Consider the following 1,013,398-nt stretch of genomic DNA (forward strand, 5'->3'; position numbering starts at 1 on the left):
AACGTACTCGCAGAAAAAAAAAAAATCCGGGGACAAAAGAAATCTGCTGGTTTGGGTGTAGACTAGGGAGAACTTCAGGGGTCGATTTTTCACTCCGTCAAAAATTACAAAGACTAGGGATGAAGTTACAGGGAAATACTTTTAAAACCAACAGGATGAATTTTTTTTCACTCAGAGAATAGTTAAGTTCTGGAACTGTTGCCAGAGGATGTGGTAAGAGCGGATAGGGTAGCTGGTTTTAAGAAAGGTTTGGACAAGTTCCAGGAGGAAAAGTCCATGGTCTGTTATTGAGAAAGACATGGGGGAAGCCACTGCGTGCTCTGGATCGGTGGCATGGAATGTTGCTACTCTTTGTGGGATTCTAGAATCTTGTTTGTGGGATTCTAGAATCTTGGGATTCTAGAATCTTGTTACTCTCTGGGATTCCGGAATCTTGCTACTCTTTGTGGATTCTGCATAGAATGTTGCTGTTATTTGAGGTTCCGGAATCTGGATATGTTGCTACTCCTTGGGTTTTGGCCTGGTACTAGGGACCTGGATTGGTCCCTGAGAGAATGGGCTACGGGGCTTGATGGGCCATTGGTCTGACCCAGTAAGGCTATTCTTATGTTCTTATAGTCATTTAAAAAGAGACTCCTTCCTGCACTTTAATATTTACCCTACCTATTACAGATAGGTAGGAAAGGTACAGTTAGAAAGAGAGCAGTACAGATCTCATCTTGTCCAACTAATAAATCATTCTAATGAAAAAGTTGATACCACAAATCGGATTTGAGAAAGCTATCATTTAAGATCAACTAGGCTCTATTAATATAAAGCCTGAGAGCCCGTCTCGACGGGTGCATTTAACGCAGAGCTGGGGGCCTGGACCCTGGGTGCGTTAGCATTTAGAGTGCGCTAAATCAGTTAGCATGCCTTAGTAAAAAGACCCCTTAATTTGCTATACCTTTTTTGAGATATTTCAACCAAGATTGCACACAGTACTCAAGGTGAGGCCGCACCATGTAGCAGTATAGGGGCATTATAGTATTCTTTGTCTTATTTTATTTTTTTTTTATTCCTTTTCTAGTAAAATATTTCAGCATAAAGTCCATGAAGACACAGATCTTTTCCTTGGGTGCTGACACCTAAGGTGAAACCTTACATCAGTTTGCATTTGTCTACATTAAATTTCATCTGCCAGGAATAAGCAGCAAAGTCCCCAAGTCCACCTTTATAATGATTTATGGACCAGCCACACTGAATCGTCAAGTGGGGCACTGTGAGAAAAAGATCGGTCATGGCCTTCCTAAAGATGGCCTTCCTAAAGATCCTCAAAATCTCAACCCCCCTATGAGGCGATTGAGGCCCCCAACTGTGAAACAGAAGGACAAAGGCGATTGAGGACAAGTAGCTACCATGTGAGGAATGTAGTTTGCGGGTTGGGGTGGCATTGCCACCCCAAATGAGGTGGTTGAGGCCTCATCCACAAAATGGGAGCTCCATGTGTGGGGTGTAGTTTGGGGGAATGGGGGGCATCGCCACCCACATGAGACAATTGAGGCCCCACAGCTTTCCGTACCTGGTGCCCCATCCTCTGATTCTATGACAATTAATCGCAGCCAATTCAGCTGTGATGAATCGTTCTAGGCCCACCTTTCATATGATGCTAACAAAGTAAACAGCTACACTGCTTCTGGTTACAGGTAGTGGATATTCCTAGCAGTCTTCAAGTTCAAGTTTATTAAGATTTGTTATCTACGCAATATCAAATATTTCAATGCGTATAACAGTTTTTTAAAAAGGGGAGGACAAAACACAACATTATATACAAATTATATACGTTCTAATACAAACTGGTACAAAAGGCAAGAGGGATGAGCTACAATCTTTAAAGGAAAAAAAGAAACATTTAGGGAAGAACACATATGGTGGGAACACATAAGAAAAAAAAAAGGAAAAGTAGAAGAAAAAAATAAAAAGATAATTTAGCAACCTACTCGTAGGATTGACTAAGGTCCAAGGATTTAGTAATTAGTAAGTTATGCTGTCTATGTTTCAAATGCATCCTTATACCGAAAGCTTTTTAAGGAGCTTGAATTTATCTAAGGAAGGTTCATTACGTAGGTATAGTGGTAAATTGTTCCAAAGCTGAGGTGCTATGACCGAGAAAATGGTAGATCTCCTGGTCCCTATTATTTTTAGAGAAGGAATAGTTAATAAATGTTGTTGTGTTGATCTGAGTGCCCTAAATTAAAAGACAATCCAGAAATATCGGAGCATGCGAATGTTGAATTTTAAAGGATAACAGTATGATTTTGAAAGTTATTCTATGTGTGATTGGTAGCCAATGTGCAGCTTGTAAAAGTGGTGTAACGTGATAGTATTTTTTGGAGTTTGTAATCATTTTTATTGCTGTATTTTGTATTATCTGTAGCCTTCTTATTTCTTTAGACTCCTGTGCATGGGGAGGGGACATGAAGGGTCTGGACTTGTTTATTCACATTTCTGATTACGTACCGCGAGAGGTCCTGGAATGTTCTAAGAGATCATACCCGTTTGGGTTGAGGTCTGTAAAGCAATTTTCCACTGAAGGGACAGGCTGTCTCTATTGGTTTTGAGAACTGAGGACTCTCACTCACAAATATTTTTATTTATTTGTCATTTTTGTGACACATGTTATTCTCTCATTGAAACTGGTGAATACTGTAGAATGCAATTGATTTTTTAGGGATGTCAAAATCAGAAAACCTATGAAAGAATTCATAGGACCATTGGATCATCAAGGAGCATAAGGGGCACTTAGGGAGCCATAGCGAAGGGACTGAATGAATTCTTTGCTTCAGTCTTTACTGAAGAAGATATATGAGATCTACCTAAACCAGAAATGGTTTTCAAGATGACAATGCAAAGAAATCTCAGTGAACTCGGAAGACATACTGAGTCAAATTGACAAGTTAAAGAATGATAAATCACCTGAACCAGACTGTATACATCTTAGGGCAGTGGTTCCCAACCCTGTCCTGGAGGACCACCAGGCCAATCGGGTTTTCAGGCTAGCCCTAATGAATATGCATGAGAGAGATTTGCATATAGTGGAAGCACCAGGCATGCAAATCTGCGCCATGCATATTCATTACGGCTAACCTGAAAACCCAATTGGCCTGGTGGTCCTCCAGGACAGGGTTGGGAACCACTGTCTTAGGGTACTGAAAGAACTCAAACATGAAATTACTGATCTGCTGTTAGTGATCTGTACCCTATCACTAAAATCATCTGTAGTGCATGAAGATTGGAGGGTGGTTAATGTTATGCTGACTTTTTAAAAGGGTTCCAGGGGTGAGCTGGGAAATTATAGACTTGTGAGCCTGAATACATTAACAAACATGGTTTAATGGAACAGAATCAGCATGGGTTCAGCCAAGGGAAGTCTTGCCTCACCAATTTGCTGCATTTCTTTGAAGGTATGAATAAAAATGTGGATAAAGGTGAGCCGGTTGATGCAGTACTGTATATCTAGATTTTCAGGAAGCTTTTAACAAAGTTCTTCATGAGAGGCTCCTGAGAAAATTAGAGTCATGGAATAGGAAGCAATGTTTTTTTGTGGATTAGGAATTGGTTATTGGACAGAAAACAGAGGGTGGGGTTAAATGGCCATTTTTCTCAATGGAGAAGGGCAAATAGTGGAGACTATGATAACATGAGGAGAATGGTAAAAAAGAAGAGGATCGGCTGCAAAGTTCAAATATTTACATCAGATGTGGATGTTATTCAAAATTACCATCCTGGAAGCCCAGACCAGACATATCCCATGTATTAAAAAAGGAGGAAGGAAGACCAAACAGCAGCCAACATGGTTAATGAGTTTGGTGAAAGAAGTTATTAGATCTAAAAGAGAATCCTTTAGAAAGTGGAAGAAAGATACGACTGAAAATAATTGTGCACAGCACAAGGAATGCCAAGGCGCTGATTAGGAAGGCAAAGAGAAATCTTGAAAAGAAGATTGGACTGGAAGCAAAAACACACAGTAAAAACTTTTGGAAAACAGTCAGTTGGACTGCCAGATCTAAGGGCCTTTATGCTACCCTTCTTAAACTGTCTGCTGCTTTTGATACTGTTAATCATTGCTTACTCCTTGATACGCTGTCCTCACTTGGATTTCATGAATCTGTCCTCTCCTTCATACCTCTCCAATCTCACTTGTAGTGTATGCTCTAGTGAGTCGTCCTCTGCTGCTATCCTTCTAGCAGTTGGCATACCTCTTCTCTTCTCTCTCTACACCTCTTCCTTCGGTGCCCTGAACTCCTTCCATGGCTTCCAGTATCACCTTTATGCTGATGATTCCCAGATCTACTTCTCTACACCCAAAATTTCACCTAAAATACAAGAAAAAGTCTCAGCCTATCTGGCGGATATTGCTGCCTGGATATCTCTCCACCACCTGAAACTAAACATGGCCAAGACTAAACTGCAAAAAACAAAAGGAATTGACTCCAAAATATCGACAAAGAAGAAAATCCAGAGAAGACCAAAAAAACTCTGTGGAGTGACGATGTTCCTAAATGGACTTTATTTGAAAGTGTCAAAAAACAAAAGGAATTGACCCCAAAATATCCACAAAGAAGAAAATCCAAAGAAAACAAAAAAAAAACTCTGTGGAGTGACGATGTTCCTAAATGGACTTTCAAATAAAGTCCATTTAGGAACATCATCACTTCACAGAGTTTTTTTGGTTTTCTCAAGACTAAACTGCTCCTCTTTCCTCCTAAACCCTCTGCTCCTCTCCATCTCTGAAAATAATACTGCTATCATTCCTGTCTCCACTGCTCATAACCTTGAAGTTGTCTTCGACTCCGATCTCTCATTTTCTACCCTCATCCAACAAGCTGCTAAAGCTTGTCTCCTTCTATCTCTACAACCACTAAAATTCACCCCTTCCTCTCTGAGCAAACTACTCGAACCCTTGTCTACATTCTCATAATCTCATGTTTAGATTACTGCAATCTACTTCTAACAGTCTTCCACTGAACTCCCCCTGCAATCTGTACAAAATTCTGCTGCACAAATTATCTTCTGCCAACCTTGCTACACTCATCTCACCCCTCTCCTCAAATCATTTCTCTGGCTCCCTATCCAACTTTGCATACAGTTCAAACTCCTATTACTAACCTACAACCTCATTCTGCAGTCCCTCAGTATCTCTCCTCTCTTGTCTCTGCTTATACTCCATTCCATTGTCTGTACCCTTCTCCTCCACTTCCATTTCCAGACTTCATTCTTTTCATTTTGCCACCCCATATGCCTAGAATAAACTACTTCGTTATAGCAAATAACAGGGACTGTCTATGACACCCGCATAGCACTATTTAAGTTCATTAGGAAATGTAAACTTAAAAATTATTTTCATAAGGAACAGTCGAGTAGTCAGGGTAACATTACAGCTGACCCTGAGGCCTTTGACCAGCTGAAGTTACAGGTAAAATCTACATGGTGTCCCCCAGGCACCGTTGACCCTCACATACTGGCATTTGAAAATCTCATTTTGAAGGAAGTGGGGATTTTAGAACATCAACAATCCCCCTTGCGCCTTAACCTCTCCCACACACAGCATGAGGCTTTACAATCTTTAGCCTCGGATAGTAGCATTGTTATCCGCCCAGCGGACAAGGGGGGAGGAATAGTTATTTTAGATTCAGACCAGTATGTTGCGGAAGCCTCTCGCCAACTTACAGACACCACATATTATGAGGTGTTGCATCAAGATCCCACTGAGGATATTCAGGATGTCATCTCCCACTGTTTGGTTCAAGGGTTGGAGAAGGGGACTATCAGTGAGAAAGAATATAGGTTCCTGTCATGCAAGTATCCTAAGATTCCAGTCATCTATTTTGTTCCGAAAATTCATAAATCTCTCACTAATCCACCAGGTAGACCGATTGTTTCAGGCATAGGGTCTGTTTTGGAACCTCTCTCGTCCATATTGGACTCATACCTTAAAGATCGAGTTCCTCTAGCTCCTTCATATGTTTTGGACTCTGCTAGTATGATAAAATTCTTGGCCACATTTGATAACATACCTAATAGTGCTACGATTTTTACCTTGGACATTACAGCCTTGTATACAAACATACCTCAACGTGAAGCAATAGAAATTGTTAGATCTGAATTACAAGCGTTGGCTATCTCTGATAATAGGATTAAATTCCTTGTGAAACTAGCCTCTATTGCATTAGGTATGAACTATTTTCAATTTGGTGACACCTTCTACAAGCAAGTTAAGGGTACAGCCATGGGAGCCAAAATGGCCCCATCCATAGCCTGCCTATATGTTTCTAAGTTCGAACAGATGTTTTTATATTCATCAATTTATTGGCAAAACCTTTTGTTCTGGAAGCGATATATTGATGACATCTTGGGCGTATGGATGGGTACTGCAGGAGAATTAGACCAGTTCCTAATATGGCTCAATAACTGTGATGTCAACTTGAAATTTACCATGACTACGGATCACTATCAAGTGCCATTTTTGGATATCAACATTTTCTTGGAGGATGGAAAGTTCCAAACTAGCATATACCGTAAGCCAACCGATCGGAACAATCTCTTACAGTATGATAGCTTTCATCCCAGGCATTTGCGGGACAACATCCCAGCAGGGCAGTTTCTGAGACTCCGTAGACTCTGCACCTCTGTGAAGGATTACATTGTTAAATCAGAAGCTATGAAAGAGAGGTTCCGGGAGAAGGGGTATCCCACCACAGTCATTCGAAAAGCCTATAAGAGGGGGTTATATGCCAACCGTGAGTTGTTGTTAGAATCCCATCCTAAACCTAATGAACAATCTTTAGTTTGTGTGTTACCATACTCGCACTTAGCGTTTCAAATTAAACGGATCATCAAACAACATTGGCACATTTTACAGATTCATCAGGAATTTCAAGAACTTCCCCGTTTTGCATTTTCTAGGAATCAGAATTTGAAACGAAGATTGGTTCATTCTCAGTTCATCAGTCCCTCTAATGAAGTCCCTGCCACCGCGGGTGGCCATCACCCGTGTGGTCATTGTAAAATATGTCAACATAGTGTTTCCTTACAAGAGATGAATGTCAATATAAAGGGAACACATATGCTGAGGGCTTCGGACTGCAACTCCAAACAAGTGGTTTACATAATTCAGTGTCCGTGCAGCTTACTTTATGTGGGCTGCACCACCCGCAGTGTCAAAACCCGGATTGTTGAGCACCTCAGCAGAATCAAGTCAGGTATACAAGAAGCCCCGTTGGTTCTTCACTGGCTGCAATGCCGGCATGCTTTAGCGGATTTGAAGTTTTCAGTATTAGACACCATTGTCACCACGAGAGGTGGTGACACAGCTAAGCTACTCTGGCGAAAGGAACAAAAATGGATACACGAACTAAATACTTTGCACCCTCAAGGACTCAATAATGAAATAGAATGGGTGGCTTTTCTCTGATGTGCTTGGGAGTTTTTCAAAATTTTTTACAGTTTTTTCATCTTTTCAATTATCTTTATTTACAGTGACAGTTGTTCCCCTGCAGCAGCAACTTTTTTCACGTTATGATGTCATCACGTTTTCATACGGAGTTCCCTTCCCCCCCTCTCCCCTTTGCTTTAAATCGGGTGAGGCAGGTAGGGTTCTCTGTTGCTTGGAATCTTTGAAGTTTGCAATTGGTATGTACTTTTTTGAATTTTCTTGTGTTCCCCGCCTTATTTTTGCCAACAAGACATTAACTCTTCCCACAGCGTAGATTATTTAAGTATTTCTCTACAGTTTGTGTGGTTCTGATATAAGTTTTTGCATTTTAGATTTTCTCATGGAAAGCTGTTACTGTTGTACAGAGCCTCAATGAGTACATCGTTCAATTAAGTGTTTCTGGGTCTCCTGAAGCAGAACACGAAACGGGGCCGCATTGAGACCCCTGAGAGCTATACTTACAAGATAAGTGTTCCAAACTAGCAATCCAGTGAGATTTTTTGGCATAAGAAATTTGAATATTAACACCAGCCTTACAAACAAGTTCAATTATTAATACATGTTTTACCAGTGTTCAGAGAGTGATTTTTTCATGAAACATATGCAATGATTGGATGGTAAATTCTTACCCCAAGAGGAGGTTTTCACCCCCTCTTCAGAGTTTCATTTCTCTGAGCATACAGCTAATGAGTCATTCATTCTCTCCACACTGGTAATTTCTTTATTATATAGTCAGTCTCTCATCATATAGAATAAACTACTGCCACATCCCTTCCCTTCCCTTGTTCAAAAGTAGGCTGAAAACCCACCTTTAGACAGCCTTCAACTCATAACCCTACTCCCCTCTGCTCACCACCCTAGTCGGCAGTTTAACCATCCCCTCTAACTGTCACCCCTATCCTGGCATCCTGTTTGTCTGTCTTGATTGTTTAGATTTGTGAGAATGGAGTGATCAATTTGTCTTCCAGGCGACTCTCTGAGAAAGAACTTTCATTATTAAATAAGGGCCTGTCATTTTTTGAGTTGAGAACATATTTGGAAAATTTTTGTAGAGTTCTCCAGTTGAAATTTTTCTTTTCTGACAATGAATTGAGATGTGATAGGTCTGTAATACGGGATAAACGCACATGGACCCCTCCGGGTAACATTGATCCTGTTTTAGCTGGATTTAATGCTTTGGTATATAAAGAACTTTTCACGTTAGAATGCTCCTGTAGTTCCCAGAGGAATAATTTGACAGTTGCTAAACAAAAAATATTGAAAACGTTGCAAACGTGATCCCTCAATTGTCATACAAAAAGCAGACAAAGGGGGAGGTGTTGTTGTGTGGGATAAAATTAAATATTTTCAGGAAGCGTATTCTCAATTGAACGGTGCCAATGTTTATTCTAGGCTGGAGGGTGATCCTTCTGATGACATTTTTACAGAGCTGTGTATTATTAATAAAGGAAAAACAATGGGATGTGTGACAAATGCGGAATATAAATATCTGACCTTTCAGCGGTTTAAGGTTCCAGTTATCTATTTCCTTCCTAAAGTCCATAAAGATACATAGAATCCTCCCGGGTGTCCTATAGTATCTGCCCGAGGTTCCTTACTGGAGAGAATATGTAAATATGTAGACACATTTTTGCAACCTTTGACATCTGCTATTCCCTCCTTTATGTTTGATACCACTCATTTTTTTGAATTATTTGGAATTGGAGTGCTATATAGGTGATGCATTATTAATGGTGACATTGGATGTAAAATCCTTATATACTTAAATCCCTCAAAAAAAAGCCCTTCAAGTTATCAAAGAAGTTCTGGATGATCGTCCGCATCAGGTGCCTACAGAGATATTGGTGGCTTTGGTGACAGTAGCAATGTCTAAGAATTATTTTATTTTTGATAATACTTTTTTCCAACAAAATTCAGGCGTTGCTATGGGAGCATCATTCGCACCTTCAATTGCGAATCTGTTTATGTCCAAATTTGAGAATGATTGGGTGTACATATTAAATTGTGGAAAAGATTCATCGATGACATCTTTCTTTTATGGGATTCCACACAACAACATCTTGAGAGCTTTTTAGTATATTAGAATGGGTGTCACTCTACGATTAAGTTTGAAATGCAGAGTAATGCATCTGAAATAACATTTTTGGATGTTAACATTTCTCAGGCCAATGGAAGATTTTTGACCACGGTATATACAAAACCTTCAGATCATAACAGACTGCTGCATTACACAAGTATGCACCCATGTGTATTAACTGATAACAAGGGGAAAGCCGATAGTCGATCTGACCTCGACACATCGGACCACAGTATCGAGCAAAGATACTGAGACAGGAACTGGCAACAATGGACTAGAGACAAAATGGACACCACATGGACACAAACCCAAAGATGCAGCACAGGGAACCGAGGGGCATTTAGAGCTAAAGAGCAAAACAAGGAGGAAACAGCCGGAACCAGAGGGCTATCAAAGAACAAAGAAGCGGGCAGAGGACGAAATAGACACACCGCAGGAGACAACACGCGAGGAGACCAGCAGGAGCAACAAATCAAGAGTAGATCCAAAAGAAAAGGTAACAAACTGGGACTTAAATTGCCTATATACAAATGCTAGAAGCCTAAGAACTAAAATGGGGGAGCTAGAAGTTATAGCCAGAAATAAGGACATAGACATAATAGGAATCACAGAAACATGGTGGACAGAGGACAACAAATGGGATGTGGCCCTGCCAGGGTACAAACTCTACAGGAAGGACAGGGCACACAAGAAGGGGGGAGGAATAGCACTGTATATAAAGGACTCCATTGCTTCATCCAGAATTGAAACAACAATAAGGGCAGACAGTCTGGAGTCACTATGGGTTAAGCTGACAGGAGGGGAAGGAGCTGACATCAAATTGGGACTGTACTATCGCCCACCAGGACAACCAGAAACAAACGACCTGGACCTGGAGGCCGAACTGAGACAGGTGTGCAAAAGTGAAAAAGTGGTGGTTATGGGGGACTTCAACTATCCGGGAATAGACTGGGACATTGGGCACTCAAACTGCACGAGAGAAACTAAATTCCTAGAGGCAATAAGGGACTGTTTCATGGAGCAGCTGGTCACGGAACCAACGAGAGGGGATGCCACTCTAGACCTAATCCTCAACGGGCTAGAGGGACCCGCAAAGGAAGTGGTGGTACTAGCACCGTTAGGGAATAGCGATCACAACATGATCCAGTACAAATTAAACATGGGAACAACCAAGGTGAAAAGAACCACAACGACAGCACTCAACTTCAGAAAAGGAAACTACAAGGACATGAGGAAAATGGTAGGAAAAAAGCTCAGCAACAGCTCAGGGAAGGTGAACACCGTAAAGGAAGCCTGGACACTGCTTAAATGCACAGTACTCGAGGCACAAGACCTGTACGTCCCAAAGTTTAGGAAAGGGTGCAAAAAAAATCAAACTAAAAACCCAGCATGGATAACAACTGCAGTTAAAAAGGCTATAAGCGACAAGAAATCATCCTTCAAGAAATGGAAAAAGGAACCAACAAGGGAAAACCAGGAAGAGCACAAAAGACACCAGAAAGAATGTCATCGAGAGGTCAGGAAAGCAAAGAGAGAATATGAGGAAAGACTGGCAGGAGAAGCAAGAAACTTCAAACCCTTCTTCAGGTATGTGAAAGGGAGACAACCAGCCAGAGAGGAAGTGGGACCACTGGATGACGGAGACAGGAAAGGAGCGATACAGGAGGAAAAAGAGATAGCTGACAGGTTAAACAAATTCTTCTCGTCAGTCTTCACCAGAGAGGACACAACCAATATTCCGGAACCCGAGGAGATTATAAACGGAGAACAAGATGAAAGGTTGGTAAAACTAGAGGTGAGCAAAGAGGATGTCCTCAGACAGATAGACAGACTAAAGAGCGACAAATCACCAGGCCCGGACGGCATCCACCCAAGGGTACTAAAAGAACTGAGAAACGAAATAGCAGAGACACTTCGCCAAATATGTAACCTCTCCCTAAAAACAGGGGAGATCCCAGAGGACTGGAAAATAGCAAATGTCACGCCCATCTTTAAGAAGGGATCAAGGGGTAACCCGGGAAACTACAGGCCTGTGAGCTTGACCTCGGTTCCAGGGAAGATGATGGAAGCAATGGTAAAGGACACAATATGCGAATACATAGAAAACCATGGACAACTGAAGGCGAGCCAACATGGCTTCTGCAAGGGAAGGTCATGCCTCACGAACTTGCTGTACTTCTTTGAGGGAATAAACAGCCAGATGGATAAGGGGGAATCCATAGACATCATTTACCTTGACTTCCAAAAAGCCTTCGACAAGGTACCTCATGAACGGCTACTTAAAAAGCTGTGGTACCACGGGGTGCAAGGGGATATCTACCGATGGATCAAACACTGGTTGGCTGGCAGGAAGCAGAGGGTTGGAGTAAAAGGCCAATACTCTGACTGGCAATGGGTCACGAGCGGAGTTCCACAGGGGTCAGTGCTGGGACCTCTACTGTTCAACATATTTATTAATGATCTGGAGGCAGGGACAAAATGTGAGGTTATCAAATTTGCTGATGACACCAAACTCTGCAGCAGGGTTAGAAACACAGAAGACTGTGAAGACCTGCAAAGGGACCTAACGAAACTGGAAGACTGGGCAAAAAAGTGGCAAATGAGTTTTAACGTAGAAAAATGCAAGGTCATGCATGTAGGGAAAAAGAACCCGATGTTCAGCTACAAAATGGGGGGAACACTGCTAGGGGTGAGTAACCTTGAAAGGGACCTGGGGGTGATGGTCGACACATCACTGAAACCATCGGCGCAATGTGCGACAGCCTCAAAGAAAGCAAACAGAATGCTGGGCATCATCAAAAAAGGTATTACAACCAGGACGAAGGAAGTCATCATGCCGCTGTATCGCGCAATGGTGCGCCCGCACCTGGAGTACTGTGTTCAATACTGGTCACCGTACCTCAAGAAGGACATGGCGATACTCGAGGGAGTGCAGAGGAGGGCGACTAAACTAATAAATGGTATGGAAAATTTTTCATACGCTGACAGGTTAAAAATGCTGGGGCTGTTCTCCCTGGAGAAGAGGAGACTTAGAGGGGACATGATAGAAACCTTCAAAATCCTTAAGGGCATAGAGAAAGTGAATAAGGACAGATTTTTCAAACTGTGGGGAGCCACAAGCACTAGGGGTCACTCAGAGAAACTGAAAGGGGACAGGTTTAAAACAAATGCTAGGAAGTTCTTTTTTACCCAGAGGGTGGTGGACACATGGAACGCGCTTCCAGAGAATGTGATAGGCCAGAACTCTGTACAGGGGTTCAAGGAGGGTTTGGATAGGTTCCTGGAGGATAAGGAGATAGAGGGGTACAGATATAACTAGAGGTAGTTTATAGAAATAGGCAGAAACCACTTCACAGGTCACGGACCTGATGGGCCGCCGCGGGAGCGGACCGCTGGGCGAGATGGACCTCGGTCTGACCCAGTGGAGGCAACTTCTTATGTTCTTATGTTCTTATGTTCTTAAAGAACAATTTGCCAGTATCCCAGTTTTTTTTCCGATATAGGAGGATAAGTCATTCTACGGAGGAATATTCGGATCAAGCAAAATATCTGACACAAAAGTATATAGAAAGGGATTATCCTAGGACTGTGATTTCCAAAACTTTTAAGAGGGCAAAGTATAGTTCACGTGATCAGTTGTTGCAATATAGAGCCAGAGAAGATGATAAGAAATCTATTGCATGTGTGTTGCACTTTTCTAGCATTTCACAAAAATTAGGTAGAAAGATTAAAAGTTTATGGCCAATGCTTCAAACCAAAACTGATTGCCAGACATTGGATTATAAAATTGCTTTTTTACAGAACAAAAATCTTAAAGATTTGTTATGTACATCTGATGTGTGGTCTAATGGAGAAGAAAGGAGGGTAGGACATTTTGGCTGTGGTCGATGTACAGCATGTGCTCTGATGTGTGAGGGCGACTGTATCCAGATTCCGGGAAGACAATCATGGACAGGAAAATTTTATACCACCTGGGAGTGATCTATGCAATAATATGCCCCTGTGACTTATGCTATATTGGTCATACTGCAAGAAGTTTGAAGACCAATTTATTTGAGCATCGTTCAAGTATTGCTCATAAAAGACAGGTGGATGTATTGACCCATCACTGTTTTGAATAACAGCACTCTCTTGAAGAGTTTCGGTGTTTTGTATTGGATCACATTCCAATTACACAGCGGAGAGGTAATATTAAATCAAGATTTTATCAGAGTGAGCAGTGATTCATCTCTTTCCTTGATATGATTTGGCTGAAGGGTCTGAATCAAAAAATAGAATGGTGTGCGTTTTATTAGTGCTATCTATTTGAATTGCCTATGGGCACTTCCTGGAAGTGATGTCATGATAATCTGGGAGCTTAAATCTGGGTGTCATTTTGGAGCCAGCAGTGCACGGAGTTGGAATGTAGCAAGATTATTGAAAACTTTCCCTGACGTAGCCATCTGTTGGCGAAACAAGAGCCTTATTGGAATGTATTTCTTCATCGCTGGTGTTGTGGACTGAACAGAGGTACAAGATTGATTCGAATAACAGTGAGTACATGAGTAACACGAGTAACAATGTTTGGGGGATCACAGCATTCTTGGAAAAAGCATTGTGAAGATGTTTTTTGTAATTTTTCTTGACTATTTTTTCTTGGTTATTTTCCTGTGCACAGTGCTGGGTGAATAGTCCATTTTGAAAGTTACATATCTGTATTGTGTAGTTTTTTGCCTGTGCTATATAATTAGAATGGCTAGAAATCGAATTGGATTACTTTGAATGCAGTTGAGGCTTTTTCTCCACTTATTATTAAATGTGCATTTCATAAGACAGCTCCACAACTTGGCTAATAGCATTTTTTTTTCCCCGATTTTGCTTTATTTATTACTGTTATTATCTATTTTTCTAATGCTTATGACTTGCCTAAGATTACAAGAAACAACAGTGGAATTTGCACCTGCTGGGAAAGGGAAACAGTTTTCATAACCCTATAATCCTGGATGTTCTGCTGGAGACCCCAAATTGAATTGCTAGAATTCGAGGCTCTGGGTCAAACCAGAAGAGTTCCCAGGTTTGCAGATGAATGTGTTTATTCCAGTGAGATTGGACTGAGCAATTCATACAGCTGCTGTTGCCAACAGAAGTAGAAAGGTTTGGGGAGTGATGGAAAATTCAGGGCAGACCCTGAGGGACTTAAAGCCACTGGTAAAATATGCTGATGGAGTATAACACTGAAAAGGTTTCTGTTTCCTGTGCTTTGACATAAAAGTAACAAAATGGATTGAAATTGTGGAAATAAAAACATTTCCAAGAGACAGGCGTTAGGATGTGCTAGAGCCATCACAGAGCCGTCTCTTTAAAAACAGAAAGGAACTTTATAGCAACTTTTTCCACTTGCATTCCAATGGAATCAGATAAGATAAAAAAATAGGATGGCACGGACCATCTCCCATGATTTTTCCACAGGAGCTATGCATGCAAGCAGGAGCCAGCCAGCCTTACTGCTTACAGTATATTTAAGGTAGAGGTTTCAGGGAGGTGAATATATCCTACATAGACAGTAAAAAGAAGCGAGAGAGAGAACTAGCAGAGCAAAGCCACACAGCACATAAGGAACAGAGTTCAGTAAGTGGTGGCATGCTAAGACAGAATTAAGTAAAGGGTGCTCTGTGCAGGGCACCATCTGCAGCGTACCATCTTAGTGTGGATTTCATGCCCAATTGGTGTAAATGCTGGCACACAACCAATGGCAGTTGGGCATGTAAATGACCCAATTCTATAACATGGTGCCTCGACCCCTGCCTTGGCCACACCCCTTTTCGAGTTGCACACCAGAGAATGACACGGGGACAAATTTGTCCCCCGTCCCCACGAGTTTTGTCGCCGTCCCTGCCCCATTCCTGTAAGCTCCGCCTTAACCGCAGAAGCCTCGGACGCTTATGATTTTAAAGTGTTTGAGGCTTGTGCAGATGAGGACGGAGCTTGCAGGAACGGGGCAGGGACAGGAAAAGAAATCGCCAGGATGGAAAACTGAGTTCCCATGGGGACGGGGAAAAATTTGTCCCCATGTCATTCTCTATTGTATACTATAAAACTTAGGCTTGGATTTTAAAGAATAGAGTGAAGGGCAGATTTGAGCATAAATCCAAATGAGTGCCAATTAACACAAATTATTGATTATTAACAGCTCATTGACTAATCCGTTTAATATGGGATCCTCACCCAAATAGGCGTGCCCATCTTTGAAGACCTATATAGAATCCACGGAATGGGCTCCAACTCCTCTGCTCCGCAAGTATAATTTTAGGGGCTCTTTCAGAGAACTTTCAGAAGATTTGGGGCTCCTTTGACTAAGGTGCGCTATTGTTTTTAGCGCACGCAGGAAATTACAATGAGCCAGGGTTCCTGTGTGAAGAATTCTGTCTGTCTTTGCTTAACTTTCATGTGACTTCCACCCCCCACCCCCTTTTTTTTTTTTTTTTTTTTTTACAAAGGTGTAGTGCAGTTTTTAGCACCGGCTGCAGTGCTAAAAACTCTGACGCTCTTAGAATTCCTATGAGCGTCGGAGCTGTTACCACTGCGGCCGGCGCTACAGTGTGTGCTACACTTTTCTAAAAGGGGGAGGGGGAAATTAATTTCTATTCTAAGTCAGTTCCTTGTGGAATTATTACATCTGATTGTACGGACTCTGTAATATTTCAAATGACTGGAAATGCATTTCCTACAATCACTTATAGAGATTCATGGATCCTGTTGAAAGATCACATCGTGAGCTAAACTAATATTTCAGCACCATCTACTGGTGTTAGCCAGGGATTGTCCTAAGTCTATTTACAGCACAAAGGAAACAAATTAACAGCTTCACTTACTTTAATTCTATTTTTTATTTTATTTTAAAACATTTATATCCCGCATATCACAATAATCTATGCGGGTTACAAAATATATACAAATGCATTCAAACAAACAGTAAAATAAACAGGGAGGAATGGAGGGAAGTATAATACAAAAATATCACTCCAAAACAAAAGCACCACACAAGCCAAGAAAGCTAGCTTATTACTTAAGCAAAAGAAAAGCCTCAAACATACGGAGAGGTGTACCCACACTCTTCCACCCAAGCATGGTGACAAGTTATATGCGCGCAAGACAAAAGCGCGCGGACAATTGTGCGAAAGACAACTTAGCTCAGGACAATTGCATGCAGCAAACATGCGCGCATGCACAGGAAATTTAACAACACAATCACGCATTAGACGTTGACATAAGGATGTAAGGAACGTCATTGTCATACGTGACTGTGTTTTGCAAATGCATTTTTATCACTATGGTTACCTAGCCTCTTTGCGCTGAGAATATGAGTCATGTGAATGCATTTTCGTTGCTATGGTTACGTAGGCTCCTTTTATATGTGCTGAGAACAGCCCGCCCTTCTTTCGCTGCCTGACTGTGTCTGTTATAGGTAAAGGTCTGGTCTCGCTAGAACTTTCTCTGTAACAGGTATTTTGTCTTGCGTGTTCACACAGGTGGGAGCATAAAAATAGACGAGAATGATTAATGGTAAAACCCACTGAACACAAACAGGCCAGGCCAACAATCGTTTTGTGGCCGGTAACTACTGCTTCAGGGCCTTAGCACCATATCTGGGTTATCAGTATAAGAACATAAAGAACATAAGAACAAAAGAGTTGCCTCCGCTGAGGCAGACCATAGGTCCATCTTGCCCAGCGGTCCACACCCGCGGCGGCCCATCAGGCCTATTGCCTGAAACAGTGGTCCCTGACTAATTTTATAACTTACCTCTACCTCTATTCTTATCTGTACCCTTCTATCCCTTTGTCCTCCAAGTACCTATCCAAAGCTTCTTTGAAGCCCTGTAGCGTGCTCCTGCTTTTCACATTCTCCAGCAGCGCATTCCATGTATCCACCACCCTCTGTGTGAAGAAGAACTTCCTGGCGTTTGATCTAAACCTCTCCCCTTTCAATTTCTCTGAGTGCCCCCTTGTACTTGTGGTTCCCCTTAATTTGAAAAGTCTGTCTCTGTCTATTTTTTCTATACCCTTCATGATCTTGAAGGTTTCTATCATGTCTCCTCTAAGTCTCCGCTTTTCCAGGGAGAAAAGCCCCAACTTTTTCAGTCTGTCAGTATATGAGAGGTCCTCCATGCCCTTTATTAGCTTAGTTGCTCTTCTCTGGACTTTCTCAAGTACTGCCATGTCCTTCTTGAGGTGCGGCGACCAGTACTGAACACAGTACTCCAGGTGCGGTCGCACCATTGCACGATACAGTGGCAGGATGACTTCCTTCGCCCTGGTCGTGATACCCTTTTTAATGATACCCAACATTTTGTTTGCTTTCCTTGAGGCTGAGGCGCACTGCGCCAACACCTTTAATGTTGTGTCCACCATCACTCCCAGGTCTCTTTCAAGGTTGCTCACCCCTATGCAGCAGTTAGGATAGCAGTGGTTACCGGCCACAAAACGATCGTCGGCCTAGGCTGTTTGTGTTCAGTGGTTTTTACCATTAATCATTCTCGGCAATTTTTTTTGCTCCCACCTGCTAACTTTAAACTTATGCGAAAGTTTTTTTGCCTATGATGCTTGGGTGGAAGAGTGTGGGTACACCTCTCCGTATGTCTGAGGCTTTTCTTTCGCTTAAGTAATAAGCTAGCTTTCTTGGCTTGTGTGGTGCTTTTGTTTTCAAGTGATATTTTTCAATTTTTGTATTAAAACAAACAGTCACACATTAAAATTACCATATGCATACAGACAACAATAAAATACTACAAATACATTTTTATCCTTTCATAAATATATGGATCCTGAAACATGTTGAAATAATTTGCCATTACTTAGTAGAACAAGTTTCAAGTTTCAAGTTTAATATGTATTTGATTAATCGCTTTGTCGTTATTCAAAGCGATGTACAAGTAATTAAAAATTACAATATAAAAGAAATATTAAAATAAATAGAGACTAACGGGACAAAAACAATTTTGACAAGAACTGGAAACATAGGGATAGGTAGGGGAAGAAATTACAATTTATAATATAAGAGTGAGAGACAAAAAAGGAAAACACTTAGGGAAGGGATAAAAATAAAGATGGAACTTCATTCAATACAGTTTAACGTTATTTTTAGGTCCTCAGCGGGCCACCACGCACTCAAATCATCTCATTGTGCGGGACCCCGCACAATAATAACGTTAAACTGTATTGAATGAAGTTTGGCAAAACAGTGAGGTAACGTCTTGCTGAAACTGACTGGTATATGAGAATATTCTTCATTCAAATTAGGTTGAGTTAGTGCCTTGGTTTTCATTACTTAGTAGAAGGCATCAGGCAGGAGACCTTCAAAATACTTAGGGGCATAGAGAGGGTGGACAGGGACAGGTTCTTCAGACTAAAAGGGACGACAGGTACAAGGGGGCACTCAGAGAAACTGAAGGGAGATAGGTTCAAATCAAATGCAAGGAAGTTTTTCTTCACCCAAAGGGTCGTGGACAAATGGAATGCGCTCCCGGAGGAAGTGATCCGGCAGAGTACAGTACAGGGATTCAAACAGGGATTGGACAGATTCCTGAGGGAAAAGGGGATCGTGGGGTACTGAGGGAGGTGCTGGGGTGTTGCATAAGTATAGACAGCTCACCAGGTCGTGCAGGTGCAAGGCCGGAGGGTTAGGACATTGATGGGAAGATAGGACTTCGATGAGAAACCTAGGGGGCAAGGGGGCCCCTTCTGGTGATTAAGGCAGGTCATGACCTGTTGGGCCGCCGCGGGGGCGGACTGCTGGGCGAGATGGACCTCTGGTCTGACCCGGCAGAGGCACTGCTTATGTTCTTATGTTCTTATGTTCACTGGATGAGCCATTTGGCCTTTATCTGCCATCCTGTTTCTATGTTTAGGTACTCGAGACACACCTGCTCAACAAGTCAGGTTTTCAGGATATCCACAATGAATATAAATTTATTTGATTTATTCCATTTTCTATACCGTTCTCCCAAGGGAGCTCAGAATGGCTTACGTGGATTTATTCAGGTACTCCAGCATTTTTCCCTGTCTTACCCAGCGGGCCCAAATCTATCTTGAATTAAATTTGCATGTACTACTTATTTATTTAACACCCATGGCGCCTTACAATAAAACAAACACAGACTATTTCACATAATCTTCACAACAAAACAAACTGCAGTAAGTAACCCCACCACAATCATTCCCGCTCCTAAAATTTCAAATAGTATAAAAATCTCACAAAGACATTTCAAATCAAAAAGGAATATTTCACAGCATTTCGCTCTCGATAAAAAGCTTGTACAAATAAGCAAGTTTTCAATTTCTTTTTAAAAGATTTTAACTGCCTTCCTAATCCCAACCGACGTGGCAACCGGTTCCCTGCAACTAATGTTGCTGTTGCCTCTGTTCTTATAATGAGTCTCACCAACTGACAGAATCGGCAATCGCATTGCTGTTTCAGATCTTACGGAACATGTCGGCAGGTATTTCCTCAGTGCATGTATTAAATGCCAAGGTGCTGAGCCCTAGATTGTCAAAACTTTATATTCAGTGCTACACTCCATCAGTAAACAGTGTAGTTGTTATAATTCTGGCTTAATACTTTTATATCTAGGTACCCCAGAAATCAATCGCGATGCAGTATTTTGAACAACCTGCAGAGCTTTATTTCATATTATATCTCATCCTCCCCAAAGAGCTCAGAACAGGTTAAAGTTTTACAGTCATGGAGTTACAGCTACAGTTACAAAACAATATATAGTTTTGAGAATGACACGGTTGCAGTTACCCGCGGTTAACCCGCCGAAATGGGGGGGGGGGGGAAGTGCTCACTGCGGGCACGGGAACAAGGCCATCCACCGCCCCGTGGAGCTGTGAATGGCCTTGTTCCCGCAGTTAAGGGAGGGAAGGCACATGGTCACCGATCGCGCGCAGCTCCCTCCCTTCATAGCTACGGCGAAATCTATCTCCCTCCCTCCCCTTGTAAGAAGTGTTTGAGGCTTTTGCGGTTAAGGCAGAGCTTACAGGAATGGGGCAAGGACAGCGACAAAACTCACGGGGACAGGGCGGGGAAATTGAGTTCCTGTGGGACAAATTTGTCCCCGTGTCATTCTCTATTCTCGAGCACAAATGGTGCACAGAGTGCACAGCTAGAAACAACTTGTTTTAAATAAAAAAATTATGGAGAACCATAATAAAGAATAAAAGTTATAAATGGATGTGAAATGAATGCGAATGGATGTGAAATGAACCCCGAACACACAAGAAAAGCACCTCGACAAAATAAGGATCCGCACAAACACAGTGGAGGTGGCCAAAAGCTGTTGCGATACTGTATTGTTCAAACTTAAATCTCTCGACTCGACATGAACACGTTTCGGCCCTATGGCCCAACAATGCAACTCATCGTATGAATGCTTGTGGAATGTCATCAAGGCAAACTCAGCCGAAGTTTGCCAGAAATACAGAATCTCTATGGATTCAAAACAGCCAAAGCAGCGCTAGAACCAAACAAAACACCACGAGTATCGCGTTCAATTCTAAACACAGGTCCACTCTTGGAATCCACAAAGTATTCATTGATGGAATAGGCAAAAGATACTAAGACTCCTGATGCAGGCCATAGGGCCAAAACACGTTCGTATTGAGTCAATTGAGTGATTTGAGTTTGAACAATAAAGTATCGCCACTGCTTTTGATCCTCTCCACTGTGTTTGTGTGGAAATGTGAAATGAAGTCACAGCTCTATTTCTCCAGAATTTTGGTCATGTGGGTGGCAACAAGAGTGAGCAAGGGGCAAAGGGGATAAGAAAGGGGATAAAGGGACAAAGACTGCTTATGTGAAATACATTTGCAGACAAACATATTAGAATGGAATGTCTATTTTTCTCTACGTCCGATATACTCATATTCACATTGAAATGCTTTAGTTTTGCCCAGAAACGGCATCAGAAAGGAAGTGGCCTCCCTTTCTTTGCTAGCTTTAAGAAACCCTGCTGAAGAGAATTTGGATTGCATTTGGCCCATATAATAAAAGCAGCACATTTTTGTTCCCATATCCTTTGGATCCATGTATGTTAAATCAGCTGAAAGATGAATGTTTTCAGAGTTAAAAAAAAAACTGCAGAAAATTTGCCCTCACCTAACCCATCTTCCAATTTAGTATGTTCCAAATCAGCCAAGCGTGCCTCCTGCATTCCTATTTTATCAGCCTCAGCTTTCTTGAGAACCGTCACAAAACAATCCATGTCAGATGTGCTCTTAATATCTTTTATCTTCCCAGACATTTCACAAATGTCAGTGTATACTGTTTACCTGAAAAAAATGCCTATTCCCAGTGCCAAGGTTTCAGTGTTTCTTCCAAACTTTTTCTCCACAATGGAACATGGCTCAAGGATCACACATGCACACTCTGAAGTATGCATGGTTGCATGACTTCTGGCCGGGGCCATAGCAAGGTAAAAATGCACCATGGGACTCATCCATCAATCTACCTCCAAATCCCTCCCCCACAGCATCCACTACCCCTCATTCAAGCCCCCCCCCAAAAAAAAATATCCTCCAAGTACACACATCCACCCCTTATTGAGGACCCCCACCTCCCCACAGGCCCTTTTCCAGACCTACCTGAGGATTTGGTGGTCTAGAACAGTGTTTCTCAACACATAGTACACTTACCCTTAGGGCTGAAATAGGAGGAAAGCCTTCAGGTCAGCAGGGGATCACAGTTACCTCCTTCCAGGTGGGCTGTTCCTTCCTGCCTTCAGCGGCACTTGTTGCAAGGATGCATTAGCGGCTCTTTCATGCTACATGTGGCTAACCCGGAAATCTCTCCGATGTCAGAGCTGACATCAGAGGGAAGGCTGATGGGTCAGCCCTGTGCAGCATGTGAACCGCTGCCCAGTGCCCGAACATCCCTGCAACAAGTGTTGCTGAAGGCAGAAGAAGCAGCCCAGCTGGATGGCCCTGAAGGAAGCGAGTGCGGCCCTGGAGCAAGCAAGTAAGGGAGAGAGGGAACATGATCTATGGAAAAGGGAGAAAGGAGGGGGGAAGGAGCATGTTGGAACATGGGAGGGACACAATTTTGGGACAAAGACTAGAAGGCAGGGATGGGGGGGCACAAACTCGTGCCACAGAAGGAAGGGAGGGGGCACTAACTTGGGACATAGGAGGGAGGGAATAGAAATGGAGAATTGTTGGGCATGAGTGTGTGAGTGAGAGGGAGATGGTGCACATGGGGAAAGGAAGAAAGAGGAAAATTGGGCACAAAGAGAGAGGGGAGTTAGGTAGAGATGCATAGGGAAGAGAAGGAGAAGAAGGAGAAATGTTGGATATGGTGGTGGAGAGGGAACAGAGGGATAGATTGAAGGGGATGCAAGGAGGAGGGATGTTGAACATAGTGATGGAGGAAGAGATTTGGCATGTGCTGGAGGGGGTGAGAGAAGGAGAATTGGGCATGGGGCTGGTGGGCAGTTGTGGAAAATGCTGCACATGATCTGGGGATGAGAGAGGGAGAAATGTTGCATGTGGCAGTAGAGGGAGTGGATATCTCTCCCTCCCTCTCTCTCTTTCCACTCCCTTTGCAGCAAGGGAGGAAATGAGAGAGAGAGGGAGACATGTTGCCAATGGGGGTGGAAGAGAGAAGAAGAAAAGTTGGACTCATGGAGGGACAGAGAGATGTTAGTTAGGTAAAGAGAATGAGGTCCGGAGGTGAGAAGGGTACAGCATGCAGGAGGCAGAAAGAAAGACATATTGGATGCACAGTCAGAAGGAAGTGCAACCAGAGACTCATGAAATCACAAGACAAAAAAGGTAGGAAAAATGATTTTATTTTCAATTTAGTGATCAAAATGTGTCAGTTTTGAGAATTTATATCTGCTGTCTACTGTATATTTTGCACTATATTTGTCTATTTTTCTATAGTTGTTACTGAGATGACATTGCATATTTTAAAGTCATCTGCCTTGACCTCTTTGTAAAAAAATAAAAATAAAATATATATATATATATATATAAATGATAATTAATTAACATTTTCTCTGCGTACAGTGTGCTTTGTGGGAGGGTTATTTTCTGGTTACCATTATCTAATATAATAAAATGGTAGGCTGCGCATGCGCACTAAAAAAAACGTGTTCCCTGATCCGTCGTGAAAACACGATTGCGCATGCGCGGGTTTTACGTCACCACTTGCTCGCGGCGGCTTTCAAATAAAAATAAAAAATTACATAGCTGCAGCGGCCTTCCTCACCCGAGCAGGGATTGTTTAATGTACAGCACTGCATACATCTAGCAACATTATAGAAATAAGTAGTACTAGAAGTAGGTATTATTAATAACTTTATTTTTCCCCAAACCCCCAAAACTTATTGCATTTTGACCTCAGACATTAACTCAGGATCTGGTTGCAATGGTTTTTATGTGCTATGAGAGTAGGTACCATCCAGTTGCCTAGTAAGGGGGTGGGCAGGGGAAGACCACCCCGGGTGCCATGTCAGTGGGGTCACCGTTCCCGTCCCCGCAGATAACCGCAGGAAACAATCCCCTGTCTCTCTTTAGTGTCTATCTCAACCTCGGTCCTTCTACACCAGCATTTTTCAATGCAAGGCTTGAGGGTCAGTGGCTGAGCCCATTCATACTTTGATTCTTATGTGAGCCAAGTATAAGATAATGAAGCCATTGTGACATCACTGATAAGTTTGGCTCTTATTGGTGTAATGAGACATTATGACATCACTATATCTGCAGACCAGAGACTGTCATTCTCTAGTGTCTATCTCAACCTCAGTCCTTCTACACCAGCATTCTTCAATGCAAGGCTTGAGGGTCAGTGGTTGTGCCCATTCATACTCTGATTCTACCCTCTCTCCTTAAAGAATGACATGGAGATGGTTTCTGCGGATATCCGCGGGGACAGAAATGGTGATTAATTTTGTTGCCATGTCATTCTCTAGTGCATAGTGCTGGGATCCATGCCTAACTTTTAGGCACAGGGATTTACACCAACTGACACCTGGTGTAAATTCATGTGCATTAATTAGGCATGGATCCCCCCCAAATTATATTATACTGCGTGCACCTTGAGTGAATGCCCCTGATCTGCCCATGCCCCTCCCATGGCCATGCCCCATCTCCTGGTCGCCGTACCTCATAAAATATATAGCGGCATTAGAAAAGGTACAGACAAGGGCAACAAAAAATGATAAAAGGGATGGGTCAACTTCCATATGAGGAAAGACTAATGCAGCTAAGACTCTTCAGCCTGGAGAAGAGATGGCTCAGGGGTGATATGACAGAGATTGGAGTGGAAAGCTTATATGTGAATTGCTTGTTTACACTTTCCAAAAATACTAGGACTAGGGGGCATGCGATGAAGCTACTAAGTAGCAGATTTAAAACAAACCGGAGAAAATATTTATCCACACTGTGTATAATTAAACCCTGGAATTTGTTGCCGGAGAATGGGGTGAAATCAGTTAGCCTAGCAGGGTTTAAAAAAGGTTTGCATCATTTCCTAAAAGAGAAGCCCATAGGTTGTTAATTAGATGGCTTGGGAGAATCCATGCTTTTTCCTAGGATAAGCAGCATAAAATCAGTTTTACTATTTGGGTTCTTGCTGGGTTGGCCACTGTTGGAAACAGGATACTGGGATTGATGGACCTTCGTTCTGTCCCAGTATGGCAATTCATATGTTTTTATGTTATTCTATAAAGGAAAGTAGGCACCTCCAAAAGGTGCTTAGCTGAGGAATGTCATTCACTGAAGGGACCAAAAAAAAAAAAAAAAAAAATAATAATAATAAATCTGTGACTGCTGCATAAGGTGTCCTGCAAAATAAATTCTCTGAGCTCAGTCCCAGGGATATTTTAACTCAAAAAGGTTAGTTCTACTTTTTATTCATATGCAAAACATGTCGTTCTCATTTTAATCTAGTTCTGTCAACAATGTTAATGTTAGTCTGTCATCAGTCCTCTCCCAAAAATGTTAGTTCCTATTCGGTTCACCAACTCATGACAAATAAATTTTAGTTCTCCCTTTAATTTGCATTGTGAGCAAAACAGACACAATTACAAACATATCCAGAACATCCCTCAGAATATCACATGCACATAACATAGGGCTCCTTTTATCAAGCCGCGCTAGTGGGGTTAGCGCGTCGGACATTTCATCACGTGCTAACCCCCGCGGCCGGCTAAAAAACTAACGCCTGCTCAATGCAGGTGTTAGTGGCTAGCGCGGCAGGCGGTTTAACGCACGGTATTACGCGCGTTAAACCCCTACCGCAGCTTGAGAAAAGGACCCCATAGTGCTTTTTTATCTGTGTGAACCCAAACTAATAGCACAAACGGGCAAAAGAATATCAATGTCCACCATAACTGTTCAAATTTAGTCTGCAAGTCCATACTGGATGGCACTGAAAATGATGAAAAGAGCAAAAACCTCCCAAACCCCAAGAAATAAAGCTAGATAAGGGGGAGAGACAGGAGCAAGACTGGTAAATCTACTCAAAACAATCTACAAAGAGTTTTGTGTGCACGGGAAAGCCCTCAGTCACACAGTCACCCACTGGAAACTCCCAGAGGTAAAGGCTGTCACTGGCTTACACCCAGAAGAGTGTTAACTGTGAAACACCCCCGGACTCTACTCCGTGCTAATTTAAGTGATTAAAGTGCACCCAACAGTGAAAAAATATATAAATAAATCAAAAAACCACACTCTACCATTCACTGCAATTGTCTCTACCCCTCTATATTGTCTCTATATTTTTTCACACTCAGCACTGTTGGGTGCACTTTAATCACTTAAATTAGCACGGAGTAGAGCCCGGGGATGTTTCACAGTTAACACTCTTCTGGGTGTAAGCCAGTGACAGCCTTTACCTCTGGGAGTTTCCAGTGGGTGGCTGTGTGACTGAGGGCTCTCCCGTGCACACAAAACTCTTTGTAGATTGTTTTGAGTAGGTTTACCAGTCTTGCTCCTGTCTCTCCCCCTTATCTAGCTTTATTTCTTGGGGTTTGGGAGGTTTTTGCTCTTTTTGTGATTTGTTTACCTCCCATTTATTTTCGGGTTTTGCGACTTTTCTATAGACTGAAAATGATGAAGCATGGCGTAACCATGGGTGGCCCGGAACAGGCCATGATTCATTCAGGGCTGAGGTACACACTCAACAGCAGCAGTACACTCTTAACTCAGATCTACTATCTAACAGGGATCCCAGGCCAGCTGAGGATGACACTGAAAACACAGCTCTTTGAATTGGGATCGCCTCAATTTTACTTTTTGGTGGGTGAACCTATGCTCCAGTTCTAGGTATGAAAAAATGAACGCTGAGGCATAGTAATGTATTTAAAGTGGTTTGGGGCCCTTTGACATCTTTTATTACTTCTCTGTAGTTGTTTTTGTCTTTAATTTCTGTGCCATTTCCTTACACATCCAGGATGGGAGGGAGGGAGTGGGGGAGGGATTGTACAATTGTATTATTTTAAATAAGTGTAGGTTATTGAAAGAGTATATGCATTTGTGTTATTGATAAATCGATGAATGGGTGGGATAAAATGATTGATTTTCAATATCTGTAAGTTGAATGTGCTTTTCTTGACTTGTTATATGTTCTTATACCTGTGTGTTGCACTGTTAATATTTAAAAATTAATAAAGATTAAAAAAAAAAAAGAATCTAGCAACCAGGGGAACAAAACCTGTAGTTATATTTTGTGCTCCGTGGTGTAACATGCAGTGATGCCATCTGCATAGTACATGTTTCTGTCTAGTGATTCTGCATCTGTTGCGACTAGGAGAATGCTTTGGCACTTTGGCAGTAGCTGCTTGATATTCGTTAACTTGTATACCTCTAATAAGGGTTTAAGAATCTTTTTTTGCAAATCCAGATATTTTCTCTGTGAGTCTGCTAGCAGTCCTACGGACTTCCTGTTTTCCAATATTTCTGTGATCAGGAAAGAATCTCACATATATTTTATTTCCCCACAGTTTGGTGAAGAATCTAATTCCTGCTAAATGAATCGCTTCTCTAAATGGATTAAAATTCAGTGACTGATTTATGTGAAATGATGTGATGACTCATTTCAGATGCCCAAAGAATTCTAAGTATTTCTCCTCTTAAACTTACTTGCTCCATTTCATCAATGACGCTGAAACCGTGGATTGAAGACAAAGTTTTATTTTTATTTTTCTTTCCAGCTTATGATTTATCTTTAATCTTATCTATTGTTTTGCCTTTTGTCTTTGTTTTGTTCTATTTATATCATTTAAATTTTTCCAGAATTCTACTGTTCAACGGTTCCACCTTCTGCATCTATTCCTTTCTCTCCTCTCTTCTACCTTCCAAAGTATTTAGATCAATGCTGTCTTATTAAAATGTTTATTTTTATTTTTTAATTTTTCCTCTATCTCTACTTTTCACTTCTCTATTACCCTCCAGGTACTTTAGTTAGATTGTGAGCCTTTGGGACAGTAAGGGAATTTTTCAAGTACCTTTCTTATTTCTAATCTTAATGTATATTTTCTGTATACCGCTTAGAACCTAACGGATGTAGCGGTATATAAGAAATAAATTACATTATTCGAACATGTGTTGTTAAGTCAGTGATGTTCTGAGCAGGGTTGCTACTCCTGAGACTTTTCAAAGCCATGGAAAATCCAGTTCTAAAGGCTCAACTCCTGCAGAAGGTGCTTGATCTTCATTTTTCTACAACTTTTTCCAAATTGTGAAGATTAGACACTGGACTGTAATTACCTATGTTACATGAAAGGATCTTATTTTGGCATCCGAGCCGTGAGACTGTTGCTGTGTAGCCAATAGAAACCAAAATCAAACATGTACTACAATCAAGAGCGGTGTGAATGAGCGATTATGGATATTACTCACTAAAGGCTCCTTTTACGAAGGTACGCTAGCGTTTTTAGTGCATGCATAAGATTAGCGCGTGCTAGCTGAAAAATTACCACCTGCTTAAAAGGAGGCGGTAGCGGCTAGCATGCACAAAATTTTAGGGTGCACTAAGTGCACGCTAAAACTGCTAGCACACCGTTGTAAAAGGAGCCCTAAGCATTGTAAAATAGTATTGAGAAATGTGACAACAGAAGTACAATATGCAAAAAGCATATGCACAAAAATGAGAGTATACACAGTAAAACTGTTAATGAACTGCAGGACTGTTGTAAATAGCCAATTATACAATTTTCAAATCAAAAAAGACTTGTATGTATGAACAAATTTTAAGGTTTGCAAAGCAATATGTGCCCACATAGAATCCACACCAGGGGATTTGGCCTGAGTGGTTATCCAGGATATCAAGAAAGAAACTTTAAGAGGTGAATGTTCCTTGTGTGTATATATATAGTTTTGCAAGCCTGTTTTGATGAAGAGATACAAAAGCTCAAGCTAGATACTAGAAAAGCAAAATAGTCAATGTCAATGTTAAGTCCAGCTGGAGTGACAGTGTTCAATTCAAATATAGCTCTTTGTTCTGCTCACTATGGATTAGAGAATGACACGGTGACAAAATTCATCACCGTCCCCGTCCCCGCGGATAACCGCAGGAAATAAACCCATGTCATTTTCTAGTGTCTATTTCATCCTCTGTCCTTCTACACCAGCATTATTCAAAGCCAAAGCTTGCGGGTCAGTGGTTTGTGGCCATTCATACTCTGATTCTTCCCTCTTTCCTTAAAGAATGACATGAAGATGGCTTCCTGCGGTTATCCGCGGGGACGGGAACGGTGATGAATTTTGTCACCGTGTCATTCTCTACTATGGATGTTATACAAAAGTGGTTTCCATCTTTTCTAGTTTTATTTATATGGTTTTTCTTGTGTCCATCTTTTTCAAGGTTATTTCCTTTAAATTTTTAAATATCATGCCCACAAATGTGACATGTGTTTCATTTGCTTGGTTTTTTTTTTTTTAATATCATGCTGGCTAATGTGATATATGTTTCATTTATTTTTTTTATTTTAGTCCATTTCATTAGTTCATAGGTGTCATTAAATTATGCTTTTAGGTTTTTAACTTATATTTGCATCCACCTTCTCATACCATCAAGTGTTCACTGAGCTGGTATGTATTTTGGGCCTTTATATTTATGTATATTTATATGTATATGTATATGTATATTTATATATATACAAATGTGTGTATATATATATATATATATACACACACATTTGTATACATTCTAGACCAGGGGTAGGAAATTCCGGTCGAGAGCCGTAGCCAAGTCAGGTTTTCAGGATATCCACAATTAATATGTATGAGATGGATTTGCATGCACTGCCTCCCTGAGATCAAATCTATCTCATGCATATTTATTGTGGATATTCTGAAAACCTGACCTGGCTCCAGCTCTTGAGGACCGTAATTGCCTACCCCTGTTCTATACCATCTGTCGTATTACACCTTGGTTGCACTCTCCTATACCAGGTGTCATCACATCTATCTACCCGCTGCTAACCCAGATTTGATGAAAACATAATGTGTCAAAGAACAAACACTTTCAACAGTGATGATGATAATGTCCAATAATATTAAGCGAGAACAGCATAGGCTATAAATTCAATCAAAAAAATGAAGGAAAAAGCCTCAGCAAGGGCCCTCCCACCTCAACCAAATGTTTTTTTAAAGAAGTGGTCGAGCGGTCACGTCACTGGCAAAAAACCTTCAATATGTATTAAAGCCTTCTGCTATGTTCTACTTCGCTAATGAAAACTAAGTGATAGAAGAAAAATTCTCTACTTATCTTCGCTGATAGGTCCGATAAATGATTTTAAAATCTATTTTAATTGATTGTAATCTACTTTGGGCACATTGTGTGAAATGGAATATCCCAAGCAAGTATCTGTGTTCAAGATGCCCACTCTCCTGATCTTCCAGGTTCTAAGGGACAGGGGAAAGACTTGTTTTAATGCCCTTTGTTCTGCGGACACTAGGGGGAGCAATTTTGAAATATAGGTGTTAACATTTATGCACATTACCTAAATAAAGATCTAGGCCTTTTCCTCAAATTCCTTTGGTTTTGTCCCAAGCTTGAATTCAGTCATGGATTTGGTAACAACCGTCTCTGTCAATAGAATATTTAAGGAATCTTACACTCTTTCAGGAAAAAAGAATTTTGGAGCTTCCCTCCAACTTCATTTCATGACCCCTTATCTCTGGCTATATTTTTCTATAGAAAATGCCACCTTTTGAATTGTATTAAAACTTGTTACTCTAAATATTTTCATGTTATTAACATAAGAACATAAGAAGTTGCCTCCGCTGAGGCAGACCAGAGGTCCATCTTGCCCAGCGGTCCGCACCTGAGGCGGCCCATCAGGCCTAATTGCCTGAACAGTGCCCCTGACTAATTTTCTAACTGCCTCTAATCCTATCCCTATAACCTTACTCCTATCTGTACCCCTCAATCCCTTTGTCCTCCAGGTACCTATCCAAACCTTCTTTGAAGCCCTGTAGCGTGCTTCTGCTTATCACATCCTCCGGTAGCGCGTTCCATGTATCCACCACCCTCTGGGTGAAAAAGAACTTCCTGGCGTTTGTTCTAAACCTTCCCCCTTTCAATTTCTCTGAGTGCCCCCTTGTACTTGTGGTTCCCCATAATTTAAAAAATCTGTCCCTGTCTACTCTTTCTATGCCCTTCATGATCTTGAAGGTTTCTATCATGTCCCCTCTAAATCTCCGCTTTTCCAGGGAGAAAAGCCCCAGCTTCTTCAGTCTGTCAGTATATGAGAGGTCCTCCATACCCTTTATTAGCTTAGTTGCTCTTCTCTGGACTCTCTCAAGTACCGCCATGTCCTTCTTGAGGTACGGCGACCATTACTGGATGCAGTACTCCAGGTGCGGGCGCACCATTGCAAGGTACAGTGGCCTTTTCCTCAAATACCTTTGGTTTTGTCCCAAGCTTCCAAAAGTCTTCTCATCTGTCTTGCTCCTCCTACTTTCCTTGCTAACACTATTGCTATCCATCAGCTTGAATTTGTTTATTTAAATAACAGCTAGCATTAATATTTTTCACAGAAAGCACAACTATGGGTACAAATAATTGTTCCGGCATTGCAAGTAGGGAACAAAAAATGTAGTTATGGAGCAATCGAGGTCATGGCATTTCCCTCTCCTTTGTCATGGAAAATATTTTGTTTGTATGAAATAGTATTTGTACATAGTTTGTGAGACTTTGCTTTTTAATTCTTGGCAAGGATTCATTCTTGCAGCCTGGAGCAAGACACATCATGAGTAATTCAACTTAAATTTGGAATGATTACCCAGTATCTAAGGATTCTTCATATATTTTCCCAGGATAATATCAGACCTTCAGTCTGTCCCAGCATGGCAACTCTTATATTCTTATGTTCTAAGTTTAATCATCAAAGAAGGGAAGAAGATGTGGATGATAAAGTAGCATCAGTTAGAAGTTTTTTTTATTATAACTAATGAAAGTAGGTACAGAAGAGGGTGATGAAAATTATAAAGGGGATGGGACAACATCCCTATGAGGAAAGGCTAAAGCTCCTAGGTCTCTTCCGCTTAGAGAAGAGATGGTTAAAGGTCTATAAAATACTGAGTGGAGAAGAGTGAGTAGATAGATGTGAATCACATGTTTACTTAGAGGGCATACAATGAAACTACTAAGTACTTAATTTAAAACAAACTGGAGAAAATATTTCTTCACTCGGAATGTAATTAACCTCTGGAATTCATTGCCAGAGAATGTAGTAAGCGCAGTTAGCTTAGCAGGATTTTAAAAAAAGGATAATTTCCTAAAAGAAAAGTCCATAAGCAATTATTAAGATGGATTGAGGGAAACTCCAATGTCTGTTTCTAGGATAAGCAGCATAAAATCTGCTTTACTCTTTTGTAGGGCTGCAAGTTTATCACTGTTAACTCTGCGATTAATGCATTAATCACTACCACTCTCCTTCCCTGTAGTCTTCCCCCTCCACTGCCACCACAATCCCCTTCGAACTGGCAGTTTTGCCGCTACGGTCAGCACATGCCTGTACCCCACCCCCACCAGACCGGCAGCTAGTGTTTCCTCCCTCCCAAGCGAGAGTAACCCCCACAGGCCTACTGTGATTTCCCAGTGGTCTAGTGGCGCATTGGAGCAGGAGCAATTCCCACTCACTTCTGTCCATTCTTTTTCCACCATAAAAATGGCAGCTGAAACTTCCAGCAGCTGTCTTGTGAGGCTGCAGAGTCTCGAAAGCCATTTTTACTGCAGAGAAAGAACAGGCAGGAGTGAGTGGGAATCGCCCCTGCCCCAATGCATCACTAGACCACCAGGAAATTATGGTAGGCCTGGGAGGTGTAGGTGCAGGCACATGCTGACCACAGTAGCAAAAGTCTGCCAGCTCGGGGGAGGGGGGGAAGGGGGGCTTGTGGCGGCAATGAAGGGGGAAGACTCAAATATAAAATGAGATCCCCAATTTATATTCAAGTATATTCAATAAGTTCTTTTTTTATGGGAAAAGTAAGAACTTTATACTCGGCAATTTTGCAAGCTCTATTTTACATAAATTGTAGAGACTCTAACAAGGATGCCCAGTTCAGATAATGCTCAGTTCTGCTGCTATTTTAGAAAATGTCCTGTACACATGGAGCCTTTTCTAAAATATGAGTGTGCAGGCATGCACCTGCATTTGTCAGCATGAGCAGTGGAAACAGCCATTTCACAAATATGCATGTTGAAAAAAATGAATAACAGTGGAGGATCCAGGATGACCACTGGAGACAAGCCATTGAGAGGACAACCTCCAGAAAATACAGTGCCCTTGCTTTGTTTAACCTCTTTATTCTGATAATTGCCATGGGGGGGGGAAGACTAAGCAATGCTTACCTAGAACAACCACTTTACCACAGATATCTTTACTTTAGAAATTTCAGCAGCATAACCATTAAGAAATTTTATTCACCAGTAGAGATATTACATTACATTACATTGCATTACATTAGTGATTTCTATTCCGCCTGTGCCTTGCAGTTCTAAGCGGATTACAAATTAGAAGAGATCTGGGCATTTCCGAGAGAATTACATAACAAAGATTCAAGTAAATTGCAGAATACAGTGGAGAATAACAATATATTCGGGTAACACAAGAAAGTTATCTAACATTGAAGGAAGAAGTTTATTGGATACTGATGGTGGTTGCTTATTTAGGCATCTGAATATATATTGGTAGGTATGGTTCGAGGAGTTAACTAATGTGTTATATAAATAATAATAACAGTTTATATACCGCAGTACCGTGAAGTTCTGTGTGGTTTACAGTGATTAGAAAGATGCTACAAATAGAGTAGAACTTACACTGTTGATGAATAGTGGTTAGCAGTTTAAGGGAACAGTTGTGATGGGGGGGATTGAGGTGGAAGATTGTGATGGGAGAGATTGTGCAGATCCACTACCTACGTATTTCAAGAACAGGTATGTCCTTAGGTGTTTCCTAAATTCACCATAATTATTTGCGTTTATAATTAGTTTTTCCAAGTCTTTGCCCCATAATGCCGCCTGGTAAGAGAGAAGATGTTGGTGGTGTCTTTTAAATTTACATCCTCTAACCGGTGGGGAGATGAACTTCGGGTGTGTACCTCTCTTGTGTCTATTAGTTGAGAAGTGGAAGAGGTCAATTATATATTTAGGGGCTAAACCGGATAGTACCTTAAAGCAAAAGCATCCCAGCTTGAACTTCGCACGTGTCTCCATCTGCAGCCAGTGAAGGAGTCGGTAGGAAGGGGTTATGTGATCTGATTTCTTCAACCCAAGGATCAACCTGACTGCCGCATTCTGCACCAGTTGCAGTCTCTGCATATTCTTCTGGGAGATTGCCAGATGGGCGATGTTACAATAATTGAGATGGCTTAGTATTAGGGATTGCACCAGGATTCTGAATGATGAAGCGTCAAAGTAACATCATTGTAAATAGATGTTATCACAGCAGTAGAACATAGTGCTTGTAACTTCCTCAAACACTTCCCACTATAGAGAATTATTAACATAAGGTTTTACTTTCCATATGATCTAATGATGAGACAATAGTTTCGACTTTCTGCATGAAACTATCAGCAAAATCTTAAAGTGAAGGAAGAGATTTTTTTTTAAAAAAACAGGATACAAAGGCCTCTTGGTACCATTGATTTTTTTTTTTTAAATAAAGTACTACTATGCAATTCTCTCCCATTTATCAATTTTCCATAAAGCATTGAAGACTTACTTATTTCAGAAATCTATTAATGACCCCTTCTTCAAGTTAATGACAATAGAAGATAAGATTTTGTCCAGTTCTTTGTATATTTTTTTGTTAATATTTTGTCAACTGAGTCGAGCCCTCTTCTAGGGATGAATCAGTATATAAAACTAAAGAATGGATTGGATTGGAATTTTAAAGGCTCCAAAACTTCCTCCTTTCTGGTTCTGACCCCACCCCTATCCCCATAAGAATCAGTGTCATTCTAGCCTCCTCTCCCCAAAAGCATCAGCACTACAGCATTGTTGCTTCCCCCACCCCCAAATAGAAGCTTACCGTACACATCACACATTCTTTAGGTTTGTTTGGGGGGGAAGGGGTATTTACATGTCAAGGCAATATCATCAATAGTGCATCCTATTGTATAATAGTGAACATTATTGCAATTTTCACTCCAATTCATGTGCTAGTTGCCACTTGACTACTGTAATTCACTTTACAAAAGAATACAACAGGTTGTCATTAAAAGACTGCAGCTGTTCCAGGACACTGCTATCTGTTTACTTCTGTTACCTTTCAATCATGTTACTTCATTGTTTATAGAGTATTATTAGTTACCTATCAGCTATAAGATTAAATTCAAGATGCTGGTTCTAGTTCTCAACGCCATTCATGTGGGTTAGCCTACTTCCCTTTTTGATGTGCTTATTCCTCAATCCACTTCATGCCAGCTTCATTCACATCATGATAAGCTTCTTACTATACTTTCATCTACTACAGCTCAACTGTGGTCAACTTATGAAGTCAGCTTTTTTACATTTGTACTTGCTTCCTCTATTGTGAAATTCACTTCTAAAAACATCATTGTCTCGAAAATCATTATCTAAATTTAAATCAGGCCTTCAAACTTTCTTCTTCAGAGGGTTTTTGAAGATTGACTTGACACCACCTTCCATAAAACTCACTCTGCGAATGACATTTTACATTTTTCTTTTCTCTTTCTGTTCTCTTTCCTACTTATTCATTTTTTCTGTCAATAGACTGTAAAATTGTAAACTGCTTTGATATGCTCTGACTGGCACTAGGTCAAGCCTTGTAATTAACAAACTTAAACATCATGGTGAAATAATACTGTATGCATTATTCTTCAATAGTGTGTCTGTTGATATATAGTATAGTGTAAACCAAAAAAACTCTGTGGAGTGACGATGTTCCCAAATGGACTTTATTTGAAAGTATCAAAGTTCCAAAGGTACACTAAAATCATCCACATAAAATGATTTTAGTGTACCTTTGGAACTTTGATACTTTCAAATAAAGTCCATTTGGGAACATCGTCACTCCAAAGAGTTTTTTTGGTTTCTCTGGATTTTCTTCTTTGTGGATATTTTGGGGTCAATTCCTTTTGTTTTTTGTTTATATAGTATAGTGTGCCTTGTTGAGCAATAGGGTACATTATTTGTGCGTTCCCCTGTCATTTCAAATGAATACACATCCCTACAAAATATCTGGAAACTCACAGACAAAAGCTACATTTTCAGCGGTTTTTACACAATTTTTCCCATGCAATGCTCTTTTGAAAAGGCATTTTGCAGTAGTGAACACTTTTGTGGGTTAGTACATGAGGACCATGTTAACAATCCCCCATGTTGACTGGGATTGAAAAAGACCTTTGAGTACTTACAATCTTTCTAAAAAGCAGTTCTTTAAATCACATGCAGTCAAAATAGACTGTAATTGAGGATCTTTGGGCTTATCTGCATGTGAAAATTCTTAACTACTTCAAATAACTTCTGTGGCCTACTCTCAGTTAACACATCATTTGTCATAACAAATCCAGATTAACCCTGGTTCCAAAAACTGCCTGAAGAAGGCCCATGATAAGATCATCAAACCCATCTGTGTCTTTTCACAGTAGCTGAGCTAATTGGAATACTTCTGAATAAACAAATAAGCTGTTTCAGTCTTATGAAGTGAACTTGAAGCAAGAACATAGAGCTGCCCAAAAAATTCCAGAATAATGGGGTCCTTTTATTAAGGTGTGCTAACCGATTTGGCACACACTAAATGCTAAGGCGTCCATTATATTCTATATGGGTGCCTTAGCATTTAGCGCGTGCTAATCTTTAGTACACACTAAATCGATTTACATGCGCTAAATTGGTTAGTGCGCCTTCGTAAAGGAACCTAATGTTTCTTAAAGGTATAAATTCAAGGAAGGCTAAATATTTTTTAAAATGTTTAATATCCCTTGGATGAATGCAAATGAGTGACCCAAGAGTCTACGATAGTAGCAAAGATTTTATTATAGTATCCTGTGGTATCAAGGTTGGTTGCAGTGACCTGACATGTTCGAGTTTCAGCATATTCCACCTGCATGAGGGGCCAGGACTGGGTAGGTGCCAAAATTCTATTTAATGTTCCTTTAATGATCCGTGATATTCCAATAGCTTGACTGTGGTTTAGCAGGAAGCATTAATTACCTGTGACATTATTGGATACTATAATAAAATCTTTGCTATTATGGTGGACTTTTGTGGACTTTATTCACCTCTTGCATCATCACTGGTCTTCTGCATTCATTGTCTCACCTTGGGGACCGATACTCTTTTTTGCTTCATGAATAACCTTTGAGCAATGTCATTTCCATCATTTCAAACTGGCAGTAGTTTGGTACCACCAAGACAATGTCTTGATAAGGCTATACCTCTATAGTCAGCAATTTCCATAGCCCATGGCTATTGAGGAAGATCAATGTGAGGCTTCAGATTACTTTGAAAGACCACTACAATCTCTGTCTGAGACTGAGGAAAATGTTGACTTTTCAGCAATTTCAAGATTTCTCCATAAACATGGCCTGTATGGTAAAGTGGTGAGAATGAAGCCATTGCAGAAGAAAAGCCACTCTCAGTCCTTGTACTTTCTGTCATATAAAATCTTTTAGACTCCCAATAAAATGTTCTGCGTCAGACTGAAGGATTCTAACCTTTGTTGGCATTGCCTGTCGGACATCTGAGACCTTCATCACATGATCTTTGCCTGCCCTATCCTTACCACTTTTTGGTCACAAGTCTGGCATACCATCAAACTAATCCTCCCGATCCATTCAAACTTCTCTCTTGCTATTCTCATTTTCAGAGCTTTAGCTCTTGATGACACCCTTACTTCTAGCCAGAACTCTCTACTTAATATTCTGATTGCCATAATGATATACTAATAGCATTTCAAAAAAACTACTTAGGGTATGCTGCATGTGAGAGGTGAGACCAAAGTTGAACGTTTTGGTCTTAATGCTAAGTGATATACATGTGTATGTGTATGTGATATACATATACATGTGTATGTGGTATAAAACAAGGGCAGCCTATCACACTGCTAATGCCAACCCTACAGAAAAGCATGATAGTGACATGCTATCTCTAAAATGGTATAGAGGCACTAGAGAAGGTTCAAAGAAGAGCGACCATGATAAAGAAGATGGAACGCCTCTCGTATGAGGAAAGACTAAAGAGGTTAGGGTTCTTCAGCTTGGAAAAGAGACAGTTGAGGGGAGATATGATTGAAGTCTACAAAATTCTGAGTGGAGTAGAACTGGGTAGAAGTGGATCGATTTTTTACTGCATCAAAAATTACAGAGTAGGGTATCCTTCATGAACTTATAGAGTAATGCTTTTAAAACCAATAGGAGGAAATATTTTTTCACTCAGAGAATAGTTAAGCTCTGGAACACATTGCCAGAGGACGTGTTAAGAGCAGTTAATATAACTGGCTTTAAAAAAGGTTTGAACAAGTTCCTAGAGGAAAAGTCCATAGCCTGCTGTTGAGACAGACATGGGGGAAGCCACTGCTTTCCCTGGATCGGTGGCATGGAATACTGCTACTCTTTGGGTTTTGGCCAGATACTTGTGACTTGGATTGGCCTCCATGAAAACTGGATACTGGGCTAGATGGACCATTAGACTGACCCAGTAAGGCTATTCTTATGTTACAGGATTGCTTTGCAATGGTGGAGACAGGGAGGCTTGTGAAGATCAAGAAAAAGATTGATGATGCAAAGTACAAGCGAGTCCTGGGGAAAACAAAACAAACAGCAAAGAAGAAATGAATTGTTCTTGAATGGACTGATCAAGGCCTAAAACTGAATCCAATATAAAATCTCTGACAGACTCAAATAACAGTCTACAGATGATGCCCCAGCCAACTTGAAGGAGCTTGAACTATTCTGTTATAAAGAATAGGTAAAAACGGTACCATCTCGCTGGGCAAACTTAGTAGATACTCATCATTAATGGCTGTTATTCTTGAAAATAGAGCTTCCACAAAGTATTGCATCAAGGGGATCAGAACATTCAGAGTCTATTTTACTGAAGGTTAGCACGTGCTAATGGACACCCACAGACCACCATTGAACTAATTGGACAGTGCAGGAGCAGTTAGTGCTGACTTTCAACAGTTCTGTCCAGTTAAATACTGCTGGGGAATATGCTCTCCTATCCAGTTAAATTGCCTTGAATATTGAACCCTACATTTTAAGGGACAACTGGGGGTTATGAAAGAGTCATCTCAAAGATTTGCCGACATAATTTGAACAGGATAATTTTCATTTTGCAGGCCTAAAACAAACAATTTTTAGACCAAAACATCAGACTGTCCTTCCAAATATTAGCCAATTCTTGATATGCTCATACAATTTATTTATTGGAACCTAACATAAACACATTTCTTTTACTTCCTCTTACAAGTACTGCATTATTTCACAATAAGAAAAATCATCATGTGGATCATGTTTCATGAAAAACAAACTTTTGTACAAAACGAGAGACTGAAAATAATTCACTTCTCCTTTCACTTACCATGGAGTTTGTTTCCAAAGTCCTTCAACAGGCTACACATAGATTTTAGAAAACCTTTACAAGAAATAAAACTTTATTTCCCTTGTTTGAATGAGAGGAATCACTAGATTTGTCTTTCCAGGAGGAATTCTTTACCACTTATAGAAAACTCTTTTGGCTGGATGGCTGTCATCTTCAGACCACTCTATGTTGTCTTTTGAGCAGGGAAAAGACTCTCCAGTGTCTGAATATTCTGGCATGATATTTGATAACTTAGGAATTTCTTTATCTGAAATTTCAGGTATATCTTTGGACAGAACAATTTGGGTATCATTATCAGAAGGTTCTGATATACTTTTTTTGGGGGGGTCTATAAATGGTAACAAGCACAATGGAAAATCAGCTGTAAGCATAGGTTCCTGTATGGATTCAAAAAGCCACTGGAGCAGGCAGAGACTTATGGATAGCTTCAGGTGAGCACCACCCATAGACACTAGTGCAGATGAGTTCTCCTGTCCACTCCCCATAGCAGGGACAGATTCCTTAACTGCAGGAACATGAAGGGAAGATTGCACTATTGGTGCAAATATAAACACATAATGTAAATACTCAAATATAAGTCAATCCGAATATAAGTCGAGAACCCCATTTCCCCTCCCCCACAAAAAATGGTTGACTTGAATATAAGACAAGGGCTCAATATTCAAGTGCCATGCCCTGCCAGGATCTGCACCCAAAGACCCCTCCCTGCCATTTATGTACCCAGCCTTCTTCCCTCCCTGCCCTGCAAGGCTCTGAACCCAGTCCCCTTCCCTAACAGGCTCTGCACTCAGCCCCCATCCCTCCCAGCCAGCCTCCCTCACTCCCAGCCAGGCTCTGAACCCAGCCTCCTTCACTACTTGCCAGACTCTACACCCTGTCCCCCCCTCCTTGCCAGACTCTGCACCATGTCCCACCTTCCTACCCTGTACCCTGTCTCCCCTCTGGTGGTCTAGTGGTAGGCCGGGACAGGAGAGTTACCTCCCGTCTCCCGTCCCAGCCAATTCTAACAATTTTTTTTACCCCTGCATACCTTTTTTTGCCTTTATGAATCCCTAGTGGTCCAGCGGCATATCAGGCAGGAGCAAGCTTTCCGCGCTCCTGCCCTGCGCTGCGCCCCTCCCTCCCTGGAAGGCTGCCTCAGATCTCGCAGCCAGAGACACACCCATCCCAGCAGGAGCAAGTTTTTCAAGCTCCCACCCAGCCCTACAATGGTCCCTGAATGGCTGCCACCAGTTCTCGCAAGTCTCCCTCCCCTTCCTGCCACCCACTGAACTTCAAGACTCCCCCGAAGAAGTACTGCAAGGCTGCCTCCAGAGGTTGTGGCAGCCATTTTGAGTAAGCAGCCTTATGGAAAGGGCAGGAGAGAAGATTCGAGGTCTTGGGGGAGGTCTTTGTAAATCGCTTTGATATTAAGTCCCATGCCCTTTTACATGTATTTTAGAATAGGAATGTCCGTCATCAGATCTTGTTTTAAAATACAGTACTAGCAGTGCTTCAGATGAACCAACATGGATGTCCAAATTCTGTTTCAGATGTTCTTTCTATAATGTTGTTCTTTGTGTCTTCTGCAAATTTGATCAGCTCATTTGTTCATTTCTAAGTCTATTAAATAGCACATGCTCTTGGGACACTCCACTATTAATTCTTTTGCATTTAGAAATGTGACCATCAAGACCTACACTGTATTTTCCTCAGTTTCCACCTATCCCATGACTTTCTAATTTTCTGGGGAATCTCTCTTTACAGTTGTTCTCAAACCCCTTCTGAAGCTCCAAAATACAGTAACAAAGGTCCCATGCAAACATTTTCAGCATTGGTACTTGAGTTCATACTCTGAGAAATCAGTATGGGGCTTCACGAGATTCAGGCCCCTCAGTTTCCTCTCAACATTCTGGTCTATGCACAGATGAATAATATGGGTATTTACTGCAGAATTCCAGCATATACAGTACTGTATAACCTCAACAGATATGGTAGACAAAAAGGTATTATAGAAGCCTTATTTACAACTTTCATATGGAAAGTCCAGCTTTTATACATAGAAACAACATCCACGTTTAAATGGTGATTTTAAAAAGGTGGAAGTTCATAACCAATAGAAACCGCAAGGGAGTATTGTTGGGGGGGGTTTGGTTTTGTATTCCCCATTTCATAAAGGAGGAATGCATCATGTGAAAATTTACAGCTTCTCCCTGGTTTATATAGATTTTTCAAAAATGCTCATTTGGGCCAGTCCTGGTTACTTCCCCCTCCAAGTGGTGGCCTCTGTATTTAATTAGCAGCATTCTCATATGTACATTTACAAAAAGAGCTGACACACATATGTAAATTGTGCCCTGAATTGGGCATAATATATTTTACAAGTAATGTATTATTTTTAAGAGTAACCTACCTAGACTAGTAACTGTAACATTCACTTCCTAATGAAACTTGTGGTACTTTTGGAAAGTACCTTACTCAAAGAGTGCTTACTCATACTTTTAAAAGTATTACTAGTGATACGTTGCCAGTAATATATTACTACTGCTATTACTTTTCTTACCCTTTCCTTCAATTTATTTCCTTTCATTTGAGAATTGGCATTCTTTTCTATCAGATTCAGATTTATTGTCTATTGTTCACTGCTTTCTTCTCTCTCAGGAAATTATAATAAACAACAAACCATAAGATGTAACTCAGTAATATATTACTTGTCCAACTCTGATTGTGGCACTCACACTTGTATGTTACTGAGTTTCCTGTGCATTTATTTTTTCCCCCATGTACTTTTCCTCAACAGCTGCTCCTGCTGCACATGTTGGCAAATACACGTGCACTCCTCTGGGTATTTTAGGAAAGGCTCTGTGTCAGCAATGCCACCAAAATTGATCACGTCTTGAGCTGGGCATCTCAGCTTCGATGTAAAATGGGATTCCAGATTAACAAATTCAGCATGTTTACAAGTACAAAAAAAGTCACTGACTTGGTGTCGCTTGGTGCGGTTGTCAATTAACTGTTAGGCACCACTTATAAAATCCCACCTAGTAGCATCTAGGCATAATTAGGCGTTGCTAGGCATCCTAGAAATAGGTGCCTGTATATGAGGCCAGGCTTTACCAGGCCTAATTTACCAGTGCCTAACTCAGACACCTAGCGATGCCTAAGTCAACCACACGTTTCTCTGCCCCCTAACCATGCTTACTTTTCAGGTAGGCGTCGTTAGGCATTGGAGGGCTCCTCCACTTAGGTGTCTCTAAGTGTCCTAAAAGTTAGGCACCAAACTCTTAATTGGCTGGGCTTTTTTATTGGATGAAAACTAGTGGAGGTGTGTGTGGCGCGGTGGTTGAAGCTACAGCCTCAGCACCCTGGGGTTGTGGGTTTAAACCCCGCGCTGCTCCTTGTGACCCTGGGCAAGTCACTTAATCCTCCATAGCCCCAGGTACGTTAGATAGATTGTGAGCCCACCGGGACAGATGGGGAAAATGCTTGAGTACCTGATTGTAAAACTGCTTAGAAAGCCTTGATAGGCGGTATATAAAATCCTAATAAACTTAAACTTAGTGCAGTCAATTACCATGCCAATTTTTTAGCACACAGAGCCCAAAGTTTGGCATCACTAAGCAGTCACGGTTAGGGTGCCTAGCGATGCCTAACATAGGTGTCCTTTATAGAATCTGACCCAGAATGTTTCAGTTGTTACTGGGCAAAGTGTACTATACTCAGTGTGTGGCCACCAGTATTACCCAGAGCAGGGCTCTGTAGAAAATTTGATGGCTACAAACAATAATGCAATCGCGTGTGACCCGGCCTGGAGTCACCCTGCAGGACTGGAGTTTATAGCAGCAATGAAAAATTCAATCAAACACAAATAAAGTTCCAACCATTGTGGCTTGTCAGGTCAAAGTTCTTTTTACTTAATTCTGTAAGGCAGGTAAGTACTTTCTCAGACTTTACAACCTCAGTCAGGATTCCACACAGCCTTAATAACCAAAAACACAAAACAAAAACAAACTGCCAAAAGAGAAAAAGGCAGGAAAATAAAGCCACTCACAATACAGTGCAACTTTCTTTCTGTGTTTCATAAGGCCCACTTATCCCTGGGACCTCAGCTCAACACAGAGCTTACTCTGCCTGCTGAAAGGCAGGTATTTCACTTCATCAAAAATACAGTTCAGCATTCAAGTTTTCCTTAATTTATAGTCCTTGCAGCAAATGAAGGAAAGCCTCTGGCAATCAGAATATGGTTGCCAGGAAAAGGAAAGAGTCATAGGTTTTGCCAAAATTAAAGGCCTTCAGAAAAGGCTTTCAAATTCCCTCCCAGAATGGAAGCAAAACCTCTCCCCACTCTCTCTAAGCTTTCTCACAAAATCAGCATTCAAAAACAAAATACACAGCACACAAACAGGTCCAAAACACACTCACTGTTTGTGGCTCAAAGTCAGGTTCAGCTGCATAGGTTCAGGCAAATTACACTCACAGCCAGCACAAGACTCTTGGAAGTCCATAGGTTCTTCAAACAGGTGAGACAAATCCTCTGGCTGTTCAACCTCCATCGGTTCCAAAGGTTGGGGCCTGTTGTCCCTGTTTGGCTCGGCAGGGTTCCTAGGGAGGCAAGGCCCAAACTTCCTCCCTAACCGGCTTGCTGGTCTGAATGCCACTGCTGGCTTTTCTACCTTAGGGGCGTGCCCTGCTCTAGGTGAGTCAGCAGTAGCCCAGGGTCCCCTAGAGCTCCCCTGGTGGTGAGTTGTACATAATTCACCTATCTCATCCCCAGATAAGTCAGGCTCCACCTGGTGGTCACTGACCCTGTTTCTCACAATACATTCCTGAGAGATCCTGGAATCTTTCTTCCTGGGTTTTATTGTTACTTTATCTTTTACCTTAGCCGGGACCTTGACAGGCCTTGTGTCTGTTTGGTCACAAGTGGCATAGTGAGGGTGAGAGGCGCCCCTCCCCGCCTTCTTCTTCACCCCCCACCTCCACATGCTCCTTTCCCGCCCCCTCCTGCCAATGCTGGCATGACAGCAGCTTGGGGGTTGCTGCTTGCACCAGAAGCATTACAGAGGTAAAGGGAAAGGGAAGAAGCACACACACACAACAGTAGAGAGCAGGGGGACGGAGAGGAGGACAGGCGCCTGCACCCTCACCAAGATGGCGCCCAGGGCAGACCACCCCCTGTACCCCCTTACTACGCCACTGTCTATACTTGAACGTTACTGAAAACTTTTTCACAGCTGACCTCAAATTCTGAATCATTTCTAAAAGAAGGGGAGGAAGCAAGAGACCCTCCTGAAATACGCATAGTAACATCTTGACCTGGGTGCAGCGAGATGAAGCATGGAATGTGCAGATGTTTGAAGTGCACCACAACAAAGAAGAAAAGAACTGAACATGAAAACGTACCAACAAAGTAATTAAAGGAAGCAAACATATACCATAGCAGGGAATTTCATTTTAAGCCAGCAGTTGTTTACTGGTTATAAATAGAAATTACTCAGCAAAAGATGTGGTGATTTAGAAAATAAATAACATGGAAAATGTGCAATCACAGAAAAATGAAAAGGGGGCTTACAAAAAAAGATGACATTAGGCAAATGTGAAAAAAGAACAATTAAAAATATTTTATAAATGTTAAGAGAGGTTCTGAAACCAGGTGTTATCTGAAATCAGGTAGCAACACATGGAAACATGGAGGCTGATAATCAAAAAGATATTGTGTGGGCGTAGCTGGGGCCAGGCCCAAGGAGAGGGAGGTGCAGCCCATCACTCCAGGGCCTATGAAGTTCAAGGGGGCCCAATGAAGCCCAAGAAACACCATGAAAACCGAAACATGTCATTGTCTCAAGAAGGAGACGTCCTTACAAAGTAAGACAAAGAATAGTGTGAGAACTTTTGCGTATAAGATCGCAAAGCATTGAGTGAGCACGAAGCAATAGAAGGCTGTGACAATGATAAAATACTTTTGAGTGACATACGAGGGTCATTTCATAAATAATGCACACTACTTTTTTTTTTAATTTACATGTTTGTTTGTTTTTTCAAATATTTCTTTACAGTCCTTCAATATAGTCTCCCTGCTTTGCAATGACCGAGTCCCAACATCCTGGAAGCTTCATTATTCCATCCAAGACACCGTTTTAGTTCAGTTGCCAAATGGCTCAGGTACCGGTGGAAGAAAGCTCTTCCAGAGATGCAAAACGATGTCCACGCATAGGTTGTTTCAACTTTGGAAAAAGGTCAAAGTCTGGTGGTCTCATGTCTGGACTGTAGGGAGCATGAGGTAACACCTCCCAACTGTATTTGCATAATTTTTCAATGACGACATTCCCTATGTACAGACGAGTGTTGTCATGAAGAATGAGTAGCTCAGCCAAGAGCAACTGAAGTCGGGTTTTGTGCATTTTTCTGCGCATTTATTTGCAAAAAATCATGATAATACACTGCTGTGACACTTCTTCCACATGGAACTTTATCTGTGATGATGATTCCTTCATGATCATCAACAAAAATCATCATTTGTTTGACTTTTGATTGAGCTCATCGAAATTTTTTTGGTCATGGGGTAGATGGAGCTCTCCACTCTTCATTGGAAGTGTTACCTCATGCTCCCTACAGTTCAGACATGAGTTCACCAGACTTTGACCTTTTTCCAAAGTTGAAACAACCTATGCGTTGACATCGTTTTGCATCTCTGGAACAGCTTTCTTCCGCCGGTACCTAAGCCATTCGGAAACTGAACAAAACGGTGTCTGGGATGGAATAATGAAACTTCCCGGACATTGGGACTCGGTCAGTGCAAAGCAGGGAGACTATGGGCTCCTTTTATCACGCCGCGCTAGCGGGGTTAGTACGTTGGACATTTCATCACACGCTAACCTCCACGGCCGGCTAAATGCAGGCATTAGCGGCTAGCGCGGCAGGCAGTTTAACGCCCGGCATTCCGGGCATTAAACCCCTACCGCAGCTTGATAAAAGGATCCCTATATTGAAGGACTGTAAAGAAATACTTGGGAAAAAAAAACAAAAAAACATGTACATAAAAAAAAAATAGTGTGGACTATTTATGAAATGACCCTCGTAATACGATGCATTCAAGAATCAACGAACAAAAGCGTGTGAAAGTGACTATTAACGAGTGTTCTCACGTGTTCATTCCCAGCTTCAAAGTTATTGCTTGGATTACTCCTCCTTGCTTTCCCACCGAATCCTGGGAGGAAGAAGAAAATGGGACACGAGCCACACTGATTCACTGTGGATTGCAAAGAAGATTCTAAAGTTCCCTGTAAATGCTGCAATTGTAGTATAAAGGAGCCACTGACATCGTGTGCCTTTTTGTCTACGTTATCGAGAGATTCGAGGCTATAAATGGCTTGATGGTTAGTGGAAAGACAATAGCAATATTGTCCAATAGAACCACTAACAAAATTCTCGATAGCAATATATTACTTCATTATTACATTTATGCCTATACATACTTATCTAAATGTATTAATGTAATCTAAGATTATTAGAATTGAATAATAATATACATACATACATGTGTGTAGAATTTTGCATAAGGTCCCACACATCTCTTTTGTACCAGGGCCCAGATTTTCTCTCGGCAGCCCTGGCTTGGGCAGTCCAGAGGTGGAGTTGGGATGGTCCCAGATGTTAAGAAGGCACCAATAATATTCATTTTCAGTGCTCACATAGGATAGCTGGGCAAGATGGATTGTGTAAATACATGGTGTCTGGAAAAACTGGAACCCCAACATTTTTTCCAAATAACCCAAAACCATTTCAGTCACCGTCTCTGCTGGCGACCAGTGGCATATTTTGAGGACCTTGGGGGTGTTAGAGACATGCCAGATCCATGGGGTGGGGGGTTAGAGAGACATCGGAGCCACATTGGAGAGGGGGGCAGTGATCTAGCTATGACTGAATGGGCTCCAGGTGGAAAAATTAAGATGAACCTCCTTATAACACCATCTCTCCCATGGTGCTGGGAACCAGTGGTGGGGGAGGGGAAAAGGGAACCTCTTAAGAGCTTCATTAAACAAACCTTGCAAAAGCAAACACACATCCCTGACCCCCCTCTATCCCTCTGCAGGAGAAAGATAAGAGAGAGGGCAGAAGCTGGACATAGGGGAGGGAGAAAGACACAGAGAAATGCTGGACATGGAGGTTGCACTAGGATAGGGACACAGAGAGGCAATGTTGGGGATGAGGACGGGGCGGTGAAGGGGACGGCAGGGACGGGGTGATGAAGGGGACGGCGGGGATGGGGACGGGGCGGTGAAGGGGACGGTGGTCTGGTGACGGGGACAGATTTTTTTCCCCATATCATTCTCTAGTGCTGGCAACTTGTTCACTGGAGCCAGTTAATATAGGAGGGAATTCTATAAATAGGGCTCAAATTTCAGCGCTGAATACTCAAAATGCCACAAAGCAAAAAATGTCTTTTTAAAAAACATTTAAATTAGATTGCTGGTTAACTTTAGTTGGTAATATTGTCTACAGTTTTACTGCTTGATAGGCCCATTTGAAGTCAAAAGTTTTATTGTATCTAATGTTCCTTGTGTTAGAGTGCTGAGCAGCCAGATGCACAAGAAAATTTTAATGAGTTGTTAGCACCAAATTAATTAAAGGCTTATTATTCAATTAATTTGCATGTGCATCTTGGACATGCTCTTCTAGGTACTATTTATAGAATACAGAGGATAATGTATTTGGATTTTCAGAAAGTGTTTACAGTTCTGCAGAAGAGACCCCTTAGGAAATTAAAATCCTGAGACAGGTGACCATGCCCCTTTGTGGACTGCAAACTAGCTAGAAAAAACTCCCAAGAACACAGAGAGTAGATCTAAATTTTATGTTTGTAGTCAATTGTCCACATGGTGAGCAGTGAAGTGCTCCAAGGGTCTGTACTGGGAGCTTTACTCTCCAGCATATTTATATAGGCTTTGAAGACATGCCTCATGAATGTGTGTATTAGGTACCATCAATTCATGCTCGAGTCCTGGTGATTTGATGAATTACAGATCTAAAAAGAGATCAGTTTTGTGCTAGTCCAGTAAGGTCCTCCAGCATCATTCCCATGTTTTTTTTTTAACATGTCCAGCCACCTGATTACAGGTCTCTTTGCCTGGTTCCTTCGAGCTTCCCAGACATAATGTCCTTCTCCAATGATCTTTCTCTTCTGACAGTGTGACCAAAATAACAGCCATAACTAGAGGTCTGCATGGGAACGGGGATTGCGGGAATCCCGCGGGTCCTGCGGGACTCCCGCAGGGATCCCCCCCCAGGTCTACGGGACTCCCGTGGGGATCCCCCCCCCAGGTCTACGGGACTCCCGCGGGGATGGAACCAGGATTCCTGAGGCCTGGAAAGAGAATTAGTAGAAGATAGACAAAAGTAGAAACTGGGATCAAGATGATGGAAAAACAAAATATCCCACTGGCTACAGCAAGGGAGATGTTCATTTTGAGGGGGGCTAAGCTCAAAGTGGGATGCCCAGCCCCCTCTCATGGCCACCAATTGTGTTTAGTACAAAATGAAGCACTTGTTGAGTTTGTTTTGGGGTTTCCCGTTCAGGTTTGGCACATTTTTCTTAAGCATCCCTTGTCCTGAAAAGTGCCTCTCTCAATTCTGCTTTAAATGATTTCGATGCTGTATTGTTTGATTCTTTACTTGTTGCTGCATTAAAAATCATTTGTGGATCTTAGAAGAACCTCTCACAAGTTACCTATGCCAGATGGTGGAACCAGATTTGTTTGCTCTACAGATATAATAATAATAATAATAACTTTATTCTTCTATACCGCCACAATCTTGCAACTTCTAGGCGGTTTACAATCAGGAGAGCTGGACATACAGCGAAATACAATATGCAGATATTCAGAGGAAATATGGAGAGCAGAGACCTTAAGAGGCAATAGTATAGAAATACAATTTGCTGAGCAAAATATAAGATGTACATTTTAGTAGGTAAGCTTTATATTGCCAAAATATCCAACTCTTTTAACAAGAAATGGTCGACAGTCACATCTAATGTCTATTCTAATTCTTTCCGGTAATGTTAAGCATCTCTTATTTCTGTTCTCTGTTATTTGTTTATATTGCATTTTATTGTTGGTTTAAATAAACTAAGATTTTTTTTTTTTTAATCAAAACTGTCAGAAGTAAATTGCTGCTTTTTATTGGGGGGGGGAGGCGGGCGGGGACAGAAGAGATTCCTCACGGGGTCGGACGGGGATGGAGGGGATTCCTTATGGGGCCGGACGGAGATGGGCAGGATACTGGTGGGGATGGGTGGGGACGGCGGGATTTCTGTCCCCACGCAACTCTCTAATCATAACTTCATCATTTGGGCTTTGAGTGACATAGCCAGTTTGATCTCTTCCAGAATTGATTTGTTAGTTCTGGTCCACGGCAAGCATAAAATCCTTCTCCAGCACCATAGCTCAAATGAAACAATCTTCTTTCTGTCTTGTTTCCGCAGGGTCCAGCTTTCACATCCATAATTGACTACTAAGAAAATGAGTGCATGGACAAGTCTGATCTTCGTCTAGAGTGTTATTTCTTTGCATTTAATACTTTGTCAGGAGCCTTCATTGAAGAGCAACCAAGAGCAATTCTGCAGAGTATTTCTTCCTTGCTAGTTGCATCTTTGTTTACAGAAGAGCCCAGGAGGGGAAGGGGTAAAACGCGGACCTGACGGACCTCGCGGATCTAAACCCGTTCGGCCTTAAAAATCTGAGGTCCGTGTCGGTCCGTGTCCGTGGCGCTTGTAGTTTCTGTCGCTGACAGACCTTGATGAGATTTTAGCGCTGACGGATCCGTCTCAGCAAAGGGAGGGAAAAGTGGTAGGATCCGTCAGCGCTAAAATCTCTTCCAGGTCTGTCAGAGCCAGATACTAGTGCTGGAGCGGCAGAGCAGAAGACAAGAGAGCGGGAAAAAGAAATCTCCAAACTCCAGCACTAGTCTCTGGTTCTGACAGACCTGGAAGAGATTTTAGCGCTGACAGATCCTACCACTTTTCCCTCCCTTTGCTGAGACGGATCCGTCAGCGCTAAAATCTCATCAAGGTCTGTCAGCGACAGAAACTACAAGCGCCACGGACACGGACCGACACGGACCTCAGATTTTTAAGGCCGTACGGGCTTAGATCCGCGAGGTCCGTCAGGTCCGCGTTTTACCCCTTCCCGCCCAGGAGATAGAATAGAAGTTGAAAAGGATTTCAATCTACTTCAAGTTCAAAATCTTCATCAAGTTCCATACTCATGATCTTTGTCGTGTTTATTTTCAATTCTAATCCCAAGTCATGACTTTTGGCTTTGACTTTTCTCAGTAGATACATTATGTCTTCTTTGCTGTTGGTGATGAGTGTCATATCATCTGCATAGTGCAGGTTGTTTGTATTTTGGCCACCAACTTTGAAACCAACGCCCTCTTCTTCCAAATTTGCTTTTCTGAAGATGGCTTTTTGCCATAAAGGTTGAACAGGGAAGGTGACAAGATGCATCCTTGCCTGATGCCATGTTTTATTGGAAACCTATCAGTGTTGCCATATTCTGTTCTCGCTGCAGCTTCTTGATTTTCGTAGAGGCTCTTTATCAGCTGAGTTATGTGTTTGGGTATTCCCATTCGTGCTAGAGTTCTCCATAGTTTATTGTGATTCACTCATGAATGAAATGATAAAATTTGCAGATGACACAAACATTCAAATTTGATGAGGATTGTGAGGATTTGCAGAATGATCTTGTGAAACTAGAAGACTGGGCATCTAAAGGCAAAGGAAATTTAGGAGTCCTTTTACTAGGGTGTGCTATGGATTTAGCACACCTTAGTAAATGATTAGTTTGTGGTAAATGTCATACAGCCTATTATATTTCTTAATGTGGACACGTGCAAAGTAATGCATATAGGGAAAATTAATCCCAACTATGGGTACAAAATTTGAGGTTCTGAGAAAAGAGTTACCACCCAAGAAAATATCTTGGAGTCATTGTGGACAATACATTGCAATTTGTAGTCCAGTGTGTTTCAGCTGCTAAAAAAAGCAAATAGGACATTAAGACTTATTCAAAAGGGAATGAAAAATAAAACTGAGAATATCATTATGCCTCCGTATAGGTTCCTCACCATTTTAGGAAAGATGTTTTCCAACTATCCATGAACCCTTCCATTTGAGTGACTCAATCGGCCCTCAGAAATGCCACCAGTAGTTCAATACACTTTCATAACCACTGGCTTTATGCATCCAATCCTCACTGGGTCGTATTTATAATAAATATTACTCAAGAATGAGATGTTTTAAAGTGTCTCATGTCTATATTAATTAATACTTAGCTTGGGTGGTAGAGAGCAAGGGATCAGCACGCCAACATGTTTCACTCGTTGAGGGGTTTCCTCAGGGCTACAATCCCTTCATTTAAACATTGTTTCACGACGCAGCCACCCAGTAATCTCTATCAAGATCCGTATAGGTTCCTGGCACATTCTTACCTTGAATACTGTGTGCAGTTCTAGTCACCCCATCTCAAAAAAGGAGAGATCAATAATAAAGAGGATGGAAAATCTCCACTTATGAAAAAAGGGGATAGAAACAGGTAGGAAATACCCAGCACACCATCAGCATATGGATTTTTGTGACCCAAGAAGACTGAATTCTGAAAGTCCGATCGCTTGTATTTATGTTTTACACTCAGAAAGGGCTGTTTTCCAAGCAATTTCAGCATCTGAGAAACAACACACACACTTTTACCGTGTATTTGGGAGGACATTACCAGGTTTGGGATTGCAAAAGCACACGCACTTTCATATTTTCCAAAGCACACAGGCTTTTTTTCAATAAAGCTATCTGCATAAAAAGTAAATGAATGTATGGGCAGATCCTTTTTTCTTAGGCATTTTTAGGCATTTTCAAAGTGAAATGCTGTATGTACTTTTGATTTGAAATTAGTGCAGAGTTCCCTGGCAATCAAATATATCCACATGACTTTTGCAATGCCCATTTTCCCCTCATGTTAAATCTCCATGAAATGAACTTTTCTAAAGGAACAGCAAAACCTTCAAACAAAATGAAATACAAATCCTCTCTGAAGCAGGTTGCGATTCAGTGACTTCCACGGTAGGGGTAGTTTTATGTTACACTTTTACCAGTTTCAGGAAAGGGTGGGTTAGAGGCAGGGGTTTCCTGAGCTTTTTCGGTGTCACAGAATGTTCAGAAGGGCCCCTAGAGAGGCTTGTTTTGGAACACCCTGACGCCTACACATTATCCTTTGCTCTGTTCTGAAGTAGATGGTGTGAATCTTTTTTTCTGAACTAAAAATAGGCCCATGTCTGTTTTGAAACATGAAAGAAACCATTTAGTGATCGTTAAAATGAAGAACACTGCAAATAAACAAGGATATAAGTAAAGGATACCAGATTGTTGATGAGGGAATTTGGAATGCTCATTCCCCCTTGTACCAGTCCAGTTGTGACTGAGTAATCATAGGCAGATTTGGGATGTGGGGCTGTCCCAGGACAATTGTAGTAATAATTTACTATACTCTCAAAATATGTAATTTCCAAGCACCTAAAAGGCAGATTAAGTTTTATCACAATACTGTAATATTTAGGACCTAATAGAAAACAGATGACGGTCGCTTGTTACTAAACTATACTAAAAGTTTGTTTTTACTGTATATTACTTGCAAAGCCTCTGCAGTTACTGTGGAGGCATGCACAGCATCTTCCCATAGTTAGGTGGGTTACAACAGGGTGCCTGGTTCAAGAGGGCAACTAGGTGCCTACTTAGCCACTGTAACATAAAAACATAATGGTGCCGTGAAGGGCAGTTCTATAACCCAGGCACCCACTTTTATGTGTCCATCGCATAGATAAATGTTTAGCTCACTCTCAGGCGTTGTACATTAAAATAGCACATGAATCAAAAAAAGGGGACACAAGGGGTGAATGGGGAGAGGAGGGGAAATTTTATGCCCACCCATTCTGCCCATTGCCCTATCCAAAATTTGCCATATGGCAACTGGATACTACAGAACTGCATGAGAACAGGATTCCTGTGGGGATAGAAGAAATTGCCATGCGATTTCCGTGGAAGTATAGTCAAATTTTTGGTGAATAAGGCTTGGAATAACAGAGGCAAATAGGTAACAGAATGAATATGGAATGCCCAGAGAGGTAGCTGGAATACCATAATGAGGCTTAGAACACTCGATGGTTAAATAGCGAATATTACCCCCAAAAAACACCATGAGAGGTTGTTAAGTTCAAGATAAAACAAAGGGCTGCAAGAGGGTAAGTAATAGTGTTGATTCTTACGGGTATGGATAGGGATGGAAAAGATTAATTGTGGGGATCGGTGAGGATAGAATGAATCTTGGTGGGTATGGACTAAATCCCAGTGGGGATGGGTGAAATTTCCGTCCCCATGCAACTCTCTACTGGCTACAATACTGCTTTGGATATTGTGCTAATTTGGAAATAAAATGGCTAAATTATCCACACTAGTGCTGCAATATTTATTTTAACAGTGGTTGATAATACTGCTCTATTATGATCATGTTTTCCTTTGCAATAACAAAGATAAATACCAAAGTATTTTCATAACATGGTCTAAGTTGTTTATACAAAATGTTTTTGCGGGAGGATAAAATGTAGAATAAAGTACTTTATAATTGGCATACAGTAATTTTAAAACATGCTCTTCTTTGAATTGTAAATAAAGCACCTTGCTACCCTCTAGTGGAAACAATAAAATATTACAACATATTGCTCTCAACAAATACTCCTATTTTACTGAGGATCAATTAAAAATATCTAGTATGGCAACCAGAGGTTGTGGTAAGAGCGGATAGCGTAGCTGGTTTTAAGAAAGGTTTGGACAAGCTCCTGGAGGAAAAGTCTATAGTCTGTTATTGAGAAAGACATGGGGGAAGCCACTGCACAGAATGTTGCAACTCCTTGGGTTTTGGCCAGGTACTAGTGACCTGGATTGGCCACAGTGAGAACAGACAACTGTGCTTGATGGACAATTGGTCTGACCCAGTAAGGCTATTCTTATGTTAACAAGTCATTAGACCAGGGGTGTCCAACCTTTTGACTTCCCTGGGCCGCACTGGACAAAAAAAATGTTTCTGGGGCCGTGCAAACGCTGTAGCAAGACGAAGGAGGGAGCCGGCAAGACGGTAAACACCCAGGGGCAGCAGAGGAAAAGACTGCATCGCCCTTGGGCCGCAAGTTGGATACCCCTGCATTAGACCTTTAACAAGAGAACAAGTTATTAGACTTTTAGGTATTCCATGACTCTCATTTAAGTTAATTCACTATGGGGCCCTTTTACTAAAGTGAACTAATGGATTTAGTTAAATACTCGTGAAACACACATTTTTGAAAAAAATGCAGCATACAGATAAAAGGTTTATGGCATCTACTCTTTTAGAATGTTGGAACCAGTTTCTGACACAGCGTGAACAATACATGGCCCATGTCAGGCTATCTGGACAAGTCTCTAATAAGAGAGGCACTTTTTCAAGCTAAGTACTTGTGTTTATCCAATTTGTTTTAATTCTACTACTTAGTAACTTCATTGCATGCACCCCTAGTCATAGTATTTTTGGAAAGAGTAAACAAGCGATTCATATCTACTCTTTCCACTGCACTCAGTATTTTATAGACCTCTATCTTATTATCCCTGAGCCGTCTCTTCTTCAAGCTGAAGAGCCCTAGCTGCTTTAGCCTTTTCTCATAGGGACGTCATCCCATCCCTTTTATCATTTTCATCATACTTCTCTGTACCTTTTCTAATTCCGCTATATCTTTTTAGAGATATGGTGTCCAGAACTGCTCACAGTATTCAATCTGTGGCCGTACTATAGAGTGATACAAGGACATTATAACATTTTCATCTTTATTTTCCATTCCTTTCCTGATAATTCCTAACATTCTATTTGCTTTCTTAGCTGCTGCCACACATTGAGCTGAGGGTTTTAACATATCCTCAACAAGAACACCTAGATCCTCCTAACATAGAACCCAGTATCACATAGCTATATTTCGGGTTCCTCTTTCCCACATGCATAACTTTGCTCTTGCTCACATTAAACATCATCTGCCATTTTTGATGCCCAGTCTCACAAGGTCCTCTTGCAATTTTTCACAATCCTCTTTCAATTTAACAACTTTGGTCAACAGCAAATGTAATTATCTCACTAATTTAATTATCTCATCTCTAGATCATTGATCAATATGTTAAAAAGCAGCAGTTCCAACACAGAGCCCTGGGAAACCCCACTAGTTACCCTTCTCCATCAATAATATTGACCATTTAAACCTACTCTCTGTTTTCTGTCTTTTAGCCAGTTCTTAATCCATAATAGGACATTGCCTCCTATCCCATGACTTTCTAATTTCCTCAGAAGTCTTTCATGAGGTACTTTGTCAAAGGCCTTTTGAAAATCCAAACACACAATATCAACCGGCTCAACTTTAACCATGTGTTCATTCACCTCTTCAAAGAAATGCTATAGATTGGTGAGGCCAGATTTCCTTTGACTAAATCCATGCTGGCTTTCTCTCATTAATCTGTGCTTATGTCATTTTGTTCTTTATAATAAGTCTCTAACATTTTGCCCAGCACTAATGTCAAACTCACTGGTCTATAATTTCCCAGATCACCTCTGGAAACCTTAAAAAAAAAAAAAAATCAGTTGTCAATTGGCCACCCTCCAATCTTCCGGTACTATGATGGATTAAAAAAAAAAAGGACACCTAGGCCCGCCCCATTCTCCCCCCAGCCCCACCCCCTCCTGTCTCCATATACGATCTCAGGGCCCCATCTGCACATGCGCAGACGTCGATGTGTTAACATTATGCACATGCATGTGACGTCCTCATGTCGACATCTGCACGCTCTCCAGATGTGGCCCCCAAGCTTGGGGACTTCCAAAACCCAAACTGCTGGGTTTTGTAAATCCTTTCAGGCACCCAGACAGTCCTCTGAAAAGAGGACATGTCCAGGTTTTCCCTGATGTCTGGTAACCATATATACACTTAAAGGTTCATAGGATTCTCTCAAGCCTAAGAGTGAGCCTGTTTCTTAGGCTTAGTGGCACTCCTTACAAATTCACAAGCATTCTCTCTTCCTGCTTCTGCAGTTTTGTTCTGCAATCTCATCACATGATGAGGATATAGAAAGGGTAACAAGACACCTGCACTATAAAGAGATATGAGTAGTCATGGAGATGTCCTGTTTACCTCTTTGTCCATGAATCACTATCTTCCAAAGAAGAGAACTAATTCACCAGAGCTAATAAATTCATGAAAACTGAATTCCTAGGTTTTGGCAATTGGGGTCTTGCACTCACCGACACAGAGATTCTGTGTAGGTGGGGCAACATCTCCCAGGAGAAACTCTATTCTGCCAGGATTACAAGTTTTATCTCGTCTCTGTCTTTATTTGTCATTTCAACAACTTTTCTGAAAGATTTGTATTTGTGGAGCTATATTAATGAATGCTACAGTTCAGTTCTATTTTGCATAACTTCTCTGTAGAGCAAGATGTGTGTTCTGTGTTTAATCCCACTCTCCTAGATAAATATGTGTGAGACAGTTCTGTACCATGTGGCATGAGGGCAGCAGAGATTTGTCTGTTTATCTATAAATAAAAAGAAATATCTAAAAAACCATTTACAAATTAAGATCATGGGACATTATAGCTAAGAAGCATTTTCTCATTACTACCTTTTTATGCAAATCAGTGACGTACCTAAGGTATATGACACCTGGGGCTGATCATTTTTTAACATCCACCCCAATATAAAAAGAAATATTTTTAGTAATTTTATTTATTTATTTTTATAGTCTGTCCTCCCCAGAGAGCTCAGAATGGGTTACAGTTTAACATTCACAGATACAATATAATATTACATAGGGTTACAACCTCTCCAACCCCACGCAGGTGCTTGGGTGTAAACAAAAATAAAAAAGACTTTTCCTCTCTCTTTTAGGTCCTAGATTACACTTGCTGTCTAAAACCAGCTCTGGCAGGATACACATTTCAAATCTGACATATTGTACTCAGAAAATCGAAAATAAAATTATTTTTCTACTTTTTGTTGTCTGGTCACTTTATTATTCAAATCATGTTGTTGTCCTCATTGTATTTGTTAGCACAATAATATTATTATACCTAGCAAACCTTTCTTTTTTAAAGGTAAGCACAGCACTGGCTACTGGCAGAAGTAATCACAAACATGGCAGTTCTCTATTTCCGAGAAAACAAAAAAGAGAACCAATATTCATAGTCAATAACAACAAGCACAGCGAAGCCGACAACAGGGTGAAATTCCCAACAGCTTGATTAAGGGCAATTTGACTCTTGCTATAGGGTTCACAAAAGCTTTTATTGAGTTCAAGAAGACCGGACACAGGCCTGTGTTTCAGCTGAATGACCTTTATCAGAAATCTATAAAATATTAACGTCAAACTTAGCACAACTATATATATATACTAGCTGATGCCCAGGCGTTGCACGGGTATTTAATTATAGCAATAACACTGTAAATGGATTCAAATAAAGATACTTTATAGTGGTGAATGAAATTATTGTTTTACAGCTTAATAAAAAGTACAATATTCAAATTATAATGTGAAATATTTGACAAAATGAATACAATACAACTAACGCAAAACGTGATTATAAACAACATTTTTAGTTTCACCTCCAGGAGCAAGACCTTATAAATTGTTGGGTGAACCCACCCTTGAGCAAGCAACATAGAGTTGTGGGCCGAGAGACCCCCAGAACATATCACCCCAGGTAGTGAGGGATCTGCATACCAAGTTTCGTTCAAATCGGTCAAGCTGTTTTTGAATTACTGTGAGATTGGCAGCTTTTTACTTTTTTCCATTGACATGAATGGGTGAAATCTGATTTTCTGTTTGTAGCTCCGCCCATGTGTGCAGGTGGGCCGCGAGACCCCCAGAACATATCACCCCAGGTAGTGAGGGATCTGCATACCAAGTTTCGTTCAACTCGGTCAAGCCGTTTTTGAATTACTGTGAGATTGGCAGCTTTTTACTTTTTTTCCATTGACATGAATGGGTGAAATCTGATGTTCTGTTTTTAGCTCCGCCCACGTGTGCAGGTGGGCCACGAGACCCCCAGAACATATCACCCCAGGTAGTTGGAATTACTGTGAGAATGGCAGCTTTTTACATTTTTTCCATTGACATGAATGGGTGAAATCTGATGTTCTGTTTGTAGCTCCGCCCACGTGTGCAGGTGGGCCGCGAGACCCCCAGAACATATCACCCCAGGTAGTTGGAATTACTGTGAGAATAGCAGCTTTTTACATTTTTTCCATTGACATGAATGGGTGAAATCTGATTTTCTGTTTGTAGCTCCGCCCACGTGTGCAGGTGGGCCGCGAGACCCCCAGAACATATCACCCCAGGTAGTGAGGATCAGCATACCAAGTTTCGTTCAAATCGGTCAAGCCGTTTGTGAATTACTGTGAGAATGGCAGCTTTTTACATTTTTTCCATTGACATGAATGGGTGAAATCTGATTTTCTGTTTGTAGCTCCGCCCACGTGTGCAGGTGGGCCGCGAGACCCCCAGAACATATCACCCCAGGTAGTGAGGATCAGCATACCAAGTTTCGTTCAAATCGGTCAAGCCGTTTGTGAATTACTGTGAGAATGGCAGCTTTTTACATTTTTTCCATTGACATGAATGGGTGAAATCTGATTTTCTGTTTGTAGCTCCGCCCACGTGTGCAGGTGGGCCGCGAGACCCCCAGAACATATCACCCCAGGTAGTGAGGATCAGCATACCAAGTTTCGTTCAAATCGGTCAAGCCGTTTTTGAATTACTGTGAGAATGGCAGCTTTTTACATTTTTTCCATTGACATGAATGGGTGAAATCTGATTTTCTGTTTGTAGCTCCGCCCACGTGTGCAGGTGGGCCGCGAGACCCCCAGAACATATTACCCCAGGTAGTGAGGGATCTGTATACCAAGTTTCGTTCAAATCGGTCAAGCCGTTTTTGAATTACTGTGAGAATGGCAGCTTTTTACATTTTTTCCATTGACATGAATGGGTGAAATCTGATTTTATGTTTGTAGCTCCGCCCACGTGTGCAGGTGGGCCGCGAAACCCCCAGAACATATCACCCCAGGTAGTGAGGGATCTGCATACCAAGTTTCGTTCAAATCGGTCAAGCCGTTTTTGCGTGATCGCGGCACATACACACACACACACATACATACACACATACATACCTCCGATTTTATATATATAGATAGAAGATAGATATATATATATATATATATATATAAGAATAATCTTGTTTAAAAGAAGATGTCATACTGTGTATTTATATATAACTATAATAATAAAACGCTAAGCGCGCATGCGCACTGGCACCGCGTGTTCCCTGATCCGTCGGGATGTGGCGGCACGAGTGCGCATGCGCGCCACACAAGCCTCCCTCCTCTCCACCTCACAATATGGCCCTACCGGCCAAAGTTTCTTTAGATGCTGCTGCCGCGGCTTGAAGCGAAAGGCAGTGCAGAGCGGCAGCTACTGGGAGGAGGCCGCGGCAGCTTGAGGCGAAAGGCGGTGCGGAGCACCAGCACCCCCTGCCCTCTCCATCGCAGCCCAGGAGAGACGTGGCAGTGCGAGGCCTGGACGTCACCGCCGCATGACGCGAAGCCTGTGTGCTGCACACAGAAGAAACTGCTGCGGCTTTACTACATTGTATGCTTAAATGCGATGAGGTTAAAACTTGGCATGGCTCCTTATAGCACAAACGAAGGTGAATGGATCACTAGCTTTTTAATCAACACATATCGGGTATTAGTTTTATGTCTACCGGTATTTAAAAACGTTTGGAGGAGCTGCAGTGTAATTTGAACTGAGCTCCCTGGGTACTCATGATCCGAGTTTTTGTTTGTTTTGCTCTTTCCAGGTTGTGCTAACCATTAGACTGAGTATTCATTAACTCAAATGTACTTTATATCTTTAGTCTTTAGTGGATTCTTCATTAAGTATTTTACTTTTTAAAGCTGCATGGGAAGTTTCGCCTTCTGCAAGTAAGAAACATCAGATGAAGTTCTGTTATTTATTCAAGCAAACAAAAGTCTGGTAAAAGGTGAAGACACCCATGAGTGCTTTTTGCCTTTGTTTTTCAAAGTGTTATCCTATTCTTTTTGTGATATATATTACATATATACTGTATATATGTGTGTGATTATTCTTGGGCTCCATATTCAAAACAAGTTCTTAAATTTATATGCCCTGTTTTCAGCCAAACTTAAGGGGTCCTTTTAACTAAGAAAGTGACCGTGGTGCATCCTTATGCAGGTTTTTCTTGCAGTTAAGGCCATCTTTTATCACATTCAGAAAATGGATGCCTTTTCCCCTTTTAATGACCATCTATAGCTGCGGCTCGCCTGGGCGGACATGGTGGTGGTGACGGCTGTGGAAGAGGGAATGGGAGGATGCTCAAAGCTGTCTTTTCTGTCCAAGGGTTGAAGGCAATTGGACAAAAGAGATGACAGGAAGCGTAGAGGAGTGAGACAGAAGATCAGTAGGGACTCTAGAGAGATTGGAGGAAGTGGCTAGAAGTGCAGACACCAGCTCCCCGCGGCCCGGCAGAGTGAACTCACGCTGCCACCCAGAACTCCCCCAACTCTGCTGACCCTTGCCCCTGCCTGTCCCAAAGGGCACCCCTAGCAATCTTGGCCCACAATAGTCGGCCCAGACCCAAGGCAGAGGAGACACTGGAACACCAACAATGCAACAGGTACTCTAATGATGCTGGATGGGGTGGAAAAGGTGGTAAAAGGGGAAATGGGAATATTGGTAGATAAAAAGAATGGAGAAGGGCTACTGATGGACAGGGGGAGCAGGGAAGGGGTACTGATGGACAGGGGGAGGTAAAAGGAAGAGAAAAGGGCTACTGCTGGACAGGGGGAACAGGAAAGGGGTGCTGCTGGACAGAGGGGAGGTAAAAGGAAGGGAGAAGGGCTACTGCTGGACAGGGGGGGAGAGACAGAAAGAAAAGACAGAAATAAAGGGGGGCAGGGAGAAAGAAAGAAAGACACACATACAGAAAGAGAGAAAGAAATACCTAAGTCTACACATCTATTCTAGTACCCGGGCTAAAAAACTAGTATATATATATATATATATATATATATATATATATATATATATATATATATATATATAAAAGAATAAAATATATATATATATATATAAGAATAAAAAACTAGTATATATATATATATATATATATATATATATATAAGAATAATCTTGTTTAAAAGAAGATGTCATACGGTGTATTTATTTTAGATTTCTCCATGAATATATCAGATAGTACATCTAAAAACAAGTGTAAAAGAACTTTATCAAAAAATGGGTTCTTTAATATATATCAAGTGCTCTTTGACCATTATTTACAAAATATATATGGGGAAATATTCTATAAGAACCTAATAGGCTTCGGACACATTCAAATTTAAAGACCCTTTAAAAAAAAAAAAAGTCTCTAAAAAGGAAAAATACCTGAACAATCTTTCCGTATGTCAAATATGTTGAGTCCCCTATTCCGACGTGCTTCTTCCGGGAGGGGAGAGCAGGGGGAGGGTCTAAGGTGTTCTGGGCACCTATCAGAGACCTGCTCCAGCAAAGGAGGGCCGGAATAAGTACTCTCATAGGCCGGCGCCCTTGATGGCTGTTGGTGCCGGAGTCACGGGATGCGGCAGAGTAGAGCCAACCCGATAAGAGTGATCGGGAAGATCCCCCTGATGCGCGTTGTGGCCAGGATCACCGCATCGCCCTTCCGTCGGGACCGTGACTTGGACCGCCGCCTTCTCCTGCCGGGGTTCGCGGCGGACTGGCTGCTGCTTATGGCTCGGGTAAGACTAGGGCGGGCAAGCGTAACCCTTGGGCTGGTGATGTCACCGGCCCCGGACATTTGGAGCCAGAGCCTCACCTGATTCCATAAACTGAGCCGGTCTCTGTGGTCTTTTTCATAATTAAAGGGAAGGCGTTCTTTAAATGGCGGTTGGTGGATCCCAGGATTCTGTCTTAGGACCTCTTCTCTCTCTACACCTCTTCCCTGGGTGCCTTGATCTCCTCCCATGGCTTCCAGTATCATCTCTATGATGATGACTTCCAGCTCTACCTCTCTACACCTGAAATTTCACCTAAAGTCCAAGAAAAAATCTCTGCTTGTTTGGCTGACATTGCTGCCTGAATGTCCTGCCCTCATCTGAAACTAGACATGTCCAAGACTGAGCTACTTCTATTTCCTCCTAAACCCTCTGCTCCTCCTCCTCCTTTCTCCAACTCAGTAAATAATACTGTCATTGTTCCAGTCTCCTCGGAGTCATCTTGGATTCTGACCTCTCATTTTCTATACATATCCAACAAGCTACTAAGACCTGTCTCTTCTATCTCACCAAAATTTGCCCCTTCCTCTCTGAACACACTTCCCGGACCCTTGTCCAGCTCCCGTAACCTCACGCTTAGATTACTGCAATCTACTCCTAACTGGTATCCCACAGTGTCGCCTCTCCCCCTTGCAATCTGTGCAAAACTCTGCTGCACAACTCATCTTCTACCAACCTCGCTATGCTCATGTCACCCCTCTCCTTAAGTCACTTCACTGGCTTCCTAACTGCCATCGCATACAGTTCAATATCTTATTGCTGACCTACAAGTGTGTTCATTCTGCTGCCCCTCAATGTGTCTCCTCGCTTCTCTCTCCTTTTACACCTCCAAGAGAACTCCGTTCCTCAGATAAGTCACTCTTAGCGTTACCCTTCTCCTCCACTGCCAATTCCAGACTTCATTCCTTTCATCTAACTGCCCCCTATGTCTGGAATAAATTACTCAAGTTTGTCTATCGAGCCCTTTACCTTGTTTAAAAGCAGACTGAAAAACCACCTTTTTGATATAGCTCTCAATCTTTAACCCTACTCCTCTGCCCTCCAACCCAGCCCACTGATTGACCATTCCCCTTAACTGTAACCATGATATCCTGTATGTCTTAGGGAAGCAGAGCCGAGCTTGTGATGTCATAATGCCTCATTCCACCAATAAGAGCCAACCTCATCAGTGATGTCACAATGACTTGATTGTCCTCTACTCCCTCTGTCCTACAACCCAGCCAGCGGATTAACCATTCCCCTTAACTGTATTCATGACATCCTGTTTGTCTTTGGGAAGCAGAGCCGAGCTTGTGATGTCACAATGCCTCATTCCACCAATAAGAGCCAACCTCATCAGTGATGTCACAATGGCTTGATTGTCCTCTACTCCCTCTGCCCTCCAACCCAACCAGCTGATTAACCCGTTACCTTAACTGTATCCATAACATCCTGTTTGTCTGTCTGCCTGTTTAGATTGTAAGCTCTTTCGAGCAGGGACTGTTTCTTCTTCTTTGTGACTCTGTGCAGCACTGCATGCGTCTGGTAGCGCTAAAGAAATAATTAACAGTAGTAGTTTCCATCTCTCACTTTGAAAAGTAATTGTTCTTTTTTTTTTTTTCAGACTATAGTGAGATGAACACCGGTATATTTGTATAATTATTTTTAAAACAATTGCACATTACTGAAGTCTGGAAATGAAGAAATTGTTACTAGTGGAGCCAGTAGTTGCCATTTACTCTTTTGCAAGCTTCTTGACCTATCCGTTGATTCAACAATACATATATCGCAGTTTGTGGGAAGAAGTCAACAACTCTAGTTTTATAAATAACCTCAACATCTCTCGCTGTGAAATCAATGAAAGCAATACAGTATATATCAAGCAAAAGGTGAGTAAAATAGGAGTCATTTGAAATATTGAGTTTGTAAAACTGTTCCACATCTACCAGTTTTTATGTTTCTTTAAAGACATACTATAGATACAAGTTGTTTGTGCCATTGTAGTTAAAGTGAAAGTGGTTGGATGATTTTCTAGAGGTGAATGGTAGATATGGGAAAGATGGTTTTGGAACGCATAAGTTACTGCGATTACCTTTGCTCAGCTAGTTGTTTTGATTAGGTTGAGCCGGGCACAGTCATTTTGAAAGTGATAGAAAAGATGCTTGTATGAAAATGAAAGGCTATCATAACTTAAACTAGAAAGTAAATTTATTGCCTAAAGCAGTGTCCCGCAAACTTTTAGGCTGAAGGCACACTAAACCCAGTGCCCCGGCCGGAAGACACTCGGAAGTGTGCGTACGTCCACTCGATGATGTCACGTGCATATGTGATATCTTCATGTCAACATCCGCACATGAACGGAGGCCCGTTGGGCCATGACCTTGACCTTGACCCTGTCACGCCGGCGAGGAGAAGAGTCAGCATCGGCTGACTGCGTTCAGGACGTGCCTCTCGCCGCAAGAGGCACGTCCTATAAGCAGTCAGCCCGCGCCGGTGCCTCTCCTCCTTACTGGCATCTTGTCGGGGCACACCTAGAATCTGCCATGGCACACAGTTTGCAATACACTGGCCTAAAGCATTCCAAATAGTTATACTCGCTTGGATAAATCGGTTGAAGGAGGAAGGAGAAATCAGAAGAAAAGCGGAAGATGGATGGTGGAGAAGGGACAGTAGGAAGAGAGAAATGGAAGGATGGGACATTATAGGGATAATTGGAAGCTGGAGGAATAGGATTTGGGGGGGGGGTTCAAGACAAAGGAGTGCAAGGATGGCTGAGAGGAAAATGTAATGAAGGGTTAGGAGAGAGGTCAAAGATGTAAGAGAACCCTCAGTGGAGTGAGATGGGATGGTGATGAAGGGTAAAAATGGAAGTTGAAAAGAAAAAGATGGTGAGAGTGGTAGGTGATGGTGCTATGGTAGCAAGAGCACATACCTTGTAGAAGTTACACAGCAATAGTGCACATCTGCACAGTATCTGGAAAAAATTACAGGGTGCAATACTTGTCAGATTTCCAGGCCCACTGAAGATTTTTTTTTTTTATTAAAGTGTTAATAAAGCAGTACAATGTAAAACAGCAAATGATACGACACAGTCCCATAATCCCCAACTGGTGCACTGCCCCAATCTTTCATGCATTGTACCTTTTCCAACTTAACTCTCTTTCTTTTATCCCCCCCCCCACCCTCCATAGCACAGTAGCAATCTCAGTACCCAGTTGTTTCTTCAGGACACTCTACCACTCACCATACGTTCTCCTGCCCTCCTATTCCCCCCTTCAGCTCTTAATCTTATCCATAATATGGAACAAGTTAGCTAAGTCTTATAACCGGGTTTTCCAAGTAGGTGCCACTCTGGTTTTCCAATGTAGAGCAATCGAATACTGCTGCTGTTAGGCCAATCCGTATCAGCTGGCTCTGCCAATTAAAAGGTTTCTCATTATATAGTCCCAAAAGACAACTCTGTGGGGTGACTGAGAAATAAGTGGTCACCCCCCACCAGAAGGGTTGAATCTCTTGACAGTCCTACCAAAGATGCATAAATATGCCCTCTTCAATCCCACATTTCCAACACTGATTTGAAATATTAGAGTGCATATGCATTTGGGATGCTCAGCACCTATAGGCACCTAAAGAGCTGGCCTCTGTGGATGTAAGTTGTGTTGGCACTGAAAGTCCCAAGTTTTAACGGTAATTGTCGCTGGTATGTCGCAACTTATTCGTTGAAGCTGTCATTAGTTCCACTGGCAGTGCAATTAATCCCTCTGTTTTGTTAATATTCAGCTTTAACCAGTTCCCTCATAACCAATAATTTATTGACTCCACATACATTCCTCCAATTTCTTCTTAAGATCTTCCTCCTGGATTATTTTAATGGTATAAAGAACTGTATATCATCTGCATATAAAAATGGAATCTGGGCTATTGCCTTACTTCCTTGTCTGTACTCGATTTAAATCTGTCCAATGCAATATTGTGATTTTGAAGATAATGTTGCTAGAATGTACAAGAATCCTAAACCCCTTTGGTATAATCATCTGTGCATCTCATTTAACAAGACCATCAGGACTGTCTGTGCTAAATCAGGATGGAAGCAATTTTATGCAGAATCTAAACTTGATCTGTAAGAGTATGGGCTCAACCAAATTTGGTGTTGTATCAAGCAGTTCAATATCTGATTAGGAATAGCTTGGAGAGTAAACTGACAATTTAGGCTCTGGACTTTGAGGTTCTTGCCAGCTATTTCTGTGCATTGTCTACCTGTTATGTTAATTTATGTATTTATCTGGTTATTTGCAGGAAGTCCAGGAAAGAGCTTCATACTTCTTAGTATTATTGGATCTGAGCGGGTTAATCCCCAGTCTCGTGGTGGCTTTGATCCTTGTAGCCTACGGGGATCACCATGGACGTAAAGCAGCCATGCTTCTCCCTTCTATTGGGGCTCTCTTGTCATCCTCCTTTTGCTTTGCCGTGTCATATTTCTCCCTGACTCTCTACGTTTTCTTTGCATCGTCGCTAATCAGTGGTTTTCTTGGCAGTTTTGCTACCTTTCTTGGTGGATGCTTTTCCTATATCAGCGATTTGTGCCATAATGAAAAACAAAAAACTGTGCGCATAGCTCTGATTGACATGATACTTGGATTAGGAGGTGGATTGGCAGGACTCTCTTCTGGTTATTTCCTAAGAGATTTAGGCTTTAGCTGGTCTTTCATGATTGCTTTTCTGCTTCACTTTGTTAATACCGCCTATATCATCTTTTGTCTAGAAGACACAATAAAAGTATCAGAATCTCGGCAAAATGCTTTGATTAAAGAAACCTTTAAAAAAGTGTTCTTGGGAGTATTCCTGCTTTTCCAATCTTCTTCTCGCAGAAAACGAACTCTGATCATTCTGATGCTTTTTGCTTTCAATATGTATCTGTTTTCACACTTGGCTGGATATGCTCTTTTCACTCTCTATGAGCTGGATGCGCCCCTCTGCTGGGATGAAGTTCTCATTGGCTGGGGATCTGCTTTGTCTACTCTTGGCTTTCTGAGCAGTTTTCTAGGAGTGTATCTATTTACTTGCTGCCTCGGGGATGCTTATATTGTCCTCATTGGGATTATTTCTTGGATCAGTGGAGCAATCGTAACTGCATTTGCCAGAACTACACAGATCATGTTATTGGGTACGTAATATTAATCAGTGCAGAGTACACAGCACCTTTCCTATATGTGATGCTATCCGGCTAAAAAATAATTCTATGAGAGTTATGTAGGTTCATGATTTCTATAATCTGACTACTCTTATACATACATACACACATTAGATCATAGGACAGGCAGGTTAAATTCATTTGATCATTTTAGGCTTAAAAATATTTACCATGTGCCAGTACTTAAATTTATTTTTCACTATTATGTGTTGAACTGATGCTTTCTCTGCACTGCACTGAAGAAAGGCTATTGATGAAATGTATTACTAGCAAAATTAGAGATATTCGGAGGGTTGTATATAATAGCTAGCTAAACAGCAGGAGGTTTGAGGAAAGAGAACTTGGAGAGATTAACCTCGGAACCATGCGAGATGGATTACATACAATACTAAGGAATGTTATATTTCAGTGCAAAGGGTACAGTAGTGGATTATAGGTTTTATCCCCCTAATTGCGAGAAACTTGCAGAAGGCATCAAACAGATTCTTCAGCTTCACCTCCTTGTGTCACTTGACGGTGCCCTTCTACCTCGGTTCTTCCTTTTGCAAGTGGATTGCGAAGTTATCTTTTCATTTGGATTTTTAAAATCTGATTCTGGGAGGTTTTCTGGTGCCCCAACCCCCCCCCCCCCTCCCCTCACTAGTATTTCTGGGGGGCATCTCTGCCTGGGAAAATACAGATTCTGTAATCAGAGATCTGTAGCTGGAGGTGGGGGAGGAGGAAGGGAGGGCACCTCCTCTTTTAGAGCACCTGCCTATTCTAATCTAGACAGCTCAGAGTTCAGTCCACTGGGAGCGCAGCTAGCCCCTGCTTAGTCAGGCACTTGAGCGCAGGCTGACTGGCACCTGTATTACACCTGAGGGATAGACTCATATGGTGCTAGTGGGGTTAAGGGCCTCGGGCTCTTGGAGCCTTACAAATAGACATCCCGAAGAGACAAGCTTCTGGAAGATCTGCATGCTTGTCTGATGCAGAAAATCTTCTTGAGTCCAGCTGCTGTGTGAAGCTGATGCAGCTAAGCACCTGACAATTATAAGTACAGTCTGTTACTTACTATGGGAGACATCAAGGGGATTCTGAAATATGACTTTTTGGTGGTTTCTGGGGCCAGAAGTTAGGTCCCCCACCTCCAAAAAAAACAAACAAGCCTATGAGCGTCTGGAGCAGCGCGGAGCATTCCGCGTGGCTTCCTGCTCTAATAACTGCTATCGTGGTTCAGTAAAAGGAGAGATTAATTACTTCCCTTTTACAAATCTGAACTCGGGCAAAATGTGTTCAATATGCAATTTATTTCCCTACCCATTTATGTTTTTCCATTTTATGTGTAAACAGTTTTATTGATGGTAAAACAAGCCAATAAAGAACAGTAACTTCCAAGTACAGCAAAAGGCACAGTAGAAAGTAAGCAATGATTTTAACAGAATACAAGAACCATCAGAACTTTGTAATACACTAGGAGCCCTGCCATCCCCCCCACCCTCCCAACCCCCACCCATCCCAACTATGCCAATCCAATTTTGGGCATTTTGCAGAATACGTCCAAAAATCCAGTAACAAATGTGACCACTTTCAAAACAGGAAAACATCTTAACATTTTGTTCCAAAAATGGGCCAGTTCTTAGATGGTTTTGTGTATCGATCTTTTTGAACCCTTTTTTTTTTGGGGGGGGGGAAGTCCAAAAAAAAAGCGCACACAAGCCTTTGAGATTTAGGATGGGCCAGTATTCTTAGTAAATTGGCCACACAGACATCCCAGCAGAGCAGGGGTCACTGCAGTGAACTTCACATAAAAAGTTCCAGATACACATCTTCTTATAACCCCATTATAATCTATTGAGAGCCCTCCAACACCACCCCAAACCTACTATACCTACATATGGGCAACACCTGCAGGCATAATGGCTATTGTGGTTTAAAGTTGGGTACAGTAATTTTGGGGTGGGTGTTGGAGGGCTTGCACGTTTCATCACAAGTGTACTAGTTGGGAGTACAATATGGGCCTAGATCTCCTCTGCAATCCACTGGACTGCTGCTGCAGTACAACTGGCCTTAACACTGAAGCTGTCATACAAGATGTTATGTACTGTTTTTTTCACATCTTTGGGGGGGGGGTGCCTTAATCCCTCCAGTAGTCATGGTCAGTTTGGACATCTTTTTTACACTTATTCATTATTGAGCTAGATCTAGCCTAATATGGCTTAATTTTTGCTCTGAATGTTTTCTACAGTGTTCCATTATTATTGCAGAAAATCATCCATATCATAAGCCTGGCCAAACCACACCTCCAACACACCCCCTTGAGATTTAGACTCGGTACAGATGATCAGCGTACACAACGGTCTACAAAATGGGATTTAAAAATAGCATTTGGACGTTCTGGTAAAAAAAAAGTTCATATGCTACTTTTTGGGCATTTTTCTGCTTTGAAAATGAGCCTGTAAGTCTAGTTTGTATCTGAATCAGTGAAGGGTGAAGTGGCTTGCAAAGTAGTGCTGCCTGATTTGGGGATAAAATTTTTTGAATTGATTCCTCCTCCTATCTCCCTGTGCTGCAGCTTTCCATCCCTCTCATCCCCCTGTTCAGTACTAACCAACCAACTCCCCCCCCCCCCCGCCCCCGTGAGCATGGGCGATAGACCTCTAGCAGATGCAGCTTGTTCATGGGCTACCCCGCCAGGGCTTCTCTCTGCCATGTCACTGATGACACTGTAGAGGGAAGCCCTGGCGGGGTAGGCTTCAAACAAGCCTGTTCAGAGCCTGCGTATGCTAGCCATCCACCGCCATTGCTGCTTTAGGAGGCCCTGGATGTATGTTAGGCCTCACCGGGAGGTGGGGGCAAGAGAGAGCTGTTAAATGACTCAGTGAGTCCAATTTTGGGGAGAAATGAATTGATTTGAATCAATTCACCGAAGTACAAGTAACATCCCGATGGACTGGAAGACGGCTAACGTCATTCCACTCCACAAGAAAGGCTCCAGGACGGAGATGGCAAATTACAGACCAGTGAGCCTCACATCAATAGTGAGCAAACTAATGGAAACCCTAATCAAACGCCAATTGGATAGGATCATGGACGAGAAGAATCTACAGGATCCCCACCAACATGGATTTACTAAAGGGAGATCCTGCCAATCCAACCTGATCAGCTTCTTTGACAGGGTGGCGAGGAAGCTGGATGCTGGTGAGTCCCTGGACATCGTCTACCTGGATTTCAGCAAAGCATTTGACAGCGTACCACACCGTAGGTTGCTGAGCAAGATGAGTTCTTTAGGATTGGGCAACACATTGACCAAATGGGTTGGGAACTGGCTTGGAGGTAGGCTTCAGAGGGTAGTGGTGAATGGCACCCCCTCCGAAATGTCAGAGGTGATAAGTGGAGTGCCACAGGGCTCCGTCCTGGGCCCGATCTTGTTCAACATCTATATAAGAGACTTGACAGAAGGGCTCCGAGGTAGAATAACATTATTCGCCGATGATGCCAAACTAAGCAATGTAGTGAGCAAAAGCACAACAGACAAAAATTCAATGGCAGACAATATGATGCATGACCTACTTCTACTGGAGCGCTGGTCTAGGTCCTGGCAACTCAGTTTTAATGCCAAAAAATGCAAAGTCATGCACCTGGGGAGCCGAAATCCATGCAAGGTTTACACCCTAAATGGCAAGATCCTGACAAGAACTGAAGCAGAAAGAGACTTAGGGGTGATTGTCAGGGAAGACATGAAATCTGCAAACCAAGTGGAGCAAGCTTCATCCAAAGCAAGGCAAATCATAGGTTGCATACGCAGGAGTTTCGTCAGCCGTAAACCGGAAGTCATTATGCCACTGTATAGATCCATGGTGAGACCGCACCTGGAGTACTGTGTGCAATTCTGGAGGCCGCATTACCGCAAGGATGTGCTGAGACTGGAATCGGTCCAGAGAATGACCATCAGAATGGTCTCGGGACTCAAGGAGCTCCCATACGAGGAGCGGTTAGGGAAGTTGCAGCTCTACTCACTCGAGGAACATAGAGAGAGGGGAGATATGATCGAGACATTCAAGTATCTCACGGGCCGCATCGAGGTGGAGGAAGATATCTTCTTTTTCAAGGGTCCCGCAGCAACAAGGGGGCATCCGTGGAAAATCAGGGGCGGGAAACTGCACGGTGACACTAGGAAGTTCTTCTTCACTGAAAGGGTGATTGATCGCTGGAATAATCTTCCACTCCAGGTTATTGAGGCCAGCAGCGTGCCAGATTTTAAGGCCAGATGGGATAGACATGTGGGATCTATCCGCAAAGATAAATAGGGAGGGTCATTAGAGTGGGCAGACTTGATGGGCTGTGGCCCTTATCTGCCGTCTATTTCTATTTCTAAAGGGAGCATCATTGGAGAAAGCAGGTTCTCAGTCTGCTGCTCTTTTTAGGCTGTTACTACAACTTTTTAAAGTGTTTTGCTCTAGTGCCATATTTCTCAACTCGATCCTGGAGTACTCTCTTGCCGGTCAGATTTTCAAGATATCCACAATGAATATACATGAAAAAAATTTGCATATAATGGAGGCAGTGTATGCAAATCAAGTTTATGCAAATTCAATGTGGATATCCTGAAAACCTGACTGGCAAGGGGGTACTCCTGGACTGAGTTGAGAAACACTGCTCTAATGGAAGGTGAGTGTTAGTAATCAAAGGAGAGCAACACCTAGAAGAATTTCTGAATACTGGCTGGAGTCAGTGCACTGAGAAGAGAGAATTAGCTGATTTCTGATGATGACATTTTATATTTATTAGACTCTTAAGGAAGGGCAACAGTAGCCATTTAGATGTTTAGAAGTTTTATATATACATGCTTGACTGATTGGTTTTTTTTCATATTACAGTGCGGCTACTGCTTCTTTTTTCTGATATGCCTTTTCCAATTTTGCGGTCCATGATGTCTAAAGTTGTTCTTGATAGTGAGCAAGGTGAGTGGTGATTTTTTTTTTTTTCAAAAATCATGCTTTTTTGCCTTCTAAAATTAATTATTATTATTATTTTTTTTTTTAATCTTTTTTTTTTTTTAATATTCTTTATTCATTTTCAAGATTACATTAAGTGTTAAAATATATTCAATCACATAAACAATAAATACATCACTTAGAAATAATAATTGACACATCTCACAAATTCTTATCCCCATTCCTATCCCAACTCTATCCCAATCCTCCCTCCCTCTTTATTGATTTTTAAAACTTTGATAGTGCAATAGAAATGATAAATCATACAAACTGCATGAAAACACATTAATAATTATACAATTATTACATTAAAGAATCATTTTCTCCACTTCTTATCTTACTTATTAAAACAGTAATACATATGATATGATTTCAGTATTATAATGAAATAATTGAATTCCTCCAAATACATTCCCCCCCCTCCCTGGATCTGCAAGGATTCTAATGGAAACAGAAAGAAAGAAACATAACCCTAATTATAATGTAATAAAATTCTTGGCTATCCTAAATTGCCCTTTACCTAGATTGTTCTCCAAAAATAGTATTCTTATAGCCTATTTTTGAACAGTTCTTTTAAGAAGTTAAAGAAGCCTCTCTACTAAAGAGTAGTAGAATTTTGCACTTACCACATGTTGACTGCAAAGCTTATGCAGTAACTGTCGGGGGTGTTCCAAAAGATTCCATACATTTAACACACAAAAAAGTACTGTACCATACAGTAAGAGGGTAGTTATATAAAGGGAAAAAAACACTTTTAGGTGCCAAAAAAGATGCCTATTCTATAAATAAAAGTAGGCACCTACCTTTTTTATTATTATAGAGTACTAGTCTAATAGGAAAAATAAGCATATATTTTAGGCACAACCACTCACACCTGCCATAGAGCTGATGTAAATAGCCATGCATAGATTATGCAAGAAGATGTAATATTCTGTAATTTTATATTCGTAATTGTGTGTCCCGCCCTTGCTACCACACCTGTAAAGTACTGTGCATGCCACCAAATATTGGCAAGTATTTACAAAACAGTGCTTAGCTACAAACAACTCATTTATATTCATAACTGACTAGATTACTGGTATTTAGATAGAAATATAGAAACATGACGGCAGATAAAGGCCAAATGGCCCATCTAGTCTGCCCATCCAGAGTAACCATTATCTTTTTCTCTCTCTGAGAGATCCCACATGCCTATCCCAGGCCCTCTTGAATTCAGACAGTCTCCATTTCCACTATCTCTTCCAGGAGACTGTTCCAAGCATCTACCACCCTTTCTGTAAAAAAAAGTATTTCCTCAGATTACTCTGTAGTCTATCACCTCTTAACTTCATCCCAGAAAGATTAATCAATATAGGTTAATGTGTGATAAATTAGAATATGCAGGACACAGAAAACTATTTGCTGGATATCACATCTAGATAAAATCTAAACTTATTCTAGCAGCAGAATAAAGGAATATTTTTCTAGCATATCTGGTTTAGAGGTATAAATTTTAAGAAACTTGCATTCATACCTTGTATTCATGCGTCTTTATTTGGGACCAGTTTTAGTGCCAAAGACACCTTGTATTGTTTGGTCTAAATAACTGCGTGAACAGGCTACATACCCCCTCAGTTCTTTCATCTATCTCTAGAGGAGGCCAAGGAAAAAAATAGCAGACACAAAAGTGTAGTTTAAACATTCAAGCCCTTGGGAGTTCTCGGCACCCTACTAACGGATAGGGAAACAACCAAGAATCTCACCGAATTACAAGTGATTGGCCATTGTATTGGGATTATGACATCATCAATTAATTCATTATTAAACATACGTAGTTAGTACATCTTCCAATTAAATTACAATTGTTTCATTAAGATCCAGTGATAACTGGCATACTGCAGCAATGTTATATTGGTTAGTTTCAAGTCATATGGGTTCCTCTGCCAATGCTCGGATCGCAAACTCTAAATCTAGTCCTGATTTTACAAGTCTTGAGGTATTGATTCTAAGTGGCTCTGAAGATAGGAAGAAACTACAAATAGTCCACCTCCCTCTGGCAAACTGTGATAGTGATTGTTCTGCAGAGTTAAAATATTTCTGATTCACACAGATAGTTGCAGATTTTAAATTACTAGTCTTTAAGCCCGTTACATTAACGGGTGCTAGAATAGATGTGTCTGTCTGTCTTTCTTTGTCTCTCTCTCTCATTGGCCGCTGTTTTTCTTTCTTTCTGTCTCTCTCTCTCTCTGGCCGCTGTCTTTCTTTCTTTCTGTGTCTCTCCTTGACCACTGTCTGTGTCTTTCTGTCTCTCCCTCTCTCCTTGGCCGCTGTCTTTTTGTGTGTCTCCCTCTGTCGCTCACTGTGTGTGTCTGTCTTTGTCTCTTTCTGTCTCTCCCTCTCTCCTTGGCCGCTGTCTTTTTGTGTGTCTCCGTCTGTCGCTCACTGTGTGTGTCTGTCTTTGTCTCTTTCTCTCTCTCTCCTTGGCTTCTGTCTGCCTGTCTTTCTGTCTCTCCCTCTCTCCTTGGCTGCTGTCTGTCTTTCTGTGTGTCTGTCTGTCTCTCTCTCTCTCCTTGGTCGCTATCTGTCTGCCTCCTTGGCCTCTGTCTGTGTGTCTGTCTGTCTTTCTGTCTCTTTCTTTCTCTCTCTCTCTCTCTCTCCTTGGCTGCTCTCTGTGTATCTTTCTGTCTCTTTCTCTCTCTTTCTCCTTGGCCGCTGTTTATGTGCCTTTCTTTCTCTTTCTCTCTCTCATTGGCTGCTGTGTGTCTGTCTTTCTGTCTCTTTCTCTCTATCTCTCCTTGGCCGCTGTCTGTATATGTTTCTGTCTCTTTCTGTCTCTTTCTCTCTCTCATTGGCCGCTGTGTGTCTGTCTTTCTGTCTCTTTCTCTCTATCTCTCCTTGGCCGCTGTCTGTGTATGTTTCTGTCTCTTTCTCCTTGGCTGCTGTTTATGTGCCTTTCTGTCTCTTTCTCTCTCTCATTGGCTGCTGTGTGTCTGTCTTTCTGTCTCTTTCTCTCTATCTCTCCTTGGCCGCTGTCTGTATATGTTTCTGTCTCTTTCTCTCTCTTTCTCCTTGGCTGCTGTTTATGTGCCTTTCTGTCTCTTTCTCTCTCTCATTGGCCGGTGTGTTTCTGTCTTTCTGTCTCTTTCTCTCTATCTCTCCTTGGCCGTTGTCTGTGTATGTTTCTGTCTCTTTCTCTCTCTCATTGGCCGCTGTGTGTCTGTCTTTCTGTCTCTTTCTCTCTATCTCTCCTCGGCCGCTGTCTGTGTATGTTTCTGTCTCTCTCTCTCTCTCTCTCTCTCTCTCTCTCCTTGGCCACTGTTTATGTGCCTTTCTGTCTCTTTCTCTCTCTCATTGGCCGGTGTGTGTCTGTCTTTCTGTCTCTTTCTCTCTATCTCTCCTTGGCCGTTGTCTGTGTATGTTTCTGTGTATGTTTCTGTCTCTTTCTCTCTCTCATTGGTCGCTGTGTGTCTGTCTGTCTTTCTGTCTCTTTCTCTCTTGTTGGCCACTGTCTGTCTTTCTATTTCCTTGGCCGCTGTCTGTCTGTCTTTCTATCTCTTTCTCTCCTTGGCTGCTGTCTGTGTATGTTTATGTCTTTTTCTCTCTCTCTTTCCTTGGCCGCTGTTTATGTGCCTTTCTGTCCCTTTTTCTCTTTCTCTTTCCTTGGCCGCTGCCTGTGTATCTTTCTGTCTCTCTCTCTCTTTGGCCGCTGTCTTGTCTTTCTATCTCTTTCTCTCGCTCTCTCCTTGGCCGCTGTCTTGTCTGTCTCTTTCCTTCCCTCTCTCCCGTTCCCTGCCTGCGCCCCGCTCCCCTTCCTTTGACCGCCCACCCCCAGCCCATCCCACCCCCTTTGCGGCAGCGCCACCAGCCTCCAACAAATCCTCATCCTCGATCCGGAAATTCACCCAGAGGGGAGAGTGGAGGCAGAGGAGAAGGCTGTAGTTGTGGCCTTCTCTCCCCTAGCTCCGTAGCTCGGTCGCCACCGCCGCCTCCTTCTCTCCCCAAAGTCGGCTCCCAATGTGTGCACGCGCCGCACATGCGCCACACTTTGCAACATTTCTCTGCTGACCACAGAGCGACGGACGTACGGAGCCACAAAAATTGAAGTGCGCATGTGCGCTAAGGGTATTATTATCTTAGATTAGATATGTCTCAGGGAGGGAGGGGAATAACTTTACTGCATCGCCTGTCACTACAAAATGTTTTAAAATGTGGCTAGTTTCCAGATTCAGAAAATGAGTTTGTTTTTTAAATCAACACTGAAAAGTTGATGCGAGTTGAGTGCAGCTTTCCAAATTCATCTGACATAATGAAAGCCAATAAAATCTGTTGATTGCAAAGCTATGCATCACTGCCTCTTGGATTGCAAAATAGAAGGAAAACATACCAGAATGATTCCTGCTCGAGAATGCTTGTTATTGCATATCTTAATGTGAGTCCATAGAGTTGATCTTTCATTTAAAGAGGCGAGCGTTTGGTTTTTCTAATAAGTGAATGTATGGTATCCTAAAAAGAAGGTTCTTTTCAGGTGTAATATAGATCTTGAAAGTGGTGAAAAGTGTTGCTCCTCCAGCTTTTTTAGATGAGAACAATGAGCATACCATGTGAAAACCTGAGATATAAAAGGCATCAAAAGTGGTAATCATGATTGCTTTGGGGGAAAAAGGGAAAAGCACTATGCTGGGGAACCAGAAAATTTTCAAATCCTTATCTAGTTTACATTGTAAGGCATAGAGGCTCTCTGTCTGTTAAGTCAGTTAAGTTGGGTGGGGTTTTTTTTATTCTGGTAACACCTGGTACGTGACAGAATTACAATGTAGTAACAGCACAGTTTCTGTATTAACTGTTGGCAGTGTTGCTAGCATCTTCTAATATAGTTAACATGGAGACACAGTATAGCCTATTGAGGTTGTGTTAAATCATCCACATCTTCTGCAACGAGTATTTAAGTTAAAATAAAACCCTGGATGGGTCGGGTCAGACCCTCTGACACCCTCTGTACCTTTTTTTTGTAGAAGATGGGCAGGAGGGATGCCCTTCTGCCTCTCATCAAAATGGTGCCCCTTCCCCCTCCCAGCACATCCTGGGATGCACTGGAAAGGGCCTAAGGCACTTATCAGCTCAGGCACCTAAGGCCTCTCCCAACTTTGAAGAGGCAGCCCTGAGGAAGGAGGGAGTGGGCATCCCTCCTACCCATCTTCTACAAAATAAGGTACGAGGGCGGGTTCTTGGGCTGGGGGTGGTGGTCTGACCCAACCCATCCAGCCCACTAGACCACCAGGGTTTTGTTTTGGGGATTTGGGGGGGGGGACTTTTGCTACTCTCGCTGCTGCTCACTCAGCTGAGTATATAAAGGAAGCCCCAAACAGCTGAGCAGCAAGGGAAGCCCTAAAGTGCCAATCAGCGGCTTTGGGGAGTCCTGCCAGCTCAGCTGATCGGCCAGCAGGGAAAGCAGCAAAAATTTTGACAGGAGGTATGGGGGAGGAGCTGTGCTTAGCAATTGCTCTTTTGAGCACGCACCAGACACAATTTCTCTCCCTTTTACCACTGGTAATGCTCCACAGGAATAACTTGCATATAATTTGCATGCTATTGTGCTGAGCATTGCCAGTAAAAAAAATATTGCTCTCGCCATGGTATTTTTCTATCATGGTGTTGGAGCTTTGTGCATCCTGCCCCCAGTGTCTTAGCAAGTAAAGATAGATAAGGATCTTAACTGTCAAACAGTTGGACTATTTATTCAGGGTCAGTTATTTACCCAGTTTTTTAATATATTGGGGAAAATATTTTGTCTGAGTAACTTTTATGGAAAGTTTCTTAAATCTGCAGAAATAATCCAGTAGGAATCCATTATTTGAAATCAGAGAGCTAAAAATCTCTCATTAGCTCAAGATAAATCAGCTACTGAATGCAGTAAGTACTCTTTCAACTGATACTTGAAGGCAAATGAGTTTCCAGAATGACAGACACTCTGTCACTGGACACTCCATTCCTGAACTTTCAGGTTATCAATCCCTTCTTGCAAGAACTCTTATAGGAAACTTCATTTGCTCCTGCTCTCTTACTTCTGGGCCGTCCTTCAGTTCCTCAGTTGTCTTCCTACAAGCAAGACACTAGGCTCAAATTCTGAGCTTGTCTTTTTTTACCTGTTTATTTTTTCTGAATTCTAGTCTTTTCACTCTTTTCATTTGCGAGGTTTTCGGTGTTGCAGAGGATCCCCTTAATGGGTCAGCTCTGGCTGTGGGAGAGCACAGTCTCTAAGGTCTAGAGTCTGCTTCTAAGGGGCAGGCTGCTCTACAGTGCACCCACTTGGACAGCCTGCACTAGCAGTTCAAGGGCTAAGGGGACCGTTCCCTTGGAAACACTGCTTGTCCCAGGTTCAGCCGCAGTAGGCTTGAACGCAGGCTGTGAGACTCTGTGGCGGTTTTCTAGGATCAGGGCCAACTGCTTCCCCCCCCCCCTTGTTTGGCATGCACAAGGTCCTTGGAGTGGGTGAGCTCTCTGGACAGTGGATCGGGTCTAAGAAGCAGAAGACACAAGCAGTCCGGATTTTTAAGAAACTTGAGACAGAGAATCTTCCTGTAAGCTGTTTACAGCATAGCACAGTGAGTAACAGGCTGACAGCTTGGTAAACCAAATTGGTAGGGGTCTTTAAAACCAGTTTTTCTTTGTTTCTGGGGTTAGAACCAGGTTCTCCCACCTCTAAAATCACAGTTTTTTAAAAAAAATTTTGGTTTAGCTCTCCTTGCCCATTTTTGACAGTAAAATCACTACCATATCAGCCATCCTGGATTTCCCAATTTGAATTAAAACACCTAGAGGGGCATAATAAAAAAAAGCATCTAAGTCCCCTTTTGGCCTAAGTCCTTAAACGTTCAACGCAGAAGCAGGGAAAGTGTCCATAACCAAACCAAAAGTCCTTGTTTTGATTATGGCCTTCTTCTGCCTAAATGTCCAATCACCACTACGTCTAAAAGTACACCCACACCACGTCTACATTTTTCAGCCATAATGAAACAAAAAAAACCCTAAGCCCCAAATGTCCAACAGAAGGGCTTTTAGGCAAAGGAGGAGCCAGTCCTTCGCCTAAAAGATGGATTCTGTAACCGGTGTGTGTCAAAAACAACACCGGTTACAGAATCCACCCCCCCCCCACAACCATCCAGGCAGGAGGGTGCCCAAGCTCTCCTGCCATGTCAAACCGCGACCCCCCCTCCCGACAACATCGGGGCAAGAGGGAGCTCAAGCCCTCTTGCCCCGGCCAACCGCGTTACCCCCGACGATATCGGGGCAAGAGGGAGCCCAAGCTCTCCTGCCCTAGCGACCACCCCTACCCCCCCCCCCCCGCGACTGGCTTGGGCCAGGAGGGAGCCCAAGCCCTCCTGGCCCCGGCGACCACCCCCTCCCCCGCAACCCCCCCTGCCGCTACATGAATGGGCCAGGAGGGAGCCCAAGCCCTCCTGGCCCCGGCGACCCCCCCCTGCCGCTACATGAATGGGCTAGGAGGGAGCCCAAACCCTCCAGGCCCCGGCGACCCCCTACCCCCACCCCCTACTACAATACGGGCAGGAGGGATCCCAGGCCCTCCTGCCCTCGACGGAACCCCCTCCCCCCAATGATTGCCCCTCCCAGAACCCCCGATCGTCCCCCCAGCCAACCCGTGACCCCCCGGCCGACCCCACGACCCCCCCCACCCCAACCCCCCTTCCAAGGAGGGGCCTAAGGCTCCCGGGCCTATTCTGATTGGCACAGGCGCCTTAGGCCCCACCTGTGGGCGGGCCTTTGGGAATGCTGGGCCAATCCGGCCCCATTCTGCTGGTGGCTGCCTGCCGGACAGGCGGGTTTGTCTCCCGTCTGTCCAGCCAACTTAAAAAAAGGTATGGGGAAGGGGGGTGGGGGGGGTCGTGGGGTCGGCCGGGGGTCGCGGGTCAGCTGAGGGGGCGGTCGGGGGTTCTGGGGGGGCGATCATTGGGGGAGGGGGGTTCCGTCGAGGGTAGGAAGGCCTGGGATCCCTCCTGCCCGTATTGTAGTGGGGGATGGGGGTAGGGGGTCGCCGGGGCCAGGAGGGTTTGGGCTCCCTCCTGGCCCATTCATGTAGCGGCGGGGGGGTTGCCGGGGCCAGGAGGGCTTGGGCTCCCTCCTGGCACAAGCCAGTCGCGGGGGGAGGGGGGTCGCTGGGTCAAGGAGAGCTTGGGCTCTCTCCTGGCCCGATGTTAATCGTGAGGGGGGGTGATGGATCGCGGCAGGAGAGATGCCTCATCTCCCCTACCGTGATGTCATCACTCCTCTACCGGAACTGCCGCGACCCGCAGCAGGAGAGATAGGGCATCTCTCCTGCCGCGGGTCGCGGCAGTTCGGGTAGAGGAGTGATGGCATCGCGGTAGGGGAGATGAGGCATCTCTCCTGCCGCAATGCTTGCGGTGGGTAGGTTGCCGGGCCGCTGAACTGATGGTGCCAGCTGCCATCAGCTCAGCGGCCCCTTTTTCGGCACTTAGACATGGTTTGACTTCGTCTAAGTCAAAAAGGTCTAAGTGCCGACTAGGCAACCTGTTAATGTTTTGGTTATACCTGTTGTACGCCTAGGTGTAGGTCGGCCCACCTCCCTCCCACTGCCCGCCCTTTCCCCTCCTCTAATCACACCTCTTTTCTCTCTGTGCGTTTAGTGGCAGGGGAAAGGCCTAAGGTGTTTTTAGATACGTCTAAAAACCAGCTTTGGTTATGGGTACTTGGACGATCAGGCTTTTTGATCGTTCAAGTAGCCATTTAGGACACTTTTTAGACGTTTTTTTAATTATTATTATTACCCCCCCTAGTTTTCACTTAAACCAGGTGGGTGGACTCCTCAGCTCAGGATACTTCGGATTCATTCTCTATTTGTAGTGGATGGCAGTCCAAAGAGTATCTGTGTTCCACATGCACTGCAGCACTTGAAGAGGGGGCGGGAGTCACTGGCATAGCCCCTCTGGTTTTGAAAAAGGTTTGGATAATTTCCTAAAAGAGAAGTCCATAGGCAATTATTGAGATGGCTTGGAGAAATCCACTGCTTATTCGTAGGATAAATATCATAAAATCTGTTTTACTACTTGGGATCTAGCTAGGTACTTGGGCCCTGGTTTGGCTACTGTTGGAAACAGGATACTGGGCTTGATGGACCTTTGGTCTGTCCCAGTGTGCCAATTCTTATATTCTTATGGTCCCTTGGGAGGGGTGGGGGATATTAGTGCCCAGTCATTCCGAGGAGCAGTGAAAAGTCCAAATTTTAACCCGGGGAACGTCCCTGATGTATCCCCGGTGAAGGACAGCTTTAAGGCGGGTAAAGCCCAGGGAAGTGCTAAGCAGCCTCCGCAAGGTTCGCTAGACAGCAGGGGCAGGGATTTCCCCTTGAATTTATTAACAAGATGTTTAAGGCCTATATGAGGGCTACATGGATCCCTCTGGAATTGCGGCACTGCTCATGCCAGGGGTTCTCCCTACTAAGAGCACAACTGCCTAACAACAGTGCCATGCGCAGGTCAAGGATGCTGAGTCAGATGATGATGGCTCCATTTTCATGCCTTTACTCTCTTAGGCCAGGTCCTCTTTGGCAGGTGATACTCCTGCATCCCTGGAAAGTCAAGATCTGGGGGATGTTCCAGATCTTGGTGAGGACCCCATGATGTGACAACTGTTCAAACCTTCATTGCTTAATGGGGATGAACACTGAATCCCTACAGGAATTGAAATGAGAGTCTTCTCAGTTCTCTGTTCTACAGTGCTCGTTTATGAGCAGCACCAAGGCACAGTCCTATTGCTTTCCCTCACATCAGGACATTACAAAAATGCTTATAGATCATGGGAAGGATCTAGAGGGGCCCCTTCCGGTGGCCAAAGCTATATCAAAGCTTAATCGGATGGCTGCTGCATTTAACCAGCTTTTTGTTCCCCCAAAGGTAGATTCACTTGTGCAGATTACCAAATGTACCTCCATTCCCAGTGAAGGTGGCATGATAGTAAAGGATACCCAGGACTGCAGATTGGATTTTGTGCACAAAAGCCTCTTTGAGATCGTGGTCTCAGGATTGAAAGTGGTTGCGGCGGTGTCTTTTGTTGCCCAAGCTTGTAACTCTTTGTGCCACGATCTGAACACAATAGCGGACAATGATCTCCAGTTTTTAATGACCCTTGAGCGGATTATGTGGCTGATTCTCTGTGTAACCTTCTCAGAGTAGTGAGAAAGATGTCCACCTACTCTATTTCCGCCCGCAATATGCTGTGGATCAAGCAGTGAGTGGGGGGGATTCCTCCTCCAAGGTGACCCTGAGTAAATTGCATCTGGGGGCATGGGTGGAGCTTACCACAGATCGCTGGGTGCTGAATATAATACAGGAATGATACGAGCTCGAGTTCTTTCATCCCCTCCCGGATCTTTTTATAGATTCCCCTGTGGGAGGGCCAGAGGTAGCCAAAGTCAGAGCAACCGTGTACAGGCTGCTGGCTATAGAAGCCATAGAGCCTGTATCAGAGGAAGACTGGTGCTCAGACAGATACTCGCTATACTTCATTGTGCCCAATAGAGGCCAATCCTAGACCTCAAGGCGGTGAATGCGGCCCTCAAGATATTTCCACATAGATACAGTGAGATCAGTGATAGCATCAGTGGCACCAGGGGAGTTCATTATCTCCCTGGATTTGACGGAGGGCTATCTGCACAGTCCCATCTTTCCGGAACATAGGAAGTATTTACAGTTCCATGTGTTGAAACAACACTTCCATTTCACAGCTTTGCCCTTCAGGCTGACGACAGCACCTTGGACCTTCACCTAGGTGATGCTGGTGGTCACAGCAGGATGGGCATATAGGTACAGCCGTATCAGGATGATTGACTGTTTAGAGCCCAGTCTGAAACTGAGGGTAGACTAGCAGTTTGCTAAGTGATCCAGTTGCTACAGAATCTCAGCTGGGTGATCAACTTCTGGAAGAGTCACCTAGAACTAGTGCAGAACTTGGAATACCTAGGAGTCCGGTTCGAAATGGGAGCACATAAAGTGTTCCTCTCAGAGGCCGGCAAGGAAAAGCTTCTGCATCAAATACGAGAGTTTCAGAGCATTTCCATTCTGATAGCCTGGCAGTATTTACAGGTTCTAAGGTCAGTGGTTATATTCATTAGTCTCCTGGGCAAGAGTTCACTTACGCCTGCTCCAACTTTCCCGATAGTGCCCACAGAGAGATCCATTGCACCAGCAGCTTCCTTAGACAATGGAGGTCCACCACAACTTGGTGTGGTGGTTCAATTCTCTCTCTGTCTCTGTCTGTCTCTCTCTCTCTCACCTGGCTCCGGCTCTCGAGGACTGGAATTACCTACCCCTGGCCTAGAGCAACTTGTGAGTCAGAATGCAGATGTGTTTAGCATGTCAAGGTGAACTCTTCTCACTTGTCACAATATTTTCTCACCCATAAAATATCCAAAAGGACAAAATTAATTATACAGATTCAATGCCGTTTGAGAAAACTACCTTTATTTTCATTAGGTCAATTTAAATTCATTTTTTTTAAATATGCCAAATGATTCAAATGTATGCAAATCCTGCAGAATTTCAGAACTGTGCTGTGGAGTATATTAACTTTTGCTGTAAGCAACGGGTTTAAAATAAATAGGAGAGACTGGAGCAGTGCATTTTAAAAAATGTAGAGCTCTGTTTTTAAATTTGTCTTTGTTTCTTCTTAACAGGGGCACTCTTTGCTTGCATTGCCTGCTTGGAGAGTTTAATTGGAACAATTGCAGTGATCTCTTTCAATAGCATTTATGCTGCCACTGTGACATGGTATCCAGGCTTCTGCTTTCTACTAGCTGCTGGCCTCTCTGTCATTCCATTCATCATTGTTTGGTAAGTAAACAAGTATTTTAATTGCACATTCTAGACATATGCTTTCATTATTAGAAAATAAAGTTATGTGGCTTGAAGGATAAAAAATAGTTTTAATGAATGTTTCCCATTGTTAGGCTTATAGATTTCTCAGACTGATTATTGACCAACTTGTCATAATCTGTACTTTTTCTATGAAGATTCAAATTAAAATACATTTGTAAAAAGAAAAAAAGGTATCCTAGAAAAACTAAGGAGCTAGTAACTTTCATAGAGTGGTACTTAAACAACCTTAGCTACCTGACTACACAAACTACCCTGTTTCCCTGAAAATAAGACCTATCCCGAAAATAATCTCTAGCATGATTTTTAAAGATGCTTCTAATATAAGCCCTACCCCAAAAATAAGCCCTAGTAATAATAATAACTTTATTTTTTTGTATACCGCAGTACCAGAATAGTTCAGAGCGGTTTACATGACAAGAGACTGTACATCTACAGCGAAATTTACAAATAAGTCAATCAATCAATATAACTTAGCGAGTCGGGAGCAGGCAAGAAGGAGATAGAGAGGTTATAAACAAGTCAATCGGCGTGGCTTAGGAAGTCGGGTGCAGGTAGGGAGAAGGCAGGTAGGTGGGAGGTGCAGGAAGGTGGGAGGTACAAGGCATAGTTAAAAGTAGAGTTACAAGGAGGGCGGGAGTAAAGATTGACCCCCGAAGTCCCCCCCCAACTGTTCCCGACACTCCCTGATTCCATATTTGACACTAGTGCTGCTTGATTTGCTGAAAAAAATCGGACACGTCAATTCAGCAACCCCCACCCCTGCTGCTTTAGCAGGCCTCGGAGTGGAGGTATGTCAGTCTTATGGCGGGAGGGTCATTGGGATTTTGCTGCACAGGGGGATGGGAGGGAGGGAGGGATAGAAAGATGCTGCAAAAGGGTGTGGGAGAAAGGAAAGAGGAAGAATACGGGTGGAGAAGAGGAAGGGAAAGATGATTGTTGTACATGAAAAAAATAAGACATCTCCGAAAGTAAGTCCTAGTGCATTTTTTAGACCCAAAATTAATATAAGACATTGTCTTATTTTTGGGGAAACACAGTAGATGGGCCATTCAGGTCTTTATCTACCATTATTTACTGTATTATATTATCACTATGATATATATTGAGATGTTTAATTAGCAAAGTTAATTTCTGCACTTTCTAAACCTATCCTGGAGTCTCTGTAACCAGAGTCAGATTGCAATAAGGTAAATTAATCACAAATCTGGGGTTCTATCAGATGTTCTCACGTGGTTGGAGAGGCCATTCTGGATATTCTCAGAACGGTAAAGATTTTTGCATTAACATATAAAAGGATGGCTAGACATTTGTGGACATTTTTCAGAGTTTAGGCTGCTCTCTATATCTTTCTAAGTCTCCCTTCCATCCAACCCCTCATCTTCAATGCACACCCCCCCCCCAAGTGAGTAGAGAATGACACAGGGACAAATTTTCTCTGTCCCTCTGGGAGGGGTCTTAAGTGTCTGAGCTAATTAGGGCCTTAGGCCCCCCTGCCTGGTACATCCTGGGAGGAGCCTAAGGCTATGAGTGGCTGACTGCTGTTCAAGTAACTCAACTTTGCTTTTCTTGCAATAGTATGTGCTTTTTTTTTTTTTGCTCGGTGAAGCATGTGTGTACCTCTTTTTATACTGAGTCATAAAAGACTACTCTGTGATAAGGTAATTTTTAGAAGAAACCTTTGAAAGCTCTTCATAAAATGTATTGAGTTAGTCCAATAAAAGTATACACTTTCCCCTCCGTATTCGCAGGGGTTAGAGGCAGAGCCAGCCCGCAAATAATATTCGGGCTGATTCTGCCCCTAACCCCCACTTCCCCCAGCTATTTTAAGCCCATGAAAGCCCCCCATTAAGCCTTATCTTGTGGTCTAGCGGGTTTTCAGGCAGGAGATCTTCCCACACTCCTGCCCTGTGCAGATCGCTCACAAGAAATGGCTGCCTTGAGCTCATGTAGTCTCTCTCACCATTTCCTGTGAGCGATGTGCATGGGGCAGGATCACTCCTGCCCTGAAAACCCGCTAGACCACCAGGTAAGGCTTAAGGGGGGCTTACAGGACTTAAAATAGCCTGAAAAATGAAAATGCATTTTTTGGGTTAAAACCCCAAATAAGCAAATCCATAGATACAGAATTTGTGAATACGGAGGGGGAAGTGTACCTTGTTTCTTTTGTTTTATTTCTTGATATTAAGTTGGAAAGTGGAATAACACAGCTATCACACCATTTCACTAGTAGAAACTAAAATGAGGTCTTTTAAAATCTATATGACATTTCTTTAGATTGCAGAACTGATAGTTTTCCCTTCATAGTTCACACTGAACTCTGTGTTTCCTTTTTCTCTTTTTGAGTGAGTTTTATGTTGCTGATTTTCAGCTAAAAAATTTTCTCTCTCTCTCTCTCTCTTTCAGCTTGCTAATGTGCATTGGTTATAGAGACAGGGACTACATTCCTATTGCCTCTGAAGAGGAATCAACTGAAGATGACATTTCTGTCAGCTGAACAAAGTGGAGCCAATTAGCACAATTCCTGTTGAAGTGAAAAGGGAATAGCTGAAAATTAAGATTTTAAATTATTTTGGAAATAGTAAATCGCACTTTAGTATCCTAGTACCAGCTTACTAGGGAGTTCCATGTAGCAGTACTAGGAAGGGAATGAAATAAGAGCATGCTTTTAATTAAAAATTAAAATGCCTTAAAAAAAACAAAACAAAAAAAAAACCCTTGCATCCAGTACTGTAGTTAGAAAAAAAAAAAAGTAGAGTGTCAGCATTTTGCTCTAAAATCACATCTGTTACTCAGAGTCTGAGTCTTATGTGCACTACAGAGTTGTCCAGAAAAAACTTAAAAGTTGGAAAAACTATGAAGTTTTTTCCTATGAATTTGATTATGCTTGATCAAAAAATAATTTTTAAAATTTTTTGTAAAGCGCCTCAAGGGGTCACTCAAAGCCACTGATTACATAAAGCTCGATTTTTCTTAAAATTTGCTATTATATTTGTTTAATGGAGGAAATTTAGAAATATAGAAATTTGGCAGATAAAGGCCAAATGGCCCATCCATACCATCCACTAATTTATTGGTATTATAGCTATAACTTTTGTTTTCACACTCAGCAATAATACATTGTTAAAGACAGGTTATGCAAAAAAAATCTAGTAGTATTTTATTATGAGGGAAGAAGAATGCAAAGAAGATAACATTTTTCTGGTTGGAGTGCATATTTTTGGAAGGAAACCGCTTGACTAATTTATAAACCTTGGGCAGGATGCACTAAGCACTGACACCATGGTAAAAAAATACAATGGTGAGAGCAATTTTTGTTTTACTGGTAATACGCAGCACAATAACATGCACTAGGAAGGGGATGGCAGGCCATTTTGAAGAGGGAGTGGGCATCCCTCCTGCTAAAGATTTCTACAAAAAAGGTATGGCAGATGGTTCTGGCCCATATGACTGTGGTGGGGGGGAAGGGGTCTGGACTAAGTCTTTTCTGCCACTAGACCACCAGAGACATTTTTGGGTGGGCCTTGTGGGGGACATCTTATTGGTTGGTGGGGAGGGGCATTTAATGGCAGTGTCTGCTATCATAGCCTTACTTTCCTGTCAATACCTGAGCCAAACAGCACTCAAGCACTGACAGGAAAGTAAGGCTACAACAGCTCAGATCCTGCCTTTAAAATTTCCATGGGAAATGTGTTTCCTTGTTGTGCATCACAAGACCTGAATACTAATGAGCTCCTTGTAATCGTTAGCATAGGATTATCTGTGGCTGCTACAATGATCAGTAGCAGCCATGGAGAACCCTTTTGTGCATTAGCAGGGCAGCTTTCCTTGTCACTAAGGGTGCTATAAAGACTTACTACCAAGGAAAGTTTTTGAGCATTGGGGGAGTTTGTCTTTATGTACCAAGACCTGCAACAGGGAGAATTCTGCAGCAGAATATTCTGGCTGTTATCAGACTGAGTGACGTACTGTAGTACCAGAGCAAGGATTTGGGCATTACGTTCTGGAACTAGGTGGACTTGCTATAAACTGGTAGCCTGACGAGGAAATGTTTCATCCTACTGGATGCTGAGCCCAGCCTTTTACAGTTCAAGGGAGTCACATTGTTTACTAGTGAAGGGTTGGTTATTTATGGGACAAGTGATAATTAACCTAAGATGTAGTGCTTCTTAGTTTTATCTTCTCAGGAAATTTCTGTAGTACATGAATATGTATGTATTCTAGTGTTACATATTATTTTAGCATCACCTGTTAAATATCCACATATATTTTTGTAGAATCATTAGTAAAAATTTCTGTAACCTGTTGCTATATTTCTAAGAATTTGTATTATGTATTAATAATGCCAAAGTGGAATTATATATTATTTCTTAACATAAAAATCTATTTCTAGACCACAAATACCAATGAGTTCGATGCGGTTTACAAAAGATTAACTACAAAAACAATCATGAAGAGAAAAAAAAGAAGCTATGGGCTAAGAAACGTCAGAAATTTTTTTTAAAAAAAGTTTTCAGTTGTTTCCTAAACTGTAAGTAAGAAGTAGATATAGGGCTCCTTTTTACTAAGCCACATTAGGGCTTTAACGTGTGGAATAGCGCACGCTACATTGCCCTGAGTGCTAGACCTTAATGCTAGCATTGAGCTGGTGTTAGTTCTAGAAGCGCAGCGTGCAGTAATTTCCTGCGTGTGCTAAAAACACTAGCGTACCTTGGTAAAAGGAGCCCATAGATAACAACAGTTTGAAATCTTTGTCCCAAAATGCTGCCTGGAAAGACAGTTCTATAGTAATATCTTTTAAGTTTACAACCCTTAACCGGCAGAAAAATGAAAGCTTTGGAACTGCATGAGCAGTGTTGAGTGGAATAACAAAACAATTCTATCCAATACGATAGAACTGTGCCTGCTGCCACTAATAGATGCAGCCCAGTTTAAAGATGACCCGTGCTTCTACCAGCAGCCAGTGCAATTCGCTATAGTAATGAGTTACATGATCATACTTTTTCAGACCATAAATGAGTCTCACTGGAGTATTCTGTATTATTTGTAACTTTGCATAGTTTTTCTTAAGACCTGCTACATAGATGATATTGCAATAGTCAAGATGGTTTAGTACAAGAGACTAGACCAGAGTCTTAAAAGCCAAAAACTCAAAATAGGCTCTTAAGAGTTCGAAGTTTCCACAGAATATGGAAGCCTTTACGGACTACCAGCATTTTAACAGTAGATTGAATAGGATATATATTGTGTAGATTTTAAAATAATATAGTAATATAACAACAGATAAAGACCTCAATCTGCCCAATAGTCAAACTCATTATATAGTGTATTGATGGTTAAATTTAGGGGTCCTTTTATCAAGCTGTGGTAGGGGCTTAACACGCATTAAACCGCCTGCCACGCTAGCCACTAGTGCCTGCATTGAGCAGGCATTAGTTTTTTAGCCAGCCGCAGGGGTTAGCGTGTGATGAAGTGTCCGACATGCTAACCCCACTAGCGCGGCTTGATAAAAGGACCCCTTAGTTTTGATTTTTTTGTGTGTGTTGAGAGCTTGTACTAACACTTTATCATAGGGATCTCAAAGTCCCTCCTTGAGGGCCGCAATCCAGTCGGGTTTTCAGGATTTCCCCAATGAATATGCATGAGATCTATGTGCATGCACTGCTTTCAATGCATATTCATTGCGGAAATCCTGAAACCCCGACTGGATTGTGGCCCTCAAGGAGGGACTTTGAGATACCTGCTTTATCAGGAGGTGGTTTTTTTCCCCTTATTGCGTGGTCCATGTGAAATATTACAAAACGAGTGCCTTTCTGATCTGTAAGCAAACCCTGATGCATAGTCCACTGCTTGGATAGCTAAGTATTTTATTTACCGGCCTGCTAGGATCTATAATATTGTACTGTACACAAAAAATGGTACTACTACTCATTTCTGTAACACTACTAGACAAGTGCAGCACTGTACATTAAAATACAGAAGAGAGTGTCCCTGCTCAAGAGCTTAAAATCTAAACAAGACAAATGATAGTTTAGCATTATTTCCCCACCAAGTTTCAATCAGCTACTATCCATTCTCAAACTTTCAAAAACATCCATAATTTAAGGTAATTTGGACACCGTAGAACAAAAATTTTTTTTAAAAACCTCTATGATCACTTACCTTCTAGTTACATTAGAAACCTAGGCTAATGAAAAAGCAGGAAATGATAATCTAAATATATAGGAAATAGGGTAAAGGGGCAGTTCTGCCCTTGGAGTTGAATACTGTGCAAATAAGCAGCAGCTAAAGTTAACACAATGGGAACACAACTTTTTTTTTCTGCATGTGTTGTATTTTCTGTGTAACTATAGCAAGGTGTATCCCTGTAGGAATAATTTTTTTTACACATTATAAATCTTGTTTTTAGAATGTGTCAACCTTGTATTCATTTTTTAGCTAGGGATCTCAAGTATTCAGGAATTGGAGAGAGAGAAGGGATCTTAAGAGGAAGCATAAGTCAGCGCAGAAAAGTTGAAGGAAATTCCATGGTTTGGGCAGGTGGCAGAAGGAGAACTTTAACTGAAGGAGGAAGGGGATACCCCTACTTTAATGCCAGTTCTTCCCAACCACCTCCTCTAGGTTCTTTCCTCCTTGCTCACATACATATCCAAATGTTTCAGAACCACCAAATGAACTAAAATATTGCTAAATGAACACTTTAGAAATTGCTAAAAACCAGATACCTTTGTATTCTTTATATCTCTTGATTTTTTTTCATTAGTATAATCTTTAGTTAACTATATCAAACTCACGGTTAAGCCGTGAGGCTTACAGATCTAAATATGTATATCTTAAGAAGAGAGGTGGCATATGATAAAAATGTTTAAATTACATATTAATAACCTCTAGGAAACAAGCCTATTTCAATAGAAAAGAAGTTCTAGACCACGGGATCATGATATGAGGTTCTGAGGCATAAACCTCAAGAGCACCAGAACTTTTTTCTACATGGACTTTCTTCTTAGAATTGATTTTGAAAATTAAGACTGTGATAAAGGCACAGGATAAATACAGAGGACCTTTAGTTACCAAAAAAAAAAAATGTGCAGCATAGAAAAATTAACAACCCCCCCCCCCTTTTTTTTTTTTTTTTTACAAAGGTGCAGAAGAGGTTATTAGTGCTGGCCAGCATACTGAATGCTGTGCTGCTCTGACAGTCAGAGTTCCTATGAGCATTGGAGCACCACAGAGCATTCAGTACACCAGCTGGCGCTAAAAACCTGTTCTGAACTTTTGTAGTGGGGGTGGAGGTAAGTTAGCAGTTGTATGTACTAATGATTCTGTTGGACAATTTCCTGCTGGAAAAGGGGTATAGATAGAGGATTACTGCACAGGTCCTGGACCTGTTGGGCCGCTGCATGTGCAGACTGCTTGGCACGATGAACCTCAGGTCTGACCCAGCGGAGGCATTGCTTATGTTCTTGTTTTCAGTTACAATGCTGCCAGCATTTTCCTACAGCATTTGGATTGAGTCATTAGCACTGTATTACAAGCCTGGAGCCATTCTTTTAGATATACACATCCCCCTCCGTATTTGTGAATTCTGTATCTACGGGTTCAGTTATTTGCGATTTTTGACCAGAAAAATTTTCATTTTTCAGACTATTTTTAGCCCTGGAAGGCCCCCCTCGCTTAAACCTTACCTAGTGATCTAATGGGTTTTCAGGTAGGAGCAATCTTCCCATGCTCCTGCCCTGTGCAGATCACTCACAGGAAATGGAGCTCAAGGCAGCCATTTCCTGTGAGCGATCTGCACAGGGCAGGAGAGTGGGAAGATCACTCCAGGTAAGGCTTAAGGGAGGGGGATAAGGGCAGAAGCGGCCCGAATATTATTTGCAGTTTTTCCATATTTGCGGACCAGCTCTGCCCCTAACCTCTTTGAATACGGAGGGGAAATGTACATTATATCAGTGCCATCTATTGGATCACAAGTCTACTTGTGAAAAAGGCATTCTAGTGGAAGCCGAAAGACCGTTTTGGGTCCAAAGATATAAGCAAAAGGACTCTATATAAGGCTTTGTGTTTTACATATGTAAAATGATTATTTTCAATAAATTGTAATTGTTCTAGAGGTTGATGTGCACAGTCCCTTCCCCACTTGTTCTGCTCTGCGTGGGGTTGAGTTTTCCTTTCTTTTGTGGAGTGTAGCTGCATATAGACTCCTGGTGCTTTGAGCTGTGCATGCAACTTAATTAAATGAACCAATTAAATGGCTTAAGCAAATCATCAGCATTAATTGGATTTAATTTATATTTATGCACCAAAAAGAGGACAAGGAAATGGGATGTTAAAACAGTTTGGGGGTGTTCAACAAATTTATGCACATAACTATAGAATAAGGAGCATCCATGCCTAACTTTTAGGAGTGAGGATTTGCACACTTCTGTTAATGCAAATGGACATGCCTCAAGTTATACAGCTCCCGGGCTTAAGCACTATTCTATAAAATGCGCTGTTTACAGAATAGCACTTTAGATAATGCTAGAAAAACCCACTTATAGAATTTGGTCCACAATGTTAACTAGAACTGGTAGAACTAGTGTTCACATATCCTGGACTATATGATAAGACTACATACTCATTTGATTAGGTCAGCAGTGATGGAGTGACAAAGAGAAAGACCACAGGAATATGGGAGGCAGGGGTTAGAGCCAAGACTGGACTAGAGCACAGGCTTAGGCACCTCCAGGAGTACCACAGCTGGCATGGATACCAGGCCTACTCCCTCTCCCCCCCCCCCAAAAAAAAAAAAAAAAAGGTTTTGATTTTTTAGGGCTCCTTTTACTAAGCTGCAGTAGTATTTTTAGCGCACACAGAATATTAGTGCACGCTAACCCCACGCTATGCGGCTAGAACTAATGCCAGCTCAATAGTGGTGTTAAGTGTCTAGCGTGTGCTAAAACCACTAGCGCAGCTTAGTAAAAGGAGCCCTTAGTGATTGGACTATGTCAGCATTAGGAAGGAAGGTGCACTTTGCTCAGAACAGGAGAAAACAGACTTGTTTCTCTTTCTTCATTGTGCCACTGCTCTGCTTAAGCTGTTTTCTGTATGTTTAACTCAGCTGCACAGAAGAGTAGAATACAATAAAGCAGATAAACTCTATAAATAGTCACATTATATGGCTGGCTGCTGGGATATCCTCGGCCGAATTAATATGAACATGGCAGACTGGATGGGTTGCTGTGATCTACCATGTTACTATCTAGAACGTGTCCTTTCTTACTCAAAATATTTTACAAATACAAAATGTAAAATTTAAATGCATCAAACAAAAAAATGTGGCCACAAAGAGACTTCAATCATTAACATAATCCACAGCAACCATTTTATTACTTAAAAAAAGTTTTAATAAAATGTTTTAAAATTTTTATGGAACACTAAATTGTGATGTAGTCAGGAAATGTCTGGTTTGTAGAAATGTGGAGCATTAAATTAAATATTTGGATTTTCCCGCATACTTTTGATTCAACATACTTCCACTAATTTAAATAGTTTTGTCTTCAAATTACACTTTTTGCTGTTACAGCCAGCTCCTGGGTCAAAATTTAACAATATTTAATCACACAGGGACAACAAATGAAATTACAGGGACAACAAATGAAAACAGTTAATATATTACCAGATAGTTTTTAGTAACTATTTTAATGAAGAAAAATGATACCCGAGAATGTAAGCCAAAATTTAAACTGCAATTTGCCACTTGTATCATCTTATATTGCAGTGCAAGGAAAGAGTGCAATTTCTGGAAATGTGTATATCATCACAATGCCCTCCCTCACTTTCTCTTCAATTATAAAGATCAAGTAGGCAGCCTTTCTACCATAAGCCAAGACTATGTTCCAACATGACATGTGGTTCTCCCATGACTTCACTTTGTGACGAGTCTAAAGAATGAGATAAAAAAATGAAATGTCAGACTAACCATACAAACACTCATTTGGCTCTTCCACCCAGTCTGTTATACCAGTGTTCTTCAACCTTTTTACACCTATGGACCGGCAGAAATAAAATAATTATTTTGTGGACCGGCATCGGTCCGCAGACCAGCGGTTGAAGAACACTGGGCTAAGTCGTGGGCCAGACCCTGCCCATCTCTACCCAATCTCCACCCCAGACCCTGCCCCATAGTCCTAATTGTAGCACTATTTTTTTCCATTCATTTTTCATATACACACACACAATATAATCTTATTAAGAACACATCGATCGCACCGCGGACCGGCAGTTGAAGAACACAGTTTTGGGCCTGATGCACATGCCGGCCCTGTGGACCGGAAGGAAATTTCTATGGATCGGTGGTTGAAGAACACTGTGTTATATAATTGTACATTTTCTCAATAGCAATGTGCACAGGAAAATAAAATGTCTAGTAGGTTTGACTTTTTTGCCTAATTTCCAAACTTTTTTTTGATTCATATGTATAAACAAAAATTCTTTAACAAATTAGAACTTTTTTTAATTATTCAAAATTTTTATTAATGATTGCACAAATTGACAAATATAATAAACAGCAGCATCTGTATTATATTTTCCAGGGCTGTGGAGTCAGTACACAAAACTTGACTCCTTTACTTGTGGTAACTCCACTTGACTCTGACTCTTATCTATATAGGAGTTTGGGGAGATGAGGACAGAGCTCACAGGGACTGGGGGGGGGCATGTAGGAATAAACTTTGTCCCCGTTATTCTCTAGGTGCTACTTTCACCAATATAAATATCATAAAATATATTACATTTTGTAATCAAAGAATTTAATATCAAAATATATTCTACAAGTAAAACATCCTGAAACAAATGGGTTAATCAAATTATCTGTGAAATAAGAAATTTAAGCATAATATTTGCATGACATACAATTTAACTCTATTAGGAGTCTGAGTTGGAGTCAGCACATTTTCACCAACTGCACAACCCAAAAAATAGCTTGTCTCAAGACTCCAGAACCCTATTATTTTTATCCTGTTACAAGTTGTATATTATACCAGCCATCATCAATTTTGTACACACAAAAGTTAAGGTTAACAAACATCCCTATTGCTCAGTCAATGCTTTTCGATTACTACAGTTCCAAAACCAGGTCTAGTTCAGGGTAGTGCTGCCCGATTCAGACCTTTCCCCCCTAGCCCCCTAAAGCATGAGCGGCAGCACTGCTCTTGCTGCCCAGCCGCTGCCGCATCTGATTTAGAGGGCGAGGAGGGAGGGTCAGTCAGGAAGTGCTGCTGTCTACTTCCCCCCTGGCCTCCCCGAAGGACTGCGCATCCCCCGGCCTCCCCGCACCATTTACCTTATAGCTTCAGCCTGCAGCGAAGATCGCGGTTACAGCGTCTTTGCAAAGTGCTTTAAGCCGTTTCCTCCGCCGCGATCCTGCCTCTGACGTCAGAGGAGGGATAGGACCGCAGCAGAGGAAACAGCTCAAAGCACTTTGCAAAGACGCTGTAACCGCGATCTTCGTTGCAGGCTGAAGCTATAAGGTAAACAGTGCGGGGGGAGGCCAGGGGGAACAGAGGCCTTCCCGGGGGGGGGGGTGCGCAGTCCTTCAAGAGGGGGCAGGCTTTCAAGGGGAGAGTGCAGACCTTTAAGGGGGGCCACAGGGATGGTGGCACAGGCAGGCCTTCAGGGGGGACAAGCCTTCAAGGGAGGGGAACAGACCAGGGATGGTGGCATAGGCCTTCAGGGGAGGGGGGGCCCTGGTGTAGAAGTACACGGAGGGAAGGGGGGTTCAAAGAGATGTGCATATGCCGGACTTTGGGGGGGAAGAAATAATGGGTCTAAAAATAGATGGGATTTAGGGAGGGAAGGAACAGAAAGGGAGAGAAGTAGGACACAAGGGATGGTGTGGAGGGGGGATAGAGATACTGGATAGGAGGGTGGTTGGGAAAAGAAAGCGAGAGATGGTGGACCCTGGGGTGGTGGGGAAGGAGGGAGAGATGCTGGATGAAAGGGTAGTTAAGAAAAGGTGGATATGTGGATGGAGGCGAAAAAAAAAAGAAAGATGCCAGACCTCCAGGGGAGGGAAGGGAAATGGAAGGGGAGGACAGAGATGGCAGATGGATGGTTAGCACAAAGAAAGAAGACAACCCTGGCAAGCAAGTTATCAGAAGACAACCAGAGCCTGGGACCAATAAGATTTGAATAATGACCAGAGAACAAGAGGTAGAAAAACTAATTTTATTTTCCATTTTGTGATTACAATATGTCAAATTTGAAACGTGTATCCTGCCAGAGCTGGTGTTAGACCACAAAAGTGAGCTAGGATTTAACAGAGAGGAAAAGTCTTTTTTGTTTGTTTATACCACAGCACCAGTTGTGGTTAGGAAAAGGCAAAGGGGGTGAAGAGGCTATAAAATAAACCCACCAGGATGTTTGAGAAAAAAACAACCAAACAAACACCCAATTGGGCAGGAAAATCGAATCAAATCGAAAAACCAATTCAATAGGCTGAACTCGAATTGAAAGTTTTTTTCCTGAATTAGGCAGCACTAGTTCAGGGTATTCTCAATGAATATGCATACAGTGGCTCTCCTGTCTATGCAAATTTATTTCATATTTATTCATTATTGGTATCTTGGCATCTCACTTTAGAAGAACATACAGATTTGCTAGTCAGAAAATGTTTCTCGGTCTTATGGAAACTCCAAACCATTAAAAAATATTTTGAAGTAGCATCTGCTAGTTCAGTCTTCCATCTTAAGTATGCTCGTCTATTGCGATATTATTTATTTGGATACATATAAGAAAATACTGAAAAGACTTAAGAGTTCTTCAAAATTCAGCAGTTTGCCTAATTTTTGGTTTGAAAAAAATGGGAACATATTACTCCCTATTATCAAAAACTACATTGGTTACCGTGTGCCGTGATTGATTCTGGGTGTGCGAGGAGACGCCGGCTGACTAACCACAGAACATGCCTCTCACCATGAGAGCCACATCCTAGAGGCAGTCAACTAGCAACAGCACCTCTCCTCCTCTCTGCACTCCCCCAATTTCAGGTTTATCAAGCCCGGAGGCCCTCCAGCCATGGCAAAGAGAAAGACATGGGCATTCCTATAAGTTATGTGCACCGTTACAGATAAGACCCAATCCACACCTAAGTTAGGGCCAGGCATTTACACCAGGTTTTGGCATAAATGGCAATGCCTAAATTTTAGATGCAGAAATAGGCAGTTTTCTATAAACGGCAGTTTTCTCAAGACATTGTTTAGAGCAGTGGTAGTCAGCCCAATACTCAAGGACCACGTGGCCAGTCAGGTTTTCAAAATCTGTCATTCATATTCTTTGTGGATATCCTGAAAACCCGACTGGCCAGGTGGTCCCCGAGGACTCGGTTAAATAGCACTATTCTCTAAACCAGGGCTAAGTATGGGGTTTTTTTTGCATCATATATAGAATTACCGTATTTTCTGCTCCATTAGATGCACTTTTTCCCCCCAAAAAAGTGGGTGAAAATAAGGGTGCGTCTTATGGAATGAATATCCAAAGCACCCTCCCCCCCACCTGTTACATTATTTTAATGCTACCACCCTCCCTTGCTTGCCGGCCCTCTTTCTCCCCCCGCCGGAGGAGGGGGGGAGGAAGAGTGCTGGGGCCTGCCTGGGAGGGAGAGGCCGGGGCTTTCTTGCTGCTTGCCTGGGGGGGGGGAGAGAAGAGGCCTGCTTGCTTACTTATCAACCCTGCCTGCCTGCCCTGTCCCAGCCTACCACTAGACCACCAGAGGGGGGGCAGGATGCAGAGCTTGGCAAGGAGTTTGGGGATGGGTGCAGAGCCTGGCAGGGCAAATTTGGTTCAGAATGGTTTTTTTCTCATTTTCCTCTTCTAAATCTAGGGTGCATCTTATGGTCAGGTGCGTCTAATGGAGTGAAAAATACGGTCCTCAGTGTATATGTGCACTATGCAAAATGTTCTCTCAATGAAGTGATATCTATGAAAGTTTATAAAAAATGTTTCCTTTAATAGTATTTTATAAAAAAAAAACCAACACACAGCATTCCATTTCTACCTTGTCTATCCCTATAGTCCATAACAATCATTTTTAGAATTGCTTCTACCATGTTGCCTGGGACCAACGTCTTACCCGCTGGTTTATAGTTTCCTCATGCCACTTAGAGCTCTTTTTAAGAATCTGCATTACACTGACCACCCTCCAGTCCTCTCAAGTGGCACAATCAGATTATAAATCAGTAGTTAATAGATTAGCAATTTCATGTTTAGCTTCTTTCAGAACTCAGGAGCAAATGCCATCTGATTCTGCAGACTTTGTTACTCTTTAGTCAATTTGCTCTATTGCATCATCTACTGTAGATTTGCAATGATTTGCTTTAATTACTCTGAATCAATCATCATCACCGTCAAATAAAGCACAGTTACTTACCGTAACAGGTGTTATCCAGGGACAGCAGGCATATATTCTCACATGTGGGTGACGTCATCTACGGAGCCCCGATGCGGAAGCATTTTCAAGCAAACTTGATTGAAGATTTAAGTTTGCTCTGCTGCTCCACGCATGCGTGCCTTCCTGCTCCACTAGGGGGTGCATCCCCTCGTGGTCTCCAGTTCACTTAACTAGCCAAGGGGCCAACCTCGGGGAGGTGGGCGGGTTGTGAGAATATATGCCTGCTGTCCCTGGATAACACCTGTTACGGTAAGTAACTGTGCTTTATCCCAGGACAAGCAGGCATGATATTCTCACATGTGGGTGACCTCCAAGCTTACTGAAGAGGGATGGAGGGAAGTTGGCAATTTAAGCAAATAGATTTCGCAATACCGATTGGCCGAACCGGCCATCGCTTCTGGACAGGGAGTCCAGACAGTAGTGGGAGGTGAAGGTATGAACCGAAGACCACGTGGCAGCCTTGCAGATTTCCTCAATAGGTGTGGACCTGAGGAACGCTACGGAGGCTGCCATCGCTCGGACTTTGTGTCCCGTTACTCGACCATGCAGCGCGAGACCAGCCTGAGCGTAGCAAAAGGAGATGCAATCGGCCAACCAGTTGGACAAGGTGCGTTTGGAAACTGGGTGGCCTAACCGGTTTGGGTCGAAGGACAGAAACAGTTGTGGGACTTTTCGGTGTGGCTGAGTGCGTTGGAGGTAGAAGGCCAACGCTCTTTTGCAGTCAAGGGTGTGGAGCGCCACTTCTCCGGGGTGAGAGTGGGGCTTTGGAAAAAACACGGGTAAGACGATGGACTGATTGAGATGGAAATCAGACACTACTTTAGGTAGGAACTTTGGATGGGTGCGGAGTACCACCTTGTCGTGATGGAATACTGTGAAGGGTGGGTCCGCTACCAGAGCTTGTAGCTCACTAACCCGCCGTGCGGACCGTGAGCGCGAGTAGGAAAATTACCTTCCAAGTGAGGAATTTTGGATGGCATTTGTCTAGTGGCTCAAATGGAGGTTTCATCAGTTGAGCCAGAACCACGTTAAGGTCCCAAACCACCGGGGGAGGTTTGAGAGGGGGGTGGACGTTCAGCAGACCCTTCATGAAGCGAGTGACTAAGGGATGGAGCGAGAGGGCTTTCCCTTCCAGGGGCTGATGAAAGGCCGCAATTGCACTGAGGTGTACTCGAATGGAGTTGGTCTTTAGGCCGGAATGAGATAGTTGGAGTAGATAGTCAAGGACCAGGGGGACGGGGACCGACACCGGGTCCTGGCTGTGGGAGGAGCACCAGGTTGAGAATCTGGTCCACTTTTGGGAGTAGCAGGTTCTCGTCAAGGTTTTTCTAGAGGCCTCCAATATCTCCTTGACTGGTTGAGACACGGGGAGAGCAGTCAGGGGGAGAGAAACCAAGCATTCAGATGAAGAGATTGAAGATTGGGATGTAACAGTGAACCCTGACCCTGTGACAGTAGAGAGGGAAACAGAGGCAGAGGCAGTGGATCTCTGACACTGAGTTGAAGTAGAAGGGAAAACCACGGCTGGCGTGGCCAGCGAGGGGCAATCAGGATCAGGGTGGCTTGTACTGTTTTCAGGTGGACAAGCGTCCGCAGTATCAGAGGAAACGGCGGGAACGCGTACAGGAACCTTCCCTCCCAGTCGAGGAGGAAGGCGTCGGCCTCGAGTCTGTCCGGGGAGTATATCCGGGAGCAGAAGAGAGGCAGCTTGTGGTTGTGAGGGGACGCGAACAGGTCTATTTGAGGTGTCCCCCACTGTTCGAACACCCCTCGTAGGGTCTGGGAGTGTAGTGACCACTCGTGTGGCTGGAGGAGGCGGCTGAGTCTGTCCGCCAGGCAGTTTTGTTCTCCTTGTATGTACACCGCTCGAAGGAAGGTGTTGTTGGAGATTGCCCATTTCCAGAGGCGCAGGGCTTCCCGACAAAGGGACCAAGACCCTGTCCCCCCTTGTTTGTTTACGTAGTACATCGCTACCTGGTTGTCGGTTCGGATGAGAACCACTCGGTCGTGGAGCAGATGTTGGAAGGCTACAGCTGCGAGATAGATGGCCCGAAGTTCTAGCACATTGATGTGGCAGCGACGGTCTTGTGCTGACCACATTCCTTGGGTGCGTAGGCCGTCCAGATGGGCTCCCCAAGCGTACTCCGACGAGTCCGTGGTGAGTACCTTGCTGTGGGGTGGGGTGAGGAAGAGCAAACCTTTGGAAAGATTTGAAGAGTCGGCCCACCAGCGGAGCGATCGTTGCAATGAACGAGTCACTGTCACGGGGCGGTCGATCGGGTCCCGGTCTTGACGCCATTGAGACGCCAGGGTCCACTGAGGGATTCTCAGATGGAGGCGGGCGAAGGGTGTGACATGGACGGTGGAGGCCATGTGGCCCAGGAGGGTCATCATCTGTCGAGCTGGTACCGAGGTCAGCAGGGAGATCCTTCGGCTCAGACTTACTAACACCTCCAGGCGTGGAGGGGGGAGGAAGGAACGGAGGAGAACCGTGTCCAGCATGGCCCCGATGAACTGCAAGGACTGCGAGGGGCGTAGTTGAGATTTTGGGAAGTTTATTTCGAACCCCAGACTTTGTAGGTAGGTAATAGTCTGTTGGGTCGCTGAGATAACCCCTTCCCTGGACGGGGCTTTGATTAGCCAGTCGTCCAGGTAGGGGAATACCTGGAGGCCCTGGGAACGTAAGGTTGCTGCTACCACCACGAGGCACTTGGTGAAGACCCGAGGTGATGATGCTAGTCCGAAGGGGAGGACTCGGTATTGTAGGTGCCAGTCCCCTACCTGGAAGCGCAAGAACTTGCGGTGAGCGGGGTGCACTGGGACATGTGTGTACGCCTCCTTGAGATCGAGGGAGCAGAGCCAGTCGCCCTCGTCGATCAGGGGGTAAAGTGTCGGTAGTGAGAGCATCCAAAATTTTTCCCGTACCAGGAATTTGTTGAGGCGTCTCAGGTCTAGTATTGGGCGTAGATCTCCCGTTTTCTTCGGTACCAGGAAGTAACGGGAGTAGAAGCCCTTCCCCCGTTGGTCGGGGGGAACCTTCTCCACTGCTCTCAGGCGAAGCAGGTCTCGAGCTTCGGAGAGGAGTAGGGATAGCTGAGTCCGGTTGGGAGGGCAATTCCTTGGGGGGTTGTCCGGGGGAATGGCCCGAAAGTTGAGAGAGTACCCTGATGAGATCACGCCAAGGACCCATGCGTCCGACGTGATTTGTTCCCAGCGAGGGTAAAAGGCTTTGAGTCTACCCCCGATGGGAAGGAGGCCTGGGACTATGGCGGAGGGGGCCCACCCCCTTCCGCGTGTCCCGTCAAAAAGACGGGGATGGTTTGGTGGTCGCAGGCGGTTGGGACTTGGGCATGGCCCTGTGGTGGGCTTGCGGACGCCTGGGTGGGGGCCGCGAGAAGGCAGGGGTGGACTTTTGTGGGTAGCGGCACGGAGGGGCCCTATACGGCCTGGACGCTGGCGGTTTGGGCTTTTGCCGGACAAGGGAGGCAAACGAGCGTTCATGTTCGGAGAGGCGTTTTGTCGCCGCCTCGATAGTGTCATCGAACAATTCCTTTCCCACGCAGGGGAGGTTAGCCAAACGGTCCTGTAAGTTGGGGTCCATGTCGACCAGGCGCAGCCAAGCTAGTCGGCGCATGGCGATAGCGAAGGCTGCTTCTCTGGAGGAGAGTTCGAAGCCATCATAGGCCGCGTGGAATAGATGAAGGCGCAGGTTGGAGAGGGACTCTAAAAGCAGGCCGAACATTCCTTGCCGGGAGGCCGGTAGGTCAGTCTCAAAGGCTCTCAATAGTCCAATGAGGTGTTTGAGGTAGGATGTGAAGGTGAAAGTGTAGCTTTGCACCCTAGAGGCCATCATTGCGTTTTGGTATAGTCTCCTGCCGAACTTGTCCAGGGTTCGGCCTTCTCGGCCTGGGGGGACCGCTGCTGAGACCCGGGACGGGTGAGCCTTTTTCAAGGAGGATTCTACTAGCAGCGATTGGTGGGAGAGCTGTGGTTGCTCGAATCCCGGGTAAGGTACTGTGCGGTACTTGGCCTCCATTTTGGAGGGTACGGCCGTGACCATGTAGGGGGTCTCCAGGTTCCTGAAGAAGGCCTGTTGGAGTACCAGGTTAGGTGGTAAGCGAAGGGACTCTCTGGGCATTGATGGCATATCCAGCTCCGCCAGGTACTCCTTAGAGTATCTGGAGTCGGACTGGAGGTCTAAGTCCAATGCGTGGCCCATGTCTTGGACGAAGCGAGTGAAGGATGGGCGAGATGTCCCCGGGGCCCCGTGCGGGGTCGGGGAACGAGACCTTCGTCGGGTGGAGAAGGATGGGGAGGCTTCCCTCGAGTATCGAGGTTCATGCTCTGATCCATGCTCCGAGGCTGGGGAAGCACTGTGAGAGTGTTCCGGGGTTGTCGATCTTCGGCGTCTCGAGGAGCCCCTCGGAGACGATGCCGGGGTTAGGGGTACCGATCGATGTCGGATTGGTGACCTCGATCCGGACTCCCTCGGAGAATACGTCCGAGGGGGAGTTCGGAGGATGCGCGGGTTGGAGAGTGATAACTCAGCCACCCTTAGTGGTCCCGTACGAGGTGTGGGAGAACGGCCTCGTAGGGTTGGTGAACCTCGGGCCTTCTTGGAGGCACGGCGGTTCGAGGTTTCTGTTGTTTTAGCCTGACGTTTTGCCCCTCGGCGGTCTGCGGAGGGGGAACGTCTCGGGCGCCTCAGCGAGGAGTCCGAGGAGGATGGGATGCGGCGAGGGTTGCGCACCTTTCCTCGAGGTTGTTCGGTGCGAGGCTCAGGCTGGTCTGGCACATTCGAGGTCGATTGAAACTGGGCCATTGCGGTGGACAGCTCCGACGTGATCATCGCTCGGAGTAGGTCCTGGAAGACGGGCACGGACAGCATCGAAGGCATGTCCACTGCCTCGGTGCACTCCACAAGGGGCGACCTCGTATCAGAGTATTCCCGTGTGGTGGAGGCACGGCCCGAAGGGCTTAGTCGGGGCTGTAAGCATGGGGCTTCCGCCATGCGTTGACGTTGTCCCCGAGGCTGGCTTCTTCGCTGTTACAGAACCTGAAGAGGGAAGAGGGGACTTACCCGGGGCCGAGGCTTTCTGTTGTCCCGAGGACTTCGGGGTCGAGTCTCGAGGCGATGCCGAAGTATCCGGGGCCGAGGTCAAGGCCGGGGCCGACCTCGAGGCCGAGGTGGGGGGTTGGTCAGGGGTGAAGAGGTCCGCCATGCGGGCTTTTCTTCGGCGGAGGGCCCGGTTTTGGAAATTAGCGCACTGGGGGCAGGAGTCGGTTGGATGAGCCGCCCCCAGACAGAGGATGCACCGGCGATGCGGATCTGTGAGAGAAAGAAGCCGCTCGCACCGGGTGCACTTTTTAAAGCCGGTCAAAGGCCGGGACATTAAATCGAAAGTAGCCGCGGCTCGATTAGCCACGCGGCCACGGGGACCCGGAAGCCTCCGGGTCGTTGAAAACGAAGCAGGAATCAAATAAAAAGGTAAAGAATTCGCGCACAGCGACTTAATCGTGAAAAAACAAGAAAAAATCGCGGTGCTAGAAGGCAGTTGGGGCAGAGCCTGAAAAACACGGCTTCTAGGCTCGCGGAAAATTTTGAACTGGAGACCACGAGGGGATGCACCCCCTAGTGGAGCAGGAAGGCACGCATGCGTGGAGCAGCAGAGCAAACTTAAATCTTCAATCAAGTTTGCTTGAAAATGCTTCCGCATCGGGGCTCCGTAGATGACGTCACCCACATGTGAGAATATCATGCCTGCTTGAACTGGGATAATGTCCTTGTGTAATCCTGATTTCTGACATCTTCCTCATTAAAAGATCTAGCTTTAGCTTCTCTATTATTACCGGGATCCATCTCAGAATACTGAAGGAGCTCAGAGAGGTTCTGGCGAGTCCTATTAAAGACTTGTTCAACAAATCTCTGGAGACAGGAGTGGTTCCTGGGGATTGGAGAAGAGAGGATGTGGTCCCTATTCACAAAAGTGGTCACAGGGATGAAGCAGGAAACTACAGGCCGGTAAGCCTCACTTCGGTTGTTGGAAAAATAATGGAATTGTTGCTGAACGGATAGTGTACTTCCTTGAATCTAATGGGTTACAGGATCAGAGACAACATGGCTTTACAAAAGGTAAATCGTGCCAAACGAACCTGATTTAATTTTTTGATTGGGTGACCAGAGAGCTGGATCGAGGACATATGCTAGATGTAATTTACTTAGATTTCAGCAAAGCCTTTGATACGGTTCCTCATAGGAGGCTGTTGAACAAACTTGAAGGGCTAAAGTTAGGACCCAAAGTGGTGAATTGGGTTAGAAACTGGCTGTCGGATAGACATCAGAGGGTGGTGGTTAATGGAAGTCGCTCGGAGGAAGGAAAGGTGAGTAGTGGAATCCCTCAGGGTTCGGTGCTGGGGCTGATCCTGTCCAATATGTTTGTGAGTGACATTGCTGAAGGGTTAGAAGGAAAAGTGTGCCTTTTTGCAGATGATACCAAGATTTATAATAGAGTAGACACCGAAGAGGGAGTGGAAAATATGAAAAAGGATCTGCAAAAGTTAGAGGAATGGTCTAATGCCTGGCAACTAAAATTCAATGCAAAGAAATGCAGAGTAATGCATTTAGGGATTAATAAATTGGAAGGAACCGTATATGCTGGGAGGTGAGAAGCTGATATGCACGGATGGGGAGAGGGACCTTGGGGTGATAGTGTCCGAAGATATAAAGGCGAAAAAAAGTGTGACAAGGCGGTGGCTGCTGCCAGAAGGATATTGGGCTGAATAAAGAGAGGCGTAGCCAGTAGAAGGAAGAAGGTGTTGATGCCCCTGTACAGGTCATTGGTGAGGCCCCACTTGGAGTATTGTGTTCAGTTTTGGAGAATGTATCTGGCGAAGGACGTAAGAAGACTTGAAGAGGTCCAGAGGAGGGCGACAAAAATGATAGGAGGCTTGCACCAGAAGATGTATGAGGAGAGACTGGAAGCCCTGAATATGTATACCCTAGATAGAGGAAAGGAGGGACAGGGGAGATATGATTCAGACGTTCAAATACTTGAAGGGTATTAACAAAGAACAAAATATTTTCCAGAGAAAGGAAAATGGTAAAACCAGAAGACATAGTTTGAGGTTGAGGGGTGGTAGATTCAAGAACAATGTTAGGAAATTCTACTTTACGGAGAGGGTAGTGGATGCCTGGAATGTGCTCCCTAGAGAGGTGGTGGAGAGGAAAACGGTGACAGAGTTCAAAGAAGCATGGGATGAACACAGAGGATCTAGAATCAGAAAATATTAAATATTGAACTAAGGCCAGTACTTGCATGGTCTGTGTCTGTATATGGCCATTTGGGGAGGATGGGCTGGAGAGGGCTTCAATGGCTGGGAGGGTGTAGATGGACTGGAGTAGGTTTTGACAGAGATTTCAGCAGTTGGAACCCAAGCACAGTACCGGATAAAGCTTTGGAATCTTGCCCAGAAATAGCTAAGAAGAAAACATTTTTTTAAATTTAAATTGAATCAGGTTGGGCAGACTGGATGGACCATTCGGGTCTTTATCTGCTGTCATCTACTATGTTTCCTCCCCGAGTACTTCTTTTAGCCCTTGTTCATCTAGCAGTCTAACAGATTCCTCCAAATGTTTTTTCCAACTGTACTGTTGTGTTTGTCATCAGTTTTTGCCCCTATGGCAAGTTACTTTTCAAATTCTTTTTTAGCTTGCCCTATCACTGTTTCACATCTAGTTTACCAGTGCTTATGCTCATTCGGGTCTGCTTTCCAGTTTTTGAAAGGTGTGCTTTTGCCTTTTCCACCTCACTATTAAAAATGATAATTGTTTGGCTTTCTTTTGACACTTTTAATGAAAATATATTTTAGCTGGGCTTCCAAAATGCAACCACTCTTAATTTATCTAAATTTCTCATAGTTCCTTTTTTTATATATAAACAAATGCATAGAATCTGTCCTCAAATGACTGCATTAAATTCAATTGCACCAAGATCATTGTCACAAAGCAGATCCACCAAGTGATGCCCTTGCTTTGCACACACTGATTCTCTTCCTGTACATGCTTCAGGCTCCAAGTGTCTGCTAATCCAAAACAACTGAACTAGACTCATCTCACTGTATCCTATCGCCTTAGTGTTCCGTATCTTGTTATTAACCGTTATGTATGTTACCATGTAACCCATTCTGGGCTCCTCGGGGAGGACAGGACATAAATCTAAATAAATAAATATACTGTAGAAATATAAATAAAGGAGTTTAAGTGGAGATACCATAAATAAAGGTGTTGGAGACAAAAGGTTTTATATGCCGACTCCACAGCTCTGGTAGAAAGCTGTTATTTATTGCTACTAGGAAATTTTTCACTCCTAGCCATGTCCCAGTATGACATCTACCCAGTCAATATTGGGGTAATTGATGTGTACAATTGGTAGATCCAAAGTACTACCAATTTTATCTTAATTCAATGTGAGAGTTTGTATCACTCATTATCTTAAAAATAAGGAAATTAATATTTACCATTTAGAATATCTTCAAAACCAATACATTCATCATTCCCTTTCAGTGTGTCCAGTGCTATGTTTGAGCTCCGAAGAAATGGGAGACGTTGAACCTAAAAAAACAATAAATAAAATTACACCAAGATTCAAAACTTTTCAAAAAATACTTTAAATCGTGGCTTGACAAATCCTGGGCACTAGGTCCCCATAGCACCTATAATTTCATACTATTGCCTCTATCATAACAGCTGCAATATGGCTCTCTAAATCTGAGCCATATGATCCTCAAACCTCCAAGCTAGTCAGAGTCTCATTAAAGTGGAGAATGCAGTAGAATTCAAGCCGAAAAACTAAATACTTTCTTATGAGTTGACTCTTGAATTTGTGCCATGATGTAGGCAAGCCAAAACTAGTATTTGGCATTATCAAAAAGTACACAAAGTACAAAAAGCCCCTGACATATCACACACTAGCGCTGAGATTTCAATGTTGATAGTCACACTTAAAAGGATCCTCAGAACGCCACCCAAGCAATATAGCTTAGTGTGACAGGACTCCTCATCAATCCTTATGAATAGAGTACGAGGTCTTTAAATTTTGTTAGTGCTTTTTCTTTTTATCATTTTTTTTTTGTGATTTTACAATAACTTTTTATAACTACGTTTAAATTTAGCTTCAATTGCTGCTGCTGCATCAGCCCTGCCGAAGCGTTTCATTACTTCATCAGGGTCGGGGATAATTCCAGAGCCAGCCTGAAAAGCTGTATGGCTTAGCCTTTCAAATAAACCGCCATAGCTCTTAAAAATCAAGCATCACATGTCTCAGGCAGTCACAAAACTGCCATACCTAAACAACTGTTTCAATGGCAGAACAGCTAGCAAAGTAAAGAGTAGTTGGTTAGAACATGGATTAAAATGGGAGCGATTGATCCTTACTAACACTGTAAGACTGAGTTTAAGGGGTGACTGACTGGCTAATTAGCAGGGAGTGGGTTAAGAGAGGGAGATTTGTAGGGATGGGGTGGGTCACTGAAGGGAAATCTGCTGGAGACACAGAGAAAAAGGGGAGCCTGGTAGGGATCTGGACCATGACAAGAAGGTGAAGTAAAGAAGCAACTAGTCACTATTTTATTCCTATATCCTAGAACTGAAATAAGTATTCGGTGAATTCCACAGCTTTATTTCTTAAGTTCTAAGAATAAGCTCCTTAGAATAGAAAACACTTTCTGAACTACCAATTACATTTTAATATTTATAGTCTGCTCTGTTATTCTAGGCAGATAAAATTCTGGCAGAGAATGTGGTGAAATCAGTTAGCTTAGCAGGGTTTTAAAAAAAGGTGTGGCTAGTTTCCTAAAAGGAGTCCATAGGCCATTGTTGAGATGGCTTGGGAAAATCCACTGCTTATTTCTAGGATAAGCAGCATAAAATTTGTTTTATTATTTGGGATCCAGCTAGGTACTTGGGAACTGGCTTGGCCACTGTTAGAATAGAAACAGGATGCTGGGCCTGATGGACCTTTGATGTGTCCCAGAACGGCAATTCTTATGTTCTTATTCTTTAACTTGGTCCAGTTTTTATAGCATTGCTATGCTTTCTGCTGGTGATATTTTCATCCTATTGATGTTCAGTCTCACACTCTGTAGACCTTTCAAGATGCATATTATCTGGTATTCCTGCCAGTAGTATATATCACATTATGCAATACATTTCACTGGAGACTTTTTTTTCTTACAAAAAACAGGGCAAGATATGGAGCTAGCTAGTGACCACATGCAGTAACCAAGATAGATTTCAAAATGCTCAATAACAGTACAATATGTTCCAAGTTCCCTATGATTTCAAATAAACTAAACAGGTCCATTTCTCTGTGAGAAATAAAAAGGAGAAATTCTTAATGTCAGGGGCATTGAGGACATATGAAAACCATGAGCCTGGGGGGTCACTGGACACTATCTGTGGAAGAATGAAAGGTCCACAAGATACTGGTCAGCTGGGAGCCTGAGCCCACTTGCGTGACTCCTGACTCGCTAAAAGACCTCTTATGAGGATCCCGGTTATCCAAATTAGCTCTCCACATCAAATTAAAAAAATTCAGGAGAAAAAGCCTTACTGATAAAAGTAAATAAAAGTTCACCAAATCTCATTAACACCACCTTATGTTTCTTGGACTCTGCTGCTTCCATGCTCTTACACTTAGGTATGGCGATGTTCAAGGGTCCCGGGAGGGATTTTCTCATGGTAGACAGCCCCCCCCCCCCCCCCGAGGTTCTGCAGCCCTAGAGACCAAAGGGTAGGCTAAGCCTGACTCTCCTGCCCCCCCCCCCCTTTCACATGCTGCATAGCATATGATGCAAAGGCATTCTTCTGGCATCCATCCAGAGCAAAACTGGCATGGATTAGGGGTAATAAAAGTCTTGAGGACTCCATCCCTGCCAGTTCCGAGGCAAAATGAGGTGGTGATATGTGTGTCAGTGTATTATAGAAGATAATGAAAAAACATGCGATATAAAATTAATGGCTTCAGCGGTTCTTGCAAAAATGCACCTACAAGAGCATCAAGTTTAAAAAGACCCTTGCAGCATTTTCATCCTAAAGTGTTAGAAGTTGTGAATCTGAAAGATAGCAGTACTAACATTTCATCTACCTCAGGGCAAAAAAAGAGAAAATATCTACTGGAGGCCAAACGCAAATATCAAGATTCTTTGCCTCAGACAAAGTTACTGTAGCAATGACACCAGAAAGTTCAAAACTCATTGAAATGGCAGTGAAGAATAGTGTACTCCTTTCCTTTTTTTTCACAACCACCCTTTTTAGGCTTAGTTGGAGAAATGGCTAGAAAACTTGGATTTTCTCTAGAAAGAGGAAGTATAAGGAAAATGATAATGGAAGAAGCCAAATGTAAGAATAAACGAACTCAAAAACGTTTGAAGGGACAGACTGTATTTATTAAAATGGATGCATGCACACGTCAGAGTCAATTATTTTGCTACTGATGTTAAGATTTGTTGATGTAAGTAATAGTGTGATAGCTCAGACATTATGAGTAAAGGACACCCAAGCACATCACACCAGTGAATATCTTCAGAAGTTAGTGGAAGGTGTTTCAAAAAAATTTTGAAATTACAAAGGAACAGATCCTATGTATTGTAACAAATAATGCTCAATTAAGAAAATGAATAAAAGTTTATGAAGATAAAGATACCATTCCTGCAAATGACCTACAAATGGAACAGCAATAGATGAAAGCAGAGAATCTCAAACTTTAGATAGCTATTGTTGAAGAAGCATCTATGTTATAGTTCAACATATGCATTGTGCTGTACATACACCAAGTAGCAATAAGAGATGGACTGAAAAATCATCATGCAGCTTATTGGCAATTTGAGGCAAGTGGCTGTTGCAGCCAGGATACCTAAAACAGATGCTATTCTGCTGAGACGTGCTGGAAAGAGAGCCATTTTGGACCAAGCAACACGGTGGGGAAGCACTTACACCTTGGATTACGAGCATAATCCGTTCCAGGAGCATGCTCGTAATCCAAAATGCTCGTTTATCAAAGCGAGTTTCCCCATAGGAAATAATGGAAATTCGCTTTGATAGGTTCCCCCACTCCCACCTCCCCCCCCCCCACGAGAACCGGCATTGCTCCCCCCGAAGGCCCCCTGCGAACCGGCACCCTCCCCCCCACGATCCGGCACACACACCCCCTGCCGCAATCTGAGGTCCCCCCAACCCACCCGAACCCTCTTCTTACTTTGCTGTAGCCTCCGCAGCAGCACCGGCACCAGCATGTCCTGTGCATTGGTGCCGGTGCCGGTGCCGCTGTGGAGGCTACAGCAAAGTAAGAAGAGGGTTTGGGTGGGTTGGGGGGACCTCAGGTCATGGCGGTGGGGTGCCCGATGGCGGCGGGGAGGGTGCCGGTTCGCAGGGGGGCACTCGCAAATCGAAGCACGCTCGGTTTCCGAGGTGCCGATTTTGCGAATGTTTTGCTCGTCTTGCAAAACACTCGCAAACCGAGGTACCACTGTATTAGATAAGTGTTTGAACTAAAAAGACTTTCTTGAGGATTTGGACAACATAAATGTTTCACTATCTGAAAACCTGTGGGCGAAGTGGTGGATTTAGAAAGTCTACTTTCTCACCCTTTTATTATCACCAAGAGGCTGCAATCTAAGGATTTAAACACCGGGTAAATTCTTATTGGAGTAGAAAAGTTTGCTGTATTTCTTTTTTTTTTTTTTAGTTCAAAATTTTTATTGAAGTTTTTTAAGAGTGAAACAAAACAACATCCAAAAAAAACTTAGAAAAGTACAGGCATTATCATCATGAATTAAGAAAATAAGTCTTAACATACTGTGCTGTATTTCTTGAACAAAAGAGGAGGATTAATTGCTTATGGCATTGTATCTTCAATGAAGAAAAGAGTCTCTTGCTGGATAATCAAATCCTGTTAGCTGCTGTTTACATTGAGCCAATGAGCTCAGTTTTGTTAAGCAATGGCCAAGTTGCTAAAAAGAAAACAGGCACTCTATAAAGTATCAGTTCGCATGAAAGGGTTACAAGTACAATCTGAAACACCTCAACCACTGGATGAACAAATTAGCACTGGTTCTCATCCTTTTCAAATGAAGAATTAGACTTTGAAGCCTACTTGGATAGATATATAAATAATGGAGTTGGAAAGCAAATTTTGGGTTTCAGGAGTCAGAGGTTTTATGTACCAATTCCACAGTCCTGGATTTAGCAACTGGCAACAGTTAAGAGTAACAGAGCCTATCAGTGAAATACATAGGTCTAGCAGCTATTATTGTGTGAACTTGAGGGAAAGTGTTTACAAAAGCCCACCTGTTTCACTGCCTTGTACTCCATTTGCAGTTTCAGAGGTGCATGTATCCCCTGAATATTTCTCAATGTAGAAAAATTCATTTTTTCTTCATTTGCCTGAAACTAAAGAAGAACAATTTTGAAATGCTGCATTTCAAGTGGAAATACTAAAAAGATTTTAAAAACATGCTCAAAGTGCTGAGGAAAGAGATACAAACAGAAAAAAACTGGAGTTAAAAACAAATTTTCCTTATGAGTACATTTCTGGGAGTTTTGCTTGTGGATGACCCCTAACCTTTCTAATCTAATAAGGTAGCACTGGGCAATGTGTAGAACATGAAGGTAAGAGCCTCCTGCTTGCTAGTCCCAAACTGTGAAGAAACAAACTTCAAATTACTTTAAGACACCTACACATCAGCATGACATTCAAGCTATTTCAGAGTAGTAATTTTTTGCTATTCCAACACAGAATACCACAATATTTTGGTCAGAATTTAGTATTTTGTTGGTAATTTAGCTCTTTTTCTTTTTAGAATCTATTTTAATTTAAAACAAATACATTTGATCTCTCTACAATTCCTCCTCATAGGCCATTCCCACAAATGAAGAGACACTAATTCTGTCACTAGTATGCATGCTGATAGGAGTGCCGCATAAACTTCTGAAAGGTAACAGCTGGACGTGAAAATCCATGCAGAATATGCCAAGAAAGAAAAATGAATATGGACAATTCCTCATAATCAGAAAGGTAATATAGTCAAGAAGGTGTGTTGGTATCTTGAAAATCTTATATATAACACAATCTCTACCCAGTAACATGGCTAGTACTGTACATGAATGCAGATTTCAGGCCGTAATGTCTTCATTCTTTTTATGCTGTATTTTATACAGCTTTGCCGACATTTAAGTGGGTAGAACCCTGCATTTTTGTACTTATATTCTCTATTCTAAGATCAATTGCTGTAATATTCTATTTAGGACAAGATTGTCTTTATTAACCTTTTCCTATCGTAATAAATTTTACGTTACGCTAGTTCCAATCGTAATTTTAGCAAAGTTTTGTATTATTCACCGTTATCATTTACGGCTATTGTAAACATAATGTAAATAAGTCACAAGTCTGTAAATTCAAATATTTTGTGTTCCTATCGTGTACTGTATGTCCCATGCCATGGGACATACGATGGCAACGACATTTTTGGAATGTCCCATCAGCCAAGACACACGATAGGAAAAGGTTAAGTCTTCATTCTGTTCATTCCAAGCAAGTATAGTACTCCAGGATTAAAATGTGGATTTATTTCTTATTGTGTTCACCGTAGTCAACCAAATTATCATACTTACATTTTTCTCCGATAGCTCCAAAGGGTGACATGGCAAAAGTTCATTTTTCACACTGGTAAAACTGTAAATACAAATTCAAGCTTACTTGAATCTTAAGGCTCAGGGGAAAAGATAGTAGTTAAGAGAATAAATATTAAAAAAAAAAGGAAACAAAATCTAATAAAAATCAATGTAATGTGCTGCAGGTCAAGATACTATCATGATTTAAAAGCTCACAACTGGTAAGATGAAGAGTATAAAAGATAAAAATATGAAAGAACTATGGAGAGCTTTTCCTGAATTCACTCAACTCAGCACCGATATCCTGATGGACAGACCGAGAAGAACACCACTACCTGCAACCTACCTGAAAAGGTCAGCCACTTAACAAGGATGGCCAATTACCAATAAGATCGTATTTTTCTGACATAAAAAGGAATCTACTTTTATGGTAGTGAGAGTATGTGTTTGTTCATCTGACCTTTATATTTTTTTTCCATTAATAACATTTACCTTAGGAATTTTTATTCTAATTTTACATCGTTTCATATTTCATATTTTGCCTTTGTAAATAAAACCTATATTTCTCTATTATTGCTAAGTAAATTCTTGTCACTTATCAGGAAATATTTGTATGAGGGAGACTGATCTTGGATCAGCTAAATATAAAGGTTTGGTCTCCCCACCACCCAAGAGTGCTAACCCAAGTTATTTATGACATATCTTTATCCTATTTCTGACCAGTGTCAGTGGTGTTTACTCATTATTTCCCACACAGCTTAGGGCTAACAAGAATTTCTATAACAAAGCATCCTACTAACTTATCCTCCAGGTAAAATCAAAAAGAGGCATGTCAACCAAATCAGAGCCTGACTGAACAAGCAATCATTCAATTTACACAGGTCAAAAATAAAAAACAGAAAGAAATGGAATAACATAATCCACATAACTCTTCCCACTGTCACCTAACAGCCTATGCATAACGAACAGGACGTGAAAGGGGCTAGGTTCTGGACTGGACTACAGGACTCCAGGAAACAAGATAGAAAATAAACCCTAAATTCTCCTTCCTCAGATTCCTCAAGTGCAAAGTACCAACAAGAACATCCATGTTACAAACTGAAGTGTCAAAAACTATGAATGGACAAAATAAAGGACATGGATGTCTTTGTGGTCATTTTATAACACAAACATTCCTATGCATTTAGAATGACTCCATATGGGGTGGAGGAATAACCTAATGGTTAATGCAATGGGCTGAGAACCTGGGGACTCCAGATCAAATCCCACTGTAACTCGTTGTGACTTTTTTCTTTTTTTTAAACTTATGAGCCCTTCAAGGAAAGAAAATTACCTACTTTACCTGAATTTGCACTGCTTCAATAGCCTTTGGGATTGCAGGAGGCATATAAGAATAATAATTAAAAAAAAAAAAATTATTACCTGGATGTGCTAGGTACCAGGTCTAAATAAATACCAATGAGAAAAGTAAAGTCATGGGATAGGAGGCAATGTTGAGTTGTGGATTAGGAATTGGTTATTGGACAGAAAACAGAAGATTAGTGTTAAATGCTCATTTTTCTCAATGGAGGAAGGTAAATATTGGAGTTCCGCAGGGATCTGTTCTGGGACCAGCGTTATTTAACTTATTTATAAATGATCTGGAAATTGGAGATCAGAACAAGCAAGGTTATTAAATTTGCAGATGACACTAAACTGTTCAAAGTTAACGCCTGTAGACTGAAAAATTGCAGGCAGACCTTGGGAAATTGGAAGATTCGGTATCCAAATGTGGACAAATGCAAGTGATGCACATTTGGAATAACAACTCAAATCATAGTTACCAGATGCTAGGGTCCATCTTGGGGGTCAGTGCCCAAGAAAAAGATATGGGTATCATTGTAGACAATATGCTGAAACCTTCCACCCAATGTGTGGTGGTAACCAAAAAAAGCAAACACGATGCTAGGAATTATTAGAACAAGGACGGTAAACAAGACTAAGGATGTAACACAAGACTAAGAACATTATAATGCCTCTGAACTGCTCCAAGGTGAAACCTCATCTTGAGTACTGCGTTCAATTCTAGGCACCTTATCTCAAAAAATATATAGCGGAACTAGAAAGCTTCAAAGAAGAGCGACCAAGATGATAAATGAGATGGAACTCCTCTTGTACAAGGAAAGACTAAAGAGATTAGGGCTCTTCAGCTTGGAAAAGAGATGGCTGAGGGGAGATATGACTGAAGTCTACAAAATCCAGAGTGGTGTAGAATGGGTACAAGTGGATTGATTTTTTTTACTCCATCAAAAATAACAAAGACTAGAGGAAACTCAATGAAGTTACAGGGAAATATTTTTAAAACCAACAGGAGGAAATACTTTTTCACTCAGAGTTCACTCACATTTCCAGAGGATGTAGTAGGAGTGGTTAACGTAGGTGGTTTTAAAAATGGTTTAGACAAGTTCCTGGAGGAAAAGTTCATCTTCTGGTATTGAGACAGACATAGGGAAGCCACTGCTTGCCCTGGATCGGTAGCATGGAATGTTGCTACTAATTGGATTTTTGCCAGGTACTTGTGAGTTGGATTGGCCACAATGAAGGCAGGATACTGGGCTAGATAGACCATTGATCTGACCCAATAAAGCTTTTCTTAGGTCCATCTCTGAAATCAGAATTGGATGTCCATATTTTGCCCCCTTTCAGATCCCACCCCCCAAAATAACCCCAGACCTTGACCCCCTTACTGTAAAGATGTACTGAAGTTTTGGACTCTGTATCACAGGTTATATGTTGTTAGGCTTCCACAGCTGGCATCATGATAGCTGCAGTTGTCCAGGTTAAGACATGATGAAATCCGGACAATTGCAACAATCTGTATTCCAGCTTTATAAAATTGGGATTTGGACATTCATGCAATATGCATGCTGGTTTTCAGACATCTAAGACACAAATAGAACTGATAAAAAGGGCTATAGTCACAGAAATTGCACACACTGAATATTATTCCTAAATTGCTATCTTGTGAAATTTAACAAGGCTGATATTTTTGTTTAATGCATCTTTGATCCAGTAAAACTTGAATCTGTTTCTAAGCATATGATTAAAACCTTGTCAATGAATACCAAATGCGTTGCATGCTTAAAATAAATTCCAGTATGAGAGACATAACAACAGTTAATGTTTTCTTGGGGGCAATGGCTCCAAATTAGTTAGTTCTCAGTAGAAAATGATACTGGGACAATTTTTCCCCCTCCCCACAGGAACTCAATTTCCCTTCCTCGAGAGTTCTGTCCTTGTTTCTGCCCCACTCCTGCAAGCTCTGTCCTCATCTGAACAAACCTTAAACACTTTAAAATCATAAATGTTCAAGGTTTATAGGTTTAAAGGTAGAGCTTGCAGGAATTAGATGAGGACAGAACTGGAAATTGAGTTCCCACGGGGATAGGGAAAATTTTGCCTCCATGTCATTCTCTATAATCTGCACATACCATGACAGGAATACCACCTTTTTGTAATTAAACAACCACACCCAAAGCAATTTACATATATGCAGGTACTTATTTTGAACCTCACCTAAACCAAGGTACATGGAGTATGATCTCAGTCTCTCAAGTTTACCAACAAACACTCATTGCAATACATCATGTTATCTTGCAAAATTTGCAGCCAGGTCAAGAATCCAAGTATAGATTGGTTTTGTGCCTCCAGCCAGCTGGGATAAAATGATGGGTTAGGCAAGTTAAACAAACACTTAGTTTTCACTTGGTCACTGCATACTGTTGAAACTTCAGCTTTGTTAGAAAAGCCTTATCAAAACAAAAGCCAACCTACCCTGCGCGCAGAGTATCCTGTATTCCATATGCTCCAGTATGAGAGGAAAGTTCACCGATTGGAATACTGTCCTTCAGCTGTGACCCTAGTCCCCTGGTATTCTGGAACACATAAAAGTTATGCATTATCGACTTAAAATTATCCAAGTACTGTTTGATCAACTATGGGGGGGAAAAAAAGAGCTTGATTCTAGTGAAATACAAATTTTTAGCTGTGAAGACAACCTTCAAAGTACAAGAAATATTGGTCTACACTAGCTTCTGACTTACTAATGTAAAATTCATAGTAGAGTACCTCCATAGTTAAATGTTCCTGCCTGGATTGAGCTCATACATAAAATCAAGGAATCATTTGAAAAATCTGTGGTGCCACTTGTGCCCTAGGAGCCTTTTTACTAAAACATGGTAATTTATACACTGACCACACATTTTAATGCAAAATTAATGCGTACTAACTGCAAATCCTGTGTGGTAAATGTAGGGGACATGTCCTGCATTTAACACACAAGGCAAAGAGTTACTACAAAGCAATGAAGTAAAACTCTGATGTCTCAATCTGTCCTCCTTTTTCTGGAGTCATATCGTAACCCTACTAGAAAGACACCACATTATATGCAGTACCAGATAGCACAGAGAACCCGCACTATCTGCCATGGCATGTAACATAGCACACAAGTCCAGGAAAGAAACACAAAATTATGCCATTGCTGCAGTAGCATTCCTCTTCCCACTCTCCTTCTCGACACCTGAATATAGCAAGGCCCTCCGTTTATATACTCTCCCTCCCCCCTCCAATAGTTACAGCAACTGCCATTCCCCTCCTTTCTCAACAACTTGACACTCCCATCACCCTCACTTCTTTCCCTGGCACTTATCGGGGGGCCTCCTTTGGAGGTCCAGTGGTATATGAGCCTCCTTACCGCCATCCAGATCTGAACTGGGCTCTAAAATGCTCACTATGACCCCTAGTGGTCATTTTGTGTACTAATGCATCAGAGCAAAATGACCAATAGGTATCATGGCAGCCATTTTGGATCCTGGCAAAATCTGGATGAAGGTGCAGAAGAGGAGGGAGGGCCTTACCTTCATAGTTGTATATCAGGGATCTCAAAGTCCCTCCTTGAGGGCTGCAATCCAGTCGGGTTTTCAGGATTTCCCCAATGAATGTGCATTGAAAGCAGTGCATACACATAGATTTCATGCATATTCATTGGGGAAATCCTGAAAACCCGACTGGATTGCGACCCTCAAGGAGGGACTTTGAGACCCCTGTTGTATATAATCCTAAATCACTCATGCTTTCATGTTTGGTTGCTACACTTGCCTGCAAAGAAATATAGTCTTTATATTACTATAAAAGAGCTTGTCTGTTCATCATTAGTTCAGGGGATAAGATTTGAGTCCAATTAGAGGGAAACATAACTAAGATAAATACCGAGTGCTAAACAAATTCCATACACTTTGTTCCTCTTGCAATAGATCATTGTGGGACCTCTGAACATTCATAAGTAACCATATATGCCACAAAAACATGGGAGTTTTACCACAGCAGCTGTCTTTTAAATCTTTATTTTTCTTTAATGTAGTCTGTCTATCTGTTTGAGTACGTCTTCGAGACTTACCTCCATTGACGATAATTTCTCCTCTTGATCATTTTAAAATCCATAGTGTACTTGAGGCATTGTTTTGACAAAGCAGCACTCACTCTTTCAGTACAATTACATACTAAACATATATGATGAAATCTAGTTTCCCTTGTATGACTGAAATTTATTTTCTGTCAATTTACAGTGTTCCTTAATCTGTTAACTGCTTAGTTCTGTTTGTTATTTTAGGGGTATAGTAAGTGGTGAAATAAATAAAAATATTTCATTTCCCAAGCTCCAATTAATTCAGAATGCTGTAGCATGACTAATAGAGAGTTTAAAGTGGCACACCACATCACACCTACCCTATAGTGCCAAGTTTAAAATGCTGTTTGATTTTCAAGTCCTAATACAAAATGTGATGAGTTATTTATAGATTGTTAGCTTTCTACACCAGTGTTTCTCAACTTAGTTCTCGAGTACATCCTTGCCAGTCAGGTTTTCAGGATATCCACAATGAATATGCATAAACTTCATTATATGCAAGTTTGTTTCATGCATATTCATTATGGATATCCTGAAAATCTAACTGGCAAGGGGGTACTCCAGAACTGAGTTTTTGAGAAACACTGTTCTACACACATTTGAGGCCTCCAAGACCTTCTCATGGAACATACCTAGCTGACCCTCATCAAAGCAAATCATGTTGTGACACTTACCAGCAAAACTTCAGAGAAGTAGCCCACACACTCTGGAACCCACTCCCATAGGAACAATAGTTAACTGAAGGCAACCTCTACTTCAGGAAGTCTAGAGAAACCTGATTCTTGTCCTAAGCCTTTAACAGCAGTGGCAACTGACTATCCATTAACTTCACATCTGGACTACCTTGACACAAATGTTTTAAATTAAACTGTTCCACAAACCTTAATCAACCACACAATTTGCCTTCAGTATATCCCAATCCCTTTATCTTACCCATCTTGTTTGGCTATTAAGATGGTACATTGTATTGTGCTGACTTTGTATAATATACATGTTTCAATACACTGATGGATATATTATATATTTTTCTGTTATATGAATGATTTACTATGCTGTTATTGCAATTACTAAAACTTTAAGTCACACTTAATCTCCATATTTACCTCATTGTTTTAACTGTGGTTTTACACTGCCATTTAATTATTTTGCTGTTGTTATAAACAACCTTCATTTTGTTGACAGCATATCAAGCTATAGCTGTTGTACATCACTTTGGGCGATTCTCTTCTTAGAAGTAGTTAATAGAGCAGATTCTAATACATAAATACTTAAAGACCTCAATTCTATATGCATTTTAATTTATCATGGGAGTGTCTCTTTCATCAGCATCATCCAAATATCTTATTTTCCAATGTTTTGCGCTCAGGTAGATGTGAAGCAGCTTAAGTGTTTGATAACTACAAAGTATACATATGTAGATACAGAGCAAAACCAAAAAGAGAAGGGAAATGGAATAATATAGCACAATTCACTTAACTGTTCCCGTTACCACCCGATAGCCTATACATGACAGGTGCTGTTCCATAACTTGGGTATGTTTAAATGAGTTAATTGCCAATAACGGCCCTTAATCAGCATTAATTACACATATAACACCATTTAGGCATAGTCTGTAAACTTATCACTTAAATTCTATAGCTGGATCTTTAAAGGAGGCATAGGAAGGGCAGCAGGTCTCCTTTTTCTTTATCACCTTTTAATATAGAAGGTCCCTGAAAACTTGGAGGGCAATGAAAAGATTACGGACTATGAGATATTTAACATTACACGTAAAGCATTAAAACTACTAGAGAGCCCGTACATTCAGTTTAAAAAGTCAGCTCCCTACATATCATGGAAAATCAGAAATGAAAACTACTCGGGTGAGAATCTCAGCGCCCCCACCCCTACCCGAACTCGAGGGCCGGAGGAGTTTGTAGCCGAAGCAGCTACAAACTGAAAGAGATGTCTTTTACTTTCAATTTGCTGCGACTTTACACCCCAGGGCACCAATAAGCGCAAGAGGTGGGAGAAGAGAGAGAGAGAGGGAAGCACCGAAGAATCCCTGCGGGAAAGGTGGAAGAGGAGGAGCAGCAGACAGAAGACACACAAGAGCAGCGAGCAAATAATAAATCATAGATTAGACACCGACAAAGAAGCAGAAGCTCAACCACATTACAGCTTAATTTCTGTCACCCCAACCATCCATCCACCAGACGCTATAAAACACAATTTACCATCTTCCGCTTGCAAGCGCCTGTCTCTTCAAGAATCTGGCGAGCGTACTTCCGCCGCTTTCTGCTGCCTCACTTCCGCGCGCAGCCGAGTTTACGTCACCGTCCTTGACGGAAGTGAGCGCGAGGCTTGGGCGGAAGTTGGGTCATGGCACGGAAAAGAGGTGTGTGTCCCGGATTGAGAGACTGCTCTGTTGTTCTGGGCATAGGAGGCAGCTAGGTGGATGCTTCTGAGTGAGCTCCTTCGTCGTGTATAGGGGTGGGGAACACCCCCAATCGTTTTGACGATTATGACTTTTGGAACCTGTTTCGTTCGTGTGGGGGACTTTGCTGACTAGCAGATTTTGCTGTCATCCGTACAGCGGGCAGCTTCAGGCCGACTTTTCGAGCAAACTGGTGACAATTAGCCCTTGTACTTTCCTCTTGGAAAGACGCCACCCTTAGGTCTGACCTATTTGAGGTGAATAAGTAGAAACAAAAGAAGAAGAAAACCACAGTGATACCTGTTTTTATTGGCCAACAACCCATTTTTTGACTAGAAGCTAGATGATCTGTTTGAGCCTAGCTTTATCGGGAATGATAGCACTAAGGTAGATGAAAATGATGTCTTTTCAAACATTTTTCACAAATCAATCTTTATCACAAAGGGTATCGTCCACAGTAGGCAAGTGGCATGATTCCTGTAAATGGGGGAAAAAGGTATACACCTTCAAACTGATCTGTGTGGACACAAAGACTTTATTAGATAACATTTCACTGTACTGTACCAAGAACACATTTGTTGAGTGTGAGCGTAGCATTTTAGAAAGGATTGCTTCCCAATTTAGGGAAAACATTTTTGATTCGACTTTGCCTATTGAATCAATTTTTTGATTTGATTCAGTTTGCTTTTCCCACCCAATAGGGCGTTTTGGGTTTATTTGGTTTTCAAACGCCCTAGTAGGTTAATTTTGCCTCTTCACCCCCCCCCCCTTTCCCCTCTCCAATCTCACACCTGCACAGTGGTGTAAACAAAAAAGACTTGTCCAATCTCTGTTAGGTCCTAGCTTTCTGGTTGCTGTCTAACACCAGCTCTGGTAGGATACACATTTCAAATCTGATATTGTAATCACAAAATAGAAATAAAATTATATTTTCTACCTTGTGTTGTCTGGTCATTTTATTATTCAAATGTGTCCCAGGTTCTGGTTTCTGTTTGTCTTCTGTTAACTCGCTCCCTAGGGTCTCCTGCCTATTTGGTTTTCTTCTTTCTCCATGCTCCCATCTTCCATCTCTGTACCTTCTCTTCCACTGTCTACCATCTCTCTCTCTCTTTCCCTTCCTTGTGCCCTAGGTCAATTGTCTATTCCCCTCCATACAGCATCTTTCCCTTCCTCCCCTCCATTATCATGTGTAATATTTCCTTTTCTGTCCCCATGCACCATCTCTCTTTGCCCTCCACCCTATGTCCAACTTTTCTCTCTCTTCTCCATGTATGTCTCCCACCATATGCAGGATTTCTCCCTCTAGCCTCTTTGTTGCATCTCTTCCTTCATCTCCTCCACCCCATGTCCAACAATTCTTCCTCTCCCTCTGTGCAGCAGCTTTCCATCCCTCTCTTCCATCTCCATGAGCAACAGCTTTCTATCCCTCCCATCCCCCTATGCAGCAGTTTTACATTCCTTCCATCCCCTTGTGCAGCAGCCTTCCATCCCTCCTATCCCCCTGTGCAGCACTTCTCGACCAAACCCCTTGCGGCCAGATTTAAATATTGACCTATATGTGTTATGCAAATATTCTTTTGTTCACTACTTAGTTCCAATACAGCAAGATTATTCTTCCCCTGACTCATCTTGGCAAAACATTGCCCATATGACTCACCTCTGTCCTTTGTATAAAGCAATGTACATTTACGGCTGAATACATGCTGTTAATCCAAGATGACAGTGAAACATTTAGTGATGAATAGTTGTTCTGGAATTGATGACTACAGAAGAATTGGTGCAAACATCAAAAGAGATGTCAGCAATGCAAATGGTAAGGGAAAAAGGAAGGAGGCCTATAGCTGCACAGTGAATTACAGCCCTCTAACCTCCAAAAACATTCCAGATCCTGATAATATAAGAGAGAAATATGGCAGAGTCCAACAAAAACAATATACTGTATATCATCACAAAATAGGCAAAAGCATTCTTGATGAACACAGACCAATGTATAAAAGTAAAAAAGATTTAGTATTGGAAATTTTTGTCTGTTTGCCTCATCAGTATTTTGTATGCTTATTATTATTTTATTGTAACTTGTTTAGTAAATTTGAATAAGCGATTTATCAAATCAAAAAATAAACTTGAAACAAAAGTGTAAGTACTGACAATGGAATGAGGACCATCCTACCAGCAAGTAACTTTATGAAAAAGAGTTGAAAGTATATATCATCAAATGCAGGTATTCTATAATATCGCACCAAATTTCTGGGACTGCCCCTGACTCACCCATGCCCCTCCCTTGGCCACACCCCCTTTTGAGTTGCACATTAAAATCGATTTGGTTTGGGGTTCTGGAGTTAGAGATAAGCTCCCCTAACTCTAAAATCCCCAAATCACTATTTTTTATTTTTCAGTGTAGCTCCCCCCGAGCCATTTTTGGTGCTAAAATTGCTGCCATGGCAGCCATCTTGGATTTTCCAATTTGAATTTAAAAGCCTCTATCTGCTTCAGAGCACCTCATTTTTGCTTAAAAACAGGTGGGATGGACTCCTCAGGTCAGGATACTTCAGATTCATGCCCTATTTGTGGTGGATGGCAGTCTGAGGAGCTTCCATATTCCATATGCTATGCGGCACATGAGGGGGTGTGGGAGTCACTGGCTTTGCTCCCTCTAGTACCCAGTTGGTCCAAAGAATGAGAAAGAAATCCAAATTTGACTCAAGGAGCAGCTCAAGTGCGTCCCTGGCGAAACGCAGCCAAGATACACCTGGAAAACCCCAAAAAGGAGCTAAACAACATCCACAGGGGCCATCTACATGTCTGCGCCTTCCCCCTGAATTTATTAATATGATATTTGAAGCTTATATGATTAACAGGGCTGCATGGAACCCTCTGGAATCACAGCCCTAACGCCAGAGTCCCCGCCCCAGGAACACAGTTCCCCAGCAATAGTGTTATGCACAGGTCGAATATTTAGTCAGAAGACGAATCAGATGATAATGGTTCTATTTTAATGCCTTTGCTCTTCCAGTCAGGCTCCTCTATACCAGGAGATGCTGCTGCATCCCTGGGAGGGCAGGATCTTGATTTGGGGGAGGTTCCGGACGTTGGCAAGGACCCAATTATGCACAAGCTGTTTAAACCTTCAGCACTTGTGGAGATGATCACAGAATCCCTCCAAGAATTGAAGCAAGAGTCTTCTCAGTCCTCTGCCATGCAATGCTCGCTTATGAGAAGAACCAAGGCACAGACTTCTTGATTTTCCTTACATCAAGATATTACAAATATGCTTCAGATCATTAGGAGGAACTGGAGAGGCCCCTTTGGGTGGCCAAAGCTCTGAACGGGGAGATGCAGGGAAGAAAACTAATGCTGCAGGGATGGTGAGGTGAGGGGATGGGGATGAAAAATGCGGGAACAGTGAGGGGATGGGGATGAAAAATGTTTATCTTTTCGGTAACCGCCCCACAGACTTGGAACGCCCTCCCAATTTATTTACGAAAGGAGCAGGATTTAGGAAAATTCAAAAGTAATCTAAAAACATTTCTTTTTAAAGATGCCTTTGTTACTTAATTTAACAATCCTTAGGCCAGTGATTTTATTGTATTATATTATGCTTTCATTTGTTTCCCTATTGTACTTTTCCTTTGTACTGCTTTTCTTTATTGAATTGTATTTCACATTCCCTTTTTACCTTGTGTTATGAGAATGATGTGTTAGTCTTTAACCCAATGTTATTATTTAAAGTTCGTACTGTATTGTTTTCCATTGAATGTATTTTAAATTGTTCATCGCTTAGAAGTATGTTTAAGCGATTAATCAAGAGAACCATTAAACTTGAAACTTGATGGATGCTGCATTTAACCAGCTTTTTGTTCCCCCAAAGGTGGATTTAGTGGTGGCACAGGTTACCAAACGTGAAGGCGATGTGGAATTGAATAATGTCCATGACCTCAGATTAGGTTTTGTGCACAAAAAGCTCTGAGGCCGCACCCTCATGTTTGAAAGCAGCTGCGGATCCATCTTTTGTCGCCTGAGCTTGCCATTCTTATGTTGCACCACAATCCGGACACTAACATGGATAAAGATCTCCAGTTTTTAATGACTGGGGTGGATTTCATGGCCAATGCTCTGTATGACCTTTTCAGAGTCATTAGCAAAATGTCAGCTTATTCTATTTCCGCCCACAACATGCTATGGATCAGTGGACAGGGGATTCTTCCTTGAAGGTTACCCTGAGTAAACTGCCATTCAAGGAGCAGTTACTTTTTGGGAAAGGCCTGGGTGATCTTATGGCCACTATACAGGACTGTAAGCCAAAATCCTTGCTGGGAGCAGACTTCGAGCCCCTAGGGGATCTGGTTGGGATAAGTTTCAGACCTCCAGGTGCTACTGCCAGTCCTCAGGGGGACTTTCAGGCCAGAGATTGTTTCAGAACTCTAGACAAAGATTTGGAGGATCCAGGCACCCCCGATCTTCAGGATCCCGCTCAGCCACAGCTCCCAAGCAGTTATGATGCTATGATTTCAGCCGAGCCTCCACATATTGGAGAGAGGTTGTTGGCCTGTTTGGGGATCTGGGTGAAGATCACCATAGATCACTAGGTGCTGGAAATTATATGGGAGGGGTACAAGCTCGAGATCTTTCATCCCCTCCAGGACCTTTTTGTAGACTTCCTGGCAGGGAAGCCAGAAAAAGTAGCCAAAGTCAGGAAGGTGAAATTTAGTCATACCTGTTTATTTCCTTTCCTGTGGTCTAGTTGCACCATTCCAAGAAAAACTTTCCCTTGCTTCCCCTCTCCTCCCCCCCTACCAAGAAGGCCTCGGTTGATATGACTCATGGGGTCGATGTCTTTCTCTGTAGCGGTTTTATTTATTTCTGTTTATAAAATGAATTATAGCTGCAATTGTTGATGGGGCATGGGCACAGTTTAAGGGACCTTCTGCTGTTTTATAGAAGCATACTGGAAGATTCCATAGAGCATCAGCTATTATACCAATGATGTCACTGGGAAAAGTCAGCTTCCCTATCTCCATCTGCTGGTAGGTGGGGAATGCAACCCAATAGTCAAGATGTTGCAGCCAGACTAAAAAGGAAATTACAGGTATGACTAAATTTCACCATCTTAGCAAGGTGTAAAAGCTAAAGTACACAAGCAGAAGAAAAAAAGAATACAATTTCAAACCCCAATAAACAGTTTCCAACTAAAGAAGAAAGTGGGTTTGCTTGGCCAGTCCATCAACAGTGAGGCAGTACTAACACTGTAAAACTAACTTATTATTCATTGTACCCTGAGAAGCGCTTAAAGGTGTTTTATAGTTTTCTCCCCATTCCCCCTTTCCACCCTCACCCTCCAATTTTCCCCTACATTTATTGGCGTACTCCCCCCCTCCCCCATCCATCCTGCCTTATGCAAGCTGCACTTCTCCACTTACCTGCCAAAAAGCAAGATAAGCACTGAACGAGGAAAAGGGAGCAAGAGAAGGTCCATCACTTTTGCTTGTCCTGCCATGTCATCACTGCAGTGCAAATACATGTGCAGGTATTTTATAAAAGGCTCTGCATTTGGCAGAGCTTTTTGTAAAATACCTCCAGAATTGAGCACATCCTGACTTAGATGTCTAAATGCTGATCTCAACATTCTATGTTAAAAAAAAAAGGCTTTTATATCCATGTGACAGAATGCCTGAAGTGAAGCATGGTGGATTTTGTATTTTAAAATGTTTACTTTTCTTTACTTTAAGCTATGGGTAGCATGTTATAATTAAGTGCAAAGCCCTGACAGATGAAAGAAAACTGGTTCTTAAGAATAAATCTGGAACACAGCACATGAAACAGCAGCAATTAATATGTGATTAGAATAGAATGTGGACCCAAAAGGTGTTGCACTTTTATTTCTAACAAGATCAAATATTATATATAAAATCCACAGTATTACAAATCAAAACATCAGAAGAACATAAGCAATGCCTCTGCTGGGTCAGACCTGAGGTCCATCGTGCCCAGCAGTCCACTCACGCGGCAGCCCAACAGGTCCAGGACCTGTGCAGTAATCCTCTATCAGTTTTACTTCATTATGGGGTCCTTTTACTAAGCTATATTATAAATTGGCTATAGTATAAAGTGGCCTTAATGAAGGCTGATTTTCCATTTTCTGAATTAATGGCAGTAGTGCAAGGTGTCATAATCTGGCTCATGCACTTTTCCTAAAGCCAGTCCCAGAGCTTACTACTCCTATGGATGCGTAGGACTCAGAGGAGGAGTTTGTTCTCATGGAGGTAGAGGGACCCAGAGGACGTGGATTAGGCCAATATTGTGGATCTGAGAGGCTAAGGCTATGCAATGGATGTGAGAGAAAGAGAGATTTCCATCTGCCCCATTTCCTCCCTCTTTTAAAGAAAAGGAATGGACTGATATTGAATTTTGTGTTGACTTTTGCCTTTTCACCCTGAGAGTGAAGGCAGTCTCCCATAAGGACCTGAAGGAGAGCAAAAACTTTGGGCTTTTGGGGGGTTCTGCTCAGAAGAACTTCTTGATTGAAGGAAAGCTCTATTGAAGAGACTAATCTGGTGGCTTTTTATACAGACATGCACCAGCTGCATTTGTTTACTGGGACATTGCACAGCGGCTCTTGCACGCTGCAGACCAGTCATGTGCAGTGTGCAAGAGCCGCTGTGCGCTGTCCCGGCAAACAAGTGCAGCTGGCGCTGAAGATAAGAAGCAGCCAAGTCAGAAGGAAGATGGGGGGGAGTGTGCTAGTGAACCATAGAGAGGACTAGCAAGTCTAATAAGCCACTCTAACCACTATATTAAATGGTGGAACATATGAGACCACCAACACCCCCCCCCCCAAAAAAAAAAAACACAAAAAAAAACAACCCCACCTACTTTACTGCCATATAGGTGTCACCTGCAGCCATAAGAGCTATTGGGGTTGTAGACAGGTGGGTTTAGTGGGGGCTCACCATAACATACAAGGGAGTTCTCGTGGCACCCTTTAAGTGAAGTTCACAGCAGTGCCCTCTAAGGTGCCCCACTGCTCTATGGCCAGTCCATTACAAGATTGGCCTCTCCCATGTCCAAATGGTCTTGTTCTGGGCGTTTGGGACTTGGACAAAATTTTGGTTGAAAATGTGGTATACAGATAGACGTCCTAGAGGTCTGGGCAAAAAATATTCTAGACTTATGGTGATTTGCTTTTTGAAAATGGGCATTTTCCCACGGCCGACTTTTGGCATCTAGCGCCATACGTCCAAATCGGACTTAGACGTATGTTTTAATTATGCCCCTCCACATATCCAGCAGGAGGAGATGTTTGGCAACAGCCACCATTACCATATCTGTGCACCCAGCGAATACAAAGTATGATTTTAAAGAACACATTCATAGCTAACCATGAACATATTTTAATAGCAAGCATATAAAAAGTGAGTTTTACCTCTGTAGACGCTAGAGATTTTTTTTTTTTAAAAGAGACAGTTATTCTTTCAATTCTGTTTAATAAAACATCAATTAGATTCTTGTTCTGTTTCCCCCATATGTTTTATCCCAAACATGAATTGGGATACTAAAGCGAAATTTACAATGTCAATGCTGAGACCAGCATTTAAAGTCTTTGTTTACGGCCACTCCTATTTTCACTTCCGCCATGCATTTTGCCAGTTAACCACACTGCTCAGCTGACAGAATCTTCCATGGATTCCTCTGGATTGACAAGAATAGTGTGCTCCTTTTCTTGGTAACCCATGCATAGTAGCAAACTGGAATTAGAGGGGAAAAACATTCTCAAATGAGAGCAGCAGCATAAAACTTAGGTAACACAAAAAAGAGAAATGAAAACAAATGCTGCCATGTGGCTCGTAAATGACCTCATTTTAATTTCTACTAAAAACTTCCTTATCATGTAGTCTTTCACAATTCAGCATAAACAAACTTACTCCAAGAAAAGCAAACATAGGTTATTTTAACTGAAAGCATCTCTTGTGACAAAATATCAGTATCTCTCAAGCATTTGCTTCTGACTACAAAGAGCAACACAAAAAGACTCCAAAAAGAGACTGCCAGAGGAACTTGCAAAAGACACAAACGTAAAGGTAGTGAAAGTCAATAGGTTCTGAGAGTGGTATTCTGAAGATTAGAAAATTGTGTGAACACAAGACAATAAATAGAATATTTTATATATATAAATTTTTTTAATGAAACGGGATATCCTCAGTGTGAGAGGTCAGCGAAGGCTTGGATTGTTCTCCTGTGTGGCCATTGATTTTTTCAGCGATTCAGCACCGATGGGTTCCTGAGGAAGGGACGCTGAGTTACCGAAACCAGGCTTGGTTGAACCCTGCCATAAGGGGATCTCTGAATGCGGTGATTCCCTGGACTTTCCTGCCAAACGAAGGAAATTGTTTTCATCTAATCCAAGCTAAGTCTGAGTTCATTTTGGGAGTTGGCTGGGGGTTCTCAGAGTGGTTTTCTGGTTTGATTTCACTTGTGTGAATATTATAATTATTTATTACACTGTTTTTCACAATTTCTGTTGAGGCACACATGAGATATCCGATGATGATGTGCTGGCAGGGGTTTGTTTAGCCTTTGCCTTGCTGTTCAAAACGCTGGAGGTTCTCCTCCCTTCGCTGACCTCTCACACTGAGGATATCCCATTTCACAAAAAATTTTATATATAAAATATTCTATTTATTGTCTTGTGTTCACACAATTTTCTAATCTTCAGAATACCACTCTCAGAACCTATTGACTTTCACTGCCTTTACGTTTTTGTCTGACTACACAGGGACAGAATAGTTAGCTATATTCTAGAAAGCAGCAAAAATAAATCTAGACTAAGACAATTTTAAAAAGAGCAATTGGTAGAGATCAGACTTAGACCCCAATAAACCAAAGACAGATAAGGCAATTTTTTTAGCAACTGTTTTTATTTAAATACTAGCAAATGGGTTCGATTAATTTAGAAAGTCACTTTTAATTTCTATTTTTGTGTAAATACTAGCAGACATCTGACAAAATTCCTTAATGAAGCCTGTTTATTAACCTTAAAATACCTTTCTCCAGAATTACTCCATCATGTGTCCCAAACATCTAGCCCACTCCCCCATATGCCTTAGCACCAAACCTCAAGATAAACATGAACTCAGCACTTTCACTCTCTCTCTCTCTCTCTCTCTCTCTCTCTTTCTCTCTCTCTGTCATCTCCCTTTTCTTACCACTCACTTTCAATCCCCTCCTCTCATTTCTTACCCTTTTTATCAATCCCTTCTCCCTGTCTCCACCAGTGTATGTCATTCTCTCTGTCACTGTCAACCTCCTACAGTTTACCGAAGTCTTTTTGCGTTATTTTGGATTGTCTGCATTGATCTTCACCATACATTTAAAGACAATTAGACTGGTATCAGTCCATCTCTTTATTTGTATAACTGAGATCGTTTGGACCCCTGAGGAAGGCATGCTCGCCGAAACACAGACCATGTTGGGTCCGTTGGACTACTATATTTGTTCTTTCATGGTTTTAAAATATAAGAGAGTATAATAAAATTGTCTCAGAACATCAGTATCCACAGTCTCTTTGCTTTCATCATTGGATTCATTTCACTTTGGTATACTGGGTCTTCATCCCTCCTTTTGTGTGCAACTCAGAATGCAGACAAATGGACATCCATCTTACATGTATTTCAGAACAGAATACAGCCTGTTCTGAAATACATGCGAGATTGAGGTCCGTGTGTTGGCAACATCTGGCATAAACATCCATTTTACAAACTGGGATGTTCAAATTATGGAAACATAGAAACATGATGGCAGATAAAGCCCCATCCAGTCTGCCCATCTGTAGTAGCCACTATGTCCTCTTCTCCCTAAGAGATCCTATGTGTCTGTCCCATTTGGTGTAAATCCTCACACCTAAATTAGGCACAGATCTGCCTAAAACACTGTGTGCAACTTCTAGGAATGCCTCTGACCTACCCATACCCCTCCCTTAGCTATGTCCCTTTTTCAGATCCGTGCATAAGAATTTACATACGCATTTTCTTAGAATTTCAATTCGGAAGATGTATGTGTAAATTTAAATTGTTGACAATTGGCACCAATAATTGATTGTTAGCGCCCAATTATTAAGCAATTAGCTGCTCATTTGTCAATTAAGTTGTACACATAATTATGAAATATGGCCGATGCACATCAGATTTTGGATGCTATATATATATATATATATATATATATATATATATATATATATATATATATATAGAATGCAGGGGACAATATATGTGTCAGTAATTAGAGCTGTACCAAATAGTATATTTTACTATTTAGCTGACTCATACAAATAATGAAAAATATTATGCAGCTAAATACAAATACTAAATACAGACAATGGGCATTGAGCTTTAACATAAAAAATTTTAAAAAAAAGAAGCAATATGAAATCAGAGATCAAGGACTCCTTTTACTAAGGTGCACTAGGGCTTTAATGCGTGGACTAGCGCGTGCTAGACCTTAACATCAGCATTGAGCTGGCATTAGTTCTAGAAGCGTAGCGCGCGGTGTAGCGTGCGATAATTTCCTGCGTGTGCTAAAACGCTAGCCACCTTAGTAAAAGGAGCCCCAAGTGTTTATTTCAGTAGGATTTATCACAGTAGAGCCCTGGATTATTCAAATTAAAATCACCATTCAGCCGAATATGAATAATGTTTTGGGGGCACTATTCGAGGCTGAATTAAATCAAATTCAAATACAGTGGTACCTTGGATTACGAACATAATCCGTTCCAGGAGCATGCTCGTAATCCAAAATGCTCGTTTATCAAAGCGAGTTTCCCCATAGGAAATAATGGAAACTTGCTTTGATACGTTCCCACTCCTCGAGGCCAGCGGCGCTGCTCTATCCCCCCCCACGAGAACTGGCATTGCTCCCCCCGAAGGCCCCCCCTGCAATCCGGCACCCTCCCCCCGCGATCCGTCCCCCCCACGATTCGGCACCCCCCCTCCCCCGCCGCAATTGGGCATCCCCCCCGTCGCGATTGGGCCCCCCCCCCCCCCCCGCCGCTTCTTACTGTCATCTGGGCCTGGGCACCGGCATGTCCTGTGCGTTGGTGCTGGTGCCCGAAGATCGGCCTCCTCTTCTTGCAGGGCCTTGAGCTTCTGCGCATGCTCAAGGCCTGCCTCTATCATACCATGGGGCCAAGCTCTCGCACATAATGTTTCATCTTGCCTTACAAAATGTGTTATATAACTGGAAAAATTTATCTAACACAGATCATAACGCCTGGTGGAATACATTATGCCTAATGGCTAAATCTGAAAAGGCAAATGCAGAGAAGTCAGGTATTTTCCCATCACATCACCTCACTTGGTCACCGCTATACTCTTATTGTAATGTTTAATATAGTATCTGTCCTTTGGTATATATAAGTTCTTGATCTATACATGACAATGTATGTAATTATCCTTTATATATATTGTGTTGCATCCATATACTTCCTTCTTACTTGTACTGGTTACATATATTACTATGGTTGTATCAGTATCAGCCTTATTGTGTGCAGCTGTTTATATTAATATAAGAACATAAGCAGTGGCCTCTGCTGGGTCAGACCAGAGGTCCATCATGCCCAGCAGTCCGCTCACGCGGCGGCCCATCAGGTCCAGGACCTGTATAGTAATCCTCTATCTATACCCTTCTATCCCCCTTTCCTCTATCTATACCCTTCTATCCCATTTTCCTTCAGGAAACTGTCTAATCCCTTCTTGAACCCCAATACCGTACTCTGTCCTATAACACCTTCTGGAAGCGCATTCCAGGTGTCCACCACCCTTTGAGTGAAGAAGAACCGTTCTCTTATTTGAAAATAAATGAAACTTTTTGAACTAAAAAAAGGCATCCTATTATAAAATCAAACCCTACTTATTTTGCGATAATACAAGTACATTTCTGGGAAGACTATAAAGAGAAAAAATAATAATATGCAGAAGGTACAAGGAGGTTTTTTTGCCGATGAGTTATTTTCCCTTTCCAGTGTCGCCCGCAAGACAAACTCTGGCAGCGTATGGGGATCTGAGGCTTTTTTTCCTCTTTAAGTTACCTAATGGGTAGAAACTATTTAAGAAATTATTACTCGTATTTTGGAGTGGGATCACACCATGAGGGATTTATTGCACAAGAATTTAAAGAGCCTCACCCCATGAAATATTCTTAACTAATGAATGGATATAATTACTTTTAATCTTTTTAGAAGAGATCAAATTAGAGGATTTTACATAAGAACATAAGAATAACCTTACTGGGTCAGACCAATGGTCCTTCAAGCCCAGTAGCCCGTTCTCACAGTGGCCAATCCAGGTCCCTAGTACCTGACCAAAACCCAAAGAGTAGCAACATTCCATGCTACCGATCCAGGGCAAGCAGTGGCTTCCCCTATGTCTTTCTCAATAACAGACTATGGATTTTTCCTCCAGGAAATTGTCCAAACCCTTCTTAAAACGAACTATGCTATCCGCTCTTACCACAACCTCTGGCAATGCGTTCCAGACCTTAACAATTCTCTGAGTAAAAAAATATTCCTCCTATTGGTTTTAAAAGTATTTCCCTGTAACTTTGATTAATGATTAGCTTAAGATGTCTATAATAGCATTATACAAATTTAACTGCATTAACACAGTGATCTTGTTAATGCTAATATTATATTAGTACATTAATATTCCTAGGCATATAACTCTGTTTTTTTATTTTTAATAATGAAAGTGTATGTCAAGACTGTGCAATTAAAAGGCTCATTTACTTACCAGACAATGCTGAATGGAATGACAGAGAGGCCAGCAGCTAGTAAAAAGCAGAAGCCTGGATACCACGTAACAGTGGCAGCATAAATGCTATTGAAAACAATCAGTGCAACTGTCCCAATCAAACTCTCCAAGCAGGCAATGCAAGCAAAGAGTGCCCCTGTTCAGAAGAAGAAAAAAAAATAGAGTGGTGAGAAAATATCAGGAGCTATCAATTAACTTCACTGAGGGCAATGAGTTACTCTTATCCATTTTAAAATCCCCCCAGTCATATCTTTACAGGGCGACTGCAGTGTGTGCAGAATAAAGTGCCTAAGGGATCTTTTCATTAACTCCCCACAGATGGGTATCTTCTGGAGTAGGCTAATCACTTCAAGTGAATATTGTTTAATATTTTTGTAGCAGTGGCAATGTAAATTGTAGCAGTCTTGCAGTAACTCACCTAAATTCAGGGGTTAGAGAAAAAGCTATTTGATGACTTTTGTGACTGACCACTGCTAAATGGGCTGGCTGCATACCTCGGTAGAAGTGTACTTTACATTTTAGAAGATCAATAGTAAAAGCCATGGAACCTGTACAATGCCTCATCCAATGGCGTAGAATGGGTGAGCGGCGCCCGGGGCGGTGGCGCCCCTCCCCGGTCGCATGCGCCCCCCCTTCCCTTTACCAGTACCTTTCTAACGTCTCCAGCGTATGCCCACGTCGGTGCCAGCTTTCCCTTTGACGTCACTTCCTAGGCACGGGTCCCGGAAGTGACATCAGAGAAAGTGCCGATGCCGACAAGGGCAGCAACCTCGTGCCGAGGAAAGTAAAACAGGTACAGGGGGACAGCACAGGGCAAATAGAGGAGTGAGGGGGGGCGCAGAGAGGAGGAGGAGTGTCGCGTCCTTAGGAAGACAGCACCTGGGGCGGACTGCCCCCCTCGCTCCCCCTTACTATGCCACTAGCCGCTTGTATATCATTACTTATCATGTTTTTTGTTTTATCTTATTGTAGATTTTGTGATCTGCAAAGGACCGAATACTGGATTTGTGGGATATAAATTAAGTAAAAAAAAAAAATTGTAATTTCTGCCTCTAGAAGGGGCTGTTGAGTTATCTGACAGCATCCTAGTAAGACAGGCAGGAGGCAGTATTTCTATGAGGTTAAATTTCTGCTGGCTTCTGGAGTAGAATAAACATGCACATGTGTGCACATCTGCATATGAATGCCAAAATTATATCTACATGCTATTCAAAAAGGCGCATAGCTATCATGGCCTATAGGCGGAGTCTGAGATGAATTCACACTTAACATGCATTACTTATAGAATACGATAAGTTGCACATATATTTCTAGCATTTGCACCAGTTCTATGGCTGGAATTTAGTGCTAGTGCCTAACCTATAGACCAGTGTCCCACAAACATTTCAGCGCTGTGGCTGGAAGGCATCTGGAAGTGAACGGATATCAATGCGATGATGTCACGCACATGTGTGACATCGTCACGGCGACATCTGCACTAGCGCGGAGGCCCTCCGGCCGCAACCCTGAAGCTGTCACTTCGCTGGTGGGAGATCCTGGAAGGGAGGTGCGGGGAGAGAAGGAGAGACGCTGGCAAGGTGGGGAGTCATCAGCGCCGGCTGAATGCCTACAGGACATGCCTCTCACTACGCCTCCAACATGCCCGCTTAAACTTTGGATGCACTGCAGACAAAAGATCTAGTAAGATGTCTAGAAACTCAGGTTCGAAAATTAATACTTGGATGTCTTGTCCAATAAGACATCCAAGTATCACTTTATGCCATTTCTTGGATGTCTTTTTTGGAAAATGAGCCCTATGGTCTTTATCTGCCTTCATTTGTCTATATTTCTCTGTTTCTATATTGTACTGCTTCCTTGGGTTTTTACTGTGATCAAAATCAGGCTGTAAGAACACAAATGTTTGGCAAATAAAGTAGATTTAGAGCTTGATGTGTGACAAAGCTTAGCCAAAAAAAACCTCCTGTTAAATAAATTTTTCTTTTTAAGGAGGCAGCTTACCTTGTTCACTATCATGAACAACTTTTGACATCATAGATCGCAGAACTGGAAGAGGCATAGCGGCAAACAGAAGTGGCAGACGCACTGTAATATAAACCATCAAATTTTGACTGTGTCAGTGCTTATGAGATGCAGCCGTGTTACTTTCAATCAGCGTAAGACACAGAGGAGGAGAACCTCCTCTAAAACAAATATAGAAAACAAAGAAATTCAGAACACGAATGTTAGAGCAGATATTTTACAGATGAAACCAGATAACAAATTACAACCTCTTAACTATGTCCAGTCCAGATGGTATATTTTTAGCCATTCTAAGTTTTGTGGCTTTATAAATGTAGTGAGTAGCATGGGATATGGGCCAGGATCCCCCCTCCCTCTCTTTGGTTCACTACACTGTCCACCAGGCTACTCTAGACATCTGCTTGCTGCTCTGCTAGGACGTCCCATAATATCTGCAGTTATCATAAAGGATGTAATGCATTCTAATATGGGACATTCCCGCATGCTAAGCCCAGATTTAAGGCAACATTTTTTACAGGGTTTTCCTTTTTTTAATTGCAATTCATGTACAGTAGACTCTGTTAACTGGAACTCAAGCCAACAGAACTCTCAAGCAACCAGCAAAATAAAAATGAAAATAAAATCCATTTCTGGCAGAAATTTAAGTGTAAACTTGTCACACGACACCCGAGTACGCCCTTGCTTTGCCTACCACAAGCCCAATAGTTTGTAATGGAACAGTTTATGGCACTGTTCTTCAACCGCTGGTCTGCGGACCGGTGCCGGTCGCAGGAAATTTCTACCGGTCCGCGCAGCGTCGGCAAGATTAAGGTGACAATAGGTCCCGTTTTCAGACTTCCTGTCCCGTTGTTCCCACACTGTGCTGGGGGACAACGGGAAAGGCGATCATTTCCTGTCCCTACTTGTCGCGCAAAAAAAAAAGCCTCCCTCCTTCCTTTCCCCGGGTCGGCTGCTATCTTACAGCCCTGCTGCTGCTACTGCTAAAGCCGACAGGAAGTCTTCTTTCCGACGTCAATTCCGACATCGGAGAGGACGTTCTGGGCCAGCCAATCGCTGCCTACCTGGCCCAGAACGTCCTCTCCGACGTCAGAATTGACATCGGAAAGAAGACTTCATGTCGGCTTTAGCAGTAGCAGCAGCAGGGTGGTAAGATAGCAGCCGTGAAGAAGGAAGAAGGGAGGATTTTTTTTTTTTGCGCGGCAGGGAGGGAAGGAGGTAGGCAGGCAAGCAGGCTGGCTTTGGCCAGGGAGGGAGGGAGAGAGGTAGACAGGCAGGCAGGCTGGATTCGGGGGTGGGACAAAGTGTGGAAGGCAGTGAGAGGGACATAGGAAGGAGGCACTGGGGTCAATAAAGACAGGAAGGGGCACTAAGGACATGGGAAGGAGGCACTGGGGGCACTAAAGACAGGAAGGGGCACTAAAGACATGGGAAGGAAGCAATGGGGGCACTAAAGACATTGGAAGGAGGCACTGGGAGCACTAAAGACATAAGAAGGGGCATTAAGGACATAGGAAGGAGGCACTGGGGGCACTAAAGACATGGGAAGGAGGCACTGGGGGCACTAAAGACATGGGAAGGAGGCACCGGGGGCACTAAAGACATGGGAAGGAGGCACCGGGGGCACTAAGAACATAGGAAGGAAAGAGGGAGGGAATAGAAAGGGACAATTCTTGAGCCTGAGTGCAGAAAGAAAGGATACCACAGACAGAAGGAAATGCAACCAGAGACTCATTAAATCACCGGACAGCAAAGGTAGGAAAAATGATTTTATTTTCAATTTAGTGATCAAAACGTGTCAGTTTTGAGAATTTATATCTGCTGTCTATATTTTGCACTATATTTGTCTATTTTTCTATAGTTACTGAGGTGACCGAGCTCACGGAGATGGGGCGGAAACGGGGTTTTTAAATTTTAGTCTTAGTAGTTTGCCGGTCCACAAAATAATTCTTTTATTTCTGCCGGTCCACGGGTGTAAAAAGGTTGAAAAACACTGGTTTATGCTATGGCAACCAGAAACTACATTTATCCAGCAGCTATCAATCCCCATGGCTGCCTGTTAACTGAGAACCTACTGTACTAATGTTCCCATTAGCACATGGTACCTGCATGAAATTAATGTGGGAGCACTTACCCCTCCTATTTAGAAGATGCTAAGGGAACAATTCATCAATGCATACTACACTTTTCCCTCTGTATTCGCGGGGGTTGGGGCAGAGCCGGCCCGCGAATATGGAAAAACCGCAAATAATATTTGGGCTGATTCTGCCCTTATCCCCCGCTTCCGCCGGCTATTTTTAGCCCTGTAAGCCCCCCCTTAAGCCTTACCTGTTGGTCTAATGGGTTTTCAGGCAGGAGCAAGCTTCCCACGCTCCTGCCCTGTGCAGATCGCTCACAGGAAATGGCTCGAGACTACAGGAGCTCAAGGCAGCCATTTCCTGTGAGCGATCTGCATGGGGCAGGAGCGTTGGAAAATCGCTCCTGCCTGAAAAGCCGCTAGACCACCAGGTAAGGCTTAAGGGGGGGGTGGCTTACAGGGCTAAAAATAGCCTGAAAAATGAAAAAAAATTTCTGGTCAAAAATTGCGAATAACCGAATCCGTAGATATGGAATTCGCGAATATGGAGGGGGGAAGTGTACTGCTAAGATGGGTTATTTTGCCACAAGTTGTGCTATTTTAGAACAGGTCTAATTGGATAAAATGGAGCCCTGTGCTAAAATAGCACAACTTGTAGTAAAATAACCCTTTTTAACAGTAGCACACAAAAAATTGCAGTCACTCCAGAATCCTGAGGTTAGATTAATTTTTGGTCTAAAAAGATATGAAAGTGTTGCATTAGCGTATAAAAAAAATCTTCAGTTTAGAGGTGAATTAAGTTTAAATCAGCTTGCATAGTTCATCGTATAAACAGACTGACTTCTTCAGAAAATGTGATTTTGGTTTATTTCTCATTTGCATTATTCTTCCACCAGATTATGTGGCACTATATCACTACATTTTCCACACATTAGAGGAGTGTGGTATAAACGGCAGCTCAACTCCTCTTTTGCTTACGCTGCAATTACAATTTGGAATAATCTACCTGTTTACATCAGGACTGATATCAATCAATTAAGGTTTTGTAAAAATTTGAAAAGTTTTTTTATATGACTGTGCATCCCTCCTGCCCCGTCATATTCATGTTGGGGTCCTTTTACTAAGGCGCGCTAGCGGTTTTAGCGTGCGCTAAATGCTAATACGCCTATTATAGTCTCTGGAAGCCTCTGGAAGCGCAGTTCATGTCAAAGATAGGCGCCAGAAATGTAGGCCTGGAAAACCCTGACCTACATTTCTGGCGCCCGTCTTTGCAAGAGGTACAATTCTCTAACCAGTGACATCGCGTGATTGACAGGCATTCGGCGGTTGCCTACAACAGCGCTGGTTACAGAATTTGAGCTTTATTTATTTATTTACTCAATTTTCTATACTGTTCTCCCAAGAGAGCCCAGAACGGTTCACATGAATTTATTCAGGCACTCTAGCGTTTTTCTCTTTCTGTTCCAACGGGCTTACAATCTATCTAATGTACCTGATGCTTAGTGCATACTAATCCTAACGCGCTAGCTGGATAACATGGGTACACCCATTCTCTGGGCATGACATCCCCCCTCCTAAAATATTTTTTTAAAACAGGCAAAGGTTACCATGCACAAGCAGGCAAAATACCACAATGTTTTAACGTGTTCTGCCTGTTAAGTGTATGCTAACTACACATTTGCCCCCTAATTCCATACAAAGTGTTGAAAATTCTGCATGCAAATTTGGGGGCATACCCAAATAACAACCTTGTTCGCACCAATAATTGGCGTTTCAGCAAGATATCGGCATGGATTAGAATGAATTACAAGTTACGCATGCAAATTTTGGCACAGTAGGTTTTACACGTGACAAAAAAAGGGGGCATAGAAATGGGTCATGGGTGAATCAGGGACATTCCTTTAAGTTACACACGTAGTTGCAGAATAAGGACATCTGCGCCTAGCTTTAGGCACGGGCATGTGCAGCACATTTTCATTGGTGCAAATGGCTGCACCTTAAGTTAGGCGCAGTTCCCGGGCATATGTGCTAGTCTATAAACCATGCCTAACTTTAAGCATGGCTTGTAGAATAGCACTTTTTCAGCATTGATTTTTTGGGCACCACATATAGAATTTACTCCTAAGAGCTTAACACCCTTTGATAAAAGGGCTCCTTTATATGTAAAACTATTTTATGCAATGATTATAAAACAGTTTACCAATCTTTATGTGTCTGAATGTTTAGCTGCTTTTTTGCTTGTTTTCTTTCATTTCTTTTTCTATTTCCTATTTTGCTTTTCATTAGTATTTTTGCAATGGAGGAGTAGTTAAATGGTTTGTGCAGTGGGCTGAGACCAAGAGAATCTGACTTTGATTCCCCTGTAGCACTGCCTCATGTACAAAGATTTTATCTGTAATGTAATATGTAAACCATTTTGTAGCTACAGAAAGCTGGTTTACCAAATCTGATCCTCTTTTCCTTTTACCATCTTTCATCTCCTCTTCTCTCATTAGGGATATGCATGGGATAAACATTTTTGGTTCTTTTTTTGTTTAAAATTATTAAGACAAATGTGTGAAGCTGGGGAAAAAACCTCCAAAATCTGTGAAAAAAGCTGACTGAAATGAAAACAAATTTTGGTTTCTGCAGAAAAATTATGCACAAGCAAAGCAGTTTGAATCTGCAAGTCATTTTTCCAGGAGCATAAATCAAAGCAAAACCTTTCCAGACTTTTTAACTTTAATTATTGGTGCAAACCCCACATGTATAAAGTATCCGGGGAATATACAGCAACATTGGAAGAACTATGGCTCTCTACATTTATTTCAAGCTTACCCAAAAACATGGTCTGTGTAGTTGTGGCAAATGCAGCCATGATTATTCCACCAATCCAAGAAATGATTCCAATGAGCACAATATAAGCGTCCTTGAGGCAACAAGAAAATAGGTATATTCCTAGGAAACTGCTCAGAAAAACAAGAGTAGACAAAGAGGATCCCCAGCCAATGAGAACTTCATTCCAGCAGAGGGGCGCGTCTAGTTCATAGAGAGTGAAAAGAGCAACTCCACCCATATTTGAAAACAGGTAAGTCATGAAGGTACCGAGCATCAGAATAATCACAATTCGCTTCCTACAAGAGGATGTTTTGAAAAGCAGAAACACCCCACAAAATATTTCTTTAAAGACCTTGATACTGAAGGCTTTTTGCTCAGAGTCCAATACTTTTACTGTATCTTCTAGACAAAAAATAATATAGCCAATATTAAGAAAGTGAAGCAGAGATATAATTACAAAAGACCAGGTAAAGCCTAACTCTCTCAGGAAGTAACCAGAAGAGAGTCCTGCCAATCCACCTCCTAATCCAAGAATCATGTCAATCAGAGCTATGCGTATAGTTTTTTGTTTTTCATTGTGGCACAAGTCAGCGACATAGGAAAAGCATCCCCCAAGAAAGGTAGCAAAACTGCCAAGAAAACCACCAATTAGTGATGATGCAAAGAAAAGGTACAGAGTCAGGGAGAAATACGACATGGCAAAGCAAAAGGAGGATGACACAAGGGACCCAATAGAAGGAAGAAGCATGGCTGCTTTACGTCCATGGTGATCCCCGTAGGCTACAAGGATCAAAGCCACCACGAGACTGGGGATTAACCCACTCAGATCCAATGACATTGAGAAGAGAGAAGCTCTTTGCTGGACTTCCTGCAAACCATCAAAGAAAGAAAAAAAAAATACAATGATATTACATATCAAGTATATACAGCTTAAAAATAGCTGGCAATAACTACACAGCTTGCATTGTCCTGTTTCATAGCCATCTTGGTGTCCAGATTGTTACTGATGCATTTTTATAATTGGTCTTGCTTCTGTCACTTCATATGACATTATAATTTGTGGCACCTAGCTTCTATAAATCACATTTTTGTTTGTTGTATGTAGACTCTCCAAATTGCACTACACTTCGTAACTAATCTAATCAGTGGAGCTCGACTCGGTTCACATGTAATTAAGACTAGAGTACATAGCAGAAAACATAGGAGAAGGAAGAACTAATTAAAAACTAAAGTACATAATAAAAGAATACGAAAAATAACTATAATATTATCATTTTGCTGAGACTGTAGTTAAACCATAAAAGCCTAATGGAGTCAGGAAGTTCATTCCAGATATCTACAAACTTGAAAACAAAAGAACTACTGAGCTTCCCAGTAGATTTAATTCCCTTAAAGGAAGCGAAAGCAAAAATATTTGTGTGTTTCTCAAATGGCAAAGTCTAAGAATATTCCAACATAAGGGGACAAAAGGATCAAATATTCCATAGAGAAGCTTGAAGATTATGCATGTGCATTTAAACTGGATCCTTAAGCGAACTGGGAGCCAGTGAAGCTTTATTAGCAAAAGGAAACATGATCATACTTTTGTTTCCCAAAAAGAGCTTGGCTGCAGTATTCTGTAGTAACTTCAGGAGAAGGGAGGACTGTTTGAATTTTATGTTCTAAGTCTTTAGAATACACTAATTTCTGTATTTATTTTGTGGTAAGTGTATTGCCTCAATGGAAGAAAGTCATGCCATATAAATTGGAGAGACCACTTGTCCCTCTGTTGTTTAGGGTGAAAGCTGCATTTTGTGGATAGGTATTACTTAGTGGTCCCTTTATTTAAGATGATCTGACTCCAGTAAATTGAGAACATTTTCTGTACTAGGGCAGGCTTTGTGGAATAAAGTACAGTACTTTACAGGATTCATTTAGAGAAGCGCCAGCTGATGGCTTACAAGACGTGCCTCTCACCTCTGCTCCTCTATGCACCTCTCCTGTGCAGAACCCCCCCACTGGCAGCTCTGGGCCCTGTCTGGAGGGCCTCCGCGCATGCGTGTAACGTCATATCAACATCTGCACATTTCTGGATGCCCTCCAGCCGTGGCACAGGCTTTAGGGTGCCACAGTGTCCAGAAGTTTGCAAGACACTGCTCTATACAATTCTGTGGTCACCCAGTCAAAGAAATTGATCAGATTTATCTGACAAGACCTGCCTCTAGTGAATCCATATTGCTACAGGTCCTATTTGCAAACAGACGCACTCTTTATCAAAAATGTGTAGTCTTTAAACTCTTGACAACAGAGCTTCTGGAATGAAAAATGCCAGAAGACCCCAGAACAAAATGAGCATTCCTTTAAAAGACAAAGGAAACAACAAAATGAAAATTTTTTGATTGCACTTCCCTTATACTGTATTTATATAGGTATGAAATAGTCTTACAAACTCACCTTTTGCTTGATATAGATCGGATTGCTTTCATTGATTTCACAATGAGAGATGTTGAGGCTATTTTTAAAACTGGAGTTGTTGACTTCTTCCCACAGACTGCGATATACATATTGTTGAATCAATGGATAGGTCATGAAGCTTGCAAAAGAGTAAATGGCAACTACTGGCTCCACTAGTAACAATTTCTTCATTTTCAGACTTCAGTAATGAGCAATTTCTTTCAATAAGACTTTTATACTGGTCTTCACCTCACCATCATCTGAGGAAAAACCCAAGGATAAAATAAGTGTAACAATGATGTATACATAGATATATAAATATCTATATTTATACATATTCACTAATATGGTTTGCCCCATATTTCCCCTAGGAATCATATCCATAGGTGGGCCCGGGCCCCTACACTTTGCAGTTGTTGGTACACCATTTGTATAGTTTGTGGGAATCCCCAAGTCCCACCCACTGAAAAAAATCTAGAGCCCACCCCAAGTCAGCTAAAGCACAGCCGAGAGAGGCAGCAGTTTGATCTGGTGAAAGTCAGCACATTGAGCATGTTCAAGTCTCATTTCAAGTGCGCCATGAGAACTGAGCATGCTCACAGTGCTGATATCGGCAGCTCAAAGGGATACCACTAATTGCCATGCTTTAGCTGACCTGGGCGGGCTCCGATTTCTTCAGTCAGCAGGGCTTAAAGACACCTGCCAGCTAAACAAAATTTAATTTTACACTTCCCCTCCCCATTCGCGGTTTCCCTATTCACGATTTCACATAATCACAATTTTTTTTGGGGGGGAGGAGGAAAAAAAAACCTAGATTTTTGTCTTCCCCCCGGCATCCTGGCCTTACCTGGTGGTCTAGCTGGTTATCAGGGCAGGAGCGATCTTCCTACGCTCCTGCCCCGTGCAGATAGCCATTAGGAAATGGCTGTGGGGAGTTCCCGTAGTCTCTCGAGAGACTACGGGAACTCCCCACAGCCATTTCTTAATGGCTATCTGCACGGGGCAGAAGCGTAGGAAGATCGCTCCTGCCCTGATAACCAGCTAGACCACCAGGTAAGGCCAGGATGCCGGGGGAAGGCGGAAGAGAGGCGGGGGTGGGTCAGAGCCGGATATTCACAGTTTTTCGCCATTCGCGGTTTGGCTCTGCCCCTATTCCCCGCGAATAATGAGGGAGAAGTGTAATTCTGGTGAGAGTGGTGGTGAGGTAGAGCAGGGGAGGGAGGGAAGAGGAAGCAGAGAAAATGGAGCACTTAGTGCCTGCCCATGTGAACCATCCCTCCTACCCCAAAAGAAATAATATCGGGCTATGCCATATTTTGTGATCCATTCATTAAGAACAGTGGCATAGTAAGGGGGGCTGCGAGGGGGGGGGGTCGGTCTACTCCAGACACCATGTTTGTGTGGGGGCCGGCACCCCTCCTCCTCTCCGTGCCCCCGTCCCCTACCTCTTCCCAACCCCCTCACCACGCACGCGCCTCACCCTTCCCTTCTCCAGCACCTCTAGCTGAAGTTGTAGTTCGCAGCGGTCAACAACATGCTCCTCGCGACCCCGTCGGCTCTCCTGCTGATGTCACTTCTGGGTGCCGCACACAGGAAGTAATGTCAGGAGAGCCGACGGGGTCGCAAGGAGCACGTTGTTGACCGCCGCTAGCAACAACTTGAACTAGAGATACGGTGGACAGGAAGGGGGGGCACCTGCGGGGGGAGGGATGCCACTGCCCTGGGCACCTCTCACCCTCGCAACGCCACTGATTAAGAATATAAATGGCCAGATGCCCAGCGGACACAAGGGTGTCAAAAGTGCTCATGTGGTAATTATCTAATGGCTGTACGCCAATGGCAACATTAGCACATGGCCATTAACAGAAAATCAGCCATTTTCCAGTTGTAGTAAAAAATGACCTTAGCACATGGGAAAAATCCATGTGTGGATGCTCTAAGGCAGGGGTATCCAAAGTCCCTCCTTGAGGGCCAAATCCAGTCGGGTTTTCAGGATTCCCCCAACGAATATGCATGAGATCTATGTGCGTGCACTGCTTTCGATGCATATTCATTGAGGAAATCCTGAAAACCCGACTGGATTAGGCCCTCAAGGAAGGACTTTGGAGACCCCTGCTCTAAGGCTACTCTTTACCACCGCTTTGTAAAAGGACCCCTAAGTCCTTTTTAAGTGTGTGTGGGGGGGTGGGAAGGGGTCCTCCCATCCTAACCTTCACATACCTACTTGTCTCATTTTTGTTCTTCTTATATATATGATTAGTGGGGCAAAGGCTGTTTTAACCAATCAGACTGTTTAGTTATTTATCCCTTACCCTAGTAGATGTGAAGCCATGTCATCTGTCAATCCCTCCTCCTTCATGGGCACATCTAGAATCAATACATAACTTGGCTTTTTTCTATATTTCCCTGCTACTCTGGAATGCTTTACTAGTGTCTCTCTGTAAGGAAATGCCCTTAAAAGAAGTTTAAAACCTAGTTAAAGACCCATTTTTTCTCCCTGATGTTCAAAGAATATGCTCCTGAATTGCTGGATCTCTCTGGGGCTATGAAGCCTGTCTGTAAATTTTCGTTTTGATGCTTTTTAAGTGATTGCCTTTCCTATTTGAATGGAGTTCATTTTCCTGACTTTTATTCTAGTTGATATGTAAGAGGGGGTGCTGAAATGTCTTCAGCCCAACCAACCAACTTCCTAAATTCTGAAAGTTATTTTGCCACTGTGGGTGAAGAGTATTATCTTTTAAGTGCCAATTTGCGTGAAAAAAATTCTGTGTTTTGGCATTGTGTCAGATCATTGACTGAATTCCCTACAATAATTAGTCATAGACTAGTACACCTTCTACATTTATGGATATGTGTGGAGTCGTATTGTGCACTCAAACTATTTTTTGTTAAGGGAAAAAGACTTCAAGCGTCTATAGCTGTCTGATGTTAGAACTTGTCTTAACAAGCTAGTCTTTTGAGAGCTATCATCAGTCAAAAACCCTTCTTTTTTTTCTTTAAATTATTAAAGTTTTTTAATTCATTTTCTTATTGTGGGCTTATGTTAAATTCTTCATTTCATTCAATAATTAATTTAGGGAACCTTAACCCTGGAGCTCGCATAAGGCTAGTTTGTTAAGACAAGTTCTAATAGCTAATCCAGAATACTGCAGCCAAGTTGATCTTTGCAAAACGCAAGTCTGACCATGTCTCCCCACTTCTAGCCAAACTTCACTGGCTCCCAGTGATTTCCAGAATCCATTTCTTGAGACCTGAGGCGGTCCAGAGGAGGGTGACGAAAATGATAGGAGGCTTGCGCCAGAAGACGTATGAGGAGAGACTGGAAGCCCTGAATATGTATACCCTAGAGGAAAGGAGAGACAGGGGAGATATGATTCAGACGTTCAAATACTTGAAGGGTATTAACGTAGAACAAAATCTTTTCCAGAGAAAGGAAAATGGTAAAACCAGAGGACATAATATGAGGTTGAGGGGTGGTAGATTCAGGGGCAATGTTAGGAAATTCTACTTTACGGAGAGGGTAGTGGATGCCTGCAATGCGCTCCTGAGAGAGGTGGTGGAGAGTAAAACTGTGACTGAGTTCAAAGAAGCGTGGGATGAACACAGAAGATTTAGATTCAGAAAATAATATTAAATATTGAACTAGGCCAGTTACTGGGCAGACTTGCACGGTCTGTGTCTGTGTATGGCCGTTTGGTGGAGGATGAGCAGGGGAGGGCTTCAATGGCTGGGAGGGTGTAGATGGGCTGGAGTAAGTCTTAACAGAGATTTCGGCAGTTGGAACCCAAGCACAAGACCGGGTAAAGCTTTGGATTCTTGCCCAGAAATAGCTAAGAAGAAAAAAAAAAAAAAAAAAATTAAATTGAATCAGGTTGGGCAGACTGGATGGACCATTCGGGTCTTTATCTGCCATCATCTACTATGTTACTATATTTCAAATGCTCCTGCCTGGCTTTTAAGATCATTCATGGCATCCTTCCTCCCTTAATCCCACTATCTTATAACTCCTCGAGTCCTGACTCTACCAGTCCTGCCCAAAGGTATAAACTATCCTTCCCCTCTCTACACGGTATTCGCTATGCAGGCAAACTGGGAAAATCCCTTCTCTTCAGAATCACAGGTCTTTGGAACGACCTTACTACCCCGCTGCGGAACCTGGGCTCCCTCCAATTATTTCGCAAACAACTGAAAACCTGGCTTTTCACTAAAATGTAATTCTATCCCCCCCCCCCCTTACTCTTCTCTTCTATATATAAGTTCATGTAAACCTTTTTTTCCTTCTCTTCCTATAATTTAAGTTCTTGTAAACCGTGCCGAGCTCCACATCCGTGGAGATGATGCGGTTTATAAACTTAAGGTTTAGTTTAGTTTAGCATCTTCATATAACATTTAAAGGCTTTTAGATATTTAAATGTGCTCATAAGCTCTTCAGCAAGGCGCCACAGCAGCGGTACAATGTCGCTGGAAAGGTGCTTGAATTTTAATCATAACACATTGGATGGAGCAAGGATACTTGCTTCTACTGGAGTGGCAAATGTTATGGCTCTACAAAAGTTATTTAACAGTAGACCACTTATCTGAAAAGGTCAGTTCACGGCTCCAACACAGTCTGTGTTTCGCTAGGCTAAAACAGGAAGCCGGAAGGATGAGCTTTTTAAATTGATTTTATTTACAGTGTGCAGTGCACGAGACCTCCAATTTGCATCCAGGAAGCCTGATTCACTATAGTGTACCCTTATTGTAAACTATAATAAGATCCAGCAGACTTAAACCTTATACATAAGAAGGCTTCTGCTCTGCTGCTCCAGCACTAGTCTCTGGCTCTGACAGACCTCTATGAGATTTTAGCACTGACGGATCCTAATACTTTTCCCTCCCTATGCTGAGATGGATCCGTCAGAGCTAAAATGTCATAGAGGTCTGTAAGAGACAGAAACTACAAGCGGCACGGACACGGACCTCAGATTTTTAAGGTTTTAGGTCCGTGAGGTCCACGTTTTACCCCTTCCCTGCAACTGCACACATATCCATTAGTTTAGAAGGTGTACTAGAATCACTGATTGAACCATATCTACATCATTGTCTTCTTGGTTGGGCTGAGAACTTTTCAGCACCTATTGGTACACTGCTCTGACCTGTTTTCTCAGAAAGGGCGGTACAGCAAGTGCAATAACATAAAACACCCCATTCCATCGCCTATGGTTCCAGATCAGATAATGATACACCTACAGCAAAAATGATCTGCATAAATCTTTCTACTGTGTTTCTAAATCCCACTTCACAAAAATTTAACAAATTAGGCTGAAAACCTCGAAAACAAAGCACTGGATGCTGTGCAATACCATCCGAACCTGTCGTTTATTACATGGATTAAGAAATGATGAATTGCCAGAGAGTATACAGTACAGTACTTACAAATTCCAGAGGTACAAGAATCCAGCTACAAAACTGCATTGTCACACTATCGAACACTGTGCTCGAGCCAAGCACCCGAACGGAGCGTGCTGAGACTCCGCCCAATGATCGCTGATTGGTCCCTTGGCTTTTAGATAGGCAGAACGAAAATTACTTTCTTATCTCACACCCTGCAGAACAGTACAGTTCATCTATATGTAGAGGCAATACTGTATATGCTCCTCCCCCTAGCCACAGTGTTTCAGTGTCTTTTTCTGTCTAAAACACGTGACCCGGATGCCCGGTGAGTTTTAAGGTTGAAGAAACCAGGCAAAGCAGACGAAGAGAGACCCAGTGAAGCAGAAAATCAAGGTGCAATGAAGCAAAAAGTAGAACAGAGGCATAGCGTTCATAGTCACAAGGATGTTACTCCTGGAAATTCTCAAGCAAACCATACTCTCCTGATCTTCTTATATAAACATGAGTATTACAAAAAAACATACTTTTAAACTAGGAGTCATGTAGGCTTTCATTTGAGAGCATAAAGGAATCAAGAATGAACTTGCTTTCACTTCCATGCCTTTCACAGTGTGCAGAAGCAGAACAATCATACCCACTTCTTCTAATTGAAAGCTGGGGGCTGGGCACTCTTCCAGCGTCCAGCAGAGAGGTAGTGACTCTCTAGTTTGAAGCGTCTTCTCTCAAATTAGTTTCACAGTCTGAGGTAACGATTACAAGAAAAGCAGAGGCTGAGTTCCAGCAAAGAGTATACTGATCGTTTTATTTACTCGTTTGTTTGGAAATCCCTAACACTAAGGGCTCCTTTTATCAAGCCGCGGTAGCGGTTTATCGCACGCAATAGCGCGCATTACACCGCCGGCGCGCTAGCCGCTAACACCTGCCTTGAGCAGGTGGTAGTTTTTTTGGCCAGCGCGGGGGCTAGCGTGTGATTATCAAGCCGCGCTAGCGGGGTTAGCGCGCGTGACTTTTAATCATGCACGTTACGCTATTACGCACGTTAAACCGCTACCGCGGCTTGATAAAAGGAGCCCTATATTTTCTAATTTTACCTAACTTATCCTATCCTTTATTAACGTGTAGCGCGGATTTTAGTGCCAGCAGTGTAGGTAACTGCTCCGACGCTCATAGAATTCCTAAAACCCGTGCTTCGCATTAGTAAAGGAGGGGGTTAGTCCCACCCAAAACATTCCCAGACCCTGCCTCTTTTCCAAATGCACATACAGTAAAACCTAGATTTGTGAGCATAATTCATTCCAGAAGCATGCTTGTAATCCAAAGCACTCGTATATCAAAGCGAATTTCCCCATAGACAATAATGGAAACTCAGACGATTCGTTCCACCACCCAAAGTCTTTAATACAAAATACTATATGTACTTGTATTGCAAGACCTCGCTCATTTAGAACAGTCACTACACTCCCACAGCGTCAGAGAGAGAAGAACCATCGGTTTAGTTGTGATGTGTGTATACTATATGTCAGGGGTGTCCAACCTGCGGCCCTGGTCGAGGGCGATGCAGTGTTTTCCTCTGCTGCCCCCGGGTGTTTACCGTCTTGCCAGCTCCCTCCTCTGGCTGCATTTGCGCGGTTGTGCAGCCCCAGAAAATTTTTTTTCGGCCAATGCGGCCCAGGGAAGCCAAAAGATTGGACACCCCTGCTGTATGTACTCGTATTGTTTAGAACAGTCACTACACTCCCACAGCGTCAGAGAGAGAAGAACCATCGGCTCAGTTGTGATGTGTGTATACTGTAAGTACGTGTATTACAAGACATTGCTTGTATATCAAGTTAAAATTTAATAAAATGTTTTGCTTGTCTTGCAAAACACTTGCAAGCCAAGTTACTTGCAATCCAACTGTGTTTGTGTTTTGGATGTATATATTATGACTTGCTAAAATCAGGATTTAATCATATATTTGATATATTCATCTAAATAGGGATAGGGATTAGGACTTGTATACCGCCTTTATGTAGTTTTACAACCACACTCAAAGTGGTTCTACATACAGGTACTTCAAGCATTTTTCCTTATCTGTCTTGGTGGGCTCACAGTCTATCTAATGTACCTGGGGCAGAAGTGACTTGCCCAAGGTCACAAGGAGCAGCATGGGGTTTGAACCCACAATCTCACAGTGCTGAGGTTGTAGCTCTAACGCTGCGCCATACTCTCCTCTGTTTTATGCACATCAAAATTGCAAATAGAGCTTCTTAAAAACCACCATATTCAGCAGCACTATCTCTTGAAGTTGAGCTACTGAATATTTGTGTCAGCAATCCGCTTACTTTAAACCTGCTGTTTGACCGACCTAACATAAATGGATAACATATCTTTGTAGAGGGTCATTTTATAAAGGCATTTTGGTACATATATGCCAGCTTACATGCATAAAATGCCTCAGAAAATTATCCCACACATACAAGAATGCGTATAGCTGTGTTCTGGGGGTAGAGCTGGGTATAGTATGGGTGGTTGCAATGTATTCGTATGCTTTATTAAATATATGCAAATGCATATATGTAGGCCTGACTTTGAGTTGATGCAAATGTACGCAGATTCATTACGGCCACCGTTTTAGCTGGATATGGGAATGGGACTTGATATACTGCCTTTCTGTGGGAAATGGAGGGTTAAGTTACTTGCCCAGAGTCACAAGGAGCTGCAGTGGGAATCGAACCCGGGATTGTGCTCTGTTTGTATATCTTTATAAAATAGGTGCTTGCTTGCCCTTCACTCATATAAAATTACCCTCTTGGAAGTAAATTGTATAAAGTAGGCATTCACATTGATGCAGCGCATATGCATACATGTAAATGATTAGAATGCTATCATATATGCATGTACTGTATGTGTACACATGCACTTAAGTGCCAAAGTTCCACCTAAGTGTTTTTCTGTAATTTGCATATGTCTGCAATAGCATGTCATTTATACTGTAGATGGGAATACAAATGGGCGGGTTCAGGGTGGAACATAGATAGAATACACACTTGTGCACATACAAGTTGATAATCAAAGCAATTTAACTGGCCAGTTAAATCACCTGTTTGGGGCTAACTGCTTATTTTCAGCGGCACTTAACTGGTTAGTGCAACTGGAAATGACCAGTTAGAGCTTAAAGTGAAACCAGCTATTTTCAGGGCGTTCGGGGGTGGAGTCAGCGCTTGTCTGGTTAAGTGCCACTCTTCAGCACTTAGCCAGCCAAAGTCACTGAAAAAACCAGAATCACATAAAAGTCAGTCCTACCTTTACGTGGCACCCCTTAGCCAGTTAAGTGCTAAGTAGGAGTGTGTGGCGCAGTGGTTGGAGCTACAGCTTCAGCACCCTGGGGCTGTGGGTTCAAACTCAACGCTGCTCCATATGACTCTGGGCAAGTCACTCAGTCCTCCCTAGCCCCAGGTACTTTAGATAGATTGTGAGCCCGGGACAGAAAGGGAAAATGCTTGAGTACCTGATTGTAAAACCGCTTAGATAACCTTGATAGGCAGTATATAAAAGCCTAATAAACTTGAAACTTAACCGACTATGCTGTAGCCGGCTCCACAAATGCAGAAGTCCAATGCTGAAGCCCAAACAAGGACTAGTGTTGAATTTCTGAGTATAACACTGGCAGCAAAACATTGAGTGCTGCCAGCTGAATATCAACCCCATAACATATAAAATACTATAAGTTATGCGGCTTATGAATATTTAATTACCTGACGCTTTATCGGTTCCTGGAAAGATGCTGGAAGCAATGGTAAAGGACACAATCTGCGAACACATAGAAAACAATGGACAACTGAAGGCGAGCCAGCATGGCTTCTGCAAGGGAAGGTCGTGCCTCACGAACTTGCTGTACTTCTTTGAGGGAATAAACAGTCAGATGGATAAGGGTGAATCCATAGACATCATTTACCTTGACTTCCAAAAAGCCTTCGACAAGGTACCACACGAACGGCTACTTAAAAAACTGTGGAACCACGGGGTGCAAGGGGATATCTACCGATGGATCAAACACTGGCTAGCGGGCAGGAAACAGAGGGTTGGAGTCAAGGGCCAATACTCAGATTGGCAATGGGTCACGAGCGGAGTTCCGCAGGGGTCGGTGCTGGGACCTCTACTATTCAATATATTTATTAACGATCTGGAAACGGGGACAAAATGTGAGGTTATCAAATTTGCTGATGACACCAAACTCTGCAGCAGGGTTAGAAACACGGAAGACTGTGAAGACCTACAAAAGGACCTAACGAGACTGGAAGACTGGGCAAAAAAGTGGCAAATGAGTTTTAACGTGGAGAAATGCAAGGTCATGCATGTAGGGAAAAAGAACCCGATGTTCAACTACAAAATGGGGGGAACACTGCTAGGGGTGAGTAACCTGGAAAGGGACTTGGGGGTGATGGTCGACTCATCACTGAAACCATCGGCGCAATGTGCGACAGCCTCAAAGAAAGCAAACAGAATGCTGGGCATCATCAAAAAGGGTATCACAACCCGGACGAAGGAAGTCATCATGCCGCTGTATCGCGCAATGGTGCGCCCGCACCTGGAGTACTGTGTTCAATACTGGTCGCCGTACCTCAAGAAGGACATGGCGGTACTCGAGGGAGTGCAGAGGAGGGCGACTAAGCTGATAAAAGGTATGGAAAATTTTCCATACGCTGACAGGTTAAAAATGCTGGGGCTGTTCTCCCTGGAGAAGAGGAGACTTAGAGGGGACATGATAGAAACCTTCAAAATCCTTAAGGGCATAGAGAGAGTAAATAAGGACAGATTCTTCAAACTGAGGGGAGCCACAAGCACTAGGGGTCACTCGGAGAAATTGAAAGGGGACAGGTTTAGAACAAATGCTAGAAAATTCTTTTTTACGCAGAGGGTGGTGGACACATGGAACGCGCTTCCGGAGGAAGTGATAGGCCAGAACTCTGTACAGGGGTTCAAGAAGGGTTTGGATAGGTTCCTGGAGGATAAAGGGATAGAGGGGTACAGATAGAACTTGAGGTAGGTTATAAAAGTGGTCAGAAACCACTTCACAGGTCGCAGACCTGATGGGCCGCCGCGGGAGCGGACCGCTGGGCGAGATGGACCTCGGTCTGACCCAGTGGAGGCAACTTCTTATGTTCTTATGTCTCAGTGACAAACTGTCAAGTGATGATGTGTCAGGTGATGAAATGTCCCTGAACCAAAATTCTGTGTGTACGTCTGACACCTACCCAGCTCTTAAGCTGTTAAGCTGGTATCTTGTGAAGGGAAATTAGGTGTCTACTTTCTATTGTGGAACAGGCTTCTATCAGGTGCTCTGTTATAGAACTGCTATCCACATGTTTGAGTACTCCCCAAAACTGACTCATTATATTCAGGTTTCAGGTTCATTAAAAATTTGATATACTGTCTTATTAAAAATTCAAAGCAGTTTTACATAATATAAAAACAGAGTATAATAAAAACGTAGATTAAAAACAAATTACAAACAATGCTACAGACAATCAAACGCACTGACGAACATAAATTTACCGATACAAGATGGAGAAGGGCAGAAATACAATTTGTATGAAGAGTAAGAGAGGGAAAGAGGGATCAAGACAAAAGGAAGGGGAACTAAATATAAAAAGTCTAGAATTATGTAAAATAAGCTTAAATGATTAAAAGATGGCAAGGAACAGATTACCATTACTGTCTTTAAAAGGACTAATATATACCATATGCGTCTTTAAAAAGAAAAGCCTTTGAGTTACTTTTAAATTTATCAAGGGATGTAATTTTTCTTATATAATTTGGTGCTGAATTCCAGATGGTAGGGGGCCTTGATAGAAAAATTGCTAGTGCGCATAGTGTTAATGTATCTTAAAGAGGGGATGGATAGCAAGTTTTGATTAGATGAATGCAATGTACGATGGGGAGTATGGGAGATTAATAGCCTGTTAATGAAATCAGGTTGGCCAGAAGTTTTGTTCTTGTAAGTTAGCAACATTATTTTATAGGAAATTCGATGATCTATAGGAAGCCAGTGAGCGTTGATTAAGAGAGGTGTGACATGATTGTATTTACGTGCTTTTGAAATAATTTTAATGGCAGTATTTTGAATAATTTGGAGATGTTTTATTTCTTTCATATTGATAAAACCTGGACCTTAATGGGGGACATTATCAACATGGACTACCGTTAAGATGAGTTCTGTTACCACTATCTCATGCTCTTTCAGCGGAGCACCATTCATCGGGTAAGTCCCTCTTATCACTACCCTTCTCCTCCACTGCCAACTCCAGACTCCGTCCCTTCTTTCTTGCCGCACCGTATGCCTGGAACAGGCTGCCAGAGTCAATGCATCATGCTTCTCTAGCAGTATTAAAATCCAAGCTAAAAGCCCCCTTTTTTGAAACTGCTTTCCACTCTTAACTCACACTTACTGTCAGCTGCCTATACCCATCTGCTAGAAACTACTAACCCAGAGATTTCCTGTCTGTCTGTCCAAATTCTCTCTTCTCTTTAATAATTTATATTCCTCATATCCTACAATTCTATGCAGTTTACAAATTAGATTGTAAGCTCTTCTGTGAAGGAACCATCTATTGAATGTTAAATGTACAGTGCTGCTTACGCCTTATAGCGCTATAGAAATGATAAATAGTAGTAGTAGTACTATAGATCTCAATTTATACAATGAGACCTAGTTACTAATAACTATTAAACAAGTGAAATGGGGAAATTATCAATGTGGGCTACAGTTAAGATGGCGGCCAAATTATCAGGAGTGTGCAGAAGACATAAGTGATTCTTTGAAGTGTAGCTTACCTCAAGGTGAAAGGATCTGTAACATTGTCCCCAGCTCCCTATGTGGAACAGTTTCTTCATGGCCTTCAGTGGAACAACAATACAACAGCGGGGATGGCCAGTGGCCAGTGGGCAACCAGTTATTCTTCAAGTGCCTTTATTAATACACTTTTGGGCAAATTCTATATGTGGTGCCTAAAAAAATTGGTGCTGACTACAATGGCGCTTCTACCTTTTATAGAATTATGCTTGGTGCCTGTGTGCGATGCATAACATAGGCACAGCATTTAGGCCAGCTAAAACCAGGCCTAAATGCAGTGGCATACTAAGGAAGGGGCGGGGGGATGGTCCGCCCTGGGTGCACGCCCCAAGGGGGTGTACAGCCTGCCACCTTCCCTATTCTGCCGCTGCTCCGTCTCACCACCGCATCCCAGCACCGGCTCCCCCGCAGAGTCATTCCTTAACCCGGCCAGCCGGCTGGCAACTGGTAGATGGAGACAAAAGGTGAGGCGGGCTGGAGGGCGGGGAAAAAGCGTCGGGCCCACAAAGCTTCACCTCTGGCATCAATTCTAACGTCAGAGGGTAAGTTCTGGGCCAGCCAATCGCTGTCTGGCTGGCCGGCAACTTCCTCCCCATTAGAACTGATGCCGGAAGTGAAATCTTGTGGGCCCGATGCTTGTACGCGTCGGGCCTGGCTCAGGGAAGGAGCAGGGAGAAATCGGCTGCTGGCTTGGGGTTGGGGGTAAGGAAAGAATCGTGGAAGTGGAGAAATTGGCACGATGGCTTTGTGGGGGCTAGGGGGAGAGAGAAAGAAAGGCAGAAATAAAGAGGGGGCCAAGGGGAGAGAGAAAGAAAGGCAGAAATAAAGAGGGGGCCGGGGGAGAGAGAAAGAAAGGCAGAAATAAAGAGGGGGGCCAGGGGGAGAGAGAAAGAAAGGCAGAAATAAAGAGGGGGGCCAGGGGGAGAGAGAGAAAGAAAGGCAGAAATAAAGAGGGGGGCCAGAGGGAGAGAGAAAGAAAGGTGGAAATAAAGAGGGGGCCAGGGGGAGAGAGAAAGAAAGAGGGGGGGGGGCCAGTGGATGAAAGAAGAAGGACCAGAGACTTATGAAATCACCAGAAAAAAAGGTAAGAAAAATGATTTTATTTTCAATTTAGTAATCAAAATGTGTCCGTTTTGAGAATTTATATCTGCTATCTATATTTTGCACTATGGCCCCCTTTTACTAAACCGCAATAGCGATTTTTAGCGCAGGGAGCCTATGAGCGTCGAGAGCAGCACGGGGCATTCAGCACAGCTCCCTGCACTAAAAACCACTATCACGGTTTAGTAAAAAGGGTGGGGGTATTTGTCTATTTTTGTATAGTTGTTACTGAAGTGACATTGCATAGAGTCATCTGCCTTGACCTCTTTGAAAAAACCCCCGAATATAAATGATAATTAACATTTTCTCTGCATACAGTGTGCTTTGTGTTTTTTTTTTATTTTATTATTGGTAGATCATTTTGACTTGGTCATTTTAAAAGTAACTCGCAAGCCCAAAAAGTGTGGGCATCCCTTCTGTAAACAGTGGTGTCCGTCCCAGCTTGTGCTCCCTCCGGTGGTTGTTTCACTTCTGGCCGGCTCCCATGCTCAAAGCCGCAGGTATCGGCTCCTCATGCAATCCGCGGCTGCGTCAGAAGTGTTCCCTCTGACATCACAATGTCAGAGAGAAGTCTTCCAATGCAGCCGCGGATCGTGTGAGGTGTAGACGCCTACTGCTTTGAGCAGGGGAACTGGCAAGACATGCTGGGCAGGGAAGATATGTTCCTGCTGCACAGGGAAGGGGGGGAAAGAAATGTTGCACAGGGAAGGGGGGGAGAAATGCTACTGCTGCACAGGGAAGGGGGTGAGAAAAATGCTGCTGCTGCTGCACCCAATTGGGGAGAGAGAGGAAAGAAGGGAGAAGGAAGACAAGGGAGAGGAACCAGAGATGCCAAGTCCATGGGAGGGATGGAAAGGAAAGGAGATACCAGACCATGGAGGGGGAGGAAGAGATGCCATGGCATAGGGGGAGGGAAGGGAAGGAGATAGAGACAGAGATAGAGATAGAGAAGGAAGGAAGGAAAGGAGAAGAGAAAGAGAGAGATGCCAAAGCATAGGGGAGGGGGTGGAGACAGAAAAATGGAGAGGGGGTGAAGCTGAAATGAATCATGTGCAAAGGAGAGAAGGGACCCCGGATATACAGTTTATTGAAGGGACATAGAAAGAGGGAAGATGCCATATGGAAGAGAGAGAGGGTGGACAGTAGATGGAAGGGGCAGAGGGAGTGTGGGCAGTAGATGAAAGGGGTAGAGAGAGAGGGCAGAAGCTGGGTGGAAGGGGCAAAGAGAGGGCAGATGTTGCATGGAAGGGAGAGAGGACAAGCGCTGTATAGAAAGAAGAGAGAGAAGATTAAAGCAGAAACGACAAAAGGTAGAAAGATTTTTTTTGTTGCTTTACTTAGAATCAAGTAGTATTGTAACTGAATTGATAAAAGTTTATAAATAGGAAATGGAAATAAGGCAATTTATTGGACTACACCCCTTTCCTAAGGAGAGAATAGCATAACAGTAGTATACTGTACTGTCCTGAAGAAAGATTTGGCCTCTGAAAGCTAATTGAAAAATGGATTAGTCCAATAAAATGGTATTTTCTTATTTCTCATTATTTGTTTTATTTTTATTTGTTAATTTGTAAAGTGGTGATTGTTATGTATCAGTTTTTTCAAATTTACATCTACTGTCTTTATATTTTGCACAGTATTAGGGGACATGTGTCACTGTTTTTGTGGTGTTGTGGTGTTGCATTGTATGCAGAGTCTGGTTTCTTGGCAGTTCAGTTTAACTTTTGTCTACATATTTCTATTTTTAGTTTGTGATTATTCCATATTGGGCGAGGGTGTATCTCTGTTCTGTGTGTATGAAAAGGACATAGTTTTCCGTTGGCATTGACTGCAGGATCAATTGACTGGGCGGGATCTGGCTTGTTTAGTTTTATAATGTATGTGTTGGTGTTCTAGTGCTCACTGGCACTGCAGTGTTTAAGATGCTGCCTTTTCCTAGGTACACTCTTGTGGTGCGATATGTGGATTGTTACTAAAAATATATATTTTTCATATAGATGGGGGGGTGTCAAAAAATGATGGGCCCCGGGTGTCACATATGCTAAGTACGCCACTGCCTAAATGCCTGCACCTATGTTGTGCATGTCGGGCATATTATAAAACAGTGTGCATGACTTTTAGGAATGCTCCCAATCTAACCCTGGCCATGCCCCCTTTTCAAATTCACATACTGCAATTGGCGCATACTTTTTACAGAATTGATCTTTCTGAGTTGGATGCATAACTTTTAATTAGTCCCAATTAATGTCAATTACGAGGTGTCAGTTGTCAATTATTGGCACCGATTAGGCTAAATAATTAAGTTTTACGCGTACATCAGCTATGCCCACTGATGTATGTTGTAACCACACTGCTGCCCTCAACCGGGGCTCAACAGCGCCCTCTGAGGTTACCAACGAAAATACAATAGCGTGTGACCCAGGCTAGAGTCACCCTGCAGGTTATCCACAAAACTTAATCAATGATTCAGACACGGTGGGTAGTATGGTGAAAGTGAAAACTTTTACTTGTTCAAAAACAAAAAGTCAAGAATGGCATACAGTTCAAAATAAACAATCAATGTCCCAACTGGAAACAAAATAAAGTCAGAGGAAAACTGGCAACCTTCAGGATTTGTCTTTCTCAAACAAACAATTCACTCTGTGTACTGCCTTCTCACAGAGCAGCTTTATTTTACAACTTTCTTTTCCAAAAACTGCTCCTCAGCAGCACTCAGGTAAGTTCATAGTGTTCAATGATTCCCAGACATAATCTTATTCACTCCCACTCTCTGGTCAAACATACACAAAAATAAAGCCTCCAGCCTGAAATCTGTAACAGGGCTTGGGCAAAGAGGAGACTATTAAGCTTGCCATCGAAAGCATACAAAATCGCTTTCAAACTTCCTTCCCAGGTCTTGGCAAGCTTCTCCCCACTCATTCTTAGCTTCAAACAATAATTGTACAGTCCTGAAAAAGTCTTTGCCAGTGACTAGGAGCAGAAAAGAACCTAGCCACAAAAATGAGGAAAAACAAAACTCACAGTGACTCAGCACAGACTCAGAAGCAGGAGCTGCCAATACCCATGGCGTCCCTTGCAGCAGAAAGTGGTGTGGTCCTCAGCTTCTTCCACACCGGGGTCTAAGGCATTGCCCCATCTTGCCAGAAATACCTAACTTGGGAAACCTCTTATCTCCCTCTCACCTCCTTTCCCAAGAGCAAACTACTGGCTTTTCAGGAGAAGGAGCCACACCCTGCTCTACCTGAGTCTGTTCACAACTGTGCTACTCTCTCTGGCTCCCCCCGGTGGACACCAGGGAAATAACAAGGACCAGGACAGGCACAGAGCCTGGCTGGTCACAATGTGCACAACTTTAAAGATCTCAATATGCATACAAAATTTGGGGATTAAATTGTGTGTCAATCACACATCAGTGTACTAAAGAGAATCACATCTACATTGTTGAATAGAAGCCTTAAACGTAGGCCAGCATTTTACAGGCCTACATTTAAGGCATCTGTCATGCGCCTGTGGAGACGCGTGGGGAGCTAAGCAACTCTTGGAGCTTTATAACTGGTAATATGCCCTGTGTGATATTATGAAAGTATTATGCTCATGCATCCAGCTATAATGAAATTTTAAATTTCAAACACTCTTGAAGGGACACGTCTTGTAGTTTTCCATATGCTGTTTAAAGCTGTAAATCCAGACTCTGTTTGCCTTCTCTTGCTGAAATACTGCAAGGACATTTATGTTTGAAAAGATGTGTGTTATCTTGTTGTGAAGTGACTTCAATTGTTTTCATAAGCCATATTTGCAATCAGCTTTAGATAAGAAGCTCTGCTGACCACAGCACCCTCTGTGGACTTCAATCTTTAGACAGAAAGATGCTTGTTATTTTCTTTAAAGTTTCATGTGACCTGTGTCCATATATGGTTTGTATTTACGTCACATGCTGACACATGCTGACAACACTGATTCATGTAAAATGATATAAAAGAGATGTAAAGCTGACAATAAAGCGAACATGTTTGGAAGATGATTTCTGGTCTTTAAGATATGTCCCCAGGTGCACCTGGCTTCCAATGACAGAGAGAGAGAGTATGGGGCAGGAATTGGGACCTAAACCTTTTCAACTCTGTTTAATGGCCTCTCTGTATTATAGAATTTCATGTAGTAGCGACAGACTCAACTTCAAAAGAAGCTTTTGAGACATTTTAAAATCTTTCCTAGCAGTGCTACTTTCCACAGTTTTTATAGTTTCTGTGGCTTGCTTTCTGATATATCACATTTTGCAAATTTATGTTGTTATTGAGCTTAGAACACACCAAAACAGCATGGAGAAATCAAATTAACCAATACAAGACCAAACTCAAGAAAAAACGAAAAGCCTACTACTCCAAATTGATAGGCATAAAAACCCCAGACACAAAAAAGCTATTCAATCTAGTAAAGAACCTCACTGACACCAAACCTTACCTAGCTACTCAAGGAATCCACCCACCGACAGCCATCCAACTAGCAGACCATTTCAAAAACAAGATCACCAATATCAGAACTGCATTCATCAACACACACACCCATCTCGAAAATATAACAACAAACCCCTCAACAGGTGAAGCCATCGTAGCAGACAGAAGCTGGTCCAACTTCCCAATCCTACTTTGGTCGGATATGAACCGACTCTACAATAAATACAGCCATGCTTCCAGCAACCTAAATAATTGCCCCACCTACCTGTTATCAAATGCCTCCACCACTTTCAAAGCCAACTTTATGCTATGGATTCAAACCACATTGACAGAAGGCCAATTCCCTCAGGACCTAGGAGAGATCTTAATCACCCCAATCATGAAAGATCACAAAGGCCCAATAGATAGCCCCTCCAACTACAGACCTATCGCTTCAATACCGATATACGTTAAAATAATAGAAGGCCTAGTTGCACAATACCTCACCAACTACCTGGAAAACCATAACCTTCTTCACCCCTCACAATCAGGATTTCGAACCAACCACAGCACAGAAACATTACTTGTCTCACTACTAGATACAGCCCGGCAACACATCAGTAAAGGAAAAAAGATGATGTTATTTCAACTTGACCTCTCCGCAGCATTTGACCTAGTTGACCACTCCTTATTACTACAGATACTTGACGCCATAGGGATCTCAGGCAAGGTCTACAATTGGTTTCAAGGATTCCTCAAATCAAGAACCTATAGGGTAAAGTCCAATGATATCAAATCAGAACCATGGTCCAATCCCTGCGGAGTTCCACAAGGATCACCTCTCTCACCTACGCTCTTCAACCTCTTTATTTCCTCCCTAGGAGCCACTTTAGACAACCTAAATGTCACATCCTTCAGCTAAGCAGACAATATCACCATACTCCTCCCCTTCGACACATCAGAGACCACCACCACAGCAAAGCTAGAAACAACCCTAGATACAGTGGAAAAATGGATGATGGACCACAAACTGAAACTAAACTCAGAAAAAAAAAAATTCCTTTTGCTCAAAAAGGCCCAAACTCCTACCATCACAGAACTGAAAATCAAAAATACCAAATACCCAATACAACCCGAACTCAAACTCCTAGGAGTAACGATAGACAGATGCTGCACAATGCAGTCCCAAATCAACAAGACAACCCAGAAGGCTTTTCTAACTATGAGAAATCTACGTAAAATCAGAAAATTTTTCAATCCAGCACAATTCAGACTAATTGCCCAATCCCTAGTCTTAGGTTTGCTAGACTATTGCAACTCCCTCTATCTACCTTGTCCTGCCATGATGATAAAACAACTTCAGACCATACAAAACACCGCCCTCAGACTGATCTACTCCCTGAGAAAATATGATCACATTACAACTTAGATTCTCACTGGCTACCCATACAAGCACGAATTCAATTCAAATTCTACTGCCTATTATTCAAAGCGTTAAATGGCTCTTCTCCCTCCTACCTAAACAACCGCTTAAACCAGATCTTCACCTCAAGACACAGAAGAACCCCAAACCCTTTTGCCTTCCCCCCACTCAAAGGTACACAGCGCAAGAAAATGTTTGACAACCTTCTGGCAACACAAGCAGCAAAACTCAACCATTCCATCTCCAACCTGCTGACGACAACGGGCGACCTCAAAACATTCCGAAAAGAAATCAAAACCCTGCTTTTCAAAAAATTCATCCAAATATCTTAACCCCTCTTCACCTACCTCCAGATAATTCTCCCCTATAGAATCCTCCCCAAATCACCTACCAAGTAAACAGATCCCTGAAATGTATTGTAATCTTACCTACTCTAAATGTAATCTATTTGTTTATATCACACAGTTCTGCACTGTCAATTTGCTATCCAACTTGTAAATCCCCTTGGAATCTTTCCAGCTATATCTCCTCTGTTGTAAAAAAAAAAAAAAAAAAAATTGTATCTTCACTGGAAAATCTTCACCAGTCAAATCTTTTGTAATCCGCCTTGAACTGCAAGGTATAGGCGGAATAGAAATCCGTAATGTAATGTAATGTTATTGTAGATATTTTGGGAAAAAAATCAATTCATTTGTCTAAGAAAAAACATTAATCTATACAAGAGATGACATGTTAAGACAGGAATTAAAGGTATTTTTTATCTGCTGCATTCATCAATATGAAGGGTAATTAGTCTTCAAAATTCCCACTGTGTACTTTGGTGTTATAATTCCTCATCATGCAGATGACATTTCATGAACTTCTTTCACAAGAAACAAATTGTTCGGATGATATAATGCTATCTTCCTCTTTTCTCTTTTCCAAGAATCACTTACTTACAGCCTGGTTTCCCCATGATTTTACTCTTCTGTCACTCTTATGACTGTCCTTTGCTCACAAGTAGTTCCATATGGAAATTTCAATTAGAATTGGTTACTGAAGTCACACATCAGGATGCAATAGGTCAAGCATTGCTTAGAAGGAAAGTCAGAGTGATTTGATTTGATTTTTATTTTTTCTTTAGTTTTCCAGTAGTTTACATCATATGAATTTTGTACGGTCCTCAGGGAAAAAAATTGTCTTATCAGGCAATTCAACAAAACACTCCACAATAAGAACACAGTCAAGAGAGAATATGAACCGTTCAGACATCTGTAAATGGGTACTGCTGCTCACCTCACTCCCATCCTTCCACATACAGATGTACCTATAGCAGTTACCTCGGAACTTTTTTTCCTTTGCCTTTTGTTTTCTGATTCGCCTTTGTACTTTGTGAGAGTCCTGCTTTCAACTCACATATTAAACTGCAATGAAATGCTGCGTATGTCTTGCAGGCACTGTTTCCTTGAAGCTGATTGGAAGTCCTCCAACAGCGTTGCTGCCAGCGGTGAGCGGTGCTTCAATACTGTGTTTTCAATAGCTAGGGACAGGCAGGTTCCCTGCAGTCCTGCAGAGCTTGCTTTTCTTTCGCTATAGAAAAGGTGATAGCGAAACAGCACTCCCCTATTGGCAGGACTGTCAGTGGAGGACTCCCACTCAGCTTAGAGCAGTGGTCTCAAACTCGCGGACTGGGGGGGCCACATGCAGCCCACCAGGTACTATTTTGAGGCCCTCAGTATGTTTATCATAATCACAAAAGTAAAATAAAACAGTTTCTTGATCATATGTCTCTTTAGCTATACATGACAATATTATTATTAAGACTTAGCCAAAAGGAAAGATTTATAAACTATAAAGTTTTACCTCATGCAAAATTGTCATTTCTTTAATAAGACATTAACTATTTTTTCTGAGGCCCTCCAAGTACCTACAAATCCAAAATGTGGCCCTGCAAAGGGTTTGAGTTTGAGACCACTGGCTTAGAGGGAGCAGTTACTTGCAGGTTCCAAGTGCAGACACTCGAGGGCAAATTCAATAAATGACACTGAAATTTAGGCATCAGGATGATGCACACGGAACATGAATTCCATAATGGCAGTTCTGTGTGGAACTGCTGTTACAGAATACAGTTAGCCCGCATATATATATATACAATAAACCCTGCAAATTCATGGTTCACAAATCGCGGACTCAGTAATTTGCGGTATTTTCCGACCGCCTCTTCCTGGTACGAAAGTCATGGCTACACCAATCAGGAGCTGCTTTGACACGCTATCTGGCGTATCAAAGCAGCTCCTGATTGGTGTAGCCATGACTTTAGTACCAGGAAGAGGCGGTCGGAAAATGTGCCCGGCTTTGTAAGTACAATTTAAGCACCCGCCAGCGCCCCAGCTGCCCTCTCCTGCCTTTGATCAGTTGAAAAACTGTATGTGCACATTATAGAAAACTTTTGAAGATTTATTTTTCCAAATTCTTGGTTAACTAAATTTCTTTATATCACATCATTCTTATATTTTCACATAGCATAATCTTTTGTTAACTGCATTGGTTATGCGGTCTAGAAATTTGTTATTATGTTATGTTACATTATTAACACTGAAAATTATATTATTGCCTTCAGTTGGAGTCTACATGCCACTTGTTGTCTGGTATGTTGCCATGATGGTCTCATTATGGTTTGGGTAATTAATGAATATTTAGCATCTACTCTTTGTTAGTTAGCATGGTTATTGTACTTCATGGAAATAAAAAATTTTAAAAAAACAGCTTGTCATCTATGGTTTTTAGATTCTGTGTTAGGCAGGCCATGCTACTGGGAGTGATTTGCAAGGGTCAAAACAGAAGACAATTTGTCCACTCACATAATTTTGCCATGTAAATCACAAGATGAAATGTCATATTGCCCTGGATGTGATAAAATTACTGCTATCACACAGGATGAACTTAAACTAGAGTGGCAGGTAATTAGCATATAGCCAAGTGATGAATATTTATAGACTGCAGATATATAAGTGTAGCAGGATTAGATCGAACATGCTTTTATCAATAGTTCAAAAGGAGTTATATTCAGGTACACTAGCTGTGTCCCTGTCATAGTAAATGATGGCAGATTAAGATCTGAACGGTCCATACAGTCTTCCCATTAATTAATCTCATTAAAAATGCATGATTAAATTAACTTGTCTTTTCTATGATATTTCTGGGCCGTAGTCTAAAGTCCACCTGGTATTGTCCTAGGTTCCAACTGCTGAAGTTGCCATCTAAGCTCACTCCTGCCTATCCAACCATCCCGTTGTTTACAGGATATCTACTGTAAAGTCTGGCCAGTAACGTCCTCATGTTCCGAGTTAGTGAAGTTCCCATTGATGCCCTCCCCAGCCCATCCTACACTGAATCACCATATATGGGAGCACTTATAATCTTAGAGTAGGGTTGCCAGATTTTACGATTGTAATATCTGGACACCCTAGACCTGTCCCCCAGTCCCGCCCATCTCTGCCCCGTCCCCTAGCTCCGTCCCCACAATGCGATTGAGAGGAGGCTTTTCAAAATCTGGACGTCTGGTAACCCTATCTTAGAGTCCAATATTCAGGCACAGCGATCTGTGTTTTGCTGACTGCATTAAACCTGAAAATTCAATGCTGGGCCATATTCAGGCTCTGGTATTGAATTTCCAAGTTTCCGGAACTAGCTGACCCATTGGAGTCCTTTTACTAAACTGCAGTAAGCACTAATGTGTACTTATTGCAGTATAAAAAGGGATAGTGTGGGATGCCTTGAGCTTTCCTAGGGTAAATTTGCCAATTTACATGCATACACCATACACTAAAAAATGTTTTTTTTATTTTCTAGGAAGGAGGCGTGTTTGAGGGGGGGTGGAGAGTGGCTGTGACAGCACTAATCAGCACATAGGGCATTGCAGTGTGCTAACTGATTAGCACAATTAACGCAAAGCCATTAATTCCAGAAATAGGAAAATCTGTCTATTTCAGGTGTGGCAAAAGTGGCCTTGGTGCACAGAAAAGTCCCGCAATTAGGGAGCACCAAGGCCACTTTTGCTGCAGCTTTAGTAAAAGGGCACCATTGCCTGTTAAATGTGATATTCAGTACTTAACCGGCTTTGGGTTACTGCATAAAGGAAAGGGGTTGGGACTTATATACTGCCTTTTTATAGTTATACAACCACACTCAAAGCAGTTTACATATATACGGGCACTTATTTTGTACCTGGGGCATGGATTTTACCTTCCGATTATTAAAATGGCTCACCGTGGTCTTTTCTATGCTTTTTAACAGCCTCCAATTGTACTATGCAAATGTAGTACAATCAGGTCATTAATATTACAACTTTAATATAATGTGGTAATTAATATTAAAATGACCTCTCCGGGCAATTCTTGAAAAGGAACTCCCATTTACGAGGAATTGGGGCTTACGAGCAATGGAGGGTCTGAGCTGTTGTAGTCTTACTGGCCTGTCACTGCCTGAGCACTGATTGGCTCAGGCTCTGACAGGATAATAAAGCAGCTCAGACCCGCCACATAACCCAATTTCTCATTAAAGTAGCCCAAATAAAGCCTGGTGGTCTAGTGCCCCCCCCCCCTGCCAATACCTCCCAACTCCATGCGTAAGATTAGCAGGAGGGATGCCTACTCCCTCCTTCCACAGGCTTGTTTTTAATGGACACAGCTGTTGTGTGTACACAGCACACACACAAGAACTGTGCCTATAAAAAAAAAATTCCACCCATCAGCAAGTTTCCCCCCCCCTCCGACAGCTCACCAGCCATTCTCCCCTCAACCTCCCCCTCCCCCCGGAGCCCACCAGCAGCAAGTTTCCCCCTTTGCACAGCCCCCCTCCACATAAGCCTGGTGGTCTAGTGGGCCGACCCCACCTCCAATCACCTCTCCGGCCCCCCTCGTACCTTTTAAAGAAGACTGGCCTCCCCTTCCCGCCTGCTTAAAAGGAGGCGGTAGCAGCTAGCGCGTGGGCAATTTAGCACGCACTATTCCATGCGTTTAGGCCCTAACGCACCTTCGTAAAAGGAGCCCCTAGTGTGCCGTGAAAAACATTTGCTCCATTTAGTGTGCCAGAGCTAGAAAAGTTTGAGAGACACTGCTTTATATAGTACAAATATAATTAATGATAATTGCATTTATTCTGAGAAACATTCTCATATGAGTTATTAATTCAGAAATATAAATGCCCATTCTCTTTATGCTATTTATTCCTCTTGGAAGGTTTCTTGATCCTTTCCCATGCACAGCCAAAGACAATTAACTCAAAAATAATCAAATTCATTTTGCAAAAAAACCAGTAACTTAGTCTTGCATCAAAGATTTATTTGAATTATTTGCTGCTAATTAATGTCACAAAAAATGAACGATGGCACTGAGGTTTCGAGACTTCAGCATAAAATATTCTGTGTGCTTTTAAGTGAAAGTGCTCAGACATGATAAGCCCTCTTGTTAAAGGCTGCCCTACTAATTAGAATAACCATCCTATCTGGAAAAGAAAGTGCTAATATTCACCTCCTAGCAATAGTCTGGGATGTTCTTAGCTAATGAAAGTTGTGATTAGGGTATAGCTTCAATCTGAGTGAATAATTAGCATGAAATCTCATTTCTCTCTGTAAGGATTTCGATAAAAACCAGGAGGTCGAATTTCAGTGGTCCACAAGTGCGTATCATTAAACAGATAAGAAACTAGCCAGGCACCTCATACTTACGCTGTTAATTTGCCTAGGTGCACATGAAGGAAGAACACTTTATTGTTGATTAATATTTGTATTGAAAATGGATTTTTTTATGGTGGTGGTTGTGAATTTTTAAGATTAGGTCAGCTTGTGCTCTGGCCTAATGAAGAACTAAGAGATGCAGGTCTGCTGTAAGGCAGCAGCTGTTTAATGGAAGCTATGGCCTCTTGGAGTCCCCAGTACAGCTCTAAAGCTTCATCAACAATTATACTGGAATAATAATAATAACAGTTTATATACCGCAGGACCGTGAAGTTCTATGCGGTTTACAAAGATTAAAAGATGGTACAAATTGATTGAACTTAACAGAGGTGGAAGAAAGTGGTTAATAGGTCAAGAGAACCGTTATTGAAGAGAAAGAGTTGTACAGGTCAGTTGTCTAGATACTTCAGGAACAGATGTGTTTTTAGGCGCTTCCTGAATTCCTCATAAGAAGTGGGCGAAAGCAATTGTTCTAGATCTTTACCCCATAATACTGCCTGATGTGAGAGGTGTTGATGGTGCTTTTTGAGTTTACATCCTCTAACTGGGGGGGAAACGAAGTTCGAATGTGAGCTTCTCTTATACCTGTTGGCAGAGAAGAAGAAAAGGTCAGTTATGTATTTAGGGGTTAATCCATATAGTACTTTAAAGCAGAAGCAGGCGAACTTAAACTTTACGCGTGCCTCCATCAGTAACCAGTGTAGCTGTCGGTAGTAAGGTGTCACGTGATCAAACTTCCTCAGCCTGAAAATTAGTCTGACCGCTGTATTTTGCATTAATTGTAATCATCGCATATTCTTTTGGGAAATTGCTAAATAGGCGATGTTACAGTAATCAAGTTGACTCAGTACGAGGGATTCTGAATGCTGACATATTGAAATATGTTCTAATGGATCGAAGTTTCGAGAGAGTAAAAAAACCCTTTCTGATTAAGGAGTCTACTTGGACCCCAGTGAGAGCAGTCACACATCACAGTGAACTCCTTGGCACAGCAAAAAATAAAGCAAAAAATTATTCAAACAAAACTTGGACTTCTGAGGCAGGATCTGGTTGGGTTTCTCCCAGTACAGGCAGTCCCAGGGTTAAGAACAAGTTAAATTTTTAAAGCTGTTCTTAAATCGGATATGTATGCAACTCAGAACTTGTAGATTTTGAGATTATTGCTGCTTACCTCTGCTTCCAGCAGACATAAGGGCTAATTGTCCCTGCCAGTGTCCCTCAAAGATACAACATGCCCAACCACACACTGTTCTTAATGTGGTCATGCATTATTCCTGAACCTGCTGCAGGAGAAGTGTAGGAGTTTATGCCACCGGAAATACTGCTCAATGAGATCAAATGAAGCCACGACTGTGTTTTTAAATATGAGTCGTACTTAAGTCAGGTGTCTGTAACTCGGGAACTGCCTGTACACTTCTCCCTCCGGATTCGCGGGGGATAGGGACAGAGACGGTCCGCGAGTGGTGAAATACCGTGAATATCTTCTGGTCTGGCTCTGACCAACCCCCGCCTCCCGCCTGCCTTCCACCCGGCATCCCGGCCTTACCTGGTGGTCTAGCGGGCTTTCGGGGCAGGAGCGATCTTCCTATGCTCCTGCCCCATGCAGATCGCCAATAGGAAATAGCTGCTGTGAGTTCCCGTAGTCTCTCGAGACTACGACGGGAACTCCCCACAGCCATTTCCTATTGGCGATCTACACGGGGCAGGAGTGTAGGAAGATCACTCCTGCCCCGAAAGCCCGCTAGACCACCAGGTAAGGCCGGGATGCCGGGGGAAGGCTAAACTGTGGGGGGTTTTTCTTTTTTCCCCCTCCCCAAAAAATCACGAATATGTGAAATCGCGATTGCTGAAACCGCGAATGGGGAGGAGGAAGTTACATCTATCAGGAAGATCTGTCAAACTAGAATCGGCAAGCAAACGCTTGTATAGTTTCTTTATCTCTCACCTGTGGAACCAACTGCCTACTCAGACCAGGTCACTGGACTCGCTAATGGCCTTTCAGAGAGCAACAAAGACCTTCCTTTTTTGCCAAAGACAACTGAATGAAATGACTCCTTGTAAACTGACCCCTTCGAAAGCTTCATTCTTTAATCTTTCGTCCCTATATAGTTAGGAAACTGTCCCCTTGTATGCGTCTATTGGTATCCTTTCTTCCTTTTTTAATTCTTTTGTCCTCTGAAGTCCCTGTCTTTAGCTTCATGTCCTCTCCCTACGCTGTGAATGTCCTTTTGTAACCCGTTCTGAGCTGTTGGGAGGACGAGATAGAAATCTAAATAAATAAATATCTTCTGCTGGTACCTGTTTCTGAAGTCCCAAGGAACAGCGAGTCTTGATGCAAAAGAAGACAAACATAATTAATCCAAATAAATTAATAAACATAGAAAAATAACCTCTTCCTGATCGATGACTCCTGACTTTTAAATCTCCTGAAATGGAAACAGACAGCCAAAAGGGAGTTGGCGAGACTCAACAGCAAAGAAAAGAGGAACAGAAAACATTCAGACAGCAAAACATAGGGTGATGTATTGAGGCAATAGCTCATCGCCTCTGATCAGGTGGCAAAGACGGAAATGAAAGTGAGTTTTATAACAGAGAAGAAACACGTATGCACAGCACCAGCCCACAAACAACACTCTGCTCCTCCCATCTTGTGAAATATGGAAACTGCACACCCAATAATCTAAACCTGCTGAAAGATAATCCAATGATGCAGATAATTTTTTCATGCCCCCCTGCAGAGGCCAACCTTAAAATCGGTACATGGAGGTCTTGCTGAGACACAATGCTACTCTTGCATGTACATTAGAGAATGACACGGTGACAAAATTAATCACCGTTCCTGTCCCCGCGGATAACTGCGGGAAATAATCCCATGTCATTTTCTAGTGTCTATTTCAACCTCGGTCCTTCTACACCGGCATTCTTCAAAGCAAAGCTTGTGGGTCAATGGTTATGGCCATTCATACTCTGATTCTTATGGGAGCCAAGGATAATGAAGCCATTGTGATATCACTGATGTGATTGGTTCTTAGGCACTGGTGGAATGAGGCATTATGACATCACAATATCTGCTCTGGATACCAGAGACTGTCATTCTGTAGTGTCTATCTCAACTTCAATCCTTCTACACCAGCATTCTTCAAAGCAAAGCTTGCAGGTCAGTGGTTGTGCCCAATTATACTCTGATTCTTCCCTCTCTCCTTAAAGAATGACATGAAGATGGTTTCCCGCGGTTATCCGCAGGGACAGGAACAGTGATGAATTTTGTCACCGTGTCATTCTCTAATGTACATCACCTGGAGCATAATTCTTATAAATTTAAAAGAATACATACATTTTAATACAGGATATAAATATTCTCTTTTGCCTAATAAGACAAATAGCTTTCTGACAGTCATATTTTAGGTCCTGGTTTTGAATGTTTTACACAGTAAAATACACTGAGAACGTGTTGTTGTTGTTTTTTTTTATTAAACGTAATAATTATAAAATAATAGATCATGTTTAGATGCAATAAGCGCCAAGATGATGAGTGAAGAGAACGATGCTGGCTCCATTCTGAAATGGGCCATATGCTGGCTATTCGGGATGCCAAATAAAGCGTGACCGAGTCTAGGGTCAATAATTCAGGTCATATTTCCAGGGGAAGTGGATCCAGTCCTGTTTTCACCCCCAAATGGACGTGCTCTTGCTTTTCTTAGGAAAATCAAGAGACACAACAGAGAGCTAACTTAACCTAAGTGGCCAACTGAGACGGCAAAGAGAAGTGGCGGTCAAAACAAAACAACAACCTCCTGACAGCCACTTACAGTCCAGCTATTAAAGAAGGCTTCAAAGGCAAGCTGTCATTTTTCTGTTCTAAATGCATCTGTTTAGATCCCATATCTAGAAGCTGCGTTCCCCCAAAGTCTAGGGTTACCAGATTTCCTCTTTTAGAAAAGAGGATACCCGGCCCTGCCCTGTTCCACCCCCAGCTCCGCCCCAATCTGCCCCCCGACAAACCTCACGTTTCCTTCCCTGAGCTCTGGGCTGTGTCTAGAAGGCCTCCGCCCATGCGATGACATCATGCTCATGCGTGCATACATGCGATATCATCACGTTGACATCCACACATGTGGAGAGGCCCCCCCCCAGATGCGGCCCCGAACTCGGGGCCTACCGAAACCTGGACAAACTGCTGACAAATATCTTCCTCCTTGGGGCCACTCATAATGTTTCAAGACGTTCATTTCTAACAGAACCTGGCTTTGGTCACACGTGCAGAACATAGATAAACCCTCACGCAAATACAGGAGCACAATCTAAAAGCCCCTCTGATCCACAACCATGCTGGAGGGAGATTATACCATGAGCAACACAATTCACCCCTCAGACCCTGATTTGGGGGACAGGCAGGCCCTATTCCAGATGCATCCACCTCCTCATCAAAAGGTGACGTGCCTCCTTGACACTGGATCTTCCAGTTGTAGCATGATATGATTAATTTTATTTTTATTTTTTTACTTTTACAAATTAACAAATCAATTAATACTTGAAAGGAAATATAACAATTAAAATACAGAAAACAAATACCAATTATAAAATAAGCACATAGTAACTATGACTAAAGTCCACAATTTGAAGAGAGAAGGAATCAATCACTTCCAAGAGTAGTTGGATTCCAGGAAATAAAACTAAACTAAATCAAATAACAGAGTGCATTTGGAGTCAATTAACTAATGGCCTGTTGGGCTGATTCCATGGAGGTCTCTGGAATTCTTGTGGTTACTTTACCTTCGAGGAAAAACTGCAATTGATCGGGTTCATAAAAAATATATCTATTACCCTGATGTGTAATGCAACATTTGCAGGGAAAATGTAATTGAAAGGTTGCCCCCAAACTCAAAACAGACTGACGACAAGCCAAAAATTTCTTGCGTCTGGCTTGTGTCCACTTCGATACATCAGGAAATATAGAAATTTTGAATCCATGAAATTCCACCTTATTAGTCTTATAAAATAGACGAAGAATTGCTTCTTTATCTTGAAGAAAAACAAAAGTTACCAATAAAGTAGTTCTAGTCACTATTTCTTCTTGAGACGTCTCCAGCATACCAGTGAGATCCAATTCTCCTGGTAATGCATTCCCCTTGTCTTTATCCTCCTTTGGTAAATTTAGGTAATATATCTTTTGCAATGGTGGCATATTATTTCAAAACAATATTTAAAGAGGAATGAAATAAATCTCTAGGAGACTGAAACTTGGAAACAGGAAAGTTTAAAAGTCTCAAATTCAAATTCGATATGATTAATTTTGCTGGATTAAATAATTATAAAAAAGTATTGCTTAAACTCCACTGTGAAATAATCTGGCCCCCTCTGCCTTCAGACCATTGAAAGTCTGAAACAAAAGAAGTGTCCAATCTGAAAAGGTGAATATATTTCCAGATGTATCTAAATGAACTCAATCTCGCAGGAAAGAATTTCTTACATACCGTACAAGAGTGATTTCTTTAGGGGCTAGTTTTCAATTAAGGTTTCCTTGTAAGTGCTTTATTTCCTATTAAGGGAATAAGTATATTTTTTTTGAACCGCCCCAATTGGGTTTCTTTTTGGAAGGTAAAGGGCTTTCTACCATGGCCCAGATTGAAACCGTATAATGTGGTCATAAAATGTTAGGAATGATGTATGTTCGAGCCTATTTTTCCTTTTATTATACATCTGGTTTAAATCCTTGATTCCCACAAGGAGGTTTCTTAAAGCTTTTTCTCCCCTCAACAGGTGGACTATATTTAAGAGATTTTCTTCCTTTTTTTGTTGCATATTCATTTGTTTAATGATGAATTGAAAAAGATGTATTCAGTATTTCTTGTACAATTTTGTATGTAATTATTTGAAAACTATAAATAAATTAAAAAAAAAAAAAAAAAGAAGTGCCCAATCAGTGGCTAACAAGTTTCAAGCTTCAAGTTTATTAAAAATATTTGATTTGATCGCAAAATCCAAACCCAATGCGATTTACACTTAGTTATAAAATTGGGTTGAAAAAAAACAAAAAACTCGTAATAATTAAACTAACTAGGGAGGGAGGAAGTGACGTCATCGCCGCGGATGGAAGCTTGAATTGAGAGCTCCGTTCGGGCCAGCGTTTAAACTATCATTTTGTTGAGTAAACGGCGCAATTCTTGTACCCCCGGGTGCTGGTGAGGAGTGTGGGAAGACAGCGGACCCATGGCAACGCGGAAAAAGTTGCCCAGCGAAAAATTGGGCCAGCGCACGCTGGAGCAAGCGATGGACAGAGCTGCACGTGGCAGCGTGGGCCTGGAGACGAGCAGCGGAGAGGCGGCGAAACTGAGCGGAGCCATCGCGGCTGTGGCTGATATGGTCACGGACCCGCTGCCGGAGAGTGCCTCACTAGAACCGCTAACTAAAGCGGACATGCAGCGATGGATAGTGGAGGTGAAATCCGAAATATCGGCAGTGGCGGTGCAGGTTCGGGAGGCAGTACAGGAGCTGCGCACTGACCTGGTGGAGGTGGGCACGAGGGTCGAGGTGGTGGAGATGCGCCTAGATAGCTGCGAGGAAAATGTGACTGGAGTGCAGAGATCTCTGGAAACTGCTTCTACGGACTATCAACTTCTATTGGACAAGGTCGAAGACCTGGAGAACCGCACCCGGCGGAATAACTTGAGGGTGCGGGGCCTGCCGGATCTGCCTGAATTTAAAGATGTTCGCGCTACTACCATTAAGCTGCTCAGATGGCTGCTACAGGATGACGCACTGGAGCCAGGAATTGAGCGAGCGCATCGAGCTCTGGGACCCCGGACAACAGATCAACCTAAGGATATTGTGCTATGTTTGCAGAGCTTTGCCCTTAAAGAGCAGATTTTCCGCAGAGCACGGGAGTTGGGCAATGTTACTTGGGAAGGTCATCGGCTGGAGTTTTACCAAGACCTGGCTGCGGGCACGCTCCAGAAACGTCGGGCTTTCAGAGAGGTGACCAAGGCCTTGCAGCGTAGCAATCTGCGCTACCGCTGGACTTACCCTTTTGGAGTGGTAATCACCATCAATGGAGTTCATACCAAAGTTACCACAGTTCGGGAAGCTCGCGGGGTGTTGCAACAAGCGGGTATCGAGGTTCCGGAAGAGGCAGCTCCTGCAGGGGGTGCGGTGCTCAACCGACCGGGGCATCCCGCGCCCTCCCGATGGCAACGCGTGGAGAGTGGATCCAGGAGCGGGAGGGGTGGTCGAGGGGGAGGACACCCTCTCCGAGCTATCGCTTCTTCCTCAAGCGCCCCCCCTGAGGGCTGATTGACAGAGTTTACTTTGTTCCCATTTCATATGTACTTTTCCTGCCTGAGTGGGTTGTTTCTTTACCCCTTCCTCGGAGATGGGTACCTGGGTTTTGAGTGTTGACTGGGAATTTGGGGGGAGCAGATCCTGGACTGGTTTTGGACTAAGGTGGGAAGGGGATTGTGGCAGGGCTGTATGTGTGCTATGTTGGGGAGCATTGCTCTGTGGGGGAGGGGCGGGAGAGGGGGGAGTGCGAATGGTGGTGAGGGGGGTATGTGGGTCTGGGGGGGTGGTTCATAGGGATTGTTGTGGGTACTATACTTGATAGTTGACATTTGGCTGTGGGGTTTGTGTAAGGGGCCATGGGGTTGGTTCACTTTCTTGTATGCTGGTGGGAGATCTGTGGACTCTCACTTTGGGGGAGGGGGGGTGGGGGGGAGGGCTGGGGGGGGGGAAGGGAGGGATATGGGGACGAGTATGATGGGGTTGGGTTTGCATTGTCTTTGGTTTACTTGGAATATGGAAGGGTTTCGGTTGGTATCTTATAATATCAGGGGTCTGAATTCCCCTAATAAGAGAAGAGCTTTTTATAGAGAGCTATTGCGCCTGAGGGCTGATATTTGTTTTGTCCAGGAAACCCATCTACTTCAGTCTCATGAATCTATGGTTAGTGACTATAGGTTTCCACATGCTTTTTGGGCTTCCCGGGTGGGCACTTCCAAGAGGGGAGGGGTGGGAATACTTATTCGTAAGGGGATTAGGTGTGAAGTCCATAGGGTGGTGCGGGATCCTCAGGGTAGATATATCATGATGGAGGCCCTGATTGAGGGGGTCTTGTACTCTATGGTTAATATTTATGCTCCTAATGAGGGTCAAGGGGCCTTCTTTCGTGAGCTGGTACCTCGGATTCTCCGGTTTAAGGGAGGGGCCCTGGTGTTTGGAGGGGATTTTAACCTTACTGTGACACCACATTTGGATAATTCGGGGAGGGCGGATTACTATGGGAGAAGGGATCGTAAACTGTTGCGAGAGGCATTGGCTACTCTGAATGTGGTGGATTGTTGGAGGTGGTTACATCCATCAGTCAAGGACTATACATATTTTTCGGGCCTACATTCCTCCTACTCCAGAATTGATTATGTTTTTGTGGAGCGGGGACTACTCCGTCGGGTGGAGTCAGCGGGGATTGAATCCCTTACGTGGTCGGATCATGCCCCGATCTGGTTGCGGTTGCAGGGGACGGGGGGTGGTTCGGGACAGAAATTCTGGCGTTTTAATGACAGTCTCCTAGACGACCTGAAGGTGGGGGAACAGATTGAGGGATGGATACAGGACTATTTGGATGTGAATGTGGAGTGTGGAGCTTCGTTGGAAGCGGTATGGGAGGGGTTGAAGGCTACCCTTAGGGGTAGATTGATTGCCCTGGCCTCGGCCCGACAGCGTAAGAGACGGGAAGATGCGGCGGTGCTGCTGACTTTGATTGGTCGGTTGGAGAGCATGCATAAGTGTAGCCCTTGGGATGTAGCATTGCGTGGGCGATTGTTTCAAGCGCGTCGGGATCTTCAAGCTTTGGATTTAGAGCGATTACACCATAATTTACAACTTCTTCAACAGAGATATTTTGAGTTTTCTAACAAGGCTAGTCGACTGGTTGCCCATCGTTTGAAAGTGAGGCAGACGCGCAATCAGATCCTCTCGCTTCGGGCGGCCTCAGGTGAGCTGTTGCAGAAAGAGGATGCTATTCGTGCCCGTTTTGTGGAATACTACTCCCATCTATACACTCCGGAAGCTCCTGGGCCCTTGACGGACCTGGATGCTTATTTAACTTCGGCGGAGTTGCCCCGGATTGCACGTGAGGATGTAGAGCGGTTGGACCGTCCTCTCACGCTGGTTGAGGCTCGTGGAGCGTTGCGCTCTATGAAACTGGGTAAGTCGCCCGGGTTGGATGGCTTTACCGTTCGGTACTATAAACGTTTTCAGGATCTCCTGCTACCTCCTTTGTTACGCTTTCTTAACTCCTTGCAGGAGAATAGTGCCCTGCCCTTCTTCATGCGACTGGCGGGTGTAACGGTGTTGGCCAAGGAGGGGAAGGACCCCCTTCAATGTGCTTCTTATAGACCGATCTCGCTTTTGGGGGTTGACACTAAGATTTTCACGCGGATCTTGGCGGACAGAATGATGAGCTGGATTCCCCGGCTGATTCATCCGGACCAGTCGGGCTTCGTGGCGGGACATCAAGTAGGTGATAATACTCGCCGGATTTATAACCTGTTTGAGCGGGCCAGGGAGGGTGTGAGGGAAACAGTGTTCTTGTCTATCGATGCTGAGAAAGCGTTTGATAGGGTCTCCTGGCCGTTCCTGTTTCGGGTTTTGGAGGCGGTGGGTTTGGGTCCACGCATGCGAGATTGGATACCGGTCCTTTATAATTGCCCTCTTAGCTGTATTAAGGTGAATGGGGGTTACTCGGAGACTTTTTCTCTAGCACGGGGAACGCGTCAGGGGTGTCCTCTGTCTCCGCTCCTTTTTGCGTTGTCGGTGGAGCCCCTGGCGCAGTGGGTGCGGAGGAATCAGGATATTAAGGGGGTTGCGGTGCCGGGAGGGGACTATAAGTTGGCTCTGTTCGCGGATGATATTCTGTTCACGGTGGAGGATCCTGAGGGCTCCTTACCTGCTATATTAGGAGAGTTGGAGGACTTTGGTGCGGTATCGGGCTTTCGAGTCAATGTTGGAAAATCTGAGCTCCTTAATATTAACCTGTCTGATGACCGAGTGTCTTACCTTCGGGACCGGTTTCCGTTTCGGTGGGTCCAGCATTCATTGCGGTATCTTGGGGTATGTTTCGGACCGCCGGGAGTGGATCTCTATGATCTGAACTTTCCTCCTCTCTTCCGCCGCATCCGACAGGACTTGCTTAGTTGGAAGGATCAGTACTTCTCTTGGTTGGGCAGGGTGGCAATTGTGAAGATGATGATTATGCCGCGTATTTTGTTCTTATTCCAGGTGTTGCCGCTCTGGGTGGGCAGGAGAGCGTTGGAGGGGGTCCAAAGACATATCTTTGATTTTATTTGGGCTGGTCGGAGGCCTAGAGTGAGTAGGAAGGTCTTATGTATGGGGAGGAGTGATGGGGGACTGGGGGTTCCCAATGTGGTAAAATATTATCAGGCTGCCCAGCTGCGCGCCCTTTTAGAGTGGCAGACGCAGACACCGAAGCCGTGGGTGAGGATAGAACACAGTTTAAGTGATGGGGTGCCTTTATTACATCGGCCATGGTTACCTGGCAGGGTGCGGTGGGTGGGCGGTTTGTCCTCGGTTAGAACTGCTTTGAGGGTATGGAACCAGACCCGAAGGGGGTTATTGTTGGGTAGGCGCCACTCCTGGTATACCCCGTTGAGACATAATGCTGACTTCCCACCGGGAAGGGGAGGGGGAGTGTTTGCTACTTGGGAATCTAGGGGCTTAGTATGTGTGGGACAATTGTGGGATCCGGTTTTGGGCCGTATTAGACCCTTCACAGAGCTCCGAGGCCAGTTTGACTTTGGGGTCCGGGATCTGTTTCCCTATATACAAGTTGTTCACTATATCCGGACCTCGGGTCTACTGGGGGAGTTGAGGGGTGGCAAGACTCCCTTTGAGCTGGTGCTGGGTCCGGTGCTCCGGAAGGGAGCTCTATCTGCAGTGTATCAGTGCCTTAATAGTCGGGGAGCCCAACATCCCTACATGAGGGCTTGGGAGGGTGATTGGGGTTCTGCTATTTCCTGGGACACCTGGGGGGACATCTGGTCAGAGATCTCCTCAGCGGGTATAGCTGCCTTGCTGATAGAGAATGGATATAAGGTCCTCTTTCGTTGGTACTATACCCCACAGGCTGTGGCACGTTGGCAGGAGGGTGCGAGTGTTCTTTGTTGGAGGGGCTGTGGGGAGGTGGGTACATACTTCCATATGTGGTGGCAATGTGGGAGGGTGTGTGGGTTCTGGACTGGGGTTTTCTCTCGAGTGTCCCGGATCCTGGGTATCCAGATTCCAGTTGATTGGCGACATGCCCTGTTGTTCTGGCATCAATTGGATCTGGCTTGGGGGGATTCTCTGTTTTGCAAGTTGGCATTTACTGCTGCTAGATTGGCAATAGCCTCCTTGTGGAATCAACCGCACCCTCCCACATGGGACATGGTGGAGCAATGCTTGCTCAATTGGCAGCTCCTTTACCATTTAACGGCCCTACGGCATGGTAAATTGCATGGATATGCTCACATTTGGCGTAGATTTCGGGCTTCAGTGGGGGGTTGTGGCAGGGGTGGCTGGGGGCCTTGAGTTGAGCTTGGGGCTGGACTGGAAAGATTGGGACTTGGGGGAATTCATAATCATTTTTCTCTTTCATTTTTGGTTTGCATATAACCTTGGATGTATCTCAACCTATTGGGTGCTGTGGGTTTGGCGTTTTGTCCCTGGGGGGAGGGGGAGGGGGGTATGGGCTGTGATCTGGTGGATATATTAGTCTGTTTTTGTTGAACTGTAGGGATTACATATGTTTCTGCTCTGGGCTTCACTTCGGACGTTTTCTGGAGTGTGGTGTATTGCTTGTTGTTCCATTGCTGTTGTATCTCCTATGTATATGTAATACTTGCTGTGTTTATTGTTAATAAAAGCTTTCATTTAAAAAAAAAAAAAATAATTAAACTAGACAGTTAGTACTATTTTAACAAAACAATACATTTGAAAAAAGGAGGAAAAATAATGAAAGGATTAAATACAATTTGTAAACAAATAAAAAGGAATGGGGAATGAAACAAGAGGTTGGGGGAGGTTACCCACTTAATTTTTGCTTGCCAGCACTACTAGTCCGCTGTAAAGTATCTTTTGAAATGATTCAGTTAAAAGCCATTTAACTTCTCTTATGTTGATCGGGAGCGAGTTCCAAATTTAAGGGGATAAAACAATAAAGCAGAGGTCAAAGCCAGAAAGATGCAGAGAGGGGTTTAACAAGCAGAAAGGAGGTGGTCAAAATCCCCTATACAGGATGCCAGTGAGGCCTCACTTGGAAGAACTGTGTTCGTATTTGGAGGCTGTTTCTAACTAAGGACATAAAAAAGGCTGGAGTCAGTGTGGAGAAAGTGGTCTCCATCAGGAAGTATATGAGAAGGGACTGGAGGAGAGGGATGCGCAAAAGCTTGACATACAAGTAAGACTGGTTGTAGCCAGCCGTGCTTGCAAGGCAGCTCGGTCTCCAATGCACAAAAATGTGGTGAAAGCTTAGCAGGGTTTAAAAAAAGGTTTGGCTAATTGCCTAAAAGAGAAATCCATAGGCCATTATTAAGATGCCTTGGCGAAATCCACTGCTTATTCCTGGATAAGCAGCATCAAATCTGTTTTTCTCCTTGGGATCTTGCCATGTACTTGTGATTGGTCCTTCAGTCTGTCCCAGTATGGAAACTCTTATGTTATGTTCTCAGGGGCTTTTACCAATCGCATTAGCGGCCACCGCAAGCCCTATGCAAATGCATTACAAGGAGCTCATTGGTATTAAAATGAGCACACCTTGTACCCAAGGGAACACCCACCTTTTACCGTGCAAAATTTTCCAGCAGGTCTGGAGCTGCTGGAAGCTGTTTGTGCTTGTTTTATGTGCATATTGTAAGGTTTGTTAGTGGCCCCCACAATATATGGTTGGTGGGGTCACTTGAGAGGCGCCCTTACAAACGCCAGGTCCCGGGTTCAGTTTCCTCACTGAACATTCACCAGGAAGTAGAATCAAAAAGGCACAGCCAGAGGTGATTGCATATAGAATATATTATAGAAATAGGCTTACAGAAAAGCAATATTTATAAGCATTACAATTAAGCATTACAATTAATGAGAGAGCAACGCAGTTTCCCTGCCTTACAGAGTTCAGAGGAAAAGAGAGACATAGAAGCCTGAAATTCCAGGGAAAGGCAGAGAGAGAGAGAAAAGGGGGATGGGTGATGGTCCAAGCTTTGTGTTCCATAGATAAAGAGAAGGATAGACAGAGAAAGAGAGAGCTCAAGAGAAACAAGAGAGGACCAGTGTGCCAAGAGCCAAGAGCCTAGAAAGGGGGGTGATGCTGCGAGGGGGCTTTTATAGTTTGGAATCCTATTCTGAATATAGAAAACTATTGAGCTTCAATAGAAGTTAAATCTCCCCCTCCTTAGTAAACTTGTGCTAGACAGCCGAAGAATAGGCTATGGTCAAATGTAATTTCCAGTATGCCTCTGACAATAGTTTCTGATTAACTTTAGTTATCTGTGCACCTGGACCCATTGTCCTAAGCACCCTCTTAATCAGACATTAACACATTAACACCTTTTAGCTAATCATGATTCAATCAGGGCTACTTAAAACAGTCTCCCTGCCCTCAGGGTCTATCTGCATTCACATGCCAGAGTCAGATTGATATAATTTCCCATAGGCCTTCGCTGACATTAGTAATACCAACTGAAAATGCTGAATGCTAGCGATAGCTATGCTGACACATATGTGTCCTGCACCTAACAGCTGCATTCTGCGATGCACATGGACTTAAATCAAGCACAACATCTGCGTTCAAATTGTGTGTGAAACTAAAAAAAAAAAAAAAACAACCCCAAAATAAACTTGCTCAAGAGCTCCAGGAAACACAGGAACTGTACTGGGCCTGTGCAAAAGATCTGGGTTGGTACAGCAGAGTTAACTACCTCTGTTCTCCAAGAACAGTATCTGTATATTGACAGCAATCAAAGAGGCTGGGGTATAACAAAAGAATACCAGCCACCTGAGACTCCCAGACAACAACCCTCTTGGGGCCCCTTTTACTAGGGTTACCAGACGTTCAGATTTCCACGGATGGATTTTCAAAACCCAGCAACTTTGTCTGGGTTTTGAAAAGCCTCCTCAAATCGCATCGAGCAGGGAGGAAGTCCACGCATGCGCAGACTTCCTCCCTGCCCGACAAGAGCAGGCAGCGGGAGGCGGGGCTAGGGCGGGATTAGGGCGGGTTGGGCAGAATTGGTAAGGCCTGGGGGCAGGTCTAGGGGGGTCCGGATTTTCCGATTGAAAAATCTGGCAACCCTACCTTTTACAAGGTAGTGATGCTGCCACGGTAAATGCCACGGTACATAGTGGTAGTGATGCTGCCACCGTAAATGCACCTGCTTCTTGTGCATGCTCCCTTGGTTTGTGCCCATTGTTTGCCTTGCAGTGAGTATTTGATTTCATGTGCACCAACCTGAACTGCTCATTGGTATGGTATCAGAGTGGGCATTGCCTTGCCACTGAGGCCCGGTTGCTCCAAAATCGCTGTTAAAATGATGTGAGTCACCGTGAGGCCAGTAAATAGTCCGATTTGAAAACAGCGATTGATGTTCAAACAATTTTGTATGCAAATGAGTTTCCCGGAGATCCACCTCAATCCCAACTGATCAGTTGTTGGAGAAAGTGACCGACACATGTGCAGAGCCATCGGGGGAAGCCCCGAACAGGGGCTGAGTAGCAGGGGAAGCTCTGAAGCAACCTTCAGCTGTTTGGGGCAGGAAGAGTAGTGTGGGTTTTTTTATGGACACAGATATGCATGTGTTATACATGTACATCTGTGTTCATTTAAAAAAAAAAGTGTCGTATGCCCCCCGATGACTGCCCACACCCCCAAACTTTAAAAAAAAATTGGCAGGAAGGAAGCATTGCCCGGTAAAGTGCCACTGAATATTGGCAGTTGGTCATCTCACTGTGATTTAAGCGAACTTGAGTCTCTCCAGTCTGCTGACATCACTATTTATAATTGCCAGATAGTCTATATCAGTGTTCTTCAACCACCGGTCTATGGACCAGTGCCGGTCCACAGAAATTTCCTGCCGGTCCACAGGGCCAGCACGTGCATCAGGCCTAAAACAGTGTTCTTCAACCGCCGGTCCACGGTGCGATTGATGCGGCATTATCTTCGAGCCAGCTCCCTCTTCCTAACTGATTCAGTGCACAAAGCCACGGGCAGTGGCTCCTACGGGCATCCTGCGCCTGAACCGGAAGTCTTCTCTCTGACATTGCAACATCAGAGGGAAGGCTTCCAGATGAGACATGGGACGTGCAAGGTGCAATTAGTACTATTATGGGGCGAGGTCTGGGGTGGAGATTGGGTAGAGATGGGCGGGGTCTGGCCCACGACTTAGCCCAGTGTTCTTCAACCTCCGGTCCACGGACCGATGCCGGTCCACAGAATAATTCTTTTATTTCTGCCGGTCCATAGGTGTAAAAAGGTTGAAAAACACTGGTCTATATAATCATGTAAAGGCAATTCACTTCTACATAATATCATACATAAAATGTAAGCTGCTTTACTCTGAAAATAAATTATACTTTTTTTTTTTTTTAAATAGTAGAATGATGCATTCAAATTTTTCTTCAGAGAAATGGTGTGGCAGTCGTGTTAGCCTACTCTTAAAGATAATATGTAGAAATAAAATAAAACAAAAAGAATCCAAGTGATACCTTTTTTACTGGACTAACTAGAGCGTGGTTAGGCTAGCTTTCGAAGGTAATCCTTCTCCTTCAGATCCTTCTTCCTAATTCCTGTCCATCTACTGCTATTTAATGTCATCCATTTATCACGATTAATTGGTCAGGTACAGAGGAAACTTAATCTGCATAGCTCTCCATGAACTGTGCCTCAAGCTCTGTAATTCATCTCGTTTGACACACTCAGCCTTCATTTATCATTCTTATTGCCCTAGATGAGTGGACAAGTTCTGTTGTAGTGTGAGCAGATGATACGATCCTGACAAGTGGTTTAAAAAAGACTGAAAACAGAAATCCCTGCTTTGAGTGTTTTAACATTTGGAATGCTGTCATAATAATATTCTGATCCATGACGTGAACTGAGATGTATAAGAGTGGGTATTTATTTATTTCTATAGTTTGTATACCACACCATCTTGCATTCTAGGGCCAGTGGTTCCCAACCCTGTCCTGGAGGGCCCCTAGCCAGTCGGGTTTTCAAGATTTCCCTAATGAATATGCAAGAGAGAGATTTGCATACATGTCACTTTCATTATATGCAAATCTCTCTCATGCATATTCATTATTTTATAAACCATAAAGAGCACCTTAGCAATTGCAACACATATATTCATTTAAAATTTATTTCTCAAGTGTAATTTCACCCACACTTATTACAAATTTATATAAACCACACTAGCACCATTGATTAATCATATAAATATTTCTAATAAATATATCTAATAAATAAATGTGAACCCTTCCCCTCCAATAAAAGTCCATGTCAATCTTGCATCATTGTCCATATACTGAATTTCAATGTCTTCAAATACTTTACAGACTTTTCTTTATCCTCGGTTTATTGGTCCATTAGACTGTTACTCCATACTCCATGCAACATTGCTCTTCACAAGTGAACCACTCACAAGACTGTGTTTTGCCCGTCGGCGGGGTCAGGGGCTAAATAGTTCCAAACTTCAATTAGATTCTGTATTCTATAATATACAATATATATTTCACTATCCTACTACAAACAAACCTATTCTCATTCCCATTTATCAAACATAATAGATATATTTATTAGAAATATTTATGTGATTAATCAATGGTGCTAGTGTGGTTTATATAAAATTGTGATAGGTGTGGGTAAAATTACACTTGAGAAATAAATTTTAAATGATATGTGCTCTCTATGGTTTATAAAATGATGTTTTAATGTATGAGAGCAATTGAATAGGAATTATAAATCCCGTTGTCATTTAATAAATGCATATTCATTAGGGATATCTTGAAAACCCGACTGGCTGGGGGGTCCCCCAGGACAGGGTTGGGAACCACTGTTCTAGGCAGTGAACAGTTAAAACATTCACAATAAAGTTACAGTAATACAAATCACAGCACAACTCATATCATCGGTACATCTATGAATACGTCCTTACCCAATATATTAATCCTGCAAGAGTTACATCACAATTATTTCTCCAAACTAAAAGCTTCCTGGTGCGAAAAAGCCTTTAAAAGTTTTCGATATTGAAGATAATTTTCACTGCATCACAACATGCAACGATTGCATATGGTGCAAAATTCAGCGGTCAGGTTAATTTTGGGGTTAAAGAAATATGACCATGTGACACCCCTTTACCGGGTGTTGCATTGGTTGCCAGTGGAGGCCCGGGTGAAATTTAAATTCGGTTGCTTTTGTTTTAAGGTTCTATTTGGTTTTACTCCTAAATATATAAATGAACTTTTTTCTTTTACAACCAATAGACATAAGAGACGCTCACATTTGAATTTTGTTTTTCCGCCTGTCAAAGAATGCAAACTTAAAAAACATCACCAACATCTTCTTTCATATCAGGCAGCAGCATGGGGCAAAGATTTAGATCAACTGCTTCTTCTTACCGAAATTTATGGGGAATTTAGAAAAAAACCTAAAAACACATCTGTTTCTGAAGTATTTAGGTAGTTAATTTGTAAAAAATTTTCTATTATGCAATAATCAGATCTTTTAGGGTTTTTCGCCATTGCTTTCAATTTTCTGATTTTCTTCAACTTTTATTGTATTTTAAATGATGTATTTTAAACTATGTGAACCGCATAGAACGTCACGGCTTTGCGGTATATAAATTAAAAAAAAAAAAAAACTTTTTAGGAAGTCTATTCCATAAAAGAGCTTCTTCCACATAAACATCCTAGACCTGTAGTCTTCCAATTAAATATACTTAAAAGAGGGAACATCCAGCAAAAAATGCTTCCCAGATTTTAAATAGAGGACAATGCAGCTGAGGTTTCATTTTTAAATGTCTTATAAATAAGGGTCAAAATGTTAAAATGGATTCTCCGTTTGACAGGCAGCCTGTGTAGTCTGATCAGGGTAATATGGTCAAACCTTGTTGAATTAGTAATAATGACATATTGCTAGATCTGAGCAGAGCTACAACTTTGATTCTGTATATTTGGAGTTCAGTAGCAGCCCAAATACCTTCTGATAAACAACCTCCCCAATGGTATCACCCTGCATGCAAACCTAAAACAACCAAACAAGGATTGCACTAGGGCAAGAGTGGTTTTCTTGGTTGCTCTCCAAAAATCATACAAACCAGTGGTTCCCAACCCTGTCCTGGAGGACCATCAGCCACTCAGGTTTTCGGGATAGCCCTAAAGAATATGCATGAAATAGATTTGCATATAACGGAGGTGACAGGCATGCAAATATGCTCCATGCAGGTTCATTAGGGTTATCCTGAAAACCTGACTGGCTGGTGGTCCTCCAGAACAGGGTTGGGAACCACTGATATAAACAATCTTAGTTTGGCTTCTTTATCTTACAGTGTGGGGCAAAAAGGGAGTGTGTGGTGCAGTGGTTAAAGCTACAGCTTCAGCACCCTGAGGTTGTGGGTTCAAACCCATGCTGCTCCTTGTGACCCTGGGCAAATCACTTCATCCCCTAATTGCTTCAGGTACATTAGATAGATTGTGAGCCCACAGAGAAAAATGCTTGAGTACCTGAATAAATTCATGTAAACTATTCTGAACTCCCTAGGGAGAACGCTATAGAAAATTGAACAATAAATAAAATAATTTACAAAGTATACTGCCCCCTCTTGCCTCAGTAGCTAGAAACATGCACACATACTTTTGTGTAAGGCAGGGGTGGGGAACTCCGGTCCTCGAGAGCCGTATTCCAGTCGGGTTTTCAGGATTTCCTCAATGACTATGCATGAGATCTATTTGCATGCACTGCTTTCAATGCATAGTCATTGTGGAAATCCTGAAAACCCGACTGGAATATGGCTCTCGAGGACCGGAGTTCCCTACCCCTGGTGTAAGGTATACAGGAAAGATGGGAAGGACTACATATGCAAGATAATTTGCATATGCATACATTTGCATATGCATTACATATGCAAGATACATATGCATTACTTTGAAATCCCTGCTTGTACTTTACTGCCGTCCAAACCATTTCTGCCATATTTTTAATTCCACGGACCTGCAAACTACCTGTGCCCCAAAGATACACAGGATTATATCCAAATGATTTTGAATCATTATCCAGCTTTTCTTTTAGAACTTTAGCACTGGCATAATAGCTTCCATAATAGAAATTATGTCTATGATGGATGAAGCTACTTGAGCTGTACAGTAAGATACTTATCATGCAGATGCAACTCATAAATGGTGAGAGTTTCAAGTTTATTCAAGTTTATTAACAAAATTTGATTAATCGCCTATTGTAATCACTAAGCGATGTACATTACAATATATAATAAGGTAAAAAGAAGTTCACAATTTAACAACAAACATTTGACTAAAACAAACATATAATTGGGAAGGAAAAAATAAGTTACAATTTTCGTTTAAAATAAAAAAGTAGAAAAAAAAAACAATAGGTAAGGGTACATAAAAATCTCAGCTATTAAAAACATAATCTGCTTTAGACGTTGAAGGCATCTCTAAATAAATAAGATTTTAAAGATTTTTTAAATATTAAAATATCTTTTTCATTACGAATATATTGGGGAAGGGCATTCCACCATAGGGGACCTGCCACGGAAAAAATATCTGCCCTCCTAGTACCAATAATTTTCAAGGAAGGAACTGAGAGAAGATTTTGGTTAGAGGAACGAAGTGAGCGTTGTGTATTATAAGGTATCAAGAGTCTAGATATAAATTGGGGTTCTTCACAAGCTAAGGTTTTGAAGATAAGTAGCATTATTTTAAATGTGATTCTATGGCTGATAGGCAGCCAGTGAGAATCCTTTAACAGCGAAGAAACATGATCGTATTTCTTTGCATTATATATTAACTTTATTGCGGTGTTTTGAATCAGTTGTAATCTCCTTTTTTCTTTCGATGATATGTTAAGGAATAGAGCATTACAATAATCGAGTTTAGATATTACTAACGAATGGATTAGTATTGTAACAGATTTAGGAGTTAGAAATTTGGATATTGATCTAATACGACGTAATTTGAAAAAGCAGTTTCTGACTGTAAGAGAAATATGATCGTGGTAAGTGAATTTTTCGTCTATTAAAACGCCAAGAATTTTAACTGAGGGAACTAAATTGAGTGTGGTGTTATTAAGAATAAATGTATTTGACAGAGTTATATCATTTCTCCAAGTAAATAATACAGCTTTAGTTCTATTTGCTGTACTGACATTTAAAAAAATCACAAAAGGTGCAGTGAAGATTTTGCTGCAACCATCCCATCCTACTCCATTTTTCTCTCCTCAACTACCACCCTAAGGTCTCCTTTTACTAAGCCGCGTTAGGGCTTTAACGCACGGAATAGCGCATGCTACATTGCCGCACATGCTAGACCTTAATGCCAGCATTGAGCTGGCGTTAGTTCTAGAAGCGTAGCACGTGATCATTTCCCGTGTGCGCTAAAAATGCTAACCACCTTAGTAAAAGGAGCCCTAAATCTATTCTACTAAATAAGTTATAATGGACAGAATTTTTTTTTTTTTGAGCGGGGGTGGTAAAGTTTATTGAGGGAAAGAAAGACCAATGAAAAATGGGCAAGCTGGCAGCCAATCTAAGTGGGCTGAAAATGATAAAGGACAGATAATTGAGGATGGAGAGTTTATTTTATTTATTTAATTCAATATTTATTTTCTGCTCTATCTATAGAATTCTAGGCAGATTACATGATTACATTCACAATTTATAAAAGCATACCATAGGACATTAAACAAGAAAAAAGAGCCCAAGAGCTAGTCTTGCCGGGCAACTATAACAATGGGCTGGATGGCCCAAGTTGGTTGCCCAGGCTGAGACAGCTTGCAGGTGCACGGGGAAGGTAGCTGGGTTAAAAGAGGGGGGGAGTCAGAGGAAGATAAGGAGGAACTCTGATCCTGCCAAGTGGCTGCGAACGGATTGGCTGCGAGTTGGGAAGCAGGGCATGATGGGTGGGAGTTTTATACGTTTCATGCCTCCGAGGAATAGTGCGCTTCCCTGTTCCTCGGAGGCAACTTTCCCTCTTACTCTCCCCTTGGATATAGGATTCGCTCGGGTGATATGGGGGTTTAGGGTTGTCGCAGCGGCAGTAACCCGAGCTACAAGGTTTTGGCTCATTGGAAGATGAGAGGATATTTGGGCAGTCGGCTCAGTTGAGTGGTGATGCTGCAGGTCAGGTGACCCTAAAAGGGGGGCATGGAGGTCCATGTCTACCCCCCCCCCAGGGGATGAGCAGTTAAGGGGAAGCAAGCTCAAGTGAGCGAATATGCCTTGAGGCACGTGGCTCGGAATAGGGGCATGGAGGTCCATCCCACCCCCTAGGCTCTTGCTGATATGGCGGGGTCAGGGGAATACAATTTTGAGTTTTTATCAAATTGCAATGTTTTGTAGCTCGGGTGGTGAAGTAAGTGTTCATTGCTTATTGGTTGTCCCAATAAACAAAGCTGTGGCCAGATTATTACCATCAATAAAGTGTCTGTGGTTTATTTATCGTTGCCATTATTGCTGAGGATATATGAGCTTGATATGCAAGTTGCAGTGAGGGGCTTTATAATTATGGGGGTTGGGGAAGGGTTAGACGGGGTGAGATGGGACGACAACTTGACCATTCCAGATCCATATGTTATAACAATTAAGTGAAGGGACAAATGAAAACCTCAAGCCCCAGATCATCAAATCCTTTCTTTGGGCCAGCCCCATATATCAGTTCTATTGATGTACACTGTCGTATAGGAAACTCAGTTTTAGATCCTGCCCACAACATCTCACAGACTTTGCATTTCAGGCCAGAGATAAGGAAGGACAAAGGAAATCTCTGTTCACCCGCAAAAGGCACTGAACAGGTCACCTTCAAAGTACTGTATACTTCCCTTTCATCCTCTGATCAACATGGGGAATCGACTAATATGAGTGGTGAGAGGAGAAAATAGAAACATCAAAGAAAAAGAAGGATCTCATTATCTACTTTATATCCAAAAAGATCAGTGTACCTTCATAGTAATAATAAACACTGGGCATCATGGAAGGAATGGACCTGTCCAGGGTTCATCTATCACAATAATTTCTTTCTTTTCTGCTGTACAGTATTTTACCACTGAAATAATTCAAAACAGTGGCGTAGTGAGGGTAGGGGGAACCCAAGGCAGAGATGCACTTCCATGCCCTCCCCACCCCCCCAGGCCGCTCATGTGCCCCTCCTCCACCACCAAAAATGGGATCCCCTGACCTCCCCCCCGCGTCGACACCAAGCACTCCCGCCTTCTGATCACCCCTTCCCCTCCCACTAAATACTAGTGGTCTAGTGTGCTGGGGGGTTTGGATCAGACCCTCCCCCCCCACCGAGCTCGAGAACCTCCAGCACCGCCCCCTACCCCATGAATCTTTCTTCAAAAATCAGGCAGGAGAGATTTCCACTTTATCCTGCCTTGAAGGGCTGCCTCTTCAAAATGGCTGCCCTTCCCCCTCCTGGTGCATTCTGGATGCACTGGAAGGGGCCTAAGGTCCTGATTGGCACGGGTTCCTAAGGCCTCTCCCCTAGGGGCCTTAGGCTCCTCCTAGTGCATCACCGGCATGTCATCTCTTGTTTCTTCTCAGCTAGCCCGCATCTTGAAAGCTGTTATAAAGAGGCAACTTAACTGCTTTTAGAGAAGAGATGTCTAAAAGCAGTTAAGTTACATCTTTATAACAACCTTAAATATCTTCCATGAATGGCTCTTTGAAACCAACTATTCCACTAGAACTGCAACACTCCATCGCTCTGTCTGAAACATAAAATATAGTATTGCCCTTATTGTTCAATCCATAGGTTGGATTGGACTTGTTTAATTCAAGTCAGCAAACCAAATCAACAGAACCACACTACTTTTGGAAATGTGCAAGGAGTAATAAAAATGAAAAACAGAACTAAAATTGACATAAACAATCTCCATATGGCATGGAAATAATTCCATGGGCAGTGCAAATGTTTTCTAGAATCTGATATGCATAATTCAGCATTTCAGACGTTAACAGATGACATCCCCAAGACACAATTGCCAGATATGCCCAATATGGGAAGAATTTGGATTGAAAATTCAGGTGGCGTTTCAAGCAAAGGAAAGACAAATGAAAAAAGTATAATACAAACATAGCCTCCTGATCTCTGAAGGGGGAGATTTTGGATTTGGTTTACACCTTTTCCAGTAGTAGATCTAGTTCCATTACATTCAGGTATAGTAGGTATTTCCCTACCAGATCAATATTCAAAAGCAGTTATACAGATACCAGCATCTCCTATTGGATACATACTGCTGACTGGGATATTCAGAGGCAATTCTATAACTTGACACTAAGGCTGGGATTCACTAACCTGCCCGATCCGGGTCCGATCCGGGCAGGTCCAATGAATTCAGGAACGAAAAATATGCAGATGGGGCGATCGGAGGAATGCCTCCATCTGCCTGCACAGATCGCTCTATAGCGATCCCCGCGCTTGCGCAGACCATCTGTAGATAGTCTGCGCATGACCGTCTGAAACGCGACCTTTTTTTTTTAAACTTGAAAACTTTTTTTTTGTTAGTTTTTAGCCCTGCGAGCCCGTGGTTTTAACCCGCTTTAAACCTGCAGGTTAAAACCACGGGCTCGCTGGGCAGGGAAGGGCAGGAGAACCGATGCGGCAGGAGAGCTTCAGGGAAGGGCAGGAGAACAGCAATGTGTCAGGAGAGATTCGGGGAAGATCGAGGCAAAGCAGGGCAGCATTCGGGGCGAGCAGGCAGGAGAGATTGCAGGGCAGAGAACAGGGCTTCCAGTCGGAAAGACATTTTCGACTGGTCCCCAGCAGTCGCTTCTTCAGGTGGTTGGCCAGCCCAGTCGGATCGGAAATTTGGTGTTGTGAATCGTGTCCCAGCCTACTTTGCATGTGTTTCACCTCATTTGCATGCACAGATTCGAAGCGGATCGCAGGAGAGGTAAGTGAATCAGGCCGGATGGAAATTTGATAGTAAAGGGGTTGCCCTAAGATATAAGCACCACAACAGGGAGCATTTCACTCTAATTCTGCAACACCTTCAGGGTGCAAACTTTTTAAGGTGCAACACATTAATCTCGCAGCTGGAGGGCACCCGGAAATGTGCAAACGTCGATGTGATGACGTCACGCACATGTATGATGTTATTACGTCGACATCCTCACATACGGCCTTGAACCTCCTATAACCACCAGTGGGGGTGCTGCAGAAAGAGAGGTGAGGAGAAGGAGAAGAGGGACCGGCAAGGAGGGGAAGCGCAGGTACCAGATGATTATTGTTCGCCCTATGACTATTGTTGGCTTATGGGAGGGGCCTTAAGCATCTCAGCCAATCAGAGCATTAGGCTCCTCCCTGGTGTATCCCAGAATGAACTGGGAAGGGAAAAGCCTGCCACATCCCTCTGGCCAGACATTCAACTGAAATGTACAGGGGGGGGGGTAGAGTTAGGTGTATGAGCCTTGGGGGGGTGTCAGGGGGTTGGGTTTGGGGAGTTGGCAACAGGAGGGAGTGGACATCCCTCCTACCTGGCTTGCCTGGGAGGTGCGGTGGCTCCGGGGCAGGAGGAAGTGGGCATCCCTCCTGCATGGCTTGCTTTGGGGTGGGGGTGGGGTTTCTAGGGCAGTAGGGAATGGGCATCCCTACTGCCGGCCAACTTCAGGGGGAGGGGGGTCCTTCCGTGACCACTCAGCTGATCGTGGCAGGGAGATTTCTTTGCCATGATCAGTTCAGCGGCCACATCTATTTGAAAAGTAGGCCATCATTTTGCTGGCCTACATTTGAGATGTCTGTCACGGCTCTAGAGAGACAGCCAGGGCCACTTAAGCTCGCCCAAGGCCACTTCCAGGCGAAACCATGTCCGCGCTCAGCCTTGGGCAGAGCTTAAGTATCCTGACATGTCTCCCTCAACCGTGATAGACGCCTACAGAGTAGGCAGCCTGCCTTAGGGTTTGTTTTTTAAAAAACATGCATCCCGATTGGTTGCTAGACAGCAGTAGGATGCCAACTGCTGCCTACAATCGGGATGCCCCTTTATAGAATCAGCCCCTTGGTGGTAGTTTTTTTCTGTAGACATAAGAGGTATTAAGCAACTTAGAGTCACTAATATTTACGGATGATAAATTTTCAAGTATTTTTCAATTTGGTTTCTGTAAGGGATTTAGAACTGAGACACTAATGACATCTACCTTTGCTATGAGTTTGAGACACCAGGTGCACTCTGAACACTTCTGATGCTTTTTATTTAGTTGTTGATCCTATTATGCTGACTAAGCTGTGAGAACGGGGTATGGGAGTAAGGCATTTCAGTGGTTTCAATTATATCTGGGCAAATGTTAATTAATCAAGCTGCCTCAAACTAGTATCCCCTTCTTAGAGTTCCACAGGGCTCTGCATTTTCAGAAGCATTTTTTAATTTACCTAAATATATATTCTAAGGTGATGTTTCACAAGAGCAGCAAGTGCCTTTTGGGTTTTATGCAGGTGATATAATATTATTCTTGTCTATTAATCATGACCTTGATGCTACATTGGGTTAAATAATTACTTGTTTCAAGTAGCTGGATCATTAGATGAAAGATACCTGAAGCTAAATTTTAGTAAGACTGTATTGATGGTGTTTGACATGTTGGAAAGATTTAGGGGCCCTTTTACTAAAATTTAGCGTGTGCTAATGGAATTAGTATGTTCTAAATCAATATCTCTCAAACTGTGTGCCATGGCACAGTGGTGTGCCCAGAAGAAATTCTGGGTGTGCCACGAGAGATTCCCTCCATAAGTATATCCTAGAATAGATGACACGTATGTCGCGTATGCAAGAGTCTGTCAATGTTATGAGTGTCTGTGTGTGTAAGGATACAACCACCCAGACAAACATCATTCTTTGATGTTGATCCTTGAAAACTAATGGCAAGTAATTTTATTTTTATTTCTTATGCAGTAATTATCTTAGCTTGAGCAACAAAGCAATCAAGGCTTTGTTACCGTTTGGATCTTCTTATCTTTTCCACTGTGTCAGAAATTAAATCGAAAAGAACTGCAGATGGTGGATGACGAAATGCGTGTTTGCTTGTCAACTATCGAGCCATGTTTTGAGTTAATTTGCACTCAAAAACAAGCACATCCATTGCATTTGTTAACAATTCTATTCTAATTTAGTTTCACCATTGTTATAATTACCCATACATAGCTTAAAGAACTTTAAATAAATAACTCTCAAATTCAATTTTTTGTTGGTTTTGCAATTATATAATTTCAGAAACTTTGTACACCCTTCTTCACTGATGAGCAATTGTCACTCAATGTTTGCTTCATACATTCATGCAATGGCATACCAAGGGCGTGGCGGGGAGGTGTGGACCGCCCTGGGTGCCAGTCCTAGGGGGGTGCACAGCCGGCTGGCTGGGTCCGGAATCTCCCGTGCTGCTCTAAATGGCACCTGCACCTCAGCGTGGTTGCCATACTTATTCCGAAGCAGAGTCGTCAGCCGCACTTAAGTGCTGGAAGGTCCTGCAATGACTGCCGTCTGCTGCCTCTACTCCGGAAGAGGTAAGTGACGTCGGAGGGGGTGGACTAGCAGCCTCAGTCATCATGGGACCTTGCTGCAATTCTCCCTGTGTCTGCCGGCTCACCCCCTCGGTCACATACTCTTCTGGAGTAGAGGTAGCAGACGCAGTCATTGCGGGACCTTGCTGGTTTGGAGGATGAGAGGAGCATAGAAGGTGGTGGAGGGAGAGAAAGGGGGTCAGGGTGGTATGGAAGGGTGGTGGAAGGAGAAAAGGGGGGCAGATGCTGATGGAATTGGTGTGCAGAGAAAGGGGAGAGAGACATAAGGGGGAAGGATACTGGATGGAACTAGGTTGGAAGAAAAGAAGGGCAGATGCTGATGGAATTGATGTGCAGGGAAAGGATACTGGAGGGAATTGGGTTGGAGGGAAAGAAAGGGGGCAGATGCTCATGGAATTGGTGTGCAGGGAGAGGGGAGAGAGACATAAGGGGGAAGATTAATGGATGGAATTGGGTTGGAGGGAAAGAAAGGGGACAGATGCTGATGGAAGTGGGAGGAAGGTTGAGAAGAGAGTGAAATGCCAGACCATGGGGGTGTGGGAGAGGGACTGGAAGAAGAGGAGAGGAGAGAGATGCCAGACCATTGGAGGAGGGAAGGGAAGAAGATGGATGCCAGACCAATGGGGCTGAAGGGAGAGATGGAAGGGGGAGACATAAAGTTTCTGGAAGGGGAATAGAAGGAGAAAAGATGCCATATAGAAGAGTCAGAGAGAGGGTAGACAGTGGATGAAAGGAAGAGAGTGACAAGATGAGGAAAGCAAAAACCAGAGAAGACAATGTAGAAAAAAAATTCTATTTCTTTTTTTTTGCTTTAGGGGAGATGCATCGCTGTTTCCGTGGTGTTGCATTGTATGCAGAGTCCAGCTTCTTGGTGGTTCAATTTAACCTTTGTCCACGTATTTCTATTTTATCCCCCCCTTTACAAAACTGTAGAGCGTTTTTTAGCGCCGGCTGTGGTGGTAACAGCTCTGATGCTCAGAATTCTATGAGAGTCTGAGCTGTTACCACCATGGCTAAAAACCATACTACAGTTTTGTAAAAGGGGGAGGAGTTAGTTTGTGATTACATATTCCATTCTAGGTGAAGGTGTTATCTGTGTTCAAAAGACAAGGTTTTATGTTAGGATTGACTGTGCAGAATTGATCTGTATAGGTATGTGCCTTGAGCCTGTATAAGTATGTGTGACTCACAAATGGAAGATTAGATTAGGTTAGTCTGGCTTGTTTAGTTTTACAATGGGTATATTGATGTTGTACTGCTCACTGCAGTATGTAAGATGCTGCCTTTTCCTAGGTACACTCTTGTGTGACCTGTGGATTGTTACTAAAAATCATATTTTTCATACAGATGAGGGGGGGGGGGTTGTCAAAAATGATGGGCCCCGGGTGTCACATAGGCTAGGTACGCCACTGCATTCATGGATTTTCTTTGTCGTTTTTCTTCTGCAGGAATAGGAACTTCATGATGGCTGGAGTTCCACACTTGAAAATTCCACACTTTTCGCTGACATGGTTCAATCAAAACGATCTGAAACAAAGTAAAAAAACACAGCATTAGGATTCTGCAAACTGGCAATTTGCAAAATAAAATAACACTCTTTACAGCCACAGTGGCAAAATAACGCTCAGAATTTAGGGAGTTGGTTGGGCCGAGAATTCTTCACTATCCCCTCATAATAAGACGATTTCCAAATTCGGACTGCTGAAGTTTATTTTCGACTTCCACAGTATCAAGCAAACCGAGGTTGCGCTTTACTGGGCAGCCACTAGGTGTCATTGGAGCACCCTCACAGGCGGTTGCTATGTGATTTGGAGATCCATAATACCAAGATGAGCTGCTTGCATCCGTGCAAGCGACTCCCCCTGTATTGTTGTGTGCGTGTTTTGCTCCTGCGCTCCCTCTTTCTTGCTGGCTGTCAGTAAAACCTGCCTCCAGCACTTCAACCTGCGTACCGAGATCTTACCTGCCAAGCTGCTGCTCTTTGTCTCTGCGTGGGAGGTGACGCTGCAGAACCAGGTACTGCTCTGGACAATATCTTTTGAGGTTGCAGAGAAATTGCTTTTCGCCAGTGTTGGACTTTAGTGCGCTGGGCTTCCCCCCCCCCCCCCCTCGGTGCCAAAAAACGAGAGCCTTTAGCTGTCTGTGAATTAAGAGCCTGACATTGCACAACACAGTGGCTGGCAGAAACAAGCTGTGCTAATTTTACCCTGAAGATAGTGGGGGAAGGGGAAGGGGGGGGGGTGGAATAATTAAAGATAACGTTATGCACTGGGCGGTAAAGTTGGGAAGTTCCTGTGATGCGTTTCCCCGTTGAATGCACACAAGGAAGGGGGGGGGGGGCTGGATCCCACCTTCGTGCATATCCAGGTTAATGCATGTGCAGTGCTGCTGGACCCCCCTGGTACCGGTTTGGGGAAGCAGCCTTTTAAGCTGTCCACAGATCCTTTTTATTGGGAACAGATGTTGCACGTTATAACGCTGCAGCCAAGAATTATTGCCTCATTACTCATTTCCATCCTGCTGATATTGTAATGAGAGGTAAAACACCCGGAGGAATGGCTGTAAACATCCTCCTACTCCATTGGATTTTACTGTGCCTGTAACAGTTATTACTGCCGCTGCAAGATGGGGTATTTCTAAACTCTGCAGCCCTATTTATAGATCTGCGGGAAGAGTTACCTGTTGTTTCCGAAAGCTTTTTAACTTAAAGGTGGTTTAATAAGTCTCGTGCTCTGGGTTGCATTGGAGAGACGGGGGCCTGGTTGAAGAATTTTGCTTGCACGTGCTGTGTTGCAATTATGCATAGATTTGTAAATCATAGTCTGAGCAATGGGGTGGTTCAGTTTTGGGTTTGTTTGTTTTTTTGCATTTGCATAAACGGAATCGTGCACCTTCTGGGAAGCTCTCACAGGGAGTCTGCAAAATGCATCTTTTTTTTTTTTTTTTTGCAGGGCTTTTCTGTTGAGTCCTTGCAAGATTTTCAAGGGAGGTCTGGAAGGGTTGTTTCTGTTTTCGGTGTCTTGGAGTTTCATATTGACCCAGAGCGAATCCAGCTGCTGCCAGGCACATAATTACAAGAAAAATGGGCAGGGAGGCGACCCTGTCTGCCATTGGGGGTTTTGTTTGTTGTAGTTGCCACTCAAAAGGTGTTTGCATACGTGTGAGCCTAATGAATTTACTGGGGGAAATATCCGGCTTCCAGGGTGTTATCAGAGTGAAAACATATTTCAGAGATGACCAAATCCGTCATCGTTTTACTTGGCTTGTTAACTGAACATTTGAAAGGAAGGGCATAAAAGGTGGAAAGACTAGTGAGTTCTGTTGTGTGCACCGGATTAAAGGTCATGGAAATGTTTGCTCCAGGAAAATTGTAAGAGATATATTTTCCCCTTTAAAACTGATACACTTACCTGACCTCATATTTTTTTTTCCCTCATGCAAACAGATTTAACTTTCGCTCTGGGCTGCAAGGAACTGAAGTGATTCAGGGTTCTCTCTCCCTATTATTTTATCACTGAATTCTGTATAGATCACTCCACATGTAAACTAGTTAATTAAGCAATAATCAATAATTGGCATTAACTTAAGTGGCAGTAATTTGGACAAGTGTGGATCCACCCTGCACCCTATTATATAACATGTGTGTCTAAATTTCATAAGCAAACAAAAACTGTTCCCGATGAACACTTTTCTTCAAAAGGCAGCACAAGAGGTTACTACCAGGTGATCGAGGCAGACAGCATGCCAGACTTTAAGAATAAATGGGATACCCATGTGGGATCCCTACGAGGGTCAAGATAAGAAAATTGGGTCATTAGGGCATAGACAGGGGGTGGGTAAGCAGAGTGGGCAGACTTGATGGGCTGTAGCCCTTTTCTGCCGTCATCTTCTATGTTTCTATGTTCTATGTTTCTATGTGTTGGATCCAGGAGTCTCAAAGTCCCTCCTTGAGGGCCGCAATCCAGTCGGGTTTTCAGGATTTCCCCAATGAATATGCATGAGATCTATGTGCATGCACTGCTTTCAATGCATATTCATTGGGGAAATCCTGAAAACCAGACTGGATTGCAGCCCACAAGGAGCGACTTTGAGATCCTGTGGATATACTGTATATATTTTTGTGACTTCTCTACTTGAATAAAAAAAAGTCTTCACCAGGAACATCTGTCTCCACAGGTTTTGTTTGCTTTGGGCTTCTATTTTAACTCTGAAACATACAGGTCAACTTTTGTGGTTATCTAAATTTCATAGCATGCAACTCCAAATGGGGCATGTCCATGGAGGATGTGGATGGGAGCGTGCCCAGAAATGAACTGATGACTTGGCATATATAAAAATAAATTATTATTATTACTAATAAATAGGCGCATTGTTATTGAATGCCTGCATTTGTGCATCTAGCAGCTGTCAGTTGGACACAAACATTTGGCAGTCAAAAACGCTCATACCCAAACTTAGACGCTAAGGTAGTTTTCTGTAAAAGTTGTTTTTCACAGGGCACCCTTTGCAGAATAATAATAATAATAATAACTTTATTTTTGTATACCGCAATACCATAAAACAGTTCAGAGCGGTTTACAGGAGAAGAGACTGTACATTTATAGCGAAGATGCAGAGTCGGATTAACCAGGGTAAAATAACCAGTAACAGTAACAATTAAAATTAAAAGTAAGATAGGTACTTAGAAATTCCCTTACTGTCCCAAAGGCCCACAATCTAACTAAAGTACCTGGAGAATAACAAAGAAGTGAAAAATAGAGATAGAGGAAAAATAAGAAATAAACATTCTAACAAGACTACATTGATCTAAAATACTTTGGAAGGATGAAGAGAGGAGAGAAAGGAATATATACAGTTACAAGGGAGTGCAGGATGAGGATAGTAAGATCCGGGGAAGAAGAGGTATATAGGTGAGGAAGGAGAGGAAAGGAAGGAAGGATGGGGTTAAGAGAAATTTATCAAAGAGGTAAGCTTTGAGAGATTTTCTGAAGGATAGGTAGGATGGGGCAAGAGAGATGAGGGTGGTAAGGCAATCATTCCATTTGCCAGCGTGAAAAGAGAGGGTTCTGTCCAGGAATCTTTTGTAAATACATCCCTTTGGCAAGGGGAAGGCAAACAGGCATTGCGTGTTCGGTTAGAGCCTGGGAACACAAAGTGACGTGACAGGTATATCGGGGATGATCCAGTCAAGGTTTTAAAGCAGAAGCAGGCGAATTTGTAGATGACCCTTGCTTCAATTGGAAGCCAATGAAGTTTTCTGTAGAAGGGGCTAACATGGTCAGACTTTTTTATACTAGCTTAGCGTGGATCATCCCAGTGCCTAGCTTTAGCCGTCATTTATCAAATACCCCACTATCTACCATTTTGCTGAAGAGCTAAAAAAATTGTAATTTTCTAAGATTATACCCATTTAAGATATTTTATGTGAAGTATCGAACTCTGAAGAACAGGGATTTTTGTCTATCTGTGATATACGAGGATGGTTCGAAAAGTATGGTAAAAAAAAAAAGCAAGTTAAACAATTTAGGGCTAGATTCACTAAGCCCACCGATCAGCTTCCGACCACTTAGCGACCCGTTTACGACCCGATTTCACTCCAACCCGATTCACTAACCTCTGTCCCGATCATCCTCTAATCCGTGCATGCAAATGAGGGGCAAAGGCATTCAAATGTATACAGGAAGTGATTCACTAAAATAAAAAAGCAACACCGACTGGGCTGGCCGATCCAAAAATAAGCCACTGCTGAGGACCAGTCGCTGAGGTCCTTTCCGACTGCCCTATCTTCTGCCGCCCTGCTCTCTGCCATGCTTCTCTGTTTTCAGCCCCGATCTCCTGCTTGCCCCGAATCTCTCCTGCCACCTCGACTTGCCGCCCTGCTCTTGCCCCGACTCTCCTGCCCTTCCCCCGCACTACGAGCCCGTGGTTTTAACCCGCGGATTTAAAGCGGGTTAAAACCACGGGCTCGTGAAGAAAAAGTTAAAAAAAATAAAGTAAAAAAAATAGGTCGCTGCTCATAAGCATGTGCAGACCATCTACAGATGGTGTGCGCATGCGTCAGGATCACTAGAGAGCGATCCCAACAGTCGGATGGGGGCATAATTCCGATCCCCCTCATTTGCATGAGGGCAATTCGTGAATCAGCTCCCTGGACACAGATCGGATTGGATCCCTCATGGATTGGATCCGATCCGTGCCCTTTGTGAATCTAGCCCATAGTCTCCGTCAAAGGCTATACACTTACCCCCTCTTCTAAGAAACCGCGCTAGTGGTTTTTAGCTCAGAGAGCTGCGCTGAATGGTCCGCGCTGCTCCCGACGCTCATAGGAACTCTATGAGCATCGGGAGCAGCGCGGCTCTCTGTGCTAAAAAACGTGCAGTTTCGTAGAAGAGGGGGTTTGTCCAGCAAGGAAAAATAACTTATGAAAAAACCTGGAAACTCGCTGAACTAAGTGTATAGCCCTCGATGGAGACTATATTATTTAACTAGCTTTTTTTTTTTACCAGACTTTTCAAACCCTTGTATATACTGTCACCTAAATCTAGGTGTAGTCCCCAATATGGATATGTTCTTTTAAATATCTGGCCCTATGAAAATAAAATGCTATAAATATAAAATGAGAATTGATTCCACTGATCTTCCTCATCCCACCCTGAAGTGTCTGGCTCTTTGCTCAGTAGTAGCATTAGTAGCGATAATTTTAGATTTGCACGTCATCTTTCATTCAAATCAGATCATCATGCATGTTAAAGTTAAGCATTTAAAACCATGCATATAGCCTTTTCTGTTGGTGGGTGCCTGGTGACCCATTTGGACAGCTAGTGGGAGGAGGTGTGGCTCACTGGTGGAGTTGCTGCCTCTGCACCCAGAGACTGTGAGTAGAGAATGACACGGGGACAAATTTTCCCTGTCCCCGCGGGAACTCATTTTCCCATCCTGTCCCCTTGAGTTCTTTTCCTGTCCCTGCCCCATTCCTGCAAGCTCCGTCCTCATCTACACAAGCCGCAAACACTTTAAAATCATAAGCAGCAATATTCTAGAGCTCAGATTGTGATGTCATAATGCCTCATTCCACCAATGCCTAAGCTCCATCCTCATCTGCACAAGCCTCAAACACTTTAAAATCATAAGTAGCAATATTCTAGAGCACAGTTCTTCAACCGCCGGTCCGCAAAAAAATCTTGCCGGTCCACAAAGGATTCATGACCCCGCCGCAGCAAAAGGTGCTGGCGTCAGCTGACGTGCAACTTCCTGTTGCCGTCGCTATGCCGGCACTCCTGCCTTCCACCACCGACTCCTGCCGCGTATGTCTCCGCACCCCCAGAAAAGCAGCGACAGGTATGTGTGCTTTTAACTTCGGCACACAGCTGCCCCTAGGCAGTATTTTAGCGCAGTTTCATGAGGCAGCCTCGGGGCCTTTGGTAGGCCGGTCCACATCGCATCATCGAAGTGGGCCGGCCTACCAAAGGCCCCGAGGCTGCCTCATGAAACCGCGCTAAAATACTGCCTAGGGGCAGCTGTGTGCCGAAGTTAAAAACACACAGAGCTGCCGCTAGCCTACATCGAGGAAACATTTGCTGGAGAGGGAAGGGAGTAGAGGTGCTCCTAGACAAGGGAGGGGAAGGGGCTACTGCTGGCAGAGGAGAAGGGAGAGGGAAGGGATGAGAATTACTGTTGGATAAGGGGAGGAGGAAAGGGAGAAGGGGTACTCCTGGACAAGGGAGGGGAAGGGGCTATTGCTGACAGGGGAGAAGGGGAAGGGAAAGGGAAGAAAGTTACTGTTGGATAAGGGGAGGAAGAAAGGGAGAAGGTACTGCTGGAACATTGGAAGGAAACAGCTGGCAGGGAGATTAGAGGAAGGGAAGGAGTCAGGATGGAATGGAGAGATCAGATGAGGGAAAGGGGAGAGACAGAGGAATGACAAGGTAGAGAGAGATTGATGCTGGGAAGGGGGGGTCAGATGAAAAATAAGGAAAGAGGGACAAAGATGCTAGATCTGGTGTAGAAGAGAGGGGCATAGAAAGAACGCAGATACCATATGGGAGGGGTAGGGGTAGAGGGCAGACAGTGGATGGAAGAGGCAGATGCTGGATTGAAGAGACAGAGGGCAGATGTTGGATGGAAGAGAGTGAAAAGACGATGAAAGCAGAAACCAGAGATGACAAAAGGTAGAAAAAAATAATTTTATTTCTATCTTGTGATTAGAATATATCAGATTTAAAATATGTATCCTGCTAGAGCTGATGTTAGACATAACTGGGGAGTGCAAAGCCCAGGCAGTGCGTCTTTAGCTTCCAGCTGGCTTAGGGCTTTCTCTGACCAGGAGGCAGTTGCCCTAGTTGCACTCCCCCTAACACCATTCCTGCCATGTGTGACTGCGGTATTCTGTTAGCATGATATTTGTGTAGCATTCTGTAATAATTTGGCTTATTCAGTTTTCTTGATAGTAGAGGGGATATATGTGAAGGGGAGGGGAGATGGGGGTTTTGTTGATCCTTGCCCTGTATTATTTATATTTATAAAATGACAACTGTACAGAATATTGTTTCTTTTTATACTCGAGCTCTACGATTGTGGAGATGATGCGGTATATAAACCTAAGGTTTAGTTTAGTTTAGTTTAGTTTAATAAAATATGTTCAGTATAAAATCATAACTATTTGAGGCTTGTGCGGATGGGATCAGATGGTTAACGGGACCGAGCTTGCGAGGACAGGGCGACAATGGGGTTTTTAAAAATTTCAGTCTTATTAGTTTGCCGGTCCACGAAATAATTATTTTATTTCCGCCGGTCCATAGGTGTAAAAAGGTTGAAGAACACTGTTCTAGAGCTCAGATTGTGATGTCATAATGCCTCATTCCACCAATGCCTAAGCTCCGTCCTCATCTGCACAAGCCTTAAACACTTTAAAATCATAAGTGTTTGAGGTTTGTGAAGTTAAGGCAGAGCTTACGGGAATGGGACAGGGACAGTGACAGCAACAAAATTTGCAGGGTCGAGGACATTGAGTTCCTGTGGGAACGGGGACAAATTTGTCCCCACGCCATTCTCTAATTGTGAGATCAAATCCCAGTGCTGCTCCTTGTGACCCTGGGCAAGTCACTTAATCCTCCAGTGTCCACTGCTTTGGATATCAGCTTTGAAATGCCAAAGCCATAAAAAAGGTGGTATACAAGTCCCCATTCCCTTTCTCTAACAGCTTCCGGAGGGAGGGGGGGGGGACTGTTTACTTATTGACAGTCATATAGCTGGGAAGGAGGAAGAGGAAATGGCCCAGACAGGAGCGTGTAGAGTTGCTCCAAGATTGCTCCTGCTTCACAGTTCGCTGCTATATGCACTAGACCCCAGCTGCTCATGTAGCTTTTCCTCATCTCTCTTGGCTCCTGGTTCTGCCAGCATTATCGGCACATGCAAAATTCTCCCCCTCGGGGCACAACATCAATGTTTTGTAATAGGACAGTGAATCTAATGATTCAGATGTGCTACATAATTTTGCTTTGTAAAAAGAGAGAGAACAGAAGCAGGAATTATTTGCACATCCCAAGAGTTTGTGAATCATCTTTACTTTCTCTGTTTAACTTCAGTTTTCTTTAATAGAGAGTTGCCTTTGTATGAGCTCATGCTTTCTAAATTATATGGTCATATTTACAGAGTAAAGTACATCAGAAATCTGCTGCATACATGGGGGGGATGATGTATACCATTCAATTTTTTCCATGACATGTCTGTATTGATTTATGTGAATGTACAGATGTACTGTATATGGCTGTGTCTTTCTCAGCTTTCTTTCTCTTTGTTTCGTATTCCCTCCCTTTCTTATCTCTTATATCCTTTCAGTGGTTTTTCTTTGTCTCCTTCTTCTTCGATTTTCTTGATGTTTCTTGTTCTTTCTCTCCCTGTTTCCAAATTCATTCACCTTTGGTCTCTGTGCCAGACTGTTTCTTTCTGCTCATTTGGGCTTCCAACATTTTTTGGAACTGGGGCTGAGATCTGGCATCTTAAGTCTTTCTTTACAACTATGCAGGGATTTATTCTCTTGTATTATATCCCCTCTCACTTTATGTTTGGTCCATCCTTGACTGGGACCATGCACTAGGGCAGGGTGGGCAACCATGATTCTCAAATGTCACAACCCAAATTTCTAATGCTATTAGAGTCTGCTTCTACAAACTCAAACAAATCTACTCTGTTCAAATCCTCTTTGATACATTTGCCCTATGCATTCTCACCCATGCTTTTGTCATAGCATGGCTAGACTACTGCAACATCCTACTTCATGACGTTAGCATCTAATGTATCCCCCATCTCCAAATTGTGTAAAATTCAGCAATCAAATTACGGGATCTAAAAAAATTTGTTCATGTCACCCCTCTCATTTAAGAGGAACATTGGCTCCCAGTCTCCCACAGAATCTCCATTATATTACTGTCACTAGTACACAATTAGGGGCATTTTCAAAACACTAAGAAGTCCAAAAAATGGCATAAATCGGCACTTGGATGCCTTTCTTGCCAAAAATGTCCAAGTTCTGACTTTCTAAGCCAACTTTCTATACGTCTTACTAGATTTCTTAGCTGATGTGCATCCAAAGTTCGAAGGGGGTGTTGGAACCATATTCTGGATGGGCTTTGGGTAGGCTTAGACTTGCCTGTATTTTTACATCATCTGAGAAAGTAATTGGATTGGAGAAAGACAATCCATATACATCTGTACATTGAATTGGATTGGAGAACCAACACTGTGGTGGATGAACAGAAAAATTAATATTGGAAATGCTCCTTGATGCTAGCAACAATGGATGAATCTGTTGCTGTGACAATAAGATGCTTGGGCAATGGGGCATGTGATGGAAGGATGTTACACTCTAAATCAGGGGTCCCCAAAGTCCCTCCTTGAGGGCCGAATCCAGTCGGGTTTCCAGGATTTCCCCAATGAATATGCATGAGATCTATGTGCATGCACTGCTTTCAATGCATATTCATTGGGGAAATCCTGAAAACCCGACTGGATTCGGCCCTCAAGCATACATTTAAAGCATACATATCAATAATAAAAAAAAGACTAAAAGCAAACAACATACTGTATTCTATAATGGAATTTGGGTGCCCAGGTGCCATTATAGAATAAGCTAGAAGTGGGTGTACAAGGAGGCACCCACTTCTAGAATTACTCCTTAGGGGTTACCATTTTATGATGACTGGGACTCTTTCTTTCCCTCCTCCTCCTCCACCCCTCAGAATTGTAAAGACTGACTTCATAGCATCCCTAGCCCTGGCCAACCCAGGGATTGGAAGACCTGATCCAGGAATTGAATCCAAGTCCTCCAGGTTGGCACCACTGTTTGTCTTTCCAAATAGCCCTTTCAGCCGCCCCCATCTTTTTTTTTTTTTTTACCTCTTCCAGAGCTGTCTTTTCATAGTCTTTAATCTCCGCTGCTACCTTTCCAGAAGAAATAACATTGTTCACTTGTAGCTAGTAGGAGGGGCTGTTTGCTCAAAGTGCCTGTGGGTTATAGTTTTGGAGTGGAAGAGGGAAGGGTATGAAGAAGAACCAATGCACATTTTTAAATGGGTTTTTTTTTTTCCAGTTTTCAAACGAGGAGACGGCAGAATTGTTTTAAGCTATTGGAAAGTGAGTGGAATGTAGTGTCATATTTGTATATCTTATGAATGAGGACTCAATGTGGGTTAGAAAGAAAAGGAGAGGGGAACTGCCCCTGCAGGATCTCTGTTTCTCACAGCTCTATGGCACAATATTTATACAGTAGACTCTCTGTTAACTGGAACTCAATTGATCAGAACTCTCAAGCAACCAGAAAAAAAAATCTTTAAGAAATACTGTAATACTTTAAATAAAAATGAAAATAAAATCAATTTCCAGCGGAAATTTGAGTGTAAACTTGTCACGCCACACCTGAGTATGCCCACGCTTTGCCTTCCACATGTCCGGTAGTTTATGGTATGGTATAGTATGGGGTATAGTACCCTGCTTCCCCCAAAATAAGACCTATCCCGTAAATAAGCCCTAGCATGATTTTTTTTAAAGATGCTCCTAATATAAGCCCTAGTTAAGATCGACTCCCGAAGCCTCGACACTCCCTGACTCCATCCCTGACACTTGTGCTGCCCGATTCACCGATAAAATCGGACTCGTCAATTCTGCAACCCCCCACCCTGGTGAGACCTGACATACCTCCACTCTGAGGCTTCCTAAAGAGGCAGTGGGAAGGCCTCAAAGCAGCCTATTCAGAGTGCTGCCGCCGCTGCTGTTTTTGGAGGCCTCAGAATGGAGATATGTCAGTCTCATGGTAGGAGGGTGGGTGGGATTCTACTGCACAGGGAAATGGGAGGGAGGGATAGAAAGATGCTGTACAAGGGGATGGGTGAAAGGGGAGGAAATATGCTGCATATAGGGGAAGGAGAAAGGAAAGAGGAAGAATTGGGATGGAGGAGAGGAAAGGAGAGATGATTGTTGTACATTAAAAAAAAAAATAAGACATCCACCCCCAAATAAGCCCTAATGTGTTTTTTGGACCCAAAATTAATATAAGACACTGTCTTATTTTCGGGGAAACACGATATTAGTTAGGCCTATTTTTAATACTAACTCTCAAGCAACCAGAAACTACATTTATCTGGCATCTATCAATCCCCATGGGTGCCAGTTAACTGAGAGTCTACTGTACAAAAAGGGTGGGAAGATGAACCTTCATTTTAAGAGTGCATAAAGCAGTTTATCGCAAACTGTGTGCTGGGGCACACTAGTGCGCCGTAGCGGAATCCAGGTGTGCCCCAACGAGATGCCGGTAAGGAGCGATGCCGGCGCTGGCTGACTGCTTACAGGGCATGTCTCTCGCGGCGAGAGACACATCCTGTAGGCAGTCAGCTGGTGCCAATGACTCTCCTCCTTGCTGGCGTCTCTCCTCCTCTTCCGCACCTCCCCTCTTCCAGGATCCCTCATCGGCGAAGTGACAGGTTCAGGGTCACGGCTAGAGGGCCTCCTTGCATGCGCGGCACTTCCAGATGCCTTCCGGCTGGGGTGCCGGGTTTAATAAGAATAAGAATAATTTATTTTTTGTATACCGCTATACCAAAAGTTCAAAGCGGTTCACAACAAAGGAAAGAGACATACAGTCGATGAATATAAAATATATAATAGAACAATCAGTAAAAGGAATACATCAGATAAAAGCATGGAAAAATTAAACAATGACCACAACTAAGATGTAAACATGTCAAATAGACGTGTCTTTAGTGATTTTCTAAAATCAGAGTAAGAAGTAGCCTCTAATATAGGTTTTCCAAGCCATGTATGTATATAGGTTCTGCTGCTAGAGTCAAGACTTCTCAGAGTAAATATCAAAAATAGAAGTTAGATGAAATTCAAATAGAATAAAGTAAATGCACTTTTACATACACTCAGATAAGTGTAATCCGACCAAGAGCCATAGCTCCTATAGCCGAACCCACCGTCCCATCACTGTGTATGGCTATAATGCAAAATGATAGTATTGGAGTGCTTCTTAAGTATTAAATATATTTTTCAGTGGCAATAAAAGGAAAAACAATTCCTACTTAACTTAAAGGAGTGTTGGTAGGTGTTTCTTTGGCATTTGAAACTATTAACACCTCCTTTGGGTTCCTTAAAAAAGACCCTCGAAACATGGTCCATGTCGGGACCTACCAACACTCCTTTAAGTTAAGTAGGAATTGTTTTTCCTTTTATTGCCACTGAAAAATATATTTAATACTGTTTAATAGTGTTCTGCTGCACCAAAAAGTTTGTAGGACACTGGCATGAAGGTTAATCCCCTTGGTGCTAGCTCCTTTTTCAGTCTCACACAGCATTGCAATATGCTTTAGAATGTTAACAGTGCATTCACAGGGCACTGAACTGGAACTGTCGGGAGTTTTCATGTGGCCTACTTAATTCCCGCCAAATGGGCTTGACTTTAAATGACTACCAGTAAATCCGCTGGGCTGTCGAGCTTTTATAAACAAACTATATTGGACATGACAATGTGTTTCAGCGCTGAAAGCTTAGAATTGTACATTCGTTTTTTGCCCCGGCGGGGCCTGTTGCCATTATACAGGCCTCGGACTTCGATTTTGCGGAGGCTATCTTCCCCTTCATGCCCCCGCAGGTCGGTTTTAAGAAGTGCCAGCGGTGTGCACGCCCGATCTCCGTTTCTGACCCACACAATTGGTGTTTGCAGTGCCTGGGTCCGGAGCATCGGGCAGATTCTTGCACCCGCTGTGCCACTTTACAAAAACGTACTCTTAAAAACCGAAGAATCCAGCAAACCCTGCTCTTCGGCTCCGAGTCGGCGATGGATTCATCACCCTCAGCGGCGGTACCGCAGAAATCGGCACCGTCCAGCTCGACACCCGACCGATCCCGCATCGGCGCCACTGGCGCCAGGTAAGCCGGCTAAGAAGCCTTCCTCTTCCCTCGAGCGCCCTCCAGCTACGGTGACGACACCGTCCATACCGGCATCGCACCGGTCCCGTAAACGCTCCGCCCCGATAACGGTGAGTGCCTCGTCATCGGCCTCCTCATCGCCGGGGCGTGGAGCGGCATCCAAGGAACCGAAGAAAAAGAAAGCGGTTCCGATGCCACCCCTGGATGACCGTATCTCGGCCATCCTACAAACTCAGCTTCAGGAGCAGTTGAAGAAACAGCTTGAACAACTGCTACCCTCTATCCTGGCACCGCTCCTTCCGGTACCAGACCGGCCCGAGCCCCGCACCGAGCCCCGGTGTCCACTCCTTCGGTACCGGTAACACCTCGATGCCGATCCTTTCGGCACAACAACTTCCTGATGATCCTGTGGTTCATTCTCGAACCACAGTGGATCCTGCTCGGCACCAGGCGGTACGGCACTCTTCTCGGGACCGAGAACGACGCCGATCGTCCTCCCTGGTGCCGTTTTCGGTGCGCTCTGGTAAATCTTTGTCCAAAACTCACCACACCGCACCCTCCACCCGGTGTCCCGACACGCACCAGAGGTCAGGGATCCGGATTTATGGGAGGAGACTCCTCTCGTACCGAGGAGGATCCCTCCTCATCTGATGAGGAACCATCGGCGCCTGATGCCTCCTCTAAACCTGAGCAGTCTTCTTTTTCTAAATTTCTGAGGGAAATGTCTGCTGCTCTGTCACTTCCCCTTGAATCTGACTCCAAAAAGTCTCAAGCCTTTTTAGAAGCCTTAGACTTTGAGCAACCTCCTAAAGAGTTCCTCAAACTTCCCGTACATGACATCTTACGGGAGACATTCTACAAAAATTTGGAAAATCCCCTCACGGTACCGGGAGCTCCCGTAAACTGGACAACCTTTACCGTGTCATCCCTATTCCAGATTCGACAAATCTCAATTACCCCATGAGTCCCTTCTGGTGGAATCCACCTTAAAAAAGACTCAGGGCTCCAGTGTCTATGCCTCTACCCCTCCTGGCAGAGAAGGTAAGACCATGGACAAGTTTGGCAAGAGGCTTTACCAAAATGCCATGCTTGCCAACAGGGCAAACAACTATTCCTTCCATTTTTCCTTTTATCTCAAACACTTGGTCCAACAGCTGTCTGCCCTCCAGAAGTACCTTCCTGACGCAAGGTCCCGCTATTCCAGCAGCACATATCTGGCCTTCTCCAAATGCGCAAGTATATGGTCCGCTCGATCTACGACTCCTTCGAGCTCACTCTCGGGCCTCTGCTATGGCTGTAGCCATGCGTCGCTTGGCCTGGCTCAGAGTCTCCGACCTGGACATCAACCACCAGGACCGCCTGGCCAACGCCCCTGTCTCGGGGATGAGCTTTTTGGAGAGTCACTGGATTCCACCACCCAGAAACTCTCCGCCCATGAGACTAGGTGGGACACCCTAATCAAGCCGAAAAAGAAGGCTCCGCCTGCTCGACCCTATCGGCCTCAATCATCCTACCAGCGGAGGTTCTCAGCCAGGCCACTCAATCCGCCTCCCCAACAATCTCGGCGACCCCGTCAACAGCAGCACACATGCCCAGGCTCGGTCTCAGGCCACCCAACCCTCCAAGCCTCCTCAGCCTGCTAAACAATCTCAGCCCTTTTGACTCTTCTCTCCAGGGCATAGCCAGTCATCCACCCTCGCTGCCTCTTCCACAGCCTATCGGGGGTCGTCTCACCATTTTCTCAAGCCGTTGGGAAGTCATCACGTCGGACCAGTGGGTCCTCAACATCATCCGCCACGGCTACTCTCTCAACTTCCAGACTCTGCCCCGGACAACCTTCCCGTAGAGTCTGCTTCAAACTCTTCTCAAACCCCCCTCCTCCTGAGGGAGGTTCAATCCCTCCTCCTTCTCAATGCCATCGAAGAAGTACCTCCAGATCAAAGGGGGCAGGGATTCTACTCCCGCTACTTCCTGGTACCCAAAAAGACGGGAGACCTCCGTCCCATTCTCGATCTCAGGACCTCAACAAGTGTCTGGTCAAGGAGAAGTTCAGAATGCTCTCCCTTGCCACGCTCTATCCTCTTCTTTTCAACACGACTGGCTATGTTCCCTGGACCTCAAAGAGGCCTAACACTCACATCTCCATCAATCAACATTCTCGCCGCTACCTGCGATTCCAGGTACTGCACCACCACTATCAGTACAAGGTGCTACCGTTCGGCCTCGCCTCCTCCACCCAGGGTCTTCACCAAGTGCCTTATAGTGGTAGCGGCCTTCCTCAGGTCTCACAACCTCCAGGTGTTCCCCTATTTGGACGATTGGTTGGTGAAAGCACCTACGTCTCCACTTGTGCTACAGGCTACTCATCACACCATCTCTCTCCTCCACCTCCTGGGGTTCGAGATCAACTACCCCAAGTCGCATCTGCTTCCCACCCAGCGACTTCAATTCATTGGAGCAGTTCTGGACACCACGCTAATGAGGGCTTTTCTCCCCTCCGATCGCAAGCAGACCCTGCTCCATCTCTGCCGTCAGGTACTCATGCATCCCTCCATTCCTGCTCGACAGATGATGGTCCTCCTGGGTCACATGGCCTCGACAGTGCATGTCCTTCCTCTGGCTCGTCTCCACCTTCGTACACCTCAGTGGACGCTCGCCAACCAGTGGTCACAGACTACGGATCTTCTTTCTCATCCCATCTCTGTGACATCATCTCTTCAGCAATCTCTCCAATGGTGGTTGAACTCCTCAAATCTTTCCAGGGGTCTACTTTTCCATCTGCCCCCCCACTCTCTATGATCATCACCACAGATGCGTCCCCCTACGCGTGGGGAGCTCACCTGGGAGATCTACGCACCAGGGACTTTGGACCCCACAGGAGCGTCGTCATCACATCAATTTCCTGGAACTCAGAGCCATATTCTACGCCCTCAAGGCTTTCCAGCATCTTCTCTGTCCTCAAGTCCTCCTCCTGTGCACAGACAATCAAGTCGCCATGTACTACATAAACAAGCAGGGCGGCACCGGATCTCGCCCCCTTTGTCTGGAGGCTCTGCGCATCTGGACCTGGGCCACGGACCGCAATCTCTTTCTCAGGGCGGTCTATATCCAGGGCGAACAGAACTCTCTGGCCGACATCTCATCCGCATCCTTCAACCTCACGAGTGGACGTTGGACCCTCCGACTCTACTCTCCATCTTTGCTCGATGGGGCACTCCCGCAGGTGGACCTCTTTGCAGCACCTCACAACCATCAGCTGCCCAATTCTGTTCCAGACTCTTCTCTCCTCACCGTCTGGCCCCGGATGCATTCCTGCTCGACTGGAGGGATCGGTTCCTCTATGCCTTCCCTCCACTTCCTTTGATGTTGCGGACCTTGTCCAAACTCCGCAAGGACAATGCCACCATGATCCTCATCGCCCCTCGGTGGCCTCGTCACACTGGTTCTCCTTCTGCTTCAACTCAGCTCAGGGAGCCCATTCCTCTTCCTGTGTTTCCTACTCTACTTACACAGCAGAATCAGTCTCTACTACATCCCAACCTGTCTTCCCTCCACCTGACAGCTTGGTTTCTCTCGGGCTGACCTCTCCGGAGAATCTATCTCAACCGGTCCGCCTCATTTTGGACGCCTCCAGGAAACCGGCCACTCTTCAATGTTACCATCAGAAGTGGACCAGATTCTCCTCGTGGTGTCTCCGGCATCACAAGAACCCACCTCTTTGGCGGTGGAAACTGTCTTGGACTATTTGCTCTCGCTGTCCAACGCTGGCCTCAAAACCACTTCCATCAGAGTCCACCTCAGTGCCATCACTGCGTTTCACGAGCCTATTCTCGGGAAAACCCCTCACGGCTCATCCTCTGGTTTCAAGATTATGAGAGGGCTCTTCACATCAAACCGCCTCTCAAAGCCTCCTCCCGTCGTCTGGGACCTGAATGTGGTTCTCTCTCTGCCCTTATGAAACCTCCGTTTGAGCCTCTTGCCACAACTTCATTCAGGCTTCTTACCTGGAAGGTGCTTTTCCTAATTGCCATCACCTCTGCCAGGAGGGTTAGCGAACTGCATGCACTGGTTGCCGACCCACCGTTCACTGTTTTTCACCATGACAAGGTTGTTCTGCGTACCCACCCTAAATTCCTTCCCAAGGTGGTCTCAGCTTTTCACCTCAACCAGTCCATTGTGCTTCCCGTCTTCTTCCCTAAGCCTCACTCGCATCCTGGAGAACAGGCGTTGCACACGCTGGATTGTAAGCGTGCCCTTGCTTACTACCTTGATCGTACCAGAGCTCACCGAACATCCCCTCAGCTCTTTTTGTCTTTCGATCCCAACCGTTTGGGCCGTCCTGTCTCCAAACGGACACTTTCAAATTGGCTTGCTGCCTGTATTGCCTTCTGTTATGCTCGGGCCGGTCTCTCACTGGAAGGATCTGTCACGGCCCACAGAGTCCGAGCTATGGCTGCTTCTGTGGCTTTCCTCCGTTCCACGCCCATCGAGGAAATCTGCAAGGCGGCCACTTGGTCCTCAGTTCACACGTTCACTACTCACTACTGTCTGGATGCATTCTCCAGACGGGATGGACACTTCGGCCAATCTGTGTTACAAAATTTATTTTCCTAATGGCCAACCATCCCTCTTTTGTAGTTGTAAAATCATAAATGTGCATTTTGTGTTTTTTTTTCCCACAGAAACAGTTCACGGAGGGGGTAATTTTTATTGAGGCTAAATAGGTTGAGAGGGCAAGAAGGTGCCTATTTCTAGCCAGGCGTAGCTGTTAATGTGTAAAGAACAGGCATACTTTATAACGTACACATACAACTCATGACTTTGCTTGCAGTCCATCCAAGCTCCATCCCAGAACACAGCTACAGGTGGCTTGTGTGCAATGGTGCACCTTTTTAACCCGTGAAACTCATGGGGTAATTTAATAAAAGCCCTTGTAAGCACTTAAGCCAGAGTGCTTTTCGTGCAAAAAGTTCATAAAATTATCCACTGACTGCCGGATTTTGTATAGGTTACCTAAAACAGTGTGTGCAATTTTGGTCAATCTAATTAGCTAATTAGGTGATAATCAATTACTGGTGCTAACAAACTGGCACTCGAATTGGTCCTTCACCCTATCCTATAACATGCATGCCTAAATTTCTTAGCATGCAACTCCCAAAGGGGGAAGGCCATGGGAGGGGCATGGGTGGGTATTGGACGTTCCCAGAAATTAGGCATGTGTGCATCTAAGTACCGTCAGTTAGGTACCAGCATTTACACCAGCCTTTGGCAGGCATTAAGGGCCTGATTCTCCAAAGTGCGTCCCGATTTTAGGCAGCTGTAGGCGTCCTACAGCTGTCTAATCAGCCAATCGGGATGCACATTTTTAAAAAAAATGCTCCCCAGGCAGGCTGCCTATATTGAAGGCACCTCTGGGAGCCTAGGGAGACCCGCAAGACGCCTAAGCTCGCCTAAGGGCCTTAGGCGGGACTTAGGTGAACCTAGGCGGCCCTATGCGTCTCCCTAGTAGAGGAAGAAACGCTTAAAATGTAGGCCAGCAAAATGCTGGTCTACATTGTAAGTAGACGTGGCCGTTATACTTATTGCGGCAAGGGATCTCTCTGCCGCTATAAGTATAGCGGGCCGCGGCCGCCTGTCTGATCGCTGGCAGGAGGGTGCCCAAACCATCATGCCAGAAGATGCCCCCCCCGACACTACCGACCGCCCCCCCCCGACACTACCAGCCGCCCCCCCCCCAGACATTACCGATCTCCCTCCCACCCCGACACTACCGATCGCTGGCAGGAGTGTGCCCAAACCCTCCTGCCAGAAGATGCCTCCCCCCGACAATATCGATCGCTGGCAGGAGGGTGCCCAATCCCTCCTGCCCGAAGACGCACCCTCCCCCCCCGACAATATCGATCGCTGGCAGGAGTGTGCCCAATCCCTCCTGCCCGAAGACGCACCCTCCCCCCCGGCGCTAACAGCCCCCAAACCTCCAACCCACCAAACTAACCTTTTCTTAAGGCCAGACAGGTCTTGCCCGTCCAGCCGGCAGGCCCGCCTCGTCGAAATGAGGTGGGCCCGCCCCTTCCCGGCCCATCCCGCCGAAGCCTAAGGCCTGATTGGCCCAGGCTCTAGAAGCCTGGACCAATCAGGCCTTAGGCATAGCGGGTCCGCCCATCCCCACTTAATCTAAGGCCTGATTGGTCCAGGCTTCTAGAGCCTGGGCCAATCAGGCCTTTAGTCTTCGGCGGGAAGGGGCGGGCCCACCTCATTTCGACGAGGCGGGCCTGCCGGCTGGACGGGCAAGACCCGTCTGGCCATAAGAAAAGGTTAGTTTGGTGGGGTGGAGGTTTGCGGGCTGTTAGCGCCGGGGGGTTAGGGTGCGTCTTCGGGCAGGAGGGATTGGGCACCCTCCTGCCAGCGATCGATATTGTCGGGGGGGGAGGGTGCGTCTTCGGGCAGGAGGGATTGGGCACCCTCCTGCCAGCGATCAATATTGTCGGGGGGGGGCATCTTCTGGCAGGAGGGTTTGGGCACCCTCCTGCCAGCGATCGGTAGTGTCGGGGTGGGAGGGAGATCGGTAATGTCGGGGGGGGGGCGGTTGGTAGTGTCGGGGGGGGGGGCGGTCGGTAGTGTCGGGGGGGGGCATCTTCTGGCAGGAGGTTTTGGGCACCCTCCTGCCTGCATTCGGACAGTGGGCCGCAGCCCGCTATACTTATAGCGGCAGAGAGATCCTTTGCCGCGATAAGTGTAGCGGGCCGTGTCTAATCTAACCCGATTCTCTAACCAGCGTCTGTAACATGGACGCCGGTTACAGAATCGGGGTTTAGTTTAGGCCGATTCTGAATAGGACACCTCTCCCGGGCGTCCTATACAGAATCAGGGCCTAAGTGCTCAGCTTAAAGTTAGGCGCAAACCCCAAATTCTATATACGAGGATTCTTCAAAAAGTTTCTGCACATTTATATTTTTCACGGCCTCAAAACATTCTTTTCTGATGGCATTGTTAGTAGGACGCTGTGGAAAAATGTAGCGCAAAACAGGGTGATTATGTGTAAAAGTGATGTAATTTGCTTTTGAGATATTTAATAAATAGTGTTTAAAAAATAAAAATGTGGAAGCTTTTTGAAGATCCCTCGTATGTCGATTAAAGATGTGTGTGCAAATTTGGCCAATTGGTGCTGATAATTTGACTATTAGCAAGCAATTATTGGCACTAATTAGAATTTACGCGCACAAACGTTCTATAAAGTGGTACGCATAAGTTCTAATGTGTTAGTCTGAGATGTGGTGTGACTACAGGAGGATGGGTACTGGCCTAGATGGACCATTGGCCTGACCCAGTATGGCTATTCTTATGTTTAGCAGCATGCGGTGAGGGCTGTCAGGAGATTCAGTGAATCTCCAGCTCTACAGCCCTGCTTTATTTTTTGTCTACTTTTTGTTTGATGCAGTTTGATTTGTTGAGCAGGCAGCCTGCTCAACCAGTCAAAATGCATCAAACAAAAAGTAATCCCCCTCCCCCCCCCCCAAAAAAAAAAAGCAGGGCTGTAGAACTGGGGATTCTCCAAACCCCCTGAAGGCCCTGACAGTACTGAGCTGAATTTGATTGGCTGAGCAGCTTCTGCCTGTTGCCTGCTCAACCAGTCAAATTCAGAGCAGTGCCCTTAGGGCCTTTAGGAGGTGGGGTGAATCCCCTGCTTATGTTATTAATTACATGCACTGATATAGAATGTGCATTTTTTCCCATGCCGTTTTTTCCAGAGCCATATATAAAATCTGGCCCAAAATGCGTATGATGCTAGTCCTCTATAATAAAACCCTAAGCGTGCATGTGCACTTAGGGTTTTGTGATCCCTGCCACTGTGCTGTATCCTTCTGTGCCGAATTCCATTTCCGGCGTGTGGGGCGGCTTGCGACTGCGATTTCAGTGGCGGTTTGACTCTTGCGCTGCCGGGATGCCTCTTCTCACCATCCGACCAGCAAACGCAGCAGCCGCGGGGCATTTGCTAGGCCAGGCCACTTCGATAATGCGGGGTGGGCCAGCCTAGCAAAAGCCCCGAGGCTGCCCGGGCTAGCGGAGGTTGGACAGGGGGAGCAGGGAAAGGAGAAAGGGTACTACTGGACAGGCGGAACAGGTAAGGGGTGCTGCTGGACAGGGAGGAGGTAAAAGGAAGGGAGAAAGCCTACTGCTGGACAGGGGAAGCAGGCAAGGGGTGGTGGCGGCCAGCTGAGGAAAGAGAAAGACAGACAGAAAGCGGCCAAGGAGAGAGAGAAAGAAAGAAAGACAGACACACACATCTATTCTAGCACCCGTTAATGTAACAGGCTTAAAGACTAGTGTTCTACAAAGGTCATTCTGCACAGGATGCCCTTTACAGAATACTAGCCTCGTGTGGATATCCCAACTCCTAACTTTGGGTGCTATTTACTGAAGTTCTCCCTGAGTGTGCGTTATTATTACAGTAAAATATAATCTGACAGGGCTGGCTCAACCACTAGCCAAACTAAGGGAGAATAGTTATTAAGGTGAATTATGGCCCCAACATATTATTTGCCTCTTAACATATGTTAAAGAGCAGTAACACACATATCATCATAATGCATATTAATACTAGGTACCCTGGGATACTAAGTAATGAGATGCAAAGCATGCAGTGCATGCAAAACAGCTCATTACTGTGTGAATTGAATAACGCAGTTTGTAGTGAAGTGACGCTATTCCTAGAAATATACTCCCAGCAAAATGCTGTCGTATTTTTCCAGCCTAGGAGCTTAGATTTTTTTTTTGTTTAAAAATAATATTTACACTTAAAGATGTATGCCCTTTTATGCGCATAAATCAGTATTTTAAGCATTAAAATAGTTTGTAAAAGGGACTTTGTTGTCTCAGTTCTTCTGGGATCTTTTCCTACATTTTCTGTGTTGGCAGCAACTAGTAAACAGTACAATTGATAGTGGTAATTAGGTTCATGCCACAGATGTATCATAACTTCCTAGTGTTTGTGAAAACAAAAAGGTCCCACATTGCCACTGTATGGGACCAAAAGAAACTTTCTGTGAGGTAACAGCAACATGTTCAATTACCGATGGACTGACACTAAGTCTTGAAAATATTTGCGTCACTGAGGTCATTATTGTTTCTTTGAGATTCAGCAGAACGATTGATTATTTCTGAAAACATCACATACACGCCAGAGGCAGGATCTTCGTGCCCACTTGAAGGTTGTAGCTAAGTGCTTTTTCCTTGAATGAGGAAGTAAGGCAGGTTTGATCCAGGACATTATATTTCAGAAACTATGCATCCAAAATAATGAAAAATTCAGACGGCATAAAATTATCCGTTGGGCAGAACATTTTTTATTTTATTTCTGGTGAGTATAGATAACAATAGTTTGCTTTCCAGTGTATCGCCTCTCCCTTTGAGACCACCAAGAAGTTTCACAGAAATGATTGGTGTTCTGGCATTATCTCACATTAATTTTCTTATGGCTCTATTGAGATTTAGCACTTTTTTTTTTTTTGGTAACTCAGAGACACTAGAGAAACATAGAAAACATAGAAGATGACGGCAGAAAAGGGCTACAGCCCATCAAGTCTGCCCACTCTGCTTACCCACCCCCTGTCTATGCCCTAATGACCCAATTTCCTTATCTTGACCCTCGTAGGGATCCCACATGGGTATCCCATTTATTCTTAAAGTCTGGCACGCTGTCTGCCTCGATCACCTGCACTGGAAGCTTGTTCCAAACACTCTCTCACATATCTTCCACTAGGAAGATATGAACTCACACAGAGATCAATGAGAAGGATGCCTGTCTACTCTTTCACCACTGATCTTGTCATGTCTTTCTGGAGAGCTTCATCTTAAGGATTCAATAATCAGATCTTGTAGGCTGTTAACATGTACTTTCCTATGCAGTTGTAGGAAGAACATTCTGGACCCCTGCTCCAGAATAGGAGTTGGTCTGTTCAAGAACGGCAGACCAATAAAAGTCTTAGCTTTTGGAAGAAAGAATAAGAGGAGGAGCTTTGTCCTTCCTCCCGTAGGGGTCCAGAACTAAGAGCATGTAGGTCAGTGCTTTTTCATGCCACAGCCTTATCGAAGTGTTTTGCAATGTACTTTAGGATGGGTAGTGATCCCAAATGGCATCATGTGTGATCTTGTTTGGGGTTGCGATCCACAGTTCGGGAAGCCGTGATGAAGGGTACAGTAGCTTGGCTGTCCCACTCTGTGCCCCACAGGAGTTTTGGCACCCTGCTCAAGGGGCTCAAGGAGAAGGAGAAAAGCATAAGGGTTCCAGTCTGGTCCACAGCTGTCACCTGAGGCAGAGTATCCTAATAGAGAATGGATAGATCATTAGGGAGGTCTGATCCCGATCTTCCGGTGGGAAGGACTGAATGAAGCTGCTGTTAAAATGCAGTCTTTATGGAGAAAGGATTTGAAAACTGAGAGCAGGGGTGCTGATGAGTGCTGACCATCTTAAAGAGACAGAAGGAAGGCTCTCACAGTGATCAGTCGGACGGGAGAGTCTGGGATTATGATGAACCTCCGCGTGAATCATTTGCATGCAAACTTTTTAGTGCATCAATAGCTCTTTTTCGAATCGGCCAAAAATCAGATCGGAGCAGACCCACACGGTCTTACCAATACTCTTTAGTGCATCTAGCCCAGAGGGAAGCTATTGACTGACTTAAGGGAACAAAAAGGCACTAAATAGAGGAGTAAGAGTTAGTAGAGAAAGATAGATTGTTCACCTTCTCCGAGGTGAAGAGAACCAGAGGGCACTCGCTAAAGTTAAAAGGAAATAGATTCCGTACAAACGTAAGGAAGTTCTTCTTCACCCAGAGAGTGGTAGAAATCTGGAACGCTCTTCCAGAGGCTGTTAAAGGGGAAAGCACCCTTCAGGGATTCAAGAAAAGGTTGGATAAGTTCCTGCTGGAACAGAACATAAGCAGGTAATGCTAGTCTCAAATAGGGTACTGGTCTTTGACTGGGACCCAGCAGCGGCAAATCTTATGTTCTAACTGTCCAGTCGTTGCAGAGGTATGAAAGATGTGTGAACTGGAAGTAGAAAGCAATGCTCAGAGGACACCAAGAGTTACTGATCTGTGAAAATATTTTGATTCCTTGTGCAACTATTTTACTTTGTTTTTATGAACTATGGGGGCAGTTCTAGAACCGAGCACCTTTGCTTAGGCTGCGCAATAAGAGCTTATTCTGTAAAGCACAGTACCTGGCAAAGCTGTGGATTCTTGCCAGGAAATAGCTAAGAAGAAAAAAACCCAATTTAAATTGAATCAGGTTGGGCAGACTGGATGGACCATTCGGGTCTTTATCTGCCGTCATCTACTATGTTACTATGTAACTGCATCTGGGCACCCTGATTCCATTGTAGAATACTAGTGTAACCTGGCATCAGTGTGCCTTACACTGATAGTTTTTTAAAATGACGTCACCTTTGTGCAATACGTTCTCTGTTCTCAGAAGAGAATTTCTTATTGTTGAATTCAGGCTTTCGCGTTATCTCATTTGGATTATTGCAGCAATTTGTATTCAATTATTTCTGTAAAATTGTATTCTAAATGTCACATTCTTCAAAATAGTGCAGCCCAAAATGATTGAAAAGAAACTTGATACGGACATTCCCTTTTTGATTCCGTTACATTGGTCGCTCGTGCAGGCTCGTGTGTTTCTTAGATTGGTGTTTATAACATTTTCAAAGGCATTAGTCCTGACTATTTAATTGGATTATTCTTGTTTCCCAATAATGTTCAGTCATCCAGAGCCAGTGATACTAATTTAATCTATTTTCCTTCATTCTTAGGTGTTTGACTTAACTGAACTATCCAGAACCTTCTTATCAGGCTGTCCATGCTCGGTGTTCTTTACCAAAGGAGATGAGGACCATAAGTTCTTACCATCCTTTCTGAAAGACTCTGAAAACATATTTGTTTAAAATATATTTATTATTGCTCATTTAAGTGTTAAGCTCTAGTGAAATTTCCTAAGTGTAATCTACTTTGGGTCATAATGGGATCTGACAGACTATAAATGAAACATTTAGGGGCATTTTCAAAATATTAAGACGTCCAGAAAATGCGTAAATCGGCACTTGGATGTCCTGATCACCAGGATGTCCAAGTGCTGATTTTCGAAACCTTCTTTCTGGACATCTTGTGAGTCATTCTACCCGCTGTGCGTGTTGGAGGCGTGTGCTGTGGGCGGGCTTAGACTTGGACGTCTTGCAGAAATAATCAAATCTTTTCTAAGACATCCTGGATGAACTTAGATGTTGTGAGCTAGACCTGTTTTAAGAGTGTCTAAAGGCTTCTTTTACTAAGGTGCGCTAGCGTTTTTAGCGCGTGCTGCGTGCCAAGAACTAACACCAGCTCAATGCTGGCATTAGTGTCTAGCGCGTGCGGCAATGCAGCACGTGCTAAGCGTGCGCTAAAACCACTAGTGCAGCTTAGTAAAAGGAGCCCTAAGTGCCAAAAAATTACCCAAACTGACCCGATGACCATTGGAGAGATTGATCATTGACCCCCCCCCTTCAACCCTCCAAAAATCTGAATGAAAAAGTACATACCCTGTTTCCCCGATGATAAGACACTGTCTTATTTTTTTTGGAAGGCCAAAATATGCTCTAGGGCTTATTTTCGGGGGGATGCCTTATTTACATTTTTTTCTAAAAAGGGGGGGCTGTCTTATTTGACGGCTGAAGAATCGGTCGGCCGAAAAATCATACCGTGTATGGCCAGCTTTATCCATCATACCATATATTGTACCATTTAATGTCCCCAATGTTCTCCATCAGGGAAACACAGTAAAGAGATTATTCTGTAGTGCAGCATCAGAGGGGACTTGACAATGTGAAACCATTGTTTATATACCATATGCATTTGAAACAGGCTTTATATACAGTAAGTGGTATTGCTCACAGCAAAAGAAACCTGTCTGCGTGTCTCACTTTTGGATGTTCTGGCCGTGAACAAACTCCTGCAGTCTCTGTTAGGGAGGGATGAGGGAAGCTGCTTGTGTTTCCTTGCGCGGAGTCACGTGCGCGCGCTGCAGTCCTGTCACTTCCTCCTCTTCACTTCATGACGAGGCGCGGCACGCAGCCATGGAGGCAAATATGGTAGACGGAGGGACCACACGGAGTCACCCACCGTACCACCCGATTCGGGTAAGCGCAGGTATCGGTGGGTGGCTTATTTGCGGGGGGGGTGTGCCTTATTTTACATTTTTTTCTAAAAAGGGGGGGCTGTCTTATTTGATGGCCCTGCCTTATCATCGGGGAAACAGGGTACCTGTGTCTAGAACAGCAGCACCTTTTATGGGAAAGCCTAGTAGAGCAGCACACCGGTCTCATAAGTAACCTGATGAGTGGACTAGTGAGGTATAGAAAGGAGGACCCAGGCCCATAAGCCACTCTAACCATTAAATTTATGGTGGAAAGTGTGAGCCCACCAAAACCCTACTATATTGCCTATACAAGACTTTCCTGGATAAGACCTTTGCATTCCAAGCAGGTAAACAGCAGTCTTGGTTGGGTAAGTGCATTTGTCAAGCCATGTCATCCTACTGTATTTTTCGGAAATTGATCAAGACAACATTGTTTGAAAAATTCATTTCTTAGAGCAATTTGCGTTATTAAGAACTTTTATTCTAACTAAAAGCTTATATAGTATTTTTAAAAGAATATTTGTACTTATAAGAAATATTTTGTATCTTCCTATCATCTTGTATTGTACTGATTGCCCAGTCTTCTTTGGTGTAAACTACCTAGAAATCAGTCGGTTATGGCGGTATAGAGGAATAAAGTTATGTTATATGTTATATTATGTTATAAATACCACCTGCACCCATAAGGGCTATTGGGGTAGTAGAGAGGTGGGTATAGTAAGTTTTGAGAGAGTTTTGGAGAGCTCACTATACATTATAAAGGGGTTATGGTGAGATGTATGGAGATTAAAACTGTGACTGAGTTCAAAGAAGCGTGGGATGAACACAGAGGATTTAGAATCAGAAAATAATATTAAATATTGAACTAAGGCCAGTACTGGGCAGACTTGCACGGTCTGTGTCTGTATATGGCCGTTTGGTGGAGGACGGGCTGGGGAGGGCTTCAATAGCTGGGAGGGTGTAGATGGGCTGGAGTAAGTCTTAACAGAGATTTCGGCAGTTGGAACCCAAGCACAGTATAGGGTAAAGCTTTGGATTCTTGCCCAGAAATAGCTAAGAAGAAAAAATTAAAAAATTTAAATTGAATCAGGTTGGGCAGACTGCATGGACCATTCGGGTCTTTATCTTCCGTCATCTATTATGTTACTATGTATGTATTTCTGGCAACCTTTATGTGACATTCACAGCATACCCTCTAAGGTGCCTCACTTCTCCTTTGGTGCATCTCCCACATCTAAATGGTCTGTATTAGGACGTTTTGAACTTGGATGATTTTATTGTTGAAAATGGTAAATAAAATTGAATGTCCTAGGGGATGGACATCCTGGTGACCAAGATGTCTAAGTAGATGATTCCCCTCCCCCCCCCAAAAAAAAAAAAATTATGGACGTCTTGCAATGTTGTCGGTTTCGAAAATGGCCATTTCTCTGCTTCCGACTTTGGCTGTCTCGCAGTAAATGTCCAAAGTTGGACTTATATTTCCTATCAAAAATGACCCTCATTGTATTCTATTCCATTTACATTTCCATAGTGATACCAGCCATAAACCTGACATCACTGCAGTCATGTAAATGCGGCAGGGATGCACATAACTTACAGCAGGGGTGCCCACACTTTTTGGGCTTGCAAGCTACTTTTAAAATGACCAAGTCAAAATGATCTACCAACAATAAAAATTTTTAAAAACACAAAGCACACTGTACGCTGAGAAAATGTTAATTATCATTCCTATTCCGGGGTTTTATCAAAGAGGTCAAAGCAGATGACTCTATGCACTGTCACCTCAGTAACAACCATACTAAAACAGACAAATATACCCCCCTCCCTTTTTACTAAACCGCGATAGCAGTTTTTAGCGCAGGGAGTTGCGCTGAATGCCCTGCGCTGCTCTCGATACTCATAGGCTCCCGTAGGCTCGAGAGACTACGGGAACTCATGGCAGCCATTTTGGATGAGTGATCTGCACGGAGCAGGAGCGTAGGAAGATCGCTCCTGCCCCGAAAGACCGCTAGACCACCAGGTAAGGTCCGGGATGCTGGGGGAAAGGCGGAGGTGGGTTACAGTCGGCCCAAAAGTTATTCTTGAATTTTTCAATATTTGCGGGCCGGCTCTGCCCCTAACCCCAGCGAATATTGAGGGTAATACCTTATGAGGTTTTTGAGGCCATTGCTGGATTTTACTAAACAGTGCTAGAGGTTTTTAGCGTGGACTGGCGAGGTAAATGCTCCGACTCTCATATGCATTCTAAGAGCATCGGAGCATTTACCTTACTAGCCCGCGCTAAAAACCTCTAGCACTGTATAGTAAAAGGAGCCCTAGGTTATTTAAGAATTGCATTATTTTGTGAGCTCCTTGTAATGATTTCTAATTCTCTTACCCCCCTCGTTTACGAAGCTGCATTCGGCTTTTTTACCACCAGCCGCAGCGGTATTAGCTTCGATGCTCATAGAATTCTTGTGAGCGTCGGCGCTAATACCACCATGGCCGACGACTAAAAAAGCCTATCGCAGCTTTCTAAAAAGGAGGGGGGAAGGGTCTAATCAGCAAACAAGTATTTTTTTTATTTTGTTCAATTGAATTGTTCGCTCTCCTTTTTAGTTTATATTACAAGGCAGTGTACAAGAAACATACATATTAAAACAAAAATAAACAAGACTACAAAACATGAAACAGCATGCATTATCCAGTATATTTCCGTTTATTTATAACCCTAGACCTGTTTGCAAAAGTAAACTCTTCTTGTAAATGCTAATGAACTGTTGTTCAATAGTAATACATAAGTATGACGACTAAAAGCCCCCTTTTATCAAACTGTGGTAGAGGGTTTTTTTTACTGCAGGCCAGCGAGGTAAATGCTCCAACGCTCATAGGAATTGAATGAGCATCGGTGCATTTACCTCACTGGCCCACGGTAAAAAGCTCTACCACGGTTTGATAAAAGGAACTCTAAATAATTTATGTACATAAAATTTATTGTTGAAATTCAAAGTGGTTGCAGCAAAATGGCAAAAAAAACCCCACTCCTTTTTTTATTTTTGCCTCACCCTAGAGAGCACAATAAATGGGAATTTTATTAGAATTAAGAACGGTCTCCTAAACACACTTTTACCTTTGAATTTATTGTGCCTTACTCAATATCAATCATTAACATTTAAGCCTGCAATTAGGAAACTCTTTAATAGTCCATGTGCATTGAGAGAGATGGTTTTTGAGTGATCTTAGCTGCAAACTTTAACTTAATTGTTTGTGTATCAGCCTCAGGGGCTATCCCTCAGCCCCACCGTCTGAGAGGTCTGCTACGGATGCATCGTTTAAAAAATCACAACTTGTATAGAGCTGGAAATCAGTAAAACCAGATGCCCGAATTCTTTTTAAAGGAGTATTTCACATGCACTGTGCAAAATTGACAGGGCTCAGTTTTCACTGACTGAGTGCTCTCCATCTTCTGTGCCTGCAAGTCTCTTATGGTGTCCATTCTGAATTGCAACACATCTGGTTTAACAAGGAGGGTAGAAGCAAGGGGCCTCTGGAGATCAGAAGCACTTATCTGAGCACAGGAAATGGGTATGTGTTCTGTAAGCTTCTAGAAGGATTTTTGTTGTCTTTGCAAGTAAGCATTTCATCATACCTACAGTAGATTTAATCTGTCAAGCAGGCTTGTCCAGTCTTTCTATTGTGGGCCACAATTTATATTATCCCAGGACAAGCAGGCATGATATTCTCACATGTGGGTGACGTCATCTACGGAGCCCCGATGCGGACAGCATTTCAAGCAAACTTGATTGAAGATTCAAGCTTGCTGTGCTGCACCACGCATGTGTGCCTCCTGCTCCACTAGAGGGCGCATCCCCTCCTCGTGGTCTCCAGTTCGTTTTTTTCCACTGTGCTAAGAAGACATGTTTTTTCTTAGCTCTGCCCCAGTGCCTTCTTGCACCGCGATTTATTGTTTTTTCTTCGCTAAAATTTCCTTTTTCTTCCTTCTTCCTGCTCATCGTGCTTTTCGCACTGTTTTCTCGCGATCCGGGGGCTCCCAGATCGTCGCGGTCGCCGGGATTTCCTATGTCCCGGCCCGTTACGGGCTTTAAAAAGTGCACCGGGTGCGAGCGTCTTCTATCACTCACAGACCCGCATCGCTGGTGCATCCTCTGCCTGGGGGCCAACCATCCAACGGAAACTTGCCCCCGGTGCGCAACCTTCCAACACCGGGCGCTCCGCCGAAGACGGGCCCGCATGGCGGACCTATTTGCTGCCGATCAACCCTCGACCTCGGCCTCGAGATCGGCCCCGGCTTCGGCCCCAGCCTCGATCTCGGCCTCGGATACCTCGGCCCCGCCTAGGGACTCGACTTCGAAGACCCCGAGCTCTCAGAAGTCTTCGGCCTCGGGTAAGTCCCCTTTTCCTTCCTCAGGTTCCATACCTCCAAAGAAGCCAACCTCGGGGACACTGACCGGACAAGATGGGAGTTCCTTACCCACGGCCCCGGCGAAACCCCCGAAGACCTCGGGACGTGCCTCCACCACTCGGGAATGCTCTGAATCGAGATCGCCCCCAGTGGAGTGCACCGCGGCCTCGGACATGCCGTCGATGCTGTCCGTGCCGGTATTCTAGGAGCTGCTCTGAGCAATGATCACAACGGAGCTCTCCGCTGCCATGGCTCACCTTCAACCGGCCTCGACCTCGCGTGTGCCGGACCAGCCTGAGCAGCGCGTCGAGACCCCTCGGGGCAAAGCGTGCCGTTTTTGCCGCCTCTCTTCTTACTCGGATTCCTCCCCGAGGCACTCGAGGCGCACGTCCCCGGCGGAGCACCGTGGGGCGAAACGAAGATCGAAGCCCCTCTCTAAAAAGGCCCGGAGTTCACCTCCGGCTCGAGGCCGCTCCCCCTCGACTCGATCGGGGGGACCGCTACGGGTTACCTAGCTGTCTCTCACTAACCCAAAGCTCCTACTGACTCCCCCTCGGTCCGGGGCTCCGGTCCGAGGCCCTAGGCTCTCGCCGAGGGAGTCGGGGGAGGGGTCCCCGACCCGACATCGGTCGGTACCCCGTACCCTGGCGGCGTCTCCGAGGGGCTTCTCGAGGCGACACAGGTCCTCGACCCTGGAGCGTTTCCATAGCGTGTCCCCGGTGTCGGATCGAGGGTCCGAGCGAGAACCTTGCTACTCGAGGGAGGCTTCCCCTTCCTTCTCGGCAAAAGGAAGGTCTCGGTCACCGTCCCCACAAGGGGCCACGGGATCCCACCGACCTTCCTTCACGAGGTTCGTCCAGGACATGGGATGTGCCCTTGACTTGGACTTACAATCCGACTCGAGGTACTCCATGGAGTACCTGGCGGAGCTGGATATGCCTTCCCCGCCCCGAGAGTCCCTCCGGCTACCGCTGAACCTGGTACTCCGGCAGACCCTCATCAGGAACCTCGAGACTCCCTACATGGTGACGGCGGTCCCATCTAAAATGGAGTCTAAGTACCGAACGGTGCCTTGCCCGGGGTTTGAGCAACCACAGTTGTCCCACCAATCCTTAATGGTGGAGTCTTCTCTGAAGAAAGCTCACCCCTCTAGGGTGTCCGCGGCGGTTCCTCCTGGTTGCGAAGGCCGGACACTAGACAAATTCGGACGTCGTTTGTATCAGAACTCTATGATGGCCTCTAGGGTCCTGAACTACACTTTCACCTTTTCCTCCTACCTGAAACACCTCATTGGGCTGCTGGCCTCCTTCTCGGGGGACCTACCTGCCCCTCGTCAGGCAGCGTTTGGCCTCCTCCTCGAGGATTTTTCCAACCTCCGACTGCACTTGTTCCATGCCGCTTACGATGGCTTTGAACTGTCTTCCAGGGTCGCAGCCTTCACGGTGGCCATGCGCCGGCTGGCGTGGCTACGGATCGTCGATATGGACCCTAACCTGCAAGATCGGTTAGCTAACCTCCCATGCGTCGGGAAGGAACTGTTTGATGATACCATCGAGGCAGCTACGAAACGGTTGTCGGAACACGAACGTTCCTTCGCGTCTCTTGTCCGGCAAAAACCTAAACCGCTAGCCTCTCGCCCCTTCCGGGGATTGCCTCGCCGCTAACCCCAGAAGTCTACTCTGGCCTTTTCCAGACCGCCGCCGCGACGCCCCCAGGCACACTCTAGGGCTCCACCAAAATCACAGCCCACTGCGCCTGCGAAGCCGTCTCCGTCCTTTTGACGGGATGAGCGGACGGGGGCAGGCCCTCTCCGCACCTCCACCTGGTCTCCTTCCCATCGGGGGCCGCCTACGAGCCTTTTACCCTCGCTGGGAAGCCATAACGTCGGACTCATGGGTCCTTGGTGTAATTTCATCAGGGTACTCGCTCAACTTTCGGGAGGTTCCTCCCAACAGCCCACCGAGTGCATGTCCTCCCAATCGAGCGCAGCTGTCCCTCCTCCTCTCCGAGGCACAGGACCTCCTTCGCCTGCGGGCGGTGGAACCGGTTCCCCAAAATCAAAGGGGCCAAGGGTTTTACTCCCGATACTTCCTGGTACCGAAGAAGACGGGAGATCTGCACCCGATCCTGGACTTGAGGCGCCTGAACAAATTTCTGACGAGGGAAAAGTTTCGGATGCTTTCCCTTCCGATTCTTTACCCCCTGATCGACGAGGGCGATTGGCTCTGCTCCCTCGATCTGAAGGAGGCCTACACACATGTTCCGGTGCACCCTGCTTGTCGCATTTTCCTCCGCTTTCAGGTTGGGGACCTCCACCTACAATACCGGGTCCTCCCCTTCGGCTTGTCCTCGTTCCCCCGAGTCTTCACGAAGTGCCTCGTAGTGGTCGCGGCTGCCTTGCGCTCCCAGGGTCTGCAAGTATTCCCATACCTGGACGATTGGCTGATCAAAGCCCCGACCAGGGAGGGGGTTATCTCAGCGACCCGACAGACTATTACTGCGCTTCAGTGTCTGGGGTTCGAGGTAAACTTTCCAAAATCCCAGCTGTGCCCCTCTCAGTCCTTACAATTCATCGGGGCCGTGATGGACACGGTCCGTCTTCGCTCCTTTCTCCCCCCGCAGCGGCGGGAGGCGTTGGTAAATCTGAGCCGACAAGTATCGAGATCGACCTCGGTCTCGGCACGACAGATGATGATGCTCCTCGGCCATATGGCCTCCACAGTCCACGTTACCCCGCTTGATCGCCTTCATCTGCGGTTACCACAGTGGACTTTGGCATCACAATTGCGTCAGGAGCGGGACCCGATCAACCGCCATGTGACAGTGACTCCTTCCTTGCAAAGATCGCTCCGTTGGTGGACCGACTCTTCGAATCTTTCCAAGGGTTTGCTCTTTCTCGCCCCTCCACACCACAAGGTCCTAACCACGGACTCGTCGGAGTACGCTTGGGGGGCTCATGTAGACGGTCTACACACTCAAGGTCTGTGGATCACAGAGGACCGTCGCTGCCACATCAACGTGCTGGAGCTTCGGACCATTTACCTCGCCGCGGTGGCCTTTCAACATCTGCTTCACGACCGGGTGGTTCTCATCCGCACAGACAACCAGGTGGCGATGTACTACGTAAACAAGCAAGGAGGGACGGGGTCTTGGCCCCTCTGCCAGGAGGCCTTACGGCTCTGGGAGTGGGCGGTCTCCCAAAACATCTCCCTTCGAGCGGTTTACATCCAAAGGGAACAAAACTGCCTGGCGGACAGGCTCAACCGCCTCCTCCAGGCACACGAGTGGTCCCTGCATTCTCAGGTGCTGCGACAGGTGTTTGACACGTGGGGGACTCCCCAAATAGATCTGTTCGCCTCCCCCGACAATCAAAAACTGCCTCTCTTTTGTTCAAGGATATACTCCCTGGACCGTCTTGAGGCCAATGCCTTCCTCCTAGATTGGGAGGGACAGTTCCTCTATGCGTTCCCGCCGTTCCCTCTGATTCTGAGGACGCTGGTTCATCTAAAATCTCTGAGGGCCACTCTGATCTTGATCGCTCCTCGATGGCCCCGCCAGCCTTGGTTTTCCCTACTACTTCAACTCAGTGTCAGGGAACCTCTGCTTCTGCCTGTTTTTCTCTCTCTGCTATCTCAGAGTCGGGGTTCACTGTTACATCCCAATCTTCAGTCTCTTCATCTGACTGCTTGGTTTCTTTCCCCTTGACTTCCTTACCCCTATCTCAGTCGGTCAGGGAAGTGTTGGAGGCCTCTCGGAAAGTCTCGACTAGACTCTGCTATTCTCAGAAGTGGACTAGATTCTCATCCTGGTGCTCATCCCACCGCCAGGACCCGGTGTCGGTCCCTGTGTCTTTGGTGCTGGAATATTTGCTCCATTTATCTCACTCTGGCCTGAAGACCAATTCCATTCGAGTCCATCTCAGCGCCATTGCTGCTTTCATCAGCCCCTGGAAGGGAGGGCTCTTTCACTCCATCCCTTGGTTTTCCATTTCATGAAAGGGCTTTTGAATGTTCATCCTCCCCTCAAACCGCCTCTGGTGGTTTGGGATCTTAATGTGGTTCTAGCTCAACTGATGAAACCTCCATTTGAGCCTATGGATAAGTGTCATCTTAAGTTTCTCACTTGGAAAGTGATCTTCCTACTCGCTCTCACTTCTGCTCGGAGGGTTAGCGAGCTGCAGGCCTTGGTGGCGGACCCACCTTTCACGGTATTCCATCATGACAAGGTGGTCCTCCGCACTCACCCCAAGATTTTGCCTAAGGTGGTATCTGATTTTCATCTCAACCAGTCCATTGTCCTGCCTGTGTTCTTTCCCAAGCCCCACTCTCACCCTGGAGAAGTGGCGCTCCACACTCTTGACTGCAAGAGGGCGTTGGCCTTTTACCTTCAATGCACTCAGTCTCATCGGACAGTCCCACAATTGTTTTTGTCCTTTGACCCTAATAGGTTGGGACGCCCAGTTTCCAAGCGCACCTTGTCCAACTGATTGGCTGCTTGCATTTCTTTCTGCTACGCTCAGGCTGGTCTCGCGCTGTATGTCGAATTACGGGGCATAAAGTCCGAGCGATGGCAGCTTCAGTAGCTTTCCTCAGGTCCACGCCTATTGAGGATATCTGCAAGGCTGCCACGTGGTCTTCGGTTCATACCTTCACCTCTCACTACTGCCTGGATACACTGTCCAGAAGCGATGGCCGGTTCGGCCAATTGGTATTACGTAATCTGTTTTCTTAAATTGCCAACTTCCCTCCATCCCTTCGTTATTAGCTTGGAGGTCACCCACATGTGAGAATATCATGCCTGCTTGTCCTGGGATAAAGCACAGTTACTTACCGTAACAGGTGTTATCCAGGGACAGCAGGCATATATTCTCACAACCCGCCAACCTCCCCGGGTTTTAATGACTTTGAACAGTTTAGTGTCATTTGCAAATTTAATCACCTCACTTGTAGTTCCAATTTCCAGATTATTTATAAGTAAGTTAAATAGCACCGGTCCCAGTACAGACCCCTGCGGCACACCACTATTTACCCTCCTCCTTCAGCAGAATTCCTGCTTCCCCACCGTGACTTGGCTCTCTGCAAGCATGAGCCTCACAGTGCCAGAAGATTGGCAAGGGATCAACCCGAACATAAGAAACGCCCTCACCGGATCAGACCGAGGTCCATCTAGTCCGGCGATCCGCACACGCGGCGGCCTAATTTAGTACTCCTTTATGGAGTCCTGGATTTACCGTATCCCTCAATATGATATGCTAGAAGGTGTGCATCCAACTTGCGCTTGAATCCCAGCATAGTAATCTCCTCCACAACCTCCTCCGGGAGCGCATTCCAAGCACCCACCACGCGCTGTGCGAAACAGAACTTCCCGACATTTGTCCTGAACCTGCTGCCACTCAGTTTCAGTCTGTGACCTCTAGTCCGTGTCACATTTGAGAATGTTAGTAATGTTGCTTCTTGGCCTATTTTATCAAATCCTTTTATTATTTTAAAAGTCTCTATCAAATCCCCTCTCAGTCTTCTCTTCTTGAGGGAAAACAGTCCTAGTTTATTGAGTCGATCTTTGTAGCTCAAATGCTCCATCCCTTTGACAAGTTTCGTGGCTCGCCTCTGAACTCTCTCCAGCAGAGTTATATCCTTCTTAAGGTATGGAGACCAGTGTTGGACGCAGTATTCTAAGTGCGGTCTGACCATTGTTTTGTATAGTGGCTAATATAATAGCTAATATTTATAGAGAGCTGAGTTATAGTTTAGTTTGTTTACTTATAATCTGCTTTTTCCAAAACATACATAATAAAATCAACATACAGTTACCCAAACCATAAAACCAACATAAAATAAATTATAATACAATCAATATTCTTTCCACCCAATCAACTTCAATACAGCAGTTACACATTTTTTCCTTTAAGCTACACTATTCTGGATACTTCATATGATAAAATAAGTACCGCGTCAACAATTTTTTTAAACTTAACAATATTCTCTTGCTTATGGATATAAGATGGAAGCCTGTTTCATTCCTTAGGCCCCGAGCAAGAAATAACCCCTGATCTCACTGACTGTAATCTCAGCTCTTTCCTTGTTTGAATTGACAAATCATTATGAGTGGCCGAGCGTCATTTTGGGAGCGAAGCATAAGGAGGAACACAGTTCACAAGATGTTCAGGCACCAACCCTTTCACAAATAAATCAATAACAGTAGTTTATATTTTACCCTAAATTCCACCTTAAGCCAATAAAGCTTAAGGTAGTATCCAGCGACATGCTCACCATTATGGCAGGGAAGCAAGAATCCTACTGTTACCAGTTAGCACCACAAGAACTGGCAAGCCTCTGAGGGCTGGTCTCAGTTAGGACACTGGTCTTTGACCTAGGGGCCACGGCTGGAGCGGACTGCTGGGCACGATGGATCACTGGTCTGACCCAGCAGCGGCAATTTTTATGTTCTTATTGCACTTGGAGGGCTGAGTTCTGGCCCGCGCGCCATGGGTTGGCCAAGCCTGCTGTAAAGGATCATAGGTAAATGATGTATAAAATTAGGCACCAAAATAGCGTAAGCATGGATTCTGTATTGCAATTATGCATGTAATTGCTTTTATAGACCATTAGTGTAAATCTGCATATAAGTGCCTAACTTGAGGTGTGAACGCTTATACCATGTCAAAGGCTGGTATAAGTGTTCACATCTAACTGTAGTTGGTGTTTATTCTATAACATGTATACATAGCTCCTAGGGACAATCATGCTCCTCCCATGGCCAACCTCTCTGGTAAGTGCACATGATAGAATTTGCATGCACACGCAACTGCTAATGGGTGCCACTTAAAGTCAGTTATAGCCTATTATTGCTAGTTAACACCAATTATTAATTCGCTTTTAAATTAATTTATGTGTACAACTAATCCTATTCTGTAATTTGTGCGTGCAACTTTCTACGCTAAGTATAAAGGTGGCCATGCAAGTTTATAGAATCTGAAGGCATGTGCCCATTCTCACAGAAACTGAAGAGATTGCTTTAGTCCAGTGTATCTCAAACCGTATGCCGCGTCGCACCAGTGCGCCGTGGCAGATTTCATGTGTGCCGCAAGGAGAGGCACTGGCTGACTGCTTCCTGGACGTGCCTCTCGCGGTGAGAAGCACGTCCTGTGGGCAGTCAGCCGGTGCCGACGACTCTCCTCCTTGCCAGCGTCTTTCCTCCTCCCCCCCCCTGCACATCCCCTCCTCTAGGATTCCCTTACCAGCGAAGTGACAGGTTCAGGATCATAGCAGGAGGGCCTTCGCACATGCAGATGCCACCGGGTTTTGTGTGCTGTGGTGCCCGAAAAGTCTGCGGGACACTGCTGTAGTCTGATTCTAAAACTTTGCATAATTGGGCCCTCATTCAGAAATGCTAGTAGGAGAAATCGGTTCACGGAAGTTTCGCCCCCCACATTTCGCCCCCAGCAATTCGCCCCTCACATTTCGCCCCCCACATTTCGCCCCCAGACACATTTCGCCCCCACACATTTCGCCCCCACACATTTCGCCCCCCGGATGTTTTGCCCCCACACATTTCGCCCCCGCACATTTCGCCCCCACACATTTCGCCCCTGCATTCAACTAATATTTATACTTTGTTTAAAAACCAAAGTCCAACACCGAAGCCCTGCTGCCGGCCCTCAAAACATGCTGCTCTTGACGAGTGCCGTCTTGGGGATGCCGGGTCTCTGCAGCGAGGACAGCACGCTGGCAAAGGGGCCTCCCAGCGAGTCCGGGATGGATGTGATGCTGGCCCCGGGGCCCCCGGCCCAACCCTGGCTGCCACCGCCGCCAGCTCCTACTGCTGCCACAGCCGCTGCCGTCAAGCCGCCTGGTCCCGGAGCTACCTTGACCTGCTCGAGGGGTGAGCGGAAGGGAGGTCGCCCTTTCGTTATGGCGATCCCAAGAGAGAGGCAGCTTCCCTTCCTCCCCCCTCGACTGTTACTTCACCTTTGCGGCCGCCGGCTCCCGCGGCGATCAGGTCCTGTGTCCTCTCCTACGGCTGCTCGCTGGAGTGTGGGACCGCCGCCCGCGGGATGCCTGCATGGGGGAGTTGGGCCACTGCCGGGTAGGAAGTCGCCGGCCGGTGCAGGCTGTGCCGTGGGCCGCTGGCCCCGACGTGGTCGGGGGGTGGGTTGCGCCTGTCTTCTGCGGCCCATCTCCATGGGCTTCGCGGTGCCGCTGCCGTCTCCGGCTGCGCGGCGCGCTGGGAGGTGGGGTAGCTGGGTTTGGGCCGCTCAGCACGCGGCCACTGAGAGGGGACATATCCAGGGACCGCGGTCGATGGGACAGATCCGGGGACCGCGGTCGGCGGCCGGCTGCGGCAGGCCGCGAGCTCCCCCGATTTCTGTGCTGTGAGGCCATGCTGCTGCCGGCCGCTCGACTCTAACCGTGGCCTGCTGTGGTTCCTTGGGCGTATTCAGAGGAACATGATTGTGGTATAAATATGCTGTATGTATGGCTGGGTCGGTGGTCTCCAACTCGGAGCCTTTGCAGGGCCACAATTTTCCGATTTTCACAGAGGGAGGGGGGGCGGCCCGCACCAACCCGGTTTATGTCCGCCGCCCTGGTTGCGGCGTGCCTTCGCCTCCGTGCCGCCTGCCTCTACAAAAAAAAAAAAAAAAACCTACACTTTTGAATCGATGATTGGGCTCTGGCAGCTGGACCTTGCCCCTCTCGTTCCGCGCGACCGCCGTGGGGAGGGGAGCCGATCCGGTAGAGGGGGGGGCGCTGCTCGCTCGCTCGAAGAGTTTGGCGCCCTTCCCCCACATGGCCAGGCGGGACCGTGGCAACTTGGGGGCTGTGGGTGGGTCCTGGTCCTCCCTGTGGATCCTGCTGGATCTGGAGCGCTCCGTTGGTAGAATGGGTGGTCCCTGGTCCTCCCGTTAGATCCAAAGGGGCGAAATGTGCGGGGGCGAAATGTGCGGGGGCGAAATGTGTGGGGGCGAAACATCCGGGGGGCGAAATGTGCGGGGGCGAAATGTGTGGGGGCGAAACATCCGGGGGGCGAAATGTGCGGGGCGAAATGTGAGGGGCGAATTGCTGGGGGCGAAATGTGGGGGGCGAACCTTCCGGATCCCGGAGAAATCTTGGGTATTCTTCTAGTCTTAAATCATTAAGCATTATGGAGAGTTTATTTGTAAAGGCTGACTTGAACAATCCTTGTGAATGATGTACTTTTGGTGGAATGAGATTTCCATCCATTAGTGGGTGCTATCAATCATTACCTGCTTGTCATATAGGATATATTGCTTTCTAAGCTACCTTTGTCAATATGGAAAGTAGCTTGCAAAGCACAATTTCTCACTAAAAGCCGTATATTTTCCTCTGCCCAATACATTTAGGTATGACCAATAATATTTACTCATATGCATAGTTACATGAAGAATTCTTATCATAAATGACAGGATTGAAGAGTTGAAAATTTCATAGTAAAGCATACAAGAAACAAAAAGGAAACCGCAGACTGATATGTACAAGATGCAGGCTATATTTATTTTACCCAATGTGTTAAATGCAGTAACTAATACCACCTTTTTACAAACCAAAAGACCCAACACGGTCCGTGTTTCAGAAAACACGCCTTTGTCAGTTTGAAAGTGGCCCCCACAATATTAGGTGGTAGGGGTTAAGTGAAATGCGCACTGACAGACGCCAGGTCCCAGGTTCAGTTCCTTCACAGAAGTTTCATTAGGGATAGAATCAAATAAGAAGCACAGCCAGGGGTGATTATATAAAGAATATATTATAGAAATAGTCTTACAGAAAAGTAATATTTATAAGCATTACAATTAGGCAGAGAGCATTACACTTAAGCAGAGAGCAAGCAGTCTCACTGCCTTACAGAGGTCAGAGGCAAAGAGGGACATAGAAGCTTGCAGTTCTAGGAAGCTTCGTGTTCCATAGATAAAGGGAAGGATAGACAGAGCGAGGGGGAGCCAAAATGTCAAGCCAAGAGATAGCTAGATAGAAAGAGAGAGAGAGGGCCAAGACCCCTCTCCTGATAGCTCCATAGAAAAAGAGAGAGATCACTTGATAGAGCAGAGAGCAGGCTTTTACTTCAGGGGTCCATGGTAAGCAAGGTAAACAACAAACCGCAATTAAAATGGATAAAAAACAACCGCCTGTGTGTGCAATGGGTCGACGGTACAGCGTTGGATCCGGCCAGTCATTGGAAACTTTAGCAAGGGCAGTTTCAGTGGAATGCAGTGGGCGAAAGCCACCCGAGAACCAGTTCAGAGCCCCAGTAGAGATGTGGTTTTGTTTGATCATATCTGGGTGTTTCAGGTCTCTTTCCTCATTTGTATTTAATTGATAAATTAGGTACCAAGTGACACAAACGACCCAAAATTGGCTATAATTTGAGTTAATTGGTGCTCTTTGGCACTAATTTGTGGTTACATGCCTAACTCTTACTTTTTTTACCTAATGCAACAAAAAGGCCTAACGTGGCCTAATACGCTAATATATTCTGAGTTACTTTTTAGATGTACACATGCAAATGAAGTGCTAATTTTTTGTGTGTATTTTGTGAGTTTTTTTTTAAGGGGTGGAGAATGAGCATTCTTGTACTACCCAGTTAGCACATCTACATTAGTACATGCTCACTGGTTAGCAAACCAATAACACGGGAACCCTTACCACCTACAAAACAGGTGACAGTAAGTGCTTTTGTGGTAAATTTAAAAAAATGGCCGCTCTCAATAATAGAAAATGGGTTTTTTTACGACCTTGGTGAAAACAGCCTTAGTTCATGGCAAAGACCCAGCATACTCTGCATATACTGCAGACACCAATTAATTTCCAGCCTTATTCCTGCCCCCAAAATTAATAATTGTGAGCAACGGACTTTCTCACTAAAATTCAGATCCATGACCAATGGACTTTCCTGCCTCATCCCCTGCTGAAATCACTTCAAGCCCCAGCCAATCAGGTTTGAGGACCCACTATATATAAAGACAAATACAGACTTCACAGCAAACCCTTAAGAAGGCCACATCATGATGGCTAAAATGTCAGTTCTACCTACTCAGACGTAGTGAGACGTAGTGAGACTTGGACAACTGCAACAATTAGACTAGTATTCTTCAACTGAATCATGCGCACATACTTTAGGTGCCTAACTTTAAATGACCTGTACAGGATTACCCTCTATGTATGGTGCATATGTCCTCTTTATTTATAAGTTCCAAAGGTTTTACCTCATGTGTGCAGAACAAAGGTATTGGAGTTATGTACCATAAATCAGCCTTCTTTTATTTCTCAAGCTCCCGTTGTCATATTTTACAGCTTTAACAGTTGGATTGTCTAGTCGGTCAGGTTATCATCAGCAAATAGATTGCCTGGTGCCTCAGGCGAGCTTTTCATCTTCTGTGTTATTGATCTAAAGTTATGATAGCAGCTTACGGAAAAGAATTACAAGTCTCATAGTTTCACTTTTGTAATGAAAGATGCACGGCACAGCCAGAGAAAAATAAGTCAAATAAAATGAAAAGGTAAAATATAATCTGTCCCTAAGGTTTACTGCTCCAGATGTAAAATATTTCAAAGGGTTTCTTGGGACTACTTTCTCGATGAAATTGAAGTTCTTACGTTGACGACAGTATAGATGGTGTCAACAGCACTGCTAATGAACAGAGTCTAGGGATGTGCATTCAGTTCATTAACGTGGAGAAAACATGCATAAAATTAATTCAAAACAAATAACTGTAATCTGTTCCATGTTAGTTTTGGAATGAGTCATGACCAAGGAAGGTGATGGTCAATGGTCAATCTTTGCAGCAGGTTTGGGACTTAGTCATTACCACAAGGCTATCTTTCTTGGCAGGCTAAGACACGATCTTGGCAGTGGAAGCACATAGTTTTATAATCTGTTGCTGATGGTTTTTGATCAAAACTTCACAGCTGTAATTCCTGTACCTCACAGTCCAAATAGAATGAAGCAGGTTTGGGCTTTGCCCCATTCCGCCTCCAGCCCCAACCCATTCCGCTTTCAGCTTGGCCCCCCCAAAAGTCTCTTGTTGAAGGCCCTCCAGTCACGGCCAGAGATCGGAACAAACTGCTGGGTTTTGGAAAGTCCGTCCGGGAACTCGGAGAGTCCTCTAAAAAGAGGACATGTCCGGGTTTTCCCAGATGTCTGGTAACCCTACACCAAAACAGATATTCAGTGGCTCGATCAACTTAGTTTAGTTGAATATTTTTATAGCCTCTCCAGACAGTGCCGGGGTGAAGAAGCTGGTTTGGAGTCAAAAGTTTTCCAGGTAGCAGCAATTTTCAATATCACTATCTGGATAACTGGATATTCAGTGGCAGCTGTCTGCCTGAATATCATGTTTTTTTGTGCCTGTAGAACTGCCGTTCAAAAAAAAAAAAAAAATGCTGACCACTGCGAGCTTGATATTTGGGGAGTGGGAGGGGATTTTATGTGCTATGACTACACTGTGCTATTTTGGATCCTCTGTGAAATATATTTGCACATTTTCAGTATCGAGTTTTATCTTTAATTGCCTCTTTGAGGGTGTTTTCCAAGCAATTTACAATTTTGCGTCAACTGCTATCTGTTTTTCACAGGCCCGCCTTCACAGCCTGCTGAAACAGTCAGTCCTCTAGAACAGTGTTTTTCAACCTTTTTTGGGCAAAGGCACACTTGTTTCATGAAAAAAATCACGAGGCACATCACCATTAGAAAATGTTAAAAAATTTAACTCTGTGCCTATATTGACTATATATAAAGTAATTCTCTTGAATAGGAATCAAATAAACACAAAGAAAGTATTTTATAATTACTTTATTATGAAATATTAAGTAAACAGAATAGTGAAAAATTATAAAATACTTTATTCAGTGCGAAACCTGGGCCTGTTTGGCTGAACACAAAGCTGATATTCTGGCTGGAATCGAAGAAAGACACACACGTAGCTCTTCGTCAACAGCTCTCAGTCTCTCTCTGTATTTGGTTTTTATAGCATACAAAAATAGACAAATATACCCTCCATCCTTTTTATTAAACCACAATAGCAGTTTTTAGCGCAGGGAGCTGCGCTGAATGCCCAGCGCTGCTCTTGACGCTCATAGGCTCCCTGCGCTAAAAACCACTATTGTGGTTTAGTAAAAGGTGACCATATTGTAAAATATAGACAGCAGATATAAATTCAGAACTGTGCATAGTAAGTGAAGGGAAGTTTTCATCTCTGGGAATTTACCCAGTTAACTATTAAGTTATTTGGGCAAATTCCTTTGAAAACTGTGGTAATACTGCCTCCACTTTGCTAAATTTAAAATAAAATCATTTTTCCTACCTTGTCTGGTGATTTCTGGTTGCACTTTCTTCTTCTGACTGTGCATCCAATCTTTCTTCCCTTCTATCAGCCTGTATGCTTTCTCTCCTCCACACCTCATTCCCTCCCCCAACTTTTTCTTCCTCTCTCCCTGACCTTTCTTTCTTTTTTTCTGTTTCTCTTCTTTCCTTCTGTTTCCCTGCCTGCCCCCTTTCTTTCTTTCTCCCTGCCGTTCCCCAAGCCACTGCCACTGCCGCTGCCATCGGGGAACAGGACCCACCAATGGATAACAGGCCCCAAAGCCGACGCCGACGCATGCTCTCCCTGACGTCAATTCTGCAATCGGAGAGGAAGTTCCGCCCAGCCAGGCAGCGATTGGCTGGCCCGAACTTCCTCTCCGACTGCAGAATTGACGTCGGGGAGAAGAAGACTTATCGGCTCCATAGATTAGATCGCCAAGACAAAGTGAGTCCTGGGTGATCAACTCACTTTGCCTTGGCGAGCTACTGGCGCCCCTGCCTCGGGCCCCCTGTCAGCTCCGGGCCCCTGAATACAGGACTGGTAGTACTGCCCTGGTGGCGGCCTTGCGGCACACCAGGCAACATCTCGTGGCACACTAGTGTGCCGCGGAACAGCGGTTGAAAAACACTGCTCTAGAAACCTTTAAGCTTTGGGAGCTGGTTTTCTCTCTCTTTCGGCTGTGCCTGCAGAAATATGACTTGGGAGGCCTGTGTTTTTAGAGCTCATTTCTGGCGAAAGTTTTCTGTTTTGTGAAAGAGGTCTATAGCGAACTTGTCAGAAATTTACCTACGGGGCCTGGCTGTAAAAGATAACTGTTTTCCAGGTTTACTTATCTTTCTTGCAAGAATCAGCTCGTGATTTTGCCTGATTCTGATTTAACCCCCTCCCTTTTTTTTACTAAGCTGTGCTGAATGCTCTGACATTGTTTCGAAGCTCATAAAATGCCTACCACAGCTTAGTAAAAGGGAGCCTTAATTAGCTGCTCTGCACGAGAAGTAAAACTTTATATATAGCAGGTTATGTGCAAAATTGTACTACTTTTTTTTTTTTTAAATCCTTATTAATTTTCAAAACTTCAATAGTGCAATATAACAAATGCAATGTATAATTATACAATAAAAGCACATTCAACTTATATATGTTCATAAACAACCATTTTCCACACACGCAATGATTATTCAATAAAACACAAAAACATATATTACTGCAAAAACCTTACCCTATTCTAAATACTGATATCTTCCCACCCATCCCAAGTGTAAATATTTAAAAACCAATTTATGACAGAACCCCCCCCCCCCCGCACCTTTCCCTGGATATGTATCAAAATAAAAAAACTGACTCACAGTCAACAATCAATTATAATGAGGTAACATAAGATGTCAATGGGCTCCATATCAATTTACCATGCCCCAAATTCTCAGCGTTCATCCTTTCAAATCTATAACTAGAGCAAAGACTTGCCGACCAGAACGAAAAATTTAAAAGATCATAGCTCTTCCAGTTTCGGGTGATTGTCTGAATGGCTATCCCAGTCGTTATAAGGAAAAAAACGGCCTCTATATTGATCTATAGGGGGCTTAACATATAATATTGTACCAAAAATGACTGCCTTATACGTTAGAGGAATTGATGATTCCAAAATGTTATTTATTCTACCCCATATTGACCTCCAGAAGCTAAGTATCAAAGGCCAATAGAACAGATGATCCAGTGTCCCAATGCTATTAGATTTAGAATTATCTAATTGTACTACTTTTAAAGGAGAAATATTATTTATTTTTACAAAGAAGGTCAGTCAGTGAAAGTGCATGAAACCAGTGCCGTAGTAAGGGGGAGTGGGGGGAGGGGCGGTCCTTCCTGGGTGCCGGCACCTCTCCTCCTCTCCGCCTCCCTTCTCACTCCTCCCTCTGCCGCATGCGTGCCCCTTCCTTTCCCCGGTACCTTATTAATTTTGGCGTGAACAGCCACCAACTTGCTTCCCGCTCGGCTTCAGCGTTCTCTCTGACGTCACTTCCAGCTAGTCATTATTTATAAAATCCCACCAAGCAACCAGGCCCTGGTACATTAGGCCACGTTTTAGTTGGCCTAATTTACCGGTGTCTAACTCAGATGACTAAGTCAGCCACATCTATTCTCTGCCCCTACTCATGCCTACTTTTCAGGCAAGCATTATTAGGCATCAGAGGGTATCTTAACTTAGGTATTACTAAGTGTCTTAAGAGTTTCGTGTAGAACTCTTAACTGGTAATTTAATTTTTTATTTGATTGGCTGAAAACTGGTGCAGTCAATTACCACACCAATTAAGCCAATTTTTAAAAAAAGTCTAGCGAAGTTTGAAGAATTGTTTGAAATTTGGCAGCTAAAATTTAATGCTAAGAAATGCAAGGCCATGCATTTGGGCAAAAGCCCGAAGGAATGGTACAGTTTAGGGGGAGAAGAAATTTTGTAAATGACAGAAAAGCAGAATTTGGGTGTACAATTCTGGATGCTGCACCTTCAAAAAGATAAAAAGGATGGAGTCAGTCCAGAGGAAGGCTACTAAAATGATGCGTGTGTGGGTTTTTTTCCCCCATAAAGCATATAGGAACAGACAAAGATCTCAATATGTATACTTTGCATGAAAGGCAGAAGAGGAGAGATACGATAGAGATGTTTAAATACCTACGTGGTGTAAATGCGCGTGAGTTGAGTCTCTTTCATTTGAAAGGAAGCTCTGGAATGAGGGGGCATAGGATGAAGTTAAGAGGTGATATGCTCAAGAGTAATCTAAGGTTATACTTTTTTACAGAAAGGGTGGTAGAAGTGTGCGAAAAGTCTCCCAGAAGAGGTGGTGGATAATAATAATAACTTTATTTTTGTATACCGCCATACCCAGAAGAGTTCTAGGCGGTTCACATCAATTAAACAGAGTTACAAGCGGTTCAATACCAAATTGATCAAAGTTGCCGGGGGGGGGGGGGGAGGAGGTAGTAATAGGGAAAGGTTTAGTTAGTTAGGAAGGGGCATTAAGGGTCCTGGTCTTGGAAGAGGCGGGTTTTGAGTAATTTTCTAAAGCCGAGGTAGTTGGGGGCCTTGAGGACCATTTGGGTTAGCCATGGGTTTAGCTTGGCGGCCTGGAAGGCGAAGGTTTTGTCAAGAAATTTTTTAGAGTGGCATAGTTTTAGGGAGGGGTAGGCGAAAAGTTGAATTCTGCGGGAGTTTTTGATGCTGTGATTCAGGAGGAAGTGAGGGATGATGTAGCTTGGGGATAAACCAAACACTGTTTTATAGCAAAAGCAGGCGAATTTGAATAGGACTCTGGATTCTAGTGGTAGCCAGTGGAGTTTGTGGTAGAAAGGGGTGACATGTTCCCATTTTATCAGGCCGAATATGAGGCGGACAGCGGTGTTGTGCATCATTTTGAGTCTCCTGATGGTTTTCTTTGTGGAGCTCAAGTAAATGATTTCGCAGTAGTCCAGTATGAGGATGGAGGATTGTACTAGAAGGCGGAATGAAGTGTCGTCAAAGTATTTTTTTATGGTGCGGAGTTTCCAGAGCACCGAGATACTTTTTCTGGAGACAGAGACTGTGTCTGAATTCAAGAAAGCCAGGGATAGGCACGTGGGATCTCTCAGAGAGAGGAAGAGATAATGGTTACTGTGGATGGGCAGACTAGATGGGCCATTTGGCCTTTATCTACCATCATGTTTCTATGGATTCTAAAGATAGGTGTTGCTAGACATCCATGATTCGGGTGCCCAGTGGCTCCTGATGTAAGCGTCCTGTACAGAATCCGGCTCTGACTGGCTAAATTTTGCTGTATATTAGCACAGGTGATTTAAACACGCAGGAGGCTCTCCTGTTCACTGAAATCGCTTCGAATATTGACCTTGCTGTTCTGTTATGGAAGTTATAACATCATTACTAAATGTATATCACTTTCAAAAACAACTGCAAACCACACAGTGACGGTGGATGGATTAGTTTGCTCATTCGATGAAGCTTTTGACTTTGTTTTCACACCTGGGCTAATATTATCAGAAATGCAAAGGACAGCTCAGAAAGGCTAGCCGAGCCTCCAAGAAAACCAGTGCTCTCCATCCCGAGGAACACAGATTTCAGATCAGTTCGTGTTTTGACACCTTCATTTTGATGATTGCAAAGTATCACCAAGAAAAAATAAAGCAGAGAAAAAGCTCTAACATGGGGCTGCCTGGATCCCACTATAAGTTATTTTAGGAGGCACCCGACAGCCCAGTAATAACTTGTAAAGAATAGTTTGTAGTTTATTATTTATATTCCACCTTTAAACAATTAAAAAATAAAACAAAACAAACACGTAAAAAAACCCATCAAAATTGCCAATTCATATAAAAGGCATCAACGCACAGTGCTTGCACTTGGGCTCAAATCCCTCCTATAAGACATTCATCTTATTACAAGATATGAGAGTGGCTTTTTATAAGTTGTGCCAGTGGGGAAAGAGATACCTAACTTCTCCCATTTAAAACTACGCAAATATGTTATAGAAAGACGGTGAGTGTTTGTGGGCTTTTATGTGCAGAGAAACAGAATATGGTATTTTGTTGTGCAGGCAGTCCCCGAGTTACAGATGCGTAACTTAAGTATGACTCATACTTAAGAACACAGTTTCAGCTTCATTTGATTTCACTGAGCAATATTTCCAGTGGCATAAACTCCTACACTTCTCCTGCAGCAGATTCAGGAATGATGCTTGGACACATTAAGAACAGTGTGTGGTTGTGCATGCTGTACCTTAGAGGGAACACTGACAGTTGGCCCTTTTGTCAGCTGGGAGCAGGGGTAAGCAGCAAGAATCTTAAAATCTACAAGTTCTGAGTTACCATTAAATCCGACTTAAGAACAGCTTTAAAAATGTAACTCGTTCTTAACCTGGGGACTGCCTGTAATTAGTTTCTCACTAATCAAAACCATGCCTTATATGTTTAAAAAGCCCTTTCCCCCTGACTGGCCTTCCCTGTATCTATTTGACCCACTTTCCCCCTTAATTTATCCCATCTTTGGATTTGAAACGGGGTCAGAAGGATCCCCAGTATCTCCTTCCTTGACTGTTCGGTATTTCAGATTGGCACCAGCCGAACGGGAACTGCTGGGGATTACTTTAGACACATTTGAATGCCTGTATTGCAGATGCAAAAGTACTTGAATCTTCCCACTTTTATCCATACGGGTTGGGGAGGGATATGGGTAAAATATTAATCATCCCTGTCTGGCCTTCAGCATTGAATATCTGGTTTTGTGGAGCTGGCTTATGCATAGCCCGCTAAGTCCAATTTTTAGCACTTAACCAGGTATAGGTTACTGCATAAAGATAGGACAGCTTTTTATGCAGTCCCATTTAGAGAATCTGGGCCTAAATGCCATAGTTTTCCCAACCGTCATCTTCAGCAAAACAAGGACTATTACTCTTTTTTTTATAAAAGATTTCAGCCACGTGTCCAGGGCAGTTGGAGATGTTCAGAGTTTGTGTCCACACAGGAACAGCAAGTTCCTTATTAATGCACAATAGAAAAGTGAGATTCTTTTCACTGTTTTATAACTGCAGCAATGTTGCAGTAACATCAACATTACCAAAATTAGCTAGATTTACGAGGGGCCGCTGAAAAGTTCTCAGCCCAACCAAGAAGAGAATGATGTGGAGCCACGAAACTTACAAGTCAATAAAACGAAAAGTGTCTTGCATTTCTTAGCATTAAATCTTAGCTGCCAAATTTCAGACTGTTCTTCCCCTTTCTTCAGGTTCTTTAGGATATGGCCATTAATATAAAAAATACAAGATAGGTCATTTTTACGGCTGTGTTACAAATGGCCTTCACGTGAACAAAAGACCCATGTAGGGGCACATTAAGCCTACTTTTTACCACAGCTTAATAATGGGATATCCTAGTTAACTTTGATGATCGTTAGAGATAGTTTAACATAGAAACATGAAGGCAGATAAAGGCCAAATCCAATATCTCCTCTTCCTAAGAGATCCCATGTGCCTGACCAATGCTTTCTTGAATTCAGACAGTCTTTGTCTCTACTACCTCTGCCGGGAGGCTATTCCATGTATCTACCACCCTTTCTGTAAAAAAAAAAAAAAATAATAATATTTCCTTAGGCTCAGGAGTAATCTATCATCTCTTAACTTCATCCCATGCCCTCTCATTCCGGAGCCTTCTTTCAATTGAAAGAGAGACTTAACTCATGCACATTTATGCCATGTAGGTATTTAAATGTTTCTATCATATCTCTCCGCTCCTGCCTTTCCTCCAAAGTACACATATTGAGATCTTTAGATCTGTCCCATTATGTCTTATGATGAAGACCACTGACCATTTTAGTAGCCTTCCTCTTAACTGACTTCTTCCTGTTTATATCTTTTTGAAGGTGCGGTCTCCAGAATTACTTATACAGGACATCAATATCTCCTTTTTCTACTGCTCATACCTCTCCCTGTACATCCTAGCATTCTTCTAGCTTTCACCATCGCCTTTTCAACCTGTTTGCCCATCTTAATATTATCACATACTATCACACCCAAGTCCCACTCCTCTTTCATGCACAAATGTTTTTCACCCCTTAAACTGTACCATGCCCTTGGGATTTTGCAGCCCAAATGCATGAGTTTGCATTTCTTAGTATTAAATCTTAGCGGCCAAATTTCAGACCATTCTCCAATCTTCTCTAGGTCCTTCCTCATGTTATTCACACTGTCAGGGGTGTCTACTCTGTTGCAGATTATGGTATCATCCACAAAGAGGCAAATCTTACCTGACAGCCCTTCAGCAATATCATTTACAAAAATGTTAAAAAGAACAGGCCTAAGTTTGAAAAGTGCTAGGCCATTGACTGCAAATCTCCCTTCCTCATGTACACTTTTCCTGCTTTGATTTATGTCTTTGGAACCCCTCATATTGTGGATTACAAGTTATAGTCAATTATTTGTATATCTTTATTTTCTTGTTTGTTATTTTAGCTTTTTTTCTTTTTCTGTAACAAATGTTGTTACTTGTGATTTAATTGTGAAATTGAGAAATATAAAATAATGACAATAAAAACATTGATATTTTTAAGAGCTGTCACTGGAGGGACATTCTCAAATGTACATTTCACTGGGAACTCCTCTGTATTCTGGAGTAGAATAGCCTGTTAGGTTACCACAAATAAAAAAGTGAAAAACAGATCATAATAGTCCACTTCTAGCTAGCTTTTTGTTATGGCATCTGTCCCCTGGCTGTTCTGTTCCAGCTGCTGAATTCAGCAAGTACTCCCAAAGGCCTGCAGTTGTCAAGGTTAAGTTGAGCCCTGGTGCCTGATCTGTGTAGTGTAAACAAGTATGATGTGAACGATATTGGTTATTCTCTTCCATGTGTGTTTTACACTGAACACATTACAGCCTGGTAAAGTTTATTAACTACCACACAATTAGGCCCGTTTGGAAGGTAGAGTTATTGAAAACACATGAGAAGACCTTGAGAAGAAACAAGGACAAAATGGACCTGAAAAAGAGATTCACTGTTGTATCATAAGAACATAAGCAATGCCTCCGCTGGGTCAGATCTGAGGTCCCAGATCTGACCCAGCGGAGGCAGCTCACCCAGCTCACGCAGCGGCCCAACAGGTCCAGGACCTTTGCAGTAATCCTCTATCTGTACCCCTGTATCCCCTTTTCCAGCAGGAAATTGTCCAATCCTTTCTTAAACCCCAGTACCGTACTCTGCCCTATTACGTCCTCTGGAAGCGCATTCCAGGTGTCCACTACACGTTGGGTAAAGAAGAACTTCCTAGCATTCGTTTTGAAACTGTCCCCCTTCAACTTTTCCGAATGCCCTCTTGTTCGTTTATTGTTCGAAAGTTTGAAGAATCTGTCCCTCTCTACTCTCTCTGCCCTTCATGATCTTGCAAGTCTCTATCATATCCCCTCTAAGTCTCCTCTTCTCCAGGGAATAGAGACCCAGTTTCTCCAATCTCTCAGCGTATGAAAGGTTTTCCATACCCTTTATAAGACGTGTCGCCCTCCTCTGAACCCTCTCGAGTAACGCCATATCATTCTTAAGGTATGGCGACCAGTATCTCGGCTAGGGTTACCAGATGTCCCGGAAAACCCAGACATGTCCTCTTTTTAAAGGACTGTCCAGGTGTCCGGATGTTCTTTCCAAACCCCGGTAGTTTGTCTGAGTTTTGGACAGCTCCGATGAGCTCTGGACGCATCTGGGGGGGGGGGCCCTCTGAGCATGCGCGGATGATGTCACACACGTCCGCGCATTTTCCAGGCCCTCCAGACGTGGCTGGAGATTGTCGGGGACGATGAGAGGAGGCTTTGCGAAGGCAGGGCTGGGGGCGGGATGGGGCAGAATCAGAGGTGGAATGGGGCGGGGCCATATGTCTAGGGTTTCACCGCTCAAAATATGGTTACCCTAAATCTTGGCTGACTTCAGTTTTAAAGAAAGTGAATTCTCAAATGCGTTTTGAAGAAAGCACCATCATCATTTGTGCTTTGATGTGCAATTAAAATTTTAAAATTCCCATAATAAACAAAAGAAAAAGCTTATTTAAATGTATGGTAAACTAAGAAAAAGGCAGTATATCAAAATACTCTAACCTTTCTATAGTATAAACAAAGTGCTTTATATATTATGTATGACAGGAGTGACAGGACAGACAGTGATAAGGATCCCTGGACAATAATGGTCAAGGTCCCCCCCTTCCCAAACCATCCATCGTTTATTTCTTTCTTCCCTCCCCCTCTATCCCCCAGGTCCATCATTTTCTTCCTTCTCCTCTTCCCTCTCGCCTGGTTCATCGTTTCTCGTTCTCCCCTCCCTTTCCATCCCACCCTCCCTCTTTTATTCTCTCCCTCCCCTATCAGCCATCATTTCTCTTTCTTTCCTGCTGAGGACCAACATCTCTCTCTCTACTTTCCCAAAGAGTTCCATGGCAGTCAGAATGGATAATTAGCCTGACTGACAGCATTTTTTAAAAACACTGAAGATCTGAAGAATATTGACCAGCTTATATTTAATTTTTGTGCTCTTAATTGCACTATGTTGATGATTTATAATTCTTTTTTTTTTTTAATCATGAACATGCCTTCAGATGCTCTGGAGCTTCTGACCATTTCCTCACAACCCGTTAAGACAGATGATTGCCAATAGTTTTAAGTTAAATATGGCTAAATCACCAGTTTTATTTCTATTAGGCTATCCTTCTAATCCAGAGGAGGGAACATTTTTACATGTCAGCACTATATAATAAGGCCTTTCAGTAACCACTACTGCATTATGGGCCAGATTCAGTAAATGGTTCCCAAATGTGGGTGCTGGTAAAAAATTGGCACCCTGAGCTGTTCTATAAAGGGTGCCCCGGATTGCGTGCCCTTTACAGAATAGTTCATAGCACAGATTCATGCACCCAGATTTGGATGCCAGGGCTTTTGCCTGCTGAAACCTGGCGTAATTCCTGGCACCCAATTTGGCATGCCGCCACGGAATTCTATAACACTGCGTGCAAATTTCCTGAATGCCTCCGCCTTGCCCATGCCCACGCCCCCTTTTGAGTTGTATACTATTGGATTCTGAATAGCATATAGCAAGCTACGCTCGCATTTTTGTTGATCACTTCAGGGACTTATAATTATAATCTTATTAGATTTTCTTTTTTGGGTCACTTAAAGGGGGCCTTTCTACTAAAGCTTAGTGCACGCTAATGGATGTGGCGCGGGCTAGATGCTGCACATCCTATTTTATACCTATAGGTCACATGGCACTTAGCACATGCTAAAATCCATTAATGCCCACTGAGCTTTAGTTAAAGGGGCCCCTTAGGGCTCCTTTTACGAAGGCGCATTAGGACTTTAACGTGCGGAATAGTGCGCGCTAAATTGCTGCTACTGCCTCCTTTTGAGCAGGCGGTAGATTTTCAGCTAGTGCGTGCTAATCCGGTGCGTGCGCTAAAACGCTTTGCGCACCTTCGTAAAAGGAGCCCTTGGTGTTTTACTAGATTCATATTGTTTCTGATATGTTGCATGTATGCAATTTTATGTTCTGATATTTTATTACATATGGGGCTCATAATCGAACGAGAAAAACGTCCAAAAGCCGGCCTAAGTCGGCACTTGGATGAACATTTCTCAAAAATGTCCAAGCGCCGAGAATAAAAACAGGTTTTGGACGTATTTAAAAACGACCTAGGCCTTCATAGTGCCGCTCAACGTCCAAAGCTAAACGGAACGTTTCGGGAGGCGTGTCGAGGGCAGGAGTTGGGCGGGACGTGGGCCAGCTTAGACTTAGTCGTACAGCATGTATAACTGAAAGTTTAACAACAGAGCCTAGACGGAACTTGGACGTTGTGACTTAGACCATGTAAAACATGGTCTAAGTCACAAAAACCCACCTAAACTCACCAGATAAGCACTTCAAACACATAACACAGACCCCCCCACACACTACCCCAGTGATCACCAACCCCCACCCCATAAAAATTTAATTCGCAACTTTAAATTTAGCCTCCAGACCATCATCACCTGGCCGCCTGGCATAGGAAAGCCTAGTCGTCCAGCACAGAGGCAGCTTAAGTCGTCTTGGGGGTGGGTTAGGGACCCATAGAGAGGAGGACCCATGCCCATAAGCCCCTGTAATCACTGCATTGATACTGAAACATGTGCACTGCCCTATACACCCCCACAACCCTTTTTTACTGGCATATAAGTGGCTCCTGCAGCCATACGGGCTATTGGGGTGGTAGATAAGTGGGTCTAGGGGATTCTGGAGGTGGTTTGGGGGGCTCACCATTACCTATAAAGGAGCTGTAGTGAGGAGAAGCCATGGCACCCTTTTTTGTGAAGTTCACAGCAGTGCCCTGTAAGGTATCCCACTATTTAGGTGGCATGTCTGGGTGTTCAGTCCATCACTTGGACGATCAGATCGGCAGGACGTATAATTAAATGATTTTCGAAAGTAAAAAAGTTGGACGAATCTTTCGAAAATGTGTCTTAGGCTTTTTTAACTTTGGACGACTTGCGATATGGACGTAAACGGATTTAGACGTCCCTTTCGATTAAAAATTTTCCTTACCATTGCAGTTTTATCATGACACTCTACTGGTGGGCTATGTAAAGTAAGTGAAGCCCCTTGATTTTGCAAGGGGCTATTAACTTGAGCAGAACAGCACATGAAAAGAGTAAACGGTGGGGGAGCGGGAGAGCAGAGACGTGGGGAGAAAAGGAAATAGGAATGGATGGGTGCAGGGTGAAAGGGTGAGGAGAGACAGGATGCGTAGCTGGACAGATTGATTTGTGAGGTGAGAAAGTGATGGGTTGGGATTGGTAAGATTTAAAAGGGGTGGGATGAGGTGGTGTGATGGTTTGAGTGGTTAATTGAGTTTTTTGGGTTGTGGGGTAGGAGAGGAAGGGGTTGGAGTATTGGCTGGGGTGTTGATGGAAATAATTTTGTGCCTACCCTATCTGCCCCTGGGTTTGGTGGTGGAGGGAATGAAGGAAGAGATGTGACTTGGTGCTGGAGAGGGGTGATGGAAGGAGAAATGTTTGGCATGGGACTGGTGGGCAGGGGCAAAAGATGCTACACACAGTCTGGAGGATTAAGAGAGAGAGAGAAATATTGGATGTGGCAGTAGAGGGAGTTGGAGAGATGCACACTGAATCCCTCTTTCTCTCTCCCTCCCCCTCCACTTCCTTTGCAGCAAGGGAGGGAATGAGAGAAAGAGAGATGGTGAACAGTGAGATAGAAGGAGACATTTCACATGGGGGTGGAGGAGAGAGGAAGAAATGCTGTGCAGGGGTAGGGAGGGGAGAAAGACCGTGCTTTGTGTGGTTTAATTTTGTGGTTACCATTATGTGTTGTTAATAAGATTATATTGTATATATACATATGAAAAATAAATGGAAGAAATGGCATTTACAATTAATACTATTATTATGGGGGTGGGGTCTAGGGTGGAGCTTTTGGGCCCCCCCAAACAAAAAAGCATTCCACTGCCTATATCTGGGAAAACCATATAGGATTTTGAATGCAGCATAGCTTTTAATTTGATTTGCTTGTCAACTGGGATCCAATGCAATTCTATCAATAGTGGTATGAAGTGATTTAATCTCCTCGATTTGTAGAATATGAGTCTTGCTGCTATGTTCTGTATTAACTGGAATTTTTTCATTGTTTCTTTGATAGTCCTAAGAGAAGAGTATTGCTGTATTCAGGTATTGACAGAATTATTGATTGGATGAGTATCCTATAGCATTGATGGAGAAAATAGGGTCTAATCATTCTCAACTGTTGTATAGTGGCATACGACTTTTGGACTATGTTATTGATATGGTTTTCAAATGTCAGTGAGTTATCTTCTAGGGTGACTCCCAGGACCCTGGTGGATTTCTCAGTATTGAGGTTGACTCTGTTGGTATGATGGAGGAAGTGATGAGACACGTCTTTAGCCCAAACCATAGCAGCTTGGTTTAGTTTAAGATGGTGTTTTGTTGCTCATTCTTGTACTTTAAGGCTTGGGATAACTTGGTAATGAGGTTAGTTGGATTCAAATCTGTGGGGATTAGCAGAAGAATGTTGTCTGCATACGAGAATAATCATTCCCAAGGGTCTAGTTTAATTAAAAGTAGTCATGAAGATGTTATACAGTAGGGGTGAGATAGGAGATCTTTGTAGTAGTCCGCATGATGGGGTCCAGTAGTTGGAGTAGATTTCATCTTTCAGAACTCTGCATTGTCTGTTAGCGAGGAATCCTTGAAGCCACTATAAGACATGTCCACTGATTCTTAGTTCAGATAACCTGTTTAGTAAAAGGGTGTGGTTTTCCGTGTCGAATGCTGCCGAGATGTCAAATTGCGCTAGTAGCATTTGTTTAAGAACATAAGAATTGCTGCTGCTGGGTCAGACCAGTGGTTCATCGTGCTCAGAAGTCCGCTCCCGCGGCGGCCCTTAGGTCAAAGACCAGTGCCCTAACTGAGACTAGCCTTACCTGCGTATGTTCTGGTTCAACAGGAACTTGTCTAACTTCATTTTGAATCCCTGGAGGGTGTTTTCCTCTATAACAGCCTCTGGAAGAGCATTCCAGTTTTCTACCACTCTCTGGGTGAAGAAGAACTTCCTTAGGTTTGCCATTCTTGCTCTGTACTTACTTTGTGAGTTCCTGAACCTGTGTTGGGAAGGTAATAGCAGGTTCTAGCATGCAAATGTAATCTTATATTGTACAGCTCAAATGGGGCATGGCCATGGGAGGGGCAAGGGTGGGTCGGGATGTTCCTTAAACATGTGTGCAGTATTATTAAATACTGGGATTATCCCAGGACAAGCAGGCAGGTATTCTCACTAGTGGGTGATGTCATCAGACAGAGCCCCGGTACGGACGTCTCACAAGCACGTGTTGCTTGTAGAAACTTAAAGTTTCTAGATGCCCGCACCGCGCATGCGCCGGTGCCTTCCTACCCGGAGATCCGGGCGTGTCTCCTCAGTTCTTTCTTTTCCGCGGAGCTGAGAAGTTCAACTTCTTCATGCGCTAGCTGAATTCAGTTAAATTTGCCTTCCTTGTCCGCGTTTTCGCTTTCTTTTAATTACAGTTAACAGTTCTTTTCTTTTCGTAAAAAAAAAAAAAAAAAAAAAGAAGATTATTTCCTCCGGCGGGTCGAACGGGCCGGCCACGTGGCTCAGGCCCACCGGCTTCGACCTCGCGGCGGAGATTTTCCGGCCTATGTCCCGGCCAATCACCGGTTTTAAAAAGTGCAGCAAGTGCCAACGCGCGATTTCACTCACGGACCCTCACTGGCGCTGTTTGCAGTGTTTGGGCCCTGACCACATTCCGAAATCGTGCAGGCCTTGCTCTACCCTTACGGCACGCTCATTCAAGCGGCGTTGCCTATTGTGGGAATCGATGTTCAAGATGGACGCAGCTAAGGATCCTTCAGCCTCCACTTCATCTGATACCTCCCCGGTTCGGGCTAAACCGGCATCGACCCCTCCTGCATCGAGCGTGGTGAAACCGGCATCGCTCGCCCCGACACCATCTACGAGCTCGACGTCGGTGCCTGCCCCGGTCTCCTCGGTTCAGGTACCTCTTCCTTCCACAGTGCCACCAATGGTCATCAAAGTGCCGAAAGCTACTAAGCAGAAGCACTCGGCCTCGAAGGAGCGCGATGTCCGTGCAGGAGGACCCCCTTTCGGTGCGGATCCCTCCTTATCGGCTTCGCTACGGTCCGTGCTGGAAGCTCAATTCGTTGAGCTCATGCAGACCATCGGACCCGGGCTCATCGCTGCCATACAGGGTGACCTCCCGGTACCGATCCCAAGGGGCGGTCCGCCCCCTCCCCCACACCGTTCGACCTCGACAACCGACGAGGACGAACGGGGGAGGGCGGCGATGCCCACGCGGCAAGCCTCGCTTACCGAGATGCCGCCACTAGAACCCATTACGCCTCCGCGCCAACATGGGACCAGACCTCCGATCGATACTCGAAGCCCTGGGCATAGTCAGGAAGAGTTCTTCCGTACTCCTTACCAGACTTGGGTAGCATCGCAAGAACCCGCATCGCAAACCCAGTTACGATCCACCGCTTCCAGCCCTATCCACTTGGGGGCCTCGGGAGACCATGCGATGCACAGACGATCCCGATCCCCGTCCCGCCACCGAGACGGGCACCGATCGAGACACTCATCCTGGCACTCCTCACGCCATTCGGAGGTGTCACCGCAGAAAAAACTGCAACGTAGGGGATACTCCTCATCAGAGGTGTCCCCTCCGAGGGGCCCGGAGTACGAGGAGACACCGGTGCCCGATTCTCCTTGTCACTCCCCGATGTCCACGGACCTGGAGGCCTCATCCTCCTCCAGCCCGTCCCACAGACCGACGCTGGCGGAACAATTGTCCTTCTCATCATTCCTCCGACAAATGGCGGATGATCTGGATGTGACCCTTGACACGGGCTCCAGATACTCCAAAGAGTATCTGGACACCATGCATTTACCTAACCCTCCAACGGAGTCACTTCGGCTCCCCTTGCATAAATTACTGGACCAGACCTTCATGCAGTGCTTCGAAACGCCGTATTCCATACCGGCGATCCCAAGCAAACTCGATGCTCGATACCGCATCGTGCACCATAAAGGGTTCGAGGGCCCTCAACTCTCCCACCAATCCCTACTGGTCGAGTCCTCCCTTAAACGCTCTCACCCCTCCCAGGTCTACGCCTCTGTACCGCCGGGCCGAGAGGGGAGAACGATGGACAAATTTGGTAGAAAGTTCTACCAAAACTCCATGATGGCGTCACGGGTGCTAAACTACAACTTCTTTTTCTCTTCCTATCTGGAGTTCTTCTTGCCGGTGCTCCGCAAGTTCACTCCGTTCATAGACAACCAAGCTCGATTCGAGTTCGAGGAAGTGGTAGCCTCCCTCTCCCAATTACGCCTCCAGCTGATGCAATCCTCCTTCGATGCATTCGAACTCTCGGCACGCGCCGCCGCAAGCGCGGTAGCCATGCGTCGCCTGGCATGGCTCCGTACTATCGATATGGATCCCAACCTACAGGACAGACTCGCCAACGTACCATGCGCTGGAGCTGACCTGTTCGATGAGTCTATCGAAACTGTTACCAAGAAGCTGTCGGATCATGAAAAATCCTTTCAATCCATCCTACGGCCCAAACCCAAACCTCAACAGTCTCGACCTTCCAGGCCACCCCTGATTTACCAGCGGCGTTACATGCCCAGACAAACGCCTGCTGCGAGACAACCTGCGAAGAGACAACCTCCCCAGAAGTCTCAGCAAAAACTTCAGCCACCGGCTGTACCTAAGGCTCCCCAGCCCTTTTGACGCCCCTCCCGGGAGCATAACCTCGGCCTCTCCCATAGGGGGCCGCCTCCATCTTTTTTACCACCGATGGGAGGCCATAACCACGGACCTATGGGTCCTCTCCATCATAAGAGAAGGATACTCTCTTCAATTCCACCGGGTCCCCCCGGACCATCCTCCAAGAGAGTATCCTTCAAGCTCGACGCAGACCGCCCTTCTTCTTCAGGAAGTCCAAACCTTACTTCAGCTTCGGGCTGTCGAACCGGTCCCGTCAGACCAATTGAACCGGGGGTTTTACTCCCGGTACTTCCTCGTCCCGAAGAAAACGGGCGACCTGCGACCCATTTTAGACCTTCGGGCCCTCAACAAGTTCCTGGTCAAAGAGAAGTTCCGCATGTTGACTTTGGCTTCTCTATACCCCCTCCTCGAGCAGAACGACTGGTTATGCTCCCTGGATCTCAAGGAGGCCTACACTCACATCCCCATTCACCCGGCCTCCCGAAAGTTCCTCAGATTTCGGGTGGGAAATCTGCACCTACAGTATCGAGTGCTACCATTCGGCCTATCTTCGTCCCCCAGAGTCTTCACAAAGTGCCTGGTGGTAGTGGCCGCAGCACTCCGGGACAGGGGTCTACAGGTGTTTCCATACCTCGACGACTGGCTCATCAAGGCCCCGTCAGCCCCAGAGGTCACTTCGGCGGCCTTGGCTACAACCTACTTCCTCCAGAATTTGGGCTTCGAGATCAACTTCTCCAAGTCTCATCTACAACCCACCCAGTCCCTCCCCTTCATCGGAGCGGTCCTGGACACCACCCGACTCCGAGCATTCCTGCCCCGGCAACGCATGGAGTCTCTTCTTCATCTCTGCCAGTCGGTGGCTACCCGCCAAATCCTACCGGCGAGACAACTGATGGTGCTCCTGGGCCATATGGCCTCCACAGTACACGTGACACCCTTTGCCAGACTCCACCTCAGGATCCCCCAGTGGACCCTGGCATCACAGTGGAATCAGACATCCGATCCACTGTCCAAACGCATCGTAGTCACACCTGCTCTTCGGCAGTCTCTACTTTGGTGGATGACCTCTTCGAATCTATCCAGAGGTTTGCTGATGCACTCTCCCCCCCATCAGAAAGTTCTCACAACCGATTCGTCGAATTACGCATGGGGGGCCCACCTGGAGGGTCTCCGCACCCAAGGATTCTGGACCAGTGCGGAAAGACTACACCAAATCAATCTATTGGAACTCAGAGCCATCTTCAATGCGCTCCAAGCGTTCCAACACCGACTCCACGACATGGTAATCCTCATTCGCACAGACAATCAGGCCGCCATGTATTATATCAACAAGCAAGGAGGCACGGGCTCGGCCCTCCTTTGCCAGGAAGCTCTACGAGTCTGGGACTGGGCGGTGCGCCACAACGCCCTACTCAGAGCAGTATACATCCAGGGGGAGAACAACGTCTTAGCAGACAAACTAAGCCGTCTGCTACAACCGCACGAATGGACGCTCCATTCCAACCCCCTTCACCAAATCTTCACGCAATGGGGGACGCCTCAGATAGACCTCTTTGCGGCTCCCCACAACGCCAAACTGCCTCAGTTTTGCTCCAGGATCTACACTCCTCATCGCCTCGAGGCAGATGCTTTTCTACTGAACTGGGGGAAACGATTTCTATATGCGTTCCCACCATTCCCGCTGATCCAGAAGACTCTGGTCAAGCTGAAACTCGAACGGGCCACCATGATTCTAATAGCTCCTCGGTGGCCCAGACAACCTTGGTTCTCCCTCCTACTTCAACTCAGCAGCAGGGAACCAGTACCACTTCCAGTGTTTCCTTCACTACTTACTCAACATCAAGGATCACTACTTCATCCCAACCTGCAGTCTCTCCACCTGACAGCTTGGTTCCTCTCAACGTAACCCCTCACCAATTCTCACAAGAAGTGAGGGAGGTCTTGGAAGCTTCCAGGAAGCCCGCCACTCGACAATGCTACTCCCAGAAATGGACCAGATTCTCCTCATGGTGCGTTTCTAAGTCAAAGGAACCTCAGCGAGCTTCCTTATCCTCCGTGCTGGACTATCTCCTACACCTATCTCAATCTGGGCTCAAGTCCACATCCATACGAGTCCACCTGAGCGCTATTGCGGCGTTCCACCAGCCTCTACAAGGGAAACCCCTCTCGGCCCATCCGGTGGTCGCCAGATTTATGAAAGGACTCTTCCATGTTAACCCTCCTCTCAAACCACCCCCAGTAGTTTGGGACCTCAATGTAGTCCTTTCCCACCTCATGAAGCCCCCGTTTGAACCACTCAACAGGGCCCCCCTGAAGTACCTCACCTGGAAAGTGCTTTTCCTTGTAGCCCTTACGTCCGCTCGCAGAGTCAGCGAACTCCAGGCATTGATGGCGGACCCACCATTCACAGTATTCCACCATGACAAGGTGGTCCTCCGCACTCACCCGAAATTCCTGCCTAAGGTGGTCTCCGAATTTCATCTCAACCAATCCATTGTACTTCCAGTATTCTTCCCTAAGCCTCATTCTCACCACGGAGAATCGGCCCTTCACACTCTAGACTGCAAACGTGCCTTGGCTTTCTACCTGGATCGCACCAAGCCACACAGAACCACTCCTCAACTTTTTGTCTCCTTCGATCCTAACAAGTTGGGAAGACCCGTATCAAAGCGCACCATCTCTAATTGGATGGCGGCTTGTATCTCTTTCTGCTATGCCCAGGCTGGATTATCACTTCCTTGTAAGGTCACAGCCCATAAGGTCAGAGCAATGGCAGCCTCAGTAGCATTCCTCAGATCAACACCAATCGAGGAAATTTGCAAGGCTGCCACCTGGTCCTCGGTTCACACATTCACCTCACATTATTGTCTGGATACCCTCTCCAGACGGGATGGACAGTTTGGCCAAACAGTATTGAAAAATTTATTCTCTTAAGTCGCCAACTCCCCCGCCATCCCACTGAGGTTAGCTTGGAGGTCACCCACTAGTGAGAATACCTGCCTGCTTGTCCTGGGATAAAGCAATGTTACTTACCGTAACAGTTGTTATCCAGGGACAGCAGGCAGCTATTCTCACGTCCCACCCACCTCCCCTGGGTTGGCTTCTCAGGCTAGCTACCTGAACTGAGGAGACACGCCCGGATCTCCGGGTAGGAAGGCACCGGCGCATGCGCGGTGCGGGCATCTAGAAACTTTAAGTTTCTACAAGCAACACGTGCTTGTGAGACGTCCGTACCGGGGCTCTGTCTGATGACATCACCCACTAGTGAGAATAGCTGCCTGCTGTCCCTGGATAACAACTGTTACGGTAAGTAACATTGCTTTCTGTGCCTAAATCACACACCAGGATTTATACCAGGTTTCAGTTGATGTAAATCCTTGTGCCCAAAATTTGGTGCAGAATTTGGCTCTGCTATTCTATAAATGGTGCCTAACGTGGAGTTTGTTCAATCTTGGGACACTCTTCAATGTTACCTGGATTGTTGGCTTCTCGTTTAGCTGCTGGTGTTCTCTTTTGGGCTGGAGGCGGGGAAGGGGAGGGATTTCTTCTTTTTGTAATATATGGGAAAATGGTGAATATTGTGTGGTTTGAGATTTTATTCTGATTAGTTTCAGTGTGCTCTGTTATTCTGTTTACGCATTATTTTTGTTAATATACATTAAGTTACAAAAAAGAACAGTGTTCCACGTGGATTTTTTTGGGCACCGTTTTTTTGACCCTCATTTGCTGAGTCTGTTGCCAAAAGAGGAGACGTCTGTACCTGGCCAGACGTCTGTACATTTCAAATCACATTTGCTCCTAATATAAAATTCAGACCTCCTTCTCCTCCTGTTCTACAAAAAACTGCAGATGCAGTGTTTCAGCATCCTAGTATTTATTTCCTGTGAATGCAAAGATATCTGAATCAGCACATAACAATGGAAAAACAATAAAATTTGTGCCTTTTTAGAATGCACACTTTTTCAGGCAGGCAATGAACAGTTTTAATTTCTAAGTAAATATTACAATATATTGCAGTGTCTGTGTGGAATATTTTTCCTATTGGCATTTTTGCTCTTTTTTTTCTTACCTACTCTGCCAGCTTTGAACTGCAGTTATGAAGTAATCATATCTCTGTCACTTGTCTTCTCTGATGTTACTTTCCTCACTCTCTACTCTGGCAGGATAATTTTTCTGTTTTGTAACTTTGACAAGGGACTTCTCCACTGCCAATTGCATTGGTCTCATTGAAGCACCCAACTTATGAATGCTTGCCACTATAATACAGGATATATTATGTTATCATTGGCTGCTTATAAATTCAAGAAGCACTCAATTAATCTAAGACAAAAATATAGCTTCTGGGAAGAGAGGAATAAACATCATTTACCTACACAGCAATTGGCATAAAAACAGGTATATCAGATATTTGTTTTCAAGATGAAAAGATACTTGGAAAGGCCTCGTAAAAAAATTCAAGGTGTCAAAGTGTGGGTGATATGAATATCAGTTGGGACCTGTACAAGGGCATCTGTCAGTTTGTCTGCAGGTCCCCCAACACCCCATTCTGATACCCCCATCTCCTTTCTAATCTCTTTCTGGTTCTGATCTCATCCCCCTCCCCACCTGGCTCTGATCCTTGATATTTTTTTACCCTCTCTGGACACCTGGGAGAGAGTGTGGCGCAGTGGTTAAAGCTACAGCCTCAGCTCCCTGAGGTTGTGGGTTCAAACTCATGTTGCTCCTTGTGACCCTGGGCAAGTCACCCAATTCCCCCCACTGCCCCAGGTATATTAAGGCAGATTGTGAGCCCACCAGGACAGACAGGGAAAAATGCTTGAATACCATTCTGAGCTCCCCTGGAAGAATGATATAGATAAATAAATAGTTTTCTTTCACTCCTGCTCCATTTGACTACAGGTTCCAAATGGCAGCACTGACACCTAGTGGTGGTCTTTCCCTACTACCGCTAAGAATCAATCTTCCATATAAGGGCACACTTATAGCAGTCATAGAGCTGATAGAAATACTTGTATTTGGATTGCACCTCGTCTACACTCTGCTCATGTGAACATCTACCCGTAGAATACTCGCTATCCCATCTAAGCATACGCTTACAGAATACTGCTTAACTGGAAACTGCTCCTTTTCTCACTTATGTATTCCCATATATGTTTAAATGCCTAGAATACTGCCATTTACGTGTGTTCCTGCCACCTAAAACTAGGCATCTCCTTACCCCCATAATGGGGGTAATTCTATCCAAGTTTCCAAGTTTATTGGTTTTTAATATCCCGACCATCAAACAATTGTCTGGCCGGTTAACAATCAAATTAAGAAAGAATTAATAGTAGTAGAATGTGAAAGGAAATATCTTAAATTAAACATAAATGACAAAGACTTGACATACTGGAATGTGAGGAAATTGTGGGGGAAGGGAAAAAGTTACATTGTATAGAAGAAATGGAGAGAGTGGGGGGGGATGAACATGAGGAGGGGGGAGCGTTAAAGTAATGAATAAGGAGACATCTTATTTCTAGTGTTTAGAATGTGTGGAAATTAGCGGTATTCTAGACATTTACGGAAGTGGCCATTTACCCATATAAAATTACGTGATTCCAGTTAGCAGAAATCCTGCCATGATCTAATGATGAGTACTTTGCTGGAAGGTAGAGTTTGGACAGAGCGTGGAAGAACACACAGTTATGCTTATAAATTGTAGAAGCCCATCATTTATGCATTTATTGGTCATTCCCTCGTTGAAAATTATTAACACGAGGCGTCATACTATTTTTTCGGTAACGGCTCCTCAATCGTGGAATGCCCTTCCACTATATATAAGAGAGGAAAAGAATTTGGACAAATTTAAGAGCAAACTTAAGAGTTTTCTTTTTAAAGATGCATTTAATGAGTAAACGGAATGCTATTGACTCTTTTTATCCATATATTTTATTATAATCTACATTTGTTTCCCTTCCTCTTGTTTTTTACCTTAAATGTTTTTCCTTTAAACACCGATTGTAATTTTTTAAATAATTTTCCCTTTTGTTTTGATATTGTTTGTATAAGTTATTATACCTAACAGACTTAGATTTAGCCTAGGATTGTTTGTATTTGTTGATTTAACTTGTCTTAACTCATGTTTGTGAGATATGTTTCCCATAATTTTGTATTTTTATTTAATGTACATCGCCTAGAACTTGGAATAGGCGATTAATCAAATTTTTATAATAAACTTGATAAACTTGATAAATGTGCTAACATCTATGCACGGGCACTTGCTCCAGCTATAGGGTTGGTGGAGCTAATCGCACCTGAATGAACAGATGTATTCAGCCATTTGCAGGCCTACTTTTCTTTATAGCATAGCTTAACAGTCACTAGAACCAGTACCTGCCTTGGATGCTCGGTTACAGAATTAGCCTTGAAAAGGCCCATTTTATAACAAGGTGTCTAGTTTAAGAGTATAAGTAGGTACCTTCTTGTTATAAAACACTAGCCTAAGGGACAGAAATCATGCTTAGAATGCAGGTGCTAACATTTTCACCTGCCCTGGAGCTAAAGACTTCGTTGCCATTCATTTTAATATGCTGGGTGGTGGTATTTAACTTCAGGTTTCGTGCAAGGTTAACTTCTTTGCAAAACTCTTTTCCTTATTGGGTACCTGGAAGCGCCCAAGAAAAGGATCTAGGTGTCATTGTAGACAATACGATGAAACCTTCTGTCCAATGTATGGCGAGGGCCAAAAAAAGCAAACAAGATTCTAGGAATTATGTAAAAAGAGATAGATGGTCAGCACGACGAAGAATGTTATAATGCCTCTGTATCACTCCATGGTGCGACCTCACCTGGAATATTGCATTCGATTATGGTCTCTTTATCTGAAGAAAGATATAGCGGCACTAGAAAAGGTTCAAAGAAGAGCGGCCAAGATAACATAAGAACATAAAAACATAAGCAATGCCTCCACTGGGTCAGACCTGAGGTCCATCGTGCCCAGCAGTCCGCTCACGTGGTGGCCCAACAGGTCCAGGACCTGTGCAGTAATCCTCTATCTATACCCCTTTATCCCCTTTTCCAGCAGGAAATTGTCCAATCCTTGCTTGAATCCCAGTACTGTACTCTGCCCTATTACACCCTCTGGAAGCGCATTCCAGGTGTCCACCACACGTTGGGTAAAGAAGAACTTCCTAGCATTCGTTTTGAATCTGTCCCCTTTCAACTTTTCCGAATGCCCTCTTGTTCTTTTATTTTTTGAAAGTTTGAAGAATCTGTCCTTCTCTACTCTATCTATGCCCTTCATGATCTTGTAAGTCTCTATCATATCTCCTCTAAGTCTCCTCTTCTCCAGGGATGATAAAGGGGATGTAATTCCTCTCATATGAGGAAAGACTAAAAATTTTAGGGCTCTTCAGCTTGGAAAACAGACGGCTGAGGAGAGATATATAGAGGTTGCATTAAGTTTCATATGTTTCAATTCTAGGAAACTTTATTATTCAAACTGTTTGCTATTGCTTGTATGTAGGTTGCAGAAAATAATGTATGTAGTATGTGGACAAAATGGTTGAAAGTCATTTAATTTTATGAATGTTTGCTGCTTGGAAACCGCTTAGAACTTAGGCGGTATATAAATTTTTTAAATAAATAAATGATTGAAGTCTACAAAATCTTGAGTGGAGTAGAACGAGTACAAGTGGATCGATTTTTTTAATCTGTCAAAAATTACAAGAACTAGGGGACACTCGAAGACGTTACAGGGAAATACTTTTAAAACCAATAGGAGGAAATATTTTTTCACTCAGAGAATAGTTAAGCTCTGGAACACATTGCCAGAGGTTGTGGTAAGAGCGGATAGTGTATCTGGTTTTAAGACGGGTCTGGACAATTTACTGGAGGAAAAGTCCATAGTCTGTTATTAAGACATGGGACACGCCTCTGCTTGCCCACCTGGATCGGTAGCATGGAATGTTGCTACTCTTTGGGTTTTGGCTAGGTACTAGTGACCTGGATTGGCCACCGTGAGAAAGGGCTCCTGGGCTTCATGGACCGTTGGTATGACCCAGAAAGGGTATTCTTATGCTCTTATATTATGTAACCGTGCACTACCATCTGCGCCAGCTTTCTGCATCAGAAACTGTGATTTACATAGAGCCTACTATTTTCAATCCTGTATCCCCTTGTTTTTCTTAATACTGTATTTAATTGAGGGGTCTTTTTACTAAGTTGTTGTAAGCACTAGTCGCAGGGGTGTCGAAGTCGGTCCTCGAGGGCCGCAATCCAGTCGGGTTTTCAAGATTTCCCCAATGAATATGCATGAGATCTATGTGCAAGCACTGCTTTCAATGCATATTCATTGGGGAAATTCTGAAAACCCGACTGGATTGCGGCCCTCGAGGACCGACTTTGACACCTGTGCACTAGTGTGTGCTTACCACAGCTTAAAACTCCCAATGTATGTGCACAAGCCATGCTCTGAGTCTAAAGAATGTTTTTGAATTTTTCTTGGAGTAGAGAGTGGGCAGACAGCACAGATCAGTGCAGCCACATTACCACGTGCTGATTAGCGCAAGATTAGTGCATGAGCACTTATCACCTACAAAATGGGTGGTGGTAAGGACTTGTGCATTAATTTTTGTTAACAATTACACCATATTAGCAATATTAGTGCACGGCCATCAATTGGGAAAATTAAAAATTGGCCATTTTCTTGACTGTGGTAAAAATGGCCTTGGTGCGTGGGAAAGAGCACGCTAAGGCCACTTTTTAATCGCAGTTTAGTTAAAGGACCTCTGTGTTACTGTGGGCTCCTTTTACAAAGGCGTGCTAGTGGTTTAAGGCGCGTAATACCGCGCTCTAAACCGCCAGCTGCGCTAGCCGCTACCGCCTCCTCTTGAGCAGGCGGTAGTTTTTAGGCCAGCGCGGGGGTTAGCGCGTGATGAAAAGTTGCGCGCGTTAACCCCGCTAGCGCGGCTTAATAAAAGGAGCCCTGTATTTATGCATTATTATTAAAGATCCCATTGTAAAAAAAATGGCACTATGGTAAAGTAACACACGTTAACGCCATTAGTACATGCTAAGGCAGTAATACGCTTTACCGTGTTTCCCCGAAAATAAGACAGTGGCTTATATTAATTTTGGGTCCAAAAAACGCATTAGGTCTTTTTTTGGGGGATGTCTTATTTTTTTTCATGTACAACAATCATCTTTCCTGCACCCCAATTCTTCCTCTTTCCTTTCTCCCCCCCCCCATGTGCAGCATCTTTCTATCCCTCCCATCCTCCTGTGCAGCAGAACCTCACTGCCCCTCCCACCATGAGACTGACAAATCTCCGCTCCAAGGCTTCCAAAAACAATAGCGCTCTGAACGGACTGTTTCGTGGCCTTCACCGCCAGGGCCTTCCCTCTGCTGTATCACTGATGATGCTGATCTTAACTAGGGCTTATTTTTGGGGTAGGACTTATATTTGGATCATCTTTAAAAATTATGCTAGGGCTTATTTTCGGGATAGGTCTTATTTTCGGGGAAACAGGGTAGTAAATTTAACCCTGAAGCTTTGTTCAGTTTATTTTGATGTAGATCTAATGTTTAATCTGTTGATTTTTTTTTCTGCGTTACAGTATTTAGGTTTCTAACTTGCTGCAACTTGCTTTGAGCTCTTTAGTTGGAAAACATATAATTAATAAATAATGATGATGGTAATGGCATTTTTTAGTTGCTACTCAGAGGCTATGGCCCTGGATGTTGCATTTCTCATTAAATTTTCATGCAAATATGTTGTGAAGATTCAAGGGGATTTTTTTGCTTTCTCTGACCCAGTTCACTTTGAAGCCGCTCTTAAAGGTATTTCTAGGCTAATGTCAATGCAAACCTTATATACAGGGCACTGGCCTTTTGTAGAGAATAATTAAGATGCTAATCCTTGAAATGTTATGGTATAGCATTTTCCCAGAAATCCTTTAAGATATCAAAAACTGTAGGTTTTGTTTTCCATGCTCTGTGTTTTGGCCATTTTTCTTCTTCTTTTTAAAGTCTTGAGATTTCCCCTTTCCATATACGTAAAATATGAATAAAAAATAAAGACATATGCAGTACTATAATATGTATGCATCGTTATCACCACATATATGGCTCACCTACTCTGAAGGCCCGATGCTCAAGGAATGATTTTATTTAGACTGGTTTTAGCCAGTCTAAATGAAACTTTTTTTTGCCGCTAATACACAGAGAGGGGCATAATCAAAAAAAACATCTAAGTCCCCTTTTGGCCTAAGGCCCTAAACCTCCAAAGGGAGGTTTTTTTTGATAATGGCCTGCCTCTATGTTCAGCTGTTTAAACGCCCAGACCACCACTACGTCTACACTAACAACATATAATCAACCAAAAAAGCCTAAGTCTCAAACGCCCCACACAAGAGCTTTTAGGCAAAGGAGGAGCCAGTCCTTTGCCTAAAAGCTGGATTCTGTAACCGGTGTCTGTCAAAAACAACACCGGTTACAGAATCCACCCCCCCCCCCCTTCTGGCAAGATCGGGGCAGGAGGAAGTCCAAGCCCTCCTGCACCTGTGAGCCGCGACACCCCCCCATCCCCGACAAGATCGGGGCAAGAGGGAGCCCAAACCCTCCTGCCCCAGCAAGCCGCGATTCCCCCCGCCGACCCCTCGACCCCACACCCCCAATCCCCCTCATCGTACCTGTACAAGATGGCCGAACGGATGGGTCCCAAGCCCGTCCATCCGGCAGGCCAGCCATCCCTGCCCATGTGCCTAAGGCCCCGCCCACAGGAGGGGCCTAAGACTACTGGGCTGATTCCGATTGGCCCAGGCGCCTCAGGCCCCACCCGTGGGCGGGGTTTGAGCCGCCTGGGCCAATCAGGTCCTAAGGCCCGCCATTCCAGGGATGCTGGCCTGCCGGCCAACTTGTACAGGTACGGGGAGTGGGGTGGGGGGTCTTGCGAGTTGGCGGGGGGGGCAATCGTGGGAAGGGGGTGCGTCGAGGGCAGGAGGGCCTGGGATCTCTCCTGCCGTATCTTAGTGGGGGTGGGGGGAGGGGGAGTCACCTGGCCAGGAGGGCTTGGGCTCCCTCCTTGCCCGATCATAATCGGCTGGGGGGTCGCGGCTCGCCAGGGCAGGAGGGCATGGGCTCCTTCTTGCCCCGATCTTGTCGGGGGGGGGGGGGGAGGTGATGCATCACAGCAGGAGAGATTGACTATCTCCCCTGCCGCGATGCGATCACCCCTCTACCCGAACTGCCACAAACCGCAGCAGGAGAGATTGGGCATCTCTCCTGCCGTGGGTTGCGGCAGTTCGGGTAGAGGGGTGATCGCATCACGGCAGGGGAGATGAGCCATCTCTCCTGCCGCAATGGTTGTGATGGGGGGGTGGGTAGGTTGCCGGGCCACTGAGCTGATCTCACCAGCCACCATCAGCTCAGCAGGCCCTTTTTCGGCACTTATACTTGTTCCGACTTGGTCTAAGTCAAAACGTATAAATGTCGACTAGGCAACCTGTCAAAAGGTTTGGCTATACCTGCTGAACGCCTAGGTGTAGGCCGACCCACCTCCTGCCCTTTCCCCTCCTCTAAAAATGCCTCTTTTCGCCCTATGCATTTAGAGGCAGGGGAAAGGCTTAAGCTGGTTTTAGATACGTCTAAAACCAGCTTTAGTTATGGGTACTTGGACGATTAGGCTTTTTGATTGTCCAAGTACCCATTTAGGCCACTTTTTAGACTTTTTTTTAAATTATGAGCCCCAGAGGCTTTTGGCCACAGCTTTTCAGTGCACGGAAGCACTGACTGAAAGTCTTATGCTAATGAGCATTAAGCAATTCCATACAATGCTCAGAGCAATTGCACATGGAAACTCCATGCCCTAATGAACTCCGGAGCTGTCAGTAGATTTTAGTTATTAGGACAAAGTGACCTTTTCAGTGGTGCTTGCTTCCTAACTTCTCTGGGAGTAGCAGAAGCTTTTTCTCTCCTCCACACACTTACCCCCGTCACGTCCTTCCAGCAAATTTTCTTGCTCTTATTCACTGGAGATGTGCACAAAAGCTTTATCTACAGCACAGTTCTTGTAGATATGTGGTAGGAAGTTCTGAGCCCTTTATTATTATTTATTGGGATTTATTAACTGTTTTTTCATGAAGAGATTTATCCAAAGTGGTTTACAATACATTGAATAGTAATCAGGTACTCTTAAGTATTTTCCCTATCTGACCCAAAAGGCTCACAATCTTAACTGTAGTACCTGGGGCAGTACAAGGTTAAATGATGCTCGGTCAAAAGGAGAGCAGGCTGGGATTGAACCTGCAACTTCAGAATGCTGAGGCAGCAGCTCTAACCACTAGGCCACTCCTCCATTCCTTTACCAACCACTGTTCAACACTAACAGTGTGAATATAATTTGCATTCTGTTAGTGTTGAGCATTGGTTGCTTAAAAACAAAAATCGGTTCTACACCCGATTTTTTTTTTTTTTCTCCCAGCGCTGTTGAGAACAGCGTTGGAGTTCTCTGCATCTCCCCCTGAGTACTTATAGCAGTAGATAGCAGTGCTGTATATATCCATTTTTCTAATTCACACTTACATTATTCATACCCCCTCTTCACATCAAATTGACCTCCAGTTCCCTAATCATATTTTTTTCTGAGATATTCACAGCACAAACATGATTTAATGAGACAGAGTCAGCATGGGGTTTAGCTGAGGGAGATCTTGCCTCACCAATTTGCTTCACTTCTTTGAAGCTGTGAATAAACATGTGGATAAAGGCGAGCCGGTTGATGTAGTGTATCTAGATTTTCAGAAAGCTTTTGACAAAGTTCCTCTTGAGATGCTCCTGAGAAAATTAACGAGTCATGGGATAGATGGCAAGGTTCAGTTGTGGATTAGGAATTGGTTATCGGATAGAAAACAGGGTAGGGTTAAATGGTCATTTTTCTCAATGGAGGAGAGTAAACAGTAGAGTGCCGCAGGGGTCTGTACTGGGGCCGGTGCTATTTAACTTACTTATAAATGATCTGGAAATTGGAACGACGAGTGAGGTGATTAAATTTGCAGATGACACTAAACTGTTTAAAGTTGTTAAAATGCATTCAGAGTGTGGAAAATTGCAGGCAGACCATAGGAAATTGGAAGACTTCACTGAGCATCCTAGTGGCAGATGAAATTTAATGTGGACAAATGCAATGTGATGCACATTGGGAAGAATAACCCAAATCACAGTTACTGGATACTAGGGTCCACCTGGGGTTAGTGCCCAAGAAAAAGATCTGGGTGTCATTGAGGACCTAGACCAACTGAAACCTGAGTAAATTCTGGCATGTAACTTGGGCACACAGCCTCCAAATTCTGCAACACTGCACATAATTCTTAGGAACACCCATGACCTGCCCATGCTCCTCCCTTAGCCACACCCTCTTTAAGGTTGCACTCAAGATGATTTGAGCATGGATCTTTATAGAATCAAATGCAGCCAGATCCATGCAAAGATCCAAATTAGAGCCAGTTAACATCAAGAATCAATTGTTAACGGTCAGTTATTGATTGCTAGTAGCTCATTAACAAATTTGCATACCCAATTTTGGGCACTCAAATTTGTGCACCATTTATAGCAGTGGTTCTCAACCCTGTCCTAGGGGACCCCCCCAGCCAGTCGGGTTTTCAAGATATCCCTAATGAATATGCATGAGAGAAATTTACATATAATGGAAGTGACAGGTATGCAAATCTCTTCATCATATTCATTAGGGATATCTTGAAAATCCGACTGGCTGGGGGGTCCCCTAGGACAGAGTTGAGAACCACTGATTTATAGAATCTGAGGGTTAATGTTTGGCATACTGATTAGTGCATAGTAAAAAGTTCTAATATATGTTAAACATTTTTTTTAATTGAAAGAGCTTATGAAATGAACCTAAAAATATCCAAAAATGGGAAGGGGTGGGGGAAAGCCCAAATAAGCCAAAAATCAGTTATGTTGGGGAGAAGGAGATGCATGCCAATGACACAATTTACCTTTCGGTGGATTCTCAACACTGTCTGATAATAGATAACCGGTTTAGTTAGATCCAATAAATATGAGGATTAAATTAACCAGATACAGATATCCTACTAACTACTACGATTAATTATTTCTAGAGCGCTACCAGACATACACAGCGCTGTATGGAGTCACGAAGGAGACAGTCCGTGCTCGAACAAGCTTACAATCTAAACAGGATGCCAGGGTAGGGGTTACAGTTAGAGGGGATGGTTGAAGCTGCTGTCTAGGGTGGTGAGCAGAGGGAAGTAGGGTTATGAGTTGAAGGCTCTCTCGCAAAGTTGGGGTTTCAGCTTACTTTTGAACAAGAGAAGGGAAGAGGCGTGACGGAGAGACTCAGGTAGTTTATTCCAGGCATATGGGGCAGCGAGAAGCTTTGAGATTCGGTAGTATTGACTTACTTAGATATAACTCTCAATAATTTGTTAAAGGTAAGCATAAAATGTATCCTGTTCACTTTAAGAGGATAAGGCACCACTGAATATTGACTTTGGGGTGGGTGACAGGAGGGTAAGGGGAGAAGGGGGTGATAAGTAGAGGGCTTGGCTTTATAAATCTTTTTTATTCCAAAGTTTTGGTTATTCTCAAGCAGATGTGGTAATATGTATGGCAGAGTAAGGCTGGCACGCTTTCCATTCATTTTACTGACCTTTAAATACAAAAACCTGTCAGCGCCCTTCTGCTTAGTGTTCTTACACGTTATATTTGATTTAGCCATTTCCATTGTGCAGTGTTTCACTCAAAGGTCTTATTTAAAATTTATACTGATATCACATTATTCTGTCCTGTGGGTGAAAACGCAGGTTAGCTGAAGACTACATCAGAGGAAATAGGGAGTTTAAATGAAAGAGGGCTGCTGCGAATAGATGACGAGCTGACCTCATTTTGTAGATTTCTGTAGAGACTTTAAAATCTGTATGGTTTTAATTTATTTATGATCAACATTAGCAGGTGAGCACATGCGTATCACAGTCACGCCTACCAAGAGCAAGAGCAATGTTCCCTAAAAGTACTAACCATCCTCTGCCATGCGGTGTCACATACAGGACAATTCTAGAAAGTATATTCCAATATTTATGCATTGAGTAGAATGGGTACAAGTGGATCGATTTTTCACTCCATCAAAAATTACAAAGACTAGGGGGACGATTGATGAAGTTACAGGGAAATACTTTTAAAACCAATAGGAGGAAATTTTTTTTCACTCAGAGAATAGTTAAGCTCTGGAACGCGTTGCCAGAAGATGTGGTAAGAGCGGATGGCGTAGCTGGTTAAAAGGAAGGTTTGGACAGGTTGCTGGAGGAAAAGTCCATATCGAGAAAGACATGGGAGAAGCCACTGCTTGTCCTGTATCGGTAGCATGGAATATTGCTGCTCCTTGGGTTTTGGCCAGGTATTAGTGACCTGGATTGGCCACCGTGAGAATGAGCTACTTGATGGATCGTTGGTCTGACCTAGTAAGGCTATTCTTATGTTCTTATATATGTGTATAAATGCCAAAATTATATCTATACTCTTTTCTGTAAATATGTATGCATGTATCTTACATAGCATGTATTGTACATGTGGACGTACACTATACGTTATACATATATCCCAGCACTTAAGTGCACACACGCCCATCTCTATGACTATCATAAGTGCTTGTGTCTAACTTATGACTATTATAAGTACTTGTGTCTAACTTATAAGTGCCTATTTTTGCTGTTTGAATGGTATTTTACAAGGGAAATTGGCACCTATGATTCTTTATAGAATAGGCTCTTACCCAATATCCTCTAGGTGCCTGGTTATAGAATTGCCATGCACTGCTGGCTGATGTACTGTTCTTGCAATGCCTTAACCTGCAATCTTAGTAAATTGAATGAGGACATAACACTGGTGTTTGGCCAACTCTGTTTGCTTTATCTAGAGCTGCCAGGTCTCCCTCTTCAAGGGGGCAACTCCATCCAGGACCATCACAGGATGTCTGGGGTGGGAGTGGGGAAATCCTGCTTCTGATGTCTGGGCAAGGGGCAGTGGTATCACAAAACTTTAGTTATTTTCATTTGGTAGTTGATTGTTGTATTTCCTGAAAAGATGAGGTTTGAGTTTCTATACCAATTTGGGCTTTTACAGTAAGTAGTATGTATGATTGTATATTATGGTCTAATAAAGATTTAATTGAAAAAAAACAAACAAACACCAAAAGGGGAGTAACCTGCAGAGAGCATCAGCTTTAATCCTAGATAAAAGAGCCCAAGACTGGGCATGGGCATTGTTTCGCCCAGAAGTGGCCTTAGGCGAGCTTAAGCGGCCCGCAATAAGCACCTGAAATGTAGGCCATTGAAATACAGGCCTACATTTCAAATAGATGTGGCCATTAAACTGATTGCGGCAAGGAAATCTCCTTGCTGCTATCAGCTGAGCAGCCGCAGCAGGGAACCTCCAAACCCCACCTCAAGTCGGCCATCAGGAGGGATGCCCACTCCCATCACCACTCTCAAACCTTCCCACATTGTCTGTGGCAGGTGGGATACCCACTCCCTCCTGCCAGAAAACCCCCCTTCAAAGACATGTCCCAAGCCCACCCGAAGCACCCTGGACCTATTTCTCACAGGCTGGATGGAGGGATGCTTATTTCCTCCAGCCGGCAGGCCCACCTCCACAGAATGGCAAGTCTTCCCCTTCCCGGTACATTCCGAGATGCACTGGGGAGGGGCCTTAAACACGTGGTCCAACCAGAATCTTAGGCCTCCCTCACAGTGCATTCTGGGATTCACTGGGAGTTGCCTAAGACTCCGATTGGCCAGATCCCTTAGGATGCACTGGGGAGGCCTGATTCTGGTTGGCCTAGGCACCTTAGATGCCTAGGCCTATCAGGGCCTTAGGCCCCTTCCTAGTGTATCCCAGAATGCACCGAGAAGGGGAAGACCCTGCCATTCTATGGAGATGGGCCTGCCGGACAGAGGGAGTAAGCAACCCTCTGGCCAGCCAGCAAGAAATAGGTAGGGGGGAGGGTCAAGGTGGGTTTGTGGGGGTCATGGTTGGGGTGGAGGCATGTCTTCGGGAGGGGGGTTCTTGCAGGAGGGACTGGACATATCTTCTGCTGGTGATCTTCGTGGGGATTGGTTTCCGGCAGGAGGGAGTGGGAATCCCTCCTGTTGGTGATATTCGGGGGGGGGGGGGGGGGGGGTGCCGGCAGGAGGCACTGGGCATCCCTCCTGCCAGCTGACTTCACAGCTAGGGGAGTTTCCTGCTGCGGCCATTCAGCTGAAAGCGGCAGGGAGATTTCCTTGCCATGATCAGCCCAGTGGCAACACAATTCTCTAAAAGGCGCCTGTGGCATGGATGCTGGTTAGAGAAACGGGATGGTTATGTGGGGTTATGCGGACAGACGTGATTTTATATAGGACGCCCATGTACAATTCTCAAAACCGCTTAGGCGGCTGCTGAGCCTGGGCGTTCTATATAGAATCAGGCAAAAAATGTTTAAAATCCTCATAGTCTTAGTTTTGGATTCAACAAAGGCAGTAACTCTGTTAGACACATTTATTATCTCTGTCTTATTTATTTATTTCGAAAATTCTTATTCCACACAATCTACCATTCTAGGCAGATTACAGTTAAAAAAGCACAAAATTGAGACAAAACTAAAACATAACACACTACAATAGTCACATACATAAAATCATTCCTTACAATAGCTTCCAATTCCCACGAGAGTTTCAATCTTTTCAGATTAATTCACGCCATATATCAAAGCATTTAGTACCGTGTCCCAAATGCTCTCTCAAACAAATTAGTTTTTAAATTCTTCAAGTCATGAATATTTTTCAGTTCTCTCAACTGCACTCCACAATAATGGGCCAATTACATTAAAAAAAAAAAAAATAGTAGATCTGTACTCACCCAAATAAACAGTCTTAAAAGATGGAATATCAAGTAAATTCTTCCTTTCTGATCACAGAGATCTGGATGGCTGGTGTAAATGTAATGATGAAGCAATAACCACTGAAATCTGATTTGTTATTACCTTCAACACCAATAAAAGAAATTGTTTCTAGATTAAAGATATTCCTGCTGATTTACCTGGCTTGGGTAAGGCAGGCCTCTCCTTTGCTTGGACTACGCCCACTGTTCTAGCTCTGAGACTCTCAAGAGGCCACACCCTCCTTGCTGGTGACCCCACAGCTTTAACTCCGAGATCCGGCCCCAACACATTTATTAACGACTGTTAATGAACATCAGCCCGTGCCAATGCGATTTAAAGTAGGTTAATTAATGTGAACCCCGTTATTCTCAAGGGTGCCTGTTTACCAATTATACCTTTAATTCGGATTAACTTTGGGTTTGTGTGCATTAACACACATTTACTGGTTAACACAAATGAATAAAGGAGGTCTTTTGTTTGTTTTTCTTGCCTTTTGTCTTTATTAGCTAGTAAGCTTCAAGAAGGAGGGACTCGTGTGTGCCTCTGGGCATTCCTCTTGTACTATACAAAAAATAATTATAATAGCATTAAAGAGCAGGAAAGCTGGAAACAATTCACATGCAAATCACTAGCAGTACCTATAAAACAAATCCAGAAACACCAAGAAAAGGTTTTTGTTTTAACCAGTACAAAACCCCAGCATTCAGCCATTTAACACGTTCAACCATTGAAAGCATTAAATTCTGACATATTTCTTTCATTTATAGAGACTTTATATGGTGAGGAGTCATAGAAAGCTGCCATATGTCTCCACATAAAGAATGTTGAGACTAGTGAAACACAGACAAGTAACACTTTCTTGTACCCGTTATCACTGGGATCAGATAGAGTAACCTGAAACTGCTTCACTCACCAGCCCTTTCAATATAATGATCTACTGGGCAGCTGTAGGAATCGGAAAGCCCATGCAAAGCTGCAGGGAGGAGGAAAGAAATGCAAACATATAATCTCATAGTAACATAGTAGATGACGGCAGATAAAGACCCGAATGGTCCATCCAGTCTGCCCAACCTGATTCAATTTAAATTTTTTTTTTTTTTTTCTTCTTAGCTATTTCTGGGCGAGAATCCAAAGCTTTACCCGGTCCTGTGCTTGGGTTCCAACTGCCGAAATCTCTGTTAAGACTTACTCCAGCCCATCTACACCCTCCCAGCCATTGAAGCCCTCCCCTCAGGCATTGTCTAGTAAAAGAAAACAATTCATACACTAATTAAAATGGAAACCTCAAGAAGAGAAAACAAGAGACCAAGGGGCTCATAATCGAAAGTGAAAAACGTCCAAAACACGGCCTCAGTCGGCACTTGGCCGAACATTGTCAAAATACGTCCAAGTGCCGATAATAAAACCGGACGTATTTAAAAACGACCTAGGCCTTCAGAGTGCCGCTGAATGACCAGAGTTAAATGGGGTGTTTCAAGGGCGGGAATTGGAAAGGACGTGGGCCGACTTAGACTTAGTCGTACTGCATGTATAACCGAACGTTTTACAACACAGCATAGACGAAACTTGGACATTGTGACTTAGACCATTAAAACATGGGCTAAGTCACAAAAACCAATCTAAAGTGACCAGATAAGCACTGCAAACACATAGTACAGACCCCTACACACTACCCCAGTGATCACCGACCCCCCCACCCTAAAAATCGTAATCACAACTTTTAAATTCTGCCTGCAGAACATCAGCACCTGGCAGCCTGGCATAGGAAAGCCTAGTCGAGCTGCACAGAGGCATCTTAACTGGTCTTGGGGGTGGGTTAGGGACCCATGGAGAGGAGGACCCATGCGTATAAGCCACTGTAATGACTGCATTGATGGTGAAACGTGCACTCCCCTAAAAAAAACTCCGGAACACTTTTGTACTGCCCTATAAGTGGCTCCTGCAGCCATAAGGGCTATTGGGGTGGTAGATAGGTGGTTCTAGGAGATTCTGGAGGTGGTTTGGGGGAGGATCACCATTACCTGTCCATCACTTTGCAGACCCCTCCCACGTCCAAAAGGTCTGTTTATAGGCGTTTTAGACTTGGATAAAAATGTGGCATAAAGATGGATGATTTAGCGATCTAGACAATCAGGCAGCTGGACGTATAGATAGACAATTTTCGAAAACAAATCATTATTGGATGTATTTTTTTGAAAATGTGTCCTATGCTATTTTTTACTTTGGATGACTTGCGACTTAGACGAAAATGGACTTAGACGTTCCTTTCGATTATGTCCCTCCACGTGTTTAATTAGTGTTAAGACAACATGTAAACTCACCTGCTAGTTCAAAATGAAAATCAGATAGGCTCATGCCTGGTGCTTTTTCCATCACCTGACATTCCCCCTCTTTTACTAAGGTGCGCTAATCGATTTAGTGCACGCTAAATGCTAACGTGTCCATTATATTCTATGGATGCGTTAGCATTTAGCGCATGCTAATCATTAGCGCGCACTAAATTGATTAGTGCATGCTAAATCGATTAAGAGGGGATATGACGGAAGTTTATAAAATCATGAGTGGTCGATGCAAGATGGAAAATCCAGCCATTTTGTGGTAGAAGTCAAGCTTCTTGGACCTATTTGATGCTAAACCCTATCTTTTAAACCACATTTTCTTCTCTGACTAACAGACAGCTGCAAGACTGTAGTTACTACATATTTCTGCTTTAGGGAGAACCTTTCCAACTAGTGCAGAAAAATACACATTTGCCTCTCTGTCTTATTAGTCCATGAAAGACACAGCATGGCACAGCAAGGTGGGAATATTTCCTAATGCACATCGTACTCTGGACACCCATTGTAAATGGATTTTTTTCGATTTCGGTATTTTTCTGATTGGCTAGAGAAACCACCACCTTCTGGATAAGAGTATAATCTCTAAGGAATGATCTTGTTATTCGGCTCATCTTTGTGGGATCTTCGGACATATATTCAGGATTCTCTCTTTGACTGCCTTCAGCAACATCTGTAGGAACTTTAGATCTTTGACGAAACATCTTTTATGCAGACACTAGACTTGTGCAAGTCCTCTTGATTTTAGAGATGGTGTCTGTGATTTGTCTTGCTCCAATATTCCCCAGGAGCCAGACAGAGCTGAAGAGCTCCCATGCCTGTTTCCTGTCGCCCCTCTGAATGCTATAATCCTCTGCTTACTTATCTCCTAATTGCTCATCTGATTGTTTGCTGATGAATAATTGGTTGCACTTTCTTGATATTACCAACTGTTAATAAAGAGCTAAGTATAACTGTACCATTTCAGGGTGTCTGAATGGATTTGCTTGCTCCTTGAAAAAGAGCCCAAGTTTATTTAAAAATTTGATAAAATCACTTTTTCAGAATTTCAAAGCGATGTAAAATAAAATAGGGGAGAGAAACAATTTATTAGGGAAACACAGACTTACTTCAAATGAGAGGAAAGTAATGGGAGGAACTACAATCAATATAGGAAAGAAATATAGGGGAATTACATTGATGAGGCCTTGCCTGTATTGTGTCGAAGTCAAGCTATCTGGGAGGGAAATTATTCAAAGGCGTCCCTGAATAGGTGACTTTTTAATTTCCCTTTGAACTTATCAAGGGATATTTTTCTCCCTTACCTGGGCCAGTAATAAATTTCAAATTTGAGGGGCTGTAACCGAGAAAAGGGTGATGCGCCTGGTGTTAATTGTTCTAAAGGATGATATTGTGAGAAGGTTTTTATCCTTTGATCTTATGAAACGGATTGTAAGGGATAATTTCTCTGTCTAGAAATAGTGGGGCTTTGAATAGTTGTATCTTAAATGTGATTAATGCCAATTTGTATGTGATTCTATGATTGATGGGGAGCCAGTGTGCATTCTTTAGTAATGGTGTAACATGGTCAAATTTCCTTTTTCTTGTAATTATTTTTATTGCCGTGTTTTGTATTACAGTGGTACATCGGAACCCGAATTTAATCCGTTCCAGAACCCTGTTTGAGTTCCAAAATGTTCAAGTTCCAAGGCAGTTTTTCCCATTGAAAATAATAGAAACTGGATTTAATCCATTCCTTGGTCCCACAAACTCAGATTTTCAAATAAATTTAACAGTAAACACACTGGCGGAGACAGCAAGATCAGCAACGGCAACTGCAAGCGGTGCTCAGCCCAAAGCTTCCCCCTGCCGCGAACCGCCCAGGCGGAAACAGGAAGCTGCGTCAGAGGGGAAGCTTTGTGCTGAGCAACGCTTGCAGTTCCTGTACGTTTGGATTCCAAAGCAGCGTTCGGATTCCGGGACAAAAATTAATTTAAGAAAATAGTTCAGATTCCAAGTTGTTCGAGTTCTGGGGCGTTCGGATTCCAAGGTACCACTGTATTTGTAATCTTCTAATTTCTTTTTGTGCAATTCCCTTGTAAAGTGAATTGCAATAATCCAATTTAGAGATTACCAAGGAATGTATTAGAGAAGGGGTGCCCACACTTTTTGGGCTTGCGAGCTAATTTTAAAATGACCAGGTCAAAATGATCTACCAACAATAAAATTTTTTAAAAACAGAAAGCACACTGTACGCTGAGAAAATGTTAATTATCATTTATATTCCAGGTTTTTTTTAAAAGAGGTCAAGGCAGATGACTCAATGCACTGTCACCTCAGTAACAACCACACAAAAATAGACATATATACCCCTCCCTTTTTACTAAACCGCGATAGCAGTTTTTAGCGCAGGAAGCTGCGCTGAATGCCCCGCGCTGCTCTCAACGCTCATAGGCTCCCTGTGCTAAAAACCGCTATTGTGGTTTAGTAAAAGGGGGCCATAGTGCAAAATATAGACAGCAGATATAAATTCTCAAAACGGACACATTTTGATCATTAAATTGAAAATAAAATCATTTTTCCTATCTTTGTTGTCTGGTGATTTCATGAGTCTCTGGTTGCACTTTCTTCTTCTGACTGTGTACCCAATCTTTCTTCCCTTCTTTCAGCCTGTATGCTTCATCTCCTCCAGACCTCATTCCCTCCCCCAACTTTTTCTTCCTCTCTCCCTGCCTTTTCTTTCTCCCTGCCTCCCTTTCTTTTTTTCTCTCTTCATGCCCCCTTTCTTTCTTTTTGTTTCCCTTCTTTCCTTCTGACTCCCTGCCTGCCCCCTTTCTTTCTTTCTCCCTGCCCTCCCCAAGCCACTGCTGCCGCTATCGGGAACAGGCCCCCCAAGCCGCCGCTGTCAGCAGGGAATAGGCCCTAAAGCCACCGCCGCCCCAAGCTCTCCCTGCGTCGGGACCAGCATTCTTCTCCTCGACGTCAATTCTGCCGTCGGAGAGGAAGTTCCAGGCTAGCCAGGCGGCGATTGGCTGGCCTGGAACTTCCTTTCCAATGGCAGGATTGACGTCGGGGAGAGGAAGGCTGATCGGCCCGGTAAATTGTGAAGGCAACGCGAGTCTATCACAGAGCCTGGGATGGGCTCCGCGATCGACTCACTTTGCCTTCGCGATCTACCGGTTGATCGCGATCGACGTATTGGGCACCCCTGTATTAGGATGTTTGAGGCGTCGAGAAAATTAATCTAATCATACGCAGCCTATGGAAGCAACTTTTGACAACTGTATTAATTTGATCATGATAGTTGAGTTTGTGATCAAGGATAATACCAGGAGCTGTGACCTTATCTAGCTCGCCGTGGCCCCTGCGGGATACAACAGTGGCATGGAATGGTTAAATAGGAACACAAACAAGAGGATAAACCATGAACCTAATGACTAGCAGATTGAAAATAAAATGCAGAAAGCTTTTTGGCCTGCCCAAACCATGCCCTGCTACTCCTCCTCCACATTTCTATAGCACTACTAGACATACGCAGCGCTGTATACATTTAAACCTCTTTTAAATCGCCAATGTTCCTTTGTGGGCATATGTTGGTTACTACTTGGGAGTGTTAAGTGGTCTCAAAATGAAAATGAAGGAAATTAAATGTCCATGTGAAAATAGTGATTTTATAAAGGAAAGTAGATGCCGCCCCCTCCCCCCCCGTACCTTTAAATTGAAAGATGGCAGGAGGGATGCGCACTTCCTCTTGCCTTTGGAATCCTCCTCCCCCCCATACCTTGAAATTGAAGGATGGCCGGAGGGATACCCACTCCCTCCGACTGGCAAGCCTGCCTCGTCAAAATGGTGGGGGGTATCGGGAGGGGGGCAGAGGAGAACGGCAGCAAGAGGAAGTGGTGAGCATCCCTCCTACCATCTTTCAATTTAAAGGTATGGCAGATTGGCAGAGGTCTGGTCAGGGGAAGGGGGAGTGGTCCACAGTGGTAGGAGGGAGTGGGCATCCTTCCTGCCATTCTTCAATTTAAAGGTGCGGGGGCTGTCGGGGGATGGGTGGAAATGCTGGCATCAGGAGGGAATGGGCATCCCTTCTGCTGAATGAGGAGCATTACATCGAACGGTCTTGGTGGGAGTAGATTGGAGGGATGGAGGAATCAGGGTCTTTTTTTATTTTGTGGGGAGGGGGTCTGAGCTGTCAAACCTTACTTTCTTGTCAGTGTCTGAGCCAATCAGTGCTCAGGCACTGACTACAACAGCTCAGACCTTGCCGGAAAATTTTGCCCACAAATGTAGTTCAGTGAGGTTTGAGAATCACTCATTCACTAGTACATTTCATCAATTACATTTTGGTTTTAAGATGGCATTAAAAGTGTAAACAAACCTTGACAAGCGATTTCTAGAGATAACTGTACAGAGTGCTTCAGGTGGATACCACAAGGATTTCCAGGTACTGATTTATAATTTTGACCTTGCAAGTGACACCCAGTTACAGATCAGGAATTTTGCAATTTAATACTATTATTTAGATTCTCCTAGTTTTTCTCAGACAAACAGAATTCAACATTTTCCTTATACCTGTGAGAAATGAAATTGCTAATATATTTTTCTAATAGTGTTAATTATTGCAGGGAGGGGGCTAAAAAAAGTTTGTATTAACTATAAAACTAATGGATGTATTGATCGATGTGCCTACCTTGCCATTTTTGTGCATTTTGGGCACCCTTTCTGGCCAGGAAGAAAATGAATTTATACTTTACCAAACACTTCCTGCAGTTCTTCTTAAACTGGTCTATTTCTCACATACCCAAACCACATGGAAGCTTTCAAAGATTCAAGAGTAGAAAAATAAACAATAGGAAGAGTAAACTGGATTTATATAATGCCTTTAAGCTAAGCACGGTACCAGCATGAGGTAAGATTTACCGCCTCAGATTATGTACAGCCACCACAAGGATGGATGAGTTGGCAATCCATTTCTGTTCCTTGGGCTTTGTGGAAATCTCGCAGAGTGTAGAGAAGCACAGTGATCACTATTATTAATTCCAGATACAGCTGTATAAACGGAGCCATGGAGAGATAAAGCATCTTGTTTCAGACCATGCAGAGAGCCGGCAGGAGAGCGGCATTTGAACTTGCGAGTCGCAGGAGCTCACTGTCCTTCGCTCCAGCAACCAGCCCACTCCTCCTCTCTGCCGAGACATTTCATCTCGTGCATCTGATAATGAGAAAGCCTATGCAGTGTGTTAATGCAACTGATCTTGTGCATCACCAAATTGAAACAGAGTAGGGGGGGAAAAAAAAAGATCCCCCCCTAAACTTAGTCGCAAGCTGTAAAACCGCTGTGGCTGTTAACCTGTCTGAAAGTCATATGTCGTCCATCTTAGGTCAAAATATTGCTGTGTAATACCATTATTGCTCAGCCTATAAATATCAAGCTGATTGAAACGGCATGGTGGGGGCAGATTAACTTAGCATAGGGAGAGCTGGTTTTCTTTCTAGTATCATTCGGTATTGGTAGGGAAGGGGACTCTGTGTGAGCAGGCTTTCAGTAATTGCTATTCTCTGGTGATTTGCTTCACCAACCAACAAAAACGCTTCTCACAAACATATAGAGCTTAGTTGGGAAATTGCGATTATGTGACTAGTATTTGGCTTGGTGTTGTTGGGTTTTTTTTCTATTTAGCTTGTTGTACACTGTCTGTAAGGCTTGATTTGGTTATTAAATCTCTCATCTGCCTTTGTGGATGCTCCAGTGTTTCGTTTTCATTTGGTGTGCTTTAATTTTTCATGAGCAGCGCGGTTTAGTGCTTCCCTAGGTAGGTGGCTCTGATGCTAATTGGAAGGAGATGTTTTCTGGCTAAGTGGGACACACACACATACTGTGTTATGCCTTAAAACAACTGAGGCCAGGGTAACATCCTGCGTTATTTACTTTTTTTTTTTTTTTTTCCCTTTGCTCATTCTCTCCCTTTAGATGTAATAGCGAAGGATAAATTTGTGACTGCATTTATTCTTCAGCTATGGCTCAGAGCTGCAAGACAAGCTCCTTTTCTTGTGCTGAAGAAGACTTCGTAAATTCCCGGTAAGGATAAAGAGAGCACAGACATGCCTTTATGATAAGAACCAGTAGGGGTCTCTGTGCATATAATCTTTAAGGACTAGCAAGCTGACCCATAAGATATTTGGGGCTCCTTTTATAAATTGGCGCTTCTTCGCATTCAGCATGCTCTAATTGGTAGCACCGCTTTGTAAAAGGAACCCTTGACTTAGAACCACAATAGAAATGTTGGACTTTTTGATACCTGCTGCCTAATATTGACTTGTTATTTGTCTGTCATGAATGGAATGAAGTGTAGAAAGCATGACAAACCCCCCTCAAATTTAGGGAAAAAGTGTTGTGGAGAGTGAGATGTTTAATATTTTTGTTCATTTAGTGCATTTTCATCAAAGTGTGAGGCATGCGCTGGAGCCCTTGAACCTCACTCACCTTTCTGTAAGAAGGTGGGGGAGGGGGAGTCAAATGATGGCAGGTACCTGAACAGACGCCCGACGTCTTCTTAGCCCCACTTTATCTATATTATTATATGCATCGGCAAGCTTAATCTTTGTCCTTACAAGATATAGCAGTTGATAGCACCGGATGGAAGATTTTGATGCTGTTTGATACATCGAACACTTGGTGTTGGTGGCCAGTGTTATGGTTTTTCAGATGCCGTGGCATACTTATTCTCAGTTAGTGATTGTATAAATTGATGGTCACTCTGCCTTTTCACGAATTGTAGTTAATATACACTCTAAGAATACTCGCGTTTTATGGTCTTGAGGTTTAAGGACATGGGTTGCACATCATTAGCACTCAGGGATGTTGTCTGTTTTATGGATTATCTCTGTGAATAGCATGTTTCTATATGCTGGTTTTGTTTATCAGTTGTTATATCCATTGTACAATCTTTATTCATCTTCACTTTTTACATATTCGCTTCACCAACTTCCATTTTTTGTTTATATACACCCAGTGGTGTAGTAAGGGTAGGAGGCACCCCCCACCCTGTGCCCTCTTCTCCATCCCCCCCTGCTCTTCCCCGCCCCCATTCCATACTCGCACTCTCCCTTCCACCCCCACCTCTAAATCTTTGCCAGTGCAAGTGGCTTTTCTCCAGCATGCTCCTCACGCCAGCTTTGAATTTCCCTCTGATGTCACTTCCTGGCCCCTTGACCCGGAAGTGATTCAGAGAGGAGCCAGGCTGACACGAGCAATAGGTAGAAGTTGCTCACGCTAGCGAAGATCTACAGAGGTACAGAGTGTGGGCAGGGATAGCGCAAGTGTGGTGTGGAAGGGCAGAGAAGTTCTGACACCCCCACTGACACGGCACCTGGGCAGTCCGCCCCCCCCCTTACTATGCCACTGTATACACCAATGCCCATGTACCCCTGTTTTTTGGTACAAATGTAAGATGCTGCCAAACTTTATGTGTAATTCGGTAAGTTAGATTTGTGGACGTTTCAAGTAAGTTATTGTTTAGTTTATTCATCTTTTCCTTTGTCCACTTTTTCAACTATCTGAGAGTGGCTTATGTAGAGTTGATCTTGGGTGATTTATTTTCATCTAGCAATTTCATAATTTATTGCCACTTGTCGTTTTGTTGTCAAGGAGATTGTCACTCTGCTTTTTACTTCACTATCGGGTAATTCTTTAGATAAGAACATTTTTATTGGACACATTTTTTTTATCCATATGAGAGTGACAATTTACATGTGATGTAAGAATCTTCCATTGGCTGCAGTTATTAAGGAGAGGGGTTGTACAATTACTAGCATTCAGGGGAGTTGTCCGTTCAAATGCACCACATGTGCCTCACAGCAGATGTTTTAATAACTAGGCAATATTTATAATGTAACATGACTGTATTTTCTCTGGTTCATAATTTTTCATTTAGATATTTCCCACTGGTATTTTTGGTAGCTCAGTTTGCTCTGCACATTTACTTTTTTCTAATTTCTTGCTTTTTATTTTTTTGTAAAGGTTTCAATTTGATATTCTGGGTGGGAGTCGTCCAGAGGTTGTGCAGAACTTCTTAAACCATTTCTGTTGTTGTATCCATTGTGTAAGGAGAAGGTGGTTGGTTTATAGAACCTGATTCATAAGAAGATGATGTTACAGACAAGAGGGAGTGGGCATCCTTCCTGCCCGGCTGCTTCAATGGGGGGGGAAGTGGGGTTGGGGCAGGAGGAAGTGGACATCCCCCCCCCTTGCCCGGCTGCTTCAACAGGTGGGCGGAGGTTCGGGGTCAGGAGGGAGTGGGCATCCCTCCTGCAAATTTTGGTAGGCCTTGGAAGGGGGTCTCTTGCCACAGCCACTCAGCTGATCATGACAGAGGGATTCCTTTGGCACGATCAGCTGATGTCAAAGGATCAGACGTGATTCTCTAACTGGCACCTGCGACACAGGCGCCAGTTAGAGAATTGGAGTGGTTTGGTGGGGTTAGACGTCTGTCCGTTAGGGCAGACACGATTCTGTGTAGGACACCGGTATGCGATTCTCAGCCGCTTCTAGGGCAGTTGCTGAGACCGGCGTCCTATACAGAATCTGCTCTTAAATGCTCCAACTTTACTGCAACACTCGTAGGAATTCTATGAGCGTTGGAGCAGTGCCGGAACATTTATGGCTCCAGGCAGCGGTAGAAACCTCTACTGCAGCTTAATAAAATGGTGGTGGTGGTGGGGGGGGGTGTTAATTCCCTCCTTCTCTCTTTCTTAATGTAATTTAATTTTGTACCATTTATATATATATATATATAAACTATTTTGATTGTAATCCAGAAAGGCTCATATGAAAACTAAATAAAGAGAAATAGTATATACTAAGGGCCCTGTGGTAATAAGGTAAGTTAGCAGCATAAGTGCTTGTTGTTGGTAAATTACCCTCCAAGTCATAGCTGGCTTAACTATTAGGCAAACAGCTTAACCATTAGGCAACCTAGAGGGCTCACCTGGTGGGAGGGGGAGGCAACAAAGAGAAGCTACATTCAAGGCAGAGCAATAGGTCCTGACGGCCACCCAAGCTCAAAGAACCATCCACTTGTACTTTTACCACAGAGAGGGTGTGTAATTCTCATTTAGGTCATTTCCCCTGGATAAACAGCCATTTACCCAGTTACATGGCTTTGGGATTTACCCTTATTGCAAATAACACAACACATATTAACGGGAGCCCACACTGATAACTTCTCCCCTTAATACTCTGTAAGTAAAGCATATGGGGAGAAGACAGTTTAAGTTCGGGCATCTTAAGTGACCCTTTTGGATCATACCAAGGGTTACATAAGAACACTATCTGAAGTCTTTACAAGCTCTGTGCTTTTTAATCCATGGTAAGAAAAGTATCTTTTTGTGTGGCGATCTAAAAAGTGACATGCTGTGTCGTGAAAAGTAATTTCCACCTCACCGCATTCCAACAAAAGCATGGCAGATGAGGGCTGCCTCAGCAGAAGTGACCCAGGCTAACCGGAGATGTGAGAATATTGTGTGGCGGGGGTTCTGTGATATCGCTCAAGGGAAATGTGACCAGAAGTCACAGCAAGAACGGTGATCATTTAGTTCACGTTAGCCCCACTGCAGCACATCACCATTAGATGTCAATAGAACCCTGTCGCCGTCACTGATCTTTTAGCCACCATGCTGCACTCTGCCCATGTGATACTTTAATAAGCAAAAAAAGGGAGCAAGGGACAAGCGAGCTTTTAGACTGTTATTGATTCGGCAAAGCTGTTTATTTCTTAAAAGGTCACTCTTGTGATTACGGTGTTTGGGTTTCATTCTGAAGGCGCAGTGATTTTCATGGTGCAAGTTGAGTCCTCCAACCTCTATGCTCAGTTAAATGTCATGTATGTGGCAGCTACCAAGGAAAAAAAAATCTTTTGTTAATATTATATCCAAGAAAGCACACGTTGCCCGGAGCTTCCATGGACTTATTGATATTTTTTTTTTCTCTGTCTCATATTAGTCATGGTATGTGTTGGCTTTCTAGAAATAACCTTTTGTAGATGACACACCTCCTGCAGGTTAGCAAAGAAGAACGCCACTGGTGACTTTTGAAATTATTGCTACATGGAAGACAAATAAATTTCTGCGGTTTATCTGAAATTCATTGTTTTCTTCTGTGAACGAATGTATTTTAAGGTAAAAATAACATACAAACGAGGCCTTACAAAGTTCAGCAGCAGACAATTTATTAATCTCATTGTGCTTTGGTCCAATAGCAACTTTATTGAGAAAATTAGTCATCTAAGGAGCAATTTCCTCGAGCTGTGATGTGGAATGTTAGCACTGCTAGATTGCAAGAGACCTCTGTGCTATTGTTTACCACTTCCCCACCCCCCACCCCAGGTCTCTCTGTTTTACAAGATCATAGATCAGGGGTGGGCGATTAATTTTCCCAAAGGAACACATGAGAAACGGGGACTGTTTTGTAGGGCCCAGACCAATAGGTTGAACTCAGTTCTGCTCCACAATCATTTTATCTCCTAATAAAAAGCAGTAAATTGTATGGTTTTGATTAGCTGCTACTGGTAGATGTTACAATTAGGCTGTGAAGATGTGAAACTGGCATAGTAAAAACACCAATATATCCAAAAAATCAAGAAAAGGATGCCCAAAATAAATCACAAAAAATTGCACCCTCCAAAATACAGGACAAAAGTCACCTTTCTTTACAAAAAGGGAGAAAAGACCTCAGTGTCTAATAGGGGCTCTTTAAGCTTCCCATATAGACAGGCTAGTTTTAAACAGAATTTAATCCTAGCAGACACATCCTTGGTCAGAAAAACTCCCAATTAGTAAGTGAACCTCTATTCTAATTTTCTAATAGTTTTATATATTTTCTTATAGTTTTATATATTTTTTTAAACTTTTCTTCAAACAACAATTGTCAAAAATAGAAGTCACTTATCTGAGCACTTTGATATTCAGGTGTAGTCCTGGAGTAAAGCAAGCAGGAAAAACTGCTAACAGGGGCCCCTGTTTCGCAACAAAATGCTACGTCAGGGATTTGAGCGATCACACACCCGCTTCCGCTTCCTGACAGGAGTGGAAGCGGGTGTGTGATCGCTCAAATCCCTGACGTAGCATTTTGTTGCGAAACAGGGGCCCCTGTTAGCAGTTTTTCCTGCTTGCTTTACTCCAGGACTACACCTGAATATCAAAGTGCTCAGATAAGTGACTTCTATTTTTGACAATTGTTGTTTGAAGAAAAGTTTAAAAAAATATATAAAACTATAAGAAAATATATAAAACTATTAGAAAATTAGAATAGAGGTTCACTTACTAATTGGGAGTTTTTCTGACCAAGGATGTGTCTGCTAGGATTAAATTCTGTTTAAAACTAGCCTGTCTATATGGGAAGCTTAAAGAGCCCCTATTAGACACTGAGGTCTTTTCTCCCTTTTTGTAAAGAAAGGTGACTTTTGTCCTGTATTTTGGAGGGTGCAATTTTTTGTGATAGTAAAAACACCAACATTACAGCATTGGTAAAAGCTCCTGGTTGCTTTTACAGCTTAGCTAGGGTTGTCAGATGTCCAGATTTTGCCCAGACATGTCCTCTTTTTAGAGGACTGCCCAGGCGTCCAGATCTCAATCATATCTCCCCCTCATCCATCTCTTTCCCAAGGTGAAGAGTCTTAACTTCTTTAGCCTTTCACCAGACAAGAGGAATTCCATCTCCTTTATCATCTTGGTTGCTCTTCTTTCATAACAGGGCATGTTGGCCCCCAGCTCTCAGTGGCATAGTAAGGGGAAGGACAGTCTGCCCCGGGCACCATCATGGTGGCACCCCTCCTCCTCTCTGCCCCCCCCCTTGCCGCTTCCCACTCCTCCCCCGCCACACACACGCCCCCCTTCCTTTCCCCCGGACCTCTTGTTGTTCACCGCTGTAACAACTTCAACGTGTTCCTCATTATGCCACTGCCAGCTCTATAAAGTAAATTATATCTATTAGCGCATGGGTAGTGCGCACCGCCTCTAGAATTATTGTAGGAGGCCTGCGGTAAGGCATCGTTAATGGAAGGCCCTTAATGGAAGAAATAACTAACTTGTTAGTCTCACACATGCACACAAGGAGAGACACTGGCTGCTTATAGTACTGCAGGACATGTTTATCTACTATACTAGTTAAGAAAAGCACTAGAGAATGACACAGGGGAAAAATTTGTCCCCGTCACCGGACCACCGTCCCCGCTATCCCCTTCACCGCCCAATCCCCATCCCCACCATCCCCTTCACCTCCCTTTCCCCATCCCCGCAGCATCCACCCTTCCCTCTCGCCACCTCAACACCCTGAGAATCTCCCTCCCTCCCCCCTTACCTTCGTGGCGCGTTAGTAAAGAAACTTAAGGGAGGGAAGGCGCGCGGTCACCGATCGCATGGGCGCGGCCCCCTCCCTCCCTCTGGCCAAATCTATCTCCCTCCCTCCCCCTTACCTTCGCGCGCTTTAGATAAGAAACTTACTGAAGCCGGTGAAGCCTGCCTGTGCCTGCAGTCGCTTGCGTGTGGGCGGAAGCTTCTTCTCTGATGCAACTGATTTGGCTGGAGGGAGGGAGGGAGGGGGCTGCGCGCGATCGGTGACCGCGTGCCTTCCCCCTCTTAACTGCAGGGACAAGGCCATTCACCGCTCCACGGGGCAGTGGATGGCCTTGTCCCCGTGCCAGCAGTGAGCACTCCCCCCCCCCACTGTTTCGGCGGGTTACCCACAGCTAGCCGCGGGTAACTGCCACCATGCCATTCTCTAATAAGCACCTTTCTGACCTCGTGTGCAACTTTTTTAAAATTAGTCCCCTTATTTTCTTATTCCTGTTACTCTATCTTATCCATCTATATGTTCCATCTTTGTTTACACTCTATGTTGTCTGTTAAAATATTATATTGTGTTGACATTGTAATGTATAATACTTTGTATTATAATCTAAAAATTGTTACAGCTGTAATTATCTATTGCTTATGTTTGACTTATTTTTGCTGTACACTGCCTTGAGAGAATTCCTTCATAAAGGCAGTAAATAAATCCTTAAAAAATACATTTTTAGCCGCAGTAAGTATGCATTAGTGTTTACCTCAGCTTAATAAAAGGACCACTTAAGTTTTTAACTGAAAATTCATCTTAATTTAGTAGCTTAGAAGTTATGCTTATAAATTTAGGTCTTTCATTCGGTTGCCTAGATTTATGGAGATAATATTCAGCTTATAACAGTAAGCGACCAGTGAGCTCCTCACAGCTGCAGGCTGAACTAACCCTGGATATATTCAATGCCAACATATGTATGGCTCCAGGCATTGAATATCAGGTATATGCACTAATTAGAAACATAGAAACATAGAAACATAGAAATTGACGGCAGAAAAGGGCTACAGCCCATCGAGTCTGCCCATACCAATGACCCACCCCCTGACTCCTACTCTCTCAGAGATCCCACATGAATATCCCATTTTCTCTTGAAATCTAACACGCTGCTGGCCTCAATCACCCTCTGAGGCAGCTCGTTCCAATGATCTACCACCCTTTCAGTGAAGAAGTACTTCCTCGCATCACCCTGAAATTTCCCTCCCCTGATTTTCAGCGAGTGACCTCTGGTTACTGAGGGCCCTATAAGACTGAAGATATCATCTTTCACCTCTATACGCCCAGTAATATACTTAAAGGTCTCAATCATGTCCCCTCTCTCTCTTCGCTCCTCCAGTGAGTACATCCGCAGTTTTTTTAACCTTTCTTCATACGTGAGTTCCCTGAGCCCCAAAACCATCCTGGTAGCCATTCGCTGAACCGACTCAATTCTCAACATATCTTTTCGGTAGTGTGGTCTCCAGAATTGAACACAATACTCGAGATGAGGTCTCACCATGGATCTGTACAGCGGCATTATGACTTCAGGTTTTCTGCTGACAAAACCCCTACGGATACAGCCCACACACAGTCCACACACAGCCCACACACAGTCCACACACTCATTTTCTCAGTGGTCAGTTCCGGATGCGAAAGCAGGACACTAAGGAAACAAGACAGAAAGAATATTGACTCATTTGAGCTTTGGTGCTGGAGAAGGATTTTAGGAAGAGATTTCAGGAAGAGATCAAACCGGCTATGTCACTCGAAGCCCAAATGATAAAGTTACGACTGTCTAATTTTGGTCACACCGTCAGAAGAGAGAGATCACTGGAGAAGGACATCATGTTTGGGAAGATCGAAGGAACCAGGCGATCAGATGGCAGGACACATTGAAAACAACCATGGAGATGATGCTGGAGGACCAATTTCTTTTTAGATCTGCAATTCATCAAGTCGCTAGGACTCGAGCACGAGTCAGTGGCACCTAGTTAACTAAGCATTGACCAATATTCAGACTGGTGCCTGGTTAACTCAGTGCATAAAGACAGCCTTTTTGCAAACCAAATATCAACATTAACCAGGTAAGTTGTGGGTCCTCCCAAACTCCATCCCCGGACTGCTTCTACATAGCTATTTTGAGTCATAACTGTGGATAACCATGGGAAAACATCCCATGTCATTCTTTAGTGTCTATCTCAACTCAGTCCTTCTACACCAGCATTCTTCAAAGGCTTGAGGGTCAGTGGCTGAACCCATTCATACTCTGATTTTTCCCTCTCTCCTTAAAGAATGACACTAGGGTGGTTTCCCACGGTTAACCATGGGGATGGCGACAAATTCTGTCTCCGTGTCATTCTATACTTTGAATATCAAGCACTTCTAACTTCTTTTCCCTTTCCTAAATCTGCTTTTCTACTACCTGCTTTTTATGCTCCTAAATTTAGGAGTTTAGGACCCGTTATTCTGCTAGCAGTGATTGGCGTTTTTCTGACCACCGCCGGCGTTATCCCCGGAAATTAAGTGCTGGGCCACGTCCAGGCTCTGACATTCAATTTCCAGGTATAGTGAGCCAGTGAAAAGATTAAGTGCTATGTTGAACACTTAGGCCCCCTTTTATTAAGCCTTGTTAGGGTTTTTTTATTGCTGGCCGCTGCGGTAAAAGCTTTAACGTTAAATAATTCCTATGAGCTTTGGAGCATATACTGTAGCGACCAGCGATAAACAACCCTAACGTAACTTGACAAAAGATGGCCTTAAATGACTTTGGCAAACCACATAAAGATAGAAACATGACAGCAGATAAATGCCGAATGGCCCATCCAGTCTGCGCATCCACAACATCCGCTATCTCCTCCTCTCCCTAAGAAATCCCACTGCCTGTCCCATGCTATCTTGAATTCAGATACAATCTTCATTACAACCACCTCCATTGGGAGACTATTCCACGCATCTACCACACTTACATCTTACATTATTTTCATCTCTTAACTGTATCCTATGCTTTCTCCATCTGGAGTTTTCCTTCATTTGGAAAAAAAACTCATCTCCTGTACATTTAACACCACAGAGATATTTAAACCTCTTTATCATATCCCCTCCCTCATATCTTTCCTCCAGAGTACACTAACGCTGGTATAGGAACAATAAAGCTACTTTAAATGCCTTTTAACCTTGAGTAGTGCTCAGACTCCAAGATGGATCGTAAGAACTCAATATGGGGACAAACCCCTGTAGAGATTCCTATGGTATCTATCATTGCACCATTGTACAGTTAAAGGTGATTCAAAGCGCTATTTGAAAAGTACTCATATAATTCACTATTACATATAACAAAACATAATGTCCAACTATGAAAGAACTTCAAAATTGTGACTTCAAAAATAAACTTAGCTTGAAAAATGCCAACAGCGTGGGTTCAGCTGGGTTTTTTTTCCTCCAGAGTATACATATTAAGGTCTCTAAGTCTGTCCCCATTCGTTTTATGACAAAGACCCCTAACAGATTAGGGAGTGAAGAGCTTATGTGCATGACAGAAGAGCGAGACTTGGGTGTGATTGTATGTGATGATCTTAAGGTGGCCAAACAGGTTGAAAAGGTGACGGTGAAAGCTAGAAGGATGCTAGGTTGCTTAGGGAGAGGTATGGCTAGTAGGAAAAAGGAGTTATTGATGCCCCTGTATAAGACTTTGGTGAAACTTCATTTAGAATATTGTGTACATTTCTGGAGGCCGCACCTTCAAAAAGATATAAAAAGGATGGAGTTGGTCCAGAGGAAGGCTACTAAAATGGTATGTGGTCTTCATCATAAGGCATATGGGGACAATCTGTATACAGTGGAACCTCGGTTTGCGAGTAACCCGGTTTGCAAGTGTTTTGCAAGACGAGCAAAACACTCAGCAAACTTTTGACTCGCAAACCGAGCACTGCCCCGATAAACAAGCACTTACAGTCCAGGAAGCGCCGCTTCGGGGGATTCCTCATCCGTCTTCCGGCTAGCCTTCCACGTCGGGTGCCTTCCGCAGGTTGGAGGACCTCTGTCTGGGCCTGCGCGGCCGGGTGCCGCCCCGCCTGTGCATTGCGTGTGACGCACACAGCGTCAATCATCGGCGTGTCGTGTGTGGCGTGTGGGTGGGGCGGCGCTCGGCTGCGTGGGATTGGGTGGGGGCTCTCCAGCATGTGAGAGGCATCCGAAGTGGAGGGCTGGCCGGCGGATGGAGGAGGCATCCTTCTGAAGCGGCACTGTGGGGTTCTCCGGTGGCTGGCGGACATTAGAGGCATCCCCCCCGAAGCGGCCCTGTGGGGTTCTTCTTTGGATGACGGATGGAGGAGGCGGACGGAGGAGACGGCGCTGCAGCACCCGGCACCCGACAGGTACAGACCCCAGGTTCTGGAACGAATCGTTGCTGTTGCCACTATTTTCTGTGGGGAACTTTGCTTTGATAAACAAGCATTTTGGATTACGAGCATTCTCCTGGAACGGATTATGCTTGTAATCCAAGGTACCACTGTACTTTGGAGGAAAAGCAGGAGAGGGGAGATATGATAGAAATGTTTAAATACCTGCGTAATATAAATGTGCATGAGTCGAGTCTCATTCATTTGAAAGGAAACTGCAATGAGAGGTGATAGGCTCCGGAGTAATCTAAGGAAATACTTTTTTACAGAAAGGGTGGTAGATGCATGGAACAGTCTCCCAGAAGAGGTGGTGGAGACAGAGACTATGTATGAATTCAAAAGGACCTGGAATAGGTACATGGGATCTCTCGGAGAGAGAAAGAGATAATGGTTACTGCGGATGGGCCGACTGGATGGGCCATTTGGCCTTTATCTGTCATCATGTTTCTATGTAACCTATTTATGCAGTTACCTTGGCCGGGTAAGTGCTGAATATTGGCACTTATCTAGCCAAGTGCTGACTCCACCCTTGGAATGCCCCCAAAATATGGATGCTAACTAGACATTTTCAGCATTAATATCTGGTTAAGTCCTGTTGAACCTAACCAGTTAGCTCTGATCAAGCAATTTAACTGGCCAGGAGCAATTTCTGGATGGTAAGATTGCTTTGCGTATTGACTACTTAATGAAACTTTGAGTATAAATTTGGACACTCAACTCTAGTAAATTTTCAAAGAGGCCATATTAGAAACATAACTCTCAAAGTTAGAAGCATAAGTCCTTTGAATATCAAGCTTATCGTTTCTGCTGGAAGTGGTCTAGAAGTACAATTGATGCATGTGAGGAAGAGCCAAAAAATGGTTTCCCTATGTTGAAATGTCATGGCAAAAAAACCCAAAAAACAAGACACATGATTGTGACAGAGTACCAGAACTCTTAATACGTTGACACAGCATATGTGCACATTTCAAGGATCAGGCTACGAATGCATAAACTATCAATCAAATCTTTATTATTTAGTCAAGATCAATGAAATCTATATATATAAAATCGGAGGTATGTATGTGTGTATGTATGTGTGTATGTGCCACGATCACGCAAAAACGGCTTGACCGATTTGAACGAAACTTGGTATGCAGATCCCTCACTACCTGGGATGATATGTTCTGGGGGTATCGCGGCCCACATGCACACGTGGGCGGAGCTACAAACATAAAATCATATTTCACCCATTCATGTCAATGGAAAAATGTAAAAAGCTGCCTTTCTCCAGTAATTCACAAACGGCTTGACCTATTTGAACGAAACTTGGTATGCAGATCCCTCACTACCTGGGGTGATATGTTCTGGGGGTTTCTCGGCCCACCTGCACACGTGGGCGGAGCTACAAACATAAAATCATATTTCACCCATTCATGTCAATGGAAAAAATGTAAAAAGCTGCCATTCTCACAGTAATTCCAACTACCTGGGGTGATATGTTCTGGGGGTCTCTCGGCCCACCTGCACACGTTGGCGGAGTTACAAACAAAACATCAGATTTCACCCATTCATGTCAATGGAAAAATAGTAAAAAGCTGCCATTCTCACCGTACTTCAAAAACGGCTTGACCGATTTCAACGAAACTTGGTATGCATATCCCTCACTACCTGGGGTGATATGTTCTGGGGGTCTCGCGGCCCACCTGCACACGTGGGCGGAGCTACAAACAGAAAATCAGATTTCACCCATTCATGTCAATGGAAAAAATGTAAACGGCTGCCATTCTCACAGTTAATCAAAACCGGCTTTACCGATTTGACCGAAACTTGGTATGCAGATCCCTCACTACCTGGGGGTGATATGTTCTGGGGGTCTCGCGGCCCACCTGCACATGTGGGCGGAGCTACAAACATAAAATCAGATTTCACCCATTCATGTCAATGGAAAAAATGTAAAAAGCTGCCATTCTCACAGTAATTCCAACTACCTGGGGTGATATGTTCTGGGGGTCTCGCGGCCCACCTGCACACGTGGGCGGAGCTACAAACATAAAATCAGATTTCACCCATTCATGTCAATGGAAAAAATGTAAAAAGCTGCCATTCTCACCGTACTTCAAAAACGGCTTGACCGATTTCAACGAAACTTGGTATGCATATCCCTCACTACCTGGGGTGATATGTTCTGGGGGTCTCGCGGCCCACCTGCACACGTGGGCGGAGCTACAAACAGAAAATCAGATTTCACCCATTCATGTCAATGGAAAAAATGTAAACGGCTGCCATTCTCACAGTTAATCAAAACCGGCTTTACCGATTTGACCGAAACTTGGTATGCAGATCCCTCACTACCTGGGGGTGATATGTTCTGGGGGTCTCGCGGCCCACCTGCACATGTGGGCGGAGCTACAAACATAAAATCAGATTTCACCCATTCATGTCAATGGAAAAAATGTAAAAAGCTGCCATTCTCACAGTAATTCCAACTACCTGGGGTGATATGTTCTGGGGGTCTCGCGGCCCACCTGCACACGTGGGCGGAGCTACAAACATAAAATCAGATTTCACCCATTCATGTCAATGGAAAAAATGTAAAAAGCTGCCATTCTCACAGTAATTCCAACTACCTGGGGTGATATGTTCTGGGAGTCTCTCGGCCCACCTGCACACGTGGGCGGAGCTACAAACAGAACATCAGATTTCACCCATTCATGTCAATGGAACAAAAGTAAAAAGCTGCCATTCTCACAGTACTTCAAAAACGGCTTGACCGATTTGAAGTACCCCAGGTAGTGAGGTATGCAGATCCCTCACTACCTGGGGTGATATGTTCTGGAGGTCTCGCGGCCCACCTGCACATGTGGGTGGAGCTACAAACAGAAAATCAGATTTCACCCATTCATGTCAATGGAAAAATTATACACAGCTGCCATTCTCACAGTAAATAATAAACGGCTTGACCGATTTGATCGAAACTTGGTATGCAGATCCCTCACTACCTGGGATTATATGTTCTGGGGGTCTCTTCACCCAAGAATTTATAAGTTCTTGCTCCTGGAGGTGAAACTAAAAATGTTGTTTATAATCAAGTTTTGTGTTTGTTGTATTGTATTCATTTTGTCAAATATTTCGCATTATAATTTGATTATTGTACTTTTTATAAAGCTGTAAAAATATAATTTCATTCACCACTATAAAGTATCTTTATTTGAATCCATTTACTGTGTTATTGCTATAATTACATACCCGTGCAACGCCGGGTCATCAGCTATTCCAAATATATCTCTAGGCTACACAGATCCTTACAAAGTACATAGTACAAAATTACTCATGCACATCACAGATGCAGTTCTTTTGTTTCTGAAATTACACTATTTTTGCAGATTTTGGGGAAATATAAAATTCATTCCAATCTGGAACTTAAAGAAAGAGGAAAGATTTCACTCGCTTTTTATCCAAGCACAGCTGGCCGTACGCTTAGATCCATCGGATGTGAGCTTGGCCTTTGCAGATGCGCCTTTAAGCAGTCTAATTGTTGTTTTACATGTTGCTCATGTAGCTATGGCAATTTTGTGTTTAAAGTAACAGCATTTTATTTCTAATAGAATGACTAAATACAGTACAAGCAACATGACTTTACTATAGAACTGTGTTTTTCCATAATTGACATTTTTATGATTTTATCCTTGAATTTGTGTGTCTGATAGTTGCACACGTATAACCCCTGTTTCATTGGATACAATGGCACATCATATCCTCCCCATCATCACCACCCCTATAGGGCTCCTGGAGTTCTGTTGATGGGTGTGGAAGGGGCCTTTAAAGCTTGAGAACCTCCTTCGTTCCTTTAAAAGCAACATATCTCTAAACCATTGTGGTCTTGTTCCAAAAATAAGTTTACTGGTGTACTTGTAGGATGGTAATGTTTTACAAAATAAAAACCAGGGAAAACATCTATAAGAAAACAAAATCCAAACATTCACAACATTAGAGTTCATTAGCATCAGGAATTCCTTCTGACCTCTGTCGGGAAACTTCCCTGAAATCTCCAAGGCTGTCAGCTCACTTGTTTGTACCTAAATCCAGTTGGTGATTTCTCCTCCTTCAAGATCAAGGTTCAAGTTTATTAGGTTTTTATATACCGCCTATCAAGATTATCTAAGCGGTTTTACAATCAGATACTCAAGTATTTTTCCCTATCTGTCCCGGTGGGCTCACAATCTATCTAACATAGCTGATGCTATGGAGGACTGAGTGACTTGCCCAAGGTCACAAGGAGCAGTGCGGGGTTTGAACCCCAGGGTGCTGAGGCTGTAGCTCCAACCACGGTGCCACACACTCCTGAGATGCAGGGTTGATTCTCTGCAATAGAATGAGTTCCCCTCCAGTGTCTTTCCACTGACTGAGCTTTCTTGTAAATTCTACCCTAGAAGAAATTCTGTCTCTCACCTAGCAGCAGCATCTCTTCAGCTACAGAACACACACTTCCTGGAGGTTCTCGCTGCTTCTGAAAAACACTTTCATGAAGCACAGGTACAACTGTAAACAATAGGATTCTAGCAGAGTGGCAGGTACGACTCTAGCCACCTTATCGAGCCTTATCGAGCAGGTAGGATTGACCATATTGGTTTTCATCTACTATCATTTACTATTTTGCTACATTCTCCGAATACTCAAACATGTAACTCCAAATAGAATGGGAAACATGGAATAGGTTTCCCTTTCAAAAGGAGTCTTAAAACAATTTTCTGCTTAAAGTCCTCTTGGCTGCTTCAAGAACTTAGGGCTAGATTCACTAAGCCCACCGATCAAGTTCCGACCCGATTCACTAACCTCTGTCCTGATCATCCTCTGATCCGCGCATGCAAATGAGGGGGAATGGCATTCAAATGTAGGCAGGCAGCGATTCACAAAAAAAAAAAAAAAATGAGGGACACCGACTGGGCTGTCCGATCAAAAATTAAGCGACTACTGAGGACCAGTCGCTCAGGTCCTTTCCGACTGCCCTGCCTTCTGCCGCCCTGCTCTGCTCTCTGCCCCAATCTCCTGCTCTCTGCCCCGACTCTCCTGCCCTTCCCCGCAGTGCAAGCCCATGATTTTAATCCGCGGGTTTAAAGCGGGTTAAAACCATGGCTTGCGAAGAAAAAAAAAGTAAAGTTTCCTGCTCTGCCGGGCACGGAGGGCCAGCGCATGCGCAGACCACCTGCAGATGGTCTGCGCATGCATCGGGATCGCTGTAGAGCAATCTGGGTGGCCGGTTGGGGGCGTGATTCCAATCGCTCTCATTTGCATGAGGGCGATTCGTGAATCAGTCCCCCAGCCATGGATTGGATCGGATTGCTCGCAGATCGGATCCGATCCATGGCCTTAGTGAATCTGGGCCTTACACTCTCTTTGACCAGACCCGGATCACTTCAGTAGAGAGAGAGAGAGAGCAAAGATCTTTCTGCAGAGTCTTCTATCAGACTCCTTCACCTTCATAGTAACATAGGAAATGACGGCAGGTAAAGATCTGAATGGTCCATCCAGTCTGCCCTGTAATCACAATTTCATAATTGAATTAAACTGTCTTTTTTCTTTGTTATTTTTGGGCCATAGACCTTAGAAGTCTACCCAGTACTGACCTTAGTTTCCATCTACTGGAGTTGAAGCTCGCTCCAGCTTATCCAGACCATCTCCTTTGTGGGATTCAAATTGTGAAAGTTAGCCCATTTATATTCTAATTAATGATCCTCTGTGTTCATTCCATGCTTTTTTTGAACACCTTCTTGGGAATGTCCAGAAAACAATTATACCTTCTCTGACCTCACTGCAAAATATCTCTGCAAAGACAGCTGCATCACTAGTAAGGGTCAGGGAAATCTGGGGTTCCTAGCACACGTAAATCTTTTTTTTTTTTTGGGGGGGGGGGAGTCAATATTTGAAACAAATTAAAAGTTCAAAAATGGCCAGTGAATGTCCAAGTTACCTATTCTTGAATTTTGGTTGTGATATGATTGATTCTGGTATACAGATCTCATAGCAGTAAAACAAAAGGGGTGGCAAACCACAAAATTCAAATCAAAAATGCAAAGAGTGGAAAAGCCACAAATAACCAAGATTAGAACAGGAGTCCAAAACAAAATAATTTTATTAAAAACTCTATATAAAAAATGAAACAGCAAAATCCAGATGTACTAAGGACCCAACACGGACTGTGTTTCGGCAGTCTATATCTTCATCAGGAGTCTGTATATCCTGTACTGCTTCATATAAAATTGTGGAAATTTGGATTAAAACCAGGTTGATACACACAAACGTACATTGGTCTCCTGTGGAAAATTAAATTCTTACCATTAACTGTCAATGAATTCATTCCTTTGGCAGAGATGAGGCTTTTGTGGTATAGTGACTATTTCTAAAGTGAATATTAAAATTACCATGAGAAATAGACAGAAATAGATGTGAATAAAATCACAGCTGTGGTAACGCCAAGTATCCTCAGTTCTAATGCAGTGTGCCATTCAGTGATCTGTAACTCTGAGCATTAGAGGGAGTTAAGTGGAAGCCATTTTTCTAACAAATAGCAATGAATTCTAGTTGTATTAAATCATGTTACCCTGCATTCACATTATCACAAATATTGTTAAGAAATTTACATTTAGCTTGGGTCAGTACTGGCATTTTCTTTTCCAAATAACTCTTCACAGTTAAAAAGTAATATTTTAACGATAATAAAACTTGCTTTTAAAAGAAGCCTGGTTATCTGCCATTTCAAATTTAGTTTACTTCACATTTTCTATATAATCTCTTTTGTCAGGCATCTTTTTTCCACATTTCTGTTATCATTCTCATTATTTGAAAAAATGATTCCTGAGAGGCTAAATAAATTTAATGTGTCAGCTGTATACAGTACCTTGAACAATATATTATACCAAATAGAGGGTTAAGTGAAAGTGAGAGGAAGGCTGATAGAGGATTACTTATGAGTACTGACAGGCATAGTGACAGAAGTAGGAGATGTAGCACTTACTGATAGTCAAACTGCCCTGTGACCATTTTTCCAATGTACAAGGTACCTTCCGCCATTAGAGCTTTATTCTACTAGAACATGTGAAGGGCAGCCTGGGATGAACACTCTTTATAGAATAGCTAAAACCTGGTGTAAATGCTGGCACTCAACTCATGACACTATTCTTTAATATTGTGTAGAGTTATTTTTGGCTTTTTGTCGAGAAGAATGGGCAGCTTTACCACATGAGAAACTAAAGAGCTTAATTCACAGCTATCAGAAAAGAAAGCAAGCCTGTCACTGATGTAAAAGGGGACAATACACAATATTAAAAACTTTTACTAAGGTGCGTTAGGGCCTTAATGCACGGAATAGCACGCGCTAGACCTTAATGCCAGCATTGAGCTGGCGTTATTCTAGAAGCGTACCGTGCGGTGTAGCACGCGGTAATTTTGTGCGTGCGCTAAAAACACAAGCACACCTTAGTAAAAGGAGCCCTAAGGGTATGCAAACTATTGAATAGGACCATTGTATTATTTCCGTTATTGCTACAGTTTGTTTTATGATTGTGCTATCCTGTGATGCATATTGATTTAATTTGAAGCACATTAAAAATAAATGTGTTTTGTCTGATCACTCATATTTTCCACAAACGGTACACATCTTAGATTCTGCCAGGGGTAGGCAAACTTGTGATCACAACTGTATATGGTGTTATAACACCTAAGTGCTGTTCTACAAATAACCATTTAAGGGCTAGATTCATTGACCCTCCCGATCTGTGTGCGATTGAAGGCAGGCCGACTGATTCTCCAACCATCTGCATGCAAATGAGAGCAATTGGAGGCACGCCCCCAACCGACTGCACGGATCGCTAGAGCCCTGACATTAGTAACAGGAGAAGCAGCCTCCAGTCACTGCTGTCAGGGCTTCTGCTGGCTTTTTAATTTTTTTTTAAATCGGGCACATATTTTGCATGTTTTACACATGCAAAATATCAGCCTGATTTTAAAAAAATTAAACCCCCCCTCCCTCTCCCGACAACTGCCCCTTCCCCTCTCCCTCCTTCCCCCAACCAAAAAATTGACCCGACACGAGGGTCCCACTCCCGACTGGCCCACCGCACCTCCCCCCCGACTGGCCCACCACACCCCCGACCAGCCCACCCCTGGTCAGGCCGGGCCAGCCAGACCCACCCCCCTCCCTGTACCTTAAAAAATGTTGGGAGCAGGAAGGGTGCCCAGTCTCTCTTGCTCCCAACATTTTTTAAGGTACAGGGAGGGGGTTGGGTCCGGCCAGCCCAACTAGGGGTGGGCCAGTCGGGGGTGGGTGGGCCGGTCGGTGGCAGGAGGGAGGCCCACGGAGCAGGAGAGACTGAGCACTCCTCCTGCTCCCAACTTTTACTTTTGGGGGGTGCCGGGCTGGGCAAGGTGGTGGGCAATTTATGACTCTCCTGCTCTCTGCCGCCCTTCCCTGCAGTGCAGTCCCGCTTTAAAACCACGGACTCACATTGCGGGGAAGGGCGGCAGAGAGCAGGAGAGTCGGAGCAGGAGAGCAGGAAGACTCGGGGGAGCTAGAAAGATATGGGGTAGGCAGAAAGAGCAGGGGAGCCAGAGAGAAGAGTCGAGGCAAAGCTGTTTTTTACACAAGCGACTGGTCCTCACAAGTCGCTTGTTCTTGATCAGCCAGCCAGTCAGTGTGTAGGGAAAAAAGTTTTGTGAATCGCATCCTTCCTGCTTTGCATGCTGATTCCCCTCATTTGCATGCACGGATCGGGATGGGATCGCTACACATCGGGTCGGAGGGAAATCGGGTCGCAAAGGGGTCGCAAACCGATCGGTACACGATCAGTTTGCTTAGTCAATCTAGCCCTATATGCAAAGCATATATTTGCAAGGAGGTGTAGACGGGGGGTGACGCATGGATGGGACATGGACAGGGCTCCCACTTACATGTGTAACTTGCAGAATACGGTAAGTTATATTGATACCTGCCACATTTAGGTGCTTCCACTTATGCCATTCTTATGGTTGATGTAAGTGTGGGCATCCAAATGTTAGGGATGCCCATTCCATGCTACACTGTGTATAATGGAACCTGGGTACCTGTGTTCTGATACAGAATAGGCTTCTCTTACCCTCCTTGAAGGAATCTGAATGGAGGAGCTCAGTTCTAGAATTGTGCCCAAAATGGATCAGTATAACAAGACTTGTGTCCACTGTTCCCTCTAAGCTGAACAAGAGAGTCCTCCAACTATACTGCTGCCAGTAGGGGGGTGGTGTTCTGCAATTGTTAGGGATGGCAGGTTCCTTGGAATCTAATCTAATAATTCTAATCTAATAATTCATTTCTATACCGCATAACCAAAAAGTTCAATGCGGTTTACATAAATTTTTTAAATACCATACAAAAGAATCAATTTGATTAAATACTAAACAGATGAGTTTTCAGTTGTTTTCTAAACTGCTTCTGCTTACTGATATTTACGGGAAATTTAGAAAACATCTAAAAACATATCTGTTCTCAAAATATTTAGGTAGCTTATTTGTAAGAATTTTTTATGTATTCAGATTTTTTAGGGTATTGGTTTATAACATATTAGTTTATTTTACTTTATTGTATTCTTTTTAATTATTGTAAACCACAGAACTTTACGGCTTTGCGGTATATAAGTTATTATTATTATTATAAAATCATAAGACTTAGAACAAAATAGCAGAGGTTTTATTTCCCTTTCCCAAAGAGCCGCTTGGTAAGCAAGCAGACAATGATGACATTTTTTATACCGACATCCTTTAATAGAAGGAAAGCTAAACAAGCCATGAGTACTTCGTTGATGTTTGGATCCAACAATGGAGAATGAATCGAGAAGATAAGTAGAAGTCATACCAAAAAGAACTTTAGAACAAAAACATCCACACCTAAATTTACCACGAGCCTCAACAGGCAACCAATGTAATTCTCTGTAAAAGGGACTGACATGATCATATTTCCTCAAGCCAAAAATCAAGCGAACAACAGCATTCTGGACTATTCTCAACCTCAAAAAGTTCTTTTGAATACCTCCCCCAAAGAACTATATTTTAATAGTCCAGCTGACTCATTACCAGTGACTGAACTAGCAATCTGAAGGATGCGACATCAAAATAGGATCTTATGCTATGCAGGTATAAAAAAACCTTCTGGACCAAACATCTACATGATTTTGCATCATCAAATTTTGGTCTAGAATGATGCCTAAAATCTTAATGGTAAGTTGTATTAAATAATTAACATTATTTATCATTAAAGATGATTTGATGGAATTATGACCTATAGATGCTCTGAAAAATTTTGGTTTTTTCTGAATTTAGTTTCAATTTCAATTCTAACATCCATTCTTCTTCTGGAATCCTGCAGAGCTTGTCCATTATTGAAAATGTGATAGTGAAACAGCACCCCTTACTGGCAGGAGTGTAGTTGGAGGATTTCCACTAAGCTTAGAGAGGGAACAGTGCATGTGTCCGCTAAATTATAGAGCTTCTATTAAAGAAAGGTTTGCAGGGGTAGAAGAAAGACAAGGTGCAGCATCATTTTGCTTCGTTTTTGACCTAATAGTCTCTCCTGCCTCTTTGGGGCTGCAATCCTCATTCTATGAATCTTCATTTGCAACTACCTTGAGCATTTTTTTTGTTATCTAAACCCTCAACTCATTGAGAGAGCTATGCACTAATCATTTTTTCCATGTACCAGAAAGTCCCTTATTCTGGTTATTGTAGTGAGGGTCTTTTACCTGAGGTCCAGTCCCTCCATTACTCTATATTTATGGGGTCCTAATGAGAGATAAACACATTTCCCTCTCTCCCACCCCCACTCTCACCATTTTAGGGGCTGTGATTGTTGCCCCTGTGTCCCCAGTTGAGCCACGGAGCAAAAGACTCAACTCAGGGACTGAACTGAGGACCTTATGCATGTCAGTGCACAGTGAGCCACCAGGCACAAGTTTATAGCAGTGGGATACACATGTGGGATCTCTAGGGGGGTAAAATCAAGGGAGGGTGGGTCATTAGAGTGGGCAGACTTGATGGGGTATAGCCCTTTTCTGCCGTCATCTTCCATGTTTCTAATATTGGCCTAGATTCACAAAGCTTTGCGAGCCTTCTCCGGCCAGTTTACCAGCCTTCTCCGACCCGATTCACTAACCTTCCCACCCAATCCGATCCGCCCATGCAAATGAAGGGAAATAACATGCAAAGTAGGAAGCCAGCGATTCACTAAACAGAAGAAGGAACACCGATTGGGCTGGCCGATCCAAACAGAAGTGACTGCTGAGGACCAGTCACTCATGTCCTTGCCAACTGTCCTGCTCTCTGCCGCCCTGTCCCTGCCGACTGTCCTGCTCTCTGCCGCCCTGTCCCAACCGAATCTCCTGCTCTCTGCTGCCCTATCCCTGCAGTGCAAGCCCGTGGTTTTAACCCGCAAGTTAAAAGCGTGTTCTGTATATCTGGCTGCAGTGTGTTCTGTCAAATCTGGCTTAAGCGTGTTCTGTTCCATCTGGCTTAAGCATGTTCTGTAATCTGTTCCATTAATGTCCACTCAAAACTGTAACCACCCCCACCCCCATTGTTTTGACCTCGCTTGTGTGTTCTGCGCATGCGTCTGGATCGCTCTGCAGCGATCCGTTGGGTTAGTGTGGGGCGTGCCTCTGATAAAATAATTTGCATGAGTACTTTTTAGTGAATCGTTCGCCCGGCAAGACTCAGCTAAGGATTGCCCATGGATCGACCAACAAAGGTGAGCTTAGTGAATCTATCTTGAATCTTTTCTGAAAATTCAGAATGTTTTTCCTTGCTGAGTATATATCATCAGCACACAAATCTTATATTGTGCAGTTTAAAAGGGGATGTGGCCATGGGAGGGGCATTGGCATGTCAGGAGCGTTAGCTAAAATGCATGCAGTATTATGGAATATTAGGGATCCATGCCCAACTTAGGCACCAAGATTTACACCAAGTTTCTTGCACCCAAAGTTTGGTGCGAAAATCAGCTCTTAAGGCCCTAATTCTATAAAAGATGCCTACAAGTAGGCGTCTAGATTGGGGCACCCACTGAGTGTGTGGTGCAGTGGTTAAAGCTACAGCCTCAGCATGCTGCTCCTTGTGACCCTAGGCAAGTCACTTAATCCCCCCATTGTCTCAGGTACATTAGACTGTGAGCCCACGGGACAGACAGGGAAAAATGCTTGAGTACCTGAATACATTCATGGCTTCCACTGGCCACTCCCCCTTTGGAGTTGCATGCGAGAGAAGTTATATACTCAGAAAGGCAAATTTAAAGCAGCATCGCTCAGGTGTTTGACTAGGACGTAAGCCTCACTTACCTGTGGAAACAGCCAATTTTGCAATCTACACGTTAAGCACCAGATTTCACAAAACTGAACTCCCAACTCCGACTATTGACTCTTTCCGGTGGCTTTAAACAGAGAAAGCTGCTCGCAAATGCTCCCTTAATCGTTCCTCAAAAGACTTAAGTCAAAACACACAATTAACTGACACTTCCACGTGACTCAGAACAGGTGTAAATGCCAGCTGGCAAATTAAGGATGTGTATTGTTATTTGAAAAGAGGAAATTCACACATACTTTTAAGGGCTACCCAAATCACTCCCTTACTATACCCCCCTGCCAAACTATGCATACCTCAGATATACGAGTATACTGTATGTAGCGATATTTCTAAAATCATCATATAGAGGCATATGGCCTATTTGCACAAGTGAATTTGCTCTTTGTATGTGCAACATGAAATAACCTCTAGCTGTTTAGTAATTTAAAAGCAATAGAACTTTTGAAAACAATTTTTCATTTTCTTTATTCAGTTGTCATATACTTACCCTTGACTGTAACTTGGGATAATCGTTCATGCAGCGAGTTGTCTTATGATAGCGCCCTCTGCCACGGGTATTATTGCTTAAGTAATGGCATTAACAGTGGGAAATACTCCCCGAAAATCAATTAAACTCATTTAGAGAGATAATGTGTTGACATATTACATTGGCAATACCTCTTTTGACTGATAAACATGATTGACAGCTAAGCCTATGCTGGTGGACTGATTTACAGCCGAAGGATCGCAAACTATGTCCTCTTTGCATATTAACCTCTATCTTAGCATTCAGCTCTGTCATGATCGTAGCTGAAAGCGTGAAAATGATGTACCGTATAATCCAGGAAGACACAGTTTACTGAGGGCAGAATACTTTTCCTAAAATCATTTTTCAAGATTGTGTGGTTTTTTGGGGTTTTTTTTTTGCCAAGCAAATGAAATTGGTCACACTTGTTGAAGAACCATCCTTTATCTCCAGCGTATGTTTAATTTTCATTATATGCTATTTAACTACGTTGTTTAACTTTTTTTCAATCTTAATCACTCTGCTGCAGAGAATTCCTCATGAATATTTCAAACTAATCTGCAACTTCAGCGGGAAGGGAAAAAGCTTGAGTGTCTCAGATAGTTTCTTCATTAGGCATCTCATATTGTCCTCATAAAATGATTTGAATTAGTACACCAACATGCCAGATAAATTGAACATCTGTTTCAAGAATATTACTTGAGGCTACATATCATTTTTATAAAAATGAAACATGTTTTCCAGATATAGAGTACCGAAAGGGACAGAATGAATTGGGTCCATGCATAATTTAGCATTGGTGTCATTCATTTTGCTGTAAGTTTCACTCAGGTTTGTTGTAATGGGAGAGGTGTGCCTGAATTTAGCAGCTGGGATAATATTGAGCCCATGACTGTTAGTGTATTTTTTAAATAATGGCTGCCCTATTTGTAGTCTCTTTCACCTAAAACTCAAAGTTGAATAATAAATAAATTGTGAAGCATTGATCCCTGGTTTGAGTGATTTCCCCTCTCTTCTTTTTCTCTCTGGTTTGGCAATAGCACTTGCCTTAGGCTTGACCATAGAAAACAGGGAAAGGGGAAGAGTAGGCATTGGTGAGATTTGGATCAGAGGTTGGGGGAGCAGAAGGCAGCACAAGGAGGTGAGAGGTTATTATGAACTAGATTTTTCTCAGTCATCATTAGCAGATGAATCCAGACAGATGGGTTATGCCCATGTACCATCAGGTGGAGATAGAGAGCACTGAATTGCATGAGAGATATAGGATGGCATGCTCCTTGGCTCTTCAGTATATAGCTCCAGCAGATGATTGGATGGCCATATCCAGCTCCTGGCTTTGTCTGTGCTTAGGATTTCCTTTGGCCTGGGCATACTCCTAATTTAGTCTGCTATTTCAGTGGAGCACAGGGATCAGGCATGCTGGGTGTCTGTTTTAGAGCAAAGCTGGTGGTGCCAGTTCCCTGCCCATTCCCTCTGCCCTTATCAGTTGGCTCTGGTCTCCCTTTGACTATCTCCTCTTAAAAAAAAAAAAAAAAAAAAAATGAAGAAAAGGTCACGTGACGCTATGAGCCGCTGAGGACGCGCTCCACATCGGCTCCGGGCCCCGATCCCCTTCATTGAGCGAATACGCTAATTAAAATCGCCCTGGCCGGGTCTCCTGACGCTGCGCAGCGACGGGCACGCATGGAAAAATATCTTACCCGATCGCAAGAGGCAGCGAGAGCGAAAGAAGTGCGGGCTAGCATGCCGAAGCAAAACGCGGGTGCACACAAAATGGCGGCCGCCTCGGGCACGGCTGTGTCCGAGTTCACTGCAGCGGCGCTGGCAGACATAAAATCGGCGGTGGCTCAAGTGCTGGGACCGCAGATGGAGGTGATAACCACATCTATGACCCGCCTGGAACATCTAATAACCGACACAGCGGCCCGCACGACGGAATTAGAGCAGCGGGTGTCCACAACAGAGGACACTGTTAATTCCCACGAACTGGACATTGCAGCAATGCAGGAAGTTGTGCAACGACAAGCTGAAAAGATTGATGACCTGGAAAACAGGTCACGTCGAAGCAACCTTCGATTTCTGGGTATTCCAGAATCAATCCCGGATGCCCGATTGCCGGCTGAACTGGAGCATTGGCTTGAAATGGAATTTCCGGAGGCTATGACTTCCAGCTCCTTCTGCTTAGAAAGGGCCCATAGGATGGGATCAAGGCCTGCGCATGATGCTAGACCGCGTGTGGTCATTGTGAAATTTTTGAATTACCAACATAAAGCAGCCATACTACGCCAGTACCGGGGGAGAAAGGAGGCGCTGACGATGCAGGGATCGACAGTCAGAATCAGCCAGGATTACTCCGCAGCCCTCACTGACAAGAGAAAAGAATTTTATCCTCTTTGCAAGCGCTTGGTGGATCTCAAGCAGCGCTTTCTATTTGTATACCCTGCTCTATTGAAAATATACCATGAGGGCGCTTGGCGGCTATTCCCTCAAGCATCAGAGGCAGCTGAGTTCATCAATACCCACTTGAAATCACCGAGGGACCCGCCCTGAGAGCCTCTGAGTTGAACACCTTTCTTTCTGGCTGGGATGGAATCTTACTTGCTCAGATAGGGTGTATCCTCTGTGTTTACTAGCTCGCTGAACACTTTAGAACATTGTTTCTTCAGTGGATTGGGGTTCCGTTTGGTGTCTTACGGGCCTCTTACATATTCCGGACGGGATATGTGTTGTAAGATATCTGGGTTTGTAGGGGTTGGGAGTTGGGAGGGGAACAGGGACTGGGAACAGCCTGAGGGAATTCAGATTGTTCTGGTTAAGTCTTTCCTCTGGGTTTATTTTACTGCTCTTCTGCTGAACTACTGTTTGTTACATCTGCATTTTGCCTGGTGTGGTGGGGTACATGCTCGGGTAAGGCTGGGTGCCTGGGCGTGTTGTTTGAAAAGAAGTTTCTGTATAACTGATTTTTTTGTAGATCCTGGGTGACAGCGCGCTTCGAATTGTATCTTGGAATGTTTCTGGAATAACATCACCAGTTAAAAGATCCAAAATATTGCAACACTTGAGACACCATCGAGCAGATCTGGCATGTTTGCAAGAGACTAAATTGACGGCTGCAGAATCAGAAAAGCTGAAGCGCGGATGGGTAGGCTCAGTTTTTTATGCCTCATCCTCAGGTAAACGCGCTGGTGTGTGCTTACTGGTTCGCAAGGGTTTGAAGTGCGCTGTCACCTCCTGCCACTCAGACATACAGGGTAGGAACTTGCTGTTACATGTTTCACTACAGGGCACAGACTTTAGACTGCTAATTACGTATGGGCCTAATAGCTCCTCACAAGCTTATATTAACTCCTTAGTTTCTTTGGGACTCCAGGATACTACTGTTCCCTTATTGGTGGTGGGAGATTTTAATCAAGTGATGGACAATACGGTTGACCGTTCGGGTCCTTCTGTTTCTCCCTCTACGGCTGATACTAAAGGGTTACCCTTCCTTTGCAAATCCCTGGGTTTGGTAGATCCTTGGCGACTACTTCATCCATTCGAGCGGGACTATACCCACCAGTCGAGGGCGCACGGGACATTTTCTCGTTTGGACTATACCTTTATTTCCGAATCTCTCTTTTCTCGGGTGTCTGAAGCCACTATAGGACCTTTGGCGATATCCGATCACTGCCCTGTTTGGTTGGATGTGTCCTGGGGCTCGCCGCCTTCAGGGAGCTGTCGCTGGCGATTTCCTTCACACTTGAAAGATGATCCTACTTTTCTAACGCATTTGGGATCATGTTGGGAGGACTTCTTGATAACTAATGGACAACACCAATCCACTCCTGACCTCTTTTGGGAAACGGCCAAGGCTGTGCTCAGAGGTGCAATAATTTCCTTTGTCTCTGCTCGTCGTAAACGAATATCCCATGGTATTATTAGATTGGAGAATCAGTATACTAGATTAAAAGCACGTTATCTCCTTCATCCATCTCAAATATTAGGGGAGGAAATGCACTCGGTACAGGTAGCTCTTAATGCCTTACTGCACGATCGGGCAAAGCGCTCCCTTTTTTATAGGAAGTATAGATTCTATCGCTTTGGGAATAGAACAGGTAAACTGTTAGCTTCATTGACTAAAAATTGGCAGGACGATCGATACATTTCCCGTGTCAAGTCGGGAACTAATTCTTACCATACTAAACCGGCAGACATTGCAGAGACTTTTTACCAGCATTTCTCTACTTTTTATAAACATCCTGGCACTTATACAGGCCCTGATGTTTGTGACTATTTAGAAGATGCGGGCATGCCAAAATTTACAGACCTTCAGAGATCGGTACTAAATGGGCCGATACAAGGAACAGAGATTCAGAAAGCGATTAAAAATTTACGATCATGTACGGCCCCAGGCCCCGACGGGTTTTCTACTGAATTTTACAAAATCATGTCCCTGCAGGTGTGCGCACCTCTTCGAAATTATTATGAGGCGGCATTGGAGAACGGAACCTTTCCATCCCATGCTAATACTGCCACCATCACACTCCTCCATAAACCGGGAAAACCGAAAGATGAGGTAGACTCTTATCGTCCCATATCCCTGCTTAATGTGGACATAAAAATCTTAGCGCGATTACTGGCTAATCGCCTGACCCCTATATTGCCACATGTTGTTTCCTCTGCGCAAGCAGGTTTTGTCCAGGGTCGGCATTCTGTGGTGAATGTTAGGAGAGTGTTATTAGCAATGTCAAGAGCGCAAGCTACTTCTACCCCGGGTATTTTGGCCAGCCTGGACGCTGCAAAGGCCTTCGACCAAGTTAACTGGGACTATCTTTTTGAGGTGTTGCAATATATGGGGATAGCGGGCTGGTTTTGGTCAGCTTTGAGGGCGTTGTATACAGATCCTACTGCCTCCCTATTGGTGAATGGTATTCTGACACAGCCTTTTACAGTAGGCCGGGGTACTCGTCAGGGCTGTCCACTGTCTCCCTTACTGTTCTTGCTCTATCTGGAACCGCTAATACGTACGATTCAAAGGGATGACATCTTGGTGGGATTATCGGAAGGAATCTCTCAACTCAGAATACTGGCCTTTGCGGACGATATTCTGCTTACTCTTGCACAGCCACACCGCTCATTGACACGTGCATTAGAGCTTTTTGACGAATTTCATTTATATTCCGGACTGACACTAAATAAGCAGAAATCAATGGTACTTCCTTTACAACTCACTATTAGTGGCACTTGGCCGGACCCTTTTCCACTTGTATGGGCTACTTCACACATTAGATATTTGGGTGTCCTTTTACCTAGGGACTTAACCACTATGTACTCTATAAATATACTGCCTTTGCTCTCTCAGACGGAACGGCGTCTGCAGGCGTGGCGAACATATCCATTGACATTAATGGGTAGAATTGCCTTATACAATATGATGGTGATCCCCCAATGGCTTTATGTTTTACAAACGATACCTGTACTATTATCTCGCGCCCACCTTAGGCAACACCATAGCTCAGTCTCTCGTTTTCTTTGGGGGGGAAGTAGATCGAGGATCCCTGTACGAAACTTATCATTGCCTATTTCCCAGGGGGGCCTAGGTCTCCTACACATTGGTAGATTGAATGAGGCTTGTCAAATTCGACATCTAAATGACTGGTTTTGCAACACCTCCTATTTTACAGCTACCGGGGTGGAGTGTGCGGCTTTTACCCCTTATCACTTCAGTTACTTATTACATGCTGCTAGCCTACCTAAAAGGGAGAGGACCTATGGGGATTTGTTCCTATTTCCATTGAGAAGAATCTGGAGGTCTCTTTGCCGGCGCCTGGATATTAGATGTGATGTGTCTCCATGTCTTCCTGTCGCTGGCAATAGAGATTTTTCCCCGGGTATGCCATCGAAGGCTCGCCTTTGGTGGAATGGGAGGGGCATGTATTATTTATGGCATGTGTTGCAGTCTAATGGGTCTCTCCAATCCTTTCAATCCCTATGTGACTCTTCTATGTTCGAGCCCAGAGACTGGTTCTCCTATAAACAACTTCATCATTATATCAGCACTCTGCCCGGATCTGCCTTGAGAAAGGAAGTCCAGGATAAACTGTCTGAAGCATTTAGCTTGACGGCGCAGGAGCCCATACCATTGCGCTATCACCACCGCTTCCTGCAGGATTTGGCTGGAGACCTGGATTATGCTTCTCTGGCCAATCAATGGACTCAGGACTTACAAATTAATATTTCACAGGACATGCTCACACGGAGTTTCTCCTTGGGAATGAAACTATTGGTGTCCCCCGTTGAAAAAGAACGCTACTATAAATTCTTGGCCCGAGCATACTTTGCTCCAGTTCGGGCTTATCGGGCGCATGTGAGTACTACAGACTGTTGCCCGAGATGCGCGACCCCGAGGGCCACACTGGGACACATGTTTTGGTTATGTCCGGGAATACAAGCATATTGGAAAAGAATTGGACAGCACGTTCAATCCATGTGGAACTGTTCTTGGACACCCACGAACACCTTTCTTTTTACGTTGAAATTTAATCTTATGCCCAAACGTCCAGGAGCGGTAGCGTTTGTTCAGAAGACCATCTTTATGGGCCTTAAAACTATTCTTCAATGTTGGCTATCATCTAACACCCCTTCGTTGGCCCATTGGCGAGTGCAAATGATACAACTGGCAGGATACGAACGTCTGGCCATTGCTGATATGAACTCTAAATTAGGATCATCCTACTTAAGGTGTTGGTTACCATTTTGTGATACTCTGACACCAGTGGTTCGCAGTAGATTATTGAATTGATTTATACTTTGGCTGTTCCCAGGGGAGGGGGTGGGTGGGAGGGGTGGTAGGGTGGTTGACTTACTGGAACGGGCAGTGTTCTCTGACTATGTTACTGGACTGTTTGTTCATATGCTGTTATTTCATATTAATAATAATAATAAAACAGATTTCACATAAGAGTCACCACCCAGGAAAAAAAAAAAAAAAAAAAAAAAATGAATCAGAAACAGGGTTTCACTTTGTGTGGACTAGGTTTTCCTGCAGTTCTAGATTCCCTATCTGAACCTAGCCAGAGCCAGAGTTCTTAGTTTACATTAAAAAAAAAGTTGGCCAGACACTACAGAGTGCTGCTGGAAGTAGAGCTGAACGCTATGAGTACCATTTTTTTTTCCCTTCTCGGGTCAGTCCGCAGGGGTTTCCTTGGTTAGGCAGCTCGTTTGTTCTTCAATGCCATTTTGTTTTCTTTCCCGCAGTTGTGCAACTGTGGGAGTGACAGGCCTACATCGGGGCACGGGAAAGTTCACAAATTCAAGTTGGGCCAGCACGGGAAGCACTTCAAGAATGGGTAGCATGGTAGCAGAGCTGGTAAAACGCTACTCCCACTGTGGGAAGTGGCGAGCAGCGTCCGAAGCATCACCAGCTGTGCCACAGGCCCTGACATGCCTGAACTTGAGTAGGAGACTGCAGGTGTGGGAAGTTCCCGCACGGGTGCAATTCCCACAGGAAACTCTGGGAACCTGCTATTAAACTAAACTAAAGCTTAACTTTGTATACCGAGTCATCATTCTGAGAAGGCTCGACTCGGTTTACAGCAATTAAATAAACAGGAAATGATTTACAAATGATAAATAGAAGATAATAGCAAAATTTCAAAAGAATTAATTTTCAAAATGTTTGGCAAATAGAGTAGTTTTTAAAGATGTATGGAAAAATTGAAACAAACTGGAACTCCTTAAAAAAAAAAAAAAAAGGGGAGATCATTCCAGAGTTGAGAGAATTTAAAGACCAAAGATTGACTGAAGATCTTGACTCCTTTAATCCCTTTTTTAGAAGGAAGGAAGAGTTTAAATTGTTGGATACCTCTTGCAAAGGAGAATCGGTAAACATTCCAAAATAAAGGAATAAGAGGATTAAAGATACCATGTAGATTTTTAAAAGAAATGCAAAGCGCATTTAAATTGAATTCTAAAATAAACCGGGAGCCAATGAAGACTCTGAAGCAAAGGGGTCACATGGTCAAATTTACGTTTTCCAAAGATCAGCTTCGCAACAGTATTCTGAATTAATTGTAATTCCGAGGTAGATATCGTTACAGTAATCAAGACAAGATAATATAATTGATTGAACTAAGAGGACAGGAAGAGGACAGAAAGAAGACTGAAGCACATGGGAAAACAGTGGGGAAAACTAAATGCCAGGACTTGAACTGCATGTACACTAATGCAAGGAGCCTAAGGAACAAAATGGGGGAATTGGAAGTCATGGCCAAAAATGAGAACCTAGACATCATAGGGATCACGGAAACATGGTGGAACGAGGAAAACAAATGGGACATAGTACTGCCAGGATATAAACTCTACCGAAAAGATAGGACTTATCAGAAAGGAGGAGGAATAGCACTGTACATAAGGGAAACCATCCACTCAACCAGTGTGGATACAGCAGCGGCAAATGGACAACTAGAGTCATTGTGGGTTAAAATACCAGGAAAAAACAGATCCGAGATAAAGATGGGACTGATCTACCGTCCACCTGGGCAATCTGAAGCAGAGGATACAGAAATGGTAGCCGAGCTGAGGAGGGAATGCAAGAACGCTAACACTATAGTTATGGGAGATTTCAACTATCCCTGGATAGACTGGCGTCTTGGAAATTCAAAATGTACGAAGGAAACGGAGTTCCTGGAAGCCGTACAAGACTGCTTCATGGAACAACTGGTCCAGACTCCAACGAGAGGGGCAGCGATCCTGGATCTGATCCTCAACGGGCTTAAAGGACCTGCAAAGGGAGTGGAAGTAATGGGACCGCTAGGAAACAGTGACCACAGCATGATTCTGTTCCAAGTGGAAGTAGGATTACCAAAGGGGAAGAGATCAAAGGGAACAGCGTTTAACTTCAGGAAAGGGAACTATGATGCCATGAGACAAATGGTGAGGAAGAAGCTCAGAAACAGCTCCAAGATAGCTCTGTCTGTGGAGCAAGCTTGGTCCCTACTCAAGGACACAGTAAACGAGGCGCAAAACCTATATGTACCCAGATTTAGGAAAGGATGCAAAAAGAATCAGACTAAAGACCCAGCATGGATAAACAATGAAGTAAAGACAGTGATAGGAGACAAGAAAACATCATTTCGGAGGTGGAAGAAGGACAAAACTGAAGGAAATTGGAAAGAGCACAGGAAGCATCAGAAAGAATGTCACCGAGTGGTCAGAAAAGCCAAGAAAGAATACGAGGAGAGACTAGCCAAGGAAGCAAGAAATTTTAAACCATTTTTCAGATATGTAAAAGGGAAACAGCCAGCGAGGGAGGAGGTGGGACCCCTGGATGAGGGAGGCAAGAAAGGAGTGGTGAAGGAGGAAAAAGAGGTGGCTGACAGACTAAACAAGTTCTTCGCGTCGGTCTTTACAAAAGAAGACACATCCAGCGTGCCGGAACCAGAAAAAATCTTCAAGGGGGATCAGGAGGGTATATTATCATGCATGGAGGTAAGCCTCGAAGACGTTCTAAATCAGATAGATAGATTAAAAATTGACAAATCTCCTGGCCCAGATGGGATCCACCCGAGAATATTGAAAGAGCTCAGAGACGAAATAGCGGAGTTACTCAGGCATATTTGCAACCTATCCTTAAGAACAGGGATAATCCCGGAAGATTGGAGGATAGCAAATGTTACACCAATCTTCAAAAAAGGATCGAGAGGCGACCCGGGGAACTATAGACCGGTGAGCTTGACCTCAGTTCCGGGGAAGATGGTCGAATCACTGATCAGGGAAGGTATCAATGAGCATATAGAAAAAAATAAACTGATGAGAACAAGCCAGCACGGTTTCTATAAAGGACGATCGTGCCAAACGAATCTACTACATTTCTTTGAGGGGATAAGCAAACATTTGGACCAAGGTAACCCCATTGACATAGTTTATCTGGATTTCCAAAAAGCCTTTGACAAGGTACCCCACGAGCGCCTGCTGAAGAAACTGTGGAACCACGGGGTGGAAGGGGAAGTCCACAGATGGATCCAAAATTGGCTGGCGGATAGGAAGCAGAGGGTAGTAGTAAAAGGACACTACTCTGACTGGAAAGAGGTCACGAGTGGTGTCCCGCAGGGGTCAGTGCTGGGACCGCTGCTGTTCAATATATTCATTAACGATCTGGAAACGGACACGAAGTGCGAAGTTATCAAGTTCGCGGACGATACAAAACTCTCCAACAGGGTCAAAACTGTTGAGGAATGCAAAGAACTGAAGAGCGACCTGAACAAACTGTGCGAGTGGGCAAAAAGATGGCAGATGAGCTTCAATGTGGAGAAATGTAAGGTCTTGCACATTGGGAAAGGGAACCCCATGTACAGCTATACGATGGGAGGAAGGGAGATGGGGAAAGGCACCCTAGAAAAAGACCTGGGGGTATTGGTGGATATAACAATGAAGCCAGCGGCGCAATGTGCAGCGGCCTCAAAGAAAGCGAACAGAATGCTGGGCATTATCAAAAAAGGTATCACTACCAGAACGAAGGAGGTCATCCTGCCATTGTATCGAGCAATGGTGCGACCACATCTGGAATACTGTGTCCAATACTGGTCACCGTACCTTAGGAAAGACATGGCGATACTTGAGAGGGTCCAGAGGAGAGCAACTAGGATGATAAAGGGAATGGAGAACCTTTCATATGCCGAAAGGTTGGACAAACTGGGGCTCTTTACTCTGGAAAAGCGGAGACTGAGAGGAGACATGATACAGACATATAAAATCATGAAAGGCATAGAGAGGGTGGGGAGGGACAGATTCTTCAGACTAGCGGGGACAACAAAAACAAGAGGTCACTCAGAAAAATTGAGAGGGGACAGATTCAAAACGAATGCAAGGAAGTTTTTCTTCACTCAGAGGATGGTGGACACCTGGAACACGCTTCCAAAGGAGATAATAGGATAGAGTACAATACTGGGTTTCAAAAAGGGACTGGATGACTTCCTAAAAGCGAAGGGGATTGCAGGTATAGATAGAAGGTTACTCTACAGGACCAAAGCGAAAAGCATATGTGAGTTTTAGGGTAGGAGCACTATCAGGTCCTGGACCTGAGGGGCCGCCGCGTGAGCGGACTGCCGGGCACGATGGACCTCCGGTCTGACCCGACAGAGGCAAGTCTTATGTTCTTATGTTCTAAGATAGAAAATAGACGGTGATGATAAATATGTCTAACCTCAACATTCGCAAACTAAAGAAGCATTTCTTGACCAAGGAATTTATTTGGTCCTTAAAGGAAAGAGAGGAATCAAAAAGGAATCCCAATATCTTAGCAGAGAACTCAATTGGTAAGGAGGACCCAGATACCATAGATACAGTAGGAGGAAGACAGTCCAGTCTTGGACCTAACCACAAAAGCTTAGTTTTAGTTGTATTAAGCTTCATTCAGACAGATAAAGCCCAGGCTTGAAGTTTGGAATGCAAAGATTTACTTTGGAAACTAGACTGGTAATATCTGGAGGCTTTTCCCCAGAGCTTATGTTGTTACTTCATCAGGCCTACCTCCCGAAATAGTCTTCTGCTCTTCAGGATTCTGCTTCTCCCCTCGAAGGCCTGGGGGTGGGGGGTTGGCTGCAAAGAAGGGTAAGATTCAGAACCTTCCCTTGGGGACTTCCAGCTTTCTTTTCTCACCAGCGGCAACCTAAGGATCCAAATATTGAGGGCCCTGTCTGTCAAGCACCTTCCCTTCCCTTGCTTAAAAGCAGACTGAAAAACCCACCTTTTTGATATATTTTTCAATCCTTAACCCTACTCCTCTGTCCTCTAACCTAGCCAGCTGATTAACCGTTTCCCTTAACTGTATCCATGGCATCTTGTTTGTCTGTCTTGGCTGTTTAGATTGTAAGCTCTTTTGAGCAGGGACTGTTTTCTTACTCTTTGTGACTCTGTATAGCGCTGCGTGCGTCTGGTAGCACAATAGAAATAATGAATAGTAGTAGTAGTAGTAGCAGCAGCACTGCTCCTTGTGATCTTGGGCAAGTCACTTAATCCCCATTGCCCCAGGTATATTAGATAGAGTGGGAGCCCACCGGGACAGTTAGGGAAAAATGCTTGAGTACTTGAATAATTTGTAATCCGCATAGAATTGTAGGCTATGCGGAATATAATTTATTTTTTTAAAAAAAGGTTGGAAGTTCCTCTCGATAAAATAGACGAACCCCCAACAGGTCGTCAGGTTCGCTGACTGGTAGTTCTCCATCTTCCAACACATCCTTCAATGGAGCTGCAAATGAAACCACTCCCCTTCCAATGCCACTTGCGTGCACCCTTACAGAATAGCAGTCGATTTGCTGCCACTTACATAGCCACTTACCCATGAACGTGTCAGTATTCAGTACATTTATGTGTCTAGTGGCACATAAATGCAAGAGCTTAGTTATTGTGGCATACTAATTGATGGCAGATGAAGACCTATATGGTCCATCCAGTGTCCCCAATGGTCACATTCATTACTTTACTTATCCTTGCTATTCCGCTTTAACTGTTTTGCAAACTAAGGAGGAAGTGGAGAAAAGAGCTACAATTTGGGATAGAAAAGTTCACATACTTACAAAGAGTATCATGCTCAATGATTTAGCAGTAGGAGAAGACACAGAGAGGGAAGATCGGATAAAGAGAAGAAGTACGAACATGAACAACCACCTAACTTCCTATAAATCGAAAACCTACTGTAACAACCATGTCTTGATGGCTGTCTTAAAAATGTGTGAGTGATAATTCTCTTTGGGTTTTGCAAAGTGAAGGCAAAACTGCAGTGTCTGATACATTCATATTGCTCAGTTTCACCTCCATTCTTTACTATTCTCTTCTGGTATTTATATCATCAGAAAAGGATTGAGTAGCTTGAAACCTCACAAGTAACCTCCTTTTTCTGTTTGTTGATATCTGTTTTCGTCTCTGAGCTATAGCAGATTTTCTGAAAGAGTGTTTTCATGATTGGCTATTTTTCATGATGTGAGACCTCAATGAGCAGCGCTACAGTGTGAATTTCTGTTTTAAATTGGGTAAGATCACTACAGAAACTTATGAAATGTTGAAAATGACTTATGGGGAACATATCATGAGTCGTGGAAGGTGTTTTGAATGGTATTCATGCTTCAAAAGTGGTCGTGAATCAGTGGAAGACGATTTGTGAACTGGAAGACCATCAACGTCAACTGACGATGATCATGTTGATCAAGTGAGGGTTCTTGTGTGCACTAATTGGCAATTAACAGTTAAAGAATTGGCAGAGGAATGCAACATCTCCATTAGTTCAGGCCACAACATTCTAACAGAGAAGTTGGGGATGTCTCGTGTCATGGCAGAGTTTCTTCCATGGTTGATGACCGATGACCAGAAGAGCAACCGCAAAAAACGTGATGACAGTTCCTTAGCAGCAGATGAATCCAGAGACCAATGGGATAGCACACATCTACCAGCAGGCGGAGATAGAGAAACTGATTAACAGGTGGCCCTATTGGCTGGCACTCCTCCTGTATCTCCAGTATGCTTTATCTCCCAGCAGGTGATGGTCGCTATTCGAATAGCTCCTGGATTCTCGCTGTGACTGGAACTTTATTTTCTCCTGTTGAGGTTTCTCTTCAGTGAGACTGCCATTCTGTTTCTCCTGTTGAGGTTTCTCTTCAGTGAGCTGGCAATGCTATTTCTCGTGTTGAGATTTTCTCATCAGTGAGACAGGGGTGTCCGGCTGAACGGTTCCGGCTTTAGGGGTTACACCTGGGCCTCCCCCAGGTCCCTGCCTCACCCTTACTCCATTGCTAGAGGGTCTGACAGGGTCTCAATTTTTTTCTTCTCTCCCTTCTCTGTTTAAAAAAAAATAAAAAGAGACCACAGTTGCTACATTCTGCTTTGTTAATGCTGCACATCCAGCTCTAACTGGCTTCAACCGGCCCTAACAACAAGCTTGTGAGTATGTATGTGTTTTTTACTGTTGTTTGAACTTCAGGTTCTGTTTGGGAGTCTTAGTACTGTGGGTTCGATCAACATACGTTTAAGGAATGGATATTTTATTGAGGCTAAGTTTTATGACTAGAAATCCGTTGAGCGAGCCGGGACTTTCCCGCCTTTGCATGCACGCGCTTGGTTTCCTTGTTGATTACAGCGCGGCAGTAGCAGTGCGATTTCATGCTCGCACTTGTTCTCCTCATTGGGTTTCAGTGCAGCAGTAGTGGTCCTGTTTATTCTGAGGCTTTCTTTCGTAGTTGTTTGTCACGGCAATGTGCAGCTGATTATGCAGGTGCCGGTTTATAGCAGAATGCATGAGATGGGACATGTTTTTTCCGGCGCTGTGGGAAGCACCGCACCGTTCTTCTGGTTATTCCCTGAGTCTGATTTTCTATCTGTGCAGGCCGCGGCAGGGTAAATTTTACGGGGCTTGAATCCAACTATGTTTCTAGGAGCGTTGATGCAGCGGCCACGTGTCAGCGAGAATCAGGTGTGTGCTTGGGTGTCCGGCGATGGCGGGAGAGCTGCAGCGTTCTGGTAGTTTATTTACAGCTGACTTTGGTCAGGGTATGCCGCGGCTTCTCTCCTTTCCGGTTCAAAGTTGTACATGTTTCACCAGCTTTGGGACAAGCTTGGCCAGATTTATATGTCTATGCCTATGTTCCTGCTGTATTCCCTTGAAGGAAGCTGCTAGTTTAATCGGACTCTGGGGTTAGCACTCAAGGGGATTACCAGACAGACTCTGACCTGTGCTAGGTCACCCAGTCTCGGTTTGTCTCCAGATTGAGCTGACATACGGCAACTCATGGCACAGTGAGATCAGCAGTAAGATAGTGCCCTGTATTTCACACAGGTATCTCATTGTCTCTCTTGGGGTCCCTGCAGATTGAGCCTTTGTCTGTTGGTAACTGTCCTTCTTATTTGGGCCTCTGTGCTGCGCTGCATGTGTCTAGTAGTAGCATAGGATATATATGCCTAAAGGTAGTACTAACAGTTTCCAAGTTCGGGCTGTCTCTGTGGGCATAATGACACTTCGCATCTTCCTGTGGCCAGGACTCTCTTTCTCTATTTCTGAGAAGGCCTGGACTTCAGATTTCCATGCTTATCATGCTGGTTTCTCCTGTCGCCATCTTCTCATGGCACATGCTAGACGGACCCCCCCAACCAGACAGGAAGGGCTGTGCAGGTCCTTCTAACCAGGAGCCAGTTACCTATTCTATCAAACCCGCGGAGGAGCGTTCGCTATGTGGCAGTTAGCCTCATCCCTGAAGCTCTCATTAGCGATATGAGCTTTGTCTGATACCTGTTAGGATGCTGTTGTTTTCCACGGAGCGGTAGATGCAGCATCTTGATTGCATCTAGTACGTATTCACTTTAAAGGACATACGTATTTCGCTCACATTGCATGGAGTTAGTACTATTTTCATGGTTCGAATTGCGAAACTTGATTTTTCCTAGGAGAATTTCTTTCTTCTTACAGATCCTACAGTTCTCATTCTGCCGTTCCATGACCTTCTGTACTTCATTCTGAGGGGATCTTGACTTCTTCCAATGACTCTTCAGGCTTTCTCATGAGGGAGAAGACGCTATAATGTCAGGTCAGGGGGCTGTGAACTTTTTTCAGGATGCTTGCAACTTTGCATCCTCCTCAGGTTTCCAGTTCGTTCTTGGAGTTTCTATGTTTTGTGTTTCCCTTTTAAGTGTTACTGGTCCTCAGGGCAGTTCTTGTAGTTCTTCAGGAACTAAGGGACGTTGTTCCACTTACTGCATGGTGCCCAAGACAGGGGCATTGGGCAGGCTGGATCCCATTCTGCTGAATTAGTTTCTCAGGGTTTGCTTGCCTCTCTTGGAGCAGTGCTTTTGGTTTTGGCACATGCCATTTCGCCTACCCAAGGCTTCACGAACATTTTAGAAAATGTGGGCAGTGGTACCGTTTTGGCGCTACCAGGCGATTCACCTAATTTCTTCTTGACTGCTTGATTCGGACATCTTCCAGTCGGGCCATTTGACGGACACGAAAAGGGTGGTTCCTTTTCTTCCGTTCTTTGGATGTGAATCTTCGAATTGCAGGGAAGCGGTTGGCGAAAGAACTTCATGACCATTCCACCAGAACGATGGCTACTTCTTGGACTTGGTCCAGAGGTTTTTTCCTTGGAGGAGTTTTGTCTCGTGGCTACTTGATCTTCCGAGAGTGCTTTCTCTCAGCATTGCTGGTTGGATGTGGAGGCGCATGCGGTAGATGCGTTTAGTGCTTTGGTTGTTGCGGAGGCGGCGTTTGCTTCCCACTCAGATTGAGGATTGCTTTGCTACATCCCATTGGTCTCTGGATTCATCTGCTGCTGTTACTAAGGAAGGAAAAATTACGTTCTTACCTGTTAATTTTCTTTCCTTTAGACGCAGCAGATGAATCCAGAGCCCCATCCTTTCTGGATATTGTCTGTCGGTTTTTTCTTTTCCAATTTTAGAAGTTTGTTATTATTGATGGTTGTATTCTGTATTATTGCCTTTTGAGATTTGTTATGGGAAATAAGTTTTTTACATGCTATGCCTATTGATGGTTACTGATGTTTGGACAAGGAGCTATACTGGAGATACAGGAGGAGTGCCAGCCAATAGGACCACCTGTTAATCAGTTTCTCTATCTCCGCCTGCTGGTAGATGTGTGCTATCCCATTGGTCTCTGGATTCATCTGCTGCGTCTAAAGGAAAGAAAATTAACAGGTAAGAACATAATTTTTCCTTCTTCCCCAGCCACCTTACTGTCCTGACTTGGCCTTTTCTATGTAAAAACAACTTCCATTACAAAAAAAGTATGGAATATTAATTTGGAAATCATTTAGGGCTCCTTTTACTAAGGTGCACTAGTGTTTTTAGCACGCTAAACGAAAAATACAAATGCAAGCTCTATGGAGGCATTAGTGTTTAGCATGTGCAGCATTGTAGCATGTGCACCTTGTTCAATTCTGCCTGTGCATCAAAAGTTTTAGGTGGATAACAAAATATATAACTAGGCAATACCTAGTAATTACAATTACAGTTAAAAAAAAAACAACAACCCTAAAATCAGTTAGCAGAAATCATTTATTAAAATGCAGTCTTAAGACTGTAAAAATTTACAGAACAAAAATGCTTTGAACTGTAGAGTATATAGTTAGGTGGGCCATGGGTGATTCTTCCCAGAATTGGCACGGATTGAAAGAAAAGATAAAGAGGATGGGACTTGATATACCTCTATTTCTGTGTATGGTTACAATCAAAGTGGTCTACGTCTTTTAGACAGGTAGTTATTTGTACATGGGGCCGTGAAGTGTTAAGTAACTTACCCAGAGTCACAAGGAGCTGCAGTGGGAATTGAACTCACAACCACAGGACGCTCAGGCAGCTGCATTAACCCCTAGGCTACTCCTTTCTCCTGGAGAATTTGACGTTTCCTGTAGATGCTATTCCTCCATTTAATAAAGTGTATTACTCACCTATACCTAATATGAAGAATTCTACAGGGGCTCATCCCTTAGATGCACTGTTGCTATTAGGAACCCAATTTTAATCTCAGTTACAAGGAAATGAATTAAATGATATTTCAGCTATATTGGAATGTTTCTTCTCTGATATTTCTGACTGAGCAACCTTGATAGTTAATTTTGGTTTTGAACAAGACCTGAATGCTATTTTGAGATTATATATTAAGAAATTGGGAACCCTGGGGTCCTTTTACTAAGGTGCACTAAACCGATTTAGCACATGCTGACTGATGTAGTGCGCGCTAATCGATTTAGTGCATGCTAATCGATTTAGTGCGCACTAAATGCTAAGGCGCTAATAGAATATAATGGGCCCCTTAGCATTTAGTGCACGCTAAATCGATTAGCGCCTTAGTAAAAGGACCCCTATATTTTATGTGTTTGGTTATACCCTGATGTGATGAAGTCTACTCAGGAGAGGAGAAAGAATTCTTGCTTATGAAAGAAGAAACAAAGAAATTAGGTGCCACTTTTTATGTTAGCATATCCTTACAAACATTCAGAGACAAGAGAGGCTAAATTGGAATACATGGCCAAAGCTGCAGCGGTGAAAGCGGCAGTCAGAGAGGCCAAGCATCAAGCTGAGGTAAACCTAGCAAGGAACATTAAGAAGGGCGACAAATCCTTCTTCAGGTATATTAGTGACAGAAAAAGAAACACTGATGGGATAGTGCGCCTTAGGAAATCAGATGGGAAATATGTAGAATCAGATTCAGACAAAGCCGAACTACTAAATGAATATTTTTGCTCTGTTTTCACATGTGAGGCACCGGGGTCAGGTCCACAGTCGCAGGTAAAGCAAAGTTCAGAAGATCCGTTTCGGGATTTAGAGTTTACTTCCGGAGACGTCTACGACGAATTATCAAGACTTAAGGTGAACAAAGCAATGGGGCCGGACAATCTACATCCCAGGGTGCTCAGAGAGCTCAGGGACGTCCTAGCGGAGCCGTTATCAATACTCTTCAATCTGTCCCTGAGCACGGGAATAGTGCCCTTGGACTGGAAAACAGCTAACGTCGTTCCTCTGCACAAAAAGGGTTGTAGGACAGAGGCTACGAATTACAGACCGGTAAGTCTCACATCGGTAGTGAGTAAACTCATGGAAACACTCATCAAACGCAAATTAGACATGATACTAGACGAGGAGGAACTACGCGATCCCCACCAACATGGATTCACCAAGGGTAGGTCCTGTCAATCCAATCTCATTAGTTTCTTTGACTGGGTAACAAGGAAACTAGATATGGGAGAATCCCTGGACGTCGTGTACTTGGACTTCAGCAAAGCCTTTGATAGCGTCCCCCACCGCAGGCTATTGGGCAAGATGAAATCAATGGGATTAGGTGAAACATTTACAGCATGGGTCCACGATTGGCTGAGTGGAAGAACTCAGAGGGTGGTGGTTAATGGTACCATCTCTAAAACGACGGAAGTGACCAGTGGGGTGCCGCAGGGCTCGGTCTTGGGCCCGATCCTTTTCAACATATTCGTAAGAGACATGACTCAGGGGCTTCAAGGTAAAATAGCATTATTCGCCGATGATGCCAAACTATGTAACATTGTGGGTAACGGCAGTCTGTCCGACAGCATGACGCAAGACCTGGTTTTATTGGAACATTGGTCCTCGACCTGGCAGCTTAGCTTCAACGCTAACAAATGCAAGGTCATGCACCTGGGCAACAATAATCCGTGCAGAACGTACACATTAAATGGTAAAACCTTAGCAAGGACTACAGCAGAACGGGATTTGGGGGTGATCATCAGTGAAGACATGAAAACGGCCAATCAAGTGGAGAAGGCCTCATCCAGGGCTAGGCAAATGTTGGGTTGTATCCGGAGAAGCTTTGTTAGTCGGAAGCCCGACGTCCTAATGCCCTTGTACAGAACCATGGTGAGGCCTCATCTGGAGTACTGCGTACAATTCTGGAGGCCACATTACCGTAAAGATGTACTGAGAGTCGAGTCGGTACAGCGGATGGCCACCAGGATGGTCTCGGGGCTTAAAGATCTATCATACGAAGAAAGACTGAACGAATTGCAGCTATACTCTCTCGAAGAACGCAGGGAGAGAGGAGACATGATTGAGACGTTTAAGTATGTCACTGGTCGTATCGAGGGAGAAGATGATATTTTCCTTCTTAAAGGACCCTCCGCCACAAGAGGACACCCGCTGAAAATAAAGGGCGGGAAGTTTCATGGCGACACCAGGAAATACTTCTTCACCGAAAGAGTGGTTGACAGCTGGAACAAGCTCCCAGTGCAGGTGATCGAGGCCAGCAGCGTGTCGGATTTTAAGAACAGATGGGATGCTCATGTCGGATCTCTAGGAGGGAAAGGTCATCAGAGAGTGATTAAATAGGGGGGGTGGGTCAGCGGTGTGGGCAGACTCGATGGGCCTCGGCCTTTTTCTGCCGTCACTTTCTATGTTTCTATGTTTCTATCCTTGTAAGTGTATTTGAAATACTTGGGATTAAGATATGTATTTTTTTCTGCCTGAACACCTTAGATCTTTTTTATATCTCAAGAGGTTGACCAGTGGGAGTACATCGTGATTATAGCCGATCCGTTTAGGCCTTTTACCTTTATATCTTTTCTTAGTCTGATCTCCATTTTTCCCATTAGCCCTCTCCTCTAAGATTTGGGGCTCCTTTTACGAAGCCGCGGTAGCGGCTTTAACGCGCATGACTTTTAATGATGTGCTAACCGCTGCGCTAGCCGAAAAACTACCGTCTGCTCAAGAGGAGGCGGTAGCGGCTAGTGCGTTCGGCGGTATAGTGTGCGCTATTAGGCGTGTTAAACTGCTACTGCGGCTTCCTAAAAGGAGCCCTTGGCGACCTAAAGAAGAGATTGAGTTCTCTCATAGTTACGTTTCTTTATGGATATAATTGTTATCATTTAAATTTTAGAGAGAACTTACTCTGTATTACTTGTGCGAGTGATTTAACTTGTAATAATGATTAAGTTTATAAATTAAAAAAAAAAGATAAAGTATGAAAAGATTTATATCGACAGTGGGAAGATACAGAATCTAATGCTCTTTTGCCTGAGTGGACCGACAAGCACATATACAAAGGAGCCAATCCATGCAGTATCAATGAGAAGCCAATGTACCGTATTTTCACGCATATAATGCGCATACGCGTATAGCGCGTGGGTCCAAATCATTTGTGTAAAAAAATTTTTATATAGCATGCACATGCGTATACCGCGCATGCTGCTATAACCTCCTCCCGCCACTCCCGCTTACTACGTCTTCTAGCCTGCGAACCGCCTTCCTCCCCCCCTCTCGCGTCACCCCCCCTCCCCCGCGATCCTACATCCCCCCCAGCACCGCAAAGACATCGGTCGCTTACTCAATTGGGCACCGGCACCAGCACCAATGCACAGGACGTGCCAGTGCGCAGGAAGAAGGAGAATCTCGGAGAGAGCAAGACCAGAAGGCTTTGAGCATGCGCAAATGCTCAAAGTCCAGTCCAGCCCGGCACAGGGAAGAGGGAGGATCTCCCTCGCACCGCCCAGCCCAGCCCAGCCCAACGAGGGAGGATCTTCGGGCACTGGCACTGGCACGTCCTGTGCATTGGGGCTGGTGCCGGTGCCTAATCGGGTAAGCGACCGATGTCTTTGCGGTGCTAGGGGGGATGTAGGATCGCGGGGGAGGGGGGTGACGCGAGCGGGGGGGAGGATGCCGGTTTGCACTAAAAAAAAAATTTGTATAACGCGCTCACACATATAACGCGCATGGTTATACTCGGTTTGTAAAATCGTGTATAACGCACGCGTTATATGCGTGAAAATACGGTAATCTCTGTAATTATAACTTTGATTCCCAGGACATCTAGTGGGGGGGAAACAGCAAACTGTATTATTTTATTTATTTGGTTAGTTTTATATTCTGGCCTCCCCAATGAGCTCAGAACAGGTTACAAGGTTGACATACATATTGCCTAGGCAAACAGATTATGAATTTACATGTGTACAGTAAAAATAGAGAGAGTCAAGTTTAGCATACAATTTAGTCATTTTAAGTTAACATATGGTTATTTCCTTCTTCAGTTAACAAACAGAGTGGAAATAGTTCAGCGAATATTAGAATACATATGGTTGGTTAGGAGGGAGATATTGGATTTATGGGAAGAGGGAATTTTTTATTGCTTTCCTGAAGATCAGAAGTCCTTTGAGGGATATTAAACCACAAAAAGTATTGTTACGTTTCCTCTTTTAAGGCCCATAGCCTTAATAGAATTTTACTCATGTAATTTAACAAAGGGAAGAATTGTCTATTGCAACCAGATGAGATGTGCCAACGGAGGTAGAAAGAAAGAGGGAGACCTATGTAAAGGAACTGATTCAAGTGCATAGTGCTTAGAGGAGTGAATATCACATTTCTCTAGAGATACAGCACGTTTTTCTATACCCCTCTGATTCTGGAAGAGATATATTATATGTTATCTAATCTAATTGGTAAAAGAGGGGTAAGAGCTTGAAACATCAGAGATCTTTTGCATATGGGATTCATAGGACACTAATAAATGGGACACACAAATGAACGGCATTAACAACTGGTTCCGGCCCGGCCCAGAGATTGCAGGTCAGAGAGAGTAAAGTAAGGGATGCAGGTTGAAATCCTACTGTAACGCTTAACTTTTTTTTTTATGGGGATCAATTTAGGAGCAGAAAAATACATGGAGGGCCATAATCAAAAGAAATGTCTAAGTCCGATTTGGACATAGGACGCTAGTTGGCCAAAGTCGGCAGCAGCAAAATACCCTTTCTCGAAAAGTATGTCTAAAATATTTTTTTTCAAAACTCATCTCTCTGTATGTCCAGGCGTTTGATTATCCAGACCACCACTACATCTATCTTTATACCACATTCTTGACCAAAAATTCATCACAAGTCCCAAACGCCTAGAACAAAACTTTTTGGACGTGGGAGGGACCAGCATTGTAATGGACTGGCCACCCAGACATGGCAACAGAGCAGAGGGGCACTGCTATGAACTTCACAATAAGTGTGCCACATAAACATCTCACCAGAACTCCCTTATAGGTTATTATGAGCCCCCAATAGCTCGTATGGTTGCAGTTAGCACCTATATGGCAGTACATTAGGGTTTTGGGGGAGCTCACATTTTCACCATTAATGTAGTGGTTAGAGTGGCTTATGGGCCTGGGGCCTCTATATGGTTCAGTAGCCCACCCCCAGACTACTTAAGCCACCTCTGTGCAGCTTTACTAGGCTTTCCTATAGCAGGTGCTGATGTTCGAGATAAGTATGTACGTTTTTATTCTGAACTCTGTGGGGGGTCAATGGGGTCTTTATTTGTCCCTGCAGTGGTTATCTGGTCACTTTGGATACATTTTTTGCACTTAGACCTGGTTTTACATCATCTAACTCACAACGTATAAGTTTTGCCTAGGTAATCTCGTCAAACATTCAATTATCCCTGCAGGATGGCTAAGGTTGACCCACATCCCGCCCTAACCACTCCTTCAGAAATGCCCCTTTCCGCTTTGGGCATAAAGCATGATTCAGAGACCTAAAAAGTCCCTGGATACATCCAAAAAGCCGTTTCAATTTTTGGCACTTGGACAACCTGTCTTTTAGGATGACCAGGTGCTGACTTGGGCGGGTTTTTAGATGTGTTTTAAGTTTTGATTATGAGCTCCTTATTGTACCCTAAGATACAAGCCACCTGCAAGCCTGAAGGCTAGTGAAGTGGTCTACATGCAGATGCAGTAGATATTTTTCTGTTCTTGAAGGGATAATATTGACAACAACAAAAAAAGAGTTATATGGGATTTGAACCTATGCCCCTTGGTTTATAGTCCACAGCAATAAACATTAGGCAACTGTTGTGTTCTGCAAGGATGACTGGGTGTCCATCTTTTTAAGAATGCTGCCAGGCAGCTGACCCTGTGCTTTGTTTTTCCCCATTTATAATTTAAAATGGTCGATTAGGATTGATGTCTTCAGGATAAGGATGTATTCTCACATAGTTTTGAACAGGAAATCTAGATGTCTTTCCTGTTCGAAAATAGCTGTGAGATGGATGGGTGTTTTGGACGTTAAGAGAGCAGAACATCCCGATTCTGACTTGGATGCTCTTTAAAAACATGCCCCTTTATAAAATAGTCTCACAAAAGCTGTTGAAATTGCAGCTAAAATACAACCTGCTTTTATAGCTATGTGATTCTGGGTTCTGTGGTAGGAGTTACTGCCCTGGAAAAGGATCTAGGTGTCATTGTTGAGGATAAGTTGAAACCCTCAACTCAATATGCAGTGGCTGTTAAAAAAGCAAATAAAATGTTAGGAATTATCAGGAAAGGAATGGAAAACAAAGATGAAAATGTTATAATGCCCTTGTATTGCTCTATGGTATGGCCCGCACCTCGAATACTGAGTGCAATTCTGGTCCCCGAATCTAAAAAAAGATATAGCGAAATGAGAAAAGGTACAGAGAAAGGCGACAAAAATGATAGAAGGGATGGGATGACTTCCCTAAGAGGAGAGGCTAAAGTGGCAAGGGCTCTTCAGTTTGGAAATGAGATGGCTCGGGGTGATATGATAAAGGTCTGTAAAATAGTGAGCGGCGTGGAAAGGGTACATGTGAATCAATCACTCTTTCTAAAAATACTACGACTAGGAGCATGTAATGAAGCTACTAACTAGTAGATTTAAAACAAACTGGAGAAAATATTTCTTCATACAACATGTAATTAAACTCTGGAATTTGTTGCTGGAGAATGTGGTGAAATCAGTTAGCTTAGCAGGGTTTAAAAAAAGGTTTGGATCATTTCCTAAAAGAGAAGAGCATAGGCCATTATTGAGATGGCTTGGGGAAATCCACTGCTTATTCCTAGGATAAGCAGCAGAGAATCTGTTTTGCTACTTGAGATCTAGATAGGTACTTGGGACTTGGGTTAGCCACAGTTGGAAACAGGATACTGGGCTTGATGGACCTTTGGTCTGTCCCAGTATGGAAATTCTTAAGTTCTTTTGCTTGGGAGCAGGCGTAATTATACATACATTACATTATATTACATTAGTGATTTCTATTCCGCTTGTGCCTTGCGGTTCTAAGCGGATTACAAATTAGAAGATATCTGGACATTACCGAGAGAATTATATATAACAGTGATTCCTGTACATTACATGATACAGTTGAGAATTACAATTTAGATATCTGGATTTTTCTGATGGAAATTACATACAGTATAAAGATTCAAGTACAGTGGTGCCTCGCACAGCGAACGCCTCGCACAGCGAACGCTGCGCACAACGAACTTTATGTCTTGATTCGTACAACGGACTTCGTTTCACACAACGAAGTCCGGGGTTCCTGCGGGGTTGGATCGCAGCGGGGTTGGTCGAGCCGCGAGGGTAGTCTCCTTCTCCTTACCTGCCCTGTCGCAGCACACAGCCGAACGGAAATCTTCCCGATGTCAGAGCTGACGTCGGAGGGAGGGCTTAAGCAAAGCCCTCCCTTCCTCCGACGTCAGCGCTGACATCAGGAAGACTTCCGTTCGGCTGTGTGCGGCTGCGGCAGGGCAGGTAGGAAGAAGGCAATGGCGAACGAAAGAGGGGGGAGGGGGCGGTCCGCCCCGAAGAATGTGCACAGCTGGTCAGGTCCCCCGATCGACCGACAACAGGCCCGGCCGACAAACCTCCCTGCCCTGTAGCCGCGAATCTAAATTACCTCTTACAGCAGCTTCAATAATCCAGCTGCTGTAAGAAGGTAATTTAGATTCGCGGCTACAGGACAGGGAGATTTGTCCGACCGGGCCTGTTCTGTTGTCGGTCGGGTGCAAAAGCGCCACAAAGGTGGAGGCAGGGAGGGAGGAAAGGTGGAGTGGAGAAGAAAAGACGCTTAAGGGGGGAGAAGGCCGCTGAAAGCACATGTTGGAGCAGGGGATGAGAGGGAGGGAGAGAAGGGGAAATATTGGACAAGGGCAGAAGGGATGCTAAATCATAGGGTGACAGGCAGAGAGAACAACAGGAAAAAGAGTGGAAGCAATCTTGAACCCTGAGGGTGAGGGCAGAGAGAGGTGGTGAGATGATTGATCATGGGGAGAGGGACAAAAGGGAATAGAGATGGGATAGGAAGATAGTGGAAGTAAAAGGACAGGGAGATGTATGTTTTTAGATGTATCTAAATAAAAATAATAACAAAAAATTTATCTTTTTTATGTCATCTTAGCATATTTTATGCTGCAGAACGAATTATTTTTTTTTACATGTATTCCTATGGGAAAACGCGTTTCACATAACGAACGTTTCACATAACAAACTTGCTCCTGGAACCAATTAAGTTCGTTGTGTGAGGCACCACTGTACTTACAGGATACAGTGGAGAAAAACAATATGTTCGGGTAATAGAAGAAGATTACCTAACATTGAAGGAAAAAGTTTGTTGGATACTTGTGGTAGATGCTTATTAAGGAATCTGAATATTTTTTTGGTAGGTGTGGTTTGAGGGAATGACTGATGTGCTACTGGGGGGCAAAGGAGATCCAAGATGGCTGTGGTTGCGGTCCTCTGAGTACTGCCCGCAAAGTCTTTTCTTCTAAAAATTTTCCTTCCGACGTTGTTCGCCGGACTACATACCAGTTATGCTGAAGAGGAGAGGGAAGAACGTCCCTGGAGCATTGCAACGCTCTGGAGTGGCTCCCTTCAGAAATATTGAGGACTTGGTGAGGCGGATGCAGGGCGCCATAGCTTTGCCTTTGCCCGAGATGCTTCCAGGGAACGGAGCGGAGTCGTCTCTTCGGGCCTTTGAGACCACATTGAGCCCCAACGTGAGAGCTCCTCCCCTCAACTCTCGAGACACCAGTTCCCCGAGGGTAGAGAGGCAGTCGGAAGTCGACTTGCGTTCTCCCCCAGAAGTTGCCGAGGGTGGTGAGATAGACAGCGACCCAGGCTCTCAGAGTGAACCTGAGTATTCATGAGGATGGATTAACAATAGGGTTAGATCTGACCCAGGAGAGACAGAGAAGAGGAGAACCTTTGGTTGGTGAGCAAAACTTTTCACCATCAGACTTGCAAACTTTAAATATTGTAAAGCCCCAAGAGGTAACATTAGATGCCTTGTGGGATCTGACTGCCAATCTAGTTAAAACAGTGAATGCTAATTATCTTCAAATTGAAGGGAAGATAAAAACTCAGGAGAAGGAAGTTTTTCAAATAAAACAAGACCTGGGTGAATCAAAAATAGATATCCAGAATATTAAAGATGAACTCAAATCTTCCAAATTGATTCAGGAGACATTAATGAAGGACAATGTTAATTTAAGAAGGAAGATAGAGGCATTTGAAAATTTCTCCAGGAGTAACAATCTTAGATTGATTAATTTTCCTCGAATTCTAACAATTACCCCAAGAGAAATGTTAAAACGTTATTTGTTGGAGATATTAGAAGTGCCTGAAGATTCATTGCCTCCATTTACCCAGGTCTACTACTTGCCGAATAAAAATCAGAATCAACAGGAAAGAAATCAAGGACCAACTGATGTATCTGCTTTACTTGAACTATCAGATAAAGAAAGTGCAACCTTAGCTCTTACTTTGGACAAAAATTGGCTTTTGAGACTTTTCTTTAAAAATAAAGAGAAAAAGTTTCTTGATTTTAAGATACAAATCTTCCCAGATTTGGCAAGAGACATACAAAAGCGTAGAAAAGAATTTCTATTATTAAAACCTGGAGTACTTTCGTCACCCATGCAAGTGTATAATACAATATAATTCTCAGAAATATGTTTTCTTGAGCCATATCAGCTAACGGCCTTTCTCTCTTTGTCCCCCCTGGAGAAGGAAAAGAAATGAGGGCTTTGAATGTATTAGATGCCTGTATATCAGTTAATCGTGTACCACGATTCTTATGTTAATATTTTCTTATTATTCCGTTTATATTATATCTTGGATCTTATTGTGGACTTGAGTTGATTAAGCAATATTTATTTTCTTATATAAATTGGGGGGGGCGGGGAATTTTCTTTGTTGTAAATCACTTTCTCTACAAGTTAAATCTTGAATTGAATATTTTAAAATTTATAAATAAATACAGAAGAAGAAAAAAAAAATTATACATACTGGGTAAGACTGATGTTCCATCAAGTTCAATAGCCATTCTCACGGTGGCCAATCCAGATCATTAGTACTTGACCAGAACCCAAGGAGTAGCAATATTCCATGCTACCAATCTAGGGCAAGCAGTGGCTTTCCCCCATGTCTTTCTCAATAACAGACTATGGATTTTTCCTCCAGGAAATTGTCCAAACCTTTCTTAAAACTAGCTACGCTTTCCGTTCTTACCACAACCTCTGGCAATGCATTCCAGATCTTAACTATTCTATGAGTGAAAAAATATTTCCTCCTATTGGTTTTGAAAGTACCGTATTTTTTGCTCCATAAGATGCACCTGACCATAAGACACACCCTAGATTTAGAGGAGGAAAACAAGAAAAAAACCCATTCTGAACCAAATTCTCCCTGTCAGGCTCTGCACCCAACCCCACACTCCTTGCCAGGCTCTGCACCCTGTTTCCCCTCTGGTGGTCTAGTGGTAGGCAGTGACAGGGCATAGTGCAGGCAGGCCTAGTAGCCTAGTGACAGGCTGGCCGGCAGGTCCCATACTCCTCATGTACCCTCAGTACCTTAAATCATCCCCCATACCTTCTGTACCCCCCAGTACCTTAAATCATCCCCCCTATGCCCCCCACATAGCTCCCCAGTACCTTAAATCATCCTCTATACCCTCATACCCTTTTAAACACCCCCAGTACCTTTTAAATCATATCCCCTGTGCCTTTTTTTAAAAACCTGTACCTTTTAAATCATACACCTACCCCACCCCGTACTTTTTTTTTGTATATAATCTTTTTATTAGGCAACAGCAAAAAGTGTACAATAAACCGCAGAGAACAACAGTAGTCTAGCCAGACAAAACACCAATCCATCATATGCAAATACAGAATACACACAAGTGATAAAGTAAAGTATTGATAAGGGAGGGGGAGGAGAGAGAGAGAGAGTCCTGTACAGGTATGCAGGTAAAGATTTTAAGTCCTCTATGAAGAGGTGAAGAGCCCCCTGAAATCCCCTAACATAATAGGCCAACACTATTAAAGGCCTAAGATGGCTGAAAATGCTCTGACTAAAGCTGTCAGCTTTTGCACAATCTATGCTTACTGAAATCAGCAAAGCAAGCGAAACTTATGCTAAGATAGGCAAGTCTAGCGAAACTTATTATTCTAAATAGCAACTGGTACCACATCTGCTATGGTGTCATAAAAAGATTAGGACATGTCCTGACCAAGAATATAGAAATACATTATTTATAAGATATATCCTTATAAATAATGTATATAGGGCGGAGCCTTACTGGACCCTTTGCTCAAAATTGATGACTTGATATTAAAATGGCATTTGACGGGAATAGGTAGTGATTTTAGTAAACAGGACATTACATTACATTACATTACATTAGTGATTTCTATTCCGCTTGTGCCTTGCGGTTCTAAGCGGATTACAAGTTAGAAGACTGGACATTTCCAGTAGCATTGCAGTACATATAATCAAGAATGCGTTAAGTTACAATTGTTGTTCTGGACTTTTCCAGGATAAATTGGTAGTAGATAGTAGATAGTGATGGTTGTTTAGGCGAATAGAGATAATATTGTCCGGATTCTGTTGTTTAGACGAGTAGAGATAATACTGTCCGGATTCGGGTGTTGCTGGTGGTGGTGTTTGGGTAGTCATGAGAGTATTTTCTAATACTTTTGTGAGGTTATGATGATGGGAAGTGTTTTTTGAAGAGATGAGTTTTGATTTCTTTTCGGAATGCTTTAATGTCTATTGATTTGGTCAGTAGATTGGTGATGGTAGTATCGATCTTTGCTGCCTGTGTCGCTAAAAGGCTGTCGTATAGTTTCTTTCGTCGTGTTCCTTTGAGAGGGGGGTGAGTGAATAGGCTCTGGGTTCTCCTTAATCTGTGTGAGAGGTTACGGTGTAGTCTGTTGTTTAGGTAGCTGGGTGCTGTTCCATGTATTACTTTGTATAGTAGACAGTAGAATTTGAACTGGGATCTTGCTTTTATTGGTAGCCAGTGTGAGTCTAAGTATGCTTTGGTGATGTGGTCATATTTGCCTAGTGAGTAGATGATTCTGAGGGCTGTGTTCTGAACTGTCTGTAATTGTTTTATCATGTAATTTGGGCATGATAGGTATAGGCTGTTACAGTAATCTACAATACTCAGTACTAGGGATTGTACTAATATCTTGTATTGATCTTTGTTGAAGAATTTTCTTATTTTTCTTAGGTTACGTATTGTGAAGAATGCTCTTTGGATGATTTTGTGGATTTGAGACTGCATTGAGCAATTTCTGTCTAGTAGGATTCCCAGGATTTTGAGTGTGCTTTGCATTGGGTACTTGATTGTATTTACTTCTAGTTCTGTGAGAGATGGTTTTTTTTCCCTTTCCAGTAGTAGGAATTTAGTTTTTTCCGAGTTCAGTTTTAGTTTATGACTTGACATCCATTTTTCTACCGTACAGTACGACACAGATAATGTTAACCAATTAATAAACTGATAAATGTAATGACGTTTGTAAGTGACCAATAAAAACTAACAATATGATATGTACCAACGTGGCCTCAGGCTATCAAGAATTGTATAAAAGACAGCCTTTGTGATTATGTAGGCAGGACAGACTCGAGATCCCAGGCCTGATGATCCTATGCTCTGTTACTCTATATGCTGAAAGATTTATTCTTGTAAGCAGTTACTGATTTATTAATAAAAATACATACTACTTATACCAGTATATCGAGTGCCGTGAGGTCTCATTATTGTAGGCCTCAAACAGCAGGCCCACATAAGTATGCAGCAGCAAGGTTCAAATAGTGCCTAATACAATTTAATTTAATTTAATTTAATTTAATTCTTATATACCGCTAATAACCGTGAGGTTTCTAAGCGGTTTACAAAAATGATGCATTAAAGATAATACAAGTTTTCATTAACCTAGAAAAACCCATCCCCAAGTACCAATCTGCCTTTCAGACAGACAAAAGGACAGGCCCAAACCCCTAGAATCCAAGCCCCCCCCCAACCCACCCTCTATTGTGTGGCTGCCAAAGAATCCAAGAAATTAAGTCAGATAAAATATACAAATAAGAGATACACAAAGAATGAAAAAGCTAGATAGTGTGCATGATTCCCCAAAGTGCCCCAGCACAGAAAAAAACAAAAACCAACCAACAACCATCAGGAACATTAAAAAAAAAATATCCCGTACCTTTTAAAATCTCTCCCGCCCTCGCTAGACATCTCTCGTACTCAGGTTAGGAGCACGAATGTGAGGAACAAGTGTTATGCGCTCCCGCTTGGGCCCGCCTTTGCATTCCGAATGGCTGGCGTCAGTTCTCGCGAGTCCTGCAAGAAGTGACGCCACCATTCAGAAAGCAGCCCAAGCAGGAGCCCAAGCAGGAGCGCGTAATGTTTGCTCCTCATATCCATGCTCCTAACCTGAGGACGAGAGCCGTCTAGCGAGGGAGGGATACTGCTGGACCACCAGGCTGTTTGAAAAAGGTACCGACGATGGCGGTGGCGGTGCTGGGGGGGGTATTTTGAAAAGGTGTGGCAGCGGTGCTGAGAGGCGGAGGGGAGGGGTGTTTTGAAAAGGTGTGGCAGCGGAAGGGTGTTTTACAACACTAAGGGGGGGGTACAAATTTTGTATCTTCGCTACATAAGACACACCAAGATTTCCACCCACTTTTGGGTGGGAAAAAAGTGCATCTTATGGAGCAAAAAATACGGTATTTCCTTGTAATATATGCACATAGGTTTTCATTTTTCAAACTAGATGCCTGTACTTTATGATTCTGCCAATGCTCTGTCAAAATTCTTCCCCTGAACATGCTTTCACGTGGTTCACCTTCTTGTCACCATGCGCACTTATATGTGCACAATCCTGGGGCTAATTTTATAAGGGGCCTTTTGCACATTTAAACCATGGCTTATCTGTGAAAAATCCTTTATAAAAAAAAGTAATCAAAAAAATGCTAGTCCAATAAAAAAGGTATCACCTTATGTTTTTATTTCTATACATTAAAATTAGCCCCAAAGGGTCTGATTCTGGAAGTGCAAAATGGGAGCCTGCCATGTGTCAGTCACCGACAGGCGCCGCGTCCAGAATTGCATCTTTTTTTTTAATATAGGCACCTTAAATGTAGGCCAGCATTTTAAAGGCTTACATTTAAGGTGCCGGTCTCATGCCTACAGAAGCACATAGGGACACCTTTGGATGCCTAAGGCCACTTCTGGCGCAAACCACGCCAGCCTTAAGTGACTGTAGGCGTCCCCCTATGCGTCTTCATAGGGGCAAGACAGTCACCTAAGAATGGCACCTGCATTTTTTTTTTTATAATGTGCATCCCAATTGGGTTGTTAGATGGCAGTAGGACACCTGCCGCCTAACGTGGGGACACTGTTTGGAGAATTTGGACCCAAATGCCCATGAAGAATAGTGGATCAGCCCCTGAGTTTTTGAGAATTAGAAATAATGCTATCAGAATGACTGATTGCAAGGTGGCATTGTGCCTGAAAGACCTTTTTCTATAAGATGCCGGAATGTCAGATTGAAAACAGCAATTTCCTTTCTTCTGTAAAGAGAGCACCTAAGGAGACATAGCAGCCAGTACAGAGGTGGTGTCATGTTTCCATGGTAGCATACGCAGAAAATAAGAGAGACGGCAGTTTGATCACTGTGAGAGAACCAAAATAAAGTAAGAGACAAGTTTGAAGTTTAAATGATTTGAGCAGTGACTCAGTCTATTATTTAGATAAGTCATTGGTTAGTATTATCTATTTCTGGGACAACAGTTGCTGCTGCTACTGTGACATTATTGGTTGGGACTAACGCAGTGTTCCCGCTAAGCTGCGCTGGGGTGCGCTGACGCACAAAATATTACCTCGCAGCGCACAAGTTTCTCGTCACAGCGCACACAGTGTAGAGCACAGTTCTTCAACCGCCGGTCCGCAAACAAAATCTTGCCGGTCCGCAAAGGATTCGGTCCCCGCCGCAACGAAAGGCCGGCGTCAGCTGACTTGCAACTTCCTGTTGCAGTCGCTGTGCCGGGACTCCTGCCTTCGCCGGGACTCCTGCCTTCCACCGCGTTTGCCTCCTGCCTTGTCTCCGCACCTCCAGACCAGCAGCGGCAGCTGTGTATGCTTTTAACTTCGGCACAGAGCTGCCCCTAATCAATAGTTTAGCGCGGTTTCATAAGGCAGCCTCGGGGCCTTTGCTAGGCCGGCCCACATCGCATCATCGAAGCGGGCCGGCTATCAAAGGCCCCGAGACTGCCTCATGAAACCGCGCTAAACTATTGATTAGGGGCAGCTCTGTGCTGAAGTTAAAAGCATACAGAGCTGCCGCTGCTGGTCTGAACTCTTGGGCCGCTGAAGGAGGGCAAAAAGCAGCTGTCCTGGAGGTTTCCCTTCCTCTCGCCTTTACAGGTTCCTTTTTTCCACCTTTTTTTTTTTCCTTCAAACGGCAACGGGCCCCAGCATCGACATCAATCAAGTAAGTTCCACTGTCAATCAAGCGGTTCTGCTCGGCCAAAGCTTCCCCTGTGACATGAGCCACCCTCAGGGGAAAGAAAGTGACCCACAAAGGTGAGGGGAAGGGGGGCAGATGATGGAAGTTGGGGGGGGGGAGAGATAGAGAGAGAGAGAAGGGGCAGATGATGGAATGGAGGAGATGAGAGAGAGAGAGAAGGGGACAGATGATGGAAGTGAGAAGAAGGGAGAGAGAGCAGAAGGCAGATGGATGTCAGTTGAGAAGGGAGAGCAGATGCTGAATGGAAGTGGGGAAAGAACACATACTGGATGGAAGGAGGAGATAAATAAAGGGGGAAGAAAATAGTAAGATAATGGAGGGGTGAGGGAAAGGGGTGACAAGCTGTGTGTAGACACAGTGAAAAGAGGGAAACGGGACTAAATAGTAAGAAAGAATTTAATTTAGATGGAGGCAGAAAATAGAGAAGGAAGACCAGAGAAGAAAAGGGAAGAGAGAGCAGAGAATGATCAGATCTGAGTGGAGGAAATGAGAAGAGAGATATGCTAAAAACCACAGGGGGGAGAGAAGGATAGAGATGCCAGACCATGAGGGGAACAGAAGGAAGATGATGGATGCTAGACCAAATTGGGGGGTGGGGGGGGGCAGGAGGAGAGATGGCAGGGAAAGACAGACAGTGAATGGAAGGGGCAGATGCTGGACTGAAGAGACAGAGAAGGTTATCATGCTGCTGTACCGGGCCATGGTACGCCCTCACCTGGAGTACTGCGTCCAGCACTGGTACTTTAAGAAGGACACGGTACTACTCGAAAGGATCCAGAGAAGAGCAACTAAAATGGTTAAGGGGCTGGAGGAGTTGCCGTACAGCGAAAGATTAGAGAAACTGGGCCTCTTCTCCCTTGAGCAGAGGAGATTGAGAGGGGACATGATAGAAACATTCAAGGTACTGAAGGGAATAGACTTAGTAGCTAAGGCAGGGAGAACGAGAGGGCACTCTCTAAAGTTGAAAGGGGATAGATTCCATACAAACGTAAGGAAGTTCTGTGGTAGAAAGCAACATATTTATTTGGCTCATAACTTGCTGGCGCCCGATATTTTTAGCTCACAGTGAAAAAAGTTTGCTCACAACACCCGCCCGCTTAGAGGGAACACTGGTTGGGAGGGGTTCTCCCTTTGGGCCCTTTCATGTATAAATTGCAGAAAATAAAGTGAACATGTCTGCAACTTTGCTATGGTGTAATGAAATCACACGATTCCTTTTTGCTTGGGAATGCAGTGTCAAACTGACAGGGAATGCCACTGTTGTCTCATAGAGGTTCAGTTGAGTTTTCAGTGCTTGGAAAAATTATTTTCCTCCACTCCTAAATACATTTAACAGACCTAAGCACTCTTATTAGCAGAGGACTATTAGGAAAGGCTGTTTGACCAGGAGCTCTTACACACTAGCTCCACTCAAATGGAATTATCGATTCTTCTAACATATTGATTGGAAGGTACTCTAATGAGGAAGAAGGTGTCAACAGCTCATAAGCAATATCATCTTTGGATAATACATATGTTGGTTTTTTGGGGGTAGGAGGGGGTCAGTGACCACTGGGAGAGAGTGTGTGTGTGTGTGGGGGGGGCATATTTTCATTTCTCCAGTGGTCATCTGGTCAGTTTGGGTACTTTTTTGGCTCTTATTCTGTTTTTAAAACAGGTCTAACTCTGAATGTCTAAATGACACCCTGGATGTCTTGAAAAATGTTTGATTATCCCTGCAAGACGTCAAAGTGCTAAGCCAGCCCAACTCTCTCCCCAAACATGCCTCTTTCATGGCCCCTTAACACTTAGATGTCCTGGAGGGTGAATGCCCTGCAAGACTTCTAAAAAAAATTAGTTTCAGAAGTCGGCACTTGGGCATTTTGGTGATTAATACATCCAAGTGCCAGTTTATGCTGACTTTTGAATGTTTTTCTCTTTTGAAAATGAGCCCCATAGTAGAATTATAAAAGGCACAGAGAAGGGAGTGGTACCAGAAGACTAGAGAAGGGCAGATGTAGTCCCTCTCCACAAAAGTGAAAGTAAGGAAGACGTAGGGAATTACAGGCCGGTAAGTCTGACTTCTGTGGTAAGCAAATTAATGGAAACACTTTTAAAATAGAGAATGGTGAAGTTTCTGGAATCCGGTGGATTACAAGACTGGAGGGATGGAGCTGACAGGGCAGAAGTGGAAAGGGGACAGCACCAGTCCCATTCCACTAGACCAGCGTGTCGCAAACTTTTTAAGCTGCTGGCACACTAATTTCGGGGCTGCGGCTGGAGGGCACCTGGAAATTCGCAGACGTTGAAGCGATGATGTCACACTCACAGGTGTCCTCCAGCTGTGGCCTTGAGCCTTCTATTACCACCTGTGGAGATGGGGGGGGGAAGCGCTGCAGAAGGAGAGGTGGGAAAAGGAGCAGAGCTGCAGGCGCCAGCTGACTGACTACAGGACATGCCTGTAGGCAGTCAGCCAGCATCTCGGGGCACACCTGGAATTCTCCAGGACACACTAATGTGCCACAGCACACAGTTTGCTATACACGGCACTAGACACAGGGATGAACTCTTGGTATGTCCTGAGGGTGGTATTTGGGGGGTTTGGGAATAACATGGGGGGGGATCAGGGGGAGCAGAAATGAGGAGGATTGGATCAGGGAGCTATGAAGAAAATCAAAATGGGTGGGATTGGAGAATAGAATAGAGGCATCCGAAAAGGGACTGAGGGGGTTCGGAAATGAGGGAGGGGGGGGCATTGGATCAGTCGCCCAGAAGTTATGCAGCTATTGCCCAATATTCAATACCAGCACCCTCATAGCTAAGCATTGAAAGATAGAACAACTTTTTGTGGCGTTTTATCTGGTCACATAGCTTTGCCATGAAATATGACTCCTGCCCTCATAAGTGCTAGCCCCTCTGGACTCCCCTCTAGCCCCACAGACTGCCCCACCAATGCCCAATTTTAGAATAGCCAGTTAAGGCCGATATTCCGCGCCACTGCTCTGTTGTTGAATATCAGCACTTAAAGCAAGCTTAATATTGACTCCTGTGTACAAATTTGCTTCCGAGTCACTCTTAGGTCAAGTATATAGTGCATGTTATCCGTCACAGGACCTATTTTATTCCTGTGGTCCCTGCTGCGGATGACACATGATCATTAATAGAAGACGCCCTAGAATTTATGGTGGATTTTTGTGTGTGCATGTGGTTCAGAAAACCATCATGCAAACTTTAATAAATTAAGAAATAAAGATTGTATGGAAATGTAGATCAATATTAGCTGTTTTATTAGCTTAATTTAAAAATACATGCATCATGATGCTGGCAAAGAGATTAATTACAGGAAGCCATTCTACAAAACGTTTAATTAATAAAGCATTGTGCATGAAGACTGGAAATTGTAGAAATAGTCAGTTCAGCAGAGGTGAATCGGAAAGCCTGTGGAGATCTGTTAAAATAGAAATTATTTCACTAATGTTCGTAACATGAATTGGTGTAGGATTATGAGTTGTTTAATGGCAGTTCATAGAAACTTGACCTTTTAATTATATTGTCCTTTTTGAAGAGTATTTGATTTCTAAGGCAAGTTATGTGTAAGTGTATTAGGCATTTTCCTGCTTGAGGGATTTCAGTCTAATGGCTGGATTTACTCATTCGGATTAACCTGTTATTACGCACTAATGTGATTGAACACATGTAAACACAAGCACTGTTATTATCATTGGGACCCATTTATCTAATTAGTCCATACTTTGCTTTAATGCATATTAATTTGAATTATTGTGTATTAACATCTTAATGCTAGGAGTAGGTAGACAAATTAGTCTTGTGATTTGAAGGGTATAGACTTAGGTTGTTCACCCTCTCCAAGGTAGGGAGAATGAGAGGGCACTCTCTAAAGTTGAAAGGGGGGGATAGATTCCGTACTAACGTAAGGAAGTTCTTCTTCACCCAGAGAGTGGTAAAAAACTGGAACGCTCTTCCGGAGTCTGTCATAGGGAAAAACACCCTCCAGGGATTCAAGACAAAGTTAGACAAGTTCCTGGTGAACAAGAGCGTATGCTGGTAGGGCTAGTCTCAGGGCGCTGGTCTTTGACCAGAGGGCCGCCACGTGAGCGGACTGCTGGGCATGATGGACCACTGGTCTGACCCAGCAGCGGCAATTCTTATGTTAATGGGAATGTTTGTTTTGTTATGGGTTTATGTTCATCTTGGAGATAATATCATAAATAGTGTGCATTCTTTGGAAGGAGTGCACACTGTTTACAACTAGGATGCACTATATGTGAAGAATGTACAGCATTCCCCAGTTGTATTGTGTACAATTCTGGAGATCATACCTTCAAAAAGATATAAAAAGGATGGATTTGGTCCAGAGGAGGGCTACTAAATTGGTGCATGGTCTTCGTCATTAAGGCGTATAGGGACAGACTTAAAGATCTCAATATGTATACTTTAGAGTAGGGGTGTCCAACCTGCAGCCCGAGGGCCGCATGTGGCCCTGTGAAGTATTTTGTGAGGCCCCGGTCGAGAGCAATGCAGTGTTTTCCTCTGCTACCCCTGGGTGTTTACCATCTTGCTGGCTCCCTCCTCTGTCTTGCTGCAGCATTTGCGCGGCCCCAGAAAATTTTTTTTCAGCCAATGCGGCCCAGGGAAGCCAAAAGGTTGGACACCCCTGCTTTAGAGGAAAGGTAGGAGAGGGGAGATATGATAGAGATGTTTAAATACCTATGTTTTGTTATTGTGAGACGATCACTTAGGGCTCCTTTTTCAAAGCCGCGTAATAGAGCACGCTAAACCGTCGGATGCACTAGCCGCTACCGCCTCCTCTTGAGCAGGCGGTAGTTTTTCGGCTAGCGCGGGGGTTAGCGCGGGATTAAAAGTCGCATGCGTTAAAGCCGCTACCACAGCTTCGTAAAAGGAACCCATAATGTTCTACCTTCAATACTTATTCAACCAATTTCTTATACAAAAGTTAATTTAAATGACCCTCAGAAACACCACCTGAGACTCCTATAATTCATTGTCTTAGTCTTTAAGTGTTGTTTCCTCACCAAATAATATTTATGTAAACAATACTGTTTCAATATTATAAATAAATGGTTTAGCTTTAATTTTTAATAAAGTGACTTATCTTATGTGTGGTCTTCCTTTCATGGATAACTTAGCCGACATGATTCACCAAGAAGTTTTTTCAAGGCCGTTCATCCCTTAAGAAAGCTCCGCGCTACTCTACCCGACCACAGCAGGTAGTAACCGTGGAGCTTTCTTAAGGGATGAATGGCCTTGAAAAAACTTCTTGATGAAAAATGTCGGCTAAGTTATCCCTGAAAGGAAGACCAACTGGCTAATGCAGAAACCTAATGTTGAAATAAACTACCAAAAGAAATTGAAAATAGCGTACATTTATTGCTTAAAAAAGGAATAGACCTACAAGGGTCTGTTTTAGGTGCTCAAATGGAAAACAGTCAAAAGGAGGACTCGACATGGTGCCGTGTTTTGGTGCAAATGCCTGCATCTGGCTTTTTATACCTATGGACCAGCAGAAATAAAAGAATTATTCTGTGGACCGGTGGTTGAAGAACATGGGGCTAAGTCGTGGGCCAGACCCCGCCCATCTCTACCCAATCTCCACTTTAGACTCCACCCCCATAATAGTACTAATTGCACCTTGCACGTCCCGTGCCTCATCTGGAAGCCTTCCCTCTGACGTTGCAACGTCAGAGAGAAGGCTTCCGGTTCAAGCGCAGGAAGCCCGTAGGAGCCACTGCCCATGGCTTTGTGCACTGAATCAGTTAGGAAGAGGGAGCTGGCTCGAAGATAATGCCGCATCGATCGCACCGTGGACCGGCGGTTGAAGAACACTGTTTTGGGCCTGATGCACGTGCTGGCCCTGTGGACCGGCAGGAAATTTCTGTGGACCGGCACTGTTCCATGGACCGGTGGTTGAAGAACACTGGTCTAGAAGACCTAAGACTAGGGACTGGGTGGGAAATGGTGGTTCACTGTCCTTTGGAGTCTGTGAGAAAGAGGGCTCTATAGGGCAGGGGATTGTTTAATTCACATCTTTTCAAGGGTAGCTCATGGTAAATTACATTCAGGCAATTACAAATAGGCACTTCCCTGTTACCAGAGGGCTTACACTCTTAACTTTCTACCTGAGGTGATTGAGGGTGAAGTGCCTTGCCCAAAGCTACAAGGAGTATTAGTGGGAGTCGAACTCTGGTCTCTCTGGTTTACAAAACAAAGAAGCAGACCAAACAGAATCCAAATGTAAGGTCTTTATTAAAAATACTCCCAGGAACACAAGGATGTGCCCAGTGGCATAGTAAAGAGGGTGGGGAGCAAGGGGCACCCCTCTTCCTCTCTGCCCACCTACCCACTCCTCCCCCCTCCACTTTGTGCGCCTTCATTCCCCATCCCCCACCATACCTCTAGCTTTTCACTGGCGTGAGCAGCGACTTCAACGTGCTGCTCGCATCAGCGCTGGCTCTCCCTGTGATGTCACTTCCGGGTCCCGCACCTCGAAGTGATGTCAGAGGGAGAGCTGATGTGAGTGCGGGCAGCAAGTTGCTGATACTGCTCGCGCCGGGGAAGTTAAAGAGGTACAGTAGAAGGGAAGGAGGGGGCCCGCTTACGGCAGGGGGGGCGGGGAAGGAGAGGAGCGGAGAAGAGGGCGTGGGAGGGGCGCCTCCATCTCAGGCACCTGTCACCCTTGCTATGCCACTAGACGTGCCTGACGTGGCTGCATTTCGCCTATATGGCTGTGTCAGGGACAAACTAAAACCAAATAAAAACCACAATTCATAAAATAGGACATTGATAATAAAATATCATTCCAAAGCCTGTGATTTTGCATAATTTCAAATAATAAAAGACTTTGTAGATAAATATAAATTGCATGTTTGCTTTCTACCAATTTAAAACTGAACATAATGTGTGCATAAAAGGGAAATAAAAGCTTACCCAGCTGGTGAAAAGCATGCTAAAAACATCAAAGCTGTAAGTACAGCTGAATAAAACAATTAAAAAAGTCAGATGGGGAGCATGAACTACATTGTCAACACGCCACTTGCATGGACTAGATCAGTGTGTCTCAAATTGTTTTTTTTAGCTCCAGCATACTAAACAGAGCAAATGTTTTTCATGGTACATTAAAATTGAAATTATAAAATTGCAAAACCAACAAAACATTAAATACCGAGAGCCCTTTGCCCTGATCCAGCCAAACAAGTAAGCTCTTCCCCCAGCATTCCGTTGGAAAAATCAATATGCTTGCTTTTAAATATTATCAGAAGTAGGAGATCAACTGCTTTTACACCTAAGCAGCACCAAGACCAGCCGCCATTATCGAGAGCTTTTGTCCCAATCCAGCCAGACGTGTATGCTCTTCACCATACAATTTGTTGGAGAGATCAATCTGCCTGCTTTTAAATATCAGCAGCATTGGGAAAACAACTGCTTTTATACCTAAGCAGCAGCGGGTCCATCTGCAACCACCAAGAACCCACAGACCCGAACCTGCCAGGAATGTGAGATCCGCCCCCCCTACAATTCGATAAGAAGATCAACTGTTTTTACACCTAAGCAGCAATAGGACCAGCCGCCACTACCGGGAACCCTTTGCCACGATCCAGCCAGACATATAAGATCTTCCCCCAGCATTCCATTGGATAGATCAATCTACCTGCTTTTAAATATCAGCAGCAGTGGGAGAACAACTGCTTTTACACCTAAGCAGCATTGGGACCAACCGCAACTACCAAGAGCCCATAGACCAGATCATGACAGGAGTGTGAGCTCCACACCTCCTGCAGTCCGCTAGGAAGATCAACTGCTTTAACACCTAAGTAGCAGCAAGACCAGCTGCCTATAATAGGAGCCCTTGCCCCGATCCAACCAGGCATGTGAGCTCCTCCCCCTATATCCCATTTAAGAGATCAATCTACCTGCTTTAAATATCAGCAGCAGTAGAAAAACAACTGCTTTTACATACAAGCAGCAGCGAGACCTACCGCAACCACCAAGAGCCCACAGACCCGATCCTGCCAGGAGTGTGAACTCCTCCCCCTGCAGTCCATTGGAGAGATCAATCTGCCTGCTTTTAAATATCAGCAGCAGTGGAGATCAACTGCTTTTACACCTAAGCAGCAACGAGACCAGCCACAACCACCGAGAGCACACAGACCCGATCCTACCAAGAGTGTGAACTCTTCCCCCCATGCAATCCGCTAAGAAGATCGACTGTCGGCTCCGGGCGGCTTTCCCGCAGAGGAGAGAATCCTGCATTCACCGTGGGCCTCATCTGGGGCAGCCTCCTTGGAGCGGCTGGGGCACGGGCAGTGTGTCTGGGAGGGAATGCATGGATGGGAGAACATCGCAGGGGAGGAGACATAGGCTTCCTGGGACTGTCTGCCAAGTCTCTTCCCTGAAGAAGCCCTTTCTGGAAACGTCAATTGCTCCTCCTAAACTTACTTGCTCCACTTCATCACTGACGCTGAAACCGTGGATTGAAGACAAAGTTTTATTTTATTTTTCTTTCCAGTTTATGATTTATCTTTAATCTTATCTATTGTTTTGCCTTTTGTCTTTGTTTTGTTCTATTTCTATCATTTAAATTTCTCCAGAATTCTACTGTTCAACGGCTCCCCCTTCTGCTTCTATTCCTTTCTCTCCTCTCTTCTACCTTCCAAAGTATTTAGATCAATGCTGTCTTGTTAAAATGTTTATTTTATTTTTATTTTTCCTCTAACTCTACTTTTCACTTCTCTATTACCCTCCAGGTACTTTAGTTAGATTGTGAGCCTTCGGGACAGTAAGGGAATTTTTCAAGTACCTTTCTTATTTCTAATCTTAATGTATATTTTCTGTAAACCGCTTAGAACCTAACGGATGTAGCGGTATATAAGAAATAAATTACATTACATTACATTACATTTAAAGTTCTTTAAGCTCTCTATGGGTAATGTAACAACGGTGAAACTAAAGTAGATAGAATAGAATTGCTAGTCAATGTGATGGATGTGCTTGTTTTTGAATGCAAATGAACTCAAAACGTGGCTCAATAGTCAACAAGCAAGCACACATTTTATCATCCACCATCTACAGTTGTTCTCTTTTTTAAAAATTTAATTTCAGTCAGAGCTGAAAATCCAAGTTTGCAATGATAAGAGGATCCAAATGGTAACAAAGCCTTGATTGCTTTGTTGCTCAAGTTAGGATAACTACTGCATAAAAAATAAAATTATTTGCCGTTCATTTTCAAGCACCAATAACGTCAAAGAATGATGCTTGTCTGGGTGATTCTATCCTTATGCACACAGACGCTCATAACATTGACAGACTCTTGCGTACACGACATGCATTTCATCTATTCTAGTGTATACCCATGAAGGGAATTTTTTAAAATAAAGTAAAATTCTGGAATCTCTCGTGGCACACCCAGAATCTCTACGGGGCACAACACTGTGCCGTGGCACACAATTTGAGAGACACTGGACTAGGTTCTAAAATATTGCATTGTAGCTCCTCATCCTTCTTAACATACCGTATCTTTTTTTTACTATAAATTTTTATTGTGAGCAAAAAGTATCAACAACAAACATTACCGTATTTTCACGCATATAACGCGCGCGTTATACACTATTTTACAAACCGAGTATAACCATGCGCGTTATATGTGTGAGCGCGTTATACAAATTTTTTTTCCCAGTGTGATCCGGCATCCCCCCTGCGAACCGGCATCCTCCCCCCCCGCTTGCGTCACCCCCCCCTCTCCCACGATCCTACATCCCCCCTAGCACCGCAAAGACATCGGTCGCTTACCTGATTGGGCACCGGCACCAGCACCAATGCACAGGACATGCCAGTGCCAGTGCCCGAAGATCCTCCCTCGTTGGGCTGGGCTGGGCTGGGTTGGGCGGTGCGAGGGAGATCCTCCCTCTTCCCTGTGCCGGGCTGGACTGGGCTTTGAGCATTTGCTCATGCTCAAAGCCTTCTGGTCTCGCTCTCTCCGGAGGGAGCGAGACCAGAAGGCTTTGAGCATGCGCAAATGCTCAAAGCCCAGTCCTGCCCGGCACAGGGAAGAAGGAGGATAGAGAGCGAGACCAGAAGGCTTTGAGCATGCGCAAATGCTCAAAGCCCAGTCCAGCCCGGCACAGGGAAGAGGGAGGATCTCCCTCGCACCGCCCAGCCCAATCCAGCCCAGCCCAGCCCAATGAGGGAGGATCTTCAGGCACTAGCACGTCCTGTGCATTGGTGCTGGTGCCGGTGCCCAATCGGGTAAGCGACCGATGTCTTTGCGGTGCTGGGGGTGGATGTAGAATCGCGGGGGAGGGGGGTGACACGAGCGGGGGGGGGAGGATGCCGGTTTGCAGGCCAGAAGAGGGAGTAAGCGGGAGTGGCGGGAGGAGGTTATAGCAGCATGCGCGGTATACACGTGTGCGTGCTATATAAAAAATTTTTTTTACACAAATGGTTTGGACCCGCGCGCTATAAGCGTATGCATGTTATACACGTATGCGCATTATATGCGGGGAAAATACGGTACCTTACACTTTCAGAAAATGCCTCAAAAAGAACACCGTACTCACTGTACAAGTTAAGATAAGAAATGTAAAAGAAAGATAAGCTGTGTTGCACAGTTCAATTAAAAACCAGGCTGAGCTATGTTATGTAATTAAAAATGTAGTAAGCAATTAAATCAGACCGAAGTACATAAAACTTCTAAAGATCCAATGAAAAAAGAAATAACTTAAATTAAGACTACTCACATGTTCTTGGGTCCTTGAAGATTAGCAATCAAGCAGTCATGTGGTTACAACCTAACTTAAATTTCAAAGATAGGTCAGATGTTTGCATAATTAGTTTAAAATGTTCAAAATACACAAAAACCAAAAGAACATCAACTAAAACATAAAATAACCCTCTAAAACACATAAATAATGGATATGAGGATAAAAATTGTATGTTAAAATGCATATACAGTAAAACCATGCAGATGTGTGTGTGGTGGGGGTGGGGGGGATTTATAAAAAAGATTTTAAGATCAAACTGAGTGAAGGAATTCCAGGGGTGGGGTTAAGATGGGGAATGCAACAAAGCATGTACTTTTACATTTTCAAAAGAACTTGTCTTTTCATTGGGAGAAAGTACCATTGGGTCTTTTCATTGGGAGAAAGTACAGATAAATCAGGTGCAAATGTCTGTGGGCAATGTTTTGTTTCTTGTTTTCAAAATGAAAGTACCGGTATATGTGTGCTTTCCCTTTGAAAATTGGTGTAAAGTCCACTTTGCAGCTATGTGGGCAGTATGAAAATGGGCTCCCAAGAGAGAAACCTATGTGAGAAGTCCAAAATGGCACCTATTTTATAAAAGCAGTACAGTTGCCTGTGCATCAATCTAAGCAGAAATTATACCTGTTTAAAGTGAACTTAGAACAGTGGTCTCAAACTCAAACCCTTTGCAGGGCCACATTTTGGATATATACTTGGAGGGCCGCAAAAAAATAGTTAATGTCTTATTAGAGAAATTACAATTTTGCATGAGGTAAAACTCTTTATAGTTTAAAAATCTTTCCTTATGACTAAGTCTTAATAATAATAATATAATTTATAGCTAAAGAGACATATGATCAAGAAACTGTTTTATTTTACTATTGTGATTATGATAAACATACCGAGGGCCTAAAAATAGTACCTGGCGGGCCGCATGTGGTCTCCGGGCCGCAAGTTTGAGACCACTGCTTTAGAATCAAGGGAACTTCTGGGTAAGTCACTTAACCCTCCATTGCCCCTGCTACAAAATAAGTACTGTATATAATATGTAAACCGCTTTGATTGTAAACATAGAAAGGTACTACACTTCTCCCTCCCTCGTATTCGCTGTGATAGGAGATTATCAGAACCGCAAATACAGAAAAACCACACATAACTTTTTCTTATGTTATTCGCTGTTTTCTATTAAAAGCCATCGTGAATATGGTGAAACCGTGAATAACATGGTGGGAGACCTGGCCTGTTCCTGAAGGAGAGGCAAAACATGGTGAAGAAAGTGCTGGAAATCAGCGATTTTCTCTGTAAACGATGGGGGCGAGGAGCCAGCAAGCTAAAAACCGTGAATAATCTAAATTGCGAATGCTGAAACCGCGAATACGGAGGGGAGAAGTGTATGTCAAATCCCATCCCCTTTCCCCATGCCTAGGGTTACCAGATTTTTTTTACAATGGTAAAATCTGGACCCATAGCCCCACCCCCCAAGGCCCGCCCAGTTCCACCCAGTCCCATCCTGTTCTCAAGCCACGCCCCATGCTGCCCAGCCATGCCCCCAACCTTTTCTCGTGCTTGGAGCTGCGTTGGGAGGGCATCTCCGCATGCGCAGATATGACAAAATGATGTTGCACGTATGCATGTGATGTTACCGCATTGCATCCATGCATGTGCAGATAAGAACATAAGAACATAAGAATTGCCACTGCTAGGTCAGATCAGTGGTCCATCACGCCCAGCAGTCCGCTAACGCAGCGGCCCTCTGGTCCAAGACCAGCACCCTAACTGAGACTAGCCCTACCAGCGCACGTTCTTGTTCAGCAGAAACTTGTCTAACTTTGTCTTGAATCCTTAGAGGGTATTTTCCCCTATAACAGCTTCTGGAAGAGCGTTCCAGCTTTCTACCACTCTCTGGGTGAAGAAGAACTTCCTTACATTTGTACGGAATCTATCCCCTTTCAACTTTAGAGAGTGCCCTCTTGTTCTCCCTACCTTGGAGAGGGTGAACAACCTGTCCTTATCTACTAAGTCTATTCCCTTCAGTACCTTGAATGTTTCGATCATGTCCCCTCTCAATCTCCTCTGTTCGAGGGAGAAGAGGCCCAGTTTCTCTAATCTTTCGCTGTACGGCAGCTCCTCCAGCCCCTTAACCATCTTAGTCGCTCTTCTCTGGACCCTTTCGAGTAGTACTGTGTCCTTCTTCATGTACGGCGACCAGTGCTGGACGCAGTACTCCAGGTGAGGGCGTACCTTGGCCCGGTACAGCGGCATGATAACCTTCTCTGATCTGTTTGTGATCCCCTTCTTGATCATTCCTAGCATTCTGTTTGCCCTTTTTGCTCCCGCCGCACATTGTGTGGACGGCTTCATCGACTTGTTGATCAGAACTCCCAAGTCCCTTTCCTGGGAGGTCTCTCCAAGTACCGCCCCGGACATCTGTATTCGTGCATGAGATTTTTGTTACCGACAGGCATCACTTTACACTTATCCACGTTGAACCTCATCTGCCATGTCGATGCCCATTCCTCGAGCTTGATTATGTTACGTTGCAGATCTTCGCAGTCCCCCTGCGTCTTTACTACTCTGAATAACTTCGTATCATCTGCAAATTTAATCACCTCGCTCATCGTACCTATGTCCAGATGCTCCCCCAATGCTGCCCCGAGCTGGAAGCTTTTCAAAACCCGGCCAAAGTGCCAGTCTTTAAAAAGCCATCCAGACGCCCAAATAGTCCTCTGAAAAGATGGCATGTCCGGGTAAATCTGGACGTCTGATAACCTACCCATGCCCCTTCCAACATAGGTGTAAATATCTGTGTACAGTATACTGTATGAGTACAGTTCTATAAAGGGATGCTAAGAAGGCGCCTGTTCTATAATGAAAAGTAAGGCCCGGATTCTCTAAATGGCGCTGTTGGCAGTCGCCTTAAAAGCGGCTGCCGATCGTATGTCAATCATACAACGGTGCTGCTTAGAGACTAGCGCCTCTAGCAAAGGGAGGCGCCAGAAATGTAGGCCAGGGTTTTCAAGGCCTACCTTTGACGTGAATTGCACCTACGGAGGTGCCTATCGGTGCCTAACGCCACTTCCGGTATTAGCCATGCCTACAGGGGTGTTGAGTGCTGGTGGGCACCTCTGGAAGCTGATTCTGGTACCGTTTTTTTAGGCGCCGGTAGGCACCTGGAAAACTCTTTTAAAAGAACTCTTTTAAACGGCTTTTCTCTCTTAACTTAGGCACCGGGAAAAAGGTGACAAAAGTTGCCAGAGACAAATAAAATGAGGTTTTAATGAATCCTATTAAAGAAAGTTGGTAATGCAACAGCCCAAACCCCATCCTTTTATGTGGAAAAATTAAACAGGATCGCGTTTTATACGACAATGGCGACAAAATTGAAGAAAGGCCTGGCAATCTACTTCTGTGTTCTGCCACGAAAACTTGATGTTCATCAAGTCGCTAGGACTCGAATATGAATCGATGGAACCTAACAGCAACAATCGTTTCTATGTGTAACTGTGACCCTGCCTATACTCCGCCAGACTTCACCCACACATTTGCACACCTTCAACCTGCAACATCCCAGTTAGGCGCCAGAATATATATTCTGGTCATTTATTTACACACTTAGGACTTAATTTTATATATGGCACCAAAAAAATCTATGCTGAGAAAAACCACCTTACCCCCTGTTTTACTAAGGTGTGCTATGCATTTTAGCGTGTTCTAAATATATGCACACGCTAACTGCTAATGTGTCCATAGACTAACATGTGTTTAGTGTGTGCTAAAACGCTTTGCGCACCTTTGTAAAAGGAGCCCTTAGTGCTAATCTATAGACCACATCTCAAGTTAGTTGTTGTTTATAGAATACATCTAGTGACCATTCTCACAACTCAAATTTGGGTGTGGTCATTTACACCAGTGAAAACCTGGTGTAACTGCCCACGCCTAAAATAGGCGCAGACTGGACGTATTCTATAACAGTGCGCATAATTAATAGGAAGGCCCATGACCCGCCCATGCCTCTCCCTTGCCTTTGTCCCCTTATTTTTCCACTCTCACTCTGCCCCCACACTGTCTAGATAGTACTGCCGAAAATGGTTAAATATACTGTATGCCCATTTAAATATCAGGCCCATTATTACAGTCGATGTGCTATTCTGTTCTTTTCTATTTTAATTTACCATTCTCATTTGTTGCTTCCTACAGAGTAGGGCAGGCATTTCAGAGGATATTTAATTGACTCAGTGTGGTAGATGAAGTGTGGGCAGGTGTTCTTGACTTTTTGCCCTTAGTTTGCATTGATAGTACAGCTTGAATAAGATTCATATTCTTTTCCAGCATTATTTAACCCATCGCTGATACCTGGAGAGTTAATCTGCATATCTAAAAAGTGTTAAGAAGACTCAAGCATAATACTGTATAATGAAGGTAGTAATATATTATGTAGTGGGATCGGCATTACCTATCAAACGTGCGTAAATGGAAATTAATCTCTGTCTTAAAGATAAGCAGATCCTTTTGGTTGCCGGGTTTTTCATTCTTTTTAAGTCTTGAAGATGGGTGACTCCAGCCTTAGATATCTGAATATAAATAACAAAGGCTGGATCAGCCATTTCTTTCTACAGTATTTATTATAATATTTTTGAATCATTCTGGATCTTAAAAGCAACAGGACCTCATGAATTTTATATGATTTAGGTGTGACTTCTTTCAAAATCTGTATTCCTATATAATGCAAGGTGAAGTCTCTGATAAACAGCAGTATTTTAGAAAGATATTTGAAAATGCTATAGATGTAGAATATGAATCTATGTTAATGTTTCCATCATAAACAACTATGTACAAGTACAGGTGCAAAATTATTTTTTATTTTATTTTAGTTATTTATAACCTACTTATTAATCATCTAAGTGGTTTACATTCAGGTACTCAGTCATTTGTCCCTATCTGTCCCGGTGGGCTCACAACCTATCTAATGTACTTGGGGCAATGGAGAATTGAGGGATTTGTCCAGGGTCACAAGGAGCAGTTTGGGGTTTGAACCCACAACCTCAGGGTGCAAACCTTTTAAGCTGCTGGCACACTAATCTCGGGTCTGCGGCTGGAGGGCACCCGGAAATGCGTGACTGTTGACATGATGACATCACACTTTCATGGATGTCTTCTATCTGCAGCCCTGAGCCTCCTATTACTGCCGGTCAGGGGATGCTGCAGAAAGAGAAGCGAGGAGAAGGAGCAGAGGCACCGGTGAGGAAGAGAGGCACAGGTGCTGGCTGACTGACTACAGGACGTGCCTCTCGCTGTGAGAGGCACGTCCTATAAGCAGTTAGCCGGCACCTCTCCTCCTCACCGGCATCTCGGGGCATACTTGGAATCCCCCAGGGCACACTAGTGTACCACGGCACACAGTTTGCGATACACTGCTGTAGCTCTAACCACTAGGCCATTCCTTCCTCCTTCCTAGATTGTAAGCTCTCCAGGGACAGAGAAATATTGTAACTAGTGTACCTGAATGCAGAGTAATGCATTTGGGGATTAATAATAGGAAGGAACTGTATATGCTGGGAGGAGAGAAGCTGATATGCACGGACGGGGAGAGGGACCTTGGGATGATAGTGTCCGAAGATCTAAATGTGAAAAAACAGTGTGACAAGGCAGTGGCTGCTGCCAGAAGGATGCTGGGCTGTATAAAGAGAGGCGTAGTCAGTAGAAGGAAGAAGGTGTTGATGCCCCTGTACAGGTCATTGGTAAGGCCCCACTTGGAATATTGTGTTTAGTTTTGGAGACTGTATCTGGCGAAGTCGTAAGAAGACTTGAGGCGGTCCAGAGGAGGGCGACGAAAATGAAGGAGGCTTGCGCCAGAAGACGTATGAGGAGAGACTGGAAGCCCTGAATATGTATACCCTAGAGGAAAGGAGAGACAGGGGAGATATGATTCAGACGTTCAAATACTTGAAGGGTATTAACGCAGAACAAAATCTTTTCCAGAGAAACGAAAATGGTAAAACTAGAGGACATAATTTGAGGTTGAGGGGTGGTAGATTCAGGGGCAATGTTAGGAAATTCTACTTTATGGAGAGGGTAATGGATGCCTGGAATGCGCTCCCGAGAGAGGTGGTGGAGAGTAAAACTGTGACTGAATTCAAAGAAACGTGGGATGAATACAGAGGATTTAGAATCAGAAAATAATATTAAATATTGAACTAAGGCCAGTACTGGGCAGACTTGCACGGTCTGTGTCTGTATATGGCCGTTTGGTGGAGGATGGTCTGGGGAGGGCTTCAATGGCTGGGAGGGTGTAGATGGGCTGGAGTAAGTCTTAACAGACATTTCAGCAGTTGGGGCACAGTACCGGGTAAAGCTTTGGATTCTTGCCCAGAAATAGCTAAGAAGAAAAAATTAAAACATTTAAATTGAATCAGGTAGGGCAGACTGGATGGACCATTCGGGTCTTTATCTGCCGTCATCTACTATGTTACTATATTACCTTGAGCTACTGCTGAAAAGTTGTGTGTAAAATTCAAATAAATAGGTAGAGAGGTGATTTTATAAAGGCCTTTTCCCACATGTTTTGAGTGTGTAATATGCCACTTCTAAAACTGCCCCCACTCGTAAAATATGTATTCCTTTACCTGATCCAGGTGTAGGCATGTTTGGGGCAAGATTTTGGGCAGAGTCACAATTTACATGTGTACTTTATAAAATACATGCGTTCACACATACTTACAGGGGAATTCAGTAAATGATACCCAAAATTAGGTGCCAGGAAGATCTATGCCTACACAAGCCTAGCACAGATCTTCCACCTAACTGTGGGCATGAGCAGTTACACCTGTTTAGGGTTACCAGATTTTCGTGAATGAAAATCCGGACCTCTGCTCCGCCTGGCCATGCCCCATTCCACCCCCTGCCCTTCCCCCTCAACCTATTTGCTCTTCGGGACAGCATCTTGGCATGCGCTGGTGTGACGCGATGACGTCACACACATGCGTGTGACATAACCGCGTTGTATGCGCAGATGCCGTACCCAACATCACTCATTGCTAGAGGCTTTTCAAAACCTGGACAAAGTGTCGGGTTTTGAAAAGTCGTCCGGACCCCCGGACAAGTCCTCAAAAAGGAGAACAAGTCCGGGGAAATCCGGATGTCTGGTAACCCTGCACCTGTTGAAAACCTGGTATAAATGCTGGCTGACTATGGGCTCCTTTTACAAAGGTGCGCTAGCGGTTAAGCGCGGGCTAAAATGCCACACGCTAGCTGCTACTGCCTCCTTTTAAGCAGGCGGTAATTTTTCGGCTAGCGCGCGCTATAGCTTGCTAATCCGGTGTGTGCGCTAAAAACGCTAGCGCACCTTTGTAAAAGGAGCCCTAAGTGTGTCAATTGGTGAAATCTCTGTGGCTTCTCTAGATCGGTGGTCTCCAGCCTTTTTCATGTAAAGGGCTGCAGTGTGACTACGAGAAAGCTCTGAGGGCTGCTAAAAGATTTCAAGCTTACACATATTACTAATTTTATAAACCGTCTTGTCCTGGTTGTTCAGACTGGGTATTAAAACATTGAAATGTAATAGTAATATTGATTCTACAATACTTGAAGGATATATTTTTAAAAACTCACTTTAATTTAGATTGTCAACAATAGCAAAATTCATTAATGAGACATCTGAGTAACACAATTCGTGAACAAGGGTTTAATTTAAAAAAATTCTCAACTGCCTATTCCTAGGTGGCTTTACAAATAGTAGTAACATACATAAAATAAAACAAGTAAGTCTTGTTCAAACATCAAAGATTGCAAATCAATCAAATAAATAGTTGATTCACAGCTCTCCATAATAAATCCAGAAAACCAGAATTAGTCAGAAACATCATTCATTGGAATGTTTCTATAAAAAGTGTCGTCTTGAGCATTTTCTTAAACTTCAAAATATCGGACAGAGCTCTTTGCGGTCCAGTTAATTTGTTCCACAGAGTTGGTCCTATGATGGAGATAGTAAAGGCTCTCATATTCTCATAATGCACTTTTGAGAAGTCCATCAACGATAATCGTATTGCACCCTCGGACTGCAGAGTTCTAAGCGGTCGATAGATTGCCATAGTTTGGGATAAATACCAAGGACACCCATGATAAATGACTTTAAAGACCAGTACTAATGTCTTGAAAATAATACGTAAGCATATAGGTAACCAGTGGAGTTTCCTCAACCAAGGTGTTATGTGTTCAAACTTTCTAACACCACAAATCAACTTTGCAGCAGCGTTTTGAATCATTTGTAATCCCTAAATATAGGGCATTGCAATAATCCAGTTTTGATAAGACTATCGTCTGTACCACTATCCAGAAATCGTATGTTGACATTATCGATTTTAAACAACTTAGCAGTCACAACTGAAAAAAGGCAGATTTAACTACAGACAAAACTTTATCCTTCATGCTGAGTGTGGAATCCAGCCACTGGCACTGGGAGTTGGGGGGAGACTGTATCTGGGTCGTTAGGGCAGTAGGTAGGAAAGAGAGGGTGCCTTGACTGGCTCAGTGCCTGAGTTTGTCTGGAGATCAGAATGAAGGAGAGAATGATTTGGGTTGAGAAATGGGAGGAACGGTGCCTTGGGTGGCCTGGGTTGAGGAATGGGGAGATGAGAGTGCATCTGGGTGGTAGAGGAGGAGACAGAAAGAGTGACTGGGTGGAGAGGAAGGGAAGACATAGAGAGAGCAAGTGTGCATGAGTGTTGAGGTCAAGACTGGTGTGAAGAAGCAGTGGATATGAGTTTGGAGGATAGGACTGGAGAAAAATAGAATGTGAGATAGTTAAAACAGAAATGTTGGGACTTGGGTGATAGAGATGAAGACAGAGAAATGAGGTCAGACTGTTGAGCCTGGAAAGAGAGAGAAAAGAGAGGGGATCAAGTCTGGGGGTAGGGGTTACATGGTGGAAAGAGAGAAAAAAAAATATTTGGGGGGATGGGCTGTGGTTGTTGGTGAAGCATGAGAGATTGTGGGCTTTTTTTTTTAAGTGGAAAGAGACTAGTGGACCTGTGCTTTGGACAGTAGAGTGACTTATGTGAGGAGGTAGTGGGGAAAATGAGAGACTGCTTTGGGGAATTGAGGGGGAAGGAGAAGACTTCAGAAACCTTCTGGGAATTCCCATGGGTGTCAGTCAACATACATTTATAAAAATCTTAAATACATTATCATCTGTGTTGCTGAGACTGTGCTTCTCCAGGTCACTTCTGGTGCCAGCTTCATTCTGGACAGGTACAGCACAACTGTGGGACTTCAGCACACAAGGGGTGTCAGTAGAACTTCTTTAAATAAGAGGCAGCTATATTTCACCCATTCTCAGTGTGTATTTATTGAACTCTCTCAGATAGTCACACAGAATGAAAGACTTGGCCATGATACATGTGGAGGGCCATTATCGATAAGACATCTAAGCCCAAATTGGAATATCCAGAGTTGGATATCCAAAAAGTAGAGTTCATAATCGAAAAGACGTCCAAAAATAAAAGGATGTTTCGAAAATGAAGTAACTGAACATCTGAAAGATCACTGTCTAAAATCTGTTCTACTGGATGTCCAAGACCTTTGATTATACGACCCCTAAGATGTCTAAGGTAGGCAACCTAAGAGTTTCCATTAGATCACCTGCAAGATGTCTAAATTAGAAAATGATGACATCAGAATGTTACCATGGTAGTAGTAGGATGCTCCTGGCATTCTGCACATCTATATATAGCCCTGCATATGGAATGACAGTTCTTTGTGGGTGTAGTGAGGAGTTTGGTGGAGAGAGGAAAGTTGTTTAGTAGTGGAGAGAGGAGTTAGTAAAAAGAGAGTCGGAGAGAGAGAGAGACTGAGAGAATGCTAATGTGAGAGAGATAGTGTGAGAGAGGGAGTGTGTGAGAGTGAGAGGGACTCCAAGAGTGTTTGAGCGAGTGACTGTGCCTATACTAGCCTGAGTGAAAGAGGGTGCTTTGGGGGAAAAGATATATATCTATTTTTAGGCATTTTTGACCACATAAACGTCTTAAGTTCAAAACTTCCAAACTCAAGCCATTTAGATGTGGGAGGGGCCGGCATTGTAATGGAATGGCCACACAGACATACCAACAGAGCAGTAGGGCACCTTGGAGCAGTGGTTCCCAACCCTGTCCTGACCAGGCCAATCAGGTTTTCAGGCTAGCCATAATGAATATGCTGGAGAGAGATTTGCATATAATGGACGTGACAGGCATGCAAATCTGCTTCATGCATATTCATTAGGGCTAGCCTGAAAACCCGATTGGCCTGGTGGTCCTCCAGGACAGGGTTGGGAACCACTGCCTTAGAGGACACTGCTCCGGCGATTAGGACATCCAAGTGCCAACTTAGGCAGTTTTTGGACGTCTTAGTTTTTAGATTTTGCCCCTAAATTGACTTCCACTTCCACTTCCATCCTTGCTTTTAGGGTGGAATTTTCTCATGCTTTGAAAAAAAAACAACAACAACTCTGTGCTTTGTTGCATTCTAAAGGAATAGGGCAGCATTAGAGACTCGTAGTTCTGCCATTTCCCAGAAGATAGAATAACTAGCTGGCATTTTCTTCATTGCTGAGCCAGCATCATTTTCACTGAGCAGTTTACATACCCATCTGCTTACATTGTGGAAAAGAACTTTGCAGGGACCAATTATTTTCTGGATTAATGTGCTGACAAGCCCTCCACAATGTTATTGGGGCTGAGGAAAGAAACCCAGGCTCAGAGAAAAAGCCATTAATTATTGTTTTTGATTGCTGTAATTTCATCAACCTTCTGTCTTTTTGTTTGCCTCCTTTACCCATCCACCCATCGTCTTCTAAAGGTAACTCTTTTTTCCTACTGGAACCATCATGACACCAGGATTTAGTTTACATTTTCTGTGCAGACCTCCTTAGATGTAACCTCCCTCTTCCACTTTTTTATCCCTTACTACATTAACTCGTTTCAAACTTACCCTACCTCTTCTGCTGCACATAGGGCTCCTTTTACAAAGGCGCGTTAGGGCCTTAATGCGCAGAATAGCGCACGCTAACATGCCGCGTACGCTAGCTGCTGCCGCCTCTTTTTGAGCAGGCGGTAGTTGTTCGGTGCGTGCGCTAAAAACGCTAGCGCACCTTTGTAAAAGGAGCCCATAGACTCTCACACCACTTGCCAGCCTGCCACCCTCACACACAAATCTGTGCGCACACATGCATAATGAAGCTACTATTACCTGCATGCACAGCTGTTAATTCTGTGTTTTTTTTATTTGCTTTGTGCAGGGAAAAAAAAAAGGAAAACTGGCAGTAAATCCCCCAAACTGGCATTAAATCTGGTCAAATAACCCTTCCGTACTGATAGTGGAAAGTGGATGCTAAACTAATCACTAGATTGTAAGCTCTACTGAACAGGGACTGTCTCTTGAATGTTTTAATGTACAGCACTGTGTACATCTAGCAGCGCTTTAGAAATGATCAGTAGTAGTACAGTAGAATCTCAGTTAACTAGGTCTCAATTAACTGGAACTCTGGCAAAAAAAAAAATCGCCTTTGAATAAACAAAATGACCCCCGAAGCACCACTGGCAGTGGTTCTAAGCTGCAAATCCCCTCCCTCCCTCAAGCCCCAAAGAATTAGAAGCAGTGGCAGTGCTGAGTTGTGAACCCCACCTCCCTCCCAACCTGAAGCACTAGCGCCGCAGCGTCCTGAGCCTCAAATCTCCCCTCCCTCCCTCAAGTCCCGAAGCAGCTGAGAGAGGAACCCCCTTCCCTCCCACTCCAAAGCACCAGCACGGCAGCGGTCCTGAGCCACAAAGCGCTCCTCCCTCCATTCCTTTTCTCTCTTCCTTACCCAGGTGCAGCTGGTCAGCAGGAGGCAGCCTCAAAACAGGCTGCTCGCTGCTAGCCCTGGCAAAGCCTTTCCTCCGATGCATCACTTTTGATGCATCAGAGGGAAGGCCCTGCTGGGGCTGGCCACGAGCAGCCTGTTTTGAGGCTGCCTCCTACTGACCGACTGCGCATGGGTAAGGAAGGGAAAGAGGGAGGGAGGCAGGGAGCAAGGGGGTTCGCGGCTCAGGTCACCACCTGCTTCTGCCACTAAGGGGTTTGAGGGAGGGAGGAGGGCTTTGTGGCTCAAGACTGCTGCCGTGCTGGTGCTTCGGGGTGGGGTGGGGGGGGGAATTGAGACTATTAGACAATGTTTCTAACACGCTCTCAATTTATCAGAAAAACAGTTATTCGGTATCCACCAATCCTCATGGATGCTGGATAGCTGAGATTCTATAGTAATAGATATTAGAGCCCTATTTTCAAAACTTTTTCTAGGGCGAAAGGGGTGCTGCTAAGATAAAGGATGCTGACTAAAGCTGGTTGCCTATTTTCAGTGGCACCTCCTATTAATACAGCTGAAAATTAGTACGACTGCCTTGGTGTTATCGGGATAGCACCAAATCAGTCTATAGGCAGAGCCCAGGTGGTGGCAGAGTATCGGAATAACGGTGATTATTCGGCTGTTCTGTCTAGATAGCTATCCAGATAACAGTGCTGAATAGTTCCATTTTTGGATACTGTCGGCAGTGCTCGTTATAGCTGGTTTTTTTAGATGATATCTGGATATCGGCTGGATACGTTTAAATGTCATGGTCAGTTTTTAGAAGAAGAACTGACTTGTACAGTAAATTAGGCCATAAATAGCGTAGAGTGGAGTAGCGGAGTCGTTTAATGGTTAGAGCAGTGGGCTGAGAATCAGGGAAACCAGGGCTGAAATCACTTCGAGATTCCTTGTGACCCATTGGGAAGTCAATTAGTCCTCCCTTGCCTCAGATATAAACATAGGCCCTGATTCTATAAAAGACCCCTACAGTTAGGCGCCTAGATCGCACCGATCTATGTGCCTAACTTACCCCCCTCTTTTACTAAGCTGCACTAGAGTTTCTACCATGGTCTAGAGTGCTAAATGCTCTGACGCTGCTCCAACCCTCATAGGAATTCTATGAGCATCGGAGCATTTAGTGCTCCGGGCCATGGTAGAAACCTCTACTGCATCTTAGTAAAAGTTAATATTTTAACTGGCTTAATCAGCACTAGTAATTGAAAGTGCCATTAAAAAGCAATGTAAAAAAAATAATTTGCCGATAGGTGCCTAACTCGGTAAGCACTACCGCTTTGAGGTAGACATCTATACCGAGGCACCTACCAGCATCTCCATGGCAAGTAGTTTTGGTTAGGGGCGGGGTTAGGGTATGGCCTAAATGGAGTGCGCCTAAGAACACTAAGGCACCACTAGGTGTCATTCTATACATGGCACCTATAGGTTGATTGACAAAAGTGCCTAGGAGTTAGACGTCATTTATAGAATCAAGGCCTTAGGTCCCAATTATCAAAGGGGTTTAATCTAATCTTGATTTTATATACCGAATCTACTCCCTAAGGAGCTCGACTTGGTTTACAGTTTGTTAAAAAATGAAACATAACAAGTAAAAACTGTGGGATAAAAACAGAAATTGGTTAGATTAGATGGATGGAAAAAGTTAGAAAAAAGTATGTTGAATTGCTTAAAATTACTATACGACAGCTAAAATCAAATTAACTATTGTGAAAACAACCAGGTTTTAAAACTTTTTCAAAACTGAAATAATTGATCTACCCGTCATAGAGAATCTGGAATTCTATTCCAAATTCTCACCAATTTAAAATAAAAGATTTACTAAGCTTCCCAATGCTTTTAATACCTTTCAGAGAAGGAAAAGCTAATTTGTGAATTGTTGTAATTCTTGAATAGCAGGATCTAAAGGAATTCCTACTAAGGGGCATCAAAGAGTCAAATATTCCATAAAGGAGTTTGAAAACCACACTTGCACACTTGAACTGTATCCTATGATGGATCGGAAGCCAATGGAGTTTTCTCAGCAATGGGGAAACATGGTCGTACTTTCTCTTTCCAAAAATAAGTTTGGCTGTGTATTCTGTATTAACTGGAGACGATCTAAACTGCCCTGTTTAATACCCAAATAAATAGAATTACAGTAGTCCAACTGGGCCAACACAGTGGATTGTACCAGAAATAAATAATGTTCTTAACCAGGCAGGAGAGGCTTCTGCCTAGTTAAACCCTTCTGATCTTGCTAGCCATTGACTTTCAGCAGCATTTAACCAAGTGGGAGTCCCTAACTGTCTACATAGCGGCAATATTCATTCCATGAAAATTACATTACATTGATGTCTTCTATCCCTCCAATACTTTTCAGTTCTAGGCGGTTTACAAAAGAATTGACCTGGGTATTCCCAGGGAGATTGCAAGGTTGATAGTTGGAAAATGCATTAGGATCTGGGGAGTCGGGAAGGTTTAGTTAGATCAATTGACAAATTTCTTGAATAGTATGGTTTTCAATTCTTTCCGGAAGGTTTTGTAGTTGGGCGTTGTGGTCAACAGATTGGAGAGGTTGTGGTCTAGTCAGCTAAGTAAGTGCATAAAGTTAGAAGAGCAAAAGGCTATCCTAACTTTGGGGCTCTTTTATCAAACTGTGCTAAAACCTCACCTTAGCGTGTGCTTACACAGATCATTCCTATGTGCTAAGGACATTTTTTTACTGCATGGGTAAAATGGCTGATTTTTCTAATTTTTGCATTTTCCCATTTATGTGTGCCATTAGTGCATGAGCCCCTTCCGCCACTTATTTTGTAGGCGATAAGGGCTCACGCGTTAATTGGTTAGCGCATGACGATGCAACTGCACTAACCAATTAGTGCAGAACACACCTACTCTCCAACCCCAACCTGCCCCCAGCACTAAAAAAAATTTTTATTTTAGTGTGTGAGTTGTGCGTGCACGTGCAAAATCTTTGCTGTGGTGAGCATGTGTTAGTGTTTACTTAGTAATATGACCGCTTTATGCACTGGGTTAACCAGGCACTGGTTTATATCAGCACACATACCTAGATATTCAGTGTTGGGAACCACATGCCCTGGAATTGAATATCAAGTGTTAGTTCATCCATGGCTTACAAGCCACTTACTAGCATGGGCTTTATATTACTCCTTTAGACTGTAAATCATTCCCCGTCTGTTGGCATCCACTAGATCTTCGTTTAAACAATGAGAAGTCCTTCCTTTATCTCTTATGGGGAGCATTAGTCTTTATAAAATGGTTAACTTTCCTAGATGGTTGTATTGTCTACAAATTCTTACGATATATTTGCGTGTTGTGGACATTAAGATCCTACATCGTATGCTTAGCCAGTTCTGCTGGGGAGGGAAGAAGGCCAAGGTATCCTTTTCAATTTTGGTGGGTAACTGGCGCAGAGGGAGGTTAGGAATCCCAGATCTGAGGCTCTATAACTTGGCCTGTCTTCTTAGATACCTAGGTGATTGGTTCAACTCTACGGAGTTTCATACTCCCTTAGTTATGGAATGTACTTGGTGCACCTCTTTTCATCCTCTTTATGTACTCCATGCTTGTCCGAGAGCTTTACCGTTACATATTCATTCTTCTGTATTGTTCCAGGCGTCCCGGAGTTTATGGAAAGCCTTTGCTCGTTGGAGTAGTTTTAGTGCTCGTTGTACTTGCTATTTGCCATTGCAAGGGAAAAGGGATTTCTTGCCAGGGATGGGGAGTTCTACTTACCGTAGATGGGGGTCTTTGGGATTTGTTCAGCTCTGGCATTTTCTTACATCTAAGGGCCGGCTGATACCTTTGACTTCCCTGGGAGGTCTGTGCGTGTGTGAGTGGGGAGGGGGGGGGAAATGGAGAGAGCTTTTTGCTTATGAGCAATTAAGTCATTATGTAAAGTCATTGTCTGCTGCTTCCTTATCAATGGATGTAGCTCAACTTTTGGATGATCTTTTTGTTCGTCTTCCATCTAAATCAATTGCATCCATTTTAGCTCACTGGGGCAAAGATTTGGCTATGGACAATCGAGAGGAGGATTTCTTTTGACTCTTGCAGCTTATTGCCTCCTGGATTGGTTCTTCGGAATTGCGGGAGTGCCAATATCGTGTCTTATGTCATGCTTATGTTTCCCAACATGGTCTCTTTTTGATGGAAGGCATTTCCTCGGATCTTTGTCGTTGGTGTCATCAAGCCTCAAATATTTTCATACATTCTTTTTGGACCTGTCCCCAGTTTGTTCAGTATTGGCGGGCTCTTTTTTGGTATCTTGCTGATATCCTCCAACAACCACTTTGGCTACATCCCTTAGGTGTTCTTCAGGGGCAGGTTTCTCTGTTTGGGGTCCAGGGTAAGGGTCCTCATCTATGGGTTCTCAAATCTTGTATTGTAGGGAAAAAGTGCATCTTACAACATTGGACGCAGGAGACATCTCCTTCCTTCTGGCATTGGCGCAATCGTCTTCATGAGTTATTGTTATGGGAATTAATGGTCTAAGAAGGGGTTTCACTGGGGTTCATAATAATCCGGGGTCCTGTTGTGTTATAATGTTCCTTTGGATTATTCCTCTGTTGGGCTTGTTGAAGAGTTATTTATTCTTTTTGTATAGTCATGGCCTAATCTCTTTATTGTTCACATCTCTTGAGGTGGGGGGAGGAGGTGGAGGGGTAGGAATGTTGTTATATTATGTACTTTTCACTATTGTATTTTCATTCTTGCAGTGTCAATATTTCTGTATTATTCTGTCTTCTGATGTTACAATTTGAAATTGATGCAGGACTTTAGATGTTCTTTGTATTAGCTATATTCCTAAATTTGCCATTGGTAATTATATTTAGTTTTTGCATCAATAAAAAATTGTTTGATCATAAAAGTGGAAAAGCAATACAGTTGTGGGAGTGTGTGGTGCAGTGGTTAGAGCTACAGCCTCAGCATCCTGAGGTTGTGGGTTTGAATCCCGCACTGCTCCTTGTGACCCTGGGCAAGTCACTTAATCCCCATTGCCCCAGGTACATTAGATAGAGTGGGAGCCCACTGGGACAGTTAGGGAAAAATGCTTGAGTACCTGAATAATTTGTAATCCACATACAATTGTAGGATATGCAGAATATAAATTTAAAAAAGGAAAGTTACATGCAGTTGACACTTCAGTATTTAAAACGCAGCTGGATTTGGTCTGATTTCTAGTCTTAACATCTAAAGACTACAAAAGAAAAATAATTGGCTTGACAGCAGTTTTAAAGCCTTGGGCCTGTATTCTGAGAGAATCAGTGCTGTGTGTAAGTCAAACCTTTCTCTACTTTATATGGTAATGTAGCAGAGCATAGTCCTTTTGTCCAATCTACTCAATGGGCACCTGTCTGATGCTAGATGAATTGGGATTTTGTGGAAATGCAGACAGTGAGGGAAATGGGATGATGCCATTCCTGTATTTGAATAAAAAAAAAATATTTAATTCTCAACAATTGGCTTGGCTAAGCAAGCTTTTTATTTTTATATTTCACTTAAGCAAAACATAGCACATACTTCTATATGATAAACAGCTCTTCTTTCTGCATTTTGGATGTAATGTGTGCATGCTGCTCCCTCCATCTCTCTACAGCTCGCTGATTCATGTTTCGACTAAGGTACAAACTTTGGGGCTTTGGAAAGTAGACCATTCCCCTGCAGAGCTCCCCTTCATGGTGAAGACATGTGAAGGAAGTTACATTATTATGTTTTATTGGATTTTTAAGGTATTTTCCAATGGTTTTCTGAGTCCAGGTACCATATAGTAACATAGTAAATGACGGCAGATAAAGACCTGAATAGTCCATCCAATCTACCCATTAGTTATACCCATTACAAATACATGATTTAAATTAACATCTCTTCTTTGATATTTCTGGGTCATAGACTGTAAAGGCCACCTATCAAACTGGGAATTACATTGGACTAGATCAGCATACCTATGGTCATATGCCAAAGTCCATATCTTCTGTCTGTGCAAAATTATTGGCAAAGTAAATGGTGTGAAAATTCAGCCTTGAAAGATGTTTGATACAATATATTTACTTATATTATTCCCCCTTATTGTCCAACTTTATGCCCTGCTGATCTCAGGGTATATGAAAAATGCCCTCGTGTCTGAAACTTTTTGGGTTGTTTCTACCTTTTTTGCTCTGTATTGAAAATAAAACAATATGGGGCTCATAATCGAAAGAGACAAACGTCCAGAAACTGGCCTAAGTTGGCACTTGGACGAACATTTCCCAAATACGTCCAAGTGCCGATAATAAAAACAGGTTTCTAAATGACCTAGGCCTTCATAGTGCCGCTGAACGACCAAAGCTAAATGGGACGTTTTGGGAGGAGTGTCAAGGGCAGGAGTTGTGCGGGACATGGGCCGGCTTAGACTTAGTTGTACAGCATGTATAACCGAAAGTTATACAGCCCAGGATTGACGGAACTTGGACATTGTGACTTAGACCATGTAAAACATGGTCTAAGTCACAAAAACCCACCTAAAGTGACCAGATAAGCACTGCAAACACATAATACGGACCCTCATACACTACCCCAGTGATCACCCGCCCCCCCCCCCCCGAAAAATATTAATCACAACTTGAAAATTGTGCTTCCAGAACATCATCACCTGGCAGCCTGGCATAGGAAAGCCTAGTTGTGCTGCACAGAGGCATCTTAAGCCGTCTTGGGGGTGGGTTAGGGACCCATAGAGAGGAGGAACCATGCCCATAAGCCCCTGTAATCACTGCATTGATATTGAAACATGTGCACTCCCCTATACACCCCCAAAACCCTTTTGTACTGGCATATAAGTGGCTCCTGCAGCCATAAGGGCTATTGGGGTGGTAGATAAGTGGGTCTAGGGGATTCTGGAGGTGATTTGGGGGGCTTACCATGACCTTTAAGGGAGCTGTAGTGAGATGATGACATGGCATCCTTTTTGTGAAGTTCACAGCAGTGCCCTGTAAGGTACCCCACTATTTAGGTGCCATGTCTGGGTTTCAGTCCATCATTTTGCAGACCCCTTCCACGTCCAACAGGGCTTGTTCTAGGTGTTTTTGACTTGGACGAAAAGTTGGACAAAAAGGTGGTATAAAGATGGACAATTTAGCGGCTTGGATGATGAGATCGGCAGGATGTATACTTAGATGATTTTTGAAATGGAAAAAAATTTGGACTTATTTTTCGAAAATGTGTCCTAAGCTGTTTTTACTTTGGACGACTTGCGACTTAGACGAAAACGGACTTAGACGTTCCTTTCGATTATGCCCATCCACAAGTTTAAATAAACAATATCAAATAAAGGGGTCCTTTTACAAAGGTGTGCTAGCCGATTTAGTGTGCGCCTTAGTAAAAAAGGGGGAAATTTACATAAAAATACACAAGCTTTAAACATATGATTTTTATCATCTGTGAATGGGCCGAATGGTCATCTCCCATCACATGCCCATGCAGTGCTCCTGGCCGGGTTCTCTAATAACCCCTGTGTAGTCATACTTAAATCCACAAACACAAGCCCTTGTAAAGGTGCAAAGGACTTTTATTTGTTCACCTGAGCTTGTTCCCTCACAAGCTCAGGGAAACCAAAACTCACACTTTTAAGTTTTATCTCCTAGTCCAGTGCAACAGTCTGTTCTCTAGACAGTATCATTTCCCATTCAACTTGGCAATCCTCTGGCCCAGATTCTCAAAACTTTAACGTCATCACTAACCTGTTTTCTGATGGTTTAGCCTGCAGGCATTTTAGCGGTGGATTATCAAAATGGATTATCTCTGTCTTTAGTGAGGTTTCTGGCAGTGTTCGATAACGGCATGCAAATGGGCTCTTCAACATTGAAATGAGCCCTCAGGTGGATTCTAAAAAAATTGCCGAGCCATTTTTTAAAAGCAGCGTTGGCTTTTAGCTACAAAAATAAATGACTGGTCCAGGGGTGCTGGTACTGTGACTGTACTATCATCAATGATGGGCACATGCAACTTTAGCGAATCTTCACTGTTGTCCGCTGACCTCATTCGCATGCGTGATTTTTTGAGAATGTCTCGCTTTTTTAAATTCGCTATTTGGGGATCATGGCCTCAGTGTTTAGTCAGTTAATCAGGTTTCAGCAATTCCAAAACATGAATGACTTACCTTAGCCACACTCAACATTAGCTGTTCCTTTCTCAGCAGTATAAGGCTCTTCAGCCTCAACCAAATAGTAATTGGCTTACCTTAGACAACACCTTTATTGTCCAAATCTCCAATACATACAGCAGGCTTATCCAGCCAGACTCTCTCTCTCACAGTCTCTCTGGAGGTTTCTTCCCTTAGCCCTTTCTCTCTCTAGGGCTTCTCGCCCACGGGGATCTCTGGATGAATGAATCACACACTTAACAGATATCCTTCTTTTCAGCTCAGTTCTGCCCCTCTGCTTCAGCTGGGCTGCATCTTTCTCCCAATGTGCCTCAACACTAAGTTGCAGAAGCTCAGTGCCTTCTGGGACCTGGAGTCCAATTGCTCTTCAGCTAGCTCCCCCTGCTGTCCAAAGGTGTCATTTGTGAGGGCGAATCCCTGACCCCCTCACATCATCTTATATTGATGATTTCCAGTGCAATAGGAATGGTATGCTGAACCTTAGGGTGCTCTGTCCATTCTCACGAGCATCCTACAGAATTATGTCATTCACAGTTTTTGAAACCTCCTTCTTCTCCCAGGAGTCTGCTATCCCTGCATTTTCTCTTTCTGAAAGCGAGCATGAAAGGTGTCTTCTGATCTGCTCAGTTTACTTATTTTATATTTTGCAGTTTTCCACTCTAGTTACAGTCTTTTTTGTGAAATCAGAGATCCCTTTTGATAAGGGTCTACTCTGCCAGCGTGCAGAGGAACAGATTTGAAATCTGCAGCTGGCAAGTGTATCTTTCGGGGACCTGTTTCAGCCAGCCTGCTGAAAATTAGTGGGGCTCAGGGTCTGTTCCCTTGATGTTTGTTCGCCCTTTTGACTTGGTCAGAGGCTGGAGCACAGGCTGTTTAGATACTAATAGCGTTCCTTTGGGGTGCTCACAGTGCTGATTGCATTTCATATCCCCCCTCTTTTTCATGAGAGGTTGGGGGAGTTAAGGTTTGGTCTGTTGAGGTCTGACTGGCAGCCTGAAGATCCCAGAGAAGTGGCTGAATGACTAGAGGCAGAGGCCCTCTCCTAGAAATGCTACACCTGAGAGGAGCTGAAACAGTTAGCTGCAGCACCATTTTCCCAGCACATGGTCTGTGAGTAAGGTTGTGACAGCCTGTGGGAAAAATCGGAGGGGGGGGGTCTGTAAAAACTGTTTTTAACTGTTTCTACTGCTAATGCCGTGGTCCCCTCTCCTAATATCCTATTTTTTTGAGATGTTTGGACAGCCCTGAGGTGATTTTAAACAGTTTTTTAGCACTAAAATTCAGCAGCGGCAACCATATTGGATTTTCCCAGGTTTTTTTTTTCTTCTAAGTTCTTAAACTTTCAACCTGAGGCAGACCTGAGGAGTAAGTCATGGCCATTGCTTAAAGATGAAACCTAGTGGCCTGTGACTGCAGGGCTCCAAAAAAAAAACAAAAAACTCAGGAATAGACTGGATATGTTGGGAGAAAAGGGATATGAAATGAGGAAGAATTTTTAGGTAATTTCAAATGCAGGCTTCTGGCAACAGACCCTTCCTATCACTGGATCCATTTGAGATGGAAGCATCGAGAAACTGAAGGAAAATGCCTGGTTAAAAGTAAGACAGAGAAAAAATGAGTTCCTTTCTTGAGTGTTTGTGTGTGTTAGGTGCCATCAACTCGAGTTTGAGACCTATCGACTTGAATTAAAGATTGAAAAAGAAGTCAGTCAAGCGCAAGTCCGACGAGGTCCTCCAGCATCATCTCTAGTAGTTATCAATGTGTCCAGCCACCTAGTTGCAAGTTGTCCTCTTTGCCTAGTTCCTTCGATCTTCCGAAACATGATGTTCTTCTCTATTGATCTCTCTCTTCTAACAGTGCGACAAAATTAAGATAGTCGTAATTTTATCATGTCTGGTCTGATCTCTTCCAAAATTGATTATTAGTTCTCTTGATGGTCCACAGCACGCATAGAACCATTTATGTTATATAGGTCACAATAAAATGAGGCTACTTTAGAATTCTTCTGCACACTGCATAGCCACCAAAAATAGTGTGTGGAAAACCTTGGACTTAAACCAAGTTAAAAAAAAATAGCTGTCATAATAATAATTTACTTTCACTTAAAATTTTAAAGGATGAGATTTAATTTTCCTAAAGTGTTTGGAAGACTAGATAAACTGCTTCTTCATCCGAATCAAGGTGATTTACAGTTCACTCAGCACCAGTACATTTTCTGCCCACTACTGCAAAAAAATAAAACTGGCTGGTTGTTTTCAATTAATAAAGCAGATACATGCTGGAGGGACTTTGTGCATAATGCTTCTTTCAAGGGTAAGATAAGGCATTCTGCTTTGCTCGTGTTCTGAATAGAATTCCAGCAAAGATGTAGGATAGGAAAGAGAAAAGAGACAAGCTAAGCAGTAATTAGGCATAAATACAGCATGTGATTCCGAAGCCCTTAGATTAGTGTCCTTTAATATTTTTAAGTGGGACCACTTTGACCAAAAAAAGGAACTCAGGACTGTCACCAGAGAGAATGGCTAGTATTCATATGTTGGACTTGGAGGAGGTCCTCTCCAATGATGTGGCCTGCCCAGAGCAACTTGAAAAATCTGTTCTCACTCACACTTTCACTTTTTACATAAGAACATAAGAATTGCCACTGCTGGGTCAGACCAGTGGTCCATCGTGCCCAGCAGTCCACTCACGTGGCGGCCCTCTGGTCAAAGATCAGCGCCCTAACTGAGACTAGCCCTACTTGCGTACGTTCTAGTTCAGCAGGAACTTGTCTAACTTTGTCTTGAATCATGTCATTCACAGTTTTCCCCTATAAAAGGGAGGGTGTTTTCCCCTATAACAGCTTCTGGAAGAGCGTTCCAGTTTTCCACCACTCTCTGGGTGAAGAAGAACTTCCTTTCATTCGTACAGAATCTACTCCCTTTCAACTTTAGAGAGTGCCCTCTCGTTCTCCCTACCTTGGAGAGGGTGAACAACCTGCCCTTATCTATTAAGTCTATTCCCTTCAGTACCTTGAATGTTTCTATCATGTCCCCTCTCAATCTCCTCTGTTCGAGGGAGAAGAGGCCCAATTTCTCTAATCTCTCACTGTACGGTAACTCCTCCAACCCCTTAACCATTTTAGTCGCTCTTCTCTGGACCCTTTCAAATAGTACCGTGTCCTTCTTCATGTATGGCGACCAGTACTGGACACAGTACTCCAGGTGGGGGTGCACCAGCGGCATGATAACCTTCTCCGATCTGTTTGTGATCCCCTTCTTTATCATTCCTAGCATTCTGTTCGCCGCTTTTGCACATTGCGTAGACGGCTTCATCGACTTGTTGATCAGAACGCCCAGGTCCCTCACTGTCTCTTCTCATGCACTAATCCTCAGCTCCCGCTCCCCACTCTGCCTCCCTCTTCATATGGAAAACTAGCACCAGTGCTAAATTGTGACAGCTAGTTAAAACAGTAATGTAGGGTTGTTGTTTTTTTAGGTCAAATAGTCTTTTATTTTTAGTACTTAGATAAGTTAATCGTTAATGCAAAATACACAAATTGCTCTGAAAGAGCTCTGCACCTTCATTATACCGTAATATTATAATGAAGATGACTGAATCGGTTGTATGTACATTGTTTTTAAAAGGGCTGTGTAGTTGCAAAAGACTATATATTACTGTAGCAGCTCCCTCATTTGTTGGGACTGAGAGTTCCTTCAGAGGTGGATACTTAATCAATTTATAACATCTATGGCTAAAATTATACCTTTAACTTCCTCACGCTAACTAATGGCACAGAGACTGTAAAAGTTTCCCTCTATGATAACCTTTATGGATGGAATACTAATAATAAGCAGAATAAGGAAATAGGCAAACTGGCCAATGGAGACAAGAGCTGTCCTAAAAATCAAATCTTCCTAAAGAAGAGTGATAAAAAGTAAAACGGCAAATTGCTCATAAAATCAATGTGAAATGGTTGCAACAAGTATTATAACACTTCTAAATCAAAGAAAAGGTTTAAGATCTCCTTTGGGTAATTTTATGCGCTTGAATCTCCAGCATTGCACTCTCTTGCTAAAAAATATACCATAATATACTCAAATTTAAACTGAGATTTTTGGGCCAAAAAATGGGGATTTATATTTGAACTAACCCCATCCCGCACTTACCGGGGGCCTCCAGTACTGCCCTGGTGGCCAGTGGTGTGGGGCTCTCGATAATGAGAGAATGCTCTGAACAGGCAGCAGAGAGAAGCTCTGGTGGAGCAGGTCGCAAAAATCTCACAGTGGGATTGGGAGGGGGGGGTTGGTTGGATCCAGAGGTGCTGCACAGGGGGATGGGAGGGAGGGATGAAAAACTGCTGCATATGGGGGGGGGTGAGAGAGGATAGAGGAAGAATTGTTGGACATGGGCTGGAGAAAAGGAAGGGAGATGTAACAAAGAGGTAGAAAGGGGTGAGAGGGAGAAATCCTGCATGTGGTGGAGGGGAGGGAGACATGCATGGAGAAGAGAGGAGAAATGTTGGAGATAGGGTGGAAGGCAGGGAGAGATGGTGCATGGGAAGAGAGAAAGAAATGTTGCATATGATAATGGAGGATGGAAGAGAGAAATGCTGCATGGAGGGGAATAGAGGTTTTACCCAGGGCACAAGGCAGGGAGAGAGAGTGGGAAAGTACCAAACGCCCAGAACAAGACCATTTGGATGTGGTTAGACAGGCTTATGGGACTTGCTATTCCTCTCTATGGTTCACTAGCCCAACCCCCATGCTATTTAAGACACCTGCATGCAGCTCTACTAGGTTTTCCTATACCAGGTGCTGATGTTCAGGAGACAGGCATGTTCTTTTTTATTCTGATCTTTTCTTGGTATGTGAGGGGGGGGGGGTCAGTGAACACTGGGGGAGTGTGTGAGGGTCTTTACTTTGTCTCTGCAGTGGTTATCTGGTCACTTTGGATTCTTTTTTGTCACTTATACCTGTTTTCACATCATCTAACTCCCAACATCAAAGTTTCATCCAGGATGTCTAGTAAAACATTCAGTTATCCCTGCTGGACATCTAGGTCTAAGTTGGCCCACATCCTGCTTAAATACTACCCTGCCCACTCCTCCAGGTACGCCCCTTTCAGTCCTGGGCATTCAAAGGCATAATAAATCCCACTACATGTCTAGAAAGTTGATTTGGCTATCAGCACTTGGATGTACACAGGAACCATAAAAGAAGTCCTGTACCTAAAGTCTTTATTCTCCCTAATTCCTCACTCTAGAATATTTCTTCTTTTGAAAACAATACATCTTAACAGTTTAGGATACTCTCTTCAAGAGCACAGGGCTGCTGCTACTTGTTTGCTTCCCAGTATCAATGGTGGTCATAGTGGCAAGAGGAGGCAGGGAGGGAGAATAGGCTCTGTTAGTCACAATCCCCTTAGAAATTCTGCTTCCCCAGCATGTAGTTTGGGACCCACTGAAGGACCTATGAGCATACACCGGCTCGTAGGTGTCATGATCCAACTTCCAGGCATGGAAGAAAAATGGTGATCTACAAACGAAATAAGAGATTGCCAGATAACTGAGAGACTATTTAAATGGTTCTAATTTTAGGAATGTTATTCAGAGTTTAATTATCCCTTGTTTTGATTATTGTAACAGTCTGTTTTTAGGTATGCCATGACATATGTTGAAGAGTAGTACAGAATGCCACTACATATGCTGTAAATGGTTCTTTACGCCACGATCACATTTTACCAATGGTAATGAAGCTGCATTAGCTTCTGATAGAGTGGCAACTCCAGTTTAAGATCTTGCTGTTGGTTTAAAAAAAGCACTAAACATTTAATGATGTTTCTATAATTATTTCTGCTAATTTACAAATGCATCAGCCCGCAAGGGTTTTAAGATCGGCTGTCATTGTCTTATTTGACGTCTCAAATTTTAATGTGAAATTTGAAGAGTTGCTGGACCAAAGCTCTAGAATTTCCTACCTTTAACACTACGCACAATATGAAATTTGGTGCAGTTTAAGAAAGAGTTGAAAACCTTTTTCTTTCAATTCTATAAATTTCCTACTGGCTACTCCTCTCCTTATGCACCCAAACATCTTCTTGGCTTTGACTGTCATCTTTTCTACCTGTTTTGCCACCCTGAGATCATAAGGTACAATCACCCCCAAGCCAGCTCTTCTTCCATACACAGAAATACTTCACCTCCAATACTATAATGTTCTCCTAGATGTTTGCAGTCCATGACCTTGCATTTTTTAGCATTAAATCTTAATTGCCAGTTACCAGATCACTCATCAAGCTTTGCTAGATCCAGCCTCATGTTATCCACACCCTCCGAGGTGTCTACACTATTACAGAGCTTATTGTGCTATAACCTTTTGTTTTGCATCTGAAGCAAGTACTTGAGTAAGTGAGATTTCCAATGTTGATTAGCTAAACAGAGTGAAGAGTTTTCTGTAGGGAATGCAACAGGATTAGTAGAATTTCTAATAGCTGACTTGTTCTGTTTTGAGTCTGAAAGCCCAGAAAGTAAACTGAAAGTAAGAGGGGAAACTAGTGGAGTGAAGAGAAATTTACATCTTCCCAGATTCTTAAGCTTTATTTTTTTCCCATCTTGGTTTAACGAGTAAACTATGAATTATAAAAATACAACAGAGGAAATAACTAGTCTACTAGTAAAACCTAAAAGATCAGTAAAATGCAAATCTTTGGCAGTTGTAGAGGAGAAACTATATAATTTTTAGCAGTGGATAATACAGCCACTGCTGTTCAGCACTAGGTTCTGGACAGCTCCCGCTGAAACCAGTTTTTAAAAAAATCAACGCAATAACGCAGTGGAAAGATGTGTGAGGGACTGATCGATCAAAATTAAATGTTCTTCTATCCATTGTTACTTCCTGGGTAACTGACCCAACCTCTTGTAATGTAATCCAACCTTGAACTGAATAGGTAAAGGCAGAATAGAAAACCTAGCATAACAACATAACATTTCAGATTTTTTGAAATGCATTAAAAGTATGTGATAAATGGAACCTAAGTATCAGTAATGTAGCTTGAAAATAATGGTTCTTCTTTATGCAGATGTTCATTTTTAATATCAATACTCATGTTACTATGGTAGTTCCAGAACGCTAGCATTAGTTACCAGTACCACATGGAAATAATGTATCTTAACAGAACTGCTACAGATTGACAGCATGAAGAAGCGGAATATGTTTATTATTAGGCCATATAATTACACTTGCTTTCCAGTGCTTAGGGGGATGCCCCAGATTCAGTGATTCTTATAGCATATGTATTTATTTAAAACATTTGTATTCCATTTTTAGCTGAATGGGAGTCCTTTATACAGTCTTGCCAGTAGGGGATGATATTTCACTATCACATATTCAATAGAGAGGCATAGACAAGCTTTGCAGGACTCCAGGGAACCTGCCTGGCCCTAGCCTTTGGAAACACAATATTGAAGCAGCCCCCCCCCCCCCCACACACACACACCCACCCTCTGTGAATAGGGATCCTTTAATTATGGCGTGGTAATTTATTAACGGCCCTTAGTGACTGGAGGAGTTGAAGAGTCATGGTAAAGCTGCACCTAGAGTAGTAAGGATTATCCTACTTTCAACAGTGGGAATAGTTAATTAATTACAAAATAATAGCCAGTGCAGAAACTGTTTTCTCTCTTATGCTCCAAATGTATGCAAGCCACATTGGGAATGACTTCTCTACTGAAACACAGAAACATAGAAACATGATGGTAGATAAAGGCCAAATGACCCATCCAGTCTGCCCATCCTGTAGCGGGGCCGGTTCCTATAACTCCATTAGGCCCTTATCCCCGCTCACGATAGTGCTCCTTCCGCGTGCTTCCCGTAAAGAAGGAAGTCCTACTGGTCCAAATTCACTCTCAGGCATGAAATACAAAATTTAAAAAAAGTCAGTTTACATTTCCAATACCAAACACTTTATTGGGATTTGATGCCCAGGATTGACTTTCAATAAGTCTCAGCTCCCAAACAAAACATAAGTCCAGGAAACAAAAATAGAGCTGATAGTAAAAAAAACAAAGTCAGAACTCAGCTCTCACCTTTCATCAGGTAATTATATAAAAGCAACATAAACACCCTCTGCAATCCTATTGACTTCAGAAGGAAAGGGTCAATTCCAAAGTACTACTGCTTTAAAGTCAGTCCAGTAAGCAGAGCAATGTTAACAAGCACTACTGTGCTGTGTCCAAGCCTTAGAAGTAGACAGGCTTGGTCCCCACCAGTTCAATCGCAGCTGATGGGGGAGGGGAGTAAGTGAATCCACAATTAAACTTTCTGTTAGTACAGAATGCCACAAATGGCCCCACAAACCCAACCAGTATGGAAAGTGGATTCTCCCCATAGATTACTTCCCTCCTGCACACTATAACAGTCACAGTCCATGCAACCCTAGAACCTTTAGTTCAGCAAACAAAAACGTTTTTCTTCTTTTTTTCTTCTTCAAATAAACAAGCCAGCACAAGTCCCTTTCAGTTCCCAGCAGAACACCTTTCCTAAACCATATACCAGCAAAGAGATACTGTTCTATTTTACACTACCCAGCCCTGCCACTTAACTCTCTTCCATGAAGATATCTTCAGGCAGTCCGGTAAGCTCTAAACAGTCCTTGGGTTCTGGCACTGCTGACTGGCTGGCCACAGGGTCTGTGTCTGCTTCAATCATTTCTACGTCCTGGAACTCAGGAGAACAATCAGGAGCGACCTCTCTCTGGGCTGGCTTAGAGTAGACTGCCTTTCTCCTTCTCAGAGCAGCCTCTAAATTCTCAAGGTGAACACGCCCTGCTCTCTGAGGGGGAGGGGCAGCCTGCACTGTTTTCCTAGCTTTCTTGGGGCTTTTAATTATTCCCTTCAGCTGAGAACTCACAGAGGGAGGAGAATTCCTCCTGGGCTGTTCTAAGCTGTTCTCCTCACCTTCCTCTATTCCCTGGAGATCAGTTTCATCAGGAAACAAGGGCAACATAGATTTCTCTCTAGCTTTGGTCACAATCCTATCCCCGTGGTTAGCTTTCTGTATGGCTAACCCAGGTTTAGCAAAAACCTGTTCTGGCACAAGCTGTACCTTCGGGATAGGACTGTGACAATCCGCAGTAACCATTATCTCTTCCTCTCTCTAAGAGATCCTACGTGCCTATCCTATGCTTTCTTGAATTCAGACACAGTCTCTGTCTCTACCACCTCTTTCAGGAGACTGATCCATGCATCTGCCACCCTTTCTGTAAAAAAGTATTTCCTTAGATTACTCCTGAGCCTATCACCTCTTAACTTCATCCTATGCCATCTCATTCCAGAGCTTCCTTTCAAATGAAAGAATATCGACTCATGCACATTTACATCATGTAGGTATTTGAATATCTCTATCATATCTCTCCTCTCCCGCCTTTCTTCCAAAGTATACAGATTGAGATCTTTAAGTCTGTCCCCATACGCCTTATGACGAAGACCATTCACCATTTTAGTAGCCTTCCTCTGGACAGACTCCATCCTTTTTATATCTTTTTGAAGGTGTGGCCTCCAGAATTGTACACAATATTCTAAATGAGGTCTCACCAAAGTCTTATACAGGACATCAATACCTCCTTTTTCCTACTGGCCATACCTCTCCCTATGCAACCTAACATCCTTCTAGCTTCCGCTGTCACCTTTTCAAACTGTTTGGCCACCTTAAGATCATCACATATGATCACACCCAAGTCCCGCTCTTCTGTCGTGCACATAAGTTCTTCACCCCCTAATCTGTACCGTTCACTCGGGTTTTTGCAGCCCAAATGCATGACCTTGCATTTCTTAGCATTTAATCTTAGCAGCCAAATTTCAGATCATTCTTCAAGCTTCGCCAGGCTTTCTTCATGTTATTCACACCATCTGGGATGTCTACTCTATTGCAGATTTGGGTATCCGCAAAGAGGCAAATCTTACCTGACAGCCCTTCAGTAATAATGTTTATAAAAATGTTAAAAAGAACATGCCAAAGAACAGAACCTTGAGTCACACCACTAGTAACATCCCTTTCCTCAGGGTGATCTCCATTGATCACTACCCTCTGTCACCTTCCACTCAACCAGTTCTTGACCCACCCCGTCACTTTGAGACCAATTCCGAGAGCACTCAGTCTATTTATTAGACATCTGTGTGGAACACTGGCATGTCTTATGCACGCTTGTTGAAAGCCGATGTTGCATCTCCACTCCCTTCCCTTCCCATCCAGGATCTCTGCACGCCTATGATTGACACGCCACTTACAGCATTGCTTTTTCCAGCACATGCGCACATTTATACCTTTTTCATGGTATATTCTGCGCATGTGCCGATCACTATCACCAGCAACTCATCTCATGTAAATTTATCGAACCTTCGCTACTCTCCGCCAACCTCATTTGCATGTATGTTTTTTTGAAATAGCAGCTTTGACAGCGGGCAATCGGTTTTTTACCACAAAGTTTTGAGAATCTGGCCCTGGGTTCCTAAATTTCAGAGCATGCAGCTTGAAAGGGGCCACGGGAGGGGTATGCGTAGGTCAAGAGCATTCCCAGGAATTAGGCACAATGTTCTAGAATGTTTGAATTTCCACTCCCAACTCCCTTCAGTTGGGCGCTGGGATTTCCATCAGGTTTCAGGAGGTGCATTTCCTCATGCCCAAAGTAGGGTGCGGAAATCGGCACTAAGTGCTGCTCTGTAAAGGTTGCTTAGCGCTAAATGATCGTAATAGAATTGGTGCTTAATGTGGATTTTAATGGCTCCTAACTTTGGACACCATTTGTCGAATCTGGTCCTCTATTTACCAGAGATTTCAATAAGTCTATGAAAGGACAAAATAAACACATTCACCTCTTGTTATCTGAGTCGATAACATGTCTCCTCTTTACATTTCATTCATAAGATCCTTGTTATCAATACTGATTTCTGACTGAGCCTCTAAATAGAATTTCTTTTCCTTTTAGTGCGCTTACAAATACTGTATCTGTTCCTCCTCCTTCCTGTGTGTCTCAACATATACTGTATATTCAAACCAATTAAGTACAGTATTTCATTTAAGAACTGCAGATAATAATTTTTGATACATTATAACAAGAAGTTTTTTTGTTATACTGGCAGAACGCAGTTTTTGCCGCACTGTCTTATGAGTTGGTTTTATGTTGATTTCTCTGCATCCACATTTGCTTTCTCTGACCTTATAGCACTATCTAGGACCCCCTGAGGAAGGCTTGGTCATCAAAACATGGACCGTGTGGGTCCTCTCCATCTTATGCATATGTGGATTCTGTCTGCATTTTTCAAACTGACTGAATAAAAAAGTCAACATACAGGTTGCCCACAAAAACACTCCTTGATTTTAAATGGTTACAGAACCAACATTTATTGGAATATTCTTTCACCTTTGAGGCTACAGTTTCATCAACTCATCTGTCGATTACATACACTCGATATGCACCCCACCTGTTATTCGATAAACATTGATGTGATAATCGAGCTCGGACCAGACTCTCCAAAGCACATCCGGCATGATTGCGTTTATAGCTTTAGTGACGCGTTCTTGCAGATCATCCATAGTTTCGGGTAGTGAAGATAATGTACACTCTCTTTCATATACCCCCAAAGGAGAAAGTCACAAACAGTAATGATCTCGGGGGCCACTTGAGGAACACCTGGTCATTTTGTCGCGTTGCATTGTTTGAAAGTTGTAACTTCTGCACCAATTGCAGCTTATAAGGGTTGAAAGGGCAAGCGATTGCGAAAGGTTTTGCTAACTGTGCTTTTTGGGACTTGCATTTGCTGTCATCTTATTTATAAACATATTCCAATAAGTTTTGATTTTGTAACCATTTAAAATCAAGAAGTATTTTTATGGGCACCCTGCATTATACTGTATATTCAAATCTATTAAGTATTTCATCTAAGAACTGCAGATAATCGTTTTTGATACATTATTATGAGAAGTAAATAACAAACCTTGCATACGAATTGTTATTTTGAGCTTAGGGCACCTGCAACATGGAAACGTCATAGAATGAATGAAACTAGATACATGAAGTAGAGATGGCCAGATGGTCCTGTGGTAGCACCATAGACTGATGCCCTGCTTTGATTCTGTACCTAAATGTTCATCTATGGGTCAGTCGGGGATAAATACCGGTACCCTTCAGAAATAACATCTACTGCCTTCCCAATGTTCGGTGTAAAGCACCAGGCTCCAGAGAGAACTGTGATCTATGCCTCTTGTTCAAAAACTGTTGCTGGGATAGAGCTCACAGTGCCCAGTGGGGCTTCTGGAGCTGGAAGCTGGATGCCCCACATTGAGCAACAGAAATGCACTGGGGGAAAAAAAAATCCCAAAGATGCAACACCAAGCACTTGTTATTATGCGTTGCCAGTGATGGCAAGATCTAACAACCTACTGTTATCTCTTATTTTTTCATTTATAGGTTAAATGGATTAAGTGATTGTTATCTCTTTTTTCATTTATAGGTTAAATGGATTAAGTGGTTGTCAGTAAGAGGGAACTCTGCAGTTGTGGCTCGCTTCCCATTACCTCAAGACTGCCTGGATTTAAGAATATTTGTGAAATGAATTGAAATAATTAACAGTAGGTGAAGCTGGCAAGTGCAAGTTCAAGAATAAGAAAAGGCAGAACCTGGCCTAATGATTAACAATTCACATTTTAATTGAAGCCTTTTCACTGTCGGTCTTGTTAATAAAAAAGCCCTTGTCCCACAGGAGTGTATTTTCCATCTGGAGCTTGCCTAAAGCATCAGCATGAGTTCACCGCTGGTTCCCAGTAAGACCTGCTGCTCAAATCTTGAAGACAATAACAATGAAAGCAGAGTGAGTACAGGAGATGCAAATGCAAACCAAATTTTGATGCATATGAGAACGCTAGAAAAACACAAGCAATATGATGACATAGAGCCAATGGAAAACATGTATTTTGATGGATCAGAGAACTTTACACAGTCGGGGAAGGAGTCCATTAAGCTTCAAGTATGCAGTAAAGAATCTCAGGTTTTTGACATGGCTCTACAGGACTGTAGCCAGCAGCATCCAAGAAACAGGGCGTCTAGTGAAGATCACATGACTGATGATGCTAAGGATATGATAAAGACTACATCTGTTTGTCACAGGCAGTTTCGGTTCAGGTTGAGGAATGATATCAATGACCCCAGTTTAGATTTTCCTGTGAGTGGTGATAGTGAAACTACTCAGAATCTTTTCAAGGATAGCCCAGGGAAGACAGTGGAAACTGAAGGATCCAAAGGCTTGTCTTTGGGAGGATACAGTAGTTCATCTGCTGGAACACAGTCATTTAAAACAGAGTATATTGCTGGTTTATCATTCAAGGACTTACCTTCAACCAATGAAGCACCGTGCCATGCAATTGGCAGCACTGAGAAATCGCCGAAAGCATTGGCGGACCAGTTTCTAGCCCTGGCTTGTCATTCACTTGACAGTACCTCAGAAGAGAAAAAGACTGTATTTTATTCTAAACCATCTACCTCAGAAATGAAGAAAACAAATATTTTGGAATTCCAAGCAGATCTGGGAAAGACTTTAAACTTGAACAAACAAAGCACATGGCATCCTCCATACACAGATCATCAGAATTTAGCTGGCAAACCTCAGGAAGCCTCTACTTTATCAGAAGCACACTTAGCCCAGGGGGATATTTGTAGAAAATTGGAGATGCCACATACACAATCCCTAAAGCAAAAAACTGAGAGTGTTATGCTAGTAGAATTGGTGGGATATAAAAAAAAAGGAAGCATTTTGTCACAGGCGGAGGAAAGATGGGGGGAAGATACCGGTGAGTGCCATTTGCAAGACACATGCAATAAAGTAGAGATTCCATTGTTAGACCAAGCTGGAGCTCAGACTGCTGACAGATTAATGGCCGACAGCATGTGCCCTATGTTTTCAAGTAACAACGATGACAGTTCCAAAAAGGCAAGTCACATGATCAGGGAAGAATATGTGGTAGCTGACAAGGAGCAGCGACCCCAGTTTCCTGTCACCGCTGCCCCTGACAATGAGAAGTTCGGTGGTAAGCTGTCGCCTAATAGAAACAGAAGTGTGGATGAAGCTGTCTCAACTGGTTTTCAGGCAGGAAGTGCCCATACGTCTTTTGTACATATCGTTCATCCGCCTGGAGAGAAGTCTTTGAAAGCTATGGAGAATATGCACGTGATTTTAAGAAGAGAACCTGTTTGGGATCATCAGAATAAAGACACTGTGTCAGATGAGCATCTGAGCTATCCAGACAGTGAGAACAATTTTCTGAGAGCTAATGGGAAAGCTGTTGCGGAGGGATCAGCTTCTTCACCTCAGAGAGGACAGACAGCAGCTGTAGAGAAACAGCATCCCGGCGAGGTGGAAGAGAGCTGGAAGACTTTGGAGTCTACCAGTTCCTTCTTACACGCTCCCAGTCCCTCATGCCCTGTGGCAGCAAACAGCATAAACAACCAGGCCATCAGGTCAAACTGCAGCTTAAGGGACCTATGTACAAGTCATAGCGATAGACTACTGCCATCCCCAGTCCTACCTCCCACTGAGAGTACACAGGTATTAAACATATCCCCTAAAGCACCAAACAAGACTGCTTGCAATAGTGGAATCCCCAAACCCATACTAGTGCATTCCAAACCTTGTCCCCCTAAGAGGGGTGAGGCAGAGAGCAGTTACAGTGAGAAGTCTGAAGACAAAATGGAAACAAATCCAGTCGTACCTAAGCCCAAGCATGTGAGACCGAAAATCATTACCTACATTCGAAGAAATCCTCAGGCAATAGACAGACTTGATACGCCATTTGAAACCAGCGGGCTACCATTTGGGCCTTCAGCATGCAGTGTTCCAGTGCAAAAAGAAGCGATGACGCTAAGCAGTAACAGCAAATCATCAAATCTTTTCTATGACAAATTTAAACCTGACTTGCCGAACCCAAGACTGTACAGCTCTGGATTGATGGTATCTGGTATCAGGCCCCCTGTGCATCAGTTTACTCAAATGAATGAGAAGTTTTTACAGGAGGTAAGGAAATAAACCAATTCATGTACTGCTTATATGTAATTTTATTGCATCCTCGGCACTATCAGCCAGCTGATTTTAGGGTTAAGACTTGTAACAACTAGAATTACTGACAAAGTTAGGCATGATATGTAGAATCTGAAGGTTTATCCTTAGAGTAGCTAAATTTATTCATCGAGAAAAGGGTGCAATGCAGGGCAGAGCGAGGGCAAGTGAAAAGATATACAGTACATTCAGTAGTGAAATTGAACTTAAATGTCTGTATACCAGGTATAGAGTTATAAGTGGATTTTCAAAGCAGAATTATACATTTTTTCAGCAGCACTTATTGAGCTATATAGTATATACGTACAGTTCTGTGGCTGGCTGAAGTTCTTAAGGGGGTAGTTATCAAGCTGTGTCAGAGCATTAGCAGATATTATTTTCCCTTTAATGCAGGCTTGTCCAATCTATGGCTCTGGGGCCGGAACCCGGCTCTCCATGTGCCTTTTTCTGGCCCTTGGAAGCTTGGCATTTCATGCGGTGCTTATAGCAAGATTCATAGGAGCCAGCTTTTGAACTCAAAACTCACAATAAATTTCCCCGCATCCAACAAAGAAAAGCAAAATACTTCTGGTAGTGAATGACCAGCCTGTATCTAAATGTCAAGAGCAGGGCAGATAATGTGGACAAATCAAAAGCTAAGGTCCTGTCACTCTCTCCTCCCCTTTGCAGCTTATCAGCATCATACTCTCTCATCTACAGCACTTTTCTCCAACCAGTACCTCTGCTTATCACCTACACAATACTTTTTTTCCTTCAATTTTTATCACTTTCCCCCTAATTTCTTTTTCTTCCTTACTCCTCTTTCTCCACTTTCCCTCCCTCTGCACTTTTTAATTTTTTATCCTTTTGCACAGGCATAATTTGATGTTTTATATTTGGGAGCAGAGAGTTTTAATATCTTTCTTCCTGCTTCACTTTCTAAATCTGTTGTAGCCTGTTCCATTTCTCATTTCTCCTTGACCCAGACTTCTATTTCCCTACACTCCCCAGCAAGCTTCAATGCACTTTTCCCTAACCAGTTGCTGTTTAATGCAGGTTTAGCTCACCCATCCCTTCACTGTTTCACACTTCTCACTCTCCTCTACAGGTGAGACTTCCTTTCATTGGTAGGTCTAACTCATTTTCAATTTGGACTCCCTATTGACCACGGGCGTGGATCATTTCCCTGCTCTGCTCTCCCTAGCTCCAGGCACATTCTTGTTTTCTGGGATCGCTTCTCCATCCCCTTTTGCACTGCAGCACTTCCTCTGGTACTCACAAGATTTCAGGCAAATGACCACCCTTGACCTCTAGAGTCTACATGAGATTATTTGACACATGCTCACCCTGAGCTCTGGAAACCTAGCAAGGATCAAGGTTTGAAACTTCAGAGATTACATGTTGAGTGGGAAAACATATTCCAGCAGCCCAGGGCATAGAAGCATGCACTCATACTAAGCCACCATGTTTGCGCTGCCTACATGATATTGCTCCAGTGGCCAAGGTACAATCATTCAGCTCAAGGAGCCGAGTTAAGATCCGGAAGATGGCTGCAGAATTTTACTAAGAGCCAGAAACAAGGATATAGCAATTAAACACGAGGAACACCAGGGAGCCAAACCAAGAAACACATACAGTTTGAGACAAAGGGCTCCTTTTACAAAGGTGCGCTAGTGGTTTTAGCGCTTGCTTAGCGCACGCTAAAATGCCCCATGCGCTAGCCGCTACCGCCTTCTTTTAAGCAGGTGGTAGTTTTTCGGCTAGCGCGTGCTAATCTTGTGCATGCGCTAAAAACGCCACCTCTTCCTGCTGCTGCTGTGCCACTTTTTTTAGGCTCACATAGCCCAGTGCCCATTTCTGCCTCCTGTAGGTTAGAATGGGGAATAACATTTTTAATTTTTGTGAGGAATTGGAACAGTGCTACTCTCCGTTCCCTTTCAGTTCAATCCCTGACCACAGCCCCTCTCAATACCGAACTTGCCAAGAGAAAGTAAGTTTTAAAAGGGAGATTTCCAATTCACGGAATTTCCATGAACCTCATTCCCTTTTCCCATCCTTCTTATGAAATACTGTATTTATCCCTTGACTGCAAGGTTGGAAGAAAAAGAACAAATACCCTAAAACCCAGCTCAATTAGCAATATAATACATTCCTACCCAGTGATTTTTGGGCTCACTCAGTTGTGGGGAGCAGCTGATAGATTCGACCTATGCGTCTAAAAATCTGAAAATGATCTTTTGTTTACTTGTTCTTGGGGTTTTTTTTTCCTTCTTCCTAGTTTCATCTCTTCTGCCACTTCCATCCCTCCAAACTGATCCTCTCTCTTCTCAGAACCCTTTTCTCAGTCTCCCTGCTCTTTGAACCCCACACAGTTCCTTTCCCTGTCCTCATCTCTGTTCTTTCTTTAGCCCATCTCTCTCACCTATCTTTGTATCACAACCCATGCCTCCCCAGCTTGCATTTACTTCAGTTCTGTTCTCCCTTTCATAGTCCATGTGTTTTCCCTCAGCCTCTTTTCCTCTCACAACCCATCTCTTCTAGCTTTCAGTGCCTATGCTGCTCTTTGCTTCCTTATTCCCAGTCTTGTCTGATACTTTTTTATAATTCCGCCCAATTACATTGAAAAAGCAGCCCAATGTATGAGGGGGTGCTGAAAAGTTCTCAGCACAACTAACTTTAGTTGGGACAATCTCTACATAGTAGTGTCGGAACGTATTCACAGAAGATACAAAACAAAATTCATAGCCACAAAAAACCCTTTCTAATCAGATTCAAATTGCTTCACAGATCTGGTTTCTGCTTTCCTCATTTTCTCTTCACTCTCCATTCCATCCAGCGTCTGTCCTCTTTCTCTGTTCCTTCCATTTTTCTCTTTCTGTCTCCACTCCCTCCCCCATGCTCTAGTATCTCTCCCTTCTCCTTTCCTTTCCTTCTTCCCACCCCAACTCACCCCATGGTCTGGCATCTACTTCCCTTCCCACATGCCTTGGCATCACTTTCTCCTCTCCTCTCCTTCCTTTCCATCTCCCCCTCCCCCTCCAAGCTCTGGTATCTCCTCTCTTCTTTTCCCTCTCGCTCTCCTCCATGGTCTGGCATCTTTGTCACCTTCCCTACCCTCCTTCCCATGGTCTGGCATCTCCTTTCTTTCCCTGTTGTCTGGCATCTCTTTTTCATCTCCTCTCCCTTCTTTGGTCTTCCTTCTTCCTCCTTCTCCCCAATTTTTTCTCTCCCCCTCCCTCCCTTCCTTTGTCACCCTGCAGTCAGCAGAGCAACATTTGCAATTCGCTACCCGGTTCAGCATTGGGCCTTCCTCTCTGTCGGGTCCTGCCTTTGCAGAAACAGAAAGTAGGCGGGACCCGGCAGAGAGGAAGGCCTGATGCTGACAAGAGCAGCAAATTGTGAACCGGGGGGAGGGGGGACTGGTCTTCCCTCCCCGTGGTCTCCCATCCCTCCCTCTTGCTTCTGCTCACTTCCCTGTATGCGATCTGGCATCTCTCCCTCAAACCTTTCCACCATCACTCCATCCTACTGTCAAATTCAAGAGATTGCCCACCAACAAGTCCGCAACCCAAGTTGTGTCATGATGCAGCCCAAATTACCACACAAAAATCTAAAACTAGCCTCATAATCCGCAACCCGCAGCTACTCAAAATTTCCCACAACCAGCATTTCAAAGCAGCCCAATTGGGTGAGAAAATCGCAGACCTGGCAACTATGCTCATTCCTTTCCCAGACCCTCTCTTATCACTTCTCCTCCTCTCTATGGTAGACCTAAGGATGGAAGCTTGTCTGACCTACAGCTCTTCTCTGTTCCCTGCTATTAACCCATTGGTCAGATATTTCCTATCCAGTCAATAGGCTGCAGGGGAAGGTGGGACCAGTAGCTTAGGAGACATCAAATTATGTCCTGCTTCGCTCTGTGCCTATTGGCTGACTAAGGAATGTCTGACCAATGGTGTTTCTTATGTTACTGGTCCCAATTTCTTTGCAGCTTATTGGTTAGCTAAGGAATGTCTGACAGTGGGCTGCAGGGAGAGGTAGGAGCAGTAGCTTCAGAGTCACTGCCTTTTCCCCTGCAGATCTACATTGGGAAAATTTCAGATCTGGGCAGTGCTGAAAGTATATTGGAGATGCTCTATCATCCACAGAGTTGGTGCCTAAGGCAAGATTCCTGCTTCCCCGCTATGACTCAGATCTCTGTAAGCTTGAGCCGAGCAATGCCATAGGTTTGGCTTGGTCTGGCTGTTTCAAGTCTTGCAAGAGTAACCTCAACTTCCAGTACCATGCAGCTCAGACTTGCAGAGAGGTGAATCCCAAACTGGGGAAGCAGGAAGTCCATTGTTTGTTCTGCAATTAAGCCAGGTGAGGGGAAAGAAACTGGGTAAAATGCAGGGGGGGGGGAGAACATGAGAGAGAGCAAGTAGACTGGATAAAAGCTGCAGGTAGTTGAGACAGAGAGAGACTGGCTGGGAGGAAACACATTGCTGTATTTTGCCATTATTTGACCAAGTATGGCAAAATATAACGGTGTGTGTTTTGGCCCTCCAAATGTTACAAAATATAAAATGTGGCCCCTGATAGAAAAAGGTTGGACAAGCCTGCTTTATGGTAAGTTAAATGGCTCTAATGCGGGTTGTGGTGCCCTAATGCAGCATTATTTTGATTTCTCTGAGATACATGGTAATGAGATGCAAATACCATTTATATTAAGCAGCTCATTACTATGTAAATACTGTAAAGCAGCTTACGGTGAACACTGAGTACACATCTCAAGCTACATTATATCCTATAAAATAACCCTAGCCAAAATTTTGGTTTATTTCATTACCCAGGAGTACCAGGCCCCAAGCCATGCCCTGATCCCCCTGGGCAACATCATAATGAGTAGCAAAATTAAGATATAGTTGTGGCCAGAGCACCCCCCCCAAGCACATATTCCCAAATTAAGACCCCCTTCCCAATAATGCCATCCAAACAAAATCTCCCTAAACTATAGTGCTTCCCCTAGTGCTGAATATACTCCTCCACCCCCCCCCCCAAATGCTACCTGTGAAATTTCCTAGTATCTAATGGGCCAGGCAAGAGCAATCCCCACTTACATCTGCCCTCACCAGTACCAGGGTCCAAAATGGCATCAACGCCCCTTGGTACCATTTTGGATCCTGGCTCTAACAAAGTCATGAGCGACTGGGAAGCAGTCCTGCCTGGTCAACTAGACACTAGTGAATTTCATAGGTAGGCCCAGGGGGCAGGGGATTCTTCTGGTAAGGGAGGAGGAACTTTTGGTTGAAGGCCTTAGTGCTCAGAGGGGTTCTGGTTGGGGCTTATTATTGGGGGACCTTGATTTTGGGGGATTGCTAGAGGGGATTTGTGCTTAGGGGAGGGATGTCCAGGCCACAACTATTTCCTAAGGTTGCCAGCCCCTTCAAAGATGCATCAGACTGTGGCTTGCTGGCCCAATGCTTCCAGGCCGATAGAATAACATTGTTTGCAAGCTTGCTTAACAAGGAGCTATATTCTTTTTACATGGAAGTCAGCAACCTGCACTACTGAGGTTGGTGGTAGAGAATGATATGGGGACAAATTTTTCCCCGTTCCCATGGGAACTCATTTTCATCCTGGTGAGTTCTTTTCCTGTTCCTGCCCCATTCCTGCAAGCTCTGTCCTCATCTGCATAAGCCTCAAACACTTTAAAATCATAAGTGTTTGAGGTTTGTGTAGTTAAGGCAGAGCTTACAGGAATGGGGCAGGGACAGGGACAAAACCTGTGGGGACGGGATGGGGAAATTGAGTTCTTGCGGAGATAGGGACAAATTTGTCCCTGTGTCATTCTCTAGTTGGTGGCTCCCATGGGTAAAAGCCCATCTTTTACTGCCTCTTGATAACATGTCTAAATGAAGTATTTAACAAAAGTGTACGCAGCTGCAGAAACAGATCTTGCTAATTTACACCACATTCAGGAATTCTAGGAGCGTCGGAGCAGTTACCGCCGCTGGCGGCGCTAAAACCCGCATTGCGCGTTAGTAAAGGAGGGGGTATGTTTCTTTCCATAAGATTATTAGGACTATTTTATTTAGGAAATACTGTGCATTAAACCGCCTACCGCGCTAGTTGCTAACGCCTCCATTGACAAGGCGTTAATTTTTTGGCTTGCCGCAGGGTTTAGCGCCTGATGAAATGTCCAACGCGCTAACCCCCGTAGCGCACCTTGATAAAAGGAGCCCTAAATTTAGGCCTGGTCATTTGTACCAATGTGGTACAAAGCCCATGTCTAAATTTAGGGCCAGACGTCCTAATTCTGTAATTATGTGCATAAAGGAGCTTCCCCAATCCGCCCATTCCTTGCCCATTTTGCACCCCCTTTTTTGACTCCCATGTAAAATTTAGGCATGTGATCCTTAATTGATTTTAATTATTGCCAATAATTGTTTGTTAACATGACAATTATTGGTACTAATTAGTCATTCAATTAAACTGAGTGCACAATTTGGGTACATGACTAAAATTGCTTGTGCACTTTTTGGCACTTTTTATAGAATTAGGGGATATATTTACATCCCAGATTATGTTGGTAGTTCTCTTATTTTATGTAATCTACCTCAAAGAAGAATTTGATGTAGACAGAATATACGTAGTGAGTAATGTAATGTAACAATGTAAAGAAATACAATTACAATACAATTTTTTTCCAGTCCACCTTTGTCCAAGGCGGATTACAAAAAAATACATACATAATAAAACAGTAATAATACAAACAGACATCCTCACAAAACAGATTCTGCTGTCATGTTAAAACTCAACAGTACTGAGCACCATATTTCATATTACAGAAAGGATGTTTTTTTTAACATTCGCTTAAGAAACAAAATTAGGAGAAAACCGGTCCTCACAGACAGGACAAAAATCAGAAGAGAGATCACTGTAGTTGAAAAGTGCTTTATTGTAGTATCCAGTAGTTCAATCACAGTGACCTGACATGACTACGTTTCGGGAAAATATGCCTGTATCTGGGGTCCATATCATGCACATATGGCCATATTGAATCATTCTGATTGCTTTCGGAACTACTGGACTCTACAAAGAGCCCTTTTCAACTACAGTGGACTCTCAAATATTCTGTTCTTCTGGATCATCACCACTCACTTCTGTTTGTTAATATTTTCCATGTCATATGAAAAGAATGAAGCAGTCAGGAGAGGGAATAAAGAGTACACACCAAACAGTGAAACGAAAAAAGTGCCAAGGGCCTCACAGAATGGGATTGTGAAGTTTTCTTTATTACGGCAGTCATTTCGAACAAGTCTTGATTTGCTGTGTGATACGTTAGTAGGGGCTTATTCCTTATTGCTTTCCCCTGCAGAGTGCTCAGAGTTCTCAGAAAATGACCATTTAACATTCTGGAAACATATGGACCCCCGATGCAGGCATAATTGCTGAAACACGGTCCGTGTCAGGTAGGGTTACCAGATTTCTCCTCTAAGAAAACAGGACATGTGGCCCTGCCATGCTCTGCCCCAACTCCGCCTCAATCCACTCCTAGTCATTCCCCCATTCTGCCCCTAACCCCGCCCTGTTCCCCGTTCTGTCCCTAGCCTCGCCCCCTCATCTCTTTTCAAGAGCTCGGGGCAGCATCTGGAGGGCCTCTGAGCATGTGCAGATATGACGCGATGACATCACATGTCATCACATCACATCCATGCATGCTTGGAAGCCCTCCAGAAGTGGTCCTGAGCTCAGGAAATCCAAACTACCAGGGTTTGATAATCCATCTGGGCAACTGGACAGCCCTCTAAAAAGAGGACATGTCTGGGTTTTCATGGACATCTGGTAACCCTAGTATCATATGAAATGAATGTATTGTACATCCCTAATGATGGAGTGGAAGAAGGGGTTATGGAGAGTATCACACTGAAGTGGAGAAGGAAAAAAGAAGGAAGGTGTTGGGAGAGGGCTTCACGGTGACGGGACTAAATCGCGCGAGACAACGGCGCGCCGACAACTGAGCGCAAGGTTGATGGCACGCTGAAGAAAAGAACTATTTTAAAGGGCTCCGACGGAGGGTGTGGGGGGGGAACCCCCCCACTTTACTTAACAGACATTGCGCCGTCGTTGTAGGGGGTTTGGGGGGGTTGTAACCCCCCACATTATACTTAAAACTGAACTTTTTCCCTAAAAAACAGGCAGAAAGTTCGGTTTCAAGTATAATGAGGGGGGTTACAACCCCCCAAACCCCCCACAACGCCAGCGCGATGTCTGTTAAGTAAAATAGGGGGTTCCCCATCAACACCCCCTCGTCAGAACCCTTTAAAATAGTGCTTTTCTTCGGCGCACCGTCAACCTTGCGCTCAGTTGTCTGCGCTCAGTTGTCGGCGCGCCATTGTCTCGCGTGATTTTGTCTATGAATCGGGCTTCACAGTAATATTTGCCCTTGACCCTGAACATCTTCACCTCCACCCCCTTCATAAGACCAACCCTGCTTTATCCATTTCAAAAACATTTTATTCTAGGATGCGATTTGCCACTACAGCAGTGGTCTCAAACTCGCGGCCCGGGGGCCACATGCGGCCCGCCAGGTACTATTTTGAGGCCCTCGGTATGTTTTATCAAAATCACAAAAGAACAATAAAACAATTTTTTGATCATATGTATCTTTAGCTATAAATTACAATATTATTATTAAGACTTAGCCAAAAGTAAGATTTATAAACTAGAATGAGTTTTACCTCATGCAAAATTGTCATTTCTTTAATAAGACATTAACTATTTTTTTTCTGAGGCCCTCCAAGTACCTACAAATCCCAAAATGTGGCCCCGCAAAGGGTTTGAGTTTGAGACCACTGCACTACAGCAATTATAATTTGGAAAACCTGTCTCAGGCAAAAGGGTTAACTCCATTCCAAAACACACTTAGAAATATATTCATTGTAGGCTTCTCATAAAGAATGTTATTTGGAACTGGGACAAATAATTTGCAAAAATCCTGGAAGACAAACTCTCTGGCCTAGTGCCAAATGTTCTCTGCCAGAAAATCAATGTTTAAGTATTGGAAGCATAGATAGAGTTTGCTTGAAACTACACAGTTCAGAATTAGCAACTTGCAACAATAGGGCTGAACATGGCCTTGGGATTAATCCCTATACAAAGCATGTATACTCAATGTACGTACCTTAAGTTGAATTTTCCTTATGCTGTACGGACACCATTTTCAAAATTTCACCTTACCGCCTTTGACAAACTGCAGTGAATTCCCCACTTGTGGTGAATTTAAAATTTGCCATAAATCAGCAGTTTGCAATTTCTTTTATTCTCTCTCTACATTTCACTCTCTCTGCAAAAGCATCGCTTCCACTGGGATTTTATTTAACTGAGCTTTTTCAGTGGGCACAGAATAGGCAAAAACAATTGTTTTGAAAAAGGCCCACCGTGTTAAGAAAAACTGTCCAAGCCAGTTAACAGACAGGATGGCAGCCAAAAAAAAACTGGCAGGGGATTTAAAGACATTAAAATACAGTAACTTCCTATTCTTTCTTTAAAATAACAGACTTTTGTAAAAGGTGTTTATAAGGCTATATGCATCATGCAAGCTGTTGAAGAAAATCCTCTGTTTTCCTGTAAGCAACCAGCAGGTGCCTGCAATGAACTCTGCTCCTTTGCATGGGGCAAGCTGAAGATGCACAGGCTTAGACCTTTCTAATAGCTGGTATTCAGTGATAGTTGCATACCTTTTTTTTTTGGCCTTGCCCTAATAACCTGCTGCCGTTTCATTAATTTCAGTGCAGCTAGTCACAAGTGGCTGCAGCTTTTTGTCACATTGCCAGGAACTCTGAATAACTACATGGCAGTGGCGACAAAGGTACCCCAGAGCACATCTCACTTGTGAACAGATCTCATTTATCTTTTTCCTTCAGTCTGGATGACTGTAATCTTTAAGCTCTCTCATTTTCTTCTTTTTTTTCTTAATGACATGGTAAATGTATATATTAGTTTTGTTTAATTAGATAGTTATATCTTTTTCATATTAGTGAAACTATGTCAGTAAATTGGTTGCTGTTTTCTTTTGTATTTTGAAAATTCTTAATTAAAAAAATATCTCTTTCATGAGGGATTCCATCTTACAACACAGAAATGACAAGACACAGGAATGCAATACAATTTGCTTCATTAAGGCCCTCTTTTACTAAGCCATGATAGAGGTTTCTACGGTGGCTCAGGGGCAGTAATTGCTCCGACAGTGCTCCAATGCTCCCAATGCCCAATCCCTCCTGATGGCATCTCCCCACAACTCATGTAGATTGCTAGCAGGAGGGATACCCAATCCCTCATGCAGGAACACCCCCCATCCCCCGTAGATAGCTGGCAGGATGGATACCCAATCTCTCCTGCAGGAATCCCTCCCTCCCCCCGTAGATCGCCGGCAGGAGGGATGCCCAATCTCTTCTGCCAGAACCCCCCACCCCGCTGTAAATCGCTAGCAGGAGGAATGCCCAATCCCTCCTGCTGTAAATTCCCCCCCCTGTAGATTGCATGGCCCCCTACCCCCCACTAGAACCCCTCCTATTCCCACCCCCTCCCCGGACCCACCCTGGTTCCCCCTCTAACCTGTTAGGATGGCCAGCCAGATGGGTCTACCCTCCGGGTGGGGGGCCACACAATCTACAGTGGAGGGGGAGGGGGTCCGGCAGGAGGGATTGTGCATCCCTCCTGCCCTGTTCATTCAGGCAGGATGGGTGACTGTGTCTACTTTGTCAACCTGATTCTCAAACTGGACAATTAACCGTAACGACTAGTAATGAACTTCCAGATTCAATTTAAAGATTAGTCACAGTACCAGAGCTACCTACTATGCCGCGAATTGACACTATCGATCGAGGCCAAACAAGTACAAAGAAATACCGCAAAGTATGCAATTACGATTCAGTATTACATGAAGTTATGAATAATATTAATATTAACATAATATGGAATATCAATATATTTTGAACACAATTTTAATAAATGCATTTGAAATCTATCAATACCCCGTGGTTTTGGGGAGTTTTTTTTTGCAGATTTTCATTGGGAAATTAGTCCAATTGGCGCATTTTCACACAATTCTTCCACGGGTCGGATAAAATCATATCGCAAGCCAAGGCCGTTCTTTGGAGACCCCTGGTTTATACAGATTATTTACACTCTTGACCCTCATGAGATTCTCACTATTAAGAACAAATTAACACAGATCATAGACTGGCTTCAGAACAATAACCTTAAACTTAATCCCAGTAAGTCAAAAGCCATTCTGCACTTTTGCCTATCCCTAGATTCCTTTTTGCTAGCTCTCGCCTTTCTTCCAGCACCACCCTACCAGCACCACCTTTCTTTCCTCCCTTCTGTATAGCACCTTCTTTCCATTTTCATTACTCTGACAAGTATCTTCTCTCTCTTTCTCCATCTAGCATATCTTCTTCCCCTCATTTCCATCTGGCATCTCTCCCTGCCACCCTACTCCCTCTTGTTTCTAGCATCCCTCGGTGTCCCTCTCCTCCTTCCATGCCAGCATCTCCCCTATATCGCTGCTCCTCTCATGTCCAGGTTACCTTATCTCTGTCTAATGTCCAGCACTCCCCATTGTTTTCTTATACCTCCCATGCCCAGTATCTCCCCTTCCTCTTATATCCCACCACAATACCCTCATCCCTTTTCAATCCCTCTCATTCTCTCTCCATTCCTCCAGGTCATTCACACTATGTCTGAACCTTTTCCCACACTTCATCACCTTTCTCTTAAACCCCTGCCATACACTCACTCATTCTCCTAGCCCATCAACATACCCCATTCGTACCTACCAATTGACAACTTTCTCCTCAAAATTCTTAACTCCATCCCAAATTCCCTGCTCTGCTCCCCACTCTCCCACTTAATCACCAAGTTCCTGTCATCTTTTGCTCTGTTTTTCTACCCCTGTCCTAGTCATCTGCTCTATTCTCCCTCTCCCCAGTCCCATCCTCCTAAGTTCCATCCATTTTCTACTTTGTTCCCTTTCTCCTTCTCCCCACCAAGTCATATCTATCTTTTACTCTGGTTCCTTTCTTCCCCTCCCCCTGTGTTCTTGTGACTATTTGTGTTCAGCACTCCCTGATCCTCATATCTGTGTGTCCCCCTCTTTCAGGTTCATCTTCTTTCTCCCTTTCTCTGAGTTCAGCATTTTTTCCCACCTTTCTTTCCCACATCCTCAATCCTTCTCTCTCTCCCCACCCCCCTCCCTAAAAACAGGCGTGATCCCGGAGGATTGGAAGACGGCCAACATCACGCCCATCTTTAAAAAGGGATCAAGAGGTGACCCGGGAAACTACAGACCAGTGAGTCTGACCTCGGTTCCCGGAAAAATGGCGGAAGCACTGATAAAAGAAAGCATCGATGATCACTTGGAACATAAGAACATAAGAAGCGCCATCTCCGGATCAGACCTTCGGTCCATCAAGTCCGGTGATCCGCACACGCGGAGGCCCTGCCAGGTATACACCTGGTTTATTTTATAGCCAACCATACTTTATATGCCTCTCTCAAGGAGATATGCATCTAGTTTGCTTTTGAAGCCTAGGACTGTCGATTCTGCAATAATCTCCCCTGGGAGAGTATTCCAGATGCCAACCACTCTCTGTGTGAAGCAGAACTTTCTGACATTAGTCCTGAATTTGTCCCCCCTTAGCTTCATTTCATGTCCTCTTGTCCGTGTCAAATTGGACAATGTAAATAATCTTCTCTGCTCTATTTTGTCGATTCCTTTCAGTATTTTGAAGGTCTCGATCATATCCCCACGCAGTCTCCTTTTCTCAAGGGAGAACAATCCCAGTGTTTTAAGTCGATCCTCATATACCAGTTTCTCCATACCCTTCACTAGTTTGGTTGCTCGTCTCTGCACCCTCTCCAGCAGTTTTATATCCTTCTTTAGGTAGGGAGACCAATGTTGGACGCAGTATTCCAAGTGGGGTCTGACCATTGCCCTATAAAGCGGCATTATAACTTTCTCCGATCTACTCGAGATTCCTTTCTTTATCATGCCCAACATTCTATTTGCCTTCTTTGCCGCTGCCGCGCATTGTGCTGACGGCTTCAGGGTCCTATCTATCAGTACACCCAGATCCCTTTCTTGTACACTTTTTCCCAGACTTGCACCTGACATTCTGTACTCATATTCCTTATTCTTACTGCCTAAATGCATTACCTTGCATTTCTCCACGTTGAACTTCATCTGCCATTTCTCCGCCCATTTTTCTAACTGACACAAATCGCTCTGGAGTCCCTCACTATCCTCCTGCGATCTGATTGCCCGGCAGAGTTTTGTGTCATCTGCAAACTTGATGATCTCACTGGATGTTCCGTTTTCCAAGTCATTGATATAAATATTAAAAAGGATCGGTCCAAGTACTGAGCCCTGGGGTACACCACTAGTCACTATCTCCCAGTCGGAGAACTTCCCATTAATGCCCACTCTCTGCTTCCTGTTATCCAGCCATTTGCCTATCCATCTTTGTATATCTCCCTCTATGCCATGGCTTTGTAGTTTCCTGAGAAGTCTTTCGTGTGGAACTTTGTCGAACGCTTTCTGGAAGTCCAAGTATATTATGTCCACCGGCTTTCCACTATCAATTTGCTCGTTCACGGTCTCAAAGAATTGGAGTAAATTCGTCAAACACGATTTCCCTTTCCTGAATCCATGTTGACTGGGTTTCATCAAGTCGTGTGTGTCCAAGTGCTGAACTATGCTATCCTTGATCAGTGATTCAATCATCTTGCCTGGGACAGACGTAAGACTCACAGGTCTATAATTGCCCGGTTCTCCTCTCGATCCTTTTTTGAAAATTGGCGTGACGTTCGCTTTCTTCCAGTCGTCTGGTATCTGACCAGTTCTGATTGACAGGTTTGCAAGTTTTTGCAATAACTCTCCGATTTCAACCTTCAATTCCTTCAAGACTCTTGGGTGAATTTCATCCGGTCCAGGGGATTTGTCACTTTTAAGTTTGTCGATCTGGTAGTATATCTGATCTAAGTTCACTTCAACTGTGGTGAGGCTGTCCTCTATTTCTCCTGTAAACAGTTTCTCCGCTTCAGGTATTGTTGAGGTGTCCTCCTTCGTAAAGACGGACGCAAAGAAGGAATTTAGTTTGTCTGCGATCTGTTTATCTTCCTTGATGTACCCTTTTCTTCCCTTGTCGTCCAGGGGTCCCACTGCCTCTTTTGCAGGTTTTTTCCCCTTCACGTATCTAAAGAAGGGCTTGAAGTTTTTGGCCTCCCGGGCTATTTTTTCCTCATAGTCCTGTTTTGCATCCCTCATCGCCTTGGAAAGAAACAAACTTCTTATAACCAGCCAACATGGTTTCTGCAGGGGGAGATCGTGCCTAACCAACTTACTACACTTCTTCGAAGGAATTAACAAACAGATGGACAGAGGTGACCCCATAGACATCATATACCTTGATTTCCAAAAAGCCTTTGACAAGGTGCCCCATGAACGATTACTCCGGAAACTGAAGAACCATGGGGTGGACTGAGACGTACATAGATGGATCAGAAACTGGTTGGCAGGTAGGAAACAAAGGGTAGGGTTGAAGGGACACTACTCTGACTGGAGGAGGGTCACGAGTGGTGTTTCGCAGGGCTCGGTGCTCAGGCCGCTGTTATTTAATATATTCATAAATGATCTAGAAACAGGGACGAAGTGTGAGATAATAAAATTTGCAGATGACACCAAACTATTTAGGGAAGCTCGGACTAAAGAGGACTGTGAGGAATTGCAAAGGGACTTGAACAAACTAGGAGAATGGGTGACAAAATGGCAAATGAAGTTCAACGTTGAGAAATGTAAAGTATTGCATGTGGGAAGCAGAAACCCGAGGTACAACTATACGATGGGAGGGATGTCATTGAATGAGAGTACCCAAGAGAGGGACTTGGGGGTAATGGTGGACAGGTCAATGAAGCCGACTGCACAGTGCACAGCGGCCGCTAAGAGAGCGAATAGAATGCTAGGTATAATCAAGAAGGGTATTACAGCCAGGACGAAAGAAGTTATCCTGCCGCTATATTGGGCGATGGTGCGCCCACACCTGGAATACTGTGTCCAGTTTTGGTCGCCATACCTTAAGAAGGATATGGCGTTACTCGAGAGAGTTCAGAGAAGAGCGACACGTCTGATAAAATGGATGGAAAACCTTTCATACGCTGAGAGATTGGAGAAACTGGGTCTCTTTTCCCTGGAGAAGAGGAGACTTAGAGGGGATATGATAGAGACTTATAAGATCATGAGGGGCATAGAGAGAGTAGAGAGGGACAGATTCTTCAAACTTTCAAAAAATAAAAGAACAAGAGGACATTCGGAAAAGTTGAAAGGGGACAGATTCAATACAAATGCCAGGAAGTTCTTCTTTACCCAACGTGTGGTGGACACTTGGAATGCGCTTCCAGAGGACGTTATAGGGCAGAATACAGTACTGGGATTTAAGAGAGGATTGGACATTTTTCTGCTGGAAAAGGGAATAGAAGGGTATAAATAGAGGATTACTGCTCAGGTCCTGGACCTGTTGGGCCGCCGCGTGAGCGGACTGCTGGGCAAGATGGACCTCAGGTCTGACCCAGCAGAGGCATTGCTTATGTTCTTATGTTCTCCCTGCTATCTGGCACTTCTTTTTTCTTCTCCCAGGTGCATCATTCATTTCTCTTCCCACCCCACTGGTGCATCATTCATCCATCCCTCTTTACCCCCCTTACGGATCTCCCCCCCCCGGATGCATCAACCCTTTCTCTCCTTCCGTACATCATCCATCCATCCCTCTATTTTCCTTCCCTCCTTTACATCTCCAGATCCAATATCTCTCAGTGTCTTCCATCGAGCATCTCTCTCCCATACCAACCCTGGATCCATCATCTTCCCTTTCTCTTCCCAACTGCCCTTCCATCAAATATCTCTCCCTCCCTCCCCACCACCCCTACCATCTCTCCCTTTCTTTTCCCATCTTCCTTCCCATCCAGCATCCCACCCACCCCCGGAGGCACTAACTGCCTTTCCATCCAGCATCCTGCCTATCTCCAACCACAGGGTCACCAACTTCCCTTCCATCCACTATCTCTCTCTCTCTGTCCCCACCATCTCCTAGATCCACAATTTCTCCCTTTATACAGGAAGTTGTGACAGAGGGGGGTGGACCGCGGAAGAAAGACAGCATAGGGAAGGCTGCTGGCAGCATCAGAAAATCGCTTCTGTGTGACATACATTTTAAAAGGTGAGACGGCTTGAAACCAGGAAAGACATTCCAGCTCACGACCCCCCCCAGAGCAGTTGATATTAAAAAGAGGGGAGATGCTGGATGGGAGGGCATTTGGTGAACCCAAGAGTGGTGAGGAAAGAGTGAGAGAGGGAGGGAGGGATGCTGGATGAAAGGGTAGAGGGAAGATAAATGGAGAAGGGGAAAGATATCTCAGCTAATGGGGAGGGGGGTCTTGGAGCTGTAGGGCCCAGGCCTTGCTAAGTAGGGGATGAAGTGCTGGGCCAGCATGGGGTCCTGTGTGACTACCCCTGATGCCCCTGCCTAAGACCAACCCTGAGTGCCAGTACCCAGATAAAGGCCAACATTCAGTTGTATATCTTACTCTTTATAAACCGCATAGAACTTCACGGTCCTGCGGTACATAAGCTAATTGTTATGTTATATTATGCTGTGTTATTGTACCTGGGTTTATGTCAGCTGGTGATGCCCAACATTTAAAGAAATACTGACAGCTGCTGGTTGAATACTGGCCGGAAAATATCTATATCAGAAACTGCCTTCTGTGGTCACAGTGGTGACTCAGCTCAAAATTCAGTTGCGATTTCGCTTAAATTCTGTAGCAATAACTAAACGATAGTTAAGCAGGAGAGCTCCTACTCCGAACAGAAGCAAGCTTCTGGGACACTTTAGGTTCCTTCACCAGCTGCTTTCACCTGTTGTCGTACAATCATTTCAGCAGGTAATTCAATTCCCAAAATTATCATCATTATCATTACATTACAAAAACAACAATCTCCATCTGGCCAAGGTAGCAATCCTCTGTCTCCTGTGTGGAAACAGAATGGATGAGCAGCCGCAGGAAGAGCAGTTATACATGTAGTATTTATCACTGGTTGGTGACTTGCTTGTTTGTGGAGATTTAAGGAGTTGCCGTACAGTGAGAGATTGGAGAAACTGGGCCTCTTCTCCCTTGAAAAGAGGAGACTGTGAGGGGACATGATCGAAACATTCAAAATACTGAAGGGAATAGACTTAGTAGAGAAACACAGACTGTTCACCCTCTCCAAGGTAGAGAGAACGAGAGGGCACTCTCTAAAGTTAAAAGGGGATAGATTCCGTACAAACGTAAGGAAGTTCTTCTTCATCCAGAGAGTGGTAGAAAACTTGAACGCTCTTCCGGAGGCTGTTATAGGGGAAAGCACCCTCCAGGGATTCAAGACAAAGTTGGACAAGTTCCTGCTAAACTGGAACGTACGCAGGTGAGACTGGACTCATTTAGAGCACTGGTCTATGACTTGGGGGCTGCCGCATGAGTGGACTGCTTGGCACGATGGACCACTGGTCTGACCCAGCAGCGGCAATTCTTATGTTCTTATGTTCTTCTTTTCCTCCTTTTCACCCTGAAATTACTGTTTTCTAAATAAATATTCTTATCAACTAATAAAATAATCTACAACCTTTGATGTTTCTAGTTTCATTTTCTGGCTCAATATCTTGTTTCTTATTCTTTGAGGTCCTCATTCCTTTTTCTTTCTCATCTCAGTTATCTCTTTCCTTAAGAAACTAAAGTGGTACCTCGGTTTACGAGTGCACCGGTTTGCAAGTGTTTTGCAAGACGAGCAAAACATTCGCAAAATCGGCGCCTCGGAAACCGAGCATGGCTCGATTTATGAGCGCCCCCCCCGCGAACTGGCACCCTCCCCCGCTATCCGGCACCCTCCCCCCACGATCCTGCGCCCTCCCCCCCCCCGATCTGGCACCCCCCACCGCGATCGGACCCCCCCTGTCGCGATTGGGCACCCCCCCGCCGCTGCTTACTGTCGTCTGAGCACCGGCATATCCTGTGCGTTGGTGCCGGTGCCCGAAGATCGGCCTCCTCTTCTTGCTGGGCCTTGAGCATCTGCGCATGCTCAAGGTCTGCGAGTTCATGTTCTCTCCGTTCTCTCTCAGGGGAGCAATGCCGGTTCTCGTGGGGGGGGGGGGGGAATGGTAGTGGGAACGTATCAAAGCGAGTTTCCATTATTTCCTATGGAGAAACTCGCTTTGATAAACGAGCATTTTGGATTACGAGCATGCTCCTGGAACGGATTATGCTTGTAATCCAAGGTACCACTGTATTTATTTCTGTATACATTTCTTCATTCATTCAAAAAGCATTTCTATACTACCCTCCCCCTCAGTCTATAGGACCATCTGGAGCAGTTTACAATTTAAAAAAAAAAAAATACAGTACAATAAAATTTTTACATCCTGTTCTCCCTTCATCTTGTTCTCTCTTTTTGCTGACCCTCACTTTCCATTCTTACCAAAAGAAAGCCTGTTTCATGAAAATTAAGTGGTCAATATTCAAAGTGATTTAACCTGCCAGAATCAGCTCCTGGCTAGTTAAATCACTTGTTTGGGACTAGCTTGTCATATTCAGTGACACTTAACTGGTTAGTACCCAACTCAAAACCGGCTATTTTGGGGGTGTTCTGGGGCCAGTGTCAGCACTTGTCCAGTCAAGTGTTGATATTCAGCACTTAACCGGGCCATGTAACATAAAAAGGACAGCATAGAAGCCAGACCTACCTTTATGTGATAACTCATAGCCAGTTAAGTTCTGGAAACTGTCTTTCTTCTCCATGCCAAGTCCGGAGGAAATCACTCTTTGGGCTCCTTTTACAAAGGCCCGTTAGCGGTTTAACGCGCGTAATAGCGCACTCTAAATTGCCGGATGCGCTAGCCGCTACCGCCTCCTTTTGAGCAGGCGGTAGTTTTTGGCCAGCGCGGGGGTTAGCGTGTGATGAAAAGTCGCGCGCATTAACCCCGCTAGCGCGGCTTTGTAAAAAGAGCCCTTTGTGTCCACCTTCATATTCCAAGGCCCCAAAATTTGGAACTGCCTCCTTGCCTGCTTACACCAGATCCCTTCCTACCTTCAATTCAGGAAGGCACTAAAAAATACATATTTCCACTATAGTCCAGGACTTAAGTTCCAAACTGACTGACACATGATGTTCCTTTTTTAAAACCTTATTAATCTTATATAAGCCGTAATGATTCCTAGAAGACAATTGTGTAGTATAAGAAACACTATGGTATGGTATGAATGTTGCACATATCTGATTATCAAGTTTCAAGTCATACCGCCCATCGGAATGTAACTGAGCGGTTTACACATAGGTATAAAATTTATGACATAGAATAATTGAAAAGGAATTCTATTTAGGCAGGGAATTTGAAGAAAATAGAAAGGATAATCCAGCGCCCATCATGATAGGCAGAACACTTGAAACAGTAGCAACATGGATGACACAACACAAACTAAAACTTCATCCTCCTAGAAAACAGCAAAACCCCAACTTTAACAAACCTAGTAATAAACTCGATCTCATATCCCATTCAACCTATACTAAAACTTCTGGAGTACTGATTGACAGAGGCTGTACCATGCAAGCACAAATCAACAAAATAATAAAGAACTGAAGGCAACTAAGAAGAACTGAAAGAACTAAAGGGGGAAATAGCAGAACTACTACAGCAGGTTTGTAACCTATCCCTGAAAACAGGTGTGATCCCGGAGGATTGGAAGATAGCTAATGCTACGCCCATCTTCAGAAAGGGATCGAGAGGTGACCCGGGGAACTACAGACCGGTAAGTCTGACTTCGATTCCGGGGAAGATGGCGGAAGCGCTGATAAAGGGCAGCATCAATGAGCATCTAGAAAGGAATAAACTGATGAAAACAAGCCAACATGGATTCTGCAAGGGAAGATCGTGCCTAATGAACTTGTTGCACTTCGAAGGAATTAACATACAAATGGACAAAAGGGTCACCATAGACATCGTATACTTAGATTTCCAAAAAGCTTTTGACAAGGTACCCCATGAACGCTTATTACTGAAACTGAAGAACCATGGGGTGGAAGAAGACGTACATAGATGGCTCAAAAATTGGCTGGTGGGTAGGAAGCAAAGGGCCACTACTCGGACTGGAGGAGGGTTACGAGTGATGTTCCACAGGGGTCAGTACTTGAACCGCTGCTGTTCAATGTATTTATAATTGACCTAGAAACAGGGACGAAGTGTGAAGTAATAAAATTTGCAGACGACACCAAACTATTTAGTGGAGTTGGGACTAAAGAGGACTGTGAGGGTTTACAAAGGGACCTGGACAAACTAGAAGAGTGGGCGATAAGATGGTAGATGAAGTTTAATGTAGAGAAATGTAAAGTCTTGCATGTAGGAAACAGAAACCCAAAGTACAGCTATACGATGGGAGGGCTGGTAATGGGTGAAAGTACCCTAGAAAAGGACTTAGACAAGACAATGAAGCCGTCGGCACAGTGCGCAGCAGCCTCCAAGAAGGCGAATAGAATGTTAGGCATTATCAAGAAAGGAATTGCAACCAGAACGAAAGAAGTTATCCTGCCGTTGTATCGGGCGATAATGCGCCCGCATCTGGAGTACTGTGTCCAGTATTGGTCACCATACCTTAAGAAGGATATGGCGATACTCGAGAGGGTCCAGAAAAGAGCGGCATGATTGATAAAAGGTATGGAAAACCTTTCATATGCTGAAAAATTAGAGAAACTGGGGCTCTTTTCCCTGGAAAAGCGGAGGCATAGAGGGGACATGATAGAGACTTAAAAGATCATGAAGGGCATAGAGAAAGTGGAGAGGGACAGATTCTTCAAACTTTTGAAAACTACAAGAACGAGAGGGCATTCGGAAAAATTAAGAGGGGACAGTTTCAGAACCAATGCTAGGAAGTTCTTCTTCACCCAAAGGATGGTGGACACCTGGAATGCGCTTCCAGAGGGTGTGATAGGACAGAGTACGATATTGGGGTTTAAGAAGGGATTGGATGATTTCCTGAAGAAAAAGGGGATAGAAGGGTATAGATAGAGGATTACTATACAGGTCCTGGACCTGATGGTCTGCCGCGTGAGCGGGCTGCTGGGCGTGATGGACCTCTGGTCTGACCCAGCAGAGGCACTGCTTATGTTCTTAACTATGAGAAACCTAAGACAATTTTGAAAATTCTTCGACAGGAAACAATTCCAACTTTTGGTACAATCTCTAATCCTTGGACTAATAGACTACTGCAACATACTATACCTCCCTTGTCCAGTGACCATGATAAAACAACTACAAACAATACAAAACACAGTCCTAAGAATCATCTATTCACTGAAAAAATACAACCACATCACAGAGGCATACCACGACTCACACTGTCTCCCAATACAAGCAAGAGTGCACTTCAAATTCTATTGCCTACTATTTAAAGCTATAAACGGAGACAGGCCAACCTATTGGAACAACCGACTAACTCAATCCACCTCAACCAGATACAGGAGAATCCACTCACTATTCACACACCTGCCAACCAAAAATGTCAAACGAAGAAAACTATATGACAACCTACTGACCACCAGAGCAGCAAAACTAGACTGACAACTCACCAATCTGTTGTCTTCGACCACAGATTACAAAATCTTCAAAAAAGAAACAAAAACCCTACTCTTCAAAACATAATTAAACCTATTTAACACAACCAGATCTGTCCCAAGCTTCACCTACTATACTATCTACTTCTTATCAAATCTAAAATGTTCAAATTACCCATTATGTATTACCTAATTTCACGACGATCCTTATGTAATCCACCTTATATATTTCGTAATATCATGACAATTATCATGTAATCCGCCTGGAACCGCAAGGTAATGGCGGAATAGAAATCACTAATGTAATGTAATGTAATAATGCTGCAATAGTGTTGTCCAGGAAGTTCCACTGTATCTGTGATCCAGCACTTCACTTAATAAGGAGGATGATTGGCTTATGAGAATGCATCTTCATATAGGAAGGTCTTTATATCAGTTTCAAATTTGTTTGAAGATACCTGCTGTCTTATGTAATCGTGGAGAGCATTTCAGAGGCCTAGGCCTACTACACTGAAGATTTTTTTTTCTAGTATGATTGCATCTTATTTGTCTGAATGTAGGTATATTAGGTGTTGCTGACAATCTGAGGGAAATAGCAGACTAGTAGATGATCTGAGGGAAAGGTTAGAACAGTGTTTCTCAACACATGGTATGCATACCCTTTAGGGGTATGCGGGCCACTTGTTGGGGGTATGTGGCCACGGAGGATATTCCCTGCCTGTCAGTAGAAGCTGCTACCGCCTGCCTTCCCCCCCCCCCCCCCCCACCTGCTGAAGCCGCTGCCAAACTGAGGGCATTTGGGCACAAAAATCTAAGTATTCTATAAAATTTTGTCAAATCTCTGTGATCTCCCCTGACCTGCCCATGTCCTTCCTATGACCACACCCCCTTTTGAGTTGCATGCTTTGAAATTTAGTTGCGGATGTTATAGAATATTGATATTGAATGATCCAGAAAGCATTAAAAAGAGATGGAAAGTATATACAGAAAATTTATATAAAAAAGGCAAGGAGGATAACATTGGGGGAATTGAAGTGGAAATTGATGCTGAAGAAGACCCAGATATTTTAAAAGAAGTCATGGCAGCAATTAAAGCTTTATTAAAAAGACAAGTCACCTGGTATCAACAGTATTCCAACTGAATTAATCAAAGAGGGTGCTATCATGGTCCTCACTCGACTGTGTCAACTGATTTGGAAGGAAAAAACATGGCCTACTGATTGGAGAAGATCAATGTTCATGCCTATAACCAAAGAATATTGATGCCAAGGACTGTAACAACTATAAAACGATTGCATTAATTCCACATGCCAGCAAATTATTGCTAAAAATAATACAACGAAGGCTGCAATCATATGTTGAGGAAGAACTACCCAAAGTTCAGGCTGGTTTTAGAATAGGTTGAGGAACAACAGATATTATTGCCAATGATAGATGGATACTGGAGAAGAGTGAAGAATACCAAAAGCCCCTATACTTTTGCTTCATCAACTAAAGCTTTTTTGACTGTGTGGATCAGTACCATAACTAAAGTGCACAGGACTTTGGCATGCCAACAATCCCGCAGCAACAATTGCGCATAGGACAAATGCATGCTGCCGTTTCCGCTGTTCCCATTAGCACTCTGAAGGGGGTGTGGGTGGAACCCCCCACTACATTTAGAAGTGTTCAAGCTGCCATGGGGGTGTGTGTGGGGAACTCCCCCCACTACACTGAAAACTGCCAAAGAGCAAAAACGGGAAGGAGAACAAGAGTTTTCAGTGTAGTAGGGGGTTCCCCCCACACACCCTCAGAGCATTAACGGGAATGGTGGAAGTGGTGGCGCACATTTGGCCTACGCGAAGATGTCGCCGTGGGATTGTCGGCGCGCCAAAGTCCTGTGCACTTTTGATGGGTCACCATATGAATCAAGATAAACTATGGAGAACTCTAGCGCAAATGGGAATACCCAAACAGATAACTCAGCTGATAAAGAGCCTCTACGAAAATCAAGAAGCTGCAGTGAGAACTGAATATGGCAACACTGATGCCATATTGGGGTCCAATAAAACGTGGCATCAGGCAAGGATGCATCTTGTCACCTGTTCAACCTTTACAGTGAAGACATCTTCAGAAAAAAGCAAATTTGGAAGAAGAGAAAGTCAGATTCAAAGTTGGTAACTAAAATCTAAACAACCTGTGCTATGCAGATGATACAACGCTCTTCACTAGCAGCAAAGAAAACATGCTGTATCTACTGAGAAAAGTCAAAGCCAAACGTCATAACATGGGATTAGAACTGAACATAAACATGGAAAATGATTAAGATTTTGAGCTTGAAGACAATAGAATAGAAGTTGTAAAGGATTTCAATCTCCTGGGCTCTTTCATAAACAAGCAACTAGCAGGAAAGAAATACTCTGCAGAATAGCACTTAGTCGCACTTCAATGAAGGCTTGCGACAAAGTATTCAAAGGCAAGGAAACAACATTCCAAACGAAAATCAGACTTGTTCACACTCATTTTCTCAGTGGTCAATTATGGCTCTTAATCTAAACGTAAACACATCTAAAAACCCGTCCAAGTGCCAATAATCAAACCAATTTTTTGAATGTATCCAGGGACTTTTTAGGCCTCTGAATGCTGCTGTGCACCCAGAGCTAAAATGGACATATCTGGAGGAGTGGTTAGGGCGGGATATGGGCCAACCTAGACTTAGTCGTCCTGCAGGGATAATCAAAGGTTTTATGAGACTTCCAAGATGGAATTTATACGTTGTGACTTAGACGATGGAAAAAAAAGTGCCCAAATAATATCCAAAGTGACCAGATAACCACTGGAGAGACAAAGTAAAGACCCACACACACTCTCCTAGTGTTCACTGATCCCCCTCACACCCCTGCAAAGATCAGAATAAAAATGTACATACCTGACTACAGCACCTAATATAGGAAAGCCTAGTAGATCTGCAAACAGATCTCTTAAATAGCCTGGGGGTGGTGGGCTAGTCAACCATAGAAAGGAGTACCCAGTCCTATAAGCCACTCTAACCACTACATTTATGGTGGAACATGTGCGCCCACCAAAATCCCTCCAAACCCTACTCTGCTGCCACATAGGTATCACCCGCAGCAATAAGGGCTATTGAGGTAGTAGACAGGTGGGTATAATGGGTTTTGGGGGTGTTATGGGGAGCTCACCATAACCTATAAGGGAGTTCTGGTGAGATGTTTATGTGGCACCCTTTCTGTGAAGTTCACATCAGTGCCCTGTAAGGTGCCCCACTTCTCTATTGTCCATCACAATGCTGGCCCCTCCCACATCCAAAAGATCTTGTTCTGGGCATTTGGGACTTGGACAAATTTTTGGTTGAGAATGTGGTATCAAGATAGACATAGTGGCGGTCCTGATCAAACGTCTGAAAGTCCAGATAGACTATTTTCTAAAAAAAATAATAATAATAATAATTTTAGACGTCCTTTTTGAGAATGGACATTTTCCCACTGCTGACTTTGGGCGACTAGTGCCCTATGTCCAAACCGGACTTAAACGAATGTTTTGATTATGCCTCTCCATGGAAACAAGACAGAAAAAGATTGTCTCATTTGAGCTTTGGTGCTAGAGAAGGATTTTATGCGTGTCGTGGACCACCAGAAGAACTAACAAATTGATTCTGAAAGAGATCAAACCGGCTATTTCACTCGAAGCCCAAATAATGTAGTTACGACTGTCTTATTTTGGTCACACCATCAGAAGAGAGGGATCACTGGAGAAGGATATCATGTTTGGGAAGATCGATGGAACCAGGCAAAGAGGGCAACCTGCAATCAGATGGCTGGACACGTTGAAAACAACTATGGGGGTGACACTGGAGGACCTTACCAGACTAGCACAAAACCAGTTTCTTTTTAGATCTGTAATTCATCAAGTCGCTAGGACTCGAACATGAGTCGATGGCATCTAACACAGTTATAGAATAGTGAATAGGCTAGATGCAAGTGCAAATGCAAATTGCAGCTACCTAACCCCCATTATTGATCGTTGATTCCTTGTTAATTTATTAATTTGCATTCGCATTTGGCCTACACACCAAAATTTGGATGCCCATCTTTGGGTGACCTTTTATAGAGTCTGGAGGTCAGTCAGTGTGCACAATGATGATGAGTCTGTTAGCTTCACTCACAGTCTGTATGGTTCACTGGCAATATGTCGTTCTTTCTGACAGAACAGTGCAAATCTTTAGGGTCAAACGTTGAAATTCTAAACCCAGGGAACTGGAGCACCACTGGAATTTGCTGAAATGGGGGACAAAATTCACTGCAGCAAATTCACCGAATTTCCCTAGTAATCAGAAAAATTTCAGGAAATAATCTTAGAAACATGAATTAGTGTGAAGTTTGCTTTGCTTGCGTTGTGTCTTAAATTGTGAATGTACCTCTGTTTCTGATCCTTTTTTTTTTTAAATTCTTTATTGATTTTTCCAAACTTCAATAATGCAATACATAAACTGCAACATATAATAATCCAATAAAAGCACACTCAGCTTACACATATTCATAACCAACCATTTTCTTCCCCCCCCCACACTCAATGATTATTCAATAAAACATAAAAACATAGATTATCACAAAAACCTTACCCTAATCCAATTAATGATATTCTCCTTGAAAAGCCTCTATAAACATGAAAAAGAGTAGTCTAAAACCTGGTCTAGACAAGCAAAGCATAGTAAGATAAGTGATTTTGATACAATGCTGATTTTCTTTTGTATAGGAAGCTGCTATGCTTATCCAGAGGTGATCCTAGCAACAAGATGGACAGTTAAAATAAATTGCGATACAAGGATTTACACTGAGCAAAAGCAATATTCTCATTATTTACTGTGCAAGCTTCATATCAGCGAACTGAACTATTAAGTAAGAAACAATTCAGGAGGGATCGGCAAGATGAGAAATGAAAGTCCATGTTGCCAGGAAACTGTCTTATTTCCAGAAATCAATTATTTTTTTTCCTTCTTGATTTGTTTAGATATGTTTTCCAGCACGCAGATTTATGCTAATTGGATGCAATATTTAACAACTTTATCAATTAAACTTAAGTAGGACGCCAGGCTTGGGAATTGGTAGGGAGGAGGTTCTCCACATTTCTATATGAATGAAAACAAAGAGACCAAAAGCTGAGCAAATAAGCCTAAAATGAAACTTAGGGTTCCTTTTACCAGGCCATGTTAGAATATGGGTTGTCCTGCGCTCTTAAGACCCAAATTCTGTATATGACATCCTAAATTGTGTGCACAAATCAGTGTACACAGTCGATTTATGCATGTTTTAAAATCCAATCGGCGCCAGTAATTGGCAATTAATACCTAATTGTTGATACTAATTTGTACCAATTAGAAGTTACGTACACAACTGTGTAGGCTCATTCTATAAAGAGGTGTGTGTCATTTCTAGTGCATGAATCTTAAAAGTGGGCCTGGCCAGGGGAGGGGCATGGGTGGATTGTGGACATGCCTAAAAGGTGCAAGTGCATTGTTATAGAATATACCTGATCTGCGCTCAACTTAGGCGCAAGTATTTAGGTCTGTTTTTACTTAATGTTCACCTAAATGCAATCAGTTTAGAAGTGAAGATTCAGGAAGTTGTTGAACTTGATGTTCCATCCAGTATGGGGGTTCTCTGAAGAAGCCTGTCGGCGAAACACATTAGGACCCACCTGTACCTGTACCTGCAAGTTGGCTTCCTAAACTCTCAGAGTTAAGTTTTGCCTATTTTGAGGATCATAGTTTTCACTTAAGCATTGGACATTTTAAATGGACATTTAATAGAAAAAAGAAGAAAAATAGTATAAAAAGACACTCACCAAAATTTAAATACCTTTCTACCATTTGAGGATGGTGCATTGATAGACTCTTTGAAAGTCCTTACCGGGGTTGCTGCCCTGGTTTGGTCACTTTCTTACCATATATTGGTTCTGAGCACCTTCGAGGTTTAAAGGCATTTTCATTTTGTTTTTTGTTTCCTTTTTCGTTTTTGTTAGTTCACAGTCCTTTGGGAACTTTTTCTGTTTGAATTTCACCCAGTTGTTATATTGGGGCACCTAAATGTTATGCCATTTATGGCCCCTAAGTGCGATTCTATTATATAATGGGAGCCTTTTATAGAATCACGCTAAGCGCCGTCCTGATCAGATCCAATTTTTTAGGAGCCATACTCGTGATTTGGACCAGGGATCTCAAAGTCACTCCTTCAGGGCCGCAATCTAGTCGGGTTTTCAGGATTTCCCCAATGAATTTGCATGAGATCTATGTGCATGCACTGTCTTCAATACATATTCATTGGGGAAATCCTGAAAATCCGACTGGATTGCAGCCCTCAAGGAGGGACTTTGAGATCCCTGATTTGGACCTAAGCTCATTTCTAATGCAGCAGAAATTATAGACATTTAAATTTTTTTTTCAGGTCATGCCCTAATATTCGCATTCGTGCATGTTACCTGAAAAAAGTAGGGCTGCAGGAAGATTAAAAATTTTAATCACAATTAATCTTGTGTGTCAGCGATTAATCGCAATTAATATTTAAGGTATTAAAAAAAATACAACAAACACAAAAAAATTCCTAAAAGACCACTTATCTGTAGTTTCTTCTCTATCTTTTATCTACTATCTAGTCCCCCATTTCCTTTCACCCTTTCAGCTCTATCCTGGTCTCTCCTTTCTCTTGCTTCCAGAACAGTATGTCTCCTCTTTTCCCCACTTATCTCTTATATACAGTATCTCTCTTCCTTTCTCTGTGCATCAAGTTTTCCCCTTCTAATCCTCAATCCCCTCTTTGGATCTTTCTCTTACCTTCCCATCCCTTCCCTGAGGTCAACATCTTTCTCCCTTCTTGCCTCCCAATTCAGCTCCTCAATCCTCTCATTGGATCTTTCCCCTTCCCACTCCCTCACATGTTCAGCATCTCTTTCTCTTGCCCCACAATGCAGCACCTCTCTCCCTCTTTGCCTGAGTCCAGCGTTTCTTTCCCCCATGCATCACCTCTCTCTCTTCTCGCCCCCATAACTAGCAAATCTCTCCCTCCTTGCACCCCCCCCCATGCAGCAACTCTCTCCCATTTCTCTCTCCTTGCTCCCATACACTAACTGGTCTGCATCGGGATCCGCCATTTCTGCAGGTCTGAAAGAGGCAGCGGTGTCATAATTATAATTCCATGCTGCCGCTAGCTCTGCCTGAACCAGGAACAGGAAGTTATATCAATAACTTCCTGTTTCTGGGTCAGGCAGAGCTAGCAGCTGCACAGTAAGCTGATGCTGACACTGCAGCCTCTTTCAGAACTAGAGAAGCAAGATCCTGACATAGGAAGATCAGTTAATCACATTAATTGTGATTACATTTTTAAATTAGAATTAAAAGATTTACTCCTCTTTTTATGAAGCCGTGTTAGGATTTTTTATTGCCAACTGCAGTGGTATTAGCTCCAGAATTCCTAAAGCAGCTTTGTGAAAAGGAGGCTTAATGCGTTAATCATGTTATTAACACACTAAAGCATAAGGGGGCATAAGGGGATGATTCTACAAATGGGTGTCCTGATAGTAGGCGGCGGTAGACATCCTACTGCCATCTGGCAGCCAATTGGGATGTATGTTTTTAGAAAAAACTCGGGCCAGGAAGGACACTTACACTGTAGGCGTTTGTCGTGGGTTTAGGGAGAAACGTAGGGACACTTAAGATTGCCCAAGGTGGGGAGTGGGTGTGGTTTCACCTGGAAGTGGCCTTGGGTGAGTTTAAATGTCCCTATGTGTCTTCCTAGAGCCGCGATAGACGCCTAAAATGTAGGCATGCAAAAAGATGGCCTACATTTCAATTGGAAAAGTAGATGTGACTGGCTGAGCTGATCGTGGCATGGGAATCCACGATCAGCTGGGCCAGCAGGATTCCTCAAAACTGTGGCTTCAGAGAGTCCTGCCGGCTCAGCTGATCAGGGGGAAAATACCGCTGGTACAGTCAGCTGAGCCAGCTGCATCAGAGGATCTCCCTAACCCCCCCCCCCAACATTCACAATTGGCAGGAGGAATGCCCACTCCCTCCTGCCTAACGCTCCTCAATCTCCCTGACACTATCTTTGCGATCAGGCAGGTGTGATTCTCTAATCGTTGCTGGTTGACATGGGCACTGATTAGATAATCGGGAGGGGGGGTAAAGTGACTGTCCTTTCAAGTAGAAGCGATTCTCAGCTGCTTCTTAGATGGCCGTTGAGACTGGCGTCCTATACAGAATCAGGCCCTAAATCTGCAGCCCTAGAAAAAAAGTTATTGCATTAGCTCTGCATTGATTAGCAAGAGCTACTGCAAATGTACTTTCTGGTTAACACTTCTGTGTCCATTCTTTGCCCGTGACACACCCCTGACACCCCCCCCAACAAAATATATATTTAAAAAATAGCAAATATGTAAGATGGTGCACACTAACAGGCAGATTGCTCCAGTATGTTATGTGGTAAGTCTTTTTTGGCATATTAATTTAATTAAATTTCCTTATAAGGTTCCAAGTAGGTTACAATAAAAGATAATACAATATGAAAAAATTTACAAATCTTTAAATACATCTTAAAATTTAATCATAATACCCACCCTACTTAATAAAAAATATATCTGAAATAACCACGTTTATATCGTTTTCATAAAAAAAAAAAAGCCTGATATTAGACAAATTTCTTATTTCACTGAGTAGAGAATTCCAAAACTCTGCAGCTCTTCCCAGGATTGATCTTTCCTAGAGGAGGGCAATCTACAATCCTTACAAGACGCCATTACCAATAAGAATTTTTGGGAAGAACGTAAATATCTATTTGAGTGACATAGGGCTCCTTTTACTAAGCTGCGGTAGCGGTTTTAGCTCGCGCTGCAATGCCATGTGCGCTAGACGCTAACGCCTCCATTGAGCATGTAGCGTGGGGTTAGCGTGCATGGCACTCTCTCCTCAAAAATGGATTTCCTGTCCTATTAACCCTCTTTCTTCCTCCCCTCTTAAAGTCAATCAATTTGTGCCTTTGCTTAATCTTTGTAAACCGCATATAACTTCACGGTATTGCGGTATATAAGCTGTTATTATTATTATTATTATTATTATTAAAAGGAGCCCATAGTGTTATCAAATCCATCAAATAGCCTGGCCAAACCCATATAAAATTTAAAAATAAAAAGCAAATATGTTCGCGTGTAATGCGGTTTAGTGGAAGGGCCCCGAACAAAATGAAGACATACCTAAGCAGTATGATTTAGAAAGCATTACTATTTCCACTGTGAAACGCATGGAAAGAACGATTTGTGAGATCCAGGGCTTGCGAAATTCAAAGCTCATACTTCACCGATAGTAATTTGAAGACAATCTTATAAAGTGCATTTTAGACTTTCAGTATTGAGCCAGATTAGATTTATGGTGCCTTTAATTGTTATGGGCAAAACACTTAGAGCTATTATTGTTGAACTTTATTTCTATAAATATGTCACTGCTACATGAATGTTGATTTGACATATTAATTTGCTTATTTGTCAACTGCACCAAAGTTAATTAATCAGCAGATACTTTTTTTTTTTTTTTAAATAGTCTTTTGGCTGGGTTTTCTATCTTATCAGATGCAGGAAAAAGCAAGGAGATATGAAAATTTAGTGAGGCAGATGTTCAGCATGGAGCTTAAATAGATTAGGGTTATGCTTTCATTTAAAACGACAGGTTGAGCGTTACTGCTGCCCTCCTGGGACTGCTTGTTTTGTTCTTATTTGTTCACTCATACTGTTGTGCTGTAGCCTATGATTCCTTGTTATGGGGCTGGCTGCTTTTCCAATAAAAATTATTTTTTAAAAAACCACAAAAACCGACAGGGGGAATTGTCAACATTTGCTCTGACATTTTGTGTTGTTTTAAAACCAAAACGACAGGAAATAATTAAAAGTTCATGGGTTTTCTCTGTATCATTACTAGTGCTTTGTAGGCACCTTTGGAAGTGGAGGAGTAGCCCAGTGGTCACCACAGTGAGATGAGAACTGGGGAAACTGGCTTGGATTCCTAATGTGGCTCATTATGATCCTGGATAAGTTACTTAACCCACTATTGCTCCTGGTACAAAAATTGGATTGTGAGTCCATTGGAGAGAGAGAAAGTACCTGCAGTATCTCTTGATACTAAGGGCTTCTTTTACAAAGGTGCGTTAGGGCCTTAACGTGCAGAATAGCATGCGCACTAGCTGCTACTGCCTCCTTTTGAGCAGGCGGTAGATTTTCGGCTAGCGCACGCTAATCCAGTGCGTGTGTAAAAAACGCTAGCGCACCTTTGTAAAAGGAGCCCTATGTAAACCACATAGGTTGTACCACAGAAAGGTGGTATTATCAAGATTCAAACAATCAATAGGCACTGATTGAAGAACAGTGTATGCCTACAGTGTGCAGCCATTTTGAGGATGCTGCTGCTAGGGGTAGAAGCGAGCAGTAGCATAGTAATGGGGAGGGCGGTCCGTCCCGGGTGCCATCTTGCTCGGAGTGCCCTCCCTTCCCACTCCTCCCCCTGCCATGCATGCCCCTTTCCCCCGTACCTTCGGTGTGAGCAGCCACCAACTTACTGCCCTCGTCCGCTTTGGCGCTCTCCCTGATGTCACTTCCTGGACCCGCACCTAGGAAGTGATGTCAGAGAAAGCATCAAATCTGACGTGGGCAGCAAGTTGGTGGCTGCTCCCGCCGATGCTAAAAAGGTATAGGGAAGGGGTGCGCATTCACGCGGCAGGGGAGGGTGGGGGAGTGACGACACCCCCCTGGGTGCTGCTCACCCTCGCTATGCCACTGGGAGCAAGTGAGGTTTGCTCTTGTCTCCATTGCACCCATTGGACCACCAGGGATCTAAGGTAGGTCCAGGGGGGCTATCAAGGGGAAAGGGGGGGGTCTTCAGGTCACATGCTGGTGGGAGGGGGGAAGGAAGGGACTCGGAGGACTTCAAAGAAGGTTTTAAATAGGTGGGTGCTGGCCTACATTCAGGGCTGGCACTCGCATAGCCAGGCGGCCTTTTTTTATGGCCAGTCAGAGCCTCTCTTGCCCACTTGAATTGCTTTTAATATTGGCTTGATTGTCATTATTGTGTCTTTATAAAATTGCCCTAGGAAAATTGCAGAAATTGCAGCCAAAATGGACGGAATTTGTACCTGTTCCGAACTAGATGTAAATATGAGCGCACAAAATATGCATGAAGGTGCACATTTTATATGAGCTTAAACTGTGACAACACCTGCACTTTGCGCAATTCACTCCCCCAAACACACCTGCATGTGGGTTCCATAAATGTATGAGAGTTCTTGACGCCATGCATATGTTAATGCATGGGGTAATCTTAGAATAGGGTTACCAGACATTTTGGAAAACCTGGACATGTCCTCTTTTTAGAGGAGTGTCCGGACTCCCGGACGGACTTTCCATAACCTGACACTTGTCCAGGTTTTAGAAAGCCCCGACCAGTCCCCACCGCATCTGGAGGGCCTCTGATCATGCGTGGATGATATCACACACATCCGCACATGCTCCAACTCCTCCAGATGCGGCTGGAGTTGGTTGTAGAAGAGAGGAGGCTTGCTGGGGGTGGAATGGGGCGGGGCTGGAGGCAGAATGAGGCGGGGTTATGTGTCCGGGGTTTTCTTTTCCAAAATATGGTAACCCTATCTTATAAACAGCATTATATGTGCATATACAACAGTTGCTCACCTGTAACAGGTGTTTTCCATAGACTGCAGGATTGGTACACATCATCCAGTGCTGGGAAGGAACTGTTCTCCTAGAGCTCACATTTTACTGAAGAGTTCCCTGAATATGCAGCCCTTCCAATGTGCAATGATTTCCTCAGCACTTCAGCTGATTCCAAAGCAAAAACATTGAGACAATATCATCACAAAGCTGTCCTTTGGACTCGTTTTTACCTAAGGTTGGCACACCTTTTCACCTGAATGAGGAAATACTGTTTCCCACCTTCTGTCTGAAGCCTCGTTCCAATCCTCAAGAGAAAGCCTCTCTTACTCTACAATGTAAGCAGGCTCTCACCTGTAGAGAACTGCATCCTCGAGAGTGTCAACCCAATTATTTATTTTCATCCAAATAGGACTGATATGCCTGTTAATGCAATGAATCCTGGCAAACTGGTCTAGTCACTTGTTATGCAATTCTGCTATGAACAAGCAGATAATCTTCTTGGCTCCAAAGTGAAATCTCATCAAATTGGAGTGACTGCAGCATCTGGAAGCCTGTATCTGTATATACTATCCAGTAGGCACCTACTGGGTCCTCCTTTCATATTTTCGCTGTGCACTACTTTGTGATGAGACTTCATGGGATAATGCCCTCAGTCAAACTGGGCTTGCCAGTCTTCCCATTTGTCTGTGCAGGCAGCTCTGACTTCTTGGACAATTCAATGCTGAGCAGTCCTAAGCTGGGAAGTCACCACTTATGTGCCTGACTAAATCCTGCTTTTCAGTAGAAAAAGCAAAGTTGCTCATCTGAAACACCAAGACCACAAAAAGGTTCATAGACAACGGCGCGAAAGACAAAGGCGCACCCGGACAAATGAGCGCAGCGCAGAGGCGCGCGCCGCTCAAAATTACTGTTTTTAGGGGCTCCGACGGGGTTTTTTGTTGGGGAACCCCCCCCCCACTTTACTTAATAGACATCGCGCCGGCGTTATGGGGGGCTTGGGGGGTTGTAACCCTCCACCTTTTACTGTAAACTTAACTTTTTCCCTAAAAACAGGGAAAAAGTGAAGTTTTCAGTAAAATGTGGGGGGTTACAACCCCCCAAACCTCCCACAATGCCCCCACAACGTGGCGCGATGTCTATTAAGTAAAGTGGGGGGGGTTCCCCCCCACGCCCCCCCCCCGTCGGAGCCCTAAAAACAGTAATTTTGAGCGGTGCGCGCCTCCGCGCTGCGCTCAATTGTCTGGGCGCGCCTTTGTCCCGGCGCGCTTTTGACCTGACACCCCACAAAAAGACCTGCACCCAAGTTTTAGTATTGCCCACAGCTCATCGGAAACAGACATTTTTCCATAGGCAGCAGGATTGTGGAGGCACAGAGGCCCAAATTCTGTAACTGGCGCCTAATGTTAGGCACCTATTTCGGAGTCGCCCAACTAGATAGGCGCCTATCTAAATTGAATAACAAGCTCAATTAAGCTTATTAATCAGCAATAATTGAAACTTAGGTGCCTATCAAGAAAGAGCGATTCTGCAACAAGGCGCCTCTAAAAATTTAGGCGGCCTTCCAAAAAAAATAGGCGCTATGCATGTTAGGCGTGGACGTGGCTTCACGTTAGGTGCCTTGTTACAGATTCGCTGCACTTAAGCGTGCTTAAGCGCTCGCATGGCCGCCTAACTTTTAGTTGTGCCTAGAGCTGGCCTATTTATTGGGCGCCTCCAAAATAGGCGCCGCGTAGCGTGATTCACTAAACAGCACCCACTTTTACTTGAATCACGCTGAACGGTGCCTATTTCAGCGCCTAACTTTTGGCCGCTTCTTATAGAATTGGCCCCAGAGTGCCTCTCACATCCCTGAGAGCTGCCTGAATATGTGGGACTCACTGAGCAGGTGAGGAGATGACTGTGTGTAAGGAAGAGCCACACATGTCAGAACTGTACACTAAGGCCCTGATTCTATAAACAGGGAGGGGATGGGAAGGATGGGGCTCAGAGGGCTTCAAAGAAGATTTTAAATAGATGGGTGCTGGCCAGGGCCGGACTTAGATGAAAAGAGGCCCTAGGCTATTCCACTTAAGAGGCCCTTTCACCTCCCATTTTTAAGTTTGTAAATTACATGAGAGATAATAAAATACATCATTATTGTGATATATATCAATATGTTAAATGAAACATGTTGTTATTGGTACTAAACTTTATAAAAAATGTGACACGGATCTTGAGGCCCTAGGCTGAAGCCTAGTTAGCCTATAGGAAAATCCGGCCCTGGTGCTGGCCTACATTCAGTTCTGGCACCCGCATAGCTAGACAGCCTAATTTAGGCCTGCCCCTTTACCACTGTACTACTTTTTTTTATGGTCAGTCAGAGCTGATATTCAATGGCACTGTCTGGTTAAATACCACTGAATATCAGCGGTTGGGCAGCCATGAGCAGGCAGCAGCCTCTCCTGCCCTCTTAAATTGTTTTGAATATTGGCTTCTCATTTTTGTGTCTTTATAAAAACTGCAGAAATCGCAGCCAACATGAATGGAATTTGCACCTGTTCTGAAGTAGATGTAAATACGAGCACACAAAATATGCATGAAGGTGCACATTTTATAACAGCTTAAACCAGGGGTGTCAAAGTCCCTCCTCGAGGGCCGTAATCCAGTCGGGTTTTCAGGATTTCCCCAATGAATATGCATTGAAAGCTGTGCATGCACATAGATCTCATGCATATTCATTGGGGAAATCCTGAAAACCCGACTGGATTCCGGCCCTCGAGGACCGACTTTGACACCTATGGCTTAAACTGTGATAACACCCTTACTTCGCACAAAACACTCCCCCAACTGCTAGGCACAGTTGTCAGTCATCGGCACCAATTCTGAGTGCGTCCCACGGTAGTGTGCTCATAGGAATTCCACGGCCAGCACTACGCTTTTGTAAAAGGGAGGGGCTAGTTCATCTGGATCCTAAAATTAAATACAAATAATGCTTTAATTTTCAGATTATATAATGGACAATATTTTTTGGGGTTTGCTGCTAATTGGGCTCCCTTTTATCAAGCTGTGTTAGGGTTTTTTTTAAATTTAATCACAGGCCACTGCGGTAAAAGCTCTGACACTCATAGAATTCCTATGAGTGTTGGAGCTTTTACCGCAGCGACTCGTGATAAAAAAAACCCCTAACGCAGCTTGATAAAAGGGGGCCTTGGTTCACTAAGGAGTTAAATCTGAGTATTGCTGATGTAAAAATAATCTTAGTGGGCCAAAGAAGAGCAGATGTGCTGTAAAATTAATCTTCTTCATCTTTATTTGAATTGCTTCTAAACAGGTAGGTGAAAGACCTGGAAAAGAAGAATTCTGCCCTCCACCATATACGCCTTATGAGGTTCCGCCAAGCTTTTATAGATCTACCATGATCCTTAAACCCCAGCTGGGATTAGGTGCTATCTCCAGATTACCATCAACTAAAAGTAGAATTCTCATCGCTAGCCAGAGATCCTCAGCTAGCTGTCTTCATCCACAAGGACCAATAACGGCAACAACCAGTCTTTACCATCCGGATGCTTCAGGTATAGTGAAAGCAACTCAGAATTAAGCTTTGTCTTTCCAGATTCCTATTGTCCAAGTACCGAAAGCGTCGGTGCTTATGAAAAGTATAACTTTAATTATAATGCTTGATTAATTGTGATGCAAACAAATAGTCCCCAGAAAAATACTGCTGTAGATACTTTAAAAGAAACTCCAAAAAGCAGTTAAAGTCAATAGGTTCTTAAAGGGGGACAAGCCTGCTTAGAGAAGTACCTGAGCAACAATATTTTAATAAATATACTGATAAATTTAATATGTGAAACGGGGTGTCCACTGGACACCTCTCGTGTGCTCAAAACAACTAATTATATAAATAACTTAAATAGTGATATAAATACATTTATCAATCATGCAGGTGCTTAAACAGAGCAGGAGTCTCGCTAGAAGAGCCCCCCAGCCAACTCCAAAGAGTGAACTCAGATTTAGCTTGATTATAAATCCATTGGTCTATAGTCAAGACCACGAGAACTCACGGCAGCCATTTTTGTTCACGACTCTGTATGGAGCAGGAGCATAGAAGGAGTACTCCTGCACCACTTCACCGCTAGACCACCAAGTTTTAAAAGTAAGGTGTGAAAAGGTCCGGGAGGCGGGGGTGGGTCAGGGTTTAAAACTCGCAAATAACCGAAGTCGCGAGTCCTAAACCCGTGAATATGGAGGTGGCCTGTGTTTATTTTAAACTTGGGGTAATAAGTGACTTGCCTGGAATTACAAGGAGCTGCAGTGGAAATCAAACCCAGTTCCTCCAGGTCTCAGGCCACTGTACTAACAAAAAGGGTACTCTTCCACTCTATGTCTTATAATTTTGCATTAGATCTTTAAAGGGCTTTGGACAAAGGCATTACAAAATGTTTTGTTAAGATGAAAAGAACCTTTGTAGACAGCTCCACAAGCAAAGAGAACACATTTCATGCAACACATGGCAATTAACAGTTTGGTATTATAAACACATTTTTATACACTGGGGCCAGTTCACTATTGGGAATATTAACCCAGTTTAGTTGAGTGCTCTGAGGTGGCCAAAGTCTGTTTTGACTGGAAGAGTTCAGAAGGTAGTGATGAGTAAATCATCTTCGGTGAAATCATTATCATGTAGCATTCATTCCTTGAGGTCACGTATCGAAATCATCAGAACATTTTAATATGCATTATTACATGCATACATGAGAAGATAGTGAGATGTACCTGGCCATTCCTTTGTCGTCCCCTGAATAGGTGCACTTAACAACGTCTGAACACAGATGGCTCAGTCTCTAAGAAGCCAAAGTCAGAAATACACTTTATTTTAAGCCATATTTTATACTCACTAAATCCCAGAAAATTAAATCATATCTTGGTTCAGGCAATATATTTATACTTTAAATCCAGCAAAATTAATCATACCACACTATAGTTTCAGATCATTGATTAAACCAGGGTTGCCCAAAATATCGATTGCAATCGACCAGTAGATCGCAAAGGCAACGTGAGCCGATTGTGGAGCCCATCCCAGGCTTCGTGATAGACTTGCGTTGCCTTTACGTTTTCCCTGCTTCCCGACACCATAAACAAAACAGCAGAAGCACCGGAAGTTGGCACGGAACTTCCTCTCTGACATCAGAATTGACATCGGGGGAAAGGCTGGTGGGCCCGGCGCGTCTGCTGTCCTGTTTACGGCGTTGGGAAGCAGGGAAAGCTCAGAACTCGGCGGCGGTGGCTTGGGGGCCTGTTTCCCAATTGTGGCAGTAGTGGCTTAGGGGGGGACAGGGAGAAAGAAAGATAAAGAAAGGGGGCAGGCAGGGAGACAGAAAGAAAGGGGGGCAGGGAGACAGAAAGAAAGAAAGGTGGCATGGAGAGAGAAAGACAGACAGAAAGAAAGGAGGCATGGAGAAAGACAGACAGAAAGAAAGAAAGGGGGGAGGGAGGGAGGGAGACAGAAAGAAAGACAGAAGGGGACAGGGAGAAAGAAAGAAAGGGAAGGGGGCAAGGAGAGAGGAAGAAAAAGTTGGGGGAGGGAATGAGGTCTAGAGGAGAGGAAGCATACAGGAGGCTGAAAGAAGGGAAGAAATATTGGATGCACAGTCAGAAGAAGAAAATGCAACCAGAGACTCATGAAATCACCAGACAACAGAGGTAGGAAAAATGATTTTATTTTCAATTTCGTGATCAAAAATGTGACCATTTTGAGAATTTATATCTGCTATCTATATTTTGCACTATGGCCCCCTTTTTTACTAAACCGCAATAGTGTTTTTTAGTGCAGGGAGCAGCGCGGGGCATTAAGCACAGCTCCCTGCGCTAAAAAACGCTATCACGGTTTAGTAAAAAGGGAGGGGGTATATTTGTCTATTTTTGTATAGTTGTTAATGAGGTAATATTGCATATTTTAAAGTCATCTGCCTTGACCTCTTTGAAAAAACCCCTAAATATAAATGATAATTAACATTTTCTCTGAGTACAGCGTGCTTTGTGTTTTTTAAAAAATCTTATTGTTGGTAGATCATTTTAACTTGGTCATTTTAAAAGTAGCTCGCAAGCCCAAAAAGTGTGGGCATTCCTGGATTAAACCATATCTACGTCATTCTCTTATTGGTTGGGCTGAAAACTTTTCTGCACCCCCTTGTAGCAATGTAATTTACTATCGGCTAATATGCACTTATACCATTATCTGTCATAGATACATTTTTGTCCAAATGTTAATTAAATCTAGAGAGTCCTATAATAATATTCAGAGGGAACAAGGTGTATAATCGGGTAAGATTTGAAAAGCCACTTGACTGATCCTGTAGATTGTGAGTTTGGTGTGTCATATTTAAGTCACCTGCTGTTTCCTAATTATTCCATGACATGTGGTGCGAGAGATGACTTGCTGTTCTGAGACCTCCTTCGATAGAAGGCCATACGTACAGTACATTACTTGGAATACACAGAATCACTTTTACATTGCTTAACTAAATATTTCACACATATAACACTTTTTTTTTTGCATCATAGCAAGTAAGTTGTTTGAGGAATTTTTGATCTTTAATATCCTTTTGATAACTTGGATTTACAAAGGTTGTATACATTGAAATAATTTTGATATTCTGTTTTGATAGCATTGTCGTAGTCTCCCTGGGCTCGCATTAATGTGCTCTGCCGTTGAGATTCAACACTGTAGAAGCGTTATAATTTACTCTCGATAGACTCACATTGACATTGATCATAACAATGAAAACATAATTATGAACCCTCTGTAATGTGTGCTTTGATGTAGCTATATTGAATGAAGGTATTTATTTTATTATTATTTTTTCCTATTTTGTCATGCTTATTAGTATATCTGGTTTCTGTTTTGGTTTAACTGAAATATAGATATAAAATCGTAAAGGAAAAAATAACTAGTAGTTCATATATGCAGAGTACAAATGTGAAATAAATCTTTTTCATGTGCAATATATAAAGATCAATGAAAAAGGTGGATCACTCAATTGTTACATATAATGTAAATTCTAAAACAGAGGAGAAAAGACCTCAAAAAACCCCTAGAATATGATCAAACAGACCATAGCCAATTGGGGTTGGTTTTCATCTCCGGTCAAAAACCCCTGTATAGTGTTTTTATGTGATTTTAATTCTTTATCTAATATATATTTTTAAAAAAATTTTTTTAAAATTTGCCACAAAACTTTATAATTTATCAAAAATTGTTATATCAGAATCTCTCTTCATTTCAATTGAGCATAATGAACCAGCAGCTCTAAATAAATTTCAAAATAAATCAAATATATAGCTTATAGATGTCAAGCACTTATCTTAGTGACCCGACGGAGGTCCATCCGTTTCGCTCTAACGGGCTTCTTCGGGGGTAACAATAGAGCTTGGATAGTGCCGGTATACAATAATTTGTCAAATTGCTCACATGTTCCGTGAGAACGCTAAATGCTCATACTATCCAAGCTCTATTGTTACCCCCGAAGAAGCCAGTTAGAGCGAAACGGATGGACCTCAGTCGGGTCACTAAGATAAGGGCTTGACATCTATAAGCTATATATTTGATTTATTTTGAAATTTATTTAGAGCTGCTGGTTCATTATGCTCAATTGAAATGAAGAGAGATTCTGATATAACAATTTTTGATAAATTATAAAGTTTTGTGGCAAATTAAAAAAAAAATAAAAAAAAAAATATATTAGATAAAGAATTAAAATCACATAAAAACACTATACAGGGGTTTTTGACCGGTGATGAAAACCAACCCCAATTGGCTATGGTCTGTTTGATCATATTCCAGGGGTTTTTTGAGGTCTTTTCTCCTCTGTTTTAGAATTTACATTATATGTAACAATTGAGTGATCCACCTTTTTCATTGATCTTTGTATCATTTCCTGGACACTTAAGTACGTTTCCATCCTATATTTCAGTTGATCATGTGCAATATATAAACACAAATCTGGTTTTAGGACCAGGTGTATTCTATAAAGATGCAAAATGAATTCTAGTGCGGAGATCATCAACCTTTTTACAGCAAAGAGCCAATTTATCCAAAATGTTTGGCCCAAACTTTACAAAGAGCCGCAAAGTGTAGCTCAGTGCATCGCAAACTGTGTGCCTCCTCAGATTTCAGGTGTGCCGCAGCACAATGGGGAGGAGGAGAGGCGCCGGTGCCAGCTGACTACCTACAGGATGTGCCTCTCGCAGCGAGAGGCACGTCCTGTAGACAATCAGCTGGCACCAGCGCTTCTCCGGCCCTCTTCCCTGCTGGCACCCCCTACTGGTGTCATAGGGCCCACATCTGGAGGGCCTTCACGCATGCATGGACATCAAAGTGATGATGTCACAAATGCGCATGATGTCATCACGACAACATCCATACACTCCTGGATGAGCGAGTTGCGGCTACTACATTTAGTGTGCCACGGCTCGAGAACGTTTGCGGGACACTGGTGTAGCTTCTCTCCCCTCCAATCCCTTGCAGATCTCTGCACCTCTCATTCCTCCTTCCCTCCCCTTCCCCCAAACCATAGCCAAGGTTCTCTCCCCTCTACAGGCCCCCAACCCTTTAATCTTCTTCCCAACCCCACAATTCCCACCCCTCCCCCAGGCCTACTGAGCTACTTGGTGGTCCAGCGGGAGTGTTTGTGGTAGGAGTACAGTCCTCTCGTGCCTGCCTCTTCACAGCTGCCTTCTAAAATGGCTGCTGCGACCTCTTGTGGCAGCTCGCGGTACTACAGGAAATGCTGTAAGCAGCTGCGAGAGTTCGCAGCAGCAATTTTAGAAGGCAGCCATGAGGGGGCAGGAGCAAGAGGGCTGCGTTCCTGCCACAAAGACCTCCCGCTGGACCACCAGGTACCTCGGTAGGCCTGGGGGAGGGGATCATAGGGTTGGAAAGGAGATTAAAGGGTTGGGGCTTGGAGAGCTGCAGCCACATGCAAGAAGAGCCGCATGTGGCTCATGAGCCGCAGGTTGCCGACCCCTATTCTAGTGTATAGATCTAAAAAGGGTGTATGGCATAGGTGTTCCGAGAATTTGCATGCACTGTTCTAGCATACACCCAATCTGCACCTAATTTGGGCATGGGGATTGATACCAGGTTTCAGTTGGTATATATTTTTGTGTATAAAGCTAGGAGCAGATCCTGGAATTAGGCACCATTCTATAAATGATGCTAAACTTGGAGTGCCATTTATATGCTCTTTTTAACAGCGCCAATTTTTCAGTGACATATAAAGAATTTGCTTCTTAAGCAAAAGCTTGAATAAATTACACAGGGTAGATAGAAGATCAGTGCTAAGCAAATGTAGAGAAGGAACAGAAGAAGACAGGGAGAGAGCGAGCAGAAAAGGAAAATCTGGAAGATAAACTAGGAGAAGCCTGACACAAGGAAATAAGAGACTGAGACCAGCCAATCAGAAAAGTAAAACACCCAGACAACAAAGGGAGAAAGGAACATTTTTTTATAGCAGGATGGGATGTGTCCACATTGGGAAATGTACATCTTTTCTGTGTTTGTATTTTGCAGAGTGCAAGAAAAAATACATTTCTGCTTCTGTTTTACAGATTTTCACTGCTTATATTCTGATGATCTTGACTGGAATGGGGTTTCTTCATTTCAGTTTTTGGCTGCATGTTTTTTGTGGTTTCCTATTTTTTTTATTAGATAGGGGTCTGTGTTTTGTATATACAACTGAGGGGAAAGCTTCTGCTAGTAGGTACTCTCTTGATTAGGAATATGTAACAATGCAACTTGTTCTGGTTTTCCGGTAGTAGCTATATTGGTGCTCTAGGAACCAGTGCAATATTTATAGCATTGTTTTTTCATAGGGTTGTCATGGTTTGGTAAGTTTTATGTAGGTTTTAAGTGTCTTTTTGCAGGGTTTTGTGTTATTTTGCAAACTGTCTGGCCCATCTGAAAGCAGGCCCTTGGCACCCAAAGCAAAAATGCTCAAGACAGGTGGTCTCCACATCCTATAGAACAGGAGCTCTCAATCGAATCCTTGGGACACACCCAGCCAGTCAGGTTTTCAGGAGGTAGTGCATGCAAATTTATCTCATGCATACTTATTGTGGATATCCTCAAACCCTGACTGCTCCTGAGTCAGGTTGAGAATCACTGCAGCATCAACAAGGCAAACACTTTTGAGGTTAGCATACCGTATTTTTCGCTCCATAAGACGCACCTGACCATAAGATGCACCCAAGATTTAGGGCTCCTTTTACAAAGCCGCACTAGGGCCTTAATGTGGAATAGCGCACGCGCTAGCCGCTATCGCCTCCTTTTGAGCAGGTGGTAGATTTTCAGCTAACGCATGCTATAGCGCGCGTTAATCCGGTGCATGCGCTAAAACCGCTAGCACACCTTCGTAAAAGGAGCCCTTAGAGGAGGAAAACAAGAAAAAAAAACATTCTGAACTAAATTCTCCCTGCCAAGCTCTGCACCCAACCCCACACTCTTTGCCAAGCTCTGCATCCTGTCCCCCCTCTCACGGGAAGCGGCGTGGGACCAGGCAGGCAGCCTTGTGTGCTGCTTTGTCGCTAGAGAACAGAAGAGGAGGCAGCCGCGGCAGCCGCTTCAGCCAACCAGTAACGCAGCAGAGTGAATTCCCCGGTGGACAAGGCTGAAGCAGCCTGTTTAGAGTGGTGCTGGCCCAATGCTGCTTTGAAGGTACAGTATGTAGGGCTCGCTCGCAGTCGGCGGGGTTCGGATGGGAGGGAAGGATGGAGGGTCAGGGGGTTTGGCTGTGCAGTGGGAGCAGCGGTGTGTGGGGGGGGGGGTTGAAGAGTTGCTGCCGGTGAATCCTGGGACTAGTGCTTACTTTGGGGGTAGGGCTTATATTAAGAACTACCCCAAAAATCATGCTAGGGCTTATTTTCTGGGTAGGTCTTATTTTCGGGGAAACACGGTAGCAGGCAATGGCAACTGCAACAGTAACAAGAGGGAGATAAGGAAGTTTGAGGGGAAATACTGAACAGGTGAACGAGAGGGGTAAAGGGAGTAGATGGAATGTTGGATTGCGGGGAGGGAAGAGAGGGTGGGTGATGCTGGATAGGTAGGTGCGAGGGAGGGAAGAGAAGGGACATTGCTGGACAAGGAAAGAGAAAAGGAGATGCTGAACAAAAGGAGAGAGGGAAGAGAAACAGGAGGTGTTGCATTGGTGGGAATCAGAAAGAAAGAGGAAACAGGGTGCTGATTTATAGGTTGTAGGGGGCAACAGAAACCTTAGTACTAGCCCCGATTAAGTAGATTGGTTTCATAAAAGGAGAGAAGCAAGTTCAGTGAGTTGAAAATATATCTGCAAAACCAGATGCCTAATCAGGCCTTGCAACAAGGTAAACATGAATGTATGCATAATTTATGTCCATATTCTTTATGAATACTCAAATATATAAACTTCTTGGTAGCATGATATTTTTTCATGTTGCAAGATAAAAAATATATCTACCGTATTTTCACTCATATACCGCGCACCCGTGTAAAACGCGCACAAGGGTATAGTGCGCGGGAAACTGTAATTTATGTAAAGAAATTTTTATATAGCGCGCACACCCGTATACCGCGCATGCCGCCCCGACTCTCTCGTCGCTACCCGACTCTCCTCTGGCCACCCGACTCTCCTTTCGCCCGCCCTGACTCTCCTCTCGCCGCCCCGACTCTCCTCTGGCCGCCCCGACTCTCCTTTCGCCCACCCCGACTCTCCTCTCGCCACCCCGACTCTCCTTTCCCCCGCCCCGACTCTCCTCTCACCCTTGAAGTCCTGTCCCCCCTTGAAGTCCTGTCCCCACCCTGAAAGCCTGATGCCCCCCCGACGTCCGATTCACCCCCCCCGCAGGACCGCTCGCACCCCCACCCCGAAGGACCGCTCGCACCCGCACCCCCACCCCGAAGGACCGCTCGCACCCCCACAGCCTCCCACCCACCCCCATCATGGAGAAGCTGCCTACCGTTGTCCTGCTGCTTTCTCTGTCGGCGGTCCCGCCCCTTCCCTGAGCCCTGCGTCTGCGCTGCTTCCTCTTCCGGCGGTCCTGCCCTTTCTCTGACGTCAGAGAAAGGGCGGGACCGCCGGAAGAGGAAGCAGCGCAGACACAGGGCTCAGAGAAGGGGCGGGACCGCCGGCAGAGGAAGCATCAGGACAATGGTAGGCAGCTTCTCCATGATGGGGGTGGGGGGTGGGAGGCTGTGGGGGTGCGAGCGGTCCTTCAGGGTGGGGGTGCGGGTGCGAGTGCGAGCGGTCCTTCGGGGTGGGTGTGCGAGCGGTCCTGCGGGGTGAATCGGACGTCGGGGGGGGGGGAACTATGTAAAAAAAATTTGGACAACGCGCTCACGAATATAACGCGTATGGTTATACTCGGTTTGTAAAATCGTGTATAATGCGCGCGTTATATGCGTGAAAATACGGTATTACTGTTAAAATGTAATTTATTTTCAAGAGACTGTCCTTTACTGCCAGAGCTCCTTGTTTAATTAAGCACTATCTAAATTATTTAGCTTAAACTAGGCCTTGTCTTTAATTTTCTTGAAAACCATTGATTCTGTTGAATCTGCTTTCAATTTGTCGTGCTTACTCTCTCTGATATCAGTTAATGAAAGCAAAACTGTATTTAAGGTTCTGTTCAAAGTAGGTTTAACTTGTGGTTCTGGATCCCAAAAGAGGACTTCTGTGGTTGCAGACTGTTAGGGATCTGATTCTGCACTCATTTGAAACAACATGAAAAATTGGGGACCCAGTATTCAAAACAATTTAAACATCTAGGAGAGGCTTGTGGTCATTTTAATCGCCTGTTTTCAGCAGCACTTAAGCGGATAGCGCTGCTAAAAATGCCCAGTTGATGCTCAAACCGAAACCAGATGTTTTGGAGGTACTCCAGGGGGAGGGGGCTGGAGTCATCACTGAGCCTACATATCTGGCACCTACCTTTGCTGTAGGCGTGATGCTGTAAAGACAAAGAAAAGATCCAACAGATCTGCAGTAAAAAACGATAAACTGAGGACAAAGAAAAGGACTGCAGACAGGTCCCTCCGTATTTGCGGTTTCAGCATTCATGGTTTCGATTATTCACAGTTTTTAGCTTGCTGGCTCCTCCCCCCAAATTACATCAGCTTGCATAGAGAAATCAATGATTCCAATACTTCACAGAGAAAATCGCTGATTCCCAGCCCTTTCTTCACCGTGTTTTGCCTCTCCTTCAGGAACAGGCCAGGTCTCCCACCATGTTATTCGCGTTTTCACTATATTCACGATGGTTTTTAATAGAAAACAACCAATAACATATGAAAAGGTTATTTGCGGTTTTTCTGTATTTGCGGTTCTGCTAATCCCCTCTCACAGTGAATACGGAGGGAGAAGTGTACAAGATGCAGGCAAAATTTATTATAAACAAATAAATTGTTATATACAAATAAACCACTTATAGAAATATGAGACCCGACACGTTTCGATCAACACTGTCTTCCTCAGGGGGTCCTAGAAAGAAAGTATAATCTCAATAATTATATGAGCTGAAAACATTGAATGGTAAGATGATTAAGAAATGATGGTGAAAGTGTGTGAATAAGTGTTCATCAGGGAATTAATAAAAGCAATATAAACAATAAATATGAAATAAGAGAGCCATAAAAAGGTGATCAAACGCACTTCACCTTTTTATGGCTCTCTTATTTTTTATTTATTTTTGTATTGCTTTTATAGTTTTTATTAATTCTCTGGTGAACACTTATTCACACACTTTCACCATCATTTCTTCATCATCTTACCATTCAATGGTTTCAGCTCATATAATTATTGAGATTATACTTTTTTTACTAGGACCCCTGAAGAATAAGACAGTGTTGATGGAAACACAGACAGTGTCGGGTCCCATATTGCTATAAGTGGTTTATTTGTACGCAACAATTTATTTATAATAAAATTTTGCCTGCATCTTGTAGACCTGTCTGCAGTCCTTTTCTTTGTCTTTGTCTTTGTCTCTACCCATCGCTTGATTGACATGCAATCGGTGACCGCTTTTAAGGTGGCTGCCAACAATGGCGATGGCTACAGAATCCGGCCCTTAATAATTAGGGCGTCATAAAGCTAAGACTAGATCCAAGTTTCAGTGAAGCACTGCAAAATCACCAGAGAGAGTTCAGTAGTAGTGATCAGCAAAACCTGCATTCACAGCGTAAAAAAGTAAGCGAAGCTGGCAGTGTGAAACTGAAATATCTGGAGGGGGGGAGGGGCTTGACACAAGGGTTACAAGAAATGGTTTCTAAGAATCTGCATCTCCAACCCTATATCTCATGTCTGTCTGTCCAAGTTAGATTGTAAGTTCTTCCGAGCAGGGACCATCTATAAATGTCAAAATGTACAGCGCTGCATATGACTTTAAGCATTATATAAGTGATAAGTAGTAGTAAACCCCTTGCTTAAGAAACCGAAGATATCTACGTGGTGTCCGGAATAAATGGGATCCCCGACCCTCCCCTACTTTTCTCTCTGAATAGATCCCACGTGTCTATCCCATTTGGCCTTAAAATCAGGCACGCTGCTGGCCTCAATAATAATCTTCCACTTCAGGTCATTGAGGCCAGCAGCGTGCCTGATTTTAAGGCCAAATGGGATAGACACGTGGGATCTATTCACAGAGAAAGGTAGGGGAGGATCATTGGGGTGGGCAGACTAGATGGGCCGTGGCCCTTATCTGCCGTCTATTTCTATGTTTCTATGTTTCCCTAATAATCCAAAATCAAGGGTTCCTTTTACTAAGGTGCGCTAGGGCTTTAACGCGCAGAATAGCACGGGCTATATTGCCACTCGTGCTAGACCTTAACGCCAGCATTGAACTGGCGTTAGTTCTAAAAGCGTAGTGCGCGGCGTAGCGTGCGGTAATTTCCTGCGTGCGCTAAAAACGCTGGCGCACCTTAGTAAAAGGAGCCCCAAATGTACTGTTTTTAAACAATATTACTATTATTGGCAGGTGTTACTGCAAGATGCTGTAAATTTCTGTCACAAAATAAGTCATATGGCGCAAAGTATTTGTTAAGGGAGTTTCCTAATACACGTTTTACTAATGCATTTTCAAAGGTCATACTAAATGTTTAAGCAATTGCAAAGTATTTTTAAACTACAGTATGTAAGAGGTCATATTTTTTCCAGACAGATTCTTTAAATGGTGCCTAGGTTAGGCGTCCTAATCACGGATGCATAGCAATGGCTAACCTAAATCCACACATACAGTAACTGATTTGTTTTTTATTGGTTAATTGGCGTGGTAATTAACCATGCTATTAAAAAAAAAAAAAAAATTATTTTAATTGATAATTGAAGTTATGCATGGATATTAGAGAATGACACAGTGACAAAATTCATCACCGTCCCTGTGGATAACCGTGGGAAATAATGCCATGTCATTTTTTAGTGTCTATTTCAACCTCGGTCCTTCTACACCAGCATTCTTCAAAGCAAAGCTTGTGGGTCAGTGGTTGTGGCCATTCATACTCTGATTCTTATGGGAGCCAAGGATAATGAAGCCATTGTGATATCACTGATGTGATTGGCTCTTAGGCACTGGTGGAATGAGGCATTATGACATCACAATATCTGCTCTGGATACCAGAGACTGTCATTCTGTAGTGTCTATTTCAACCTCGGTCCTTCTACACCAGCATTCTTCAAAGCAAAGCTTGTGGGTCAGTGGTTGTGGCCATTCATACTCTGATTCTTATGGGAGCCAAGGATAATGAAGCCATTGTGATATCACTGATGTGATTGGTTCTTAGGCACTGGTGGAATGAGTCATTATGACATCACAATATCTGCTCTGGATACCAGAGACTGTCATTCTGTAGTGTCTGTTTCAACCTCAGTCCTTCTACACCAGCATTCTTCAAAGCAAAGCTTGTGGGTCAGTGGTTGTGGCCATTCATACTCTGATTCTTATGTGAGCCAAGGATAATGAAGCCATTGTGATATCACTGATGTGATTGGCTCTTAGGCACTGGTGGAATGAGGCATTATGACATCACAATATCTGCTCTGGATAACAGAGACTGTCATTCTGTAGTGTCTATTTCAACCTCGGTCCTTCTACACCAGCATTCTTCAAAGCAAAGTTTACGGGTCAGTGGTTGTGGCCATTCATACTCTGATTCTTCCCTCTCTCCTTAAAGAATGACATGAAGATGGTTTCCCGCGGTTATCCGCGGGAACGGTGATGAATTTTGTCACCGTGTCATTCTCTAATAGATATCCACATGGAAGAGAAAGTAACGCTGGACAACAGAGGGGAGTTAAAAAATTTCAATCGCAGTTAAAAAAATTTTTTTAAGTTCAAATCTTTTTATTAAGTGAAACAAAAATGTTAACAAATTAACCTCCCTTTTACAAAACCGTAGTGCGGTTTTTAGCACCTGTCGTGGTGGTAATGGCTTGAAGTACCTGTATGTAATACTGCTATGAACTCTGACGCTCATAGTTAGTGTCAGAGCTTTTACTGCTCTGGCCGGCGCAAAAAACTGTGCCACAGTTTTGTAAAAGGGGGGTAATCAATTTAATAGAGCATTAAATGCCTACCCCCTACTATAACCCCGCTTTTACAAAACCATAGCGCGGTTTTTAGTGCCGGCCATGGCGGTAACATCTCCGACGCTCATAGAATTCCTGTGAGTGTCGAAGCTGTTATTGCCACAGCTGGCGCTAAAACCGTGCTACGGTTTTATAAAAGGGGGATAGATAGATAGTGGCTAAATATCACCACCACTATCCCCTTAATTCTATATAATATGTCGTATCACAAATTAGATGCCAAAATTCAGGTGCTCAAATTGAAGTTAGGCACCCAAATGGGGGTAAATGACAGTTAGACATCTAACTTCACTTAGCCACTATTCTATAAGTTAGCACCTAAATATTTTACTGTCAGATTCTGTATAGATTGCCCAACAAGTTTGGGTGTGGATACATTATACATGGTAGTTACATGGCCGCTCACAAAAATGCTAATTTGACCCGCGTTTCAAACAAAATGAAACTATGAAAAATTAAATCAGTTGCCATATGTGTGATTTTTTTTGTGTACTATATACAAAAATGCATTGATAATATTGGGATGAACAATTGTTGGTTCTCAGAACTTGTCACTCACAGCTGTCCATTGTAACTTCCTGGGTAACTGACCCAACCTCTTATAATGCAATCCAACCTTGAACTGAATAGGTACATAAGAACTGCCATCTCTGGATCAGACCATCGGTCCATCAAGTCCGGCGATCCGCACGCGGAGGCCCAGCCAGGCGTACACCTGGCGTAATTCTAGTCACCCATATCCCTCTATGCCTCTCGTAAGGAGATGTGCATCTAGTTTGCTTTTTAAATCCGGGAACGGTGGATTCCACAATAACCTCCTCTGGGAGAGCATTCTAGGTGTCCACCACTCGTTGCATGAAGCAGAACTTCCTGATATTTGTCCTGGACTTGTCCCCCCTTAGCTTCAGTCCATGTCCTCTTGTCCGTATCACATTGGTCATTGTAAATAACTTTCTTTCCTGCTCTATTTTGTCAATTCCTTTCAGTATTTTGAAAGTCTCGATCATATCCCCTCACAGTCTCCTCTTCTCAAGGGAGAACAATCCCAGTCTCTTCAGTCATTCCTCGTATTCCAAGTTCTCCATAGCTTCGTTGCTCGTCTCTGCACCCTCTCCAGCAGTTTTATATTGTTCTTTAGGTTGGGAGACCAATGTTAGACACAGTATTCCAAGTGTGGTCTGACCATTGCTCTATAAAGCGACATTATAACTTTCTCCGATCTACTCGTGATTCCCTTCTTTATCATGCCTAACATTCTAATTGCTTTCTTTGCCGCTGCCGTACATTGTGCCGACGGCTTCAGGGTCTTATCTATCAGTATACCCAGGTCCTTTTCCTGTTCGCTCTTACCCATAGTTGCACCTGACATTCTATACTCATGTTCCTTGTTCTTTCTACCTAAATGCATTACTTTGCACTTTTCCACATTAAACTTCATCTGTCATTTTTCTGCCCATTTCTCTAACTGACATAAGTCATCTGGAGTTCCGCGCTATCCTTCTGCGATCTGATTACCCGGCATAGCTTTGTGGCGTCTGCAAACTTGATGATCTCTCTGGATGTTCCTTCTTCTAGGTCATTTATGAAAATATTAAATAAGATGGGCCCAAGTACCAAGCCCTGGGGCACACCGCTAGGTAAAGGCGGAATAGAAAACCTGATTAACATAACATAACACAAGACAAACAATTTGCTCGCACCTGACCACTCCTTAGAGAGAGCATTGACACTGACAATAGATATATCTTAGTGATTGATGGCTTAGGAGAAAATGAAATTTCAGATTTTTTTCCCCCTCTCATTTTGGGTTAAAAATGACATGAAACGGCTTAGGAAATTCTGTTGTTGACATTTCTCAGTCGTTTCAAATGAATGCACATTCCTAATGCATATTCCACATGTTTCTCAATATAAATCTAAAGCAGAGAAAAAACACGGCCCTGCCGCCACCCCTTGACAAGCGCTGGCTCAGAAAGATGTATTCATTTGATCTAGAAGCAAACCAGGTAGATACCAATTGTCTCTCTTCGGTGAAAATCCATCAACTGCTTCATATTCAGTGAAATCTTACATGTTGTACAATAAAAACTGGTATAATTATTATAGTGGAAACCTGCTGCAGACTTTGTCATTTGGGTAGACTTCCTGTCATTTTGTACTGCCTTTGCGCATCTAGAAATTGTTCTGTGTAATGACCATGGAATATATCTGTACACCAGTCTTCTAACAATTCCGTCTTTATTTAGAGGTTGGGGATAGGAGGGAATGGTGTGTCAGTCAGTAGAACATTTTGGTTAATGGAACACTCCCTGCTGCTTTATAATATAATGGAATCTATTTTCAAGCTGCTGCAGAGATAGACTGGCCAAGCTGATTTGTGCTAAACGCAAATTTGATCACGTCTCCCCTCTACTTACCAATCTCCACTGGCTCCCAGTACTTTCCAGAATTCATTTCAAATGCTCCTGCCTGGCTTTCAAGATCATTCACGGCATCCTTTCGCCCCTAATCCCTCTATCCTTCCTCGTCCGGACGCCTGCTACCTCCAGATCCGCTCACAGATACAAACTATCCTTCCCTACTCTACACGGCATCCTCCACGCTGGCAAACTGGGAAGATCCCTTCTCTCCAAAATCACGGGCCTTTGAAACGATCTCACTATCCCGCTGCGGAACCTAGGCTCCCTCCAACTATTCCGAAAACAACTGAAAACCTGGCTTTTCTCTAACATCTAACATCTCCTCCCCTGTCCACATCCTCCTCTATTCATATGCTCTTGTAAAGCTTTCTCCTCTCTTTCCTATATTTTTAAACTTTGTAAATCGTGTCGAGCTCCACTTCCGTGGAGATGATGCGGTATATAAACTTAAGGCTTAGTTTAGTTTAGTTTAGGATTTGGATCACATCTTTTTATAAGTAGCTGAATGCGAGTTGCAGTAGGCATTTTTCTGTCCCCCGAAGGCTTACAATGTAAAGGCTAGATTTATTAACATGTGTTAACATAACTTAATGCACCTCCCCATAATTGTCAGTAAGAGGGTGATTTTATAACAAGGAACCTATATGTGAAGGACAAGCAGGTGCCTAGTTTTAGCTTATTTTATAAAGACATATAGACACTTTCCCTCATACACTTCCCCCTCCCCATTCGCGGTTTCCACACTCGCGGTTTCACAAATTTGCGATTTTGGGGGGGAGGGGAGGGAGAAAAACGTATTTTATCACGTTCCCGCCATCCCGGCCTTACCTGGTGGTCTAGCAGGCTTTCAGGGGCAGGAACGATCTTCCTACACTCCTGCCCTGTGTAGATCACCAATAGGAAATGGCTGCCTTGAGCTCCCGCCATAGTCTCGAGAGACTATAGGAACTCATGGCAGTCATTTCCTATTGGCGATCTGCATGGGGCAGGAGCTTAGGAAGATCGCTCCTGCCCCGAAAGCCTGCTAGACTACCAGGTAAGACCGGGATACCGGGGGGAAGGCGGGAGGGAGGCGGGGATGAGTCAGAGCCGGACGAGAAGATATTTGCGGTTTTTCTTCATTTGCAGTCCGGCTCTGCCCCTATCCCCGTGAATACCGAGGGAGAAGTGTATTCAGCTAAGTCCTGTTTGGCCAACTCTCCGCCGATATTCAGCAGGAGATAACCAGCTATCTCTTGCTAAATATCGGGCTCACTGGACAGTGCCATAGCGAGAGTAGGGTTACTATATTTGACGACGGACCAACCAGGATGCATTGCCCTATTCTGGCCCCAGCCCTGCCTTGTTTTGCCTCCAGCCCACCCCATTCCACCTCCAGTCCTGCCTCCCAAAAGCCTCATCTCTTCCCGACCTCCAGGCTGCTTCTGAAGGGCCTCCAGCATTCGCAGATGTGTGTGACATCGTCTGCTCATGCTTGTTGATGGCCCTCCAGACACGGCTGGAGTTTGGGATTTTCTAGAACCCGGACTGCTGGGTTTTGGAAAGTCCATCTGGGAACCCAGACAGTCTTCTAAAATGAGGACACATATGTCCGGGTTTTTCCAGATATCTGGTAACCCTATTCCTTCCCCGCTCCCCATGCCACAATCAAGCCCTCCCTCCCCCTGTACCTCTTTAAATCTGCCAGCGTGAGCAGTTTCTCTGGCTTACTGCTCGTTCTGGTGCTGGCTTTCCCTCTGATGTCACTTCCTAGCCCCATGACCAGGAAGTGATTTCAGAGGGGAGCCAGGCTGGCAGGCGAAACTGCTTGCGCTGGCAAAGATTTAAAGAGGTACTGTGGGGGAAGGGAGGGTGCAAGCATGGCATGGGGGGGGGCAGAGAGGTGCTATCAACCCCATCAAAATGGCACATGGAGCAGTCTGCCCCCTCCCCTTACTATGCGCTATCGCCGGTCACTGCTTATTTTCAAGGCAAGTCTTTCTTTGGCCATTTTGCCTTTACTGGCCAACAGATGAAAATCAGCTTGGCTGGCTAAATGCGAGCTGCCGAACTATGTCCCAGATATTCAATGCCGGGGCCAGATAAGGCATCGAATATCCGGGATCATTGCAGCCCACGGGAAATAATCAGGCTGCCTCCAGTGTTCTGAATGTGAGGCCCTTTAAGGTCATTCAGATTTTGGTCTGTTATTGCAGCACTTAGATTTGGTCAGTCTACTTTAGAGATTAGCTCTGAAAGTCAAAGTTAGTAACTTGTCTGGGCTCACTCAAATTTGTCCAGTTAAACTCATTGACTTAGTAAATCTGGTTACAGTATTTTACTCTTAACTTGGGCTATTAGTAACTAGGGGCTTCTTTTACTAAGGTCCGCTAGTGTTATTAGCGCATGCAGGTAATTACCGCACTAAAACTCAATGCTGGCGTTAAGGTCTAGCGCGCAGCAATGTAGCGCGTGCTATTTCGCGTGTTAAAGCCCTAACGCAGCTTAGTAAAAGGAGCCCTAAGTCTCAGTGCAAAAATAAATGAGACCGTTGTTAAAATAGCACGAGTTGTGATAAAATAGCCCATCTTAACAGTAGTTCATGCTGATAACTTTCCCCCACCCTAAATTTAGCTTGTGCGGTCCAGTCAGTTTTCAAAGAATGGTTGAGCCTTCTAGGTCCATTTATAAATGCATCTTGCTGTGCTTATGCTTTTCCCTTAGCTTTTTAATGTGCTTTGCATTGTTGTTTCAAATCGTATTTATTTTTTCTTCACAGTGGATTTAAAGAAAGGATCCATTCCGAATGCTGCAAAATCAAATCTCCCCAAACCCTACCAATCCACTTTGCGCCCTCATGGCTATGCACGCCTGCCTACAGCTAAACTTGCAGCTTTTGGCTTTGTCCGAAGTTCCAGCGTATCTTCGATTTCAAGCAACCAATCAAATGACAGTAGTCCAAGCGATGCCCACAAAACAGCCAATCGTAAGTTGGAGGAAAACTATTTATTTCGTAAGGCAGGTAAAAGCTCTGTAGGCGAGGACTCATATCATTTTATGGTTGTGACTACCCGTACACTTTGAAATGTGTGGAAATAAATGCGAGGAATTCTTTGCTAGTTACAGATAGATGTTTTTGTGTGATTTGATCCTTACCTAATTGAAAAACATTCCATATTTTGCCGTCAAAATGTCATATTCTGGTTATGTGATTCATTGGGCCTGAAAGGAAAATTGAAGTCTTGGGTGGGAAGTGGGGTCAGGAGACGACAGATTGGTATTAATCAGTCTACTTTATATAATATTAATCATTATGTGATAAATTTTCAATAAGCTGCATAGCAATGTATGCATTTATTTCTTCAGACTGCAGAAACTGATTTGTAATTCAAGATTGTGTGGTAAGGAGATAAAAAGTGTACGCCTGTATTTTAAGTTGTCTCAAAAGAGTTGTAAAATAGGCATGTACATTTTTTAAACTTTAATGTAGATGAAACATTTTTCCTGCTGGCTATGTTTTGCTGCCATTAAAAACACCTCTTTTTACTGTGGGTATGACTATGCACAATTTGAAACAAAGGAGATAGTTTCAGTCATCTGAAAATTCTCTTAGATGGATTCAGCCATTCTCTACCTATGCATATCCCATTTTTGGCTATGTTGTTCCTAAATAGACACTTGAAAATTGTCCCCCTCTAAGCCAAAAGATTTTCTCTGGAAAGACATGCACCCTTAATCTTGCATTAATTCTCTTTGTGTCTCTCCTAGCTTCAGAGTTATATAGCTAATTCAATGGTATATTTAAATACAGTGCTGTCAGATAATACTAGGAAACATGTAAGCTGAGTGGGTGTCTTCCAACTGTGTTGCTGCCAGTGGGGGATGGTATTTCAATATTGTGTTTTCAGTAGTTAAGGACAGGCAGGTTCCCTGGAGTCCTGCAGAGCTTGCCTGTCCCTCACTGCTGAAAATGTGATAGTGAAACAGCACCCCCCACTGGCAGGTGGAGGACTACCACTCAAATTAGAGGGCATAGTGATCAGAGTAGGATCAGAAGTATGATAAGATAACGCCACTGCTGGTGCACTGTCATTGGCTCCCAGTCTATTTCAGATTTCAATATAAATTTGAGGTCTTAATTTATAAAGTTCTCTGTATAGGTATTCCTATTTATCTCTCCTCAATGACAATTATGCATACTGCAGCAAAGGCCTTGTGCAGATTATAAAATGGATGCCCTTCTATCTCTATTTCTATCTCTCCACCAAAGTTTGTCTATGTTATATCTACTCACTGAAGAGCTTTTTTTCCCCTACTCTGGAATTCGTGACATCCCCCCCCCCCCCCATCCTGGCATCCCTATAGACTGAACTTTCTTTTTGCAAATTCATTTCAGGACTAAACATACTTGTTCAAAAAAAGCATATACAGTACTTCTTATTGCCAAGCTTGAAGGATCCAGTACCCTGCCTTCAACAGAGATGGGATATGAGCTAGTTGGAAGTTGTGGCTTTTAAATGTTATATTTTATATTTATTCTGACCAATTTTCAGTGCTACTTACCTGGCTAGAAACAGCACCAACCAGTTAAAATAGCGCTTCGCCAGCTAGATCCAAATATTCAGCGCAAGATAACCGGTTATCTTCATTGAATATTCATGGTTAGCAGCTAAAATTTAACCAGCTATATTTTACGATACCCACTGATTTGCAGCACTGACCAGCAAAGTTTAGTGGCCAAATTGGGCCATGCAAGTAGCACTCCTATCTTTGGCCGCTATAACATAATTGGCCAGTGCTGAAAATTGACTTAACCGGTTATGTTTGAGCTGGCCAACTCCTCCCCCCCCCCCCCCTGATATTCAGTGCTGGTCACTGGAAATGGCCCAGTATTGAATATCCATGGTCGGTGTGAACTTCGGGAGTTAGATGTCCTGCCTCCCACAGTCTGACTATCAGCCGGATCGTCTTTTAATTGTAGTCTTATTGCTTTTCTCTTTACCTTTTCTGATCTTTATATGATCAATTTCCTTTCCTTCCTCTTTTAATGTTTTTATGTAACCTGTAATCCACTTTGATATCTTGAGAGGAAAAGCAGACTATTGAATTTAATAAGCTATAACTATAATATTGTTTAGATGGCTTGGGTGTCAGAAGAGACTATGATTGATTTACCACTGTGATAATGTAGAACATAATTGGATAATTCAAGTGCAGCTGGTGTGTGTGTGTGTGTGGGGGGACACAGTTTTGATTTTCTGTTTTTGAACATACTATTTGGGATTTTGTTTTGCTAGTGGTGAGTGGTGACTTGTTTGATTTCTTACTGAAGTATGTCATTGCGTTGTTAGTTCATCTTGTACTTCACCCAGTTTATCTTGGCAAGTGATAGATATAGGGGTCTAATCTAATCTAATCTGGAATTTCTGAGTCATACTGTCCAAAACAAATTCAAGGCAATTTACAATTTGAAAATTGTTGGTATACAAATTAGTGCATTGCAAATGGAATAGGAGAAGATGCAGTTCTAAGTGGGATAGAAATTGATTGTTTTTAGACGGAACAGAGAAAGGTAATAAGCTTGGATAGGTAAGTCAATATTCAAAAAGATTTAATTGGGCAGGAGAGGCACAAGCCTGGTTAATCCCCATTGAGCAAGCAGGCTGCTGATATTTTATTTATTAATTCAGTTTTTTTTATCCCTTTTTCTCCAAAGAGCTAAGAACAGGTTACAGATTAAACATATTACCGTATATACTCGAATATAAATTGATCCGAATATAAATTGAGACCCCCCCATTTCCCCCCCCCCCAAAAGGAGGAAAATGGTTGACTCGAATATAAATAGGGCGGCTTAATATTCAAGTGCCCTGCCCTGCCAGGCTCTGCACCCAGCCGCCTCCCTTCCAAGCTCTGCACCCAGCCGCCTTCCCTCTCTCCCCTGTCAGGCATTGTACCCGGCCCCCTTCCTTCCTGCCCTCCCTCCCTCCCCTGTCAGACTCTGCACCCAGCACCTTTCCTTCCCTCACTCCCTCCCCTGTCAGGCTCTGCACCCAGCACCCTTCCTTCCCTCACTCCCTCCCCTGTCAGGTTCTGCACCTGCACCCTTCCTTCCTTCCCCTGTCAGACTCTGCACCCTCCCTCCCAGGCTCTGCACCCTGCCCTAGCCTCATACCACATCTGCCTTTCCCCAGTGGGGATGCAGCGGGCAGGAGCGAACTTTCTGAGTTCCTGCCCCACTGCTAACCGGCTGCCACGACTTTCTTCGACCACTGAGCGGCACGAGAAGGAATGTGATTTGGCGCTGCTGCTCGGTGCTGAGCAGCTTCCTTACTGGTTCCCGCAAATTCTCACAAAACTTTGGAAAATGTGTAATACCATTCTTTATACAAACATTGGAACCCCCTGGGATCATGCCAGCCTTGGTCACTTAGACCTCCTTGTTGAACCAGAAAAGAGTTTTTTGTTGTACCACCTACCGAGCTTCCTGTCTCTAAAAGATGTTGATATAATCAGCTTTGGCTTTATCACATTCTTTCAGGAGATTTTCCAGGGAAAAAGTAATATTGAAGAACCTGTCTAAGATGTCTAACTTTCAGCAAGAATGTTATCTGACAGCAAACTTAGAAGCTGATTTATTAACAATTTTTTTTTTTTGCTTATGAAATTAAACTTGGATAAATCTTAAACTGTCTCCTTTCTGACACGAGGCATGAATAAAGCAAAAATATTCTCTTTTTTGCAGTTCAGTTCTCTACAGGTTTTCAAACATAGCTGTGTGGCCTTTGAATCTGAAAGGCTGTCTTTAGTAACATGAACGTGCAGTTCAGCATTTCTTCTCTTCACATAGGTACTGCTCAGAGACCAGATCAATAAAGCCTGCTGTCATTCAGGGTCTCATTTTACCAAGATGCACTAAAATGGGGGTTCTCGCTGCGCTTTTAGAGCTTGATTTTGTAACATGATATCTATATGAGAAATCCAGAAAGGCACCTCTTTCATAAAATCAACAGTCTGTAAATGGCTCTCAAAAATGGGCCATTGGAAAAGTTCAACACTAAGGGCTCCTTTTACTAAGGTGCACTAGGGCTATAACGCGCAGAATAGCACGCGCTACATTGCTCCGCGCGCTAGACCTTAACGCCAGCATTGAGCTGGCGTTAGATCTAGAAGCGTAGCGCGCGGTAATTTCCTGCATGTGCTAAAAACGCTTGTGTACCTTAGTAAAAGGAGCCCTAGATGTTGGTCTATAAAAAGCTCATAGCACTGGTTTCTGTGCACGACTCCAGGCACCAGACTTATGCCTGCTGAAACCTGGTGTAAATCCCGGGGCCCAGATTGCGTGCAACGTTTTAGAATGCCCATGACCCACCTGGGCCTCTCCTAAGGCCACACCCCCTGTTGGGTTCCACACTATGGGATTTAGGCGCCCAGCATTATAGAATAACGAACAAATGCATGTGCAAAATCATAATTGGTGACGGTGAAAGGATTTTCACTTGAGGGAAAACAAAAGGAAAATATACACAAAAAAACCCCTCATGATGACAAACAAAGACTCTTATAAGTTAACCCCTCTTACAGTATTTGGAAAAATGTCTATGTGATTCACACTATATAAAATGCACTATTTGATAATAAATAGTGAATAATAGAGAGCCTTCTGTTCACTGTGCCTTTATAAAGAAACAAGTGATCTCCCATGGGGGCATTTCCCATGGTTTTCTAGGTTGTCAGCTGATTGTACTTCCTCTCATGTGGTGCATTTATTGAAATGCCCTTGTCATCCAATCTATGTGGGCCAGACTTCCAGGTCCCTTATAACACATTTGGTAGAACATAGAAGCTGCTCGACTGTGGGTAGACTATTGCCACCTCTGGTTCCCCACCGTATTGCTTTTCCTCACTAATTTGCAGATTTACGCTGTTGGGTAGTGAACCAGGTTCCAGGCTCTGCCCGAAGAGGGAGTCTTCAGAAACGACTGTGGCAGCTGGAACAGAAATATATTTATGCATGGAATACAGTGGCCCCTGCTGGACTTAACAGCTGTGTGGAGTGGCATGTATTTTGTTTAATGTTTTTGAATGCAAAATCTTTTTTTTTTTTTTTTAATGCAGTGGTTGGGGCCTGCTATGATCGTTTTTCTTTTTTCCTTTTAATTTTGTTTTTTGCTATATCGTGTTGTTTTTGTTTTGGCGCTGTAGCATCGATGTTTTTTGTGCTTTGTTATGTCATATATTGATTTCTGGCACAGCTGTGTTTAAAGTTAACATTTTCCCGGGTTCTTGTATCCCAAGATGAGGGGCTCTTCTGTTTTGCCTGCTTTCATTACGTCTTTGATGTGATGACATCATGACATTTGCTAAACACTAAGGATCGAGAGCTGATTATCTGGTATATTAAGCACGGCAGATCTGAGCCAAATCTCTGTGAGTCTTTTTTTCGGGGATTTTTGCTTATTTTTTCCCATATTTGACCAGATATAAGAAGATGCCTTGCCCTTGAAATAGTTGGGCTGGGAGTATTGAAGAAGTTGAAATGTTGACGAGTGTTCCCTATAAACCAATTTGGATTTGAATTTCAGAACTTCCCAGGAAACAGCTGTGAAGAAAAGTATATTGCCACTTTTTGGCATTTTTGAATGTTATTTGAGTGGATATTTTTTTTTTTTTTTTGAGACCTGTGATTGTGCTGTAACGCCTGGACAGGATTGTTGGACTGAATTGTTGGGACTAGGGCACAAATTCTGTAACCGGTGCCTAATGTTAGGCACCTATTTTGGAGGTGTCCATCTAGTTAGGCACCTATCTAAATTGAATAACAAGCTCAATTAAGCTTTTTTTAAAAAAAATTTGTTTTGAAATCTGTATTCATTTCAAATCTTAAATCAGGTACAATAAATACATATCATAAGTTAACTTTCAAAAACACCTGACATCTTATAATTAATCCTTATAAAATAAAATAATATCTTCCTCCCTTATACATTTATAAAGATAATTTATTCAAGATATACTCAAAAATACCCTCCCCCCACCCCCCCCCTTAACGTCTTAAACTTTATTATTCATGGAAGAATAATTTTTAATCTTTACATCAATTAAGCTTTTTAATCAGCAATAATTGAAATTTAGGCGCCTATCAAGAAAGAGCGATTCTGTAACAAGGCGCCTCTAAAAATGTAGGCGGCCTTCAAAAAAATAGGCGCTATGCATGTTAGGCGTGGGCGTGGCTTCATGTTAGGTGCTTTGTAACAGAATTGCTGCTCTTAAGTGTGCTTAAGCGCCTAACTTTTAGTTGTGCCTAGGGCTGGCCTATTTATTGAGCGCCTCCAAAATAGGTTCCACTCAGCACGCTTCACTTAACAGCACCCAATTTTACTTGAATCACGCTGAACGGTGCCTAATTTGGTGCCTAACGTTTGGGCGCTTCTTATAGAATTTGCCCTTAAGTGTTCTGAGGTCTCTTTTTCTTCACTTTTTGGGACATTTTTTGGTGACTTTCTGGTGTTTATTGTGGATTGCTAATTTATAGAATTTGAGTTCTTTGGTTTAGTATTTCTTTTAGACCATTCACCAAGGAGTATGGCTACTAAGAACATCAATGGGCCTCTCACACCACATACATTCTCTGAAATTAAATTATACAATAGGGCTCCGATTCTAATAACAGTGCCATAAGTTAGGCGCACAAAAAAAATCCACTTACTGTAGCATGCGCTAAAGCATCCTGCAGTAATTTTACTGTTTATGTGTTGTAATTGTGCATAAGCAATTTTCACTATTTATTGAGGGGGCATGTCAGGGCCAGAGTGAGTGGTTAACATGGGAGCATTTATTGCTTCCCAAATAAGAGATGGTAAGTGCTTCCATTTTTATATTTTTGTTGGGCCTATTTATTATTATTATTATTTTGTAGGGCTCCTATTTATAACAATAGGGCCTAGTATCTTGGCGCCTAATTTGCATTATCATATATTAATAGATCCTGATGAGATCCTGAATTTGTACACAAGGCAGTGGAGGATGGAGGTCATAGGGAACCTCAGTGTGAGAGGCAGGATCTGAATCCTAGCTTTTCTGGTTCTCAGCCTGTTCAGATAAGCTGTTCCTCTACTCCATGTTATCCAGTAATTGGCTAGTGTCACTCTTCATAGTCTAAACCAGTAAGAAAGCCACCTAGGTCCTTGAATGGTACAATCAGGATATCAATTTAATAAATAATAATAATAATAAAAAATCCCAGTACAGAATATTGTGGAACAATTTTCCTTCAAAGTTGAATAATTAGTAGTTGTACTGATGCTGGAGGACAAGAATTATCCCCAGATGCTTGTCATGAGTTCTCAAGGCCATGTAAAGTTGTTCTCCAAACTGTAGTCTCAAGAACTTGTTTAGGGACATCTTTGAATAAATCTTTAGTTGGTCTAACTAGGACTGTGCCCAGTTTAAAGTGGGCCCTGTGCGGATTGCCCCATCAGCACTCCTCTGTCCCATCTGCTTCACCGCCGCCAAGGAGAGGAGATGGTGAATTGGGAGCATGGGAGCAATTTTCATTCCCCTCCACTTGTATTAGCATCCTCTGCAGTACTGGGTCCAACAAAAGTTTTCCTAGACTAGAATGCAGTCCTAGAGCTGATAAATCCATGCCTGAGGAACAGATGTACGGCATAACAAATGAGACTGTCAAACAGGGATGTAGTGACACTCAGGGCTAATAAGTGATACCAGGTTTTCATTGCAGCTGAATCCCATCTATATTATTTAAATTTGTATCATTAAGACTAATTCAGGCTTGACTGCATAGCACAAAGGAAAATGACGATACAAGAGGCTTCATTCATTTGCTGTCTCAGGGGAGTTGTTACAGATGTAAGCCCCGAAGAACAATATAGCAATGGTGAATTTCAGGTGGCAAGGCCCTTTGTCATATTTATGTCTTTGTGTATTGTAGTGCTGTGCTGTGTTAATTCAGAACATTATGCAAAATAAAATTTATATGTGCCATTTCTGAATGTCATGTTCCCTTCCCAGTTTATGTGTGAGCGCGCACACACATATTGAGGCGAGGCGTAGCATCATAATCTTTCAAACAGCAAAATTTAGAATAATGCTGACATGATTTACACAGTGTTTTCTGTATTATGAGAAGACTAAAGCCAAAGATTATTAAGAGCGAGCAAGGTATTGGGGGTCAGAAGGTAGGAGAAAGAGAATTGATAAAAAATGCTCAGGTCAATATTTAAAGCTATATATCCAGATCTGGACAAATGGCTTAGCTGGCACTGTATTCACAGCAGATAGCCCTTAAAAATATTGTTTGTTTGAGCTATCAGATGGCTACCCATCACTCACCGCATCACCTATAAAACTTTAATGCTGGTCTTTAAAATCAAACTTTCGCGTCTCCCATCTTTTTTTGATAAACTCATCATCCCCTTTTGCCCTCCCCGGACCCTTAGATCGACTGATCAGAATTTACTGACCATACCTTCCATCAAAGAATTGTACTACACTAGAAAAACTAACTTTTCCATTGTAGCTCCAACTTTATGGAACGCCATGCCACCTCAACTCCGCCTTGAAAATTCACTCGACAAATTCAAGACTAAACTATTCCAAGATACATACCATAGCGTCTAAATATTTCCTTTCCAACAGTCTGCAAAATAAACACGAACCGCTTTTAAGAAGCAATCCCCATTACTGGTGTTTCATCCTCCCCCCCTCTTCCCTTTAATTAATTTGTTTTTAATGATGTAATTATTAACTTCCCCTCCCCCTTTACCCTCAAGCTCATGTTCGTATTTGTAATTTGTCTATTTAATGTTCACATTTCCACCCCCCTACAAAAATTTAGTTTAACTTTTCATTTTTAACATTGTGCATGTCGATGGTCGTTATATTAAAATTAATTAAACTTGAAACTATATGAAAGATTTCAGTGTTCAGTCACAGAGTACTTTGGATCACACCTCACATTTTCTTCGGTCCAATTTTATAATACTGTATTCAGTTTCAAAGGTGCATTTAAAAATCATAATATCCAAAATTTTAAAAATCCCTAAAGGTAATATTCTGTTCAGTCTCTTCCAATTCGTTATAGTCCATACATAATAATTATTTTAAACATATGCAAATTGATACTTATCTTAAATATCTACAATCAGAAGCCTCTGAGATAGCACTGTTTTGTTAAAAAAAAAAAAAAAAAAGGCTGCATCAGGGAAACCACACTCTCACCCTCCCCCACCCCCAGTACCTTTTTAAATCTTCACCAATGCGAGCAACGTCTCCGGCCAGCTGTTCGTGCCGACCTGGATCCCCTCTAGGGAAGCTTTGTAAAAGCTAGTGTTAATGAGATCTCTGCTGCTGTACTAAAATATTTGCAAAATACAGTATTTCAAATCACCAAAACTCTGGTTAATGACCTTTGTGTGTGCCATTCTCTGTGTTTATGTTCCCTGGCCTTGTGGGCTGCATAAAATTCAAAGGTGGGCTGCTAGTTGCCCACCCCTGGCCTGTAGAGATGTTGTACCCCTCACTTCTCTGCAAGTATCTTTTGTCTCTCTCAAAGTGGTCAGTCTGTCTCCTGTTTATTAGTCCTTCATAGTTATATTCTAGCTTTTAGGCATTCAATCCCCTTATTCTTTTGATAAGCAAACAAGTTTCTGTGTTCAAATCATACTTTTCTCAGACAGCTCAGTATTCTCTAGTTCGGGGGTAGGCAATTCCAGTCCTCCAGAGCCGTAGCCAGGTCAAGGTTTTCAGGATATCCACAATAAATATGCCTGAGATAGATTTGCATCTCAAGGAGGCAGTGCATGCAAATCCATCTCATACATATTCATGGTGGAGATCCTGAAAACCTGATCTGGCTCCGGCTCTCGAGGACCGGAATTGCCTACCCCTGCTCTAGTTAGAGTTATCATATTTTTCTCTGGGAAACCCCTCCCTATTCTGCCTCCAGCCCCACCCTGTTCTGCCCATCCCTGCCCAGTTAAGCCTCTAGCCCCGCCCCCCACAAAGCTTCCTATCTTCTTCCAGATGAGCTCCAGCCGCATCTGGAGGGCCTGGAGCTTACGTAGATGTGTTTGGCATCATCCGCACATGCTCAGAAGCCCTCCAGATACAGCCAGAACTCGTTGGAGTTTTCCAAAACCCGGACAAATGCTGAGTTTTGGAAAATCTGTCTGAGATCCCAGACAGTCCTCTAAAAAGAGGACACGTCTAAGTTTTCCCAGACATCTAGTGCTCCCTTTCTCTTAGATCAGCCAGGTCAGGCAAAACCCAAGACTTGGGCCCTCCTTCCTCTCTCTTTCAGGGACTCAGCATTCACCAGCAGCACTACTCCCCTGCCCTGTGTCTAATCCTTTCTTCATTAAGGACCATAGGCCAGCAGCAGCTCCAATAATTCTCTCTGTTCTGAAGATCACGATCAGATCATCTCTCTGTCTCATCTCTCTGGCAGCCTGTGCCTCAGGGGACAACTGTAGGTCAGCCAGGCAACCCTTGATCAGTGTGGTCTTCTTCCTTTACTGCGATTGCAAACAACTGACAGAGAAGCAACTTTACACTTTAAGAACATAAGAACATAAGCAATGCCTCTGCTGGGTCAGACCTGAGGTCCATCATGCCCAGCAGTCCGCTCACGCGGCGGCCCAACAGGTCCAGGACCTGTGCAGTAATCCTCTATTTATACCCCTCTATCCCCTTTTCCAGCAGGAAATTGTCCAATCCTTTCTTAAACCCCTGTACTGTACTCTGCCCTATTACTCCCTCTGGAAGCGCATTCCAGGTGTCCACCACTCGTTGGGTAAAGAAGAACTTCCTAGCATTCGTTTTAAATCTGTCCCCTTTCAACTTTTCCAAGTGTCCTCTTGTTCTTTTATTTTTTGAAAGTTTGAAGAATCTGTCCTTCTCTACTCTCTCTATGCCCTTCATGATCTTATAAGTCTCTATCATATCCCCTCTAAGTCTCCTCTTCTCCAGGGAAAAGAGACCCAGTTTCTCCAATCTCTCAGCGTATGAGAGGTTTTCCATCCCTTTTATCAAGCGTGTCGCTCTCCTCTGAACCCTCTCGAGTAACGCCATATCCTTCCTAAGGTACGGAGACCAATATTGGACGCAGTATTCCACTTTCTGAAAGGTAGGGCATCCCAAACCTATTTACTGATCACACGGTCAGGAAATTTACAATGAATATACATGAGATAGTTGCATGTACTGGGTGTCCTGTCTAATGAGGAAGCTAATACATTTTTATGGCAAAGAGCAGAGTGGACATGAAATTCTCCTTTTTGACCTTAATTGTCAAACATTTTAATTTGTCAGTCTCCTTGAATTTTATTTTTCATGTTGTACATATTTCAGTGGAGCAAAATATTGTGATTGCCATGTTACATCCATGTTCCAAGTAGAAATAAAGGTTATCAGGGAAGTAATAACTGATTGTTTTAGACTAATTCAGCTTATGTTTTTCAGCTAAAACGTATTTGCTGACAACTTTTAGTGGTAAAATAGATTTTCCAGTATCCTCGGATCATTTCTTTCCGATGCCAAAAGACTTTTTAGTCCTATAGTGGCATTTTCAACTCAGAGGGAGGTTGGCAGATGAAGCCAGCACATACCTTAAAAGCTGAACCTCCTGCTGGGATCAAGAGCCTTGTACATCATCAAGAGCTTTGACCTCACCAGTACAGCAGAATCTTTGTGACTAGTCAGGATTTACAGGCTGTATGTGATAGCTGAGGTTTTGCAAGAAAGTAAAGGCTAGATTCACTAACCTGAGATCTGTGTCTGATTGCAGGCAGGTCGAAAAAATTCACTAAAGGCCTGCATGCAAATGGGGATGATCGTTGGCATGCCCCCGCACTGACTGCATGGATTGCTGGAGAGTGATCCTTGGAAATGCGCAGACCATCTTCCTTGACTGTAGATGGTCTGCGCATGCACTGGTCCTTCGTGTCCTTCAGTGTTTTTTTTCTTTTTTTTACTTTACAGTTTTTTTTACTTTGCGAGCCCGTGGTTTTAACCCGCTTTAAACATGCGGGTTAAAACCAAGGGCTCGCACTGCGGTGAAGGGCAGGAGAGTCGGGGCTGAGCAGGGCTGGAGAGTCGGGGCTGAGCAGGACAGGTGAGTCGGGGTTGAGCAGGGCTAGAGAGTCAGGGCAGAGAGCAGGGCGGCCAGAGCAGGAGAATCGTGGCAGAGAGCAGGGTTTTAGCACATGCTAGTTTTTTGATCGGCCAGCCAGTCGGTGTGCCAGAAGAAAGTTTAGTGAATCACGTCCTTCCTGTTTTGCATTCCGATTCCCCTCATTTGCATGCATGGATTGGATCGGTACACAGGTTAGTGAATCGGGTCGGAGGGAAATCAGGTTGCAAAGGGCTCGCAAACCAATTGGTACATGATCGGTTTGCTTAGTGAATCTAGCCCTTTGTGTCTGTTCAATGGATTCTGTCACTCTTTTGGGTTCTGGCATTTTTGTTTTAGGCATCTTTCACCCTCTCGATGAAAAAGTATTTTCGCACATTCCTTTGAACTCTCTCTCCTTTCAGCTTCTTACAGGGGACAGTTTTCAAAGACATTCAGCAGTATTAATGATGATTAATATGACTAGGTTGTCCTGTGTGAAACCACCTACCTCCCTCAAACATATGCTGTGTTCAGAGGGTTGAGATTAGGGAAAAGAAAGTTATGTGTGATATTTCATTTTTTGAATCATCATGAGTCCTATTCTTCACTTCCTGCCAGAAATGGGTACAAAGTCCTTGCATACTTTTGTGCCTGCAATATTTGGCTCACCCAGATTTTCAAAAGGAAATTCCTTAGATGCACTGCAAATAATAGGACAAATTTGTAAGGCATTTTCACTCGTATGTGGCCTGATATAAAATTCCAACCAGCATAAACATGTATGCATTGACATGATGAAAAGCTAGGCACTAATTGTAATCAATTTGAATGAAGAATAATCTCATATACCAGTCAGCTTCAGTAAGATGTTATCTCACTGATTTACCAAACTTCATTCTGTATGACTTCACAGTATATTAAGGTCCTCAGCGGGCCACCACACACTCAAACCATCTCATTGTGTGGGGCTTTATGCTCCCATTTGTCATTGGACCCATCTATATTTTTATCTATATTTTTTGTGCATGTGTCGCAAATATTAATTTTTAAGAAATTTTTTTTGTATAAATACATATATTGAGTGTGTGGTGGCCCGCTGAGGACCTTAAAATACTGTGAAGTCATACAGAATGAAGTTTGGTAAATCAGTGAGATAACATCTTACAGAAGCTGACTGGTGCATTGACATGATGGCACATAGATATGATGGAGGTTTATAAAATACTAAGTGGGGTGGGTAGATGTGAGTTGCTTGTTTACTCTTTCCAAAAATACTAGGACTAGGGAGCGTGCATTGAAACTACTAAGTAGTAGATTTAAAACAATCTTGTATTCGGATATAATCTTCATCTCCACCACCTCCACCAGGAGGCTATTCCACGCATCCACCGCCCTTTCTGTTAAGGAGCATTTCTTTAGATTACTAAACTAAACTAAAACTTAGCTTTGTATACCGGGTCATCATCAAAAGAAGCTCGACACGGTTAACAACAGTTGATAAAAATATACTCTTGAATCTAGCCCCTTTCTCCTTCATCCTGTGCTCCCTTATTCCAGAACTTTCTTTCAATTGAAAGAGACTTACCACCTGTGCATTTATGCACAGCAGAAAACCCCTTTCTCCAATCATGACTTAACTCCCTCAACGACCCACCCACAACAATATCAAAGCAGACTGTAAAACAATTTTCATCTAATTTATGGTTCCTTTCAGCCAGACTTGTGTAAGTCAAAATGGGCTAGATTCACGAACCTGCCCGATCGGGACCGATCCATGCAGGTCCGATGGATTCCCCAAACTACAATATGCAGATGGGGGCAATCGGAGGAACGCCCCCATCTGCCTGCCCGCATCGCTCTATAGCGATCCCAGGGTATGCGCAGACCATCTGTAGATGGTCTGCGTGTGCGCTGGACCTCTGAGCCCGGCAGAAATTTTTTAATTTAAAAAAAAACATTTTTGGAGTCAGTGGTTTTAACCCGCTTAAGCCCGCGAGTTAGAACCACGGGCTTGCACTGTGTGGGGAAGGGAAGGGTGCGAGAGTCGGGGCAGGCAGGAGATCCAGGGCAGCGGGAGAGTCGGGGCTGTAGGAGGCGTTCGGGGCAGCAGGAGATCGGGGCTGACAGGGCAGAAAGCAGGGCAGTCGGAAAGGGCTTGAGCGACTGGTCCTCAGCAGTCGCTTGTTTGTGATCGGCCAGCCCAGTTGGTGTTGCAGGGTTTTGGTTAGTGAATCGCATCCCTGCCTACTTTGCATGCCGTTGTCCCCATTTGCATGCGCGGATCGGAGGATGGTCGGCAGAGAGGTAAGTGAGTCTGGCCAGAGGGAAATCAGGGCGCAAAGGGGTTGCAAACCAATCGGTACATGATCGGTTTGCTTTGTGAATCTAGCCCTACGAGCTCTGGAGTGCATGGTAGCTTTCTGGATGATTAAAATGTGTGTAAAGGAAACAATTTGGAGACCATTATAGAGAGCAGCAGGGTTCAAATGAAAAGTCAAGCTTAACTGATGTAAGCTTCTGTATAAGTCTGAAACCCCCATTTAGCAGTTAGTTTAGTGTGTTGGTTCTTGATGACTTTTTTTAGATGGGCTGTTGCCACCTTGATGGTGCTGTTTAATAAGATCCAACCCACCGTAATTGAAATGCTGAGTTAATTTAAATCACAAGGCCATTTGCTGCTATACTTACGCAGAACAAAGGAATGTTTTGCAATTTCATTTTCTAGGCAGGTTGAGATGTATATTGCTGATCTATTTCATTGTTTATCCACTGGAATTAGAATCAAAGGCTGAAACCTGGTTTAATTAAGAAGGTGATTTTAAGAACTATTAACTATAGTTGAGCTGTATTTTTGTCATTTTTATGATTTAATGTTATAGTGATATCGTTTTGGGGCCTTTTTACTAAACTGCATTAGGTGCTTCAATGCTCCTAATGCAGCTTAAAATGGCAAATTGTGAGACACGCTCAGGTATCCTGTGGTAAGTTCCAAAAGCGTGTGCACTAACCACATGCTAAAAAATATTTTACATTTTTTTAGGGGGCATTTCTGGGCCAGGGAGTGGGTGTTCCTGTGCTAATCAGCTAGCCTAGCTATATTACTCTGCGCTAACTGGCTGGTGCAGGATTAGCAAGCAGTCTCCTACCATCCAGTGGTGTAGTAAGGGGGGGGGGGGCGGAACGTCCCAGGCACCTTCTTAGTGGGGGCATCAACACCTCTCCTCCCTTTCCCCACCCCATACCTCTAAATCTTCACCAGCACGAGCAATTTCTCAGGTCTGCTGCTCGCACCGGCCTGACTCATCTCTGAAATCACTTCCTGGTCGCGAGGCCAGGAAGTGACATCAGAGGGAAAGCCTAAGACGGCACAAGCACCATTAACTGAATGTCCCGGTGAAAACATTCTCCTTGCTCGTCACTCACCATACCAAGATTTTCCGGAAAAAATTAAGATGTAAGTGTAAAAAGTGTATTTTTAATGACATGCGACAGCCAAGTTTCTGATATGAGTCAAGGAGATTCTGAACTCCTTCCTTGTATGAAGGAGACTTAGGTTGCCCAGAAAGTTTTCCACTAACCACTTGAATACCTCCCAAGCTTCAAGCTCAGCTGCTGAGAATGATTGCTTAAAATCTTCATCTTGCATAACGGACTTAATCTGTGGGCCTATAAATATCCCTTCCTTCACTTTTGCAGTGCTGATTTTGGGAAATTTCTTAACAAGATATTGAAAACCTGGCGAGTTTGCTTTACCCATGGCCCTTACCAGGTTCTTCATCAACTCCAGCTTGAAATGAAGAGGTAGAAGAAATATTTTATGAGGATCCACCAATGGCATAAATTTCACACTGCTTGTCCCTGAGTTATAGGTATCCCTCAGCTGCCAGACACACTTGACATAATGTTCAGCTGTAGATCTGCTATCCCACAAGCACAGGAAACAGCAGTATTTAGTGAATCCTCTTTGCATTCCCATTACATGCCAATGACCTTCAGATCACCACAGATGTTCCACTGGTGTGTTTTATAACTGATTGCTTCTAGTAAATTTTTTATATTCTCATAAGACTCCTTTAGATGAGCAGAATGGGCAATTGGTATACTTGGTTTGGAATTTCCATTGTGCAGTAACACTGCCTTCAAGCTTCTCTGTGAAGAATCAATGAAGAGATGCCATTCATCTGGACAATGGACTTGTGACAAACCGTTAAAGAGTCCGTTGATGTCATGACAAAAGCACAATGAGCCATTTACAGTGAAGCATGTTGTTAAGTTATGATTCCTTTTTCTGTAATGAGTTATATAGCATCTTTTGCAAGCAAGTGCTTTTGCTTAAGCCTTGAAGCAAGAAGTTCTGCTTTTTTTTTTTTTTAAGATTTAGATCATGAATAAGATCATTGAGCTCAGCTTGTGTAAAGGTCTCTGGTTCTGAATCTTCATCATTCACATAAGGATCAGATAATTCTGGATTGTGACCAGCTGCTGCATCATCATCACATTCCTTATCATGTTCCACAGAAGCAAGTCCATCTTGTGGAGGTACAGGGACAGGCAGTGAGTCATCATGAGGAACAGGCCTAATAGCAGAATCCAGAGTAGGATATATAATTTTGTCTTAGTTTTAGCTGAGATCCACTTGTGCTTACAAAGCAAAGTAGCAATCTTTAATATGGTCTCTCGGTTCCCTCCATATCATTGGGATTGCAAATGATATTGCTACCTTTCGTCAATTGAGCCAGTCACGAAGTCCGTTGGAACAACTGGTACAAATGATATGTGGAGCCCAAGACTTATCCTGGTCACCCAGTGGACAGCCAAAGTACAATTTGTATACCTTCTTCAGATCTACAGTAATTGGGTGACGTTGTGCTTTCGTCCTGAATGGACCACAGACATAACAGAAACTATCTGGATGATTAGTACAATGGCTTGGCATGATAAAGACTGATATTAATCACTGTAAATCAACCCCATACCTTCAATGACAATCCAGCGGGAGGGATGCCCTCTCCCTCCCACTTGCAGGCCTACTTTCATAATAGCGGCCTTCCCTGTGCATCTTGGGATGCATTGGGGAGGGGCCTAAGGTTTTGATTGGCCCAGGCGCCTAAGTCCCCTCCATTTTGGATGCTCAGTGAGGGCAGGGGGGGCAGCTCATTCCTCGCCTCAGGCAGCAGATTGCCTTGAGCCGCCCCTGCTAAAGGGGGATATGATAGAAGACTCCAAGTCCTGAGTGATGTAGAATAGGTAAAAGTGAATTGACTTTTTACTCTTTTAAAAAGTACAAAGAATAAGGGGCACTCAATGAAGTTACATGGTAATGCTTTTAAAGTGAATAGGAGGAATTTATTAATTTTTTCACTCAATGAACAGTTAATCTCTGGAACTCGTGGATGGGGTATCCAAGGCTTGTCTTAAGTGAGTGGGGAAGCAGTCCTTACCTATCTGGATCACGTAGGGTAGGGGAAGGTCTACTCACTTCAAGAGTTTCCAGGCCATGGATGCTTTATGTGGAAGCAAAATCTCTCTCTCACCCAAATAACTTGGTCAAGGGAAAGCTTTGGCCGTGTATACCAAAATAAAGTTTTTACTGGTGATTAAAACTTCAGCAAAATATGAAAAGTCAAACATATTTAGAAAAACCTGGAATCATTCTTCTTTCCTTGTCTGAGAACGCCTTCCTCTAGCCTCCAATCTGCTTCTTCTTCCATCCAGGCTCAGTCAGAAATCTTTACTACTGATGTGCAAGATACTCCAAAATCATCTTCTTTCCCATCTCTTATTCAGAAATTCTCTCCTCTGGAGTATAAGACATCTCGCAGGATTTGCAACTCTAATTCCCTAACAGGATACCTTGAACCCAGAGGGAACATTTGGATAGGGACTCTTTGTCTTCTCAGTGGCTCCCTGAGCCTCTGGAGTAAGGGTTAACCCTGCAAGAGTCTTAATATTCAACCCAGCAAGCAGGGTTGGCCTTAAGCAGGGGTGATAGAAACATCGGCACAGAGCCCACACTCCTAAGGGCCCTTTGCAACTGGTAGCTGACCTAAAGTTAAATCTTCTTTTCTCTTTTTATCTCTCTCTCTGTCTCCCTTCTCCTTGGTAATTGTGCTGCTCAGCACTGATGCTCTATATTCTGCCGACTGCACCGCAGGCCAGCTCTTATGTTACCTCCCTCTCACTCCCCCTCGAGGGAGGGGGGAGGGCACCACCAAGCTGGTCTGCCCAAGACCCCACAATTGCTAAGGTCAGGCCTGCCATCAGAACATGACTACGGAACCTTGTGTTGGGCAGTTCAGCCCCTTTAACTCTGTGAGTGCTGATCCTTCTCAGATTTTAAGAATTCTTAACTTCCGAGTAGGGGTACCAGACGTCCGGATTTCCCTAGATATGTTCTCCTTTTGAGGACATGTCCAAGTATCCGGACAGCTTTTCCAAAACCCAGCACTTTGTCTAGGTTTTGAAAATACTTCTGGCAAGGAGCGACGTCAGGACGCAACCCAGGGATGCGCATGACATCATCACATCACACCAGTGCATATGCAAATGCCGTCTGACGTCGCTTGTGCAGGTCGAGGGGACAGGGATGGGGGTTGGCCTGGGGCAGGGTAGGAACATGGCTGGCCACAACGGGGCGGGCCTGGGGGTGGTGCCATAGGTCTGGATGGTAACCTTACTTCTGGGTCTTCTTCCTTCCAGGTCTCCATGCCTTGGATAAAGGCATGGCTTTCTCCTTTCAGTGCTGTGAATTCATCCCTGTGGGTCTTCCTGCCGCAGATGAAGTAACGGTTCTTCTATTTACCCTTTACCCCAACCAGTTTGGTAATCAGAGTCCAATCTCAAGGCCTGGAGGTCAAGGATGACAGGGGCAAAAGTCCATTTTCTCTCTCGAAACAAATCTTATATACTTTTGACTAACACCATCACATTTCCATATCTCATCCACATAAACATTCCCATATTATTTATTTAAATAGCTGCCAGGGAACATCTTGCCATCAGCTACCGAGTTAATAACTGAAGCACATATTATCAAATCATGAGGGCATTTTAGTGGCCCTGTCACATCTAATTTCATGAAGTTGTAAAACTTCTACATCATTTAACATTTAAGTTGAGTATGTGCGATTCTGGCTAATCCTTACTGCAAATACAGTGCCTGAAGACTTTCATTAACAATCTACTGTTCAATTGAGATGCTGAAGTATATAAATTGATGTCCCTTGATAGAGCAAAGGACTGGTACGCTGGGACTCCCATTAGAAATCCATTATTTGTACATCTGTTTCTGCTTATCAGCGCTAATTAAAACTGTGCTAGAAGAAAAAGGATATTGAAATAATCAAGCCTTAGCTATCTTGGGAATACCTAAGTTCACCTCCAAACCAAATTCAAATACTAAAGGAGATGCAAACTTTTAGTTTCACAAGCTATGACATAACGAAAGCAAGTATGGGTCAAAGAGCCTTTACAAACACAACCAGAAACAGTTTTAAAAGTAAGCCCCAAAAGTCCTTAACAGTGTAATTCAAACTGTTGCTATCACAGAATGTGACTTAGCATTACACAGAAGCAGCTGGGAGTGCAGTAGCAACCAAACAAAATGTGGTCTGGTTCATTCCAAACCCACAGAAAACTTCCAGTATGCACAGTTACAAAATAAGCAACTTTCCTACCTCCTGGTTACCCTTTATGTCCTTTAAACATACGTTGTGTGAGCATACTCTGCAGGTCTGCTTCTTCCTGCTCTGGGCCTTCCTGGATCAGCAGCGTACAAAGAAACTCTGGAAAGTGTTTGGTAAAGTATAAATTAATTTTCTTCCTGGCCAGAAAGGGTGTCCGATTTGCAAAAAAATGGCAAGGTAGGCACACTTAATTTATACTTTTCCCTCTGTATTTGCGGTTTCAGTAGTCGCGGTTTTTAGCGTGCTGGACCCTCACCCCAAATTACGTCAGCTCGCATAGAGAAATTGCTGATTCCAAGCGTTTATAGAGAAAATCGCTGAGGCCCAGCACTTTCTTCACCGTGTTTTGCCTCTCCTTCAGGAATAGGCCAGGTCTCCCACCGTGTTATTCACGGTTTCACCATATTCACGATGGTTTTTAATAGAAAACAGTGAATAACATATGAAAAAAGTTATTCGCGGTTCTGTTAATCCCCCCTATCGCAGCAAATATGGAGGGAGAAGTGTAGTACATTCATTAGTTTTATAGTTAGTCTACACTTTTCAGTCCCTCCTGCCTCTGCTCATTGGTCAGAGCAAAGACAGTTCACAACCTATCAGATACTTTCTCTGCCTCTTCCAATCTCTCCACCCCTAGTTACTTCTCTCATCACCCTTATTCCTTAGATTTCCAGCCATATTTACAGTTGCCCATATTCGGACACTTACTCCTCCCCTTAGATGCTCGTCCTTCACGTGACATGTTCAGATCAGCTTGTGAACAATAGCCCTTATGGTTAGTTATGCTGATACCTCTAATTTAATGTTCACTTGACTACAGGCATTATATTCAGTAACAAAAACTTGTCCCAGGAATGTCTCCCTCCCTCCCTCTGATTCAGCAATAATCCTTATTTCTATGTTCACTCAGTGTTAAACAAATTTCCTCTGCTGAAATTTATGTGTTATTACCTTCCATATTAATTGACATCTTTAATCAGTATTTCATTCAATTTTCATTACCACTCATTAATGTATCTTGATTGTGTGTGCGTATATCTGTATGTTACCTCCTTCTTGGAGTATTTGTTAATATTTATATGAAACTCTGCAACAATTAACACTCTTAGAAATATATTAATATTTTCATTTCTCACATATCCCTTCTTGGGTTTTGCCTTGAGTGAACCACCCTCTCCTTTCTAATCAATGTAGGGTTTAGCCTCTGAAAGTTGCCCTATGAGAGAGTATATTTCAGGGGGGCTGGCAGTTTCCTATATACTCCATCACAACACAGAATGAAATGTTTTCCTATCATGCTTATGGAGAGAAGAATCCCTGCTTATGGTGGACCTTTTTCAAGCTTTAGTTTCATCTAGAGACCACAAGACCTGAATTAGATTGCATTAAGGAGTGAAGGGCACAGATTGAGTTAACCCATGGTAGGCACAAGAAAGAAATTGAATTGCCCTCCATGACAGGTTGTCTTGAGGCAAAAATGTGTGTTAAATTATTGTATATAATTCTCCCTTTTTACATGCATCATGCAATCTGACGAATACAGTATATGCTTTCTCTTCCCCTTTTGTGGTCATCATTTGATACCTGTATTTAAGCTGCTGTCAATATACTGCATCGTAGTTTTTCATATATTTTTTATATCAAGGCAAAGAAAAGGAGATGAACATTACAGATAATTTTCTGGACACCGTTACAGGCATATTTTAATATTCATAATCCTTTTTTTCATTCCTAAAATAAGTGTGGCTGCCTTTGTCCTATGTCCATCTTAGATTGTAAGCTCTTTCAAGCAGGGACCGTCTCTTGTGCATTTGTTGTACAGCGTTGTGTGTGTCCGGTAGCAATTTATAAACAGTAGTAGTAGATGCCAAATCTCGCTCATTAAGAGTGTGTCACACTCATTTGAAAGTTTTCTCACTCTCACACTCTTTGAACCCTATTTCTCTCTCATCAGAGACTGAATGCCAGTTTAGTGATCCTGATCAGTGCTTTCATGAAAGGGAACCCTTAGAGAAATAAACAAAGGGCTCCTTTTATCAAGTTGCGCTAGCAGGGTTAACGCACATGACTTTTCATCACGCATTAACCCCTGCGCTGGCCAAAAACTACCGCCTGCTCAAGAGGAGGCAGTAGTGGCTAGCGCGGCTGGCGATTTAGCATGCGCTATTATGCGCGTTAAACCGCTAGCGCAGCTTGATAAAAGGAGCCCCAAGTAATCCAATAGTAAGAAGAAATCTGCGCGCACTTTTCTACCTACTACTCCCCTTGCCCTGATTCTTTTTCCCTTTACTGCAAGTACGTCTATGTGCTCTGAAACCGATGTACATACTTTTAACTACTGTGTGGAAGACAATTCTCAGTTCAAAATTTACCCAACTTGCTCCCCACTTTGTATGTATCCTTCCAGAGACCCCAAAGAAAAGCCAATGAAATTTAATGCTGCCTTGATTCATTAGCAAATCAATGCTACACTTAATCATTCTAGATTTATACCCTGGATGTACCATCTGAAAAATCTCAATTTTTGGTCTTCAGTCTCTCTCCTTAGTTTGGTAAATCTCACTCTTTGGGATGGTTTATCCTTGGCATCTCTGCAACTAAGATACATGGACATAATGACAACCAACAGTTATTCAACTAAACGATGAAGCAGGGGAGATCAACCTAGAGTTACCATATTTCCTCTTAAAAAAAAAAAAAAGGACACCTGGCCCTGTTCTGCTCCCTTAAAAGCCCTGCATCTTGGCCATCTACACATGTACATAGGGCTACATTCAATAAATAGCACCCAAGGTTAGGTGCTGAGATGATCTTCACTAAGCTAGTATTCTGTAAAAGACATTCTGCATGGATCATCCTTTATAGAATACTAGTCTGCCCGTTACATTAACGGGTGCTAGAACATATGTGTGTGTGTCTGTCTTTATTTCTTTCTCTCTCTCTCCTTAGCCGCTTTTTTTCTTTCTGCCTTTCTTTTTCCTTGGCTGTCCATCACCACCCCTTGCCTGCTCCCCCTGTCCATTTTCCCTTCCTTTTACCTCCCCTGTGTCCACCACCACCCCTTCACTGCTCTCCTTATGCAGCAGAAGCCCTTCTCCCTTTGTTTTACCTCCCCCCTGTCCAGCAGCACCTCTTTCCTTCTCCCCCTGTCCAACATTAGTCCTCCGTTCCTTTTCTTCAACCCCCCTGTCCATCAGCATCTCTTTCCTTCTCCCCTGTGCAACGGGTGCTAGAGTAGACGACTGGTTTTTTTTTTCCTTTCTCTCTCTGTGCTTGGATGCTGTCTGTCTGTCTATCATTCTTTCTGTCTGTGTCTCTGTCTTGCGCCCTGCCTGCCTGTATGTCTCCATTGCGCCATGCCTGCCTATCTCTCTGTGGCCCCCTTCTCTTCCCCGGCATGATTGGTGTGTGCCCCCAGAACACCCTTCCCCCCAAAGCAGCCCCGTTTCCCAATGCCCCTGCCCCCTTTTATGCCATGCCTGCCTGCTCCGTGGCCCCCTTCTGTTTCCCCCCTATGATTGCTGTCTGGCCCAGCAAACCCCTCACCCCAAAGCAGCCCCCTTTCCCTCTCCCCTTGTTGAGCCATGCCTGCCTGTTCTGTGATCCCCTGCCCATGACTGCTGTGTGCCCCCAGCACACCCCTACCCCCAAAGCAGCCCCTTTCCCTCTCCCCCTGCTTGCCTGCCTGCTCCCTGTGCATCAACATCAGCATTTCCCTCCCCCTCACCTGTTCCTTCGTAGCAGCATGGAGATAAAACGTCTCCCTTAGTTCTTTGCTGGATTTTTTTTTAAGTTTAAAGATGCTGACGCGGCTCCTCTCACGATCCGGCCTGCGTCGGAAGCCTTCTCTGGCACAGGCCGGAATCGTGAGAGGAGCCACAGCAGCAGTTTTGAACTTTAAAAAAAAATGCAGCGAAGAACTAAGGGAGCCGTTTTCAAAGCCGCCGCCATGGCGGCGGTGGCAGATTTGAAATGAAAATAATTTGTGCGGCCAGCCGGCTCCCTCGAAACCCTCCTCCCCCCCCTTTCCCTTCCCACGGTCCGTCTGGCTGCGTTGTTCTCTCCCTCATTCTCAAACCGTCCGTGCCAGTTCAGGCCTTAAGGATCATGGCAGGGAGGAAGGCATTATTTGGCGGCCACTGGAAGTTGGGGGGAGTGATGAGCCAGCGGTGCATCTGGATTGTGAGTAGCCCTGCCTTCGGTCCTGTCTCGGTCCCACTAAACTGGCTGGCAATAACGAAGCCAGACATCACGGGGGCTTTCCCTCTTGCTAAATCGCTATAGGCTCTGCCGGTCTCGATCCCGCCCCTCAGGATCAAGACCGGCAGAGTCTTTAGTAATTTGGCAAAAGGGAAGAACCCATGGCATCTGACTTTGTTATTGCCAGCCGGTTTAACAGGGACAGGATCGAAGGCAGGACTGCTCACAATCCGGATGTGCCACAGGACTCGGCGTTCACTCGCTCTGTGACGGTTCGTCTTCTGGCAGTGACGTACTAAGCGCGCATGCGCAGTCGTGCGGCCACACCACTACAGAAAAGGGATCAGGGAACACGGTTCACTACTGCGCATGCGTGGGCTAGCATTTTATTATTTAAGATGAGATTAACGCACATTTTGGCCCGGATTCTGTAACCAGCGCCGTTGTCTGCAGTTGCCTTAAAAGCAGTCGCCAATCGTGGGTTAATCACACAATGGTGCCGGGGACAGATTCGCAACTCCAGCAAAGGTTGGCACTGGAAATATAGTATCAAAAAGTCTGAAAATTATATGGGGGGGAGAGACACCTCTCACCATATACCCCAAGGAGAGGAAGGTGATATTATGAGTAATTTCGTAACTATATTTCACCTAACATCAATTTCTATGGAAGAGACCTCAGTACCGAGGAACTGAAATGAATGAATCAAATTTGCAACAGTATCCCCCTGGGCTGACAAGTCATATAAGGACTATTACTGCAGCCCAAATGAGTTCACCCGATACATCATAATGTCTCTACCTTTTAGTGGTGATGTGAAGCAAAAAATCAAACTCCAACTCTAAACAAAACAGTGAAAAAAATGAAAAATAAACATATATCATTCATTTACCCCCTCTCTGAGCAGCCAGGTATGCTCATGGGTGGGTAAAATGAATATGACAAATGGCACATGACGTAAAAGGTTCCAAAATATTATTTTTTATTAATTATTCATATTAATTCTCAAAAGGTTATTACCTCACCGGAAGATCTTTACAGACGCCAAACGCTGGCATCCTGACAAAGATCTTAACTCAATAATTCGTTGCTCCCCAATATGTACCTTTTGTCCTGCATGACATCATTACTTGTCAGCCAATCCATTAACAGAGGCTGTCCTTAAATTTGGACAAAGAACTTCCTTTTAACATGAAAATAAAAGTTCCAGAAATCATATTTTTGTTTACATTTATCTTTGAATATACATTATTACATAGCCATATGCATTATTACATATCCAAAGAAACTTTGAATCCAAAACTGCTGAAAAGTTCTTACCTCTATCAACACCATAGAAAGGAGGAGGGATATTCCTCCCTGCTCTGGAAAACTGGCAGTTTCAAGTTTCACTGACATACACACAGAAGACCTTCCTATACTGGAGACTAGTGCAGTGTTTCTGATTCTAACTATTTCCAGATGTTGCTTCAGGATTTCTCCTTAGAGTTTCTTGCATCTTTAAAATATATAAAATATTGGAAATTAAGTACACACCATTCTTTCACATATCTTTCATACATCATTCATTCGTTCGGGGCCCCTTTCATCCACAGATCCACACAATATATTTCATTCGTATTTAATACATGTTATACTCCATTTTGGGATACGTAATCTAATATGCTCTTCCTAACCGGCCTAAGCACATCTGTTATCAATTTGCCCATGAAGCTCAAGGAGGGAAAAACCTGAACAAAGAACCAGAGAGGACAAAGAACAGCAAAGAACCAAGATGGAGTTCTTAATCCATCTATGTATATACCTGATGTCCCCTATGATCTGGCTTAATAGCAAAATACATAAAGAGAATATTATTATGCTTTTCCTTAATATTAATCTATAGTGTGTTTTTCTGGCCTTGGCTACATCCATATTCAGAGTTTTATTCACCAACTTTTCGTACGCTTCTATTGGGCGTGGCCTTAACTAACACATATGCTTGTATCTAACTAGAGTTACCCAGAACCATACGAAAAGCAGGCGTTTTTGTAGAAAAAACTCCACAAAATACTCCACAAACACATCTTATTATCCATTCCATAGCGCCCCCTAGAGTGCCACCTCATCTCTCATGGGAGAGTCTTCAATTTTCAGTTAACTACACATACTATTCATATACCCATGAGCGCAATGAAAAAATATTTGTTTAAATATTCAACACATAAAAACACAGAATGTCCAAAACATTAGACTTATCTGTGTTGAAAGGAAAGTCTGTAATTTGCCCAACAGAGCTCTGTTTTGCTGTCATCTTCAGGAGCCGAATCCCTTCTGTATCACATCTTCCAAAACATTGCACATTCTAGACAGTAAAAAAAAAAACTATCAAATTTCAAGTTTTAAAGTTTGATTCAATCGCTTATCAGGACTTCTAAGCGAATTAAAAGTAAGAAAATAGAGGGATAAAATAACCATCGGTTTAAAATGCAAAATGATTATTATAACAGATGTTAAAACACTATTAGATACAATGAGTAAAAATTAATTAGCATGAGACGAACGGTAAGTGGGAAGTAGAGGTTGACTAGGCGTGTAGGGAACTGGAGCAAGAGTGGCGAGTGGGAGAAAGGGGGAGGGTGGGTGGGAAGTAGAGGTAGATTGGGAATGAGGCAAATTGGGGTAGGAGTGGGAGAAAGGGGGAGGATGGGTGGGAAGTAGAGGTAGAGTGGGAACGAGGTAAATTGGGATAGGAGTGGGAGAAATGGGGAGGTCTCAACGGATTTTACTCCCTCCGTAGCCCAAAATTTCAAAGAATTAATGGCGATCGAAAAAATCAGACGCAGTTAAAAAGCCCCGCAAAAGACCATCCCTGGCCTATATTTAAGGCACTTACCTATGATGGAAATTGCGCCTCCATAGGCACTTTAGGCCGCCTAACGCCATGTCCAGCGTTAGCCATACTCGCATTGGCGTTAGGCGGCCTAAAGCGCCTATGGAAGTGTGATTCCGGTGCCAATAGGCGCCTTGAAACTCAGTTAAAAATGTCGTTTCAACAGCATTTTTTACTGTTTGGGGGCCTACTAGCGCTGTTTAGAGAATCCAGACCTTCATGCCTGACTTTGGGTTCAAGTATTTATACCTGCCAAAAGCTGGGGTAAATGTTAGCACCCAACTGATAGCATTTAGGCATCCAAATACAGGTATTCTATAAAGTCTCTGACCCACCCATGCTCCTCCCATTGCCATGCTCCATTTTGCATTGCATGCTGTGAAATTTAACAGTGTATGTATGGAATAGGGTGTAGGGCAGATCCATGTGTATCTCATAATTACTGCCAATTAAGTGCTTGTAAACTATAATTGATTGTTAGCACCTAATTGACTGATCAGTTTATGCACAGATCTGGCATCCATACCCAAATTTGGGTAACTTCAAGTATCTAGAATCTGGTGGACATTGTCTTTCAGAAATTGCCATTTACTTTTGTATGCAATCCGTTTGTGTAAATGCTGCCAAAATGACTTCCTAGAACTTATAAGAAATCAAGCAGGTATGTTTTCCTTAATTTAATACATATATCAATAAAGCAGGTTGTCACATTCTTGTTAAACGAAGTTAATACTTGAGTAAATTCCAGATCAACAAAGCATAATTGAAGGTTGCTAAGTAACAGAAGAATTCTGCCAACTACATTAAATCTATTGTTAATTGTAAATGTTCCCCAAACTGCAGCTAGGGAAATCATTTTTTTTTTAAATATTATTTCCACACAATTGAACACTGTAGACGGCCCAGTTGTGTACAGCATTTGCTTCACTTTTTGAGCTTCAGTGAACTCAGCTGAAACTGAGTATAAGGTGAGAGAATTTAAGAGCTCCATTTTACACAGAATGTAGAGATCAGTTTTGTTAGTATTTTGGAAAAGAATACAGTGTTCCCCCGCAAATTCGCGGTCTGCTCCGACCACCTCTTCCTGTTGTAAAGTCGGGCTACACCAATCAGAAGCTGCGTGTCAAAGCAGCTCCTGATTGGTTTAGCCCGACTTTACTACAGGAAGAGGCGGTTGGAGCAGACCGCGAGTGATTTTCTTCATCCGTTGGCGCTCCAGCTGCCCTCTTCTGCCTCCCCTGCCTTTTGACAGGGAAATTCGTGGGGGTTCCTGGAATGGAACCCCCGCAAAATTCAGGTAGTACTGTATGCCGATGTAGAGCCTTTTCAAAATACCTGCAAAAGTGCTGCATTTGTCAGGATGCGCCATGGGAGTATCCACTTTACATTGGGGAAAAGCAACAGACGAAACTTGGCAATTATACTGCCCTGCAAAGGCAAAAGGAAACAAGTGCCAGTTTTTACTGAAGAACTTGCTTTCTTTTGCCATTCTAGGGCAGTGAGAGCAGTGGCATAGTAAGGGGTGTGTGGGGAGGAGGGGTGGCGGTCTGTCCTGGGCATGGTCTTTGTAAAGGCCGCAGGCAGCCGTCCTCACTGTCCCTCCCCCCCCCTCCGTGTGAGTGCACCCCTTCCCTTCCCTCGTACCTCTTTTTAATTTTCCCTCCTGCATTGGTGTCGCCTCTCTCTGACATCATTTCCGGGCCCCCCACCTAAGAAGTGACGTCAGTGAGATAGCTGACACTGTGCGGGCAGCAAGTTTATGTTTTTGCTCGTGGCCTGGAAAATTAAAAAGGTATGGAGGAAAGGGGTGCACGTATGGCAGTGGGGGGAGGGGGTCAGGAAGGAGAAAGGGAGGGCAGAAAAGAGAGCAGGGAGGGCGCCACTTACCTTTGCTACGCCACTGAGTGAGAGCCCAATATGCAGTCAATGGTGATCAGTATTTTTGCTGACTGCTGCAGGTGTTCAAGCTAAAATTGAATGCTATGGCATGTCCTGGAATTGGCATTGAATTTCCAGGTTTATGGAGCTAGCTAACATATAGCTGGTTAACTGTGATATACAGCATGTAATGGCATAATGATAGGACAGACTTTTATGCAGTGCTGAATGTTGGCACTTGACTGGCCAATTGACGACTCTGCCCCAGAAGCCACCAAAAAGCTGGTTTTCATTTCAGTGCTAACTGGGTATTTTCAGTGGCACTAACCAAGGGTTATCATATTTGTGAAGACAAAAAAAGAGGACACATGACCCTGCCCACAACTCCACATATGGCCCCACCCTCACTCCACCCATTTCCTTGGTCCCCCTTCCCATCCTCTGTACCCTTTTAGTACTCTATCTCTCTCTGTCTCCCTCTTCCTACAACCCTCCTCCCCCACAGGGTGTTTCTCTATCTCTCTCCATCTAACCTCCTTTTCCTGTGGGTGCTTCTTTCTTTCTCTCATTCTCCTTTTCTCTCTCCCCCCCAGATGCCCCACTCTCTTCTTCCAGCCTCCTCTCCTGCTGTTTGTCTCTCCCCTCCCATCCAGCACTACCCTACTCCATGCTCTTCTCTCCAGCACTCTCTCCTTTCCATAATGTTTCTCCAGCCCCCTCCCTCCCTCCATGCTATTTCTTCAGCTCCTCTCCCTCCATGCTGTTTCTTTAGCCTGTCACCCTCCCTCCCACTATGCTGTTTCTCCAGCCCCCCTCCCTCCTCCAACTTCCAATGCTGCTTCCCCTCACGATCTCTCTATCCCTGACTCCCTCTCACACCTCTTCCCAGGCCGGCCACTGTAATTTAATCTTCGGATAGTCGGTGGCAGCAGCAACAAGGTGAACTTGCTACCACCGGCCTGCCCCAGAAACCACCTCTCTGCAGTGACTTCCTATTCCCACATAGGCGGGACTTGTAGAGAGGCGGCTTCTGGGGCAGGCCAGCATTAGCAGGCTCACCTCATTGCTGCTGCCATCGGCTGCCCAAAGGTTAAATTACAACAGTTGGCCAGGGAGGCGGGAGGAGAGGGAGTCAGGAGATAGAGATCGCGAGGGGAAGCAGCATTGGAGGTTAGAGAAGGGAGAAGTGGGGCCTGAAGAAACAGGTGGAGGAGTTGGGAGAGCTGGATAAACCTGGACAGATTCCCCCATTTTTCATAAATTGTCCAGGCACCTGCTCAGTCCTTGAAAAAGAGGATAAGTCTGAGTTTTCCCAGACGTCTGGTAACCCTACACTAACCAGTTAAGTGCCACTGGAAATAAGCAGTTAGTAAAATACTTGCTATGTAAGATAATAGCACTTAGGCAGAATGTGGTAGTTACACTTATTTGTGTGCACATACATTTATATATGCCATCATTCTAATGAATTACATGTGTAATTTGCATGTAACTGTTAGTATATACTATATATAATCACACTGAAATATAAGCATTCACATATCTACTATGGAGGCAGAGCAAGGGCACATGCTAGCTGTAGTCGGTGCCCAGGCAGGCCTTTGTAATGCCTTCCTCTTGTTCTAGAGTTGTTCACTCTAATTTCAAATATTTGCACAAGCTGTCCATGATTATCAGCCTAGCTAAATGAAAGGAAGTAGAGATGTACCGTGCAGATTTGCACTCAAGCGTGTAACATTTATAGTTAATTCCAGTAATGCCAAGTCAGAGCAGAATTTATAGAGTTATGCAAGGAAAGAGTAAGAAAGGAGGATTCTGAGTTTCCCAGCTCAGAGGATTTGAAAGGCAAGCATGAAAATACACTTCTCCCTCCGTATTTGCTGTGATAGGGGATTAACAGAATCGCAAATACAGAAAAACCGCGAATAACTTTTTCATATGTTATTCGCTGTTTTCTATTAAAAACCATCGTGAATATGGTGAAACCGCAAATAACATGGTGGAAGACCTGGCCTGTTCCTGAAGGAGAAGCAAAACACGGTGAAGAAAGTGCTAGGAATCGGCGATTTTCTCTGTAAATGCTTGGAATCAGCAATTTCTCTATGCAAGGTGATGTAATTTGGGGGAGGAGCCAGCAAGCTAAAAACTGTGAATAATCGAAACAGCGATTGCTGAAGCCGTGAATACGAAGGGAGAAGTGTAGCTTGTTCTCTTCTTTTATCACATTTTACAACAAATAGGAGGAAATATTTTTTTTTTACTCAATGAATATTTAAGCTCTGTAATGCGTTGCCAAAGGATATGATAACAGCAGTTAGTTTATCTGGGTTTAAAAAAAGGTTTGGACAAGTTCCTGGAGGAAACGTCCATAGTCTGCCAATGAGATAGACATGGGAGAAGCCACTGCTTACCCAGCGATCATTAGCATGGAATTTTGCTGCTACTATTTGGGATTTTCCAGGTACTTATAACCTAGATTGTCCACTTTTGGAAGCATAAGAACATAAGAACATAAGCAGTGCCTCCGCCGGGTCAGACCATAGGTCCATCCCGCCCGGCAGTCCGCTCCCGCGGCGGCCCGAACAGGTCACGGCCTGTCTGAGTCACCAGAAGGGGCCCCCTTGCCACCTTGGTTTCCCATTGAGTTCTATCTTCCCATCGAAGTCCCAACCCTCCGGTCTTGCACATGCACGACCAGAGCAGGCCGCGACCCCTGGTTAGCTTTCTATACCTGTGTTACATCTCAGCACCTCTCTCAGTATCCCACGATCCCCCTATCCCTCAGGAATCTGATACTGAGCTAGATGGACCATTGGTCTCACCCAATATAGCAGTGCCTCTCAAACTTTTTTAGCTCCGGCATACTAAATAGAGCAAATGTTTTCCGTGGCGCATTATAATTGAAATTATGAAATTGCAAAACCAGCAGAAAATTAAATTTGAGATTTATTTAAAGTTCTTTAAGCTATTGTAACAATGCTGAAACTAAAGTAGGTAAAATAGAATTGTTAATCAATGCGATGGATGAGCTTGTTTTTGAATGCAAATTAACTCAAAACGTAGCTTGAAAGTCGACAAGCAAACACGCATTTCATCATCCACCATCTACAGTCATTCTCTTTTTTCAATTTCATTTCTGTAGAGCTGAAAATCCAAGTTCGCAAAGATAAGAAGATCCAAACAGTAACAAAGCCTTGATTGCTTTGTTGCATAAAAAAATGGTCTTTTCACTGTCTCCATCTGGGGCTATCACATTATCCCTTTCACGTTTTTTCCTTGTTTATCATTGCACATCATATCTACACAACACTTTAGTTGTATGTCTTTTGAAGTTATGCTCCATCACATACTTTTTGTCACTCGTGGTGGTTGTTCGCCTAGCCATTTCTGTTTTAATTTGCCTATTATGTCTATTCATGTATCTATTCATATTTTGTGTTTATTTCATTTTTATTTGTCAGGACCCCTGATGAAGGCGTGTTAACCAAAACATGGACCGTGTCGGGTCCTCTGGTTTGTAAAAGGTAGGGACTTTAACCGTAACTCTTAATTGTTTTAATAAACTAAGTCTGCATCTTGTACCCCTGTCTGCAGTTTTTCTTTGTTTTGCTGGAATCTCTTGTGGCACACCCAAAATCTATTCAGGGCACCTCCACTGTGCCCCTGTACACAGTTTGAGAAACACTGATCTAATCTAACTCTGATTACAAAAAGAGAAGCTTGGCATTGGAAAATGGAATCTGTGGACAATCAATTGAGGAAAAATAATTTGCATTTAATGAAATTCCCCAAGTCCCACATAGATAGTGGCCCCTTTGAAAATGGTCAGAAAATATTTTGTGGAATATTAGCTTTGGACCAACAACTACCCCTTTATGAGAGCCCAATATGTATCTGGACCTTTGAAAGTTAAACAAAGGGCTACTGTGGGTGAAGTGGTTTTTGTGGATTTGACTAGCTTCTTAGAGTCACCTTTAGAGGTCATTCAAAGAAAAACAATGCTGGTAAAACTTACACTTGAATGTGACTACAATCTTGTATTGAGTTTATAATTCAGAGATATGAATAAACTGTTTATGGAATCATCAATTCATATACTCGCTCTATTAAAACAAAATATCTTATTAGAGATCTTATTATAGATCATTCGATAGATATATTATTTCTAACTGAAACGTGGTTATTTGAGGGTGATGAAGCGTATCTTACTTTTGCCTGTCCAGATGGTTTCTCCTTTTTTTATAACCATCGTTCCAAAAAAAAAGGGGGAGGACTAGCTGTAATATTTAAAGAATTTTTACTGACCCAGGTGGATCAATCTATAGGCAATGTGCCTATTGAATATTTGCAACTTACCATACAAACAAAACCTAGAACAGATGTATTACTAATTTACCTTCCTCCCCCGATAAATTCTGATAATATTGCCCATCTTCAATCCTTACTTTTTGAATTCGGTAGCTCTTCCTCAAATCCTTTAATCTTGGGAGACTTTAATATCCACTTTGATGATCAAAGCAACAGTTTTACTAAAACAGCTCTTTCCTTTATTAATCAATTAGATTTATGCTCATTAATAACACAACCAACACATCAGGCTGGTCATACCATTGACACAGTATTAATTCCAACATCAGAAAAGAACAACTTCTCCTTAAATTATTGCCGTTCAGTTCCTTGGTCTGATCACTTTCTGATTTCATTGACATATGTTAACCCATATATTAAACCTAATATTAAACAACAAACACTTTCATTCAGGGATTTTACGGAACTTTCATCCGAAACAATACAAGCTACATTTAAACTAGATTTTTCTGAATCAGCTACTACCTCAATAGAGGATTTAACCAATTTGTGGAATAGAGCTATTCAATCTACTTTAAATAAGCTTGCTCCAATACAAAATAAAATCATTTCTGCCCGTAAAATTAGTAACCCTTGGTTTACCGCAGATCTTTTACTACTAAAAAAACAATTAAGATCTCTTGAACGTAGATGGAGGAAGGATAAATCCCATAATAATCTTATGACATACAAGGAACATGTGAAAACCTATAAAACAAAAATAAATCAAACCAAAATGAAATACTATTCCGGAAAAATTTTAAAAGCTAAAAACCCTTCTATTTTTTATAACATCCTTAATAAAATAACATCAAATAATAAAATACAATGTGATTCAAATAGCAGAGTTCCTACAGCCCAAGAAATTGCTGACTATTTCACTGAAAAAATTATCAACATTAGGAAATCATTCAAAAATTTAACACCTTTAAGTGATTTTGAACAGACCAATCCAGATTTACTATCTTCTAAATGTTCAAAATTCAAAATGCCTAGCATGAATGAGATTGAAATTATTCTAAAAACTCTGAATATCAAAAGTTCAAAAGCTGATCAAATACCACCACTAATTCTTAAACAATATTTTGACATCTTTGGGCCTTTGATTCATGTATTAGTTACAGAGAGTTTAAATCAACATACGGTACCTTTGGATTGGAAAAAATCATTTATCCGACCAATTACTAAAGAAAAAAAATGTAGATCACAATGAACTGTCTAACTATAGACCAATATCTAATATTACATTTCTGGCAAAATTAACAGAAAAAATTGTTTTCAACCAAATTTCAGAGTTTATAGAACAAACTAATGTGTTACATCCGAATCAAACCGGTTTTAGACAACACCATAGTACAGAACACTCCCTCATTGGTATGACAACTTCTATTCAATATTTTTTGGATCATCATCAATCGGTGCTGTTAATTTCGTTGGATCTTTCAGCAGCGTTTGATACGATTGATCACCAGTTACTCCTCGCTCGACTTCAATCTATTGGGGTTACAGATGAAGTTCTAGCCTGGTTCACATCTTACTTTAGTGATCGTACTTCTACAGTTATCTTCAATAATTCTTCATCTCTACCTTCTCAGATTTCTCATGGGGTTCCACAAGGATCTATTCTTTCACCTTTGCGTTTTAATATTTTTCTAGCACCACTGATGACACTATGTCAATCCATAGGATTTCATGTTTTTGCCTATGCCGATGATATACAATTATTGCACCCCTCAAATAACAATAACATAAGTGAAATTTCGGTCATTAACGGAAAACTTGATCAAGTTCATCATTGGCTAGATAAAAACAGATTGGCCCTCAATATCAAAAAAACTAATGTTATGCTATTTCCTTGGAAGGATAGTTTTCCTCTTGTTTCTCCAATTTCAATTCATAACACTCCCCTACAATTAGTTAAAAATGCAAAAATTTTAGGAGTAATTTTTGATAATAAACTCAATTATCATGATCATATTAGTAACATTGTGAAAACTACCTTTTATAGGTTGCGTAAAATTCGTTCCATCTCTAAATTTCTCTGTCCCAAGGCACTTACTATATTGATTCACTCTTTGGTGATATCTAAAATTGATTATTGCAATTCTTTATTCAAAGGAATTGCGCTATATGAAATCAAACGATTACAAATTATACAAAATACAGCTATAAAATTAATAACTAAGTCTAAAAAATTTGATCATGTAACACCTCTCCTCAAAAAGGCGCATTGGCTTCCTGTTATTCATAGAATCACTTATAAGTTATGCATAATTATTTTTAAAACTCTAAACAATAAGACCCCTGCATTTTTATTTAGGTTACTTATTCCATATTCTGCAAAGAGAATTCTACGATCTAGCGAACAAAATCTGCTATCTATTCCTTCATTAAAAATTATTAATACGAGGAGACAATTTATTTTTTCATGTACAGCACCACAGACTTGGAACGCCCTCCCTATTTTTTTACGGGAGGAGAAAGAGTATGGGAAATTTAAAACCGAATTAAAAACCTTCCTTTTTAAAGATGCATTTTTAACATAATTTTATTATTGGAGTATTATATTTTACTTTTGTTATACCTGTGTTACCTATTTCCCTTTTGTATTTTCCCTCAATGTTTCTTCTTTACTTTATGAATTGTATTTCATCCCTCCTTACCCTATGTTTAGTAATGTTAAAATTAAGAGCAATTTACCGCTATTTAAGTATTTGTTTGTATTGTATTGTTTTCTAAGAATTGTAAATTTTATAGTGTACATCGCTTAGAATGTTTGATTAAGCGATTAATCAAGTCACCTAATAAACTTGAAACTTGAAATATATGGTAAAACCAGAGGACATAATTTGAAGTTGAGGGGTGGTAGATTCAAGAGCAATATTTGGAAATTCTACTTTACGGAGAGGGTGGTGGATGCTTGGAATGCGCTCCCGAGAGAGGTGGTGAAGAGGAAAACTGTGACGGAGTTCAAAGAAGCATAGGATGAACACAGAGGGTCTAGAACAGGGGTGTCAAAGTCCCTCCTTGAGGGCCGCAGTCCAGTCAGGTGTTCAGGATTTCCCCAATTAATATGCATGAGATCTATTAGCATACAATGAAAGCAGTGCATGCAAACAGATCTCATGCATATTTATTGGGGAAATCCTGAACACCCGACTGGATTGCGGCCCTCAAGGAGGGACTTTGACACCCCCTGGTCTAGAATCAGAACATAATAGTAAATATTGAAGAACTAAGGCCAATACTGGGCAGACTTGCATGGTATGTGTCTGTATATGGCCTTTTGGTTGGGGATGGGCTGGGGAGGGCTTCAACAGCTGGGAGGGTGTAGATGGACTGGAGTGAGTTTTGACGAAGACTTCAGCAATTGGAACCCAAGCACAGTACCGGGAAGAGCTTTGGATTCTTGCCTAGAAATAGCTAAGAAGAAAAAAAATTTACAAAAAATTAAATTGAATCAGATTGGGCAGACTATATGGACCATTCGGGTCTTTATCTGTCGTCATCTACTATGTTACTATATTCCCTGATTTTCCAGATCTACACAAAGGAAACCACAAGAATTCTTGTCTTAAACCTTGAGTTCTGCATCTTGGCCCTAATTTTACTTTGAAATTTCCTTATTATTCTGTTTGGGGGTAATTCTTATATATTTTTTGATCCCAAGAAACTTTTGGATTTTTGATTTCTAAAGAGGAGCTCATTATTCCTAATGTTAATTCCCAAGGCTAAATTTACGCTGTAGGCAACTCTGCTGACTATATACATTTCTTTTATTACCTTTTTTTTATTATTCTTTTTTTCGTGGCCTTTATCGTTGTTGATCTTTTTGAGATGATTACGTTGTTGCATTTTATTTTTTTATTGCTCTAATTTCTTTGGGCTTCTTTTACAAAGCCACGATAGAGGTTTCTACCGCAGGCCAGCGAGGTAAATGCTCCGACACCCATAGGAATTCTATGGGCATCAGAGCATTTACCTCACCAGCCAATGGTAGAAATCACTACCGCGACATGTAAAAGCCAGTGTTTATTTTCTAAAATTGTATTTAAGTTGGATGTAAGGTTTACAAAACTATTAAAAAAAGACTCTCTTGGCAGCTCCTTATGGTCTTAAGAAAGTCACTTAGGGCCCCTTTTACAAGGTGCAATAGCAATGCTGCAATGGTAAATGCACCAAAGTCTTTAGGAATTGTATGGGTTTCGGAACATTTACCGCGGCAGCATTGCTACCACACCTTTGCAATTTTTATGGAAAGATGCAGAATACAAGGATAAGAATGCTGAGTCAGTTCTCCAGACCAGTGCTGCTTCTTTCTCTGCCAGAAGGGAGCAGGAGCCCCCCTTGATTGACTTTCTGTGATATCTGCTTGCAATTGTGATCATGCATTTGGTTCATTTGGGCACGAATACATGAATACCTATGAACACACACTTACCACTAATTGCACACATTTTTAAAGTTCTTGTGCTGCCTTAAAGAATAGATCAAGTATGAAAAAAAAAGTCAGAAAATTAAGAAAAGTTTCGGTTTTAAACAAGCATAAGTTGAACTTTCTTTTGGATGTACACACCCCTGTTACCCAAAACCATTCAGAATCTATAGGCACAGTCTGTCTATAACGACACATTCTTCTCGATCTCTCCAGTGATTGTGTAATTAAGATGCCATCATTTCAAAAGGGGCAACATGAAGAAAACCTCCTGAAGTAAGGAAGGGCACAGAAAATAAATTTTTTAAACAAATTTTCAGGCCATTTTTGGACTTCTCTGTCACTTTTGGACTGTTTTCTGTCATTTACACATTCATTTTAATAAAAATGTTTTAGTCCACATTAGAACTTTTTAATACGCATTAAAGGCATATTAATTCATAGGTTAAAGCAAATTATGGTCCCAAATTCACATTGTGGTTTAGAATAGGGGTTCTTAGCCTTGGGCCACACCCAGCCAGTCAGGTTTACAGCCTCCACTTTATGCACATTGTCTCATGCATATTAATTGTAAACATCAGTAAAACCCGATTGGTTTGGTGTGTTCTGAGGACGGGGTTGGTTTAAATGTAGTCTTATAGGAATACGCTGTAACTGATGTACTGGAGGGAAAGCTTCAGGCCTTAGCACTTGACTCATTTCATATTCCCATAAACTTGATAGCATGACAATGTGCAGCCTTGTTTTGCTGCAATTCCTACTCGGTGAGGCCACTGAAAAATACCCTGTTTCAGAATATCTACTGTACACTTGTAGAATAATTAAAATACCTTGGCTCATTCCGTGTATGACAACATGTGTTTGGTTAAAGTCTGGAACGTGTCCGTGGGGAAAACTAGCTCTGTTCTCAAGTTGTGTTGATTCTAAGTGACTTCAAGTAACCAATAATAACTCTCAGACTATAAAAAAGTGTCATGGCATTTCTTTAACTGGAAACTACCTCCATCAAGTTACTTAAAATAACATTCAGTCTAACATGCTCAAGAAAGAAAACAGGAGAGCTTCCAGTCTAAGTGAAAGCGTGGAGGGGCATAATTGAAAAAAAAAATGTCTAAGTCCCTTTTTGGCTTAAAGTGTTAGGCCCTCCTGCCTGCACCTGCAGTGACTCCTCTGCAACGATTGCCCAGTCCCTTCTGCCAGAACCTGCCGCAACTCCCCACAATGATCGCCGGCAGGAGATATGCCTAATCTCTCCTGCTGACACATTCCCCTCCCCCCCCGAAAGTTCACTGGCAGGAGGGATGCCCAGTCCCTCTCGGACACCCCTCCAAAGGTAGCCCACCCAGAACCCCCAAGCCCACCTCCACTGGACCCCCTCAAGCCCACCAGGACCCCCCTAACCTTTTTCAGATGGCTGGACAGACAGGTCCTTCCTACGTCCGGCTAGCAGGCCGCCTTCACTGAAAAGGCGAGCCTGCCCCTTCCCAGTGCATCAGTAAATACACAACCAGGCCTGACTGGGGGTACTTTTATAAGACCGATCAAAAAAGATCCACTGTTTATGTTGTTAGTTTTACTGCTTGTCAGGGTCTTTCCGTTTTTCAAGTTAATTTAAAATGGCATGAATTATTATTATTTTTCATATACTGTACGATCTTTGACCCCACCTAGTGGATAGGTGGGTTTATAAAAAACCTCCTTGCCCGCAACCCTGTCTCCCAAGCTCTAGCGTCTGCTCACTGGTACCCATAGCTAAATGTTGTGTCTTCAAGAGCCTGATTCTAGCATTCAAATCCTTGCACGACATGGCAACGGACTGTGTGATGGCCAAGCTTCCTCCGTACATACCGAACCGGTCTCTCCGCTCCCAGGCTGAAATACGCCACAAAATGCCCCCTGTTCGTGCCCTGTAACTGCAAACCGCCAAACGACATTCCTACTCCCACTACATACCGAGCTGCTGGAATCGACTGCTCCTGCAGATCAGATCCCTTGAAGGACTCCTCAACTTTAGGAAAGCAATAAAAACATACCTCTTCACCTAACCCCTGCCCTTGACTGATGGACTACAAAGAAATGTACATTGGTACCAGAACCCGTTATGTGTCATCTAAGGAAAGCAAATCCAACCTATAAACTGTCTGTTTGTCAATTAGGATAAAACTTGTACTTGACAACTAGCACTGTAGAATAACCAGGGTAAATTATGTGTAAATATTTTTTTATTAAAGTTTTACAGTAAAAACAGCAGAAAAATGAACAACGTAACAGTGCAAATACAACCACCCCCCCCCCCCCCCCCCCCCATCCCCGATACACAAATGTAAAGTAAAGCAACCGTCTTCCAGAGAAAGAAATATCATGGGTTTAGCAAATTACTTTAACCAGGGTAAATTATAACCAGTAAACTGTATATTAGTATTAGATCCTAAATATGTGTTTAGCTAGAAAAAACTTGTATCGGAAACATGTACTGAAATTTTGGCTAATCTAGTGCAAATTGTAACCTGTTAACTATATACTATGTATGTTAAACCTGTAACCCATTCTGGGCTCTTTGGGGACAACGGGATAGAAATTGAAATAAATAAATAAATGTAAACACTACAGTGGTAACCAAGGTGGTACCTCTGTAGTACAGCGTTTTCTAGGGCCACAACACTGCATTAATGACTATGGTGAAAATAGGAAATTTTAAAACCATCCAGGAACATAAAACCTTTGAATATTTTGACACCCATCAGACAGAACTTAACAAAGATCTAACATACAGTAACATAGTAGATGATGACAGGTACAGACCCGAATGGTCCATTTAGTCTGCGCAACCTGATTCAATCTAAAAGTTTGTTGGGGTTTTGTTTTGTTTTTTCCTTCTTCTCCTTAGCTATTTCTGGGCAAGAATCTAAAGCTCTGCCTGGTACTGTTCTTAGGTTCCAACTACTGAAGTAATGTAATGTAATTTATTTCTTATATACCGCTACATCCGTTAGGTTCTAAGCGGTTTTCAGAAAATATACATTAAAATTATAAGTAAGAAAGGTACTTAGAAGTTCCCTGACTGTCCCGAAGGCTCACAATCTAACTAAAGTACCTAGAGAGTAATAAAGTGCAAAGTAAGGAAAGAGAAAAAATGAAAAATAATCAATTTAACAAAATTGTGTGCTTTGAAAGATAGAAGAGAAGAGAGAAAGGAATAGATATAGAAGGAGGAACCGTTGAAAAAAAGAATTCTGGAGAAATTTAAATGATAGAAATAGAAAAAAAAAAACCACAAAAAACCTTGACTTCAATCAAGTCTGTCAAAGCTCACTCCAGTCCATCCATTGAAGCCCTCCCCAGCCCATCCTCAACCAAATGGCCATATACAGGCACAGACCGTGCAAGTCTGCCCAGTACTGGCCTTAGTTCTTCAATATTTACTATTATTTTCTGATTCTAGATCCTCTGTGTTCATCCCACGCTTTTTTGAACTCCATCACCGTTTTCCTCTCCACCACCTCTCTCGGGAGTGCATTCCAGGTATCCACCACCCTCTCCGTAAAGAAGAATTTCCTTACATTGCTCTTGAGTCTCCCACCCCTCAACCTCAAATTATGTCCTCTGGTTTTACCATTTTCCTTTCTCTGGAAAAGATTTTATTCTACGTCAATACCTTTCAAGTATTTTGAACGGCTGAATCATATCTCCCCTGTCCCTCCTTTCCTCTAAAGTATACATATTCAGGGCTTCCAGTCTCTCCTCATACGTCTTTTTGCGCAAACCTTTTATCCTTTTCGTCACCCTCTTCTGGACCGCTTCAAGCCTTTTTGTGTCCTTTGCCAGATACGGTCTCCAAAACTGAACACAATACTCCAAGTGGGCCTCACCAATGACCTATACAGGGGCAACAGCACCTTCGTTCATCTACTGGCCTCTCTTTATACAGCCCAGCATCCTTCTGGCACTAGCCACCGCACTGTTTTTTTCGCCTTTAGATCTTCAGACACTATCACCCTAAGGCCCCTCTCCCCATACGTGCATATCAGCCTCTTCCCTCCCAGCATATATGGCTCCTTCCAATTATTAATATGATCTGGAATTCCTATCACACTATAAACCATAAAATTATATTGCTTTGTCATTGGAATACTTATATGTTTCACTTAAATAATCTGATACATGCATATGTTATCATTTGCTCATTTCTGATCTGAAGAAAAAGGTACTGCCTTTGAAAGCTAATCAAAAAAAATCTATTGTTAGTCCAATAAGAAAGGTATCATCTTACTTTCTTTTCTTTCTATTTATTACCTATAAATGTAAGAGATAATTAAAAATAATGGTTCCATCATTCTTATCAATAATATCTGGTTTGCTGTTTGTGAGTGGACTAGATCCAAGCTCTGAAAATTCATAAAAGGAAAGTAGGCTTCAGGGAGATTGTATCTCTAGGCACTGGCAGTGGTAATTTACACTGTGATGTTATTTAAAGTTTTTCATTATCTTCAGTGCCACATGTGTTCCCCAGAGCTGATGATAGGATATGTCTTCCTTCCTCTCAGGATGCTGCTTCCCTTGAACATCAAGCCTCTTTTACGTACAGAGAACATTTAACTATCAAAAGCTCAAGCTCAAAGGAAACACAAATTAAATAATGAGCGTATATAGCCAAAGTGATCCACGGGCTCACCAAGTGCCAGATTCTATAAACGGCGCCAAGCGGCACCTACATTGTAGGCCCCGCTTAGTGCGGTTGTCAATGAAAAAAAAGCGTCATTTATAGAATCACGCCTAAAGGCGCCTAAGCAGATTTAGGCATCACAAGGCGTCCTAGACATAGACGGCGTGCCATTATGCCAGCTGTTCACTCACCTAATTTGGCAGCGCCTATTTCTGACACCTAAGTCAGTTGACCAAACAGCACAATAGTTCAAGTTAAATTTTCTGTGAGAGTATAACCCAAACTTCAGATTGGAAGGGTATATATTCTCTTACCCCCTCCTAACTCTCTTCACAGTGAATAATACAACGTTTATAGATCCTCAGAAGTACCACCTAGCGCTCATACAAATTCATTGTGTCAGGTTTTATGTACTACTTCCTCACCGAATCTTCCATACTTTGCTATTAAATTTATAAATACTTTTATCCACCTTAGTGTATAAATAGTTTAAATACTTAGCTTAAAACTTGTAGTCATTCTTTTAGGGATTATACCGCCAACATGTTTCACCCAAAGGGGTTTTATCAAGGTACCATATCCCTTTCTAAAGCTTAACTATTCAGTGGTCAGTTACAGCGGTGCTAAGCTTTAGAAAGGGATATGGTGCCTTGATAAAACCCTTTTGGGTGAAACATGTTGGCAGTATAAATCCCTAAAAGCATGACTACTGGCCAGTGGCATAGTAAAGAGATGCAGGGGGCTGCTGTCCGTCCCTGGAGCGGTCTTCCTAAGAGTGTGGCACCCCTCTTCCTCTCTGCTACCCCTCGCTACTCTTCTTGCTGCGCACGCATGCCCCTTGCCTTCCCCAGTACAAGGTTGCAGCCCGCATTGGCATTGGCGCGTTCTCTGATAACATTAATGGGATCCGCACCTAGGAAGTGACGTCAAAGGGCAAGTTGACACAAATGTGGGCATGCTGCTCATGCTGGAAAAGTTTAAAAGGTACGAGGAAAGGGAAGGGACTTCGTGTGCGCGGTGGGGGGAGCCTGGAAGATGGTGGGGGAGGAGTGCCATCACCCCAGGCGCTGCTCACTCTGCCTCCAGCCTGCCATTGTAAATAAAGTAAGTGAGTGGGGGGGTCGTTGGAGGCATGGGGGTTGTCAGGGAGGCACTGCTTGGTGGCAAGAGGGAATGGGCATCTCTCCTGCTGCCTGGGGGGGGGAAGTAAGCAGTGTCGGGTGATTGCGTGATGCAGCAGGAAAGGCATCTCTCCTGCTGATCTTTGATTTGTTGTTTGTTTTTTTGCGTGGGAGGGAGGAGGTCTGAGCTGTCAAGCCTTTCTTTTCTGTAAGTGTGTAAGCCAATCAGCGCTCAGATACCGATCAGAAAGTAAGGCAATGACAACTCAGACCTGTTGGCAAATTTTGGCAGCAAATGTGGCACAAGGAGGTTAGAGAGTCACTCAGTGATTATAGAGAATCGCTCGGAGTGCTCATTTTAATAGTAATGACCTCATTGTACTATATTTGCATGGCAGTATCGGAGACTGCCAGAAAACTCAGAAAAAAACTACAGTAAAGCCGTTTTAATAATCAGCCGCTAAAACACATGCACACTAAACCGGCTAGAACCGATTTAGCAATCACGTTAGAGGCAGATTTTAGTTTTGAGAATCTGGCCCTCGTTCTACTTTCTCTCTGTTTGTTCATTGCACCATTCGGATTGCCTTATTCTTATTCTTTGTGACTCTGTGCAGTGCTGCGTGCATCTGGTAGCGCTATAGAAATAATTAATAGTAGTAGTAGTAGTTGTACCCAGTGGGCTATAAATATTGAGCCTTAGCATGTGTTTAGTGGGGCGATTAGTTCATACTATTAATTATATATTCATTTACAATTTGTTATGCTTATGAATATGGCATGAGACATTACAGTTTATTGCCCATTTGCGAAAGCAATAGCCAGCACCTTAGCATTCATAACAGGGCTATAATGAATATCTTAGCAACCATAAATTAATTAGCTTTATAGTGTCCATCCTATGTAACTTGAAATGTTCAAAAAAATATCACCAGGCTTCTGTTAATTGATATAAGGAAACTCCAATATCAATAGAATTATTGCTCCCATTTAATTCATGCAATTCTGATTCATAACACTTTTGAAAAATATAAATTAAATTTATAAGGATCTTTAGATGACTGGCAGAGTATACAACTCTATGGGAAATCAACACAACTCCTCATTGAGTCTTCATTTTGTATTTTTTTCACTTTTTTCAAGATTATTATCAAAATAGAAAAATCCAAAATAGCACTTATCTTAAATTTAAAGAAGAAACTGAATTCACCACCCCTTCCGACATGCTCCCTGGTGCAACCTAGGATGCATCGAGAAGGGAAAGGCCCGCCATTTCGAAGAGGCAGGCCTGCTGGAAAGAGGGGATGGGCATCCTTCTTGCTGGCTTCTACAATGAGGTATGGGGGAGGGGCTGGGGGGGATATCTTGAGCTGACCCCCTCCCCAACCCACTAGATCAGCAGGGCGTTGGTGGTGTGGTGGTGATGGAGATCTTTGTATAGGGTGGGGGGGAGGAGGGTGTTGGGAGCATGGGGGAGTGCCGGGGGGAGTGTTGGGGGAGTCCAGGTGGCCCAGATGCACAACTGGGTTATTCAGGCAGGAGGGAGTGGGCATCACATGCACAGCATCTGTGCACATTAAAAAAAAATATATATATATATAAATATATATATATATATATATATATATATATATATATATATGGTATGTTATAATTTCAGAGCTGAATTATCAGTGGGACAGGTAAGTGACTGGACTTCACCAGTTGCTTTTTTCAGATCGCTAGAAGCGATCACTTTTTTTTTAATGCATCGTGAAACTATGTTAGAGCATTAGTCGCTCTGCTAGTTAACATGGTATTTCAATATTAATGACCTTATTTGCATGGCTGGATTGGAGAATGAGTGATTGTGCACAAAATCACTTGGTGAGCTGTTTTGTGCATCAGGCCAGCAAATCCGATCGTCGCTAAACCAGTCAAAAATGATTTGGCGACAATTGTTAGACAATTGCTGACTTTGGTGCATCTGGGCTTGGGACTGTGAGAAAATGCTGTGACCAACCTTTGGTGAAAGTGGTTTAGTCCTGGGAAATAAAATACCTGACTTGGGAATAGTCTGTAGGGGTTTGAACTTTTGAAGTATTGCTGCTGGTTATTATGTTAAACTGCCTGTTTCTAGTGAAGAAAATCCCTGTGACTCTCTTTCTTTATGTGTGACTTCTTTTGCTTTGCCAGCAGGGGAGAACTGAAATAAAAAGCTGGACAGATCTGAAGTGTGTCCTAACTGTTTAACTTCTGCTCAGCTTGCCATCCTTGAAGGGAGTTTGCTTTTGCTGTTAGAGAGACCTGGAAAAGGGAAGAGGACTTCCCCTTTCCCCCTGATCTGCACCTTGAGCCTTGACTTCCAGCCTGCATGTACCCTAGGCGGTGGCCTTTGGTATTTCAATACATTCATGCCGTATTGGGAAAGAGTGTGCACTTTTCCAACAAAATAAAGAAACCAAATAAAAATTCCTGTAAACAACATGGGAAACTAAATAGAATGAACATTTTTGGTCTGCACACTCCTGGGTTTAATTAAAAATTGTGAAAATACATTGATAGAACTGGAATGTGTTTTGAGTAGCACACTAGCCTGTCTAAAGAAATGGTACATGGACTCCAGAAGGAAACTGTCTTTGGCGCATTGCAAGGACTGAGATACTATTATTTATTTCTGTAGCGCTGTACAGATTCACGAAGAAGACAGTCCCTGCTCGAAGGAGCTTACAACCTAAACAGACAAGACAGACAGGATGCCATAGATACAGTTAAGGGGAACGGTTAATCTGCTGGCTAGGTTGGTGGGCAGTGGGGAGTAGGGTTATGGATTGAAGGCTATATCAAAAAGGTGGGTTTTCAGTCTGCTTTTAAACAAGGGAAGGGGTTTGGCGGACAAACTCAGAAAATTTATTCCAGGCATAGGGGGCAGCTAGATGAAATGAACGAAGTCTGGAATTGGCAGTGGTGGAGAAAGGTGCAGCTAAGAGCAGCCGATCTGAGGAATGAAGTTCTCTGGGAGGTGTATAAGGAGAGAGAAGAGAGGAGAGATATTGAGGGGCAGACAGAATAAACACACTTTTAGTTCAGCAATAGGGGCTTGAACTGTATGTGAGGCCAGATACACTGGCTAAGGAATTAGGTTTGGATTGTATAAAACTAATTGGATTGTGCTAAACTAATTGGATTGTGCAAAACTAACTCATTTGGAAACACTACCTGGTGAAGTCTTCTGAAAAAATCACATTCAAGTGGAAAAACTTACCATCTTGCAGGCCTTAATTAACAGCTAAGACTCTGGCAGGCTGCAGTCAGCCTTCTCAGCCCCTGGAGAGACAAAGACTCAGTTATTGCTCAGTGGCAATACTGTATATGATTGGATGGAATTTTAGATTGTGGCCTCTGGATATGGCACCTAGATATAGTTTTTTGTTGTAATGATTGGGCTGAGTTCAGAAAGCAATATAAAAATGGAAAAGTGGAGACGGGTAAATTAAAATGAAAGCTTAAAATGGCAAAGCCCTATGGAGGCCCATTTCAGTTGAGTGAAGGCCCCAAAGAGCAATGGAAAGCCATTAGGCTAAAAATCAGGACTCTAAACAGCAAAAAGAAGATCACTTTAGGGCGAGCTTACGCATGACCCAGTTTAGTCTGAAGTGACTGAAATGCTAATTGTAAAAGCCCATTTCTAAACTATCCAATGCAACTCCTGGGACATAATGAGCCAAAGACGACCTACTTAAACTTGTACTATGTAATTGCAACTATGACCTAACTGTATCAATAACTGTATTGATCTACCTGTACTAGCAACCAAACTGTCCATTGCAACTTCCTGGGTAACTGACCCAACCTCTTGTAATGTAACACAGGAACTGAATAGGTAAAGGTGGACTAGAACACCTGATTAATATAACATAACATAATCCTTCAGATGAACATTTTCATTATTTCAAGCAAGAAAACAGTTTACCATCTTACAGTCCTAAATGTAGATTTTCCTTTTAATTGAGTCTGTAAACCTCAACAATGCTATTTATTATCATTTGAGTCAAGGGAAATGAAGCTATAGTCTTGGAAATCATGTGTTAATCGGTCCCAGCACACGCTCATTAGTGCTGCATGACTTGAAAAACAGTTTATCTCCTTTGGCACTTACAGCACTATACACTCTTTCCTTAGTGTGTCAAGGTATCATCCTTTAAATTTTGAGCTTAATGTGTAATCCTTTCTACGAGTAGTTCCTACTTAGAATAAATGCTTCTTGCTTTCTCCCTCCCTCCCTCAGACCCCCACATACTCTCCTTGTTTTTATTGTCTAATTGAAAATCTAGCAAGTTGCAAATTCAAGACCTTTGAAAGATATGGCCAAAGCCCCAATAGTTTATTTGTATTGGTGATATAATACAGAAAAAAATTAAACGCATCCATAACTTGTATTCAGTTTGTAGTGCAGCTTAAATAATTTAGTATGTGCAAAATTGATCTAATGCAGATTAACTTATGAATTTTAATGCACAATCAATATGTGTACATTAGGAAGTTCTAATACATGGTATATTTTTTAAACAAATGACACGAGCCCCCACACAGCTACAAATCAGGAAAAAATCACGAACGTCTTAAAACGAACCAAAAATATTTGCCTTTGTGCATTCCTAAGTATATAATCAATAATGACTTGCCTCTGGATTCTATATATGGTGCCCAGATTGGCGAACCTAAGTTTGGGCACACACCCAGGATGCAAATAAATTGAATAACAAGCCCTTAGCTATCACTAACTGGGTGCTAACAACTAATTATTGAAGTTAATTGGTACTCGTTACAATTTTTTCACGCATTTGGCTGCTGACTATTCTGTAAGGCATGGCGCCTAATTCTACTACTGTGTAACTCAAAAGAGGACATGACCATGGATGTCTCAGGGGCAGTCCAAAAAAGTTGCACACGTGGTTGCCCTGCTTGCCCTGTATCGATTGCATGGAATATTGCTACACCTTGGGTTTTGGCCAGGTACTGGTGACCTGGATTGGCCACCGTGGAAACGGGCTTCTGGGCTTGATGGACATTGGTCTGACCCAATGAGGCTAGTCTTATGTTCTTATAGTTATAGTATGCGTCCTCAGCGTGCCTAACTTGGGCGCCAGCATTTATACCAGGTTTTAGCAGGCATAAAACTGGCACCAAAAGTTAGGTGTGGGAATCTGCACTAAACGTGATTCTCTTAAAGTTATATACCTTTTATAGGATCACACAGTGCCAACTTATTCTTGCACTGAATTTTGAGTGACATTTATAGAATCCCTGAGGTACAGTGCTTAAGGTTTGCTCCTATGCTGTGTTTCTGGGAGATATCCTTAATGTAAGTAGTTTTATAAGGAGGCACCTAGTTTAAGAGGGCTACTAGACACCAATTTAGATACTACTGTATTTTATAAAGACACATGGAAAATAATGGGTATATATTGAAGGAACTAAGGCCAGTACTGGGCAGACTTGCATGGTCTGGGTCCCATATATGGACATTCAGTTGAGGACGGGCTGGCGAGGGCTTCGATGGCTGGGATGGTTAAGATGGGCTGGAGTGAGCTTTGACGGAGACTCCAGTAGATAGACCCTAAGCATACTACCAGGCAGGGCTCTGGGTTCCTGGCCCATAAATATCTAAGAAAAAGGACTATTTAAATTAAATGATTAATTTATGGAGCATGTATGATTGGACAGACTGGATGGATCATTTGGGCCTTTATCTTCCGTCATTTACTATGTTACTGTGTTACTATGGAAGCTGCGTCATAAGGAGGGACCTGGCAGCGGAAAGATCACAAGCTGGCCTGGGTAGGAATCGTCTGCTTCCAGAAGGTATGTGCTGGTGGCAGGCATGCAGGGAGGGAAGAAAGAAGACTTGGGGAATGGTAATTGCGGGGAGGAGGGTTTCCCTGCGGGAGCAAGGTTTTTACCATTCCTCTAGGGTGGTAAAAGGATTTTCTTCCATACCTGTGGGTAAAAGCCATTTTGTCTTTCTTTTTAAACCATGGATTTACTGTGGTTTACTGCAGGTACCTGCAGGTACCCATGCCTTTGTCGTTCTCTACTATGAGGGTTGCAAGATGTGGAGACAAAAAAAAAAAAAGACAGGAAAGAGTGCCCGGAAGACCCTTATATCCAAAGTGAGGAGAAAAAGAAATGTTAGAGACTCAGGAGGACTCAGTCCCTAGGAGATATTCCTGAAACCCATTAGCGGAAGGGATTGTATACGAACTAACTCAACTAGGATCCTGGAAAATACCTGTAGTGCTCATAAAGAGGAAGAATGAAGTTACTGTAGCAGTAGAACAGGCAAATAAAAGCTGTTGCATATATTACATAAGAACATAAAAATTGCCGCTGCTGGGTCAGACCAGTGGTCCATCGTGCCCAGCAGTCCACTCCCGAGGCAGCCCTTAGGTCAAAGACCAGTGCCCTGAGACTAGCTTTACCTGCATACGTTCTAGTTTAGCAGGAACTTGTCTAACTTTGCCTTGAATCCCTGGAGGGTGTTTTCCCCTATAACAGCCTGGGGAAGAGCGTTCCAGTTTTTCACCACTCTCTGGGTGACGAAGAACTTCCTTACGTTTGGACGGAATCTATCCCCTTTTAACTTTAGAGAGTGCCCGCTCGTTCTCTCTGCCTTGGAGAGGGTGAACAACCTGTCTTTATCTAGTAAGCCTATTCCCTTTGGCATCTTGAATATTTCCATCATGTCCCCTCTCAGTCTCCTCTTTTCAATTGAGAAGAGGCCCAGTTTCTCTAATCTCTCACTGTATGACAACTCCTCCAGCCCTTTAACCATTTTAGTCGCTCTTCTCTGGACCCTTTCGAGTAGTACTGTGTCCTTCTTCATGTACGGCGACCAGTGCTGGACGCAATATTCCAGGTGGGGGTGTACCATGGCCCGGTACAGCGGCATTATAATCTTCTGTGATCTGTTCATACATATAAACATAGTAACATAGTAGATGACGGCAGATAAAGACCCGAATGGTCCATCCAGTTGGCCCAACCGGATTCAATTAAAATTTTTTAAATTTTTTCTTCTTAGCTATTTCTGGGCAAGAATCTAAAGCTCTACCTGGTACTGTGCTTGGGTTCCAACTGCCGAAATCTCCGTTAAAACCTACTCCAGCCCATCTAAACCCTCCCAGCCAATGAAGCCCTCTCCAGCCCATCCTCCCCCAAACGGCCATATATAGACACAGACCGTGAAAGTCTGCCCAGAACTGGCCTTAGTTCAATCATTCCTAGCATTCTGTTCGCCCTTTTTTGCCGCCCACATTGCGGGGACAGCTTCATCGATTTGTCAACCAGTACTCCCAAGTCTCTTTCCTGGGGGGGTCTCTCCGAGTAGTGCAACGGAAATCCTGTATGCATCACCTTACACTTACAATATTGCAAAAGGTGAAGTGGGGAAATATAAATAAAGTAGTGCAAAAAACCTCCACTTAAATGAAGCTGAGAGTGCTCAAATGCAAGAAAAGCCTCAGGTTTTATCAGCAGAGTCCAAGCTCAAACTCCCCCCCCCCCCCCCCACATCATTGGCTAAAAAACTTCCGTAGAGTGACAACTCGCTGTTGAGGTTTAAAATAATTGAGGACTGAGATATTTTGCAACTGAAACCGCCGTTTCTTCAGGGTTATTGTGACCTTGCTTGGATTTTCACAGAGCTGTAAAAGTAATTAAATAATCTGTACATTACATTAGTGATTTTTATTCCTTGTGGTTCAAGGCGGATTAAAGAAGAGGATTTCTAGACATGTCCAGAAGTGTTACAGACTAGAGCGGGTTGCTTCAGAGGACTGAAATATTTCATTCGGTGTTAGTTAGTCTTCATGGATTTATTGAATAGCAAGGTTTTTATTTCTTTTCTGAAAGTTTTGTATCACTTTATAACCTCTTGTTTTTATATGATAGCATTCATTAAAACTATTTACTTACTGAAAGCGTTGTGCTCACGATCTCACCAGTGTCCTGCATGCTGAACCTCAGCGTCTCAGTTTTCAAAGGAAGAACAGCCAACCACACCCCTCCATGTCAGCAACAGGTGAAGTGCTGGCCTCTCCTTATTGGATGACAGGCTCAATTATTATACAATGGGCGTGTTAATCCTACTAGCAGTGAAAAATAAAAAATACAGTGGTACCTTAGTTTACGAGCATGATCCGTTCCAGGAGCATGCTCGTAAACCAAAACACTCGTTTATCAAAGCAGAGTTCCCCATAGGATATAATGGAGACTCGGACAATTCGTTGCTACTGCTGCCAGCGACCGACATAAACATAATAGAACTGGGGCACTGGGGCTCTTTCCACAGCCAACCAACCTCACTGGGGTCTTGCATCTTTAACTTCTTTTTCGTTCAGTGCTTACATTCATGCCGGCTTTCTCCTCCTTCATGCCACAGTGCTCGTTTCAAGCTACGGGCAACAGTTTCCATGTTCCCCCCACGGCTGACCCGGAAGCCCTCACTGTGCCGCGGTGCCTACCTTCATGCCGCAGTGTTCGTTCCAAGCTGCGGGCAACAGTTCCCATGTTCCCCCCACAGCCGACCCGGAAGCCCTCACTGTGCCGCGGTGCCTACCTTCATGCCGCAGTGCTCGTTCCAAGCTGCAGGCAACAGTTCCCATGTTCCCCCCACGGCCGACCCGGAAGCCCTCCCTGTGCTGCGGTGCCTACCTTCATGCCAGCTTTCTCCTTCTTGCCGCAGTGCTTGTTCCAAGCTGCGGGCAACAGTTCCCATGTTCCTCCCTCGGCCGACCCGGAAGCCCTCACTATGCCGCGGTGCCTACCTTCATGCCGCAGTGCTCATTCCAAGCTGTGGGCAACAGTTCCCATGTTCCCCCCACAGCCGACCCGGAAGCCCTCACTGTGCCGCGGTGCCTACCTTCATGCCGCAGTGCTCGTTCCAAGCTGCAGGCAACAGTTCCCATGTTCCCCCCACGGCCGACCCGGAAGCCCTCCCTGTGCTGCGGTGCCTACCTTCATGCCAGCTTTCTCCTTCTTGCCGCAGTGCTTGTTCCAAGCTGCGGGCAACAGTTCCCATGTTCCTCCCTCGGCCGACCCGGAAGCCCTCACTATGCCGCGGTGCCTACCTTCATGCCGCAGTGCTCATTCCAAGCTGTGGGCAACAGTTCCCATGTTCCCCCCACGGCCGACCCGGAAGCCCTCCCTGTGCTGCGGTGCCTACCTTCATGCCGGCTTTTTCCTTCTTGCCGCATGCTCGTTCAAAGCGGCGGGCAGCAGTTCCCACATGCCCCCCCCGCAGACGACCCGGAAGCCCTCCCTCTGACGTCGCAACGTCAGAGGGAACGTCTCAGGGCCAGCCGCAGGAGGCATGCAGGAGCTGCTGCCGCGGCCCAGGACAAACACAACAAGGAGGAAGGAGCAGGCAAGAAGGCAATCATCCAGGGGCGGCAGATGGAACAAACGCATTGCCCTCGAGCGCACAGAGCAGCAGGTTGGACACCCTAAAAGGCAAAACTGAAGTGAAACAGCATCAGAAAGTGTGCATTGCAAGGTATGGAGAGGGGGATGCGGGATGTTTTACTTTGGGACATGCTCGTATAGCGAGTCAAGCTCGGTTTACGAGTCACAAATTTTACAAAACATCTTGCAAAACACTCGTAAACCGCGGTACTCGTAAACCGAGGTTTGAGTGTATATCGTGCTTTGTATACTTTTTACTCTTTTTTTCTTTAGTTTATTATTGTTGTATATAAATGAGAGAGGAGAAGACAATGGACTAGTAAAAATAAAACCAATCCAGACCTGTATTTAATCCTTTTGGACTAACAGTGTCTAGTTCAAAAAATCCAGTGTTGCTCTCTCTGCTGGAGGTGTAACACTCTATTTCCTCCACCTGATACCTGTCGTATGTGATCTAAAGCACAACACTTCAGTTGGAAAAAATGTTTCAAATCCATGCAGTGCTGCACCATAGGGGCTTGTAAAAATTTCCTTTTTAGTGCATTCCTGTGTTCATTCAAACGTAATCGCAACTGCCTGGAGGTTTGACCAACATACACTTTAGAACAAGGACAAACAATGCAGTATACTACAAAGCTGGTGTCACAAGCGGTCCTATGTTTAAACAAATATTTTTTCTGGTTCACTGGGTTTGTGAATTCAGATGTTGTAGTCATAATTTCACAATTCTTACAGTGTCCACAAGCAGTATGCATCGGAGGAATACTACTCTCTGTAGTGTTGTCCACGTAGTACTGCTGGACTCAGTTCTTCTTTCAAATTGCTGCCCCTTTATAAGCTAATCTTAATTCATGATTTTTAAAAGGTGGAAGCATTGTAACCAGAGGCCAGTGTTTGTGTAAAATCATGCTCAATTGCTGTGATTTTGGATCAAACTTTACTACACATGTGGTTGATGCCATTGTCTGTTGGCTCGGTTTTTCTGCCAGCATCAAATCCCAATAATGGGGGGGGGGGGCTTTGAGCTTGGGCTCTGCCTATAAAACCTGAGACTTTTCTTCCATTTGAGCAAACTCTCAGCTTCATTTAAGTGGAGTTTTTTTGCACTACTTCACCTCACACTTAGCCGCATTAAACCTCATTTGTCATGTCATGGCCCATTTCTCGAGTGTGTTTATGTCACGTTACAGGTCTTCGCAATCCTTCTGTGTCTAAACTACTCTGAATAACTTCATATCGTCTGCAAATTTATTCACCTCGCTCGTCGTGCCAATTTCCAGGTCGTTTATAAATATGTTGAAGAGCACGGGTCCAAGCACCGAACCCTGCAGCACTCCACTCGTGATGCTTTTCCAGTCCAAGTATTGTCCATTTACCCCCCACTCTCTGTTTCCTATCCTCCAACCAGTTTTTAATCCACATGAGTATTTCACCCTCGATTCCATGGCTCGCAATTTTTCCAAGTAGTCGTTCATGCGAGACCTTGTCGAACGAACGCCTTCTGAAAATCTAGATATACAATGTCGACCGGGTCACCCTGTTGATGAAACTGCAATTACGTATTGCTCTTTTTGCTGATTAATGATTGTTCCTGATGTTTGATCCTGTTACTATTAACTTTGGAGTTATAGTTACTTGATTGTGTGTCAAGTGGACTCATTTCTATATGTTCCTCCCCCCCACCCCCCAGGAGGCTCAAGGTATAGTAACAAGAAGAAGGAAAGTTGGTGGCACAGGGGGAGGGGAGGGGTGAGAGGAAGGAAAGATGCTGGCACAGGGGGAGGAGAGGGGGATATCATTTGTTCACAACAGTTTGATAACTTTATGTAGCATGTATAATTCTTTGTAATATATTTAACTCTACACAAATTCTGTTGGTGGCACAGGGTACCTGTAACCTGCCTAAAACTCTAATTAATGAAGATTTGATTGAATATAAGATTGCATATTACATAACAAAGAGATTGCAAGCCCATCCAGTAATTAATTACCAAGCAACTTGTGTTGTGGTTACTCTGTCCTCAGGTCTGTTTTCAAGGGATAGCAGATTCCATTTGTAATCCTAGTACATGAAAACATTTCATCACTCTGCTCTGTCAACAGAATGTATTAATCTTTTATGCATTTCAGCAATTGAAATAGTTTATTGAGTAAATAAAGTGTAATGTTAATAGCTTGAAACAGCCCTTCCTTCATCTTATCTTTTTTTATTTTTCCGTAGAGTGGGGGAGTCACAATGCTATTCCAAATGGTGAGTTAGGGATTGGTCTGCACACTCTCTAATGCCTGACTGAATACAGTCAGTGACAATACTCTATACATTGCTCAGACTTAATTTCTCCTCTACCCAGTTGATGTGCATTTAGGCAACTGTGGCTGAAGAAATGGATAGCAATCACTGCAGAAAAATATTTATTTATTTAATTTATTTTAAAAATGTCTTCGCCTACAAGCTAGGCAGATTACAATAAAATAAACACAGAATATGTCACATAATCTTCACAACAAAACAAACTGCATCAAGGGCAGAAAGCATACTCGATTTTAAGAAAAGTTTGGACAAGTTCCTGGAGGAAAAGTCCATAGTTTGTTATTGAGAAAGACATGGGGGACATGGATCAGTAACATGGAATATTACTACTCCTTGGGTTTTGGCCAAGTACTAGCGACCTGGATTGGCCACCGTGAGAATGGGCTACTGGGCTTGATGGACCATTGGTCTGACCCAGTAAGACTATTCTTATGTTCTTATCATTCCCTCTTCTAAAATTTCAAATATAAAATCTCACAAAGACATTTAAGTCAAAAAGGAATATTTCACAACATTTCACTCTAGAAAAAGCTCATACAATCGTGGCCAACTGATAGTGCTGTTGTCTGTGTTCTCTTATAATGAGTATCACCAACTTATTCAATCGACAATTGCATCGCTGTTTCAGATCTTAACAAACGTGTTGGCAGGTACTTCTTCAGTGCATGTGTTAAATAGCAAGGTACTGTGCCATAGATCAGAAAATTCCTGCCGGCCCGTGCAAGGCCGGCGAGATCAGATTAAGGCCATCAGCATCTGGGCTGCAACGGCGATGGGCGGCATCGCCCCTCTCCCCCCCCAGCGACACAATTCAAGATCGGCAACGGGCCTCCTCTTCCCCGGGCATCAACAGCACTTCAGATCGGCAACGCAGTGCTCAGCCCAAAGCATCCCCTCTGATGCAGCTTCCTGTTTCCGCCCAGGCAGTTCGAGTCAGAGAGAAGCTTTGGACTAAGCACGGTGTTGTCGATCTGAAGTGCTGTTGATGCCCAGGGAAGAGAAGGCCCATTGCTGATCTTGAGTGCCGGGGTGGGGGTGGGGGCGGCTTTGCCCATCTTGTTGCCAAAATTGGAAAGAAAGGTGAGAGGAAGGGAGAGAGATGGGCCTTTGGTGGATGGAGAGATTGAGAGAAGGGGCAGATGATGGAAGTGGGGGGAAAGAGAGAGAAGGGGCAGATGATGGAAGTGGGGAGAAGGGGAAGAGAGAAGGAGGCTGATGAGGGAAGTGGGGAGAAGGAAGAGCAAATGCTGAATGGAAGTGGAGAAAGAGAACACAAACTGGATGGAAGGAGGGATAAAGAAAAAGGACATGTGCTGGATGGGGAAGAAGATAGAGCTAGTGAGATAGTGGAGGGGTGAAGGAAAGGGGTGGCATGCTGTGGGTAGACACAGTGAAAAGACTGCATAGTAAGACTGAATTTAGTAAGGACTGCATAGTAAGAAAGAATTTAATTTAGATGGAGGCAGAAAATAAAGAAGGAAGACCAGAGAAGAAAAGGAAAGGGAAGAAAGAGATGAGAGAGCGATGCCAGAGAACGGGGAAAGAGACAGAGATATCAGATCTGAGCGGAGGAAATGAGAAGAGAGAGATGCTAAAAACCACAGGGGGGAGGGAAAGAGAGATGAAAGGAGAAAGATGCCAGTCCATGAGGGAACAGAGGGAAGATGATGGATGCCAGACCAAAGGGGGGGGGGTCTAGAGGAGAGATGGCAGGGGGAGACAGACAGTTTCTGGAAAGGGCAGACAGTGGATAGAACGGACAGATGCTGGATTGAAGAGACAGGGCAGATGCTGGAAGGAAAAGAGTGAAAAGAAGATGAAAGTAGAAACCAGAGACAACAAAAGGTAGAAAGAAATCATTTTATAGCTATTTTGTCATTAGAATATATCAGATTTGAACTATATATCCTGCTAGAGACATAACTGGGGACTGCAAAGCCCAGACAGTGCTTCTTTTGCTTCCAGCTGGCTTAGAGCTCTCTTCCAGCTGGCTTAGGGCACTCCCCTAACACCATTCCTGTCATGTGTGACTGCAGTATTCTGTTAACACTAGTCTTTAAGCCCGTTACATTAACGGGTGCTAGAATATATGTATGTCTGTCTTTCTTTCTTTCTGTCTCACTCCCTGCCCTTGTGTCTTTCTTCTTTTCTTTCTGTCTCCCTCCCTCCTATTATTTGTCTCTCTTTCTGCCCCCTATGCAGCATTTATCTCCCCTTGTCTACTTTCCTGTACAGTAGCCATATCAGCATTCCCTCTTCCTTTTTTCCCCCCCTGTCCATCATCACCTCTTCCTGCTCCCTCTGTCCAGCAGTAGGTCTCCCTTGCCGCCGCCGGGGCCGCGCATGCGCAGTCGTATTTTCGCGACAGATCAGGGAACACGTTTTTTTTAGTGTGCATGCGCGGCCTACCATTTTATTATATTAGATATAAAATCATAACTGAGGCTTGTGCAGATAGGATCAGATGGTTTGGGGGGGACCAAGCTCGTGGAGACGGGGCGGAAATGGGTTTTTAAAATTTCAGTCTTAGTAGTTTGCCGGTCCACAAAATAATTCTTTTATTTCTTCTGATCCACGTGTGTAAAAAGGTTGAAGAACACTGCCGTAAATTGTTTGATGCACAATTGTCAAAACTTTACATTCAATTGTAAACTCCATTGTTTACTAGTTGCTCATACTGTACTATACGCACTCCATGGCACAGAACTTCCCAAATTAACCCCCTCTTTTACGAAACTGTAGCGTGGTTTTTAGCACTGGCCAGTATTATTATGAGTGTCGGAGCTGTTACCGCCACGGCCGGCACTAAAAACTGTGCAATGGTTTTTTAAAAGGGGGGGCGGGGGTTAAAAAAAAGTATTTTGAGGAAGAAACATTGAAGGTCCCTTTTACAAAGCTACGGTAGCGATTCTCCTGTGGCAAATGCACCAAAGCCCTTAGGAATTGAGTGGGCATTTGCCGTGGAGGAATTGCTGCCGTGGCTTTGTAAAAAGAGGCCTAAGAGCTTTATGAATTCAAATGAAAAGAACAACAGTTGAATCTGAATATTTTAGTGATAAAATACAATGTTCACAGTGCCTTTGTGTGGCATTGCAGGCTTTGTTCATAACCAGAACTGTTCAGCTGAAGTGCCTGTCTCAAGTGAGGCATTGATAAACAATTGTAGGAGAGACTTTTACTAATACAACATGTTTGCTCCAGTGCCACTGGTCAGATACTCTGGGATTTATCTGCAGGAGTTAATTTATAATCCAAACATAGCATCCCTATCTCCTTTCTCTTCATGCTAAGAAATAGGTAAGGAGGGAGGATAGAGGTAAAAAGTATTCTTTATAGCCACATAGCCAAGTTTTGTGATTTACTAGTCCTTAAATCAGGTACCTTTTCCATTAAGTATCAGTTCTCCTCTCTACGTATTATGTCTATGGTGGTTGCTATGTATAGCACTTCCTGGTTTCAAGATATGATACTAAGTACAAAGAGGTGGTTTGAAATAGAACCTGGAAGGGAACTTTGTAGAGGTGGGGAGGAGGGGAGGGTCTGATTGCGACCATGGCTTCTACTTTTATTGGTTTCCTTTTACATAACGCACTCTGGACTCTCTTGGGGGTATTATTTTGGTTCCGGTCTTTACTTTCCTTCGTATATGGGAGCATCTGCAGAGGGAGACAGGGACTTCAGCTGAGGAAAAGTAAGTGATTTATTATGTATGTTTTATCCCAAAGAAGCACTTTTTTTGACAGCTGCAGCACTTTCTTCCAATCTGTCTCCCATTTCCATGAATAAAGCGTGCTCTGTACTGAAGCGAGTTGGTAACTATTTTTGATGAGTCGGGGCACATTTATGCAAGCCAAGCCAAGTAAGCCACAGTTATGCCATCTGGAGCTTTCCTGCATAATCTAAGAAGAGGGATATACTTTGGAATGCTGCACTACAGTGATGTATTCCATGGCACGCAAGGTTTTCAGGGAACGAGGTTTTCCTGAAAGCTGGACCCAGCAAGCATGTAAATGTGCAATTATAGCTCTGTAGGAAAGTTATTTACAAGGTTTCCTCATCTGGCTATTCTTTATAGTCAAAAACAAATGTATCACTTGATTGCATGCTATCTGGTGTTTTAGACAAAGGGCTAGATCCACTAAGCCCACCGATCGTGTTTGCGATCATGTACTGACCCGATTCACTAATCTCTGCGCCGATCATCCTCCGATCTGATCCTTGCATGCAAATGAGGGGGAACGCATGCAAAGTAGGAAGGGTGTGATTCACAAAATAATTTTAGGAACAGCGACTGGGCTGGCCGATCCAAAAGCAAGCGACTGCAAAAACCGTGCTCTCTGCTCCGATTTTCCTGCTCTCTGCCCCGATTCTTCTGCTCGTGCCGCCCTGCTATCTGCCCTGACTCCGTGGTTTTAACCCGAGGTGCAACCCCGCTTTTAACCTGCGGGCTCGCGAAAGTTTCCAGCTCTGTATTTAAAAAAAAAAAGTTTCCAGCTCTTCCTTTGCAGCGAGCATGCGCAGACTATCTACAGGCAAAGAAGATGGTCAGCGCATGCGTCAGGATCGCTCTCCAGTGATCCGTGTGGTTGGTGGGGAGCGTGCCTCTGATTTCCCCCATTTGAATGAGGATGCGTTGAGAATTCTTCGGCCTGCATACGATCGGGCAGGTTAGTGAATCTAACCCTATGTCTTAGTTTCTGTGATTTCTAAATGAGATTACAGTAGATACATGGAAGCTCCTAAAGGTTAGATTTCTTATTTTATTGTAGGCTGCTTTGATCTGAACTGGACTAAAGGATTTCCAGCTTGAAGCCTTTTTTTTCTGGATTAAATGTCAAAGAAAATCTATTACTAACTGCTCAGAAGAAATCTCTATGGACATTGTAATCCTTCGCTCTCAACACCCATGTTTCACACAATCAAATTGTCCACCTAAACTCATTGATACCATGTTGGTGACTGCTCTCATGCACATTCTAAAAAATTGGAAATCACCTTCGCTACTAGATTATACCTTTTGGTGGAACTCTCTGAGTATGTATCATAGATTTGAATCCTATGCATATGAGAAGAGAGTTACATTCCGAACCTGCATGAACTTGAAATACAACAAATCTCCATGGTCATTCTTAGATTCCTATGTACGCTCATCTTCTTAGACACTCCTGTTATCCTTTTCTTCTCCTCTCTTCTCTCTTTCATTTTTCTTTCCTTTTTCCTTTACTGCTCTCTCTCATCTTTATCTTATATATCCCTTACATACATTTTTAATAATTGGAGCCTTTGCTCCTATACAGTTAAACATAGATTTATATATTTTATATACAGAAAGCTTTATTTTGTTTCTATGTACTTTAAATGATTCTTGTATCCTTTAAAATACTTAATAAAAATTATTGAACTGGAAATGTCAAAGAAAATCAGATCAAAGAGAAAATGTGTTTGAGGCAAGATGTTTGCCCCGAAAGTAACATCACACAAGATTCCATTAAGGAGAGGTTTGAGGAATCATCAAAACAGACATAACTATTTACTCTGATCACTTTACACAGGTACATTTTCATGGGTAGTTTTCAAAGGTGTGTTCTGCATAAAAAAGGGTTTGAAAATTAGCCAACACATACACATGCACATCAAATACATGCATGCATATGGTTCTGTTTTGTTTTTTTAAATTTATTAACCATCTTTATGTGCTGGCCTTATTTTGTTTTTCTGTCCTTTTTAAAATTGTATTTCCCCCCTCTTTCCCATTTGTATACAGTATAGATTTTAATATTTAATATTATAGTTTATTATTACAAAATCTTTTTTATTGGTAAAGAGAATAACAACTCACAACCACAGAATACAGATAAGGATTGTAACTATTCCAACAACAGACAAAAGAGGGACAACTCCCCCCCCCGAAGAGGACTGGACTCTGATGACCTCTCAGGGAACAAAGAGACCCAAACACCCCCAACAGATCAGTATCCCCCCTCCCCCCAAACCACCTATATTCTAGTTTTGTACACAACTTACACAACTTTTTTTAAAGCGGTATATCAAATTTTAAATAAAATTTGAAAACTTGAAACTTGAAGAGATTCACCCAAGGCAGTGTTCAGTAGATACAGCTTGACACGAAACTTACAATTTTGGTAACAGTATAAGATAGCAAAATGACCAAATATAAGCATAAATATGATCAATGAGGTAAACTTGGGAAAAGTCATTGAAACTTGGTACACTTCCCGCTCCCAATTCGCAGTTTTAGGACTTGCGATTTTGATTATTCGCGATTTCCTAAAACCGGAATCACCCCCACCTCCCTCCCGCCTCCTGGACCTCCCTGGACCTTACCTGGTGGTCTAGCAGTCTTTCGGGGCAGGAGTGATCTTCCTACTCTTCTGCCCTGTGCAGATCACTCATACAAAATGGCTGCCGCGAGTTCCTGTCGTAGTCTCGAGAGACTATAGAAATTCACAGCAGAACAGTTCTGATAATGCCTTATCAGCTGTAAGACTTTATCCTTTATCATTTTTCAAAGTGGCAGATGGACGTAATAAGGTGCATCTGCAATGTAATGAGATGCAGAATGATTTTGTTGGTTTTTCTAACTTGAATGCAAGGTAAACTGCAAACGAATAATCTCCCTATATATCCACAATTCAGCCCTGTGGCTCTACTCCGTGTACGCTGGGTTTTACTAAACAGCGGAAGAGCTCCTTACCACAGGCCGCGAGGTACATGCTTCGACGCTCATAGGAACAGAATGAGCATCAACGCATTTACCTTGCTGGCCCGCAGTAAGAATCTCTTCTGCAGTTTAGTAAAAGGAGTCCTTAATCTTCAGTACTATTTTAGAGAAGAGAGGGAAACAAATAGGAATGCTTCAGGAAAGAGCAAGTTCTGTTAAGGAAAGATTGGGGTCCTTTTACCAAGCTGCAGGAAAAGTTGGCCTTAGCGTGCCCTTATGCAGGTTTTTCCTGCATGCTAAGGTCATTTTCCCCACAGCAAGAAAATGGCCGATTTTCTATTTATTTTTAATTAATGACCATGTGCTAATGTTATGAAAGCCAAAAGACAAGAAGTGACTACTCTTTCATATTTATAGTATATGAATAACACTATTAAGTATCAATTTCTTCAGTGCTCAGAGATAACTTGCTTTCAGACCACAGGACAATTTGTTTTTGAGAATTTTCTTTTTCAAACTATTCTTATTGTTATTACTCAGTGCGATGATTAGAGGACAAAAATACAGACATTCAAACATTCGGACTTGTCCTGTGGTCTGAAAGCAAGTTATCTCTGAGCAGTGAATAAATCAATACTTAATTGTGTTATTCGTATACTATAAATATGAAAGATTAGCCACTTGTCTTTTGGCTTTCATAGTATTATACCTTAGAAGTGGGCTACGAGTTTGCTTTTCCTTCCCCAGTTTGTGGGGGCATGTGCTAATGTTGCCATTAATTTGTCCCGTAAAGAGCGGTGGCTTGATGATGGCTCTGCAGATTTCACAAAGGGGCAGTTCTTGAAAAAGCAATGGGCGAAACATGTTGAACAGGATTTCCCCTGAGTAAATGTATGAGATTGATATACTAAGCTAAGTGCCATTTAAAAAGTATTTAAGAATTGTTTAACGAGTTAACAGTTATATTAAAAAGTGACTATTATACGTACTGTTGAAGATTAAGCATTTAAAGCTTTGGGCAATGAAAATGTTGAGCCCAGAGTGGTATTGCTGAGGTTCAAGTAATATTTCTTTAAAAAATAGATTACTTGAGGAAGATTTGTGGGCATATTATACTGACTTTCCTTCAAGTTAAATCTAAGCCTGGTGGTATAGTTTAATACAGCCATTAATTTGTGGCCATAAAAAAATAATTATGCTATTTCGAGAATAGTCCAATTTCGACTACCTCTTTATCCCCCTCTCATATAATGTTGATCACCTAAACCCTCATAAATGCCACCAAGATACTCAAGTGTATTTCATAGTATCTGGCTTTATGCATTTACTCTTCACTGGGTTTCGTACATAAAATTTTTTATTTGTATTTTTAGTTAGATGTAGTTATACTTTTCAAATTTATAAAATGATTTCAAATTTATTTAATACTTAACTTAAGTGGTTAGATTCTGAGGGATAAATAAGCCAACATGTTTCACCCAGAGGGTTTCTTCAGGGCTACTATCCCTTTGTGAAGCTAATCACCTGCATAACATAAGAATATAAGAAGTTGCCTCCGCTGAGGCAGACCAGAGGTCCATCTCACCCAGCGGTCCGCTCCCGCAGCGGCCCATCAGGCCTATTGCCTGAGCAGTGGTCCCTGACTATTTCTATAACCTACCTCTACTCCTATCCCTATAACCTACCACTGAGTTCCTATTATCAAGATACTATCATAATACTTATATGATATACTCTCTCACAATTGCTTAGGCACGCTGATCATAAAAAAATAATTAGCACATCAGCACCACTCATTTTGTAAGTGGTAAGGGCTCACATGCTAAGCCTCTGCTAATCAGTTACCCCAAATTCTGAATATGGTGCCCAAGATTGTGTACACATCAATGCACACACAACTTAGGTGCCGATAATTGCCAATTATCACCTGTGAATTGATTCTAATTGGCATCAAATGCTGAACTCCAAATATGGTCTGTGTTTGGGCTATGAATGCCTTTTTCAGGGGTCCACATGCTGAATGCCACCAGATTTAATTATGCTATAAAGCTTACAATTATGCGTGAATAAGAAAAATACCAATATTGAAGCATGAAAGCAAAAGTTCCTCAAGCCAATGTAGAAAAACCATTGGCATAAGGAGCTTTTCCTTTCACACAGCTTGTGGCATTCAGCATTTGGACCCCTGAAGAAGGCATTCATAGCTGAAACGGACTGTGTTGGGTCCGCACCACAATCCATTGATATGTGTTGTATGGATAAATATTACCTGCACCATTTGGAGTATTTTTGAAGAACAATTACAATAAAATTTGGCATCAAGTACCTCATATCCATAGTCAATTGCTGCACTATTTAAGCTAATTGAATCAATTTGAATTGCATGTGGATTTGTTAGGTGTCGCTAGACATCTGCAATTAGAGCGTCATTTATAGAATCTGACCCTTAGCACGCACTAATGTAGATCCATTAGTCGATTAGTGCAGAAATGCCAAATCTCTGCTTCCCAACACAATCCCTTCACAGAAATGTTTTTAAAATATTTTGCACCCAGGTTATGTGTTCTAATGTCAAACTTACTGCAGGACACCTAACACAGCTTAGTAAAAGAACCCTAAAGTGAAGAAAAAAGTTATTTTAAATAAAATTTGAACTAGCTGATATATTGAGGCTAGGGATGACCCAAGCTTGAGTACACACATTATTTTTAGTGTCTGTGGCTATAAAATTTATATTGTCTCCTAAACCTTCTCAGGCATACAGAATAGGCATAAAGGGTCTCTGTGGACTGGCTGTTTAATCCCACATAGGAAAAATAACTGAAGCAGGCTGGCAAGGTTTAGAATAAAAATACTCATTTACTGGATCCTTCCCAGGTACATAAAAGTATAGAAAAATATAGCTATGAAAACAGTAAGGTATATATGGAGTGAATTTAAAAAATGCTTGCTGATTATGTGGGTAAATGTGCAGAATAAGAAAAGCCTCATTGCCAATGTGGGTTGGCAAGGGGCTAACTCATATATGGCTGAGCCCCAAGTCTACTTGTGTGCAGCATTTGTATTTGGGTGGTGGAGAGCAATGTTCCCTCTAAGCTGAGCGCATGAGCGATCGCTCACTATTTTCATTGGCGTCGCTCATAATTTTTCTCCTGTTGCTCACTAAAATACGCAGTGGACGCAACTGGAATCGAGCGCGGGCGGAGGTGAGAGGAAGCGGCGGCGGTGGCTCAGGCCAAGCGCCGGCAGGGCACCGCATCTTGATTGATCTGAGTATGGGGAAATGAGGTCAGTGGAATGCATCAGGTCAGTAGATTTCAAAAGTAGACAGTTCTGATTTGCGGGATTGTGATCTCGGAGCCTTGTTTTTTCCATCCGCACCTCCGCCTGATATGTTTTTTGAAGCTTCGGTCTGCCCTGCTCGCCTTAGTGTATTTTAAGTTGAAAGATGCAGCGGCGGCTCCTCTCAAGATCCCCGACTGCATTGGACTTCCGAGGCAGGTGGGGATCGTGAGAGGAGCCGCTGCCACTTCTTTCAGCTTAAAAATACACTAAGGCAAGGAGCAGGGCAGACCGAAGAACAGCATGAACATACCAGTAAGGCTGGGGACTCGCGCATGCGCACTCCTGCGGCCACGGACCTATACCTCACAGAACACGCAGATAGGAGTGCGCATGCGCGGCTAGCGTTTTATTATATAGGATTAAGTTACTTTAAATATCAAAGAATTCATTATTTTTAAATAATTCATGGCCATGTCTAAGTGGCGAGTTGAGGAAAGTTTATGTAACACAGGCAAGAGGTGCTTGGGTTTTAAAACAGAGTGGTTGACTGAATGCTATGTTGAAACAGATTTACCGCATGGCACCGCACAGCACGTGCTACTTGGGGAAATTTTTTATTACTCAGAAACTGATGGTGTTAAGTGCAAAATTTGTTATTCTTCTAAGTTTTGAGTATTTAACCCTCCCACAATCTCACGGGCATGTAACTTGTCGCTCATGCATATTTTTTTTTTGCACACACCTCATCAATCCTTAGAGGGAACATTGGTGGAGAGGTGAAGTTGGGAGGAGAGGGGTTAAGCATAGGGAGAACCCCTGTTGAAGGGGTCAGAGAGAATGGGCTTAGGAAGGTGTGGGTGGTTGGTGCGATTATTTTCATAGCTGGGGAACTGAATGTTTGGCCAATTTTACCTGCTATTTGTGTGAGGTCTGGAATCATTTTTAGGCTGGGTGGGTCAGTTCTGTTCTTGAGGCCCCTAGTAATTTTGGTGGCCCTCAGACAGTCAGCATTTGACTCAAGGAGCTTCATGCAGCATTATCACAGTACTATCAGAATGATGGTGACAATCTAAACAACTGTTATATGAGATGTATATCTAACCATAATCCCCTTATAATTTACGGTGAGTCCCCCCCCCAACTCCCCCCAAACCTACTATATCCACCTATCTACCACCCCAATACCCTTATGGCTGCAGGTAGCACCTATATGGCAGTATAACAGGGTTTGGATGGGTATTGATGGGCTCATACTTAATACCATAGATGGTTAGAGTGCCTTATGGACCTGGGTCCTCCTCTTTATGGTTCATTAGCCCACCTACTAGGTAACTCTATACACTTGATGCCCTACTAGGCTTCCTCATACCAGATGCTGCTGTTCTAGAGCCAGGTATGTATTTTTTTGTTCTCATTTTTCTATGAGCACTGGGGGAGTGTGGGGACGTCTTACCTTGATGCATGCAGTAGTTATCTGGTCACTTTGGGCACCTTTGTGGCAATTAGACACTTCTAAAACAGGTCTAGCTCCAGACATCTAAGTTCCGTCCAGGATGTCTTGCAAACTGTTTGATTATTGATGCAAGATGTCCAAGTCTAACCCACCCTTATGCACACTCAACGCCTGGCTATAACACGCCTCCGCTATGCCCATCTCGAGCTCTGGACGCACAGTGGCTGGGACACCTCTCTAGACATCAGGAAAGGCGGTTTCGATTATCAGCACTTGGACATGCCTGTGATTAGGATGTGTAAGTGCCGATTTAGGACACTTTTTTGACATTTATATTTTTTGATTATGAGCCCTATTGTCACATGAACATTTTAAGCTCACATTTAGAATTTTGATGCTTACTTTTAAATCCCTGAAAAACAAGACCCTTTGGTTCATAGACAGTAACGCGGAAGACAAAGGCGCGCGCCGACAACTGAGCGCAAGACGGAGGTGCGCGCCGAAGAAAAAGACTGTTTTTAGGGGCTGCGACAGGGGTTTTTGTTGGGGAGCCCACCCCACTTTACTTAATACATATCGCGGCGGCGTTGTGGGGTGTTTGGGGGGTTGTAACCCCCCACATTTTAGTGAAAACGTAACTTTTTCCCTAAAAACAGGGAAAAAGTTAAGTTTTCAGTAAAATGTGGGGGTTACAACCCCCCAAACCCCCCCACAACGCAGCGCGATCTGTATTAAGTAAAGTGGGGGGGTTCCCCCCCACACCCCTCGTCGTAGCCCCTAAAAACAGTCTTTGTCTTCGGCACGCGCCTCCGCGCTGCGCTCAGTTGTCTGCTCGCGCCTTTGTCCCGGCGCGCTTTTGACCTGACACCGACCCTTTTGTGCCTTAATAATCAGTTAATGCAATATGTTTTTCTTCATCAAATTATGGTGTTTGAAAAGTATCTTCTGTATATTCTAGAGTTTTGCGATATCCAGAAGGAATTATCTCGGCATAGAATATTCTTGTTGGTGATACCTCAAACTAGATGGGCCATTTGGCCTTTATCTACGGGTTGCATTGTATTGTATTGTGTTTTAGTGGAATGTTCGTATTATGTGGCTACATTTCTATAGATTTTAAATTGTATGGTATGTTGCAATGCAATCAGTAAGTTGAATTTAAAAATAACAAATGCATGATAATTGGGTGGTGTCATTGTGCCCCTATTGAATCTTTCTCTACACTGCTAGTTTGTCTGTGGCAGTGTTGTTTTGCTGTTTCTGCTATTTTTATTTCTGCCTATTTAAGATATCGTGGGCGGTGCACTTTTTCTATAAGTTTGTGAGCAGTTGCAGTGAAATTGACTTTGACTCCTGAGGCAGGCACTATGCCAAAACACAGGTCTGCATTAGGTCTTTTTAATGGATGCATAATAAAAGTTATCCTTGTGTTGGAATCAGAGTGGTTCTTCCCCCTCCAAATTTTTTTTTTGGGGGGTTGCCCCACTAAATCTTTTACATGTTTTCAATCTGATCTTTTGTAACATAAGAGAGCTTTAGAAATGCTTTAATTTTTGTCTTGGTTTTACATAAAAATTGCACTACTGGGTAAGATTAAAAGGTCCCTTCACGAGTAGCTCGGCATCCTTTTGCCAACAGTGGCCATAAGTACCTGGTACAGTCTCAAAAAGTAGCAAGATTCCATGCTGCTTATCTTGACTCATGTTCAAGACCTCAGTCACCTCCTGCTCTGGTGGGACCAGAAAGCAATTACTAGCAGTAGATAAGCCACAAAAGGGTCTGATTCTATAAACAGTGCCTAACCACATCTGATTTGTAGGCACCAGTTGGCACAGTTGTCAATCAACCGCTAGGTGCTGCTTATAGAATCAGTTTAGCAGCACCTAAGCATAATTAGGCATTGCTAAGCATACTTGTAGTAGGCACCTGTATATTAGGCCAGCATTTTCCTGGTTTAATTTACCAGCACCTATCACAAATGCCTAGTGATGCCTAAGTCTACCACACCTATTCTCTGCCCCTAAACATGCCTACTTATCAGGTAGGTGTCGCTAGGCACTGTGCGGTATATATATATATATATATATATATATGTATATATATATATATATTTTTTTTTTTTTTTAATTGGTTTTTGATGGTGTGGTCAATTACCACACATGACAACAGAATAACAAAATCCACCGCAAGCAAAGTCCAACACAAGGAAACAGCGATGGAGATGCACACACTGGATGGCAAGATATTAAATTCAACTGCCTTTATTGTGGAAATCAGTGGATGACATTAAAAAAACTCAACGCAATTCGTGTTTCGGCCTCTAAGGTCTGCATCAGGAGTCCAAATACTGTGCTGGAGTCACATACCAATATTGTGTCAGAATTAAAATCTTAACTGGAAACGTAGTGGATTTGTAATAAATCAAAAAACAAACACATGCACAGCAAACCCTCAGACGGAACACAATGGCTGACTCAGATCGTCTTGCTAGGAAGTTCTTCTTTACCCAGCGTGTAGTGGACACCGTCGCTTCCAGACGACGTAATAGGGCAGAGTACAGTATTGGGGTTTAAGAAAGGATTGGACAATTTCCTGCTGGAAAGGGGGATAGAAGGGTATAAATAGAGGATCACTGCACAGCACTGCACTGCACTGGGCGTGAGCGGGCTGCTGGGCACGATGGACCCCAGGTCTGACCCAGCAGAGGCATTGCTTATGTTCTTATGTCTTTGACTGAGTCAGACTGTGTTATTGTGTTCTGTCTCTCATCACACAATATTTTGGATGTTTTTAGCAATTTTACATCTTGTGATTTAACCTGAACGGACCCCAGAAGAAGGTTGTCTTATACCAAAACACAGACCGTGTCGGGTCCATACCACAGAATAGATACTGTGTATGATTTGGATTTTTCAAGCGTATGCATCATTTTTACTTGTGAAAACTGTTTCACAATAAACTGTTTATCAAGATCATCATCTCCACAGTGCTGTTTTTTTCTTACTTATGCAGTTATCATAATCGTTTTAAGTTCCAAATATCAGCGTTTTATGACTCCAGAATAGTTGGTTTCAGTTTGAGCGCTACCCAAGTATTTTCAGCAGTACTAACCAGTTAAGTGCCATTGAAAATGCCCGGTTAGCCCCAGACAGGCGATTTAAACAGCTTAAGGGGCTCATAATCGAAACGGAAATACTTCTAAAAACCGGCCTAAATCGGCACTTAGACGATCAGTAAGACAAGTCGTCCAAGTGCCAGTAATCAAACCAGGTTTTAGACGTATCTAAAATTAGGCCTTTTCAGTACTGCTGTACGACCAGAGCTAAAAGGCACGTTTTAGGAGGAGTGGTGAGGGCGGGATTTGGGGTGGGACGTGGACTGATCTAAACTTAGTCATACTGCAAGTATAACCGAAAGTTTAATGAGGCTGCCTGGACGGAACTTGTACGTTGTGTCTTAGGCCATGTAAAACCAGTGCCAAAAAGGTATCCAAAGTGACCAGATAAGCACTGCAGACACAAAGTACAGACCCCACACACTGCCCCAGTGATCACTGACCCCCCCCCCCCCCCAACACCATAAAAATCAGAATAAAACATACATACCTATCTCCAGAACATCAGCACCTGGCATAGCAAAGCCTAGTAGAGCAGCACAGAGGTGGCTTAAGTAGTGTGGGGGGTGGGCTAGTGAACCATAGAGAGGAGGACCCAGGCCCATAAGCCACTCTAATCACTGCATTTATGGTGGAATATGTGCACCCCAACCCTCTCCCCAACCCTACTGTATTGCCATATAGGTGCCACCTGCAGTCGTGAGGACTATTGGGTGGTAGACAGGTGGGTCTAGTAGGTTTTGGGGGCTCACCATGACCTATAAGGGAGTTATTGTGAGATGTTTATGTGGTACCCTTTTTGTGAAGTTCACAGCAGTGCCCTGTAAGATACCCCACTACTCTGATGCCATGTCTAGGTGTCCAGTCCATTACTTTGCTGGCCCCTCCCATGTCCAAAAGGTCCTTTTTTAGGCGTTTTTGACTTGGATGAATTTTTGGACAAGAATGGGGTATAAAAACAGACGACTTTGCGGACTGGGTGATCAAACAGCTGGACTTACAGTTAGACGACTCTCGAAAAACAAAATATTTTGGATGTATTTTTCGAGAATGGACTTTAGATATTGCCAACTTTGGGCGACTAGCGATTTAGGCCCAAAACGGACTTAAACATTTCTTTCCATTATGTCTCTCCACGCACTTCTTCTCGTTCCCATCATAAACATTTATCCTTTTTGCTTCCCTGGGTGGACTCTGCACATATCAAACCACCTACCATTCTCTGTCTAAAGAAGGTCATGATCTTCAAGTCTTACTTTTGTAGTGGTTTCTCTCTATCAACTTTTCACACTATGCTATTTTTCTGACCGTTTTTTTAAGGCACTTTTGACATAATTATCTCTGTCAAAAGCCTCATTGCAATAAATTCAACCATACCATATTGTGACAGATTTGCAGCTAATAATATACAATCTAGACTTATATGTCTGGAGAACAAGACTTCTACAATTTTTATTTATAGTCTTTAACAGTCATCACTGAGCTTCTAGGTCAGATATACTAAAGAAAGTAAATCTATAACTGGATACCCCATTTACATGTACTATTTACACTAACAATTCTATAGGTGCACTTACGAGCATAAGTGCCTGAGCAGATTCTTTGAGGTAAATCCTGTGCACACACAGACTGGACACACTAGGAAGGTGCAACACAACTATTGGTTCAAAATCCCTGAGCTTAGGGAAAGAAATAAAGGCCCCGATTCACTAAAGCCAGCGATCATTGCTAAACCGTCAGTAAACGATCGCTGCTAACTGACCCGATTCACAAAACAGCCCACCGCTTGTTTTTCCTCTCGATCACCTATTTTCTGATCTGGTCATGCAAATTTGTAAAATCCCATGCAAAATAGCCAAGTGATTGATTCACAAACATTTGCTTGGCTATTTTGCATGGGGTTTTACAATCCTAAAACCCGACTGCTGTAGACCGACTGTAGACCAACTGTAGACTGCTGTCTGCTGGGGTTTAAAAAAAAATTTTTTTTTTTAATGGCACAGATATTTTGCATGTATTACACAAGCAAAATATCTGCCCATTAAAAAAACCCAACAATCCACTGCTGCCAACGGCCTTCCCACAATGACCCCCGACAAACGCGGACCCTCGACAAATGCGGCGAACCTAAAACAAACAGCAGGAGGGACGCTCACTCCCTCATGCCACAAAGGCACTCCTGCTCCACACCCCCACCCACGAATAAAACGGCAGGAGGGATGCCCACTCCCTCCTGCTCTGAAGGCGCCTGCCCACTCCCTCCCTCCCTCCTTCCCTACCTGAAACAAAAGGCAGGAAGGATGCCCATTCCCTCCGGCCATCCCCTCCCCCTCCACGTACCTTGAAGTTGGGAGTAGGAGGGATGCTCAATCCCTTCTGCTCCTCTGGCCTCCTCCAGTGCAATGCGGGCCTTAGGCCCCGTCCCAGTGTATAATGTGATGCATGGGGAGGGGCCTAAGGCCCTGATTGGCTCAGGCACCTCAGGTTCTTCCCTTGGGAGAGGCATGAGGCACCTGAGCCAATCAGGAACTTCCTTAGGGAGGAGCCTAAGGAAGTCCCTAATTGGCCTGCTGGGTTATTTCGAGGGTGGGGGAGGTATTTGCGAGCAGGAATGGGCATCCCTCGTGCCGGTTTTTTTCCTTCTTTGGGAAGCATGTGGGCCCGATGGCAGGAGGGAGTGGGTATCCCTCCTGCCATTTTTGGGGGGATCGGGGAGGGAGGGGGCGCTTTGTTGGGGGGAGGGAGCTTTTTTTCATTTTTTTTAATTGGGCAGATATTTTGCGTGTGTAATACACGCAAAATATCTGTGCCATGAGAAAAACCTGGCAGAAGCACTGACAGAAGGCTGCTTCTCCTGTCACTACTATCAGGGTTCGGCACCGATTCAATCGCTCACTCAGTCGGTCAGTTTGCATGCAAATTATTTGCACCTCTATGTGGAACAGGGTAGAGATGGGGTGGAATGGAGCGGAGCAACACATCCTCTTATGTTTAGAAAAAAATCTGGTAACCCTAAGTTGGCATCAGTGGATGTACATTTAGGTGCCCACACATATACTTCTGCAATTTAGCTGGCTAGGAGTTGTTTCTGGCTGGTTAAATTGCTTGAAATATCTACCCCCTTCATTTTTAAGATTGTATGCTCACATTATTTTTTCTTAAGTGAGCTGCTATGATTTTTAAGGCTATGTTTCACAGGGCCTAGATGTTTCCATTGCCACTGAAAACAGTGCAACATCTAGCATTTACTGCTTATTCTGAATTACAGCTGTTTTTGAAGGACATATGTTTCACTCCTCATGTGTTTCTGTTTACTTCTGGGAATATTATGAACCAGTTTCTTAACAACAAAAAGGGGTGAAGAGACCCATGACAGATTGCACATTCCTATTTATTTATTATAACACCCTTGAGAAATCCTTCACACACTTAACAGCAGAGTTAAAAGAAAAGGGAAAACATTTCATGAGATATTTGTAATGGAAGAACAGTTTTGCCTCTCTTGAATTAGTGTGTGCATGCGTGTCCTGTGATTTCTATTTGGAACAATTTAATTTGAAACAATGGGTCAGTATTCCAAAGATTTGTGCATTTAATATTGTTTTTTGAATCCGTAAATTTAACCTATTGAAAATTCAATCCTCCTTCCCCCGCTTTTTCAGTTGCCACAGGTTTTGTAAATTCTGTCTATACACAAGATCTGTTCAAAAAGTTTCAGGACAGTTTAAATTGTGCACCAATGGGAAGTTCTTTTGAGATGTGTTAGGAGTCAATGAGTAGCTTGAAACCTCCCGAGGAACCTCCTTTTTTCCATTTGTTGATATCTGTTTTTGTCTCTGAGCTACAGCAGGTTTTGTGAAAGTGCGTTTTCATTATTGGCTATTTTTCATCATGTGCAACCTCAATGAGCATGAAATTCTGTTTTAAATTTGATAAGACCACTACAAAAACTTATGAAATGTTGAAAGTGGCTTATTAGGAACATGTCATGAGTCGTGGAAGGTGTTTTGAATGGTATTCATGCTTCAAAAGTGGTTTTGAATTAGTGGAAGATGATTCACAAACTGGAAGACCATCAACGTCAACTGATGATGATCATGTTGATCAAATGAGGGTTGTTCACAATAATTGGCAACTAACTCTTCAAGAATTGGCAGATGAATATAACATCTCCATTGGTTCATGCCACAACATTCTAACAGAGAAGCTGAGGATGTCTTGCATTGTGGCAAAGTTTGTTCCATGGTTGATAGATGACCAGAAGAACAGCCACAAAAAAAAATGCGATGACAGTTCTTCCCCAGCCACCTTACTCTCCTGACTTGGTCCCTGCTGACTTCGTCTTGTTTAATAAACTTAAATCTATGCTAAAAGGAAAGCAATTTGATACCATTGAAGACATAAAGCAAAATACGACGCAGCAACTTTTGGTGATTCCTTAAGATGGGTTTAAGAACTGTTTCCAGAAGTGGAAATGATGTTGGGGAAAGTGTATATGTAGAGAAGGGGAGTACTGTACTTTGAAGGAGACCCAATGGACTAAATTGTAAGATTGTTTAATAAATTTATAAAATCAGTCCTGGAACTTTTTGAACAGGCCTCGAATAATCTGGGGCTGCAGCAGGATTTTCAACTATAACTGGTTAGTGGGGTATTCAGTGAAATTTATCTGGACAACTCCATCACAGAAATAGCTGACCTAAATCTAGCCCTACAAGTTTTGTGTGGTTAGCTATAACCAGATGCTTATCCTCACACTTAGGGCTCCTTTTACGAAGGTGCGCTAGCGTTTTTAGCACATGCACCGGATTAGCACGCGCTATAGCGCACGCTAGCTGAAAAACTACCGCCTGCTCAAGAGGAGGTGGTAGCGGCTAGTGCACGGGGCATTTTAGCTCCTGCTATTCCGCGTATTAAGGCCCTAATGCGCCGTCGTAAAAGGAGCCCTTAGGCTTTCATTGCATTAAGGAGTTAATGTGCATTCATGTAAATTAACTTGCATTAATTATTTTAGGCAAATGAGGGCAATTTTATACAAGTTTATGTGCAAAGTGTATGTTATACATTTTATATGACAACTTGACTCCCTAACTGAAGAACCATTAGACTACCATGAGGAATTGCTAGTGCCATTTTGAACTCAGCACTGGTATGAGCTTTTATAAAATTCTAAGGCCATGTATACACATACAATTAAACACATTGAAAAGATTGGAGACATGCTGCATCTAAGTATTGCCAGAAGCATTATTTAGGCAGAGTAGTGCTATATACATGTATTTTATAAACTACATGAGTTAAGTGCAAAAATTACATGCACACATTTACACCTTCAGAGCAGATGGAAATTTGTGTATGAGAATTTGTGCACCATTGGGGGATAGTTCTGGGAGCCTATTTTATTAAGGGCACAAGAGCACACGATACTATACTATACTATACTAAAATGCTTCTAACCCGTTGTGAGGGAGCAAATTGGCATAGTACAGGTATCCATAGAAACACTCCCTCACTAATCTGCCAGTTAAGCTACTTTCCAGCAGGTGGCGGTAACGTGAGAAATTGGAGGCTGAAGCAGAGCCAACATAAGCAAAAGAATGTTGGGCTGACTAGCCAGAGGGGTGGGGCTCAACAGGAAACAGGAAGTAAAAGCCCTCTGGGAGGACATAGAACAGAGAGATCCCAAACGAAAAGATTTCCAGGGGAGAGACCCTGAGGCAAGAGGTCTCCAGGAGTAAGCCTGAGGCAGAGGCTCTGGGAAGAGGGAAGCTTCCGGGAGGTTGGGTTTCTCCTGCTTGTGTGTGTAAGTCAATAGAAGCCAGCTAAGGTAGGCCAAGCTTTAATTTTGGCTATATAAGAATCCTGTTTAGGAGGTCTGGAGTAGAGAGTGATACAGGGACAAATTTTCCCCATTCCCACAGTTACTCGTTTGCTCATCCCATCCAGGCGAGTTCTTTTCCTTGCCCTACCCAATTCCTGCAAACTCTGTCCTCTTCTGCACAAGCCTCAAACACTTTAAAATCATAAGTGTTCGTTGCTTGTGCAGTTAAGGCAGAGCTTACAAGAATGGAGCAGGGACAAGGACAGTGACAAAACTTGCGGGCATGGGACAGGGAAACTGAGTTCCTGCAGGGACGGGAAAAAATTTGTCCCCATGTCATTCTCTAGTCTGGAGGGAGCCAGATCTGTGTTTATGCAACCCTGCAAGAAACTGTATGTATAATGTGACCATACATCCCGTTTTGAACAGGATTATCCCGTTTTTAGATCCCTTGGCTCGTTGTCCCCACGCACAGCTTTGGGATGCCGAAATGTCCCATTTTCAGAGAGAGCATCCCGAAGGTGTGCATGGGGACAACGGGACAGGCGATCGCGGAGCGTGGGCTCTCTCCCTGCTTCCCCACCGCTGATGCAGGAACAGGGCCAGGCCAGGCGAATGCAGCGACTGCACAACGGCCGGCCCAGAAGCCTTTTCCCCGACATCAATTCTGACGTCGGAGAGGAAGTTCCGGGCCAGCCAATCACTGCCTGTCTGGCTCAGAACTTCCTCTACGACGTCAGAATTGACATCGGGGGAAGGCTTCTGGACCGTCCATTGTGCAGTTGCTGCACTCGCCTCATCTAGCCCTGTTGCTGCGCTGGCGGCGGTGGAGAAGCAGGGAGAAATTGTTGTCGGCGGTGATATGGGGGAGGCAGGGAGAGAGAAAGAAAGAAAGAAAAAAAAAAGTTAGGGGAGTGTGGTGGCAGTGGCTTGGGGGGGGCAGGGAGGCGGCGATGGCTTTCGGGGGCAGGGAGAGAGAAAGAAAAACTGAAAGAAAGAAGGGGGGCAGAGAGAGAGAAAGAAAGAAAGGATGCACAATTAGAAGGAAGTGCAACCAGAGACTCACCAGACAACAAAGGTAAGAAAAATGATTTTATTTTCAATTTAGTGATCAAAATGTGTCAGTTTTGAGAATTTATATCTGCTGTCTATATTTTGCACTATATTTGTCTATTTTTCTGTAGTTATTACTGAGGTGATATTGCATATTCTAAAGTCATCGTCTTGACCTCTTTGAAAAACCCTTGAATATAAATAATTAACTTTTTTTTTCTGCATACAGTATGCTTTGTGTTTTTTTAAAAAATTTTATGGTTATCATTATGAATTAATAAGATATTTTGTGTACATGAAAAATGGATGGAAGAAATGGGGGGCAGGGCTGGGGCGGGATTGGGGGGTGGGACTGAAAATCAGTAGATGTCCCGTTTTGATGAAAAAAAATAAATGGTCTCGTTATGTATGTATTGAGAGTTTGAGGAATGTACAAAGTTTGCCTCTGAACTTGAGAGACTTATTCCTTATTTACGGTTCAGTATTAGTTAATAAAGGGCTTTTATTTCACCTTATATCCTTATCTGACTGTGTTTTACGAAGGCCTTGCTTTCACACTGCTCCCACATACCACACCCACCTTATTCCCACCATAGTAGGTTCAAGGTGGATAACAAACATTGCAGGTTCATAAAAAGAAAAGGGGGGGAGGGGGAAACCATCCAAGAATTATCGTTCTACCACTTTATAATAAAGGTTTGATTTAAATTATTAATTTTTCCTTGAAAACTTGGATTATAGCAACACTCAGAGGCTTAATTTACAATGCTTGATAAAAAATATTTTGGCAATAAATCTAACACATTTGCTTTCAGCCATTTGTAAGAATTAATTGAGCTGTAAACCATTCTCCATCCCTCCCTCCCTCCCTTTTTCTTTTCTAACATATCTGCATTTTCAGTGACACAATATGGATAATGCCACTGGCATTTTATACTCACCACTCAGACACTATCCGGAAGTACCAGGGCAGTGTGGGGATGGAGCCAAAGACAGAACAGGAAGTAATCCAGGCACCGCTTGGTAACCACATAACTATCTGGGCAAGTCAGGACTAAAAAATCTAGTAAAAATCTCAATCACAGGATAGAGGGCTAGATTCACAAAGCAAACCCATCGTGCACCGATCGGTTTGCGACCCCTTTACGATCAAATTTCCCTCCTGCCCCATTCACTAACCTCTCCAGCGATCTGCTTTGAATCCATGCAGGCAAATGAGGAGAAATGCATGCAAAGTAGGCAGGGACGCGATTCACAACACACATTTCCCGATCCGACTGGGCTGGCCGATCAACTCCAGAAGCGACTGCTGGGGACCAGTTGCAGAACTTCTTTTCCCACTCTCCAGCACTGCCCTGTTCTCTGCCCTGCTCTCTGTTGCCCCGATTTTGCTGCCTGTTTCAGGGGCTGCAGAAGCCCTGGGGCAGGGGAGAGAGCAGTGCCTGTTTGCTCCCAGGCTGATCTCTGCTGCACTGTGCCTTCCCTGCGTGCGAGCCCGCGGGTTTAAAGTGGGTCTGCATGCCGCAGTCCGCCCCACTTTAAACCTGCGGGCTCGTACTGCAGGGAAGGAGGGAAGAGACTGCTGCCGGTGGAGATAGGAGCAGGAGAGTGGGGCCCAGAAAAAAAAAAGTTAAAAAAAAGCACACAAAACGCATGCGCAGACCATCTGCAGGGAAAGCAGATGGTCTCCGTATGCGTGGGGATCGCACACCAGCAATCTGGGCAGGCAGATGGGGGCATTCCTCTGATCGCCCTTAACTGCATATTTTTCTTTAGTGAATTTATCGGACCTGCCTGGATCGGGCCCCGATCGAGCAGGTTAGTGAATCTGGCCCAGATTTCTTCCAAGATATGGGAAGCATTTTACATTCAAAGGTGGTTAAAGTGCAAAAATATGTCCTCTTCATATAAACACAATACACCTAAATGCTATCTGCTGTTCTGTAAAATGACACCTAAATGCGATGTTTGCTGGTGGCCGTTCACATTGTCAAAGTTTGGTCAGAGGATGCACTTACGTGCATAGATTATAGAATACTATAATTTACATGTATTTTTTAGCAACCTAGGTGCAATCATTTAAACCAGCACTATGGCCGATGTATGCATGCCGATGTATGCATGGCCGATGTATGCATGCCTAGAATATCAGTGGGTAATATTGTACTGCATTTGCATGGCAGCTAGGAAGTTTCAAGTTTCAATTTATTTGCTATACCGCAAATACAACCACGGTTAGTCTAAGCAGTTACAATAATAATATATTAAAAACAAAAATTAAAAAGACATAACAAGGGAGGCAATAAACAAAAACAAAAATACAACCAACATCCAAACAAAAATGGCTACAAAGGGGATAAAGAAAGGGAAGGTTACAATAAGAACAAAAATGTTGGGGAACGGAAGGAATGCAACAAAAGGGAAGGGAAGTCACAGTGAAATTCTGCCCAAACATTAAACGATATAAGCTAAGAAAATAAGACGTCAAGAAGTCAAGATCCATATAATGAGTAAAATAAGGAAAAAGGTCAAGAGCGGAAAGCTAAAGAAAAATAGTATGACTTCAATTGTGCCTTAAAAGTCACAAAAGATTTTTTGATGCGGAGGTAGTAGGGTAAGGAATTCCAAAGGGTGGAAGCCATAACAGAGAAAGAGGAATTCCTATGAAAATCGAGAAATAATTGCTGAAACGAAGGGACAATCAATAACTGTTGCTGAGATGAACATAATGTTCTTTATGGTGAATATGTAATCGTAAAACTGTATATAGGAAAGAAAGAAGACCATTAGATAGTATATGGTGAGGTGAGTGAGAATGTTGTATTTGAAAGGAATACGATAAGACACCGGAAGAATATGTTCTGATTTTAACATGATCAAACTTAGAACAGTGGTACAGTAATCTGATTGCAGTGTTCTGAACTAACTGAAGCCGGTGCAATTGATATTTTGGAAGACCGATGAAAATGGCATTACAGTAGTCAAGTTTGGACAAAACTAAAGAATGCATGAGAATACGAAATGAGCTAGGTTGGAGAAATGAACGAATAGATCGAATTTGGCAAAGAGCATAGAAAGAAGAAGATACCACCTTAGAGATATGTGAATGAAAAGCTAGGGTATTATCTATCTCAACACCAAAGATTTTAGTCTTTAGTGAAAATTTTAAAGACCATGGTGAGCCGTTTAATATTATAAAATAGCTTTTATCAGCATCAGTTTTTGGGGTGCTATATATAGAATTTAACCCTCAGTGAGTGTATATGGTTTGTCTCCCTTGTGGATCCTCTGGTGATTTTTTTATCTGTGAAACCTGAATGAAGCTTTTATTATATTCAGTACATGCAAATGTGTAAGTCGTCTGTGTGAATATTTTGGTGAATTTTTAAACTTGAAATCTAAGTGAAGCTTTTATTACACTCAATATATGTATACGGCTTGTCTCCCATGTGGATCCTCTGGTGATGGTTTAGCAACCATCGTTAAAGGCACGGTAAGTTTTGAGAATCTGGCCCTAGGTGTTAATCTAGTCTATAAAGGGTGTATGCCCTTTATTGATCAGCATTTAGCATCAGTTATGACACCCAACTGGGTATCAGACTTACACCTGCTGAAAACTGGTATAAATCCCAGTGCCTGAGTTGGGGGCAGAAACCCATTATTCCTGCTAGGCTCACATTCTATCTAATGTACCTAGAGCAATGGGGGATTAAGTGACTTGCCTTTGGAGGCAAGAGTATTATTCAAATTTTCCTGTATCTGCTTTAAGCTGATATTGGGATTGTCTCCAGCTTTCCTTTTTCCTCATTTTGTGTTGCATAGACCATCAAGAGAAACTAGAAACTTCTACTTATTTGCTTATCCAAAAATTAACGGGTATAGATATAAGGCCTTCTTAGATAGGACCCTAGCATTTCAAGCTGGTAGGCAACAATCTTGGTTAGGTAAATGTATTCAGCAAGCTATGTTATCCTATTGCAATTTTCGGAAATTAATTAAGACCACTTTGTTTGATAAGTTTATTACTTAGTGAGTTTTATGATTGAAATTCTATTTTACAAATATTTGTATTTTTTACTGTATTATTGTATTTTGTGATTGTCCAGCTCTTTTTAGTGGAAAACGCCTAGAACTTTTGGTTATGACGGTATAAAAGAATAAAGTTATTATTATTGCCCAGGGTCACAAGGAGCAGCATGGGATTTGAACCCACAACCTCAGGGTGCTGGGGATGTAGCTCTAACCACTGCGCCACATCGCTTCCTCACATCTTCTGAACCAATAATCAACAGCATTGCCCAGTTAAGTAGTGCTGAATATTGGCAGCCAGCCAGAAGCCTTTCCTGACCACTTAAATCAGTGGTCTCAAACTCGCGGCCCGGGGGCCACATGCGGCTCACCAGGTACTATTTTGAGGCCCTCAGTATGTTTATCATAATCACAAAAGTAAAATAAAACAGTTTCTTGATCATATGTCTCTTTAGCTATAAATGACAATATTATTATTAAGCCTTAGCCAAAAGGAAAGATTTATAAACTATAAAGAGTTTTACCTCATGCAAAATTGTCATTTCTTTAATAAGACTAACTATTTTTTTCTGAGGCCCTCCAAGTACCTAGAAATCCAAAATGTGGCCCTGCAAATAGTTTGAGTTTGAGAACACTGACTTAAACTATGCTGAGTATCAACCCCTGCATTTTTCCCTTTACTAAAACCAAAGCTACCTATTTTTCCCTCAGCTATTTCCTCTGTTACTATGCCATTAAGATAAATGAGGCAAAGTCCCAGAAAGCTGTAGTGTTGATAATCAGGTGAACAGGAGTTGAATGCTTGACCAACTTCTGCGTAGTCAGTGAAATCAAAGGGAGACTAATTCAGCTGTCTGTAAATTGGGTTAAAAACTGTGTCTGTGTGATAAAAATAAAAGCAAAATTCCATAATATATTTCACCCAGAGAGACCACTAGCACATGTATTTAAGGAAGATAAATCATTTTCATTTTTTTCTAATAACTTGCTTTCATTTTAGCATGGACTGTAGAGGGAAGTATTGTAGCCTCCATAGGGATAATCTTTAATATGTTACAGTGTTAATCTCCTCCTACATTGAAGCACTAGGTTAGGGGTGGGTTAAATAGTTCACAAATCTTTGATATTGAAGCTGTATGTTATCTCTTAAAGAACAGCATTCCATAACATCCTGATGCCTGAGTCGATTTCATTTCATAAACCAATAAGATTTAATAATGAATGAAAAACTATACTATACTATAGAACCTTGTCAGGCTACTTTATAAAATAAATCAGGGTTCAAATCCCATTGATACTCCTTAAGCAAGTTGCCTTCTGTTCTTGGCCGCGGTGGTTGTCTGCTTTCTCCTTGCTTTCCTAACACGGTGGACCCACAAGCCTTCCTCCCCGACATCAATTCTGACATCGGAGAGGAAGTTCTGGGCCAGCCAGGCAGCGATTGGCTGGCCCGGAACTTCCTCTCCGATGTCAGAATTGACGGGGGGGGGAGGCTTGTGGGCCCACCGTGTGAGGAAGCAGGGAGAAAGCAGACAACTACCGTGGCCCAAAACAAAAGGCAAGGGGGCCCCTTGAAGCCATGGAGGCAGGGAGAAAGAAAGACTGAAAGAAAGAGGGGGCAGGGAGAAAGAAAGAAAAAGGGAGTAGGGAGAGAGAGAGAAAGAGAAAGAATGAAAGAGAGGGGCAGGGAGAGAGAGAAAGAAAGGGGAGGGGGCAGGGAGAGAGGAAGAAAATGATGGACTCATGGAGTGACAGAGAGAGAAATTGGTTAGGGAATGGAATGAGGTCTGGAGGATAAGAAGTATGCAGGAGGAAGAAAGAAAGGAAGAAAGAACTATTGGAGCACAGTCAGAAGGAAGTGCAACCAGAGACTCATGAAATCATCAGACAACAAAGGTAGGAAAAATGATTTTATTTTCAATTTAGTGATGAAAATGTGTCAGTTTTGAGAATTTATATCTGCTGTCTATAGTTGTTACTGAGGTGACATTGCATATTTTAAAGTCATCTGTCATTACAATGCATTTGAACACCTTTATATACGTATGGAAAGGGTTCAAAGTTAAAGTCCTGGGCAAGTATGTGGGAAGAGAAGGAAGGGGGGATTTGCTCAGAGATGTTTGGGGCTTGCATAGCACTAAAACTGTACAGAGGCACTGGTATGGTAATCTTTGTTGTTTGTTTTGAATTTTATAATAAAAGAAAAAAAGAAATACAAGTAGAAATAAAGAAGTAAAGAAGAAAACAGGTAAATAAATGGGGGCAGGGCGGTGGTGGGGCAGGGGGTGGGGCAGAGCTAGGGGGCCTCAAAGAATTAATCCTGCCCTGCCTTCACCCTCCCATGGTCTTCTCCTGCCTCCGCATCATCTGGTGACTTCAAGGTTTGAAAAAGGGGTGGCATAGCTTGCCCACACACACACTGGTGCTTCTTTCCTTTCCCTTCACCCACCTGCTGTCTTTTTCTCCCTCCTCCACATCAACTGATGACTTCAAGGTTTGAAAGGGGGTGGGAGCCTCATCACAGATCAAACAGGCGCATCTTAAGGTTTCCCTTTTTATTGGAACAGAAAGTTCTTTTGAGGGAAGACTTCCAGGGTAAAAAGTTGACTTTGAGAGGGTGTCTTAATATTAAGAGATGAAACAGCCCATACTGAAAGGGTCGTGATAAAATGTCTGCGATGAACTGTCCCGTGCTGAAAGGACCGCTCTGAAAGGTTCGTGCTGAACTGGCCCTGTTGAAATGGCCATTCTGAATCATCCCATTCCCCTTATAGAACCACGTTTAGTACTGATTTTTTCTAGCACTGAATTTTGAGTGCCATTTATAGATTCTCTTCCTACCCTACCCCCATGTGACTGGTGGGGCAAATAAAAAATACTGCCTAGCAGATACCTGTGTGAATGCCTATATATAATCTCAATTAGTGCACCCAATCAGTGCCTAAATTTAGGCATCCTTTATAGAATTGTCTTTGTTAGGTTTTGGTGTCTTCTCCAATCTGCTGTAGAGGTCTGCATGGGAACGGTGATCGCGGGAATCCTGCGGGTCCTGCAGGAATTCCCCCTATCCCACAGGACTCCCACGGGGACCCCCTCTGGCCCACGGGACCCCCCTCTAGCCAACGGGACTCCCAAGGGGATGGAAGGCTTTGGAAGCAGGGTTCGTCCATATAATGGACACGTCAGCCTTAGTAAAAGAAGGGGTTTATAAGTTAATTACCTGAACAGAAAACAAAAAAGAGTTCAACCAAAGAGATTCCACAAGGAAAACAGCAGCACAAACACAAAAGAAACTGTGGAATTGATGATCCTGTCAGAAGTAATTGCTGCTTTTTATGGGGATGGGCGGGGATGGAGGTAATTCCTTGCGGGAATGGGTGGGGACGGAGAGGATCCTGACGGGGACGAGTGGGGATGGAGAGGATCCTGACGGGGACGGGTGGGGATGGAGAGGATCCTGGCGGGAACCGGTGGGGATGGGTGGGATTTCTGTCCCCACGCAACTCTCTAATCTGCTGCCCTTTTCCAAAAATGCTCCACCTGGTGGCAAAGCAGCAAAACCGACTAAACTAGCACAGACTCTTGTGTCTAGACGCATTTCTTCAGATTGTGAACCTGTGCCAAAATACATCAATTTTTGATTTAATTGTCAGGGGATTCACAAGTCTGCAGCCATTCCTTTCAGCTGTCACAACAACGATGGTGGACCATGCAGTGGCTGTTTCTTTGAGAAGATTTTTAAGTTGTTTTTTTTTTTTTTAATACTGTTCACCTTCTGTGCCCTTTCTTTTTATAAATATTGCAGAGTGGCTCCTCTTTGGAACCTACTGTTTTTCACAGGCTCCTTTGGAATCTTGGCTGCTCTCTTCTGAGAAACGAATAGTGAAAAAGGTGAGATTTCACATTTGTCATCATGCAAGAATTATGTGAAACTATTTCTCACATTAAATAACAGTTTCATTTTCTTCAGTCTGCAGCTAAAAAAAGGGCAATTTTATGGCATAACATTAGATCAAACAACATGTTATCTATGCAGGGGAGTTGATAATGAGTTTTTCAGGGTTTCTTATTCTTTGTGGCAATATAAGCCAGGAAGTGTGATTTCTTGTGTCTAATACTAGAAAATTAATGCAGTCAAAATATTTTAAAAAACCAACCATCTCTATGATAGAGCTGAGCAGTTTGGGCAGATGTTGTGGGGCGAGAGCTTTGTGTCATAGCTTTTCTGCCACTTTATCAGAGTGTCAGGTGATTAATAGTGTCGTATCATGAATTCTGGAAGCTGGATCCCAATTACCAAATTAATCATAAGCAAAGGAAAAAGAGAGGTTTATCCTTTCTTTCATTTCATGAGCACTGCTTGAGCTTCTGCAATGAGATGCTGGATTCCCTAGAATAGAGGATCTCAACTCGGTCCTTGAGACACACCTAAACAATCAGATATCACTGCTAGTGGAAAATTAACACATGGTTTGAAAGTCAAAAAATGGAACATGCCCTAAAAAAGTGCCATATTAAATCTAGGCTTAGCATACAGGAAAGTCTCATGTTAGAATGCATTAAACCCAGATTTCAACACCCTTTAGTAAAAAGTCCAATAATAATAAGAGGAATGTGGTAAGAGTTATAATAAGTTATAAAAGAAATAGAATCAAAAAATATTAAAAAAAAAAAAATTGTAAATTTCATCCAGGGAGAGAGAGAGGAGTTTAAAGAACTGAATTTAAGATCTTACCCTTTTAAAGTACCATACCATGTTATCAGATAAAGAAACTATAGTATACTTTGCCCTCCATATTCGCTGTGATAGGGGATTAAAAGAACTGCAAATACAGAAAAACCGCGAATAACTTTTTCATATGTTATTCGCAGTTTTCTATTAAAAACCATTGTGAATATAGTGAAACTACGAATAATATGGTGGGAGACCTGGTCTGTTCATGGAAAGGCAAAACACGGTGAAGAAAGTGCTGGGAATCAGCGATTTTCTCTGTAAATGCTTGGAATCAGCGATTTCTTTATGCAAGCTGATGTAATTTGGGGGGAGGAGCCAGCAAGTTTAAAACCTTGAATAATCGAAACCACGATTGCTGAAACCACGAATATGGAGGGAAAAGTGTATGCATTGTAAGCGTTTTGAAAAAGGTAGATTTTAAGGTCTCTTACCTATCTAATCAGCGATGATTCTTCTCTGAAGTAAAAAAGTAAGCTATTACAGAGAGAAGGACACCAAAATCTCTAGAACTGTGGTCTCAAACTCAAACCCTTTCCAGGGCCACATTTTGGATTTGTAGGTACTTGGAGGGCCTCAGAAAAATAGTTAATGTCTTATTACAGAAATTATAATTTTGCATGAGGTAAAACTCTTTAGAGTTTATAAATCTTTCCTTTTGGCTAAGTCTTAATAATAATATTGTCATTTATAGCTAAAGAGACATTTGATCAAGAAACTGTTTTATTTTACTTTTGTGATTATGATAAATATACCGAGGGCTTCAAAATAGTACCTGGGGAGCCGCGAGTTTGAGACTACTGCTCTAGAGTATGGGCAGGATGTCCACAAACCCAGGAGAAATAAATGTCCATTTTCAAAGCTGCCAGACGTCTATCTTTTATTTTTGAAATGACCTAGGTATAAGTTTTGGTCCTTAGGACATCTATTTTTTTTGGCCATTTTCAAAAATAAAAACGTCCACATGAAAAACGCACAAAAGCAAGTTTTGTAGACGTATCCAACTACCTTGTCTGATCGTGGCAGAGAAATTCCCAGTAATTGAACACTGGAGGCAATTAGAGACTAAACGAAAACAGGGAATCTTCCATGTAAGGGCGTGCTCCTCCTAGGAGCAAGTGATAAGCCATTAGGTCTCCCTATGATCACAAGGAGCATCACTAGGATTTGATCCCACAACCTCAGGGTGTCACTGTAGCAACTTTACCACTAGGGCACTCCTCACCTTGAGGGAAAGTAAAAATGTTATGTTATATCAAATTTTCTACTCCACCTTTACCTATTCAGTTCCAGGTCAGATTACATTGCAAGAGATTGGGTCAGTTATTCAGGAAGTACAGTGGACAATTTGACACAGACATTCAATAAGGTTGCTAGTACAGGTAGATCAGTACAACTATTAATACAGTTAGGTTATAGTTACAAGTACAAGTAGGTCATTGTTGGCTCATCGTTATGTCCCAGGAGTTACATTAGGCAGTTTAGAAATGGGCTTTTACAATTACCATTTCAGTTCCTTCAGGGTTGTCTCTCTTTCTTGGTACAGAATTGCTTTTAAAAGTTTTCTGAACCTGAGATAGTGGTCACAAAATCATAGTGTAAGCGGTAGTTCCAGCATTTTGCTAATTGAAATTGGATGGATAAGGTAAGACCTATCCAATAAAAAAGCAAAATAAGTGATAACAACAGCACCAGAAGCATTTTGTTTTCCATTCTTAGTGACTGGAAAATATCAGCTGTGTGAAAGTGCATTTCTTTTATCTTCGTATTCTTCTCAATACAGAGTAGCCACCACCACCAGGGTCTCTAGGCAGGGTTCAACAGTGCCCCTAGTTGTCACAGCAAAAATCAGTCCGGGCATGTGTCTCAGAAAGGAGTCAACCCTGCAGGGACTGAAATAATTAAAAAAAAAAAAAAAAACCCCACAAAATTCCAAGTGCAACAGTTCTCAAAATAGTTTTAATGGTCAGAATGTTCCAAGCCAAAACAAAATGCAATTTCTAAAAAAAAGAAAAGAAAATTTCAGGGGAAAATCCTGTGTAGTTCTCAGGATTTCTCTACACAATTCACTCAACTCTAAAACTGTACTTTTCCACTCAAATAGTTTCTTTTCCCAAAGTTATTTCTCCCAGCCTGCCCAATGCAGGTCACAGGTAAGTCCAGCTCCTTAGCTGTAGCAGTCCAAGCATTTAAACAGCCCAAACATGAAAGCCTCCAGCTATCACAGCAATTTTGGGGTCAGGAGAATTGGCACAAGTTTGCATTAGTAAAGCACAAACCTCAGCTTTCAAAATTCCCTACCAGATAGTGGTAAACTTCTCCCACAAAAGACACTCTCAGCTTCCTACAAGCTTGGGTTGAGAACAAAACAGAGAAATCAAAAACCCACAGTTCTGGCAGTAAATGAAAAGGCAAAAAAGATATCTTCAGCAAAATAAGCGGACGCAAAAAACCCCCAGTTCCATTCAAATATTCCAAACACAGAAAAATCCAAAAACTCACAGCCCTGTAATCTGTAGTACTTGGCAGCCAAACCCACATCCATCTATTCCGGTTCCTGGAACAGCTCCTGTGGAATAAGTGTTTCCTGGAGCTCCATCTGCTCCTCTTGGGCTGGAGCTACAACTTCAATAGAGGAACCTGCTTCTTCTATTTCCATTGGGTCTGGCCAATTGAGGAACCTGCTTCTTCTACTTCCATTGGGTCTGGCTAATTACCCTGGCTTAGGCTGGGAAGCTGTTCTTTGGGGAGAGACTTGTTTCTCCTCCCTATCCTCTCCAATAGCCTAGTCAGATCTACAGGCTTTTCATGTGGGGCGCCATGCCCTACCCTGGCTAAGCTGGATCTCATCCGAGTCTCTCTCTGGTTCCCCTGGTGGACACTAGGGAAATAGCATTGCTCCCTATTCCCAGGAATAGGTTTAAAACCTATGTTTCTAGCTCTGGTGTGTGGAGGGTAGTGACTGGGTAGTGTTTCCCTCTCCTCCCCCCCCCCCATTCTGGGTCTGTGACATCATCAAGCTGGTACTGGGAGCTGGCCTTGGAAATCCCCTTTTTGGGCTTCTTGTCACCCTTTCTACCAGATTTAACAGGAAACATGGCAGGCCTGAAGTCTAAGTCTAAGCCGGCCCACGTCCCGCCCAAATCCCGCCCTCGACATGCCTCCCGAAATGCCCCGTTTAGCTTTGGTCGTTCAGCGGCACTATGAAGGCCTAGGTCATTTAGAAATACGTCCAAAACCCATTTTTATTATCCAAGCAGTAGCATACCGCAGGGGGGGGGCAGTCTGCCCTGGGTGCACGCCCCAAGGGGGTGCACAGCTGGCCACCCTCCCTATTCAGCCGCTGCTCTGTCTCACCACGCATCCCAGCACCGGCTCCCCCGCAGAGTCACTCCTTAACCTGGCCGGCCGGCAACTGCGTGGTAGGTGGAGACAAAAGGTGAGGCGGGCTGGTGGATGGGGAAAAAGTGTAGGGCCCACAAGACTTCACCTCTGGCGTCAATTCTAACGTCGGAGGGTAAGTGCTGGGCCAGCAAATCGCTGTCTGGCTGGCCGGCAACTTCCTCCCTGTTAGAATTGACCCCGGAAGTGAAGACTTTTGTGGGCCCGACGCTTGTACGCACCGGGCCTGGCTCGGGGAAGGAGCAGGGAGAAATCGGCTGCTGGCTTGGGGATGAGGGTAGGGAAAGAATCGTGAAAGTGGAGAAATTGGCACGATGGCTTTGTGGGGGCTAGGGGGAGAGAGAAAGAAAGGCAGAAATAAAGAGGGGGGCCAGGGGTCAAGAGAAATAAAGAGGGGAGCCAGGGGGAGAGAGAAAGAAAGGCAGAAATAAAGAGGGGGGCCAGGGGGAGAGAGAAGAAGGACCAGAGACTCATGAAATCACCAGACAAAAAGATAGGAAAAATGATTTTATTTTCAATTTAGTGATCAAAATGTGTCCATTTTGAGAATTTATATCTGCTGTCTATATTTTGCACTATGGCCCTCTTTTACTAAACCGCAATAGCGTTTTTTAGCACAGGGAGCCTATGAGCGTCGAGAGCTGCGTGGGGCATTCAGCACAGCTCCCTGCACTAAAAACCACTATAGCGGTTTAGTAAAAAGGGAGGGGGTATATATGTCTATTTTTGTGTGGTTGTTACCGAAGTGACATTGCATAGAGCCATCCGCCTTGACCTCTTTGAAACCCCCCCCCCCCCCCCGAATATAAATGATAATTAACATTTTCTCTGCGTACAGTGTGCTTTGTGTTTTTTTAAATTTTATTGTTGGTAGATCATTTTGACTTGGTCATTTTAAAAGTAGCTCGCAAGCCCAAAAAGTGTGGGCATCCCTTCGGTAAACAGTGGTGTCCTTCCCAGCTTGTGCTCCCTCCGGTGGTTATTTCACTTCTGGCTAGCTCCCCTGCTCAAAGCCGCGGGTGTCGGCTCCTCACGCAAGCCGTGGCTGCATCGGAAGCGTTCCCTCTGATGTCACAATATCAGAGAAAAGGCTTCCAACGCAGCTGCGGATCGTGTGAGATGTACACGCCCGCTGCTTTGAGCAGGGGAACTGGCCAGACATGCTGGGCAGGGAAGAGATGTTCCTGCTGCACAGGGAAGGGGGGAAGAAATGCTGTCAGGCAAGGGGGGAGAAATGCTGCTTCTGCACAGGGAAGGGGGGAGAAATGCTGCCGCCGCACAGGGAAGGGGGGAAAAATGATACTGCTGCACAGGGAAGGGGGTGAGAGAAATGCTGCTGCTGCACCCAATTGGGGAGAGAGAGGGAAGAAGGGAGAGGAACCAGAGATGCCAAGTCCATGGGAGGGATGGAAAGGAAAGGAGATACCAGACCATGGAGGGGGAGGAAGAGATGCCATGGCATGGGGGGAGGGAAGGGAAGGAGATAGAGATACCACACCATGGTGTGGAGTGGGAAGGAAGGAAGGAAAGGAGAAGAGAAAGAGAGAGATGCCAAAGCATAGGGGAGGGGGTGGAGACAGAAAAATGGATAGGGGGTGAAGCTGAAATGAATCATGTGCAAAGGAGAGAAGGGACCCCGGATATACAGTTTATTGAAAGGACATAGAAAGAGGGAAGATGCCATATGGAAGAGAGAGAGGATGGACAGTAGATGGAAGGGGCAGAGAGAATGTGGGCAGTAGATGGAAGGGGTAGAGAGAGAGGGCAGAAGCTGGGTGGAAGGGGCAAAGAGAGGGCAGATGTTGCATGGAAGGGAGAGAGGACAAGCGCTGTATAGAAAGAAGAGAGCAAAGAGAAGATGATTAAAGCAGAAACGACAAAAGGTAGAAAGATTTTTTTTGTTGCTTTACTTAGAATCAAGTAGTATTGTAAGTGTATTGATAAAAGTTTATAAATAGGAAATGGAAATAAGGCAATTTTTTGGACTACACCCTTTCCTCAGGACAGAATAGCATAACAGCAGTATACTGTACTGTTCTGAAGAAAAATTTTGCCTCTGAAAGCTAATTGAAAAATGGATTAGTCCAATAAAATGGTATTTTCTTATTTCTCATTATTTGTTTTATTTTTATTTGTTAATTTGTAAAGTGGTGATTGTTATGTATCAGTTTTTTCAAATTTACATCTACTGTCTTTATAGTTTGCACAGTATTAGGGGACATGTGTCACTGTTTTTGTGGTGTTGCATTGTATGCAGAGTCTGGTTTCTTGGCAGTTCAGTTTAACTTCTGTCTACATATTTCTATTTTTAGTTTGTGATTATTCCATATTGGGCGAGGGTGTATCTCTTTTCTGTGTGTATGAAAAGGACATAGTTTTCAGTTGGCATTGACTGCAGGATCAATTGACTATGCAGGATCTGGCTTGTTTAGTTTTACAATGTATGTGTTGGTGTTCTAGTGCTCACTGCAGTGTTTAAGATGCTGCCTTTTCCTAGGTACACTCTTCTTGTGCGATATGTGGATTGTTACTAAAAATCATATTTTTGATATAGATGGGGGGGTCAAGAAATGATGGGCCCCGGGTGTCACATATGCTAGGTACGCCACTGCGTCCAAGTGCCGACTTAGGCCAGTTTTTGAACATTTTTCTCTTTCGATTATGAGCCCCATAGCTTATAAGAGATTATGAGAGGCTCTGCTTCACATATTTATTTTAAGTGATGCATGCTCTTTGCAGAACACCATGATTTTTGTTTAAGATTTGTCTTTATAATAGCTCAAGCTTAAATCGAGACATTTTGAGATTTTGCCTCTTGAGATATCTTGAAATATAATTGCACTGTTTCTATAAGTGTATATATGATTTAGGGCTGGGAAGTGCTGAAAATAATTGAGTTTTAATATTTAAAGTGTCATCCATGAAGCATGACGGCTGTTGCAGATTACTTAGAAATCTGTTGTCAGGTGTGCTCAAAAGGTATTTTTTTGTCGATATGAATATAGCAAGCATGGCTCAGACCATTATGTCGGTTGTCCACTTATGTTAATCAAAAAATCATGACTGGCCACACCACTGTTCTAAACATGAGCCATGCCAATGCTAGGCTCTCATTCTATCCTCAGCTCTCAACTGACCTCTCCATATTACTTAAACATATGTAGGGCTCCTTTTACGAAGCCACGTTAGCGGCTTTAGCGCGCACAACTTTTAATCACACGCTACTCCCGCGCTAGCGGAAAAACTACCGCCTGCTCAAGAGGAGGCGGAAGCGGCTAGCGCGTCCCGCGGTTTAGCATGTGCTATTACGCGCTTTAAACCGCTACCTTGGCTTCGTAAAAGGAGCCCTTAGTGATGGCTATACCCTCTGAAGATACTTAAAAATATTTTTTAATTGTTTTCATAATTCTGAAGATTTATTGGGAAAGTATTTGATAAAATATGATCACACAAATTCCATCTCTGAACATACACCAGATTACAGCGCAGGTAATCTAATTTTATAAGAGTCCATATATACATTATATATTAATCCAAAATGCCTTCGATATGTGGCAATATATGCAAATGTGACATTGAATTGATGCGGGGAAAAAATCTGTCCCCGTCACCGGCCCACCATCCTCAGCACCGCCCCGTCATCGCCGATCCCTTCACCGCCCCGTCACCGTCACCGCCATCCCTTTCACCGCCCCGTCACCGCCACTGCCATCCCATTCACCGCCCCGTCACCGTCCCCGCTGCATCCATATAAGCCTTTTTCCTTTCACTCCCTCCTTCCAATTTGAGCCGGGAACACTAGCGATCGCACGGTCCCCGCGGCCACTACCTGCCTGCCCGGTCGATCCTGGTGTTTGGCCGGCTCTCTCCCTTCTCCTCACCTTGGTTTGTGGGTTTTCTTTTTCGGCAACCTGCGCGCTTTCCCAGGGAGCCGCACACGCGCGGCTGCTCAGTGTTCGATCTTCTGCTCTGCTGCAACTTCCTGTTTCCGGTTGCGTCAGAGCAGAAGATCGAGGCTGAGCAGCGGCGGGTGTGCGCGGCTCTCTGGTAGCGTGCGGGTCGCCGAGGAGGAGGATCTGCGGACTGGGGTGAGGAGAGGGGAGAGAGCTGGCTGGACACTGGAATCGATTGGGCGGGCGGGTGTGAGCTGCGGGGACCGCGCGATCCTTCATGCCTCACTGCGGGGGACAAGACCATTCACCGCCCCGCGGGCGGTGAATGGCCTTGTCCCCGTCGCCGCAGCGACTGCTAGTTTTCTTCCCTGTTTTCGGCGGGTGACCCGCGGCTAAAATGCGGTGGCCGCGGGTAAACCGCCACCGTGTCATTCTCTAATGCAGATTTAAAAAAAAAAAAAAAAATTGCTAAAACTCAATCCCACAGGGGGCTGAATGCCTAGCCCAGCCAGAATTGGTGTGACATTGTGCTAGAGAACTGATGTAAAGTGACTGTAAAGATGACATCTTATCGATGCACCTGACCATTGTCTGGAATGGAGCTGCATTTGTCACCGTATTTATTGCCTTATGCCCCAATAAAAGCCCTGCGCTCTAGTCAACAACACTTATTGAATGTCCGTTCAGTCCCATCTCATTCATTTTGGGAATTGATGTTTCGTGCAGTTGGACTTAGGGCTCCTTTTACGAAGCCGCGTTAGCGGCTTTATCGCACGCACATTTTTAGCATGCGCTAGCCAAAAAACTACAGCCTGCTCAAGAGGAGGCGGTAGCGGCTAGCGCGGCTGGCAAATTAGCGTGCACTATTACGCGTGTTAAACCGCTAACGCGGCATTCTAGGAATGACCTCCCAATGTCCATACGTGGACTCCTCCCTTTGCTCATTGAGAGTACTGATAATAACGTTCTTGTTTGAATTAGCTTTTTATACATGATTTCATTTCCTTTGAAATGTTGCACTGCTTCGATCCTGGGGTTCTGTAAAGTACCAAAAAATCAAATACAAAAGAGGTGTACTAAAATAGGTCTAAGCCAAAGTCACCTCTATGACTAGCACCTGATATGATATGTAGCTGTTTAGTGACAAGCCTCAGAGAGGCCATTTTGAGAGCAGCACGTTTGAATCAAGGATAAGTTCTGTTCCGCACTTGTCGGCCATTTTCCCTGACGAAGCCGGTAAAGGTGAAACGGTGGCCCCGTCGGGTCTTAATTGTAGTGCCGATTCTCACTACTCTAAAAGATAAGTGCTGTTTATCAGTTTATGCACTATCGTTGTATGTTTGATATTTTGATCAATTCACAATTTAGAACACACAATATTTAAAATTCAAGAGCACTTATATATATATATGTGTTACAAGCCAATGATTGAGATTCTGACCTGTTAACATATCTAGCAGCACACTGCTTGAATTCAAGGTCTCTGAGGCTTGTCACTAAACAGCTACATATCATATCAGGTGCTAGTCATAGAGGTGATTTTGGCTTAGTTCTGTAAAGTACAGCAAGCTTACTGAATCTTTTCTCTTTTTAAGGTTTATTAAAGGTTTCAAGGTTTATTAAATATTTGATGAATCGCTATATCTTTATACAAAGCGATGTACATAAAAATACAATTAGTTAAGATAAAAAACATACAATAAATATATAAACGCTAGATATTAGACGAGACCAACAACAATTGGAAGGGAAGGGAGGTTAAAGTTACATATCTTATAATAAGAAACACATTTAAGGGTAAAACATTGAGGAGGAAGTAAATTCTTGAAACGAAAGATTATTATATTTAAAAAAAATTTATGTATTAAAAATCTGTTTAAAAAGAAATGTTTTCAGAGATTTCTTAAAAGAGGGAATGTCTTTTTCAATTTTTATGTATTGGGGCAATGAATTCCACCATTGGGGGCCCACGACCGAAAACATATCTAATCTACGAGTGCCTATAATTTTTAAAGATGGAATACATTGTAATTCCCTAGCAACAGCAGCAGATGAATCCAGAGACCAATGGGATAGCTCACATCTACCAGCAGGCGGAGATAGAGAAACTGATTAACAGATTGTCCTATTGACTGGCACTCCTCCTGTTTATCCAAGGCGCCTGGGCCAATCAGGTCTTAGACTTAGTGGGGATGGGTGGACCCGCTATGCCTAAGGCCTGATTGGTCCAGACTTCTAGAGCCTGGGCCAATCAGGCCTTAGGATTCGGAAGGATGGGCCGGGAAGGGGCGGGCCCGCCTCATTTCGACCAGACGGGCCTGGCGGCTGGACGGGCAAGTCCCGTCTGGCCAACAAGGAAAGGTTAGTTTGGTTGGGGGGAGGTTTGAGAGCTGTTAGCGTGTGGGGGGGTGCGGAAGGGGTGCGTCTTCCGGCAGGAGGGATTGGGCACCCCCCTGCCAGTGATCGGTAGTGTCGGGGGGGGCGGTCGGTAGTGTCGGTGGGGGCATCTTCTGGCAGGAGGGATTGGGCACCCTCCTGCCAGCGATCAGTAGTGTCGGGGGGGGGCATCTTCTGGCAGGAGGGATTGGGCACCCTCCTGCCAGCGATCGGTAGTGTCGGGGGGGGGGCATCTTCTGGCAGGAGGGATTGGGCACCCTCCTGCCAGCGATCGGTAGTGTCGGGGGGGAGGCGGTCGGTAGTGTCAGAGGGGGCATCTTCTGGCAGGAGGGATTGGGCACCCTCCTGCCAGCGATCGGTAGTGTCGGGGGGGGGACGGTCGGTAGTGTCGGTGGGGGCATCTTCTGGCAGGAGGGATTGGGCACCCTCCTGCCAGCGATCTGTAGTGTCGGGGGGGGGGCATCTTCTGGCAGGAGGGATTGGGCACCCTCCTGCCAGCGATCGGTAGTGTCGGGGGGGAGGCGGTCGGTAGTGTCAGAAGGGGCATCTTCTGGCAGGAGGGATTGGGCACCCTCCTGCCAGCGATCGGTAGTGTCGGGGGGGGGGCGGTCGGTAGTGTCAGGGGGGGGGCATCTTCTGTCAGGAGGGATTGGGCACCCTCCTGCCAGCGATCGGTAGAGTCGGGAGGGGGGGGGGGGACGGTCGGTATACTTATAGCAGGAGGGATTGGGCACCCTAGGTTCGTCTAAGGCCCGCTTAAGGCCCTTAGGCGAGCTTAGGTGTCTTGCGGGCCTCGCCTTCAATATAGAAAGCCTGCCTGGGGAGCATTTTTTTTAAAAAACATGCATCCCGATTGGCTGATTAGACAGCTGTAGGACGCCTACAGCTGCCTAAAATCGGGACGCACTATGTAGAATCAGGGCCAGATTGTTTGGTGGAATTGACTATGATAATTGGGGGCTAGTGCTTTTTAGGTATCTCAGATACTTGTGAGGGAATAAACAGATTTTCAAATTTAGGGGTTCTTTTACTAAGGTGTGCTAATGAATTAGTGTGTATAGTCATGATAGGAGAGAAGTATAGCAATTTGTATGTAGGTGAAGGATGATTTTATAAGGGGGTGCTTAGTTACAGCATTGGGTGCCTGGGCTGAGATATTTTATGAAGACAAGGTAATGTCTGTGCCACTGTTTTTCAAGTTCACATGTAAATTATAGTGTTTTATAAACTGTGGAGAAAGTTGCATGCCTAAATTCTACTTCTGCGCATATTCTCTGGCAGGAAATGCACCAGCCTGTCAAAGTGCCTACTTTTGTGCCAGTCTATGGCTTGCTTTTCTAAAATAGGCTGTGAAAACTGTAAGGCTGTTCATAGCTATTCAGCATGCTGTTTTAGATTCTTTCATTTATAATTTTTCAGTTTGTCTTATCTTTTCATTACTTTTTATTTTTTAACTTTTTAGGGCTGCATTTTGATTAAACTTTGTAATTGCAGTTTGAAGATACGTTGCTTATTTTTTCTCATAGCAACTCCTTGTGACTCTGGGCAAGTCACTTAACCCTCTGTTAACCAGAGTCACAAGGAGCTGCCGTGGGGAAAAAATAAAATAAAATAAAAATAACATAGCATAACTTTAATTACACAATTAATCACAATTAAAATTTTAATCAAAGTGCATCCATAGGAAGCCATTTATTTAGTATTTCTTCAGCAATACTTGTCAGGTTTGTACATTTAGGCCTGGATTCTGCAAAGTGCGTCCCGATTTTAGGTAGCTGTAGGCATCCTACAGCTGTCTAATCAGCCAATCGGGATGCACGTTTAAAAAAAAAAATGCTCTCCAGGCAGGCCGCCTATATTGCAGGCGCCTCTGGGAGTCTAGGGAGGCCTGCAAGACTGCCTAACCTCGCCTAAAGGCCTTAGGCGAACCTAGGCGTCTCTCTAGTAGAGCAAGAGACGCTTACAATGTAGGCCAGCAAAATGCTGGCTTACACTGTAAGTAGACACGGCTGCTGTACTTATACCAAATGGAAAATCTGGACCCCCTAGCCCTGCCCAGTTCCACCTATCCCTGCCCTGTTATGCCCTGGTCCTGCCTCCAATCACACCCCCACTGCCTGCCCAAGGGCTGTTTGTTGAAAGTTTTTTAAAACCTGGAGAAAGTGCCAGATTTTGTTTTAAAAATTTTTTTTTAATATATCTTTATTCATTTTTAAATTAAAATCAGTGCATACAGATATTCATACAATTTACATGAAAATCAACACTATCATCGGTTCAATAATATTCATGAAAAACATTTTCACCCCCCTCCCCCCCCAATTTCAATGTAATAAGTAAACTATAGAGTATTTTATCCATATATATAATTCGAAAAACCCAAACCCAATATACAACCCTGGACAATGAACTATTCAAGCAGAATCAATGAAATTAGTCAATGGGCCCCATGCCAGTTTGAACCACTTATTATTGCCTTTTTGATCAGAAAATGTCTTCTCATATTGGTAACAGAAGCATAATGAATTCCACCAGAAGGTGAAATTCAGTTGGTCATAAGTTTTCCGATTTTTTGTAATCATTTGGATGGCTACCCCAGTCATTATGCCCAATAGCCTGTTTTTATGCCTGTCCACTGGAGATATTTGGAAAGTGCCGGATTTTGAGAAGCCGTCCAGACCCCCTAACAAAGAGCATTGGTGGGATTTGAATCCTAGCTTCCCTGGGTCACAGCCTGCTGCTCTAACCATTAATCTACTCCCCTGGACCGTCTTTCCTCCCAGAAAAGCTCAGAACGGGTTACAAGTTTACATACATAATAAAACATAAAAGGGTATACAGTACTCCCCCGATATTCGCGGGGGTTCCGTTCAGGAACTCCCGCGAATCTTGAAAAACCGCGAATATGGGTTTTCATGGGGGAGACTGGAGATGGCAGCGGGAAAGGCAGGAGAGAGCAGCCGGAGCGCCAGCGAATGCAGGAAATCACTCGCTGTATGCTCCGACTGCCTCTTCCTGCACTAAGTCGGGCCTTATCAGTCAGGAGCTGCATGTCAAAGCAGCTCCTGATTGGATAAGGCCCGACTTAGTGCAGGAAGAGGCGGTCGGAGCATACAGCGAGTGATTTCCTGCACTCGCTGGCGCTCCGGTTGCTTTCCTGCCTCTCCCGCTGCCCTCTCCTTGTTGGTGGTTCGCGGTTGGAAAATACCACGAATGACCGGGACCGCGAACCGCCGACCACGAATGACCGGGGGAACACTGTATAGTAATGTAGAGTATGATATGATAGGACAATACATAGAGGAGTATGATGGCACTCAAAAGGATAGCATTACTCAAAACTCTCTCTTTTTAATAGGGATATGATATATGCCTTTAAAAAAGTTTCATGAAAATGTATGCCAGTCATACCTCGCATTGTATGTTTGTAGAATTGTCTCTTATGTTCAAACAGATGAATCATATCATGAGAAACCAGCTGCCAGATTATTTTAGGAATGATGAATAGGGGAGAGCATTAGAATAGCTTATTAGAGCTGAAGAGCTTGGGGATTAGTGATAGGATTTTGGGGAACAAAAGATATTCTTGCTAGTCTAAATTCACAGTGAGCTGAAGCTCAAATAATTGTGGTTCCGATAGCTCAAGCAAGCTTGAGAGCACAGCAGAACTAAAACCAAAACTGTGGTTGATGACTTTGATTCCTGAAAATGCAATTTATCCACTTCTTTCTGTAGGTTTGTTCTAAGCAAAATGAAGTGAAATACGGCTTTCTGCTAAGTATGCTGTCAAGTTTTATGTTGGTCCCGTTTTTTTTCCTGTTTGTCCTCTCCTAGCTTTGTAGATGATTTGTTATTTTTCTATAATAAGTTTATTCTTCTGAAATATTTAGTGTGCTGGCAATAAAATTGGGCTCAGAAGTCAGGCCCAGATGATCTCACATTTTTTATTGCTGGGGTTTTTTTTTTTCTCTCTGTTCATTTGCTAGAGGTTATAAGAAGTCATTAACATGAGATTTCTTACCGCTGGATAATTAATTCTATGCTTTGACAACCTGTAATGGACTCGGGCAGTTGGCAAGAAGCACATCACTTGCAATACTTGACAGTCATTCATCACCGTTGGTAGACAGAGAAAAGCACAGAAAAGTGGCAGTTTTGAATGAAATAAAAGTGTGGATGATTAGGTTTGAGTATCCGTTAAGACCGTACAGTACATTGAAGCTTTTAAACAATTTTGGAGCTTGTTACATTTATGCTAGTTTTACACTGCAGACCAGCTTGCTGATTTGTAAGTGCTCTGCGTGCCTTTGTTTTGTGTTTTGCACATAGTGGTGGGCTCATATTTTCTTCCTAACTATTAAAGTCTACAAGCCACAGATGTACACTGATTGTATCACCTCTAAAGCCTGGGAGGCTGATTTACTAAAGTGTGCAGAATTGCCCAGATGGAAAGGAGCCCGACTTTTGTAAAAATGCCAGTGTTCTGAAGGTTGCATTTAGAGCCTGTAAAGAATCCTGCACACAATATGGCCAGTCTGCTCAGTTAAGTTTCTATGCATGAAGGTTTGTGCTGGTCCTGAGCGAACTCTCAGCAGAGTACAATCCCAGCATCTGAAATCATAAAATCAACCTATAGCAGAGTTGTACAAATTTGCATGAGATCTATTTGCAAGCACTGCTTTCATGCAGATAGATCTCATGCATATTTATTTGGGAAATCTTGAAAACCCGACCTGGCAAGGGCCAAAATTGGACACCCCAACCTATAGCATATATCAACCTATAGAGGCCCTTGGACTGCATTAAGCTTTTCCTATCGTAATAAATTTTACGTTACGCTGGTTCCAATCGTAATTATTTTAGGAAAGTTTTGTATTATTCACCATTTTCATTTACGGCTATTGTAAACATAATGTAAATAAGTCATAAGTCTGCAAATTTAAATATTTTGTGTTCCTGGCTCTTTATTAGTCCATACAGACTGTTTATCCATGATGGCAATGACATTTTTGGAATGTCCCATCATCCGGGACACATGATAGGAAAAGGTTAAGCAACTTGTGTGGGTTTTACCAAAAGGTAGATGTTAGCACTGATTTGAACCTACATTTCAGCAGGGCTGTGGAGTCGGAGTCGAGGAGTCGGAGTCGGAGGAAATTTCGGGTACCTGGAGTTGGAGTCAGAAGTACAAAAAACTGAGGAGTTGGAGTTGGAGTCGGAACATTTATCTACCGACTCCATTTTTGAACTTGGCATACAAATCACGAGCGATTCTTTCAGCTATAGCACCCACTATATACACAGCACAAATGTTGCGAGCAGCTTCTGCGGCCTTAGAACCTTGATTAAAAGCAAAAAGAAGGTGGTGTCGAAAATGCTCATTTCTCTCAACTTGACATTCCATTTTAACGATCTGAAAATTAACCAGTGCTGTGGAGTCGGAGTCTGAGTCGAGGAGTTGGAGTCGGAGGAAATTTCAGGTACCTGGAGTCGGAGTCGGAGTCTGAAGTACAAAAAACTGAGGAGTCGGGCGAAACCACGCCCACACCCAGCCTTGAACGAGCTTAAGTGTCCCAATGTATCTCCCTTGACCACGACAAACACCTACAGTGTATGCGTTCTGCCTTGGGTTTGTTGGTTTTTTTTTAATGTGTGTCCGGATTGACTGCTTGTGGTAGGATGCCTACTGCTGCCAACAATCAGGATGCCTGTTTATAGAATCTGCCCCTTAGTGTTCTCGGTGGTAGAGAATGACACAAAGAATGGGTATCCATGGTAAACCATGATAAATCCACAATAAAAATATTTTAAAAATGGCTTTTTGACTTCGGATGTCAGAGTAAACTGTGTATCAAGTTAGGATAAAACTTGTCCAGTATACTGGAAAACTTGCACTGTAAGGATAACTACAGCAAATGTTAACCTGCAAACTGTATATCTTATATAATAAAATGCTAGAGCGCACATGCGCTCTCGAAAATTCGTGCGGTGTGGCGCCGTGAGGTGTGCTTCTGTGGCAACATTCTAACCTCACGGTGCATGCGGGGGCTGAAGGCGCGCGACTGTGCTCTCTCCCTGCCTCGGCGCGTCACTGCCCGCCCTCACTCACTGCTGTCTCTCACTCGCTGCCTGCCCGTTTCCTCACCGTGTCACCTCACTCGCCGCCGCCGCCGATCCTCTTCAGAGCAGCCTGCGATCGTGGCCGGCTTTAAAGAACCTCGCAGGCCGCTCTCCAACATCAGTAGCACGCTCCCTCTGACGCACAGGATTGCGTCAGAGGGAACGTGCTACCGAGTTGGAGAGCAGCCTGCGAGGTTCGCTAAAGTCGGCCACCACGATCACAGGCTGCTTTGAAGAGGAGCAGGCCAGAAGACGCCGGGATGGAGGGGAGGGTAAGAAGGGGATCAATACCGGGAGCCAGGGGGAGAGGGAAAGGGAAAGGGGGCTGCTTTGGGGGGAGGGGTGTGCTGGGGGGAGACAGAAGGGGCCATAGATAGGGAGAGAGAAAGGGGGCTGCTTTGGGGGGGAGGTGTGCTGGGGACAGCTTTGCTCTGGGAGGAGACAGAAGGGGCCATGGAGAGATAGGGAGAGGGAAAGGGGGCTACTTTGGGGGGGAGGTATGCTGGGGACAGACAGCTTTGCTCGGGGGGGGGGGGAGACAGAAGAGGGCCATGGAGAGACAGTTAGGGAGAGGGATTCTAGCACCCGTTAATGTAACGGGCTTAAAGACTAGTTATGTATATTAGTATTAGACTCCTAGTCAAGTGAAAGTACTTCAGTCAGTTAGTACCTTAGCTGTGAAAGATAGTCTGATTTTTGCATCATAAATTGGAACAACTGGAAAATCGTTTGCATGTTAATAATCTACGCTTTTTAAGCTTCCCTTGTGCACCTTTATTTTCAGCTGAAATAATACTTAGAAAATATTTTAGGGAAGTGGAAAATGGTATTAAACTCCTAGTACAATGGTACACTAGCCCAGTTTTAATTAGTAAATGTACCAAGCAGAGTGATGCTACCTGTTGGAAAGGATATGGTGGAAGAGGTACATTCTATCATATGTGGTGGGAATGTCAAAGGGTCCAGAAGTTTTGGAAGCATGTAAGCAGATTAATTCAGACTCCACTTAAGCTGAATGCTGAAAGGGCATTGTTGGGAGTAAGAATAGAAGGTTTAACATTCTCTCAATCTAAACTTTTGGACTTGGCATTCATAGCTGCTAGATTGACACTAGCTCAGCAATGGCGTATGTTAAATGTACCTAAATTAAGAGATATGAGGGAACGTTTAGGAACAGTGTGTGAAAAATATAGACTTTTGGCCCTTTGAACAAATCAATGGGCAAAGTTTAATGATATATGGGAGAGTTATATTGATTTGGAAAAAGAAGCTCTATTAAAGAATTGAGATGTATAATATCCTACCCTTATGGATTGGGAATCCAGGTCTCCTGGGAGAGAGGTGGGGGAGGGATGGAATGGGACTGTTTTAATTGTAGTATATATAACTTGCATTATCTTTATTAGTTAAGGTTTTGAACTATATCTAATGTTAATTATGTGTTGCATTGAGATTATTGTATTAAAATTATTAAATAAAGAATTTTTTAAAAAAGAAAATATTTTAGGGAAATTTTAAAACTGGGAATATGTGAGTCAATTGTATTTCATCACTAGCAATGTCAACTAGAGGAGTGGCGGATAACCCTAGCATTAGCAGCTGGGGAACTCACTGCCTTCTTGGAGGACACTCAAGATATAATTTCCACTTGTTCAACTTTGTTGGTAACTCTCTTATCAGAAAGAGATAAATTGCTAGTTTTAAAGAATTACTTAAAATATAAAAAAGTTGGTTTTTGCAGGCAGCCAATTCAAATTTTTCCAGATGTAACAAGAGCCACTCAGGAATGTAGGAAACAGTTCTTGGCCCTGCAATCCAAGGTTTTGGCTATTAGAGCAACTTTTTTCCTGTGTTTTCCCTTTAGATGTATTTTACATTATCAGGGTAAACAATTTATATTTTTTGATCATTCTCATTTGGAGAAATTTCTATTGGAATATGAAAAAGGGTAATTAAAACAGAAAATGGATCTCAATGTTTATAGTTAGAATATTAACTGGATTTACTTTTAGTTTATCCTCGCAAATCTTTCCTTGAAGTAGACTTTAGAATTAGTTTATTTCTATTTATAATATTCTTTTCTTGTATATCTACACTTGATATGTATAATTGAAATTACTAAATAGAAAAAAAAAGACCAATAGTTTGTGTCAAGTTAGGATAAAAACTTGTATTATAAACTTGTACTGAAATTATGGCAAATCCAGTGCAAATCATAACCTGTTAACTGTATATTATATATGTTTAACCTGCAACCCTTTCTGATCTCTTTGGGGAAAACGGGCTAGAAAACGAAATAAATAAATAAAGATTTTTACTGCCTTGCAGAAATGGTAAAAAAAACCTTGCTCCTACGGTGGAAAAATACCCCTTGGTTACTGCTTCCTGAGTCTTTTCCCTGTTTCCCTGCCTGCCACTGGTGCATGCCTTTTGCTGATCCCACACAGGCCTACTCATGGTCTTCTCTCTGCTGGGTCCCTCCTTATGATGTAATTTCTTGTTTTTGCAAAGACAAGAAGTTGCATCATAAGGAGGGGTCCAATAGAGGAAAGGCTGTGAGCAGGCCTATGTGAGGATTGGCTGGCTCCAGAAGGTAAGTGCTGGTGGCACATTGGCTGTTCATTTAGAGTAGGGGGTGCTATGCTAGATTTGTGGAAGGCAGGCATCGGACTGGGGGAATGGACTGGAACCATCGGACTTGTGTTAGACCCACAAGAAGGGGCTGGAGACGCAGAGAAATCCAGACCCGTGGGGGGAGGGGAAGGAAATGCAAGGCAGAGAGAGGCTGGGGCTGAGGCTGGAGCTGGAGAGAAGGGCCCAGAAGAGGAGGCTGGTGCTGAAGGGAAGGGAGGGAAAGGTGCTTGATACATTGTGGGAGTGCGGCTGGCTGGCTGGAGCCTTTGGGGGTGAAGGAGAGAGCTGCTTGATCCACAGGAATGGGGCTGGAGCTGAAGGGAGGAGAGGGGAGAAAATCACTGGATCTGCATCGGGAGGGGGGGTGCTGAAGGGAAGAAAGAGAGAGAGGTTCTAGACCCACAGAGGGGGCTAGAACCTACGTGAAGGGAGAAGCGTGCTAGAGCTGTAGGAGGGGGTACTAGAGCTAGAAGTTAGGGAGAGAGGTTCTTCATTTATGGGAGGGGAACTGCTGGAGGGAAAGTAAAGAGATGCTGTACCTGTTTGGGAGCTGAAGAGAAAAAGAGATGCCATACTAAGTGGATGAAGGAAGAGGGAATGAAATACTGAACACACAGCAGAGGGAGGGTAGGAAGAGAAAGGGAGAGAGAGCTGAAGGAAGCCTCCCATACTCTACCAGTGATAGCTAAGAGAACCCAACTATTTCATAGTCTATAAACTAGGACTGGCTTTCGTTTTTGTGCTTGTCCTGAATAGAAGGCTTGGGTTTGATTTTGAATCTACCTCAATTATTTGTTTACAGGCTCAGGGTTTGAATACTTGCCCATGCTACAACATGCCCTTGAATTTTGAAAATGAGTTTACTATTGGCCAGCTAAGTCCATTTCAGTGCCGGTGGCCAGATATAGCTCCAGCATTGCATATCCAAATTTGCTGGCAACTGCAGAAAATAGCCGTGCTGCCTCCCACAGTCTGAATATCAGACCCATACACTTTAAGGTGCTTAATCCTTGCTGCATTGATAGGATGGGACTAGCAGAGTTATATGGACATACCTCACAATGGTCAGTCCACGCTCCCAAGGTGAGGGCTGGGTACAAAATATTTATGAAGATGTCATTATTATTGACAAAGAAATGGGTGGAAGAGGAAACTCATCTTGGCCATGTGGTTGTGTTAGAATGATGGATTTCATGCATGTGGAAAGGATGTCAGTAGAACTGGCTGAAAACCAAGCTGATGAGGCCTATGTGAGGCTTTGAGAAAGTTCTATAATCAATCAGAAGCCCAAAGAGCAATATAGGCTCTAGGCCATTAGGTGATTGAGAGTTGGTGAATAGGGGAAAGAGAGGGAGGGTGAATGAGAGTATAGACGGTGAGAGTAAGAAAAGGAAATGATGGAGGAAGTTTTAGGGGCGGGACAAGTATACAAAAATAATGCAATGAGAGACAAATGTGTAGTTTGCTGGTGAGTAATCCAGGCTGTAAGCTCCATTTTATTCTTATCTTAGGTATGCTGAGTAATGAATGATGTAGTAAAATAATTGAGGTTCATGTGTCAAAGAAGTACAGTCACTGTGCTGGTTAATATAAATATATTTTGCAAACTATATAAGTATGACTACAATCATATATTTAGACAACAGAATACTTGCAGAGAGATGAGTGTAAGAGCTAGTCCGTAAATACGGTAATAGATCAGGAATGTATTGTGAGTTCAGTGTGTTACTCGTCATACCTATGTTAAAGTTGTCGTATAACTTTTCTTATTGTTTACTACTATAAAACAATAAAAATATTGAACAACAACAAAAAATATATATATATAAATATTTTTTTTTTTTAAAAAAAGAACTGCTTCTGGGTTCTATAACTTACGTTCAGTGTTTTAAGTAGGAGTGCCCTGTGATTTTGTTCTTTGTTAATGTAACCATGTGTCATAGCGTGAAGTCTCTCTGTTCTACTGAAATACCTGCTGAGAACAGGAGCTTCAGTGTTATTACGGTTTAAACCCAGCCAGGCAATAATTGTCAAAGTGACAAACTATATAAATGGAATGCTTTTACCAACAGATTACTGTGCAAGCCAAGACCATAAAACTATTTGTGTATTGGTGAGAAGTGGTTGCAGTATTAAACTGATTTCCAAAATAAATGTATTTACCGTAATCCTAAATTGTATCTGTCTATAGTGCCATTTTACTTATTGAAAATACGTATGATAAATAAGAAAGTGGCGTTCATTTCTTTGCTCTCAGCCTCATACTTTCTCTCAGATAGTTGAGCATCATTTGGCGTGCTTATAAGCCTGCCATTGGATTTGCAAGCAATTATTAATAACCAAAAGAGTGAGATCCCCTGATATTCAATGTCCGGACATGTGCGGCTCCTGGCTTTGATACCTGGATACCAACGGTCACCCAGAAATTAACTGGGCACCAGTAGGGTTACCAGATGTCTGGATTTACCCAGACATGTCTTCTTTTTAGAGGACATAGCAACATAGTAAATGACGGCAGATAAAGACCTGAATGGTCCATCCAGTCTGCCCATTAGTTATTTTTATAAAAAATACATGATTAAATTAAGTTGCTTCTTCTTTGATATTTCTGGGCCATAGACTAAAGTCCACCTGATATTGTCCTAGGTTTCTACTGCTGAAGTTGCCATCTAAGCTCACTCCAACCTATCCAACCATCCCGTTGTTTGCAGGATATCTACCGTAAAGTCTGGCCAGTAACGTCCTCATGTTCCAAGTAAGTGAAGTTCCCATTGATGCCCTCCCCAGTCCATTCTACACCAAATCACCATATATGGGACACAAACTGTACAAGTCTGTCCAATACCTGCCTTAGTTCTTTAATATATACCATTTGTTTTCTAATTAGAGATTCTCGGGGCTCCTTTTATCAAGCCGCGCTAGTGGTTTAATGCGCGTAATAGTGCGCGTTAAACTGCCGGCCGCGCTAACCGCTACCGCCTCCTCTTGAGCAGGTGGTAGTTTTTGGCCGGCACAGGGGTTAGCGCATAATGAAAAGTCGCACGCGTTAACCCCGCTAGTGCGGCTTGATAAAAGGAGCCCTCTGTGTTTATCCCATGCTTTTTATGAATTCCATCACCGTTTTCCTCTCCACCACCTCCCTCAGGAGGGCATTCATCACCTCTCCATAAAAAAGAATTTCCTAACATTATTCCTAAGTTTTCCTTCCTGCAACCTCAAGTTATGCCCTCTAGTTTTACCATTTTCCCTTCTCTGGAAAAGATTTGGTTCTCTATTAACACCTTTCAAGTATTTAAATGTCTATATCATATCTCCCCTGTCCCTCCTCTCCTCTAGAGTAGACATGTTTAAGTCTTCCATGTTTAAGTCTCTTCTCGTACTTCCTTTGGTTCAAACCCCTTACCATTTTCGTTGATTTCCTCTGGACCACTTCAAGGCTTTTTATATCCTTCACCAGATACAGCCTCCAAAACTGAACATAATTCTCCAAGTGTGGCCTCACCAAAGACCTATATAGGGGCATTAATACCTCCCTTCTTCTGATGGTTATTCCTCTTTCTATACAGCCTAGCATCCTTCTGGCTACAGCCACTGCCTTATCACACTGTTCAGATGCCTTTAGATCAGGGGTGTCAAAGTCTCTCCTCGAGGGCCGCAATCCAGTCGGGTTTGCAGGATTTCCCCAATGAATATGCATGAGATCTCTTTGCATGCACTACTTTCATTGTATGCTAAAAGATCTCATGTATATTCATTGGGGAAATCCTGAAAACCCGACTGGATTGCGGCCCTTGAGGAGAGACTTTTACACCCCAAGGTCCCTCTTTCCATCTGTGCTTATCAGCCTCTCACCTCCCAGCACATATGGTTTCCTCAGATTTCTAGCCCCCAAATGCATCACTCTGCACTTCTTTGCATTGAATTTTAGTTGCCAGACATTAGATCATTCTTCTAACGTTTGCAGATCCTTCTTCATGTTTTCCACTCCCTTTGGGGTGTCCACTCTGTTACAAATCTTGGTATCATCCACAAAAAGGCCAACTTTATCTTCTAACCCTTCAGCAGTGTCACTCAAAAACATATTGAACAGAATTAGTCCCAGCATCATTCCTTGAGGCACTCCACTACTCACCTTTCCCTCCTCCGAGTAATCTCCTCTGGTGTCTGTCCATCAACCAGTTTCTAATCCAGTTCACCCCTTTGGGCCCTAACTTCAGACAATGGAATTTATTTAAGAGCCTCTTATGAGGAACCGTGTCAAAGCTTTTGCTGAAATCTAAGTAGATTGCATCTAGAACACATCCTTGATCCAATTCTCTGGTCACCCAGTCAAAGAATTCAATCAGATTCGTATGGCACAATTTACCTTTAGTAAACCCATGTTGCTTTGGATCTTGTAATCCACTAGTTTCTAAAATTTCACTAACCAGGCATTTCAAAACCCAGCACTTTGTCTGGGTTTTGAAAACCATTGAGCTCGGTGCCTCATCTGGAAGATATTTGCACATATGCAGATTTGATGAGATGATGTCATGCGCCTGTGCATAATCCGTGTGTGCATATCCGTGTATGCAGAGAAGCCCTCCAGATGCGGCCCTGAAGAGACGGGGTTTGTGTGGGGCTGTGGGGTTGGGGGGCCGAACACGGCAAGGCCTATGGGCAGAATGGAGCAGAACGGGGTGGGGCCACACGTCCTCTTTATTTTGAGGACAAAATCTGACAACCCTAGGCACCAGCCAGTATTTAGACTGGGGCTTTTGACTATAGCGCACAATGTCAAGACAGCCTTTGTGCTAGACTAACTTTATGTGGTTACTTAGCTGGTTAGAGGTTGGAAAATTGCCACTAACCAGCTAAGTAGGCACTCCACCCATGCTCTGCCCTTGGCCTACTTCTAAACGGCACTAACCAGCTAAGTGCCGCAGAATATCAGGTGCTGCATCACTCAGTAGTTAAATCCTTTTGAATATGAGGCCCATATTTTATAGCTCTGCAGTTCTCCTTTCTTAGTTCATGTGCTATAAGTTTGTAACTTTAAATTCTATTACAAAAAAGAAGAGGCATAGAAAAGCCACATCAACAATCCAAATGTCAGAAAAGGAGCAGCCAAAAGAAATAACCAGTCGATGACAAAAGAGATTTATTAAAAGAACAACCTTTGACGCTGAAGTGTATTTGTGGAATGGTCTTCTAAAATATTTACATGCTGAGGTAAAGTTTAAAAAATTTAAGCTGTGCTGAAAAATTATATTTTATGTCAAGTAATGGAGGTAAAGATTTTCTGATTTTCCTGTAATTGTGAAAACTATTCAAGTTTTGAGGGTGAAAGGTTTTTGGTGTGATAGAAATAGGCCTTTCCGATATTATTAATGGAGTTTTTTCTTTTAAATATTGTATTTTAATTGTTAACCCCTGTGATCTGAGTAAGCCAAGTGGTATACAAAATTTTAATAAACATAAAGCCTGCCTGCATTAGCAGCACATTCAGTAACGAGTGCTTTTACAAGGTTTTAGAAGCAATTCACATTGGCCTTGAGGAGTCCAGTGTAGGCAACCTTGTATGCATTGAAGGCTGGATTCTACAAACAGCACCAGTATCGGCAGCCACTGATCACATGTCAATCACACAACTGCGCCTTCTGTAGAATCGTGGCTACCTCAAACATAGACGCAAGAAATGTAGGCCAGGCTTTTCAAGGCCTACATTTTTGGCGCATATGTTTGGCATGAATCGTATCTAAGGACACCTATGGTCATTTCTGGCATTAGCCACACCTACTTGGACCTTAGGCGTTCTAAGGCACTCCTTTAAATGCAATCTAGGCGCCTACATTTTTGTTTTTAATCTACTTTTAAATCCGTTTTAAATGGCTTTGCCACTTAAGTTAGGCACTGGAAAGGCTGAGTGACTTGTTCCAGATGTGTTACATATACCTGTTATGTGCCCCTGATGTAGGCAGTCCTCTGCTGAAACATGTTGGGCTTATAACATCTGTGTGGCAGGATAATACAAACACACTTCATTGTAAAAGATTGCTCTTTTAATAAACCTCTTTTATTTGTCAGCCACTGGTTGATTCTTTTGGCTATTCCTTTTTCTGACATTTCGTTTTAAATACTAGGCCAGATTGGTTTCACTTTTGTTTTGTGCCTCCTTAATTCATGCATTATGTAGAAAGAGAGAGAGAGGTGCTAGATTGTGGGCAGGGAAGGAGGGAAATAGAGGAAGAAATGCCGGTATGTCAGATATCCAATTTGGTCTTTGTAGTAAGACAAGGCAACATATTTTTTCTCAAGCTTGTTTTTTCAGGCTTTACTCTACATCTCATTCCTCCCATCCAGATCTAATCATTCCCATTATTTGAGAAACAAACTAAAATCCATAGCTCTCTGGTATCTAGACTTATCCATTGTTATGTGGTACAGTAAGTACATTAGCTATTATGAGTAATTATACTAATGTTTCGTTTATGGAAAATACTAAATCATCGTCCAGACCACAATGCATGCTTTATCCAGATATGATATATTTTACTAGAATCTGATAGACTTGTCTACACTCAAAGATTCTCTTGATCCTTTATGTACTCTTGTTACCTTGCTGAAAGGACACTTTCATTTAAATCATTAGCATTTTAATTAGAAGCAGAATACTGTGTCAAAAATGTAGGCCATAATAACGAGCAATTGTTCATCTTGGTGGGAGGGTTTGCACAAATTAAAGTGCCACCTGCAGAGATTGGAGTGCATTATGCTGTTATCTACCTTATGATGCACAGTGGAACAGATCTATTAGCCGCAGGGTCAATTCATTTCCACTTAGCTTTTAGAAAAATTGTTAAAATGTTTACTGTCTTTGGCGCATGAAAACATTGAAATCCCACATTTGACAAAAGCTGCCAAGAAACCCTTCCACATCTGCAAAAAAGCTATCCTGATGTTGGTTCTTAGATCAACTTTTCCTCGTCAATAAATTGTTGGTGTCACTGCAATATGCCTGTGATTCCTCCAGTTTTGCACATAGTAACATAGTAGATGACGACTGATAAAGACCCGAATGGTCCATCCAGTCTACCCAACCTTACCCACTCTTTAAATTACTGATTTAATTTAAAATTTCCCTTCTTCTTAGCTATTTCTGGGCCAGAACCCAAAGCTCTGCCCGGTAATGTGCTTAAGTTCCATCTACTGAAGTCTCTGTCAAAGCTCACTCCAGCCCCTCTAAACCATCCCGGCCTCGAAGCCCTCCCCAGCCCATCCTCAACCACGTATAAAGTTGGTGCTAAATGACAGCAGCAGTAAATGGATTTGGGTGGAAGGGGTGCATGACTTATGCCGTCTCAAGGACAAGGAGCCAAACTTGCTTGCACCCATTGATTGACTCATTGTGTCATTGAAATAGCTCCTAAAACACTTATGTACCACAGTCCAGAGGGACTGGGGTTGGAACAGAAGGGGTATACAGATAAAAATGTGGATATTTGCCCTTTTTACAATTATTTTATTTTAGAATTTCAACATATATATAGAAATACAGGGAAACCTTGTCATAGAAGAAATAAACATCATCCATTAGTTCAAAATAGTACTGGAGTCAAGCAGAAAATAATAATAATGTAGAAAATAGAAAAAAAAAAAGCCCTAACAATAAAACAGATGAATCCTATACGGTAACAGCCAGATTACATGCTAACTGAGGACAACAACCATCACAGTCGAACCTCCCTCCCAAGGCACCAAAAATTCCAGCAATTGCTTAGGTTCAAGAAATAACAGATAACTACCATTAATTTTTACATAACATATACAATAGCAGGAAATTTTAACAAGACAGCCCATTTGCCAAATTCTTTGGGCAGAATCCCAAAAACGTCCTTACGGTGCCTTGGGTTTGCCAAAAAAAGGTCAGGAAAAAAATATGAACATTAGAACATACGTATATCTGAAGTAATTAAGGAATGCCATATTTCTGTCCTGTTCCAAGGCAAAAGCTACTAACAGGGTGAATCTGTCACCCTGTATTTACACTTTGGCCTAGATATCCATAGACTTCTCCCAAAATACCTTTACAATTTGCTACAGGGACAAGTCTAGCATCTTGATGGCTTCCCATATACCATCACAGTCGACTACTGCTGGTTTCTATAATCCACTGAGGGCTTGCTGAAGTAATCCAGCAGCATTAGAAGTTGTTGCAGCATCAGACCTTTGTTCCAGATGACCGCCCCTCCCCCACTGGCCAGCTCAGGGGGGAATTGGGTATTCCACACATTGGTTCCTCAGTGAAGCTAACTTCTGCCCTTTTGCAGAAGACAACAAACTGCTTCTTAATTTCAGTGGAGCCAGTCTGTCTTCCGGCCTGACTCATTAAGTGTCAGGCCTTCCAAATACACTGTAGAGGATCTATAAGGTGTGATACCAGCTCAAGAATAGAACCTTGCATCCATGGGTAGGTATGTTGTAAACAGCATAGACTGAGAAAAAATGGCTTTAAAACAGATGTGTGGTTCATAGCACTTCTGCCTCAAACACTGTCTTGACTCCCTCAGGTTTGGGACACTCATCTGATTGTTGTTTTCTGGGTCTTGCTGCATTTGGATAGATAGAACTGATGTTTTAGCAATGGGGGGATTAGATGACTTGCCTAGGGTCACAAGGAGCAGCATAGGTTTGAACCTACCACCTCAAGGTGCTGAGGTTGTAGCTTTAACCACTGCCCCACACTAGGCATCCTAGGGTCAGCTTCCACTCACCTCCAAATTCTCCTTGTCAAGATCCTGAATCCACAACATTCCCTGCTAAAATTATAGCATACCTTCTGAAGACTTCAATTACCCTTAGGTGAACCGCAAACTGTTCCCCAAAGCCCTAGCACCCCTTCTTCAACCAGGGAAATAGGAAGGGTAAGTAGTCTCCCACCACTGCAGGGGTTCCATATTGAGTGATGAATTTGCCCTCTTATACCATGCTTGGAAAAAGAAGCAGAATTTCTTTCAAAAAATCTTTTGCACAGAGAAATTCAGACACTTTAAAAGTAAGCTCATATTTGTGAAAATGTTTTTGAGAACTGTGTTTTCTGTTAATTGAAAAACATTTGTTGCTAGCAGTTTATTTTAATCTAGTCTTTAAGCCCATTATATTAACGGGTGCTAGAATAGATGTGTGTGTCTGTCTTTCTGTCTCTCTCTTTCCTCGGCTGTCCACCACCACCCCTTGCCTGCTCCCCCTGTCCAGCAGTAGCCCTGCTCCCTTCCTTTTACCTCCCCCATGTCCAGCAGCACCCCTTCCCTGCTCCCCTTGTCCAGCAGTAGCCCTCCTCCCTTCCTTTTACCTTTTACCCGGTTTTTGTGATGGTCTGCAGTGGTTTCGGGGTTGCAGTGTCATGGAAGAAAGGCAATGTTTAAACCGCCGCAGGCTCCTACTGATGGGGAAAATGCCACATGCTCTACTGAGCATATGGAAACCACCGAACGAAATAGTCGCACTCTCCTTCTGCCCCACACGCCGCAAGCCGCCCCTCAAATCAAATTCGGCACGGAAGCAGAAATCACGGCGGCAGGGATCATGCCGTTTCAACAGCGCATGCATGGGTAAGGGTTTTATTATAGAGGATTTTGTTTTCTAACATCTAAAACCCGCCCATTTTAATAGCATTCCCTTAGGAGTAATGATTACTTTATGGCTGTAGATTAAATGCCAGAAGCAAACAAGAATGCATATATTTATGTCTGAGAGCTCCCAGAGATAAATTAAAAGTATAGTCAAATATATTTTATTGAGCAAGCAAAAACTGCAACAAAGCAATGGACCAAACACAAATCATCTCAACATTTTAGGAAGTCAAACCCAAACCCCACAGATCGCATTCCCATCAGATGACTCCCCCCCACCCCCAAACAAACCCAATCAACCCCCCCATCTGAAAGCAGTGTATGCAAATAGATCTCATGCATATTAATTGGGGAAATCCTGAAATCCCGACTGGATTGCGGCCCTTGAGGACCAACATTTGACACCCCTGGTCTTGAGGTATATATTGGAACTAGACACTTGGCACATGTATAAATGTTGGGATTCACACAATATTGTAAGGATGACAAATGGTAATGTAAGTTTGCCAAATAGCAATATATGTATGTCTTGTTCTATTGTGTTGAAAGGATGACAAATGGCAATGTATGTTCGACAAATGGCAGTATATGTACGTCCCGTTGTATTGTATTGTACTGTATTGTAAATATGTTAAACGGTATGTAAATATGTCAAGTATAGGAAAGTACAGTGGTACCTTGGTTTACGAGCATAATTCGTTCCAGAAGCATGCTCGTAAACCAAAATACTCGTATATCAAAGCGAGTTTCCCCATAGGAAATAATGGAAACTCACTTTGATATGTTCCCACCTCCCGAGGCCAGCGGCGCTGCTCTATCCCCCCCCCCCACGAGAACTGGCAATGCTCCCCCCAAAGGCCCCCCCTGCGATCCGCCTCCCCCCCTGCGCGATTTGGCACTCCCCCTGCCATGATTCGGCACCCCCCCGCCGCTTCTTACTGTCATCTGGGCCTGGGCACCGGCACCGGCATGTCCTGTGCGTTGGTGTCGGTGCCCGAAGATCGGCCTCCTCTTCTTGTTGGGCCTTGAACATCTGCGCATGCTCAAGGCCTGCGAGTTCACGTTCTCAAGGCCCAGCAAGAAGAGGAGGCCGATCTTTGGGCACCGGCACTAACGCACAGGACATGCCGGTCCCGGTGCACAGGCCAAGATGACAGTAAAAAGTGGCAGGGGGGTGCCCAATCGTGGCGGGGGGGGGGTGCCCAGATCGCGGTAGGGGGGTGCCGGATCGCGGGGGAGAGGGTGCCAGATCGCGGGGGGCGCCGCTCGCAAATCGTGGCACGTTCGGTTTCCGAGACGCTGATTTTGCGAATGTTATGCTTGTCTTGCAAAACACTCGCAAACCGGTGCACTCGTAAACCGAGGTACCACTGTATGTCAAATTGTACCCATTCTTGATTGCACATTATGTACGCTCACCTGTAACCCGTTCTGAGCTGTTTGGGGAGAACAGGATAGAAAATGGATTAAATAAATAAATAATTTCTTGTAAAATTCCCTGGGAGAGGTAGGGCTGCATTGGTGATGACAAGACTCCAGAAGGGTTGTATTACCTGGTACCAGAATGGTCCCCTCTCACACCTCTGAGAATCAAATGACCAGGGAAGCTCCCTTCTCATATCTCTTGAACACACTATCTTAAACACTCGTATATGTACTCCCTGTCTTTCCTTCTTCAGCTTCAGGAACCCTTCCCTCCCTCTTACTCATCCCCAACAGGTCTCCCTCTTTTACCCTCACTAGCACCACTTCCTGCTCTCCTGCTATCCATGCAGCTGCTTGAGACCCCGGAACTGTGCTCCCCCGCTTCCCTTGTAGCTCATCACTGGCAAAAATGATTGTAACATCTTCTTGCTCCAATGCCAGGGTATTAAGTAAGAGAAAGAAGGGAGCTGGGAGTTGAATGACAGGTAATGAGCCTGGGGTTGATGAGGGAATAAGAGTTGGAGAAAGATAAGTGAGGGCTGAGAGAGGTGAAAGTAGACAATGTAAAGTACACAGTTAGATGATGTGGGAAAAGAGGGAAACGGGGGAATGAGGGGTAAAATCTAGCTGCTGAATGGAGTGCATAGAAGAGAAATAGAGAAAAACAATTAAGGGGAGAGCAATCAATATCAGAGACAGGTATAGAGAGGAGAGGAAAGAAGAAATAAAAATAAGATCTTGTTTTCTTTTAAGTTCTTTATTGATTTTACAGACTTCAATAGTACAATACACAAATATATAACACTAGTCTTTAAGCCCGTTACATTAACGGGTGCTAGAATAGAGTGTCTGTCTGTCTGTCTGTGTTTCTTTATCTCTCTCTCCTTGGCCACTGTCTGTGTCCTTCTGTCTCCCCCCCCTCCCCCCGAGCAAAGCTGTCTGCCCCCAGCACACACCTCCCACCCAAAGCAGCCCCTTTTTCCTCTCCCTATCTCTCCATGGCCCCTTCTGTCTCCCCCCAGCACACCCCTCCCCCAAAGCAGCCCCCATTCCTTCTCCCTGTCTCTCCATTGCCCCTTCTGTCTTCCCCCCAGAGTAAAACTGTCTGTCCCCAGCACACCTCCTCCCCAAAGCAGCCCCCTTTCCCTCTCCCTATCTCTCCATGGCCCCTTTCCCTCTCCCTCTGGCCCCCTGAATTAATCCCCCTGCTTACCCTCCCTCCATCCCGGCGTCTTCTGGCCTGCTCCTCTTCAAAGCAGGCCGCGACCGTGGTTGCCGGCCCCAGCGAACTTCGCAGGCCGCTCCCCAACCCGGTAGCACGCTCCCCCCCCGACGCGATCCCATGCGTCAGAGGGAACGTGCCACCGAGGCTGGAAAGCGGCCCACGAGGCCTGCCAAAGCCGGCCACGATCGCAGGCTGCCCCGAAGAGGAGGATCAGCATCAGCGACAGCAGCAGGTTGGTGAGGGCGGGAGGTCTGTTGAGCTTCCTTCGGGTTGGTGAGGGCGGGAGGAGGGGAGTGGCTAGAGTGATCATTGGCCGGGTTCTAAAATAGAACACAGCCACGGATCACACACCACGGCCGCAGTAATCACGCTTTTTTAAAAGCACATGCGGCACTAACCTTTTATTATATAGGATATAATAAGTCAATAAAAGCACATTCAACTTACAAATATACATAACCAACCATTTTCTCTCACCCACCCAATGATCAATAATAATAAAACGCTAGAGTGCGCATGCGCTCTCGAAAATTCATGAGGTGTGCTTCTGTGGCAACATTCTAACCTCACGACGTATGCGGGGGCTGAAGGCGCGCGACTGTGCTCTCTCCCTGTCCTCGGCGCGCCACCGCCCGCCCTCACTCTCCGCTGCCTCTCACTCGCTGCCTGCCCACGTCCTCGCCGTGTCACCTCACTCGCCGCTGCCGCTGATCCTCCTCTTCAGAGCAGCCTGCGATCGTGGCCGGCTTTAAAGAACCTCGCAGGCCGCTCTCCAACCTCAGTAGCACGCTCCCTCTGACGCACGGGATCGCGTCAGAGGGAACGTGCTACCGAGTTGGAGAACGGCCTGCTAGGTTCGCTAAAGCCGGCCACCAAGATCGCAGGCTGCTTTGAAGAGGAGCAGGCCAGAAGACGCCGGGATGGAGGGGAGGGTAAGAAGGGGATCAATACTGGGAGCCAGGGGGAGAGGGAAAAGGAAAGGGGGCTGCTTTGGGGGGAGGGGTGTGCTGGGGGGGGACAGAAGGGGCCATGGAGAGGGAGAGGGAAAGGGGGCTGCTTTGGGGGGGAGGTGTGCTGGGGCCAGCTTTGCTCTAGGATGAAACAGAAGGGGCCATGGAGAGATAGGGAGAGGGAAAGGGGGCTACTTTGGGGGGGAGGTGTGCTGGGGACAGACAGCTTTGCTCTGGAGGGGAAGACAGAAGGGGCGTGCTGTGGAGAGACAGAAGGGGCCATGGAGAGATAGGGAGAGGTGTGCTGGGGACAGACAGCTTTGCTCGGGGGGGGGGAAGACAGAAGAGGGCTATGGAGAGACAGTTAGGGAGAGGGAAAGGGGGCTGCTTTGGGGGTAGGTGTGTCCTGGGGGCAGACAGCTGTGCTCGGGGGGGGGGGGGAGACAGAAGGATACAGACAGCAGCCAAGGAGAGAGAGAGATAAAGAAACAGACAGACAGACACATCTATTCTAGCACCCGTTAATGTAACGGGCTTAAAGACTAGTTATTCAATAAAACAGAAAAACATAGATTATCCCAAAAACCTTACCTTATTCAAATTAATAATATCCTCCCATCCTCCCACCCACCCCGTGTAAATACTCAAAGGACAAAATTAGGACAGCAATAACCCCCGCCCTCCCTGGATGTGGACGAAAATAAAAACTTACTCATAATCAAAGACCTACTATAGTGAAGAAATATAAGATGCCAACGGGCCCCAAACCAATTTAAATAAATTACAGTGCTCCAAACTATCGGCATTCATTCTTTCATATCTATAGCTGGACCACAGATTTGCTCACCAGAAAGGGAAATTTAGATGATCACAATTCTTCCAATTTTGGGTTACCATCTGGATGGCTATCCCGGTCATGATAAGGAAAAGACGGCATTTATATTGATCCATAGGGGGCTTAACATGTAACAATGTTCCACATATGACCTTGGAAAAGAACTTAAATGAAGATAACCTAAGAAATGTTGGAAGTAGAAGCTGTACCAGTGCCCAAAAAACAAAGGTAGAATGTATTTTATTGTCAGTTGTTAGTGGAATATCAAGACATCTTGAAATGTGCAACTCTGATAACTTCTGTACTTTTTACACAGTACAGAAGGAAATGCATTTCTATTTGTTGCATTACATTCAGAATTCTCAGAGTTCCTGTGTTTGAGGCTCCATCTGTATTCTGCAGGAGTGATAGAAGTGAAACGTTCTGCTAGTGTTTATTTTCTATTTAGAGATCTGTAGCAGTATGGCTTGTTTGTTTTTCTTTCAGGAAGTGTATTGGGGTTTAGGGTGCTGCCTTTTAGAGGTTGCTGTTTGAGTTCTGATTGTTAGTGCAGCTTTATTATGACAGATTTTCTACTGTATATAGGTCTGGAATGGATGTATTGTGGGGTTGGTTACTGGAGGGCTAAAGGTCCACCTATCCCCAGGTCTCTGCTACCTTGTGAGAGATGGTGTTATAGAGGCCCATCTTATTTTTCCGTCTAGAGCCCATTCAGTCCTAGCTGTGCCACAGCATAAAAATAAAATACACGCTCTTACCTTAGATAAAACATGGCTTCTAAAATTGTTTTTTAAAAATAAGCAAAAATAATTTTTGGGTCTTAAAGTTCAAATGTTTCCAGATTTGGCCCAGGACACACAGTGGCAAAGGAAAGAATTTCTTTTGTTAAGACCTGGTATTATGACCTTGGAAGCTACTTTTTTCCTCATTATCCTTGTAAATGTATAATTCACTATAAATCATATAAATTTGTTTTCTTTGAACCCTCACAACTGACAACATTTCTGTCTCTGTCAAGGCTGGAGAATGCTCTATGAAGGATAGATGACTGCCTTTAGCTCTGCTAACCTATAACTGTTTTTTCCATTTAAATAATTTTCCTTATTTCCATTTAAATATATTTTGAATCCTATTAGAGGACTTGAGCTGGATTTAAGCTAGGATTTTTTCTTTGAATTTGTAAAAGCTTGCTTGAATTTTTTTCCTCATGTCTTGAATTTTGCTTTCTGTACAAGTTAATCTTGATTATGTATATTTGAAAATTTATAAATAAAAAAAAAAGTAAAATACATTGGCAAAACAGCCATGATGGACTATAATGAGGGGTTAAATATTGGGAGAGGGTGTAAGTTTAATTGTTTTGTTTGATTTTTAGTTATGTGAACAGCCTATTCATTCCATAGTGAGAGTTGGAGATGGGGTAGGATCATTTTAAGGAACTGATTTTGTTACTGTATTTTTTGTGGTGGTATTGTTTATAATGTAAATTGTTTTAAATCCCATATTTGAGAAAAACAGTCCATTAATATGACACTGTAACAGGCTGGGTATGGTTTCCAGGAGGCATATCCATACACATACAGCCAGGACACATTTTGTAAATGAATAACAAGAGTTATTATTATTATTCAAGTTTTCCTTACATGCAGTTAACACAGTCCACAAATTGATAATTCAGTATCTTACCTCAGCCATGTAAGAACACTTTTTTTCCTTTAAGAGTCTCTCCTTCAATCAGTGCCGGGCTCTCTCTCTGGCCACAGCTAGGGACAGCTGGAAGTCTGTCTGTCTGTCTCTCTCTCAGTCTTTCCCAGGTCTCCTTTCAGCCCTTATCTAGGGAAAACTTCTCTCTTACTGAGCTCCTGAACTCAGGGAAATCTCTTCCTTCTGAATAATCTGGGTTAGGCATATATCTTTCTCCCTGCCTCAATCCCACCCCTTTTGACTCAGCAGGGCTGTAAACTGAGGCCTCCTTTCACGAAACTGCGCTAGCAGTTTCTAGCGCGGGGAGCCAAGCTGAATGGCCCGTGTTCCTATGAGCGTCAGGAGCAGCGCGGGCCATTTGCGGCTCTCTGCGCTAAAAACTGCTAGTGCATTTTCGTAAAAGAGGGGGGTCAGTGTATTCAAGGACAGGTAGTTCCCCCAGATTTGTTTAACGCCCCCTGCTGCCCTGGGGTATAACTGCAGTTTCAGTGAGGGAAAACCCCTGAATTTCTCACAGACACATGGTATGATAGGTCTAAACTAGCTGTCCAGAGAAATACTGCTGCTCTGAGCTAGGGTAAATATATTCAAAGGTGTATGGATAATCCTTTATAAGCCAGTTCACAGAGGGTGTCAACAAAGCTTCTATTATACAGTAGTTTCACCTCCTGTGCACTCCAACTTTTTATACTACTCAAATTTTTTTTCTTAGCATCCTTTTACAACAATCGCTGTTTAGCAAAGCCAGAATTTGCCTTTTTGAAGTCCCAGAAAATCTGGGGGGTAACTTGATCCCTTTGAGCTCTATGGTGACCTAGGATGAAATATTAACAGTTTTAAAAAAAATTGTGTTTGAGGAAAGTCAAATTAAGAGTGATGGCCACTATGACAACCATACTCTTTTGGACTCTGTCATTACATCACAGATGACACAATAAATAGTTTTCTATAACACCACCCAGTGTTCTATCATTAAGCATACTGGGTATTTTGCCTTGAGTAGCAAGTAGAAAGAGGCAGTGATCTGTATACTTCCTCCAGCTGTTTTCCAGCTCTTCAAAAATATGGTGGCTCCTCTGGCCCCTCCTTCCCTCTCCCCACTCCAATTTCTACTGCTGCTGTTGACTCTCTTTTGACGTGGTGGCTTCCATAGATACTGTTTTCCTCTTGACAACGCTGTTGCTCCTCCTGCCCTGGGCCCTTCGCTCAATGCTACTGGGTGAAGCACGATGCCGCCCAGCCAAAAAACGCCCAGGAATACCAGCCCATAAGTACTTCCAAGGCCGGGGAGCTAGTGAAGTCCGATCAGAGAGGCAGGAAAATGCACATGGCAAGGTCTGCTGTCACTTGCAATGCCTTGAAGGTAAGAGACTGGAGAATGGCAGATGACAGGAAGGGGTCATTTGGTAGAGAGAGAGAGAGAGGTATTAGGAAGAAAGAGAGAGAGAGAGAGAGCAAGGAGGACTAGGCAGGGAGGGAAACATCATTTGGACAGTTGGCAAAGAAAGAGATGGAAGAGGCACTAGTTGGGAGAAAGAAGAGTTACAGTGGAGAGAGAGCAGAAAGGACATTCATCAGTAGAGAATGGGAGGGAATATTGGCAGGCTAAGGAAGATGAGAGATACCAGTCAGGGAAGGAGGAAGAGGAGGAGGGCATTAGTTGAGAAAGAAAATAAGAGTGTGGGGGTTTATGAGGCAGGAGGGAAGGCCAGAGAGAAGAAGGGCACACAAGTCAGACCACTCAATTTTTGCAACCCAAGTTGCTCACCTAGTCCATATATGCAGATGTCCCAGGGCAGAAAATGGGGAAGGGACCCTAAAGCCCATCTGCAGGCTATGCCTCCTTCTACTTGAGACAGGCTTGGAGCCCCTGTGGCAAGAGAGCTCAGGGCAATTGCCCTGTTTTCCACCCACTTCCAGTCCTGTGTGACACAGTAGGCTGGAGCAACTGAGCAGACCAGATTCACCAAGGAGTCCATGTATACTGACAACTCCTATGCTATGATGCAGGAAAATCAGACCAACCAAAGCTAAAATAATGTGTTTTCTAGGAATAGTTAAAAAGTAGAAATAAGGGTCATGAGGCATACAGTGTTCATGCATGGGAATAACATAAGAATGGCCTTTTCTGTCCTTTCAATGATGAACCTACTCCTACATGCTGTCCAGAGCTCTTTTGCAGAAGTGGATAATGTTTCCTTCTACTCTGTCAGTTTTTGTGTTCAGTGCCTCTGTTTGGAATGGATCCAGATTAGAGCAATCTTTATGTACAGTATTGAAACAAAACCCCTGTAGCAGAACTCAGCATTCATATGGTGCACCAACAAAAGGAAAAAAACGTGACATATACATACATCATTAAAAAACCTGGCATCATCTAATACTTTTCCTTTCTCATGAGCACAGGATGGAAGAAACTAACCTTTAGGGCATAACAGGGTTTATTATATACCAGAGGTTTGAGTAGACTGGGATACTGGTATTTTCTCTGTCCAAGGGCAGGGGAGTTTACATTCATAAATAACAATTTACCTGGGTAAAAACACTTTCTCAAAATTGCCCAACCACCGCATGTGTAAAAAAGTATGTGCTTTGTGACTAAATACCCGTACTTTACTCATGTTGCGAAGCGGAATCTTTATTTAAAACAGTGTATCACAAACTGTTTGCCATGGGGCATTAGTGTGCCCCGAGATGCCGTCAAGGAGGAGAGGTGTCGGCGCTGGCTGACTGCTTACAGGACATGCTTCTTGCAGCGAGAGGCACATCCTGTAGTCAATCGGCTGGCACCTGCACCTCTTCTCCTTCTCCATACCTCTCCTTCTGTAGAACCCCCCACCGGCGGTAATAGGAGGCTCAGGGCCAGAGCTGGAGGACATCTGCGCCTTTCCAGGTGCCCTCCAGCCGCAGCTGCGAGATGAGTGTGCCAACAGCTTAAAAAGTTGGCGACACACTGATTTAACAGAACGTAAGTCAATTACAGAGTAAAAACAGAGATCGCCTGCAGGACAAACTGGGGCAGGGATTAGGTCGGAGAGAGGCAACAATGCATTTTCAAAACAGGGAAAACGTTTCCTCAGAAAAAGCAGAGGCAAATCTCTGGAGGTCCTGTACCTGGTCAGCTTTGAAGGGCAAAGCAATCCTTTAGAATCTGAGAGGCAAAGCTTACAAGTAAAACTGTCCATAAGCATAGTAACATAGTAGATGACGGCAGATAAAGACCCGAATGGTCCATCCAGTCTGCCCAACCTGATTCAATGTAATTTTTTTTTTTTTTTCTTCTTAGCTATTTCTGGGCAAGAATCCAAAGCTTTACCCGGTCCTGTGCTTGGGTTCCAACTGCCGAAATCTCTGTTAAGACTTACTCCAGCCCATCTACACCCTCCCAGCCATTGAAGCCCTCTCCTGCCCATCCTCCACCAAACGGCCATACACAGACACAGACCGTGCAAGTCTGCCCAGTAACTGGCCTAGTTCAATATTGGCCTAGTTGCACATAGGGTCAAATTGGAAAGTCTGGGAGGGAGATCGGGAGGAGTAACTATAGTTGAGTGGGTGCCAGCCTGATATTCAGCTGGGCTCAGCTTGATATGGCTTGACACTGAATATTGGGGGCTAATTTAGCTGACCATCGCCAGTTGAATATCAGGGGGTATTTGTTCTATTCAGGGGATTTATTTCGATTCGGTTTTCCTGGAGACAGATGAAGATTTATAGCATTCTAAAAGATATCCAATAAGTTATCTTTGCTGTTAACCAGGGGCATTTGAACTCTGCTGTATACAAGGGTGATGCTACCTTATATACACCCTGGTGCATTGTAATTCTCTTCTTTGTTCTGGTTGTGTTTTGCTAATAAAGATTAAGGGGCCCTTTTATTTTATTTATTTATTTAAAACATTTTTAATCCGCCTTTATCCAAGGCTGCTCACAATATTACATACATATTTCAGGACTTGCACAATAAAAAGATCCCCTACGTCAGCAAAAAAACATAAGATTACACTATCTCAACCCATAAATTACATCTCAACCGTTCATCCACTACATCACTTCAGTCAAGCAGCACAAATCCAATAACCTGCAAAAAAGATGTTATTCAGAAAATAAAATATTAACTCAAGAAGCACTAAAAAATGCCAGAACTGCTGAGGCCACTTTTAGCTAATTTCCCCATTAGCCTGTAGCCACTGGTGCGTGAGCACTTACCAACACCTGTTTTCAAAGAGATAAGGGCTTGCATGCTTATTCTGTGCTAATTGGTTAGCATGCAGCAATGTAGCTGCACCAACCAATTAGTTCAGAACACGCCTACTCTCTGCCCCCAAATAAATTCTATTTTTTAGCACATGGGAAGCGTGTACCAAGCCCTAAAACTACCACAGGATGCTTGAGCACCCTCCACACATCCCTGCTTTTTTATCCTGTGGTAAACACGTGTTAGTACTTATCGCAGCTTATTAAAAGGGTCCCTGAATTTTAAAGCTTAAAAAATGCTGTGCTCATTGTTTAAAAAATATATATATACTAGTTGTTTAGCCCGTTACATTAACGGGTGCTAGCAGCCCTTCTCCCTTATTTTTACCTCCTCCCTGTCCAGCAACACCTCCCCCCCTTTCCCTGCTCCCCCCATATAGCAGTAGCCCTTCTCCTTTTATCTCCCCCTGTCCAGCAGTACCCCTTCCATTCCTTCTCCCCCTGTCCAGCAGTAGCTCTTCTCCTTTATGTCCTGCTCCCCCCCCTGTCCAGCAGTAGCCCCAGGAAAAGAGTGAGGATCACAGGACCAAAGTTTTTACTCCAATCCTCTTGATCCAATCCTCTTGATCCTGACATCCAAGTAGGGGAAATCCACTCTCCCCACCTCCTTGCTCCTGCTGCACTTCCTCCTCAGCTATACACACGCGCACACACACACTTACATACAGCTCTCCGGCTCCTCGCGCCCCTCCTCCACCTTCCACTTCTTCGGCGGGGGCCAACATTTTCTTTATTTTGTTTTCTTTTCGCGTGTTCCTCCATCACGGAAAAACAGCACTACCGGACAACTTAGTCCCTTGCCGCCCCCTTCCCGCGGTCCCAACAAACGTCCTTACTCCAGCAGGGGCCGCAGCACTCTAAACACGCTGCTTGGCGGAAGTCCGACGCAGGCGGGGATCGTGAGAGTAGCCACCGCCGCGTCTTTCAAAGGACCGTAAGCCGCGCATGCGCACTTCCTATGTGTCGCTACAGCTCACGGAAAACCAGCACACACTTAGGAAGTGCGCATGCGCGGCTTACCATTTTATTATATTAGATTCACTGCTGCCACTGAAAATTGACTCAAAAGTTTATTTTAAATGCTGTTGAAGGTAGAGGCAAATACATGCAGGTGATTTCCAAATGTTTTCAACACGCGGGACTCGTGAGAACTGGCGGCAGCCATTCAAAGAGCGGCTCAGGGCCAAGCAGGAGCAGGAAAAGTTCTCTCCTGCCTGCTAGACCACTGGACCATCAGGGATTCAAAAAGGTACGTGGGGGGAAGCGGGAGGGAGATAAAAAAAATTGTCAGAGTTGGCCAAGACAGAAGGGATCCCTCCTATCCCGGCCTACCATTGGATCACCTGGTTATATGGCAGGCTCGGTGGAGACCTGCAGGACATCAAGAGAGAGGGGGTCAAGATACAGGGCAGGGAGGTGGGACAGGGTGCAAAGCCTGGCAGGGAGGGAGGGGGAACAAGGTGGAGAGCCGTGCAGGGAGGGGGGTGAGTCAGGGTAGAGAGACTGGCAGGGCAGGGCACATGAATATTAAACCCACCCCCCCAGCTTATATTCGAGCCAACTTTATCCTCTTTTTGGGGGGAAAAAGGGTACCTCGACTTATATTTGGTTTGTCTTATATTCAAGTAAATATGGTATTACCCAGGAACAAAGAAAATAAATAAATTTTGTAAAAAAATAGGATAATTAGTGCAAATTAAGTGCTTGTTAGCTCCAATAATTAAATCATTGGAGCGTATTAACTAATTATAGTATTTTGTGAGCCGATCCGGGATCCTTGCCCATATTTGGGCATTCAAATGTAGATGACCTTTATAGAATCTGGGAGATTGTGTTCTTCAGTGAAATGAGGTGAGTTGCGGGTATTATACCTTGTAGGTTTATCTTTTACTAGTGGTTTCTACATTTTTTTTAATGTTAATTACTTTGGGATAAGTTTACCCGGATAGGTTTAAAGTCTATGCGTTTTTTTGCCCGCACACTTTGTACTAGTTTTCAAAGTGAAAGTATATGCATACTTATATTGTGAGCACATCCTATAAGGAAAATATCCACATAAGGGATAACTGTATAACTGAGTGCCTGGGCTGTCTATTAGGGATGGGCAGTCATTAACAATAACATTTCCTTCGTGCCACAAGATATATGAGGAGAGAGTTGATGATGACCTGAGCGTGCATACCTGGAGGAAAGGAGAAATAAGGGTGATATGATACCGACATTCAAATATTTGAGAGGTATTAATATACAAACAAACCTTTTCCAGAGGAGGGAAGATGGTTGAACTACAGGACATAAATTTAGATGTTGGGTGGGGGGCCGACTCAAGGAAGTACATCAGGAAGAACTTTTTCGCAGAGAGAGTAGTGGATGCCTGGAACGTCCTCACAGTGGAGGTGGTAGAGACAAAAACAGTGACGCAGTTCAAAAATGTGTGGGATAGACACGAAGGATACCTAAATAGAAAGTGGATAATATTGAAACATAACTTCACAGATCAGAAGCTACACTCCTCCCTCCATATTCGCGGGGGGGGGGGGGGTAGGGGCAGAGCCGGTCCGCAAATATTGAAAAATTACGGATAACTTTTAGGGCCAGCCCTGCCTCCCTACTGTGTCCTGGACCTTCCACAGACCTTACCTGATGTTCTAGCGGTGACGCGGGACAGGATTGATCTTCTTACGCTCCTCCCCCATGCAGAGCCATCATCAAAATGGCTCGCGACTACAACGGGAACTCCCGGCAGCCATTTTGATGATGGCTCTACACGGTGCAGGAGCGTAAGATGATCGATCCTGTCCCACGTCACCGCTAGACCAACAGGTAAGGTCTATGGAAGGTCTGGGATGCAGCATTTCTATTGTTAAAAAACAAGGGGGAGGTCCGGTCAAAACTGAATAACCGAATCTGCGGGTACTGAAACCACGGATTCAGAGGGAGAAGTGTATAACTTTGTTTTAATTGCATAGGAGTGGTACTTAAACGGCAGTTTCAGCAGTGGGGGAATAAAACTGATTCCAGATGGACTTCTCTAGTCTATGTCCTGTATATATAGCAAGACAGATCAGGGTGGGCTAGAGTTAGTTTTGATGGCAGCTCCAGAAGTAGAGAAGGGTAGGTGATGCCACACTGACTTCTACAGTCTGTGCTCTTTATATCAGGAGGGCTTGAGTGGATTTTGATGACACCTCAGTAGCTGGGGACATAGGGCCAGTGCAGGTGGTGGCATAATAAGGGGAGACAGAGGGGGAGGACTTCCCCATGCGCCAGCACCTGTCTGCCCCACGCCATGCTTTGCGCCCCCTTCCCTCTTTAAAAATCTTCACCAGCGCAAGCAACTATTTTAGCCTGCTCGCACCAACCTGGCTCCCTCTGAAATTACTTCTGGGTCGCGGGGCCAGGAAGTGACATCAGAGGGAACACCAGCATGAGCAGCAGGCTGGAGAAGCTGCTCGCGCAGGCGAGCATTTAGAGGGACGGGGTGGGAAGAGAGGATGTGAGTGTGTAGGGGGAAGTAGTAGGGGGGATGCGAAGAGGAGGGTGCAGGGGAGCATCCCCACCCCAAGCACCTCCTACTCTCGCTACGCCACTGAGTGCAGGGAAGACTTTTTTTTTACAGACTAATTCCTGAAAATGGCAAGGATGGATTAGGAGCAAGTGGCGTCTTGAGTACGGGGTTTGCATGTCTCCGGGGGAAGGGAAGATATAGCAGAACTTAGCAAGTAAAATGTAATAATATACTGAATTGTTGTTTCAGCATTGTCTTGATAATAAATGTTACTGTTGGGTAAACTGGATGGACCACACAGATCTTTATGTGCCATCATGTACTCTTTTACTATCCCCCTGTTTTACTAAGGTGTGCTAAACATTTTAGCGCGCGTTTAATGCATGCTAAATATACACGTGTCCTAACCGCTAACGCGTCCATAGACTAACATGCACGTATTAGCGTTTAGCGCGTAGTTAGCGTGCGCTAATATTTAATGCGTACTAAATCACTTAGCGTGCCTTTGTAAATGGAGCCTATGTTTTATGTCTTTGGCAAATTAAAACAGGCAGGGTTTTATTTCCTGATGACAGATTTAGTAATAAGGCCCTTCAATCAAGAAAAAAAAATTGTAGATTAAAAAAAAGGCCAAAATTACTGAACAGAAGTTGAAATAAAACGCCAATCACCAAACACGTGCAATTGATAGACAGTCCAGTGGTGTGCAGTGAATCTCTAGCTCTACAGCACTGCTCGTTTGTTTTGTTGTTTACTTTTTGCTTGATACATAACATGAAGAAAGACCTAGCGAAGCTTGAAGAATGGTCTGAAATTTGTTGGCTAAAATGTAATGCTAAGAAATGCAAAGTCATGCATTTGAGCTGCAAAAACCCGAAGGAACAGTACCATTTAGGGGGTGTATAGCTTATGTGCACAACAGAAGAGCGGGACTTGGGTGTGATTGTATGTGATGATCTTAAGGTAGCCAAACAGGGTGAAAAGGTGATGGCGAAAGCTAGAAGGATGCTACATTGCATAGGGAGAGATATGGCCAGTAGGAAAAAGGAGGTATTGATGCCTCTATAAGACTCTGTTGAGACCTCATTTAGTATATTGTGTACAATTCTGGAGGCCGCACCTTCAAAAAGATATAAAAAGGATGGAGTCGGTCCAGAGGAAGGCTACTAAAATGGTGTGTGGTCTTCATCATAAGGCGTATGAGGACAGACTTAAAGATCTCAATTTGTATACTTTGGAGGAAAGGCGGGAGAGGGGAGATATGATAGAGACGTTTAAATACCTATGTGATGTAAATGGGCATGAGTCCGAGTGTCTTTCATTTGAAAGGAAGCTCGAATGAGAGGGCATAAGATGAAGTTAAGAGGTGATAGGCTCAGGAGTAATCTATGGAAATACTTTTTTTACAGAAAGGGTGGTAGATGCGTGGAACAGTCTCCCGGAAGAGGTGGTGGAATGTGTCTAAATTCCAGAAAGCCTGGGAAACTAATCATCTCCCCCCCCCAAAAAAAAAAAAAAAAAAAAAAAGCAGGGCTCTTGGGCTCTATGTTTTAGGGTTAAATGTTTCGATGTTTCATGATTATTTCATGTTATAAGTTTTGATATGAGCAGAACAGACGTCCCTTGGGGAGCTTCCCTATACCCTTTCCTGTTTTTTTCCTCTATGGCTGATCATCTGCTTTGATACGAACTGAGGTATTACAGGACAGCCCAGAGGGATGGGAGGTGGAGCAGAAAAATTAAAATGAGGCTCTCTAGCGGGATCTCGCAACCAGAGATACACAACCCAAGGGTTCCAGAATAATATGCCTATTTACTAGAAAGAAGATTATCAAGGTAAGTACCTAATCTTTTCATACCCTAGAAGAGAGGAGGTACTGAGGAGATATGAAGATATTTAAATATTCGAAAAAGTTAATGAACAGATGTACCCTTATCCAGAGGCAGGAAAACTGTAGAACCAGAGGATATGAAATAAAACTGAAAGGAGGAAAATTTAAATGCAAATATCAAGAAATATACTTTCATGGAAAGGGTGGAGGATGCTTGGAATGCTAATAGAGGTGGTAGAGACAAGAGCAATGATGGAATTCAAAAAGATATTGAATAAACACAGAGGATCCCTATTTAGCAATCAAAATATAGAGCATTTCCATTCACAGCAAAATGTAAATAACTTTAAAATTTAAAAAAAGCATAGAAGGGTCACAGGGTCACTGTTAAAGCTCTAACCTTACTAGGCAGATTTGATGGGCCATTCTGGTCTTTATCTGCTGTCACTTAGTATGTTTAAGAGCAGATGGAATTAAAAGATTCTGAAATATGCCTGTCAATTGCTAGACAGGTTGTAAAAACAAACAACAGACATTCTTTGAAATATCCATGTGCAGATGCCAGATCTCTAAAAAATAAGATGGGAGGGTTGGAAAATGTTATAAAACCTGCTAGTGTATATGGCTTTATTATTTAAATAATTTTTATTGAGCTACTCAAAACATCCAAACAGAACTTAACTGATTCTCACGTGTTACAGTTCAGATGATCAAAAATACAATTTCATTGCCCCCCATCCCTCCTCCCCTTTTAAATTCAAAAATGTGCAGGTATCAAACAACCATTGAGAACATAAAGTCCCAAGACATTCAGCTGTTTAAATATATATATATATATATATATACTAGTATTTTAGCCCGTTACATTAACTGGTGCTAGAATATATGTCTTTCTTTCTGTCTGTGCTTCTCCCTGCCCCTGTCTCTTTCTTTTTTTTATTTCTGTCTCTCTCCTTCCCGCTGTCTATCTTTCTTTATTTCTATCTCTCTCCCTCACACTGTTTGTCTTTCTTTCTTTCTGTCTCTCTCCCTGTCCGCTGTCTTTCTATCTTTCTGTGGCCCCTTGCCTGCCTGCCTTTCTTTGTCTTTCTCTATGGCCCCCCTTCTTTATCCTCCCCAAAGCAATCCAAGATTGCTCCCTGGCCCCCCCAGCACAACCCTCTCCCCAAAGCAAAGCACGTTTTCTCCCTGGCCTCCTTTGTCTCCCCCCCCCCCCCCCGTGCAGCAGCATCATGTCCTCCAACTTCACTTCCTTGTGAAGCAACATTTACCTACCCCCACCCCACTTCCCTGTGCAGCAGCATTCCCTCCCCCTGTATTAAAGGCATAGTCGGCCTGGAGGAGCTGGTCGGGGGGGTGCTCCCGTGCGCAGTGGGTGATCGGCCGTTTTTGCAGAGTTGGATCCTTTAGTTTGGGTGGTTGACTTAGGCCCGAGCGCAGCGTTGGCCTGGAGGAGGCGGGCGGGGCGGGGCTCCTGTGCGCAATTCCATGGTCAGCTGCATGGGAGTTTAGAGCGATGCCGACAGCCGCGGCGGCGCCTCAAGCCGTCTTAGCGCTGTCACGGCAACCCGCTGCCGAGCTGTCTTTCCTTCTCTGCCGACAGGGACCGCCGGGGGCTGGGTGCGCGGGGAAGGAGGGTCTTACCTGGCCCGTGTCCGGTCGAATCCTGGGCCTGCTCTCCTTCCCCTAAGTCCGGCCCCTCACTCCGTCGGGGGGGGGGGGAGGAAGAAGACCGTAAGCCGCGCATGCGCACTTCCTAGCTACAGCTCACGGAAAACGGACTCACGCATAGGAACTGCGCATGCGCGGCTTACCGTTTTATTATATTAGATATATGGCTTTAAAATAAGGTTTGGACAAGTATCTGGAGAAAAGTTCCCAAAAACATTATTAATGTGATCTTGGGGAAATCCATTGCTTATCCCTGAGATAACCAGCATGGATTCTAGTAGGCCCACACGTAAAATTCACATATTTACACACCCAACAATAAAGGCCTGCTGTTACTAAAAATTCCTGGACAGAACTCTAGCCTTCCAGGCAAGTAAACTGAACGACTGGTTGGGTAACATTATCATGCTCTCCTCATCCTATTTTAGTTTTAGAAAATTAGTAAAAACGAAACTGTTCCAGACAAGAACTTCACCCCTGGAAAAATCCACAGAGAGATAGTACAAATGATTTTAAAAAAAAAACAACAAAAAACAAAACTGTTCAACCTATTTGTCACTTAAGAATTTGTTGTTCACTATCTCTCATATTCTGTATACTGAATTCTCACCGAGAGGGAGAATTAGAAGGCCTTGAGCATGCGCAGATGCATGCTCAAGGCCCGGCAGAGGCAGGAAGTTCTTCAAGTGGCACCGACACGTCCTGTGGGCTGCGTGCTGGTGCCAGATGGGGGGTGCCTTTGCGAGCGGGGGGGAGCGATGCCGGTTCTCAGGGATGGGGTGCTCGCAAATCGAGTCAACACTCGGTTTATGAGACAGGTTTTGTGAGAATGTTTTGCTCGTCTTGCAAAACACTCGCAAACCGGGTTACTCGCAAACCGAGGTTTGACTGTACTTGTATTCATTGATTCTATATTGTAACTATATCGCTGATTGTCCAGTTCCTCTTATTGTAAACCGCCTCGAACTACCATGGCTTTGGCGGCATATAAGAAATAATATTATTATTTTGGGATCCTGCCAGGTGTTTTAGCCATCCTAGTTGGGTGGGGCACAGGCTATTTCTGCACTGAGTTTTTGTCATCCAAAATATCATAGCAGAAGGTGCCAAAACAGGCCAAAAAACAGCAAATCTGCATGGAACTATACTTACTTGCCCAGTTATAGAATAGCGTCCAAGTGTGTCTGTGTGGATCTGAAAAGAAGGCATAACAATGGGAGGGACATGGGTAGGTCAGGAGCATTCCTTTAACTTGTGCACTGGGATTTATTCCTGGTTTCAGTTTGTGTAAATGCTTGTGCCAAAATTTAGGTGCAGATTCCAACACTGCACTCGGTTCTAGAAAGGCGCCATCTTGGAGCACCCTTTATAGCAGGGGTAGGCAATTCCGATCCTCGAGAGCCAGAGCCAGGTCAGGTTTTCAGGATATCCACAAGGAATATGTATGAGATGGATTTGCATGCACTGCCTCCTTGAGATGCAAATCTATCTCATGCATAATTATACTTTAAAAACAGATTGACAAAGTTCTATGGAGACTTGGTTAGAATTTTTCCTGATGTTTCCAGAGCCACCCAATTAAAAAGAAAATAATTTTTGAAATTAAAACTTAGGGTGAACGCTCTGGAAGCATCCTTTTACTTAAAATTCCCATGTAAATGTTTAGTTAAATTGCAAGATACGGAATTTGTGTTCTGGGATCCAACTCAGTTGCAACAATTTCTGCTGACTAGAGAAATGAAAGAATTACTGTTTACCTATAACAGATATTAGAGGAATGAATGTATTTTTGCCCAAGATATGTTTGATTGAATTTGGGTCTTGGACTCATATTTCATGCAATTGTTTACCTATTACTTTTTGGATTTTTAGTGTGGCACCTCATTATGTTTGTAATGGAATGATTGAAAAATTTATAAATAAAAAAAAAAGATTGTGGGAAAAACTACCAAAGTGAGAAACTCACCAACACATGCTTTGAGAACAGTGTAGATGAAAGGGAACAGGTATGAATTTATGGGAGTATAGACAAAGTGAGGAGTAGATGAAGGCTATGAGAACAAATGCTTGTAGCCAAAACCTAACCCCATCCTTGAGGCACATCAAGCCAGTCAGGTTTTCAAAGTCTAAAGCTATGATATTTTCACACCCTGGGTGAAGTTTCTTCTTTTCCTTAAGTTTATTTTCCTTTTCCTCTATGTATGGCTGATTCTACCATTGAGATAATGGATTCCTTGAAGATCCTGGAAATTATCCTGGATGGTTGATTGGATTTTTAAAAACATATCTCATTACTGCTTTGTTGCTTTTCACATATTACGGTAACTCATTTTCTGGTAATCAGTTGTTTGAATTACTGTAATTCTCTTCTGCATGGTGTTCATGCTCAAGAATTGAATTTTCTTCAGTTGTGGTTAAGCTCACCCATGAAGCCAAGAGGAGGGATCATGTTACTTCTTTGCTCCAGAAGGAACACTGGTTGCCTATAACTTACAGAATTCTGTTCAACATTCTCTTGCTTGTCCATCAGGTTCATTCATCTATTCCTATACACCAAGCAGAAATCTGTGTTCTGCTCACCAAGATCAACTGATAATCTCTCATTTTCATGAGATCCTTTATGAACATATTAAGAAGTGTTTATTCTTAGTGGTTGGTCCTTTGCTTTGGAATTCCCTCTCCTTACCTTGTACATGGAGAGCTCTGTTCCATGATTTAAAGCACACCTGAAAGCATATTTTTATGAGAAGATAAGCAGGTCTTCATGTAGTGCTTCTGGTTCCTGAATGATGCTCTGCTCAGCAGCACAGAGATTCACCACTTTTCTCTCTTTTTTTTTCCTGTCTCTAGTTGTGTAACCATTTTTCTCTTTAAAGATATAGGCCTCTTATATCAAACTGCGATAGCAGTTTTTAGCACAGGGAGCCATGCTGAATGGCCCGCGCTGCTCCCGGCGGCTCCCCGCACTAAAAACTGCTATCACAGTTTGATAGAAGAGGGCCGTAGTTTGCATTTATAAACCATTTAGCTGTGTCTATGACATGCATTATATCAAGAATACAGTGAAACTTGATACAGTGACAAGATGCCATTCCATAACTCCTTCTGCTGTTGGAGAAGGGGTAGTACGATTCTGTGATCTTGGCAAGGCCAATGTAAAATTTGCATTCTTGGAGCAGCAGCAACCTTAGTTGGAGCCTAGTAGTATCGATTTCCCTTTGGAAAGATTTTAGATAGTCCACATATGTGCTGCAGTATGAGTCCTTGCAAATATTTGCTTTGATTTGTCTGGAGAAGGGATGAACAAGAGCTCGATGTTAGGGAAGGGAGGAAGCAGTGGACTGATGCTGGGAAGTGGCAAGGTTGCAAGCTTTCAAAATGTTTTTATGTGTCGCAGAAAAAGTGTGAAAACTGCAGACCTGTCTTTTCATCCTTTCCACGCTCTTGTATAAATGAAAATCAGAGGAAGAGTGAAGAAGCAACCTCCCTTTGTGTCAAACACTAGAACAGAATCATTATAGCTGGAGGGTAGTATGTCTATGTGGTTTGGTGAGGAGGGGGAACTCAGGTTTTGATGCTACTGCTGTGTTTAATATCCATACCACCTCCAAATCCTACTTTCTTTGGATTTCATTGTGATGCACAGATTGGTCGTTCTCTGCAATAGCTGATGTTCCCTGGAGCAATTATAGGGAAAATTGATACATAAATCCATGGGTCCCAGCTGTTATGCACATCACAATCTTTCTGCTGCAGGGAACAAGGCCAATATAATTATTTACCCCAAAATCCCCACCCCAACAAAAAAGCTCATTAATGGGTACATCCTGAGCCCCTTCTGTAAAAGGAAGGTGACACACACTTTTTAGGAGAAAAATGTTCTGAGTACGTACACTAAATATAATTGTATTTGGGACATTCAGAACTACCTCCCTTCAAATCAGCTAGATTGTTTGAATGAGACTTAAATATTAAATCTCAGCTTCCATAAAGGAAATAGGTACAGTACATTTAAGGTGGCAGCAAGCTTGACTGAACGGACTATGAAGCAGAAATCAGTGCATGATAAAAGTGGAGTCCTCAGTATGGAAATGTTTGTGAAAAATCTTAGCACTGCATCCACTGCTCTAACAATTAGATCTTAAAACCTGTCTTTTAACTAAAAGGTTGTTAAAATAAAAGCCATATTTTTTTTTCTGGCCACATCATTTTGGGGAGTTTGACTAAATCTGTGTCCGCTAACATCATCAGAAAATGCATTTCCGTCTCATCAGAAAAGTACATTTCTGGCTCTTCATTTACCCTGTTTCTGCTGACATTGTCAGAAAAGCGCATTTCCGGCTCTTCATTTACCCTGTTTCTGCCTATGTCATCAGAATGTGCACTTCCGGTATGGCAGGCACACCCATTTCCACTGATGTCATCAGAAAGAGTATTTCCGGGGTCAAACACACCCATTTCCGGTGACATCATCAGAAAGTGCATTTCCATTGACGTGGACTTAGGGTGGGGCCTGGGTGGAGCCACCACCATTCATTCCTATGGGAGGGGTGGGGCACAGGCAGAGAGTGAGCAGGGCATGGGTGGGAGTGGGCGGGGCTTTGGCAAAAATGGGTTTGGCAGAGAGTGGGTGTGGTGTGGGCAGAGAGTGGGTGGGGCTTAACCTGGAAGTGAACGCTGATTGGTCGATCCTTATCTTTGATAGCTGCCAATCATTTTGACATGAGGTGAACCCATTATACTACCATGGTTCTCAGATGAATAGAATGTGCTGGTGAAAGTCATTATTCATTTCATGGGATTCCCTCTCATTCAAACCATATAGAATTGCTTCCCAGCTAGAAGGTGGCCAGCCTGAAAAATTGAAATGTTCCCTTTAGAAGAAATTTCACCTATGAAAATTAAAAGTAGGTATTCCAGTGGCATTTATAATTAGGGCTGTACATTGATTTAAAATTTTAATCGTGTGATTAATTGCAATTAAAAATTTTAATCGTGTGATTAATCGCATGAAGCGCCCCCTCATATTTCCTCCTAGTACAATATATACATAGCAGACATAAATTCTCAAAATTGACACATTTCAATTCAGTTGTCTCATAGAAAGGCAATACAGTATTTCAGATTCCATTACCACTAAACAAAAAATAAAATCATTTAACTTACCTTTGATTTGTCTAGTGATTTTATTGTTCATATCTTCTTGTTTTGCATCTCTGGTTCTGCTTCCCTGTACTCTGTCCATTCACTCTTTATTTTTCTTCTCTTTTCTTTCTGTCCTATATCCATCTTTCATGATCAACTTTTCTTCTTCCTTTTCAAATCTGTCTAGTTTCTGTCCCTTCCCTTCCTTGCCATTCATGGGCACCATCACCTCCCTTCCCTTCCGTGGGCATCCCTTCTCACTTCCCTCTCCTCCGCTCCCTCTGCCTATCACTCTGTGCTCACCATTTCTCTCCTTCCCTCCTGTCACCATTTCCGTTGTTTTCTCTAGCCCTCTCAAACATCACCCTATCTCTCCCATTTGCACCTCTTTCTCCCAGCAAATCTTTCTGTGATCCTACCTTTTCTGTCTCCTCCTTCCCTCTGTGGTTGTATCTCTCTTTTCTCCTTTCCTCCTTCTATGGTTGGGTCTCTCCTTCTCTCTCTCTCTCTCTCCTCCATGGTTGGGTCCAGTGGTGTAGTAAGGGTAGTGTGGACCACCCCGGGAGCCAAGTCAGTGGGGGCACTGGAACTTCTCCACCCTGCCACACCACACCAAACCATGCTCATGCCATCCCTCCCTCTACCTCATACCTCTGTATTATCTTCGTTAATGTGACTGTTGCTCGCGCCAGCATGGTTCCCTTCTGAATCACTTCCGGGTCACAGTGCCAAACAAGCAACTTTCAGTCCTAGTTTATAAAGACACACAAATGATTATGGGGCTTATTTTCAAAAGAGAAAAATGTCCAAAAAATGGCATAAAGTGTCATTTGGATGTTTACCTTACTAAAACATTCAAATCACTATTTTCCATATTTTAGACATTTTTCTAGGCTGGTCATTCCCTGTTCGTCTAAATTCCAAGGCAGCATGTTGAAGGCATGTTTCCGGCGGGCTCAGGGCAGGCTTAGGATTTGGACATTTTGCTGTAATACGTAATCAAACATTTAACAAAATGTCCAGTGCACCATTTCGACATTTGGGGCTTGACCTGTTTTAAAAATGAATAAGGGACAAAAAAGTACCCAAACTGAGCAGGTGACCATTGGAGGGATCAAGGCATGACCCTCTTTATTCCCCCAATGGTCATTGACCCCCTCCCATCACTCAAAGATGTGAAGAAAAAAAAAAAAGGCAGTACATTCCAGCCTGTCTGACAGATTCAGATGGGCACACAAGACACATCTGAGCAGAACTGAGGGATACAGCAGTGAACATCACATTCAAAAGTCCCAGGTACACATCTCATCCTAACCTGCTTATATTGTTTGATGAGCCATCCAAAAATCTACTGTACCTACATAAAGATGACATCTGCAGGCATAAGGGCTATTGTGGTGATGTACATGTGGGTACAGTAAGTTTTGAATGGGTTTTGGAGGGCTCGCCATACAGTATAAGCAGGTTATAGTGATACTAGTCTTTAAGCCCCCTCAACTTCCCTGTGCAACAGTAGCAGCTGGATGCCTTGCAGCACCTCGAAGGACACCCTTCTGCCGTTGCTCTCACCGCCGCACAAGCCGCCACGTGCCGCAAGCCACCACACGTGCCGCAAATCGAACACAGCCACGGAGTCACAAATCATGCTGTCATGGATCACGGCGTTGTAAGTGCGAATGCGCGCTTAGGGTTTTATTATAGAGGATGTGTACATGGGACTTTTTAATGTGACGTTCACATATAATTCAGTTGTTCCGGGCACAATGTCTAGATGTGGCCAATTGAATGAAATTAACATTTCTTTCCCCAAAATAGCTAAACCAATTAAGTGAATGTGAAATATTGGTAAGGTAGCAATTGACAAAGGTAGTTTCAAATTCCAAGACTAAGATCCTCCTAATAGACTGAAATTTCAAATCTGAGCTTCATCTAAATTCATTTCTGCATGTATTTTTGATGAGGTTCTAATTAGTGCTATTTTGGCCTCCTGCAGGTTCAGGCTTTGCAAACGAAGATCAATCCACTCAAAAGGCAACCGTGTCATCCAGAGATATACCCAAGAGTGCCAGTAGAACTGTACAGCAAGCAACTAACACAGCGCCTTCCCGCAGAAGTTTACTTCCAGCACCAAAAACTACAACACCTGCTGGTAAGCATTTGTGACCTAAGTAACACATACTGTACACAGGCCCCAATGCTTAAAAGCTTTCTGTGGCAGTAAGAGTCATTAAAGCACTCTTACTGACACGGAAAGCTGCCCTGCTGATGCACCGATCATCACAGCAGCCACCAAGAATCCTATGCTAATGCATTACAAGGAGCTCATTAGTATTCTAATGAGCACTCCGTGTAATGCACAACAGGGAAACCCGTTGTTTCTTGTGCAAACTTTAACGGCAGAGTTTGAGCTGTTGTAGCCTTACTTTCCTATCAGTGCCTGAGTGCTGATTGGCTCAGGCACTGACAGAAAAGTAAGGCTATGACAGCAGACCCTGCCATTCAAAGACCTGATATTAAAAAAAAGACCCCCTTATCTCTCCCTCCCACCCACTCACCATCCCCCAATGCATGCCCCCATCCGTCCCACTCCTGCAGAGCCCCCCATGGGCCCGGGCCCTCCGACACTCCCCCACACCCCCGCACCTTTTTTTTCCAAGTCAGCAAGAAGAATGCTCACTCCTGTCTGAAGGACCCTCAACACCCACCCACAACCCCAAACCTTTTGGTTGAAAATTTGTCAGGAGGGATGCCCACTCCCTCCTGCCAGCAGGCCCACCTCTTCAAAATGGCGGTCCTTCCTTTGTGCATTCTGAGATGCACCGGGGAGGGACCTAAGGCCCTGATTGGCTCAGATGCTTTAGGCCCCTCTTCTGGGAAGAAGTCTGTCCAATATCGGCTCTGCTGATAGTAGCTGAGCCAGCAGGGGAAGCTCTGAAGCCACCGGTGGCCTCAGTGAGTCCTGCGGCTGTTGATTGGGGCAGGAAGAGCAGCATGACAGGAGGGAGGAACTATGCTGAGCGATTGCTCTTCTGAGAAAGTGCCTGGCACAGTTCCTTCTCCCTTTACCGGTGATTCTCTGCATGAATACCATACATATAATTTGCATGCTATAATGCTGAGCATCACCATTAAAAAAATAAATTGCTCCCACCATAGTATTTTTTTACCGTGGTGTTGGAGCTTTGTGCATCTGGGCCACAGTCTCCAGTCTGCCATCTGCTTTATCTAAATAAGGGGTAAACTTTGTTACTGACTTTCAGGTAAACATTAATTCAAACGAGCAACAAAATGATTTGATTCAAGTTTGCATTGAAGTGTGTGACAGGATTATTACATTTTGCAATAAGCGTCACTGTCCAGAATTCAGATAACAGAGCTCAAAGCAGAGTAATCAACAAGCACATCTTAGAAAAGGCTAAAGCTCTTTAGCTTGGAGAAAGATATGACAGAAGTCTGTAAAATCCTGAGTGGAGTGAATGGATAAACGTGAATGAATAGTTTTCTCTTTTAAAAAGTACAAAGACTAGGAGACATGATAATACTTTCACAACAAATAGAAAATATTTTTTCATGCATAGTTAAGCTTTGGAACTAAGTGCCGAAGGATGTGGAAATAGATAGATAGAGAAAATGTTTGATGCACCTGTATATAAACTGCTTTGAGTGTGACTGCATAACCACAAAAAGACGATATACAAGTCCCAATCCCTTTCCCTTTAAAAAATGTTGAACAAATCCCTGGAGATAAAGACCTTAAATTGTTATTAAGGGGGGGGAACACAACCAAAAGGTTGACCCTAAGAACTCCACAGAAATAAAAATCTGATAAAACCAAAGACGCTGTGGAGATGATCAAGATGCAGGCTTTATTAAAAATTCAATCCAATAATCCACGAAAAGAAATATCTAGAACCCAAATCATTGGGGACTATGGACCCAACACAGTCCGTGTTTCGACAAAACTGTCTTCCTCAGGGGGTCCTGGCACGGAAACACGTGGATCAGAGGCAAAACTCTGCGCGGTTGAGAAATCCTCAATAGTAGGAGAAGAGCTTTATGAAGGTTTTATTAAGGAGGGAAGTCACTGCTTATCCCCAGGAGTAAGTGCATGAATTTTGCTATTTTTTTGTCATTCTGCCAGGTATCTGTGACCATTAGGTGGGTAATTTTCAGAATTAATTTACATTGTAAATATAACATAATAACATGGTAAATGTCACCAGATAAAGACCTACATGGTCCATCCAGGAGTCAGTGTTGAATTTAGTAGTCTGCTCAGGTTCTACTTCTTCATGATTAAATACTGGCATGCATAATTTGTGTCTTTCCTTGCCAATTTTGGGACACAGACCATAGAAGTCTGTCCAGTACCAGCTCTGATTCCCAATTACACTTCCCTCTCCATATTTGTGGGGGTTCGGAGCAGAGCCGGCCCGTGAATATTAAAAAACTGCGAATAATATTTGGGATGGTTCTGCCCCTAACCCCTGCTTTCCCCGCTATTTTAAGCCCTGAAAGCCCCCCTTAAGCCTTACCTGGTGGTCTATCGGGTTTTCGGGGCAGGAACGATCTTCCCACGCTCCTGCCCCGTGCAGATCGCTCACAGGAAATGGCTGCCTTGAGCTCCTGTAGTCTCTCGAGCCATTTCCTGTGAGCGATCTGCACCGGACAGGAGCGTGGGAAGATTGCTTCTGCCCCAAAAACCTGCTAGACCACCAGGTAAGGCTTAAGGGGGGGCTTACAGGGCTTAAAATAGCCTGAAAAATGAAAATGTATTTTTTGATCTAAAACTGCGAATAAGCGAATCTGTAGATATGGAATTCGCGAATACGGAGGGGAAAGTGTACTGAAAAGTAGGACCAGTGTTTACCCATGCAGATTGCCTACCCTCTCTGTAAGTAAAAATTTGCTTATGTTTCTCAGCATTATAGCTATATTCCCATTAAATGGAGACATTTGTGGATGCAGGGTAGGCAAAAAATGCTACAATGAATATATTGTTATATTTTCAAAATTGCATACCTTGCATGCCCTATTAAAGTCCTGTTTGGTCCAAATGGGTTTTAATTGCTATTTAGCACTGGCAGGATGTGTTTTTAGGAGAAGCAGGTTCAATAGAGAGCATAAGGATGGATGACTCAATCATGAAATGTTCTCTTGTATAATTAATTGTTCATTTCCTTTCACATAATGGAGTTCGTTTGACCTGTTTTTTGTCTTTATGGGGGTATTTTTTAGTGGTTTTTATTTATGTAAACCGCTTTGATTTGATTTGCAACTTTAGCGGTATATCAAGTTTAATAAAACAATAAATACCACACATGTCAAGTCAAGACTGAAAACTAGTACAAAAACCCTTAATATATTCGAGGTCTGACAAATAAGTTCATGAACTTGCCACCGTGCGCTTACATTGACAGCTCAATAAGGTTTTATAACCTTGATATATCAGTCTCACAGCTGTGTTTGTGTCGACATGTGGCAAAGTCTTGCTGAGTGGCGTTCATTAGTGTTGTTGCATGTTTTTGTGTGTGAGAATGTATGAGTGCCATTTATAGAATAGCGCTTAGCCCACATTTGGCACTCAAATTTGGGGCGCTGCTTACAACATTGAGTCCAAAATGTTTTCATGCACACATGGGCCAGCAAAAATTACTGCATTGCTTCCACATTCCATTTATTTCCTGAAAGACCCCTTAAGTGCCTGGCAGACTCCTATACATCAGAATCTTTGGGGCTGAAATTCAACACCATTTAAGTGGCTGGCTATCCTCTCTAATTGCGAAAATAGAAATCAGCTCTTTTGCAGGTAGTCTAGAGACAGAGTCAGGGCAGACTCAGCACTTAAGCGGAGAAGTGCCAGTATTCAAAAACTTAACCAGTTAAGTTAAATAGCCAAATAGGACCAACTAAATAACAATCCTATCTATGGCTGGTTTTTATTTAACTGGTTAAGTGCTGAAGTGTGACACATTCGATTAAGTGCCAGCTGTCCACACATATTTGAATATTTAATGCCAGTGCCCAGACATGGCCTGGCTTTAAATATCTGGGCATAAAAATTGCTGACCATTGCTAGCTGAATATTTACCTCAAATCACAGAAGGACAGTGAGGAACTCTAGAGCGACTTGAGCCGATTGGAGAATTGGGCAGATAAATGGCAGATGAAGTTTAATGTGGAAAATTGCAAAGTGATGCACTTAGGCAGAAAAAATAGTATGTCAGGTGCAACTCTGGGAAAAACCAAACAGGAAAGGGACCTGGGCGTATTAATCGATATGACCCTGAAGCCGTCGGTGCAATGCACGGTGGCAGCGAAGAACGCGAATAGAATGCTAGGCATGATAAAGAAGGGAATCACGAGTAGATCGGAGAAAGTAATAATGCCACTTTATAGAGCGATGGTCAGACCACACTTGGAATACTGCGTCCAACATTGGTCTCCATACCTAAAGAAGGATATAAAAATGCTCGAGAGGGTGCAGAGACGAGCAACGAAGCTAATAAAGGGCATGGAGAACTTGGAATACGAGGAACGACTTAAGAGACTGGGATTATTCTCCCTTGAGAAGAGGAGACTGCGAGGGGATATGATTGAGACTTTCAAAATACTGAAAGGAATCGACAAAATAGAGCAGGAAAAAAAATTATTTACATTGTCCAACGTGACACGGACAAGAGGACATGGACTGAAGCTAAGGGGGAACAAGTTCAGGACAAATATCAGGAAGTTCTGCTTCACGCAATGAGTGGTGGACACCTGGAATGCTCTCCCAGAGGAGGTTATTGCGGAATCCACCGTTCTAGGATTTAAGGGTAAGTTAGATGTACATCTCCTTATGAGTGGCATAAAGTGACATAGGTAAAGGTAAGCTAGATGCACATCTCCTTATGAGAAGCTAGAGTGATATGGGGACTAAAACTATGCCAGGGTACACCTGTCGGGGCCTCCAAGTGTGCGGATTGCCAGACTTGATGGACCTAGGGTCTGTTCCGGAGATGGCACTTCTTATGTTCTTATGTATCCTTTCTTTTTCATACTGTTTTCTGGCTTCATAGTTCTATTCAGATAGAGATCATCACATGGTAGGAGATTAAGGTTTGGGTTTTGCCCTGATTAGATCTTGTTGCATGCTGACATGTGGAGAAGAGAGAAAAATCACATTTGTCTATATTTCTGCCCTGAGTGTTTTCTGTAACCTGACACTTCTAAAGGCCCAGCTCTGAATTCTCAGTATAATCTTAAAGTGAGAATAAGTGAAAAGTCATTGCAGCTTAGAGGCATATTGCACCAGGCCAGAATTGATGAGTAGTACTGTAAGGGCAACATCCTTCACTTCCTTGTTCTCTTTGATAAATATGTACCTTGCCTGAGGGCTCATAATGAATTTGTAAAGTTTAGCCAAAGCCAGAAATAGAAGGTTGGCTTTTTCAAGGGCACAGAATATGAGAAAGTTTTCATTAAGCTTGGAGTACCTAGGCTCGTTTTCAGGCATTGTTCCATCTATCATCAAGCAGCTCTTTTCATGTGCAGTGATGGACTAGAATTCTGTAAAAGTGCTTCAGTTCAAGTTATAATTAAATGTGCATGGCAAAAGGCATACTTTACGAGAGCTGAAAATGAAAGAAATGTACCATCATAGCACAACACATCAGTTGTTATTATGGCCCAGTCCAAGTAACAGGTACATGAATTGGATTTTGAATACTGTAAACTTAGGCCAAATCACTGTATTATTCAGACTCCATTTCTTTTTTTTTTTCCAGAAATTTTATTGAATTTGATTTAAGAGAGCAATTTACAAACAAAAAAAACGAAGAAACAAGGAACACGGAAACAGATACACTACATATAAAATTAGAATTTGAAATAAGGATAACTATATAGCAAATATCATTCAGTTTTTACACTAATGAGACAAGTCTCATTATGCCTCTAAAAGGAACCATATATGCCTCATATATGCCTCTAAAAGGAACCATACTAATTTTTTACTATTGAATATTCTGAATTTTTCACCTAAAGCAAATTCAAATTTTTGGTGTTGTAGTACAGATTGCCACCAAAAGTAAATATTTAACAAGTTAAAAGATTTCCAATTAGAAAGAAAAAGCTTTTGAGCTATCATCAGAAGACTTTCAAATCATTTTCTTTGAGAGTATGATAATTTGAGGTGAGAAGGATTTGAAAATATTATAAATGCAGTAATCTCATATTTTTGATAATGGACCCTATATTTTTCCAAAAGGAGAATGTGGATAATTCCAACATTTTTTTTGAATGAATCAAGTCCATCGCCGAAAGCTTACTGGGGATCTATAACTCTGTATTGTAACACCTGTACAGAAGCTCCTGTAAACCATTCTGAATTGACTCCCCAGTCATTAGTAAAGGGTATAGAAGCTTTCAATAAACAATTTATGATATAGAAAGCATATAAACTGAAGTGTTGTTTCAGAGGACAGTGGTCTCATAGTTCTCCAAAAGTAACTCCACTGGTGTTCAGTAAGATTATGTCCACCTTCTTCTTCCCACAGCTTCTGAAGACCAAAAAGGAGTTTGTGTTGAGATGATATCAGCAGTTTACGAGGGGGTAGTAGAAACATAGAAACATAGAAATAGACGGCAGATAAGGGCCACGGCCCATCTAGTCTGCCCACCTTAATGACTCTCCCCTACCTTTATCTGTGAAGAGAACCCACGTGACGATCCCATTTTGTCTTAAAATCGGGCACGCTGCTGGCCTCAATCACCTGAAGTGGAAGACCGTTCCAGCGATCTGCCACTCTCTCGGTGAAAAAGTACTTTCTGGTGTCACCGTGCAGCTTCCCTCCCCTGATTTTCCACGGATGCCCTCTTGTAGCCGTGGGACCTTTGAAAAAGAAGATATCTTCTTCCACCTTGATACGGCCCGTGAGATATTTAACGTCTCGATCATGTCTCTCCTCTCTCTGCGTTCCTCGAGTGAGTATAGCCGCAACTTATCCAGCCGTTCCTCGTACGGGAGATCCTTGAGTCCTGAGACCATCCGGGTGGCCATTCGCTGGACCGACTCCAGTCTCAGCACATCTTTGCGATAATGAGGCCTCCAGAATTGTACACAGTATTCCAGATGGGGTCTCACCATGGATCTATACAATGGCATAATGACTTCAGGCTTATGACTGACGAAACCCCTACGTATACACCCTATGATTTGTCTAGCCTTAGATGAAGCCTGCTCCACTTGATTGGCAGTCTTCATGTCTTCACTGATGATCACCCCTAAGTCCCGTTCTGCTACAGTCCTTGCTAGGATCTCGCCATTAAGGGTGTAACTTTTGCATGGATTTTGGCTGCCAAGGTGCATGACTTTGCATTTTTTGGCATTGAAACCTAGTTGCCAGATCCTAGACCAGCGCTCCAATAGGAGTAGGTCGTGCGTCATATTGTCGGACATTGAGTTTTTGACCGTTGCACTCCTTTCTACTACATTGCATAGTTTGGTGTCATCTGCGAATAATGTTATTTTACCTCGAAGCCCTTCTGCCAAGTCTCTTATAAACAGGATCGGGCCCAAGACCGAGCCCTGCGGCACTCCACTGATCACCTTCGTCATTTCAGAGGGGGTGCCGTTCACCACCACCCACTGAAGCCTGCCTCCAAGCCAGTTCTCAACCCATTTTGTCAAAGTGTCACCCAATCCTATAGAACTCATTTTGCTCAACAGCCTGCGGTGTGGTACGCTATCGAAAGCTTTGCTGAAGTCTAAGTATACGATGTCCAGGGGCTCCCCAACATCCAGCTTCCTCATCACCCAGTCAAAGAAGCTGATCAGGTTGGATTGGCAGGATCTCCCCATAGTAAATCCATGTTGACGGGGATCCCGTAGATTCTCCTCGTTCAGGATCGTATCCAATTGACGTTTGATTAGAGTTTCCATCAGCTTGCTCACTATTGATGTGAGACTCACCGGTCTATAGTTTGCAGCCTCCATTCTGCAACCTTTTTTGTGGAGTGGAATGACGTTAGCCGTTTTCCAGTCCAACGGGACTATACCCGTACTAAGGGAGAGATTGAAGAGCGCGGATAGTGGTTCCGCCAAGACATCACTTAATTCCCTGAGCACCCTGGGGTGTAGGTTGTCTGGCCCCATCGCTTTGTTAACCTTGAGTTTAGACAGCTCACAGTAGACTCGAAGCTACTAAACGGGTCTACTGAACTATCCCTTGTCTGTAGCAGAGGGCCAGATCCCGGCTCCTCGCGGGTGAAGACCGAACAGAAGTATTCGTTTAAAAGTTTAGCCTTTTCCGAGTCCGCTTCTACATAGTTCCCGTCTGGTTTCCTAAGGCGTACTATCCCGCCTGTGTTTCTGTTTCTGTCGCTAATATACCTGAAGAAGGATTTATCGCTCTTCTTGATGTTCTTCGCTAACGTCTCCTCGTTTCGGAATTTGGCCTCTCTAACTGCTGTTTTGACGGCTCTTGCCTTGGCCAGGTAGTCTTCTCTCGAGTCCTGATTCCTTGATTGTTTGTAAGAAATGAACGCTCTTTTCTTCTCTTTTATGAGGCCCGAGATCTCCGCAGAGAACCACTGTGGCCTATTGTTCCTTCGCCGTTTACTTACTGATTTTATATATCGGATAGTTGCCTCCTGTATGGTATCTTTCAGAGCTGACCACATTTCTTCTACGTTATCTGTTACTGCTTGGTTTTGTAGCACTTGATGGATGAATTCCCCCATGCCCTCGAAGTTGGCGTCCTTGAAGCTTAGGACCTTGGTCAATGTGTTAGATTTGGCAAACCCCTTTTTGAGATTGAACCATACCATATTGTGGTCACTGGAGGCCAATGCTTCGCCCACTGAGACCTCTGTGACACTTTCGCCATTGGTAAGTAACAGGTCCAGTATTGCCTGCTCCCTTGTTGGCTCCAGTACCAGTTGTTTCAGTCTTGCTCCCTTCATAGAGTTCAATAGCCTCCTGCTGCTGCTGGATGCAGAGGAAAGTGTGTTCCAATCCACACCAGGCATATTGAAGTCACCTAACAGTACTGTATCCCCACGCAAGGTGATATTCTCTATGTCTCCGATCAATTCCATATCCAGGTCCTCCTGTTGTCTTTGGGGTCTGTATATTACGCCAAGATACAGGCATTTGTCTTTCCCCCTGGCCAAATTTACCCAAAGGGATTCCCCTGTGTACCTGACATCTGCAATTCTGGTGACTTTAATGTCATCTTTAGTATATAGTGCTACACCTCCTCCCATTTTGCCCTCCCTGTCACGGCAAAGTAAATTGTAGCCTGGTATGACCATGTTCCACCCGTGGGAGTCCGTGAGCCAGGTCTCAGATATCGCCACCACATCCAGGTCAGCGTTCCTCATTTCAGTCTCTAATTCTAGGATCTTGTTGCCCAAACTGTGGGCGTTGACGTACATGGCTTTCCATGTCGCATGTTCGCTTTTAGTGCTAGTTTTATCTCAGCCTAACCAAGAAGAAAATGACATGGATATGGTTCAATCAATAATCTGAAACAATGTCAAAAAACATAGAATTTCATTTCTGTAAATTGGCACTTAACGAAATAAGATACTCTTTTCAGCTACAGTGGCAAAATAAAGCTCAGAATTTAGAAAGTTGGTTGGTTGGGATGAGAACTTTTCAGCACCCCCTTGTGGAGATGTTGTCTGACCTACTGACAAAAGGGTAGTGGCCAAATGATAGATGGGGCTTGTCTTTGTAGACCCATGAGGACTTTGCTATCCTTAAGACAATGATGTATTTGAAACCACTTATAAAAATCTTTATTAGTTCAAGAAAATTGAGTTTGTAGAAGAGAGAATGGTAGCAAAGTATTGTCTTTCTGTAATAATATCTTTAATCGTACAAATTCCTTTGTCAATCCATCCTTTTAGAAGAAAAGGTGTTATATAAATAAGGATGTGAGGATTATACCATAAGGACATAAATCCAGAATTGGCAAATTGGTATATCCAAAATATTATCAAACTCTAGTAAACATTTAAGAGTTGGGAGAATATTTGGGTTCAATTTAGAGGTAAACAAAGATGAAGCAGAGAATAATAGATTTAAAGGCATAGGTTGAAGAGACTTTTCTTCTAGTAACAACCAAGCTGGTGTATAGGTATTTTCTTTTAAAAACTAATGTATCCTTATTGCTTAATAAGGGCTTTATGATAGTTAATAAAATGAGGAAATAGGATATCACTTACATCCTTGGTGCCTTTTAGATTTTTTTAAATGCTATTCTAGGTCGCTTACATTTCTACAGGAAAGAAATAAGCAATTTATCTATTCTTAAATAGAACAAAGAGGAAAATAAAAAAGGAATCTTAAAGTAAAATTAACTTTAAGGTAGGGTTACCATATTTCAGGCTGCAAAACCCTGGACACATAGTCCCACTCTATTCTACCTCCGACCCCGACCTGTTCTGCCCCCAGCCCTACCCAGTTCTGCCTTTGGAGGTTTGTGGCAGTCCCCACAAACCTCCTCTCTTCTTCCCCAACAAGCTCCGGCCACGTCCGAAGGGCCTGCAGTATGCGTGGATGTGTGTGACATGCTTAGAGGCCCTCCAGATGTGGCTGGAGCTCGGGGTTGGGTTTTGGAAAGTCCATCTGGGCACCTGGACAGTCCTCTTAAAAGAGGACATGTCAGGGTTTCCCCAGACATCTGGTAACCCTACTTTAGGGCCTACCATCGTTTTAATGGTTTTGAGTCTTCACTACCATGAAAGAAGGAGAGGATGCCTGGGAAAGGAGAGGGGATTCATTCAGAGTAGCCGCTGTTACATCCAGGTATCCTGCACATTCTAACCAAAGGAGGCAGGAAAAGAACTATTTACCATCTGATAACCCAAAAGAAACAGGAAATTCATACCCCACACTGTAGATGCACAAGCAGAAAAAGTAAAGACGAGAGGATAATCCTTCCTTAGGAACACACAAACTTTATTGGAGAATCGCATAAGACAGATTACAGCTCAGCTCGACATGTCCAGTGTTTCAACACATAAATAATATGTTTTCATCAGGAGTCTATAAATTAAAATGTAATATATCAATTTATTTTTAAAAATTCATATATTATCAACATACACTTCCCCATCCGTATTTGCGAATTCTGTATCTATGGATTCGGTTATTCGTGATTTTTGACCAAAAAATAAATTTTAATTTTTCAGGCTTTTTTTTAGCCTTTAAGCCCCCTCCCTCTCCCCCCCTTTAAGCCTTACCTGGTGGTCTAGAGGGCTTTCAGGCAGGAGCGATCTTTCCACATTCCTGCTCCGTGCAGATCGCTCACAGGAAATGGCTCGAGAGACTACGGGATCTCAAAGCAACCATTTCCTGTGAGCGATCTACACGGGGCAGGAGTGTGAGAAGATCGCTCCTGCCTGAAAACCCGCTAGACCACCAGGTAAGGCTTAAGGGAGGGCTTAAAGGGCTAAAAATAGCTGGGGGAAGCTGGGCATAAGGGCAGAACCGGCCCAAATATTATTTGTGGGTTTTCCATATTCGCGGGCCGGCTCTGCCCCTAACCCCCGCGAATATGGAGGGGAAGTGTATATACATATGTAAAAATGCATTAATATAATCCTATACTCAGATTTTAAAAAACCCAAAAACTAATTTTGTAAAGCTAATATCTATCTGAAACAGTGTGTGCCATAACAGAAAACATGAAGAGGCTATCTAACAACATGTAATGTAAAAGCCAATATGGCCAAGGACAAAAAATGCATAAAATGCTTTGGTCTAAAGCAGTGGTTCCCAAACCCTGTCCTGGGGGACCCCCAGCCAGTCGGGTTTTCAAGATATCCCTAATGAATATGCATGAGAGAGATTTGCATATCTGTCGCTTCCATTATATGCAAATCTCTCTCATGCATATTCATTAGGGATATCTTGAAAACCCGACTGACTGGGGGTCCCCCAGGACAGGGTTTGGGAACCACTGGTCTAAAGCAAGCATTTCTCAGAAAGCTTTCAATGTAGACAGCTTAAAAGTAAACTAGAAATGGTAGAGTAAGAATGGTGATAAAACAGGTGTTCAAGCGCCCTTTATATAATACCTCATAGCGCCAATTACCACAAACAATTTTGGGCCCGTGGACTTACACCAAGTGAAACCCGGTATAAAGCCTGGCACACAAGTTGAGTGCACAACCCTGCAATTCAATAACTTCATGACTAAATGATGGAAATGCCCCGGGCTCGCCCATGCTCCTCTTGCTGCACAATTTTACAGAGTAATGTGTAGGCAGAAGCACATACAAATCTGAATATTTGCCAATTAACACCAATAATTAGGGTTCATTGGCTCATTGACTAATTATGTTGCACATGCATCTCGGGATCACGCTCAAAATTCAGTGTGCAAAATTTAGTAACCTTTATAGAATACGGGGGATAAAATACAGAGCCACGGTTATCCTTGCACCAGTGATATAATAATAATAATAATAATTTTATTTCTTAAATATCGCCAAAGCCATAGTAGTTCGAGGCGGTTTACAACGAAGAAGGACTGGACAATCAGCGAAAATGGTACAATCAGTGAAAATGGTACAAACAGAGAAAAGTAGGAACAATCAGAGAAAATAGGTACAATCAGAGCAAAAACGTACAGTGAAGGTCAAAAAAGGTATTAAAAAAAAAAAAAAAGAGTAAAATCAGCAGAAGAAGATGCAGTTTAATGGGAAGCAGTTTAATGGGAAGCAGGACGTGGTGAGATAAGAGGGGCCATGGGTAGGGCTTTGAGGTCTTGGGTTGTAAATCGGGTGAATAGATTAGTTTTTAGTAGTTTCCTGAAGTTTAGGTAGGATGAAGCGCGTGAGATGATGTGGGCCAGCCAGTTATTGAGCTGACCTGCTAGGAAGGCAAGAGTTCTATTTAGATATCTTTTGTAATGGCAGGCCTTTAGAGTAGGATAGCTAAATAGGTGGGTTCTACGTGTGTATTTGGATGGGCGTTCTAGGACAAAATGGGATACCAAGTAAAGAGGGGCAGAGCCAAGGATGGATTTGAAACAGAAACAGGCAAACTTGAATTGCACTCTTGCTTCCAAGGGTAGCCAGTGAAGTTTGTGGTAGTAGGGAGTTAAGTGTTCCCATTTTTTTAGTCCGAAAATCAGGATTGCCGTGTTTTGGATGGTTTGCAATCTTTGAGTGGTTTTTTTGAAAGATCCCAGGTAGATAAGTTGCAGTAGTCGAGTAGACTTAAGATGGAGGATTGCACAAGTAAGAGGAATAAGGGAGCGTCAAAGTATTTTCTGATGGATCTTAGCTTCCATAAGGTGGAGCATATACAGCACTGGTACCTAGAAAAAAGTTGTCCTTAGCCAGGGATCTCAAAGTCCTTCCTTGAGGGCTGCAATCCAGTTGGGTTTTCAGAATTTCCCCAATGAAAATGCATTGAAAGCAGTGCATGCACATAGATCTCATGCATATTCATTGGGGAAATCCTGAAAACCCGACTGGATTGTGGCCCTCCAGGAGGGACTTTGAGACCCCTGTCCTAAGCTATCTGGATAGTTAGTTAACTCACCCCCAGATCTGAGTATGTTCCGGCAACGTGTGCGCCACTTAATTGACAAACAAGTCATTAACCATTAATAATTGGATGCTAACAACCAATTATTGAAGTTAATTGACACCAGTTAGGATTTGTGCGTGCTGGCTGTACGCTATTGTTGGGCATCTAAATTCCATAGGGCCAGATTCTATATGTCAAGTGTGCATCATGTGAACACACTATGCAGCCAGCCCAATTTATCCCAATTTGTTGTACTTATGAGATTTTGTTTCAGGAATCATACAAACAGAGAACACCAGAAGAAAGAAAAGCAACCATCTTGGTCAGTCCTAGAGTAGGGTTTGAACTGCCAGTAAATCATCTTTTATTATATTTATTTATTCAATTTTGTGTGCCGTACTCCCAGAATTACTCAGAATGGTTTTATTTGAATTTATTCAGATACTCAAGCATTTTTGCCTATCTGTTCCAGCAGGCTTATAATCTGTCTAATGTAATAATAACTTTATTTTTGTATACCGCAATACAAGCACTTCAGAGGAAGAGACTACATTTACAGCGATGTTACAGAAAATATTGTCAAGTACATTGATAACAAATTTTCAATTACATTAGTAAGCCGAGAGAGCTTAGGAATAACCGGAAATAGTCAGAGATACAGCAGGTATTTCAGTGATATAACAAGGTAGGAAGGAGTCAGAGAAATTTATCAAAGAGATAGGTACCTAAGCCAATGGGGGGATTAAGTGATTTGCCCAGGGCCACAAGGCGCAGTGTGGGTTTGAATCCACAACCTCAGGGTGCTGAGGCTATAGCTTTAACCACTGCGCCACACTCTTCCCCAGTTACAGCTCTTGCTTTAGAAGGGATCATTTCAGATGGCAAAAGGGAAGGAGTTATAGATTTAACTCACACCTTTTTAGTAGTAGCTCAAGGCAACAATCAAAGTACTGAAGGGGATAGACTTAGTAGATAGAGGCAGGTTTATCACCCTCTCTGAGGTAGAGAGAATGAGAGGGCACTCTCTAAAGTTGAAAGGGGATAGATTCCGTACGAATGTAAAGAAGTTCTTCTTCTCCCACAGAGTGGGTAGAAAATTGGAACGCTCTTCCGGAGTCTGTAATAGGGGAAAACACCCTCCAGGGATTCAAGACTAAGTTAGACAAGGTCCTGCTGAACAAGGACGTACGTTGGTAGGGCTAGTATCAGTTAGGGCACTGGTCTTTGACCAGAGGGCCGCCGCGTGAGCGGACTGCTGGGCATGATGGGCCACTGGTCTGACCCAGCAGCGGCAATTCTTATGTTCTTATGAATTCAGGTACACTAGCAGGGAAATTCTAAAATTGGTGCCTAAACTTAGGTGCCCTACAGGCGCCTGTTAATTGAAGAATGCCGTTAGAAATGTCAAAAAATGGCAAGGTTGAAGTACCTACTGGCACCTAAATTAAAGGCGCCAGAATTGTACCTCCCTAAGCACTTTAAGCTGTCGAACATCAAAGTAGGTGAGGCTGGACTCATTTAGAGCACTGGTCTTTGACCTGGGGGCCGCCGCGTGAGCGGACTGCTGGGCACGATGGACCACTGGTCTGACCCAGCAGCGGCAATTCTTATGTTCTTAGGCATGGCCAATGCCGGAAGTGGCATTAGGCAGCCTAAAGCGCCTACGTAGGCATGATTCATGCAAAAATAGGTGCTAGAAATGTAGGCCTGGAAACCCTGGGAGGGAGGGACCTTTGGTGCCTGGGCCAATCAGTCTTACGCATCCCATGGCGTACCAGGAAGAGGAAAGCCTACCATTATGACGAGGCAGGCCTACTGGCAAGAAGGAATGGTCAAACCTCCTGCCGATTTTCTATCAAAGTTACAAGGGGGGGTGTGGAGGGGTGTGTGTGAGGGTGTCGGGCTTGGTGGGAGGGGTCTCTCTTTGGAGGGGTACTGGGGGATCAGTTGGTGGGTGAGTGGGAGGGAGGGAAGGAGAGAGAGGAATCGGGGATCAGCCTGCTGGTTCAGCTAATCACAGCTGGGGAATCCCCAATCAGCTGACAGAAGAGTGATTTGAATCCTGGCTTCCCTAGTTCTTAGGCCACTACTTTAACCACTAAGCTACCCCTCCACTGTGAAGCCCAACCCTGTTTCATAAGATGGGACATTGTTCACAGACACTTCACTAATAATGATAGAAATCACTGGGACTGTTGCTCCTAAGAGACCTGACAAATACCATCAATATCAGTGCCTTCCTATAACAACTACTGGTGATTTGCTAATCCTTGATTCACTCAGTACATGGTTTCTGTCAGACTGAGAGTGACATTTTGAGCCCTCCAGAGCTAATATATCTGTTTAGCATCCTTTCCTATTGACAGTTTTCTCCAACTGTGTTAAGGATCTCTTGTCAGCTCTTGACGTTACTTAAATGACAATCACTAGTTGTTCTGTCAGAAATTCTCTTTTAGATTAGAAAGAAAGTGGGGAAAGAGTAAAGATGTTAATTTGACCAATCTGTTAGAGTTCAGATCAGAAAAATACCTATAGAGCCACTATGACCTATTACACTAGCGGGGTATCAAGTGAACAATAAACATAGTGGCAACCTTTTCAAATGTCTCTGACAGAGATGAGATAATATTGTCTGTTTTTATTTCTTATTTTTAAGGAGAGAACTTTATTTCATGGTCATTTAATTAGGATTTATCCTGATCTCTCTGCGAGAATACAAGGAATTAAGAGAGAATTTCTCCAATTAAGGCCTAAGACCTAACACATTTTCTTTAACAATGATGTTTTTCTTGAAATTTCTATGAAATATTTCTGTTGCGAAACATAAGGGTATGTAATGTTTTTTCTTTAGAGTTAGGAGTAAACACACAGAGCTTTCAAGCTTATTTGTTCTTGAAGGCCCTATGGTCCTGCCCCCTCTGACATGTACAAAACATGAAGGGAAGGGCCCATCCAGAAAAGTTTGCCCATGTCCCCATAGCTGGTTAAAGCACCCCGAAACTTCATTATCTGACACATTTGTCTGTGATCAGGAAGCTCCAGATTAATAACAGGCTGATTCCTTCCTTTTCTTGCTGTTCTATGGTATCTTCCTTCTAGCCCAGTGTCTCTCAAACAGTGTGCCACGGCACAATGGTGTGCCCCGAAGAAATTCCGGGTGTGTCACGAGAGACTTGGACATGACGTCAGAGGGGAAACGAGGCTGGCACGAGCAGGGGGGGGGTCGAAGTTGCTGCTTGTGCCGGCGAACCTTTGAAGAGATATGTGGGCCGGGGGGGGGGGGCATTCCTACCTTGCGGAGGGGAGGATCCAGGGGGGGCACTCCTACTTTGGGGAGGTGTGGGAGGCGCTCCTTCTTTGGGTAGGGGGACAGACCCCCACACACAAGAGCTCAGGTACTGAGGTGCTCCTACTTTGAGGGTGTGAGGGGTCATAGCCCCCCACAAGAGGTCATGATGATTCATTGTGGCCGATTCAGCGATGAAATGGCCATGCAATGAATCAGTCGTGATGAATCATCCTCTTTGGTAGTAAAATCATTTTCAATACTTGTACCCTTCAAAACAAAGAACAGTGGATAATCATACCAAATTTATAGCAGGTGGTTCATTACATGCAGAAGTGGCCCCATGTTAGCCTGATAAAGCTTGAGTTGGTGTAATTTTTATATCAGGTTGTCTAGATTAAAAGGCAAGAAGGGATTTTTTTTGTAGCTTATTTAATAGACACATAGGTGTTTATTTGTCTTTGTAAGCTATTAGCACAAATCCTGCAGAACCTTCTGGTCATAATGCATAATTTTACACATGCAATAATTTTATGAAAGTCATTTTATGCAGATAATATTATATTTGTGCTAAAATTCCTTTATAAAATGGCCCTATGTGTGTGTGTGTTCTTTGCAAACAACATATGCTAAAATCAGTGTTCCACTGGAGAAATAGAAGCAGAAATGCATATTCTTCAGTACCATGCAAAAAAGGTATCCAAAATGCACATTTCTTACAGCTGAGAGAGAAAATTAGATACACCACCAAAGAATGAGCAGGAAATGCATTATGATGTAATTCAGTTCAAGTTGCCTAAAGTTGGGCACTGGGAAGCTGTACACAAAACACAAATACTATATTGTCAATTGCAAATACGTAGCATAAGTTAGTATGTACATGCCAACATTTAGATGCGGCCAGTTACACTATGTTGTTGACTGGTATAGATGTTGCATGCATAGCCATCAGTATTCTGTAACCTTAGCATGTAAGTGCTGGGCATGCCCCTGATCCTCCTATGTCTTTCCCACTTCTACACTAGAGAGTTGCATGGGGACAGAAATCAAACCCGTCCCCGCCCATCCCCAGTAGAATCAAACCCGTCCCTGCCCATCCCCTTTGGAATCAAATCTGTCCCCGCTGGAATCAAATCCGTCCCCACCCATCCCTATAAACTTCAAAAGTAATTATTTCATTTAATTATGCTGCTGAATTAAAGTCTCTGGTAGAGACCCATTTACAAATAAGCAAAGACACTTTATTAATTTGGAAATATTAATTGGGAAGAATACATACTCTGTAAATGGGTTTGTACCAGAACCTATAATGTAAATGTAAAATATAAATACTCAGCTGATGAGGACCCCCAAGCTGTCAGCTGAGGACTTCCTCTGCAGTTGGCCAGGGGTCCCTTTTGCCAAGCTTGGCAGGCAGCAGTAGTGTCCCTGAGTCACAGATGCTGGCACCCCAGTGGTTCATGGATGCTGCCAGCGACTGCTGCGCTTGGTGGAGGGGAGTTCTGGCCATCTCTAGAGGAGGTCCTCTGCTGGCGGTGCTTGAGGTTCCCCACCAGCCACAGCAAAGGTCAGCAAGTACTTCAACACCATAGAAATAAAACCAGAAATGCATTTTTTCTTTTGAACACAATACAAAGATATCAGCTCTTGCTTTGGCTCCAGTATCCCCCTGGCCTAACTCTGGGGTCCTTTTACTAAGGCACGCTAGCCGATTTAGCGCTCCTTAGTAAAAGAGGGAGTTTATAAGTTAATTACCTGAATGGAAAACAAAAAATGGGTTCCACCAATGAGATTCCACAAGGAAAACAGCTGCGCAAACACAAAAGAAACTGTGGAATTGATGATCCTGATGAAATCTTTATTTGAAAATGGTGCAGATGAATTCAAAAATAAAACACAATAAAAAGATTTCATCAGGATCATCAATTCCACAGTTTCTTTTGTGTTTAAGTTAATTACCTGACTGCCGGTGCTGGAGCGTTTATGAAGCAGCATCTCCTGCTTGCTGTGCTTACAGCTGCTCACGCTGGCTGCCGAATCATCCTCCCTCTCCGAAGCACCTCCTCCTGCCTGCTGTGCTCACTGCTGCTCCGTCCTCGGCTCGGATCTGACTCTGAAAATCGCTGGATTCCTTGTCTCCATTCTCCTCCTTGGGTCTGTCTCTTCCAGTCTCCCCAGTATCGGGGTCTTCTAAATACACCCTCGCCAGTATTGGGGCTGACTAAGTACACCCTCTTCCTATTGCGCCACACTGCCGGACCAATCAGGAAGCAAGGCTCTCAACTGTGTGCGTGCTGAGGTGCATGGCTGTTCCCTTCACACTGCGCCGCACCACCAGACCAATCAGGAAGCAAGGCTCTCAGCTGTGTACGTGCTGAGGAGCATGGCGGCACCGGAGTGGTGTAAAATTTCAGCTGGAACGCCAGAATTTCGGTAGGAAGTGAAACCCCGTTTCCATCCCCGTGGGAGTCCTGTGGGCTGTGGAGTGTCCCCATGGAAGTCCTGTTGATTAGGGGGATCCCCGTGGGAGTCCCGTTAACATGGGGGGGATCCCCGTTCCCGTGCAGACCTCTATTCCACACACAACTTGCAGTTACATGCTAAAAAAGTTTCACACCACGTTAATAGAATTACAACTAAGCACAGTTATGTACATAACTGCAAATTAGTGTCAGTTAGCACTAATTATTGGTAGTGTCAATTAATGTCTAAATTATCAAAAAAGTTACACACATACTTAGCACTGTTCTATAACCTGCATATGGAAGTTTGCAAACGTGTGCATGCAAGATTATAGAATGAAGCAGCAAATAACTGTCAGAAACAGGAAGAATAACAAAATATGTTGCATCCTACTACCAGGCCTGAAACAATTTGACCAGAGAAAATGTTCTTCCTATACCCTGTAATTTTATTTTACTGCTGTTTTCACTATTATATGATTTTTCTCTCTTTTCCCGTTTATTTTAACCACTTTAAGGATAATTTTCAAAGGCATTTTTGTGAGTGGCCGGGACAGGAGGGATCCCTTCCACCTCCTGTCCCAGCTGATTCTAAGTGATTCTAAGAATTTTTACCTCCCTCCTGCCTCCCCCGTGAGAGCTCTTGGCAGCCAATCAGCTAGTGGATCTATGCAGGTAGGAGCGAAGGAAGGTCACTCCGTCATGGCAGGGCCGGAAGAGGCCCGCAACAGGTTTGGGAGGGGGGCGGGTCAGTGCTGACCTGAATATAAACTGAGACCCCCATTTTTTGAGCCATTTTATTGACCCTAAAATCTTAGTTTATATTCAAATATATAAAATATGTATACACTCATGCAATTATAAAATTGTCCTTCTTTGGGGGCAATTCTATAACTGGGTGACTATAAATAGGTGACTAGAGGCCACGTGGTAGGAGATTACTCTATAGAGGAATGCAGGTGCTTATATTTTTTTATGGAATACTAATATAACTTCAAAAATATACATTTAAATGTTAGACACCTGCATGTATGCATGTAACTTATAGGGGAGAGGTCAGTAATCAAAGTGATTTAATCAGGCAGGAGAAGCTTCTGCCTGGTGCCACGGCACAATGGTGTGCCACGAAGAAATTCCGGGTGTGTCACGAGAGACTTGGACATGATGTCAGAGGGGAAACGAGGCTGGCACGAGCAGGGGGTCGAAGATGCTGCTTGTGCCGGCGAACCTTTGAAGAGATATGTGGGCCGGGGGGCATTCCTACCTTAGGGAGGGGAGGATGCAGGGGGGGGGCACTCCTGCTTTGCCTTTGCGTGGCTATCTACTCAAAGCTGCTGACTTTGAAGGCAGTCTGGAGGAGTGGAGTCAACACTAATGTGGTTAAGTGCTGATATTCACCACCTAAGTTTTCCAGACATATCGGACCACATAAAGCACAGTCCTATCTTTATCTGGTTTTACTTAAGTGGTTAAATGCTGAATGTTGCCTTTCACCAGATAAGCGATGGTTGCCAGTGTCCAGACATGGCCTAGCATTGAATATCTGATCATAACACCGGTGGTGGCCAAAATAACACTGACTGCCCTTGACTGAATATTAACCCCATAATGTTCTATAAGTTATGCACATAAGCTTGAGTCCTGCCCTTGCCCTCCCCAGACTCCACCCATGTGCACATCTATCTGTGAAATACATGTTACATAAGATACACACATTAACAAATAATACTTAGGCGGATTCTTGGCACTTACATGCAAATGTGCAGACATGCTTGTGCATTTGCCATTATTCTAATGAAATACTCGTGCAATCCCCACGTAAAAGTTCAAGTATACTTTAGAGCAGTGGTTCCCAACCCTGTTCTGGAGGACCGCAAGGCCAATCGGGTTTTCAGGCTAGCCCTAATGAATGTGCATGAGAGAAATTTGCATATAATGGAAGAGACAGGCATGCAAATCTACTACATGTATATTCATTAGGGCTAGCCTGAAAACCCGATTGGCCTGGCAGTCCTCCAGGACAGGGTTGGGAACCACTGCTTTAGAGAACTGCCCTGCATATGCACTAAAGTACATTGACAATATATCGCAGTACCTTCTTGTCAAGTGGCTTCAATAATTGTTCTCTCTGTACCTTTTGTATATCCTTTCAAGCAAATTAGTTTTTCTGTAATTAGTGTAAATCTAGTCTTTATCACTACTCCTTTGCCAACAGGCTGTTTGGAAATGGAGGAGCAATATAATGTGAGATATCTATTCTTATGCAAATTGTTATTATGACATGAATTTATTTTGCTGCTGCCAGCATAGATAGTAAATCATACTTTTAATTAAGGACATCTTTTTTCTTAGTCTTTTTATTAGTACAACATACTCTAGTCTTTAAGGGGAGGGGGAAACATTATCAATGTGGGCTACTATTAAGATATGTTATTTTACTCTTAACCCTAGTTATTAGTAACTTGGTTTCATTGCATATAATAGGACCTGTGGCAAAATAGTAGGTTTAATGGTAGCCCACATTGATAAACAGAAACATGATGGCAGATAAAGGCCAAATGGCCCATCCAGTCTGCCCATCTGCAGTAACCATTATCGCTTCCTCTCTCTAAGAGATCCCACGTGTCTGTCCCAGGCTTTCTTGAAATCAGACACAGTCTCTGTCTCCACCACCTCTTCCGGGAGGCTGTTCCACGCTTCTACCACCCTTTCTGTAAAAAAGTATTTCCTTAGATTACTCCTGAGCCTATCACCCCTAATTCATTTGAGACTTCTGTACCTATAGCGTCGGTTCTCAAAACAAGGTGCATGTACCCCAAGGGGTATATGACACATAACATAAAAATTTATTTATGAATCGCAGTACCTTTCAGTTCAAAGCAATGTACAAAAATTAAAAATACTGACCATTATCAGCGAAATTACATAATATTCAAATTATAAGAACAATTCAATCATTTACATATTTAACAAACAATTAAGTTGTTAATAGCCTTCTAAAGTGCATATAAGAAGTAGGATTAACAAGCAGGGGGTGAAATTCAGGGGCCCAAAGAGCTGCTTGATTAGCAAGTTGCCTGCTAACATATCTTTCGTGTGAGCACAGTGCAGCCCCAGATTATTCGTATCTGAATTTAAATTACTATTTGGCCAAATATGAATAATGTACTCAGGGCACTATTTGAGGCTGAATCAAATCAAACACATATTTGGTATAGCTCTTTTTATTATATATATCCAAAAAACCCGACTTACTGTGGGTCCCCTATGACAGCTTTAGGAAGCCCTACCGTAAACCAGTAATTTAGCTAACAGAGTCCTATTCTGAAAATCCAAGTAAGCTATCGAGCTTGCTTTAATGAAGGTTGCACTAGAGTAAATGAACCGTCCTCTAACCTGTGTCTACTCTGACAGATTGTTTAGTTGTGCTGGCAACATCGTTAGCGATAAATGATCATGTTAATCATTGGCAAGTGCAGAGCATTTGATGCTTCTCAGCATCAACCTTTCTCTTTTTAACTTAAATATGACACTGAGTGACTAAATTGATTAGCTGGGAAATAATGATCTCTCAGGGCACAAATATCTGGAACCACGCCAAAATTAAATGCAGGAACCAGCATTAATTTGAATGGAAGCAACCAGTAGGCCAATGATATATTTGCACCTTTCATAGCTGTCATACATATCTACATGGGTTGAAACCTTTTATTTGGATATTACAATTACACTTGTATTGCAAGTTCACTTAGAGGGCAGTTCTATAAAATGGGTGCTTAAATTTATATATGCATTATCAGCCAAATTCTATTTAAGATTTTGAATAAAGTATACATATAGGGTGCTCAAAATTGCATGTGAAAATTTGCAATTGCGCACAGTTTTAGGCACCGAGATCTGTGTATAAATTTAATGGTGGATCCAAAAATGAGGTGTGGCCATGGGAGGAGCATAGGCAGATCGGTGGCATTCCTGGGATTTACACTCAGTAATTTAGGCATGAGAATTTGCACCAGGTTTTACTTGGTATAAGTCCTCACACCTAAAATTGGGTGCGCATCCCAGTATCAAATACTATTGTTTAAACGGCACCCAATTCTGAGCGCCATTTATAGAATAGCACAGTGTCTCTCAAAATGGAGCACTGATGGCATAAAAACTGTGTGAGTGCAAGTGGTCCGAGAGGGACGCTTTGGGGAAAGTTGCATGATAAAGAGACTTTTCCCATGGCGTCCCCCTCAGACCACTTGTATAGTTTTTGCACCTTCAGCACTCTATTTTTTAGCTCACAGTTCCATAGTTTTGTCTCTCTTGCTTGGTTTTCCCTGTTTTGGTGTGGGACATTTTTGTGATTTTCTTTGGCTTGTTTAAGTTCTGTTTTGTAAATATGCATGTGTCTTGCACAGTATGTATTTGCAAGGGGGCATAGCTATTTTCAGAGCCTGGGAGAGATGTGGAAGAGACACAAATGTGCATATCTTATAGAACACTTAAAAAGTGAAGTGTTATCATCAGCATTTAGGTGCCTGCATTTACACCAGCTCAATGGCTTACGGTAGTCTATAAAGGAAAGTAGGCACTTTCTTTCCTTTATAGAGTCATTTAAAAAGGGATTGCAGCCATCTTGGATCTTAAGTAAGTTATAAGACCTTCTACTTGACCTGTATAATAAGAGATACAGTAGTAGTTAATCTTTCAAAGCTTCATAGATCCTTTCTGAGACATCTCTAGTCTTTAAAGTTAATGTGCTGTGACATCTCTTAATTATTCTTATTTCGATCAGTATCACAGCTTACTTATATTCTGCCTTTCTCCAGGAAGTCCAGGACATGGTGTTTCTTCCAAGCATGGAGTTATAGAATGATACACCATTGTGGCTCATGCTTTGGCCAGAAGCTTATCACTGTTGATTTTAAAACAATTTGTTGTTACTGTAGATTAGTAGACTCTGTGACATTCAACGCAGCTACAGCAGATGGGAAGATATTAATTTTCTCATTCTTTCATTTTATTGTGTTATGACTTTATGGTTCTTTCAATATGTCCTACACAGGCTTTATCTCTCATTAGTACATAAGATATGCCATATTGGATCAGACCAAAGTTAATCAAGCTAGCTTTCTGTCTCTGAAGGCAGTCATTCCAGGTCCCAAGTAACTGGCAAGATCCCAAACAGTAGATTCATTCCTTACTGTTCATCCCCAGTGACCTTCCAAAGCAGGGCTGCCCAAGTCCGGTCCTCGAGATCTACTGGCAGGCCAGGTTTTCAGGATATCCACAATGAACATGCATGAGAGAGATTTGCATACCAAGAAGGCAGTGCAGGCAAATCTCTCTCATAGAAACATAGAAGATGACGGCAGAAAAGGGCTACAGCCCATCAAGTCTGCCCACTCTGCTTACCCACCCCCTGTCTATGCCCTAATGACCCAATTTCCTTATCTTGATCCTCGTAGGGATCCCACATGGGTATCCCATTTATTCTTAAAGTCTGGCACGCTGTCTGCCTCGATCACCTGCACTGGAAGCTTGTTCCAATGATCAACCACTCTCTCTGTGAAGAAATACTTTCTGGTGTCGCCATGAAATTTTCCGCCCCTGAGTTTGAGCGGGTGCCCTCTTGTGGCCGAGGGTCCCTTGAGAAAGAAAATATCATCTTCCACTTTGACACGTCCCGTGAGGTACTTAAATGTTTCGATCATGTCTCCCCTCTCCCTATGTTCCTCAAGAGTGCATATTCATTGTGGATATCCTGAAAACCTGGCCTGCCAGTAGATCTCGAGGACCGGACTTGGGCAGCCCTGTTCCAAAGACTACATAGCTAATGTTTTATGGACTTTCCCTCTAGGAATTTGCCTAAATCCTTCTTAAACCCAGTAATATTAACTGCCTTGACATCTTCTGGCAACAAATTCCACTCTAACTGTCCATTGACTGAAAAAATACATTCTCCAAATTTGTTTTAAATGTGCTATCTCTTAGTTTCATTGTGTGTTCTCAATCTATTTTAAGTTTTATGTACATTCCTCTATATGTAAACCACTTAGAGGTCCTTTTATCAAGCCGCACTAGCGGGGTTAGCGCGTCAGACATTTCATCACTCGCTAACCCCCGCGGCCGACTAAAAAACTAATGCCTGCTCAATGCAGGCGTTAGCAGCTAGCATGGCAGGTGGTTTTTAATGCGCGTTAAACCCCTACTGCAGCTTGATAAAAGGACCCCTTAGATCAGTCAATGCCAGAGCGGTATATCAAATTCATAATAAACATAAACATAGTACAATTTGAAATGGTACATAGTCATTCTGGGGCAAATTCTATAAATGACATCCCAATTTTAGGCAGCTACCGCTATCTATTAGCCAATCGTGATGCATGTTTTTTTTAAAAAACCAAAACATCCTGAGGCAGGCCGCCTACATTATAGGCACCTCCGCGAGCCTAGGAAGGTGAGTAGGGCTGCCTAAACTCGCCTAAAGCTAGGCGTGGGTGTGGTTTTGCCCGGAAGTGGCCTTAGGTGAGCTTAGGAGGTCCTAGGCGCCTCCCTATGCCCACAGTAGGTGCCTGAAATGTAGTCCAACAAAATGCTGAAGGCACTGTTCAAGCATCTAGGCATGCCTAAGGACACTTGAGGATGGTGTGGGCATGGTTTATGCCAGAAGTAGTTTTAGGCAACTCTAGGCTCTTCTGTAGGCGTAAGACAGGCGCCTTAAAAGTAGGCCTATGAAATGCTGGCCTACATTTAAGGTGCCTTATTTTTAAAACAGCTGTGATTCTATCAATAGCACCGATGCGTGATTGACACACGATCAGTGGCTGTTTATAGGCGGCCATTGATACAGGCACCGTTTATAGAATCCAAATCTGAATGATTCCTGGGTCAAATCTATATGCAGTTCTTCACATAAAATTAATTTGCTATATAAATGCCTATTATATTGTTAATATTAACAAAGATAAGTCTCTCAAAATAGTATTTTTGTAGACCATCAGTTGGTGGATATTTAAATGTAATACATTTTTTCTCACCACCTTCACTCCTCATCCATCCATTTTTCTTTTAGTTATATAATTTGTATAATTTGGAGGGGCATAATCAAAAGAAATATCTATGTCCGTTTTTGCCTAAGTCACAAGTCGTCCAAAGTCGAACACGGGAAAAGGTCCATTTTCAAAAAAATATGTCCAGCATATTTTTTTTTTCAAAAATTGTCCAACTGTACGTCCAGCTGTCTGATCGCCCAGACCGCTAAGTCATCAATCTTTATACCCCATTTTCGACCAAAAATTTGTCCAAATCACAAACGCCTAGAAAAAGACCTTTTGGGCGTGGGAGAGACCAGAAAAGTGATGGACTGCATACCCAGCCAAGGCACCAAGTAGTTGGTTACCTTACAGGGTACTGCTGTGAACTTCACACAAAGGGTCCCACATAATCATCTCACAACATCTCTCTTATAGATCATGGTGAGCCCCCCCCCCCCCAAATACACTAGACCCACCCATCTACCACCCTAATAGTCCTTATGGCTACAGGAGCCACTTATATGGCAGTACCACATTTTTCAACATGAATGCAGTGATTAGAGTGGCTTATGGGCCTGGGTCCTCCCTTCCATGGTTCACTAACCCACCGCCAAGACTACTTAAACCACATCTGTGCAGCTCTACTAGGCTTTCCTGTGCCAGGCTGCCAGGTGCTGATGTTCTGAAGGCAGATATGTAAAGTTGTTATTACATTTTTTATGGGGCTGGGGGTCAGTGATCACTGGGGCAGTGTGGGGGGTCTGCACTTTGTGTCTGCAGTGCTTATCTGGTCACTTTGGATACCTTTTGTGGACTTAGACCTGGTTTTAGATGGCCTAAGTCACAATGTCCAAGTTCCGTCTTGGCAGTGTTGTAAAACTTTCGGTTATACATGCAGTACGACTAAGTCTAGGACCGCCCAAGTCCCGCCCAAATCCTGCCCTTGACACTCCTCATGATATGACCCTTTTAGCTCTAGTCGTTCAGCAGCACTGTGAAGGCCTAGGTCATTTTTAAATACGTTGAAAACCCAGTTCGATTATCGGCACTTGGACAACTTGTCTTTTAGATCGTCCAAGTGCCAATTTAGGCCGGTTTTTAGATGTTTTTCTTTTTTGATTATGAGCCCCCTAGCTTTTATCTGTCCCTTTTTATATATAATTCACAAAAACTCCTTCAAACTGTCTCCTTACATATTATAAAAAATAGAAGCTAACAGTACTTATCTTAAATACGAAATTGCTCCATGCCATCACAGAAAAGCCATTCCCGCCAAGCTAAAGGATAAGGTATTACTGTAGGGTCCCTGATCTGCAGCTTGTTTTATATACCTTGTTCCCCCTTTTGTACCTTATTCAGTGTAATAATATTCTTTAATTTAATTTATTTTTTGATGTAATTTAGGCTCCTTTCTGTGTTTTGTCTCTTCTCTTCCCTTTTTCTTATTTTGTAAATCACTTAGCTATTATATTGATGGGCAGCATATCAAATAAAGGTAACCACTGACCATTAATGAATAGAGGTAGGGGCCAGGTGTGACATGGACATGTCAGAATAGTGGTTTGCAAACACAGCTAGCACTAGTGTGCTACTTGCACAGCTGCTGATAGTGCGCTGTACTTACCGTCTCATCAGTCTGACCTTAACATAAGAGGCCATGACTCCCCTCCCAGTCCTTACATTTGATTCTCCCACCTCTCAATCTCCAAATCTGATCCCCCCCCATATTTGATACCCCCAGCCCTCATTCCCAAATTCACTCCCCTGAACCCTTCAATCTGATCATCACATCTGATCCCCCTTAAATCCAATCCCTCAAGCCTTTCCCCAAGTTAATTCTCCCCTCACCCCCTTCCAGATTCCCAGGACTTACCTATGGGCTTTCCCTTGAGGGATAGTGGGATAGGGTAGGAGTGGGTCATCAGTGCCATTTTGGAGTCTGAAATCAGATGGAACAGGAGTGAAGGAAGACCTCTCATGTTCCATTCCACTGACTAGATCACCAGAGATGGCTCCTGAGTAAGGCCTGGAATTACTGCAATAAATTCTTAGAAATAGCTCTGCCATGTCCAAAGTATGTAGAATAGTTAGTCAGCTAGCATTTCTTTATCCTGAATTCAGCATTGTGGTTTGCAGAAATATGTTTTCTGTTTGCTTGTGGTTAGCAGAAAGGTATGCCAGCTGAAGAGTACAATATAGCCATATCAGTTTAGTTTGTTAGGATTTTGCTGGGAGTTTTTCCCCTTTTACATTCATTGAAGTCTACCTTAATCATTTACTTATTCTTTTCTCCCAGTGTAAATAAAGTGTGTTGCTTAGCCTATTTCCTCCTATTATAAATAATGAATAATTTATTGGTTATTACAAAGAAGTATGTGGCTCTATTGAACATTATAACACCTAGACAATTGCATTTTAAGATACAGAGGGCTCTGAAAAAGAGATTCTCCTCAGTCTAAGCTGGTTAGGAACCCTACATAATCACATTCTTATAGGAAGTAACAGTAAATGATCTGAGGCTTACTCCAGAGGATCTCATACAGATAAACTCTTTGGCTCTGTAGCCTATAATATTACCAGGCTGGACTCTGTGATTCCTTAAACAAACTTTCTTTAATAAAAATTACAGTTCAGGAGGTCTTAAGGAATTTCTTCTCTCACAGAATCCACACTGAACCAGTACTTCTTGTGATTAAGGCAAGCTGGGAGTATATTTTTACATACTCTTTGTGAAGTAGTAATACTGTACTTTTAAGCTTACAAGTAGTAACACCAAGTCACTCTGAGGCTAGCAGATTAAAAGGTGAAAATTAGAAGGGAAAAAGTACTTTATGGACATTTGCACTAAAATGGAGTCTGCTATTTCTACACACACACACACAAGAGAAACAGCCAGGAGAAAGGGGGGCTTAGCCCACTGAGCAAATAGCAGTGTGTTCCAGGAGCTTATCTTAAAGCAGTGCACTCTGTTTACATAATGTGACCGGGTGTGGGTTCGCTATTAATGGCAAACCTGCACCTGCCCAGGCCACTAACCTGACCGAGCATATTTGTAGAATTGGTAAAAGCTTGGTACTAGGAAAACAGAGCTGTTCAAGATCTGGTGAACAAAATGTTTTTATTTAATTTTTATCGTTCTTCTCTTGGCATTTCAAAAAACTTTATCAAAATATCCCACAATAGCAAAAAGAAAACATAGGGCTCCTTTTACGAAGGTGCGCTAGGGCCTTAATGTGCGGAATAGCGCGCGCTAAACTGCCGTGCGCACGCTAGCCACTACCGCCTCCTTTTGAGCAGGTGATAGATTTTCGGTTAGTGCGTGCTAATCCGGTACGTGCGATAAAACCGCTAGCGCACCTTCGTAAAAGGAGCCCATAGAATCTTGTCTCCCACAAGTATTTTAAAACCAGTTAGCTGTAATAAAGTTCATAGACTTTTGGCTCAATCTGAATTCAAAACAGCACACAAAAAGGAAAAAAAAACCCCAACATTCTTCTTTTCTGTTCAATTCACTTTCCTGCATTCATGCAGGCTTGAGGCCTGGACTATACCAGCTGCTCCAGCCCTGTATACTCCATCCACACCTCTGCTTAATATCACCACTAACTTTAAACACTGCTTTTCTGTTCACAGTCCATGCAGTATAGCTACTGAAGTACACCACTGAGTTTAACCACTGTGCCAAATTCAGTGACATGGGCTCTAACTGCCCACAATGATCAGCTTACAATGATCCCACCCAATAATATCACATTCATGCGCTTTCAGTGTACTCTGCATTACTATATTCACTGCAGCAGGCTTGGCATGGCATTAGTTTCTTAATAAAGTTATCAAGCAGTCTTTCTTCTCTAGAAAGACTCTTTTCTGGAAGAAACAATGGCTTACTTCTTGCCACTAGATTAAACATGCTGCTTTTACATTTTGGCACTGTAACACAGGATTATTTTATTCCCAAAACCAGTTCCTTTTAAAGCTTCTGCTACTAAAGCTTTGCCTTCAATGGGTCAAGGAAAACCACACAGTCTTTAAAGTTACTTTTCTTTTCAACAATAAACTTTTAGCCCATTTAAGCAATGTCCATGTCCATAGTTCTTTCTTAGGTAAATAATCACAATTGTTATTATAAAAGCCCAAGCCTTCATCTATCATCATAGCTTCAGAATTCTCAGAGCACAGAGACATATTTTCTTCCTGAATTTCAGTGTCAAGGGATTCTACCTGTGATTCTGAATGTGGTCTGTTCTGCTGCTCTCCTGAAGTTGAATTGGCTCTCCTAACCACACGTGGCTTGCTGACAGGTTTCCAATTTTGCTGCTGCTCATGACTGCAGCTGTGTGTTCTTCTCCTTTCTTTTCCTGCAGGTGGGAAGTTAAAACTGGTCCCAGGTGTGATCTTTCCCCTAATTACCAGTAGCTGTGTGCTCCTGAGTGTGCTGTGCTGGTTTAAACCAGTTTTCTGCCTAAGGCACAATGCATCTGGTTTGCCCTTAGTTTCTGAATCCACTTGTCCTAGCCTAACAGAGAGTTTCCTGATCCTGTGTTGCTAGACCTTGAGCTAGAAAATTATAAACAGGTACTAGGCTGCTTAGATCCAATCTGATAGGTGCTTTTAGGCAGTACTTTTTCTTTCTGCACTAACCTGGGTTGAGCAATGGACTTGTCATTAACAGGAATCTGAGCTAATCTGGCTGTATTTTGATCTGCCTCTAGATTTTCCAGGTCTTTCCTGTGACAATATCTAAAATAAGCACTCTGCTTTCATGAAAATGGGGGCAGAACACTTCCTGCCTGGTATCTGTAGATAATCACTATTACTATTCAAACTCAGTAATACCACTTAGTTAATTCAAAGTCCACAAGTAACTGGAGCTTGAAGACTTGATGGCTTCTGGCTTGTCTTACAACAAGAAGAAGACAAGGTGGATGTCTAAATCAACCAATATAAGTCTTTATTGAGACAAACAAATGTTAAAAGAGTCCCAACAAGGATCCCTGTTTCAGCATTGCAAAATAACACCTTCTTCAGGGGACACTAAATGGTGACATATAAAGAAAAACCATTAATATCATAAAAACATCAACATCATAAAAGCAACTTAAGATCATAATGATAATATGACATATTGAAAATGGCATAATCAATAGTGGATAAAAACATTGAATAGACCGAAGAATAATAAAACCAATATCAAACAATTAAAAACATTGTAATACAATATAAATAGCACTAAGGTGAAAGGATGGAGAACCAAAAGCATAGAGCAATATACAAATAAAACATGACATATTATATAAAGAAATAATACAGTGGAATATCACAATGAATAAAATACCGGAAGATTGAATAAATAGAACCTACTGCAGTTTTACAAATAAAAACCAAAGAAAAGGTTGGTAAAATCCAGTCACCTAATCAATAAGAGGAATGAGCCAATAAAAGTATACAAACAAAAATGCAGGATGCACTAGACCAGGGGTGTCCAACCTTTTGGCTTCCCTGGCCTGCATTGGCCAAAAAAAAAAATGTTTCTGGGGCCGCACAAATGCTGCAGCAAGATAGAGGAGGGAGCCAGCAAAACGGTAAACACCCGGGGGCAGCAGAGGAAAACACTGCATCGCCCTCGACCGGGGCCGCACAAAATACTTCACGGGGCCGCAGGCTGGACACCCCTGCACTAGACCAAGGCCCACATAGTGAAACAAAATGCCAAGAATAAAACATGGTCAGTCAATATAAGCAGTAAATATGAACCAAAGAAGATAAGCTGATGTAAAAGCCATAAGCCGGTGCATAGTTAATAAAATATAGAAAAAGATAAAATGAATAACCATTTTATGTACACTGTTTAAAACATTGTATTAAATTAAATGACCAGGCGAACTGACGGCAAGCCAACTGAAGAACCAAGTATCAAGTACCAATAAACAAAATCTAGACTGAATTGTAAAAAACAAGGCAGCACAACAGAGACACACGATTGGGACAGACATGATAAAGCATAGCAAAGTAACATAATGGAACCGTGTATAAAATGTGCAATGATCAGTCACATGATTAAAAAAGACATGCTAAAGCACAGCATAATGACATAATAAAACCGGGCATAAAGGCCCAGATTCTGCAAAGTGTGTCCCGATTGTAGGCAGCTGTAGGCTTGCATATTTCATGCCTGATTTAATTATGCGACTATGCTATGCTTTATTATGTCTGTTTCAATCATGTGACCTGTGTTTGGTCAGTCCTTGATGCTGTTCACCTAAATGCTTCTCAACATTGACCTGAAGATATAGGGAAAGAGGGCCATATAATGACATTCTGTTCAGTAATAAAGAATTGTATTTTATCTTTTTTTTAACAGCTGTAAAGAAAGAAGCATTGAAAGACCAAGAAGCAAACAAACCTGCTCCTTCATCCCCTAAAAGATTAGTGGCCTCAGCCCCAAAGCTTCATTCACCAGGTATTTATAAAAATCAGACAGTGTGGATAGCGTTTGAAGTTGCCATGTACAACCAGTGTCTTATGAAAAGTCCCCCAAAAAGTAAAAATTAATTACAGAATGAATGGCCATTAGAATGTTTATATCAGGATTATTTTCTTGGAGACAAATTGAATCTGTATTTTAGAACATAAGTTCTCCCATACTGGGTCAGACCAAAAGTTTATCAAACCCAGCATCCTGTCTCCAGGAACAGCCAATCAGGTCACAAATATTTGATAGCAGGACTAGTGCAAGAATATTGGCACATCTTCAGCAAGAATAATAATAATAATTGTTTACACAGGTACTTTAGCTAGATTGTGAGCCTTCAGGACAAATAGGGAAGTCTTAAGTACCGTGTTTCCCAGAAAATAAGCCCTACCACAAAAATAAGCCCTAGCATGATTTTCGGGGTAGGTTTTAATATAAGCCCTACCCCCGAAAATAAGCCTTAGTCGTAGGCAGCCGTGCTTCCTCCTAACACCCCCCCGCCGCGCAGCCGAACCGCTGAACCCCCGCTGACCCTCCATCTTTCCCTCCCAACTGATCCCCACCGACCGTGACCATAAATACCTTTCGGCAGAAGAGCGTCGGGCCAGCAGCACTCACAGGGTGCTTCGCGGCCTTCTCACTGGGGCCTTCTCTGTACTGATGACATCATCAGTAATGCGGCACACAGAAGGCCCCAGCGAAAAGGCCACAAAGCAGCTTGTGAGTGCTGCTGGCCCGTTACTCCTCTGCCAGAAGGCATTTATGGTCGCGGTTGGCGGGGATTGGTTGGGAGGGAAGGATGGACGGTCAGCGGGGGTTTGGCTGCGCGGCAGGGGTTGCGGTGGTGGCGAATGCTCAAGGGTTCTGCACGAGGGATGGGAGGGAAGGATGGAAGCTGGGCAAAGGTTCTGCTGCATGAGGGATGGGAGGGAGGGAAGGATAGAAGCTGGGCAAGGGTTCTGCTGCACGAGAGATGGGAGGGATGGAGGGATAGAAAGATGCTGCAGAGGGAAGGCACAAGGCACAAGGGGATGGGTGAGAGGGGAGGAAAGATGTTGCAAATGTGGGAGAGAGAAAGGAAAGAGGAAGAATTGGGGTGAAGGAGAGGAAGGGAGAGATGATCATGTACATGAAAAAAATAAGCCCTACCCAAAATAAGTGCAGCACAACAAAGAAAAATGGGGAGACCCAATAATCCACAGTGAAAACAATCCACCAATGAAAACAAAAAACTGTGGATACAGATGTTCTGGAGATAATTTATTAAACAATGACATATAAAAACATGAAAATTCAATTTAAAAAGTACAATGATAAAAAATACAGTGATAAAAATCCAACCAGACCCTACACGGTCCGTGTTTTGGCGAACACGCCTTCCTCAGGGGTCCAATGGTTTGCAAACTCGCATATAAAGAATTGGATTGAAAACAGTCTATTGTCTTTAAACATGTGAGCAAAGAACACCGCAGACAAGCTGAAGTAGCAAAAAAATGTACAGTTTTGTAAAGGTGTGTTGGGAAGAGGGGGCATGCTAGATAGGCATACACCAGGGGTGTCCAACCCGCGGTCTTTATGCGGCCCCACGAGGTATTTCATGTGGCCCCGCTCGAAGGCGATGCAGAGTTTTCCTCTGCCACCTCCAGGTGTTTACCTTCTTACCGGCTACCTCCTCCGTCTTGCTGTAGCGTTCGCTCAAAGCCGTGGTCAGCGGCTCCTACGTGCCTCCCGCGGCTGACCCAGAAGCATTCCCTCTGACATCAGAGAGAAGGCTTCCAGATCAGCCGCAGGAGGCGCGTAGGAGACCCTGCCCGCAGTTTTGAGCGAACGCTGCAGCAAGACGGAGGAGGGAGCCAGCAAGAAGGTAAACACCCGCGGCACAGAAGGGAGGGAGAAGGATGTGTTGGGACTTGAGAGGGAGGGAGCACAAACAGGACAAATGATGGAAGGAAGGAAGGAGGGGCATGAACTTAGGACTCCGAATGAAGGGAAAGAGGGAGGGGAGCATGAGCCATAAGATGGAAGAATGGAGGGAGTGAGGGAAAGAGATGCTGAGGTGAGGGAGAGAATAGAAAGGGAGAATTGTGTGTCTGACTAGGGAAAGAGATGGTGCACATGGGGAGATGAAAAAAGAGGAGAACTGTTGGGCAGAGAGAGGAGGGAGAATTATTGGACATGTTGGTAGGAGAGGAGTGAGGTAGAGATGCATGGGCGCAGAGAGAAGGGGGAGAACATACTGGGCTGAGGAAGCCTCCTGGACTTTTATTTTTTTTTTAAGTATAGAGGGGGAGGGTATTAAAAGAAGTGCTAGATTGGGCGTGGGGGGAGAGCTTATGGGTCCAGAAACAGAGGACAGAGAGAGATGGTGGGCAATGGTCTGAAGGGAGAGAAGTTGGACCTAGGGTGGTGTGGAGGAAGAGGGAAAGAGATACTTGAAGGGAGAACTGTTGGGAAGAGAAAGGGAGAAATGGTGGACCTGGGGAAGGGAGGAAGGCAGGCAGGGGGAGAGATGGGATGGGGGGGGCAGTTGGGAAGAGAAAGGGAGAGAAGTTGGATCTGGGGATGGAAGCGATGGAGAAATGTTAGGCCTGTGGATGGAAGACAGAGAGATGCAGCATCTCTTTTTTCCCCTCCATTTCATTGTTCAGCATCAAGGGGGGAGGGAAGAAGAAAAACAGATGACTTATCCATAGAAATGGTTGCTGATACGAGAAGTGCACATTAAGGGCTAATGAAGTACTTCAGTCACTATTCATTCATCAGAAGGTCTCAGACCAGACTCAGAAAAAAAACCTGCATCAGTCTCTAATATTAAGGGGGGAATTCATCAATGGGTGCTAAGTGATTTATCACATGCTAACCACATTAGCACATAACATAACATAAAACTTTATTTATGAATCACAAATACCTTGTGGTCCTATGTGATTTATAAAAAGATAAAACCAGCACATTAACTGTTAAATTTACAATCAATTAAAACCATACAATAATCATTTTCTGAATTTACTAAATAAATAAATTAGTTTTCATTAATCTTCTAAAATGCATGTAAGAGAATAATCGTGAAATTAACAGTCGTATTATAGATTCCCATTTGGTGACTTGGTAGGAAAGTAGATTGGTTACATATCTTTTATACTTGCATTCCATTACTGATGGAAAAATGAAATAAGTAATATTTTGCAAAGATTGTTTTAGTAACGAAAATAAAAGATGAACAAAGATAAATAAAAGATATAAGTAATAAGGAACTAATGGTTAGGATTTACTAACACTGTAGCCTACAATTTTATTTTATTTTTTTATTTTAAAATTTTAATAGTTTTTAATTTTATTTACAAAATTTTCCTTTTAGAAACATAGGGCTCCTTTTACTAAGCTGCGATTGTTTATTGTTTATTCAAAGTATTTGATTAAACGCTTATCCAGCAGTACAAAGCGTTGAACAAAATTTAAAAATTACAGCAAGACAGACTTGTCTGCAATGTAAAACATATATATATTAAATTATTGGGCAAACCAGGACTAAACAGACAAACTCAAATCTTTTAAACAATAGGAAAAAGGGGCGGAAATACAATTTTTATAGAAAGAATATATAAAAGGAAAATACAATAGGAGAAGGGAAATAAAATAAAAAATGATTAAGAAATTAATGGCATGGGAATAAAAAACAGTTGAATTTGTTAAGGTAGGTAGATAACTCATTAGCAATTATATGCATCCTTAAAGAGAAAACACTTTAAACCACTCTTAAATTTCTGCAAGTTACATTCTGCTCTTAAATATAAAGGAAGAGAGTTCCAGGTCAAAGAGGCAGTTACTGAGAAAATAAGGGTGCGACGAGTGCCAATTATCTTGTACGGAGGATAGTGGTTTTAGCGCGCACCTAGTGTACACAGAATTGCCATGCAGGCTAGACACTAATGCCAGCATTGAGCTGGTGTTAACTTTAGCCGCGTAGCGCGGGTTTAACACGCACTAAAATTTTGTACGCGCTAAAACGCTATCGCAGCTTAGTAAAAGTTATTTTTACTGTATGTTTTAAAAATTTTGTGAACCGCTCTGTTATTGCATAAGGACATAGGAAGATAAGAATAGCCTTACTGGGTCAGACTAATGGTCCATCAAGCCCTGTAGCCCATTCTCACAGTGGCCAAAACCCAAAAAGTAGCAACATTTTAAACTAAACTAAAGCATAACCATATATACTGGGTCTTCAACTAAAGGAAGCTTACAACAATTAAGTAAAAACTGAAGAAAACAAAAATTTGAAAAGAGATTAATTTTTGAAATGTTTAGCAAATAGAAAAGTGAGATATTTATTCTCCTGGACACTTTATCATCCAGATACTTAATCACCTGTACATTTCTTCACGGAAACACTTAATCACCTGGACACTTAATATCAGGAACAGCTCATCACAGGGCCATTTCATCACATTTTATCACTGGGACACTTCATCACTGGGACTTTCCATCACTGGGACACTTCATCACTGGGACATTCTATCACTTGGACACTTCATCACTGGGACATTCTATCACTGAGACACTTCATCACTGTGACACTTCATCACTGGGACAATCTATCACTTGGATACTTCATCACTGGGACATTCTATCACTGGGACACTTCATCACTGGGACATTCTATCACTTGGACACTTCATCACTGGGACATTCTATCATTGAGACACTTCATCACTGGGACACTTCATCACTGGGACACTTCATCACTGGGACATTCCATCACTGGGACACTATCACTTGGACACTTCATCACTGGGACATTCTATCACTGAGACACTTCATCACTGGGACATTCTATCACTTGGACACTTCATCACTGAGACACTTCATCACTGGGACATTCTATCAATTGGACACTTCATCACTAGGACACTTCATCACTGGGACACTCCACCAGTGGGACATTCTATCAATGGGACACTTCATCACCAAGACAGACTTAAAGATCTCAATATGTAGGGTAGTATATTAAATAAATAAATAAACCATAAATCAAACATGATCTTATAACAAACACATTCGAATTTGAATAATATCCTGGTTTATATTAGAAGCCAATGTAATTTCTGGTAAAAATGGAAAGATGATCATATTTCTTCAGATTAAATATCACAATCACTGCAGAATTATGAATTATTATAACTTTTGGAAATTTTTATAGGACCCCCCGCTAAGTATATTATATTGCAATAATGTAGGATACTTAATAAAAGAGATTGCACCAACAGTTGAAATGGATAAAGTTCAAAATAAGTATGAATGGGACCTTAACTTCCATAGCATTACAAATCCTTTTTGAACTAAAAAGTCTACTTGTGAATTTATTGATAAATTCCAATCTAATTGGACCCTTAAAATTTTTATTGTCGCTCATAGGAATATAATGGGCATCTTAGCATTTAGCACATGCTAATCAGTTTTTTGGAAATTTTAATTTTTTTTATTGGACACCCCTGGCATACTCCTATCCTTAAAATATGTACATATTAATTAAGTTGTACATAAAAGTATGTATTTCTTTGCAGTCAGAAATATTCACTGACAAAATCAGCACATTACCGTCTCTGTCATTTTATGCAAAAAGACTACGTGGTAGGAACCATTTTATTGCACAACTTATCCATTATTATATTATTGATCTTTTAATTATTTATCAATAATTTATTATTAATACATTTTTAGTACTTATACCTTATTGTTTTCTTATGTATTGATATATCAAAATTTATTTTTCCACTTTTTTTTCTAATTATTTAATTTAGGCCCTACTTTACAAAACCACACTAGCGTTTTTAGCACCGGTTGCGACGGTAAGACCTCCAACACTCAGGGCTCCTTTTATCAAGCCACACTAGCGGGGCTAGCATGCGCGACTTTTAATCATACGCTAACCCCCGCGCTGGCCAAAAAACTACCGCCTGCTTAAGGCAGGCGTTAGCGGCTAGCGCAGCCGGCGGTTTAACATGCGCTATTACGCACGTTAAACCGCTAGCACGGCTTGATAAAAGGAGCCCTCAGAGTTCTTACTGTAGCGACCGGAGCTAAAAATGCTAGCACGGCTTTGTAAAGGAGGGGATTACTGATAATTTTAATTTTCTTTGTTGTTGATGGTCAGTTTGTACACAAAGACTCCTTTTTATCAAGTCGTAATAGGATTTTTTAAATCACCGGCTGTTGCGGTAAAAGCTCTGATGCTCATATGAGCTTTGGAACTTTGACTGCAGCGACTGGCAATAAAAAAACCTTAACACAGCTTGATAAAAGGGGGACAAAATGTGATGTGGCTGTGTCTTTGTTTTTTCAACATTTAAATATTTTTGTTATTTATATATATCTCGTTATAAATATTGGTTTTGTTACCCCTGATGTAAGCTCGGTTGAGTCAAAACATGGACTTTGTTGGGTCGAATAAAGATGTATTAAAGATTCATTGGAAGAACTACTCGTTACTTTGAGTCTTTATCAACACATCCTCAGTTGTCTTCTACATCTTTTTCTACACTTTTTGGACTTTTGTTTCGAGTTTGTAGGGTTGTGGTTCGTTTTTCTTTTTTTGGAGGAAAAAAAATAAATCATAGAGAGAGGGGGAAGAGAAAATCCTAGTAGGAGGGCCCACAAATATATCTACCTAGGGCCCAATAGAGGGCTCCTTTTACGAAGCTGCGTTAGCGGTTTAATGCGCGTAATAGCACGCGCTAATTTGCTGGCCACGCTAGCCGCTACCGCCTCCTCTTGAGCAGGCGGTAGTTTTTCGACTAGCACGGGGCTTAGCGCGTGCTAAAAAGTTGCGTGCGATAAAGCTGCTATCGCGGCTTCGTAAAAGGAGCCCATAGTGTTAATTTTAGCCTGCTCCTTATGCCAGGGTATTCAGGCCAATAACATTCTAAGACCCTCCTTTTCCAATTTGTATACCATTTCAATCTAAATTCCTAAGGGAAATAATATACAATAGAGAAAAGCAGAAAAATATTAGTATTTCAGTTAATTTCCATATTTTTCATATATTGCATCTTTCCCCCAAGACAAAACTTCCCTTAAGTGAAGCAAAATCTGTACAACATAAATTGTGCAAACCATAGGTAGCAGAAAATCCATTTGGAATTTTTTACTGAAGCATTATTCTGGCCCTTCAGCTGAAAGGACTTGTCAAATAATAGGTGTATTACTGCAGAGATGGACCTGTACCTGACTGAAAGCAGTTTAGATGCAGTAGATTGCTGACAACAAAGAACAATTTGGAACAGAACATTGTCTGGCTGTAAAGTGCGAATGGCATATTACCTGACTTGTCTTATTCTAATCGCATCTATCCTGCAGAACAGTACCACTGACTGACACATTTTTAAAGCTGAGGTCATTTAGTCCTTTGGGTTTGAATAAGGATTTATATTTCAGTGTTATCCCTTCTTCCTGACACTTAAGAAGGATCTAAGTTCACTCATTCTTTTTCTCTCAGTTCAGCTTGCTGTAAGATTGCTCAAAAAAGCTAGTCATTTCTCTACATTCACATAAAAGACATAGGGCTCCTTTTACTAAGCTGCGAAAGCGGTTTTAACGCGTGCATAGCATGCGCTAAAATCCTGCGTGTACTAAAAACGCTATCGCAGCTTAGTAAAAGGAGCCCATAGAATCACAAAACAGAGGATTTCTATTATTAAACATTCAAACCAGGGATGGCTCTGTCCTAGTTCTTGCTTTGGGGTCCTTTTACTAAGCTGCAGTAAGCACTAATGTGTGTTACTGCAGGAAATGCTCAGGCGTCCCACAGTATTTTTGCACGTGCATACACTACCCATGCACTAAAAAAAAATAGCTTTTATTTATTTGTGTTGGGGTGGAGAGTGGGTGTGCTCTGTACAAATCGGGTAACACAGCTACATTGTCACATTGCTAACCGATTAGTGTGTGGTTAGAATGTGAGCCCTACAAAATAAATGTCAGTAAGCGCTCACATACTAATGGGAAAATTAACGTGTGGCCATTATTGACGAACTAGAAAAACTGGCCATTTCCCGGCAGTGTAAACACCCACGCTGGGGATAGTACAGTCTACTTTTTCGCTGCGCTTAGTAAAGGAGCCCCTTATTGATGTGTTGGGAATACATTTGCTTGTATAACTGTCATATGTCATTGGTTTCCTATAAACAAAAGGTCTTATGCAGTGGCGTAGCCACAGGTGGGTTTGGATGGGCCCGGGCCCACCCAGTCTAGTGGACCATGAGGCCCCAAAACACCTCAGTGGTAGTGCCTCACTTCCCTTTCTCCCCCTTCTTCATCCATGGCCCAGCATCTGTATGTCTGTGTCTGAGCCCCACCCCTGGTGTAGTTCATAGGAATTGCTGCCGGTGACATCTTTAGGCTGTGCCAGCTCTCCCTCTACCTTATTCTCACCCTCGTTGATGTCACTTCCTGTTTCTTCACAGGCAGGGATGTGGTAGGGGGAATCTTTCAGAGCTGGTGCAAGTTGTCTATAGGAATCGTCACTAGCAGCGTCGGGAGGGGTGGGGTTAGAAAGAGATGAACAGATGTCATGCCAAGGGCCCCCAGAGGAGCAGAAGCCAATTTGGGGCAGAGGACAGGGAGGAAGAAGTAGGAGTAGAGGGGATAAAAGGAAAGAGAGAGGGATTGATGGATGCAGGGGTGGAAGGGAAGATTTTAAAAAATTGCATGTATGTACAGGGGTGGGGTGAGAAGGTTAAATCTTGGCCCTTCCAAAATGGCTCTGCTCTTGATCTCATGAACACCCTAAAATCTCATTTACCTGTGATGTCCTTTCATTTACATGCATAATTAAGCTAACATCTTTTGATCCTGTTTTAAGACACATACTATACCATTGAACATGGAAAATGATGAAGATTTTGAGCTTGAAGTCGATAGAACAGAAGTTGTAAAGGATTTCAGTCTCCTGAGCACTTTCGGCCATATTCCACAGAATAGCACTTGGTAGCTCTTCAATAAAGACTCTCAACAAAGTATTCAAAGGCAAGGAAATAACGCTCCAAACGAAGATCAGACTTGCTCACACACTCATTCTCTCAGTGGCCAATGTGAAAGCTGGACACTACAGAACAAGACAGAAAGAAGGTTGACTCATTCGAACTTTGGTGATGGAGAAGGACTTCAGACGTGCCGTGGACCACCAGAAGAACTAACAAATCGATTCTGGAAGAGATCAAACCGGCTATGCCACTCAAAGCCCAGATGATGAAGTTACGACTGTCTTATTTTGGGCACACTGTCAGAAGAGAGAGTTCACTAGAGAATGACATCATGTTTGGGAAGATCAAAGGAACCAGGCGAAGAGGATCACCTGAAATCAGATGGCTGTACACGTTGAAAACAACCATGGAGATGACGCAGGAGGACCAATTTCTTTTTAGATCTGTAATTCATCAAGTCGCTAGGACTCAAACATGAGTTAATGGCACCTAACTAATTCCGCCCCCCCCCCCTCCTCCGTGCAGTAAAAGCCCCGAAACCCTTTAAATCTCTATGCAGGGGTGTCCAACCTGCGGCCCCGTGAAGTATTTTGTGCGGCCCCAGTCAAGGGCGATGCAGTGTTTTCCTCTGCTGCCCCCAGGTGTTTACAGTCTTGCCAGCTCCCTCCTCTGTCTTGCTGCAGCGTTTGTGTGGCCCCAGAAATTTTTTTTTTGGGGGGGACAATGCGGCCCAGGGAAGCCAAAAGGTTGGACACCCCTGTCGCTATGGGCAGTCAGTATTCACAGTGGCAGTTGATAGTGCAGCTTTGTAAAAGTAGGGAGTAACTAACTAATATCATTGTTGTATAGCATGCTATGCTAAACAGACTAGGAGGCCACTGTACTAACCCATGAGATAGTCCCTTTGCATGTAAATTTTCCTTGCAGAAATATCACACATGAAAATTAGCAATGAGGCCTGACAGGAAAAGAGACACTTGAAATGTAATTTTTGCAAGGACCGGTGTGTGAAGGCATGGTTTCCCAAAAAAAATTTTTTAATAGGGTAATATTTTACATGCTTTTTGCCTTGTAGCAGCTCATCTTTGATGTATTAGCGTGGTAAGACTGCACTTTGAGTACCCCATCTTAAAAAGAATATAGAGGAACTCGAAAACATTCAGGAAAGGGCATCAAAAACTAAGGGGGTGAACACTTTCCCAGTGAAGAAAGGTGAAACAGGTTAGGGCCATTCCGCTTGAAAAAAGAAACTGAGAGGGAATATATTTTGTGAAATCATGAGGGGGCAAAATGGTTAACTTCTCAAACAGCATCAGAATGCTCCATGAAACTAACAACCAGTAGGTTTAAAACAAATCATAGAAAGTATTTTTTCATGCAACGCAAAGTAAAGCTGTGGAATTTGTTGCCAGAGAATGTGGTCAAGGGGATTAATTGTTGAAATTCTAGTGGTTTACTAAAAATTTTAGATATTTCTGATTTTAAATTGTGATCCAGTGTGTCGGCTTACTGATGGTAAGACACTGGTTCTTTCTGTAAACCATCCAGAACTACAAAGTTAAGATGGTATAGAAAAACTTAATTATGATTATTGTTATTGTATTAGAATTATATAATATTCATTCGTTGTTTCTAATATGAAAATCTGGCTCAAAATGCATTATTTACATGTTAACAGCAGCTCCAAAAGTGTAGTTAATTTTCTTAAAGGATCATTGGACTGCCAATATGAGGCCCAGTTCTCTTGGGACACATATTAAAAGAGAACAGGTACTTGTAAAACAGATTAGCCACCACCCACATCTCCATAGAAACATTGCAGGACCACAAAACCCATCCCCCACTCCCACTCCCCAATTCTTTAACAAAAAATTAAATGACACTCATCACGTGCCTCCCATGGACCCTCACCCATAATGTCCTTGAAGACAAAAATCACATTCATTCACCCTCTGATCCCTTTTAAAGGAAAAAGTATAGGCTCTCCATAGTCTCGCCAGTCGCTCCGGCCTGTACTATTATTACTTCAAAAATTGTGGTGGTATAATTGCAATTCCACAATACCACCTCTAGGAGTGGGCTCCAAGCAATGGCTGCCAGGGTAGTAACAACCTGGGATTGCTCCTACCCTCCTCTTCCTGCTGATCTCCATCATCTGCTGGAGAGCTCTGGTGGGCGCCAATATATATATATATTTTTTAATGGATTTGGTGTGCAGTGTCAATTTTGTTTCAAGAGGATTGAGCAGTTAGGAAATGCAGGAGTAGCTGGAGGTGGGACCCTTTATTTATTTTTTTAAGGGATCATGCATCAGAGTGAAATATGTTTTGTTTTATAAAGGGTTGAGGGGAAGAGTATGGAGGGCTACTTTTTGTTAACATGTGATCTAGCCCTTCAAGAGATAGTGGGCCCTAGCTTTGAGAGTGGTGCAGTGGTTAGAGCTGCAACTTCAGCACCCTGAGGTCGCTCCTTGTGACCCTGGGCAAGTCACTTCATCCTCCACTGCCCCAGGTACATTAGATAGACTGTGAGCCCACCAGGACAGATAGAGAAAATGCTTGAAATACCTGTATGTAAACCACTTTTAGTGTGGTTGTAAAACTACAAAAAGGCGGTATACAAGTTCCAATTCCTATCCCTTAGCTTTGTATTGCTGTGAATAGGAATGTATGATATTCCAAGCTGCAGCAAAGCAGAATCAAATTTACCACAGGATTCATTAACCTACAATAAAATTTTACTGCCTGATGGTATTAGGCCTCCTGATAGAGAGCAGTTAAAACCTTAGCATGAGTACATACAATGGATAAAGACATCTTTCAGGATGTCAAAAACAAGTAAAAAAAAAAATCCTATCAGTCGCAAACACCTCAGCCCAAAGTCATCCAGAAACAGGGAGATGATACAGGTCATTAAGCTGAGAAGACAAATAATTTATCTGTTGCCTAGCCATATTAGATAGGCTGTTCAAAGCACTGGCATAGCAACTGAAAACACCCTTGATGCATTTCTTTGAAAACGAGGATTCTCAGTGAGCAGCACAGGTAGAGGAAAGCAGGAGGGCCCCTTGCTCCTCGGGGTAGGAAGTCAGCCTTCCTTTAACATTCTGGGTTCATAGACAACTCGGCGAAAGACAAAGGCGCACGCCAACAACTGAGCGCAAGACGGAGGCGCGCGCCAAAGAAAATTACAGTTTTTAGGGGCGCCAACGGGGGTTTTTGTTGGGGAGCCCCCCCCCCCCCAGTTTACTTAATAGAGATCGTGCCGGAGTTGTGGGGGGTTGTAACCCTCCACATTTTACTGTAAACTTAACTTTTTCCCTAAAAACAGGGAAAAAGTGAAGTTTTCAGTAAAATGTGGGGGGTTACAACCCCCCACACCCCCCACAATGCCCCCCACAACGCGGCGCGATCTCTATTAAGTAAAGTGGGGGGGTTCCCCCCCCCCCCCCCCCCCCCGTCGGAGCCGGAAAAACTGTAATTTTCTGTGGCACACGCCTCCGCACTGCGCTCAATTGTCTGCGCGTGCCTTTGTCCCAGCTCGCTTTTGACCTGACATCAACATTCTGTACTCACAGGCCTCTCTCTTTGATTGATATCATATCATAGCATCTTGTGATGTACATGTATCTTACGAACTGCAGGTCAGTTTTTTTCACCATAGTAGGGGTTTGGAATGGATTCAAATTAGATGCAGCCTTGCATACTATGAAACTTACCAGTTTGTTTGAAAAACTAATTACTTCAGAGAAATGATTTAAGACAGCTGATTACTGTCTCAGAAACAAATTAGTAACAGATGACTACCATCCTTTTCTAAAGGGCATTAGACTTTGGTCCCTCAGCATAAGGTAGTTTCAGTGTATTGGATCTCATAGAAGGAATGTGGCTGCCCATAATAATCTGTTTCAGTTCTGATGATGTTCAGACACTCCCTAATTAGCCTCTCTGATCACCCCGAGGCTGCAGAGAGATTCTCTTCCTTGCCATTAAAGTTGTGTACCCCAGCACATTTCATACCCTAGAGAGGAGCACAGTTTCTTTTGCAGAAAGTCTGAATACTATTGAGCAGGAGATTTGAGGTATGACGTAGTACAAAGGTGGGCAACCAGGATCCTTGATAGTAGAGAATGACACGGTGACAAAATCCATCACCGTTCCTGTCCCCGCAGATAACCACGGGAAACCATCTCCATGCCACTCTTTAAGAAGAGAGGGAAAAATCAGAGTATAAATGGATACAACCACTGACCCTCAAACCTTGCATTGAAGAATGTTAGTGTAGAAGTACTTGGGGTTGAATGACATGGGATTGTTTCCCTCGGTTATCCACGGGGATGGGAACGGTGATGAATTTTGTCACCGTGTCATTCTCTACTCGATAGCCACAACCTACTTGGATTTTCAAGATTTCCACAATCAATGTGATGAGATTGATATGCACAAAATTAATTTGCATATACTTCTATTGTATGTAAATTGATTTTGTGCATATTCATTGTGAAAACCCAACTGGGTTGTGACCCTCAAGGACTGTGGTTGTCCACCTTCACAATAGCAGTAGGGGGGAACTAGAGCAGACCAGAATATCTCTATTTGCCATCAGCTTCTATATGTATGTTTAATGACAGAGGAACAAACATACCTGAATACCTGCCTCCTAAGCAGTAGGGTCAGTGTACACTGGCATCTATTCAAGTGACTACAAATACCAAAAACAGGATGTAGAGACCCCAAAAATATGTACTGTAACCAAACACAATGTGGTCTCAGCAACGTCTATAGTCATTTATGAGAGAGAGAGGAAAAAAAATCTTAGTAACCCATACAGACAATACAGACCCATTTTGCTACTCAAGGTGGCTTCTTCAAGGGTCAATTGCAAGGGTAATTTATCAAGCGAAAAACTCTCACAGCTCCCCAGCGCTTGTACTCATATCATGGCACTTGCAGGGAACACACGATATTGAGATAAGTGGTGGAATTTGTTGCCCATTTTTCACTGTTGTAAACACACACACATATATATATACGTGTGTTTGAAAAAAGCATTTTAAAAAACATTTGGATTAGTGTGAGAGGTTGTTTGCAGGATCGATGAAAGACTAGTACAGACAAAAAGGGTTTTTCTGTATTGTCTATTGTCTGTATGGGTTGCAGAAATCCTTTTCCTCTCTCTCATAAATGACTGTTGATGTGTCTTTCAGAGACAGTTTGTATTGATGTTACTTTGTGCAATAAATCACCAGATTGTATAGACATCTTTCTTCCCTTTACTTTGTTGTTCTTATATTTTAAGGCAAGTTCCCTCCTTTTTCTTGTTTACTAAAACATGGCAATTAAGTTGCATTGAATCTCATTTTCTAGGCTTTAATGGGCCCTGCTTACTATTCTTTTTCCATAAAGTTTCAAAATCCTATCTCATAGTAACCATTTTTAAATTATATACAAATAGGGCTGTACTGAGATATTCAATTCGGCCACATATAGTAAGAACATAAGAATTGTCGCTGCTGGGTCAGACCAGTGGTCCATCATGTCCAGCAGTCCACTCACGCGGCGGCCATCTGGTCAAAGACCATCGCCCTAACTGAGACTAGCTCTACCCGTGTGCATTCTGGTTCAACAGGAAGTTGTCTCATTTTGTCTTGAATCCCTGGAAAGTGTTTACCTCTATGACAGACTCCGGAAGAGCGTTCCAGTTTTCTGCCACTCTCTGGGTGAAGAAGAACTTCCTTACATTTGTACGAAATCTAGCCCCTTTTAACTTTAGAGAGTGCCTTCTCGTTCTCTCTACCTTGGAGAGAGTGAACAACCTGTCCTTATCTACTAAGTCTATTCCCTTCAGTACCTTGAATGTTTCGATCATTTCCTCTCTCAATCTCCTCTGTTCGAGGGAGAAGAGGCCCAGTTTCTCTAATCTCTCCCTGTACGGCAACTACTCCAGCCCCTTAACCATCTTACATTATTCGTATTTGGCTAAATAGTGATTTGAATTTGAATAAAAATAATTCAGGACTCTACTGTGCCATATCCTACTGAAATAAACACTTGATCTCTGATTTCATGTTGCTTTTTTTATTATTTATGTTAAAGCTCAATGCTCATTCGTATTTGGTATTCATATTTGGCTAAATAAATATGCTATTCTGTAGGGCTCTATATACAGGATCCTGCTTTTTGCTAATAGTGCAGTTAATACTTTAATCTAGATCAAGGGTGCCCAATAGGTCGATCGCGATCGATGGGTAGCTCGCCAAGGCAAAGTGAGTCGATCACCCAGGACTCACTTTGCCTTGGTGATCTATCGGGCCGATCAGTCTTCCTCTCCCCGACGTCAATTCTGCCGTCGGAGAGGAAGTTCGGGCCAGCCAATTGCTGCCTGGCTGGGCAGAACTTCCTCTCCGACAGCAGAATTGACGTCGGGGAGAGGAATACTGGTCGGCCCGAAGCAGGGAGAGCATGGGGTGGCTTTGGTGTCGGCGTCAGCTTTGGGGCATGTTATCCATTGGTTGCGGTTTGGGTCCTGTTCCCCGATGGCAGCGGCAGTGGCAGTGGCTTGGGGAAGGGCAGGGAGAAAGAAAGAAAGGGGGCAGGCAGGGAGACAGAAGGAAAGAAGAGAAACAGAAAAAAAGAAAGGGGGCATGAAGAGAGAGAGAAAGAAAGAAAGGTCAGGGAGAGAGGAAGAAAAAGTTGGGGGAGGGAATGAGGTGTGGAGGAGAGGAAGCATATAGGCTGAAAGAAAGATTGGATGCACAGTCAGAAGAAGAAAGTGCAATCAGAGACTCATGAAATCACCAGTCAAGGTGGGAAAAATGATTTTATTTTAAATTTAGTGATCATAATGTGTCTGAATTTATATCTGCTGTCTATATTTTACAATATGGTCCCCTTTTACTAAACCGCAATAGTGGTTTTTAGCGCAGGGAGCCTATGAGCGTCGAGATCAGCGCTGGGCATTCAGCGCAGCTCCCTGCGCTAAAAACTGCTATTGTGGTTTAGTAAAAAGGGAGGGGGGTGGGTATTTGTCTATTTTTGTATGGTTGTTACTGAAGTGACAGTGCATAGAGTCATCTGCTTTGACCTCTTTGAAAAAACCCCGGAATAGGAATGATAATTAACAATTCTATGTGTACAGTGTGCGTTGTGTTTTTTTAAAATTTTATTGTTGGTAGATCATTTTGACTTGGTCATTTTAAAAGTAGCTCGCGAGTCAAAAAAGTGTGGGCACCCCTGATCTAGATGCTGCCTGAACAGTCCCGAAATATGTCAGAAATCTTACTGCAGTGTACAAAGAACATCAAAATTTTCAGGAAAGAAATGCTCTCACGCAGCATCAACTAAAGCTGGAAATGCTTCTTGGCTAGAAATCAGAGTTTAATTTAATTTGGCATGTGAAGGGTCATTTTGTAAACTAGTTTTGCCAGTAAAATGCTGATTTAGGTGTATAAATTGGCGCTTATAAAGTTAAACAGGTATGAACTAATGTGCACACAGGTGATTTATAACAGACACCTTCTAACACTTCTCTGTGCTCAGAGAACCAGTTTTAGCTTATGAGACCACTGGGTGAAGCAAAATTTTAGCCCACTACTAATACGGCACAGTTCTCAATCATTGCACTGGTCCCTGTAGTATCTTTAAGTATGATACTCTCTCACTTTTATAAAATCTTTTTTAAATACTTTTTATCTTTTTAAATGCTCAACTTCAAAACAGACGTGGAGGGACATAATCAAAAGGGACGTCCAAGCCTGTTTTCGCCTAAGTCACAAGTTGTTTAAAGTAGAAAACAGCCTAGGACACATTTTCAAAAAATATGTCCAAAATGTTTTTTCTTTTGAAAATCGTCTTAACTATACGTCCTAAGCTAAGTTACTCAGATTTTCATATTTCAGCATTTCATATTTCAGCTTTTCACTGGTTTTCAGCATTATATCTGCTTAATTTCTCTTCTCCTCCCTGTTTCTTACTAAAAAAATATTTAAAAAAAGCACAAAAAAATCCTTCTCTTTCCTCTGTTAAATCTTATTTCCTCTTCCTGCAGTTTTGTTTAAAATACTGTGTTTTAGGTGGTATAGAGCCTATATTTCTGGTGCCTGTGGCTCAGGGTGACTAAAGTAGGGAAAATCCTGTTATAAATCCTGTGTTTTAGGGTAGCACTGATAGAACCTGCAGTTTTGTTTAAAATACTGTGTTTTAGGTGGTATAGAGCCTATATTTCTGGTGCCTGTGGCTCAGGGTGACTAAAGTAGGGAAAATCCTGTTATAAATCCTGTGTTTTAGGGTAGCACTGATAGAACCTGCAGTTTTGTTTAAAATACTGTGTTTTAGGTGGTATAGAGCCTATATTTCTGCCTTACTAGTAGTCTTACTTATAGTCCCACCAACCCCAGGGACCACTATTCATATATAGAGACCCATATAATCAGGACTTCACAACCAATCAAGATGACCTTTATTCTATGCAATCACTGTGGTGCTTTAATTCCAAGACATACTATTTGGAGGCTTAAGGCTTGCCCCATCTGTCTTCAACTTGCCAGTATTAAGGAGGAGCTCTGTAAACTTAAACAGGAATTGAATACAATTAAAGCAGCTTCCATCACTCCACAAAATCATACCAACTTACCACCTCTACCTCAAAGAATAAAACAACCCAGGAACAAATGGGTCACAGTAGGCTCAGGAAGACTGCGACATGTAACACAGAAACATCCACCTTCACTAATATTACCTCTACAGAATTCCTTCGCTCCACTAGTGCACTGCGATACTCAGGAAAACAGAAGGGAGGTGGGACTGGAACCAATGAAAGAAACTCAAGAGAACAAGAGCACCCTAAGTACAAATAAAAAAGCCAAAAACAGAAAACTATTACTGTTGGGAGATTCCATCATCAGAGGCATTAACCTTGGAACTCAGGGCGAGGAGTCCAAAATAGTGAAATGTCTTCCAGGATCCTCAGCTACCAGGAGTTCCAGGCAAATACTGACTATAATTAAGGAAGAAACTAAGGATTTTAACACTGATGTTGTTATCCATCTGGGAACAAATGACCTGGCCAACAACTCCACACTTGCAGCACAGAAAGCTTTTCGGGAGCTTGGTGAGGGCGTGAAACCTTTTGTAAAGACTTTAGCTTTTTCTGAAATACTGCCTGCATATGGAAAAGGAGAGCAAAGAATGAAAAACACAGAGGACTTTAATAGATGGCTCAGAGCCTGGTGTCATCAAGAAGGCTTCAGGTACATAGGAGGATGGGGAAATACATGGAAGGACAAGAAGCTATATTGCACTGATGGGCTACATATTACTACAGCAGGAAAAAGAAACCTTGCAGAGAAATTTAGACAATATTTTTCTAGGCATTTAAACTAGAAGGTGGGGGTGGTGTATGTAGAGACCACCCCCGGCAAAAGAAAAGATGTGATAGTAGTAAAGGCTGCAACAAAAGCAATATCAGCAACTCATTTCTTAGTATTGCAGCGGAAAGTGAAACGACACAAAAATCCATACGAAAAAGGAGATTATCGCTGAAAAATAGCTGGAAAGCGATGACCACAAATGCTCGCAGTCTAAGCAACAAAGTTCATGATCTGCAAGCCCTGATATTAGAGGCAGATCTAGATATTGTTGCTATCACAGAGACATGGTTCAGTGAATCACATGGATGGGATGCAAACATACCGGGATATAATCTTTTTAGGAAGGACAGAGATGGTCATAAAGGTGGAGGAGTAGCTCTCTATGTAAAGATCAATATCCAAGCGACCGAAATGCAAGGGACCTGGGGAGAGGAAGAAGCGATATGGATTGCTCTGAAAAGAGAAGATGGAACTTCTATCTACATGGGTGTAGTCTACAGACCTCCGACTCAATCGCAGCAAATTGATAAGGATCTGATTGTGGATATCCAAAAGTTTGGAAGGAAAGAGGAGGTTCTGCTGTTGGGAGATTTCAACCTGCCGGATGCGGACTGGAATGTTCCGACTGCGGAATCGGAAAGAAGTAGGGAGATTGTGGATGCCTTTCAAGAGGCTCTGCTCAGACAAATGGTGACGGAACCCACAAGGGAAAAAGCGATATTGGATCTGGTCCTCACAAATGGAGAGAGTATCTCTAATGTTCGAGTGGGTGCTCACCTGGGTAGTAGCGATCATCAAACGGTTTGGTTTGATATAACGGCTAAAGTGGAGAGCGGCCGCACGATACTTAAAGTCCTAGATTTCAAACGTACGGACTTTAATGCAATGGGAAAGTACCTGAAGAAAGAGCTGTTAGGATGGGAGGACATAAGAGAAGTGGAAAGACAGTGGTCTAAGCTGAAAGGAGCGATAAAAATGGCTACGGACCTTTATGTGAAGAAAATCAATAAAAACAAGAGAAAAAGGAAGCCGATATGGTTCTCCAACCTAGTGGCTGAGAAAATAAAGGCGAAAGAGTTGGCGTTCATGAAATATAAAAAAACCCAAGAAGAGGAGAGCAGAAAGGACTACAGGGTGAAACTGAAAGAAGCCAAGAGAGAGATACGTTTAGCGAAGGCACAGGCGGAAGAACAAATGGCTAAAAATGTAAAAAAGGGAGATAAAAATTTTTTCAGATATATTAGTGAAAGGAGGAAGATAAAAAATGGAATTGCTAGGCTAAAAGATGCTGGGAACAAATATGTGGAGAGTGATGAGGAGAAAGCAAATGTGCTAAACAAATACTTCTGTTCTGTGTTCACAGAAGAAAATCCTGGAGAAGGACCGAGATTGTCCGGCAAAGTTACACGAGAAAATGGAGTAGATTCTGCGCCGTTCACGGAGGAGGTTGTTTATGAGAAACTTGAAAAACTGAAGGTGGACAAAGCGATGGGACCAGTCGGGATCCATCCCAGGATACTAAGGGAGCTCAGAGAGGTTCTGGCGAGTCCTATTAAAGACTTGTTCAACAAATCTCTGGAGACGGGAGTGATTCCTGGGGATTGGAGGAGAGCGGATGTGGTCCCTATTCATAAAAGTGGTCACAGGGATGAAGCAGGAAACTACAGGCCGGTGAGCCTCACTTCAGTTGTTGGAAAAATAATGGAAGTGTTGCTGAAAGAAAGGATAGTGTATTTCCTTGAATCTAATGGGTTACAGGATCCGAGGCAACATGGCTTTACAAAAGGTAAATCGTGCCAAACGAACCTGATTGAATTTTTTGATTGGGTGACCAGAGAGCTGGATCAAGGACATATGCTAGATGTAATTTACTTGGATTTCAGCAAAGCCTTTGATACAGTTCCTCATAGGAGGCTGTTGAACAAACTTGAAGGGCTGAAGTTAGGACCCAAAGTGGTGAACTGGGTCAGAAATTGGCTATCGGACAGACGCCAGAGGGTGGTGGTTAATGGAAGTCGCTCGAAGGAAGGAAAGGTGACTAGTGGAGTCCCTCAGGGTTCGGTGCTGGGGCCAATCCTGTTCAATATGTATGTAAGTGACATTGCTGAAGGGCTAGAAGGAAAAGTGTGCCTTTTTGCAGATGATATCAAGATTTGTAACAGAGTAGACACCGAAGAGGGAGTGGAAAATATGAAAAAGGATCTGCAAAAGTTAGAGGAATGGTCTAATGCCTGGCAACTAAAATTCAATGCAAAGAAATGCAGAGTAATGCATTTGGGGATTAATAATAGGAAGGAACCGTATATGCTGGGAGGAGAGAAGCTGATATGCACGGACGGAGAGAGGGACCTTGGGGTGATAGTGTCCGAAGATCTAAAGGCGAAAAAACAGTGTGATAAGGCAGTGGCTGCTGCCAGAAGGATTCTGGGCTGTATAAAGAGAGGCGTAGTCAGTAGAAGGAAGAAGGTGTTGATGCCCCTGTACAGGTCATTGGTGAGGCCCCACTTGGAGTATTGTGTTCAGTTTTGGAGACCGTATCTGGCGAAAGACATAAGAAGACTTGAGGCGGTCCAGAGGAGGGCGACGAAAATGATAGGAGGCTTGCGCCAGAAGACGTATGAGGAGAGACTGGAAGACCTGAATATGTATACCCTAGAGGAAAGGAGAGACAGGGGAGATATGATTCAGACGTTCAAATACTTAAAGGGTATTAACGTAGAACAAAATCTTTTCCAGAGAAAGGAAAATGGTAAAACCAGAGGACATAATTTGAGGTTGAGGGGTGGTAGATTCAGGGGCAATGTTAGGAAATTCTACTTTACGGAGAGGGTGGTGGATGCCTGGAATGCGCTCCCGAGAGAGGTGGTGGAGAGTAAAACTGTGACTGAGTTCAAAGAAGCGTGGGATGAACACAGAAGATTTAGAATCAGAAAATAATATTAAATATTGAACTAGGCCAGTTACTGGGCAGACTTGCACGGTCTGTGTCTGTATATGGCCGTTTGGTGGAGGATGGGCTGGGGAGGGCTTCAATGGCTGGGAGGGTGTAGATGGGCTGGAATAAGTCTTAACAGAGATTTTGGCAGTTGGAACTCAAGCACAGTACCGGGTAAAGCTTTGGATTCTCGCCCAGAAATAGCTAAGAAGAAAAAAAAAAAAAAAAAAAAATTTTTAAATTGAATCAGGTTGGGCAGACTGGATGGACCATTCGGGTCTTTATCTGCCGTCATCTACTATGTTACTATGTTACTATGTCCTGCTGATCTGATCGTCCAAGTCACTAAATCGTCCATCTTTATGCTACATTTTCGTCCAACTTTTCGTCCAAGTCACAAATGCCTAGAAAAAGACCTTTTGGGCGTGGGAGGGGCCAGAAAAGTGATGAACTGCTCACCCAGACATGGCACCAGAGTAGTTGGGTACTTTACAGGGCACTGCTGTGAACTTCACAAAAAGGGTGCCATGTCTTCTCACTACAGCTCCCTTACGGGTCATGGTGAGCCCCCCAAACCACCTCCAGAATCCCCTAGACCCACTTATCTACCACCCCAATAGCCCTTATGGCTGCAGGAGCCACTTATATGCCAGTAAAAAAAGGGTTTTGGGGGTGTATAGGGGAGTGCACATGTTTAAGTATCAAGGCAGTGAATACAGGGACTTATGGGCATGGGTGCTCCTCTCTATAGGTCCCTAACCCCCCCCCCCCCCAAGATGACTTAAGCCGCCTCTGTACTGGACGACTAGGCTTTCCTATGCCAGGCGGCCAAGTGATGATGGTTACAGCAAAGAGCCAATTTATCCAAAATGCTTGACTCAAGATTTACAAAGAGCCGCCAGGTGTAGCTTCTATCCCCTCCAACCCATCGCAGGTCTCTGCACCTCTCAGCCCTCCCTTCCCTGCCCTTCCCCCCAACCCATAGCCAAAGTTCTCTTCCCTCTCCAGGCCCTGACCCTTTAATCTTCCTCCCAAACATGTGATTTTCCCCCTCCCCAGGCCTACCAAAGTACCTGGAAGTCCAGCGGGAGTCTTTGTGGCAGGAGCGTGGCCCTCTCGCTCCTGCTTCCTCACAGCTGCCTTCTAAAATGGCTGCCGCAACCTCTCGAGGCACTACAGGAAATGCCGCGAGCATCTGCGAGAGGTCACAGCAGCTATTTTAGAAGGTAGCTGTGAGGAGGCAGGAGCAAGAGAGCTGTGCTCCTGTCACAAAACCCCCCGCTGGATCACCAGGTACCTCGGTAGGTCCGGGGAGGGGGGAGATCATGGGGTTGGAAGGGAGATTAAAAGGTTGGGGCCTGGAAGGCCGCAACCGCATGTGGCTCCCAAGCCGCAGGTTGCTGACCCCTGGACTAGAGAATGCAAGGAGGAGGCACACCATATCTTGCCCCTAATGCTCACAGGCAAAATTATGCTCCTAACAGCATCGTACACCTGTACACCCCTACAAAAATATTTCAGGAAAGATTGCTTGGAAGGCCACATAGATCCCTTGTTTGCAACTTATTGCAAATAATTTCTGTAAATCTGATACTATCAAACACATTTGAAATGGTGAATTCAGTCTGCTTTTGTTTCTGTGTTTTTATTCTTTATACAGGGCATCCTAAGCTCAGGCCAGGCACTCAAAGGAATGGCTTTTCTACCAAACAGGATTTACAGACTCGAGAGGCTGAGCGCCAGCTATTTCAGCAACTGAAGGAAAAGTGTGAGAAGCAAGCCAAACAACTGCTCCTTATCCAAAAGGAGTTAGCGGAAGCAAACCAGGGATTCAAGGTTTTTGTTGTAGCCACACAGCATTTCTTTCAGAAGGTAAGAATATAATTTGCCTTCCAAGCTTATTAAGAGGGTAACTTTCAAACAAAACACATTTGTATAAAATCGGAAAGTGGATTTAAACTGCAGACTTTTACATCAGTTTTCAAACAGGAAAATTCCCCTTTGAAAATGGATTTAAGAAAAGTATGTTTTCCATAAAAAGCTGTTTGCCTGTGTTTAGAAATCCAAAAGTACTGTGTATACTCGAATGTTACTATACAGGATATTAAATGAATAGGGAATAAAATGTTTTAGGTAAAAGATCACTTACAGATCATGGACCCGGGAGGCCGCCGCGGGTGCGGACTGCTGGGCGAGATGGACCCATGGTCTGACTCAGCAGAGACAACGCTTATGTTATGTTATGTTCTTATGTAAGTTGATCCGATTATAAGACGAGGTACCTTTTTCCCTCCAAAAAGGAGGAAAAAGGTTGACTCGAATATAAGATGTGTGTGTGTGTGTGGGGGGGGTAATATTCATGTGCCCTGCCAGGATCTATGTCCTGTCCCCATCCCTCACTCCCTACCCTGCCAGGCTTTATACTCAGCCCCCTCACTCCCTGCCATGCCAGGTTCTCCAACCTGTCCCCCCTCCCTCTCTGCTAGGCTCACCTCCTCCCTCCCTGCCAGGCTCTGCACCCAGTTCCCTCCCTCCCTCCTTGCCATGTTAGGCTCTGCACCCAGTTCCACTCCCTGCCCTGTATCCTGTCCCCCCTCTCTCCCAATGTCCTGCAGGCCTCCACTAGGCCTGCCGTATGACATGGTGGACTGGAACAGTAAGGATCCCTATTTTTTTTTTTACCTCCCTCCGGCCTCCCCTCGCATACCTTTTTAATCTCTGGTGGTCCAGCGGTGTACCGGGCAGGAGCAAGCTTTCTGTGCCTTAGCCATATTCTTAGCTAACTTATTTCTATTGTGGATGTGCAGGAAGAATTTTCAGTTTTGTTTCATAATTTGCTGTTTCATCCAGGGGGGGGGGCAGGAAAATATCTACCATATCTGAATGTAAGTTGTTGTGAGCTGCTACTAAAGAGGTGTGAGTTAAATTCAAAGAACAAAGGGAGAAATTTAATGTATACTTATATGAAACTGAAATAAATTAAGCAAATACGCACATCCCTAACTTCTGAAACTGCTGGTGTAGGAAACTGAAAGCCAGCCGGGTTTTCAAGATATTTACATTGAATATGTAAGAGATACATTTTCATTCAGTAGAGACAGTGCATGCAAATATCTCTCTTACCATATTCAGTGGGGGTATAGGTTTAGACTTTTGCTGTTCATAAAAGGAGTCAAGAGCCGATTGGGATCCTCCCTCCCTTCTGTCCAGACAAAGGATAAAGCGCTATCAGGAGCATAGCAACCAGGAAACCCATTCTGTGTGACACACACCTAAGCTTTTCTACCCCGACCACATCACAGCCAAGCGAGGGAGGCCAAAGGATGGGGCTAGTTACGGCCTTGCTACCTAGGATATCCAACAGACATTTTTTGGGCACATAAATTCTGAATTACACAGTATTCTATAACAGAATGTAGGTGCCGAGATGCTGTTATAGAATTAGGCACCTAAGTTAATTAAGAAAAGCTGTTTAAAATGGCAAAAAAAAGTAAAATTAAAGTGCCTACTGGCGCCTAAAAAATCTGCGCTGGAACCGTGCCTCCATAGTAGGGTTACCATATGGCTCCAGAAAAAGGAAGACGGATTGAGACCTCCGGGTTTTATTTCCACTGAAAGTAATGGAAGTAAGGAGGACCGATAGATACATCTAGATTTTACTTCTATTGAAAGCAATGGAAGTAAAACCTGGATGTCTCAATCCATCCTCCTTTTTTTGGAGCTATATGGTAATCCTACTCCATAGGCGCTTTAGGCTGCCTAATGTCACTGTGGGCATAGCTAACGCCGGATGTGGTGTCAGGCGACCTAAAGCACCTACATAGGTGTGATTCACAATAAAGAGAGGTGCTGGAACTGTAGACCTGGAAAACCCTGGTCTGCATTTCCTGCGCTTATCTTTCCTGAAGGCGAGATTCTGTATATGGCGCAGTCACGCGACTGACACGTAATCAGTGGCCTTTTTATAGGCGGCTGCCAATATCAGTGTTTACCATACTGCATCTTAGCACCTAATTCTTAGCAAACATTGTAGAATTGCTCCTTAAATAACTTCTGAGGAAAATAATATATTTGTTCTCAAATTCCTTCCTGTTAAAGATGCAGAGTAAATTGAGATCATAATTATGTGAAGTAAGACCGGACTTTGTACTTCACTGTGAAAAATATGTTTCAAATGTTCATAGTGTTTCACAGATTTGGATAATATCTCAAAGAATGATGGCTCTATCTAATTCAAGGGATTTTCCTATTAATGCTGTTGGTTTTTTAATATTTGAAATGGCAACAGTGCCATCTAATGGCCACATCCTTGAACAAATCTAAACATAAAAAGATGTTGAATTAGCATAAGGTTCAATTTTTTGAGCAGTAGCAGTAATCATGAAGGCTTCACCCTCAGCTAGTTTATATTCATACATAATTTATACAAGTTTCAAGTTTTCATGATGTATTGCACTATCATGAATTCAAAGCGATTTACAATTAAAAACAAGGTCTTAGTTATTAACTACAACAAACACACGAACATTACGAACTGATACATAAGGGAAGTAGAGAGAACTACAATAAGCATAGTAAAGGAAACATGAAAGGTAAGTACAAAGGGAGGGTAAAAAATTTAAAAGTATTATTTTTATTTTTTTAAATTTCTCGGAGCCTAAGACAGAGGACACATGAATTTCTGCAGAGAATGGAGTCAAAAGAGAATCCGACGATTAGGTCTCAAAGGCATCCTTGTACAACCAGCATTTTAACAGTCCTTTAAATTTACTTAGTGATTTTTCTTCTTTAATAAATGATGGTAAGGAGTTCCATATTCTGGGCGCTGTAACCACAAAGATCGTATCTTGTCTTGTATTTATTATACTAAGCGATGGAATTACTAGATTTTTGTCCTCTGATCTCAGACTTTTAGTGGGAATATATGGAATAATATACCTTTCTAGGAATGATGAGGCTTTAGTTGTTAATATTTTGAATGTTAATAGTGCTATTTTATAGGAGATTCTGTGAACAATTGGAAGCCAATGAACTTCTTTGAGAAGAGGAGTCACATGATCAAATTTTTTCCTATTTGTTATAATTTTAATTGCAGTTGTAGTTGATGGATTTCTTTAAGAGCAACTCCTTTATGGAGCGAGTTGCAATAATTTAACTTTGAAATGATCAATGAATCTACAAGGACATTCAGTGATGATGAGTCCAAGAAAGGAACAATTGATCTGATCATTCATAACCTCTGAAAACAACCTCTCACTACTGCAATAATCTGATTGTGATATGTCAATTTTTGATCCAGAATAACCCCCAAAACTCTAATCTTAGTGACTTCCTGAAATTGGATATTATTTATGTTGATTGGGGCGGTGAGTTTTAGTCCTTCTTTCCAAGGGAAGTATATTATTTTTGTTTTATCTGTATTCATTCATTTATTTTCATCAAGCCAGTCAGAGATTGTACTTAATTTCTTATTGACATTTTCAAATTCCTCTTTTGAATACGAGTCTAATGGAAGTAAGAGTTGAAGATCATCTGCGTAGGTGAATGCTGTAAACCCAATAGATTGACAAAGAGTCAGCAGAGGGGCTAAAAAGATGTTAAAGAGTAGGGGGGACAATATCGACCCCTGCGGGATGCCATAATTGGTAGATATCATGACATAATCAGTAACGTGGCAGAGTGAAATCCCCAACAGACAAGGCTGAAGCAGCCTGTTTAGCGTGCTGCCAGCCCGACTCTGCTTTGGATGTAGGTAGGGCTTGCGGTCGGCAGGCAGGGAAGGATGGAATGTCAGCAGGAGTTTGGCTGCGCAGTGGGGTCAGCGGGGGGGGGGGGGATTGAAGAGTTTCCGGCGAATCCCGGGACTAGGGCTTATTTTCGGGGTAAGACTTATTTTGGGGGAAACACGGTAGGAAGGGTTTCAAAAAATAGATAGATCCCATGCTATTTATACCCAGGGATAAGCAGTGCCTTTCTACAAGTCTGCTTGTTTAATAACAGTCTATGGACATTTCCTCCAGAAACCTGTCCAAATAGTTTTTTAAAACCCAGCTACACTAAGGGCCTCATTCTATAAACAGTGTCTAGTGGCACCACTCTGCGTGGTTGTCAATCAACCACTAGGTGTTCTTTATAGAACTACGCTTAATGACACCAAGGCATGCTTAGGCATTGCTGGGCATCATTGTGGTAGGCACCAGTATATCACCATCTTATCACCATGTTATCACCGTGAGCAATATGTGTTAATTTACTGTTAACTGCAATTATCAGTAACTAGGTCTCATTGCATAAAATGCTGAGTAAAATTCTGCATCTGAATTCGACAGTGTCTCCGAGCTCACTCCTAGCCAGGGTCTTCCTGGCCTAAGTTACCAGCGCCTAACTACAACGCCTAGCAATGCCTAAATCAACCATGCCTATTCTCTGCCCCTATCCATGCTTACTTTTCAAGTAGGCATCATTATGTGTGGGAGGGCGCCTTGACTGAAGTGTCAGTGGGTGCCGTGCCAATATCTGCACGCAACCTAAATTGACAATTAAAATGATTTTTACATTTTCAATGTTTTCGATGGTGTGGTCAATTCCCATGCCATTTAAATCAATTAAAACCAATTATTTTGCATGCGGAACTAAGGCATCACTAGCCATCCATGATTAGAGCGCCTAGCGGCACCTAACCTAGACACTTTATAGAATCGGGCTGGATTCTGTAATGGGTGCCTAGTAGTGCTGCCCGATACACGATTCGAATCAGTTCACCGATTCAAATCAGATGAATCGATTCGAATTGGTTCGTTTTTGCTAAAAACTGGACTCACCAATTCAGCTGCAAGACGATTTTAACGCCGCGGCCGCCAAACTCTACCCATCTAATGTAACTTCCGGTTTTGTGAAACCGGAAGTTACATCGGACGAAACGAAAGTAGTGGGAGAGTCAATTGCGAGCGAGCAGACCTTGTGCAGCAGACCTCGGCAGCAGCAAATACTATTTTTGGCTGGCTTTCCCTGCATTTCTCCTCTCTGCCCCGCGATTTAATATCTAGTCCAGTAAGTAAATGAATCGGAATGGGGACTGGTGAGTCTTAGGGGCTAGGGATGGAAGCGGAAATCGGCAGGGGGGCTGGGGATGGAAGCTGAAATTAGCAGGGGGGCTGGGGATGGAAGCTCAGAATCGGCAGGGGAGCTGGGGATGGAAGCTGAAATCAGCAGGGGGGCTGGGGAAGGAAACTGAGAATCGAAATGGGGGCTTGTGAGTCTTAGGGCCTGGGGATGGAAGCTGAAATCGGCAGGGGGGCTGGTGAGTCTTGGGGGCTGGGGATGGAAGCTGAAATCGGCAGGAGGGCTGGGGATGGAAGCTGAAATCAGCAGGGGGGCTGGGGATGGAAGTTGAAATCGGCAGGGGGGCTGGGGATGGAAGCTGAAATCGACAGGGGTGCTGGTGAGTCTTGGGGACTGGAGATGGAAGCTCAGAATAGGCAGGGGGGCTGAGGATGGAAACTGAGAATCGGAATGGGGGCTGGTGAGTCTTGGGGGCTGGGGATGGAAGCTGAGAATCATTTCTGTAGGCTATCAGAAATTTGCTTAATTATCTACTCACACAGAAAAGCAGTAAAAGTCAATAGGTTCTCTGAGTGGGAACAACCTGTTTGATCTTGCACTTGTGTGATTGACCAATTGTATATCACTGTTTAATTTATCACATTGATTAATTTGAGCACACATGAGATGTCCTATGATGGTGTGCAGGCAGGGGTGATTAACCTGTGCCTTATTGTGTAAAGCGCTGGAGAATTCTCTCCCCTTGCTTACCTCTCTCGCTGAAAACACCCTGCTTCAGTATAATCATTTATATGATTTATCTTATAAACATAATTACGTGGTCTTTTCTTCAAGTGCTGAGACATCAGGTTGTTCCCACTCTGAGAACCTATTGACTTTTACAGTGAATTGAATCAAATCAAAAAATCGATTCAACAGAGTGAATCGAATCAAATCGAAATATTTTTCTCTGAATCGGGCAGCACTAGTGCGTAGAAAGATAGGTGCCTATTGCATGGCAGTCACATTTAGGCGCCTATTACAGAATCATGCTTAGCGGTGCCAAACTTAACACTTAGGCGCCTGTACGGAGTTTAGCGGTATATAAGAAATAAATTACATTACATTACATTACATTAATATAGGGCAGGGTTATAAAGGCCTACATTATATGCACCTAAGTCCTTTAGAGAATCACACCTAGCAGCACCTAAGTCACTCTCCACCCCTAAACACACCTACTTTGGTGTTAGGCACTGCTAGGCGCCATATGATATTCGCCTATCTTTTGTGGGCTCACCCCTAAGAGGATAGGCGCTTATCTCCGGATTAATTTTTATATTGTTCAATTATGATCTTAACGCTCATAACTGAAGCCAATTTACTAATTAATTTAGGCGCCTCTTATAGAATTTCCCCCTAACTGTTTATACCACTTCTTCTGGCAATGAATTTAACAGCTTACCTGAAGAGTTTAGTACCAAAATATGTAAAGTGCAAAAAACAGTTCTCTGGATAAATTAGTGTTTTTATTTTCAAGAATTCTAGTCATCATAAGAATATTTTTTCAATGAATATCATTATACCTTACCATTAAATGTCTTATAGCGAAAATTTCATTCATCTCATGGCTATTTATGAAGGTGTTGTGTTTCTAATATAAAGACATTTAAAAAAATATATTTAACAGGTTTTGGAACTAAGGGGTCCTTTTAAGTGGGTCATTTCTGTGGGCTAAGGCTATTTTTTACCATGGCCATAAAAACCTTGATTTTTCTATATTTTCATTAATGGCTGTGCTCTAGCATTAGCATGCGATCGTTTTACCACCGGAAAACTTCTTGCCACCTGTTTTGTAGACAATAAGGCCCAGATTCTTAAAAAGGTGCCGGACGTTAGGTACCTAGATCGGCCCACCCAGCTGATTTAGGTGCCTTGGCTTACTCAGCACTGATAATTGAAAGGGTCATTAAAAAACAATTGAAAGACAATTTTTAAAAAATTAATTTGCCGGTAGGCATCTATACCAAGGTACCTACCGGCAAATAAGCATGATTAGGGGCGTGTTTAGGGCAGAGTTTGAACATGGATCAACTTAGGTGCACTCATTTAGGTCAAGAAAGCCATGGCCTAAATGACAGCACTTAAGGATTCAACGCTTACCGGCACTTAAGAATGCTTAGATGTGTTTTTATGCATAGTGCCTAACATAGTGACAACCACACTGAACAGCGTCTAAGAGTTAGACAATGTTGGGTCTCCCACGCTATCCATTCACTAATCAGTCAGTGTGCAGTAGAATTGTTGTTGTTATCATAGGAACGTCTACTCTGCACCCCATTTATTTTAGGGAAGCTGCAAAGGATGACAGCAAATGGCTTTCGTTCCTGCCCCTAATGACCACCATAGACCTCAGGGACATCAAGTAGGCCCGGTGGGGCCTACATAGATGGAAGAGGCAATATTTTTCATAGCAGCAGGCTGGGGGAAGGGATAGAGAAGGAGAGAGTTTTGTTGGGGGGCCAAGAGTAGGATTGGGAGGTTAATCTTAAAATTTAAAAAATGCTAGTCCCATCCGATATTCAGCCAGCACCCACATAACTAGCTTATGCAGGCCCCAGCTGACCCAATATCAGAAAATTAACCCTGAATATTCAGTGCTGGGGCCTGCACATGGCCCAGCACTGAATATCTGGGGTCAATCTAGCTGGTGAGTCGGCATTTTAAAAAACGTTGACCATCACAAACTGAATATCAGCTGGATTCATTTTAGAAAATTAATCCCCTCTTTTGCCAAACCATGCGAGAGGTGTTTAGCACCGGCCAGCTCGCTGATTGCTCTGCGCTGCTTCGATGCTCATATAAGCTTTAAGATTGTTGGAGCAGCGCAGAGCATTCAGCACACTGGCCAGCGATAAAAACCTCTTGGTTTTAAAAGTATTTCACTCGATGGAGATACAGGGAAATACTTTTAAAACCAATAGGAGGAAATTTTTTTTCACTCAGAGAATAGTTAAGCTCTGGAATGCGTTGCCCGAGGTTGTGGTAAGAGCGACTAGTGTAGCTGATTTTAAGAAAGGTTTGGACAAGTTCCTGGAGGAAAAGTCTATAGTCTGTTATTGAGAACGATATGGGGGAAGCCACTGCTTGTCCTGGATCGTTAGCATGGAATATTGCTACTCCTTGGGTTTTGGCCAGGTACTAGTGACCTGAATTGGCCACCGTGAGAACGGGCTACTGGACATGATGGACCATTGGTCTGACCCAGTAAGGCTATTCTTAAGTTCTTATGTTCTCTTGCACAGTTTTGTAAAAGTGTGTGGGGGGGAGGGATAAAATTTCTAAAATTTCAACATAGAAAAGCAACGCATAAACATGTAAGCATTGCTCTGTACATGATTGTGATGTAGAATAGCAACATGCATGATACATACAGTACAGGTTTATCTTTGCCAGTTTAGAAATATAATGCACATTTTGAAGCAACTACATTGGCTACCAGTAAGATGTACAGTTCAATATAATGTTCTGATGATCATTAATCAGACTTTGTATGGACAGACAAAATGGTATTTACAAAAAGCAGTAGCATTGTATATGCCAAAAAGATCATTAAGATCAGAAACAGCAATGCAATTGTTGGTAGATTCAATACATTACATGTCAACAAAACAGGCCTCATTTTCAGTAGGAGGGGCCAGATTGTGGAATTCATTGCCCGGTCAATTACGCTTATGTAAAAATGTTGAGCAACTTGGTGTCAGGTCAAAAGCGCGCCGGGACAAAGGCGCGTACAGACAACTGAGCGTAATGCGGAGGCACGCTCCAAAGAAAATGACTGTTTTAAAGGGCTCCGACGGGGTGTGTGTGGGGGGGAACCCCCTACTTTACTTTATACAGATCGTGCCACGTTGGGGTGTTGTGGGGGGTTGTAACCCCCCACATTTTACTGAAAACTTCACTTTTTCCCTAAAAAACAGGGAAACAGTTAAGTTTCCAGTATAATGAAGGTGGTTACAACCCCCCAAGCCCCCCACAACGCCGTCGCGATCTGTATTAAGTAAAGTGGGGGGGGGGTTCCCCAACAAAAACCCCCGTTGGAGCCCCTAAAAACACTCTTTTTCTTCAGCACGCGCTTCCATCTTGCACTCAGTTGTCGGCGCGCGCCTTTGTCTTCGGCGGTTTTGTCTAAGAACAGAGCAATTTAGATGGCTGCTCAAAACCCATTTATTTGTTAAGGAGTTTTGTTGCCGAGCTCAATATAAAAAGAAACAAGGGTAATATGCATTAATGTGTTTAGCCGTCATCTTCTTTGTAAATGAACTGTGTATGTATAGTTATGACCTGCCTAGGTGTTATGTGGGAAAGAAATTTTAAAAATAAATAGACATGCATTTTCCTGATGCTGTCACAGAGACCAGCGTCCCTTGCCAGTATGGCTTTTTGTGGAGACAAAACCACTAGAGGATTAAGGAGGCAACCATCCCTAATTCCTCAGTGCTCTGTTGCTCAGTTTGCCTAAACCTCAACATGCTTGGTACGTAGGTTTAAATCCTGGCACTGATCAACATTTATTTCCTTTCTGGAGAATAAACGTGTATGTTCTATGTATGCCCTAGTCTCATCCAAAACACCCCGAGGCCATGCTCCCTTGCTATTTGCATGCACTTAGGTTTTTGACATGTCTAGTCCAGCTTTGTGAAATGGGAACTTAGGTGTTTATGCAAGATAAACTTTTAAATGCTAGTTTCTGCATTTCTCAAATATGAATAGCACCTCTGAAATGACCACCTTAACTTCTGCAGCCTTTCGTCATATGAGAGTTGTTCCAGCCGCCCCTTAATCATTTTGGTTGCCCTTCTCTGTTGCTTTTCTGATTCCATTATATCTTTTTTGAGATGCGGGGACTAGAATTGTACAGAAGACTCAAGTAGGGTTACCAGATTTTCCGTTTGGGAAATCCAAACCCCCCTAGGCCCGCCCCCAGACTCGAATAGTTCTACCCATTCCCGCCCCATCACGGCCCAGCCCCACCACCCATTGCCTGCTCTCATCGGGCAGGATGTCCGCGCGTGGCGTCTGTGCATGCGTGGATGCCCTCCAGCCTGAAGCGATGTGGAGGAAAGCTTTTCAAACCCCGGACAAAGTGCCGGGTTTTGAAAAGCCATCCAGACCCCTTGACATGTTCTCAAAAGGAGAACATGTCCGGGGAAATCTGGAATCTGGTAGAAGTAATACAGCGACCTTATGATATTCTTTGTTTTAATCTGTATTCCTGTCCTAATAATTGGTAACATTCTGTTTGCCTTTCTGGCTGCTACGACAAAATGAGCAGATTGCAGCATATTGTCCACAATGTCATCCTAAATCCTTTTCCTTGGCGATGACTCTTAATGCAGAACCTAGCCTTGTGTAACAGTAATTTGGATTGTTTCCCAAAATGCATCACTTTGCACTTACCCATATTAAATTTCATCTGCCATTTGGATGCCTGTCTTCCAGCCTCTCAAGGTCCTTTTGCAATTTCTCACACTCTGTATGCAGTTTAATAAGTTTGAATAATTTGGGGGTCATCTGCAGATTTGATCACTTCTCTCGTCCCCATTTTCAGATCAATTATAAATGTGTTAAAAAGCACCGGCCTTGGTTCAGATCCCGGTGGTACTTCACTATTTACCTTCCTCCCTATTTTCTCATTTTATCCAGTTCCAGTCTAGAGTGGGACATTGCCCCCTATCCCGGAGTCTCTCAGGTTTCCGAAAGTTCAGATTAGAGAATGACACGGTGACAAAATTTGTCACCGTTCCCGTCCCCGCGGATAACCGCGGGAAATAATCCCATGTCATTTTCTTTTTTTTTTTTATTCAAGTTTATAACATTATTACATATACATAATAATAAAGTAAGGATAATACATAAATAAAATTAAGACATTATTACAACCAAAAGGCTATCACAAAATTCCTCTAGTCCTCATAACTGTGGGAGAGCAAATACTATATATCATAACAAAAGTCAAATAAACATGATCATATAGACCAAACATATTAGTGTTTAGAAATTCAAACTCCAAATAATTAATTATGTGGTAGCAGAAGAAATACTAATAGATTCTTGATGTTGCAAAAATTGTTCTAACTGAGTTGAGTCCCAATAAACATAATCATTCTCCTTAAATTTAATCAAGCATTTACAGGGAAATTTTAAATAAAATGTGGCTCCTAAAGCCAACACCCTAGGTTTCAAAGCAAAAAAAGGATTTTCTTCTCAATTGCGTTGCTTGGGCCACATCTGGAAAAATCAGTACATTATCTCCACAGAATTTAGTCTGCTTATTTTGAAAATAAGCTTTCATTATCAAGGATTTATCTATCTCTCTTGTACAAGTTATAAGGAGTGTAGATCTAGTTTGAATTATATCCTGTGAGTCTTCTAAAAAACCAGTTAAATCAAAATCAATTTGTTCCAACTGATCTATACCCGGTTCTGTGGGAACTTTTTTTCTCTGTGGAATATAATACAAATTTGTCAAAGGCAAATTTTCTACGTCCGTCATCCTTAAAGTATTTCTTAACCAATATTTCTGGAGATAATAAATGAGTTTTGGGGAAATTAACTAGACATAGATTTTTTGCTCTATGTTAGTTCTCCATTTTCTCAAATTTCATATGAGTGATATGAAAATCCTTAACTGCTGTTGAAGAAACTGCTTGTAATGTAACCACATGAGACTCAGTTGTTCTAATCGATTTTTCCATAATTTTTAAATTTGAATCAACATTTGCAAACTTTTCAATCACCTCTTGCGAAAATTTTACATTTTGTGTTGCCACAGATTTTAATAACCCCTCCATATGAGTGTTAATTTGCCAAAGATCTTTTAAAGTAGCTTACTGAGGTTCAGTCGGAGGCTCTCTGGCAAACAAAGCCTCATCTTGAAAAGATAAGGCTTTGGGCATCACCCCATAAACCAATGCCCAGGGAGTTCTTCCGACTGACTACTGGAGCCAATCTTGGGCTCCAAGACATCAGGCTTATTCGGTGGAGGGGGAGGAGTTCTACCTGGGGGGCTAAGAGATGCCCCTGATAGCGAATCCGCTCCTTGGCTGTGACCTAAGGCACTGGATGGAATAAAGTGCCGATCTATGGGACCTAATAATATCGGTGTGGACACCTTTGCTTTACCTTTCCTTTTCCCCATAATAGTAAAAGTTTAATACATACAGTTCCTCCCGTTCCTCCCAGTGTCTCCAAGGGGCTCCCAAGGGGCAAACGTGCCCCTTAGGGCACGCCCCTTTGGCCACGCCCTGCGGCCACGCACCGCAGTCGCAGCGTCTTTTTAACCCCGGAGGAAGGACCCGCGTGACGTCAGTGCGTCTGTCTCCACGGGTGCCCGGTAGGAAACGACTCCCGACTCTCCAGCTTCAGAATAACAAAGAAGCGCTGCAGTCCAGGGCACATACAAAGTCCACCAAGATGATAACACCAAAACAGTTTGCCTCTCCGGTCTCCTGCAGTCGCGGCGTCCTTTTAACCCCGGAGTAAGGACCCGCGTGACGTCAGTGCGTCTGTCTCCGCGGGTGCCCGGTAGGAAACGACTCCCGACTCTCCAGCTTCAGAATAACAAAGAAGCGCTGCAGTCCAGGGCACATACAAAGTCCACCAAGATGATAACACCAAAACAGTTTGCCTCTCCGGTCTCCTGCAGTCGCGGCGTCCTTTTAACCCCGGAGGAAGGACCCGCGTGACGTCAGTGCGTCTGTCTCCGCGGGTGCCCGGTAGGAAACGACTCCCGACTCTCCAGCTTCAGAATAACAAAGAAGCGCTGCAGTCCAGGGCACATACAAAGTCCACCAAGATGATAACACCAAAACAGTTTGCCTCTCCGGTCTCCTGCAGTCGCGGCGTCCTTTTAACCCCGGAGGAAGGACCCACGTGACATCAGTGCGTCTGTCTCCGCGGGTGCCCGGTAGGAAACGACTCCCGACTCTCCAGCTTCAGAATAACAAAGAAGCGCTGCAGTCCAGGGCACATACAAAGTCCACCAAGATGATAACACCAAAACAGTTTGCCTCTCCGGTCTCCTGCAGTCGCGGCGTCCTTTTAACCCTGGAGGAAGGACCCACGTGACGTCAGTGCGTCTGTCTCCGCGGGTGCCCGGTAGGAAACGACTCCCGACTCTCCAGCTTCAGAATAACAAAGAAGCACTGCAGTCCAGGGCACATACAAAGTCCACCAAGATGATAACACCAAAACAGTTTGCCTCTCCGGTCTCCTGCAGTCGCGGCGTCCTTTTAACACCGGAGGAAGGACCCGCGTGACGTCAGTGCGTCTGTCTCCGCGGGTGCCCAGTAGGAAATGACTCCCGACTCTCCAGCTTCAGAATAACAAAGAAGCGCTGCAGTCCAGGGCACATACAAAGAACACCAAGATGATAACACCAAAACAGTTTGCCTCTCCGGTCTCCTGCAGTCGCGGCATCCTTTTAACCCCGGAGGAAGGACCCGCGTGACGTCAGTGCGTCTGTCTCCGCGGGTGCCTGGTAGGAAACGACTCCCGACTCTCCAGCTTCAGAATAACAAAGAAGCGCTGCAGTCCAGGGCACATACAAAGTCCACCAAGATGATAACACCAAAACAGTTTGCCTCTCCCATCCCATGTCATTTTCTAGTGTCTATTTCAACCTCACTCCTTCTATACCAGCATTCTTCAAAGCAAAGCTTGAGGGTCAGTGGTTGTGGCCATTCATACTCTGATTCCTCTCTCATTAAAGAATGACATGAAGATGGTTTCCCGCAGTTATCCGCAGGGACGGGAACGGTGATGAATTTTGTCACCGTGTCATTCTCTAGTCCAGATACACTATGGGGTAGATTCAAGAGTGCTTAAAGTTAGGTGCCAAGGCATAAGAACATAAGAATTGCCATCTCTGGATCAGACCCTGGGTCCATCAAGTCCGGTGATCCGCACACGCAGAGGCCTCGCCAGATGTACCCTGGCATAGCTTTAGTCCCCATATCACTGTATGCTTCTCAAGGGAGATGTGCATCTAATTTACCCTTACCCGTATCACTCTATGCCACTCTTAAGGAGATGTGCATCTAGTTTTCCCTTAAATCCTAGAACGGTGGATTCTGCAATTACTTCCTCTGGGAGAGCATTCCAGGTGTCCACCACTCGCTGCGTGAAACAGAACTTCCTGATATTCGCCCTGGACCTGTCCCCACTCAGCTTCAGTCTATGTCCTCTTGTCCGTGTCACACTGGACATTGTAAATAACTGCTTTCCCTGCTCCATTTTGTCAAATCCTTCCAGTATTTTGAAAGTCTCGATCAGATCCCCTCGCAGTCTCCTCTTCTCAAGGGAGAACAACCCCAGTCTCCTAAGTCATTCCTCGTAGTCCAGGTTCTCCATACCTTTCACTAACTTCGTTGCTTGTCTCTGCACCCTCTCTAGCAGTTTTATATCCTTCTTTAGGTATGGAGACCAATGCTGGATGCAGTATTCCAGGTGCAGTCTGACCATGGCTCTGTAGAGCGGTATTATAACTTTCTCTGATCTACTCGTAATTCCCTTCTTTATCATGCCTAGCATTCTAATTGCTTTCTTCTCCACTGCCGCAAACTTAAGCTAAGCTTCAATTCTATAATGGCAGTTTTGCATAGAGCCCCTGCTATAAAATACTAGCTTAAGTTTGCATGCAGCTAAATTGGACCCCACCTTCACCAACCTACTGACAGCTTCAACTGACCTCAAGGCTTTCCGCAAAGAAATCAAGACCCTACTATTCAAGAAATTCACCCAAATGTCCTAACCACTTCCTTTTCCCCTCTCGCCCCCTCTTAGCATCCTCACTTCAAAATTGTTTTAGACCTTACGCCTTTAATTGTATTCCTCTTCCTGGAAAAGTCCAGCTATCTTTTTGATGTACTAGGTCCAACGTCTTTAATTGTATTTCTCTTCCTGGAAATGTCCAGTTATCTTTTTGATGTAATCCGCTTAGAACTGCAAGGTACAGGCGGAATATAAGCCATTAATGTAATGTAATGTAATGTCATGCCTAACTATTAGCATCTAGGCACATAACTACTATTATTATTTAACATTTTTATATAGTGCTGAAAGGTGTACGCAGCACTGTACATTTGACATGGAATAAACGATCCCTGCTCCGAAGAGCTTGCAGTCTAGTTTGGACTAGAGAATGACATGAGGACAAATTTGTTCCCATCCCCGTGGGATCTGTATCCATCGCCATCCCGTGCCCACAAGTTCAGGCCCTGTCCCTGAAAGCTCTGTCCTCATCTGCAGAAGCCTCAAACACTTTAAAATCATAAAACATTTGAGGCTTGTGCAGATGAGGACGGAGCTTGCAGGGACAGGGACTGAACTTGTGGGGACGGGACAATGATGGATATAGATCCCACGGGGATGGGAACAAATTTGTCCCCGTGTCATTCTCTAGACCAGGGGTGTCAAAGTCCCTCCTCGAGGGCCGCAATCCAGTTGGGTTTTCAGGATTTCCCCAATGAATATGCATGAGATCTATTTGCATGCACTGCTTTCATTGTATGCTAATAGATCGCATGCATATTCATTGGGGAAATCCTGAAAACCCGACTGGATTGCGGCCCTCGAAGAGGGACTTTGACACCCCTGCTCTAGACAGACAGGACATATACAAACTCACCCCTAGACCCTCTGTGAAAGTTCACAAACCTCAGACCTGATGAAAAAGGGCACCGACCCTCGGCTGTCTTGAGGCTCAAATGCTGGTGTGCTTCGTCCTTTTGCACTTTATATTGCCCATCGTATAATGCTCTACCGTACCAAGTCCCCTTCAGTGCATATAATTTCCTCCAGCTTTTGACGCTATTTTTAGTGGACTAAATTATTATGTGATTGCACTGTAACTGAAAGTATTTTGTAACTGTACTGTCTTTGAACTATTGTGAATGTTTTAATTGTTAACTGCTTAGTTATAGGCCAGTGGTCTCAAATTCAAACCCTTTGCAGGGCCACGTTTTGGATTTGTAGGTACTTGGAGGGCCTCAGAAAAAAATAGTTAAGAACATAAGAAATGCCTCTACTGGGTCAGACCTGAGGTCCATCGTGCCCAGCAGTCCGCTCACGCGGTGGCCCAACAGGTCTAGGACCTGTGCAGTAATCCTCTATCTATACCCCTCTATCCCCTTTTCCAGCAGGAAATTGTCCAATTCCCTCTTGAATCCCAGTACCGTACTCTGCCCTATTACGCCCTCTGGAAGCGCATTCCAGGTGTCCACCACATGCTGGGTAAAGAACTTCCTAGCATTCGTTTTGAATCTGTCCCCTTTCAACTTTTCCGAATGTCCTCTTATTCTTTTATTATTTGAAAGTTTGAAGAATCTGTCCCTCTCTACTCTCTCTATGCCCTTCATGATCTTGTAAGTCTCTATCATATCCCCTCTAAGTCTTCTCTTCTCCAGGGAAAAGAGTCCCAGTTTTTCCAATCTCTCAGCGTATGAAAGGTTTTCCATCCCTTTTATCAGACGCGTCGCTCTCCTCTGAACCCTCTCGAGTATCGCCATATCCTTCTTAAGGTACGGCGACCAATATTGGACGCAGTACTCCAGATGCGGACGCACCATCGCTCGATACAATGGCAAGATAACTTCTTTCGTTCTGGTTGTAATACCCTTTTTGATGATGCCTAGCATTCTATTTGCCTTCTTAGCAGCCGCTGCGCACTGTGCCGTCGGCTTCATTGTCAAGTCCACCATCACCCCCAGGTCCCTTTCTTGGGTACTCTCATTTAAAAACATCCTTCCCATCGTATAGTTGTACCTCGGGTTTCTGTTTCCCACATGTAATACTTTACATTTCTCAACATTGAACTTCATCTGCCATCTCGTTGCCCATTCCCCTAGTTGGTTCAAGTCCCTTTGCAGTTCTTCACAGTCTTCTTTAGTCCGAGCTCTACTAAATAGTTTGGTGTCATCCGCAAATTTTAATATCTCATACTTCGTCCCTGTTTCCAGATCATTTATGAATACATTAAATAGCAGCGGCCCTAGTACTGAGCCCTGCGGGACCCCACTCGTGACCCTCCTCCAGTCCGAGTAGTGGCCCTTCACTCCCACCCTCTGTTTCCTACCTGCCAACCAGCTTCTGATCCATCTATGTACATCTCCTTCCACCCCATGGTTCTTCAGTTTCCGGAGTAGGCGTTCATGGGGCACCTTGTCAAAGGCTTTTTGGAAATCTTATTAAAGAAATGACAATTTTGCATGAGGTAAAACTCTTTAGAGTTTATAAATCTTTCCTTTTGGCTAAGTCTTAATAATAGTATTGTAATTTATAGCTAAAGAGACATAAGATCAAGAAACTGTTTTATTTTACTTTGTGATAATAAACATACCGACGGCCTCAAAATAGTACCTGGCGGGCCACATGTGGCCACGGGTTTGAGACCACTGTTATAGGCAGTTTAGAAATAAATAAATAAATAATGTATAGCTTCCACTGCTATGCAAGGTCCCACCGTACTGTGTACTATGTCTAATCATGCCTTGTTTTGTCATACAATGTTTTGCCACATTTTGTCATACTTTTACACATTACACATACATCTTACACATTTGTCATTTCTCTTACACATTACTATATGTTATATCTTCCACACTATATTTGCTATACTATGGGGCTCATTTTCAAAAAAGATAGACGTCCAAAAGACAGCATAAACCAGCACTTGGATGTCTTAGTAGTAAAAACGTCCACGTGGGTATTCTCAAAACAGACTTTCTAGATGTCTTTCTGGTTGTTTTGTCTTCAGTGCATCCAAATCTTAAGGGGGCGTGTTTTGGGCAGGCTTAGGACTTGGACGCTCGTCAGACATAAACCTTTAACAAAAGGTCCTGGGCTTTTTTTTTTTTACAATTGGGGCAAATTCTATAAACAGCATCCCAAGGTAAGTGTCCTACCGCTGTCTAACTAGCCAATCAGGTCACATGTTTAAAAATAAAACCACCCCGAGACAGGCAGCCTACATTGTAGGCGTTTTTGTGAACCTATGGAGATGCGTAGGGCCGCCTAAGCTCGCCCAAGGTTAGGTGTGGGCATGGTTTTGCCTGGAAGTGGCTTTAGGTGAGCTTAGGTGGCCCTAGGCCGAGATAGGTGCCTGAAAAATGCTGGTCTACATTTCAAATAGACGTGGTTGCTAAGCCGTTCACAGCAAGGGAATCTCCCTACCATGATCAGTTTAGTTGCCATGGCAGGAAACCTGTCCATCCCGTTCCCCCACCCCCACAAAGTTGTCCAGCAGGAGAGATGCCCACTCACTCCTGCTGGAACCCCCGAAGCCGTCAAGCAACCCACCTGACACCCTCCTCCAGTTTTGCAATGGGCCGCTTTTGGCATCATTAGAATGCTGTTTAACCCCCAAACAGCCTGATTCTAATAACTAATCCCAGTTTTCAAATTGTGCTGTATGAATTTTCTTTTTCTTTAGGGCCAGACCCCAGGCTATATGACTAATCTTGTTAATCTGTCATCTCGAAATTTTGATCCCAACGCTGAAGACACTATTTTATTCTTCATTATCCATTGGTTAAAAATCTAGCTATCTATCTAGCTATCTATCTTGTTTTCATATCAGTCCGTTAGATGATGGAATTCTCTCCCTGAACAGATAAGATTAGCAACTAATTGATGTTTCAAAGAATACTAAAGACATTTCGGTTTCAGTTTATTAACTTTTAGGCAGCATCTGAACAATTTGTAATCAACCCAGATTTTACTGATGTCTTTTGATCTTGTGAACTGTGCTGAACTCATAAACCTAGTGCGGTATATAAGCACCCAATATAATGTAATATATATAATATAATATAATAATTATCTTAACTGCTATCCTGCAGTATTCAGTAATGCTTTTTCAGGATTTTGCAAATGTGTACATATACTGTAACTTTTGCTTCTATTCCCAAATCTGTCCTGCCCTTCTCCCCAAAGTTTAGAATCTAAGCTATAATAAAGTTGCCCATCTCTCAAACCTCTTCAAACTATGTCTCCTTGAACTATCCCCTCTGACAGGAGGAGAAGTGCTTACCTGCTCCTGTTTTTCCCATCACTGTCAAATTGACATCTGCTTAAAACTGTTTATTCTGTACATGATAACCACCAATTATTACATAGCACCTGGTTGGTTTGCGCTGGTACAAAAAAATCACTGTTCTGTTTTAAGGATCTTCAGATTGCCGTGAGTGTAATATAATGTAATGTAATGTAATGTAATGTAATTTATTTCTTATATACCGCTACATCCATTAGGTTCTAAGCGGTTTACAGAAAATATACATTAAGATTAGAAATAAGAAAGGTACTTGAAAAATTCCCTTACTGTCCCTAAGGCTCACAATCTAACTAAAGTACCTGGAGGGTAATAGAGAAGTGAAAAGTAGAGTTAGAGGAAAAATAAAAATAAAATAAACATTTTAACAAGACAGCATTGATCTAAATACTTTGGAAGGTAGAAGAGAGGAGAGAAAGGAATAGAAGCAGAAGGGGGAGCCGTTGAACAGTAGAATTCTGGAGAAATTTAAATGAAAGAAATAGAACAAAACAAAGACAAAAGGCAAAACAATAGATAAGATTAAAGATAAATCATAAGCTGGAAAGAAAAATAAAATAAAACTTTGTCTTCAATCCACGGTTTCAGCGTCAGTGATGAAGTGGAGCAAGTAAGTTTAGGAGGAGCGATTGACGTTTCCAGAAAGGGCTTCTTCAGGGAAGAGACTTGGCAGTGTAATGTAACATAATGTAATATAAGTGTAATGTAACACCTAACGGCTGCAATCCTCATTATTATCCAACATCACAGTGTTTGACGTTTTAATTCATTTACTTTTTTGTTTACTCTTTTTCTTTTTTTAGCCTTTATAAAACTATTACTTTAAAGTGCTTAGTGCAAAGTGCAAAAAAATGAACTTAGCTTAATCATAGTGCTCCAGCATTGACTCGTCCCTCCTCTTTTTCACTGACGTGTTTTGAATACTTTTTCAAGGTTGGGGGACTGAAGGAACTTAACTTCAATACTGTTCAAAAACTGGCATCGCCAGGGCTAAAAAAGACAGAGTTGGTGTGATTATGATAATAATGGTCAAGACAGCAGAAGAGGTGTGTGTGAGTCAAGTAGATTCTATTCAAAAAGTAGCAAACACTTAACAAAATAATAAACTACTCTAGACACTTTCACACATTAATATAGCCATTCAAATTCCACCATGCTTTCAAATTGAAATTTAAACAAGGTCCGGGGGTAGGAAAAGCCTCACCGTTCCATTCGGAGTCATGTACAGGATTTCTCTCAGTTCCTTTTTCTTTCATTCATTGGCATAAAAACCTACCCTCCGGCCCCCTAATTTTTAAACTTTTCAAAAATTAGCACCACATCTCCTTTACATCTTTCGAACATTTATATCTATCAAAAGACTTGCTGTGATCCCTTCGCCATGAGTTTTGTTTTTTTCTTAAGCGTTTAAATCAATCTGATGGCGGCAGCGTTTCGCGGCTTGTAATGCCACCGCATCAGGGAATTCTTCTATTTTAATCGAATCTCTCAAAAGATCTGCCGAAAGCCAAAATGAAAAAGGGAAAGCTTAGTCAAGTAGACTGCAAGAAGCTCTGGGTATCTTTATTTTTGTTGTAGAAGGAGCCGGAATGGTGGGTCTGTGCAGGTTTGTTGTTGCGCCATGAAGACAGGTAAGCATTCAGAATCAAAATGTGTCGGTATTGTTGCCAAAGAGGGTAGCATGGTGACCCTCTATTGCAGGATTGGTACCACTTTCCATTTTGATACCTTTACATTTTTTTTACAATTTCATTACTATGAGAAAGTTAATGCATTTTAGTGCATAGAAACTCCCCCCCCCCCCTCGTTTTACAAAACTGTGCTGGCCGTGGCAGTAACAGCTCCAACACTCATAGGAATTCTATGAGCGTTGGAGCTGTTACTGCTGTGACCAGCGATAAAAACTGCTAGCAGGATTTTGCAGAAGGGGGGGAGGGGTTAATAATTAATATATGTTTCATTTATTCATGAATTATATAGCAGTAGCAAATTTTCTGGTGTATCACGAAGTTAAGTAGTCAGCCTACATTCCCTAGACACAGAAAGGAGAAAGCAGGGACTTATGTGAGTCTTAAAGAATAGGGGAGGGAGGGTTAGAGGGAGAGTATGGAGGGGATAGTGAAGGAAGAGAGAAATTCAGTGCAATCCAGGGTCACCCTACTTCTTGTCCCCTCCTCCCCTCTGGAGGCCACTTTATGGAGCTTGGAAAAGCGGTAGGCTGAGATGAATATGAGGTGCCGCTGAAAGTTCTTAGCCAAACCAACAAAGTTGGGACAGTCTCCAATCAAGGGCTATACAGTACTCCCCCGAAATTCACGAGGGTTCCGTTCCAGGAACATCCACAAATTTCAAAAAAACACAAATTCGGTTTTTAGTCTGTATAAAGGCAGGAGAGGGAAGCTGGGGCACCGGCGGGTGCGGTAAATCTTACCCGATATGCTCCGGTGGGAAGAGGAGGAGAAATTGGCTGTGCTGAAGGCTGATTGGCTAACATGGGGGGGGGGGGAGGTGCAGGAGTTATCGGCTGTGCAGAAGACTGATTGGCTGACCAGGGGAGGAGAGGAGGAATCAACTGTGCAGAAGGCTGATTCGCGGACTCATTCCCTGTATTTTTTGACCGGAAGAGGCAGTTAGAAAATACCACGAATAACTGAGTCCGCGAATTCGCGGGGGAACATTGTACACTTAGTCCAGCGATTTTCCACTTTTTTGTTCTGTATTTTTCCGACATAATGAAAAAAAGTGTAAAATCACTAGTCTAAGGCCCGGAATCTATAAACAGCACCGGTTTCAGCAGCCGCCTAAAAACAACCACCGATCATGTGTCAATCACGCATTGACACTGTTAATAGAATTGCAGCTGTTTTAAAAACAGGTGCCATAAATGTAGGCCTGCATTTTACAGACCTACATTTAAGGTGCCTCTGTTGCGCTTATGGAAGCGCCTAGGGTTGCCTACGGACACCTAAGGCCTCTTCCGGCATAAACCATGTCCACGCCAGCCTCAGGCATCCTTAGGAATGCCTAGGTGCTTCCGTAGGCAAGTGAATAGCGCCTTCAATGTAGGTGCCGTTTGCTGCATTGATTTTTTTTTTTTAATGTGCATCCCGATTGGTTAGTTAGATGGCAGCAGGATGCCTACCGCTGCCTAACTTCAGGACGCCATTACGAGAATCCACGCCTTAATGTATAGCCCTCAATGAAAACTGCTTATACATATGCCTTAATAAAAGAAACAACTTATATTATTATATGCATCATATTATGATAGTGCAAATTATAAAAAGTTAATGAAGGGGAACCAGGGTCTATAAAAATGAATAATTGAACTATACAGCAGAAGGCTACAGAGCTTAACCTTTTGTAAATCAGTTTTGCAGATTTATGAGAAAACATTAGGTAGCTAGAATGATCCCATAACTAAATGTAACATAATTAAGGTGCTGCTCAAAAGAATTAAAAATCATTTTAATGGCAGCTTAAGGGTTTGCTGTGTTTAGGTGGGGCCTCCAGGGACTCTGTCTTCTGGCACAGCCAAATGATTTTTTTTTCACTCCACCTCCTCCGAGGCTTATTAGAGTCATCAAAACGTTACCGAATTATATTTTAGAAAGGAATCCACTTGTATTATGATTTCATTTTCATATATTATAACTGGTAATATCCCAGGTTCTGTCACACAAACTCTGCACTGTGAAACACTTTCAGCCTAATTAAAAAGAACTTTCAAGCACAATTAAATATGCTGTCTATATGAATAACACCCAGGGCCCTAGTCAACCTGCTAGTAGTACCCCACTGGAAGCAGTTGGACTCTGGTACACCTTCAGGCATTAAAAGACTGTTCATAGGTACCTGAGCAGAGCCTAAACATTCTGCTATAGTTTTACAAATAACTGTTACAGCCTAGATCATTAAAAGATAGCACACAGATAGCTGAGCAGGAAAGGCCCTGCCAGGGCTGTCCGAAAGCAGTGTGTTTACGGCGCTTCCTCTGCTCACTGGCTGCATCCTTCTTTGGATAAGGGAGGGAGGGAGGGAGGGGAGGTTGTCAGAACTACTCTGCTGCTTTTGGGCAGGCGGGAGGGAGGGGGGTTGTCAGAACTGGCTGCGGCTTCGGGAGCTGGAGGGAGGGAGATCTGTGGTTGCTTTGATGCTTCGGAGGCTGGTGGGCAGGAGGGAGATTTGGGCATGCCTTGATGTTTAAGGGGCTGGTGGGAGGGTGGGAGATTTGGAGCAGCCTTGATGCTTCCAGGGCTGGAGGGAGGGAGGAAGATCTGTGGCTACTGTCGATGTTTTGGGAGAACCGCAGGTAAGTAAGAGGGGGCCAGACCCACGCTGAGGAAGAGCAGGCAGGAAGGGAGGAAGTGGGCCAAAAGTTGGGGAGGAAGGGACATGAATACTGGTCCTGCAGGGTAAAAGATAGGGGAGATGGATGGATGCTGGACCCATAAATGTGGGAGCAGGAGGAAGGGACATGGATACTGGTCCTGCAGGGTAAAGGACAGGGGAGATGGATAGATGCTGGACTCATAAGTTGGGGAGGGGGAGAGAGAGAAAGTGACTCGGACCAGAAAGGGGAGGTAAGAAGGGAGACAAAACAGCAGATGGAGTGAGAGAGAGGAAAAGGGAATGGGGACTTGTATACTGCCTTTTAGTTACTTTGGCATTTCAAAGCTGTCATTCAAAGCAGTGGGCACTGGAGGATTAAGTGATATGCCCAGGGTCAAAAGGAGAAGCACCGGGATTTGATCTCACAACCTCTGAGTGCAGTGACAGCAGCTCAACCAGTGAGCCATAGCCCTTCCTCTAAGCTACAGATTGGCATTGATTGGCAGATGAGAATTTAGCTCTGGGGTAGGAAGTCTCTGGGTCTCTGAGCATATTCATATATTTAAAATATTGATAAGATTAAGTTATCGGAATGTGTGATTATTTGATGTATGGGATTTCACATTTATTGTTTCATATCAGCACAAATTTGTCAGCTTTATCCAGTAGTGATTGTGGATATGAAGATTTTGTCTTCTGTTTTCAGAATGTTGATGGCAGTGACAGAAGTGATGTTCCTGCTGAATTAGACCTATTTCTAATTGACAGATGTTGTGAAGTAATCAGTATATCACAGTTTCCTCATATCAAGGCGCTAATATTTGAAGTATAAAGAATTTGCCTGTAAGTGTTTTTCAGCAAGGATGGACAAATTATGACTCCAAGAAAATACAGAATGACAGACAAACATGTTGAAATTCAAATGTTCTTCATTTTAACGGGAACTGTTTAGTTAAAGTATTAGCAGGTGTTATACTCCACGCCTTGATACAAGAAAACTATCATTGGACCTATTTCTAACTGACACTTCAAACCTGGAACCCTGTGATTAGCCATTCTGATTGAACGAGTTTTTGTTTCTTTGCTGTGCCTAGTGCTGCCATACCGAGGACTGCTGAATATAGATAATGTTTGAACATAAGAACTGCCATCTCCGGATCAGACCTTCGGTCCATCAAGTCTGGCGATCCGCACGTGCGGAGGCCCAGCCAGGTGTACACCTGGCGTAATTTTTGTCACCCATATCCCTCTATGCCTCTCGTAAGGAGATGTGCATCTAGTTTGCTTTTAAATCCTAGAACGGTGGATTCCGCAATAACCTCCTCTGGGAGAGCATTCCAGGTGTCCACCACTTGTTGAATGAAGCAGAACTTCCTGATATTTGTCCTGGACTTGTCCCCCCTTAGCTTCAGTCCATGTCCTCTTGTCCGTGTCACATTGGACATTGTAAAATAATTTTTTCCTGCTCTATTTTGTTGATTCCTTTCAGTATTTTGAAAGTCTCAATCATATCCCCTCACAGTCTCCTTTTCTCAAGGGAGAACAATCCCAGTCTCTTAAGTCGTTCCTCGTATTCCAAGTTCTCCATACCTTTTATTAGCTTCGTTGCTCGTCTATGCACCCTCTCCAGCAGTTTTATATCCTTCTTTAGTTTGGGAGACCAATGTTGTACACAGTATTCCAAGTGTGGTCTGACCATTGCCATATAAAGCAGCATTATAACTTTCTCCGATCTACTTGCTTAACATTCTGTTTGCTTTCTTTGCCGCTGCCGCGCATTGTGCTGACGGTTTCAGGGTCCTATCTATCAGTACACCCAGGTCCTTTTCTTGTTCGCGCTTACTCAGAGTTACACCTGACATTCTATACTTGTGTTCCTTGTTCTTTTTGTCTAAATGCATTACTTTGCACTTTTCCATATTAAACTTCATCTGCCATTTTTCCGCCCATTTCTCTAACTGACACAGGTCACTCTGGAGTTCCTCATTATCCCTCTGCGATCTGATTGCCCGGCATAGCTTTGATTTCTGCACTGTTCATATGCTAGCTATTTTCCCCCTCATTTTCAAAGCCACAGTAGAGATTTCTACTGCGACCTGGAGCGCTAAAAACTCCAATGCTGCTCAGATGCTCATAGAATTTCTATGAGCATCAGAGCAATGTCAGAGCATTTAGCTCTCTGGGTTGCAGTAGAAACCTCTCCCGTGGCTTATTAAAAGGGGATTTAATGGGAGGTTTTTTTCCTTATTTGATTTAAAAATTTCTAATTGTGTTGAATCCCTATATAGGACTTGAACATTTTGGGCCTGATTCTATAAAAGACACCTACAGTTAGGTGCCCAGATCAGCACCTAACTTAATATTTTCATCGGTTCAATCAGTGCTGTTAATTGAACAGCACCATTAAAAGTGAATTAAAAAACAATTAAAAAAATAAATAATTTTTGGATAGGTGCCTGACTTGGTAGGTATGATGTAGGCTTCGACACCAAGGTGCCCATCTGTGCCTACTCAAAAAGTGGGCATGGTTAGGGGCAGAGTTTGTGTGTGGAATGAGTTAGATGCCAGTATTATAGACCAAGAAAGCTCTGGCCCAATGTATTGGAGCCCAAGCTGCAGATGCCTAGCGGCGCCTAACTCAATTGAGGTGCCACTCGGTACGATTTTATAAATGGGGCTTAACTTTGAATGACATGCAGTAGTTGCTGTTTAACTAAGGCCCAAATTCTGTTATCATGCTGCTGTACCAGGCCAGTGTGTGCCCTCACCTGGAGTACTGTGTCCAGCACTGGTCGCCGTACATGAAGAAGGACACGGTACTACTCGAAAGTGTCCAGAGAAGAGCGACTAAGATGGTTAAGAGACTGGAGGAGTTGCCTTACGGTGAAAGATTAGAGAAACTGGGCCTCTTCTCCCTCGAACAGAGGAGATTGAGAGGGGACATGATCGAAACATTCAAGGTACTGAAGGGGATAGACTTAGTAGATAAGGACAGGTTGTTCACCCTCTCCAAGGTAGGGAGAACGAGAGGGCACTCTCTAAAATTGAAAGGGGACAGATGCCGTACGAACGTAAGGAAGTTCTTTTTCACCCAGAGAGTGGTAGAAAACTGGAACACTCTTCCGGAGTCTGTCGTAGGGGAAATCACCCTCCAGGGATTCAAGACAAAGTTATACAAGTTCATGTGGAACCAGAACTTACGCAGTTAGGGCTAGTCTCAGTTAGAGCGCTGGTTTTTGACCAGAGGGCCACCGCATGAGCGGACTGCTGGGCACGATGGACCACTGGTCTGACCCAGCAGCGGCAGTTCTTATGTTCTTAACCAGTGCCTAAAGTTAAGCACCTATTTCATAGGCGCCCAACTAGATAGGTGCATATCTAAATGGAACAATAAGCTCAATTAAGCTTTTTAATCGGCACTGATTGAAACATAGGCGCCTATCAAGAAAGCGCGATTCTGTAACAAGGCACCCCTAAAAATTTAGGCGGCCTTCAAAAAAAAATAGGCACTATGCATGTTAGGCGTGGGCGTGGCTACGTTAGGCACTTTCTTACAGAATCACTTCTCTTAAGCGTGCTTAAGCGCGCCTAACTTTTACTTGTGCCTAGAGCTGGCCTCTTTCATGGGCGCCTCCAAAATAGGTGCCGCTCAGCATGATTCACTAAACAGCACCCAATTTTACTTGAATCGCGCTGAACAGTGCCTATATCGGCGCCTAACTTTAGGCCACTTCTAATAGAATTTGCCCTTAAGTGCCTACCGATTTAGACGCCATTTTTTAAGTACCTTCTTACTTCTCATTTATAATCTTAATGTATATTTTCTTCAAACCGCTTAGAACCTAAAGGATATAGCGGTATATAAGAAATAAATTACATTACATTACATTACATTATAGAATAAGGTCTTTTGTGTTTAGATGTTTTCGGATTAGCATATTCTTGATTGCTCTTTTTTCATCAGAGATTTAGTATCATATTGGTATGAGCGTTGAGGGAGGGATTTGCAGTTGCTGCTTTTATAGTTTACATTTTTATAGTTTTATGGGTTTTATTTTTATCAGAATTTTTGCTCTGTAATTCATTATTTTTTCTTAATTTATAGAGTTCTTTTCATTTTGGTTTGTACTATGTAAACTGCTATGATGATGTATCGAACAGTGGTCTATAAATACCAATAAGCATAAACATCTGTCATTGTAGTGCTTGTATAGTTTGCTTGCAACAATGAACAGAAAAAAAAGAGAGAAATTCAACCATTATAATCCCAGTTGTACTTGGAATCCAAAGCCATTGGGATTTTCCACCTCTTGCTTGTATTTCAAGTATGAGTATTATTACAAACTTCTGAAGATTCATGGACTGAAGAAGGCAGAAATATGTAATACCACAAAAATAATATACAAGTTCTGGAAACAATGCACACCGTTCCAATTTAATTGTATAGGTCATGCTGGAGCACAAACTGCTTCTTTAATAATTTTGAACTAAATGCACGGAATATTTGTTCCCAGAGGCAATAAATGGGAAAATATGCTAAATACATCTATCATTTTGACTTTTCCTAGGAAAAATATGCATCAGACTGACAAATGTCTCTGAAAACTCATTCAAGAGGATGAATTTACTAGATCCAATATAGTAAAATAAAATCATCTCTCTTAATGCAAACGTATTGTTATTAAAATGTAAACCACAGTGGTCCATCTCTCTAATATACTCTTTTATGGAAAGCCTTGATTATTGAGCTGGCCTTTTACTGCAATGGTAGTCAGTCCAGACTCATCCAGCTGCGAATGGGGCTGGATTTTTTCAAATTGTTTTATTATTACCACCTGGCAGTTTCACTGCTGTTCATTAAGGGGCTTTCCACCTCCAGCAGTCCCTTCAAGCACCATAAGCTGAATTTACAGCTACCATGATTTTTCTCAATTTATTCCCTCCTGCTGATTGCAGCTCTATATCAGCTGGTGCATGTTTCTACTCTATGACAGAGAGGCTTCTTTTCTCTTTGTTGAGACAGGTTAGATAACAGTAGTAGGAAAAACATTTTGAGGACAGGTAAAAGACATGGAAGAAGAAGAGATATTGGATTGCATCGAGGGATTTTATTTCTGCATTTACCCAAGTCTGATGAATCTTGGCTGGGCAGAGTGAATAAACCACTTATTTGCTTTGGGCCCAATTTTGAAATCACAGAATACATCCCAGCAGTGAACCTAACCCACTCACCACTCCTAGGTTTCCTCTAGTGATGAGAACTGTCACATTTCCCCTTTCTTATGTTCTTTCACAGAACTGTCGCCACCTCACCCTCTATCGCTCACTCTCTAAGCCTCCAGCTTCTCTTGTTCAATATTTTCCTCTTCACCTTGCTAACTCTTTCCTGTCCCTCTCTGCTCATTCTCTTCTGTCTCCCATAATCACTGTTTCCTCCTTCCAATCAATGCAGATTCCTAGTTCTGTTGTAGAACCTAAGAACAGTCATATTGCAGGGGTGTTCAACCTTTTGGCTTCCCTGGGCCGCATTGGCAGAAAAAAATGTTTCTGGGGCCACACAAACACGCAAACGTTGCAGCAAGACAGAGGAGGGAGCTGGCAAAATGGTAAACACCCGAGGGCAGCAGAGGAAAACACTGCATCGCCCTCAACCGGGGCAGCACAAAATACTTCATGGGGCCGCAGGTTGGACACCCCTGGTCATATTGGATCAGACCCAGTGGCATTTCATCAGGGCCTTCAGGGGATTCGCCCTACCCCCTAAAGGCCTTGAGGGCACTGCTCTGAATTTGATTGGTTGAGCAGGCACCAGGCAGATGCTGCTCAGCCAATCAAATTCAGATCAGTACTGTCAAGGTCTTCAGGGAGTTTGGAGAATCCCCAGCTCAAGAGCCCTGCTTTTTTTATTTACTTTTTGTTTGATGCAGTTTGACTGGTTGAGCAGACTGCCTACTCAACAAATCAAAGTGCATCAAGAAAAAAGTAAAAAATAAAAAAGCAGGGTTGTAGAGCTGGGGATTCACTGAATCTCTGAAAGCCTTCACCACACGCCACTGGTCAGACCAGTGGTCCATCTAGTCCTGTATCCTGCTTCCAACAGTGGCCAAGCCAGGTCTCTAGTACCTGACAGAAATAGTATCAACATTCCATACTACTTATCCTTCGACAAGAAGTGGCTTCCCCCATGTCTATGGACTTTTTCTACACAAACTTGTTCAAACATTTTTTAAACCTAAATGCACTAACTGCTGTTCCCACATCCTCTGGCAACAAGTTATAGAGTTTACTATTTGTTGAGTGAAAAAATATTTTCTCCTGTTTGTTTTTAAAGTATTTTCCTATAACTTCAATGAGTGTGAGTATCCCCTAGTCTTTGTAATTTATGATGGAGTAAAAAATCAATTCACTTATTCTACAGCACTCAGGATTTTATAGACTTCAATCATACCTCCCCTCAGCTGTCTCTTTTCCAAGCTGATGCGCTCTAACCTCTTTACTCTTTTCTCATACAAGAGGAGTTCAATCCCCTTTATCATCTTGGTTGACTTGGTTCTGCTGTCTGCTCCCTCTCACCTAAAAGTGTGAGGGTGCATTCAGTTTGGGCACATAAAAAGTTTAAGTGCCTAACTCTGGGGTGCCCACACTTTTTTGGCTTGCGAGCTACTTTTAAAATGACCAAGTCAAAATGATCTACCAACAATAAAATTTAAAAAAACACAAAGCACACTGTACGCAGAGAAAATGTTAATTATCATTTGTATTCGAGTTTTTTTTTTCCAGAGGTCAAGGCAGATGACTTTAAAATATGCAGTGTCACCTTAGTAACAACTATACAAAAATAGACAAATATACCCCCTCCCCTTTTACTAAACTGCGATAGCAGTTTTTAGCACAGGAAGCTGCGCTGAATGCCCTGCACTGCTCTCGATGCTCATAGGCTCCCTGCGCTGAAAACTGCTATTGCAGTTTAGTAAAAGGGGGCCATAGTGCAAAATATAGACAGCAGATATAAATTCTCAAAACGGACATATTTTGATCACTAAATTGAAAATAAAATCATTTTTCCTACCTTTTTGTCTGGTGATTTCATGAGTCTCTGGTTGCACTTCCTTCTTCTGTAAAGCCAATATTTCTTTCTTTCTGTCTTTCTTTCTCTCTCCCCCCTGCCCCCCACTCTTTCTTTCTGCCTTTCTTTCTCTCTCCCCCTTCCTGTCTTTCTTTCTCTCTCCCCCTGCACCCCCCCCCCAAGCCATCGTGCCGATTTCTCCACTTCCCCGATTCTTTCCCTACCCCCACCCCCACCCCCAAGCCACCATGCCGATTTCTCCCTGCTTCTTCCTCAAGCCAGGCCTGGTGCGTACAAGCGCCGGGCCCACAAGACTTCACCTCCGACGGCAATTTTAACATCGGGGAGGAAGTTCCAGGCCAGCCAGGCAGCGATTGGCTGGCCCAGAACTTCCTCTCCGACGTCAGAATTGACGTCGGAGGTGAAGACTTGTGAGTCTGGCGCTTGTACGCACCAGGCCTGGCTTGGGGAAGCAGCAGGGAAAAAAAGATCGCAACGGCAACACAATTGACTTGCGTTGCCTTTGTGATCTACTGGTCGATCATGATCGACCATTTGGGCACCCCTGGTCTAACTCATGTGTCCTCTCTGTCAGCTGTTTCTGCCTGCATGCTCTCTATTACCACCTAAACTGAGCTCCAGTTTGGCTGATAGCTGGCCCTGCCCCTGGTGATTTCATTAAGATGTATGAGTGAAATACAGCAGACTAATGTTGGAGGACTTACTTCATCTGCTGTTCCTGCATATAGTCTCTCCATTACTACCATCCTAAGCTATATTCCACTCTGAATGATAGCTGGTTCCACCTGTGGTGATGTCATCTGGGAACATGCATGAAATACAATGGACTTACGAAAGTGGGTCATGTCGACAAAGGAATGCAACTAAGGAGCTCCTTAGGGTGGACTTTGGGCCAACTTTGAGCATTACCATGAAAATATAACATTTTCAATTTGGGTAACTCGTTGATTTCATACATGAAATTAAAGCTATTATTCCATTGTTACTGTGTCTAAGAATTTTTAAACTTTAAACTTTTATTAACATGTCAAAGGCAGAACAAGAAAAACATTTGTGGCAAAATAAAATACAACCAAAATGATTGTCGAGTACAGGGAGTAATTCTCATTTCAAACTCAAGAGGCAACAAAAAGTGTAAGTTTTTTTGTTAAAGGCTACCTTACCCACCCCTTCCCTACCACCTCCCGTGCCCATCCCCCTTCATAAAAAGGAAAACAGATCAAACATCAGAACCAATAAGAAATACAATTTTAGATGCTATCAACATAACATAAAATAACCAAGTCAAAAGGTATTTTTAGCATTTACTGTTTCATGTTAAATCTTCTGACCAGCAGCATCTTACAGTACAAAACCAGATCTTAATAGCACCTATTAAGGACAGCCATTCATTTAACTAATACTATTTGATTATTTAGGCTTAAATATTTCATTGGTGAATACAAGGTCTATGAGGAAGAAGACATTTTCTACTCTGATTTAATTTTAGATAAGAAACTTTATATATTAGGTATAACTGAATTGTGGCTTTTAGATTCTGATATTTTTCTGCTGAAACAGTGTTGTCCACCTCGATTTACGTGGGAAGCACAATGCCATGGGCATAGGAGGTAAAAGACTGAATTTTTCAAGGATCAGTTTAGACATTTTTGAACTTTTTGATGTTCTTTTGATTTCAAATTCTAAGATTACATTATATCTGGTCTATTATTCTGGTGTATTGGCAGCTCTTTGTTTTTAGAACTGCATTACCGTAGAGGGCATAGGATAAAGTTAAGAGGTGATAGGCTCAAGAGTAATGTAAGGAAATACTTTTTTACAAAAAGGGTTGTAGATGCGTGGAACAGTCTCCCGGAAGAGGTGGTGGAGACAGAGACTGTGTCTGAATTCAAGAAAGCCTGGGATAGGCACGTGGGATCTCTTAGAGGAAGAGATAATGTTTACTGCGGATGGGCAGACTAGATGAGTCATTTGGGCTTTATCTGTTATCATGTTTCTATGTAGACCTTGATCAAATATATCTTATAGGAGATTTTAACCTGCAAATGGATTTTTCTTCCCTTCGTGGTTCTTGCTTGCAGCTCTGAACCATTAGACTCCTCCTCCATTTCACTTTATTTAGTATAACAGATGCAGGAAGAGCTTTGGTGCAATTCCACTTTAAGAGATTTGAAGTGTAGTTTAAGATGTTACGAGTGAACTTGAAGAAATGCTCAGACTTGTTATGTTTTAGAGTCCTATCAGTTGGAATGTTGAATAAAAACTAGAATAAACTAAGGATTTGTTTTATCAGTATAAGGTTATTTTGGCCTTAAATTGACCTAGAGACTTGTTTGAGGCTATGAGCAAAAGAGCAAATGCCATTGCTCACTGAATAGTTTTATCATTAATGATTTTTTTTTCCTTACTTTTTGTGATGTTACATTTGAACAGGTCTTTCTCCCAGATAATACCTTATCTAATTATGGGCATATGATTTCAGAAAGTGAAATCTGTTCTACACTGAATTCTTTGAATCCATCTACATCCCTGCATGATCTTCATTCTCCTGTTATCTTCAGACAAATAGATAAAGATGTAACTTCTGTGATTTCTGCATTGGTTAATACTTCCCTTAAGACTGGATGCTTGCCAACATCATTAAAAAGCTGTTTTACTCCAGGGACTCTTTCAATTTAGTGGATCTCTGTAACTATAGTCCTATTTCATCAATGCCATTATCATTGAAATGGTGGTTTGAACCCAACTGAGTGGGATTGTGAAGGTTGCCATAAATTTGGTTTTAGGAAAGCACAAAACAGGTAATTCTATAAGGAGCTGCCCAGATGTAGGTGATTAATATGTGTGTAAATGCCTATATCTTAGTCATTTATATGCAGTGGGGTAGTAAGGGGGGGCAGACCCCCCTCCCCGGGTGTCATTTTGGTGGAAGCGGTCACTTCTCCGCCCTGCCACCCCATGCCACGCTCGCGCCCTCCCTCCACCCCAGAACCTCTTTAAATTTTTGCCAACGTAAGCAATTTCTCCAGCCTGTTGCTTGCACTGGCCTGGCTTCCTTCTGAATTCACTTCCGGGTTATGGGGCCAGGAAGTGGCATCAGAGGGAAAGCCAGTGCCGGCGCAAGCAGCAGGCTGGAAAAGCTGTTCACACTGGCAGGGGGGCAGAATGGAGGGCCAGGGGGCTGGGAAGGAGCGGGGGGTCCCCACTGTCCCAGGTGTCTCCTACCCTCACTATGCCACTGTTTATATGCCTATGTGAATATATACACACATGCCAGTAATCTGGCCACACGCTATTCTATAACTATGCTCATATCTGTGATCACACAGACTTTGCAGTTGGGTTTAGCACAAGAGCAGGAGTGCACACTTTAGCACAAAATTATAAGTTGCATATGTATTTCCCCAATATAGATGTGAGCATTTATACCAGTGCTTGCACTTAATCCCATGCACATGTAGATAACTGGTTACACTAATATTCTGCAAAGGAAGCTAGGCACCAACTTTCCTTTGTAGAATAGGCTCCAAACAGACACTTTCTTGATGCATAAATATATGCTTCCTTTTATAGAGTTGCCCTTTGTAGAATGCTAGAGTACCAGGCCACTATATTTTAGGTACAGCCACATACACCAGCCATAGAGCCAGTGTAGATGCTCATGCTTAGATTGATAAAGTATCCTATAATTTATGGGCCTGGAAATTCAGTGCTGGACCATGTCCAGGTATCAGCATTGAATTTTTGGGTTTCTTGCAATCCCATTTATGCAGCTAACTTGGCTGGTTATATGCTGAATGTCAGCATTTAACTATTCAAGTGCCGACTCCATCCCCAGAACGCGCCCAAAATAAAAGTTTGCAGGTTATTTTCAGCGGCACTAACCAGTTAAATGTTGTTCAAAATTAATGATTAGCCCCGAAAAGATGATTTAACTAGCTGGGAACCATTTCTGGCCAGTTAAATTGCATTGAATATTGTGCCCTTTAGACTAGATCAGGGGTGGGGAACGAGGGCCACAATTCAGTTGGGTTTTCAGGATTTCCCCAATGAATATGCATGAGGGAGGAAAAGTTCATAGTCTGTTATTGAGAAATACATGGGGGAAGCCACTGCTTGCCCTGGATCGGTAGCATGGAATATTGCTACTCCTTGGGTTTTGGCTAGATACTAGTGACCTGGATTGGCCACCATGAGAACGGGCTACTGGACTTGATGGACCATTGGTCTGACCCAGTAAGGCTATTCTTATGTTCTTAGATCTATGTGCATACAATGGAGGCAGTGCTTACAAACAAATCTCACGCATATAAATTGGGGAAATCCTGAAACCCCGACTGGATTGTGGCCCTTGTTCCCCACCCCTGGACTAGATTCTACAAATGACAACTAAATAAAAAAAAAAAAATTGGCACCAACAAAAATAAGGTTATCACTAATCTATAGACGTCATTCAAAGTTAGATGCTATTTATAGAACAGCCCTTGGCACAGGGAAACGCATCTAACTTTAGGTGTGGCCATGTACACCAACTGACATGTGGTGTAAATTCTCATGCCTAAATTAGGTTTCGATCCCTCTTATTCTATACCTGTGTGTATACATTGCAGAAACGTCCCTGATCTGCCCATGACCCTCCCATGGCTTTTTCCCCTTTTTGGAACCATGCGTAAAATGTACACACTGATTCCATGCCAAAATTTACTTGTGGATCTCGCACCTAAACTTACACATGTAGATTTTAATTAATTTCAATTAGAACCGTCATCTCATTAGGAGCTATGTTTTACTTAAGGCACCCCCTGTAAATGTATAATTTGCTACCATTCTATTAAGTATGGCTCAGCAAGTAACTGCATTCTTGGCTTCATCTCATCTGGATGGAGATAAATCTTGAGCTCTATAGAACAAAATTGCAACTCCAGTTCCAGAGGTCTAGTCTATAGCACATCTTATGTTGTATAGAATTATACTTTTCCTTTTGATTCACCTATAAGAACCTCTTGGATCTCTATATGGAGGACTTGAGCTAATTTGACCATTTTGTTATATTATTTGGGTTTTTTTTTTTAAAGTGTGAGTGTTTCACACTTTGATATTGTAAAAGTTATTGGTTAAATACACTTTCTGTACTTGGTAAAAAAAAATTTTGAAAATCAATAAATAAGTAATTTCAATTAGCACCAGTATTTGCTTGTTATGTTAATGTTCGTTATTCAGTTAATTTGCATGTGCAAATTGGGTACACACCCAAATTTATGTGCACAATTTGTAGCGCTTTTTTTTTTTTTTTTTTTTTTTTTTTTTTTACAAAATTTGAGGGTATGTATACCTATGTGCCCAGACTTAGCCCATGTGTACCCTTTCCTTTCAAATTACTTGCAATCACATTTAGGTGCCAATTTGTAGAACAGTGGGTAACCAGAGTATTTTGGTCAGTATATTGCAGTTCCAAAGCTTAAAAAAAAAGGGTAAAGGGAGGTCTGTATACAAGGGTGAATAAAAAAATTAAAAGCAATTGTAAAATTAGGATAACCGGAACAGAGCTAGTGAATTGCAACATATGTACTCATACATTGCCTGTTATTTATTTAATTAATTAATTAATTCAATTTTCTATACTGTTCTCCCAGGGGAGCTCAGAACGGTTTATATGAATTTGTTCAGGTACTCAAGCATTTCCCTGTCTGTCCTGGTGGGTTCACAATCTATTTAATGTACCTGGGGCAATGGGGGGATTAAGAGACTTGCCCAGGGTCACAAGGAGCAGCGTGGGTTTGAACCCACAACCTTAGGGTGCTGAGGCTGTAGCTTTAACCACGCACAGTACAGCACTCGGCCTTTAGTTGTGTGGCAGCCACGAGGTCTGAAACATGGACTCTCCATTGTAAGATTGCAACATTGAAGAACAGTATGCAGGAGTGCACTTTCTTTGGGCAGAGGGAGTGAAACTTATGGAAATTCACCGTCGGATACTGACTCAGTATGGACATAGGATCATGAATCAATGAAATGTTTATGAGGAGGTAAAAAGGTTTAAAGCAGAAAGAACAGGTGTAACCGACAAAGGTCATTCTGGTTGCCCATCAACATTGCACACACAAGCACATTGACAGGGCAGATGCCTTGATTAGAGAAGACCGATGGATAGCGGTGTCTCAATTGGCTTCAAATTTGGATATCAGCTTTGGATCTTCATTTGCCATAATGCATAATGATTTGGGATACAGGAAAGTCTGTTCACGATGGATTCTAAAACAGCTTACTGATCTGCACAAGTAAAAGCGTGTGGAGGTTGCAACCCAGTTCATGAGACGATATGAAGAAGATCCGAGTATTCTGGAGAGAATTGTCAATAGCGACGAGACAGTGATGGGTGCATCATTGCGACCCGGAGAGCAAAAGACAAAGCATGATAAAGTAAAGGAAGCGGTGCTCACCTGGCTTTGGGAGCAGCCGTAAAACTTCTTCTCTGCAGGAATGCAGAAGCTAGTTGAACGGTACAACAAATGCGTTGTCTTTCATGGGGACTATGTGGAAAAGTGATATGTCCAATAGAGAATGACACGGTGACAAAATTCATCACCGTTTCCGTCCCCGCGGATAACCGCGGTAAACAATCTTCATGTCATTCTTTAAGGAGAGAGGGAAAAATCAAAAGTATGAATGGCCACAACCACTGACCTTCAAGCTTTGCTTTGAAGAATGCTGATGTAGAAGGATTGAAGTTGAGATAGACACTACAGAATGACAGTCTGGTATCCAGAGCAGATATTGTGATGTCATAATGCCTCATTCCACCAGTGCCTAAGAGCCAATCACATCAGTGATATCACAATGGCTTCATTATCTTTGGCTCCCATAAGAATCAGAGTATGAATGGCCACAACCACTGACCCACAAGCTTTGCTTTGAAGAATGCTGGTATAGAAGGACTGAGGTTGAAATAGACACTAGAAAATGACATGGGATTATTTCCCGCGGTTATCCACGGGGACGGGAACGGTGATGAATTTTGTTACCGTGTCATTCTCTAATGTCCAATTGCTTACAGTTACTGTACTTCTATTAAAGTCATTAAGGGCTCCTTTTACAAAGGTGCATTAGGGCCTTAACGTGCGGAATAGTGCACGCTAAATTGCCGTGCACGCTAGCCACCTCCTTTTAAGCGGGCGGTAATTTTTCGGCTAGCGCGTGCGCTAAAAATGCTAGCGCACCTTTGTAAAAGGAGCCCTAAATGTATTTTGCCTTTAGTTTTTGATTTATCCTCATAGTTTGGCTCCAGAAGACACAAATGCATAACTCGCCTTGAGATACTACTGAAATCCCTCCAAAAATAAATAAATTAAAAAAATCCCAATAAACTGATGTTTTGACCCTCACCCTTAATGCTGGGTAGTGGCTCAGCTGGCAATTATTTTTATTCATCAGCGAATAACTTTCTGCTGGATTCTGGGTGGACTGCTGAGCCCTCAGGCTGCAAGTCTATAAAATTCCTGAGCCACATAAACGGCTATGTATTGAGAGAGATTTGAGCTGTGACATTTGTTTAATGCAGCAGAAAAGCTTTTCAGACCCACTTGAAGAGTATATGGCTATCCCAGAAAGGTGCATGATATTTTGCACAGAATCGACGCCATTCTTTTTTTGTTGCTCTTGTTTATGATAAAAATCCTTAGAAGACTACACAAAAGATGGTCTATATTTGATCTCAAATATAGACCATGTTTTGTGTAGTTTTCTAAGGATTGGAGCACTAGAAATCATACTGTTGTTTTACCTACTGTAATTAGAATATAGTATTCTTTGGGGTGGAGATTTGAGTCCCCATTCCTTCCAAGAAATGAGTCCTGAAATGAAAGCACAGCTTCTCTCTTTATTCTCACACAGAAGTTCATTTCATTCAAAAATTCCAGCTCAGTTCAAGACATTGCAAACAAGATATGAGGAATTAAATGCAAGCTGCGCGATAAAAAACACCTCTTTCCATTTACTAATGAACGAATGCATCCCCTAATATCAATCTTTCCCCACTTTAAACTCCACACTCAACCAAATATTCAGAATCCACCTTTTCATGATAGAATTGGTGGTGTTATGTGGTACTCTTCATTATTCCATCTTTATATTAGAGTTATAATCTTTTTTTTAAAACTTTTTATTATAAATTAGAATAACTTATCTTTTTATCTTTTATAGTTCCTTTATAGTTTTATAGTTCCTTATTTATTGATTTATTTATTGAATGGTGAGTCAGCTAATTGTGGTAGAATGTCCCCTAATATCAGGCATTGTCAGGCTTCTTGAGGTGGCACTCACATTCTGCTAGCTGTATTCCTTAAGCCTATCCCTCTCAGCAAGCATTTTGACATCACTTTCTCTCTGTTTTCCAGTGACTTCTCTAGAACCCCCACTCATGGCAAACTGCTTCAATTTTAGGAAAGGCATATAGTAGCATAGCCATGAATAGGCAGGGCTTACCAACTTTACACTCAGGCCCATCCTGCAGTGGTACACCCTTACTGTAGCTTGTGGGAATCCCATTGACCTGCCAGCTGAAGACTTCCTACAGCCTCAGAATGCCATGCTGCCAAACTTTCATCAGTGTTCAAAACCAAATCCCGAATATCAAAGAGGTAATAAACACTTTAATATTCATGAAGGCCTCAGCCCCACCACTCCACCTCTATATGTGACTTGATAACGGGAAGAATTACGTGGTACTCATCACCAGCCTATGAATATAACTTTTGTGCTTCCATTTTTTGTTATTTTTAGTAAACTTTTTATATTTAAAACTATAGTAGCGTGATTTACTGCTTAAAGCCACTTATCTTTAAAGCTGACATGACTCGGGAGAGATGACCCGACATGTTTCGCACTCCCGTGCTTTATCAAGGGTCTCCCGCAGCCTTCCCTGTCATCCGACTCAGTGTAAGTTATGTGCTGCCAAACTTTGGCATTTGGTGATTGTGTGGTGCAGTGGTTAGAGCTACAGCCTGAAGTTGTGGGTTCAAACCCAACACTGCTCCTTGTGACCCTGGGCAAGTCACTTAATCCCCCCACTGCCCCAGGTACATTAGATGGATTGTGAGCCCACTGGGTCAAAGAGGGAAAATGCTTGAAGTACCTGTATGTAAAACTGCTTTGAGTGTGGTAGTACAACTACAAAAAGGCAGTAGACAGGTCCCAATCCATTATCTAGCATATGCTCATTTCTCGTGCCTGTATGAAAATTAAGCATGTGCTTGGTGCTGGGGTCCAATGCTGGCACCTCTTGCATGTGTGAGAAATGAGTATGCACTAGGTGCTGGCTTGGGCTCAGGAACACCAATTGCTGAGCTTGGCAGCATAGGGCTAGATTCACTAACCTCCAATCTGTGTCCGTTTGCATGCAGGCCGACAAATTCACTAAAGGCCTGCATGCAAATGGGGGCGATCGTTGGCACGCCCCCCACCGACCGCACAGATCACTAGAGAGCGATCCTTGAGCATGCGCAGACAATCTTCCTTGCCTGTAGAGGGTCTGTGCATGCTCTCAGCAGGAAACTTTTTTTTTATTTTTTTTTTTACAAGCCCGTGGTTTTAACCCGCTTTAAGCCTGCGGATTAAAACCACGGGCTTGCACTGCAGGGAAGGGCTGGAGAGTTAGGGCGGCATGAGGGATTTGGGGCGAGAGCAGGAGATCGGGGCAGGCAGCAGATTGGGGCTGAGAGCAGAGAAGCAGGGCAGAGAGTAGGGCAGCAGAAGGCAGGGCAGTCAGAAAGGACCTCAGCAACTGGTCCTCAGACTGGATCGGTCAGCCCAGTCGGTGTCCCTCTTTTTTTTTTTTGTGAATCACGTCCCTGCCTACTTTGCATGCCGTTTCCCCTCATTTGCATGCACAGATCAGAATCGGGTCGGAGAGAAATCGGGTCGCAAAGGGGGGTCACAAACCGATCGGTACACGAACGGTTTGCTTAGTGAATCTAGCCCATAGTGTTCTAAGTGCCTTTAAAGAAATGGAGGAGATTTTCAGATAGAGGGTTTGGGGAACCTTGCAGGCTTAGGTGTTTATATGGTGAATTCAGTGAGAGGAGGCAGAGAACAGGGGGTTGGGGAGGACATTTTTGGGCCTGGTTCTATAAACAACACCTGACTTCTAGGCACCATTGAATGCAATTGTCAATCATCTGCTAGGCGCAGCTTATAGAATCATGCCTAGCAGCGCCTAAGTGGTCTTAGGCGCCAGTAAGCATTGAAGCCTTAGGCGCATTCCCATTTAGGCCTGGGTTTTCTTGGCCTAAATGAGGGCACCTAAGTCAAACCACACCCAGAATCTGCCCCAAATCTGCCCCTAACCATGCCTATGCCTACCTGAAAGTGGTAGACATTTATTGAGTTAGGTGCCTACCAGCTAATTACTTTTTTTTTTTTTGTAATTCTTGATTTTGAAGAAAAAAAAACCCTACACTACACAAGCAGCATCTCAGCAAGACATGTTTTTCTTTCGCTGCTTTTGCCTTATACTGTGCAGCTCCTTGCCATGTGTATTAACTTCTTTGCTGCCACTCCTTCCCTCTCAAACTCCTTTGGTTATGTGCTATGTTTTGTAAGGTGTCAGGTCAAAAGCGCGCCGGAACAAAGGTGCGCGCAGACAATTGAGCGCAGCGCGAGGCACGCCCCGTACAAAATTACTGTTTTTACGGCTCCAACGGGGAGAGGGGGTGTGGGGGGGGAACCCCCCACTTTACTTAATAGAGATTGTGCCGCGTTGTGGGGGCGTTGTGGGGGGTGGGGGGGGTTGTAACCCCCCACATTTTACTGAAAACTTCACTTTTTCCCTGTTTTTAGGGAAAAAGTTAAATTTACAGTAAAATGTAGAGGGTTACAACCCCCAAACCCCCCACAACGCCGGCGCAATCTCTATTAAGTAAACTGGGGGGGCTCCCCAACAAAACCCCCCGTCGGAGCCCCTAAAAACTGTAATTTTCTTCGGCGCACGCCTCCATCTTGCGCTCAGTTGTCGGGGCGCGCCTTTGTCTTTCGCCGAGTTGTCTATGAACCGTTTTGTAATAGTGAACATTTCTTTAAAGACTTAAGGATTTCTTTCCACTCCCACCCTATGGTTTTGTATTAAAAATTACTTGCTCAATATCACTCTTGTATCTGTTAAAACGGTGAAAGCTTTTCCCCTTTAAGTAGAATTTTTTTTTTCTTTTTTTTTTAAACAGGTTACATATTCAGTGTATGCTAATTACTTTTAATGGTGCTTTCAAGTAAGGGCACAAATTGAGCCAATTAGGAAAATTAAGTTAGGCACCTAGATCGGCTAAGTGTGCCGGTCTAGGGGACTGACTTTAGGGGATGTTTATAGAATCTGTGCCATTATGCCCACCCATTCTGCCCTAGACCCACCGGGGGAGAATGTGGCGCAGTGGTTAAAACTCCGACCTCAGCACCCTGAGGTTGTGGGTTCAAACCCACACTGCTCCTTATGACCCTGGGTAAGTCACTCAATCCCCCCATTGCCCCAGGTACGTTAGATAGATTGTGAGCCCGCCGGGACAGAGAGGGAAAACTGCTTGAGTACCTGAATAAATGCATGTAAACCGTTCTGAGCTCCCCTGGGAGAACGGTATAGAAAATTGAATAAATTAAAAATAAATAAAATTTGTAGTCTGGCTCTGCCACTTCCATAAAAGAGCTGAATTGACTTCAGTACCCTAAAATTTATTTAACTTTGGGGCCCGTTTTCTAAGGTATTAATCATGCTAACAGGCTACCCCAGAATGCATCAAAGAGTTTTATGATATTTTGCTTAGTTGCATGTGGTAGTCCGTGAATTACCTACTTTGAAAAATACTTTTCAGATGGGACATGTCATGGGTGGAGAGTGGCATTCCTGTCTTATTCAGCTAGTGTGCGCTAACAGATTAACACAATGCTAATATGTGAGCATTTAATACCTCCTAGGAGGTGGTAAGGACCAGATTCCATAAATGGTGCCTAAGGTTCTAAGAAGAACCAAGACGATAAAGGGGATGGAACTCCTCTTGTATGAGGAAAGACTAAAGAGGTTAGGGCTCTTCAGTTTGAAAAAGAGACGGCTGAGGATAGATATGATTGAAGACTACAAAATCCTGAGTGGTGTAGAATGGGTACTAGTGGATCAATTTTTCATTGCATCAAGATTTACAAAGACTAAGGGACACTTAATGAAGTTACAGAGTACAGTGTTCCCTCGGTCATTCACTGTTCGCGGTCCCGGTCATTCGCGGATTTTCCGACCACGAATGACCTGGCAGGAGAGGGCAGCCGAAGCGGCAGGAGAGAGCAGCTGGAGTGCCAGCGCGTGAAGGCAGTGTCAAAGCAGCTCCTGATTGGTGAGGCCTGACTTTAGTGCAGGAAGAGGCGGTCGGAGCATACCGTGAGTGATTTCCTTCACTCGCTGGCGCTCCGGCTGCCCTCTCCTATCTCCCCCATTAACATTCGCGGTTTTTCAGCATTCGCGGGGGTTCCTGGTACGGAACCCATGCGAATATCGGGGGAGTACTGTAATACTTTTAAAACCAATAGGAGGAAATATTTCTTCACTCAGAATAGTTAAGCTCTGGAATGCATTGCCAGAAGATGTGATAAGAGCGGTTAATGTTGCTGGTTTTAAAAAAGGTTTGGAAAAGTCCATAAACTGCTGTTGAGACAGACATGGGAGAAGCCACTGCTTGCCCTGGTTCGGTGGCATGGAATGCGGCTACTATTTGGGTTTTTTCCAGGTACTTGTGACTTGGATTGGCCTCCGTGAAGACGGGATACTGGGCTAGATGGACCATTGGTCTGATCCAGTAATACTATTCTTATGTTCTTATATTATAGGCACTGTTCCGCACGGTTGTCAATTAACCGCTAGGCATCCTTTATAGATTCCTACCTAGCGGTGCCTAGGCGTGCTTAGGCATCACTTGACATCCTAGAAATAGGCACAGGTACATTAGGCCTGGTTATACTTGGCTTAATTTACAGGTGCCTAACTTGGATGCCTAGCGACACCTAAATCAACTACGCCTGTTCTCCGCCCCTAACCATGCCTGCATTTGAGGTAGACATCGTTAAGCATCGGAGAGCATCTCGACTTAGACATCAATAGGCATCCTAAGAGTTCCATGTGTAACTTAATTAGTAATTTAAATTGTTTTGATTGGTTGAAAAGTGATGTGGCCAATTAAGCCAATTAAAAAAAATAAAGAAAAGTTAGGTGTGTTTTCCAAAGTTAGGTGTCCCTAGTAGAGAGTTGCGCAGGGACAGAAATTCCACCCATCCCCGCCCGTCCCTGCCAGGATCCTCTCCGTCCCCACCCGTCCCCGTCAGGATCCTTTCTATCCCCACCCGTCCCCGCAAGGAATTACCTCCATCCCCGCCCGTCCCCATAAAAAGCAGCAATTACTTCTGACAGGATCATCAATTCCACAGTTTCTTTTGTGTTTGCGCTGCTGTTTTCCTTGTGGAATCTCTTTGGTGGAACCCTTTTCTTGTTTTCTGTTCAGGTAATTCACTTATAAACCCCCTCTTTTACTAAGGCTGACGTGTCCATTATATGGACGAACCCTGCTTCCAAAGCCTTCCATCCCCATGGGAGTCCCATTGGCTAGAGGGGGGGTCCCCATGGGAGTCCGTGAGCCATAGAGGGGTCCCCGTGGGAGTCCTGTGGGTTAGGGGGGATTCCCGCGGGACCCCTATGATCCCCGTTCCCATGCAGACCTCTAGTCCCTAGCCATCCTTGATTAGAGCACCTAGTAATGCCTAATGTAAACATTCTATACAGAAACCGATCCTGAGTTCATTTTGCTCCTGAGTTCATTTTTTCATGTATTACATGCTAGTGGGAACATTAACACATGACTTGCAAAAAGAAGAAGAAAAAGCTGTAGAAAAGCGCCATGTTAAATCTGGCCTAAGCGCCTGTGAAAGCCTCGCATTAGGACGAAGTCCATATTTTACTGCACTTTAGAAAAATGGCTCCTTTAATAAGGACGTGTTTATGAAAGGTAAGGATCACAGCGAATTCAAGTAAACCACTTAGAGCAGTAGCAGAAAGTCTGTCACTGTCATTAGGCTGCACTGGAGACCTGCCATAATTTCCATCAAACAAATTAATATTTCAGCCTTTCCAGTTTTTCAATATCAAGGACAGGCCAGCCAGGATATCTCCTGCTGACTGGTTATATTCAGTGGCTATCAGAGATAGGGACCAAGAAGGCCCTTTGGCTATGGCCTCACACAGAAAAGGGACCTCTATATCCCTGCATCACTTTGGGTGAATATACATTTTTTAAATAATCACATTTTATTGCAAATAATTCTGAGGAATAGTTTGCAACTTTTAGGTAAGCAAATTGAGATTTTAATGTAAATGAAATGTATATCTTATGACTTCTACAGCTAAAATATGTCTCAAACCTTTTCCAAGTCACCTTCGGCTAATCACCTTCTCTCAGTTCAATTTAAGCCAAATAGATAAAGCTGAGCCTATCAAGGGATGAATCTTCCAGGCCAATTTGATCTTATGTCTTGACATATACAACAATTCTTCTATGTCTGGAAAATCCATTGCAGAGCACTTTAAAGTAATCCAATGCCAATCAGGATTCTTACAGATCCAACGAACTAAAATATAACCTAAAAACCAGAGGCAACTGTTTCTATATTATTTTATTATGATTCCTTTTTTAAATTGTGAGTTTCAGAACCCTACACTGGCCTGGGCCTCTGATTCTCTGACAATTCCTGTTTGTATTCCATTTAATCTTCCCCACATCAATACATTTTTCTTTCAGTGGCAAGATGGGGACTTGGTTTGCCCAGCATTATTTTATTTCCCAGACGGTTTCTTTTTAGGAGGGGGGAGGTAGGGCAGGTAGGAATGGGACAGAAGACAGGAGAGGTAAGTGCCAGAGAAGAAATATCTTTTTAAGAACATAACATATAAAACATCCATATTGGGTCAGAATCAGGCCAATGGTCCATCTAACCCAGTTTCCTGTATCCAACAGTGGTCGATCCAGATCACAAATGCCTGGCAGAAACCCAAATAGTAACAACATTCCACGCCAGTAATCCCAGTGCAAGCAGTGGCTTCCCCTATGTCTGTCTCAATAGGAAACTATGGACTTTTCCTCCAGGAACTTGTCCAAACCCCTTTTAAGCCCAGATAGTGCAAATTGTGAGGTGATTTCTTATATGACATCATGCATTTAACTACTCACATAAAGCATATTTAAAATTATGAGATGGCAATTTCATCAAATATGGACGACAATAATCTAGTTGACAATAACATACCCCCCTTTTACAAAGCTACACTGCTAAGCAGTGCAAGCTAAATGCCGAGCCACCCATTGTATTCCTATGGGCGGCTCAGCATTTAGCTTGCCCTGCTCAGCAGCGCAGCTTTGTAAAAGGGGTGATAGTAGCATAGTAAATGACAGCAGATAATGTAATGTAATATAATTTTATTTCTTATAAAGACCTGAACGAAGATTTAGGGCCTCTTCTATTAAATTGTGCTTGCAGTTTCTAGCAAGGGGAGCCACGCTGAATGGCCTGCGCTGCTCCCGACGCTCATAGAGTTCCTGTGAGCGTCGGGAGCAGTGCAGGCCATTCAGTGCGGCTCTCTGCGCTAAAAACTGCTAGCGCAGTTTAATAGAAGAGGGGGGTTAGCATATTTAGATATCAATTTTTCCAAATTGTTTTCTTCTATGTCTCTAAAACAAGAGACAGAGAACTCCAGTGCTATCAATACTGAACACTAACCCCCTGTTTTACTAAGGTGCGGTAACTGAGTAGTACACGCTAATTGAATTAGCGCACGCTAAACACTAATGCGCCCATAGACTAACATGCATGCGTTAGCGTTTAACGTGCACTAAATCGATTAGCGCACCTTAGTAAAACAGGGCCCAATAAATAGGCTAAAGGGTCAATATTCCTGCTGTGGTCAACGTTGTTCAAATACTGCAGGCTTTTCAAACCCGGATATTCAGTGCCGAAAGGTTTACTGAAAAATTATGAGATTTAAAATGAAACTAGGAAGTTAGAACGTATTTGAAGGAATCGGAAGAACTGGATTCTAAGAAGATATTTAGGGCTCCTTTTACAAAGGTGCCCTAGTGTTTTTAGCGTACGCACAAGATTAGTGCGCGCTATAGTGCACGCTAGCTGAAAAATTACCGCCTGCTTAAAAGGAGACCGTAGCGGCTAGCACATGCGCTAAAACTGCTAGCGCACCTTTGTAAAAGGAGCCCTTAAGGTTACAAGCCTGCTGATATCAGTGGAAGATAAGATATCTACCCTTCATGTGAAACAGCACTGGATGCTGAAAATTTAACCTTATATTTTGAAAGCAAGATGGAGAAATTACATTTGCAATTAAACCTGTCTCTGATCAAAGAAAAACAGGATCTATTAGCATATATATAAAGGTTATCTTTCAAATAGAATACGACAATTGAGATTTTAATGATCTTTGGTGTGGATTTCTGAGATCCTTTTCCTTCATTCCAGCATAAATTAAACCCCGCTTTTGATGATCTTTAGTTTAATGTGGTTTAATTACATTTTATCCTGGCCAGTATTTAGCCAGGGTCTACATAAGACAATTATGTGGGCCCTGGCTGATTATCGACCAGGTCCCGCATAACCTTTTGTAGCTTAAAAAAAGTCCTCCAATCTGCCTTTCAGCCCCTTAACAAAGCCATTTGCTTCCTCCTCCCCCCAACCTGTACCATGAAGAACAACTCCCCACTAGAAAGCTGCACAGGAATGGGGATGACGGGAATCCTGCAGATCCCGCAGGGTCACCCCAGGGTTGCGGGAATCCCGCGGTGTTGGAGGCACCTCGAGGGACTCAAATACCTTAGTGAACCTTTTAGTGCTGCTTAGTGTACTCGAATACCTTAGTGCACCGTAGTACCTTTTCCTGTCTTCCACCCACACTCCCCCTCCACAAAGCAGTGTGCAGCACTCCCAGCATGCCGCCTGTAGCCAATCCAGAAGCCTTCCCTCCAACATCAGAGCAGACATTAAAGGGAAGGCTTCCAGGTCAGCCACATGCAAAGATGTGTGGCTGGAACGTAGCAGGAAGTGGCCGACCTGGACGACTCCAGTACAGTCTTTCGGGAGGGGGGGCATCGAGGTAATTGGGCTACAGAAAGGAGGGAGGGAGGGAGCAAGTGTGTGTGTGTGCATGCACGTTGGCAAGGAAAGGAGAGAGGGGGGCATGAACTTGTGATAAAGGAGGGAACATGTTGGGACATGGGAGGGGCACGAACTTGGGCAAAGGCTAGGAGGGAGGGGGCAGAAACTTGGGATAAATGGATCGATTTTTTACTGCATCAAGATTTACAAAGAATAAGGGACACTCAATTAAGCTACAGAGTAATACTTTTAAAACCAAAAGGAGGAAATATTTTTTCACTAAGAATAGTTAAGCTCTGGAATGCGTTGCCAGAGGATATGGTAAGAGCTATTAACATAGCTGGTTTTAAAAAAGGTTTGGGCAAGTTCCTGGAGGAAAAGTCCATTGAGACAGACATGGGGAAAGCCACTACTTGCCCTGGATCGGTTGCATGGAATCTTGCTATTATTTGAGTTTTTGTCAGGTACTTGTGACCTGGATGGGCTAGATGGACCATTGGACTGACTCAGTAATGTTATTCTTATGTTGTTTCTAGCATGAAGCAATAATCCTCTGGCTGGAGTTTTGACTTTTCTACAGTTATTAAATCCAATCCTGTGATTATATACATCCCTTTTACTTCACAGTAAGTCGTGGTCACAAGAAGTGTTGACTAATTAGCAAGAAACCTGAAATGGGAGCCATGTGTGTTGTAAGTGAAATTCACATACATCTTCACTGTGGGGCTGCAATGAATCATCATTCAGCCCTGTTCCTTCTTGTTTTATGGAGTCTAGCTCGAGCAATGACACGTAGTCTTAAAATAAAAGACAAAAAAAGAGAGCAGTGGAAGAATTTTGATCAAGACTCTGAAATCTTTCACAAATGGTCAGCACTTGCACTGCAGAAAGACGGTCATAAAATGATCTCAAAGCTAGAGAGATACATGCATACATTTTCATAATTTTGTCTGTGGTAGTGGAGATATTTTCACAAATGCATATTGTGAGTATGCAGAGTACAGGAAGCTTGGAAGTCACTCGTGGTGAGCTCTCTTCTGTTCTGAAGATCTCCGTTTCATGAATTCCCTTTGCACCTCCAAACTGTTTTAGAGCTCTTTGTTGGATCATACATTGCCAAAAGAGAACCATATATAAGAACAATATAACATGAGTAACTGTGTGCCAGAGCTCACTATTTCTTACTGCACTATGAGACCCATGGGAGTAGCCTTGGATGCTGGAGCAAGAAGCACGCATTCATATATTGCAAGTGGTCCATCATCTCACTGCCGAGGACTAATGAGGTCCAGAGAACTTTCAGCATGACAGTTTTAAAGAGTTTGCTTTTAAAATTAAAATAATTTATTTCCTGTTAATAAGGTCCTGATGGATTACAGACCTTCAGCACAGAAATAAAGAGTTTTCTTGATCATCACTTAAGTGGAATACTGTACAGTTTAATTTTAATGATTCCTAAGCGGAATCCAGAGATGGCAATTTCAGTCCTCGCATGTTAATGTTTTATTTTAATTAGAGCATTGAGGAGCAGCAGGTAGAAAGCCAGGGTTCAAATCACACTTTTTCTCACCCACATTCCTTGTGACCTTAGCCCATGTCATTTAAACCTCTGTTATTTCAGTGCAAAGCCTCATTCATAAGGAACGTACCTGCTTTCGCTGTACATGACCCACCTCGAGCTTGGATTTGAAAGGGCAAGTAATAAACTCCCAAAATCTCAATCCCAATCACTGTCTAATGCAGTGTATCACAAACTGTGTGCCGCACAAGATTTCAGGTGTGCGTTGAGACGCCGGGGAGGATGAGAGGCGCCAGCTGACTGCCTGCAGGAAGCATATCCTGTAGGCCAGGGGTGTCAAAGTCCCTCCTCGAGGGCCGCAATCCAGTCGGGTTTTCAGGATTTCCCCAATGAATATGCAGGAGATCTATTTGCATGCACTGCTTTCATTGTATGCTAATAGATCTCATGCATATTCATTGAGGAAATCCTAAAAACCCGACTGGATTGCGGCCCTCGAGGAGGGACTTTGACACCCCTGCTGTAGGCAATCGGCCGCCTTCCTCCTCTACACGCTTCTTCTTTTTCACTCACTCACTGGCGGCTCAGGACCCCATCTGGAGAGCCTCCATGCATGCGCAGACGTCGTGATAACATGCACGCAAGGGACGTCATTGCGTCGACATCCATGCACTTCCGGTTGCCCTTGAGCCACGGCACCAGTTTAGTGTGCCAACTCGCAAAGATTCCGAGACACTGGTCTAATGCATAAGAGTGCTATCAAGGGGATGGGTGTCAGTGGCATTATGCTTTTAATACACTAGTAATATGATGTTTGCTATGTTTATTTGATGTGCCGTGCTGTTTTCTTTGTGTAAGCAGCAACTTGTACATCAATTTAGTTTTGACCTGTAGAAAAGAAATCACTGTTCCATCTAAGCCAGTGGTCTCAAACTTGCGGCCCGGGGGCCACATGCAGCCTGCCAGGTACTATTTTGAGGCCCTCGGTATCTTTATCATAATCACAAAAGTAAAATTAGCTATAAATTACAATATTATTATTATTATTAAGACTTAGCCAAAAGGAAAGATTTATAAACTATAAAGAGTTTTTCCTCATGCAAAATTGTCATTTCTTTAATAAGTCATTAACTATTTTTTTCTGAGGCCCTCCAAGTACCTACAAATCCAAAACATGGCCCTGAGAGAGACTACTGATCTAAGCTCAGTGGGAGTCCTGCATTGCTGCCAGTGGAGGGTACTGTGTTTTCAATCACTAGGGGCAGGTGGGTTTTCTGGAGTCCTGCAGACCTTGCTTGTTCCTCTCTATTGAAAGTGTGATAGTGAAACAGCACCCCTTCCCCCCCCCCACACACACACATACATCTGCTGTCAGGCCTGTTGGTGAAGGACTCTCACTCAGCTTAGAGGAAATAGTGGAGGTGATTTATAAATGTTTCAATTGAGTTAAACAATCATTGGTCTTTAGAATTTACCATGTAATCATTGGTATAGTAAGGGTAGGAGGGGCCTGGGGTGGTGGTGCCTCTGCGCCACCCTGCACCTTCTTCTCCGCATCCCCGCTCCTTCCACACCCCCTACTCCACATTCACGCTCTCCCTTCCCCCTCCCCATACCTCTAAATCTTCGCTATGCTCCTCGTGCCAGTGTTGGATTTTCTTCTGGTATCACTTCCTGGCCCCGTGACCCGGAAGTGATTCAGAGGGGAACCAGGCTGGCGCAAGCAAGAGGCAGGAGAAGTTGCTTGCACTAGCGAAGATCTACAGAGGTACGGGGTGGGGAGAGGGATGGCGCGAGCGTGTGGCGGTGGGGCGGAGAGGTGCTGGCGCCCCCACTGACACGGCACCTGGGGCGGTCCGCACCACCCATCCCTCCCTTACTATACCACTGCATGTAATTTGTAAAGGCTGTCTACAGTGAAAATTCATATGCAGCATTTCAGGAACATCTTCTCACAATTTACATTTCATTAAATCAGTGGCTCAGTGAGGGCTCCTTGGTAGCATATTTGTGGATACACCATTGTTGCCCTTCTCAAGTTGGTACTGACTGCATCTAGTGGTGGCACCCAGCATCGTCATGCCATACACCCCTTCACGCTTTCCTGCTGCTTGAGCGCCCCCTACTCTTCCCCACCACTTGAGCACCCCTCACGTACCTCTTGAAATGTTTGCCGGCACAAAGAGCATTTTCTACCTGCTGCTCATGCCAGTCTTGACTCCCTTCTGACGTCACATCCTGATCCCGTAACCAGGAAGTGACATCTGAAGTGAGCCGAGGCGGGCGTGAGCTAGAGAGCTGCACGGGAACGGGGACGACGGGAATCCCGCGGGACCCGCGGGCATCCCGCGGGTTCCCCCTTTGGGTCACGGGGATCCCGTGGGGACGCCCCTAGGGTCGCGGGGATCCCGTGGGGACGCCTCCGAGGGTCGCGGGGTTCCTGCGGGGCTGGATGTACTCAGTCGCGCGGCTCTTCTCTCTACCTTCTCTGCTTGCAGCACAGAGCCGAACGGAAGTCTTTCCGACGTCAGCGCTGACGTCGGAGGGGAGGGAGGGCTTAAAGCTTAAAGCCCTCCCTCCCTCCGACGTCAGCGCTGACGTCGGGAAGACTTCCGTTCGGCTCTGTGCTGCAAGCAGAGAAGGTAGAGAGAAGAGCCGCGCGACTGAGTCGGGAAGACTTCCGTTTAGCTCTGTGCTGCAGGCAGTGCAGGTAAGGAGGAGAGTAGCCTCGCGGTTCGAGTGGCTACCAAGGGACGGGGCGGTCCGCCCCGCCACACCCCGCCCCGGTTGCAGCACAGCCGGCCAGGTCTCCTTACTTTTGTGGCACTTCCCCGACCGACCGACAACAGCCCCGGTCCGACAATCCTCCCTGCCCTGTAGCCGCGAATCTAAATTATCTTCTTACAGCAGCTGTAATAAGGTAATTTAGATTCGCAGTTAAGGGCAGGGAGGTTTGTCGGACCGGGGCTGTTGTCAGTCGATCGGGGAAGTGCCACAAAAGTAAGGGGACCTGGCCGGCTGTGCTGCACCCGGGGCGGTAGAGAAGGAGGGGGGGAGAAGGACGCTGAAAGCACTTGAAGACAGAGGAGGGAGAAGGACGCTGAAAGCACATGGGGGAATACAAAGGGGTGGAGAAGGACGCTGAAAGGCCATGGGAAGGGCGGGGGGGGGAAGGACTCTGAAAGCACTTGTGGAAGACAGAGGGGGGGAGAAGGATGCTGAAAGCACATGGGGAAGACAAAGGGGTGGAGAAGGACGCTGAAAGGACATGGGGAAGACGGGGGGGGGTGGAGAAGGACGCTGAAAGGCCATGGGGAAGACAGAGAGGGAGAAGGACGCTGAAAGGACATGGGGAAGCAGAGGGGGGAGAAGGACAATGAAAGCACATGTGGAAGACAGAGGGGGGTGAAGGACGCTGACAGGACATGGGGAAGATGGGGGGAGAAGGACGCTGAAAGGAAATGGGGAAGAGAGAGTAGGGAGAAGACGCTGGCAGGGAAGAAGACAGATGCCAGACTATGGGGGGAGCGGAGAGAAGAAGATGGGTGCCAGACCAATTTGGAAGGGGGAAGAAAGGGAGAGGCACAGTAACAGAGCAAATGGAAGATACAGAAGGAAGAGAGACAGTGGATGGAAGGAATTGAATGAGAACATGAGGAAAGCAGAAACCAGGCAACAAAGGTAGGAAAAGAATTATATTTCTTTTTTTTTTATTTTGCTTCAGGATAAAGTAGTATATTAGTTGTGTTGATAAAAATTTATAAACATTAGAGGCTCTGGTAGAAACCCATTTGCAAAGTATGTATTCTTCCCAATTAATATTTTCAAATTAATAAAGTCTTTTTGCTTATTTGTAAATGGTTTCTACCAGAGCCTTTAATTCAGTAGCATAATTAAATGAAATAACTATTTCTGAAGTTTATATGGACGGGCGGGGACGGAGGGGATTCCTCGCGGGGACGGGTGGGGACGGAGGGGATTCCTCGCGGGGACGGAGGGATTCCTCACGGGGACGGGTGGGGACGGGTGGGATTCCTCACGGGGACGGGTGGGACTTTGGCGGGGATGGTTGGGGACGGGTGGGATTTCTGTCCCCGCGCAACTCTCTAGCGTGAGCCACAAGTGGAAGATGTTCATACCAGTCAACAGTTAAAGAGGTGGGGAGAGGAGGAGAGGCGCTGGCACCCCCCACGGTCCCCCACCTCACCCCTCTTTCTATGCCTCTGAATGAATCCACTCCAGACCTCAGTGAGAGTTCCTTGCTTTTCTTCACTTTTCATTTCCTCCTTACCCCTGATCTCTCATTGTAGCGTGCAAGCTCTGCACTTGACCTCTTTTCACGATACCTACACCCTCTAGCATTAAATCTGATCAAGATACTGTCTAGTATTTCATCCCCTCTTCGTAAACTCAGCTTTTCTGGCGCCTGCTCTTCCAAGCCTGAAGTCACTGTTCCAGTCCATGAGCCCTGTACATTTTCTTTCTCTACTGGAAACAACAACTCTTCCTTCTATACACTTTGCTTCCCATGGCATGCTCCTGGTTATCATCAATTTATAATGAATTCATTCTTTTACTAGTGGACTAAACTTACTTTTATTTATACTAATTACCTTTACTATATATTTTACAGTGCTGCTAAACCTAAGCAATGCTGTGTGGTGGTGTTAAGTATTTAACTATGATTAGTTCAACCCGCAAAAGAGCTTACAGTGTAAGGGGGTAATTTTTATAAGCTCATTTTCACACAAATCTACCACTATGTGCATGTATGTGGGACAGTTCTACAACTTATTTGTTTAATGAACATGGGTGAAAGGAGCAGTAAATTCAGTGTTGATTTTAAAATTGTAATTCTGGACATTGTCTCCACTTCTTAATGATAAATCGCAATGAACTTTGTTGAGGTGTTAGCGGTATATAAATAGATGTTGTATTATTGTATAAATGGTTATAATAACAGAATTTAATCTCTTTATGTTCACATCTATGTGCACCTAAGTGTCTATTCTGCAAAAATCCTCTTAACTTACATAACACTTGGGCATCCCTCCTGCCGGTAGTCTTCGCGGAGGGTGGGGATGGGTTGCCGCTAAATTTATCGTGGCAGGGAGATAAGCTCAGCGACAACCCGATTCTCTAACCAGCCTCTGTAACATGGGCATTGGTTAGGTTCCTTTTAGGCGGGTTTAGGTGCAATTCTGTTTAGGACATCCGTTGGCTTCTGAGACCGGGCATCTTATACAGAATCTGGACCTAAGTGTACAGCCCTTGATGGAGACTGTCCCTGCTTTGTTGGTTAGGCAGTAGCTATTAATCAGACTTCTATCCTAGTTCCTCCCTTATAAATAAAAAAAGAGCAAAGCATTATTTATTACCTATGCCAAATGAAATACATAGAGGCAACAAGAAATTATCATAATTATTTTTAAGTTTCCTTGAAATGCATATCTTTCAGTCAGAGATTTTACTGGGAGGGGCGAGTGAGTTTTGCCCATCCGAGACTTTATTTTTTTTTTTTATTTATGAGCAGTGAACCTGAAGGAAAAATGAGGGTCTCTTAAACGCAACTTTGGTCTGAGCAGCTCCGCCTTAGAAAACTGTTAAGTTCAAGGAAAAGCTTTCACCCAGTCAGACACTTGAGTTATGAGCTGTGAGGCAGACAAAAGCACCCCTCTGACCCTAGGCAGTCCCTTGAGAAAGCGCGCGACGCCCCCCCCCCCTCCCTTTTCGCCTTTTTGTAGTCGTCCGGATATTTCGCTACTTGGCCAACTCTCCCTGGCGGGAGCAAAGCGGGCAGCGCGTGGCGAGCCGCGAGATCACAATGCGAGGCGGCTGAGCGCGCCCTTTCAGGGCAGTGACGAGAGCGGCTATGATGAGCCGCCTCGCCGTGAAGCTTCCAGTAGCCAAGTGACTCTGCCGTCAGCTGCACGCCACTGTGTGCCCTCCTCCTCCTCTGCCTCCCAGTTCTCCGAACTTCCTGGGGAAAAAAAAAAAAAATCCAGGTGGCGGCGGCGGCTCCCCGGCGTCACGCGCAAGAAGAAGCAGTAGCATCAGCAGCAGCCGCCCGTCCTTCCGTCCCGTATGCCGGAGCTCCTGACCTTTCAGCCGGACAGGCTCTGCACCGTGTCTCCGGATGAAGCTAGACTGCTTTGCGGGATGGGCCAGTGCTGGTGCAAGCCTAACCAGTGTCTGGACAGAAAGGTTAGCACTTCCCCTTTCTTGTTGGTCTCCCCCCACCTGCTGGGCAACGAAAGAGGTTTATCCCCAGCCTTGTCTGTGAGGGAAACAAGCATCGATGAAACGAGTGGCACCGCATCTGCTGCAGCATCTTACATTACTCGCTTGATTCTGCAGTCGGGACAGATGCGATTATCGCAGGGACATACTGTGGCTATTGTCGCTGTTAACGTTTCTGGATTTTGCTGTACCCGTATAGGGCAAATGCAAAAGTTGCCCTTGGTCTTGAAGCAGCAGAGTCCGTAGTTTGGTGTAGGGTAGGTTACTGCTTTTGCTAAAATCTTTTAGGGCTCCTTTTACAAAAGGTGCGCTAGCGTTGTTAGCGCACGCACCGGATTAGCACATCTACTGCCTGCTCCAAAGCAGGCGGTAGGGGCTAGCCCATGTGCCAATTTAGCAACGCGCCCTAGCGCAGCTTTGTAAAAGGAGCCCATAATATATCAGAACCAAAATAACACAAGCTGGTTTATTTTAGCATGAAAATAGCATCAAAACATTTGAAAGTAAGGGAAAAGAAACACTAAACATATATATATATATATTTATAATTTATATTTGTGTCAGTAAAACAAATCATGGTCACAGGTGATAGAGATTTTTTAGGACGGATCCTGCTAGTACCTTGTTTCTGGGGCTGGTTGGACACATGCCCTGAGTTCTCAGGCTTCTCTACCATTAAGGAATGAGAGTGCATGATGGAGTGGGGGGAGAAATATGTGAAAATATTCTCAGCATACTTGCCTGTCTGTTTAATTATTGGTTGCAATATGTCAAGATCCCATAATAGATGAGGACTAATAAGTGCTCCTGGGTTATACATTAGCATGTTTTCACATGGGGGGGGGGGGGGGGATGGACAATGGATTGTTTCTTATTAAACTCATTAGAATGTGGCCACAAGGGACTAAGCTGGAGATCAGTTTGGCTTCTGAACTTGAACCTGAGAGAGAAACTGGTATGGTATGGTTGGCTCTTGAGAATAACATTATGAGAATATTGTGGCATTTTTTAAATTACAAACTCTATTGGTAGAGCAGACACTAGAACAAAATGATTTCTTTGTTGGCATATATTGGAGATAAATTGGGACATTTTTTCTTGTTAATTTTTTTGTGGGGGAGAATATAATTTTATCAAGTTCTTTTCTGAAGTAAAACAGTAACATGCTTCTAAATATAACGTATTAGAACATATACAATTGAGCAAATATGATGAAATGTAAAAATTAACAGTAGTCATAAACAAACTAAACTATACATATGAGCAGTAGTAATTATTAATTCAGTCATTCAAATACTGAACATGGGAAATAAAAGAAAGAAAATTGTCAAGTTTAGACCATTAATGACATAGGGCTCTTTTTACTAAACAGCATAAGGACATTTTACCGTTGTCCTTTGAGGTAAATTCTCCAATGCTGATTGAACTCCTATGAGTTTAGACAATTATTATAAGTGGTATATCAAATTTTAATAAAATTTTAAATAAACTTGAGTGTCGGAGCATTTACCTCACTATCCCACGGTAAAATACTCTTACTCTGCTAAGTAAAACCCAGCGATAGTTTATGTATGATGCAAGATTAAAGTGAAGGTGCAAGTGAATGCTCCAGAAAAAAATCAAGAAAGCGATGCTTGTTTGGTTTTAAATTTCTACTTACTAGTTAAGTAAATCTCAGAAAACTACTGCTCATCCCTGGAAGGAAGCCACAAGGAATGGATCTATTCTTTCAGATTCTGCCTGGTACTTCTTGGAACCTGGAAATGGAATTGGTTTGGTCTGACCCAGCAAGGCATATTTTTTTGTTCTTACCTCTGTTCATGCACCATGTTTTACTTTTATATTTTATCATAATCTTTGGTGACCTTGGTTCTTGTAGGTACCCACTTATCAGGAACACCTCTGCTCAAAATTATTTTATTTTTCTTTCAAGGAAAAGTTTTATCTTTCTCCTTTTCTGCTAGTCTCGCATCCACATCACTAGAATTCTCTTGGCAATAAGTTTTACTGCACAGTATTCAGTCAATTTCTGTGATATCAGAAGATGGTCCCGTTATACAGGCTATGGAAACATAGAAACATGATGGCAGATAAAGGCCAAATGGCCCATGTAGTCTGCCCATCCGCAGTAACCACTATCTCTTTCTCTCTCTGAGAGATCCAATGTGCCTTTCCCATGCCTTCTTGAATTCAGACACAGTCTGTCTCCACCACTTTTTCCAGGAGACTGTTCCACTAATCTACCACCCTTTCAGTAAAAAAGTATATCCTTAGATTACGCCTGAGCCTATCACCTCTTAACTTCATCCTATGCCCTCTCATTCCAGAGCTTCTATGATATTAGATAAAGATCATATGACCTATGAAGTCTGCCCATCCATACTATGCTCTTCACCTTTAGAGATCATCTGTACTTATCCCATGCTTTATTGAATTCAGATAAAACCTCCATCTCCACCATTGCCATTGGGAATCCATTCCATGTATCCACCACCCTTTATATAAAGATATGTTTTCTTAGATTACTTTGAATATGCCATCTTTTACCTTGAGCATGGGAATTGGCCTAAGGCTCCCGGGCCTATTCTGATTGGCCCAGGCGCCGTAGGCCCCACCAGTAGGCGGGGCTTTGGGATGGATGGGCCAATCCGGCCTCATTCCGTCGTTGGCTGCCTGCCGGACAGGCGGGTTTGGCTCCCGTCTGTCTGGCCAACTAAACAAAGGTACGGGGAAGGGGGGTGGGGGGGTCGTGGGGGTCGGCCAGGGGGGTCGGGGGTTGGCTGGGGGGCGGTTGGAGGTTCTTGGGGGGGGCGGTTGTTGGGGGGAGGGGGGTTTGCGTCGAGGGCAGGAGGGCCCGGGATCCCTCCTGCCCGTAATGTAATGCAGGGTGGGGGTAGGGGGTCGCCGTGGCCAGGAGGGTTTGGGCTCCCTCCTGGCCCGATGTTGTCGGGGGGGGGGCAGGATCAGCTAGGCCAGGAAGGTTTGGTCTCCCTCCTGGCCCGAACAACTAGCTGGGGGGGGGGGGGGGTCTCCAGGGCCAGGAGGACTTGGGCTCCCTCCTGGCCCGAACAACTAGCGGGGGCGGGGTCACCAGGGCCAGGAGGGCTTGGGCTCCCTCCTGGCCCGATATTGTAGGGGAGTTGGGGAGTCGGCGGGGCAAGAGGGCTTGGGCTCTCTCTTGCCCCGATCGTGTCGGGGGGGGGGCAAGAGGGCTTGAGCTCCCTCTTGCCCCGATCGTGTCGGGGAGTCGGGGAGGCAAGAGGGCTTGAACTCCCTCTTGCCCCGATGTTGTCGGAAGGGGGGGTCGCGGTTTGACATGGCAGGAGGGCTTGGGCACCCTCCTGCCTGGATTGTTGTGGGGGGGGATTCTGTAACCGGTGTTGTTTTTTACAGACACCGGTTACAGAATCCAGCTTTTAGGCGAAGGACTGACTCCTCCTTCGCCTAAAAGCCCTTCTGTTGGACGTTTGTGGCCTAGGTGTGTTTTTGTTTCATTATGGCTAAAAAGTGTAGACGTGCTGAGGGGGTACTTGTAGACGTAGTGGAGATTGGGCGTTTAGGCAGAGGAAGGCCATAATCAAAACATGGACGTTTGTTTTAGTTACATGGACACTTTCCTTGCTTCTGGGTTCAACGTTTAGGGACTTAGGCCAAAAGGGGACTTAGACGCTTTTTTTGATTATGCCCCTCCACGGTTTTGTTACCAAAATATAATTATTGTTTTTATTTTTTCAATCATGACACCAAAAGAATAAAGCATAATTGCGTTAGCCTTTGCATTAGCGGGAGGTCATTATAGTTGCCAAAATGCTGGCCTTCTGATAACTCCTCAACCTTCATCCTATGACCCTTCATTGCAGAGCTTCCTTTCATCTGAAAGAGGCCCACCTTCTGTACTTGTATACAACAAACAGTAGGCATTTAAACATCTCTATCATATCTCCCCTTTCCAACCTTTCTTCCAAAGTATACATATGCAGGCTCATTTTCAAAAAAGATAGACGTCCAAAAGACAGCATAAACCGGCACTTAGATGTCTTACTAGACAAAATGTCCAAGTGGGCATTTTCAACACTGACTTTCTAGACGTCTTTCTGGTTGTTTTGTCTCTAGTGCATCTAAATCTTAAGGAGGTATGTAGAGGTGTGTTTTGGGCAGGATTAGCACTTGGACAATCAGTAGGGGTAATCAAACCTTTAAGGAAACAGTCTTAGGTGTATGGAGCTAGACCAGTTTCAAACATAAGGGTCAAAAAGGTGGCCAAACTGACAAGGAGACCACTGGTGAGATGCCCTCCCCCCTTACTCCCCAGTGGTCACCACCCTGTCCCACCACCTAAAGATCTAAAAAACTAAACAAACCAGTACTGTGACAGCCTGTCCGAACAGTTTGTCATCAGCTGATTGTGGCAGGGGAATCCCGATCAGCTGAGCTGGTTTCTGGAGTCCTGCTGGCTCAGCTGATTTGGGATTTCCCTGCCAGGATCAGAATGGATTCCTCTCTTCCACCCTCACACCCATTGATCCCCCAACACCCCTGTACCTTAATGGGCATCTAGCCAGATATCACCTGACACCCCTCCAAGATTCACCAACACCCCCCACATTATTGGGCGTACCCCCAACATAACCCGACAGCCCCCAAGATCCCCCACCTTAATGGGCATCCACCCTGACATCACCCAACTCCCCCCCCCCCACCTTAATGGGCATCTTCCACCACCCGACACCCCCATACCTTCCGAAGAAACTTTGGCAGGAGGGAAGCCCACTTCCTCAGGTCGATAGGGTCGCCTCTTCAAAATGATAGGCCTTCCTCTCCCAATGCATCTTGGGATGCTGTGGGAGGGTCCTATGAAGAGATTCACCCAAGGGGGTGCACTGCAAGAACAGTTTAACTAAAACATACAATTTTGCTAACAGCATAACAATAGTAAAATGTCCAAATATAATAATAAATGCAATAGCATCCCCTTTTACTAAGCTGTGGTAGAGGTTTTTAACGTGGCCCAGAGTGCTAAATGCTCTGACACTGCTCCAACACTGATAAGAATTCTATGAGTATCAGAACCTTTAGGCCCAGATTCTGTATAGGACGCCTGGGAAGGGCATCCTACACAGAATTGGGTCTAGGCCCTCCCAAAATAAACCCGATTCTGTAACTGACGTCCATGTTACAGACACCGGTTACAGAACCGGGTACTGTAGATGGGCTGCTATACTTATTGCGGCAAGGGATCTCCCTGCCACGATAAGTATAGTGGCTGCGGCTTCCAGTACCCCCCCCCCCCCCCCGGTACGATCGTGGCAGGGGGGAGCCCAATCCTCCTACCCGATAACCACCCATCCTTTCCTGAAGATCGCCAGCAGGAGGGTGCCCAATCCCTCCTGCTGGACCTCCCCAACAAACACCCCTGTCCCCAAATCCCCCCAATGAAATGCCCCAACCCCTCCAACGAACATCCCCCACACACCCCCCCTCCGCGGATCACCTCCGGGCTCACCGAACAAGTTGGCTGGCCGGGTCCTTGCACCGGCTGGCCTGCCTCCATCCAAATGAGGTGGGCCTGCCCAACCCACAGGAGCCTAGGGCTTGATTGGCCCAGGCGCCTAAGGCTTCTCCTATGGGCGGGGCCTTAGGTACATGGGAGCTGTGCAAAATCTTAGAGAGCTGCCTGCCTGAAGCTTTGGATCTAGGATCTAAAGCATCGGGTTTGGTTATACAAAGCGAGGCATTGGATCCAGCAGCACAGGGATAACAATCAAAGGGCAGGACCAGTGGTAGCCCATGTCCTAAACTATGCTACCAAGGGAAAAGATTCTAAGTTAATACAGACAAAACTGCAGCAAGTTGTACAAAGAAGAAATTAAGCTCATCTTGCTGTACCCAGCCTGTGCACAACAGCCTAATAGTTAGTGCAGCGACCTGAGAGCTAGGGGAACTGGACTTAATTCCCACTCAAGTTTCAAGTCTTATTAAAAATTTGATATTCCGCTTATCAAATTTCTAAGTGGAGTACAAGTAAATGTACATTAAAAAGGAAAATCTGGGAGACACGAACGATATAACAAACTACACACGGGAAGAGGGGTAGAACTACATAGCCTATAGAAAAGAAACACAATAGCTCTTTGTCATTCTAGGCAAGTCAATCAACCCACATATACAAAATAAGCCTGTGACAGCATGTCATATACTCCTATATTATAAACCCGCATATAATACATAAACCACTTTGATTGCAACCATAGAGAGGTGATATATCAAATCCCGTTCCCTTCAGCTAATAACAAATCTGTCGATCAAATCGGGAAAGATTCTGGAGGACTGGAAAGTGGTGAATGTTATGCTGATCTTCAAAAAAAGGTTCGAGGGGAGACCTAGGAAACTACAGACTGGTGAGTCTGACCTAGGTACCGGGAAAGATGGTGGAGGCGCTGATAAAGGACCGCATCATTGATCACCTTGACGGACACGGTCTGATGAGGACCAGCCAGCACGGTTTCAGCAAAGGTAGATCTTGTTTGACAAACTTGCTGCACTTCTTCGAGAGAGTAAAAAGGCAGATAGACATGGGTGACCCGGTCGACATTGTTTATCTGGATTTTCAGAAAGCATTCAACAAGGTTCCGCATGAACGACTACTTCGGAAAATTGTGAGCCATGGAATCGAGGGTGAAATACGTGGATTAAAAACTGGCTGGAGCATAGGAAACAGAGAATGGGGGTAAATGGACAATACTCGGACTGGAAGAGCGTCACCAGTGGGGTGCCTCAGAGTTCGGTTCTTGGACCCGTGCTCTTCAACATCTTTATAAACGATCTGGACATAGATACGACAAGTGAGGTGATTAAATTTGCGGACAATACGAAGTTGTTCATAGTAGTGAAGACACAGGGGGAATGCGAAGATCTACAACATGACATAATCAGGCTCGAGGAATGGGCATCGATATGGCAGATGAGGTTCAACGTGGATAAGTGTAAAGTGATGCATGTCGGTAACAAAAATCTCATGCACAAATACAGGATGTCCAGGGTGGTACTTGGAGAGACCTCCCAGGAAAGAGACTTGGGAGTTCTGATCGAAAAGTCGATGAAGCCGTCCGCGCAATGTGCAGCGGCGGCGAAAAGAGCAAACAGAATGCTAGGAATGATAAAGAAGGAGATCATGAACAGATCGGAGAAGGTTATTATGCCGCTGTACCGGGCCATGGTGCGCCCTCACCTGGAGTACTGTGTCCAGTACTGGTCGCCATACATGAAGAAGGACACGATACTACTTGAAAGGGTCCAGAGAAGAGCGACTAAGATGGTTAAGGGGCCGGAGGAGTTGCCGTACAGCAAAAGATTAGAGAAATTTGGCCTCTTCTCCTTCGAACAGAGGAGATTGAGAGGGGACATGATTGAAACATTCAAGGTACTGAAGGGAATAGACTTGGTGGAAAAGGACAGGTTGTTCACACTCTTCAAGGTAGGGAGAACGAGAGGGCACTCTCTAAAATTGAAAGGGGATAGATTCCGTACGAACGTAAGGAAGTTCTTCACCCAGAGAGTGGTAGAAAACTGGAAGTCTGTTATAGGGGAAAACACCCTCCAGGGATTCAAGACAAAGTTAGACAAGTTTCTGCTGAACCGGAACATACACAAGTAGGACTAGTCTCAGGGTGCTGGTCTTTGACCCAGCAGCGGCAATTCTTATGTTCCCCTTTCCCTGTTTCTTGAGAATCCTTAATATATAGAGAGCTTTGTGAAAGGATTACCAAACCTTTACATCGGATAGATAGAGAGCTATGTGAAAGGATTACCACATTTACATCGATTGCTGACGTGTGCCTGATCATATAAGTGGCAATTGAGGTGGGGGAATAATGCAATGTAAGAAAGCTGTGATGAATTTATTGCCTGGTTTGGTCACCTGATTGGTTTTGAAAAATTTTAAGTATGTGTTTGCTTAACATTGGCTCTTTTTACTGAGTCCGTATATTGATAGCGATTTGGGTATCCACATCAGTCAATGGATGCCAAACCCGCCCACTTTCTTTAGATTGGGACTTTCATTGCTTATAAACAGCAGGCAACAATTAAAAAAAAAAAGTCTTGTCAATATTCAGCCCAAAGTGGTCAGCAGTTTTTTTAAATGCTGACCGCCACCGGCAGAACTAGTCTCAGATATTCAGTACTGGTCCAAGTCCAGTCACTGGAACTTGAATATCTGGGACTAATTGCAGTTGTGGCAGCCGCTGGAGCTTATGCAAGTCCCAGCCATAAGACTTAGCACTAGAGTTAGCACTAGAGCTCTAGACTTAGCTTAAGACTTAGCACTAGAGCGGCCATTTTAAAGCTTCAGCTACTAGGAGCAGGAGCAAGTGGGGTTTACTCCTGCCCTGAAGACCCACTCAACCACCAGGGACATAAAGTGAGAAGGAGGGATCTTGATATTGAAGGGGGGTCAAAGCATGGCATTTATATTATGCTGTTGAGGTCCCAAGAGGGGAAGGGAGGAAGTGGGCCAAGAGAAAAGTGATTACTTAATGCAGGGTCTGTCCAATATTCATCCAGGACCAAATTATGCCTTAGGTGGATCTTAGCTGAATATTGGGAGGGGACTGTGGTCTAATGGTTGCCCTGTGACTCTGGGCAAGTCACTTAACTCACCGTTGCCCAAGCACGACAGTTAGATTGTGAGCCTGCTGGGACTGATAAGGAAAATACCTAAGAGCACCTGCTTACTATTCAATGTATTATAAACCACTTTGGGTGAATCTCTTCATGAAAAAGGTGGTTAATAAATCCCAATAAATAAATACAGCTGGCAAACTCTTAGCCAGTGAACCTCAGATATTCAATCAGCATTTTAAAAAATGCTGCCTGCCGCTAGCTGATTATCAACTGGAATATTCATAGCAAAAATGAACCATCAAATTCTTCAAACCCCCATTATAAAACATTACGGGGCCCTTTTACTAAGCTGCTTATTGCAAGGTAAAAGGCACACTAAAGCATCCCACATGCTAGAAATTAGATAATGTTTTTTAGCACTTCTGGCAGTGAGTAGATGTGCTACCCACTAATACTATTATTAATTATTTCTCTATTACTACCAGACGTACGCAGCGCTGTACAGAGTCACAAAGAAGACAGTCCCTTCGCGAAAGAGCTTACAATCTAAACAGACAAGACAAATAAACAAACAGAATGTCATGGACACAGTTAAAGGGAATGGTTAATCTGCTGGCTAGGTCGGTGGACTGAATAGTGTGTAGTTAGTGTGGGAGCCCTTACCATCTAGAGCAGTGCATCGCAAACTCTGCCATGGCATGAGGCAAATTCTAGGTGTGCCGCAAGACGCCAGCAAGGAGGAGAAGCGCCAGCACTGGCTGACTGCTTACATGACGTGCCTTGCAGCAAGAAGCATATCCTGTAGGCCAGGGGTGTCCAATGTCGGTCCTCGAGGGCCGCAATCCAGTCGGGTTTTCAGGATTTCTCCAATGAATAGGCATTGAAAGCAGTGCATGCACATAGATCTCATGCATACTCATTGGGGAAATCCTGAAAACCCGACTGGATTGCGGCCCTCGAGGACCGACATTGGACACCCCTGCTGTAGGCAGTCAGCTGGCTCAGATGACTCTCTTCTTCGCCGGTGTCTCTCCTCTTCTCCCCACACCTCCCCTCCTACAGGATCCCCCCACTGGCGAAGTGACAGGCTCAGAATTGCAGCTGGAGGGCCTCCATTCAGACGTTGACGTGATGACATCACGCATGCACGTGACATCATTGTGTCGATGTCCACGCACTTCTGGATGCCTTTTGCGGCACCTGGTTTAGTATTGAATCTGCACCTGCACTATGGTTATATATTGTTGAATTCTCATCAAGTCTGCACTTGTACTTGCACTTTAGTGACTTGGATTTATTTCACATGAACTTCCTTGCTCTTGCTGGATGGCGTAGGATTTTCACCTGTTGCTTTGACTTCATTATAGACGTTACCCAAGTTGAAGTTTGAATTCTTTCAAGCTAAGTGATTTATTAATTTTTATTTCATGAACAGAGTGAATTCCTTTGACTGTCTCGATATTTGCATATATATCTATCTGTTTTTAGCATATTGTTTGTCTAGTTTGTGTATATGTATGTCTTTTGATGAAATTTTGATGATAGTAATAATATGATAGTAATAAAATTCTTTATGTATTTATAAATTACATTATTGATTTATGGTATTACATCAACATTATGTTAGATTAAATTGAGAATGTATTTTTCATAGGGCATTCTTTGAGTGGATAGATGTGTTTAATGGTGAATCCTTTTTTTGTTTTTGAATTTATTTTCTCTCAGTTTTGTTTGGACCGGGTTTAGTAGGCCACGGTGATGAAAAGTTTGCAGGACACGGACCTAGAGAATAGATGTCAGGAAGGGCTGACACACTAATGGCCATGCCTTAATGAGGAAACTGGTGCTTAACCATTAATAAATGGGAAATGTGGCCATTTTATAGCCATGCTAAAAGTGGCCTCAGCATGTGGGAAAGCCCTGTGTTTCTGATAGCGCTGACCACTTTTTAATGTAACTTAGTAAAAAAGCCCCTATATAGATAGGGCTGAATATTATCACTCTCTGTATAATATATCATTCTCTGTCCCAGCCACTGAAAATTGAGGGGTAGGGGTCTTATCTGTATGATAACTGCTGCTATGTGGAGCCCTTTTCAATGTTCATGTGTCAGTATGTAAGGCATTTCAAGGGGAGTTGTCTGTCGTCTTTTTTTTTTTTTTTTTGCTAAGAATGCTACTGTAGGCATAGCTGGCTCTCCTTGCCAAAGGAAGCATGATGATTTTTGGAAACAGCATATGTTATTAAAACTCCCTCCTCTTTCTTATACTTTAATATAAATGGTCCAGTAGTTGCCAGAGAAGGTTCTGGATTGCAGCTGTCAATGCAGGAATTTCCTGCTTACTATAACATTACAGTCAGGTCGCACAACTACATATGAGTTTAAGAAATAATTATTTTTAAAGAACAAATATGATTTCCAAAACTGCAGCTTCCAAGCAGTAGATGATTAGGAAAGCTAATGTACAATAATCTTATTTAAATGAAATCCATTGTAGTTTAAATCGTGTGTTTAATAAGGGACAGCACACACAAGCTGACAGAAAAGGGTCAGAGTTATTGATGGCCCCCTAGGCAATGAAGTCATACTGCTATGAGATGAAGGGTTTCTGCTGTAACCACTCATTCGTATGGAAATATCAATAATAACTAACAGCCCGAATGAATTTGTAGCCTACATTCAGCTGTTCTTTGCTTTTGTGGGATTCTGTTATTAAGGATCATGGAAACTTGCTTAGCATTGTTTAGAAGAGATTAAGAGATTATATATATATATTATCTTTTATACTGATTTTCTACTGTTTTCTTCTTCTATTATATACTTTTTTACGCTTCTACACATAGATTGAGATCCTGTCTGGGACAGATATGAAATATCTATGTGCTGTGGTATGGTTTATCCTGTCTTTCATTCTAACCATTTTTTTTCTTTCTTTTTTTATTGTGATTTTAATATTTATGCATATATAGTTTCTGCCATTCACCTCTAGACTACTAAGCATAGATTGTGATCCCATCTGAGACAGACAGGGAATGTTTATGTGTCCTGGTATGGTTTATCCTGTCTCTAATGTTAACAATTGTTTAAAAATGTATTCTTGTTGTACACCGCCTTGAACCGAAAGGCATTTGTGCGATATATTTATGTTATGTTATTATTTGGTATAATAGCAGATATGTTGAAATAAGGGATGAAAATTTTAAGAATTGTAAAAGGAAGAGGGAATATATCCTAAATAATATAGGGCCTGTTATTCAGTGTTATTTAGGCATCCAGGAAACGTTCCTGGCCAGCTACATAGTAACATAGTAGATGATGGCAGATAAAGACCTGAATGGTCCATCTGGTCTGCCCAACCTGATTCAATCTAAAAAAAAATTTTTTTTCTTCTTAGCTATTTCTGGACAAGAATCCAAAGCTCCGCACAGTACTGTGCATAGGTTCTAACTACTTAAGTCTCTATCAAAGCTCATTCCAGCCCATCTACACCATCCCAGCCATTGACATCCTACTCAGCCCATCCTCAACCAAATGGTCATATTCATACACAGACTGTGCTAGTCTGTTCAGTATTGGCCTTAGTTCTTCACTATTTACTATTATTTTCTGATTCTAGATCCTCTGTGTTCATCCCACGCTTTTTTGTCATCATTTTCTTCTCCACCACCTCTCTCGGGAGCGCATTTCAGGCATCCACCACCCTCTCCGTAAAGAAGAATTTCCTTACATTGTTCTTGAGTCTACCATCCCTCAACCTCAAATTATGTCCTCTAGTTTTACCATTTTCCTTTCTCTGGAAAATATATTGTTCTACGTTAATACCTTTCAAGTATTTGAACATCTGAATCATATATCTCCCCTGTCCTTCCTTTCCTCTAGGGCAGGGGTGTCAAAGTCACTCCTCGAGGGCAGCAATCCAGTCGGGCTTTCAGGATTTCCCCAATGAATATGCATGAGATCTATTAGCATACAGTGAAAACAGTGCATGCAAATAGATCTCATGTATATTCATTGGGGAAATCCTGAAAACCTGACTGGATTTTGGCCCTCAAGGAGGGACTTTGACACCTGTGCTCTAGGGAATACAAATTCAGGGTTTCCAGTCTCTCCTCATATGTCTTTTGGCATAAACCTCCTATCATTTTCGTCGCCCTCCTCTGGACCTCTTCAAGTCTTCTTATGTCCTTCGCCAGATACGGTCTCCAAAACTGAACATAATACTCCAAGTGGGGCCTCACCAACGACCTGTACAAGGCCAGCAACACCTTCTTTCTTCTACTGGTTGCACCTCTCTTTATTCAGCCCAGCATCCTTCTGGCAGCAGCCACCACCTTGTCGCACTGTTTTTTCACACTGTTCAGTGGTTAGCCCAGCAACCAGCTTTGATGTGTGACAGTGCCGGTTACCACCAATATTTAGCAGCTCACCGGCTAAGTTCAATGGCTAGAAAGACCCATCAAAAAAATAGGTCTGTCTTTGGCCGCAAGTATAATAGTATCAAAATAACCATATAAATATTATATAATTATGATACAAAATAAGTAGAGGGACCATTAGAAATCTGACCACCTTTGTCATATCATTTGTGAAAATGACCGTGCTGCATTATAGCAGTCCTTGTCTTCTCTATATAAATATCATTGGTCCTTCTGTAAAATATAATTGTAGTAGAGCATCTTCAAAACATATTTGTACATTTTAATGTTCTAATCAAACTCAAAATAACAATAGCCACTAGAACCTGACCAAAACCAGGATCTTCAGTTTTGTTGAAATTGAATCTGCGACCAAAACTGGCAGATCAGTTGTTGCTGATCTGTAACCTGCCAGTAAAATCATCTGTAGTACATGAAGATTGTAGGGTGGCCAATGTTACGCCGATTTTTTAAAAAGGGTTCCAGGGGAGATCCGGGGAATTACAGACTGTAATTGTGATCTGTGTTGTTCAGAACAGATTGCCCTTCAGTCTGATTTCTAGTGATAGTAATGTGAAACCTATAGGGATAGAGTTTCTTCTTTTTGTTCCAGTTGGTGCCTGGACCTCTTTGGGTGAATTGGACTCTCAACAGGATGCAGAGACGGGGAAGTAGAACCAGACCTCAGATGATTCTGTTTAAGGGATGGGGAATCTGATTCTTCAGCCCTTGGGTCAAGGCTAGTTGGGGGGAGGGGAGCATCATTCTAGATACCAGAAATCAATGTATCCTCAGAGGATGGGGTCCATGGGGTGCTTTCCTTAATTCACTGATGCACCATGACACAGCTGGGGGTTGTACAGGCTGTTTGTCCACCAGGGATAGAAAGCCCCCAGGGGAGGACCAGGCGAGACCTCTGATTTGATTCAGCTTGCCCTTTAAAATTGCCACTACCATATGAAGAAGAAACACTTTTTTTGTAGACTTCTCATCCATTGCCACAGCCAGGAACAACTTTGACAATAAGAGAGAAATTTAGTACAAATAACTAAGCTAAACAGCTCCTGTACATCTCATAGCAAGATTTCATGATAAATGGGGAAATTTCATGGGGACACCAGAAAGTATTTCTTCACCGAAAGAGTGGTTGATCATTGGAACAAGCTTCCAATACAGGTAATCGAGGCCAACAGCGTGCTAGATTTTAAGGGTAAATGGGATGCCCATGTAGGATCCTTAAGAGGGTGGAGTTAAGGATGGGTCATTAGGAGAGGGATCTCCAGGAGAGCAGACTCAGGGGGGTGGGTCTGTGAAGTGGGCAGACTTGATGGGCTATGGCCCTTATCTGCCGTCATTTTTCTATGACCTGCTAACATTTTCACAGGTTATTTACATGACGTCCAAAGTTGAAGAGTGGCCTAGTGGTTAGAGCTGCTGCCTCAACACCCTGAGGTTGCAGGTTCAGTCCTAGTGCCACTCCTTGTAAACCTGAGCAAGTCACCTAACCCTTCATTGCCCCCAGGTACCATAGTTAGATTATGAGCCTGCTGGGACAGGGAAAATATTTAGGGCTCCTTTTACAAAAGTGCGCTAGCGTTTTTAGCGCATGCACCGGATTAGCGCACGCTAGCCGAAAAACTACCGCCTGCTCAAGAGGAGGCGGTAGCGGCTAGCGCACGCGGCATTTTAGCGCACGCTATTCCGCAACGTTGAGGCCCTAACGCACCTTTTGTAAAAGGAGCCCTTAGAGAATCTGATTACTATTCAATGTAAACCACTTAGGATTCTCTTAGAATATATAAGCAGTAAATAAATAATAATAAAATCCATTGTGGTATTTTGACATATTTTTAGGATCTTCACAATCCAACCTATGAATCTCACCCACCAGTGAATACCCAGAATAGGGGGTGGTGTTTTATGCAGGAAAATTGTTCTCTGTGACTTTTCTCCAGTTTATTTGTATAATTCCACCTTTTCCGGATAGAAAAATGAATGTAATTTGGCTTACATAATTAAACATTCAATAGAACCAAAACAGATGAAATGAACAATAGTAGATCAGAGCTTCCGTTTTCATAATGTGGCATAGTGACACATGAAGGCAATAGGTCGGGGCACAACTTGGAATTCCTGATATCCTGCTTTGTTATTACAGAGCGAGTGTGGCCGCGTGAAAGAAAAAGAGCTGTCGGCTGAGCTTTCAAATATCAAGGATGAAATTGGTAAGTAAAGAGCACGAGCACAGCAAAAGCAATTATTTTCTCTCTGTAATGTACCAAGAAAACTCATGCAGTTATAAGAAAGCATTTTCAGAGTCCTAGGGGTGCCCTCTGCGATTTTTAAGCAGGGAGAATTTCCCCCCCCATGCTCCACAGGCAGGTTCATAAGCAAAAGTCATGCATTATTATTGCTGTTTCCAAAGATTCTAAGTGGTGATGTATAAATCTGTATCATCTGTTTAATTTTGAAATGTATTTATGGACCAGAAGCTAGGGTAAAATCAGGTTATACATGAATTAGACCGTATGTAACATAATTTAGGTTTAACTCAATTTTTCTAAGTATAATCTACTTTAACAAATAACAGCAGAGGGATGCCTCTACCCAAGTGGGCATGAAGTCATCTGTCTAGGGAGAACCCTCATTACAAGTAAGCAACATGATCATTAACCTCCACCCTTTTACAAAGCCGCGTTAGGCCTTTTTTTTTATCACTTGCCGTGGCGGTATTAGTTCTGACACTCATAGAATTCTTATGAGCGTTGGAACTAGTATCACCCCAGCCAGCGATAAAAAAAAGCCTAATGTGGTTTCATAAAAAGGGAGGGGAGGGGGTATGACCAACCAGATACAATAAATATTCACTTGGTCTTGCTGGAGTAATTTTGTAACCTCTGGAAAGCCAAACCACAAAAGTTCAGCATAAATAATAATGTATTTAAGAATGGACAGAAAGCATGTGCTTGCCAAAGGCTGGTGGAATCAATAAACAACATCCAGGCTGATATTCAAGATAATTGAACTGGCCAGAAACGGCTCCTGACCTGTTAAATCACGGGTTCAGGGCTAACGGCTAATTTTTAGCGACATTTAACCAGTTTGTGCCACTGAAAGGGAGGAGTTGGTACTTCACTGGTTAAGTGCTCATACTTAGCACAAAGTTGCCTGGTTCCATACATATGACAAAATATGCTTTGTGTTGGTCTTGTCCTGAGAGAATGCTATAGGAAAATTGCAGAGACATAATTGGCTGAAGATTGTTCTCTCAAGGTGTCCACAGCTGGCACCATTAGAGTTACCAGTCGTCCAAACTTCCATGGACATGTTAGCAGCGACGTCGGGACAGCATTTGCGCGTGTGTGGATGCAACGCAGTGATGTCACACCAGCGCATGTGCATGACTTCATCACACCAGCGCATGCGCAGATGCCCTCTCGATGAGTGAACAGGTTGAGGGGCGTGGCTCGGGCAGGACGGGCCTGGGGGGTGGGGCCACGGGTCCAGATTTTCGTTTCAGAAAATCTAGTAACCCTAGGCACCATAAGCTTGTTGCAAATTTCCGGGTTTCTCTGCATCTTGTTAGGTAGAAACCGATTTTTCAGCCATCATGCTGTGGCTTTCTTCAAGATATGCTTTGAGGTCTGCAGTTTGTCCTTATATATAGTGGGTCTACTGACCTGATTGAGAACAGGAAGGTCCGTTGGTCATGAATTTGAATTTTGCGGGAAAGTTTGTTGGGTTCCCATAGAACAGAAAAGTCTCTGGTGAGTCACCAAAAATTGACTGAAGAGTTACTTTGACTTTTTGAACTGGGAGATTGTAGCCCAGCCCCTAAACCAACATGGGCAACTCCTGTCCTCAATGGCCGGAATCCAATTGGGTTTTCAGGATTTCCCCAATGAATATGCATTGAAAACAGTGCATGCAAATAGATCTCATGCATATTCATTGGGGAAATCCTGAAAACCCAATTGGATTCCGGCCCTTGAGGACCAGAGTTGCCCATGTCTGCCCTAAACTGTACCTCAAATTTTTGTAGACCAAATGCATGACCCTGCATATTTTTTTTAGCATTAAATCTTAGTTGCCAAATTCTGAAACATTCTTCAAGCTTCCCTAGATCATTTCTCATATGATTCACAATATCATGGGTGTCTACCCTATTGCAGACTTTGCTATCATCCACAATAAGGCAAACCTTACCAGACAACCCTTCAGCAATATCACTTCCAAAATGTTAAAAAAAAGAATCAGTCTAAGACAGTGTCTTGCAAATTTTGCCAAACCAGGGCACACTAAACATGGTGGCTGCAGCTCGAGGCATCTGGAAGTGCGCAGGCATTGACGCAATGTGCATGCGTGATGTCATCACATCGACATCTGTGCATGCGCAAAGACTCCCCAGACAGGGCCCTGAGCCGCCAGTGGGGGGTGCTGGAAAGGAAGATGTGTAGAGAGGAGAGGTGCTGGCTGACTGTCTACAAGATGTGCCTCATGCCACGAGAGGCACATCCTGTGTAGGCAGTCAGCTGGCGCCTATCCTCCTCCCCGGTGTCTCATGGCACACCTGGAATCTCGGGTGGCACACTAGCCAAGGCACACATTTTACAATATATTGGTCTAAGGCAGGCCTGCACAACTCCGGTCCTCGAGGGCCGAATCCAGTCGGGTTTTTGGGATTTCCCCAGTGAATTTACTATTTGTCTGCACTGCTTCCATTGTATGTATATTGATCTCATGCATATTCATTTGGGAAATGCTGAAAACCTGGCCTGGCGAGGGCGAAGTTGTGCAGGCCTGGTCTAAGGAATAGTCCTTGTAACACCCCACTTGTAACACCCTTTTCCTCAGAACTGACTTGCATGTTGTTAGTTCTCTGTCAAAGCATTATGCCCAACATTGCAGCCTAATGTTACGGAAGATACGTAGTTACGGTGGCAGTGCTAGTGACGTCAGCATTTTCAAACAACGGATAGATTTAAACCAGAACGCCGCCATGTAACACTGCTTTTGATACTGCTATTGTGCTAAGAGTTAGAAATCTGGCAAATGCGATAATGCGGAAAATTGGTAAGTAAGTATTGTTAAAATACGATTAATTTAAAAAGAAAATTATGTGCACCTCTATTTAGAATGATAACAAAAGTGATGAGCTTTTCCTTTAACAGATTACGTAACAGACAACTAAGCAAAAGATGATTAGATAGTATAATTAAAAGGTATAAAGATGGAATTACACTGAGTTTTTCATAAATAGCAACTTATAATACTATAGAGATCATTTATTCTAATGCGTTTAAAAACTAATATTTTTTACTGCGGTCCCTGTCCCTTCCTTAATGAATGTTTTCTTTCCTTTTCCTTTTTTCCTGCGTTAGTAGCATTTAAGCTAACAAATGCAAAAGGGGAATTGAAAGGGACCAATGATAGTTAGCATCAAAGCTATATTGGCAAGACTAGTTCTAAAGTCATAATAGCCGCAAACACTGGAGGTAATCTTTCCCCATACTAAATGATATACCAGAATGATTGTTTAAAGAAATAATAGAGAGACATTAAATGCGAGGAGGATGAATCCATTCATGTAAAGCCCATCTATTTTTGATAGGGTGATTAGTCGGTGACATTCTTTTGTGAAGGGAATAACATTCCAGCAGTGACATGTAGTTTTTCCTTGATTTTGCAGGCATTGTTTGAAATGCGTTTGGAGCTTTTTGCACCTAGAAAGTAATACAGTAGATCAGAAGCATGGGGAAATGAAATCTCCCTCTGTGCTGGGAAATGTTCAGGGCAGTGGCCATTGGTCACTGTGATTTAATTAGGGAGTAGGTTATTGGAGCAAGTGTCAATATCATTTCTAGATTCTGGAGGATACATGGAAAGTCTGACACCAGCTGGCAATATTCTACAGTCAAGAGGAGTGTGTGGCGCAGTGGTTAAAACTGCAGCCTCAGCACCCTGGGGTTGTGGGTAGAGAATGACACGGTGACAAAATTCATCACCGTTCCCGTCCCCGCGGATAACCGTGGGAAATAATCCCATGTCATTTTCTAGTGTCTATTTCAACCTCAGTCCTTCTACACCAGCATTCTTCAAAGCAAAGCTTGAGGGTCAGTGGTTGTGGCCATTCATACTCTGATTCTTCCCTCTCTCCTTAAAGAATGACATGAAGATGGTTTACCGCGGTTATCCGCGGGGACGGGAACGGTGATGATTTTTGTCACTGTGTCATTCTCTAGTTGTGGGTTCAAACCCATGCTGCTCCTTGTGACCCTGGGCAAGTCACTTAATCCCCCCATTGCCCCAGGTACATTAGGTAGATTGTGAGCCCACCAGGACAGACAGGGAAAAATGCTTGAGTACCTGAATAAATTAATGTAAACCGTTCTGAACTCCCCTGGGAGAACGATATAGAAAATTGAATAAATAAATAAGAGGTGTGACTCGCTAAGGTTTTTCTCTCCTTCTTGGTCTATAGGAAATAAATTAAGGGGCCCTTTTGCTAAACTATGCTAAGAAATAGATTTAGCATATCCTTCCTCGGGACTTTCTCACATGCTAAGCCCAAAAGTGTTTTTTTCCTTTTCTTGAATAAACGGCCATGTGCTAATGCTAGCAATAGTGCTTGGCCATTGAAAAAAAAAAATTACCATGGGAGCACTTCCCAGTGCTACTGAATGACTAGAGCTAAAAGGGGCATATCAAGAGGACCGTCGAGGATAGGATTTGGGCGGGACGTGGGCCGTCCTAGACTTAGTCGTACTGCATGTATAACGAAAAGTTTTACAACACTGATTAGACAGAAACTGGACGTTGTGACTTACTCCATCTAAAACCAGGTCTAAGTTCACAGAAGGTATCCAAAGTGACCAGATAAGCACTGCATGCACAAAGTACAGACCCCCACACACTGCCCCAGTGATCACTGCCCCCCCCTAAAAATCATAATAACAACTTTACATATCTGCCTCCAGAACATCAGTACCTGGCAGCCTGGCATAGGAAAGCCTAGTAGAGCTGCACAGGGGTGGCCTAAGTGGTCTTGGGGGTGGGTTAGTAAACCATGGAGAGGTCCATAAGCCACTCTAATCACTGCATTCATGGTGAAAAATGTGCACTCCCCCCGAAAAAAAAAAACCCTAACCCTTTTGTACTGTCATATAAGTGGCTCCTGCAGCCATAAGGGATATTGGGGTGATAGATAGGTGGGTCTAATAGATTCTGGGGGTGTTTTGGGGGGCTCACCATGACCTATAAGGGACCTGTAGTGAGATGTATATGTGGGACTCTTTTTGTGAAATTCACAACAGTGCCCTGTAAGATACCCCACTACCCTGGTGCCATGCCTGGGTGTCTAGTCCATCACTTTTCTGGCCCCTCCCATGCCCAAAAGATCTTTTTCTAGGCGTTTGTGACTTGGAGGAAAATGGGGTATAGAGGTGGATGACTTAGCGGTCTGGGCGATCAGATGGCTGGATGTAGAGTTGGACGATTTAAAAAAAAAATGTTGGACGTATTTTTCAAAAATGGACCTTTTCCCGTCTCTGACTTTGGGTGACTTGCAACTTAGGCCCAAAACGGACTTAGACGTTTCTTTTGATTATGCCCTTCCACGTATTAAGTGCATGAACTGTCTTTATTCAAAGCCTTTACAAATTGTTTTATCAGGCCTAGCTTTAAATGTAGTGGTGGCAGTATGATTCTGTCTTGTTCTACCAAACATTCATTGATTATATTTTGTCCTCCATATATTCCCTCGGAGGCCAATCTTTTTTGTCCAATGTTCATGTTTGGCTCTACTATTCCAAAGGCATATCTTCTATCTCATAACCATATCTAATAAACTAAAGCTGATGTAGTCTATCCAATGCAATTTTCTGAATCAGTGCTCCAAATAACCCCCAGGAACAGGTCAAAAATCCAAGGCACCAAGAAAATTTTTGTTGTTGGCCTGTGTAATATATATTATCCAATGAAACTTTTGAGCCCTGTAACATTGGCTTAAATTTATCTCCTGCAGACATATTTATGGAAGAAAGATTCAATGGTTCAGGAAAAGAAGCCTCTTTATCCTTAACGCTTTCCTCCAAAGTCAAAAGATTAGGATCTAGTCTAAGAAATGTTCTAGGATCAACTTATCCTCCAGTTCAATGGAGGTAGTTTTTCTAGTTTCTTTTCCTACATTTGGTTGAGGGGGCAAAGTCCTCCTGCCCACAGACAAGGAAACTTCAATGAGGGAGCCATCATACGTATTCAATAAAGGATTAGACTTTATGTTTATTGATCACTTGATTTCCCACTAATGCAATTGGTCATAGCGGCTTAACATGATCAATTGGACACTTAAATGGCATGGGCCCTTTAGAAACCTCCTTGGAAACTCCTTTCCCATGAAAAACAGTGATAGACTCCTGCTCCTAATTCCCAAGGGACTTGGGCACATGGCCGCATTCTGCAGTAGGATGCCGCAATATAGCACCAGGCAAGGGGCCTCTCTTCCGGCGTCAGATATCCTTTAGATGTCTGCGGCTGTGCCTGCTTAGCTCCTAGCAAGTAATCATTCTCTCCAGAGCATGATATTCACAAGCCACTGTGGTAAGACGCCCCAAATATAACGCCAGGCAAGGAACTTCTCTTCCACTGTCAGATGTCCTTTAGATGTCTGCGGCTGTGCTTGCTTAGCTCCTTGCAGGTAAATCACCTTCTCCAAAGCACAATATTCCCCGCTGACTAGGATTTCTACTTCCCTTCCTCTCTCCACATCTCCCTCTTAGGCTTTCTCTTCAAGAAGAGGGGCCCAGGTTCCTTCAGAGCCTAGTAATATGCATGTTGGTTGGTATATTTATAATATTGAATTGGTGCGCTTCAGAGGATAGGACTTGGTTCCAAGAAACCCAACAGTTCGGACCACTGGAGCATTAGAATGACATGGAAATAACTCTTATAGACTCAATTCCTCCTTATCTATTTGTAAATTATATCTCTTAATATCTATTTCTCCCATATTATGAAATACTTTTCATGTGATGCTGTAGTGTACCTCGAGCCTGTTTAGATAAGCAAATATATAAATTAAAAGTATAATAAACAAATACACTTTGGAATACAAATAAGTTATGTTGCCATCATTAATGGATAAGGCTTGCCATAAATTAGAGTGCTCTGTTTTATAAGTATTATGCTGTATCTCATGTCGACATTTTTGCTTTCTTTAAAATATTGTGTTAGTTTGACAAGACCATATTTCACACAAGAAGTCTTCCAATTACTTGTACCTTGCTCATATAAATGATTGATACTGTGTGGTTGTATAATCAGTTCTGTAGTAGGACATTTCCAGGAATTGATGTTAAACCTACTGGTCTGAAGTATTTCTGACTCACCACAATTAAATGCAGAGAATAACTCTGCCATAGCCTTGGCAGAGGCCTTGGAATGAACCATTATTGTTTGGTATGACATCTGCTTTCACTGCACTGATGAGATGTGTGGTGATGATGTGGTCATCCCAGTAAACAATGATTCTGACTGGCCATCGGTTTTCTGACCAGACCACTCTTTTTCTATTCATGCATTTTCTTTTATTTGTTTATTAGGATGTATTTACTGCCTTTTTGAAGAAATTCACCCAAGATAATGTATAGCGAGAACAGTCTGGACATAGGCAATAGACAATTGTAGCAAGAAAAATATTCAAACAGTACATATTTCCCCTAATTCTATAAACTTGTACATCCAATTCTACACTTAGGCCCCGATTCTATAAATGTCACCTAGCTCCTAGGCACCATTGAGCATGGTTGTCGATCTGCTGGGTTGTCGATCTGCTGGGTTTATAGAATCACACCTAGTGGCACCTAAGTGTTCTTAGGCACCAGTAGGTGTTAAAACCCACACCGCCATTTAGGCCAGAGTTTTCTTGGCCTAAATGAAAGTGTCTTAAGTAAAACCACACCCAAAATCCACCCCTAATGATGCCTACTTGCCAGTAGGCATCTCACTGTAGACACCTACTTCGAAGTGGTAAATGCCTACTGACAACTCCTCCCCCCCATCATTTTACAAAGCTGTGCTAGCGGCTGCAGCTGTGGTAATCACTCTGATGTCCATAGGGAATTAATGGCCATTGGAGAGTTTGCCACACGCCAGCCACTAGTGTAGCTTTGTAAAAGAGAGGGTGAATTAGGTGCTTACCAGCGGAAACAGGAATTGCGTCATTGGCAGACGCAGGAAGGGGAGCCATGGGTGACGTATCTGATTCACTGCTGAGGCCGGCAATTTTTTCAGCTTCACAGAAAAAAGAGGGCCATCGGACCAGACAGGCGAGAAGGCTGGGAACGTGCTGGGCCACGGGGACTACCCAGAGCCTTGGGACTGGGCTGTGAGAAGGGAAGTTCCTGGACCATGACTCCAAGGCCGGGAACACCCCTATCATGGCTTGCACCCAGGGTGGACCGCCACCCCCCCCCCTTGGTACGCCGCTGCATACAGTACATAGATCATAAAATATAGACTGTAAATCTCTCTTCATATTCTAAACTCCCCAGGTAATATACAGCCAAGTCGTAAAATATTTCCATTGAATCCCACTATATCCAACATGATAGATTGAGCATACACAGGAGGCGCAGCCCCCTTCAACATAATAAATTTAGCCCTCTTCAGAATCCTCAGTCATCATCCTACTTCACTTAATAAACCTCATTTGCCAACCTCTACTGTCTGATCAATCTTACCACAACTCGGAGCCTAATTTATGAAGGTAATTTACACATGGTTTTACACATGGAAAGAGGTGTTTCCAAAATAATGCACCAGAACAACATATTAAAGTATGCGTAGGCCGCAGTCCAGTGCACAGTTTGAAATATTTTCTAAATGGGTGTACCTGGGGATGGAGTCAGGCAGTTTGGGATTTACACAGGACCAGATTAAAGGTAGGCCAAGTAGGCATGTACCTCATGCCCAAAGAGTTCAGGGGGGCCCGGTGCACTGCCTGCTTGGATGACGTCGGTGAAACTGCCTCCAGACGTCCACGTACTGCCTTCTCCTGCCTTCTTCATTCTTCAGTGCAGCCAAACTCGCAGTATTCAAAAGGCTGCGGGCAGCAATTCCTACACACTGCCCGCAGCTAACCCAGAAGCCTAGGATTTTGCATCAAAAAGAAGCTCAGCTACATCTTGATATAGACGGTATATAAATTTAAAAAATAAAGAAAGAAATAATTTTTCTCATGATTTTATAAAGTTGCACATACAAATTTGTGACTAACATGCAAATTTGAATACACAATTTATAGAATAGTCAGTTTCATAAATATCTTAATTTAATAGCTAGATACTAAGTGGCCTGAACTACCAGTTATTGGCTAAATTTGGTGTTAATTGGTACTAATTGGATGTTGTGTTAGGCTTTTTTATCGCCGGCCACCGGTAAAATCTCCGACGCTAATAGACTTCCTATGATCGTCGGCGCTAATACTGCCATGGCCAGCGATAAAAAAAAAAAATCCTAACACAGCTTCATAAAAGGGGGCCTTAGTCGGTTTTCTATAAGTTGTGCATACGAATTCCAGATTGTGCAACTCCAAGGGAGGTTTTGGACCTGGGAGGAACATGGACGGGTTAAGGGTGTGTCAGACAATTTATAGAATACTAGCATGTACATGCCTAACTGCTTTCAATTAAACACAATATACAGAATGCCAAAAAATCCCACTGGATGATCTATGCATTCTTGTCCTGTGAGAGAAATAATGAAATCTATTTCCTTGGGTGAATCGATGGTTTCTCACCTTCCACTTGGGTGTAAGTACATTCACATGTCAACAATATAGATAATTTTGCCTATGTAAAGATTGTGAGAATTTCTGAAGGTGGTACTAGGGCAAGGGAGGCAATACCATGCATGCTTTTGGATATTTAAAACAAGATGAGTTACTTTGCCTTAAAAAAAATCTTACTTGTGGTTTTACTTGTACAAAAAAGCAAGATCAGATTTGTACAGATAGATTTGAGATAGGCCCTGGTTCTCAAACTTTTTCAGTTCAAGGCACCCTTAGTCATTTTTTGCTGTGCCCCTAAGTCAAAAGAAATACCTAACCATTTCCCCTTCAATCTGCTATCTCTCTCCTCTCCGTCCCTTTCCTCTCTCCTCCATGGTCTTGCATCTCTTCCCTCTCCTTGCCCTCCCCCCTATCTGGTATTTCTCTCCTTTCTTTCCCTTCTCTTCATGGTCTGACATCTTTCTCTCTCTCTCACTTCTCCTCCACCTTCCCTTTCCTTTTCTTCCCTTCCCTGGTCTGGCATCTTTCACCTTCCTTTCCCTCCCCCATCCCGATTTGGTGGTTTTCTTGCTTACCCCCCCAATTGGGGTGCACCCCCTCCTTCCCCCCACGGAATCCAGTACTTCTCTCTCTCTCTTCCCTACAATGCAGCTTGGATCTTTGGGCCACTGGCAGCTTAAACATACTCCTTCAGCAGCTCCGGAAGCTTTCCCCTCTGCAGCAGAGGGAAAGCTTCTTTATCACTCAAGGTAGCATATTTAAGCTGGCAGCAGTGTGGGAAAGGGAGAGAGGTTTCCCGCTGGGGGTGCTATAGAAATGATAAGTAGTAGTAGTAGTAATGGGGGAAAGAAGGTAGGGTGCTGGACTGGCGTGATAGACCAGTGAGTTCACTGTAGCATTCCTGGGTGCCATGGCATACAGTTTGAGAAACACTTGAGATAGGCAGTAATCCAAGCAGCCATGCTCTCGTAACTTTGGTTTGATCATTAGCAGCATAGCCCATAAGCAAGCAGCAGCTGCAGGATTTGCAAATTCCTTAAAGTCACAAATGGGTTAATGATCAGAGCAGAGAGACAATAAAACTATATTGAGTCAATGAAAACTACAGAGGAATAAGTAAAAATTGATTTTACACAAAACAAATGGATGTTTCTTTCATCCAGAATTTTTAATTGTATTAGAAGTTACTGATCCATGAGCTGACATTTGGATTTTGTGTTGTAATGTCTCAGTGGATTGACCACACTCTCTCTTGTGTTCATTTTTTAACAGAGATATGAGCTAATTGCTTCTCTGCTTGTTACAGCTTTTTACAACCTTATAAAATATTTTTTTTTTCTGAACAGCCTTTAATACATCCAGGCATGAAAAATTGCAGAAAGAGAAGGAGATGCTGGAAAGAAGATTTGAAGATGAAGTGAGAAAGCTTCAGTATCTACAAAATACAGAACTTCAGGCTCTGGAGAAAAGACTGCAGCAGCAGTACAGCATTGAGATGGAACGCATGCACGAAGAGCAAAGCTTCCAGCTGTTGGAGATCAAGTCTCAGCACCAGGAACAGGTCAGCAGCCAATGATTGGTTGCAATAATTTATAGGAGTGACGGATAAATGACCAGAGTCTTATCACTAGTTCTTGGGATACTAGCTCTTTACTCACTGGATTTATTGTTGTGATATACAGTGGTGCCTCACACAACGAACTTAATCCGTTCCAGGAGCAAGTTTGTTATGTGAAACGTTCGTTGTGTGAAACGCGTTTTCCCATAACAATACATGTTAAAAAAAATAATTCGTTCTGTAGCATAAAATATGCTAAGATGACATAAAAAAAGATAAATTTTTGGTTATTATTTTTATTTAGATACATCTAAAAACATAATTGTTTTTTAAAACAACACACATTTTTTAAATTTAAAGACAGACTAAGTAGAGTCTAATTTTACAGTGAGAGAGCAGAGTCTCAGCGGCAAAAACTGGGACTTAACTGTTCATTTTTTTTTTTTTTTCTACCGTGTTTCCCCGATGATAAGGCAGGGCCATCAAATAAGACAGCCCCCCCTTTTTAGAAAAAAATGTAAAATAAGGCACCCCCCCGCAAATAAGCCACCCACCGATACCTGCGCTTACCCGAATCGGGTGGTACGGTGGGTGACTCCGTGTAGTCCCTGGCACCCCCGACACGATCGGGGCAAGAGGGAGCTCAAGCCCTCTTGCCCCCCCGACTCCCCGACACGATCGGGGCAAGAGGGAGCTCAAGCCCTCTTGCCCCCCCCGACTCCCCGACACGATCGGGGCAAGAGGGAGTTCAAGCCCTCTTGCCCTCCCGACTCCCCGACACGATCGGGGCAAAAGGGAGCTCAAGCCCTCTTGCCCCCCCGACTCCCCGACACGATCGGGGCAAAAGGGAGCCCAAGCCCTCTTGCCCCGCCGATTCCCCAACTCCCCGACAATATCGGGCCAGGAGGGAGCCCAAGTCCTCCTGGCCACGGCAACCCCCTAACCCCACCCTGCACTACATTACGGGCAGGAGGGATCCCAGGCCCTCCTGCCCTCGACGCAAACCCCCCCTCCCCCCAACGACCGCCCCCCCCCCAAGAACCTCCGACCGACCCCCAGCCGACCCGCGACCCCCCTGGCCGACCCCCACGACACCCCCAACCCCCTTCCCCGTACCTTTCTGTAGTTGGCCGGACAGACGGGAGCCAAACCCGCCTGTCCGGCAGGCAGCCATCGACGGAATGAGGCCGGATTGGCCCATCCGTCCCAAAGCTCCGCCTACTGGTGGGGCCTAAGGCGCCTGGGCCAATCAGAATAGGCCCGGGAGCCTTAGGTCCCTCCTGGGGGCAGGGCCTGAGGCACATGGTCGGGTTGGGCCCATGTGCCTCAGGCCCCGCCCCCAGGAGGGACCTAAGGCTCCCGGGCCTATTCTGATTGGCCCAGGCGCCTTAGGCCCCACCAGTAGGCGGAGCTTTGGGACGGATGGGCCAATCCGGCCTCATTCCGTCGATGGCTGCCTGCCGGACAGGCGGGTTTGGCTCCCGTCTGTCCGGCCAACTACAGAAAGGTACGGGGAAGGGGGTTGGGGGTGTCGTGGGGGTCGGCCAGGGGGGTCGCGGGTCGGCTGGGGGTCGGTCGGAAGTTCTTGGGGGGGGCGGTCGTTGGGGGGAGGGGGGGTTTGCGTCGAGGGCAGGAGGGCCTGGGATCCCTCCTGCCCGTAATGTAGTGCAGGGTGGGGTTAGGGGGTCGCCGTGGCCAGGAGGACTTGGGCTCCCTCCTGGCCCGATATTGTCGGGGAGGTGGGGAATCGGCGGGGCAAGAGGGCTTGGGCGCCCTTTTGCCCCGAGCGTGTCGGGGAATCGGCGGGGCAAGAGGGCTTGGGCTCCCTTTTGCCCCGATCGTGTCGGGGAGTCGGGGGGGCAAGAGGGCTTGAGCTCCCTCTTGCCCCGATCGTGTCGGGGAGTCGGGGGGGCAAGAGGGCTTGAGCTCCCTCTTGCCCCGATCGTGTCGGGGAGTCGGGGGGGCAAGAGGGCTTGAGCTCCCTCTTGCCCCGATCGTGTCGGGGAGTCGGGGGGGCAAGAGGGAACCAGGCGGAGAGAGGGCAGTTAAGCGCAGTGCCTGCGCGGAAGGATGCAGCTCGGGCGACTTCGTTGTGTGAAACGAAGTTCGTTGTACGGATCAAGACATAAAGTTCGTTGTGCGCAGCGTTCGCTGTGCGAGGCGTCCGTTATGCGAGGCACCACTGTATTGAATATTATAAACAATAAAGTCTATTTCATACATATATGCCAGTCAGCGGTTAGGGTGGTGACACACTAAACACTATGACGCAGCAAGATAACGCGAAACAGGAGGTTCCCCGTTGGGTTTCACTGGCTGCTTTGCCCAGGATTGTGGACTGAGAAGTGCCTGGAGAACAGCAGCAGCTAAGTGGTTTTCTTTTTCATTGGCCTCTTTTGCTTGATTCTGGACTGCAGTGCTTTAGTGCCCCTCGTCCACACTTTCACGTTTTGGGGTCGTGTACCCCGGGTGCTGTTGGACATTACTTTGCAGGCTATTATAGTGCTTTTTTGCCCTACAGTTTTTGTGTGCATGCAGGAGTGTTTTGTAGAAGTGGAGTTTTTTGCCAAATGAAGCAGAACTGAGGCTTTTTCTCCACTTCTTTCTTCTTTTTTTTTGTTTTTTCTTGTGTTCTCCTGCTGGTTTAATACTTGTGCTGTATGAATGTGTGTGAAAGGCCTTTTAGCGTTGCATAGGTTGTACCTTTTTCCATATAGGGTTTTGAATTGATGTTATAGTGGTGGCACACTCCCACACCCTCTTCTCCACTCCCTCCCTTCCCATCCCCAAACCTCTAAATCTTCGCCTGCGCAAGCAGCTTCTCCGGCCTTCTGCTCATGCTGGCATTCTCTCTGCCACCACTTCTGGGCCCTGTGACCCAGATGTAATTTCAGAGGGAGCCAGACCAGCGCAAGCAGCAGGCTAGAATAATTGCTCGTGTTGGCAAAGATTTTTAAAGAGGGAGGGCGCGAGTGTGGCGAGGGGCACAGGGATGCCAGCACCCCCACCAGGATGGCACACAGGGTGGTCTGTCCCCCCCCCTTACTATGCAATTGATGCTAGTTTTATATATGTGAAATGCCACTTCTAAAATTATTTAAAAAGTCCAGATGCTAGGTACATACACTTTCACCAGTATTTCAAGGAGTTTGTTACAAAAACTCAAATATAATGTGACCAATACTCAACTTCAAATAGCAGAATAAAAAAAAAAAATTAAGACCTTCCAATTTTCATCCCTCATTCAGGACTCCTCAAAGAGAAAGAACACCATTCATTTTCATAAGGTCATATTGCATTTTTTTTTTATATATAAGGCAAAGGTATTCACTCAGTTTTCAAAAAACATCCAAAATGCTAGGAAAAGCTTCAGGGTTTTTTATTTTTTTTTCTTTCAGCTTCTATTTATCTCAAAAACTTTCCGTTTTTACTTATCTTTTAAAAAAAAACTTTTCTTGAGCGGAGTTCACAGAGCCATGAGATGAAACTCAGGGAGACATGACCTCTAGTAGCAGCCTTGTGGTACCAGGATCCTGTTTTCTCCTATTTCTCCAACTGCTCCATTTATTTCTGCTCCTTAGAAGTAGCGATAAACTGGTTCCCTGTTCCAGCTTACACCTCTGAGCAAGTGCAGAAACCTTTGCTGACCTAACTTCTCCCACCTCTTCTCATTTTGGTACTATGGCTGGGCTAGCCAAAGTCTTTGATCGCCCTCCAGAACTTGGTACAGTAGCTGGAGATTCAGAGCCAAAAACCCGTCTCCTTCCTGTACAGTATGATAGCTGAAGAAGTAGGAGCCAAGAAAAAGAAAAGTATCCACACACCTTTACCAGACCAGCTAAATATCAAGCTTTTCAATTTTGAGCGCTTGACTCCGATACCGTATGGAAGGCGATTGGTGTTCATAGCTTGATATTAAGAGTTCCTCTCTGTTTCAAGCAAATTATTTGGTAGACCCCAGAGGAAGGCGGGGTGTTGTTGAAACACTGGCTGTTTTGGGCCTCCCCATGTCAGTGGATTGTTACATTCCTCTACAAATAAAGTTGCTCTTTGTTTAGACTTGTGTTTATCATTGGGACATTTCTGTTTTTTTGTTGCCCAAATTTGGCACCAAAATTGACACTCAACACTATTTTGTAATCACTTATCTTTGAGGGTTCATATACCATTGAGTGCCGATTTCTTTTGGTCCAGTTTTTGAATACCATCTACTGAATCTAGCCCCATATGCCCTAGTATCCGGATTAACCCAGGTTTCCATTCAGTCAACCAGGAAGCTAGGGACAACACTTCCAAGGTGACTGAATCCTCATATTGTATCTGACTGAATGGTATGTACTGTAGGTTGTATTTGTATTGGGTGCATTATTTTTAAAAAAATATAATTACCTCTAACGGCATATTTCCTTTGTTTTATTGTTTGCCTTTCCCGTGTTGTGTTCCCTTTCTGTAAGGGGTTTTTGGGAATCTTACCCTAGAAATACTTTGCTTCTTTGGTTTGTTCTTTTTCCATAGTGATGAGAGTTGCTTGGGGGTAACCCCATTTCTTATTTTCTTCTTGTTGTTAGGTGCCATCAACTCATGTTCAAGTCCTAGTGACTTGACTTGTTTTATTACTGTTGGAATGTTTTGAAAAAAAAAGAAATGAATTTAAGCTGTCCTTATTTAAAATGCTGTTTATACTGGCTCCATTAACATCTTTCTGAAAAAAAAAACCGTTATAAATATTTTGCTTTGCAGGTCAAGGAAGGATAGAAGAAAGTCAATTGCTTGTTTTCACTCTGTTTTTAAAATGATTCTCATTATTTATTTAGAAAATAGATAGGCAGGTAATTATTAGTAAAGCTCGCTATAGTAACAGTCTATTGACCCCTTCTGAAACAGCTGCAGAAAACATGGAAGTCACATGATCAGGTTTCTTTCCAGAGATCCATCAGAATATAATCTTGAATATACTGCCTCCATTATATGTAAATTTCTTTCATGCATATTAATTGTGGATATCCTAAAAACCTGACTGGTGAGGGGATACTCTAGGGCCGTTGAGAAGCACTGCCCTAAACCACCCACAAAATCTTCAGCTTTAAGTTTTGTGGTTCGTACTGATTTTCAACGGCACTATCCAATTCAGTGCCATTGCTCAAACGATTTAACCAGGAAGGAGCTTCTCCTGTCAGGTTAAGTTGCTTTGAATATCAACCCTTAAGCTAATTTTGAAGAACTTATACACCATTTATGAGGATAAATTTATGACAGGTTACCTAGGTTGGGAGGAAAAGTAGGTGCCTATTTCAAGGTTGTTCTATAAACACGTGGAGGGGCATAATCAAAAGGAACGTCTAAGTTCGTTTTCGTCTAAGTCGCAAGTCGTCCAAAGTAAAAAACAGTCCAGGACACATTTTCGAAAAATATGTCCAAAATTCTTTTTGTTTCGAAAATCGTCTAACTATACGTCCTGCCAATCTGATCGTCCAAGTCCCTAAATCGTCCAACTTTTCGTCCAAGTCAAAAACGCCTAGAACAAGCCCTGTTGGATGTGGGAGGGGTCTGCAAAGTGATGGACTGAACACCCAGACATGGCACCTAAATAGTGGGGTACCTTACAGGGCACTCCTGTGAACTTCACAAAAAGGGTGCCATGTCTTCTCCTCACTACAGCTCCCTTATAGGTCATGGTGAGCCCCCCCAAACCACTTCCAGAATCCCCTAGACCCATTTATCTACCATCCTAATAGCCCTTATGGCTGCAGGAGCCACTTATATGCCAGTAAAAAAGGGTTTTGGGGGTGTATAGGGGAGTGCACATGTTTCATTATCAATGCAGGGATTACAGGGGCTTATGAGCATGAGTCCCTAACCCACCCCCAAGACAGCTTAAGCCGCCTCTGTGCTGGACAACTAGGCTTTCCTATGCCAGGCTGCCAGGTGATGATGGTCTGGAGGCTGAATTTTAAAGGTGTGATTACGATTTTTATGGGGTTGGGGGGGGTCAGTGATCACTGGGCAGTGTGTGGGGGTCTGTGTTATGTGTTTGCAGTGCTTATTTGGTGACTTTAGGTGGGTTTTTGTGACTTAGACCATGTTTTAAATGGTCTAAGTCACAACGTCCAAGTTCCATTGATCCTGGGCTGTATAACTTATACATGCTGTATGACTACGGGCTTTTAATCATGCGCTAACCCCTGCGCTAGCCGAAAAACAATACCGCCTGCTCAAGAGAAGGCGGTAGCAGCTAGCGCGGCCGGCGGTTTAGTGCGCGCTATTACGTGCATTAAACCGCTAATGCGGCTTTGTAAAAGGAGCCCTAAGTCTAAGCCGATCCATGTCCCGCCCAACTCCCGCCCTCAACACTCCTCCTGAACTGCCACGTTTAGCGATGGTCGTTCAGCGGCACTATGGAGGCCTAGGTCATTTAGAAATACATCCAAAACCCAGTTTGCTTATCGGCACTCATAAACGTCTTTCGTTTATGATCGTCAAGTGCCGACTTAGGCCGGTTTTTGGATGTTTTTCTCTTTCGATTATGAGCCCCATACCGTGTTTCCCCAAAAATAAGACCTAGTGCCTTTTTTGGGCCCAAAATTAATATAAGATAGTGCCTTATTTTGAGGATAGGCCTTATTTTTTTCATGTACAATGATCATCTCTCCCTTCTTCTCCTCCACCCCAAATCTTCCTATTTCCTTTCTCTCCCTCACATGTGCAGCATCTTTCCTCCCTTCCCTCCCATCTCTTGTGCAGCTTCCCTGCCTCCCAACCTCCCATCCCTTGTGCAGCAGAACTCTTCAAGCCTCCATCCCCACCCCACCCCGCTGACCCTTCCACAACTGACCAAAATACTTTGTAACAAATACAATGTCGGCACTTGGCAGCAATCTAGACAGGCTGCTTCGTGGCCTTCTCTTGCCCTGGCATTCCTCTGCCATATCACTGATGATGTCATCAGCAACACGGCACACAAACGCCCCAGCGAGAGAAGGCTGCAAAGCAGCCTGTCTAGATTCCTGCCGATGTTACATTTGTTACAAGGTATTTCAGTCTCGCGGTTGGCGGAGGAGAGATGGAAGGATCAGTGGGGGGGGGGGAGGGAAGAGGGGAAGCACTGCTGCCGGTAACTAGGGCTTATTTTGGGGGTAGGGCTTATATTAAGACCTACCCCGAAAATCATGCTATAGCTTATTTTGGGGTAGGTCTTATTTTCGGGGAAACGTGGTAGGCGCCCCAACCACACTCTACCCAGAAACAGAGAAACATGATGGCAGATAAAGGCCAAATGGCCTATCTAGTCTGCCCAACTGCAGTAGCCATTATCTTTTCCTCTCTCTAAGAGATCCCATGTGCCTATCCCATGCTTTCTTGAATTCAGACACAGTCTCTGTCTCTACCACCTCTTCCTGGAGACTGTTCCATGCATCTACCACCCTTTCTGTAAAAAAATATTTCCTAAGATTACTCCTGAGCCTATCACCTCTTAACTTCAAACTATCTCTCATTCCAGAGCTTCCTTTCAAATGCACACTTACGCCAACACAGGTATTTAAATGTCTATCATATTTCCTCTCTCCTGCCTTTCCTCCAAAGTATACATATTTAGATCTTTAAGTCTGTCCCCATACGCCTTATGACGAAGACCACGAACCATTTTAGGAGCCTTCCTCTGGACCAACTCCATCCTTTTTATATCTTTTTGAAGATGCGGTCTCCAGAATTGTACACAATATTCTAAATGAGGTCTCACCAGAGTCTTATACAGGGGCATCAATACCTCCTTTTTCCAACTGGCCATACTTTTTCTTATGCACTGTAGCATCCTTCTAGCTTTCGCCATCACCTTTTCAACCTGTTTGACCACTTTAAGATCATCACATACGATCACACCCAAGTCCCGCTCTTCTGTCGTGCACATAAGTTCTTCACCCCCTAAAATGTACCGTTCCCTCAGATTTTTGCAGCCCAAATGCATAACCTTGCATTTCTAAGCATTAAATCTTAGCTGCCAAATTTCAGACCATTCTTCAAGCTTTGCCAGGTCTTTCTTCATGTTAGTCACATCATCAGGGGTGTCCACTCAATTGCAGATTTTTGTTTCTACCACAAAGAAGCAAATCTTACCCGACAGCCCTTAAGCAATATTGTTCACAAATTTTTCAAAAAGAACAGGCCCAAAAACAGAACCTTGAGGCACACCACTGGTAACATCTCTTTCCTCAGAGCGATCTCCATTGATCACTACCCTCTATCACCTTCCACTCAACCAGTTCCTGGCCCAGCCTGTCACTTTGGGACCCATCCTGAGGGCACTCAGTTTAATTATTAGACATCTGTGTGGAACACTGTCAAAAGCTTTGCTAAAATCTAAATGCACCACATCCAGCGCACTCCCTCTATCTGCCTATATGTGTACTTATCTGTAAAATACACACTGTGCAAGATATGTGATATTTACAGAATAGTGCTGAGTTGGATTTTCAGCTTTTATGTGTACAAGTGCAGATAATCAGTATGCACTGTAATTGTTAGCACTTTTATGCATTATGGGCCTAATTCTATATATAACACCTAAAAAATCAGTGCCGCAACATGTAGAATTAACACTTAGTGCTGATTATGTATCATAACTTTTAGGTGCACCCATTTATGACAGGGAAAACCTGGCCTAAATGCTTGCACGTAAGTTGTGTGCAAATAGGCGCATAAGCTGAAAACTTGCGCATAATTTAAAAGAACACCCACGATCTGCCCCTAACCATGCTTTCTGTTAGACTCATGCACTGCTCAGTGTTTTCAATTTACTCCAATTAGCATCAATTATGAGTTGTTAATTACCAATTATCAGCACCGATTAGGCCTATTAATCAATTAAGTTGCGTGCGTACATAACTTTAGGCACTATGGGCTAGATTCACTAACCTTTTTTCTGGGGGCGATCCATGGCCGATTCCACCAGGCCCGATCAATTCACAACGTGAACAAATTCAAATTAGAGCGATCGGAGAAATGCCCCCCCCCACCCCCCTCCGACCGCATGGATCGCAAGTTTGCGATCCTGATGCATGTGCAGACCATCTGCTTTCCCTGCAGATTGTCTGCGCATGCGTTTTGTGTCCGGTATTTTTATTTTTTTAATTGCTGGTTTGTTTGGTTTTTATACGCGCGCCGACTCTCCTGCTCTATGCCGCCCTTCCCCGCAGTGCAGCCCTGCTTTAAAACCACAGGCTGCACTGTGGGGAAGAGTGACATTTTTCCCCACAGCAGGCTTGCTGTTTGAATGGGCCCCGACTCTCCTGCTCTCCCCACCCCGGCGGCAGCAGCCTCTTCCCTTTTGCCGACTGTCAGCTGGTCATGCCCTGCTCTCTGCCGCCTTCACTGTAGTACGAGCCCAAGGGTTTAAAGCGGGGCTGCACTGCGGCGTGCAGCCCTGCTTTAACCCCGTGGGCTCGCACTGCAGGGAAGGCGGCAGAGAGGACATGGGGGAGAAAGCAGGGCTGGAAGATCGGGATTGTTGCTTGCAGGAAAAAAAACTTGAAGATCGGGGCAGAGTGCAGGGCGGAAATGGAGCAGGAGAGTCGGAAAGCCATTTGCGACTGGTCCCCAGGAGTCGCTTTTTGGGTTGATTGGCTAGCCCAGTCAGATCAGGAACTTATTTTAGTGAATCGCGTCTCTGCCTTCTTTGCATGCAGTTCCCTTCATTGCTATGCGCGGATCGGAATCGGATCGCTACACAGGTTAGTGAATAGTGCAGGAGGGAAATGGGGTCGTAAGGGGCTCGCAAATCGATCGGTACACGATTGGTTTGCTTAGTGAATCTAGCCGTATATACAGAATCTGGGAGTTTATAAAAGGCTCAACACTTACCAAGCCTTTTATAAAATGCTTGCCTACTTTTACATGTGCAAACCTAAAGGTCCGTTTTGCTACCTGTTATGTTAGGGTTATTGAGCTGAATCTATATTATCTGTACTTGTTTGGGTGTTGGAAAACAAAGTGTCTGGAAAATCACTAGCTCCCAAGTCCCTCTATGCATATCTTGTTCTTACACAAAGTGTGCTGCTGTTTGGACAGATTGAAGGCCTCACCATATCCCATGAAGCTGCCATTCTACAGATGGAGAACTGCCATGCTGTTACCATTGCTGTGCTGGAGGATGAACATAACAACAAAATTCAAGGTAACCACTTGAGCTCACTTTAATCCTAAGAACATAAGAATAGCCATACTGAGTTACACCAATGGTCCATCTTAGCCCAGTATCCTGTTTCCAATAGTGGTACAAACCCAAATAGTAGCAAACTTCCAAGGTACCAATTCCAGAGCAAGCAGTGGCTTCCCCCATGTCTATCTCAATAGCAGACTATGGACTTTTCTTCCAAGAACTTATCCAAACCTCTTTTAACCCCAGCTACACTAGCTGCTGTGACCACATCCTCCAGCAACGAGTTCAAGAGTTTAACTTTTCTTTGATAAAACAATATTTCCTCATATTTTTTTATATGATGGCAGATAAAGGCCAAATGGCCCATTCAATCTGCCCATCCATTGCAAACACTATTTCCTCCTCTCCCTAAAAGATCCCACATGCCTGTCCCACGCTTTCTTGAATTAAGGCAGTCTTTGCCTCCACCATCTCTACCAGGAGACTATTCCATGCATCTACCATCCTTTCTGTAAAAAAATCCTTAGATTACTCCTGAGCCTATCACTTCTTAACTTCATCCTATGCCCTCTCACTCATCTCGTGTATTTTTATGCTACATAAGTATTTAAACGTCTCTATCATATCTCCCCTCTCCCGCCTTTCCTCCAAAGTATACAGATTGAGATCTTTAAGTCTTTCCCCATACGCCTTATGATGAAGAACATGCCCCATTTTAGTAGCCTTCCTCTGGACTGACTCTATCCTGTTTATATCTTTTTGAAGGTGCGGCCTCCAGAATTGTGCACAATATTATAAATGAGGTCTCATGTATTTTCATGTAGCTTCATTAAGTGTTGCCTAGTCTTCATAATAATTGAAAGAGTAAAAAATTGATTCACCTGTTCTGCACCACTCATGATTTGGTAGACCTCAGTCATCCTCTCTCAACTGTATATTTTCAAAGTTGAAGAATCCTAACTTCTTTAGCCTCTCCTCCTATGAGAGAAGTTCCATCCCCTTTATCATTTTGACTGCTCTTCTTTGAACCTTTTCTAATTCTGCTATACCTTTTTTGCGATATGGTGACCAGAACTGAATGTAATACTGAAGCGATATAGAGGCATTATTATAATCTTGGTATTATTTACCATCTCTTTCCTAACAATTCCTAGTATCCTGTTTTCTTTTTTGGCTGTCGCCACATATTGAGGGAGGCGGTTTTAGTGTATTCTCTACGATGACACCTGGATCTTTTTCTTGGGTGCTGACCCCTAAGGTGGATCCTAGGATTTGGTAACTGTCATTTTGGATTATTTTTTCTAATGTGCATAACTTTGCATTTGTCCACATTATATTTTATTTGCCATTTGGATGCCCAGTCTTCCAGTTTCCTTAGGTCTTCCTGCAATTTTTCAGTCCGCATGTGTATTAACAATTTTAAATAGTTTAGTATCATCTGCAAATTTAATCACCTCACTATCGTTCCAGTTTCCAGATCATTTATAAATATGTTAAATGGCACCGGTCCCAGTACAGATCCCTGTGGCACTCCACCCTTCTCCATTGAGGAAAATGGTTAACTGGCCAGAATATTCAAAGCCAGTGATTTAAGTGCCCAATGCCAAAGTTAACCGCTTAAGCAGTTGTGAATATTGATCCTATTGTCATATAACAATAGAATGTCTAGGATTATTGTGTGACTTTTAGTACCTTGCTATATCATTTGCAACCTGTATTTTGTTAACTAATGTTTACGTAGTTTTCACCGCCATCAGAAAGAAGCAGGGCAGAGCCAACCCCTGTCCAGCCCAGCAGAACTAAACTAAAGCTTAACTTTATATACTGGGTCATCGACCTAAGGAAGCTGGACTCGGTCTACAACAATGAGATAAAAATTAAAGAAAGTTTACAATAATTAAATAAAAACTAAATAAAGTAATAGGGTCATTCCATGTCAAGTGGACCAGGAGCCCACGCTCGACCCCCCTTAAAATCAAATCAAATTTTACAGGGGTGTTGTCTAGGGTCTCAAATGAAACTCCGCAAAAAATTTTTTGGATCTATCTCAATTTGGTCAGGAGCTAGGGGTGATTGAACAAAAGCAATCGATCTACTCCCATGCCTCAAGTGACCTAAAACGCCAACTTTGCATAAGCACTGTGGCAGAAGGAAACTACCTAGGAGTCTGAAATTTTGCAGTTTGGTACAGCACCTTGGGGCAAGTTTCTGTGCCAAGTCTTTTGCGAACGTGCTTCCAATTCTACAGTAGGCAAAAAAATTCACGAATGAAAATTTTTGGCACAGTTTGGCTCCATACTGCTGCTGGTAGGTAAGTCAGCTGAGGGTACAAACTTTACCAGCAGACATGTACCATGAGGTACTTCCAAGATGTGCAATATGAGCTTTTACAGTCAAATGAAGCTGAAGATATGACCATCCAAAAATATGAAAATCAAAAAGAATCAATCAAAGAAAAGCAGTAATGAGATTTACACTCATGAAACATAAACATTATTACGTAGTGTCACCTCATATACTGAACAATGTACAAACACAAAGTTAAATGGTAATACTTTTTTTAACATTTTATATGTTTAAATCAAATAGGAGGAAATTTTTTCAGTCAACAAATAGATAAGCTCTGGAACTTATTGCCGGAGGATGTGGTTCCAGCTGTTAGCATATCTGGGTTTAAAAAAAGATTTCGACAAGTTCCTGGAGGAAAAGTCCATAGTCTGCTATAGAAATAAACATGGGGAAAGCCACTGCTTGCACTGGGATTGATACTTGCTACTCTTTAGGATTCTGCCAGATACTTGTGACTTGAACTGGCCTCTGTTGGAAGCAAGATACTGGGCTGGATGGACCATTGGTCTGATCCAATATAAGCTATTCTTATATTCTTAAGGGCTAACTTAGACACACCTAAGCACTAATCTATAACTATCCCCCTCTTTTACTAAGGTGTGCTAGCTGATTTAGCGTGCGCTAACAATTAGCACAGTCTAAATGCTAACGTGTCCATTATATCGGACGCATTAGCATGTAGCACGTGCTAAATTGGTTAGCGTGCCTTTGTAAAAGGACCCCTTTGTGACGTGTATGAGAGTCTAAACATGGACAGACAATAGGCAGGACATACAAAGGCTCCTATTTAACACGTAAGAATATTATGTTATGTGCATTCCTGCTACATTTTTTTTTAATCTTTATTGATTTTTCATTACTAACAAAAAGTGCAACACATTGTTCATTCCTGCTTCATTTAACTGCACTGATACTAGGTTACTCTAGTATTCAATAATAGAATATAGGCACTTAGGTACATTATAGAATAGGGTCCCTTTGCCTGCCTTGGGGTGCCCCCAAAGTGTGCAAGTCTATCATACCAGAACTTCAATTGCTGCTCTGTGACACCTGTTTTCTTTTTGCTTCTTTTTTTCTGTTTTTCTTGTAGAGCTGCAGTCTAACCATGAGTTTGAACAGAAGAAAATGGAAGATGAATTTGAAAAGCTTCGTCTGTCACTTCAGGTTAATACTTTTAATGTTAACGAGCATAGCCTTCATTTCTCACTTCTGCTTACTCCTTCACCCTTCATCCTCTTCTGCTCTCACCCAGCCCCACATTCTCATCTTCCTGTGCCTGAATAACACTATATCTGCCTCTGCTCTTCCTTACCCTCATCTCCACTTCTTTTCTGCCTGCCCCCAAATAATCCCCCATCCCTTTCTCTTCTACCTTCAGCTGCTCTCTCTTATAGTTCTATTACAGCTGCAGAATGGAGTCAGGAGGAAGCACTTCTGACCTGCAGCTGCCGATTCCCCACCTCCCACAGATGGTTGCCTCCATACCACTCACAGAAGGGAGACAGAGAAGCAGCTGCAGCTCAGTAGAGCTTCTCCGGTCATGAGCAGGAGGGAGAAGACGCTTCCTGGAGTCTTCTGCTGGGCCGGACAAGGGTTGGCTTCGCCCTACTTCTTTCTGATGGCTGTGAAAACTACATAAGCATTAGCTAACAAAATACAGGTTGCAAATGATATAGCAAGGTACTAAAAGTCTCACAATAATCCCTGATGTTCTATTGTTAGATGACAATAGGATCAATATTCACAACTGCTTAAGTAGTTAACTTTGACATTGGGCACTTAAATCATTGACTTTGAATATTCTGGCCAGTTGACCACCTAAACCAGGGCTGTCCAACCTTTTGGCTTCCCTGGGCTGCATTGTCCCAAAAAAATGTTTCTGGGGCCTCAAAAACGCGCAAACGCTGCAGCGAGACAGAGGAGGGAGCTGGCAAGACAGTAAACACCCAGGGGCAGCAGAGGAAAACACTGCGTCGCCCTCGACCGGGACAGCACAAAATACTTCACGGGGCTGTAGGTTGGACACCCCTGACCTAAACTTTTACTGAACATCTTGATGTTTGGCCAAAAATAATGTGGTTAGGTGGGAAAAGGATTGGAAGCATTTGGAGGAAGACCTAGAGATAACCAACTAGTGCCAATATTCAACACTATCTGGTTATCTTTATCTACTAAATAGCTGTGTCCTACCCTTAACCAGATAATTCTATCCATTTAAGTTTGACTTCTTATTAAGTGATATGCCTTATGTGGATAAATCAGCTGAAAATGTGACATCCAGGCCTATCTTTTAAATCTTGCTACTGCTTATGCTCGTTCCAATCTAAAATGATTGCCATGGGATTCTATTTATTTAATTAATTAATTGATTGATTGTTGCGATTATTTGTTAGGACCAAGTGGACACCCTGACCTTCCAGAATCTATCTCTGAGAGACCGGGCACATCGATTTGAAGAGGCTTTAAAAAATACTACAGATGAACAACTTGAGGTAATGAATTTCTGTGTATGAATGTTTGAACTAGCGTTGCGCTTTTGAGCTGTGCTTGTGTGTCATACCACGAGATCAGCACGAAAGCCAGCATCAGGTAACCATACAGAGAAAGAAGAATTGAGTGGAGGAGAGATGGTGAGAAGAGCAGGTTAATTACTGCTGTAAAGAGTCAATAGTTGTGGAGTTCAGACTTAAGGAAAGAGAAAGCTGGGGGAAGAGCACTGGCGTGCAGTGGCTTAGGATGGGGAGGGGGAAGATGGGGTTGGGGGCAGACACCCATCCTCCTCTCCACTACCACCCCGCTCCCACCTGCCATGTGTGTGCACCGCTTCTCCTCCCCTGTACCTCTGTAACATTCCTGGCGCGAGCAGCAACCCCCCAACATGCTGTCGCGCCAGCGTTGGCTGTTCCTCTGACGTCACTTCCTGGATCCACGCCTAGGATGTGACATCAGAGGAAGAGCCAACATTGGCGTGACAGCCGGTTGGGGGTTGCTGCTCATGCCAGGAGTGTTACTGAGGTACGGGGGAAGGGAAGCGGCAAGCACGCACGGCAGGAGGGGCGGAGAAGGAGCATGTGGAGATGGGGGGGCAGAGAAGAGGGTGGGGGAGGGGCACCACCACCCCAGGCGCCTCTCACCCTCACTTGCAGTGTCTCAGTGGCGTACCAAGGGGGGGGGCGGGGGGGCGGTCCGCCCCGGGTACCAAGCCCTGAGGGGGTGCTCCCGGTCCGGTCCAGTTCCCCCCCCTGCGCCGGGTGTCGCGTCTGGAAACAGCCTGCAGCAAGATCGCGATGCCAGAGATCTTTGCCTGCTTCAACTGTTTCCTCCGCCAGGGTCCTGCCCCTCCTTTGATGTCAGAGGAGGGGCGGGACCGCGGCGGAGGAAACAGCCGAAGCAGGCAAAGATCTCTGGCATCGCGCGATCTTGTTGCAGGCTGTTTCCCCAGGGCAGTAGCGTACCAAGGGGGGCGAGGGGGAGGTCCATCCCGGGTGCCGCCTTAGGGGGGGGGGTGCACAGCTGGCCCGGTCCCTATCGCGCTCCTACCCTCCCAGCGAAAGCAGCATCGACGCCATTATCGAAAAAGGTAATGGCGCCAGGCCTTGGAGCACCAAGGCAGACCGCTTCTCCCCCCTCCCAGCCGAAACCCCGCTGACCATCCTATCTCTCCTCCCCCAAGTGAACCTTTCCGACCCTCCCAGCGAAAGCAGCAAACCTCCCTCCAGTAGCGTCTGCTTTATCCTCCCTCTGCCGCATCACTGATGACGTCATCAGTAACGCGGCAGAGGGAGGAGAAAGCCGCGAAGGAGGTTTGCTGCTCTCGCTGGGAAGGTCGGAAAGGTTCACGGGGGTGGGGGAGATAGGAGGGTCAGCAGGGGTTCGGCTGGGAGGGGGGAGAAGCGGACTGCCTCGGTGCTCCATTACCTTCTTCGGGCAGCAGCAGCGTTTACAATTCGCTGCTGTTGCCGGCTTCAGGCCTTGTTCTCTGCCTGGTCCTGCCTACTTCCAGTTTTCATGAAGACAGGACCCGACAGAGAGGAAGGCCTGAAGCGGGCAACAGCAGTGAATTGTGAATGCTGCTGCTGCCCGATGAAGTTCAGGACATCAGGACATCGGGGAAGGAGCAGGGAGAAATCGGCTGCTGGCTTGGGGGTGAGGGTAGGGAAAGAATCGTGGAAGTGGAGAAATCGGCACGATGGCTTTGTGCGGGCTAGGGGGAGAGAGAAAGAAAGGAAAAAATAAAGAGGGGGGGGCCAGGGGGAGAGAGAAAGAAAGGCAGAAATAAAGAGGGGTCAGGGGGAGAGAGAAAGAAAGGCAGAAAGAAAGAGGGGGACCAAGGGGAGAGAAAGAAATGCAGAAATAAAGAGGGGGTCAAGGGGGAGAGAAAGAAAGGCCGAAAGAAAGAGGAGGGCCAGGGGGAGAGAGAAAGAAAGGCAGAAATAAAGAGGGGGACCAAGGGGAGAGAAAGAAAGGCAGAAATAAAGAGGGGGGCCAGGAGGAGAGAGAAAGAAAGGCAGAAATAAAGAGGGGAGCCAGGGGGAGAGAGAAAGAAGAAGGACCAGAGACTCATGAAATCACCAGACAAAAAAGTAGGAAAAATGATTTTATTTTCAACTTAGTGATCAAAATGTGTCCGTTTTGAAAATTTATATCTGCTGTCTATATTTTGCACTATGGCCCCCTTTTACTAAACCGCAATAGAGTTTTTTAGCGCAGGGAGCCTATGAGCGTCGAGAGCAGCGTGGGGCATTCAGCGCAGCTCCCTATGCTAAAAACCGCTATCGCAGTTTAGTAAAAAGGGAGGGGGAATATTTGTCTATTTTTGTATAGTTGTTACTGAGGTGACATTGCATAAAGTCATCTGCCTTGACCTCTTTGAAAACCCGCGGAATATAAATGATAATTAACATTTTCTCTGCGTACAGCGTGCTTTGTGTTTTTAAAATTTTATTGTTGGTAGATCATTTTGACTTGGCCACAAAGGTAAGGGGGAGGGAGGGAGGGGAACTGCTGAAAGACATCTAGTAATCCTTGCAGGCTTGACTGCAGGGAATTATTTTTGTAAAATCATGTTTTGTTATGTGACTGGCATTATCTAGACTTTAATTTCTATGAATGAATAGAATGAAAATGATATAAAATTACTTGCTTGTTTTTATGTGCGTGCGCTGAAGGAAAGTGGAGAGAGAGTGGGCTGAGGATGCTGAAGGGAAATGGGGAAGAGAGTGGGGAGAAGACGCTGATTTATAAATTGACAATTGTACAGAATATTGTTTCTTTTTATACTTTAATATAAACAATTCAAGGCTTGTGTGGATGGAATCAGGTGGTTTGCGGGGATGGGGACCGAGCTTACGGGGATTAGTCCAATAAAATGGTATTTTTTTATTTCTCATTATTTGTTTTATTTTTATTTGTTAATTTATAAAGTGGTGATTGTTATGTATCAGGTTTTTCAAATTTACATCTACTGTCTTTATATTTTGCACTGTATTAGAGGACATGTGTTACTGTTTTTTGTGGTGTTGCATTGTATCCAGGGTCTGGTTTCTTGGCGGATCAGTTTAACTTTTGTCTACATATTTCTATTTTTAGTTTGTGATTATTCCATTTTGAGCGAGGGTGTATCTCTGTTCTGTGTGTTCTGAAAAAGACATAGTTTTCAGTTGGCATTGACTACAGGACCAATTGACTGTGCGGGATCTGGCTTGTTTAGTTTTACAATGTATGTGTTGGTGTTCTAGTGCTCACTGCAATGTTTAAGATGCAGCCTTTTCCTAGGTACACTCTTGTGGTGCGATATGTAGATTGGTACTAAAAATCATATTTTTCATATAGATGGGGGGGGGGGTGTCAAAAAATGATGGGCCCCGGGTGCCACATACCCTAGGTACGCCACTGCAGTGTCTGCCTGTGGCACAGCTTGCCCGAATGGGAATGTACTGTATATTTAACTAACTGGCTCATGCAGACCCTTTGGTAAGGCTGTTCAGTGCAGATCACAGAACCTATGCAGTTTTCAAAGCTATTTAGTTATAACTGTTAAATTGCTCTTTAGGTAGTTTTGCCTCCCATCCCTTACCCCCAGGGGGTAAACTACAGTTCCAGACTGATGCCCCGACGAACAGTTTTAACCAGTCTTAGTTGCAAGGAAATTCTCCTCCCAATGCTTCTCTGTGGCTGCTACTGAGCGTCGATGGTAGCAGCCACCAAGAATACTATGCAAATGCATTAAAAGGAGCTCATTAATATTCTAATGAAAACTCCATGGAATGCACAGTAGTGCTGCCCGATTCAGGGAAAAATTTTTCAATTTTATTTGGCCTGTTGAATTGATTTTTCAATTCGATTTTCCCGCCCAATCGGGCATATTTTTTTTTTTTCCCAAACATCCTGGTGGGTTTATTTTGTAGCCTCTTCACCCACTCCACCCACTTTTGCCCTCTCCAACCCTACCCCAGTGCTGTGGTGTAAACAAAACAAACAAAAGAGTATTTTCCTCTCTCTCTTAGGTCCTAGCTTATGCTTGCTAACACCAGCTCTGGCAGGATACACATTTCAAATCTGACATATTGTAATCACAAAATAGGAAATAAAATCATTATTATTATTATTTTTTACCTTTAGTTTTCTGACCATTTTATTTTTCAAATCATGTTGGTCCCAGGCTCTAGTTTTTGTTTGTCTTCTGTTAACTTACAGGGTCTCCTGCCCTTTTGACATTTTCTCTGTCCTCACCATCCATCTTTCTTCTCTGTACCTTCCCTTCCACTGCCATATCCATTTCTGTTTCTTTACCATTGTCTACCATCTCTCTCCCTCCCTCTTTCTCTCTTTCCATGGGTCTTTGTCTCTCCCTCCCTCTCCCTCTCTCTCTCTCCCTCCTTTGTGGTGTCTTTCTCCTCCCCCTCTCCTTTCTAACTCACTCACTCCCCCCTGCAGTCCATTCTTTTCTCTCTTACCTTTTCTCCCCCAGCTGTTGGCCTCTCTCTCCTCATTCCATAGAGAGGAGACTCGAACTGGCCAGGAAACCAGCCAGCACTGCTAGCGTGTAAGGCAAAGCAGTACCGGCTCGGAAGGTAGGAGTTCGGAAGGGGGCTGTGGGGGAGAGAATGAGGAGAAACCAAAGGACACTATTTGGGGGGGAGCCATGGCCATGTCCCCCTGTTCCGACGACTATGTCTGCAGCTGACAGCCCCCTGCTGCTGTGCATGTGCGGCTCTGCCTGGCCCCAAGAGTCTTGTTTTGTGGTGCTCCTGTGGCTCTGTAGCAGGAGGAAGCTCTGCTCTTATAGCTGCCTCCTCTGACTGCACCATCACTCCAATTGCAATCCTGTTGCTACTGCGGGAGAGAAACAGCTGAGATCTGACCACTGAATCGGTAAAGCCAATTTTAAAAAAACCCAAAACCCAAATCAATTCGAATTGATTCAGCCAAAGTAAATTGAATAGGGAAAATTCATGAATAACTTTTGGGCTGGCTCTGACCCACCTCCAGACCTTACCTGGTGGTCTAGCAGTGACGCGGGGCAGGAGCAATCTTCCTACACTCCTGCCCCGTGCAGAGCTGTGCTGTGAGTTCCCGTGGTCTCATGAGACTACAACAGGAACTCCACCATTTTAGTCATGTTTTCCCAAAGATGGTCAAAATTGACAAACTTCTTTTAAAATAAAATTGAACTTATTCTTCCCCCCCTAGTTGGCACTGGCTCCTTACCAGCACTTAGAAGAAGATATGAAGAGCTTAAAACATGTATTGGAGATGAAGAATCAACAAATCCATCAACAAGAAAAGAAGATTATGGATCTAGAGAAACTGGTAAATTATTCCTGTAGGCCTCAGGAAAAGTTTCATTTTTCTGTGCCTCTTTCCTACGATTACTAGGTTTTCAGCACTAAAGAGTAGATGATAAGTTTTATTTCTGTTTATTACCCAATTATCAGAAGAATTTAATGTTTAACTTTCCAACAAGAAAATCAAATATCTCTTTGACAAATTCCTCTAACTCCTTCCTACCTTGTAACATCTCTGAAACTCTTTCAGATATACCTATATACTCCCAACTTACCAATGTAATTTGAAATTTTCTCTGTAACATCGCTGTCTGTGTACAGTCTCTTCCTCTGTAAACCACACTGAACTGCTTGTGGTATACAAAAATAAAGTTATTATTATTTATTTAAAAACATTTATGTACTACATTAGAGACTATGGGCTAGATTCACTGAAGATAGTGACTCAATCGCTGTTGGCCGATTCCAATTCTCCAACAGCAATTGATTCACTATCAAATTTGCATGCAAATGATTTGCACGGAGGTGGGAATTGAGGAGGGGGGTGTTGTCCCTCCTGCCAGTGAAGTTGTGATCATGTGGGAAGTTCGAGGGGGTTGTCAGGCAGGAGGGATTGAGCATCCCTCCTGCTGGTGAAGTTGTGGGGGAGGGGGTTAAACTGAGGTGGCGGCAGGAGAGATTGGGTATCTTTCCTGTCGCAGTCGTTACGGGTGCAGGGGGATGGGTTGCCTGGGCCGCTGAGCGATCAGCTCAGCGGCCTGATTTGGAACTTATACCTGTTTTTGAATTTGTCTAAGTCAAAATATATAAGTTCCGTCTGGCAACCTGTGAAAAGTTTTTTGGTTATGGCTGCCGGACGACTAAATCTAGGTTGGCCCACCACCCGCCCTATCCACTCCTCCAAAAATGTCCCTTTTCACTCTGGGCGTACAGCAGCACTGAAAAGATCTAAGCTGGTTTTAGATACGTCTAAAACAAGTTTTGATTATCAGTACTTGGACGATGACCTGTCTTTCTGATTGTCCAAGTACTGACTTAGGCCAGTTTTTGGACTTTTTTTTATTATGAGCCCCTTAGCCTATAAATATATTCACATTTTATCTGTTTTTGGTGTGCTCTCTGTATAGGTGGCAGTGCCATCTAGCTTAAACATTTGAAGTTCTACAAAACTTGCTATTTGAGCTGCCCACTTAGAATGAACAGTAATTTTATAACAGATTGGGAGGGCAAGTATATTAAGCCCATTTTAGAAAAACACAAAAGCACCTCTTATGTCTTTATAAAATTGCTGCACAAAACCTGCAGAAATCATGACTAAAATGCATTTTCATTTGCTGTGGACTAGGTGTAAAATATTTGTGCATATTTAATAAATTGCAACTCTGCCTGTGCTCTGCCCCAAATGTGCCCTGGACATGCCCACACCCATGTCACTTAAAAGCATGGTTCTTGTCACCAGGCATACTTTAACACAGGGTGAGGGAGGGAATTTAAAAAGTGGCATTTTATGAGCTTATACTTGCATGGAACAAACAAAACAGAACTGCAGATATGTACAACGATGTAGGCAAAATTTATTGTGACAACCAAAATATATCTAAAAACCTTTTTACCAAACAAGTTGACGCAAGTTGACATATTCAGTGACCCTCGGCGATACATTTTATCTGTTTTTTACTGCTATTTTCTCTACTGCAAAAATTTTTTGTGACTCATTTTTCTTTCCTTTTCTACCATGGACACCTGATGAAGGTTGTCCGAAACACAGACCGTGTTGGGTCCCTTGTTTGGTAAAAAGGTTTTTAGATATATTTTGGTTGTCACAATAAATTTTGCCTACATCGTTGTACATATCTGCAGTTCTGTTTTGTTTGTTCCTGGCTGGTTTTTTACTGCAGACAAGGTTGGACCTCCCTTCTCCTTTGGTTCTGTTGCTTATATTTGAATGTACACAAACACACAGAAAAAGCCCTTATAAAATTAATCCCTTAGTGGCTGAATATTACCACTTAGGGGGGCAGTTATCAAAGTGGGTTACCATTAAGATGTATTTTTGTACTGTTAACCCAGTTATTAGTAACTAGGTCTCATTACATAAATTGGGACCTGTGTTAAAATAGCATAAGTTAGTGGTATAATAACCCATCTTAAGGGTTGCCCACGTTGATAACTTCCTCCTGAGTCATACAAATCTAATCGTGCCAGGATAACCCTGGTACAGCATGGCCATTGGCCACACATGATTGTTAATCCTTACTATGGAAATCATTGTACAGCCAGACCATAGAAGCAGCTCTGTATCCAGCATCTGCTGTTGCTGATCTTAACAGTTCTTTTCTTATTGGCAGGCTGAAGTAAATATAATATTGGAAGAAAAAATTCAGGTTCTCCAGCAGCAAAAGGAGGATCTTAAAGTTAGAATTGACCAGAACGCCGTGGTGACAAGGTTTGTCAGTGGCTTTTCACTGCTTTCTATTCTGTCTTCCTAATTATCTTAAATGTATGTTCTCCTTGCATAGTGCAATGTTTTATTTCCAAAAGATACAACCCATTTCAGTCTTCCTTTTCTATATCCACATTAATTTCCTTACCAGGCACACCCGAAAGAACCCATGCATGAATTTCTAATGTTGAAGCTGATAAAGAAAATGATGACTTGCTTAACAAATATTTCTGTTCTGTGTTCACGGCTGAAACTCCGGAAGTGGGACCGCAGAAGACAAACGCAACTAGGGATGGAGGAGTGGTAGACCCTGATCAATTTTTAGAAGGTTGTGTTCGTGAGGAACTAGCTAAATTAAAGGTAGACAATGCGATGGTGCCGGATGGCGTACATCCGAAGGTGACTGACATTTCAATGCTTCTCTAGAGTTGGGAGTGGTACCAGAGGACTGGAGAAGGGTGAATGTGGTCCCTCTACACAAAAGTGGAAGTAAGAAAGAAGTAGGAAATTAAAGGCCAATAAGCCTGACTTCTGAGGTAAACAAATTAATGGAAACACTTTTAAAACAGAGAATGGTGAAATTTCTGGAATCCGGTGGATTCACTAGAGGTAGGTCTTGTCAGATAAATCTGATCAATTTCTTTGACTGAGTGACCAGAGAATTGGATAGAGGATGTGCGCTAGATGTGGTGTATTTAGATTTTAGCAAAGTCTTTGAGAGTGTTTCACACAGACATCCAATAAATAAACTGAGTGCCCTCTGGATGGGCCCCAAAGTGACAGGCTGGGTCAAGAACTGGCTGAATGGAAGACGACAGAGGGTAGTGGTCAATGGAGATTGATCACTCTAAGGCAAGGGTATCTTAACATGCGGCCCCGTGAAGTATTTTGTGCGGCCACGGTTGAGGGCAATGCAGTGTTTTCCTCTGCTGCCCCCGGGTGTTTACCGTCTTGCTGGCTCCCTCCTCTGTCTTGCTGCAGCGTTTGTGCAGCCCCAGAAACATTTTTTTCGGCCAATGCAGTCCAGGGAAGCCAAAAGGTTGGACACCCCTGCTCTAAGGAAAGGGGTGTTAGAAGTGGTGTGCCTCAAGGTTCTGTTCTTGGACCTATTCTTTTTAACATTTTTATTAGCGATATTGCTGAAGGGCTGTCAGGTAAGATTTGCCTCTCTGTGGATGATACCAACATCTGCAATAGAGTAGTCACACCGGATGGTGTGAATAACAAGAAGAAAAACCTAGCGAAGCTTGAAGAATGGTCTGAAATTTGGCAGCTATAATTTATTGCTAAGAAATGTAAGGTCATGCATTTGGGCTGCAAAAACCCAAAGGAACGGTACAGTTTAGGGGATAAAAAAAGAAGAGTGGAACTTGGGTGTGATTGTATGTAATGATCTTAAGTTGGCCAAATAGGTTGAAAAAGTGGCAGCAAAAGCTAGAAGAATGCTAGGGTGCGTAGGAAGAAGTATGGCCAGTAGGAAGAAGGAGGTATTGATGCCTTTCTATAAGACTCTGGTGAGGTCTCATTTAGAATATTATGTACAATTCTGGAGACCGCATCTTCATAAAAAGGATAGAGTCGGTCCAGAGGAAGGCTACTAAAGTGGTGCGAATGGGGACAGACTTAAAGATCTCAGAAAGTATACTTTGGAGGAAAGGCGGAAGAGAGGAGATATGATACCTGTGTGGCATAAATGTACATGAGTTGAGTCTCCTTCATTTGAAAGGAAGCTCTGGAATGAGAGGGTATAGGATGAAATTAAGAGGTGATAGGCTACGGAGTAATCTAAGGAAATACTTTTTTACAGAAATGTGGTAGATGTATGGAACAGTCTCCCAGAAGAGGTGGTGGAGACAGAGACTGTCTGAATTCAAGAAAGCCTGGGATAGGCATGTGGGATCTCTTAGAGAGAAGAAGAGATAATGGTTACTGCGGATGGGCATACTGGATGGACCTTTTGGCCTTTATCTGCTATCATGTTTCTATGTATTGTTTCATTCCCATATCATACTACTAAGTCCTAAAATTCCTCACATTTGATCTTTCTGCTTGTTCATACACTGAAAGCTACCTCATACCAAAGTTCCTCCCTCTATCTTTTTCTTTCCCCAATCACTTTAGAAATGTGTGCGCATGGAAATAGCAGCATTTACGTGTTTAGATTTTTTTACACTTGTAAATGGTGGTTTCACGAGGACACTACTTATATATAGGGGGTAAAGATGAAGGGATCTGAATGCAATATGGTTTGATGAGATAAAAATAGTATACCAGTACTTTCCTTTGTATGATGTGAATACACATATACTTTAATAAATTTCTGGACTGGCTGTTGCACCTGCTTCAGGGCATATGTAGGTGCCAGCTGCATGATCACGTGAGACTACATTTTCCACCAATGGTTCATGGGGGCACACTTAGATGTTTCCAAAAGAGGTCTAGCCCAAAATGTCTAAGTTCTGTCCAGGACATCTTGAGAAAGGTTTGAATATCCCCCACAAGACGTCCAATTCTAGCACGCCCACAGTCCGACCAAAGAACACTCTTATCATGCCTCTTAACTCATCCCTGTGAACTCTGGATGCACAGCGAATAAATTGTGTCGCTAAAAGTCCAGGAAAATGGTTTTGAAAATCGGCACTTTGACATCCTGGCGATTAGGACGTCTAAGTGCTGACTTAGGTGCTTTTTGGACTTGTATAGGTGCTCCTAATTGTGAATTAGCACCTATACATATACGTGTCAGCACTTACAGTCCAGTGTTCCCTCTAAGGACTGAGTTGATGTGAGCAAAAACATTTTCATGAGCAAAGGACTGAGTTGATGTGAGCAAAAGTTTTCCATTATTTTACCCTGATGGTATTATACACACTGTACATTAAAAATTAAGAATTACAAATATAAATTCAAAAATGGAAAATAAGATGTTATTTTATTGAAAAAAAACATTTTTCAATTAGCTCTCAGAGGTTAACACCTCCTTCCCCAGTAAAGACACTAGCTGTCCTGACCTGAAAAAGAAGGTTTTGGTCTCTGACAGTTGATCAAAAATGTATTAAAATAAGTCCAGTGAAAAGATATCTTAATTCTATTTTCTATTTATATCTATTAACCTATTTATATTTATTAAAAATAAAATTATTTTTTCTACTTTTGTTTTGTGGCCATTTACTTCTTTGGTTTCTGCTTTCCTCCATCTTAAGGCTTTTGCCAGGATTTTTCTCACTTCCTTTTCCGTTCGGCTTTCTTCAATTTATTTTTCTACCTCTAAGTCCAGATTTAACTCATTCTTACTATCTAGTTTTCAAGTCCCCTTTATTGAGATTGCCTTTATGAAGAGATTCACCCTAGATGCTGTACAGCAGGTATATAATTCAACAGAAAACTTACAATTTTGTTAACAGCATAACAGTTGTAAAAAGACCAAATATAAAAATAAATACTGTACAATGAATAAGGTAAAGTCAAAATCAATAAATTGAAACTTAGTAATAGGACAATCAAGAAACAGTTTCAAATATGTACTTATTAACAGCACTGAAGTTCAAATAAGAGAGATAAAATACATACCAAAAGGGGGACATACTTATATCTAATAAGCACAAATCAGAACATTCAAATAACAGATATGATGCTAATGCTTTTCTATAATATAGCTTATCCTATAGCCAAGGGGTCAAATGGGTGGTACACAGTGCGTTGGGATAAACATAGATGATAGGCTTAACACAAGGCAAGTTGTTTATACAGTTAAACAAGGTATAAGAAATTGATTTAGTTACATAAGAACATAAGAATTGCCGCTGCTGGGTCAGACCAGTGGTCCATCGTGCCAAGCAGTCCGCTCCCGCGGCAGCCCCAAGGTCAAGAACTTGAGCCCTAACTGAGTCTAGCCTTACCTGCGTACATTCTGGTCTAGCAGGAACTTGTCTAACTTTGTCTTGAATTCCTGGAGGGTGCTTTCCCCTACGAAGAGCGTTCCAGTTTTTCACCACTCTCTGGGTGAAAAAGAACTTCCTTACATTTGTATGGAATCTATCCCCTTTTAACTTTAGAGAGTGCCCTCTCGTTCTGTCTACTTTGGAGAGGGTGAACAACCTGTCTTTATCTACTAAGTCTATTCCCTTCATTATCTTGAACGTTTCGATCATGTCCCCTCTCAGTCTCCTCTTTTCAAGGGAGAAGAGGCCCAGTTTATCTAATCTCTCACTGTACGACAACTCTCCAGCCCCTTAACCAACTCCTCCAGCCCCTGGACCCTTTCGAGTAGTATCGTGTCCTTCTTCAAGTACGGCGACCAGTACTGGATGCAGTATTCCAGATGGGGTCGCACCATGGCCTGGTACAGCGGCATGATAAGCTTCTCCGATCTGTTCGTGATCCCCTTCTTAATCATTCCAAGCATTCTGTTCGCCCTTTTCGCTGCCGCTGCACATTGCGCGGACATCTTCATCGATTTGTCGACCAGTACTCTCAAGTTTCTTTCCTATGGGGTCTTTTCGAGTACTGCACCAGATATCCTGTATTCGTGTACAAAATTTTTGCTACAGACATGCATCACGTTACACTTATCCACGTTAAACTTCATTTGCCATGTTGCGGCCCATTTCTCGAGCATGTTTATGTCCTTTTGCAGGTGTTCACAATCCTCCTGTGTCTTCACTACTCTGAATAACTTCGTATCTTCTGCAAATTTAATCACCTCGCTCATCATTCCAATTTCCAGGTTGTTTATAAATATGTTGAAGAGCACAGGCCCAAGCACTGAACCCTGCGGCACCCCACTGGTGACGCTTTTCCAGTTCGAGTATTGTCCATTTACCCCCCACTCTCTGTTTTCTATCAGTCAACCACATGAGTATTTCACCCTCAATCCCATGGCTCGCAATTTTTCAAAGTAGTCGTTCACGCGGGACCTTGTCAAACACCTTTTGAAAATCCAGATATACAATGTTGACCGGGTCATCTTTGTCTATCTGCCTGTTAACTCCCTCGAAGAAGTGCAGCAAGTTTGTCAAGCAAGATCTTCCTTTGATGAAGCCGTGCTGGCTGGTCCTCATCAGATTGTGTCTGTCAAGGTGATTAATGATGTGGTCCTTTATCAGCGCCTCTACCATCTTTCCCGGTACCCAGGTCAGACTCACCGGCCTGTAGTTTCCCAGATCTCCCCTCGAACCTTTCTTGAAGATCAGCGTAACATTTCCAGTCTTCCGGTATCCTTCCCGATTTGATCGACAGATTGGTTATTAGTTGAAGCAGTTCAGCTATAACCCCTTTCAGTTCCTTGTTTACCCTCAGATGGATGCCATCCGGTCCAGGGGATTTGTTGTTTTTAAGCCTGTCAATCTGCCTGCATACCTCTTCTAGACTGACCGTCAGCCCAGTCAGTTTCCCGTCTTCATTTCCTAGGTATAGCCTGTCAGCGTCTGGTATGTTGCGTATATCCTCTTCGGTAAACACAGACGCAAAAAATATGTTCAGTTTGTCGGCGATAGCTTTGTCCTCTTTTAGTACTCCCTTTATTCCATGGTCATCCAACGGCCCCACCACTTCCTTCGCGGGTCGTTTCCCCTTAATGTATCAAAAGAACGGCTTGAAGTTTTTCGCCTCCTTGGCAATTTTTTCCTTGTAGTTCCTTTTGGCCTCTCTTACTGCCTTATGGCACCTGCTTTGATGTTGCTTGTGCTTTTTCCAGTTTTTGTCTGTTTTTGACCTTTTCCATACTTTAAAAAAAATCTTCTTGTCTCTGATCGCTTCTTTCACCACTACAGTGAGCCACACCGGTTCCTTGTTCTTTTTCCTCTTGGATCCCTTGTTGATAAGCAGTATATATAGATTTTGCACCTCGGTGACTGTGTCCTTAAAAAGGGACCATGCTTGCTCTAGCATTTTTACAGCACCTATGCTCTTCTTAATCTTCTTCCCTACCATGAGTCTCATGTACAGCCCGTTTCAAATCACAGCATCTCAATGGGATTAAGATCAGGGCTTTGACTTGGCTACTCCAGAACTCTCCATTTCTTAGTTTTCAGCCAGTCCTTGGTGAATTTACTGGTATGTTTTGGGTTATTGTCATATTGCAGGGTCCAGTTACACTTCAGCTTTAATTTTCTTACAGGTGGATTCTATGACGGTAAGCTGGCCAGGTCAGAAAAGCATCCCCAAACCATGACACTTCCACCTCCATGCTTCACAGTTGGTATGAGGTTTTTTTCCTGGAATCCCTTTGAGATGCTGTGGGATGTTTTGAAACGGGCTGCACATGCAAAAAAAAACAAAATCTCAAACATCTCACAGCTGAAAGAATTCTGCATTGAAGAGTAGTGGGCCAAACTTTCCTCAGACCGATGTCAGAGACTGGTAGATGGCTACAAAAAGTGTCTCACTGCAGTTTTTTCAGCCAAAGGGGGTAACGCTAGCTATTAGGGTGTAGGGTGTTCTAATTTATTCCTGTTAGAATACACTTTTTTGTGGATATCTTTTGTTTCATGAGTATATCAAGGAAAATTTTTGTTGTTTGCCTGCAATTGCATCACTTTCTTTTCCAGAGATAAATAAAAAAAAGATTTGATATCGATATGTGAACATTTCTTAAGAAAGAACTGAAAATTTCATGGGGTGTCCTAATTTTTTCACATGACTAAGTCCTCGTGCCCAAAGTTAGGTGTGGGAATCTACCCTTAGTGCTGTTCTGTGAAGGTCACTTAGCGCTAAGCAACCTTTATGGAATTGACGCTTAGTATGGATCTTAACAGCACCTAATTTTGGGTGCCATTTCCTGAATCTGGCTCCCAGTGTCCAACCACATGAAAGCAGAATTTGGGACGAAGTAGTTTAATATCCTACCTTTACTGTTCCAGGCAGCTGTCCGAAGACAATGCCAACCTTCAGGAAAGCATGGAAAAAGAAACTGAGGAGAAGAAGAGGCTGAGCAGAACCAACGAGGAATTACTCTGGAAGCTGCAGACTGCAGAGCCCTTGAGTCCTGTGAGAATATCTCCATCATCGTCTATTTATCGTTCAGGGGCAGACTCTCTTTCTCCCTCCAAAGTCAATACCGCATCAAGATGACATGGTCACTATATATAACATGGCTTTTGAGCATTTCTTCAATACTCAGAGTACTGTCATCCAAGAAAAGAGAACCAGTAAATTACCAGGGTCTGTTACTGCAAGCATGTCTTGTAGTTACGTTAATGTAGATAGATGATTCTATTGAAAGAGGTTCCTCCTATTGGCACACTGGTGTCTTAGACCATTATATCTGGTGCAGGCTGATGTGTAAAACTGGTTACCATGGTTCAAACTAAAAGAAAAATCAAATACATGACAACTAATTGTTCATATGAGGTGAACTTCAGCCTTCATTATCAGTATTCCAGGTTACAAAAAAGTTGATAGGCAAAGTAGAACGTTATATCTCGACAGGGATACAAGTGTTCATTTCATCTTCGAATAATACTGGATGACCCTGAGTGCTGATACAAACTTGTGCCTAAAACATGTAGCTAAACAAGATGGATTTCTGTCTAGAGCCTCCCAGGTACATTTATTTACAAAACAAAAGTTGCAAATTACAAGAAGCGCCTTTCACTATTTACATCAACAAACACCAGCGACTCGATATCGCAAAATAGAAATGCCTTTCAAAACAGTCAACTTCTCAGCTAGCTTGTGAGCTCATTATTAATATCTTATTTGCCAAATTTAATTATGAGTAATACCAGCAGTTCCTTTGAAAAATGGTAATGATAAAAAGAAATGTTGGCAGCAGAGAGCTGAATTCTAGGAATTTTCATTTTGATTTCATTCTGTTATCTTGGGTAGTGTAATATAGGGTTAAAGCAGGATACTGAAGTAAAGATAACCAAGAACTTGACATCGTAAATCCTTGACCATATTGTGTAAAGTAAATAAAACCACACATCTCCTGGGGTTGTGACATTATGACCATGCAATCCAGAAAGTGACCCTAAAACTAAGAGAAGGGCTTTTTTATGGGTTTGTAAAGCTGTGTCCTAATACTTAGAACCTTTCAGAGCTATCCTGGAAGCACACCGGAAAATCGTTTTCAATATCTGCATTCCAACTGAGATGTACAATAGGTATGATTAAAAAAAAAACAAAATCCAAATAGCACCAAAAGGTTCCACAGAGGAAATGAAGCAGCAAAACAGAAGATCGGATGTACCAGTTTGTAGTTTAATAAGCATCCAAATAACTTAAAAACAATAATCTTAAAAACAATCCACAAAGGATGTTTACATTCATAAGTGACCCACAAGATAAAAACCAAATAATGTATGAAATACAAATGACCCAATACTGGCCATGTTTCGGCAAAATAAAGATGCTTTCCTCAGGGGTCTTATAAGGTCCTTGGCTGTCTTAAATATACAAACCTACCTTTGGGTTCTGTATCACATGACACCAGCCTACATTGGAGGCTTGTGTGCTGTGCTGTTTGTTGGAAATGGCTCTGTATTTATAGAACAAATGCTATAGCTTGTAATGATTTAATAAATGAATAAAAATCATTAGTCACAAAAAATCCAAGTAGTGAAGAGGCTACAAAGAAAAATTATGTAGGAAAAAGTATTTTGAAATTGATCTCTTCCTTAGACCACTATATCTGAAGAGTAGGAGATAGAATTTAAGGGAGACATTTTACATTAAACAATTTAAAGAAAAGGCTTAGACGGTTAAACCTCGGCTCTTATCTTTTGCTTCATCCCAACCCACTGGTTAACTTTTTAAGGTCCAAGAAAGATCTCAGATGCTTAGGGAGGAAAAAGGCATACCTTAAACTCAAGTATTTAACTATGCATTTGCAGGGATATGCTAACAAAAAGGTAGCACCCAATTTTCTTGTTTCATCTCTCATTGTAAGAAATTATCTCTGTCTCTCTTGGGCTGATCTTGTCACATCTGGATATATCCATATTCTCTGCCCACAAAATGGAGTTATTACTTTTTTTTAAATAAATTCTCATCACAGATGTGAGGTCTTGTTCAAAAACAAAATTTACTATCAAAGTGGCTCACTCCTTAACCTCAGAGAGGGAGTCTTCAAGGATTGCTGTTAAGTCTTGCAAATTTTTTTTCAGAAGTCCCATTCTGATTTAGAGGTAAATCTACTGTATCATATTGCTTATCTTTAACAACCAGCAAATAATATGCTTTGTTTATAGGAGGAATGCTTTTTTGTGGAAAATTCAAGTTTTCTAGAATAAACTTTTTAAATACTTCAACTGGCGACATAGGCAAAATTTTAGGGCAGTTTAAGACTCTGAGTTTCAAACGTCTTTTAAAATTTTCAATTTGCTCAATTTTCTTTGAAACAAAATTCTGTTCTTTAATTACTTCAGATATGGATTATTTCAATGTCACAGTTTCTGTTTGAATCTTTTCCATACAATCTTGCTGCACTTTTTCAATATTTAAGGTAAAAGCATCAACTTTTAGCTACTAACACCTCCATATCCTTTGCTGTTTTCCCCACCGTCGAATCCAAGGACTTTAAGGCTGCCATAAATGTTTCCAGTGTAACTGCTGGTGTTGCTGCTGACTCACCAACCTCCTCAGTGTTCTTCTCACACAGCAGGCCTTCTATGGGTGAAGCTCCGCCCAAATCAAACTCCAGGGTTTCCCCCTCTTCATGACTCAAAAGCTCTGTGCCTCCGCTGGACAAGGAGGCACGCTAATCATCAGATGTTTGGTTCCAGTGAATCGAGTACTCCACAGCGAACTCCAACCCCCAATTTTCCAACCGAGGCAAGGTGGCCAACTTCCAGCACCTAAGGAAGCGTTAGTTGAATTGGAAAGGAGGAAAGAGCCGGGGATATCATGGCTCTAACCATACCTTTCCTTTTTGAATGCGGCATTCCAAAACAATTTTTCAGGTAATTTGTGAGAGGAAAAACTGAAGCGGTATGCAAGCGGTCAGAACACTGTCAAGCACCATCCGCCATCTTGACTTCCGACTTTTATGTTTTTATATTTAAGACTACCAAGGATGCTATAAAACCCCTGAGGAAGGTAGTATTATTTTGCCAAAACATGGCCTATGTTGGGTCATTTGTATTTCATCATTATTTGGTTTTTGTCTTGAGGGTCACTTGCACCTGTATACATCCTTTGTGGATTGTTTTTAAGATTATTGTTTTTAAGTTATTTGGACGCTTATTAAACTACAGACTGGTACATCTGATCTTCTGTTTCACAATCTTTTGTTGTTTTGCTGCTTCAATAGGTGTGATTAGATATAACAGCCCCAGAGTCTGCCAAAATGGGAACCTTGCAAAATCAAGGAGAATCTTCCATGTTGTTTGATGTCCCCTTTGGCCATCACAGTGAGTTCTGAAGTTTGTCTCTGGTCGGTTAGATTCAGATCCCCTGATATTCAGCTGTACTTAGCCAACTGGGAACAGCTCTTGGCTGGCTAAGTACTGTTAAGCCCACTATCTCTCACTGAATATCCAGTTCACCGGATTGGCCTATGACTGACTATGGTGCACAATAGAGCCGGTCACTGCACAATGTTCATCGTCTGGCCGGCTAAGGCATGTGACCAGTTAGACCCACCTATAAGGCAGGTCCATCTTTGTCCGCTACGTCTACAGTGGTGAACTTTGACCCGGATGTACAATGCCATTGGCCAGATATGGCCCCGGCATTGAATAACCCAGGATCACCATGAACCACAGGAGATAGCCAGGCTATCTCCCATGGTCTCAGTATCGGGCCCAGAGATGTCAAAACTGTCATCATTCAGCACTTATTTATAAACATAATTCACAGACAAGAAGTTTTCTTTTTCTTTTTTTCAGATCAATCATTCGTCATTTTCATTGTTTTCATTGCAAGAAGAGTCCTTGTACATGTTGCTTTTGTAACAAAAATATTTGAACCATGTATATGTAGAGCAAATGATGGAAGTTGTTTTAGAAAGGTTGCTTGGCATTTGTACATATAAATTTCCCATATGTGTAAAAAGTGAATTTTGAAAGCTGCTATTTACATGTGTAGATCCTCAGTTTGAAGGAGGCATGTTATGAACATGATATGGAACAGACCAGAGACGTATGCATTTGTTTCCAATTACCATGATTTACACTTGCTTTTGTTGCCCTCGGGTTGCAACAGTGATGAAAGATACACTCGTACTTACCTCTGGTGTTTAAAACTACCTCTAAGATCCCAAATTTTGTGTTTTCTAACTTAACTTTTAATTGGCTTCCCTTGGACATCCAATGTTATAAAATCTAGCATTAACACATATAAGTGCTGGCTCACAACTACATTGCAAAAGCATGTCTTACGAGTAGCATTTTACAAAGGATATGGAGAGGGAGTTCACATATCCAGGTCAGGACATGTGTGTACACACTATTTTATAAGAGGTTCTGTAAAATGTACAGCCTCTTGTAAAACAGGAACAGGACTGCACATCCCAGCCCCTCCATGGCCAGATTGAGCAGTGATATAACAAAGCTTCACATGGGCAAAACAAGTATAGACTTTTCCACCCCTCCTATAGATGTCAGAGAAGCATTGTAAAATCGATGCTCTCTCAGGAAACTGTCCCCTGTAGCAACCTCCCTGATAATATCCCCCTAACACACATGCACACACAAGCAAGTTTCCGCCTCACAGGACATCCCTTGATAAGAACATAAGAACTGCCATATTGGAATAAACCGAAGGTCCATAAAGCCCAGCATCCTGTTTCCAACAGTGGCCAACCCAGGTCCCAAGTACCTTGCTAGATCCCAAGTAGTAAACCCGATTTTATGCTGTTTATCCTAGAAATAAGCTGTGTATTTCCCCAAGCTGTGTATTTCCCCAAGCCATCTCAATAATGGTCTTTGGACTTTTCTTTTAGGAAATTATCCAAACTTTTAAAAACCCTGCTAAATTAACTAATTTCACCACATTCTTTGTTAACGAATTCCAGAGTGTAAAGAAATATTTTCTCTGGTTTGTTTTAAATCTACTACTTAGTAGCTTAATTGCCTAGTCCTAGTATTTTTGGAAAGACTAAGCAAGCGTTTCACATCTACCCTTTCCATTCCACTCAGTATTTTATAAACCTCTATTATATCACCCCTGAGCCATCTCTTCTCCAAGCTGAAGAGCCCTAGCCGATTTAGCATCTCATAGCGGTCATCCCATCCCTTTTATCATTTTCATCACCCTTCTCTGTAACTTTTCTAATTCCATTATATCTTTTTTGACATACAGTGACCAGAATTCTACACAGTATTGGAAGTGTGGCCGTACCATACGTAGAGCGATACAAGGGCATTATAACATTTTCATCTATGTTTTCCATTCCTTTCCTGATGATTCCTAGCATTCTATTTGCTTTCTTATCCACTGCCACACATTGAGCTGAGAGTTTCAACGTATCCTCAATGATGACATCTAGATTCTTTTTCTGGACAATGACTCCTAACATGGAACCCTGCATCACTAGCTATAGTTCAGATTCCTCTTTCCCACATTCATCACTTTGCACTTGCTCACATTAAGGGCTCCTTTTACTAAGGTGTGCTAGCGTTTTCAGCGCACGCACAAAATTACCGTGCGCTAAATCACACGATACGCTTCTAGAATAATGCCAGCTCAATGCTGGCGTTAAGCTCTAGCACACGCTATTCTGCGTGTTAAGGCCCTAACTCACCTTAGTAAAAGGAGCCCTAAATGTTATCTGCCATTTTGCTGCTCAGTCTTACAAGGTCCTCTTGCAATTTTTCACTTGGGGTTGCTGCTCATGCTGTGAACGTTAAAAGGTATGGGGGAAGGGAAGGGGCGTGCACACACATGGTAGTGTGAGATGGGGAAGGAGTGTGGGGCAGAGAGGAGGACAGGTGCTGGTGACCCCAGCAAGACGGTGCCCAGGGCAGACGCCCCCCACCCACCCCTTACTACGTCACTGGCTATAACATCAAAATTGTATTTAATGCATATATTTTGAACTAATAACAGAAACTCTAATCACTTAACAAGACCACCATAACATTCGGCACATTTCACAAAAGTAATGTCCATACCCAAGCTAATAATGAATTTGCCCAATTATCTGATGACTTCATTAGTCTCACTAGTAGCGTGTTTGATATTCCTTAGGCCTTGATTACTGCCTCACATCATTACTGCTGTCCACAAGTCTTTGGAGATCAATAGGTGCTGGTATATGGATCCAGGAGTTGATTATTGTTGCTAATCAGCTCGTGTTTGTTGGACAGTCGCTTTGCCACTATCTTTAATCTGGCTCAATGGGGTTGGGATCTGGACTGTTTCCTGGCCAGTCCAGCAACTCAACCTTGTTCTTTTTGAATCAGGTGAGGCATTTCATGGCTATGGGGCACCATCCTGTTGAAAAATGAATAGTAAACTGGCACCAAAGATGTCTTTGAGGGCAGGACCTTGGGCTGAAGGACCTCCTTTATGTATTGGTCAGCATTTATAACTCGCATCAAGCATCTGCAATCGACCCACAGCATCTCTGGACATACAGCCCCCACACCATCCCATTCAGAGGATGCTTCAGGGGGGCAGTAGTACACTTTGGTAAACAGTCCTTGCCCAGTTCCCATTGAACATAGCGAACACCACCGCTGCCAAATTTGGAGATTCGGGTTTCATCACTCCACAACACCTTCCACTGCACTGTGGTCCAGCTGGCATGCTCTTTAGCCCAGTTCAAATGCTTGCGATGCTGAACTGCGTTGAAGAAAGGATTTTTTTCCCGGGGAATTCTTGCTCACTGGCCTGCTTTCATCAGTCTCCGGCAAACTGTCCAAGCCTAACACCAACACCCCTGTTTCGGCTATTGGCTTATTGATGTCAGCGGCAGTTCATTTCTGATTCTGTGGAGTCACTCTCACTATCCTATCAGCCTGAGGTGTTGTAACTTTTTTCTGGTCCCTTCCAGGCTTGTTTTTGATGCTTCTAGTCTCTTCAAAGTGCTTGCAGAGTTTCATTATCCCGGCCAGTGACAAACCTTGACCAATTTTGGCTGCAATCTTTATCTCTCAGTAACTGTAGCCTTCTTTTCTTAAGGTTATGGCTGTTGCTCTCTTTTTAGGCGACCAGTCAAGTCTCTTCTGCAATATTTAACATAGAGTTGTAATTTTTGTGTATTTAGACAATTAGTATGCATTTAATTCAATTAAATTGCAATTCAAATTTTGTCACCCACAAGCTGTGACAACACAATCAGAGCATTAAAACAAAACATTAACTACTTCCTATACTGTATGCTCAAAATCTAAGTGAGATTTATAGAAGCTGGTGCTTTACTATAATTCAAAATCTAAGCAAGACATCAAAAGAAACATGACTGCTTACCTTTTTGATGTTAAATCACTAAAAGTCATTCCTAACCACAAAATGAACAAAATTGCTCTGCAAATATGACCAGTAATGTTTATAAATATCATACATTGCAGGATTAAATAAGTAATTGAAGCAACAGTTGAATATACAATGGAACCTTGGTTTACGAGCATAATTAGTTCCAGAAGCATGCTTGTAAACCAAATTACTTGTATATCAAAGCGATTTTCCCGTAGGAAGTAAGGGAAACTCGCTTGATTGGTTCCACCTCCCCTTCCCCGCAGCCACCGGCACTGCTCCACCGTACCCCACCATATCACCAAAAGACCCCCCACCCCCGAGGCCACTGGTTCGCTTCCACATCCCCCCCTCGCTCGCAAACGTTTGCAAGTCATGATTTGCGAAAATGTTTTGCTCGTCTTGCAAAACACAAACCGCGTTACTCGCAAACCAAGGTTTGACTGTAGTTATGTGATCTTGAAAAACTCAAGTGTTTTCACAATTTTGGCCACTAGTATATATGAAATATTCTACTTTACAGTTGCAAGTCATTTTGTTTCTTCTTTCATAGGTTAATGCTTATGTTTAATGGTTAGTATCGCTGAAGTGTGATGCTATGTGCCCTTGGTGGATATAAAATGTTATAAAAGCTTCCCAACTTGAGATCCACTGCAGGAGTCCATTGAGCATTTTCTTTTTGGTCTGACTAGAAAGGGATCTGTGCTGGGATCGAGCCATTCCTCATTGCTGTATGTGAACTTGTCCTCTGTATGCACACACGTGCAGGTCGACAAGACGACCACATTCCAGCCACCAAAGTAAACATTCAAGGGGCCAGCAAACTATTATTCCCTAAAAGATTTGCACTGTTTGAATTCAGCATTTTATAGATATGAGTAGCATTCTCATAATTGATGGAAATTGCCATCACCCGCCATGGATTTCTATGAAGGAGCTCAGAAAATGCTATATTTTGTTAGTTATTGTTGCATGCACATATCCTGGCTGCTAGACAGGGCAGGATTAAGCACATGCCTAGGCATATGCCTAGGTCCCAGATGGCGAGTCCTCTCAGATTGGCTAATCCAGTGGCTCCCTATGCATATTTTACCCTGATGAGCCAGCTGCTGGCACAAAGAAGTGTATGTTTATGTATGGGGTGAGAGCACCTCTGCATTGTTCCCCAGTCAGCAGGAGGAATTAGCAAGCAGCACTTTGCACCTGCTGCTTTCTCCTCTTCTTGGTCTTCCTCTGCAGTCAGAACTATATGAGGCTCCATTTGTGGTCTTTTTCAAATGTATTTATATTATTATGCGGGAAGGGGTCTTTGTCTAGGGTCCATGATTAACCCTGCCTTGCTAGTAGAAATTAGATAGTTATTTTAAATGATTCTATGATCATCTTTTTCTATCAGTCAGGGTGTTACTCTCTTACATTGTATATGTGGGCATTTTTGTAGACTAGCTTACATTCTGTTGACTAGGTTTACTCAAGTACGATAATGTGAAGTTTGCACATCTAGCATGTACTATCTGCAAACATAGTGATGATGTGATGTAACTAGAAGAGGACAGGCATCTCTTTAGGTAGAACTTGTGAAGTGCACAGCAGCACTACGATACGTTACGGTAGGGTAGAATATGACAAGTGTTAATTATGTTAGACGCTTCTCAATAGTGGCGAGATTCAAAATAATGAACACAAATGGTAAATGCTGACCATGCAACTACATCAATAATACACTAGTAATCAATATATGTGCACTGATAAAATAATGTAAGAAGACTAGCCTGAAATGTTAACTTTCGTCACATACAGTAGGACGCCGATTATCTGGACTAACTTTGGCAGAGAGAAGTCCTGATAATGGAAAATCTGGATGATTGGACATTCATTAATTTTTTTATTTTGTTTTTAATAATGTGAAAAAATACCATCAGCACCCTCCTTATATGGAAAGGCAGCATTTCCCCTCCCTCCAAAACAGACACCACCAATCCCCTCCCAGACCCAGAGGATGGACCCCCCCCCCGCCCCCACGCCTACCTTGTTTCCCTACTGGTCTACTGGTGTGTTGGGGCAGGAGCAATTCCCACTCACTCCTGACCATGCTCTTTCTTTCACTGATTTCCAGGGGCAGTCATGGCAGCCATTTTCAACAGTGAAAGAAAGAGCATAGGCAGGAGCAAGTGGAAACGCTTCTGCCCCAGTGCACTGCTAGACCACCAGAGAATCAAGGTAGGTCTTTCCTCTGGATCTGGGAAGGTGATTGGTGGTGTCCGGGGAGGGAGGGGGAATGCTGCCTTTTCTGGGGGGGGTGCTGATGGAGGGGGCTGATGGAAGCAGAAGTGGCAGCAATGGAGAAGGAACACAAGTGGAAGGGAGGGTGATAGGAATGGGACTTCGGGGGAGAACTCAGATTTAAACTGAGACCCTTGAAGCAATCCAGATAATTGGACATCCGGATAATCAGCATTCTACTGTATTTTAAATTCTGGATTACTTCGCTCTTGGCCTTCATCTTCATGCCTCACAACTCCTGAGGTGTGAGGAGAGTTCTCAAACAATTGTACCAAGGTACTGAATAATCTACCTAAGTAAAATCAGTGACCGAAAGTCCCCTCACCCTGTGCTTCATAGCACAGATACTTTGTCCCATCACATACAGTACAAGCTCAAGTGAGGCTGGTAAACAATGCATGGCAATTTGTTTTCTGAAATTCTTATTCTTGATTTGGAGTCCTGACTTTGCAAGCTGCTGGAAAGCCAGCACAAAGTTTAAGTATACAGAAATCATGATGACTCTCCATCACCTCCCCCTTCCCCCTGAATAGTCCAAAAGAAATTTGAAAATTCAATTGCAGGTCTGTGGAGATTTAAAAAGTTGGCCTTGTGATTATGAGGGAAGGGGGGCATCTGATACAAAATATGTGTAAACTGTTGAAATTAGCTGCAAGGGATACTTTCTGCAGGTGACCAGTTAGAGGCGTGACACATGTCTACATTTGAAAATGGCAGTGTGTGCACATCACTCCCCTAGGATTACCTCTTTTTCATTAAATGTGACAGTCTCTGGGGGAAGTGACTAAAGTAGCAGATCCAAAATGCTGAGCATGGCTTGATTTTTCATGTCATTGATCCATGAACAGTCTGCAAAAGTTACATGTTTGAACTTCTATAACTTTTTTATTTTTTTCACATAAAAGGGTGGGCTTTGGACTGTTTGTATTACAAACTGTTCGATCTAACAGAATTCATTAAAACCTATTTTTTTCTGGAGACTTTAGTCACCTTTTCCTAGTGATGGTCATAAATGTGCTGCTATTGATCCTTCAACTATGAAGGTAGCCATGATGTCTTTTTCTCTTAAGGCTTTTTTATTTTAAAAAAAAATTGTAGGTTAATTTTATGCTCTCTCATAATTTAAATTTTCTTGTTTGATTGTTGTTTAATTTTTATTGTAAATCCCAGAGGACTACTCTGGTTTTGAATGTTATACTGTGATCCGCGTTCAACCTTTAGGAAGATTTGGCAGAATACAAGCATTAAATTAAATTAGATTAGATTATGTTATACAGTTATTTGTCTTGGAATAGTTCGTTCAATTGCAGCAAAAGTGTCTTCTTCGGTGATTTGGTTTTTTTGTGGGGGTTTTTGCACCACCCAAGTAGCACGTATGATTCTATATCCTGCAGTCTGAAGCCTTGTTGAGATTGGGCTCTGAAAAATCACTGAGGGACCCATTTACCAAACAGTGGTAAAAAGTGGTCTTAGTATCTATCCCCTTGCACTGGTCTTTCCCACACACTACAGCCATTTTTACCACTGAGGTAAAATGACTGAATTTCTTGTTTTTTTGTATTAATAGCCAGGTGCTAATTTTATCTTGCTACATGCAATGGTATCCATCAGAGAAAAAAAAACTTTTATTAGTATTGATATGGACCGTCAGAGGTGACCATCTCGAACAATTCAATGTGAGCGTATTTTCACCACAAACTTGTCATCAGTTCAAGATCATATTTTTCGGGGAATTAAGCCTTAAGCTGGCAATAGGCGAAACATAAAGTTGTGTCGGCAAATAGTCCCCTTATGAACTGTTCTAAGCACATAGTTTTAAGTTTGAAATATATGGACAAAGAATTGAATTGCATTTAAAAATGTTATAGCTAAAAAATATGAGCTTGGACTGATGGTACGTCTGTGGTGAAAATACGCTCTCATTGAATTGTTTGAGATGCTCACCACTGACAGTCCATATCAATACTAACAAAAGTTTTCAAGATACCATAGCATGTAGGATGTTAAAATTTATTATTTATTTTTAACATTTCTATACTGTCTAGGTCCTAGGTGGTTTGCAGTATATCCACATACCTAATGCCTAAGAAACAATACAAAAGAGACAAATCATCAAAATTTAAATTCATAATAATTCCTCATACAAGACAAGTCAAACTCTATTAAAAAAAAAAAAAAGCATTAACAAACAATTGCATTAAGATTTTTTCTCATCAAATAAGCAGGTGCTAATTTCGCCATTAGTGTGTGACCATTAAAACAGTAGCACGGGAGCCCTTACTGCCACCCATTATGTAGGCAATGATGAATTAAATGCTAAGCATGCACTAATTGGTTAGTATGCAGCAATGTAGCTTCGCTAACCGATTAGTGCAGAACATGCCCCCACCGCAAAAAAATAAAACTTTATTTTTTAGCTTGTGGATACTACTATTATTTATTATTTCTATAGTGCTGTTAGACGGACTCAGCGCAGTACTTTAAACATGTAAGAGACGATCCCTGCTCAACAGAGTAAAACAGACAAACAGGACAAGTAGGGGGTTAGGAAATTTCTCACAGAGAAAATGATAAAACAGACATGGAGGGGCATTTTCGATAGGATGTCTGACTCTGGATGTTTCCCACAAGATGTCCAAAGTCAGAGGCGGAAAAATGGTCATTTTATAAACTGGCAAATACCACAAAATATCCAAATTTTTTTTTTTTTTAAATCATCTACTTAGACATCTTGGCCACGAGGATGTCCAACCTTGGTACATCCAAATTTCTCACAGAGAAAATGATAAAACAGTCATGGAGGGGCATTTTCGATAGGATGTCTGACTGGATGTTTCCCACAAGATGTCCAAAGTCAGAAGCGGAGAAACAATCATTTTTTAAACTGACAAAAAACCACAAAACATCCAATTTTTTTTTTAATCATCTACTTAAGACATCTTGGCTACCAGGATGTCCAACCTTGGTACATCCAACTTTATTCGCCATTTTCGACCACAAAAACATCCAGGTTGAACATGTCCTAATGCAGATCATTTGGATGTGAGAAAGGCCAACATTATAATGGACAGGCCACCTAGACAAGCCAATAGAGCAATGGAGTACCTTTGAGGGTACTGTGAACATCTCACCATAACCCTCTTCTAATGTATGATAAGCCCTCCAAAACTCCCCTAAAACATACTACATTCACCTGTCTACCACCCCAATAGCCCTTATGGCTGCAGATGCCACCTATATGGAAGTATAATAGGGTTTTAGTAATGTAATAGTTAGAATAGCTTATGGGCACGGGTCCTCTTCTCTATGACTCACTAGCCCACTCACCAAGTTACTTAAGACATTTATGTGATGCTCTACTAGGATTTCCCTTACCAGATGCTGCTGTTCTAGAGACAGGTATATACTGTTTCATTCAGATTTTTGGGAGGGGTGTTAGTGACCACTGGGGTGGGAGGTCATAACTTAATTACTCCAGGGGTCATCTGGTCTGTTTGGGTACCTTTTTGGCACTTAGGTGCTTTTAAAACAGATCTAGTTCAGAAAGTCTTTCTGTACAGGACATCCTAGGAAAGGTTTGATTATTACCCCAAGATGTCCAAGTCTAAGCCCACCCAGAGCACACCTCCAACCCCCCCCCCTCCCCCACCTATTATTCTTGGACACACAGTGAGTAGAATGTCTCACGACATCCAGAAAGACAATTTTGCAAATCAGCATTTGATGTCTTGGTGATTAGGGTATCGAAGTGGCAGTTTATGATGTCTTTTGAACATCTTAGAGTTTTGAAAATGTACCTAATGGGGACTTTACCATTGAGTGCGAGTTAGAAGTTAAAAGCAGCCTTAAAAAAGTGGTCTTTTAGCCTAGATTTGAGTACTGCCAGAGATGGAGCATGTGCATGCGAACATCGCCAAATTACTGCAAGGCACCTCACTCAGCACGCCCCACACTATGCCATTTTTTTGCTGCAGTAAGCGCACATTACTGTTTACCGCACTTTGTAAAAGGACGCCTACGAAAATCTAATTTGCAGTTCCCACTTTGCACATTGCATAAGTGGGTCCTTGCAACACAATCTATACAAAAGAGAACAAAATATGAACTGGAGAAAATACCTCAGAAATCTGCTCTCAGTCCTTATAACAAACATCTACATCAGTCTGGTGTGATCTCTATCAGTGATCAGGAAACAAATTCCAGTCTTTAATCCAATATCTCTTCAAAACTTGCATATTACTATAGCCTATTGTTTGTTTTACAGTCCTGAAAAGTCACCCAGATCTCAGGGCAACAGTGAAAGGAAGGCATTCCTAGGATAGGAGGGTTTTGATTCCTTGAATCCTGCCTTCCAAGAAACAAACTGAATAAACAGGGGCGAGAGCTAAAGAGCCTGTAAGGAAGGTACCCTAATAACCAGGGAAAGAAAATATAGAGTATAGCAGAGGCGTAGTCACAGGATGCGTCTTGGCCCACCAAGCAGCCACAAGCCACTGACAGTTCCTACATGCTGCTGGTGACTAACCTAGAAGCCTTCCCCTCTGATGCATTTGTGTTATGCATCAGAGGGAAAGCTTCCAGGTCAGCCACTGACAGCTTATAGGAACCCGTGACCTGAAGAAAAACAAATGCTACAAAAGGAGGGAAAGAGAGAGGTTGCACAAACGGGGGAGAAGGGGAAGGGAGTGAGGGAGGGAAGGAAAGAGAAGCCTGCTCACTTTGAGCTCAGGCCTACCCAAAATTGGCTGGCTACACCACTGAACTACAAGGACTACTCTGGGCCATTGCCAGGATGGAAAAAGTTTCAAGTGGAGGGGAGATTTTTGGTGCAAATCTGTCACAGGGAAACCTCAGCCAGTCAGGTTTTCAGGACACCCATGATAAATATTCATGAACAATTTGCATACACTGTCTCCATGGTATGCAAATCTCATATATATTTATTGAGGATATCCTTAAAACCTAACTGGCTGATGCTACCCCAGAACAGGTTTGGGAACTACTGATCTAAGCCTTGAGGGCCTCCAATAGGTCACATTTTCAAGATATGCTTAATCAATATGCATGAAGGAAATTTGCATGCCTTACTGTATATTGTGCATATACTGTATATTGTGGAAAAATTGACCTGTTGGCAGCCCTTGAGGATTGTGAGTGAAGATCAGAGATTGAGCACATGACTACTTAATTCCAGTCCTTGAGGCCTACAGGCAGGCCAGGTTTTCAGGATATCCACAATTAATATGCACATTCTATGTGAATGTCCTGAAAAGCTGGTCTGCCTGTGGACTTTGAGGACCAGAAATGAGTAGCCCTGATATATGGAATCTGAAGAACTTGAGTCTTTTCCTTAGAAAGAAAAATCCCGATTGTTTAGTAAGAAGCCCAGAAGTAGGGGCCTAGAACCAAGCTGGAGGGAAACCAATGTGGAGCTAACACAGCTTTGTGTCTGTCCTCTGTGGAACTAAAAACAATGAGTCTTCAAAATGAATGTAACATGGAGCTGTGTATTTAACCTGCCATTGAATGAACTAAAACAGCACCAGAAGTGTCTAATAAGAAAGTATTGTTCTAAGTTACTGTACCAAGCAGCTAATTAGTAAGTTTGGGAGTTGTAGTTATACATCACCATGTTATGTGGACTTATTTCTGAACCACTCCTTAGTGAGGAGGGGAGGGATTCACATATAAGGACTCTGAATGGATAGTAGTTTGGGACCGTCAACAAGTCTTCCTTCCTCTTCTCTGGTCCTTGGAAATATAAAAAATGTATACAATCTCAGCCTCAGTCTCAATTGGGATTTATCAGGGCCTACCTTAGATACACCATTTTAGTAACCCTTCTCTAAACTGCTTCCATCCTTTTAGCACACTTATGTAGATTATTAGTCATTCCCTCATTTAGACAACTTTGTCTGGATTTCCATAAGAATTCTTCATTCTGTGTTATGGCTCCTACTCTCTGGAATTTTTTGCCTTTTTACCATCGTTCAGAGAAATCATTTGTAACCTTTAAGGCACAATTAAAGACATACTACTTTGGCCTTTAGCTCTTAACTTACTTCCTCCTGATGGCTATTTTTTTTTTCTGTGTGGGCAGATTTTAATTCTTTGTTCCCTCCCTTACCACAGTGTTCATCCCTTTCCCAAACCTTTTTATTTTTAATCGCATGATTCCCTCTTTTTCCATGTTTTCAATTGTTTTCCTTTACGTTTTGTCTTTTCTATTCTTGCCCTATTTAATTTGGGGTGGTTTTTTTTATTGTAAACTTCTTAGGATTTGTCTTCTGGTTTTATATTTGTGGTATATTAAATAAATTGAACTTAGGTATGACCTCCAAAATAGAACACAGTTCTTCAGATGTGTATCCTATTCATGATCTATACAAAGGGTGGTAGACCTCTGCTTTCCTATTATACAAGCAAGTATAGTGGATGTCAGTGTTGTATTGCTTTTGGAAAAGTCCAGGTGCTGTTTGTTTTCCAGCACCGAGGTGGACATCAGAGACAGGACTGAGCTGTTCCAAATCAGTGTAGTTCTCTCACCAAGGCATAATTTAGATGCTGGATGCTTTGAGGTAGTACTTAACAGAAAAAAAATGTATTCAAAATAATTCTACTGCATGCACTTTGTAAAAGAAAAATCACACAGATCATGTTTTCTTTTCTTTTGAATAGTATCTTTTTCTAAAGCAGAAAGATTTATCCAAGCTAGTTCAGCAATTGTGCAACTGCATATCATTCTAAAATGTCATTGCACACAAGAAGCAGACTCTTACAATCATGAGCAATGTCATTCAGCAAAATAAAAACTCCCGCAATTCAGGTATTTATGTCTCTGCACTGTCTGCATCTGTGTCCTATGGACACACTGCATTCTTTTATGTAAAGGTATTTTCCACACAGTACAGGTCATGTGGTCTGACTTATTATATAATCAAAACTTTGTAATATTTCAGTCTTGATGTACAGATGAGTGTAATATATTCATGATAATAAATATGTGCTTCTGCACAGAGATATGTACTACATTGTCATCATTGTATTTTCTTAAGTGTCTCCAAGTAAACCAGATAGAATCTATAGTAGTACCTGGTTGTACTCAAGTTTCAAGTTTTTATTTCTCAATATCCCACAAATCAGAGAGTAAGCTGCTCACAATTAAATTAGTATTAACATTCAATAAAATCAGTACCATTTAACAAAAATAGTAAACAAACAAACAAAAAAATGAACAGGGGAAGAACTCCAATTTGTGATAGAAAAGAAAGAGGAAGGAAAACACATAAGGTAGGGGGAACAATCTAGGTCAGGGGTGAGCAAGCTTTTTGATTCGTGGGCCACAATGGATTCTTAAATTTGACAGAGGGGCCGGACCCAGAGCATCTTTCTTTCTATCCCTCCCATCCCCCTGTGCAGCAGAACCCTTGTCCAGCTCCATCCTTCCTTCCCTCTATCCCTTGAGCACCTGCCCTCACCGCGCAGCCAAACCCCCACTGACCCCTCCATTATTCCCTCCCATCCAAACCCCACCAACCACAAGCCTTACATACCTCCAGAGCAGCATTGGGCCGGCAGCACTCTAAACAGGCTGCTTCGCGGCCTTCTCTCATCAGGGAATTTCCTCTGCCGCATCACTGACGAGGTCATCAGTAATGCAGCACACGGAAGGCCCTGATGAGAGAAGGCCGCAAAGCAGCCTGTTTAGAGTGCTGCCGGCCCTCTCTCATCAGGGAATTTCCTCTGCCACATCACTGACGAGGTCATCAGTAATGCAGCACATGGAAGGCCCTGATGAGAGAAGGCCGCAAAGCAGCCTGTTTAGAGTGCTGCAGTGGGCCAGATTAAAAACTAAATGGTCCAGATATGGCCCGCGGGCCCATGTCTGGTCTAGATGCTCATCACAGATATCTTGTATTACATTATTTGAAAATTTCAGTTGCCTAGAACGCATCTCTGAATAGAAAAGTCTTCAGAACTTTCTTAAAAATAAGGTCTGGAGTCTCAGATCACTAGGCAGCAGATGCCATAGCTCGAGGCCCTGAACTGAAAAAATAGAATTAGGTGAATGGTCTCAAAATATTTCTCTGAATGATGGAACGACTAACTGATTCTGATTGAGAGATCTAAGTGTTCAGGGAGGAGTGTAAGAAGTCAGATACTTACTATGAAATAAAGGGATATCCATAGGGCGGACAACTTTTATTTTGTACAGGCCAAATTGAATTCCTCAATCCTTCTCAAAATCTGTACTCAATTTCTAAATATCTACATATCATAGATATGTACAAATTCTAAATATGGCTACATTAGCAGAAGAGTTATAAAGTTATGGTGTTCACAGAAAATGCCGGGAATATGGGAACTGCTTTCACCTCAGAGATCAAGCATAAAAAAACAGGCACAAGTTTCTCTATTCCCACTCAAAACCCCATTACTTAATAGCCATCACTTAGTTCCACAGCTGAAGTCATAAAGGAATTCCAGACATGCAGTACATTTGAGGGGCAAATACAAGCTAGCATACTTTTGGGGCATGAGAACATCCTGTACTAATCTTCCAAGCAGCATTCTCAAAATAACTGTATAGAATTTTAATCATGCTATTCATCAAATGTAGATAATAAATTCAGAAAGGTCTGTTAATGGTTCCCAACCCTATCCTGGGGTACCACAAGCCAGTCAGGTTTTCAGGACAGCACTAATGAAGATGCATGGGGCAGATTTGCATGCCTGTCACCTCCATTATATGCATATTCATTAGGGCTATCCCAAAAACCCAGCTGGCTGGTGATCCTCCGGGACAGGGTTGAGAACCACTGTGTCAGCCTATCTAGAAGGTAGCTATTCCCAACTCAGTCCTTAGGTCACACATCAGGTTTTCAGGAAAGCCACAGTGACTATGCATGACAGGATTGCCTGCAAATCTAACTCATGGATATCTTGAATATCAAATGGGACACAGTGTGCCTTAAGGACTGGGTTGGGAGTGGCTGGTATAAGGTTTTGCTCTCTATTTATATTGTGACCCGGCTGGGCTTGATGAACCATCGATCTAATCCAGTATGGCTGTAATGTTCATAAAGTGATTATCTGAACATACATGCCAGTGAAAACACCAACATCACATTCTCAACAGGTAATACAAGACTCATTTTGAAAAAGAGAGAGGGTGCTGAATTTTCAAAACAAGTGTATGCATGTGTATTCCCTTTGAAAGCTACCATAGGAAAACTATATGCACGCCTTCTCTATAGGGTAGGGAAAATATATGTGTACACGTTTGAAAATTTTTTCAATCACCCTGCATGAGGGCTTGGTCCCTATGCTAAGGGCACCCCAAGCCTGCCTGAAGCTGAAATGGATACTTTTGTGCTCCTTCTCAATTTCTGCTCTGAGGCCACTATGTCTAAATGGGCCCTCGTTCTTGTGAATTTGTCAGTTTACTACAGGGAAAAGTACACACACCTACAAGATTTACAGACATACTTCTACTTGTCATAATTTTTAACACACCATTTTACTAATTCGCTTTGATAGTGACCCTCATACGGGTTTCAAAGCCTTTTTAAGTATAACTTGGAAGGTAATTTCACACCATGATGTGTCTAGACCAGTAGTAGGCAATTCCAGTCCTCGAGAGTTGGAGCCAGGTCAGGTTTTCAGGATATCCACAATAAATATGCATGAGATAGATTTGCATCTCAAGAAGGTAGTGCATGCAAATTCATCTCATACATATTCATTGTGGATATCCTGAAAACCTGACCTGGCTCCGGCTCTCAAGGACCAGAATTGCCTACCACTGGTCTAGACCAGTGGTTCCCAACCCTGTCCTGGAGGACCACCAGGCCAATCAGGTTTTCAGGATAGCCCTAATGAATATGCATGGAGCAGATTTGCATGCCTGTCACTTCCATTATATGCAAATCTCTCACATGTATATTCATTAGGGCTAGCCTGAAAACCCGATTGGCCTGGTGGTCCTCCAGGACAGGGTTGGGAACCACTGGTCTAGACCATGAAAGTCCATAGATGCATGCGTTAAGCTTAATGCAGGGGTGTCCAATGTCGGTCCTAGAGGGCCGCAGTCCAGTCGGGTTTTCTGGATTTCCCCAATGAATATGCATGAGATCTATTTGCATGCACTGCTTTCAATGCATATTCATTGAGGAAATCCTGAAAACCCGACTGGATTGCGGCCGAGGACAGACATTGGACACCCCTGGCTTAATGTCTTCTATAAAATGAGCGCATGGGCCTTTCTGAAATTGCCTCCCGCAAGGTGTTGCTCTAAGGTAGAAGGGACTTTATGTACATATAAGCCAATAGGAATTGGTGCCTATGCAAGTAGTTTTTCAGGAATATACTGTACACAAATGCTGCCCCACCTACTCTTCATGCTTAGAATTGGCTACACATATGGGATAATTTTATAACTGGTGACCTAGACCGAGAGGGCAAAAAGATGTCTGTTTGCAGCTTATGTTATAAAAGCACATAGGCACCTATGTGATTTTATAAAACACTAGCAGGAATCCTATTGAAATTACAAGTAGCTGCACCTACATTCATATATACCAGCTTGAGGGCAGGTTTTAAGGCAGGGGTAGGGAACTCCGGTCCTCGAGAGCCATATTCCAGTTGGGTTTTCAGGATTTCCCCAATGAATATGCATGAGATCTATTTGCATGCAATGCTTTCAATGCATATTCATTGGGGAAATCCTGAAAACCCGACTGGAATATGGCTTTCAAGGACTGGAGTTCCCTACCCCTGTGTTGAGGTATACACATACAATGTGGTTGAGCACAAGTTCTTTCACTAATACATCATGACACTACCAATATCCTATCCCAGTGTATTGCAAACTGTGTGCCGTGAGACACCGGGGAGGAAAGGTGCCGGCACTCTGCCTACAGGATGTGCTTCTGACAGCGAGAGGCACATCCTGTAGGCAGGCAGCTGGCGCCGGTGTCTCTCCTCTCCGTGCATCTTCCCTTCCAGCACCCCCCCAATGGCGGCTCAGGGCCTGTCTGGTCTTCACACATGCATGTACATTAGTGTGATAATACCATACATGTACGTGTCCACATCGATGTCCGCACACTTCTGGATGGCTCAAGCCACAGCCACCATGTTTAGTGTGCCACAGCTTGGCAAAGTTTGCGACACTGTTATATCCCAACAATGGCTTTAATCAGTTTTACACATGGGACATCCTGGAAAAGGTTTGATTAATGCTACAAGACATCTAAGTCTAAGCCTTCATGCCTCCAACACCTCTCCCCCCCCCCCCCCCCCATCTTGGGCACACAGCAGGTAGAAGAGCTTACAAGGTGCCCTGAAAGACCATTTAGAAAATCGGCACTTGGACATCCTGGCAATTAGGAGAGCCAAGTGTCAAGTCATGCTGTTTTTTGGAGTTCTGAAAAGGCCCCTAATAGGCACTTAGGTTGCCAAGACAACATAGGTGATTTTTCTGATTTCAAAGGTACCCTGTTATAAAATTGCATCCCTTAATGCCCATATTACACTACAGACCTGATATAACATGGATTTAATTTAGCTGAAAGTTTCTATGAAGCTGAAGGAAAAGGGCCAAAGCACATTCATTAAAGTCTAGCCAAATTTATTTGCATAATAAAGCTAAAAACTTTACAACTGCATGATTACAGGACTATAGATTTACAAGATTAAAAACTAAATAGAAATAGCTGAGAAACACTATTTTTACAGCTTGAATTATAAGCAAATTCTGGTTTTATCACAAATATAATAAAATCTAGAAACTCATTAGAAAAATAGAACCAGCAACATAAATATATACACTACATACGATAATATACCACCTGTCCAGCATTCATTTTAAAGAAGTATTGTTGTAAAAAAAAAAAAAAAAAAACCCCAACAACAAAAAACTGTCAAGTTTCCCCAAATATTCACAACCCAATACATTAAATATATTTTGCTCCTCAAATCCACCAAAACCAATGGGCATAAGCAAAAGTCAGGTGCCATGCCTAAAAATACATGATAAACACGACCCAGCAGCTCTCTCATGAAAAGAACTGCTTGCAAAGCTTGCTGTACGATATTCATTTTTAATTTTATTTCATACTTAAATACCTTTTTTTTCCCAAAATGGGACCCAAAAGCATTTACAAAATCTAATAAAATACAACAAAATGTAAAAGATAATCCCTTGTAGGTTAATGAAAAGACATTACAAACTATACATTTTGTACAGTACAAGAAAAACTGATAATGCAGGTGGAATTGTACATACTTTACATAAGGTGTCAGAAACCTCTTGTGGCCTGCTGACCAAAAAATGGCAAATATACTATTTTTGCCCTTTTGCTTTGGGTGGAGGTCCCACAAAATACTGATGTATGGTGGAAAAGGAGGTGACAAGTTTTTCTTTTATTTTAAATAATCCAAAATTCTACAAAACAAGACCAGGTGCCAGAATTGTGCCTCCGGATGTGCCTATCGCCACTACAGGCGTGACTAATGCCAAAGTGACTTGGGTGCCATAGAGCACCTACGCAGGCACATTTCATGGCAAAGATGGGCACCGGAAATGTAGGCCTTAAAAACCCTGGCCGACATTTCCAGCATCTATCTTTCCCAGAGGCATGATTCTCTAAATGGTGCCATCACGTGACTGACATGGGATCGGCGGCCGCTTTTTAGATGGCCGCCAATATTAACGCTGTTTAGAAAATCTGGGCCTAGCAGTCAAATTTTTCATAACAGATACCAATCACTTCATTCTGTATAGTAGTTTCACAAAAGAATTGATGTACATGGCACACAAATGTTCTACACATACAGATTTCTACAGGGACTATAATATTGTATATGTACATAAACTATGTATAATTTGCATAGATTTGTCTTTCTATGAGACGAGAGAGACCTGGCTTGTTAAAAGTACAGTATACCGAACAGGTTCTTTGGCCCATCAGTTTTGGTAACTGTTGCAAACACTCCTGCCAGATAAGTCACTTACCTTCCCCAAATAAGATTGGTTAGTCACTACATCTTCAGAAATGGAAAGATTATCTTTGACAACAATTCTGCTTGGAATAAACTGTGCAGAGTGCTAACAAATCAATGGGGCTAGCAGAAAATGTGTCCTTACACGGTTGAGCCATTTAAAGGTATTCAATAGTATATTATCAGTGTGGTTAATATATATATTTTAATGATATATCTAACTCAAACTATGCGGAAAGATTTATAGTAATATGCAGTGCAATAATAGGCGACTGGGATGCAAAACTAACTTCACTGCTTCTGTTTCTTTGATGGCTGTTTAATATCCACTACATTCTAATACTTAATAATAAATAAAAAAAAATTAATGCTTACCACTACAGAAGATTCTCCTATTGCTAGTATAAGGAAATGAGATTATTTCTGGGATAATACAAAGGTCAATTTTCAGCAGTGGGTCCAGCCATATGTAACTTTTTATGAATACATTGTCCATATAAATTTAAAGCAAATGAATTCACAAATATTACTTTGTATAGATACGTTATCCACAGAAAAGCTTTACTATTTGGCTCTCCTCGTCAGCATAAATTACATGGAAAACAGCCTCATTCTGCTGTTCTCTGTAGCTACACCCCTGGAATGCCCCTAAGCCCACCTCACTAGGTATGTGACAACTTTGGCCATTCAGTGAGTGGGAACATTTAGAAAAGGGATTCACTCACATAGATGCATAAGTCCTTTTGAATACTGGACTGACCTTTTCTACTTCCTTAAAAGATCATTATTCTCTAAAGGATAGTTGCTTCTACTGCCCACCCCCACCCCCATGCACATACATACAAGGAGAGGCACCCTCCCCCAAAACCTACTAGAGGTGTTTTATTTATTTATTTATTTTTTTTTGGGGGGGGGGGGCCTTTTTCTCAGCAAATGCTTTGAATTTCAATAAGAACTTTTACTTTTACAAATGCAGGAAAGTTTGGCGTAGCGGTTAGAGTTAAACCTCTGCACCCTGAGGTTGTGGGTTCATACAGTGCACTGCTCCCTGTGACCTTGGGCAAATCACCTAATCGGTCACTGACCCAGGTACATTAGATACTGTGAGTCAACTGGGATAGAGGGAAAATGCTTGAGTACCCAATTTATAACTCATTTTGAGCTCCTTTGGGAGGACGGGCAAACAAAACTGAATGAATAAAATATTATTGCTAAACTACAATATTACCCATCTGATGACGAGACCGATTGCATTATGACATAATTGAATGGCCTCTCAAACATTTGGAAATCTTTTCAGAGGTAACGACAACTGAAATGGGGGCTTCCAGATTAATATCACAGTTTAGTTCCCTGGGAGGCAATCTTGTCCACTCCTGGTAGTAACAGAATTTTACGTTATATTTGGGGTTGGGGGTGGAAATGAGTCATGAAGGGATAAGAGTGAGGTCAAGGGTACTTTTACTGTAAACCTAGCCATATGCTGAAGAACTACAGTATACAGTAAAACCTTGGATTGCAAGTAACTTGGTTTGCAAGTGTTTTGCAAGAGAAGCAAAACATTTTATTAAATTTTAACTTGGTATACAAGCAATGTCTTGCAATACAAGTACCTACAGTATACACACATCACAACTGAGTTGATGGTTCTTCTCTCTCTCTGAAGAGTGTAGCGACTATTCTAAACGAGCAAAGTCTTGCTATACAAGTACATATAGTATACACGTGTCACATCATCACAACTGAGCCAATGGCTCTTCTCTCTCTGACGCTGTGTAGCAACTGTTCTAAACGAGTGAGGTCTTGCAATACGAGTATGTATAGTATTTTGTATTAAAGATTTGGGGTTGTGGAACGAATTTTCTGAGTTTCCATTATTTCCTATGGGGAAATTCTCTTTGATATACGAGTGCTTTGGATTACAAGCATGCTTCTGGAACAAATTATGCTCGCAAAGCAAGATTTTACTGTATATTCTTTGTGGATGCTGAAATCTTTGAACCTCATTATTGTACTTGTTAAAATGTTTAAAAAATAGATTAAAAAAAAGTCTGAGCTAAACAAAGTAAAATAACATCATTTAAACAATACAATTAACAATGTGTCAATTTCACAGTCACTGTGAATAGTCAAAGTGTCCACCACCAGCTTTAAAACAGACCTTCAATTGATGTAGGAAGTTCTTAGCCTTGTCAATCAGTCCCTGTGGCAAGTGTCCCAAATCTTCTGCAGAACTTCCTTGAGTTTGGCAATTGTTTGCAGCTTTGGCTAGAGCTTGTGAAAGGCCCCCTACATTGCTCCCCATTCGACACTGGCATACCCCATTTTTTTTTCCAAATAATGGTAGTTTTACAGTCAAACATTTTTGAATGTATAAAAATCACTGGGTGGTCACATTAAAAGTCTAACTGTCATGTTTAAAGATAATCTCATTTTACTCGGCACAAAAGTAGATAGTAATAAATAAAGCTGCAAATTTTCATGTTGAAATTCCAAGTGGTTGCTGAAAAAACAGCAAAGGACTGTAGGGGTTATACACACACATTTTAGGTACTTTATTAAAGTATCAGACTCTATTCCCCTCCAGAATATGTACAAATGTATAACTCACACGCATCTTAAATTAAAAAGTGCCTATATAAATTATGTGTCAGCTTCCAAAATGAATGGCAAGATTAAAGAAAAATAGTGAAAGCCCAGGTCATTCAAACAAGTCAAAGTATACCAATGTAGACTCGGGCTAGAACAACATTAACCTATGTTTTTATTGCTAAAGGAAAGCCTCAGCCCCACCACTCCACCGCTAGTTGTAAAATTCAAATGCGGGAAGAATTATGCAGGAACTCATCATTGGCTGCCAGTAGCGTGTTTTATCAAACTAATTTTTTTGTGTGTATATATCTTAAATGCTTATATAGTAAACATTTTCAAGTGTCATGTTTTTAAAGCTTGTACTTAGCTTATTCGATTACAGCCAATATCCAGGAGTGGAACCCTGGATATTGGGTTCCACTCCTGGATATTGGCTGTAATCGAATAAGCTAAGTACAAGCTTTAAAAACATGACACTTGAAAATGTTTACTATATAAGCATTTAAGATATATACACACAAAAAAATTAGTTTGATAAAACACGCTACTGGCAGCCAATGATGAGTTCCTGCATAATTCTTCCCGCATTTGAATTTCACAACTAGCGGTGGAGTGGTGGGGCTGAGGCTTTCCTTTAGCAATAAAAACATAGGTTAATGTTGTTCTAGCCCGAGTCTACATTGGTATACTTTGATATATAAATTATGTGTCATGTTTTACTAAATGTTCAAGGGGGATTCATCAAAGTGTGGTAAAAGATCGCCCTTAACCGCATCAAGCTCCTATTTTTAGGAGTTGATTCAGTATATAATCTAGAATTAGATTAGATCAGATCTTGATGCCCTGAGGGAGAGGAGGGATCCTCTCCTTGTGACCCGGGTGGTAAACTAACCCCAGTTTTTTGCTGTAATTATTTCACTGTGATTTTTGAGCCCCAACACAACTCACAGTAAATCACTGCAAGTCGTGTTAGGGCATTTACATAATAATGAGATGCAAACCATGCACTTGCATATTTTGCATGTCATTTACTACCCAACCCGCAACAGCTTAAATATCACCATGGTATTTTAGGTCAGGCAGTGTGCAGGTCTTTTACGTCACGTTAAGTCCCAAATATTGTGGCTTATGGCTCCAATGCTCTTTGCTTAATCTCCCCCTTAGTGCACACACTAAGTTTAATAAACATGACCCTATATTTCTATTTCACAAACTGCTTTGTTGCTATTTTTGTGAAAGGCGGTATAATAAATCTTTGAATAAACGGATCTTTGTTGCTCAGTGAATCATGCTAAAACTTATTTGTAACTCAGCATCATTGGATGTGTTTGGACCTGAAAATTATGTCCCATCTGATTCTGGGTGATTTTTCTGTGATGCAAAAAAAACAAAAACCAAACAAACCCCATACTAGGGGCTCCTTTTATCAAGCCGCGCTAGCGGGGTTAGCACGTGTGACGTTTCATCATGCGCTAACCCCCGAGCTGGCCTAAAAACTACCGCCTGCTCAAGGGAGGCGGTAGCGGCGTGGTTTTATGGCGCATTAAACTGCTAGCACAGCTTGATAAAAGGAGCCCTAAGTGGCCTAAAAAGTTTAACATAGCTCTGGAGTAAGAGCTCATATCTTTGTCAAAGAGCATCATTCCTCTTTACTGGGTGTAAGAAAGATTTAAAACAGCAGTTTTACATGGAAGTTATTCTAAAATTGCCAGAAAATCAGGTTGCCTGACATATGGTATAACGTCACTTGACCATTTGCTCTTCACAATTGTGGCTATTTTCCTTAATAGAGCACTTTTATAGATAGTTAAAAGTATCTGACCTGACTACTATAAACAGTAAGAGACTCCGAAAGCTATACAGAATACTCTGTTGTAAACAAAAGCAATAATATTGAAACTATTTACAAAGACGATCCCAGTTTGCAACTCTTCAACATGAAAATGAATTCGTCAGCTCAATGACATGATAGTACGTGTGATCTCTGCTACTAAAAAAAAAAAAACAGCACGGCATATTATATACAAAGTCTTTGAGGGAAGAGTAGCTGTACATCTGGCATATGAGTGGAGTGCTCCTGCTGGCTATCTGGTATCCACAATGTATCCGATAGACATATCAAATTCAAGGGATTTCTATGGACTCCCAAGCATGAAGTCATTCCTTGGACCTCCAGTTTTTTATACACCATCACCCTCGGTATCACAATCTGCTCAGATGTTATAAAACAAACTTGTACATACACCAAGCAGCTCACCATAAGAGACAAATTGCAAGATTAAAAAAATAAGTTAAATATTTATCAAAAGATTTTACAGAATTAAGCCAACGTAAGTTAAAACTTCTTTGGAAATTCAAAAAGGTAATATTTATCCTTCTTCTGATTGGATTTCATCTCATTTTAACTTCTCTCACAGCACATACACATAGGTCTTAAGCTGCCCAGGACAATAGCTAAGTGCTTTTTCATTTTGCTGCGACTCAGCTTGTTCCCCTAAACCTCCACTGATACTGAGACAATTGCATTTACAAAAATATTCAGGAGACTGGTTTGATTTAAAAAAATCTAGTAGTTTACAAATAGGGAAAAAAACTAGCTGGAACTGAGTTAAGATGAGATGACTTTTTGCTTGCTGCTCTTTAGACATGATATAAATTAAAATTTAATAATATCACATAAATAGGTTTAGAATACGACTAACATTATGGAGCACTATTTCAATGTCATATACCTACAGTTAAACGTTCAAGTCTGTAACAGGAAAAAGTCACTGGATTATCTGTGTCTATACCAAGGCTGAAGGCTCACTGGCATAGACAGAACCTACCTTCTTTTATTAAAATATATAAGCACCAGAAACAGTAACTGATGCTGGGAGTGTGCTAGTGTAGAGCTCTGTCTCCATCCATGTCACAAAAATAAACTGCAGGTCACTGTGGTAGATTCACTCAAGTCCCCATAGCTGCCTTTGCATCCTTCTCTTGCCCTATGGATTGACAGACCTAGATTCACTTGCGTCTTCTAGAAAAGCTGCCTTCTCTTCAACAGCACTATCAGTGCTCTGCGCTATGAAAGATTGCTTGTAGATATCTGGGTCTCTCTCCACAGATGTGGCCTCTGTGCTGTGCCTCATTCCATAACCAAAGTAAATGGCAAAGCCTGTCCCAGGAACAAAAATTAGAAAAAAATACACACATTATCAACACATCACTTATCATTAGTAAACACTAACAGTCCATTTTGGCGAGCAAGGAGATTATCACAGAGAAAAGAGAATACTTTATCAGCTCTACTATGTTACTTAATCAATTGTTAAGGCAACATCCTGACAAAAATATCCCTTCACTTTAATAATAACTTTATCTTTTCTATAATCTTATGACTTCTAGGTGGTTTACAGTGAAGAGAGCTGGATAGAGAATGACGCGGTTACCCACGGCTAGCCGCGTTTAGCTGCGGGTAACCCGCCAAAACGGTGACCAAAAAAACTGATCACCGCAAGTTCGGGGACAAGGCCATTCACCACCCCGTGGAGTGGTCAGTGGTAGCACGGGGCGGTGAACAATCTTGAACGCGCGGTGATCGAGTGTTCAAACCGGCAGCCCACTCTCTCCCGGCGGCCGTCCATGTATCTCCCTCCCTCCTTTTCCCTTACCTTTTCTTCTTAAAATGGCGATTTCTATAAGGTTACCAGCTGTATTACAGCCGGAGCCTTGAAGTCACGTTGCGTTGCCTGCTGGTAAAAGTCTCCTCTGACGCAACTTCCTGTTTCCGGTTGCATCGGAGGAGACTTCTAGCAGGCAACCCGACACGACTTCAAGGCTCCAGCTGTAATACAGCTGGTAGCCTTATAGAAATCGCCATTTTAAGAAGAAAAGGCAAGGGAAAAGGAGGGAAATGCACGGCTGGCCGGCGGGAGGGAGCTGCTGGACCGCTTGAAGGGTGCTGGGGGTGGGGGGATGGAGAGGAGAAGACGCTAAAAACGGGAACGGGGCCGTGAAAGAAACAGCGGGGCGGTGACAGAGCGGTGAAGGGGACGGCAGAGACGGGGATGGGGTGGTGAAAAGGACAGCGGGGACGGAGCGGTGCAGAGGATGGTGGTCCAGGGACGGGGCGGTGACGGGGACAGAATTTTTCCCCGTGTCATTCTCTAGAGCTGGACAATCAGCGAATTACAGAATACAAATAGCAAGGATGTCACAGTTCAGTCAGCGAATTACAGAATACAATTAGTAAAATGTAATACAATACAATTAGTACAATACACATATTTCTCAAGTTATCAGCATGATGTTAATCGTTTTAGAAATGGTAACTGATTAGGAGATAAATCTATTGAATAGAGCTGTCTTAATTTCTTTCTGAAATGTGCCGTAGGTCAACCTAGCTCTGTTGATGTAGTTGCCTAGCTAGGTCTGCTTTTGCTAGCTTGGAACTTCAAAGTTCTGTCCATAAAGGACCTGTATTTGCAATCAGTGATCCTTGGATAGTCAAAAAGATTGGAATTTCTGGTTGTCCTAATGGGGATGTGTAGCTCGAAATGTGGTAAGAGATAGGTGGGGGCCATTCCCCACACCAGTTTAAAGCAGAAGCAAGAGAACTTGAACATTATTCGCACCTCTATTGGCAACCAACATGCTCGCTTTTCTTTAGTCCGAATATTAAGCGGACGGCCGTGTTCTGCACTATTCTTAATTTTTTTAGTTTTTTAGGTATACCCACATAAATGATGTTGCAGTAGTCTAATGTGGATAGGATCAATGACTGAACCAGTAGTCTAAAAGATAGAGGGTCGAAATATTTTTTAATGGTCTTCAATTTCCATAGTGCATAAAAGCAGGTGATAGCATCTGGTAGCATAAGTACATCACCACAAAATCCAAAGTATGTAATAAATTTAAAACAAATATTGAAAGGATGAGGGTAAAGAGAGATAACCAGCAAAAAGAGAAAAGGAAGGATAAGGTGGTGGATATGAAAGCAAGAGAAGGACCACTACCTTTTTTCTTCTTTATGCTTCAATTCTTGGGCAAAAAAAGGTAGAAGGAGCTTTTGAGAGCTGATGTCTTTTATGAATCATCTTGCTCTAGGTTCAGCTAAATTACAAAATGGTTGTTTAAGTACTTCTACTATTCATTATTTCCAGAGTACTACCAGACATACACAGCACTGTAGAGTCACAATGGAGATTGTAAGCTCTTTTGAGCAGGGACTATCTAAACAGGCAAGACAAACAGCATGCCAGGGTGCAGGATACAGTTAGGGGGGGTTAGTTAATCTTCTGGTTAGTTATTCAGTATAATGGTTCAAGAGAAATGTACATGCAAGCAGATATCCCATAGGAGTAATTTAAGGCATCCAGAAAGAGATACTAACTGCTATGGACAGTAAATGGCACAGATATTTTAATCTGGGTACTGCAATCGAATACCCAGGTCTTCAGCAGCTGCTGAGGGAATTTTTTATGGTGGGATCTGCGACCTGCAGCTCAGTTGATTGTGGCAGGGAGAGCAGCCTTGACAGGAAAGAAGAGCTGTACCTACACTTCTGAGAAAGCGCCAAGCACAGTTCCTTCTCCCCCTTTACCGGCGATTCTCCACAGAAACAGCATGAGCACTATGTATAGATGCACTTTTCTGTCTAGTTTTCCTGTCACAACTAGATTGCAAGCTTTTTCGAGTAGGGACTGTCTCTTCCATGTTTATTTATTTTTATTTATTTATTCAATTTTCTATACCGTTCTCTCATGGGAGCTCAGAACGGTTTACATTAATTTATGCAGGTATTCAAGCATTTTTCCCTATCTGTCCCAGCAGGCTCACAATCTATCTAATGTATCTGGGGCAATGGGGGGATTAAATGACTTGTCCATAGTCACAAGGAGCAGCGTGGACTTGAATCCACAACCTCAGGGTGCTGAGGTTGTAGCTTTAACCACTGCACCACACTCTCCACTTTGTTTAGTGTATAGCATTGTGTATGTTTAGTGCGCTATAGAAATAAATAGTAGTTACTGCGAAAGCACATTACAGTGTAGTTGCTTAATTGTAACAGGGGCTCTCTGAATACAGTAGGGAAATGCTACCAAACTTGATGACAGATCTATTTATGGTGCTCTTCTCTAGCTCAGAGAATATTTTTCTCACCCTATCCTGACTCTGCTACAAAAAAAGAGGGAGGAGGAGATCAGCAACTACACTTGATGGTGATGGAACCTAAGCGCCTATATTTTGTTATAGAATATTAGAGTAACCTAAAAAAAAGTGAGGAAGAGATAGCACAGTTATTTACCGCGAACAGGTGTTATCCAGGGACAGCAGGCAGCTATTCTCAACATGTGGGTGACGTCATCCACGGAGCCCCAATGCGGACAGCTTCGCAAGCTGATTTGCTTGCAGAACTTAGAAAGTTCGCGACTGCCGCACTGCGCATGCCTTCCTGCCCACGCAAGGGCGCGCGTCTCCTCAGTTCAGATAGCTAGCAGAGAAGCCAACCCGGAGAGGTGGGTGGGTTGTGAGAATAGCTGCCTGCTGTCCCTGGTTAACACCTGTTACGGTAAGTAACTGTGCTTTATCCCAGGATAAGCAGGCAGCCTATTCTCAACATGTGGGATGGAGGGAGAGTTGGCAATTCAGGAGAATAAATTTTGTAATACTGCCTGGCCGAAATGGCCATCCTGTCTGGAAAAAGTATGCATACAATAATGAGAAATGAATGCATGAACCAAGGACCAAGTGGCAGCTTTGCAGATTTCCTCAATAGGAGTAGATCTAAGGAAAGCTACTGATGCTGCCACGGCTCTGACTTTGTGGGCTGTGACTCGACTCTGTAGATGCAATCCAGCCTGAGCATAGCAGAAAGAGATGAAAGCCGCTAACCAGTTGGAGATGGTGCGCTTGGAAATCGGATGTCCCAACTTGTTTGGAGTGAAGGAGACAAAAAGTTGAGGAGCAGATCTATGTGGTTGAGTGTGTTGCAAGTAGAAAGCCAAAGCATGCTTACAATCCAAAGTATGAAGAGCTGATTCTCCAGGATGAGAATGAGACTTTGAGAAAAAACACTGGAAGTACAATTGATTGGTTGAGATGAAATTCTGAAACTACTTTAGGTAAGAATTTAGGTTGAGCACAGAGGACCACCCTGTCATGGCGGAATACTGTGAAAGGTGGGTCTGCAACTAAAGTTTGTAGCTCGCTGACCCTGTGAATAGACATAAGATCAATGAGAAAAAACACTTTCCAAGTGAGATAGTTAAGATGAGCCAAATCCATTGGTTCAAAAGAAGGCTTCATCAATTGAGCAAGAACAACATTGAGATCCCAAACCACTGGAGGTGGTTTGAGTCCTTTCATAAATCTGGAAACCACAGGATGAGCAGAAAGGGGTTTCCCTTTGATATGCTCATGAAAAGCAGCAATTGCACTGAGGTGGACTCGAATGGATGTGGATTTGAGGATTGAGATAAATAATAATAATAATAACTTTATTCTTCTATACCGTCATAATCAAAAGACTTCTAGAAGGCATTCGAAGAAGGCTGGACAATCCAGCGAGTTACAGGATGCCAGAAGTGAGGGTTACATAATAAATAGGTAAAGGACAGCAAATTACATCGAGGTTGATAGAGGGAAAATATATCATTGTCAGTGGAGAGGCTTCTGTTTAGGAGATGAATTTGTCAAACAGAAAGGTTTTAATTGATTTTTGGAATGCGCCATAGGTCAGCCTGGCTCTATTGATGTAGATTCCCAACCAGGACTGCTGTCTGCTTGCTTGGAACTTGTCCAGAAAGAATTTGTATTTGCAGCTGTGATCTTTGGGTACATAAAGATGTTTCGGTTTCTGGTTGGTTGTGTGGGGTTGTGTAATATGAAATGTAGCAGGTAGGAAGGCGCTAGTCCCCAGACCTGCTTGAAACAAATACAAGCAAATTTGAACAGTATTCGTGCCTCCATTGGCAACCAGTGCAACTTTTTGTAGTAAAGGCTAATGTGGTTGTTTTTCCTCAATCCGAAGATCAAACGAGCTGTCGTGTTCCAAAACTGAAGACAAGGTCGTAGATTGAGGCTCCTTGTGATGAATGGAGCACCAAACAGAAAATCTAGTCCATTTCTGATTGTAACATTGTCTAGTAGCTTCCTAAAAGCCTCTAAAATGTCTTGTACAGATTGAGAAAACTGTAGAGTGGCAGTTAGGTTGAGAGGTACCAAGCTGTCAGGTGTAAAGACTGCAGGTTGGGATGAAGCAGAGACCCCTGACTCTGTGTAAGCAGCGAGGGAAATACTGGTAGAAGTAGAGGCTCCCTGGTGCTGAGTTGAAGTAGAAGGGAGTACCAGGGTTGTCTGGGCCACAGAGGAGCTATCAGAATCATGGTGGCATATTCCTGTTTGAGTTTGACAAGAGTCTTGAGAATCAGAGAAAATGGAGGGAATGCATAGAGAAACTGATTCATCCATTCCAGAAGAAAAGCATCTGCCTCGAGTCGGTGAGGAGAGTATATCCTGGAGAAGAACTGAGGCAGTTTGTTGTTGTGGGGAGATGCAAACAGATCTATTTGAGGAGTTCCTCACTGAGAAAAGATGTGATGAAGAGGCGAGGAACTGAGTGTCCATTCGGTTTTTTTTATTTATTAATCTTTATTCATTTTTAAAGCTCACAATAAGTGTAACATATAATACAATCATTTATACTTTAACATCACTTAATATATCATCGAATTCTAACTCGCATCAAATACCTCCCTCCCTTATACATAAGCAAAAGTTATTCATAAGCAAAAGAGATCATAAAATATTCCCATCCCCTACCCCACCCTGGACATGTATGAACAAAAGGGAAAAAAATTAATATTTATTCTATGCAATAATTTCAATCTTTACAGTATCTCGTTAATGGCTCCCAAATAACCTGAAATTTCTTAAAATTTCCCTGCTGCATGGCAATTAACCTTTCCATTTTAAATATGTGACACAAAGAGTTCCATCAAAAGCTATAATTCAGCCTCTCCCAATTTTTCCAGTTATTCGTAATCTGTTGTATGGCAACCCCTGTCACAATGAGTAGAAGCTTATTGTTATTAGAGGATATGTGGCTTTTAGCTCTCATTGGCATGCCAAACAATAGTGTCATAGGATAATGCCACCAGATTATCTAACAAATTATTTATTTGACCCCATGTTGATTTCAAAAAAGCAAGTATTAATGGACAATAGAATAACAAATGATCTAATGTCCCAGCTTCAAGATGACAGTGCCAGCCTCTATTAGATTTAGAGCTATCTAACTTCTGTAAACGAACCACTGCGCCACACACTCCCCACTTGCTAACTACTGCTGGCACCTGACCTGAGGGAGGCAGCGAGGCCATCTTTCCATGTATGTCCAGGCCGGCCACAGGCTTTAAGAAGTGTAGCCGTTGCCAGCGCGCGATCTCCCTCACTGACCCACATAGGTGGTGTATTCAGTATTTGGGACCTGACTATCGTCCAGTCATGTACTTGCTGTGCTACCCTTCAGCCTTGAGCCCGCAAGCGTCGTCGAGTTCAGGAGGAGAAACTCTTTGTGCGGGAAAGCACATGCGCATGCGTGGTGAGGCAGTCATGAACTTTAAGTTCTGCAAGCAAATCAGCTTCCGAAGCTGTCCGCTCCATGGATGATGTCACCCACATGTTGAGAATAGGCCGCCTGCTTGTGCTGGGATAACCCCTGTTACAGTTAAGTAACTTCATGAGGGATATTTTTGAACTTGCATCCAGCTCATAACATCCAAAACAGACATTCAACTCATGTGTATTTCTATTAGGAAATTAGTCAGGATTTCCTTTTCAAAATAAGCGAGATGCTCATCATATATATATGTTTATCTTTATTTGATATACCAGTGAAGGGACGTACTATCTGAGTGGTGTGCAATTAAATAACCATGAAAGGAATAGCAGGAAAGAAATTACAAATACAATAGAACAGCAGAAAAGGAGATAAGTAACACAGATGGACATCCATGTGCAGATTATGTCCAGCATGAACAGCCATTTACCAGTTGGGAATGTCCAATGTATGAACAGCAAAAAAGCAGGGACAAGAAGTCTGGCAGCATTCTTAGAAGAATGGCCACACAGTCCCTGCAGAGCAGAGGACCAGCCTAACAGTTAGTGCGGTGGACTTTAAACAAGGTTCAAATCCCACTTTAACTCTTGTTTTGGAATTGAAATCCCTCCAGAAACAGAAAAATACCTACTGCACCTGAATGTATAGCATGCCAATAGATTAAGTGGCTTATGTATTTTAGGCACAATAGATATTTTTCTGTTTCTGGAGGGCTCACAATTTTAAAAAAAAAAAAAAAAAGTTAAAATGTGATTTGAACCTGGGTGCCTTGGTTTAAAGTCCACTACACTAACCACTAAGCTACTCAAGACTTGCTTCCTGCTTTGCTAAGAATGCCCATAATACCCAAAGCTGTCAGAGCCTGCTTATTCCCTTTTCAGTTTCATTTTCAGAGGAAAGGGAGAGGGATCCACCACCACTTGGGGATTAAGGAGGTTGTCAGTCTAACATTGTACTGTTCTGGGTCTAGTCAAAGCCCTCTGGGAGATGATGCAAGCAGTTCTGATCCCCAATAAATTCTTGCTTGTTTTTATGGCTTTTACAGTCAGACAAAAAGTACAGGAAAAGACCCTGATCGAGCACAAGATTTCTCTCAGCAGAATTCAAAATCAGTGCAGAGAGAAATATTTTTTAAAAACCCAAACCATACTGTATAACCCTGCATTTTATTTAAAATGTGAGAAATTCCTGAACATACCTATTAACATCCAGAAAGCAAAACGTATCCAGGTACCTTTGTTCAGCATCATCATAAGATAAATGTTCACACAAATACTCAAAACAGGAAGAATAGGCAGAAAAGGTACCTACAATGAAACAATCAAATGCTGGTTGATAACAAAATTTAAATATCTAATAATAAAAATAAATTTTATTTGCCCTAATTTCCCCCAATGCTGAACTATAAAGCACAGTTACTTACTGTAACAGGTGTTATCCAGGGACAGCAGGCAGATATTTTCACATGCAGAGTCCCAGTACGGACAGCTTTAAAAGTGCATCGCCACTAAGTTTTTAGAAACTTTGTGACTGCCAATACCGCGCTTAAGTGAGTACCTTCCCGCCCAATGTAGACTTGCGGTACCTCAGTTCCATAAGCCAACCACGGGAGATAGGTGGGTTGTGACAATATCTGCCTGCTGTCCCTGGATAACACCTGTTACGGTAAGTAACTGTGCTTTATCCTAGGACAAGCAGGCAGCATATTCTCACATGTGGGACTCCCTATCTTACTATAATGGTAAGGAGTGGTTGGCCATTATAAATTTTGCAATACTGCTTGGCTGTAGTGACCATCCCATCTGAAAAAAAGATTCCAGACAGTAGTGAGATGTGAATGTATGAACTGAGGACCAAGTAGCAGCTTTTACAGATCTTATCAATAGGAGTGGAACATAAGAAAGCCACTGAAGTTGCCAATAGCTCGGAATTTGTGTGCTGTAACATGACCCCCCCAGTTGCAGCCCAGCCTGAGCATAACAGAAAGCGATACAAGCCGCCAACCATGTAGAAATAGTTCTCTTGGATATAGGTTGTCCTAACTTGTTAGGATTAAGTAAGACAAACAGTTGAGGAGATGTCCTATGTGGCTGAGTTCATTGTAAGTAATAAGCCAAGGCTCGTTTGAAGTCCAAAGTAAAAAAAAAAAAAAGAGCCGTTTCTCCAGGATGAGAATGAAGTTTGGGAAAGAACACTGGAAGCACAATCAATTGTTTGAGATGAAATTCAGTGACTACTTTTGGAAGGAACTTCAGATGGTGCAAACACTGTAAAAGGCAGAGCCACCACTAGCACTTGAAGCTCGTTCACTCAACGAGCACAAGTAAGGGAGATGAGAAAGACTACTTTCCAAGTGAGATATTTGAGATGAGCCAAAGACATTGGTTCAAAAGGAGGCTTCATAGTTTAGAGAGAACCACATTAAGATACCAAACTACTGGAGGTGGTTTGATATTGAAAAGTCCTTTCATGAATCTGGATACAAGAGGATGAGCAGTCAGAGGTTTACCATTGACTGGCCCATGAAAAGAATTGATAGCAATGAGATGAACTGTAATTGAAGTGGTTTTAAAACCAGAGTTGGATAAATGTAGCAAATAATCCAATACTGAAGAAATAGGATAGGATGAAGCATCATGATGATGATGAAGAAGAGTACACCACACAGAAAACTGCATCCACTTCTGTTGGTTTTCTGGATGTCTCTAAAACAATCTGGAAGGGATCAAAGAGATCAGTGTCAGTCGATATCACCCTGAAAGGTACCAAGCTGTCAAGTGCAAAGGCTGAAGATTGGGATATAAAAGAGATCCTCAATTCTGTTGCGAAGAGATGGAAAGATCTGCAGGTGTATTGGTTCCTTGATATTAAGCTGAAGTAGTAGAGAGAACCAAGGTTGTCTGGGCCACTGAGGAGCTATAAGGAAGAGAGAAATTGGTGGAAAAGCATAAGGGACTAGTACGTCCAATCCGTATCTGCTTCCAGATGCTGGGGAGAATACTGCCTGAAGCAAAACTGGGGCAGCTTGTGATTGTGGGGTGACACAAACAGGTCTATCTGAGGAGTCCCCCAGCAAGAAAATATCTGGTGCAAGTCTATAGAATTGAGTGTCCACTTGTGCGGCCGAAGAAATCTGCTGAGTTTGTCTGCAAGAAAATTCTCTCCTTGAATACAGACCGCTTTGATATGTTGTGAGCAATCACCCAGTGCCAAATGCTCTGGGCCTTCTGTCAGAGAAGAAGAGAACCTGCCCCTCCTTGCTTATTTATGTAATACATTGCCATCTGATTGTCCGTGCGAATTAGGATGACGTGATTTGCTACAATGTGATTAAAAGTCTTGAGAGCATAGCAAATGGCCCTGAGTTCCAACAGATTGATGTGGAATTGCTGCTCCTGGGCTGACCAGTGACCTTGTGTACGAAGACCATCCAGATGAGCTCCCCAATCATACTTGGATGAGTCTCTGGTCAGAACTTTCTGATGTGGAGGGCTTTGAAACAAAAGCCCTCTAGAGTGATTTGAAGAGATCATCCACCACTGCAGAGGTTGATGAAGTGAAGATGTGACTGTAATCTGCTGTGAAAGAGTGTTGAGAGCTTGAGACCATTGAGATGCCCTGAAATAAAGTCTCGCAAAGAGGGTAACATGGATCATAGATGCCATGTGGCCAAGTAGCACCATCATCTGCCTGGCCGATACAGATGGGAGGCAAGAAATGTGTGTGCAAAGTTGGATCAAATTGTCTTGACTTTGCTGAGGGAGAAATGCCCCCAAGTTGAATGTGTCAATCAAGGCTCCTATGAATTGCAGAGTTGGAGTTGAGATTTGGGAAAATTGATTTTGAACCCCAACTGCTGAAGCAGAAGACTTTTTCAAAGTTTATTCCACTAATGATTGGTGTTGAAGCTGTGGTTTAACAAAACCCAAAGAAATGATTCTATTTAGAGAATTAAGCTTTCTGGGAGCCACTGTAATAGTCATGGGGGTTTCCCAATTCTTGTGAAGAATTTTTTTTAGAATACCATGCAATGGTAGTTTGAGAAGTTACTTGGGAGGCTCATCATAATCTAAAGCCTCCAGGTATTCAGCACTGTAGGCAGAATCAGCTTCCAGTTTTACAGGTGGATCTTTGCCTAACTGCCTAATACATTTTGTGAAGGAAAGTCTTTCAATAGGAGATCTTGTCTTTGTTGGAGATTTCTGAGAAGGCTCTGAAGGAGTATTGTAAGCCTCAGTGACAGAACCCAAATCAGCATCAGTCTAAGTCAGAGTCATAAACTAGCTTCAGTGACGGGGTGCATCGAGAGGATTGACGTTAACGTTGACTCCGGTACCAATTCGAAGAAGAAAAGGAGGTACAACGTGAAGCTCTTCGTTTTGAAGTACATGATGAAGAAGGTGCTTTCTGGTCTTCGAACGTCGAGAGGAAGAGGAGAAATAACGATGTCTCGATGAGGTGGACTGATGCACTGATCAAACGCGATCTCTGATGCTTTGATACCAAGGCATCAAACATTGAGAAGAGCAGCGCTGAGTGGAAGAATATCCACACCGAAGTTCCACTGGAGAGCTGACTGTGGTAACACAGAGCCTGGTGACAGCATGCTCAGGCTAGGCCGGTACCAAAGGAAACGATGCTGGTGCATGGAGTTTAAATAATAAAACACCCAGCTCCCTATGGGACAGCTCTTTGAGCTATTCCCGAAAGGAGAGCACCGGTACTGTGGCTTATCTGCTGGTACCAAAAGTAATGTAATGTAATGTAATTTATTTCTTATATACCGCTACATCCGTTAGGTTCTAAGCGGTTTACAGAAAATATACATTAAGATTAGAAATAAGAAGTGCAGCAGTTTGCCTCTGAGAGGTTGACCTCAATAAGGATGCACACCTTGAAGATGAGGCAAGCCGCAATAGGGGGCGTCGCTGCTTGGTCTTCATCGAGGGACTTGATGCTTCAATGACCTGCGACACTGATTGGGAAGCTGGTGGCTTCTTAGCTGGCTTACCTGACAGTGCAAGAACTCCCGATACAGATGCTTGAATCTTTGACGTCGACGGTTGCGGGTCTTATCGATGTCCATGGTCCCAAACAATCTCTCCTGTTGAAATTTACGGCTTTTAATGGAGCGCTTCTGCAACACCAGGCACAGGATTCTACCCGGTGTTCAGGGCCAAAGCACTGCAAGCACCAACCATGCAGGTCTGTGATAGATATAGGGCCTTTGGCACCTGCAGCACTTTTTGAAGCCGGTTAACGGTTTGGACATAGACGAGAAGACCGTGTCAGCAAGATTAAATTCAAGGCCTCGAGGAGAAAAACATGAGAAAAGAAAAAAAAAAAATTTATTTTCTTTTTTTTAACCGAAAGAATTAAAAGAAAACTAGACGAGAAAAACAGAATTAAAAAAAAAAAAAAAGGTGTGTAGCAGGAAGGCAAAGCACAAAAAATGAACAGAGTTCAGAGACAACTTCTTCGCTCTGCAGAAAAGAATTGAGATACTGCCAGCCCTCCATTGGGCGGGAAGGCACTCGTGCATGCAGTCACGAAGTTTCTAAAAACTCAAAAGTGGCGATGCACTTTTTAAAGCTGTCCGTACCAAGGCTCAGGCATGGCGTCACCCACATGCGAGAATAACAGGAAGTTATTTTAAAAGCTTACAAATCAGTCTTGTTTATGCATTTTAAAATACATTTTGCTGAAGGCTTTGGTTTACTGCAACATTTAAAAGGGAAAAAATTCAACAGGAAAAAAAACCCTGCAAGAAACCACAAAACAAAAAGTAACTTCTAAAGAAAGTAGAAAGCATGTTTTTCCATAAGGTCTCAACTTCTCCTTTGCTGGGTTCTTCCTACTTTATCCCAGTCTTACCTCACCAATGCCACTTTGTATTTGTAGGGAAATACTTCATATACCAAGCCCAAACTCATCTGCACTTCTTCCCCAATGCATTCTCTTAAAATTGAGCTAGATGCACAGAACATTTCTCCCATCCATTTCCAAACTAGAAAAATGCCTTTATTATACCTGGCCCTTGTTGAATAATTTTTAACCAAGTATTTCCCCTCATTCTTGCTTATCTATTTAATTTCACTGAATTCTGTAAGAACCTAAAAGCTAATTGCAATAAGATTACCTGAATTGCGAGTTCCATCCCAGTTTCTTAGTCCTCCATTCTCATCCTAATCTGCTTCCCAGCCTAATGTCTTAACTTTTTCTACTTTGAGTTTCTTTTTGTCCACTCTAGCTCTTGTAAACTTATTCTTGCCAAATACTAAACATACCTTAAATGAAAGCTTGGTTTTACTTTGAGGTTGTCTCCAGATTACAATAATGGCAATGAATAAAAGGATGAGATCCACTATAAGTAAAATAAGTACACACACATTTCCTTGCATCAGAGCATCTTTGCCAAGTGAAGTCGTGCCACAGAAAATTAAGATAAATACACCTGGGAAAAAAGAGGGAAAAAATTGTTATTGAACCTTACCGTATTCAATATTATACTAAAGAGCTAATACTTAATAAGATCTTTAAAAAAATGTGATATGTTATTAGGTAAACAAACTACATTATTCTAGGTTTCTTTCAGAGAACCAGAAGCAGTCTAAAGGCCAACAACAATCAGTAGAAAATCAATGCAGCCTGAATGAGATACAGAAAGGGGGGGGGGAGTGCAGACCACTTTGGGTATCATGTCAGTGGGGGGCGTCGAAACCATCCCTCCTCCCCACTCCTTACCTCTGTAGATCTTCGCTAGCGCGAACAAATTCTCCTGCCTATTGCTCGCTCCAGCCTCTGAATCTCTTTCGGGTCACAGGGCCAGGAAATCCAACGCTGTCGCAAGGAGCTTGCTGGAGAAGCCATTCACGCTGGCAAAGATTTAGAGGTATGGGATTTAGAAGTACCTCCAGAGCAAACAAGTAGCAAGTGTCAAAAGACAATGCCTCATATTTAGTTTTATGAACCACTGCGAGTGAAGATTATCCAGCAGAAGGTCCACAAAGTTTTGCATCTGGGGAAAAAACTGGTTATACCAAGACTCACGTTTTCATCCCCAATTCCAAGATATGATATACTGTATATACCTGAATATAAACCAAGATTTTTGGGTCACAAAAATGGCCCAAAAATGGGGGCCTCTTGTTTATGTTCGAGCCACCATCTGACCATGTGGTACAGCTGTCCTCTTCCTACTGTAACTACTGGGGCGTCCTCCCCTCCGAGCCACTATCCACAAAACATGCATCCACCCCAGAGCCACTATCCACATACATGTCCTTACCCCCCACTCCGTCACTGATCCCCATATACCCGTTGGTGCCACCGTCGCAGATTCACTGACCTCCATGCATCCTCCAGAGCCGCTGACCTCTATACACTCGTGGATCGTGCTGCCACTGATCTGCTGTATGTTGAACTGGACTGGGCCTTGAGCATCTGCACTTGCTCAAGGCCTGCTGACTCCCGCCCTGTCTGAGAATCTCAGAGGGGGGCGAGAGCCGGCAGACCTTGAGTATACGCAGATGCTCAAGGCTCTGCCCGGTTCAACATACAGCGGATCGGTGGCAGCACAATCCATGAGTACATGGAGGTCAGTGGCTCGGGGGGGGGGGGGGGGGGTGCATGGAGGTCAGTGAATCTGCAGCGGTAGCAGCACCAACGGGTATTTGGAGGTCAGTGACTAAGGGGGTGGGGGCATGTGTTGTGGATAGCGGCACCCTCCTCCCCCAACCACACATGCAGGATAGTGAATAGTGGCATACCACCGGGGGAGGGGGGGGGTTGCTCCGGGTGCTCTTTCAGGCAGCAGCAAAAGTATTCCCAATTCACTGCTCTTCGGGCCTTCCTCTCTGCCGGTTCCTGCCTTTGCCAAAACAAGAAGAAGACTGGACTCGGCAGAGAGGAAGGCCTGACTTGACAAGAGTAGCAAATTATGAAAGTTGCACTGCAGACTGGAGGATGACAGAGAGAGAGAGAGAGAGGGAGAGAAATGCTACACCTGATTGGGGGGAGAGAGGGAGGGAGAAGAAAGACAAGGAAGGATGGAAGGAAAGGAAGGAAGAGGATACCAGGCAATGGGGGAAGGGAAGGGAAAAGACAGATGCCAGACTAGTGAGAAAGGAGGGAGGGAGGGAAGAGAGGAGATACCAAAGCATGGAGGGGGAGGGATAGATGGGAGGAAAGGAGAGGAGAGAAATGCCAGGGCATGAAGGAGAGGGAAGGAGTCAGATGCCAAACCATCAGGAAAGGAGGGAGGGATGGAAAGGAGATTCCAGAGCTTGGAGGGATAGGGAGAGATGGACGAAGAAGAGAGGAAGGGAAGCAGATGCCAGTCCAAGGGATGAGTTGGGATGGGAAGGAAGGAAAGGAAAAGGGAGATATGCCAGAGCATGGGGGAGGGAGTTGAGACAAAGAAAAATGGAAGGAACAGAGAAAGAGGGTGGATGCTGGATGGAATGGGGAGTGAAGAGAAGATGAGGAAAGCAGAAACCAGAGTTTACTAAATGGTAGAGAAAATAATTTTTTTTGTTGCTTTAGAATAAAGTAGTATTGTAGCTGTATTGATAAACATTTATACCAGTAAACAGAAAATGGAATAAGGTAATCTCTTTATTGAACTAATTTTAATTTTTTTTTTACTAACTTGTGGAGATCAAAATCTCCTTCCTCAGGGAATTTGCACTAATAAAAATTTGTGTTATAACTTACGGCAAGGATATCTGGTCTTTGTAGACTGGCTCACCAGGATCACCCAAGTTTCTAATCTCAGTTTATATTCAAATCAACCTTTTTTCCTCCTTTTTTTTGGGGGGGGGGTCACCTCCGTTTATATTTGAGTATATATAGTACCCCTAGGTATAACTATCCCCCTCTTCTACAAAGCCACGCTAGTGGCCGCAAGGCCCATAGAGATTTAAAGGGCTTTGGGGCTGTTGCTGCGTGGCTTTGTAGAAGAGGGGGTAAGCCAATGCGTCTAGAATGAAAATCAGGAATAAAGCTGTAAGCAAAACAGCAAGAAGAGAGTAAAACTATAAGCCTAGTTCAACTGGACTGCAATTTCTTTAAGTCATATAGCAAAGCAAAATATTTCAGATTAAATTCCCTTCACCTTTCTAGTAAGTTCACACCATTAGATATTTTACAATGTTAAGAAATCCTGAAGGAAAACAATTTATATACAGAACCATAAATTATATAAATACTGTAACCTCCTTGACAGAACCAATATCTAATTGAGGCAATTTCCAAAACTGTCTGGGCATACAAAGTTCGCAGGTATTTTTAACCACAAATTCTATACTTCACAAAAATAGCATATGTCCCCCTTGAAAACTACTCAAGAAAAAAAAAAGTACTCTCATATTCTGCCTAAGCTATGCCCATTATGACTTCACCAGCAAAACTGAACCCCTAGAATGATTCTACTCAAAATTCAGCTAAAACCCATTATACCCGTATAAATCATAAAAGAAAAACACATTTAATTCCATCTCTCTATGTATGCATACACACACATTTTACATACATATTTCATAAGGACATACTCCATAGATGTTTATAGAAAAAAAAAATTCCAAAAGTCAATGACGAGATGTAACTTATGGAGTGAATAAGTTAACTTGTATCAGTTTTTCATATAGTGAAATGATTAAACCATTATTTTCTTTTCAGGATCTAATGAAGGCACAGACAAACAGCAAATACATCATGGTAATTTAACTATCAGAGCAGAGCCACAGAACTAAGTACTTACCAATTAAACTGGAAGTGGCATTAACAACAAAGCCAGACATTTTGGTAGGCTCAGAGTTTTGTGGACAGAACATCACTTTGAGACAGAATGGTTTTTCCTCCTCTGCTAAGATCCCAGCTTGGGATTCACTGTTGCTCACTGATTCATTGATATCTACCTCATCTATTGTACTGGCCATCTGGTACGCCATATTAGGTTGTTCAGGTTGGTATCTAAACAAGAACAAAAAAATATCTATATATCACCATGAAGCCCTGCAACATAGCACAATTATACCTTTTATTGATTTTATGCCTTTTCCAATAAAACACCTGAAGGGCAATTTTATAATAGGGTCCCTACATTTACATACCATTTGATCATGTAAATATAGAGATTCCTGTGACTTCTGTGGATTTAGCAACTTAGGAAGGAAGTTATCAAGCAGTATTAGGGCTTTTAGTAGTGCTATTTGTCCCTCAACAGAACTTAAAAGGCCATAACATAGCCTGATGAAATTTACTGCAGTGATATTTAAGTTGCCATGGATTACATAGAAATGAGATGCAAAACATGCAATACTTTAACAAGCAGTCCCTTTTCAGGGGGTAGTAAGCCAAGGGGTGGAGGACCCTGCTCTCCAAGACTGCTGCAATAATGATGCTTGCAAGATGGCTTGTAAGCAGTGCTATTCTTTTAAAATGGGATTCAGCAACCTGCAGGACTGAGATACCACAGGTTGCTGAATCCAACAGTAAAAGGTAGTATCATACCATACAATTTCTTCTATACCACAAGTTTTGACAAGGATTCAATACAGTTTACAACAAGATTTCTAATCAGTGGTCATGAACAATGAATTACAGGTTTGAAGTAGAAATGTCTTTGCATTTTAAATTATAGGCTTTAGCATTCTCCTAAAGTTGTAATATGTGTCCAGTTGATTCAGGTATTGTGAGAGACTGTTCCAATTTTGGGGGCCTTGAATTTGAAAAGTGGATTCATATAACTTCTTTCAGTGTACACACAAAGGTGAAGGGAAAGCTAGCTCAAAGTGTTGCATCAATCTCAAATTGAAAAAAGAGTTTGTAACGACGATATCTGAGATTGTTCCTATAGAATTCTAAATGGCTTTGTAGACCATGCATGCAATTTTATATTACATTCTCTTCTTTACAGGTAGCCAGTGCAATTCCTTTAAGAGCCAAGTAACCCTCTGTAATTGGCTTTGTCAGAAGATTAGTCTGGCAGTCATATTCTGGAGTAGCTGTAATCTCCCATATTCTTTTTCAGTAATACCGCAATGCAAGGAGATGCAATAGTCTAAGTAAGGGAGGAGGACCACTTGTGCTACAGTTCTGACACTAGCCCAACTCAGAGCAGCTCTAATTGCTTTTAATTGCCTTTGTCGGAAGAAAATTTTTCTAACCAAGGAATTAATCTTTTCAGCAAAGGTAAGGTCTGAGTCTATAATTACACCTAATACCTTTGATGTTTTCTCGATCTTGAGGTTTTTCTCCATTTACCAATTTCAATTATGTATAAGGCAATGAGATATAGTTTCCAAACCAGAGGACTTTGATGTTAGTTTGTTGAGTTTGAAAAAGTTTTTTTTTGTCAATACAGAGATCTTCAACAACCATTTCTATATATTGGTTGGTGGCCTCAAAAGTGTCCTTCATTGGACACAACAGGAAAATAGCATCTGCATAGGAGAATATGTGGAAGTTGTGGAAGTATGAATTTCCTTCCTAATGCCCTGAGGTATATATTAAACAGGGATGGAGACAATGGTGAGCCTTGTGGCATGCTACAAAAGGCTTTCCAGGCTTGAGATTTGTCATTGCCATACATTAATAACTACTCCTACAAGTGGCAGCAAAGTAACCAATTCCTATTCTGTAAAGGCATTTATTAAGCGACATAGCGTATAAATGTAATGGGAACATCCTGGGCAGGACTGCTACTTACATGTGCAACTTATAAAACACTATAAGATCGAAGCACATCAGTTGCATTTACATGACCTCAGTTATACAAAGTCTATGGCTGGTGTAATTGCAGTAGAGTACTTATGGGAGCACCAATGTCAGGTTATAATATTCTATGATGGAATCTGTGTGCCCAGATCCCATATAGAATCAGCTCTCCCTGAACTATAACCAGGGCACCTAGAACAGGGCACCGACAATGTATTTCCTTATCAACCTTCAACAGAAAAAGAAAGGAATTTTGAATATGCACTCAACTGTTGTGCAGGGGTTTCTTTTGCAATAAAAGTATTTAGTACATCAGGATCAAGTTATTTAAAATCAACATGTTCTGCAGAACAAAACCTGTTCTGCATATTCTGAGGACCAAATTCCAAGGTGAAAAGGTTAACAAAGTTATGTTTTGGTTTGCTATGCTTTCTTTTCAGTTTTAGTTATCTGCCAGAAGAGTTGTTCTTCCTTGGGCTTCCAATACAAACTAAAAATCTGATGAGTTCCCTTACTTTTCATTAGTGAAAAATCTTAAAACAAACAAACTTTCAAAATTTTTTTCTTTGTCACACAATCTAATATTTCACTGCTAAATAATGTACATTTAACACAGATGGGTCAACAAGCCACCAATTTTGAAACTCCCTGTAGTTTCCTCAGAATTCAGGGCTGGCAGGGTTCCACCAACACTGATCCAGCTTTCTTTGTGTGAGACTGCAAGAAAGAGTATTAAGAAAGGGGCCAGAATGAGAAAAATTCTCCAAAAGTGTAAATGACAACTGAACAATTCCTTAATGCATTAATTGCCCTGGACATTTTTTAAAAGTGGGGAATAAAAACACGCACATGGGATCTCTTAGAAAGATGCTGCAGATGGGCAGATTTGATGGGCCATGTAGTCTTTATTTGCCATCATGTTTTTATGTAAATCAACTTTCAGAAAATGTTAGATGCTGTATCACAGTGGCATAAAGTAATTCTAGAGCAGTAATCTATAGCACAGAACAGATGTACTTTTCAAAAGTACAGCACATTGAGAATCAGGAAATATAAAATACAATTCTAGTGGATCATGTACAGAATCAATTTGTTGCAAAATTCATAAAACCTTTCCATCTACAAATCTCATTTGCCCATTCCTGGGAAGTTTTCCTTCCCATTCAGACAGGTCACATTTTATACCTTAGAATTAAGACGCAGGCTGCAACCAATGAATAAGCCAGCAGAGTGCCAATGGACATCAGATCTACCAAGTCTTTCAGATCAAAAAGGAATGCCATAACAGCTATAAAGAAAGAAAAACCACATAAAAACAGACTATTACAAATTATTTAGATTTCTTTTCAGAAACAAGTATATGAAATAGCAAATTAACACCTAGTTTCCTTAGCACAGCTAACTGAAGAAGGTGCTTCAATATCAGGGTTACCAGTAAACCACCTAGTCAAGTAGATATGTAGAACTGAATAAGGATATCCTGTCCTATATGAAGCTCCAAAAGGTTCCGAGTTTAGTCTTCACCATAAAATTAGTGGAACTTTGAGACGGAGAATGTGGTTGTAATGGGGGGAGAAATTGCCAGTGAAAAAGGAGATGACCGTCTTGGGGGTGTGCTTGGATAGCTGTTTGACGATGGGAAAGCAAATTTTGAAAACGATTAGGGTAGGCTATATGCAAATGCAGCTACTTTAGATTATTGTAACTCACTGTACCTGGGAGTTTCTAAAGGGAAATTGAAGGCACTGCAGATGCTGATCAGTTCAGCTGCTAGATTGATCACAGGGTTTCCTAGGAGCTTGCATATATCACTTATATTGAAACAGTTACACTGGCTGCCTATTCAGCAAAAAGTACATTTTAAGATCATTGCAATTATCCATCAGATACTATACCACATTGCTCCAAGGGTACTAAAAGAATTGTTTGAAATTTATCAACTGAAAAGAAACCCAAGGTCTGAAAACAGTATGAAATTGACTTTAGAGGGGGATCAATGATGTCAGTAGCGGGTGTCAAACTTTGGAATGCTCTGCCAGGCATATACTGTGTTTTTGTGTTGGAAAGATCAATTTTAAGAAAATGTTGAAAATGCAGCGCTTTGTTAATGCTTTTTTATAAAGTGCACCTACTTTTATTCTTCTTGTAAGATATAGTGCCAATGAATATCTAGGTTTTAACTTTTTACAGTTTTATTTTTAAACATTTTATTGATAATATGTTGGTCTATTGTTTGTTCATATTTATGCAACTAAAGGGCGATCAGTAAATTATGTGTGCAACCAATATGTGAATCGCATAATTTTATGCGGTATATAAATTTTTAAATAATTAAATAAAACTCATCTTTCCACCAAAGGAGGAATTTAAGAGCATCTATGAGAAAGATTAGCCAATGCTGTGCTATCTGGACAGGATTACAAGACTATTTCTAAACATTTGGAGGTCCATTAAAATGTCAGATGGTTAAAAAAGCTTAAGATTATTGTGATGCAACCTAGGAGTGGTCATTCCGATTCTGCCAAAATCACCCAAAACTCATCCATGAAGTTAAAAGGAACCACAGACTAACATTTAAAAAAAAAAAAAATAAATAAAAAATCTGCAAGCCTCTCAAATTACGGCTGATGTGAGGTTTCATACATCAACTGATCCATAGCATTCTGCATGCAGAGATTTAATAAGCCTACTCTTTATTCAGGACACAAACAACATCATAGAGTGCATCCACCCATTCCAGACAAAAGGAGCTGAGGAACGGGCTCCTCGCCATCGTGCTCCAGAGTATATGGCCTGGAAAGACAAGCATGTGTCACAAAGGATGCCACTGAGACTGTTTTGAATCCCAAAGTCAACGTCTTGATTTATCACTATAGTCCACACAGTGAATGCAGAAATGTACTTATCTTGAAAACGTCAGCAATGATATAATTCGCTGTCCATAAAGTGTCAGTTGGCCACCCTGCTCTACAGAGCTCCGTTTCGGAAGACATAGCCTCCTTCTTCGGGAGCAATCACACTGTTCAGGATGGGAAAGACAATCATGAAGAGATGATCTCAAGTTGAAAATGGCACTCTGGTGCCACTGTGTGGACTATAGTGATAATTCTGACAGGGATATCAGGAGATTGGACTCTGTTTTGTGAATAATTATTATAAGAAAGCACATTTTAAGGAGCAGTTTGAAAGAGAGATGTGAACAGAATGCTCCACCTTAGAGTCAGATAAAGTCAGCGTTTTTTTTACTGCTTACATTAGGTCCCCTCCCCCCCCACCCAGAACATTTTTCTTTTGAATGCTGATGCTTGCCTTCAATGAAGATCTGGATTTCCATTTAAGAATATCTTAAATCATTGTTTTCACTATTTCTTATGATTTGGATAGTGTTGGTGTTCTTTTGGTCTGTCTTGTAAGTTTATGTTAATTGGTACTGCTAATAATAACTTTATTCTTATATACCGCCACATCATAATAGTTCTAGGTGGTATACAAGAGAAACTGAACAATCAATGAAAAATACAATTAAAAAATACATAGGTAAGATTTAAAATAAACAGGCCACTCAGTGGTATAAAATAATATCTGGATTTTTGAATAAGAAACCAAAAACTGGTCTTCGTGGCATTTGGAGCATTGAGATTAAGCATCAGATTACTGCATCTCAATGACCACGAATTTGGACTTGGAGGATGAGATGCACGGTGTCAGCATCTATGAGACAAACTTGGTTTTTCTTATTACATAGAGTTTCTTGGACCCCTGTTCGTCTACATAAATTAGATAGTTCCAAGTCTAATAGATGCTGGCAATTGCCATCTTGAAGTAGGAACTTTGGATCATTTATTTTACTATTGTCCCTTGATACTGCAGTTTTGGAGGTTTATTTGGGACCAAGTAAATAATATGTTAGAGAATCCAGTGGCTTTATCTTATGATACTATTTTATTTGGTACACTTATGAGAGCTAAAAGCCAATTATCAATGAGAAAAAACCCCAAAACTTCTATTAGTAATGACAGGAGTTGCCAAGAAGCTCATTATAAGATATTGGAAAAACTGGAATAGGCTGAATTACTCATTTTAGTGGGAAACCCTATTTTATACTTATAAAATGGAACGTTGCATGGCCATACAACAGGGACGCTTTAAGAATTTTATGGATGTTTGGGAGCCATTGGCTAAATATTGTAAAGAGGAATAATTTTTCATTTTGTGGACATGTAAACATACACATCCTGGGGGTGTGGGAATGGAAAAGATATTGATATAGGAATTTATAAATAGTTTCATGAAGGTTTTGATTTATTTGTTAACTGGGAGGGTGGGAGAAAACTTCTTTGTGCAGTAGTATTTGTAAGGTTTGTTGCGCTATTATATAATGTACAAATATGTGAATCATTTATTGCACATTTGTAGTTTGAAAATCAATAAAGATTAAAAAAAACAAAAAAACAGCAACAATTCTCACGTTATAAATCTATCAAACAGATGAGTTTTAACTAATTTTCTGAAAGAATGATAAAATGAGGCACATGGAATAATTTTGACTCTGAATTTACTGGATTATAAAAGATGTCTATAATTTTGATATTGTAATGCACTTATTAGCAATATGGCATAAACAAGTACATGTGTGAAACTATGTGTGTGTGTGGGGGGGGGAGGGCACTATTGACAGTTTTCATCTGGGATACTATTTGCACTTGGCCAGTCTTGACCAATGCCAAATTATTAATTAATTAATTCCTGGTAGGTCAACACCTCATGGCATATTTACAGAGAGGTACAAGTTTAGCTGGCTAAAAAAGCATGAACTACTAAAACTGAGAACCCCAGCAATGATTCTCTAGGTTGGAGCAAATAAAAAGATAACTTAGAGAATAAGGGCCATATCTACCAACATGCACTATCCACAATACCAAAAAAGCTCTGAGGGATCTTCAATGCTGGTTCTAGGGGACAAATGACTCACCTGCAATAACCCCCGAGGATACTGTAGCTATTACTGGAGTTTTTTTCTTTTCATTGACTTTGCTCAAAAATTTAAACAGCAGTCCATCTTCTGCCATCGCATAAATTATCCGAGGCATTGGAAACATAGCACCAAGGAGACTTCAAGAAAAGAAACAGCAGTATATAGATTAATATAAATGTAAGCTGTACAGCAGATTTTAAACATATCAGAACCCTGTTCGTTTATTACAATTTCTTACTATAATTTTCCCTAAACAAATCATGTTGGTACCACCCCTTAAGACCTTACAATATAATAATAATAATAATAATAATAATAATAATAACTTTATTCTTCTATACCTCCACAATCTGGACTATTATCAAACTAAGGGCCAGATGTACTAAGCGGCTTTCCCCATAGACACAAGGGAAAAAAAACCATCTATTACATCTGACTCTTAACGTGATTTAGAAATAATAAGTCATTTAAAATCAAAAAAGTCTGAAATTTCAATGCCACAATCCTCAGGTATCTTCTCTTGTATTCTAAAGAATGTCAGTCAAAAAGCCCCAACTTTCAGCATGTTCTTAAAAATGGCCGATGTGTTTTGGCTTTTGAAAGAGAAACTACACTGCTTTTTTGTAATTAGAAACTGTGCCGAAGTGGAAATCACAAGGCAAATATGCGAATGTAGAAATATTTATTACAAAAAACCCTGTACATTTCCTCACAACAGATATGGTAAAAATGACACACACCCCTCTATCCTAGATGGGCCAATATACCAAAGCTTTGTTATTTAATGTAAATACTGCACTAGCTTTACCAATGATAACTTTCTTTTCATTGAGAAAATTGTGAGAAAAATTGCAAAAGTCATTAATACTAGGTCCTGATTACATATAACTAAAGTTGGAGTCTTCTGCTGATTAGTACTTAAAGCAAACTTACTATTTATGTAAGGAAAGATGAACTGTGGAGCAGTTACAGGACCTTACCTGGTAGAGAGGGCACAGAGTGAACCAATAGCCACTGCATATTTTGCACCTTCCCAATTAACATATGTAAATGCAGCAGGTAAAGGGCTATTTTGGTCTAGCATGTAGTAGGGCATCATGAGGGTTAGGGCAGCAGACACACCAAAATAAGCAAAGAAACAGATCAGTAGTGATGCCACAATGCCAATTGGAATGGCTTTTTGAGGATTTTTTACTTCTTCGCCTACAAACAAAAAATAAGCAAGCATTGTAGCTGACAGCCATAATAAATATGAAAGTGCTAGGCACCAATATACTGAACAACCTACATTAGGCTGTGCCAGTGTTCTTATACAGAGTGTAATGGCAGGTACAACTGTTGGTAGATTTTATTCTCTCTGATATTCTGCATTTCCCAAGCAGAAGTAATAGGTTCCATTAAAAATAAAAATATCACATAAGAAAAAATATATTGAAAAATACAACTCAAAGTCTACAAAAGGTTTGTCAGCATTCAACAAGAACATTTGCCAAAAATCTAAGTTCAACAATATTCAAACTATCTAGCAAACATTTCCCAAATGCAACAGCCGTTTATGTTCTGTAATTTTACATCTATATTCAGAAAATCTACCTGCAAACAGAGGGAAAACCTGAGATTAACGGCCTCTTTTACAAAGCCGTGCGGCAACAGCCCCGAAGCCCTTTAAATCTCTATGGGCTTTGGGGCCATTAGCGCAGGGCAGCCGCTAGCGCAACTCTGTAAAAGAGGCTGTAAGTGTGGCCTGTACTATTGCAAAAGGAAGCAAATTAGGACTATAAAGCTCCTAGTTGGTTCAATCTTCCATTGTGCCAACCATGATTTTAAAATCAAACTGTCCAGTAGATTTGGGCTACTAAACCAAGAAAAGAACCTTAAGCAAGAAATATTATATTTAAGTAACCAACCCTCAAAGGACAGAAATGCAAAACTGATAACATGCCCAAGTGGAACAGTCTATATTCCTCTCCATCATTACCTTCTTTATGGCATTGCAGAAACTATGATTAGCAACTCATACGCAGGCTTGTGCAGTTTTGGGCTGCAAAACCGAAGGAAGAAGTACAGTATAGGAAATGGGGGCTTCCTCATCCTGTCCAAGACTACAGGTTTGCTTTTTTTTGGGGGGGGGAGAATTGCCATAGTGTGTTGGGGGAAAGGGGCATTGTGAGTGACTCATCCAGGGAGGGAGTGGGGGGAGGATGTTTGATGCTTCTTCCTGGATGGAATGTGGAGAGGGAGGGGTGGGGGGGTTTGAAAGAAGAGCATTTGCTTTTAGAAGTGGGAAAATTGTATAGTGTGTCTGGGGAGGATGACTGGTAGAATGTGTTTACTTTGGACTCCTACAAGGGGACTTCTTTGTTAGCAGGGGGAGGGTATAGGCTGGGATGCCTTCTCCTTTTGGGTTTTAGACATTTGGGCAGGTTTTCTCTTAACTTTCCTTTTGACTTAGGATATGGCAAGATTTATATCATGGAAGGTGGGTGGTATAAGATCACCACTAAGCGAAATAAAATCCTATGCTATATAGGGAACTTATATTCATTCTTTAAGTTCTCAGGTTAGAAGTCACATATTGAACTAGTTGCAGCTGTCTTGATGGGTGGGGTCATAGGTTTTGGGTTTCCTCTCTGGGAAGGTAACTTAGATAACTTTGATTTCCTACTTCTTGTGGCTGAGATGGGAGTGGGGGTTTCCTTAGGAGGGTTTTTAAGCTTCTTGGGCAAAAGATAATAAGAGTACAGATCCTGTCTATTTCAATAATCTTTTCTGTTTTGAGGGGTTGGTTTTAGGATAGCAAATTGTTTTTGTATTAGATAGATGATTGTTGGGGGAGTGGGGGTTTTTTCTCTCTCTCTCAATTTACATATTTGTCTTTACTTTGCAATTTATAACATAAAATACATAGGAGGTTGGGATGGTGGGGGGGGGGTTCGAGTTCATATTATTAGGAAATGAAGATCTCTTGAAAACCAATGTTAGAAATTGTTCTTGTGTTATAATGTTTTGTACTTTTAGTTCTTATTAATAATAAAAATTGTTTCAAAGTAGAAACCACCACCACCAGATTAAACTTCTTGCTCCTTGTGTCTTGTTCAAGAGGTTTAGTTCCTAGTTGCCTTATGTTTTCTGGTCTTAAAATTTTAGAAAGTAAATGCATCTAATAAAATGCTAAACTACAGCAACAATAATTCAAATGCAAACACCAGGCAAACAGAGTACACTTCTCCCTCCATAGACTTCAATTATTTGTGGGTTTTTTCCTTCCAAACAAAATTAAATTTTAAAGACTACCTCTGATCCATCCCTGCCTCCCTCCTGTTTCCCAGACCCCTCCGGGAAAATCGGAAATAACTTTTAGGGCCAACTCTGACCCACCCCTGCCTCCCTCCTGGACCCCTCCGGACCTTACCTGGCAGTCTAGTGGTGACACAGGGCAGGAGCGAACTTCCTATGCTCCTGCCCCGTGCAGATCCCTCAACAAAAGTGGCTACTGTGAGTTCCCGTTTTAGTCTCGTGAGACTATGGGAACTCATGGCAGCCATTTTTGTTGACAGCTCTGCAAGGAGAAGGAGCGTAGGAAGCTCGCTCCTGCTCCCACCAGACCACCAGGTAAGGTCCAGGACCCAGGAGGGAGGCAGGGGTGGGTCAGAGTTGGCCCTAAAAGTTATTTGCAATTTTCCATATTTGCGGGCCGGCTCTGCCCCTAACCCCCTCGAATACGGAGGGAGAAGTGTAAATCAACTCTTCATAAGAAGCACTTACCTGTTGTAGCAATGCAGTCAAATCCTACAAAAGCATAAAAGCATGTGGCTGCACCTGATAGTACTCCCACATAGCCAAATGGCATGAATCCACCAGAACCGAGAACCCACTCTCCTTTTGTGCCACTAGCAAGAAAGAATCAACATCATTAATGCCACATGTTTTGCTTATTTAGATGAAAAATATATCACTGCAGAAAGAATGAGAAAACAGGACAAGTAACAAGTGCAGGCTCAAAGGATATCAGGGAAACAAGCAGAAAATGTTTAGCTAAACATTTAGGAGGGCAATTTTTGTATTTTTACCCAAGAATTTTGTATTAATTTTCAAAATGAAGAACAGAACCTTGTTTAAAAAGGGTCTACACTAGTGCTGCTCGATTAAGGAAAAAAAATTTTGATTCGATTTTCCTGCCCAATTGGGTGTTTTTTCCAAACATCCTGGTGGGTTTATTTTATAGCCTCTTCACCCTCTTTGCCCTCTCCTACCCACACTGGTCCTGTGGTGTAAACAAAATAAACAAACAAAAAATACTTTTCCTCTCTCTATTAAATCGTAGCTCACATTTGCGGTCCAACACCAGCTCTGGAAGGAAACACATTTCAAATCTGACATATTGTAATCACAAAACAGAAAATAAAATTATTTTTCCTACCTTTTGTTGTCTGGTCATTTTTCAAATCTTGTTGGTCCCTTGTTGGTCTGGTTGTCTTCTGATCAGGCTCTCCTTCTTTCTTCTTTCTCCGTGCTAACCATCCATCTTCCATCTCTGTCTTCCCCTTCTGTTTCCCTTTCCTTCCCCGGAGATCTGGCATCTTTCCTTTTTTTCATTTCCATCCCCCCGCAGTTGCAGCGATGGACACCACCATCCACAGATCTACCATCTTTCCTTTTCTCATCTATCCTTTCATCCAGCATCTCTCTTCTGTGTCCCTGTTCCTATGCTCCCTCCACATCCAGCATCTTATCTCTCCCCATATCCAGCTTCTTCTTTCTCTCTTCCTTACCTCCTGTATCCCCTTCCCCAGGTACAGGCTTTCTCCTATCATCGCTTCTGCCATCCTGCACCTTGCCCAACTACTTTGGAGCAGTATCTGTCCCTCTTGTACCCTTCCCCTTGTGGTCTTGCATTTCTCTCCCTCACTCCATTAGTCCAGCACCTCTCCTCTTCTTTCCTCCCTCTCTTTTTGGTTTGGTCTCTCTCTTCCCTTCACTTCACCCCAGATCTGGCATCTCCCCTCCCCTCTCTTACTCCTTCCTCCTCCTCCCTCTGCACAGGCCTGCCTCCCACTGCCCCCCAACGGAGGGGGGAGCAACGGGGGGTATGCGATGCTGCAGAAGGAAACAGCACTCCTGCGGCTGCCAGCTGTTGAATTCTTGCAAATTTTCTTTTTGCGTATTGTGCCTCCCTCCCATGTCCATGGTGCCCCAGTGCTTCCTTCCTATGTCCTTAGTGCCCCCAGTGCCTCCTTATGTCCACGTACAGCAGTGTTTCCTTCCTATGTCCTTAGTGCCCCTTCCTATGTCCTTAGTGTCCCCTTCCTCCCTCCCCTCCAAGCCGACCTGCACCAGCTGCATTTAAATTACTTCCTGCCATCCTCCGAAGCCACGCCAAAGCCTGCCTGCCCCCAAGCCGACCCGCTGCAGATTCCTCCTCCCCCCTCCCGGTCCAGCACCCACCCATCTGTCCGTCTGCTGGCTCCCCGCCTGTCCGTCCGCTCACTATATTTACTTACAGCCCCGCTAGTGCTGCAAAGAAAGGAAGGGCCAGGCGCGTACCCACAAGTCTTCTCCCGACTTCAATTCTCTCTAACGTCTCTCCTACCTATTCCAACTTTCCATACAAGGCCCATAAAAAGTACAATCATAGTAACTGAGCTGATCTGAATGCTTAAATTGTTTCTTTCATATGAGGTGAGTCTAAGCAAATGTTTAAACATGCCAAACACAGCTGTTGAAATAACTCTTAAGATAAAGTTATCAAAACACACAGAATGAAATGTTCTTATAACATTCCCTCAATATATTTGAATAACCCTTGAAGCGCTGTCAGTCCACCATTGTAAAGCAAAAACAGTTTGGCACCACCAAAACTCTGCCTCAAATCAAGCCTTCCCTTCAAAGTCCATAGCCATGGGTTACGGAATCTACGAGGCCTAAGACAACCAGATACCTTTGTAGTTCTTTTAAAGTTGATATTGGGGAAAAAAATTATTGAAAACATGGCCTGTATGGGAAGGTGGCAAAAAGGAAGCCACTGCTAAATAAAAGCCATACGTTGGGCACATGTAATTAATATTTAAGGGACACTTTGTTTATAGAAGGTTTTGCGGTTTGATAAATCCAAGCAGAAATTTTTGATCTCAATCCTAAGCAATACATATGGCAGCGATTCCCAAACCTGGTCCTGTAGGCACCCCAGGCAGTCAGGTTTTCAGGATATCCACAATGTATATCTATGAGAAAGATCTACATGCAGTGGAAGTGCATGCAAAGCTCTCTTATGGATATGCATGTACACACACGTAATATATTTTTTAAACACACCACAGTGCAAAAGGTCCCAAAGGCTTGAAAAACAGGTATATTTGGGTCAGTCTGACAACCCAATGGAATTGGTTTGGGTTTTTTTTAAGTGGGTGCCCAAGACAAAGTCACAATCTATCAGTGGAAGGAGACTTTGAACCCTGAGTTCCTTCTCCATATTCCTAACCCTCTAGGAACATTTGCTAGTTTTTTTATAAACCTCTTTACAGAATACATCAGACAGCACGTACATCACAGAGTTCATCACAGTACCAGGCACCCAAAGAAGCCATCAAGTATTAACTCTGCATAATCTCCTCTGATACCAGTGGTCATAGCCCTCCCCAAGGCAATCTTCTCCTTAATCGCGACCACAAAGATGGCTCATGTATAAACACGTTATTTGCAAGGGGAAAAAATTCCCTGATCTCGATACCATATTTCAAAATGCTTGTCTACAATTTAACAGAAACACCCAAAGGAGCACCAGACCCCCATGTCTCGAGTCTTCTTCCTTCCAAGCTAGAGAAAACTAGGCCAAGATAAATGGGAAAACCTGCTGTCCTGTAACTGAGATGTCACCTCTTGCAAATTATGAAACAAGTTAGACTACAACACATCATATCACTCATATGGATACCAAAAACCATCTATAAGTTGACCCACGCAAAGGACATTATAGAACCTGTGAGCAGCCTACTGAAAACCACATCTACCATATTGTGGCAAATATATCCAGGAGATTGACACATGCAGATATATTCCACAGCCAGCCTGCCTATATAAGGAGGTGCACAGATTTGCATGCTTCAAGGGAGTTCTTTTGCACAGGCTATAGAAAATAAAATGCAGAGACAACATCCCAAGAAAACATACAGAACAGCAGTTTGTGTGTCTTTGGTAATGGTTGTAAGCCATTCAAGCATTTGGAGACCAAGGATATCTTCCTCTTTACCAGGACCATTATGCACTCCAGATGGAAACTTATTCATCCAAGTCAGTCATAAGCTTATTAACAGCTTATTCCATAATACCATCTCTGACAAGTCCAAGAAGGAAAAACGCAGAATGACTCTACAGGCTATAGGATAGCTAAGTTGGTACCAAGTTCTTTACTCCTCAGAAATCAGGCTGGTGGAAGCCAAGAATCACCTAACATTACCGTGCTTATCTACATGCTGCTTCTATAACCTGCAAACAGACATGTAATTTACGTTTACATAACTGCAATGTACCCGACACTGTGATTAGATATTTAACTTCTTAGTTTCACTGTAACATCTTGAAAATGCTTTACATAGATCAAATATATAACTTTTACAACTGGATGATCAACTTAACCGCAATGTTTCTGATACAGAATCTATAATTGCTGTTGTAAAATTAATATTTTTATCATCAATAAAGTTAGGGGCATTTCCCCCTCCTAAAGTCTGCTAGTTTTTTCAAACATATTCTATCAGGCTGCAAAAAGAGTAGCCTTTACCTAATGAACGTGCTAATGTTGAAGTTAGGTACAAACAAAATTTTTTCAAAATAAAATGCTTCCTAAAAGAAGTGTAGAAATTATAAAAGGGTTGGGAGATGGAGATAAGGGTTCTGTATGTTTGTTTCTTTGTTTTTAACTGAACATAATTCAGTTACCGATTATACTAAGAACAATATAGAAAAAAGTGTATAATAAGATTTACTTAAGAAACATTTTTTAAAATCCAACTGAAAAGACCTCACTCTCCAGCTAACAACTGGCAAATGACAATGAAATAAAGGTATTTGTTGTTTCACTCTGTCTTATTTCCCATCTGAAATGATACAAATGATGAATTTGTACTTGTTCTTAAAACATGTGAATGAGTCTTTTTCATTTGAAAGGAAACTGCAATGAAAGGGCATAGGATGAAGAGGTGATAGGCTATTTAAAACTCCTTGACATCAAGAGTTATGAGAAATACTTTTCAGGACTTGAACTCACCCAGTTTTGATTTTAACACAAGCCATGTGGGCTTACTTGTTAAAGCCTTACGGTTGGCTCTAAAAGCAGCAGCCTGGATCCTGATAGGTTACGCTAAAAGCTCATATTACTTTAAGATTGTGCAAGTTACCATGGCTTTCTTGAGTTCATTTCAGTTTAATGCCCTTGTTATGGTGTTCCAATACAAAATCATCAGTTCACTTAGATCTTTAGGATAAACAGGCCTGTAAAAACTGCTCCTTTTCTCTGGAATCCCTACCAGTTGAAAACACATTTGTTTACAATTAGATGTGTTTTTTTGAGTCATAGAACGTGTGATAGGATTAGGTTCTGAAAATTTTTTTTGGGGGGTATGGGTGTCTTGTTTTTCTACATTGTGGTGTTCACTGCATCAGCTCTTCAGTCTATACATGCGATTAAAGAAATGTAATTTGCCAGTTATGTCTATATGTACTTTTGTCTCTAAGGGATATTAAAGGAAAGATTAAGTTCTTACCTTGGTAATCTTTCTAGTAGACAAGACACTCTATCCCTGAACTTGTGGGTAAGGCAACCTTTTCTCGTGAAAACTCTTGTAGGGAGCTTCATTTGCATTCTTTTGCTCCTTCTCCCAATCTCTCTGGGTTGTCCTTCAACTTCCTCAGTTGTCTTCCTACAAGTTATCTTTTCTGCTTGTGTTTCCTTTCTTTCAATTCTGTCATTTTGCTAACCGTTTGTGAGGCTTTTCAGTGCTGCAGAGTTCTTGCGAGAAGAGGTTAACTACTTGCAAATTCATGAAAAGTGTGTTGCACTAGAAAGGGCAACAATTTGTTCATGTTTTATAGGACCTTTCTCCATAGAAGAGCTACCTATAAGGACTTGATTTTGGTTAGACACCATATTAAGGCTATGCAGTTCATACAAATATTAGATTATAATCATGAATGCTATCTGCCAGATTCAGATTTTTTTTTTTTTTTTAATTAATGCTGTATGTTATTGTGTGTATATTATAATGATTTATTGCGACCTCCTAAATTGATAGGCATTTAGGTCTATCTTAGACCGCACAAAAAGCAAATGAAACTAAATCGAGTCAGGGAAAAAAAAAAAGTTTAGAGGCATTTCTCAAGAAAATATAAATCTATCCATTTAGAAAACAAGTGGGGGAAGTATGCAGAGCATGGAATTCTTTCTAATCTCTCTGAATGTCTATGTCCGACTTTGTGACTCTGAGCAAGACACTTAACACTTCATTGCCCCAGGTACAAAATAAGTACCTGTCTAAAAAATATGATTGTAACCACACAGAAAAAGCGGTATATCAAGTCCCTCCCCTTTACCTTTATTCCCTTTACCATTTGAGGAAAGAAGGGGGCAGTTAATGTGGATGGAGGTTGTTGGGGTACGGTAGGAAATTTGAGGGGGTAGGTATGGTAAATGAGGGAGTAGTTAAAGAGGGAGGGGCAACAATTTGTGAAGTGGTGGGTGCAGATGCAAGGGAGTAGCTTTGTTGGATGAGAATGCAATCGAGTATCAGTTGTGAATTTGGTGGGGGTGGGAGGGGCAGAAGAGTAGATGGAACGGAATTCTGGATTTAGCTCACACCTTTTTTCCAGTTACATTCAAGTACAGATCATTTTTCTGTCTCTGGAGGGTTTGCAACCTAAGTTTGTACCTGAGGTAATAGAAAGTTATAGAGCTGCAACTGAATTTGAACTGGGTTTCACTGGTTCTCAGCCTGCTGTTTTAATATTATGTGGCTACTCAATACAGAAAAGAGATACGAGAGTTCGGAAGGAGGAATTCCCTAATGCTATGCTTCACTTTATGTTAAGGTTCTCAGTTGCAGAAACTGGAATGATTTCTGCCATGAAAACTCAACTGGTCCATTTTTTTTTTTTTGGAGGGGGGAGGCACGAGGGGGAATGATTTCTCTGGAACTCCCTTCGGGCCCATTTTCAAATTTGATGTGTTTTTCTCCCTGGCTCACACCCATGCTAAGTTTCTTCCCATTTTATTCAATGTTCAAAGAATTATTTTGCTCCCAGAAAGATATTCTGAACCCCTTTTGTATAATTCTTCCCAGCTTGCATTGGGTAGGAAACATAGAAAACCTAGAAGATGGAAAGTTTTAGAACATACTTACTGTGTGGCATTGGTTCCATTAATTATATTCTCTGTTAGCTGCCAGTTCTTGATTGATCCTTTGACAAAGCCAGACACGATGACAAAGCCCAGGACAAGCACATTAATGCATGTAAATATTTTATTCACCACTGCTGACTCTTTCACACCAAACGTTAAAAGGCCTGAAAAGAAAATTAAGAGATATTCTATCAGAAGGTGCTGCTAGAACATCAAAACTGATATACTTAGCCAGTCTATTTCAAGTACACAAGATAAAAATCACTAGATTCCAGCTTTTAAAGCTGTTTTCACATTGTATAGCTGGGTTAAAAAATCAGCTATTATCAATGTGTTTCCAAACAGCACACCCCACGGTCACAGATGCAAATCACTGAATTCGAACCATTAGCTGAAGTCTAACTGAAAATGCTGCAGTTGTTCTCTCCACTGACCATGAATCTGAAAAAGACTATTAGTAGCTTGAAGAGCACAGTTGCTAAACACAGCTCTATGGTTTTATTTGCATTGCTAGTTTGTTCATTCCTTCTATCATAGCTCTCATTCTTTTGGCTCCTTTTTTCCCCCCCAAAAAACTACAAGACTTGCCTTCAAAGCTGTGTATGCCAATACCCCACCTAATTCATGGGTTCCTCCAAAACATTGGTCCCCTTATTCCTTTATTTGTTCAAGATTCATCTACTTCCAACATTCCTGCTGCTGCACTACCTCCTTCAAAACCCCATCAAAACCCACTTCTTTTGCAAAAGACTTTAGGGCCTTTCTCTTAAAGACCTTTAAGCTCTTTATATATGGTTAATGTTCAGGAGATGCATAAAGGGGCTTTGTGGTACTTTGCCAGATTTCACATATTAAACCATGCATTATTGAATTTTTAATTTTTTTTCTGAAAGGGACACTGTGTGGGCAGAGTAGACATGGAAGCATTAACCAGCTAATGTGTTACATTTACAGTTAAGTGCATCCATGTTAACCAGTAGAGAGTAACACACACTAATCTGAATATTAACCCATGATCCGCTATTAAAAAAATAAAACAAAGCCCTTTCTTAATGCATTAGTTTCGGACTTACCATATATTAAAATTCTGTGTTAAGTTTTGGACTTAAACTTGCTACATTTTAGTAGAAGGGCCCCTTTGCCTTCAGAAAAACACCTTCTGTTACAACTATTACAAAGCCTTCTGAATTCGGTCACCATAGCCTTCACTCAAATTCTAAGCTAGGGGTGTGTAACCTGCAGTCTACCATTCAATTTTATGCAGCCTGTGAGACTATGGGCAGCATACAGAGAAAACAACCAGTTTTGGCAATTTTAAATACTGTATTTTATAACTTATTTCCATCATTTTTAGTGATGGAAAGTAAAGCAGAATATGTAAATGGGGATCTCTACACACTTTGGTCAAGACTCTACACTCATTGGTCAAGACTAATGTTCCTATTGCACTATAATGCATTTTATTAGTATGCACTTAGAGAAGTAGTATAAGTCCTAAGTATTTGAGTAAACCTGAAAAAACTGAACTCACTCAGCAACATTATGGGCTCCTTATACTACGCTGCGATAGTGGTTTTACCGCGCACAGAATTGCTGCACGCGCTAGATGCTAATGCCAGCATTGAGCTGGTGTTAATTCTAGCCGTGTAGCATGGGTTTAGCGTGTGCTAAAAACGCTATCGCAGCTTAGTAAAAGGAGCCCTATATATTACATTACAGTAAATTTTAAAGTACTACTGTATAACTTAGAGATACATAGGTAGACCTGAGCCATTGAAAGTTTCCTCACCTTCTTAATACAAAATAACTCATTTTTTCTATTTATATCTATATACGCGTATTACTTATTAGTTCAGAAAATTGCCTTTGGGAAGAGATTCATTTAAGGCAATTTAGAAAAAGGTAGTGCATGGAGATATTAATTGCTCTATGTAAAGAAATTAAAACAATTTAACTCCATATGGACTGCTGAATGATATGAAAAAGAAGCTATGGACTTCATTTAAGTTAGTGTAATTTATAAAAATAAGATAATTTGTAAAGGAGAGCAGAGGAAGTTGAAGAGAAAAACTTAATACTGGTTTTCCTGATGCACTTTTTACATTTATCAAAAGTACACTTAATACAGAAGATACTATGTTCAATAAAGAATAAAATAGAAACTTTAAAAAAAAAAAGTTTTACAGCTAGTATAACAAAACACACTTCATTTACAATAAGCACTCCTGAAAAAGTTCTCTCCCGTAATCTAAGAACAATTTGCATGCATTTGATTTTCAAACTGCATATTATAATTTATATATACAGGCTATAACATACTTTGAAATGATGCATAGCTCCAAGTATATGTTCTGCAGCTTCTCCCCTCCTTCCTCCCCATTCCTGGTTACCTGATCTTAGAATGAACTTCCCCCTCCTATAATGGTATCCCAATCTTTCAATGAATCCCCTTGCACTGCAATGCCAGGTTCTTTTCTAAGTAACTACTTGCTTGATTTGTTAACTTTGACTGAAGGATGTACTTAAGGTTATGCAATGAAATCAGCCACTTATTTTAACGCATACATGCCTTCTTAGACAATATACACTCATGTCTTCCTTTGTCATCATTTACTATGATGAAACTTACCATTTGATGTATAAATCATGAAAAATTCCTTTAAATTTCCTATGTAACCAAACAGATGATTTGCTAAACATACTAGCAAGGTTCACAAGAGCCGCAGATTAAAAGTGGTTATTGAATACCTCAAAAGCACATCACAAGCCTAATTTACTATGAATCACTATCAAACAAACATAAGTCAAGATCCATAAGCCAATGATAAAACAAAATACAAAAAAAAAATAAGAGGGCCAAGTAGCAGGCCCCTTCTTAGTCTTGTATATTTAATAGATTTTACCTGTTAATATGAGGATAATGAAAACTGAAAATATATCAGGGTACTTGGCCAGCACCCCAGGAACATCCATGGAAACATACTGTCGACAGAACAGTTCAATGTGCTTGCCTATTAATTCATCAAATGTGGCACTCCATGCTCTTGCAACACTTGATGTTCCTTAAAAAAAATAAAATCAAACAAAACAACGCTCATTTCATGACAAAAGTTTTCAGCACATATTGACATAGGTAACCATAAATATTCCTACATCACCCCCCCCTGTTTGCCCCCATTATGAGCAATCTCTCCTCCCTAAATTTAGAACATTCATTCAGTTCCAGCCAATTTATGCAAGAGAGAGCAGGCAGTGATCATTAACTCACATTTCCCATGTGCCTGTAGTAATCCAGACATTTACAATCTCTCTTCCTTATTAATTTCCTAGAAGGAAACATGTCACCATCTATCAGTTCAAATATCAAGGTAGTCAGACCAAACCATGTCAAATATATCACAAGCTGTTTTGCCATTGACTGATATCAAGCAGTTTTGCAAGTATCAATGTCCAAATTTTTCCACTGAAGAAAAAAAACACAAGGCACTGTGCATTATTTGCTCAAGCTTTTCGTTTCCTTCATTGTCCATTAAAACTAACAGAATAATGTTTTGGAAACAGCACGTCATCTTCTCTCTTAAGGTTAAGTCAGCTATAAGAGAAATATTTATACATTTGACACTGCTCTTTTAGAGATTTGTTTTGGCTAAGAAAAGCAGTAAGTTGAAACAAATGAATGTGAAGTGACATTAGTGTCAGAACAGGGTTGAGCGCCCCCACAAGTTCTGGCCCCACCAAAAAATGTTTCTCTACCAGCTGCCCCCTTCTCTTACTTGCAGAGCGATGTGAGCTAGTGGCTGGCTTAGTCACATCAAGTTCATGCAACAGACCCATCTTAGTCCCAGCTCCTTTTGCCCATCTCTTATTGGCCTCAAGTTCCCCTTTCCTATTAAAAGCATCAGCCCCAAACCATTAGATCAACTGCAGCAATGGAAGCTCATCTTTCCATTGCCACCACTCTGCCTATCCTTGGCTAGCAGTTGTTAAAATTAGAGAGCAATTCCCATTTCTCTTTCTACTTCCTAGGCTGTAAGTCCACTAGGGAGAGGAACCTGAAAGTGACTGTCTTATACACACATTCACCCACATATATCAGCCAGGGCTCAGGAGGGTACCTGAACCCTGGCTCCTGAGTCAGCTAAAAAAATAAATAAATAAATTCCCAGACAATAACCTTTCCTGAAGAGCTAAACACACAAGGAGATAGGGAAATTCCAGGTTGGAGCAGACTGGAAAGGAGGAAGATGTCAAGTGCCTAGGAGTTTTTTCCCACGAGTTGGGAAGCTAAGGAGAGGAGCAGCCCTGGGGAGGAAGAATCTCCCCAGGTGCACAAACAGTATATAATGGCTCCTAGCAGGACTAAAAGTATGGAGCTCCTGTCTATTTCAGAGAGGCTGGAGGAACCCATCCCTATGGAAATAGAATTCCCAAGACTCCTGTTGGAGAACAAATGACTGAACCTGAACAGACAGACTGTGCAGATTTGGAAGTTCAGTTTGAACCCCAAGGTATGGAGATGTAAAGTGGTGATAGAGTAGGCAAGAGAAAGAAAGACTTGCATGCTATTTTACCAGCATTTGACAGCTGTGGGGTGGGGGATAGTTTCAACTGCTTGAAGTTAAACTATCCCAAGGGAAGGGTCTACCATATCAGTGGCCCCAGGACTTCTAAAGCTGAGGGAGTCCTTAACACTGGAAATACCTTGGGAACTAAGGGCCAGGCAGAGTAAGGAAACTTTGAGGACTATTTCCACGAATATACTGATACTGAGAAATGCCACAGTGAAGAAATGTTCAGAACATCCATGGGCTGGAAGCCAGAAAGTAGAACTATCCTTCCTTACAGGTGCATTTGCATATGATTTGTGGTCTACTTAAAATGTTTGGCATTATAAGTTGTTTGAGACCTTGCATGTTTGATATTAAATAGACTGCTAGAGACACTCATCCAGCAATGCAAAGCAATTAGACTGTTGCCCAGAAATGAACTTGTTATTCACCCTAAGACAGCAGGAAACCAGGACTCTGACAAGAGAACAGCAGTATCCTAGTAAATCCTCTGGGTTACCATAAAGTGATGCCTCATCCCATTTGTTGATTACTTTAAAACTTGTACTTTGTGTTTAACACAGTGGTTCCCAAATTGTGGGTCAGGATCCCCAAATGGGGTCAAAGAAACAGAGCTGCTCCCCCTCTATCTGGACCTCCAATGTGGCCTATACTTAGGCCTTTCCTTTTCCGTAAGCCTCCTGCTGTTAGACTGGAAACCCATGCCGATTTGGTTCTGTGAGCACAAACTGACACACAGCATCCTGTACTAGATGCTGCCACTGCCATCACTTCTTCCAATGTCTTCGTGCCTTTTCTAATTTGGAGATGGGGAGAAGGGATGAGAGGAAAGGGGGCTGAGATAAGCTATTTCTGTCTTCATCTGGGATCACATGAATTTAAGTGTTACAACAGACTGGATAATTTTGGTTTAAACAGCTAAACTGCAGCCTTCTACAATACTTACCAATGATATAAGAAAGGATTAAGTTCCAGCCTGTGATGAACGCCAGCAGTTCTCCAACAGTCACATAGCTGTATAGGTAAGCAGAGCCAGTTTTGGGGACTCTAGCACCAAATTCTGCATAGCAAAGTCCAGCAAGCACAGAAGCCAAAGCTGCAATTAAAAAGCAGAGCACAATGGCGGGTCCTGCATTGTCCCTGGCAACAGCTCCAGCTAGTACATAGACACCAGCACCAAGTGTGCTGCCAACGCCAAGAGCTATCAGGTCAAATGTGTTTAGACATCGTGACAGTTTGCTTTTCTCTGTACTGCAGTCCACAATTTTCCTGCGAAACAGCTGCTGGCCAAAACTGACACACATCTTGCAGTACATGTTCTTATTCAGATCTGTGTAAGAAGCAAAGCCTTATTACCAACAGGAACATAGGGTGCAAACTTTAAGAGGTCTATATGTTATTTGATAAATCAGTAAAGAGCTGAGGGTCTGGCTAGAACCTCTGGACATGCAACAGAACATCTTATATGGAAAATGTTACTTGCCCAAGTACCAAACCTAGCTCCAGCTCCCATATCTTTGTTTTCATAATTTTCACAGTACTGTGATGTAACAAAAGGAAAAATTATGTCTTACCTGGTCATTTTCTTTCCTTTAGTCAAAACAGATGAATCCAGAGATGAGTAGGTAATGACCATCCACCAGCAGGCGGAGATAGAGAATACAAAAGCTGAGCTCTGTCATATAACAAAATAAGCTTCCCGGTAAGCTAGCATTCCTCGCAACAAAGCAGCAGGATAAACATGAAGAGCAAGTTGGCTGAGAACTTCCTTCTCATAGCTCCATTAGCCGACAACCAGTCCAATCAAATTAGCCTGCAGGACCAATCCCAACGGAGCAAAAGGAGAGCCTAAAGAAACAAATGGATGGGACTCTAGATTCAGCTGCTATGACTAGGGTTACCATATGGCTCCAGAAAAGAGAAGATGGATTGAGAATTCTGGGTTTTGCTTCCATTGCTTTCCATTCCATGTCTCAATCTGTTCTCCTTTTTCTGGAGTCATATGGTAAACCCTAGCTATGACTAAAGGAAAGAAAATGATCAGGTAAGACAATTTTTCTTTCCTTGTCATAAGCAGCAGATGAATCCAGAGATGAGTAGGATGTAGCAAAGCAGTCCTCAGTAGGGCAGGACAGTGAACAGAACTGAGAAAGAACGAGACACCACCCCCCCAAGGAATTGAAGGATAGGCCAAAGTAGAACTGCTGTCTCCAAGAAACACAAGGATTGCCCAACTGAAAGAGCTCTACCAAAGGTGGAACTATCTTCCCCACTGAAGGAATGACCAGAAACTGCATACCAGGACTCCAAAGAGCGAGACCTGTTTCACTCGATGCAAAGATTGACGTCAAACAAAATTGAACTTGAGCCCCCAGAGAAGACAAGGGAGCACACTACATGAAGCAAAATATGAGCAGTGTTCAAAGCTTAGGCCTAAAGAAACATAGAGATTTACTACAAACTACAATATGGAACAGAGGCAAAGAGGAACTTATGCACTGAATTCCATTGCTATTGTGCTGTGTATACTGAAAACTTAATAAAAATTTTAAAAAAAGGTCAAAAAGGTGCCCTTTTTTGTGAGGGAAAATGCGGTGGCAGCATGGAAGGAGGATGGGGTGGGGAAAAGATCTGGCACACCAGGTATACTCCCTAAAGTAGGCATTGCTTAGCCTAAACACTCCCAGCTTCACTGACATGAAAAACTCATTACAGGATCAAAGTAGCAAAGACAACCAGGAACTTGTGAAAGACCATTCATCTGCCTGCTGGAGACAGAGAATAAAGGGTTTACCAGAAAGCTTTCCATCCTATATGACAGAACTCAGTTTTTGTGTTTGTGCCTGCTAATGGATGGTCTACTGACTGTTCCTTCATTCAAAGACTTTTCTACACTCGAAACACTATCTTCTCCGTCACAGTCCCCTCCTTCTGGAATGCAATGCCAACACACCTCCACTTGGAACACTCTCTTGATAAATTCAAAATTAATCTCAAAACCTTTCTATTTCAAGATGCTTACCAAAATTCCAGTTAAGATCCTTTTACATTTCATTTTCTATGGTTAAAGAGAACCGCTTTTAAGAAGCAGACACCCCTCCCGTATTAATTATCTCCTTTCCCCCTCTTACTTCCCTTTTATTACTGCTTTTGACTTCGATGTAATTTTAAAATCTTCCCCCTCCCCAGTAACTTTTGTATCAGTTTTTGTCCATAACCTTGTCCTGGCATGATTTTGCCCCATTTTATTTTTTATCTCTCTTTTTAAAAATTATTTTTGCAAAATTATTTGTAAACCATCCAGATATTTGTTTGATGGTCGGTATATCAAATTGTAAATAAACTTGGAAACTTGGATAACCCACTCATCTTTGGATTCATCTGCTGCTGATGACAAGGAATCTGTTAGTTTCAATACAGATGATTCCAATAGGAGACAATTACTGCTCCATGTTGGGAATACCAAATTTGATTATGTAACAAGAAAGGAACCAAAACTTCAATAAATCATGACATTGACATTATACCAGCTTTATCTAATATAAAAGTTTTTATGGTACCTTTTTCAAGCACATCCTTTACCCCTACTTCGTACTGCAAATTCAAATTTTACAAGAAATTACCACCTTCCTCTTAGTTGCCACAAAGAATTGCCAATGACAGTAGTCTGTAGTGTGTAATTCCATGGGTAAATGCCATTACTAACTCAAAAAACATGGACTGCACACACTAAGGGGGTCTTTCACAAAGCCACAGTATTAGTGATGCTGCTGCAGTAAATGCACCAAAGCCCATTCAATTCCTTTGGGCTTCAGTAAATTTACCATGGCAGTATCGCTGCCCCCTAGGCATGGCTCCTACACAAAACGCCCTCTATAATATCAGGTGCAAAGTGACTGGATAATCATATTGAAGTAAGTTAAACTGCTTTTAACTGTCTTTAAAAAAGTTTTTAAAAAATGCTGTCAAAGTAAAATGTCATACAAAGCCCTGCTTCTTTTGCCAAGTATATTTTATTTAGCTTTGATGAACTGCTTATCTTCAGGGCCTTGAAATACTTCATATTTTTTCTAGAACAAATATTTAGGTTTGTTGTGGAACCAAGATAAAAGAACCATAGACAGATCTCTAGTTCTTAAATTATATGCAAAAGCTCTTTTAATCTCATTTGTTGTGGTCTTAACAAGATTATAAGGTCTATAGAACAGGGAGAGATTTTATTTGATCTGTTCAACTCTATATTTCTAGTAGTGCTATAGAAAAGATAAATAGTAGGAAGAAAAAGCTAAATTATGGAGTGTAAAATCGACAGAACCGCACAAGTATGCAATCAGAGAAGTTTTTGTTTTATGGTGCCTTACTATGGGTTTGCATATCTCTAGTAACTACCATCATGAAAATGTTCACAGACCAACTGCAAGTTATTCCCTGACCCCCCCACCCAGGCCTGATATCTCCAACATTTGTTCCTATGTTTTATGTGACAAGTATACCGTAACTAGCTGTAGGGCTGTGCTTATGAAGTGAGTCGCATTCAGCAATTGGACTGAAAATTTCCAATGCACAAAATTTCTGTAGTTACCACTACACAGAACAAATGTGGTCAAATTTACTATTCTGGAATAAATTTGGGTCCCATAGGCAGAGCCGCAGTTAGGGGATGGCAAACAGGGCAACTATCCTGGATCCAGCAGCTCCAGGGGGCCCCATGGTCTGGGCATCTCTTCCCTTTGTCGGGCCATCTCCCTCCCTTCCCCTCATCTTCTTGGCACTTTTCCAAACCAAAGTTCTCTCTCTCAGAGGGACCCCGATGTGTTAGCCATTCTCATGTAGCTGCCCTGAAGCTTCTTCTTTGATACAACTTCCCGTTTCCACTGGATCGCATCAGAAGAGAAGCTGCGGGACAGCCACATGCAACTAGTGAGAACGGCTGCCGAGTCAGGGCCCCTCTGAGAGAGAAAACTTTGGGGAGATGGCCCAACAAGGGGAAGAGGTTAAATGGCATTTTAGGTTTATTGTGTGGAGAAAGAGGGAGTCAGATGCTGGATAGAAGGAGGGGGCGGGGGTGAGAGGGGAGCAGACGCTGAATGGAAGTGGTAAATAGAGAGAAAAGGCACACGCTGGATGGAAGTGGGGAGGAGAGAGAGAGGAGCAGACGCTGGATGGAAGTTGGAAGGAGAGAGAAAAAAAGGGCATATGCTGGATTGGGGGAAATACTGGAAGGGGTGAGGGAAAGAAGTGGAAATCTGTAGATAAACACAATGAAAAGACGGAAATTGAAGACTGGATAGAAAGAAAGAAGACTGGATAGAAAGAAAGAATTTAATCTAGACAGAGGCAGAAAATAAATTGAGAAGGAAGACCAGGGTGAAAAGGAAAGGGAAGGGAGAGGAGATATGCCAGAGCATGGGGGAAAGGGGGAGATGACAAATGCCAGATCTGGGGGAAGGAAGAGATATGCTAAAATCCACTGGGGAGGGGATGGCGAGATGGAAGGAAAGAAGACAGATGCCACACCATGGGGGGAACAGAGGGATACCAATTGCCATACCAATAGGTGGAGGGAAAGATGGAAGTTAGAGGCAGACAGTTTCTGGAAGAGGCATAGAAAGACAGCAGATGCCAATAGAAAGAGACAGAAAGAGGGCCGACAGAAGATGAAGAAAGCAGAAACCAGACAACAAAGAGAAAAAAAATGATTCTATTTTTTTTATTTATTGCAGCTGTGTTGATAACTTTCATAAATAGAAAAGGAAGCAAGGTGATCCTTTCTATTGGACTAATTTTAATACAATTTTGTCTAATTCAGAGACCAAAACCCCCTTCCTCAGGTCAGGACAGGGATACTGTAATAGCAGTATACTTTACTGACCTGAAGAAAGAGGTTTTGACCTCTAAAAGCTAACTGAGAAATGAATTAGTTCAATAACATGGCGGGCAATAAATTTTCTTCCCGCCATGCCCCATGCCTCTTATCCAAATGCAATACCTAAGTTGGTAGGCTTCCCAAAGTCCTGCTGGCTGAAGATTTCTTCCTCTAGTTCGGTAGCCAAAACTCTTCAAGTTCTGTAGCTGGTGGCAGCTCAGAGAGACACTGCTGCTAGCTGCAGAGCTTGGAGATTACTGGCTGCCAGACTGGAAGAGGTGGTCTTCAACTGGCAGGGTTTTGGGATCCCCACCAGCCACAGCATGGGAAATGGCTAATTTTTGATATACCTGGGCCTGGGATCCCTGTATGGTCAGTACAGAAAGAAGTGTATATCTGTTTTTATTTCTCCAGTGTTGTAATACTTGCTGAGTTTAATTTCTTGGGGCTCCCAGTTCAATTTCTATTTTTGATCCTTTGGTAAAGGTCTGTCTGTGTTTTGTGTGGAAAGTCATTTAAAGTTGTTTTGTGTATGGTAGTAATGGGAGGTGGGGGATATCGGGGTGTGTGTGTGTGTATGTGTGTTAGTAATGGGAGATGGGGGATATCGGGGGGGGGGGGTATGTGTGGTAGTAATGGGAGACGGGGATATCAGAGGGTATGTGTGGTAGTAACGGGAGGTGGGTATATCGGGGGGGGGGGAGGAGTTCCAGAGAGGAGAGGGGAAAGGGGCCCCCTCCTTAATTTCTGCCCTGGGCCCCAGCCTGTCTAAAAACAGCCCTGCTCATAGGCTTTCATTAATTATAGTTGTTTAGAAACAGGGATGTTCATGTGTGACAATTTAAAGATGAATTCTACTTGAATAGTCAAGTGATGGTTTACAATAATTTAATAAACAGTAGATGGACAGTAGATGGACTCAATGGTGCAGCAAGATCTATAAAGCAAAAGAAAAGCATGTGGGACTCAAGAATTGGTATAAAGAACCTTGAGGTTTACAAATACCTTTCCATTCTATAATGGTATTCTATGGACTACAGTATACCAAATGTTACTGGAATATTTACTGCAACTATTTTATTGGACATGAAATTACGAGTATATGTTGAGGGGACTAGCAACAAGCAGTCTGTTTACAGACTCTACCCACGCAGAGTGAGGGAGGGCAAACTTGGGAGGGGAGGTGGACCAAAAATGTGTGTTGGGGGAGGAAGGCACATGGATGCTGGATCTGCAGAGTGAAGGGCAGGAGAGATGGATGGATGCTTGACCCATAAGTGGGGGTGGGGGGAGAGAAAAAATGACCCAGACCAGAAAGAAGGATAAGAAGAACAGATGCTGGTCCAACAAGTGGGGGTGGTAGATTGATAAGAGAGGAAGAGAGCGACTCAGATCAGAAAGGTGAGGTGGGAAGAAAAACAAAACTAGTATTTAATAATAATTCTCAAGCAACCAGAAACTTATCCAGCATCTACCAATCCCCATGGGTGCCAATTAAATGAGTCTAAATATATAATTAAAAAAAAAAAAGAGACGGACGATGGCCCATATATTAAATATTCAAAAGGCCCTCTTTAGGAGGCAATTTCAGAAATATCTACATTCAGAACACTACACGGTACCTGCTCCTGGTTAACACAGAAGCACTAACCATCTTATCTTAGACTCAAGCTGCATATAGTTTTTAAAAAAAGCTAGTGATGTCAAAAAAACACCATCCATCGTGGCAAAACAGTTGGATCACATTATTCTGCTACAAAACAAATGCTCCCAGGAACAGGGAGAATTCTTCAACAATAAGACCTCATAGCCTATAATGTTCAGTCAGGGCATACTTTTGCTTGCCGACAACAAGATGATTTGAATTTGGGATACAGACCGTGTCCTACAGATTAGAGAATGGCACGGGGAAAATATTTATCACCGTTCCTGCCCTGTTCCCATGAGCTCATCCCTGTCCCATTCCCATGAGCTTAGTCCCTGTCCCCGCCCCACAAACTGTCAGATCCCATCTGCACAAGCCTCAAATAGTTATGATTTTATACTGAATTTATTTTATTAAAGTATAAAAAGAGACAATACTCTGTACAATTGTCATTTTATAAACAAATAATACAGAGCAAGGATCAACAAGACCCCTGTCTCCCCTCCCTTTCACAAATATCCCCTCCACTATTGTGAAAACTGAACAAAGCAAATTACTACAGAATGCTACATATAAAAATCAAGCTGACAGAATACTACAGTCACACATGGCAGGAATAGTGTTAGGGGAGTGCAACTGCCCCCTGGTCAGAGAGAGTGAGCCCTAAGCCAGTTGGAAGCTAAAAAAGCACAGCCTGGGCTTTGCGGTCCCCAGTTATGTCTAATACCAGCTCTAGCAGGATACGTATTTCAAATCTGAAATATTCTAATCACAAACTATAAAATAAATTTATTTTTTTCTACCTTTTGTTGTCTGGTAATTTTATTCTTCAAATCACATTGGTCTCAGGCTTTGGTTTTGGGTTCCTTCTGTCTTCATCATGGCATGGCTGGCTCCTGAAGGTAAAATAGGTGCAAGAGGAGCTGGGGAGATGTCGAGTCTGACACAGGTGCAATTTTTTTTACCACTGGAGCAAAACTTTTCATTGCTCCCGTGGGGCGGTAAAAGGTCCCCGTTCCTGCGGTAAACCAGTTGCAAATGTCTCCATTCCTGCGGATTTACCGCAGTGACCACGGTTTACCACGGTAAACGGTCCCCATGGCATTCTCTACTACAGATCAGAATAGCTGCTAGGGTAATGTAGGAATGAACCTTTGTAGGCAAAGGCAGCAAGCATGTACTGTTTAGTGTAGGGTACTGTGTAATAACTAACAACCACAGCTGTAAAAGGCCACAGTTGGTTAATGTCCCACAGTGTTGCCGTTATCTTTGAACACCTCTCTTTATTTTCACAGGGTGTTCAGAACATGTTAACAAGCAGATGGCAAGGATGTGTGGGAGTGCTGAGCATTAGTTACCCAAGCTATTAGTCATCCTGCACAGTCACTCAGTACTGATAAGGTTTTCCACAGATTATATATTTTTCCTTTTAAAAAAAGAAGAAAATTTAATTGACCTTCTGTAACATGGGAGAGAGGAATTTTTCTGCCAATCTTGGAGCACTGCAAGATAACTCAAGAACAACGAAGTTTAAGGACATCTGCAATAAAGAGCCAAGAGGTAAATACGATACATCTTCAGAAAGATTTCTCTACAGAATTACAAAAGTATAGTTTTGTATAACTGATGGAATATTATGAAGAATGTCACTTGCCTAAATATCAAACCCACTTTAGCTTCAATTTCCATGCTTATCTTTTTTTTTTAACCTTCAGCAACTATTGGTATGCAGTCACATTCTCAATTTTAACATCTTTGATTTGGTCCTAAGATTGCAAAGGGAACAAAATTGTCTCTACGGGAGTTTGCTTTAAATAGAATGATAAAATCTTCAGATCAAGAACCTTTAAATATTTCACAGGTTTTAGAAACATCTGAGAAGGATTTAGCATCACCAGCCACTATGATTATCACCTTAGCTTTGCCAATTGACAAAACATGGTTGTTAAAACTTTACTTTAAAAATAGACAAAAAAGCTTTCTTGGTTATAAAATATTAATGTTCCCAGATCTGGCACGGGAGACGCAAAGGCGCCGCCGTGAATTTCTTCTTTTGAAACCTGGGGTTTTATCCTTGGGGGCAACTTTTTATTTGAGACATCCGTGTAAGTGTATTGTATATTATCGTACGTTTAAATATGTGTTTTTTGAACCATCACAACTGACTAACTTCGTGGCTATGTCTCGTCTGAATGTTAACAATCTTTGAGCCCTATAATTTTAGATATTGTGACCCCTGTCTCAATGCTATAGCTCTCAGTTTTCTGTTATTATTACTGTTCTTTTTTTTTTTTTCGCCAAGTTTCTTTAATTCTTGGATCTTAATTTGTGGACTTGAGCATAAATAGTATATTTGTTAACTTAGGAATTATATTACTATTGTATTTGATATCCATTCTATTCTTGCTTTCTGTACAAGTGTAATACTTGAAATTTAAGTTGAAAATAATAAAAATATAATAAAAAAAAGAATGATAAAAAAAATCTAGCTGTTACAGAGCATAAGATGCTTTGAAATGCTTTGATAGCATAGTGCAAATGTAAACATCTGGACACCTAAAAGCAGGACCTAGCTAGTCCAGTAGACAGGTAAAAAAATGTGTAGACTGGATGAACCAAGTGTTCCTTTTTTTTTGCTAACATCTAAGTTTCTAAGATCTGCAAGAATATGGTCACAATTAGGAAATCTCTTCTACCATGGATGTACTAGTATGAGGAGAATTCAATAATTTATCTACCTGAGTATGAAAGAAAGAAGAGAGCGTGTTAAAACAAGTCTGTGCATGTTATGATATGCCTCAAAGTTACATATGCACAATTGCAGCTCAGTGCGAGTAACATTCCAAGAGACAGGATGTCAGGAGAGTCCTTGTGTGAATCAAGTAAGAAACTGCTGGATTTGGAAAACCATTCAGGGATAAAATTTCTTACAAAAGAAGGAAAAAAAGCCATAGATCATCCATGAAAACATGACTGCAATTTATGGCGAGTCTGCTCCATCATCCTACAAAGTAAAAAGTGGGGTAGAGTCCGTTGAAGATGACCCTCACACTGGACAGCCTGTGGAAGCAACTTCCACAGAAACGTGCAAGAAAGTAGAGGATTAAATTTTTATCAGACTGACAAATTAAGGTTTCCTGAATAGCTGAAGAAATGGACATCTTGGCAGGTACACTTTGTAAAATGATTCATGAAAAGGTGGGCATCGGAGGAAGATTTCTTACCTGATATGCCAAAACGGAGGGGCCAAAGCGTCGCTGCCGCCTCACGGCACTCCGGATGCATCAGGTGTCGGTGGAGTCGGGAGGCAGCCTGCTGAGGACACAAGGTATAGGCGAGGCCGCTGCAGTTCCTCCTGGGCTAGAAATAACTTTGAGCCCCAATGTTAGGGCTCCACCCCCCTAACCTCAGAGCACTAGCTCCCCCAGGGGCTAGGAAACCCCAGAGCTTGGCATTTTCTCTTCCCCAGAGGCGAGTGTTATCCGAGTGGTGAGCCTGGAAGCTGGAACCCCAATTCTAGGGACTCCAGCTGGATCATCGGAGGCTATGATAACATCGGTGGACATATTGGGCCAAGCAGGCGGACAACAGGAAGGTTTACAGACTAGTGAGAGTATCCTTACTATTAAACCTTTTGATATTACCTGAGAGACCAGAAGTGGTAACCCTGGAGTCTTTATGGGATCTTATGGCTGGTTTTGTGAAGTCAGTATACAATAAGAATCAATACTCCACTCATATGAAATGATCTATATTCCGTCACTCATTCTTATACTTGTCTTAAATCAGTTGATTAGTCATGTATTGAGCATTTTATAAGCATTTTTTAAGCACATTGTTTGTGCAGGAAAAGGCCTCAGAGTTAAGGAGTACATTTTTGAAGCTTTGGTTTTGTGAAGGCCATAAGTCCCAATCTTCAGCAATTTGAAAGGAAACTATTGGAACATTGAAAAGAGTTAAAAGATATGAAAGTTGAAGTGACTGCCTCTAATCTTTTGCTTCAGAAACATGACCAGGACATAATAACTTTTAAAGCAATTGCATGAGAATTTGATAAAAAAAATAATGTTAATCTTAGAAGAAAAGTGGAAATGCTTGAAAACAACTCAAGGTATAATAATTTAAGATTGATTAATTTCCTTAGGATTGCATCTGTAACCCCTAGGGAAATGCTTAAAAGATATTTACTAGAAATATTGGATATTTTGGAGGAAATGTTGCCTCCATTTTCTTCAGTATACTATCTTCCTAGAAAAAGTCAAGTTAAAAAATCTTCTTTAAACGTATCTGAAATGTTGCAAATATCTGATAAAGAGGCAGCAGTGCCATCCACTTTGATCATATCAGTAGCTCTTTCAATTGATAAAACATGATTGTTAAAACTTTTCTTCAAAAATAGGCAAAAAGAATTTATAGATTTAAAAGTACAAATGTTTCCTGATTTGGTACGAGAGACGCACCGTCGTTGTTGAGAATTTTTGTTATTGAAGCCTGGGGTTACATCTTTGGGTGCCGCTTTTTATTTGCGGCACTCTTGTAAATGTATTGTTCTATATCAAGCTGTTAAATATGTCTTTTATGAACCAAACCAGTTGACAACCTTTTTGTCTCTAACCTGTTTGGAAAAAGAACAACCCTGAGCTCTATTTTGATGGAATATATGCCTAACTCAATGCTTTGACCAGCCTTAATCTTAATGGAATTTTCTTTTGTTTTTCTCGCTTGATTATAACATTTTGGATTCAATTTGAGGACTTGAGCATAATTAGTCAAATTTACTTCTGTTTTCTTGATATTGTTTTATATGATGGAATTGATATGTCTAATTTTTCTTTCTGTAAAAGTTATGCTTGGTAATTAAGATTGAAAATCTAATAAAACTTTAAATATAGGAAAAGGTGGGCATGTTCAAGGTTAGTGCAATGGAAGATTAGGTTCTGACCACTGGTAATCTTGTTAGTTCTTGACAGAATCAGTATGAAAAGGTTTTGGAGAGATTCCGAGGAGATGGAGGTTTAGGATGGATCCATCTGACAGGCAGCCTGAAGATGGAGTCAATGCAGTGGAAGCACAAGTCATCCCCCATCCCAACAAAGTTCAAGACAGAAAATCCTGCAGGCAAAGTCATGGCAACGTCTTCCGGGATGAAGGACTTTTGCTTCTGGAGTTCATGCAACACAAGAACCACAACCAGGGAGAGTTACACCAACACAATGATCGATTTGCAGGAGTCAATCAAGGAGAAAAGATGAGGAAAACTCACAGCAGGCATGCTGCTTCTTCACGACAATATGCCTGTGCATGTCATGACAATCACAGGCTGCCATCTTGGGTTTCAGCAGCTGAACCATCCACCCTACAGTACTGACCTGGCTCCCTCGGATTATTTCCTGTTCTGAGTTTTGAAGAAATCTATCCATGGACAGTGGTTTTCAAGTGATGAAGACATTAAGGAATCTGTAATGTCCTAGTTTAAAGATCAAACAGAATAATTCTTTTCAAAGGGGTTACGGTCATTGCAGGAAAAGTGGATGACATGGAGCTATCAGGGGCCTATATTAAAAAATAAAAAAATATTTTTGAAAACTCTTTCCTACTGAGGTAGATAAATTATTGAACACTCCTCATAGCTTTCGTCATTTCTATAATACAAACTGCCTTTCTTTTCATTGATTCTGGAGCAGCAACTAGGAGAAAAATCATAATTCATCTTTTGAGAGCCTACACCAGCCAGCCTCAGCCACCCAAATAAATAATAATAATTTTCTTGGCAGCTAGCATATTGGACTAGCAGAGTGGAAGCAAGTATTTAGAACTCTAGTGAGGGCTCTGGAAGGGGTGGGATGGGATGTGAATTCAACAGGGATGTTAGGTTTAATATTTTAGTAGATGGTATGGGGTCATAAGTGTTACTCCTGGTGGAATTCTGCGCAATTGCGCAGTGCAGAATTTTGCACATGCTGTGCAGAATTACGCATAAACCTTCCATTCTACTCCTGTTCCCGTCACCTCCTTCCACACGTGGGTCTGGCCTCTCTCCCTTCAACTGTCTCTCCCACCCACCCAGCCATGAGATCAGACAAACCTACAACCTCCCAAAGAAGCAACAATGGCAGCAGCTGGCCGGCAGAGGCAGCGGTTAACATGCAGCTTGTGGCTGACCCTGCTGGGGGCCTTCCTTCTGCTGTATCACTTCCTGTAAATGGATGACAAAGCAGAAGGAAGGTCACGGTAGGGCTGACTGCGAGCAGCCTGTTCAGAGTGCTGCCTCTGTTAGCCAGTTGCCGCCAATACTGCTGCTCTGGGAGGCTCGCAGGTATGTCTGATCTCACAGAGAGGTGGGTTGGCTGGCCAGAGAGCCAGACTCACACAGGAGAGATGGAATGAATGCTAGACCATAATTTGGGAGGGGGGACATGGATTCTAAACCTGCAAGGAGAGGAGGAGGAAGAGAGGGGATGGGGCATGGATGATGGACCAGTAAGTAGAGGGGAAAGGGAAACCCAGGATAGAAGGGGGGTGAGAAGGAAGAGATGCTTGATCATAGGAAGAGAGAGATGCCAAACCATGGGGAGTTGGGAAGAGATTCAGGGTGCAAATGATTGAGGTGGTGAGTGGGGTGATGGGACATGGATGCTGGACCTGCAGGAAGGGAGGAAGAGATTCTTAGCTAGTGGAAAGAGAGAGAGAAATGCCAGACTATGGGGACCAAGTAGGGGATTCAGGGTGCAAACGAGAGAGGGGTGAGATTTAGAGGGAGAAAGAACTGCGGTTGGAATGAGAGTGTGAACTGAGGAGACTGGACCCTCAGAGAGGAAAAAGGCAGTATGGAATTTTAGGCCTCAGGATAGGAGAATTCTATACAAAACACTACAAATTAACTGCAGAATTCTGCCAGGAGTATAAGAGTTGAAACTTCCCACCTTCATGTATACTGTTCATAGCAATTTGTATCCTCGAACTTACCTTTTGGGGTAGTATTTGTTTTAAAGTTTGTTATGTTCAACACAAACCAAATTATGTCACATCTTCAGTTAGCATTTATCTTTTAATAAATAAAAAGGTTAAACTAGAACTCCAAGATTATTCGCTTCCTGAACTCTAAAGGTCAGGAAGGTCATAGAATTATTAATCTTGATCCAAAGAAATGAATCCCAGAAATTTGTCCATTATGTATCAAACTTGTGATTTATTCCCCCAGATATGTATTGTTTTGCTCTTCTGAGTAAGAACAATCAATATTTGACCAATATCTCTTCTATTTACCCTTTTACATTTTGTGTGTAAACCGCTTGGAATAACTTGTGCCAAGAAAGTGGTACATACATTTTGATAAATAAGAATTTTGGAACAGTTCTGGACTGAAATTAAACCTGATCCCAAACTCAACTATGAAAAGTTGCAGCTTTATTGCATGACTAGTATATAAGCCCGTTACATTAATGGATGCAAGAATAAATGTGTCTGTCTGTCTGTCTCTCTCCTTGGCCACTGTCTGTCTTTCTTTCTGTCTCTTTCCTTGGCCGCTGTCTGTCTCTCTCTCTGTCTGTCTTTATTTATTTCTGTCTCTCTCCTTGGCCACTGTTTGTCTGTTTCTCGTGCCCTTTCTCCCACCTACCTGTATTTCTGTCTGTCTGTCTTTATTTCCGTCTGGCTCTCTATCTCCCTGCCCGTCTGTTTCTCGTGCCCCTTCTCCCACCTACTTGTATTTCTGTGTTTGTGTCTTTATTTCTGTCTATCTCCATGCCCCCTGCCTTTCTTTTTCTCGTGGCCCTTCTCCCACGTACCTTTTTTTTTTAAAGAGTGCAAAGGGCAAATGGCACACAGAAACCGCTGCTGACTCCAGCTGTAGAAGTGTAGGAAAGCGCCGCACGTGCTGAAAACCGCCACCCGCACACACGCCGCTACTACCATGTCTCTGCCTACTCTGCCATGGAGCTACGGATCACAGAGGCAGGAGTGCGCATGTGCGCTTAGAGTTTTATTATTATTGATGCTGAGAAATCTAACTTATGCTGAAACTCCTTAGCGAACAAGTGGCAGTCTCAATACATTTGTTGTAAAGAACAAGGCTCTTTCTTATCAACTGTTATTAGCTATACATAAATATATAAAGAAATATATAAATATATAAAGAAATACATGTCAAACCTCCCTCACCAGATGACTACTTGTTTTTAGGATAAGAACAAAATTTTGCAAAAGCAGCTTTTCACGCTGCTACTATGAGAGATAGTATATGTATTATGTTAAAAAAAAGATTTGCTGCTATGCAAAATTTGCTCATTAGCAATTAGGGTATAATAAAACTATATTTATTAATATATTTCTACCATGTCCATTTACATATGTAGAAATACCATAATGCACGTGAAAAACACAGTTTAGTAGATTAGCCTTAAAAAATGCTAGTTAAATATTTATAGAAACAAAAATATCATCCTAAATGAAACAGAGGAACTTGTTCTTTTCAAAAATTTTGGTAGGGGGTAGCTTCTACTACAAAGAGACCACAACAGAAAATGCTAATTTTCAGACCAACTTTCCATATTCTTGAAGGCATTAAAAAGAATATCATTATATACCATAAAATCATTGCAGTCTATCAAATTTAACTTCTTTAGCATAGCTGTGGCATCCAGTTACCTCTGGCTTCCCCTTCTCTCCTTTGGAACTAAAAGCGCCTCTATGCTTACCTCGGGCTCTCAAACTGCAATATGGTTTTTGTCCCCACATTTCCAATGGGAGATCATTTCGTACATTCACCAACCTTTCTATATAATTTTCTAAAGCTAGTCCTGGGTCCATGCCTTTTAAAAGCCTCACATCATGGTCACTAGTTCTAGAATTTTCTTTCCCCAAGAAATGTTTTGCTTCTTCTGTACTTATAGTTGTGTAAAGTATCTGAATACATCTCTCTTCACAATGGGAATGCACCTCTACCTGCCAAAAACTACACTAACCACAGGAACACTGAATAGAAATATTCCCATTGCAGATATCAGAAACATACTCCCAGGGTAGAACATTTAGGATCAGCTGTTGGTCTGTTTAAAAAGAAAACAAAGACCTTTGGCATAAGGATCTCTTCATAGTACTGGGAAGATGATTTCATGTAGGTATATTTTACTTCGAGTTGAAAAATCCCCATAAAAGGGTTATTAGATTAATTTTCTAGCAAAGAGGTAAAAACAGAAAAAGTAATGCACCAATGACTGCATAAATTAAAGTATCCTCAGTAATTTTCTAGCTTATCTTATCATTTAAAAGACAGAAGGCCCATGGTATACGTACAGGCACAGTTTTAAAATTCAGTCATTAAACAAATATTCAACCAGCTAATTTAAAACACAGATGTGCTAAAAAAACAAACTATTTCCCTAAAGATTATACCAGAGTTTCTCAACATGCAGTAAGCATACCCTTAGGAGTACATGGCACTGCACAGGTCTCCCGCCCCCTTCCTCTTTAAAGGCCGCTGCCGCTACTGGGGATCCTATGCCCTCCTTCCTGCCCGCTGGCCTCCACCAAAGCCGACCAGGAAGGCTTCCCTCCAATGTCAGAGCTGATGTCGGAGGGAAGCCTTCTGGGTCAGTAGGGGATTCCCAGTTACCTCCTTCTAGGTGGACTGCTGCTTCCTGCCTTCAGCAGAACTTGTTGCACGGACGTGTTCAGCAGCTCTTACATGCTGCACGTGGCTGACCCGGAAGTCTTCTCTCTGACGTCAGAGGGAAGGCTTGTGGGTCATCCACGTGCAGCATGTAAGAGCTGCTGAACATGTCCGTGCAACAAATTCTGCTGAAGGCAGGAAAGAGCAGCCCAGCTGGATGGCCCTGAAGGAAGCGAGTGCGGCCCTGGAGCGAGCAGGTAAGGGGGGAGGGACATGATCTGGAAGAAGGGAGGGCGTTGGGACAATGGGAGGGCCATGAATTTGGGACACAGAAGGAAGAGAGAGGGCACTAACTTGGGACATAGGAAAGGAATAAAAAGAATTGTTGGGCATGGATATGTGAGTGAAAGGGAAAGAAATGGTGCATGGGGAAAGGAAGAAAAGAGGAAAATTGGCATAGAGAGAGGAGTGAGGTAGCGATGCATGATGGGGAAGAGAAGAACGAGAGGGAGAAATGTTGGATATGGTGGTGGAGAGGGAACAGAGGGACAGATTAAAGAAGATGTAAGGTGGAGGAATGTTGGACATAGTGATGGAGAGAGAACTGTGGCATGGTGCTGGAGAGGAGTGATAGGAGAAATGGGCATGGGGCTGGTGGGCAGTAGTGAAAAATGCTGCATAAGATCTGGGAGATGAGAGAGGGAGAAATGTTGAATGTGGGGGGTAGGAGAGGGGGGTAGGAGAGATGCACCCTGGATATCTCTCTTTCCCCACTCCCTTTGCATCTGGATGCATCCGGAGAGGAGCCTAAGGCTCTGACTGGTCCAGACACACGAGGCCCCACCTATAAGAGGAGGGGAAGACCCATCATTTTGAAGAGGTGGGCCAGCATCCCTCCAGTCAGCCATCTGAAAGTAAGGGGAGGTCGTCGAATTTAGAAGTTTGCCTGAATACAGGCAGTCCCTGGTTTAAGAATACTCGACTTACAAACCGGGCTACTCCCTCTCCCTTCCTGTGCCAATGCGCCCCTCCTCTTCCCCCTCCGTTCCATGTCTCAAATTTGTGCCTCCCATGGGTATTTACCTCCTCTGGCCGACTCCCTTCTCCCAGCTGCATTTCTCTTTGCAAAGCAGCAAAGTGTCAAGAGGGAAGGCTTCCGGGTCAGCAGCCTGCATGCACAAGCTGCCGATCACGGCTTTGCAAAGATCAGGGGGCCACGTGCAGGAGCCGCTGCTTGTGGCATTGCTAGGAGAAGTGCGGCTGGGAGGAGGGAGCCAGCCAGAGGAGGTAAATGTGGGAGACATGAATTTGGGATGCGGAATGGAGGGGGATGACAAGGGGTGTGTTGAGACATGGAAGGGAGAAGGAGGGTCGCATTGGGACACAGAAGGAAGGGAAGAACAACATCGGACAAAGGATGGAGGAAAGGAGGGAGGGAAGCATGAACTTGGGACATAGGATGGAAGAATGGAGGAAGTAAGGGAATGATGCTGAGGTGGGTCGGGAATAGAAAGGGAGAAAGAAATATTGGACACGGTGGTGGGAGAGGCATAAGGTACAGATGCATGGAGCAGAGAGAGCTGAGAGGGAAAAATGTTGGATGTGGTCCTGGAGAGGGAATAGTGGGACTGATGAAGAAGAAAAATAAGTGTAAACCTATTTTTTCTATTTAAACTACAGTACTTTATTTTGAGGACTGTTTCTTTAATGTTCTTATAGATTGTATACTGTACAGGATCTGAGTTACATACAAATTCAACTTATAAAAATTATTTTTAAAAATCGAAACTCGTTCTTAAGCAGGGGACTGCCTGTACCATCCAATCTATCTCCAGAGCCACTGCTGAACTCCTAGCCCCGACTTATATCATTGCTACCACACTGACCATCTTTCCTTATAGGAGCAACTAGAAGTGCCGAAATGCAAAGAGAATGGTTCTAGCCTGCAGGTCTTTTGTAGATATCAAATGAATATGGAGTATACCATATGACCAGTCCATCAGACTTATATCTATGGCAAACCACCACCACCAGACTGGAAGGGGCAGGGAAATCCTTTTACAGAGATGGTAGATTTGAAAACTTATTTTTCTTAGCTTTTAATCTGCATTAGAGATGAAGGCTTTTTTTTTTTTTTTTGCTGTGATTGTGAGCTTTACTTAATTTGGACATATTTTATTATTGTACATCGCTTAGATTTGGTTGTGCCATGATTTACCATTTATCAAATTTTATATAAAGATTAAAAATAAATGGTCTGGAGAGAGTTCCACCACACCAGAAAGTTTCAAGATACTGCTGGCTGAAAGCTGAGCTTCAAATCAGATTTTTGTTTTTGTCTTCCATTTGTCTGTGTTGTTGAGTTAACTATTTTAAAAAGTATAAACTGCTCTGAAGCTTAGTACGGGCCATTTGGGTGGTATATCAAGTGGCAAATAAACCACTGGAACTTGAGACTCCTGTAAGTGTTACTGTACTGGTCTCCCATGTGGGTTCTAGTCCAGCTACAGAAGAGTCCCAATCTCAGGGTACACAAAAGGCCTTTTCCTGAATCCAGAGCTTGAACATGCACTCCTGGGTTTAACCTGCTGGGCAAGAGTACCTGCCCTGTTGCACAAGAAACTGCATTTTATCACAAGAGCTAAACAAGTTTATTTTTCTGTTTTACAAATAACTTTGCTGATATAAGAACATAAGAATTGTCGCTGCTGGGTCAGACCAGTGGTCCATCGTGCCCAGCAGTCCGTTCACATGGTGGCCCTTCGGTCAAAGACCAGTGCTCTAAAATGAGTCCAGCCTCACCTGCGTACGTTCAGGTTTAGCAAGAACTTGCCCAACTTTGTCTTGAATCCCTGGAGGGTGATTTCCCCTATAACAGACTCCGGAAGAGAGTTCCAGTTTTCTACCACTCTCTGGGTGAAGAAGAACTTCCTTATGGTTGTACGGAATTTATCCCCTTTTAACTTTAGAGAGTGCCCTCTCGTTCTAACTACCTTGGAGAGGGTGAACAACCTGTCTTTATCTACTAAGTCTATTCCCTTCAGTATTTTGAATGTTTCGATCATGTCCCTCTCAGTCTCCTCTTTTCAAGGAAGAAGAGGCCCAGTTTCTCCAATCTCTCACTGCACGGCCAAGTGTGTGAAAACATTCATACCACAGCACTTTTCTCAGGCTGGTTTGCTCAGTGTATATTTGGGTTCATCTTACAGACATTTGTTGCCATACATGACTTTTGGCCCACTCCAGAATTCAGCATAACAGATTGCTGTGATGGCATCTGAATTAGGATGTATGGAAAAGATCTCAAAACAGAAGCTAAAAACAAGGCAAGATTTGCTGTATTCATGTTTTTCATGCCACTGTATGCAGTCATTAAATACATTTAGGTCTTAAAAAAAACACTTAATACATTCTCATAGAGTCCATAAGTAAACATTTTAAAAGACAGTTGTGGAAGTTCATCATCCAAATACCAGAAGCAACACTACTACTAGTGTGATCAATTTTCAAATGTTTTTACCGGTGGGGGGGAGGGGGGAGCTTGAGGGGATTGCCCAACAAAGTGCAAGGATTTCATTTTAAAACCCCTTTAAGTGGTTTAAACTATAGATTGTCCCTGCAAAGTAGATTAGGGTCAACAGGTACTAAACGCATGCAGAGCAAAACCTGTCTCTCCGTTTTGAAAAGGGAAACTCTGCATGGAATCTTCCCTTCCAAAATGTGCTTGCAGGCCTATAGGGACATCCTAGTAGTGTCTCTCACAAACTTTTCCAAGCTGTGTCACACTAAACGTGTTTACCATTCCTCCCAAGCACTGGCACAATCTGCCTTTTCCCAGCATTCTCCTCTCTCCCTTGTTCATAGAAAGCACAGACAGTCAGTCCTCTGACATCATAACAGACTGCTTATATCCCGAGTCCCTGAAGCGCCTGCTTCTCCTACACAAGGTGAGGTGGTGTGGGCCCTACAGGACTAACAGACTACTCTCAAAGTCACCACACTTGTCAGGAAGTGTAGGAATCCAAATACTCTTGTCACGTATGACTAAAAGATGGTATAGAAAATTGTTAAATTAAACTAGTGGTTTCCAAACCCATCCTGAAGGGTGGTAGATGCGTGGAACAGTATCCTGGAAGAAGTTGTGGAGACAGAAACTGTCTGAATTCAATGAAGTGTGGGATAGGCACATGGGATCTCAGAGAGAGAAAGAGATAATGTTACTGCGGATGGGCAGACTAGATGGGCCATTTGGCCTTTATCTGCAATCAAGTTTCTGTTTCTATGATCTCTATCAGGTTTTCAGGATATCCACAATGAATATGCATGAGAAATCTGCATACTAAACTAGCGAACTACACTAAAACTAAGGAGATCAGAACTCTAGAGTATTTCCCATATCACCTTTATTTGACATACTAGTTTTTAAACCTGTTACATTAATGGGTGCTAGAATATATGTCTGTCTGTCTTTCGTTCTGTCTCTCTCCCTGGCCCCCTTTTGACTGTCTGTCTTTGTCTCTCTCCCTTGTCCTGTGTCTTTATTCCTTTCTTTCTTTCTGTCTGTCTGTCTCACTCCCACTGTCTGTCTTTCTATCTGTCTTCCCCCCCCCACCCACTTTACTTTGCAGCAGCCACAGCAGCATTACCTCCCCCAAATTCCGACTGGATGGATCCACATGAAAGATCTGAGTTATTTCACTTCATTTCCGATGGTCAAATCTTGTCTGAATATTTGCCCTGAACTGGGTCTTTAGACAATTGAAATCGGGGTGCAGGGGAGGGAGGGACTTGTAGTGCTATTGATAGCTTTCAGGCCAAGTTGCCAGCACCAGACCTCTTACAACTGAGATCCAGTGGGACCTCGGCTTCTTGTCCTTTCTGTGAATAAAAGACGAAAGCTCCAGCACCTCCCTTTCACCTGCTGAGCTCTTAGTAGGCCGCCCAGCCTTGGACAAAGTGCACCTCACTTCACCGAAAAACTCTGGTCTCGCCCTCCTGCTTTTTTTCCGCCTTCTTCGTTGCACCCTCAGACTTCAACTGGACAACAGTAAAGACTATATAATGGGATCAAGGTCAGTATGGAAAAAAAAAAAAGAAAGAAAACATTCCCTACCTGTATCATCAACTGCCTCGCGCATGCACACTCCTGCCGGACACGGACCTACAGATCAGGGATCACGAATACGCAGGTAAGAGTGCGCATGCGTGCTTAGGGTTTTATTATAGTAGATTAAGCAAAAAGAAAATAGAGCATTTAATATAAAACAGTAAAAATAGAGAAAGAAAATAATACCAGATGAAACTTAAGATAAAATGAAGTTCAAACCAAAATGCATTATAAATTGAACTTGTAGGCACTAACTTACAAAAGCAGAAATATTTGGACGTATTTATTATAAGTCCCACTGGGGCTTGAACTCTTCTAATCACTTATCTCAGTCCACTATATCCCACTGAGGCTTGCATCCTTCTATTTGAAAACTCATTGGGGTCAAAAAGGGACAAATTGTAACCCACTTGTTTCTGGAAGAGAAAAAAAAAATTCTCGACAAGGTCCTTGTTTCAGACAAAGCTGCTGTATCAGGAGAAAAGCAAGTGAGAAAACACTACAGTGGGAATTATATAATAAATACTACATCTAAATATTGCTGCTTTTGTGAGTTAGAGCCTAAATCAATGTTATTGTAAAGTTTGGGTTTTTGGTGAACAGGTTTTTCTCGGAGCAGCAGTCTGAGTTTATTACTGTTCTGTTTTTCCTGTCCTGTCCTGTTTTTCCTTTCCTGTCCTGATAGTAAAGGTGGCTTCTATAAGTAGCTATGCACTGAGCTAGCTAGCTGCACTGAAGTCTTTGAGGCTCATTTTTTTTTCAAATTTATTTGATTCAAGTCTCTTCCTGACAGTAGCAATTTTGAATTAACTGCAAACTGTTAAAATTATTATTTTTACAGTGGTGTATCCCGTATAGTGAATTTGTTCCTATGTAAATTGTGACTACATCATTAAGTATATTACTATCAGTATCTAACCTGCTGTGTAGTCAGATAGCATTTCTATATTTTAAACTTTTAAAACAAGTTTAAAAGAAAACCTTGATACATTATAAGTGATGTATAAGAGAAATAGAAGTATGCCCCCTTGAGTGTCAATTTTCAAATCACTTTACTGACAAAACCTCCACAAGATGACAAGCCATAAATAATGCCCAAAAGAACCGCAGCTTCCTAATAATTGCTACCTATACTATGCGTAATTCCAACTTAACCCAGTCTGGAACACTATTTTTGCCTTTAAACTATCTTAATAGAAAGTATCATTGCTAAAAATACACTAAAAGAAATAAACCTGTTTACCATAACATAAAACCAACTGTTTAAATCGGAAAAAAGTTACTTAATAGAAATCGCGATAGGATTAAACGGAATCTTCAAAAAGATATGTACCAAAAAAAATGACATTTCCCAAATAAGAGCGAATTCTACAAAAATGGATAGACACCCCCCCCCCCCCCAACACACACACACATTATACATGACTGAGTAGATGCAAAACAGTAAGAACTACTGTAGCTCTCACGTTATCGTCTTTGAAGAAGTGAAATGATTGTGTTTGAAAGCCAAAGCCTCGGGGCAAGTGCCTGCCTAGTAGCTATAATAGGCCCAACTCGCTTACTTTAAGGACACAGACACCTGGCTAAATTAAAACTTCGTGTCTCTTGCGACAGAACGGGGATTGCATCAGTTTGAAACCAAGCCAAAAGCCCGACCGGCGTGTATAAAACGCCAAACCTTCCCAGCACACATGGAAAATCCAGTTGACAGCAGCTTCAGCAAAGAAGCCACCACGGGCTCAAGAGCACACGTGTCACGCCTACCTAAAGCCAACTTGCTTTCCATGTGCCCTCCGGAAAAGGGAAGACCTCCGGTGACCCGTTATTAGCATCCCCCTAGCCCGGCAGCAATCACTAAGCTTAAAAAAAAAAAACAATTTTTTTTTTTTAAAAAAGGACTGGGATGGGGGGAACGATGGAATATTTTATTTTCTGCTTTAACAGGCTGGCTGAAATTAAAAGGTTTAACCCCAGCATCTGCCACTAGGAAGGCTAGAAGGAGAGAGCAGGGCACACACTGAACAACCTACAGAGCTCCATGTAAGGCCAGATCTGAGAAGCCAAAATCAGGACAGATGAGATAACCCTCCCTCAGCGCTCAGCAAAGGACACAAATACACGCGGAAGTTTCACTTCCAATTCAGTGACCACGGGAGGGGGAAAAAACCCCCACTATTAAAAGAGCAGCGCGTCGAGACAGGGACCCGCCCCGACCTAGCGAAAGACAGGAAATAAGTAAAGGAACCCACACACAATAAATACTACACCAAAGCCACCATGCTGCTTTCTAAGCACCTCACCAAAGTCACTTACAATAAAGTGTGCTACACAAAAAATAAAGAGAGATAAAAGGGGGAAGGGGGAGAGAGAAATATTAAATACTTCCGCGCGCGCTTCCAAGCGACTCTAGAAATAACCCACGTCACACATATACACCCGGCCCCGCGCCAAGGCGACCGGAATAACAGGAGAAGCCGCAGTTCCACTTGTTTCAGAGAAAGAAGAATAAAGGCGGAATACTAGCACACGGGAAGCCAGGTGGTCAGCTCGCACCTTACCTGCCCAGGCGGAGTGCACTGCAGGCTCTTTCGCTGTCAGCTGGAGTGAGGCAGGGAGGTCTCAGGACGATCGCAAGGCCGTGTGAACTACGTTCCGTGGGGATCTGCCGCTTTTCTTTCCACCCCTCCCCTCTTTCGCCCAGCAAGGCTGAATGAAGAAGCCACGCCACGAGCTGTAGAATTGCATCAGATCCGCCTCCTCGAGCATTGTGGGAAGAGAGGAAGGAGGAAGCGCTACGTGCGCTCTGTAGAAAACGAGTGGGCGGGCGGAACTAGGGGAACAAGTCCGTTGCCTGGGAAACTTGGTGCTCGGGCGCAGAGAGGTTGAAACGTTTTAAAGCGTGAGGGAGATTTTACAGACGGAAATATGCGTATGCAAATGGCAAAGAACGATAGAGTATTTGTTTTTCTTCCTTTCAAAGAATATGGAGTGCAGGTAGTATTGGGGAGGAGTTGAATACCATTTAATAGCTAAGAGTATAAGCATAGATTTCACAACCCTTATTTGTAGTTATAGGGAAGGATAAGGCAACAAATTAAGACGGAAAACGTGCTTATAGTAGATACCTTTCTACTGATTTCTTCTCTTAGATTTGTTTCAGAAAAGCAGAATAATTTCCGTTTAGTATGATTTTCCCTATTCACCCCCCTCCTTTTTTTACTTAGCCACTGTAGAGGTTTCTACCACAGCCTGGACCCCTAAATGCTCCGACACTTGATGTGCCATATTCCTAATGTAGCATCTGTGGGATTAGCAAGTGCCTTTTTGGATAGCTTCTTTGATAGTAACCATTTCTTAAACATTTGTAGCAGTTGCAATTATGCAAAGTGAGAGAGACAAATACAACGCTGCACATAAGTCTTTCAATTAGCTTCCCCCTGGAGAGAAACAATTCACACAGAGGCACACTGAACAATGGAGAGTCACTATACTCACGTTAACGTTATTCTTGCCTGTATTTATACTGTATGGAGGGGGGGAGGGATATGTATTTATTATATAATTTGATGAAATCAATTAAGTGCTGTTTATTTTGTGATTGTCCAGCACATCTTGTTGTAAACCACCTCAAACTTTCATGGCTTTGGCGGTATACAAGAATAAAATTATTATTATTATTACACTGTTTGATAACATGTTGCATTTGATGTTGGTTTCAAATTGAATAAATATATGAAAAAAAACCCTGCTCTCTTAAAGTCACTTCATTGGATTCCCATCCATTTCCAAATACAATTCAAACTCTTTTTACTGACCTACAAATGCACTCACTCAGTTGCCCCTCACTATGGGCTAGATTCACTAAGCCCATGGATCGAATTCAATCCGTGAGCAATCCGATCCATAGGGCTGATTCATGAAGCGTCCTCATGCAAATGAGGATGCTCGGAATCACGCCCCCAACCGACGCACGGATTGCTGAATAGCGATCCTGACGCATATGCAGACCATCTGTAGATGGTCTGCACCTGCTTACAGAGCAGCGACCAATTTTTTTCTTTTTTACTTTACTTTTTATAGCGAGCCGTGGTTTTAACCCGCAGGTTAAAACCATGGGCTCGTACTGCGGGGGAAGGCCAAGAGAGTCTGAGCAGAAGCAGGGCAAAGATCGGGGCAGAGACAGCAGGAGAGTTGGGGCTGAAGCAGGGCAGCGATCAGGGCACAGAAAAGAAGCCATCAAGGCCTGGACAAGTAGGTGAGAAGGGAAGGATTTGTTCAGAGATGTTTGGGGATTGCATAGAAGAAAAACTGTACACTAGCACTGGTATGGTAATCTTTGTTGTTTGTTTTGAATTTTAAAATAAAAGAAAAAAGTTATCAAGTGGAAATGAAGTAAATAAGAAAACAGGTAAATAAATGGGGGTAGGGCATGGGGGGGGGGGGGCAGTGTACTTGTGTGCCTAGGAGCCCTCAAAGAATTAATCCTGCCTGAGAAGGCATCATCTACTTTTTCAACTCTGCATCATTGGGCACTGCCCTCTCTAGTTTTGGGTTTTTTTTTTTGTTTGGTTTGTTGTTTTTTTTACTTCTGCAAGCAAGTTGAGAAGGTGTCTTCATCTGCTCTGTTTAAATTTCTTATTTTTGGGTTTTATTTGAGGCTTCAGGTGCTATTGTAGCATGATATGATTAATTTTATGGGATAGCTGACTAAGAAAGTTATAAATTATTTCTCAAGCTGAACCCTGAAAAGCTCTAGCAATCTGTCTTCATACTATTGAAAGCTTGAAACAAAGAAGTTAAGTACCCCCAACTTTGTTCTGCAAGATATGTACCATAGCAGCAGTGTTAAACAGAGCCCTATTCTCCAAGCCATGGAAGCAAACAGAGGCCGGAGTAGGACAAAAGACACAAGCCTAAGCCATTCAAAACTGGGTTGAGATTGAAAGGATAACCATCCACCTGAACATTCCCAGACAATAATGCTGCCCGATTCAGAGAGAAATTTTTTTATTCATTTCAATTTGGCCTATGGAATTGATTTTTAAATTCAATTTGATTCACTTTTTCCACCCAATCGGGTATTTTTTCAAATGGCCTGGCAGGTTTATTTTTATAGCCTCTTCACCCACCCCACCCCTCTTTGCCCTCTCTAACCCCAGGGCAGGTTCCCAACCCTGTCCTGGAGAACCACCAGCCAGTCAGATTTTCAGGATAGCCCTAATGAATATGCATGGGGCAGATTTGCATGTGTGTCACCTCTATTATATGCAAATCTCTCTCATGCATATTTATTAGGGCTATCCCAAAAACCTGACTGACTGATAGTCCTCCAGGACAGGGCATCGGTGAAAGGTAGCTTTTTAGTTTTGTTTGTGTAAACAAATCAAAAAAGACTTTTCCTCTCTCTGTTAAGTCCTAGCTCAAGCTCACTGTCTAACACCAGCTCTGGCAGGATACACATTTCAAATCTGACATATTGTAATCACAAAGCAGAAAATAAAATTATTTTTTCTACCTTCTGTTGTCAGGTCATTTTATTATTCAAATTATGTTGTCCCAGGCTCTAGTTTCTGTTTGTCTTCTGTTAACTTGCTCAAAAGGGTATCTTAACCATTTGACATTTTCTTCTTTCTCTGTGCTAACCATTCATCTACGATCTCTGTACCTTCCCTTCCACTGCCATATTTAACATTTCTGTTTCTTTCCCACTGTCTACCACCTCTCTCTCTCTCTCTTTCTCTTTCTTCCTTTTGTCATGGGTCAAACTGCTCTATTCCCCTGCATGCAGCATCTCTCCCTCCCTCCATTATGTGCAACATTTCTCTCTCTCTCTCCCCTCATGCACCATCTCTCCCTGCCCTCCACCCCCCCCAAGACCAACATTTCTCTCTCTTCACCATATGCAGTATTTTTCACTCACTCCTTTCTACTTCTTTGTTGCATCTCTCCCTTCATCTCCTTCACCCCATGTTCAACAATTCTTCCTTTCTCCTCTATCCCTCATGTGCAGCAGTTTTCTATCCCTCCCATCCCCTTGTGTATCAGCTTTCCATCCTTCCCTCCCATTGCTTGGTGCAGCAGCTTTCCATCCCTCTCATCCCCCTGTGCAATACTTCCTATCGACCGACTGTGAATCTATATTTGTAGTTGGAATCCCACTGAATGCCATAGTTTAAATGCCATAATGAGACTTCAGCAGTGGGATTCAAACTCAGATGACAAAAACCCCCTTTCCCTTTCTTCTAGGGCGTTGGAATCTTCTGAAAGCCACATGGTTCAAAGCTCAGAAAGCGCATGGAGGTTGTTGTCCGCATGACCTGCACATGTGGTACAGCAGGAGGAGCTGGAACACAGGGCCCCACTGCCTATAACAGATCCTCCTAAGGCAGCAGCAGCGATGGCAGAGACCGGCGGGCAGAAACAGATAGTGAACAGGCTTCTCATGGCCTGTCCACCAGGGCTTCCCTTTGCTCCGCTATCAGTGATATCATCAGTGTTATGGCAGAAGGAAGGCCCCAGCGGGACAGGCCAGGAGCATCCTGTATCTCTACCCACTGGCCTCCACCACTGCTGCTGCTGCTGCTTTAGGAGACCCGGACCTGTCAGGAAACTCAGGACTCACTAAATCGGTGAGTCTGATATTTTTTGAAGTGGTGAATCAATTTGAATCAGTGAATCGTACAGCATTACCAGACGACGAAACTATTAAAATCCAATCAATCCTGCCCAGCTAGGTAGCTAAATCAGATGACAACATCCAACCAGAACAGAAATAAATTTGAATTGAATTCCTGACTTGGTGATTGGACCCAACTTCAAGCCCCTATAGTCCATAAAAAAAGGGAGATTCACCTAAGCGCCTCTATTTTGGATCATTCTGCAACACACCTTGCTGGCTCCATGTGCTCCCAGCTAATCTGCAACTGAATAACTTTTCTTCCAGCAAAGACACCACCTTCTCCAGCCATTCTCTGCAAACATCCTCCTTGGCATTCATCATAGTGAGTTTACTTTTAATCCAGCTTAAATTAATCATTCTGCTTCTCTAACAATATTTTATGTTGTGGCAAATTTCCATTGTTTAAAGATTCCAAAATTGCAATTAAAAATAATTGCATTGCCTGCCTAATCTTATAAATAAATTTGCTCTGTAAATATAACATTCTAGTTTTTCCTTAAATGCTTCAAGTATCTGTTCTTAAATATTACACAGGGCCAAGTTATAAGTAGGTAGTGCATTCCCCAAATTAACATCTATTTATATATATTCCTCGCTTTGTGTTATACTATTGAGGTTCCCAGTATTTCCTGGGACAACTGTGCTTGGGAGAAGCTGCAGTCTCAGTGTTCTGAGGTGGGCCACCCTTGCTGCAGGGCACCTGTCTGGCCAGCCTGCCTTAACACTTTGATTGGCTCAGGGTTCAGCCCCTGGGAATATGCTCACCTGGATTTGTTAGAAACACATGAACACGGGTTGTATTTGGCTCCTCGCTGGTCGGAAGACCTTGCAGGTGCTAGATGCATCCCCCCCTGAAGAATCATGTGACTAGTGGGATAGAGGATTTCAGGCTTTTCAGCCTGTGTAAAAGGCAGCTCAAAGAGACAAGTCCCTGGACATTCTGCTTGTCTGAGGCAGAAAAGCTTCCCTTTTCTCCAGCTACAGTGAGAAGCTGATGCAGGCACAGCACATGGCAGCACTGTGAGTACAGCCTATTATTGTGTAAGGGAGACATTGGGATGGAGTAGATGTAAGGGTTTTTGAGACTTCCTGGGGCTTCCTTGAGGGTCCCCTACCCCTAAAATCCTGTGTTGTGAGATTTTTGTCCATTTCTGTAGCTCCCTGGGCTATTTATGGCATCAAAATCGCTGCCGCCTTAGTCATCTTGGATTTCCTAATTTTATTTTAAAAGCGTCTCCCTGCCTCAAAACACTTCATTTGAAACAGTCAGTATGAACTCCAAAGGTGGTTTGACCAGTATATCATGCCAATTTTGCATTGGATGGGCACCTGAGGAGTGCCTGTGCGCTGCATAGAAACATGATGGCAGATAAAGGCCAAATGGCCCATCTAGTCTGCCCATCCGCAGTAACCATTATCTCTTTCTCTCTCCGAGAGATCCCACATACCTATCCCAGGCCCTTTTGAATTCATACACAGTCTCTGTCTCCACCACCTCTTCTGGGAGACTGTTCCATGCATCTACTACCCTTTCTGTAAAAAAGTATTTCCTTAGATTACTCTGGAGCCTATCACCTCTTAATTTCATCACATGTCCTCTCATTGCAGAGTTTCCTTTCAAATGAGAAACTCGACTCATGCACATTTACATTACATAGGTATTTAAATGTCTCTATCATATCTCCCCTCTCCCGCCTTTCCTCCAAAGTATACAGATTGAGATGTTTAAGTCTGTCCAGATATGCCTTATGATGAAGACCACACACTATTTTAGTAGCCTTCCTCTGGACTGACTCCATCTTTTTTTTATATCTTTTTGAAGGTGCAGCTTCCAGAATTGTACACAGTATTCTAAATGAGGTCTCACCAAAGTCTTATACAGCGGCATCAATACCTCCTTTTTCTTACTGGCCATACCTCTCCTTATGCAACCTAAACTGTACCGTTCCTTCGGATTTTTGCAGCCCAAATGCATAACCTTGCATTTCTTAACATTAAATTTTAGCTGCCAAATTTCAGACCATTCTTCAAGCTTTGCCAGGCCTTTCTTCATATTATTCACACCATTCGGTGTGTCTACTCTATTGCAGATTTTGGTATCATCTGCAAAGAGGCAAATCTTACCTCACATCCCTTCAGCAATATCATTTATAAAAATGTTAAAAAGAACAGGCCTAAGAACAGAACCTTGAGGTACACCACTGGTAACATCCCTTTCCCCATAGCGATCTCCATTGATCACTACCCTCTGTCACCTTCCATCAACCAGTTCTTGACCCAGCTCGTCACTTTGGGATCCATCCCAAGGGCACTCAGTTTATTTATTAGACGCTTATGTGGAACACTGTTAACGGCTTTGCTAAAATCTAAATACACCACATCTAATGCACATCCTCTATCCAATTCTCTGGTCACCCAATCAAAGAAATTAGAAATAGAAATAGACGGCAGATAAGGGCCACGGCCCATCAATTGATCAGATTTGTCTGACAAGACCTGTCTCTAGTGTAGGGGTAGGGAACTCCGGTCCTCGAGAGCCGTATTCCAGTTGGGTTTTCAGGATTTCCTCAATGAATATTCATTGAAAGCAGTGCATGCAAATAGATCTTATGCATATTCATTGGGGAAATCCTGAAAACCCGAATGGAATACGGCTCTCGAGGACCGGAGTTCCCTACCCCTGCTCTAGTGAATCCATGTTGCCTCCAGTCCTGTAATCCACAGGATTCCAGAAATTTGACCATTCTCTGTTTTAAAACCATTTCCATTAATTTGCTTACCACAGGGACGTGAGGGGGGCAGGAACTGTGGACTTAATCAGCTGGGTCACTCCAAAGGCTCAGAGTCACACTCACAGAAAGCTTGAGAAGTGGGGCATAAAATCCTCCTAGAGCTACCTACTTGTGATCTGGTGCTGCAAGTGAAGCAAAAATACACATATGCCACAGCCATAGGGAAGACTCTTGAAGGAGTCCTGATAAGATCCTCCAGGGATTTAGGTCAGGCTTTTGATTGATTGTGACTCATGTATGATATCTATTTAAAGTACAAGCAGTCTGCAGGCCCAGCTGAGATTGTACCCGTTAGTAAGCAGGAGGGATTATCCCTGCAGATCCTGGCTCCTTCACAGGAAAAGTGTCACCATGAGCCTGAGGTCCAGTCAGAGAAGGACTGGGATGATTGGGTCTCTGAATCAATGCCCCTATTCTCCCACACCAGCCAGAAAACCCAAGAGACGCCCTCCACTACAGAGGAGCGAGGCCAAAGGCCAGGCGTCAAAACTGCTTTCTTTGCAGTAGCGGGAGGACCTCTGGGTTTTTTTGTTTAAACATGCTTGATGCATCCTCTTCACAAAAACCGGGGGAAATATCCCCTGTGGCTAGGACCACTCCATGTGCCTCCTACGTTTGCTATGCCATTGCCCACCCCTCCTAACCCTGTACACAATCTCCTCCTTCGGTCTCCTCTTTCCCTGACAGATAAAAAGCTGGATGCAAGAAAACCAGACAAAGGTAAAAAAGAAAAACATTAATATTAATTTTAGAGGTGTCTGTCCAAGTGATTTTTCTGTGAATTGCATGCAAGAAAATATGGTAGAAACATAGAGAAATATTTCCCTTCATTTTGGGTGCCGCAGGCTTGATAGAAAAAACATTTCTGAACACACCTGGATAAGTTGCCTATACATGCTACATCTTATAAATGCCAAAAGAAAGCTGTCTTTGGCATAATGTAAATTTCGCAGCAAGCATTAGCAGTAAAATTTGAGATCATACTCCACATGCCCTGACTTATGAGTGAGGTTCATGCCTGTCATGGTACGTGCAAAACTAACCCATTTGACGAAATTGCCCCGAGTGAAAACATACCTGGATAGGCTGCCTACACGTGTTACATCTTACAAACTCCAGAGAGAAGCTCTTTTAGGCATGATGCAAATTTTACAAGCGTTAGCAATATATTAAAAAGACAGATGATGTTCCATGTGCCTGGCCTAGGTGCGAGTTTCATTCCTGTCGTGGTCATCCTTTTTGAGTATGTGCAAAACTAAATAATTTGGAGAAATTGCTCTTGTGAAAACCATTTAAAGTATACATATCTAAAAATGACAACATTCAATGTAAAAAATGTTATATTAAAATGTAAATTATATAATTAAAATATATATGCCTAATTCAAAAGTACAATTGAAACCAAAGATATACATTCCAATAGATGTCACTGAATGTCAATGAAGTATCAAAAAAACTTAGGGTTCCTTTTACGAAGGTGCGCTAGCATTTTTAGCGCATGTATCAGATCAGCGCGCTAGTCGAAAAACTACCGCCTGCTCGAGGAGGCGGTAGGGGCTAGCGTGCACGGCATTTTAGTGTGCACTATTCCACGCGTTAAGGCCCTAACGGGCCTTCATAAAAGGAGCCCTTATAGTCTGTATTTTAAGAAATGAAATGTTCTTAGTATTGTAGAAATTATTAAATTTGACATACCAATTTGCCAGCACACAAACCTTTCCAAAGACAGATGATAGAATAATGACCTGAGAACTGAAGGAAGAATAAAAAACAAAAATAAATTTAAAAAGGGATGTACATATCAGAATCAATTGTTATAAAAGACTATTTCTGAACCCATTCTGCTTGCATGCTGCATGAGTTTTGTGTCATACCATTGATTAAAATTTAGGATCATTTTACAAAACTGTGGCAAAAAGTAGCCATAGAAGCCATTATGTGGGTCTTTCCTGCACACTAAGGCCATTTTTTGCCACAATCAAAAACTAACCAGTTTTCTGCACTAATGGTCACATTCTAATATTGCCATTAGTGTATATCACATTACCACATGGGCCCTTACCACCACTCATTTTGTAGGTGGTAAGGGTTCATGCATTAAACACTTACTAATTAACTCATGACATGAAGATATGTCCACTCTTCACAACAGACATGCCCCCTGCAGGAAATACTTTTTTTTTTTTTTTTTTTTTTAGCATGCTGTTAAGACATGCACATGTCAGAACTACCAAAGGATGCTTCAGTAAGCTTTAGTAAGCATGCACTAGTGCTTACCTCAATTTGGTAAAAGAGCCCCTTAATAATGTGCTGCATTAAAGGAACTTTTTTTTTTTTAACTAATAAAATTAATGAAGTATCTGAAGGTCAAACAAAATGACAACTTCACTACAGAGGTGTAGTGAGGGGGAGTGCAGGGGAGGGGCAGTCTTCTCCAGGCACAGTCTTTGTAAGGGGCACAGGGACCCGTCCTCTCCATCCCCCCCCCCCCACCGCTCCTTCCTGACCTCCCTGCTGCGCATGCACCCCTTCCCTCGTACCTGCATTACGAACTTGCTACCCGCGTTGGTGTCTCCTCTCTCTAATGTCACTTCTGGGCCCTGCACCTAGGAAGTGACATTGGAGGGATAGCCGACATAAAACAAGCAGCAAGTTCATGTTGTTGCTCATACCTGAAAAATTAAAAAGGTACAGGGCAAGCGAAAGGGGTATGTGCGCGGCAGTGGGAGTCAGGAAGGAGCAGGGCAGGGGTGCCACTGCTTCACTATATTAAGAAAGTCGGATTTTGGATATATTACTGACTTGAATTATTTAGACAAACTGCTTTTTTAAAAAAAAAAAAAATATCTCTGCTAATGATGAAATAAAACCAATGCTGAAAAACTGCGGTATTTAAAATGACAGACTCAAATGTTAAAATGTTTAACTGACATGACGTGTAATTGAAATAAAATTAGAAAACAAAAACCTTAATTTCTTACCTTAGACATATGTTATGTTGCCATACAGATGCTAATCACACTAAGAGCTGGCTTCCAAGCTAAACCTTCTTAAGAAACTGCTAACAAAGAAGGGTATTGTAAAGGAAAAGTCAAACGTAAGGCATAGTAGTGGTATCAGAGCGAAGGTCATCAACTATCATTTAACTACAGCAATACAGCCTCTGCTGTTATTCTATGTCATATTCTGATAAACAATTAATTAACCTTTTTTATTATGGTGTGACACTCACTTGCAGAGAACATCTTATTGATGAAGAACATGCATAAAAAATATATATGCACTGCCCTTCAATTAGCATAAAAATTATAATATATTTAAAACTTCTTCCTTATATAGAGATAGGCCCTTCCAGTGCATCTCAGGAAGTTCCACAATTTTGAAGATAGAGCCCAGAGAAACAGGAGCAAATGGGCATCGCTCCTATCTCTGAGGTATGGGAGTAGGCTGGTAGGAGGGGAATGAAAGAAACATCTTTATCTGATGAATTAAGTGTTACTTAAAAAAAAAAAAAGCCTTTTTTGCCACAGCATTGATCTCTAGTTCCATGTTTAACCTGGTGTCAATAACCCCACCAAAACTTTTTACAGTAGAACAAATTGGGGCTGACCATTCCCCAGGCTAAAGTGACCCAACACCAAGTTATCCCAACACCATCATTCTAGTTTTCACCAGGGGCAATGCTAACTTGTTATATGTTGTCTATCACCATAGGTAGTTCAAAGCCTGATGTCATCAAGAAGGCTTTAGGTACATAGGTGAATGGGGACATACATGGAAAGACAAGATACTTTATTGTAATGATGGATTACATCTTACTGTAGCAGGAAAAAGAATCCTTGCTGAGAAATTTAGACAATATGGGGCTCATAAAAACAAAAATACATCTAAAAACCCACCCAAGTCAGCACTTGAATGACCTAAAAGACAGTGCCAATAATCGAAATGGGTTTTTAGATGTATGCAGAGACTTTTTAGGCCTCTGAATCACATTGTGCACTCAGAGCAGTAAAGAGCGTTTTTGAAAGAGTGGTGAGGGCAGGAGGTGGGTGGCATGTGGGCTGACCTACACTTAGTCGTACTGCAGGGATAATCTAAAGTTTTACGAAGCTGCCTGGACGGAACTTAGATGATGTAAAACCAGGGCTGGATTCTGTATAGGACACCCAGTCTCAGAAGCTGCCTAAGCGGCTTTTGAGATTCGCACACAGGCATCCTATATAGAATGGCCTAATACCATTATTCATAAGTGCCAGTTAGAAAAGAAGGTTGCTGTTGAGCTGATCGAGGCAATGGAATCTCTCTGATGCAATCATTTTAGCAGCTGCAGCAAGGAACCCGTCCCCCTCGCGAGGACTACCAGCAGGAGGGATGCCCAGTCCCTCTTGCTGAAACCCCCGAACCCAGACCCCACCCCCAAATGTCTACGGCAGAGGGAGTGCCCAATTCCTCCTTTGCCACCTCGCCGAGATATCCACCGGCAGGAGGGATGCCCAGTCCCTCCTGCCAGAACCCCACCTCCTAAGATCATCGAGAGGAGGAATGCTGAATCCCTCCTGCCAGTACCCTCCACCAAAGGGCATGGCTCCCTGACCCCTCCCCAAGCCCACCCGGATCCCACTGGGAGTGGCCTAAGAAACATAGAAAAATGACGGCAGATAAGGGCCATAGCCCATCAAGTCTGCCCACTCCACAGACCCACCCCCCCTGAGTCTGCTCTCCTGGAGATCCCTCTCCTAATGACCCATCCTTAACTCCACCCTCTTAAGGATCCCATTTATCTTTAAAATCTGGCACGTTGGGGTAATAGTGTCTGAAGATCTAAAGGCAATGAAACCGTGTGACAAGACAGTGGCTGTTACCAGAAGGATGCTAAGCTGTATAGAGAGAGGCGTGACCAGTAGAAGAAAGAAGGTGTTGATGCCCCTGTACAGGTCGATGGTGAGGTCCCACTTGGAGTACTGTGTTCAGTTTTGGAGATTGTATCTGGCAAAGGACATAAGAAGGCTTGAAGCGGTCTAGAGAAAGACGATGCAAATGGTAGGTTTGCGCCAAAAGATGTATGAGGAGAGACTGGAAGCCCTGAATATGCCACAGGGGTCACCATTATCCCCACTGCTCTTCAATGTCTATATGTCCTCATTGGGTGTGCAACAATCACAGCTGGGGATAAAACTATTTAGCTACGCTGATGACTTCACGATAATTATCCCATTCAATACCTCTATCTCAGAAGTCAACCCCAAAGCAACAGAGGTACTAAATCGGATAGAACAATGGATGACCGAGTTCAAACTAAAGCTAAACCCAGAGTAAACAAAATTTTTTATAGCATCGCCACACCCACGTGATACTAAAGCATCACTGTGCATCAATAACCTTAGTCATCACATTCAACCCACTATGAAGGTATTAGGAGTAACACTGGTCCAGAGTCTGACCATGAAAGACCAGGTAGACTCCTTGATTAGAAAGATCTTTCTCACCCTCTGGAAGCTTCGGTCCATCAGAGCTTACTTCGATGTCTCATCATTTAGAATTCTGGTACAATCCCTCATACTGAGTCAACTCGATTATTGTAACATCGCCTACTTGGCACTCTCCCTGAAAAATATGCGGCGATTGCAACTGGTTCAAAATGCAGCGGTTAGGCTACTTTGTGGACTGAAGAAGTTTGATCATGTAACACCTTCCTATCGACTTCTACACTGGCTGCCGATGGAGGCACGTGTGAAGTTCAAGTTTGGTTGTTTTTGCTTCAAGGTACTTTACAGCTTAGCCCCCAAATATATAACAGACCTTTTCTCTTTCACAACCAACAGACATATGAGAAGTTCACATCCAAACTTTGTTTCTCCACCAGTTAAAGGTTGTAAATTTAAAAGTCATCACCAACATCTTTTCTCACATCAAGCAGCATTATGGGGTAAAGACCTGGAACAACTGCTCGTGCCTACTACTTATAGGGAATTCAGGAAACGCCTAAAAACACATCTGTTCCAGAAGTACTTAGGTAACTGACCTATACAATCTTAGTCCTCAACAAATGATCTTTAGAACTGTTATTCACTAACTCTGAACTTTGTTTATTCCACTCAATCTGTAATACCTTTTAACCCTTTCAGGACCATAAGGATTGTAGGCCAATTTTTGTGGTTTTGACGACATTTTTATGGTAAAAAGGGCTTGCAGATGCCAAAAAATTGATTTTTTTTGTGAAATATCATTATTGTTTTTTAAAAAAAATCACAATTCTGGCTTATGGACAGTGTGGCAAGTGAATCTTCTCGTCAATCTGGCAACGACGCTAATGAATGAATGTCGGAACCAGTTTGTTTACATAAAGGCAGTATCATATGGAATCCGTACATATCAAATTTAGAACTGTAGACTATCCCAATCAAAATTTATAGGATTTTAAAGTTATGGGACAAATATGTCCCTTGGTCCTGAAAGGGTTAATCATTGTAAACCGCATAGAACTTCAAGGTCCAGCGGTATATAAACTGTTACTATTATTATTATTACCCTAGAGCAGTGGTCAGCAAACTCATTAGTCAAAAGAGCCAAAGATCAGCAGTACAACGATTAAGACCAAATTTATTTTCAAGAACCATGTTTTTAGGAATTGGTTTAAACTAGCTACTAACATTAAATAAAACCAGATATGGCAAATGTCATTTAAAAGCAGCCCATCAGTATGATGGGCAGGAAATATTGTCCAATACGAAAGAAGAGGTTCACAGTTTTCTCTGCATGTTTGGCGGCAGGACCGATGTTGCTCCTCCTTTCCTCTTTCTACTCCCTCCCTCGCCCCCCAAACATACCAGGGCTGCCAGGTTTCCTGAACACTAAGTAGAAATACTAGGAGGGACAGTCGGGTGCTATAGAAAAGTGGTGAAATCTGTACAGTCAAGCCTGCAAGGATTATTAGATGTCTTTCAGCAGCTCAGCTCCCCTCCCTCCCTCCCCCTTACCTTTGTGGCGATTTTCTTTTTTTTTTGTCTTCCAGCTGCAAGATCTGGCTTTCAACAAGTTGCGTGTGGCTGCCGAAACTTCTCCTCTGATGTAACTTCCTGTTTCCGGTTGCGTCAGAGGAGAAGTTTCGGCAGCCACACACGACTTGATGAAAGCCGGCTTGGGCAGCTGGAAGACAAAAAAGAAAAGAAAATCACCATGGTAGGGTAAGGGAGAAAGAGAGAGATGCCCGATCAGTGACCGCGCGCATTCCCTCCCTTAACTGCAGGAGACAAGGTCAGTCACCGTGTCATTCTCTAGTAGAGCCACACTCAAGTGGCTAAAGAGCTGTGGTTTGCCGACCACTGCTCTAGAGGAAAGGAGGGACAGGGGAGAAAAGATTCAGACATTCAAATAATTGAAAAGTACTAACGTAGTACTAACGTAGAACTTTCTTTTCCAGAGAAAGGAAAATGGTAAAACTAGATGGCATAATTTGAGGTTAAGGGGTGATGGACTCAAGAGTAATGTTAGGAAATTCTTCTTTATGGAGAGGGTGTTTGATGCATGGAATGCACTCCCGAGGGAGGTAGTGGAGAGGAAAACAGTGAAAGAGTTTCAAACAAGCATTGGATGAACACAGTGGATCTCTAATCAGAAAATAATGGGTATATATTGAAGAAACTAAGGCCAGTACTGGGCAGACTTGCATGGTCTGTGTCCCGTATATGGACATTCAGTTGAGGACAGGTTGGGGAGGGCTTCGATGGCTGGGATGGGCTGGAGTGAGCTTTGATAGATAGAACTCAACCACACTACCAGGCAGAGCTCTGGGTTTCTGGCCCAGAAATATATACGATAAAGGACCATTTAAATTAAATGATTAATTTTGTAGATTGTTTATGGTTGGGCAGACTTGATGGACCATTCGGGTTTTTATCTTCCATCATTTACTATGTTACTGGACAAATTTAAGACAAATAGTCACAAACTCAAATATCTCTGCACGGTGTTATCAACAGGTAACCCCCCCAAAAAAAACACAAATCCCAAAGCAAGCAAACAAACAAACCTGGATATCATAAATTCTATAGTACACTTCAGGAGTAGTGAATACCTATACTTTACTTATCAGGGTAATAAACAGTAGATGTTAAATATCTCCAATAATGATGATCCCTTAGGTACTTCAGTTGATAAGGAATACCATTGAGAAACCTCATTCCTGCCACATCTTATTTGCTGCAATCGATGAAGGAAAGACTAAAATCAATCTAAAACCTTGCCTGCTATTCCTATTTCTCTTAAATGATTAAGTAAAATTACATAGTTCAGTATATTAAAAGCTGGCGATACATCCCAAAATACTGCCATATACGCATTTCCATGGTCAAAACCACATTCTAAAACTCTCCTTGAGTTACAACTGAAACCCAAATTGAAAAGGATCTACGGTAATATATCACGAGTATTTAAAAATTCCTTCAACTGCTGTAATATATCCTTCTCTTTGGCTAGAAAGGACATAGAAGGAACTGGCCTATAATTTTACTGGATTTTTAAAAAATGTTCAATATCGGACAAACATTTGCTGTCTTTAAGCATGCTGGAGTTGTCCCTTTAGAGATAAATTTGTTTAAAAGAATAGATAATGATTGAACAGGAGTCTAGGGGACAAATAGTATTACCGGTTGTTATGCCTAGGGCCAGGGGGTAAATGAACTCAGCATACTACGTGACATGTCTCCTCAAGTCTGCTTATCTAACCTCCTTGACCTTAGTGTTACCTTGACAACATCAAAAGGACAGTAAATCTGACATTCTGACCTCCTTGACCTGAGTGTTGCCCAAACAACATCAAAGGGACTGGCTAGGGGGGGTAACTGAAACTCAGCATACTACTGACATGAATCCACAAGTCTGCTTATCTGACATTCTGACCTCCTTGACCTGAGTATTGCCCAAACAACATCAAAGGGAGAGTGAAACAGCTGGGAAGCCGGTTTTCTGCAACACCTCCTTCTGACATCCTGACCTGGGTGTTGTCAAAACACAAGAACAAAAGACCAGGACCGGGTATGCCTGAATCGTAGTGAAGGACGCTGATTACTGCAGGATCAGCTGTATTACTATGAACTATATAAGAACAGAACTCTGCCCCTAACATTAGAATCCATTTTCGTTGCAACCAAGGGACAGCCCGTGTCGACCCTCCTATCAATTGCAAGGATTCCCGATTGTGAAGGATGGTGTTGCCCAGAATCACGGTGATGTTATTCTATTTTTATATTCATCTATATATATAAGTGTAATAAAGTGTTATTGTTTATGCTTTATAGTGTCTGTGTGCTTTTCTGAGTGTCACTGATCATCCCATTTGGCAGAAATAAGTGGCGGAACACCGGTTTTCAACAATCTTATTAAACATAATTCAGTATCATAATTCTGCTTCAAATTACTGTCACCATACTTCAAAAAATATCACCCTTAATGGCAGGTATCTCTGTTGAGGTGAACGATGTATTACTTCATCTCATCTTCTCCATAAAAGTATCTGCAAACAACTGAGCAGCAATATAACCATTCTCTTATAATCAGTCTTGCCTACAAGTTAAGTTCTTTAACTATCTGAAATAACTCAGCAAAAATCTACATAGCAGATTAAATCCTGTGGCTAGGATAATCTCTTTTAGCCATCAAAGACGGTGAATTATAATGTGCATGACAATCATTATAAGCTATCGAAAAAATATAATGTTGAATCTTGCTGTAATAATTATTCTTTAATTTATTTTTAAATTATTTTTAAGTATTATGCTTTGAATAAACTTCTTTTAAACACTTAGGCCCAGATTCACTAAGGGCATGGATCGGATCCGATCCGTGAGCAATCTGATCTGTGTTTGGGGGGCAGATTCACGAATCGCCCTTATGCAAATGAGGGCAATTGGAATCACACCCCCAACCGACTGCCTGGATCACAACCTTTTTTTTTTTTAAACTTTACTTTTAACTTTTTAGCGAGCCCAGTGAGCCTGTGGTTTTAATCCACTTTAAACCTACAGGTTAAAACCACGGGCTCGCACTGTGGGGAAAGGCCGGGGCAGAAGCGGAACAGCTCTCGGAGTAGAGAGAGCAGGAAAGTCGGGGCAAAGAGCAGAAGATCCAGTCAGAAATGACGTGAGCGACTGGTCCCCAGCAGTCGCTTGTTTGTTGATCGGTCAGTCCACTCGGTGTTCCCGTTTTTTGTTAGTGAATCGCTGCCTGCCTACTTTAGATGCCATTTCCCCTCATTTGCATGCGCTGATCGGAGAATGATTGGGACAGAGGTTAGTGAATTGGGTCGCAAACCAATCAGTACACGATCGGTTTGCTTAGTGAATCTAGCCCTTAATACTTTAAAAAAGTGTGTGATTCCTGTACAATGTGCTCAGTACTCCTCCACCCAGATCATTAGCAGTATATAAAGACCATCATTAAGAACTACAGGGAAAAATCATCGCACATGTGTGTTCCCACCTTGTATAATTTAAGTCTATAAATTGCCTTATCCCAATGATATATATACAGGCAAAATTGACCTAAAGGTCTCTACTTATCTTCAACATTGATCCTCTGCGATGATGTGTGAAGTTCATATGAGGTCCCAGTGTAGCATTGTCCCCAAAGTGTGCTTGTGCTATACCAGGGGTATCCAACCTGCGGCCCGAGGGCTGCATGTGGCCCCGTGAAGTATTTTGTGCGGCCCCAGTCGAGGGCAATGCAGTGTTTTCCTCTGCTGCCCCTGGGTGTTTACCGACTCCCTCCTCTGTCTTGCTGCAGCGTTTGCGCAGCCCCAGAAACATTTTTTTTGGCCAATGCGGCCCAGGGAAGCCAAAAGGTTGGACACCCCTGTGCTATACAATAAATGAGTTCAATTCTGCTCTCCAACTCCAGCTGAGTTTCAACTCACGTCGTCAGGGAGAACCCATCCAAATGCAACTGTATTAAAATCACATCACTCAGTACAATATGTCACCTTACTATTTATTTTCCAACCATCTAAATTTCAATATACTAGTGTTTTAGCCTGTTACATTTGTTACAGTAACGGGTGCTAGAATAGCCCCACCTATACACTGACCCTGACTCTGACCCCACCTATGCCCCGCCTCTATCATGCCTGGACCCTGCCTCCCACTGATCCCAGTCCCACCACCTCACCTTTCACCATTTCCTTTGTACTCTTTTGGTTCTCCTGACAGGGTCTTTACTTACCCGAGGCGGCGGCAGCAGTCCTGACGTACCAATCTTTCCTCCCTCAGTGCCCCAAAGCAACAGTGGTCCTACCATTTCCATCTCTCCCTTCCCCCTTTCACACCCTCTACCAACATTGCTTTCTGATTCTTCCTTTATCCAAGGCCCAGGTGCACTTCCACACACTTCCTAAAACTGCTCCTCATGGCCCTAAAACATGTTGGAAGGGAAGAGTAGATTCCCTCACATAATCAAGCAGCACACATGCCTCCAGCCCCTTCATTTTCCCCTGAAATTGATTGTCACCTCTGCAACCTCAAGGATTCAGACAGGTGAAGCCATCTTCTGCCGCGGCTTGCAGCCGCCAACAGCCGCCAAGACCGACAGCCGCCGACAGCCACGGTGGCCAACATACGCCTCGGGGGATTCTCTCACATGTGCACTCCTACCTGCGGTGCCCTACAGCGCACAGAAAATGGGAGCACGCAGGTGGGAGTGCGTAAGCATGCTTAGGGCTTTATTATATTAGATTCTTTTCTCACTATCATAGGGAAAAAAAACTATCAAATGCTGCATTCATAGGAGTTTCATTTGCATATCGTAAATTTTATATTTAAATCATCTTTATTAAAGATAAATCAAGAAGAACAAATACCTTATTTCCCATTTCACATATAAAATGGATCATTGATACAGTAAACTCAACGTCTGGATACATCTACCCACCCTCCCTTTACAAAATTTCTCTCCCTCCCACTTCCTGCCTTTCCCCCACCTCCCTTACCTAGAAAAATAAGCACATAGAGTGAGATACATTACTGCTGTGGTTAAAGTATGTAAAAAATGTTATGTCAAAAATTGTTTGTCAAAAATTGTTTGTCAAAAACGGTTCCCAAGTGGCACAAAATTTCTTTCCGACTAATGAATTAAGATCTTTAATGCAAAGGGAACACCCCCTACACAAGAACTGGACCAAATCAAACAAAAGTAGGGGTCAGACAAATAGCTTTTCAAACTAATAAACTTTTATTCAAAGGGAATAAAACACTGACTCATTCCCTTTGAATAAAAGTTTACTGGTTGGAAAAGCTATTTGTCTGAACCCTACTTTTGTTTGGTTAAAATCTTTAATGGCACATGGACGTTGGTGCCTCAGACACAATCCATTTGAGAAGTATAGTTTTCATACACAACAGCACTGCTCTACGCGAGAATTCCAAAATTCCTATAGGGAGAGGATGTATTATGTTATATTGTCCAAATAACAATAAAGGATTGACAGCTACTTTTTATTTCCAGATATGAGACACAAATACGAGTTCTGTCTAGAAGATCATCACCACAGGACAAAACCAAAACATGGTTTGCATTTAAAAAAACAACAGAATTCTTTATTTTTCTTGTTACAATTTTATATAAAATTGTTTCACTCACATTTCATCATTCTGCAATAAACATAGCAAAATATTTCCTTTTTAGCATTTACTGATTTGTATAAAGAAATGCTTTGAGTTCTTCTGTCACACTGATAAGCATCACTCTAATTTTACAGTAAATTATACATTTGGAGCTCACTCTTTTATAAAGACAAAAACTCCCTCTGGAGGAATAGTACTGCATTTAAAACTATAGCATGTGAATTATGGCTCAAATGGAAGATCCTGAGGAGCAAGTAACCTAACAACAAAACTTACATAGACACTAGATAATGCTAAATATGCATGGATATGCCTTATCTCCAGCGGCCATCGTAGGCTTTGTTATTATATTAACACTTGTGAAATAAAACATGAAACAGAAAAGATTCTGACCTTCATGTAAATGGACTCACATCCTTCAGTTACAATCAGTTCAGATTTTCCTAAAAATTAGAAAGCTATATAAATATAAGCTTTCTCCCATGGGAAGGAGAAATAACTTGTTGGCATGGGGCATATGGGAGAATAGTAATGGGCATGACACTACCCCCCCCCCAATCTTGTGATTCTGCAGCAATCACTGCAGAATATGAATTACAGCTATCTTTAATTGTTTGCCAACATGGGGCTAAAATCAACTGTTCCCTCTCTGCTATGGTGTTAGCAGTAATACTGTGCTAGGGGGCCAGGGGCAGATTAACATTCAGAAAGGTCCTGGGAAACATTGTGGGTCCCTATTCAACTCTGACACACTCACCCCAAGGATCGCCATTCATAGGCTTTCCTCCTCCATCCCCAGGGTGCTGTCCTTCCTAGATAACTTCTTTAGCAGTGGCTTGGGAGAAGATTCACATACTTTTCCTGGGCGTGGTGGAAGCATCAAGGTTGAGTGTGGGGACTGAGCATGTACATACTCAAAATACTTCTGCGCAGAATCCAGAATATGAGGGGGCCACTATGCAACCTACAAATGCATACTGATTTAGTTTCGCTTACAACCTCTTGCCATATTCAAAAGAACCAACCCTTTCACCTTCACTATGCAGAGATGAAGATGGGGTGGGGGAGGAAGTTGAGGAATTGGAGGTCTGTGCAAGAGGAAAGGGGCTAATAGTAATAGGAGGGAGGGAAGCAGGTAGGCAAGGTGTGGGTTTAGGAGGATAGGGCGAGGTTAGAGCCATATAGAGAAAAAGAGGGGAGTTTAAAAGTCTACTGCTAGGGATTTTTATTTATTTATTTATATTCCGCTTATCCTACAATTCTATGCAGATTACAAATTATTCAGACAGCAGTACACTACTGAAAATTATATTGCTGACTTAGTTGGGACATAAAGACAAGAGTGAGTGGATTTCTTCGGTCTGTGTCCTGAAAATAGCAGAGATCAGATCAAGTATACTGTATATATGTATATATATGTATATACATATATGTGTATATATGTATGTATATATGTGTGTGTATATCTATATATAAGATATTTTATACCACATATATATATTTTATACCACATTCATTTAATTATGACTCTTGGGCAGACTAGAACTAGATGGACCATTCAGGTCTTTATGTGCCATGATATATTTAAAAGGTTCAGCCAGGTTTTCCTTAATGAAAACCACTGCTTAGTGAAATAGCCTACTGGTTAGAGTGCCAAGCTGAGAATTGGGGAAGCCAGGTTCAAATCCCACTGCCACTTCTTGTGATCTTGGACAAATCACTTTCCTTCCATTGACTTAGGTACAAACTTAGATTGTAAGCTGTCTGGTCACAGGAAAACTATCTACTGTAACTGAAAGTAACTCTCCCTGAACTACAACTGAAAAGGGCATGAGCCAAATTCAAAATCGATTTATCTTGACCCACAGTATCTCATGTCTATCAGAAGTTTACCATTCTCAAATGGGAGATTTAGTGAATTCTCTTCCATCTTGATTTCGGGCCCTAGTTCGCCTACACATTAATTCTACTTTGCTTAGGGATGGTTGGATATGAAAGAGAACCAATCAGAACTGAAAATAAAGGAGTGAACTTGAGAGGTGTGTATCTTTGACTGGCTATGCTATGCTGTCAGTATTGATGCTGACAGCTATTGGACAGAAAAGACAACAGCAGACTTTCATTGCTGCTGCTGCTACCGATTTACCTAGACTAGAGGTATATATCACTAATGTTGCATACTTTTACTGCTATTGTGTTTTATACTCAATTTTAAATAATTTCTATTCATGTATACAAATGTTATATTTATATATTGTATTTTCCCCTTCAGCAGCATCTACTCATTTTCTTTCCAGACTGCATACCTGGGGGACTGATTTGAAGGGAGCCTTCTCCAAGATACACCCTTCAGGATCTTTGATTGGTTAACAATGACCATAGTAGCAGCAGTATCTTCCCTTCCTCTCAGGGTTTGAATGCACCATCTGTAGGAGCCCCTCTTCTCATAAGCATAGGGAGGACAAGGGGTAGAAATGTCATACTGACAGTAGCAGGAAAAAGATTTTAAATATCATCACTCAGAGCTGCTCCTGCTCCTCCCATCGCATTGCTGGCCAGCCATTACATCTCCTGCTTCTCACTCCCTCACCCTTTGGTTTTGTGCTTCTCAGAGGGATAAGTTACATTTTAAAGTCTGTTATTAATGAAAATGAATTATTGAAATTCATAAGGTCCTGCAAAATAACATCTCAAATGTTATTTCAAGTTGGTGCTGAAGGTTACTATATTTAGTGGGGTTTGTGATGTGGTATAGGTGCAGACAGGCCTTTTTTGTCTGTTTTAATATATTCTTATTGTAATTTTAATTATGCATATAATTTTTTAAATAATCTGCTTGGATTTGCAGTAGGTAGGCTATAAATACAGCAAATAAATAAGGAGACCTTTTACTAAGCTGTGTTAGGTGCCATTGCAGCCTAACACAACTTCAAATAAGTACTGCATGAAGTGCATAGGCATCTTGCAGTAACTTTGAAATCTGCATGTGCTGTATGCTAAAAAAGTTTTCTAATTTTTTGAGGGGGTGTGCCAGGGGCAGAGAGTGGGTGTTCTTGTGCTAACCAGTTAGCATATCTACATTACTGCGTGCTAACTGGCTAGCGCACACATACCGCATGAGTCTTTACTGCTTACAAAATAAGTGGCAGTAAAGTGCTAATGTGGTAATTAAACCACCCCCCCCCAGCAACATTAGACCATGATGAAAAAAAGTGGAAGGTATTTTTATGGCTGCAGTAAAAATGACCTTAGCACGTGGAAAAGACTTATAGAAGAGAGTGCTAAGTCCACTTTTTAGTAAAAGAATCCCTAAATAACTAAAGGATGACTGTAAGCAATACAGAAGAAAAAAAAAAAGAAAAAAATCTCCATGATGCCGTCTCTTTAAAGCTTCCAGATTTACCAAGCTGGAAAGACTTTTTCCATGCAGGCTTCATTGAATTATATTACCCAGTTGTGAGGATTTGTGATCATGCTTGTCCTTGAAGAAAAATCATTGTTCTTAGGAATCTCTCAAAAGCACAGGGTCAGAAGAAAATGACTAATACAACAATTCCTCCTTGGGGGAAAAAAATCTACAAGAGAAATGGTTTGAGAGACACCATAACAAAACAGGTATCAGAAGTTAATACACAGCTAAGGCACTCACCCCTTGTTTCAATTTCTCCAAGCTTCTGTCATCTCCTGCACCTTGCTTTCTTTATCTGTCCTAACCTCATGCCTACTATTACTTCCATGGGTAAAAAAGCATGCTTAGACTTTGTCCAGAGTGAAAAATTTGAAACTTTAACTCCAAACCCAACAAAGAGTGCTATGGAGGTAGTAGACTAAAATATTTCTAGTGCCCATCAAAATAATCAGCATAACACCACAGACTTAGATTCACATTTTTAAAAAAATAGAGGATAGAGATTGGGAATTATATTCAAATTTTATTATGCATCAATTATTCATCTAGGTGTTACTTCGGCCAAAAATATTAGGAAATACCACAGGCCTATTTCTTTAATCAATGTAGATGGAAAACCTTTGGCTAAGACATTGGCTTTGCACTTGGCTTAGGCGGCTCTCCCCTTTATTATTGGTATGCACCAAACAGGGTTTGTTGCTCAGAGACATTCTTCTAATAATACCAGGTTAGCTTTACATATGTTAAATTTATCAAAAGCCATGAATGACCCCGGCCTTTTCTGTATCCTTGGATGCAGAGAAGGCCTTTGATTGCGTGACGTGGACCTTCATGTATCAAGCAATGGAATGGTTTTGTATAAGTTTAGGATTTATACAAATGATTCAAACATTCTATAGCTCCCCTGCTACTAGATTGTATATTAATAATAATTTCTCGGAAAGTTTTAGTCTACAGAGGGAGGTTAGACAAGGCTGTCCCTTATCTCCTCTGCTTTTTGATATTGTATTAGAACCCTTGTTATCAGCTATTCAGCAAGTGAAGGAGATACAGGGTATTCCTTTTTCAGATCGGGAAAATAAGGTTTCTGCTTTTGCAGATGATATACTGCTTCATTTGAGAAATCCGGAAACAACCATTTCAAGCTTACTAGAATTGATAGAGAAATTTGGAAAAGTTTCAGGATACAAGATAAATTGGAGTAAATCAGAAGTTCTTCCACTTAATGTGCATCGTACAAAAGGTTTGTTTGATTCATTCCCCTTTCTATGGAAGGAGGATGGAATAAAATATTTAGGCATTTGGATAAAAAGTACGCTGGAAGACACAATGAAAGTGAATGAAAAATTTTTATTACACAAGGTAACACAAGTGTGTGAGCAATGGAATATTTTACATCTTTCGTGGTGGGGGAGAGTCCAAACTATTAAAATTATGATTTTGCCTGTGGTTTGTTATCAAATGGGTATGTTACCGTTTTTTTTCCAAGGGTCGTTTTATAAAAAAATTAAATAGTATTCTTACAAAATTTATTTGGCTGGGTAAAACTCCTAGAGTTGTTTTAGTATTTCTACAAAAGCCAATTACAGAGGGAGGGGCAAATTTTCCCAATTTTTATAGGTATCATCAATCCTATATTGTGCGCCAGGGTATGTATTGGGTCCTCCCAGAGCTCACTGACAATATCCCAGATTGGTTATGGTTGGAATTGCGACTCATGTTTCCTCTGCGATTGTGCCATGTTCTCAGTATCAAAATGCCTAGATTATATAAAGATAATAGAATATTAGTAGACACATGGAAAACATTAAGATATGTGAGTAATTTAACACCTATTCCAATTCACAAATTAACAAATCAAATTATATGATTGAACTCCAAGATTCAAATTGGCGGATTTAAGGTCATCTGGAAGCATTGGATGATTGCAGGAATACGTGTATTAGAAGACGTTATTTCCAATGGTAAACTGCTTGAGTTTTCACAGTTGCAACATAAATATGTCCTTAATAAATCACAAAGTTTTAGATGGATGCAACTGAAGCAGGCCATTCAGGTGGGGTTCCCTGAGTGGAAAAATCTAAATAATCAATAAAGTTTGGAGTTCTTATGCTTTCATGTGGACTTCCTAGGACACCAGGCTGCTCAGTGGTACATATTAATATTTGGATTTATGAATAAAAAAACAAAGACTGGTCTTAGAGACATTTGGAGCATTGAGATTAAGCATCAAATTACTGCGTCTCAATGGCCACGAATTTGGTCTTGGAGGATGAGATGTACGATGTCTGCATCTATGAGAAAACATGTTTTTTTTTCTGTCGCATAGAGCATTCTGGACCCCTGTTCATTTATAAAAATTAGATTTCTCTAAGTCTGATAGATGTTGGCATTGTCATCTTGAAGCAGGGACTTTAGACCATTTATTGTTCTATTGTCCATTTATTATGGATTTTTGGAAATCAATTTGGGGCCAAATTAATATAATAGTTTATTAGAAAATCATGTGGCATTATTGTATGATACAGTACTATTTGGAATGTCTATGAGAGCTAAGAGCCAAATATCTTCCAAAAATAATAAACTCTTACTTATTTTAACAGGAGTCGCCATACAACAAATAACATGCATTTGGAAAAATTGGAATAGATTAAACTACAGTTTTTGGTGGAATTCAGTGTGTCATATTTATAAAATGGAAAGAACATTAGCTATTTAGAAAGGAGGCCATTAACAAATTATTGCAATGAATAAGTATTATTTTCCCTGATTTATACAAATGTAAGAATGGGGTGGAGGGAGGAGGGATTTTATTATATGGTATAAGCGTTATGAGATGTTGAAAGGATGGGAGGGAAAGGGATAATTCTATTTAATATGAAGAATTGTAGAATCTCAAGTGATATATTTAAGTTAAAATGGTTGATACCTTTTGATGCACTTGATGTAAGTTATAAAAATGAATAAAGAATTACAAAAAACCCCCCCAAAACAACCCAAACACTGGTCTGAGAGACATTTGGAGTATTGAGATTAAGCATCAAATTTCTACGTCTCAATGGACACGAATTTGGACTTGGAGGATGAGATGTACAGTGTCTGATCTATGAGACAAACTTGGTTTTTTCTGTTACATAGAGCATTAAGGACCCCTGTTCGGTTACAAAAGTTAGATAGCTCTAAGTCTAATAGATGTTGGCATTGTCATCTTGAAGCAGGGACTTTAGATCATTTATTGTTCTATTGTCCATTTATTATGGCTTTTTGGAAATCAATTTGGGATCAAATTAATTGTTTATTAGAAAACCCGGTGGCATTGACCTATGATACTACATTATTTGGCATGTCAATGAGGGCAAAGAGTCAGATATCTTCAAATAATAACAAGCTTTTATTTATAATGACAGAGGTCGCCATACAACAAATTACATGTAATTGGAAAAACTGGAGTAGATTGAACTATAATTTTTGGTGGAACTCGTTATGCCATATATATAAAAATGGAAAGAGCAATATCTACACAGAAGGGGTATTTAAGGAAGTTTCAAGATGTATGGGAGCTGTTAACAAAATATTGTACTGAATAGATATCATTTTTCCCTTAAATTTACAAGTTCAATACTGGGGGAGGGGGGTAATTTTTAGTTTATTATTTAACAATATAAGAATGATAGGGGGAAATTTCTATCATATTATACATATGTTTTATATTTGCTATGGAAGGGTGGGGAGGGAGGGAGATAAGTTAGATGATTTGGATTATTGCTGATTATTAAGTGTTCTATTTAATGTTAAAATGTTTTAACTCACTGTCACACTTATTGTAAGTTTTAAAACGAATAAAGATTTTATTAAAAAAAAAAATATTAGGAAATACCAACATGCTGAACTGAACAGTCACTTATAGACAGAGCTCCTCAGGGAAAAAGAAGACAAATCATGGAAATATCATACCTTTTCTTTCTTCTACTACAACGCACAATTCAACTTTCCTGAACTTCTCCATTTTTGTTCGCATTCTTTTCATTTATAACTTGCTTTTCAATACCCTAAAGAAGCTAAAAATCAAAACAAAAAAACATACTACCTTCTTTCAAAACTTAAATTGTCCAAAATCTGCAAGAGATATCTGGCTCAACAATTCCATTTCTATGAATGAAGTTTATTTTTTCCATATATTTAAAGAAGTCAATTGTTTTCATATAAAAATGTAAATGCTATTTAAATATGCTAATGGAACATTAGGTTTTTACCTTCTAAAATCTCTTTCTGTTAGTCCCTGTAGGATTCCATACTCTAAGTCAAGCAGGTCAAACTCGCGGCCCACAACAAACATCTTTGCAGCCCAGCCAATGTAATCCAATAAGTCATAACTACTGTTGCAAAATTTCTTCTGCAATCCATTGGCGCCGAGCAGTTACCTATCTAAACCAGTCGAAAACAACGATAAAATGTAGGAGTATAACCAGTTGCTTATTCTTATTACCATATATACTCAAACATAGGATGAGATTTTTGGGCCAAAAAAATGGCCCAAAAATGGGGGGTCTCGTTCCGACCCCCCCCTCCTGGTAACCTGGGACAGGAAGAAGCCCTCCTGTTCCAGCTGATACTAACGCGTACCTTTTCTCACATCCCTGGTGGTCCAGCAGTGTGTGGGCAGGAGCAAACTTTCCGTGCTCCTGCCCTGCGCCCCTCCTTCCAATCTCGCAGCTAGTGGCCAGTGGTGCACAGGCACGAGCTTCTCAAGCTCCCGCCCAGCCCTGCACCGTTTGCTGAATGGCTGCCACCTTCAGTAGCTTAAATAGGGTTCACAAGGCCCTGCAGAAAGAGGTTAATGTGACACGTAGGGAAAGAAAGACCCTCTCAGAAACCTGGTCACATCGGAATGAGCAGTAAACAAACTGGAACCCCTATGTGTTCGGAAGCACGAAAAGTCTGCTACCTGAATCTTTGGGCAGAAGAGCTCGAGGATCCCTGACAAAAGCTGCAGGAGGGATGAAAAGTACTATGCTCCCTTCCCTAAGTCCAGTCAGCAACACTGGCCAGGAGATTATTTAGGCCTTTTCCAAAAAGAAGCTGACTCTTGTAAAGAAATTTGCTGAAAATGGCCTTACAGGCAGAGTACCCAGCCCAATGATGGATCCAAAGAGATGACGTGCCGATACCTCGTAAGCCATGACCTTACCGAGACCACTGAAGAGATCATAAAAGGCATCCTTCACATAATTCATACCGTTCATCACCATGTGCGGGCAGGCATGCTCCTCAACTGAGGTAGACAGCACAATTTTGAGACAAGCATGTGCCGCAAAGTAGGCTGCTGCTGCAGCTGCCTTGATACCTGAAGCAGCCACCTCAAAAGCCTTTTCAAGATAATGAGCACACTGATCTTGGAGTCAATAGGCAGGGAGGGCCTTACCAATCGATTTGCAACAAAATTGAGGGGTTTTGAGGCAGAAATCAATTTTTGAAAAAAAGACCAATTAAAGTCTAAGATGGTTGCCAGCAAATTTGCAACAAAAACAGCACTCAGAAAAATTAAAAGGAGACAGGTTTAAAACAAATGCCAGAAAGTTCTTTTTCACCCAGAGGGTGGTGGACACATGGAACGCGCTTACGGAGGCTGTGATAGGCCGGAGCACGTTACAGGGCTTCAAAGAAGGTTTGGATAGGTTCCTAGAGGATAAAGGAATTGAGGGGTACAGATAAGAGTAGCGGTAGGTTATAGGAATAGTCTGGGACCATTGCTCAGGAAATGGGCCTGATGGGCCGCCGCGGGAGCGGACCGCTGGGCGAGATGGACCTCTGGTCTGCCTCAGCGGAGGCAACTTCTTATGTACTTCTTATGTACTAAATAAATAAATAAATAAAAAATGGTGATTTGGAGTTTGGAAAGGTGGGAGACCTGAACCCTATACTCAGAAATTCCGAGAAATGAGTTTTACAGAGTTCCACAGACCACCCCTGAAGTTCCCATAGTATATAATGGAGGTGTACTTACAGTCTGTGAAGTGCCTGCCAGCACTATTACATTGCAGCTGAATGGAGGAAAATGATTTTCTGCCTCAGAAACTGCTCCAAATGACTAAACTTGAACATCTTCGGACTGCCAGTTGGACGGACGCCGCCCCCTCGGAAACTTTCCACGTGACCATGGACGGGAAACACAGCCTACGTCCTGAAACCCGGAGAGATATTTTATTCATGATGCATACAGCCTGAGCTTAAACCCCTGACAGGGTCAGAGAGCAAGTGAACTCCCAGGGGAATGAACCCCGAGTCTGAGAAGGGTGGCACAAGCAGGCTGGTTCCACAGATCCACCAAAGTTTTTCTGTGAAGCAGCAATCCGGCTCCATGGGACTGCATCCTTTCCTCTGCAGAGGACATCGCACGTGGTCTGACAGTACTGAAACCACTGAAAAAAAAATGAACTTTAAACAAACAAAATAAGAAAAAGATTGCAGAGCACTCAAAAGATTTCTACACAGATTGCTTACAAAAATTGAAATTGTAGGGTGCTGTAACTTACTCTTTAAGGTAAGAGGAGCACGTACTCAGAAAAATGTTTGGATTTCTGCAACTCCCGGATTGCAGGAAGGGATTGAACACCTAGGGCTCCTTTTACAAAGCTGCGCTAGGGCCTTAACACGCGGAATAGCGTGCGCTAAATTGCTATGCGCGCTAGCCGCTACTGCCTTCTTTTGAGCAGGCAGTAGATTTCTGGCTAGCGCGTGCTAATCCGATGCGTGCAATAAAACCACTATTGCAGCTTTGTAAAAGGAGCCCCTAGAGTATAGAATCCGGAAGGAAAGTAACACAACAAGCATTAGCATATTGAAATCTAACAGCAGATGTCAAAGATGTGCAGTCTTATTTATGGGTGTACAGTGATTAACAAACTTAGTGTTTTATACCTTCTTCTCATGTTCACATTATATGTTGCCTGATTTTAACTATTTGTGAACCGAGTCGAGCTCTACCACTATGTCCACTCTTGTGTAAAATGTTGTATTTTAATAATTTGCATATTGTAATTCGCTGATTGTCCAGCTCTCTTTGGTGTGAACCACCTAGAAGTCGTCTGGTTATGGTGGTATAGAAGAATAAAGTTATTATTATTAATTACCACGAGATGACCCAGAATATAAACCAAAGATTAGACTAGACTAGATTAATGTAGTGTTATTCAGTTTCTAGAAGTTGTAAAAATAACTCACAGAAAAGGGATTACACAAACCTCTTCTTTCTTTGCAACAACCTTATTTCTGAAGGAATTATATTTTAGGAAATCAGCTTTGCAAAAAAAAACACCAAAAAACAATGGAGCCTGAACCACATGCACTACAATAGTCTTTTATTTAGTTTACAGAAGAATCTATCAGTACAGGTTGCAGAAAGAAAATGCTTAGTGCTATTTACAGTTGATTTTAAAACTCTGCTCTATACAAATTTAATATCAGTATGAACAATATATTTGTAATATCTACTGCATATAAAGCATTGTTGTCAGAGCAGTAACCATGAATAAAATAACCTGATTACATTTAAATGATGTAGACCATTTCAAAAACTATTACATAAAACATTTTATCAGGTGGGGATAGTTAAGTATACAGAACACAATGTCAACCTGTGACTTTTTTTTTAAAGGCTAAAGCTATTTATATTGAATATTGTTCTGTTATGCTATACGCCAATCTATACTTAAAATTCTATAGTTATGTATTTTATAAGATTTTTTATTAAATATATTCTACACATTTGTAATTTCAACCAGGAAGATTTTTCTCCCCATTGAAAAAAATATAAAAACTTTTATATTTGTACAGGTTTAGATGAAACTAGCTCATGCTTTAATGCTGTGCAAATTTCTTTAGCATATCATCTCTTAAATTAACTTCTAAGAAAACAAAAGAATGGCAATTTTTTTAGAATGGGTTTTTTTTTCTAAAATCGGCTTCATTTTAGTACAATTGCGAGCACTAATACAAATGCAGGTTACAAAAAAAAAAAAAAAAAAATTTACCAGAACTATGGCAAGGATTGTTATATTTTTATCTTAAGAATTTCTCTGAAGTCTCTAATGAATTAGCATGACATGGGACACTAAGGGAAGGCAAATAAGGATTACCAAAATACATTAATTGCCAATATTCAAATACATAAAACTGATAAGTAAATGAGGTTTTCTAATATTATGCACAATAACAAACGCCTAAGAATTCTAAGTAAATTACCCCTCCCGTATTAAGGCTAGAAGTGCACACTCTCTTCTTGCTTGTGCTATATGAACAAGCATCCAACTTATGAATTGGTGCACCAGATAGTGAGAAACAGAAGAGTGATTCAACAGCCCTCCACAGAGCGCTTTTAATTACAGGCACGTTTAGTTTTTATGCATTCACTGCAGTGAAAACATTTTACTGTCCTTCTTTGTTACATTAGCATTCTGTGGCAGTTTGACCACCAGGGTTGAAATTAGGTGGAATGCCTTTCAAAGTTTTGATCTGAACCCTAAGTTCTTGTCAGCTAATAGCGTCTTCCAGTGTAGTATTTCACACCTTATTTTATTTACAGGTGTTTTGTATGGTTACAGATTTCTGCTGATAAGAGATATGTTACTAACCATTTGTTTTAGTGCAAAGTGCATCTACAAAGCTGCTTAGACTGGTAACTCTAGTTAATGAAGAATCTTTGTTGTTGATGCAAAATTATTCTTGCTATGGAAGAGAAAACACTTATGTTCTTATTTTCCCTAGAGACTGAATACAATTGAAAATCTGATATACCACAATATTATTCAACACAAATAAAATATTAAAAGTTGAAAAAAAAAATTCAGAATAAAACTGTTCTTTGCTCTCTTTTCAACAAAAGAGAAGTCTGTGACAGCATTCGTGTAATAATTCAGTTCCATGGATTTTACAGACAGGTTGAATCCTAGGGGTCTCTGAAGCAATGTTGGCTCTCTTCTATTCCAGCAGCATGAAAGACAAAGACTATATTACATCACACTTAGACACAGACACTTTTTACAGGATTACACAGCAATTGCTCTCTCCAGTCTTTTCTCGATTCCTTTGCCCTGTAGACAATGAAGATAAATGTTTGAGGATTAAAGACAAGCATTGTTTTCTTTGTCAAGACAAATGTAACCCCTTTCAATAATAAAAGAAACCCTATAGTGCAGTGGTCTCAAACTCAAACCCTTTGCAGGGCCACATTTTGGATTTTGGAGGGCCTCAGAAAAAATAGCTAATGTCTTATTAAAGAAATGACAATTTTGCACGAGGTAAAACTCTTTATAGTTCATAAATCTTTTCTTTTGGCTAAGTCTTAATAATAATATTGTAATTTATAGCTAAAGAGACATTTGATCAAGAAACTGTTTTATTTTACTTTTGTGATTATGATAAACATATCGAGGGCCTCAAAATAGTACCTGGCGGGCCGCATGTGGCCCCCGGGCCGCGAGTTTGAGACCACTGCTATAGTGGTTACATTTTGTAAACAATTTCCCTCTACTTCCTCCCCCTTCTCTTACCTACTCCATCCATAGCCAGGGTTTTAGCGCCGGCAGCAGCTGTAACTGCTCCGTTGCTCATAGAATTCCTATGGGTGTCAGAGCAGTTACTGCCACTGCTGATGCTAAAACCCGCGCTACGTGTTAGTACAGGAGGCGGATAATGACAAGTTACTAATTATTATTATTTTTACTATAGAAAAATAATCCATTACTTATTCTATTCTTAAATTTTAAGTAGACAACCACCATTTTTCACTTTGGTTATGCTTGTAGGTAAGGTACATCTTCCACGTTTAGTGGCTTTAGCACTACTGAGGGTTGCCACGAGTCCACACTGACATGATCGCACTCAACAAGCATAAAAAAAAAACAAAAGCACCTCATTTGAAGGCAATATTAGTAGGGGAGACCAGAGTTCAAATGATAATTGTTGGGTAGCCTCTCCTCCATCCTATCCTCCCATATCATACGGGTTCTCAGTTTACCCCCCCCCCCAAAAAAAAAAAAATGCCAAGAAGGGAGAGCATCATCTCCATTCGTGATTCCAACTTTACAATTGATGTCAGCTAAAAATAGGTTACAGACAAGATTTTGGATTTTTAGCTTACAGCTTTTTAATAGTAGCTAAAGTCATGTTACATTCAAGTGCAGTAGACTGTAAGCCTTATGGAGACAGGGAAGTAAACTAAGGAGACAATTCTGTAAAGGGCACCAATCTTGGCATCAACAAATGAGTACCAAACAAACAATAGTGTCAAGTGGTATTCTATAAATGACAGGTATGTGGATATGTGCCATTATAGAATATGGGAATAAGGAGGGAGACATGCCAATATGTAGCACTTTCACCATATCAATGACAGCCATAAATGCTCACAGCTATACTGCAGTACATTCGCTTGTAACTTAATACCGCCAGCTCCTTCCCACTTCCCAATACCACTCCCTAATACCTTCCCTATTCCCCAAAGCATCTACTCCATATCTCCTCTAGAAATTACCAGATATCGTCTTCATGTAATACCTTTTTTATAATTCTTTTGGAATCCGCCTTGAACCGCAGGGCAATGGCGGAATAGAAATCTCTAATTTAATGTAATGTAATGTAACTTACAGTATTCTGTATCTGACAATCCCATTCTGCTTGCCCATGTTCCACCCTCACATATGCCCCCCTTCATATATAAGCAGGCACAGCAATGTCTGTGTTTCAGAATAGCACCATCCACATTAAGTGCCAATTGGTGGCACCTCTTACCTGTGTATGTGATAGTATTCTCCAACATACACAGGTATATGGTGCTTTCCCATAGGCTTGCATTTATAGAATTGTCTTAAGAATATAAGAGTTGCCATACTGAGACAGACACAAAATCCATTAAGCCCAGTATCCTGTTTCCAAGAGTGGCCAACCCAGGTCACAAGTACCTGGCAAAATCCCAAGGCAAAGCAAAATTTATTCATATCTGTTAATTTTTTTCCTTGAGGTTCCCCCCCCCCCCCCTCCGCAGCATATGGAGGTATAGAAACTGAACTGTTCCAACATCATCATTGGTATAAGGTTAGTGTAGGCTGGAATGCTTCAGTATGCTAATGCTCAAGCAGAACAGGAGCTATTCCTTAAGCCTTTCTTTAAAAAAAAAAAAAAAAAAAAAAAAAAAAAAAAAACTTTCAGGAGCCTAAGCAGAACTGAACAATAATCATACTGTATATCTAGCTCTTCCCTGACATAGCCAGGTAGCAGTCCAAGCTCCAAGAGATTCCCTCACCATAATCTACTTGGGTGGATCCTAGACTGGTATTGCAGGACACAAGGAAACAGAATGAAAAGGTATTAATAAATTTCACCTCTCTTTTCATCCTGTTAGACCAGATCAGATGAATGGGATGTACAAAAGCAGTCCCTTACAGGGTGGGGGAAAGACAAAGCCCTCTGAATAACTTCCCTTTGCCAGGACATCAGTTCTTGTAGTGCTTTACAAAGAAATGCAGCGATGACCAGGTCACCACTCTTCAGATAACTTCCAGGGAGACCAGCCGGTCTTTAACCCTGGATGTTACCTGCACACCTGAATGAAGCAGCCTGTAGTCCCTTTGGGACCATCTAGTGCTAAATAAGTTGTCTCTACAGCTGACAATCAAGCATGCTATGGAGAATTTAGAAGCCACCTTTCCCTTGTATGGTACCTGAAGCAGAACAAATAACCTCCAAATACTGTGAATCTTGTTAGAATGCTCAGAATTCCTGCTATCAGTAAAAGCAGGGAGAACAATCACCTGATGATGAACAAACTGAATAGAAATTACAGACGGACTGAAATTGCTTTTTTAGTTCTGGCCGAAACTGAAAATGTGGATCATATTTTATTCATTAATTCACAACACCCAAGATGTAATTGTAATTTGCTTTTCCATCGGTAAAGGGTCGTTTATACAAGAGCTATTTTCAACAACTCCTATCTTTTCAGGCAGCTTCTTGTGATAAATTATACTTTCTGGTGGGTGAATGTGTGTACTATATACAAATATGAAAGAATTAATGCGGGACTTAGTGGAATATTCAACAAAATTTGGTGCCCATTGACTACATTTGTACAAATATAATACTGTATTTTGTCTTACTTTTTTCTTGGTTTATTTATCTTTACACATCCAGGGAGGGTGAGGGGTTTGGAGGAATTATTGATAATGATATTTTTGGTAACTTGGTTTCATTTTATATTATTTACTTGGTTCTTATGTTATTACTATATGCAAAATAATGTAATTATTGAAGGATAGTTCTGTTATCTATATAGATATTAGTGTTATGACTGAATGCAATAATATACTATTCTTTTATTTATATAACACTGTTCTTGTTTAAAAATCAATAAAGAATAATAAAAAAAAAGAGTTTGTATATCTGTTAGCTCTGTCTCTTATCAGCAGTTTAGGAAATTATCGAAAACCTACTCAGTTAAGAATTTTTTTGTAATTTCTAGGTCATGTATTTTTATTGTCACTGTTTCAATTTTCTTTTGTAAACCGCATAGAACTCCGAAGGTACTGCAGTATATAAATACATTTTTATGTTATAGCCTTGATTTTAAAGGTGCAGGGGGTGGTAGGGGAGGGGTTGTTGGGGAGTGGGTATCTCTCATGCTGTCCGTCAATTTAAAGGTGCTGGGGGTGGGGGACCCCAGCAGCAGGAGGGAGTGGGCATCCCTCCTGCCCATCTTGTACAGGGTGTGGGGGGCTGGGCAGCGGCAGACAAGGGAGGGGGTGTCATGAAAGGGGGGGGAACATTTCCCTCTGTTGCTCTCTCTGCTGGTCAATTAGCTGTGCCGGCAGAACTTGGAGAGACCTGTGGCTCAGTTGATCGGGGCAGGGAGAGCAGCTTTGACAGGAGGGAAGAGCTGTACTTAGTGATTGCACTTCTAAGTAAGCATTTCTGAGTGAGCACTTCCTCCCACTCTTTACCAGCAATTTTCTGCACAAATAGTGTGCATATAATTTGCATGCTATTATGCTGAGAATCATCTGTAAAATAAAAATCGCTCCCACTACATCAACTTGCTGGATTTTACTGGCAAGTTTTAAGAATTAGGGATCAAATTTTCTTTCTGCTGGGATTGGGATGAACTCAAGGATTTGAAAGCATAACAAAAAATGAACAAAATGTTTGTTTTGTTTCTTCTGTTTGCCTTTTGGTATAAAATGAAAAAAAGCACATTACTTTTAATCAGTAAATATTTCTGTCATCAGATTGTCTGAACAGGTCCTGGCCACTACATGCCAAGTTCATCCTACCTTGAGAGTTCGGCTCTGGCAATGTCTCTCTAGCCACCAAATGCATCACCGTTGTTTTGCCAAGAGGAAGTTTTAAGGCTGTTTAATAAAACAGAGTAATGCATTACAAACACAATGATATTTTCCATCATTATGGAATAAATTAATAGACATCTACCTTATAAATAAGAGTGTGATTTTCTTCTATCCAGTCAAAAGCGCGCAAGACAATTGCGCACGGACAAACCCGCCCAGACAATCGCATGCAGGATGTCAGCGCGCTGGATTTCAACACTATTTTAAAGTGCTCGGAGGGAATGTGTGTGGGGTGGAACCCCCCCCCAAACACACTTTACTTAGAAATGTTGCCGCTCCCATTGGGGTGGGGGAAACCTCCCCTATTACAGAGGAAACAGTAATTTTTCCCTACGTGAGCGCCAACATTTCTAAGTCGGGGGGGGGGGGGGTCCCCCCACACACACACCCTCTGAGCGCTTTAAAATACTGTTGAAATCCAGCGTGCTGACGTCCTGTGCACGAGGGGAGACATGATTGAGACACTCAAATATGTCACGGGCTGTATCGAGGTGGAAGAAGATATCTTTTTTCTTAAAGGACCCACGGCAACAAGAGGGCATCCGTTGAAAATCAGGGGTGGGAAACTTCATGGCGACACCAGGAAGTATTTCTTCACCGAAAGGGTGGTTGATCATTGGAATGATCTTCCACTGCAGGCCAGCAGCGTGCCAGATTTTAAGAAAAAATGGGATAAGCATGTGGGATCTCTTCATGGAAGAAATTAGTGGGGTGGGTCATTAGAGTTGGCAGACTTGATAGGCCGTGGCCCTTTTCTGCCGTCATTTTCTATGTTTCTATGATTGTCTGGGTGGGTTTGTCCGTGCGCGATTGTCTCATGTGGTTTCGTCTATGTACCGATTTTCTAGACTTGAAATTATCAGCTTGAGTTACTTTCATGTCATAATGTCTGGAATAGATGATATCATTACATAAGTACCTATGACAGTTTTTATTATATGTTTAATTCAGATAATGATAAATTATGTGTGGAGTTGCAAATTACTGTGCTCACTGAATATAGTGGGCTATAAGGTTTAGATAACATATGATACTATATTAACAAATAATTGATAAGTGCTAGTAGCAGCTAGAACCCTTTGCATAAAATGGGACCTGCAGTAAAGTAATGCATTAATGGCATTTAGTACATAGTAATGCTCATATGACTTACTCTTGCAATATATTTACAGTGCTCCCCCGGTCGTTTGCAGTCGGTGGTTCACGGTCCCGGTCATTCGCGGTATTTTCTGACCACGAACTGCCGACAAGGAAAGGACAGCTGGAGAGGCAGGAAAGAGCAGCCGGAGCGCCGGCGAGTGAAGGAAATCACTCGCTGTATGCTCCGACCGCCTCTTCCTGTATTAAAGTCGGGCCTTACCAATCAGGAGCTGCTTTGATACTACTGATTGGTAAGGCTACTGATTGGTAAGGCCCGACTTAGTGCAGGAAGAGGCGGTCGGAGCATACAGCGAGTGATTTCCTGCACTCGCCGGCGCTCCGGCTGCTCTCTCCTGTCTCTCCCGCTGCCCTCTCCAGTCTCCCCAACGAAAAACCGTATTCACGGTTTTTCACGATTCGCGGGGGTTCCTGGAACGGAATATTGGGGGAGTACTGTACTCTATAAAGTCAAGATAGGACATATCTAGATATTCAAGACACCTAAACAAAGTCTTGGTATTATAACTATAACTTTTATGTTTTAACTATAATTTTTAGTGGAATTCGTTATGCCAAATCTTTAAAATGGAGCGGGCAATAGCCATACAACAGGGACATTTTTTTTTTTTGAACGTCATTTTTATTCAAGAGACTAGGGATGAATGGGAGCCATTAACAAAATACTGTACAGAATGATCATAATTTTTTTTCCTTTTTTGCATACACGTCCAGGGTGGGGAGGGAATGCTTTATGATCTCTTATGCTTATGAACAAATGTTGGGTATATGGGAGGGGGGATATTTGATATGAGTTTGAATTTGATGGTATATTAAGTGATGTCAAAGTAAAAAAATGATTGTTTCTTATGTTACACTTATTGAAAATTTAAAAATGAATAAAGATTTTTAAAAAAACCCAAAACTTATTTTGTTTAATGAAAGCCTTGGAGAACAGCAAAAAAACCCCCAAAAAAACAAAACACCACCTTTTATGTTTTCACACTCAGCAATGATACATTGATAAAAAGTCTGTTTTATTGAAAAAGAATATAAATTAGCATAGAAATAACAATAGAGTCTCCAATATGCTTATTATAACAAGTGGGGTTGAATTCCTTAGACTCCACTAATACAGTGCTACAACCACAAAAGAATAGGAAAACATTCTCCTGTCATCAAATAAAGCTAAAGATATTTTATGCAAAAAAAAACCACAAAAAAATAGCAGTATTAAATGAACCTTCAATATATGCACTTTACTGTGGAAAAATAACAGAAATTTAACATACTTCGCTAATTTATTTTAAAAGTTTATATATATTCAAAGTCTAAGAATCCTAAAATCTTCAGCTTCAATCATATTTACATTTTATAAGACCATGAACACCACCAATATAGATTGCACCATTGAACCTCATATTATCTCTGGAATTAAGGACACCTGTCTATCAAAGTATATATGGGCTCTATCTCAAGTAACCTTTCAGGGTGAAATTATGTCGTTAAATAACCTGAAATGTATTCTGGACCTCCCTGAATTTGAATTACAAAATTGATTGATTTTAGAATCCATTATCTCCCTAAGACCGATGTGTAGAGATATTTCTCCTAACACACCAAATTTTATTAAGTTCACACAGTCTCTCTTAACAGAAGAGGTAATTTCCTTTGATGAACTTTGGGGGGAAGAATTGAACTTAATTCCAGATGAAACTAATTGGAACTCTTTCTGGTCTTTATCAGCACGTCCCACCATGTCAGCTTCAATTTGTCAATCAACCTTTTTAATTCTGCATAGGGCTTATCTGACCCCTAATAAAATCGCTAAATTTAAACATTCAGTTTCATCAGGTCTATGTTGGTCTTGCCATACGCAGGCCGGTACTCAACACCTCCTTTATAAATGTTCCAAGGTACAAGTATTCTGGACAGAGATTTGGTCCAGAATACTTTCTATAACACATTTAGAAAATAATCTTCCCATCTCTTACAAATTTATCATTCTACGCTCCTCAAATCCTGACATCTTGATCACACAAACGCATACCAAAATATTTGACACAATGATTGCATTAGCTATCCACCATATCGCCATCAATTGGAAAGATAATTCTAAACTCAACTTTCCTGAATGGTGGAATCATTTTACTATAATTAGAAAATATGAGGAAATAATAGCCATTAAACAGAATAATATTGCTAATTTTACTAAGAAATGACCCCCCCCCGGTTGGATTTTGTAAAAATTTGAAGGAAAATCTTCCCTAACTCCCTCCCATCTGAATTGGATATATGCAGCTTAGGAGTATTTTATTTTATTCTATGTTTAATTTTAGGTTGTTATTTTATAATAGGCAGTCCTCATTAAGTTGTAATAATGTGTGTATAAGAATTATTATTATTGCACTTATTGGAAGTGTGTGTTATTGTACGTATTGTTATTAAGAAAACTTTTTAAAAAAAAAAGTTTATATACCATCTACAACTTGGTGGTTTACCGAGTATGAACATAAAAACTTAGGAATAAATATCACAAAGCAAAATCTTAAAAACAATTATTCTTAAAATAACCCACTGTGCCACTGAAAACCTTGCACATTTCACAAAAATGCTATAAAACAATTGCGTTTTCAATAATTTTTTAAATTTTTACTGGTCAGAACACAGCTAAAACTGTCCCACCAATGCATTCCATAGCTTAACACCTGCAATACCAAAAAGCAGCGGCTCTGGTTTCAACAAATCTACCTCGCATTATCGGTTCCAACAACTTTTGATTTTCAGATCTCAAATCTTATTATGATAAGGTACTACTACACTAGGAAAGTACCATGGTGCTTGGTGGTAAACAGTTTGATAAATTACAGAAATCACTTCACGTTGGACTCAAAATGCAATCAGTAGACAATGCAATTTCTTCAAAATAGGTGTAATATGCAGTGGCGTACCTAGGGGGGGGCGGGCCGCCCCGGGTACCAGCCCTAAGGGGGTGTTCCCGGCCTTGCCGTTCAGTCCCCCGCCACCCCCGAAGGACCGCTCGCCCCACTGACCTTCCTGCACCACCTGTGAAGCAGCCCGCAGCAGGATCGCGAAGTCAGCGTCAGCATCCCTGCGCTGCTTCCTGCGCCGCGATCCCGCCCCTCCTCTGACGTCAGAGGAGGGGCGGGACCGTGGCGCAGGAAGCAGCGCAGGGATCGCTGACGCTGACTTCGCGATCCTGCTGTGGCTGTTCATAGGTGGTGCGGGGAGGCCAGGGGGGCGAGCGGTCCTTCGGTGTGGGTCGGGGCATCAGGCCTTCAGGGTGGGGCGGGCGGGCAGGCAAGCAGGCTTTCAAGGGGGAGGGGGTGACAGGCAGGCAGGCAGGCCTTCAAGGGGAGACAGGCCTTCGGGGGGGGGGGTGCAGACCTTCAAGGGGTGCAGGCCTTCAAGGGGGGCAGGCAGGCCTTCAGGGGGGTGCAGGCCTTCGGGGGGGGTGTAGGCCTTTGGGGGGGTGCAGACCTTCAAGGGGGTGCAGGCCTTCAAGGGGGGAAAGGCAGGCAGGCAGGCCTTCAAGGGGGGACAGGCCTACAAGGGGGGGGGGAGAAGCTACAAGGGGGTGGGACAGGCCTTCAAGTGGGGGACAGGCCTTCGGGGGGGTGCAGGCCTTCGGGGGGTGCAGACCTTCAAGGGGGGGACAGGCAGGCAGGCCTTCAAGGGGGGGACAGGCCTACAAGGGGAAGGGACAGGCCTTCAAGGGGGGTGCAGGCCTTCAAGGTGGGACAGGCAGACCTTTAAGGGGGGACAGGCCTTTGGGGGGGGACCATGATTTAGAAGTACACGGAGGGAAGGGGGTGTTCAAAGAGACATGCATATGCCAAACATTGGGGGGGGGAAGAAATAATGGGTCTGAAAATAGAGGAGAGGGAGAGAGATGATGGACCATGGGATTTAGGGAGGGAAGGAACAGAAAGGGAGAGAAATTGGACACAAGGGATGGTGTGGAGGAGGGATAGAGATACTGGATAGGAGGGTAATTAGGAAAAGAAACGGAGAGATGGTGGACTCTGGGATGGTGGGGAAGGAGGGAGAGATGCCGGATGAAAGGGTATTTAAGAAAAGGTGGATCTGTGGAGGGAGATGAAAAAAAGGAAAGATACCAGACTTCCTGGGAAGGGAAGGGAAATGGAAAGGGAGGACAGAGTTGGCAGATGGATGGTTAGCATGCAGAAAGAAGGAGACCCTGGCAAGCAAGTTATCAGAAGAAAACCAGAGCCTTGGACCAACAAGATTTGAAATATAACCAGACAACAAAAGGTAGAAAAATTAATTTTATTTTCTGTTTTGTGATTATAACATGTCAGATTTGAAATGTGTATCCTGCCAGAGCTGGTGTTGGACTGCAAACGTGAGCTAGGATTTAACAGAAAGAGGAAAAGTCCTTTTTGTTTCTTTATTTTATTTACACCACAGCGCCAGTGTGGTTAGGAGAAGCCAAAGGGGGTGAAAAAGCTATAAAACCCACCAGGAGTTTTGAAAAAAATCACCCAACTGGGCAGGAAAATCGAATTGAAAAACCAATTCAATAGGGCTGAATCGAATCAAAATTTTTTTTTCCTGTATCTGGCAGCATTAGTTTGCGCTACTGTCTTAGACTTTAGGACCTGGGATTGGGGAGAGATGGCATCCTCAGTACTTTATAATGCAAGTGAAACGAGGATTTGGTCAGACTTTTGAAGGGTCTGCAGAAAAAAAATATTGTATAGGCCGGGGACATGAGACAGCAGGAAATGGGAACTTTTCTTCCTTCTATTTTTGTGAATGGAAAGGCTGAGGATGTCAGAGAGGTCAGTTAAAATATGTGCTTTATAAGAAAATATAATAATGTGTTTTATAAAGTTTATAGCATAGCTGGCCTACCCAGTGAGGTGTTCCTAGTGGTGATGGTGGCAGCGTGTCAATGTGTTGAGAGGAAGAGGTGGTCTGGGAAATTCTGCTGAGCAAACTCCGGGCCCATTTCCACCCCCCAGTTAGTCCACTCCACTCAACTGATTCACACACTGAGTGGGTCTTTGGGTGTTGTTTTGGGATCTCTTCCAGTGGTTTATCTCCTTCTGGTCCAAGGAAGGAAACTTTGTTATCCTTAGCATTGACCTACAGAATATGTTTGTAACAGCGCTGCTTGTGTGACATTAGGCTATGTAGTGATCGAAAGAAAAAAACAGACCTTTGCACATTTTTGCACTATATGGTGGGTGTATGAGGCGATTCACATTTCCTGCACAGCTAAGTCCATGTGAAGTTACCTTGTGCTGTATTTGACATCTAGCAAGGTCTCTGTTTGAAAGGAAAGATCTAAACTTAAAAATGAAGTGGCCAGAAGTTATGGTAAAAGCAGATAGTGTAGCTGGTTTTAAGAAAGATTTGGACAAATTCCTGGAGGAAAAGTCCATAATCTGTTATTAAGACATGGGGGAAGTGTCTGCTTGCCCTGGATCGGTAGCATGGAATGTTGCTACTCTTTGGGTTTTGACCAGGTATTAGTGTCCTGGATTGGCTACCATGAGAATGGGCTACTGGGCATGATGGACCATTGGTCTGACCCAGTTAGGCTATTCTTATGTTATGTTCTCATCTGTAGGGGCCTTTGTTTTCACTTCTTATTTTAATGTATTTTTTTTCTGGGAACTTATCAGTGTTTTTTATAATGGGAACAAAAATGGAAGAGAATTAATGTGTGTGGAATGGGGGGTAACTAATTTCTTCAGCTAAATAATTCAATCCACTTCAAACAGACATAGGAGAACTTGTGCACCATTCACACACCCTCCAACCAAAAACGTCAAAAGAAAAAAACTGTTCGACAACCTCCTAGCCATTCGAGCTGCAACACTCGACCCCCAACTCTACAACCAATTGATATCAACCACAGACTGCAAAACCTTCAAAAAGAAATAAAAACCCTTCTATTCAAAAAACACATAAAACCGAACTAACACAATCAGAACTGTCCCAAGCATCACCTGCAACTACTCCATATGTACTTCTAATGTCATGACAATTTAGACATAATTTATGTTATGTTATGTTTGGAATAATGGTTACATATATGAGGTTCAATAAAAGAAAATTTTCACTGCCTGTTTCTATTCTGACCATTTATTCCATTTCATGGTTATTGCAAAAAAAAAAAAAAAAAAAAAAATTTTTTTACATGGGGGGGGGGGGGGTGTGTGTCAAAAAATGATGGGCCCCGGGTGCCACATACCCTAGGTACGCCACTGGTAATATGGGCTGTTCTTTCAACACCCATAACCAACCCTGCTGCTGCATTCTGTACTAACACACACCTTTCTTGTAGCTAAACACGTACACTTTGATATAGTCATCTACCAATGGAATTCCAAACACTTAAGCATTCAGGGCCTGATTCTGCAAATGCGCATCCTACCGCTGTCTCACAGCCAATCGGGATGCATGTTTAAAAAAAAAAAAAAAAGGAGGACACCTACACTGTAGGCATGTTGCATGCCTACGGAGACATGTAGAGATGCCCAAGGCGTGGCGTGGTTCTGCTCCCAAAAGTGGCCTTGGCGTCAGTAAGCATCCCTGCACGTCTCCGTAGGCACGAGGCACTTTAAATGTAGTCCTCTAAAATCTGGCCTACATTTAAGGCATCAGTGAGAAAACTAGAGACAATTCTCCACAGGATGTTGATGCGTGACTGACACATGAGGTGGCCGCTGAAATTGGCGGCCTATAGAGAATCAGGCCATGTCTTCTTGAAATAGTCAAGATAAAGCCTGTGATGCTGTTCAACTCCTTGGAACAAGGCCTCAGTGCAAGGAGTTGAACAGCATCACAGGCTTTATTCTGACTATCTCAAGAAGACACCGAGGGCCCGGATTCTTGAACTGGTTCTTATTTTCTAGGCGCCAGTAGGCGCCCATACCTCTTTTAAAAACACCATCCAAATGGCATTTTTAACTAAGATTTGAGGCACATACCGGCACCTAGAAAATCGGTGCCAGAATCATGCCTATGTAGGCACTTTAGACTGCCAAAATGCCAAAGTAGGTGTAGCCCATGCTCAAAGTGGAGTTAGGCAGCATAAAGCACCTACGTAGGAACAATTCATGTGAAGATAGGCACTGGAAATGTAGGCCCAGAAAACCCTGGCCTACATTTCCGGTGCCTATCTTTCACACTAGTGCAATTCTGAAATCAGTGCCAATGTGTGATTGACACGTGATTGGCGACCACTTTTATGGTAACCACTGATATTGGCACCAATTCGAGAATCCAGGCCTGAATGCTTGGAACACCATTAGTAGATGACTACACCAAAGTGTATTATTTAGCTATTAGCTATGTATGTTAAATTTCTGTTATTTTCCACAATAAAGTGCAGATATTGAAGGTTCATTTAATAAAATACTTCTAGATTTTTTGCATAAAATGTCTTTTTATCAATGTATCATTGCCAAGTATGAAAACACAAAAGTTATCTAGATAAAATGAAAAAAAAAAAAGAAGTTATCTATAATACCAAGAAATTTGCTCCATTAAGCAAAAATAGCAAATTTTAAGAAAATGGAGCTTTATGTAATATCAGTAGTTTTGAGCAACCCCAGGATGGGCTTTAAAACATTTTAAAAAATTATTCTCTGATCAAGCACAATCAAATTCATGGGAAAAACTTCAATTTGCACAGTTTTTCCAGCTTCAGGTTTTTCTGGACAACCCTACTCCTGCAGTCTTGGGGAAGAGGACAGTGCAGTGGCTGTTTGTATACCCTTAATATCAGCCTTGAAGAAGTGGTTATTGAATATATACTGGAAAAGACTTGTTTTTTTCTAGTACACTCTTGCTTTTCTGCTGACCTGTTTTGAATTCTCCATTATTTCTGTGCCTTTTTCTTACTTATCAAGTTTTCAAGTTTTATTAAAAGTTTGATTAATCGCATAAACAAAGTTTCAAGGTGATGAACAATAAAATACAACAAATTTTTGCTTTTTACAAAGACTAACATTTACAGACTTACAAAACAAGGGTTAGAGACTTAGGGCTCCTTTTACCAAGCTGCGCTAGCGGTTTTAGCGTGCACTTACCACGCGCTGCATTGCCGCACGCGCTAGATGCTAACGCCAGCATTGAGCTGGTGTTAGTTCTTGCGCGTAGTAAAAGGAGCCCTCACTGTTAAAATAGGGTAATAAGGGGAAGAACTACAATATAAGAATAGGAAAGAACATAAAAGGGAAAAAAACCCAAAAGGAAAGGGAGCAAAGTGTCTAAAATTCTGCTAATAGAATGAGTTAAGAATTAACAGCTCTATGTTGTCCTGAAAAGGACGTTCAAGTATTAAATGCGTCTCTAAATAAAAAAGTTTTTAATTTAGATTTGAACCGATCCAATGATGGTTCTTCTCTTAGATCCCGTGGATAGATGTATGTAATGTATATATATGATTAAGAGAGGGAATGGATAGAAGGTGAGTTGAAGAGGAACGTAGTAGCTGATTTCACTCAAAAATACCCAGCAATGGTAGTTGTAGTGTGAAAATACTACTAACATTTATTTATTTTTTACTCTCAAGGACCCTGCTCCCCAAATTAGCCCCCTTCACTCATCCCCAACATATGCCAATCAGCCCCCTATGCCTTCCCTCCTTCAATCTCAAATCTATCTCCCCCCTCCATCATGGATATCTACAAATGAAGATCCAGCCTGCCTTGGCATTAGCTGACCAGGACTTAGATGCACTAAAGTCAGCAATTGTCTAATGATTGTCAATAAACCAGATCTGACTTGTTTAGTGACGATCGCATTTGCCGACCCAATGCAAAAAATGGCTCACCAAGTGGTTTTCTGCATGATTGCTCATTCTCCGTTCCGGCCATGCAAATAAGGTCATTAATACTGAAGTGCCATGTAAACTAGCCGAGCAATTGATGCTCTAACATCGCTTTGCGATGCACCCAAAAAAAGTGAACACTTTTAGCGATCCAAAAAAAGCGACCAGTCGCTTACTAATAGCGCATCTGAAAAGCCCTTACTACCTGCTGTTTTGTAGGCAGTAAAGGCTCCTGCGCTAACTCGGTGGTAAGAAGTGCCGTGCACCTTTGTTGCAGAGTGCATTGTGGGTATGCATGCCCACAACATGACCCTTCCTCTGGCCATAGCCACGGTAAGCCTTACCACCTGAACTGCCGTAGTGTAATTTTTTTTTACTACAGCAGCAGTATTGTTTGCCATGTGGCAATACCCTACTGTGCCTTAGTAGAAGGGCCCCTAAGTTTACTCAGCTTGGAATCAATCTGGAATGTTCTTCAAAAAAATGTAAATTTCAAAATATCAATGTTCTAGTCAGAAAAGCAAAGTCTGAGGGGAATGATAGCCATTTTCTAAACTTTTGTGGCATAGGCAATTAACACCACTACCCAGGAACAAAAAAAGAAAATAAAATTTTGTTACACAGTATAATAGAGAAAGGAAAAGAAAAGAGAATTAAAAAATACGATCTTATTTTCTAACAGTCATTGTCTTCAACTAAACATTTTTCTTCAGTCCCATGATGTTCATTTTTGCATTGAGACATCGTATTTTAGGTAAATATAATAGTGATAAAGCCTGCTATCAATTTGTCTGCCAAGAAAATTAGTGCTGCTTTTTAAACAAAACACAAGATATCAGATCAAGGTTTGCTGGGAGTTCTGCTTGTCACTTCAGCTAAGCAAAAAAGGCTAAGCAAGTTCAAAATGGTTCCAGGCCAGTGACCTGGCAGAAAATCACCATTCCCTAGAAAATGCAAAATTATGAAATGAATAGTAACTTGGGACCATCATGCATACTCTGCCTTTAACATTCTGCCTTTTGGAAAACATAGTTCAGTCGTGTGTTCTTTCATTACCTCCTAGTGTCACATTGCCATGTAGAAACCGTCCTTGATAAATAAGTCGTAAAATATTTGGACAGCTGACCTGTTCCTCCTCCCAATCTGAAAACAGAAAGAAAATATGGTCAGGTATGGCTCAGAACAGCATCATATCTTGACTGTTTGACACTGTAGGCAGAAATGGTAAAATTTCCCTCACCAACCTAATGCCTGAAAAATGGCAAGCTACAATTAACACACCAGAGGAATGCAAGTTTATTTTTTCATTTTGTATGTTTGTCATCCCTGCAGCTTCCTAAATAGTATCTGAAGAATGTATAAGTTTACGCCAAGGAGTGGAAATGTCCAAAAAAGACTGGTGGACTCAGATGTATTTCACAAAGATCCTTTATTTCTTCAAACAAGAAACTCAATGACTCAACATGTACATGTTTCGGCCAAGATGGCCTGCCTCAGGAGTCTACAATCATAGACAAACATATCAGTAACAGAAACAGTCAATACAATTAAAATGCACAATAAAACATCATGATAAAAATCATCAACAAACAAATATTTGTAAGACCTTTCTTGGTTCAACATATTATGTTATTTTAATTTTTGTCTTTATTGGTATAATGTATTCTGTGGTGGTTTTATGTGCAGCCACCACTAAGCTATAATATATCTTAATGTTCTGTTGTAATGGCTTTTTGAAATGGGTTGGTTCATTTTAAGCATCAGTTTTACTTTTTCATAATTTTTTGAAGGGTCTTAATTATAATATCAATTGATTAGAGTTTGAAGGTTTGCATATAAGTTTGAAGGTACACATATGAGTTATATTCATTTATTTCTTCTTTTTCTTCCTCTAATGGTGCTTTTAATTTTAATATCAATAGTTGTATAAACATTCTTTATAAATTTTAAGGGCCTTGTTGTAATGCATTTTTGAAATGAATTTGTCTGTTTTATACATGAGCCATATATATCAACTGGTTTTATCATGTTTTTATATTGGTGTCCTTTATTTTATTATTAATTGATTAAAGTTTGAAGGTTTACTTATGGGTTTGGAGGTTCACATACAATGCATACCCATAAAATTCCGTTGTCATGTTTTTGTGTTAGTACTCTTTATTTCATTATCAATTAATTGAAGTTTGTGGTTGTTGTCAATTTATTCCTTTTTATGTGTGATTTGCTCTTCAAAATATGTTAAGTTGTTTTATTTGTGATCTTATTGATGTATGATGGTTTTTAACTATTTGTTTGTTGATTTTTATCATGATGTTTTATTGTGCATTTAATTGTATTGACTGTTTCTGTTACTATTATGTTTGTCTATGATTGTAGACTCCTGAGGCAGGCCATCTTGGCCGAAACATGTACATGTCAAGTCATTGAGTTACTTGCTTGAAGAAATAAAGGATCTTTGTGAAATACATCTGAGTCCACCAGTCTTTTTTTGGACATTTCCACTCCTTGGCATGCACTTTTGTGTTTGTGGATTTGACTCTCCTGTGTTATACTACGAATGTATAAGTTTTCCAGACTACAGTACATAATAGAACATAATTTGAAAACTGTAATAGCTTTTACTGAGCCAACCAAAGCAAGTTGTACATAGGGTGGTATTATATTATTGTATGACATCTGAACAGTACTATCATATCCTAGAGAAATTTTCTTAAGTACAAAATAGGAACCCAATATTCAAAGGATTTATGTTCCTAAATTGGAAGACTAGGTTTTCACCTTCGATAATCTTTTTTCCGTTAGTCCTTGGAGGATGCAGTATGCTAGGTGTTCAATCCCTTCCTGCAATCTGGGAGTTGCAGAATTCCAAACACTTTTCTGAACACATGTTCCTCCCACCTGAGAAAGATAGTTAGAGGCCCTTGTAGTTCAGTCCCAAAGCCAAGAAACATACCTGAACAAATCCATGACAAGAGAGGTACTGGGGAAGCTCCCCAGTAACATAAACAATTTGTGAACTGGTCTGCTCTGCAAAACATGAAAACAAGCAATAAACAGGCACAAAGGCAACACAGAAAACATTGAGGAACAATGTAGAACTAACTTGCTCTGTGCAACAAGCACCCACATGAGACAGCCTTCAGTAATGCATACTCACAGAAGTAGAAAACTTCCCACAGAATCCATTAATGGTTGGAAGATCCTGAAGCATGGAAGGAGAATAAGCGAGGTAGAAAGCAGGTGATTAAGAACAAGTGAGAAGGCAGGCCATACTGAATCCTCCAGGGACTAACAGAGAGAAGATTATCGAAAGTGAAAACCTAATCTTCCATTCCGTTATGTCCCTTCTGGATTTAGTATGCTAGGTGATGTACCAAAGCAATGGCAGCGACAGAAGAACCTGCCTGCAACACCGAGGTCCCAAAAGTGGCATCAGAGTGAGCCGCCACATCCACCCAGAAAAAATTGGGTAAAGGTAGGAAGAGAGGACAAGGAGCCACCCTGCAAATTTCATCTGGAGAAAATGCACAAGATTCCACCCACGAAGCAGCAACACTTGTATTGGAGTGGGTCTGAAAGGAAACCTATGGCAGCTTGCCATGGGTGACATAAGTTGCAGAAATGGCCATATGAATCCATCAAGGTCATAGACGCCGGCTGACTAAGTCGAGGCAGAGCAGTCAGGATAAAGAGGAGATCAGATATTTGAAAATCATTAGACCTCTCCAAAAGCAGAACAACTTGATGTCCAACTTGTGTAAGATCTGCTCCTTTTGCTCCAAGCCTGTGGAATGAAACACAGGCAAACATACCTCCTAGAAAAGCAGAAACTTCCATCAGTAAAAAGGAAGGTACAGTACAGATAAACAACTCCGGCGTCTGTAATACGGAGAAAAGATCTCTCACAAAAGAACTTGAAGCTTTGAAATACACCGTGCCGAGACAAAGGCAACCAGAAAGACAGTCTGAGCATCAGATCCGTCAGATCCAGAAGAGTAGCAGCCTTCAGTGGCTCGAATGGGGCTCCCACAAGGCCCTGTAGAATGATGGTAAGATTCTATGAAGGGAAAGGATGACGCAAGGGAGGTTGCAAACAAAACAGCCCTCTCAGAAACCTGGTCACATCTGGATGAGAAGGAAGCGAACTAGAATCCCTGCATGCCCTGAAACATGAAAAGCCTGCTACTGGAACTTTAAGGGAAGCCACTGATAAATCGTTATCTAAGCCTGCCTGAAGAAAAGCCAGGACCACCGAAATGGGAGCCTGCTCAGGAATTACACCACTGTTGAGAATCCTTCCAGGCTGAGGCAAAAGAAGCCATAGTTTAGGGCAGGGGTGCCCACACTTTTTGGGCTTGTGAGCTACTTTTAAAATGACCAAATCAAAATGATCTACCAACAATAAAATTTTTAAAAAACACAAAGCACACTGTACGCAGAGAAAATGTTAATTATCATTTATATTCCAGGGTTTTTTCAAAGAGGTCAAGGCAGATGACTCTATGCACTGTCACCTCAGTAATAACCATACAAAAATAGACAAATATACCCCCCTCCCTTTTTACTAAACCACAAGAGCAGTTTTTAGCGCAGGGAGCTGCACTGAATACCCAGCGCTGCTCTTGATGCTTATAGACTTCCTGCGCTAAAAACTGCTATTGCCATAGTGCAAAATATGGACAGCAGATATAAATTCTCAAAACGGACACATTTTGATCACTAAATTGAAAATAAAATCATTTTTCCTACCTTTGTTGTTTGGTGATTTCATGAGTCTCTGGTTGCACTTTCTTCTTCTAACTGTGCATCCACTCTTTCTTCCCTTCTTTCAGCCTGTATGCTTCCTCTCCTCCAACTTTTTCTTCTTCTCTCCTTGCCCTTTCTTTCTCTCTGCCTCCCTTTTTTCCACTCTTCATGCCCCCTTTCTTTCTTTCTGTCTCCCTGCCTGCCCCCTTTCTTTCTTCCTGCCCTCCCCCAAGCCACTACCGCAGCCATCGGGGAACAGGCCCCCAAGCCGCCATCGGGGAACAGGTCCCCAAAGCCACTGCTGCCCCAAGCTCTCCCTGCTTCCCTGTGTTGGGCTGACCAACATTCCTCTCCCCAACATCAATTCTGCCGTCGGAGAGGAAGTTCCGGGCCAGCCAGGCAGCGATTGGCTGGCCCGGAACTTCCTCTCCGACAATAGAATTGACGTCGGGGAGAGGAATGCTGGTTGGCCCAGTAGATTGTGAAGGCAGTGTGAGTCTATCACGGAGCCCAGGATTTGCTCTGCGATCGACTCACTTTGCCTTGGCGATCTACCAGTCGATCGCGATTGACCTATTGGGTACCCCTGGTTTAGGGTGTCTTGGACTTCAAGAGTGTCGAGAGGACCTCCTCTGAATAACCACACTTCATCAAGGCTGAGCACTCAAGAGCCATGCTGGAAGACCCTGACCAAGAAGGTTGCAAGGAAAAGGGAGGTTGAGCTTCCTGTCCCGCTGAAGACTGATGATATCTGCAAACCACGGATGATGAGGCCAGTCCGGAGCAACTAGAATCACAAAGCTGGGATACATGGCTATCTGGCGGATGACCCGACCTCCCAGAGGCCACGGAGAGATCACAAAAGGAACTCGTGAGCTGGCCAGGGCTGAACCAAGGCATCCAGCCCTAAGCCTCCGTGCTCTGTTCTTCGACTGAAGAAGCACCTGATCTTTGAGTTCTCTACTGAAACCATTAAGTCCATCTGGGGCCAACCCCAGCACTGTACGATCAGATAGAAATGCTTTCTCTGAGAAGGACCATTCTCCATGGTCCAGAACTTGTCGACTAAAGAAGTCTGTTGACTCTGGCCACGTACGCTGCTAAGAGAGATAGAAGATGTAACTCCAGCTAGCGAAACAGCATGCAAGCCTCCTGGCCCAAGGGAGTACCTCTTGTGCCCCCTTGATGAATTATATACAACATCGCCGTGGCGTTGTCTGAGAATATACTGCTTTTCCTTCCAGAGTGGACTGGAAGTGAGTAATGCCAAGTGAATTGCTTGAAGCTCCACATGATTGATCGACCGACCAACACCACTGACAAGGAATCCACTGCCCCTGAATAGAGTGACACAATATCCATATGGCATAATGCAATCGAGCTCTGCCATAGCTGGATGAGATGGCTCCTGAAAAGGGATCTTTGCCACTGGCACAGCTAGTTCAGAAGAAACTGATATGCCCGCTGGCTGCATCCAATGAGCTGGGTCTGAAGAATAAACTTTCCAGAGGAGCCCAAAAAAAAGTCTTGTAAAAATTCATACCTTGTTCATTGTAGGGCCCTGCTGAGGTGCTCGCGCCATGCCAAAAGAGTCTCCAGACTCAGATTGCAGACGTTTGGCACTAAATTTCAGAACAACCTCTGGTCAAGATATTTTTCCAAAATCATGGATCCAGGCCAGCTCCCAAGCACTGAGAGATCTGAAGGAGGTGAAAGCCAAATTTCCCGGCTTCTCCCCCTGTGTGCTGCGGCAAGCAGTATACGGTCACAAATCCAGCACCAATTAGGCACAATCAATGCACACATTCGACAGGTTAGGGGCTGGGGAGTCCACCCCAGATGGCTTTTAATCAAATTGAAGTGTTTTGAGGCTAAAATAAAACTTTGAAAAAAAGATTGATACAAATCCAAGATGGCCACTGCTTGTGAATTCACCCCAAAATGGCAAAAATAAAGAAAATCCAAAAATAAAAAATAGTGATTTGGGGTTTGTAGTGGTGGAAGACCTGAACCCTACCCTCAAACTCTCAAAAATTAGTTTTAGAGAATTTCACAGACCAACCCTGAAGCTCTTAATGGAGGTGTATTTACAGTCTGTGAAATGCCTGTCAGCTCTGTTACACTGCAGCTGAATAGAGGAAAAGGGATTTTCTGCTTCAGAAATTGCTCCAAATGACCAAACTTGAAGATCTTCAGTCTGCCAGTTGGACAGACTCCGACTGTAACCTCCGCCCTCACAGGAACTGTCTACGTGACCGGGGGTTGGGAAACGCAGCCTGCGCCATAAAACCTGGAGGGAAATGTTACTCAGGATGCATACATCCTGTGCTTAAACCCCTGACAGGGTCAGAGGGCAAGTAAACTTCCAGGGGAATAGACCCTGAATCTGAAAAGGGTAGCACAAGTAGGCTGGCTCCACAGATCCACTGAAACTTCTCTCTGCATTCTTTCCTCCAGGAGAAGATACTGCATGGGGTTTCAAGGCATTTAAGGCACCGAAAAAAAAGAACTTTAAGCAAAAAAATAAGAAAAAGATGCCGAGCATATCCAAAAGACTTCAGCATGAATTGCTTGCAGAAATTGAAACTACAGGGGGCTCTAATTATCTTTTTAAGGTGGGAGGAGCATGCGCTCAGAAAGTGTTTGGATTTCTGCAACTCCCAGATTGCAGGAAGGAACTGAACACCTAGCGTACTGAATCCAGAAGAGACGTAACAGAATTGAGAGCTATTGTGTTCATGAATTAGCCTCTGAAAATTTACTAGGGCTGACTGCATAACTTTATACACAAAATTTCACTAAAGTCTTAAATTTAGTAGCATAAAAACTAAGTAGGTGTCCACAAGGGGAAGATTTAGGGGGGGGGGGGGAGTTAGGAGCTTGACCCTTATTTTCAGCTCTAGCCCACAAACTTTGTATATGGTTCCTTAAAGTTGTGTGCGCAAATCGGTGTGCACAGCCAATTTGCATGTACAACTTAATTAACAAGCCTAACTGGCACTGATAACTGGCAATTAACACCTCATAATTAATACTAATTGACACTTTTTAGAAATTACATGCAAAACTTGGAAAGCTCAATTCTATAAAAAGTATGCGCCAGTTGAAGTGCATGAATTTGAAAAGGGGGCATGACCATGGGTGGATTATGGGCATTCCTAAAAGTTATGAGCATTGTTATAGAATATGGTCGATTCACATACAAAACTTAAGGCTAGATTCACTAAGGCAACGGATCCGTTCCAATCCGATCTGTGAGCAATCTGATCCGATCTGTGGCCGGGGAGCTGATTCACGAAGTACCCTTATGTAAATGAGGGTGACTGGACTCACGCCCCCAACTGACCACATGGATCGCTCTCCAGGGATCCTGACGCATGCGTAGACCATCTGTGGCAGAGCTGGAAACAAAATTTTTTTACTACTTTTACTTCGCGAGTCCTACTTTTTACTTCGCAAGCCTCTGGTTTTAACCACCTTAAAACTACAGGTTAAAACCAGAGGCTTGCACTGCGGGGAAGTGCAGGAGAGTCGGGGCAGAAAGCAGAGAAGCAGGATTGGGGCAGAAAGCAGAGAAGCAGGATCAGGGCAGAGAGCAGAAAGAGATCAAGGCAGAGAGCAGGGCGGCCAGAGCAGGAGAATCGCAGCAGAGAGCAAAGTGGCCAGAGCAGGAGAATCAGGGAAGAGAGCAGGGTTTTTACACAAGTGATTGGTCCCTCAGCAATCGCTTGTTTTTGGATCGGCCAGCCCAGTGAAACGCGTCCTTCCTACTTTGCATGTCGTTTCAACTCATTTGCATGCGCAGATCGGATTGGAGGATGATCGGCCATGAGGTCAGTAAATCAGGTCGGAGGAAAATCGGGTCACAAAGTGGTCAGGACACGATCGGTGCCCTTAGGTTTTAGCTGGCCTAAATGGGTGCACCTAAAAGTTATGTAATGGATAGGTGCTTAGCATGATTCTATAAAAGGTAAGCACACCCTGTAGAATCACATTTAGAGCTGTTCTAGTTAGCGCTAGTGCTGCCCGATTCACCAATTCGAATCGATTCGTAAAAAAAAAAAATAGGACTTGCCGATTCGATCAGGTCTCCTAAAGCAGGAGCGACAGTGTTGCCTCTTGCTGGCCGTCCACTGCTGCTGCTGCTCCTGCTTTAGGGGACCCCTCAGGTCAGTCAGGAAGTGCTGCAGTGCATATGCGCTCTTTGTAGCTTCTCCCGGCCTCCTGGTCTTACCTTTAGCTAATTACGGTAGCCTGCAGAGAGGATGGCCAGTGCTGTAGCAATCCTTGCAGGCTGCTGTCGTCCTCTGCAGCAATCCTGCCCCTGATGTCAGGCTGAATCGAATCAAAAATTTTTTTCCTGAATTGGGCAGCACTAGTCAGCGCCAATGTTTTGGGTGTTGTACATAGAATCAGGTCTTAAGTCCATAATTAGACTCAAATGAATGGCAATCCTAAATCTAAACATAAAACTTAAGCTCCTAAACTAGAATGAATTTTCAGTTGAAGACATATTCTCCTGTGGCTTAAAATTAGCCCTAAGGGCTCGATTGATGAAATGGTGCACAAAATTTGGCACTGAAAGTATTCTATAATGGACATTCTGGGATCAGCACCCTTTATAGAATAATGTACTGCATAGTGCCAGGATCTGAATTCAACTTTGGGTGTGAGGAGTTACACCAACTAAAACCAGGGGTAGTTTCAAGTTTATTAAAATTTTGACTAAATGCAAATCAAGATTTCTAACCGTTTTACAAGTTATATTAAAAGGAGAGAGACATAATGTGACAGATTTCCACTGAACAAACATTTGACTAACGGAAACAGGTAAATCCCAGTGCTCAATCTGGGTATATATCCACATTATTCTATAACACCGCATGCATTTTAAGAGAATGCCTCTAAGCCACCTATGCTTCTCGCATGTCCTTGGCCCCCCCTTTGCAGATCTGCATGGAATCACTCAGGTGCTATTCTATAAATTGGTGTTTTAAGTGTATTTTTGCAAGGATCTGCAGTTTCTGCCCAGTTTTGATGCCTTGCATCTGTTAGAATGCTTTTCCAGCTGAAAATTCAGCACGGAAGTAGCACCTAATGTTCAGATTCTTCAACATGCTTAAAGATTGGCTGAATATAGTATCTTTCCTACTAAGAGGAGCAATAGAATATGAACACCTATTTTAAAAATGCAAAGGCAGATTATTGATATGATATTGTGAATTACAGGCTGGTAGCCTCCATTCCCATTCTTACCAAAATTATGGAAGGCCTGGTAGCAGGTCAATTAGTGGATTATCTGGACAAATTTAATATTTTACATTATTCACAATCGAGCTTTCACATATTTTGTAGCATGGAGACAGTTTTAGGATCCTTGCCATTGCTTCTCAAACTCAGGGCTGTGATCCTGTCCTTGTATCCCACTGCTCCTGAGAAACCTTTCTGAAAGTAGGTGGGTGAAAATGTGCTTAATTCATAATCCTGTATGTTGAGTCCAAGCCACATGGTACACTTAAGCATTTTTCTTGCAATCATTGGGAGTATAGGTACTATGCGACCCAATGTGAAAGAGCTGTACAGAGCCATACAAGTCAACAGCATATAGAAAAAGAGAAATATTGAGATCATCAAGATAACAAGGAAAGATGTAATAGACAAGGGGACGAAAATAAAGAGAAACATGAACAATGGGAAGAGAATACGAGACACAATAAGGGGCAAACAGGGAAGAGCGTGAACAATGAAAAGGAGTGGATGAGACAGCAAGAGATTTAAAAAAAATGGATATAGGAATAGAGCAGCAAAAAGGCAAACAGGGAAGAGCGTGAACAATGAGAAGGAGTGGGTGAGACAGCAAGAGAGATAAAGAAATGGATATAGGAACAGAGCAGCAAACCTAAGATGTGGGTGAGCAGTGTTTTCCTTTTATGATTCAGGCTAAACGTTTATGTGAATGGCAATGGAACATCCATTGCATTAAAAGCAAGCAAAATATGACCTTATATTTATTATAAGGTGTTTATAATGGTTTACAGCTAATATCATGTAAACCGCTCTGAGTTCCCTTGGGAGAACAGTATAGATAATTGAATATATAAATAAATAAAATCAATAGCTAACTTTAATTATGACCCAGAAGATGTGATTAAAGCAAGGCATGATTGTCCTTTATTCTGTTATGATTACGTAAGTCAGAAGATTGTTTGGGTCATGGGGAAAAAGTGCTTTTCTTCACTGGGTTCCAGGAAAAGGGTTTGAAACCTTTACATGTTACATAATCAGATTAATGAGATAAGAACTGGAAATTTGGAAGGAACATTAACAAACAAAAGGTCAGTGAACAAAAATACTGCTTTAGTGATGTATGTTACTTTTGAACACTGAAGGAATTCTCAGTTTTTAGCAGATTGGTATTATCTATTTTTTTTAAAAGTAGATGAAAAAGTAAACAAATTTTGTAGATACTAGTATAGAATTTCAGAAAGCCCTTTTGTTAGAGATATCCTCTTAGCACCTCCTACAGTAGGAGCAAGTCTCCCTTATACATATACAATATCAAATAGATTAATAGAATATATCATCTGTATGTACTCTGTGGAAAAGCACTCCTGAACAACTCATTCTGCTACTTCAATATGCAGACTGTTTTACAGCAGGAATACTGAAAGAGTATAAGAATAGTTTAAGATTGAATATTTGGCTACAAAATTTCCATTCCTCTCTTAACCTGATTCCAGGTCCATTCAGGCTATGACTCATTACTGAAAACACAGTATGAAAGAATAGCATTTCCCTGCACAAAGGCAGGAAACATCTCCTGATCAAATCCAGGGGACATATGAAAATATATTAAAATTATATGAATTTAAGGGGTTTTGTTGAGATACAGGTCTAGGACGAAGGTACAGCAAATAATAATTGGAAAATCTATCACAAAATGTTTGATTTTCACAAATTCATTCTACCTTTTAAATAATTTTTATAAAAACTAGCTGACCAGGAAGGGCAAAATTTATCAATTACTATACTTCTCAATCAGAAGTATCCTAAAGACTGAAGTGAGTAATTGGAGCTATTTTCAGTCATTGTAAATGTAACTTTTAATTTTTCTCTAGTGACGTTCTGAGTTCTACTCACCCATTGGCCAGTTGTCGTATACATGTTTAGCAATGTCTGCTGCTGAATCATTGGGTGAAAACAAGAACTCCTTTGTCTTTCCGCTTACTAAGATGAGACGCAAATTAATCTGTAAAATAAAAATCAATCATAATTTTAATATAATAGCAAATAAGGGCCTTTTCTGTTACTCATGTCTGTTAAGTATCACAAGTATATGCCATTAGTGAAATTAATTTGTTTTATTAAATAATACTTTGAGAACTTAGGTCCTGTAAAATTTTAAAAAATCTCTCAACAATTGGTACTTTCAACTAGTCACAGAAGCTATGGTTTTCACCATCTCCATGAATAGAAGTGTGAGGATCAAAGAAGCTAATATGTTTTTACATTGTTTTCAACATCTGGGTAATTCTAAGATATGCAAGTTTATATACCAACATAGTACATTCAGGGCCAGATGTACTGACAGGTTTTCCCAATTTGTGTTTATGTTAAACAAAACCCCCAAATAATTAGGAGCTCTTTTACTAAAAGCTTAGTGTGTACTTAATGCCATACCTATGGGTTTCTTGGCATTTAGCTTAAGCTAAGCTTTAGTAAAAGGGCCCCTTAGTTCATTTGGCCCTCGTTCATGCTGTAATTGAATCTATATTTCTAAAACATCGCTGCTGCTACTATTATGTATTTCTAAAGTGTTGTATACATACACACAAGAAGGTCCTTGTTCCCGAAGCTTACAGTCTAGTCCAGTGTTCTTCAACCTTTTTACACCCGTGGACCGGCAGAAATAAAATAATTATTTTGTGGATCGGCAAACTACTAGGACTAAAATTTTAAAACCCCGTTTACGCCCCATCTCCGCGAGCTCGGTCCCCGCAAACCATCTGATCCCATCTGCACAAGCCGCAATTATGATTTTATATTCAATATTCATTAAAGTATAAAAAAAACCAATATTCTGAACAATTGTGATTTTATAAATACAAATATACAGAGCACGGACCAACAAAACCCCTGTCTCCCCTCCCCTTCACATATATCCCCACTACTATCAAGAAAACTGAACAAGCCAAGTTCATAGAAATATCATGCTAACAGAATACTGCAGTCCCCAGTTATGTCTCTAGCAGGATATATATTTCAAATCTGATATATTCTAATCACAAAATAGAAATAAAATTATTTGTTTCTACCTTTTGTTGTCTCTGGTTTCTGCTTTCATCTTCTTTTCACTCTCTTCCTTCCAGCGTCTGCCCTCTCTGTCTCTTCAATCCAGCATCTGCCCCTTCCATCTACTGTCTGACCTCTCCCCCTTCCATATGGTATTTGTCTTCTTTCTATGCCCCTCTACCCTTTCCATCCAGCCTATGCCCCTCTCTCCTTTTTACACGATTCACTCCAGCTTCACTGCCCTCTTCATTTTTATCTCTCCTACACCAGATCTAGCATCTTTGTCCCTCTCAATTTCTCTGCTGACCCCCCTTCCCATCTCATTCCTGTCTCTCCCCTTCCCCTCCTCTAATCTCCCTGCAAGCTGTTTCCTTCCTTTTTTCTTCTCCCTTTCCTTCCTCCCCCTGTCCAGCAGTAACTCTCTTCCCTTTCCTTTCCCTCCTCCCCTCCCAGCAGCATCTCTCCTTCTCCCTATCCAGGTCCAGTAGCAGCTGTCCCTTTTTCCCCTTGCCCAGCAGCTTCCCAGACTCCTTTCCCTCCCCCCTCCCAGCAGCATCTCTCCTTCTCCCTCTCCAGGTCCAGTAGCAGCTGTCCCTTTTTTTTTCACCATGCCCAGCAGCTTCCCAGACTCCTTTCCCTCTTCCCCTCCCAGCAGCATCTTTCCTTCTCCCTATCCAGGTCCAGTAGCAGCTGTCCCTTTTCCCCCCTTACCCAGCAGCTTCCCAGACTCCTTTCCCTCCCCCCTCCCAGCAGCATCTCACCTTCTCCCTCTCCAGGTCCAGTAACAACTGTCCCCTTTTTTATTTTCACCATGCCCAGCAGCTTTCTCCCCTCCCAGCAACTCTCCTTGCCAGCGCTGCGATTCAGTAAGGCAGTCTCAGGTCCTTTGTTGGGTCGCACCGCCTCTGAGGAAAGCGGAAGTTGCATCATCAGAGGCGGCCCGACTCAGCAAAAGCTCCAAGGCTTCCTTTTGGAATCGCTGCGTTTGTAAGGAGAGCCGCTGGGAGGCGATAAAGCATAGTGTGAGGCTCCCTATAATGTCTCCGGCCCTGCGCGAATGACAGCTCCTCGATCTTTCCGGTCCTGCGTGGACCGGCAGGAAATTGAAGAAGTTGATCTCGCCGGTCCTGTGTGGACCGGCAGGAATTTTTTGCGGACCGGCACCAGTTTGCGGACTGGCACCGGTCCGCGGACCGGCGGTTGAAGAACTGTGGTCTAGTCAACACAAACATACCATATGTAGCCAGGAGGCCTCAGAAAAATGTTTTGGCTGGAGAAGTCAAACAAATCTTTAGCCCTGCCCTATAAGGTGGCTGATACTAGGAGGGTATTTATCGAGATGTAAAAGTTTGAATCTTTACTGAACTCTGAATTTAATGGGAGTCACCAACTGGCAGTAGCGTCGCATCTCTCCCTCCTCCCCTCATTTGAATCCAACATCTCTCCTTCCCCCCAAGTCTTTATCGCTTCCTCTTTATCTTCTACCCCTCCCACAAATCTGGCAGCACTCTGGTGGAAGCGGCATCTTGTTGCCGGCAAGAGTATCTGCTGGTCAGCTCTCTTTGCTGCAAACTTTCCCCGACATCTACTTCATCCCCCCCCCCTCCACTGCACAACTACTTTACATTTCTTGTAAACATTGCCGGGGGGGAGGAACTGAATTTCAATGCCACCCTGCGGCTGCCTGGCTTCTTCTCTACACTGCTCGTCGCAGCAGAAACAAGAAGTTATCAGAGAGGGCGGGGGTGCAGTGTAGAGAAGATGCAAGCCAGCGTTAAGAATCGGGTCCTCCGCTTAGCAACGTTTGTGTGGTTCGGAGGGGGGGGGGGGAGGAGTAGATATCAGGGAAAGGTTCGCGGCAGGTACGCTAGCCAGCAGCAAGATTCCACTCTCAGGAGAGTGCCGCCTGTGTAGATACACCGTCAGCCCCATTACCACCGGGAATTTTTGGGAAGGCCATGGCCCCACCTCCTTTCCAACGCCTATGGCTCCATATACAGGAATATATTTATAGAGAAGTGGCTATGATTTCAAAGCAGCCAAAAAGTGAGTTTATATGCCATTCAAGAATCCAATTTAATATGTACAACTGATAGTCTTGGCATGTGTTGGTTCTTGTAGTTATATATGCAGTAAGGTACTTACACAATAAAATACTGTTGAACTTAGTGCTTCCCAAACCTTTCCTGGAACCCCATAGCCAGTTGGGTTTTCACTAGAGCATACATGACATACATCTGCATACGTTCGAAATCCTCTATATGCTAAATTTTTATCCCATGCATGTTCACGTTAGATGTGCCTGCTTCTTGATTTTGTGACTTCATCTCTATCTTCCTATACATTTAGTGTTGTTTCCATTTCTTTAAGCAAAGTATGCCTCTTGCTTTCATTATTCAGACTCCCTTAAGTGTGTCCAGGATGGTGCTTGCATGATGGGGCTCTGATCAGCTGACAGAGCTTTGCTTTCCTTCACTACTCTCACCTTTCTGACTGTAGTTAAGTAGAAAGACCTTTCAAAAATATGTACCACAGAATACACGACCACTAGCATCAAAGCCTATAAAAGCTAGTCTACTTTTCAGGATATGCTCAATGAATATTCATCACATATAGTTGGGTGTACTTGATAGAACTAGTTTAATCTGCATTCTTGATGATACTGAGAATCAGAGCCACTGGTGGCCCTTAAGGGCCAGAGTTGGCATCTCTTCTGTTAACCACAAACAGTTTCTCAGCAAAGACGGATCATTTCAGTTGAAAAGGGGAGCTCAAATGTTTGCCAGCACTGCTGCATTAATCTGTCAAATGTCTATTTAGCATGAGAAAGGATACAGACGAGACAATCTAATCAAATACATAATCTGGCCAAAGACAGAACTATGTGGCAAAAAAAAAAAAAAAAATGCAGCAAACCACAGAGGCAAGAAAATGCAAACGCCAGGAAAGCACTCATATGCAAGAATAAAATACAAATTTTATCATGCTATTCTTCCACTGGGCTAGAATTCTGGTCTAAATTCTGGGCTAGAATTGTTTCATGCTGAAAAACACTGGGTACACAGAGTGGCTTGCACATTACAAGACGTTTTGCTCTTCCAAGTCATGTCACCCTCACTATGTGACTTTCTCTCTGTCCTACGATGCTGCAGAGCTGCGCTAAACCTTTTAGCACGTCTTGCTTCCGTTATGCTTGTAAATCATATGACACTTTTCCTGCTGCCTAATATGGCGTTATTTGCATGCACATGCAACCGATCAATGCTCAGTGAGCGATTGACACGTGCGCAGAGCCATAACAGCAGTGACAGGGGACACAGCCTCCTTTCACTGCTTTTAGGGATTAATTATTTTTTTTTTTAAATAGTACAGATGTGTGTGGGTTACACATGCACAATCTGTCCCATAAAAAAAAGAAAAAAGCTTCCCCCCACACACACATCAGACACACCCCCTTCTCAAACTCCCCCCAAATGGCAGGAGGGATGCCTGGAGAGGGGCCAAAGGCCCTGATTGCTTCAGATTCCTAAGGACCTTCCCAAGGGGTGGGGACTTCAGTGTCTGAGCCAATCAGAGCCTTAGGCACCTCCCTCTGTATCCAGGATACTGAGGGAGGAGCCTAAGATCCTTATTGGCTTGACCACCATGGGGTCACTCAGCCTATGCTCAAGCCCACTGAGGACAAAACCTGGGGCAAGCCTTGCTCCCAAGGGAACAGGTCCCTGAGCTCCTGGACAATTAATGCAGGCTGGCCAAGAAGGCTGTCTCTTGGTTACAGATTACTGTCCTCCGAGTCTGTGTTTTTGCAGCCAGAGATATCCCTAATTGTGAGCCTTTGCAGCACTGAAAATCCTCACGATCAGACCCCAAAAAAAAAAAAATTAAATGCAAAATAACAGGAGCAGAACAGATGCTCCTACCATCTGTTTGTAGAGAGTAAAATGGGGGATTTCCAGGACAGCCCAGAGGGAAGGGAGGTGGAGCACAAAAATGTTAATGAGGCTCTCTTCATCAGATCTCATGGGCACAGGGCGACTACCCAGCAACTCCAGAATGATGTGTCTATTGTACTAGAAATGTATTTCTAGTACAATAGACACATCATTCTGGAGTTTGTGGATATTGGTCTTGAGAATTGTCTGTATTGCTCCTTGTTTTATTACAACTTCTTGGCAACCCTTCAAAGAGCTTGGAACTAGGGAAAACAAAAATCTAAGAAATAAAAAAGCTTAAGCAGGTTTACTGTGTACATAGTGCACCTCCATTGGTCAAAACTTACAGAGTGGACAGAGCTTTATTGTAAAGTTATAGAGATGCTTCTTTGCTGCCATCTGTAAAATATAACTTTTATTCAGTGTGTTGGTCTCAAACTTTAAAGCTCTTGAACTTTAGAAAACATTATCCTTTAAAAAAAAAAAATGTAAATTTGGCTGCCATTTGATGCATTTTTGCATAAATGATTTACATGTTATTAGCTTATTCCTTGCTATTCATTCTTGGGGCTGCTTTATTGATTGTTGGATCTAAAGTAGTCTTAAGATTTAAATGAATATTTCTTGGAAACAAATGGGACCTCTGACTTTGACTGTAGCATTTCAAAGCAGATTCCACGGTTTGATGAGAGGTGACGGGAGAAATACTTTTGGGGACTCGTTTACGATCTGCTGCCTGTTGATCCTAAGGATTATACATTGGTCTGCTGCTAGGACTACCTTCCTTCCACTAAATATTTAATCTCTGTTTCCTTGCTGCACATCATTCATAAACATGGATAAGTGTAAGGTGATGCATGTCGGTAACAAAAATCTTATACACGAATGCAGGATGTCCGGTGCGGTACTTGGAGAGACCCCCCAGGAAAGAGACTTGGGAGTACTGGTCGAAAAGTCAATGAAGCCGTCCGTGCAATGCGAGGCAAAAAGGGCGAACAGAATGCTAGGAATAATAAAGAAGGGGATCAAGAACAAATCGGAGAAGGTTATCATGCCCCTATATCGGGCCATGGTGCGCCTCCCACCTGGAGTACTATGTTCAGCATTGGTCGCCATACATGAAGAAGGACACAGTACTATTCGAGAGGGTCCAGAGAAGAGCGACTAAGATGGTTAAGGGGCTGGAGGAGTTGCCGTACAGCGAAAGATTAGAGAAACTGGGCCTCTTCTCCCTTGAAAAGAGGAGACTAAGAAGGGACATGATCGAAACATTCAAGATAATGAAGGGAATAGACTTATTAGTTAAAGACAGATTTGTTCACCCTCTCCAAGGTATGGAGAACGAGAGGGCACTCTCTAAAGCTAAAAGGGGATAGATTCCGTACAAATGTAAGGAAGTTCTTCTTCACCCAGAAAGTGATGGAAAACTGGAACACTCTTCCGGAGGCTGTTATAGGGGAAAACACCCTCTAGGGATTTGAGACAAAGTTGGACAGGTTCCTGTTGAACTGGAGTATGCAGGTAGGGCTGGTCTCAGGGCACTGGTCTTTGACCTGGGGGCCACCGAGGGAGCGGACTGCTGGGCACGATGGACCACTGGTCTGACCCAGCAGCGGCAATTCTTATGTTCTTATAAGGACATAACACTTCATAATAAGGCTTTAATGTCTGTTTTCCTTCCTGGACATCCTTTCCACCTGATGGGACACTTCTTCAGCTTTTTGGACCTTTTTCTGGGTGCAGAGGGAGAGGAGTTCACATCATTGATGGAATGTCAATGCAGGTGAATTTATTGAAATCCTCACCAAGTACATCCTAGAAGAGATTATCATCAATATGCCTGACAAGCGTTGCTTTATTTAACTGCATTTGTATCACATGGCATAGCAGTATAGACAAGTTCCACTCCTTCCCCACCCAGGAGCAAACAACATCTCAGAATTCTGAGAGAAATTGATAAAGAATGCACAATTGGACATACATTGACTTGGAATTGTGGAAAAGAATTTGCTATACTAGAACATTATCCTAGAAAATTCATTTTATGACAAGGTGGTGCAAGACTTTCATAGCAGTGCTCATTTGACATGCATGTAAATCTGACAAATCTGGGCAATGTGGAATAATCAAACTTTCTCTTCCTACAATTTTAATGCTGTAAGGTATGCAGAGTATTATTTATTTCATAAAATAATGAAATCTCATTTGATGGAGCTCAAAGTCTAAAAATACAGAGCATGGCTACCTGTTTCTTTGGAAACAAGTTTTAAGGATTCCAAATTACAGCTTTCAGTGGCAGTTTACCACGGTCTGTTTATCATCATACCACATATCATAAGCAAGCTCAACATACCTTAAGCTAAATTACTATTTACTGTTCAAAACTGCTTACTGTACTCGACAGTCAGCATGAAATTTCAGAAATGAGTTTTAACCCTTAAAGATGTGCTGAACTAGATAGAAAAATGCGGTTGCTTTTTGCATTATTAATTCCTCATGTACAACCCTAGCTGAAACAAGCACTTCTTAAAAAAATATCTGTGCGTGCCTCTGAGCTGGTGGATAAATTTTCCCACGTACTTCCATTGTACACACGTACTTCCATTGTAGATTTTTGGCTCATTCAAGGTACACTCAAACAATACCCCTCTGTGTGATAGGGCCCTCCATATACAAAACAGCAGCTTTCCGAAACTGCCTTTAAAACATGTATGAGATCTACATGTGAACATTTCACCAATTACATTTGGAGATCAATGTCCTCTCTCACATTTGTTGGCCTATGTGAGCAGAAAAGCGCATTTTGCGTGCAAGTTTTCCGACTCAACCCGATATGTGCGGTATAGCATATGTTCATAACAAGAAAGCCAGCAAAACCTCTGTGCGTGCAAATGCCAGGTATGTATGTGTGCACCGCTTAGAGAGAACATTGATGGAGATGCTTCTAAAATAACCATTTTCCCTCTTCTAATTAATTTCTTCTCTATATACTGTATATTCAATATCTACATACCATTCTCTTTGCATTTATTTTCCTTAATTTACACACATTCCCAGTGCTGCATGAAAAGAAGCCGTCCTAGATAAGCTAAATGAAGAAGGAAGGTGTCAATTTTTTTTTGCAACCAGCACTCAGCCAGAACTTGAGCAAATCCATCCTTTTCTCAGACTACTTCCACTGAAACTGTGAGCTGACAGAGGGAGGGAGCAACATAGAGGAAAATAGCAGGCTTCCCCCTCCCACTAGGAACACGATAGGACGCCAGTAGATCCTTCCAGAAATGTTTAAGATATGGCAAATACAGTAAATGGAGCTAAAATAAATTAGGACGAGTGTAACTAGAATTATCTAGGACGAGAGTATTTAGGATGTATGTAGATATAGATTACTTAGTTGTAACAGTTAACCTATTTCAAAGGGTAAAAATATAGCATACCTAGAATGGCTAACTGTAATTTTGTGTAAACATAGTATATATACGATACATACATATATAATAGTATAATAAAGCAAACGTGATACCCTAGCCAAGAAGCAAGGAGCCCGACAAAAATCACAGTGGAATCCATCTGAATCTATTATAGATATCTTTGAAAACCACTCTGAATTAGTAGTGATATAGAAGCTTCCCATAAAGATATAGGGCTGTATACACTGGTTTCCCAGCAATACTGAAATATTTTTATCTTCAGTTATAGGGTAAGGCAGAACAGACAAAAGGCATGTAAAAACATATGGGTTCTTTTACAAAGGTGTGCTGCTGAGCAGTACGCCTTTGTAAAAGCCCTCCCTAACTTTGCTACTAATAAAAAAAATAAAAATAATCTCTCAATCACTATTATTTCCTAAAAATTCTTAGAAGGGATCTAATCTAATCTAGTATTTCTGAGTCGCGCTATGCCCAACCAGGTTCAGGGCGGCTTACAATATTTCGAATTACAGAATCCTGAAAGCAAACATGCACTTGCTAGTGGAGAGGAAGAATTCTGGTGCAATATCTCTTTTCTGCTTTATTAAGAAACAGAACATTTCACAACATACAAAACCTAAACACACACAACAGAAAATCATACAGAACGCCCAGCTATAAATGCTGAATGGAATAATGCTTTTGGAAGATATGCTTTCCTATATTTTATCCACCTTTTTCAATGATTTAGGCATGTGTCATAAGTAAAACTTGGGTCCTGAAGCTGTATCTTATAATGAATTCATTTTCCTAGTGTGGAATTTTATATTTTTAACCCAATATGTGGTTTTACTGCTTATGTGTATGCAATTCCTAGATATATATAACCTCACTGCATCAGTGGCTGATGCGGTTAATTTACTGAAGAACATTTATATACACTTCCCCCTCCCGATTCGCAGTTTTAGGACTCGTGATTTCAATTATTCACGATTTCCTAAAACCGGAATCACCCCCAACTCCTTCCTGCCTCCCGGACCTCACCCGGTGGTCTAGCAATCTTTCGGGGCAGGAGCAATCTTCCTATGATCCTGCCCTGTGCAGATCACTCATCCAAAATGACTGCCATGAGCTCCAGTCGTAGGTGAACTTTATGAAAGCTAACCTCTTATTCTTTACCTTCTCAGCTACTTTTGAGAAAGCTAACCTCTTATTCCTTACCTTCTCAGCTACTACTTTTGAGAATCAAAGTGGCCTTCTTTTCCTCTTACTTTTACTTACTTGCCTCACAAAAAGGTTTGTCGCACTTATAATCGCTCCTTTCAGTTTTGCCCACTGCATTTCCACTCCTTCCATACTTTCCCACCCAGACAATTCTTTGATGTAAACCCCCATCCGAACAAAATTAGTTTTTTTAAAGTCTAGAACCTTTGCTTTTGAATGAGCCCTCTCTATAACCGTCTTAATATTAAACCGTACCATGCAGTGATCACTAGATGCCAGATGATCACCCACTAACATCAGAAACACTTTCCCATTTATAAGCACCAAGTCCAGTATGACCCCATCCCACGTGAGTTCCATTACCAACTGCTGGAACAGTTCTCCTTATAGAGAATCCAGAATCTCCCTACTTCTAGAAGACCCCACAACAGGGATACCCGAATCAACATCCGGCATGTTAAAATCACCTATTAGCAAGATTTCCCCTTTTTTTAAGATATATTCTGAATGTCTACTATTAAATCTCTATCTACTTCTTCTGTCTATGAAGGAGGCCTGTATATCACACCAATGTAAATATATTCACCATTCCCTCTTTCCAAATTGATCCACAGTGCCTCTTCATTTCCCTGCAGATCCTGCAATTGTGTGACTTTAATATGATCTTTAACATATAATGCTACTCCCCCCTCCTTTTCTTCCTTCCCTGTCTTTCCTGAACAGATTATAGCCCGGTATAACTACATCCCAGTCATGGTTCTCCGTGAACCACGTCTCCGTGATCGCCACTATATCCAACTCCTCTTTTTCCATCACAGCTTCTAGATCCAGAATCTTGTTTCCCATAATCCGAGCATTAGTATATACTGCTTTCCAGACATTGTCCCCTTTTCCCATCCGTGTAGAGATATTCAGCGATTTACATACCTGAGGGCTTATACTCACTCAGGATCACCCTGCCCCATCACTTCTAGTTTAAAGCCCTCTTCAGTAGATTAGCCAGCCTGCCGGCAAAGACACTTCCCTTCTTTGATAGATGCACACCATCCCTGCTCAACAGCCCTTGGAAGATCATCCCATGGTCCAGGAAGCCAAAACGCTCTCGATGATACCATCCACGTAGTCACACATTCATCTCCAGGATACATGTTTCTCTGCCCTGGCCTTTACCCTTGACAGGGACGAGAATACTACCTGCGCACTTGACTGCTTCACCTTCTCTAACAGAGCCACAAAGTCACTTTTTCTATGATGATACTTGAAACAAAGAAAAATTGAGATTATAAGAGGAGGTAGTTGAATCAGTGATCTGGTAAAAGATCTGTATATCGTTGGCATAACAGAAAGGGAGGCCTCCATGATCTTGGATTGCTGTAAGAAGTGGGGCCAAAAAATACTGAATAATAGTGGAGCAAAGATAGAACTCCTAACATTAAATGAATGGTGTCAGTTTGGGTGTGGTTGAAGGTGATTTGGTAAGTCATGTGTGACACAGAACTGGAAAACAAGGAAAGAGCCTGTCCTACAATGTCGATAGCCTGTAATCTCCTAAGAAGGAGAGAGTTGTCGACCAGATCAAAGACTAAAGACGGGTCCAAGAATACGAACACGACCGAGTAGTAAGTCTCTAGAGCAGTACAGATGAAATTGTTTAGTGCCAGTAAAATGGTTTCAGTACCAGGGTTGTGGAATCAGTACACAAAACCTTCCAACGCCTTTATTTACGGTATCTATACTTTGACTTCAACTCTTATTTATACTGTATATCTATATAGAAGTTTGCAGGGACAAACTTTGTCCCCCATGTCATTCTCTAGGTGCCACTTTCACTAATATAAAATATATTACATTTTGTAATCATCACAGAACTTGACTAATTGAAAAAAGTTATTCATTCAGTTTGTTTTCTTTATGCATCATATGTTCCCTTGTTTTTATCCTGCATTAGTTCCTTATAACTTCCAGCCCTTGCAGTGTGAGACCTCCTGAGGAAGGCAGTCATAGCCGAAACACAGACCGTGTTGGGTCCGCACAATTAAATATTAATATTCTGTGTGGATTATTGTATATCTTTTATGTGTTGGATTGCATAAATGCCTGCATCAGGAATATCCATTCCTCAGTATTATTGTTTATGCAGAAACAATTCACACCTCAGGAAATACACATGCAGAAGAATATTTACAGGAAATAGCAACAAAAGCTATAATAAAATGTGAACAAAAATTCAAATGTCTAGTATGCAGTTTAGGCACAGACAATGCTGAAAATGTATCCAAGATGAGAAGAAATTTAGAAGAGCACAAAGAGAATACCAAGCTAATAACATGGCTGCACCTCCTAGCCAAAGACTTTAAGTGCCCCAGAAATAAAGATTAAAGTAATGAAATTGCTAAATATTTCCATAACAATCATTTTGCTGCTGCAGCAGCTCTGAAAAGAAAGGGTGAAACCAAGCTAACGCTCCCATAAGATGTTAGATGGAACTCTGTAGTGGACTGTTTTGAGCAGTATATCAAGAACTGGCCTATTCTGATTACATCTGGTTGTAAATATTAAGATTATACTAGCAAGAATGAGTCTGTAGAAAACCGTGATTTAAATTGATTTCATTTAAATCAAATATACCCTGGTTAATATACAAGTACATTTTGTGCTGGGGAGGAACTTTGAAGGCATGGGCAGAGACTGAATGTGGATAACATACTGCAGTTAGCATGATGTATTTACAGCACAGGATCACTTAGAATTTTTTCAACTGGAAGCGCTACAGGGCTGATTCTGCAAGCAGCATCTGCCGTTTGTCAATCACAGACAAGCACTACTTACAGAATCACAGCTACCAAGGACCCTAGGTGCCAGAAATGTAGGCCAGAGTTTTACAGGCCTACATTTCCTGCACCTAGGGTCCTTGCAAAATCATGGCCAGTGGCACAAGTCTGGCACTGCCCCTAAGCAGGCCCACTTCTCGGCATTGACATCACTAGGTGCCGCTAGGCACCATGGCCCCAGGCGCTGGTCCCAGAGGCCACCTAACAGTGCCTATTTTTAAATGAGTTTTTAATTGTTTTTTATTGGCACAACCAATTTCACTTAAAACCAATTAAAACACTTAAGTTAGGTTTCTGCCGGTGCCTAACTTTCAGCAACGTTTTTCAGAATCTGGCTCCAAGGCCCCGATTCTCATAGGGACACTGAAAGTTAGGCAGTGGTAGGTGTCCTACGACTGCCTAACTTAATTGGTTTAATGGGCAATAAATGATGTGGTAATTGATCGCTTTGTTTAAAACCATTAAAAAACGAATTTAAAAATATGTAGGCACCTACAGACGTCTTCAGGACAGGCCACTGGTGTCCCATCTATAGAGAAACCTAAGGTGAAAGTGGGCTTGGCTTGTGTTGGAAGTGACCGTAGGCGCCAGTAGGAGCCCATGTGGATGCAATTCTTGAGTAAAGTAGGTGCCGGAAATGTAGGCCCGTAAAACCCTAGCCTACATTTCCGGCGTCTACTTTACACATGGCCGTGATTCTGCAATCGGCGCCGGTATATGAGTGACACGTGACCAGTGCCGGTTATAGAGGTGAGACCGATACTGGTGCCAGTTGCAGACTCCAAGTGTCTCCACTCTGGCTATGACCACAGTTAATGTGCACCAATGAATATTTCTGCAAGGAACCTACTGTTGCTGCTCTGCCTTTGCATTCATCTTGTATTAAGTTTTGCTGTTATGGTGTGATAAGTGCAAAACTTAATGCACTTTAGTAAAAGTCAGGGCTATGAAGTCTATACACAAAACCTTTTGTCTCCTTTATATTTGCATGACATACAATTTAACTCTATTTGGAATCGGAGTTGGAATCGGCACATTTTCACCGACTTGACTCCACTGCCCAAAAATTGCTTCTGACTGACTCTATAGCCCTGGTAAAAGGGCTCCTAAGATAGAGCATCTAGGGGACCTTTTTCTACAGTGCATTAGATTTTGCAGTTACCACAGCTTAATACAGCAAATTATTGTATGGTAACTGCAAATCTAAGCAACTATTGGAGGCATTCCTTGCATTTCATTGAACAGGTCCCGTGTTATAATACCAGGTTAACATGCGATACAAAGATTGGTGGTAGAGTGGAAGCACATAGAAACATAGAAAAAGACAGCAGATAAGGGCTGCGGCCTATCTACCGTAGTCTGCCCACCCCAATGACCCTCCCCTATTTAACTCTGTGCAGAGATCCCACGTGACGATCCCATTTCTTCTTGAAATCAGGCACGCTGCTTGCCTCGATCACCTGAAGTGGAAGTCTATTCCAGCGATCAACCACTCTTTCGGTGAAAAAGTATTTCCTGGTGTCGCCGTGCAACTTCCCCCCCCTGATTTTCCATGGATGTCCTCTTGTCGCCGTCGGACCTTTGAAAAAGAAGATATCCTCTTCTACCTCGATACGGCCCGTGAGGTATTTGAACGTCTCGATCATATCTCCCCTCTCTCTGCGTTCCTCGAGTGAGTATAGCCGCAAATTATCCAGCCGTTCCTCGTACGGGAGATCCTTGAGTCCCGAGACCATCCGGGTGGCCATTCGCTGGACTGACTCAAGCCTCAGTACATCTTTGCGGTAATGAGGCCTCCAGAATTGCACGCAATATTCCAGATGGGGCCTCACCATGGATCTATACAACGGCATAATGACTTCAGGCTTACGGCTGACGAAACTCCTACGTATACATCCTATGATCTGCCTAGCCTTAGATGAAGCCCGCTCCACTTGATTGGCAATCTTCATGTCTTCACTGATGATCACCCCTAAGTCCCGTTCTGCAACAGTCCTTGCTAGGATCTCGCCATTTAGGGTGTAAGTCTCGCATGGATTTTGACTGCCGAGGTGCATGTCTTTGCATTTCTTGGCATTGAAACTCAGTTGCCAGGTCCTTGACCATTGCTCCAATAGGAGTAGGTCGTGTTTCATATTGTTCGTTGTGCTCTTGCTTGTTATATTACATAGTTTGGCGTCATCGGTGAATAACGTTATTTTACCGCGAAGCCCCACAGCCAAGTCCTTTATAAAGATATTGAAAAGGATCGGGCCTAAGACCGAGCCCTGTGGCACTCCGCTGATCATTGCCGTCGTTACGGAAGGGGTGCCGTTCACCATCACCCTCTGAAGCCTACCACCAAGCTAGTCCCCAAACCATTTTGTCAAAGTGTCACCTAATCCTATAGAACTCATTTTGCACAACAACCTGTTGTGGTTCTTATTTAAGCAACATTAAGTAGGTCCACACTAACTGCAGAATTGCCGGTTAGTGTGAGATATTTGACATGCACTTCCTGCAAAATGCTGCAAATACCTATTCCTTACCCATATCTTGCCCTATAACACCAAAAGCACTTAACGAGTGTTTACCAGATAGTAACTGCTATAATAAAACAAAATCCATTAAGGTGGTTGTGCACTAGTAGTCAATATTACATTACATTACAGATTTCTATTCCGCCATTACCTTGCGGTTCAATGCGGATTACAAAAAGAGTTATAGAAGGAGGGTTACAAAGTTAGATCAAAGATCATTTCCAAGAGTGGGTCAGGTAAAAAAGGGCCTCTCTTACGGCCCTAAAGATGCTCATGCTACAACAGTCTGCAAGGTACCCAGAATGCCTTTGCTTTGGAATGTCTTAGATCTGGGGTGTCCAACCTGCGGCCCGGCCCCATGAAGTATTTTGTGCGGCCCCGGTCGAGGGTGATGCAGTGTTTTCCTCTGCTGCCCCTGGGTGTTTACCGTCTTGCCAGCTCCCTCCTCTATCTTGCTGCAGCGTTTGCACATTTGTGTGGCCCCAGAAACATTTTTTGAACACCCCTGTCTTAGATCTTACATCAAAAAGTTGTAAATATACGGTCAGTGCTGTCTCAAGACAGTAAATGCATGCTGTTGCGCTGATCTTCAGTGCATCCTGTAGTGAAAGTGTTGGGGTGGACATGAGGAATCCGTAGAGGAGATGGCATTCGAAAGAACCTCCCAATCCACATGAGTCTCAAGGTAACCAAAACTCAAAAGTTCCCAAAGATGCTACTTTGGGTATTCAGTTCAATTTTTGTTTGTCCATGTCTATTTCAAATTTGTGGTCCCTTATTTAGTGTCTGGAGACCTTGTCTGTGTTCTGTATGTTACAGGTAATTAAGCATTTTACTAATGTTTAATTTCTGTGTAGGGCTCAGTAGCAAAATTGTTTTCCCAATATGAGATGCATTTAGTAGTGCTATTATTTCATAAGAATGGTTGTTGCTCCTCGAATCCTGGGAATTACATTAGAGCCGTTAGATACAGTAGGTTTTTAACATAGATTCAAAGTATTTTTTTAACATTGTTTTGTGTTGTATCACAATGTGCCTGGTAGTGGGGGAGTTTATGCTGTTAATGAGATAATTCCAGAATTTAAAATCTTTTGTATAAACAGTTGTAGGGGGGGAAAAAAATCCCAGTTCTGCTCTGTATCCCCTGCTGGGGGATTTCTGTGAATGCACGATATGGTCACAGAACTCAAAGTGCAGGGTTTATTCCCCATATTTGAACTCAATGCGTTTTTACATGTTTTCCCAGTGCTAACTTTGGTTCCTTTTCATTAAATTTACAAAGAGTCATTTTGCCCATAGACAGTTTTGATCCCTTATGTATAATTTCTACTCAACTATTACACTGACAAGAGAGAAAGAGATAGGGGCTTGTATACCTCCTTTTTGTAGTTTTACAAACACACTCAAAGCGGTTTACATACATGCACTTCAAGCATTTTCCCTATCTGTCCTGATGGGCTCATGGGGATGGAAAGAAGTTTAAAAAAACAGCCAAAACAGACAGTGCAGTGACCATTCTAAATTAAACACCGACACCAGTACTTAACTCAGTCTACATATAAAGTACTGCTATCTATACAGGTAGCAGCACTGAATACAGGTGTGGTGCAATCACTGTACCAGCAGCATCTGTTTAGTTTTAGGTCTAAATATATACAGTAAAACCTTGGATTACAAGTAACTTGGTTTGCAAGTGTTTTGCAAGACAAGCAAAACATTTTATTTAATTTTTACTTGATATACAAGCAATGTCTTGCAATATAAGTACATACAGTATACATACATCACAACTGAGCCAATGGTTCTTCTCTCTCTGATGCTGCAGGAGTGTAGTGACTGTTCTAAAACAAGAGAAGTGTTGCAATACGAGTACATACAGTATACATGCATCACATCAACACAACTGAGTTGATGGTTCTTCCTTCTCTGATGCTGCAGGAGTATAGTGACTGTTCTAAACAAGAGAAGTCTTGCAATACGAGTACATATAGTATACATGCATCACATCAACACAACTGAGCCAATGGTTCTTCTCTCTCTGATGCTGCAGGAGTGTAGCGACTGTTCTAAAACAAGAGAAGTCTTGCAATACGAGTACATACAGTATACATGCATCACATCAACACAACTGAGTTGATGGTTCTTCCTTCTCTGATGCTGAAGGAGTATAGCGACTGTTCTAAACAAGAGAAGTCTTGCAATACGAGTACATATAGTATACATGCATCACATTAACACAACTGAGTTGATGGTTCTTCCTTCTCTGATGCTGCAGGAGTATAGTGACTGTTCTAAACAAGAGAAGTCTTGCAATACGAGTACATATAGTATACATGTATCACATCAACACAACTGAGCCAATGGTTCTTCTCTCTCTGATGCTGCAGGAGTGTAGCGACTGTTCTAAAACAAGAGAAGTCTTGCAATACGAGTACATACAGTATACATGCATCACATCAACACAACTGAGTTGATGGTTCTTCCTTCTCTGATGCTGCAGGAGTATAGTGACTGTTCTAAACAAGAGAAGTCTTGCAATATGAGTACATATAGTATACATGCATCACATCAACACAACTGAGTTGATGGTTCTTCCTTCTCTGATGCTGCAGGAGTATAGTGACTGTTCTAAACAAGAGAAGTCTTGCAATACGAGTACATATAGTATACATGCATCACATCAACACAACTGAGTTGATGGTTCTTCCTTCTCTGATGCTGCAGGAGTATAGTGACTGTTCTAAACAAGAGAAGTCTTGCAATACGAGTACATATAGTATACATGCATCACATCAACACAACTGAGCCAATGGTTCTTCTCTCTCTGATGCTGCAGGAGTGTAGCGACTGTTCTAAAACAAGAGAAGTCTTGCAATACGAGTACATACAGTATACATGCATCACATCAACACAACTGAGTTGATGGTTCTTCCTTCTCTGATGCTGAAGGAGTATAGTGACTGTTCTAAACAAGAGAAGTCTTGCAATACGAGTACATATAGTATACATGCATCACATCAACACAACTGAGTTGATGGTTCTTCCTTCTCTGATGCTGAAGGAGTATAGTGACTGTTCTAAACAAGAGAAGTCTTGCAATACGAGTACATATAGTATACATGCATCACATCAACACAACTGAGTTGATGGTTCTTCCTTCTCTGATGCTGCAGGAGTATAGTGACTGTTCTAAACAAGAGAAGTCTTGCAATACGAGTACATATAGTATACATGCATCACATCAACACAACTGAGTTGATGGTTCTTCCTTCTCTGATGCTGCAGGAGTATAGTGACTGTTCTAAACAAGCAAAGTACGTATAGTATTTTGTATTAAAGTTTTGGGGTTGTGGAATGAATCATCTGAGTTTCCATTATTTCCTATGGGGAATTTTGTTTTGATATGCGAGTGCTTTGGATTACAAGCACGCTTCTGGAACAAATTATGCTTGCAAACCAAGGTTTTACCGTACTTGCTATCTAGATACTTTCTGCCACCCTTGTCTGCCCCTAATGGTCTCTTTTTATATGGATAGCATCAGGATGCCTAGCAGTTTAAAATGGCCTGATATTGTCCATATAACTTTGAAAAAACAAACAGATGTGACAATGTGGCCTAGCGATTAGAGCTGCTGCCTCAGCACCCTAAGGTTGTGAGTTTGATCCCTGCCTGCTCCCTATGACTCTGGGCAAGTCACTTAACCCTCCATTGCCTCAAGTACCACAGTTAGATTGTGAGCCTGCTGAGACAGATAGGGAAAATATTTAAGAGTATCTGATTACTATTCAATGTATTGTAAACCGCTTTGCGTGAATCTCTTCATGAAAAGTTAATAAATCCCAATAAATAAATAAATGTGTTTGCTAGCTACTGCTGAGTAATTAATTACCTTTGATTATCGGCCTGGTAATTGCAAATGGCAGAAGATGGAGACAAATGAATCATGCTAGCTTGAGTGGAGGGGGGAAGAGGGCTGGGGGGAGGAACAGTGCCACAAAATGACAAAATGTCTGTAATATCAGGGAAATAGTTTAAAATTTCTTAAGAGTTGGGAGACACACTGTGGGGAAGATAAATCATTGCATAAGAAACTAGTCTAACACAAAATGGAGAGAAATAGAAATAAATTCAGAATGATTATTGTGAGAAATGCAGTAGCGTGGTATGTCATCAAGTCATACCATTTCTATGTAAGTACAGAGTAAAAATTCAAATACAGGTCTAAAACTTACTAGATTTCTTCTCCAAGAAAAGAAGACACATGGCCCTGCCCCATTCCTCTCCCTCATCTCCTTTCCCAAACTCGGGGCTGTGTCTGGAAGGCCTCCGAGCATGCACAGATATGACACCATGACATCATATGAAAAACAATCCTAAATACTGCAACTAACTAGCAGTGCACTTTAGTGTTAATAGCCCTGAAGATTGAAAGGGCTATGGCCTCAGAATCGGAGCCTACGCATTGCAATAGCAGTCACAGGCTAAGACTAGTCTGCGTAGTATACTCGCTCCTGCTCCAATCATCGGCCAACACCAATGCAAAATTTTTTTAAAGAATTTTCAAAAGCATATAAATCTACCACCCCATATGTTTATATGAAGTAAGTGCAAGCCATAATGTAAAGAAACAGAGACCAAAAAAGCAACTTAGCTTTATAGCTGATTTGTCTTTACAGGAAGTAACGGTCACTAGTGTTCGTATGCCGACGCGGCCAGCGTTTCACAGAGTTTTATTGTTTTAAGTCATCCGCTGCGTCAGGGCCTCTAGGACATTCAAAAAGTCAAGGCTTCAATTACTGCACTTGGTCGCAAAGTTTCAATCTTCAGGGCTATTAACACTAAAGTGCACTGCTAGTTAGTAGCAGTATTTAGGATTGTTTTTCATTATATATTTATATACTGCTGGGTAATTAGTTTTAGGTTATATACCATGACATCATATGTCATCACATCACATCCACACATGCTCAGAGGCTCTAGACAAACTACCAGACTTTGAAAATCCATCTGGGCACCCTGACAGAGGATAATGTCCAGATTTTCCCAGACATGTGGTAACCCTATTTATTACTGAAAAAGTAAAAGTTTTTGTTTAAAGGTCATAGCAGAAAAATAATTTTTTCCCTGATAATTTTTTTGTGCGCACGGATAGCTCTTAGCACTATTTGGGCACCATTTCCTGACTTTAACCCTTAATTTGAATGTCCAATTCGTAATCAGTGTGTTCCAGCTTGTAATCTCACTGGCAGCCAGCAGATGTGGTTAGCAAGTAATGAAATAAAGGCTGCAGAGGGTTCAGGGCTGTATTTAAGATTTTCCTGCTTATAGGCAGACCAGACAGATGATCCCAGCAAGTTGGAGGAAGGGGGTCAGAGAGATAACTGGAGATACAAAAAGAAACAGAGGGAGGCTATAGTGCCATAGTGGTGCCCTTGGAAGCAATACATGAATAAGACCCTAAAGCAGGGGTTTCCAAACTATTCGCCATGAGGGCCACATTAGGTACCTCAGCACTTTTCAGCAGCCCGTAGTAAAAAAAGAAAAGATAAATAACTCAAGATATATGAGTTTTATTGAAAGTAGAAAATTTTCTAAACTAATTACAGAGTATGTGAGATTAAATTATCATATATTAATAACGATGAATACTACCAGCAAATTCTCATATTTTCATCACAAATTATAATAAAACCATTAATATGAATGATGGAGCTGTTTTTGTGTTTTAAAAATCTTATTAAACTGAGGTTAAAATTTTGAAAAGCTGATTACCAGTAGCGACTTCAAATGTTTATCAGAAAAATTTGCCCTGTATTTTGACTTGATATATTTCATTAAAAACACAGCATTCATGATCAACTTTTCTCTTTCCCATGCATGTTAAAACTGTCAAAGAGAATAAATGTATAAATAATTATGAAATTATTAAAATCACTAGTCTTTAAGCCCGTTAACATTAACGGGTGCTAGAATAGATGTCTGTCTTTCTCTCTCTCTCTACCTCCTGCTGTATTTCTCTCTCCCTGACACCCTTTCTCTGTCTGTCTTTCTGTCCCTCTTCCTGCCCCTGTGTCTTTCTTCCTTTCTTTCTTTCTGTCTCCCTCCCTCCCGCTGTCTGTCTGTCTTTATTTCTATCTGTCTCTCTCCCTGCTCCATATGTAACATTCCCTCCCCCCTTCATTTCCCTGTGCAGCAGCATTTCCCTCCCACAACCTCACTTCCCTGTGCAGCAACAGCAGCAGTATTTCCCTCTCCATCCACTTCTCTGAGCAGCAGCAGTATTTACCTTCCCCTACAGATCCCTGTGCAGCAGCATTTCCCCCAAACCCCCCCCCCTTTGCTTCCCACGGTCTGGCCTACCATCGCACTCACTGTGGTTAAGGAGATCGAGAGGGCACAGCAGGAAAAACGGCAGTACCGGAAGAAGTTTATTTTTAAGTTTAAAGTTGCCGCTGCAGTTCCTCTCAAGATCGCTGCCTGCGTCGGAAGCCTTCTCCGACGCAGGTGCGGCTAGTGAGAGGAGCTGCCGCAGCACCTTTAATCTTAAAAATAAACTTCTACCGGTAGTGCCGTTTTCCCTGGATTTAGGTTTGTGCGAGGTGGAGAGCAGGGAGAGAGAGAGAGAGAGCTTTGGGCGGCCAGCAGCCGCGGCGGCCGACATCCGCCTCGAGCCGCCGACAGCCACCGCAGCCGACATCCGCCTGGGAGGGGAGGGAGAGAGAGAGAGAGAGAGCTAGCTTCATGCGCATGCGCACTCCTACCTGCAATGCCCTATATCTCACGGAAAACGGACGCATGTAGATGGGAGTGCGCATGCACGAGTAGCCTTTTATTATATTAGATGAGAACTGCGTACAAGCAAATATGTGAATAAGTTAATACACACCTTTAAATATAAATTTATGCAATTACAAATTGAGTATTACACTGCACCACTGCAAGTATTCTTTAACCGTAACGGCTAGTAACGAACTTTCAGATTCAGGGCTCCTTTTACTAAGGTGTGCTAGCGTTTTTAGCGCACGCAGATTAGCGCAAACTAACCCTGCGCTACATGGCTAGAACTAATGCCAGCTCAATGCTGGTGTTAGCGTCTAGCGCGCGGGGCATTGTAGCGCGCGCTATTCCGTTAATGCCCTAACGCAGCTTAGTAAAAGGAGCCCTCAATTTAAAGATTAGTCACAGCGCCTGAGCTACCAACTACGCCGCGAATTGATACTGTCGATCGAGGCCGAACAAGTACAAAGAAATACCGCAAAGTATTCAATTACAATCCAGTATTAATTACAGTTATGAATATTAATATTAACATAATATGGAATATCAATATATTTTGTACACAATTTTAATTAATGCATTTGAAATCTATCAACCCCCCATGATTTTTTTTGTGGATTCTTATTGGAAAATTAGTCCAATTGGCGCATTTCCATACAGTTCTTCCGTGGGCTAGATAAAATCATATCATGGGCCAGATGTGGCCTGTGGGCCGTACTTTGGAGACCCCTGCCCTAAAGCAAAAGCAGGATTCTCTTTGGACTGGGTGTTTGCTGCATTCAAAACTTGGCACCAGTGCTGGATTTACCTATAAACTAAATAAACTACAGTTTAGGGCCTCATAATCTACAGGGTCCTCACAAAAGTTCAGAATTTTTGGGAGATAGAATTACTTAAATGGCTTCATACATAATGAATTTAGGTAATATTTTAAGCATAAATTTTCTGTTTACAGGCTGTTCATTACTACTTATATTAATAAAAGTAACCCAAATTACTAATTTTGTCAGCATATTTTATATCTATATATATAATGCTGACAAAATTAGTGTGTGTGTGTGTGTATATATATATATATATATATATATATATATATATATATATATACACATATACATACTTACACACACACATACTGTGTATATCTATATACACAGTATTTATATATGCTAAAATTATTTTAAAAAATTATTTACATATTGTTTCTAGGGTATACGATATGGTGTAATTTATTAACAAGGGGCTTCCAAGCTTTATATAGCTTATGGTGTAACTTAACACAGGGCTTCCAAGCTTTATATAGTTTAGGGCCTCACCAAGTCTAAATCCGGCACAGCTTATGTTGCCTGTTTATGAATCTTGGTCCAAGAGTGAGAAAGGAGGAGACAAGAAAGTAAATGAGAGAAAAGGCCTTAAGAAGAGAGAGGAGGAAGGTGAGAAGGTGTATAAGGAAATGGGAGAGAGAAGATATGATAGAGAAGGGGGTGAGAAGACATGGGGGAAGATGGAGAAAGCGAAGGCACTGATAGCAGGACATAAAAGAGAAGCTGCTAAGGGAGGGGAAATGAGAAGGCTATATAGTGTGAACGAAAGTGTTGGAAGAAGTGATGGAGAAGATATAGAAAAGGGCTAGGAAACGCAGGAAATAAAGATTGCTAGAGAAGAAGAAATAAAGAAAGTAGGTTGAGCACAGAGAAAAAGGAGAGATGGCAAGGGAATAGCTACAGTGAATAAATATAGGCATATGAAGAGAAATGAACAAACTAGATGGAACATAAAGAGAAAAGAATCTGGAACAAAGGTTTTAAAACATTAATCGTTCTTTGAGTGTCACATGTGCACACAAATTTGACTAACTGCTACATAAAGTTCTTCTTGGCTAACAATTATGATCATTCAGCTATGTATAGTATATTGGTCCTCTCTCAATAACTCCATATTCATTTTCTTTCTGCATGTTCTCGCTGCAATATCTCCATACTATGTCTCTTTCTGGATACTTAAACTCTAGAGGGGATGCCAAGATCTGGACATATTTATCTAGGCTGGTCCCATGAAGCATTCATTTAACCTTCTTTCTGTTCAAAACCTGTACTTTCTTGAGAATGTGTTACTTACGTCAGCACTGTATGAACAATACTTTTGTGCCCTACAACAGGTTTTGCAGGGGGAGGGGGGATAAAAACCACTTCAACTTCTGTCATTCTCCCAGGATTCCACTGTATTCCTTTCCCAATTCTACAATTTCAGTACCTTTTGGTGTGTCCAAATAGCAGGAATTCAATTTGGGCCTATTTAAGTTCAAAAACCCCTTCAACTAACTCTTCTGAACCAACATGATTATAATCACCAGTGAGGTAGCTCAGCCTTCATTACGCAACTGAAACAAGCTCATAACATAGCAGACACAGGTTCTGCATATCTGCTTGAAAACAGAGTAACAATGAAACTGAGACAGAGAGAAGATAATACAAGATCATAGAAGAAGTGAAAAATGAGGGTACTGTAGTTGGAGGGTTTTTCCTTTCCAAATCAGCAGGTGGCACTATATCCTATCATACAAACTGATGGAGAGTGGTTTTTGAAAAAATAAATTTTCCTTCCGTCTTGGTATTAGTGACTGTTACAAGTAGCCGAAAGTCTAACTATAATTTAAATTCAGCTCTCCAATCTTGGCATTTCATCTTGTTTCATTGTTGTCAATTTGAAGACTTGATTCAATAGTTTTCATGTCTGCACATTCATTTTGGAGAGAGAGTCTCCAAAGTTCTCTCCTATATTCACCTCCTTAATGGGGTTTTTTTTCTTTTTTTTTTTTTTGAGTGATACACAACTCTGTTATTCATTTTTTAGTCTATGTACATGCTACATAAATTGAAATGTCAAAAAATACATCTCCCGAACCGAAGAAAAGTGGAACCAATTCCTGGACTTCCAAGAGTTAATAAAGGAAGTCCAGGAATTGGTTTTACTTCTCTTCGGTTACGGATACTTTGGTTTTTGTGGTACCAAGGTCCATTGCTGTGGGAGTCCGGACTGTCTCCTCAACATTGACCACCCCACAGTATTGGGTTTTTTTTTAAATAAAAATACATCTCACCATCTAAAGCTCATTTACTGAAAAACTATGATTTTTCTCTCTTGTCAATTCTTCCTCTGTTTTTAGATGCTACCTCTACAAATGACATTCTGTTACATCCCTTCTGGATTCAGTATGCTAGCTGTTAAATCCCTTCCACAATCCGGGATTTGTAGAACGCCTAACACTTTTCTGAGCACATGCTCCTCCCACCTTAGAGAGAGAGTTAGAGCCCCCTGGAAATTCAATTTCTGCAAGCAATCATGCAGAAGTCTTCTTCTGCTCTGCTTCTTTTTTTGCTTAAATTCATCTTTTTTGGTGGCTTGAGTGCCGTGAAAAAAGGGTGCAGTCCTTTGGAGCCTGACTGCTACTTCACAGAGAATCTTTGGTGGATCTGTGAAGCCAGTCTGCTATATGCCACCCTTCTCAGACTCCATTCCACTGGGAGTTCGCTTGCCCTCTGACCTTGGCAAGGGTTTAAGTACAGGCTGTATACATCCTGAGCAAAAGGCCCTCCAGTTTCAGGGCGCAGGCTGCATTTCACACCCCTGGTTGCTTGGTTTTGTGGGGGTGGAGATTACAGTCAGAGTCCATCCAACTGGCAGTCCAAAAATCTTCAAGTTTGGTAATTTGGAACAGTTTCTGAGGCAGAAAATCCTTTCCTCCATTCAGCTGCAGTTTAAACAGAGCTGACAGGCAGGCACTGCACAGACTGTATGTATGCTTCCCATTATTTCCTATGGGAGTTTCGGGGGTGGTTTGTGGAATGCAGTAACTCTTTTATCAAAGTTTTCTAGGTTAAGGTTCAGGCTTTCCACCTCCCCAACCCACTATTTTTTATTTTCGGATTTTGTTTATTTTTGCTGATTTTGGCGCAAATTCACTGGCGGCGGCTATCTTGGATTTATACTGATTTTTTTTTCAAAGTTTTATTTCTGCCTCAAAACCCCTTGGTTTGATTAAAAAAATCATTTGGGATGGACACCACAGCCCCTAATCTGTCAAATGTGTGTATTGGCACCAGATCAGTGACTGTGTACCGCGTGCTGCAGCGCACTGGGGGAGGGGGCTAGAACTTTGGACTTTGCCTCCTCCGGGTCCTCCAGGGCCAGGGAGCCAGCATGGATCTGTGATTTGGGTAAAAAATCTTGCCCAGAGGCCATTCTGGAGTCTGGCGCCAAACTCCTGTGTTCTGAGTCTGGGGACTCTTTTGGCATGGTGCGGGCACCTCAGCAGGATCCTACAGTGGACAAGGGGTGCAACTTTTCACCGGACTTTATTTGGCTCCTCTGGAAAGCATATTCCTCGGACCCAACTCATTTGATGCAGCAGCGGGCAAGTTGTTTTTTTTCCTAAGCTGGTTGCGCCAGTGGCAGAGATTCCTTTTCAGGAGCCCTCTCATCCGGGTATGGCAGAGCTTGATTGCATTAGTTGCCATACAGCCGATAGCCTCTTTTGTCTCCTGACATTGCTTCTATTTTGGATCCAGCTGATCACCCTGAGAGTCTGCATTTAGGTGAGGACCCCTTTGTCAGCAGACTTTTTAAGCATGGCTTTGTCTACCATTTTATTGCTGAGGTTCTGAAAGAGCTCAAATTGGAATCTTCACCTTCTACGTCACAATGTTCGTTCATGGACCATTCCAATGTGCTGTTCCTCCCGTTTTCCATCCCATTCACAGCTTCTTGGTCTGGTTATGGAACAATGGGATACCCCAGAAAGCTCTTTCAGTTTCTCTACAGCTATGACAAAGTTTTATCTGCTGGCTCCTGATTTTCAGCAGTTTTTTGCACAACCTAAGGTGGATTCCGCCATGGTGCATGTTACCAGGTACACAGCCCTCCCTAGCGATTGTGGAGCAGTGCTTAAGGACTCTCAGGATCGCAGAGTAGACATTATATTGAAAAAGCTTTTTGAAGTGACTTCATCAGGTTTCAAGGCGATGGCAACAGCCTCCTTTGTGGCACGTGCCTGTCACACGAGATTGCACAGTGTGCCCTCTGCGGCAGTGGATGTCTGTCCCCCAGCTCATGATGGATGGCGTGGATTATAATGAGATCATAAAGGTGGACGCCCTTTATGATCTCATTTGAGTTCTTACTAAAGTCTCAGCTTATGCAGTGTCTGCGCGCCATTGGGATGGGACTTTCTTTCATGGACAGCTTCTTTTTGGGAAAGCTCTGGATAACATCACGGCCAGTGCTGCTGATCACTGCCCTAAGTCTCTCCTGGTGATCAAGTCTTAGTGGACTTCAGGAGGGGACCGTAGTAATTTTCATCCCTCCTGCCAATTTTATCAGGTATCCTTGGGCTCTTCCTTCCAGAGATACCGTCGTCATTACAATTTCAATGCCAGATGTACTCAGGCCTCCGGATCCCGGACAGCTACTGCTCTTAAAACTCCCCCAATGACGCCAGAAGTCATGCAGGGCTTCCTCATATCGGGGGCTGACTTCCTCAGTTTTACCAGGAGTGGACTCACATATCCTCAGATCAATGGGTGCTGGACATCATTCAAGAGGGGCACAAGATAGATTTCTTTTGCCTGCCTCCAGATTTGTTTCTGGACTTACTGGCAGGTCAACTGGAGGAGGAGTCTAAGGTTCGCACTACCCTACAGTGTCTCCTGGACATTCGAGCTATAGAACTTGTTCCAGCACACGAATTGGGCTTAGGCAGATACTCCTAATACTTCATTGTGCCAAAGAAAGGCTCAAAAGACTAGAGAGCCATTCTGGATCTCAAGTTGGCCAATCACTTCCTGCGGATTCCTCAAACCATGTGCACAGTCATTGCTATTGCTTCTCCTGAGGAATTTCTATTGTCCTTGGATCTCTCAGAGTCTTACTTCCATATTCCAATCTTTCCAGAGCATCGCAGGTTTCTGTATTTCCATGTTCTGAAACAACATTTCCTATTTGTTGCTCTACCCTTTGGGCTCGCAACAGCTCCTCGCACTTTCATCAAGGTGATGGTAGTTGTAGTGGCTTTTCTCTGCAGACAGGGTGTCCAGGTCCATCCTTAATTGGATGACTGGTTGATCCTGCCTTCGTCTTGACAGGAGTGCAAATGTGCATTGGAGATGGTGGTTTATCTGCTGCAGGGCTTAGGTTGGATTGTCATCTTCAAGAAGAGTCAGTTGATGTAGTATCTGGGTCTTCTCTTAGACACCTGGCAGGGTCATGTGTTTCTTCCCGAGCCACGCAGACAGAAACATCAGCAGCAGATCAAAGATCTTCTGGACCTTCCAGCTCCCTCAGCCTGGCATTATCTGCAGGTGCTAGGGTTCATGGAAGCTTCCTTGGAGGCAGTCCCCTGGGCCAGAATGCACGTGCCCTCTACCAAGCAGCATCTTGAGACAAGGATCTTAAATTAATGATATTGGCCTCTTCTTCTTATCAAGATTTTAGGAAACAATTGAAAACATTTATTTTCTGAATTTTTAGGGAATTGAAATATTTATCTGTTTATTTAATTTTTGTAAACTACAAAGAACTTAACAGTTTTGCGGTGTAGAAATTTTATGTTATGCTATGTTATGTTATAGGAGTCCTTCCTCTTTTGGTGGTCTCCACAGAGTCATCCCCTTCAGATGCCACTCCCCTGGATGAAACCAGTGTGCAGCAGTCTGCACTGGTGGCTTTAGGGGAAGGCTCTCCACCAGGGCAAGCTTCTTCGGATCTCAAGAGTGGATAACTCTTATGATGGACGCCAGCCAGTTGGGTTGGGGTGCTCACTCCGGGGACTGCGCCATTCAGGGACAGTGAACTCCTTATCAGAGTCGTTGGTCGATCAATCATCTGGAGTGCTGAGCGATTCGACCGATGTTACTCGCTCTCCAACCCATTCTGGAAAGAAAAGCGGTGTGTTCTCAGACAATGCCATGGCAGTGGCATATGTAAATAATCAAGGAGATACAAGAAGCACTCCCTTGGGCTAGGAGGCTCGAATGATGTTTCGCTGGGTGGAGTTATATCTTCTGTCTCTCTCGGCAGCGTACATGGCCAATGTTGACAATGTACAGGCAGACTCCCTCAGCCAACAGGTCCTGGACCCGGGAGAATAGTCCCTCTTGCAGAAAGCATTCTATCTGATCGTACATCACTGGGGTCAGACCCAGATGGCCTTGATGGCTTTAGCAGAGAACTCAAAGGTCAGGCGCATCTTCAGTCGAAGAAGATAACGTGGAAGCCTAGGGCTGGGCGCCTTGGCTCAGCTTTGGCCAACTCATGAGCTCCTTTATGTGTTCCCTCTGTGGCTTCTGGTTGGTCAGGTGATCCATCGAACAGCGATGCATTCCAGCCTCATAATTCTAGTTGCTCCAGACTGGCCTCATCACCCGTGGTATGCGGATCTCGTCCATCTTCAGCAGGTCAGGAATCTCAAACTCCCTCTTCATCGCAACCTTCTCAGTCAGGGTCCGGTGCCCATGAAGCCTGAGCGCTCAGCCTTGAGGCGTGGTTATTCAGATGTAGTCACTCAACACATTTGAAGTCCAAGAAACGATCAACTTTGGCTTCTTATGCCAAAGCATGGAAGGCTTTTCAACATTGGTGTACTAAGGACTGGGTGGAGCCTGAGCGGGCTATTTCAGGTCCTGGCCTTTCTTCAGGGAAGTTTAGATAAGGTTTTAGTAGTGGCCTCCCTTAAAGTTCAGGTAGCAGGGCCCGCAGGGGTTCTAGTTCGCTTACTGCTCATTTCCCTTCATGGAATCTTAACATCATTTTACAGGATCTTGTGGAGCCCTATTTGAGCGACTAAAAGATGCCATTGTCTCGGCACGGCATATTTCGGAGCTTCAACCCTTTTCACGAATCACAAACACAGGAATTGTTCTCCGTACTGTGCCTTCCCTTTCGGCCCCCCCCTTTACTATGCCACCGAGCATGCCATTCTCTTTATCGGAGTGCAATAATTGGAATATTTCATTTCAACAGTAAATCAGCATAAGCTTTCTTAAATAGGTATGTCTTTAATGATTTTTTTTTTCAGAGAGACAGGTTTGGAAATGAGCCTTAAGTCAATAGGCAAAGCGTTCCACAGAGAGGGACTGGCAATACAAAAAAATATTTAACTGATATTATTCACTGGTTTTGTTTAAATTTGGGTACATCTAGTAAATTGCTATTATAAAACTATTTAAACATTCCATATTATGTTCTCAGGTAGTTAAGTCACAGTCCTCCCTCTCAGGGTACTGCTAGGGCTCTGCTGGAGACAGTCTGCAGTAAAATGGTCTGGCAATCTGATGCTTTTATCTGTAGACCAAAAATTATTATGAGATGTAGTAAGAATAGCAGCTGTAAAAGAGGATTCTTAGAAAGCAGTAATTCTGGGTGGCCAGAGACTCCGAGGAAGGCTTCTTCGGTAGCTGAGCTGAACCTGAAAGAGGAAGAGGAGACTTACTCAAAGCCGAGGTCTTCGAAGCCGGGGCCCCCGAGGACTTCGAGGCCAAGGGAGATTTGCCCGGGACCGAGGTCTTCGAGGCTGATGTTGAGACCGAGGCTGGGGTTGGGGTCGAGGCCGAGACCGGGGTTGAGGCGTGACCAGCTTCCATGGCGAAGAGGTCAAGGATCCTCACCCGACACCGACGAAGAGCCCGAGGCTGAAGGGTGGCGCAACAAGGACAGGAGTCCGAGGGGTGATCGACACCGAGGCACAGGATACACCAACGGTGCGGGTATGTGATAGAGATAACCCGACTTTTTAAACCCAGTGAGAGGCCGGGAAATAAGGCAAACAGAGGGGGTCACGGCGCAGGCAAGGCTGAGCGGCCACAAAAAGACCGGGACGCTCCGGTCACGGAGAACTGAAAACAAAACAATATATATATATATATATATATTTTTAGTTATATGGAATGACAAATACAATGAAACGCAGAGCACAGCGACTTCCGACTTGAAAGCAAGAAAAAAAGCCATGGTGCAAGAAAGGCACAGGATCGCAGAGAAGAGAGACAGGGCTTTCTGGCTCCGCGGAAAACTAAGAACTGAAGACCACGAGGAGGGGATGCGCCCTCTAGTGGAGCGGGAAGGCACATGCATGCATGGTGCAGCACTAGCAAATTTTGAGAACTTCAATCAAGTTTGTTTGAAAAGCTGTCTGCGACGGGGCTCCGTGGATGACGTCACCTACATGTTGAGAATATGCTGCCTGCTTGTCCTGGGATAAAAGAGGATTCTTAGAGAGCAGAAATTCTGCTTTTCGTTAGTCAGTGTTTCATTTCTACTAATGTGAAAGCTTAGGACAAATACTTTTTAACCACCATTTCCATTACCTTTTAAAAACTCTCTGTTTACCATGAACATATTGAATCTGCTTTATATTTAAAATGTTTCAGTGGTTTACATTTAGGAATAAATGGCATACTTCTGGCATTGTGCCACAAGCTGCAGTAAGTCTAAAAGAATCGAGAATTAGCAAATCATGCAAACTACATTTCTTGATATTTCTACTAAAATATATTAACGTCAAGAGACCACATTGGATAGTTTACATTTCTTTTTCTAGGTTGTGTTGAAAACTGTAGATTTGTTCAGCCTCTTTCCTGTTCCATGTGTTATTCAAAGCTGTGAAACTGCAGCAGGACTTTGAAAGATTGGGCAGATGAAATTTAATATGTACAACTGTAACGTGATGCACACAGGAAAGAATAACCCAAAATCTTAGCTTGGTTCCTTAATAGGAAACACCATGAAAGAAATGGATCTTGGTAACACTGTGGACAATACACTGAAATCTTTTTAGTGTGCAGCGACAGCCAAAAAAAGTAAATTGAATGTTAGGAATCCTGTATTGTGTACAATTCTGGTTACCACATCTAAAAAATGATACAGCAGAATTAGAAGTAGTACAGAGGAGAACAATCAAAATGATTAAATGGATAGAACAACTGTTAAGAGGAATATGAGATCCTACCATATTTGTTTTCCATGACCCCTCCATATGTGGTTTTTTTTTCCTTAAATGTTTCTTTTTCTTTTCTTAAAAAATTTGTAGTTCACCCCTTTTGCCTTTTGTACCAGTTTGTAATAGAATGCCAAAATTTGTCTATATTATCTTGTTTTGTCCTCCCCAAATTGTTATTTTAAAAACAATTGTTATACGCATTGAAATATATGATATTGCGTAGCTAACAAATCCCAATAAAACTTGAAACTTGAAGTTAGGGCTCTTTAGGTTAGAAAGAGAGAAAGCTTAAAGGAGATAATGACATATCATAGAAGTATATAACATCCTGAGTGGAGTAGAACAGGTAAACACGAATCTATTTACTCTTTCCAAAAATACAAAGACTAGGGGGACACATCATGAAGTTTCTAAATAATACCTTTAATACAAATTGAGGAAATACTTTTATACTCTCAACAGTTAACCCTTTCAGGACCAAGGGACATATTTGTCCCATAACTTTAAAATCCTATAAATTTTGATTGGGATAGTCTACAGTTCTATTCCATATGATACTGCCTTTATGTAAACAAACTGGTTCCGACATTCATTCATTAGCGTTGTTGCCAGATTGACGAGAAGATTCACTTGCCACACTGTCCATAAGCCAGAAGTGTGATTTTTTTTAAAAAAAAATAATGATATTTCACAAAAAAAAATCAATTTTTTGGCATCTGCAAGCCCTTTTTACCATAAAAATGTCGTCAAAACCACAAAAATTGGCCTACGATCCTTATGGTCCTGAAAGGGTTAAGCTCTGAACCCACTGCCACTGGATATAGTAAAAGCAGTTGGTGTAGCTGGGTTTAAAAAGGGTTTGGATAAATTCTTAGAGGTAAGGTCCACAAACCGCTATTAAGGAAACCTGAAAAAAATCCACTGCTTATCCCTGGGAGTAAGCAGCATTAGATTCTTAATACTTTTGGAGATACTGCTAGATACTTGTGACATGGATTGGCCACTGCTGAAACTGGGCTGGATGGATCTTTGATCTAACTCAGTATGGCAATTCTTATGCTCTCATGTCTGCTTTTATTCTGCATTGTAGGCAAATACCAGACAAGCGATGTAAATACAGGAAGATGATAGATGTAACAGAGCAGAGTAGTAATTGTTCATTTTATTGTATACCTCTCCAGAAATGAATAACTTTCAGAGGGGTAGCCATATTAGTCTATCACAGTAAAAATGACAAAGAGGCTAGTGGCACCTTATAGATTATCCAATCTATGAAGGCATAAACTTTCAAGGACAGGAGTTAATAAGGTACTTCATAATAAAACAGATTTGACACAGCTATAACATTCTTCACATTTTGTAGGCATGTTCAAACACTTATTTTGTTCCCTGAAAATTGAATGTCATGCTTATCAGCTGATTAGTACAAATGGAATAAGCACAGAAAATCAAAGCAGCAGTGCCATCAGCTTCAATGAGCAGATCTCTAAACAAATCTACCAGCAAGAACTAGAAGGTGAAAAAAGAGGGGTCGAAGAGGTTGGGGAGAGGAAGACTGGGAGGGGCCAGTGGTGTAAATTACATTCAGCATTACTTGTGGGTTAGGGGGTGGAGGAAGTGCCCAGAGAAAAAGGAAGCCCTTTGTAGCCTCTCCTGTATCTTCTTCTAAGGTAGTATTGCCCTGCTTTTGGGATCCTTTTGACATCCTAAGGGGTCCTCAATTGAATTTCCCTCAGTGCAAGTGGACACATTTATATAAAAATGCTGCTTTGAGAAGCCATTTGGACCTTTATAAAGGTAAATGCAGATGGAAGACTAATACTTTAACCTAACATCTGTGCTTCATCACACATTACTTTTAATTGTTCTGTGCAGTATAGTCCACGTTTAGCTTTCCAAAATGAGTTTCAGAGCCATTTTAGGTAAACAGTATCATAATGCAAGCTGCTTTTCAGAAAAAAAATAAATAAAGTTGCAGTACTAGGTAGCAAATTCTTTAGAACAGTGTTTCTCAACTTGGTCCTGGAGTACCCCCCCCCCCCTTGTCAGTCAGATTTTTAGGATATCCTCAATGAATATGCATGAAAGAAATTTGCATATAATGGAGTAGTGTATGCAAATGAAGTTTATGCATATTCATTGTGGATATCCTAAAAACCTGATTTTTGAAGGCTGCATTGTTTGTTCCCCTGATGAGTCAAACATTGGTAAAACAAGTTCGCTTGTTGGGAAGATTGGAGAAGACGTGACAGCGTTGGAGCTCAAGTCATCTTTTGTAAGTTAAGTCCTTGAACATGCCTCTGGGTGACTTTGTCCTTTTCTAAACCTGAGCTGTTCTGTGAGGGAGTTTTTTTTCCAGTGAAAGTATCAAAAGCAGTTTTGATTTGTACCTTTTGGTTCTATACTGCTACAATAGTCTGAGGCTTTTTCTCCCTTTTTTTGGGGTGCATGCTGGGTTTCAAGAGGGGGGTACCTCGGTGCCACGATCACACAATATTTTAATAGTGCCTTAACTAAATGTGATAATATGTCTAAGCAATTGTTGAAACGCTATTATTCTCTTACTTGTCATGATCATGCTTCCTTGACTACTATGCTCTCTGCAACATCTTTGGCATTTTTTTTTTAACTAAAATTACTAACCTGAGATCATCTCTTACAAGTGATAATTCCAAGACACAATTTATTTATAAGATAGAGAGTTTGCATTTACAGTCTAAATTTGATAAATCTGAATCCTGCTCTTAAATTCAACTTTCTAAGGTGCTTAATAGTGCCAAAAGCATCTGCAAATTAAATTATCCAATGCCAAAATCTTGTTGAGCATGGATAAACACTCTTTTTACCTTTTAGTTTACACATGGTTAATCTGAGTTTAGAACAATGGCTAATTCATACTATTTGGAAGCATGCATTTATTTCTGCCATTTCTAAATCTGATAAATTAATTCTTTACCCAAGATGAATTTAATCAACCTATTTCAAATCTCTGCTTTGTTGCAAAGATAATGGAACAAGTTGTTCTTGGTCAGTTTGTTGACTTTGTTGAAAAAAAACAATGTTCTAAATCCTGCTTGTTTGAGATGAAGAGCAAATCATAGCACAGAAACAATCTTAATGCAGATTTATAAATGGCGTTCTTGAAATTTTGGACTCTCGCTGTATCGCTCACATCAGCTTTTGATCTAGTAGATCAGCAGCTTTTACTTCTTAGATTTTCTGAATTGAGAATTGGTTCAAATCTTTTCTTGAAAATAGAACCTTTTCAATTGTTACAACTTCAGCGCACTCTGGCAAATTTAACTTGCCCTATGGTCTTCTTTGCACCTTGGTTACTATTGATAGAAGAATGTGGCATTAAAAGTTGACTGTTTTGCAGATTATATTTTTTTATTAGCAAAAGTAGATCCCTATCTCTTTATTGTTAAATACACATCAAAACTGTCTTTCTAAAATTCAAGTATGGTTAACTAAAAATAGATTGAACATAAATGTTAATAAAAGTTATTCTTGCTGGCTAACAGGACATCTGACAGTTTGTGATTTTACACTTTGTTTTGATGGAAAAGATATTACTTTAGTTGATAAATTTAAATATCTTGGTGTAATTGTTGATTTATACCTAACATTTTCAGGCCAGGTTTCAAATATAGTTAAAAAATGGTTTACGAGCAGTTAGATGTTTTTTTTAAATAATAATAATAATCTGCATACTTTAATATATACATTTTTCATGTCAGGACTAGACAATTGTAATGTTGTTCACGCTGGCCTTTCTAATTTCAATATCCAGCGACTTCTGACCCTGCAAAATACTGCTCTTAAACTGTTAGGGCATGAAAGTAAATTTGATCTAGTTACTCCCCTTTTTCTTCATTATCCTTGGTTACCAGTAATTTTTTAAAATTAAAAATATTAGTGTTAACACAAAACATTTCATACTCTGGAGCCCAGTTATTTGCATTCTTTGACTATCCCATATACTCCAGGGCAAACACTGAGATCTTTGCAAGACAATAGACTTGTCCTGCCAGCAGTACATACATGGGAATATACTCGATATAAGGTTTTGTTCTATTTTTTGGAATTAACTTCCGCGTTACATTCATTTTGAAACAAACTTTAAAGCTTTAAAAAAGCTATTAAAAAGTATTTTCTTCAGCTAGCTTTTAGAATCAATTCTTTTCCAATTGATCACATTCATTAATCGAGCAACGGAAACTACTCCAACCCATGGAAAAACCCATCAGGGGTGCCCCAAGGCTCCCCTCTATCTCCCACATTATTCAACATCTACCTCGCATCCCTAGGTCACCTACTACAAAAATTAAACTTAAAACACTATATATACGCAGATGATATATCCATCCTAATCCCCTTAAATGACATCACAAATGAAACTACAGATAACCTCTCGCACACAATGACAGAAATTGAAAAATGGACCACCAGCTTCAAACTAAAATTAAACGCAGAGAAAACAAAAGTCTTTTTGGCAAGCCCCAACAACAAAATAACGAAAACATCGTTAAAAATAAACGGCCATGAATACCCAATAGCCAAAACCATAAAAATACTGGGCATCACTCTAGATACTCACTTAACCATGGCTGACCACACAAACCTAATGGTGAAGAAATGCTTTTACACGCTGTGGAAGCTAAGGACTATAAGAAAATACTTTGACACAACATCCTTCAGATTACTGGTGCAGTCGCTGATCCTATCTACACTAGATTACTGCAACATCGCCTACCTGGGTATCCCCCAAAAAACAGTACAAAAATTAAGATTAGTGCAAAACACTGCAGTTCGCTTGATCTTCGGACTGAGAAAAAAAGATCACATTAGCCCCTATTACAAGAAATTACACTGGCTACCTGTAGAGGCGCGAATACTGTTCAAATTCGCTTGCATCTGCTACAAACAAGTCTGGGGCCTGGCACCTTCCTACCTGCAAACTCACTTCACTCTACACAACCCCACACGAACAACCAGAAACAAAAACATCTTTGCATACCCGAAGATCACAGGCTGCAAATACAAATCCTTCCTAGACAGAACCTTCATGTTCCAAGCAAACAGACAGCAATCCTGGCTGGGAAACCACATAAATAAAGCCAGACAGACCTACAACACATTCCGAAAATCAATTAAAACTGCTCTATTTGACAAATTCCTTGCTTAATCAGATGACCTCTCTCAGGTATTCTTCCCCTTTCTACCCCAATGTATTATGTAACATCTTTCCTCTCTCATATATTCATGCTTCTCCAATTTACTATTTAACATCCTTCTTCTTGCATTTTGTAATTCGCTGATTGTCCAGCCTTCTTTCTATGTGAACCGCCTAGAAGTCAGTTTGACTATGGCGGTATAGAAAAATAAAGTTATTACTATTATTATTATTATTAACCCTATTCACAATAGATTTTTATAGTTTGAATAGATTTTTATGAGTGTGTTTTTCTTAAGCATGAATGGTTTTATTAGGTTTTTCCTTTTTATTCTGGAATTCCTTTTCTGTTTATATTTTACATTTTTTATTTTTATGTAAACTGCTGAGATCTATTGTAAGCTTCGGTGGGTTATCAAATTTTAATAAACATAAACAAACATATCAGCACTCTGGAATGGGTACCATCCGGTCCAGTCAATTTGCTACTGTTCAATTTGTTAAATTGACCAATTACATCTTCCAGTGTTACAGAAATTTGTTTGAATTTCTCTGATTCGGCAGAATTTAATACCATTTCTAGCACTAGTAACTTCCCCACATCTTCCCCGGTGAAGACCAAAGCAAAGCATTCATTTACTCTCTCAGCTATGGTCTTGTCTCCCTTGAGAGCCCCTTTTAGCGATCCAACTGACTCTCTTCCTGGCTTCTTATTCTTAATACAGTACTCTCTTGAAATTCATGGGGTTCCGTTCTAGAAACACCCATGAATTTCGAAAAACTGCAAATACGGTTTTTCAGATGATCGAAGGCAGGAGAGGGCAGCTGGAGTGCTGGCGGGTGCTTAAATTGTACTTACGAAGCCGGGTACATTTTCCGACTGCCTCTTCCTGGTACTAAAGTCATGGTTACACCAATCAGGAGCTGCTTTGATACGCCAGATAGCGTGTCAGAGCAGCTCCTGATTGATGTAACCATGACTTTAGTACCGAGGTGGTTGGAAAATATTGCAAATTACTGAGTCTGCGATTTGTGAACCGCGACTTCGCGGGGGTTTACTGTATACCTAAAAAAGATTTTACTGTGTATTTTTGCTTCCAGTGCAATCTTCTTTTCAAGGTCTCTTTGCCTTCTTTATTAGCACCTTGCATTTGACTTGCCATTTCTTGTGCTATTTACATTTTCAGTCCGATCCTTCTTCCACTTTCTGAAGAATTCTCTTTTGGCTCTAATAGCTTCCTTCACCTCACTCGTTAACCACACTGGCTGCCATTTTGTCTTCCTTCCTCCTTTTTTAATACATGGAATATATCTAATCTGGGCTTCCAGTATGGAATTTTGGAATAACATTCATACCTGCTGTAAATTTTTGACCTTTGCAGCTACTCCTCTACATTTCATTTTTACCCTTCTCCTCATGTTATCATAGCCTACTTTCTTTTTCAATTTATTTTTATTTGCATTTTCAAATTATAAACAGGAACATATTTCCTTCCAGAAATCAGATGAACGATTATGAATATCAGAAGAAAAAAAAGAAAAAATATAAGAAAGTGTAAATATATCTTCCAACATTTTAAGCTCTCAAATAATGAGATTCCAATAACTCAAATAATTTAAGAAAAAAATAATTATATACAACTTAATAGAGGTCTTATTTCTTAGGAGGTAAAGTTCCAATATTTTAACTGTAGATTACAATAGACAAAACGTTCATACTGCATTCTTGGACTAAGATGATGGCTTGTGACCTACTTAAAACAACACAAGCTGAGATGGATTGAAGAAGATATTAGTACTATATTTTATCATACTTTACAAGAAAATTTAAGCACAAACAAGCTCCTAACTCTAAAACCCTCGGACATAACAATAAAAATTGTTATGGAAACATTTGTACATTTAAAGACAAAAATGAGGGCATTTTTACATTTATTTTTAAAGACTCAAGAGCCAGTCTCTGTCTGGATCTAGCGCCATTGTCACCAGTAATGTAGAGGGCATAACCAATTCCTCTTCAGATGATTCAGGAAAAGCAGTCAAATCCAAATTATGTTGGATGTATTTTTCAAAAATGGACATTTTTCCATGTCCAACTTTGGGCGACTAGCGACTTAGGTCCAAAATGGACTTAGATGTATCTTTTGATTATGCCCCTCCACGCAAATACAGGACCACAAACTAAAAGTCCTCATGTACAGTACATAAATACAACTCTAAGATGCCAGACTCTGCATGCAGTACAACACCAGAAAAATAGAAACAAAGCATTTCTTAATAGTGTAAAATATAGATAGCAGATGTAAATTCTCAAAACTGACATATTTCAATCGCTAAATTGAAAATAAAATCATTTTTCCTATCTTTGTTGTCTGGTGATTTTATTTTTTCTAATCATTTTTCCAGTCTCTAGTTGCACTTTCTTCTTTCTGTGCTCTTAACTCTGTTTCTAGTACTTTCTTATTTACTTTTTTCTCTCCTTCACTTTCTGCCCTACAACCATCTTTGGCATTAACATTCAACTTTCTTCCATTTTTCTGCTTCCTTCTCAAATCTTCTCCTTCTCTCCTTTCCCTCCATCCCTGTACACCATCTTCTCCCCCTAACTCTCCTTTCCCTCCATCCCTGTGCACCATCTTCCCCTCTCTTTCCCTCTCCCATTAGCTGACATGTGTCTTCCCCCTTCCTATGGTATGGCACCTCTCTCCCCTCTTTCCCTTCCTCCTCCTTCCCCTTTGTGGTCTGGCATCTGTCTTTCCCTTCTCCCTCCCCCTACCTTAGACTGGAATCTCTCTCCTTGCCTTCCCTGGTCTGGTATCTCTCTCCTTCTTTCCCCCTTCTAGTGGTCTGACATCTCTCTCCTTCTCTCCCCTCCTTCCCTTTCATTCCATTGTCTGGCATCTGTCTCTCCTTTCCTCCTCCCTACAGTGGTCTGGCACCTCTGTCCTTCTTTCACTTTCCTTTCTTCCTCTGGAGGTCTAGCATCTTTCTTTCCCTGTCCTCCCCATCCCTGTGGTTCAGTACTCTCTCCATGCGATTCCCCACCCCCTCCCTGGTGAGATCCAGTGCTTGCTCACCATTCTCGCTCCCAGCAGTGCTGCTCTTTCACTCGTCAGACCACCGGTAGTGTGAGTGAAGTAAGCATGTTGCCTTCAACAGACCCAGAAGCTTTCCCTCTGCTACTGCTTCCCGCCTATGTGGGGACAGGAAGCAGTAGCAGAGGGAAAGCTTCCGGGACCGCCAATGGCAGCACATTTACATCACTCATACTGTCGTTGGCCCGAGGAGTGAAACAGCAGTGCTGCTGGAAACGAGAATGGTGAGCAAGCACCGGGATCCCATCAAGGAGAGGACACTCCAGACAAGTGCTATGCAGGCTGCCATTGGCTCATGGACCTTGCATTGAAGACCACTGGACCTAGAGAATGTAATCTGCCATAACGACTGTTATTTTTCTTACAATGACCACCACATGCTCCCTTTTAAACTTTGTGAATAATGTTTCCAAAATTAAAATGTGTGGCGACAAAGAGTGTAATGAGCAGTAAAGACAGCTGCACTGTATCCTAAAAAGAAACCATGACAGCTCAAACTAATCCATTATTTCTAATATGTTTCTAAGATAATCCATTGTGCAAAGCTGAAAGCGGGATGTGGTATTTAAAATAAGAGTGCATTTGTCACACAAACTCGTTATTAGGAAAACAATTGCCTCTCAATCATTCTGGGCTTGAGTTATTCAGCTCTACAGAGGCAATCTGCATCAACCTGTGACCAGCGATACTGTCACACAGTGGTGCCAGAGACATCTGTGACATCAGCTGCATTCAATATGAAAGTGTTCATTTATAAATTAATGCTCTTTGAATGCTAATGAATTATTCTATGACTACAACTGTATTCCATTGATTTCTTCAACGGCCATGTCTGATTCATATTTTATTTATTTAGTATTTAGCTCATAATTTTCTAGTGGTACTTCAAGGCAAATTTCATTCAGTAGGTAGGCATTTTCCTGTCCTCAGTTTGTACCTAAGGCAATGGAGAATTAGATAGATACCTTGATTAAAGCCACAAAGAGTGGGATTTGAACCCTAATCTTTCTGGTTCACAGCCTGCTGCTCTAGCTGCTAGGCTATTTCTCCACTCTACTCCATATCAAGAGTTTATTTGGTTACGTCAAAGAAGTGCAACAAATGCAGAACAGTGATCATACTGTTGAAATGAAAATGAATATCACCAACTGTCCTTTAAAAAAAAAAAAAATCAAACTACAATTCATTGACTAAAGATGTAGTTCTGCCTGCCCCATTTGTCCATGATATCTGAAAAACAGCACTGCAGTGAAAATTTGTACCCCTGAGCAATTCTGATCAGACTGGTATAATCCTGACCTACTCTGCCAGCATTTAAATCAGAGGCAAGACCAAAGAATTGCAAATATTAAGAGAATAAATGCAAAATCCACAAAGAAGGAGCGAAGTTCCACAACAAATCCGAAGAGTCCACAAATACAAAAGTGGAACACTCGTTTCTGGAGATACAGGATGTTTATATAAAAAGTTTATTTTACAATATTCCATCTAATAAAAGCATTTCAGGTACAAAATATTTGTGTCAAGGAATATTACACAAAAGTTCTGGGTCTGGGCTTTAACTTTTGAGTGCATATTGTAATATTCTTTGACATAAACATTTTGTACCTGGATGCTTTTATTATATGGAATATTGTAAAATAAACTTTTTATATAAACATCCTGTATCTCCAGAAACGAGTGTGCCACTTTTGTGTTTGCAAACATTAAAAGGGTGCAGGGTGAGATAGCACACTAGTCCCACTAATGAAGTCTGATTAAATAAAATCTGTATTTCTTGACAGCACAGACACTTGATCCACTTTCAACGTCTGTCAAGAAACTCAGAAAAATTACTTTTAATATTCTCCATTCTGAGTAGAGGCAGGAGAACTGCGATATGGTTAACAATAAAAAGCTAGGTGGGGGGAAAGAAGAATACGTTGAAAAAAGCACAGTTACTTACCGCTAACAGGTGTTATCTGAGGATGACGCCATCCACGGAGACCAGTACGGCCCAGATTCTGTAACCAGCACCATCTATCGTGGTTCAATCATGTGACTGAGCTGGGTACAGAATCATGCCCCCGGCAAAGGTAGGCACCAGAAATGTATGCTTGGCCTACATATGATGTGAATCACGCCTCTGTAGATGCTTTAGACTTCCTGATGACACTTTCAGCATTATTTTTATTTTATTTATTTATTCAATTTTCTATACAGTTCTCCCAGGAGAGCTCAGAACGGTTTTTGTGGTTCCCAATAGGCTGAAGAATCAGGGGGCACTCAGAGAAGCTGAAAGGGGACAGGTTTAGAACCAATGCTAGGAAATTCTTTTTCACCCAGAAGGTGGTGGGCACCTGGAATACGCTTCCGGAGGATGTGATAGGACAGAGTACACTATGGGGTTTCAAAGAAGGATTGGATAAATTCCTGAAAGACACAGGGATTGAGGGATACAGATAGAGGTAGGGATAGGATTATGAAAGGGTTTAAATAGAAGGATAAAGGGGATTAAAGGGTTTTAGACAAGGATCACCATACAGGTCATGGACCTGATGGGCCGCCGCGGGAACGGACTGCTGGGCGAGATGGACCTCTGGTCTGACCCAGCGGAGGCAACTTCTTATGTTCTTACATGAATTTATTCAGGTACTCAAGCATTTTTCCCCTAGTGGTATTAGGCAGCCTAAAGTGCCTATGGAGGCGCGTTTCCCGTGCCAATTTTTTAGGCACCTTGAAACTCAGTTAAAATCATTGTTTCAACTGTTTGGTTGCCTACTGGCATGTAAAAAAAATAAAAAAAATCAGCACCGGTTAGAGAACCTAGGCCTTAGGGCATGATTTTTTTAACCAGTACCATCATCAGTGGCAGCCTTATAACGATATTGCTGCAGGGCTTTCAGGTAAAATGTGTCTCTTTGCGGATGATACCAAAATCTGCAATAGATTAGACACCCAGAATGGTGTGAATAACATGAAGAAAGACCTGGCGAAGCTTGAATAATGGTCTGAAATTTAATGCCAAGAAATGCAAGGTCATGCATTTGGGCTAGAAAAACCCAAGGGAACGATACAGTTTAAGAGGTGAAAAACTTAAGTGCATGACAGAAGAGCGGGACTAGGGTGTGACTGTATGTGATGATGTTAAGGTAGCCAAACAGGTTGAAAAGGTGCCGGCGAAAGCTAGAAGGATGCTACGGTGCATTGGGAAAGGTATGGCCAGTAGGAAAAAGGAGGTATTGATGTCCCTGTATAAAGACTATGGTGAGACCTCATTTAGAATATTGTGTACATTTCTGGAGACCGCACTTTTAAAAAAAGATATAAAAAGGATGGAGTCGGTCTAGAGGAAGGCTACTAAAATGGTGTGTGTTCTTCATCATAAGGTGTTTGGGGACAGACTTAAGTTCTCAATACGCATACTTTGGAGGAAAGGCGCGAGAGGGGAGATATGATACACACGTTTAAATACCTATGTGATGTAAATGCGCATGAGTCAAGTCTTTCATTTAAAAGGAAGATCTGGAAAGAGAGGGCATAGGATGAAATTAAGAGGTGATAGGCTCAGGAATAATCTAAGGAAATACTTTTTTACAGAAAGAGTGGCAGATGCGTGGAACAGTTTCCTGAAAGAGGTGGTGGAGACAGAGACTGTCTGAATTCAAGAAAGCCTGGGATAGGCACGTGGGATCTCAGAGAGAAGAACAGATAATGGTTACTATGGATGGACCATTTGGCCTTTATCTGCCATCATGTTTGTATTAGTGCTAACTGGCACTTTAAGCAATTAAATTGCACATGCAAATCTAGGCATGCATCCAAACTGTGCAATTTTGAGCACTATATTAAGGGGGTTAAAGTGAGGTTAATGTGTGAAAACAGGCTAATACACAACAATGTTAAAAATGTTATGTTCTGTTATATATATAATCTTATATCCCCATAAATCCTCGCAAAGCGGAGTTCGAGGTGGGTGACTAATAGCATAATTGCTACACAAAAATAAACATACAATGCAAAATCAAACTAAACGCTTAACAAAGATTTCTGAAACAGTTGGCTACAAATAGCATTTTCACTGCACACGAAGAAACATATAAAGCAAAATCAGATCAATCTAAATCTGTAACAAAGACTTCTGAAAAAGTCATGTTTTTAGATTTTTTTGCAAAACAGAGCATACATAGCGTTCATGTGAATCTCTAGTCTATAGGAAGAAAATTCCACATTTTTGCAATTTGATATTTAAATGATTTGCAATGCATCATCTCGTATTTTACACCTTTCTGAGATGGAAAAGATAAAATCAAGCGTTCAGAGTTACGAAGTTCAACAGACCTGTCTATCTGGAGACACTATCAGAAGCATCTCCATACAAGATCTTAAATGTCAAACAGCATAACTTAAATTCAACCCGCTTTTCTACCAGAAGCCAACGTAACTCTATAAACAATGGTGCAATGCGATCAAATCTTGATTTATAAAATATAATCCCCTCTTTTATGAATACATAGTGCGGGTTTTACCACTGCTGCCGGCACTAAAACCCGTGCTATGCGTTCGTAAAAGAGGTGGTAAATTTCTCACTCATTTTGTGGTAGTTTGCCTAATATTGCATTGAAAGTACGCACAATGAATTCCTCTTTCGGAGAGCATGGCATGGATGGGGAATGGTTGTAGAAACATTATCCAATTAATGCTTTATTGGGAGAAGCTAAGTGCTCCTGTGTTAACTGTTAAGTAGGTAACATGCACTAACAGGAACATTAATGCATAATGCATGTCCTGAATATAAAAATACTACAATGCCTCCACAAATAGCTATGTTAGATTTGCAGCTAAGTAAAATCCCACAATAAACAACTTTTACTTAAGTGCGTTAAGTCTTGCAGTTAAGGGGCCCCCATAATCTAGCCAGAGTTGGTGATGCAGTTTTCTCTGCTACTGTTGTCTACAGGGGGGTGGGGTACAGGTAGGGGAGGAGAATATGACTACAAAGCAAAGCAGTGTCTCCCATTTTCTTTCCATTTGACATGGGGAAAAAAATCTGTCCCTGTCCCCGGACCACTGTCCCCTTCACCACCCCGTCCCTGCCATCTCCTTCACCACCCTGTTCCCGCCCCCACCGTCCCTTCACCGCTCCGTCCCTGTCGCATCCACCCTTCCCTCTCGCCACCTCACCGCCCTTCAGCGGCCCGAGAATCTCCCTCCCTCCCCCTTTCCTTAGCGGCGCTTTAGTAAAGAAACTTACTGAAGCCGGCGGAGACTGCCTGCAGTCATGTGTGTGTGGGCGGAAGCTTCTCTTCTGACGCAACCGGAAGTTGCGTCAGAGGAGAAGCTTCCACCCACACACATGTGACTGCAGGCAGGCAGGCTTCGCCAGCTTCAGTAAGTTTCTTTACTAAAGCGCCGTGAAGGTAAGGGAGGCAGATAGATTTGGCCGTAGGGAGGGGGCCGCGTGCGATCGGTGACCGAGCGCCTTCCCTCCCTTAATTGCTGAGACAAGGCCATTCATTGCTCCATGGGGTGGTGGATGTCCTTGTCCTCATGCCCGCAGTGAGCACTTTTCCCCCCCACCAGTTCGGTGGGCTACCCGCAACTAGCCACGGGTAACTGCCACCATGTCATTCTCTACTATAGACCCCTGTGTAATTTCTAGTTTTCCTATGCCTTAAGGATCCTCTGTGCTTGTCTTATATTTTCAATGCTAAAAAAACCCCCAAAAAACTAAAACCTCTTACATTACTCAAATTTATTTTTTCAGGTCTTAAACCTTGACCTCTTTTATCTACATGTTCCTCAAAACATTAACCTTTTGAAGATTTATTCATTTGATAGATCAGAATGTCTGTACTGTATATTGTTTCCTTCTCCTCAGCTGCTGTTTATAGAACAAAACAAAAAGCAGCAAACGAAATACATAAAATTAATTTAACTGTCACCTTCTAGGGCTTATGGTAGAGATCTGCACCATTTTAGAAAACCCTCTCTGGGCTCCATAATTCTTTTGGAAATACAACTCCGGATTCAATATGCCAAATGATGATATCTTTGTTAAGATCTCATCAACACCTTTTTTTCTGTTCACTCCACAGGTCCCTCTACTGCTTGGTGCACATAAGAACCTCGACGTTCACCATGTACTTCATGTATTTCTGTACTCTAGCTGTATGATTCAATACTCTTTTGCCATAGATGCTAAACTTTTATCAGTTATCAATTTTTTCTTCATTATATCTCATTTTTTACTCCCTCTTAACTGTTCACCCTGTACTTACAGCTACATAAAATGAACTAGTCATTTTTTAAAGCCACTTATGACAACACTGAATAGCATGTATGAAAGCTTCTGATGAGTCATAGAAACTGACACAAATCTCTGTACACTGGAAGATGTAATGGGGCAATTTGACAAATTGAAGAGTAGCAAATCGCCTAGACCACATCCCAGAGTGCTGATAGAATGGAAAAATGAACTTGCACAGCTATTGTTAGTAATTTAAAATCCAGCACAGCACCTGAAGATTGGAGGGTGGCAAACATGACGCAAAATTTTAAAAAGTGTTCCAGAGATGATCCAAGAAATTATAGACCGGCGAGTGACATCAGTGCAGGGCAAAACGGTGGCGATTATTATAAAGAACAAAATTACAGAGTATATACATAAGCATGGATTATTAATGAGATAAAGCCTACGTGGATTTAGTCAAAGGAAATCTTGCGTTCAGAACTTGAACTCGCAGGTCTTGAGCATGCGCAGATGCTCAAGGCCCAGCAGAAGAGGAGGCCGATCTTCGGGCACCGGCACCAAGCACAGGACATGCCGGTGCCCAGATGACGGTATGAAGCGGCGGGGGGAGGGGTGCTGGATCGCGGCAGGGGGGTGCCCAATTAGGTCGGGGGGGTGCCGGATCGTGGCGGGGGGGTGCCCAATCATGTCCAGGGGGGTGCCGGATCGCGGGGAGGAGGGTGCCGGATCGCAGGGGGGGCCTTCGTGGGGGAGCAATGCTGGTTCTCGTGGGGGGGGAACGTATCAAGGCAAGTTTCATTATTTCCTATGGGGAAACTCGCTTTGATAAATGAGCATTTTGGGTTACGAGCATGCTCCTGGAATGGATTATGCTCGTAATCCAAGGTACCACTGTATATATATATATATATATATATATATATATCCCTAATAAGAGCAGTTAGGTGTCAAAAGCATCTTGAAATAGAAAAAGGTGAGCTGGCCAATACTATGGGGCTCATAATCGAAAGAGAAAAATGTCCAAAACCGGCTTAAATCGGTACTTCGACGAACATTTCTCAAAAACGTCCAAGCGCTGAAAATAAAAACAGGTTTTGGACGTTTTTCTAAACGACCTAGGCCTTCATAGTGCCACTGAACGACCAATGCTAAACGGGGCATTTCAGGAGGAGTGTCGAGGGTGGAACGTGGGCCAGCTTAAACTTAGTCATACAGCATGTATAACTGAAAGTTATACAGCCCAGGATTGACGGAACTTGGACGTTGTGACTTAGATCATGTAAAACATGGTCTAAGTCACAAAAACACACCTAAACTCACCAGATAAGCACAGCACAGACCCCCACACACTACCTCAGTGATCACCAACACCCCCACCCCATAAAAATTTTATTCATAACTTTAAATTTCAGCCTCCAGACCATCATCACCTGGCCGCCTGGCATAGGAAAGCCTAGTTGTCCAGCCCAGAGGCAGCTTAAGTCATCTTGGGGGTGGGTTAAGGACCCATAGAGAGGAGGACCCATGCCCATAAGCCCCTGTAATCACTGCATTGATACTTAAAATGTGCACTGCCCTATACACCCCCAAGACCCTTTTTACTGGCATATAAGTGGCTCCTGCAGCCATAAGGGCTATTGGGGTGGTAGATAAGTGGGTCTAGGGGATTCTGGAGGTGGTTTCGGGGGCTCACCGTCACCTATAAGGGAGCTGAAGGGAGGAGAAGCCATGGCACCCTTTTTGTGAAGTTCACAGCAGTGCCCTGTAAGGTGGCATGTCTGGGTGTTCAATCCATCACTTTGCAGACCCCTCCCACGTCCAACAGGGCTTGTTCTAGGCATTTTGGACTTGAGACGGAAAGTTGGATGGAAATGTGGTATAAAGATGGACGATTTAGCGGCTTGGACGATCAGATCGGCAGGACGTATAACTAGACGATTTTCGAAAGTAAAAAAAAAGTTGGACGTCTCTTTCGAAAATGTGTCTTAGGCTCTTTTTAACTTTGGACGACTTGCGAGATGGACGTAAACGGACTTAGACGTCCCTTTCGATTATGCCCCTCCACGTATCTGGATTTTTAAAAAAGGCATTTGGTAAAAAAAGTACCTCATGAAAGACTTCTGAGGAAAATAGAAAATCAAGGGATAGGAGGCAATGCTCTATTATGGATTAAGGACTGGTTAAAAGATAGAAAACAGAGTAGGGGTTAAATGGTCAATATTCTCAGTTGAGAAGGGTAAATAGTGGGGTTCAAATACATGAAGTGAGATGTAGATAAATCCCCCAAAATCAACAACTACTATAGAAAGTGGTTCATCAATAAAAATGAATAGAATACCAAGCTTCTATTGTTTGAGAAAAAGGATATCAGAAACTAACCATCATAAACTACAGTGATTGTTTATTGCTTTCTTGTGGGTTCTAGTTTCTTTCATCGATCCTTAAAACTTCTTTTTAAAATGATTTGATGCTGTGCAAAATTTATGCAAAAAATTCTCATCAACCAAAATACAGGCACCAAAAATATTTCATTAATGACACTTATTTTCTTTTTCAAATTCATAACACCACACTGACTCTACACCTTGGGCATATTCAGTGTTAGTACCCATGGTAAACTTGTATATTTTTGATGCCTGAATTGTGGTTGATTAAAAGTTTATGTACAAATTTTGCACAGCATCAAATCATTTTTTAGGATCCCGCCCCTCGGGATCGCATCAGAGGGAACGTGCTACCGAGGTGGAGAGCGGCCTGCGAGGCTCGCTACAACCGGCCAGCGATCCTCAGCGGGCTGCTTTGAAGAGGAGGGCACACAACGAAGAGCAGCAGCGGTGGCAGTGGGCCTTACAGTGAATGAGGGCGGGAGGGGGGAGTCACCGGCGTGTTCCCTGCATCCTTGTTCGAAAATAGAATTCGGTACAGAGGACACATCATGCTGTTAGGGAACATGCTGTCCTAAGTGCACATGTGCGCTTAGGGTTTTATTATAGGAGGATTGTAAACCACCTAGAAGGACTTCTAATAAGCGGGGCAGTAAATGAATATAAGTTTCAAAAGAATGCACCAAAAGTTGAAAAGCAGATCTTTCAAAACAACTCTAAATGGAATTTAGGTTCCATAGAGTATAAAAGTATTTACGAACCACAGCGTTCACTTGATTTTGCATTGTTAGATTTTGATTTAAAAATACCTCCAAAAGTTTCAACACAGATCCTATTGTACTGTATATATCATCTATTCAAGTGTAGACAATCTTGAGTAAGTTTGGATGGAGTTGCAAAGAAAAATTTAGTTTTGTGGGAATTAAGTTTTAACTTAAGATAGCACCCAATTCTTGATCTTCGATATCATTGAAGCAATCTGATTGATATTGTTTGATGGTACCGAATGCAATGACAAGATAACTGTAATGTTTTCTGCATAACTATATAATTTAATGACCATAGTAGACAATCTTATTCCCAAGGAGGATAAATATTAAAGAGCAATGGGGAGAGCAGTGAACCCTGAGGTACACCGCAGGGATTACTCCAAGAATGAGAAAAACCACCACTTGATAGTACCTGGTAAAACCTGGAATGCAAAAAATCTTTAAACCATTGGTAGACTTGTCCAGAGACTCTTATAGAATCAAGACAGCCAAGCAATATGTTACAATCTACCACAGGGGTGCCCACACTTTTTGGGCTTGCGAGCTACTTTTTAATGACCAAGTCAAAATGATCTACCAACAATAAAATTAAAAAAAAAACACAAAGCACACTGTACGCATAGAAAATGTTAATTATCATTCCTATTCCAGGGTTTTTCAAAGAGGTCAAAGCAGATGACTCTATGCACTATCACCTCATAAACAACCATACAAAAATAGACAAATATACCCCCCTCCCTTTTTACTAAACCACGATAGCAGTTTTTAGCACAGGGAGCTGCGCTGAATGCCCAGCGCTGCTCTCGACACTCATAGGCTCCCTGCGCTAAAAACCTCTATTGCGGTTTAGTAAAAGGGGACCTTAGTGTAAAATACAGACAGCAGATATAAATTCAGACACATTTGATCACTAAATTTAAAATAAAATCATTTTTCCTACCTTGTCTGGTGATTTCATGAGTCTCTGGTTGCACTTTCTTCTTCTGACTGTGCATACAATCTTTCTTCCCTTCTTTTAGCCTGTATGCTTCCTCTCCTCCAGACCTCATTCCTTCCCCCAACTTTTCCTTCCTCTTCCCTGTCCTTTCTTTCTCTCTGCCTCCCTTTCTTTTTTTTCTGTTTCTCTTCTTTCCTTCTGTCTCCCTGCCTGCCCTTTTTCTTTCTTTCTCCCTGCCCTCCCCCAAGCCACTGCCACTGCCATTGCCATCGGGGACCAGGACCCAAACGCCACCAATAACAGGCCCCAAGCTCTCTCTGCTTCGGCCAACCAGCATTCCTCTCCCCGACGTCAATTCTGCCGTCGGGAAGAGGAAGGCTGATCAGCCCAAGATCGTGATCAACCTATTGGGGGAAATGCTGCCGGGTCCTGCCTTCGCGGAAACAGAAAGTAGGCAGGACCCGGCAGGAAGAAGAACAAATGCTTCACTAACCTATCTCTCGCATTAGCCCGTAGCGAATGCTTGCTTCAGGGCTCTCAACATGTGAGTGCCAGCTTCCCTTCTCCCCCCCCCCCCCCGGACATAACTTCCGGTTTCGGAGGGAAGAAAAGAGAAGCCGGCACGCACATGTTAGAGCCCGGAGCTACGGGCTGAAATCTCCTAGCTGTTTTTTTGGGGTTTTTTTTTAATGTTCAGCAGCAGCAGATGACAGCTGGGTGGACCGCCCAGCTAAAAGGCCCGAGGGAGAACACTGGAGAGAAAGGCTGATCGGCCCGTAGATCAGGACGCCAACACGAGTCTATCACGGAGCCCGGGATGGGCTCCGCGATCGACCCACGTTGCCTTCCTGAGCTACTGGTCGATCGCGATCGACGTATTGGGCACCCCTGATCTACCAGATCAAATGCGCTAAAATAAAATTATAGAAGCAGAGCATTCTGAACCTTAATAAAAAGGCCACGTAAGTGATCCAAAAGTGAAGCCAAAATGGTCTCAGTAATATACTTTGGTTTGAAACCATACTGTGAATAATGCAAAAGGTTAAACTGACCCAGAAAATCCAACAATTCGACATATATAACTCCTCCATCAACTTAACAAAAAATGGTATTGAAGCTAGGGGCCTATAATTGGACATCAAATCAACTGGTCCCTTGCGATCCTTTACAATAGGGGCGGTAATAATATGTCCATGGATCAACAAGGAGTCTGCCAAAATGTAACATTTCTTGCAACCAATTAAAGAGGTCTCTACGAAATTGAAAAGTATTTGTTTCAAATATTTTAGAAGAAGAGTCCAAATAAGATAAATGCACATACTTCAAGTACAGATTCCTAAACAAGAGACTAATCTAGAGGAGCAAATCAAGTCCAATTTAAGTCTGAATAACAAGAATCACGTAAAAAATTAGAACAGCATTCTACACAATCTAGTCCTGCCTGAAAGGATGATCTTAAATCCTGTATTTTTAAGTGGAAAAACTGAGCTAAAGCATTGGAAGAAGGTGAAACCTCACAAAGATGAATGTTTATACTCATTATCTTATTCACCAAACTAAAAAAAAAAAAAATTTGCATCCATCCCGATCTTACCCACCTTAGCAGAATAAGCAACCCTGCATTGTCTTTTTAAAATCTTTTATACTCCCTTAATTTCTCTCTCCATTGCTCTTTAAGGGTTGTACAATCAGTTTTACGCCATGAACGCTACAGACAACGCACTGTTCTCTTCAAGAACTATATTGTTTACTGCAAAATAGTTCAACTGCATCTCAAACCTAAATGAGATAAGGCATGAGCTATACCCATAAGGCAAGTAATAAATGTAAAAGCCAATAAAAATAGCAAAAATAAAAATAAAAGCAAATGGTCAAAGCGTCAAATTCCTTCAATAATGAGCACAAATAAAGCTTAAAGAGGAACACCAACAAAAAACATACCACAAAAAAGCTAAAGTAAAAACTGCAAAATAAATAATAAAGGTTTACTTACGCTGGCTCTTAAACTATTTGGCCATCATCCAATTATTGAAAATTTCATTCAAAATTTCCACCTTTGATTGAACAGCATTAATCCCACAATTGATACCTTGTACACTCTGCTAGTAAATCTCCTTTCTCTAGCTTAATTTTGTTTACCATCACCCTCCTGTTCTATCACTCATCCAGTGGTCCCAGTTTACCAGCTTACTGCTCACCCTCTGCTTGTTCATGGCACTTGTGGAAATAAGGTCAGAACCACCACATCCTACTTACTCTGCCAACCCCCAAAAACTGCCCAAATTGTTCAACATTACCTCCTTAAATGAAGTCATCCTACCCTGGATCCTTAATCTGTTTGACTCAAAATACTCTGGTAGTAATTCAATTAATTTCCTCACTACTAAGACATAACTGAACACTCTACGGTTGCCAGCTTTGCTTCTACTCCCACCTCTAGAGAGAGGCTACATTTGGTTTTCTGAAAGCTCTGCTATCACCAATGAATTACTGCACAGAATTATCAGGGTTATTGCCAACATCTTTCTATGATTCCTTAACATAGGATGCATCCCATCTGGCATTAATGCCTTGCCAACTTTCAGTTTTGCTAGTTTCATTTGGACTCTTTTCTTAAACAGACTAAGGTCTAACCTGTCTAATAGTCCTGCACCATTTCTGACCAGTGTTTCTCTCCCTCACCAGCATCCTCCTATTCAGATATAATCTTATGAATGAATCCTTATGCTGATTCATTTAAGCGATACGCTGTATTCATCATATCTTTTTTAAGAGATCATCACAAGCAGTTCTGAATTATTTTGAAAAACATTTGTATGGAAAACTGCTAAAAAAAATTAAACCTGGAGGGCTTCTTAGTGCTGGAGTGCACTGGGAGATTGTCACAGGCACCCCCGTGACCAGCTACTGCATTCGGTGCTGGGAGGAGAGGTCTTTCTTGGCCTCATAAAAGATCTGCAAGGTGTGGTTTTTGGAAGGCTGCTTAATGATGGAGCGCACTGGGAGACTGTCACAGGCACCCCCGTGACCAGCTACTGCATTCAGTGCTGGGAGGAGAGGTCTTTCTTGGCCTCATAAAAGAACTGCAAGCCGCAGTACGCGGCCCACGGTCGCGATCGGGCACAATATGCCCCTTTTGAGACCCTTTGAAGTCCCGAGGAGCAGGGGATTGTTGGTGTTTAACATCATGGGAAAAAGGAACGAAGATAAACTTCATCTTCCTTTGCTACAAAATCCTGAGTGGTGTAGAATGGGTTTAAGTAGATCTTTTTTTTTTTACTTCATCAAAAATTATAAAGACTAGGGGACACAGGGAAATACTTTTAAAGCCAATAGAAGAAAATATTTTTTCACTCAGAGAATAGTTAAGATCTTGAATGCATTGCCAGAGTATGTGGTAACAACTGTTAATGTAACTGGTTTAAAAAAAAGATTTGGAAAGTTTATGGAGGAAAAGTCCATAGTCTGCTATTGAGACAGACATGGTGAAACCACTGCTTGCCTTAGATCGGTGGCATGGAATGTTGCTATTTGGGTTTTTGCTAGGTACTTGTGACTTGGATTGGCCATTGTGGAAACAGGATACTGGACTAGATGGACCATTGGTCTGATCCAATATGGATATTCTTATGTTCTATTGTCCAAACATCAGTCCAATATTGAGATAGGGTGGAGCAAGCACAAAGCTTATGGTAAAGAGTGAGACAGCAATTTTTTTGGGTCGACACACAGTTAAGTTGTGGAATTGTCACTGGAGGATGTGGTCAAGGCCAAATTCATTAACTAGTAGCCAAGTAGGCCCAAGAATACAGTCTCTTATGGCCACGAATAGTTGGGTAACAGCAACAAATTGATCATCTCATCAGGATCTGATGGGTAATCTTTTCATAGGAATCACATTAGCCATTATCAAAAACAGGATGCTGGGCTGAATGGACCACTGGTTTGCCTCTGTAGGGCATTTTTTATGATCATTAACAGTTTTACAAAATATATAAAAATAAATCACAAAATAAAATAACTTATCACAGAGCAATGCGTGTTTAGCACGAATGCATTCCAAAATCTCTTTCAGAGTTAAGTAGCTTCAGATAGTTGACAACAATTTTACATGTGTTGCCAGAGACTAGTAATACATTTAGAGGAAGGTAAAAAGGAAATTGATAAAATAGAAATCCATTATTCATCTAGTACAGCAACTTTAGTAATTTAAGTACTAGCAGAAATTAATATTCATATTCACTGCTTCTAAATATATCAGCAGAGATCCCAAATATATATATAATATGGTCATTGTGCTGGAATTATTAATTTCAGCTTAAGCCTTCTTTTCAACCTAAACAATTCAGCTTAATACTGCTGCTTTCCAAATAATCTTTTAGACTGCACTTGCTCTGACCCACACATAGCCCCTTCTTACACGAATAGCATTGGATCATTCAGAGTTTCAGTTTGATACTATCTGTGTAAAATCTGAAAATACATTACTAGCAAAGTTATACAGTATATTTGTCTTAAAACATATTTTCCTATGTGCTCTTCTCTTCCCCTTTCATTCAAATCAAAAATGTTCTTGCTGCAAGTTTCATGAGATTTGGAATCCTGCATTGGAATATTGCAACATATGTTCCAATTGAGTGCTGTTCACTACTGTCATCGTTTGCTACACATAGGGGGTAGTTGTTCCCTTGACATTGGTGGTGCTTATATTTTATACCATAGAGTTAACTTTAAAAATAGTAGCAACCTTTTCTACTATTTTATGCAACCCTTATATATCTAACTTTTGCATTGGATCCTCAGCGGCACCACTAAGAGCTCAATTGAATCTCATTGCTCTAAGCTTTACGTGTCAGCTCGTCATCGGGTCCTTTTACTTTTCTTTTCATTTATGTGAAAAAATTTTTATTTTCTATTTACTTTTGTATATGTTAACTTATTTATTTATAAGCATATACTTAGCTTATGGCGGTATATCAGTTAGGGGTTAAAGCCTTGATAAAGCTTTGATAAGCGAAACATGTTGTTGGTAGAAACAATCCCTAGCCAGAGACCACACGACTAAGCTAAGTATACAAAAGTAAATAGAAAATAAAACATTTTTCACATAAATGAAAAGTAAAAGGACCCGATGACGAGCTGACACGTAAAGCTTAGAGCAATGAGATTCAATTGAGCTCTAAGTGGTGCCGCTGAGGATCCTATGCAAAAGTTAGATATATAAGGGTTGCATAAAATAGTAGAAAAGGTTGCTACTACTTTTAAAGTTAACTCTGTGAATATAGCACCCTTGTGTTAATTTAATATATCGTGCACATTTTATGATATATCCACAAAAATACACCCTCAAAATGTTCAGGATAACGTCACTTAATTTAACTAAAAGGGAGAAAAGACCTCAGTGTCTAATAGGGGCTTTTCCAAATAGCAACCCACATAGACAAGCTGGTTACAAATATCACTTGAAACCAGCAGACACATCCTCGGTCAAAAAACTCCCAAAAAGTTGGCGCAATTTCACAATAACTTTCAAAAAAATAATAATTTTCAAAAAAATAAGTTATTGAAAGTTATTGTGAAATTGCGCCTTCAACTTTTGGGGAGTTTTTGGACCGAGGATGTGTCTGCTGGCTTCAAGTGATATTTGTAACCAGCTTGTCTATGTGAGTTGCTGTTTGGAATAGCCCCTATTAGACACTCAGGTCTTTTCTCCCTTTTAGTTAAATTAAGTGACGTTATCCTGAACATTTTGAGGGTGTATTTTTGTGGATATTTATATATTTGACATCCTTTCTTGGTTCTATTTATTTTTTGTGATATTTTATACCATGACATCCTTACCATGTTTTCTGTTCAAATACTTGCTGTATACCTATTATTTTTTTGTATATGTATATTACCTGCTTGATGGATTTAATTTTTGTCAATTCCAGACATAGGTCTAATGTGGGAACTCCTTGTCATCTGTTTGCTATACCAGTGGTTTCCAACCCTGTCCTGGAGGATCACCAGCCAGTCACGTTTTCAGGCTAGCCCTAATGAATATGCATGAGAGAAATCTGCATATAATGGAGATGACAGGCATGTAAATCTGCCTCATGCATATTCATTAGGGCTAGCCTTAAAACCTAACTGGCTGGTGGTCCTCCAGGACAGGGTTGGGAACCACTGTGCTATACTGTTCTGCTGTTGTTATATACCAGGGGTAGGCAATTCCGGTCCTCAAGAGCCGGAGCCAGGTCAGGTTTTCAGGATCTCCACCATGAATATGTACGAGATGGATTTGTATGCACTGCCTCCTTGAGATGCAAATCTATCTCATGCATATTTATTGTGGATATCTTGAAAATCTGATCTGGCTCTGGCTCTCGAGGACCAGAATTGCCTATCCCTGTTATAGACCAATAATATTGAACTCAAAATGTTCTTGCTGCAATCACAAGTGAACAGATACCTATTTTGTATGTATCCATGGGTCAATGTTTCAGTCTTGTGGTGGCCCTTTTCATTTCCTTGTTAGCAACCATTTATGTTTTGAAAATCTGGGTTTCCTTTTGACAAGGTAAATCTCACATTATACCACAGCAATATTTACACTGTCATGTATGCCCGCTAGAGTTTTCTGATATACAAATGATCACTACATCCAGCAATTTAATCAAGTTACTCTTTTTGCAACAGAGCAAATTTGATGATTCTTTTTAACAGAAAACAAACATTTAAATTGCACGAACAAAATGGAACAAAATGGCTGAGGCTAAGTCCTGCTTCTTCACAGCCATCTGGTCACACAAGGGTTTTTTTTTGGTCTGTTTGTTTTGATTTTAATGGCCAGATGTCCATTTTGTGCAGATAAATGGGACTTTTTGTACATATCTACAAATAATTCAAGATACAAATTAATTTTATTCTTTATAGCAGAATTCCAGTGCTTCTTTTTATATAAAAATAGGGCATAAATTTAGTTCTGATTTTCATGGAACTATGTTGGTTGAAATGGAAGCTTAAGAACAGGGAAAGAATTAAAGGTTTCCACGAGTTAGATTCCCTATTCTGCTTTGGCACTGGCATTCTGTAGAGTTCCAGTCTGCACCAATCATCATATCAGTTGTGCCACTAAAGAGTTCAGTATCTTTATCTTTATTTGATGGTAGGGGTTGGAACCCAGCGGTCCAGACTGGTCTCAAAGAAATCAAGGAAGGAAATAGGTGCAAATACATTTCACTTTATTCAGCACAATAGCCAAACTTCTTCTTTCAGCCTCTGTAATGTGTCTTTGAGTCTCCTGCAGTAGGTACAAATGAGCCTTTGATTAGACAGTGATATGACTAGTCCACCCTCCACAAAAAAAAGAAATGAAAATACTGCAGAACAGTTATAAGAACATAAGAAAAGCCATATTGGGTCAGACCAATGGTTCATCTAGTCCAGTATCTTGCTTCCAACAGTGGCCAATCCCAGGTCACAAGTTCTTGGCAAATCCTGAAAGATAGCAATATTCCATGCTACCAATCCAGGACAAGCAGTGGCTTCTCCCATGTCTATCTAGTAAACTATGGACTTTTCCTCCAGGAACTTGTCCAAATATTTCATCACAATTCTGGGTTTAAAAACATTTCCAGTCTGTCACAATTAACCCAGTTCCTAAACAACTACCTCTGGATTCTATATACAGAACTCAAAACTACATGTACAAATTTGGGCACATACCCAATTAACACACGCAATTTGAGTAAATGAGCCAATTAGCACCAATAATTGGACACTATTAACTATTGGTATTAATTGGCAACAATTTGGATTTACATGTACATCTTGCTAAGTGCTATTCGGAAAAAAAAAAAAAAAAATTCTATAAAAATGCTCGAGTACATGAATAAATTCATGTAAACCATTCTGAGTTCCCTTCAGGGAATTGTATAGAAAATTAAATAAATAAAATAAATGCACGCATAAACCTTTTAGCATATAACTGAAAAGGTGGCAAGGCCTTGGGAGGCGCACAGAAAATAAAATTGTGGAATACGTAGACAGATGATTTAATAGGACAGAGTCAGTATGGGTTCAGCTGAGGGATGACTGGCCTCACCAATTTGCTTGACTTCTTTGAAGGTATGAATAAACATATGGATAAAGGTGAGCCGGCTGACGTAGTGAAGGGGTGGGCAATCGTGGTCCTCAAGAGCCATAACCCTGTTGGGTTTTCAAAATTTCCACAATGAATATGCATAGGATTAATTTGCACAGACTGCTTCCATTGTATGCAAATCAATCTCATGCATATTCACTGTGGAAATCTAGAAAATTTGACTGGGTTGTGGCCCTCGAGGACCCTGATTGTCTAACAGTGATGTAATATATCTAGATTTTCAGAAAGCTTTTGACAAAGTTCCTCATGAGAAGATCCTGAGAAAATTAGAGAGTCATGGGATAGGAGGCAATGTTCAACTGTGGATAAGGAATTAGTTATCAGACAGAAAACAGAGTTAAATTGCCATTTTTCTCAATGGAGGAAAGTAAATCGTGGCGTGCTGCAGTGATCTGTACTGGGACCGGTGCTATTTAACCTATTTATAAATGATCTTGAAATTGGGATGATGAATGAGGTGATTAAATTTGCAGATGACACTAAACTGTTCAAAATTGTTAAAACACATGCAGACTGTTAAAAATTGCAGGCAGACCATAGGAAATTGGATGTCCAAATGGCAGATGAAATTTAACGTGGACAAATGCAAAGTGATGTACATTGGGAAGAATAACCTAAATCAGTTACCAGATGCTAGGGTCCACCTTAGGGGTCAGAGCCAAGAAAAAGATCTGAGTATCTTTATAGACAATACGCTGAAAGCTTCCACCCAATGTGCAGCAACGACCATAAAAGTAAACAAGATGCTAGGAATTATTACAAAGGGGATGGTAAACAAGATTAAGAATGCTATAATGCCTCTGTATCGCTCCATGGTGCAACCTCACCTTGAGCACTGCCTTCAATTCTGGTCACCTATCACAAAAAAGATATAGCAGAATTAGAAAAGGTTCAAAGAAGAGCAACCAAGATGATAAAGGAGATGGAACTCCTCTTGTATGAGGTTAGGGCTCTTCAGCTTGGAAAAGAGACAGCTGAGGGGAAATATCATTGAGGTCTATAAAATCCTGAGTACAAATGGATAGATTTTTCACTCCATCAAAAATTACAATTAGGGGACACTCGAAGTTACATGGAGATATAGTAACATAGTAGATGACGGCAGATAAAGACCCGAATGGTCCATCCAGTCTGCCCAATCTGATTCTATTTAAATTTTTTTATTTTTTCTTCTTAGCTATTTCTGGGCAAGAATCCAAAGCTTTACCCGGTACTGTGCTTGGGTTCCAACTGCCGAAATCTCTGTTAAGACTTACTCCAGCCCATCTAAACCCTCCCAGCCATTGAAGCCCTCCCCAGCCCATCCTCCACCAAACTGCCATATATAGACACAGACTGTGCAAGTCTGCCCAGTACTGGCCTTAGTTCAATATTTAATATTATTTTCTGATTCTAAATCCTCTATGTTCATCCCACGCTTCTTTGAACTCAGTCACAGTTTTACTCTCCACCACCTTTCTCGGGAGCGCATTCCAGGCATCCACTACCCTCTCCGTAAAGTAGAATTTCCTAACATTGCCCCTGAATCTACCACCCCTCAACCTCAAATTATGTCCTCTGGTTTTACCATTTTCCTTTCTCTGGAAACAATTTTGTTCTACGTTAATACCCTTCAAGTATTTGAACGTCTGAATCATATCTCCCCTGTCTCTCCTTTCCTCTAGGGTATACATATTAAGGGCTTCCAGTCTCTCCTCATACGTCTTTTCGTCGCCCTCCTCTGGACCGCCTCAAGTCTTCTTACGTCCTTTGCCAGATACGGTCTCCAAAACTGAACACAATACTCCAAGTGGGGCCTTACCAATGACCTGTACAGGGGCTCAACACTTTCTTCCTTCTACTGACTACGCTTCTGTTTATACAGCCCAGCATCCTTCTGGCAGCAGCCACTGCCTTGTCACACTGTTTTTTCGCCTTTAGATCTTCGGACACTATCACCCCAAGGTCCCTCTCCCCGTCCGTGCATATCAGCTTCTCTCCTCCCAGCATATACGGTTCCTTCCTATTATTAATCCCCAAATGCATTACTCTGCATTTCTTTGCATTGAATTTTAGTTGCCAGGCATTAGACCATTCCTCTAACTTTTGCAGATCCTTTTTCATATTTTCCACTCCCTCTTCGGTGTCTACTCTGTTACAAATATTGGTATCATCTGCAATAAGGCACACTTTTCCTTCTAACCCTTCAGCAATGTCACTCACAAACATATTGAATAGGATTGGCCCCAGCACCGAACCCTGAGGGACTCCACTACTCACCTTTCCTTCCTTCGAGTGACTTCCATTAACCACCACCCTCTGGCGTCTGTCCGACATCCAGTTTCTGACCCAGTTCACCACTTTGGGTCCTAACTTCAGCCCTTCAAGTTTATTCAACAGCCTCCTATGAGGAACTGTATCAAAGGCTTTGCTGAAATCCAAGTAAATTACATCTAGCATATGTCATCGATCCAACTCTCTGGTCACCCAATCAAAAAATTCAATCAGGTTCGTTTGGCACGATTTACCTTTTGTAAAGCCATGTTGCCTCGGATCCTGTAACCCATTAGATTCAAGGAAGTACACTATCCTTTCTTTCAGCAACACTTCCATTATTTTTCCAACAACTGAAGTGAGGCTCACCGGCCTGTAGTTTCCTGCTTCATCTCTGTGACCACTTTTATGAATAGGGACCACATCCGCTCTCCTCCAATCCCCAGGAATCACTCCCGTCTCCAGAGATTTGTTGAACAAGTCTTTAATAGGACTCGCCAGAACCTCTCTGAGCTCCTTTAGTATCCTGGGATGGATCCCGTCTGGTCCCATCGCTTTGTCCACCTTCAGTTTTTCAAGTTGCTCATAAACACCCTCCTCCGTGAACGGCGCAGAATCTACTCCATTTTCTCGTGTAACTTTGCCAGACAATCTCAGTTCTTCTCCAGGATTTTCTTCTGTGAACACAGAACAGAAGTATTTGTTTAGCACGTTTGCTTTCTCCTCATCACTCTCCACATATTGGTTCCCAGCATCTTTTAGCCTAGCAATTCCATTTTTCATCTTCCTCTTGTCACTAATATATCTGAAAAAACTTTTGTCTCCCTTTTTTACATTTTTAGCCATTTGTTCTTCCGCCTGTGCTTTCACCAAACGTATCTCTCTCTTGGCTTCTTTCAGTTTCACCCTGTAGTCCTTTCTGCTCTCCTCTTCTTGGTTTTTTTTATATTTCACGAACGCCAACTCTTTCGCCTTTATTTTCTCAGCCACTAGATTGGAGAACCATATCGGCTTCCTTTTTCTCTTGTTTTTCTTCACATAAAGGTCCGTAGCCATTTTTATCGCTCCTTTCAGCTTAGACCACTGTCTTTCCACTTCTCTTATGTTCTCCCATCCTAACAGCTCTTTCTTCAGGTACTCTCCCATTGCATTAAAGTCCGTACGTTTGAAATCTAGGACTTTAAGTATCGTGTGGCCGCTCTCCACTTTAGCCGTTATATCAAACCAAACCGTTTGATGATCGCTACTTCCCAGGTGAGCACCCACTCGAACATTAGAGATACTCTCTCCATTTGTGAGGACCAGATCCAATATCGCTTTTTCCCTTGTGGGTTCCCTCACGTCTGAGCAGAGCCTCTTGAAAGGCATCCACAATCTCCCTACTTCTTTCCGATTCCGCAGACGGAACATTCCAGTCCGCATTCGGCAGGTTGAAATCTCCCAACAGCAGAACTTCCTCTTTCCTTCCAAACTTTTGGATATCCACAATCAGATCCTTATTAATTTGCTGTGATTGAGTCGGAGGTCTGTAGACTACACCCATGTAGATAGAAGTTTCATTTTCTCTTTTCAGAGTGATCCATATTGCTTCTTCCTCTCCCCAGGTCCCTTGCATTTCAGTCGCTTGGATATAGAGAGCTACTCCTCCACCATCTCTGTCCTTTCTAAAAAGATTATATCCCGGTATGTTTGCATCCCATCCATGTGATTCACTGAACCGTGTCTCTGTGATAGCGACAATATCTAGATCTGCCTCTAACATTAGGGCTTGCAGATCATGAACTTTGTTGCTTAGACTACGAGCATTTGTGGTCATCGCTTTCCAGCTATTTTTCAGCGATAATCTCCTTTTTCGTATGGATTTTTGTTTAGTTTTACTTTCTGTTGCAATACTAAGAAATGAGTTGCTGATATTTTTTATGTTGCAGTCTTTACTACTATCACATCTTTTCTTTTGCCGGGGGTGGTTTCTATAATTGTCCTTCGTACATACACCACCCCCACCTTCTAGTTTAAATGCCTAGAAAAATATTGTCTAAATTTCTCTGCAAGGTTTCTTTTTCCTGCTGTAGTAATATGTAGCCCATCAGTGCAATATAGCTTCTTGTCCTTCCATGTATTTCCCCATCCTTCTATGTACCTGAAGCCTTCTTGATGACACCAGGCTTTGAGCCATCTATTAAAGTCTTCTGTGTTTTTCACTTTTTGCTTTCCCTTTCCATATGCAGGCAGTATTTCAGAAAAAGCTAAAGTCTTTACAAAAGGTTTCACGCCCTCACCAAGCTCCCGAGAAGCTTTCTGTGCTGCAAGTGTGGAGTTGTTGGCCAGGTCATTTGTTCCCAGATGGATAACAACATCACTGTTAAAATCCTTAGTTTCTTCCTTAATTATAGTCTGTATTTGCCTGGAACTCCTGGTAGCTGAGGATCCTGGAAGACATTTCACTATTTTGGTCTCCTCGCCTTGTGTTCCAAAGTTAATGCCTCTGATGATGGAATCCCCCAATAGTAATAGTTTTCTGTTTTTGGCTTTTTTATTTGTGCTTAGGGTGCGAGATACTTTTAAAACCAATAGGAGGAAATAGTTAAGCTCTGGAACACATTGCCAGAGGATATGGTAAGAGAGGTTAAAGTAGCTGGTTTTAAAAGAGGTTTGAACAAGTTCCTGGAGAAAAGTTCATAGTCTGCTATTGAGACAGACATAGGGTAGAGCTGCTGCCCCTGTACCTAGAGATTATGAGATCTAATCCCAGTGCTGCTCATTGTGACCTTGGGCAAGTCACTTAATCCTCCAGTGCCCAATCACCATTTTGAATGCAAGCTCTGAAATGCCAAAGTCACAAAAAGGCAATATACAAGTCCCCATTCCTTTCACTTTCCTTGAGTCGGTAGCATGGAATGTTGCTATTATTTGGGCTTTTGCCAGGTGTCCTGTGACCTGTGTTGGCCACCATTAAGACAAGATACTGGGCTAAATAGACCATTGAGCTGACCCAGTAAGGCTATTCTTATTTTCTTATGTACTAAAGATGCACACAGTATTATAGAATTTCGGGGATCTGTACCTAATTAACGCGCAAGGATTTATACTAGGTTTCAGTTGGTATAACTCATTTTACCAAAAAATGAGTGTGGATCTTGGTGCTGAGGTATACTATAAATGGAGCCCATTATAGATTAGTAGTCTGTGCTCATTTTTTTTTCAGTGCCCAAGATTAGATTCAGTCAGCATGGGCTCAGCTGAAAGATGTCTTGTCTCACCAATTTGCTTGACATCTTTGAAGGTATGAATAAACATCTGGATAAAGGCGAGCCGGTTGACATCTATAACCACAGGTCTCTAGTTAGAACCTGGTAATTATATTTATATCATTTTATATATCACCTTTCCCAAAAGTGCTCAAGGTAAGGAACAATAAGATGAAATAAATAATTTAATACAGACTACTAAAAAGTAACATTTTAATTAAAAAAAAACTTAATCTCAAATAAGAGCACAGAAAAATACCAACCGCAAAACAATAAAAACAAGCTAGAAAATAGGTAAAATGCATTTAAAATCTCCTCAAGTTTATATAAATGCTTGTTGGAATAGGCAGGCTTTAGGTAGTTTTCTGAAAATTATGCACAACAAAGAACTTTGAAACAGTGAACCCTGGATGCCATCCTCCAAAAGAATGAAAGATCTTTTCTTATGTGCATACTCTATTATTTTCTTATCCAACTACTACGTTAGTTCAAGAGTGGTTCTTTCTATTTGTAATTTATGTAAATATGCAAAGAGATTCATAAATTCACACTGCCAAGCAGAACATACTACTAGACCAATGGCAATACAATCACACATTCACCTCTGAAATCTGACTCTAGAGAACCTGTAGATTGTCTTAGCATTTCTTTTCTTCATCTCTCTCATTAAGAAAATGTGGTCTTTTATAATATACAGTAATTTATGAAATGAAAGGATACCTTGTTAATACACAGCTTGACAAGCATGCTTACTGTTCAAAGAGAAAACTATACACATGGATTTAATGCTGACTCTAGGAAGGGGTATTAAATGATATCAAGAAAAAAGTGAAAACAGATCTGATCTGACAGCCATGTAAAGATCAGTGTTTCCAAAGCAGATGGCAGAGATGTCCCACAGCACTAAATTTACTCGGTCTGATATTCAAAGCTAGTTAAATGTTCACTAGTTGTTGGTGAATATAAATGACTTCTCTGTTAATTTTCAGGAGATACATAGCGGTTTTAGCGCGTGCGCTAGATTCTAACGCCAGCATCGAGCTGGCGTTAGTTCTAGCCACGTAATGCAGGTTTAGCATGCGCTAAAATTCTGCATGCCCTAAAAACGCTATCGCAGCTTGGCCAAAAATCAGATTGAACAGGCAAACAGAAGAGCCCCTCACCTTGGACATTTTCATAGCGTCAAGCAGAGTGTGACTCTCTCTGCTTTAGTTTTTTTGACTTTGAATTGTTTCATCTAAGTGTCCCCCTGAAGAAGGCGTCTTCTATACGCCGAAACTGGGATCCTTGTTGGGACCTACTGTGTCTAATAATGAGTTATCTTGGTTGTAAAGATATCCCCCTTGTCTTTCTTTGTTTTGCAAAAACCAGATTGAACAGCCCAACACTATTAGTATAAGAAATGATGAGAATTAGTTGCAGATTTCCCAAAAAAGGAGTTTCACCCCAGAATTCTTAGTTTGAGAGAAGAGTGCTGTGAAACAAGAGGGAAACTCCAAACTGAATTAAAAAGAATTGGACAAACTGTGGAGGTTAAATGTTCAAAATTTTCAAATGCTGAAATGTGTCAGCTAGTTGAGACTTCAGTGGAAATTATGTTAGACATAATATGGCAAATAAAGTGTGAAAGATATGACGTATTATAAGGAACTAAGTATATTATTTTTATTAACATGAATTGGGAAAACAGGATGACAGGTTTAGTGAGACAGTTGCTAACTAAAAATGGAAGTCAAGGGGGGAAATTTTCTCTCTCTGGAAATGAATGACAGGCCTGATTTCTTAATTTGGTTGTTTTTCAGATCAGCAGAAGCCCTCTGGCTTGCCATCTGATAATTGGCAATGACTATATCAAGTTGGATCCAAGTATGGATGATCATGCAAAACCAAAAGGGACGAAGAGCAGACTTATCAGTGTCATGCCATGCCTGGATGTGGAGAGCAAAATGACCCTGCAAGAGGTTTTGGGTAAAAAAGATTTGGCATGATCATGGATGCACCAATCGTAAGCTTAGGAAGAGAGGTCTAGCATAAACTAGCCAATGGAGATTGACTGGTATTGTGCATCTTGCCCCCTCCTTAGGGAATTGTGCAAAGAAGACTTGAGGCCTAATCCACATATGCATGAATTTTTGGGACTTTCCATATGGTCACATGGTATAAATTTTATGGATAAAAGTCTATTCTGAGAGGGATTAGGGGCTGTTCCTGTTTTGGTCCTCTCTACTGGGTGCATGAGCTTTTCCACAGAAATAATTGGTTTGGGGTAATACATATATTTTCTTTGATTTAATTTAAAGAATATAATTATCAAGGTATTCTTGATTATATGATTTGAAAATCAATAAATATATTTGAATATAAAGAATATAATTATAATTATTGAGGAACTAGTTTTTATCTGTACGTGAGGAGAACATAAACTAAGAGCTAGTACTTTAGAAGGGTTTAAACTGATCAAAAGCTAAATTCATAGAAACGTAGTAACATGATGGCAGATAAAGGCCAAATGGCCCATCTATTCTGCCCATCCGTAGTAACCACTATCTCTTTCTCTCTCTGAGAGATCCCACGTACCTATCCCACGTGGGATCTCTCAGACACAGTTTCTGCCTCTACCACCTCTTCCGGGAAACTATTCCATGGATCTACCACCCATTCTGTAAAAAAGTTATTTCCTTAGATTACTTCGGAGCCTATCACCTCTTAACTTCATCCTATGCCCTCTCATTACAGAGTTTCCTTTCAAATGAAAGACTCGACTCGCGCACATTTACATTACATAGGTATTTAAACATCTCTTAATAACAATCATACTAGTAGCAAACCTATTCAAAAATCACCAAAAATACTACCAGCAAGAGGTGGGCTGGCCTGAAGAGATATTAACAAAAACGGGTCGAGAAAAAGCCTCAAATATCACATATACGGACAGCAGTCCAAAAGAACTTCAAGCTGCCACACTGCTCGTAATGAGCATAAAAAACCTCCACCAAGTTAAGTATTTATCTCAAACTGGGCGACTGCCCACCACTGTGCACAGATGGAAAAAGAAAAAAAATACTTTCACTTAGCTGAAGAAGAATGCTCACGCTGTCCACCAGCATTCTAGTTGTCCAAGATAAACATGAATCTCACTGCTTGTGTTCTTCAGGCATTCTTCTTACACCTCCAGCATTGTAACATAGTAACGTGGAGGGGCATAATCAAAAAAAGTGTCTAAGTCCCCTTTTGGCCTAAGTTCTTAAATGTTCAACGCAGAAGCAGGGAAAGTGTCCATAACCAAACCAAATGTTCTTGTTTTGATTATGGCCTTCCTCTGCCTAAATGTCCAATCACCACTACGTCTAAAAGTACACCCACACCACGTCTACACTTTTCAGCCATAATGAAACAAAAAAATGCCTAAGCCACAAACGTCCAACAGAAGGGCTTTTAGGTGAAGGAGGAGCCAGTCTTTCGCCTAAAAGCTGGATTCTGTAACCGGTGTCTGTCAAAAACAACACCGGTTACAGAACCCCCCCCCCACACACACACACAACGATCCAGGCAGGAGGGTGCCCAAGCCCTCCTGCCATGTCGAACCGCGACCCCCCCCCCCCCCCCGACAACATCGGAGCAAGAGGGAGCTCAAGCCCTCTTCACGGCCAACTGCGGCACCCCCGACATATCGGGGCAAGAGGGAGCAGAAGTCCTCTTGCCCTGCTGATTAACATTGGGCCAGGAGAGAGCCCAAGCTCTCCTGGCCCCGGCGACCCCCCCCCTCCGCCGCTACTTGAATGGGCCAGGAAGGAGCCCAAACCCTCCTGGCCCCAGCGACCCCCCAGCCGCTACTCGTTCGGGCCAGGAGGGAGCCCAAGACCTCCTGGCCCTGGCGACCCCCTACCCCCACCCCGCACTACATTACGGGCAGGAGGGATCCCAGGCCCTCCTGCCCTCTACGCAACCAATGGCAGAATGGGGCCGGATTGGCCCAACCGTCCCAAAGCCCCGCCCACAGGTGGGGCCTAAAGCTCCTGGGCCAATCAGAATTTGGGTGGGCACACTCTTATAAAGGGTCAAGAAAAGAGGTGGGTTTTAATTTATTTCCTAAAGTTCAGTTGACTTTCTAATGATCTTATGTGGGTAGGTAGTTTGTTCCAGAGGTGCAGTATGTAGTACGAGTAAGACCTTTTCTGGGTACTCTCAAGGTAGAGGGTGTGTCCTGAGGGTGCATGTAATCAGTTTTCTTCTTGTGAGAACAGCAGTCAATTCGGGGTATAGGGTAGAAGTTTGGTGGCCATATAGGCCAGTACAATGTCATGAAAGAGCTTGTAGGCCATCACTAGGCCTTTCAATATACATCATTTGTCGATTGATAGCCAGTTAGTAGTCTTTAGACTACCCGTACCACTCATGCGCCAGTGACCTCCTGCCTGTCGGCCTGCGAGACCATCAGTTCAGTAAAAAGAAAAAAAACCCTAAGAAGCCAACTAGTGGAGGTGGGAGGGTTGAGAGGTTGTCGGCGCGCGCCTTTGTCTTTCGCGGGGTTGTCTATGAACCGATGTGATGACTCATTCTACCAAAGCAGCCATACTACAAATATGTACTCCAGGGGAATGCAGTGAACCCCAAAAGGATATTTCTATCCTTCTGTTGCTTGTTTCGGCAAAATTTATGTCAGTCGTTTACAAAGAAAAAAACTTTTTATATGAACAGTCAAATCGAAAAAAAGACCAGTTCTAATGAGCATGACACCATAATTTAGGATATCATTCTGTAACTTAAAACAGATTGAAAAGGTGCAAGAACTAAAAAAATGATATTTGCTGGTGAAACAAAACAATAATTTTACCTCATGATATAACTGAGATCCTTAACAAAAATTCATGTATATGATACAAAGATAAATAAATGTATGATGTCACAATAACAATGTGAAACACTATAAGACAAGAGATATAAACTACACAAGAGGCAAAGGGAGGAGAGGAAAAAGGGAATAGAGAGGCGAAAAGGGAGAGAAAAAGGAGGAAGGAATGAAGAGAGGAGGGGAGGGATAAAAGAAACAAAGGAAAGGAAGGAAGGGAAAGAAGAAAAAGGACGACAGCAAAAAGAAAAAACATAGGAAAAAGAATGGGCGAACAAAGAAAATAAGTGAGGTAGAAAAGGAAATTGTACACACACATGCATATCTTAGGAAGGAGAAGAAAGGAAAAACATAAGAAAAATATTTCTTACAAGAATTGGGCTTGTTATCTCACTACCATTTGAAACTCACAAATGAGATCACTATCCAAAACCTTCCCTTTCCCACCCTCTATAATAAAAGTTTTAACATTTCCTGATTATATAGCTAATTGTAAAAAGCTAAATAGTAATTATTTTTATACACCATCAAAATAATAAATACTGCACTTATCACATCTGTATACAGTGGTGGAGATTTTAATATTAAATGTTCTAAGAAATTAGAATATAAATTTAAAAATTGGCTGGCTGGGGATCAGTGCCAATTCATAAAAATATGAAAGATGGTTTTGAGCTAGAAAATGAGATTTAAACACCAGATGTTAACTTGGAAATTAATATACAAATGTATTACTTTCTGCTTTCTCATGATATCGTACACCCCCCCTTAGTGACAATACACAGTTAATATTATGCAACTTTTAGTATAACTCAATTCCTAAGTCTTGGCACCATACCCTGGATTGTGACACATTTATACAGATGAAGAGAGTTTCAAACTAAAAAAAAACACCAAACAAAAGAAAACAAAATAACTTTTCACAAGTGACTTAGCACAGCCCAGAGGATAAATTCTGGCTCCAGTAACCAATTTCTCCCAATTATCTATATACATTTCCATAGTAGTTATAGAAAGTCCACACCTTTTTCCAAAAACATTGACCTTTTGTTGCCTTATAGGTTGCTCTAACCACGTTCTTCAACCGCCAGTCTGCGGACCGGTGCCGGTCTGCAGAAAATTTCTGCCGGTCCTCGCAGGGCCAGCGAGATCAAGTCAGCAGTTAAAGTTCCTGCCGACTGCTGTTCCTCCCAGCCTCGCGCGATCAAGACAGGCTGCCGACGTCGGGCCTTCCCTCTGTGAGTCTCACCTGTTCGGAAACAGGAAGTTGAAACAAAATAGGCGGGACTCAGAGATGGAAGGTCCCGACGTCAGCATCCTGTCTTGATCGCCGCCCCTGCCGAGTTGCTGAAGAGGGCCGTGGGGAAGGTGCAAGTGGAAGGGAGATAGCTACAGGTACAAGGGAGATGGTCAGCGTGTGCGAGCAAGATCCTGGGGAGCCTTCGACAGTGGCTGTCTCCCCTCCCAGCAGCTCTCCTACTTGCCAGGGCAGTGATTCACTGGCAACTTCCTCTTTCCTCAGAGGTGGCAACGGACCCAAGGCTGCCTAAGTAAATCACTGCTGCAGGCAAGAACTGAGAACTGTTGGAAGGGGATGAAGCCACTGTAGGAGGCTGGGAAGCTGCTGGATAAAGTGAGAGCTGCTACTGGACTTGGAGGGAGGTAGAAGGAGATATGCTGCAGGGAGGGGAGGAGGGAAAGGGATGGGAAGAGAGTTAATGTTGGATAGGGGGAGGAGGGAAGGGAGAAGGAAAAAAGGAAGGAAACAGCTGGCAGGGAGATTACAGGAGGGGAAGGGGGTCAGGGTGGAATGGAGAGATCAGATGAGGGAAAGGGGAGAGAGAGGAATGAGAAAGTAGAGAGAGATTGATGCTGAAAAGGGGGTCAGCAGAGAAATGAGAGAGAGATAAAGATGCTAGATCTGGTGTAGGAGAGATAAAAATGAAGAAAGCAGTGAAGCTGGAATGAATGATGTAAAAAGGAGAGAGGAGGCACAGGTTGGATGGACAGGGGAGAGGGGCATAGAAAGAAGTCAAATACATATGGAAAGGGGAGAGGGCAGACAGTAGATGAACGGGCAGATGCCGGTTTGAAGAGATAGGGCAGATGCTGGAAGGAAAAGAGTGAAAAGAAGATGAAAGCAGAAACCAGAGACAACAAAAGGTAGAAAAAAATAATTTTATTTCAATTTTGTCATTAGAATATATCAGATTTGAAATATATATCCTGCTAGAGACATAACTGGGGACTGCAGTATTCTGTTAGCATGATATTTCTGTATAGCATTCTATAATAACTTGGCTTGTTCAGTTTTCTTGATAGTAGAGGGGATATATGTGAAGGGGAGGGGAGACAGGGATTTTGTTGGTCCGTGCTCTGTATATTTGTATTTATAAAATCACAATTGTTCAGAATATTGTTTCTTTTTATACTTTAATAAAATACGTTCAATATAAAATCATAACTACGGCTTGTGCAGATGGCATCAGATGGTTTGCGGGGACCGAGCTCACGGAGACGGGGCGGAAATGTTTTTTTTTAATTTCAGTCTTAATAGTTTGCCGGTCCACAAAATAATTATTTTATTTCTGTCGGTCTACGGGTGTAAAAAGGTTGAAGAACACTGCTCTAATGCATTTTGATCTAAAAATGCATTACCAGAACAACACTAATTCCATGTATCCACAAAGATGGGCTTCACCTTAACCAGGGTAGAACTAAGCTGCTGTTGTCAATATTTTAAAAGAAGATAGAGCAGCTTTTAAACTAGAAACTGGGGGAAGGCCAACAGTTGCTCAAAAGAGCATGGTTCTGAAAGCAGTTACTTACCGTATCAGGTGTTATCCAGGGACAGCAGGCAGATATTCTCAACATATGGGTGACGTCAACCACGGAGCCCCGATGCAGACCGCTTCACAAGCAGACTTGCTTGAAGAACTTTAAGAAAGTTCACGACTGCCTCACCGTGCATGCGCGAGTGCCTTCCCGCCCAACATAGGGTACGCGTCTCCTCAGTTCAGATAGCTAATTAAGAAGCCAGCCAGGGGAGGTGGGTGGGTTGTGAGAATATCTGCCTGCTGTCCCTGGATAACACCTGTTACTGTAAGTAACTGTGCTTTATCTCAGGACATGCAGGCAGCATATTCTCAACATATGGGTAACCTCCAAGCTAACCAGAATGGGATGGTGGCAGTGTTGGCAATTCAGGAGAAAAAATTTTGTAATACTGCCTGGCCAAAGTGGCCATCCCATATGGAAAAAGAATCCAGACAATAATGAGAGGTGAATGTATGAACTGAGGACCAAGTGGCAGCTTTGCAGATTTCCTCAGTAGGAGTAGATCTAAGGAAAGCTACAGATGCCGCCATGGCTCTAACTTTATGGGCTGTGACTCGACCCTCTAGATGCAGTCCAGCCTGAGCATAGCAGAATGAAATGGAAGCAGCCAACTAGTTGGAGATGGTTCTTTTAGACACTGGATGTCCCAACTTCTTTGGATCGAAGGAGACAAAAAGTTGAGGAGAAGATCTATGTGGCTTACTTCTTTGTAAGTAGAAAGCCAAAGCATGTTTGCAGTCCATAGTATGAAGAGCTGTTTCTCCCAGGTGAGAATGAGGCTTTGGAAAAAACACTGGAAGTACAATGGATTGATTGAGATGAAATTTTGAAACAACTTTTGGTAAAAATTTAAGATGAGTACGGAGGACCACCTTGTCATGATGGAATACTGTGAAGGGAGGGTCCGCTACTAAAGCTTATAGCTTACTGACTCTGCGAGCAGACGTGAGAGCAATAAGGAAGACCACTTTCCAAGTGAGATATTTCAGATGAGTCGTAGACATTGGTTCCTAGGAAGGCTTCATCAATCGAGCAAGAACCACATTGAGATCCCAAACCACTGCAGGCGGTTTGAGAGGTGGTTTGACATTGAAAAGTCCTTTCATAAATTGAGAAACCACAGGATGAGCAGAGAGGGGTTTCCCCTCTAACGGCTGATGGAAAGCAGCAATTGTACTGAGATGGACTCTAATGGATGTTGATTTGAGGCCTGATTGAGATAAATGAAACAGGTAATCCAGAACTGAAGACAAGGAGGTAGACTGAGGCTTCTTGTGATGAAGAGCACACCAAGTACAAAACCTAGTCCATTTCTGTTAACAGCATTGTCTAGTAGTAGGTTTTCTGGAAGCCTCTAAAATGTTCCCTACAGATTGAGAAAACTGTAGATTGGCAGTTATATTGAAATGTACCAAGCTGTCAGGTGTATAGACTGCAGGTTGGGAGGAAAAAGAGAACCCTGACTCTGTGTAAGCAAGAGATGGAAAAAACTGGTAGAAGTAGTGGCTCCCTGCTGCTGAGTTGAAGTAGAAGGGAGAACCATGGTTGTCTGGGCCATCGAGGAGCTATCAGAATCATGGTGGCATGTTCATGTTTGAGTTTGACGAGTGTCTTGAGAATTAGAGGGAATGGAGGAAACGTATACAGAATTTTGTTCATCCATTCCAGAAGAAAGGCATCTGCCTCCAGGTGGTGAGGAGAGTATATCCTAGAGCAAAACTGAGGCAGCTTGTTGTTGTGGGGAGACGCAAAGAGATCTATTTGAGGAGTTACCCACTGAGAAAAAATGTGATGGAGAGGCGACGAATTGTGTGTCCATTCGTGATGCTGTTGAAGACAACTCAAGTTGTTCACCTGAAAGTTTTTCTCTCCCTGAATGTAGACCCCTTTCAGAAAGATGTGAAAAATTGCCCAATTCCAAACCTTCTGAGTTTCCTTGCAAAGGGGAAGGGATCCTGTTCCTCCCTGCTTGTTTACATAGTACATGGCTACATGATTGTCTGTACAAATGAGGACTACTTGATCTTGAAGAAGATGCTGAAAAGCTTTGAGAGCATTCAAAATCACTCTGAGTTCCAACAGATTTATGTGACTCCGACGATCTGTGATGGACCAATGCCCTTGAGTACGGAGACCATCGAGATGAGCACCCCAAGTGTAGGTCAAGGAATCTGTTGTGAGGACCTTCTGATGAGGGGGTGTTTGAAACAGTAAATCTCTGGAGAGATTGGAAGAAAGCATCCACGAGTGGAGAGACTGTTTGAATGAAGGAGTCACTGTAATGTGCTGAGAGGATCGGAAGCCTATGCCCATTGAGAAGCCATGGTCCACTGAGGAATTTCTGAGGTGAAGTCTGGCAAAAGGAGTCACATGAACTGTAGAGGCCATGTGACCTAGGAGAACCATCATGTGTCTCGCTGAGAGTGAAGTGAGGAGCAACACTTGTGGCAAAGTTGTATGAGAGTATCCTGATGTTGTTGAGGAAGGAATGCTCTGAGTTGCACAGTGTCCAGTACAGCTCCAATGAACTGTAGAGTTTGAGAGGACTGTAGCTGGGATTTTGGAAAGTTTATTTTGAACCCCAAACTTTAGAGGAACCAAATAGTCCATTAAGGCGCTACAATAACCCCCTGAGATGTTGAATCTTTGATGAGCCAGTCGTCCAGGTACGGGAAAACCTGAAGACTATGACTGTGCAGAGCTACTGCTACTACTACTTGGCACTTGGTGAAAACTCTGGGAGATGATGCCAGGCCGAAAGGTCGCACTCTGTATTGAAAATGATGATTTCCCACCCGAAATCGGAGAAACTTGTGGAAGGCTGGATGAATGGAAATGTGAGTGTAAGCCTCTTTGAGATCCAGAAAGCAGAATCAATTGTTGTGATCCAGAAGGTGGTACAAGGATGCTAGAGACAACATCCAAAATTTTTATTTTACAAGAAATTTGTTGAGAGCTCTGAGGTCCAATATAGGTCGTATCTCCCGTCTTCTTCAGGACAAGGAAGCAATGGGAGTAAAACCCCGTGTTCTGCTGTTCCAAAGGAACTTCTTCGATGGCATGGAGCCAAAGCAGAGCTTGAGCTTCCTGAAGAAGGGTGAGCTGCAATGAATTGGAAGGACACTCTTTTGGGGGGAGATCTGGTGGAACCTGAAGAAACTAAAGAGAGTAACCCTCCCTGATTATTATGAGGACACAGAGGTCGGATATAATTAGTTCCCATCGTTGATAAAAATGATGGAGACGACCTCCAATGGGAAGAGGGGAAGACAGAGGCAGAAATATTGATGTTATGCTCTATGTTAGATGGTAAAAAAGGCTGAGTGGACTTGGACGCAGCAGGAGTCTGAGGTTACGCTGCCGTTGTTGTTGCTGCTGTTGTTTCTTAGGAGGCGTTCTTGAATAAGGTGCTGACTTCTGAGGATAACGCTTCTGATAAGATGGAAGAGGTCTATAACTCTTAGCAGTGGAAGGTTTCGGCTTAACTATAGAGGCAAATGATTTCTCATGCTCAGACAAGCGCTTTGTGGCTGCCTCAATGGAGTCATCAAACAGCTCATTTCCCTGGCATGGAATGTTGGCCAGTCGATCTTGCAGGTTTGGATCCAGATGACGCATGGCCACCGAGAATGCAGTGACCCTGGAGAACATTTCAAAAGCATCATAAGCAGCCTGAACTATATGCATGCGAAGTTGACCTAGAGTAGAATGAATATGCTGGAACTCTGGTAGCCGATGTTTTGAGACATACTTAAAGAATGTAAGCATAGTGTTAACCCAATGCTTGAGATAGGATGTGAAAACAAAATTAGAGTTTAAAATCCAATTCGTCATCATAGAATTTTGATACAGACGACGGCCAAACTTGTCCATGGTCCTTCCCTCTCGGCCAGGAGGGACTGTGGCATATACATTGGCAGGATTGGATCGTTTTAAAGAAGACTCAACAAGAAGAGATTGATGGGACAGTTGAGACTTCTCAAATCCTTTACAATGGACTATATTATAACGAGATTCTAGTTTTGCTGGCACCGCAGGAATAGAGTATGGGGTATCCAGATTTCTCTTGAAAGTCTGACAAAGAATACCATTCATGGGTAATTTGAGAGAATCCCTGGGAGGATTAGGCATATCCAGCTCTTCCAAATACTCCTTAGAGTATTTTGAATCAGCCTCCAAGGCAATGTTGAGATCTATACTCATTTGACATAGAAACTTAGTAAAGGACACCGGTTCAGAAGATGGATGACCCTGTTGAGTTGAAGGTGAACGAGAGCCCCTCGAAGTTCCCCTTACGGCAGAGAAAGAAGGTGAAGCCTCTCTGGAATATTGGTAGTGAAGATCTGAATCCATAAGCAAATATGTGGAAGAAAGTCCACTCCTGGATTGAGGGGAAGCAGAACGCTTTCTTTTTGAAGAACCAGCCGGTGAAGAAAATCTCGCAGGAGAAGAACTCGATTGGCAAGAATCCTGAGGCTGCCGAAGATGAGGTTCCACAATAGATTTCCTCGACAAGGGAGTTGGTGGCCTCAAAGAGTCTGGATGCCTCGATGAACGAGGTCTGCCTCGAGAAGAAGACCTGGGTCTAGAAGACAAATGTCTCAACAGATGGTGTGGAGATGAACTATGCCTTGAAGAACGAGGCATTGATTGAGTCGAATCCAGCCTCGATGAGGAATGTCGAGGCGTCCTCGCCCTATGCCTCGAAGGCGGCAATGCCTTATGCTGTGAGGTAGGACTAGAAGTTGAAGATCGAGGTCGAGACACGTGAAAGGACTCGGCTCCATGTCTACAATGTTAGATTGACCTTGAGGCACTCTCAAGGACTCAACTCCTTGTAATACTGCTGAGTGCTCAGGCTTGACTTCAGGAAGCAGGGTCGAGGCAGGAGTCAATTTGGCAAGCATGTTACCAAACTTCTGATGCAGAATAGTTTCCAACATATTCTGCAAAGCCAGCACCGAGACCACTGGAGCTGGTGCCCCATCGAAGAAGGCTTTAGCGAGGCTGAGGTTGAAGCTTTCAGCCCCGAAAGACTTCGACGCAAGCGAGGTCGAGGTCCTAATCGGGATCCAAGGATTTGGCTGGAGGAAGATCCATTGCCCTGAAAATTTTTTCAATTTGAACATGACGTCGTTTAAGAGCCCGATTTTGCAGTGTAGCACAGTGGGCGCTTGACTCCGGATGATGGTCAGGTCTTAAACACTGAACACACTACTTATGTGGGTCAGTGATAAGAGATCGCGCATTGACACTGGCTACACTTCTTGAACCCCGTGACCGGCTGGGACATGGAATGAAAAACGGCCGTGGCCAAATCGAAGCCTGCAGGCTGAGGCCGCGGAGTAGGCCCCGCCGTGACCTGATGAAAAAAAACTATAAATTCTTTTTTTTTTTTTACACACGTACACAATCGACCCTGTAAAAGAAAAGAAATACACGAGCCGCGGTGTAGAGAAGGCACAAATTAAGAACTAACTCTCACGCAGAGCCTTGAAATGAGGGCTTCTCAGCTCCGCGGAAAACTTAGAGCTGAGGCGACGCGTGCCCTATGTCAGGCGGGAAGGCACTCGCGCATGCGCGGTGCGGCTGTCACAAACTTTCTAAAAGTTCTTCAAGCAAGTCTGCTTATGAAGCTATCCGCATCGGGGCTCCATGGTTGACGTCACCCATATGTTGAGAATATGCTGCCTGCTTGTCCTGGGATAACAAGATATCTTTAAAAGATATCATCATAAAAGGAAAGACAGAACATCCCAATAGCAAGATTTCAATACAAGCCACAGTAGACCAGGCTTCCTTAAATACAAAGCAGGCCAATTTTAAATACTGCAAATTATCCATGCCAACTGCAGAGCAAATTGTAAATAGATATGACAAACGTTGTTTGAAATCTGTATGCAAATGCCAGAAGCCTAAGAAACAAGATGGGAGAGTTAGAATATATTGCACTAAATGAAAATATAGATATAATAGTTATCTCTGAGACCTGGTAGAAGGAAGGTAACCACTGTCATACCGGTGTACAAACTATATCGCAGTGATAGGGTGGATCGAATGGTGGAGGCGTAGTATTTATTATATGTTAAGGAGAGCCTTGAACCGGATTTATTTATTTATTTAATTTTACACATTTGTATTCCGCTTTTAGCCAAAGTGGCTCACAATTTAACAAACATAATCTTTAAAACACACAGGTCTCATAGTTCTTCCAGCGAACAAAAATAAAAACAATAAGAGAGGTAGCTTACTAGACATTTTATCATACACTGTCTCAACAAAATCGCATATTCTATTCAATGTAGGGAACAATTAGTACAAAAATGCATGAGCAAAAAAATGAGTTTTCAATCATTTTCGAAAATGTAACTGGTTATCACAGAATCTCAATATGCTTGTTAGGGCATTCCAGAGAATGGGCCCAGCAATAGAAAAACATGATTTCTTTAGCCGCTCATAACGTATTGTATTCATTCTGCCCATGACAAGTAACAGACAGTTCTCTGACCTCAGTGCTCTGGATGGTTTATACAATGAGAGGCATTTTATCAAATAGTCAGGCAAGGAGCCATAGATTCCCTGCTGGACAATTTTCAAGATTTAAAACTGAATCTGAAAATGGATTGGCAACCAATGCAATCTTTTCAGAATAGCCAAAACATACTTTGGAATACCTATGGGTATAAATTCAGGGCCTGATTCTGTATAGGACACCCGGCTTAAGCAGCTTTTGAGAATTGCACATGCGCATCCTATACAGAATCACATTTGTCCTGCCTAACCACCCTGATTCTCTAACAAGCATCCATGTCACAGGCGCTGAGCTGATTGAGGAAAGGGAATCTCCCTGCCGCAATCAGCTGAGCAGCAGTGGCAGGGAACCCCGGAATCTCTCTCGGTAAGTTGGCCGGCAGGAGGGATGTCCACTCTCTTCTACCGGCACCCTTTCAACATTCCTAGCAGGAGGGATGCCCATTTGAGTGGGCAACTAGGAGGAAGCGCATTGGGACATGGGAGGCAAACACGGGACACAGAAGGAGGAGGGAGTGCTTTTATGGACACAGAAGGCATGAACTTGGAGGAAGGGAGGAAAATAGATGCTGAAGTGGGGGAGGGAACAGAAAGGGAGAATTGGCTGTGGGTGTGTCAGTGAGAGGGAAAGAGATGGTGTACATGGGGAATGGAAGAAAGGAGATTTTTTGGTTATAGGGAGTGAGGTACATATGATAGGGAAGAGAAAGATGAGAGGGAGAAATGTTGTCTTGGAAAGGGAGCAGTAGGACAGATTGAAAGGGATGCAAGAGGGAGGAATGTTGGACATAGTGGTAAAGGGAATAGATGGAGAGATGTAGCATGGTGCTGGAGAGGGGCAATAGAAGGAGAAATGTTGGGCATGAGGCTGGTGGGCAGGGACAAAAGATGATGCACATGGTCCGGGGGATGAGAGAGGGATAAATGCTGGACCATGGTAGGAGGAACCAATGAACACAACAGAAGAACTTGCAGAAGATGGGAAAGCAGAAAAAACAAACTGGAACAAACTTGATGGAAAAATAAGTCTCCAGATAACAAAGGTTAAAACAAAAGGAATTTATTGACTAAAATATGTTAGCTTTGGAAAATGTATATAGCAGATGTCTTTACATTTCTGGTTTTATTTCTACAGTGTTTAAGTACTTGCTGATCCTTGCTTTGGCCAGTGGGGATCCCCAAGCACCACCAGCAGAGAACCTCCTCCAGAAATGGCCAGAACTCCCCTCCACCAAGTGCAGCAGTTGCTGTCAGCATCCATGAGCCACTGAGGTGCCAGCATCTGTGATTCAGGGACACTACTGCTGCCTGCCAAGCTTTGCAAAAGGGACCCCCGGCCAATTGAAGGAATTCTTCAGCTGACAGCTTGGGGTCCTTATCAGCTGAGTATTTATATTTCATATATTTTATATTTACATTTGAGACTCTGGTACAAACCCATTTACAAAGTACGGTATGTATTCTTCCCAATTAATATTTCCAAATTAATAAAGTATCTTTGCTTATTTGTAAATGGGTCTCTACCAGAGCCTTTAATTCAGTAGCATAATTAAATGAAATAACTATTTCTGAAGTTTATAGGGACTGGCAGGGACGGATTTGATTCCAGCACAGAAATGATATTCAAAATATAAAGAAATACAATACACACTACATTTATACTGTGGTTTGCACAAAGTATCAGCAACATCTAGAGCCAAAAGACTAATACAGATGACATTTAAAACATGACTGGCTATTATACATATAGGGATTCAACATATTATTCATATCCTGAAGATATAGTCAATGCTTAACAATTATCTGAAATGTTCTTTAAAAGCATTAAAGTATAGAAAGCAACAGATTTATGGCAAGGCAACTACAGGTTAACAGCCGAAGCCATAGAAGGCTTTATCCTATAATGATTTTTAGAAAGCAAACATCATGATAAGTGGCACTAAAAGAAGGTTTAAACAGATTAGACTTACAAATTAATGGTCTGTCTTTAACAGATGTAGTCTGTCTTCCATGCCCTGAGGTTTCTTTTCCAGGTTCCTTAAATATTTAACTGGGATATTTCTTTCTTTCTGGAGGACCAATACAGCCAGCTCAACACATGGCTCTATTGCAAAATTAGCAATCCAAATTTTTTAAAAATAAAAAAAAACCAAAAACCTTAGATTATTATTTATTTATTTTTGGTATTTATACACCGCTTATAGCATAAGCCAGTGGTCTTCGCTAATTTTTAAGTGAGGGCCGTTTTGGGTCCAAAAGGGGTGAAGGAGAGCCAACAAAAGCCATGACACCAATAATGCTTCTTGACATTCATTCCTACCAGAACACCTGGCCTTGGTCATGTGGGCAGAACACAGATAAACCCTATGCAAATACAAGACCAGAAACTATAAGTCCTAATATACACAAATGAAACCCTAAGATGCCAGATTCTGCATGCAATATAGCACCAGAGAAATAGAAACACGTATTTCTTCCTGAACAGTGCAAAATATAGACAGCAGGTGTAAATTCTGAAAACTGACCTATTTCAATCACCTAAATTGAAAATAAAATCATTTTGCCTACCTTTGTTGTCTAGTGATTTTATTTTTCTACTCATCTTTTCCTAATCTCAGGTTGCACTTCCTTCTGTCTGTGCTCTTAACTCTGCTTCCAGGGCCTTCTTATCCATTTGCTGTTTTTCTCTCTTTCATTTTCTGCCCTACATCCATCTTTGGCATTAGCTTTTAACATTCAACTTTCTTCCATTTTTCTGTTTTCTCCACAAATCTATCTACTTTTCCATGTCTTCCCTTCCCATCTATCCATCCATACATGCTCTCTCCTCCCTCTCCCTCCCCACCATCCATGTATGCCATCTTTTCCCTCTTTCTTTTCCCTTATTCCCATCCATCCATAAACAGCATTTCTTACATTCCTCTTTCCTTCCCCACCCCTCCCATCCCTGTGTACCATGATCTCCCTCTCTCTCCCCTTCACCCCATCTCTGTGTACCAGTCTCCTCCCTCTCTTTCCCTCTCCTATGGTCCGACATCTGTCTTTCCCCTTTCCCTCTCCTATGGTCTGGGATCTTTACCCTCTCCTTCCCCCCACCCTCTTCTCCATCCAGTGGTTTGACATCTTTCTCCTTCTCTTCCCTCCTCCCATGGTTTGGCATCTCTATCTGCCCCTTCCCTCTCTTCCCCTAGAGGTATGACATTATCCCTTCCCTCCCTTTCCCCACAGTCCAGCATCTCTTTTACCTTCCCCATGTTATTCCCCCCACGGGATCTGGTGCTTATTCACCGTTCTTTCCTGCAGTAACTCTTCAGGCCGCCGGCAGTGTGAGTGAAGTAAACATCATGCCTTCGGCGACCAGTAAACTTTCTCTCTGTTACTGCTTCCCACCTATGTGTAGACAGGAAGCAGTAGCAGGAAAAGTCACCGAAGGCAGTGTGTTTACTTCACTCATGCTGCCAGCGACCCGAAGAGTTAGAGCAGCATTGCTGGAAATAAGAAAAGTGAGCAAACACTAGATCTTGCCAGAGTTGGTGGCGGACTCCAGGTAAGTGGCAAGCTGCCCAGGCCAACGTTGGCTCATGGGTCATGCAATGAAGACCACTGGCCTAAGTGTTTACATTCAAGTACTCTACTACTTATAGGCAGCAGAATTATTTTTGTTTGGGGGGGCCCATAAGCTCTGCCCTAAGCCCCGCCCCAGACTTGCCCAACCTCCTCCCCAGACCTCACCCCCATAATAATAGTAGTATTAATTATAAACGCCATTTCTTCCAGTTATTTTTCATATACACACAATATAATCTTATTAATAATACACAATGGTAGCCACAAAATGTGCACTCTTTTTCCCCTCCCCACTACTGCACAGCATTTCTTCCTCCGTCTTCCTCTCTCTCATTCCCTCCCTTAATGCAAAGGGAGTGAGGAAAGAGAGAGGGAGAAAGGGATCCAGGGTGCCTCTGTCCCACCCCTTCTACTGGCACATCCAATATTTCTCCCTTTCTTATCCCCCGGACTGTGTGCAGCATCTTTCGCCCCTGCCCACCAGCCCCATGTCCAACATTTCTGCTTCTATCACTCCTCTCCAGCTCCATGCCACTTCTCTTCCTCCATTCCCTCCACCACCATGTCCAACATTCCTCCCTGTTGCATCCATTTCCATCTGTCCCACTGTTTCCTCTTCACAACAGCCAACATTTTTCCCTATTAGCTCTCTCTACCTCATTCCTCTCCCATCACCATGAACAATAATTCTCCTCTTTCTTTCTTTCTTTCTTTCCCCATGCACACCATCTCTTTCCCTCTCACTCACACAGTGCTTAACAATTCTCCCTTTCTATTCCGTCCATCCCCCCTTTTGCTGGGACAGTTAGGGAAAATGCTTGAGCACCTGAATAATTTGTAATCCGCATAGAATTATAGGATATGCGGAATATAATTTATTTATTTTTTAGTACCCCTTCCCTAGAAACCCAAATTACCTGGCTCCAGAGATTTTTCCAGCCCTGCCTTAGACACAAAACAGTCTTAAAGGCAAGAACAAATTAGCTGAACAGTAGTTTTAGAGAAGAAAATGGATCTATATAACAAGGTCATTATAAAATGTTTGTGCTGTTTATCAGAAAGATACACTGTTTAAGAAATAAAACAGTAGGATAAAATCAGAAATAAATACAACTCAAGGAAGAAACCAAGCAATCGATATGCTGTAGGATCTGCTTTAAAATGTTCCTCTTTTCTTTAGGAGATCTTTTCAGCTTGTAGGCAGACTGGCAGCCACTAATCATTCTTTGAAATCCTTGTATGATTCCTGTTGACAGATATCACTATTATGAGGAGGATTTCCCTTTCTGTTGTCAACACCTCTGAAGTCAACAGAAAGACTAATGCTGAAACAGAGCCATATTATTTTATCAGCTATCACTAGACAAGACTAATTTCAAACAATATAGTAATTTGCTTGGGCTTCATTCAAAAAGTTCAATTTCAGAGAGACCAGTAGGGCTGCCTAATAGACTTTTGCCTAGCATTGATAAAGTTCCTCACGAGAGACTCCTGAGAAAATTAAAGCGTCATGGGATAGGTGCCAAAGTTCAGTTGTGGATTAGGAATTGGTTATCGGATAGAAAACAGAGGGTAGGGCTAAATGGTTATTTTTCTCAATGGAGGATAGTAAACAGTAGCGTGCCACAGGGGTCTGTACTAGGACTGGTGCTATTTAACTTATTTATAAATGGTATGGAAATTGCAACGACGAGTGAGGTGATTAAATTTGCAGATGACACTATCATTAAGATGTTATGATAGCATGTTATGTAATTTATTTCATGTGATTATGTTAGCTTTGGGAAATGTATATAGCAGATGTCTTTGTATTGTGTTCAAAAGAAAAGGAAATGCATTTCTGGTTTTATTTCTACAGTGATGAAGTACTTGCTAACCCTTGCTGTGGCTGATGGGGATCCCCAAGCACCACCAGCAGAAAACCTCCTCCAGAAATGGCCAGAACTCCCCTCCACCAAGCACCGAAGTCGCTGGAAGTATCCTTGAGCCACTGAGGTGCCAGCACCTATGACTCAGGGACACTACTGCTGCCTGCCAAACTTGGCAAAGGGACCCCTGAATACTTGCAGAAGAAGTCCTCAGGTGATATAGCTTGGGGGTCATCAGCTGAGTATTTATATTTATGTTAGAGGTTCTGGCAGAAACCCATTTACAAAGTATGTATTCTTCCCAATTAATATTTCCAAATTAATAAAGTGTCTCTGCTTATTTGTAAAAGGGTCTCTACCAGAGCCTTTAATTCAGTAGTATAATTAAATGAAATAAGTACTTCAGGACGGATTCAAATACTTGCGGGGACAGATTTGATTCCAGCGGGGACAGTTTTTGACTCTAGAGGGGATGGGTGTGGAGGGTTTGATTCTACTGGGAATGGGCAGCAACGGGCTTTATTTCTTTCCCCGTGCAACTCTCTAATCAATACCTCATTTAGGGCTCGTTGTAGAGGGATTTTCCTGGTTTATTCAGCAACATCCATTTGGAATACCTACTTTTCAGAGCTCAAAACCTCACACCGAGGGTCCACTTAAAAATTATATTAAAATTATATTATATTATAAAATTATATTATAGTTAGTTAACATTTTCCATGGTGACAGCCCTCCTTTGACCTCTTGTTTTGTTGGATTTGCTAAGCAGTTATCCTATACTGGGGGGCTTTGATTTTGTGAAACATAGGGCTCCTTTAACAAAGCCGCGCTAGGTCCTTAACGCGTGGAATAGCTCATGCTAAATTGCCACGTGCACTAGCCGCTACCGCCTCCTTTTGAGCAGGCGGTAGATTTCCGGATAGCGCGCGCTAATCCGGTGCGTGTGATAAAACCGCTAGCGCGGCTTTATAAAAGGAGCCCATAGTTTAACAAGCATGGTAAAACATCTTACTCATAATATTCCTGAGGGATAATGTTATTTTTCTCCTTGTATTTTTTTCAAAAATTTCAATAAATAAATTGAACAACCCCCCCCCCCCAAAAAAAAAAAAAAAAAAACCCCCACAAAAAACAAAACCATAATATGACAAAACATGTTATGGTGAGATATAGCATAGCAGAATATAGCACGGCAAACATAGTATTACGAAGCATGGCTAACATAATATTACACAGCTTGGCAAAAATGGTAAGGTAAGCATACATGATGAAATATCCCGTCAGGATGTTTGAAGAAACCCCCCCCCCCAAAATTGAGCAGAAAAAGCGAATTGAATCGAATCAAAAAATTGATTCAATAGGCCAAATCGAGTTGAAAATTTTTCCCTGAATTGGGCAGCACTAATGCTCTTTAAGAAGTGGAGTCACATACTCTAATCTAGATGTCTCAAAAATAAGATGACACTAATTGTAGGCTGTGTGTTTAGTCTTGGAGCTGAAACACAATCTGTCTTTCTTCAACCTCCGTCCCCAAGAATACACCTCTATATGTTCTATTAATTCTTCTTTCACTTCAGATATGCATAATGGTTATTAATGGACCTCAGAACCACCCGCCTCCAACCGTTATTAGTAAAATTCTCAACGGGGATCCTCAAATCAAGCTTACGTATTCATATCATCATCAAAAAATTGAATTTTTGGACCTTTTAGTGATCCGCACTCAGAAGAGTTTTTCAACCACCATTTACAGAAAACCAATGTCCCGGAACACTCTTTTACATTTCTCTAGCCATCACCCAGTTAATTTAAAATTGAACTTACCCATCAGCCAATATTTTAGGATACGGAGAAATTGTTCAGAATTACATGAATTTAAATATCAGGCTAAGATATTGGAGGATAGATTCCTGAAAAGAGGCTTCCCGAGGGGGGCGTTAAAAAAAGCTTACTTGAGATCTCGGTATGCAAAACAGGGATTTATTGATTGAAGAAAGGGGAAATAAGGAAGAGGATGAACACTTCATATGTGTATTACCTTTCTCTGGGGCCACTAAATTGCTTATACAAATTATGAGGAAGCATTGGCACATATTGGGGTTACACACCAGTCTGAATGAGTTTCCCATGATAGCTTTTCAGCGAGGTAGAATTATTGGGCAGTTGCTAAACTTTAAGAAGTTCCATGATTATGTGGAAAACAAACTGGGGAGACATCAAGCCTGTGGGAAATGTCAGTGGTGTGGGAGCACCATAGAGGGTGAAAGGTGGGAGGTTCCGGGAAAACATGTATGGATAGAGTCTAGATCCATCACAGATTGTAATAGCAGGGGTGTGATCTATATTATCATATGCCCTTGTGAACTTTTATACATAGGGAGGACTAATAGACTGGTGAAGGTTCGTTTAAATGAATATAAGTCACGTATAAAGAATAGAAGGAGCGAGGCTCCGATGGTTCAACATATGATAGAGCAGAACCATACTGTATCGGAACTAAGATGGAGAGTGATTGATGACGTTTGTGAGGGGAGGGTGGGTGGTAACATTGAGGCAGCTTTAAATGTAAAAGAACAACGTTGGATCCACCAGCTCAATACGGTGGACCCGATGGGTTTAAACATGGAAATTGAGTGGTCAACATTGTTCTGATTTATCCTGGTTTGGTTTTGGGGTGTTCCCCTTTAAATTCAGACCCTTTTTGGGATTGGATATGTAGTAGAGCACGTAAGGGGGTTGGGTTGGTTTCACGTAACAAGATCTTTAATTAGAGTCAGTAGAGACGCCGCCGCCATCTTGCAGATTAGCAGGGTGGATGTTAGCAGTTACGGTGAGTAAAGGATATAAAGAAAAATTGCAATTTGATTTCACGGTAGGATATTAACAGTATTGTACGACTTTACTGATATGACATTCTTTCACATATAGCATGGATCCCTGACGAAGCGGATGCGAAACATGTCGGGTCCTACCGCTGTATTACTGAACAAGATAAGTACATACTTAAGTAATACAATAAAAGTATAGAAAAGATTAAGAAATTTCTACTTAAGATATTAAAATTCAGGACCAGTGAGGAGATATACACCCAACAGCTCCCCGTTGAGAATTTTACTAATAACGGTTGGAGGTGGGTGGTTCTGAGGTCCATTAATAACCATTATGCATATCTGAAGTGAAAGAAGAATTAATAGAACATATAGAGGTGTATTCTTGGGGACGGAAGTCAAAAATAAGATGAGCAGCCATATTCATTGCTAATTGCAGTCTGTTCTGCAAGTTTACTGTAATTTCAACATATAAAAAAAGTTTGATTTATTGAGTTAATATAGAAAAATGAGACCATTCAAACAATGATCTCACAGATCTTAGCTGCTTAAGTTTAAAGACGCATTTCTTGAATGTATTCATTTGTGGTTTAACTTTATGTCAACATAGAATCTAACAAAAAAAATCCCAATACTTTGGAGGTATACTCAATTACTAGCTTATCTGTTGTATTGAGAATAACATTGTTAGGAAAAGACTGGTTTTGCATACCAAACTAACACAATTTGGTCTTAGATGAATTTAATTTCAACTGGAATCTATTAGCCCAATGCTGAACTTTCATTATTAACCTCACAAATTTAGCAAGACAAAGTTGCATATCTGAATCTATTTCCAGTAGAATTAAAATGTCATCTGCATATGAATTCAGTTAAATTAGAATAGTCAATAATATCCCATGATCCACCATACTGAACAGATCAAACTGCAACAATATTGCTTTTTTATCTCTACTAAGTAAATGTCACATCCGAGTAGTCAGAGTTAGTAGTAAGGTTTCTGTGCTATGAAACGACCAAAATCTGTGTTGGTAAGACTGTAAAATGGAAAATTTCTCCAGGTAGTTGGACAATTGCATAGATACAAGAGTTTTGTAAAAATTGGACTACGTATTTGCAATAGGGTCTATATTTGGAAGATAAAATGACATCCAGTGATGGTGCTTTAATAAGAACTGTTGACACAATTTTTTCCATTACAGGGGAAAGAAAGTCATGATTCAAACAATGGTTCCTTAAACTGGTCAACCATATTTTGCAGCCTCAGGAGATAAAGATCTAATAATGACTGCTGAAGGACAAGGTTCTACGGAGCACGATGTTAAGCTCAGTTTAGCAAGTAAAGATTTTACTAACGAGACCGACACTTTATCAAATCTTAGCCAGAATCTATCAACTGGCACTTGAAACATGTCTGCTTCATGAGCACAGGCTATATCAACCAAAGAGTGATCATCACATAGCATATTGCTTTGTAAATTAACAGTCTTATCAGAAAAATAAAAAGCCATTGTATTAACATCTGGACTGTCTGCATTCTGGGATGTTTTAGAATAAATTAATTTATTCCATAATTTAAAGAGTTCTTTGATTACAACACTCATTTTCTATTTGAGCAGCAAAATACTCTTTTCTAGCCCTTTCTTACAAAGGATCATCATATTTTTCCACTTTATCTAAATCAGGGGTCCCCAAAGTCCCTCCTTGAGGGCCGATTCCAGTTGGGTTTTCAGGATTTCCCCAATGAATATGCATGAGATCTATATGCATGCACTGCTTTCAATGCATATTCATTGGGGAAATCCTGAAAACCCGACTGGATTCGGCCCTCAAGGAGGGACTTTGGGGACCCCTGATCTAAATCATCCTTATGTTTTTCACCATGCACTTTCATAGTGAAGACCCTAGGCCTTCACAGACAGACTACTCGACTTTCTTTATGCTGATACAAATAATAAATAATATGAGTTTTAATAATCAAATAGCAATAGCTTACAGGAACAAATCACACAGCATACAGAGTGATAGAGCATACACCAGGCTGGCCAGACTGATGGAAAACTTCCAAAGAGTTCTGGAACTATGGTCCAGGGAGCTTTCTTTTATATGATTCTGGCAGCTCTGGCCCACATTGGTGCATGTTACATTTCACACTTTCATTGGTTAATCATATTCATTATTTCATATATTAAGCTATGGATTGGTTACCTATAATTGAGTGATTCTGTGTCACGCCTTTTTCCCTCTAATTCTACCCTCATTTCCCCATAAGTGTTCTCTTAATAGATCAAGAACCTCCCTCGAGCACCTGGGCCTAACGGTTTTCCAGCTCTGTGGTTAGCCTTCTTGAATACTTCTGTCCATGGTTCGCCTTTCATAAAGTTATCATGTTGTTTATATTTTTTATCAGAACTGTTTTTCTCTCTAACTACGCCTTCTGGTTGCCTTTGCTTCTAAGAAAAAGCAGAAGTGTCTTCCAGAGTTCACAGCGTCTTTCTGAGTTGACAATTTCTAGTCAGAGAGCCCATTTTGCTTTATCAGCAACCATTTTAGGTCTTAGCTGTACTGGCCTTGCTTTGGCCTGCTACTGCTGTGACAGGGAAATTCTCGGGGGTCTTCACCTGAGCTTACAGGACTTTTCCTCCCCCTCCTCAATAGTGTCTGCAGAGCTGCTTAAGAGAGAGAAGCTCTGAAGAATACCATGGTGCTCTACATGATGATCTCACTGTTCTAGTATTAAGGGAGAGTATGAAGCAAGTGGTTAAAACTACAGCCTTAGAACCCTGAGGTTGTGGGTTCAAACCCATGCTACTCTTTGTGACCCCGGGCAAGTCACTTAATCCCTCCATTGCCCCCAGGTACATTAGATAGATTGTGAGCTCACCAGGACAGACAGGGAAAAATGCTCGAGTACCTGAATAAATTCATGTAAACCGTTCTGAGCTCCCCTGGGAGAACGGCATAGAAAATTGAATGGAATCTATTAGCCCAATTAAGTGGAGCAATTTCAATTATCAAATTTGCAGATGTCTAACAGGAAATCAAAGTTAGTATCAGTAGAAATAAATAAAAGAGATGGCAGCAAGGAAGACCAAAAAATATAGCTATCTATTTTTTTTTTTTTAGCTTGTACCAAAATTTGGTTTAAGAAATTTTATAATCCCTAACTAAAGAAAAGAGAATAGTGGACTCAATAAACTTAAACTGGCTAGAATAGATTAATATCACAACACACACTAGTTCTATTCTCTTCTGTTGAGTGGAAGGCAGCAAAAAGTGTCACATTCTAGTAGTGGAGAAAAAAAAGACCTTACAATTCACTAAGGAGCTTAACATAAGAGCAAAAGCTGGAAGCAAGTGAGTTCACTCTTCATCATAGGTCAGAAAAAAACTCCACACTAGAAAAATCTTAAACCGTTTATGCTCCACTTCCTCTCCTCCATTATGGATGTGCAACATTTTGTTTTCTCTCCTCATACATCATCTCTCCCTGCCCACCACCCTATATCCAACATTTCTCCCTTTCTCTTTTCCATGTATGTATCTCTCCCCTCCACCATATGTAGGATTTCCCCCTCTCACCCCTTTCTACTTCTTCTCTCCCTTCCTCTCCTCCACCTCAACAATTCTTCGTCTCTCCCCCCATGTGCAGCATCTTTCATCCCCTCCCATCCCCCTAAGCAGCAGCTGTCCTCTCCTCCCACCCATCCCCCTGTGCAGCAGCAACCCACCAACTTTCCCACCGTGAGACCCGACATACCTTTGAAGCCTCCTAAAGCAGCAGTGGCATCACTCTGAACAGGCTACTCGTGACTTGCCCCACTAGACCTTCCCTCTGCCACATCAGTGATATCATCAGTAATGCGGCAGAGGGAATGCCCCGGCAGGGCAGGCCACAGAGCAGCCTGTTCAGAATGATGCCGCTGCTGAACGTCCATGGCTGCAGCTGCTTTAGGAGGCCTCAGAAGTATGTCAGGTCTCATGGGAGGGGGGGAGGGGGTGGAGAGTGGTGGGTCACTGAATCGGCAAGTCCAATTTTCTAGGACAACAAATCGATTCGTATATTGAGTTGAACTTGCAAATTGGGCAGCACCACTCCCAATTCAAGGGAGAATACATTTTAAAATTTCTTGCTTTGTTTTCAAAGTTTTTTTATGATAAAGCTGATCTTATATTATTTTTTTCCTGGTAAACTAAATCGGTGATTGTCCCAGAAGTTTGATTTAATGTTTCCTTCCTTTAATGCTGCTCATTTTAAGAAAATTTTAGAACAGTCTTTTTCTTATGAAGCTGCAGCTAATTGGATTATTGATATTTATATTCTGTTTCTACATATCCTTAAGTCATTTTATTTTGTTAGCCCTTTGCCCTGAATTAGTTTTTATTGTTCTGTTTTGTTATTTAGCTAACGTGTGTTCCTATTAAAGTTGCAAACCACTTCAGAGCCCAATTCTAGGGTAGAATGTAGTGTGCTATGAATAGAATTCAGAAAAGCAGCATTGCTTATTTGCTTACAAGCACCATGTCTGCAGACAAATTTAACAGCACTGGAAAGCTGTCATCCAAACTTGTCAGGAAACATCACTCACCGAGAACAAAACAAGCTCACTAAAAATAAATAATTTTTTTAAAAATCCTACAAACATCAAATAAGTGTATTACAAAGAGGCTAGGAGACTTACAACCAAGCAAATACTCACTATTTTATTACATGTGTGTACAATATAAAACAATATTTTAAGCATCCTACATGCCAAAATTATTATTTTTTTAAATGGGTTGACATTAAAACATTTTTACCATCACAATTAGCTACAGTGTGTGTGTTTTACACAATTATATCTCCTATCTCTCCTCTACCCTCCAGGGTGTCTTTAGTCTCATAACAACAAATCCCTTATGTCTAAGTGCGTAAATACCACGTAGTCAATTCTGTCATGCATCCTCAATTGTCTTATTAAGGCCAACATGCTTAATATTTTATGACTTTTCCACTACTTCAAACTTATTCACACTGTCATACAAACTGTGCAAGAGACAAATTACAAAGATTAAATATTAAAAGAACTTTACTTCCTGTTCCAGTGCTAACACTACAGCATATCCTATTATGTAGAAGTAAATCTGTATTGCAACACAGCTCTTACTTTGCATCTTCCATTATTAAGAACAGAATAACAGTTCAACTTTTTTTTTTCCAAACCCTTGTGCTTTGATGAAGTACTTAGAAATCTAAATGATTTTACTTTTATATTTCAGATTTGCAAGAATCTGGCCTGCAAGAGTTCCCCTTTTCCCTTGAATTGTCATGTTCTTCCTGTTACTATGTTATTATTGCAATGACTGTAAAAGTTAAGACACAATGCCCTACAGAATTCATGTACCAGTACACTTTTTTTTTTTGTTTCTACCTGGGAAGTTAATTGCAGGAAAAGCGCTTGTAGCCAGTGCAAAGGAAAGGTTCAGCAGTATCATCTAAGGAAAGTTTGCACTTGTTACAGCTGTGAAGCAGCTGCAGGGAAGGCACAAAATAGTTTTCCGCTATTGCTGTTCCTGTTAACTGTGAAAGGGACCTGAGAAATAGCAACAGAAGCAGCATTAGGTTGGGGAGGACACCAGCTGAGCTGGGGTGAGACAAGTAAGGGGACAACAGCTGAAAGCATCTGCTAGCAGTAGCCAAGCTCTCTACAGCTCTCAGTTTGCACAGAAGAGAGTCCTAGCAGGCGAAGGCTTAAAAGCAAGTTAATCCCAAAGCTTAAAAATAAAATAACTCACATTTATAACTTCTCCTAAGGTAAGAGGGATGCTATATATAAACCATGTACAGACAATATATTTTCTTTACACTGGTGAAACAGCCACAAAGTAAGAACATTCCTTAAACATTCTTTGCTGAAACATAAATATTCAATTTTTTTTGCTACGGTATGGATAAGAAGCCCTTTGAAAAAATATTGCAGTGTGTTTCAATTTTAAAAAAATTACTGCTGAATTGACATCCTGTTGACATTAATACTTAATTAGAAGGCTTTATAAGTAGAAACACGAAGGCCTTGGGAATTTGTATTGCTGTCAGTTTGCCGCAGAATAATGACTTCGAATTGTCACACAAGATCCCAAGGTAGAGTGGTGGCTTTTGAAGAAGTAAATGAGGTGATGCAGCCATGACATTTATTCGGGGAAAACTATTCTGCCACAAGCCTTTCTAGTGACATTATTTCAAGAATATCAAAGAACTAGAGGCATAAATAAAACAGCAACAGATCCGAGAACTGCCATGAAACTGCTAGCCACAGAGATTGTGCTGCAAGTCAAGCAATCACCGGTACTAGGGCTGGAAAGTTGCAATCTGATTCGCTAAGGTAATGCCACTGCTTTAGCCAATCAATAGCCACAGATTGCTTGATCTTCTAGTTTGGTTCTGTAGATGGTCTGTGCATGCGCTGGACCTCTGGGTCTGGCAGGGTTTTGGGTTTTTTTTCCTTTTTTAATTACATTTTGGAACCTGTGGTTTTAACCTGCTGAAGCCCACAGGTTAAAATAATAATAATAATAATAACTTTATTTTGTATACTGCCATACCCAGAGAGTTCTAGGCGGTTCACAGCAGTTAATCATGGGCTTGCACTGCGGGGAAGGGTGGGAGAGTCGGGGCAGGAAGGCAGGCGTGTTGAGTGAAAGGGGCAGATACTACTCTCGTACTCCTTTTCCTTGTGGTGTGGGTGTGTGCCTCTGTCTCTTTCAGACTGGATTTCTTCCATGCACTGCTTCTCTTCCTCCCGGTCCTGGTGGCTGACTTTGTCAGCTCTCTTTTCTTGCAGGCAGGTGCGTTCAAGGCAGGAAGGCAGGCGTGTTCAGGACAGGCAAGCAGGCGCATTCGGAGCTGCAGGAGATCGGGGCTGACAGGGCAGAGAGCAGGGCGGCAGAAGGCAGGGCTGTCAGAAAGGGCTTGAGCGACTGGTCCTCAGCAGTCGCTTGGGAGTGATTGGTCAGCCCAGTCGGTGTTGCAGGGTTTTGGTTTGTGAATCGAGTTCCTGTTCAGGCTGTTCCTAGGATAATAATTTTCAAGTACTGTACTAACTTTGAAATGCTGTATCTGGTTATAACAAAATGCGCCATAAGGCTTTAGTGACATTCACTGGATACAGTTTTCTGTTAAACCACAAAAGGAGGCAAAACAATTAGATTGAGCTAAACCATTATTGCAGTTTTATATAAGCATTTTCTAATTAGATGAGCTTTTACTATCTATGAGAAAATACAAGCCAATCTAACATTTTAAATTTGCAAAAAAGATGTTTCTGATATGATGATGATGATTATGCACCTGTTATACTCATTAGCTACAAATACTGCCAGTTGCTAGTCAAGAATAAAATCTACCCACTAAAAAATTATAAAGTTTCTCCTATCTTTGGAGGAGGGAGAAATCATCTTTGAACCATGCTATACCATTTCAAATTGAATATAAATATTCATCATTTCATCACAGACATGTGAAGGACAATTCTGTAAACTGGCACCTAGACTTATTAGTCCTCTTTCTGAACTTCTGTTTTTGGGGATGTGTATTACGAAGACCTGGTGGCTTAATTTTTAAAATTATTATTATAATAAACTTTGATTCCAAGGTTTCCTTCTTCTAATTTTTCTTGGTCTTCCCCTACTTCCTTTTCATCTGTATTTTTTTCAAAGGGAACTTTTTCTCCTTTTTGGTGTTTTGTGGTCACCTAGACTTATGCAACACTTACATGCATTAAGGGCTCCTTTTATGAAGCCGCGTTAGCGGTTTAATGCGCATAATGGCACGCGCTAATTTGCCGGCCGCGCTAGCCACTACCGCCTCCTCTTGAGCAGGTGGTAGTTTTTCGGCTAGCGCGGGGTTAGTGCACGCTAAAAAGTTGTGTGCGATAAAGCCGCTAATGCGGCTTCATAAAAGGAGCCCTAAATGTGCAGTATGTACTGTTCTATAAGGTAGTGCCTAAGTACTATAGTGCGTAACTGCAAAGGGGCAGACATGTGAGCAGAGCAAGAGTGTGTCGCCAAGCGACTTGTGCAACTTATACAATATAACAGCTAAGCATGTTACATGGTGCACTTAGGCATTCACCTAGCAAAGATGTGCCTAAATTTTGGCATCAGCTTTACATTAGTATTCTGTAACAGCTTAGGCCAGGGGTGCCCACACTTTTTGGGCTTGCGAGCTACTTTTAAAATGACCAAGTCAAAATGATCTACCAACAAAAATTTTTTAAAAAAAAACACAAAGCACACTGTACGCAGAGAAAATGTGAATTATCATTCCTATTCCGGGGTTTTTTCAAAGAGGTCAAGGCAGATGACTATGCACCGTCACCTCAGTAACAACCATACAAAAATAGACAAATATACCCCCTCCCTTTTTACTAAACCACAATAGCAGTTTTTAGCACAGGGAGCTGTGCTGAATGCCCAGCGCTGCTCTCATTCCCTGCGCTAAAAAACACTATTGCGGTTTAGTAAAAGGGGGCCATAGTGCAAAATATAGACAGCAGATATAAATTCAGACACATTTTGATCACTAAATTGAAAATAAAATCATTTTTCCTACTTTGTTGTCTGGTGATTTCATGAGTCTCTGGTTGCACTTTCTTCTTCTGACTGTGCATCCAACATTTCTTCTCTTCTTTCAGCCTCCTGTATGTTTCCTCTCCTCCAGACCTCATTCCCTCCCCCAACTTTTTCTTCCTCTCTCCCTGCCCTTTCTTTCTGCCCGACTTCCTTTCTTTTTTTCTCTCTTCATGCCCCCTTTCTTTTTCTCTGTTTCCCTTCTTTCCTTCTGTCTCCCTGCCTGCCCCCTTTCTTTCTTTCTTTCTCCCTGCCCTCCCTCAAGCTACTGCCGCCGCCATCAGGGAACAGGCCCCCAAGCCGCCGCAGCCATCGGATAACAGGACCCAAAGCCGCTGCCGCCCCAAGCTCTCCCTGCGTCAGGCCGACCAGCATTCCTCCCCCGATGTCAATTCTGCCGTCGGAGAGGAAGTTCTGGGCCAGCCAGACACCAATTGGCTAGCCCGGAACTTCCTCTCTGACGGCAGAATTGATGTCGGGGAGAGAAAGGCTGATCGTCCCAGTATATCGCCAAGGCAAAGTGAATCTATCAGAGTCCAGGATGGGCTCCGCCATCGACTCACTTTGCCTTGGCGATCGACCTATTGCGCACCCCTGGCTTAGACCCACTCGTGTGCCTTTTTAGAATTGGTACTTAGCACACCACACTGTGGTATCTAAATTGAGGCACTGCATGGCTTATAAATGCCAAGTACTGTATTACATACATTTTTTAATATAAAGAAATATCTCTTTCTCCGAGATCCCACATGCGTATCCCAGGCCCTTCTGAATTCAGACACAGTCTCTGTCTCCACCACCTCTTCTGGGAGACTGTTCCATGCATCTACCACCCTTTCTGTAAAAAAATATTTCCTTAGATTACTCTGGAGCCTACCACCTCTTAACTTCATCCTATGCCCTCTCATTGCAGAATTTCCTTACAAATGAAAGAGACTCAACTCATGCGCATTTACATTACATAGGTATTTAACATGTCTATCATATCTCCCCTCTCCCCTCCAAAGTATACAGATTGAGATCTTTAAGTCTGTCCCCATACGCCTTATGATGAAGACCACATACGATTTTAGTAGCCTTCTTCTGTACCGACTCCATCCTTTTTATATCTTTTTGAAGGTGCGGCCTACAGAATTGTACACAATATTCTAAATGAGGTCTCAGAGTCTTATACAGGGATATCAATACCTCCTTTTTCTACTGGCCATAACTTTCCTTATGCAACCTAGCATCCTTCTAGCTTTCACCGTCACCTTTTCAACAGGGTGCCTCCATAACATGTTAGGAGGCTAATTTATAATGGTATCTGGGTGTTCAGATTTCACTATATAATTCTACCATAATGTGCCATCTGCATTGAACATTTATGCACATTCAGATTTTTCATTATGCATAAAGCTTACTGGTCCCCTGCTAAAATGGCTAAAGTGTTACATGCGACTTCAGAGCTTTGTTGGTCATGCCAACAGCAACCTGGGACTCTAATATACCTCTTATACGAATGCCCTAACTTACAAGTTTACCAGTCAGACATTGGTCCAAAATCTGCTCAATTTTAAACATGAATATTAATGAGTTGCCCATGTCATATAAATCAATCATATTGCATTCCTCTAATCCAGATATATCAATACCACCGTTATATTAAAAAATATTTGATTTCATGATTGCCATATTGTTTCCAATTGGAAAGACAATTCTAGGCTTAATTTTTACGAATGGTGGAATCACCTTTGTGTCATCAGAAAGTATGAGGAAATAATAACATTCACACAAACATAACAGCCAGATTCACAAAAATTTGGACCCTCTTGATGAATATGTAAGGACTCATGTAAATCCTAATTAACTTTACTTTGTATATTAACTATACTATATTTTGCATATTATTATGTATATTTTGGTATCTGCAGCTTATTGTTTTGTTTTATTCTTATACTTTTGTATTTATAAAATTTCAATTAAAAAAAAAAAAGAAAAGAAATCCTGGGGGAGATTTAAAAATGATCTTACTTCAATTGCAACAAGAAGTATCTACTTCTCTAATCTTTCACTAGTATTTCCAGAAAAAAAGAACTATTATCGAGAACAACTTTGCAACTGACGTGTTATTAATTGCACTGCAACATCCAGAACCCAAAAAGTCAACATATGCTTGGAAATGAGAGCTGCACAGGGCATTACTGAGGGTTTTTTGAAACAGAGGAATATAGTAATATATCCTAATACTAAATAAATACAGAAATGTTCTCAGGTGACTCGATATGAAAGTGCTTGTTCTTCATAGTTAATTCATTTTTTGTTCAAGCATTGCTATTCAGCACAGAAGAAGTGCTTTTCCCAAAGGGTAATGAACATATACCTAGGAAGCACAGCAAGCATGTCTTGGCATAGTTTAACAAGTGCTCAAGGCATATCCATATGGATTATGAATATTACATACTTGAAAAACTGCTCACAATACGTAGATGAGAACACAACATTTGAATCTGCTGATGGCTGCAGAAAACCTTTTCAAACAAAACCCTCATAAACAGCTTATATTGCTTTTATAACTCCTCTCAGTTGTACTATCTGAGGCCCAAGACCACCCATTCTGATGTACCAGAATTCCCTCTACACCTTTAGCTACTCAGCTCAAATTGCATTCTCAATTTACAATACCATAACAGCTGGTAAAAAAAATGCAAGTTTTAGGTTTTAAAAACATATCTACTCCTAGTACAAGGACATTTTTATTCTGCTAAAGCTACTATTATTTCTATAGCACTACCAAATGCACGTAGCGCTGCACAGAGTCACAAAGATTAAGAAAACAGTCCCTGCTCGAAAGAGCTTACAATATAAACAGACAAGACAGACAAAAAGGATGTCATGGATACAATTAAGGGGAATGGTTAAGCATCGGGCACAATTATGTTCATCCCGAGGTCAACAGAGTCATGTGATCACTGTCATGTAAGGAAGAGCCTGAGAACTAAGGACAGTTAGTCTCATCCCAGTGTTAAGTAAATTAATGGAAAAATTTGGCTAGAATAGAAAATATTAAAGTTTCTGGAATCTAACAGATTGTAGGATCCAAGGCCACATGTTTCTACTAAACCAGTGATTCTCAACTCAGTAGGTCACATTTTCAGGATACCTATAATGAGTTTACATGCACTACCTCCATTCTATCTCATACATATTTATTATGGATATCCTAAAAATCTGACTGGCTGGCTCGCTATGTCCCGAGGACTGATTTGAAAACCCCTGTACTAGAAGTAGGTCTTGTCACAGCATGACCAGATTGCATCTAAATCCAGCTATGTACTATGTACTTAAATTTCAACAAGGTCTTTAACATGGTTATGCAGAAGGGATATAGTCTGAGCACCCTCTGTAAGGTCCCTAATATGACTCACTGTTAGGAACTGGATGACTGGGAAGCAAGAAAGAGTATTGGTAAATTGAGTTCACTTTGAGGAAAGGTACATTAATAGCAGTATTTCACTAGAATTGGACATGGGTCTGTGGTTTTATTTTTTAGCCCAACATTTTTGTAAACAATATCATGGAAGAGCTAATGGTAAAGATCTGACTCTTCATGGATGATTAAAAATCTGCAACAGAGATAAACCCTGAAAGATGTTAACATGAGGAAGGATAGCACAGTTACTCACTTGTAACAGATGCTATCGGAGGAGAGCAGGCAGATATGCTCACATGTGGGTGACATCATCCACAGAGACCAGTAAAGACAGTGTTAAAGTGTACTGTCACTTTAAAATTTTTACCGCCCAACATTGGCTCATGGGACCATCAGTTCCATAAAAAAGCTAAGCAGCTAACTAGGGGAGGAGGGAAGGTTGTGAGAATATCTGCCTAGCATATATGCATTGGTTGTTAACATTTTCTGATGCGGTGGAGCACAGAATAGAAGGCATCTGGAAAGACTGGTCGGTAACAGCCACCACTGAATAGACTGACATAGGTCTGAGGTTATTTGTATTTTTGGAATAGTGCTCCAGAAGACTGAGACCACTGGGTCAAGAGAGTCCACTGAGAATACTGCTGTGAAGCTGATCTTTGGAAAATGTAAATTTGCTTCAGAGTCTTCATTGGCTCCCGGTTTATTTTAGAATTCAATTTAAAGGTGCTCGTATTTCTTTTAAAATTCTACATGGTATCTTTAATCCTCTTTTTCTTTTATTTTGGAATGTTTACCGATTCTCCTTTGCAAGAGGTATCCAACAATTTAAACTCTCCCTTCCTTCTAAAAAAGGGATAAAAGGAGTCAAGATCTTCAGTCAATCTTTGGTCTTTAAATTCTCTCAACTCTGGAATGATCTCCCCTTTTTTTTTTTAAGGAGTTCCAATTTGTTTCAATTTTTCCATAAATCTTAAAAAACTACTCTATTTGCCAAACATTTTGAAAATTAATTCTTTTGAAATTTTGCTATTATCTTCTATTTATCATTTGTAAATCATTCCCTGTTTATTTAATTGCTGTAAACTGAGTCGAGCCTTCTCAGAATGCTGACTCAGTATACAAAGTTAAGCTTTAGTTTAGTTCACTGAGATGTAAACAGGCAAAAGGAGTCACGCGAACCGTGGATGCCATGTAGCCTAGAAGACACTTGGCGTGTAGTGATGTATTGGAGACTTTCTTGCAAATCTGCATGAGTGCTGAGCTTTATTTGAGGAAGAAAGGTTGATGGCTGAGCATACCTCCTCTTCTTGCAATAAGAGGAACATCGAGATGGATAGAGCCTCTTAGAAGGCTGAGGTTTGGGGGATTTCAAGGAGAATAAGGTGACAATGCAGTCCTTGTGCCTCAATCTTCTGGGTGTCCTCCTCTATTTTGTCACCCCAAAAATTCTCTCTCAGACATGGCATATTTGCCAAGCGTTCTTGCACGTTAGCACCCAGGTCAGACACTGTGAGCCACGCTTGGCGTCTCATAGCAATAGATATTGCTGATGTTCTTAATGTCACATCAAATGCATCAAAGACTGATTGTGCCATGAATTTTCATGTCTCAAGGAGATTACTGGGAATATTTTGAAGAGAGTCCAACTGATCTGTAGGTAGATACTGTTTGTACTGGGAAAGTTGTTGAACTAGAGATGAAGTAGAAGATCATATAGAAATTTTAACCAAGAATTCTACTGGTGAGCATAGAACTTTGATAAATCATGTGACCAAATTTGTCCTGCCTTCTCATCCTGGTGAGTTACTTGCATAGGTTCTGGAACTGCTGGACTTCTTCAATGCAGATTCAATGAGACTGATGCTATGGTTGAGGTTTGTCAAAACTTGGACAAGACTGTACTCTATATAAAGTACCTAATTTCCTTAATGCTGCTGGAATTAAAAGTGGAGTTTCCTAGTTCCTAAGCATTTTTTCTTTCAGCTCTTGACTCTGCCTCGGACTCCATTTTTATAGGGAGAGCGTGGCTCATTTACCTGATGAATCTAAAAGACAAGCTTTCAGGCGGAGACCTTCCACGAGGAGGTGGTGTAGATGGGATTTCATAAGATTCCTCAGCAGAGAGATCTGAATAATCAGAGGAAGAATGCTGTGAAAGATCAGTCGTGTTCCTTAATGCCATGCTTCAGTGATGCTAACTGTTGAGGTCATCACAGAAAACGTCGTTAGGCTCCGAGTTTATGGAGATGTCAACTTTATCAATAAGGAGAATGTCTAAATGGTCAATGAGATGTATTTTGACTTTGGCCTGATGAAGCGCCTTGAATGGGAGAAAGAACTGGGGGGTGGAGCCAAGATGGCTGGCTGACCCCAACAGCGTTTTTTTCGCTCCATTAAAATTCTCTTTTAAGTGCGGCTCCACTCCATTATTACATCTTAAACAAGTGGAAAAGTTGACAGCAAAATCTATAAGGACACGAATGAACATGTAAAAGTTCTGCCTGTAGGAAAAGGGGGATGATAATGCCTTTGTTAAGATCCTAGTAAGACCTTATTTGAAATAATGTATGTTTCTCTGGTGACAACACTGACAAAAATATATAAACAAGATGGAATCAGTTCAGGGGTTGATTATGGAAAAGGTCAGTCTTTGTCAAGCACATGGGTGCAGAATAAGGATGAAAGGTGAGAGAAGAGAGATATGACAGACATTTAAATATCACCATGGGATAAAAAGCATAAGACGTGGGTCTCTCTCAATTGACAAGAATCTTTGAAACAAAGAGTCATATGATGAGGATCAATGGGATAGGCTCAGGTATAATCTAAGGAAATATTTCTGTTTAGAAAGAGTGGTGGATACATGAATGGCCTCAACTGGAAGTGACCAAGATGTCTCAGGCTTAATTACTTTAGATGCTGCCCTCCACTATGGAAGATCATTGAGGGAGAGGAAGAGATAGTAGGCCTTCATAGCATGGATGGGCAGACTAGATATATTATATGATCCTTATGAAACTATCATTTTCTATTTCTTATATGATAAGAGTACAACTGAATGACACAGTTGGAAAGAAAATATTTGTGGAAATAATTAAAATAAAAAAGGATCTTCCCCATCAACTATATATGTTTATTGCACAACCCTCAAGAATTCAATCTGTATGCTCACTAATAGTGAAGCAAACAGAACAAATGGGATTCCAACTTAAAAGAAGTTGCCAGGCCAAAGAAAGGGAACAACAGTTCCTGTCAATGAGTCAGAAAGAGGAAAGTACTATTGCCACAGTGGTCCCATGCTATTGAGCTTAATAGAGAAGTCCCTCAAGTGACCAGAATTGCCTATGCTATCAAGTTGCTGATGGTAAATGGAGAGGAGGAGATGGTAATGTGTCAAAGAAAGGATGAGATACAGGCAAAGCATATAGTACAGTAGCTAGTAAAGTTTGAGTTGTCACTAACAAGTTTTCTGTGGAATTCCAGAATTTGTGAAAAAAAAGTAGTACTTAAGAATACAAAGAAAAGTATTTGTATTATGTATGCTGCACTAGTTCTCCTGCAAATATTTATATGTAATGTATTTGGACGAGGAAACTTTATAGGCTGCTCATAAAAAGATATTAAATTTTATAGACCAAATAATTCAGCAACAGAACATTATTCTCTAGCAACTAACTCCCATACCTCAGATTCAGCACTTCAAATGCATAAGCAGTAGATTGTTACAGGGATTACAAATACAACACAAGCCTGGATGCCGATAGCTACTTTAGATGATGGAAGAAAATTTATTCCCTCCACCTGCCTCCATTAAAACTTTTGTTGCTTTTACTCCTACTTTGTGTTTATTTTGCTTTTTTTGCCAAAGGGGGAGGTAAAGTGAGCAATTCAGTTTTCAAAAAGGGCTCCGGACGCGATCCATATAACTAAAACATCGAGCCCAATGTCATTACTACCGTGTTTCCCCCAAAATAAGACAGTGTCATATTAATTTTAAGTCCAAAAAAATGCACTAGGTCTTATTTTTGGGGTATGTACATGATCATCTCTCCCTTCCTCTCCTTCACCCCAATTCTTCCTCTTTCTTTTCTCTCTCCCAAATGTGCAGCATCTTTCCTCCCCTCCGCTCCCACGTGCAGAACCTTTGCCCAGCTTCTATCCTTCCCTCCCTCCCATCCCTCGTGCAGCCGGACCCTTGCCCAGCTTCTATCCTTCCCTCCCTCCCATCCCTCGTGCAGCCGGACCCTTGCCCAGCTTCTATCCTTCCTTCCCTCCCATCCCTTGTGCAGAAGAACCCTTAAGTGAGCACCCTCTCCCCAAGCACCCACACCCTACATACCTCCCTAAGCAGCATCGGGCCAGCAGCACTCTAAACAGGCTGCTTCGGCCTTGTCCGCCTATGAATTCACTTTGCCATGTTACTGATGACAACATCAGTAAAGTGGCAGAGTGAATTCACAGGCGGACAAGGCCAAAGTAGCATGTTTAGAGTGCTGCCAGCCCAACGCTGCTTATGGAGGTACCGTATGTAGGGTTTGCTCGCAGTTGGCAGGGCTCGGATGGGAGGGAGGGGAGGATGGGGGCACGGGTGCTCGGGGGTGGTGCTCGGTCAAGGATTCTGCTGCACAAAGAATGGAAGGGAGGAAAGGGAAACTACTGGTGAATCCTGGGCTAGGGCTTATTTTTGGGGTAGGTCTTATATTAACTCCTACCCTGAAAATCCTGCTAGGGCTTATTTTCAGGATAGGTCTTATTTTCGGGGAAACACGGTAATAAAATAGAGGAATCTATTATTAACAAAATTATGGGTCATATATGGCTTAGGGCCCTTTTACAAAACTGTGGTAGAGATGCTGCTGCAGAAAATGCACCAAAGCCCATTCAACTGATTTAGGTGCATTTACCGCAGAACCATTGCTACTGCGGCTTTGTAAAAGGGACCTTCAATGGACAAAAGCAAAAAAGCTGCATATTACTAATCTAAGGTAAACTTTGTTCCTACCTGTCAACTTCCTTTCCTTGATTTCTGCTAACCTTATCCAGAAAAGAGGGGGTATACTTCAAACAGAGGCAGATAACATATTAAGGTGATGATGTCACTGAAAAGTCAAAGAGCTGTTACAACCCTGGAATCTGCCAGTATACTACTGACAAAGGAGACCAAAAACACTTGAGCAACATTACAGAAACAACCCTCATGACTGGGAAAACTTTCACCAGAACCAGCTGAGGAATCACCTTAACTGCTGGAAGATACAAACCCGAAATACTTTTAAAATAGAGAATAGTAAAGTTTCTGGAATCCAATGGACTATAGGATCCAAAGCAACATGATTTCACCAAGTTTTCACAGATAAACCTGATCAATTTCTTTGACTGGGTGATTAGAGTGTTAAATAAAGGGAGAGCAGTAGATATGGTATATTTAGATTATAGCAAAGCCTTTGACACGGCTGCACATAGACATTTAATAAATAAATGGAGTGCTCTCGGTATGTGTCTCAAGGTGACAGACTAGATTAGGAATTGGTTGCATAGAAAATGACAGAGGATAGTGGCAAATAGAGCTTACTCTGAAGAAGAGATGTTCCCAGTGGTATCCTGCAATGTTTGGTTCTTGGACCTGTTCTTTTTAACATTTTTACAAGTGATATTCCTGAAGGGCTCTCAGGAAAGATTTGCCTCTTAGGAAATACCAAAATCTGATGCACAAATAAAAAAGCAACGAACATAGGGGAAAAACCCCCTATACTTACACAATGCCTCATTTCTTAAACAGAAGTCATCACCCAGAAAAAAAAAACTTGGAGTCACTGGCAGCCACAAGGTCAGAAACATTGGATGCTCTATTGCAAGACTGAACCATCGAAGAACAACGTGCAGTAGTGTACTTTCTTTGGGCAGAGGGAGTGAAACTTATGGAAATTAACTGTCAGATATTGATTCAGTATGGACATAACACCATCAATCAATGAAAATTTTATGAGTGGGTAAAAAGGTTTAAAGCGGGAAGAATATGTATATTCGACGAAGGTCATTCTGGTCGCTCATCAACATCATGCATACAACAGCACCTTTGGATATCAGCTATGGATCTGTATTTGCCATCGTGCATGAAGACTCGGGATACAGGAAAGTCTGCGCATAATGGGCTCCTGAACAGCTTACTGATCTACACAAGCAACAGCATGTGGAGGTTGCGACCCAGTTTCTGAAACAGTATGAAGAAGATCTGAGTATTCTGGAGAGAACTGTCACAGGTGACGAGAGATGTGTGCATCACTATGATTCGGAAAGCAAAGACAAAGCATGGAGTGGAGAAATTAGTCTTCTCCAGTGAAGAAGAAATTAAAATGTCAGCTCTCCTCCAAGAAAATCATGTTAATCTTTAGGGAAATGAAGGGGCCTATTTTGGTACATTTCCAAGCGCATGGGCAAACAGTGAACAGTGAAAATTACTGTGCATTGCTGCAAAATGAACTTAACCTGCAATTGGCAGCAAAAGAAGAGGAATGTTGTCCAAAACAGGTCTTGGTGCACCATGACAATGCAAGTCCTCATACAGCAGCAGTGGTAGAAGAGAGAGTGCAACATCTTGGGTTTGAACGTCTTCAACATCTTCCTTAAGCCCCGATATGGTACCTAGCATTTATCACACCTTCAGTCCACTAAAGGAGACGCTGTGAGATCACAGTTTCACCTCCGATGATGAAGTAAAGGAAGTGGTGCTCACCTGACTTCGGGAGCAGCCAAAAAAACTTTCTCTGCAGGAAAGCAGAAGCTAGTTGAATGATACAACAAATGCATTGTCTTGCATGAGGACTATGTGTAAAAGTGATATGTTCAATTGTTCAGTTACTTCTATTAAAGCCATTAAATGTATTTTGCATTTACTTTTTGATTTACCCTACAATTAAGAAGAGGCAGATAAGACAGAGTTTAAGCCTTCTTGCTTCCAATTTGTGGAACCAACTTCTAGAGGAGCTAAGTGGTTACCACATGGTGTGGTTTAACATTAAGACAGGTGTAGAGAAGTAAAGTAAAGGTTCTAGACTTTTTAAAAAACTACACTTTGTTCAGAAGGGGGATTATGTCAAGGAATTGTTGTCTGATTGGGAACATCTGGGAGAAGTAGGAAAGCAGTGGGTAAAACTGAAAGGGCAACAAACCATTTTGTAAGGAAAGTAAGAGCGGACACTTTGGTTCTCAAAAGTAGTAGCTGAGAAGGTACGGAAAGAGGTTAGCTTTTATAAATTACAACTGTTGCAGAAAGAGGAAGACAGGCAAAAAATATGTTGAGAGAGGCTGGTCAAGTAGTCAGGAAAGCAAAGATGCAAAAGGAAGAAAAATAGCTGACGTGGTAAAACAGGGGGACAAGACATTTTTAGATATATTAGTGATAGAAGAAGTGCACAAGTGGCTTGTGAGACTCAAAAGTGAAGGGAAGAAATACGTAGAAGCTGATAAAGATAAGGCTGAATTGCTTAACAAATATTTCTGTTCTGTGTTGTTAGCTGAAGTGTCTAGAACGTGACTGCAGAAGACAAACACAAATAGGGATGGAGATGCGGTAGACCCTGATCGATTTTCAGAGGATTATGTTCATAAGGAGCTTACTAAAGGTGGACAAAGTGATGGGGCCAGATGGTGTACATCCAAGGGTACTGAGGGTATTTATGGAAGTTCTGATGGCTCCGCTGGATGACCTTTTCAATGTTTCTCTAGAGTTGGGAAGGTACCAATCCACAAAAGTGGAAGTAAGGATACTGTATACTCAAATATAAATCCATCCAAATATAAACCAACTTGCGTCAGTTTCTAATCTAATCTAATCTAAACCTTAGATTTGTATACCGCATCATCTCTACATTCGTAAATCACGTCAGCCATTTTGAGTAGTGAGCCTGCATGGGTCAGGGGCATAGGAGGCTCTCTCTTGCCCTGGCACACCACTGAACCTGCAGGGCTAAGTTACACCTGGGAAGAGGCCTGCAATAAGTCTGTGTTATCATTCCTTCTTTGAGAAATTCCCTACCCTTATTCGTCCTGTATGTTTGTTTTAATTAGATTGTAAGCCCTATTAAGCAGGGATTGTCTCTTACATGTTTAATATAAGGTGCTGCGTACATCTAGCAGCGCTATAGAAGTGATAAGTAGTAGTAGTAGTAGTAATAGTAGTAGTAGTAAGACTCAAATATAAACTGAGACCCATATTTTGGGGCCATTTTGGGGTCCAAAAATCTAGGTTTATAATCAAGTATATACAGTTGGGAACTACAGGCTGGTAAGTCTGACTTCTGTGATAAGTAAATAAATAGAAATGCTTTTAAAACAGAGAACAGTGATATTTCTGAAATCCAGTGGATTACAGGATCTGAGGCAACATGGATTCGCTAGAGGAGGTCTTGTTGGACAAATCTGATTAACTTCTTTGACTGAGTAACCAGAGAATTGGATAGAGGAAGTGTGTTAGTTGTGGTGTTTTAAATTTTAGCAAAGCCTTTGGCAGTGTTCCACACAGGCATCTAATAAATAAACTGAGTGGAAAAGCGACTGGAAAACCTTCATGAGTGGAGTGCCATAGGGTTCGGTGCTCGGGCCTATGCTCTTCAACATATTTATAAACGACCAAGAAATTAGCATGAGTGAGGTGATTAAATTTGCAGACGATATAAAGTTATTCAGAGTAGTGAGGACATAGAAGGTTTGTGAAGACCTACAAAGAGACATAAATACACTCGAGGAATAGGCCGCGAAATGGCAAATGAGGTTCAACGTGGATAAGTACAAGGTGATGCATGTCGGTAACAAAAATCATATGCACGAATACAGGATGTCCGGTGCTATACTCGGAGAGAACCCCCAGGAAAGAGACTTGTACTTGTAGACAAGTCAATGAAATCGTCCGCGCAATGTGAGGCGGTGGCGAAAATGGCAAACAGAATGGTAGGAATGATTAAGAAGAGGATCAAAAACAGATCTGAGAAGATTATCATGCCGCTGTACCGGGCCATGGTACGCCCCCACCTGGAATACTGCATCCAACACTGGTCGCCGTACATGAAAAAGGACATAGTACTACTCGAAAGGGTCCAGAGAACAGCAACAAAAATGGTTAAGGGACTGGGATAGTTGTCATACAATGAGAGGCTAGAGAAAATGGGTCTCTTCTCCCTTGAAAAGAGAAGACTGAGAAGGGACATGATCGAAACATTCAAGATATTGAAGGGAATTGACTTAGTAGAGAAAGAGATTGTTCACCCTTTCCAAGGTGAAGAGAACGAGAGGGCACTCGCTAAAGTTAGAAGGGAAAAGATTCCGTACAAACGTAAAGAAGTTCTTCTTCACCCAGAGAGTGTTAGAAATCTGGAATGCTCTTCCGGAGGCTGTTATAGGGGAAAGCACCCCTCAGGGATTCAAGAAAAAGGTTGGATAAGTTCCTACTGGAACAAAACATACGCAGGTAAGGCTAGACTCAAATATGGCACTGGTCTTTGACCTAAGGGCCGCCGTGTGAGCAGACTGCTGGGCACGATGGACCACTGGTCTGACCAGCAGCGGCAAATCTTATGTTCTTATGAGTGCTCTCAGTATGGGTCACAAAGTGACGACTGGGTCAGGAACTGGTTGAGTGGAAGACAACAGAGGGTAGTAGTCAATAGAGATCATTCTGAGGAAAGGGATGTTACTAGTAGTGTGCCTCAAGGTTTGGTTTTCGGGCCTGTTCTTTTTAATATTTTTGTAAGTGATATTGCTATAGGACTGTCAGGTAAAATTTGCCTCTTTGCAGAAGATATCAAAATTTGCAATGGAGTAGACACCCCTGATGGTGTGAATAACATGGAGGAAGGACCTAGCGAAGCTTGAAAAATTGTCTAAAATTTGGCAGCTAAAATTTAATGCTAAGAAATGGAAGGTCACACATTTGGGGTGCAAAAACCTGAGGGAATGGTACAATTTAGGGGGTGAAATACTTTTGTGCACAAAAGAGAAGTAGGACTTGGATGTGATAGTATGCAAATGATCTTAAAGTGGTCAAATAGGTTGAAAAGGTGATGGTGAAAGCCAGAAGGATGTTAGGGTGCATAGGGAGAGGTATGGCCAGTATTAAAAAAGAGGTATTGATGCCCCTGTATAAGACTCTGATTAGACCTCATTTAGAATATTGTGTACAATTCTGGAGATTGCACTTTCAAAAAAATATAAACAGAATGGCGTTGGTTCAGAGGAAGGCTACTTAAATGGTCAGTGGTCTTCATCATAAGGCATATGGGGACAGACTTTAAAGATCTCAATATGTATTCTTTGGAGGAAAGGTGGGAGAGGGGAGATATGATAGACATTTAAATAATTACATGGCATAAATGCGCATGAGGTGAGTCTCCTTCATTTAAGAGGAAGCTCTGGAGTGAGAGGGCATAGGATAAAGTCAAAAGACGATAGGCTCAGGAGTAATCTACGGAAACATGTTTTTACAGAAAGTGTGGAAGATGCATGGAATAGTCTCCTAGTAGAGGTGGCAGAGACAAAGACTGTGTCTGAATTCAAGCGTGGGAAAGGCACATGGGATCTCTTAGGGAGAGGAGGAGATAGTGGATGCTGCAGATGGGCAGACTGGATGGGCCATTTGCCAACATGGATCTATGAAAAAAGAAAAAAAAACTACAGAGTACAGTAAAACCTTGGATTGCAAGTAACTTGGTATGCAAGTGTTTTTGCAAGATAAACAAAACATTTTATTAAATTTTAACTTGATATACAAGCAAGGTCTTGCAATACAAGTACATACAGTATACATACATCACATCATCACAACTGAGCCAATGGTTCTTCTCTCTCTCTCTGACACTGCAGGAGTGTAGTGACTGTTCTAAACAAGCAAGGTCTTGCAATACAAGTATATATAGTATTTTGTATTAAAGTTTTTAGGTTGTGGAATTTCCATTACCGTATTTTCGCGGATATAACGCGCGCATTATACGCGTTTTTACCTACCGCGCATACCCCTCGCGCGTTATATGCCTAAGCGCGGTATACAAAAGTTTTAAAACATAGTTCCCACCCCGCCCGACGCCCGATTCACCCCCTCAGCAGGACCGCTCGCACCCCCCACCCCGAACGACCGCTCGCACGCGCTCCCACCCGCACCCGCATCCACGATCGGAGCAAGAGGGAGCCCACGCCCTCTTGCCCGGCCGACTCCCCGACGTCCGATACATCCCCCCCCGGCAGGACCACTCGCACCCCCACCCCGAAGGACCGCCGACTTCCCGACAATATCGGGCCAGAAGGGAGCCCAAACCCTCCTGGCCACGGCGACCCCCTAACCCCCCCCCGCACTACATTACGGGCAGGAGGGATCCCAGGCCCTCCTGCCCTCGACGCAAACCCCCCTCCCCCCCCAACGACCGCCCCCCCCAAGAACCTCCGACCGTCCCCCCAGCCGACCCGCGACCCCCCTGGTCGGGTTGGGCCCATGTGCCTCAGGCCGCGCCCCCAGGTGGGACCTAAGGCTCCAGGGCCTATTCTGATTGGCCCACGCGCCTTAGGCCCCACCAGTAGGCGGAGCTTTAGGACGGATGGGCCAATCCGGCCTCATTCCTTCGTTGGCTGCCTGCCGGACAGGCGGGTTTGGCTCCCGTCTGTCCGGCCAACTACCAAAGGTACGGGGAAGGGGGGTGGGGGGTCGTGGGGGTCGGCCAGGGGGGTCGCGGGTCGGCTGGGGGGGCGGTCGGAGGTTCTTGGGGGGGGGCGGTCGTTGGGGGGGAGGGGGGTTTGCGTCGAGGGCAGGAGGGCCTGGGATCCCTCCTGCCCGTAATGTAGTGCGGGGTGGGGTTAGGGGGTCGCCGTGGCCAGGAGGGTTTGGGCTCCCTCCTGGCCCGATATTGTTGGGGAGTCGGCGGTCCTTCGGGATGAGGGTGCGAGTGGTCCTGCCGGGGGGGGAATGTATCGGACGTCGGGGGGGGGCATCAGGCTTTCAGGATGGGGACAGACCTTCAAGGGGGGACAGGACTTCAAGGGGGGACAGTGCACGGAAAGTCAGGGGGGGTGAACGTAGAGTCGGGACAGCGCACGGAAAGTCAGGGCAGTGCACGGAAGTCAGGGGGGGTGAACGGAGAGTCGGGACAGCGCACGTAAAGTCAGGGCAGTGCACGGAAGTCAGGGGGGGGTGAACGGAGAGTCGGGACAGCGCACGGAAAGTCAGGGCGGGCGAAAGGGGCGTCGGGCATCATGCGCGGTATACCCGTGAGCGCGGTATACAAAAGTTTTTGTACATATCATCGTGATTTCTGTGCGCTATACCCGTGTGCGCGTTTTACACGGGTGCGCGTTATATCCGCGAAAATACGGTATTTCTTATGGGGAAATTCGCTTTGATATACAAGGGTTTTGGATTACAAGCATGTTTTCAGAATGAATTATGCTCGCAAACTAAGGTTTTACTGTATTTTGAAGAAAATTAAACCTGGATGAGGAGTACCAAGTACTTGTCAAGCAAAGATCATGGCTTACAAACTTTTATGACATCCAACTGAGCATAAATGTTCTTATCTTAAATAGAATTTCCACATGTAAACTACATAAAAAGTAGGCATTCACTTCTGTACTCAAGCTGAGGTATGCAATTTCAAAAAAGCCCTTTCTGCATAAAAACAGACTTTATGTGCAGATTCAAATTAATAAAATTACCAGCACCATGTTTATAAACAAGTGAATAAACACTGAGCTCTACTGTGTATGAAGTCTTCAAAAAATGTATGACAAGGTTTATCTAGTCTCTCTCATAAACAATAAAGAGTACTTAATATATGAAACTAGACAGGCATGCTTTCTAAAATGTAGTACATACATCAGACCACAGAGGAGACAATTGATTCTAAACCACAAGCTTGCCAAATGTTACTTGGTAGATGAAATAAGTCAAAGAGCTTTGTCAGATATAAATAAATATAATATAGCATGCAAACTGCCTGTAAGTTAATTCATGCCTTTTCACTGGTATCACAAGATTTATATTAGGTATTCCCTATCCTCTCAGAGAGCTTAAATATAAGTTTGCACCCAAGGCAATGAAAGGTAAAGTGACTAGCCCAAGCTCACAAGGATCATCAGCAGGATTTCAACCATGACTTATCCATGCCCACCATCTATGCATGTATCTCCTAGGATAATTTTATAAAAGCTCATTTGCACAGAAACAGGGTTAACCTGCAGGTAAGACACAGAACTACCCCTTGCTTATATTATTCTGGCAACATATTTACATGCTTTCATAAGTGAGTGATGTCAATATTCTGGAAATGTCTTCTCACATCAACGCCATTTGTACAGAATAGGATTTGGGAACAGTAAATCAGATTCATAGCAATTTTACATATGGCACAACAATGCTATGTGCTTGATAAACAGAGTGCAAAGGGGGCAGTTCTATATTTGGGCATCTCTATATGTGCATGTGACAGAGTGAAGTTCCCCGTCACTGGCATTCCACCAGAGGGAGCCTGTGCGCTGGAGTAGTGAGAGAGCCTAGCTAATTTGCACAGGAGCTGCAAGTGCTTCTGGGAGCTGTCCTCTCACCTTGAGTGGACTGTGGTGCTAAAAAGAACAGCTCCCAGCACAGATAGCTCAGAAAGAAGAAGCTCAGCGACCCTCAGGAGGAGAAGGAATGCTGGTCTCTGGCCTAACTCCTAGTAGGCCCTGAAGGCGTGCAGCAGAAGAAAGCATGGTATTTTTTATTCACTTTTAGATACCAAAATCCCCTTCCTCAAGCAGTGGCATATCAAAGGGAGAGGGGGGTGGCCACCCCAATCCTTTTTTATATTGGGGGGGGTGTTAAAAAAGTGATCAGCCATGGGTGTCACATACCCTAGGTATGCCACTACCAGTAGTTGAAGTGCAAGGTCAGTGTCGGCTGGATTTCTACAGTCTATATCCCAGAAATACCAAAGAAAGATCAGGATCAAGTACTGTATTTTATATCACATTCATTGGTTTAATCATTGATAAAGGAGAGCCCGAGAGTCTCGTCTCGATGGGCGGCTGTAACGCGGGGATAGAGGGCCCGCGTAGCCTCCCATGGAGACGAGCGCTCCGCGCGAGGGGGGGGAGGGGAGGTATAGACGAGCAGGAGGCAGCTCAGCAATAGGCGGGTTAGAAGTTCCCGCTGCGGGGCTGCCTCCTGATAGGATAATGGAATCGGGGCGGAGATCGACAGACCAACACGCTGTGCTAAAACGGCTGCAATCTCGGCCCTCGTGGTAACGGGGGCGGGCCTGTGTGCAGTGGGAGGCAGGGCTTCGCGACCCGGTGCGGGGCCTATAGTGCCCGTTGCTGTGAGGGGGAGGGGGAGAACAGCTGCCCGGAGACCGCGTGGCAATGCGATCCACGATTTGGGGAGATCGGCAGGGATGCCTTCCAGTTTGCCGGTTTTGGCCGGCAGATTGTATCGGGAGCGCAGCCCTTCTGTGTCTGCTCCAGGGCCTTCTGTTGCTAGAGTGAGGGAGGAGGCTAGTGTAGAGGGAGGTCAAGGGACTGTTGGGGTGGGAGTAGCCAGTGACCGGTTCCTAGGTCAACCCACTGCAGGGCACTCCTGGGGTTTGAATCCCTGGGGGTCTGTGTGGGGGATACCCCCTTGGATGTCGGGCGGCCCGCCTGCTGGCTCATCATTTCCATGGGGTTCGGGAGCAGCTTGGCACCCTGGCCAAGACCAGAGGTGGCCGGATGGTGCCAGGGGTCATGAGGGCCAAGGGGTCCCCGGGAGTGGGGGGGTGTCGGTTGCTGCTCCTCTGTCTGGTTTTTCCTTGCAGGTCCCGATTGCTGGAGTAGCTGTTCCTTCTTCGCAGAAGCTGGAGAGTGCAAGAGCGTTCCTGGAGAGTCTCCTGGAATGATGGCACAGCATGGATCCGGTGGGGCTGTTGCTGGCGATGCTCAGGAGCCACCGGCTGAACGTGTGGTTGCTGCGGACGGCGCCGCAGATCATCAGGCTGGAGTGCTGGACCCATCGCTTCAGGGTAATACGGCGCCTGTGGCTGCTGCTGGGGGTAAGTGAGTTAAGTCAAAACGTAAGAGTCGGGGTAGGCGCGGCCGTGTATCCTCTTCTTCGTCGTCTTCTTCGTCCTCGTCTTCTTCTACTACTAGTTCTTCTGCGTCCTCACATACACGTCCGGTGGGAGCGGGGACGGGAGGCGGAGATGCAGGGCCGTCCGGGTCTCAGGCGAGGGGTGCTCCTGCGTTAGTGGCGTTGTCAGAGCTCTGGGAGAAGGTTCCTAAGAGGCTGCGTCACAGGATTAGGAAGCGCGCTTGTGTAGATATTTTCCGTTTGATGGAAGGCAGATCTCGCCGTAAGAGTAAAAAGAAAGATAGGAAGGAGAGTGGGTTGTCAAAAGCGGTGCCGGTGTCGCGCAACATTGTTAACTGGATTAGATCATTTTTACGTTTAGCCAGTGTTTGGGGTAGGGCGCGGCCGCAGGATTACGGTCTTTTATTGTCTTATGCTGACTCGGTGTTGGATTTTACCAACGTTTCGGAGGCTGGTCGTGGCTCAATTACGACGAGGCCTTCCGGGACAAAATGGAAGAGAACGGGTTCATGTCCTGGGGCACGCAGGATGTTAACTTGTGGTTAACTCACATGGCGTGCCGGTCTAGTCCTGCGATTCAGGGTCCCGGTAGGTCCACCGTGGGAGGGGGTGGTGGACGGTCCTTTCGGCCCACAATTGGGGGGTTTGCAGGAGGGGGTACGGGAGTGTGTTGGCGCTTCAACCAGGCTACTTGCGCCTTCACTGATTGTAGATTCCGGCATGCCTGTTCGGTCTGTGGTCAAGCGCATTCCGCCCTTAAATGCCCCCAAAAAGGGGGTGGAGCTCCATCTGGACCCAGTAAAACTTAGGGTGGTGGGCACATTGCCCACACCAGTGCGAGTGGCGGCCCTTCGTCCCTGGTTGCAGCGTTATGGGGATCGCGCGGCGGCAGAACAGCTTGAACGGGGGTTTACGGTGGGTTACCCTATTCCTTTTCTGGGCGAATTGCGGGAGTGTCGGGTGCACAATGCGTCTTCTGTGTGTCACTTAAAGGAGGTGGTGCAGGCCAAATTGGATGGCGAACTCGCATTGGGAAGGATTGCAGGGCCGTTTCGGGTTCGCCCCTTTCCTTCCATGATTATTTCACCCTTAGCAGTGATTCCCAAAAAAGAACCGGGGAAGTTTTGGCTCATCCACAACTTGTCGCGCCCGGTCGGATCAGTGGTTAATGAGGGCATCCCGGCGGATCTTTATTCAGTGCGGTACGCTTCTTTTGATTGTGCAGTCAGACTGGTGTTGCGTGCCGGTAGGGGGGCATTGCTGGCAAAAGTAGACATAGAGGCGGCTTTTCATCTATTGCCGGTTCATCCTGATTCGTACCCTTTGTTGGGCTTCCGCTTTGAGGGGTCTTACTATTTTGATCGGTGCCTGCTTATGGGTTGCTCCATTTCCTGTGCCTATTTTGAGTGTTTCAGTTCTTTTCTCCACTGGATCACGGTTTTGCGATCCCGCTTGGACTCTGTGGTACATTATTTAGATGATTTCCTTTTCGTGGGTTCTCCGGCATCCGATGAATGTGCTCATTTGAAGCGTGTTTTTGAACACATGGCAGCGGAGTTCGGTGTTCCCTTGGCAGTGGACAAATCGGAGGGGCCGGTGCGTGCCCTTACCTTCTTGGGCATAGAAATTGATACGGAGGAAATGGTTACTCGGCTTCCCGTGGGTAAAATCGGTCAGATGCTAGCTTTGATTCAACAAGTTCTCCGATCGTGGTCGGTGACCCTGAAGACTGTGCAGTCTCTGTTGGGGTCCCTCAATTTTGCTTGCCGGGTACTTCCTATGGGTAGAGCTTTTTTGCATCGTTTGGCGGTCGCTACTTCAGGCGTTCGTGAAAAACGGCATTTTATTCAGCTGTCTGCGGGCGGGCGTGCTGATTTGGGTATGTGGAATACTTTTTTGCGTGGGTTCAACGGCACTCTTCGAATTCAGGCCCTTGAAGTAGTTAATTTCGATTTCGAGCTGTTTTCTGATGCTGCCGGAGGTCTGGGATTTGGACTGTTTTGTCAGGGCGAGTGGTGCGCGGCGCGTTGGCCGGCGACTTGGAGTGCTCAGGGTGTTACCCGTAACATTACACTGTTGGAACTGTTTCCTTTGGTGGTTGCGTGCGAACTTTGGCCTGAGCGGTTACGGGACAGGCGGATAGTTTTTTGGTGCGATAATCAGGGTGTGGTGGAGGTGGTGAACAAGCAGAGTGCGCGTTGTTTAGAGGTCAATGCGTTGGTGCGTGAATTGGTGTTGCGCTGCCTGCAATTGAATCTATATATTCGCGCACGTCATGTCCCAGGGACACAGAATTTGATCGCTGATGCATTGTCTCGTTTTCGTTTTTCACAGTTTCGCCTCCTTGCTCCGGAAGCTCGCCTGGAAGGTACACCGATGCCCGACGGTTTATGGGACCTGGTCAAGATGCAGTCTGGGAGATGCTCTGCATGTCAGTAGCTGCGTTGACATGGACTCATTACTGTGCCGGCTTCCGCTTGGTGGCCGCTTTTCTGGAGTCGAGAGGCTGGGTCCCGGGTTCCGTTTCGGAGACTTTGCTGATAGACTATGTGTTACATGCTTTCCGATCCGGTGATTCCCGGGGTTCTGTTTCAGGGCGCCTCGCGGGCTTTGCCTTTTTCTGCAGAGCCTTCGGTTGGGCCTGCCCTACGTCGGGGTTCTTAGTGCGTCGCATGCTGGCCGCTATGGGGCGCTTGGTGCCGCGTCCACCAGATACCCGTTTGCCCATCACGCATGCCTTATTGGTTCGTCTCCTGTCATTGCTGCCGGCGATTACTCGCTCCCCCTTTGAAGGGCGGCTTTTTCAGGCAGCTTTCTCTGTGGCGTTTTTCGGAGCGCTACTGGTAGGAGAGTTGCTGGGGAGCCCAGGCACGGGACAGGGCTTGTTGCATCGGCATGTTTGTTTTTCGGGTCCCACCTTGCGGGTCTTTCTGGCGCGCTCCAAAACGGATCAAACTGGTAGATGCCATTCTCTGGTACTACATCCTATCCCTGGCAGTTTGTCCTGTCCCGTCACTTTGATGCGTAACTTCCTTCAAGTGCGGGTTCAGGCAGGAGCTCCCTTATTCCTCCACGAAGATGGCACTTCGCTCACGCGTTACCAGTTTTTGGCAGTTTTGCGCTTGGCTCTTGGTAGCTGTGGGGAACTGCCTACTCGTTATGGGACCTACTCCTTCCGTATTGGGGCTGCGACCAGTGCTCATGCTGCGGGATTGTCTATTGAGGGTATACGACGCTTAGGGCGTTGGTCTTCTAGTGCTTACAGGGGATATATCAGGCCAGGGGGTCTTCGATGGCCAGCTAGGGACTGAGTTCCTTGGGATATGGGATAGTACACGGGCAGGGGCACCTTCTTTCTATAACATCTACCTGGTATTGTTGGGCCTGGGTTCAGTGTTTTCTTTGTTTTGCAGCCTCTGTTTCCCGGTCCTGTTCGGTGTGGATCGTGGGCCACTCATTTATACATCGGGCTGGGGAGCGGGCACTTATCCGCCCTGGTGGCCTGCATTTGGGCTTGGAGAACTCGGGAGTCCGAGTTTCCTGGTGGGGACAGCGGGGGATGCGATGGCATCAGCTCCTCCCCCTGATGGCTCGCCAGCGTCCTAATCCCCGTCGGCCGGATCTCCTCTTTGTTCATCTGGGCGGCAATGACGTGGACGACATGACAGTCAAGCAGCTCATTGACCGTATTAAAGATGACCTCCGCGGTGTTCTGGACTAGTTTCCCCATGTGCGGCTGGTATAGTCGGATATCATACCCCGCCCGTGCAGATTGGGATCGCGCAGATGGACTCGTGGGTTGATTAAAATCAATAGACAGGTGGCTAAATGGGTAGTTGGTATGGGTGGTTTGCAGATTCAGCATTCTTGGGTAGATGTAACTTGTAAGGGTTTATATGCACGGGATCAGGTTCATTTGTCGGCGGTGGGATGGGACTTGCTGCTGGACGATTTTGCCTCCTGTTGCGAGTCTCACCTCGCTGCCTCGGGTGTGTAGTCGCAGCTCCTGTTTTGGGTGGAGACCTGTCTTCGCAGGCCTTATGGTGGTTATTCCGTGCTACGGTATAGTACAGCTCATCAGGTGATGAGC

The 1,013,398-nt window shown here is 42.8% G+C and overlaps 6 protein-coding genes across 15 annotated transcripts in view; 2 read left to right on the forward strand and 4 right to left on the reverse strand.

Annotated features, from left to right (window-relative positions):
* The first annotated feature begins 62,300 nt into the window (after positions 1 to 62,300).
* Positions 62,301 to 88,987, forward strand: LOC117362479 (solute carrier family 46 member 3-like). Its single transcript, XM_033948901.1, has 6 exons — positions 62,301 to 62,509; positions 64,149 to 64,413; positions 66,821 to 67,688; positions 72,575 to 72,658; positions 84,375 to 84,531; positions 86,980 to 88,987. The coding sequence occupies exons 2-6, from the start codon at positions 64,222 to 64,224 to the stop codon at positions 87,068 to 87,070; spliced, it is 1,392 nt and encodes a 463-aa protein (XP_033804792.1). The 5' UTR covers positions 62,301 to 62,509; positions 64,149 to 64,221; the 3' UTR covers positions 87,071 to 88,987.
* Positions 88,988 to 93,914: 4,927 nt separating this feature from the next.
* Positions 93,915 to 121,486, reverse strand: POMP (proteasome maturation protein). Its single transcript, XM_033950444.1, has 6 exons — positions 121,332 to 121,486; positions 117,486 to 117,586; positions 113,673 to 113,733; positions 112,350 to 112,451; positions 107,522 to 107,615; positions 93,915 to 94,499 (listed from the first exon to the last, which is right to left on the reverse strand). The coding sequence occupies exons 1-6, from the start codon at positions 121,332 to 121,334 to the stop codon at positions 94,432 to 94,434; spliced, it is 429 nt and encodes a 142-aa protein (XP_033806335.1). The 5' UTR covers positions 121,335 to 121,486; the 3' UTR covers positions 93,915 to 94,431.
* Positions 121,487 to 127,391: 5,905 nt separating this feature from the next.
* On the reverse strand, positions 127,392 to 170,978 carry LOC117362755 (solute carrier family 46 member 3-like). Of its 7 annotated transcripts, none has more exons than XM_033949662.1 (7): positions 160,002 to 160,189; positions 149,087 to 149,213; positions 143,672 to 143,931; positions 141,239 to 142,106; positions 136,327 to 136,410; positions 134,308 to 134,464; positions 127,392 to 129,273 (listed from the first exon to the last, which is right to left on the reverse strand). In XM_033949662.1, the coding sequence occupies exons 3-7, from the start codon at positions 143,861 to 143,863 to the stop codon at positions 129,189 to 129,191; spliced, it is 1,386 nt and encodes a 461-aa protein (XP_033805553.1). In that variant the 5' UTR covers positions 143,864 to 143,931; positions 149,087 to 149,213; positions 160,002 to 160,189; the 3' UTR covers positions 127,392 to 129,188. The 7 variants fall into 7 exon arrangements, with proteins under 7 accessions (XP_033805553.1, XP_033805558.1, XP_033805555.1 ...); XM_033949667.1 differs by lacking the exon at positions 149,087 to 149,213 and adding an exon at positions 149,683 to 149,784; XM_033949664.1 differs by lacking the exons at positions 149,087 to 149,213; positions 160,002 to 160,189 and adding an exon at positions 170,848 to 170,978.
* Positions 170,979 to 197,187: 26,209 nt separating this feature from the next.
* Positions 197,188 to 747,369, forward strand: MTUS2 (microtubule associated scaffold protein 2). 2 transcript variants are annotated; one of them, XM_033950272.1, is made up of 15 exons: positions 197,188 to 197,346; positions 382,686 to 385,238; positions 421,946 to 422,186; positions 440,403 to 440,609; positions 578,488 to 578,643; positions 611,164 to 611,262; positions 634,215 to 634,426; positions 705,255 to 705,321; positions 716,231 to 716,445; positions 726,505 to 726,610; positions 730,035 to 730,108; positions 731,338 to 731,436; positions 736,637 to 736,756; positions 739,080 to 739,177; positions 746,035 to 747,369. In XM_033950272.1, exons 2-15 carry the CDS (start codon positions 382,974 to 382,976, stop codon positions 746,243 to 746,245), a joined length of 4,170 nt encoding a protein of 1,389 aa, XP_033806163.1. In that variant the 5' UTR covers positions 197,188 to 197,346; positions 382,686 to 382,973; the 3' UTR covers positions 746,246 to 747,369. The 2 variants fall into 2 exon arrangements, with proteins under 2 accessions (XP_033806163.1, XP_033806164.1); XM_033950273.1 differs by having other exon boundaries at positions 746,039 to 746,240.
* A 26,324-nt stretch (positions 747,370 to 773,693) lies between these two features.
* SLC7A1 (solute carrier family 7 member 1) lies at positions 773,694 to 837,676 on the reverse strand. Of its 3 annotated transcripts, none has more exons than XM_033949484.1 (12): positions 837,460 to 837,676; positions 813,620 to 814,003; positions 811,009 to 811,167; positions 808,107 to 808,269; positions 801,481 to 801,605; positions 798,696 to 798,918; positions 797,713 to 797,852; positions 793,926 to 794,028; positions 790,783 to 790,994; positions 787,310 to 787,476; positions 782,221 to 782,329; positions 773,694 to 774,575 (listed from the first exon to the last, which is right to left on the reverse strand). In XM_033949484.1, the coding sequence occupies exons 2-12, from the start codon at positions 813,987 to 813,989 to the stop codon at positions 774,403 to 774,405; spliced, it is 1,944 nt and encodes a 647-aa protein (XP_033805375.1). In that variant the 5' UTR covers positions 813,990 to 814,003; positions 837,460 to 837,676; the 3' UTR covers positions 773,694 to 774,402. The 3 variants fall into 3 exon arrangements, with proteins under 3 accessions (XP_033805375.1, XP_033805376.1, XP_033805377.1); XM_033949485.1 differs by having other exon boundaries at positions 837,455 to 837,676; XM_033949486.1 differs by lacking the exon at positions 837,460 to 837,676 and adding an exon at positions 821,641 to 821,661.
* Positions 837,677 to 867,733: 30,057 nt separating this feature from the next.
* UBL3 (ubiquitin like 3) overlaps positions 867,734 to 1,013,398 on the reverse strand; it is a 166,788-nt gene continuing 21,123 nt past the window's right edge. Inside the window, exons 2-5 of the mRNA XM_033949006.1 lie at positions 895,646 to 895,754; positions 884,816 to 884,902; positions 873,715 to 873,792; positions 867,734 to 869,481 (exon numbers count right to left, since the gene is read on the reverse strand). Coding sequence (XP_033804897.1) covers positions 869,429 to 869,481; positions 873,715 to 873,792; positions 884,816 to 884,902; positions 895,646 to 895,754 — 327 coding nt within the window. The 3' untranslated portion in view covers positions 867,734 to 869,428. The remainder of the gene's footprint in view (positions 869,482 to 873,714; positions 873,793 to 884,815; positions 884,903 to 895,645; positions 895,755 to 1,013,398) is intronic.

This window comes from Geotrypetes seraphini, chromosome 6 (assembly GCF_902459505.1).
Source record: "Geotrypetes seraphini chromosome 6, aGeoSer1.1, whole genome shotgun sequence".
NCBI classification, from domain to species: domain Eukaryota; kingdom Metazoa; phylum Chordata; class Amphibia; order Gymnophiona; family Dermophiidae; genus Geotrypetes; species Geotrypetes seraphini.

Excerpts from the sequence above, each read along its gene's own strand:
- LOC117362479 (XM_033948901.1), top strand. The coding sequence starts at position 64,222 with ATGAAGAAATTGTTACTAGTGGAGCCAGTAGTTGCCATTTACTCTTTT. Across the intron at positions 67,689-72,574 it reads TACACAGATCATGTTATTGG|TGCGGCTACTGCTTCTTTTT; the intron begins GTACGTAATATT and ends TTCATATTACAG. Across the intron at positions 72,659-84,374 it reads TGTTCTTGATAGTGAGCAAG|GGGCACTCTTTGCTTGCATT; the intron begins GTGAGTGGTGAT and ends TCTTCTTAACAG.
- LOC117362755 (XM_033949664.1), bottom strand. The coding sequence starts at position 143,863 with ATGAAGAAATTGTTACTAGTGGAGCCAGTAGTTGCCATTTACTCTTTT. Across the intron at positions 142,107-143,671 it reads CGATCTATATCAAGCAAAAG|GAAGTCCAGCAAAGAGCTTC; the intron begins GTGAGTTTGTAA and ends GATGGTTTGCAG. Across the intron at positions 134,465-136,326 it reads TGTTCATGATAGTGAACAAG|GGGCACTCTTTGCTTGCATT; the intron begins GTAAGCTGCCTC and ends TCTTCTGAACAG.
- SLC7A1 (XM_033949484.1), bottom strand. The coding sequence starts at position 813,989 with ATGTACTGCAAGATGTGTGTCAGTTTTGGCCAGCAGCTGTTTCGCAGG. Across the intron at positions 798,919-801,480 it reads TGACTGCATTGCTACAACAG|GCGAAGAAGTAAAAAATCCT; the intron begins GTAAGTGCTTCT and ends TTTTGTTTGTAG. Across the intron at positions 794,029-797,712 it reads ATCCTCGGGGGTTATTGCAG|CTGTTATGGCATTCCTTTTT; the intron begins GTGAGTCATTTG and ends CTTTCTTTATAG.
- POMP (XM_033950444.1), bottom strand. Across the intron at positions 112,452-113,672 it reads TGGAGCTATCGGAGAAAAAT|TTTCAGGCAAATGAAGAAAA; the intron begins GTAAGTATGATA and ends GTTCTTCTTTAG. Across the intron at positions 107,616-112,349 it reads AGTACAAGGCAGTGAAACAG|GTTCAACGTCTCCCATTTCT; the intron begins GTGGGCTTTTGT and ends TTGTTTTTTTAG.
- MTUS2 (XM_033950272.1), top strand. The coding sequence starts at position 382,974 with ATGAGTTCACCGCTGGTTCCCAGTAAGACCTGCTGCTCAAATCTTGAA. Across the intron at positions 440,610-578,487 it reads TGCCCACAAAACAGCCAATC|GTTCAGGCTTTGCAAACGAA; the intron begins GTAAGTTGGAGG and ends GGCCTCCTGCAG. Across the intron at positions 726,611-730,034 it reads ACATAACAACAAAATTCAAG|AGCTGCAGTCTAACCATGAG; the intron begins GTAACCACTTGA and ends TTTTTCTTGTAG.